This window comes from Tenrec ecaudatus, chromosome 4 (genome assembly GCF_050624435.1).
Source record: "Tenrec ecaudatus isolate mTenEca1 chromosome 4, mTenEca1.hap1, whole genome shotgun sequence".
NCBI classification, from domain to species: Eukaryota; Metazoa; Chordata; class Mammalia; order Afrosoricida; family Tenrecidae; genus Tenrec; species Tenrec ecaudatus.
Window position 1 is genome coordinate 96,417,023 of NC_134533.1, and position 1,153,433 is coordinate 97,570,455.

The following is a 1,153,433-nucleotide window of genomic DNA, read 5'->3' on the forward strand; positions in this document are numbered from 1 at the left end:
ATGGAAGGCTTATTAACAGCCTACAACAGGCAGATGACATAGCTGTGCTTGCTGAAAGTAGAATAAAATTAGTTTGGGATACTCTGGATGTTGTTTGATTTATAAATTTGTGTACATCTTATGACTTCTCCAAATCAAAGTTGCTATCTTATTTATACATTTATAATTTTCAAAACAATGACTTTAGTGGAAAAATTAGCTGTCTTCCAAATGTTGCAAATAAATAAAAAATTATCATAGATTTTACATGCATCACAAATTTTCAGAGTCAATTTTTGAAGCAATAATGCCCTTCTGAAAGGAAGTGCAGCTGTCTACTCAGGTGTGTTCAATCTCTACTTGATAGGAATAATTACCTTCCACCCTCACTAGGTAATTGCCTTTTGATTGAGGTCATCAGAGCAATCAAGTCAATGAGAGGTGCAAATCTCCAGTAGGAAGGAGACAAAGGGAAAAAATCATGCACTCAAATTTGAACAGAGAGTGGGAAGAAGAAAATCAAGGCTTATTTTGGTCTTATATTTTACACTGCCATAATATTTTAAAGTGTCAGTCCTTAAAATCACCTTCATGTGCAACCTAGGTTAAGTAGTTTGATAGCTATTTTATTTTTAAGGTAAAAAGTAAGTAGTTTGAACCGTTTCATAAGAATTAATAACATATTCATAAGAGTGGAAACTTACTATTTAATTTGAACTAAAAATATTCATGGCACTCTTACCAAACAAGACACCTTGTTGAGGCAGTGTCTGATTTCCCAATAAGCCACAGGAGCATGATCTTACTTGTGCTGTCTTGTGAATCTGTAATAAACCATTTCACCATACCAAAGATCCTGCTTCTAGGTGTATTGGTATGGATCTCTGTCCCAATTCCATTGCATTTTCTATAGTACAAATTCTCGTTTGTATTTATAGTCCCTGATAGAGAAGAGGTCTCAGAAAGCAAGGTACGCACAGATTTACTTATGTTTACTTATTACTCTGTAGTGAAATTTTTCACTTGTATTTTATGGTGGAAAATCTTGACATGAAATTGTTTATCAAAGATTACTTAGTAAGCACAAGTAAATTTAAGTTTATCATGCTTATAGGGCAATCTGCCTTTGGTCGTCATCCTTACGGACAGAGAATTAATAAAATCCCTGCCTATAGAATTTACAATCTGGTGATTATAAAACAAACCAGTGGAATTCATAACTTCTACATATCTTAGGTCTGTAAAAGCAGTGAGGATTCGGAGTACGAGTGCTTGTGAGAGAGAACAGTAGTGCATACATTTGAATGCGCATGCGACTTACCAAGAGAAGCCCATGTGTCTAGAGCTGTGTGTGTAATGGGAACTTATGAATGTGTGCCACAATTTTCTAAATTGGGACCTAAAACTTCATCAGTCCTTCTTAACTTACAGTCTACCTAACAGTGACTGGGAATCTATTCAAAATGAGGGCTATGAATTTGTACATCTGGAGGCGACCTAAATGTCTGCATTGAAAACAAACTTAATGGTCATATTACTATTTCTGGCTCCTTGACTGCTCTCTGACTACTTTAGTTAGATAAATAATTTAGATGAGACAGCATAGAAGCAGTGCTCAGGATCATGAGCAGTACTGGCAGTGCCTGGGCAGCCTCGGGTCATGTATACCTTGTAGATGACGTAAAGGGTTTTTGGAGTTCAATGAGAAGAAATTCTAAGTGTATTAAGAAATGACCCAGTGTATATTTTTAAAGGATCATTCTGGCTAAGCATAGTGTGGTAGTTACCTAATCTGGTGGCAATTGTGGGCTTGGCAGGATAAAGAGTGAAGGGGTGAAGTCTAATCTGTCAGTTGCATCATAGCCAATGAGGTCTCTTTGTGTGCATGATCTTCTCCTGAGAACTCTGGGAATTCCGACTTTCCTCAATAGAGATGGGAGACACTCCTTCTCTGTGCTCAGGCCCGGTGAGACATTGTAGCTGTCAAGAAACTCCCTCAGCTCACTCCATGAGACGCTCTACTGACAAGACACATGACTCTACGCTGATAGACCCTGTGCCCTGGGAACTGGAGAAGCCAATGGAGACTCCTGCCTGCACTGAGATGCGTACAGCACCACTGGATCCAGAGACTTTCTACCCACTGGCTTGTGATCTTCCTGCATTTGGCTTCATTGCATGTGTATGTGATCGTCCTGCACTTGGCGTCATTGCATGTGTTTTGTAAGTCTGAAGAGGACTTTATATATATTAATATCAGTCATATGGGCTAATATCTGACTTATGGACTTGATCTGGACTGGGCTGGGATGTTTCTCAATGTTCAATTGCTCTTGTATATAAGCCTCTTTCTTATACACATATGTGTGTATCCATGAATTTGTTCCTCTAGTCCACCCAGACTAACACATGTAGTGTATAATCAGTTGAAATAAGGAAGAAACTGTAGTGGGTGACAGAAATAGCAGGAAGGTGTGTGCTAGGAGACTATTTCTGTCATAAAAGGTAGAAGAGATGATGGCTGTACCAAAATGGGGATAATAAGTCATATGAGTCTGGATATATGAAGTGTGACATTCACTGACATGCTGAAAACATAAGGGCAACAGATTTAAAAGAGAAGATAGATATGTGATAGATAAATAGATTGATTGATGATAGATAGATAGATAGATAGATAGATAGATAGATAGATAGATAGATAGATAGATAGATAGATATGAATGCCTTGTAGACAATAAAATGACTTTGGGTGTTGTGGCTTTATATATATGAGGGGAACCTTCCAGAAATGTAGGAATTGTTTTTTTAAAGCTATATATTTAAATTTTGTTACAAAGCAACCTTATCACCTTCAAGTACTCTCCATTACACTTAATACATTTGTCAAATCTGTAATTCTATCCTTGGAAACATTTCAAGCTAATTTGTTTGGATGGCTGACAGCACCTCCCTCATTTTTAGCTTCACATCTTCTACCTCAGTAAATCGCTGTCCTGTCATGTCCCTCGACATTTATGGGAAGAAAAGGAAATCGCACAGAGTGAGGTCAGGTGAGTGAGGTGTGGGGAGCAAGAGAGGCATGCTGGGGTGATTTTTCCCCAAAAAAAACTGGCACACTGAGATGGCTGCATGAGCAGATGCATTGTCGTGGAGGCAAAAGCAGTCCCCCTTGTGCCACAAATCAGGCCTTTTTTTCTTGAACACAGTTAAACACTCATTTCAGAACCTCTCAATAGAAAGATTAACAGTCTGACCTGGTAGAACAAATTGCAAATGTACTATCCCCGTCACATCCCCAAATAAAATATCATCATCTTGATCTTTTATTTCATTTTACATCTTTTGGGGGGCAAGGTGACAATGGTGTCTTTGACTGACCTGATTGATGTTTGCTTTTGATAAGAACAGTCTGGTGCCTTCTCATCAATAATGACCTAGGAAGAAAACTCTGCTCACTGCACATCTGTTCTTTCAAAGCGCAGCATGTTTCTAGTCGATGCTCTGTTTCCTGGTCAGTCAGAACCTGAGGCACAAATATTACAGCAACCCTTCTCCTTTCTAAATCTTCCTTTCAAATTTGTTGTTCCAATAGTCCAGATAACTTCCCCATCTTAACAATGGTCTGTCGTTGGTCTTCGAGCATATGTGCATGAATATTCTCCCCATTTTCATCATTTTGGGAAGTTGACAGAAGTCCAGAATGAGGTTTGTCAAACATCAACATTTCAATTTTTTAAAACATTTTATTAGGGGCTCATACAACCCTTATCACAATCCATACATATACATACATCAATTGTAAAAAGCACATCTGTACATTCTTTGCCCGAATCATTTTCAAAGCATTTGCTCTCCACTTAAGCCCTTTGCATCAACATTTCACTTTTTAAAAAGAAGTAAACCATGTGAATTTTCCCATAATGTTCTTGTAAGCTGTGTTAAACATCATAACATTTTCTGTGGCATTTTTCCTGAATAGAAGCAAAATTTCACAGCCACATGCTGTTCTATTAAATTGGCCATCACCCCCAAAATAAATAAATAAATAAATAAGGTTTGAGTTAAATTGCTTTTATGAAAGAAAAAAAAAATCACTGTGACCAAAGAGAAACTTTCCAGGTGATACCACTGGGTGAACTAACTCAGACTGATCGAGTTGCTTTATTCTTGCCTAGTGGGAAAAGTGCACACTAGGAAAGTTTCACCCATAGAGCTTTTTTTCATTTTGTTGGGATACTACACACACACACACACACACACACACACATTTGGGAAAATATAGCAGTTATCTACAAATAAATAAATTTAAACTGAAAGAGCTTTAATGAGATTCTGTAAAGTGCAACTACAACATTAAATGAGAAAAGACCCATCATTAAGCCATTGGACACTTCATTAAAAGAGGCAGAAAATGCAAATCATAATGAGTGCGCAAAATATAATATGAAGAAAAGGCTGGAGAGATGAGTAGAAAATAGGAGAGTATCTTTCCCCAAGATTTACTCCAAAAAATGAGAAATTGATTAAAAAAATATTTAACTGACCCCAAATGCTACTGAAGAGATGATTATAATAAGAACCAGTATTTGCCATTGCTCACTGAAGAGATGTGTAATAAAATATTGGTAATGAAAATAGGGAAAACAGAGACAGAGCAAAGAAACCAGAAGACTTTTGAATCAGAGCTGATAAAAATGTATGACCGTATCCCTAAGAGATCGATGGTTGAGATAATGATTTTGTTAAATGTACAGATAATGAAAGGATGTTTCTGTGTCAATGAAAATGACCAAATAGAAGGACAATATCAAGGAGATAGGAAAGAAGGAACAAATGCACCATGAACAGTGTCCTCGAGCAATCAGCCACTGTTAGGCAACTGCGTGGCAAGTTTTATTCACACAAATCGCACAGAAGGCAGAAATAATATATGAACACTAAAGTGGTCTATTTAGTGTTTAACAACTATGTTGTGTACTTATGTAAATATATCAATTCATAAAAATGGAGGTATTGACCTATGTATATACCTATATTTATATGGCAAGATATTAAGGAAGTAGACAGATTTGGGGCCTCTGCTCAAGCCCTCCCTCAATTCAAAAACAATTTTTTCTATTAACCTGGCATTCTGTGATAGTAACCCTCCAACACCATTGCTGAAGATGAAATGGGTACATAAATAAATGTGAAGAAAGCTGATGGTGCCCAGCTATCAAAAGATATACTGTCTGGGGTCTTAGAGGTTTGAAGTTAAACAATTGTCCATCTAGCAGGATCAGGTAACAGGCATCAGAAGACACATAACAAATAATCATACTGTTGAGAATGAGGGAGGTCAGAGTGAAGACCAAGACCAATCTGTACACAATGGGACATCCTCTCACGGAAGGGTCACAAGGAAGGAATGAGTCAGCAAGGGTGTACTATAGCACTGAAAAAACACATAATATTCCTCTGGTTCCTTGAGGCTTCCTCATCCCCAATATCATGACCACAGCTTCACCTTACATATCTGGCTCGACCAGAACATGAACACTGGTACAGAGAATAGCATTTGACACACTGAATCCAGAACAGATAAACCCCTCAGGAACAGAAATGGGAATAGTAATATCAACAGGGTAGAGGGGGATGTGGGGGGAGAACAGGGAGAAAAGGGGAAACTAATCACAATGGTCCACATAAAAACCCCCACCCCCATAAGGGGAAGAACAGCAGAAGCATCAGTGAAGGGAGATAGCAGACAGTAAATAATAGGAAAATAATAATAATTTATCATTTACCAAGGGTTCACAAAGATGGGAGGGTGGAGGAAGGAGGGACAAAAGAAAAGCTAGTAGCAAGGCTCTAACAGAAAGAAAATAGTTTAGAAATTGATGGTGACAATATATGTGCAAATGTGCTTAATACAATTGATATATGAAGTCTTATAAGAGCTGTAAGCACCCCCAATAAAGTGAGTTTGAAATAAATAAATACATTTTACATACAGTGGCCTATCGAATACATGTGCAAGTTCTTTTTCTTATTTCCTGTGGTGTTGTAGATGATATACTGGGCCAGAAGGTCAGCAGTTCACTCACCAGACACTCCTCAGGAAAAAGAAATTTAGTCTCAAAAGCCCAAAGAGAAAGTTGTTATCTGTTCTAAAGGGTTCCTATGGAATGGAATGGATTTAATGGCTGTGGGTTTGGTTGTAGGTTTGGTAAATATGAAATAGACATTTATCATATAGAGGAGCCTACCAGCATGGCGGCATACTGGTATTGTGTTAGGTTGTGATCTAAAAGGTTGGCAGTTTGAAACCACCAGCTCTGGTTGTTCCTTGGGAGAGCGAAGAGGCTTTCTACTTCCATAAAGAGTTACAGTCTCAGAAAGTCACCGGAGATTTACATTGTCCTATGGGGTCACTATGAGTCAGCATTGACTTGATGTCAGTGAATTTGGGAGATAAATTTTCATCAAATTAGAAGGAAGTGGGAGAGACAATTAAAAACCCTTTTAGTAGCAGGGCATAATGGGTAAACCAGAAAATTATTATTTTATTCACTGTTAAAAGTAAAGGCCTACTTGTGGTTAACTCTAATGAATAAGTCAATTTCAAAGACAGCTCGAGAGACCCTTTCAACTGCTCAGGTATAGGAAACAAGAACTAGGTAGACGTTTTATCCACAGTTGCCTCATGGTGAGAGAGAAGAGTAGGGAATGCCTTGATAAGGTATATAAGGAAGTGTTTGTTTACAGAGTCATGCTGCCTACGTGGGGGAGGGGTAAATGGAAATAAAATAAAAGTAAGGGTAAGTAGTAAACTCTTATAATCAATAGATTTGAGGTCTTAAAGGAAATCAGAGTACTAAAAAGAGTGATGCAGGAAAAACAAGTTTACAGCTGGAGAGTAGAATAAACAGAATCCAGTTTTAAGAAAATGTCAGTCAGTGATTACAATAGTGTGATACTGAGTGTGCTTGGGCGAAGTATCATGGGTGCCTAGATTAGTCAAGATAGAATGGAACTGAGAGATAGGAGAACTGGAATTGTCAGCTATCTTAATACAAAAATTAACAAGGATTTTCAGATTCATGTGAGAGGGAAACACAGCATTATTGATGTTAAATATTTGAAGAAAGGATAATGACCCCCAAATATAAATGACAGAAATAATTTAATGAGTGTGGTAATTATATAATTTCATGTCAACTTGAATATATGAAAGTATGGGGGTGGAGTCTAGTCTTTCAGTCAGGTCACAGCCTCATGGTCCCTCCTTGTGGGCTTGACCTCCTCATTAGGAGGGTCCTGGGAACCACCTTCCTATCGGCGAACCAGTCTGAGGCCTGCCAGAACCCTGCAGATGCGTTCACTGCCACTGTATCCGCAAGACTTTGAACCCACCGGCCTCTGACCTTCCTGCATTCTTCATCATTGCATGTGGCTGTGTGAGTCCGAAAAGGGATTTATGAACTAGTATCAGACTTAAGGACTTGAGTTGGACTGGCTGGGATGTTTGATTGATGCTTAAGAACTTTTTGATAGAAATTTATTTTTTATTACTAAAGGATCATTTTATTGGGGGCTCTTACAACTTTATAACAATCCATGCATCAATTATATCAAGCATATTTATACATATGTCGCCATTATTATTTTCTAAACATTTACTTTCTATTTGGGCCCTTGGTATCATCAGCTCCTCTTTTTACCTTCTTTTCCCCTTGCCCCTACCTGTGACCCCTTGAAAAATGATAAATTAATATTATTTTCATCTCTTGCACTGACTGCTGTCTCCCTTCCCCCACAGTTTCTGTTGTTTGTTCCCCATGGAGATGCAGCTGGGGGATGGGTATGTGTTGATCATTTCCATCCACTTCCTGCTTCCTCCTCTGTTCTCCCCACCTTCCCCCTACCTTCCTAGTATCTCTACTCCCATTTCTGTCCCTGGATTCCAGGTGTCCTGAGCCCACCCATACATGAATGTCACTGGATTTATCTAGTTTACCTGGTCTCACATAATGGACAATAGAATCTGATGTAAGATCCCTGGTAGCATAGTGACCAGTCACTCAGGTGCTAACCAGAAGTCAATGATTGGTCCCCACAGGAGAAAGATGAGGCAGTCAGCTTCTGGGAAGATTAGTGTCTTGGAAACATTATTGGGCAGTTTCACTCTGTCTTACAGGGTTTCTGTAAGGCACAGTTGACTTGGTGACAATGGATTTGATTGTTTTAATGTTACAGATTGATTGCCTGACCTTCAAAGCTTTCTAAAAAATATAGCACTAACTATATTAATTATATCTTATAATTTAATATATGAAGATCATCCCATATTTGTTTCTAATCATACCTTATAGCTATGCATTTAAAGTATTGCTGAAGTCATCAACTTTAATTTTTAAGTTATCAATTACTAACCTCAAGGTTGGTAGCTCAAATCCACTAGTCACTCCTTGCAAGAAAGATGAGGCATTTCGGGTACATAAGCAAATGTGTTGAAGAAAGCTGATGGTGCCCGGGTATCAAAAGATATAGCGTCTGGGGTCTTAAAGGCTTGAAGTTAATGTAGTGGCCATCAAGCTGAGAAACAACAAAGCTCACATGGAAGAAACACACCAACCTGTGTGATCACGAGGTGTCGAAGGGATCGGGTATCAGGCATCATCAGAACAAAGATCATATTGAGAATTAAGGGGAGTGCGGAGTGGAGACCCAAAGCATCTATAGGCAACTGGACAACCCCTTACAGAAGCGTTGCGTGGAGGAGACGAGCCAGTCAGGATGCGGTGTAGCAATGATGAAACATACAACTTTCCTCTAGTTCTTAAATTCTTCCCCCAACTATCACAATCCTAATTCTACCTCACGATTCTAATTCTACCTGACAAATCTGGCTAGACCAGAGGATGTACACTGGCACAGATAGTAACTGGAAACACAGGGAATCCCGGACAGATGAACCCCTCCGGGGTGAGAATTGTGATACCGGGAGTGTGGAGGGAAGGTGGGGGAGTAAGAGGGAACAGAATACAAAGAGCTATATATAACCTCCTGCCTGGGGGATGGATGGACAGCGGAGAAGTGAGTGACGGGAGATGACAGACAGTGTAAGACATGACAAAATAATAATTTATAAATTATCAGGGGTTCAGGAGGGAAGGAGGAGTGGGGAGGGAGGGGAAAATTAGGAGGGCATACCAGGGACTCAAGTAGAAAGCAAATATTTTGAGAATGATGAGGGAAATAAATGTACAAATGTGCTTGACACAATGGATATATGTATGGATTGTGATAATAGTACAACCCCCAGTAAAATTATTTAATAATTTTTAAAAGATGAGGCTTTTTGTGCCTAAAAGATTTATAGCTTCAAACAACCTATATAGTGTCCCTATGAGTTGAAATTGACTCAGGGCTTGAGTATCAGTCTCATTAGTAAATAGAATAGGGAAAAACACAGAGAAGAGAACTTGCTAGTGCATAATTCTGACTAATGGAAAACAATGCAAAATTAATTCAATCAGAGTAGAATAATTTATGTATATTAGCAGATGTGATTTCTTGAACAGGTGGTTGCTTAAAGAAAATTTTAAAAGGACGAAATGGAAATTTGAATACTTCTAAACCCATACTTGATGGCACAAGAATATGATGTAGCTAAAGCAGATGGTCCTTTACTGTGCTTTATGGGAATGAAATAAGAAAATGTCCAGTAGTTTCAGAATTCAAGAAAGCATATCAAAAATGACTTATGGAAATTAATATCATCCTTCTTATTGTTTACTTTGTGTTTAGTGAGCTTAATCCTATATCTGTCATTGACACAGTTCTAGACCCAGACAGTTGATGTCAGGTAAGGTGGTTGTGTGACAAAGAATTTGGTTTAGGTTTTATCTCTGGCTTCTGTAAACAACTCAAGAAAGTAAGACACCTGAATTTTCCAAAATAATTTAGTAAGTAGGAGCTACCTAGGCACCCCACTTTGTGAACTAGCTTTAGGTATAGAGATGAGTAAGATGTAGCCATTATTATTCATGGATTCAATCAATTCCAGCCATACCCCAAGACCCCAGTTATTCATATTCATCGAGGTTCTGACGTCTAGATAACCCTGGGCATTAGAGCCAAATCTTTTGGGATGTCCTGCATTCGTGAGAAGGAGCCCAGGGGGTGTTAACCGCAAACTCACCAGTTGCTCAGCAGAAGAAAGATGAGCATGCCTGGTGCTTTAAAGATTTATAATTGCAGAAACTCTCTATAAGTCACTATGAGTTTGAATTAATTGCGTGATCATGGGTTTGGTTAGTTTGGGTTAGTGAATACATCCATGGGGAGAGGGTGGCATTTGTTCCAGGGATAAAAAGGATCGCTTCTAGATTGTGTCTATGTGTGTGTGCCTTCAGTTCTGTCCTTTCTGGTCATAATAGGCGGTCAGCTCTAAGTATAGATACTAGTTTCTCTGAATGCTTGGACCATTTTAGAAAGTTATTGACAAATTATTTAGGGTCAAAAAGACTGACTTAGGGAATTGAGTGCCTTCCTCTATTTCTCTGTTCCTGCATGTTATCAAGCACAGCATCCTTCTACAGACACTGGTATCTCCTGACAACCTGTCAAAAGTATGTAAGACAAAGTCTTGCCATCCTCTCCTCTAAGGAGCATGTCTTCCAAGACATACCAATTTGTGCTTCCAGCAGTCCATGGTGCTTTCAGTATTCTTCTCTGGTCCTGCAATTCAGATCCCACTCTTCTTCTGCCTCCCTTATTCAATATCTGACTTTCACATGCTTATGAGGCAATTGAAAATACCATGGCTGGGCCAGGTGTACCTCACTCATCGAAGTAACACCATTTTCAATAATCTGAAGAGATTTGTGCAGCAGATTTGCATAATGCAACTTCGTTTTTGACCTTGGACTGCTCCTTCCCTGAGCATTGATTGAGGATCAAAGCAAGACAAATTCCTTGACCACTTCAACCTTTACCCCATTCACCATGATGTTACCTGTTGGTCGAGTTGTGAGGTTCTGATCTTCTTTGCATTGAATACTGAATATTGTCATCTTTGCTCTTCATCAGGAGGTGCCTAATAGCCATCCCCAAGCAAGATTGCATCGCATGAATATCTCAGATTGCTCATCATCCTTCTTCCCATCCTGACACTGTGCTCCTCATAATATAATCCAGCTTCTTTATTTGCTAAACATACAGATAATACAGTGGAGAGAATGCAACCTCTCCTAAAAGTAAGCCATGCAGTATGTACTTGTTCTGTTCACACAACTGCCTCGTGATCCAGGTACAGATTCCACATGGACGCGCTTAAGTGACCTGGTATTCCAGTTCTTCTTAGGCTGCCCGTAGTTTGTTGTTAATCACACAGTCAAATGCATTGCCATAGTCAATAAAGCAAAAGTAACCATCTTTCTAGTATTCTCTACTTTGAGCCAAGGTCCATCTGACATCAGCAAAGATATCCCCTGTTCCACTGACCTGGTACTGATCTGAACTTCTGACAACTCCCTGTCAATGTACTGCTGCAACTCTTGGTGCATAATATTCAGCAAGCAACATTTTATGTGCATGTCATGCCAATGATATTGTTCTAACATGTAAATATTCTATTGGGTCGTCTTCTTTTGGAATGGGCACAAATATGGATTTCTTCCAGTCAGTTGTTCAATTTGCTGTTCTAAATGTCTTCGAATAGATGAGTGAGTCCTTGCAGTGCTTCATCAGCTTGTTGAAACATTTTCGTTGGAATTTCATCAATTCCTTGAGCCTGCATTTTGGCTAATGCTTTCAGGGCAGTGTGGACTTCTTTCTTCAGCACCATTGATTCTGGCTAATATGCGAATTCCCCAAATGAGTAGTTCCTTTTTGGTATAGTAACTCTGTGTATTCTTTCCATTTTCCTTAGATGTTTCTTGCATTAACCACAAGCTGACACATCAAATCTTTCAATATTTCAATCTGAGGCTTCACCTCTTTCTTCAGTTCTTTCCTTCAGTTTAAGATATGCGGAGCATGCGCTTACTCTGTTTTTCGCACTCTGTGTCTGTACATTTCATTATGTGGTGCCCAAGTTCCTGGCTCCATTATATCTTGTAATCTGACTTTGGTATCACAGTTCTTAAGCACTTGTCATGTCAATGGTTCAAGCCCAACAGTGTCTCGTTGGAAGTAAAGATCGAGTGATCTGTTCCTATAAAGATAACAGCTGAGGAAATCCTATGAGATTTTTGTATCCTGTCAGATGGGTGCCACTATCAGTTGGAATCAAATTGAATGGCACAAAAGAGCAATGCCTGAGGGGTTAAGAAGAAAGAGGAGGTGCCACAGAAAGGTGGCTGTATATAAGGAAAAGGAATAGGGAAAAAGGGGGGGCGGTCTGGCCCACTTTAGGATGGGGATTAAATTTATGCTGGTCCTGGGTGTGTAAAATGGGGAAACATTGCCCCTGAATAGAGCAGTTAGCTACAGCTTCTCAGTGGTTTTATTTGTTTTATATGTCAATTTTCTCATCAACATTATTAGGGAATGCCGTAGAACTAGCATGATATGGGGCATTGGGTACTTCTTCCTTTTCTGTTCAGTGCTAGGAGAAAATGTGAAAAATATCGTTGATTTAACTTTGGCGTCTTATTTGGCATCCAGCATAATTTTGAAGAATGAGTAGATAGCATTCACTCTTCTGGAAATATTTTGCCATTTCTAAAATGGTGTACAGAATCTGACAATATGCCATATGTAGCTTTACAGCAAATCTACTTTAGTCTAGGGAGTCAAGGTTTGCTGACTTCTTGTTTCATGAAACAATGTGCTGCATTGTATTTTATATTGCAGGTAAAAAAAATCAGTTTAATTGTTTGTTCAATTTCTATGAAAGAGTAAATAAGATGTATAAATTATGATTTGTTTTGCTATTCAAAGAGGTCTTTACTGTAACTCAAGGTTATTTTTCTGACCTATTCTGAAGTGGTGTTAAGAAATGACATAAGGAAAGTTTATTCCAACATATGGCACCATGACTTTAGAAGAATGATTGTAAATGATTCCTTTTCTACCAGGAAAAATTTATAAAATGTACTGGTAATAACTAAAGAGATAAATCAATTTGTCTTTCACAGCTGTGTTTGTTTTTATTATTTGTTGTTCAAAATCCTGCTCCCACATAACAGGTGTCCAAAAACTGCTGTTGAAATAGTGTACATATTTAGAAATCCCTATTTATACTGGGTATGTTGTTTTGACAATATAATAAAAGAATTCATAATTAGAATGAATACCCATACCCTTCACTTTTATTTTAACAGCAAAATCTATAATCAATAGTCTTCAATATATTTTATTTTTATACTTGACATACATGCGTATATATATTCAATAAAAACTTGTCACACGTTATGTCTGCACTACACCTGGTACACTCCTGACAAAACCTAATGTGAGTCATTGAATCGATACACCTGAAAGTGGAGTGACTTAAGTCTTGATCAATTTATTGGTGTAATTTATTCAAGATTATCTTTTAGTATCAATGACAATTTTAAAGTTTGAAAGGGCCTCATAAAATAGAAATTAGCAATGTAATATTGGGAGGAAAAATATATTCTTAGGAAATGATTCCTCTTTTGGCAATTCTCCTATGACATAAATCAAGAAGACATGTAATGATATCACTCATTATTACCAATTTTGAGCACATAGTCATGGTGCTAAACTCTTCCTGTCAGTTGTTTCTTCAAACTATCTTTTTATCTTCCTGGTGATAAGTGCCTTTATCATTATACATGAACAAAACAGAATTAAAACCCCACTGCCGTGGAGGCGATGCTGACTCAGAGGGACCCCGTGTGGGTGTCTGAGACTGTAACTGTTTACTGAAATCGAAAGCCCACTCTTTCTCATGAGGAGCTGCTGGTGGGTCCAACTACTGACCACGAGGATCATGGCATAAGGAGTCACTATTGCACTACCCTAGCAATATCTTGAGGGGCGATACTGGGAGAGTAGAGGGCAAGTGGGTTGGAAAGGGGAACTGATTACAAGGATCTACATGTGACCTCCTCCCTGGGGGACGGACAACAGAAAAGGGGGTGAAGGGAGACGCCGGATAGGGCAAGATATGACAAAATAATAATTTATAAATTATCAAGGGATCATGAGAGAGTGGGGAGCAGGAAGGGAGGGGAAAAAAGAGGACGTGATGCAAAGGGCTTCAGTGGAGAGCAAATACTTCGAAAATGATTTGGGCAGGGAATGTACAGATGTGCTTTATACAATTGATGTATGTATATATATATGGATTGTGATAACAGTTGTATGAGCCCCTAATAAAATGTTAAAAAAAGAAAGGAAAACCAAAAATATTAAAAACTGGAACAAATTTTATGAGTATTAAAAGGGAGATGAAGTGAGAAGATGTTACAGTTTAACCTTACTGCATCTGCCATAATCTGCTTTACAATGCTCTCTGTCTAGTAGCCAGGCTATTTACAACCTTGGACTTATGGTCAGAGGGAATTCACTGAAAGGTAACCCATATGAGGACAATTTGGAGATTCCATTGTCATATCATTCCCTAGACCAGATTTGGATTTAATTATTTGCAATCCTTGGATCACACAGGCTGATGTGCTTCTTCTGTGTGAACTTATCTGATGCCTCACTTAGATGTTTGTTTTAAGACAAGCACCCTCACTTTTTTAAAGGGGGGGTTGCATATGCTTCACATATTATAAAATTTAATTTTTCAAACAGCCAAAAAATAAGAATAATCCCTAAATGTTTGTGACTTAAAAAGAGCTTATTTCTTACCCTTGGAGAGTTCACAAACAAATTGATACTCCTTATGGATCAAGTTAGAAAAGACATGTGTCTCAGGTGACGTCACTCTGCCTGCACTTATTCACATGGGACCGTTTAAAGGCAAATGCGACTGGATGTGTGACAGAAACACAGCATCTTAGGTGAGCATTACTGGCTTTGTCACATGGAGGATGACACTGCCTCAGATAGATCATTAGTACATAACTCATAAAGTGCAGAGTTTAAATGTGAGGATAGGCATTTGCTACCAAACTTATATGATCTCCTATATGATGCACAGCCACCTTCTCTGGGGAAACATAGGCATGAAGAAGATTAGATTAAGCTGTCATTTATTCTTATAAATAATGTGGGAATAGGGCAATGGAGATATAATGTGTAAAGAAGACAGAAATACTCAGAACTACAGTGCAAAATTTTATAAGTAGTAGGAAAAGGTAGAATTTGCCTCTAAAAAGACTTATCAATTCATGAAGTTTTCATAGACATTTAGGAATAGAACATATTCTTAAAGGTCATCTTTCCAGCATCTGCGAAGACTCCTTCTATAAAAATTCTACCACAGATTTTACTGTTCTAAAGGACTAAGCGCCAGCCATTCAGAATCTGAGACACCGTTTGGAGTCTGAATTGTTGACAGCAGTGGCAATGATGTTAGTGACGGCCCAGGAGTGTTTCTGTGCCCGCCATTGAACGGCCCATTTGACAGATACTACTTTAATTATTCCAATAGAGACTCCCGTCTGGGAGCAGTGGTGGCTTGGTGGTAGAATTCTCTCGGTCTATTTGGGCAGACTGAGGAACAATTCCCAGCTAATGCATCCTAAACAGAGTGACCATCGGTCCATTTCTGGAGGCTGGCATTTTGTTATGCTCTTAGATATTGTCCAGAAGAGTTTCCAGACTAAGACCAAAAAGAGCCAATGAAACCCATGGCTAACAGAGTGTGGCCCTGTTTTATATGGGTTACTATGAATCAAGGTAAATTTGTGCTAACCATCAACACGGTGGTCTAATGTGTTATGTCTTGAGCTACCAACTGCAAGGTCAGAAGTTCAAAACCACCAGCAGGAGAAAAATGAGTCCCTGTGACACTCAGTGTGGCTTCCTCTGTTTTCCCTTTGTCGTAAGCTGCCCTACTCTTCGGTCAGCTCTACCTGTGAGAACCTTTCCTTCAAGTCCCTTAGTTGTTTTTAATTATAGACTCTAGGAGTTTTCTTTACTCTATTGTCACAGTTATTTCATCCTGTAAGTATTTACAGTCACCATCTCAGAAACACAGAGGATCAATCTTAACCTCTCCTATAAAATCACTACGAATCAAACTTAAGGATGGCAGTGATTTTTTTTGAGCAATAACAATTTAGGAAACCTTAGGAGATATGTGCTACAATTTCCCTGATTTCATGAAAAATCAATAAAGACCCAGACAGGATTATTAAATATTTGGGAATAGTCCTAAAATAAATAAAGTGTTTCAGCGGTGCTGATTTTTCTGTCCTGAAATCCACAGCGAGATCTATTGAACAACGTGGTCATGGCTCTAGCCTTTCTAGTCCTTACTGCAAATGTCCTTCCTTCCTCAACAACTTCAATTACTTTTCAATCCTAGTCGCCTAACAATATTTTTCCAGGGTGTTCTGCCAAGTTTCAGTTTTGTATATTGTATCTTTTCTTGTATTTGTCATCGATAAATATCATTTTATTAGCTCCAGTGATTCTCGTTATACTGACTGGTCATCCAGTAACTTTATGAGCGTTGTCATAAATTTTGACGTGGATTGAAGATCTCTAGCAGCTCTGTTGGGTAATAGTTGGATTGCTAACTCTAAGACCAACAGTTCAAAGCCATCAACCACTCTGTGGAAGAGGGATGAACCGCAAGTGCTGTGAATCATTACAGGCACGGGACTCCAATACAGGGCCACTAGGAGTCAAGAGTGGATCTTTCTGTTTTTATAGTACAAACTATTCTTGGTGAACTTTATATAAACATCACCTTATTTTTCGACCGGCAATGGGAAGAACCAGAAGGCTTATTTCTCTTATTGAGCAAGAATATCAAGAGAAGACAATAATGAAGCTGAGGAACAGCGCTTTATTGAGGGAACCACACAGGAACCTTGCAAGGGGGGAGCACGCAGGCCCTAAAGCAAGGCGATCGCCTCTCCCTGCGCAGTTTCCTAGGATCACGCTTTTCTATCTTTTCACATAATATTGAATTCCTCTGGGCGATGTTTTCGAGGAATGTAGTTGGGATTTTTTGAAGGGATTGGTTAATTAAGACGAAGTATTCTCATTTTTTTCCCCCAAGATGCAGTCAGTCTTGAAAGCTGCTTGGATGTTGTGCAAGGCTCAGCATAGGATTTCACACTTGGAAAGTGTCCTTTCCCTGGTGGGTACCCTTTATCCGCTCTGACTTTTTGTGGGATGCGGTAGGCTTTTCATGGTCCATGATTGGCACCCGCTTTCCTGAAACACAGCTTTAGGAGAGACTGAGGTAGGGGGATTCGCTAGCTTTAGTTTTTGTTCTAGAATGTGGAAATTTACAGTTCTGCTCTTTTAATTTTTTAAAAATTGTCTATAATTTCCCTTTGAATGCTTTCTAAGTTGATTGAGCCAGGACCTTCTGGGGTTGCCCCTTCTCTCAATTTAACTTACACGAGGATCCATGATATTTACAAAATGCTCTCATGTTAAAAATGATCTCACATAAATTCTCATTAAAATTCCTGTTGTGTTTTTTTTCTGTCCTGCTGCCACATGACTAGCCTCTTTCCTTATCCTTCATAAGCCCTCCTTCACCTGGTCCCACTCGAAATAATTGCAAACCTGAACCTTTCATTCTGCCTTCTTAGTTATTTTCTTTCAAAATCTTCCTAGGAGTTTTTTCTTCACTTCTAGTATGTTAAATCCATTGCTATATTCAGAACTTACAAATAAATCTACATCTTTTGTGCATTCTGGAACTCTGAGCATCAGCTTCTTACTCAACTTCATTACTTTCGTACATACAAGGTATTTCAGATTGAACATCCCAAACCTAACACATCTGCACCCAGCTCACTTCTGACGTGGCTTAGTCACTTCCCAACTCATACTTGTAGGTGCAATCAGTCAGTCTCTAGTCTGGTGACAGAACAAAACAGAACCAGGTCCGGTGCTGTGTCCACAATTGTTGTTAGGTTAGAGTATTGCTTATTATTTTTAATGAAAAAATATGTGATTTAAAAAAACATAATTAGCAATGGTTAGTATTAAACTTATAGTATAAAATGTGTTTGCTTATATCTATTCCTAACACGACTCTTCAGTTATTTAAGCAAGTAAACTAAGATTTTTCAAAATAACATATTTTTAAAACGTGCTTCCTGATAAAGTTGAGTACAAAAATAAATCTAAAGTAGCATAATTAAATTATATGAAATCAATTTAATATCAATAGCTTAAATACATAACACATTATTTTCATTTTTAACCCAAAACTCAAATTCTCTGCCACCAAGTTGATTCTAAGTCATAAAGACCCAATAGGACAGGTTCTATAAGAATAGTTTATTAGGACATAATGTAGAAATCATATAATTCAATCATTCAGCCATATCAAGCAACATTATACAATTGCCACCAAGCATAGAAAGCCTGGATGTCTCTCTTAGAGCAGCGGGTGGTTTCTAACTGCGGACTGTGACGCAGGTAAAGTAGCATTTTAATAATTTAGGTTTATAGACAGTAATGCTTACTTTTCACTTCCTCATAATGAGCCCCTTTACTCAATTGACTTTGACTGTGGCTAGTTCTTTGGCATAATGACGGAGCATTAGCATTGCGCTTGTGGAGACTGTTGAATGGGTATGTTTTGCTGTGAGAATGTATTTTCAAACAATACTGAGAAAGTCAAACCAGCAAACCTTTGGGATACAATCCTGCTCTGTCCTGAGGGGTCTCGACGAGTCAAGATAAACTTGATGGCAAACAACCAAGATCACTAACAATGTTTCTCAGGCTATGTCACATTTGACGCAAAGCTAAGGTGACCAGATTTTAACATTGGTAAAGTGGGACACCAGCGGACACCATTGATAAAACCCAGATCCTGGCGAAATAGCCACAGGGCAGCTGAAAACTGTATACCACAGCTTGTCGTGCATTCTTTCCAAAACTCGGGACTTTTTTAAAACGTCGCGGGATGCGGGAAACATTGTTAAAAATTGGGACTGTCTCGCTGAACGCAGTAAAGCAGGTGTTGTCTTTAAGTGTGAACTGGTTATCTTGATAAAGATGTTTGTTTCACCTAGGTGAGTGTTCAGATTGCTTGAGTATACACAATTTTGGTTATGTTTGATTTCAAGACTTTTTCAAACTATTGTTTCCTTAGACATTGATTTTACTAGGCTTCCTCCAATCCTTTGAAATGGAAATATACAAAAGAACCAACTTAAAAAACAACAGCATTAAAACAGAATGTTAATTATTTAAAAGAGTTTGATAATACATATGAAAGAGATAAATAATATATGAAAAAGCACTTTAACTGTATATATACCTTTTTCATTTTCTGTACTGATAAAGATAATATTAAACAATATTGGTTATGCTATTTTTAAACACCATTTTGATAAGCAGTTCAAGTGAGTGCCTTGTGAATATCCTCTCATTACCATGAAGGTGAAGCATGATCATGAGCAATGCAAGATTCTACGGTGAGATGCAATCTTATGCCACTAACAAAGAAATAAAATTAAGGAGTCTGTTCCCGATTAAATCCACACTCAATTCGTCTATATGCCTCCTAACAAGGATAGGTGAGCCATTGTGAATGGTAGTAGATTTCTATAAAGTTAACCTGGTAGTAGCCCAGTTAGAGTCAAGATATTATCTAACAGATTGGAATAGATCATTAGAATGAATTATTATAATGCCTGTCCTTTGTTTTACAGTAATTCAGCATTATGTTTTCAGAGCTATGTTAACTGTCTTACACAATGCCAAAATATAGTCCACAGGTACTATGATCACTATTGTTTTTGTTAGATGCCATGGAATCTGTTCCTACTGAGTGACCTTATGTCCAGCGGAACAAAACACTGTCCAGTCCACCACCGTCCTTACAGTCGTCATGTGTGAGCCTGGTGCGACCGTCAGTCAGTCTCATGAGGCCTTCTCTTTATGCTGCCACGTCTTTGTCAAACGACTGATAACCGCTTCTCCTCAAAAGAAGTGTCAAAGAAGATAAAAAAAGAAACCAAATGCATAAATATATAACCTGATTATAATTACTACCATGGAAAAATAGAAGCAGAAATGGGACATAAAAGTGAATGTAAAAAATATTTTAAATACAGTGGCCTACGTGGAAAAATAGGTATGTAGAGATTGGCAAAATAAAATCCAAGGGAGAGAAATAGGCATATTAAAATTCTCAGTGCCAAAACAAGTTTGATTTAATCAAAGAATTTAAGAACAGTAAAGCCTCACAAAACATTAAGGGTAGAGAATATACCGGATCAGGTATCAGATGAGAGCTGGTCCTTGTATATGTATTAATTATCACTGTAGTTCTCAGATAGCTTATATTTAAAAACTGAATAGTCAGCTTGGATTAAAAGAAATGTTGTAATTCAAGTCAAGGCCTTTTAACCTTATCTTATTCAAAGGGGTCGAGTAATTTGTACTTGGAGACATTTACATGCATATCTATATATCTATATGTATATCACCTAGATAGATAGATAGATAGATAGATAGATAGATAGATAGATAGATAGATAGATGTAGTCAATGCTCATCAATTAGGATTTTAAATCAATGTATGAGAAAACATACACTAGCATTTGGTGATAGATAATATAATAAATATAAACAAGAACCTAAGGCAATTTAAATATAGGTAAAATGAAAATTGAAATATTTAAAACACTATGCATAAATTTTAAAAAGTAAAAATAAAAATTTTAAATGATTGACTCTAGCAATGAATGTACATGTATTTTAGTGGCTATTCTGGGTATTTAATTGACACTAGTCTGTTTCCTTAAGTTAAAAAAAAACCTGTCTCCTTCATGGTTTTTCCATAACTTTCAATAAATGAAGATAATTACACTTAGAAGTGATTCATCTTGATAATTGCTCTTATAAATTACAGAAGCTCATTTTTAGCAAATTAGGTTTATTGGGATACTGCAGAGTTAAAAGGAGTATGTTTTTATGTAAAATTTCCTTATTAAGTTAATTAGTTTTTATGCAACTAAGATGACAACTGGAATTATCACTAAGATTTTAAATCTCAGTTTTTTAGTTTGAAAATAAATCTCATTTTATTATTTTCCTGGTTTAAACACCTGTCATTGAGAGATTTTCTTATCCCTTCAAAATGCTATTAAGAGGATATTTATATATCGCTAAAACTTACTATATGAATAGGTCATTTATTTACCCAATTAAATAATCCACATTGAGAACTGTGTTTTGAATAGCTGTTTTTATGGATAAATCATTAGCTAAACTGGATTTTTAAAAATTAACCTTACTGCATTTTCAGTGAAAGTGTACACATATTAGATTTTCATTTAACAATTTCTATAAAATTTGTTCAATGACATTGGTTACATATTTTTAATCTAAAGTAGGACCTACTAATTTTAAAACCATAACAAATTAAAAACGGGTTAGAATTGGGGCAGGGTGGTGATGAGAATCATGAAGGGTTATTCCCTGTGGGGTCTCAGCCAAAGAACTTTAGGAATTAATTCTCTGTCATCCATAGCCTTCGACAAAGTGGGCGCTCAGAATTTAAGTTCTAAAATATTTCCCTCTTCTGATCTTGGATTTTGTTATTTGAAATCCTTGGATCATATAGGCTGATGTGTATGATTCTTCTGTGTGAATATAGCTGTCACTGCTTGGATCAGTGGTTCACAACTTTCCTAATGCCTCGACCCTTTACTACAATTCCTCATGTTATGGTGATCCCCACCCCAACCATAAAATTATTTGTGTTGCTACTTCATCACTGTCATTTTCCTACTGTTATGAATCTAAATTAAATATCTGATATGCAAGATGTGTTTTCATTTTTAAAATTGAACATAAGCAAAGCATAGTGATTAATCACAAAAACAATATGTAATTATATATTGTGAAATAGTTATTACTAATTACAAATAAATGAAACTTTGTCTTGAAGCATGGTGTAGCATGGGTACTCTTATGTGGGTGTATCTGCATGTGGGCAGATACACCTGGAGCCAGATAGAGGAGCCATGTCTCGGTTCCTAAGACCAGCAACTCCTGGAGAGAAAGGCAGGGCCTTCCTACTCCCAGAAAGCGTTACAGTCTCAGAAACTCACAGGGGGCAGTTCTACTCTGCCCTATGGAGTTTCTATAACCAAGATCAAGCTCATGGCAGTTTCATTTGGCAGTAGGCTAATAGGTTGCCACAAATCAGGATAAGCAAACAGTAAGGATATAGTCTTTGGTTTCCTCAGCCGGGAGCCAAGTCTCGCTCTAGTTCTTAGTCTCTCAGCAGCTTGCCTTCAGCCTTTGCCTTCATGGATCAGGACCCAGCCCACCTGTGAAGCTGTCTCCCAGTTCCTTAGTCTCTGGCCAGATAAGGAGAGAGTGTGCTGTACTCTCTGTGATGCTCCTCTGAGTGGCTGTGCGGTAGTCTATGATGCATCAGGTCTGGGCTGCCTCTGGCACGTCACACAGAGGTCTTGAACATGCTCTTCCAAGGTGTTCATAGGGCCCACTCTTCATTGCTGCTTGAAAAAAGGGCTCATTCTTATACCTAGGAGGTTGTAATGAAAACTGACAAATCCGCTCTATCAGTTTTACACGTGCCATGTTTGTGACGATCCACCCGATTATTTGGTGGGAATTTCAAAGACTTGGGGAGAGGAACCATATAATGAAATTTCACTCTGTCGTGCTATCTAAAATATGTAAAGTATTAAACTTTACAACACGGACATTGCTATATGGAATCTAACTTTGTCTCTGTCTCCTTGTACTAGACATGTGGATAATGTGGTATTACAACTCATAATCTCTCCAAAGTAAAACTGCTAGAGTGCCAGGTTCTACTGAAGTCTCTAGAAATCAATGAATCCCAAATGAAATACTTCCACAAACAGAGGCATCATGGAATATGCTCACGTGCCTATGGCTAGAAATGTTGAAGGCCTGGCTAACCACCTGGAAGAGATACATATGTGTGCCCAGGTCAAAAGGATGATCAAACAATGTAGAAATTATTGAACAATATAATCAATATCACATGCAAGTAAATATTTGCAAGAGACTAGTTCAAAAATGGTTGACGCCCTACATTAACAGGAAGAGCTATATATTTACATCAGATTCAGAAGAGGCCATGGGGCAAGGAGTATCTTGGCTATTGTCATATGGATAGTAGCAGCTAAAAGCGGGTAATACTACAAATATATCAACTTGTGTCTTATTGACTCTGTGAAAGCATTGAACTCCGTGGGTCATAAAAAATTATGAATCACTTTGCGAAGAAGGAGGATTCCATAACAATTCATTGTGACCGTGAAGAGCTTGTGAGCATGTAGACCAAGAGGCACTTTTCAACCGGACAAGGGAGTAGTCCCTCCTCCTAATTTGTCCGTGGTTTACAGTTATGAAAGTTGCATCTCAGTGTTGCAATATTCCATCATACTTACTCAATCTGTATGCTAAGAAGGTAATTTGAGAAGCTGGACTATCTGAAGCAGAGCGTGACATGGGTAGGGTTGGCGGAATAGTCACTAACAAACGCAATATTCAGGCAACACAAGTTTACTTGCTAAAAGTGAGGAGGACTTGAAGCAAGTTCTGATGATGATCACATTGACCATAGCCTTCATTCTGGAATATAAGTCAGTATGATGAAATAAAAATCTTCACAACTAAATCAATAGACAACATCATGATAAATATTTGTCAGTTTTTCATTTTTCTTGAATCCAAAAGCAACGCTCAGGTAAGCAGCAGTTTCCAATCAAATGATGTATTGCATTGTGAAGCTCTGCTGCCAAAGATTTATTTAAAGCATTCAAAGCTGCCAAAGATTTATTTAAAGCATTCAAAGCCAAATGTATCACTTTGAAAACCAAGGTAGACTATACTCTGGACATATTTTCAAACTTGCATATGCATGTGAAGGCTACACAAGAAATAAGGAAACTAAAGAAGAATTAATTATTTTCAACTATAGCATTGGTAAGGAATAATCAATATATCACGGACCTTCAGAATAACAAATGAGTGCTGGATGAAGTATAGATAGAATGCTCCTTAGATTCAAGAATGGTTAGATCCAAGAATTTGGACATCTTATCAGGAAGGACCAGTCTCTGGAGTACATGATACCTGATAAAGTAATGTTGCTGCATCCCATTGAGCTGCTACTCACTCACAGGGACCCTATAATAACAGAAGAAAACGCTTCCTGTTCTTGCACACCATCCTCACAACAGTCCCCGTGCTAGAGCCCACTGTTGTAGTCGCTGTATCAGTTCATTTCCTTCAGAGCGTTCCTCATGTCTGCTTCTCCTAGTCTTCAGCAAACATGATCTCCTTCCTCAAGGCCTTCTCTTTTCTGACAACATGTAAACTGTAAAGAGCTAAAAAGAGGAATATACTGAATGAAGTGAATTAACATAACTAGGCTAATGCAACAATTGTGAATACAGCACAGGCTGGCTAGAGTTTTCTTCCGTCGAGCACAAGTTCATTATGAGTTAAAAACAGACTGGTGGCACTGGGCATCATTTAAGTGTTAGCTTTATACTGAACAGAAAATTGTATCTTTCCCTAGTGATTGGCGATGGGATTCAAATAAACCAAAAGACTTAGCATAAATTGATACACACAAAAAAATATTGGAGAAATCCTCTGTCTACTCATGAATTAAAATTTTAAAATGTGGAATGAATCAAACACATGGGTATGGGCATAAAAACCCTTGATCACATTACGAAGTCTAAACACACTTTGATAACTTGTATCATTGGTCAGAACTCTTCAATTATATCTTTTGTATCTCTCAGGAAAGAAAAACTAAAATTTTCCACAAACACTTTTATAAAATTTAAGGTCTGATCAGGCATACTTTTCTATCCATGATTAGTCTAATTGAATTATTGGAATTGGGTTTGGGATTGCGAGCCATAACTTTTTATTGTTGGTAGGTGTGGAGTGTTGATTTTATGAAATACTTGACTAACTTGTTCATCAAATCTTGAATCACTGTTACATCCCCAAGAAGGCTCAATACAAAGTCGATTCCACATTTTGAAAGAAAATAAGTTTTCCAATATGTCTTTATATTGTAGTGGTTTCAACATTGTTCTGTGTAAATATAAAATTGACTTAAACTAGCTAGCCAAAGAATCCCTGATAGTGCAGATGATTAAGCATTGGGTTCAAACTCAAAGGTTGGTGGTTTGAACCTACCAGCTGCTCTTCAGGAGAAAGATGGGGCCACAAATGCATCCTTGACAACCCGTGGAGCAATTTATACCATCTAAATTGATTGACTGGCAGTGGTCTCTGGTGAATACCTATAAATATGAAATTATTTGGACTCAGTGGTTAAAATACTCAACTGCTAACCTGCTGTATATACTCGTGTATAAGCTGAGTTTTTCAGAAAAACTAGGGTTCGGCTTATACACGGGTCAGTGGTACCCCAGCGAGGTGTAACATCTCGAGGGTGATTGCAATTCCTCCACTGTTCATTCAAAGCCCTGCTGACACTGCAGGACTTTGAATGTTTGTTTACTCACATCTAACCAATCAGAGCCGTCCTATGACGTGGACAGCTCCAATTCGCAGAAGTACCTGTAATGATTCACTTACACCAGCAGCTGAACTGGTAAGGATGTGTCTGTGGCTGCGCTCCGTCTCTCCCCTCAGGTCTGTGTTATTTCACATCCTGCATTTCCCACCCTAGGCTTATACTCGAGTCAATCAGTTTTTCTGGTTTCCCAGGTAGTAATTCGGTATAGGCTTATACTCAGGTCAGTTTATATTCTAGTATATACGGTATGTCACTCATCCAAATCCACCAGCCCCTCTGTGGGAGAAAGATGTGGCAGTCTGCTTCATCAATATTTATAACTTGGTAAAGTTCCAGAATGCCCTGTAAGGTCATCCAGTGTCAGAATCAACACCCTGGCTGTGCAGTGTGTTGGTCACTATGGTTAAGTATCATTTAAGTATGTTTATTTTGATCAAAGTGATAAAGAAGTTTATAGATATCATGAGACAGATTTCTATGACTCCTTGAGTCAATATGTTTATTTTAATTTTGATTCATAATTATTTGGTGTGAATATATTTTTCTATCTATATTTGTATTCATTTGCATCTATGAAAAGGTATTAAAAGGATACAAGTTAAAAAATACAAAACCAGTGATTGAATGATTAAAATATGCACCTTGATTTTTCCTCCACCCCCATCAATAAAAGGTGTAAAAAGATTCAATGAAAAAATTGAAAGCAGAGTGAAGATAATACATTCAGTAGTGATAAGAAATACCTAGGTTAGGACTAAGTCCATGTTTTCTTCTAAGTTTTATTTTTTGAGGCAGCAGAAACAGTAGCATTTCTAAGAGGGCATTGTCCATATGGATGATAATAGATTCTCTGTCTTACACAACATCTCCAAGTCTACACAAGGCGTTAACTTTTTACAAAATGTTGACCTCTACAGTTGCTAGAACAATTCCCTGAGTATGATAAATGTTTCAGAAAGCATTGTGCTAGTCTGGGTAGACTAGAAAAACAAAATGCATAAACACTCATATTTTATGAGAGTTTTATATAAAGAGTAATTGTATATTAAGCATCCCAACCCAGTCCAGTCCAAGCCTATAAATCCAACACTAGACCATATGCCCAACACCGATCTACAAAGTCTTCCTCGATCTCACAAAACACACACAATAACACCGACTGCAGGAGGAAAGCCCAATCAGTGAGCATGTAAGCATCTCAGTGCTGGCAGGGGTCTCCACACAGGTGCTCCAGTACCCAGGGCTGCATCAGGGTAGGTCCATAAGGCTTCTCCCTGGGGATGTCTCGCAGGAAGTAAGCCTTTTGCCAGTTGGGGCAGAGTACTAGCTAAGGCAGCTGCAACTACTCAGAACATCAGAGAATGAGAGACCAAGGGGAGGCTCGCCGACCCATTTATCCCCATCCTCCCTTCAATTAATCCCACATGTGTTTATCGGCCAGGTTAGCACAAGAAACCTTAACTATCACAAGCATGGATTAAACCAATAGAGAAATTCACAAATTAAGCTCTGTAAAAGCTATTTAAAATTATAAGATAGATATAGGTCAGAGAGGAAAGGGGGAAAACGTCAAGGATGGAAGACCCCAGTGGTTCTCTGGATAACAGAAAGCCATAATCTACTCATCAACCTGCTTAGACAAATGAAAGCATGCAAATATTTCCTTTGATCCTAACATAGGTAAGTGTGAATTACAAGGCATTCAAGAGTAGTTAGCTACTGCCCTTTTTCTTTTTTATCTCCATGTAATTGTATTGAATTATTCAGAAGATCACTGCATAGTCTCAAACAAATTGTTGTTATTGATGCTTTATAATGTAAATATTTGAACATTGATTTTTTTTCCTACTGAGTAGTCTTTACATTTTAATGGCATTTTGACAACAAACTTTGGAATGTGTCAAAAGTCAGTTTCTGCTGACAGTCAAAAGCAAAACTCCCAGGGAAATGCAAATAGATGTCACTTCACATTTGTAAGAGGCTTGAAAATTATGAATCTATAAATATTAAATAGCCATGGGTCAAACGGAAATTTGTTCTACCCATTAGAGTTTATGTCTATTTATGCATGTAATGCATCTAGAGAAGCTTTTTCTGAGACAGTACTACAAGGATTAAAAGATGAGAAACGGGATATTATCAGACGATTTTCTAGGAAGCGGGTCATTGGCTACTGACCTAAATATTGTACTTAGAGTACTTGTTTATGGATCATTAATTCTCTCTCAGTCTGAAACGGATAGGACTGCCAGTGGCATTAAATTTTATCCAATTTGGGACATAATGGAGAATGACTAAAGAGAATCATTTCTATTTAGAGTTTAGGTAACTTCATTGATAATCCTTTGTTTATTCTCTATGGAACATTTCCTAGAAAACCATTAAACCAGATTTTATTTTAGTCAGAAAGTGATTGAAAATGAAGAAAGTACTGAAGAAACAAACTAGGCAGGGTAAGTGATACTGTAATGTTTAATTAACAAGCAATTTTCATAGATTTAATGTATGTTACTTGTAAGAAGATAAAAATCTCTAATCTTACCCTGCTTAAACTTTCTGTACAAGAATTAATTACTGAATTTTATCTATCCCATATTCCTTTTACAAGAACACTCAGAATTTACTATTTATATTTTCTTATTACTTTACGGCGAGAGAAATACCAGTGTACTTTTAAAATGCATAATTTTTACTTTATTCTGATTGAGCAATCAAGCACTTCCAATGGTCAAATGCATATATAGATACACATTTAGGTATAGATTCACTTATATAAGTATATTCATATGTGCATGTATATATACATCTATATTGTTTTGATTTTTAAATTCGTCTATTTAAAAATAAACTTGTTATATTCTTTATGCGTCTCAATTTGTTTTACTGTGTGGCTCACATATTGCTATGAAGCTGGAAACATCATAGCAACATGATGGACAGATTCCAGCTGGCTTCCAGAGGAAGACAGACTAAGAAGGACCTGGCAACCTCTTTCTAAACCATGTGGCCACAGGCACCCTCCTCAGTGTCTGTGAGCTGTTGTCTCTTACAGAACCAAAAGATAAGCCACTCTTATTGAAAGGTATTCAGAACAGAGCTGGGGAATGGTTGTCTGTTCAAAACAGAGTTAATTTTAATATTGTACATGGTGTATAGCTTTGGAACCTCTATTACTGATGTAGCATGACCCTAAATGAGAAGAAACACCAGAAAAAGTTTGTTAATTAGAACCTGAAGTATACAAAATATACATCTAGGGAAATTGGAAGCCATTCACAATTAAATGAAACACACAGTGACCTAGCCTAGATATAGCCTAGGTATAAGTGAAACAGGCCGGTATTTGTCATTTTGAATCAACTTTATTGTCTACTATACAATAGAATATAAAATTGTAAATTAATATATAACACATAGAATTACAAATGGAAGAAGAATGGTTTCACATTCATCGTCAAAAGGAACATTTTAAGATGTACTGTAATAGTACCAGTGATACGATAATACACATACATCTACAAGGAATACTATCTAATATGAACATTTATTCAACTTTAACCACCAACCACTAATACTAAAGGTGAAGACATTAAATATTCTTATCAACTTCTGCAGTCTGTAATTGATCAAGCATGCACTCGACAGATACAAATGATTCTTTATGACTTCATGCAAAAGCTAGACGTGAGTGGTTGAAAATATGATCTTGCTGATAAAAATAGTGGGGATCACATGGTGGAATCTTGCAAGACAAACAGCTTATTGATTGAAAATAAAATTCATTAATATAAATGACTAATATCCATCAGCTTTGCCAAATATACTACAGAGAAATCAAATCAACTACAGCAGTGGAAAGAACTTTGGGTTAGTGCATATCATTCAGAACAAGGCCAGGAGCCAACTTCAGAACAGAAACTAGCTCTTGAAATAAAATGGTGCAAGCAAACTTAAAAAATGATTAAATCAAAAGACATAGCATCTGGGGTCTTAAAAGGCTTTAGGTAAACAAGCAGCCATCTGGCTCAGAAGCAATAAAGCCTGTATGGAAGAAGCACACCAGCCTGTGTGACCAAGAGGTGCTGAAGGGATCAGGAATCAGGCATCAAAGAAGAAAAAAATCATATCATTTTGTGCTCACCTCCCTGATATGATCGCTGAAGACAAATGGGTGCATAAGTAAATGTGGTGAAGAAAGCTGTTGGTGCCAGGCTATCAAAAGATACAACATCTGGGTTCTTAAAGGCTTGAAGGTAAACAAGTAGCCATCTAGCTCAGAAGCAACAAAACCCACATGGAAGAAGCACACCAGCCTGTGCAATCACGAGGTGTCAAGGGATCGGGTATCAGGCATCATCAGAAAAAAAACCTGACCATGGTGAATGAGAGGGGGAGTGTGGAGTGGAGACCCAAAACCCATTTGTAGGCCACTGGACATCCCCTTACAGAGGGTCTTGGGGAGGAGACGAGACAGTCAGGGTGCGACATAGCAACGATCAAAAGTACAACTCTCCTCTAGTTCCTAAATGCTTCCTTCCACCCCACCCCCACCCACACACACACACTGTTATGATCTGAATCCTACCTTGCAAGCCTGACTAGACCAGAGGAGGTACACTGGTACAGATGGTAACTGTAAACACAGGGAAGCCAGGGCGGATGATCCCCTCAGGACCAGTGGTGTGAGTGGCGATACTGGGAAGGCATAAGGAGGGTGGGTTGGAAAGGGGGAACCTATTTCATGGACCTGCATTTGACCTCCTCCCTGGGGGACATACAAGAGAAAAGTGGGGGGAGGGAGACGTGGGACAGAGTAAGATATGACAAAATAATAATTTATAAATTATCAGGGGTTCATGAGGAAGCAGGGAGTGGGGAGGGAGGGGAAAAATGAGGACCTGATGCCAGGGGCTTGGGTGGAGAGCAAATGTTTTGAGAATAATGAGGGCAACAAATGTACAAATGTGCTTTACACAATGGATGTATGTATGGATCAAGATGGGTGATGTATGAGTCCCTAATAAAATGATTTTTTTAAATGATTAAATAAAAGAGCTGAATAGAAGATGCCAAAAGATCACTTGAGAAGACAAAGTAAAATATTACAATGATATGTGCAAAGACCAAACTTAAATAAACTCATATTCACTGTTACAGAATCTATTTTAATGCTTGGAGTAATAAAATAAAGTGGGACAAACATATTCCTCATTTCTCAAGTTGAAAGAATGGAAGAAAAAATTCAAGCCTTGAGTTGTAATATTGAAGCATTCTGCAAGAAATAGTGACTGACAGAAAGTATGAGGGAAAATGGAAGGACTGTACAGAGTAACTGTACCAAAAATAATTATTCATGATTCAGCTGTATGAAGAGGGAGCATGTGATCTATAATGGATGATATTGAAGAAAAAAATTCCCGGATCTGCTAAAGGCATTGGAGAAAACCAAGGTCACAAGGAATTGGCAGAATAGGAAGAGAGAGATTTCCACAAACACATTCAATACTAAAAGAACACATTTTTGTCTATTCCTTCAAAGTCAACCGACCACAGCACTTTAAGCATTCCATGGTTATGTCTATTTCAAATTAAGACTATCCAGCAGAATACAGAAATTATCAAACAATTACATTCATATCAAACACAGGTAAGATAAGTCAAAAGTGGTTCTAGCACTACATTGACAATGAGTTGGTAGAAATTCAAGCCAGATCCAGTAGAGGACATACTATTGCTGATGCTACATGGTTCTTGGCTGAAAGCAGACTATCAGAAAGATGTTTACCTATCTCTTATTGATTGTGCAAAGATATTGGATTTTGTGTTTCATAACAAATTACAGATAGCATTGTAAAGAATAGTAATTCCAAAACACTTCATTGCTGTCATATAGATCCTGTATACAGACCAAATGGCAACAGTTGCAACCGAGCAATAGAATGCTGTTGGTTTCTAATGGGAAAATGTCTGTTATGATAAGAACCTTTTATGTTATTATTAACCCTATTTATTCAGTTGGTATGCTGAGAAAATAGTTTTTAAAATTGGACTGCACGAAGTCAAACTCACATCGTTATTGGAAGCCTCCTCATTGACATCTTGTCATATGCAGATTACATGGCCCAGCTTGCTGAAAGTGAAGAGTACTTAGCGTGCTTATTGAGGACCATCAAAGATTGCAAGCTTCACTCTGGATTAAACCACAACACAAAGAAATTTATAAAATCACATTATAATAAGCAGAATAAAGATTGAAGTTGTCGAGAATTTCATTTTACTTAGAACAACATATCAACATTGTTGGCAACAAAAGTCATGAAATCATGGGATATATTGACTTGTATAAATCTACTGCAAGAGACTTTAAAGTGCTCAAAACCAAAAATGCCCTTTTGAGGTTTAAAGTGCTCTTTGCTCAAGCAATGATATTTTCTTTTAACTCAAGCAATGATATTTTCATTAAAATTAGGAAAAATAACAAAAATTTTACTAACAATGATTTTTGCGAAGTCTCCTCTGTCAGTGTCACTTGAATGGTCCCCACATCTGACATCTTACTAGTGATGTCACACACACACACATGCACGCACACGCGCATGCACACATACACACACGCACATGCACGCACATGCTCACACACACGCGCACACACATGCATGCACATGCTCGCACACACACCACGCACACACACACACACTTAGAGTTTGTCACACATAATGTCATATCACCTGAGATCAAATAACTTTGGAAACCTAATGCAAATTTATTGTTTTACGTTAATTGGTGCATAAGTCTCATTAGAACAAGGACTATGTCTCATGTTCCACACTATCAAAGGTATCTATGGACTTAATCATGGTCACTGACACAGTATATGATCACGCAGTTGCTGAAAACACAAAATTAATCAGTAGAGTATTTTTCTTAAGAGATTTAGTATTTCTAACAGTGTTCCTTGATGATTTACTCTAAAATTTAGAAATACCCGTTTTTAAATAATATATAACTTTGTGTTGGTCTGCTCACCACAAGGACAGCAGTTCAAAACTGCCAGCTACTTTTCTGGAGAGAAGAGACTGTCTACTTCCTTAAAGAATTACAGTCTTGGAGACCCGCAGGGGCAGCCTGGACTATGCTATTGTCTTGCTATCAGTCCGGATGCAGTTAATGAGAGGAAAAGATGCGATACTGCTGTGCATTGATAATTAGGACTCTCTGTTCATTTGTGTAACTCCCTCAGGTAATTTTCACAAAAGAATAAAACACAAAACTTAGACCTTCAATTTCAAAAGAACAATAGTTGCAAAGGCAACATAAGAAAATGAGGTGCTGGAGAAGTCTACAGTTTTTTAGATGAACTCCTTTGTCACAATATTAAATTAAAGTTGTCATTTTAAGTCTCATGAATCCCTTCCTTAGAATCATGACAGAAAAGTTTCAATTTAGTGCTAGAGATTGATGCAGATAGCTTTGTGCATAGGAGAGTAATTTATTATCCTAGTAATTCTCTACAAGGTGTTCTTAATGTTTCATATGTACTTTACTTTTGGATACTTAACATTCACTCAACTCCAGAATGATAGTCAAAGGAGTTAGGTTGGCAATCTATATTCTCCTTCAATTCCTTCCTGTCAAAATGAGCTACATAAAACTCTCTTGTGAGTTCTCTAAGGAACACCAATTCTTTAGGGGACTGGATGAACCTGTAAAGTGCATCCTCAACTGACTTTTTCCCTTTCATATCCATTTTACTTTCGGTTTCAGAAAAGTTTGCATTCAACTTAACACAATAGTTCCTTTTCAAAGGTTTTAAAATAAAGACAAAATTTTCAGAAACTATCTGAAAGAGGTTAAGGGGTGGGGGTGAGGATGTCAGGGAAGCAATCACGTTCCTTGGGAACGTATTCTAAAATTTATAAAGTTCACTGAGAAAGTTCACTGGAAATTGTCTCTGGCAACTGAAGAAACGATTTTCTGCTTTAAACGGACTCTTAAAACAACAGTAACAACAAAGAGTTGATAGAATCCCTGGTTGTCTTGACAACTCTCTTGCTCTGAGAAATGTGTAGAAGCAACATAATCTTGGGGTTGGAGATTTTTAAAAAATGAGACAAACAAATAACAAAACTGATTCTTTAAAAAGATTATAAGAAAATTTGGGGGAAATCATATGATTATAAAGCAAAGTAAAATGTCTAAAATAAATAATATCAATATTTTAATAATGACTTGAACTAATATATTTGACTAGATGGTTTTTGCAATGCTTGGTGTTTTGGGGTGTTTTTTTTGGCTATTGATACATTTTAAGAGGAAAATTCAATGTCAATTTACCCTGTGCTTTTCTTTTATGGGCTGCTTTTGTTGGTAATTAAGGAACCCTGAAAATATCAGGGCGACAGGAGAGAAAGGGTTCAACTGACTTGAGTATTGAATCCATTGCCTTTTCTGTTTTCTTCAGCTCTCATGACAAGATGCTCCGCCATGCTCACCTTAAAGAAATGCGCCCTTACCTTAAAGAAACCATCAACACTTTCTTGATGATGTCCACAGTTCTCCCCCAGTCCTATTCCCACACACACCAGGATGCCCACCTTTTTTTTTTTTCACAAGAGAAAAGATTGTAGTTAGTTCAGGGATCATTTGCTGGCCCTTAGGAGCATTTTCCAGTCCAGTCTGTTGGGGCACCACGCCCTGGCCCCAAAGTCCACATTTCAGCATTCCCTGGGGGCCTTGCCACTCCATTCCCTTGCTGTTCCTCTGCACTCCCCCAGTGCTTTGCCTCGGTGTGGTGGGATCAGGTCAGGTGCAATTCCCACACTGTGTCTCCGGTGCTGTCCCCTGTATCGCCCTTAGTCACTGAGGGGCATCATGTCTCATAGTGGGGTCAGCCATGTTGTTCTCTCTGTGGACTGGCTGCTCTACTCAGGAACATCATCCTCATGGCCTGGTGGGCCAGGCTGTGTTCCACTCTCTCCTCCTGCCCCTTCATCTGCTCCCGTGTGCTCTGATCAGATATGTTCATCTACCAGAGCTGGAGAGTCAATGACGTCCTTTGGAACAAATTCTTTTCGGGGGAGGGGCTGGAATCCACTTAATTTATGGTGCTGGGGCCAGCCTCCCAGACCTCTCCACTGGTTCCCTACTCCATGCCGAGATATTGCATTCACACCTTGCGGCACTGGGTTGAAGTCTGGTCCCACTTTCCCTGTGGAGATATAAACAATACCCTCCCCTTGGGTGGATCAGTGCCCCATGTCCCCACTCCCCTTTTCTTCCTTATATTCATCCTTTTGTTTTCCTGGATGCCCACCTTTTATGGGCTGTTTGTCTCTTAGGCTTTTCTTTAAGTGTCGAACATTTTTTCTTTCCAAAAATACAATTCCTATCAACAGATTATGTCCCTAGCTTAGATTGCTATCTTTTATTTCCAGCTTCCCTAATAATGTGGAAAGATAATACACTTTCTACATATTACAATATCCAAAGGCTTTGAGGATTGAGAGCTAAAACCTTTGAACCTTGGAGGGCCACATGATCTTTGATTTTGAAGCCATATTTGGTTAAACCATTTATGAAAACCATTGGGCCAAATTTAGTCATGATTCTCTAAAGAGGATTGGCATTTACCTCTCCTTGATCCAAAGACCTGTACTTACAGGTCTACTTTAGATCCTATAAATCGCTCAGTTACCATGGCTACGTCACGCATTGAGCAAACATCTACCACTGGCCCAGGTTTAGATTCTATAAACATTGCACTTACCATCAAATCTTAAAGGAACGCACACTTACTTAATTCTTTTTTTTTAGCTGTGATTTCTTTTTTTTAAAACATTTTATTAGGGGCTCATACAACTCTTATCACAATCCATACATATACATACATCAATTGGATAAAGCACATCTGTACATTCTTTACCCTAATCATTTTCAAAGCATTTGCTCTCCACATAAGCCCTATGCATCAAGTCCTCTTTTTTCCCCTCCCCCACCCAGCGCCCCCCTCCCTCTTACTGCTCATGTTGGTCCTATCAACTATGTTTTATTTGGTTGGTTGTTTCGGGGCATGGGGGTGTTACTGGATTTCTTTTCAAGATGCAGATGGACTATGTTTGCTCCAGGTTATTCTTCAAAGTATTTAGAATGTTTCATCAACAAGAGCGCTGCACAGAGAAGTCTGCTATCTCCTAATTTAATGGCTCACATTTAATGAGGTACTTTTATAGGGCGGAAAAACCTGTGATATTTTATCTATCCTCATTTTTATGCTGTTTCATAACATTTATTTTGTACTTCCTTTGCTCTCGCCTTAGTACATTTTGGTGGTTGACATAGGGTGAGGTTTTATCATGCTCAATGGAACACTGTTCAGAGTTTGGACAAGGATGGTGTTGACAATTTCTTTTTTCATTAATCAATCTAAACCTATCTTAGTTTGTTTAGAAATTTATTTATGCTTCCATAGCCTGAGTAAAACTCACATTATTAAATAAATGAAAAAAATATCTCTTAAGAGAATAATTGTGTTTTTTTTCCTACACAGAAGCTATTAATTGTTATAAAGTAGGTGTCACAAAACTGATTTGAGGGTGTTGAAACCTGTGCTGAATTCACTGGGTAACCCTGCAATCTTTACTTATTTCAGACAATCATTCTCCCATTTTTTCTCTATACCAGCACATTATGCCGTTTAGAAAACTAGAAGCTTGGACATAAACCAAATTAACTTCTCTCTAGATTTAAACCAAAATACACTCATCACCATGGAGCTGATTTCAACTCATAATTAACACAGAGGATGAAGTGAACTGCTTTATGGAGTTTCCGGGTCTGTAATCTTTAGGGAAACATCTGCTACGTCTCTGTTCCTGAGAGTGACTGCCAGGCTCAAATCGCTCACCTCACTTTCAGTGGCTGAGCACTTATGTACTTTGCTAGACGATGAACTTTGGTCATCGTTTAAGGTAATAAAATAAATTCCATCAATTTTGTTGCTCTAGAATTTTCTGTTATATTCCCTGCTCACCAGGTTTTATATTTAGAGTATAATTTAGGTTATAATCACCTATATTATAATTAATATAAGTAATTCTAATCAATATAATACATTATATTATATTTAATAATAACTACATTAGAATAATAAATTATAATTCAATTGATGTTATTAGAATGTTTCCTTGATTGTGTTTTATATGTCAGTATTTTGCTTGGTTTTGCTCTCTCTCTCTCTCTCTTTTGAGATTCTGGAAGCAGAACATTTTTAATGAAGATTCACACTTCCATTCCTCAAACAAAATATGCATCTTGTAAATCACCGTCTTTTGATGAAATATTAAAAAATCAAAGAAATTTACTGGTGAATTTCAAGAATTACTTCAAGTATTTCCTCAAGTGGAACAAATTCCGTTGCCAGCTTTCTCCTTCTGAGTTGTTGTTTTTTTTCCCAAGGCTTTTTTCCCTTTTCCTTACTGCCCCTGTGTCTACTTTCATAGACAATGAAGAAGTGTGTGTCTGTGTGCACCCTCATGTGGTCCTCTCCATAGTGGGTAGCGTAGATTGCTGCTTTTTCACTCTTCTTCTGAATTCAATGTAGGGCTTTGAATTGGTTCAGCTAACTCCAGTCAGTGGCTGAGAAGGAGACACAGGAACAGACTCAACATCTTAAAATATAAGTCCAGGGGAACAGTAACCAGAATGTGTACCACATAGCGACCAGGTCCCCTGTCTCCACACTGATTTGAATGTGTGATGCTCATCACGATCTTGCCCGTGGTTCCATGGCATTACATGAAGCCCTGGGGAGCTAACCTGGCCTCTTCCACATTTCTCTTTCAAGCACTTCTAACCATGTATTTCCTATTTTGGGCTAGTTTTCAGATTACCCTCATTTAAAAATCTGAGTCTGTTCCAGTTTGGCTTCCTCAGCCATAACTGAAGTAGTTCAAATTGATACAAAATCCCCACTTCTTATTTTGCAGATACTACTGTCTTAGTTTGGTTCCCCGGGCCTGGAAGATTCTGGTTCTGTCCATCCACGTTTTTGTTGATTTTAAAATGTGTCCGTTTTCTCCGTTTAAAACCCCATTGGCATCCAAAGGAAATCAGACCTGCCCTACACCTCCCTTATTCACAAGAAGACCCTTCATTTCTCACTGGTTTTCAAACAGGCACATGGTCCATGTATCATACAATTCCATCATTCAAGCACATCAAGAAAAGTTGTACAATCATCACCACCATCAACTTTAGATCATTTCTTCTTTTCTTACGATCATTGCTAGTAGCTCTCCATTTCCCCCAACCTCCCTGCCAGACCCCTAGGAAGCCCTTCATCCAGTTACTGTCTCTGTAGATTGACCTATTGGATTTCATAGACAGGAAAACATGCACTCACCTGCAAATAAGCAAAAATGAACAGCAATAACAGAGTAAAGCAGAGGTAAATCTCAATGGAAAGAAAAGTAGAAAATATTGAAGAACTCGAAAAATGTTAAAATATATTAACAGGGAGATCAAATGATAAAGCATTATACTTTGACCTAGCAAATCTGGGCTATGGACTTTACAGTGTTCTCTCTCTGATACAAGGCTGGTCACATCCCTCAACTATGGTCTGAGGGGTTTCATCCCAGACTTAAATCTATGTGTGGACCCTGCAAATGGAAGTGGGGCTTCCACTGTGGACCATGACCTTCTGCAAACCAGGTGTTTACAATTTAAACCCTGAAACTGTTCCCTTCTTTGGATTGTATCCCTCTCAATTGTTACATGAGGACGTTGGGGACGTAGTGTTGGGCTGCTAATTCCAAGGTCAGCAGTTCAAAACCACCAAATGCTCAGTCAGTGGGAGAAAGATGCAGCTTCTACTTCCATACAGAGCTACAGTCTCAGAAACCTACATGAGCTGCTCCCCTCAGTCCCTAACGCTACTCTGAGTTGGAATCAACTGAATGGAAGTGAGTTTTGTTTTAAGTGTTATATGAACTTATTGCCATTTTTATATACTATAAACCAAATAAAACATAAATAAACAAACCAAAGTATTCTGTTTCTGGGAAGTGCTGTGTAAAATGGTCAATAACATAGTGTGCTAGGTTGGCATCTAAGTGCTCCCATATTTCAGCTTTATTGTCGTGGAGGAGTTATATGATGTTTATTATGTTTATTGCTACGCAGGGGAAGTTGCTGTAATGGGGAAATAGTAACTATCAGTCTTATAGCATTGATTCCTGAATGACATACGGAAATGGAGGGCAAATTTCTAGCTACTAGTGCTGGCATAAATTATGTACATGATAAATTAAGATTTCTACCCCCACACTTTTATTTTAATTTTTCATAATTATGATTTTTATCAAACTATTATTATTATACCTCATAACTCATTGTTGTCAATTACTATAACAAATTCTAGATTATTTAATGCAGTTATATATCTAGTAATTATTTTAAAAGTTATGTTTAGATAGGAACATAACCTATTATTTATTTATTCTTTTGAATAAAGATTCAACCTGGATTAAAGCCTAGTACCTACTACTAGATGGGAAATAATTATGTTATTCCTGAGAGCCAATATTTGGGAAAATTAAAAAATAAAAATGATAACATATCAGTTTAATATAGTATTTTAATGTTTACAACATATTTTCTAATATGCTCTATATCAGTCAATTAGATCATCTAGCATATTTGAACGTCAGTGTTATCATTTGAAATTCAAAAGATTTGAATTACAAAATCTCTAAGGTATCCATTGATTCTAATATTCAATTAAAATTGATATCTCACACTACATAACTTCATTAGAAGATTTTAGAGAAGTTTCAACACAGGGCAAATTTTATTTTTGAGCAAATTCTCCAGACACATAAATTTCATATTTAAAAGAAAATGGATTATTTGTCCACTAGGGCACCATTTATTGTGTTACTCATTCAGGGGAAAATGAAATAGTCTAATGACTTAAAAGAGTGATGTGTCATCCAAATCACAAAATCTAACACAAAAATAATTAACACGTAAAGAGACTATGTTTTCAAATTTAGTTCAATTAAAAGAATGACTTATTAAATACAAACAATAGTTTGGGGTTTATATAATTTTAAAAGAGTAAAACCATTTTCATAAATAGCTCATTAAAAAATAGGAGCCTAACTTTGCTTCTCATATCTTATACTGAATCCTCCATATATAATTAGGCAATAACCTATCTTTGTGATGATTCTGAACATATTGAAATAATTTCAAAAATAGGATAAAAAGTCTGCTATACAACACAAAAGTCATTTGCTTTGGCTACATATATTTGGTGTTTAATATAATTTATTGTCAGAATTTTGAGATCTGAGGCTCCACTTAAGAAAAGGTTTTTGTTTTTGTTTTTCAATAAAAGTATCAAGAAGAGTATAGCCAATGGACAGAGTGGACCATATGGCTGATCCCGCTACGAGACACGCCATCCCTTGATGGCTCAGGGCCCTAAGAGGGACAACACTGGCCCAGACAGACCCTGTGACACTGAGGCAAACCACTAAAAGCATGTAGCAGAGCAACCGTGGGAACAGAGCAGGGAGCCTCTGAGGGAGTACAAAGTACAGACTCTGGTTCCAAAGCATGGTGCCCATCAGACCTGACTGAAGGACACACCTAGGGATCAAAAAACAGACCTTGATCTGTTTACAGGTTTTTATTTCTTTTTAATTTTTTTCTTTTAATTAATTTGTTCTTCTATGGGTAATTGGTTTCCTTTTTTGTTGTCATCGCTGTGTCTCATCGCCTATCTTACTATGACTTGATTTGTAGTGCATATTATTATCTCTACAGGTCTATCTAGATAAGATAGACTGGATGAATAGTCTGGAGGAGAAAACAACTGGACCAATGGTTCCAGGGTGACATGGGAGAGGAGGAGGAGGTAAGGAAATGGTGCTGACCAACCCTGAGACAGGGAAGCAATAAGTGATCCAAAATCAGTATCAAGGAGAGTGTGAGAGGTCTGATAGGGATTCAGCAAGGGTAATGTAACCGAGAGAAATTACTGAAACCCAAATGAAGGCTGACCATGATAGTGGGACAAGAGGAAAGTAAAAGGAAATAGAGGAAAGAACTAGGTGACAAATGGTATTTATAGAGGTCTAAAGACTGGAATGTGCATATGTAAATATATTTATATAACAGTATGGGGAAACAAATCTATGTGCATATATTTATAGGTTTAGTATTAAGGCAGCAGATGGACATTGGGCCTCCACTCAAGCACTTACTCAATGCAAAAACTCGTTGTTCTATTAAATTGGCATTCCAAGAGGCACACCTTCCCAACATGATTGCTGAAGATAAAGTTGTGCATATGAGGAACTGTGGTGAAGAACGCTGATGGTGCCCAACTATCAAAAGATATAGTGTCTGTGGTATTAAAGGGTTGAAGATAAACAAGCGGCCATCTAGCTGAGAAGCATCAAAGCCCACAGGAAGAAACACACCAGCCTGTCTGACCATGAGGGGTTGAAGAGACTAGTTATCAGACATCAAAGAACTAAAAATCATATCAGTGTGTGCCCACCTTCCTGATATGATCACTGAAGACAAACCTGTACATAAGCAAATGTGGTGAGGAAAGCTAATGGTTCCCGGCTATGAAAAGATATAGCGTCTGAGGTCTTAAAGGCTTGAAGATAAATGAGCGGCCATCTAGCTGAGAAGCATTAAAGCCCACATGGAAGAAGCACACCAGCCTGTCTGACCACAAGGTGCAGAAGGGACCAGTTATCAAACATCAAGTAACTAAAAATCATATAAATGGGTGCCCACTTTCCTGATACGATCAATGAAGACAAATGTGTGCATAAGCAAATGTGTTGAAGAAAGCTGATGGCATCCAGCTATGAAAAGATATAGCATCTGGGGTCTTAAAGACTCACAGGTAAAACAAGTTGCCATCTATTTCAGAAGCAACAAAGCCCACATGTAAGAAGCACACCAGCCTGTGTGACCATGAGCTGTCGAAGGGATCAGGTATCAAGAATCAAGGAACAAAAAACATATCATTGTAAATGTGGGTGAGTGCAGAGTGGAGACTCAAAGTCCAGTGGAGACCAACCGGACATCCCCTTAATGAAAAGCTGTAGGGAGGAGATGAGCCAGTCAGGGTGCTGGGTAGCAACAATGAAATGTATAGTTTTCCTCCAGTTCTTAAATGTTTCCTCCCCACCACTATCATGATCCCAATTCTACCTTACAGATCTGGCTAGACCAGAGGATGTACATAGATACAGATAGCAACAGGGAACCCAGGACAGATGACTCCTTCAGGACCAGTGGTGAGAGTGGCAATACCCAGAAGGTGGAGAGAATGTGGGGTAGAAAGGGGGAACCAATTACAAGAATCTACGTATCCATCCCTCAGGGATGGACAGCAGAGAAGAAGATGGAGGGGACATTGGACAATGTAACATATGACAAAATAATAATTTATGAATGATGAAGGGTTCATGAGGTAGGGGGGAGTTGGGAGGGAGGGGGAACATGAGCAGCAGATATTAAGGGCTCAAGTAGAAGGCAAATGTTTTGAGAATGATGATGGCAACAATTGTACATATGTTCTTGATACAATGGATGTATGTATGGATTGTGATAAGAATTGTATGAGCCCCCAATAAAATGATTAAAAAAATAAAAACAAAAAAGTATCAAAAGATGTTGACAGAATCCAATGCAGGTTCCAAATAAGAACATTCAGCAAGCTAAGAACAGAACTGAAATTTCTCAATGTGATCATGGACAGCTGACATCATAATCAAGGAAACATAGAACTTTCCCCTTAAGATGAGGAATAAGAAGAAGCTACCCGCTGTCCCCACTAATACTCAAACGTGTTCTGGAACTTCTGGACACAGCTGTTAGGCAGGAACATAAAAAGGTTATCAAAATTTTCAAGGAAGAAGTAAAACTGTTTCTTTTCTTCGATAACAGGATCACATATATAGAAAAACCCAAAGAATCCCTCAGGAACGTGTGTCAGCTAGTCAATGAATTCAGTAAAATGGCAGTATATAGATTAACATCAAAAATTGGTTGTTTAACATTAGCAATGAGTATTTCCATTACAATAAGATGTGCAAATTTAAAATGCCTGTGAATGGATTTAACCAAGCAAGTAAAAGGCATGTGTACTGAAATTATAAATCATTACTGAAAGAAATTTTAAAAGACCAATAAATTCAATCATTTTCCATGTTCATGGGTTGAAAAACTTAATACAGTTTAATTAAAGTTTCTATAAAATTTAGTAATATTTTGACTTCCCTTTTAACATGTTACATAGATAGTAGTACTGTAATTAGGTACTGTCTATATACAAGTATGTTTGTGTTCATGGAAGCGATGTGTACAAAAGCTATATAGAGCATAGATAAACTTCTGTGCAACATATATTGAGTGAATGAATTTTAGTAAATTTCTATCTATCATCTATTATCTATCTATGAAGGGTCTCCTTTCACCAAACTATGTTTTATTCCATTTTAATCCCAGAGCAAGTTGAAAGTATTGCTAAAATTTACAGATTCTTTATTAAATGAGAATGGGAAGTTCTTGTTTCTCGGCATCCTTCCATTTAGTTCTCCTCGTTAAGGTGGTGTTTTCACGAGTCTAACCCTTTCCTGAAGAATCCTACACTCTGATTTACACCACATCAAAATGGCAGTGTAGGCATCCTCTTGGCACTCAAATTGTGTTCCTCTTGGTGCTTTTTCTTTGACTAGGGGGGAATAAAAGTAAATCTGATTGGGGGCATGATGAAGGCTATAGGGTGGCTGAGAAAGAGTGTTCCATGAAATTCCCTTAGAATAGCCCTGACTTCCCTCAAAGGCTGAGCAGGTGCGTTATCATGATGGAAAGAACTGTTTCAAATTCTTGGCATAGTCTCCAATTTTTTTTTTGGTAGGCAATAATTTTTTTTTATTTTAACAATTTATTGGGGCTGATACAATTCTTTTCACAGTTCATACATATACATACATCAATTGTATAAAGCACATCTGTACAGTCTTTGCCCTAATCATTTTTTTCTCTTCTTTTACATTTTATTAGGGACTCAAACAACTCTTACCACAATCCATACATATACATACATCAATTGTATAAAGCACATCCATACATTCCCTGCCCCAATCATTCTCAAGGCATTTGCTCTCCACTTAAGCCCCTCGCATCAGGTCCTCTTTTTTTTTCCCCCTCCCTCCCCATTTCCCCCTCCCTCATATGCCCTTGGTAATTTATACATCGTTATTTTGTCATATCTTGCCCTATCCGGAGTCTCCCTTCCCCCCTTCTCTGCTGTCCCTCTCCCAGGGAAGAGGTCACATGTGGATCCTTGTAATCAGTTCCCCCTTTCCAACCCACTCACCCTCCACTCTCCCAGCATCGTCCCTCACACCCTTGGTCCTGAAGGTATCATTCACCCTGGATTCACTGTACCTCCAACCCTCATATGCACCAGTGTACAGCCTCTGTCCTATCCAGCCCTGCAAGGTAGAATTCGGATCATGGTAGTTGGGGGGAGGAAGCATCCAGGATCTGGGTGAAAGCTGTGTTCTTCATCGATACTACCTCACACCCTAATTAACCCATCTCCTCTCCTAAACCCCTCTATGAGGGGACCTCCATTGGCCGACACTTGGGCCTTGGGTCTCCACTCTGCACTTCCCAGGGACAAGGGAAAAACATGGGACCCCAAATGGTAGAGAAGGGAGAGTGGCAGGCCGGGTGGGAAATGATCAAGGGTAAGGTTGCTTAGAGAAGAGGTATACTCTAGCCCAGGTGGCGATGAAGCATGGTTATAGGACAGGAGGAAGGTCAAGGGAGATGGAGGAAGAGCTAGGAGTCAAAGGGCATTCATGGAGGTCTAGACAAAGACATGTACATGCAAATATATATAGGAGGATGGGGAAATAGATCTATGTGTCTATATTTATAGGTCAAGTATTAAGGTGGCGGAAGGACCTTGGGCCTCTACTCAAACACTCCCTCAATGCATGAATACCTTCTTTTATTAAATTGGAACTCTATGATGCTCACTCTCCCGACACAACGTCTGGAGCAAAAGTGGGTGAACAAGTAAATGTGGTGAAGAAAGCTGATGGTGCCCGGCTATCAAAAGAGATAGTGACTGGGGTCTTAAAGGCTTGAAGATAAACAAGCGGCCATCTAGCTCAGAAGCAACAAAGTCCACATGGAAGAACACACCAGCCTGTGTGATCGAGTGGTCCCAAAGGGATCAGTTACCAGGCTTCAAAGAACAAAAAATCATATCATTGACTGCACACCTCCATGATAGGATCGCTGAAGACAAATGGGTGCATAAGCAAATGTGGTGAAGAAAGCTGATGGTGCCCGGCTATCAAAAGAGATAGTGTCTGGGGTCTTAAAGGCTTGAAGGTGAACAAGCGGCCATCTAGCTCAGAAGCAAATAAGCCCACATGGAAGAAGCACATCGGCCAGCGCGATCACGAGGTGCCCAAGGGACCAGGTATAAGGCATCATGCAAAAAAAAAAGATATAAGTGTGTGTATGTATGTGTATATGTATATATGTATGTGTATATATATATCATAGTCTCCAATTTTAACTGTTACAGTTTCGGATGTGCTGCAACACTTCTTCCTGTGAAGCCCTGGCAGCATAGTGGTTACATATTGGCCTGCTAACTGACAGGTTGGCAGTTTGAAACCACAAGCCATATGGTGTGAGACCTTTCTTTTCCTACAGTCCCAGAAACCCACAGGGCAACTTCTACCCTGTCCTGTAGGGTGGCAATGCTTAGGAACTGACTCAATGGCAGTGAGTTTGTTTTGTCTCTCTGAATGAGAATAATAAAGTGTATGACTGAGAGAACTTGTCTGTGGCCATCCATGATCACAAAAGTATGTCAATGTGCCAAACCCAAGTATGAACTGGGAAACCCAACAAGCAATACATTTTGATTTCCACTCCTTCACTCACTGGTCAGTTTTCAACAGAATATGGTTCTACATACAATATGAACATTGACATTGTACAAAAATGTAGAATGACCATATCAGATAAAGAAAGGGAGGATATTTGCACCATTATGTCACTGCCAAGGTTCATCACCACATAGCTGTAAAACCACTGAGAGCACGGCCAAGCCAAGTTCAAAGGTAGCCACCACCCCTAGAGTAAGCATCACTCTTGTCTAGTATCTTGGCATTTGCTACTTCCGGGAATGTATTGCTAATGAGTAAAATAGTCAGATGGCAGATTTTTTTTGCTATTGTCCTAAATGAGAAATGTCATGTAATAAGACATTTAACAGTTGAAAAGTCGATGAACATTTTAATATCTATTTTCAATTATAATTTTTAAAATATATTTCACTGTCTTAAGAATATAGCTGGGTAAGCACCTGTGTAGTATAACAAAATGGAATTTAAATAATGGATTTGCCCACCCTCACCTTTTACTGCTTATTTATTATTTAATATCATATATACACGATGCATGATACATGCATCATAGGTACTCAAATGTCCACTTACTTATTGGATACAATTAATTTACCAAGTCTAGTTTGTTTTCTCTTTTGAAGATTTTACATGTGGAACAATTATATAATAGATACGAGTTAAATACTTAGTGATATTTGACAGATTTAGAGGTATAGGCTTTTGTAAGGCTTATGCACCCTGCTTGCTAATTTCTACTTGCTAAATAATCCTTATGAAACACCTGACAAAATGATCTTGGTGGTCGTGCATCAAGCCCCCTTTGTTCAACATAGCTTTACAAACCCCTTCTAACACTATGGGGCAGGGAAACTAGAGTCTGCCCTGGGGTTTTCTGCGGCAGTTCCTTGTTTATAAGTCCTTCACAATATTCTATATCACCAGCCTAAACCTGCCAGTCTCATTCTTTGATCCCTCAGCCCTCTCCATCTTTGAAGGCAAATTGAACATGATTGGTCTGTATTCAGACAGTAATGATTGAGCAATCACTAAATAATGATAATGATTCTTGTTGTTATCTCAATATTTGTTAGCAGAAATAGTCATTTCATGATGGCAATTTGATATAGATTTAGAATGAATGCATGACTGCTAAGGATACTACCTTCTAAGGACATTTGAATTATATAAAAATACATGACTTAACTACTAATAATAAATGTTGAACCCATTCTTCATTCAAACTCTGGTTTATTTATTAGATGGCTGCTCTGGTCGTGGCTTTACACTAAGTACTGGAAATAATGGTAAACACTAGAGTCACTGTTCTTAGTTCAGCAATCTTGCTGCCTAATGGGGAATACAGCTATTAAACATGATATCCAATTCAATTTAAAACGGAGTATCTCAGGAACTGTAGAGATACAGGATAAAGAGTAAAAAGTACCAGTGATTGTCTGGAAAGAGTGATTGTCCAAGAAGACAGCAACTGAGGGATATAGTTTTAATCAAAATTTCTCATTTTAATAATCACTCTGTCTGGTGCAAAATGTTGCCCCTTTTAATATTATTAAATTAAATTTTTCATTTTAATATATAATTCCCCTCCTTACTGATATGGGATCTTTTATCACAAAATGACTATTTTGGAGTACATGTATTTTTCTTCATAGTAATATATTTGGTGCATTTTATTTCAAATTATCTCATTCCACAAATATTGCATTTTCATAAATAATTTATCAAAAAATAGACACAATAAATCAACTTATAAAAATAGGAAATCAATATTTTATTAGATAAGCGCATGAAAACATATCACTTCAGATTTGGTCCATTTTTAAGTTATAATGCCATCTTGTTATCTTAAGAAATGTGATTGCCTCTTTAAAATACTATTTATACCTTTCCAGGCATGGAACAATTTTAGAAAGTTCTTGACAGATTGAAAAAAAACACTATGTTTTTTCATGAGTTTGGATTATCATGGATTATCATGAGTTTGTATGTTCAATTGGAATACATTACCAAAATTAGTGCATGACTGCATTCTAACCAAAACTCATGGGTCCCTGGTGGTGAATCAGATTAAGCATTAGGGCAACTAGCTAAAAGGTTTGGAAGTTCAAACCTTGCTATTTCCCATGAAAGAACTATAAGGTTGGCTGCTCCTATGAAGAAAAAACAGAACAAACCTCAAATAAGCCCCATGGAGCAGTTTGACTCCGCCCTAGGCTTGCTATGAATCAGCAGGGACGCTAGGACAGTTTGAGTTGAGCATTCGTTTACTTTGAGACAGAATTGACTCATGGTGGTGAAGTTGGTTGATTTTGGCTGTACCCAACATTTTACATATGATATTATCTGAATTATCAATTTTAAAACATTATTGACCTAATCTTAATTTTTCTGCATATAACTTCACTTCTAACCCTGAATGACAACTCATTTTTGTATCAATATTTTGAACACTGAAACACCAAAGGTGCTGACATTCTATCTAATTTTTTTATTTTATTAAAAGATTTTATTAAAATCTTACAGCTTGGCCAGCCATAGTAGTTGGAAAAATGGATACATCCCACACCTATGTGTACAGACGCTCTCAACACTGAGTAGGACTCTAGTTACACACAGGTATTACTTCATCATAACAAAGTGGACATTTAAAATACTATTATAAAGTTTCAAGCCATGCAAAAATCATAAGATTTGCGGAGGCTGTTAATTTTTTTATCACTCATGCTCTCAAGAGATTGCAAAAGAAGATAAAAAATCCATAATTTCTATTTAGCTGGGGATTTCTACTCAAAATGATATTAAAATAGATGCTCAACATCATTGTTCATGAGTATAAGAAATATTAACCAGACTCACTGCCATTAGGTAAATCTCAACTCATAGCAGCCTTATATTTTTCAGTGCACTTAAATTCACATATAATTTAGAAAATTATGAAAATGTATTTAAAGGTTTATGAAGCAATTGGAAGCTTCTTGACGGGATTTGAGTAAGTTTTGTGCCCACTAGCATGATGGGAGGCTCATGTTGGATTGTTAGGAAGTGTTATATAAAATAAATAGCTCTAATATTTAAACCATGGCATAAATGGATTTTGATTTTCACATCCATGCATGAAGGAAAAACAAGACAAAAACTGAAAAACAACTCTCATAAGGTGATGCCCCATGTAATGCTCCACAGATCAGGGTAGCACCGTCCCTCTGGGTTCCTGGGACTGAAACTCTTCAAGGATTGAAATGCCTCAGTCCTTCTTCTGTGATCAACCGGTGGTTTTCAACAGGTGACCTTCTGTTAGCAAGTCAACAAGTAACTCGTATACTAGCAGGACTCCCTACACATTAGGAGGCTTCCACAGTACACATTGTTGTTGTGAGATCATGAAATTCCGTGTATGAGACGTGCTTATACGTGATAGACACAAAATACTTTACTATATTTGATTTCATATGAATGCTTGTAACTATTCATAATGGAATATTTATAAATATTTCACATCTTTATTTCTTTTACTATGATGCCTCCATAAGTTTCTATTAAACATTGTGATAAATTTTGCATTTGCAAGATGCACTCGTTAGCTATTAGCACTAGAATATATTTACAGTTTTTAGCTCCCAGTGTTTATGTCAACTAATCACGTTGTTCATTAAGGTAATCTATAAAAAATTTTGTTTTTAGAAGGTTTCATACCTAAGAATTGTATCAATATTTCTTGCATCTTCTATAGTAATGCACCATGGGTTTCTGCAGACATTCCCCAGTTACTGCTTTCAGCAAAAATGACTTTTGAAAACCTGCTTATCTTTGCATCTTTATTGCTTACTTAATATAGTTAAGCAAATATTTTAAATATGTCAGACACAACATATAAGATATTTAGCCATTATTATACCTTTATTTGTATAATGAATATTTTAAAAATATTATCAGGTGATTCATTCAAGTAGCCCATGCTAACTTAGTGGTTATGTCTTTAATAATAAGATCAGATGCTTACGCTTCACTTTTTCCAGGACCGGGATTTTATTAGGGCTTTACTCCTATTGATTAATTTAATCAACAAACCTTGAGTTGGGCCATTTATTATTCCTATTGTACAAATAAAAGAAATTGAACCAAAGGGGATTGATGTAGAAGTCTCATGGTTATACAGCTGGCAATTCAGACTAGGACTTCAGCCATTCAACGCGTTTCCATTGTTCCCTTTGGTTTCCACCACTGTGTACAATGCTCAAGATGCGAAGAGATTGGAAAATGCAGTTTTTCATTCAAAGGGTTAAGAAGACAGGCTGGGGAAAATGCTTTCTAAAGAGAACTGGCCCACATGGCAGAAAGCGCTGTACTTAGTGCTGCATGGTGGCTAGTTCCTTCCTATATTGGATCTGTAATTCCTACAACTGGTGTGTGTGTGTGTGTGTGTGTGTGTGTGTGTGTGTGTGTGTGTGTAAAGGTGATATATAAATCACCTTTGTGTAGGCTAATAAAAAAATAAGTTCAGAGTTTAAGTTACCAACATGTAAATAGATAATGAAAGATGAGACTTATGTCTAAGTTTATTTCTATGTGTTCTTTACTCTGTTCAACACACAAAGGATCGCATAAAAATCCCAGAAAAGCCTGGAATTATTTTTAGCCTTAAGATGGGAAGACTGCAGTTGATTCCGAAACAAGTCCAGTATATTCCAGCAAAAAGGGACCAGAGGAACACTCCCTGGATAAAGTGGAATGATAGCCAATTAGAGATAGGTGCTAAACCCTTTTCAAGAGGACTAGAGTAAATCAGACTTAGTTTAGGAATAATCGTTGTTATTGGTAGATGCCACAGGCTCAGGGCCAACTCACACTGACCACATGCACAACAAATCAAAAACTACCCGGTTGTGTGCCATCTTCCCGGTCACTGTGGGGCTGACTGTGTCACCCCATTTCTCTGAGGGCCTTCCACCTTTTAGTGACCTTCTGCTTTATCAAGCTTGGAATCCTCCGTGACTAATGGCAGTTTATATTGACTAGATCAGAGCAGAGAATTCCGTTAGGAGAAAAAAGTCTAGTATGGCACTTTTGGCAGTAGCTTATGTAGCCGCTACTAATTAACGGAGTGGCATTATGCATATTGGACTTGTTTTCTCTTCTCCTGGTAGATCTGGGCAAGAGAAGGTAGGGGAAAGGTGGCGGATGCAGTTATTAAACAGTGAACTCTGATTATAAAAACTTTGAAATCTAAGATTGCTTGCAAACAAGGGTGCCCAGACACTGAGTTTGGGGAACTACAGAGGTAGAACCAATTGCCCTCTTTCCCAGGCTTTTAGCAAAGTGGAGTGCATTTTGGTGCAATCCTCAGCACTACTAAACGAGGTCAATAGCATTGCCGGAACAAGGAAGTGCATCGCTGAGAATAGGCTATCAGGACCAAAGATCTGTATTATGAGTGTTTCTGTTCTTTAATTTCGCTAAAAAGGCCAAACATTTTTAGTGTGGTCACTGCATAGAATTTTCAAAGCCAACTGTGAAGTAGAGAGTGCTCTGGGAGGCTGGTTGGTGTGAGGATGGGTACGGAAGGTTGGAGGGTGCAGGGCTGTCTGACTGCAGCCTCATAGCAACTGTCCTTGGGCGGATATTTGTGGCGATTCTCTCAACTCTTCCCTCGGGAAGAGTGGGAGGCGGGCAGATGCTTTCCTCCACATCATTTCTACACCTGGTCATTTCTCTGAACTATTATTGATGGCCTGATTAACGCAAATTTAAAACATGTTATAGAAAATGTATTGCACGGATTTGTTTCAACCCTGTTGCAGATTTCTATTTTTATAATCTATATATGACATTGATATGTAAGAGGGCTAGAAAACTGTGTGGGAAAATTGCATTCTATTTTAATTCCCTTTTTTCATAATCTTTTTGAAACCTTTTGTAGATGATGTGACATTTTTATATCTATATGTATATAACTACTACAAAGCTACATCATAATTTTGGTTTTAAAAATGGAATTCCATTATGGTTCTCTCTCCTGTCTTCCCCCCCCCCCACCACTGAAATTTCTGTCCCACACTTAGTCATTTAATATCGTTTAGGAACTCTGCATTCCCTGTATCCTATAATACAGTTTAAATCAGAGATACACTTAAAGTTTTCTTTCTATAATCATAAATAAGAGGAGACATTGTTAATTTTTTTATAATTTAAATTACTAGTTCTGGTTTGACTTTGACGTTGATTTAAATATACATTTAATATTTCATGTGGTTTTCCGCCTTAACCTGGTTCTACAACTAAATATGTATGTACTTTTAAATGTATCTCAAAATCCTTGTGAAATTTAAGTTATTTTCTTGAGAAATAATGAGGCTAAATGGCCTAAGCTAACCTGTAACTTTTTCCAAACACCTTATCATTTACTAGTAACAATAGTAGTATTATAATAACTGTAATTTAAGGAACTAAAACAATATAGCAGCCAATAGTATTTAAAACAGACCTATTAATTTGGCAGAGAAGAAAACAGTTCATAAGGTTCAAGTAACTTGTCCAAGATCATTCTGTCATTAGGTTGTGAATCCAGAATCCCAACCCTGCTTGCACCATACGGTAGCTAGTGCACTTTCTACTTATAAATAAGAAACCAGCTATAAGTTCCTTATGGGCTATGAACCGACACACTTCAGATCATTAGTCACACTGTAAATATGACTCACTATTCCTTTTTTTTATCTCTTCTTTGTTTACTTTGTATTCTACACCAAGGCTTCACATCACTCTTTACGGAAGGTCCTAAACATGCCTGCCTACTGCGGGATTACATTCTCAGGAAATTAGGATCATGGAGTTTTGAATTCATAAAATTTAAATATACGTCTGTGTTTTCAAACATATGTAGCTCTTTTTGCTACCTCAGTGGAAATATTTGTTCTCTTCTTTCCAATGTAATCCTTTATATATTGTTTTAAGTCTACCCATCCAAATCCCATTATGCATGATTTTGTAATGAATAGCAAAATGAAAATTAAATAAAGCTTCAATGTATTTCATTTTCTTACTTTTCCTACCTATTTCTTTATTCTCCAAAGAGAAAGTTATAACAGCAACGAAAGACAAACCCTAAATAAATGTTAATAAGTGACTTTGTACTGATATATATTTGACATTTTGTATTTTATCACCTCTACCTCAATTCCCTGCCATAAATTTATTTAAGATTTTGAAAAAGAAATAATTAAGAGACTCAAAAAGTTGCATCTTGAAACATCCTTAAAATTTTAATAAAAGAATAATAATGTGACTTTTTTCTCATTAACATTATATAACAATTAAGTGCATAGTTCAATATTTATAAAATATTTTAAGGGCACAGTTTTATTTGTTTTATAAATCTCCTAACTGCTGTCATTGCATAAAAATGACAATTATTGACACTTTGGTGTCTGGGCTCATGATGGTAGATCCCAGGTGAGGCAGCTTTCTGAAATGAGAGAGAGAGCTCCTAATCCTATTTATAAATCACTCACATATTTTGGTGAAAACAAAAACAAAGTAACTTTATGGTTATTGTAATATTGCAAACAAAAATGAAATAAAAATTGTCATAAGTGCCATCCTACAAACAAAATAATAACTCCAAATGGTCAGCTGTACCTCCTATTTCCATCTTACTCCAATAGAAGATGTCTTTCCAACCCAGTCACTCAATAGAAGCAAGGTGCATAGCCCAAATTTTGAAGCACATATGCACTTTATTATTGCTAAAAATAAAGTCAATATTGTTGAATACATTGTTGACAAAAATAATATATATATATATATTGTTAGAAATAAAGTCAATTTTCACTTTCAGGTAGTTTTTCTGTCTGGATTGCACTCTTACTTCCTTCGATTTTGGTTGACGTCATCCTCTCTGTGCTTCAAGAGTCTCTTCTGCAGGGGAGTTCTTTCCTGGTCTGTGAACCATTTCTGCAACGGAAACATTGACTAGATGAGACATTGAAAGTACAGGCTGGTTTTAGCAACAACACTGCTTGAACTTGAGCAAGCTATTTCACATTTCTGTATACCACTTTCAAATCAATAAGTGGAAATGACTTGTTATTATTATCTACTAAACTATTTAAAGCAACAAAAGCACTCCAAATATTGACTGGCATATGTATACATAATGCATGCTATGTGTTGGTATTCCTTTTTTTAAAAAAAAAACATTTTATTAGGGGCTCGTACAACTCTTATCACAATCCATACATATACATACATCAATTGTATAAAGCACATCTGTACATTCTTTGTCCTAATCATTTTTTTTCTTTTCATTTTTTACATTTTATTAGGGGCTCATGCTTTGAGAGTGATTAGGGCAAAGAATGTACAGATGTGCTTTATACAATTGATGCATGTATATGTGTGGATTGTGATAAGAGTTGTATGAGTGTTGGTATTTCTTATGGTTATATTTTTTCATGGTACCCTCTGCTTCTTCTATCATAACATTATCTACCCTATAATTACTGTTAATTGAATATCTATCTTTCCAGCAAGAATGTAAGATCCATTCAGGCAAAAACTGTGTTTCCGTGATTTGTAATAGTATTATCAATGCCTATCAAAATACCTGGGAGAGAGCCAAGGGAGTTTTGGTGGCACTGTGATTAAGAACTGCTGCTAACTGCAAACTGTAGTTTGAATCCACCGTTTATGCACGTTCGTTTAGTGATCAAATGTTATCTATGTCATAGGCACTGTTTCGATAGCTAGAATATGTTATACATCTTCCTTGCAAAATAACCCAGGAGTGGAATTAGTATTGAATAGTATAAATAATAAAACAGGCTCGTTTACATATTCAGATTAATTGACTTCATATCAGATTTCCCAGTGTAGCAAAGTTTTCTCTGTCAGGTTCTATGCCGATCAGTCAAAGCAGCCAGAAACAATGCAAATGTTACAAGTTAAGTCTGTAACATAAGGCTGTGGATAGCTAAAAGTAAAACGTTTCAACAGGCAGCCTCATCAAGTGCCAGGAATGAAGAAAACGCTGACAATCACTCTTTGATTCTGTCTTAGTACGTGGCTAGTTTATCACAATGTCACCTCCTCGGTTTCTATCTGCACTGTTTTTGTCCCTCACTAGTTATGGTAACTGTGGTGTAGTCTTTTGCACATGTTTGACTTTCTCTCCCCCAGTGCTCCTTGCTTAGTTCATACTTTGGTAATCATGCCTTCCTGTACCCAGTTTTTAGTCATACTTATGCAGAATTTCCTATGAGTTTCTTCTTTACAGTGACAAAGTTTATGTTTATAGTAACAGTCTAGTGACATGCATGTATTGAGAGCATACATTGAAATATAACCTTGCATAATGTAGTTTATAAAACAACTTCCTTAACACCATTGGTTAATAATATAATGCAGATGGAAAGATAGATAGATAAATATATGCACTGTTTAAATTATACATATATACATCTATAATGCAGTATAATTTAAAATATACATCATTTACATGTAATTGGGAATGCTTATAGCATTTTCCTAATATATTAAATAAGTAGATGCATATATATTAAAATACTTTTAAATACCAAAATCTCAAAATAAATTTTTGAGAAAATAGCTTAATAATTGATATGCACGTCTGAGTTGGGTCAGTTTTCACTCTCTTATTCTGTATATTACATCCTTGAATTTCAAAACAATTTTTATTTCGAATTCACAGCCCTTTCCAGTGCCATTCTAACCCATGAACACACAGAAACACAAAGCAAAACCAAAATAAAATCCCAAGCCACTGCTCTTAAATTAAACGATTTGTTTGATGTACTTTAACTTTATCAGTTTCTCTCAATGTGAATTATCAATTAAAATCATACATGAAACTAAAAAATGTCCACTGTAGCCCAAATATAAGTGATTCTGACTCCATTGGTGTCTAATGCAGCTTCTCTGACTATTTTTCACTCTCAGATGATTTTCATATGATGTTAGGGTAGAGAACCCATGTCATCGAGTGATAAATCTCAAGCTGTTTTTGCTAATGAAATTTTATTTTTAATTTTACATCCAGATTTCTGCCATTCTATTAGAAAACCACATCAAGGTATTTCTTAGAGGCTCCAAACTTCATGTCAGAAAATAAATTATTTATTGGATTCTGGTGAAGACAGCTGATTTATATTTCTTATATTGGAGGATATTATTCTTTTTCAACTGTGAGCCTTTTGGAATATCCTTAAAATTTTCATATTTCTTAGTGATTGTACATGCAATAGCACTAGACTCAAGTTTTCATGTTAAACTTTGAACTAAATTTCATTCAGATTTATAATCTTTTTATTTTAGAAAGTTCCAAACTAGTTATGGTATTTACCTTTACTATGTAACTCTGTGTTCCATAATTTTCACTGTGAACCTAAATAGAAATTCTGCACATATTAGTCTATGCTGAGCTGATTCCAAGATCTAAAGATAAAGAGTGTTAAGGCCTTAAATTGTTGAAAACGCCTCCTCACACAACATCTGTGTTCCTCTCAGGCCCATCCTTTGCTGTGGTGGTGGTCGTTAGGTCCCAACAAGCCTGTCCGGACCCATGGTGAACATGTAAACAACAGAACAAAACACTGCATGTTCTTGTACCGTCCTTCCCGTTGTTCCTGCGCCGGAGCCCCTTGCCGCAGCCCCACTGTTGATCCCTCTCATTGAAGGCCTTTCTTTTTTCTTTTCTATTTTTTTTTTGGTATCCCCTCCACATTACCAAGCAGAGTAACTATTTAAAGCAACAAAAACACTCCGATTATTGACTGGCATATATGTACCTGGTGCATGGTATGTACTCTTTATTGATAATTTTTCCAGCAAGAATGTAAGATCCCTTCAGACAAAAGCTGCGTTTCCTTGATGGGTAACAATACTGTCAGTGCCAATCACAATACCTGAGAGCAGGTGACAGGAGCCCTCGTGGCACAGGGCCCTTCCCATGTACTGCTGCAGTGTTCTATGGGCTGCAGCAAAGTTTTACTTGGGTGTATGTGATATCAATGATATTTTTCTATGGTTTCAGCATTCTATTGGGTCATCTTCATTGGAATAAGCAAAGATACGATCTCTGCCAGTCAGGTGTCCAAGCACCTGTCTTCCAAATTGCCTGGAATAGATGAGGGGGTGTTTTTAGTGCCGCATAAGCTTGTTGAAACATTTCAGTTGGTATTACATTCAATTCCTGGAGTCTTGTTTCTGGCTTAATGCCTTCGAAGCAGCTAGACTTTCTTTCTCAGTACCATTGGTTCTTCCCCAGCACTACCTACCGACATGGCACAACACTGACTAGCTCTTTTTGATACAATGGCTCCCTGCTCTTTCCATCTTCTTTTGATACTTCCTGTGCCATTCGATACTTTTCTGATAGAATCTTTCATTATTGAACCTCGAGACATTTTTCTTGAGTGCTTTCAGTTTCAGATAGGCTGAGGGTCTTTTTCCCCTTCGGTTTTCAAACTGTGGGTTATTTCAGTTTTCATTAGAGTATTTGGCTTTGCTTTCTTGAGCTATCCTTTGAAATGTTTTATTCAGCTCTGTAGCTCCATCACTGCTTCCACCTACTGAGATTAACAGCAAGTTTCAGAGGCTCTTTTGACATCCACGTTGATCTTTTCTGTCTTCTCTTTTTCATGGTCTTTTGCTTTCTTCATAAATGATGTTCTTGAATCAGACATTCTATTATTAGTGTTCAGTGCATCAAATCTCTTCTTTAGATTTCTCAAAATTCAGATGGGATACACTCGAGGTTGTGTTTTGGCCCTAGTGGACTTGTTTTAATTTTCTTCCACTTTAACCTGAACTTACTTATGAACCATTGATAGTCTGATCAACAATCAGTCTCTGGTCTGGTTTTAGCTGCTGCTATCGAGCTTCTCTATTGGTTCATTTGTAAAGAAACATTCTAATGCTACTCCCACAAAGAGTTACAATTTCTGAAACCCATATGGACAATTCTAACCTGTCCTCACTCTGCATCATAATTGGCTCAGTGGTACTGAGTTATGTTTGGAGTTGCTATAATTTCTCACAGATGGTTCAGAAGACAGCACTATGATACATGGAGAAAAGATGGAAATTGTCACGAATTTCATCTTGCTTAAATCCACAATCCAAGTGCAATCCAAAAGCAACACATCTGCGCTACAAGACCTCTTTAAAATGTTGAAAAGCAAGGACATTACTTTGTGGACCAAGATGCCCTTGTCCCATGCCACCATGGTAGTTTTAATTGCTTCATATGCATGTGAAAGTTGAGCATTGATTGAGGAACACTGGAGAGTAATTAAGGCTTTTGAATGATAGTGCTGGCAACGAATATGGGAAACGCCATGAACTGGCAAAAGAACAAATTGACCCATTTTGAAAGAAGCGCAGCCATAATCCTTAGAAGCAAAGCTAGTTCATCTCAGGTACCTTGGACATGTTCTCAGGAGAGACCAGTCCCTAGATGAGGACATCATGCTTGCAACCAGCGTGAGAGCACCGAGCAAGTGGGGAGATTGATGTTTTCTTTGTTAGATGTAAGTGATTTGGTTCATTGAAACTCTGTGGACAGCAAACAAAATACTGCCTGGTCCTGCACCAGCCTCACAATTATTCCTGCATTTGAAACCGTCATTGCAGTCACTCTGCCAATCCATCGCCTTTTTCACTGACCTTCCACTGTATCAAGCATGATATCCTTTTCCAGGGACTGTCTCTCCTGATAACAGATCTAAAGTACGTGAGCAGAAATCTCACCATCTTGGCTTCTAAGGAGCATTTTGGCTGCATTACTTAGAAGATTGGTTTGTTCTTCTGAAAACGAATAATGCATTTAGTATTCTTTGGCAACACCATAGTTCAACTGCATCATTTCCCCCTCATCTTCCTCATTCATTGATAAGCTTTCACATGGATATAAGGCGAGTCAAAGTGCCATGGCTTAGATGAGGTGCCATTGGTCCTCTGAGTAACAGCTTTTCTCTGTAGCACTCTTACCTGGTCGTGTGCAACACATTTGAATTCTTGGTTTCTGTGTCCATGAACATTGATGGTGGATCCATGTAAAATGAAATCTTGAATCTTTTGTCCATTTATCGTTCTTTATTGTTTTAGTTGTGAAGATGTTATTGTTGTTGCAGTGTAACAAATACTGATGACCATTGTCTTTGATCTTTATCTTAAAGGTTTCATTGTTCGCATTCTTTTGAGCAAGCAAGGTGGTGTCATGTACATATCACTGGTTATTAATGAGTCTACTTTCAATCTTGATGTTGCGTTTTTTTTTCTTATAGTTCAGCTTCTTGGAATACACACACACACACACACGTAGTATCAATAAAACTGGGACAGAATATCCAGTTGACCTCTTCATGCTCTGTTTTTCCAGAGATCCAAAAGGCATACAAATTTTAATCCATTGCTTTGTATGTTGCATATGCCATTAATACTACTGTTCGTTTTGATGAATGGATCCTATTCTACATTTTGTTGATTTAAACTCATAGCAAACATTTAACTAGCACAGAATTCTTGTATAGCTAGCTAGCTAGTTACTATATTGACAGACAGCTAGACATATAAGGTTGCTGAATGGTTGTTGAAGTACACATGAAAAATACATACAGAGGTATTTAAGTGTTTCAAAAATTAACAGATCTTACTAACTTATATGAAGATAAATTAAAGGAATTGTTAAAAAAGAACTTTTAAAGCATACCTATAGATTACAATTAGACTCTTTAATAGAAATGTTTCTGTTTCACAAAACAACTCAATTAATCCATAAAATATTTTACATCTAAACTGAAACGATTTTGTATTTAATTCTTTTAGATTCTTTTGGTTGGTATTAAATTATGATTGGGATTTCTTTTAGCCCCTGAACACTAAATTGTTTGAATGAATATAGAAAATAGAATAAGACCCATTCATCAAAATGAACACTAATGCTAATGGCATATATTAAAATGCAAATAATTTGATTAAAATTCTTATGGTTTTTCTGGTCTCTGGAGCAAATACAACATGAAGGGATCAACTGGTCATATTCTCCCAGTTTCATTAAGACTTTTTTAAAAGTATTTTTTAAGAATATGTGTGTTAGTCTTCGTAGACTAGAAAAACAAATTCATAGACATTCATATGTGCATAAAAAGAACTTTATATAAAGAGTAATTGTACATTAAGAAAACATACCAGCCCTGTCCAGATAAAATCCACAAGTATGTTAATTAGCCCATATGTCCAGTACCAGTCTGTAAAGTCCTATTTAGACTCATGCAAATACACCTCTTTAGACTCACACATGCAAGGATGCTGAGTAAAGGAAGATCACAGGCCAGTGGGTAGAAAGTCTTGGGGATCCAGTGGCAGTGTAAGCTTCTTAGCGCTGGCATGGGTCTCCACATGGCTCCTCCAGTGCAGGGTTGTGGATGCATCAGTGTAGCTCCATCAAGCTCATTGTCAGTAATGTCTCTCAGGGAGTCAGCCAGTGTCCCGCCTCCAGAGAGTTACTTATCTCCTTCAGATCCTCCAAATGAGGTCATCAAGGTGCAACCTGACTGACAGGCTAGACTCCACTCTTCAGTCTCAAATTGACAACAAATTATGTAACTACCACAGACCACCCCTTGTCACTTTGGCACTTTTACACAACTCTTTATTTACACAACTCATTCATAATTTTTTAATAAAGCAATAATAAAATCATATCTGTACCTTACAGGATAAAACTAAGATGCAATTCAAAAATGTGCCACCCTCATTTAAATTAAACATTCTATCTGTGAACAGACAAAATATTCTATACTTATATGAACACCTAAAACTTAATCCTATAACCTTAGGAATACATATTCCTATACCTAGGAAACTGTGTAAGCAGGCCTCTTCATGCCTTTATCAGCCAATTTTGGGTATCCAACTTTTATACTTCCCACTTACAGCAACCCAGTGCTCTGAGGAGAAAATCATATTCTTTGATATAAAGAATATTCATTCCAGTTGGAACATTTTGAGTCTGCATCCATAAGCAAAGTCAAATCAAGACAGACAATCCATAATGTCAGCAACAATATTAATCAGTTCACAGGCCAAAAATCTCTTCATCTGGTCGGGTTCTGATCAACTCAATTTGGGCTGCCTCACATAGCCTCACCAGGGTGCCCATTGGCTGCCTTGCCTTTAGACCATAGGCCCCATCACAGGTTCTCAAAAACCCTAGCCCCCTTGGGCTAGGTCATGAATTTATGACCAGCCAACCTGCTCTCATCTTCTCCTCTAGTTCCTGTAAACCAGGTCCACAGATGTCAGTGACCAGACCCTTTATTGCTGCATTTCTCCCACTTCCACTCAACAAACGGATCCATGTGGTCACCTAGCAAGCAGTTCAGCCTGCCCGCAGGGTTCCTTTAACATTCAGTCCTAGAGAGGAGTTTTCTGCAGGGTTCCAGATAAAAACCACTAGTTCAAAACTCCAAAGAGTTCCTTTATTTATTTCAATCTGTCAACAGCCCTTTAGGAAAGTCTCTTCGCCTTTGAATGTTCTGAGCAATGAAGACACTTGGTGGGGCTTATCTTGTCAGAGCCTTCTTTGCTTGTGTGGCTTAAACCTATTTAAATATTCATATTTTAATGGTCAAGGAAAGTGTGCTTGCAAGTTCTCCATTTTTCATACATCCCAATTATAATTTCTATCAATCATAATATCAATAATAATCAACAGAACAAATCAGTATAAACAAAGTAGAATCAGATACTAATATTAATTCTTATAACATCCAAGTTCAATCCTTATTTAGTGTATCATACTCCTGATCTAAACTGTTCTATTGAAACAAAATATGAAATTAGGCTTCTGACAGCATCAAGCAAGACCCAGGTGTTCTGTCAGCCATTTTGACCTTCTGACAGCCATTTGCACTAAACAGCCTGGTCTCTGAGAAATTTAAGGGGAGATTTCTATCCCTGAGTTCAAAATATATATTAACTACATTCATTTTTGCCATTTCAAACAGGAATAACCAAATACTACAACCAAACAAAGTAATCAAAACGTTTACTTCCAATATTATTTCCAGAAAATAACCCAGTAAATCACATGGGCATATCTGACCTCCTGCTAGGCAAAGAAGAAACACTACCATGGAGCAGAAGTCAAATAAATATCCACCCTCCATCTTTATGATTTCTTTTTGTAGTATCCCACTCCCAAGGTTCCATAATGTGTTAGTCTAGGTAGACTAGAGAAACAAATTCATAGACACTCATATATGTATAGAAAAGGGCTTTGTAGAAAGAGTAATTGTACATTAAGAAAAGTAAATGAGGTAAAGAAAGCTGATGGTGCTCGGCTATCAAAAGAGATAGTGTCTGGGGTCTTAAAGACTTAAAGATGAACAAGCGGCCATCTAGCTCAGAAGCAACAAAGCTGACATGGAAGAACACACCAGCCTGTGTGATCACGTGGTCCAGAAGGGATCGGTTATCAGGCATCAAAGAACAAAAAAATCATATCATTGGCTGCACACCTCCATGATAGGATCACCGAGGACAAACAGATGCATAAGCAAATGTGGTGAAGAAAGCTGATGGTGCCCGGCTATCAAAAGAGATAGTGTCTGGGGTCTTAAAGGCTTGAAGGTGAGCAAGCGGCCATCTTGCTCAGAAGCAACAAAGCGCACATGGAAGAAGCACACTAGTCTGTGCGATCACGAGGTGTCAAAGGGATCAGGTATAAGGCATCATCATCAGAAAAATAAATCTTACCATAGTGAATGAAGAGGGAAGTGCAGAGTGGATTTCCAAAGCCCATTTGTCGGCCACTGGAGACTCCCTCACAGAGGGGTGTAGGGGAGGAGATGAGTCATTTAGGGTGCGATGTCGTACCGATGAAGAATACAGCTTTCCCCCAGATCCTGGATGCTTCCTCCCCCCCCCCCCCCCCCAACCAACCATGATCCGAATTCTATCTTGAAAGTCTGGATAGAGCAGAGGTTGTACAGTGCTGCATATAGGAGCTGGAGGCACAGGGAATTCAGGGTGGGTGATACCTTCAGAACCAGTTAGTGAGGAGCGATACTGGAAGAGGAGAGGGTGAGTGTTTTGGAAAGGGGGAACTGATTACAAGGATCTACATGTGACCTCCTCCCTGGGGGACAGACAACAGAGAAGGGGGTGAAGGGAGACGCCGGATAGGGCAAGATATGACAAAATAATAATTTATAAATTATCAAGGGCTCATGATGGAGGGGGGAGCGGGGAGAGAGGGCAAGAAAAAAAAGAGAGGAACTGATGCCAAGGACTTAAGTGGAGAGCAAACGCTTTGAAAATGATTAGGGCAAAGAATGTACAGATGTTCTTTATACAATTGATGTATGTATATGTATGGATTGTGATTAGAGTTGTATGAGCCCCTAATAAAATTTTTTTTAAAAAGAAAACATCCCAACCTAGTCCAGATCAAGTGCATAAGTCCGATATTAGCCTATATGTCCAGTACCAGTTTGTAAATTCCTCTTTATACTCATGCAACACATATAATGATGCTCTGTGCAGGAAGATCACAGGTCAGTGAGTGGAAAGTCTTGTGGATCCAGTGGTGGTATAATCATCACAGTGTTGACATGGGTCTCCATGTGGCTCCTCCATCAGGCTCATAGTCAGTAATGTCTCTCAGGGAGTGTGTGTCCCGTGTCCAGCAAGCTATTTGTCTCCTTGGAGCCTCCAAATGAGACCATGAAGCTGTAACTAGAATAGGAGGATAGACTTCACCCCTCCACTCTTCAACCTCAAATTGACAACAGATTATGTAATTATCACAATATGGATATTGGCAAGAATGATATAAAGCATATTTAATCTATGACATTCAGAAAAACATTTGTTTCTTCACTTTGAAAAAGAAATACCGTTTATAATGAAAGATACTTACAAATAGTTTAATTATTTATTATTTCAAAATACTTTTTGTTAATTTATATCTATATCCTCAGTTCTTAAGGGATAGACTAAATGGCTAACATGATAATTTAGAAAGTGCCTTGAACTTGATAAGATATTTTTTGAGAAATGAAGTTTATATTTTCAAAGTTTTATCTTTTAATTCCATTTTTATGCAACCATTTGAAGTCCCCTTGCTTTATATATATATATAATTATGAATGTGTATATAATTATATATAACTATAAATGTATGTATAATTATAAAGGCAATGTGTATTGTAAGTGTTATCTTATATATGTATATATATGCCTTTGGATTTTACATCTACAATTAAATAATTTTACTGAGGCTATTTATAATAATGATACCAAAATATTACTTTCAAAGTGTTTATATCTATATGATTAAAATGTTCATTAACTGAACAACTATAGCTTTAATATTCATAATAATACCCTACCAAATTATATCTACAACTGACATCTTTTTCATTTTGACTTCCAGTATCATATGACTATATTTTTTGATACAGGAAAATATAATACATTAGTTGTTTCTAGAATGCTTTAGTTGACTATCACTTTAAATCTTCCTAGCAGTTGTTTACTTCTGTGTGTGTTCCGTTCAGTTTATCTTACTTATCTGAGCTGCATAAAAACCTATTAGCTTGAGTGTCTTCCCTCCTAGGGGCAAAGCACAAGCAAAGCCATTTATTATATGACACATAACCTTCATTTGACTAAACCCCAATACAGCATAAAGCACAGAATATAGGTAATAGATGGCATTTCAGGTTACTGCTACTCTACCTGGTTTGGGATAAATTTGATCTTGCCTATGGTTGGAGCCTTTTGTGATTTGAATTATTTTGTTTCTTTTTATAAACACACATTAATTATATAGTCTAACATGAACCTGGCGGCGCTGTCTGAAAAACATTGGTGGACTCATGCCAATGTCTCAAAACTCCTACTGCCATTGAGTAGACAGCAACATAAAATGACCTTTTAGGACAGGGTAGAATTAACCCTCATGAGTTCCTGAGATGGTAACTCTTAATGAGAGTAGAAAGTTCTTTCTCTAGGAAAGGCAAATTAGGTGGTTCTAATCCACAAATCGCTCCAGGGTAGAAAGATGAAGCTGTCTACTACTGTAAACATTTAAAGGCTTGAAAATCCTGTCGTTATTGTCATGTGCCTTCCAGTCAATTGGGATCCATAGCAACCCTATGTGGAACAGGGGGACACACTGCCTGGTCCTTTGTCACCCTCTTCATTGTGGTCATGGTGTAGACCTCCATGTCAGCCACGGTGTCCACCATCTTGTCGAGGGTTTTCCTCATTTGCGCTGCTCCTCTACTTTATTAAACATGAGGTACTTTTGCAATAACTGCTCTCTGCTGATAATGTGTTCAAAGTACCTGAGGCAAAATCTTTCCTACCCTGCCTCCAAGGGGGCATTTTAGCTGTATTTCCAAGACAGATTTGCTTGTTCTTTTGATGGCCTCATAATTGTTCGACAGCACCATAATTCATAAATCATCCTCAGTCTTCTTTAAGCGAGGTCCAGTTTTCACAAGAATATTAGGTGATAAAATATGTGATGGCTTGGGTCAGGAGCACCTCTTTCCTCAAAATAACTCCTTGCTTTTGAACATGTTAAAGAGGTCTTAACTCAGTGCAATCCATCATTTGATGTCCTGACTGTTGCATCTGTGAATCTTGATCGCAGATCCAAATAAAATGAAATCATTGACAATTTCACTGTGTTCTACATTTATCATGAGGGTATCTATTGACCCACAAGTGAGGATATTTGTTTTCTTTACATTACTTTGCTGTGATCTAGCTTGATGACTGCAATCCTTGATCTTCATTAGCAAGAGCTTCAAGCCCTCCTCAATGTCAGCCAACAAGGGTGTGTCACCGGATGGGCATTAAATCTTCCTGAACTCCTAATATTTCCTACCGCCCAGCTGCACTGATTCTTTCCCAGGTTGAAGTCGAAGAAACTGAAAACAAACCCCAAATCCTAAATAGGACCTCTGAGTGTCTCCTACCTGAATTTCAAGAACATGGATATGCTGATTAGCATGCAAGAGTTAGAAACAAAGAAGAAGGAAAAATAGTTGGAAAATATGGCCCAGGTGATAAAAATGAGGCTGCATTTTGCATGATAGAATTTTGCAAGATCAATGTCACCTTTGTTCAAAGGTGATCATGCTTGTATTTGAAATACTGGCACTCCAGTATTACACAACAGACGATCACCACAACATGACAAACTGACAGACCAGTGGTGGTGGGCAAATGCTATACAAGGCCTTTCCTAGGTGACAAAGGCTCAAAGGCAGCAGGTTGAGAAGTATGTTTGTTAATATAGAACAATTTCAGCTAAGTTAACATTTTTAAGACTAGATTATTCTCTCATAATTTTTACATGTTTTAAGTAATGGATGACATTTTAAAGTAATGCAATTTTGAAGTAATATGGATTTTGGTACTATTAATGGGACACATCTGTCCCAAGGGGTCTCTAGAGTTTGTGGATAGAGGTCCATTGTTCAGATTCTTGTACTTTTACAGGCCACAAGATGGCAGCACATGCTAAAAGTTCAATAGCAAATTGTCAACAAACCCAAAGATAAAAAATATGGGTGGGCACTAAATGTCCCATGGGTCACTAGAGTTAAAAGCTTGCTCTCATTATTATTATTATCATTTCCCTGCCATTGGTAATGCCATTCCCACTACTTGAAATGAAGAACGCTCTCTTCTATAGGACACTTAATCAATACTGTACAGTTGGTCTGTGAAGAATACAGGCTCCGGACTAAAATAATCTTTTGCTTGATTCACATTTTATCTTTGGCAGAATATTTGACCTCTCACTGCATTAGTTTCGTCATAGGTAAAATGAGAGAATCAAAACTATCAGAGGCTTGGGATAGAGCAAAGCTTGAGTAATGTTCTCTTTGTTTCCTTCGGCCTGCCACAACAAAATAACCAAAACCAGGGCCTTAAAAAAAAAATACAGAACTGTGTTGCCTTTTTGGAGGGTGGAAGTCTAGATTCAGGCATGAACTATGTCAAGTCCTACAGTGGATTCTGAGAGAGGAATTTCCCCCCAACACGTTCTTAGCTTCTCACAGGTAATGCCAATCTTTAGTGTTCCTTCAGTATTTGTTGATGTGACCTCACATGGTCCCTGCCCCTGTGTGACTCTATTTCTGTCTGTTCTTCCCTTTATAAGACATCATTCAGAAGAAATTAGGATTGGGCCCACCTTTTTCTAGTATGACCTCATTAATTTAATTGTTAAAAGAACAACTGTCTCTCCCAAATAGTCACATTCCCCAAAAAAGGGCATATATAAGAAATTCAACAAATCTTTTTGGGGACACATTCAATCTATGATAGACTTAATGTTTGTACACCATGCAGCACATTACCTGACACAATTATAAGCAATGTGTAATTGTGTAATATCTACATTACCGGAGTCTTCATCCTTCCTTATTCTTGATATTCTTGGCATATCTATTGTTGAAACGTGATTAAAAATACATTACCCTAATTTTTAAAAAAATCATTTTATTGGGGGCTCATACAATTCTTATCACAATCCACACAGGCATCCATTGTGTCATGAACATATGTACATTGGTTACCTTCATCATTCTCAAAACATTTGCCTTCTACTTGAGCCCTTAATATCTGCTGCTCATTTTCCCTCTCCCTCCCCACTCCCCCCACCCCATGAACCCTTCATCATTCATATATTATTATTATTTTGTCATATATTACACTGCCTGATGTCTCCCCCTGCCTGTCTCCCCCTGCCGTCTTCTCTGCTGTTCCTCCCCCAGGATAGAAGCTATATGTAGATTCCTGTAATCAGTTCCCACTTTCTACCCCACATTCTCTCCACCCTCCAGGCATCGCCACTCTCATCACTGGTTCTGGAGGAGTCATCTGTCCTGGGTTCCCTGTGTTTCCAGTTTCTATCTGTACCAACGTACATCTTCTACATTACCCTAAAATTTTGAAGATGTCTGATCTCTATTACTAGAAAAATGTGTAATCTACAGATTCTAGTAGGGTCTTTTTGTTTTATTTTCTATCTGTAACTGGTGCCAGTGGCCCTCCCTGCCCAGTGCTGATTCATGATCTGATATGTCACCTAGAGTTAAGTTAGTATTATGGCCTATTTAACTAATGATCACTGTACTAGCTCAAAACGAAGGCTTATTTCACCCCATCTCTGCTCAATAGAGCATTGTTTGATGAATATATACAAGATCCTCAAAATTAAATGCAGGTTTATACCTATCAACTTGATTTTCCATTACAGCTCAGATAACTATATTTTACCTCCATGGTTTTCTGATTACCTTGTTACACGTAAGGCATTTGTCATGAACTGCCATAGTAAATAAATTTTAAATTTTGGTGAAATGATAAACTGGGAACAAAATATTACTGGTTTTCTTATTTAACTGCCTGATGCTCTTTAGGGGTCCCCCTGCAATCGCTCATTAGCTCCCTTCCAACATCTGGCTTAAACATCGCAAAGATTTGCTTACAGCCACGAGGCTGATAGCTAAGTTCATGCAGCAAGTGCTTGAGGCCATGTTTGGGCTACTTTTCGCATCACAGTATGCAAAACGGATACCAGCACATTTCATAGAATTGTAGAAAAATGCCGTCTCCCTATATGCTTTGCCAATGGAAAAAAGATTGGTGAAGATAGTCACGTTACTAAAACTCCATACATTAAGACTGTTGCTAAATGACAGATCTGGGGAGATCGCTTCTCCTGGGAACATCAGTGACATGATAACTGACAAAGGTGTGTGGGACACGGATGAGAAGATACTGAAAATCAAGAGGAAGTGTTATTTTGAAGAGTAAAAGTTTAAAGGAAAATACTTTAGAAGACAAGCAAAAATTGTTAGAATAATATATGTAAGTGTCAAAAGACTGTCACGTGACATAAGTTCTGTCAAACAGGAGAAGAGACCCACACAGAGCCTACTCTATGTCTTGAAACATCGAGAATGATTTTATGTACTTCTTTTTTTCCTTCGGTTCCTCGTTTTGTTTTTTTTTTAATAGTACTCCTGGCTACTTGTATTTTAGCTTGGGTTTCGTCAAATTTAGGTGTGATTCTTTTGGGTACATTTGATGCCAATCAAATAGCTATATATATGTTTTATGTCTGACTTGCTAAGCTACAGGCAGCTAAGCCAAGTAGCACCACAAGTGACATTCAGGTGAGTTTTCATTACTCCAGAGAGTAGTGTAATTGGATGAAAATCAGCCCTCAAAGCAATAAAGCATTATTTATGCTGGTGTGCGAGCATGTAAACATGACAAAGTGAAACTGTTAAAACAATGAAATATTAGCCCTCAAAAGATTTAGAGCACAATTCAATATATTACAGCATCAGGCTTAACCTTAAGAGTATCTGATTTGTCATATACATCTTTTAACTTCTGATTCTCTCTAGTGGTTTCTGAATCTAGGAAACCTCCATGTTGCTTTATTTACTAATGTTGACAACTATGATTAATGAAAGCTTATCATGTAAGGGAAAGCAATTCATTCCCACCAGAATTCCTTTTAAAATTGTAGAGTCCATACACATGTTCTGATCTGTGTTGCTTTAGCAAAAGGAGTCCTGGTGATGTGTTGAACTGTGAACAGCAAGGTTAGCAGTTCAAACTCACTGGGAAAAGATGAGGCTGATCACATAAAGATTTCAAGCCTTGGACCCCAAAGGGGCAGTTAGTTCTACTCTGTTCTATAGTGTGGTTGTGAATCAGCATTTACTAGGTGCCATTGGGTTGAGTTTATTTTAGCACAAAGATCTTACTAAGGCAATGTTCATTTTAATTTTAGAGCAAGATATCTATATGTCCCATGTAGTCTGCCATGATATGATACAATCTGAATATAGAAAGAGGCTTCACGTCTTTCTCAGCAAGCAATTCAATGATTCATAGTATCTCTTTCAAGATTTTAGCATATTTCTACAACTTAAAAATTTTAAATGATCATAGGAACAGTCTAGAGGCTCTGCTGGTAGAGCTACCTCCTGTAGATACTATTATCAGTATATATTGCCTCTTCTCTCACCACCACCAGTCCAGATCTACTCACAGTCAGCCCGTGTTTTGATCAGTCTGTGTGCTTTACTGGGGATGCGATCCTAGACCTTTTGCCTGCGGTATTTATGACTTCAGAAGCACTGCTTTAGTCATATCTGGTTCTTTCAACTCCCACATACTAGTTTGCTTGGTAAAGCAAGACAACGAGAGTTTCTCCAGTGACTCTCTGGATCTTTTCCCTAACCCTGTAGTTCTGCTTTCAATACAGCAATCTCAGTAATGTGATTATTTGTTTACTGTCACAAAGATGACAAAAATGAATTGGTGATATCCACAGATCCATGCTTAGGGAAATGCTTAATATTTTGGGTCACTTTTCTTTGGAATGGGCACAAATATGGATCACTTCCCATCAGTTGACCAAGTAGCTCTCTCCAAAATTTCCAGGCAATTATGAGTGAGAGCTTCTAGGACTTCCGCTTTGTTGAAACTTTTCACCTGGTATTCTATCAACTCCTGGAGCCTTGTTTTTGGCTGATGCTTTCATTGCAGGTTGAACTTCTTCCTTCAGTATCATTGGTTCTTACTCATTTGCTACCTCTTGAAGTGGTTGAATGCTGACCAGTTCTGTTTTGATACATTGTGTATTCTTTCTGTCTTTCCTTGGTTCTTTCTGCATCATTTAATAGTTTTTCCCATAGAACCTTCCAATATTTCCACTTGAGGCTTGAATATTTTCTGGAATTCGTTGAGTTTTCGATGTGCTAAGCATGTTCTTCCTGTTTGGTTCTCTAGCTATTCGTCTTTGCACATTTCTCCATATTACTTTATTTTGTCTCCTCTAGTTTCCCTGCGAAACCCTCTGTTCAGCTCTTTGACTTCAGCATTTCTTTCATGTGCATTAGCTCTACTCTATGATTGAGAGCAAGTTTCAGTGTTTCTTCCGACATCCATTTTCTTTATATCCTTTTAATTACTTTTGCTTTCTTCAGGCATGATGTTCTTAATGTCATCCAACAGCTCCTCCGGTCTCTGAAATCAGTGTTCAATGTGTCTAATCTTCTTGGGATGTTCTCAAAATTCTGATGGGACTCGAGGCTCAAGTTGATGTTGGCTCTTGTGTACTTACTTAAAGTTTCTTCAGCTTTCTTCGGAATATGAGTAATTGGTGGTTTGTTCCACAGTCAGGCCCTGGCCTGGATTTAGCTGCTGATATTGAGCTTCCTACAGTTGTAATCGATTTGATTTTTGTGTATTCCATGTAGAGAAATCCACATGTTATTGTAAAAAGGTATGTGATATAATTAAGTCGTTGGTCTTGCAAAACTATATCTTGCAATCTCAGGTTTCATCTCCATACTAGTCGAGAATGTGCCTTCCTCCTTGTTTCCAAATCTTTGATATCCCAATCCCCAATAATTATAAAAGCATCTTGATTGCATGTTTAATTAATTTCAGACTGAAGACATTGATCAGCTTCCTCAATGTCTTCATCATTAGCTTTTGGGTACGGTGTAAAAATCTGAACAATAGCTGTATTGTTGAAGGTTCTTGGATAAGGATAGCTATGATCGTACGACCGAAGCACTGGCAACATTGTACATCAAGAGAGACCTTGAAATGTCTTTTGTGTAGAGTCTAAGACGGTGGGCTACTCTGAAAGTTATGGTAGCGGGGACTACCAGTACTTGCATATTTTTCCTTGTGCATCAGTATTTTGCTACTCAGAACATTTTTTGAGTCAGCAAGTGAATTTTGTACAGCAGAAAAGCATTTCAGTCCGACTAGAGCCCTGGTGACACAGTAGGCTGCTCTTTGCAACACTTGGAGAGAGATGGGGCTTCCCACACGTGTAGAGAGTGACACTCTCTGAAACCCACAGGAGCAGTTCTCTTCTGTCCTATAGAGGTCGCTGTGAGTCCGCATAGACTCAGTGGGACTGAGTTTGGTTTGGAGTTTGTTTCCTTTGGGATGTTCTTTTAACGGAGACTTTAATAGTATGATTCATTATTCTTCTTCTTATTATTTTAGGATTAATATTCTGGCAAGGAACATATTTATGAGCAGTGTGTTTTACATTCTTGTGCTCATATCAAATCTCCATGGTTTTGAGGGAGCATTGTGTAATATTATATAACAATAGATCACGTGGTTCATGAGGGAACATCAGGTAGGAAGACAGACCCATAGCCTGAAAATATACTGAAACATCATCCAGGGTAGAAGGACCTCTATGTAATCAAATATAGATGCAATCTTTTCAAGGAATTATGTTGTAGTTAGAAGTTGATTTTATCTTCTGTTATTCTGACCTGAAAAAGCATTACCCATTGCCCAAGAATTCAGGTTACTTTCTATTTCATCACTGTGCCTTCCCAACCCCCTTCCTTCTTGTAATGAGAAGTTTCATATATTTATATCTACATAGTAAAACTTTCAGGAAAATATTATCCCTAAAAGAGGTGATTAGTGCTATCAAGTTGTAATTGTCAGAGTCTAGAATCCAAGGCTTGGTGGTTTTGTTTTATTTTGTTATTTATTTGTATATTGATTTTGTTTATGTTTTAGTTTTATAGTAGCTGATACGATTTCAACAAAAATATTTTCAAAAGTTAATTCTATTCATTTTGTAAGACAAAATTGACTAAATACTGTGATAGAGAGCAAGCATGACTTAGTCACTGGTTCAAAAAATTATCATGATAATGAATCTTTGTAAAGTCTATACCACTCTACAAAGTCATTTCCTTTGAGTTACTGGATAGACTCCACGATGATCTCTGTGAGAGGTTCATATTGTCAGTTTTTAGATGAAGTTACTTTCTGTATGCCTACACCTTTTCCCCTCTCTGAATAGCAGCTCAAATCAACCTTAACTCTGAAACATAGAACTCTTGAAAATGGGTTAGCTTGAGTGAGTGCCTTGGTATTCATTGAGAATATTGAGTGCTAGGATATAACAGTGAATTAAAAACATCATGTTCCAGTGAGGACTCAGAATAAACTAAAAATGTATAATATTGGTTAAAACAAATATAAAAAAGAGTAGCAAGGCAGGGGAACAGTGTGAACAATAATAGATGAATAAGATTAAGATTATAGAAAAATCTCCCTGAGAAAATGAAATTCAAATAAATGTATGATCCCTACCTCTAATACATAGGAAGATAGAAAATTTATGTTCTTAAAAGCAATTTTCACTTCTCATTATTGTGATCATAGATTATTATAGAATATCTAAATCTCTACAAGGTTTCAGTAAATTTTACTAAATATGACAAACTTCACAGCAAGTTTTATAGTAATATTAAATTGTATAATAACTCTGCTATTTTGGTTATATATTTTAATACATTTTCATGTGGTCATTTATTATAGGAAATAGTCTTGCATGAAGTTATTATCCAGAGAATTATAATCTATAACTGTACCCCCACACTCATTTAATTTTGATGGACTACCATTCTGGGACATGCCAGCCACTCTGTAGGATTCTATCAAATTCAGACGCACTCAGCTCCACGTGACACACCAAGCACTAAAGGAAATGCTCCTTACCCTTGGGGGGAATGTGTGTGCTCGGTATTTAAGGTTTAACTCCAAAATAATGGAATCGCGGGACCTCCGTGCTTTCCCACCAGGCTATACCACATTAGTGGAGCCTTTAGAGACTCAATCCTAAAATATGCCCACTTAGGCGACATATTTAATGGCAATGTTAAATCCTTTCAACTGTATACCTTTTAGTTTAATTGGAATAAATAATTGCTTCACAATACACTATCATTCTTTTGACCATAAGTTTAAAAGGTGAAGAAAATCTTGTTACTTTCTGGTAATTGGGTCCAAGAAGCTGGTGTGACTTTAAGAGCTTAAAGAAAACATGTTAGGGCTTCCAGGGGCCGTAAGGGTGGGGCAGACATTAGAGACTGCAGATAAAATCAGGTTGGCACAAAGTTTTCCAGTCTGTTTGCTTTAGATCGTCTGTGAATATTAGGTTACCACAGGTGATGATAATGAGGAATTACACACTCCCTTTTGTAGCCCAACTAATGCAGTCTATGAGAGTTCAAGACATATTATTGCCCCCACCCCGGGTAAAATTATTACGTAATTTTTTCTGTATATTACCTTTAAATTCAATACCAGCTTTATGGACAAAGGGATAGTAAATAAAAAGTTATTTTAAAATAGATCAGGAAAAATTTACCTGATCAATTTATTCTTATGTTTTAAAAGAGGCTAGGTTCTTATTTCTATTTTGTTACATTTATATTTTGTTTAATTATTTCTTACATCATTTGTATGAAGGTAAGAATTTTACTTTTTAAAGTCTAAGAATATAATGCAAAAATATTGATCCAATCCTAGATTATTACACATATATAACAGTAATTATAGGATTATGATGAGTCAAAATAAAGTTTGGGCAGTGAGGATTTGAATAAGTAACTCTAATATCACATTTAAAATCATGTTTTCTATATGCTTTTAAGAAAGATGTTATGCTTGAAACTTTCATCTGAGATATAAGATACATGGCCAATTTGCCAGCAAGTAAGAGGAAGCAAAACAGAAAGACCATTGACAATGATGCTATGAAGCTTAGATTTCTAATTTTAATATTTTAAAAATTGCTTTTGCTGACAGCAGTGAAGGAGTTATAGTAATTGAGAGGTAATTTATTAATTCTTCAGGATGATTTGTCAGATAGCAGGATGAAGAATTACTTGAACAAAGGGTAATGTTACAATTCAGGTGCACATTAATAGTATACTTTATGAGACTAAAGAAGAGCTAATGGATATTTAAAGGAAGGCAATACACATTATTAAAAGAGATTTGAGTGCAAGTAGACAAAACTCAGAAAATAGATGAGGTGATTGGAGAAAAGAGCAAGAAGGAGTCAAGTTTCCTGCCTTGGATGGCTTAATGAACTAGGTCACCATTTACTGAGACAGGCAGTACATGAGAGAGAAATATATAATGGTGAAGTTCTCTTTTGGCTGGGTAGCTTGTAGTGTATTTAAGTGTGAATGTTTTATTAGACAATGAATTGACAGAGCACATAGATTTGGAAGTCAATGATTATTTACAAATGCTTATCAAAGTGACATTATAAAAGCTCATGTAGAAAGTTCTGAGACAGAAGCAAAAAGAACTGATGTCAAACTCTAGAGCAGAAGACACACCTATTAAAATGATTTTTAAACAGTGGTTAGAAATATGGGATCACATCTAAGAAATATTGACATCCAGTAAGTCAAAGGAGGAGAGTGTTCATATCATTTTATCCCTAGTGTGTATTAAAATATTTGATAATGAATTAAAATGCTTACATGTATCTTAAAGAAATCTAGCTTCAACTATCTAATCTCACTCCTTGCAAGTTCCTTATTAGGTGCATGGGAATAGGAAATAAGTTGACATTTGTTATGGCATAGAGAGAATGCCACAGATCAGATGACTGACTAATAATATTAAATGTTAGCTTTCAAAATATCCAGCTTCCTTGTATTTGAGAAATGAAAAAAAATCAAATATAATGACTCAATAGATATACGAGGGCTTTAAAATATTCACAGAAAAATTCCATCTTTTTATTCTAATTTTCCATGAACTTGTTGAAACTTTCTTGTATGTTTAGAATGGAAACTTTGCCCAGTGGACTACACATTGGTTTGCAAGCCAGAAGGTCAGTGGCTCAAATCCACCAGTTGTTATCTAAGAGAATGATGTATCTATTTGCTTCTATTAAAAACACACAGTCTGTGTATATGTATATATATGTGTGTGTGTGTATATGTATATATGTGTATATGTGTATATATATACACACACATATATATACCATATTGAATGAAGGGGGAAGTGCAGAGTGGAGACCCAAGGCCCAAGTGTCAGCCAATGGAGATCCCCTCACAGAGGGATTCAGGAGAGGAGATGGGTCAATTAGGGTGCGAGGTAGTACCGATGAAGAACACAGCTTTCTCCCAGATCCTGGATGCTTCCTCCCCCCAACTACCATCATTCGAATTCTACCTTGCAGGGCTGGATAGGGCAGAGGTTGTACACTGGTACATATGAGGGCTGGAGGCAGGGGAATCTAGGGTGGATGATACCTTCAGGACCAAAGGTGTGAGGGGCGATGCTGGGAGAGTGGAGGGCGAGTGGGTTGGAAAGGGGGAACTGATTACAAGGATCCACATGTGACCTCTTCCCTGGGAGAGGGAAGCAGGGAAGGGGGGGGAAGGGAGACTCCGGATAGGGCAAGATATGGCAAAATAACGATGTATAAATTACCAAGGGCACATGAGGGAGGGGGGAGAGGGGAGGAAGGGAAAAAAAAAAAAGAGGACCTGATGCAAAGGGCTTAAGCGGAGAGCAAATGCTTTGAGAATGATTGGGGCAGGGAATGTGCAGATGTGCTTTATACAATTGATGTATGTATATGTATGGATTGTGATAAGAGTTGTATGAGTCCCTAATAAAATGTAAAAAAAGAAAAGAGGAGGAGAAAAAAAAGAAAATGATTAGGACAAAGGATGTACAGATGTGCTTTATACAACTGATGTATGTATATGTATGGATTGCGATAAGAGTTGTATGAGCCCCTAATAAATTGTTTAAAATAATAATAATAATAATAAAATAAAAAATAAATAAAAACACACAGTCTAAGAAAAAATATGAAGCAATTCTGCTTGGTCCTATAGGAAGCGTGTGGTTTTTTCCTAGTCTAAATCGACTCAATGCCAGTGATTATGGTTTGGTAATCTGATATAGACTAAGAATCAATTCATACTCAGGCTCCAACACTTCCTATTTTATTCTAATTATTTTACTCTAGTAATCCTGTATTTACTCATTTGTGACATGCAGATGTTAGTACAAGAGGGCTCCTAAAGGTTTGTGGGATATTTCCATTATGCTTTAATTTTATTTTCACAGACATGTTGAAGTCCTGCCATATTATCTGTATTGCAGTCTTGAGGATCAAAAGAGGGACTCTTTCTCAAAAGCTTACCATGAAGCATGGCACATTTTAGCACTCGAAAAGGCAATAGAAGAGCGAATAAGATACATCTGCAAATACAGACACATTAGAGAATACGACAGTCCCATGAGCACAGGTGATACCTTTAAATTCTCAGCTGCTCACCAAATGGTAGGCTGTTCAAACTCACCAGCTGCTCCACAGCAGAAACATGTGGCTCAGCGCATCAGTAAAGACTAAAGACTTCAAAGTCCTCTGACGCAGTTCTACTCTGTCCAATCGGGTTGTCATGCGTTAGAATTTATTTGGCGCCAATGTTTTTGTGTGTGCTGTTGGGTGGGCAGTGTTATTTTTGTTTGTTAATAAACACCAATTTAAGATTTCACACACACACACACACACACACAGGTTACCACTTAGTTAAACCTATATCTTTCTAATAACAGTAATGAAAAATCACAAAGAAATGAAGATGCTTTTGTAAAAAAGAAAGAAAAAAACCAGCTACAAAATCTGGCTAGATAAACTAAAAAGGCAAGTCAGGAGGCATTTGTTAAAAGATACGAGAGAATGCTTGTGCAAAGAGATGCTGGCTATTCGGTGAAAAAATGGTCCTAGAGCTTATTTCTGGATTACAACAGAATTCTGTTCCAACAACCCCTTATGTGGTAAATCAATTTTGAATACCTTATTTTTTTAATTTTATCTTTTACCATTATTGCCTTTCATTAGCAGTGTCTTTATAAACTTGGTCTTTTTTCTCTGAGGGTTGGTGTGAAAATGAGAACTTTAGACATTGCAAACACTGTATGTATTGCATATTACTAACAATAAATGTAAAAAGATAATTAAATAGACTATAGACTTAAGTGCATTTCTTTGTAACTCCTAAACATGGTAAAATAGGAGCAATCTATAGTGGAAACCAAGGCAAAAGCTGATGAGCCTAAATACAAATTTCCTCTTAAAAAAAACCTATTAACTTAGAAATAGCATAACTCAGAAAGTAAATTTAAACCTAGATTTTAATAATTACGTGTTAGTCTGGATTCTTTAGAGAATCAAAACCAGTAGCACTTATATATCTCTGTATCTATATTTAAAGAAATAAACTGATATAAAGAAAATGGCTCTTGCAATTTTAGAAATGGATAAGTACAATCTGGTTCATTACATGGGTCAGATATTAAACTGCAGGCTTTTCCTGGCTTACATGGCAGCCTGAGCTCATGAAACAGGAAACAAGAAGATGAAGCAAGAAGACCATGGCTGCTAGATTTGGGGGAAGATGAAACTAAGGTCAACAGATTAAATTTAGGCTCAGTTGACTCTCAGGGTTCAAATTGGCTCAAGTCCCAAGACCCAGAAGTAAATGAAACAGACAGAGAGAAGAGACTTATCTTCCTACAGACTCTGCTTAACTAGAAACAGGTCACAACCCTGAATAAACTTCCTTTCAATTGCTTTATGCCCTGACCAGAGTAAGGGGCTACACTGCTCTCTACTCCTCCTACAATTGCTTTACTGCATATGCCAAACCCTGCACTGGGATCACATTGTTAGATCACATCTTGGGAGATTAGTAGACCTCCATTGAAAACCATTGAGAATCCAGGTTGAGTCAAGTTGACACAAACCCCAACTATCACAATGAGTCAGCACAACAACAATAACAAACTAGTTAGCAGAAAGGGAAAGAACAAAGAAGCAAAACAAACATCTAGAGCAGCGGTTCTCAACCTGTGAGTCACTGCCCATTTGGGGGGTGAATGACCCTTTCACAAAGGTCACTTAATATATCCTGCATATAACAGTTACATTACGATACCTAACAGTAGCAAACTTAGAGTTATGAAGTAGCGGTGGAAATAATTTTATGGTTAGGGTCATCACAACATGAAGAACTGTATTAAAAGGTCCCAGAATGAAGAAGGTTGAGACCCACTGCTCTAGAGTATCCTGCAAGAGTTGGAGTGGTATGGAACTAAACCAACCTAATACATCATCACAAAATTATAGGTGTAGATATAAACTCAAATAGTCATTGTTCTAAATATGAGGTTCCTTTCTGTGATCATAAAAATCAGGTATATCAGAAAGATCATTTCTATAGTGAACAAATGAGAAATGCATATTTACTGACTACCTCAGACAGTGTAATATATGACAAAATAATACTAATTTAAGAATGATGAAGGGTTCATGAGGTAGGGGGGAGTGGGGAGGTAGGGGGAAAATGAGCAGCAGATATTAAGGACTCAAGTAGAAAACAAATGTTTTGAGAATGATGATGGCAACAAATGTACATATATGTTCTTGACACAATGGATGTATGTATGGATTGTGATAAGAATTGTATGAGCCACCAATAAAATGATTTTTAAAAGAAATAAAGTGTTTTGATAATGATGATGACAACAAAAACCCCAAAAACAAGGGTATTCAAAATCCTAAAACTGTGGCAGGGAGTATTTCCTTTTAAAAAATGTTTGGATGTTAACGTCAGCAACTTAGTCAAGTCAACTGGAAAATCAAGCAGTGTGACGTAGATCTAGGACCTGTTTTATATTGCCCACTGGTCATCAAACTGTACCCATCTGACATTTTCCTCCTGAATTTGATTTTAACCAGAAATATTGTTGTCTATACTGCTGTGTGTCCAGGCTCCTCATCCTGACCACTTTCCACTTGCTGCTCCTGTAACATCTGTACAGCTCTCAAATGGGTCCCCTAAGAGCCAGAGTGGATTTACAGCTGAGAGATCATAAATCACATTTTCTATCTTTTTATCACTTTTCCTCCTTTTCTCTGGTTCCTCTTAAATTGTGATCTTGAAACAGTATCAATTTTATAATAAGTTATAATGTATAATAATTGTACTATATATTTACTTTATAGCTCTTAAAAGCATTGTTGCAGTTCAGGGTAAAATGAATGTGTCCTTTGTTGTCGTTATAGCTTTATGCCTCCCGCGTCTGTTTTTCTTTTCATTAGCACTGTTAACTTCTGGTCAATGTTTTTATCATCTCAGATCTGTTTTATTATAATTGTTTTCTACTCAACTTTCCTCATTTTCATTCTCCCTACTTGCTAGTATTGTTTTTAACATATTCTAATTCCTCCCCCTTAACTGCACCAGTCACCACTACCCCTCTGTTGACTGTTATCTTTTGGGATCCCACAATATTTATCAGACATGTATGTGATGAACAAGCTTGACTTTTTTTAAAACTCCATGTAGACTCTGATACGCTTATGCTATGAAATTCAGTACATCTCATATGTCTGCTCTCAATGACATACGAACAAATAAATACAAAATACAGGAGAGGACAATGAGAAAGTTTCAGCCATTTGTCAGGACTTCTGTTTCTCTTCAGGAATGCAAAGGAAAGGGGAGTTGGGGAGAGATATTATTTTACTAATTGCAGACAGGATGGTGAAAATGTTCCTGATCTGCAATCATTGTAAATATGTTTTTGTGATCAGCAGAATTAACTTTAGGGGTGGCTGACATAGAAGAGTGGGTTGAGATGAGATTCGGTGTCAAACTAAATTATGAGTGATGTCACCCTTAAAGCAAACCCAACCTCTGGATTTTTCAATAATAACACAAGCCAATAAATTCCCTTTTGGCTTAAAACATTATTGATTTTCTGGCTTCCTCAGAAATCAAAAGTATGTTATCAGTACTTTTGGTCAATAATTTTACATCTAAAATATTCTAACACTGCTTAGACTTCCATTTCCACCAAAATGGTTAACATTCTGATTTCTTAACGTGAACTTAAATTGTTGGTCACGTTGCTTACCATAAAGAGATTTAGACTCTCAGCGACCCTAGGAGACAGAGTAGAACTGCCTGACAAGGTTCACAGCGCTGTCCACACTGGCTTTCCTGACGATAGCCTGAGGAGCAGCAAAATGGCAGGTCTTTCCATCTCGGAGTCACTTGAGGGTTGGAATCACCAGCCCTCTGATTAGCAGTCAATTGAGCCCCCAGGGCGGCTTGAATTTGGACTAGCACCTGATCATGTCATTGTCTTCATTCCGCTCACCTAATTTAGGATCTTTTATGTTATTGCAAATTCCTACCTGAGTCAGTTAACTCTTACAGGGTGACTGTCAGTTGGATCCATCGCAAATGCAAGGAGGTAACAATGTCTAACCGTCACTCAATCCTATTATTTCTTTGACATGTTTATTTTGCTAACAATTCATTTATGGTAATCATTTCTAATCCCTTAATTATGTTGTCAGGTATCTTTTCTGTTATTTTCATGTTCCCCTGTAACATTAATATTAAAAACTAGTTGAAATACATAAGTTGGCCTCAAAAAATACTGGGAAAAAATCCATCATCTTTTAGTTCCATATTTCTGTGAACTCTCTGAAGCCCTCCCCTACCAGGATTTTTTATGATTTGGCTAAAATAAAAATGTAGACTTATCTAATGTTATGGGCTTTGTGAAGACTGTTTGTGATTGTTATTGTTTATTATGTTGTTTTTGTTTTTCCCACTTTTGAATAGGAATGGCAAAACTAGTTAGTGGCAATATTTTACCATGTTGAGTTTCAGATTGTAGCTTTCAAGGAAACAGGAATCTGGGAACTTGCAAAAGGTGAAAATAGATCAGTTATCTACTAAATGCATTGCAAAAGTACTCTCAAATATGGTCTAATTTTCCTGAATAAAATTACATCATATAATCATATGAAATTCTTCCATATACTATTGAGAGTTTCATTTCCAAAGTTAGTAAATAACAGTGCAGGACTCTCAGTTAAATTTAAATTTCGTATAAACAGTAGATATTATAGTGTAAATGAATATAATGCAATACAACTTATTTTGTATTTTATTAGGAAACCCTACTCTATATTTTATTATGCATTCTTATACTGTTTATTTCTACTATTAAGTAAAAATAGCATTGATTCAAAATAGCATTGGTTACTATTCATTTTTTGTCAGGGAAGGAAGACAAGATAGAAATTTATTAAAGGAAATAAAATCTCTGGAATTACCAAGAATATTTGAGCATGTCGAGCCTTCATCATCCAGAGGTGATGGAAGAATGAACAGAGTAGAGCAGACTCACACGGAGTCATCCATTCAAGTAATGAGTTCCTTTCGCCCAAAGAAGAAACAGGAAGAAGAGAAAGAGGAAGAGGAAGAAAGGATCTTTAATATATGCAGTTTCAAATTTATTCAATTTGAATAACATTGAAAGAGCATCTTCATTGTGGCTATCTGAACATCACACCTGTTGTCCTCCTTCAAAGTTTCCGATCTCTCCTAGGTGTTGGTAGCTGCACCAGAATCTACATTTCATATCCTCTCTCTTTTACATCCATATGATTTAACTTCACTTATGGAATGAGTGGGGAGAAATACGTACTCAATTTAGAAACTTAAACTCTTTACAACAACAAAGTTTTATCTCTTTCATTCCCTCTGCCCTCCTCTATGTAAAGAATGCCGATTCTAATGAGTCCTTACGAGGTACTGTGAACATCCTATATTCAGTTAAATGGACCCTTTTCTCAGAAGAAAGTCAGTGGGTGGAACAAACTATTTCTTCATTGCTGCCAAATAAAAGATTGTAGGTTCATACCCAGCCTAATAAGTTGTGGAAGGCCTGGAGATCTATCGATATCACAGTGAGAAAAATCCTACGGAGAAGGTCTTTATGAACGTGGGGCGGCTGTGAATTCCAGGGTAGCTAACACCACTACCAAGAAGGAAGATCATTACGGATCGTCCACATTTAAATATTCAAAGTCTGCTAGAATATGAAAATAATCTGTAGTCTTATAAGGGAACAATAATATTTTATGGAAATATTAATGTAGGAATAATATACGAGCAAATTTTGCTGTAAGCGTAGAAACTAGTGGAAATAGAGTCACCTGTCTTGGAAATTGTTCTCTCTGGAGAAGATGAACATCCACTCAGGATTAGAGGCACTGTGCCCTTTCATCTAGAAGCACTTGTTTCCTTATACGCTAACACAGCAGTAGGGCGAGCCATCAAAGTGTGTCACTCAATTACTAGTGTAGTTCAAGACACCCAAATTAAAAAGATTGATATGACCCCTAAAGATTTTCTAAGAGGCAGACTACTGGTGCGGGAAACTCAAAGGTAGATCAAGAAAAAGCTGACTGGACTTTATGGTCATTTGTTTTTACCCTGTTACAAAAGCTATTACATTAAACCATGAGTTTGTTTGTTTTGTTTTGATCAGAAGGTCAATGAAACGTAAACTAAACTACTATAGGCTATAAAAAAATTGCCCTTTTTGCAACATAAGGTTTTCAGTAAATGGAATAACAATTTATTCAGGGAGTGGAGTGACAGGGTTTATGGAAAAATAGAAAGATATGAAAACTGTTTGCAGCTTGTTTATTAAGTTTATAAGTTCAAAAATATCATGCATAATCAAGTAAGCACTTGTTTGTTCTTATATTAAAATCTAGGGTTCCTGTGTGAATATGCAATGATAACAACTTGGAGAATATAGACATATGTAGTGAATTCCTTTTAAGTCATTGAATTAATATCAATGGTGTCTCTTGAAAAATATGCAATAATAATGTTTATTGTGAAACCAGTTTTATTGTGAAAATTACATGTTCATTGAAATAAAAAATAAACAAGAAACCTAGTGTTTAAATAGGGGGAAAGCATTTACCTTATCTCTTAATGAAACATGACTCCAATTTTTTATTATATTTCTTGAAAATTATAGAAATACAAAAATGTATATATTTTCACTCTTTGCTTGTTCATAGATGTTCTGCATAAAACCTTGCTATTTTTTAACCTAAGAATATACTTGGGATCCATGCATATTATTATTTTTAATGGTTGCATAGTATTTTATATATGTTTATAATATAATTTACTGAAATATCAGGAAAGATGTGTGTCAGGGTTATATAATTTCAGCATGCTGTTTGATTTGTGTGCTGATGAAATAACCTGAGACACTGGAATATATGAAGAAGAACTCAGTATTAAGTTTGGAGGAAAGCTTATTACCACCCTGCAATATGCAAATGCTTGCTCAATATAAGTTGGGAAGGCGGAAGCACTTGGTCATGGAGATCAAAGACTTCAGTACGGATTACAACTTAATGTAAAGAAACAAAACACTTCATAACTAGACCAATAGACAACATCATTATGAATAGAATAAAAGTTGCACTTGTCAAGGATTTTATTGGGCTTGGATCACAGTCACTGTTAATCGAAGCAACAGGTAAGAAAGCAAAGCACGCCTTCATTGGGAAAAGGTATTAAAGAGCAAAACTGGCACCTTGAAGAATAAGGTGTACATCATTAGCCAAAATGTCTAACTTTGACCAAATGGCCGTTCCCTGAATGGGTTTGATGGGAAAGGGAGGGGACATCGCCAAAAAATGATTCCCCTCGGAGTAATTATGAACAGGCTTCCCTGGAGTGGCCTCCTCCATCTGGGTATAAAATGAGCCCTCTGAAAGCAGGAAGAAGGATGTTATTACCATCGACAGCCTGGACTAGAGCCTGTTCTCTGGCCCAAGATTGCTGCGCAGTGAACCTCCCGGACCCCCGATGAGGGCTATCCCATCACAGGGCAGGTACATGACCAGGAGCCAGGGGGTGGAACAGTGATGGACTTCCCAATCCATGGAGCAAGTTGTCGGCTTATGGTAGGAGGCTGGCTTTTAGAGTGGGGAAGTTGGACTTGCTGACCCAGGGAGGTGAGACTGCGTGCCCGTGGCTGAGGTTTACTCCTGTGGATGCCTCTGGGCATTTCATTCAGGAAAGTGGGTTTGTGGACCCACGGAATGTGAGCTGAATGCCTTCTGGTGGAGGCTTACAGCAAAGTGGTAAGCAGTCCTGAAACTTTTTTTGTAGCATGTCCTGATAAACAACCCAGAGCATTTATCACTGCCACCACAGCTGGCTAACATCCTTAAAAAACTCTCTTATCATGAATTTTGTTTGTGAGTCTGTGTAGCCATTACAATGGATGTTAGAACCCAGACAGATCAAGTAGAGAAGTAGAGAATATTATGACCTAGCGGTAAATTAAAGATCATTCATTAACACATTTCAGTGTGACTGACCCAAGACATGGTGTTTTCTTTTTCTTTTTAAAATAATTTTATTTGGGGCTCTTACACCTCTTACTACAATCCATACATATATCCATGAGTCAAGCACATTAGTACATATGTTGCCATTATCATTTTCAAAACATTTTTTTCTACTTGAGCCCTTGGTATAGGCACTTTTTTTCTCCCTCTTTAATGAACCCTTGATAATTAATAAATTATTGTTTGGGATTTTTTGTCTTACATCATCCTGTCTCCCTTCACCCACTTTTATAGTGTCCATCCCCCTGGGAGGGAGTTATATGTCAATCATTGTGATTGGTCCCCCTTTACTCTCCCTCCCCCGTTCCCTTACCCTTCTAGTATCACTACTCTCATTACTGACCATTAGGGGTTTATCTGTCATGGATTCCCTGTGTTGTGAGCTCTTATCTGTAGCAGTGTGCATGTTCTGGTCCAGCTGGATTTGTAAGGTAGAATTGGGGTTGTGATAATTTTGGGGGGAGGGGAGAAAGCATTAAAGAACTATGGGGAAGTTGTGCCTTTCATTGGTGCTGTACTGCACCTTGGCTGGCTCGTCTCTTCCTTGTGACTCTTCTGAATTTTCATTGTCCTCATATGTATTTGAAAATTGGACAATAAATAAGGAAGATGGAAGACTTGATGCTTTTGAATCATGTTGTTGGTGACAAATGCTGCAGGTACCATGTTCTTCCAGAAGAACAAGCAAACTTGTCTTGAAATAAATAGAGAGCACAGTGAGACTTTGTCTCATGTGCTTTGGATATAATGTCATGAGAATCTGGTCATGGAAATGGATATTATGCTCACTGAGGTAGAGGGCAGCAAAAAGATGGACCTTTAAAGAGATGGATTAACACAATGTTTTCAGAAATGGGATCAAATTTAACAATGATTATAATAAAAATAGAACAGGACAGGCAGTGTTTCATTCTATTGTACCTGGGATTGCAAATAGTAGGAACAGATTTGAGGGCACCTAATGAAATGACATGCATATATGCTTGGATATAGATTTGTGTGAGTGTGTGTGTACTGCATTTTCTGCATGAGTATGTAAGAGTGTTTATGTATCTGTGCATGTTTGAGTTATGTTATTGTGCCAGCTACATCATCTCCTGGCAACATGAAAAGGGTGGAGTCTAGCCTGTCAATTAGGTCACAGCTTGATAACCTCATTTGGAGGAGCCATGGAGATAAATAGCTCACTGGAAGCCAGGTACAGACAGACTCTGGCTCGTCTTCCTGCTGACAAGACACATGGAGCTACCCTAGATCCCTGGAGCAGGAAGAGCCATGTGGGGACCCCTGCCAGTGCTGAGATGCTTACAATTCCACTGGATCCACAAGACTTCCCACCCACTGGCCTTTGATCTTTATGAATTCGGTATCATTGCATGTGGTGCATGAGTCTGAATTGGAATTTATTGTTATCAGACATATGGGCTAGTATTGAAGTTATGGACTTGATCTGAACTGGGCTAGGATGTTTTCTCAATATAGGACTGTCCTCTTATATAAACTTTATTCTTATATATATGAGCATGTATGAATTTGTTTCTCTAATCTACCCAGACTAACACACTTATCTTATTCTGGTCATGGAATTTAAGATAAAAGTTCCCTCTTGAACCTATTATTCAGTTGGACTGTAATTGGAACACTCGGTGACAGCCTTCGCAACTGTTTGCTTTTTACAGTAATGATTATTCTCCTGCTGCAGCCTGAGATGAAGGAGGCTCAGGTCAAGTCTATTATGAAGGGGGAGACATTGAAATTAATGCAAATTACCCCAGATGAGTTTAAATAACCCAGAATTTGTTTAATTAGCACTTGTTTAAAGAATGCTTGAAAAGCAACTCCTTCGATGAGGCCTTTTGTAACCACCTAAACCTGAAATGTAGATCAGTCTTCAAGAAACCGCTGACACTGCAGCCTCCCTGGCATCAAGCAAATACTGCAGTTGCAAAATAACTGATCTGCAGCAACAGCAAAGAGGGTTAGCCCTAGATCAAAATGGTCTCGGTTGTATATGCAAGTGTGTTAAGCCAAGTTGACAAGAGAAACAAATACAGTGACACTCATATGTGAAAGAGAGAACTTTCTATCAAGATGTAATTATGCATCAATAAAACATCCCAGCCCAGTCCAACTCCAGTCCATAATTCCAATACTAGTCCATAGTCCCTTTTCAGATTCATACAAAGTCACATGCAATGATGCAGAATAATCTTATGTCACAGGCTGGTGGGTGCAAAATCCCTGTGGATCCAATGGCAGTGGAAGCATCTCCAGGGCTCTGGCAGAAACCAGGTCCACCATGAGGAAGATGAAGGCAGAGAGGGGGGAAGTACCCAGGGCCCCTCCTAATGGGAAGGCCAGGCCCACAAAGAGGCATCATGAGGTTATGACCTGATTGCACAGGCTGAATACCACCCCTCCACTTTTATATATCTTAAAATTGACATGAAATTATGTGAGTACACAGCAAGTAAAAGATGTTTGATTAACAGTGATTCACTCAGTCATTCATTTAGCAAACATGTGTCTTGCCTTATTTCTAAGGTAATTCCATCTTCTTCTCTTGGGCAAAATAAACAGGCACATGTGGATGGTCATTTTGTATGTAGCTTTCTGAATTGGGTATGTCATTCATACTTTTGAGGTAATATTTTTCATCTTTAAAATGGGTACAGATAATGTCTCTTTGAAAGTACTTCTAGTAATAAGAAAGCATAGAGAAGATAGGAAAAGTAGGCATTTCTAAATTATTCTATTCTATTCCTTTACTGCCCTCTATTAGCAAATGATTGTCCTGATACTGTGTTCTCTAGGATGAGCTTAGAAGAAACCAGGACAACGTTAATGGCATTTCTGAAATGGCTCATGCATAGTTTAGTCTGCAGATAGGCACTGCACCTATACTTCCCATCTCCTAACACTACTGCTGCCTACCCCTCAACACTGTCTCTAACTTTCATTGATACGTAATTCTCACTGCCATGAGACAACGTTGTCTCAGTGAGCCCATGTGGATTTCCAGGACAGTAACTGGTTACAGTAGGAGAAAGTTCACTCTTTCTCTTATGGAGCTGCTAGGGTTTGGAACTGCAGACCAGGCTGATCGCAGCTCAATTCATAACCACACCACCAGGGGTACATATAGGTATGCCACAGACAACTCACTTCTATTTTGCCACCCATTGCTAAAAACTAAGGTTGCTGGTTTTCACAAGTAGTATATCTCGTAGAAGAACAAACAAACCCAAACAGTGCATGTTTTATGTAGGGTTCTGAGCGTGCAGTGATCTTACTTTTATCGCATCTTTCTTTACCACAGTGGTTCTCAACTTTCCTGATGCTGCGACCCTTTAATACAGTTCCTCATGTGGTGATGACCCCCAATGACACAATTATTTCCATTGCTACTTCTTAACTGTAATTCTGTTACTGTTATGAATCAGGCAAACCCTGGGAAAAAGTCATTCAACCCCCAAAGGGGTTGCAACCCACAGGTTGAGAACCATTGCTTGGCAACATTGCATTTTCAAAGGCTGCCATTCTTTCTTGCAGCTTTTCTGCCACCTGGGTTTTATCTTCATCATAAACTGAGACCTTCCTAAGGGTCACTTAAAGACCTAGGGCTGCATTTGCACCTGGGTTTGCCAAAGACACACCACAGTTGTTTGTCCATTATTCAGCATGCCACATGCGTCTTCCTGGGGTCGTGTCTTAATACAGGTAGCACACATCCCACTTAAAATCACCATAGCGAACTGCGGCAGCGAGGTTGGAAAACTGAGTTCCTCTTAAGTTCCTTTTCGCTGACTTCATATTGAAAAGTTTACCTAACACTTATCAGTTTCACCTAAGATCCCTTGCTTCTTCGATGATTACCCCATTAGTCACACTTTTATTCGAGTCCTGTGTCATTTTTACCAAGAATATAAGAAACATGGTTCCTACCTAGATTATGATGTACATCTTGACAGTCGGGGGGGGGAGGGGAAGCATTAGGAACTAGAGTAAAGTTGTATTTTTCATCATTGCTACATCACACATGACTGGCTTGTCTCCTCCCTGACACCCTTCTGTAAGGGGATGTCCAGTGGCCTACAAATGGACTTTGGGTCTCCACTCCGCACTCCCCACCTCATTCACTATGGTAGGATTTTTTTGCTCTGATGATGCCTGATATCCAATCTCTTTGACACCTTTTGATCACACACACTGATGTGCTTCTTCCATGTGGGCTTTGTTGCTTCTGAGCTAGATGGCTGCTTGTTTACCTTCAAGCCTTTAAGACCCCAGATGTTGTATCTTTTGATAGCCTGGCACTATCAGCTTTCTTTGCCACATTTGCTTATGCACCCATTTGTCTTCAGCGGTCATATCACGTAGGTGAGCACACAATGATATGATTTTTTTTCTTTGATGCTTGATAACTGATCCCTTCAGCACCTCTTGGTCACACAGGCTGGTGTGCTTCTTCCACGTGGGCTTTATTGCTTCTGAGCCAGATGGCCACATGTTTACCTTCAAGCCTTTTAGATCCCAGACACTATATCTTTTGATAACCAGACACCATCAAGTTTCTTTCACCACCCTTGGTTGTTCAATCACTTTGTCTTCAGTGGTTGTGTCGGGAAGGTGAGCATCATAGAATGCCAATTTAATAGGGGAAAATATTCTTGCATTGAGGGAGTACTTGAGTGGAGGACCAATGTCCTTGTGCTACCTTAATACTAAACCTAAAATATATGCACATAGATCTATTTCCCAAACCTCATGTATAAATATGTTTGCATATATTCATGTCTTTATCTAGACCTCGATAAATGCTCTTTGCCTCCCAGATCTTTCCTTATTTCCTTTGACTTCCCTCCTGTCCCACTATCATGCTCCATCCCCACCAGGGTTTCAGCAATTCCTCTTAGTTACATTACCTTTGATCATGCCCAACCAGGCTTCCCACACCCTTCTCACCACCAATTTGGATCACTTGTTGTTTCTTGTCCCTGGGTTTATTAACACCACTACCTATCCCTCCACATCTCCTTCTCCCATGTCCCCACAGAATTGTCGGTCCCATTGTTTTCTCCTCCAATTATTCATCCAGCCCATCTTATTTGGACAGTCCTGCGGAAATAATAACATACACAAAAACAAGACAGAGCAAGACCAAGCAATAATATACAACAACAAAACAACAACCACAAAAAAAAGTACAACAAGAAAGAAAAGCTTGTAGTTAGTTCAAGGATTTTTTATTGGCCTTTAGGAGTGTTTTCCAGTCCAGTCTTTTGGGGCACCACACCCTGACCCCAAAGTCCACCTTCAGCATTCCCTGAGGATCTCGCTGCTCCATTCCCTTGCTGTTCTGTTACACCCCCTAAATGTTTTGCCTCGGTGTGGCAAGATCCAATTGGGTGAAATTCCCACACTGTGTCTCTGGTGTTGTCCCCTATAGGGCTATGGGTCAGTAAGGGCCATCATGTCCCATAGTGGGTCCATCCATGTGGTCCTCTCTGTGGACTGGCTGCTCTAATTGGTTACATAGTCCTCAAGGCCTGGTGAGCCAGGATGTGCTCCACTCTCTCCTCCTCACCCTTCATCTGCTCCCGTGTGCTCTGATCAGATAGGTTCCTCTCCCAGAGCTGCAGATTCAATGGTTAATAATATATGATTGATCCAAATAGATAGATTCAGGGAAAGCCTTCATTTTGTATATATGTATGAATGAAAGATATATAAATATAATCAAAATAGATGGAAATGCATTTTGCAATTCTTTATATACACACTAATATCAAGGCAGTAACCCAATTCTGACCCGTAGAGAGCCGATATGGGGTTTTATATCGTACATATTTCTGGGAGCAAGTAGCCTCATCTTATTCCCACAGAGGGGTTTGGTTTTTGCCTGTCAAAGAGCTATTCAAACTCTTGATTTTCAATACTGAAGAATTATATACACAAAATATTCAATGAAGTTGATAGAATCAATGGAAGATAGAGACTAGAAGAAGCAAGAGCTCTTTGAGAGGAGAAATTGATAGTGCTAGGTGAACGTTTCACGATAAAGTCAGGAGAAAGGAACTCAAGAGGCCACTCAGTTTTCCAGTCTTGCTGCCAGAGTTCACTATGGTGATTTTAACTGAGATGTGAAATACACAGATTCATTGTACCTGCAATAACGTGTCGACATTTAACTTTTACAAGAGGTAATACATATGATCAGAAATCAATGGTATCAATAGTAGAACTCCAAGATGCACTGAAGGCAGGGGGATAAAACATGACCCTAGGAACAGACAGAATACATTTTCCACAACGTCCTTATGTGTCTTACATTTGAGTCTTATCATTATTTTATTGATTGATTGATTGATTGATTGATTGATTGATTGGCTTACAAGTGTTTGTGTTATTTGTTTTGAGTAACACATCAAGGTTAACGAATTCATCTACCTTGCAAGTCTGGCTAGACCAGAGGAGGTACACTGGTGCAGATAGGAGCTGGACGCACAGGGAATCCAGGGCGGATGATCCCTTCAGGACCAGGGGTGTGCGGGGCAATACTGGGAGGGTAGAAGGAGAGTGGGTTGGAAAGGGGGAACCGATTACAAGGATCTACATGTGACCTCCTCCCTGGGGGACGGACAACAGAAAATTGGGTGAATGGAGACGTAGGACAGTGCAAAATATGACAAAATAATAATGTATAAATTATCAAGGGCCCATGAGGGAGGGGGAACCGGGGAGGGAGGGGAAAAAAGAGAGGACCTGATGCCAAAGACTTAAGTGGAGAGCAAATGCTTTGAAAATGATGAGGGCAATGAATGTACAGATGTGCTTTACACAATTGATGTATGTATGGATTGTGATAAGAGTTGTATGAGCCCCTAATAAAAATGTTTTTAAAAAAGGTTAATGAATTCAGATGATAAACTTGTAATAACTGAGGGTTCCACAATTTTAAGGTAATTTGATTAACAAAGAAAAAAATGTTTGATGGTCATTACCAATCAGTCTTATGAAAATTCTAATATTTGGTCATTTATAAAAGTGCTCTTTGGATAATATGGTCTACAAATTATTTAAATAGAGCTCTAATCATTTGGACTATTAATTCAGAAGCATGCTCGAATATTTATATTTTATTGTTTTGTAGCAGAATATTTGCAACAGAAGTTTTGAATTTTAAGCAGGAATTTTCTGTGAGAGAAATTAAATGGTTAGAAAGATACTCTTCAATGTCCAAGTGCAAGTTCTTCTATGTCCTATACCATCCTTTGCTTCCTACAAAAGTCATCCACTTGCTGATCTGGGTTCTCTCCTGACATTGCTATTGTAGTAAAGTGAGTTGTCTTGATTCTGGTTTCCTTAATACATCCTGATCTTTTTGAATGCAGGAACTGTAGAATTCTACATGAAAAAATGAAGAGGAAAGGAGAAAATAAGGAAGTGGGGGCGGGGGGCAGGAATAAATAATATATTCTCTGAAAACCTGGAACTGCTGAATAATTCCTTGTCTGATTCTAGTTCTACTTTTATTAAAATCCTGAAGACTCCATGCAAATCAGAGTGGAGTCGTAACTGGAATCATTTGTGCTGGGACATATTTTCTCACTTCTCTCCCATTACACCTCCTATTTCTCCCAAGCCAGAACTGGAATTAGCTTTTCAGGAGGGAGTATTTAACTTAACTCATTTAGACTAATCACTGGAGAAATATTCATTTCAATATGGCATTCCGTTAAGTTTTGAGCATTTTAGAAAAGAACATACAAACACAAAGCAATGAATCTCTAAAAGCAAAAATATGTTACATAATTTTGAAAAGAAAAATAATTGAGTATCCGCTTATCTGACAATCCTGTCCTTCTTAATATTGTTTGCAGGAGAAGGAGTAAGGATGCTGGGTAATTTTAGAGGTTATTGCAATATGAAAAGAGTAGAATTTTTAAGAGCTTAAGGATTTTTTTTCAACACAACTTTTGAATAATTCACTTTGGTCACTTAGGCAGAGCGCCAAACCAGTGCTGTTAGGGAGCTGGCAGGGAGTTTGCCATGCAAGATAAATCCAGCCTTTGGGAGATTTTGTGGGTCTTCCTTTCTGCCAACCTGTTTCTTTATGCACACAAGACCAGAAGATAACATAATTATATGCTTCTCTTCTCCTAAGTGACACAGACTTCCTAGTGTAGCACTGGCGGGTGTGTGTATTTAATAATAATATAAAATTTTGCATTTCTCCTTGTCAGAGAGATCACAGACCCTGCTGCAGGGCAGAAGGAACTGCTCCTGACTTAGAATTTGCTAATCCTAATCAGCATTCGCCAGGTTCCTGGTCATTGGACCATAAATGAGCGAGACTCCCCAGGTCAAGAGTTGGCTAATAGTCAAGTGTGAATGCAGTGTGTGTTCACGTGTGTGAGAGCCTTCTTGCTTTTCAAAGTCACAGCGGATCAGGTACAGTGGCTTCTGCTTCCATGTTTGAGATGCTCCACTAAACAGGCGGTAATCCCTCACCTCAGGCTACTGCATAATTCATTCCAGCCGCCTACTCTGAGAATTTTTGACAGCTTTAACATTTGTGACTCCTGGTTGATCTTGGACTTTTTGATCCATGAATTTGAGTGGCATGGCTTGTCCTTATGCTGACAATTTATTGGTCAGCAAAGGCGTTTGGGAGTCTTCTGCAAGAACTATGCTAAAAATGATAGACCCTCCTCCCCACCCTGGCCCAAGCTAAGTATTTCATTGACTCTGAATAACTTTGCATATAAACAGGAAATAATGTGTCCTCTGGCTATAGTGACACAGTGCATTTCGTCTATAATGATGCGTCCATTTTGTCCTCACTTTAAAACATGAGTGCTACACAGATTCTTATATATCAGATCTTTATCTCTATCATATGGTGACAGATCAGGGTTTGTGCCCACCTTCCTGGTACCACTGTCCCCAATTTATGCTTAGTTTTCCCCATTGATGTCACTCAGTTTTAGAGGGACAATTGCAGTTAAAAAACAAACAAACAAAAAACATACTGGAATATGTAAGTAAAGATGACAAATGAACTTCATGATAGTTTATGGCTTATAAAATGAAAGATTGCTTTCTCATAAAGAGTAAATATTTTTTATACTTTACTATCTTCCAACTTCCTTTAAGTTTTCAATAGGATAGGGAATAGCCTTAAAACTAGAAGCATTTTCTTAAACCTGATAAATTCAATGGAAATAAATGTTACATAACTGAATAAGTGAATGAATGTGTATGTGAGTGGGCTTCAAAAGTTTATTAAAAATGGAAGAGAAGTAATGTACTTTTTCCATGAACTTTTAAAATTATCTTTATATATAAAACTTAGGACAAATGTGATTTTATGAACTGAATCTTAGTTTTTAGTCTTCATCCATTCATTATTGTTTCACTAAAAAAGGAGTTAATATATTTGATGTAAATAACATGTTCATATTCAAAACAAACTATTGTTTGAAAGTGTGCTAGGTGATAGACAGAGTTTTATCCTTCGTTGCTAAATAGATACAATACCTTGCTGCTGCCGAAGCAGCACAGGTGTTGGAGCTAAAGCAGGCTCTGGTGTGGGTTCCTATGCTCCCTAAGTGTGGCACTGAAGGCTTGTATGATCTCACTGAGCCTCTGCTTCCTCTCCTCTATAGTAAAATAATATTTGCCTCATAACCTTCTGAAAAAAATGAACTTGTACAAAATATTTAGCTTTAGTGTTTGGCATGTATGTTCATTTCTTCTCATTTATCTCCCTATTTGGACAATTATTTTATTGATATTCTGTTATCCAAATATTTTAAAGTTTTTCATAGCTAAAGAAAACAGTAAACAGTTCATTTAAAAATCTTTTAAAATAATTAAATAGAAGTTGAATGCGGTTCACAACAAAATTTATTTGCGTGCAAGCATCTGCGTTCTTTGTGTAGCAGAATGGTTTTTATTCAGCAATGCACAAAAACAACATTCTAGAGAAATTACTATATACATCAAGATATAAGTGTCTGGAAAAAAAGAAGAAAAAAAGGAAACAAGAAGTAACAAACTGTTAGGAAGTAAATGTATCCAGTTATTTAACATGGAATTAAAGTGCCTTAAAACTGAAAACAATAAATTGAGTGTGAATCAATATACATATTTCCCTCACAAAAAGTGAAAGCCCACATACTCATATACATCAGATTTGGCAGAAAAGAAATAAAAAACTTGCACTCAACCTTTCTCAAATTTCTTTCTTTGGGTCAGAATTGTTTTTGTTGTTTGAGGGCTTATTTTTTCAAAGGTTGTGAAGAACCTGAAACCATTTCACTAGAGTATATACAAGATGTTTATACTAAATTATTTGAATCAAGATTGATGCAGATTTATTTTTCATCAGCATTAATACAGATCATTATATAAATCCAATGGGGTATAGTGAATTGTTTTCCATGTTCACTGAGAGGAAATATAAATATTGGTTAAATAACCAAAACGCTATTTGAATTAGTTGCAAAGCAGAACTTAATTAAACAATTTTATCCACTGATACAAAATAGTTATCCACTGATACAAAATATTTATCCACTGATACAAAATATTTATCCACTGATACAAAATTTTATCCACTGATACAAAGCAGAACTTAATTAAACAATTTTTTCAACTGATACAAAATATTTGATTTTTAAAGATCTTTAAAGCTAGTAAATTAAGATACTATCCCATATGTTTTATTTCATATCTAAATACAACCGCTTTTTGTAAATGACTAACAAAATAAAAGGATTAATAAAAGTAAAATGATATTACCAATCAAAATAGATTATTAATCTCCCTATTTTGTATTACATGCTAGTGACATTAATCAATGTTAATAATAAGTATTTCCAAGAAAATAGGAAGAATTTAAACAGTTTAATCCTGAGAAACAATATTGCCTAAATGTACAATCTGTTAATACTCCATGATTTCCACTATTTGATTTTTTTAAATTTCCTTGTTTAATCTTTTTATTGCCCAGTAGAAAATACAGTAATACCTATTTCTGGTATTATTCTTAAGTTAGTTAATATCTAAAAGCAGTACTTACAACATTAAGTACACAATAAACTTTAGTTATTATCATATGTGCATGTAAAAGTTGGAAAATATTTTATTATTTGTTCATTTCATAATAGTGATTCTAGAAATCTAAATGTCTGTTCTAATAAGTATGCATGCAAAATCAAATAAATGAAACAATAAGACCTTGATATCAGTTAATTATTTACCATGGAGTTTCCAACCATAACCTTGGTTACTCCCAACAATCAGCCACTGTTTCCTGATGGATTATATGATTCAATGTGAGTGATTGTGATCTGGATCAATCATGATTGCCATCCTACTTCATATAAAATCAGGCACCTCACAAACAGGAAGGGGAGGGAATCTCACTACCATCAAAAGAATAGCCAGTAGAGTACATCTATTGAACTCTGGGATTCTGGTACCTGGAACCTCGTGATCCAGGAGACAGCTTTAACACCACAAGATCAGCAGCAGCAGAACCAGGAGCTAGACAGTGGTAATTTTGATACTGTTATGAAATGTCATGGGCATAGCTGAGATGAATAATGTGTTTTCATTGTTACAAATTGAACATAATTAAAGCACAGTGATTCATCACAAAATATATAATTTTAGTGAAATATTTATTTCTAATTACAATAAATGACATTTTGTCTTGAAGCATGGTGTAGCATGGATAACAATCTTAATATAACAGTAAACTCCATTGCTGCATTTTGCAACAGTATGCATAAAACGCCAAAGTCAGTGCCAAGTTTGAGATAGCTCCTTCCTCACCCAAGAAGTCTCAGGGCAGTCTTTACAAGAGCATAATGAAGATCAATTTCCACCAGTCTACTGCATTTAGACTTGATAACCAACAGGCTGGAAAACCCTGTTTCACAAAGAGATGTTGTTGGAAATGGAAGAAGTCACAACAGAGACTCAGAGAGAACAGGATATGACTGCAAACTCTTGGTCCAGGAGTTTGTAACTGGCATTGTAGAGACTTCAGTTCTTGCTGCGTCGCTGTTGGTAAGTTCAGTGAACTCCTCTGGTGCTGTCTCAGAAATATCTTCCACTTTGACTGTGAATGGGCTTCTGTGAATGGGCAGTAGCTGCTTTTAACAGAGTAGCTGCTTGTAGCGCAACAGCTGCTCTCTACACAGCAGTTGCTCTCTACATGTGTGACTGGTTCGCATAAGTACATTATGGCCCCAACCCTGTCACATACACCTGTATTTGTATGGGATGTGTGTGATAGAGTTGGCATGATGATGTCATCACGCAGGGTACTCTTATGTGGGCATATCTGCATGTGGGTGGACCCGCTGGAGATGGATAGAGGAGCAATGTCCCGGTTCCTAAGACCAATGGAAATGTGTTTTCCGATGGTCTCAGGGGACCCCTTTAAAAGGACCATTTGACCCACAAAGGGGTTGCGACCCACAGGTTGAGAACCATTAAGCTAGAGCATGAGCCTGATCAGTGGGCTCCCAGCCCAGAGAACAAATGAAGAGCTTGGCCTGGGACAGGAGCTGGCTTGTGGCTGGGTAATTGAGGATCTGGGTTTACTTCCTCGGGAGGTAGAGCAGAGTGCCTTCAGGTTTAAGCCTATAGAGCAGCGGCACACCTTTGGGGCATTTATAGTTGTCATCAGGTGCCATCAAGCTGTTCTGACCCACAGTGTCCCTTTGCAAAACAGAACAAGCTGCCTGGTCCTGCAACATCCTCCCCACTTGTTCCTACACTCGGGCATTTATTCACAGACCTAAAACTCTTTTGTAACATTGTTTGTGCAGAGCAGAGACCAGGCCAAGTAGCTGAGGGCTATGGAGAAATCTGCCTGTAGGAATGGCCAAAATAGAAGTTGTCCTGACTTAACAACTCTACTCTGACCATGTCTCACGTGAGTTTTAATCGGCCCCCACCCCATCATAAACTCCATAAACGGTGACCATTGTCGGTGAGTTCCCTGTGGCTATAGAAGTATGATACCTAGCATCAATGCAGACAGTGCTATGGGAGGGATCAGTGATATTTGAATAAGGGAAACTGGATGGAGGGTGGAGGCATATCTGAACTCTGTCTTGTGGCAATCGACCTGGGAAGCAAGAGGAGGTCAGATGTGGCCTTTTAAGCCAGTGGTTCTCAATCTGTGGCTTGTGACCCCTTTGGGGGCATCAAACAATCCTTTCTCAGGAGTCACCTGATTTCCTACAGTAGCAAAATTAGAGTTATGAAGTAGCAACAAAAATAATTTTATGGTTGGGGATCACCACAACATGAGGAACTATGTTAAAGGGTCGCGGCATTAGGAAGGTTGAGGACCTCTGTTCTAAGCGGTGTTCACAGAGTCCCTTTTGGCACATCATACTTAATGTTTCTCTTGGTGCAGGTTTAGGGATAAGGAGGTTCATACATTCTTAGTGAGCCAGGTAAATTTGATAAACATTTAGGGTGAAAGAGTAAATTTTGATTAGGACATTCTCAAACTCAAACTGTGCTCATTTGCTGTCCTAAAAATTTTACCTTTGATACCACAAACATTTTAAGAAAATGGCATATTGTTCATTGAAGAATATAATACAAAACGATAGTTACCATATGAATTGTATGTGCCCCAAAATTTATTTATACACTCATATATAAGTTTTCATTGAATTATGTACGCGGTGAAGCAATAGAAGTAAAACCATAAGCTTTAGTTATGGTTCGTTGAAATAAGTCAGAATGTGGAAACTGTGGATGTTTGTGGTATTAGTAAATGAAAACATTAAAATGCATCTCATACTATTTTTATATAAACATATTCATTCTTGTAGTAAAAATGCATCTGTTTGACTATGGATCACTGAAACCATGAACATCAATATTATGAGACAAACTAAGCTGATGAGAAAACGTAGAAGTCACGATGAAGGGGCTGGACCTACAGTAAATGACTGTGGGATAGATGCCCTGTTCCCACTACTAGACAGGTGGGCCTGGTGAGGGGAGGGAAGGAGAATGGCTAGTAAATATCGCAAAGTACTTTCAGTCCCTGCGACCTTTAACCCTTCAGATTAGTAGAGCATCTGTTGAATATTTTGTAAAGGTCCACTATTTTATTTTTGTGGCTAATCTTAAAAAGTATATATCTACATTCCATAATATGAAGTATACACAACAGGAAGAAAATAAGAAAAACAGATAATTTACTCTTATTAAAAAGTTGGTTTTCTAATAATGAGCATAATACAAGTACGAGTAAGTTTTCATACTTAATGGCAATTTAGTTCTAACCTAATGTTTTCTATTTGAGTTGGATTTTCAATGTTTTAATAATTCTTGTCTACTTACCTTTGTGGCTTTATATTAAGGAATCATGCTTATTGAACTATGCAAGGCCTTCCTGAAATACCTCAGAGTTTTTCAAGTAAAGCAAACCTGGATACCAATTATAATTGTCATGATTTGCAGTAGGAAAAAGATATTTATGCATGTTTTTAAGGTATTGTCTGATAGAGATTTGCTTTTATGAAATTTGGTTTACTATTTATTCTATAACCTATTCTATTTTTACTTAAAACCATAAAATATACTAATATAATGATTAAGTTCTTTCTAAGGTTGGATTATTTTATATTGGAGAACATTTTCTTTATAATCATGAGTAATTAAAAATAATAATGGTCCAAATTATCTAGTAAGTGTAATCCAAATCTACATATATCCTAGTGTATAAGCTACATAATATGGTACACAATTTATAGGATTTTTCGCCCTTATTTGAAAAATTGCCTGGGAATCAGAATAAAGAATAAGAATCATCCTTCCCATCCCCCACCCACCCACACACAGTGCTCATTCAACTTGAGACATTAGATCATTAATACCAATGAATCGTGACTGGAATGTCTGAATGCTTTTGTTGATGCTAATGTCATTCATAGAAATACAATTTAAATATTGCTTTTAAACAGAAATATGACAAAAGGCTATTAATTAAATTTTGGATCCTTTAAAAGATTTCTGACAGATTATTTTACTTAATGAAATCCAATCTCATTTGTTAATTTTTTATTATAAAAATGTAAAATCTTACATATTTTTGAAGTGCATATAAAAATGAATTCTGTGCGGTACTTGTGTTAGACAGTATTTTGTAGTCATTTGTTTTAATCCTGACAAGAGAAGTAATTATTTGTTTATGCAATGCAAAATAATTCATGATTAATTCTGATTGACATTAAGAGTAATTCTCTGATTATTTCAGTTATCTACTCAGTAAAATAAAAGGAGCTAAGAAGTAAAAATCTGGTTGAATTTCTCCTGTATGCTTTACGTCTTATACCCAATGCTAGATTCCCATCAAAAGACTATGTCGAGTCCTTTACAAAACTATATAGCCAGGACTGGCCTCCATCGCAATGATAAAGCAATCCGATTCAGGGAGGTTACACGCAAGTCAGAAAATATGAGCGATAGCTTACACTCTTCTCTCTCCAATATAATCAGTGACCAAGCTCTGTGAATATTGCCGTCTTAACATCTCGTATGTGAGATCTCTTTTTCTGTAATCCCGCCTATACTGGCATTGACCGTCACCTCGCGCCTACATCCCTGCAACAGTCTTGGACGCAGCCCTGTAAAATGCAGTGGATCTTCCCTGCTGCCTCTCATCTTCCCAAGTAAAAGTGGGTCATGTGACTCCTTTGCTTAATACCCTTCAGGGTGTCTCCATTTTTGTGGCATGTGTCTGAACCCTGGGCAAGCTCTGTGACCATTTTCATGATCTGCTTCCAGCTCTGAACTCAGGGGCTTTTTCCACACTCCACGCTCTGTTCAATTTCTCCCCCAGACTTCTCAGCCATCCTGAAATAATTGCAGTCCCAAAGCAATTTTCTGCAGCTTTATGTCTATTTTTTTTTCACCTGTCTTCCACTGACTTAAGCTCCTTCCCCCATTCTAGATTTCTACCTAATTGTCTTCTGTAAGCTACTTATAAAGTCACATCTTTCACGAAGCTTGTTCTCGCTTGTTTTCTCTATTCTATGCTCCATTTATCAGCGAATTGACGGTTCTCCCCCCCCCCCGCCCCCCATTGCTACCTTAACTCCGCTAAGTTGTATCTTACATGTTTTTCTGACAGTGAAGCAGCGGTTTCCTTGAAAGAAGGTACAGTGTCATTTTTCTAAGTACATCACCAGAATCTACCACATTTCCTGAGACATAAGAGCTCTGACAGGCCTTATTTTGGTTATAAAATATTTTGTTGGAGGACATGAAAAGTAACACATTCTGACAAGGAAAGAGGTGAGCAGCCACCATTCATCTAGAGGGAAATCAGGGTTTCCCAACAGTTATCAATAATGCACCTAATTTCCATGTTTGTCATTAACATGGCTCAGGACTACCTGATCTCTGATAACCTTTCTCTCCTTACCTGTGCACCGTAGGTGTTTGCATTCAAATTCTCAGTCGATTGAATCTGAATCGCTCAGGTTGAGTCAGTCCGGTACTACTGAAGCAATGGCAATTACTTAAGCTCAGGTGGTTACATGTAGGTACTAAATGCCAAACAAAATAGCATGGTGTGCATGTGTGGTGGGGGTGGGGGTGGAGGAGTGCATACCTGTCCTTCCTTGGCTACATAAAGGAGAATCCAGCCTCCAAACAGACCAAGGTCAGTTGCCACAGGCCAAGGTCATTTGGTCTTCACTTTCCTTCCTTATTCTGATACCAATCTTTTCAATCAGGACACTTCTCTGCCGCATTTGATAGCCCACTGCAGTGGTCACACAAACTCCCAGACAGTACTCATGATTATGGGAGTTATTAGAGAAGCTAACAGGGTCATAAAACATTCACAGGCCAAGCATTGGTGCAGAGCAGCACATCTCCTCAGTCAACACTGCCTCTCGAGCATGTAATCACTCGGCCTCTCCCTCTGTGGGCTAGGAAGCCCACCTGTCGTTCTACCCTGGTGTTTTATGGTCCCTCAGCAGCATGACTCTTTTGCTCAGTTCCAAGATCTCATTGCCACAGACTCTGCTGCCTCCGCCACTTCAGACAGTGTTTTCCCATGGGCTCCAGGCCTCCACGGGTGGCTGTCCTTTCTTGATGGCCCTGGGATTCTCTTTTCTTACATTTGAGATGCCTCATTTTTTATCCACTAATCCCCATTATTAGTGTACCAAATACCTTATTTGGATTCTCCCACCCAATCCTTTGGGGGGAGGTGCAAGGCATGGAGAGCAGAGCCATCTCAAGTAGTTTTACCTTACCAAAGGACCATTTGTGGATTGGGGAAGGGGAGTTATTGAGAGCCAAGCCATTACACTATGTCTACTACAAATATTTAATGCATTTTAGCTAATTAGTAGTTAGTCGAAAAAGAGAGCAGATATTTTTAAAAATTGTTTCTCAATGGAAAACCAGTAAACCCAGAAAAAAAGAAGTCCAAAGCTTCTAAAAGCTCTGAGGGTTTTAGAGCCCAAACAACTGTAGACAAGCAAGGCCATCCAGGACTTTTCTTGTGCCTTAGTCTGAAATCATGCATGTCAGTTTCGTGATTATTCATTGAGACCAATTTTTCCCCTTCAAAATGAAAGTATTATCAATGAGTAACTACACTGGGAGTCCATATAAACTTTTACATTTCTCATTACAAAAGTATTTCAGAATTTTAAATGGACATAAATGGACGTATTCAGTATTGTGTCCAACATACTGTGCCCACTGCTCATTTATCAACCTCATTCGGTTAAAGACCCGGTTTTAAAGGGAAAATCAGCATGAGGGGGAAACGGAGGAGGGCCACATTACCTTACCAAATGGAAGGCCTTGCATCTTTAGCACCTTCCAAAGCACTGGGACTCATTGGCCAACCAAGTTGACATGTAAACAGCCTATTCTTGACTAGCACTTCAGCATCCATTACTACAAGGTATATGTAATACACAAAAAACCAAGTCAGGATTGTTTTTTATTTATACGGTTATTATGAAATATCCAATTTCGTGATCGTTGCTAAGTAAGGAGTAGGTCTAGTGGCTGTGATCATCTTCCATTTGTTTTTTCTTCTTGAAGTGGATAATATCATTTTTCATTTGGGATACAGACTATTTGAAGTCATAGTCAAATATGTCAGAGAGACATATTTCTCACATAATGTCTCTAAATGTTCTGCTCCTCCTATCACCCGACCTCTACCCGCCCATCTTTGTAGTACTCTTATTTCAAATTGCCATTGTCTTTCAACTACATGACTGACACTTCCTCTCTACTAACCAACTGGCCTGTAGGCATCCAGTCTGCCCATTGACAATGCTCCAATTTGTTTCACACATTTCCTCTGCAGGGAACTTTCAACCTTTGTTCGCTCTGACACCTTTCAGTGGCGCCCCATCAATCTTAAATTAAAACAGATAGTGAAACGGAATTCTGTTCCTTCGTTTACCTGTAGCTTTCTGCAACTTCTACTGCACACCTGGCTCTAGCTAATCAAATAGGTGGGTTTCCATTCTTTTTACTTGGCCTTTCCTAATTATTGCTCATGTTGTTCTCTACAACAAAAATTTTATTTTACTTCTTTTCACTTAGTTTATGCTTATTCTACCTTCTCAGCTAAAACTAACTTCCTCAGACAGCTTTCCTGGACCTCCTGTTAGATAAAATGCCTGTATTATTCTCAGGAATGTTATCCTAACACCATGCTGCTCTCCAATCATTTATCAGAGATTCTGTTGTACTTTTAATTGGATGTGATTATGGGGTTTCCTTTCAACCACCCAATGCTTTAAGTTCTGTGTACAGACATGCATATTTCTATTTTTAGATATGGACCACACAGCAAAAAAATTGGACACTCAATTATTATCTATTAAATATATTTGTATATAAAAGAGTGGAACCCTGGTATCATAGTGGTTACACTGGCTACAAACCTCAAGGTCAGTAGTTCCAAACCGCCAGCAGCTCCTCTGAAGAAATAGGGGCTTTCTACTTCCATAGACACACTATTGGAAATGCTCAGGGATCATTCTACCCAGTCCTAGAAGGTCGTTTTGAGTTGGCATAGATTCAATTGTATTGAGTGAGTGAGTGAGTGAGTGAGTGAGTGAGTGAGTATATAAATGAATGACTATTTCACTAAAATCTTATAGGTCCTGGGATAGAATTTCGCTTCTTTTTATGATTTTGTTTTATTTTATTTCATTTGTTTAATAGCTCAATTTTAAGATAACAGATAAAATATTTTAACATGGTGATTTCAATATGTTATTTTCCTTTGCTACAATTATATTCTTATTTTTACTATGCAGTAATATTTTATGGATCATTTCTATTATAAACACTATTGCTTGAGAATACTGTTTTCTGAGTATTTTCTCTGAGAAAATTTTAATGGTTCAACAAGCTAAAATGGCAAACTTTCCATCCTTTTTATTCAACTAGTCTGGGAACATGTTTCTACCTCTAAGTTCACAGGGAAAAAAAGAATAACACTCTGTACTGCCAATTGAATTCATATGCCGTAGTCCTTGTACTAACCCCACTGCAAGTTTCTCTGTCAAGAGTCCATGTATTTAATGTGTTTTTTACTCTGATAGAACCAGGAGGATTCCAGACTCTAAGTAGGTAGTCAATAAATAATTTACTCTATTTTTCTTCCACATTCATGCTCCCATAGCTTCTTTATATTACTTATGTGCCATTTCTACAGCAACCTCTTGTGGCAGTTCACTGAGCCGGAATATTTAAATGGTTCTGTATAGCATTTATTTTATGCTTGCCCTGACTTTCACAGCATATGAGTTAAATACAACCAGAAAAGTGTTTGATTAGTTAACATTAAAGCATGTCTATTAGATTATTTTCTAATTTTTAATCTATAAGAAGATATTAAAATATCATAAAATGAAAATAAAAAGTCTCTACATCTTTAAATAACTTTCAATGCATCAAAAATCAATTAACAGCACCATATATACATGCTCTCCTGTAGATAAGTATTTTTTAATTAAAATCTATACTTTCTAGCCTTCATTTACATCATCTTCTAGCCTTCATTTACATTTGCATCATCTTCTCAGCCCTGTTAATGTTGACTTTATCCACAATCAGCATACTTACACACAAGACGGAGGGAAATCTTTAAGAGAAGTATTATGGAATTAACCGAGATTTATTTAACCTCTGAGTCTCTCCCTAACTGGAGGAATCTGCAAACAGGCATGTCCTCTCCGTTCTCTTTTCTGTCATTTTATTTAGATTTAATTGTGATAGCCTGATTGGAGATGGGGAAAAGATGTGGTTGAGAGTTGATGACTTTATTTCCTCAAGGTCTGCTTTCTGATGTTCCACACTTTGGATTTGTCATGTAACTTGATAAATGTGTATTTCTAACTTTACTGAGATTGATTTTCTACATGTGACAAATGGAGACATTACCACTCATGTATAACTCAAGGGCTTCTTTTTAAATTTGATACAAAATCATTTATGCCAAGTACCCTATAAACTCTCAATGATACATATATCTTCAAGGACTTATTTTATCATTTATTATTTTCAAACAAAATCATGGAATGTTAATCCAGCTCAATGTATAAACATATAGGGTGTGGCTGTAATTGTCTAGTCTTCCCTAATTTATGCAAGAAGGGTTTCAGGGTGAATAATAAGTTTACTGCTTGCATTTTACTTTTCCTTCTTGAAATGTAACTATCATTTTCGGATGAAACTCAGAAGCATTGGCTTAATGCTGGAAAGAATTTTCAACTTACTAAAAATGTGGAAATGTAAGCTGTCTTTTTAAGTTCTCAGAGTATTTTGTGACTTACAGGGATTCGGAGATTGAATAATGACTTCAAGAAGAGGAAGATGAGTAGGAGTAGCAAGCAAGGACTTGAGACAGACTGTCAGCAACAGGGACACCGAAGCCTTGGGTGCATTCAAGGAGCCACAGTTGGGGAAACAGATACACAGCCAAAGGGTGGGTTTTAGGGATATTCTTATTTGTGTTAGAGAGTTCGGACAGAACCACAGAAACAGAAAGGTGTTTGCCTTCTTCAGTGATGAAGTGAAGGGTGTAAGCATGTCCTAGCAGGACTTTGTTGTTGTAAGGTAACCACCAGTCAATAAAGTGAGTCTGCTGTCTTTGATTAGGGTGTTCGATTTAACTTACGTACTTTTCATGAAATTCAAATAAAATGTATTACACCTAATGGGGATTATCTAGATAAAGCCTGTCTATACTCAAATCATCACCAATTTGTCACTTTAATAACAATAATGGAGAATTAGATATTACAACTTTGCTCTCAGATATTCTAAGAGCTCTTCTAAGTATATTCCTGGACAAAAAGTGACTATCCAGGAAGTATTAATACTCATTTATGTAAAATTTAAGTTTTTGAAGATCTAAAAGTTAGTTTTAAAAATAGGAATATTATCTAAAGAAATTTATTGATAAACATCAGGGGGATTATTTGATTCTCAAAAAAATTCTTGAGAAACATCAATATATTTATTTATATTAATATTCGTATTTTTCCCTAAATGAGCTTTCTGCTTATAAGTTAATCAAAATAGTATATCGTCTATGTAACAATGAAAAAATAAATCACACTTCCAAGCTGCTCTTTTTGGGATATACTAATATCTCAGTGGATGCCAGGATCTTTCCTTGATTGAAATTAAAAACAAAAAGAACAAACTTGAATCCTACCTATCCTCCATATACTACAAGAATTGTCCTTCTACACAAATATCAGTAAGTCGTTCCATTCTGCTTCAGGTCAACCAGTGGCCTCCTCTTCTTTGGACCACAAAGTCCAGTAAAGTGCATGATCCGAACATTGGTATTTGACTTTAACAACTACTTCTCTCCATTTCTCATTACATTACTGTCCAACAATATCAAACTAAATCATATTCTTTTATGTTTTATTTTCATTGTGAAAAAGGCACAGTTGGACAATATCTGACCTCCTCTAGCTCCCCCAGTGTCACAAGAGAGAGATCAAGCCTATCTTCACCCTCTCTCCTTCTCTACCTTATCTGACACCAAACTTTCCTTTTATGACCCTCTACATCTCTTCTAGGTTCAATACACACAGATAATATTCACAGTTAAGGGGGGGTTATTAGGGAAGTGAATAGATTTCCACCGTCATGATCACTAAAGAGTAAGAATGCAATCATTGGTTCATAGCAACACTTCTGCCTGTAGCCAAGTCTCTCTTTGGCCCTCTGGCCTTTACCTCCATGGACCAAGAACCCTACACAATGTTCTGCCTTGGTCTTACAGTCTTAGTGCTTCCCCTCTTCTGTTTCATGGTCTTCTTGTCTTGGCCCCTGGTCTCAGCTTGTCACCTTTTCCTTGTCCCAGGATCTCCATGCAGCAGCCTCTTGGTCCCCTGCCACTGCAGACAGCGGTCTTGAAAGTGCTCCACTGGTGGTGCTCCCCTAATCGTCATGGCCTTTTCTCGATGTGACCACGATGGCTCTTATTTCATAGGAGTGATATTAATGGAGGTGTGGTTTTTTCGCTTTCAGCAGAACAGATCCTCAGGGAATCAAAAGGTGGTGACCGAGTCAAAGCTTCTACTAAAAGGGAAACTTAAAATATACCCCACTTTAATCCTGTCCATTAACATAGTGGGGAACTCCCTTCAAGGCGTAATTATAACCACCGGCTAGAATTCATAATACATCAAGTAAGGGAGTATGCCTTGAGGGCTTCTAATAATTGAATACAGCGCGATGCCTAAAAAACATAGCCTCTACCTTCACTATGCAAATTCTCTCAAAACCCACTACATTCAGCCATCGACACTCCTTTCATATGTGTATCCTCTTTTTTATGCTATTAATGAACTATCAAGAACTAGCTGTTCACATTATTGATAAATATCTGTCAAAACTCACAATGGTGAAAGGCACAACATCCCACACAAGGTTGAACTAACCTATGCAGTTGTTCTGTGGAAGAAAAATTTGGCAATTGAGTTCTGTGTAGATTGCCACCTGGAAAAACTAACGTGGGGACACTGTCACTCCACTGCATGGTATCATCCTGAGTCAGAATTGACTTGGACCACCAACCACTAAAGTGTCTAAATTAAGATCCACTTAAACCAAAACTGACATGGCTTCTGTGCCTTTGGTATACACTTAGGAAACATAACTTTGCAAAAATAGACATGAGTTGTAATGACATAAATTCAACAAAATATTTGTGTTGTTTGCTTTTCACCTGAATGCATGATGATAGATTAGTACAAGGGCTAATATCTTTAAAGGATCCACTCCTCTCTCTGGCATGATCCCCTTCCTCCAGAACCTAGTCCCTGATTTTCCAAAGATCAGATGTTTGTTTTGCTAGAAGCAAGAGAGATGGCAATTAATATGGAAAAATAATTATAATTCCTTCTCAATTATTTTAATGTTAAAATATTGAATTAAAATAATTCCTTACGTGCCATAGCTCAAAAACCTCACTGCTGTCAGTCAATTCCGATATGCCATAATAACAGTAAAATTGCCAAGGGAAGCCTGAATCACATTGTGGTCTAAATCACTCCTCACGTGCTTCTACCTGGGGCCATCAGGTGTTTCTTTGGAGGTTTCCTACCTTGCTTCTTAAGCCTTCTGATTATGCAAATTTGTTTACATTTACATAAGACAAACCTTTATAATTAAAGCTATATCTCATTTTCATTCATTATTTTGATTTTATCTTCATATGGATATATTATTTATATTATTTTCCTGTAGCTCATCAAATTAAAGTGAATCACAAAAGATACTGAGTTTTACTTGTGTGTGTGTGTGTGTGTATATATATATTTTTTTAAATGATAGAAACAAACAAAATCCCAGTGATTAGAGAAAGACTAACAAAGCTTTCTCTGGCATTTGTAAAGAACAATGAGGAAACAATTCCTGAATCATTTATAGCTATACGAGTTTCTCATAAAAGACATACTAAACTATAAAAATACCAAAGTATTGCATCTTCCTACCCAATCTTAATAATCAAATCCCTATTTTCAAATGACTTTCAGACCATAAAAATCTGACTTTCTTAAAGCTAATTGAAAGTTTCCAAGGAAGAGGTACTTATTTACATGAAATAAATGAAATAAAAATAAGTGATGTGCTTTAGTCCTATATATTCCTAAATAATTATGTATAATAGAGAATACTGTAACATAATTCGCTATGTTTGATTAGCAAGTTAAAATTCCATTTTGTTGCATTTGAATATCCAACTTATCTTTTAGCCATATATTATAAAAACTAAAGCAAAATGAAAAAAGATGAGAAAACTAATGAGTTGGTGAATCTGGAAACGAAGGCCACTGAATTCTGCGCACAGATCAACTGATGATTCAAGCACACACACAGCTTGCTTAAGGGGACTTCCCAATGCTACTCTGGCTCTAGAAGTTTTGGTTATATTCCAAATACCTGTCACACATCACAAACACAATTTCAATGATATTTGAAAGTCTACATGAAAATATAACTAAATATAAAAGACTGCAATTGATGTGTCAAAACCTCAATGCAGATAAATATAGGAGTTTTGAGAAAACAAAATGCATTTCAATAAGAATATTCTGGAAACACTTGAAGGTTGGATAGATTTTCATGGTAATTAAGGTTAAGGAGAGTATTCTCAATTGGGCAAATGAAGAAATAAGGCAAAAACTACACGAATGAAATGTTGAATGGCCCCCCTCTGCCTACTAGAACTGAGTCGTGGAATCGTCATAAGAGATTAATCTTATGATATGCCAACTCAAATAAAAGCTGAAAGACTCCGGATAGGGCAAGATATGACAAAATAATGAGGTATAAATTACCAAGGGCACATGAGGGAGGGGGGAAAGGAGAGGGAGGGGAAAAAAAGAGGACCTGATGCAAGGGGCTTAAGTGGAGAGCAAATGCCTTGAGAATGATTGGGGCAGGGAATGTATGGATGTGCTTTATACAATTGATGTATGTATATGTATGGATGGTGATAAGAGTTGTATGAGTCCCTAATAAAATGTAAAAAAAGAAAAGAGGAGAAAAAAATGATTAGGGCAAAGACTGTACAGATGTGCTTTATATAATTGATGTATGTATATGTATGAACTGTGATAAGAATTGTATGAGCCCCTAATAAATTGTTAAAATTAATTAAAAAATAAATAAATAAAAATAAAATAAAATGTAAAAAAAAAGCTGAGACACCTACTTTAACCACAAAAATAGCATAATAAATGTGAGGAAAAACTTGGCTTACACATAAGTATTTGCAGTAAATGAAGGATGGGATTTTAACAGACAGGTAAAGAGTAAGCAAAGTCAATGACGACTTCAGCATGAGTTTCTGTTTAAAAAAGACAATAAATAACACAGAGAACTTTATTCGCCTTCTTTCTGGTGGATTTCTTCCCCCTCTGGAACATGCCACCTTCATTAGAATAGAGGATGATTACTAATTCGATTGCCAACCATTATCCACCACCTGCCCCTGTACGCACACGCACACACAGCCACTGGCATAAGGAAAAGTCTGCATTTCATGAATGCAATTAAGTTTTGCTTTACTGTTCACACACCCCCACACACACACAACACATACAGTATTATGTGATGAAGACCTATGAGATGAAGACCTATTCTATTCATTGAATTTGGAAGCAAAACAAAAATACTATCTTGTTCCCTGTAGGCCACGGACTGTAAGGGTACATTCGAGTTTATTTTCCTGGACTGTTAATAGGTAGCATAGTCTTCGGTCCAGCCCATGCAATACTTTAATTGCATAATAAGAAATGGTACATAAAAATGTGGTAAAAGAAGAAAAGAAATAGACTATGTGGTTTCCTTGAAATGCTTCAAAATTGAGCTCTTCCCACTGAGTTACCCATTTGATGGCAGGGACTAAGCCTGTCAGCCACTGGGTGCTCTCTTAGACACTTAGACCTCCTCAAAATACCTCACTCATTTCATTAGATGACTTCATCTCAAAAATGATGCTTTTTACTTGAAATCTGAAAGCAGAAACTTCCGGAACCAACTTTACAAAGAGATGAGATGGTTTATGCAAGAATAGCTTGAAAGGAATTTGGGTGTTTCTAAGTTGCTTGTGGTTTCAGTAACCATGACACATGGGCATGGATAGCTCATGAGTGTAGAACTAATCAACACACGTGGAAGTTCTGCAGACTGTCTGCAGTCATCACTAGTTTATTGAAATATTTGACATTGAGAAATCAATGTCTAATTAGTACCTATTATATAAAAGCCAACGGAACCCTGATTGTCCAGTGGTTAAACTCTACTGCTTAATGAAAGGTGGGCAATTAGAACCCCGTTGTTCTTCAGGACAAAGATCGAGAGATCTGCTCCCATGAAGACGAAGAAACTGTTTAGAGCAGTTCAATTCTGAGTAGGTCTCTCTGAGTAGGAATTGAATCATCAGTTCACAACACAATACATAAAGTCATGGGAAGGCATGCACGTAAGAGTGACTTCATGCTTACTGTCAATTCTCCACGACAAACATCTACATATGCAATAAGACTCCATTAGTTCCCTTTCCAAAATGAACTTGATATTGTATGACCTCTCTGAAATTTAGCCAGCGTACAGAAAAAAGGCACGGCTTCTGTAATTTCAATTTCCCGGATTGCAAATGGCTCTGATGTTTTATTCGCAAACAAAAACCCTTACACTGTTTCCACAATTGGTCTGATTAAACAGACTGTACATTTGTAATTAAGTGTGTTCAGGAAAATCACAATGTGCCCACTTGCCTATGTGCTGCATGTAAGCCTGTTAACATCTCAGATGCCACTTGAGATCCATTGCCCTTTAACTGAAAGGAAAGCTACCTGTCTCCCCTGGGTAGCCTGGTATGTCTGAAAGAACTGATTGTTTGCTTTGAGGCAAAATTCTTTTGCTGATCGCTGGCTTGTCTATTGATTGTGCTTTAGCTTATGACTTTTTTGTTCTGAGATTTCCCCCAAGGATTATAACCTATCCAACATGTACTCAAAAGAATTGGATGCCTCTCACCCTTCAGGTTTTCCTTAAGGCTTTTAACTGATTGACTTTAAGCTTCTTTCAAAATGATATTAAAAGTATTTCTATTTTAAATATCCTTCCAACACTATATGCAAACGTTCACTTAACTGTGATGTCATGCCTTAAAAACCAATTAACATCTCCCCAGACCCAGCCCAAAAGGACAAAACAAAACACAACCCTTGACTCAATTCTGATTCCTACCACCCCATAGACCAGAGTAGGGCATATGAGGCGAATATTTTCAGGGCGCAGACAGCATGGACTTTCTTCCGTGGAGTGGTGAATCGGTTTGAAATGGTGATTTTGTATTAACAAACTGAAGCACCAAGCCTACTTACCTGCAAGCAGTATAAAAATATAAAAGCATGCAAAGTGAATTCCAAGAGTTTCAGTGATACACACACACAGCAGCGAGACATAGCAACTTCCCTCTTCGACGTATCATAAAAAAGTAACCTGGAGAGATGGTAAAACAGATGAGTTTCCAATGAAATCAGGTGTAGATCCGTCGCAGATTGCTCTGTCCGAAGCAGCTGTGACACAGATGCGGTGCAGTGTGCAGCTCAGGAGAAACCTAGCGAGGACAGTGGCAGTGACAGAGCGACTGCATCAGACTCCCAGAGAAAAGCACACCTCATAAAAGCAAAACTCAAACCCCAAATTGGAGTCATTCATCTTCTCAAAGGAGCGCTGTAGGACTTAGTGGAAGCAGGCAGGATGCAGTAGACTACACATCTGACCAAACTCTAGGTAACAACTCTCGAGCACGGAGCAGAGCCCCCTCGTGGTCTGCCATGAGCCCTTCAGGGCAGCACACAGCCTCACCCTTCTTTGCAGCAGCCAGTGAGTTGCAAGTGCTAGGTTTCTCAGGTCGAAAGACCTTGGTCCTTGGCTTTGTGGGACGAAAAAGTCACTCCGAAGCCTCGTTGGTGATCCACGTGAGTTTTTTTCTATAGGATAAAAGAAGTTTCGGGTTTTCTAGAGGCACCTTCAGGGCACTGCTCATTCACACGTGGAAAACTGAGGACCGAGAAAAAACTGCCGCCTGGCCCAGGAGCAGCTGCAAAGGAGGTGGGTGGGCTTCGGATACTGGCTTTTCATGCACCCCCTCCCCCATCATTGGGAGTCCTGGTCAACGGGACTGGTTGACCCCATTGGCTGAATTAAGCTCACCTGGCCCCAGTTTGGGGCCCACCTAGGTGTGCTGTCCCTTCCTGGCTTGGTGCTCGAATTTGGAGCATGCTCAGTAGACAACCTGGTCCCTATTCTGGCTCCCTACCAGAACCACTGACCTTGCAGTTAACAAGTTATCAGCCCACATTGTAGCCCACTACACCAGTTGAGTTCCTTCCCTGAATATACGAAGAAGTGGCAAAAAAAAATAGTAACAACAACACAAACTCAGCTCTTAGAAAAGTCAACAAAACATGCTTAGTGAAAGAATATCCTAAAAATATATGAGCCAGGGAATATCTCATTCCTTAATGAGCCATCTAAAAGCCAAAGAAAAAAATCAATATAAAATACAATGGGAAGTCCTTGCCAGAATAATAATGTAGTTACAATGACAAACACAAATAAATTCTCTACTTCTCCTCTGTTATGTCTATTCGGATACCAGCAGCACATGCCTCACTTCTTCCTCTAACAGTAATTACCTTACCGGGGACCCCATCAGATCTCAAGTTAAAGGGTGCAGTTCTCCAGCCTCTCAAGGGACCTCAAGACCTGAGATGTCAGCTAGGAAATTTCCAAGCCACCCTGACTTCTGAGCTGCTGGCTACAAACTCGGTGTTTTCCCATTACCCCATCACGATACCAGCTGCAAGCTCAGGAGTCCTTAATCCCTTATTGCTGACCTGCTATCTCACTTCTTCCTGGGTTTCAATGATGTATTATAACATCATTGAGAATTTACAGAAAGAGATATACACATAGCTATTGTAAGTCTTGTTCATTACCTGAATATGCCTTGAAAGGAATATGTGCACTTACAATTAGTTTTGATATAAAGGATACAAATAACTCAATCCACTTCTTGCCAAGTTAGCACCCGTACTTAATTCCCTAGTTTAACAATTGCAATTAAGTAACACCTACACCTTAACCCTATAATCCTGTGAATATTTTCCCCCACCTATGAAAGTTTGTAAGCCAACTCTTTCATGCCTTTATCTCCTCCAATTTTGGGTATCCAATTTACTATCTCAGGGTGCAAAACCAAAAACCAAGCTCGCTTTCATCCATTCATTTCCAACTCATAGTGACCCCTAGGGTAAGAGAATAGAACTGCCCCTATAGGTTTATTGGACTAACTCTTCGCCCAGAGTAGAACGCCTTTTCTTTCTGTCAGGAAGGTGCTAGTGGTGTCTGGCTTGTGACTTTGTGATTAGCAGCCTGTCTTGTAATAGCTATGCCTTCCTAAAGAACTTCATAGAAGAGTAGAAAAATCAAATAAATGAAAAGAAATAAAGTAGAATAGCACATTGCCATTGAATTGATAGCAGCCACATAGAACTTCTGCCTAGAATGTCCAAGGTTGTCATTTTTCTGTGAGCATATTGCCACGTCCTTCTTCCACAAAGTGGTGAGGAGATTTATACCTTTCCGTTAGCAGCCAGCTATGCTTGGGTAGAGTGCAACCAGGACCTTTAGGGCTTAAATAACAACATGGAAAACATCGTCATTAGCAGGGACTATAATAAAGCCCGTTCCTTCTTGCTCCTTTCCAAGGGTTGCAGGCTGAGACATTCCCAGGACCCTCAGAGGTCAAACGGCTAGTGTGTACCACTGATAAGTGAAAGTTGGGAAGTTCAAAGTTTTGAGGATTCCCTAAATAATTTTGCTAAAATCTATTCTGCATCCCATTGCTTGAAAAGATCCACTCCAAGAGATTCAGATGTGTTTTTGTTCTGTCTTAAAAAGAAATGCCTTACAATCTCCCCAGGTTATTCTAATGAGCACCCAGGTTAGGAACCACTGATCTCTTGAAAAGGGAGGTGGTCTGGTTCAAATCAGTCAGTTCTGACACTCGGCAATCCTGTGTGCGACAGAGCAAGACAAGGCCGACGGGCGAGGCCGAATTAAGAGGCTGCAATCGAGATGGAAAGAGCAGCAAAGTTAACATATTTTATAGGTATTTGGAAATACTGCTGAATCATTCTCTCTCTCTCTCTCTCCTTTAATTGATAATGAAATTGAATGATTGTATTCAGATATAGGAAACTCAATTGAATCCACTCAGTAGAATGCACTTCTTAGCCTTTCTTAACATTTACTAAAATCTTACATCTTATTTGGTTCTTCCTCTACTTTTCTTTAAAGCTTATGAAAGAGAAAATTATCACTTAATAAGAAAGTGGATTCTGAGTAGTATATTTTAAAATAATGATTAGTTTGTAGTTTGTTGGTCACTAGATTTTTAAAAAAACAGTATCGATCTAAGCCACATTCTAAGCAAAGCTATACATCAATGCAGGCAGCAGGTGTTTGCGTATGTGTGTGTGTGTGTGTGTGTGTGTGTGTGTATGAGAGAGAGAGAGAGAGAAATTATGTAAATGGGTTATCTTATTGGTAAGAATTTAATTGCTTTGATGATCTGTGATATATTTATGCTTCAGATACTAAGTATTTTAATGTAACTTATTTACATAATAATGATCTATGTCAATATATTCTGTGTCTGAATTTCAGGCCCTTATTGAATAAATCCAATTGACAATAATTTTCAATATTAAGAAACATTTTATTATAATTAAAAATAAGTATTGCTACTTTTTTTTCAGAAAACCTTTAGGAATTATAAAATCTGTAGCTATCCTTATAAAACTATTTCCATAAAAGCTGAAAAGTTAGGAATCTGTCCTGGAGATGCTGTGGTACCTAAGTCATGTTCTCTGGCTACTCAGGATTCCTATAAGAAAGACAGATTTATAAACAAATTCAATAAATTTTAATCTTATAGAGATGCAAGAGTCATGCAAAACATAAGAATAACCAGCACATCTTATACTTTTTATTCTAAGAATATATATACACATATCAAGAAATGTAAAAAGCAGAACCTCACCACTCAGGGCACTCACTTCACCATCTTTCCTGCATGATGGAAGCGGTGAACGTATAAAAGGAGTAGTAACCATTACTCTTCTCTTAAGAACCAGATTGATTACTTTTAAAAAACATGGTATCATTACTTCTGATTGCAACCTGATGCAGATGATATTATTATTACCTCTATTTTATCACAAACCACACATTTGCTTACAGAAGTACTGTCTGTGATGGATATGTTAATTGGACCAACTTGGCCAATACAAACTTGTTGGGTTAATAAGGTCCCAGTTTGATTGGGGAGCAAAGAAATAAATGGCTCCGCAAGGCCTACCTACCCTGTCCCTCTTTGCTCTCTGGTGATCGGACCAGCATGTGGCTACTTTAGCTAGTTCTCTTCCTCAATTTGTGAGCTAAACTACCTGTGGGAAAGCCAACCGATGGATCTTGTTGACCTTGAATTTCCTTTGAGACCTGCTTCACCACGCAGCTGGTGGGTGCATCACTTGAACTTGAGGCTGTTGGATCCTGTAGCCTTGTGTTGCTTTATTGATGTACCATCCGGGCCTGCATCCCTAAGCTCCTGAGCTACGACTCTTGGTGACTCATCCTGCTTTTTGCTGTCTGTGGGCACACTGCTGCATTGCCCAAGGGAAGAATCAGTTGCCTCCTTGACCTTGGAGCCAGCAGCTCTGGTGAGTTCAAGGACTTCCAGCTTATTAACTCTTCCTTGGAAGTGAGTTGACCTGAGCCCTCTGTACTGCTGTGTGGACTAAGTAGCTGTTAAATTCCTTCGATAAATCAATCTATCTATCTATCATCTCCCTTCTATCCTCATAAGTGTCCTGGTTTTGTTTCTCTAGAGAATCCTGCCTAACACACTAAGAGCAAGTATGTCACAAAGGCAAGTCACATATGAGTATGTGGTATTCCATGTTCTTCCAGTCACATTTTCATAAATAGGGTAAAAAGAAACAAGTGAAATCAGGTATGCCTACAAGGCATGCTTACAAGACAATATATGAAATCCAAAATATAATCATTTTAACATGTAATGAATGTAAAAACTAGTTTCTTAGATCATTTACATTCCTTTTATCTAGTATTTTATATTTCCATAATATCAATATGGACTAATTAAATTTTAATTGCTCAGTGCCCAGAGGCCCTGATGGCCCAATGAATTACATGTCACACTGCTAACCAGAGGCCAGCAGTTCAATCAGTTACTCTCCAGGGACAAGGGAGGCTTTCTGCTCCCATAAAATCTACAACTTGGGGAACTCACATGGGCACTTCAACTCTGCTTTGTGGGGTAACTGCAGTTCAGAGATGATTCAATGGTCAGGAGCTTGAGCTGAGTGAATAGCCAGAGCTTGACTATAGTCCTGCTCTATCCTGTGTATAATTATGGGTCAAAATAAACCCAATGACAGTGGATTTGGTTTGGGGGGTTTTCGCTCCTGGAAAAGAGTTGATCTAGAATTTGAAACTGGGCATTCTAACCCCAGAACAACAGTTGTTCAATACTATCCTGTACTGTTTAGGAAGGTGTGTTAATAGATTTATAAATGTAACACGGGATGGTGTTGTAGTTACATACTTCAATTTGAGAGATAAGAGTGAAGGGATAGAGACTAGCCTGTCAATCAGGTCATAGCTTGATGACCTCATTTGGAGGCACAAGGAGATAAATAGCTCACTAGAGGTGGTACACATGTTCATTCCCAAAGAGACATTCCTGTTGACAAGCCACATTGAGACAGGCTGATGCCAGTGAGAGCCCAGGGGATGAAGGAACCACGTGGAGACTCCTGCCAGTGCTGAGATGCCTCTACTGCCCCTGGATCCACAAGACTTTGCACCCACCGGCCTGAGATCTTCCTGCATGTGGCATCATTGCATGTGTCATGTAAGTCTGGAGAGGAATTTATAGACTGGTATTTGATATATGGGATAATATCGGACTGATAGACTTGTATGGACTGGACTGGGATGATTTCTTAATGTACAATTGCTCTTGTATATAAAACTGTTTCTTACACACATGAATATGGATTTGTTTCTCTAGTCTGCCCAGACTAGAACAGATAGTCTTATTAATATAAACTTTCAAAAACATGCAAAGCATTGTATCCTCATTTTTCTAAGCAAAGGAAATGTCTTTAAAAGGTTCAGTAAAGTCAAGCATGTAGTAGGTAATATACCAGATGTTGAATTATTTTCCAAAACCATAGTTTCACCAACAGAACCATAAATGACCAGATTGACCGAGGAAGGAATTCAAAGAGAAAAATCAAACTCCAGATGGATATAACAGATATAATTATAAGCAAACAAAGCAAGGTAATCATACAGTCAAGCAACACTCTCATGTTTTTAAAAGTATCTATATATATTTTTATGCTCTCTAAAGACATAGTAATGTCCACTATCATAGCAAAGGTATTCAATTTACAGCTAAAAGCCTGCAGGCTCCATGTCCTCCGTTTATGCTGGCAAACAGATAGAAAGGTGCGCAGCTAAGCATCTAACCAAGAACCTCACCTGGTGTTAAATTCTACTCTTGAATTAGGAATACACCACCCCTTGGGCATAGTGCTGCAGCTGTGACAGCCTTCTGGGCAATACCAAAGGTAGCTTCAGGCATCACGGAAGTGGGAGGCTTCCCTAATGCTTTATCATTAATGGCCTAGACGATTTCACGTTATGGTGTCTTGGGTTTTAAATTAAATGTCAAATACCATTTGCCACTGAAAGTCTGAAGTGTGGAACTGCCCTTAGAGACTCTCATAGCTCCAACCTCTAATTGGTGGCTGCCTAATACTGGATAAAAGTAGTTAGAGATCATTATTTGGTGGATTGTCACACCATTCTGCAGCAGTGTCTGGATTTTTACCTCTTACACTTTGAATAGGTAGTAAAATCTTGACAGTATCTAAAGTGCACAGCACTCAAGTAGCATTAAGCCTAATAGAATGGATATCCTCCTCTTTTACGGGTTACGCCGCTATTTATGTTTTGCTCTCTGACTTTTAGGCCTTGAAACCAGGACATTTGTGAAAGAAACTTCAGCTGGACATATTCCATTTTTTCACATATTCCATTTACAGTGGTTTATTAACTCATCTTGCTTTTCTTTGATTAGTTGTTGGGATTTTTGTCTTTTTCCCTAAAGACAAGGTCTGCTTTAATAATAAGACTAATAATGGAATTTCTAATTCACTTTAATGTGTTAGCATTATATCTTGTGAATTATCTCTATATTAGTGGTAATTATGAGATAGGTTTAAGTCTAAAAATGCGGGCTTAAACGCAAAGCATCATTTTTATTGCTTATTTTAATTAGAAACCTTAAGAACACGTACAATTAAATATGCTCATAAAAATAATAGATACATTCCTATAATGTAAGTCAATTTGTTACACCATTAATATCATTCAGCATGGAAGTTTTAGAAACGTATTGGAGTAATTCAAGAGGAAAATGGCTAAGAACAAAATTAGTAGCATTTAAACCACAATAACTAGAACAGGAAGTGGATGCTCTCAGGAGCTGCACCAGTAAGATGCTCGACACTGCAACCACGTTGTGAAGTTGACGCCGTTGCCTTTTTCATTGTGACCTCCTTTTTTAAGAACAATTAATCTTGCTCTAAAAATAAACAGCAAAGTCTCTCATCATTTCAGAAGAAATGGAATTTAACCTCAATAATTTGTAGCTATAATTTTTTAAGAAAATACTATGCACACATTCCCCTGGTATCAAGAAATGCACGTCTTTTGCCTGTCAGAAATACGTGCTTTGCAAGTATATCGCTTCCGCGGAACCAGTGAACCCAAATGAACTTGCAAACATCCACCTTGTGTCTCTTGTGGGAGCCTCCAGGAGGCCACAAGCTTCCGGGTGTGGGTGTCACGTCACAAACCTTACTAGATGTCAGGATGAGCTTCACAACCCCTCTGCTCTCACTTTTCAATCCCAGCCTTCCTGCTTCAAAGGACCCTCTGCAGAGACTGAATGCAAACTCTCTTATGTATTTTACTTCCATAGCGCCATCATGTGTGTTATTTCAAAGACTCGTCAGAAGCGAGAAAAGGCTTATAAACATGCCAAGAGTAATTGTAGTTTCTCAAAAATGCATTAGACTAGCTTATTCATAGGTAAATTAAACCAAGTCTAAATCATTGTATTCTGGAATGATACATTTGAACTTAAACTTTATCTGCATCTTAAAATTCAATGAAAAATGAGGCATATTGTTAGGTTACTATTAGATGCAACCAGACTGACTAGTTGTTATGCAAGAGAGAGCAGGCTTTCTGTGCCGGTCAACATTGCACTTCCAGTGGTTCTCAGCCTGCCTAGTGCTGCAACCCTCTCTTACACTTCATGTGCTGGTGACCCCTCCAAGGCATGACATTATTCTGTTGCTACTTCATAGCTGTGATTTTGCTACTGTTATGAATTGGGAGACCCCTGTGAAAGGATCGTTTGACGCCCCCAAAGGGGTCGCAACCCACAGGTTGAGAACTGCCGGAATTCTCCATGGATGGTTCTATTCTGTCCTATAGGGGTCCTTACTATGAGTCATAATTGATTCAAAGTCAATTAGTGAATTAAGATGCAAATGATAGGATAAGATATATATATAATGTTATTGTGAAACATCATTTATAATAATAAAATAACCTGTAAATTTAAAAAAATTAGACTAAAGCATTAGATTGCGGGTGGAGGCCAGTTTGCTTGCTTGAGCTCCCTGGTGGCCGAAATTGAAGTTGGATTATATACTTTTTGTTCATAAACTTTTCATTTTTAAAGAAAAAATTAAGCTATTGGCCTATATATTTTATACACATTAATAATTATTCTTATACTTGAACTTTAAGTTGAAAATCAGAAAATGCGATTTGTATCAACAGAAAATTCTGCAAACGCAAGCCCGTGTTCACTGCCAGTATGTTCCTATCCTGTAGGATAGAACGGGCCTGCCCCTTCGGGTTTCTGAGGCTGTCAATCTTGGCAAAGACAAAACATCTTGTCTTTTCCCGGGGAGAAGCTGGGGCCTTTGAACTGCTGGCATTTTGATTAGCTGCCCAATTCATAATCCATTGTGCCACCTGGGCTCCTTAAACATTTAATAGCTGTTTATTTTGTAAAATTATTTTATTTAATTTGCATGTTTAAAATACAACTTTGTGTATATTTTCAGTACTATCTTTGCATATATATTCAATAATTATTATTTGGAGTGATATTATCTTTTCCAAGTGAGAACACAAAGTGTAACAATGGTTGGAAATCTTAAACAATAACACACAAATAATCTCTGTAAAGCTTAGAGTTAACGTTTATGAGCATTTCCCCAAACTTATGTTCTTTTTGTATCACCAGAGCGCCTCTCATACTACAGTCACTGCCTTAGGAGTCCTGCAGGTTCTTATATTTAAAGTAATTAAGTTCAATATAAAATTTTGCATCATGTTCCACTATAATTCTACCCCTCTAATAATTAATTGAGCTTTTAACTTTAGGAATTTCCTCTAATAACATGTTTTTGGTATAGCAGTATTTTAAATCCTAGATGGTATATTACTTTGCCAGAGACTTGGGTAACAAACATATCTATATTCCTATCTATCAATCAGAGATATAGAAATAGAGGCACATATCTATCAGGTGTGTATGGGGCAGGGAGGGGTTCTCAAAATTTATGGATCTACTCCATTACTTCTTAATTCTCCTCTGTTAGGCCGGGTAGACTAGAGAAACAAATCCAGAGACACATATATGTGTAAGGGAGAGCTTTATATCAAAGAGAAATTGTATACTGAGAAAACATCCCAACCCAGTCCAGATCAAGTCCATAAGTCAAATATTAGCCCATATTTATGGTACTAACCTTGTTTACCCCAAAATAAGACAGGATCTTATATTAATTTTTGCTCCCAAAGATGTGCTAGGTCTTATTTTCAGGGGATATCTTATTTTTCCATAAAGAAGAATATGGTACATGTTTATTGTTGAACAAAGAAAAAAGGAAATTTCTTACCTGTATATGGTATGGTAGTAGTGTCATCACAAACCAGTATAACCAGACAAACTGTGAATCCTACATTATCAAGAATTTCTTGTTACTACCATTATTTCCATGTACAACAATCTATGGTACATTTACTCATTTATTCAGTAACAGTCATGTCATCATCTTCTGGAATATCACCATAACAATCCAAACCCTTATTTTCAGGGAGGTCTTATTTTTGGGGGGGTGCCTTATATGTCAGTGAGAGGCAAACTGTAAGTGGGTCTTATTTTCGGGGATGTCTTGCTTTCAGGGTAACAGGGTCGTTTATAAATGCCTTTCAGACTCATGAAGCACATGCAATGATGCCAATTGCAGGAAGATCACAGGCCAGTGTTTGAAAAATCTTGTGAATCCAGTGTTGTGCAAGCATCTCAGCACTGGCATGGGTCTCCATGCTCTCTGAATGTGGCTCCTCAACAGAAAGCTGAAGCAGAGAGACATTGTGTCCCACCTCCAGGGAGAGGGATAGGAAGTTTTGAGGATCCTCGTGAGAAGGCCACTCCCACAAGGAGCATCAGGAAGCTCTACCCTGATTGACAAGCTAGACTCCACCCCTATACTTACTTATCAAGTTGACATGAAATTATGTAACTGCCACTTCCTCTTGTCCACAAACTTTCTGAAATCCTTCCACCCATAGAAGCTGATGCTACAGTTAATAGATATAATTTATTCATTTTTAGGGAAACCACTGCTTTGTTCCTAGGGTCCTTCAATTAGATTGAGGAGGTTTAAGCTTATATTATATTTAGTGATATAATGGTTTAAACAATGGACTTCTAAGAGCAAGAGCTGCGGTTCAAACACACCAGTTCCTCCATGAAAGAAAGATGAAGCTGTCAGCTCCTCTAAAGGTTTAGTCGAAGAAACCCCGTGGACTGGTGTTATTCTGTTGCTTGCCGTATGTGTGTTTGTGTGAAGAACATTATTGAAGATAATCCCCTTTATTTAAAGTCAACTGAATAAAGACATTCACCAAATCTACAAAGTACCTTCAAAATAATACCTATGTTATGTTTGTTTGGAGATGCCAACAAGTTGGGACAGAAAACTAAATCTCATAATTTATCCTTAGTCAACGTTGTAACCGTGCATATATCCTTAAATCATACATAATCTCTAGTAAAGTCAATAGCAAGGTCAGAGCACCTTCTAACATAGCCACTCTGCAGATCAACAAATCCAATTGCCCTTTTCTCAGATGATTATCCAAAGCCTCGGTACTTCATCTTCTTCAATCTGTGTAGCTTAAGCCCTGTGATTTAAAGTGAACTACTTTTAACATGTTATGTTATAAGGATCTAAGGAAAATAAAAATTGTATATTTGCCACATACACATTATTAAGTATATTTTATAATATGCATTATTACATGTATCTAACAAGATAAAGAAAACTTCCCATAATCGTTAAAGCTCACAGCACTCATTCTGCAACTGGATACCTTCTGGTATTTATAACTCTCTTTTCTCAAACTCATATCAAATTCATTGCCATCTAATTGATGCCAATATTTCCTTTGTCTTTTTTTGTTCTGAGCAAGTGCCTCAACTGGCTGTAATTCTTTGGCTGATGGACTGATCCAAACCTGCATTCCTCAGGAGTCTGGACCATCAGTTTTCAAACTTATTTGGTTTACCACTCCATTTTCAGAAACAAACAAATTACTCTGCATTCCCAGGCAATCATTTTATTTTTCACAATGGCCCATAATTTAGGTTAAAGCTATGTATGTGTTTTGCAGGCCCCCACCTTTGCATAGTTCCAGTGCTTCCACCCACCAACGCAGGAGGTGAACATTGTCCACTTTGGAAAACATTAATGTGAACCATTAATATTCCAACCTGAAGTGCACTTTTATGACTTCCATCACAGGCTATGATAGTAATAAAAGACTTCTGAAGGGATTTCCTATATTCTGAATAAAGTCTTCCTTACCAACCTTGCATAGTATCAGCCCAATTTTCTGTTCATAATCGGAATCTACCACATTGGTATGGATAGCAGCTCCCCTTTTTGCTTGTTGATTTAGAATCCTGAGGAGTGCAAATTGGCCAGATGAGATCCTTGACTTCCATTTCAATGGAAGAACCCTTGTGTCTCCTTATGGAAGTATCCTTTAATCTAGAGTTAAGAACTCCCCCCAAATAGAGACTAGCTTATGGAGGAGAGAACACCTATGTTGCTAATGGATCAGCAGGGGTAATCTGCATGGTAACACGCCCATTACTACTTCCTGATCCCATGACTAGTACATCTTGGCTAGGAGAGAAGCAATACAATATACTAGATACTGATATAGAACATAGACATCCCCTCCTCCAGAATTTGCTCTAGCCCTAAAAGCTATTGCTTTAGTTGTTAAAGTAACCAACTTACTGAAAAGCTGTCCCACTATCCCATCAAGATAGCTGTTTGGAGATGATGGTAAATATGGTAAAATACCAGTTGTTGTTTGATTGAATACCTGGTTGTCACAGCATAGCTAAGGTGACACAGAAAATTAACCATCACAGATGGGGAAAATAAACATTTTGTGTATATGAAAATTTTGAAGTAAGTATATACAATGTAATCAGTATGAGATAATTTGCCTTATGCTTTCTTTATGCTTTGAACTCAGGTGGCAATACATGAACAAGTTACGTAAACACTTTCCTCCTCTGAATACTATATCCTGGACTGCTGTGGGCTGCTGTGATGGATATTATGTAAAACAAATTACATGAAAAGAAAAACATTTTAGTGTAATGAATTTCTGTATTGGGTATGTATTAAAAAAATGAAAATAGCAATTAGAAATGCCCAAAGACTAGCGATAATTAGGTATGTATCACATGCATTTTTAACACACACACACACATCATAAAGTTTAATTTGCATTGAGATTTTTGTTGTTTGGTTTGTTTTAAAATAGAGGCTTAAAGAAACCAAACTTGATCATCTACTTTATATCTAGCCTTGCCAGGCCCATACTGGGCAGAAAGGGAAAGCCTTTGCAGCACCACCATGCGCAGATGCTAGATAGTATTCGTCGAAGACCAGCATAGCCTGGCTCGAAAACTGAGGAAGGCCCTGAGGATGCCAATGTGTGCAAGTAGTCAGTTAACGGCTCTTTCCGTAGTTGAACAGAAAATGACAGCGTGAAAGGAACTCAGAGCAGCAGATCTCCCATTCTGCTGTGTAAAGGCTGCACATCAGTGGAGTCTCGGTGGGACAAGTGTGTCCTGCCTTATTTGGTCACCCCATGAGAGCTTTGTAGGACTTCACATCTACCTGGAATTCTTTCTGTCTAAAATTTCCCCCTGCAATTTTAGCTAGTGTCTCCTTTAGAAGATTGTAACCTTAGGGCAACTCTATCCAATCATAGTATCAGCACTGAAAAAGAAGAAATAGATGATTCTTATATTAGGGGAATCAATTATCCCATTCAATAATTAGAAAAAAGAATACCAAAACATAGGCTTCATTAGCTTGAGGCTGCACACCGTCCTCATGGACTTCCCATTTTCATGAAAAGACACCAGAAGCCATGGCAGGTGTATGTCAAGTGAGTTTCTCTAATGGATGATCAGGCTAACCATCATGTGTCTTTGAACTTCTAATATCAATTTCAGCTAAGCTCGATATTCCTGAGATTTACTCCTGGTATGACAGAGACCAGGTATATTTCAAAACATATTTGAGCTAATAGCAAGGGTTTAAAAAATAGTAATGCACAATGAGCCTAACTAAATAGTATACATTACACTAATACAGCTTTACTCTATACAATAAAAAATCAATGGAGTTGATTGCTATCTCATTTAAGTAATTTTCTGTAATGTTGGGGCATAGTCTAATATCAACAGATGCTATTAAAATATATTCATTTAAATGCTTAAGTTATATAATCTCTTTGTGTTGCTGCATATTATCTAGATACTTTCTGAGAATCTAATAATATTTTTATCTTTTTGTTCAGATGAGTTTCAGTTTGAAGAAATGAATGGCTTACTTTATGGAATATCTGAATAAGTATAAAATAAAGAGTAGCACAAATAATGTTTTAATAAACAGTAAATATTTTATCAAATTTCAAAAAATAGTATATTTAAACATTTCTCTTTAAGAGCTGAAATCATATAAGGAGAGTAAATTGATATAAGCACAAATAAGCTCACCACATGACACACATTATCAATTGATGACTAACAAATACATCATACTAGTTATTTTCTGAAAGTGACTTGGCACTCCCCCAAAGAGATCTAGAAGGTGGTAGAATTATTCCTATTTTATAAAAGGCAATTGAGATTTAATGAGATTAAGTACAGTTTCTTGAGTTGTACAGATGACATTTTATAGGATTACAATTAAAATTAATCCAAAATTATAAAATTTTAAGAAAAATCTATTATTTATTATAGAGATCAGATTAGAATTGCTACCACACCCAGAGAAGGCCCAGAGTTTCAAGCCTCTATACCTTTGGTTCTTGCCCCTCTCACAGGAAAGATTTCACACGAGGGACAAAATTCAGACGAGAGTCAAAAAACAAGGTTTGAACAGAAATAGTAAATTATTGAAGGAGGATTCTTTGGGAAAGAAATTCAAAGGGTCCTGAGCTAGTCTAAAAGACTTGACCAAATGTAAAACTGGACTTCATGTTCTACTAATTATGGGCCTCTCTTCATAGGCTGGCTTTCTGGTAGGCCTTCTGCCATTGGTTGGTCCTCTGAAGTGCACCCTCCTCTTTTCAGGTGTATTCATCCTAGAACCCCAGCACACCAGTACCCCAAAGGTCATGCTCCATCCTATCTCAGACCCAAAACACAAACGTCTATTCAGTCACTGTATTCGAACATCTTACCTTTCTTCCTCTTTGCCATTTTATTATCGCTAATATCTCAGTCACTTCCATTGACAAGGAGCTGTTTTATTCTGCCATTCACTTTCCTTTGTGCTGGAGAGCTATGTGCAGAAGGTTGTCTCCTCTGTCTTGTGTTAAGATTCCTGCCAGGTCCTTTCCAGCATCATCTCTTCTCCATTTGTCATCCTCTGACTAGCTAACAGCTAAAAATAAAAACCATTAGACTTCTGCTCTCAGGCAATATGTTATAGACTCGCTTTTCCCTGTCTATCTCACCATCTCTTCTAAAAATATTAAAAAATATATATGGCCATAAAAGTACCGTGAAGCCTAGAAAGTAGAAGATGGACTGACTGAAGACCTCAATACTTGAGAAAAAACAGCGTAGTAGGTTCTCAGGGCTTTCTTTTTGCCCTGTCCATATCTTAGATGAGCCCCAGGATGGTCCACAACACAACACAAGCCTCCACAGCTCCCGATGAGGGGGTGGAGGTGGGGATCGGGGAGGATGAATGCATAAGAGGAAAGGAGAAGGGAAGAAAAGCAAGCTCTGCTCTCTGTGGCCAATCCCAAGGAAGAACTCATAAAGAGTCCCAAAGTTTGCTCAAAACTGTTGACAGCATCAGACAGTGCTTAACGTAGAGGTAGTGTTGGCACACCCACTACACAATGACCTAAGGCCCTCTTCTCACCATTTACTGGCCCCTTACACACCATTAGCAAGTGAACCAGGTTCATGTCTCCTGACCACTCAACTGTCTTACCAGCAGTGACATCAGGCAATTCAAGGAAACATCTCCTTTTGTTCAAGTAAGGTGTTCAGCAGCTGCACAAGAATGAAGATAAACAGGATTAAACAGTAAGGGCTCTGAAAACGAAAATGTCATTAGACCACAAACTAAGTCAGAGCCTGCAAAAGCATCTTAAAACACAACTAAAATAAGAGTAATACAAAACACCTGTATTGTTGTATCAAACGCCCAGGATGCAGTAAAAACTATTGTGGTTTGTAAACAAAGGGAAAGATAGGAATCTGATGTTATCTACGAAGATAGGAATCAGATGTTATAATTTCCCAACAAGGCTTTAAGACAGCTATCATAAACATGCTTCAATCGACTCTGACAAATTTTCCAGAGAAAAATGAAAATTAGAATAACACAGCAAATAAAGAGTTCTAAAACTAACCTAATGAAAATTATAAAATGAAAGTGAAATTAAAATCTTCCCAGATTGGTTCAATATTATCGCAGCAATAAAGGATAAATTATTATGCTTGAGCAAAAACCAAAAGGATATATCTAACCTAAGCAGCAGGGAAAAAATCAGATGAAGATAATCTAAGATTTGCATTATCAGGTTGCCTGAAGGACAATAGAAAAAGGAGAATAGAAAAAAACTATTAAAGAAATAATGTTTGAAATTTTCCTAATTTGTTAAATAATACAAACCTACAGATTTCAGAAACTGAATTATTCTCCAAAGAGGTTAAGAGCAAAAACCCACTTCTGATAATGAAAGCTAAAATCAAGCAGAGACAACAACGCGTTCATTGCCTGTAGAGGAACACACGTTTGAACTTCTGGCTTTTTCATCAGAAGCCATGAAGCCAGAAGTGGACCGACATTTTTTAAATGCTGAAGAAAATGAAAAGATTCATTAACTGTACATTCTATATCCAGCAAAGCTATCCATCAAGAATGAAATGAAAGTGAAGACATTATCAGATGAAGTAATAATAAGAAAATCTGTCACCAGCTGTCCTGCTGGTAAAAAATGTAATAAGTAAGCTCTCCAAATAAAATGAAAATAAAAACAGAAAAGAACTTGGATCTTGCCAAAGAAATGAAGAATGAATTAAAATAAAAAGAGATAAACAAAATAAATTACTTTCCCATAAGTTTCTTAAACTATACATTATGTAAATAGAAATTGTGAAATCATCTATTGTTAAATATTTGCAGAGAAAATACTTAAGTCAATCCTGTATAAAAGGTGGGAAGTTAAAGAGATGTAAAGAAGCTTTGAACAAAGCACTTAAAGATGTCAAATATTGATGCAGTGGCAAATTACATAAGCATATTGTACATCTACAGCAATTATAAATCAATTATGCCAGAAATATATTCCAGACAACTCTAAGGATATATGGGGATTCTAAATGTTCTAGTAAGCCATAGAAAGTTAAGGGAAGTCATGGAATACAAAACAGATGGAACAAATGAAGGGGTAGGTTTTCAAGAATGTCATGATTTTTTAATCTAAGTGGTTTCAATTTGCAAGTTAAAGAAGTTCAAAAGTAGATCCCAAAATTCCACAAGAAATAATTATAACCTCCCTACATGACATGTACTCCTCTGCCACTCTTGAGAAAAAGTAACAGCAAACAGATGAGCTATGACCGGATTTAGCGTGCATGAGAGGGACGAGGGAAGTGGGGTTGCGATGGTCACCATGAGTAGAATTGTGGTGAGGAGCCGGGGCTGCATCTTTTCTGTGATGCGAGATACATGAAATGGAATAATCTGCTTTAATCTCTCATTCCAAATTTCCTGATTTAATTGTTGTTTTTACCCGCAGTCAAGAAATCCCTGATGCACAGTGACATACTCAACTGAGGGAAAGTCTCCGCAGTCCTGTGGACATTCCCATGATAGACTGAGAGTCCTACTCTTGTTATCTGTAGAGTTATCATTGGCTGGTTCCTAGAAGCAGAGCGGCGTGTCTTTATTCCTAGTGAGTCATTGTCTGCTGATCGCTTGTCTCCTGATCTGTGGAAGAATAAACTCCGTTTGCTGATGACATCTACTTCTGCCATTTTGTCACAGCTACACGAGATAGCTAAGACAAGCAGCATGCGGTTGCCTAGTCAAAATGTGAAAAAACAAACAAACAAAAACCCACGACAATTTAATTAACTTTTAAAATGAATAACACCTGACTTAATATGTTTTAAAGATTTTGAATAACCATTTGGAGCTCTAAATTTTTAACAAAGCCTAGGAAGACCATATAGCTGGTATGGTAGCATGACTTGATTTTACACTCTCCAATTCTCTCCCTTGGCAAACCAGGATGGTCCATTGTCACTAGTTGGAGGAAATTAAAATGGAAACTCCTGGGACCCCAGTCAGAGCAAGAATGCTGTGTTGATGAGATGGGCATCTCCTAGTCAAGGCAGGTTCTAGGAATAAGTTTTTATCTGAATTATTTGGTGAATGAAGGTCAGAATTAATCAAAGTGCATCTTGACTTTCATAACTTGTTTCTGCAGCTCTTTGAAATGCTTTGACTGTTTGCTGCTGAAGCAACAAAGTAATAATTAAAGATTTTCAAAGTCCTTTGCTGAGTTATACTGTTACTATTATAAGGGAACTAAGGTGGAGAAATCATAGTGACCATTTCATTTCTCATGTTTTTATTTATGTTGTAATCACTGAGAATAAATACAGCAACACACACATGAACTCAACATTTTCTGCATGCACAACTCAATCACATTAATTAAAGTATTCAAATTGGGCAACCATGCTCACCCTCCTGTTCTACTTTTTTTTGGGCTCACATTAGCAGAAGCCTTCCACTCCTTAAAAATTTCAAGCTGATTTTACTAGTGGCTTGTATCAATTTGATCCCACACGGAAGGAAATAATAAAACAAGCAAGATGGCTCTGAGAGTGTGGAAAGGCGTGTGCCACCGTGCCGAAACCTGAAGGCGCTGAGGCAGACAGGCAGTGTATCGGGGATTTGACTTTGCCCAGAATTCAGCTTTCTTCATTTTCCTTCCTAGTCCCTATCGACCTGATCACATTGCTTCTCAGTACTTGCTGTGTGGGGAAGAAAGGGGAAAAAAATCAATAGTAGTCATTTGGATTAAAGTTTGAGGTATAACAACATCCACTGCACATCCCTGTGGTCTCTCTTTTCATTCATTGAGATTCTTTATATCCCCTTTGTCAACAACATAGAAGACCACACGCTTACAGAGTCTAGCCATATTTCAAGTAAAATTCCACCAGGGTAGCTGCCTAGTATTTTATTACAATGATATATGGAGCATACTCCTAAGATTTTTGTTTGTCCCCCTCCTTTTTTATTTATCAGTCTATTTTCCTCATCTTTAGAGAATATGAATATTTCAGACAAAAAGGTTTAATATGGAAATGGAGAACAAAGACAACTGTGATTCCTCAGGGCATTGCTATTAGCTAACTCAAACATTACCTGCGAGTTCTTTACAATTCCCAGTTTAACCATGAGCCTGTAACAAGACATTGTTTAAATGCAATTTAGTCCTCTGGTATCAACTGCCAGATGAAGATTATGATTCAAATTGCCACTGTTTCTGAGGAGAGGTAGGTTAAAATTTAAGTAAATTATTTTGAAAAACAATTTTACGAAGACTGAGCTCAATTACCCTTATTTTTCACTGCCTTCAAAATATCCTGGTTACCCATAATTAAATCAATTTTAAAAGAATTTAAATACCTGAATGAATAATAAATTCCACCTCTCTTCCTCAGGATTATGACCCTAAATCTTTGTTCACATAATGCTGATTCCCAAAGGAAACCCTTCAACTCAACAACTCAGCTTACTTCCATCTGCTCAGTCTGACTCATTGTGACCAATCGGACAAGGAAGAATGGCTACCATGGAATGTGGGGACTGTCACTCTCTACCGGAGTAGAAAAACTCACTTTCTCTTCTCAGTGCTGCTAGTCCCAAACCGTTAACCTTGCACTTAGCAGCCCAACATACGTGAACAGCCCATTCAGTGTTTTCTTGTATTTTTTTTATAAACCAATACAGACATTGTCATCTCCTTCTCAGAAGTCAACTTCAATTTGTTAGAAAACAACTTTACATTCACTTAAACTATTTACTGTCTTTAATTGGCATGTAGTGACAAGATCATGCTCACAAATTTTCATATTTCAACATAGTTTGCAAAAAATGTAGCTTTCTTATCTGGTTTTGGAGAAAGAAGCCGGCGCACATGTTCTCACGGGACTGTTTTCCAGACTGCAATCGCTCAAGTCTCCGTTTGTCTGATCTCCTGTAGTTTGACCTTCTCATGTAAAATAGCCAGTCGGAAGTCACATCATTCACTTTCAGAAAAGCTGTCTCTACAGTGTATACAGATGTACAGTGTATACAGATGTATGCATTTATATTTCCCAGCAGCTCTAAATTTAGAATGAACTTTCTCATTGGTGGAAAATGAAAAGGGCAACCTTCATAGGTTATTCAGAGACCTAGATTAGGAATCAGAGATGGGAGAGCTAATATTGATGCCGGCACTGAATTATATATGGGACACTAGCCAAATCCCAATTTTTATTTATTGTTCACATCAAATTGTCCAACTTTCTCTCTTTATAAATTTACTTGTTCTTTTAAATTGTCCACTAAATCATCACTTCCTCTTGCAATTAGTCTCTATTTCACCACATTGGAATTTAAATTGCTCCTTTCTTTATACTCTCAAGATCTTGGTTCCTGATCATACTTGTTACAATTTGTATTATATAATGTTGCATAGACATAATTTATCTACCCCTCTGGATTACCATCTATTGAATAGAAACTATATTGTACTAGAGCTTTTATTACTAGTATATCTACTAGCGACCATTGCTATCAAGTCAGTTTCAACCTATGGTCACTCATTGTGTGTGTCATAGGAAACTTCCTCTCCACAGAGATCCAAATGGTTTATTTTTTCAGAAGTCGATGGCTAGGCCTTTCTTCCAAAAATTCCTGTTAGTCTCAAACTCCAGGTAGCGGTCTAGCCCACTGGTCCTCTTTAGCATCCAGGAACTGACATGCCAGATAATTGAATATAAGTAAACTATTTATTAGGTAAATAATTTGGGGAGGAATCTTCTAAAAATCTTAACGTTTTCATTGGTGAATAAGGAATATTTATAATGTTGAGTTCAAGGAATTGAATAATTTAGGCGAAAGTACTTTATTCGTATTAGATCATAAGGATAATTACAATACCAGTAAGCTAAAGCAGAACCAGTAGTGGTAGTTTAAAATGTATTATCTTGTTAATGAAGCGCAAATGATTGGAAAGAGAGGGAAAATGAAGGGAGACAGAGAATCCAACTAGAGGCCGAGAGAGGGCTGTTACCTTGACGGCACTATAATTAATGTTAGGGAACAAAATGTGCATAGATCATTGAATGTAAAATGCACTTGCTCTGTAACTTTCACCTAACCTAAAACAAACCTTGCTGCCTTGAGTTGATTCTGATTCATATCAAACCCATAAGACGTAGTAAAACTCCGATTCAGGGGCTAGGAAGCAGTCAATCTTTCGAGCAACTTGTGGGTCGCAACCGCCAACATTTTGGTTAACAACCTCAAGTTTAATCTATTCTATGACCAGAGCTGTTAGCTACCAAAGCCATAAACAAATGTTTAAAACTCACTTTTCAAACAGGATCCCAATCTCTACTTTGGAAGCCAACCTTTCTTTTATGTATTCCAAATATTCGTTGGCCCATTGCTATTATTTATTGAGCCTTTAGGTGACAGATAGATAGATATAGAGATGTACATCTAGATCTAGATAAATAATATGTGTTATATGCAGTTTGCTTATTTAATCTTCGTAACTCTTAAATACAGAGATGCTTCTAAACCTCATTTGAATGTGGGCAAAGTTAAGTGTTCAAAAGAAGTATTGCATTTCGTAAATCTGCTGCACAGACTTCGTTAGAGTATTGAAGAGCAAGGATGTTTCTTTGAGGACTCGGGTGCACCTGACCCAAGCCATGGTTTTTCATCGCATCACATGCATGTGAAAGTTGGACACTGAATAAGGAAGACCCTAGAAGAGCAAATGCAATTGAATTGCAGTGCTGAACGAGAATACTGAAATACCATGGACTGGTCAAAGGACAACTAGATCTTTATGGAAAGAAGCAAGGCCAGCGTGCTTCTTAGAGGCAAGGACGATGAGACTTCATCTTGCATACTTTGGACATCCCGTCAGGAGAGACCAGGCCCTGGAGAAGGACACTGTGCTTGTTAAAGTGTAGGGATGGGGTGGGGAGGGAAAGCCCTCAATGAGATGGATGGACATGGTGGCGACATCAATGGGCTCAGGCTTAGGAATAATTTTCAGGACAGCACAGGACCAGGCAGTGCTTCATTCTGCAGTACATATGGCATTTACTGTGGGTGGAAGCCAACCTGATGGCACCTAAAAGCAACAACAAAATATTAAGTAATTTACTTGCATAATCAGTAAGAGGTTCAACGAAATTTTCCTCTTATCTTTCTCTCCTAATCGTTGATTTATAGTTACCTTAAACCATACTTGGCAATTTTAGTCAGGTTTGGCCATTGTTTTATGTAAATCATTCTGACCTTGCTAGAAATTTTGGTGGCAATAGTAGGTTAGTATTAAACTGCTAACCACAAGGTCTGTGGTTCAAATTCATCAGTCATTCTTAAGAAGAAAGAGGAGGTCCGTCGGTCGGGCCGGCGGCGGTGGCGACGGCGGACGGGTGGAGTGCCACGCCGGGCAGGCGGGAGGTGACCGAGCAGGGCGACCCGCGGCGGCTGGGGCTACTGACGGCGCACCGGATTCGGAGCGCGCTGCGCAGGGCACCGGGCAGGAAGAAAATAAGTTCAATAACAGGAATCAATGCTGTTTTTATAAAAGGTCAGAGAATTATTGCCTGATGGCTGCAAGACCTCTGGAGATGTGCACACAGCCATCAGATCCACAAGACTTTGCACCCACCAACCTGCGACATTCCTGCATTCAGCAACAGTGCATGTGGCTTCATGAGTCTGGAGAAGAACTTATGGACTAGTATTAGACTTAGGGGCTTCAGTTGGACTGGGTTGGGATGGTTTCCTGATTCACAATTCCTTCTTGATATAAAGCTTTTTCTTACACATATATGAATGTCACTGGATTTATTTCTCTAGTCAACCTGGCCTTACACAATATGGTACCTAGGGAGTGGAATACTAGAGAAACAAATCATGAAGGCGGAGAGAGGATGCTTGCCTGACCTCTGCTTTCTGATAGTCTTTTCTCTTTGACTAGTTGCAGGTCACAGATGTAAATTTTGAGTTCAGGGGGCAAAAATACCCTTCGAATTTCTCTGAGGCCATGCTGGTTAGTCAAACTGAGTGACCAAAGGCCTGGTCCTAGCTTGGTGCCACCAGAGGCCTAAGACCATAATGCATGTGAATGGGATAGTTTAGATCAGAAAGGATTAAATTTGAATGTTTTAAGAATGTGTTTAGTATCTGACTGTATTAGGATTACATCGATCTTTTCTATTTTTATTGCTATAATGCATAATAGAAATGATTCGTGGGAAATATGAATAGAGCATCTGGCCACTGACACCTGTGGACCTAGTTCACAGGGACTAGAGTTGCAAACAAGAGCAGATTGCCTGGTCTGAAGTTTAAAGAGCTGTGGGAACCTGAGCCTATGACATGACTTAGCACAAGGGGGCTAAGGTTGGTGAGTATTTGTGACAGGGACTCTTGGTCAAAAGTCAAGACAGCCCATGGGCACCTGAGTGAGGCCAAGTGAGTTGGCCCACAGTGAGTTGACCAAATGAAGAAAAGATTTTTGAGCTTGTGAATTGGTGCATATTCCTACTGACTTTATGGATGGCCTGTCCTGGTTTGACTTTAACGATGGATGCAGACACGCAGGTGCCAACTAGAATGAGATTCTTCACATCAATGAAAATGCTTGTATCCTCAGAGTACTGGGTTGATAGAAGGGGCAGTAGAGACATTGGACACCCGGAATGTGGAAGATAAAGGCATGAAGAAGGTGGCTTACCAACATGGATGGGTGGGGGAAATGTTGATAGGATTATAGAATTATGATGTAGGTGTTCACATAATTGCAATGTTAGGCATAGAATATTTTTGTTTTGTTTACTTATAGAATTTAAATTGTCTACTTATAGTATTTAAATTGTTTTGTTTACTTATAGTATTTAAATGAGGCTGGCACATTTTGAGTAGTATGCATTTTAGTTTGATACTGTTAGATACAACTATGATTTTATTATTCTTTTGTTTTAAAATTATATATGGTTAAAGAAAAAAAAAGAAGAAAGAGGAGACAAGCTATTCCTGAATTTGAGAATTTGCATATCTGCATGTCATACTTGTGCAGGGGCCATGCCAGTCTTCTCTGGAGGGTTTCAGTTTTAGTATATGTGCTGCCAAAGCAAGAAGGAGACGGTCGATTCCTGTAAAGATGTAAGGTCTCCCAAACCAAAAGGACCGGTCCGTTCTGCCCCATAGGGTAAGAATGAACTTCATGGCACTGAGTTTGGTTGATTTTTATGGTTTTGTGAGCCATTCGGGTCTCTGTTGCAACTATTATGCAAAGGAACTATAGAATATACATGGATAAATGAATGTGGGTGTGTTTAAATAAAATTGATTCATAAAAGGAGTGGCCTAATCTACTAAATCCACATTTAGACGGTCTATTAAATTTGTATATGTACTAGCATTTCCAACAAACAAAAAGAAAATAAGTGTATTCTTTAGAAGTTCTGTGAACTTCTACATCTCCATTATTTTTCAGTTATAAGTTCAAGGTGATAGGTTCATAAATCCAATGTCTGGTTGTCTACTTATATCTTCCAGCAGTTAACATAAAATCTGTCCAACATATTTTATAATAATTTCTACTTAGCATCTTTGTGTTTGTTCTTTATAATGTATTCATTACTGAACTATTCCACTTAAGTCACTTTGCTCTTGATTTACACCATGCTACTCTCAAGTACAGAGTCACAGGGCCACAGCAGTTTAGCCTTTCCTTTGCTGAAGCAAGATCAGCAGCTCAAACCCACTAGCCACTCCACATGTGAAGAGTCTGTCTGCTCCGGTCATACTGACATCTCAGAAACGTTAGGGATTCTTTCTCCTCTGTCTTATGAATCAGGATCTACTTTGTTATGAGTCAGAATCAACTCACTGACATTGGGTGTAGGATTTTGATTCTATTGTCAAATACACAAATTGAAATGTTTCTGAAAAACTGATTCAATATTGAACGCGCTCACTGGTCTATGCCAAGAAATTTGGAAGGCTGGAAGAGAATGCTATTCATGTTTATTCAAAAGAAAGATCGAATCAGTATATGGAAGTTCTTGAACAATATCATTAATATCAAGTTATGATTGGATTTTACTGCACATAATTTTAGATGTATGCAGTAGTACATTGGCAAGGACCTGCTAGAAATTCCAGAGGGATTCAAAAGAGAACAGGGAACAAAGGATATCATTGCTGATGGCAGGTGGACCTTGAATGAAAGCAAAGCATACCAGAAAGCTGCTTCTTATGCTGTCTTCACTATGCAAAGAAATTCCAGTGGTGCATGCATATCATTAAAACAAACAGACACATAAGTGAAATTATGAATAACATAAAGTGAGATTCCCAGACATTTAATTGTGCCCATGACAAACCAGTGCATAGACAAAGACATTCCAGTATTACAAGGGGATATTTCATGGTTTAAAATTTCCAAAGTATGTTTCAGGATTCTTTCCTTTAATCATAATTTATTCAATCTGCTTGTTGGGCAAATAATCTGAGGCTCAACTATATAAAAGAGAATTCATAAAGATTAGAGGAAGCATAATTAGCACTCTCTCACATACAGATGATGAAACCATATTTGCTGAAAACCAAGAGGGCTTGAGTCACTGATAAATCTCAGACTACAGCTTTCAATATGAATTACAGCAAAATATAATGAAAACAAAAATCCGTATAAGTGGACCAATATCATGATAAACAGAGGACAGATTGATCTTGTCAAGGATTTAATTTTATTTGGTCCCACAGTCAGCTCATGGAAGCAGCAGCCCAAACATGACTTACTGCTTTAGGAAATTTCGCTATAAAAGATGTATTTAAAGCATCAAAAACAAAGATGTCCCTCTGAGGATGGAGGTCACCTGACCCAAGCCAGGGTAACTTACTTCAATGGCCTCCTATGCCTCTGAAAGCTGGACAATGAAGAAAGAAAGTTGGAGATGAATTTACACATATCATTTAAGCTATTGGTGGTACAAGCACTTTGGGCTGGCAGAAGAATAAACAAATCTGTCTGGGAGAACATACAGTCAGAATGCTTCTTAGAAGGGAGGGTGATGAAATCTCTGTATTGAACATCTTACCAAGAAGGATCATCCTCTGGAAAAAATCATCATATTTGGTAGAATGTCAGCAAAATGAAGGAGGACCCTCAACCAAGTGGATTAACACAATGATTGCCACCATGAACCCAAGCAAGTAAAGACTGAAGGCATTATAGGATTGAGTATCACTTTGCATAGGGTTGATATGAGTCACGGTCAACTTGGGAGCATCTAAGATCAATAAAATCAATTGTCAAGTACTACTGAGGATGACCATCAAGAAGATGAATTGACTTCAGTGACTACATCAACCAGGAGTTCAAACACTGGATGATTGTGGGTAGTGTCTCTGAGCACTGTTCCATTCTGTTGTATATTGAACAATGGAGACAACTAATTTAGCAATATCAATAATTGCCATATCTCTTAATGCTTTATTTTTCTCTTCTTAATCAAAAAACTCAATCTCTATGGCTTTAAACAGACAATATTTTCTGAGATATGCCCACACATAATTCATATTTTTTGCTCATTTCACTTTCAGGCAGTATAGTTTATAGGTGAGACTCAATTCTGGTTGCAGACTCTTGAGTAAATTCTAATTTTACTCGAGAATTGTGTGACAGTAAGTTGTATATGATACTCATTCTTTCCTTCTCCTGTACTCTACACCGGCTTCTATAATTTATTGAAATAGCTACATTGAACTCATAGGTAATGTTCACATTTATAGAGCTTATTAAGGACTGTCAGGGGAAGCCAGCCCCTGACACATCATTATGGGTTTGGTAGGATAAGTAAAGATCATAGTAAAGTTATTGAGAGTATGAGAGATAGAAGTATTGAAATAAATGGAGTCAAACACGTTTCATGGTAGCATGCTCACCTCTGCCCCGCATGATGGTACACGTGGAGGGACAGCAAGAGAAATTTAATGCTAACACAGGCCTTTTATATTCTCTGGGATGTGCAAGCCCCCTAATTACAGGTGAGGACATAAGTCACTGGAAGGGGCTGTCCTATAGGTAATACAGTAATGAGAGGGGGGTGGTCTAGGAACATACACGCAATAGGAAGGGGAGGGATTGGGGTCATACATGTGACAAGATGGGCAGATCCTAGTCAAGGGGATGGTAACTTAACTTTGACCTATTCCCTAGAACTGCATAGGAACCATTATCAGTAGGGTGTAACCCCACCTACTGGAACCAAATAGATGTCTGCAGGCGTCCATTGTCTTTAACAGCAGGGAGTGGGGTCCACTGCAGTCTGGCAACTCACAGGCCCTCAGGGAGGATGCCTGTGAGTGTCTGTCCTCCCCCCACAAGTCCCCCTTTTACTTTACATATAAAATTCAAAAGCCACATGGGCGACATGGTTATTTTCTCTACATTAAAAGCTGACAAGGCAAAACTTCATGATCTAATTAATAGAGCCAAAAATTCAGGCTTAATGGAAACATTTTGAATCCAGGCACTGGGGATAAAGACCCCTTATGCCCAACTGCTATTGGAGGAAGGTATGAGAGGGGCTGGATGCCACGGCGGGAAGAGAATAGAGCCAAATAAGAATGTCTGCTTCTATAGTCCAAGCTGCCGGCCACACAGCAACCAGCTATCTGCTTGTAAGAGACAACCTCAGATCAGCACCATATAGGAGGGTAAATTGAGGAACAATGTCATGAGAATGTGATTAGGACTTACCTACAACTCACAAGAATGGAGGTCCCCCTCTACCACTAGAAACCTAGCCTCCCAGGCTCCTTTGCGAGACAATGAAGGATTCATCCTTAAACATTCTCTTCCCATTCTCTGCTCCTCATGCTTTTTGCCTTTGCTCGAACTTCAGTAGTGCCATAGAGGCCGCATGATTCTCCTTCACATGCCTTGGCTTTCTATAGAAGCAACACGTGATAATAGCCAGGATGAAAATTGTGATTATGAGCAGCACTGTTAGGCTGGAACGCAGGCTATGAGAAATACTTTGAACCCAAGCACGAGGGACCAATCCTTCCATGCCCTTCACCAATTGCTTAATTATATCAGATCCGGGAGATGCCTCAAGCCTGTCTTTGAATGTATAGTAAATATCCTTTTTAAGCTAATCAACATCTAATGAAATGCTTCCCTTAAACTCTTGCAAATGTTTCCTAATCAAATCCCAATCATGCAATGTCACATTATATAGGTAAGGAGTTACACAGAAATCAGTTACATTCCAATCACATTATAACATTGACAAGTCCAAAATCTTGATCTTTCAGCAAAAGTCTGCAGTAATAGTCCAGTTACTATTGTATGAAATGTTTAGTTATGATAGAGTCTCAAAGTTTCTCTGAAACAGCGTCAGCAATAGAAGAAATATCTCAGCAGTCAGCAATCGCCATTCTCAGGAACTTGCCAGGTCCCCTTGACATTTTGAATAAGTTCAGTAACAGGACAGGGTCTGGTCACACATCAGCGTCCCTGCTTTCTTCTGGGCCTTGCTGGCTGAAGAGAAATCCACCTATCTCCTTTGCCTGTGAAAATATAAACAAATAGCCCCTCTCTTTGGGTGTAATTAACCTGAAAAAGGAATTATGATTAATATCGGGTGGCTTCTCCATCTCTTCCTTGTTCATCTTTCTCCAAACGTGGTTGCGTCCTTCTAAGAAGAGTCCATCAGCTTTATTCTGCAAAAATATAAATGCACAGCCCTTTCTCCAGGTAAATAAACCAGGATCCCAAACACAGTTTCCATCATCTTGGGACTTCTTAGGATCAATTTTCTCTGTAGAATTGAAAGCGTGTTTATCTGCCCTAATTTTGTTACACACTTTTAGTAAGGAGAAAAATTTTTTGGTTAAAATCATTAAATGAAATTTGTCACACATAAGATTCCTCTTCTCTCCCTTCTGTTTTAACAATTCAGATTTCAAAGCACTGCTATCAGTCTCAGTTAACCTGCTAGCCTTTGACTCAGTATAAAGGCTAGTTAGATAGCCTTCATTGTTAGGTAAATTTTGGCTTCCAACTCTCAGGGAATCTGGAGAGCTAAAATGCAAATTTCGGCTCCCAGCTCTCAGAGTATTAAGAGAGCTAAATTGTGAGAACTTCTTGCCATACTTTGAAAGGCTGAAAAAATTCTTAATAAATTTGTTCATCTGTTCTTTAAGTAATTTACCAAACAGACTTTTTCCCCCAAGCTTACCAATAAGGTTACAGGCTCAATTAAGCCGCTCTGCCCTTCAGGCTTCTTACACTGGATGATTTTACAATCTTGCAATCTTCTCTCTTGGTTAACTTCACTCATTCCTACCAAGCTGGATTTAGGGGACGTTAATGGGAGGGTTTTAGGCCCCCTGAATGCCCTAAAGCAATGACCCTACATGCAGAGTTTAAAACCTTTTTCCTTCAATTTCTAATTTCCTGTGGGGGCGCTGTTGTTTCTACACAACAGCATTCCAAAAGACCCCTTCATTTAAAGGGTTGTCAAACTTCTCGATTATTCTTTCCTGATAGACATACATTTTTACTCTAGGAATGCAAGGAAGCAAAAATTGGCTTAAGCGATCTTCTTTTATAAACTATGATATATCAGAATTCATCACTGCCTTAACTTTTTCATAATCTTGTTCAAGAATAATTCCAGCAACAATGAGAATTTACATTAGACTTTCCTAATAAACATCCTATAATTCTTTTAGGTAGCGAACCCCAATTACTGCTCTCAATAATTTCTGATTCAATTACAGCTTTTGGCTTTACTTCACATCTCTGATCAACTCCAGTATCAATTTCAATTTCTTGAGTACTTAGGTTAAAATTTCCTGATAAAAACTGTATTACTCTTTCAATAAGAGACTCCTGTTGTTTAGAATCAGCAAACTGCTGTGAGGGCTTCTGAGCCTTCTCTTGGTTAATCAAGGTTATAGCAGCCAGAACAGGGGCGGGCCTTTTGTCTGTTTGACTAGGTTTGGTCTCCTGCTGTGAGATTGGGGGATGCCTGCAGTTTCTCTTTAAGATCTTTACAGGCAACCACCTTGCCTCCCAAGTTCTGCTGGGTGGGGTCTGTATCAAGCTCCTTCCTCTATTACCCCGCAGGGAAGCCTTTGCTAATGGCAACCCTTCACAGTTGAATTTTGAATGAAATTGGCTCGCCCAAAGAGTTCCCTTCCTACGGCGGGGGGGAGAGTTCAGGTTGGTTTAAACTGGAATTAGGTGGCCCTGGCCTATGCTCTGGCGCCGGCCGCAGTTTGCTTTTCACGGCCAGGCTGATCGGCCTGTGCTGTCTGTACTCTCTTTGGAGATGACCTGCCTTTCCGCAACTAAAGTACTCTCTTCTAGGTCTAATATAATTTGCCAAGGCCGATGCCATGAGGTCGGCCTTGTGTTCCTCTGCCCCTACACTCCTGCATATCCTAAGATAATCTAGCAATGTGCCCTGTTCCCTGTAGGGACGCAAGGCATTTTTACAGCGATTATTAGAGAAATCATAAGATAGCTTATGCACTAGGTCTCTTACTGCCTGGACATTCTTCACACCTTTGGAAATAGCATCTTCCAATCAGGACACAAAGTCAGCATAAGGCTCATTATTCTGTTGTCTTATAGCCATGTAACTCGGCTTTCTCTCTTCTGATGGAATTATCTTTTCCCAGGCACTTAAGCAAACTTCACGTATCTGTCCTATTGTCTGTTCAGTAAACTGTAGTTGAGACTCAACTGTGATATAATTCTCATCTCCTAGCAATTGATGCATTCCTCTATCTATCCCATCCTCAGCATTCTTCCGAGCTCCTGCAAGGGCTGCTTCCTTCCACAGCATTTGATATTGCAAGGGTTCTGAAGAGGAAAGGCAAGTTTTCACTACAACTCTCCAGTCTGTAGGCATCCAGCTCTCAGACTCTGCTAAAGCCCTTACCATGCTGATTACAAAATGTGGGTCTGAGCCACAATCATTGACTGCTTGCTTAAGATCTTTTAGCAACTGAAAGGGAAAGGCACTGTGAATTCCTTGTGGGTGTTTCCCATAAACCTGTTTGCTAACAATGCTAACAGGCTAAGACATTCTGGACTCTAACTCTCCTTCTGCAATTCCTCTTTCTACTCTTGAAAGTAAGGGTGATTTCCTATACTCTGACTCTTTGCCTCTCACTTTCCAAGGTTCACTTTCAAGGTTATATCTCTCTATTTGCATTTCTTTGGATCTAATATCTTCTCCAGCACTGGCTTGCTTGATAGTATTGTGATTCCTGGCACTATACTCTGGTGGGACAGATGCTTCTACTCTGTAATCTGCTGATTTGAACTTCGTTTTCCTAATTACACCTAAATATTTCTCATCTGCCTGAAACTCATTATGTCTGCTTCTCACCTGATTTAAATCTGCGTGGTTTAGAGGTTTCTGACTACTCTGCTGGTCTTCATCTTTTGCTCTCTCACCTTGCAGAGGCTCCAACACTGCTTTAATCTGCACCCACAGATCCCAGGTCTCCATGGGTATGCTCTGTCCTTCCCTGTGAGCTTTTCTTAAGTTAATGGCTTACCTTTTCCCAGATCTGCATATCAAAGGTTCCTGACTCCGGAAAAGGATTAAATTTCTTTACCAATTGAAGAAACTCTTTCATTTTCTTATTCTTTACTACTACATTTTGTTTCTTCAAGAGGTGGCAAAGAGTGATACCATACTCTGTATCCTTGCTCTTTGTCTGACCCATATCTCACTCAGACTAAAACACACTTAAAAAATAAACTCAAGTGGAGAGCAAATGCTTTGAGAATGATTGGGGCAGGGAATGTTCAGATGTGCTTTATACAATTGATGTATGTATATGTATGGATTGTGATAAGAGTTGTATGAGCCCCTAATAAAATGTAAAAAAAGAAAAGAGGAGAATAAAAAAGAAAATGATTAGGGCAAAGAATGTACAGATGTGCTTTATACAATTGATGTACGTATATGTATGGATTGTGATAAGAGTTGTATGAGCCCCTAATAAAATGTAAAAAAAGAAAAGAGGAGAATAAAAAAGAAAATGATTAGGGCAAAGAATGTACAGATGTGCTTTATACAATTGATGTATGTATATGTATGGACTGTGATAAGAGTTGTATGAGCCCCTAATAAAATGTTAAAAAAAAAAGAATAATAAAAAATAAACTCAAAAAAATGCCCCGATTCACCCTCACTGTCCGATGAGGCCATACAATTGTTACACGGGATATAACTCAAAAGAGTTCTTTTCCTACAAAGCCCCACATAATGGGCGCCATATGTCAGGGGAAGCCAGCCCCTAACACATCATTACTTGTCCGGTAGGCACAATTGTACAGTGATAATAAGTAAAGAGCATAGTAAAGTTATTGAGAGCATGAGAGATAGAATAGAAGTATTGAAATATATGGAGTCAGACACATTTCATGGTAGCATGCTCACCTCTGCCCCACATGATGGTCCATGTGGAGGGAGAGGGAGAGAGATTTAATGCTAGCCCAGGCCTTTTATATTATCTGGGAACATGCAAGCCCCCTAATTGCAAGTGTTACTGGAAGGGCTGTCCTATAGGTAATACAGTAATGAGAGGGGGGTGGTCTAGGGACATACATGCGATAGGAAGGGGAGGGTTTGGGGTTTTACATGTGACAAGATGGGCAGATCCTAGTCAAGGGGGTGGCAGCTTAACTTTGACCTATTCCCTAGAACTCCATAGGAACCACTATCAGTAGGGTGTAAACCCCACCTACTGGAACCAAATAGATGACTGCAGGCGTCCACTGTCTTTAACAGCAGGGAGTGGGGCCCACTGCAGTCTGGCAACTCACAGGCCCTCTGGGAGGATGCCTGTGAGCATCTGACCTCCCCCACAAAGAACACTAACAGGTGGCAGTGTAGGTACAGAAGATGTCTCAGGATATAGAAGTTTAGTCAGGACATGTTACAAAATTATTTCAGAGCTGCTAATAAATTCCCAAAGGACATACTATTTCTCTGTAAACCTCAACCCAAAGATATTCAGCTCAAACCCCAGGGGCTGGTGAACCTCCATGAATCCAATGCTCAGAGACACCCCTCTCCAGTAAGCCTCAACCTGAAGGCATTGAGCTCCACCTTCATAGGTAGGCAAGCCAGTCTGTGGCTCTGCCTCACAGTCTCAAAGCTTAGGGCCTCTCTTATGTTCTCTTTCATGATGTCCTGACCAGAACCTCTGGTCCCCTGGATGGCTTGAGATGGCTCTGAAACACAGAGCAATGGCTTTGATGGAGGTGTGGTTTCTTGTCTTCCAGCAGACCACATGCCAAGGAAACAAAGTGTGTGACTTGGTTCACACCCTCTACTAGAATCAAGACTTACTGCTGCCTTAATCCTGTCCAGTAGCATAGCAGGGACCTGTCTCACAAATGGGATTGTAGCATAAGCGCCGAAGAATCCAGAATTAGAATACATCACATAAGGGAAAGGGTCATATAATTTGACATCTCATTTTGGATAATATACTTTGTCTACTTGAGAATAAGAAAAGCATCTTATTGGGGTTTCCTGAAGCTTAAATGAATCCATCCCCTAGATATGTATAATAGTCCTGGCATACAGTAAATACTGCATATGCTCGTTATTGTTGTTTTCTCCAAATGCATCACAAAATTTACTTCTGTGAAGTTCAGTTACAGGACTGCGGTACCTAGGGCTAGAGTATGGTAGACTACCCTTTCTGGTAAGGTGGACATTAGACAAAATTATTAAACTTCCATTTTAAAATAATGCAAAAATATGATTTTGTTCAAAAAGGCTCACTTAACTAGTTAGGAAATAAAAACTTCATAGAGATCAAAACCTGATAAAAGTGACAAGGTAAGAGCAGACACAAATTTCGTGTGAAGGTTATTAATCAAATCTTGATGAACATGGTTGGATAGTGTTCAGAGTTTTCTGATAATTGGTCACCAAAACAAATTTAGAGCTCACTCAAATGAGGAATCAATGAGGAGACTCCTTAGAATAGACTTAATTATGGCCATCAGGATTAGGATTAACTAGAAAGACCTGTTAGTAAAGACATTCCGCTCAGAAATAAATGAAACCAGATTGCAAGCCCCACAATGTGGTACCCTATGAGAAGAAAAAGAAAATGTCACAGAAAAAAAAATCAAACCCAGAGTACTTACAAAAAACACAGGAGAACAAATTCAAGTTAAGTGAGAGTCAACAAAAATAATAGATGTTAGCATCAATCTGGCAAGGACTAAATAATTGAATTTCCATACACAGGTTATAAATGAACATATTTTATCTATTAAACTAAATGAATTAGTACCAATGCAAGAAGAAATAGGGGTAAAGTTATAATCTAGAATGCAGCCCAGAAACACTGGGCAGCATTCTAGAAAATATGAAAGAACATTTAATCAGAATATAAAATATAGTGAAAATACTGAAATCTTTGTAAACAAATTTAAGAAAGGAGATGTGAATGTGTCTTATGCAATTTGTGAAGAGAGAGAGAGAGAATTTCAAACCTTTTTCAGATTAGAATTAGCAATTTTAATGTTTAGGAATTTCAGAAGATCCCTTGAACACACATTATAGTAAAAATAAAAAACACAAAAGACAAAAAAAGTAATCAGAGATAAAATATAAATTATGGTAGGTTTGGGATATATATCTCTGTACTATCTTCGGATTTAAATAAATTATAAATGTTAAAAATTGAAATATATTTAAAAAGTAGAAACTCCAATTCTCTATAAATATTTCCCTTAAAACAAAAACCAACATTTGTGTCTGTGTGTGTTAATTGATGTTTACAGAACAGACCAGTTTTCCATTTAGCAATTCATATATATTTTGTTTGATCTCATTTATTGTAATCCCCATAATGTAACACCTCTAATCCCACTCTTTCAATGTGTTCCCTTTTTGCATTCCTCTTTCTTTTCTGGCCATTCTGAACTTTGTCCTTGGATAAATACTGCCCCTTGATCTTAAGCTGTTGATTATTCTAAGGTGTGCACATCTTCCTTCTGTTGTAGTTCTCCTTATACTCTTGTCAGCTGTTTGGCTGAGTTGGGTCAAAGGAGTGAGCTGTTTCTGAGATCTCAAAGGCGACTAAGGGCCGCAGTCTCAGGAATACTACACAAAGGACTTATCTCCCGACAAAACCAAACTCCCTGCTATGGAGTCAATTCCAACTCATGGTGACCCTAGAGCACAGGGCAAGGCTGCCCTTGTGGGTTTCTGAAATGAACTTCTCATGGGAGTAGAAAGCCTACAAAAAGAATAAAATAATGCGATAGGGAGAAAGAAATCTCAATCTACCAATCTGTCTCCAGTAAAAAGAATATATATTAAAAAACAAAAGTGAAATGACATATTAATAAATACTCATACAAAATCAGCGAGAGCGAGAGCGAGAGCGAGAGCGAGAGCGAGAGCGAGAGCGAGAGCGAGAGCGAGAGCGAGAGCGAGAGCGAGAGCGAGAGCGAGAGCGAGAGCGAGAGCGAGAGCGAGAGCGAGAGCGAGAGCGAGAGCGAGAGCGAGAGCGAGAGCGAGAGCGAGAGCGAGAGCGAGAGCGAGAGCGAGAGCGAGAGCGAGAGCGAGAGCGAGAGCGAGAGCGAGAGCGAGAGCGAGAGCGAGAGCGAGAGCGAGAGCGAGAGCGAGAGCGAGAGCGAGAGCGAGAGCGAGAGCGAGAGCGAGAGCGAGAGCGAGAGCGAGAGCGAGAGCGAGAGCGAGAGCGAGAGCGAGAGCGAGAGCGAGAGCGAGAGCGAGAGCGAGAGCGAGAGCGAGAGCGAGAGCGAGAGCGAGAGCGAGAGCGAGAGCGAGAGCGAGAGCGAGAGCGAGAGCGAGAGCGAGAGCGAGAGCGAGAGCGAGAGCGAGAGCGAGAGCGAGAGCGAGAGCGAGAGCGAGAGCGAGAGCGAGAGCGAGAGCGAGAGCGAGAGCGAGAGCGAGAGCGAGAGCGAGAGCGAGAGCGAGAGCGAGAGCGAGAGCGAGAGCGAGAGCGAGAGCGAGAGCGAGAGCGAGAGCGAGAGCGAGAGCGAGAGCGAGAGCGAGAGCGAGAGCGAGAGCGAGAGCGAGAGCGAGAGCGAGAGCGAGAGCGAGAGCGAGAGCGAGAGCGAGAGCGAGAGCGAGAGCGAGAGCGAGAGCGAGAGCGAGAGCGAGAGCGAGAGCGAGAGCGAGAGCGAGAGCGAGAGCGAGAGCGAGAGCGAGAGCGAGAGCGAGAGCGAGAGCGAGAGCGAGAGCGAGAGCGAGAGCGAGAGCGAGAGCGAGAGCGAGAGCGAGAGCGAGAGCGAGAGCGAGAGCGAGAGCGAGAGCGAGAGCGAGAGCGAGAGCGAGAGCGAGAGCGAGAGCGAGAGCGAGAGCGAGAGCGAGAGCGAGAGCGAGAGCGAGAGCGAGAGCGAGAGCGAGAGCGAGAGCGAGAGCGAGAGCGAGAGCGAGAGCGAGAGCGAGAGCGAGAGCGAGAGCGAGAGCGAGAGCGAGAGCGAGAGCGAGAGCGAGAGCGAGAGCGAGAGCGAGAGCGAGAGCGAGAGCGAGAGCGAGAGCGAGAGCGAGAGCGAGAGCGAGAGCGAGAGCGAGAGCGAGAGCGAGAGCGAGAGCGAGAGCGAGAGCGAGAGCGAGAGCGAGAGCGAGAGCGAGAGCGAGAGCGAGAGCGAGAGCGAGAGCGAGAGCGAGAGCGAGAGCGAGAGCGAGAGCGAGAGCGAGAGCGAGAGCGAGAGCGAGAGCGAGAGCGAGAGCGAGAGCGAGAGCGAGAGCGAGAGCGAGAGCGAGAGCGAGAGCGAGAGCGAGAGCGAGAGCGAGAGCGAGAGCGAGAGCGAGAGCGAGAGCGAGAGCGAGAGCGAGAGCGAGAGCGAGAGCGAGAGCGAGAGCGAGAGCGAGAGCGAGAGCGAGAGCGAGAGCGAGAGCGAGAGCGAGAGCGAGAGCGAGAGCGAGAGCGAGAGCGAGAGCGAGAGCGAGAGCGAGAGCGAGAGCGAGAGCGAGAGCGAGAGCGAGAGCGAGAGCGAGAGCGAGAGCGAGAGCGAGAGCGAGAGCGAGAGCGAGAGCGAGAGCGAGAGCGAGAGCGAGAGCGAGAGCGAGAGCGAGAGCGAGAGCGAGAGCGAGAGCGAGAGCGAGAGCGAGAGCGAGAGCGAGAGCGAGAGCGAGAGCGAGAGCGAGAGCGAGAGCGAGAGCGAGAGCGAGAGCGAGAGCGAGAGCGAGAGCGAGAGCGAGAGCGAGAGCGAGAGCGAGAGCGAGAGCGAGAGCGAGAGCGAGAGCGAGAGCGAGAGCGAGAGCGAGAGCGAGAGCGAGAGCGAGAGCGAGAGCGAGAGCGAGAGCGAGAGCGAGAGCGAGAGCGAGAGCGAGAGCGAGAGCGAGAGCGAGAGCGAGAGCGAGAGCGAGAGCGAGAGCGAGAGCGAGAGCGAGAGCGAGAGCGAGAGCGAGAGCGAGAGCGAGAGCGAGAGCGAGAGCGAGAGCGAGAGCGAGAGCGAGAGCGAGAGCGAGAGCGAGAGCGAGAGCGAGAGCGAGAGCGAGAGCGAGAGCGAGAGCGAGAGCGAGAGCGAGAGCGAGAGCGAGAGCGAGAGCGAGAGCGAGAGCGAGAGCGAGAGCGAGAGCGAGAGCGAGAGCGAGAGCGAGAGCGAGAGCGAGAGCGAGAGCGAGAGCGAGAGCGAGAGCGAGAGCGAGAGCGAGAGCGAGAGCGAGAGCGAGAGCGAGAGCGAGAGCGAGAGCGAGAGCGAGAGCGAGAGCGAGAGCGAGAGCGAGAGCGAGAGCGAGAGCGAGAGCGAGAGCGAGAGCGAGAGCGAGAGCGAGAGCGAGAGCGAGAGCGAGAGCGAGAGCGAGAGCGAGAGCGAGAGCGAGAGCGAGAGCGAGAGCGAGAGCGAGAGCGAGAGCGAGAGCGAGAGCGAGAGCGAGAGCGAGAGCGAGAGCGAGAGCGAGAGCGAGAGCGAGAGCGAGAGCGAGAGCGAGAGCGAGAGCGAGAGCGAGAGCGAGAGCGAGAGCGAGAGCGAGAGCGAGAGCGAGAGCGAGAGCGAGAGCGAGAGCGAGAGCGAGAGCGAGAGCGAGAGCGAGAGCGAGAGCGAGAGCGAGAGCGAGAGCGAGAGCGAGAGCGAGAGCGAGAGCGAGAGCGAGAGCGAGAGCGAGAGCGAGAGCGAGAGCGAGAGCGAGAGCGAGAGCGAGAGCGAGAGCGAGAGCGAGAGCGAGAGCGAGAGCGAGAGCGAGAGCGAGAGCGAGAGCGAGAGCGAGAGCGAGAGCGAGAGCGAGAGCGAGAGCGAGAGCGAGAGCGAGAGCGAGAGCGAGAGCGAGAGCGAGAGCGAGAGCGAGAGCGAGAGCGAGAGCGAGAGCGAGAGCGAGAGCGAGAGCGAGAGCGAGAGCGAGAGCGAGAGCGAGAGCGAGAGCGAGAGCGAGAGCGAGAGCGAGAGCGAGAGCGAGAGCGAGAGCGAGAGCGAGAGCGAGAGCGAGAGCGAGAGCGAGAGCGAGAGCGAGAGCGAGAGCGAGAGCGAGAGCGAGAGCGAGAGCGAGAGCGAGAGCGAGAGCGAGAGCGAGAGCGAGAGCGAGAGCGAGAGCGAGAGCGAGAGCGAGAGCGAGAGCGAGAGCGAGAGCGAGAGCGAGAGCGAGAGCGAGAGCGAGAGCGAGAGCGAGAGCGAGAGCGAGAGCGAGAGCGAGAGCGAGAGCGAGAGCGAGAGCGAGAGCGAGAGCGAGAGCGAGAGCGAGAGCGAGAGCGAGAGCGAGAGCGAGAGCGAGAGCGAGAGCGAGAGCGAGAGCGAGAGCGAGAGCGAGAGCGAGAGCGAGAGCGAGAGCGAGAGCGAGAGCGAGAGCGAGAGCGAGAGCGAGAGCGAGAGCGAGAGCGAGAGCGAGAGCGAGAGCGAGAGCGAGAGCGAGAGCGAGAGCGAGAGCGAGAGCGAGAGCGAGAGCGAGAGCGAGAGCGAGAGCGAGAGCGAGAGCGAGAGCGAGAGCGAGAGCGAGAGCGAGAGCGAGAGCGAGAGCGAGAGCGAGAGCGAGAGCGAGAGCGAGAGCGAGAGCGAGAGCGAGAGCGAGAGCGAGAGCGAGAGCGAGAGCGAGAGCGAGAGCGAGAGCGAGAGCGAGAGCGAGAGCGAGAGCGAGAGCGAGAGCGAGAGCGAGAGCGAGAGCGAGAGCGAGAGCGAGAGCGAGAGCGAGAGCGAGAGCGAGAGCGAGAGCGAGAGCGAGAGCGAGAGCGAGAGCGAGAGCGAGAGCGAGAGCGAGAGCGAGAGCGAGAGCGAGAGCGAGAGCGAGAGCGAGAGCGAGAGCGAGAGCGAGAGCGAGAGCGAGAGCGAGAGCGAGAGCGAGAGCGAGAGCGAGAGCGAGAGCGAGAGCGAGAGCGAGAGCGAGAGCGAGAGCGAGAGCGAGAGCGAGAGCGAGAGCGAGAGCGAGAGCGAGAGCGAGAGCGAGAGCGAGAGCGAGAGCGAGAGCGAGAGCGAGAGCGAGAGCGAGAGCGAGAGCGAGAGCGAGAGCGAGAGCGAGAGCGAGAGCGAGAGCGAGAGCGAGAGCGAGAGCGAGAGCGAGAGCGAGAGCGAGAGCGAGAGCGAGAGCGAGAGCGAGAGCGAGAGCGAGAGCGAGAGCGAGAGCGAGAGCGAGAGCGAGAGCGAGAGCGAGAGCGAGAGCGAGAGCGAGAGCGAGAGCGAGAGCGAGAGCGAGAGCGAGAGCGAGAGCGAGAGCGAGAGCGAGAGCGAGAGCGAGAGCGAGAGCGAGAGCGAGAGCGAGAGCGAGAGCGAGAGCGAGAGCGAGAGCGAGAGCGAGAGCGAGAGCGAGAGCGAGAGCGAGAGCGAGAGCGAGAGCGAGAGCGAGAGCGAGAGCGAGAGCGAGAGCGAGAGCGAGAGCGAGAGCGAGAGCGAGAGCGAGAGCGAGAGCGAGAGCGAGAGCGAGAGCGAGAGCGAGAGCGAGAGCGAGAGCGAGAGCGAGAGCGAGAGCGAGAGCGAGAGCGAGAGCGAGAGCGAGAGCGAGAGCGAGAGCGAGAGCGAGAGCGAGAGCGAGAGCGAGAGCGAGAGCGAGAGCGAGAGCGAGAGCGAGAGCGAGAGCGAGAGCGAGAGCGAGAGCGAGAGCGAGAGCGAGAGCGAGAGCGAGAGCGAGAGCGAGAGCGAGAGCGAGAGCGAGAGCGAGAGCGAGAGCGAGAGCGAGAGCGAGAGCGAGAGCGAGAGCGAGAGCGAGAGCGAGAGCGAGAGCGAGAGCGAGAGCGAGAGCGAGAGCGAGAGCGAGAGCGAGAGCGAGAGCGAGAGCGAGAGCGAGAGCGAGAGCGAGAGCGAGAGCGAGAGCGAGAGCGAGAGCGAGAGCGAGAGCGAGAGCGAGAGCGAGAGCGAGAGCGAGAGCGAGAGCGAGAGCGAGAGCGAGAGCGAGAGCGAGAGCGAGAGCGAGAGCGAGAGCGAGAGCGAGAGCGAGAGCGAGAGCGAGAGCGAGAGCGAGAGCGAGAGCGAGAGCGAGAGCGAGAGCGAGAGCGAGAGCGAGAGCGAGAGCGAGAGCGAGAGCGAGAGCGAGAGCGAGAGCGAGAGCGAGAGCGAGAGCGAGAGCGAGAGCGAGAGCGAGAGCGAGAGCGAGAGCGAGAGCGAGAGCGAGAGCGAGAGCGAGAGCGAGAGCGAGAGCGAGAGCGAGAGCGAGAGCGAGAGCGAGAGCGAGAGCGAGAGCGAGAGCGAGAGCGAGAGCGAGAGCGAGAGCGAGAGCGAGAGCGAGAGCGAGAGCGAGAGCGAGAGCGAGAGCGAGAGCGAGAGCGAGAGCGAGAGCGAGAGCGAGAGCGAGAGCGAGAGCGAGAGCGAGAGCGAGAGCGAGAGCGAGAGCGAGAGCGAGAGCGAGAGCGAGAGCGAGAGCGAGAGCGAGAGCGAGAGCGAGAGCGAGAGCGAGAGCGAGAGCGAGAGCGAGAGCGAGAGCGAGAGCGAGAGCGAGAGCGAGAGCGAGAGCGAGAGCGAGAGCGAGAGCGAGAGCGAGAGCGAGAGCGAGAGCGAGAGCGAGAGCGAGAGCGAGAGCGAGAGCGAGAGCGAGAGCGAGAGCGAGAGCGAGAGCGAGAGCGAGAGCGAGAGCGAGAGCGAGAGCGAGAGCGAGAGCGAGAGCGAGAGCGAGAGCGAGAGCGAGAGCGAGAGCGAGAGCGAGAGCGAGAGCGAGAGCGAGAGCGAGAGCGAGAGCGAGAGCGAGAGCGAGAGCGAGAGCGAGAGCGAGAGCGAGAGCGAGAGCGAGAGCGAGAGCGAGAGCGAGAGCGAGAGCGAGAGCGAGAGCGAGAGCGAGAGCGAGAGCGAGAGCGAGAGCGAGAGCGAGAGCGAGAGCGAGAGCGAGAGCGAGAGCGAGAGCGAGAGCGAGAGCGAGAGCGAGAGCGAGAGCGAGAGCGAGAGCGAGAGCGAGAGCGAGAGCGAGAGCGAGAGCGAGAGCGAGAGCGAGAGCGAGAGCGAGAGCGAGAGCGAGAGCGAGAGCGAGAGCGAGAGCGAGAGCGAGAGCGAGAGCGAGAGCGAGAGCGAGAGCGAGAGCGAGAGCGAGAGCGAGAGCGAGAGCGAGAGCGAGAGCGAGAGCGAGAGCGAGAGCGAGAGCGAGAGCGAGAGCGAGAGCGAGAGCGAGAGCGAGAGCGAGAGCGAGAGCGAGAGCGAGAGCGAGAGCGAGAGCGAGAGCGAGAGCGAGAGCGAGAGCGAGAGCGAGAGCGAGAGCGAGAGCGAGAGCGAGAGCGAGAGCGAGAGCGAGAGCGAGAGCGAGAGCGAGAGCGAGAGCGAGAGCGAGAGCGAGAGCGAGAGCGAGAGCGAGAGCGAGAGCGAGAGCGAGAGCGAGAGCGAGAGCGAGAGCGAGAGCGAGAGCGAGAGCGAGAGCGAGAGCGAGAGCGAGAGCGAGAGCGAGAGCGAGAGCGAGAGCGAGAGCGAGAGCGAGAGCGAGAGCGAGAGCGAGAGCTTTTTTTGAGTTTTCCATCGCCCATGATGGAATGTAAAATTAATCGGTTTTTTACTGGAGAGAGATTTAATGCTAGCCCTGGCCTTTTATATTATCTGGGAACATGCAAGCCCCCTAATTACAAATGAGGACATATGTTATTGGAAGCGCTGTATTACCTATAGGTAATACAGTAATGAGAGGCGGGTGGTCTAGGGACATACACGCGATATAGAAAGGGTAGTCTACCAGACTGTAGCCAGAGAAGGGTACTAAGGATGCCAATGCAAGCAGTCACAGAAGTTACATGAAGGCCGGTGATAGGTGCAATGAATTACAGTTTGCATTCACACTGAACTGCTATTAACCATCAGTTTGGATAGCTTAAGAATATTTCTAATATCAGAATCCTATCGTAGCTGTCTTCTTCTAGGTCCCACTCAACTCACTGTCACCGTCAATTCCAACTCACATTGGCCCTGTGGATTTATGAGACTAATTGTTGACAGGGTAGAGAAGCTGATGGCTTAAACCTGTGTGGTCAGCAGCCCAACCGTTAACTCACTGCCACCAGAATCTTTCTATGTGCCGGTCTCCTATAAACACAGTCTTTAGCGTCTAAAAATAATCTTGACCCATATATTTCTTTACGTATATTTTAAATAAAATTTAAAAGTCGCCCTGACAGCTCAGGATTAGTACTAGCACCAGTTCTCTTTAAATACTTGTTGGAATCTCTTCCCCAGGAGAAGGAAGGTAGAGCCTTGCTGTGGTAACAACATACTGTAGAAAACTGATGTCAAAGACTGTTCCCAAAGCCCCCCACTGTGAGCTCCTTCTTTCATCTACAGTTCAGCCTTTGTCCAGGACACAAAGCTGTAACTTATTTTCCTGTGATTCACAGTGTTATGACTTCACTCTGTCCATCACCTGAATGTACTACTTGGTCCCCAAAAGATAGATGATAGCAAACATAACAACAAGAAAATATATATTTTTAAAAATATTCTGCTGCATTTTATTGTCTGTTGTTTCTGCCTGGTATGAAAGCTAGAAAACTTCTGGGACATCTGGATCACACTGCTCTTAGAAAGTTTATTTTTCCCATGAGTCCTACTCTGATACTTCCCAGTCCAGAAAGGGTATCTTCCAAGCTAAGTGTACTCGTTGGTTTCAGTCATAGCAAAGAGATACATGATTAAGTCTGAGGCATAATTAAGCATGATTAAGGTAATACATTGCTTTACTCCCTCTGTAAAAATGCTATCTAAGTTGTTCACTGTAACGTACAAGCACTGTTACCTACGCTTCATGTTTTGAACTTGGCAGAGTAATTGGAGTCTTGGTCACCATCGTCAGTGAAGTATCTCACATGTTAGATATTTAAATAGTGGGTCTTTAGCTTGTCCACTATTCCCTCTGTAAGTCGCATTCCATTCTGCTTTTCACCGGTCTGTTCATGAAAGTTGTACATGTTATCAGAGTTATGATATACCAATGGCATGTAAATGTGTAAAGAGTACATTTGGCATTATGAAAAGAAACAGCATGACTTAAAAATTTTATGAAATTAGTTGTGCTAAGGAAAATGTATAAAAATAATAAAACCCTCAAGAATGCTGCCATCGGATCATTCCAAAATATCTAAACTACTTTAAGGAGAATAAAAGTCACAACTTACATAGTACAGGCAGGTTTATTTAGTAAAGACTTATAAGATGCTGAGCTAAAATAAAAGATCTTCTGATTAGTATATTCACTGTCAGAAAATGTTCTCATATATACATAATAAGATTGACCAAAGACTTTAAAGTTAAATGTATCAGTTGAAGATAACATTTAAAGTGTGTGGGTATGTATCATTTTAATGTTATGTTTTTTTAATTAGTTAACAACAATTGCAATTGTATCATCTCAGAGGGCTTTTACAGACACTATAGAGTTCTACAAGAGATGAGTCAATTTAGGAAGTGAGGACATTATTCCATCAGTTCTGTTTTTATTAGCTATGTGACCCTGCAGAGATACTTAGGTTTTCTGGTCCTACTTATTTTCTTTACAGAATTGCCGAGTTATGTCACAGAGGTTATGGATGTAAAAAAAAAACATGTTTCCCAAAATCACTGTCTGTGAGTTGATTCCGACTCCTAGTAACACTTTGGGAGAGGGGTTGAACTCTTCACGGGAGTAGAAAGCTTTCTATTTCTCCAGCAGAGCGGCTGGTGGCTCCCAGCTGCTGATGGGGCGCTGAGCATCCCAGTGCCTAATCAGTGTACTGTTAGGGTTCTTTAACCCTCTGCCTGACAATTAGTGTTTTATACATGGTAACTGCGAGAGTGTCACCACAAGTCAATAATGACTCCTTGGTGGTGAGGTTGGCAGTTTTATCATTATTAATTTTACCACCTGTCTGTCATTTTGTATTGTGGTGAGTTGTGTATTACTGTGATGCTGGAAGCTAGGCCATTAGTATTTCAAGTACCTGAAGGGCCTGCCGTTGTGCACAGGTGTTAGTGGAGATGTCACACTAAGACAAATTAAGAAGAAAAACCTGGCCTATTTCTGATAATTAGTCAGTGGAAACTCTGTGCATCACTATGGAAATGCTAGAAAATGAACCCGGAAAGTTGAAATGCATTCAAATTACCCCGTGGGTGTAACCGTGAACTTAATGCAAGCGGCTTCAGTGGAGAGCAAATGCTTTGAAAATGATTAGGGCAAAGAATGTACAGATGTGCTTTATACAATTGATGTATGTATATGTATGGATTGTGATAAGCGTTGTATGAGTCCCTAATAAAATGTTTTTTAAAAAAGCACACCAACCAACACTAATGAATAATTTGCAGATGGCAATGGTTTGTTCTGCTGGCACTCACTTAACAGCAGCTAACAACAGAAACATAATGATTATTATGTAAATCTAAGAGGTAATGATTTTGGATTATTGTTCCTATATAATTAGTGCCAGATAATCGACTTACCACAGGCTCCAAGTTTTAAAATAATTATTATTCCAAAAGTATTCATTGAACACTGATTAACTTTCTAGCATTACTGTTGTTGGGTTACTTTGATGCTGGATAAAACAAAAAGGTTGGCTTTCCTGGATTCTCCCTTCTGGGTGGAGAACACTGAGAAGTAAATGGATACAGAGTAGAATCTGAGAGAAAGATAATTACTAGGGAAAAAATAAGACAGAGAAAAGGTGGACACTGGAAAGAAGGAGGACGCATGGCCAGAAGAGGCCAATTTTCAGAGCAAATAATGAAAAATTTTAAAGGCATGGCATCTGAAAACAATTTCTGATGGAGCATTCCGGACAGAAAACAGTAAAAGCTTGCCTTATCGGGGGTGCAAGGAAGTAAGAAAGGGGGCAATGCTAGGAGATGAAATCAGAAAATGATGCAAAAACCAGGTAATTTAAGGTCTGGTAGACTATATAAAAAATTCTAATTTTAATTTTAAAGGGAATATGGAAAAGGCAATGTGTTCAATTTGTGTTTTTAAAATATAATGTTACTGCTGCATAAAGAATAGGGAAATATATATATATATATTTCCCTATTCTTTATATTATATTTATATATATTTATATTTACCTATTCTAGTATATTTATATTTCCCTATATATATACTAGAATAGGAAAATATATATATATATTAGACCATGGAGAAACCGGAAGAGAGGAAATAAGTAACATAGAACTGGAGAGAGGTCAAGGTAGGGGTAACAATGAATCTCTGCCTGTCTGGGGACATACACACATACCATTAACATTGACAGGATAATTTTCAATGTACAGCCTCAAGAACAAGTTAATTTATAATCAGGCGACAGTATACTATCACTTGATTTATTTTATACAGCCTGCAACTTGTTCTGGGTGCTGTCACATCACTTTCCACACACGGCTTCCTTGAACACTGAGTCTAACTGGACGTGACACTGCTGGTTCTGTGCCATCTTCACAATGCTTCCGACGTTTGAGTTAGCGTGGCATCCACTGTCAAGCTATCTGAACTATATTGTTAAGGACTTTTCTATACAGTCAGACCCACAGTTTATTTATCCTTCATTAGTGATGCCGTAAGTCATACATTCATCCAAACACAATCATCTATTTTGCAGTATATATATATATACACACACATATATATATTTAAATTGCAAAGTAGATTGATGACATCTGATTTGGTATTGTTTGAATAACAAAGGTAGTGATAGGTATATATTATGAGCTATGATATAATTTATTTTAAAAGCATGAGTTTCTGTTTGTACAGCTCTGAGTGGTAGCTTACTAATTCATACGGATGGATTTTCAGTGCCTCTGTGCACAACAAATTGAAGTACCATAAGCCATTTATGGATATATTTCTCCTGTTTTACTTTAGTAACATTTCATAACTAATTATAATTTTATCTGGTATCATTCGGGAAATCAAACAACGTATTGCACTGGACAAATCTGCTGCAGACGACCCCATTTGAAATGCTAGAAAGCAATGAAACCCTCCTGACTAAAGTCCACCGCTATGGTATTTTTCAGTTGCCTCATGCAGGCAAAAGCTGGACAGCGAATTAAAAAATCCAGAGAAGAATCTGTGCCTTTGGATTATAATGTTGGTGAAGAGTATGGAATGTGTCTTGAACTGCCAGAGAGTAGAAAAATCAGCTTTGGAGAAAGCACATTCAGAATGCTGCTTAGAAGCAAGGATAGCAAGGTTTAACTTACTCTGGACATGTGGCCCGAGGACCAGTCCCCAGGGAAAGGCCTCCTGCTTGACCCTCTCGGGTAGAGTAGAACTATGGGGTTTCTGATATTATAAATCCTCAAGGAAGCAGAAAACCTCATTTTTCTACTGTGGAGGGATTGGTGGCCGTGAAGTGCCAACCTTGTGATTTTCAGCCTACCTCGAAATCCAGTAGGCCAGTGGGGCCCCTCACTAAAGCACAGTTTCAGCAAGTGCAGAAGGCTCTCAGGGAGATAAAGTGGTAATCACTGCAGCAAGCCCAGCAACCATTGTGAAGGTGGCTCAGAACTGGGCAGCCTGTTTTCCTCCCGTGCACAAGGTTGCTATGAATCCCAGTGGACTCAATGACACTCAGCTGCAAAATGTACTGTGGGCTTCAAGTATGTGTGGTTAATTCACTCCATGTAGTACTTTGATACAAAGAGGCTACCAAAGTCATGGAATAATTATGTTTTCTTGTGTGTGTGTGTGTGTGTGTGTTATTATTTGAAGTGAACTTGTTTGTCCCAAGACTCCAAGGCCACTTCAGTTTCACTTTCCTCCTTTTTTCTTTAAGCCACTCAGACCACTGAGCAATTTGGAGGGATAAAGAGTCTGGAGGGAATTATGTTTTCAGAAGGAGAAATTTTAAAAAGATTATTTCATTTACATTTATCTTCCTGAAAAAGAGAGAAGAAAGGATAAAAGGAAGGGAAGAAAGCTCATGATTTAGATTTCTTAAAATGATAACATTTTATGAACAAAGAGTTTTGTCTTGAGGCCCCATGTCATACAGGCCTTCCATGAATCTGTTCTAAAATGATCCTCTATCTTCTGGTCACCAATATTCATGTTCTTTTATGTTAATTTTTTCAAAATGTATACAACTCTGGCATTGACTTTCTTAATCTGTTTGCCCTTTTGTCAATCTTGCTGTACCATACTCAAATATCAATTGCTTATAATACTTATTCAAGCTTTGCTGAAACTCCTCTGCTTATCCCAACTCATGTTATCATTAGGAATCCATTCCTTTTAGGACAGTGTTTCAGTTATAGTATCTTGTTTTTTTGTTTGACTCGTGACCAGTCATTGACTTTGTGTGTATGTGTGTGCCTGTGTGTTTTCCCTTGTGATCACTAGCTTCTGCATTTGTTGATGCATAATTTTTAAGAAAACAGACAAAGATATTGTGATAGACAGGGGAGTATTTGTTTGGAGCTCATGGCCCTGAGCAGAACATAATGAAAACAAGTTAAATGCAAACTATACTAAGTTTTCAGAGAGCTCAACACACACACACACACACACACACACACACACAAATCAATTTAATTAAATTCACAAATTCAACTAGGCAGGTTGTGTTAGAGAAACAAATTCATAGACACTCATATGTGTATAAGAAAGAGGTTTATATATAAGAACAAATGAATATTAAGAAACTATCTCAATCCAGATCAAATCCATAAGTCCGATATTAGCCCATATGTCCAATACCAATCAATACGCTCCTCTTCAGACTCACGCAACACATGCGATGATGCCAAATGCAGGAAGATCACAGGTCAGTGGCTGAAAAGTCTTGTGGATCTAGTGGTGATATAAGAAACTCAGCTCTGGCAGGGGTCTCCATGTGGTTCCTTGGGTTCCAGTGCTCTGACTGCTATCAGCGTAGCTCCATCAGACTCTTAGTCAGTAATGTCTTGCAGGGAGTGAGCGTGTAGTCTGCCTCCAATGAGCTATTTATCACCTTAGTGCCTCCTAATGAGGTCATCAAGCTCTGACCTGATTGACAGGCTAAACTCCACCCAAGTCTCAAATTGACAACAGATTATGTAACTACCTCACAGGTCTCATACTTCATAATTGTAGTTCTAGGAAATTTAAGTCTAATTGCTATGTTGGATGGGCTGATTTTCTCCTTTTTCTTTGTGGTAAAATGTAGTGTATAAGTAATGCTTTTAAACTAAAATGTTATCATTGATCAATGTTCTTTTTGCTTCATATGATAGTTATTTCTAAAATTTACCCAGGAGAAAAATATCTTTTTTTTTTGTGGGGATTAGTGCTTAAAAATCAATGACCCTTACCTCTCACACCCATTACACAATTCCCAAACATTCAATTAAGATAATTTATCATAGCTTTCATTTAAAATTAAATAAAATAGAACTAACATAATCCAAGTAGAAAATCTTTAATAAGAGATATCCCTCCAATGGTGTGACTATATTAAATTATGCTCCAACTTGAGAGGAAAATGCTTGCTTACAGAGTATTTATATATTTAATATTTTAATGTTAATTGAGTGAAGGTTGATAGAGCAGATCAGTATTCCATTCAACAATTCATGCACATGAGTTTCCTCCCATTGATTGGAATCTGGCAGTATAACATCACTTATCCCACTTCCTCTCTGTGGTTCCTCCCTCCTCCTTCCTAACCCTCCTGAACAGTGTCCTTGAGGAAGTGCTGCCCTTTCATTTGAATTGGTGGGTTGTTCTCAGGACTGCATGCTTCTCTCTGGTTCCTGCTCCTCTTACGGAGCTGCCTCTGTTTCCCCGAAAAATACAGCTATGGGAATAAACTCAGCCTCCATCATATTTTTAAGATGTTTTCTAAAATACAGTGGTGACCTTTGTCTTCAAGTGCACAGGGAGAAGCAAATAAACAGGAAGTTATTATTATTTTCAAATAATTTACACAGTGTACAAATATAACCATTTTAGCCAAGAAACACCTAGCTAAATGACATCTTGAAACTTGGAAGCTGCTTTATTTCAAGTCTTTTCAAAGCACATATTTCAAGTTCTTGAGTGGAGCTAAGGTTATATATAATTTTACTTTTCAGAGAAAAAAGAATCAAAAGAGATTAATTTTCTACTCTAGTTATTGTTATAAAAATGGCTTAAGACAAAAATATTTAATATTCATGAAAATCTTTATTTCCCCCAGGTTCCAGCTAAGCGAATGATCCTGAGAGAGATAACTCACCAAAGAAGGAAACTGTAACACAGTACATATAATCACAGGAGTTAAAAACAAAGGCAGTTGGCATTAATAATTAAATGAGAAAATTCCCTGTGGAGGTTTAGATGAGCTACAGGCACAATGTGTAAAATCACTTGGCTAACTGATCATTAGTTATGTTCTAGACCAGAGGAGTATATATTAATGTAACTGATTCCCCTACCATATTTTCTAGTCCAATAACTTGTCTAGTATAATAAATATAGCTATTATACATTTCCTGTGAGAAAAAAATTATCCCCATTAGCACTTGATGTTTTTACTATGTGTTTATGTTTAAGGGAGTATTCAACATAAATAAATGTAATAGAGAAATTTATCTCTTCTTTGAAGTATTAGTGCTGAGTATTAAATAGATTCTAAAAAAATAATGCTATTATTGTAGGTACTCAAGTCTATTTAAATCTGTCCTTACACTAAAAGTATATGCGTGTGTGTATGTGTATATACACATATTGTGTTACTAGATTTTAAAATTGATTTGTTGGAAATTTCTGTTATTTGTTTGTTAAAGTTCTTTTTTTAAATCTGTCATCTTAAACTGCTAAAGCCGTGTCAGTTGATCCCTACTCTGGTGCACCCTGAATGTGATCTTGAAATGGTTGTCAACATTTTCTGGTTTTTTGTTTGTTTAGGTTAGGGTTTATCTCAGATATGTTTAGGCATTAGGGGCCACACTCTTTAAGTTGTGTTGTATATCTCTCTCTGGGCTTTGGTATATGAAACCCAGGATTGTTGAACCTATAGGAACAGCAAGTAGAATAAGTCTTTCGGTGAGGAGGGAGAAGGGGAGTACAATGGTGGGGTGGGGGTGGGGGTGAAGGGGAGCTGGTGTCAAGGAATCCAGGATGGAAAAGAATGTTTGAAAACGGATTATGGTAGCGATACAATACTGCTTGATGTGATGGAACCATGGAATGGTATGATACATGTACTAACTCTCAATTTAAAATAAAAATTTAATAAGAATAATAAAATACCATCTGCCATCTATCTCCACAGGGTTTTGTTTAATGAAGAGACATCAGAGGTGCTAAACCTCTGGGACCTTCAAGTTGTAGTGACAAACAATGGCTTCCACATGGAAATTGATTCTACTATTGTCATTTGCGGGGTGTTTTACAGGTAAGTTTTGCCTTATTCTTTGATTTTCTAAATATCTTTTTACCAAAGTATCCTCAGACTTTTATTTCAACATGAACCATTATCCATACGATTGAATCAAAGTAAATATAAACATCCCATAAGTCTGTTAGACTGCAAAATGTCATAAGCGATTCACTTTAACAAAGCACTTGAAAAAACAGAGGAGACATTTGTAAAATACATAGTTATCTAAAAAACTTTCATTCATAATCTAAAAAACTATTAGTCTTCATAAAACCTGATCATGATGATGATGCAGGTGCATATGTGTATTTAATATGTGTACATATATGCACGCCCATATATATATAATGCATAGCTGGTAGTTATAAAATTTTCTTCATAATTGTTCTATATTTTACTTTAAATGCAATCATACTAGCTTTATTTAGATATATCTAAATATTTATTTATGCACATGATATATGTACATATATGATATATCTAAATAATCACATCACTAAAAATGATCTCATTTCACATAAAATGCCTGTTTGATAGCTGCGTCAGCTTTTCTGGCTTAGTGTTGATATATGTCTTGGTTCAAAAGGACATCATTTGTTCTATGAAACACATTTATATACTTTGGTATTCCTATGATAATGGTCTAAGTGATTGTTAGAAACTTTATGGTTTAATTTAATAGATCCTAGAGATTAAATTGAAATGATTATTTAAATGTATAATAGTATGTGTATTAAAAATAAGATAAACATGTACATTAGATACATGTGACACAATAGCCTTAGTCTTGTGTCAATCTATATGAATATACAACAAACACTTGAAATTGACTGTGCTGTTTCCATAAATAAATAAAAACAGTCCTCTTAACTACTCAACGTTTCCTATATCTGTATCGGATATTATGAAGAACATGAATGGTTAGCTTATAAAAGTACAAAAATGGGAACAAATCCAAGTGGAAGTAAAATAATTGAAATCCTATCAAGAAATATTGGATCTTCTATGTTTATTTTTCTTTTTGTTATTCTTTGACCTTTATAGATATTTCACTATCTACATAGTATCATAAGTATAACTTTCAATGTTTGTGACAGATTAATGTTTTCAACAAAAAGGTAATTAGCTTACAACTAAATTGTTTTTCAAAATGTTTGAAATTCAAATAAATATCTTTCTATGCTTATAAAATGAAAATCTTATATGGTCATGTGACTATGTTATCATCTTAAATGTAATATTTATAATGTATTTTACACAGATAAATAATCTTAAAGCAGATATTGAAAAGTTTCTTCCTTTATGCATTTTAATAAGCCAAACCCTCTGCCTCCTGGATTCTAATTCATAGAAGCCAATAGGACATAGAACTGCTCCATAGGGGTTCCAGACTGTAAATCTTAAATGAAGTAGTCTTGCCTCATATTTCTCCTTCAAAGTGGCTGGTGGATTTGCACGATTGACCTCATGGTTGACAATCCAATGCTCACTCCCTGTACCACCAGGTTTACCTTCTTAATGTTAGTAGAAGTTACCAAATAAGTTGTTTTTAAAGCACGTTTTTGGATTTTGCTTTCTTATCATACATGGAGCGCCACTGCATTCAGGAAAAGACACAAATGGAACTCGGGATGAGACCACTGCAAAATCTTGCCAGCAATATTTAAGTAAATGTTAAAGGTAACTTTGGATGGGTACTTTCAGAGACACTAAAAGCTAAATGAAAACAAATTAATTGATCTATGACTCCTTATAAAAAAATTAAAATATCAAAGATTTTTTCCATTTTAGAGTCTTCCTTCTGTACTATATTATCTTCTCTACTGCCTTCAGTATTTATTTTTTATTTCCTCTAGCTCAGTGGTTCTCAACCGTCCTAATGCCGCGACCCTTTCACATAGCTAGTTCCTCATGTGTTGGTTATCCTGTATGTGGGTGTAGCTGCATGTGGACGGACCTGCCTGGAGATGGATAGAGGAGTGGTGTCTTGGTTCCTAAGACCATCGGAAATATGGCCTTAGGTGACCCCCAAAGTGGTCTCAACCCACAAGTTGAGAACCACTGCTTTAGCTTATTCTTTTGAACTCATAAATTAGTTTATGGGAGTGAACATAGGGCTGTCCAAAGAAATAAATAAAGTGCAATTAAATGCATAAGAAAACAAACAATTTATTTTAGCTTATTTCTCGTGCAATAATACATTTTATTCTAACACTTTAAATTAAATTGGTTTTATAGGTTTTTATTTATTAATTTGGCAAAGTTAGATGAAAGGAAGTTGGTCATTTGTAGTAGCACCTCAAATTTTATTCTTTAGTGTGAGCTCAGCATTCTTCTCCTAAATGCACTTCCAGTGTAGATGCTTTTTCATGTTTATGGGAAGATCGAAGGAATTCTAGTGGCACCATTATTAAGCAGTCACTGGGAACATAAAGGTCAGTGGTTTGAACCACCAGCTGCTCGGCAGGAGGAAGTTGGGTCGGGCTGCTTCCATAAGACACTGCTGGTAGCCCTCTGCATAGCTCTCCCCTGCCCTATGGAACCCTAGCAACGCACTACAGGCAATGGGCTTGCAGGGTTTTGTCATTGTATGGTGGAAGGATGAAAATACTCAGCCTGAGTGAAATCCATGATTATTAAATTCTCAGTTCTCATGGGAATCCAGATATTTCTCATTTGGTGAAATGAAATAAACCATGGGAAGCTAGGGATGATGAGACTACGTTTGTAGCGGAGGTGCAGTTCGATCATTGTAGGTGAAGCACAATGCAATTTTGAAAACAAAGAGCATTCCCTATTGTCACACGAGTTCTGGTTTTAATCAGCATCCCTTGGATTGAATATGAAGCAAGTCTACTCCTTCTTTTTAAAGAACAAATCAATGCCTTTTCTATGATAGTAACAACCTGAAATAAAATTATGAGACATTTAAAATGATCACATACCAAGTATTACTGTGTTAAAAACTTCTACTTTCCTTCTCTTATTTTATAAAATTATTCTGCAGGCACAATCACTATTCTGTTCTTGGTTGATAACTGGATGTTACTCTTCTGTGTTAATATTTGATATTTTATGCTTCATTTTAATAGGGTATTATGTTGACTTTTCTATAGTATGATGCTTTAGACCTTAGTTGACATTGCATTGTGATTATTGTTACATGTTCTCCCCCACCCCACACGGTGAGATTAAGCTATAAATGGCCAAGTGCACATTTAATCAGCTAAGTGAATTAAAGAAGAAGACCTAGGCATTATTCAATGTTGGTTTCCCTTATTTATTTTTCAATGCATTCGATTCTCCTGAGGGAAATATAAAGTAACTCTTATACAGCCCTGTATTTAAAACTGCTTGTTGAGAGCAGTGCAGGTTTAACAACTTTCACAGTAGTTCCCAGAGCAAGAAAGAATTATTGATGCTGCAACTTCATTCATAAGTGCACAAGTTGTTCCAAAGATAGGAAACCCTTTAAATACCTTTATAGTATAGCTACTAGACATTGCTATGGGAAAAGACCAGAGAACTGGGTTTATATCCTAACAATTTACCCGGAAACACAACTTCCCATCCTACCCTAAGGTTACTGTTTTTTGAAAATCTCTACACATAAATAATTCTTCAAAATTTCCTACTTCTAAGGCAAAATGGTCTTCACTAAATTGGCATCATGGCGATATTAGGGAACTAAGTTCCTTACAGCTCAAAAGAAGATCTAAAGCATGGACTGGATGAATGACCTCAACATCATGGATCCCAATAATTTCAATTCCTTAAAATTGATCTAAAATGATTAAAACCTAACCTAAGCAAAATCAATGAGTAGCAAAAACTAATAGCTGATTCAAAATGTGTTTTAATAATAAAATATAGATGACTTAGTACATTATATACACGTTTAATGTAGAGGTGTTAACATTTTTCTTTTACTTATAAGGCATAGGCACCATGACCCTTTGCTTAGATAATTAATGAATTCGAAAGTACAAATATCAATAGGGAAATGCTAAGCTCGATAGGCTACAAGTATCTGTAACATAATCAGTGAAAATGCAAGAAGTTTTGAATAGATAATACACCAAACTTAGATTGTGATTTATTGTTGCAAGGCTGATACTTTAAGTTATATTAGGAATATAATCATCCAAGAGAATGTATATAATAAGAGTCTAATGTCAAAGTAGAAAATCTGATCACCTTGTTTTCTTAGGAGACAGAGAAGAGACACAGGCCGAATGAATGGAAGGCAAATTGTGATGCTGGGGAAAATCAGGAAACAGTGATAAATACGAAATGTCCAGAAGGGAGTGGCCAGCCGCACTCATGCCGTAGGAAGGTGGCTGCATACTAAATGCTCTTCTTTCGATAATATTAATAGTTGCCTTGATTTATGAAACAGCTGGTATAGCAATCCTATAACAGTAAATTGTCCAGTGGTGGGTAGAAGAGGAATATGAGACAACTATTGTAAAAAATTTTTTTCTGACAAATTTGAGATGTCAAGGGAAAGGGAAAATAAATGCTAGTAGCTTAGAAAAGGAGAAGTTTCGTAATGAGCATGTGCTTATTCATAGGTAGATTTTACAGCTGGAAAACCTACTGTAGAGAAATTCTATCCACATTGTCCACAATACACATGAAGATTGCATATTGCATTAGATAGCGTTTGCTGCATAATAAAGCACCCTGAAATGAATTAGCTTAAAAGAGTAGGTGAAGGTCAGCTCGATGGCCGTGCTGCTGCCTGCAGGGTGAGTTGATCTCTACGGTCACCACACGGTTTAACAGGGCAGGGCTGGTTGGTCTGGTCACCCTCACTCTCATGTCTGGAGTTGACCCACACTGGCAAAGTCAATGAGGACAAATCGGTCTCGTGAAACAGTAATGATTGTAAACCTCCCAGAAGGAGTAGGAAAAAGAGTCAAACCTTCATTTGCAAGACTTTTGAAAACTTTGCCTGTGTAGTGTTTGCTAATGTCTCATTAGTCAAAGCCAATCACGTGGCCAAGGGCAGATGTAAGAAGTGGAGCAATGGATTCTGCCTCTTGAAAAAATAACTGCAAAAATGCATCGCGCATGGTGTGTATCTTTGTAATTAGCTGATTTTTATAAAGAGAACTATAAAAGGATTAAGTGTATTTTAATCCATAGGAAGGGAATACACGTCTATAAACTTTCAAACTGTAAGATTTATGATAGAATGTGCAGAATTTGGAGGAGAAAGTAGTCTTACTAGAGGCCATTTCTAAATATATGGATATGGCTTCAGCCATACACTCAGGGGACTATCAAAGATCCAAGCCAGATATGGAAGAGGGCATAGAAGGGCTGATACCATTGCTGATGTCAGATGCATCTTGACTGAAAGCAGAAAACAAAAAAAAAATCTTTATCTGTGCTTTACAGACTATACAAAAGCATTTGACTCTATCGATCATATCAAAATTACTGCCAAATTGCAAATGATGACGATTCTAAAATACTTAATTGTTCGCCAGTTGAACCCGTAAGCTGACCAAAAGACAGCTATTCTAACAAACCACGGAAAACCTGCATAATTAAAATGAAGAAAGACGTGTATAGGAGTCCTCTTATTTCATCATAATTATTCAGTCTGTGTGCTAAGCAATTAATTCCAGAAGCTGGACTGTATGAAGAAGAATGTGATACGAGAATTGGAGAAAGACTTATCAACGGCCTTTGAGATGCATTTGACACAACCTTGCTTCCTGAAAGTGAAGAGGCCTGAAGCACGTACCGATGAAGATAAAAACAATTTTTTTTTTAAACTGCAGCCTTCAGTGTGGATTGCAACTCAATATGAAGAATACTGGGCCAGTAATCACAATCATAGCAGAGCAAATATTGAAGTCAGCAGCTCCATTTTACTTGGATTCACAACGAACAGTTGTTGAAACAGGTGAAGCAATCAGATGGCCTATTGCATTGCTCAAACCTACTCCTTGAACAATGTACAAAAAGAAACAACCAAAATATGCCTGGACCAAGTCATTCTTTTCAGTCAACTCATGAATCCAATTGAAAGCTTGACAGTAAACAAGGAGGGGTGGCTTTATTCATGCTTTGAAATAATAAACAACTTTATAGGGTTTTTTCTTCAATTGTCATAGATTTTTGTGCATTTAAATCTCATATTTAAACAATGTTCAAATAAACAAAAACATTTAAATGGATTAAGTTAATCTCTACTTAATCAATTTAAATGGATTAAGTTATTTGTGGAATATCTCATCTGATGTTGACTAATCATACCACTTTTGAAAGGTGGTCATCTCTTCTCATATCATGTTTCATGTCCCTGTAGATTGTGCTTAAAGTCATACTTTTTAAATCATCTTTCCTGTTATTTTGTGCATATTAATTAATGTAGTAGGTGTAGATTAGAAATTAAATGGAGGAACAGAAAGTCATAGTAGCTAGAACATTACAATGGCTATCCAAGAAAGGATTATTTAAATTATGAAGTCATCAAATTGACTCACCTTGTTTCCTGACAGATGTGAATAAAAGTTGAAATAAAGCCATATACAAATATTACTAACATTTATTATTAAAGAAAGAAAAAAATTATCTTATTAGACTCATTGGTAAATAATTATTTGGGTGAAGACTATTTAAAGAACATTCCTTTTAGACTTCTTAATTACAGAATATTGAACAGTTATTTATGAAACAGCAGATAAAATTTTGCTGAAGATTGTTCCAAAATCAAACCAACACAATGACACTGAAAACTGAGAATCCTAGAATATATATCCTTAAGATCCTAAAACAATTTATGTATTTCTATCAAAATTTCATATTTTAAAATGTATAATTCAATAACACCAATAAAATATTATTGTATATATTATATATAATGTGTATATTAAATCCAATAATATTTTGTTGGAGTTATTAACCTAGGATATTTACATTTCTTATAACTGAACATAAAATATTTTCTGTGACTGAATAAGACTTCAAAATAGCCATAATTTAGAAATTGTTCTAATTCTTTATCTTGGAGAAAGTAAAATAGTGTTTGTTTGTTTATTGGTTTCACAAATGAAATATGGCCAGGGAAGTTCTCTAGCATGCCCAATGTCACATACTTGGTAACTAGTGAAAAAATGATGAGGAAAACCCCCTACAGCAAATCTCTTTTGATATACAAAACCAATGGAAGGTGATTAAGAGAGAAAAATCGAATTCCTTGGCCTACCTCAACTTTTTCCCTAGAAATATTAAAGAATATCTAGAATACTTTCAGATGAGACATAAGCTGCGTTTTTTGATAACATCAAGAAAACAGGTTGTTTTTTTTTCTTCCTTTTTTGACCTTATTTTCCTCCACTGGTGAAATACATTTTGTTAGAAAGGTGACTTTTTGTTCCTCCTGCCAAGAGGACGATATGTTCTGGAACCGAGAGTGTCTGCCATTGATAAGCGTATACAAATGTTCTCCTTCTTGGTGGCGGCATCATGGTAAATAGCACAGGACTTTGTCACCGCTGCTATAGTTGCCTGGGACCTTGCAGAGGAAAATGAGAACAGATGCATTACAGAAAGCTGGTGTCTGATAGTGTGAAGGCTGACTAACCTTCTAGTGTTGAGATAAATAAATGGATTAAGGCTCCTTCACGGTGGTTTCCAAATTGAGCATTTGCACACAGCGTTGATTCCCCAGGAAGATGTGAAGATAATGGAGCCAGCCTCAGTCTGAGGACCAGGTGGACTCGCCCCAGCTGTGCACTGGTGGTATTAGGTGTGTAATTAATCAGTAGACAATTTAAATTCCCTTGTCAGCAGGGGGTTCACCTGGATTTAGTGAGTTCTACATATTGCTTTGTCTTAAAGGCAAAGAAGATGCTTAAAATATCTATAAGTATCAGCAGTTCCTGCTGTGATATAACATGAAACCATCCACTAGAAAAAGCTGGGTCTAGCCCCCTAGAGAAATGAAAGTAAATGTTCTTGGTGCTTTGAGGGATTAAGCAGAGAATTCTCCACAAGAACTAATTTATGAGTGCAGGTAATTGCTATTCTTTTTACCTAACAAAAATATTGAAGTAAATTGTTTTATGTAGACATTTGTTAATGAATAAACTACGTATATTTGTTTTATGATCTAGAAAATGCTGCCCATTCTTCTTATGTTCGCCTCACAAATACTGGCATCACTCTTCTCAACAATACATATTTGGTGATAAAAATTAATCATTTAAATGAGCTAGCTATATTACAGTAAAATCATGCTAGAGAATTCATATTTTGTCAAGTGCCTATGAGAACTGGTGAGCACTCATCATTGCTTCAGCAAAGATAAATTTCTGCCTCAGTAAGACGGTAAAACGTGTCTCCTTATGGTGAAAGCTGTCTTATTTCCTAGATCGAGCTTCTGGGGAACTGTCCCTATGTAGCTTGGGTTTTGAATAATTTGACAGTAAGCAGACAGCATCTTTTCGATATCTCAGTGGCTTAAATGCCGATTTATTCTGCACATCCCGGGGAAGGACAGGCGCTTGCATTCAGTTTAGCATGCAAACAAGCAGAGCCCACTGAGGTAAGAAGCAACATGGAGAACGATTCCTTTTCTCCCTGACTTTACAAAGATATTACAGGTTTAACAAGACCCAAATATGTGTAAAATAAATCATATGAAACTAGTTGTGAAAATAAGATAGGTGCTAAGCATGATGTTTCATGATGTCTTCAGTGTATTTAAGTATATAAGAAAATCTTACTTTGCAGTCCGTCATGCCCACCACAGATTCCTTGCGATGCTCAGTTTATTTCACTGATGATGCTTATTTGACCTAGAAGTCAACAACTATATTTTTCTTGCTAGCATTTATAAAGAATGCTTCCCATTCCAATCTCATTATAGTTTTGGCCCTGAAATGTGTCAGGTCATTGAGTTATTCTAAATGTTCAAGTTCGAGGCTCTGCTGTTAGAATGGTTCCATCAGGGTAGGGAGAACCATCCAAATGATTCATCAAAGGCACTTCCCTTTTCAGTACTTGCACATTTTGAAAACATCATTTTGATCTATTTATACTAAGAGTACAGGGCTCCCTTCCCTATGAGGACAGAAATCACTCACTGCCATGCAGTCAGTTACAACTCATAGTGACTTGATAGGACAGAGTGGATCTGCCTGTGTGGGTTTCAGAGATAAACTCTTTACCGGAGCAGAAAATATCACCCAGTTCCCACAGAGTGACTGTTGGTTTCAAACTACTGACTTTGCGGTTATCCACCCAGCACCCAGTGGGTAGCTCACTCTGTCACCAGGGACCCTACACCAACAGTTAATGCCAGATTGATGAGATGCTTTGATTCACTTCTCCAATACCAAACCCATTACAATCAAGTTGATTTAGACTCATCTCAAAAACTCACTGAGTTGATATCTACTCATAGTGACTCTATATAAGGCTTCCAACTTTGTGAATCTTCAGAGGAGCAGATAGCCTTGTCTTTCACGCTCATCTCTTTCCCTTGGAGCAGCTGGTGGTCTCGAACTGCAGGCCTTTGGGTTAGCAGTCCAGTGCATACCAGAAAGCATCACCGGGGGCCCTTAACTACTCTAGCTAGTGCTCCTGAGACTGTAAATCTGCAATGAAGCAGACAACCTCATTTTCCCACTGTTTGTTTCACAGTGCTGATGCTTACCAGAAAGCACTGGGTATCTATTTGATAATTAATGGAATGAAAGAATTGATTCTTTGTCTATGATAGGAGAGGCAAAAATGGTGTTTCTAGTTTTAACAGCTTATTTTCAGAGAACATCCACATAGGATGAATATGTTCTAATTCTCCAACCTCATCATATTGATTCTTTTTAATTCCAAGAACTAAACTGAAAGTCCATTGCACAACATAAAGCCCTGTGCTTCAAACAATAGCCGTTATTTCAGATGAGTCATGGGAAAGAAGCAAACACACAAAGCAAACAAAGAGTTAAAAAATGAAGTGGAGGCAGGAAACGTTTTAAATAACCAGAGCTTTGTATTAGGTTGCTCAAGTCGCAAGTCACCCATTTGCACTCAGCGCACAGGTCTGATGGATTTTGCTTCAAGAGGATCTAAAGGTCTGTCAGAGGACACCTGGTTTATATCCCGCTCTGTTCGCCCCTTCGTGGTAATTTAGAGATATGCACTTGCTAGCAATTCCTTTTCTGGCCTAGAGCTATGTTCTCTTTTAAGCCCAAATTCAGAAAGAGCTATTTTCACCTGGCTCCCTGATCCTTATTTGTTCCAGCACAATCTGATAGAATTGCCTACATTTTTTTAAAATGGGATTCTGTACAATTCAAAATGTTGTATCTACTTATTGTATCAATCAATCTTGTTTCTAAAATGTATCGTATGACTATTGACAAAAAGTTTTATTTAGGCCTAACCTTTATAAGCATCCATGATATTGAGAATCGTGGCTGGAGATTACAGTTGTGGTGACATTTTTTTAAAAAAAGATTCTGACTCTCTGTCCAAATGGAATAATAAATTCCAAGAATATGTTATAATAATAATGTAAGAATAATAAATTCCAAGAATATGTCTAACCCAGTTGTTCTATTTCTTAAGCACTTACAAGATCTATTTGTAAACACTAAGAACAGGGCGGGAAGCATGAACAGAAAAAAAATAACAAAATAAACATCAGTCTGACCTCCTGAGATGCACATTTGATTAAAGACGTTAAACAGATTAATAAGAAAAATTACCACAGACCTGATAGGAATAACAAAATCCTCCATAAAGCAATTAAGTCAGAAAAGGAAATTAATTGCATGTTAATTTGGATGGTACTGGGGTTTGTTTTTGGTAACTGCTGTCCATTCAACTCCAACTCCTGAAGACTTTACGTACAAGAAAAGCACAGGTTGCTGGACCTTCTTCCTGTTCACTGGTCCATTGAGGCTAGGTATAATGTTAGATGGATGAAGAACTATGCAACGGCTTCTAACATTTATACCAGTTGGGTGATTTTATATTTAGTGGATAAGCCAAGTGTCAAGTGGGTTCCAATTTATGGATCATTAAAGCCTTATAGAGCAGTGCTATTCTGTCCGACAGAGAAGTGATGGTCCAGAATAAACTTGGTGGCGGTGAGACATGATCACTATTTAGAGATAATGTTAGCATCACCCTTCATTGGTTTTTCCTTCTAATTCTTACATCTATGATTCTATAAATTTTGACTTTCAGGAATATTTGTGAAATTTATTATTATTTAATGACATAGAATACTCCTGAATACAAAATAAGAAAATGGTACAGAATTAAGTAAAGGAGCTGAGAATTTTTTCACATGATTTGGAGATTATCAATAATACATTGGCAAATTCAGGGGACATATAAGTATGGGTTATGAAAATTCAGATAGAGAATAAAAATGTTTCTGATGCTTTGAGTTAGCATGTGGTAAACTAGTGAAACCAGCAGTATAAAAAATCAGGAACAAAATTATCTTGAAAGTATAAATAATGAAATATAATAAGATACTGATTTCAAAAGCAGTTGTAATTGCGAAATGAAATGCAAGTCAGTGGGGAGAAAATATTTTTTATTTGAATCTACTTTTCTATCTCATAACGGCATAAATTAATCTGTTCTGGATTCTGTACAAAGAGATGTGTTGTTTTTGTTTGTTTGTTTTTGTCTTTTTTCCATTTTTAATAATTAAATAAGTCAATTATCAAATAGTTTCTTCATAAGTCACTTATTCCATTTAGGGAGACTGTTCTTCATGATCCTCATCTTTCTTTAAATATTGTTTCTCTAATAAGCTCCAACATATTATCTGTTTTGGAATGCAACATAGCACATTTGAAGAAACACTTAGTTTGCAATTAGGTGGACTGTTACTACTTTAAGTTTTGCCACCAATTGTATGACTTTGGGAAAGGCTTTGTTCTCTCCTCTGTAACACAATGGTCTGAGCTACATTATCTTAACTTATCTTCCACATTCTAATATAACTTTCCTAATAGAAGTATAGTTGTCACGCATGGGGCTGAGATTCTCAAGGTCAGCAGTTCAAAACCACTAGCAACTCCTCGGGAGAAAGACTGGGCTTCCTACTCCCTTGAACAGTTACAGTTTCAGAAATCCACAGGGTCTCTGTGAATAGGCATTGACTCAATGATAATGAGTTTGTTTGACTTTTTTTTCTTCTATCATCTCAGAAGTTACACTTCAAATTTATAACAATGGACATTCAGTTTTTCAATATATGACAAAATAGTGCTAGACACATGCATCGAAGACTCACTTCATTCAAATGCATATGATCCAACATAATTAGAGTACAAGAAACTTTTAAAGTTTTTTTAAGTCACAAAACTATATAAAGTTGATACCAATGATGATTTGATAGCACCAAACATAACGCTCTCTTTCTGTCACCAAGAGGAACGTGCAGGGGTGTGCCTCTCTAACGCCAGAAGAGGCAGCTCGATAGCACTGCTCACGCTGTGCGATGTGTCCACAGGAAGAAGAAATATGTCTCAGTTACTCTCAAAATGCTTGCTTTGTGGCAGAAACTCGGAATTCCATTATGAAAAGAACACTGAGAAAATATAAGGTAGAACAATCATGAGAGTGACATGTTTCGGTGGCTTTGGGGAGTGGGTGAAATGATGGCATAGAAAATTGTTCTTGCTTCCTGAAGCCATAATGTTGGTAAGTGATACCCTTAATAGCAGATATGGCAAAAATGTTTCAGGGCATAAAGTAACTCCCAGTGTTTATAATGACAAAAATTTAGAAACTGTCTGTGGGACAAGGTAATGTGACCATTTTGATGAATCCTAGTCAATGCCATCTGATAGGATATGGTGACCTCAGAAACAAAGAGGTGAGTCTAAGCTATGAAGGACTAGAAAAGGTGGAGGGAGTGATGAGCACAAGAGGACAGAGTGGAGATTGCCCCTTCAGGGAACTGGGCGCCCTGGTGGATCAGCAGGGGCCTCTAAAGCCCTCACATACATCCCCCAGTAGAATCAGCATTTAGGCAACTGCCTGGCATACGTGGTTATATCACAGAGTGATAGTCAACTAAAGGTTTGGTTCTGAACAGTTTAATTCCCTTTTGGCAGCACCAGAAAGATTCACCAGCTCAATAAAGTGATTGTAAAGAAAATTAAAAAATAACTCAATCCTTATATGCTACCCTTATGTCAACTTGGGGTGTGGGTGGAGAGGTATATTCACTGCCACCTGCCTTCTAGGGAAGCGCAGAACCGTTTCTGTGCTTTCAAAGACTAAGACTTTAAAGGAGTAGGAACCGCACCTTTCCCGTGTACTGACTGGTGGTTTTGAACTGGTGAACTTGCCATTAGCAACTCATTGCATCACATACTACACTGCTCCCTACATGATCGGATCCTGCTTCTGACTTCCAGGGGAGCAACCCAGTGGTGGCATTCAGCTGGTTTCACTGATTTGGTTAAACCGGTACCTAGTTTTTTGTTGATTTTGGCAAACAAGTTGTTTAAATGGCACTTGTAATTAGGGTTCTCTGTAAAGTGTCCAATGTGGAAATCAAAGCTTCACATTCCTTACTCTTGTTTAACATTCATCGTGCATATTCTAAGTACCTGTAGTGTAATTCATTCTGCCCATGGGTATAAAACAAAACAAAAAAGCTCAGACATAGCTATTCTTGTAATATTTATTTATTCATTATATTTTCAATGAAATACTGCATTTTTATTCCCTTGCATTTGGTACCACAGTAAGCAAACATATGATATAAAAAATGCGGAACACCCAGGGGATGACAGGTTGTCATTTGTTTCCACTTTGTTTTATGCTGGCAAGTTCCCACGAGATAGTATGAGCGAGTTCTGTAACTCCTGACGATGTTCAAAGAGCTAAAAAAGACTGTCAGTTGAGCAGAAGCAGAAAGGGGGTTTCAAAGATGAACATAATATGTTCTTAGAGGAGAAGCTACCTGCTGGTTTCATATAAATCAAACACATTGACGGCTGTCTCATTGGCCTACCTCTAAAGAAGCAGGATCCTTCACCACAGTAAAAAAATGCTTAAGGATAAATCAAACAGTCAGCGGTGTTCGGATAAAAGCAAAGAATATTGCAACTGAAGATGCCAATCAAGAAGCAATATAGAAAAACCTTAAATAACAGACGTATTGGTTTTTGTCAGGTATTATTTAATATATTTTCATTAATATTTTACAACTCTTGTAGCATAATCTATTTGTATGTACCTCTTTTATTGTTCTTATTTAAGTATTAACTGGATGAAATAATAAACTACTTTTTGGTGTTTTTTTATACTTCAAATGGCCATGAGGACCGTGAACCAGTTATAAAGTTATTTGAATCCAACCACTGCAGCAGCTCAAGTGGCCTGCTGACTCTGGGAGCTATTGGTACCTGGCCATGTCCCCACAGACTGGATTCTGCACCCACAGCCTTTGATCTCCCCGCTTTGTAATCACTTGCCTGCTTCAAGGCTGGCAGCTATGGGCAACTATGGGGGCCTTCAGCTAGCCTCTGACCCCTTGACTTGAGTTGGACTGAACTGGGCTGTTTCCCTGATACAAATTTCTTTCTGCATATGAAGTTCTTGCTTATGCCTACATCCATGAGTAGAAAACCAGGCCCAATACACCTACCAAAGTCCTCTCTGGACAAAGAGATACCTGTGCGGAGGGAAAGGGAGGACTGAAATGGAATGAGAGATTATTTATCTAGGTAGACTTAAAAAAAAGTGTATTGCTATTGACTCCATACCAGCTCACGTGACCCATTTTTCTATAATTCATTTTATTGGAGGCTCTTACAGCTCTTAGAACTACCCATACATCAGTTGTATCAAGCATATTTGTACACATGTTGCCATCATCATTTTCTAAACATTTACTTTCTATTTGAGCCCATGATATTAGTTCCTCCTTTTTCTCCCCACCCCTTCCCACCCTCGTAACCCCTTGACAAATTATTACTGTTTTCATACCCTACATTGACCACTGTCTCCCTTCATCCACGTTTCTATTGATCATCCTCCTGGGTGGGGGTGGGGGAGTTACACATCGATCATTTCGATCAGCTTCCCCTTTCTTCACACCCCCCCCCCACTTTCTCCCTAATCTACTGGTATTGTTACTCCCATTTCTGTTCCTGAGGAGTTTATCTGACCTGGATTCTGTGCATCATGAGCTCTTATCTGTACCTGTGTACATGCTCCAGTCTACCAAGAACTGGAGACATGATAGTGGGGTGTGAGGAAGCCTGGAAAAACCAGATGAATATAGTGTGTTTTATCAGTGCTATACTGTACCCTAGTTGACTCATCCTTCCTTGTGACCCTTCTGTGAGGGGATATCAAATTAGTGACTCATTATCTCATTACCTACACTGGCCATTGTGGATCTAGGGAGAGGGGGAAAGGGGACGGCCAATCTAATCACTCATGACTGGGGAGGAAGGATGCAACACCTGAGAAGGCAGGATCATGGAGGCCAGCAGAGAGGGGAACTTCTATGTGAGGTCTTCTGGCTCGTTCTCAGAGGCTCTCTGAGTGCCTGTGCTTATAACTGCCTTCAGACAACAGCCTGGAGAAATTACTGCATGTTGTCAGTCTTGTCTTGACTCTTGGCCATAGAAGGGATGGTGGCTACTGTCCCAACAGATCTTGTGAGGGATTAGCAGAGTCCTCAGGCAGATGCCATGAACTTAGAACATTTCAACAAATTCTCTTATCGCTCCGTGTGCGAAAATTGCAGGGGGAGGTCTGAACCATACCCTAGCATACTGTATTTATTTTTAGCACCCCACCTCCTAACATTGGCCTCTTACCTCTTAATTTTCTGATCTAACAAGAGAGACACTGGACAGATGATTTTACCTGGACGGCAACTTACTCAAGTTTTATAGAGAAGAACTACTCTCTAGAGTTGCCTTGGCTGCAATCTTTACAGAAGCAAATCTATAGGCATTTCTTCCATGGCATAAATAGGTGGGTTATAACAACCAAACCTCAGATTAATATTTTAGCCTAGACCATGTGTATCAAAGATAGGGCTCAGTATTTTAATATTCTAAGTCAATTGCCAAAATATGCCATGCCTTAAGTCTATGGAAAACTAGTGGGCTATTGAGAATGCTACCTTGTGAAGGGAAAAATGAGATGTACCAGGAACAGTTTGAAGGCATAATAGGAGGAAAATTAAACTGCATATTCATCACTTATTGTTGGACATACCTTCATGACATATAAAGCTATCAATATGTGTGATTGATATTATTAATTCAATAAAAATGTATTGAATGCTACATTGAACTGGTCAGTGTTCTGAACACTGAGGATAAAACAGAGGAAAAGACCATACCTTTTCACAGTCCTGGACTCATAGAGGTTATAGACCTTTGGACTTATAAAGTCTTGAGAGGCAAAGGAATCTATGTGGTACAGAATATAACCTACATTCCTCATAGTTCTATGTGAGGCCTTTCTTGAACCATATGCTTAAAAGAGTATTAAATGATTGAGACCATAGACTTCGGAGGAAGACAATGTTTAATAGGACAGTGAGGTATTGAATTTATATGAATAGGTGGTAAAAAAGGAGAAGTACATTATTAAAGCAGAGGAAAAGCGCACTAACATTTTTCACAGAGAACTCTAGCTCTGTCTGTCCGTTTGCCTTATTCCAAATAAAAATTGTTGCCCAATTTTCCTGTTTTTCCTCACCCAGACCCTCATATGCTACAAGTATATGCTCTAAATGCACTCCTCTTTTTCAGTAATAAATTGAGAGCATAAATGAGTTGTAGATATCTAAGTGATTAATTTTAATTTTGAAAAAAACAAACAGAATGCAGAACCATTAGATGTTTTCACTAGATTAATGTGCACAAGTTATGACATTTATGTTTCTTCCAGACATTTTGCTGTAACTTATGTCAATACAGTAGTTTGTTATATAATGTTATGATTTTCATTTAATTAAAAAACACGAGTGCCAGATGATACTTTTTCCCTCTTCTCAGAGAGAATGGAGAAAAATATCTTTTCTGAAAGTGATAAATGAATTAGTGCAGAATATAATGTTTAACTAAACTTATGAGAGTATCATGTGATAATTACCTTAGACATACATTCTGTATTCAAAAACAGATTTGGACAACCTTCAATTTTTGTCATAGAATATTTAAAAGGAATTTTGCATCCCAAAAGCCCTTTATAGTTTTAAACTAATTATCAAAGCTTTCCACTACATATATTACTTATTGGATATGAATAATACCCATAATCATTACATTAAACTCATGAAATAGATCACAGGGTTGTTTGTAATATCAAAGGCACTGATAAGAGAATCATGCTTTCCACAATGTGTTCTCTGCTAAAATTTCTGCTTAAAATTACTTTTTTATCTTTATAGTTGCCTTTGAATAGGCCACTCACTTTAAAATTAAATATTTAAATTACTTCTCCCAGTCTTTCTTGGATGGCAAGGATATTGTATGCCATTGGGTCATGGTTTACACTCCAGAAAATGTGTCTGCATCCCCTGCTTAAAAGAAACAAATGTGCTGCTTTTCTCCTAGCTCACCAGGCCTCAGTCACATTGGTTTTGATTGCCATTATATACTTAATATAGGCCTTCTTATAATATGAGTTGCAATTACACAAGCCTTATAGTCCAGTAGTACATCAGTGCGTCTATGGTGTCAAAACTATTTTCATAGTAACAAAAAAGATGTCATTAGCTATTTCCAATTTTCTTGATTTTTTTTTTTAATGGAGCAGGAAGAAAATGGTGAGAAACTTGCTTATTTTACAGGGAATCATCTGAGGCCTTAAACAACATGAAAAACAACAGTAATAATAAATAAAACATACTATCCATCAATAGAGTGCTTGATAAAACTTCAAAACATTTAATTTATTTAATATCTACTCATAAATACCTATCTATAATATGTGACAAAAACAAAACATATTAATACACACCTTTAATAATCTGGATGTTAATATAAGTATGCACAAAATAGTTCTGCTGCATACAGAGTACAATGGTCATCTTGGGAAAAATTACTGTGCTTTTGTTAAGCATGGTATAGTTATTTAAATTGTAGGATAAACTAGCTATGTTTTTAATGTCACTCCACTTTTCCTGAAAGAAAGACTGACAGATCAACTGCTATTCAGATTTGAATATGTGACAGATGGGGTTTGTGTCTCACACACACACACACACACACACACACACACAGTTAGCCTAACATGTCAAAGAAAACAGTATTTGATGCCAATGATGTATTTTTGATGTCAAGTAAAACTCAAATTTTAGTAAACTTACATTCACCCTTTCATCTGTGAATTTGATAGCCAATTACTCTTAGTTCTTAAAGACTTTCATAATGATAGGATGGTGTGTATTAGCCAATAGGGTATGTGTGATATATTGTTCAAATTATATCACTCTTTAAATATCCATACAGTTCCATAAACAAATGGGTTTCAAATAGCCAATGAGGAATATTACAAATTACAAATGGATCGAAAGTCTGTTTAAAATGCAAGGCCGAACAACTAGTTTCAATTTAACAGCATATGAATAGTCCACTGAAATGAGTTTAAGTTCCATATGACAATTGGCAACAGTATAAGAAATGATCACGTGTTGGGTTTTGATGCAGTGTCAAAGATGAATATGCACAATTATCTCAAATGCGTAATAAATACTCTACTTCAGAAAATCAACATGTAGTTGATGTAATGTCGAAGAGGTAGTTGAAGACACCTATCTTCTGTTTGATTTTATGAAACGTTTCTTTTTATTCAAAGCTGTCATTTAAATTAAGAGATAATGAATGGGTTTATGATCTTTGCTTTAAGATGAGTTATTTATTATTAATTAATTTTTTCTATTTTTATGTTGATATGTGACACCCCACAAAAATGTTTTTGTGAACTTCAGTAAATTAAAGTCATACATGGTTTTATGCTAAAAGCTGGAGAACAAATTACTCCAGGGCAAAGGCAGATTTTATTGTCATTTTCAGTGTGAAAGGAATAGAGACTGCAGACGGAAACATGTACAAAACTACAAAGATCATACCCAAAGAGTTTGGAAATCCATAATTTAGAAACTTGAATTTATCCTCAATGAATCATTGATATGTTAAACGTGTTCAATGACGATGGCAAAGACAAGCTGTGATCATAAGGGAAATATTTTTTCTTCCTTTCTTTCTTATTTCCTCTGAAGTTCATTATACTTTTCAATTAAGAGATGTAACTCCATTAGGACCCTCCCTTTTCTTTCCACTTGCTTAGAATGAATATTAATGTCTAATTTCTAATTATTTTATGTCTAATCTGCTATATTCAAATTTTGTATGTACTTGATAGAAATTATATATAATGAACAAATGATATTTATGATTACACACAGTGACTGATATTCTTTTAAGTTTAGAAAATAGTCATCCATCATAAACATGTTGTGCTCACTAAGGTCATAGTATTTTAAAAATATCAAAATGCTATATAAGACCCAAGCTCAGGGCACTATAAATTGCTAGACATATATCCATGTCTAGGAATATCATACAGCTCCATTTCTTAGGCAGGAACTGATCAACAATTTGAATGCAACTATAATCATCATTTGCAAAAGTCTCCTGCCTAAAACTTTTCTAGGTGTGGGAGGAAAATGTGGCGTTCTTCTCTCATTAACAATTGTAGTCTGGTAACTCACAGGAGGCAAGTCTATCCTGTTCTGTAGGGTCACTATGAGTCAGAATCACCTTGAGAGCAGTAGTGTGGTTTTGAGTTAGGTAAGTATAGATAAATCCAAATATTTTGATTTCTGAGGTTCAGAACATATATTCTTATTGTTGCTGTCAGGTGCCCTTGAGTCAGTTTTGTCTTAGTGACCTATGGACCACAGTTCTAAGCCATTCTAAGGTTTGTCTTTGAATTCATTGCTGCAGCCACTGTGTCAGTCCATCTTGTTGAAGATCTTCCTCTTGTTCAATATGCCTCTACTTTACCAAACATGACAACATGTCCAAATTACATGAGATGAAATCTCACCATCCTGACCTCTAAGGAGCATTCTGGCAGTATTTCTTCCAAGATAGATTTATTTGTCATTTTGGTAGTCCATGGTAATTATAACATCCTTTGCCAGTTCCACAATCCAAATGCATTGAATATTCCTTGGTTTACCTTATTCAATATCCAAATTTCACATACATATGGGTCAGGTGCACCTTAGTCCTAAAAGCAACATCCTTGTTCTTTAAGACTTTAAAGAGGACTTCTACAGCAGATTACCCAATGCAATGCATAATTTAATTTCTCCCTTGTTTCTTCTAAGGGCACTGCTTGTGTATTGGCCCAATTGTGCAGGTAATATTTTATTTACATTAAGTTCCAATCCTTACTGAAGTGTGCAGTTCTTGGTTTTCATATGCATGTTCTTCAAGTCTTCCTCACTTTCAGTAAACAACTCTGTGTCATCTGCATATTACTGATTGTTTAATAAGCCTTCCTTCAATCTTCCCATTCCTCAAATAATCCATTTTCTCAGATTAATGCCTGCAGTATAGATTACAACTCAATGGAAGGAAAACCAAAACCTTTAGCCACGATACCAGAAGGTAACACAATGATAAATGGAGTAAAGGTTGAAATTGCCAGTGATTTTGCCTTGCTTGGATCCAGTCAATAATCATGGAGGCCGCAGTGAAGAGATCAAAAATGGACTTCCATTACGTAAATCTGCTGCACAAGACCTCTTTAAAGTGCTGAAAAGCAACGATGTTACTTTGAGGGCTAAGGTGTACCTGAGCCAAGCTATGGTACTTTTAATTGATTCATATGCGTGTGAAACTTGGACATTGAATAAGGAACTCCAAAGAACTGACGTCTTTAAATTGTGGGGCTGATGAAGAATATTCAAAGTGCCATCGACTGCCAAAAAGAACAAACAAGTCTGTCTTGGAAGAAGTACAGCCAGAGTTCTCCCTCGAGGCAAGGATGATGAAATGTCCGTACTGTGGACCCGTTATTATGCGAGACCAATCCTGGAGGAGTACATGATGCTTGTAAAGCAGAGGCACAGTGAGACAAAAGATGGTCCTTCACAAGATGGATTGCTACTGTGGCTGCAACAATGAACTGCAATATAAGGACCATTTTGACAATGGTGCAGGAAGGGCACTGTGTCCTGCCATTGAACACAGGGTTTCTGAGAGTCAGAATTGGCTCCCTAGCCGCTAACAAAGATGATCACCCCCTTAAGGAATCAAGGTTGGTGCAGCTTGCTTTGTCCTCGTGAACTTTTCTGGGTGCCTCTTTAATGAAAAGGGAGGCACTAAGATCTCATAGCCACAAATTATAACCTTACTTCCATTGTCAGAGGGACCCTAACTAATCCTACAAAATTGTCCAGGCAACAACAGTGTGTATATGCTTTTTGTAAACCTTTCCATGATTCTGTAGCACCACCTACAACTGTGAACTGCTTTGTGAAAATATCCTTTGTTCTCAATATCCGGTTTAACTGACTGGATCACTGAGTATCCATTGTGTCCATTGTGTCCTCATCCTTTATCTGGATGATTTGTCTGTGTTTGCCTCTCTTTTGTTGTATTAGAGCTTAAATTCGGAGCAGCAAGTATGTGGAAAGCACTAAATCCCTTTTGAGTCTCCACCTAGATTTGGTCTCCATTGAACTGTATTTGTCCACTAATCAGCAATGTGGATCTACTTGTCCTAAGGCACAGTGTGTTAGAAATTACTTTCCCTCCCCTAGCCGGCCAATGGAGGAATAGCCTGTAACTTAGGGATTAGCATGAATGTTCCCTGAATGGCAATTGAGGTACGAGGTTCTGGGTCATATACTCCTAAGATGTATCCTGACTGGCTTGATGAAAGGGCCCTGAAGCAGCCTTTCAGCCTTATCTATTTAGCATAACTCATGTGTCCCATTCATGGATCCACTCCCTCATCTGTGGGCCCACCTGCAACTGAGATGCCTTGTTTTTATGACAAATTTCCCCGTTCTCCCATGTCCCATCTAAGTAGGCACCTCTCTCTGAATCACTGGATACCAGAATGTTGAAATTCGAACAGTCTCCCACATTCAGATACATTGTCTTTGATTAAAAAAAATCACGACTAGAAACCTTATCAACATTGTTATTAAGCATGTTTTGCATATTCTTGTTGCTATTTGTCATTAGGTGTCACTGAGTCACTTCTGCGTCACAGCCACCTTCTGCACAACGGAAGGACACGCTGCAGTCCGTGCCGTTATCACCGTTGTTCCTATGCCAGAGCTCACTGTGGCAGCCACCGTGTCCGACAGTCTCACATGGGGCCTTCCTCTTTTTGAACACTCACTTGACAAGCATGATGTCCTTCTGCAGGCACTGACCGCACCTGACCACATGTCCACAGTTTGTAAAGCACATCTTGCTGTTCCTGTCTCTAAAGAGCGCTCTGGCAACACTCGTTCCACGACAGATTGGTTTGTCCTTTTAGCAATCATGGGACATTCAATAGTCTACCCGAGCACCACAATTCAAATTGCACCAATTCTTCATCAGTCTTCCTTATTTAAGGTCCAACTTAGTGCCATAGACCAGTCTATATGACATCAGCACATATCTTTCACGCATCCTCTGCTTGGAGCCAAGTTCCACCGAACTCCAGCAAAGATATCCTTTGTACCATGTTCTCTTCTGAATCTGGGCTGAAACTCAGGTAGTTCCTTGTCAATGAACTGCTGCAGTCATTATTGAATGGTCTCCAGTAAAATTTTACTTGCATTTGATTTCAATTATATTGTCCTAGAGTTTGAGCGTTCTGTTTGGTAACCTTTCTTTGAGACGCGTTCAGAGATGGATCTTTTCCAGGCAGTTGACCAAGGGGCTGTCTTGCAAAGTTCCAGGCGCAGATGAGTGTGCTTCCAGGGCTTCATCAGCTTGTTGAAACCATTCCGTTGCTGTGCTGGCAATTTCTGGAGCCTTGTTTTTGGCTAATGTATTTAGTGTAACTAAATTAATTATTTTTATTATGTCATAAATATAAAGTACACCCACATAAAAGCCACATTTTCAATATGAGATCAAAAGCTTTTTTTCATAAAAGGTGCAAGGTTTGTGTGCCTCCTGGCACATCTACACCAATGGTAGTTCACATATTTCGTATATGTGAATTATATATATATATATATATAGATATATATTCCTTTGATTAGATCAATTTCTTTTGAAGTGGCAGAAGACAACGCTGCAGACTTCAATCTATGGAATACCTGAGGAAATTCTGCTTTTTGCTTGCAGTGCGGTGTCTTTGCTTCTTGGGAGCATTTTCAGCATCACTAGTAGCACTTCTCCAGGGTCCTGAGTCTCATCATGTTATCCAAGGTTTATAGAATTGCACGTATGCCATTGAAAATATGTGAGAACCAGGCAATACAAGTGTTCACTGATACAGTGTTTTGGAAAGAAAACCTGTTCACACAAAGATGATTAGGGCCACACAGCATTAAAAACAATAAAAAAAAAGTTAGTAAATAATTAGTCCACACAATTCATGCCTCTGTTGTTCAGGTGTCAACTATAATTTTAGATTGCCATGCCATATACTATCCCTTTATTTTGGGAAAGGCAAGGCAAAAATGTTGTCTTTCACAGTTGTTTCATTTTCAGATAAAGAAAATGATTTTTAAAATTCAGTTCAAAATGAAGAGCTAGAACATTAAGGCAAAGTTTAATACCAAGACATATACAACACCCTCAGTCCCCCTCCAAACACTGCCCGTCTGCCCACCCCACCCCAACTTAACTCTCATACACATGGTAAAGAGCAAGTGGTTGAGTTATTTAGCATATTCAGGAGAAAGAAAATTTCTAAAGTTGGAGGACTTGCAGACACAAAGTAATTGACATCTGGGATAAAAACTGACTTCTGGTTAGCTTCAGAAATTAGATAAATCCAGGGTGGTAAAAACCACATAGAAGACAAAAAAATGGCCATCTAGCTGGGAAGCAACAAAGTCCACATGGAAGAAACACACCAGTCTGTGTGATCATGCAGTGTTGATGGGATCAGGTATCAGGCATCAAAGACAAAGACAAATGAACAAAAAAAATCAAAGTAATGGGAATGACGGGGAGGGCAGAGTGGAGACCAAAAGCCCATCAGTAGTCAATTAGACACCCCCTTTCAGAATGGTCACAAGGAAGAGATGAGCCAGTCAGGGTGTAGTCTAGCACCGATGAAAGATACAACCTTCCTCTAGTTCTTGAATGTTTCCTCCCCCCAAACTCTCATGACCCTGAGTCTATCTTACAAATCTGGCTAGACCAGAACGTGCACACTGGTATAGATAAGAGCTTGCAACACAGGAAATCTGGGACAAATAAACCCCTCAGGACCTATAAGAGGAGAGCAATACTAGGAGGGTAAGGGAATGGGGGTTGGGTAAGGGTTAACTGATCACAATAATTGATGTATGCCCTCCATCGTAGGGGAACAGACAGCAGAAAAGTGGGTGAAAGGAGATAGCAGTCAGTGTAAGACAAGAAAAAAACCCTGAATAATTTATAAATTATCAAGGGGACATGGGGGAGGGAGGGGGACAATGAGGAGCTGATATCAAGGGCTCAAGTAGAAAGATGTTTTGAGAATGATGATGACAACCTTTGCGCAGCTGTGTGTGACACAATGGATATATGTGTGGCTTGTGGTGAGAGGTGTAAGAGCCCCCAATAACATGGAAACTGAAAAAAGACTAACAAAAACCCACATAAACAAGACACAGATCAACAGTTCTCAATGCAGACCAACACAGTAGCAATATCCCTGGCTGTGTCAGAAGTCAAGTAACTGGAACAACTTTCTGTAATGTGATTAGAGTTTCTTAGAATGAGTAATTTTCACAGTTGTTGTGGTGGAAAAGTAATTAATTACATGAAGTAATTATAGTTTTCCCTCAAGTATACTTAGGTTGGATTTCTTCTTTTTCCCCAGGAATAAAAATAGCAAAAGCAATATTGTTTGCATTTTGATAGGTTCTGTGCTGTCAGAGTCTGGATCACAGGACAGAAAGAGGCATCGACAGAATGTGGAAAACGTTTGAGAAAGTGAAGCAAAATGTTAGCATAAATAGAATCCTAACCCAACTGCATGATTTTGAAGAGGCACCTTTGACGTGAATATTTTTCTGGTAAAGGGAAATACTTTATAAAAATCATCTTCCTGAGAACAAGACATCAACAAGAATAAGCATAATGGTAACTAACACCTGGGATTTTACAATTTCAGGGGAAATCACCATCAAAAGAATCAGAAGTGCAATAATTTAGAAATATATTATACTTGCATATTTAATTTGTTAAATTAATTTTTACGTAGAATTCAATAACTTCTACAGCATTCATTCAGTATTCACATGTTCAAAATTTTAAACTACCAAAATGAGAGGGGGAAATATGTGCTTTGAAAGACATGTGTAACAGGGAATCCTGGACAGATAGACGCCGCAAGACCAATAATGACAGTAGTAATACCAGAAGGGGAAGAGGAAGGTGGGAAAGAAAAGAGGAACTGATCACAATTATCTACATATAATCCCCTCCCTCCCAGGGGGATGAACAACAGAAAAGTGGGTGAAGGGAGAGATGGGTCAGTGTAAGACATGAACAATTAATAACAATTTATAAATTATCAGGAGTTCATGAGGGAGTGAAAGATGGGGGAGGGAGGGGAAAAAGAGGAGCTGATATCAAGGGCTCAAGTAGAAAGCAAATGTTTAGAGAATGAGGATGGCAACGGATGTACAAATGTGCTTGACACAGTGGATAGATGTATGGATTATGATAGGAGCCGTATGAGCCTCCAATAAAATGATATTTTAGAAAAAGAAAGATATGTGGTAAGTAAATCATATGCATATTTAGAATATGAAAACAGTCCTTTTGCCTAGAAGAAATGTAACTGAAGAGGAATCAGAGGTGGTCTTGGGACTATCCCATCTATCGCAAATCCCTCTATCTTAGAGTCATACATTATTTTTCACACATATTTAGAAAGCAAATTATAGCATAAGTTGCCACCAAGTCAATTCCAACTCAGGACAAACCCCCTTATGTGTGGAATGGGATAGCTCATTCCACAGGGTTTTTGAGGTTGTGGTCTTGTTGGTCTTTCTTCCGGGGTACTTCTGGTGGATTTCTGTTTTTAACCAACATTTCACTGTGTGTATCACCTGGGACTCCTGTAGTTTGTGTTGATAAAGAATTAAAATTGTAAATTCATTGAAGCAAAAGTATTTGAAAGAAATGCTTCCACTATGCACAACTTAAAGGTTGTTATTGTTTACTAGTCAAACACTTGTGAGACAAATACTATGGTTCTGGCATTATGATAAGACAGAGAAATATGTTTATGGAAATGTAAAACAAGTTTACTATCATTGTAATACTCTGATCTTATTCTTAGGGTGTGAAATGAAAGTAGATAATAAACCATGAGTCACAGGATCGTGGAAGGGTGTTTGATGAAACATATGGAATAGGGTGCTTCACTCAGGTAGTGGATTTATAGGCAGTTCTTTATTTTATCATTTTATTGGGGCTCTTACATCTCTTATAGCAACCTCTTCATCGATTATATCAATCACTTATGTGCAATCACATATGTTGCCATCTTCATTTTCAGAGCATTTTCTTTCTACTTGAGCCCTTGGGATAAGCTCCTATTTTTTCCCTCCCTCCCCCACTCTTCCACCCTCATGAACCCTTGATAAATTACAAACTATTGTTATTTTCATATATTTCACATATTACATAGTCTGCTGTCTCCCTTCACCCCTGTGTCCGTTGGTGGGGAGTGTTATATGTTGATCATTGTAATCTGTTCCCCCTTCCCCCCTCTTCTCTGCCTCCTACCCTCATGTTATCACTGCTCACATAATTGTTCCTGAGGGGTTCCTCTGCCCTGGAGTCCATGTGTCGGGAGCTCTTATCTGTACTAGTGTACATGCTCCGGTCTGGCCGCATTTGTAAAGTAGAACTAGGGTCATGATAGTGGGGGGTAGGAAACAATTAAAAATTGGAGAAATGTGTGTTTTGCAGTGCTACAGTACATCCTGGCTGACTCATTCCTTCCTTGTGACCCTTCTGTGATGAGGTGTCCAATTGTCTACAGATGGACTTTGGGTGTCCATTCCTCATTCGTTGATATGATTGTTTATTTTGACTCTTCTGAGATATAAGCAGTTCTTAAAAGATGGGCATAAGGTATTGGGGAAGATAAAACTGTCCTAGTAAAGCAAAACATCATATGCAGAGACATAGAGGTTCATATTGAAGTGGAAGGAAATTAAATTAGTAAAATGATAGTTTAAAACAGGACAATTTATCAGCCATCAGAGGCAGGTGGTTGACAGGACTTTGAAACCACGGCAAATACACACCTACTTTATAGGACTAAATGTTAATTAGATTTGGAACTGTTATCTCATTTGAGAGTCTTCCCTGAACACTCTTCATAAAATAGCACCCACTTCCTCAACTCTTCCACTTGCTGATCAATTGGCTTCAGAGAATTTATCTTGACTTGATATATTCATTTAAAAGAAGGGGGGAAAGATAGGTGGAAGGTGGAGGTCTACCTATTGGTCAGATATTCATCTACCACAACATTTTTAAAAATCAGAATGTATGTATTAAAACTGCCATGTGCTGTATCATAGGCTTTCCCATGAGTACTAGCGTTTGTCCAGAGTAGAATAGAACTGCCGCCTAGGGTGTCCTAGACTGTCATTCTATGGGAGCACACGGGCCCAGTGGAGAGGCTGTCCTATCTGTTCACAGCCAAGTGATTTACCCTCGCCACACCAGGGCCCCTTGCTGATTGTATATCACCGAAAAAGTACTCAAAAGTCATGGTGGGAAAAACAAAAACCCTTGGCTCTAAATTTTGTATGTTAAAGTAGGGAGAACATCCCCTTTCATCACAACCTGGAAACCCAAATGCATATTTAACATGTTTATGGGTTAAGAACATAAAAGATTGCTGATCTCCCCTTGTAATACTCTCTTGATTGCCAGAATTCCCAAAGGATACATAATCACTAACAGTTCTCTATTAAAGACCAACAAGGGACATAAAACATAAAAATTGAATGTAAACTCTTGTCCCCGGTATGAAAGGGCCTGTCAGTTGTTTACTACTTCTTTAAGTGATTTTGCCACACACTAGGGATCCCTATCAGTGCAGCTTCAGCCACAACTGCCTTTATTAAAAGTGCTTAACATCATGTGGCCACAGAAGCACAGCTCACGGAGTACTATTTCCTCCTCTCCCACTGTCTTCATCATAGAAAACAGTTGCGTTTCTTTGATTGCAGGAGCTCATTAATTCCGGATCCAGTAGATTTAATAACAGAGACGACTTTGGGGGCATTGACAAGACAAAGCGAATGTTTCAGCATTTCTGAAAGGGTTCTGCGTTGCTCCTATTAACAAAATCTCACCATCTGAAAGAAGTTCCTATATTATTATTGTTTTCAGGCCTTTCCCTCCCTCTCTATGTTTACGCAGGATCTGGATCAGATCATTTAGTGTCTGTCAAACGGCCCTGGTTTGGATCATGTCCTTCACCACCTTTGAGAGTTGCACAGATTCTCTGTCTTATTCCTAGACTAACGCCTGTTACTTTCCAGGTAACCCGTGGAATATCCCAGCTAATGCATTTTAATGTATGCCTTCCCCAAGAGAATATACGGTGAAATAGTGTGCCTTTGGCACGCAAAATTTGTAAAAAGATTAGAAATGTTTCTCTCTAAAGAGTCAGTGCACTTTAATCCAGATTTCATATAGAAAACTCTAATGCGTGCAGTAGTTACACAAGCTTGCTGCTTGGTTTAGTTAGTGTAGTCCGTGTTTTGCATGGATAATCTAGCATTGTAGCATACCTCTCATTGAATTCAGCAGACGACTTTGCTTATTGTGAAGAAGGATTTTAATTTGAAACATACACGACCTAGCCTTGTCCACTTTTCTAGCGCAGAAGGTAGTGTTTATTTTCTTTGCTACAAGCCTTTGACTGGAAACAGCTTTGCTGAGCGGAGTGCTTTGGTTGGTAGCTTTTTCATTAAGTGCGGTAAGTGTGAAAAGTCCCAGCTCATGCAGACAAGTGAGACTTTTACATCCTGCCTATCTGGGGGATGTTGCTGATGTCTGGACAAAGCTTGTACTCAGAAAGTAGCCTGAGTTTGTTTCTTTGTGTACCGATTCTTACTTCGGCTCAATTCATAGCATGCACAATTCATAGGCCGCCATTGTTCTTCACCTGTAGGCTGTCAAGATGGGTTCTGCACTATAGGAGCACATAAAGGTTAACTATTACAATCCACCCACCATATAATGGGATATCGTGTGGTATTCAGTTTGCTTTGTCCTGTTCTATCAATATGAGGTCTTAACTTGAAACACAACTGTGAAAAGAAGTGCTTTAGTAATAACACAGTAGGTAGCATCAGTTTTGCCCAGCACAAAGCTGTGGGTGGTTAACGATGGCTTGCCACACTGCTGTTAATGGTGGCACTTTAGATCAGTCCAGCCTGTAAGGGGTAGCACTTCATCTCAGCACAACAATGTCCAAGGTGCTGCTTTACTCTCATTTCAAAAAGACTGGCACGGTTATCCTCACTTTCCATTCAACTTTTAATACAACGTAAAAGATGGGCATGTAGACTATTCCCATCGCCATCCTCATCAAATCACATGTCATAAAATAATATTAAATATAAATAGTTACAGGCGTTCTGTTAGCACCATCGATACTCCTTCATATAGCTACCATTCTGTTTGAAGATAAGTGGATTCAATCAGAAAGCATCCTATTGTCACATCATGCCTCTTAAACAAGTATGAATTTGCAGCATTAGAGAAACTAGGTGGAATACTATAGTTAAACGCACGCACACAGAGGCTAGAGAAAAGCAAAATTAAAGAGATAACACCAATCACCAACATGTTTTTTAAAAACATTTTCTTAAATAGAGAATAACTGAAAATGTAGAGACTGCACTTACGATGCTATGACACAATTTCTGTCATGACGAGACTCCATTTCATTCTCCCTTTTGTTCTGCATGTTGGATACTCTAAATGTTGCTACGTACAAGAGGCATGGGATTTTGTGTGTAAGATTCATAAATGCCACAGCACATGCTACACCTGAAGGCAATCTTTGGCTCCTGAAGCGCTTGCTGTGAGCAGTGTGGGCCCGGGTCAAGAGGAGCGGCATCACTTGTCAGCTGGTCAGAAAGACAAGATCGGGCCTTGCTCCGCCCCACAAACATGGCCAGTCGGTTCAGAATCTTCATTGTAGCAATGGTCTCCTGATTGAATGCACTTTACATTACAATTAGTGCTGGTTTAAAAATATGAGCAATTTTTAGGGCCTTCCCATCGTGAGGATTTTGTCCAGGACCCAAGCATTGCATCAAATCAAATTAATATTTTTGGTTAGGGTTTGGGTTTACAGTAACTAAAAAAAGAAATCCTCATGGGGAGGAGAGGAGTCAGTCAAGGTCCGATGTAGCAACGATGAAACACACAACTTTCCTCTAGTTCCTAAATGCTTCCTCCCCACCCCACCCCCACTATCATGATCCCAATTCTACCTTACAAATCTGACTAGACCAGAGGATGTACACTGGTACAGGTAGGAACTGGAAACACAGGGAATCTAGGGCAGATGATCCCTTCAGGACAAGTGGTGAGAGTGGTGATACTGGCAGGGTAGAGCGAGGGTGGGGTGGAAAGGGGGAACCGATTACAAGGATCTACATATAACCTCCTCCCTGGGGGACGGACAACAGAAAAGTGGGTGAAGTGTAAGATATGAGAAAATAAAAATTTATAAATTATCAAGGGTTCAAGAGGGAGGGGGAGCGGGAAGGGAGGGGAAAATTGAGGAGCTGATGCCAGGGGCTTAAGTGGAGAGCAAATGTTTTGAGAATCATGAGGGCAATGAATGTACAAATGTGTTTCACACAATTGATTTATGTATGGATTGTGTTAAGACTTGGATGAGCCCCTAATAAAAATGATTTAAAAACAAACAAACAAAAAAGAATTCCTGATGATTGAGGGTAAAACAAATGATTAATGTAGTTACAGTCAACTTGAAACCTGTCAAGAGTTGAACCGTCAACCATGCTGGATCAGAAGCCATTTTTTAATCTGAAAAACATCATGACATTGAAGTTTGAAAGAGAACACTTTGTATCTTCACTCAAAATTAAAATGTACCAAGAAAATTTATCTTGGGAACTTAGTATATTTATTATTTTTGCTAATTATTAAAAAAACACCCACTGTGAGATAGGATCAATAATGGACCAGAATCTACAATATGTTTTTAAACTGTACAAATTGTATGAACATGACTGTAATTGAAACCACTACACCAATACGGCTTTTATGACTGTATTAGACCAAAGTATTAATTGTGATGATTATGATTTATATAATTATGGGAATTTCAATCTTTTGGCCACTGGACACCTTTAGTTCAATAGTCCTTTCCATTGAGATAGAGTGCTTCCCCAACACACAGCAAAATAATTTTTGTTTTGTAAATATGTGAAAAGAAGGTAAAGTTGAGGATTAGAGTATGGAAATACTGCATAGGGAATTGGCTATCCAGGAACATTACCAAAAGTTAAACAGAAAAGATGCCTTTTTTCTCCTTAAAATTACATAAGGGCTACCTTTAGCATAAGGAGTTCTAGTGGTGCCGTGGCTCTGAGTTGGGCGGTTTGGGGTTATCAAGAAGACAATTAAGAATTGATCCTACATTATGGATTTCAGTTGCTTATCACCAAAATTCATTTTGAAATGTTTTATATTATAAGCTACAGATAGGACTCATTGTAACTTTTGAATTAAAAAAAGACATTTTATATTAACTCAATTAATACTTAGAAATGAATAGATGATAATAATTGATGTATTTTACATAAACGCTATAAAAATATTAGAGAGGAAATTGAGTGTTATACCATTTTAAAACTAGGAAGTGAAATCCAAAGGGAGCCAAACTTGTGGTTGGCTTTTAGGAACTGAAATTTGAAGAGTATGAGAAAATGAGCAGTTATTGAACAAGAGTTCCCTCCTGAGATATACTTTTGTGAGTTAATACCATTTAAAATGAAATTATTTTGACATATTTAATGAAGTAAATCACCATTAATCTATTTCATGTTGTTGCGAAGTGAAATTTCCTAATAATTCTTCCATCCGTTTCTCTATAAACCAAACCAAGCTCACTGCCATTGAATCACTGCTGACTCATAGAAACCCTACAGGACAGGGTAGAACTGCCCCTGTGAATTTCTAGACGGCTTCTGTTAAGGGAGTCGACAGACCCATCTTTCTCCCTTGGAGTGGCTAGTGGTTTTGTATTACTGATCCTGCCAATCAAAGACCAACTCATAACCACTATGCCACCAGGACTTCCCATTTTTCTATAGCTCCCACGAAAAGATTGGCTGGAACTACAAAAATAGAATATGTGAAACACTAAGGAGGATATTGGTCAATTATGGATGTCCTTCTTCTGTGTGTAAGACAGCCATTTCATAAGCAGGAACCAAGAGAATTCTCAGGACCATCAAAAAAGAGCCACCAAAGGACAACGTTTGAAACCCTTGCCAGAAGTGCCAGTGGCCACCCTATGTCAAGACCGATGTGGAGGCAACCACGCACACACACACACACACACACACACACACACACACACACACACACACACACACACACCGCCCAGGAGATAGAACAGAGGAACAGTGCTGAAAATATGAGACTGATCCAGTCCAACAGGTGGGCTTCTTGGTCGAGAGGCTGAGGACCAGAGAGAGAGACTTTGAGGTTGGATAGGAGAGTTGTTGCTGGCATCAGTGCTGGCATCAGTGTTTTCTGTTGGCTTGTGATGACTTGTTAATGTCCAAATAAACCCCCACAATAGTGAGTATTGTCTGTGAGTTCTGTGTGGCCCCTGCAATGGAGCATGAAACAACAGAAAAAGTAGACTGCCAGGGGAGGAATGGCTGGTGTCAGAATCGGGTAAAGAAAAGTGCGGAGTTGGGGTATGGTTTGTGACGATGGGCTGGTGTGGAGATGGATTCTCCTTCACCCTTATGTACTCAGATGGAGGCATATATATCACCCATTTCCAGGAAAAAATTTCTCTCCTGACAATTCGGTATACATAATGATGTATAATAGAAAAAAAAAGACTAATTTTTCTCACTTTAAAAATGACCTAAGAATTTAGACGAAGAATCCAGTCACCCTAAGTGTGACACAGCTTCTCCAGGAAAATGCCCCTTCCCACAGAGTGAAGCGTAGGCTAAGGAGGATGAAATCCCGCACTTTAATGGAATTACAACTAGTCTACTGCAACAAACAAGGCTAGTCCGAGAGGTTATGCAAGCCAAATCGTGACAGTACTTCAACACCGAATTCATTTAAGTGAGGCTCTCTAATCTGAATCAGAGAGAGAAAAATAGTACATTTGCTAATGTTCAACAAAAATTGAGTAGGGTTTTGTGGCCTATCCAATTTGTTCTGCCTGATGAAATGTGGGACAGGAGATAAATCATCAAGATGAGTTGAACGTGAAAGTCTTCCTTGCATTTGAGAATACAAATTATGTTCTCCAATCCTTCTTCCCACAAGTCTATATCTTTCTATTTTTAGCATAGAAATTAAGAATTATGATGACATGTTTGCAAAGAGCAAAAAAAATGTTATTTTGATCTCGTTTGTGGTGGAGTGAACTATCTTACTATGGCTCTTCTACCCAGGTATCTGTAACTGACCCAACGAGTTGGGTGAGGCTATGCAAATAGGGCTTTTACCACACTAAGAGAGGAGACTTACCTTACCTTACCTTACCTTACCTTACCACTTCCCTGACATTAAGGATGAGCCTTTTTTTTGAAGCAGCAGCAGAGAGATAAACCCCAAGGACCTTGGCAAAGTGCATCTAAAATCTCTGTCTAAAGTCGCAGAAGAAAAAGAATAATTTCCACTGAGTTGATTTTGACGCATAGCAACACTTGAGTAGACACGTCCATTAAGGATTCCAAGATTTTATATCTCTGCAGGATCACACAGCCTATTAATTCTTATCCCAGGGAATTACAGCTGGACTTGAACCTCAGATCTTGTGATTAGCCGCTCCATGCACAGCCCACTACACCATCTGAGGCCCTAAAATCCTGCCAAAGCTTTCCCAAATGTGTTACACATGAACTCTCTTCCAAATCAAGTCCTAAACAGACAATCCACATTTCTTTTATTTATTTATTGACAATGCACCCAGAATTATCTTTCCTGAAGTTTTACCCTAGCTCAAGACTTTAATCAGTGTCCCTCCTTTCAGGGCTCATTTTGATATCTTTAATACAGTCTCACTTCCTTTCTGAATGACTGGAATCTTTGACAGACCTTTGGCAATTACGTATGTGACACTACATGTGTTATTTGCATGCTTATTTAAATAGCATATTTCCACAATTGGAGTTAATTTGTTCCATGGTAGAGAGCATGTAGTATACCAATCTAATCATATTACTTTATACCTACAAAATAAATAGCTACTTAGCCTATATAATAATGCATGTTTTGAATTTAATATATGTAAGGACATATACAATAATTATATTTTGGATAGTCTGCACTTATCTGATGAAGTATAGGTTATTTTTTAATTAGTGTTTCAGTGTCATTTTGATTTGTTTTTCCCTGAAAAGTTTTTGAATATCTTTTATTGTGGTTAGAACTTCTCTTGAAAAGGGGTTTATATATTTAGCTTCCACAAATAATAGATATTATTATATTTTATGAAAGAAGACAATTATTTCTTTCAGTAGATATCAGAGAACTACAAAACATTGATCAGGTGAAAAATGGAATTGAAAGGTAATGAGATATCCATGAATTTTTTGAAGCTCTTGATACGGATTTTTTTTTAACTTAAGGAAGTCAGAAAATGTATTTAGGGAGAAGAAACAGTATTTACATTCTTAGACCTCCGTTAGAGTGACAACAAAGCAAACAGAAGACTCCAAGATTATACTGAGTGGGCCTCCAGTTGTGAGCCTTCTCCAGATGTTCATGGTATCATCCTGATGAAATGCCAAAGACTGTAGCAAAAGGAGGGAGAACAACGCACAACCTAGCTACCACCGCACTGCTGGAAGGTTTGGAGATGTATTTATTTATGCAATGCTAAAAAACCTGCACAGTATTTGTGAGCTCAAAACTACCTGAATATTATAAATCCATTGAATTATCTGCTGAAGTGGCCATAACTTAAATAAACTGTTTGATGAACTCACATTGCTAACCATCAGAAGGAAATGGGAGTGTGGAGAAGCTCACTCCCCACTTTAGCAGCTTTCAGGTTACTGGCAATTAGAGCAGCCTCCTGTAAATCACTGTTAGCAAGGAGCATCAGACTTACACAAAGTAACAGGGCTATGACAGAGAGTAAGGGCAGAAGACTTACTCATCTAAAGATTTCATTGTTATAAATATGTAAGCATGTGAGGCTCCCCAGGGGCATCGTGGGTTATGGTTTGCTCTCTCCCAGCTGCTCTGAGGAAGAAAGAAGAGGCTTTCTACTCCCAGAAACAGCTCTCATCTCGGCAATGCACAGGTGCAGCTCTAGTCTGTGAGTCAGCATGGACACCAGGGCAGTGAGTTTATGTAGAGATATAAATATAATGAGTTAACTCATATACATGACTTATTATGACAAAGAGCGTGGATTTCTACATGAGTTAGTATTCATCGTGCGGAAATAATAGAACTAGGGGAGTATTATAGTCTTGCAATGGGAGTAAAATTGCAACCTGGCCTGTTGTAATTACTTTCTATGCTATTCTCCTTGGTAATGAATAAGTAGGCATCTCCTTTTCTTAAGTTTGTCCTTCACCTTTCTGTGCTAGTTTCACATAACTGTCCTCAAAGGTCTGCCTTCCTTTCTTAAGTGTGCATTGGTATGACAGATCATGCAAATAAATTAGAATGGATTTTTGGGATCAGTGTATTAAAATCCAGGTAGAAATCAAAATTTACCTATTGTCCTTTGTTCATTCATACTTATGGTGTCTTACCTGGCTTTATGTTACAATACTAATATATACCTCTCAAGAATCTATTATTTGTAACTTAGAAGTCTTGCATTTCATGCCCATAAGTATTCAGCTGCCTATAAGGAAAGAAAATAACGAAATAAAAATTTGTAGAAAAGTGGGTCACATTGAAATAAACCACACCTTTAAGAAGATTATGTAACAATTGTTTTTGTTCCCGTAGAGACATTATTCTTTAAATGGTAAGTCAAAAGTGAAAATAAATATCCACTTAGAAACGCTAGGAATAAAACTGCTACATAAAATTTTGAGCAGAAACTTTAGTTGATGCAGTTTACGGCATTTTCATAAGACTTTAGGGATACTTTGGTGAAGGGAACTTGGATACACAACTCTGAATAGAAATGAGTATTAAATTACATTATATATTCCATAAATTCTATCCTCCACCCCTTGGGAATGATCGGTCTGTGTGTCAATAATGACTCTATACTTCCAAAATTCTTTATATTTACTTATTAAGTGTTATGTGTACGGCTGTGGGATTTTACCCAATGAGTACTGATGATATTTTGCTGTGAATTTTGTTAGAGAGTATTTCATTCAGAATTTGAGGTAAAATAATTAACATTTTCTCAGAAAAATGCCAGGAAAAGGAGAAATCCACCAACGGACAATTTAATCATCATACAAGGTTCTAAAACCTTACATTTAGGTTAGGACAAACTAACGTGTGACTATCATTATTGAGAGATCCAAACCAAGTAGGCCAATCACCCAGAAAATGAGATTATGTCAAGAAAAACAATTATGCATTGTACATCTTCAATAATGTCTAAATCCAAGAGAAACCAGATCAATTCCAACTCCTGTGGGTTTCTGTAAACTCTGGGGTTTCTGTCAGTATTTGCAGGGACAGACCGACTTATCTTCATCCATGGAGTAGCTGGTTGGTTTGAACCACAGATCTTGTGACTAGCAGTTCAGTGCTTATCCCAAAGCCCCACCTTACTTAACTATAATAGGTATCATTAGCAACGAGCTACTTGCTAAGCACTCTATTAAATATTATGTCATGTAGTTCTCTTCATCTTATTGCAGGGTAGCGGCTTATTTAATGTGGCTCATCTACCCAAAATCTCCCTCCCAGCAAATGATCTTTTCCTGCATGGGTCTGGTAAGATCATGGAGGAAGGTATTGATAAAATTCACCAATGAGTAATTGTGAACAGGATTCCCTGGAATGATATCCTGGTGTGTACAAAACAAGCCCGGTGAGAAGCAGCAGGAGGTATCTCATTACACGCAAGAGCCAAGAGTGGAGCATGTCCTCTGGACCCCAGATTCCTGTGCAGTGAAACTCCTGGATCCAGAAGGCAGCTGCAGTAGAACCAGCCACTTGAACAAAGAAGACAGTGTTGGGCTTCCCAACCCACAGAGCAAGTAAAACCAGTGCTTTCTCACAGGAAGCTGGCTTGTGATGTGGGATGCCTCTGGGCACTTAATTGGGGAAGCTGGCCTTGCGGACTCACTAAGCTGGAGCTGAGTGCCTTTAGTCTGCGGCCTATTAAAGCAAAGTGCCGTAAGGTTGAGGCGTATGGTGGAGTGGTATGCGACTTTGGGCATTTCTTTGCAGAATCAGAGAACTTTGTAATATGTCCTCATGAATATCTATATCCGGAATATTCCTCACTTGCTTTACAAACGGGCAACTTCTTTAATAAATTAATCATGAATATTGTCTGTGCGGAATTCCGTTGTGAACTTCCTGGTTTTTATTGGCTAGTTTCTGAAAGTAGATCACAGTACCATTGTTCCTGCTCCTATATAATCAATGAAGGTCAGTATGTAATTTACTCATATTCAAACATTATAGATGGAAAAAACCGTAACCCAAATTAATTATCTGCAAAGTTGATGCTTTTCTTGTATCAAGAAGCAGATTTGTTCCACTAGCAGAATACAGGAGCAGGACTCTAGTAATAAAACGGAAACAGAGGAGCTAGCCATTGACCGTGGGATCAGAGATGACCCGCTGGACATTCCAATAGACAATTCTGTCACTTAAAATGGAATCTCTTTGTATTTAAGAAAATACCACCAACATAGTGTAAATGAAAAGGGACACATAAATGCACCTGGATAAACCATGAGCATTTGATTGAGTCCTTGAATAAGGGGGCCTCATACCACGAATGACATAATATCTGCAAATGTAAGAAAGATTACATCCATATGAGGCAGTTCTATATTGTCAGATGGGACCACTGTGCATATAAAATTTTCCTTTCATAAGTCACTGCTGATGCTTAATATAATTGTTATTGTGTTTAGGTACTGAGACATACATTTAGGAAAACCAAGTAGAAAATTAATCATTGGTTTTTGAGGAAAAGGGATACAGCAATTGATTCTTGGTTGCTACATCTATTTATCTAGGAAAGGTCTTGTTAGGTTGAAAGTAAGGACAAATTTTTAATAAAAAACACATATGAAAATTGAGTTATTCTGATAAGATGTGTATTTTAGGGATATTGTAGAATTATTATCTACATTGGACAGAAAATTGACTTTGAAAATGAAATATATATATTTCCTAGTTTTTTTATTATCCTAGTTTTACCATTTACTAATTGTAATTTTTTAATGCAAAGACTCAAATTTTACTTAATACAGTTTTTCTATTCTTAAAGTTATTGGAAAGAATAAATTGAATAATAAACAAAAACTCGCTTCCATTGAGTCAATGCTGACTCCTAGCGATCCCCAGTGGGTAGCCGAAAGTCTGTTACCCTGAGTAGAATAGAAAGATTGCAGGTTTGAGTTCACCCAGATGTGTCTAGGTAGAAAGGCCTGGCAATCTATTTCTGACTAATGAGTTTTTGAAAATTACATGGAGCACAACTCTCTGACTCACATTGGGATCACTATAGGTTCAGAACGACAGATGATGGTGAATTTGGGTTTTTGACTTGGGGACTTTTATAAGAAAAGATTGCCAGGTTTGGACCCCAAAGAGACCAGTTGGGGGCAAATGTTTCTAGTCAATAGATGAGTGTTTAGCATTGCATCAGCAGGGAATAGGATGAATTATACTGTTGCAGTATTACTACCAAGGAAGAATTCTAGGTTTGCTGACTTGTTCTGGGCTACCAGACTATTAAGTGGTAGGATTTAAACAGTCTGATTCTAAAATCTAAGCACTTGACTGTACTTTGTAATGAGTGGAAAGTACTCAGCACAACACCAGACATGCAGAAGCATTAGACAAATAGTAAGTGCCTCTTTGGTTCCGCCGAATTCTAACATATTTTACTGTAGCATTCTTGGTAATTACTTTTTCTAATCTGTGAATGTGAAATTTTCACTGATGTAATTGTCTAATTCTGATGTGTGCTATTCTTTGTAGTTGGTATGACTTCTCAGCCTCATGTTATAATTTAGGACCGTTGCTGGTTATAGATAGTATGATGACGAATAGTGAGATCCTGAAATAGTCAATTCATGGAGGAACGTAGGACTAGTCCTAGAGTATATTTCATTTTCTCAGAAATCTCTACAACTTAATTCAAGGGCTGAGGAGAAATATGAACTAAGAGTTTTTCTTTGAAATAAAATTTGTATACATAAGGTGAGTCTATTACTTTGAGATGCGGGTCTCTGAAAGAGATCAGTGACCTCGCATGGTGAAAGTAGTTCAATTCCAGTGAGGAGGACACAAGAGGTTCAAGGGTTCATGTGCGAGTATCTGGTATTAAAGCAGAAATTCTAGTTGCTGAATGTTAGAGAATGATGGAAAGCAGATGAGGTCTGCAGGTTGGTGGCCTTTGTAAGATGGCTTGCATTAAATGTTACAGATAATGGTTGTAGGTGTGAGGGTTTTCCCCAAGGTAAGTGGATAGCAGGGCTAAAGGCAGCAGTGGACTGGAAAACAAAGCAGAAATACTTATGAAAGCAATCAATAAAAATCAAAGAGCGATTACACAATTTCAAGCGTACAAGTGTTCATACTCTGATAAAAAAGGTATGATTGAAATGGTTTATTATTATAGTTGAGGTGCTGTGCCTCTTTACACCCTAAGACCTGGTGAATGACTAAAACATAAATCTCTTCAGTGTTCAACAACAAAGAAAAAGCATGAATTGCTTCTTCTTTGAAGATTTTTCTTTGAAGATGATGTAAATTGTTTCATATCTTTATTTTCAAGACCATTGAAAAGACATTGTGGATTGTCATTTCCCCATAAACACTGCTATATTTTTAAGGATGTAGAAAGTTTATTCAGGTGCTTACCTGTCTTCAGCACAGTGAAGCAAAACCCTATCTTCTTAATATACACAGTATTTCTTATTATGGGATTTTGTTAACCCATAAGAATTACATCATACAAATGCCAAGTGATGGCATATTGCATTTCAATAGAGTAGTCAGAAAGGAATACATTCCAAAAGCTGTTCAAATCCACCAATATTTATAGTTCTTAAATAGAGATATTATTCATCTGAGTATAATATACATAGCTATAATTTATCAGGTTGACTCAAGGGAGATAAATCTTACTAAAGACATAGAATTAATCATAATGTTTCTTATACTAATCTGGCAGTTCAGAAAAGTTGAATGTAAAGTAAAAGTTGGTTCAGATTCTCCAAGGATGCAATTAATAGAGTTTGTGGTTGGGAATAAATATAAGGGAGAAAATGGGTTTGTGCTAAGTTTCTCTTCAAGTTAAACTATATTTAAATCACGAGTGCTATTCAGTAGGTATGAATCTACTAATCTCAACTGGTTCATGATTCACTTAAGTATAATCAAGCAGTCAGAGGGGAAAAGGGAAGGAGGTATGTAGACTCTTTCTACGGAGAGAGAACTTTCTTTTAATTTTTTCCCCCTCGACTTGGTTTTTATTTATTTATATTTAAATCATTTTATTAGGGGCTCATACAACTCTTTTTACAATCCGTACATACAGCATTTGTGTCCAGCACATTCGTATATATGTTACCATCATCATATTCAAAACACCCACTCTCCACCAGAGGTCCTGGCATCAGCTCCTCATTTTCTCCTCCCTCTCTGCCCCCCATCCCATTCCCCCCAAACCCTTGATCATTTATAAATAATAATTATTTTATCGTATCTTACCCTTTCTTATTCCTCCATACTTTTTCTAATAGGTACATTTCACCAGAGCAAAGTGCTCATGAGAAAGTTGCCTCTGTAGTCAATTATCCGTAATGTACAGTTGCACAGGATGATGTTGTAACTGTAAGCCACCTCTGAGAAGACATCAAAACCTTTACAAACACTCAATGCCATCAAGTGCGTACTCACGTATAGCTACCCCGTGTGCTTCCAAGACCATAGCTGTTTACAGGAGTAGGGGGCTCCGTCTGTCTCCCTCGGAACTGCTAGTGGTTTCGAACTGCGGATCATGCAGCTCACAGGCCAACGTGTGACAAAACACTCGTGACAGAAATGTGTAAGAGGCACTGTGTGGGATTTATTCCATATGAGGGAGTAAAAGGCGGGGTAAACAGGGCTTGTCACCGATTCTAACTATTGAAGTTTGCAGTTTCACGAACCACCAGAACCGCAGCCTTCAAAGATGAAAATGTTCAATGCAATTCATATACAACCGTCGCCTTTTCTCATTTTCGCTCTGTCCTTCCAGCAGCACTGTGAGGCAAGACATATTGCTTAGACCCGTATGTGAGAAAAGGAAGTTTCACAACGATCACATCGAATGTTAACATGCAGAAAATCGCAGCATTTGCACACTGCGCTCAAAGCCAGCTCTACTGCTCTCAGGACCACTGACCTTTCTACTCAGAGCGAGGCGTGACAGACAGGGCACGGTCTGTGTTATTTACACATTGTTTGCTCTTTATATAGTGTTTTATTAGTTATAGAGCAGCAGGCTCCATGTAAGTTGCCAACATTTTCCAAAATGTCCCGAGAACAGCAAAAGAATGTTACTTGAATTGTGACATTATTTTAACTAGAGAATAATGGAAAAATCTAGGATCGTTCCTTAGCTTGTGGATCGTATTTTCAAGGACAAAATGATAAAGTTTCAAGTGAGTTTAAAACTTCTTGTAAATTCAAAGACTTAAGTGAAGTAGTTTTCCTACAATGCCTTTTATATATTATTCCATGTTTGATATGGACAGTAGTTTCCTAATGTGCTCAGATTAATTTCAAATTTCTGTAACATAGTTAACTCATTGAAGAAATCATTTAGCCCATTTGAACACAATAAATTCTCACTGTTGGGAAGAGGAACAAGAATACAGATGGAAGGTTATTATAAACTTAATTATGCCTTCGTCAAGCTCAAGTACTCTTGGCTGAATTTTCCCTTTTCCCTTCTTTCTATTTGTGGTCGTGAGATAGGCTGGTGGGGCAGCACAGAGCAGACTTGAGTGTTGTGAGCATGAAGGAGGGCGATCTCAGTGACTTGTGGCGGATCATTTAAATTAAAGATACTTACTGGGGGTGTGCATGTTAGCCTTCACAGGATGGGAAGGATTTGGGCTGGAGTGATGGACAGTCTTCTGTTCACTGTGCATCCATCTCCAGATGCCGTGTTTTCTACCTGATGTTTCCATAGTGGCAAACACAGCTTTCTGTTTTTGAATCTGGAATTGAGAGCCTCATTTTAAAATAGCTGTATTGGGAGAATGATATGATGAATTTATGGAAAATTGTCCTACTGTCCCCATTCAGCTACCTTACTCTCCACCCTTTATCCTTTTCTTTATATTAGTAATAACATAACAGCCAGTATTGGCACAAAACATCGCCTACTACAGATGGCTCATTGTATCTCTCACTCTGCAGACCTTAGATGAACACTCCCCCCGCATGCATAGCAGTTTAAGTATTTACCAGATTAATTTTCTGTGAAGAACTGTTAGCACTTTGGGACAGAAAAATTACATTAGTAAACTGCTATGTAGGAATAATAAGGGAAATAAAGCTGAACAAGAATGATTATGAGAAATTCAAAATGTCATAAATATAGGAAACTGCCATTTGTAAATTTTTAATGATGGAAATTGTCCTTTTCTGCTCATTGTGCTTTGACTGTTTTGACTTCTCTAAACTTAATGACTAATTTTGGAGCTTAAACTACATTGTTAAGTTGTATTAAAGTTTTCTTGTAAAGTCACAAGATTAGAATTTCACTGTCATATCTGTTAACATAGTCCCTTCGGTAAACATCTATTATCTAACTAATCCATACTCATGGATATGTAAAATGCTATAAAAGATAAATCTTCTACCTTTTCTTAGAATGAATTATGATATTGCTTCTGAATAATAAAGGCCAACAATGTAAATTGACATTTTTCATTAAATTCATTTATTTTATGACTTTCTTGTAATTAATTTTAGATTCACAAGAAGTTACAAAAAGAAAAACAAAAAATAAGATAATACAGAGATGTCCCATGTAGTTATCTCATTCAGTTTTCTCTAGTGGTAAAACCTTGTGTCGCTATAGTACAGCCATTGGGTAATATTACAACTAGAAAACTGTCCTTGCTATTTTAAATTCCATTGCATGTGTATAAAAGGCCTTGTATTTAAGAGTCGGACTCTGGCCCATAGACCTATCAAGTCCTTTCTCCTTAGACAGCTTTATGTGAGTTGAAACGTCCAGTTTTTCCATTCGTGTCCAGTGCTTGGCTGTTCACACTGCCCGAGACTCTAACCAAGCTATAATCCACCAACGTTATTCAGATTTCATCTCTTTTATGTCCACTCATTGTTGGGGTGTGTTACATTTATTGAGCTGAATATAGTGGTATGGCATCATAGACTCTTGTACCCACACCAATTCAGAAAAAAAGCACTATTTTATCCCCTCAAGAATTGTTCTTGCTCTTTTTTGATAGTCACACCGCTTTCCCTCTACTATCTGCTGCTGTTGTGACCATTCCAACCTATCATCATCCCACAGGATACAGAAGGATTGCCACACAGAGTTTCCAAGGAAGGAGGCCTGGAGGCATCGTGGATGCTCACTGGGCTGCTGACCGCAAGATGAGCAGTTCTACTCCTGTACAGAGGGACCGTCTCGGAAACCCACAGGGGCGGTTCCACTCACTCTTATAGGCCAGGAGTTTAATTCATTTGATTGGAGGGAGTTTGGTGTTTTGCAGGAACACGGTAAAGTGTTCCAACATTCTCATTCTTCTCCGTATTGCCCATAATTTGTTATGATCCACACAGTTGAATTTCTTTGCATAGTCAATAAACCACAGGTAAACATCTCTGGTATCATGTGCTTCCAGCCAAGTTCTAGCTGAAATCATCAATGGCATCTTTTATTCCACACTCTCCTCTGAATCCTGCTTGAGTGCTTGGCAGTCCCCTGTCCATCTGCTGCTGCAATTGTTTTTCAAATTATCTTCAGGAAAACTTGACCGATATGGGATATTAATCATAACGCTCACTGGTTGTCAAATTCTGTTGAATCATTTTTACTTGGAATGGGACAAATGGGCATAGCTCCTAGTCCTTTAGTCTCTAGCTCCCACATTTCTTGGCATAGATCATTGAGGAGTGTAGGGTTTTATCTGTTTGTTGAACTTTCTCAACTGCTGTTCTCTCAGTTCCTGGAGCTTTGTTTTACACCAAGACCTGTAATGTAGCTTTGGTATGTTTTCATTTCATACCTTCCATTCTTGATCATATGCTACCTACTGAAATGGTTGAATGTTGAACACCGGTGCAGTGATTTTGTATTTATATCATGTCTGGATCATTCAGTATTTTCCCTGTAGTATCAATATTGCAACTTAAAGCTCTGAGTTTTTCTAAAGTTATTTCAACTTGGGAAATGGCTGGCCATGTCCTTCCTTTTTGAGTTTTCTAACCCCCAAATCCTTCACATTTCATTAAACTGCACTTTGTCTTCTTGAGTTGCCCTTGAAATTTCCTGTTTAGCTCTTTTACATCCTTGCTTCTTTCACTTACTCTATGTACTCTTCTGTCATCCACTTTGGTATATATTCATTCCTTTCTATCTTTTTAATGACCTTTTGTTTTCTTCTTGCTTGATGTTCTGGATTTCACTGCAGAGCCTCAGGTCTTCAATGATCAGGGTTCAATGCATCAAATGCTTTCTGGAGGGATGTCTAAATTGAAGTGGAATAGACTCAAGGAGGTACTTTGGTGTTGCTGGATTCGTTTTAATCTTTTTTTTCCAACTTAAACTTGAACTTCTGTATCTGTGATGTATGGTATTCTCCATGAGAAGACCCCAGCCTTGTTTGACGGATGATGAGGAGTTTCTCCTTTTCTGTTTCCACAGATGTAACTGATGTGATTCCTGTTTGTTTGGTTTCATTTCTTTGCACTTCGGAGCAATCATTTCATGTGCCAAACATTTCAAAGGTGCATCGGCCACCTTGACTCATAACTCACTCTTCCACGTTCTCATCTTCACCTGCTCTGCAATTTCCATGAACGAAGATGCTGTATATCACAGTGTGCTGGCATCTGTCAAAACAGGAAATGAGTTCTCACAAGGGGCATGAAAAATTTCACGGGAAAATTCCATTTCATTTTTATTTTCCTGGAGCTTTTTGAAGTATCTTTATTTTCGTCGAGTAGTTCTACATAATATATGAGGCTGTAAATGTTTTTTAATTGTGATTTGCTGGGGGAAATTAAAGTGATTGAGCCATACGTTTTTAACAATACCACCCGTAGCTAATATTTGTGCTTATTACACTAGGGTAAGAAATAGTACCTCTGACTTAGACGTTCAAATTATTCTGCATCAGAAGATAAATATTTTGTTCAACTGACTCATGGTGTTAGAAGATTGATGTAACCAAGGAGACTGACCAACCATACATTCCAGAAAGCATATAGAATACTTAGATCACTGATTTTTTTAATCAAAATATATGTCAAGGAAAGTTTCTAAAATAATTTAACGGAACCTAATAATATCACTTGAAGATCCTTGGTGGTGTGGTGGTTACACTTTGGGCTGCTAACTGAAAGGTCAGCAGTTTAAAACCACCAGCTGCTCCTTGTGAGAAAGACAAGTCTTTCTCTTCCTCTATAGAGTAGCAGTCTGGGAAACCCATAGGGCAGTCTCCCCTTGCTACAGGGCTGCTGGGTGTTAGAATTGACTTTATGGTAATGAATTAGACTTTTCTTGGTTTGGAATAATATCATCAATCAGAAGAGGGTAAAGCTGTTTGCTCTTATAAAGATTTACCATTACAGAAACATTATAAGAGTTACAATGAGTCAGAGTTGACTTGATAGCAGTAAATTGTTATTAATATCATCAAAAGAAACCATGTGAAATTAATGAAAGGATACTTGTAGTAATATGCCATTTGTCCAGCTTAATATCATCAAGCGAGACGTCATCAAAATTATTAAAATCAGTATAGTTTGCTTGCTCAAAGAAGATATCACAAAATTATTTTAGGTTTTAAAAATGTTTTTGTAGTACTAAAGTATTCCCACTGTGAGATCAGAATACTCTACAATAAAAATTTAATTTACCATTAAAATATTCAGATCTAATTTTGATTGTATGAAAAACACTGTAGTATGTGAATAGAAGACAAATTGAACAGCAAAAATAATGTACATTTATTTAAATGTTTCTAGACAATTAAAGAACAACTTTATTTTTTATATTTCCTTGTGCCAAAGGAAATGTAAATACATTGCAAATATATTTCCATTTCTGAACTCTGAGATATTGGTGCTAAATACTCCAAAATAATTAGGTTCTTTATTAAAAGAAACTTTACAAAAAAAAGAAACTTTACAGATGATAAAAAAATTTCTTCAGCTTTGAAAGTACTGTAGCAATGAAAATACTAAGAAATATAGCTTAATTAAATCAGGTTTGGGACCTGATTAATTTTCAACTACAATTTTTTATTTAAAAATTACATATATATTCATTTATAAATAACATGCATGTGTATTATGCATACACTTGTACACATAGTATACATATATGGATATACATACACATGTGTGTGTGCATGTATACACCAAGCAAAATCAAAACAAAAACTCACTGGCATTGAATTGATTCTGAATCATAGCCACCTTATGAGATAGGATAGAATGCCCCTGTGGGCTTCCCAGGATATAACTCTTTACTGGAGTACAGAGTGGCTGGTGGTTTCAAACTGCTGACCTTGTGGTTAGCCATCAAATTATAACCACTTCTCCACCAGGGCTCCTTGTATGCATGCACGCACACACACACACACACACACATTAATATACTTATTTATACCCAAGGGACCTTAAAAAGCTTGTGAAAAATTCTATAATATTTTAGTTGCATTTGCCACAAACTTTGAGAAGTCCCCTTAATCATATTTGCAAACACATAAAATGAACCTGCTGGGTACCTACTAATTAACAGATGATAAAAAATATTTTAAACATCAATTCTGTTCTAGAGACTAAATATGCTCATGTGCATTCCTTATTCTCATTATTTATTTTATCCATATAGGTCTCTCAAATATTTTATAGTACTCTTTAACCTTCCTTGATGAAAATGAGCATTTTAAAATGAGCAAAATGCACATTTTAAAATATCTGATAGCCCCGAAGGAAGCACCATCAGAAACTCCATAACACAAAGGAGGAGAACAAATGGTAAGGTATTAAACTTGAACCTAACTCTATCTGTATTAATTCACTTTCTGATGTGCTCTTCTGCAAATAAGGATAGTCACATTCCCTAGCCAATTGTGCAAGAGAATTCAGTGGAGACTTAGCAAATGGGCTTTGGGCTTTCTCAGTCTTCTTAGACCTTCTGAAAGCTGGGTGCTGAGAATGTATGCTTTAATACAACATCCTTTCTGATCTTGAATTGTATTATTTCCAGTTCCTGGATTGCACGGGCAGGTGTGCTTTTGTGTGGGCTTGGCTGACACCTTGCTTAAATGGCAGCTTGTTTTAAGAACACCTTTCCAGACCCCAGAGTCTATTCTTTTTGATACTGGGCATGGTACTTGGCTGTAGCACCCATAGCTTCAGTGATCCCCATAAGATGCGGGTGAGTATCAAGCAGGACTGCATAATAAAAGCTGATTGTTTGCAGTTTAGAGTTTACGGTTAAGTGCAAGCTGAAAATCCACTCGTGTGTCTTGACAAGTGGAGAAATTTTACCAAAAACAATTTTGCATTGAGTGGAAGTACACTATATAATAAGCAGCACGCAATCAAGGATGACTTAAATATTAGAAACAAATAAGTAAACCAGTGTACTTGATTAATTAGAAGAAACATATAGTAATATAAGCTATCTTGAATTCTGAAATAAAAATAGTGCTTAAAGTTGTCACTATGTACATGTATTAACTTTTCGAACTGACTTAATGAAAAAGCAATGAGAACAAAATGTGTCTCTACCAGAGCTAAAAATGTTGACTTTTTCTTTCACGGCCATGAGACAATTATTAGATCACCACATACCTAAGATATTATTGTGTTCAGGAAAGCTATCTGTGTAGTCTTATGCAGTATGATGAGGTGGCATCCCCCAAAACCTTTTTTTAACTAAGCTCTGTATTTATTTTATTTTTTAATGATTCACTGTGATGAGGGAGAATATCCCCAGGTGATGCCACTTGGTGAACTAACTCAGAGTGAGTCACTGGATACTCATTAGTGATAATAGTGCATACTATGAAAGCTCTGCCCAGTGAAGCTTCTTTTTAAATTGTTGTTGTTGGGTTTTTTTTGAGGGGGGGGCGATAACCCCTTACATGTTGATATGCTATCACTTAAGGACAATAAACTATTTAAATATTTACTAAATCAAAGAAATGAATACTTATAGGCAATACAGATACAATTGGTTCAATGAGTGCTTTAGTCAGGGGAAAATGTAACAAAGCTCATTAAAATATTCTTTGTGCAAATGTCTTCTCTGGATTAACTGTAAGAAACACAGTGTTTTAAATTCTGCAATGTTCTAGATTAAATTAGGTTTTTTTGTAAATATCATATTGAAGACATTTAAAAGATACCCCCTGACCACTGCTAAGTAGTTGACTGTGATTCATAATGACCATATAAAGAATTAAAAAGGCCTTAAGTGTTTTGAAGGTGTTAAATGTTTATAGAAACACATTAGGGAACCCCTTATCTTCAGAAAAGCTGGTGGGCTTGAACTATGGATCTTTGGACAACCCCAGCGTTCCTTAGAAGACAGAAGAAGTTGAAGGTATCTAAATACTGAGTAGATAACGTGTCAAGAAAGGTATGTAATCAAAATATCCAGTTTCTCAAAGAAGGACATGCTGTAGACCCATGCCGTGCAATTTTATATTCACTGGCAAATGTTCTCTAATATTAAAAACTTAATCTATGAGGGAAGTAATAAGCTTATTGAGGAGAAGGCAGTTCCGCTGAGTCAGGGGGTGGGAGGATGCGTTGCGCATGCGCACAACTGCCCACACGCGGAGGAAGCAGCACGTGGGACCGGAAGTTGAGGCGTCCGCTGCGTTTAGTGAGGTGAGGGGCTTGGGGCTGCCTGCGTCAGACCGGTTACCTGTCCCAGGTTAGCTTGGGTCGAGGTGAGGGGTGGAGGGAAATCGGGAGCCCAGGTAATGTGGGAGGTGGAGGGCCCGGAAGTGGCAGGTGCGAGGGAGCTCGAGTGTACCTGGCAGAGCCTGGCACTCAGAGGCCTGGAGGTCCTGAGAGAAGCACCGAGACGCCAGGGGAGGTTGAGGGAGTCAGGAAGCCGAACCCTGAACCGGCGGAGAGCAAGGTGCTGCGAGTTTACCTCGAGACGAGGTTTACAGAGACGGGGGCGGGCGGGCGGGGCGGCGGAGAGAAATGGGGTCGCACCGTGAATTTGGGAGATGGAAGCAAAAACGGGTAAAAGGATAACTTACTGTTGTCATGCTGGGCTTTTTGACTCACAGGGATCCCTCGGAGATATCGTGGATTCGGTTTCGGACCACCGAAATAATAATACTCGCAATAACGTGAGTAACCGTGACCTTTTGGCTCCCAGGTGCATCTAGAAGTTGTGTGAGGTTAACTATAAGTCAAGCGACTCAATGGCAGTGACTGGCGGTTTTTTTTTTTTTGGGGGGGGCTAGTCTACTAAGTATGAGATTGCATTATGAACTATGTTTGATATAGTATTAGAACTAGAGTTACCAAACAGACCCAACGTGAGCACATGCTATGGGGAAAATGGTGCCTGTAGATTTGTTCAAGGCCATGAACCTTCCAGTTAAAGTTTGGTTGTTGTTTTTTTTTTAAGTACTACCTGAAAAGCTCAATAAAACAAGGGATGCCTGCGTTAGTTAGACATTTCAACAAGAAGAAAAGGGATATGTGGAACGTGATTAGACAGGGTTATTTGCTTTCTAAGGAACCCTGAGGTGCCCGGGAGCTTAAGGTTGTTCTTAGTTGCCATTAAGTCGGTTTCAACAACCCTGCACACAAAATAAAACACCTCGGTTTGTGCCTCCCTCAAAAAAAAAAAATCAGCTTATTGAGGTGACGATGGTAGGCTTGACAAATCAACTGGTTTTTGTCTTTATTTTGGAGGATAACTTGTCTATTGAAATAATGAATAACTAACACAGGGATAATATATTTTCAATCCCACAAATATGACCTTTCATGCACCCAAATATAATAATTAAGAAAAAATTAGTGTCTACTTGGTTAAATCAAGCCCTCTAAATAGAATATACAGTAATATAGGAAACATGCCCCAAATATTATATCTTCATGAATACATATTTATTGTCCATAGACCTTCTATTTGCTTTTATGAAAGTAAAATATAAATTGTTCTTTAAATGCAAAAGAAGTAACCTTATTAATTATACTCCTAATTTATTCTGACTTTGTATCTTGTACTTATATGAGGAGATGCCCCCCAAAACTGGAAAAGAGCTCTGCTGGGCAGGGCTTTCTTAGAATGCATTTTTTCTGCTAAGCGAGCATCCAGCAACTCTTTCTGAGCTAGTACACCCAGTGGTATCATCTGGTACAGTTCTCTCTGATCAATCTGAATTTTTTTGTAAAAGCAGTTTTGCTCAAACCTTTTTGTGATGGTCAATTAAGAGAACACCATGTGGCTATGAAATTTTGTGTTCTGCTTGGGGAAAAATGTTGCAGAAACCGTTGTGATGTTGAACACAGTTTACAAGGGCAGTGTTTGGGAAACACTCAAGTGTACAAGTAGTTTTCTTGTTTCAAAAAAGATGAAATGTTGATTGATGACAAGCTGCATTCTGGATGTCTGTCAATTTACCAAACAATGAAAATGTTGACTCATAGTGCATTTGGAGTTCGTTCTACCATGTCAGACTGTTTTGAAAAGTTCTGAAAAGATTGCTAACCAATGTGTGATAAAAAAAAAAGGCCTGATTTGTGGCAGAAGGGGAACCGGTTTTGCCACCACAACAATGTACCTGCTCACGCGGCCATCTCAGTGCACCAATTTTGGGCAAAAAACAGCATGCTTCTCTTGCCCCCCACCCAACCCCACCCCACCCCATCCCGACTGTACTCACCTGGTCTCACTCCCTGCGACTTCTTTTGTTTCTGTGAATGAAGAAGGACATTAAAGGACAGCAATTTGACAGCATAGATGATGTGAAGAAAAATGAGGGAAGTACGGTCAGCTATCCAAATAGATGAGTTTGAAAACTGTTTCCAAGAATGGAAAAACAGATATGACAAATGCAGTAAGTGTAATGGAGAGCACTTTGAAGGCGATTAAGTTGTTTTATAAAATACTTTAAATATGATGAGCCAGTCAGGATGCAGTATAGCACCGATGAAACATACAACTTTCCTCTAGTTCTTTAATACTTCCTCCTCCACTATCATGACCTCAATTCTACCTTACAAATTCGGCTAGACCAGAGGATGTGCACTGGTACAGATAGGAACTGTAAAGACAGCGAATCCAGGACAGATTAACCCCTCAAGACCAATATGAGAGTAGTGATACCAGGAGGTAAAGGGAAGATGGGAGGAGGGGAAAAGGGGAACCGATCACAGTGATCTACATAAACCACTTCCAGGGGTATGGACAACAGAAAAATGGGTGAAGGGCGACAGCAGTTGGTGTGAGACATGAAAAAAAAAATTCTAAATCATCATGAGTTCATGAGGGAGGGAGGTTGGGCAAGGTTGGGGTGGGGAATGAACTGATACAAGTGCTCAGGTAGAAAGAAAATGTTTTGAAACCGATAATGGTAACATGTACAAATGTGCCTGATACAATGGACATATGTATGGATTATGATAACAGCTGTAAAAGCCCCAGTAAAATGATTTTTAAAAATTTAAATACAGAGCTTTGAAAAAGAAGTCCATTTGGTGGTGGGAGTACCCCTTGTATATACATAAGTCTGTGCAGCAACCAAAATTATTGTTGTTTTTGTTAAGTCCCATCGAGATTGCAATTCATAACAACTCTGTGTACAACTGAAGCAAACAATGTCCAGTCCCATGCCATACTCACAGTTATTGCCCCGTTTGAGCCCATCACTGAAGCCACTGTGTTACTCCATCTTGTGAAGGGCTCTCCACTCTTTCCCTGCCCCTCCTCTGTACCAAGCATGATATCCTTTTCCAGGGACAGATTATTCCTGATAACAAATCCAAAGTACCTGAGACAAAATTTTGCCATCCTTGCTTCCTGCTCTACTTCCTCCCATGACAGATCTGTTTGTGCTTTGGGCGGTTTACTGTACTATCAGTATTCTTTGCCAGCACCATGATTCTTCTTAGGGCTCTCTTAGTCAATGTCCAGCTTTCCCATACATATGAGGTGATTAAAAATGCCATGTCGTGGATCAAGCCCACCTTCATCCTTGCTTTTCAGCACCTTAAAGCGTCTTTTGCAGCAAACAAATTTACCCAATGCAATGCATCCTTTGATCCCTTGACTACTGCTCCCATGGGCATTGATTGTGGATGTAAGGAAGATGAAATCCTTGACAACTTTCATCTGTTTTCCACTGACGATATTACCTGTTACAGTCATGAGAATTTTGTGGGGAATTTGTTTTCTTTACATTTTCTTAAATCCATATTGAAGGCTACAATCCTTGATCTTCATCAGCAAGTGCTCCTCACCCTAATAGCAAGGCCTCCTCTCTTTCACGTGTCTTCTGTGTAGCATGCTGTTGATAAGCCTTCCTCCAGCCTGATGGCCCCAGTCTTCTTCAGACAGGCCATAATCTCTCTTCATTGGCTCTACATGCAAATAGAATAAGTCCGGTGAGAGGCTGCAGCTCTGACACACTCATTCCTTGGTTTTAAATCATGAAGCATTCCCTTGTTCTGTTCACACAACTGCTTCTTGATCCAGGTACATGTTCTGCAGGAGTCCAATGAAATGGTCTGGAATTCCTGTTCTCACAACTATCTGTAGTTTGTTATAATACACACAAGTTAAACATCTTTGTAGCGTCAATAAGACACAAGTCAACATCTTTCTGGTCTTCTCTGCTTTCAGCCAGGATCCATCTGTTGTGAGCAATGGTCTCCTTAGTCCCAGGACCTCTTCTGTAAATGACCTAAACTTCTGGTAGCAATGCACTGCTATAACCACTGTTAAAGGATCTTCAGCATTAAAAAAATCACTTGCATGTTACATCATAAAAAAATCACTTGCATGTTACATCATTGACGTTCTATAATTTGCACATTCTGTTGGGTCACCATTACTTGAACTGGGTATAAATATGGAACTCTTTCAGTCAGCCATCCAAGTGTGTTCTCATTTTGGGTTTCCAAATCTAGGTCCTTACATATTGCATTAAAATAATTAGTCTTCACAAACTTTCCTTTGAAATTTTCTTTTCAACTCTTTTACTTCATTTCTTTCATTTACTTAGATACTCTATGATTAAGTCTCTTCTGACATTCACTTTGATTTCTTTCTTTCCTGTCCTTTTAATGACTTTTTCACTTTCTTCATGTATGATGTTCTTGATGTGTTCCCACAGTTCAGGACATCTTTTGTCACACGTGTTCAATGCATCAAATCTGTTTTTGAGGTTTTTCAAAATTCAGGTGGGATAGATACAAGGTTATAATTTGTATGTCATGGATGTGTTGTTTTTTTTCAAATTTTCAACATCAACTTGAACTTTTATATGTGCAATTGATGATTTGTTGCAGCATTGCCTCCTGTCCTCGTTTTACCTGTAAAATTGAACTTCACCCTTTCTTCTTCCAACAGATGCAGTCAATTTGATTTCTATGTATCTGATATGGTGACAGCCCATGTGCATAATTACCTTGTATGTTATTGAAAAAATGTACTTGTGATGAAGTTGTTGGTCTTATAAAATGTTAGCATGTGATCTCCAGATTTATTTCTCTTATTCAGGCCATAGTTTTCAATTACTGTTCCTGTCTCTATGTTCCCAATTTTTGATTTTGAATTGTGAATAATTATCAGTGCATGTTGATTGCATGTTTGATCAATTTTGGAATGAATATGTTGGTAGAATTCTTCGATTTCTTCATCACAAGTTGGTAGAATTCTTCCATTTCTTCATCATGAGTGCATACATTTTAATATCAATTATCTTGCCTAGATTTCCTTGTATGCAGATACTTATTATCCTATCACAGACAGCATTGTACTTCAAGATTGATATTGAATTGCTCTTAAAGTTGACATTCCTGGCATAGGAAACCATATGATTTTGTGATTTTAAAATGGCCAATACCAATCCATTTCAGCTCACTAATGCTGAGGATCTCGATCTTTATGTGGCCCGTTTTGTTTTTTACTATGTCCGATGAGCCTAGATTCATGTTCCTAGATTCACACTGTGCTTTCCAAGTTCCAATTGTTGACTGAGGTTTACAGTTGGTTCTTTTCATTTTCAATTGTGCCCCATTAGCTAATGAAGACCTCAAAGTTTTTTCCCTGAGGATTTTACTCCATCAAATCATTACGGTCAATCTGACTTTGAGAAGGCAGCTCTTCCTCAATCATATGTTGAGTGCCTACTGACCTGAAGGGCCCATTCTGGAATTATATCTGACAATATTCTACTACTATTTGTACTTTCAGGAATGGTGACAATGATTTCCCTCCAAAGAGCAGGTCCCCAACTCTATATGGGGAGATATTTTTTGCTTATCTTGTGTTTGATGAGCTAACTTCCCTGGATGAAATCAAGCAGCTAGTTGGTTGGGTGGCACACACAAAAATATATTGTTTCTTTTACATAAATTTCATATTCATAATAAGGTTAATCCGTGTATATTTGAAAGAGTGGAGACCCTTTCCCCTGCCCCTAATTTTGTTTTTTCTTATATCCTAACAGTTAAAATAAAATTTATAACACCCTAATGGAAATAAGTTTGCAACCAATTTGGTTTCATAAAATTAAAGCCATGCCGACAAATGGGCTTTGGGTCTCCACCCTGCACTTCCCCCTTCATTCACTATGGTAAGATTTTTTTTTCTGATGATGCCTTATACCTGATCCCTTCAACACCTCATGATCACACAGACCGGTGTGCTTCTTCCATGTGGGCTTTGTTGCTTCTGAGCTAGATGGCCGCTTGATTACCTTCAAGCCTTTAAGAGCCCTTTTGATAGCCTGGCACTATCAGCTTCCTTTGTCACATTTGCTTATGCACCCATTTGTCCTCAGAGGTTGTATCATGGAGGTGTGCACCCAATGATATGATTTTTTGTTCTTTGGTGCCTGATAACTGATCCCTTCGGGACCACGTGATCACATAGGCTGGTGTGTTCTTCCATGTAGGCTTTGTTGCTTCTGAGCTAGATGGCCACTTGTTTATCTTCAAGCCTTTAAGACACCAGACACTATATCTTTTGATACCCGGGCACCATCAGCTGTCTTCACCACATTTGCTTATTCACCCGCTTTGTCTTCAGCGGTTGTGTTGGGAGAGTGAACATCATAAAATGCCAATTTAAAAGAAGAAAGTATTATTACATTGAGGGAGTACTTGAGTGGAGGCCCAATGTCCTTCAGTCACCTTAATACTAAACCTATAAATATAGGCACATAGATCTGTTTCCCCATCTTCATATATATATATATATATATATATATATATATATATATATATATATATATATATATATATATATATATATATTTGCATATGTACATGTCTTTGTCTAGACAAAGTCCCCCTGGAACTATCAGTCCCATTGTTTTTCCTCCAGGTTGTTCATCCAGCCTATCTTATTTAGACCTGCGGAGATAATACCATGCATACTGGAGATCCCCTTGCAGTGGGCTCTAGGGCAGACGAGTCAGTCAGGGTGCAATGTAAGACTGATGAAGAATATAGATTTCCTCTAGTTCCTAAATGCTTTCTCCCCCCACCCCCGCAATATCATTATCTGAATTCTACCGTGCAAGTCTGGATAGACCAGAGGATGTACACTGGTGCAGATGGGAGCTGGAGGCACAGGGAATCCAGGGAAGATGATACCTTCAGGACCAGGGGTATGAGTGGTGATACTGGGAGGGTAGAGGGAGAGTGGGTTGGAAAGAGGGAAACAATTACAGGGATCTGCATGTGACCTCCTCCCTGGGGGACAGACAACAGAAAAGGGGGTGAAGGGAGATGTCGGACAGGGCAGGGTGTGACAAAATAATAATTTATAAATTATCAAGGGCTCATGAGGGAGAGGGAGGGAGAGGGAAGGGGGATAAAAGAGGACCTGATGCCAAGGGTTTAAGTGGAGAGCAAATGCTATGAAAATGATGAGGGCAATGAATGTGCAAGGGTGCTTTACACAATTGATGTATGTATGGATTGTGATAAAAGTTTTATGAGCCCCTAGTAAAGCATTTTTAAAAAAATTAAAGCCATGCAATATGATTGGAGACATGCTGTTCTTTGGTTCTTCACTGGATTCATCATTTTAAAACGCTGTTCTGTACTAAATAGATCATGAGTAAAATGATTACTTCACAACACTTTTAAAAATTGTTTATTCTGTATTAATTAGTAAGTAGAAAATAATTGTAATTTATATCTAGAGAAGATTTAGATATTGTATTTTCAATGAATGTGTCTATTTTCTTCCTTATTTTCAATTTTAGGTACTTATAAATGCTTCCTATACATTTAATTGAATTGTTGAATATCAATCATTCTTCCTAAGAAAGGATGATTCAAGAATAGATGCTGGCCCAACCTCTGGAAACTTTATTCTTGGTAGAATGCTAATTAGTAGAGAGATAGTAATCTAAATTTCATTGTGTTCTTAGATTTGGGAACAGGTCTTCATTGATTAGTCAATCAAAAGGCCAGGTCACTGGAGAGGTTATATACATGACTATGCTCACTTGTTAATTTATTTTTTTCCCTCATGATTTGTGTTGCACTTTTTAATTGAAAAACAGATAAACCCAAATGCCAAATTAACCTATATGTATAAAACTTTATTCTCTTTTCAAACTTTAAATATCTCTGCAAATATAAACCTCTCCTTGTTTGGAATCCAACCCAGTCTTCTGGCTTTAATCCTTATTACCCTTTAAAAAATTACCTCTGTCTCAACCAAGTGAAACATTTATACTGAAATTTTCATTCTTCCTTGACTATCTTCCTTCAGTAAGAAATTACCTCTTTTCATATAAATAGCGATGAGCCCTGTTCATTTTTTAATGAACCAGGTCAAATGTTACCTCCTACTTTTTAAGACTTGCCTGATAATAGCCCCTTGCTCCAGAGATTAATCATAACCTCTTCTGAGTGATGTGTTCTTGGTACCCATTTTTCCCCTTAAAATTATATTAGGCAGCGTTCGTTTCAGCTGAAAGCGACAAATCCCTCAGAATAATTTATTTAACATAGGACAGAAGAATTTATTGCACAAAACCACTTATTGGTATTGACTTAAAACAATGGAATTTGAGGCCTTACATTACATATAAGCAGTTCCCAGGTATAAGCATCAGACAGATACAACCTATAGTTGGGAACCAACTTTATAAATCTTATCATTTTAAAAATTCTAGATATAACAAACAGATGCTACTTGGTGCTGTGCATCAAAGCGTTGTTCTTTATATAAATACATTTTAAAACTTTGACTGTAACTTAGGTGGGCTTTTATGTTGTAGCTCACCGTTTTTGTATCAAACCATTTAAATGGCTTATTAAACCCCCAATAGCTTGCCTGACCCAGCCCTGCCTTGTCCCTTCTCACTCTTCTGTAGCACACAGAATCTTGTCTTTCCGGGCACCCCAGTTAACCTCTGTTCACCCTCCTATTGCTTCCCCTTGCCTGCCTTTCCTTCCACTGAGATAACAATCAAAATCTGTTTCTTTCAGGTATGCAACCCTTTTGTCTTGACATTTTCTTTATAATAATGAAATTATACAATATTGTCCTTTTGTAAGTGAGTATTGTATTATCAAGACATTTTAATGTATATGAAAGTGTTTCTTTACTGTTTTATGCCTAGAGACTAACTCTATATACTGTACACATAGCTATCTGACACTTTTTGTTGACATGTACAAATTAGACTCAATAACAGACATGTTGTTGCTGTTAAATGCCATCAGGTATGTTCTGACCCCATAGTGACCTTATGCACAACAGAGCAAAACACTGCCCATCCCTGTTCCATCCTCATAATTGTTCCTGTGCTGAGCCAGTTGTTAAAATATGATCTCAAAACATATCTTTGATGGCCTTCAAATTTTTCACTGCCCCTCTACTTTACCAAGCATGATGTCCTCCTCTGGCGACTGGTCTCTCCTGACAGCATGTCCAAAGAATGTAGACAAAGCCTTGCCCTCCACCCTTACCTCTGTGGAGCACTGGAGCCATCCTTCTTCCAAGAGATGTTGGTTTGTTCCTCCATGGTGCTTTCAGTATTCTTCTCCAGCCCCGAAATCCAAATTCTTCTGTGGTCTTCTTTATTCAATAGCAGAAAGATGTTTATTTGTGTTGTATTGAATGTGCCAGGGCATTCAAATGTGTGGGTGAATCATAACAAACTATGGATAACCTTGATAAGAATTAAATCCCAGAACATTTCATTGTTGTACATGGATCAAGAGGCAGTTGTGTGAATGGATAAGGGAATACCACACGGTTTAAAAGCAGATATAGGAATGGATTACCATTATTTGTAATACATTGACTACTTGAGATCAAGACACTGTATATTTGACACTGTTTTTTGCTTTTTTTGTTTTTTTTACTTAACTAGTCCTCATTGAGATGCCATTGATGCCCACCACCAGCCTCTCCAGATTTAGATGTTTAGAAGGCAGCATCATTTTTTCTGAATATTTCAATAATGTTCTGAACAAAATTTCAGATTGCATTGGCCTGTATTGAGTCATATATGTCTTCTCAGATTGTGCTCTATGATTAAAAGACTGGAGAACTTGTCCATAATCCAGGGGTGAGCTCAACTGCAAGAACATTATTGACTGAGAAAAAGATATGTATGAAATTATGGCTACTTTTGCCAAAGTGACTAGTGGAGAAAAAGATGTTCAGCTGAGAAGGAAAAAAAGATAAAATTCAGCTCAATACAAAATCTATATTTAGAGTCAGTTTCACATATAGTTACTACATTATAGGCTAAGCTTGGAATAAATAAGCTGTAGGCCAGACCTTGGGCTGCTAACGGCAAGACGAGCCGTTGAATCACCTGCAGCTCCATGGGAGAAATAGTGGGCCATCTGCCTCTGTGAAGGGTCCCAGCGTCAGAAACCCCGCATTGAGTCACTGTGCATCAGAACCCATTGATAGCGGTGGACTTAGGTAGTCACCGTATTTCTTATAAATTTTCTATTACATATCTGGAATTGCATTTCATAAATATGACTAAAAATTATTGAAACAAAAAAATGTGTGACACAGTGTTACTGAAACATAAGTTAAGGGTGAGAGGTTGATGTTCTGCCTTCATTAGTTAAATAAAGATGTATATCCACATATCGAATTAAAACCTAAAATCCAAGGGGAAATGCTTATGGTTCTCTCAGGTAAGTATTTTACTTATTAACCAGTTTCAACCAGTCTACTCCAAAACCAAACCTAGTGCTATCAAAGGAATTCCAACGCGTAGTGACCCTGTATGGAATCTCTGAGCACATAGCCCCAACTTTCTCCTATGGAATAACTAATGAACTCGAACCGCTCATCCTGTGGTTTGCAGTCCAACACCTCACCCCCAGCATCACAGTGTCTTCTTTTACACTAATTACACTGTTATAATTAGTGCTCTTGCGCCCTAAATGCTTGCTAACAGTGGGAGTGTATTGAATACATTTGGTCCTCTCTTTCTATGCCCTTGGATGCATTTATTGTCTAATCTAGTATCCTCCATGTAGGAATTGCTTTAGTATTATGCAACTATGCTAAGGTAAGTTAAAAAAATAATAATACTTACATTTACTAAGACACTTTCTATTTATTTCTTCCTTAAATAATCTCACTACAAAAATTTGAATAATCTTTTTTTTCTACAATATTATCTCCTGACTGACTAGCTATTTTATGCTCACTTACTAATTATTTACAAATTATATTTACTGCTTGATCTCAATTTAAGTAGTCAATATCACTTTTAAGATGACGATTGATTCTCATCAAAAAGTTATTATGTTTTTATTTAAAAATATCTAATACAATTGAAATTTCACATATATTGTCCTTTTACAAATGTTTTTTAAAATGGTGTAAAATTCTCTCAAGTGAAGTTGATATATAAGTAGTAAGTTGTAAAGAAGGAAACATGAAGATTTTAGGAGAAAATCAAATAGCCTTTGACCTTTTGGTGCCAGGTATGTCTCTTAATTTAGTCAATGCACACTAAAACATATTAACTCACATATAGGTTCATATAGCAAAAACTATTAGCTATATATATTGTTTTTTATTTCCAATAAGTTTCACTAACATTTTTTCTATAGGAGAAGAAAGCATGGTATGGTAAAATTCCATTGACATGCATCTTAGGGCCACAGAATGATTGAGTTTTGGCCTAATATAGTTGATACATGCCTGATAGTGACTCTTTGTTCTGTGCAATCATACTGATGCAAACAAGTAGCGTCAGAGAAACACACATTCTTCTAGTGCTTTAATGCTCTCCATCCCCACTATCATGAACCCAGTTCCACTTTACAAACCCAGTTAGACCAGAGTATGTACACTGGTACAGATAAGAGCTCCCTACACTGTAATCCATAATAGATAAACACCCCCCCAGTAACAGTAATGGGAGTAGCGATTCTGCCATGAGAGGAAGAAGGTGGGGGGAAAAGGGGGAAAAAGTGGGAACCAGTCACAAGGATTGACATATAACTACCTGCCTCCCTCCAGGGGGACGGACAATAGAAACGTAGGTGAAGGGAGATTGCAGACATGTTACATATGAAAACAATAATAACATAATTTATCAAGGGTTCATGAGGTGGGAGGGGGAGGGAAAAAAGAGGATCTGATACCAAGGGCTCAAGTGGAAAGAAAATGTTTTGAAAATGATGGTGGCAACATATGTACAAATGTGCTTGAAAAAAATTGATGTGTGGGTTATTATAAGAGCTGTCAGAGCCTCCAATAAAATGATTTATTTTTAAAAAGCCCAACAAAAATTAAAAAAAAGGAAAAGTGAAGATTCCTGGGGAGTAAGTAGGGTTTGGGAGGGAGGATAAAGGGGAGCTGATATCCAGGAGTTCAAGAAGAAAGAATATGTTTTGAAATGGATTGTAGTAGCAATTGTACAATACTGCTTGAAGTGATTGTATTATGGAGTGTTATAATATCCATAAGAGCTCCCAATGAAATAATAAATAAAATAAGATAAAATATAAAATAACCACTAAAAAAAACCCCCCAGAAACCTGATGGAGCACAGTTCAACAGATGGTTGGGGTGGGAGTGGGTGGGGTCCCCGTGAGTCAGAATCAGAATCAATTTGATGGCACCTAATACTGGTTCCTAGTACCAATATCTGTTTTTAAATATCACTGTCAGGAAAAGGGACACGGACCCCTTCTGTAAATAGGGCTCCTATGAATTGAAACGGACTCAGTAGCACTTATCCAGCACAAGTTAAATGTTAATTAGCAAGTAAGCAAGTAGAATGCAGCTAGGGTGATCCCGCACTTGATTAAGATAAACTTCTCAAACAAACCCATTGCCAGTCGAGTGGCTTATGACTCAGAGGAATCCCACGCAAAGACCAGACCTAGTCTGTGAGTTACTAGGCTACAAGTCTGTATGGGAGCAGAGCAGCTCAACCCTTAACCTAATGTGCCACTGGGGTTCCTTCTGATTGAGACAATCAACAATATTTCTTTAAGGTGAAAAATATATTTGGAAAATATAGGCAGTTTATGCTTTGATAAAGATGGTATTAAAAAAGAGTGCCACAGCATTTTCAAACAATGATGGGATTATTTGAAATTGACTATTAGGAAAAAATTGTGTTAAATTAGAAAAAGAGTTCAGAGCAGCAGGGATTTTTGCACTGGGGACCCGAGGATGGCATCACTTATTTTTTGAAAGTGCAATTGTCTTATTTTTTAGAAAATATTTCTATGTAATTTTTAATTGTAATAATAAAATTTTAATTTAATATTTTAGTGTTTTAAAAATAATTCTTTATTAAACTTCCCTAACAAGTTAGATAATAATAGATATTTTACATTTATTTTTTCATAAATGCATGGTTTTCTTGGCACTTGGCAATGGATTTATAGATTTTATATTTAATTGAATTAAGCATCTGGTTCATTGAATGGAGTAGTTACACATCAAGTCCTGTATGGCATTGAAGTCAGCTCTGTTGATATTAATGAAGTGTCAAGCATTTCCTTGTGTGTGTCTAGTTATGTATGTATATAAACCAGTGAGTGTTCTCATAAACTTAATAGTCTTCATTAATCCAGGTCAGCCAGGCATTGAAATGGTGAGGTTGATGAGGATATAGTATAAACAAGGTACTGACAAATCTGGTAGAAACCAGTTGATTGTTCTATTTTTTTCCCCATTGTACTCCATAAACCCCCTAGACAATTCCCCTGGTCTCGGGTTTGGTCATCATTTCACAAAAGACAATTCCATATCAGATTGGTCTCCTTCGACACCAAACTAGGGAAAGACATTTAGTTAGAAATTATAGACATATTATTCTGACATATATTGCAATAACTTGAATCAACCTGAACTTTGTTGGTAGAGCAAAAACCCTAGAATTGATCAGAAAAAATAGTATCATTTAATTAATTACACTCTCTGGTAGCCTTAAATGTAGCAATCAAGAGAATTCCTTTCAGTTGGTTCAAATTGCAGACATATTTACAGTGGCTTTATTTTCTATCATGTATTAATATCATTATTAGTCATATTGTAACAGGAAACAGTGTTTTAGGGTAAATGTTTAATCCTGTTAGACATCTCATTATCTCTACATTAAGTTATGTTTCTAAAATATATTAATAAGCAATCATTACCTGAAATAAAAAGCAACTCTAGAGTCATACACTAAAATTTTAACAACAGAATAACCTCAGTTCAGATACTTGGGAAAATGTGCAACTCTTTTAAAGCAAAGTACCTGTATTATTTATATAATTGTATATGACTTAAATAGCATTACAATTTTGTAATAGATGAAACTGATTTCCAGTTTGGGCACAATAAACTGTGTACCTAGTATAAATACTGTTAACTTAATAAAAATAAAAAACAGACCTTCAGAAAATATCAACTATATCTACATTTCCAAGGGTCAAGAAGTAGATTTTTTTTAAATCAAGAAAAATTAAAAATCTAGGTAGATTAGGGAAACAAATGTTGATATGTATGTGCATATGTGTGGCTTCAAAAAGTTCATGGAAATTGAATTAATGGGTAATGGGATTTTCCACAAGCGTTTGGAAGTTCCTCCTGCAGATGCATATATGCATAAAGCATTTATAAGTAGATTTATATCTAACTATTCATTAATAAAGCTTATAAGTAGGAAAGTATTTCAAGCGGAAAGAGTAACATAGAAAACTGTTAAGATGTGGTAGAAATAATTACTTTTGTTTCATTTCCCCCCCTGCTTTTTCAATGAATTGGGCTGGCATTTGAATACTGGCCTCTGCTTCTGCTTTTGAAGCTGAGCTGTTTACAAAAGCTCAAGTAAGTAGAAGTTGTGACCAGTTAATTTGTAGACGATTTACTGTTAAGATAATTGAGCTGGTGGCATTTGCTCGTGATAGCATTATTGGAAAAATTCCTGTGGACTCAGCACGTATGCACAAGCACGACTTGAATGCTCAAACAAACAGAAGTCAACTTCTCTTAACTATGAACTGTTGTTGAAATTTGCCTTACTAAATACACACAGATTGAATAATGAACATGTTAGGATTTTGCCAGGAAAGTACAAACCTAGTAATGAAAAGAACACAAAATCTATTACTGTGATGAGTGTAAGTGGCAGAACTAGGTGTTATCTTTTTATTTGTAAAAAATAGCAGTTAAGGTTCATGGCTCAAGAGATTGAATTTATTTAAGGCATTTGCATTGTTGCTTTGCTAAGGAAATTTATGACAAGGAATAAATAATGTTAAATAGTGCCTTTTTCATAGGATGTTGAATGATATTTTTCTTCTTGTCTCCACTGTGTCTAGAGTTCCAAAATTGAAAGAGATTACCTACTAAGCTTCTCTCTGTTCTAAAGAGCATTCATTGCACAAGGAATTTACTCTTCAAACAGATATTTCCTAAGAATCTGTTAAGAGGGTACTTGATGGATTTGCTACCCTGCAATCATAATAGTGTCCATCTCCCGAGGCCACACAGTAAAATATTAGCATAAAATTGGATTGTATAGAAAGAAGACTCATCTGGTATCCAAAATGGAGGGTAAACGTGTATTTAAACTAGGTTAAGTGTATCTCACTAAAATAACCGTTCTGAATCAGTGGTCAGGCCTATAGGTGGCAAGACTAGGATGTGACTCCTTGTTACTGTGATACTGCTTATCCTCTCTATAAATCTACTTAAGGAGGGTGTACAGGGAATTTGAAAAAAAAACACTTAGAGGAAAGATGAGTGTGTACTGAGGCAGCCTATGTTATTCCCCTATGATTTGAGGCAGATGAATGTTCAGAGAGAAGTCATGGTTGAGCTACGGTGCAGGTTACTGTCCAGTAAGACTGTACCTGCTCAGATGACCCAGTGGCAAAAGGCTGTGCATACTTAAACCTCCAGGGCTGGGCAAGAAGCGAAATGAACCAGAGTTCCCATGTCAGAGCACCAGTCATTGAAGTAGCTTCTTCCCGTAAGCCTCTCTGAAAAAGTCTTACGTGTCTGCTTCTTAAAGGAGAGCAACAACGAAAAGATAGATATATTAGTACCCAGTTGGCACAGAGACAGTTTTCTTTTGCTTCCTCCCTTTCTCTGCATCCACCCCGAAGAACCTGTCCCTCTGAAAAGCTGAGGAAGGAAGAATAAGAGAAGAGACCTTTCTGCTTTAAGAACCTCATGTGAAGTTTCAGCTCTTGTCAATTAGACAATGATTATTATATTATGCATAACCTTGAAGTTTACAACTGGAACACATTTTATACATTAAAATGCCCATAAATTTTGAGAGATTCAAGTATATTTAAGAAAAATGAAGTAGCTTACTTTTAGGTAGTAATTAGAATGAATGAGTAAATTATAAAAGTTTGTAGCTCAATAAATTCAGAACAGCCAATAACTGTTTAAAATCAATCAAATTTAAATACATTAGACTTATAAAATTAATTTTGAGTTGAATACAGTTATTGGCACAAGAAAATAAAAGTAGCAAACATAATTGAAGTTTTTAAAGATCTCATTTGATTGGATCCACAATCAATGTCCCTGGAAACAGAAGGCAAGAAACCAAACAACAAAATTCTTGAGAAATTCTGTTGCAAAATGCTTCTGTTAAAAATTATTAAAGAAAAAAATTATGAGGAGTGAAATCTATCTGACCATAGCCAAGACATATCTAATCTCATGTATGTGAAAGCTGAACAATGAACAGAATGAATGAATAAAAATTGCTGCACATGAATTGTGCTGTTGATGAAGAATTTTAATATGCTATGGGCTTCCAGAAGAACAAACTTTTTATTTTTTCTTCTTGCAAATACTTCCAGTTGCTCCACAGACTCAAGGGTGGTGAGAATTCATTTCATATATTTGGACATGTTAACAGGAGCCATTTGTTCTAAGAGAAGGACATCCTGCTTGCTAAGTAGAGGACAGCAAAATAGTAGATGTGGTAGTTATAAGATTTCATGTCAACTTGATGAAAGAATGAAGAGGTGGAGTCTAGCCTGCCATCAGGTCATAACCTGATGATCCCTTCTTGTGGGTGTGGCCTTGTGAGGATTCTGGGAGTTCTCTCTGTTTCACATTCCTGTTTACAAGCCACATGAGCCACGCTGATGACAGCCAGATCCGTGGAATTACACTCCCTACCATGGGATCCACAGGACTTTCCACCCACCGTGCCTGTGTTCTTCCTGCATTTGGCATCATTGCATGTGCTGTGTGAGTCTAAAGAGGAATTCATGGGCTAATAGTGGACTTATGGGTGAATAACAAACTTACGGCCTTCATCTGGACTGGACTGGGAAGTTGTAGTGATGCATAATGACATCTTGATATAAAGTTCTCCCTGACACATATGAGTGTCAATGGATCTGTTACTCTAGGCAGCCCGGTTTAACACAGTAGACCACCCATAGGATGTACTGATGCAAAGACTGCAACAATGAGCTCAAACGAACATTTGTGAGGGTGGCACGATCCCAGGTGGAGTTTTGTGTTATTGTACCCAGATTCTCTACGAGTCCATACTACCACATAGCTAACAAACAGCAGCAGCAAGTGTCATATATACTCGAGGATAAGCTAACCCGAATATCACCTGAGGCACCTACTTTGACCACAAAACTGCATTAAAAATGTGCAGAAAAACTCGGCTTATACACAAGTATATATGGTATTACATCCCTGATTCAAAACAACCTATTTATCCCCAGATCTCCAGAAGGGCCCACTTTCTTTTCATCCAATACAACCACAAGCTTTATGAAGTCTCCTCATTTAACTTTCTTTTATCACCAACTACCATTTTCTACCAAACTGTGTTGAGTGTCTTCTGTACTTACCTTGACTATTGCCGTTGTCTTTGGGCATCTGCAATAATGCCTTTTATCTATCACTGTCCTGGAAGCAGAGGCTCAGAGATCGAACAATGCATCACAGTGAGTAAAACTGCCACACGAGCATGCTTTAGCTTTTTTTCAAAGCAGGGAGGTTACTTTGAGGACAAAGGTGAGCCTGGCCCAGACCATCGTACTTTTATCGCCTCATATGTCTGTGAACGTTGGACATTACATCATGAAGACAGAAAAAGAATAGATCCATTTGAATTGTGGTGAAATTTCCATGTTACTGAAAACTGAGAATAGGCAAATGTGGTGAAGAAAGCTGATGGTGCTCAGCTATCAAAAGATGTTGTGTCTGGAGTCTTAAAGGCAAATAAGCGGCCATCGAGCTCAGAAGCAACAAAGCCCACATGGAAGAAGCACACCAGCCTGTGTGACCACGAGGTGTCAAAAGGATCAGGTATCAGCCATCATCAGAACAAAAAATCATATCATTGTGAATAAGGGGGGAAGTGCAGAGTGGAGACCCAAAACCCATTTTTAGGCCACTGGACATCCCCTTACAGAAGGGTCTCGGAGGAGAAGAACCAGTCATGGTGCGATGTATCAATACGATGAAACATACAACTTTACTTTAGTTGCTAAATGCTTCCTCCCCTGCCCCCACTGTCATGATCCCAATTCTACCTTATAAATCTGGCTAGACCAGAGGATGTACATTGGTACACATAGGAACTGGAAACACAGGGAATCCAGGGCAGATGATCCTTTCAGGACCAGTGGTGAGAGTGGTGATACTGGAAGGGTGAAGGGATGGAGGGGTGGAAAGGAGGAACCGATTACAAGGATCACAAATAACCTCCTCCCTGGGTGATGGACAACAGAAAAATGGGTGAAGGGAGACGTCCGACAGTGCAAGATATGATAATTTATAAATTATCAAGGGTTCATGAGGAACTGGGGAGCAGGGACGGAGGGGAAAAATGAGCTGATGCCAGGGGCTTAAGTGGAGAGAAAATGTTTTGAGAATGATGAGGGCAATGAATGTACAGATGTGCTTTACACAATTGGTGTATGTATGGATTGTGATAAGAGTTCTAGTAGCCCCTAATAAAATTATTTTAAAAAGTAAACTGAAGTTAATTATTAAATTGCTATTTCAAATTTCAAAAAACTCAATTTTATTTATCTTCGTATTTTAAGAATCAGAGAGATTATAACAGCATGATTTATATGAAAGTACTTTTGAGGCAATTATTCTGGGTCATTGCTAAATGTGGAAAAAATATAAAGTGAGCTTGGCTAATCCATTTCTTTGCATTTTAGAAATAGCTTAAATAAATACAAAAGATGTGACTTCTTTAGAGTTAATTTAAATGGAGTAATATTTGACATAAAATTGGTAATGCTTATGCTTCATTCTTTTTATTATATAAAAATTTATTATAGAAATTTTAAAGTGAGGTTTTATGAATTTGGAATGAATTGAAATATTTACATACTTATCCTTTGGTAGTTTATGAGGGCATGATTATAACTCATATGTTAGATTAAAAACATACAATCAGTTTAAATGCTTATCAGTAGGGGATTATTAAATATAATCTATTACATAGATATACTTCAGTGAAACTCAAGAAAATACTTATTTTCTGATTAAAGCAATAATCACTGAAAATATTTGGTTTTGTTAAAGAAAGACAAGTTTTAAAACATCAAGTTTCTCTTTTTGGATGTTTACATATACACTTAGACTATTATTGAGATGAATTCTGAAAAAAAAGAATAAAGAAGCAGCAAATCAATAACAAAATAGTAGACTGCTAGCAGTGATTACATCTAGTGAAGAAATAATTTCACATCAGTGTTTCAGAGGCATCAGGAATGTTCTGTCTGTCCTCTAGTTTTCTATTATTTTACTTACAGTATATACTCTTTGGCTTATACATGGGTCAGTGGTACCCCAGCGAGGTGTAACATCTCGTGGGTGATTGCCATCCCTCCGCTGTTCATTCAAAGCCCTGCTGACACTGCAGGGCTTTGAATGTTTGTTTACTCACATATAACCAATCAGAGCCGTCCTATGACGTGGATGGCTCCAATTCACAGAAGCTCCCGTAGTGATTCACTTATGCCGGCAGCTGAACTGGTAAGGATGTGTCTGTGGCTGTGCTCCGTCTCTCCCCTCTGGTCTCTGTGTTAATTCACATCCTGCATTTCCCACCCTAGGCTTATACTCGAGTCAATCAATTTTTCTGGTTTCCCAGGCAATAATTTGGTACCTCAGCTTATACTTGGGTTGGCTTATATTTGAGTATATACGGTATATTAGCCCTGTAACATAGTTTGCATTAATTTTAAGGGCTATGGTTAGTATCAGTGACTGAATTAAGTATATTAGCATGCTTGCCCCAGCACCTCACATCACCAGGGCTATCTATGCCTCACTCCCTGTTCCACACAATTAAGGCTCATGGTCATGGGCAATAGAAGACATGAATTTTCCAGAGCTAAAATATTCCTACTCTTTAGTCACAAATCAGATCTGCTGTTAATACTTAACTGTTAATCCTATGTATTGTTGTTTGAACTTTATTTCAGTCACATAATATAGAGTAGCACATTCTCATTTCCAGAGTTATACTCCTGGGTTTTAATAATGGGTAAATTAGACAGTAGAAACTTTATTTCAAGTCCTTGACCAATCTCTTAATTATTTACCATGTCAAAGATTCCTTAATGTTGTTGTTTTATTGTACGCTTGCGGACCATTTGCTAAAAAGCAATGCGCTATTCTGAAGATAAATTAGCTTTATTACTTCCTACTCATGTACATTGACAATAACTGTGAACTGTTTTTCTCCTTACACTAATCCCCCACCCTCCACAGCACAGCACCTATGAAATCTAAAGGTCTTTATGTTTCACATCTTCAAAAGTTAGGTTATTTCTCCTGATTAGAAACACAGAATACTGTCACTAATTTGTCCTGAACAATAGCTGATTTTCTCCATACAATTAATCATAGGAAAGCAGCAGGGAGGAAGCATGCTGCGTGCTTTTCAGAATACTCAACTAACTTTATGATCATTATTGTAAGTATAAGAAGCCCTAGTGCCATAGTGATGACCCGTTGGGCTGCTAACTCAAAGATCACCAGTTTGAAACCACCAGCCCCTCTGCAGGAGGAAGATGGATCTTTCTGCTCTCATGGAGAGTTCAATCTTGGAACCCCACAAGAGCAATCCTGCCCTGTCTATAGGGTGGCTGAGTGCGAATCAAGTCACTGACAGTGAATTTGGTTTGGGGTTTATATGGTAGATAAGTGAGAGATTTCACAGCATACTACATCTTCAGAGGGAGTAATACATGGACTTATTCAAGCACTCAACCTACAACAAAGGAAAACAAAAATATACCTCATTTTCTTACCTTAAATTACTTTTATAGGTTTTAGTGCCATATACATGACCCACTTTCTTAGGGGTAGTCTCATATCAACATATATCATTTTAACATTAACATAGTAGGGAATGGAGTTTGAACAGGTTTTCAGGAAACTTCATGAACATTCAGCTAGTACAGAAACATGCGCTTCAGCTCCAACTCACTGCCATCAAGCAGATCTCAAGTCATGGCGCCCTTATAGGACAGAGTAGAAAGTGCCTCTGTGAGTTTCCCAGGCTGCGGATCTTTAGGGAAAAGGAAGACCACTTCATCTTCCTCCTGAAGAGCAGCTGGGTTGGCGCATTTGCCCACAACCTTTTGGTAAGTAGTGTAATATGTAATACACTATACCATCAGTGGTCCTAGAAGTGTTAAGTTAATATTATTTAAGAAAATTATATAATTATACCTTTGAAGCAGGACTTAAAAGTCATGTGTTTTCTACATTTATCACAAGTCAAGATTTGTATTACCTTCTGTCTATATGCCTTTCTTTTTAATTAAATTATATTTACATTTTATAATTAGTAACGGAGCATTAGTAGGCAGTATTAATCTTCAAATGATACTGTCAATTTTTGTTTGCCTACCAAGCTCCACCATGTCAAATATATTCTTATTTTTACAATGATATGTATCCTTTTTCTCTCAGGCTCAAAGAAATTAAGTAACTTGTACAAGATTTATTGGATTGCATCAACCATATTTTGATGATTTCCATACAAGTGACTAACTTTATAATTTAGCAGTTAATGTAATGGCACATAAAAATATAAATATATATAGTCTTATTAGATTGATGTATAGTGTCATTAAATCATTAGGATGCAGTTATCGATGGTAGATTCATTAATGAGGGTCCTGGGACCCTAGTGGTTCTGCATTGGGCTGCTAACTACAAGCTCGGCAGTTGAAACCCCCAGTTGCTCCACAGGAGAAAGATGAAGCTTTCTACTCTTGTCAAGATTTACAGTCTCAGAAATCCACAGGGACAGTTCTACCCTGGCCTATAGGCACTATATGAGTCGGAATTTTCCCAACGGTGGTGAAATTGTTTTGCTTGTTTGCTTTTAAATTCATTCAGTTACAGGAATCTCCAAATGTGTAGATATGCGAGTAACGTTGTAGCTACATCGTTCGCCTCGATAACTCAGAGTCAAATATGCCATCTTTCTCAGGTCACAGCTAAGGTGTAAGAGTTGGATGCTCCGCGAAGGTGCATGGATGACTGAGAATGATTACTCACTGCCACTGCTAATGAGTCAGTACTGATTCAGAGGGACACCCCTTGGGTTTCCTAGACTGTAGCTGTTTGCAGTGGTAGAAAGCCCAGGCTTTCTTCTGTGCAGTTGTTGGTGGTTTTAAACTGCAGATCACGAGGATTAAAGCCCAATACATAACCACTAAGCTACCATGGCTCCTTGAGAATGACTACAGGGAATCAAAATCAGCAGCTGTGGGCTGAGCTGCAGTAGGGCTCTTCTGTTAAATACCTGGTTACCTGCTTATGCCAAGATTGGATTCCCATCTCAGTGCCCCAGGCGTCAAGAGGTGTCACTTTCTCCTTCAGAATATTGAGAGTAGAGAGCATATTTAAATCAGTGTGTACAGTTCTTTAACAATATTCTTAATGGCTAAATATTGAAGCTCTGGGTTTAAAGAGCTTACATGTCAATGATTAATGTTTCCATAAAATGAAAGGAAAATACTTGTGTCCTTTGAACTGCTGACCTTGTATTTAACCACTCAATAAGTTTCCCACAACATTAGCAGAGCTCTTTCCAAAAACCAAACTCTATTCTAGAAAGTCAATTCTGATTCATAGCAACCCAATAGGATAGGTGAACTTCCAAGACAACAGTTTCATGGGAATAGAAAACCTCACATAAAAAGTATATGTCAAATCTTGACCCCAGAAAAACAAATACAGTTACAACTTTACAGATTGTTATTCCCATGTAAATAGATACTGAATTCTTAAAAAGGAAAAATGGCAGTGTAAGTGTCTGGGTTAAAAGAGGAAAGTTCAGTTTTTCAGTGACAATTTTTACCATATAATGAATCTGAGAAAATACAACTATTTCTACAATCCTTAACTTGGCAAGTATTCTATTTAAAAATGACTCATGTAAACCTGCTTATTTGTGCATTCTACAGTAGGAACATACTAAGAAAATGTTCATTAGAAATATTTGTACTACTTTCCAGATCAAAATTTAAAGCATTTCTGGCTAACAAATATTGTTCATGAGTAGAACTATTGTGATCAACAGATCTTGTTTCTGTTGAGTGCTATTAGTTAATACTGACTCCTAACAGCCCCGTGTATGCACAGTGTAACTACTTCATTGAGTTTCAAGGCACTAACCCTTTGGTAACAAATCAGTAAGTCTGTCTTCTGACTGGGTGGGTTTAAATCATAATCTCAACAAGTAGTAGAACACTTGATCATTCGCATCACGTAGGGACGATAAATACATAGATAGATAGATAGATAGATAGATAGATAGATAGATAGATAGATAGTGTTGTTTGTTGTGTTGGCTGCCATGGAGTTACTTTTGTAGTATGCTACTACAATTGTACTATATATGCACACACACAGCTCACTGCCACTTGCAGGGTATTCTGCAATATATTCTGACTCATAGTGACCCCGTAGAACAAAGTAGAACTGCCTCTGTGTTTCTGAGACTAAATCTTCACAGATTGAAAGCCTCATCTTTCTCCCATGTGTACAAAAAGAGGTCTTCTGAAAAGTTTATGAAAATGCATAGTATGAATAACTCCATACAGTTATTCCAACATAATTTTGCACCAACATAAACTCATATTCACTTTTATATCTGAACAAGGTCTATATTTTAGGCACTAAGAAGGATAAGACATCAGTTTGAACAAAGCCGGATCAAAGCAACATTATTTCTGCTAAAGCTGAAGCAACAACAAATATCAAGTTGATATTAAAGCTTGTGTGGGAGAGGAGCCCTCTTGTAAGTGTGGGCTAAACATTGTGTTGATAAACACAAGATTCGCAGTTCCAAACCGCCAGCACCTCAGTGGGAAAAAGGTGAGGCTTTGTAGTCTCATAAAGATTTACAATCTCAGAAACCCACAGGCAGTGGCAGTCCAATAGGTTCACTACGAGTCAGAATACAGTGGGAGGCGGTAAGTTTGGTTTGGTTGTGTGCAAAGAAAGATAAAGATATTGTTGATTTATGAAATGTTTGGCGATCAAGGCCCCAGAGATACCAACAGTTGCTAATAGCTAGCTTGTTTAAAGCAATGTTGAAGATGCAGTTAGCAGCAGTTCGCATTAATTTTTGAGAAAATAATATTGTTCCTTCTTTAATTGATGAGTACCTATGATAGCCAGCAGAAAGAATAAACAACAACATAAACATGTAATTTGGTTCAGCTCACATAATACTGTCTAAAAAATTCATTTTGAGTAAACTTTCTACTCAACGGGTTCCAAAATTGTTCTGCCCAGGTTAGCTGTAGGGAAGAGTAAAGCTTTCCATGAACATTTGAAACAAATGGGATCCTAATCCTGAGTGTTTGTTCAAGAACGGTAATAAAAGGTGACACATTGCTTCCCAAAGTGATCCTGATGACAAAGTACAACCCAAACAATGACTGCCAACAGGTGGAAGTAGTCCAGTCAAGTCGAAAGTGGATGGGCCGAGAGCAAAGTTCACGGAATAGATTTTTGGGTTTCTTGAAGCATTTTGCTTATTGAATTTTGGAGGGCCCAAAGAATAAAGCAGCTGCTTCTTGTGGAAGTGTTTTGAGAAAGCAAGAACTGCAGCCGAAAAACACCCTGAAAATTTCTCCACCCTAACAATGCTCCTGCTCATTCCTCTCATCGAACATAGACAATTTTGTAAGGGTTTTGTTGAAAAGGCAACAGGTATCTATCTTACAATTTGGCTCATGTTAGCTTCTGTGGTTTCCTCATCTTAAAAGAATTTTGAATGAATCTTATTTTTCTTCAGCTAATATTGTATAAAGGCTGCATGACATACACACTTTCCCACACCAATACATTTTTAGGGATAAACGAAAAGTTTCGTGACCTTGAAATGTATGCTGAGAAATAAAGTTAATATTTAAATTCTTTATCTCTTAATTCAATTTTCTATGAAATTTTTGAAATCTATTTATATATAATATGAGAATATATCCAGTAGTTAAGTTATTGACTAAGTTGAAAATATCCTAAAGAAATCAAATTAGATAAAATTGAGAGGGTGTCACTGTCTTGAAAATTATGAGCACATTTGATTGTTGTTAGGATGCCATTGGAAATGTGAAGAAGAAAGTGAGTGTGTCGTACACCCTGTTTTATAAATGTAATGATGTAGCACAGATGAAGAAGCACTAACATACTTAACTTGATATCTAATCTTATTTTTAGTATTTAGCATTTAATTTAACTTATCTAAATAAGTTAGACATGGGCTGCTAACTGTAAGGTCAGTGCTTCAAACTTACCAGATACTTGCTAGGAGAAATATAAGACTCTGCTTTGATAAAGATTTAATTTTAGTAATCTTTAACAGGATCGCTATGGGTCATTGTTGACTTGATTGCATTGGCTTTGATTTGGGGACTTTATTTAAAATGTTGTTACATTAGAATATCTTGACCATCTCACTAGGAAGAAAGAAGTGTTACTAATATTTGATATTTTGATAACTGGAGAATCCATTGACAAAACATGCAAATACTTTTAAAGTGCATACAAACTGACAGAATAGTCTAAAATGATCATGTTGCTTCAGGGTGAGACTGCTTAGATTTCACCAGGTCTGACTTTCCTCTGTGATGCTGCATCGCACGGATGAGAATGATAACCTCTCAGTTTCTCCTGTCCTAGAAGTGATAAAAATGCAAAGATTGGTGTTATGTTGATGATATAATAGGTAATAGTAGTTATAAGATCACTGAGTCACAAGAGAATTGAGAGTAGTGAGTATGAGTTATAGTTGGAATGTCACTTTTATCCCTTACTTAAAAAAATATTGGATTACCATGTTACCATATTTCCACTGGGGAGTTCTTGCTTCAGTTGTCATTAACATTCATATAATTCCCAGATTAAGCCGGTTCTTAAACAGGTGGCTTGAAACATTTGAAACACTAATCAAAATCTCTAATTCTTAACTGCCTTTTGAACAGTTTAAACTAGATAGCCATCCAGTAAAGCAAATTTAATAAACCTCACATACCTCCTTCCCTGACAGCTACATCCATCATTGTCTATTTGCAAGATTTTGAAATCTGTTTGATGATAATGTTTCATGGCTTTTACATGTGCACCCCTACATCTAATAAATTATAATATCTTCTTGATTCAATCACCATGAATTTCTCATTGCTTTCCCTTTATCTTCCTAGTCATTTTCAGTCAACTCACAAATTCTTAAGATTTCTGACCTGGATTACTGCAGGCTTCATCTGTCTCGTTTTTCTTTTTCTGTTCTCTATTCAATGCACTCTTTTTCAGATAAGCATACCAAAGCACCAAACCTCTAACAAATCCTTATAGAGATTCAGATATCAGAACATGTTTGTTGAAATACTAAATCCAACTATTTTATCCTATGCTTGTCATTTAAACTTTTGAAAATGAGAACATTACACCAAGATTTCAGAATGCTTTTAATATGAGAGAGGATATATTTTTAACAACCTGGAATTGCATGGAATAGGAACTCAGTAAAGGGTAGATTTTGAAACTCAAAAACTAATAGATATATTTTAAATATTTAGCCTTTTGACTAATCTTACTGTTCCCCTACCTATCCCCTGCCTCCTTTATTGCTGTCTTTCCTCTTCTGAACTTATGAGCCTAGACAGGTGCCACTCTTCTCACTGGTAACCTCTGCAGAATGTCTGAATCCCAGTAACGTCCCTGCACCTTTCTGTTTTCATGAGCGCCTTCATAAGCTGCGTGTATAGCTGTGGAGACAAAGTAGAGTATAGGGAGGACGTCCTTTAAATGACAGCCTCCCTAGGGGGAACCACATGCCTAGCAAATAAATTATGTTTATATCTTTGTATGTGCATGTCAGGTTTGTTGTTGTTTTCAAGCTGGCACTTGGGGGTTCACAGATTTCATTTATTTATTACAGCCACTTAATATATAAAAGTATAAAACCCAGTAAAAAATAATGTCCAAAATGGTGTGCTAAGCCAGTAGTTCCAAAGAAGGAAAATCTTTTTTTTTGTCTGCTGCTTTTTATTGTTCTTGAATGGAAAATCAACCACACATACACACACGGCACTTTAAAGTGGATAAAATTAATTTATATTTACACTCGCATGTGGCTCATTCTAAGAAATTAACTAAACTAGAATTCTAAACAAAATAAAAGCATTATTTATGTTATGTAAATTCCTCAGCTAGGGAGATAGGCACATACACACATACACATATAAGAACACCAAGAAAACGAGTTCTATTTTAAGACTTACTGCTTTTCCATAGGCGAGATTGTTGTTATTTGTGGATTCAAGTAGCCTAACGAAATAAAAACTATCTACTACGTTTGAAAATGTTGAGTATAAAATATGTAATGAGTATGAAAGAGTACTTTCCCTGCCAAATATTAGGAGACTTAGAACTTTTGGACACAAGCATACATGATTGATGTATGACAACTCCAGGTGTGTAGATTTGGTCTCATTTTCTGATTTAATTGCCCGTCCTATAACTTTCTCTCATCACACTAGGTTCATGTTGATTCTCAAATGATGACTGTGAGAAGTCATCACATATTTCTTAAATATTTGACTGGCTTGTGCCTTGTGACCTTCTCTGTCTACAGCTCCCTTCGTGTGAAATCTGTCAGAAACTAAATACACAGTGTCTTCATATTGAAGAGGCATATGACGAGTCACATTTATCTGACAATTTCTCCTGACTGTAGTGTGATACTCAGTATGACTGTTTTCAAAACAAGAGGGACACGTCGTTTCCCAAAGACCAAATATTGGGACTCATATGGTATAAGGACTAAATAAATTTTGGCAAATTAATGTTTTAATCTATGATTGAAACATTCAGTGAGTTCTACTAGGCTCATAGTTAGGGGCCCTTGTTGCATAGTGAGCTATGTGTTGCTGCTAACCATCAGGTCAGCAGTTCAAAACCAAAAGCCACTCCTCAGAGGAAAGATGAGACTTTCTACTCCCTAAAGAAGCCCACGAGGGCAGTTCTACCCTGTCTCCCAGGAGACTGTGAGTCAAAACGACTTGATGGTAGTGAGAATGAGAAAATACATCCAAATTAAAATATTCGTGTATAGACATGCTATTTTAGAGCATACTGACAGAGGCTAAATAAAATGTAAAATTTCAAGCTGGCATTTCATTGGTAAATGCGCTATTGAACAATCCCTATAAGAGGTGAGAAGACAAGGTGAAAATCTCTTAACGACTTCACCAGAAACCTAGCTGTGTCACAGAGAGCTCTTACACTGGTATAAACAGAAATTGAGTCCAGGAGCTACAGCTTTGAGCTCCTAAATTGTACAGTTACTGAATGTAACCCCGGAGCCCTAATGCTTAGTGGTTATGTTGAGCTGTGATCCCATTCCACTGGAGGAAGAATGGGCTTTCTACTCCTGTAAAGAATTCCCAGAGAGAGTGGAGAGTGGGGTGTTAAAAAAATGGGTGTGGTACTGATTGAATAACTCTTCTGAATGTGATTGAACTATTGAATTGTGTGATATGTGGATTAAGTGCTAATAAAATTATTTTTAAAAGAATTACAGTCTCAGAAACTCACAGGCATCTAGGACAGGGTCACTATGAGTCAGCATAGATTGGTATGCCAATGACTTTGGCATGTCTTTTGGACATGTAACTCAGAGAAGTACATGGACAAACAGACTGGAAAGTCAAAGTTGCCTTAAAGCATTATTAAAGCATGAAGACCAGCAGCTCAGACCATCAGCGAAGATGCCACAAGAGAGCTGAGTGTCTTCAATCTCACCAAGCAAGTTATTTTAAATATGAATTGGTATGTGTTTCTTTGGGCAAGGTTTCTGATTTAGGCAGCTTGTGCAATTTTTAGTAACTCTTTCCTGGGCAGCTTTTTCAGTGGGTGCATGTGCTACATTGGGCCAGGAGTCCTAAAATTCAAAACAGTGTGTAATAAAGGTGTATGTGATACTTAGCCAATTAGTGGGACCTGCACACAACTCCTTTATTCTTTGTAGGAATCCCAGGGTAGTACCAGAATTGCTATTTTAGGTCAACGAGTGTCACAAGTGTGCTTGCTGTGCATGCCTCTTGTGTTAGGTTGGGTCCTCTAGAGAACCAACACCAGTGACCCTTGTATGCATTGAAATAGAACGAGGTTTATATCAAGTTATGGTTTATATCATTGTTGGCATAGGTAACTCTAGCCCGATTCAAGTCAGTGTCTCCTAGCAGGGGACCTGATGAACAGGAAGCAACAGGAGATTGAGGATCCAGACCAGGATGCGAAAGCAGAGGCAGCAGGGTGTACAAGCTAGTGATGGAGAGCTCCACGTCGGCTAAATACCACCACCACCACCACCACCAGTGACTGACAAATAGGAAGAAGTGACAGTCAAAGAGGAGAGATTCACGTGAGAACATTCTGAGGAAGTAACCCTCATTCCACACTCGGAAATGACCCACAGAGAGGAGAAGTATGAGCTACTCGAGTGCGGAGCAGCAAGTGCTGGCTTCACGTTAGGAGAACAAACACTGGTCCACGAGGTTTGCGTGCTTCACAATGAAGTATTTAGGGAGATGACAGGTCTCAAGTTGGTTATGTGTCAAATGTTTCCTCTGAGTTTTTCTACCACCCTACTAAGTGTAGCATCAAAAATAGGGCTTTTGGAAGAATTTATCTGCTTACAACTGAAATCAAGTACATATCAATAACCTCTGGATAGAAAGCTGAGATGCCCGTGACATGTTTCCCAAAGTGGTAGTCATCTGACAGCTGGCATCAAAGGTGATTCTCCCAACAGTTTAACGAATGAACCAGGGCCGGGAACAGGCAGCACAGGAGAAGCAGACGTTGCTCTTCCGGCATGGCCACGAGCAGTGTGACTGGTGCCACTTCCTCGTTCAGCCAATGGGGTATCGCTTCTGTGAGAGAAGAAAGTGGGCTTTCCCACCTGTGATCCAGGGCAGCTTAGAGTCTGACAGGATGGCTGCTTGGCACTGATGACTTGGTTGGATTTATGGTACGAATCTAAGAAACCAGCAAGTCTTCAGAACAGTAATCGTTTGTTTTCCTGTACAGTGACACTCATGAAAGGCGGAAAACCACAAGGCTGCCTTGTTTTCCCGGGTCTTGCCAGTTTTCTGCCTTACATGAAACCTGGTTTTTGCAGTTTTTATGGAATTTATATTGAAGATGATGATGATGAAGTGACTCTGTTTTTAACATCATGGACTCAATATGAATAAACTTTTTATGGGGAAAAAATACCTAGAGTATTCTGTGATGGCTTCTAGATTGGCAGGTGAAAGAACAGATCGATGAAGCAGACCCAAGATGGAGCTCCAGCAGAAGGCAAAGGGCCAAAGAGAGTTTCCCTCTCCATGGTCTCTGCGTCATCTACAAAAGGTTTATGGCTTCAATGAGGTGTCTTGAGGTTGTGACTTGATTGACAGTTTTGACTCCACTGCTGGCCAGGAGAGTCTAGTTGACATAATCCGTAACCATCACACTTCTTACTAGTGGCAACCAGTCCTGTAGGAGGAGGAGATTGATGATCAGGGAGACAACTGGAATGTGGATGTTATTAGTTGCTTTAGTTATTTTATAATGTCATATTGTCTGTCCTCCTGTGAGTCTCTCCGATGCTCTGACATTAAAGAACTGCTTCTGTAACCTATGGTTTCTTCCTATCCTGCTGGCTCCCTGGATTGATTTAATTGTACAGGTATTATTTCCTCGGTATACTTAGTATGCTAACTCCCACAGAATCAATTCCGAATTCTGTGACCCCAGCGGTTTACAAACTAGGCTAGCAGTTCAAAAACATCAACTCCTTCTCATGAGAAAACTTAGTCTAAATCTTTGAAATTTCCCTGGTGATTGACATGTCTGATGAGGCCTTCAAGCCAATATTAGGGTGAATGGTAATGAGGTTACTCAGATTGGGGCTTGCCAAATCTCAGGTTGGTATTTCTCTTGCTAGTCAATTCCTAATCCTCGAGCCCCTATGTATAACAAAGCAAAGCACTGCCTGGTCCTGAACCATCCTGAAAAACTCCGCTGTGCTAGAGCCCAAAGGCCATCTTGACTATGAGAGGATCTAGTAAAGATTCAAGACATGGAAGAGTCATTAGTTTCCTGCCTGATGAAAGAGATATATATCATGTACCTTTGGAATATTCTCAGGCTTTGCCCTATACATCTCTTTATTTGTGTCTTTTTTGTTGTAAAAATGTTTTGATTGTATTGTATTGAGCTCTCTAGGGAAATAGCCTGTGATAAGTATCTAAAGGCATCAAAGGGCATTGACTGCACCTTGAACAGAAGGACAAGCTCCTTGAGTGGGAAAGACAAAAATATTTAGATTGCTTTGAAAGATAGTATTCTCCAGCTGCATAGTGAGCAGCAAGCAGGTGCTTGTAGGAGACATCTTTATAGTAACCTTTATAAGGAGGGCTATTGTGGGGACATCTTTCCATCTGGAGATTTAATATTACCTTTATCTCAGAACTGTGGAGATATTTCTCTAACACCAGGACCAGACTTTCAAGCCTGGTGGTTTTGATAATTAGGATTAGACCACATACACTCCCGTCCAGGTCTTCAGTTTTCCAGACCAGGGGAACAATTTACTTTTGGTATCTTGAGGAAATGGAGGTAATCCCTGAGTTTGTAGTCAGCCAATCAGATTAAGGATATCATTTGTACTCCCAAACTTGTGGTGGGCCTCTGAGGTCCACAGAAGACTTGATAGTCTGGAGAGCGTTTTCCTCAAACTCGGAAGGTCTAATCTAATCCCACCTGGCTTTGGTGAGAGGTAGAAGTGCAATTGGTACCCTCAATGTGCTGGAATTGAGAGACAATTAATAAATTGCTTTGTATCAATCTACATACTTTGTATGAGGCAACTAGGATCAATGTGATTTTCTATAGTTGTGTTTTGTAATTGTTTAAATTATAATCTATGTGTATTTTTTTCTTTTGCTAAAGGTCTGTAGTTTGGGTGGGTGTGATTGCACCAAACAATATACATATTAAAGTCTCTACACACAAACTGCCTAAGTCATTAATGATTCAGTTTATCTTTAGGCCAGGTAAAATACTTAAGATATTTAAAATAGTTTTATTGGCATATCAGTCACATGTCATGCAATTGAATAGTTCAATCATATTAAGAAGAGTTTTGCAGTCATCACCACAATCAATTTTAGAACATTTTCTTTCATCTTTTACTCAATGTTTTCAACTCCCCCCCCCCCCAAACCCGCCCTGCCAACCCCCTAGGTAATTATTAATTTAATTACTGTCTTTATAGATTTATTTACCCTGGAGTTAATATACAGAAAATCAAAAGTAAACAAAGCAACAATGATGACAAAGCAGAAATGTTTTCATTGAAAAGAATGCAGAAAATATTAATAATTAAAACAACTTTAAAATGGGCCAATGGAGAACAGATGATAAGGTGTAAACATTTTAACATGACCACATCATTATGCTGTTATTTGAACAGAATTTTAAAACATGTTTATTAGAGAAAACCTGAAGTTGAATGAGATAGAAACTGAAGTGTGTGAATTGATCTCTATAAGCTTAAAAACTGGGAATGGTAAAGAAGAGGAGAAAAGTAAGCATGAATTTCAAAGCTTGAAATCTTGAACCAGTAAAAAGAATGTGTAAACTCTCAGGATGTTGTGATTAGATTTTCAATGATCCAGCTATTTTTTTAAGAGCGATAGAACTGAAAGGCTTTTCTGAGTGACCGAACCAAAGTAAGAACCTCCCATTTATATATAGACCAATCCTTTGGCTCTGACCCTTGAAAAAAGTTTTTGCCAGTAAGGACCTATCTTGGAGTTGTTGCTATCACTGTGTTTGATAAGGTCATGGGAAATGAGGAAGGTCTTCAATAAGATGGGTTGACCCAGCTGCTGCACCAGTGAAACAATTGGGAGGATAGAGGTATAGCAGTTTGTTCTGCCATAGTTAGAGTCGCTGTGTGAGGTGACACTGTGTGACAGCACTTAACCACACGATCTTTGAAGTCTCTGCAAGTCACCAAGCCTCCGCTAAACTGTCTAGTTAAGTGGCTTCTCTCACCACACCACTTGACCTCAAGCTATTCATTATCATCATAGTAAATGTTCTAGTGGTTATCACCAGTCAGCTCTTCAACTCTGCCTCATAGTGACCCTGAAGGACAGAATAGAACTGCCTCATAGGATTCTCAGGAGCCCTGGTGGCATAATAGTTACATACACATGAGGCTTCTAACTGCAAGCGCAGCACTTCAAAACCACCAGCCACTCCATATGAAAAACATGAGGCTTTCTACTCCCTTACAGAATTCTAGTCTCTGAAACTCACAGAGGCAGTTCTGCCCCGCCCTTACTCTTGCTGTGAGTTGGAATTGACTCGAATGCAGTGAGTTTGAGTTTTTATATGATTCTTAAGGATGTAAATCTTTCCAGAAGTAGATCGCTACATCTTTCTTCTGTGCAGTAGTTGGGAGTTTTCAACCACTGACTCTTCCATTGGGAGCTAAGCCCTTAACTGCTGCATCGCCAGGTACTTGGGTAGACCGCTGCAAAACTGAAGGACTTGGGGTTCTATTCTGTCCAACAGTGTTTCTAGGAGTTGAAACTAACTTGTTGGCAATGGAATGGAATTAATCTTTAGGGAAGTTGACTCCCAACCACATCTTTCTTCCATAATAGGTCTTCCTTCCAAACTTGTGGTTCAGCTTTCTGAGTTGACAGCTATGTGCTTAACCACAGCGCTGACACCTGGGGTCCTTATAAAAACAATAATTAACATTTTTTTCTTTACATGCAAAGTACTGCTTTTAGGATTTTCTCCTCCATCATCTCAACTTTGTTCCATTTAGAGATTCTGATTCTAATTCCAGGCCTCCCTCATCACACATATAGCTGGTGCCCTTATTTCTTTGGAAGTGATAATTGAATCAATGGTGGATATAAGACCTAAGTCAGAACATTGAGAGTTGTACTTTGGGGTTTTGTTAAGGGAAGCTGATGTGGAAGATTACATTCTATTCAAATGAATGGAAGAGTGGCAGTCTTGTGTCGCCTCTGGTTGTGTTCTCTCATGTGTTCTGTAATAGTAAAAGAGGAAACTACTGCAAAGAGAGGGAGTCCTGAAAACACCTAAGAACCTTTTATCTCTTGTCCCAAAGTGACTGATTCTATATTGGTACTCTGCGGTTTGATTACATAAGGTTTTAAAAATCCCCTTATTATTATTTTTGATTTATAAGAAGGTCTTAGTTGGATTTCTAGTCACAATAGAAAATGTCTTTATTGAACTACTTCCTACGTGCCAAGTACTAGATTAAGCTTTTTGCACTGTAGCTCATTTAAACTCAAAATCCCACAGGAGCCGACAGTAATTTATTATGATTCCCCCAAAAAGCATTTTAAGAAACTTAATCAAGAATGTGAGAAATAATAATAAGATTAAGGTGCAAAAAGGCATAAATATGTGCATGTGTGTATCTATATATGTGTATGTGTACAAATGTATATGCTTACAGATTCCTCACAAGAGATAAACGGATAAATATAAATATGAATATAAATGTGTAAGGAAACAGAACTTTATAAAGATTAAGAGCATGGGTCTGTAGGTGTATTATCTCGAATAGAATCCTACTTTTAGCACTTACTAGCAATATAATCTCCCAGGAGTTCTGAGATGATGCTACTTCAGTTTTGTTATTCACAAATAAACTGTAGTTGCTTATATATTTGTTGTGTGTAATAAAAATTACTGTGAATTAATCTATTAGAACAATAATTGGCACATATAAATAGCCAATGAAAGTGCCATTTTCTGTATTAATTTAAAAAAGCATTACATATTATTGAACATCTTGTGACATGGAAAACACAAATAATAGCTATATATTACCCATAAATGTTAATAATTATGGCAGTAGTAATAATATTGCTACTACTGACTGAATTCTTACTCTGTGCCAGGTGTTATATAAGCACAAGTGCTATAATCTGTGACTGTAATCCTCACAAACACTACAAATAGATGTGCCTCTAATTTTATTATTTTGAAATTAAATTTTATAAATCTTTCAGAAGTTTGTAGTACATGGAAAGCCCATATCTTTTGAGTATACAATTTTTCTCTAAAGAATGTTTCTGACATTAATGTATGAACATTTCTATATTTAAAAACATATATGAAGCTATACATAAATCCATGTCCACCTTCAAATGTGTACCATACCCACTACATCTATGAACACCATTTCTTAAAAAGACTTCCTTTAACATATGACATGTAAATGTTTGGCTGTATGTCTTCAGTAACTACCCCTCATTGTGGAAGATTATTCTTCCCATCATTCATGAGTCTTCTTGAGCCATGATTCATTCTGTCAAGAGATCCAGTTCAGAACTCTGCGCATATTTGAAAGGAGGAAACAATTGGTTTGTTTTTCATTTTGCCTCTATTGCTTTTAGACAATACGGTCCTTGACCCAAGGATCCCTGGTGCCAGAGTGGTCAGTCATTGGGTTGTAATAGCACGGTCAGCAGTTTGAAACCCCTGAGTGCTCCAAAGGAGCCAAAAAGAGGCTTTCTACTCCTGCAGAAGTTACAGTGTCAGAATCCCACAAGGAAGTTCTACCTTGTTCTATACCGATGCTATCCGTCAGACTCAACTGAAGGAGTGAGTTTTCTGAAGGAACCCTTGACCTGAGAAGAGTTGAAAGGGTTACTAATAGGCGAGATGGAGTCAGATCATCCATACATCATTCTATAACACGCAGTTTAAGAAAAAAAAATTAAGCCTGCTAATTTATGTACAAATAAGTTTCATACTGTCTTTCAACTGTATTGTGTATGGATAGAAACTAACATTCTCATGATGATCTGATGTTTCCTATAATCACAGATTCTCACCATTATGTTAAATTTTCAAAAATATCTTATAGTAAATAAGACACATTAACAACCAGACTTTTTTCATTTAAAGTATATTGTTAATCAGTTTACTTAAATTTATTCTACCATGTCTTTCATGCAATGCATAAAGCCATTGAGGAAAGCACTGTAGGCTGTTGGGTCATCTTCCTGTTTCTGTGGGGTCATTGCTCTATGTCTGTATTTTAGTTACCCAGTGCTGCTATAACGAAGATATAAACAATGGTGGCTTTGAAGAACATAAATTTATATTCTTATAGTTTAGGAGCCTAGGAGTCCCTGTACAAGTAACTGACTATGGAGTATGACAGCAAAGTGGATTAATAACTTACTTTCTCTCTGTGCCAGCTCTGGGCTTTACGTTTGGCTGCCCTAAAGCAGACTTATGGTAGAGTGTGGTGCTGAGGCACTTATCAGCAGAGCTAAAAGAGCTCTGTAACACTTGCCGCTGTAGAGCAGCGGCCAGCTCAAAGGTCGAGGACCAGAGAGCAGTTTGTTGCCGGCTGGCATGGTTGGAAGAAGCTGTTCTGCTTGAAGAACTTTATCTTGAGTCATTTTTAAATAATCTTGACCATTGTCTGTGAGTTCTGGGTGGCCATTGCAAGGAATTGTTTAACTCAGCAGAGTAGAGCGTACTATGGGAGCAAGCATTGGTATCAGATTTGGTAAGAAGTTTGGAGGGTAGAGGCATGTCTGGCTCTCTTCACATCGGAATCAGCGCTGTGCTGTTGCTTTTGATTCTCTTTCCCTCTTGTGAAGTTAGAGGAGGTCAGAAGTCACCTGTACTATGCCATTTTCAATACCCAGTGGATAAAGACAAAGAAACCACCCATCAACCTGGATGGTGTAGTGAGTGAAGAGGTAGGCTGCTAACCACAAGGTTTGTGGTTTGAACCCACTAACTGCAAGCGAAAGGTGAGGTGTTCTGTTCTGGTAGAGACTTATAGCTCTGGAAAGCCAAGGGGACAGACCGTTCTAGCGTGTCCTACAGACTTAGGAAGAGTCAAAATTGACTACATAGAAGTGACTTTGATTTGTTTAAAAATAAATGATCAGCATGAATCTTCGAGTGTCAAATTCAAAATTTAAGGTGAACTGCAAGGCAAAAAAAAGATTTTGTCAGAAAAGCATATACACTGCTGGGATACATGCATACTATTGCTTTTGCGTGCTATAGAGTTTGCTGATGGAAGTTGTGGTTAAATGCATAATCTTCTCCTTAACTGGATTGCCACCCCTAGAAGGGTTAAGCAACAGCTGAACAAAAGTTTGCAGAACAAGTTCAAGTCACTAGTGCAGTTAATTTGTTTTTGTGGAGTCCATTTCTCAGTATTGATTTCTGATCTGGGCAATACTTTGCCAGGAGCTAGAGTTATTTGCAGTTGAAGGCATTTGCTCTGTTTTGTGTATTTCATTGGGCAGCTCATGTCTGTATTCAATCCTTGCTTGAAAGAAAAACTGAGAAAACATGCCAAAACTAAGAAACTTGATGGTAAAGTGGACTAAATCCTATTTTCTATCTTCAGAGATTACAATGACCTTAGTATGCATATACCATTAATTTAGTATTGAATTTTTACTATTTTAATAGGATGTGAGAATTTCTATCTACCATGTGTCTTTCCATGTGTCTGCAAGTATAGAGAGAAATATGTTGATGGTAATTATCTTGCTATATGCCATCAATAAGTAAGTAGCATTTTAAAAATGTAACTCCCCAAAGCTATGTTAGAATGTAAAATGGGTATGCTCCCAAATATTTAGTTGACTCTTCAGTATAATTGCTATTTGGAATGTGAAATTGATATCCAACTCTTTGACATTATATGTGTGTCTTTCTCCCTATACTGAGTGATCTTTGAGGAAAATCACTGTGTATTATTGAATTGTCCATCAGGTATAACTCCCATCACATAAGAAACCAGTAACTGGTTGCCTTTGACTTGATTCTATTCCTATTTAATGTTGACGCCATGTATTACAGAGTAGAACTGGACTTCAAAGGATTTTGATAGCTGTGACATTTCTATCACCACATCCTTTCCTGTGAAGCACCTTGGAGCAGGTTCAAGTCACTAACTTCCTGGCTAGTAGTTGGGAGCTTAGCCATTTGTGCCACCCACTCAAGGGTTCCATGAAATGAAATGACACTGTTGGTGACCTCAAAGAGGTTCTGACTCACAGCAACCATCAACCATACGTACAAGAGAGCAACACACTGTCGTGAACCATCCTCACCACTTAGTATGTTTGAACCCATTGTTGTAGCCAGTATATCCATCCACCTTGATGAAAGTCTTGCTCTTTTTCCCTTGCCCCCTACTCAATCAACCATGATGTGCTTTTTCAATACATACTGAAAAAATAAAAAAAATGTTGAATGAATGAAAATTATTGGTATGTTTTATTGTATTCATAAAGAATAAAGAAACTGATAGGGAGTTGTGGTAAAGCACTTTACTGCTAACCAAAAAATTAGTGGCTCAAGGCCACTGGTTGCTCTGCAGAAAACAATCTGCTAGTCTACATCGGTAAATATTTATGACCTTAGAACTCTACGGTGAAATTCTATTCTCTTCTATAGAGTCCGAATCAACTAGACTGTCATGGATTTGGTTATAAATAGGAATTGGCATATCTAGAAAGGGTGAAGAAAAGAATATATAAATAATACTTTAAGACTTCATCAAGACCAATTATCTTATCCAAAAGACTTTCTAGTTAAAGTAATTCATATTATTTTTAGAAAGTATTTTCTGCATTATTTTTACTGATCTAAGCTTATTGAAATATTCAGTATTTGTCTATTCAATAATTAGTTTGCTTCTGGTCTAAATTAGTGAACATCTTCCTGAAAATCCTAAATTATAATAACATGAGGAAAGTTGATTTTATTGCAATAAAATTCAGAATATATTAAGATGGAAACCATTACAAATATAAAAATATCAGTGTGACTGCTTTATTCATCTGAAAGTAACCTGACTGTGTTCACACACAGAGTTTACGCACACGTATATGAATAATGAACAGGTACTGAAAGAAATAATCTTCCTTTTTGACCTACAGAACTACAAGACTAACCTATATTTTGTAAACTTACTTTGAGATTTAAATTAATAACGCTATATTATAAAATATTTAGTACTTAAGAAAAGAAAAAAAAACCTGAAAGCAAAAATGTCATGTCAGGGTTCTGACGTTTCATTTCACCAGGAAAACAATTTAGTGTCTTTAAGAAAGTTTCTTATTCAAGAAGGCAATTTTTATTGAAAAATTAAGGTATTTTTCTGAAGGGAGAATAAAGAGACTGTGGAAAACAGTCGGTAGACTTGATTCATTTGGCTCTGCTAGCTCAAAATTATATGAGCTATTGCTTGCACTTTATGTTGTTTTTCACTACTTGATTACAAGATTGCTTGTATGTTCATCCATTTCGCAAATTGGTATTCCGTAGAGCAAATCCTCTTATTCCCATAGGAGTGCTTTCTAGAATATGGATGTGTATATCAAGATTCTCTTATATATCAGGAGTTGTAATCTACCTAAAGTGCATTTTTCTTGGATATGCACATGGCAAGACTATGAAAAGAGTACTTTTATAATCTCAGACGTGAAAGTAATCCCGGGCTCAAAGCTTTTGGTCTGGAGTATGGTTGCTCAGTATTAACTTAGCATTATGGGTGAGCAAAGAATGATGTGTGGAAACGGTTAGACCCAGGAGTGAATTTGTTTTTGGAGTTGTGTTGCCTGTCGTTTTCTGCAAGTCTAATGGAAAGTCAAATAAGATCCTGTAAGTTATATGAATATGAACTCTGAGCAAGTAGAGCTAGTTCATTCACCTGCAGGACGGACAACATGAAGATGTATTACCACCATTCATCAGTCTCTAATACACTAAGACATATGCTGCATAAATAATGCTCTTATCATACTGGGTCAGGGTAAGCTCCAGAAGTGTGCACTGTGAAAGCAATGTCGACGTTGCTGTCTTCATTGTAGACGGATATAGACTCGTCCTTTTCATGGTGCTCACTTTTCCTTTTGAAGAAAGCTCGATTTGTGGGGGGAAATAAACAGTTGCTTTTTTGAAACATTTTATTAAGAGCTCATACAACTCTTATCAAAATCCGTACATACATCAATTATGTAAAGCACATTTGTACATTCATTACCTTCATCATTCTCAAAACATTTGCTCTCCACTTAAGCCCCTGGCATCCCGTCCTCATTTTTCTCCTCCCTCCCCATGCCACTCTCCCTCATGAATCTTTGATAATTCATAAATTATTATTTTGTCATATCTTGCACTGTCCAAGTCCCTTTTCATCCATTTTTTTGTTGTCTGTCCCCCAGGGAGGATGTTATATGTAGATCCTTGTAATTGGTTCCCCCTTTCCAATCCACCCTCCCAGTATCGCCACTCACACCCCTCGTCCTGAAGAGATCATCCCCCCTGGATTCCCTGTGTTTCCAATTTCTATCTGTACCAGTGTACATCCCCTGGTCTAGCCAGATTTGTAAGGTAGAATTGGATCATGATAGTATGGGGAGAGGAAACATCTAAGAACTAGAGGAAAATTGTATGTTTCATCGTTCTTACACTGCACCCTGACTGATTTGTCTCCTCCTTGCGACCCTTCCGTAAGTGGATGTCCAGTTGCATACAAATGGGCTTTTGGTCTCCACTTCAAACTTCCCCTCATTAACAATGATATAATAAATTCTTTTGATGATGCCTGATACCTCATTCCTTCAACACCTCGTGATCACAGAGGCTGGTGTGCTTCTTCCATGTGGGCTTTGTTGTTTCTCAGCTAGATGGCCGCCAGTTCATCTTCAATCCCTGATACTATATCTTTCGATAGCCGGGCACCATCAGCTTTCTTCACCACATTTGCTTACGCACCCACTTTGTCTTTAGTGATTGTTGTCAGGAAGGTGAGCATCATGGAATGCTAGTTTAATAGAACAAAGTGTTCTTGCATTAAGGGAGTACTTGATTGGAGACCCAGTGTCCATCTGCTACCTTAGTACTAAATCTATACATGTATGCATATAGATCTATTTCCACATCCTCTTATAAATAAATGTACATGCCTGTATTTAGACCTCTATAAATGTCCTTTACCTTCTAGCTATTTCCTCTATTTCCTTTTACTTTTCCCAAAGGGGATTTTTAATGATAAAAATAGTAATTATCTTACATAGAGTTTATATCATTTCCCTGTTTCTGAATTTTGGATGTTCTTAGGGGATTGCTTACACTATAAAAGAAGCTACCTGGAAGAGATTAAAAGTCTGGTTTGGAAATTATCTAGTTTTAAAGCTGTGAGACCTGGGAAATTGTTCTTAAATTTTCTGTGAAGAATAGGGATAACATTAAAATCATTTTAAGGGCACCATATCTAGTTTCTAGACTAAAATTGTCATATTTAAACTAAATGTTAAGCCTACAGGCAATAAATCCCAAGTTGTATCATCATTTTTCACCCACATGTGTGAATATAGAGGTATGATTTTTTTTATTCATAGAGACTTTTCATTTATTTCTCAAATATTTATTTGAGGACTTCCCATGTGCTATCTGAGAATATGATGATGAGTAAAGCAATATATTGCTATAGCTTTTCGGTGCATGGACCCTGTTTTTGCTGTTAGGTGCCATCTAACCAGCCCTGACCCATAGCAACCCTACACACAACAGAAATAAATGCTGCATGGTCCTGTGCCATCACCACAATTGTCCCTATGCCTGAGATAACTGATGTGGCCACTGTGCCAATCCATTTTATTGAGGGCCTTCCTCTTTTTTTGGCTCCCCTCCACTTTACCAAACATGTTTTCCTCTAGGGACTGGTTTGTCCTACCAGTGTGTCCAAAGTATGCAAGATGAAGTCTTGCCATCCTTGCCTTTAAGGAGCACTCTGTCCTTACTATAGCTACACAGATCTGTTTGTCCTTTTAGCAGTCCATGGCACTCTCAAAATTGTTCCCCAACACCACAATTCAAATGCATCAATTCTTCTATGGTCTTCCTTATTCAATGTCAAACATTCTAGTGCATATGACGCAATGGAGAATACCATGGTTTGGGTCAGGCATACCTTAGTCCTCAAAATAACACCCTTGCCTTTCAATACACTAAAGAGGTCTTGTGCAGCGGATTTACCTAATTCAAGATGTCTTTTGATCTTTTGACTGCTGTTTTTTGAGCATTAATTGTGGATCCAAGTACAACAAATTCCTTGACAACCTCAACATTTTCTCCATTTATCATGATGCTGCGTATTGGTATAGTTGTTGGGATTTTGATCTTCCTTACATTGAATTGTAATCTGTACTGAATGCTATAATCTTTACCTTCATCAGGAAGTGCTTCATTCAATTCCTTTTCACTTTCAGTAAACAGGTTGTGCCATCTCCACATCCCAGGTCTTCTCCATAGACTGCAGTTTCTCTGATAATTTGTTCAGCATACACATTGAACAAGTATGGTGAGAGGGTGCAACCCTGCCACAGACCTTTCTTGATGTTAAACTATGCGGTATCACCTTGTTCTGTTTGCACAACTGCTTCTTGATCCATGTACAAATTCTGAATGAGCACAGTGACTTGTTCTGAAATTCCCATTCTTCTCAACTTTATCCACAGTTTATTATGGTCCCACAGTCTAATGCCTTTGCCTAGTCAGTGACACACAAGTAAACATCTTTCTGGTATTTCTTGCTTTTCGTCAAAACCATGACATAACAATTCGATCCCTAGTTCCACGTCCTCTTCTGAATCTGGCCTGACCATCTAGCAGTTAGTTCTCTGTCAGTGTGCTACTGCAAGCATTGCTGATGACCTTAAATGGTCCTTAAATTCCCTCACTGGCAGATAATTTATTTGAAGGGTACAAACAGAGAGAAACAACAGGTGTATTTTATCTTCTCTCCTATCTTTGCAAATCAGAGTAGAGAAAATGAGAAGGTAACAAGCAAGCAGGTCTACGTAGACCTATAGTCTTTGACTGATATGTTAGAGGGGGGGAGTGTTTATACTCTGAAAACCTACTAGGATAATCATATATGAAGCAGTTCAGCTATGCAAAGACTTACTTAAAATATCTACCCTGTATGTGCTCATCACCTGGGAAACTGACAACCATTCGTTGCTGATGGTGGACTTTCCAGAAAGACTGTTCAGTCCTTCTACTTCAAATTCTCTGGAAATACTCAAAATTCTCTTGAAATTTCTACCTCCACACTTTCAGTCAATTCAACTCTGGCTTTCTTCAATGTTTAGAGAACAGATATGGCAATCCATCTTCATACATGATATTTTCACATTATTATTACTACGTAAATTATTTCTTTTAAATGCTAATAAATAGTAAGAATGAGTAGTTCCCTTAATATTTATCACTACTACAAAAACACTAATTTGGGAGAAGAAACTTAATGATTACCCAAAAGCACCTGAGTATCGGTTCATCTTTCCCATGTTTTGTTACTCTTCTGAGAAATATTATCATAGGTTGTTTAGAGGTTTGGGTTTGGCTTTGCCTCCATAGAAATTATGTGTCACATGGGGACTTCCTATGAACCTTCAAAGAAAACCAGAGAGATACGATACAATGTATCTGAGATGCTTTTCACTTATCTTCTAGGATACAAAGAAGGCCCTTGTCTATAAGAGTTGAAAACCAAAGCGCACATAATATTCTTGTTTAGACTTTATTACCTAAGGCTTGAGGGAACCACATTTCTGCCTTTAGAAAAGAAACTAAAAAAGGGAAAATAAGGGGAACCTTCTAATTTTCCTTGGATCGATACTCAATATAGGCTTCAATGTTAAGAAAAGCATAACTTTAGGTTAACTATTCATTATTTAATATGCTAATCAACATGGACTTCTTATATTCCTTGGTCATAAAAAGTTACTTAAAATATTGCCCTGAGATTATACAAGTGAAAAACTGAGGATATATATCTCAGATGATGAAGTCTGAAATTTAAAGAAGAAAAACAGAGCTATCAAATACAACTGTCACAAAGTCAGTCATTTTCACAAGATTTATTTTAGATCATCTTATTAACTTTTGATTGCTTTTAGTAATTGCATAGTTCTGGAAGAGAAAAGAAGATAAGCTAAAATATGGAAACAATGAAAAGGTGAAGTGATTTTAAAAAGAACAATATCTCCTATAAAACCAGTTCACCTTGGAAATTCTAATAAAAATTCTAAGGTGCAGGTAGGCAATTCGATCCAAAGCACATTTAAATTTAATATCGTAGAACAAGCTCTTTCATGCCCCTTGTAAGAATTGAAGTGACAGGTATAAAGTATTTTGTCTATTATACTTTCATGAATACTATTTCAAACAGTAAAATAGTGTATGTTTTATTTTGATCATATTTTTTCTTTCATCTTTGAGAGCAGACTTTTGTTCCAAAATGACTTTGACTTAAAATAAAATGAAGTGGTTTATAAATTGAAATTGAAAAATTTCCCTACCAAACTTTTACTTCTAGTTCCACAGACTTCTCCCTCTATCATGTGTAAACATTCCTTAATATGAAAATCAATTACAAAATTAACTTTGAAGTTATACCTAAATATATATTTTCTCCATTGTTTTTCATAAGACTGAAACAATTAAGAAGAGTGAAAATGTTCTTTGTGCTGCACACCTCCATGATATGATTGCCGAGGACAAACGGGTACATAAACAAATGTGGCGAAGAAAGCTGATGGTGCCCAGCTATCAAAAGAGATAGTGTCTGGGGTCTTAAAGGCTTAAAGGTGAACAAGCAGCCATCTAGCTCAGAAGCAACAAAGCCCACATGGAAGAAGCACACCAGCCTGTGCGATCACGAGGTGTCAAAGGGATCAGGTATAAGGCATCATCAGAACAAAAAAAAAAATCTTACCATAGTGAATGAAGGGGGAAGTACAGAGTGGAGACCCAAATCCCATTTGTCGGCCACTGGAGATCCCTTCACAGAGGGGTCTACGGGAGGAGATGAGTCAGTCAGGGTGCGACGTAGCACCCATGAAGAATACAGCTTTCCTCCAGTTCCTAAATGCTCCTCCCCCCACACTACCATGATCCGAATTCTACCTTGCAGGGCTGGATAGGGCAGAGGTTGTACACTGGTGCATATAGAAACTGGAGGCACAGGGAATCTAGGGTGGATGATACCTTCAGGACCAGGGGTGTGAGGGGCGATACTAGGAGGGTAGAGGTGAGTGGGTTGGAAAGGGGAAACCGATGACAAGGATCTACATGTGACCTCCTCCCTGGCGGACGGACAACAGAAAAGGGGGTGAAGGGAGATGCCGGATAGGGCACGATATGACAAAATAATAATTTATAAATTATCAAGGCCTCATGAGGGAGCGAGGAACGGGAAGGGAGATTGAGGACCTGATGCAAAGGGCTTAAGTGGAGAGCAAATGCTTCGAAAATGATTAGGGGAAAGAATGTACAGATATGCTTTATAAATTGATTTATGTATATGTATGGATTGTGATAAGAGGTGTATGAGCCCCTAATGTTAAAAAAAAAGAAGAGTGAAAATGGATTACATTCTGGATAATGAGCTGAGAAGAGTTGTGGATGTAGCAATAAACTCACAGTGATAGTTTCCTATTGCTTCATAACAAGTTACCACAAATATTGCAGCTTAAAACAATTCAAATGAACTATTTCTCTATTTACCTTCTATTTATCGAAAATCTGAACACGAACTCTGAGTATTCTGCTAATAAAAGGGAGATCCAGTTGTTGGCTAAGGCTGCAATTTCACTTGAATGTCCTTAGGCTGTGGGAAAAATTCAGTTCCCGTTGGCTCTACAGCTGAGATCTCTGTTTTCTTGATGGCTTCCAGGAAAGGTTATGCTTAGCTCCTAGAGATTCTCATAGGGTCTTCTCACAGGTTGATAACTTATTTCTTCCAAACAGGAGATGAATCTCTCTTTAGTCTTCTCTGATAGGGTCTCATATCATGTAGTCATTTAGTGACTCCCCAACACTTTTGTCATATATTAGCTATCTCATTATATACAGAGATCTTGCCCACATTCAAAGGTTTGACATGATGCAGTATGTGGATTCTTGATTGCACAGACAATTCTATGTAGAATAATGAGTCACTCATATATTATGAGTTGGTCACTTATTCTCTATTATGAAATTTGAAAACACAAACCATGCATAACTTCCTTAGTGACTACCTGAGTTGCACTGATAATACAGAACCAAACTAATTGCCATCGAGTCAGTGCTGACTCATGGCAACCTCCTTTGGGTTTCCTAGACTGTAACTATGTAAGGAGTCGAAAGCCCAGTCTTTTTCATGTGGAGCTGCTGGTGGTTTCAAACTGCTGACCCTGCGGATTGCAGCTGAACTCTTAACCACCTCACCACCGAGGCTCCTAGAAATGCTAATAATAAGTTATGCATGAATATAAGGCATTTAATATAAAGAGTAATGCTATTAACATTTTAATATGTGTAGGTATAATAAGTATTTGACAGGTACTATTAGATAAATTAAGAACGCTGGTGTTGTAGTGGCTTAAGATTTGGGCTGCTAACTGAAAGTTTAGCATTTGAAATCCACCGGTCTTTCCATGGGAGAAAGATGAGGCAACAATTTACCACCTGGGAAACCAGGTGTCTTACCAGTGTCAACTTGATGATAGTAGGTGTATTTCATAAACATGTTAAGTGTATTATGGTACTCAGTATTGAGGATATCCATTGACATGTTGAATATGGAGAGTTATACCTTCTAAAACCTCCAGCTCTTCTGTTAGCGATAAGCATTTTCCATGTAAGGATGGTACATTTATATAAGAGAGAATAGATCGATCATTTCAAAATGCACACCCTATTGTAAGTTGCACGTCTGCTGGCTTCATGAACGTAAACAGGAAAAGGATGGGAAGCCCAAAGAGGAAGCCAGTGTTGTTTTTGTACTTCAACTCTGAAGCCCCTGGCTCTGTTTTCACTGATGACACCTTGAAAAATGGGGCAATATCAGGAACAGGGACAAGGGAAGGCAAAAGACTTATTTCATTAATTTGTTCAACTTATTCAGTGAGTGACCGCGTGAAAGATTGAATTTGTTCTACAACACTGTAGAACAAAGGAGCATTGTCTGTCCTATATTCTCAAAAACCTTAGTATGTTAAGAACAAGACCTTTTTTTTTTTATAACCTTGCTTACCTCATTTGTCCCCTTCAGGCAAAATACCGAAGAGGCCATTTCATCCATTTATTTTCAGTCAACTAATAAGAATAATATCTGGCTATCGCGATTGTCACCTAGACCTCAGTGTTAAACAGTAAGCACTTATACTTACTAGAGCAGTGGGCACATTTTAGAGCAGTCAGTATAGTGGGGGGCTTCAAAAACTTGTGGGCAAATGGAATTGAAAGCTAATGGCATTTTTCCATGAACTTTTTGAAGTCCTGTATTATAGCTTGGTGACAATAGCTAAGAAAACAAAAACCACAATCTGCATCTATTAATGCACAATGAAAAATGTGAGAAGGGGGAAATGTTCATAGCCAGAGAGCAAATGTAAATTGGACTGTCACCAAGTCCCTCTCCTATGAAAGCGTCTTATAATTTACATGCAATATATGTGAATTTACAAGCGGTATTATAACAAGTCTTTGAAAGTGATGCTTCAGTTAATTAACTAAGCTCCTCGGAGAGCACAGATTTCTCATTAGGTCTTCGTTGTAAGTCAGGTTGGACTTTGAGAATTTAATTCAGGATATTCCGTTTCTTGTAATGAGCCTAGTGATCTTACAGTTGTTTTGTTTAAATGCCATTTTCATCACAGATGGTTATGCAGATTCTAAACTACTTTTTAAAACAATATACCCTTCTTTGTCTAAATAGTGCCAAATCAGTCAGTCGATCAAGTCCATTAAATCAAACTACAATTCTTTCCACTAAAAAATAAATCCATCAAGTTGCTTAAGGACAAAACAAAAAAGAAAGGAAAAGCTGATTGAGGACTGTTTTACTATCAGTAGCTAAATGCAAGTATGTATCTCGTCATGGGAGCAAGTCAGGTGAAACATCAGAAGGAAAGCTATCATATCTGGGCCTCTGCCTTTTTGAACACCATCCTACTTCATCTCAAGGATTAACTGTGAGGCCGTCTCACTAAGGGAGGAGTGCAGGTGGTACAGCAGCTTTACGCTGGACTGCTCATCACAGGACCCGCAGGTCAAAGTCACCAGGTGAACCTCAGGAGGCTTGTTTTTCGTAAAGAATTATAGTCTCACAGACCCACCAGCACAGTTCTACTCTGTATAATAGGGCCGCCATGAGTCCGAATTGACTCAATGGAAATGAGTTTGGAAGATCACTAAGCATGTTCCGTAGTCTGATGGAAAATATAATTTTTATGTAAATTAAAATACTGTGTGTTAATTGATTGCCTAAATGGCATGAACTCTATTCGAAATGACAGCAATTCAGGCTCACCTAGTGAGTGACACCATGGAAGCAAGGCCTGGTAACCTGTTCCTGTAAAGATCCCAACCTTGAAAAGTTGATGTGCTCCACAGACAGGCATATGGTGGGAATCAATGCCAAAGTAACTCTTTTTTTTAAGGGTGGTGTTCCTGATAATTAATGTATTACCGTTGCTTGTTAGCATAGGAGAGATACAATCTTAATTATGGCATAATTTAAAAAGCAAAGAAATTACTATTATGCCTAAACTGCCTCTGACCCAAGTCGTGGTATTCACAATGGTCTCATAAGCATGGGAATGCTGGATAATGAGAATCGATGTGTTCAAGGTGTCATATAGGTGAAGAATATTGAATATACTGCAGTCTGCCAATACAGCAAGCAAATCAATCTCAGCTCAGAAGAAATACCACCAGGCTTTTAGAAACGGAGATTGTTTGATAAGGTGGAGGGTGAGATCAGCTAGGGAAACCCTGAAAAAAGGAGATTTACTTTAAGAACCATGACAATGGATTTGAATACACAATGATAATAAGGTTGACATAGGTCTGGGCAACAATTTCTACTGTTATACATTAGACTCCCATGAGCCATAGTCAATATGATGGCAACTAATAACAAGGTCATAGAAAGGGCCTTGTCTAAGGCCATAGACCATTGGTGAACTACAGCAAACAGCATGAGGGTTGTCAGCTATAGAATGGAGTCCACTTGAGGCATTTTATAATGTAGCTCAGCTGGAGGTGGAGCTGCGGGCACCAGGAACTCTGGTTGCTGATTAATTATGCTTTGGAGTGCTCACTGTAAGACCATTCAAAATCACCAGCCGCTTTGCAGGAAAAAGTCAGGACTTTCCACACAGTAAGCAATTCATCTCAGAAGCTCACACAGGTAGTTCAACCTTGTCCAGTAGGGTTGCTATGAGCCGGCATCGACTGAGTGCAGGGAGTTTGTTTTGTACTTCAGTAAAGAGTTACACCCTTGGAAACACACAGGAGTAGTTGGCTCTGCCCTATAGGGTCGTTCTGAGTCAAAATGGACCCAATGGCAGTGTTGTTATTTGGAGTAAGATGCAGTGTTGCTAAAGAAGCAATGTTAAAATGCTATGTAATAAACGACATCAGTGTATCTGTTTGGATTTACTGGTAAAGTTATTGGGTGCAATGAGCAAAAATTAAGACCTGAGTTTTTACAAAGAACTGGTTGTTCTGTAACAAAATGTCCTGCCTAAAAGGATTCCCTTTAAGAACTAGAAAGACCTGAATATTAACATTTTCCATAATGATTGTTCTAGAAAGAAATTAATTTTACTCCAAAAGTCTTAGAAACTGGATTACTGGTTTTAATTATCTCTTTATAGGCCTTAGAATAGGTAATATAATTTCTATCATGAAAAAGTAGATATGTAGATACTTTGGAGATGGGAAAGTCTCTGGTCTTCTTATTTGCAGGATAATTGTTTGTACACACCCCCAAGGCCCAAGCATGCAGGCACAGTCTTCTCATCGAAGTCGGGAATTCCTTGGAAGCCCTCCATCAGAATGGTCTCACTTACTGATCCCATGATTCATGGGAATAACTTAACCTAGGAGTCTACTGAAAGCCTACAATGGTGAACTGGAAGATTACTCTTGTTCACCTATTAATTAAAAAACAAAAACAACAATAGCTTAGTTTTACTCTGGGGTTTCTGCATAGTCAAATAGAGAAAACAAACACACCAACAATAGTACTAACTTATTTAGTGTCACGAATAAATGCATGCTGTTTTTTTATTCCCTACTTCTTTATGCTCTTCTTTGTCATTTAAAGTGAAATATAAGGAAAGAAAAAACAAAGAGAGAGAGAAATAAGCATGTCTGTTTGGAGAAGTGTCTCGGGTGAGTTAATTTACATGGTTGCTGGCATTCCCATCTCCCAATTCCAAGCAGAGAGCTAGATATTTCGTATTCCTTTCCCTTGGAAAATTAATGGAAAATAACTTGGGAACTGGTGGAAGGCAAAATGGTATTACTTAAAAAATAGTAAGCTCATGGGAACAGTGCTGTAAAATGTCAAGGACAGGAGAGAAACTGGAAGACTGCTTTGAGGCGACATGTAACCAAGAGATGTCTCTTAGGTTTGAACAAAGGCAAAGGCCAAGAGACTGGTGTATTGAGTGGAACCCTCTGTGATCTTCAGGAGGGAGCTGGTAGCATCTTAGAGGGAGCATCATATGCAGTTCCCACAGAGTCTAGACCCCATACCCTGGGATTCTGAGCTAACTGACAAAGCCTACACTCCAAAAGGCATGTCGTTCTAGAAACATAGAGAAACTCACTTCAGGAGGTCTTGAAAAGAGAACATCAGTAATGGCCATAAGAAGCCAGAGAACAAAGATGCTTCCTCAATGTCAGATTCCCTGAAAGCATCCCCCCTCTCACAGTCATTGTAAATTAAAAAAGGAAAACAAACCAAAAAACCGCTTATGCCATCAAGTGGATTCCAACTCACAGTGACCAGATAACAAAGGGAGACCTGCACCTGCGGATTTCTGAGAGTTTAACTGCTTCTGCGAGGGTATGCCTCCTCTCTCCAGCACAGCTGCTGCTGAGTCCATTTGGTACCCAATACTTGTCTACCATTTCAGAAGGATGGGGGTTCAGTCTTACTTAATGTGAATTTTTAAATGTATATCTTAATTAAGTTTGTGAAAAATGTAATCTATAAAAAGTTAAGAAAACCCTCTAAAGAGATGAAAAAGAAAGCCCACAGACTTACAAGGAAGGTGGCCACATAACAAGCGCGGGAAGATCCCAGCAACTCCACAAGATGCTCTTCTATGACGGACAGCCCAGACTCCCTAGAAGTGAGGGAAACAACTTAAAAGCTACATATACCAAAGTTTCTTAAAGTAGAGCTCAACAGAGCCTGCTGACAGCCTCCCCTTTATGATTGACAGCAGCACTAGGTGCTTCTGTGTGTCCATAAACCATCTTCCTTGGCCCTTCAATAAACCAAGCCAGCCAAAGCACTTCCCTGCCTGGCCTCTGAGGGCCCTGCATGAATAGCAGAGATAAAAGAATTTTTTAAAGCTTGCTGTGGAAGCTAGAGACCACTAAAGAGACGTGTCTGACAACATGACTGAGAAGAGGTGCTGCAGAGTAGAAAAAAACAACCAACTCCACTCTCAACAGTGTATAATCTGTTTACTTTCCTGGTAAGCCTCATAAGCATGAGCACTGTCTGAGAGTTCTGTGTGGTTATTGCAATAAAAGGTCAAACTGAGCAGAGAAGTAGAGACCCGTGGGAGAAACCAATCATGTCAGAATAAGGTAAAGGAAGTTGCGGGGTGGAGGCACGTCTGATCTCTGCTTCATAAGAGTTATCATTGGAGGGGGTGGATTTTAATTTGGGCTCACCTTCCATATCCTTAGCACATGATAAACAACCTTGTATACCTGTATAAAATATGCTGTCATCTATTTGAGGGGTTATAGGTCTTCCACATCCAGTTTTTGTATGGCCTTAGGACTACATATACATGCTGGGTAGGAGTTGCATTAGGTCAGTCTGCTGCACAAAACCTTTAATGTATTTTAAAAGGTGCGTCTGACCTAAGCCATGATATTTTCCATTGCCTCACATGCATATGAAAATTGGGCATGAATAAGGAAAATCAAAGAAGAACTGGCGCATTTGAATTGTGGTGCTGGAGAAGAATATTGAGAGGTACTGCGGACTGACTAAAGAACAAACAAATCTGTCTTGGAAGAAGTACAGTCAGAGTGCTTGTTAGATACAAGCTTGGAGAGACTTCGTCTTACATACTTTGGACATGTTGTCAGGAGAGACCAGTCCCTGGAGAAGGACATCATGCTAGGTAAAGTAGGGGGACAATGAAAGAGAGAAAAATCCCCAAGGAGATGGACTGACACAGCGGCTGCAATGCTGAGCTCAAGCATAGGGAACACTGTGAGGATGGTGCAGGACCTGGTAGTGTTTCGTTTGGTTGTGTATAACGTTTCTATGGTCAGAACGGACTTACTGGCACCTAACACACATGGGCTGCATAATCATTACATGAGCTAGTCTTCATGATGTCGATGATCACCCTACAGAGAATATCAGAAATTCTTTCTATATCAGAGTGAATGAAAAAGAAACTCCAACTGCCTACTAACGCCTTGCCCTGGAGCTGATTCTAACTGATGATGAACCCATGGATGTCAGAGTACAACAGGGTTACTAGGGCTTCCAGTGGTGGCATTCTCAGAAGCGTCCTGCTAGTTCTTTCTTCTGATGTGTCTCTGGATGGACTCAGATCTTCACATTCAGTTTAGCAGCCAACGTGTCAGCCATTGGCACCATTCAGTAACGGTAGTTTCTTTACTGAAAGAATATAATTTTCTCATTTGTTGCACATGACTTTTAAAAAAAATTAACAATGAGTTTCTAAAAAGATTTCTAGGTAGTTGATAAGTTGCATGGTTTTGGTGTCAATGATGACATTATAATGAATGGTAATACAAATGAAACATCTGTTTGATCACTCGCTGACTACATCTGTTCTGTCACACTTGACACACTGAACAGGAGTACATGAAAAATTCAAGGCAAATTTGGAAACGTGAGTGCTAGATCACTGATTTTGAAAGATGAGTTGAGTTAAGATGCCTAGACCTTCTCAGAATGTATTATAAAAGTGTCAGCCCTTCAATTTGGCCTTGTTTCATCACCCAAACCCTTTGAATAACATACTCTTTAGGCAAATACATTTGTAAATATTTAAACAGTGCCTACATGTAAATTATTTGATAATTTTTTCAATATTACAAATGGGATTGTATTCTTACTTGTACCTATTTCTCATGGGGTTTCATTTTAGTGTAAGTGTGTGCAAACATAAAACAAAAGCCAGAACAGACACATTTTCTACATGTTGACAAATAGTCTGAAGAAAAACCTGTCTCAGAGGTTCAGGAGGGAGAGCACCAATTTTTTCAGAATGAGCAGAGAAATTAAGTTCTGCAAAACTGTTATAGAAAACCTTTAATTTCATATGGCAATAGAAACTGAAATCAAGTCCTCTCTTCTACTGAACAACTGAACGGTGTCAGACAAAATGTTGATTTGAATGCAGAATGAATTGAGGATTGAATTAAACTGAGATTTTTATATTCTGATTTGTCTTAAGGTCACAGGTAGACAGTCTTGCATTTGGTAGCTGTAGAAACTAGGGAATATATATGATATTATTTACTCTTACTTCACTTTGCTATTTTTACTCATACTGTAAATATTACCTATGACATATACATGAGTTCATTTCAAACGAAGTGTATTCCACAAAGGCTCTGCCATCAGTAGATTGCTGCAGATAACTTTTCTCAGTAACACTCTTGTCTTTGTCTTAGAAAAACCTCATTGCCACCATCAATTCCACTCAGAATGACCCTATAGGGCAAGATATAACTGCCCCTATGGGTTCAGAGACTTTAATACCTCTTTTATGGGAGCGACTAGTGATTTCAAATAGCTGATTTTGCAGTTAGCTGCCCAGTGCGTAACCACTGCACTACCAGAGTTCCCGGTGGCCTAGCCTTCATAGCGTCTCCTTAGGGTGCCTTCAAATAGCTTTATTAAAGCTGTGAGTCCCAGAGGGATCCCCTGAGCTAGTTAAGTTCAAGACAGAAAGGTCAGCTCAAGAGGTTATGTCATTTTTTTTAATTCCAAAGAGGTTATAGTGATTTATTTTCTTGAGGAACAAAGAAAGATGATAAACTTTCAGAAAAGTAAAACCTGTACCAGTAAGGAAAAGGCTGGGGCATTGGGCCAATGAGTCTGTTTCCATCACAACAGCACACAGCAATGCTTATTCTGGTAACAAGGGTGGTCCTCAGAAAGTTTCATTGAAAATCAATGCTCTCTCAGCCTTCCAGCCTCAGTCTTGTCACTTTCACCCTCAAAACATCTACTATGTTTGAGACCATTGTTGGGCCAATCCATTCTTTGGAGGCGCTTCCTCCTTTTGCCAACCTTCTACTTCCCCAGCATGATGTAATTCCTTAGGTACAGTTTTCTCATGAGAACATGTCCAAAGTATGTGACGCAAAGTCTTGCCATCCTGTCCTCTATGGAGCATTCAAGTGGTGCTTCTGGCAGTCTAGGATACTTTGAATATTCTTTGCTAACATGTTATTTCAAATGCATCCGTTTGCTTTAGTCCTCCTTATTCACATGCATATGAGGCTACCAAAAATACCCTAGCTTGGGCCAGGTGCGCTTTCACCCACAAAGTTACATCCTTGCATTTCCTAGACAACACGCAGGAATGATTGCAAAGAACTGACGTCTTTGCGCTGTGACGTGGGTGATGAGCACTGCACACGATGGGCTGTCAAAAGAGCAAATCTGCCCTGGAGGAAGTGCAGCCCACACTCTCCTTAGAAGCTGGATGGCAAAACTGTCTCTCCTATTCGGTGGACGTGTTATCAGGAGGGACCAGTTTCTGGAGAAGGGCATTATGCTTGGTAACATAAGGTCATCAAAAGAGGAGGGTTCTCGAAGAAATGAGCAGGCATTGTTCCTTCAACAAAGACCCAAGCATAGGAAAGATTGTAAGAATAGTATAGGACTAGGATGTGTTTTGCACGGCTTCACATAAGGTCAGTATGAATAACAACTGTTCTTGTTATGGAATAATGCTTGTAATATATATATTAATTACTATGTATTAACCAAATGACACTTGTAATACATATATTAATTATTCTTCCTATTTAATACTGTTTCTTGGGAAAAGTGTGAATAACACTATAAGGTATTGATGTAATCTTTTAATAAGGTCAGATGGATGTCTATTTTTTTCAGGCTGTATTCGAAACTATTTCGATGCACTACATGTCACTATCATAACCTTGTCATATGAGTAGAAACCTGGAAATAGAATAAGGAATTCCAAAGAATCGGTATCCTTGAATTGTGGTATTGGTAAAGGATATAAATATACTCTGACTAGCTGAAGAATGAGAGAAAAAAGATCTGTCTTGAAAGATTAGAGCCAGAATGTTCCCAAAATGAGCCTAGTCTCGCACAATTTGGGTATGTTATTAGGAGGGACACGTTTTCCGAGTAGGACAAAATGCTTGGTAAAAGAGAGTGTCAGTGAAATAGAAGAAAACACTCAATGCAATTTATCTCCACAGTGGTTTCAACGATGGACTCAAACATAGGAATTGTGAGACTGGTAATGAGTTGTTTCATTGCAAATTGGATCACTTTGAATCAGAGCCAATTTGATCATACATAATGACAGCATAGATAAAGGAAGAGGATCAGCTATATTAATACAATTTGCCAAACATCCAAAGCACACAAAGAATTAGGATGTTATTTAAACTAGTCTGCCAAAAAAAGTTTATTTCTCCAATAGCACACACAATCCCCCAAACTGAGTCATATTTTAAAAAAACATAAAACTATAGCCTTTATGCAAAACCATATAATGAAATTAAAACAAACAGACTAGCAAAGAATATTGAAGTATCTTAAAGAGGAAAAATGTTCAAGCTTCCCTGATAATAAAAATAATTAGTAGTTGTGCAATTCACAAGTAAATTCTTCTCAGGAATAAATAATTATTTATTAACTAAATTTAGTTTTAAAATTCCATATTACCTTTCTTATGGATTAGAGTTACAATGTGTTGCTTTAAATAAATTTATTAGATGTGTATATGACATGTGATTTTCTTGTAATCAATGCAAATAGGTTTCATAGCTGCTTACACATTTTCTGAAAATTGGTGTCTTCAGAATGTAGCATTTTAAATGTGACTTTCTAGTATGATAACATGCATCCTGTGAATTTTAAAAAGAAGTGATGTGTGTATTACATCCAAATTAATAATACATTTTTAAAATAAAAAGAAAAATCAGTAATGTAGTTTCACAGCTTGACATATGGTAACATTTAAATAATACTGCCAATGGACATCTTGTTCATGGATAATTTTTCCTATATTCAAAACAGTTAATATCTACTAATATATAGTCATTATCAAAATAATTAAAAATTAGTGAAGGCTATCCCTGAGTGGCACAAATAATTAAATGCTCAACTGCTAGCTAAAATATCAGTTGTTTGAACCCATCCAGAGTTCCTCTGACGTGGTTATTTTTAGGTGCCACTAATTCAGTTCCAATGTGTAGGAACCCTGCACTACAGAACAGCACTCCCCAATCCTGTGCCATTCTCAGTTATTCCTGTGCTGTGTTCATCATGGCACTCCCACTATCAATCAATTTCCTGGAGGGCGTGCCTCTTGTTTGCTGCCCCTCTACCTTCCCAGGCATGGTGTCCTTCTCCAGGGACTGGTTTCCACTAACATGTCCAAAGTATGTGAGACAATGTCTTGCCATACTTGCCCCTAGGGAGTGCTCTGGCCATAGTTCTTCCAAGGCAGATCTGCATGTCCTTTAAGTAGTTCACTGTACTTTCACATTCTTCCCCAGCACCATGATCCAAATGCATTGACCCTTATTTGGTTTTCTTTATTCAATGTCCAAATTTCATATGCATCTGAGGCAATGGAAGATACCATGGCTTGGGTCAGGCGCCCCTTAGTCCTCAAGTAACATCCAGGCTTTACAACACTCTAAAGAGGCCTGGCACAGCAGATTCACCTAATGCAACTTTTCTTTGGGTTTCCTGACTGCTGCTTACATACGCATTGACTGTGAGTACAAGCCAACCAAAGTCCTCGACAACTTCAAACTCGTCTCCGTTCATCACAATGTTACCTACTGCTCCACTTGTAACGATTTTAGTCTTCTTTACATTGAGTTGTAATCCATACTGAAGACTGCAATTCTTGATCTTCATCCACAAGCTTTCAAAGTCCTCCTCCCTTTCAGCAAACAGGTTGTGTTGTCTGCATATCAGAGGTTATTAATAATCTGTCTTCTCAATATACAGATAAAATGAGTCGGTGAGAGGATATAATCCTGAGGCACGTCTTTCCTGTTTTTAAACCAGGCAATATTCCCTAGTTCTGGTTGCACAACTGCCTTTTTGTACATGTACAACTTCCACATGAGCGTAATGAAGTGTTCCAGAATTCCCATTCTTCTCAAGATGTAGTCAGGCTGACTTCTGTGCGTTCCTTTTGGATCATTGCATCATTGCCTTTTGTGTTGTTGAAAAAACATATTTACTGTGACCAAGTTGTTGGTTTGGGAGTATTCTATCATGCAATGTACAGTTTCATTTCTATCACCAAGTTCAAATTTTCCAGTTAATGCCCCTTCTTTGTTTCCAACCTTTGCATTCCAGTAGCCAATAATGATAAATGCATTTTCATTGCACATTTGATCATTTTTTAGACTGAAGTCATTGGTAGAATTCTTCAATTTATTACATCACAAGAGTTTAGTATTCGTCTATCAATTTAAATTATAGTTATATAGCTTGAATTTCTTTGAAGGTGGAGAGTTGTAACTCTGTCACAGACAGCATTATACTTCATTATTGAGTTTGTAATATACTTTTTGACCGTGACTGCTACACCATGGCTCCTGATTGTGCTATTCCCAGCATAGTAAATCATGCTACGTGTCTGGTTCAAAATGGTTTATACTAGTCCATTTCTGCTCATTAATGCCTAGGATGTCGAATTGTGGGTTCCGTTTCATTTTTGATCATTTCTAATTTTCTTAGATTTATACTTTGCACATTCCAAGAGCAGATCATTATCAGATTTTGGGGGCAGCTGTTCTCGTTACCTTGAGTCTCGCTTCAATGTGCTCCATTAGCAGAGGAAATTGGGAAGGCTCCCCTGAAGATACGGTGGGTGATCTACTACTGAACAGCCTACTGAGCAGTCCTTCTCTGCACACATGGTTTCCATGACTAAGAATCAACTCAAAGGCAACACAGCATTGAATTAATAGAACTAATTTTACTCACAAATATCTAAATATTAGGGACACCATATACTGAGAATATTTCAAAAAAATAGTAAACCAAATCGATAGTGTTGAAAGATATTAGCCAACTCAACCGTGTCCACCTGTGCTCAGCCTCGTGACAACATCAGCTCCAGGTATGGAGTCGGAAGAAACTGAGTAACATAATATCAAATCTATTGTGATGTTATAGACAGGAGATTGATTATTTCTATTTAGTTATTTTTTCCACTGAAATTATTTTTTTAATTTGAATTTTGTATATTTCTTTGAGTTAGTGTCTACTACATACTCTCTAAAGATCGATAGAGTTTTCATTGGCTAAGTTTTAGAAGTAGATCACAAGACCTTTCTTCTTCGTTTGCCTTACTCAGGAAGTTTTTTTGTGAAACCTGCCCACCATTGCCAAGTTGGCATAAAAACTGTCATGCTGACCCTGCTGCTATTTGAAATACCAGTGGTTTAGCATAATCATAGCAACATGCAAGCCATCAGAATATGATAAACTGATAAATTATTACTGCTGCTTTATAATAAAATAATATTTATATATTTAATAATGATTTTTCTAATAATTTAATTTTTGATACTACTGAGATTCCAAACCTTAGAGAAAAAGGAGGGAATAGCTTGAAGGTAAACAAGTGGCCATCTAGCTCAGAAGCAACAAAGCCCACATGGAAGAAGCACACAAGCCTGTGTGACCATGAGGTGTTGAAGGGATGAGGTTCATTCCTCGGATGTGCAGCAGTGCCCTCGGAAATGGAAGGAACACCATCCTCATAGCTCACCTACTCATCAGGGGTCAAAGGGATTCATCTCTTCGGAACACATGCTAAGGAAATGTTCCTGACCCCTCGCAAAGTGACACCCTTGGTCGTTCTCCTCCCTCCCTATTTCTCTTACCTTTCCCAGGTGTATAACAGGGAAGAGTTTAATTAACCCCCTTCATTAAGGAAACCTTCATTAGAAGAATGAACTTGTAACTGCTTCTCGTTGACCTGGCTAATCTTTTAGTTTGGGGAGCCTATCCTTTGACGAAAATTCATATGTTATGTACCCCACAAACTTGAGTTTCCCCTCTAGTCTTTTATATTGACGAATGATTGATGGTCGGATTGGGCTTAGTGGTTAGTGGTGGGTGCCCTCATTGAGGTGATTCCACACAGGAAGCCTCACGAGTGGTGATTGATCCATGCTAGTGGAGGCTCCTGGAACAAAGAATGTGAACTCCTCAGGGCCCTGTATCCTAAAGTCTGAACTCTTAGCTACAATTCTAGAATAACAGAAAGGCTTCCACTAAAGAGCTGGCTATGTTTCTAGACATATCACTTCAGCTGTCTATCTCACAGAGATGATGGGTGTTGGCAGAACTTCTAGGAGTTGCTCAGTAAAAATGAAAGCATGTGAAAGTTTCATTTCATGGGCAGCATGGCAGGCTGATTGGATGCACAGATGTCACCAGGGTGAGCGGCCAATTCTCCTGTGTACACCGAGGATAATAGTATTGACTGTGTAGCAGGGGTTCTCAGACTTTTAAAGCAGGGGGCTAGTTCACTGTCCCTCAGACTGTTGGAGGGCCAGATGATAGTTAAAAAAAAACAACTATGAACAAATTCCTGTGCACACTGCACATATCTTATTTTGAAGTAAAAATGGGGCAGAAACACCAGGCGGGCCGGATAAATGTCCTTGGCAGGCCACATGTGGCCTGCGGGCCATAATTTGAGGACCCCTGGTATAGCATATAGAAGGTTTGAAGACATGCAGAGCATTAAAAGCAGTGTGACTATATATCTGTCCTGTTTGATATTAGTTTTCTATGTTTGGGTGTTTTAAATTAGCTCTATCATGGTAGGCAGTGTTCCCAAGATACACAGCTCTTGGGAAGAAGATTGTTTACTGTGTGAGCCTCTGATTGGGGGACATTCATAAAGTCAGCTCATAGACCGTGAACTATATATAGGCTACCCCCCTTCCCACTTTTCTTTTTAATATATGTCTATCAATATAAGATAGGCAGGATAAACAATCCCAATTCTGAGGAGAAACCAATGGGCCTAATGGTTCCCAGGGGTCATTTGAGCTGAGGAGTGTGTGTGTGTGGAGGGGGGGGGGGGCAGGGATCCAACAAACTCAGGGACAGGGTAAGAATAAGAGATCTAAAATCCACAGGGTGTAGACTGCCAGGTGGTGTTGAATAAACTGTGATGTAACTAGCGTGTCTGCTTCCCAGTGGATTGCTGCACCACCTGCGGAGCTTTCCGCCCCGTCCACCCGCTGGGGCGCGAGGTCGTCTACTGTGCAGGCGCTCGCATTCCCGGAGGGTTCACTGGCTAGTTAGTGCAACGGGCGCCATCTCATAGGATCCTCATTGTAGTCTGGAGCCAGCCTATAACTCCAAGTTGAAATTTTAGCCCAGCCCCGAGTTAGATGGTATCATTTTTGTTTCTTTAAAGATTTCCAAGGAGTTTTAAATTCCAGCCCCAGAAAGGCATTCTTTGTATGTGGACTAAAGAGGAAGGAATAATATTAACTCCTTGTTAACCTAAGATTATAAATACATTTTGGTAGAATCATTTTTTTAAGTCACTAAAAATCAAAACAGAAGCAGTTCATTCAAATGGAAATTTCCCTGAAAATGCAGTTTGATAAACCAGTGAAGACAGCACTGAGTAAGCTACGGGTTTCTTGGTTACTACAGTCAGGCTCTGCAAACGACTACTTCTGTACCTCCAGCCCGTCATCTTCTCACAAAATGGAAACAATTATACTTGACTTCGTACTGTATAACTACGTATCAATTTTAGATAATCCAAAATGTGAGAAAATACTCTGAAAAGTGACACCTTCCTGGAGAGCTGTTGTTTAATGATAGCTTTGATTCCGTCGTTCTCACAGCCTGTGCCATCTTCTCAATCCTGGTTCTCTGGATTTCATGATGCCTTCAAAGCAACAGCGGATAGACAGAACCTGGATAAATTGCCAAGGGCATGTAAATTACTTTTTCATTATTGACTTCCTAGTCCAGGACATGAGTCCTTATATAACAGATGGTCTGTATTGGCAACTTTGTATCACGACTGCGCACACTACAGTGAAAGTTTAAGAGATGGTGTTGGCAGAATGATCAAAGTAATTATTATTAATGATTATATGAACATAACAAACCGAAACAGAACAAAAACCTCAAGTATAACAGAGGAGTAGTAGAAAGGTAAAAGTTCCTGATGCTGAAAAGCCAAAAGCAAATGTAGATATAAATATATATCTTTCATTTAGTTATGAGATGTTTCCAGAAAGATAACATTTCTTTCTTATAGGCCTTTTGCCAGGCCTCTGCAGTTGATGCATGCTGCACTGACACGTGTGAAGCGCTGGCTGTAATAAAATTACAAGAGCTTCTGCCTATAAAATTTTATATACTGCAGACTTAGAATATGCATTACTTTGCAGAGGCAATGGATTTTTTTTTCATAACTTGGTTCATGTTAGGGAAAAGGAACGTAAAAAAAAATAAGTTCTTGAACTTGCCACTGTGAAAAATGAATCTATAGACCAAAGTCTTAAACACAAATCATTACAATGGAAACATTTATTACTTAAATACAAGTGCTGTAAATTAAGAAATTCCGCAGTATATAAAATCTTATGGCCCTGGGATCTTATTGTATGCTAATCACAGTGCTTAAAGCTCTTCACTAGTATACACAAATAATGCTAAATTATATATATATATATATATATATATATACACACACACACACATATATATGAATGACAGGGAGAGCGAGTGTGTGTATGCCATCATGCCATCTTTGGTTATACTTTTAGAAACTCAAGAAGCTCATTAACAGACAAAAAATAATTTATTCATGTTTTTATCATCTATTCAATGTTTTTCATTAAACTAAAATCTGAAAGATACCAGTAGAATAAGCCTTTGTGAAATAAAAATATGTAGTATAATGTAACACCACAACAAATGGGTACTATGTCATCTCAAATATTCAACAAAGATGTGCTTATTGGGTTCTACAATCATTTGTATTTTTTTTAACAATTTATTGGGGCTCATACAATTCTTTTCACAGTTCATACATATACATACATCAATTGTATAAAGCACATCTGTACAGTCTTTGCCCTAATCATTTTTTTCTCTTTTCTTCTTTTACATTTTATTAGGGACTCATACAACTCTTACCACAATCCATACATATACATACATCAATTGTATAAAGCACATCCATACATTCCCTGCCCCAATCATTCTCAAGGCATTTGCTCTCCACTTAAGCCCCTTGCATCAGGTCCTCTTTTTTTTTTCCCCCTCCTTCCCCCTTCCCCCCTCCCTCATATGCCCTTGGTAATTTATACATCATTATTTTGTCATATCTTGCCCTATCCGGAGTCTCCCTTCCCCCCTTTTCTGCTGTCCCTCTCCCAGGGAAGAGGTCACATGTGGATCCTTGTAATCAGTTCCCCCTTTCCAACCCACTCACCCTCCACTCTCCCAGCATTGTCCCTCACACCCTTGGTCCTGAAGGTATCATCCACCCTGGATTCCCAGTACCTCCAACCCTCATATGCACCAGTGTACAGCCTCTGTCCTATCCAGCCCTGCAAGGTAGAATTCGGATCATGGTAGTTGGGGGGAGGAAGCATCCAGGATCTGGGGGAAAGCTGTGTTCTTCATCGATACTACCTCACACCCTAATTAACCCATCTCCTCTCCTAAACCCCTCTATGAGGGGATCTCCATTGGTCGACACTTGGGCCTTGGGTCTCCACTCTGCACTTCGCCCTTCATTTAATATGATATATATATATACATATATACACATACATATATACATATACACATATATACACATACATACACACACTAATATCTTTTTTTTTTTTGCATGATGCCTTATACCTGGTCCCTTGGGCAACTCGTGATCGCACTGGCCAGTGTGCTTCTTCCATGTGGGCTTATTTGCTTCTGAGCTAGATGGCCGCTTGTTCACCTTCAAGCCTTTAAGACCCCAGACACTATCTCTTTTAATAGCCGGGCACCATCAGCTTTCTTCACCACATTTGCTTATGCACCCACTTGTCTTCAGCGATCCTATCATGGAGGTGTGCAGTCAATGATATGATTTTTTGTTCTTTGATGCCTGGTAACTGATCCCTTTGGGACCACTCGATCACACAGGCTGGTGTGTTCTTCCATGTGGACTTTGTTGCTTCTGAGCTAGATGGCCGCTTGTTTATCTTCAAGCCTTTAAGACCCCAGTCACTATCTCTTTTGATAGCCGGGCACCATCAGCTTTCTTCACCACATTTACTTGTTCACCCACTTTGGCTCCAGCCGTTGTGTCGGGAGAGTGAGCATCATGGAGTTCCAATTTAATAAAAGAAGGTATTCATGCATTGAGGGAGTGTTTGAGTAGAGGCCCAAGGTCCTTCCGCCACCTTAATACTTGACCTATAAATATAGACACATAGATCTATTTCTCCATTCTCCTATATATATTTGCATGTACATGTCTTTGTCTAGACCTCCATGAATGCCCTTTGACTCCTAGCTCTTTCCTCCATCTCCCTTGACTTTCCTCCTGCCCTACTACCATGCTTCATCGCCACCTGGGCTAGAGTATACCTCTTCTCTAAGCAACCTTACCCTTGATCATTTCCCACCAGGCCTGTCACTCCCCCTTCTCTACCATTTGGGGTCCCATGTTTTTCCCTTGTCCCTGGGTTTGTTAACACCACTTCCTTACCCCCCCTACCCCCCCACCCCAAGTCCCCCCTGAACTGTCGGTCCCGTTGTTTTTCCTCCAGATAGTTCATCCAGCCTGTCCTATTCAGACAGACCTGTGAAGTCACTAACATGCACGAAAACTAGACAGAGGAAAACAAAGCAACAATATACAACCAGACAACAAAACAACAAAAACAAACCACTGACAAAGAACAGAACAAAACAGTTCACAAGAGAAAAGCTTGTAGTTAGTTCAGGGATCGTTTGCTGGCCCTTAGGAGCGATTTTCAGTCCAGTCTGTTGGGGCACCACGCCCTGGCCCCAAAGTCCACTTTCAGCATTCCCTGGGGACCTTGCCACTCCATTCCCTTGCTGTTCCGCTGCACTCCCCCAGTGATTTGCCTCGGTGTGGTGGGATCAGGTCAGGTGCAATTCCCACACTGTGTCTCCGGTGCTGTCCCCTGTATCGCCCTTAGTCACTGAGGGGCATCATGTCTCATAGTGGGGCCAGCCATGTTGTTCTCTCTGTGGACTGGCTGCTCTACTCAGGAACATCATCATCATGGCCTGGTGGGCCATGCTGTGCTCCACTCTCTCCTCCTGCCCTTTCATCTGCTCCCGTGTGCTCTGATCAAATATGTCCATCTCCCAGAGCTGCAGAGTCAATGTCGTCCTTTGGAACAAATTCTTTTCGGGGGAGGGGCAGGAATCCACTTAATTTATGGTGCTGGGGCCAGCCTCCCAGACCTCTCCACCGGTTCCCTCCTCCATGCCGGGATATTGCATTCACACCTTGCGACACTGGGTTGGAGTCTGGTCCCACTTTCCCTGTGGAGATATAAACAATACCCTCCCCTTGGGTGGATTAATGCCCCATGACCCCACTACCCTTTTTTTCCTTGTATCATTTGTATTTTATTGACCATTGCTTAGCGATTGGGGAGGTAATATCTCCATTTCTGTAATTATCTCCTGTGCTCATGCTTATCACAGACAGACCTAATAGCTTCCACCTGTAAATAGAGTGAAGTGAATGTCCTTCTATGTTTTTGGGGGCCACTTCTAAAATAGTCTCTGAAATTATATTTGCTACTGCTAGCATCAATAAAATGAATGTCCTTCTCTTACGAAGGGTAAAAACATAGCTAAAAGATCAGCACCCTTCACTCCTTGAGTAGTTTTAAAGACATAGACTTCTGAAACAATTAGTCCAGTTTATAGCATTTAATTTTATTTGATATATAACTGTGATCTTTATGGGATAACTTAGCTACTTTTATAATAGAAATATCCTAATTGTATGTTTTCTCGGTATGAATATATTATTCAAAAATTTGCCCAAAAAAGAGACTTTAAAATCATAAAAAGATTTTAAAATCTAGACTGTTCTTTAATGTTTATTTACTTACTAAACGGTCTTTCTTTTATTAGACAGCAATATGTTTTGAAAATTGTATAAATTGGTGATTTAAATATGAAATCTATTCCAAGCCACTAGCTCTAATTCGTGGGGTTGCTCTGGGCTCAAGAAGACCTCATGTTGTATAAAGTAGACCTGAGCGTCCTTACAGTTTCTTGGCCATGATGAAGCAGATTGCCAGGCCTGTTTTCTATGGCCCCACTGAGTGGGCCAAACGGCCAACAGTTTTGTTCGTAGTGTAATGGGTGCAACCTATTTTTAAACCCTAGCCGATATGTGTATATTTACAGGCATGAGCACGCACACACACACACACACACACACACACACACACACGCTTGCAAACATTGTGATTTTTATTTGTTTGGGCTTTTTTTGAAAAGACATTTATCATCAACCTCCTGCTGAAATTGCTCTTAACCCATCATTCACACTTAGACGATAGTATTTCCCAGGTATACCAAAAATATACTCACTTATACCCTTATTGCTGAAACAAGGAGTTTCTCCACCATTCTCTCATACATATTTTCAGCTATCGTATTTCTGTTTTATTAGTTTCTTTCTCTATATTTTCAAAGGCCTTCGTCATTATGTGCTTTTGAATACTTATATGCTTTTTAATACATTATATGCCTTTTAATAATTTTCCATTATTATTTGAATACACTTGCCTACCTTGCAAAGAGAAAGTGCAGAGTAGATATATATAATTGTTGTATTAATTATATCTGAGGAAATATGTTATAAGAAGTTATTCAAGACTGGTTTATTTTCTCTTACTCAATTTTTTTTCCTGATTTCTTTCCTACAAAATAACTTAGCTACCTGATTGTCAAGGAGATGAACTTTTCATCAATCCAACCCCATTGCCATCATGCTGATGCTGACTCACAGGCCGGATTAGAACTGCTCCCCCGTAGAGTAGTCGAGTTTGTAATCTTTACAAAGAGAGACTGCCACAGCGTTTTCCTGTGGAGGGTGTGGTGTGTTTGATAGCATGCAATGGAGAGATACTTAAACTATGAAAGAAAAGGAGAAAGAGATAAATGTAAAAATTACATGAGATAATAAAATATTGTATATGTAATATTTAATACCCCATGGCCTGCTGGAAAAGGACCACGTTTGTTACAGAGGAAGCATTCCCTTTGTGATGAGGATGGTGAGACTTGATCAGCCGTACTTTGGATATGTTACCGTGAGAAAGCAGTGCCGGGAGATTATTATCAAGATTGGTTAAATAGAGGGTCAAGGAAAAAGCAAAAGTTCCTCAATGGGATGATTGGACTCCGTGGCTGACATATAGGCCAGAGTAGCACACTCAAGTGAAGGCTATGTTGCCTCCAGAATCCAAAGAAGCCCACTGGTCATTGTGCCTCCTCTTAGTTCTGGAGGGGCCCAATGCAATTGCCCCCCACCCCTGGAAGCTGCCTACATGTTGGTTAGGTTAATTCCCACCCTTCAGGACGCAGATGCGAGGGCCGCTGGTGGCAAGTGGTTATGCCTTGGGTGTTCTCTGCTCGGACAGCAGTTACTTCCCTAAGAGACAAAGTTGGAGCTGTCTACTCCCTTAGAAAGCTGCATGGTCTACCCTGCTCCATGGGCTCACTGTCGCTCAGCACTCACTCAGTGCCGGTGGGTATGGATTTTGCTTTAGAGCACACAGATGTTTTACCATGAAGTCTAAGTCATTGAAACTTCTTACTAGGTCCAATCAGCATAATGTCATCCATGTCATTGCCCGGTGTGACATTTTATGGCCGGGACATTTTTGTGTTTGTAAGTCTATGAATCCATATCCTGATGAAGCCATTCTAACAAGCAAATTTCCCCAAGCCTTTGAGTGCCTTCTTCTGTAGTATACCAAGATAGGCCTGTTACTTCACCTTGACTTAGTGCCGGCCATCCCACAACCCATGGTTCAAGAAACCAACCAAATAAACTAGGAGAACCTCTCTTTGTGGGCCCATATTGATGAGCTCAGATTAATCAAAGTTTATGCTCCTTATCTCAGACCCTTCATAACCATTCCCTAAATAAATAAATAAATAACAATTCCTAGAGATATTCTTCAGATTTCTGCCAATTCCTTAGGAGTATAGTACACTTCTTAGTGGGTCAACATCTGGACTTATAGATCTAGAGGCAAATGTTGAGGTTATTGTTGGTAGGTACTATTCAGTGGTTTCCAACACATGCAACCCAATGCACAACAGAAGAAAACACTGCACGGTCCTGCATCATCCCTATAAATGTTCTTGATCCTTCCCCATTCTTAAAATTGTTCCTACGCCTGAGCCCATTGTTGCTGTCACAGTATCAATCCATCTCCTTGAGGGCCTTACCCCAAGAACTATTCAACTCACACAGATAGTGTTACTTTAGCCAGGCTAATATGATAATATTCAGTGTATTTGAAGACCTTAAGACAAGAGTGCATCTTAAAGTCAAGGATGACAAGGCATCGTCTGACATACTTTGGACATGTTATCAGGAGAGACCCGTCCCTGGAGAAGGACACCATATTAGGTGAAGCAGAGGGTCAGAGAAAAAGAGGCAGAGCTTTTAGGAGATGGATTTCCATACTGGCTGCATGGATGGGCTCGGCCTCAGGAAAGATTGAGAGGTGGGTGCAGGATAGTTCAGTGTTTTACTTTTTCAACAATAGACTCATTTTTGCAAACCTGAAGTAATTTGATAACCCATAGTACTTGCCACACACTGTATAAAATTATCATAAAAAGAAGAAAAACCATTTTAAAGTACTTTCTAGATAATTAAGTTGCTACTTGCTTAACTTCAAGCCTAGTAGTTCTCCTCACATAGTGCATCTCAAAGGTCAAGAACAGAAGGAACACATTGAATTTTCAAAATGTTCACTTAGCCATACTTTATGGGCTATAGCTCATCTTAATTGCTCAAGTTACATTATACTTACTTTATAATACTCTTCATAGGGTTTTATGAAAATGAATACTACATTTAGGTAGGTAAGTGATCATTGATACTGCCAAAGACAGAAGGAACATACAATTCTGATGCCTTTATAAATATGTGCATTTCTCAGAAAACATATTTAATTACTTGCAAGAATCAATATGTATTCATGTGGGATATTTTATATCAAAAAGATAAAAACAGAATTAGGTTATGGTTCTGTCCTATGAGTCTGATTTGTATTCTTAGTCTTCATTTACATCAATCCTGCATTTGATATTCGAAAGCTTACACTGGGTTAACACCATTCTGGAAATATAGTTTGATTAATATGCTGGCTACGTGGATATTTTTTGATTTTCTAGGAACTAAACGTTGTATTAAAGTAATTTATTCTGATTGGTTATTAAATGACTTATTTAATAAATCAACAATGTACTAGGGTTGTAAAATATCCACTACTGTCTTTACTTGAGGAATCCACAAATCATAAAGATATATAAAACGAAACAGAGAAGTTTTAATATGTAGTAAATCCATTTAACAGAAAAATCTAATAGAAATTTATTTGTAAATATTTCTCAAACCATTTTAGTTCAACTACAGAATATAAAACTTATTTGCACATAAATTATTTAAAACATTCTCTAATAGATGAGTAGAGATAAATAACTATGGGTGTAATTCTAATTCATGCAGCCTAAAGCCAAATAAGGAGTGCATTATGTAAGTTATACATAAAATATAAAGATAAAAGTCTAATACAGATATGTGATCAGTGAAATGGTTTCTCAGTCAGATAAATTTGGGGAAATGTGATTTTTTCCCCCTTCGATCAAGTTCCCTTATGAGTCAGATCCAACTTAATGGCAGTGGGCTTGTTTTATTATTATTATTTAATATTGCTATTCATTTTAGTAAAGACTCACACTGAATAAAAATCTCCAACCTCATTTGATACCAATCTATGTTGAGTGAAGAACATTATTTTCTCCTGCATTTTATTCCAAACTATCTATTATCATCCCATGGATGATAGATAGACTTTGAATGCATACTTGTGTAAAAATTATATGTGGAAATAATTAAAGCTAACGAACCATGCCAATGGGGATGCAGACAACATGACAGAGTCAGAGTCTTTGAACATGGGGAAAAATGACATTTCAATAGAAGAATACATGATGCAAAGAAAACATAAAATTATTATTCTAAGCTTTAAAAAACCACATAGCCAAGCCATTGATGATACATTCATACTATAAATAATTACTACTAGTAAGTAACATATATTGATATATAGATATCCACTCCTTGTTTATGGACATTGTTAGATTGCAAAGATCAAGTGAAAATTAGCATTATTAAAAAAAGTGGAAGCTGACCATATCATATCACAAAATGGAGACCAAATTATATCTGTGAAAAACTGCGAAGCGTTTAGATGCTTAGCTCAACCACGCTGCTGTAACTCGCTGCCTGTCTCAGCCAGCACTGCTCTTCCCCATCACCAGATTTATTACTGCCAGACATACTGTCTTCTTGAGAAAATAGCTTAATAGTAGGTGTTTCAGTGTTTTCATAAATGTGAAATATTGAATGAGACAGATGTTAAGTGAGGCGTAGGTATATATATCTATTCGAGTATTTGAAAAAATTGAGGTAGAATTCTATCATTCCATTTTTCCATGAACGTTTGAAGCCCCTGTGGGTTGTGGGTGTGTGCATACAGGGATACATGTATCATTCAGATGTGGTGCAAAGGAGAAAGAGAGAGAGCTGTTTGTGTGAGCGTGTAACAACCTGAGGGAAAACCTAACATGTGTAAGATTTTCATATTTTGTTTTGCTTTTTTACCTCAAAAAAGGAAGTAATAACCTGACAATACTACTTAGGAAAAATAACTGTATATTGTAATCTTTTAAAAGTCATAAAAATATTATAAACCTAAATTGAATCATTTGTCTATTTATTTATGTAACCTCCATGCCAAAATCTGTGAGGTGCTAGAGAGATTTGAGCAATTAAAAACCAAACCTTCACGGAGCTGGGAGTTAAGTGATGATGATCTACTTTAACTAAATCATAAGAATGAATGTAAAAGGCAGTACATGGTGCAAAGGTGCAGCCTATGATGCTACGTTGTCAGCTGCTGTGCATAAGGTCCCAAGCTTCTGGTGACCACATACACAGTGAAACAAAACGCCTCTGGATGCTGAACCAACGTCATGATCAGTCGAGGATCAGACCTGTGTGATCCATAGTGATTTCGTTTACTAATCTTCAAAAATAGATCTCCAGACCTTCCTCATTCATCTTAGTTTGGAAATTTTACTGGCATCTGTTCAGCATCATCACAACACAAAACCCATCACTGATGGTGCATGGTCATGAGGGCCATTAGCTGGCGATCACATTTGGCTCTCCCACCTCTGCTTTAGATTAGTGGAAAGTATACAGCTTTCAAGCAAGACAGTGGCACTTTGAGAATTGTTGTACAACTAAAATATAAACGCACATTTTGAGGCTTTAATGTGTATTAAGTACATGGTTAAATTATTTACGTGTATTATAAATTTATCCCAAACCACCATTCAAGGTAGATATTAAAATCTGTTTGAAGAGGTGAATATTTAAATTTAGGAAGGTTGCATAACTTACTAAACACCCATGATTTTGACATTTTAAAATCATTTTCAAGTTTAGTACAATTTGATATAAAAACCTGTCTTTATCTAAAATCTGTCAGAAGATTGGAAAAATGAACACTAGGATTAAGTGAAGTCCAGTTATGAGGAATATGTCATAGGAGAGCCAGTAAGTTATGATGTGGATCTAAATTAAGTCCAATGATGCTAGAGGTATATTTAAAAATTGGAAAACCAGCAGAACTTCTAGATGGGAATTTTGATAGATGAGAGGAAATGGGTGAAGCAAAGCAAAAGTTGGGAATAATTTCATCTTTTCTGGTCCAAGTGTTGAGAAGGCTGATATACGGGATCTATTTGTAGATACAGGGAATTGAGGACAGCATCTCCCAGGTGGGGTGGGATTGACATTTTGTACATTGGGTTAGTTTTCATGTACCTGAAATAGATCTAACTAAAGATGGACACTCAGCTATTCACTAGAACAGACTGAAACTCTGGAAGATGCAAGACATATCCTAGAGACTAATTCATTTAATATAAAAGGGATAAGTAGCAGAAGTCTCCGTTCTGAAAATTTTCTTAACTATTATGATGTACTTACTCTAGAATCCCATTCAGTTTATAAAGGACCACTGTATTATAGAGATTCAGAATATTATGAAATCATATTGACTGAGTTTAAATGTTATCTCCACCACTTTTCTATAAATTAGGCAATTTATTCATTGCCCAAACTTTGGGGATGGCCATTAACGGTCACTTATCTCATAAGGTTATTTTGAGGATTAAATGAGTTAATAAGTATGACAATTATCGGAACATCAATTATATTCAAAGAGAATTTATATAATTTTCACCCTACTTCATACACTGATATTCCTTTCTCAAAGGGGAAATATATATTTAGGGGTCTAGAAAGAGGGCCTAGACAGAATCCATCATTGTCTAGCTACCTGTATATTTCATTTATTTTCATCCCAACCCTTTATTATAGTTATCATTGCCTTGCTGTACTGTTGGCTCTGACTCATGACAATCCAATGAATAATAAAATAAGATATTGTCAAGTCCTGCATCATTGTCATGATTTTTTGATGTGTTAGAGTTGATTGGTGCAGCTATCTTATTGATGGATTTCCCCCTTTTCAGTGCCTGTAAATGTTACCAAATGCAATGTCCTGTCTAAAAAATGGCCTTTTGTCATGACATGTCCAGCATAAGTGAATGAACTCTTGCTATGTTTATTTCTTAGGTATATGTTGGTTGAATTTCTTCTAGAAATGGATTTGTGTACTGATTTGGTGGGACACAGTACATATCATATATATTTCTCACCAGCACTATAATTCAAATTCATAAATTCTTAATCTGCCTTCCTTTTTCAATATCAAATTTTTACATGCACATGAGGTGATTGAAAAAGACCAGGGCTTAGCTAAGGTGCCTTTAATCCTAAAAGTGATGTCTTAGCTTTTTAAAATGTTATCAAGATACTTTGCAGCAGATTTTCTCAATGGAACACAGTATTTGGTGTTTTAACTGCTTCATCCACAGCCATTAATTGTCAATCGGAGTAGAAGGAAATCATTGGCATTTTTATCCCCATTAATTACGATTTTGTTTACCAGCCCAGTGTTTAGTGTTGTTCTTTCTTCTCATTTCTATATAATCCATATAGACGAGTGTATGGAGTCTTTGACCTTCATCACTAAGTGTTCAAAGTTTTCTGAAAGTCAAATTGTGCCATCTTCATTCTTCTAAGAATGAACCCAGAGGATGCTATCAAGATAGAAAGTAAAAAATTCATCTAATATTGCCCCACCCACCCACCCCCACAAACAGATACACACGCCGGGGGATATGAAAGGGAATGTAGGAGTCAGTGAAAAGAACTCGCAATGACCAAAGCTGAAATCATTTGAACAATGACATTTTATTAAATCATAACTCAAGGGGAAGGGGGATGAACAATATAAATGTAGGTGAAGGAAGACAGTAGTCAGTGTATTGGACAGGCTTCTCTAGAGAGACAAACCAAATTGCTAGTAATTATATATAAATATATTTATAAAGATAGATATATAATTCAAGAAATAAACCGTTAAATAATATACAGAAAGACAATACAAGAAATTAACAGTTAAATTATAAAGCAGTGAGACACTAGCGGTCCTTCAAGTTTTTGAGAGCTTCCAGTTACTAGTCCCTTTCTGTAGAGAGAGCTGGGCTATATATACCCAGGCAGCAAACTCCAAGGCAGGTCCCCAACTGTCATCAACTGTCAGTCCCCAGCTCCAGAGATGAACATTCCAATTGTGTGGACTTAAAGGGACCTCAACTTACAGTGACACAGTCCACAGGCTAGGCATCCCACAGGTAGTGTACCCCTTTAAACTGAGGCACAGAACACGCAAGCCATTTATCCCTCTGCCCTTCAGTTAATCCTACTTGTGTTTATCGGCCAGGCTGGCACAATAAACTATAGCAATCAGTACAAGATATGAAAACAGTAATCATTTAAAATTTATCATGAGGTGTGGGACAACAGCAGAGAGGGAAGAAAGAGCAGCTGATACCAAGGGCTCAACTAGAAAATAAATGTTTAGAAAATGATGATGGCAACATATGTAAAAATATGCTTAATACAATTAATGTTTGGAATGTTATAAAAGCTGTAAAAGCACCCAATAAAATGATTTAAAGAAAATAAATAAATTATACCCAAATATAATAAATATCCTTGAATCCATAGTGAGTTACATAAATGACCAAATAAATAAACAAGAAGAGACTAATATAGATTGCAGAAGAATTCCAAAGTGTATACAATGGAAGTTCTGAGGCAGGCAGTGTGGTAGTGGGGGCCGTAACTTTACCATGGTGACATTGACCCTTCAGCCAGATGATTAGTGTCATCACCAGCAGTGAGTAGCTATGTCAATAGCAGACACTGTTGAACGCCATGATGGGATTGGTACTTCACCCCTGCGGTCTTTCTCCTTACAACCAACACAAAGCAGACAAATCCTTTGTGGGACATCTGATAAAAGCAAATGCTGAATGAATAAATAGTATTTTACAAGCATATATCCATTATTTCTGAAAATAGTGAAGGTCATCAAAAGCAAGGAAAGCTTGAGAAATTGTCGTAACCAAAAGGAATGAAATGATTTTATATTATGCAATGTAATATTTGGAAATGTAACTATTTTATGTTAGAAAATATAATTATTTTATGTTATGTGACATCCTGGATGGATCCTCCATCAGAAAAAGAATTCTATGAAAGTTAAGGAGATGTAAATAAAGTGTGAATGTTAAATATAATATATCAATATTTATTCAGCAAGGATGGCAAAGTATCATATTAATATAATATGTAAAGACTAGGAGATAATTGAATTATGGATTGTTGTAATATCTGTACAAGCTCCCAATAAAATGGTTTTTAAAAGAAAAAGCCCAAGTATATGTGCTTACACTTATATAGACATTTATTAACCTTATTTAAAAAAAACCTTTTGAAATATATTTCAAGTATATATATACAAATATATACTTTTAGACTCTGGAAAACTTGGTATGGGGTACATGAGAACTCTGAGCTATCTTGAAAATTTATCTGAAAATGTAAAGTATCCTAAAAAATTAAGCTTATAAAATAAGATATTCACATTGTATGGCAATCGTTATAATCTTATATGTGGGCTCTTCTTTCATACTGACCAAGAACAGTTCTGATGTTAGTTGTGCAACTGATTAGCTTTTCCTAAAATATGAAAATGACAATTCAACATTCCCATAATCTTCATTGTCTCACGAAATATTTGCTTGTCTAGATGAAGTAGAGGTAGTCTATGTTATATTATTGCCTTTTAACTAATATGATGCAATTACTGTGATTTGACTGTATCATCCCATTACTTTTATGCCACTATTAGAGGAACCACTGCAATCTAGGGACTTTGTAAATTATGCAGCATAGGTGTTAGAAAGGTTCTCTAGAGAAACAAAACCAGGAAACTTATGGTTTTATATATATCTATATCTATCTATATATACATATATATAGAGAGAGATTATATAGATGATAGAGATAGATCTAGATATATGGAGCTCGAAGGAATATAACAGCTAATTAGTCCACATAGCAGTACAGAGGGCTCAGTTCAATTCACTTCTGAGGAACAGTTACTATACCGGAAGTCCTTCAACTCACCAGAGTTGCTGGGTCCAAGGTCAAAGGAGCAGACACCTGAGTCTTCTGTAGAGCAATGCTGGCAGTCTGGCCACAGGCAGCAATAGTCATCCAGATGACAGGATCCAATAGTCCCAAGCTCAATTCGTGTATATACTAGCAGCGTAGTGAAGCAGGTCTTGAAGAAACCTCAAGCTCTAGCAGCACGGTCCATGAGTTGGGTGTCCAATGGGTACTGTAGCTTGCAATTTAAGGCAGAGAACTTGCTAAGGCAGTGGTTCTCAACCTGTGGATCATGACCCCTTTGGGGAGCGAATGACTCTTTCACAGGGGTGTCCTAAGACTATTGGAAAACACATATTTCCAATGGTCTTAGGAAATGAGACACCACTCCTCTATCCATCTCCAGGTGGGTCCGCCCACATGCATATACGCCCACATATAAGTAACTGTTGTGATGAAATCATCACACCAGCACCATTACATACACTCTGTCAAATACAAGTATATGTGACAGGGTTGGCGCCATAATGTACTTCTGCGAACCAGTCACATGTGTAGAGAGAAGTTACTGTGTAGAAAGCAGCTACGGTACTAAAAGCAGCTCCTGGGTTGAAAGCAGCAGTATTAAAGGTAAAACGACACTTCATGAATTATAATTACTGGGTAAATGTAAAATCATGTACTGTAAATCATCATATAATAGGAAACTTTAATGAACTGTGTTGACTGAACTGTGCCATGTATCATCTTTTATATTATTAAAGGTATTGTTATATATTATTTTCATTAGCAACCCATCCCATGAATGAATTGTATAGAGAAGAATGTTAAGAAAATATAGTGAGTATTTTTACAGTATTGTTTTACCTCAATAATTACAACAGGAATTGAGAAACTTCAATGTGTTATTTGTTGTGAAGCTCTATCATCCAAATCTATGAAGCTGAACAAACTAAAACACCATTTTGATAGCAAGCATCCAAGCTTTGCCGGCAAGGATACCAACTACTTTAGAAGCAAAGCTGATGGACTCAAGAAAGCCAGACTTGACACTGATGGCAAGTACCACAAACAAAACATAGCAGCCATTTAAGCTTCATATTTAGTTGCCAGAGCTATGAAACCTCACACCGTTGCTGAGGATTTACTGTTGCCAGCAGCCAAAGACATTGTTGGAGTTATGCTCAGAGATGAATTTGGTACAAAATTGAGGGCAATTTCCATATCTAATGACACTGTCCACAGAAGAATAGATGGCATGTCTGCTGATATTCTATATCAGGTAATCAAGGAAATTAAATCTGCTCCACTTCCTTCCAATATTTAGCATCCAGCTTAATAAATCTACAGACGTTGCAAACTGTTGACAGTTACTGGTTTACGTGAGGTATATTAATGATGGCAGATTTAAAGATGAGTTTCTTTTCTGCAAACCTCTTGAAACGACAACTTCTGCACATGATGGATTTGACACAGTTGGTTCATTTCTGAAAGAGCATAAGATCTCTTGGGAAAAGGTTTCTGGTGTTTGCAGAGATGTTGCTCCAGCTATGCTAGGATGTCGATCTGGATTTCAACGTTTGGTACTGAATGTGTCACCAAAAGTCATCGGAACTCTCTGTATGATTCATTGGCAAATATTAGCAATCTTCATTGCTAATATTTTCTTCATGTACAAAAGTTACAAGAAGTAATGAAAAGTCTCAGAAGTTCTGTCAATTTTGTGAAGAACACTTTAAACAGTCGAGTGTGTTCGCCACTGTGCAACAAGTTGGATGCACCGAATAATGCTCTATTTCACACTGAAGTGAGATGGTTGTCAAGAGGAAACATTTTAAAATGTGTTTTTGAGCTTCGTGAAGAACTCAAAACGGTTTTTAATTAGAGAGCAAGACCACTGTTCGAAGAACTTCTCAGCGATAAAATTGAACTGCATTGGTTGACATCATTGCCATCTTGAATGCATTAAATTTATCACTGCAAGGACCAAATTCACATGCCTCGATTTGTCTGAAAAGACCTGATCATTCCAAATGAAACTTCAGCTTTGGGAAAAAAATTAGATGAAAATAAAATTTACCTGCTGCCTGTCTAATCTGCTTTCTTTGAGGAACATGACATTGAACCAGACAAAAGTATTATGATGATAATTTCTGTGAAAGAACACTTGCACATGCTTGCAGACGAAATTTCAGTGCACTTTCCAAATCTACCTGACACCCCATATGCACTTGCCAGAAGCCCATTCACCGTCAAAGTTGAAGATGTTCCTGAGGCAGCACAAGGGAAGTTCATTGAACTTACTAACAGTGATACAGTGAGAACGGATTTCTCTACAATTCCAGTTACAAAATTCGGGATCAAGTGTTTGCAGTCATGTCTTGTTCTGTCTGAGACTGTGTTCTACCTTCTTCTTCCATTTCCAACCACATACCTTTGTGAAACGGGTTTCCAGCTTGTTGGTTATCAAGTCTAAATGCAGAAGTAGACTTGTGGTAGATGATCTTTGTGCTCTTGCAAAGACTTCCCTGAGAAATTCTGATCTGGTGAGAAAGAAGCTATCTCAACTGTCGCACTGACTTGGATTTATATGCAAAATGTGGCGATGTAGTTTACTGTTGTTATATTAAAACTGTTACCCATGCTACACAATGCTTCAAGATAAAGCTTCATTTATTTGTAATTAGAAACAAATATTTCACAATATATAATTACATATTTTTGGTGATTAATCGCTACGCATTATGTTCAATTTGTAAGGAAGAAAATACATTTTGCATATCAGATATTTACATTTTGATTCATAACAGTAGCAAAATTGGAGTTATGAAGTGGCAATGAAAATAATATTATGATTGGGGGTCACCAAAACATGAGGAACTGTGTTAAAGGTTCACGGCCTTAAGAAGGTTGAGAACCAGTCAGCTAAGGCAATGGTAGGCAGGTCTGAACACCAGCAAGAGAGAGACATTGAACACCAGGGAGCAAGAGAGATAATGGCTCTCAGAGCCATTTATCTCTTTGCCCTCCAATCAAACTGTGACCTAATTAACCCACATGTTCCTATTGGCCAGGTTGGCACAATAAACCTACCTATCACAGCATATTTGAGAAGGTTAGAATTTTTTTTTTTAAAAAGATTGCTGAAGAGTAACTAATGCATTAAAGAATCAATGTGTTTGAATTATAGTATTGACAAAGACTTAAATAGACCACGGGCTTCCAGAAACAGGATCACATCTGTCTTGGAGGAAGCGATGGTGAGATTTCTGTTCATATACTTTGGATATGCTATCAATGGGGAGGACATCAAGCTCTGTAAAGTAGAGGCAACCATGAGTAAAATGATCAGTGAGATGGCCTGAGGCAATGAATGCGAGCACGGGTCAAGCATAGCAATGACAGTGAGGACAGGGCAGGATTCTGTTTTGCTTTATATACAGTAGTTTTGAGTTAGAAGCAACTTGACAACACATAATAAAAATTCTTTAAGATGAACAGGGAATAAAAGGTTTGAAATGGCAAAAACTTGTATAAATCTCATCTAAATGCAGTATTCTAAAACTATTTGCAGAGATTCAACTCTCCAAAATAACTTTGAAATAAATTGTATTTGGGTGCATAAGTCATTATAATGAATATTCATGATGCCACCCCTCACATTCATCTTTCTCTCTTGGGTGAAATGCCTGTGGTTTCTCACACATGTGTGACAGAGGCAATTCTCAACTTTCACACTACTTGCACATTGACACATCATGTGCTAACACCTCCAGAATGCCCTTCTTATATCAGCTCTTACCGTCTAAACACATTTTTAATAATTGCATCATAATGGTACCTGATAAACCAGCAGTTCCATTTAAACATATATATATATATAAGTATCTGTATGAAAGTGAATATTTTATTCCATTTCCCCATGTCATAAATTAACAAAAAAAATTTCTGATAAAAAAATGATGATATTTTTGTGTATGACAGCACCCTGAATCTTTCAGCCTTGGTTGGATGTTCATTCTACTTAAACTGTATAATGTGTATTTGAATGAGGGATATGAACATGTAGCATAAACACAGTGCCTATAATTGTGGTACAGAATATTTGTGTCTGATAAGCTACCATTATGAGAGAAATAATAGAATTAAACTAAATTTTTTCCTAATCAAATTAAAATAAAAGTTTATAGATCCATAGAACTATCAAGAATGGTAGAGCTAGTACCACTCTTTCGTCCAGATAAGAAAATCCCCTGCCATGGAGTAGACGCTGACTCGTAGGCACTAGGACTGCCAAGGGGGCAATATTTTTCCCCCCAACCCAGTCCAGATGAACCTCTCCATAAATCCCTCTTCAGACTCATGCAGCCACATGCCATGATGCAGAATGCAGGAAGATCACAGGCCGGAGGATGCAAAGTGGTGTGGAATCACTTATATCACAGGGCTCCCACAGGGCTCAGTGTGACTCTTCAATAGGAAACTGAAGGCAGAGGGAGGCCAAGGATGAATCTGAAAGGAAAAAGCCTACCCTGTTGTTCACCCATGGGGCTGCTAGAGGGTTCGAACCACCAAATACTTTTAGTTCGCCAGGCGCGTTAGCTATGAGCCGCCAGGGCTTCTTTGCTCCTCACCACATTTCGAAAATATGTATTAAAGCATTTTGTTCAGTTCTTAATGATTGCCTCTGTTATATTCCTTATAAAATCACTTAATTTCAGTATATACTGAAATTCATAAATTCAGTCCTTGCTAAGCAATTCATTGAAAAACAGCTAAATTCGAAGTAAAATATATTATAGAGTAGTACCATTCAGTGCTTTTACTTACTGTTTGAACATGCTTCTACTACTAGAGGGTGATCGGATAGGTCAGGGATAGCACTCTAATGTCCACGTGGGGAAGCCATGCGAGTCTGCGTCCCGTCAATGCACATCATCCACAGAAACCACCGTCCTGTCTGTTGATGGGGGCTGGACCAGTATGACAAAAGGTCTGCTGAAGTCCTTCCAGAGAAACTAGCCCTTGAAGACTTCATGGAGCATAGATCTACACTTACACACTTTGTATCACCATGGGCTGGTATTGACACGATGGTAACTTTTAAAATAAAGAATTAGCATTCTAAATTTTAAGTTGGATAATAAAATACATAATGTAATCACCTACTTTTTTCTTTCAAAGGAACAGATATATCCTGAAAGTCTATGACATATACTATGATTACTTCCAATAGAAAGAAATAGGAAACGTTTGATTTTCATTTTTGTCTTTATCTTTCCTTTCCCTGCTATAGTGTGTATCACTTTGAAACAAAATATCATTAAAAATCCAATTTATAGTTTAGAACTCTGATCTGAATATTGTAAACAGAGTCTACTACACATAGAGTGACTATAACGGTGATTAATAGGTTCTCTTGCCTTTGGCTTTTTTCTTTGACTTGGTTTTTGAAATTGCTTTCTTCACACTGAGTTATTTACATCTTATTTCTTCATGCAGTTCCTATGTTTGATTCTATTGTAAAAAAAATATTCCAGAATTGCTTGTTACCAATTAATTTATGACATTTCCAGAGAACTAGAGAAACATGTCAGTTTCACTATGTATTTAATGTTTTTATTATGAATGTTGATTAATAAGTTAGCATTTTCAGTAAAATAGGCATAATTATTAACAACAAACAGTAACAAGCTCCAATTAACTCTTTATTTTGTGAAAGTTTACAAAATTTTCTTATTTTCAAGGACGAGGGTTATTCAAATATAGGTGACCTATTTTTATCCTGTGAAAGTTATTTGCAGCCCCAGTTTCTGGTATACCCTGCCACAGCCACTGGCCCATGTCTTAAGGTTCACATTGTAGGTGGGCAGCAAATACTAAAGAGAAAGCAAAATTTCTCAACAGGAACTCTCACCACCCATTACTGGCCTGGTCACCAACAAACCATGATGTTTATCATGTTAATTTATATCAGATAAAGAATCTGGTTCAATATACATAACTTTAAATAAATAGCTTTAAAATCACAACTCTTTAAAATGGCTTGATTGCTTAGTATTTTATAGGATTGTAGATTTAGAATTTACTTATAATTATGTGTATTTTGATATTTATATTATTCCTTTCTCACGTAAAACTAGGGAATAGACTGATCATTTTCCTAATAATTCCTGTATTTAACAATCCATATTTAAACATTATTTGGATTATATTCAAACTAGTACTTAAACAATATTTTCAGAAAGCTGAAATATATAAAATTCATCCTATGCCTTATATCCAAACTGTTTGATATGTTAACATTCAGAGGAATTCATGAATTCTCCAACAGATCCCACTGTTTCCTTTTCAAATCTTGAAACACTGACTTGAAAAGCTGTTTTTTTTTTTAAGAATAAAAGTAGGCATCATTTGTATTGAAAGAAGAAATATTTCTCTATGTTCATTTGTGTGAAAAACTTTAGGAGTATGACTTACATATCAATAAAGAATATAAGTAAGACAGTATAATGAGATTTTCTTTCCCTTTTAAAATGAAGAATATCAATACACTGACACTAAATATGAATATCTCATAACATGGTAGCAAATGCTTTAAAAATGCACCCCAACATGCTTTCTCTAAAACTTAAAATCAAACCACCATCAAATGGATTCTAACTCACAATCAACTTTGGACAGAATAGAATGCCCAGTTGTGGTAATTACATAATCTGTCGTCAATTTGAGACTTAAGAGTGAAGGGGTGGAGTGTAGTCTGTCAAACAGGTTGTTGCTTGATGACCTCATTTGGAGGCACTAAGGAGATAAGTAGCTTGCTGCAGGCAGGACATGCACTTACTCCCTGTGAGGTATTCCTGTCGGTAAGACACACGTAGCAACACTAGAGCCCTGGAGCTGAAGGAGCCATGTGGAGACCCCTGCCACCGCTGAGATACTTACAAGACTTCCCACCCACTAGCTTGTGATCTTCCTATATTCGGCATCATTGCATGCGTTGTGTGAATCTGGGAGGAATTTATAGATTGGTATTGGGTGTATGGGCTAATGTCAGACTTATGGACTTGATTTGGACTGGGCTGGGATGTTTTCTCAATATTTAATTGCTCTAGTACATAAAGCTTTTTCTTACACACATATGAGTGTCACTGGGTTTGTTTCTCTAGTCAACCCAGACTAACACGCCAGTAGATTATCCAAAACTGTAAACAGCCCTGTTGGGCTAGTGTTTATACGTTGGGCTACTAACCACACCCTCAGACTTTGGAAACAACCAGCGGCTTTACAGGACCAAGATGAGGCTTTCTACTCTCTTAAGGAGTTACAATCTCAGAAGGTCACAGGACTGGTTCTACTCTGTCCTCCAGGACTACTGATGGCACTGAAGTGTAATGTTGGTTCAAAGTCATAGGACCAGGCTCCCTCCTATTTCTCCTGCAGAGTGGCGGATGGCCTCTGCCCTCCGACTTTTGGGTTAGCCTTAACATCTTTGCCACCACCAGCCACTTTCCCTCTACGTCCCCAGTCAAAGCGTCAACTGTAAGCTGCAGCCTGAGAATTCTTAGCTTTATATCTGGTGAAAATAAAAACTCACCACTTTTGAGGCGATGCGGATGCAACGTGACCCTATAGGACATGCTAGAACTGCCCCAACCAGTTCCAAGACTAACTGTTTATGGTAACACAAAGCCACACCTTTCTCCTCTGGGCAACCGGTGGTTTCGAACTGCTTACCTGGAGAATTACAGTCAGACGTATAACCACTACTCTCCCAGTACTCCACCAGGGCTCCTCTGTTAAAATTAGTGATTGTATTTATGTGCTTGGCTGATAACCAAAATGCCAGAGTTCTGAGAAACAAACCCATCAGCCACTCCATGGGAGAAAACACCTGGAAATCTGCTCTCTAAAGATTGCCGCGCTCGCCAGCCTCTGGGGGAGATCTTCGTCATATACCGTGGCTGTTCACCAAATGGCACACAATTACACTAATCTTCAATTTTTATATTTCAGTTCACTGAATGATTTCATTTAAAACTGAATGCACATCAAAGGGAAAAGTTTCCTTGTGTTTGCTGATGAAGTTTCTAGCAAATAACTCAACATGGTGCGAGTAATCTTTATCTAGATACATTATTTTTATTGCAAACCTTTCAGTACTTATAAGAACGTGAATTAGATGCATCTGACTCTCGGGTGATCTGTTTTTCTCTGGTGGAGTAGTGATTGCTCCTTGGGCTGCTAACTGAAGGATCAGGTGCCCAGTTCAAAACCACTAGCAACTCTGTGGGAGAAAGACCGGGCTTTCTAATCCCATAAAGAGTTAGTCTCAGAAATGCATAGGGCCAGTTCTACCCTGCCCTATAGGGTCACTAAGAGTCAACGTCCGCTGAGGGCAGTGAGACTAGAATTTATTTGTGATCAATTGAGTGATCAGATTATACTTAGCAATGAGCTAAATTTTTTATATCTCACAATGATTTAATGAAATGGGCATTACTATTTCATAGATGAGGAAATGTAAGTGCAGAATTAAAAAAACATACATACCTAGATTGACACAGTCACTGACTTTGTTTGCTAGTGCTGCTTAAACACTGTAGCAGGAAACTGCCAGTGTGGCTGTCAGGAAGGGGCGTTTATTTCCCACAGTTGATGCTGCTAGAAGGTTACCCGCTCTAGGGTAAGGCTCTCTCTCACTGTCTGTCTAGAGGATGCTCCTTGTTTTGTTTCAGCTTTACTTTCTGGATTCCTTGGTGATCAACTTGAGGTGTGTAATCTACCTTCCCCCATACATGTTTGCTTTTGTGCCTAATCTGCACTTCTCCCTTCAAAAGTAATTGGGTTAGAACACATCCTACACTGATGTGACCTCAGTCCTATAACAACAAAGAAATCCTATTTCCAAAGGGGATTACAACCATGGTTATAAACATTAGGATTTACAACATATATTTTCAGGGAACACATTTTCATTTGTACTTGCTACCATGTGTTCAAGTCTTAGTTAAGGCTTAAATTTATTTGATTCCAAAGCCACATCTACAGTTAATCACCTATCAAATCTGTTTGATATCCTTCGTTGATAGGACTTCAGTGAATAGCTATCTTAATAATTAATATATTTATCCATTTAACACAACTCTAAGGTGTTTGAGAAATTCTACTTGGATTCTGATTTCACTGTCATTTGATCCAGAAACCTTGAGATTTGATTGCCAGAAGCAAACATGAAGCCCATGTTTTAGATTATGAACAGAGGAAGAGCAGTTCTAAACAAATTATGATGCACCGATGGGGACTATAAGGTCCTCTGGTGGCTTCACTGAGTAAACATCAGACTGCTAACTACCAGCTGCTCCTTGGGAGAAAGATGAGCCTATATGTTCCTTAAATATCCATAGCCTCAAAAATACTATAAAGGACTGCTATGAGTTGGAATCAACTTGATGGCAATGGATTTCGGGGATTTTTGTTTTGTTTTATGAGTATTACAGTCAGGAGTCTTGATGGCATAATGGCTACTTCTCTGGCTACTAACCAAAAGGTCAGCAGTTCAAAACTCCCAGTGGCTTCATGAGAGAAAGACAGGGATTTCTACTCCTTATAGGTTACAGGCTTGGAAACCCACAGAACCAGTTATGTCCTTTCTATAGAGTTGTTATGAGTAGGTATCAGTTAATGGTAGTGAGGTTTTGCATAATGAGTTTCTGATGCACAATTCTCACATATACACATATTTCTAATTCCCAGTGACTAACACTGTTCTTACCTCCGTGTTCTGCCTTCATTTGTCTCAATTATTTTCTTAAGACTACTGTACTGTTCCAGAGAATATAATTGGTATCCACATAGAATCTATGAAAGGTGTTTAAGGTGCAAAAGAGAATATGAACTCAAATATAATTTATGGAGAATATTTATTGCGTCTTAAAAAGGACAAAGCAACATAAAGACCAAGACACATCACCAGATGAGGGATGCCATCAACATGAGTTCATAATGTTGTCCAAGGATTCAAATCAGGATGCTAGTTAAATAAGGCATGGGACAAAAGACACTGGCACATTCATGACTGGCAGTAGATTAATATATCACAGTTACCTGTGAGACTACAGGTGTTGGAACAAGGCCATGATTTGGACACATAACTATTTTAGATAGAAGCTTACAAAATTGGTTCAGTTTTCCACAAAGGCAATCAGGGTAAGACTGTTAGGGAATGACTCAGGACTGTGGAATGCATCCCCCTACCTCCCCCATCCCCTCCCACCCGCCACTATTCTCCATGAAGACATACCCAGGCACATCTCTAAAAGACTGCCCTGCCATAGACCACCTGGAGAGGAGTGGAGGTAATCCATTCTCCAATCTACTCTCCTCCCCAAGGTCAAGATTATCTAGATCTTTGAGTTAAGGTTCAGAAGTAATTCAATGGAGACTTAAATCTACATGTAGACGTTGCAAATGTATTTTAGGGTTTTACTGTCATCCATAGTCTCATGTAAATAGGGTGCTTAGAATTTCTGGGCTAATACAAATGTCATAGAAACTTAGTTAATTAAGGAGTTGATGTGTGTGTTACAAAATCTCTTGTTAACTTGAGATTTAAGAGTGAAGGGGTGGAGGTTAGCCTGTTAATCAGGTCACAGCTTGATGGCCTCATTTGGAGGCACTAAGGAGATAAATAACTTACTGAATGTGGGACACACATTCACTCCCTGCAAGACATGCTTGCTGATAAGGCATAGAGATACCCTGGAGCCTAGGAGCAGAAGGAACCCCATGGAAACCCTTGCTGGTGCTTAGATGCTTATACCGCTACTGGATCTACAAGACTTTCCACCCACTGGCCTGTGATCTTCCTCCATTCAGCATCATTGCATGTGTTTCTGGAGACTAAAGAAGAATTTATAGATTGGTATTGGATTTAGGGGCTAATAGCAGACCTATAGACTTGATCTGGAATGGACTTGGATATTTTCTCAATATTCAATTGCTCTTGTATATAAAGCTCTTTCTCATACACATATGAGTGTCTATGAATTTTCTTCTATAGTCAACCCAGAAACACAATGAGAACAAAGATAATTCATTACAGGAAAAGTCCAAAGTCTAAACTTCAGTCATGTTGTTTTCGATCAAGTTCATAATATAAGCTAAGAATTAAAAATGTTTTATCCTTATTTTTAATTAGCTAATACTGAAAATAAGTATAAGTATGGTTATAATATGCAAAAAGCCGAAGTATTAATATCACAGTTCTTGTAAAACATACCTTAGTTAAGTGGATGGCGACAGACACATTCTCTGTGAAATGCTCATCTTACTATTGTTAATCAAAATCAAACGCACTGTCATCGAGTCAATTATGATGCACAATGATCCTATGGGACAGAGTAGAACTGCCTCTGTGTGTTTCTGAGGCTATACATCTTTCTAGTAGCAGAAAGCTTCATCTTTCTCTCACACAGAGACTTGTTATTTCTAACCTCTTCAACTTGTGGTTTTCAGCCCAATGTGTAATCCATTATGGTACCAGAGCTCCTTTAATTCTTTTTGGAAAAATTCACTGCTATTGAGTAAACCCCTACACATAGTGTCCTAAGAAGCCCTGGCTGTATAGTAAGCTAGTTCTTAGGCTACTAAACACCAGGTCAGTGGTTCAAATCCACAAGCTGCTCCAAGAAAGAAAACTAAAGCTGTGTACTCCAATAAAGATTAAACGTCTCAGAAACCCACAGGGACAGTTCTCTTCTGTCCTGGGAGTTGTGTATTACTCTTTCTAGGGTGCCTGAAATAAAAAGAATATTTTTATTCAATGGAACAATACAATTTGAAATGAGAACAAATATCAAATTTTTAACAAAACTCAGGTGGAAATCTTTGCAGATCTCCGAAGTGTTGGCCTAGGATAATGTGAATGTTTTCCCACATAAAACTATAGCATTAGAAGGACCAAGTGTTTTCAGGAAGGTTAGGAAGCCTTCTAAATAAGCCCAGAGGAAAGACAACTAATCATGATGAATGAAAAGTAGAAACAAGACTGGGATGGTATTACTGGTCTACTAGCACTGCCATTGTTTAAAAGAGGGGATAAAGATGACTCTGGAAAGTATCAATACCTCACATCCTTAAATCAAGCTTAATTTAATGGAGGGAAAAAAGTTGAAAGGGCTAAAGACAATAGCAATGTTTAAGAAGTAAATGAAATAATAAATTCATATTAAAATATTTACAATGACAATTTGTACTTGCGTACATAATGTAGAAGTTTATGGACAACAAGTTGTTGGAAATGGGTCTCATCTATACAATTTGTGTAGAGAGAGATTTATATAAAGAGTAATTGTACATTAAAAAAGCATCCCAACCCAGTCAAATCCAAGGCCTTAAGTCCTATATTAGCCCATATGTCCAATACCCATATATAAAGCCCTCTTCAGACTCATGAAACATATGCAATGACAGGAAGATCACAGGTCAGCTGGTGGGACGTCTTGTGAATCCAGTGGCAGTGTAAGTATCTCAGTGGTAGTCGGGCTCTCCAGGTGGCTTCTCCAGCGCCCAGGGCTGCATCGAGGAGGTCCATGTGGCTCTCCAGCTCCCAGGGCATGGAGTCTATCAGCGTAGTGTCATGTGTCTTGTCAGTAGAGTCTCTCCACAAGAGTGACTAGAGTGAGAAGTGTCTCCTGCCTCCAAGGAGAAAAATAGGAGTTCCCACGGTTGTCAGGAGAAGGCCATGCCCATATAGAGAACCCATTGGTTATATCTTGATTGACAGGCCAGACTCCATCCCTTCATTCATAATCCTCTCAATCTGATACCAGATTATATAACTACCACATAATTTTTATTAAAATATTTCTTATTGTATTACAAATATGAAATCACTTTATTTTAATTCAGTCAAAATGATTATTTGATTAATATTCATTTGATAGATATATTATTAGTGTTTAGAAATACCATGGAAAACTGTGTATAAAATAAAAGGAACAAATGACTAAAATTCAGCCATGTCCTTTCCATGACTTTTGCAAAATATACCTCTCATCATTTATTGAAGCTTAGTTTAAATTTATCATTTTCTAAATTCTGATATGTTGATGTCAAGACTTTTTTTTAAATTTTGAGTGATTTAAAAAATAAAGATTGAGTGAATTTCAAAGTCCCTCTAAATGTGATCTATTGTTGTCTATCCATCTTCTCTTTCCTTCCATTTTGAAATTTTCCCTGCCTCGGGAGGACCTATGCTCTCCATTTAAGTGATGTGGTTAATGGCCTAAGGGAAAAATGGTTATTCTTCTTGTCATAATAGAATACTGATTTATTTGTCTGATAGGTTCTTTTTAACTATCAAGACACATTAGCTATGCGAACTCCAGCATAATCAGAGCAGCTAGCTTGGTGTTCACTAGATGCAGTTGTGTGCTATATATCTCAATTAATCCTGCAGGCGGTGGCTAATCACATTCCCACCAGGCAGGATCACACAACTCACCGAGGCAGGATTATTAAAATCCATATTTCATGTTAACAGCCATGTGGGTAAGATTAGTTCCTCAGTAGTAATGCACCTGCCATAAATTCTTCTTCTCTGTTATCTTCTGAAATACTGTCCTGTCAGAAGATGAAACTGCTTGATGTGCATTCAGAACTAGTGCACAGTCTTTTTTCCCTCTTACCGGTCAAGTGAAATGTATCTCTATCCCCCATTGATTTTAAATGCACAAAAGAACACGAATGGCATGTAAGCCTCCTAGGTGAAGTGTGGTAAAACCTAAAGTGATCAAGTTACCTTGATTGCATAATTATTTTCTTTTTAGCTTATTGCCATAAACATAGACAATAATTAAGATAGCACCTTCAAGCAAGCATTGTCCATATTAACATCTAAATTTATTTTTCAAGATGGTCAAGAATAAAATAATCCTAACTAACATATATTTTCATGTGCATTCCCAATTAGCATAACAGTAGTCTGAAAATCAAAATGGCCAGGTCTTAGACATCAGTGTCTGAAGTGAATAATTTTGAGTTAAACACAGAGTATCTTTGTTTCTCATGGGACTAGAATTGAATTTATATTTGACTTTGTTTTTCTTCAATCTGAAAGGTATTCACTATTCCTTATTAAACAGTGCAAAAGATGATTAAGTAAATAAGAGATGCCGACAAACTTCATCTTCCTTGTTTGAATTTATAGCATCTCTTTTTATTCTCTGATCAATATTATCTAAAGTGTCCTATATTTTGTTATAGATAGGGATTATAAAGATGATATTAAATAAAAATTTGGAAACGACCTTATTTCAGCCAAATAAATGGAATTCACTATTTCTTCCAAACTCTTAATAAAATAATGACCTATAGAAGTAGTTTAATAGGTTTAAAGCATTTCCCATGAGCCCTTTTTAACAAAATCCTCAAAATGCGTGCCCTATGTAGGTCAAGAATTATTATTAATATCTTGGTCAGCCACCAAATCCATCTTTACTTTTTTAAAGGAACTTTAAATATGGACATGTGCAACCTTTGGAGGGCAAATTTTAAAAGTGAGAGAACAAATTATGACTTAGACCATGGTTCCTGATGCATGAGTATAGAATTATATTCCCTTGTTTGGTATTAAATTCACATTTTTTCCCACCATGTGAAATGCAGGGAAATACAAAATAGTACAGATATGAAAAATGAATACTGCTACAGAACGAATGTTCAGACCTTTTTAGAAGATAGATATTAGTCCTTGCTCTTAAGTACCTGTGATTTTCACATACACATGTACGAGACACGGTCAATGATTTTACCTGCCTAGTAATGTAATTGCTTTTAAACACATGCATGGGCATTTGCCTGACACATGCAAACACAGTCATATCCATTAGTAATGTGACATTTAAACAGCACACTACTGGAAGAGACCATATCGTATGAAAATATGTAAGTTGGTGGATGCTGTAACTCTCCCTTATGTACATATCATTTCCAGTAAATGATTTCAGAATTCTTATTAGAGAGCAGAAAAAGCAAGTCTCCGATTTACTACAGACTGAGTATTACCAAAGGAGCCTGGTGGGGCAACTCCTTCAATTTCCCAGCAGCTTTGCGTGAGAATGCCATGGTAGTCGGCTTCTGTAAGGCTTACAGTCTGGGCGACCCTATGTGGCCCTGCTACTCTGTCCTTCCTCTTAGATTACTGCGAGTTGGAATTCATTGGACAGTACTTTTTTTTGTAAACATTGCCAAGCCTACAAACACAAGTAAACATGACATCATCCTTCTTCCTTTGTCTTCGAAGCGTGCTTGTCCGCCTCATCATTGGGTAGATGCATCTTAGTACTACAGGCTGAAGGAGGGAGGCTCACAGCCTCCCTTCTCCCAAGGTCACCACGATTCTCTGCCATCAAAGGAGATGAAAAACCCTAGAACCATTTTTTTACTCGTTCTTTTCATTTCTATTCTTAATCACAAATTCTGTCGAATCTGACTTGTTTATTAAATTTGCCAGTTCTTCTCCTTTGCACGATCCCTTTCATTCCACACAGTTAGAATGATCTCTCACATGTTTCTCTTGACTTCATTCTCTTCCCAGTGAAACTCGCCTTACGCACACCTCCCTTAGTCATGTTTTACAAACACTCCTTGGGGAAAACCTGTCAATGGTTGCTAAAGTTTCCCAAATTGCATGCAAATTAGCATTATACTCTTCCTTCTGATTTATGTTTGGAATTCGAACCACATTATCTTTAAGAAGCATTCTTTTATATATTTACACTCATTATTCTTTCTGTTTGGGACTCTGGTTTTTTTTTTTTTACTTGGGCTCTATAAATTAGAATTCCTTAAGAGACCTGAATTCTGACCCCTTCCCAAACTACGAAAATAAAAATGCCAGGATGCTGTCTGTGAGTGGGATTTTAACAGGCATCAGAAGCAATGCTCAGGCATCCCAGGTAATTCTAGATAAGTTTTTACCTTATTAAAATCCATACTTATACTTCCAAATAGAACTGAAGTGTTTTTCTCCAGGAAGCCTTCTGAGCTAATTGAGGTCCAGGGCGGGTAGAAACATTGATCACATTACTAAGAAACAGATCTAAAATTTGGAACCTTTTATGATTTTTTATAACTATCCTTCCATGCCCAGAATTATGTTTCAACTCAGAATTAGTGTGTAAAACGAGTAGCAAAAACATTAAGACAGCAACTTAGATGTTCTGAAACTTCGTTTTCTTGCTTGCTCAAATTTTGGTAAAACCAAAACCAAACTCACTAATATTGATTCGATGCCGACTCAGCAATTCTTCATGACTGGGTAGAACTACCCCTGCAGGATTCTGGGACTGTAACTTAAAAAAAAAATCAATTTATTAGGGGCTCATACAGCACTTATCACAATGCATCCATGCATCCATTGAGTTCAGCACACTTGTACATATGTTGCCATCATCATTTTCCAAACACGTTCCTTCTACTTGCGCCCTTGGTATCAGCTCCTCATTTTTCTCACTCTCCTTTTCCCTCCCTCATGAACCCTTGATTTTTCTCACTCTCCCTTCCCCTCCCTCATGAACCCAAGTTTATCAATTATTATTATTCATGTCATACTGTCCAATGTGTCCCTTCACTCACTTTTCTTTTTTTGCTTAAAAAAATCATTGTATTGGGGGCTCTAACACCACTTATCACAATCCATACGTATATGCATTGTGTCAAGCACATCTGTACATATGTTGCCATCTTCTTTTACAAAACATTTTCTTTCTACTTCAGCCCTTAGTATCCCTCCATAACCCCCAGGGAGGGAGTTATATGTAGACCATTGTGATGGATTGGTTCCCCATTTCTCTCCCCTCTGTCCCCTTCCCTTTCCCCTCCTGGTATGGCTGCTCACATTATTGGTCCTGAAGGGTTGATCTGTCCTGGATTCCTGTTTCCAGCTCTGCTCTGTACCCGTGTGCGGGCACTGGTCTAGCCGGATCTGTAAGGGACTGCCACTCTTTAGGGGAGTCGAAAGCCGCATCCTTCTCCGGAGGAACAGCTGGTGGTTTCTTTCAAATTGCTGACCTTGAAGTTAGCAGCCAAATGGGTAACCGTGATGCCATCGTGGGCTTATTTTTAAAAGATTGTAAGGATCGCATTTCTCTTCATTATTTCTGATTTGTGATTTTATTCTATTTACCTTTTTCTATACCCTGTTTTCAAAATCAAATTTATGTAAAAGAGGAGTTGGAAGTTTATAAAATAGCTCTACAAATGGTTTTCCCTTAATCCCAAATATCTGAATTTGGGAGAAAATTGCAAAATTTCAACAATAGTGTGGATGTTCTTCAAGGGTTTATGCAAGAGGGGAAAATGGGAAACTTCTCTGTAACACACAGGGAAGAGGCCCACTGAGCTCCTTTATGAACACCTACAAGCTGACTTACTTAGCTGTATTTCAATCAAGGTGTTAAAGGAATTCAGGCTCTTGTCTTACCAAAAGTAAGATTTGCTTTTGGAAGCCATAGGATATTGCAAGAGGATTTTACTTAGAGACTTCTAGGAGCAAGAAGACCTTACCAGGCAGCAAAGATGGCTTTGGTATATGTTCCCTCCCACATATAGACCCAGCCCTTTTCAGTGTTCCCTCACGCCTACATGAGGTTCTCATAACTTTCACGGGATGGTGAGGGCTTCTATAAAATGTAGTCCCAGAAAGTTGTCACGGCCTCTGTACAGCTCTGTCGAATCTCCACCTTCACTCCTTGATCCAGTCGCAAAAGGTAATCTAGGGTGATTATGCGTTGGAATCGAGTAGAAGTCAGTGAATTTTGCTTTTTGAATATGATTTAGTAGAATGAACGCAATGTATCAAGATTCGATTAACATTTAGTGAGAGAAGTTACTATGAGAATATATTTTTATAAATGCCCCTCAACCTAATATTTTCACCTCCATATTACTCCTGTAGGATACCCACGTTGAGTAGTGGAGTCACGGTCTGTGGAAAGAGCTTTGTAGGAGGGTAAACCAAACTCACTGCCATCACGTCAGCACAGTCACATGGACTCACTAGGACAGGATCTAAGGGCCCCTGTGACTGTCTACAACTGTTCATGGAAGTCGAAAGCCCTGTCTCTCTCCCTGCATGATAATAGATTCTCTAAAATGACAGCTATTGCTACTTAGGTAGAAGAAGAAATAAAAACCAAGTTTTCCTTTATGTAATTGCAGTGATTGAAATGTTATACATCTCATGAGTCTCTGACATAGTAAGTCTAAATTCTTCCCACATTTCCAAAGAACTTCTTACACATCACGGAAAGAATACTACGAATTAAAATCAGAACTAGGTTGGAATTCACGTCTGACATCCCTTACCTGTTACTATTTGAAACAATTCCTTTTATCTAAGCCCTGGATATTTTTTTTTCTCAGTACTTATTAATATATTTTTCACAGAGTTGTTGGAAGGGTTAAATTTGATATCAAATAGTTTATCAGACTTGGTCCTACTATAACATAACTCTACGAGCATATGAATATGAATGCATAGTTCATGCACATTGAAATAATAACTAATTTCGTTTTGGTGGTCTGACTTTATTGCAGTTGGTATCTTATGTGTTCTCAATAAGCCATGAATTGTGTGTGTGTCTCTCTCCCTTTTTACAGAACACTAGTTTACAAATATGTGTACATTACTCGCCTTGTATCCGGTACTGCTTAATATTTTACACATAAAATGTATTTAACTATTCGAAACAACTCTAAGAGAACAAGTAAAATATTTTAACACTATTTCATTGATCAGAATAGTGAGGCGAAGAGAGGTGATGAAACTTGTCCATGATCAATCAGCTATAAAGGGCATGGCTGGACTAAAACTCATGAGCTATGGTTCCAGTTAGCTTGCCTGCCTCTCCACAATAAGTGGCTCTTACCTTGCTAGATGGTAGCAATCTTCCAGCCTGGGGCTGCAATGATTCAGTGTTCCCATGTGTTACATGTTTCAAATGTGTCTTCTTCCAGAAAAGCATTTTTTCCTGCTTTGATGATTCAAAGGAGCAATAGTGTTTGAATGTTAGACTTTCTGATCTACGAATTTTAAAAGGGTCTTCTTTGGGGACAAGAGTCCCTGTGTCACATTCTGCAATTAGGGCTGTGGGCCATTTTTTTTCATACCAGTGTCTGTCTTTGAATGAACAGATGACGCATACTATTTTCACAGACTCATTCAACATCAATAGCATGATTACCAGTTAAAAAGGATCAATGTTTTATTGTAAAATTGACTTTTGCAAATTGTTCAGTAGATTTTTATGGTAGAAAATTTTGTTGTTTGTGGTTTCCTGCTGTTTATTTCACGTGTCCAAACTCTAGGTATCTTAAACAAAACAACTGCATTTATATTGTTCAAGAATTTTATAAGCATGTCACAGGCAAACATGCATAAAAAGAAAGTAAAAATAAAAATTATACAAGGGACCTTCAAAAAGTTTGTGAAAAATTTCATTATCTTTACTTACCTTTTAATGGACTTTTCCCCAGGGCTTTTAAAAACCTCCTTGGATATTGATGTACATAATTGAACATATAAACATCACTTTTAATTAGATATGCTTCTGGATAGTAAGTTTTAAACCAAAAATTTATAATTGGACATTATTTCCATTAAGGTAGGACAATTGCAAAAAAACATGTTTTTAATAAGCAAATCATGTCTCTGGTTTAAATTTCAGGTAAATCTTAGTAGAGGTTTTGGAAGGACGTATTTAGGTGCAAAGTATGTCATTGAATTGACATTAGTTGGAGTTTTATTAAGCAGAGATGTTTAAGAAATCCATGCCTTAAAGGGTTTTGCTCAGGAAAGGAATGAGAGTAGAGCTCTGGCTGAAATTAGATATGAGGAAGAACTCCTAAGAAGTTTGATTGCTGAAATGTTGATTCCTTGATGTGTGTTTCATCAGTGACAAAAGCACAATGGGGTTTCTGCTTTTCTGCCCCTCTTCTGATTTCCTCCAGAAACATCTCCTCCCAGGTTCTGCATGCATTGTCTTCATGCTGGCACTGTGGAGTAGGAATTGGGATGTAAGAGAACAACAAGGCTTGCAGTTCAAATCCGTCTGTCCCTCCAAGGACAAATATGAGGCCATCAGTCCCTGTGACCCCATCTTAGTGGCCCTTGTTGTGGATGTCAGTGTATGGAAGGGATGAGGATTGGGTATTAATGGGATACTATATTCTAGGTAGGATACATTTTTCTAAAACCGTCATCTTGAACTCTAGGGATAACTACCCGACCACATACAAACAAACAATCAAAAACGCCACCATCGATGACTAAAAACTACCTCCCTGCCATTGACTTCTGACTCATCTTCATCCCATGGAGAGTATCCCAGGCTGCTCATCTACAAGAACAAATGCCACAGTTCCCCCGGCAACAGAGTGCTGAGGAAATCAAGCTCACTCTTCAAGGACTAAACACCTACCCCTAATTTGACAAGGTATTCTGCTTGGTTGGAACAGGAATGGGTATAATCAGCCAAGGATCTAAAGGGGAAAACACAACAACAAAAAACAAGTCCATTGCCACTGAGTCAGTTCTAACTCATCTCACTCAGAAATCTTACTGCCCTTGAGTCCACTCAGCTCTAGTGGTCCTGCCTTGACCTGCTAACCTCAGGTCTACAATTTGAAACCACTAGCTACTTCTCTGGAGAAAGATGGTGCTTTCTACTCCTGGACTTTCTACTCCTGGACTCAGTGATAGTCTTGGAAACCCACAAAGCCAGTTCTAGTCTGGCCTCAAAGAGTCTACATGAGTTCCATTATATAGCCCCCCTATATAAATCTTTCAAAACCTTGACTCTTATGAGAGCAGGAAATCTCATCTTTCTCTGAGGAATAACTGGTGGGTCTGAGCCACTGACCTTGTGGTTAGTGCCACTAGGGCTCCCTATAAGGAGGGAAAGGCAGATAATAGCAATAATTTTAGAAAATTAAAAATACGAAAAATTGGAGATGCATGTAGCATTCCCACTAAATGATTAAGCTATTTGGAGCATAACTAAAGATACATTGTAATTAACAGCTGTCATATTAATTTATAAGAAGACTTAATAAATTAAAATAAACCTAAATGCATCTGTGGCATTTGAATTTTATGTGAACTTGAGATAGGGCCAGGGCCAACTTGATGAATTTTATGTGAACTTGAGCTAGGGCCAGGGCCAACTTGTCAGTCACATGGTAGCCTGCTAGCTTGGGGGTGTGGTCTTTTCAAATAAGATTGAGGGACATTGAGAACTGCTTCTCTCTTTGCACCTTTGCCTTCCTGCTTGTGCCTGCTTCCAAGGTGGTCCCATGTGGGCAACCAACCCTGAAAGCCGTCGGTGCCCTGCCATGCTTCCACTGACAGGGTATTCACACCACTCTGCGCCCACCAGCCTGTGATTGTTCTGCTTCTCACTTCACCTGTTGGCATTATCTACTGGCGTCTGAAGAGAGTCTTGGCTAGCATGGGACCTATGAGCTTGAGTTCGATTGTGCTAGGTCATTTTCGTGATGTGAAGTTGCTCCTTGATAAAAAAACAAAACAAAACAAAAAAGCTCTTTCTTATACATAATTGACAGTTACCGGAGTGTTTCTCTGGACAACCCAGCCTAACACAGCACCTGCCTATTTTCACAAAAAGGAGTGAAAGTCACTGTCAGCATCAGACCAAGGGCAGAGATCAGATATGCTTCCACCCTTCAACTTTCTTACCAGTTGGGACACTAACCATCCCTTTCACTGCACTGCCAGCTTTTCTGGTGGGTTCCTCATTCACTGTGATGGCCTTGCAAAACTTACAGGCAATTATCACCATTATGACGTTTACTCAGGAAGATAATAGGTTACAAGTGCTCAGCATGCTATTATTTAGACAGAATAGCTTCTTCTCAGCTGGCCTAAAGGCAGGTCCCTTTCTGGTCTTTAGTTGCTCAATCACATGGCCCTTGGCCTCTTGGACAATGTTATAGTATTTGCTTATTTATTTTTGCACGCACATGCCTAAAGGCCTAAAGGGCAGGGCACCCGCCCTCAGCTCAAGGGCACTCAGCTCTAGCTCTGTGGGTCAACAAACTAGTTCCTCCAACTAAAGGCAGACACTGAACTCTCCAAGCCTGCCTCTTTCCTCCGGCACTCAGCTTCATGTGTTCCCTAGATTGGGACGCCCACAGCTTTGTCCTACACTCTGGCCCTTGATTCTGCGGCTGCTGCTCCTTTGCCTCCTCTCTGATGTAGCTCTCCTGGAATCATGGCTGTCAACCGGATGAAAGAGGTTCAAGGTGAAGCTATCTCACGGTCCAACGCCTGTACAGCGATACCTCAGTTGTCAAACAGCTGCTACCTTTTCCACTTTCTACAACATAATCAGCAAAGTTCTGAAAATAAAAATCAGTTCAGGGTTCATAGCTTTGTTTGATAGTCAAACTGAAAGTCTGACTTGAAAAAACTAGCCCAGGCCCAGCGTGAGTCACAAGTGGGGTCTCACTGCAGACATGAAGGGGTGATGCTTCAGTCTCAGTGCCAGTCTCGCCCAGACAACCCTTAGGACTTGTGTTAGTGAGTTAACAACACCTTCATCAGTGTGGTTTGGTTTGGATTGCACTTCATTCGGTTAAAATATCATACTCATGGCTCCCAAGAAAGTTAGTGATACCAGCAGTTAAGCTAAGGGAAAAAACAGCTGTGAGAATCCCAATAGAGTGAAATAAATAACTCATTGAACAATTTAATTCAGCTCTCCACTTGGCTCATTTCATGGCTGAATACATCATGACTAAATTGACATGAATAACATTTTTAAAAACTGTGACTGAAGCAGACAATATAGCAAGAGGTGTGAAATTCTTCCAGACCATCCCAGAGGAAAAAAAGTCACCATCAAATTAACCATAACTTTTCAACCTCTGCGATGCTCTGGGTTGTTCCAGTCAGATAAATCAGAAAAACCTCAGTGATGATAGTGTAATTAAAAGCCTCTATAATGATTTAAATCTCAGAAAAATGAATTTATCAATTTATTTTGGGGCCTCAGAACCAATTATTTAGTTTTCTATTACTTCTGATGGGAAAATATGTTCAGTTATTCAACTTCTCGGTGTTGAAGCAAGAATTTTGGATGAATTGAGTGTGATAACTGAGGTATAAAGGGGTAGCCCATAAAAACTGGATGTGATGTAAGAGGGATAGTGCATTTGGAGTTCATTTCACCAGGTCCGACTGTTAATCAAGCATTCTATTGAGAGGTTCTGAAAAGATTGTGTAACAAAAAAAAGCCTGATCTGTGGCAGACAGGTTTTGCCACAAAGACAATGCACCTGCTCATGCACCATCCCAGTGTGCCCATTTTTTGGCAAAAAGCACCTTTCCTCTCTTTCCCCACACACCTTACTCACCTGACCTCACTCCTTGTGACTTATTTTTGTTTCTGTAAATAAAGAGGGACATGAAAGGACAGCGATTTGAAGACATTGAAGAGGTGAAAATAAAGGAGGAATGTGCTGTCAACCATCCAAACAGATGAGTTTGAAAAATGTTTCCAAGCATGGAATTGCAGATTTGACAAATGTATTGAGTGTAATGGAGAGTAGTTTGAAGGTGATGTAGTTGTTTTGTTAAAAAAATTAAATACATAGATTTTGGGGGGGGGGGTACCTCTCCTGTTATACTTCTGGCTCCTCTATTTTGCTGATAATGAGATCAGATCCACCCCCTACTATTCTGAAATGGTTCCTTTACAACCCAATAGTCTCTCAGCCCAAACAACCTCCTTGGAGTTCCAAGTTTTTACAATGACAATTAACACCACGAAATCACTGACAACTGAACCCTCTCCCTATCTTTCCTCACTTCCTATTACTCAGACCCATCTGGAATAAGTCATTTTGTGGGATTGACAAAGACTATGGCAAGAAGAGCCATATTAAGTAAGTTACTGCCCTGTAAACCCTGACGGGGCCATGGGTCAGATTTGGATAGCTAATCAAAGGGTCAGTGGTTCACACCAGTGGCTCTGTGAGGTAGCCCTCGTTTGTAAATATTTGTTTTCTGAAGCACTGTGGAGTTGCCCTATAACTATCTTACAGTTATTCTACATCTCTGTCCTATTAGATAACTATGGTTTGGAATTTACTTGAGGGTTGGGGGTCTGATTTTTACTTTTGTACAAAATAAAAAATACATAGGTAAAATTTGGATAACACTGAATTAATTAACACACACACATACACACATAGATATTGCATATAATATTATACCAAGGGACTCTTAGGAACGCTACCTTCTTGAATATATTCTAAAGAATGAATTCTAAATTCTCCAGTGAGGTCTTAGAAGAAATCCTCATCTGAAAACTCTTCCATCTTATTACTGAACTTTTCAATAAATGTTGGCCAAAGTAATTCTACAAAGCTTGATTCTATACAGATTGATATCAATCAGTTTCATGGTTGCCATTGCATAATTCCCATAGTATGTATCTTTTTCTACAAAGGAATAATATATCCACCATGAAATAATTTTTGTTTTCTTTACATTAAGTTGTAATCTGTATTGAAGGCTGCCATCCTTAATCTTCATCAGCTGGTGCTTCAGGTCCTCCTCACTTTCAGCCAGCAAGGCTGTAGCATCTGTATACTGCAGGTTGTCAGTAAGGCATCTGGTATTTTCTGATTTCAGACAAGATCCACCTGACATCAGTAATGATATCCTTTGTTCCATGCCCTTTTCTGAATGAGACCTGAATTTCCGGCAGCTCCCTTTGAATGTACCAGTGCAAATATTGTTGAATGATCTTCAGCAAAATTTTACTTACATGTAATACCAATGATAAGGTTAGAAAATCTGCACATTCTGTGTGGTCACCTTTCTTTGACATCACTCTGATCTTTCTTTCCCCTGTCCTTTTAATGACCGTTTGCCTTTATGAATAATATTCTTAGTGATATTTGAAATACCAGTGAAATAGTTTTCAGCCTCAGCAACACACTAGGCACCTCCGTACGACTAACTGACAGACAAGTGGTGATGATATACCTTGTCTTATTTAAGTCAAAATGTTCTTGTTATCACTGGGTGGCACTGATTCAATTCCAACTAGTAGCAACTCTCTATGACAGCGTGGAACTGTACTATAGAATTTCATAAGCTGTAATATTTGTGAGCAGGTGGGTCAGAAGGTAAGTATTGGGCTGCTAACCAGAAGAATGGTTCTAACTCCCTAGACTCTCCAGGAGAGAGAGATGAGATGGTCTGATTCAATACAAACAATTGCAACCTTGGGAACCCTATACAAATGAAGTACTCTGTTCTTGCATGTCACTATGAGCCAGAATTGACTTGATGTAACACCATAATAATCCTCAGGAGATAAGATCAAAAGTATTTTCCCCTCAGCTCAGCTAGTGTCTTTGAACCTACCTTTTTGAGTTATTGTGTAACTTTTGCACCATCAGGACTCCTTGAAGGCATAGTTCTCCCTTTTTAAAGGCAGAGAAATCCAAGAAGAAGGAGTCATAATCAAGTGCCCAAAGTCACAACAAAGTAAAAGCAAGTTTCAAACGAAGAACCAAATTCCATGAATTCTCAAACTTCATATTTTTTACTCTCTTCTGCTTAATCAGAAGGGATTGAAATGTGTGTGATGTTATGATGAGTACAGCTACTAATACACGAATCCGTTTAGCCGTGTTGTGCTAAAACTCACGTAAAGAGACCTCTTTTAGCTTCTAAATAAACCAGGGTTTTCTCAGTAAAGGGGCTATGAGAAGATTTGTTGACATTGATACTCCACATTTTCTACTTTAAAATTGTATTGAAACCACTATAATTCCTCATGTTGTTTTTGGTTTTGTTTTGTTTCCAAATGGTAATTATCGTGGGTCAGCAGACACACCATGGATCCTTTCTGAACCACTAACAATCCTTATTGGAGTAACGTGCCCAAGACAATGTCTCCAAATCATTGCTGATCACCCTGCCCAATTTTCTGTCCTCTCTTTGTTGTCATTGTTGTTGTTATTGGTAGTGGTGGTGGTGGTGGTGGTGGTGGTGGTGGTGGTGGTGTGTGTGTATAACTGTGTGTACCTTAATTTTTTAGCGGTGCTATGATAGAAATACCACAGATGAGTGATTTTCACCAGCCACAGTTTATTTTCTCATATATAGGGAGCTAGACGTTCAAGTTCAAGGTACTGGCTAGAGGCGAAGACGTTGTCAGTTATAGATGAAATTGTTTTATTTCTTCATAGCTTCTGTTCCTTGGTTCTTTGGTTAGAAATAATTGGTTTACGATACAAACTACATGCATAACAACTCATTAATGTAAAAGCCAACCTTGTTCCTAGCTAGGATTACATCCGCATATATAACCCCACTGCTACTGAGTGCATGCAGAGCCATCATGATTCTATAATGTCCAAGATTGTAACTCTTTAGGGGATCATTGACCTCCAGCTTTTTCATGGTGAATGTCTGGTAGGTTGAATTATCCATCTTGCAGTTAGCAATTTAATGCTTATTTCCTCCAGAGCTCCTTATCCATATAAACAAATTTCAAAACCACACTCACTGTCATTGAGTCAATTCTGACTCCTATAAGTCATTTGTAAGTATAGGAATTAGAATTTACAATATATATATTTTGGGGGAGCACAATTCAATCTAAAATATTGACTTTTTCTTTCTGAAAGTTACCTTGTTCCTGGAAGCCTCCACGAGTTCAATGATCTGGCTTCACTCTATTTCCATTTTACTTCTTAACCTTTGGATATTCCTCTCCATGGTTTAAAATGAATTCATTTTCCTCCATCCCCAGTCAGTCACTTGTCTGGCTGCTGGACATGTATTATTCACTTGCCAAATTATTCCCATGAATGTCCCAGAGGCTAATTAACCTCAACACGTCTAACCTAGTTCCATCAACTTCATTCCCTTCCCTGTGCATCCTCATACATTCTCTTATATCCCACCACACACATCATCTACAGATTGTGATAAGCCTCCCATCTTCAATGTTCACAAAAGAAACATTGAAATGAACTCTTTTATAGAGATAGAGTAAAACGCTCAATATTTTTAAGTACTTTGTTTTACTTAGTGTGTGGGGGAAAAAAATAAAAAGAACATCTTTAAGGTGCAGCTATATATAGAGTGATGGACGCCACCAGAGAGCACTGTAATGAATCCACGATCATTGTCTTTACTCTTTCCTTTCTGAACATTGGTAACATTATAATTGAGCAGTTGCTGTTCCATCTGGTTTCCCCTTTGCTTATTACCTTGTGGAACTGCCGCCTACAAATGGGCCATTTTTTGTTTTTTTTGCTGTTTTGAGCTGGTTTAGCTTTTCCCCCTATTCTTTTGTAATGCTACTTGCAGACTTCTGGTATACCATTTATAGTTTTAGGGGTATTTTTTGCTAGTTTTAGTTTTTAATCTTTAAACTTTCTAGAATAAGAAAATCTAAGGTAGCCACAATTCTGTTAAGAATCAGAAGTTGTTTTAGCTTTTTTTTAAGAATGGCATACAGTATAAATTAATAATAATTATGCAAATGTATTGTTTGTTTCTAAATACATAAAATTTCATAGTACATTTGAAAGGGGACTTTTTTGTTTATAACAAAGACGTAGGGAATTTATCACTAGGAATTATGGGCACGCAGTACCAATGCAACCAGGAGTAGGAAATCTCCATTGTCTCCTGGCTAAAGATGAGAGGTGGAGGCTTTTCTTTTAATTAAACAGGTGGTCTGAACCAAACTTTTTTTAATTAACATTTTTAAGCAACATTTGTCCAATTTAATGCATATAAATCCAGAGGCACCATATGGATATTTCCACAATATAGTTCCAAAAATGAATGGAAGCAAATGATAGAAAAACAAAATACCAAAATCCAGGTGTTCTTCAAATGCATGTGCAAGGGAGGAAGTGTGAAACGCTTCAAACCCTTCCATTTCTGGAACTCAAGGTCAGGGAGCAGCACAGGTCCTCAATTTCTTCTCTGAATCGATCAGGAAGCTTCTTTTCTTAACTGACGCCCGTCCCCTCTCTGAGAATATATTTCCCTCCTGTGGTCCTCTCTCTTTTAGCTTTATTATCGTCATCATGATCATAACTATTAAATATTCTTATGTACTCTCTGTAGGAGACAGGACCCAGAGGTGGGAGGAGTGTCGTCCTCCTCACATCTCCTTCTGCTTTCCGGTCATCCCCTCTCTGCTTTAGGAGAACCACGGGCTCTGAATACTTTCACATCAGAGGACACACCCATTGCTCGCAGTTTCAATCAACTCCCAAGTGATTCCCCAAGCATCCTTTAAACTTTAAAGGATGTTTTCAGCACCTGACACACTGTCATTCTCCCCAACACTAGTCTTGTCATAATTATTAGTGATTTCAACGCCCCAGTTGACCTACTCAATATCGTCTTTCTACGTTTCTTTATTTCTTCTCTTCTAGTCTCTGTTTTCAAACTTCTTTAGCCCCTTGCTCCCATTAGCATATTCTAGACCTCGTCATTACCAATAACCGTAACTGCCTTCCAATCACACTCTCCTAGTTTTTTCGAGTACATACAACAATAGCATTTCAATTCCAACGATGCTTTGATTCCTTCAGGATCCACAGTCTATAGTTCCTACTATCCTGTCTGTTTTCTATGTAATTTTATGCTGCATAATACAATCAGTCTCTTACATAGAGCTCAGATTCCTTTCACTTGGATGCCTTTTGCATATTCCAGGGTGGAGGGGAGGACCACACTGGCTGAAACTTCCCCTCTAGCTCATGCTTTTGTCCAGACAGATGAACACGATTGGAGAATAAAAATTAGATCGAGTGATCTGCTTTCACTTTAGAAAACTGTAAGACTCCAGCCTCAAAGAGCCCATTAATACTTCCAGACATAGACACTATTGAATCCTCACAATCCTGTGAGCACAGGTACTATTATTATCCCCAATTGCCAAATGAGAAAGTGAGACAAAAAGGACTTTTCAAAGTCTCCCCACTAGCGATTGTTTGCCCTGGGATTTGAACACAAGCCTCTGGCTCTGCAGGATCACACTCCGTGCATCCAACAATAAGGCCTCTCATCTACTGATGGGTGAATGTCCTGTAAATGTTCATTGAATCCCATAGGGCAAATCATAGCATTTTAGAACTTTGTGAAAACCCAAGTGGGAAAAGCACAGAGAGGATGTCAGCCTAGTCTATCTTATCTGTTTATTTGATGCCAAGAGGAGGCCAGGCTGATTATCTGCGTTACAGATGGCTCCTCTTAGGAGAGAGCTTAAAGGGCTCACTAAGGACAACAGTACGAAATTAAGATAGGGCTCGCAGTGTGTGGTAAGAGAAAAGATGGCTTACACGGAACACTGCTGGAGACTTGGAGAGTTTTGGTTTGGGGTCTTAAGTATGAGTCCAAGATCAAATAGAGGATTTGATCATGTCAAAATAAACTGAGACTATTGTGGAGTGTCAGTAAAGAAAAAAAATCCCCAAAACCCAAAACTTCAGCACTAAGTGTTCTGGCTGCATAATTGCCTGTGTATATGGATGGAAATGGGCCTTTCACAGTCTCTCCTCAGCCTCTGGCTGGCCTCGGCCACAGTTGCTCCCCTCCCTGAGGCCTCTGGGATGGAAGCACGGAGACAGAGGTCTATGCATGTAGCGATTGGAACTGCAAAGAAAGAAAATTTCCCAAAAAGGTAGATGAAGTAAGGTGATGTGTAGTCACTGCATATTTATAAAACAGTAAATGTTATTTTAAAACTGCCAGAGTTATTTTAAAGTATTCATATGAAATGATATTTTTAAGATGGCACTGCAAAAATGGCATGGTGGCAGTGTCTGGCCGCCCCTATCTTCACGAGGGAAAGAGACTCACCATCACCACCAGCCCTCTAAAATAGAGCCCTATGAAGTCAAGTTCAGACATGCCTTGCCTCCTTCCTAACAAAGACTCTTACTCATTCTGAGGACAAGCACCTTTTATGGAACTTTGCACTTCTCTGTTAAATTTGATAATTCATTACAATGGCCATGCAGGACTCACCAACTACTCCAATGAGCAAAAGGCCTATTAGAAAGTTCTCAGGTTACAAATCAGGTTCAGACCAGCTCAAGGCACTGTTTTTTTCCATCAGGGCAGCTTCTTCCTAGCTGGATCCAGAGACATGCCGTTTTCGGCCCTACAGCCTCATGACCTTGTGGACCGACAAGCATAAACAACACTTTCAGTTTTGATGATCAAATGCCCAGAGGTCCACCATTCAGCCAGCAAGCTTCCTACTAAAATACACTCAATTTTCTTACTTCATGGGCCAGCTGCCCAGCGCTCTGGCTAGCCCATTCTCCTAGCTTTACCATCTCTGCTCTCTCTGTTGCTACCATTTCTCAGCCGGTGCTTCTTGCGAACTTTCGCCACCTCTGATGTCACAAATGAGTCTCTTGGATCAAGGAAGTTTAATGTAAAGGCTCAGGTTCAAAGGACACATTCCCTTCTGGTTCTTTTTCTTTTGTGTTTGGTTTTTCATGGTGGGAATTACAAAGACTGCAGCTGCTGTTTCTATGTTGCTGTTTGTCATTGGGTGCCCTGGAATTTGCTCTGACTCATTCCACTTTATGTATGAGGGAGTACCCTCCAAACACCCTGAATAGCACTGGGCAGAGTGGAATCTTTGTAGTATGCATTTTTCCCACTAGGCGCGTATCAGGCAACCCACACTGAGTTAGTGCACCCAGTGGCGTCCGCACCTGGGAAGGTTCTCTCTGGTCACAGTGAATTTTTTCATAGAAGCAGTTTTACGTAAGCCTCGTTTTTTGGGCATGGCCGATTTCAGAGAACAGCATGCTTGTGGATGTGAAATTGTGTTTCCTGCTCAGAAAAAAAGCGCTGCACAAACTGTTGTGATGTGGAACACAGCTTACAGGGATGGCACTGTGGGAAAAGGTCAAGTGTGTGAGTGGTTTTCTTCTTTCAAAATAAGGTGAAATGGTGATTGATGACATGTAAACCTCATTCTGGATGTCCGTCCACTTCCCCGAACAGACGATGTCAACACAGTTTGAGTACTTGTGCTCCAAGACCGGTCAGGGACCATTGCAGCGATGCGGAAGTAGTCTGGACTGTGTTGGAACTCAGTTCAGTGAATTTGAACAGACGTTTAGGGATAGAGAAGGGTTGCTTGGCATTTGTCTCAGGTTCTGACTGATCAGGAAAAAGAGCATCAAGTGGAAACATGCCTTGCTTTGAAAGAACAGCTCTGAAGTGACCCAGGTTGCTCCCCTCACAAAGATAATTACTGGTGATGACAAATGGTGCTATTCTTATGACCCCAAAAGCAAACTTCAGCCAAGCCAGTAGGAGATGCCATCATCACCTCATCCGAAAAGAAACCTAACAAGTGAAATCAAAGATCAAGACAATGTTCATTGCTCATTTGTTTTTCTGATGTGAGGGGATAGCGCATTTGGAGCTTGGTTTACCGGGTCAAACAGTTAATCAAGCTTTCTATTTAGGTGTTCTGAAAAGATTACCAGTTTGTGGAAAAAAAAAAAAGATCTCATTGTGGCAGGTGGGGCACTGGTTTTGCCACCATGACAGTGCACCTACTCTGTGCCAGTTTTTGGAAGAAAAAAAAACACAACAAAAAAAATACCCAGCTTGGCTCTCTTTCCTCCCACATCTTACTCACCTGACCTAAATCCGTGCAACTTCTCTTTGTTTCTGCAAATGAAGAGGAATAGGAAAGGACAGCAATTTGAAGATATAGAATCGCTGAAGGAAAAAACAAACAACGAGGGAGGTATTGTAAACTATCTGATCAGATGAGTTTGAAAAATGTTTCCGAGAATGGAATCACAGATTTGACGAATGTATTAAGTGTAATGGAGAGTACTTTGAAGGTGATGAGGTTGTTCTGTAAGAAAAGTGAAGTACATTGCTTTGAGGGGAAAAATCCCTTTTGTGGAGGGGGGGTGTGGTGCGCACCCCTCATATAACAGAATGAAGCACTGGCCATTCCTGCACCAGCCTCAGCATGGTTCTTACCTTTGAGGTCAGTGTTGCAGTCACTGGGTCACTCTGGCTTGTGGAGGGATTGTCTGTTTTGCTGCCCTCTGTTTACCAAGCATGATGTCCTTCTCCAGGAACTCGTCTCTCCTGACGCCATGTCAAAAGTACCTAAGACTCATCTCAACATCCTTGTTTCTAAGGAGCGTTCTGGCTGTACTTCTCTCAAGACAGATTTGCTGATTCTCCTGGAAGTCTATGGGACCTCCAAAATTTTTCTCCCGTGCCACAATTCAAAAGCATTGATTATTATTTGGTATTCCTTATTTAATGTTCAACTTTCACATGCATATGAAGCAGTGAAGCATACTTTGGCTTGGTTCATGCACACCATGGTCCTCAAAGTAAATATCCCTGCTTTCCAAAGAAAATTTTTTGGCGGGGAATTGGGTTTGATAGTCTCATCCCACTCCTTTTTGTCTTTTAAAAATTAATTATTAATTGGGAATTAATACATGTATCATATTCAAAAATTCAATCACATCAAGCAATATTGTACAATTACTACCACAGTTTCCAAATATTATTTTTCTTTCTGGACTTTTTGACATTATCTCCATTTTACCTACCCCTCCAAATTTCCCTGTCCCCCCTGCCCCCAAATCCCTTATTCTACTCGCTGTCCCTATGGGTTCAACAATCCTGAGTTTCATATACCCCCAAACAGAACAACATATTCCGCAACTTCGAAGAGTGGGACCTCCAATCGCACAGCACCTCTGAGATAATCCCTACTATGAGCAAACAAAACGTAACAAAAGTGCAGAAAATGTTGAAAAACCAGATCAGGACCAGCATGCATCAGAGTGAGAACCCACTGTCAAAGCTTTAACTGTTCAAGTCAGATTGATGTCTCTGATCTTCTCCACTCCTCTCTTAATACACTCTGTTTAGTCGCCCCTGCCCCCATCCCTCAGTTGTGAATTGAGGGAGTTCGCCAGAAGAGGGCTTGTGAAGCAGATTTACCCAGTGTAATGTGTTATTTTTGACTGCTGCCTCCATGAACACTGATTGAAGAGCCAAGCAAGGCTAGCAAGACAAGAAATCTCTGACAACTGTAATCTTCTCTCTCAAGGCCTTAGTGTTGAGCGTTTCGGTTTTCTTCACGTTGACCCTCCACACCGGAGGCTGCAATCCTTGATCTTCCTCAGCAGTGTTCGCGTCCTCACTCTCAGCATCAAGGTTGTGTCATCTTCATCTATCAGGTTGTTAATAAGCTTTCTGCCAATCCTGATACCTCATTCTTTTTCATATAGATCAGCTTTTATGATGGTTTGCTCAGCATACACATTGAATAACTATAGTGAGAGAATGTAACCCTGACACACACCTCCTGATTTTCAACCAGGCAGTATTTTCTTGTTCTATTCCCGCAACTGCTTCTTGATGCATGTACAAGTTCCACATGGGCACAATGAAGTGTTCTAGCATTCCCATTCTTCTCCAGGCTTATCCATAGTTTGTCATGATTCACATAGGCAATAAAACAAGGTAATTATCTTTCTAGTATTCTCTGCTTTCAGCCAAAATCTATCTTGACATCAGCAATGACATCTCTTGTTCCATGTCCTCTTCTGAATACAGCTTGAACTTCAGACAGCTTCATCTCAATGCAGTGCTGCAATCATTGTTGGATAGTCTTTAGCACAATTTAACTTGTATGTGATAACAATGATGTTGTTCTATAATGTGTGCTTGTGTTGGGTTACTTTTCTTTAGAATGGCATAAATATGCATCTCGTCCTGTCAGTTGGCCAAATAAATATCTTCCAAATATCCTGGCATAGATAGGTTGGTGCTTCTTGTGCTTCATTATCTTTTAAACATTTCAATTGTTATTCTATAAATTCCTGGAGCCTTGTTTCTGGCTTATGATTTCAGTGCAGTGTGGACTTCTTCCTTCAGTACCATTGGATCTTTCTGAAATGGGTGGGATGTCGAGTAGTTCTTTGGGAGGCGGTCACTCTATATATTCTTTTTCTTTTAATTCTTTGCTTACAGCCAAGATCCACTTGACATTAGCAAGTATGTCAGGTTGTTTTAGTTTTGTTTCCTTTTAAACATTTTATTAGGGGCTCATACAACTCTTATCACAATCCATACATACATCAATTGGGTAAAGCACATCTGTATATTCTTTGCCCTAATGATAATAATATTTATCTTGTTGCCTGTCCCCCAGGGAAGAGGTCACATGTAGATCCTTGTAATCGGTTCCCTCTTTCCAACCCACTCTCCCTCTACCCTCCCAGTATTGCCACTCATACCCTTGGTCCTGAAGGGATCATCTGCCCTGGATTCCCTGTGCTTCCAGCTCATATCTGCACCAGTGTACATCCTCTGCTCTATCCAGACTTGCAAGGTAGAATTTGGATCATGATAGTGGACAGGGAGAGAGGAAGCATTTAGGAACTAGAGGAAAGTTGTATTCTTCATCAGTGCCACATCTTCATAATCACACAGGCTAGTGTGCTTCTTCTGTGTGAGCTTTATTGCTTCTGAACTCGATGGTCGCTTGTTCACCTTCCCTTCAAGCCTTTAAGACGCCATATGTTATCTCTTTTGATAGCCGGGCACCATCAGCTTTCTTCACCACATTTGCATATGCACCTGTTTGTCCTCACCGATTGTATCATGGAGGTGTGCAGCCAATGATATGATTTTTTTTTCTTTGATGCCTAATAACTGATCCCTTTGGAACCTCATGATCACACAGGCTGGTGTGTTCTTCCATGTGGGCTTTGTTGCTTCTAAGCTAGATGGCCGCTTGTTTATGTTCAAACCTTTGAGACCCCAGATGCTATGTCTTTTGATAGCCGAGCACCATCAGCTATCTTCACCACATTTGCTTTTTCACCCGCTTTGTATTCAGCATTTGTGTCAACAGGGTGAGCATCATAAAATCCCAATTTAATAGAAGAAAGTATTCTTGTATTGAGGGAGTACTTGAGTAGAAGCCCAATGTCCTGAGATGTCGGGCAGGGCAAAATATGACAAAATAATAATTTATAAATTATCAAGAGCTCATGAGAGAGCGGGGAGTGGGGACAGAGGGGAAAAAAGATGACCTGACACAAAGGGCTTAAGTGGAGAGCAAATGCTTTGAAAATGATGAGGGCAATGAATGTGCAGATGTGCTTTATATAATTGATGTGTGTATGTATTATGATAAGAGTTGCATGAGCCCCTAATAAAACATTTAAAATATATTTCTGTTATTAAACTTATATTCTAGATAAAATCCAGGTTTTACACAGAAGAAATGCAATTGCGAAAGTGGGAGGAGTAATATTAAATCTCACTTCTAAAGATATTGTAATTTTTGTAACCATTTTCCCTTTGGATTTGTTTGTATACCATCATAAACAAAATCAGGCAAATAATAAAAGTTCAGAAAACATCAATATCAGAATCTTCATTCACACTGAATGAATGGATGAATATATAAAGCACATCACTTGTTCAAAACTCTTGAGGAAGGATCTTACTGGAGCAGATCGAGGGCTCCATGACTCTGTCTTCCTACTGTTTCCCTTCGGAGAGATATTTGTAGGGCTGAGTCTGTGTTACTCTAAAGTCTGGGGTACAGGAATCACACAAAATGTATTAGTACACTGAGTTGAAGCATTAAGGCAAGACCAGGAGCTTTAAAAACTTTAGCTGGCATAAGAAACCCGGTCTCTTAAATGCAACCATAACCTTTGAATTGTAGGTTAAAATATATTGATCACTATATTTTAGTCATTTGGCAAACACTATTTCCCCTTGCTAATTTACCCACACATATACCCTCAGTACTCACCAATTATGAAATACTATTTGTTGAAAAGTATAAAGGTAATATAAGTTGGTCTTGTGAAATTGACCCTGAGAATTAATTTCAATCAGAAAGTACACATGTCTGCCAAAGTACAAGAAGGGAATATATATATATGTATTTTCATTGTTTCTCAACAAGGAAGCTAATTAGGCTTACAACTATGAAACAGAAGATATATCTACTAAAAGATTTTAGGAAAAGGCTACGTACAAGATAAGAAACGTTAATAATAGTCTAAAACTCACAATAGCTCCATGAAAAGCAGTTACCTATTTTACTCATTGCCACTCACTCGGAGGGTCTAGGAAGCCTGGGGGAACAGTGCGTCATGTGTTGGGCTGCTGCAGGCAGAGCCCCATTTGCTCGGCAGGAGGAAGTTGAGCTGCCTGCTGCCGCTGCCAAGATTTAGTTTCAGAAACACTAGGGAGCAGTTCTCCTCCCTGTACTCCTGTAGGGTTGCTATGAGTTAGACTCAAGTAGATGGCAGTGGGTGGCGGGGTGAATGTTTATGAAAAGAATATGTTTCTATTTGCAGCCCAGATGTTCTCATGATATTGTAACGTATCACCTTATTAAAATATAGATAGAATATAAATAAAATTCATTTTATTAAAAAAAATCAAATTGATTCAATAGGAATGGAGTAAACCATGTGTGAACTAGAAAGAGAAGAAAGGAGAGGTGATTTGTGCTACCCAGCCCACATGGAGTTCACTGTAGACAGGAAGAAGGGTCCCTTCTCCCGTGGTGCTCAGTCTCACCTTGGTGACAACCTGCTGGCTGTAGTTCATGCTTGGCCTCACCTTCCGGACCTCCTGCTTGAAATGCAGACACCGCCTGCATCATCAGACGTGCAGTAGCTACTTATTCAATAGGAAATGGTACCCCCTCAGGTACCAAACACCGAAGTGAATTTGTTTTTGTTTTTCACAACAAAAGCAACATGAATGTCTAGCACGCCGTGATGTGGAAGTGACTGTAAGACAGCTGAAAGCAAGTAGCAACAATATTGAAAATCACCAGTGTGCCTCCATTAGAGCCACAGACTCTGGTGAAGCGACTTGCTGCGGTCGTGCTGAGCGGGCTGTCAGAACCCATGATGTGCTTATGTCTGTCTGCGCATCCGTAAAACCTTTGCTTTCCTATGACTTCATTTTTGTCTATTCAACCATGCCTGTTCTACAGTCTGCAGCTTGAATTCCACCTTGCTTAAGAGTATTTTAACACAGGATAATTGTCTTTGTCAATATAATTCTGATAGTGTATTATTATTATCTGGAACATTTATGTATGCTAGGTTACTGCTTTTTTTCTTTTCATAAAAAATGTTTCATTAGCATCCAATTCACATATCATGCAGTGTAATCATTCTATCGTATTAGGAAGCTTTGTACAGTCATCACCTTGATTTTCAGAGCATTTCCTTCTAGTACTCATTGTTACTAACTCCTCATTGATCTGCCATGCCCCCAGACAATTATCGAACCAGTGCCTGTCTCTAGAGGTCCACCTGTCCTGGACTTCTAGCCTGAGGAGCGGGCGACTTCTTCTATGCTGGGAGCTGGCACTGAGAAGTTACCTTTAACAAATTCACCTTACATGAGAAAACCGTATTAGAAGTGTAATGGATGGTCCTAAAATATTTTACTCTGTAAGCATTCATTACTTATATTCATCATTCACATGTGCATAAACTATATGAATAATTATACATAATAATCACTAAAAATTGATCAATTATAATTATATAATGCTCCCCAATAAAAATAAAAAATTTTAAACCCTGAATAGGATTAAAAATGTGGTATGTTTATTTAATTTATATATGTAATTATGAATCAATTAAATATAACCTTAAATTGATGCGATGGGCCAAAGAAATATTTTATTGTAAGGCAGTCACTAGACTATATGCATTTTAAAATAACATTGTATATGCACATATCTTGATAGTTATTTACTTGTATGTGAGTATTACATACAGTAATTAATGTACACTTAAAACTGGATTATATTTGTACGGATCGCACAGTGGGTGATAAAAATGCCATGGGCATGTGTGGAATAAAGCTAGTTAAAAGTAGAAATGATAGACAGTGTTGGTTAAACCTGCTTCCATGGCGCTGATCCTGTCTCAGAGCGAATCTACAGGACAGAATAAACTACCTGCAAGGATTTCTAAGGCCATGAATCTTTATGGAAGCTGAGTACAACATTGTTCTAACTGCTAACCTATTCATATTTTACTTTCAAGTACTTGAATTCTATTTTTTGAAATGATTGTTTGATACTCTCAAAATGGACCTGGGAAGCACAGTTGTAAAGCATTGTTCACATAGTCAACATACATATGGAATAACTGCTCTGTGGCAGTGTTTACACCATATTTTGAAATGGTGATATGTGTTCTCAAGAAATTTACAATTTAAAAAAAGTCAGCAATCTATTATTGTTGTGTTAGGTACCATTGAGTCAGAAATTAATGCCTGTTCCGAGTTGTACTGAATCCATGTGCAGCAAAATAACATGCCCCTGGTCCTGTGACAGCGCAATCATTGCTATGTGTAACCCTGTGGCGGTCACAGTGGAAATACCTGTCATTTGGAAGCTTTCCTTTTTTTCATAGAGTTTCTGCTTTCACACGGATGATGTCCTCCAGGTCCTTATGGAGGACATGTCCAAAGACCTGTAGGTAAAGCCATGCCACCATGGCTGTTATGTGGCAGTCAGTCTTTGCTCCTTACCAGCAGATGGGCTCCGACTTCTGGGAGAAGTCATGGCCTCTTCGGTCATCTTTGCCATTGCCGTCGCTCAAAGACATCAGTCATGTTTTCTTCCTTATGAATAGTCCAGCTTTTGAATGTATATAAGGCAGTCGAAAAGACCAGGATTAGGGCAGTCTCACCTTTGGCCTCAGGGAACATCTTTCCATATTATTATTATTCTCCAACTCTCTACATTAGCCCCCCAAAGCTTTCTACATCTTGTCTTACTCAATTTAGAGAATTTTATTAAATGAGAATTCTACAAGTTTTATCTAACTAAAGACAGGTTAAGTGTTTTCTTTCAATTATACTTATATATCGTGCCCTGCTGTTGTTACTCTCTGTATTAGAAACGATTATATATGCCTTTAAATGAATTTTTCAAAAGCCTGCCCAGTTAAGCTGAGCTATTTCATCTGTTTATGAGTCCCCTGTGGACTTTACCCCTAAGTTTGAATCATTTTACTCACTAGGAGAAAACTAGTTTAATTTCATGATTTATACATTAGCAAAAGAACATTTGAAATAGTAAAAATTAGGACTTTATCAAAGAATAAATGGGGAATATAACCACTGAGTATCATGGGAAATAATATAAAGATTAGTCCATTTAATTAGAACATAATATACATAATTGCCCGTGTGTTTTTACTCTCCCAAGTAGAAGTAAGAAGCACAGGAAAAGGAGTAGAAGTTCGAGACCTGGCCTTGTGGATTTCTAGTACTTTGGTTCTCTAGTCACCAGGTTTACTTTTTTCCTATAAAATGTCAGAAAGATAATTCTTATAATGTAGGATTATTAAAAAAACAAAAAAACCAATGTGGGATTATTAATACTTCTTTGTTTTTAAAATATGTGATCTATCTTACTGTATGGACAGGACTTTTTTTTACTGAGTGTGGTGCTCAAGTAAATGTAGGACTAGGAAGGGAAGCAGTGAACACTTATTCAGTAATTAATAATTTGCTGTAATTTGTAACAGCAGTTAATATTTTCATAAAATAGATCTAAATCTTTAAGTCTAGCTTATTTATTCTATTAATGGCTTATTAGCTATCAGATTAATAAAGGTTATAAACGTGAGAAAACGAACACATTAGTATCAGGCAAAGAGCATTGTAAAATTGATTATGGAAGACATAGGTCAACATGTAATATCTTATCATTTGATCTCCCTTTAGACCCATTTTAAAATTGTTTCAGTGAAGCTAAAATACATGTGAATTAAGATCCTGGGTAAATCCCTTCTGATCATGGACCAGAAGTGTGAATAGCCTGCGAACGTGAAGAACACATTGGAAAGTGGGTGGTTCAAGATTCCGTTAGGTTAAAATTAGCACCCTATCAGGACATCTCCCTTATGATCCATTCAAATTGTTGTAGTTTTAATATGTCTACTTCCTTTTTGACTGAGCTCCATATCTGTTTTACTTTGTTATTCTGGTTAGTTTTGTTGTTGTAGTTTGTTTTTAATGTGTTTCTGTATATGAAGTTCAGGGCAGGTAAATCCACAGAGACAGTAGCTGGAATAATGGTTATTTGGGGGATGCCAGGGGAGGTTTCAGGGAAATGGGGAGCTAAAAGCAATGAGGACAAGACTGAAAAAAAATATTCTAAAACTGATTGTGGTGATGATTGTACAGTTCTTCTTGAAATTTAGACCAGTGGCAAGAATCTGTCTCTTGTAGCTAGTGCTTTTTCTACTGAAACTTTCTGTCTCTATAATAAAAAAAAAGTTTCAGTTACTATGATTTATTTAAATCTGTTTCTTGAAAATATATGTCAGACACGATTTTAGTTAATATTGTAGTCCCTCTTGTAATGGCTCAGAATGACCAGAAGCCTAAGTCAAACCTTCTGCTTTGAGGTTGTTCTGAAAAAATAAACCTCACGGGCTCAAGTCGATTCAACCATAGGAAAAGGTGGGACATACCCTGTGGGTCTCCTAGGCTGTCGTCACTCTGTGGAAGTACACGCCTGTCTTTCATCCTCAGAGTGGCTCAAGAGTTTGAACTGCTGACCTGGCAGGTCACAGCCCACCACTCCACCACCACACCACCAGGCCTCTCAAAGGACTGTCAGTGCTGAGAATTTTGTCCTGAGTTGTGTGAATGTGAATTCTGAATTGTAATTGTAATTACAACATAATTTGAACAATTAGAATTAGAGAACTCCCTTCATGATTACTCAAGAGATACTGTGAATAACAACAAAGGAGGGGGAGAAAAGCTTGCTTCCTTATTAATAATATGGTGGAGATAGATACATCATTTTGAAAGAGCAATGAAGAATTTCAATTATATTAGGAATTTGTATATTAGATGTGACATTTTAAAGTCCTCTGCCTTATTATTTATACACACACATGCAATGCAAATCATCTTCTTCATACTCATTTTTATTTAATCTCCATGACAAACCTGTGGGGTAGATTTATTCCAGTAATACAAATGCTGAATCCAATGTTCACATATGAAAAAGTATAATTTTGCTATTTGCCTCCTTGATTGAATTGTAAGCTTCTGGGAGGGAGTATGTAATAGCAAAAACAACATGTTTGTCTTGTATTCTCGGTCCAGTAAAAGCTGGGTGGACCTGGGCAAGTTCCTCCCCAAACGCACTGCCATGGAGTCGGTCCCAACTCACAGCCCCGTAGCACGGGGGAGAACTGCTCGAGAGGGTTTCTGAAACTGTAACTCTTTACAGGACTAGAGAGCCTCATCGTTCCAATGTGGAGTAGCTGCTGGCTTCAAACTCGTGCTTGGTAGCCCGACAGGTAAACCCACTATGCCACCAGGACCCCTGGGCATGTTATTTAGCCACTCTACGTCGTTCCTTACTTACAAAGCAGAGCTGTGTGAAGAGCCTTTGTAAAGACTTGGTCTGGCCAGGTAGGCAGCAGGTGTTTCCTAGTAGGAGTTGCCATTGAGTGGATTGCAATCATGACGAGTACAACCTGTCAGGGTAAAATTATGTTCCATGGTGCTTTCTAAGGGTTGATTTGGGGGAGCAGACTGACAGATCTTTCTTCTGAGGTGCCTCTAGGTCAGTGGTGGATTCAAATAATTTAACAACTGGTCCGCTGCCTTAATGACTATTTAAGTACATTTAATCCATAGTGTCTCTCTCTCTCTCTCTCTCTCTCTCTCTCTCTCTCTCTCTCTCTCTCTCTATATATATATATATATATATATATATATATATATATATATATATATATTTAAATATATGTTTATACTTTCACTCTTACATACTTATAGAAATGTATATTTAAACAGTCATTAGGACAGCGAACCAGTTGTTAAATTATTTGAATATATATCTATATTATCTCTCTATGTTATATAGAGAGATAGATATCTGTATAGACAGATAGATATAAAGATGTGGTTTGTTATTTCATACAGTTAATACGTAAATAAGAACAATAAAAGAGGTACACATTGGAAAAGAGTAAAGCACGTAAATGTGATTTCTGTGAAGACTGGTGCCCAGGCTGGCTGTCACCCCCAGGGTAACTAGCAAACTCCAAACCCACATGGTTTGTAAGGGTCCAGAGATAAGTCAAGCTCACACACCATCATCACCACCACCACCATCACCAACAAAGACTTAAGGCCCAGTTTTTTTAAAGCAGAGAGTCGCTTCAAAGAAATTGAACAGATTACGCTCATGAGTTGAGAAGGACCGCTAGCAAGCACGATGCATCTAGTTTTTACATGGATCTTTCGAAGGGGAGAAAGTAGCCACTCTTCAGTAGGTCAATCAGTTGTTCCATCCATCCTTAGACCTTATACATCATTTCTTTTAGTTTTATCTGGGTTTCTGCTCTGGGCCAGTAATTCTAGCTTTAAGGTTAAGGTGTTTGCCAAGTCAGTTCTCAGAGGTTTATCTTATGATTTGTTTCACAGATCTTGTGTTCTTTCCTTTAGCAGGAAGGGCAGAAACCCAGTTCTGTCCCTGTCAGATTTCACACTGGGTGGCTGCCCAGTCCTCCCTGACTACAAGTGCCATTTTAACAACTGATTCGCTGAACTCAACCAAAAATAAAATAGGTGTTCTTCGGAACTGGTGCAACCTGGTTGAATCCTACGGCTGCTCTTGGTGAATGCAAATCATTGGTCTTTCAGTTAGCAACTCAGCTCTTTGGGTTTTGCACCAACCACCCACGGACTCCCCTTTCGACTAAGTTCTTTGAAGATGTTCCCAATTTAGTTGATATGCCTTCATCTTGGAGTAGAGTGCATCTTAATCCAGTCTGCGTTATGTTGTAATAAAAGAGGAGAACATGAATGATCATGTAGTGGGGACGTTACACTACAGCTACAAGTCAAGGAATGTCTGTGGATACCAGAAACTGAACGAGACAAAAATAAATAAAATTGTCACCTAGGTTCTCTGGAAGGATAAAACTGTCCTAAAAACACGTTGAATTACAACTACTACCATCGAACTGTGAGAAAATATGTTTCTGTGCTTTGAAGTCATTCACTTAGTGTTTCTTTGTTGTAGTTACACTTGATAGACACTCAGCCATCATTGGGCAGGGATGACCTCTGTTAATCTTGTACATCAAATTTCTGATATTATTGGCTACTTTAATAGTTCTAAAAAGTTTCCAGTTATTTGTAAACTGATAAATGTATACACAAGATAAAAATTAGGGGCAAGTCCTTTGAATTATTCAATGAAAGCTTAAAAGGTGCTTGCTTAAATCTTCCATGTCAATGAATTTCTTTCATAGTAAGTATATTTCCATTCTCAAACACACTTAATCTTATGATGTAGGAATGGTGATTGTTAAATAGAACACATATACACACAAATGAAACACACATTCACATAAATAAAACCAAACCAAGAACTATTTTTATCCTGACTTTTGTACTTGGACAAACAGCATGTATTATGAATATGTTTAATTTTAAAAGAGACAATCTACATGTTCACATATTGGAGGCAAGCATCAACACAATTCCAGAAGCTTCTGAATGAATACAATCAAGATCTGACTTAACTGAGGAATATCGTCAGACTAGTGGCTGCAGTTAGTACAGAGGGGCTTATTTCACCTCTCTTTGGAACCAAAGTAGCGTGCTGTTCTCTAACGGGTTCCTTTGTCACAGAGAGGAGATAAGCTTGCACATGCTTCTGAACAGTGCTGTAACAATAACGGCTTAAGAGATCAACACATCTCTTCCAGCATCAGGACACATACTAGATAAAGTTTTCATTAAACAATCCTAGAGATACGCATACGAGCTATTTTTTGTTGACATGAAAGAAACCCAATCAAGTTGCTTTCAATCCTCGTGTGACTCTCAGTGTGTCCGTGTGTGTATCAATGTAGAACTGTGCTCCGTAGGTTTCCAGTGGCTGTGACCTTTCAGGAGTAGATCTCTAGGGTTTCTTAAGAGGCACATCTGAGTGGATTCGAGCAGTCAATATTTCCAGTTAATAGCTGGGGTATTAGCAGCTTGGTCCACTCAGGGACTCCATTAACTTGTAGTAGAGAGCTGACAACCCTGTACTCAGAATAACCCAGCCTGCAGAGCAAAGACTTAGTGAGGAAAATACTATTCTTCTGTGTTAGCTAAATGAGGAGGAGTTGATAGGTCTCCAATGTCGAAGTTGTGTCTTAACTCCTAAATTCCAAAGCATCGGGAGAGGACTTATTTTCAGAACTCATTGTTGGTTTTCCCTGACTACTCAATCCCACAGTTACACAGAACCATCCTTCACATAGTTGATGGATTGTCATCATTGATCCGATATCCAGGCACTTGGATAGAATGCAATGTAAGTCCTGCTTGGCATGTCAGCACCTTGCCTTCATCAAGTGTTTATATCGGCAGGGCTGAGATAGATGTTCTTGTTCAGGAAATGGTTCCCTGATGAACAGGGGTTGCAGTTCATACACTTCTCCATGTTTACCCATTTCTAAAATAAAACGGAGGTGAAACAGAATTGGATAAAAGAAGGCACACCTTTCCAAATGCCTGTGAAATAAACAGAAACAAAGCCTCACCAGGGTGATGTTTTCCTGGTTTTAGGTGTTTGGTTAGTCTTCCCCTATGCCAAATTCTATCTGGCTTTCTATAGATCATCTGACAGGATGCATGGTATAATTAACTCGCCCCGAATCCTTCGGCTTAGCATGGAAAATCACAGCACTGGCATCAGTTAAGCAGTTTGTGAATTTAAGAACTGAGATTTGCTTGACTGTAACCATGGTATTTCTAGTATCCCAATATGCACATGAAAACTGGATAATAAATAAAAGTCATTCAGAGGGGAATTGATACATTTGAATTCTTATGTTGATGAAGAATGTTGAAAGTACCATCAATTGTCAGAAGAACAAATACATCTCTGTTGGAAGTAGTACGGTCAGAAAGCTCCTTCAAAGTGACGATGGCAAGGATTAATCTCACCTATATGTGGACACGTGAACTGGAGAGATAAGTCCCTGGCAAAGGACATGGCGCTTGGTCAAGTTAGTGAAAGGGAAGAAAGAGGGGCCGATCCAGTGGGTGTAACTGTGAGCCCAGGCAGAACAACCGTTCTGTGTGACAAGCCGAGCACAGGACTGCAAAGTGGTTCACTCTTTGGCCTGAGGATTGCTGTGTGTTGTAGCTGACACAGCGGCACCGACCACCCTCACAACCACGAGCGACACAACTGCTTTGTGAGCTGTCATTGACGTTGTCTCAGCCTCTATCACACCTTTCTTTGATGGAATGGATTTTGTAGGCTTAACTAGGAAACAGAAACAAAAATGATTGATTTATGTATTTCTATTACCAAATGGGGAACAATGCCATGCATTTCAAATATTTGCTGTCCTTATTTATTCCAACCTCAGCCAACCTTCCTACATGCCCTGAACGGATGTGATTCAATTTAATAAGCAGTTACTGAAAATGTTTAAAACTATGTTAGGCAGTAAGGACACACAAAATTAAAAAGACACATATACTATCTAAGAACTCATAAACTATAAAGAAAGCATCAACAAATATAACCAAATTTGATAAGAACAACAATAGGACTCTTTTCAATGATGGCATAGAAGCAGCACTGAAATATTCCACTGGTCAAGGTGAGAAAGATGGTTAAGGAGGGAAAGCCAAAGGGTGACACAGACAAATTTTGAAAGGTTATTGGCTCAACAAAGTAAATGATCGTGAGGTTGTGGTTTTGGTCTACGTCCATAGGGTTACCATGGAAGAGAACTAATTCGGGGATCTCTAACAACCATGGTAAACAAAGAGGTCTTGGCTATTTTATGGTCAAAAGTGATCTGAGTGGTGGTTGCCTGGGAATCTTCACACATCAATTTAAGTGTGGCCTTTCCTCATTTGAAAAACAACTTTGATCCGAACCTGCTTCTTGTCTTGGTACTTTTTTGTGTGGCTTATGACTCACAGACTCTGTTAGTTTGGCCAGGTGTCCCTACTGACTACTACATGCTGGGCGAGGCTTTGCTCAAGGCTTCTAGCAGGACAGCAGACTATTTTATCTTATCTCCCTATTCTCACTCTTTCATATCCCTTCCTGCCGCCACCATGTTAAACTACACCATTCTATTGTTCTTGGATTCCTTATCAGCTTGGTGTTTTATAAAATATTTTACATAAACACATTTCACCCTGTGTCTCAGTTTTCTCTTCCTTAATAGTATAGAAATGATACCTACCTGAAAGTATCTCTGGAACAATTCATTTAGTTGCTATTCAGAGATTGTTTAAAAAGTGCCTACCATATTGTGGATTCTCAATATGTAAAATTGTTAGTTAGTGGTAATTTCCATAGTGTCCATCAGACTCATTGGGACCTTATATATAGCAGGCGAACATGGTGCCCAGTCCTCTCCCATGCACAGGACTGTTTGGGCTATTATATCAATCCATCTCATTCATTATTAACCCCATCTGTGCCACCCTCTACTTTATAAACCACGACATCCTTTCTAACAATTATAAAGAAAAGTTTGGTGATCTAGTTCCAAAAATTAGGCGATGAAAACAAATAAGTAGTTCAAGAACAGCTTGAGATTAGTTCTTTCAAAGGTTAATAAAACATCTTTAAAGATGTGTAAGTTTTCTTGGACCAAATGGGAAGGTAGCAAACCCTACAGATTTTCTCTAGTTACAGGTAGAGGAAAATCATCTTGTCTTGAACCTGTTTTCTTTAACATGTAGCTCTTCTTACCTAAGCATGTGTATTTTATTCACATATTTTATAGTGAAAATAAAGAGCAAATATATATGTTTATCACCAATTATAGTCTTACTTCTCACTATTGTTTCCTCGTGGCAGTCTGCTGATTATTTACCAATATCTATTACCTTTTTGTCTGCAGTAACAGTTTATTACTGAAGACTACATTACTAATAACAACATTTCCCCACATATTAGCGATTGCTATCTAACAAATTATCCTGGATATTAGCTTCTGGAAACAACAGGCATTTACTATCCCATAGTTTTCAAAGTCAAGAATCGGATAACAGTTTTACTGGATAACTGTTTTAAAATTTTCTCATTTGGTTAAAATCCACTTGTTGGCTTCAGTCATTCCAAGGATTAACTGGGAGTATTGACTTTCAAGCTCATCCACACAGTGGATGGCAGACCTCAGAAATGTGCTTCCAACATCACTCCTGAGAGACTATCCACAGGATTGCATCATGAATAGAAGGTGCCTTGCTCCAGAGCAAATGGTCTAAAAAGGCCAGTGTGTCCTCAGGATAAAGCTGCAGTCTTTTTATAACGTTGCTTTGTAAGTGACATCCTATCAATTTTCGCATATGCTGTTCATTATAAATCAAGCCATGTGTCTGTAAGGCTTTGGGGCCACAGTAGAGGTTTCCAATTGCACCCAGAGGGCAACTGCATCTGTGTGGAAATTAGTAAGCAGAGATTCAGACTGAGTTATCAATTTGGAGTTAGCTATATTGCTTGACTATAAGCCAAATGTTTGTTATTTACATTTACCCAGAGGCATCTTAGAAGACAGGTCTGATATTCTGCTTCTGAAGGCCTCAACCTTGAATAGTCCATGGAGTAATTCTATTCTGAATACACAGGATTTCCCTAAATCCTCATAGACTCAGTATCATCTAACACTAACAACTATAGGGAGTTCGACCTTTATCACTTCTTTTCCATGAAATCATGCTCCCCTCTTACTTCCTGTTGAATTGAATTACATTGTTTCCATGGATGCAAAGTAAGTTCTTGAAGGTCATACTACTACTTCACAGCCTGAAAAAGTCTACTTATCTATAGATACCTTTATGAAAATATGCACACACTTATATAATGTGTAAATTTACATTGAATTGAATATTCACTTTGAGGTATTTTCTCCTCTCTTTGAATATTCCAGTGAGCCCTGGTGGTACAGAGGGTTACCCATTTGAGTTCTAACCACAAGGCCAGCATTTCAAATCAACAACCTATAGGACAAATATGAGGCTATCTGCTCCCATACAGATGTATTGTCTCAGAAACCATATAAGGGGTCACTATGAGTCATAATTGACTTGATGGCAATGGGTTTAGCTTTGAGATTTTAGTGCAAGGAAAAGCTCAAAGCTTGCACATCAGGCCTCTACTCAAGTATTCCCTCAATGCATGAACACTTTGTTCAATTAAACTGGCATTCCATGATGCTCACCTTATCGACATGATCACGAAAGATAAAGCAGGTGCATAAGCAAAGGTGGTGAAGAAAGCTGATGGTGCCTGGCTATCAAAGATACAGGGCCTGGGGTCTTAAAGAATTGAGGATAAACAAGCGATCATCTAGAAGAGAATCAACAAAGCCCACATGGAAGATGAACACCAGCTTGTGTGATCATGAGGTGTCGAAGGGATCAGGTATCCGGCATCAGAGACCCAGAGCAAAAAAAATCATAATGTGAATGAGAAGGGGGGAGTGTGGAATGGATACCCAAAGCCTATCTTTAAGCAACTGGACATTCCTTTACAGAATGGTCGTGGAAAGGAAATGAGCCAGTCAGGGTGCAGTATAGCACCTGTGGAACATATAATTTTCCTCTAGTTCTTTAGTGCTTCCCCCCACTCTCATGAGTCCCCACTATCATGATCCCAATTCTACCTTATAAATCTGGATAGACCAGAGGATGTACACTGGCACAGATAAGAGCTGGAAACCAGGGAATCCAGGACAGATAAATCCATTAGGACCAATAATGAGAGTAGCGATACCAGAGGATAAGGGGAAGGTGGGGGGACAAAGGGTGAGTCAATCATGATAATCTACATATAAACCCCTCCCTGGGGGACGTACAACAGAAAAGAGGGTGAAGAGAGACATCAGACAGTGTAAGACATGACAAAATAATAATTTATAAATTATCAAGGGTTCATGAGGGAAGGAGGGTGGGTAAAAAATGAGAAACTGATACAAAGGGTTCAAGTAGAAAAAAATGTTTTGAGAATGAAGATGGTAACAAATGTACAAATGTGCTTGACACAATGGATGGATGGATGGATTGTGATAAGAGTTGTATGAGCCCCCAATAATATGATTTAAAAATAAGTTCAAAGCTTTTCAATAATTTAAAATTTGCACGTGTCATAAGTGAAAGGAATTATGATTAAGTAGTCTGTTGTGAGTAGTGTTTGGTTTGATTGTTTCAAAGTGAGAGCAAATGTACAAAACACTAGAGGGAAAATGTGAGTTATCCACAACTCAGGACTTTGTAAACCAAGGATTTACAATTTAGTATATGTTAAATCATGTTTCCGAAAAAGCCCTTACTGGCCAAACCTAACTAAATATACTGAATAAGTCTATAAAGTAAGAGGAAAACGGAAATACCCTTTGCAATAAGTGAAATTAAGTGTGTGAATTTATGCTCTTCATAGGAACAATATCTTCCTAAATATAATCTCGGAGAAAATTCCCTCTTAAATCATCAGAGATAAGGTGCAATCTATATTCATACTTTTTCATCTCATTAGGATCTTTTGTGAGCAATCTTTAGCCTGGAGCATCTGTTTCTGCCTCTGGAAATACAGTTAGAAAGCAAAATTAATCTATTTGGGCTATACAAGTTTGCACCACACCGATCCAGACAGAGATCACTATGGTCTTTCAATCAATTAATTTAACCATTAATCTCATACATTAGTGTTTAGCAAGTGCAATGTTTATCTCTCATCATTGCCTTTCTCACATGGAACAAGATTGCAGTCTCCTTATAAAGTTATTGTCCTGCCCTCAAAGCAGAAAATGTACTTAAATGAAAATATGGGATATCTCAAATTTAATATAGTAACTTCTCTGAGACTATTCAATGATTTCTACATCCACCAAATGTGGATCTCGGCTTTGGTAAATTGAGTGATAAACCATTTCTTGTATAACATCATTTAAAATCTCTGCACCCCACACTCTTACCAGACTAAAACAAGTTATTACCATCTATATACTTTATTCCATATATAAAAATGTAACCTACATGTCTAATGCTGGCATAAAGTTTTAACAATGTTTCCATTATCAAAGTGCACTGCAGTTACAAGTAGTTCCCAGGTCACAAATGTCCAAGTTACAAAATTTCTGAGTTATAAAGTTTTTATCTTCATGGAGGTTGACTCATTACTGTGGGTTCATATGTGGGTTCGTAGTAATGAGCCAACTCCCATGAAGATTAAAATTTTGAGTCATATACAGTGGTTTGCCATAACTACCATGTCTACTTTGTGACATGCTATAGAATATTATTATTATCATTATTGCATTATTATGTTAAAGATATTTTAGTGTATCTGGAAGTTTTTCTTTAATTGTTTTATGCTTAGAAAAGTCCACTAAATACAAAGACAATATTTGATTATGTTTAGATCCAAACCATACCTACTAGTTCCCATTTACATACAAATAAAACTCACAGTCAGACTTAAGAATGGAATTTATGCATAATTTGGTATTGCATATATAATATAAATATACTTAATCCATGCCTTTTTGCCTCTAATAATACACGAATATCTCATTTTGTCTTCAAAAGGTTTATTTATTTTTATTGTTTTTTCAGTGACAGTTTTTGGAGTAAATTGTTTTTCATTCAACAATTTATACATATATTGCTGGATGGCATTAATTATTAGATCTTCAATGTAATAACATTGTTCCCCTTCCAGTCCCTGTTTCCATTCGTCCTTCTTCCCTGCCCCTTCCTTCCTTTTGTGTTTTGTTTTGGGGGAAAATCTGAACTTTTGGTCTCTTGTACAAATCATTTTTCTGAGAAATATGTTCATTATCGTTGACCTCATTAAGGGTAAGTACATTCAATCATTCCCCCCATATAGAGATGTGTAGGGCTAATTTTTAAAAGATACATTAAACATCCTTCTATGTATCTACTTAGTTCCCAACAAGGGTGCTGTGTTAGTCCAGGTAGACTAGGGAAACAAACCCAGAGACACTCATATATGTGTAAGAAAGAGATTTATATAAAAGAGTAATTGAATATTAGGAAAATATCCTATCCCAGAACAGATCAAGTCTATAAGTCCTAAATTAGCTCATGTATCCAATACCAGTCTATAAGTTCCTCTTCAGACTCACACAACACATGCAAGGGCTCCAAATGCAGGAAGATCACAGGCCAGTGGGTGGAAAGTCTTGTGGGTCCAGTGGCGGTGGATGCATCTCAGCACTGGTGTGGGTCTCCACATGTCTCCTCCAGCTCCAGGGCTCTGGCTCAATCACTGTAGCTCCATGTGGCTTGTCAGCAGGAAGACGAAGCAGTTAGTGTCTGTGTGTCCCTCTTCCAATGAGCTATAGCACCTCCAGATGAGGTCATCAGCTGTGACCTGACTTACAGGCTAAACTCTATCCCTTCACAAGGTGACAGATGATTTAATAACTGCCACAGGCACTCAATTGATTTTAATTTTTCTTTGTCTTTTGCTATCAAAGGTTCCATTCTAACTCATAAGGATCAATAAGGCAGAGTAGAATTGCTCCCTGGGATTTCTGGGGGTGTAAATATTTACAGAAAGAAGCAGATAGCCTCATCTTCCTCTCAGAGAGTGGCTGGTGGATTGGAACCACTCACCTTGCAATTCGTAGCCCAATGCATAACTGTCTCAGGTAACCTCTGGACTACTAATGACAACTTTGACTATTTAAACCCACCAGCCTCTTTTCAGGACAAGATGTGGTCACATGCTCCCATGAAGATTCACAAAGCCTCAGAAATCCTGTTTATGGTCGCTGTGAGTCAGAATAGATTCAATGGCAGTGGACTGTCATCCACTGTAGTCATCAGGTGCCTTTGAAGAGGCCTGGAACTCAAAGCTCTCCTTTGCACAAGAGAACAAAGCATTGCCCCATCCAGAGACAATCTCCAGTGGTTGTGGTATTCTAGGCCATTATTGCAACCTCTGTGTCAATCCATCATGTTGAGGGCCTTCCTCTTTTTCAATAGCCCCCACCTTCACCAAGCTGATGCCCTAATCCAGGGACTAGTTTCTCCTGAAAACAGGTCCAAAGTATGTGAGATGAAGAGTCGCCAACCTTGCTTCTAAGGAGCACTCTGGCTGTATTTCTTCCCAGACACGTTTGCTTGTTCTCTTAGCAGTCTACAGTACTTTCAGTGTTCTTCGCAGCAGCATGATTCAGATGCACTGATTCTTCTTCACTCCTTCTGACTTTCACATGTGTGTGAGGTGATTGAAAATGCAATGATTAGGGCAGGCACGCCTTGGTCCTCAAAGTAGCTGCTTTTCAGCACTTTAAAGAGGTCCTTATGCTGCAGAGCTACCCAAGCAGTGTCTCCTTTAATCTCTTCATTACTGTTTCCATGAGCACTGATTGTGGATCCAACTAAGATGAAATGCTCAATTTCAATCTTTTCTCTGTTCTATATGATGTTGTCTCTTGGTCCAGTTGTGAAGATTTGTGCTTTCTGTGCACTGAGTTGTAATCCTTGCTGAAGGCTGCAATTTTTGACCTTCAGCAAGTGCTGAAGTGAAGTCCTCCTCACTTTCAGCCAGAAAAGTTGGGCCATCCACATATTGTAGGTGGTTCATAAGCCTTCCTTGAATCCCATGGCGCTTGTTCATCTAGTCCAGTTTCTCTTATTATTTGCTCAGCACACAGATTGAATAAGTAGGGTGGTGAGAGGATACAACCTTAACACATACTGGTCTTCACTTTAAACTACATCTTTTTCCACATGGTCTCTTGATTCAAGTATGATTTCTGCATGAACACAAGGAAGTGTGCTGGAATTCAAATTCTTCTCAAGACCATTCATAGCTTATTATGATCTAAATAGTCGAAAATCTTTACGTACTCAATAAACCACAAGGAATGCCTTTATAGTGTTCTCTGCTTCCAGCCAATGATATCTTTCTCCCTTTTTAAATCATTTTATTGGGTGCTCGTACATCACAATCCATATATACATCTATTGTGTCAAGTACATTTGTACATTTGTTGTCATCGTCATTTTGAAAACATTTTCTTTCTACTTGAGCCTTGGAATCAGCTTCTCTTTTCCCCCCTCCCTCTCCCACCTTCCCTCCATCCCTCATTAACCTTGATAATTTATAAACTATTATTACTTTTTCATGCCTTACACTGTCTGATGTTTCACTTCACCCACTTTTCTGTTGTCCATCCCCCTGGGAGGAGATTATAGATAGATCATTGTGATCGGTTCCCTCTTTCTCCCCACACCTTTTCCTTACCCTCCTGGTATGACTACTGTCAATATTGGTCCTGAGGGGTTTATCTGTCGTGGATTCCCAATGATATCTCTTGTTCCATGTCCTCTTCTCAATCTGGTCTGAATATCTGACTGCTCCTGGTTAAAATGCTGCTGCATTCATTATTGCATGATCTTCATAAAAATTTTACGTGCATGTGATACCAATGATATTGTTCTATAACGTTTACATTTTGTTGGGTCACTTTTCTTTGGAAGGGGTATGAATATTGATCACTTTCAGTCATTGGACAGGTAACGTTGTTCCAAATTTCTTGGACTAGATTTGAGTTCTTCCAGTGCCTCATAAGCTTGTAGAGACATATCAATTGCTATTCCATCAATTCTTGGAACCTTGTTTTCAACCACGCCTTCAGTGCAGCTTGGACATTTTCCTTCAGGATGTTGCTTCCTGCTCATGTTTCCTGTTGAAAGCGTTGGGTCTGCACTCATTCCCGTCGGTACAGTGACTGCATTTTTGCCATCTTATTTTGATGCTTCTTGCATGTTTCACCATTTTGCACTTAGAATCGTTCATTAATGCATCTTGAGGTTTTAGTTTTTCCTGAGTTCTTTCAGTTTAGATATGCTGAGTATGTTCTTGCTTTTTTGGTTTCAAACTCTGTCTTTGCATATTTCCATGAAATACTTTGTCTTCTCAAACTCCCCTTTCAAATATCATGTTCATCTCTTTTCATCATTTCTTCCACTTGTCGTAGTTGTTCTATAGTTAAGAGCAGGTTTCAGAGTCTCTTCAGACGTCAACTTCTTTTTACATGACTTTCTAATGACCCTTTTCTCTCTTCATGTAGAATGCTCTTGATTGCGCCCACAACTCATTAGGGCAGATGAGTGTTGTCATTGGTGTTCAGTGTGTCACACATGTTCTTGAGATGTTCTCAAAATTCAGGTAGGATATAGTCAATGTCGTATTTTGAAAATTCTATACTTTGCCTGGTTTCTGGGTGATATGTCTTAATCTCGGGTTATTGTCCAATGTTGGCCATCCATTCACAGACATTCTTTTCATATTTCTTGTAAACTTAATCAGCTTTGTCCTAAATTTCCTTATTTTCTTATATGGAAATGTTCAAATATCACAATCTTATTTGAGTGAGTTGTTGCTGGCTACGTAACTCTCGATTTGCATTTTTTTCCTTTTAGAATTTTGTGTATGTCATCCGATTGCCTTCTTCTTTGCACTATTTCTGGTGAGAGGTGAGAGCTTAGTCTTATGGGTTCTCCATTTTCCACAACATTTCATTTTTCCTGAGCTGCTATCGAGATTTTGGTTTTGGGTTTTGGGAAGTTTGTTAGGCTATATCAAACACACATAACATACATGTTTATTTCTCTTTGTGGATGTGCTACTTGATACGCAGTGAGCTGCTGGCATAGAGATTTCCTGTCCTTCGTGATATTCGGGAACTTTTCTGCCAACAAGTCTTTGGCAATTTTCTCTCTGCTTCTCTTTCCTGTTTCTTATTTGTTGCTTCCTTTGCTGGAATTCCAATCGCCTGTAAGTTATTCATTCCTCTTAATGAAGTCCTGCAAAATTATTAGACTTTCTTCACTGTCTTCACAATTATAGCTCTTCTTACAGATTGTTTTCAGAGGATTTATTGCCTTTTATTGCTTTTGTCATTTATGATTCCATTACATTGTATTTCCATTGTATCACATTTGGAATCTTAGTGGTAATCTTCTAGATTTCTAGTTTCTGTTTCTCTACTTTCTAATTTTAGTTTTATTTGGTCAAATTATTCTTTTAGTCTTGAAATCTTAGTTAGATTTACTTATCTATTTGAAGGCATTGCATGCATCAAAAACTTCATGAACATGTTCTGTTATCTTATTATTTGATTCTTCTTTTTGAAACCTCTTTGTGTAAATGTTTCCAATTCTTTATTAGAGACTTCTATTTCCATTTCTTCTTCAGAAGGATTTCCCTTTTTTAGGTGTTGAGGAAGGGTCACCTGTTAAGCCATTTTATCTTCTTGATCTGATTTGTAGGTGTCAGGTGTCTGGTTTCACTGAGATCGTGTGGTGTTCTCTTAGAATCTATGTGTTCATTGTATCTCTTTTAAGCCTGAAATTATGTTTTGTTTTTATATATCAAGGTGGGTGGAATGACTATACTAGTTTGACAGCATAAGACATCTCTGTCTCCTGGTGGGTGGAATCTCTGGTAGAAGTGGTTGTGCTGGTCTCTGTTGGTCATATAGTGTAGAGGAGTGAAGAACAAGTTGGTGGGTTTTGACTAAGTGCAGAAATAGGTAGTGATGCTTGGTTCAGTTGCTATGGCCTCATTTGGCAGATGTGGTGCTTGAAGCTGGCTAGTGGAGAGGGAATTGCCACTACCTGACATATTGAGAAAGAACGAAAAAAGAAGGGAGAAAGTAAAATTTTAAAATATACAGGTAGAAAAAATTTTTTAAAAAATAAACAGCATAGCATCCACCTTTCCATTGTGAAAGCAGTATGCACGCTGGAGGACAAGGATTCAGGAGAGCCTGGGCTACCAGCTAAAGGTAAGCTGGTGGTCTAGGTAAGCAGCCGGCAGCTAGCTAGGAAGAAGCAACACCAGGAGGGGGGGAGGAAGGAAATTCAGGGCAATTCTCTAAACACCAATAGCTAACATCCTTGCTGTCCACTCCTTGGCAAGTACAGTCGATTATCTGAAGCCTTCACCAACTCAACATAATTAAGGTTCGCCCATCATTCACCATCTCCAGAAGCCACTTCAGAGGCTTTCCCTTCTGTGCAAATCCCCAACACAAATGACCAAAGACCACTACGACCCCCAATTACTGGCTGTTTCCTACTCCATGGCCCCTAATTCTTTGGAGTTCTCTACTACTTCCTTCCATGTAGCTTCCATATATGTAGCTCATGTCCACTCACCTTACTTCACTACGGCCTTGTCTACACCATGTCCCTGTCTTATTAGGTATTCTTTGAAGGCCCTCTTTCAAGAATGCTGACTTCAATTAGCTAAAAGGGTCATCCTGTGTTTGATCGGCTGCCTGTGCATCTCCCTTCACTTCTTCCATATGGTTTACTCTTCCAGTCAGTGTTTGGTCAGGTGATGCTCAGGTTTCAGGATTATCACTTTTTTTTTCCCGTTTTACTTGATTTCATGAGTATTCGCTTTTGAGAAACTGGATGGCATGTGTGACCATGCACTCTCTGGCTGTTTAATATATCAACTGTTTCTTCTCAGTGAACAAGTAATAGATGCAGGATGGGGCTGATTTGAATGGTAACCTTGTAAGATACAGGTTAGTAGAATTATTCTTGAATTGTTTTTGTTATTTTTATTCTAAGTAAGAATTATATGTCCACTTTTTCATAAATTTCTACTACGCATAGGATTGAAGACCGTCCGCATTGTAATCCATCTAGTCATCTATTCTGTACTATTTGCTTACATTAGCACAGCCTGATCACAGGCGATTTTCTATTATTTTCCCTGCCAATATAACTATCAAAGACTATTAAAGAAAAGCGAGGCTTATGGAAAGGTAGATTACATCTTGTCACAAATCAAAGCACAATGAGTGATTGGAAGATATTTTTCCATCTACTAAGATCACCATAAATCAGAAGTGTTCCTTTAAATAAATACACAAAGAATGGTCTGATTGCCAGACTTGCTGTGGCAAGACCTCTGAACATTTGCACAACAGCTTAGGTAAATGTCAGCTTCACAGTGTGGATTTAATGGAAGTACTGTCATTAACTCCTTCCTTCACAGCCTTTTACAGGAAACAAAAATGGTGCTCAGAAAAACATATGAGCCATTTTCTAACTGAAAGAGAGCTTTAGAATATTTTATTTTATATTTTAATTTCAAACAAAGAAAAAATAAGTCATGCTTTAAATATTTAATATTGCCAAAAGAGTTTTCTACAGATGTATATGATTAAAATAATATTGATGAATTTTGATTAAATAAGATAAATTTTTTAAACTGGTAGATAATTCTGTGATCTTAGGCAGAACTTCTTATGATCATTCTCTGGGAAATCATAGGTTTTGCTCCTAATACTTTCCATCAATTAGATTAGCCCACAGTATTAAAATAGTCTCCTTTTCCTAGATCACCTGATTGCACATAATAAACTCATCTGTAAAATATCTTCCCAGAAACATCTCACTTAATATTCAATAAAGCAACTTGCTGCTAGTTAAATTTGCACAATAATTAACCACTCTGGGCATTTGCTTATGTGTGTGTGTGTGTGCGTGAGTACCTCAAAATTATTTAAAGTTCAGTTTAATGGATTTAAAAGTTACCTTTCAAAGTTGTTCAAACTCACCATCTGCTTTGTGGGACAGAGATGAGGCAATCTGCCCTTAGAAAGTTAAGACCTCAAAAATCCTATCTAGGTTCTGTGAGCTGGCATTGACTCAATGCCTGTCAATCGGTTTGTTGTTGATAAAGTGTGCGTCCTAAGTCTAAGATCAAAAGGAGGAACCCTATCTTGTGGTTTCAATACCTTAGGGTGTTGTTTCCATATCATTTGTGTGGGCTGACAGAATTGTAATTGCGTTCCAAGGGAATTTGGGAAAGGCCAGAGAACTAAGAAAGCCCACACGAATGGTTTCCTACTTTTATGCAGTTATAAGGTGCTTTGACATACACTATATTAAGAAACCCACATAACAGATTTGTGAGTTAGGTATGCACCCCTCGCTGGAGAGGAGAAACCTGTGTCAGTGATGTGAAGACCTTTGTCCAAGATAAGCCCCTAAATAAATGACCAAATATGACTCTGTTCAAATGAAGATGACGTACATGGGTGTGCCACTCTCATGAACGGTAGCTGTGTATTTGGGGCACAAACATTAGTCCTGTGACTGAAACTGAAGAAGAAATTAACTTGAAATGCATTTAATAAATAACTGAAAAAATCTGGCTGTATAAAATGTATCCTATATAACTGAAATCCAGAATTTTATTTGAAGAGAGTTAAAACTGAAAATGCTGGAGATTTTTAAGATGGTCAGTGGTATTAATAAAATAACCTTTAGATGTTTGTTTTTAATTGAGGTCTGTAAACACAAAAACTTAGTGAGGACATTTTTTTTAGGAGAAAGTGATGATGTCAAAGCCAGGATTCAACTAGCAGTAGTATAAGTGACAGGATTTTGACAGTGAAACTAAAAATATAGGATTCAAACAAAACAAAAAGAGGAAAAATGCATAGAAAAAGATCTTAAAAAGCAAAAACACTTAATTTTAAAATGGATTACTGGGGAATGAAAGAAAAAAAATACTTCAAGCTATGCGGTCATGAATTAGGAGCCCTGGTGGCATAGTGGTTGCACATTGGGCTGTATCTGCAAGGCCAGCGGTTTCAAACCACCAGCCACTCCGAAGGAGAAAGACGAGGCTTTCTATGTGTGTGAAGAGTTACAGTATCGAAACCTCAAAGGTTGAGTTCTATCCTGGCCTTAGGGTCATTATGCGGTGTCCTCAAGTAGCAGTTGGGAAAAGTTAGCCTTGTCTGAAAAGAGGTGTAGTCTTCTGGTTTAGGGAGAATTGACTCTTAGTGAGAGTTGCCTTTGGGGGAGGTGGGGTCTTCCCTCAGACTCCTCAGTGTGCTCCATGGCACAGCAAGTGTTGTGTGCGTTAACTGAAACAACGGGGACACTCACATGGTAGGGATGTGGGGAAATAAGTTGGGGACACACACATGATAAGGATGTGGGGAAATAAGTTGGTTTACTGAAGCAGCAAGGATGGGATACGACTATAGCCATCTCATTAGGTGAGACACACTGAGATTGAGATAACAATGAAGTAACCAGACAACGGTCTCTCCAGTCGTCTTCGGTATAGCTCAGGAGCCAGTGTATATTGTGAAAGTGAACATGCAGTAGGGAGAGAAAAAAAAAAAGAACTTCACTTTACCCAGAGTTGAAAAGCTAATATGTAAGACCAGTGCTAAATAAAGGGTGCTGTGAAGTGTAAAAAAGAATGTGATTTATTTTTCTTAAGAATTGGTTAAAAGAAAATTTGTATTGGAAATACAAAACGTTCTCTTCCTGTTTCCTAAGTTACAGGCCTATCAATAAACACATATTGACGTAATTTTGCAGGCCCTTATGGGTATATGGAAGTCATTGATAGTACAGCAGATGAACCTACCTAGTTAGTGGTTTTAGAGAATGATTTCAAAGTACTATCACTGTACAAATGAGTTCTGATGTGCTTAAAGTAACACAACAGCAGCCTGCTGACATTATATTCTGTTTTCATTATATCCAAGATTATATCTAATATGGTATTGATAACTTATTACATCAGATCAGATCCATAATTTGTAATTGTTTATGTCAAATGTAGACTAACATGGAAGAGTGAAAAAAATATTTTTTCTTATGACATGCTGGCCACAACTCGACAACAGGCATCTAGAAAATCATACTACGTGTGATCCCTAGTCCATTTCAAAATAAATGAATATATCTGAATTATGTTATTTGGGGTTATTTTTGTTAATCATTTAATTGTTTACTCAATTAATTTATGATTTCACAAATAAGACACTGACATATTAATACAGTAAAAAGAATGATGAGTTGAATGTAAAAAGTGTAGGAAAGTTTTTGTACGTAAGAGTTTAAGAGTTTCAGTTCAGAGAGATGTTTCAATACAGAGATTAAGTAAAGTTTATGGTAAAGCTTTAATATAATTCCTTTATAAACTCTATGAAAAAAAATAATTGAAAGACCACTGTTCTAGAATAAAGACCTATGTATTCAAAATGTTTCTAGTAGTTTAACTTGTCTGATGTATAGAATAAGACTAATAAAAGTTATGGAGTTTCTGGAACATTAAAAAACCCAAGACAGAGTAGGACTGCTGCTTTGGGTTTCAGAGATGGTAACTCTGGATGGGAGTGAAAAGACTCATCTTTCTCCCTCAGCGCTGCTGGCAATTTTGAATTGTTGACTTTGTGGCTAGCAGCCCCACACATCAGCATGACACCACCAGGCTCAGAGATTCCTTGTCCCACCTAGTCCTATCCAAAAGACATACAATATTAACAACATATGTCATCTGAGATTTCTTGTAATCATCTACATAGAAGCATAAATAAGAAACTGCAGAATTAAGTTTTTATTTTTTTAATCATTTTATTGGGATCTCTGACAGATATAAAAACAAATCCAATTCAATCTAATTCAATTAGTTCAAGCATAATTGTACAATTGCTGGGACTGTCAGTTTCAATACATTGTCTTTGTTCCTGAACTCTTTGATTTCAGCTCCCCTTTCCCCCTCCCTCTCCCACCCTTACTATTACATTATATATTGTTATTATTATTATTACCATATATATACTGCACCACCCAATGTATCCATTCACCTACAATTCGTTTCCCTCCAGTTGGGTTATACAGTGATCATCGCTATCAGTGCCCCTCCCCCACTCTCTTCCATACCCTCAGGGAATATTAAAGAACTAGAGGGTCAGTACATGTTTCTTCAGTGCTATACTGCACCCTGGGTATAGCATCCCTTCTGAGGGGGACTGTTCAATTGTCTTGCAGGTGGATTATGGGTCTCCTCTTTGTCTATGCTCCTTTATGTCAATTTGATTGCTAGTGTTTGAACTTCTGATACCCACTCCTCTCTACACCTCATGATCACACATGTATATGTATGAATGATACATATGTGTATATATATATACACACACAAATCCACCTATCTTTCTATATTTACATATATGCATAATTTTTACTTTCTTGTTTTTTCCTCTTCATTTTTTTCCTCCTGCCCCACTCTCATGTTTACCCGTCGTTCACTTCTCAATAATTCCTCTGTCATACATTTCAATCAATCAAACATGATCAGGAACACTATGCCCTTTTCACAGTCCATTTTAGATCCCTTGCCATCTCCACATGGCTGCTCCAGCACCCAGGGCTGCATCGGGGTAGGTCCATGTGGCTTCTCCTCAGGGATATCTTGCAGGATGTGAGCCTTGCAAGCTGAAGCAGGGAACTGGCTAAGGCAGCTGCACCCTGGTCTGACCATCACAAAGCAAGAGACCCGAAAACTAGAAAGATGAGACTCACCGAGCCGTTTATCTCCCCACCCTTCAGTTAACCCCACATGTGTTTATCGGCCAGGTTGACACAATAAACTTAACTCACATTGTTATAATCCATCCATCAATCCCTTTTCTTTCACGGTTCCATATACCAGAGACTGCTTACTTACTTAACAGCACCTCTACCGTTTAGCCCTCAGCAGTCCAGACGAGGAGTGTGCCTTCTACAAGACCCCATGGGTCTTCCTACAGTCAGGGACGGAACGGTCTAATGCCCCCTACCCCTCCACTGTTACACCTTTAGACTTCCAGTGTGACCCCCTTATGAATACTCCCAACAAGTTCAGATGCGGTGCCAAGTGCTGCCCCCTGAGTCGAAGTCCACAATCAAGATTCCTCAGGGAGTTCCTGGTTTTGCTCCCATTGCTGGTCTGTTCCACTCCCCACTTGGTGTGCCCCCATGTGGGCAGGTCAGACTTGCCATACTCCCTGAACTGTATCTTCAGTGCTGTCCTCTGTAGCGCTGTTGTTTAAGGAGGGGTGTCATGTCTCCAGCTGAGGCCTGCCAGACAGTCCTCTCTGGGAATGAGCTGCTCTGAACAGGATTATCACCATCAAGGCTAGGTGCACCAGAATGAGATCTAGTCTCTCTCTCCCTTTCCTGTGGAGACATAAACAATAGCCTCCCTGGGGTGGATTAGTGCCCTGCTCCTCCATTGCCAATGTATTTTCCCCCCACCCTTCTGTGGGCCATAAAGGCATATGGGGGGAGGGGACATGTCTGTCAGCATCTTTTAAGTTTTTAAATTGTATTTGTTTGATGATGTATGCATCATTGGCCTTGATCTGGCTCTGGCCATAGGTATTGGTCCTCAGCCAGGGAATTGTATGATGAGAATATTTTCCCTGATGCCGGTCCTATGTTTGAACTTGACTCAGTGGATTCATATTGTACTTGTCCTTTTGTGCTTGACTAACTTCACTCAATGTAATATCCTCCAACACTTTCATGAGACAAGCTGTTTCATCCTTTCATCCCTGTTTTTTGGTGATGTGTAACACTCCATTGCATGTATATACCAGGGTTGTTTAATTCATTCATCTATTGATGGAAGTTTAGGCTGTTTCTGATTCTCTGCAATTGTGAACAGGGCAGCGATGAACATTGGAGTTCAGATGTCTGTACAGGGCCTGTTTCTTATTTTTTTCCCCATATATATGCCCAATAGTGCCATTGCTGATCATGAGGTAACACTATTTCCATCTGTTTTAGGTATTCCCAAATTGCTTTCCACAGTGGCTATTAGTATGCACAAGAACACCAGCAGTGAATGAAAGTACCTGTCGCACCACACCCCCTTCTACATTTGTTGTTTTCTGTTTGTTGAATCTTATAGTTGTTTTGATTTGCATTTCCCAAATGGCTAATGATAGGGAACCTTTTCTCAAATGTTTATTAGCCATTTGCATGTCTTCATTTATGAGTCTTCTGTTCAAATCTCTTGTCCACCTTCTAATTAGGCTATTTGTTTTTTTTCTTGTAGGGTTGCTGGGTTCTGTAGATTTTAGTAATTTTAGTAATAAGACCTTTGTCTGATATATTTTCCTAGTCTGTGGGCTCTCCCTGTGCTAAGGTTCTTAGCTTTTCCCCAAGTTTTTCATAGATGATCCTGATAATTTGGGTTTTACTTCAATGTCTGTGATCCACCTTGAATTTTTCCTATTGTATGAGGTGAGGTTAGGGTCTTGCTTCATTTTTCTGCAGGTTGATATCCAATTTTTCCAGTACCATTTTTTAAAAAGAGCATCTTCTTTCCGTTTTACATTTTTTGGGCCCTTTTCGAAAACCTGTTGTCTATATTTAGCTGTTTTTATTTCTGGATTTTCTGTTTTTGTCAATTGACTGGGAATCTATCATTGTACTAGCACCATGATGTTTGGATATATGTGGTTATATAATAAGTTTTTTTAAAATCATTTTAATGGGGTCTTGTACAAATCTTATCACAATTCATACATCCATCCATTGTGTCAAGCACATTTGTACATTTGTTGCTATCATTAGTCTCAAAACATTTGCTTTTTACTTAAGCCCTTGGTTATCAGCTCATTTTTCCCTTCCTTCCCAACCCTCCTTCCTATGAACTCTTCATAATTTATAAATTATTATTATTCTGTCATGTCTTACACTGTCCGACATCTCCCTTACCCACTTTTCTGTTGTCTGTCCCCAGGGAAGAGGTCAAATGTAGATCCTTGTAATCAGTTCCCCCTGTTTACTCCACCTTTCCTTCACCTTCCCAGTATTGCCACTCTCATCACTGGTCCTGAAGGGTTCATCTATCTGGGATTCCCTATGTTTCCACTTCCTAACTGTACCAGTGTACATCCTGTGGTCTAGCCAGATTTGTAGGTAGAATTGGGCTCTTGATAGTGGAGGGGAACAAGCATTTAAGAAGTAGAGGAAAATTGTATGTTTCATTGTTGCTACACTGCACCCTGACTGGCTCGTCTCCTCCCTACGACCCTTCTGTAAGTGAATGTACAGTTGCCTACAGATGGGCTTTGGGTCCCCACTCTGCACTCCCCCTCATTCACAATGACATGATTTTTTGTTCTATGATACCTGATACCTGATCCCATCAACACCCCATGCTCACATAGGCTGGTGTGCTTCTTCCATGTAGGCTTTGTTACTTCTCAGCTAGATGGCCACTTGTTTATCTTCAAGCCTTTCAGACCCCAGATGCTATATCTTTTGATAGCTGGGCTCCATCAGCTTTCTTCACCACATTTGCTTATGTACCTGCTTTGGTTTAACTAGCATGTTGGGAACGTGAGCATCAAGGAATGTCATTTACTGGAACAAGGTGTTCTTGCATTGAAGGAGGACTTGAGTGGAGGCCCAATGTCCATCTGCTTCCTTAATACTAAACCTATAAATATATGCAAATATATCTATTTCCCCATCATTATATATAAATATATTTATATATGTGCATACCTGTATTTAGATAGCTATAAATTCCCTTTGACTCTTAGTTCTTTCCTCTATTTCCGTTTACTTTCCTCTTGTCCCACTATCATGCTTAGTCTTCATTTGGGTTTCAGTAGTTCCTCTCAGTTACATTGCCCTTGATCAAGCCCTAGCAGACTTCTTACACCCTCCTCATGATGGATTTGGATCACTTGTTGTTCTTTTGTCTCTGGGGTTGTTAACACCACCACCTTCCCCTCCCCCATCTGCCCCTGGAACCCTTGATCCCATTGTTTTCTCCTCCTGATTGTTTATCCAGCTTATCTTATCTAGATAGACCTGCAGAGATAATAAGATGCACAAAAACATGACAGAGCAAAACAAAGCAGTAAAAGAAAAACAACAACAGAAAACCAATGGGGGAGAAAAAATAAAAGAAAATCCTGTAAATAGTTCAAGGTCGGTTTGTAGACTTTTAGGTGTGTTTTCTGGTCGAGTCTGATAGGGTGCCATGCTCTGGCTCCAAAATCTATTTTTGGTTTTCCCTCAGGACTTCCTTGCTCTGCTCCCCTTCCAGTTCTGTTGCACAACCTTAGTATTTTGCCTCGGTGTGGTGGGTTCAACTAGGGTATAATTCCCACCTTGTAACTCCAGTGTTGTCCCCAGTAGGCCTATGGGTTAGTGAGGGATATTTTGTCTCATAGTGGAGCCAGCCATATGGTCCTCTCTGTGTATTGTCTGCTCTGAGCAGGGATATTGACCTCAAGGCTTAGTGGGCCAGGGTGTGCTCTACTCTCGTTTCAGGGAAAGAGGGACCGGACTTCAGCCTGGTGCTCCATGATGTGAATGCAACATACTGGCACGAAGCAGAGAACCAGTAGAGAGGTCTGAGGGGCTAGCTCCAATCCCAACTATGTGGATAGCGGCTTTTCCTCCCAGAAGAATATGAATCAGAGGAGAGCACTAAAGCTATAGCTCAGGGAGAGAGACATGTCTGATCAGAGCACACAGAAGCAAATGAAGTGGGAGGGGGAGAGAGAGAGTGGAGCACAACCTGACCCACCAGGCCTTGAGAACGATACAAGTTTTAAAGTCAGGTAATACATTTCCTCTGACTTTATTCTGCTTCTTGAGGAGTACTTTGCCAATTCTGGGCTTCTTTAATTTCCATATGAAGTTGGTAGTCAGTATTTCTATTTCATTGAAAATGATGCTGGCATCTGTATTCGGATTGCATTGAACCATATTGTGCCTTAGGAAGGATTGTTATCTTCACAACATAGTCTGCCAATTCAGGAATATGGGATATTTTCCCATTTGTGATGGTCCCATTTGTTTTCATGTAATAATGTTTTGTAGTTTTCCTCATTCAGATCTTTTTTTTTTGGGGGGGTTAGGTGTATCCCTAGATATTTCTTTTTATGTTTGGCTATTGTGAAGGGTACTGCCTTCTTGATCTTAATCTCATTAGTTCCATATAGCAATTCAATTGAGTTCTGCTTGTTGATATTGTATCCTGCCTGTCTACCATATCCCTCTATTGTTTCTAAAACTCCTATTGTGGAGACTTTGGGGGTTCTAAATATGTAGAAGCATATCATCTGAAAATAATGATAATTTCACTTCTTTCCCCAGATGTATAACTTTTATATCCTGCTGCGTGTGTTATTAGCAAGGACCTCCAGGAGGATGTGGACTAAAAGCAGAGATAAGGGGCATCCTTCTCTGGCTCCCTTAGTCAGTGGAAACGTTTCAGTGTTTTCTCCATTGATTGTAACTCTGGCTGTTGGATTGTCATATAGCGCTTTAATTATATTGAGGCCATTTCCGTCAGTCCTGCCTTCTAGAATGTCTTAATTTGGAATGGGTGTTGCATCTTGCCAAATGCTTTTTCTGCATCTGTTGATATTACCATGTGGTTCTTGTCCATTTTCTTCTCCATGTGGTAGACACTCTTGGTAGATTTTTGAATGTTGAACCACCTCTGTATCCCTGTTATGAATTCCACTTGGTCATGATGAATTATTCTTTTTATATACCTTTGTAATCTATTGGCCAAGATTTTGTTAAGGCTTTTTGCATCGGCGTTTTAGAGATATTGGCCTGTAGTTCTCTGTTCTTGTCAAATCCTGGCCCGTTTTTTGGCATCAGTGTTAAACTCGTATTACAGAATGTGTGTGGGAATTTGCTGTCCTTTTTGATGTTATGCAAGAGCTGTGTGGAGTTAGTGTCAACTCTGTCCCGATTGCTTTGTAGAATTCTCTTGTGAAGCCATCTGGTCAGGGTGTTATTAAGTTGGTAGTTCCTTGATAACCTTTTCCCTTCTTTTGCTATGGGTCAGTTCAAGTTCTTAGAGACTATATGAGATAATCTGGGGAGTTTCTTTTTCAAGGTCTTTGTCCACCCCTTCTAAGTTTTTGTATTCCTTGGTAGTACTGTGTAATTAGTCTTTAAATTTCTTTAGTGTCCATTGTAATATCCCCTGTTTCATCCCTCAACCTAGATATTGATGTTTCCTAGGTTTGCCAAAAGTTTGTGGAACTGACATTAAGTTTGAATGATCAATTTTAAATGAAATATATAAGGATTTTTTTTTCATTTTAATTTGCCATCAATATTTTTAATTCCATCTTTTTATTTGAAATATGTTAGGCAGTTTACATTTAATGACTCTCAAATGAGCTGCCTTAGTGGACAGTTCAGGTTTAGGAGAATGTGTCTTAAGTATATCAATTCTTATGCTACTATTATAATCTTACCCACTATTGACCACACATCAAAATGATCTGATTTTTGTCATTTCCACATATCATGCAAACTATACTGACTCAAGAGGACCTGAGGCATAGCAGTTAATTGTAGGGCTGCTAGGCACAAGGTCAGCAGTTTGAAACCAGTAGCACTTTTCAGGAAAAAGATGAGGCAATCTTCTTCCATAAAGAGTTACAACCTCAGACCAGAACTGACTTGATGGCAGTGAGTTGAGATATTGATTTCAGAAGACACTCATGGTGCAATGGTTAAAAGCTTCTTTGCTAACCAAGATGTCATGGGTTTCAATCCACCCAGTGGCTCTGTTGAAGAGAGACTGAATAATCTTCCACATGAGGCTCATCACTATAAGATGAAGAGGATTCAACAGCACGTAGTTACAAAAAATACCCACTTGTATACAAAAATGCTGACTAGTATACTGACTAGTATACTAGTCATTTTAACTTTATTTATTCCCAATAATTTTTATAAAGTTTAAAAATTTTATGTAAAAAATTTAAATATAAATTTACACTTGTTATATATAGATGATAACCATAACACATTAAAAAATTAAACTTACTACAGTTGAGATACATGTTTGCCTAACAAAGCTCTGAGCTGGAGATCAGCTTTTTTATTAGGAAAAACGGATTAATTACTAACAGTATAAAACCAAACCAAACAACCAAACTCGCTGCCATTGAGTTGATGCTGACACATAGCAACCATGTAGGGTCGGGCAGAACTTCCCATGAGTTTCTGAGAGCGGAACTCTTCGGGAGGGCAAAGCTCAGTGTTTCTCTGGTGGTTTTAAACTATGAACCTTTCTGATGGCAGCCCAAGGGCAACCACTATACCACCAGGATCCTTAAAAGGATGGAGAGGAATGAAAACGAATGCCTTTAAAAAACCAGGTTTACCGAGGAAAACAGAACCAAGTTCTCATTGCTTATTGTTCCAAAGGCCTGTCGCTCTTCAAATCATCTTGATGCCATCAACAGCATATGTTCTACATTGAGATTTAAGCCTTTGTAAGTTCTTTATACGTTAGAACAATATTTTATAACTAATGTGTGTCAGTCTGTACTTTAAATCCTAGAATTTGATTCAATATTAAGGAATGGAAAACTCAAGGATATTATGATAATTTCTGAGAGATTTATATGCTCTCTATATTTTTCAAAAGTTAATGAACTCTATCATGTTTAATTGAAGAAATCTGGGCTTGTCTAACTAATCAGCCTCTCAGATCTTCTGAGTCATTGATAACGAAAAAGAAACCAAGGTGTTCTGGAAATGCTTAGAGTCATGGTATCTATAGGAAAGAATGCAGCTTTCCTTTTTGTTTGAGGCACCATGTGAGGCATAGAGCTGGCTCCAGAACAGTGGTTCTCACCCTTGGGTCGCCACCCCTTCGGGGTCCGAATGACCATTTTACAGGGGTCACCTGATTCATAGCAGTAGCAAAATGACTGTGATGAAGTAGCAACAAAAATAATTTTGTGGTGGTGGGGGGGGGGTCACCGCCACATGAGGAACTGTATGAAAGGGTCACAACTTGAGGAAGGTTAGGAACCACTGTGAAGGACAAGGGAAACAGAGTTATGAAAATGACTGACTGACACCCTTCTACAGGCAATTAGATATCAAGGATGTGGATTTGGGAATTTTCCGGAGATATGAAGTGTCACAGTAGCACAGGGTCAACTATCATGTAATAATACAATGAAATAGGTAAAGCATATTTATATCCATCGCAAAACAACCTCTAGGCACCTAGTTTTTATTACACTGAGTAATTTTTACTAACATCTTAAATATTCTGTTTTTAGAGAGCAGAGATAATTCCTATGGTAATAAAATGCTCTCCCAAATAATTTAGTACTAATAGAAATATATTAATCTTTTATAATTCACCTAGTTTAATAATATGGGCAGAAATGTCCATCTTTTTGCTTTATGCAAATGCTAAATCATTATTTTATTAAAAATGGACATATGTTCGGGGAAAAAATATTTCAGAAAGTTGCCTTAAAACAAAACAAAACAACCACAACAAGAAAATACCCACAGTCTGGGAATTGATTCTGACTCACAGTAACCCTAAATTATATTTCTCAAACTACAAATTTGTAGGAACAGACAGCCACTTTGTTTTCTCAAACAGATGCTGGTGAACTTGATCTGTTGGTCTCGCGTTAGCAGCTCAGCACTTCGCACATCTCATCATCCAGGACCCTGGATGATTTACACAGATACAAAAATACGTATCTCCAGAATGTAAGGGGCTGCCAGTGCCTCCAGGAGAGAACTGAAAGTTCACCACCATCCAGTCAAGGGTGACTCAGAGGCTTCCCCTGGGGTTTCTGAGACTGCAATTGTTTAATGAAGGGAACATAGTCTTTCTCCCTCAGAGAGGTTTTGAACTGCCAACTGTTCAGAGCACAGCCCAACATGAACTACACCACCAAGGCGCGCGCGCGCGCACACACACACACACACACTCACATCATTCATGAATGACAAAGAACATTCTCATTAGTAGGTCTTTCAAACAAAATGCCAACAATGTAATTTAAAAAAACCCAGAAATTGTATATGCTGTATGACAGGGATAGATTCTATTGGATTATAACCATGGAGACAGGCTAATGAAAGAATATGGATACCTATATTTTGTGTTCCTGTGAATGCCTCATTGATTTAAACGTATTGCTCATTCACTCAACTCACTAATGCACTTATGTTACAGAACAGAGTCAAACTACCCTGTGGGTTTCCCAGACTACAGATATTGACCAGAGCCCCAAACTGCCCCTTTCTCTTTTCACTGCAGATCTTGTGGTTTCGCAGCCCACTACATAACCCACTGTCACCGGAGCTCCGCATACACAATTGGGAAAGACCAGTGATTTACATACTTCAAGGCTAAACTGCTGGTCATCATAACCTCATATTCTCTTCACTCTTTTGTCCATAGTATGTTATTTAAGTTTTTCTCTACTATATATTTCCCTGTCAGATTTAGCTCCTGAATTGAGTTCAATATGCTTTAAAGCAGATTTTCTTCCTAGCCAAATTAAATCTGATTGCAACTAAAGTGTCTTTAAATGTCCATGAAATAATTGGTTTCTCTATATAAAAGGTAATTCCAGTAAACTCAATAATTTTTAATTGCCTGATTAAATACTACTTTGAATTCTTCTGGCTAGGTGTTGGTTTTTTTAGAACACTTTCTTTATTTTTGTTTTTTAAACATTTTATTAGGGGCTCATACAATTCATCACAATCCATACATATACATACATCAATTGTATAAAGCACATCTGCACATTCCCTGCCCTAATCATTCTCAAAGCATTTGCTCTCCACTTAAGCCCTCTGCATCAGGTCTTCTTTTTTTTCCCCTCCCTCCCCGCTCCCCCTTCCCTCATGAGCCCTTGATAATTTATAGATTATTATTTTGTCATTTCTTGCCCTATCTGGCATCTCCCTTCCCACCCTTCTCTGTTGTCCGTCCCCCAGGGAGGAGATCATACGTAGATCCTTGTAATCTGTTCCCTGGGTGTTGGTTTTTAACAAACACTTTATGTTTGGGGCATCCTTCTTATTCTTTGCGTCCTTGATGATTATCCTTGTGGCCTTTGCATCCTTGATGATTATCCTTGTGGCCTTTGCGTCCTTGATGATTATCCTTGTGGCCTTTGCGTCCTTGATGATTCGCTGCATGCGGCCTCATGTGGCCATGGCTCCCTTCTCTGGTTTGCTTCTGAATCTTCCCTTGCCTTCTTCTACTATTCACTCTGAAATTGTAGCTGTTCTCTAGGTATTTTTATCATCGGTTTTGTTTTGTTTGTTTCTCCTTGGGACAGATAAAAAAACTTATCTTTAGGCCAATACATTCTATGCTGACCTATTTCACAAGTTTGTTGTGGATAGCATGTGTATACATTGTGTAAATTACTTAAATACCTAATGGGAAGGGAATACAATCATCTATAAAATGGAAGCACATTGATAATCCTGTAACATCGAGGATGAGGGAGACAGAGGGTGAGAAAAATCATGCAGAACTTTCAGAGGTCTGTATTTACTTTGGATTTGAATCACATCTGTAGGGCAACTTAATGTGAAGCACCTTTTCAAGGAGATAGTTAAACCCATAGAGCATGTATGCTGCATGTTGAGTGTCATAAGGTAAGTTCATGCATTGCTCAAGAAGTAAAAATTTAATTTCCTGTAGTTTGCATATTTTACAGCATTCAGTGGTTAAAGCATTATGGGTTAAATTTTATATTCAAATAATATTTCTCTGGAAAGATCAATTTTATTGCTGTTCAGTTTGCTAACAAAATACCCAAGATTAGGGGATGTGCAGTTTACTATTTAGAAACTAGTTCTCCTTTGAAAAGGGTGTATTTTGCTTGCTTCTACCTTCTTTTTTTGTCTTACAGAGAAGGAAAATGATATCATAGTAATTAAAATCCACGACTTCTTCTTTAGTACTGTTATCACCTCAACCTTTACAATAAATATTTTCAGAAAAGTACTTGTTTTCGGTGTTGGGGCATTGTGCTGGCTCTGACTCATGGTGATCTTGTGTCTGCGGCACATCAGTGGGAGGGTGTAACTGTGAGCAGGAAGGTTTTCAAAGGCTGATTGTTTTCAAAAGATCACCAGGCCTTTCTTTCAATCTACTTCTGGATGAACTGAAATCGCCGGCCTTTTGCTTAGCGGTTGACTATGTAGTGCGCTTCAAAATCTAAGGTTATTTAAAATGTTTCCATTCTCTGTTTCTTTGTCCAAATTTCAAATACCCAGGGTGAAAAAGTACAATTTGGTCCAACTTTGTATATGTGATATTTTAAGCTTACTTGGCAGTGAAATCAGGGACATTGAATAGCCACTGGGAAACATAAACTTTGAATCTCACGGAGATTTAAAACAATATGGTTCTGGAATTGGACTGGCACTTATTACATCCCCAACTTGATACATTTGCATGGTACCCGGGGTGTTTGGGGAAAAAATACCCTACAGAAACTCCCATAAGAATTGTAGATGCCCATTTAGATTATTAGTACAAGAATAGTGGTTTAGTGTTAATTATTCTTTTGAAAATTTTCTAAGACCTGATTTTATAATCCAGATGACTGCTTCTTTTGAATTACCCTAGCTATTTTAAGATTTTTTCTTATATAATTAATCACATTATTTATTGTTTTATCATCATCTAAGATAATGTTTTAGTGATTGGAGATAGATATATGGGTGGATGTGGTCTATTAACTTGAATCAGCTCAAAGTTAAAGTTTAATGAACCCCTCTAATAAACTATTGCAATGTATTGTGATACAGGTCAACCAAGATGCAAGGAAGTGTGTGTGTGTGTGTGTGTGTGTTTTAATTTTCCAGAAGAAATTATACTTAGCTGTCACCATCACTTCTCTAAATATTTGTAACTCCTGATAAAACAAGTTCGATTGGGTTTATTTTTAATGTATTCTTCTAAGAGTCCCCATTGATTTCCAGGGTTGATTCAGTTGATCTGCCTGATATGCGATGTGTACCCTTCCCATTGACTGATCCCAAAGCTACAAAACAGCCTCACCTCATCAAGGACAACTCTCCCTCACGTTAGTCCCAAGATAATTTTGAAGGTGAACTTGTTTTTCTAAAGAAATTGATTTGTATTTCTACAGAAATAATACATTTTGAATAACAGATCACCACTGCAGGTGAACAGGGAGTTGTACTCCCTTATCTCCAAGCCTGTGAAAGTTTAAACCATTTGTAAGAGGAAATGGGGAGTAAAAGGGATATTCTTTATTTCTAAAGAATTATCAAGTAAAGGTAACAAACTGGATTTGAGTCCTGAGTATATGCTATGAATATAATTTCACTGATTTGTCCTAGTGCTCTGATTTGTATTGCTAAAGATTCTAAAAATTGTTTTACATGTACATAATATATTAAAATTATATAGTTAATTGTTATATATAACATTCAAATTTAAAAATTGTTATATATTTACCTATGTAGAGGTATAGCATGCATATAAAAAATAAATACATCATTTTGTACAGCTTGGTGAATTGTTTAAAGTAAATGTAGCTGTCTAAACTACCAGCCACATTAGGAAGCAGAACATTATCAGCCTCCAGGAAGATTCACTTTGTGCCTTCCTACCACCCACTGGCCCCTCTCACTAAGGGAAATCCCTAACATCAGTCAACAAGAATTTCACTTAGGAGGGCGTGGTGGAATAGTTATCAACAATGACATGGATGTTTGAAAGTTGGAAGACTGAAAAGGAAGATTCTGAGCATCTCTGCTAGAACGCCTATTCAAGTTCCCGAAGGAACTCTTTGTTTCATAGGTGCTGTACAGTCATTTCTGACCTGACAACTCCAGAAACCAAACTCTTTTCCAATTGCTGGCAATCCTACAGGACAGGGTAGAACTGCCCCTCTGGGTTCTGAGGCTGTACATTTTTATGGGAACAGAAAGCCTCTTCTTTTCCTTTTGGAGTAGCTGGTGGTCTCCAACTACTGACCTTGAGGTTAGGAGCCCAACATGTAATGGACTGTGCCACCAGGACTCTTAGTTACTCTCTAAGTAACAGAACAAATGCTCATCAGTCCTGCCTAATCCTCACACTATGCTTGAGCCCATTTTTGTTACTCCTGTGTCACTCCATCTTACTGAAGGTCTTCCTCTTTCTTTTGGCTGGACCTCTGCTCTACTAAGCATTAAGTCCTTCTCCAGGGTCTAGTCACTCCTGAAGACCCGCCCACGTCTTACCATCTACCCCCCTAAGGAATCTTCTGTATATCCAATACATACATGTTCCTATTTTAGAAGTCCATAGGATCTTCAATATTCTTCATCATCATTTCTTTTATTGAGGTCTTAAAATTATTGATGATAAGCATACTAATTAGAATATAATTTCATCACTGGAATTTGTGAACCTAAATATGTTAGTCTGGATACTTTAGAGAAACAAATCTACAGAAACTCATGTATAAGAGAGAGTTTTAGATAAAGGTTAAGTGCACATCAAGAAAAGATCCCAACCCAGTGCTGCCCAAGTCCACAAGTCCAACATTAACCCATATGTCCAATACCAATCCACAAAGTCCTCCTCCATCTCACAAAACAGACACAATGATGCTGACTGCAGGAGGAAAGCCGAGTCAGTGAATGTGTAAGCATCTCAGCGCTGGCAGGGGTCTCCACATGGGTGCTCCAGCATCCAGGGCTGTATCAGGGTATGTCCAAGTGGCTTCTCCTCAGGGATGTCTTGCAGGAAGTGAGCTTTGCCAGCTGAAGCAGGGAACTGGCTAAGGCAGTTGCACCCTGGTCTGACCATCAGAAAGCAAGAGACCAAAGAACTAGAAAGGCCAGGCTCACGGAGCCATTTATCTCTCCACCCATCAATTAATCCCTATGTGTTTATCGGGCAGGTTGGTACAATAAACTAACTACCTCACTAAAGGTTTGGAAAACCAAGTATTTTTGTTTTATGGAGCACATAGAATCCAGGATGGTTGATTCCTTCAGAACCAGTGGTGAGAGTGGTGATATTAGGAAGGTGGAGTGAAAAGGAAGAACTGATTACAAGGATCTACATATAACCTCCTCTCTGGGTGACAGACAACAGAAAAGTTGTTGAAGGGAGACATCAGATAGTGTAAGACATGACAAAATAATAATAATTTACAAATTATTAAGGGTTCATGAGGGAAGGGGGAGTAGGGAGAGAGGGGAAAATGAGGAGCTGATACTAAGGGCTCAAGTAGAAAGCAAATGTTTTGAGAATGATGATGGCAACAAATGTACAAATGTGCTTGACACAATGGATGGATTGTGGTAAGAGTTTTATGAGCCCCCAAGAAAATGATTAAAAAATAATTAAAGTTATTATAATGCTTTCCTGCACACCATTAAAGCCTTTGCCTTTTCAAAGGTCATTTGGATGGTATTCCTGCATATATTTTAATCCTACCCAAGGGTATTTTTAATAGAAATTTATTTTAAAGGAATATTATTGAAATAATCTTCAAATATTTATCATTTGTCATAGAAGAATAAATAGCTGAGTATTAACAACTGACCATGATGTCCCCTAAGACTATGGTCCTGAGCCCCCAGACTCAGTGGCATATTCCCTCAAGGTGTGTGGTTGTGGCAAGAACTTTTCATAAATGTGCTCCCTGTTTGTTTTATGAATGACAGACATATATATACAGTATATGTAGAAACATCCCCCATCGAGTCTTTATGTAGAAAAGCATAGTTCCATTTCTCCCACACCTGTTTATTCTTCATGTTGTGTCCCTACTCCTAGATTATTGTCACCGCTGCTATTGCACTTGTGTGTTCTAGGCCAGGGAAATGAATGAAGATAGAAACGTGTGGCCCCCGGGTACGTGCTGTGGAGTCTTCACTGGCTCCACAGCGGCCTCAGAAGGAGATTAGGGTGGTTACATGCTGGTGACCCTCTTTCCTATCGTCTTGTATCCTAAAGTTCTTAGCTGTTTCACTCTTTCATATGTTTCCGATGTTCTCAAACGGCAACCCTCTCAGATTCTCTAAATGAGTCCAAATACATCTCTTTTATGAACCTGGGTGCTCAGGTCACATGTAATAATTATGCCTTCTACATGTATGTCCCTGTATTACAATGAGACTTGCAAATAAAATATAATATAAAGAAAAAATTAAAAATAACAACAACCTAAGTACCCCCTTCTTGGTGACCCAACTGTATTTTAAAGAAATTTTATCTGGGGATATAGTTTCAGACTCACATAAAGGCATCGCTTTATCCGGGATCATGTCTATAGACCTAAAATAAATTGCCCATGCTGTGGCAAAACCATCAGAGGGGAATTGTGATCAGTCCCTTTGAACGCTCCAGATGCTCTGTAGTTAAGTCAATCCAAACTGATCGTTACTGTGGCCGCACCGAGTGGTTGTGCCGCCCCACCAGCTTGATGATGGACCATAAAAAAACACTTGCCCTTGAGCGATAACACTCTTTGGTATTTTCCTGCTGGCCATCTCCCATTGTCAATGCCACGAGGAAGTAACACATCCTGGTTTTTAAAATATGGTCATTTTCATTTATGATTTTTTTATTGTCCTTTAACAATGGAATACCATGCAGAATGACATAAAGCCTCTCAGACACAGTTTTACTGAGAATAACTGATTGGGTTGATTAAATGTCTGTTTACCAGACTATTCAGAATGATTCTTTGTGTCATTTTGGAAATGAAGGTCAGTCTCTAATTTAGCTAAAAGAACATGAAATATATTATGATTAATGTTTCATCCCTTCAGTGATTTTTATCAACTATATATGTTTATATGTAACTTTAACTTAATGTGTGAATCTTATGAGAGAAATATAACAATTTCAAATTCTTTTAAAAATTATAATACTTGATGTACTCTTAAAACTATAAGACTTTAAGAGTGGCATATTAGTGATTATGATCTATAATTAGTGCTTTATATGTAGTATCCTATATTGTTCCATTACTTTATGAAAATTAATAATGCTAAGTATTATTCCATTCTAAGACAAAGATTTTCATTGAGGGATGTCTTTGAGCGATTATGATTTATTCTTCCTTTTTGGAATACATATTTTTTTAAATATCACTAAAGAGGGAAAAGAAAATCTCAGATTTTTTAAACATGATACAAAGGTATTAGAATATATTTACTCCCTGGATGCTTAAGATGAAGGAGCTGTGCTGACTCAGTGATTAAGTGTTGGACTACTAACAAAAGGACCGAAGTTCGATCCACCATGTGCCCTACTGGAACATGTGAGAGCGTGCTCACATAAACCCTACAGCCTTAGAACAACACGGCTGAGGGAGCTCATCCATCTAGGGTCCGGTGAGTCGCAATCGACAAACCAACAATAGGTGTGGTTAATGTGAATTGGAAATGCCTCCAGGGTAATAGGAATGGATTTGGTTTTGATGCGTAAGATAATATGGAGACAATTAGAGACTTTTTTCATAAGATGTGTTATTTCATTGTCCATTTTGTGTTCTTGGTGAAATAGATCTCTGCTCTGAAAAAATTAACTGTGTTGTTCATAGTTAGCCATTTTTATCATGATTCAAAACATATTTACTGAGCAAGCGTTCTGTGCCAGAAATTGGCATGGCGATAAGGGATTACTCGGTGAATAAAGGCCATGTTTCAGTCAAGTTCCTGGGCATGAGTCTTTCTTTATGAGTTACACACATTCCCTGGGAACACAGAATCCGTGGTGGTAACGGAAGGGCTCGTCATTTCAGTCCACGTCAAGGCGCATCACAAGAAAGACCAAGAGATTTCTTTCTGACCGCCATCCATGGAGCACCCCGGGGAGCACATTTCTACTCTGACACACGGGAGGGCAAGTGGCTCGCTGGCAACTGAAGTTATGACGACACAGAAAGAGGGACTGCCCTTTGGAACGTTGTTGGGGAAAGCTTCTCAAAAATTCAGACTCAAGATAAATGTCCAGTTTTTACAACCAATTTATACTAGAGTTGCCTCTGAAAGCTTTTCCTTCCTTCCTTCCTTCCTTCCTTCCTTCCTTCCTTCCTTCCTTCCTTCCTTCCTTCCTTCCTTCCCTCCTTCCTTCCTGTCTGTCTCTCTGCCTTTCCACTTGTCTAAGACCAGTTTAGGGGTCTTTGGAGGCCAATAGTGATTTTTATACAACTCCTGCTTAAATAAGGAATCAAGGTAAACATATTTAAACTGAGAATGCTATCTCAGTGTTCAAACTCTTCCACTTGTTGACTGTCTTCTATGATCCTCCTCTCCGCCTTTCTGGTCACGCAAAAAAAAAAAAAAAAAAGCAAAAGCTGTCTATAGGTTTTCATGTTTTAATCCCCAAATGAGGCTTTCCTAAGTAAGCATAAGCACCCTCTACTGGTCTGAAACCCATTCATTCCTGAAAATAATGCTTTTATTTATTTATTTATTTATTTTTGGGTGATGGTGTTGGGGGGGTGGGGGGGCATTCCAAAACTTTAAACAAACAAATAACAACAACAAAAAACCTTAAAATACCTTATACAAACCATTTTATTATTTTAACTTGAAATAGTTCCAGTAAGACTGGATTAGTGACTTATTCTAGTGACTCCTAAAGCTCAGGAACTAGCCACAGGTTGACTTGCTGGCTGAACATCGAGGTGTAATAAACTCCCTGTGTTCCGGGTAATGGTGTGCTTCAGAAGTGTGTTCCCTTTCAGTCTGTAACCCGAACGCTGTGGAGAGAGCTTCCACTTGATATGCTTCGGACAGCCCTCCTGCAGTGGGGGGGCTCCCACTTCACAGCGCACACAGCCACATCTTGATGGCTGTGATTTTAACTAGCGTGATGAAATGGAACAGCTTTTCATTACACTGCATATTGCATCCACAGAAATATTTATAATTGTAGACACTTCATATTCAAAAGGGTAAAGTTTACAGTAAGGCAAAAATATATTTAGAAGTTAATTGTGTCTTTTAAATAGCACATTTACATACTGCCAGTGGGCATTTAAGTTTTTGTACATAGTTAGAAACACTCTACATATTCCTTTCCCAGAAAGAATGCCCCTACTCTCTTGTTCAGGCTTTCCCATTGTTGTCATTGTTTCTATCATTAGCTTGAAAGTTAATACAAGTGAGTTTTATTCAACAAAATTAATTATTCACATATAAAGGCCATATTAAGAAAGTATGTGGTGCCACTTCAAGTTTTCAATTTCAAAAGTGACATATTTGAGTTCATGGTGGGCCACTGAACTTTTCTACTACTGGAAGCTCTTAAAATTGTATGGCTTCTTTTTTTTTTTTTTTGGAAGCTCAATCATAAAATGTTAATTCTCAAAGGAAAATACCAAAAAAAATCTTGACAATTTTGTTCCATTAGAGTAGATAATGTGTGGTTGCCTGGGGTAAGTTTCTAAATTGAGAACTTCAAAAGCTTCTTTGAGTGTGAAGGAAATCTCAGGTGTAGCAGAGTTGATTTCTACTGCCAAAACATTTCAAATGGAGTAACAAAAATAGTGCTAATTATATCGCTTCACATTTATCTGACGTGTGATAATTCACAGATTGCTTTTATACACAAATATATATGCACAATCACCTATCTACTCATACACTTGTTACAAAGATTTTATTTAATATTGCATATGAAACAAATGTACCAACTGCTATTCCTATCAAACACAGAAAGAAATAGCAACTGACATTTTTGGAAAGCCCTAGAAGCTTACCCTGAGATCTTCCATATGCCTGGACCTTTGAACTTATGTAATTGCTTATAGTTTTAATATTTAATGCAGCTTAGGAGTGTTGTTTTCCTTGCAGCTCAAAGCATCTTAACACATGCAGCAATCAAATGCTGAGGCATGTTGCAATCAGTGAGACACTGTGAAAATGGCCTGCTTCTCGCAACCACTAGCACAAAGCTGAGGCTATATGCGATGTGTTCCCAAGAAGAATCTTCAAATAATTTGGATAAACTAATCGGTTTTCAGATTGGTTTAATTAAATCTATTAAATTCTGAGGATAATATATTACCGGTCAGAATTGAATAACCTTAGCGATAGGTCTACGACTGATTTTCTCTAAAAACACAGTTGTTTAAACTATGGTTAACAATAGGTTTAAACAATACATATAATGTATGTACACACACATATCCCAAGATTTCCTTAACCATTGTGTTCTTAAAATACATTGACAACAAACCGTAGCATACTTTGCATAAATGTATGCTTCGGTTCTGTGTCTATCTTGATCTTATTACCCCTATTAAATTTTGTAAACAAGTAACTGTTGTGGTGAATGTTAAATATTTTTTTAAATGCTGTCTTCTTTATAACCATAGATGCTGTTATTATTCTGTATCAGAAAGAGGCTGCTAAACTAAAGTTTGAAATAGATTAATGGCCAATTGACAATGCAACCTGTTGCTTTGTCATGCATTCTGAGAACTTCTACAAGGTCAACTAATAAATGGAAACCTATTCAGTCCATTGTTATCAGTATTATTGTGATTTCAGAGTTTAAGAACATTAAATGCAAGAGCAACTACATTTTAGAAAGTTGAATTCTTTTGAATTTCATTTAAAATTAAAATATATATTTGTTAAACTCCATTTTAAAAATAAATTAATTTTATTACCATTTTGGCTCAGTCTTAAATCATTCTGAATTGGTAGATAGGTCTTTCTCTCACAATTCTGATGAACTGCTGGAGAGAATACAAATGTAGTATAAAAAAAAGTACCATGTATGCCTTCTGAGGGAATAAAAAGAAAAGACCCTGAATCTTCTAATCACTTATTCCAATTAATAAGAACATCTCATTAATCTACAGTAATTTGAATATATTATGAATTAATTCTATTAAAAACATATACACCTTTAGGAGGGGAAAAAGGGTTGTTTTTGTAAATCTTTTTGTGTGCTTAATTCTGTTACAAGTCAGTAGGAGAAGAAAATAACTGAATGCATTACCCTGAGGAAGATATTTGCTAATTTTTCTTTCTCTTTCTTTTTTTTCTAAACCAGTCATCCTCTAAAATTCTAGGGCCTTAATTCTCTCCCTTTTTGATTGGACTAAATAAAATAGCTATTATTCTTTGGTAACACTTATCCCAATTTTTGAAATTAAAAATCAATGCCTTTTGAGTCAACTTCCAAGAGTATTGGTAAATTTCTAGCCTGCTTTAAAATAATAATTATATTACAGTAGAAATGTATGACTTTCTCTGGGTGTCAAGTACTATTCTTGATTCAAACCCATGTGTTATACATGTATTTTTTAATGTTCAGAGCAAACTTCTGCGGAATAAGGTTATAATTCCTAAAGTACAAATCTATAATCTGAAAAGACTAAGTTATTCATTAAAAATCATATTGTAAATTAACTCGGCATGAGAGTTTACAGTAAGCCACCTGATTTTAGTGTCTAAGATTTTCCTCAAAAAAAAAAAAATGGCTGCAACAGGTATTGTTAAAGTGTTAAAGAACAAAAATGTCTCTTTGAGGGCTCAGTGTGCCTGATCCTGCCAATGATATTTTCAATTGCCAAACATACTTGTGAAATATGGACAATAAATAAAGAAGACAAAAGAATCAATGCATTTGAATTATGGTGTTGGCTAAGAATGTTCGAAGTACCCTGATTGTCAGATGAAATGCAAATCTGTTTTTGAAGAACTACAGAAAGAAGACTCCTTAGAAGTGCAGATGATGAGATGGCGTCTCCTGTCCTTCGGCCATGCTACCAGGATGAAGCGGATCCTACACCATGATCTTAGGCTTATTAAAGTTAAGGGGCGGAACAAGAGAAGAGGACCTTCGGCAAGATGGACCAACTCTGTGGCTACAAGAATTGACTCAAACAGAAGAACAATTTTGCAGATGGCACAGGAGCAGGCAGGCAGGCGGGCTGTCCTTTCATTGTGCACACAGGTGGCTAGGATTCACACTGACTGGACAGCACACCCCTAACAACCAAAGTACATTAGCCTTATTCATTACACTCAAAGCAAACCAAACTCATTGCCACCAAGGAGATTGTGACTCACAGTGACCTTACAGGCCAGAGTAGAACTACCCCTGTGGGTCTCTGAGACTACATTTTTACGGTAGTAGAAAGCCTCATCTTTCTCCCTCAGCACAGCTGGTGGTTTTGAACTGCCGACCTTATGGTTAGCAGCCCACTGTGTAGTTCATCACACTAGAAGTGGAAATAAGAAATTAAAAAAAATAAATGTGCTATTTTCCCACTTGTCTCTATATTGCTTATTAAGAGATTTTATAAATACCATTTAAAATTTTATACATATTGAAATTTTGAATACTGAACTTGTTCAAAGCAAGTTCTTATTATATTACTATATGACCACCAACTAAGTCCCTGCATAGGGAAGAGAGAGCAGCCTGTAAAGAATTGTGACCTCTCAAAGGTCCCTGTTATCTCTCCCCTGATTGAGGACCCCCAGGAAGTTCAGATGCTACCCTTCCCATCAGGACCCCCAAACCAAAACCAATCCCACTAATATCCAGTTCATTCCAATTCACAGTGACAAAATAGGACAGAGTAGAACTACTCCATAGTATTTCTCTGAGACTTTAAATCTTTATTGGAGCAGATAGGCTTGTCTTTCTCCCCTGGAGCAGCTGGTGGATTTAAACTTGATTTTGTGGTTAGCTACCCAATGCTTGTGAGGGCCCACACTGCAACCCAAAGCGTATATGAGATAGTTTCATTGTGCCAACCCGGCCAATTAAGGTTTATTGTTCCAACCTGGCCAATAAACACATGTGAGGTTAATTGAAAGCCAGAACAATAAATGATTTGGTGAGCTTCGCCTTTCTAGTTCTTTAGTCTCTTGCTTTCTGATGGTCGGACCAGGGTGCAGCTGCCTTATCCAGTTCCCTGCTTCAGCTGGCAAGGCTCACTTCCTGCAAGAAATCCCTGAGGAGAAGCCACATGGACCTTCCCCGATGCAGCACTGGGTACTGGAGCACCCGTGTAGAGACCCCTGCCAGTGCTGAGATGCTTACACATTCACTGATTCGGCTTTCCTCCTGCAGTTGGCATCATAGTGTGTGTTTTGTGAGATGGAGGAGGACTTTGTAGATCATTGTCAGACATATGGTCTAATGTTGGATTTATGGGCTTGGGCAGCACTGGGTTGGGATGCTTTCTTATTGTACACTTACTCTTTATATAAAACTCTCATATATATATATGAGTTTCTGTGGATTTGTTCCCTAGTCTACCCAGACTAATACAGTTTAAGTTTTCAGAGGGTGCTGATCCATTTGATGCTCTGATTGCTCAGTTTCTTCAAGTATATATTTAGAGAGGAAGTATTTATGATGTTAAGGCTAAAACATAAAAGAATATACCATTTAGTCCTAGCAGCACTAGTTACACTCAACCAGTTTCTCTTAAGTCAAAAGCTACGGCAGCGACTTCTGTAAAAGTGTACAGACGTGGAAACCCGAGGGTAGCTCGACTCTTTTCTAAAGAATCACTATATATTGAAATCAACTCAATGGCAATTTTTTCTATACTTCCTATAAATATATTTTTCTAGGTGTCAAAATACATATTTAAAATACTGTGTTTTTGCTTACCTTGCAGATAAAGTATTAGTGGTTTCTGTTACCAGTCCTGTAGTCCTCATTTGTCTCGTTAGTTCTTTATTTGGAGAATAATTATACTTTATTTATAGTCCCCTTTTCTCATAAGAATACACAGTATTAGCTCTTTGCAGATAAACAAGAAGACATCTATTATAAAATAGTTTATATTATTTATCAATGCTAAATATCAAAGTAAGAGAATATAGTTATTAATAGAATATTTTATCAAGGTTGAGAGTTTAATATTGGGCTTAGTTGAATATAGTTTGGTGGGAAGGAAAGACATAAATACTTACAATGAGAAACATGAATAAAAGCTGGAATAAGAATAAGTGGGTGAAGGAGGTCTTAAGATTGAGACATTCATTTAGCAAAATACTAAAAAGAACCGGTAAAACTGGACCCACGCCTATGTGTAGTCCACAGGAGCTTAACTTAATAAGTGGCTCCGAAAGCTAATGGATTACTTAGTGGTTCAAGAAAAGTTTGTCAGTCCATTCATAGTGAATTAGTTGTCATTATAATATAAAGAAAATACTTAAATTAATTGATACTCCCTAACTGTCTTTTTTTGTGATACAGTAGAAAACAGTGTCGGTAACCAATGAAATGCAGCTTCAAGAAAGATGATTTAAGTCATGGTTGGGAGAAATGGAAGTCTTTAGTGACTATGGGGTTTAATTTACAGCTCCACCACCAGCCTGTCAGTTTCATACTGCGGTAGCTTACGTGTTGCTATTCTTCTGGAAGCTATGCCAACATTGTTTCAGGTACTGGCAAGGTCAACTTGATGGATATGTTTCAGTGGAGTTTCCAAACTAAAACAGACCAGGAGAAAGGCCGAGTGACAGATTTGGATAAGTAGTAGTGAGAACCGGTGGTCACACCAGAAAAGTGCCCAGATGGCCCTGGGAGAGGAGGCCTCTCATCAGAAGGTGACAGCAGCTCAGCACGCTGCAGATCACAAGGAGGATCAGGGATAGGCAGTATTGCAGTGTGTTGTGCAGGGAGTGGCCATGAGTTGGCTCGTCTATTCCACATCAACTAGCAACACCAAATTTATAGATGATCTTAAAATGTCAGATTTAGGAAGACAAGAAATTGGAAATACAAATAGCAGTTTAGGAAACTTTGAAACAAAGTATTTTGAAAGTCTATCAATGACAAAAGTAATAGATGCTAACCGCCCAGATTAAGTGTTTTTGTGTTCACTCTACCTCTACAAAGTCTAGAACTTGCCTCCTCACTGCCATGAAGCTAGAGTAGAAGTGTGTCTGTTGAAAGGATATCTTCATTTAGGCACTATTGTTAACTATCAGCTAGTATTTGGAATTAGAATTAAAATAGATTATGAGCTATGTAAGGGTACAGATCATGTCTTTTCTCTCTCACAGCCTCCCACACAAAGGATACTGTGTTACAGCTGTTAATGGGGCAGCTACTGTTGTAATTAGCTGCTATAGCAGAAATAGCACAATAGGGGAGCTTTGATGAAAATGTGTTTCTCACAGTCTAGGAGGTTAGAAGTCTAAATATAGGACGTCCTAATCGGGTGAAGGCCGTGTTGACCATGGAGGAGGTCCTTGCCTCTTCAAGCTCCTGCTCCTGAGTGATTTTCATGTGGCATGGCCTGTCTCTTCCTTCATAATTATTTGCTAGCTTACCTGTAATCTCTTTTATATCTCCAAATAGATTGAGCTAAGATATACACTGCACTATTCCCGCCTCATTAATACAAAGAACAAAGGAGATATGTTCTCAAGTTTTATTATCACCATAAGCATAGAGGTTATGATTTACAACACCTTTTTACAGGACAAAATTCAGCCCATAACATTCCACTCATGGAGACTCCTAAATTAAAAAATTTGCTATATGCAAAACAGAGTCACCGCATCATACCATTCTAAAATCCTGAAACTAACTCTTAGCCTAAATATCATCTTCTGAATCATCTAGATCAAATATGCATGAGTTTTAAACCCATAACACAATAGGGCAAAATTTCCCTTTGTGAGCCTGTGCAATTAGAATAGTACTTTACTCCTTTCAAACTGCAATGGTGGAAAAAGCACAAGATGGGCATTTTCATTACAAACGGGCGACACTGGAAGGACAGAAGAGATAATAGGCACCATGCCAGTCTAAAACACAGCAGTGTTTTTCAGGACTGGCAAAGGATCCTCTCTTTCCTGAGACCATTTGGGCAATGATCCTGCCGTCCAAGCTCCTCGACTCTGGCCTTCAGCTCTTTGGGAAAGCAGTGCTGCTTCCTTGGCTCTGGGTGGTCCCCATCTATCTTAGTGCAAACCCCAATCACCCAACCCCAGCAGGCCTTGTTCTCTGTCCCTGTACAGAGCAGTCAACCCATGCACAGGTCTGATTCCAGTTATGACTGCCTACTACCAATTGCCATCAGTTTTATTCTACGGACAACCCCCTGTGTGTCCGGGTAGAACGCCACTCCCTAAAGGTGTCAACCACTGGTTTGTCAAAAGTAGATCACTGGACATTTCTCTAGCTTCTCTGAGTGGACTCAATGACTAATGTGGTTGTTAGCATCTCCAGCCTTTTTGTTAGCAGTCAAGTGCATTAACCATTTGAACCACCTTTGGGATATCATTGGCAATTGCTATTTGATCTCATCTTAACATGGTTCATTCATGAAAATCCCATTACAATACCAATGCAGCCAGTTGAATTATACAGCTTTTACTGGCAAGTGAACTTGGTTGAACTCATTTTGTGTTTTTGGTCTAACTCAAACATTCAGCAGCAACAGAATGGGGAAACTTCCATGCCTTTACTTGCTTTTTTTGTTGCTCTTTTCTCTGATCACTCTTTCTCTAGTTCTTATCTTCATTTCTCTTTATACTGTCTGGTACAGAACATTTTCAATTTCCCCTAGTGTAACTTCATTTTTGTTCCCTTCTGCTTGATGTGTTTCTTTCTGGGTTACTCTTTTAATGAAAACTGTCCACTCATCAAGTTTTATTGCTTTTTATTATTGTAAATAAGGCTGTTTTTAATGTCCTCCCATAAAGTCATAAGTCTGTGGAGGACATTTCCCAGTAGCACTATAAATACTTTTGGGGGCAGTAAAAGCCAGAAACCCTGATAAAAGTGAATGTTTTAAAAGCAGGAATTATTTGGCTATAGGAATATTACTTTTATTCATTGTTTTAATTCCTAAGCAAAAATATTTTATTCTCCTTCATTAGGGGACATTAAGGAAAATCAATCATTCCTTCAGTTTATAAGTTTCAATCCTAATCACGAATATTTATTCAGTACTGACCACATGCAAGGCACCGTGGTACACCCTATGGGGGGTTAATTCAACATTTTACATGATTGTGCTGGAGTGAATTTACTATTTATGCAGATCCTGCTAAGAGGGCCTGTGAGGAAACACATTCAAAACTACCACTGAGAAATTTTATTATTAAGATTTTCCTTCAAGTACTTCTTGGCTAGATTATGCTTTTCCCAAATATAGACATAAGGGGAAATATATATCCATCTCTTTGCTCTGGGGAAAATCTATTCCTTTAGATGTAGGGAACCCTTTTATTAAAGAAACTTAATTTTAGATTCCATGAACAAAGATATTTGAATAGTATGTATTAGATCACTTTTTATCTAAATATTTCCATTAAAAGTCCTCCAAATAGCTACTAGTTTGACATTTTCTTTTCAGACTTTTTCTATCATCATGATGTAAAATATGACATTTCTAAAGCCCCCCTTTCCAAAAACTATTTAACTTGGTAATCTCTACAAATAATTCATAGAAATAGTTCCATTTTAAGTTAAAGACTAATACATCCATATCACACTAATTCTAATGTCAAACTATTGTAGTAGCATTAGAATCACTACTAATAAAATAAGTATTATGAAACAATTCATAGCTGTGTAAAGTGAAATTCTTTTCTACTCATAAATCTTTATAAGTCCCACCACATGATTGGGAGAGACCAAATAAATAAGGTGTAGAGAATTCTAAATCAGACCATCCTTATGAACATAAGACAGCTATCATAGAAGTAGAGAGAGAATCTCAGAAACATCAAGGAACAAGACACCCCCACCACCACCACCACCCAGGAGTGCCTGCAAGATCCCTTCCTGAAGTGTGGAAAACAGCAGAGGCCAAGACACCTAGATCATGCGACACAGCCCGGGAGCAGGACCGAGACAGACATGGTAGCAGGAAGTCGTCTTGGCCCATGGCAGAAGAGGGCAGAGACTGTTAGGGAGAGGCTGAAGATCAGAGAGACTTCTCTGCTGCCCAGCAGTAGCCAGTTCTGCAGAGCAAAGGCAATCTCCTCAATGTTTTCTGAACCCAATTTAAGAAAATCTATTAACTTTCCTTGTAAACCCCATGGTCGTGAGTAATGCCCATTGGTTCTAAGGCTGCTGCCGGGGATTGTTGGACACAGCAGAAGAGGAGAAGGTGACAGGAGGGGCGGTGCGTGTCTGCCTTGGTGGTAAAGAAGGTGGAAGCCTGAGAGCTAGAATACAACCTCTGCCTGTGTCAATCAACCTTGGAGTAAGACAGAGTTGGATTCGCTTTCTCCTTTGTGGAACCACAGAAGATCCCAGGTGTCCACAGCGTCGTCGTTGTTGGGTGGCATCCAGACGGCTCCTGCTCACAGTGATAACTTAAGTGTCCTGTAGAAGAGAACACCGCCCGGCCTTGTGCCCTCCGCACGATTGTTCCCTCTGAGCCCATTTTTGCAGCCACCATGTCAATCGATCTTGTTGCGGGGTTTCCTTTTGTTAATTAAAAAATTTTTTTTACTGTCCCTGTACTTTATCATGCATGATATCCTTTTCCAGGGACTGGTTCCTTCTGAAAACATGTCTAACGTATGTGAGATGAAGTCTCCCCATCCCTGCCTCTAAGGGCCACTCTGGCTCTACCTGTTCTGAGACAGATCTGTTTGTTCTTCTGTCAGTCCGTGCTACTTCCAGCACTTTCTCCAGCACCACAGTGAAAATGTTTCAATACTCTTCCTAATTTGGACCGGATAATATTATGGACAGTTGACTTCCATTAGTCTTCAGGGTAACCATTATAAAGTGATTATCATCCTCTGTTTTACAGAGAATCAGGGAGATCTGTAATTTATGTATTTTATTAACAAACTAGTGAGTTGAAATTTGAATTCAAGAAAAATAGGTATGACCAGTGAGAAATGACATCTTTAGAAATATAGTTTACATGCAATCAAATGAACTATGAAATACTATAGTGACCTGTGTTAGTAAACTGTAAAGGAACTGCCAATATAAGAATGCACACAGTGATTTTTACAAAATGGTCAGATCATTATTAAACACCATCATTTGCTTCTATGAACTACCTAGGCTTCCTCCCAGATTTGATGAAATTATGATTTTGCTTCATGTTGCTGTGAAAAACATGTACTGAAAGTTATATTTTGAAGTAATAATTACTTTTCTGATTTTATATCTTAAATCTATTGTCTTCCACCCAAAAGGTTCTGCCATGGCGGTTCCTCAACCACAGTACAGTGTGTGTGCGTGCTGGAGATAAGATACTCTCAGCAAACTTAATTGATAGGGTTGAGACTTTCCCCTTCATCCATAAAAATTTAATAGCACCACAAATCAGAAATCATTGAAATAAAAAAAGAATTCCTAAACTTCTACTCCTATGTTATCACCAACGAGCGGGGAGCTGCTATTCTATATTACATTTCATTGGATCAGAAGAGAAAGGTTAGCATAATTAAATACACTAAGATCTTAGTTTTGGATGATACTTTAAAATACAGTAGATATATACTTAGAAAAGTCTACTTCATAAAAATGGCAAAAGGATAGGATCAAATGGCTTAATCAAATAATGCACTTAGTTGTGAAATATCATAACTTCTCTATGAAATTATTAAACCTGGCTCTGCTGTTTTGCTAAGGAATAACACGACTTGCCTTAAAAAGTTAAATTACTAACTCATTTCAGTGCTTTCTAACATTGCTGTGTAAACTTTAAAATGATTCCTAATACATAATTTCTCCCATGTACAAATTTATCCAAGCACTGAAATTAAATTAAGACATTCATGATTTGCATTAAAGGAACAAAAAACTTAGTTAAATATACATTTCTATTAAGTATAATGAATTTCATTTATAAACATTATTCAAAGATTTCTTTAACAAAGCAAAAAATATTTAAACCATTTCTGTTCAGTTAATATAATTAATCATTTAATATGAAAGAAATGAAATATTTTTTTAAAATCATAATAAAATATGCTAAGGGTATTTTTATTTTATGATTTCTTAATTTTCAATTGACTTACAATCATATTTTATAGGCTGAAATAAAATTATTCACAAATCCTTTAGTAACGAAAAGTGATTTTCTGTGTATTATATACCAGGTGTCATGGTCCCCAATAAATCATTATTTACAGATTGACGATGGATAATGTTTACCGGCAGGGGAGAGAAGCAGAGTAAAGTCATCTTTAAGAGTGGGCACAGTCTTCCTATACAACCAGTCTCTCACTATAGCTTACACTGGGCTGCACATTCCCTAGTAACACTGTCGATAAAGGATAATTAAGCAGAACAAAGAGGTATTTATCAGGTCTATAATAGTGAGAGATCATCAAAGAAGGCAGAGACTGCAACACAGATTTTATTACCTTCCTTTCAGGGTATGTTTCAGGCCTGTTCTGGCCGATGGCCTGGTATGAGGGAGCGATGATAGGTTTTGTGCCAATGCGGTGATGTCCTCCTGTTTTATCCTCCCTCCTCCTAGTGGGCTTCTTGCTTCCAGGTTCCTTAGCCCTGGCACCTGCAAAAGCCAGGAAAAGTCTTTGGCTTAACATCTATTACACAGAATTGAAACCATTAAGTCCAGTCCAATTGAATTCTTGAATAAAGTCAGCTTACTGACAACCTCTTAACAATTATATATCTCTATTTATAACAGTATTTATTCACCACTGACTTTGTATCTCTAGAAAACCCAGGCTAACGTAAGGAGGGAGAGGAGTATGAGAGGACGGACTACTCATTCCACAGTTTTACGTGGAACTTCCACAAAGTCATGTATTTTGTTTAAAAATGTCTCTCCTTTTCTATTTTATTTTCCTTTTGGTGAACATTCACACAGCTGATTAGGTGATAGTAAATAATGTACCTAAGTATTGTATGGTAAGAATTAATTGCATTTTTCACTTTTTATCACTATTCTCATTATTTCCATTCTGGTTGGTCTGTTTCCATGAACTTTCTGCCCCTCCCGTACTCTCTCATCTTTTCTTTAGGGTAAATAGCAACTGTCTAGTCTCATATCAATAATTACTTAATGATGCGTCATTCTCCCATGTGATATTGTTAATTTTATGAACCAATCTATTATTTGACTGGAAAGGTAGCCACCTGGAGTGGCTGGAGTTTGCAATTTAAAAGACATTTCAGGGCCAAGTTGGAAGTGATTCTCAAGGCTTTTCTGGTCCAGTAAGTCTCGCTCCAAAAGTTATATTTTTTATGAAAATCCACTCCTTCATAATTAGCACAGAACTATAGAAATTGCATGCACAAATATGGAAAGAAAGCATAGCCTGATTCTTTTGACAAGCCACCAGTAACTCTTTACTGATAAAATAAAATATAGTTTATTATTACACAATAAAATTTGAAAGAAGAATGGGGGTAGAAGATACAACTTTGAACAAATATGGTTTGGTCTTTTATTCTTGATTTGATTTAAATATTTGAAAGAAAGGCAGAACTATTTTAGGCAGCCATGAATCACGATCTCATTTCCATGTCAGAAATTACATTTTAATGGAAATGTTGAACAAGGATTGAAAGGCTTTGGGGATATTTTAGGAAAAGAGAGAGTTAACTAAAACAGTGCCTATAGTTGTGCAGATCTTGGAAGTACGGGGGCTAGGGTCAAGTTTCATATACCCATGAGACACCCAATTGAACATATAAGGCTGACGGTGAGAATAGAGACCTGGGTTATTTTTGCTGGAGGCCAAAATGATCCAAGCTGGGTTTACACATCCGTAAACTGTTAAGGGAAAAGAAACATTCAGAGTTGTATTTGGCATCATGAAGACAAACCAACTTGTTAATTGAACGGATTTTCACTTTTCAGCAAGTTGTTTGGGCAGCTTGTAGACACAGCCTTGCAATCAGTGCTCATTAGAGTATTGGAACTATACTTCCCCACTCTCCAGGGACACAGGGTGCTTTTATAAACCATGGTCACCAAAGAATGAACACTTTCAATATGATATAATTAAACATTATGGGAAAGAATGGATTAGGGTTCTTTTTGACATTTGGCTAAACATGCTAGCTAGCAAAAATACACAAATGAAGGTCACATTTGCAATTCTTATGAAAGTGTCTACATTTTAATTAGGTATCTGATAAATGTCATTGAGCCTTAGCCACTGACCAACTGTCATTTATTTAAAAAAAATAGGAAGAAAAATGTCACCCCAAAAGTCAGATTTTTTGCACTGTCATTAATTTAGAAGTTGCAGCCACTATAAAGTGTGCTCAGTATAAGCTACTAAGTTAGCTTTATGACAATCTCAAACAAAAATCTAAAAAAGAAATATTATGACAGCCTCTGAGATGCTGCCCGTAATACACATTTTCTAGCCTATTTTGTAAAACAGGCTGAATTTACTCTAAAATCACCCAGAGTAGTACCAGTCTTGAGAGACTTTTCTTAGTGAATGCAATTTTATATAGTAATTGTTGGTCTGTGGCTTTCGACTAAATTCACCATTTATCAATTTGGATTGTAAATTTCCTGATTTTTTTCTCACTTCCAAGGTAAATGAATTGTTGTAGCTTCAGACTATTGTGTTTCTCACATAAACTTCCCGTAAAATGGGTTTTAAAAAAGGAATAAAAGAAATTTATATTATTTGTTACATAGTCTAGATATTTTTGAACTTCATAATATTTGCTTAAAATATCTTTGCCTCCTCCTGAAAATACACAAATAATAAATGAAAAGTATATCACCTTGTTAATTTCCATCTAAATTAGGATTTTAAAATAACACAGGCGAAAAGTACATAAGTGCATATTGTGTTTAGGGGGTCAATCTAACTAGCTTGTCTCACTAAATATAAATTCTTATATTGGTCCAAGGAAATATAAAGTGAAAATAGAAAATGAAAAACAAGATAATTACCAAGGAAACGAGCGATTCATTGTACTGTATTTGAATTGTAAATCGTTCTATAGAACATTTTCAAATCAAAAGTCAAATGTTTTTATTAACAAAATATCTCATGACTTTAGTAACTAAAAAGAGCTTTCCTTAACAATGAAATTAAGATGGAAAAAATGGAACACTATATGAATGTATAATTCAGCAGGGAAATTTAGTACTTGACTAATAATCAAAATATAAAACCCCACGCCTTCTAGTCAATTCCAACTCAGAGCCCCTTGATAGAAGGTTTCTGTTGCTCAAAACCTTTAAAAAGGCAGATAATCTCTATTTTCTCCTGAGGAACCAGTTGTGAGTTTGAACCACTGGCCTTGCTATTTACAATTCAATGCTTGGCCAATGGTGCCATTAAGACTCCAAAATATAAATCTGACAAGTTGCCACCATTTGTCTGTCAGTTTGTCTTACTGTGGTAACTTGTGTGTTACTCTGATGCTGGAAGCTCTGTTAGTAGTATTTCAGATACTGACAGAGTCACCCACTAACAAGGTGAACAGGTCGTAGTAGAGCTTGCAGAATAAGGACAGACTACGAAGAAAGAATAGATTGTCTACTTCTGAGGAATTCACTACCCAAAACCTTATGGATAGCCTCTAAACATTGCCGGATATTGAAAACCTCATGAATCGAAGTAGAACATTTCCAAAGACAGTGCAAATGATGAGCCTTTCGGGTCTAAGGCATTCAAAATGTGACTGAGGAAGAGTTGACTTCTCGAATTGGAGGCAACCATAATGACAAGGATGAAGTAAGACTTCTGATGGGAAACCTTTCAGAACCTTCATGTGCTGATGGAGCATGACTCGAAATGAAATGAAATGGCTGTCCACGGCAGTTAGTAATTGAGACTTTGAATGTACAAAATATGAATCCTGGTCATTGGAAGCTCTAAAAAATAAAAGAGTACATAAAGATCGACATTTTAGGCAAAGCCAGCTGAAATGGACTTCTATCCATTTCTCTGGTAAAAGAGTCATGCTTACCAAATAAGTCCACCAGAGCACTTTATCATCAATGGTAAAGTGTAACTCCTACCAAATGATGGAGTGAGACTTTGTACAGAGGATGGGTGAAACACTGATAGAGGGAATTGACCAGGGCAGGTGGCATTCCCCTGATTGTAAGGGTGCTATCTCAGGAGCAGGAATAGAGAGAATTCTCAGAACCATAAGGAAGAAGAGCTACCAACAGAGCTTTGGAGAAAAGCTGGCCTGAGGTGGTAAAGGCAGCAGATACCATGGCGTGCTGAGACCAGACTCCAGGGTGTGGAGGCCATGGGAGAGATCAGAGGGCATTGCTGACTATGAAACTGTGAGGCAAGGCAGTGGGCCGGCTTCTGGCCCATGCAGACCAGAAGCCAAGGACCATGCGGCCAAGGAGTTGAGGAATAGTGAGCATATTGGCTGCCAGTTGAGGGATGGTGGGTGTTGTCCTGGGTCATTGACTGTATACTTAATTGTTTCTGATGTTGGCTTGTGCTAAGTAATCTGTTAACTTCTCTAATAAACCCCTTTAATTGTCAGTATTATCTGCAATGCCCATGTGGCCATCGCAGTGGATTATGTAATACCACAGGAAAGGAGAGAGTCATGGGGGAACGGAGAGGTACCAGAATATGGTAAAGAAGGAGGGAGGGTAGAAGCTTCCCTGTTCACTGGCTTGTGGAAATAAGCCTTGGGCTGGTGAACAGTTGGATTTTTGTTCCCCTTTGTGTAGCCAAGGGAGGTCAGATGTGGCCTCTATGACATTTTCAGATGTGGCCTCTATGACATAGTATATGAAATGCTGTGGTGAACTATCCTCCAGACATTAAATGGACATTTATAGTCCTGTGGAATAGTTCTAACCACTCTCTGTGGAGTTGCCATTTGACAAACTAAATGACAACGAGCTTGGCTTTTGGAGTTTAATAGTGTTAGCAGAAGTATAAATAAATAAAAATTCTTATCAAGAGCTATTTCATCTTCTGAAATTTCACTTCTGTGATGTGTCTCTGAGTAAATCACTAGTCAATCAGGTGAAGATGTATTTACAAGAGTATTTCTGCAAATTGTATATGACAGAACATCCATGAAATCATGGAACTCGGTTAAACAAATAATAACAGAGCACACAGGTAAGATATCCGTGTAGACAATAAAATGCAGTCAACACCACTTGTAATAGGAATACTAAACCATGCAATATTGAGGAAAGTTATAAAATTACATGTAACACTGATCCCAGGTTAGACTAAAACACCGTAACCACTAAAACACCACCACAGAGGACTGCTCTTAATGGATTTGAAGATATTCCATCTATTAAGGAGGAGCTCATTAACTTAACTAAAATAACATTGATTTTTTTTCTTTTGAAATACTTTCTTTGAAGAAATGGTGGTTAGTCCCAGCCTCTGATGAACTCTAATTGATACCTCACTACTCACCATCTTCCTATGATCAAAGTTGTTGGGAAACCTTTTATTATATTTTAAAATGGTGCCATATAGGGACTTCAAAAATAATGAACTCTTCTTGAATGGGTGTCCAAGGAAACTTTATTTTTTAAGCAACAAATCATCTAATATGCGTGTGAAAGCAGGGCAGTGAGGAAGGAAGACCAGAGAATACTTGATACATTTATATTTAAATTCTGTGGCTGGCAAAGAATATTGAATGGACCATGGCTTACCAGAAGAACGAACTAATCTGTCTTGGAAGAAGTACAAGCAGAAGACTGCTTAGAGGTGAGTATGGGTAGGCTTCCTCCCTTGTACGTGGGCAAGTTATCAGGAGAGGGAGTCCCTGTGTTCCACGTAAACGGGATTGAACAGTACTTCTAGTACTCACCAATTTCACTCTCTAGCTTAATTATGTGGGGATTCTTGTTTTGTTTTGCATTAGAATAAGATGATGGTTATGATCATGGGAACTAAAATATGAACAGTCAACTGAAGATTATGATTATTAGATTTTTATTAATGAAGAATCACTGCTATTGAGTTGATTCCAACTTCTAGCTACCTTTTAAAATATTTCTGAGGCTTTAAATTTTTAAGCCACAGAACGACTGGGTTTGAACCTCTGACATTTCAGATTAGCAGACCAATGTTTACCAGAGAACTCCACCAGAGCTCCTTTATCATCAATGGTAAATTGTAAAGAAATGCTTTTGTCCAGAGCAGCTACAAAAAACTACAATGTACCTTCTTCCTACCCATATAAGAAGGCAAATTGCTTTGATCCTCAGCAACTTCTTGCTACATAATATCAAGTTTATTGATCATCAAATACAACCTGATCTATCTTAAGGATACAGAATATAGAAAAGTAAAAAGCTAATATAATCATTATACAACTAAAACTTCACCAACTTTTAATCAACAAAAACTAGAGGGAATTCTTTAAGCTCTAAATTAATTTGGTAATCCTTCAAAACTAACTCCTGCATTTATTAATTTCCTTAGTGATTAGGAAACAATATTCATGTTTTTCAGGATTCCTTAATTTAATGCAAAAATATTTTGCATTGGTCATTTCTATAATTATTATCTACATGCTATGGATTAAAAAAACTTTGACAGTGAAAAATTATACAAAACAGAAAACCATATGAAACGTTTTCAACAAAAAACTGATAGTACCCAGGTTTATGTTTAATAACCCGCATGCGCTGTGCACACACTAAGAATTTATTATTTAGAAAGGGGCATAAGATTATCCAGTGCTTAAATCTTAATTATCACAAATAGAAGCAGTGTACACAAAAGGGAGTAGTAGTACTGATTTAGAATAATGTCGCTTTTATCCTGGAAGTGTGCATAATTTTAAATCTAATGAAAAACAAAACAGTAGATGTGTAATGTTTAGGATTTTTTTCTTTCTTTCTTCTTCTTATGTGTAGGAAGCATTACAGTTTTGAGATCTGACTGTTGGTGCTTTAAAAATGGTTAATATCGTCCATTGAAAATCTCCCCCCCCCTTTCCCCCCAGTAGCTGAAATACTGTAAAGTTTACACATAATGCATTTTTTAACAAAAGTGCTGAGTTGAGGTATAGAGAACACATATCTGACTTGAGCTGTTTAAAACTCTCCTTTACCATAAATGCAGACAGCCAAATTGAAATGATGCACATTATTTATAAATTATTAACCATTCCTAAAGATGCTTCATATGCTGGCTTCGCTGAGGTGTTACATCTATCCTTGCAAGCTTCATAGAACAGTAGCAGCTAAAGTTGCACAGTTAACATTAATTCTCATCAGAGAGAGGACATCCTTGGCAATTACCCTGCAAAAGGTCAGATATCAAATTTCTTTATGCTGACTTTGATGCCAAATTGAGTCACACTGCAGGCTTGGATACTGCGTGACTCTTGCTCTGTCTGCATTGTAGCATCAGTGTATGGTGCCACTTTTTGCTCTCTTGACTTGTGAGTCAGTGATTAAGCATTAATATTAGAGTACCACATTTAATCTGGTGCTATATTTTTATATTTATTTATACATAAGATATTAAATAAATACTTCACATCAAGCTATGTGGATATGGAATAAATGATTTCATACAAAAGCCTAGCATGTCATGATTGTTTACTATTGTTTGCCTTCCTATAGCTATAAAAATTAACAGTATTCTGTGATGAGATATCAACAGATTCAAATACAAAATCTAAGTGATGTCTTAATCTTATTATTAGAAGAGCTGTGACGTTCCTCATAACATTTTTTTCACACTTAAAAACAGAATTCTGAAGTTTTATTCTCATAAATATTCCAAATATACTATGGATTAAATAGTTTGAAATATATCTTTCATCATATCAAAATATTGACATTTTATTTTGATAATTGTTCAAATATATTGCTACAGAGTATTTAAGTTATTACCTACTCTAAAACATGAGTTAATTAATATTATTTATTTTTCTTACTATACACCGTAGTGTGGATTCTTACTCAATAGCCCTATGTACAGCAGAACAAATCACTACTCTAGACCCTCCTCATAATTGTGTCCAGGCTTGAAAACACTGTTGCAGCCACTGTGTCCACACGTCTGGATAAGAGTCTTTGTCTCTTTTGCTAGCCCTCTACCATACCCAGAGTAATGCCTTCATGCAGGAGCTGGTTCCTCTTGACACCACACTCAAAGTATGCGAGATGAAGCACACCTTCTTCATTTCCAGGCAACATTTCTGATTATCTTTCTTCTAAGACAGAGATGATCATCCTTCTGTTACACCACAATGCCTTCAGTATTCTTTGTAAACACCATAGTTCAAATGCAACACATCTTCTTATGTCTTCCTTACTCACTGTCCAACTTTCCCTTAATGTGAGACGATTGGATGTGCCATGGCTGGAGTCCAGCATACTTTAGTCCTTCACGTGACATCTTTGCTTTGATAACACCACAAAGTGGGTTTTTTTTTTGCAACAAATTTACCCAATGCAATACTTCATTTGATTTCAAGACTGTTGCTTCAAAAGGTTTTGATTTTGGATCTAAGTAATATGAAATCCCAGAAGAATCCTTTCTCTCATTTTCTCTTGAGGCTGTTTCTTGTCCAGTTGGGGGGAACTTTTGTTCAAATTATGTTACTGAATACGTAATCTCTGTTATTTTATCAGTAAGTGTTTCAATTCCTCTTCGCTTTCTTTGTTCATGATTATGGCATTTAGTAGGTCTGTTAGGCCGTGTTGACTAGAAAACAAAGCCTGTAGCACTCCTATATGTGTATGAAAGAGCTTTATATCGAGACGCTTTATGTATCAGGAAAACACCCATAAATCCAATACTAGTCCATAAGTCCCTCTGCAGATTGACACAGTCACAAGCACTGATGCAGAATGCAAGAATCTAACATGCCGGAGGATGCAAAGTCTTGTGGCTCCAATGGCGATGTACACATCTCCAGGCCTCTGACCACCCTCAGGAAGGCAAAGGCAGTGAGAGAGAGGGGAGGTTCCCAGGACCCCCTGTAGGAGAAGGCCACCCCCACAAGGAGGCCCTATCAGGCTGTGACTTGATCGACAGTTTATACTCCACCCCTACACTCTTCTTTATCAAGCTGGTATGAAGTTATGTAACTCCCATCTTAGGGAAGCGAACAGGTCACAAACTGTTAAGGATAGCTTCTTTTCCCTTTTCAACAAACGCATTTGAAGCATCTGGGTATCACAAGTTGTTACTGAGACTTCCTCCGATTCTGATTCTGAGTTCTCCATATTTCTCAGCTTCTCTGATGACTTGGTCAGCACACCAACTGAATAATATTGTGCAAGGATACAACCGTGACTCACACATTTCCTGGGTTAAAAGTATGCAGTGTCCCCTTCCTGCCTTGTTCTGTTCAAGTGACTCTTTCCTGATCTCTGTATAAGTTCCACAAAATCATAAATGTTCCTGAATTCCTATTATTACAAACGTATCCTCCATGTGTTGTGATAAACACAGTCCAATGCCTTTGAATAGTCAATAAAACACAGGTAATGGTCATTTTGGCATTCTCTGCTTCCAGCCCAAATCCTTGGGAGCGTAGTTAATATCCTTCATTCCAATAGCTCTTCTGAGCCCAGGTTGAGTTTCTGGAAGTTCCCTATTTGTATATTCCTCAATGGTTTTTATATTAATTTCAGCAAAACTTTACTTGCAGGTTATATTAATGATATTTTTGGAAATAGCTACATTTCCTTCATCATCTCTTATCAAAAGGGCAAAGAAAGGAACCTCGCCTCCTCAGTCAGTCAGCTGGGTAGCGGTCCAGCCATCTTGGAGAAAATGTCTGAGCACTTCCGGCATTATATCCATCCCCTCTGACCATTGTCCAAAGGCGCGCGACTAGCCTGGCGATCAGAGAGAGCACATTGTAAAGTCAATGGCAGCAGATGTGGTGGGATTAAAATGTAGCACGTCATCATTTCATCTCCCTTTGGATCCATTTGAAAGTTGTTTCAGTTTTTAATATTTTCTGCTCTCTTTTAGCTTGAGATTTTTCTGTTTTGTTTTGTCACGGTCTTTATTTCTTTGTTTCCTGATGATGCTTTGCATGATTTCCATATAGGAAATCCAAGATAGGTGAATCTAGAGACAGTACCTGGATTAATAATTGCCTAGGGCCACGGCCGGGGAGGGTGGGGTAATGGGGAGCTAACAACACTGAGCACAAGAAGACAATGCTCTGAAAGGGCTTGCAGTGATGATGGCACAACTGTCTTTAATATTATTGAACTAAGTTGTATGATACATGAATGTATGCCAATGCAACTACTTCAGACAGAAGAAGAAAGTGAAAAACAACTCTTGTTTGGTATCCCATCAACTACCAGTCTTGTTTTGAGCTAATGCCTTCCGGGCCAATTGGATGCCTTTCTTCAATACCATCAGTTCTTTATCAAATGCTAATTCTTGATATGGCTGAACCTCGACCAATTCTTTGTAGTATAATCATTCTGTATATTCCTCACATCTTCTTTCCGTGTTTCCTGGATCTTTCAGTATCTTGCCTCTAGAAGCCTTCTACGTTGCTGCACGAGGCTTGAATATTTTCTTCAGTTCGTTCACCATAAGAAATGCCCACTATGCTTTGTTTCTTTTGGTTTTCTAATTCCTGGTCTTTGTACGTTTCACTGTCATGTTTTATTTTAAGTTCTCAAGCTGCTGTTTGAAATTTTCTCTTCAAATATTTTCCTCTTTCCTTCCTTCCAGTACATGTAGCTATTCTACATTCAAGATAAAGTTTCAGAGTCTCTTCAGCCTCCCATTTTGAGCTATTCTTTCTTGTCCTTTCAATAGCCCCTTTCCTTCTTCATATATGATGCCATCCTGGAACTCATCTGGTCGTTAGTCACTGGTGGTCGATGCATCAAATGAATTCTTGAGATGGTGTCTAAACCCAGGTGGGCTATACTCAGATGGAATATTGCATTTTTCTATAAAATTCACATTCGATGAAAACGCTGTTACCTATAAAACTACCTCTAAATTCATATAGAAGCAGTGTTATTAATTCCAAGAATGAAAATGGCAGCAATGTCATTCTGACTTTGTATTCTATAATTTTATCAAATAAGTTCAGTCATACCAGGGTTATTAGATTAGAAAATATTTAATGAAGGCATTAATATTTACTCCTATCCAACCTCCAGCTGGATTTTCATATTGTGAGAGCATTAGGTTAATTGAGTTTTATCACAAAATCTCTGGGCTACTTTAGAAATAACTGTAATATTTATTCCCTATGGTGTAATCTATATAATGTTAGAAAATAGAAGAACAAATGATTAATGTAATGCTGGACTTGGCTGACATCTTCAGAATAGATATTCATTTAATGGCTATCCAACGATTTTTTTAATGAAAAATATTAGGAACACCCTTTTTTCCCAAATACTGTACAGAAAGATGGGGATTTATGGCTGAGTCATTTTTACCAGTGGAATCACAAGAACATGTACACACTGGGGTTTCTTGCAGTCTCTCTGTGCTCCAAGGTTGACAATCGGAGCTCTCTCAGAGTTGCCTGGGAAAACAGGCCGGGCAATATGCTGCTTAGGGCCACAACCTTGAAAATCCTGCACCTGTGAACTCACCAGGAATTTGAATCTGCAGAAAGCAGCTAAGAAAAACCATTACCGATTTCATACGTGGTCCCATTTTTATTTTTTAAGTTTCTTCTTGGAAATGTGCCTGCAAGTGTGTGGGGAGGAGGTAACTATTCCCTTTTCATTTTCCCATCTTTTAGTTCCTTGGGCTAAGAGGATTATTAAATTTTGGTTTTAATACTATCTATCCTTCTGTATCATTCCAATCAAAGGATGAAGACCAATATTCAATCGTGTCCACTAGAGTGGTAGGAATAATAACTAAGCAGCAGGTAATACTAAATTAAATATAGGTGGCACGTATTGAGTTCTTAACATGCTTCAAGCATAGGATTAAGTGCTTTACCAATCTGAGTATGTTTGACATGTACAACAATCCTGTGAGGTGCAAGCGTAGCATGATTGTGAAGATGGCGCCACTAGACAGTGTTTTGTTATCCAGTGTCCTGTGGTACACGATGCCACAATGCACAGAACACAGCGTGAAGGTGTCTAACGACCACAAGGATACAGCACAGGAACTATTGCTGTCTGCCTGCAAAGACCAAGGAGCTGAGGCACAGCAGCACTCAGACTTTCTCCAGGGTCTCGCAACTATTCTGCAAGAGCGTGCTGACTTTAATCCAGATCACTCCACTCTAGAGCTGATGGCGCACACACGGCCGCTCTCCGCAGAGCAAACAAGCAAACAATGCATGCACTTGATACCCTGAGCGGTTAGGTAGAAAAGGAATGTATATGAAGCAGAGCACAATGGCACCATAAAGAGACATGGCCCCGGCACCTGTCTGTTTGTCCTCAGCTTTTTCTTTCTCATATCTCATCATAGTTTTTGCTTTTTCACTTTTTGTTTAGGGTAAGTTCATTCTGAATGTTTCTCTACTCACATTCTGCAGAGTAGCAATCCTCCACCACTGCTGTCACACCGCGCCTTGCAGGAAGGCAGCAGCCACGTGTGTGTCCTTCAGAGCTCTGCCATGCCAGTCTGCACCCAGTTGGGACTCGGTCTATGCTCGCTGGAAACAGTGAGTGCACGTTGCACGAGGAAGGAGGGCTTTGAGGGAAATGGGATTTGGAGGTTGATGAAAGGAAGCAAAGAGTGAGATGCAGGAGGGATTTCGTCACAAAATGCACGTCGTCAGAGCCTGACTCAGCAGTTCTCTTTCACTGACCTTCTTTGAGGAGTTCTGTGCCCAGGATTTTGGATCAACTACACTTAAGTATTTTCAAAAGGGACATATTTGAAGTGATGACTGAAAAGAGTTTGAAATTCTAAACAGAATTCACCAAATAATTTATCCCAGAAAATGCCCTTCAGCAGCTGTTTTAGGAGATGAGGGGCATAACCTGGAAGGGAGATTGAATAAAGAACTGTGTGCTGGAATGAGCAGTTAAACAAAGAAAACAGGAAAATACTGAAATCCAGAGTTAGCACCAAGTTCAAGAAACAGAGTGGAGTGTGGGAACAGAGGCCTTGGGAAGAGTTGTGGCTCATTGTGTCTGGAACAAACTGCACAGGGACATCTTTCCTGCCTCCAGACTCCATGCCACCTCCCACTGCCTTGTCTGTGGATTTCACCTGCCTGGTGTTTAGCAGGCGAACACCTCCCTACACCAGGGCTCCTTCTGAAACCTCTGGGCAGTTCTTCTTTGTCCTATCCGGTCACGACGAGTCAGCGCCCAACACCAAATTCTCAATACACACTTGCTGAATAAATGGATCACCAGATTTCTAGTAATAGCTTTTGGTTTGCTTTAATTGAGGGGAAGGGAATTTCCACAACAACAGATGCAACTGATTACAAAACAAATGTAGCCCTGGTGTGGAGCTCACAGCCAAATTAGCATTTGGCTGATCTCTCTTTACATGGAGTGGTTTGAGCCAAGTTGCCATTTGGGTAACATGTACACATTTTGAGAAAAAAAAAATTAGATTTGTGACCACGATGATAAATCTTATGTTCAAAACCTCATTATGACCCTTCTAGTTTTCCATTAGTTATCCTTATCTGGCTTTGAGAACTATAAACCAAATTCACATCCTTCATTTTGATATTGAACATGAGTATGGGTTAGTTTTGTTTCATTTTGTTTTTATGAGCAAGGCAGGCAGTTAAAGAACAAAGCAACAGACTGCATGGAGAAATGAATAGGTTCAGAGACTGAAAACCTATCAATGACCTTAAGGGAAAATTCATTTTCTTTTTATTACCTTGCATCTCTGGGTGTCAAAATTCACACACACACACACACACACACACACACACAATGTCAACACTTTGAAAGGAGATTTTATGTCTACTCATAATCTGTGCTCATACCCAGTGGAGGTTAGCTGTTCTCAGTTAAAATGAATCTCCTTTTACCAGACGTTGTGCAGCAAAGATGAAAGGACATCAATCTCTTAACAACTCCTGTTGTGCGGGGCTGACACACATCACAGTCATTGAAACAACAGAAAACATTGAAAAAAAACTTGTATTTGAGTTGTAGAGAACTCACAATTTCTCTTTCACAGAACAGAAAATATGAATCCTGATTTGACGCAATGCTAAAAGCACTTTATATTACCAAAAACAACAGATAATTTGATGTTAGAGGAAAACAGCCAAATTCTTTTTTGTTTTGTTATTTAACTTAAAAAAAAAAGATTTTATTGGGGGCTCTTACAACTCTTGTTACAATCTATGCATCAATTATATTTGACATATTTGTACATATATTGCCATTGTTCTTTTCTAGACATTGACTCTCCACAGAGCCCTTGGGACCAGTTCCTCTTTTTATTTTATTTACATACCAAATTAATTATCTTCTTCTGTTCTACTACTGGGAGGAAACTCAAGATTTTGAGCCTCTCTTCCCTCAGTTCTTGTCTCCTTTGAAAGCAAACCTGCAGAGAAGGGAAGCACCCCTCATGCGAGGGAACAAGGTCTAGCAGAAGGAGTGAGCATGGGGCACCCAAGGGCCCCCAGCTAATCTGAGGGCCCCCTGGAATGAAGCCTTGGCCTTTGTGAATAGTCCATCTTCCACTACTGGCTGGCACTCCAGTGGGTCTTCTGCTCCTGACTTTCAATAAGCCTGACTTCATTGTTCCAAGTACATGGACTTCTGGGTCCCAGAGTCTATGCTGTGTCCTTGGTGCCAGAAACCAAGGGCCAATTCAGCCACTGTGAGGCTAGAATGAGGAGCCTGTCATTTCCTGCACACATCCTTTCCCTGTCTCTGCTTTTTCCAAGCATCATAGGAGGAAAAAGAAGCTCTCAGTGGACAGTACCTCAAATGGGTTTCTTTTTTCTTCTACAGAACATTCTGAAGCTCTTCCTGGTCTTCCTACTTCATATGCTGCTTTGCTAAGAATTAAGAAAAGTTCAGCTTCATCCCTCTTTGGTTCAAAGACAAGACCGCGATACAATAGCCCTTCCTTAGGAACACTGAGTGTTTCTCCACCCAGCTGGCGAGGAACAGCTCAACATCATTATTCCCCTGTTAATCTCTACCACTCCTCGGATGCCTTCAAACAAGACGGTGAGTCTATCTTCTTATTACTACACAGAGCAGGGGGCTCGCTATGTTTAAATGAATTTTATAGCATTCCTGATTTGAAATTAAATAAACTCACCTATGTTGAGGGGAATGTAAAGTGTTCCGAAGAACAATTTATATGAAGACCTTGAAAATACTCATGTCTTTCAATCCAATGGTTTTCTTGCTATAAAATGCATACATAAGGAAATAATAAGGAAAACATGCAAAAATATAAGGCTAGAGTGAGCATTATTTTATAAGACGGGAAGATCACAATTGACCTACGTGCTGCTCATAGCTAAGAAATTCATTAAATTAAGTGTTCGGTGGAGTAATGGGTCGAGGACGGGCTGCTAGCCACCAGGTCAGAGATTCAAGCTCACCATCTTTTCAGCGGCAGAAAGTTGATGCTGTCTGCTCCCTTAAAGAGTTACACTCACAGGGAAACACTTGTGAAGGACAACAAATAGACCCTGAACTATTTATAGGGATTGTTGTTGTTGTAGCTACTGTTTTATTTTCTGTTGTTGTTTCCTTGTACTTGGTCTTGGGATGGTGCATATTGTTGTCACTGCATGTCTACCTGGAAGGGATAAGCGAGATAAACAAGCTAGAAGAGAGAACAAGATGACAGTTCTGGGGGGACATGGGAGAGAGGAAAGTGGGGAAAAGGAAGTGGGTGTTAACAAACCCAGAGACAAAAGAACGAGAAGTGATCCAAAATCAGTGGCAAGGAGGGTTTAGGAGGTCTGGCAGGGCTGTATCAAGGACAATGTAACCGAGAGGAATTCCTGAAACCCAAATAAAGGCTGAACATGATAGTGGGACAAGCAGAAAGTACAAAGAAATAGAGGAAAGAACTAGGAGGCAAAGGGCAGTTATAGAGTTCTTAATACAGGCAAATACAGATGTAAATATATTTATATACAATGAGGGTGAAATAGATCTATGTATATATATTTATAGGTTTAGCATTAAGGAAACAGATGGACAGTGGGCTCCTACTCAAGTACTCCCTCAACACAAGAACACTTTGTTCTAACAATTCGGCACTCTGAGATGCTCACCTTCCTGGCACAATCGCTGAAGACAATGGGTGCACAAGCAAATGTGGTGAAGAAAGCTGATGGTGCCTGGATGCCAAAAGATATGGCATCTGAAGTCTTAAAGGCCTGAAGATAAACAAGTGGTCATCTAGCTGAGAAGCAACAAAACCCACATAGAAACACACCAGCCTGTCCTAACTCGATAGCTGAGGACAGAGCGGGTGCATAAGCAAATATGAAGAAAGCTGATAGTGCCCGGCTATCAAATGATATAGAATCTGGGGTCCTATAGGCTGGAAGATTAAAAAGTGTCTATCTAACTGAGAAACAACAAATCCCACATGGAAGAAGCACACCTTCCTGTGAGATCACAAGGCATTGAAGGGATCAGGGACCAGGCATCAAAGACGAAAAAAAAAAATCATTGTGAATGAAGGGGAATGCGGAGTGGGAACCCAGAGCCCATCTGTGGGAAATTGGACATCCCCTAGCAGAAGTAATGAGGGGAGGAGACAAGCCAATCAGGTGCAGTGTAGAAATAATGAAACATATAATTTTCCTCTAGTTCTTGAATGCTTCCTCCCCTACCACTATAACGATCCCAATTCTACCTTACAAATCTGGCTGGACCAGAGGATGTACACTGGTACAAATAGGAGCTGGGAACATAGGGAATCCAGGACAGATGAACCTCTCAGGACCAGTGGTCAGAGTGGCAATACTAGGAGGGTGGAGGGCAGGTGGGGTAGAAAGGAGGAACCCATTACAAGGATTTACATATAACCTCCCGGGGGGATGGATAGCATAAAAATGGGTGAAGGGAGATATCAGATGGTGTAAGATATGACAAAATAGTGATAATTTATAAATTATCAAAGGTTCATGGGGGAGGGGAAGCAGGGAGGGAGGCGAAAAATAAGGAGCTGATACCTAAGGGCTCAAAGAAAATGCAAATGTTTTGAGAATGATGAGGGAAACCAATGTACAAGTGTGCTTGACACAATGGATGGATGTATGGATTGTGTTGAGTTGTATGAGCCCCCCATAAAATGATTAAAAAAAAGAGTTCCAGTCTCAGAAACCCAAAGGAATCATCCTTCTTTGTCCTACAAGTGAGTTATGTGAGTTAGAATGAATGAATAATGCCTGTGGACTAGTCTGAAAGTATTAAAATTATGATTCAATGGGGAATATTTTCTAGACATTCTCTAACTCTGTTATTTTTAGATACTTCAATAAAATAATAGCAAAATTTTAACAGTCACTGAGAATTACTGGTGCTTATTAGCAGCCCCTGTGACACTATGCCTCTCAAAATAGCTTACCTCCTTCAAATATCTCAGAAAATATGAAGTCAATATTATGTCTGTCTTGCATAGAAATGGAAAGCTAGGGGCAAATAAGTACCTCAATCAAGGTCAGATTGAAAACAAGTTAAAAAACAAACGAACTAAAACCAGTTTTAGTTCATATTATCTACTGATTTGAAGCCCAGTAATGTCTGGGCTACAGGATTTCAGGGTGATTCAAATAGTAAAATATTCAACCACTAACTGAAAGATTGGCAGCTTGAGCAGACTCTGAAGTACCTTCAAAGACAAGTGTGGCAATATACTGTTGAAAGGTTACAGCCTTTAAGCCCCTATAGAGCAGTTCAATTCTATACACATGGGCTTGCCGTGAGTTAGAATAAACAACAACTAACCAGAACAACTCTCTTTAGGCTACATTTCAATCATGGCTGATGAGGGAGTGAATATGCAAAATTACATTCTCTGAGAACTAAACAACTTGGAGGAATTTTAGAAATGTTGGGTTAATCTGTAATGCAAAGCACAAGGAAGCATATTCCTCATGAGTCTGACAATCACTGCCATGTGGATCAGCGTCACACAATAATGACACTGACATTTTATGTGCGCATAGTGTTAGCATTCTGTAAATGTGCTATGGATTTTCAAAATATTTATACATAGCATAAGATAACTTTCTAACTTCCTATCATATTAACCTGAGTGTCAGACTCCATCAGAAAGAGATGTTTCGGGGATTTGTTCATTGACTATCAGTATTTTATGGGATGAAAACAACGTAGACTGGATTGTACAATCAAAACAATGATCTACAATGTTTGGCGTAATTTTATGGCAGTTATTATTCTATGCATTGCATTTGAATTGTGGTGTTGGTGACGCATATTGGAAGTACTATGGACTGCCAAAGGAACAAACAAATCTGTCCTGGAAAAGTATAGTCAGAGCTCCTTAGAGGAGAGGATGGCAGGCCTCTATCTCCAGTCCCTGGAGAATGACTTCGTGTTGGGTGGAGTCGAGAGGCCATGAAAAAGAAGAAGGCCCTTGACAAGATGGTTTGACACAGAGTCTGCTACAAAGGGGCTCAAGCATGAGATCGATTGTGAGGATGGTGCGGGACTGGCAGGCAGGGTTTTGTTCTGGCACGCATAGATTTTGCTGTAATTCAGAACCAATGCAAAGGCACCTAAGAACAACAGCCCAATTTTTCTGTTCCTTAGTTCTCTTGTTTCAAACACAAGTGATAAGAACACATGATGATATATCTATGATGTAATTTAAAAATATGAATTAAATGTGAAAATGTTGAAAACAATAAATACTGAGACATAAAAAAGGGCCAGCGATTCAATGGCTACTGTAAAATCTTATATATTTCCTAAAATCTGGTCCCATTCTGGGTTGTAGGCAGGTAAAGGAAAGGAGATGTGTCAAATGATATATTTTCCAGTGTTTCACATACTAAAATTAAATTATTATTATTCAGTAGAAGTAAATTTATTTTGAACATGAAGATCAGATACATCTTTTGTTGCTGTTGTTTTCTTGGAAGGTCCTCATTAACAATGTACTTTTGATATAATGGCTATTAACACAAACATTACTTTTATTGTATACATGAAAATAAAAGCAGATGAAACCTAAACATCAGAAACAAAATAAAGCATTATTTTGGCATTCTTAATACATCTGAATCACCTGAGACTTTTGTTAAAATATACATCTCTTTCCAATATATTTTGATAATAGTCTACATTTATAACAAGCTCTCAGGTTATGCCAACATTGCCAGTCCAAGGACCATACTGGAGTTGTAAGGGTCAAGGCTAGCAGGCTAACTTCATGTCTTTTGTTTATCTAATTTAATACAGAGTAAAGTATCAGGGATAAAGAATACGCTATTGTTTTCCAAGTGATCGTCCCTAACTATTGCTTTTTCTTCTAAGCATTTGATAGATTTTGGCTGGATATGACTTTGAGTTTCTTCTGTCAGGAGCCTGACATATGGCTTTTGTCAGGTAATTCCCCATGGCTTTAATAGAGAGTAAAACTGGGTTGACATGTGAAAAATGAGAAAATTAACAGAGCCTGAATAGAAATTCATCCCACTTCTGTTCAGAATGAGGCCAAGGAGTACTCCACGATAGAGATGAGGTTTTCTGAGAAATATGAAATCTCAGTTTGCAGAACAACTTGGGAAAGCAATTCCACATTTGTCTATACAACCTAGAGAAAAAAAACAAAACAAAACATCTTACCTGCTTTCAGGGGAACTGTGTGTTCACTGTAATATATTATCGATAGCAAAAAGTTTTAAACACATGTTAATCACAAAGATAATGAATAAATTGAAGTTTTTCAATCATTGGCGATTAATATAAAAGTAAATAGACTGTCTTTATGAAACAAGATTAGATTTCAAAATATATTGTGAGTCAAGTAAGTAAATATTACATATAATATCATTTTATTATGCTAATACAACATATATAAAGTATAAGTAACCCGCAGTACAATGGTTATGCGAAAGGTTTGTAATTCAATACCAGCTGCATTATGTGAGAAATATGTATCAGGCTACTTCTAAATCCTATTGGGTCACTATGAATCAGAATTGACTTGATGACAATGGATTTTTGTGAGGATAGAGAGATGATAGATAGGTAGATAGATAGATAATATAGATATATGGTATAATTTTTGAAACATGAACTAGAGTCAGAAAGCTGACATTAGCATTTTCCTCTGCAGACAAAGCAAGGAGAGAAGGGAATTTTCCCAGGATAGGGAGGACGAATAGTGACTCTTGAGTCAACTCTAACTCATGCCGACACTGTGGGTTTTACTCTCCGTGAAGAACCACAATGCCAAAGGAAGCCCTTAAGCTCACTAACCATTTTCACCACTCACTGATGTCGTAGGTGTAGTGTAGGTACTAAGATTTCACATATGTAAAGTCATTTAGTTTATTGAAAGGGAGTCATGGAAAGGCAAACAACTTAAGGCCAAGCAATGTTCATTTAGAACCAGAGAATAAGAATGAAAAGTTACAATGTTGGTTAGAGTTCAAATCTTTAGATTTCATGCACTTGCCATTAATGAGTACCCTCAGGAAGAAGGTGTAACCTCCCACAAGTGCATCTTGGGTGAAGGTTCCTAGTAGATAGAATCCAAGGTCATTGGCATCAAACAGATTTTCAGTTCATCTCTATCTTCTTTAGTAGTTGAGCAGAAAGTTAAGACTTATGTGTGAATTTGTCTCTGACAGTCAGCACATCACCTAGTAGAAGTATTAAGTATGCCTTTTCTCCAGGCTTAGAGAGTAGCCAAATAATGCATTTTTTCTTCAAGATTAGAAATTAGGGAGGTTGTCTAGATGTATCTTTCAATGTTAGTTTACAGAGATGAACTGTTCTATGTCATTTTTCTCACCGTTAATTCAAGGTGAACTTGAAGATTATGTTCTTTATGTACTTCACATACTTCTATGTTTAGAAAATGTTCTAAATTACTTTAAGACCCAACCAACTGCCATTGAGTCATATATGACTCTTAGGGACCCTAAAAGACTGAGTAAAACTGTTTCCTTGGGCTTGCAAGACTGCAATCTTTACCGGAGAGAGCCCGCCTTTCTTCTGAGGACATGCTGGGGCCTTCAAACCGCCCACCTTGCACATCGCAGCCCAATGTGTGCCCAGTGATGGTGTGTTTCCAATGTATTGTACTTCACTTGGAGTCTCTTTGTAGTTCCAAGGGTTCGTTGCTGAACTACTAACCAGCATGCTTTCAGTTCAAATCTATCCAGGTCCCGTGACTCATTTCCGACCATAGCCTGACAACCATGCAGCGCACAGTTCTACTCTGACACACACGGGAGCACCATGACTCAGATTCTACTCAGTGGCAACTGGTTATACTTCATTTACTCATTCATTAAATTGGGAAGTATTTCAAACATAACAAAATAATGGAAAAGGATCTTCTTGCCTTTATACTGATTTATTACATTTTAGCACGGTATCCACATTGCTTCCTTTTTAAAAAACAAACGGCACGTAAAGAGTTGTACATTTACACGTAATCTTCTCATACTCGTTCTTTTCTCTCTGATTTATTTTAAAAGAACCATCATGCTGCATTTTGTTGTTAACATGCATAGAATACTATTGCATTTATATTTCTAAACTCCCCAAACTGAAGTTGTCACCAATTTCCTTTGGCATGGATATGCAACCCATGCTCATTGGAAGCAGTCATCAAAACATCAGACTGTGTATTGCGTTGGCTTAAGTCTGCGGCACAAGCTCACCTTCAGTTGTTGAAGCTCTACGGCATCACTCTGTGGACTAAGAGGCGCTGATGCGAGCCATGGTATTTTCGGCCACGTCACAGACTTGTGATAGCTGGATAATGAATAAAGAAGACTTATGAATATGAATGGGGACCTTTGCCTTATGTTTGTGGCCATGAATGTTGAAAGTACCAGGGATTTACAGAAAAGTTCACAGATTTATCTTTGAGAAAGTGCATCTATCAAGCTTCTTAGAGGCAAGATGGTGAGATTTTGTCTCAAGTAGCCTTGGGAATGTTACCAAGGGCAACTACTCCCCATAAAGTGACATCATGCTTCACAGAGAGTCATTGAAAGGGAGGGACAAGGAAGACCCTCAAGGCAATGGATTGACCCGTGGCTGCAGCAGTGGGCTCAGCCATATCAAGAAGTGTGGGACTGAGGCAGAAGCAGGCATGGTTTTGTTCTATCATGAGTCAGCGCTGATTTGAGGGCACGGACCAACAAGTATACAAAATATAAGCATCAATAATTTTAAATTTTATATAAATAATATTGATTTAAGAATCCATTTTCTTAATGTCATATCCCGGAGAATTAGCCACATACATGTCTGCAATGTAGCCAATTGAATTCATTTCCTGTGAAGCAGCAGTTGTTGGATGTATCCAATTCACTCCAGGGACACTTTAGCTGCCTTAAATGTTCTGCTTTTACTGGTCCTATAAAACCAGTGCTCTTTTTCATGGCTCTGACAAGTGTGCTGTTCTTAAGGAGTATGTTTGTGTTACGGAATGTGTGCCACCCTGACTGCTGTCAGGGAGTGCTGCTCTTTCCCAGGTCCTCAGCGCACACAAACACCTCTGCCAATGCGTGTGTTCTTTCTCGCTGCGCCCCCGCTGACTTTGAGTCACAATGGTGAAGGAAAGAATTGTTAAGTGTCTGGAGAAAAGCAGGCAGTTGGATTGAAAAGGAGGCCATTGCCGTTCAGATTTGGAAGTGAGAATGGCAGGCCCTAGAGTCACTTTTCAATTTCTGACTTAGGCAAACATAAAATTTTATATCACTTGGGAAACAGGAAATATGTGAAAGATTCAGACTAGATTGCTAAAGTAAGGCTTGGGGGTCAACAGTCAGCTTTAATGATCTAATTTCTATCTATTTTTTCCCTACATTACTGGAGTCTCTCCATTTAGGCTTAATTGGCCAATGTAGAAAGTGTCTGTTAGTTCGCTCTAAATTTTATTACATTTAATTAATTTCTATCATCTCACAGCTGTTTTTTCCAACATTGTTTCTGCAGTAGTCTGATCCTTCTAAGGAATTCTAACCATTTTATGCTAATTTAAATTTTTAAAAGAATTTTTTTAACAAAATGAGAAACATGAACAGTGTATATTTTTGTTATATCTAGTTCAAAGTAGACATGCACTCTATTGGAATATAATGTACTCTGTTGCCTATGATAACATATACAGCTTTATTTTCGACTTCTATAATTATTTCTATAGTCATGTAACAAAATGGGCTCTAAATCACAGCATGAACCGCCCTTTTATACCATTTAACATAGCTAGCTAGGTTATACTGATAACCATGACTGAGATGCTTTCTGGGTATTTCTGACCCAAATTTCTACTTAATTATCTTCCTTGTTTTTCTTAGAAGAGGCTTCTTATGTGACCAAGGAGCCCCAAGTTTTATGTTGACTTGAAAGTTCAGCAACTCAAAACCACCACTTTATTCTCCAGAGAAAAATGAAGATTTCTACTCTCTCAAAAATTAGCTTCAGAAAACCCCCAGGGAAGTTCTATCCTGTTTTTATGAGTCAGAATCAACTTGATGAACATGAGCTTTACAGCTTAGTCCATAAATTAGAATTGTAGTTGTGCTAACTCGCTTCCTTGTGGACATAGAGGTCTAAAAGGGCAGGTGCTTCTTGTTTCCTTCATAAAAGATATGGCAACTGACACACTGCACTAGCTACACATTCATTGATCCCAAATCAAAACTATTGATTACTGTATTTTAGCTGCATTTTAGTTAATCCCAATCACAACTATTTTTGCTGTAATCTGTAAAACATGACTATATTTAAAACTCTTTGAATAAATGTCATTTTGATGATAAAATTCCATTCATATTTTTGTTGTTTTCTGGTTGAAATAGACTAATATTTGATGAATGTTTACACAAGCCTAAAGAGACAGCTACAAAGATCTGAGTCTAATATTAAACCAGTCACATTACTGAATATAATGATTCATGGAAATAAAAACATTTTAGTGAATTCTTATATAATGGTCTACATAATGACCTCTTATTCCTTGTGACCCATTACCCAATTTCAAATAAGATAAGGAAAATTAAAAGAGAAGAATTTTGTGTATATTATATTTTTATGAATAAAATTTAGTGTGATTTAAAATAATGTCTCATTTTTCTGTAGACATCTTTGTATAATTAGTGTATATATATATATATATATATATATATATATATATATATATATGAACATCCCCCCAAAATGGATAAAATTTTTCCAAAGCTAAGTAGTTAAATTATTTTTACAGAACAACCATATCACCTTCAAAGCACTCTCCTTTGCACTCCCTACATTTGTCAAATCTGCGATTCCATTCTTGGAGACATTTTTCTAACTCATCTGTTTGGATGGCTGACAGCACTTCCCTCATTTTTTTTTTTCCTTCACCTCTTCTGAGTCATCACATCACTGTCATTTTATGTCCCTCTTCATTTGTGGAAATAATAAGAAGTCACACAGAGCTAGTTGAGTAAGGTGCATTGGAAAGAGTGGCATGCTGGTTTTCGCCCAATCTGGCACACTGAGATGCCTGATTGAGCAGGTGCATTGTTGTGGTGGCAAAACCAGTCTCCTATCTTCCACAAATCAGGCCTTTTTGTCACACACTGTTAAGCAATCTTTTCAGAATCCCTAAATGGAAAGCTTGATTAACAGTTTGACCTGGTAGATTGAACTCCAAATGCACTGTGCCCCTTACATTACATCGGTTTTATTTGAGTACCCTCTTGTAGATTATACATATATATATATATTAAATATGCATACATATTTTCTCCAGAGTTTAAATCCAGAGTTTAATCCAGCAAGAGTTTAAAATTTTCCTTGGGGTGTTTTATTAATTCCTGGATCCTTGAGGAGTCCTGGTGGTGTGGTGGTTACATGTTGGGCTACAATCCTTGTGGTTGTCAGTTCAAAACCAACAGCAGCTCCACCAGAAAAAGACTGGACTTTCTACTCCTATAAGCAGTTAGGTCTCAGAAACCCACAGGGGGTCAAGATGAGTCAGCATTGACTCAATGGCAGTGAGTTTTAGTTTGGTTTTTGCTTTTCACAAACGCCTTCAGTGTAGCTTCAGGTTTTTTTTTTCTCTCTGATCCCATTGATTCATAATCCTATGCTATCTCCTGACATGGTTGAACGTCAAACAATAGTTTTTGGTCAATATCTTTTCTGTGTAGAATCATTTTCTTGAAATTGCTTAAAATTGATTCAAATTGTAAATATTGAATCTAAAGTAAAATTTCATCTAAGAAAAAATCAGTACTAAGATGAGAAGTAGTCCTCAATATTTATACTACATTTTATTGTCATAATCATGGAAATGGGAGCTAGGACTGTTTCTCTAACCACAATGTTCCCCAAACCACAGATTCCAGTCAGATTCCATTGATGGTGTTCTGGCAACTGACAAAATTATTTTAAAAGGCCTGAGGCAAAGTGATCTTACCAAGCAACAAAACTATTGTTTGACTTCAAAGTGATTGAGATGCCTAATTATTATTATTTAAGGTGAACAGTTCAAAAGACAAGCGTCTGGTGGGAATCGCAAAGATGAGTTAACCCAATCTCCCCAAAGCCTCAACGCTGAATCCCAGGAGAATTAAAACCGTCTCTCAGTCACTTAAATGTGCAATTTGATTTCCGCAATCCACTGGGTAAATGTCAGATCTAAAAGTGAGTTATTATAAATAAATTGTCCCAATTCCAGGAACATATCTGTACTTTCCATATTTTAGCTCCATTTAAAATTACCTAACCTGAGAATGCCTGATTCCACTCACACCGTTACCATAGCAGCTACGTCACTTTAGCTTCAAAAGCTATTTCCATGTAGACACGTTAAGTGATAATAGTGCTGCGATATTTAATAATTCTAATTTGTCGGGAATCAGAGAAGATTTTGATTTTCATCTACTCATACTGTTTTGCAGGCATGCTTAGGTGATAAGATTAAGCAAACTAATTTTTTGTGATCTGAGGCAGTGTAATGTGCTATTCTAATGTATTTCCTTTTTGAATATTTGGCAATAGTTAGAGCTGATAATCTACTGAAGACATGACCCCTTTCCGGAATACAGCTACGGGCAGCATGCAGAATTACTGCTTTGTGCGATAATAAAACTTTGTATTTGCTTCCAACAGGTTCGTATTAGGCAAGTAGAATTAAAACACCACACCTTGATCTTCTCCAGGGTCAGACTATACTGGATGATTAAAAATAGTCAAGGAAGAAACAACATGTAGTCATTGACACCTGGTTGAATCAGGGAGTGAAGAGTGTGAATAAAGAAAACTCTTTGACCAGAATCACAAAACTGAGGAAGCTAAATGGGGCAGTAAGGAGGGAAGGGATGCTGCTCTAAATTCCAGTACACTATTTCGGAGTCAGTAATTTTGGAGTCAGACAATTCTACATAAACTATTATGCTTTCACCTGATTTTATCATTTTGAAGTCTGACTCTTAGCACTTCAAACGGTATCAGTGTATATGTACCATAGATGATGAGAAATTTACTTTTTAAAACTCATTTGTTAAAAAAACTCATTTGTTAGTAATTCATGTAGTTGTTTGAATACAAAGAATAGCTCTTAACTTATCAGATAAAGGATTAAACTCTCTGAAATCTACAAAACACTAGCAAAAATCCAACAAAACCATAACACAACACAGGCAAAAGACAGCAACCGAAAACATATGGCAAGTTGTTCAAGATCATTGGAAATTAGAGATACAATGAAATTGGACCTTATCCTAATTAAAATGGAACTAACCAAAAAAAAAAAAAAGTGTTGGCAAGGAGGTGGACTGATTAGAGCCTTTATCCACTCCTGGTGGGGCCGTAAAACGCTACGACCACCATAATAAATGGCAGGGCATTTTCACATAAAAGTAAAACAAAAACTAGAATGAGAACAACACTACGATCTAGCAATCCCCCTTCGCAGGACACATCGTTGCCCAAGCACACACCAGTTCGACCCAATCCCGGGTACCAGTGCTCTTTTTGACTTTGTGCTTTACATAATGTATTTGCATCTGGTGCCACCTGTCCATCGCCAAAAGGCTTAAAGTCGCGAGGCAAATTGAATCAGTAAACGTCCCATGACGTAGTCACACTTCTGTTCATGGCTGCTGTGTTCACACATACATGTAAGCTTGATTTACAAATAAATGTAAACAGAGGAGGGAAGGGGAAGAAATGGGGAGCAGATATCAGGAGCTCAAGGGGGAAGAGAATGCTTTGAAAATGATGATGGTGGCATATGTGCAAATGTGCTTGACACACTGGAGGAATGTGTGGATTGTGATAAGAGATGTAAGAGCCCCCAATAAAAGTACTTAAAACAAAAACAACCAAGTGTTCATCAATGCCTGAACGCAGAAGCAAAGTGAGGTACACATATGTCACGGCATGCGATGCAGCAACAAAAACACGGAGAAGTCCTGCACCTTATTTTAATCTGGATGGATACGGAGGGTCTAATGCTAAGGGAGATTAGGCAAGCCTGCAAGGGGGCTTCTAAAAGTTATGGAAAAATGAAACTGATAGATGTTGTTTATTATCTCGATGAATTTTTAAAGCCCCTTTGAATACGGATAAATATTGAATGGCCTCTCTCTCAAAACACAAGGTCACATAAATAAAGCCAATTCTCAGTAAGGCTGCAGGAGAGAAGGAGGTGAGAAAGAACACTTTAGATCGTAGAAATGTGCTCTTTTGGCTCTTGGGAAATACGGCACCAGAGAGGAATATAATAAATAAAGCAGAATCAAAGAAAAAGGCATTTGAGTGTACATGATTGGATATAGCAAACTGGTATATGAGTCGGTACAAATATGTACACAGGGAAAACCAGAAGTATTGATACAATCTACTGCTGTTGAGTCAATGCTGACTTACAAAAACACGATTGGACAAAGAAGAGCTGCCCCCTCAGATTTCTATGGCTCTCAATCTTTCAGAGATCTTTTTCTTTGGAGAAACTGGTGGGTTTGAACTGCTAACCTTGTGTGTAGCAGTTCATTGTGTAGCCTGCAAACAGGAACCTCTAGGGCTCAGAGAAGTACATGTAAAATCGCATGGGTTACCTCCGTCACATATTTTCATTACCGATACTGATAGGTCTACTCCGTAGAGACAAACAAACACCACAGAAGACTGAAGGCTTAGGACCCTAATCATATGGGCCAACTCAGGTATAAGACATTATAGAGTCCACTAAACCTGTGCTCTGTGCGTAATGCAGTGAGATCCATGATGGGTCTTAAAAACCTTTGAAGCAGCCATCTGAGACAACGGCAGATGTCTACACACCAGTGCAAAAGTTGAAAGATGGTAACCAAAAGGGCAGAGAGGGAAAAAAAAAGTATCCTGTACCCTGAGAGCCCTCCACTGGTCTGTCAGTTTGGCATAATGTGGTGACTTGTCTATTCCTTTGATGCGGAAAGCTATGCCACTGGTATTTCAAATACCCGCAAGGTCACCCAACGTGCACAGGTTTCCGCAGAGTCTGCAGACTACAAAGTAGGAATAGGTCAAAGATAATTCTCAATCATGCAAAAGGTGAACTTCTCCAGATGGAAAATAAAGAAATACAATTGACCCTATCTTTGGAAGGAGATGGTGGAGAAGCTCAACATCAGCATTAAAAAAAAAAAGGCCAACTATAGACCATGAATTGCTCATATGTTAGTTCAAATTGAAACTAAGAGAAACTAAAACTAAGTCCATGAGAGTATAGCCCACCTAATTTTCTAAAACCTCTTAAGAACACATGTCACGAATTGACCATTAATGGCAGAAGGTCTGATGAGCTGTGGAAAGAAGCAAATTGAACGAAAGCTGACTGTTGACACATCTTAAAACACACAACTCATGTCACCCAACAATTTGTGTGGATATTATCAAATGGGAACCTAACTTGCTACATACGCTTTGATGGAAACGCATTTTGAAAACGCCAGACTGGGTGGGGGAAAGATGTGCAGTCAGCTCCAGTAAAGATAGCTCCCTTAGAAATTCTCTGAAATATTTCAAGCATGTCCTGGTCATTTGCCTTGAGGTGGAAATGGCTGGAGGGCAATGGACTTCCGAGCAGTGCAGACAGCCCAGCTGTGATTCGACAAAGCTAGATTTCTGTGAGGGAAGCCTTTGCTTGTGGCTCAGATACCACACAGATTCCCTCATGTGCAAGAAGATCATTCAAATCTCTTGAAGGACATTATTTCCTACGATGGTTGCGCATATACATAGGGATCTCTTTCATTCCCCCAAAGTAAACACAATATGCAATTTGCTTAACCTTTTAAGACTTTCTAGACTTTTAGAGATTTTTACCTTGGCCTCTGACACTGAGAAAATGCCTACACTGCCAAATGTGTTTCCTATAATCTGCAAGATCATTGCTTATATTCATGATTGACATGGTTTGGTTACAGATCTTACTGGATATTATGGATTAAAGTCCCCCCGCCCAATCAAAACAAAACTAATAATAAATGTTGTAAATCCTAAACCCTATACTTACAGTTATAATCCCAGTTGAGCTTGAGTTTTCTATGTTATGCTATACTTACTAACGATATACTCACTGCCATTAAGTCCATTCTGACACATAGCAACCCTGGAGGACAGAGTAGAACTGTCCCTGTGGGTTACGAAGACTAACAATTTGAGTTGAAAGCCTCATCTTTCTCCCAAGAAGCAACTGGTGGTTTTGAACTGCTCACCTCGCTATTGGCAGCTCAACAATAACCACCTTGCCACTAGGGCAGGATAGGGTGTGTTTAAGTCAATCTCTTTTCACATGTAAAAAGATCAGAGTGAACAAATAACCAAACATAGCAATCAGAGACCAGGGATGATACATACCATACCTCAGGAGACCACCAAAGGACCCCAAAGGTGAAGCTGAAATAGACAAGAACTTTCCTCAACAGTCAACAGAGAGACCCTTTCTCTGTAGCCAGGGTCCTGAATTCAAACTTCTCACCCAGTAAACAGTGAGAAAATAAATGTGCTTATGAAACCCACCAAGTCACAGTAGTTATGTCACAGAAGCACTAGATAATTAAGACATTGGGCAATTAGGTAATTACAGATAGAAAATGAATAATGTTGCTCTGACTCAGAGCAACCTCTATGTTGCGTAATTTTTGTTGTTTCTTCAAAATATGCTTGTCTAATAAATTGTTTTGGGGAGACCAAAACATATAAGTAAATGATTTTATGGAAATAATGTTTCTTTATGGATGGGAGAAGAAAACACTTTCTGATTTGGATAATACACATATATATAAATCCAATAACTCTATTTTCTATCAATTTAAAAATACAGACTGTATTCTACTAAGAACTTTATAATTTAGTGACCTCATTGAAACTTTATTGCTTTACTCTTTAAATTATTCATTTTTCTTGTCCTTGTTTTTTGTTTTAGTGCTATTGTTTATGCTTCTCCTTTCAATTTAACTATAGATTATTTTATCAAAGATCTACTCACATTACTATTTTATTCTTGTTCAGCACTCAGAACAATGCAATTCTTAATAAAAGCTTAACAAATACTGCTTAATAAGGAGTATCTATTTAGAAGGCTATTTCTTGGTTTTTGAAGCCCACTTCTAAGAAAAATTTGGGCAAAAATGATAAAATATATGCCCATTATATTTTAACTGAGTCTTATGGAAAATGAGTGGAAATGAGGAAGAAGCCATGTTCTTCTGCTGACAAAGTTGTCTAAAATCCTGACACCTTATGTATATGGAAGTGTGTGGATTGGTATAGGTTCAACCACTTCAGGAAGCAGTATATGACCAAGGTTCAGGACAAAAACACACTATCAACTAAGTTCCAGGTTCTCTGAGGGCACTGTAAAAAAACAAAGTCTACAGGAATTAATGGAAAACAAATTAATAAACTTCAACAGATGGATGCAACTTTGGGAGTATTTATTCGTCTTTGAGAAGAAATTTGGAAAAGAGTTAAATGGCCAATTGATTGGAAGATATTTGTTCCAATTCTAATAAAAGATATTATAACAAAATGTAGGAATTATGAAATAATTTCATTAGTATCACATGCTCACAAATTGCTGAAGATAATAAATGTAAAGATGAAACTGAGGAACAGGGAGGAAGATGGACAGGACAGGACAAGGGAGAGCAGAAACAGAAACAGCTTTATTAGGGGGAGCTCTTGGACGAGGTTCCTTGACCTAGGCCAACAGGTCAGGGAAGTCATGCTCAGCAGCTGGGGGCGAGGGCTGTTTAAAGGAGTGAGGAATATAGCGTGATTAGCATATGGGGTGTGGAAACCAGGAGAATTGCTTGTCAACTCCTTGCTGCTTTCTTTGAGCCAGTAACATCTGGTTTCACTGGTTATCTTATCTGGCGCCAGCTGCTGCTGACCTTTGCGATGTGCAGGGAAGCTCATGCTGGGACCGACCCTGCTTCAGTTTAGTCCAAACGGAGTCTGCCTAGTTCAGACCTGACCCAAACAATAAAAAAAAAAATGACTGTAGCCATACATAAGTTGGAAACTACCAGAAGTCAAGGCAGAATTAAGTGAAGATGTGGATTGAGGGATATCATTGTTGATGTTAAATAGGTCTTCACTGACATCAGAGAATACAGGAATGTATTTACCAGTGCTTTAACTAATATATGAAGGCACTGAACTATGTGGATTATTATAGATCATGGGTAACATAATGAACAATTGGAATTCAGAATATTTCACTGTGTTTTGGAAGGATCTGTTCATGGCAGGTGTTCAAACACAACTAGAGGGTAATGTTTGGACAATTTGGAAAAGGCATGTGACAGGGTTATACCCTCTTAACATATTTAATTATTCTATATTCTGAACAAATAATCTGAGACCATAAGTGGTTAAGTGAAATTTCTTCATACGGCTCTTCCATCCATAATACCCCCCAAAGGGGTCACGACCCATAGGTTGAGAACCGCTGTTCTAAGGAGCACTCTGTCCATACTTCTTCCCAGACCAATTGGGTTGTGTTTTTAACTGTCCTTGTTATTTTCAATATTCTTCACCAGCAGCACAATGTGGTATCAGAATCAGATATGTGGTATCAGAGTCAGCATGAAAGATGGAAGATGGAGTTAGGTTTGACCTCTGCCTTCTGCCAAACAACCTTAGGCTGAGGTGGATATGTGTTCTCCTGTTCCCATGTGAAGCCAAAGGTCAGATGTGCCCCCATCCACCCACATGCCAAATTTTGCACTGTTTATTAAGAAAAGGCTTTCTTATCTCATGAAGAGTTACAGCCTTTGAAACTCACAGGGGGGCAGTTCTACCCTGTCCTATATGAGTCAGCAAGGATGTGAAGGCCCTGAGTTAGTTTGTTCTAGAAGATGTGGCATCGGAATTGGAAGGATCCTAACTTACTAGGATATGCAGATGACATACATGTTCCCTAAAGTTAAGAGGACTTGAAGCACTCACCCATGAGGGTCAAAGATCAGCCTTTATAAATATCTTTAAGAGTAGACCAATGAGTAACCTCACAGTTACAAAGAGAAGTTGTTAAGGATTCATTCCATTGGAATCAGCAATCAATGGCCTTGGAAACAGTAGTCAAAATCAGCTGCCAAAGACCTTCTAAGGATTTGAGAAAAGAAAGGTATTATTTTAATTATTAAGGTGTACCTGGCTTTAAGCTATGGTCTTTTCAGTCATCCAGTGTCATACAATATAAAACAGAAGGAGGTGTCACCAAGTCGTGACCTCATTACTAGGTTGGAATCTGTCCCCGCCCTTACCCAGGAGTGTCAGGTTGACATACTCCCTTGCCATCACACTTCCTTTGAACCCATCATTAGGAAAAACTAATTTATAGAAGACTTCTTTTGTTAATGAATAGGGTCAAAGGGTATGAAAGAAACCGATAATAAGATGGAAATGGTGCATACTGGTACCATTTCTGTTGTTCAAAAAGTCACCATCCGACGAATCCCACTAAAGAGAAAATAACAGCAAAATGTGCTGGTAACATGCTATGGCCACTATATTAAGACATAGCATTTCTGAATCATCTGACTTCCCTATTACAGTCACCAAAAATTATTTTTTTTAAATCTATCAGTTTCTCATTTCATTTATATTGTTTGTATGCCATTAATGCCACTACTCATGAAACATTCATCACATTGCTTATTAATAAAAAATGCTCTTCAATTTTTAAGAACCCCTGAAATTTTTATAATGACACTTTACACTTTAACTTTTACTAGGAAATTTAATTTCAGTCTCCATAGGTAACCTATAATTAAAGAAAGGTTTACAGATTTTCACTAGGAATTAGTCTTAGAAGCTCACCTGCTGTGAAAAGTTTTTGCACATTGTACCTGTGAAAGTCATCATAAAATTCAATTTCTAATTAAGCAGTTCAGTCTCTGGAAATTATCACATAAAACATATTAATTATCATTTAAAGGGCATATCTTATAATTGGATTAGACAGGAAAGGTTTGTATTTTCTCCATATTATATTGCTGATATGCTTAGGTCACTTCTATGAATAAGCAAGCCTGGGCCATCATTTAGAACTAAGCAGTAATGGAGGGATGGGAATCTGACGGAAGAAAGGAATGACCCTTCCAGCAGTGTGAACATAATAGAACTTAGGAAAATATAGCTAAGTCCCAGGTTAAGAACATCTAATTTACTGACAATTTACATTTAAAGGGAACCTTGTGGGCTACATGTTGGGCTGCTAACCACAAGGTCGAGGTTCAATTCTAGCAGTCACTCTATAGGAGAAAAATGAGGTTTCTTCTCCCATAAAGATTTACAGCTTTGGAAACCCATAGAAGCATTTCTACTCTGTCCTATAGGGTCTCTATGAAACTTCTTGTCTCAATGGTAATGCGTTAGATTTTTCAGTGTTTGGTGGACTGTTGGGTAAACATTGGAATGCTAACCACAGGCCAACAATTCAAACCCACCAAAAGCTCTGTGGAATAATGTCAAGGTAATCCCTTCTCAAAAAGATCCATAGCCTTAGACCGCCTATATTAGATCACAATGAGCCTGAATCCACTTGATGTCTGTGAGTTGCATTCAACTGTGCAAATCGTAACAATTACAGGAGAACAGGATGGAGAATGAGAATTCCAGAACACTTAATGATGCTGGTACGGGGCCTATACGTAGACAAATGGAAGTGTGATTTAAAAGTGGATATATTTTAAAAAAAAGTGGATATATTTTTGTCAGGGCTGAATGTTATCATCATTCTTATTCAAATTGTATACTGGTCAACTAGTACTAGACACTCGACTAAATGGAGTAGAACCTGACTCCGGGAAGGGGAACTCATGAACTCCCTGCAATAAACGGATGGAACAACCCTTCCTTGCTGAATGTTTGGTATTTGACCACTTATTGGTGCAAGTCCGGCTATAACCTTTGTAAGGATTATACCTCCACATAAAGAAAACAAATGCTAACAACTAAACCAATAAGGAACATCTTGATAAAGAAAGAAAACATTCTAAATTTCAAGCATTAAAATTACTTGAATCAACCAACACTCATGCAAGTAGTTTTTTCTGGAGAGTATGGTAGGTGGCATGGGGGGGGGGGTGGTGAGGAGCTAATAACAATGAGTACAAGAAAGAAGAAAATGTTTTAACATTAAATGTGGTGATCATTGTATACCACTTCTTAATATGATTGAACTATTGAATCGCATGATGTATGAATTATAGACCAATTGAAACTGTCAGGAAAAGGAAGAAATCAATATATTGCATAGGACATGTCTGCTACAAAAGACACCTTTTAAAATGTTAAAAAGCAAAGATGTCATTTTGGAGACGAAGCTGTGTCTGAAAAATCCTTAGTACATTGAATCAACTCATATGCATTTGAAAGTTGAATAATGAGTTTAGAAAAATCAAGAAGAATTGATGCATGCTTTTGGTGAAGAATATTTAATACACCATGTCCTGCAACATGGAGGAACAAATAGACCTTGGAAGAAGTAAAGCAGCATCATCCTTAGAAGAGGGCATGATAAGAGTTTGTCTCATGCACTTGACATGCAACCCGGAGGCACCAGCCCCTGGAGAAGGACCGTGAACAGCTGAGGGACTGGAGGAGAGTAAGCGCCCACACTCCCGATGTTCACCATCCTGGAGACTGCAAGGCCAGCTCTAGTGGGGAAGGCTCTCATGGTTCTGAGATACAAATGACCTTTAATGGACATTTTCGTGATGGAAAATAGTCCCTACTGAAGCCCTCGTTAAAGGAGCTGTCATGAAAGATACACTTGGTTGCTCCCTGTGTGCCTGCAGGTTATCTGTAGTTAAAAGCAATCAAATTTTTTAGCCAGTCCCACCCGAAATAATAGCTCACTCCCTTCTGACATCTCCCTGTGATATTGATCATAGATTGTTCCTCTGTGGAAAGCTTAAGGACATACAACGTTAGGTCATTGACTCATTCCATTACCCATATATTCCATTACCCATCCACGCTATTATATGTTCACCCTGCCATGTGTATGCCTGTTGAAAGATTTGTGAGTCCCATGATTATACATACCCATTGAAAAATATATTCGTTCTCTTGACCCAACATTGGAATGGGGAACCCAGGTGCCTTGCTGTTCGGTATATCTTATTTTCTGTAATCACAAAGCTGATCCTATGGACCCATTTGGTTTGTGGTGCTGGATCCCACAGAGGATGTCATACTTGGTAAATATAAAGCCAGTGAAAAGAACAAGCAAACAAGAGATCATCTATGCGATGGCAGCAATGATGAGCTCAACTCTAGTACCACTTGTGAGGGGGGAGCAGCACCGGCGCATTGTTTTGTGTTTTGCCGGGTCATTATGAGTCTGAGCCAACTCAATAACATCTACGTATTACAACAGCAACCATTCAGTGGCTTAATATTTGATGTAGAAAGTCTATAGAAAATTTTATTAGACAATCAAAATCAGCATAATGTCTATTCGCCTTTAGTGCAAGAAAAGACTAAAAACTTTTGTAATCTTCAAAACCTGCATGAACAAGTGAAGCTGGTTGTGATGAGAATGTGTTGCAAATAATGTTTGTGTCATTCAATTTAAAGTGAAGCAAAATTTAGATAATAATGAAGTTTAAAGTTACACAGTGAGAGCAAGTCTTTTGTAGATATATTGAAAAAAATTGAGATGGAAAATTCTTTCCTAGGCCAAATATTTACTGTAAAAAAGGTGGTCTTGTTTTAGAGGAAAATTCCCGAAAAGACTAACATTTCAAAAGAGGAAACAAATGCACCTAGACAAAAGTCATGGACGTTATGCTAACACTCTTGCTTTGGGGTAGCACATCAGGGGGTTCAATTCTCAGCCTTTGTTTGAATAGAATTGTACAGGCTTAAAAGCACTTCCTCTATCACGAAGGCATGCCTTCCATTGTTTTGAAGGCAATGCAAAGGCTTAGACTAGAATCTATATCTTTGAAGATTGGGTTTTAAACTATTCTCTTTCTGCTTTTGAACTTTATTACTTGACTAAGAACATTCCTTGTCCTTGTGTTTTCCAATGCAACCAGCCAACAAAGCACTTTAGATGACCATCACATCATTGTCAAGGTCATATTCCTCCTCACAGATACCACATTGCTACTTCAGCGAGTGGATCAATGAGTCAGTCATAAGCTTGTCTAGACCAGCTCCTAAGCAGTCAGGGCTATCCAGGACCATGTGATGAGTTTAGTGAAGTGCTGGAGGAATTATCATATGTATAATGCCATCAAAAATAGTTCTGATTCTAGAAGTGAAATGAAGTAATCAAATATGAAACGCATTTGGAACACATTATGCACCCAATTTACGCACGTTTCTTTAGATATTTACAGTTGACAGCATTATAAGAACAGGACAGATGCGGTTACTATTGCTAATCCACTGCATTTCGACGTCAGTCAACATGACAGAGTGACTGGCCGCCCATGTTGAAGAACTAACCGGTGAAGACCAAGGGCAGTCTGGGGCAGCGTTTCAAGCAGACTGGAACATGCAACCTCCAGAATGGAAAGAGTTTTTGACTAAAGAGTTAGTTTTAGCTCTTGGTCTCATGGAAGCAGGGAGGGCACATTTAGAGGAATGTGAGCCGGATACAGAGAGGTTCTCCAAAGTTCACCGTACAGTTCCTGAGAGCTTGGCTGCCCGCGGCCATGTATAGGAGGCCAAGGTCATGTATGATGAGGCAAAGCCTCCCCTGGATGCCGATTCAAGGTGACGCCAGTAGTAAAGCCCCTCAACCCCTCCAGCCGCACCATGAATCTCACTCTTCAGCACCAGATCCATCTTGATCAACACCCGGTGTGTTGTTTTCAACAATATTCATCGCCATTCTGTCATTATCTTCTGCATCACCCAGTTATTAATGCTGTCAGGTTACCTCCTGAATGGACCTGTCAGGATGCAAAGCATTGATTCAACAAGAGTGGTAACCTTTCATAATATATATTTTTCTTTCTAAACTGTTTTTAAAAATTATTCCTTTAATGTTGCTGTTGTCTTCTTAGTGACATAATGGGCTGCTAACCACAAGGTCAGCAGTTAAAAACCGTGAGTCCCTTCTCAGAAGAAAGATAGACTTTCTGCTCCCTTAAGTATTTACAGACTCGGAAATCCAGAGGCAGTTCTCTGTCATATCAGATTACTGTGATTCAGAACTGACTCGATGGCAGTGAGTTTGGCTTGGTTTGAGGGTTTACCTAAATATTTAGACACACATAGAAGTTTGTTCTCTCCAATGCATAATATACGCAGTTATGAAATTTCATTAATACTATATTTTATTATGTTTAACATGTTTGTTTTAGTGTATTTGAAAGTATTTCTTAAGTGTTTGAAATGCATAGAATTTAAAGTAAATACTATACTGAGGCTTCAAAAAGTTTGTGAACAATAGAATTAAAAGAAAATGGAATTTTCTTTCACAAAGTTTTGGAACCGCCTTTGTATACTAAGACAAACATTTGTTTAACTGGAACTGAATTAAAATGGTCTGTCCCTGTTTTGAACCACCTGTCAATTTGAGCTAGCATAAGACAGAGGTTAAAAACACGTTCCTAATCCAGGGTCTGACTGTATGTTGTCTCATTTTCAGTACGTTGGCATGTAGAAAGGAATTAGAGCTCAAGAATGTAGTGGGGAAAATCAGATATAAACACTAGACAACTAAAACTGGCTATGCCTGATGTATAGTTAAGTGGTTGAATACCTTTTGTCATCATCTCTAGGCCTTGATATGCAATTCAGTTATGTATTTATCACGAGGGCTGCCTGGTAAGGAAGAATAAAGAATTCTAGTCAAAATCTAATTATGAAACGATCATCAGTGAGAATTGCGTCCCAGTGAAACTATAACTTCTTATGTTTCAAAATGACTTTACTTTTGAATGTAACATTAGTATAAGAAATTCTGGATGCTGTAACCAATTCCTTTAGTAGAGTTCACATTTATTTCTCACGCATGGCACTTTCCCATTGGTTGTTAAATGAATGGCCTCTTGTGTAGAGTGCTATTTTTTGAAATATAATTAAAGTATGCAAAACAAAAAGAAGAATGAAGAGCATACATAAAATTTTCCCTTTATTAATAGAAAAAAACTCTTTTATACATGACCAGAATGAGAGGAGAGCTATCCAACAAATGACTGTTACCAGCCTTCAGACTAGGGATCAATATCCTTACAAGTAGCTATTTCAGCCTGAGAAGAAACACTTATCCAATTATTTGTTGACAAGTGAAAAACAACAACAACCTGATATTGGTAGTAATCCAAGAACAATTAGAAAGTGACTCCAAAGAGATTTCAGAGTATTTAAAAGAAGCACTGAAATCTATTTATTCTGTTTACAAGCCAAACATTTGATTGAGGGGAAATGAGAGATTGTGTGAAAAACCAAAAATCCAAATCCATCGAGTCAATTCTAACGCAGATCAGATGCATATAGAGTATCTGAGACCATTCATCTTTACTAGAGCAGAAAGCCTCTTCTTTCTCCCATAGAACAGCTGTTGGGTTTGAACTGCCAACCTTTTGGTTAGCAGTCTAATGTATAAACCTCTGCACCTTCAGGAAGCCTTTGAATAGTAAAACAACCTGAACTTAAGAAAATTCCCTGTAAACCACAAAAAGCTCCTTAATAGAAATAATGTAGGAAAATGTGGTTTCTTTTTCATCTCAGGCAATAAACTATAAAATTGCTCTGAATAGCTTAACAGAAACAATTTGTGAAATTAAGTTGTGTAAAAAGACAAGAAGCAATACATAACATCAAGTTGTACAAAATATCATAGAAAATGAAGTGTTACAGCTTAAATAAGAAATAACATGAGAAGAAAAAGATTAGAAGTTGAAGCCTTCATTACTAGTTTCACTTCACTTGGAAAGACAGGACTGTACGGATTAGACTTTAAGAGCACAGACAGACAGGAAGCAGATATAAAAGTGGCTACAGGGATGATGGTAGGAGCGCTGCCCGCCCCGGAAGGCCAGCAGCAGTGCAAATCCGCCAGTGGCCCCGTGATGGACGTCGACGTCTGTAAAGGCGAAACTGCCTTGGCTGCAAATCTTCCAGAAAGCAGAGGAATCTCTGACCTTTGGAGTCATCGGTGAGCACCTAATGAATACTCCACCAGGATTACAAACTTATAAACCCTGTAGTGAAGGTCTACTCTGCCCTATGAAGTCACTATTAATTGGAATTAGCTGAATGGCATGCAACAGTAACAGAAATGACTGAGGAGACATTAAAATTAAGGCGGTATCAGCCTACATGTATTAAGAGGACAAATGAAGGTGAAACCTACGTGAAAAAAAGCAAGTCTTGAACAAGAAAATTAAAACGGCATTCTAATCCCAGAAAAATTTTTATAGTTTAAATCACACCAAGACAACACACCCAATGATAAAATTGAGATTCAAATGGAAGAAACTGCCTTTTGGGCATTCACACAGAAAATGTAATTGCTTAAAAGTGAATTAAGTAGGACAGGGTGTGAATTTCATCACATTATATTTCATTATGATTGGGGAGTAGAAGAATGTCTACAGTTATTAGTGGAATAACAGGGTACCCGATGTTTAATGCCCAGCTAAGTTATTTTTCACTTAAAAAACCCATATATGACAAGAGACATAGAACATGCATGAGTTCTTCATTTAAATATGTGAGTGTTTGTACATATTGCACATATAAGCACATATTATATATATACATATTTTGCACAACTATTCTATATGGTATGTATTGTACATATAAACTCACTGCCATTGAGTCTGTGTGGACTCAAAGTGACTCTGCACAGGGATCCTGTGAATGTCAATCTGTACAGAAGCAGATGCTCCGCTCTTCTCTGACAGAACCCGAGGGGGGGGCGGTTGAACCACCAACCTTGTAGCTAGCAGCCCAGCACTGATCTGACAGTGCCACTGGGAACCTATGTACATGTATGTGTGTATGTGTATGTATGTATATCCATACATACCCACTTTCTAGGTCAACCAAAAAAGTAAGAAAAAAATTCCATCTTTTTTGTAATTTCAAATTTCCTTTATCAAAGGAGCCTTAAGTAATTAAATTAGATTAAATCTGTGATCAAGAATATCACAAGCATGCAATAAGTTTAGGTGCTCCATCTATTTAAGCCTTTCTATGTGATCTATATTTACTTACTGATGAGCACTTAAGCTTTCATTTTATGACACTTTAAGACCATACTTTCTCTCTTGTGGAGAATTACAGGCATGTGATAGAAATGGTTTCTTACACGAGAGGAAGGGAAAAAGGTGTTGCAACTTGGGTTTCAGTTCATGCGTGCAAGGGTTTATTCCAAACAAAGTATGTCTGAATAGGCTGCGGTTGCATGGCTGTAGACTAGTTCTCGGTAATCTACGTGTCCTAATCTCATTAGGTGCTTTAGCAAAAGATGATTTCATTAAAGCATCTTCATAGCCAGTTAAGTGCAAGGCAGATAGTTCATCTCAGGAGGTATTTGGGGATCTCAAAAATATAGTCTTGATGTATTTTCTCCTAGGACTGTCATGGTAAGAATTTCAACACTCTGAAACAACATCATTGAGAATACGGACTGGAAAGTCAAGTTTTTTTGGTTGTCGTTTTTTTCCCACATTGTGACAATGGACATACTCCTTCAACAAGATAGCAATGATTATCCTAGGATAATTGTTAGAAAATCGTACCCAATTCACCATACAGTGCTGGTCTTGCCCCCTTGAAATCCTTTATGTACCCCATACTAAAGGACTTTTTTGTATTATTTTTTAAAATCATTGTATTGGGGGCTCGTGCAACTCTTATCACAACCCACACGTCCATCCGTGTGTCAAGCACATTTGTACATTTGTTGCCCTCGTCATTCTCAAAACATTTGCTTTCTACTTGAGCCCTTGGTGTCAGCTCCTCATTTTTTCCACTCTCCCACCCCATAAACCCATGATGATTTATAAATTATTATTATTTTGTCATGTCTTACATTGTCCATTGTCTCCCCTCACACACTTTTCTGTTGACTAAAGGACTCTTAAAAGGAATACAGTTTGAATCACTCAAGGATAACACAACAGCCATTTTGTCATGGTATAAATGTAAGTGCAAAGAATTATTTTGCTTTCTATTCTGAAAAGAGTTTAACCCTGCCCTGTATGGTTGCTACGTTGGAGTCAACTTGTTAGAAGTGAGTTTAGTTTTTGGCTAGAAGCATGAACACACCCCTTTCAGAAGTGTTAAAAAACAATAGCTGTCCATTTGATATACATATATATTTAAATAAAGCTTTCTATGATTTTTATCAATACTTTATGACTTACTCTGATATTTATTAGCATTGTCTTATTTTTTCCTTATGCATCAACTAATTAGTATCAAGTAAACAGTGCTTGATTGAATGAGTGAAGAAAGGAAAATATGAAGAAATAAATAAATACCAATATTTTAATATCTGTTGTTCCCAAGTAGTTATATTATTAATTTATAACTTTTAGTTGTGCATTTTTAATATTCTAAGAGGTTTAAATACTTTGAAGTTCTTAAAATATATTTGTGTTTATTATAAGTCCCTCTAGATTTATTTTAGAGAATAAAACAAATATATATATATATATATATATATATATATATATATATATATATATATATATATATATATATATAGAGAGAGAGAGAGAGAGAGAGAGAGAGAGAGAGAGACAGAGACAGAGACAGAGACAGAGAGAAAAAGAGTTGTTCTTAAAAAAAAATTAGGTCTGTACAATTTACCAAAGAAACACAATTTATTAGCTATAGTTTCTTTTATTAATTACAAGGACAGAACTATAATTTTGAATATAGTGGAAACATGTCTTAGTAGTCTGAGGAATTTCAATATGTGTGCTTTTCGTCCTTGCAGAAAGTGTGGACTACGGGCCAGTGTTTGTACAAGAACCAGATGATATCATTTTCCCAACCGATTCTGATGAAAAGAAAGTCGCGCTTAACTGTGAAGTTCGTAGCAATCCAGCTCCCAATTACAGGTAGAAATTCATTATTAATCATTGTTTTTACTCCTTTAAAACAACCCTAGGATAGATCCTGATGCACTCAGGGAGTATTATAACGCCTCAGTAATTTTTACATATTTGCCTTCTGATTTTTCCGAAGATGGCTTCGAAATGGAACAGAAGTCGACTTAGAAAGTGATTACCGCTACAGTTTGATAGACGGCACCTTCATTATCAGCGATCCACATGAAGCCAAGGATTCTGGTCATTACCAGTGTTTAGCAGCCAACACTTTCGGAAGTATTCTGAGTAGGGACGCCATCCTTCAGTTCGCCTGTGAGTAAAGCACATGCCTTTTCCGTATATACAAAATGTTATATATATATGTGCATATATCGTATACATAATTTCAAACTTTAGTTAAGCCAAAATGTAAGGCCTTAATTTTAAAATAGTGGTGAAATTTTGGTAAGGATTATGAAGATGCAAACAATCACCGTCCTCCTGGGATATTTGGGAATTCCTTGAATCGTCTGCTGTCTTCTCAATACACTAACAAACTAGATTGGGAAGTTAAAATTATATTCATGAAAGCAGATTCCGTGTTAAGATATTAAATATTTCTAGAAATATGGTCAAAGGAGAGAGCTTTGTGTTTCTCCCTGTCTGCTTTTAAAAAAATGTCTGCTTCCATTCTCCAGCTGTTTACTATCGTCATTATTTTCTATCAAATCCTCAGGACATAAGATACCATATTATTAAAATTTTGCCATTAGTCTTGTAACCAAAGGAAAATAAAACCTGAAATTATCTCCTGATGAGGCTAACACCAAATGTAGGGTAGGTTACTATGTGAAGTAGGAAAAAAGTCTATAGCATTATATCTACATATTTTTAGATAAATTTAAATTCTTGAGGGTTGTAATCTCTAAAACATGAATAAGAAGTCCAGAAATCTTTGTGTTAATAGTGCATATAGAACTATATTTAATACATTATTTATCATACAGGGTTTTTATGTTAAAACTATACCCTGAATAATATAATAATTGATTTTTCTCTGTATAATCTTCCTCACATATCCATTCTATTTAACTCAGAATTCAGACATTCTATTAAAGAAGAACAAAGGAAAGATTAAAATATCTATAATGGATACAATCTGGAGAACACTGAGCTAGTACCTTGTAGTATATAAATATAGATTTTTAAGTAGATTTTGTTAAGAAAATCATAAGTGAACATTTACATACCTCAGGTAAGCCATGAAAGAAGCTAAGTAAACTCCTTTTACTTTAGAAAATATAATATAACAAAAAATCTAATAAATACATTTTGGTATGCACATTAACAAATGCACTGATATAACAAAGTTAGCAAATCTCCTAAACAATTCTGTTTTATATTAGTAGTATTTTTTGATCAATACAGGAAATCAAGACTTTTTGATAAAGACACCATTGTGATAGACTTTACACTTTATATTATCTGACTCAAGTCCACCAATTTGCGATCAATTTCACCCCAAGTAAAAGTGACTGAAAATTAAACTAAGGTTTGTTTTTTTTCTTGTATCAGGTTAGAATTCTTTAGAAGATCCTAGGTATCTATGAATCTGTACCTGCAGCAAAATTCCTGAAAGGCTAAGTCATACTCATTAAATCATAGCTCCCACAGAGACTAAGCAACGTGGAACCAGCATGCACAGTTCAATGACATGACCCTGTGCTATGGACAGAGTAGAACTGCCCCCGTGGACTCACCAGGCTGTTAAGCTTTATCGGAACAGAAAACCCCTTCTTTCTCCCCGGGACTCACGTGTGACCTTGTAGTTAGCAGTCCAGTGTGGAGCCCAGTGCACCATATGGTTTGTTTTCTTTTAGGCTTATATTATTTGGGATAAACCTATATGTAAATTCATTGCCAATATCTTATTACTTTGCCTCATTTCATGTGCAATACTATATTCTGGAAGCCATGATTCATACGTGCACAACATCCTATGTGCTACATGATTGAAACAGAAGGTCAGTGACTTACAGACAGAAGGCCTCTTATGTTCCAAAATGACACTTGTAGCTTACATGTCAGACTGCTAGTTTGAAGGTCAGCAGTTTGAACCCACAAATCTATCTGCAGAAGAAAGATAGAGGTGTTCTTCTCCCATAACAATATACAGCTTCAGAAACCCAGAGTCAGTGCTACGCTGCCCTGTAGGGTCACTGTGAGTTAGAATTGACTCAGTGACAGTGAGTTTTTGGTTTTTAAATGCCACGAGCAGGTGTCCCAGGGGTACTGTCCAATTAGCATTGGACGGCTCACTGCAAGGAAGGAGGTCCAAAACCGACAGTCGCTTCCAGGGACAGAGCTGCAGCTAACTGCACCTGCGAAATTCCACAAACTTAGAAATACTACACCAGTCCCTCTGAGTCAGGATCAACTGAATGGAAGCGAGTTTGTTTCGGGTTTAGACGCTGCTAGGAAGCAATGGTCTGTCAGTTACTAACTGGAGGTCACAGGTTTTAATCCACCAGCCACTTCCTGGGAGAACAGATTTGATCTGCTCTCTTAAAGATTAAAACCGATCACAGGATCTACATATAAGCCCCTCCCTGGGGGTTGGACAACAGAAAACTGGGTGAAGGGAGACATCGGACAGGGTAAACCATGACAAAAGCATAATAATTTATAAATTATCAAGGGTTCATGAGGGAGGGGGAAAATGAGGAGTTGATACCAAGGGCTCAAGTAGAAAGGAAATGTTTTGTGAATGATGATGGCAACAAATGTACAAATGTGCGTGATACAAGGGATGGATGGAAGGATGGATGGAAGGATGGATGGATGGATGGATGGATGGTGATGAGTTGTAGGAGCCCCCAATAAAATGATTTAAAAAAAGATTAAAACCAAACCTATTGTGGCTGAGTTCATTGCTACTCTAAAGGTAGTGTCAAACTGCCCCCAGGTTTCCCTACACTATGATCTTCACAGAAGCAGACAGCCACCATCTTTTTCCCACAAGTGGCTATTAGGTGCCCATCTCTGACCTGTCAGTGGCCGTTGAGCCCTTAACTTTTGTGGCACCAAATGTCCTTTCCTTAAAAAGTGCAGCCTACTGAATCCTAGCGGCCAGTTCTACTGTGTTTCATGAGGTCACTATGAAGGGGGGTAAACTCCACGTACAGCATCCCACAGCAGATATTATTGTGTCTACATTTGTAGGATAAGAACTTAAATATTTAAGGTTTAGCGTTGTTGGTTTTCTTTTTTCCCAACTGATATTTTGGACAGAATACAAATATGGATGGTAGGGAGAAAGGATGTGTTATGTCTTTCACAGTGCTAAATATCAGTAGTTCTCAACCTTCCTATTACCACAACCCTTTAATACAGTTCCTCATGTTGTCGTGACCTCCCCAACCATAAAATTATTTTCATTGCTACTTAACTATAATTTTGCTACTGTTATGAATCGGGCGCCCCCTGTGTTTCTAGCTACTGAGTTCAATAATCCATCGTGGTGGGCACACAGAACTCACAGATACAGCCGTGATGAAAAGGTTCCTTACAGACGTTAACAGGTTGTAAATGCAGGTGAAAAATGCTCAGGGTACAGTGTTTCAATCAGTACAGCTCATAAATGCCCAAAGAACGTGCCACTTTGCTGAAGCCTCAGCCCAAAGGCTTTTAGCTCTAGCTCTGTGGGTCAGCGAACCCAGCTCCCCGAATTACGTGCCCAGAGAAGCTCCAGTCCACACGCCAGCCTCCTACATTAAGCACTTAGCTTTGCTTGTTTTGTGGCCTGAGCAGTCTGTGACTGACTCTTCAACTGACTCCAGGTTCTGCTGCTGCTCCTCTGATACCACAACTGACTTATCGGTCCAGGAGGCTTACCGCACAGAAACCTGGGGCTCAGAGAATGCACTCCACTCTTGGCTTTGGCTAGTCGTGAGCTCTCCTCTCCTGCTTCTCAGAGAGCTCGGTTTACAGCCAGCAGGATGGCAGTCACTCCATACCTGTCACTCTCTTATCCAGAGCCATGCTTGGAAACATCATTTGGTGGCAGTTACAGAGACTTTGACCAGAAGAGCTACCTTCAATAAGTCACTCTCCCTGCAGGATAACCATTTGATAAGTTGCCTTATGTGAGTGACAGCTTGATTGCTAATAGAGCCAAGGATTAGAGAAAGGAAATAATACAGCCAGTGGGAGGAAGGAGCCAAAAACTAAGTGTTGAAAAAATACACAGGTACTTTGAGATTAGAAAATTGATGGCAATCTTTCAGTTACATCAAGACTTGCTTATTGTCAGTTTCACAGGTCGATGTAAAATGAACACAACATAAATTGTAGATGGAATGCTTGCTGTTTGGCTTTCTGTGAGTATTGAGGATCTCTAGCTGCACTTCCTATATTTTAATCCTGAAATAATCGTTCAACCTAGTATCATCTACTATTTATCTATATGTTTACATAATCCAAGTGTCCCAATATTTTAAAACAGATGTAGTCAGTAGATTTTAATAATGACTGTGCATGTTGTTATTAATTTCTAGCTGCCACCCAGTTGAGTCCTGCTCGCGGAGAGCCTGCAATGCAGCACAGACCTGCTCTCTGGGGTTTCGAGCGTGTGCCCTTCCCACCGCAGGGCACCGGGTCTGTCTTTGAAGGTCCCTCTAGTGGGTTCTCCAACCATCCACCTTGTGGCCAATACTCAGCTGCTTACCTATTTGAATTTTATAAGAATGATTAAAACATTTGACCCAACATTTCTAAACATTTCCTAAACATCCAACTCTAATGCACATGTCTTAAATGACTTTAAGTTACCAGGTTTCAGTCATTTAAATGATCAAAATGATCATAAAACCCTTTTTCTTTTTTTAAAATAACTTCTCACACTTTACCTAAATTTCTTAATACAAATATATATTTTGAAGGAAAAAACAATATACAGAGTGTATAAAACATATATTTTCCAAATTTCATTCTCTAAAAATAATATTAGAAAACAGGTCTATTCTTCCAGACTTTCTTGGTCCTCTCCACATAGATATTCCACCTTAATTTCATCAAGAATAATTTTATCAGATACTTTTTTGTATACCTTGCTAGTACAATCTTCATCTAAAATCAAAATATGAAGGTACATACTAACCAAGCCAAAGTCAGTTGCAGAATTATCAAGCAACAACAATGTGGTCGCTCTCTGTTTAGCGTGCATATTTAAGAGACAACCCCACACTCTGCTACCAGCCCACAGATGATAACTGACAATAATGTGACCGGCAGACTAGAACTGCCCCACAGGTTTGCTAAAGCTCTGATCTGTGAGGCTCTGAGCTGCCTACCACATCTTTCTCCACAAAGCAGCTGGCAGGGTCAAAGTGCCCACCTTTCCGTTGCTTGCTGAGTGCTTAACCACAGTTCCATCAGGGCTCCTGGTTTAATAAACTAGGCCTCTTATATGAAGACCCCCCAAAAATTAAAGCCCCAGCAATGAGGGATTGCTATTGTTATTCCAACTCATGATGACTGCAGGAGCGTCAGCGTCGACCTGTGCTCCATTCCGTTTGCAATAGTTGGGTTCATGGCAGTAGATACCAGGCTCTTCTAAGTGCCTTTTCCAGCCTTAACTGCAGAGCCTCTTAACCAGTTTACCACTCCTGGCCTCTGGTCTCTTTTGTACTTGAACTTTATTTGTACTAGATCATTAAGACTTTTAAAATCTATTTCTTTTATACAGGCTTTTATTCTTTAGACTATGATATCTTTGTTTGAAATGATGTAACTATAAGAGTCTTTGGACATTGTTAAATAGCCATCAGAAAGGTATTTAGATTCATAGGAAATTATTAATACATTATTTTATGAGTAGGTACATATCTGAATGGAAAACAAAGTTATATATATTAAAATACCATTTATTGTATTTGGTAACATTTAAACATATCTTATTCATCTTTCTTTTATATGACAATCACATGCACAAGCATACAATATTAAGCTTTATGAGTTGAGTTATCCCCAAAGTCTCATGAAAATTTTCATATATACATATAATGGTCTTCAGAACGTTTATGGCAAATGATAGTAAAAGACAATGGGATTTTTCCAAGAATATTTTGAAGCCTCCTTATATATCAATTGTCATAATTTTGCTATTAGGAGTTCCTTAATACCACATTCCTTACTTTCTTCCTATTAAACAGGAGCATTCAAAAATATTCTAGATATGTACTAACAACATCTTGAGCCACTCTCCCTTAGTCCACATCTAGAATATTCTCATTCCCTACGTTGCATTGCCCATCTCAGTCTAAAGCCTAAGATCTAGGTGCTAGAGGTACATGTCAGTATATACCAAATAGGTTTTAATTCGGGTAGTATCACATTACTGCTAGACCAGTTTAGGAACAGAAAGGAAAGCAGAGCTAATTAAAAAATAACCAACAATTTATAATGCCTAAGTCCATATGAATAAATTATGTTTGCTAAGTGCTTACTGCATGCCAGGCAGTGGTCTAAGTGCTTCAGCTGCATTGACGAATCCCATCCTCATAGCCAGTGCATGCACTGTTATATCATGGAATGTAATCCATTTTACAGACGATGCCTCTATTGAACTCTAATAGGACTCAAGCTTTCCTTATTCGAATGTATAAATATACTCCATTTGTGACAGTCAATGTAGTTTTACCTTTTCTCCCCAATGCTTGCTGCATTGTAAACATTCCTATGCTTCATCAACCACCCTTCAGGAATTTACAAATGTCAATGACATGTTCAAAAAATTACTAAAAGAGTAATCAGTATTTAATCCCAGTTATCTACCTTTCATCCAACTCAGATTAGTGATTATTAATTTAGCTAATGCTTCTTACTAAAGTTTGAGTTAAAAAGATATTGGGTCTTTTTCTAGACCTGGAACTTAGTAGTTTCCAGTAATTTTAGTATGTAATGATCTTTTTACTATATTTTCTCCTTTAATACCATATAGTTTAACACAAATAACCCATTCTGCGTTTTTGCCAACACCCTCTTCTCCACTGCCAAATATTGTATAAAAATATTATTCTAATTTTCTTAACAGCAACATGTAAATAATTATCATAAGATACTTATGAAAATACCTAGGGAGGGGGGACATGATTAACAAAAATGTAGAATTTGCACTTTATTTGAGTGAAAATACAGTGAGGTTTTTTTTCATCATTTTATCTGTGTTTATTAGTTTGGGTCTACAGCTAATTTTTTGAATGAGATTGTAACTGCCTACGGGGTTAGAAAGCCCAGGTTTTCTTCCACGGGGCAGCTGGTGGTTTCAAACTACCAACTATAAAGATATAATAATAATAATAAATAAAGCAGTGAAGCAATGTTTATGAACAGATTTTAATATTTAAAAATATATTAACAAAGACTTCTGTGTCATTACCAATAATAACTGCTCCTGCTTCTCAATAAAATTATTTTGTATAAAGTTCCTTTAGAACCTGGATCCCTGTTGGTGCAGTGTATTAAGCATGGCGCTAATAGTCACAAGGCAAGTGGATCAAACCCCCCACCAGCAACTTCTTGGGAGATAGAGGAGGCAATCTACCCCTTTAAAGAACTACAGTCCTCAGAAACCCTATGAAGCAGTGTTACTCTGCCCTATAGAGTCACTAAGAGTCAGGATCAACTCAACACAGTGTCTTTTTTTTGGTGGTGGTGGTGGTGGTGAGGGTGTATGAGGGGTGCCCAAATTAAAATGTATTTTTCTCAAAGCTATGTAATTATTTTTTTTCAAAACAACCTATCACCTTCAAAGAACGTTCCATCACTGTGTTCGTTACACAATCTCATGTCAACTTGACAAAAGGATGAAGAGGTGGATTCTAGGCTGTCAATCAGGTACAGACTGATGAGCCCTTCTTGTGGGTGTGGCCTTCTCATGAGGACTCAGAACTTCCTGTCTTCCTTCTTGGAGGCAGGCAGCTCTGTCTCTCTCTCTCTCTCTCTCTCTCTCTCTCTCTCTCTCTCTCTCTCTCTCTCTCTCTCTCTCTCTCTCTCTCTCTCTCTGACATGCATTCCTATTGACAGGCCACAGGGAGCCATGCTGATAGCAGCCAGAGCCCTGGGTTGCTTCCACTGCCATTGAATCCACAGGATTTAACACTACCTTCCTGCATTTGGCATCCCTGCATATGCTGAGTGTGTCTCAAGAGGAATGCATGGCTAATATAAAACTCTGGACTTGATTGGGACTGGCCTGGAATGCTTATTGATACATAATTACTTCTTGCTGTAAAGCTCTCTCATACACCCATATGAGTGTCTATGGATTAGTTTCTCTAGTCAACCTGGACTAACACAATTGCACTTAATACATTTGTCAAATCTGCGATTCCAATCTTAGAAACGTTTTTCACACTCATTTGTTTGATTGGCTGACAACAGCCTTTTTATCTTCACCTCTTCAATGTCTGTCAAACCACTGTCCTTTCGTGTCCTCTTCATTCATGGAAACAAAAAGAAGTCCCACGGATCGAGGTCAGGAGAGTTAGGTGCGGGGCAAGAGAGGCATGCTGCTTGTTACCAAAAACTGGTGCACTGAGATGGCTGCATGAACAGGTGCAGTGTCGTGGTGGCAAAACCTGTCCCTCGTCTGCCACCAATCAGGCCTCTGTTTTATTGCACGCTGGTGCACAATTTTTCAGAACCTATAAATAAAAAGTGGGACTAACATCTTAATCTGGTGGAGTGAATTCCAAAAGCACTATCTCCCTCACATCAAAAACACAAATGAGCACGGTCTTGATCTTTGATTTCCTTTGATGAGCTTTGGTGGGGCCAGGTGATGATGGCACCTTCCACTGGCTCAGTTGATGCTTGCTTCTGGGTCTTAAGAATAGCTCCACGTCTTGTCACCAGTAATGACCTTGGGAAAAAAGTCTGGGTCGCTTCAGAGCTGTTCTTTCAAAACACTGCATGTTTCCACTCAGACTCTTTTTTCCTGGTCAGTCAGAACCCAAGGCACACATTTTGCAGCAACCCATAATCTTTCTGAATCTTCCATTAAAATGTGTTTAACTGAGCCCCAGGATGGTCCAGATTACGTCCCCACGTCTTCCATGGTCTGTTGTCAGTCTTTGAGCCCAGTGCACAAACTTTGTCGACCTTACAGTGCATTTGGGAAGTTGACAGATGTCCAGAATGAGGTTTGTCATCAATCAACATTTCACCTGTTTTGAAACGAGAAAACCATGTGTACACGTGGGTTTTTCCCATGGTGCGGCCCTTGTGAGCTGCATTCAATATCAACAGTTTCGGCAGCACTTTTTCTGAACAGGAAAGAACATTTCAGAGTCACACAATGTTCTCTTAAATCGGCCATTGCAAAAACACAAGTTCGAGTGAAATTGCTTTTATAAAACATTCACTGTGACTAGAGAGAACTTTCTCAGGCAATACCACTGGGTGCACTAACTCAGAGCGAGCTGCTAGATGCTCACCTTGCGGGATATATGCATACTATTTTCCCAGTTTTGGGGGGAGGTACCCCCTCCTATGTGACTCTTGGAACTTGTGTTCATCGTGAGGACAATATTCTCAACCAGTTATAGTGATCACTCCGCAGGGACACCAATGAATACATCATGCACATCTTAGTCACTCTACTTGCTGTTGACAATTGAGGATTGATAGTGTGATATGGAATATTTCTTAGAAATTCTTCACAATTCAAAAGCTTAATACAATCTCTCCAAAGTTTGGATTTCTAGAAATAATTCATACCAGCAAGTCAAACATAAATGAATCAAGAATAAAATCTTCTCGTGCTGTCTCTTGTTTCAAAAATATCTTTCTTTATATGCCAATCCTGGTAAATTGATAGTTCATATCTAAATTTGAACGTGCAGCTTCTTGGGGCATTTTGATGATTTAGATCCAGAATATTCCATTAGTTTTCCTTGAAGAAGTTGATTAAAATAACCTCCTTAACTCTTTGCGAGGTTATATGATTTTTGCAGACTTTGCATTTAAGTCCTTTAATTTAACCTTTCATTTACATATAGAACTCAGAAAAATTACTTTACTGTTTTTTCATAACTTTTCCATATAAAGTAAAATTGACCTAAGACTTTAAAACTACACAGTAGTAGCATTTAAAGTCTCATGAAATTATTTCAATAATGGCTCTGCTAACTCCACAATATACCCAATGTTTTATTTCACCCATCTATGAGATTTTTTTCATGATGACTTTATTAAATCATGTGAATGTTAATCTGAATGAAATAGTCACACTAGCATAGATGCAATTAGTAGTAATATTACTAGTTGTAATATTATGAGATTTTATTATAAAACAAATTAGTTCTTATTTGTAACTTTTCTTCTCTACACTTTTCTTCTTATATAAAACCACTACAGAAAAATGTGGGACTTCCTGCAAATGTATCATTAGTCTGATCATAACACACTAGATAGCTATGTATGTCTGGCCCACTGGTCAACTTCAATATAGATGATTAGATTTAGATCATTGGAGATATCAAAAGATAGAGTGCATAATTAAATGCATAAAGGAGATGCAATTAAAAGTGATACGAGATTAAATCTGTTATTTGATTGTCATCAAATCTTTAATTCTATAACATAAATTATAATGTGCATATGTTATTTTTATCAAAGTTCAGCCAAGCATATATTTTCCTTAATTATGGAAATCATGAATTATTCTGTCTGTAACAAATGACCCTCACCAAAATAGCTGCATTTTCCTGGGTTATCACAGGATACCTTTGATTTGTTTCTGTTTTTATTATAATACACATGCAACGGTTCATGCACTTCATCAGTTTCTACATGTACACCTCAGTGGCTTTGTCTAAATTCTTCAAATAGTACACCACTCATTCTCACTGAGTTTTTCCTATGTTTCCACCACCATTGGCATACCAACCAGCACTCCCAGCAAAGAGTCCCTTTTCTCCCTCCTTATAGCTCTGGTAATTATGAATTGCTTTAGATTGTGTGTCTTGGCACTAGGTCCTCTGGTTTTTAAATGAAGAACATTAGTCCTTTGTTCAAGTTGTATGAAACAATGGAAAATGGCCAAGATGCGGGAGTCTATAAATCCTATGACCTTACTGCTGAAGCACATTTATCTAATCCATTGCCCTTTAATCCTCAACAACATCCTTGGAGACCTTTCCTTGGCACAAGAAATGTCTAGGTGCAGATGTACAGTAGTTGCTTTTTTTCCCTTCCTTTTTTTAAATTAAATAATTTAATTGGGGGCTCATACAACTCTTATCACAATCCACACGTACATCCATGGTGTCAATCACATTTGTACATTTGTTTCCCTCATTATTCTCAAAACATTTGCTTTCTACTTGAGCCCCTGGTATCTGCTCCTCATTTTCCCCTCCCTTTCTGCCACCTCTCCCCCATGAACACTCGATAATTTATAGATTATTATCATTTTGTCATATCTTACACTGTCTGATGTCTCCCCTCACCCACTTCTCTGTCATCCATCCCCCAGGGAGCAGACCATATGTAGATCCTTGTAATCTGTTCCCCCTTTCTCCCCTACCTTCCCTCCACCCTCTCAGCATCGCATTTTCACCACTGGTCCTGAGGGTTCATCTGTCCTGGATTCCCTGTGTTTCCATTTATTATCTGTACCAGTGTATATCGTCTGGTCTAGCCAGATTTGTAAGGTAAAATTGGGCTCAGGGTAGTCAGGGAGGTGGTGGTGGTGGGGGAAGCATTTAAAAACTAGGGGGAAGCTGTATGTTTCATCATTGCTACACTGTAACCTGATTGGCCCATCCTACCCCGTGATCCCTCTGTAAGGGGATATCCAGTTGCCCACAGATGGGCTGTGGGTCCCCACTCTGTACTCCTCCTCATGCACAATGATAGGATATTTTTGTTCTTTTGATGCCTGATACCTAATACCATTGGCACCTCATGATCACACAGGCTGGTTTGTTTCTTCCATGTGGGCTTTGTTGTTTCTCAGCTAGATCTTCATTTGTTCATCTTAAAGCCTTCAAGCCCAGATGCTATATCTTTTAATAGCCGGGCACCATCAGCTCTCTTCACCACATTTGTTTATGCACCTGATTTGTCTTCAGCGATTGTGTTGGGAAGGTGAGCATTTCAGAGTGCCGGATTATGAGAACAAAGTGTTCTTGCGTTGAGGCAGTACTTGACTAGGGGCCTAATGTCCATCCGTTTCCTTAATACTAAACCTATGAATATATGTAAATTGATCTATTTCCCCCTTGTCATATATAAATACATTTACATTTGTATATGCCTGTATTTAGACCTCTATAAATGCCCTTTGCCTCCCAGTTCTTTCCTCTAATTCTTTTTACCTTCCTCCTGTTCCACCATCCTGTTCAACCTTCATTTGGGTTTCAGGACTTCCTCTTGGATCCAGTGTCCTTGATCCAGCCCTGCCAGCCCTCCTACACCTTCCTAGCCATCGATTTCTGATCTCTTGTTGTTGCCTTGTCCCTGGGTTTGTTAACACCCACTTCCTTTACCATGCTTTATGTATCTCTACCACTGCCCAAACCAAATGATAAAGGAGAAGTTCCAACTCATATCCATTTCAATCCTTGAATATAAGGGTAGCAATATAATAAAGAGAGTAAAATATAATAAGCCATAAGGTCATTTATGGCATGTGTATAAGATCATTTTGCCCTGTGAAAACCCTTTCTTTGAGGGAAAAGTCCCAGCAGACTTGGTATTACTCACTTAGGGTTTCTCATAGGAGCCTTGTTGGCATAGTGAGTTAACACATTGGGCTGCTAACTGCAATGTCATCAATTCAAAACCACCAGCTGCTTCACAGAAGGAAGATGAGACTTTCTGATTCCTTAAAGATTTATAGTCTTCCAAACAACAACAAAAACATATTGTTGAGTGAGGGAGGCCAGAACAGAGACCCAAAACCCATGTGTATACAATTGGACAGTGTACATGCTCTGGTCTAGCCGGAAACTGGTACACAAGCAAATGTGGTAAACAAAGCTGGTGGTGCCCAGCTATCAGAATAGATAGCGTTTGGGGTCTTCAAAGCTTGAAGTTAAGCATGCGACCCTCTAGCAGAGAAGCAACAAGCCTACATTGAAGAAGCACACCAGCCTGTGTGATCATGAGGTGTTGGCAGGTTCAGGTAACAGGAATCAGAGTACCCAAAACAAACAAACAAACAAACACACACATGTTGCTGAGAAGGAGGGGGTTGGAACAGAGACCCAAAACCCATATGTAGACAGTGGTATATCCCCTCACAGAAGGGTAACAGGAAGGGATGAGTCAATCAGGGTGCAGTATAGCACCAATGAAACACACACTATTCCTCTGGTTCTTTGAGGCTTCCTCACCCCCCACTATCATGACCCAAGTCCTGCCTTTCAGTTCTGACTAGACCAGAGCATGGACACTGGTACAGATAAGGAGTCATATGACACACAGAATCCAGGTCAGGAACAAAAATTGGAGTAGCAATATCAGGAAGGTAGGGGGCATGGTGTGGCAAGGAGGAAGAAGGTGGAGAAGGGGGAACTGATCACGCATAACCACCACCTCCCTGAGGGGGAACAAACAAGAGAAATGTGGGTGAAGGGAGACAGTGGTCAGTGTAAGATATGAAAATAATAATAATTTATAATATATTAAGGGATCATGAGGGTGGGAGGACAGAGAAAAGAGAGAAGCTGACACCAAGGCCTCGAATAGAAAGTGAATTTTTAGAAAATGATGATGGCAACATATGTATAAATATGCTCGATACAATTGATGTGTGGATTGTTTCAAGAGCTGTAGGAGCCCCCAATAAAATGATCTTAAAAAATTTTTTTTAAAGAGAGATTTATAGCCTTAGGAAAGATGGATAGTTCTAGTTCTCCCTGCTTTACAGAGTCAAAGTGAGTCATGATCTACTCCATGGCAAAGCCTTTTGTTTTTAATGCTTCAGAAACATCTTTCTTTATGTTTTTAAGCAAAAGGTAAGAAATTTATTGGAGCCCATATGGGAAAACCTAGCGGGGCCCAGCATACCCTACTGTGTAGGCATGCCCAGCAAAGGGTCACACCATTCACTGTACCCCCATGTTCCAGAGGGACTCCCCTTTAGCCAAGCCCCAAAATCCCAGGACTGGCTGGGGGTGGGGATGGGGTTCTTTCTTGTAGATACTAAGACATAGGTGATCTATCTGGGTGGGTAAAGGAGCTCTGTATAAAGGTTTCCCGTATCTGAGTGGGCATCGAATCGATGGCAGTGAGTTTAATGTCTTGTTGTTTTCATTTTATTATAATTCACAGCTTTGAAGACAATAACCTGATATTTTGGAAAGAACTCCTTGTCTAAGAAGTTAGATACAATTGTATCTCTCTGTATTTTTCAAGTCCTGTCCATCCCCCACATATATGTGTGTGTGTGTGTGTCTATCCCTAACATATATATAGCTTATATATATGTACATATATAATTTATTTTAGCATAGTATCTGTGTTTCATGGACTATACAAAGTATTTGATGCTGTGGACCATAGACAATTATAGATAACATTGTAAAGAATGAAACATTGCAAGCAATTAATTATGCTCACGAGAGACCAGTGTGCAGACCACGAGAGAATCTTTCAAACAGAACAAGGAGATACTCATGGTTTAAACCCAAGAACCGCATGCATTGGGGTTGTATTCTTCCATACACTTTTCCAATCTGTATGCTGAGCAAGTAATCTTAGAACCTGTCCTACACGAGGAAGACTACGGCAGCAGGGCGGGAGGAAGGCTTACTAGCCACGTGAAACCTCAAGATGACACAACCTTGCTTGCTGAAAGCCAAGCAGAATTGAAACACTTACTAAGGAAGACCGAAGACTGTATTTGTTACTATGGATTACAAAGCAATGCAGAGAAAACAACTATCCCCACACCAGAACCAAAAGGGAGCATCATGGTAGAGCGAGCAAATGCGGAGGGTTTCATCTCACTGTACACCCATGGCAGCAGCAGTGAAGAAAGCAACACCAGTAGCAGGATCAGTCAAGACATCAAATGACATACTTCATTGGACAAATCTGGGCGAAAGACTGCTCGAAAGTGTTGAACAGAAAAGATGTCACCTCGAGCCCTGAAGTGTGTGAACGAAGCCACAGTGCTTTCAATCACCTGCTCTTATAGCTGGACAATGAATAAGGAAGACCAAAGCATTCCCGTGTTTGTGTGATAGTGTTGGGGAAGGCCATTGAATCTACCATGGACTGACAGGAGACTCTATCTTGGAAGAAATACAGTCAGGATGCTCCCTAGAAGCAATGATACTGAGACTTTATTTCATGCGTTTTGAATCTATTTTCAGGAGAGACTGATTTCTGTAGAAGTGCATCGTGCTTGGTCAAGTAGAGAGGCAGTGATAAACAGAAGGTCCCTCAAGTTGGGTTAAAATACTGGCCGCTACATGAGCTAAAGCCCAACAATCGTGAGAGAGGCACAGGACCTGGACGTGTGGCCTTGCCTTGGACTTGTGACCATTTTGAACTGGAATGGAAAGAGCCCCGTTGGCACCCTTTGGCAAGCTGAGAACTACTAATGGCAAGGTCAGAGGTTCAATCCCACCTGCACCTGCTTCCCTAAGAGATTTGCAGCCTGGGAAACACTTGAGTCAGAACTGATTCAATGGCAGTGGGTTCGGTTTTGATTTTTACCACCAACCGCATCAATATCTTAAATGATACAGCAATAGCACATAGAGGGTCAGTGTGCGCTCACCTACGCCAGGATAACTTCTCTGTAGCAAGGTTGGTGCACTTCATTCTGTGACTCTTTGGAGGCAATGAGGGAGTTTACTGGGACACGGGAAATACTAAGGCGTCATAGTAGTTCATGTATGGCACAAAACTTTCCATTTTTAACTACTAGCTGAGAAGTTAGTGGTCTCAGTCCACTTGGAGGTGCTTGGGAAGAGAGGCCTGGCCATCAGCTTCCAAAATGTGTAGGTTCCAAAATCAAGTTGACAGAGGGAGAGTTGCCCTGACTCAGTCAAGCTGACATCCAAGGAGAACAGAGTTGTTTCAGTGCTCGTCCCTGTAGATGAGGTGGGTTTAGTAGGAACTGACTCTCTGCACCTCGTTGGTTTTTCTTTTCCTCAAGGAATCTGAAGGGCATGCTTGCCGTGACACATTTAAAATCGGCACCGTTCGTGAAAGAACAGAGTATCCTGCCCCTCTCTATCTAGACCAAGCTTTAGCACCCCGCTTTCCTCGCTTTCACACACACATATTTTCTCTCCTCGCCCCACCCTCCCTTATTCTCATTCTGGATTCGATGCCCAACACGGTCCCTAGAGGCCTTCAACCCCTCCAAGACCCGATGAGCATCTCATTCATTTATGTCATTTTTACACTTTACGGTGCTGACTCACAGGTCCAGAACAAGGGAATCAATGAAATACTCTCCGTCACCACCGTGGCCACGATTCTCTCAAAGACTCTGCTGCTGAGATCTATAAATAGAAATATTCCTGACAAGCTATGCACAGAGCCTAGCTAACGTTTCCAAAAGGGATCCAAATAAATAAGATGAGTGATGGAAAGGCACGATATAAAGATCCACATAGTTACTAAGATTATTACTGAAGTGAAAGTAGATTACACTTTTCATGATATTAGTGAGTATAATTAATATCAGTATATGCATTGTTAGACATTTCTATTTTTCATGAATGCCTTCTCACATCATCATATGTATTATTAATAGTATTTTACACCCTATCATATATAGCCGAGGCAAGCTCAGCTAGCTGAGAAAAAGTTGTAAATAAAGTCTTCTCTTAAAATGGTTTTATATGTATCTCTGATTGCAAGCTGAAGGATTTTCTCTGGCTTTCCCCTGGAAGCATTATAGTGTTTAGCCTGACAGCCTTGATCCGGGGGCAGAGCAGTGGGAGTGTCCACTCCATGTCACAGTCTGGGCTTGCATGCTCAGAGAAGGGCACAGTGACAGGATTTGTCCAACAAAGCAACAAATGTTGCTCTTAAGCTCTTTTGGAAGGTATGTGTAAATGTTATTCTACTTCAGTTGTCAGCACGGAAGGTGTTTACGCAGTACCATGGCCGTAGCTCATGTCAAACGTACAGAAACAATGGTTTACTTTTCTTTCACCTGTTCCAAAAATTTGTGTTTGGGGACATTCTAAGAGAGGCAAGGTATTACTCCCCAACTCTTAATAAGTAGATGATTTTAAGAATTGTCTTTCCCTCATAAATTACAAGAAAATTAGGAGTACTTTAGAAAGATAGCATCTGTCACGTGAGAAACATTTCTAAAATTGTCAGTAAAGGACATCAAAAAAGTCCATTAATATCAATTCTGTATTCATCAACTTTGAAAATCATCCATCTAAAAAATCGCATTGATAACAGACTTATTTTAATTGGAATCATGGCATTTCATAACAGACATTAAATTTGTGAAATAACAAAGAGTATAATTACTGGGATGGAACTAGCATGTTTATTAAATAAAATTTCTGGTATACTTTGGGCCAGTACTTAAGCAGATCTAGAAAGCTTTAAAGCTTGACATCAATTATTGTTACCTTAAATCCCATTATATACCTTTGAGAACTGGAAAAACTGTCTACCCTTTATTAGCCTTATTTTTTTAATATTATTGGAAAAAAGATTTCTTAACCTTAAGAGAACCTTCCCTAGTCACTTTCCATATATAATTTAGAGGTTTTGCATTGTAGAGATGTTTCTAGAAGTTGTTCCTTGATATAGTAGGTTGAGGCACACCCATATAGAAATGAGGAAAACTAAGCTACCTGTGCTCATTGGAGAAATACTATATTGAAAATAGTATTCAAATGTTACATAGGAAGTCTAGTGTGTGTAACTGTTTACATAAAATTTATATATCTAGTATTCGTATTTAGTCATTCATGTACTGAACTATTGATCATCATTAATAATATGATAACAATAATTACTATTCAAGCGATATAAATTTGTTGGTAAGCTTTTTGCATACATGATTATGTTTCATTGTAAACTAAATATGTACACTAGTTATCCCTGATTAATGGCATTTGGAAATTGAGAAATTGTTTCTGAGAAAGGTAATTGCTTGCCCAAGTAAAACATGCAATAGGAGATCAAACTGAAGTGGAAGTCTTGCTATACCTGACTCTAGACTGATCTCTTAATAATAAAGATGATTTCTTTGATGATTACAGAATTTTTGCATGGAACTCTTATTAAGTCGTTTGACTAACCCTGAAGTTATACTGAGTTGTTACATAATATTTTTAATAACAGAAAATTGAATATGATAAACTTCATCTATTCTATCTAAAATCATACAGCTCAGCTTAAAGCATTTGAACTCAATTTATGTAGGACATATTATTTTGTTTATTAAAATCACCATGGCTTTAAATATAAAATTCATTGTACTCACAGATGACTGTCCCTGCCTTTCCATTACTCTTAATACTTTCCTATTCACGTTGAGTATGCCAATAAAGTGCTATGCATAGAACATGTGTGCCAACTGCTTTAGTTCTAATGTTTTGGGGTTTTGTCCTAATAAATATAGCCGTGCATAATTATAGATATCTATATATGCTTTTATTATTTTTGGATGAAACCAGAAATACACTTAAGCTTAAGGGAGGTCAAATAAATGCAACGAATACAATTCAACTGCACATTAGGCTACGCATGATTCAGAGAAATCACACAGACAATCTCAGTGATATACAATAATTGAACTGGGTTTCTTTTCCTACATATGCAAAATTTACACTATTGCAATGATACACAAATTGAAGACAGCCATAGAAATTAGGCTATCCACACACTGTACTTTTTCTTTTAAATTATCTTCAAGTACCTTGTGCTAAAAGTGTGTGGTTACTGTTTTGAGCATAATCTGAAAAAGTTAAACAGCTAGAACTATTAAAAAGTATTGCTGTAATTTCTAAATTAATGTTTAGTAAATAAATTTTAATTGCATCTCAAATTTTATGATTTGAGCTTTGATATTTTGTGGGTATCAATATATTTAAAATTTGTATTGCTAATCTTATTACATGTAGTGTACTCTTTACAACATAAAGTAGATGCCACTTAAAATGGATAAAAAATGTGTAATTAAATATAAATCATAAAAATTAACTGGCAACATGATCCTGTTTATTTTCCCACCCTAATATCTCTGCATCATTTTGGATATTAAGGATTTTTTTGATGTAATCAAACACATTTCACCACAACATCTTAGAGCAAATAAAATATTTTGTACATAAACTTTAATATTCTTTTTTTAAATTAAAAATCTGTGTGCTTGCCAAGATTCTGCTGAAACTCTCCTGCCATAAATGATATCCTTCATCGTCGCTTATAGCAGATGTTAATTTGTTTCCCCCTGGCCTCTGCCATATAGACAAATTATCGTCTCCCTGGAAAACTATAAAGCTGAATTGCTTTTCTTCATTCATAGATTATACAGAGTTCTTAGACTTCTCTCATTTTCCAAATTTACAACCTTGCATGGAGGAGAATGCCTTTTTCAGTAATGCAGTAGCTGCACATGTGAGCTGCATCCACTGAAAGCACTGGAATCTGATTGACTGCATCTGTGGGAATCTCAGTGTTATTCATCAGAACCAAGCCAGGGCGGGTTATGGAACAGACCGTCAATAGCTCAGGTGCAAGTAAAAATTCAAGGTGGGAAAAATTAAAATAAATTCAATAGAGCCAAAATACGAACTTGCGTATACCCCACCTAAATTTACCAACCATCTCAAAAATACTTTTAATGCATTTACAGTAGTAATTAAAGATCAGAGGATTTATGGGTGACACCAATGGCATCATATTAGGTGGTATCCCCCCAAAAAACACCCCAGGAAATGTGCTCGGCGGAGCAGAGCTTTCATAGTACACATTTTTCCAGCTAGGAGAGCATCTAGCAACTCATTCTGAGCTGGTGTGCCCAGTGGCATCACCTGACAAGGTTTTCTGAGTTCACAGTGATTTTTTTCATAAAAGCAGTTTTGCTCTATTTTATTTTTTGTGATGACCAATTGATTTTTTTCTTTTTAAATCAATTTATTGGGAGCTCATACAATTCTTATCATAATCCATACATATATCCATTGTGTCAAGCACATTTGTACATTTGTTGCCATCATCATTCTCAAAACATTTGCTTTCTATCTGAGTCCTTAATATCAGCTCTTCATTTTCCCCTCCCTACATGCTCCTCCCTTCCTCATGAACCCTTAATAATTTATAAATTATTATTATTTTTTCATATCTTACACTGTCCTACATCTCCCTTCACCCATTTTTCTGTTGTCCATCCCCCAGGGAGGAAGTTATATATAGATCCCTGTAATCCATTCCCCCTATCTACCCCACCTTCCCTCCACCCTCCAGGTATCACCACTCTTAGCACTGGTCCTGAAGGGGTCATCTGTCCTAGATTCTCTGTATTTCCAGCTGCTATCGGTACCAATGTACATCCTCTGGTCTAGTCAGATTTTTAAGGTAGAATTGGGATCATAATAGTGGGGGAGGAAGCATTTAAGAACTAGAGGAAAGTTGTATGTTTCATTGTTGCTACCCTGCCCTATGACTGGCTCATCTCCTCCCCGCAAACCTTCAGTAAGGGGGTGTACAGTTGCCTAGAATTTGGCTTTGGGTCTCCACGCTGCACACACCCTCATTTACAATGATATGATTTTTTGTTCTTTGATGCCTGATATCTGATCCCTTCGACACCTCTTGGTCATGCAGGCTGGTGTGCTTCTTCCATGTGGGCTTTGTTGCTTCTAAGCTAGATGGCTGCTTGTTTATCCTCAAGCCTTTAAGACCCCAGACACTATCTCTTTTGATAACAAGGCACCATCAGCTTTCTTCACTACATTTTCTTATGCACACATTTGTCTTCAGCGATCATGTCGGGAAGGTGAGCATCATGGAATGCCAATTTAATAGAACAAAGTGTTCTTGCATTGAGTAAATACTTAAGTGGAGGTCCAAAGTCATGATGGCGAATTTAAGAGAACATCATGCAACTATGAAATTTTGTTTCTTGCTCCAGAAATTGCCACAGAACTGTTGTGATGATGAATTCAACTTACAAAGACAGGGCTATGGGAAAAACTCAAGTGTACAAGTGGTTTTCTCATTTCAAAAAAAGTGAAATGTCAGTTGATGAAAAAACTCATTCTGTAAGTCTGTCAACTTCCCAAACTGCCAACAATGATGCCATAGTACATTTGGAGTTTGTTCCTCCAGGTTAGATTGTTAATCAAGCTTTCTATTTAGAGGTTCTGAAACTGCTGTGTAACAGTGTGTGAAAGAATAAAGACTTCAAAATTCCAAAGGGAAGAACACACACTTCATGTCTCAAGCTGAAACAACCAAAGAAAAATCTCAAACCTCTAGTTCCAATATTGAAGGGTTTTATGGGCAAAAATATAAACAAACAAAATCTGAGCAATACAGGAAACATTAAAAGAAAGTCGACAGTCTGTATGAAAAAGAATTAACTGGATGTGTATGTAATCCAGGGCCCATGCATGAGCATACACTATGAATGCCAGACCTTCAAGCTGTACAGAAAGCCTAGGTGATAGACAGGCTCCAGGATAATGGAATACAATTGAGATGTTTCAACCAACACTGAAGCTCTGGAAGTGTTCATATGCCAGTTGCTCTAGAAGTGGTTCATTGTTCACCTCCTAAAAATTAGCTTCATCACTGTGTAGGTTTTATTCACAGGCACAATAAAGGCATGTAAGCGAATGATGCAATTAGTCTTGAGACTGATGCATTTCAAGGGTCTGTTGTTTAAAGGCGTGCATGTGAGTGTGTGTGTTTAAAACGAACTTGCCAATTGACAGGACAATGTCCAAAATGATGCCTATGATAAACAAAAGAGACCCAAAAGAATGCGTAAGACAAAGAACCTTATCTTTCATAGCACACACAAGTCATATTATGTTGAAGATAATTCAAAAAGTCACCGTAGTACGTTAAAAAAGAATGACCAGAAATGCAAGCTGGTTTCAGAAGAGGATATAGAATGAGGGATAGCATTGCTGGTAACAGATGGATCGTAGCTGAATGTAGAGAAAGAACCTCAGAAAAACGTTTGCCTTTTGAATCTTAATGTATGGAAAACATTGCAAATAATGGACTCCTAGAACACTGATGTATGCTCGGGCTGAGCAAAGACCAAAGACCAAGGGGCGCTTGCTCAAAGAGAAAAAGGAGTGCTGGTTTAAAGTGTGGCTCGGAGTCATATCTTCACCTTACTATGGCAATGTGTAAGCCAGGCAATATTCTGTAAAGCAGCCCTTTACCTAGACGATCGTGGAATCAGGACTTGGGAGTCTCCTTAGACATGCCATGCAGCTGACACCTCCTTTCTCCCTGTCAGTGAAGAGGCGCTGAGGCACTCACAGAGGAAGATGCAACTGCAGATGTCAATTTAGAATAATCACTTGTACAACTCAACCTTTATTGATGTGATACTTTCATCACCTCAATACCCCCCTTTGCTCCTTATTCCTGATCCATGTAATCAAGCACCAATAAACTTGATTCTGTATATATTTGCCTTTGTATTTTATATAAATGTGGTTGTACATTGTCATTTTGTAATTGGGATTTCACTGTAGTATAATATCATCCAGCTCCATCCCTCTTGCAGAATGTTCCAAACTTCATTTATCTTACTAACTAATATTCCTTTGCATATGTGCACCACATTCATTTATCTGTGAATGAGCATTTAGATTGTTTATAACTTTTGGCTATTGTCAGTAGTGTGACCACGAATGTCAGTGTACAAGTCTCTGTTTGATTATCTGTGTTTTCTGTATGGACCTAAGAGTCTAGTGGTTACATGTTGGACTGGCAGTTTGAAACCACCAGCCACCCTCCAGAAGAGAGAAAAAGCTCTATACATCTGTGAAGAGTTCACATGTACTCTCGGAAACCCACTTGGACAGGTCTAGCCTGCCCTGTAGGATGTCTATGAATAAGAGTCATCTCAATGGCAGTAAGTGAAGAGTCTAGTTATTGGTCATATGACAGTTCTAATTTTACATTTTGGAGGAATCATTGCACAGTTTGCATGATAATCATTTTGCATTACGATCAGCAATAGATAAGGGCACAGTTTTTCCAACGTGCTCACCAATATGTGTTATTTTCAGGTATTGATTGGTTTATAATCTTAGCCATCCTAGTGGGAGACAAATGTTATCTCAATATGGCTTACATCTGCATATTTCTGAGGCTAATAACACTGGGCATGTTTTGATGTGTTCAGTGGAAATTTGAATGTTCTCTTTGGTGAAATATTTGTTAGTTCAAGGCCCTGTCCATTTTATTGTACTATTGTTGATCCTTTTGTTGTGAAGTTGCTGAAGTTGTACAACTTATATGTTGGTTATTAGGTTGTTGTTGGATATATGGATCTACAGCTGGTAGCTTATGCTTTCTTCTTTCTGATAAAGTTTCCTGATGAACAAAAGTGTTTAGTTTTTGTTTGTTGTCTTTTTATATTAGTGCTTTTTTACTGTATTAGATAAACCTTTGTTAAAGGTTAGGCCTGATAGCATTCTCCCTACATTTTCTTCTCAGAATTTTATGATTTTGGTTTCAGAATTAGAGACTTAATTCACTTTTAATTTGGTTTTACGTATAGAATGAGGCATGGGTCCAGTTCACTTTTCTGCATGCAGTAATCCACTGTTAGGGGTCATACCAGAATTGAGTTATCTGTAGATTGCCATTTAATTTAATTACCATGCATTACTAAGAGATATACTAAGGACTCGCCTCAATTATGTTCTGTAATTTTATTATGCAATTTCAATTTCCTCTTGGTGATCCCGATCAATCATCATCCAATCCAGTAGCTACCTTTTTTGCTGGTTGCCACAGATGCAGAGTGGGAGTGGAAATCATGGGCAATTGGGCCACTTCTTTAGACAACTTATTTGTGCTTTCGGGTCTGGTCGCAAATGTGCCACTTCCATCTAAGGAGGGAATGCGGCAGCACGCCTCCTACTTCATGACTCTGGAGGTCAGACAGCACCCAGGTCAGGATGGGCAGCTCTGGTTACCTGGCAAGCTGTTGGCCCACGATGAGGCATTAAGCTTCTGCCAGCCCAAAGCTGCTTCTCAAAAGGAGAGGTGTTATCTGTGGAGGATGGAAGAACTTTATTGAAACATTTTGAAGGTCTAATCTCTGACTCACCAAAAAAGATAATACCTGTGGTGGTATTTACATAATTCCATGACAAGTTGATAAATAAAGGGGAGGGGTAGAGTTTAGCCTCTCAATCAGGTTACAGCCTGATGATGCTTCCTGGTGGGCATGCCCTTTTCATAAGGATTCTGGGAACGTCCTCTCTTTCTCCTTGGAGGTAGGCCACACACTCTCTCTCTGTTTCACCTTCCCGAGCCACACTTAGAGAGCTGGAGGAGACCGGCACCTGTGCTGAGATGCTTCCACTGGCATTGGATCCACCAGAGTTTTCACCAACCGGCCTGTGATCTTCTTCCATGTGGCATGTTCTGTGTGAGTCTGAAGAGGAATTTATGGATTAGCATCAGACATATGGGTTAATATTGGACTTAAGGACTTGATCCAGCCTGGGCTGGGATGTTTTCTCGATACGCAATTGATCTTTGATATAAAGCTCTCTCTTACACACATATGAGTGTCTCTGGATTTGTTTCTCTAGTCACCCCAGCCTAGCACACCTGTCAGTGACAATAAATGTCATCTCTGTCTGCTGCAGACTCTTCAAGCACCCTTGGATTGACGGGGTCCTATGGCCTAAGTGGCAGAGTGGTCCCACAGCAGCCTGAATCTGTTGCAGAGTCTTCTATTGTTCTGTCCCCACTAAAACTAGCAGCTTTTTGATTCCTTCCATAAATAATCCAGGTTAGCACAATCAAATGATAAATATGCTGCTTCCAACATTTTAAGAGACCCACCAAGCATGGTGCCTCTTTTGAACTTGTGGGATTGTCCAGCTGACAAGAGTTATTATTCACTTTAGTGAGAATATCTGACCATGTCCCACACCACTGGCTCCTTGAACATTTCACCGAGGTGAAACAGTCCTGAGTTTTTGTTGAGCTAATTTCCCACCCTCTAGCACATAATTGAGGGCTTTCTACTCCTTTGAATAGTTGCAAACTCACACAGAACCAGTTCTTTCCTGTCCTATAGTGTCACTATGAGTGGACATCAATTTGATGGCACTGTTTGTTTGTTGAGTGTTTGTGTTTGATGTGCAGATGTTTCCAAATAAGACAGGAGTCATTGGTTCCTCTTCCTTACTAAGCACAGTCACCATAATATCATCAATATTATGAATCAATGTGATATCTTGGGGGAGAGAAAGGCAATCAATTTTCCTAATTTATGACATAGCATTGGCTAGTCAATATATGTCTTAGGTAGTACAAAAGAGGACTATTGATGGTCTTGTCATCTGAAGACTAACTATTTCTGGTGATATTCTAAAATGGAAATTGAAAAAAAAGACATGGCTCAGATCAATAACTGCTGCCTGATACCAAGAGATGTATTAATTACCTCAAGCAATGAAACCACATCTGTAACAGCACTTGTAATTAGAGCCACAACCTGGTTAAGTCAGAAATAATCTTCTGTCCTTCAAGCTCAGTCTGATTTTGCACAGGCCAAATAATGTGAGTTAAACGAGGGATGTGGTGGAAATCACCGATCTGTATCCTCACATGTTGATGGTGTTGTTCATTGCTGCATCCGTCTAGCAATTGGTATTTGTTTGCTGTGTACTATTTTATAACAGCTTCGTTATTTCTCTGTACCATGTGGACCTTATTCCACCCGTCAGTTATCCAATATACATGTTCTGCCAACTTTTTGAGTGTATTTATTCCAATTATGCATTCTGAAACTAAAGAAATTACAACATAGTGGGGAGTGGATTCAGGGAACTGTTTCAGGGACCCAGTGAGCCCCTTGTGAGATGGACTTGAGCTAATACTCCATCAGTAACTTGACCCCTCTACCCTTCTGATGCCAACTGTGGGGGCCGTGATGATGGCTTACTTTTTCTGGGATTAAATGTCAACTCAGAACCACTTTCCAATAATCCCTGAAATCTGACCATTTCCTTTTCCCCAGTTACTCTTGTAAAAGGCTATAGATTCCTTTGGGGGATAATGGAAGAAAGACCAGCACCATTGATTTTTTTCCATGACATAGTGGGCCACTCCTCAAGAGGCTGTAAAGAGTTACAGTATGGGGAAGGAGGGGAGGAAATGAGGAACTGATATTAAGGGCTCTAGTAGAAAGCAAATGTTTTGAGAATGATGATGACAACAGCTGATGTACAAATGTGCTTAATACAATAGATGTATGTATGGATTGTGATAAGAATTGTATGAGCACCCAATAAAAGGATTTTAAAAATATATTGAAAAAAATGTTACAGTAATGAAAACACAAAAGGACAGATCTACAGGTAAGCAAGCAACACGGCAAGCCTTTGGTGGGAGTCCAAAGGCTGGGGGTGGGGGGTGCGGGGCATAGAAGACCAGTTGCAGGATATGGAACCAGCAAAAAACAAGCAAGCCTATCCTCCTTGCCTAATTGTATTATGAGCAGGTTATAGCCTCCAAGAGATCTCATCATGGGGAATACTAGGTCTTCATTGCTAAACCTGGTCCAACCATGTGGACACAAAATCGTACCCATCACAGTCCACTTCCCCCCAGTTGTCAAGTGTGTGTTGCCATATAGTTCATAAGGATCTGTAGTGTTTCTCTTTACTTCTATTGGGTTCATTGTAATTTCTCCTCTTTTCATTTCTTATTCTGGTTATTTCCATCTTTGCTCTTTTTTTTTCTTCTTCATCAATTTATTGCAAGGGTTGAAGAATTTATTGTTCTTCTCAGAGATCCAACTTATGGCTTCACTGATTCTAGGATTTTTGTTTGTGGTTTTGCTCTGCTCTTTGCTATGTCTTCTTTGCTGGTTTAAGCTTAGTTGGCTCTCCTCATTCTAGTTGCTGGTCTTGGCAAGTTTGGCTGTTCGTATGAGGTCTACTTTTTTCATACAGATGTGTGTCTTCACAACGTTTTCTCATAGATGAAGCCTTTGCTTCATCTCTTAGGTTTGATATGTTATCCTTTCATTTTCAATTAACTCTAGGCATTTTGTAATTTCTTACTTGTCCAATTGGTAATTAATAGTATGTTATTTAATTTCCATATATTTATGGATTTTTCCCAGTACTGATTTCTAGCTACATTGTGTTGTGGTCAGAAAAAATAATTGATATTATTTCAGTTGTTTTAACTGTATCAAGGGTTACTTTATGTGGACACTTCTGGAAAAATATTTATGTGCACTGGAGTAGAATGTGTGTGGTCCTGTGTCGTACAACAAGGGCATGGGGCAGCTCTGACTTCTGGCTTCACAACTCTGAAGGAGACTAACAATCCACAAGGGGTGAGATATGTGTCTCTCACCTTCTCTCACCAATTCTAGCATAGCTTGTTCCTCCCACAGCATTCTCTAGTTGTCTGCTGAGCCCAATAGTTCATTGCAGTTGCCACAGAGGATGCTTTGTTAGCTATATTAACATGCTATACTTCAGGATCAGTAATGTTCAGGACACAGTTCAAGAAAGGATGGTCTCTTCTAGGGTTCCCTCATCCATGCCTCTCTTATGGCCTTGTCCATTAATCACAGAGTCCCTGGGTCATTGCTCTGTTACAGAGCTCTCTTAGTACTGCCAACAGATATCCAAATAGCATGCCACTGCACCCATAGGTGCTTTGTTCTAACTCTAAGGGTCTACAAACCTAGTTCCCCAATTATGCGCCTCAAGGCACCGTACTATGTAAGTTTGCCTCTTGCCCTAATATTCTCAGATTTACTCCCTGGAAGGGTCAGGAGGCTATCACACTTATAGGTTGGTTTTAGTTTCTGTTGCAGCTGCTTCTCTGCCATTCTGCTGTCACCTTTCTGCTGGTCCATATTTCTTTTCTTCTTTTGAAAAAGATCTCTTACCTGGGGACTCTTGCAGCTCTTATAATGATCCATACCTCAGTTGCCAAGAACATTTGTACATATGTTGCCATCATCATTTTCAAAATATTTTCTTTCTACTTGAGCCCTTGATATCCACTCCTCTTCTTTCCCCTCCCTCCCGCACATTCCCACACTTGTGATCCCTTGATAAATGATAAACTACTAATATTTTCATAGTTTACACCATCTGCTGCTCCCTTCAACCAAATTTCTGTTGTTCATTCCCCTGGGTGGGGTTGGAGTGGAGGGTTTGTTATATGTGGATCACTGTGGTTGGTTCCCCCATTCTCTCTATTCCCCCCACCACCTTCCTTTAACTTCCTGGTATTGCTCCTCCCATTATTGTTCCTGAGGGGTTTATCTGTCCTGAATTCCACGTGTTTAGAGCTCTTATCTGTACCAGTGTACATGCTCTGGTACAGCATTTGTAAGGTAGAACTGGGGTCATGATAATGGCCGGGGATGGGGTGGGCAGGAATGTTGTGTGTTTCCTCGGGTCCTCTATGGCACCCTGGCTGGCTCATGCCTTCCTTGTGTTCCTCCTGTGAGGGAATGTTCACATGTCTACAGATGGGCTTTGGTTCTCCATTCTGGACCCCCTCACTTGCAACGATATGATTATTTGTTTTGGGTCTTCTGATGCCTGATACCTAATCCTGTCAACACCTCATTATCACACAGGCTGGTATGCTACTTCCATGTGGATTTTGTTGCTTCCCTGATAGATAGCCACTTGTTTAATTTCAAGCATTTAAGACCCCAAATAATATATCTTCAAATAGCCAGGCACCATCAGCTTTCTTCACCACATTTGCTTATGCATTCATTTTGACTTCAGCAATCATGTTGGGAAGCTGAGCATCACAGAATGCCAGCTTAGTAGAATAAAGTGTTCATACATTGAAAAAAGGACTTGAGTAGAGGTCCAATGTCTATCTACTACCTTGATATTTAAGATATAAATACATGTACATAGACCTAACCCCTATTTTTATATAGTAATATATTTACATATGTAGATGCCTATATTTATACCTCTATAAATATCTTTTACCGGTTAGTTCCTTTCTCTATTTACTTTTACTTTCCTCTGATCCTACTATCATGCTCAACCTTCATTCAGCTCTCAGTAATTTCTCTCAGCTACATTGCACTTGATCAACCCCCACTAGGCATCCTACACCCTCCTTGCCATTGATATTAGACCTCTTTTTCTCTCGTCCCTGTGTTTGTTGGCTTCCCCCTCCCTTTCCCTGACCTCTCCCCTGTTCTACTGGAGCCATTGGGCCTGTGGTGCTCTCCCTCAGGGTTGTTTATTTTGCCTATCTTACAAAGATAGACATGAAAAGAAGAAGAAGGAGGAGGAGGAGGAGGAGGAGGAGGAGGAGGGTATAAATAGTTCCAGATCTGTCTGTTGAGCCTTATGTATGTTTTCTTCTTGAGTCTGATAAGATGCCAAGTCCTGTCCTCTGACTCTGAAGTCTATTTACAGGATTTCTTGGGGACTTTATTGCTTTGCATGCTTTGCTGCTCTGTTGCGCTCCTTTCATGTTTTGCCTGGTGTGAGGGGTTAGACCAGGCACAATTCCCACACCGTGTCCCCACTATTGTCTCCTGCAGTGCTGTGGGTCAGTGAGGGGATGTATGGCATTGTGGTGGAGACAGCCCTATGGTCCTCCCTACGCCTTGGCTGCTCTGAATATAAGTCTTGTTCTTGGGGACTGATGGGCCAGGATGCAGTCAACTCTCTCTCTCCCTCTTAGCTTGCTCCCCTGTGGTCTGGACAGAGTGGCCACTCTCCCAGAGCGGTATCTGCAGTGCTGTCCTCTGTAGTGCAATCCTCTGGGGGTGGAAGTCTAAGTAGCTGGGATTAGGGCTGGCCCCCAGGTCTCTCTGTCAGTTCACGGCAGGTATGTTGCCCTCAAAACATAGTGTACCTGGTTGAGGTCTAGTCTCCTTTCTTCCATGGAGATGGCTCATTTTATTCCCAGCAGGATGACAAACTTGAAGAAATCCCATGGGAGAGTTCAAGTTTTCCCAGTCACAATTAATTGTATTATCTCTCACTCACAACTGCATTCATAATCTGCCAGCACTTTCGCCACCTTCACTTACCATGAGTCCTTAGGGAAATGTTTGATGGAAGTTGCGATGGTTATTCCTAGACTAGCCATATCACACCATACGCCGAAGCACACTTGTTAACTTTCTTTCTATGGTCTATCATGTTGTGGTGTATGCCATCTAGTCAGTTCCAACTCATAAATTATTGAGTCTATCAAGAGTAAATCTGACATGATAAGTATGGTAAGCTGCAATCTTTATAGGCTTTGATTGTCACATCTTTCTCCCATAGTGTTGATCATGTGCTTTGTCAGCCTTCAGTTCAGCAGCCAGTACTTAACCATTGTGCCACCAGGCTCCTTATATCACATCATACTGCTATCTGGCAGCAATTTTATCTATGAACGATTACATATGTGCTCTATGTTAATATAAATACCTCAAAGATTGGGCCAAAATCTATCAATTCTGAAGAATGAAGAAGAGTCATTGAATAAAATAAATAAATATGCATTGGTTTAACAAAAGAACGACTGACACAGGAACCCCAAACCAAACCAAACTGACTGCCACTAAATTGGTTTCAACTCATAGCATCCCTTTGGGATCGAGCACAGCTGCTCCTTCGGATTCTTGACACCACTGCACATTTTTATGAAATCAATCAGATAGTCTTATATCTCTCCAACAGCATGGCTGGTAGGCTTGAACCACCAACTTTGAGATTAGCATGGCAATACTTACTCATGCCTCTAGGGCTTTAGGGCTTCTAACAAGGAATTTAAGTAAACTTCATATATATATATATATATATATATATATATAGTTTAAAATCTGTAATAATTAACTCTTAATTTCAGGAGAAAATCATTTTCTTGTAATTTTTATCTGAAAAAATGCAATTTGAAAAAGCTACAAAGAAGGAATATCTGATTATGATTTGATATAAATAACTGAGAAAATACATGTTTTAAGTAGTAATTTACAATGAGGCAGAAACTTCAGAATGTTTACGTAAATGAAGCAAAGATAGTTTATATTTATCTCATAATTACAAAAAATCTTTATTTGTTCTAAAAAATAAAATAAAAACTCTTACTTGCTAAGCCACCTGGAATTTTTTAAAGCCCATTAATTAATAGAAATATGTAATTTGTTTAGTTTATTACATTTTCCACAACTCATTAAAGCTGAGTGTATATGTAGTTCTAGTCTGCTTTGGTTTCACTTGTTTTAATTATTTTTTGATGATTTAAGACACTAGGCATATGGTCTAACATATTTTAACTGTAGTGCACTATAATAAAAGTACACTACTCTTATTGTTTTTAAAAAGAGATGTAATAGTTTTTCTTCCTCATTTCATTTTTTATTTTATTAAAAAATTTTTCAATCAATTTATTGGAGGCGTGTACAACTCTTATCACAATCTATATATATACATCCGTGTATCAAACACATTTGTACATTTGTTGCCATCATCGTTCTCAAAACATTTGCTTTCTACTTGAGCCCTTGGTATCAGCTAGTTTTATTGAAATTTTGCTATCCATTTTTATCTTGTAGTAGAATTGTTCAATAATTCCACATATTTCCATTATCTGGCCTGGATGAAGATGAATATTGTAAGTTCTAGAACATTCTGATGAGATAATCTGTCACAAAAAGTAGTGTGGGCTTGCAGATGATTTTCAGGATTCCAAGTGGCATGTCTGGAGTAGCGTTTTAAGGTGCACTTCTGAGAATATAAAACCAACAAACTCTCCTCCTTTTCAGGTATTCAAAGAATGTGGGCAGTGATTCAGTTCAACAATTCCCATTGAACATTTTGTAAGGGTACAGGAGTACTGGTTTCTCTCTGGAGTGACCAGTATTTTACTATTTAAAATCAACATTTCTTAAGCACGTTGTGCTTAAGAACTTTTGGTGACCCATTGAGTTAAGTAATGGTTTGTGACTCCCAAGTTCCTTGGTTCAAAATCACCAGTCACGTCACAGGAGAACAAGGAAACTTCAGCTCACCTAACATTTATATGATATTTTATTTTCACCTATTAGTAAAATCCTCCAGGAACTATTTGTATAATAATATGCTGCTAAGAAAACTGAGTCTCAGAAAGGACTACATTCAATTCCTTGGTCTGTTTCAGATCTTCCCTAGCTCAGAGTATCTATCATTCCCGGAGAGATAGACTCCTTCGATGCTTGTTGCTGACACATGCATCGTTTCGGTACCCGCCATTTGTCGTCACTTCAGAGTTAGTCCAAGAACTAGTGATAACCTGAGTCAAAAAATATTATATGAACCAGATTCAAGAGTAATAAACTGCTGCAATAACCATTTGTGGAGGAAGTCTCACAAGATAGTGGGATCCACTGGTCTTAATCTGTAAATTCAAAAGCTAATTATTATTCATTTGTTCAGGTCTCCCTAACCTGTAACATGTCTCTTCCCCGAGAAGCATATGATGATTTAATATTCATCAACCCATATCACCACTTCCTATATCATCTCTAATAGAATAGGGTTGCTTTTGCTTACAAAAAAAACAGAAATGCATAGGTCACTTGGAATTGAACAGATAGAGTTTGAACAATTCTAGGTAGGTGGGTACCCTCAAGGAAGACTCCAATCTTACAAGACCAGAAAAGTATTTAGAAGGAAACCTAGTGTCCTCAGCCTAATTTCCATGACTTCAAAACTTGTGTCCTAGTCACTGAATAGCAATAAATGTACTACATCCTTCAGTTGGGATCACTGTTTTCTAGACTCATCTTTTAAGAAAGATATATTTTGGACTTCTCATGTTTTCTCCTCTTTAATTTAGTGTGACAAGGAAACAACGTAAGGGTGGGCTTGAATTGTGTTATGAGATACCATCAAGTCCATTCGGACGCACAGCAGCCCTCTGAAAAAGAGAAAGAAACAATGCCCAGTCCTTCTCACAATTGTTTTTATGCCTGAGTTCACTGTCGCAGCCAGTGTCAATCTATCTTCTTGAAGGACGACCTCCTTTTGGCTGCCCCTCTGCTTTACCAAGCATGATGTCCTTCTCCAGGGACTTGTCTCTCCTGACACCAAACCCAAAGTACTTGGTGCAAAATCTCCCCATCCTTGCCTTTAAAGAGCATTCTGGCTGCACTTCTTCTAAGACAGATTTGTTTGTTCTTTTGGCATTCCATGATAGTTTCAATATTCTTCCCCAGAACCACAATTCAAATGCATTGATTCTTCTCCAGTCATCCTTATTCAATCTTCAAATTGTATATGCATATGAGGTAATTAACAATATCATGGCTTGTGTCAGGCACACCTTAATCCTCAAATTAACCTCCATGCATTTAAAAACTCTAAAGAAATCTTGTGCAGATTTACCTAAAGCATTGCCTCCTTTCATCTCATGACTGCTACTTCCATCAGCATTGCTTGTGAATCCAAGCAAGACAAAATACTTAACAACTTTTCCAGAACTTTTCTCCATTTATCCTGAGTTCATCTATTGTTCTAGTTGTAAGAGTTTTTGTTGTTGTTACGTTGTTGTTTTACATTGAGTCATAAACCATATTGAAGGCTTCAATCCTTATCTTCATCAAGTGCTTCAAGTTCTCCTCCCTTTCAGCAAGCAAGGTTGTATCATCTGCATATCAAAGGTTGCTAGTAAACCTTCTTCCAATCTAGATGCCATGATCCTCTTCAGATAAACCAGCTTCTCTGATGACTTGCTCAGCATAAGGGTTGAATAAATAGGGTGAGAGGGTACAACTGTGACACACCCTTTTCTGATTTCAAACCACGCAGCATTCTCTTGTTCTGCTCCCACAAATGACTCAAGATTGATGCACAAGTTCCACGTGAGCAGAGTGTAATATTCTCAAATTCCCATTCTCCTCAAGGCTGCTGATAAGTAAAATGCCTTGGCATAGTCAATGAATCACAAGTGGACACCTTCCTGGTGGTTCTCAGTTTATAGCCATGACTCAGTTGATGCCACTTTGATAACGCTGGTTCCATGTAGTCTTCTAAATCTGGTATGAACCTCTGACAGCTCCCTATTAATGTCCCGATATAATCATTATTGAGTGATGCTCAGAAAACATTTTCTTCCATGTGATATCAATGATATTGTTGTATAATTTAAGCGTTCTGTGGGGTCACCTTTCTTTGGAATGGGTACAAATAGGGATTTCTTCCAGTCAGTTGACCAAGTAGCTGTCTTCCGAGTGTCTAGGCAGAGATGAGTAAGTGCTGTGAGCGCTTCCTCAGCTTGTGGAAACATTTCAGTTGGTGTGCCGTCAATTTCCAGAGCCTTGATTTTGGTTAATGCTTCTATATCTGCCTTCGGCACAATCGATTCTTGCACATATGCTACCTCCTGAACTGGTGTAGCCATGACTAGTTCTCATTATACAGTGGGTCTGTGTATTCTTTCCATCTCCTTTTGATGGAAAAGATAAGAAAGTAATAAAGCATCAAAGTGGATGTTGGAATAGAGTCTAAAATGTTTTCTTAATCATAGAGTAACAATGACACATGGAAGAAATGATGAAAAGAGCTTAAAAACCTTAAGGAGGAAGCTCAAGAAAATAAAGTAAAATATTATGATAAATGGTCACAGCTCTCGAACTAGAAAAGTAAAAAGGAAAGCATATCCTAAACTTAAAAAAGTACACAAGAAAAATTCAAGTCACAAATTGCTCTATTGAAAGATTCGATAGACAAAATATTAAATGATGCAGAAAGCATCACAAGAAGCTGGATTGGATACGCAGTCGCTGTACCAGAATGACGGGCCCGGTGGTGAGTAAGTGCTTATTGATTGCTGACACGTGCCAGAGCCGCAGAAGCTGTCTTTGTAGACGCTTGCACTGTCGTCATTTCCTTTTGTTATCTTAACAAGGTTCCACAAGCTCAGTGGTTTGCACAACCCAAGCTTATTTTATTTCCGTTGTATTACAGTGAAGTCGCTACAAACAAGGTTTTGTCACGGTGCATCATTTTGGGGGAGAATGGATCTTTTTCCAGACCTTTAGAGCTCACTTACACCTTCAGGTTCTTAGGGCAAATCAGTAATACAACATCTGTCTGATTCCACTTCCGTCATCACATCTCTTTAGAAAACTTTCTTCTTCTGCTTCTCTCTTACACTTTTGAAGATCCTTGTGATTGCACAAGAATCACGAACAAGACTCCAGAACAATAGCCCTATTTTAGGTTAGATGACTAGCAACTCTAATTTTATCTGCAAGTTTAATTCCCCTTTGCCAGTTGCCCTAACATATTCAGAGTGCCCAGGGGCTAGGAAAGGATATTAAACATATTTGGAGGATTGTTATTCTTTCTTCCTCAAGGAAGAAAAGGGAATCATTCAAAAGGGACAAAGCATAAATCGCAGTATCTTATAAATGTGGTACATAAAATGATAAAGAATCATATATAAGCATATACATATATGCTTATGATCATAATCACAGCTAACTCAAACTCTGTTGAAAATGTGCCAGTCACCAGCATGAAACAGTGAACTAACAGAAGGGCTGTGGGCCAGCCTCAGTCCCACCTAGCTGACCCCATCCCAGAAGAATGCACTCAGAGGACCACTGAAGAAACCGCCTGGGGAGAGTGCCTAGGCCACACAAGCAAACTAAGAGGGAGAGGGAGAGGGAGAGGGAGAGAGAGAACCACAACCAGCCCCACCATGCCTCCAGGACAACATTCTTGCTCAGAGCAGCCAATGCAGAGAGAACTGCAGGACTGGCCCCACCAAGAGACACGAGGCTCCCTCACTGACCCACAGAGCTACAGGGGACAGCACTGAAGACACAGAGTGGGAACTGTGCCTGGTCTTACCCCCCACCCCAGACACACACACACACACACACACACACACACACACACACACACAGCAGAGTAAACACAAAGGAAGCAAGGGGAGAAAACCAATGAAGTACCCCAGGAATACTGAAAACAGACCTTGGAATTTGTGGGCAGGGCATGAAAGTTCACCAGACAAGATTGGAAAACATTCAAAAGGGTCAGCAGACAGACTTGGAACTATTTATAGTGTTTGGTTGTTTTGTGTGTGTTTCCTTTCTCTTTATTTTCTCCTTTTTCCTTTTCATCCCCTTTCTCATGTCTGTCCATATGGGATAGGTAGAATAATTGAGCTTAAGGAGAAAATAATGAGGCCACTAGCTCTGGAGGGATGTGGGAGAACATGAGGTGGGATAAAGGGAAGAGGGAGTCAACTAACCCAGGGACAAGGGAACAACAAGAGATCTAAAATTGCTGGTGAGGAGGGTGTAGAGAGCCTGCTGGGGTTGGATCAAGTGCAATATAGCTGAAAGTACTGAGAGTCAAATGAGAGTTGCACATGATAGTGGGACAGGAGGAAAGATAAAAGAACATAAATGATAGGGATTTAGGTCTATGTACATATATTTGAATGTTAAGCAGTAACGTAGCAGATGGATATTGGGTCCTTACTAAAGTACTATCTCAGTGCAAGAACACTTTGTTCTAATAAATTGTCATTCTGTGATGCTCACCTTCCCAACATGATTGCTGAAGACAAAATGGGTGCATAAGCAAGTGTGGTGAGAAAACCTGATGGCGCCAAGCTATTAAAAGATAGTGTGGGGTCTTAAAGGATTGAGGCTAAACAAACAGCCATCTATCAGGGAAGCAACAAAGCACACATGCAAGAAGCACACCAGCCTGTATGATCACGAGGTGTCAGCGGGATAAGGTATCAGTCATAAGAAGACCCAAAACAAACAAATATATCAATACAAAGGATGGGGGTAGGGGTGGAGACCCAAAGCCCATCTGTAGATAATTGGACATTCCCTCACAGAAGAGTCACAAGGAAAGAGTGAGACAGCCAGGGTGCAGCTCAGCACTGAGAGAACACAGAACATTCCTCTAGTTTTTAAATGCTTCCTCCCTCACACTATCATGACCCCAATTTGACCTTACAAATCCAGCTAGACTGAAGCTAGTGCACTGGTACAGATATGAGCTCTCAACGCATGGAATCCAGGTCAGATAAACCCCTCAGGAACAGCAGTGGGAGTAGCAATATCATGAAAGTAGGGGAAAGGGGTGGAGGGAGAGAAGGGAGAGAAATTTGGGAACCAACTACATTGATGTATAACTCCCTCCACACACACCCAGGGGGATGAGCAACAGTAACACGCATGAAAGGATATAGCGGGTGGTGTAAGATATGAAAATAATAATAATTTATAATTTATCGGTGTCCTTGAGGGTGGGAGGGTGGAAAGGGAGGGAAAAAAAGAGGAACTAACACCAAGGCTTAAACATAAAGAAAATATTTGGAAATTGATGATGGCAACATAGGTATAAAGGTGCTTGATATAATTGATGTATGGATTGTTGTAAGAGCTGTTAAGAGCTCCAAATAAAATGATTTATAAACTTAAAAGAAAGAAAGTGTGCCAGTCACTGTGTTCTTTTTAGAAAATGGTTGTTTATATTTTCAAAACAACTTGTAAATATAAAATTATTGACCCCATTTTGATAAATTAAGACAAGCAGGCTTTGGTTTCCTCTCCCGGCTCATAAATATAGAAATGGAATTTCAAGTTGGGCCTCAGATTTCAAAGTGGCTCCTCCATTCTGTAGGGCTAAGAAGCCAAATTTAGAGGAACGGTGATTCTGAATCAGTGCACATCCTTGAAACATGCAGTGAGAATGCAGTCTTCAGAAGCGCCCTCGAAGAGAGGCTAAGGGAACGAGCAGAGTAAGGAATGCTGAGAAACAGAGTGTGTCGTGGAGAAGAAGGAGGCCGATGTACTGGAGCATGAAGATTTACGAAAGGGAATCAGAGAGATAAAGACTGATGGAAAACAGGAGGGAGTGGGGTGTTGGCGGTTCTATAATCTTTAAGTCTTCTCTGAACAGACAAACAAGAGGGAACACTTGTGAACTTTTAAATGAATGAGAAACACGAAAGACATGTCTTCAAGGGGTAATAGTCTGACAGTAATATGAAGAATTACTGGGAGAGGAGTGACGTCAAAACAGAAAAACTGTGGATCAGAAATTGCAGGTTCCAACACGAGGTCTCTCCTATGATAGTGATCCACACAATGGCAGACGTTTTATGTATCCACACAATGGCAGACGTAGTTACTCTGAAGATAGAGCCCAGTTGGGCTACACCCTCCATTTCATCATTGCTCTCAGACACGCATTGAAGCTCTGTGGTCAGGGAGGCGCAAGGTAAAGGGGCGCAGTGATGAGCAAACCCACTGTCATACAGTTGGAAGCCCTGCGGGTTTCTGAGACTGTGAGCTATTTGCAGGACACGAGAGCCTCACCTTTCTCCGGTAGAGCATCTGGTGATTTCGAACTGCTGACCAGTCCAACTTGAAACCAGTAAACCACCAAGGCTGACAGTTGTTTGAAAACATATTTTTAATGATTTTTTTCCTTTTAACTGTGGTAAATATGAAACAAAAATATTTTCCATTTTCATGTCAACTTCTGAGGACTCTTCAGAGGTTACTTGTTCCACATTTGTTGTTAGCTGAAGACCTTTATATGTTTTTGAAGTGTATCAAAAGAAATTCTTTTATTTGAGCATCTGAATTCAGTGAGGCACATCATTTCATACCCACTGCTTAGAGGAATGCTCCTTAGAAGCAAAGATGGTGAGACTTTGGTTCATGTACTTTGGACATATTGTCAGGAGAGATCAGTCCCTGGAGAAAGACATCAGTGTTTCTGCTTTCCTATTTTATTATTAATTTTAAATGCTTTTTCTTAAAATCATTTTATTGGGGGCTCCTACAATTCTTATCACAATCCATACGTACATCCATTGTGTCAAGCATATATGTACATTTGTTGCCACCATCTTTCTGAAAACATTTGCCTTCTACTTGAGCTCTTAATATCAGCTCCTCACTTTCCCATCCCTCCCCTCTCATCTTTCCCTCATGAATCCTTCATAATTCATATATTATTATTTTGTCATATGTTGCACTGTCCAACGTCTCCCCCTGCCTTCTTCTCTGCTGTCCATTTTCCAGGGAGGAGGCTATACGTAGAGTCTTGTCATTGGTTCCCCCTTTCTACCCCACATTTCCTCCACCCTTCAGGGATCACCACTCTCACCACTAGTCCTGAAGGACTCATCATATTTTTAAATACTTTTATTGGGGGCTCTTACATCTGTGATCACAATCCGTATGTGACATCATCCTTGTTAAAGGAGAGAGACAGCATAAGGCAGAAGATCCTGGACACAATGGACTGGCACCGTGGCTGCAACAACGGGCTCACACATAAATAACAACAACGGTTGAGGATGGTGCCGGGCTGGGCAGTGTTTATTCTGCTGTACACAGGTCACTCTGAATCAGGGCCAACTCAATGGCACAAAACAACAAGACTGAAAGGAAAAGGAGACTTTGTTGTATTATGGGCTAAGCATTAAATTACTCACTTCAAGGTCAGTCATTCAAACCAAGCAGCTCCTTTGCAGTAGAAAAATAAGACTGTTGGTTGCTCCTTACAATTACTTTATCTTTTTACTCTTAACGTTGAGTCTTTGTTTCGGGGATCATCGCGTCCAGTTTGACGTGCAGTAATCTTATAAGATAGAGTAGAATTACCTCATAGGATTTCCTGGACTACAATATTTTGGGGAACAGAAGGGCAAATATTTCTCCTACAGAACGCCTGGGCAAATTCCAACTGCAAATCTTCTCCTTGGCAGTCAGAGTCGTACCCATTGTTTCACAAGTCTGCTCAGGCGTTGATTTGTCAAGTGACGAAGAATCGAAACATGTCTTACATGGAAAAGATTCTATTTTGTCCCCATTTCTCATAAAGCTAGTGTAATCGTAAGAGTATAGAAAGGACCTCTTCAACAATCCACTCCTAAATCTCCTCCCCATCCGCCAAAAGGGCAACTTCAGTCTCATTTCCTCCGAATAACCACATTCAATAAGAGTTACACAGCTGAACCCTACTCATTTCTTCAAACTACACAGCCGAAAAACTACACACCAGATGCAATTTCCTGAAAGTACAAAAGGCAATAAATTGACAATAAACAATCAATTGACCTGGAGGCAAGGAGAGTGCAGTTCTATGACCGTTGTTTGCATAAACTTTCTATCGTGACTTGCTTTTGCACTTAAGGTATTAGAGTTGGTTCTGTGTGGCAAAGAAGATTAGAAACGAGAGGCTCCTCCCTCAGGGATCTATTTAAAAATGTCACAATTCAAATCTTCCAGGAAGTTTCAAGCAATTTTAACCTCCTGGCGGATGCAATATATTGAATAGCACTGTTATCTGGAAATGGGAATCCTGATTTACCCTTGCCCCCTGCCATGCCACCTAATTGGAAGGCAGCGCGCTCAGTGGTAGACTCGCTAATATGTGATTTTGCCATTGGAACAGGGAATAGCATGGATAAATGACGTTGTGATCAGGGATGTAGCCTGTGCCTATATTTAGAAGAAGGAAATGTTTAATTGCGTTCTAAATAAATTCGCTTGTACAAATGGAGCAGGAAATAGGGAGGTGGCAATTTCTTCCACAAAAGTGTACTCACATCACCTCCATGTGCATAATTCAACTATCAAAGATGGTCTTTTCCGGGGAAAAACACTGTAATTTCCCAGCAATCACGTTCATGTCAGCCCATCATTGCTTGCCCTTCTCGGCAGAGATCTTTAATACGGTTTCACAGTAATGATGCAATCTGAAGAGCAAAGAGGACGTTCTTCTCTTGGAGGAGGTACTGGTTATTGATGCAGTTTGTATGTGGTAAGCCTTCACAAAGCACATGGAATTGTGCTAAACTGATCAAAAGAATCTTGTGTATATATATATATATACATCGTGGCAAGATCAAAAGCACCTCTAAGATGTCACAATTTAATAAAAATAATGTGTATTATGAACGTTAACTAAACCTAAAATCAAACAACCACTGCCATTGAGTTGATGCCAACTCACAGCAACCCTATAGAACAGCATAGAAATGCCTTGTGAGTTTCCTCAGAAATCGGAATTGTTATTTCTTTTACCCACCATTCCTTTCTCCTGCCTCCCCATCTCCTATATCCTCCCCAGAACCATCGGTTCCATTGTTTTCTCCTCCAGATTTTTTATCCTGCCTATCTTATCTAGATAGACATGCAGTTATAATAATATACACAAAAACAAGACAAATGAAAACAACAACAACAAAAAACAATGACACACAAGAAAGAAAAGCCTATAAATAGTTCAAGGGCTGTTTGTTTACCTTAGGAGTGTTTTCCAGTTGAGTGTGATGGGGTGCACGCCCTGGCCCCAAAGTCAATTTTTGGTATTCCCTGGGGACTTCATTGCTCTGTTCCCCTTTCTGTTCTGTTGCACGCCCTTAGTGTTTCACCTCAGTGTGGTGGGGTCAGATCAGGCACAATTCCCACACTGTGTCTCCACGGTTGTCTCCTGTAGCACTGTGGGTCAGTGAGGGACATCTCATCATGGGGCCAGGCCAATGATCCTCTCTGTGCATTGACTGCTCTGAGGAGGAATGTCGACTTCAGGGTTTGGTGGGCCAAGTTGTGCTCCACTCTCTCTCTCCCCCTCCCACTTCATTTGCTCCTGTGTGCTCTGACCAGACATGCCCCTCTCCCAGAGCTGTAGCTTCAGTGCTGTCCTCTGAAGTGAATTCTTCTGGGGAGGGGGCCTGTCCATGTAGTTGGGATTGGGGTAGGTCCCTCAGACCTCTGCATTGGTTCCCTGCTTCATGCCTATCTGTTGCATTCATGTCTTGGGGCACCAGATTGAAGTCCCTCTTTCCCTGTGGAGAGATATAAACTACACCCTCCCCTTGGGTGGGTTAGTTTCCTGTTCTCCCGCTACCCATGTATTTTTTTTTGGTTCCCCTCCTTTTTAGTTGGCTACATTTGTATCCCTGGATTTGGTCCGGCCCCTGCCATACCACCTGGGAACAAGGGAACAACAAATGATCTAAAGTTGATGGCGAGGAGGGTGTAGGAGGCCTGGTTAGGATTGATCAAGGACAAAACTAGGAGGAATTACTGAAACCCAAATGAGGGCTGAGCATGATAGTGGGACAAGAGGGAAGTAAAAGAAAATAGAGGAAAGAACTAGGAGGCAAAGGGCACTTATAGAGGTCTAAATGCAGGGCATGTACATATGTAAATATATATATGACAATGGGGAAATAGATCTATGTACATATATTTATAGGTTTAGTATTAAGGTAGCAGATGGACATTGGGCTTCTACTCAAGTACTCCCTCAACACAAGAACACTATTTCTATTAACCTGGCATTCCATGATGCCCACCTTCCCGACACGATTGCTGCAGACAGAGCAGGTACATAAGCAGATGGGGTAAAGAAAGATGATGGTCCCCAGATATCAATAGATATAGGGTCTGGGGTCTTAAATACTTGAAAGTAAACAAGGGCCATCTAGCTGAGAATCAACAATGCCCACATGGAAGAAGCCCAACAGTCTGGGTGATCATGAGGTGTTGAAGGGATCAGGTATTGGGCCTTAAAGACCCAGAACAAAAGAACATATCATTGTGAATGAGGGGAAGTGCAGAGTGGAGACCCCAAACCCATCTGTAGATAACTGGATATCCTCTTACAGAAGGGTCATGGGGAGGAGAAGAGCTAGTCAGGGAGCAGTATAGCACTGATGAAACACACAACTTTCCCCTAGTTCTTTAATGCTTCCTCCCCAACCTCCCCCACTATCATGACCTCAAATCTACCTCACAAATCTGACTAGACCAGAGCATGTACATGGGTACAGATAAGAGTTGGAAACACAGGCAATCCAGGACAGATAAACCCCTCAGGACTAATATTGAGAGTAGCCAGACCAGGAGGGGAAAGGGAATGTAGGGGGAGAAAGGGGAACCGATCACAATGATCTACCTATAACCTCCTCCCAGGGAGATGGACAACAGAAAAGTGGGTGAAGGGAGACCTCGGTCAGTGTCTGACATGAAAAAAAATTGATAAATTATCAAGTGTTCATGAGGGAGGGAGGATGGGAGAGGGAGGGAACAATGAGAAGCTGATACCAAGGGCTCAAGTAGAAAGAAAATGTTTTGAAAATGATGATGGCAAAAAATGTACAAATGTGCTTGACACAATGGGTGTATGTATGGATTGTGACAAGAGTTGTAGGAGCCCCAATAAAATGATTTTAAAAAGAAAAGATATAGGAATTGTTAAAAGAAGCAGAAAGCCACATTTCTCCTGTGAAACTGTTGGTGGTTTCAAACTGCTGACCTTTGGGATCACAGCCCGACTTATAACCACTCCCAAGAGAGTCTCCAGGGCTCCAACAACAGTAACATGGAGTTCATAAATGGCTGTCTTTAAGCATTTAGGAATATGCTACTGAGCCAACTAAAATAAAATTCATTTTTTGTTAATCATTTTATTGGGGGCTCTTATAGATCTTATAACAATCCATGCATCATTTGTATCAAGCACACTTGTACATATGTTGCCATCATCATTTTCAAAACATTTTCTTTCTACTTGAGCCCTTGGTACCAACGCCTCATTTTTCCTTTCCTCCCCGACCCTCATCAACCCTTGATAAATTATGTTTTTTGCTATTATTTTAATATCTTACACCACTCACTGTACCCACATTTCTGTTATTCACCCACCTCAGGAGGAGTGGGTGTTAAATGTCAATCATTGCCATCAGTTCCCCTCTTTGTTCCCTTCTCCCCCAACTTCCCTCTACCCTCATGTTATCGCCTGCTCCTTTTACTGTTCGTTAGGGGGTTATCTGTCCTGGATTGCATGTGTGGAGAATTCTTTAGTGTGTTAGTCTGGGTTGTCTAGAGAAAGAAATCCAGAGATACTCATATGTGAGTAAAAGAGAGTTTTATATCAAAGAGTAATTGTCTATTAAGAAAACATTCCGGCCCAGTACAGAGTAAGTCTTATATTAGATCATATGTCTGATACCAGTCTATAAACTCCTCTTCAGACTCCTGCAGCACATGCAATGATGCCAAATGAAGGGGAATCACAGGCCAGTGGGTAGAAGGTCTTCGGGATCCAGTGGCAGTGGAAGTATCTCAATGCTGGCCTCTGCCAGCTCTCTGAGTATCTCAACAGCAGGAAAGGGAAGGCAGAGAGAGAGGATCTATCCTCCAGTGAGGTATTTAGCTCTGTCACTTCCAAAGGAGGTCCTCGAGCTGTGACCTGATTAGCAGTCTACATGCCACCCCTTCCCTTCGCTCAAGTTGACAGGAGATTATCTAACTGCCACAGGTATCAATGTACATACTCTGGACTACCGGAGGTTACATATATTCATGCCTATATTTATGCATCGATAAATGTTTTTTGCCTCCTAGGTCTTTCTTCTATTTCCTTTTACTTTCTTCCTGTCACACTATCAAATTCAACCTTGATTTAGCTCTCAATATTTACTCCACATATAACATTCCTCCCCATATTTTAGTGATATACAAATGGAAAACTATTCTAGAAAAAATAGAAATTAATCCACCAAGATTTCATTGTATTTCCTTTCCTTGAAAGTACAGAAACAGGAATAATTAGCAGGCTAATGAGCTTTTATCTGGCATCTTGAAATACCTGGGTGGAACAAGCTGCTCTCAACTCCTATCCTAAAAGCTGGCAGTTCAAACTCACCTAGTGGCAGGGGAGAAGGAAGGCTTTGTGATTGGCTTTTGTAAAGATTCCCAACCCAAATTCACTGCTCTCGAGTCAGTGCCAACTTGTAGCAACCCCTTGGCCTTTCTGAGACTGAAACTGTTTCGGCGAGTAGAAAGCCCAGTCTTTCTCCTGCAGAGCTGCTGATGGTTTTGAACTGCCAAACTTGAGGACTGCTGCCCAAAGCAAGCATTTCTACTCTGCATTACAAGGAGTCTCCATGAGACTGATTTAATTTTCGTAGATTGCCTAAATACCTGGGACTTCAAGGTGTAATGGCAAATTTCCTTTTGAACAGAATCTTGCTAGTAACAGGATCAAAGCAATGTCAAAAATTATAGTGAGTTTAAGAAACTGCCTTGCAATTTAACAATTATATGCCACTACTGTTATTGACTCCTTGGGATCAGGACTAAGGGAGTTTAATCTCTAAGTCCTAAATAACAGTATCAGGTTCCTGAAGAAAATATAAATACAAAGGAGAATAATTTTCAGTTTACAGTGTTAAAACTGACTAAATTTTTAGTTAGTTAGAGGTTTTAAACACCAGCTCTCTTCAATCCCTTAATAAGCAATTCAGCATGATTAAAATACAGATTCTGTTTAAAATAATCATTATTCAGATAATCTTAACATTATCCAGTCTGGGTTGCTGAAATTGCAAGTAATTGCTTGTCATAATTGCTATGAACTTAGAAAAAATTATTCTCTTATTTCAAAATTGATCATTAGACTAGTGTTAAAAGCTTAAATATGGATATTGCTAAGAAATACAGAGACAATTCTCTTATAAGTACAAATATCAAGCTTGTGCTTAATTCGACCCTGCAAATCATGTTGTACGTGCATTAATGGCCCAGCTATCAACAAGAGAGCACAAATAGTACTTTAAAAGTTTGAGGAAAGAGAAATATAAGTGTATGACAAAATCTCTGCCTTTTCCTCCCCAAGAAGGTTTTACAATATGTCCTTTAGATGTCAATTGTATTTTCTGACGTGGAGGTCCATGTCCCAATGTCTCAGAACATTAGATTCACTTCAAGCTAAACCCTGCCACTTACTGGCATCAAGTTGACCCTACAGGACAGAGTAGAACTGCCTTTGTGGGTTTCCATGACTGTAAATCTTTGCAGGAACAGAAAACCCACTTCGTCCACCTGCCCCCAACCCCCACCCCCGCCAAGGTGTAGCTTGAAGAATTGGCTGGTGGTTTAGAACTGCTGAGCTTGTAGTTCTCGGCCCAACACATAACCCATCACACTACACTTACTCCTAGATTGAACCTAATGATCAAGTCTACTAATTTGTTTGGCTTATACAGAAAAAAATCTGATCTTGCTTTGATGTATAAATACTATTATTTACGTACCATCATGAAGTCTTTGTGAATTTACAAACACATGTTTGTGTGAGTGTGTACACAGATAAACATGCTGTTATCACAGATACTGCATGCCAATCAATTCTGCTCATGGCAGCCCTATACAATAGAGTAGAATAGTCCCATAGGATTTCCATGGCTGTAAATATGTATGAAAGCAGACTGTCACTCTTTCTCCCACATAGTGGCTAATGAGATCTTTATCTCGCCAACCTTTTCATTAGCAACTGAGCTTATTGTCTTCTACTAGGGTTCCTCTGTCACCAGAGTTGTCATATTGATACTATTAATCAAATAACATAATCAAATTAACTAACCTGACATATAAAATTTATAGAAATATAAAAGTAAGCAACAGTTAAATGTAGATAGATAAAAGTATATTTTACTTAGCAACTGGCGTATACTATCTAATTTTATTTTCCATTAATCTGGCATTTGGACATCATTCTACCATATAGATTCTACACTCATTTTTAGAGCAAGTGATTCTAAGAGACACTGATATATGAGCTACTGAAACATGAATATTATGCGGTAGAAGAAAATCCTGAGCTTTTTTGTTTTGTGCTTTAATATAAATATGTGTAAGGACTGAGTTCATCCACTTGAGAAATTTTATTTCTAATGATATGATTTGTATTGATGATGTATGTATTGATTTATTCATTTCCATTCTGATTTCAAGGAAACAACATTTCATGGAATTGTATAACACAAACAGAGCATGGCCTGTGATGGTAAATTATTAAACACATATCTGAAAGGAAATTTCTTGTATCATACCCTAAGGATAGTATAGTTTGTTAAATAAGAATACACAAACTATATTACACGTGCATATTCCTTACAAATAAAACAAATAGAAAGAAAAAAGTCCTCTCCTAGTTTCCTGAAGATGGAATCTGTAACTAAGAACAGAAAACATCCGCTTCTACCAGAGTAGTGGAGACTTATAAAGCTTTAATTATAGGCAAGATTTATAGACAAAATAGTAGCATGTTTTGAAAAAGGTTTTGTTTGACTCCATCAATTCAGTTCTAACTCATAGTGAGCGATGAACAATAGAATGAAACATTGTCCAGTCCTGTGTCGATCTACCTTATTGAGGATTTTCTGTGTTTTCACGGAGTTTTTGCTTCAATCAGTGTGATGGTAGTCTTCTGAAAGGACTGCTCCCTTCTGACATAGGTCCAGCGTCCATGAGATGAAAGCTTGCATCCCTCTTCCAAGGATCATTCCAAGAAATTTTGTCCATTGCTCTGGCAGGCACAATACGTTCAATACTGTTCACCAGCACCACGACTCAGAGGGATCGGTTATCCTTAAATCTTTATTTGTCGTCTAGATTCTATATACATGTGAGATGAAAGAAAATACCAGGGCTTGGGCCGGGCACACCAGAGTCCTCCAAGTACCAGCTTTGCTCTTTAACACTTCAAAGACGGTTGTGTTTGATTTTGTTCTGCTTTGTGATTGGCCTCAGTGTTGCGTAATGTCGTATATCATCTGAGTTCTTGAGTGCTCCTTCTCTGGGTATTGTCGGGTGATCCAAACACAAGGAAATATCGTAACTTTAATCGTCTCAGTCTATTATGAAGTCATTGACTGGTCCAGTTTTGAAGGCTTTTTTGTAATGTTGAAATAGAATACAGAAAACTATACGGTCTTTGATCTTCATCAGCCAGTGCTTCAAATCCTCCACGTTCGCAACAAACAAGATTGTGTCATCTGCATATCAAAAGTTGATCTTCCAAATGGAGACCACATTTATCTTCCTAGAACGCAACTTTTCCGATTACTTACTCATTGAATGGCATTGTGCAAAGCACGGCTTAGACATACACTTTCCTTGATTGTATTTGATCATCTTAATTTTGGTAGTAGATCAAACAAAACCCATCCTATTGAGTCCTTCCTGATTTATAGTGGCCCTGTAGAGTTTCTGGGGCTGTCAGTCTTGATCGGCAGCTGGTTTCATCGTTCTCCCGTGGCTAAACCAATCGTCTTCAGTTTAGCAGGCCAACACTACCCAACAGCCCCACAAGGGCTCTGCAGATCGGCCATAGGCTAATGTAATTTGATACCATATTTTATTTCATTCTTCCTATTTTGTTTTCATCTTATAGCATAGAATGAAATAGAGACCCGAGAGCCAACCATACTTTATAGCTCAATACATTACAAAATGAATATACCACACACATACCCGGTATGAAAACTACAACTTTGCTCATATTCCTAGAAGCTCCTTCTATGACCCTCATTCCCATCTAAAACCTTACATAAACATTCCCCCCCCAAAAAATTTATCTTACTTGTGTCCTTGGGTGAATTTGGTTTTATTATCATTGGGTACACTTCTACACTTGGTTTGGTCGATTTTCTAAGCGCCTGTGACGTCTTTAAATTCCCATTAATGAATTACAATGCCCTATGCATCTCTTCCATTCCCTTGTAACTCATCTATTTAAAATTCCAAGGTAGTTTGATGTGTAGCACTTCCCACTCATGGTACAGATGAATATGATGCTTCATCTTTATTTCTCAGGAATTATAGCTGGATCCAGAGACCTGACCTAAAAAGACTGATCTCTGTGGTGGTAGTTCATTCTTTTTTTTACCTAGGGAAAATGTCGGTTTGTGTTTTGTTTGTGTTTCTTCTTTGGAATGGTTTTACTAGCTACCGCTGGTCAATGCCTGCAACCAGTATTACAGTAGAATAGCAAAATGTTAGTTCTTTAATTCTATCAATTATTTTTAATTTACAGTGGAAATGCTTTAATAAATATATGATTCCTTTTTATCTATTATTAGTTTGTGCTAGTCTTCATACAGAAAAAATAAAATAAATGTTTGATCACTTCCCTTTATTCATCAGTTTGAAAGATATCAATTGAAACCTTTTATTCTTTGAAGATGATCAATCTATTTGCTAACAAAGCAAGTCATGTACTGAAACATACGATGGAGTTAAATCAATTGGAATTGTTATTTTTGAAGTTCTAGCTTTCCTATTTGGCCAGTGGAAGTCTCTTCAAATTGGCTCCTGATTTTCTGAATATGACTTGAGGAGTCTGCTAGCTTCCTCAGTCTCTTTTACAGCAAGTAAACAATCAAGCAAGCAAAAAAGAAAGAAATCCAGACTTTGAATTAGTTATTTTTCCAAAAACACAGATTTATTTCACTGGAAATTGATATTCATGATAACAATCAGGCTAAGAGAGGCACTCATAGCTACAAGTTTACAGAGAATAAAGTATCTCAAGAGTAAATCATACCATTACTTAAGATGCAAATGCAGGCCTACGGTGCTTGTTGCTAAACATCGGGAATATTGGTTTCAACAGTGAATAGGGATGCTTGGAATTAGAATATTTACTAATTGTTCATTTACTTTATTTTACATTATGCACTTGAGACTCAGAATAACCATCCAATTAACATTCTAGCATGAATGTCTCTTTTTTCCATATTGGTTTCATTTTTATGTATTTCATAGATGTATATTTGTATAGAGGTTTATTATAAAATTCAATATTCATAATTAGGAGATTTTCTGCACTTGTAATACAGCGAAGTATCAACCCTGGATTCAGTTTGCTTCTATTTTGTTATTTCTATAGACTTTTTGGAAGTGCCACTGATAAATATAATTTTTTCCATTGCACTAATGGATTGAAAACTGTAGAAAGTGGCAATGGGACTATTTCTAGCGCTGACTACATGATATTACTGTAATGGAATCTTGCCTGCCCCAAGCTTCAACTTCTCCAGAGGCACAGCTCTGCTCTCTCCTGTTACTGCCTACCTCTAGTCTAGAACCACGATGCTCAGTAGTACCTGCAGCACTTGTAATCAGTCGTTCCAGGTGCTTTCTCTAGAAGCCTGTAAACTCAGGTCTACCCATCTGAATAAGCACTGGCCTGGCCTAGTAGTTGCTCAGTATGTGTTACTTGAATCCATGACTGAATGACTTAAGAAGTCTCCTTAGAGCTCAAGCAAACATTACAAAATTGGCTTAGTTCTGCATTGGCAAGTACTCCCCTGGAAGTCAACAAGTAGAAGACACTCTATATTTATCAGAAGATTTTCACCACAGGAACACATTTGCAAAAGTTCACAATATTTTATCATTTCAATTAACACTGCTCCTCTTCCAGTCTCAAAAAGCTATGAAAAGTGAGAAACTCAATATCATTCTTCATAGAGAAGAAGCTGGAGGTGTTTGCATCTTTTACTGGGTTTATTATTTATAGTTGCTATTATCTGATCTATCCTCTACTTTAAAAAAATCATGTTATTGGGGGCCTCGTGCAACTCTTGTCACAATCCATCCATACATCCATTGTGTCGAGCACATTTGTACATTTGTTGCCCTTCATCATTCTCAAAACATTTGCTTTCTACTTGAGCCTTTGGTATCAGCTCCTCATTTTCCCCCTCCCTCCCCACTTTCCCTCCATCATGAACCCTTGATAATTTATAAATTATTCTTTTATTATATCTTACACTGTGTGATGTCTCCCTTCACCCACTTTTCTGTTGTCCATCCCCCAGGAAGGAGGTTATATATAGATCCTTGTGATCGGTTCCCCTACTCTACCCCCCACCTTCCCTCCAACCTGCTGTCCTCTACCTGTAACTGAGCTGAGTGATTCCTGTGCCATTCATGCGATCTCCTTAAATAAATTTCAAAATTTGCTGCCCTTTAAGATCGGAATCAAGCTCCATAATTTCAGCAGGCTTTGCACCACTTCCTAGTCAGCTATCAGAACCCTTACTACTTGACTGCTTGCTCTGCCCATAATTTATACCCTTGGAAAGATTCCTGATAGCTGGTGGTTGATATTGGTCTGCTGTTGACCTTTGGTCCATCTCAGTGGTTGTGCTCAGTTCCCAGACTGTTTTCTCTCCCTTTGTGCTAGGCAGCACATGATCCCTATTATGCTCTATCTGCAAGTACCACGCGATCCCTAAAGCTGGAGTCTTACTTAATAGAGAAGTGAAATAGGGAAATAAATGGTAGCTGCCTTCTTGTGCATTTAAATTAGAGTATACAGTGAAATAATTTGTACAAGGTAGTCAAGATTTTGGTGTCACACGAACATGATGGGTACTTGATCTTCCTGGAGCTTTTGCAGTAGAATTAATAACGCCATCTTTTATAAATACAGAGAATTATAGGTGAGCAGACATTAAAACATGTTTAATTGTCGTGCTCCTGAGCACTGTAGGAAGGTGGGAAGGGTATGCTCTTCAGGTTTACATAGGAAGAATGAGGTCCAGAAATAGAAAATCATATTCCCAAACTCCAAAAAACTTTAGTGCAAGAATAAGATGGACCAATCTTGGTTTTCTGGCTCCAAATGTTGGATTTCAGTGCCTCATTGCCAATTGTGTGACAGTGACCTTATTCCATAACTTTTATGTGCCTCAGTTTCTTTTATCCTGTTAAGTGGTTTTGTCTGTCAAGCTGAGTTAAATATGTAAATTGTTTTGAACTCCTAGGGAAAAAGAGCTGTAGGAGTGATAATTATATGCCATGGTATTCTAAATGTTTTTAATGGAGTTTAAAGGTTCATGGAATAAAAATTCTTCCTTATTTTCATTAATATGGATTTTTAATACCCTTTGGAAGTTAACTTGAAAAGTGCTTTCTTCTTTATAATACTAAAACGGAACTTTATTCTCATTGATTCGGAAATACTTTATAACAGAAAATGCTCAAGTTTCATGACACCCAAAAGGAAAGCAAATGTGAAAATATACTAAATTTCCAGTGGATAGAGCAGGGTCTAATTGAATAGTCAGCCAGACCCTCTGGGGATAAAACTGTAGTCTTTCAAAATGATTGGGCAAAAAATGTTTAATTCAGATCCACTGTATCAACAGTTATGTGTCCAAGGAGGAACAAGTTCCATGCATTTGGTTTCTGACTTTTGAACTTCTCAAAACCAAGTTCCTGGTTTCTAAATGATGGACAGCTCCTATCTGTAAATTCCAAGGCACTTTTAAAACTCTAAATATCAGTTGGTTTTACATTTGCATTTATAATCACCTATGTGAGTTGATTTTTATGTTGATATTTCAATAACCAGTAATGATCATTTGAAAAATGAGAGCGATGTTTAACAAATCAGTGTCTCTATGTTCATTACAGATTTTCAACCCACCCATTTATTTAACTCATCTAGGTTTCTAAATTACATTGTCTGTGGACTTTATAAATAATTTGTACCTTTTCCATGTCAGTAAAATATGGATTTATTTGACCATTTGCCATCAGAGATTTCTAGAACACTCAAAAAAATTCTCAATTTCTCTTTGATGACTTTGAATGGTAGCATTCTGTGGCACTGCGTGGTAATGAACTTCATATTGAGCAGTCGACTCCACTTATAAAGGAGTTTCGTGAGTTCCACACCAGTTATGTTCTTTTAAATATGTCGCTTCCATTGTAAACTATACGAAAACATGACATTTTGAATCTTGAAACAAAAAGGAACTTTTGGGTTATTTTCCTTCAATCTCCTTATTTTAGATTCTTAATATTCTAAGAAATTAAGTCTTTCTACAATTGACAGAGCTGACTGGCCAGAACCCTGAGAGATTGGAGCTAAAGGACCTTTTCGTCTTCTCTCTGTCATTTCTCTCTCTCTCTCTCTTTTTTTTTTTGGGCTTGTCAACAGGAATGTGAAGCAGAGAGAGAGAGAGAGAGAGCGCTCTGTCATTTCTCTTATGCTGCTTCACCTACGTGTTTCCTTCCATAAGAAAGGGGATCTGGTTTTGCCTTACTTTATGGAAACATATTAATGACATGGGGGCGAAGGACTAAAGTCTGGGATGGATTATTATTACACAGCTTACAATAGTTCCTATTGCCAACGACATTGCAAGCTAATTATTTTCTTGCACTAGGTGTCAGGGAGCATTGTGAGAACAAAGGAGTGAGTCGTGAAACCCCTCAATGTACTTTAAGAAGCAAACCTTTCTGCAGAAATCACGCGTTTTGCGGGTTGTTATTTGAGTTGATACTTCCAAACATGCCTCCTTTATGATAAGGCAAAGGGGAAAATCTAACGTCTAACTAAATAAAAGCATAAGGAAGTTGTCAGATACAAAAGAAATAACAAATGTGGGAAAGCTCTCCTCAGATGTCCATACACAGTCTTAAGTTCCCACGATGCCCGGAGAATGTCACCAAGCCAAGTTGTCTAAATGGTACATGACGATGACTTTTAGGAGATCTTAGGAATTTTAGGATTCCCACTAGAACAGAGAGACCAATTAGACCTCATACCTAGTCTACCTCCGGAAAGGTAGAGGTATAAGGAACAACCATCACTGTTTGTGACACGCACAGACCTCATGGCAACTCTTTAAAAAATAATCTGTAGTTCTGCTTGAAATGATAAAATTGCACAAGCATATATTAAGTGTATTTATGTGCCTGTCCTCTGTTAAACACTGTAAGTACATTGTTGCACACAATGCTCAGAGAACAGCTTTATAGGCACTGATAACAGGTGTAGTGGAACCAAACTCACTGGTTAGAGTAGAGGAACCAGTCCAGAGACACGCATACATGTGTAAGAAAGAACATTATATGAAAGAGCAATTTACGTTAAGAAAACAGTCCAGATCAAGTCTCTAAGTCCAATATTACCCATATGTTGACTCTAGTCCATAAATTCCTCTTTAGACTCATGCAGCCAAGCACTGATGCTGAGTGGGGGAAGATCACAGGTGAGTGGGTGGAAAGTCTTGTGGATCGAAAGCATCTCAGTGCAAGCATGTGTCTCCATGTGGCTCCTCCAGCTCCAGAGCTCTGATTGCAATCAACATAGCTCCATGTGGCTTGTCAGCAGGAAGACAAAGCGGAGAGAGAGTGTGTGACCTCCAGAGAGCTATTTTTCTCCATCGCACCTCCAAATGATGTCATCAAACTATGACCTGATTCACAGGCTAGATTCCACCTCTTCAAAAGTTGACAGGATATTATGTAACTGCCACAGCAACATTGGGTCAAGTCTGATTCACAGTGACCCTATAAGCTGGAGTAAAACTACCCCTTTGGCCTTCTGAGGCTGTGGGTCTTTATGGGAGTAGAAAACCTATTCTGTCTCCTTCTGAAGTGCTGGGGGTTTCAACTGCTAACCTAGACTCTGAGAAAGTGGTTGGGATCTAGTAACACAACTGGACTTTGACTTACATCCCCTCGCAGGGAGCTTTGCTGAGTAACTACGTGTAATCGTTGGTACCAGCACACACAATTTCAGGAGCAGCCTTATTCTTTCAACAAGCTGCCCTCCTTTAAAGTAAACACAAGCAGGAACCCAATGTCAACATATGAGAATCCTCTCCAGGTGGTGTGCAATTCCATGTTGACCATCCGCATTTTCCTGTCCTCCTTCCACTGCATTTTTACTTGTTTCTCACTATCTTATATATAATCCATGAAATATTTTAAAGCCTGAAAATTTAATCACTTACATTATAAATAGTTAAAAAGGGACAGTGGTATCGCCCTTACTCTACTTCCCTTCTTTTCCTCTCACAATGTGGCTAATGGTTGTCAAAATGGGGTTCCTCGTGGCTATAGAATAGGAATTTTAAGTACTAACCAATATCACCCACTGTCTTTTAGTCGATTGTATGCTTTTATTCACAGTCAACAATTCAGAAAAAAAAAATCAGGACCGACTTCACAAGCAACCCCAGTCAACGAGAATACGGTTCTAAAGTGTTTCCGACTCTGTGAAATCCTTATTTCATGCCAGAAGCTTATCTGACAAGTACTCTATCTGTGTGGTTATCTCCATCTTACAAAAATGTTTCAATTTGAGGGATTGTAAACCAAAAATAAACCAAATTGTCTCCAAGTTCTTCCATCATCTTGTCAATTTCTTTTGATCTTTGCAAAATGTTATTCTGTAGAGCTGAAAAAAAATCATTTAAACCACTTTCTTTGTTGATAATCCACAGATGCCATAACACAATATTAGTTATAATGGAATTGTCATCTTTGGGTATGGAAAATATTATTTTAGAGGAAGAAAAATATATGTGTATATCCTCTGTGAGATATAGCATGGGAAACTTATTTTTTATATTAAAAGGGAATGAGTGATCACTCTTTGAAATAACACTTCTAAAGTACACCTAGAAATTGTCAAGCTTCATTAGAAGCTATTCAGTGAGAAAATTAAGGCCAACTATGAAGCTATTAATTGACTTTAAGAGTTGCAAGCTAATTTTAATTAAAACTGGCAGTAATTATTTAGCTCACACCTGTGATCTATCTAAAATTCCGGCAGATTATGCAGCAGCATGAACATAGCTAGGCTTCTTGGAATTGTTGTAGGGATGATTAGTGAGATGTCCTTTGTGCTGAATCTGGAGGCAGCAGCAATTGGAAGACACATATTAGATTTACACACCACAGGCTTTGTAAAATAGGAGCCATACTATGTAAAACCGTTTCTAAGTTCCAACAGCTGAATGCTAACACAAAACAAAATTCCTACTTCAAACTTTTAAAAAGTGTAGCTAGAATGGAGAATGCTTTTCGGTCCTTAAGAAGCGATTTATGTAAGTATTGTTCATGACTTTTACGTGGGGCAGTGCCTAGTACATTTCCTGGGGAAAGACACTTTGAGTCTATATTAGATACACTTTCAAAAAAATTCATTGAGATCCACTGTTATAAATTAAAGCATTATCATTTAATACGGATAGTATACGTTACGACAAAGGGGATGTTAGTGCTGATTTTAAAATAAGAGAAAGGAAGAGCTTGACTTCTCAGGTGGTGCATACTAATTACAATGCCATCAATGCTAAAATGAAATAAAAGCATAGAGCCTTTTTTGGTAAGTGGTTTGTATAACCTAAATCTGCCAGAAGCAGTGATTTTTAATTTTTATTTTTTGCTGGTACAGAAGCTGCTGGTGCTGGGATGTTGGTCATTACTTTGATTTGCAGCAAAAGCAGCTCCCCCTCTAGCCATGTATTTCAAAGGGTGCAGTTTATTCCGCTGACTGCTGTCTGAGAGATACACAGCTTCGTCTGGTAGTGCTCCATAGCTTCAAAGTAAGTTACTCCTATCTAATCTAGTTCATCGCTGTGGACCACTGTTCCGTCTATTACTGGTCATCCAACAAAGCACTGAGTTTATCACTACTCTGCTGAGCCTGGAGGAGGTCAACAGAACCCTGAATTACCAGCTCCCATAGTAGTGAGTAGCACTCTGGGCTGGAAATTTCTGCATGGCGATGTAAAACCATCCGGAATAAGTCAGCTTGTTTATCAGAGATGACTGAGAGTCCAGGGCCCCAAAAGGAAAAAGATCTAATAATGTCCAAATGGAACCCTGTCATAAATCATAGATTACCTATATAACCAGTATCCTTTGATAAGTAAGCATTTTGCAAATACATTTTCAAGCAAGGTTTGTGAAAGGGAGGCAAACATCAGGTATGTTGTAAACCCAGGGGCCTCAACAAGGGGTTTGAACATAGGAATGACGGTGAGGCTGGCGCAGGGCCTCGGGCAGCGTTTTGTTCTATTGTGTCAGAATCGACTTGATGGGACCTACCAGTAGCACATATTGCACTTCATTTCTTTTTTCATATGGAATGCCTGGAGAAAATGATTGATCTAGACCTTAGTTTCCCAAACTTATTTGACCTACCACCTCTTTTTCATACTAATAATAATTTTAAAAATTACTCCGGACCTCCCTGGCAAGTAAGACTTTCAGTGCTGTAGTCTATAATCCAGGATAAAGTGGAGAGATACATACCCATTAGAATGTTCCAGAGAACCCCACCACTCCCTCCCCAGTTCAGGGAAACACTGACTTAGACCTTTTTATATAAAAAATATTCATAGTATTTACTAGCAAAAAGATGATGAAGACCATTTTTCTAAATAAATAACAACAATAAAACAAAATCCCTTAGCAATCATGATATACCTGGTTTATCTAGTGTACTTTTTTATAAACAAACGTGGACTTTATGGAAGCATGTTGGCTGAAGAATGAGCGACATCAGTATTGTCTGTCTCTGTAATTGGCTGTAAAGCTGGCAGGCCCTCAAAGGAAACAACTCCCTCCGAGAACAATGTTTCCAATGAATTTTTTTTAGATTCAATGTCCATTAATCAGAAAAAAAAACCACATTCTATTGTAGAAAAGAAGATAGTATTGAAAGCTCGTGACTGATGCATTTCAGCTTCTCTACCACAGAAATGCTAATTCACTGCAGGTTATTGCTTATCACTTAAATCACTGGTAAAGGTTCGTATTGGAAAAGATCTACAAGAATGATTTTGCGTTGATCAACTTGCAAGGAAGGAAATGTGACTACAAAGATCCACCTTCCTGGTTCCTGGAAGACGCAAATAGAAACTCCTCCTGGAGGAAATCATCCTGAATTTTGAGCCAAGATTCCCCAGAGTTCATATGAAATATATAGGAATCAGACTCAAACATTACTAATCATATAAGATACTCATTAACAGTAGCCCAAAGTCAGTTGGAAAAATATTAAATTTAGGCCTTTAAACTTTTATAACTAAAGGAACAGAGTATAGAGTACCCATGTAGGAAATATATAAAGAAAAATGTTTAGATAACCAAACATCTGTATGGTCCTCCCTGTACCTTCGAGCTGGGCTATCGTCCTGTGGGCTTGGTGGGCCCAGGTGTACTCCACTACGTCCTTTCTCCTTCCTTTGTTTCAGCTTCCTTCTGGATGTGGTGTGGTGGGTCAGTTCCTTTCTCACACCAGACGATCTATTTTTGTTTTCTGTGGTATTCCCTTCGAGTGTGGGGGTCGGCCTAATTCTGGTTTGGGCCGGCTTGTCGTCCAGCCTCTTTGTGTAGTCCTCTGTACTTTGCATTGCCCTCCTTGTTTGGTGTGTCGTGGTGGGGTCTGTATGCATGTTCCAGTTCTGTGGGGACACAACCAATACTCTCCCCCGGGTGGGTTAGTACCCTGCCCCTCCCCCCCATACCATCCACTCGGATTCTCCCCCTCCTGGTTCTCCCTATCCCTGCCCCACTTCTCCTTCTTTATGCTGGGCTCTCATGTACCTCCCTAAGTGTGGCCTGACCTCCCTCCAACTATCTATGCTTCCCCCTGTTTATTGTGAGATGGATGTTTATTCTTCTATTTATCTCATGCTGATTGTACTTACCTCAGGGGACTCATGTTGTACCTGTCCCTTTGGGTCTGGCTTACCTCGCTTAACATAATTCCTTCCAGCTCTTCCCATGAAATAACGTGTTTCATGTGCTCATCGGTGCTTTTCAGTGCTGCATAGTACTCCATTGTGTCTATGTGCCAAAGTTTACTAATCCACTCGTCTATCAATGGAAACTTAGGCTGTTTCCAAGTCTTTGCTATTGTGAATTGTGCTGCAATAAACATTGGAGCGCATATGACTGGTCGTGTTTTATTTGCTGCTTTCACCGTGTATATGCCCGGTAGAGGGATGGCTGGGTCATAAGGTAGATCAATTTCCATTTTCTTTAAGTATCGCCAGATTGCTTTCCACAGTGGCTGTACAAATCTGCACGACCACCAGCAGTGGAGGAGGGTTCCTAATTCACCACAGTCCCTCCAACACTTGTTACTCTCTGATTTACTGATCTGGGCTAGCCTCAGGGGTGTTAGGTGGTATCTCATGGCTGTTTTGATTTGCATTTTTCTTATGGCTAGGAACTTTGAGCACTTTCTCATATGCTTCCAGAAGGGTAGTGGGGAGGAGATGAGTCACTCAGGGTTCAGTGTAGCAACAATGAAACTCAGAACCTTCCTCTACTTCCTGAACACCTCCTCCCACCCAATTATCATGACCCCAATTCTACCTTGCCGACCTTGTGAGACCAGAGGATGTACAGCGGTGCAGTAGGGATCTGGAGACACAGGGAATCTAGGGCAGATGAACCCCTCAACACCAGCGGTAGGAGTGGTGACACTGGGAGGGAAGGGGGTGTAGAAAGGGAGAACCGATCTTGGAGATGTATGTGTGACCTCCTCTCTGGGAGATGGGCAATGGGAGGGTGGGTGAGGGGAGACGCCGGGCAGTGTAAGATAAGATAAAATAATTATTTAAAAACTATTAAGGGCTCAGGGGGAAGTGGGGAGTGGGGAGGGAGGGGGAGGAGGAAAAAAGGGGAAACTGAGCTGATTCCAAGAACCCAAGTGGAAGGTGAATTTTGAGAATGACGAGTGCAACGAATGTATAAGGGTGCTTTGCTCAATTGATGTATGTATGGATTGTGATACGAGTTGTATGAGCCCTAATAAAAAGATTTATTAATTAAAAAAAAGATAACCAAACATAAAACACTATCCAAGTGGACTATAATGACTTGAAAAAGATCCCAGTGTAACTTTAAATATCAAACTTTATTATTGAAAATCAGAAGTGTTCAAAGTAAGATAGCTGAAAAAGAATACTAGATGCAATGGCTGAGAATTTTCCAAAACAAATGAGATGCTTTTCTTCTTTTGACTGTCACATAGATCGGACATACATTTCTGCATCTCTTGCTCTGCTCCACCAGAGAAGTCGGTAGTATGCCCACAGGGCTCACACCACGGTTTGAACGGATACGTGATCTTTGCTAATGGGAGCGAGAGAGAACCTTCGATTATGATTGGCAGAGATGCAAGTTTTCAAAGTGTGGACTAAGATTGATCAATCCTTTGAAACGGTTATTCCAATTTGGAAGAAATGTAACATAATGATCAATACCATGGATAAGAACCACATAGATTGTATCATAATCCTAGCTTTGTTCCTTAGTAGCTGTGTGTCTTAGGAGAATGTGTTTATTTTCCTGAGACTCAGCTGGTCTGATTTGAAAGTTTACTTCTAATAGTCCCTACTTCATAGAGCTGTGCTTAGACGAACAAAGGCAGTGTATATAATAGGGCAAGCACAGAACTAATGGTCAGTAGATGCTAGGTATCGTTATCTTCATGCGCCACATGTGTCTGTCACACACAAAAAGATAGATGTTGGCTATTCAATATTCCTGGATTGCCAAAAATGCACAATTTCCATTTTCCTTTTCAGTTTAACAGAGCTTGGTAAGTTGAACATTTTGCATAATCTAACAATATGTTCGATGTCTCACAATGTACAGAGACTTTGCTGTTTCAAAAGCCAGCAGTCGTCTCACAGAAGCAAACGATGCAATCTGCCTGTGGCATTAGTGACAACATGGCAACTGCCAGCGAGGAAACACGCGGGGTTTCATGAATGAGGCCTGAGATAGGCTTATCTTGATTTTTAAGATCAGAGGCCCCGACGCAGGATCACATGTGTTAGGCTTTGATTCACTCCTGGTTATGAGCTGTCAGCAACAGACAACATCTCAGGAAAGAAAATCTGTGAGGGGAACAGAGATAAAGGCAGAAAAAGACATATTTCTAGTACTCGCAAATACCCAAATGCTCAAAGTGAGAAATGATGGTGTATGTGAGCATGCGGGCTCTGGACCCACATGGAGTCAAGTAGATTTAAATCTTGCTTCTGTCATTCTTTTGTTGTGTGATACTGTAAACAAATATTTAACTTCCCTAAGTTTCCCTTCTTCCATTTGTAACTGGGGGGAGAGAAGAGGGCACTTAGATCATTTTTGAACTATGGATATTATAATTATGTAAAATGCTATACAGTGTCTTTGGCAAATTCAAAATTCGTGATATATGACTCATTTTTCAGCATCCTTATTAGTATCATCATAAGCATGATTATTAATTGGTGTATGTAGAATTCTATAAGAATAGAAAAAATAAATGGAAAGTATTTGTATAACAAAAGATACCTTTTATCTAACAACCTTAGAGACTAGTGACTATTGTAATAAATAACATATGAACAAATACATATATGAATGGAATATATTATATTCATTGTGTGTCATGGAAGAAAAAAGTCCAGTGACATTTTTATGGTTCGCTATAATGTGCTAGTTGCTTTTACAAAAATATGCACATATATGAGCTGGTATTAATTATGACAAAGTAAATAAGTAAGCAATAAAATGCTATTATATAAAATTGAAATCTTTGGATTAGAAAAATATTTTACTTTCTTTGGCCATTAAATAAATTCATAGAGCAGATATTCACTAGATATTCGTATTCATTGAACATGATATCAATATTAATATATTAGGACATTAAATAACACTTCATTTTATAACTAACTCTTCTGGCCATCTTTTATATACCACTTTATTTGGTAGTCACCTCTATGAACATTTTCTGAGCTAAGTACGGGCCATAATTAATAACCACAATTAATAATCACATTTTATCATATTCCTAACTACTCATTTACTTAAGGTTTACAGGTTTTATTGTCATAACACATAAAAACAATAAAAATAAGGAAGAATTAATTCATTTGAATTAAAATGTTGCTGAACAATATTAAACTTACAATGGACTGCCAGAATAACCAACAAATCTTTCTTGGGAATAGTGCAAACAGAAGCTTTGAAAAAGGTGAGGTGGGAAAAAAAACACCGTGGTCACCAATATTTTGACCATGTCATCAGGAGGAACTAATCTTTGGAGAAGGGCATCATGCTGAGTAAAGAAGAGGGTCAGACAAACAGAGGAAGTCCCTCAGCAGGATGGATGCAGTCACACATAACCATTGTGTGGATGACGCATGCCGGGCCGTGCAGCTGAACATCAAAACTGACTGGATGTCCTGTAGCAAACCAGCAACTTATCTATGTGAGGTCCTCAAAAAGTTCATATTATATTATAACTGTGCATTGATTTTTAATCATTTTGGATCCAGAAATAGTCACAACATTGTTTATATCATGTCTAAGCAGGACCTAGTTTCAGAGAAGTATGGATTCTGCTAAAATGGAAACAAGAACAAATATCCGATTGATGGCAAAGATTGGATGGAAGTATGGTGGAATCCTGATTTTCAAAAATTGTATGGGCATCACATACCAATCAGTCATTTACACACAAATAACACATTTTCAGAAGGAAGGAGGTGATGCTGAATATGCAGCTGCAGCAGCAGCAGCAGGTCATCCATATCAAGTTTCAAGGCGACAATCTTGTTCATGCCCGAATCCAAAAGCAGTGAGGATTAACAGAATAAACAATAGCAAGCACCATCTCAATTGCGTCGGCTTACACAGTTTGACTGGAAAATGAAAGTTGAGTAGCCTTTCTGCTTCATTGGTGCTAAACCTGTTGCTTCCACTTCAGCTTCAAACAAAAGCAAAGCTTGGTAAAGAAATTTTAAATAAATGGGATCAAGGTCCTGAAGCATTTCTCAGAATACCAGTATCGAGAGGGAATCCCTTCAGCAAGATGATCCCTTCAGGACCAGAGGTGAGAGTGGAGAAACCGGGAGGGTGGAGGAAAGGTAGAGTAGAAAGGGGAACTGATTACAAGGATCTACATATAGCCTCCTCCCTGGGGGGTGGACAACAGAAAAGTAGGTGAAGGGAGATGTGTAAGACATGAAAAAATAATAATAATTTATAAATTATTAAGGGTTCATGAGGGAGGGGGAGAAGGGAGGGAGGGGAAAAGTGAGGAGTCGATACCAAGGGCTCAAGTAGATAGCAGATGTTTTGAGAATGATAATGGCAACAAATGTACAAATGTGCTTGACACAATGGATGGATGGATTGTGATAAGACTTGTCTGAGCCCCCAATAAAATAATTTATTAAAAAGTAAATAAAAACTCATCAATGAATATAGATTATATGAAAATAAAATTACTTGATTCTCTCAAAATGTTTGGGGAAGGGGAAAAATATGCCTCAAAAGCATTAAGAACATGAGTGGTTTTTCCACTTATTCCATTTTGATATATTGATGCATTCCTTTTTAATTGTTTCCTAAAGCATCAAATGAAGAATAATAAATAAACCTACACTCTTGAAAAAAAATATGCCTTTATCAACACAATCCTGAAGATCAAGTTCCACCAAATGAATGGGTGACATGAGATGAAAATAGTCGATTCTGGTCAAGGGCAAATGTCATAGCAGCAGTTTTTGAATTATACTGTTGGTGAAGAATGTTGGAAAAACCGCGGGCTTCTAGCAGGATGCATAAATCTGTCTTGGAAGAAATACATCCAGACGCATCTTAGACCGAGAGGAAGAGCGTCAACAAGAGGGATTGACACCGTGGCTGCATCAATGGACTCCCACCCTGCAGCAAGGGTGCCATGGTTTTGTGCATAGAGTTATTTACATTTGCAACCAACTGGCTGGCACCTAGCAACAGTAGCAATGTATTTTGCTTGTTGACTTCTGGAAGGCCAAAGAACAATCACATCTGCCAATTATGGGGATGTTTAATGAAATTTAGTCCAGGCTTTAGCAGATAAATGTCTCAGAGGGCTTCAACGGTCATCCTCCCTTATGGCAATGCTCCTGCTCAGTCCTCTGCTCACATAAGTGAAACTTGGTGAGGATTTTGAAAGGAAATTATTAGAGATCCACCTTATGATCTTGATTTGGATCCTTCCGACTTATTTTTATTTTCCAACTCCCCCAAATATTTAAGTAATAAACAATGGCACAGACAGTGGTGAATGTCTCAGGAAACTCAATTCTTTGCGGATAGACCCAATGGCTGGCATCATCACTTAAAACAGTGTCTTGAACTTGACGGAGCTTGAGAAGGATTTCAATTTTTATGTCTTTTCATTCTACTTTCCACAACATTTTTTGAAGTCCCTTTGTGTATGTTTATATATATTTATATAACGGGAATGCCACAAATATGTGAAAATTCCATTATACTTCACATGAACTTTTTAATGGCCCTGAGTACTTGTGTTTATGTGTATAAATATTTGTCCTTACATCAGTTTATGACATGCTATTATCAGGCACTTTCAAGTTAGTTCAGACTCATAACAACCCTATACACAACTTACTGAAGCATTGTCCAGCCTTGTGTCCTCCTCACAATTGCAATGTAAGTCCATTGTTGCAGCCACGAATATAGTTTTCAAAATATAGTTTATAAGAAAATATTTTATTGCTTCATGGCCTTTTGGCTAAGATCAAGTGAAGAAACCATTTTAAAAATAACAACAACAGCAACAAAGCAATATATGAGCCAGAAATTAAGAGAGTGTTGAATAAAATAAAATTAAAAAGTGGTGTTTTGTAAGGAGGAAGGACAAAAAGAAGCATCACAATGGGAAAGGCATATCTGAGGGACACAGCAGCAGTTAAAAGAGCTCCCAATAGCAAAAGCCTAAACCCTGGAGCCGCAAAATAAATAAAACAGTAATGGCCAATAGCCAAAAGTATAAACTCATCACCTGTGAGGCCACACCAAAATAAATTTAAAAATATATAGCTAGAAGTGGGAGAATTCACAAAATTTCTAGGCAGAAGAATTCGAAGTAAATCATGTTGACACACTACTTTCGGTGAAATCGGTAACAAGTACCTCTTACAGGTGGGTAGTACACAGTGCCTTTCTCCCAAAGTGTAAAATGTAGAAAGGGGAACAAAGGTTAATCTCTAGTGAAGAAACTTAGTAAACATTGAACAACGCATGCAGGCCATCAAGGTCAACACCGACATTGAAAAGTCAAGGTGATAACCTGTACCCTTGGTAGAATGTTTGAGAATGGCATGTCCTCTCTGCGGTTGTCCTCCCCAGAATCCACAGATAGACAGAGAACTACTCTGGGGTTGACGAAGACCAGCAGCGGTCTTACACTTCTACAACAGAAGGAAATATTGCCCTGTCCTGTGCATTCTCACAGTCGCTGGCAGAAAATTTTCTCTCTCGCAGAAAATCTTCCTTGTTCTTCATGGCCTACTACTTCCTGTTCAAAGCAAGTGGTTGTTACATTGTTCTGTGATCCATGAGGTTTTGACTGGCTATCTTTTGGAAGTAGTTCATCAATAGTCTTTTCCTAGACTCTCTTACTACAGAGTGAAGTAAGCTACTACTTAGCTGAAACTTGTCCATGATTCACCAGTGGTCTAATTTGCAACATAAACAACACACAAGTCATCACAGTATGAAAAACTGTTAGGTTGTAGCCAAATCCTTAACCCCTGTCGAGCATTGTATAAACACCAAACAAATACCACCTACGAGGCATTCTACAAAATTCCACCAGCACGCGTCCAAGCTGTTAGGGCAAGAAGAGCCTCATGAGATATGACAATTAAAGGCAGTGTGGTGCCTTGAACTGATCTTGGAACAAAAAAGGAATACTAACTTAAAGCTAAGACTATCTACATAAACTCTAGACTTTAATTAACAGCATTATATAAAATGTACTTCATTAACTGTGACAAATATACATGTGATACCTACAGTGTTAGATTGGGTTGACTAGAGAAACAAATCTAGGGGCCCTCAAACATGTGTAAGAGAGGGATTTATATCAAAGAGCAATTGTATATTGAGAAAACATCCCAGTCGAGTTCAGATCAAGTCCATACATCCGATATGAATCGATATGTCTGATACTGGTCCACAAACTCCTCTTTAGACTCAGGAAACACATGCAATGATGCTGAATGCCGGAAGAATGCAAGCCAGTGGGTGGACAGTCTTGTGGATACACTGGCTCTGGTCTCCATGTGGCTCCTCCAACTATCAGAGTGTCGGAACTGCAGGAAAGTGACACAGAAAGAGAGGGTGACCAACCTCTAGGAAGAAAGAGTGAGAGAGTGGCCCAACTCCAGGCAGAAAGAGTGGAAGTTCCCAGAACCTCATGAGAAGGCCATGCCAACCAGGAGGAATCATCAGGCTGTGACCTGATTGATAGACCAGACCCCACCCCTACGTATATTTATCAAGTTGACATGAAATTATGTACCTGCCACCCCTAGCTAAGATGCTAATAATAGAGGAAGCATACTTAGGAATGTTCTATACTATATTATACACATTTTGTAACCTAAAACTATTAGGAAATGACATATTATTTTTAAAAATAGATGTAAGAGAGGACTATATGGTATGGTCACAGTGCTATAATTAGTAGAAAAACAGTGTATTCTCACTGCAGTGTTGGCACGGGCACTTGGCTATAGTAAGGAAGGAGCGCAGCAGTAAAAACAAAAGTCAGACTCTCCAAAAATTTGCATTTTATAATAAAAGTGGTGTAATTCTCTTCACCTTTTAGTATTGAATAATGCAATCTGGCATTGCCTTTCCATCTCGATATCTATGTCTATATGTGTGTACATCTACATATCCATCTACATATATACATTTGTAATCTATTTGACTTGAACAGATACTGTGTTGTTTGTTGTTGGGTGCTTTTTTAAATCACACCTGGCTTTTCATAATTTACACATGAGAGTAGGGAGACCAAGAGAAGCGTTTCTTTGTGCTTTGTTTTATTTATTTATTTTGGTGCTGGAGCAGCTGTTGCCATTGCCTTGCCAAAGTCTTTTCCAGGAGGCACGGCTTGGCTCCCAATGCTAGCCAGTGGCATTCAACTATGAAGTGTGAGGAAAACACAATCACTTCTTCCTGCTCTTGTTGCTATAGTAACTGTTGTATCTACCATTTCAGCCTACCTCCTAGTACATGGTATTTCATTTTCCTGGCATCCAAATGTAGTCTTGTTGGTGGTATACTTTACATTCCAAGCAGATGTTCCACCCTCGGTATTTCAGTGTTTACAAGGCAGCTGGTCTTTCTTACCTTCACTTGCTCAAAACAGGGTTTTGTATTCACCAACACCCATCATCACATTATCAGTGTTTAATTTCAAGACTGTTAAACACCATTCGGTGTAGAGACCTGGAAAGGTAATGGAGACATAGATATGATATGAATAGAATTGGTTAGCCAAAAGCATAAATAAATCCCTGGAGAGTTTCATATTTTATAAACCTATCTTCACATGTATGTGTCTTTGTGTTTGCCACCTGCAAAAATGTAAGCAAAACTGAGAAAATGAATTCCCAGAATTAGGAGTGGTACTGGCAGTAAGAGAAAGCATGAATTCACAGCAGTTGAATCAATAACTCTTTCCCCCCAAAATGAGCATATATAAATTCCCAGATGTTTAAAATGAGTTTTTGACTAGCTGTCCTGTGAAAAGTCTTTTCCGCCTCATTACCAATGATTACATAAGAGAAACAAATATGCTAGCTATAACTCTACCATCATGATAATATGAAAACCTAGTGCCAAAATGGGGATAAATTTATATGAAATATATATTAAGTGCTGGCTTTAAAAATACCTTCATTTTAGCTCATAAGACAGAGTGGCCTTACTTACTGAAAGAAGACAGAAACATGATTGTTTGGCAGCTGCCATCCAAGTCACCATGGTGTTTTTTTTTTTATGTATCCCAGTAGTTATAATAGTAAACAACATCTCTCGCTTATGTATAGGGTAGAATAGAGAAGTCATTCAAGAGAATACATGTCGTATCTTCAATGCGTGTAATTGGTAAAGTTCTGCATCTTAAAGCAGAGCTATACGAAGAAACCTGGTAACACTGGCTGTTATTACTGTCTTACATTAATGTGGAATATTTGCTATTTTGAAAGACAGGTCTTTTTGCTGCATATCACATCAGCAGTGGGTGTTGCCAGTGTTTGGCCTTTCTTACTGCCATCAGTTAGATGTGGACTCATAGTCACCATATCAGACAGGTTAGAACTGCCCCTGTGAGGTCCCGAGATGAATCCTTTGGGGAATAGAAAACCCTGTCTTTCTCCCCTTGTGCAGCCAGTGGTTTCAAACCACTCACTTGTCGTTTGCACCCCAACCCATAACTGTTGCGGCACCAAGGTTCCCCAGCCACTCGAAAGGGCACGTACCGGGATTTTCATAGGTATCATAATGTGCTATCTTAATGGCTGTGGCGGGAACCATTTTTTCATGTGCTTACTTGCCATCTGGATAGTTTTTTGGCTCTAATGTCTGTTTACACACTTTGTACTTGGGCTGTCTGTTTTCTTAGTGTTGAATTTAAGAAACCTTTGAGAATTTTGGACACCAATCCTTTATAAATATGTGTTTGCACATATCTTCTCCCAGTTGAGGCATATTTTTCATTCTCTTAACATGGGGTTTTGTTGTTGTTTTCCCAACACGGTGTTGTTATTTTTTTGTTTTTATAACAGCGCTAAACAACTTCATGTGCTTCCGATAATTTACCTTTGTTCACAACACGACATTAGCCTTATCCATGCAGTCCCGCCGGCAGGTGAGGGTGTTTCTCTTCAGAACCGTAGACTTTGACATCAGGGGAAAAGGCAAAAAGGAAAGATTTAATTCCTGCTCCAAGTTACATAACTCTTGGGGTCAGAATTTATCTCATGATCCGTGTTCCTTAGAACATTGATACTGATGAGGGTGATGACCACTCGCCTTTGCGATGTACCTGTTCACATCCATCCGTTCATCATGATATTTAAATCACAACCGCCTTATGTTATCTGTTATCTTGATATTTTCAGATTAGAAGATGAGATGGGAGGGGTGAAGTGACTTGACAAATTGCCTTCCTGAAAGCTGTCCCTTCTAGCTACACTAGTTGCCTCCACTATTAACTCAGTGTTATGTTTTCTATTAACTTGTATAACTTGGTAGCTAGTGCCAAGATATTGCACTTGGAGAATATTTCATTACACATACTTATGTATTTTTTTGAAAAAATACTTAGGCTGACAATTAGAAGAAATTGCAATACATATTTCTGAACGTTTTAGAAGAAGAAAATTTCTTTTATCAAGTCTTTACTATGAGTCAGGTATGTAGCTAGGTTATTTTCATATGTCAAGTATTTTTATAGTAATCTGTAACATGTTTAATTACTTCATCTTCATTAGAAAGTAAATTAAAATGATGTAAAATTATTTTCCCAAGATAGCCCACCTAATAAATAGTAATACAGCTACTCCTCACTTATTGACGGTATTATTATTTAGAGTTCACATTTATGATAATAATAAAATTTCTCCTGACCATTTATTTTGCACATTAATGATATATGTCTGCAGATGTTGAGGCAACAGTCATGCTGACAGTGATGGGAAAGGTTGTCATTTAACTTAGCCAGACCATGATTCTCAGGGGTGTCGTAGTCATGTGTGCATGAAGTTTGGTAGTCATGTAACTATATAATAATCTACCACTTAGTGGTCCAATGTATGCACTCTAAATTTTCATGATTCTAATTTTCACCTAATGGTCTGGTCTTAGTAGTATATACATGAGAAATAAGTGCATATGAATTTGGACACAGACTTTTGTATTCAAAATATTTATTGTTCATGGAAATATTTTAAATATAAATTTGAGACTTTTTACATACTTAGATAATACTAAAATATAACATATAAGTACAGTATTTTCATTAAAAGACTTTTATACAAACTAATAGAACATATTTCTGTGCTTCAGAACATTTTTTATAATTTCAAAAAATTATCATGACCTGTAATGAAAACAGTGTCCAGCAGTTAGTTCTTTGATCTCATATATTTAAGATGTACTATTGTACTGTGTTCGTGTATCACACAAATATTCCAACTACTTACATCTAGAGGTTTTACTGCCTGAAGTCATAATACCACCAACAAAAATAAATTCATATTTAAACAATCTTGCCTATAGTTTACATCACAAATTTGTTATTAATTTAATCTTCAGGAAATTCTGCTCTGGAATAGCATTACTATACATCTATTTTTTATAGTTATCTATCCTTTCAGTATTTGGATCTCATAATATTATAATAATGAAAAATATGTCACAATATTTGAAAAACAACTAGAGATTTAGAAACTGACATGCCAGAATTGCTTAAGCATAAATAAAATCTTGAGATAAATGTGAAATGGTTTTATTGGTTCATTTATTTATTTTGTGTTTATTTATTATCTGCTGCCTACTGCACTATATATTATTTCAAGGAATGACAAAACAAAGTACCTATTTCCAAGATTACATTCTAATGAGTTGGGAGAGGAGAGTGTAAATTTTGAAACTCATTATTTTATAATATGTCCAGTGGTAATAAATGCTATAAGTGACAAGGAATTGGGATAAGAACAGAAATTGGGAGGAGGAAAGGAAGAATCCAGTGACTAAGGAAGCTCTCTCTGGCAAGGTGACATTCTAGCATGCACTTGCACAATGTTAGAGAGATTCATCAAAATATTTAGAAAAAGCCTATTCTTGCTAAAGAGAACAGCTACGGCAAGGATCTGGTGTTACAATGCACCAAGCAAACAGAGATCTCTGTTATCATATAACTTCCGTTCTATTGGAGGGCAAAGCAATAGATGAGACAAGGAAAGCATTCCTACTTTGCTGGAAGGCAAGCGCCAAGGAGGAAAATGAATCGGAGAGGGAAATAGGACTGCAGGGATGGTCTCGAGGGTCCACTTTTATGTAAGGTGTCTCAGGAAGAGCGCACCCGGAAAAGACATGTAGATACAGACCTGATGGAAGCAAAGACAAGCATCAGTTTGTAGCTAGAGCGAGACTGTTGGACTTGGAAGCAGCAATAAGAACAAGGGGCCTAAAGCAGTAGAGCATATCATACATTCAATTAAAATCAGGAAGATTCGCTATTGTGATGGAATGAGGTAGCAAAAGAGGTGCATAGGAGAAGACGATATCAAAAAGGTACCACAAGTTAGAGAGTCTGTTACCTGTATGCCACTGTAAGTGGTTGAGCGTTTCGGGTTGGAAGTCATTTCGGGTTACATAATGTAACTTCCTTGAAAGTATCACTCTGGCTGTTCTTCTAATAATAGGCTGCAGTAGGCAAAGGGAAAACAGTGGAGTGACTGTCACGGCATTCTAGTTAAGAAATGAGCCAATAAGTCTGTAAATCTGGTTCGAATTATAGTATTCTAGATACCTTATGAAAAATAATTCTTCAGATTTGCTCATGGATTTTAGATAAGGTATGAAAGTAATGCAAGGGCAACAGCACTTTGAAATTTTGGCCTTAAAACGTAGATTATGGAATTATTATTTATTCTGATTGGGAAGTGTTATCTGAAGGGCAGGTTCTGGAGTAGAAACTGGAAACTCCATGAGGAAATGTTAAATTTTTTATCTGTTTGGGTGCTCAAATGGAAATGTCAGCAAATTGCAGATTACATGAATGAGGCAAGGGATGCCTCAGGAACATATAAATTGAGAATTCTCAAAATATGTGAATTTTCTAATAACAGGGCTAGATCAAATAACTTCAGTCATGAGTGTAGACTCAAAGATAAGAGATCCAAGGACTAAGCTGTTGTCTTAAATGTTTAACTAGGAGATGAAGCGTCACATACAACACAACGCGATGACGTCAATGAAGTAGGAGGAATTCCAATGAGCTGTTTTCAGGATAAAGAACCAGTAAACTGTCAAAGATCGTGTATAGGTGAAGGCTTTGAGATCTAAGGCATAAATCCTTCCACAACAGGCTGGTGGAAAGGTAGGGAGTCAGCCTGCTTTAAGAATCTTCAGAGAAAATGGGAGCTCTTTTGAAGATGAAGAGAATAAAAATATGGGAATAGGTGATTAACACCAACAACAAAATGTTTCTTCTTTCTGTACACGCTTCCTAAAATACAGTGCACATGACAGTATGTTTGTTTGTTATTTATGTTGCAGCAAAGGGAAGTGGTGGGCCTTTGAAGTACATAGTTCCTTCATAATAAAAATAATTTCTTCACCCTACTTTTCTGTAGCACCTATATCTTCAGTGATCTCTGCAGGAGGGCGAGCATCAAGCAGAGCCATGTCATAAGAACTAATTGTTCTACTGGGGCTAGAATTAAGTGCAAGCAACAGATCTATTCATGGGTCCATGGTCTATTATATATAGGGCTTACCTTAGCGATGTTGTAATTTTATGTTAGAGAACATTATCAGTCATCCCACTGTGGCATCACTCTCTGCCACCCAGTCAATGCCGACTCGTAGTAAGCAACACAATAGGGAAGGATAGAATCCCCCCCCCCCCCCCCGCGAGTCTCCGAGTTTGCAAATCTTCACTAGAGCAGAGAGCCTTCTTCTTCCCCTGAGGAGTAGGCTGGTGGATTTGAACTGCTGACTTCTTAGTTACAAATTGCCTTCCTAAAAGCTGTGCCTTCTAGCTACACTTAGTTGTCTCCCCTATTTACTCAGTGTTATACTTTCTATTAACTTGTATAACTTTGTACAGATATTGCAACTGGAGAATATTTCATTCCATGTGCTTATGCCCCCACGTCCCCTGCCCAATGCCTAACCGTTGCACATTGATACTGTCATAGGTTTAGTCAGTGGTATGGAATTTAAAACACTGCTGAGATAAGGAAATTATATATGTATAGGCCAACTATGAACCACAATGCATGAATTGTTAACTTGTACAGAATAAACTTTTAATTACTATTTACGAGAGTAATATATATAGATATATATTTATATAAAAATATACTATTTACAAAAGCAATAGCAGTAGTGATAGGGCAAATCTTCCAATAATATACATTCACAATAGCAGAACCATGCCTACCAGATAAGTAAGTACATGTCATAATAAAGCAAAGAGGGCATTAAAATAGTAAGTGTGCAGTCGTTCTGGGCCACCCATCTCTGAGTGCCCTCAAGGCAAGAGATTTGAAGTGAAGTCCAGCTGTCACCAGTTCTATGCCTTTGGATTCGCAGTGTCTGCCTCTTCTCGCCCTAGGGAATTTCAGCTTTCCATCCAGTGGCGACTGGGGAGTTTGAGGTAAAGTCACTTCACTCGGGGTTTCCACCCGAATTCTTCTGGGCTGGCCTATGAAAGATGTCATTTAAGCACTCCCTCTATTTCTTAATTGTTCTTATCAAGTACAATTTCTGATTTTTGAAAAACAAATAAAAGATGTTTCTGGAAATTTGGAACTGAGTCAAACCGAGAACCTGTGCCAGTGTCGATGGACCATTTTCACGTCCGTGACATACCTTTACACGCAATGTGCGCAGCTGAGATGGCTTACTGGTATAGGACTGGCTTTTGGAGAACTTTTAGTAACACATATCAAAATACCAAAGGGAATCCACAGAGAAAACCCAAAATATTTTTATCACACACTGTGATTAATCTGTCTTTTAACAGCAGTTATAACTTATTTATCTTATTTATTTATTTATCGTGTAGTTAAAATGTTCTCTTTCAAGGTAAGCATGGGCTGGGTTGATTTGGTTTCTCCTTTATCATTTAGTGCAATCTTGTACTGGATGATTCATTTCTGATAATATGTAAAGTGAAAATGTCAAGCCAAAGCCAGGGATTTTTCCCCCCTTACCTGTGTGATATAACTGGAGGGAAAAAACAATGGTGCTGTAGAAAGTTCCATTATCACATGTCTTTATATCTTGTAGATTTAACTCAACACATCTCCAGTTGTATCTTAATTCAATTCTTATCTTCCTGTAGTAGATGGGAGTGTCCTTTTGAGATAGCTGTAATTAGGTATCAATTGATATTCTCTGGAGGCCACCTTTAAAAAATAATTAACACTTTTACAAGGTGATATGATAACCCATTCACAGATAAGTTAGCCTAAATATTTAAGAGAATTGTAGTCATGCCTCCTGCTGTGTGATAAAAAAGTGTTTCTGAGAAGTAATTATATTGATTGAAAACATTGTAAACTAAGAGCATCAAAATAATTCTAGATTAAAAACCTATTAGTTCCATAACTGACAGTTATCTAAGAGGACCAAATCTTTACAGACTGGATTTTTATTTTCATTATTTAACCTTACTAAATGGAATGTCCTCATCAATGAACAGGAATAATAAGACCATCCCTATCTGCTTATCAATTGATTACTAGCTTACACATTCACACTGACTTGTTTCATTAAACACCACAAATTCTCATGTTTCCAGGACTTCGAATCAAGGTACAAATCAAAAGACAAATTTTTATTTTAATAAATATTAACAACCCTGTTTGTGGGGATCTGGGAGCAGACTATACTTCCAGACAAATGACTATGGATAGCAAAATGCCAGGTTAGTTTATTTTCCTATTAATGTGAGAGTGTGTTCCTATTTAGCATCCATATCTGTTTTTATGCTAAATATGACTATTTTTAAGATGAGATACTTATGAATATTATTTCTAAATTATTTTTTAAAATTCGGTTTAATCTCCAAGTATTGATTTACTTTATCCTAATAGAAAGCAAATGTTTGGAGAATGATGATGGCAACAAATGTACATATGTTCTTGACACAATAAGAATTGTACGAGCCCCCAATAAAATGATTAAAAAATAGAATCAAAGATTCAGAGTTTGATGTTCTAACTCACTACTTAGTGTGTGACAGAGGCAAAGCTATCCATTTGCTTTTCATTTAAGTTTAGTAATTATTGAAACTGAAAAATACAAATACAGTTGTATTTGAACATGTTAATGTCTATAGATTACACTTCAAAATACTCAGCAAAGAATTTCAGGTTAGTAGCTAGTGCAAATAGAACTTATAAATTTCCTCTATGTCCCCTTTACTCTTGTACATGCTGAAGGAGGTCCAACCAATTTGTGGTCCGTGGAATTTACCTGACACAAAATAACGTAGGAAGAGTTTCTGTACAACTCTGATGAAGAACAACAACGACTAGAAATGCCGAAATGCTTGAGTGTGCTACACTTTGCGATAAAGATGAGTGGCAAGTCAGTATGAGAAAACACGTCAGCTTTATGATAATCCTAGAATTAAGAACGGTAAGGCTGTCAGAAATAGCGTCACCACAGCTCCTTAACTTTACATGTAAAGAATCTAATATGTGATAATACCCAAATATCAAGATGCATTTCATGTAAAATAATTCTCCTTTTTAGGAGATACGTTGGAGTTTCTTGTTATTTTTAAACACTTTTCAGGTGTGCATGCATTTGTGTATGTGTCTGGGTGAGTGGGAGTGGTGGATGCATGTAGAACTCACACTGCATCCTTTTGAAGGTGCCTTCACGTATTATAAACCTTTCCAATTTGTAAGCAAAACCCTTCAACCCCTTGTATACTATGCAGAGGTTTCTTTATGAAACTTCCCTGAAGAAATTCATCTGAGATATGATTCTCAAGTAAAGCCTAGCTTCTCCTAAGCGTCTGGATATTTTTTTCTTAGTCATCATTAAGCCTTTTCAAAATGACCAAGAGAGTACAATGCTCTACTCAGTCCATTGATAACACGCTTACATCCCATGACTAGGGTTCGCCTCATGTTTATTTTGCCCCGAGTTGAGCTCAGAGATGAATTTGTCACAAAGTTTTCATACTTTTAAAAGTATATGGCATATACGTGCAGAACGTTTAACTTACCCAGTGAGACTTTTAATCTGTATAGAAGGCATTGAATAAATATTTCATAAATGAATGAATGAAGTTATGCATTTTATTTCTGGTCAATATGTCTCTGATGTCACTTACAGAACTCACAGCCTATGTCCTCTTCATAACAAAGTTATCAGTCACTTCATTTATTGCCTATTGGTTCACTATGTGACCGTAGGGTGAAAATGTGCAATAATCCTGTAAGATGTCTTTCTAATTGAAGCTACACTTGGTAAACTTTGTGTGAGTTCCGAATTCAGAAGGAAAAAAAAGTCTCTGTAACAACAAAGCCTGGCGTCAAAAAGTTTTTCCTCCAGCTACCAACCTCTGTGTCCACGGGAGGCATAGCGTAGCGTAGCATGCCGTGAAAGACAATTTCAACTCTCAGTAATTCTGTCGAGCACAGTAGAACTGCCCCATGGCTTTCCAAGGCTGCAAATAATTTTCAAAGCCGACAGCCAGTGGCAGAGTTGTGGTTCTCTCACTGCCCATCTAGTCGATGCTGGCTTACCGTGACCCCCCTGTAGGTTTCGGAAACTGTCTACAGGGGTAGAAAGTCCAGTCTTTCTCCCAAGGAGCTGTTCATAACTTCCCGCCCAAAGTGCAAACGCTGCACTCCCAGCGCTCCTGCCCTCCTGGTTAGCTGTTCTGTAACTGCTCACACGTGTGGGAACAGAGCTCCTTCCGTAGCATAGTATGATAAATCAGAAAAGTTTTGCTTCAGCTTATGAGCTGAACCTAAACTTTGAATCATTTCATGAAGACGCTGCTTTATTCTCATTGGGGGCCTTGTTGGGTAAGCTGGAATGCTAACTACAAAGTGGGCAGTTCAAATTCACCAGCCAGTCCACAGAAGAAAAAAGAGGCGGCTCTGCTATAAGAAAGATTTGCAGTCTTGGAACCAACATAGAGGGTACTTATGAGTCAGAATCAACTGATACTGATAGGTTTATTAGACATAAATGTGTATATTTATTATCCTTATGCAAACTGCCATAATATAAATCACAGCTCTCATCCAGAAATGTTTTTGCTCTATGAAAATTGTCTCTACTTAATAGATGGAACTAATAGTTTATTAAAATAATTTGATAAGCACTCAAACGCCATATATGTCAACTGAGTGATTTCTCAGTTCCTTCACAATTCCTTCGAAGAAGCTACTTTCTGCTCACAGCAAGAAGTAAGCAAGTGAATTTGTACTAAGATTATTCACTCTTAGCACCACTGATAATTTTTTCCACATAAATCATTCTACCTGAGATTAGCCTGACTCTTTCCTAGCACTTAGAGTACACATAATCATATTGTGCTTTTAATTTTTCCCCTAGGAAGAAGGAGGAAAGTACATTTTCCATAAAAATGAAGTCTTGTCTTTAGCATTCATCTGTGTGTTTTTACGAGAAGGGTAAAAAAAGAGACTATTCAAAATTGAAAATGTCCATTTATCTTTCTGCTACTGGTGCTGCAGTTCTGTAGAAAATAATGACAAAGAGACAATTCCATGAGGGAATATTGAATTGCACTTATGTTAATGGTTGATACAAAATAAAGCAATTACAGCTAAGTGTTATCTTTTGGGTCATTGTGATCTCAAAAGACAATTCAAATCATAAATATTCTGCATTTTTTATTTCTTTATGTTTCTTATTTCCAGGTCATGTTTTTCTTTCAATTTTTCAAAAACAGGCATTAATGTGGGACTATGTTCTATCAAGATATTCTTAATAATAAATTGATTGAAATGTCATACTATAAATGCATAAAGTATTGGAGGCTTTTAAAGAATGTACTTTTAAAAAATTCAAGAAATTGAGTTAAAATGAATTGCTCCCAATTATCCTCTCAGAATTTATAAATCCGATGATGATGAAGGAAAGTTTAAATAGCAAAATGTGCACAGATATCCCAACTTTACCAGGAACCAGTTGCACTGTGTGATTCCTGCGTGTTTCTCAGAGCAGAGTCAAAGGGAGTCAAGCGAGAACACTTCCCTGTTTTGTTTCCATACTGAAATCATTTATTGAAAAAAAGACAGTCTCTATCCCTAAGGATCAATGTTTCTGAACTTAAAATCATAAGTCACAAAGTGAATATGATCACATTTTATTTTACTGTGGATATATGTGAATATGTTTCCTTTAAAATCAAACTGAGTTGAACGAAACTCATCCTTTCCTTACCAAATCCAATGTTTATGTGGCACCTATGTAATTATCTCGCTACTTAGGAGAAGCCTAAGCCATTTACAGTGAACGATAGAATTGTGCAGAAGATCCCAAATATTTTCCTAAACAACAAATACCTCTCTGACTACTTATTCACATCATAACATCAGTGCTTATTAGTCCTTCGTAATTTTGGATATATTTAATATAATATTGTTAGTTCATCAGATAAGCAAATTGTTGTTCAACTAAAAAAAAGTAAGGCATGGAAAGAAGTTTAGTTTATATATTGCTTTCCTTCATATGCATTCATTGCCTTCCCTTGGAAGTTTATTTTCATAATATTAGATTAATATGCATACATTAATTTTGAGTTCACCTTGGATCCAAATAAACTATGTATACTATATTTTCTTGAAATAGTCTTTTAGAAAATTCTGATTTAAAAGCATAACTCCCTATCAAAGCATGATAATAGATTCAGAGTTATGAGACAATGATAAATTTTAAAAATATTAAGCTCCTACCATCCTTACAAAAGTATTACTAAAATTGCATCATTTGTCAGTTCACCAAAAGCAGGAGCAAAGAACCATTGTATTATGATATGAAGAGATTAATAGCAATATAAAATACAAATAAAATTTTCCATCGTTAATTTTATACCTCTTTCTTTTTAGGAGAATCTTTTCTGAAACATGGATTAGCATTAGCAACATACTTTAAGGAATAGCAAATGAATCTTTATGTGGTAATGCCTCATACAAATAAGTGAGTGTTTTGATAGCTATAATGCTGCTGAGTAATCAAAATGGATGAGCATAATTAATTTGTGCAGTCCAGTCTCGGCTTCCACAAAATGATAGTAAACATGACTGTGTCACTCACATTTGTGGAAAAATAGTACTTTATATCCTCATTATGTTTTGTTAGTGCACATAAGCCTCTCTAATTTTGCAAATTGATACACAATTTTCATGTTATTTGTATAATGAGGCAGCAGGCTAGAGACCAGACACTCCTAACCAACTCCATTTCTTTTCTCAATATGCATAAATGTGCATTATCAGTTAGAGAAAAGTCAGTATGTAGAAAGTATTATAAATAAGTAAATAAATAAATGTAATATCTTGTAAATACTGTGTTTTCTTTCTTCCTATACTTCCCATTTATAGGCAGTGTGAAGTAGAAAAAGAATGTCTATAAATCTATAAGTCGTGACATTTAAAATTGTATAAATTTGTGTGTAGGGCCCTCCTATCGCTGCTTCATAAGCAAATATAAAGCTCATCTGGGTAATACGTGCAAAGTAAGTATGTGACAATAGTAGTAATTCTGTCAACTCATTTTTGCCTTTCATCTTAATACTGTGTTATGTTGACAGATCTGGGAAATTTTAGTGGCCGGACAAGAAGTGCCGTCTCTGTGAGGGAAGGCCAGGGAGTTGTGCTGATGTGTTCTCCTCCGCCTCATTCACCAGGTACAGTAGGATCCCACGTTCTCTATTGCTGCTGCTCTCTCTGACTGGGTGCTCATGCTTTTAGACCGTATCGACTAGACAGCAGGCCAGGTGAAATGTGCATGGTTTTCTTGACATGTATCAGAGTACCAGATGTGTAATTAAGCATTTTGTACTCTGAATGCCATTGGACAGACAGGAGACTGAGCTCCACTGATAACATTGTTTTATTGCCATTCTTACTGTTTACTTGTCATGGTTAGGTCTCTGCCTGCCACTGTCAAGGACTATATTGCCTGCAGTACAAGGCACGTGATCAATTGAGAGAGGAGAAACTTTTCAAACTTGTTTGGAGTGTCAAAGTGGAGTTAATGGAATACCAATGTGTGTCTTGCTTCTGATGATAAGCTGGAAACTTGATTGTTTATGGTGTTGTTTGTCACACTGAAACAAAAAAAATTACTTAAGAAACAGTGTATCTTATTGTTATTTAATTTTTAGTTTCAAATATATATATAATTCTGGTCACTGGGGCTGTTGCTCAGAAAAATCCGGACAAGGGATAACTAACTCATGGGATTTGGTAACAGAGTAGTAAATTTTGCTCTGAATTAGGAAAAAAAGGTAACCTTTTGTCACTTTCCAAACTCACAGATAGTGTCTTTTAATTTGATGTGAGCCTCAGTATGCAAATCAGCCTGGTTTTTCCTAAAATACCATTTCTAATTTATTGTGACCAGCACCAATTGAAGTGAGAGAGCTAAGAAAGGTAAGTAGAGGTAGTGGATATGGAGATAGGGAGTGAAAGAGGGAGAAGAGAAGAAATCACGCTGAAGGTGGGCTTAGCCTATCTAAAAAATTATGAAATCCTTAGACATTACAACTGAAAGTGAACTCAGGGTCCTGGTTTTTTAGTCATTTTTGTTGTAATTAGGATGATTTAGTTATATTTATTTTAAGAGTATGTTATCAATGTAGTTACTAATTCTGTATTGCCATGAATAGTTTACATCACAAATAAAAGATTCTAACCAAATTTACTCAAAATTGCTCGCCTTGTATATGACTCTCCTCCCAATTTTTATTTCAATTGAAGAACAGTAGACTGCGTTTCAACAGGAAAATATTCTGGGGAAACACAGGGCTTTTAAACTCAGAAAAGAATCACTGTTAGTAAATGTCTCCGGTTGTGGCCATTCTTTGCTGCATGTCATGCCAGCCACCGGTCTTTCTCTGGGCAGTTTGGAAAATTTACAATGAGCATGTTGAAACTTGCTTGTATTTAATTCCAATTTAAATTCTTCTAAGAAAACTGTTTTACTTTTAAAGATGTGAAAGATATGTGATATTTATAAAGGTCATATCTAAGGTTGGGTATGTATGGTTTGAAAGCAGTAATAGATAAATAGTTGTTAGAGAAGCAGAAGGTGAAGGTGGAGGATGAGGACGAGGCTGAGAAAGGCAATGGCAGCTTTGAGAGGATACAACTGACAAACATCAGCTCGACAAGAGTTAATGACATGATACCTGTAAGAAAAGCAAAATTGTCTGGGATATAATCCATATTGCAAAGCTATTGGAACATGTACAAATTAATGCGTCATTAAAATGGAATAAGATAATAGAAAGGAAACCTTTAGAATAACAAACAGATACATTAACCAATGGGCAGCAGAAGTACTAATAATTTCAAATGAAAAAAATAGTATAATGATTTGCATTTGGGGTAAAATAACCAGAACATATGAACATATATCAATAATTTATCAAATAATTATTTATTTTGACTAAGATAAGTTAAGTAAAGCACACATTCATATATATGCCATATGAAATAATAGGCTGGTTATACAATCTAAGGTCAAGGAGCAATTGTAAAGTACTAGTCATTAGGTTTATAGTCTATATTGATGATCCATTCAAATGTCAATGTTAGCACCCCAAGGTTTTCAGGGAACTCTGGCATGCTCCAAAGTAATAGGAGTAACTCAGCATCCAAGTTAGGGCCAATGACTTACCAGATAGTCAGCGGTTCCCCAGATAGCCATCAGTTACATATCTTTAACTTCTCAGTTGAACACACTAAACTGCAGTTTGTCTATCCCTAGACGTGGCTCCTCCTGCAGCCATCTTATGTTTAACTGTCTCTTCTACCGAGTCTCATTTGCCACTGACTGAGACTAGATCTTCTTCCTTCACATTTCCCATGCTGGTGTCTTTCGTTATAAAAACCCTGCGTTGAAACACAAGTCATCAGATTTACCATTTTTTGCCCCTCCTTGTTTCAGTCATTAAGACGATGTAAATTCAGGTCTCAAAGATTTTAACATTGTAAGCCATTGTCAATGTTTTGATAGTATGCTAGCTTTAATATTTGATTATTTCAAAGGCACGTGGATATCTTTTCAACACTATCCTCCCTCTTCCTTTCATTTATTCTTTACAACAAACCACCTTCACCACTCGATCTGCCACTTTAACAGCTGCAACGTAACACTTGTCATACGGAGAAGCATCTTGCAGGATGACCAGCAGCCTCGTCTTGGCTTACCTTTCTAGTGTCCTGGTTCGAGCAGCCCTTTAGGCTCACTGACGTCATTACTCCTACCCAACCTTCAATCTACTTCCCCTTGATTTTCTCCTTAAGCATAGTCATTTTCCTGAGAACATCCTCAGTTTACTTATCCCACTTAGCTTTGTCACAGTGTCTGGGCAACGTCTGTAAAATTCCAGTGCTGGTTAAGCCCGACTTTCAGCTTACTCCATACCTGACATTTTCCAGCTTCATCTGGTAGTCAAAAGCAAGCAAACATACCAAAAACCTCACTAACATTGAGTTGGTTCTGACTCATAGTGTCCCTTTAGGACAGGGTACCCTGCCTCTGGGTTTCAGAGACTGTAACTCTTCACGGGAGTAAAAAGCCTCAGATCTCTCCCATGAGCTGCTGATGGTTTCCAACTGCTGACTTAGAGGTTTGCAGCCCAACACACTCACTATGCCACCAGGTTTCCTAGTAAAACAAAATAACACACACAAAGATAACCAGCTATGCAAATGAATTTCATTTTGAAATTCAAACTATGAATTTCAAATGGACTTTATAGTTGACCAGAAATTTAAAATTAAAAACAAAAACTTAGGCCTTTTGTACTATGTTTTTGTTAGGTACCGTTGAATCAGTTCCAACTCATAGTGACTCTACGTTCAACAGAACACTTCTCAGCCCTGCGTCATCCGCATCATTGCTCTAAAGCATGAGCCCGTCATTGCAGCCATTGTGTCGATCCAGCTCATCAAAGGTCTTCTCCAGAGATCGGTCTCTCCTGAAACCTGTCCACAGGATATGAGACAAAGTTTCTGGGTCTTTGCCTCTAAGGAGTATTCTGGTTGTACTTCTTCCAAGACAGATTTGTTTGTTCTTTTGCTAGACCAGGTTGACCAGAGTAACAAGTCCAGCAGACCCACTAGGTAGACTTTGAACTATTAACGTTTCATTTAGCAACCAAGTACTTAATTTTTGTGCCATAAAGATTACTTATACCACATACTACTGACAAATCTTTAATGTATCCTGCCCCAAACTCACTCTGTATAAATTACCTTGCCTCTGATTCTACTGTGAAAAGAAAAACAATCCTAATAAAATCTGATTTTTATCTTGCCACTTATTTTATCTAGACCAGTCATTCAGCTGGTGCACTCTGATGCATCCATTTTTGCCCGCTTGAAGGAAATGCTTCTGTTTCAGCAATTCTCTCTTCACCTCTAACCAGAGATCATTCCCTGTTTTCTAGATCACTCATCAGCATTAAGTTTTTCTGTTATTTACTCTTAACATTTAAAAATGAAAAGAAAAAAACCTCAACCCAACTCCTCTTTCATCTACTGCCACATTTTCTGCTTCCCTCTGAAGCAATAATCTTAGAATGCTTAGTCTGTACTTACAAAAGCCAATCTTACTCTTTCCATTTTGACCCCATTCTTTCTATCAGCAGCTTCATTGAAATATTATAAATGTGCCACTGAATGAGTTTAAATAACTCATTAGGTGTGGAAATATTGTTAGGGTTCTGGAGTGGATAATACCTCGGTTCTTCGTTGTGCATGCTGAAAGATTTCACGCCGAAGCACGTTTTGTAATCCAAGTTGAGTCTTTATGGAAGGCAGGAAAGTTCCAGGTCTTACAGTATCAAAAGGGTACACACTAGCTCTGGAAAGCATGCCAGGCCATGTGGAAGTGGCGCTGGGGTTCCCAGCTGGGCACGAACAACCACATGGAAAGGCCCATCCACACATAAGGAACTAGGGAATCCCCAGAGACCAAGTGGCCGAGAAGTCAAGGACTTGTGGGCCACAAATAAGCCCTAACAGAGCTCTTTACAGCATGCTCAAGTAAGGGCAGAGAAAAAGAGACTGGCGGCAGGCCAAGAGTTGTTGCCAAGAAAGCAAGGGGACAAGAGGGCAAGGGGGCATGCCAGAGTGTGCTCCCTGCCTTTATTCTATCCTGCCCGCTGACTTGGGAAGGTGTGGTTGAAGGTATTGGTTGGCACCATTGGCTGAGTTAGGGCCACCTGGGTGATGTCATGAGCCCAGCCTAGTTTGGGCACCCAGGTGCACCTCCCACCTGGCTCAAGGGCATGCTCAGTTCTGGATTTCCCTTATTGATATCTAATAGTTGCCTGATTTCTTTCCAATCTCCTCTGTGGGGGCCCTAAATCCAGCTACCTAACACTATTCCCCCCAATCCAAATGTGGAATACTTCCATTATTCTTAAAACTCAATGTATAGAACTATTGTCATCCAATCCCATTCATTCTCAGGCAATTAAGGATTAAGAAATTGCTTTTTGTCTTTTCTGGCATTTTATTTGAATGGAATCATTTAATGTGCTGTTTTTGTGTAACTTTTTTCCTGAGCGTAATGTTTCTGAGAGTCAGTCATATTTTTGTGTGCTGGTAACTGTTCCTTATGTTGTTGACGTGGATTCTGTTGAATTAATATATCATAGTCTGTTTATGTATTCCTCTATTTGTGTACATACTATTTATTTCATTAATTTTGGGGTCTTAGGAACAGTGCTGCTGTACACATTGGTGCAGACATGTTTAAATCTCTGCAAATAAATACTTAGGAGAATCAAATCTCTTTTTTAGCTGTTCGAATCAAACTTTTTCCCCACGCCCACCCCACGCTATATCAAGTTCAAAAAATTACTTTGATTTTACTTAATCTGGTGAGCAGTCCTTATTCTTTGTGGTGACATTTCTTTCTCTATAAAGAGAAACTTGGGTGTACAGTGGGGAAAGAGCTTGGCTGCCAATAGCCGTCTCCTTCTGCCAAGATGTGCTCTCCTGGAAGCTCCGTGGGCATTTCTGCTCTCTTCTGTGGGACTTCCATGAGCCGGGATGGACTCAGGAGCAACCAACAGCTTGGTTTGGGTCCTTTCTTCACTTCATTTACAGGATTCAGCACTTACTTGATTTTCCTTCTATTTCACTTCATAATCTGTTCTACCGTTTGCCTCAATTCTCTGCTTCAGTGGTTGAATTTATCATTATAATATATCATCACTCCCTTTTAGTTTTCCTGAGAGGAAGACTTTAAATACTGACATCTCACCAATCTATGTCTCCAACTATGACTCTAACTTGTCTGTTCCGTTGCCAAGTTAACATTGCTATTCAGATGACTAATTGGTACCTCCAGCATGACCTTCTCTCCCACTAAACTGCTTATGTCTTTCTAAACCCCTTCTTCTGCAATCGTTTACAACTCAATTGATGGCAACCCTGCCCACTATAGAATCTGGCTACTTCCTACTCTCTTAAATGCCAATATCTTATACCCAGGTTATTGCAGCAATTTCTTAATTGTTCTCTATCATTCTGGTTGTATTCTTTCTCAGACTATACTCCATTCAGTAGCCAGAGAAATTCTTTAAAAATCTCAAATTGAATCGTTACTTCTGTACTCAGAACTCTCTAAGAACTGATCTTATTTAGATTCAAAGCCGAAGTTCTACAAATAGCATGGAGAGCTCTCTTCATTTGGTCCCACGTGATTTCCCTGACCACCTCTGGTGCCTTCCTTGTTTGCAGTCACACAGATCTTGATATACCTCCAGAGAACATGCATGGCCCTGCCTTCCATCCTTTGCAATGACTTTTCACTGGAAATCACTTGGCCCAGATAGATGAATGGCTCACTCACACCTCCCCCTTCTAATCTCACCATTTCCTGTAACCTTTCCTAACCTTCCTCATGTCATTTGCACCATGCAATCCTTTTTGGCTTTATTATTCTTCAACTTCTCATTTCCTGTAGACTGTGTCTATTTACTTACAAAAGGCTTCAATGAGTTCATGAAAAATTCCATGACCTCTTACTTCTGGTTTTCTGTGAACTTTTTAAACTCCCTTGGCTATATTGTGTCCATTATAGTTCGATTCGATTAAGCTATGTTTCACAAAGATGGAAGTCTATAGGTTTTAGTCATTATTGTAGCTCAGTCTCTACCAGCGGGGCAAGAGAGTAAGAGATAAACAAATATTTGTTGAATGAATATATGCATTGTTATCAGAAATAAAATTAATGTAAACCCTTAGCCAATAATGAACTATGAGACCATTTGCTAGAGATTTCAAACACTAGAGGAGGGAAAAATAGATCAGCTATGTGGTAGGAAAATATTTTTTCTGTAATTTTTTTTCATGATGATGTTTCAAATGAACTTAATTGTGGAATAGGGAAGAGGAATGTATTGCACCCATCAATATGGAAGAATACAATGCAACAATTTATGATGAGCACAAGGGCTAACTGAAACCTAAAAGTTTGGAATTTTGGAATTAATTTCATAATCATTCAGAATAGATGATTTCACTGTAGAGCTTTAAATATTTAATTAAAAAAGAACCTTGGGAATAAAGTTTAGCATTAAATTATGGCTGATAACATGGAAGAATCTGTCTAAGAAGAATAAACCAGGGTTTGGGAGTGAATAAACAATAATCTTGGGTAGTACTAAAGGTTAGTGCAACTAACTTAAGGTTCGTTTGTTTGTTTTTCTTTTTCACTCACAAAACTAACTTAGAAGTTAGTGGTTGGAATCTACTCAGAGATAGGTGAAAAGAACGATGTGATGATCTGCTTCTAAAACGCAGGGATTGAAACCACTATGACTCACAGTTCTGCACTGACAACGGGGTACTGTGACTCAGACTTGGTGCGATGATGACAATTGGTAGTGTTGATGGTGGTGATGTGAATGAGTTCCCGAAAGTCCTTCATTTTAAGTACTAGCTCTGACACCTATGTATTAGCTATAGCTCCAACAGCTGTTTTTCTTTTGGTAAGGTATAACTATATTTGAATCAATAAATCATCTGGTAAATCTAGAAATATCACACCCAAATTTCTGGCTCATCTGAAGAATCATGTAGATCATCATAGCAAATGTGTTTAAATGACACTTGATTCCATTCCCACCCTTGTTTTACTTCCTTCTTTCAAACCATAATTAATTAATTTTCTTATAAATTGATTTTATACAGATTAAATGCCACCAAAGTTGTCATCAAGTTTTCTGATGCATGGCAACCCCACATGTGTGTCAAAGTGGACGGTGCCCAAGAGTTTTCAATAACTAGAAAATAGATTGTGAAGCCTTCCTTCCTATTTGGTCTAATTAGTAAGAATGTGTCTGTGAACAGATTAGTCACAGCTGCTTTCACCACACAAAACTCGGGGTAGCAAAAGTCCACCAAAATAATGAAGTTTACTAATATTTTAGCTCCCCGAGTAGATTATAGCCTGGAGCCCTGGTGACATGGTGGGTTGCACATTGAGCTACTAACCAGAAGGGCAACGGTTTGAAAGCACCAGCCTCTGCAGAGAAAGAGGAGGCTGTCTACTCCAGTACCCGCTTGCAGGATTAGACACCGACTGGAGCAGCAGTTCTTCTCTGTCCTATGGAATCTCTATGGGCAGGAATAGACTCAATGGCACTGAGTTTGGCCTTTTAAAGTAGAGTATTGATTAAAAGAAGAACGAAACAGCTTGACATATTTCTATTTATATTCCTGATGCTTAGCCCAGTTCATGACATTTACTAAGTACTCATTAAATGCATGTAAAGTGATGGAAAGAATGACTGATTCGAATAGTTGACGTTTACAAGGCTTTACATAGTCCTTGGCACCTTCTTGGCACTACTTGATTGTGACCCATTTCATGACATGTATTTACGTCACTGACTATCACATTCATAGTTTACTGTTTCAAAATAAAGCAGCTACAATGATTAAATGGTATCTGTATGAAATGATGAACTAGTGAAAAATAATTTAAAATAATCAAATTATTAATTTTCTTATTACTTCACATGGATATCCAGTGCATATTTTTTCTGTGAAAAAGCAAAGTCTAGGATTGACTTATTTGCCAAATTCTCATGGTGCTTTCTAAGACACTGATATTAATCTCTGTCAGTAACATATGAATGAAAACAACTGTATTGGACACTAAGGTGGTTAGTCATCTACTATGAAATATATATATTTTTCTAGACAGTTAAGTTCATCTTCCCAACATTATTTTGGCTGCCAATGAATACTTCTGTCACTTTAATATTACCAAAATAGCTCTATAAAATGTGAAATAGACCTATTAAAACTTATGACCAATGGTGGTGGACATCTCTCCAGGGCTCTGGCTGCCATCAGCGTGGCTCAAATGACTCATCAACAGGAAGGTGAAGCAGAAAGAGAAAGGTGAGGTTTCCAGGCCCATCCTTATGAGAAGGCCACGCCCACAAAGAGGTACCTTCAGACTGTGAACCTATGGACAGGCTAGGCTCCACCCCTTCCCTCTATGAAGTTGACATGGGATTATGTTATAAAACATTATTATATAAAGATCATAATTTTACATATTATATGTAATCTAATCCTTCTTAACTATCTGAGTTAGTAAATACTGCCATACTTATTGCATTGGTGATAATGTATTGATGATATATTAAACTTTAGGAAGGATAACTAGGACATTTATGTTCTCCCAAGATTTCAATCGCTGATAGATTTTATACCAAATCATGGGAATTTGGGTGGTTATTTGTTGTTAGGTGTCTTTGAGTCGATCTGAACTCATAGTGACACCAATTACAGCAGAATGAAATACTACTACCCAGCCTGTGCCAGCCTTACAATTGTCGTGTTTGAGTCAGTTGTTCTGTCGATCTCTCTTTCAGTGTCCTGTTTTGGATGAAATTTTCTTTTATCAAGTATGATGTCCTTTGTCCAAGGCTGATTTTTAAATGATCAATTTCACTTGTTATTTTACAAGGCATGTAGAAGATCTTTATATGTAGATTTTTCAATTTGAACACTTAAATACTCTGATTTGGTTATGAATTGATTCATGAATTAAACTAAATATTCGATGACAGAGAACTCAGGTTTGTTCCTCTGTGATTGTTTCATTAACTAAGATAGAAAGTTTGGTTGAGGACCAGAAAAGATAAGTCGCACAGTGATTTTTTCAGATCCTAGGTACCCCTGTTGTTATTGTTAGATTCCGTCAGCTCACTTCCAACATTCAGAGAGCTGATCACAGCGGAAGAGAAAACTGCAGTTCCTCCGTCATGCTCACAATAGTTCTTCTGCTTGAGCCCCTTGTTGGTGGCCACGGGGTCCGTCCTTCTTGTTGAATACCTTTCTCTTTTTCACTGCACTTCTACCAAGCATGGTGTCCTTCTCCAGGAGCCGGTCTCTCCCAACAGCCTGTGCAAAGTATGCAAGACCCATCTCTCAGTCCTTGCCTCTAAGCAGCACTCTGGCCATCCTTCTCCCAAGACAGGTGCAGTTGTCCTTTAGCAGTCCACGGTACTTTCAGTATGCTTTGCCAGCACCGCAATGCAAGTGAATTGATTCTTCATCCATCTGCTTGATTTAATGGCCAACTTTCACTTGCATATGAGGCAATGAAAGACACCATGGCTTGGTTCCAGTGCACTTTATGCTCAAAGTAACACACTTGCTTTGTGTGTGTGTATATATAATATATAAATAATAAATTTTAATATATATATATAGATATAGTTAGACTCTAAAGAGGCTTTGTGCAGCACACTTACCTATTGCAACAAATCGTTGGATCTCTTGACTGCTTTTTGCATGAGCAGTGATTGTGAATCCAAACAAAACAAAATATTTGACAACTTCAATCTTGTTTCCATTTATTATGGTGTTACTTATTGGTCCTGTTGGAAGATTGTCGTCCTCTTTACGTTGAGTCTAATCCATTCTGAGGGCTGCAATCCTTGTTCTCATGAGCAAATGATTGACGGTTCTCTTTACTTTCAGCAAGCAACATTGTATCATTCGTATATTTTAAATTGCTGGTAAGCCTTCCTCCAATTCTGATGCAGCATGCTTCTTTACATAAGCCAGTTCTCTGATAATTTGCTCAGCATACAAATTGAATAAGTATGGTGAGAGGATGTAACCCTGACACATACCTTTCTTGATTTTAAAAGATGCAGTGTTCCTTGTTCTGTTAGCACAGTTGCCTCGTCATCTCTGTGCCAGTTCCTCATGAACTCAACGGCGTGTTCCCGTTATTCTCAAGGTTATCCATAGTGTGTTAGGATCACAGTCGGAGAAGTTGGCACAGGCAATAGAACACAGCAAACATCTTTCTGGTATCCTTTGCTTTGAGCCAAGAGCCATCTGACACCAACAACAATATCCCTTGTTCCAAGTTCTCCTCTAAATCTGTCCTGAACCTCTTATAGCTCTCTGTCAATGATTTTTGGATGCTTTTCAATAACATTTTACATTGTGTATATATGGGAGCCTGTATGTACACAGAACACTGGGTGTATGTGTCTGAAGCATAGGAAGTCTTTGCCATCACAGATGACAGGTGGAATTATATAATTGGATGGTCTCTTTCAGGGAGCATGTTTACCTCACATGTAAAGGACACAATTGTATTTCTCTTTTCATCACAAGAAAAATAAGTTGTGGGGTAAAAAATGACAAAACTAGTTTGCTTTGTTTCTAATGACATGATATGCCACTTAAATGGCTGACAATGCCACTAAATGGCCCACTAAACACTGACATGAAGAGATCATTGGAAATTTGGGCTTCCAAATACATATATCATACTAATATTATAATACTATACTTTCTTTTTAACAGCTTATATATTTACATGTATATGGAATAGTTGTAATGCAGCACTGGAAGCCTAGTTGGTTACATGTTGAAATCAACTCGTTTGTAATGAGTCTGAGTATTTAGTTTTGTATAATTTTAACATGTCTTATATATATGGTGTATATCTAGAGCTTAAAGTTTATCTTCTATATGGTTGTTAGGATAAAGTTACCTGCTTAGATGTAAAACAGATACATCATTCCTTTAAGGACTAAATTATTAGATTTCAGTCAAAGATTATGAAGCCTCAAATGGTTCTAGCTCCTTTTTATTGCCCGTAAGCACCAGGATCTCCGTGTTTCTGCTAAGAGAAGAGTCCGCGTCCTCAAGAAATGATCGTCAGATCATTATTTGACTGTTCCCTTTTTTTCAAGAATTCTACTAAGACCTGAGGTGTGGTATAAAATGAACATATAAGTATGAACACTGTCCCAAGTAATTTAACATTCAGTAGGATAAGCAATAGCAGAATGTATAAAGCCATTGGTAGCAAGTGGAGAAAAGAATAAGAAGAAAATAAAAACAAATAAAATGTCTTTTTCAAAATATTAGTTTTCTCTTTCTACTGCCTCACTTAATTTTTGTTCTACAAAAAGTATTTTGTCTTGCTGATTGGGTAAAATCATCAAAAATTGAATCGCAGACAGCATAAACCCTTAATCCTTGATTTACTTTATAGTCTATGAATTAAAAACTATAGGCACAGACTCAATGTCCTCAATCATGCTCTCCAGAGCAACTAGTCCCTCTGGCACCCCTCCATTAGGCACAAGTAGATTCATGGTGTCAGCCATGCCACTCACGGTAAATGACAATCTAGTTGCTGTTAAACTGATTTCAACTCATGGCAGCTCCATGTATGACAGGACAGAACTATGCTCCACGGGCGTGTCAATGGCTGCCCTGGGGGGAGTAAATAATTAGGCATTAGTGGGAGCACTTCGAATATGAACCTTTTGGTTAGTAGCAAAGGGCAATTTGCATCACCGAAGGAAAGCTAATACTGGATCTTGTACAGCATGTCGGAGTGAGGATCATTAAGAAACAATGACTGACTACAGAGTCAGTACTAGGAAAGCTGAACTGAGGGCATTATGTGAGACTTTTCAATCTTCATTTGTTTTGCACGATTATCGAATATAGCTGATTTTATGAAGTCATAAGTTATGGTAAAGCTTATGTTTGAGCACACAGAAAATACAGATGCATTATGCATTTGGTGTTTCTACACTTTCTAATTTTAAACTAATGTCAGGTCTATTCAAGTCTGACAAACTTGCATTGCAAACAACTGATGTCCCCGGTCCTGCCCCAAATGTTAATTTTCAGTGATCTCGCATTCCTCTGGCTCTTAGACTCCTGTTCCTTAAACCTCGAAGGCACTCAGGAGGGCTCCAGTCCTCATATTCCGAGCTATGCCATTTAAACTGGAGCATTTCTCTGTAAAGAAGGGCAATAAAGGGGGAAGCAGAAATGGAGAAATAATTATTTTTTATTCAAAATCTTTTTATCTCAAATTAAAGACAATTAGCTGACTCACTAGTCTCAAGCCATTTTGTAACAAAATTGTGTATAAATTACGCCCATAGAATATCAGTACAAGTAGGTGGCCCACTAAACACTGACATGAAGAGATCATTGGAAATTTGGGCTTACAAATACATATATCATACTAATATTATAATACTATAGATCATAATAATTTTACCTGTGTTATGGACTCAGACAACCACTGATAAGCTCTTTTTGAAAACACTAAAACTTAACTCACCTGTAAAATGGGAATATGAAAGCTACTTCTCAAGGTCAAAGTGAAAATTAAGAGAAAGTTCATGTAAAGCAATAGTAAGCAATAAATTCAAATTTTTCTAGAAGATGTCTTTAAGAATCTTCTTTAAAATGCAAATTCCTTTGAGAGAAGTGACAACTTAAATCATTGTCTGCTAACACTAATTGCCAGTTGACTGAGATTAGTTGACATCAAGCTGACTCTAAGGCAATTGTATGATGAGTATTACTTCAAAATGCACATCTACCGGTTTGCGGGTAGGAATGGAGCCAAGAAGGAAAAAAGGGACCCTGAGAGTGAAGTGAAAGAGCATTAAGCATCATTTTATTTTCATGGGACCTCTTTATCTTAGGATAATTGGCACCACAAATTGTTCCCTTAAAGCATATCTACATAAGACGGAAATCAAAATTACCTAAAAGTAAAAATAAAATATTTTAATTAATGTTAACTTAATAAAATAAAAATTTATATTTGAAACTTTATAATCATATAGAGTATATACATAAAAACTATAAAATCAATTATTTAAAACATTTGTTGGCAATATTTTTAGCATAGGACAGTGAAATAGCCTGACACGCCAAACTTTAAATTTACATTCTCTGTAAAAATCATTGTGTTAATCTGGGTAGATTAGAGAAACAAGTCCATAGGCTCTCATATGTGTATAAGAAAGAGGTTTATATATGAGCAGTTTAATATTGAGAAAATATCCCAGTCCAGTCCAGATGCAGTCCATAGTCTGATATTAGCCCATATGTCCTATACCAGTCTATAAAGTCCTCTTCAGACTCACAAAACACATGCAATGTCACCAAATGCAGGAAGAACATAGGCTAGTGGGTTCAATGACTTGTGGATCCAGTGGCAGTAGAAGTATCTCAGTGCAGTCAGGGGTCTCCACTTGGCTCCTCCAGTTCCCAGGGCACGGGGTCCATCAGCATAGTGCCATGTGTCTTGTCAGTAGAGCATCGCTCTAGGAGTGAGTGGAGAGAGAGAGAGAGAGAGAGAGAGAGAGAGAGAGAGAGAGAGAGAGAATGTCGCCCGCCTCCAAGGAGAAAATGCAGGAGTTCCTGGAATCCTCAGGAGAAGGCCATGACCATACAAAGACCTCATTGACTGTGATCTAATTGACAGGCTAGACTCCACCCCTACACTCTTAATCCTTAAATTGACAAATGATTATATAACGACCACAATCAGAAATAATGGTTCTTCAAAAAAATAATTAAGGAGGTCAAAATTTTTTCAATAGCTTCTCCTAATTATTTTCAAATTATTATATGTCACATCATGGAAAGTCATTATTCTTTTAGTCTCTTATAACTCAATCAGAACTTCATTTTAAAAATAACTTTTCGCTAGGTTATTGAAAGAATACTCCAAATTTGCCTTATTAACTTAATAAAATCCAACTTTTGCAGTTTTTCTTCATAATATATTAGCATTGTACTACCATATGTTGTAAATAGCTGACAATGAAAGATGATGGCAAAGTGGACCAGAAGAAATTCTAATTCTATCTAACAAAAGACATTTGTTTGCACTTGGACAAGCTTTGAAGATAATTAATTATTGCTATTGTCTAAAAATCCCGTAATCAAGGGGTCTTGGAAAGTACATATTTAGGCAAAGAGGACTATTAAATAATGAATTTGGTAAGCCATCTCAGCAGGTGTCTTGGATGGGAGCAAAACCAATGAAGCACATATATGATTATCTAACTGTGGAGACAGTGATTTAATTCAAGGACGGATTCTTGACAAGTTCCAAGTGGGGGGCTTCTTCTGACTCACATGGTTTTCAAAACCAGAAAACTCAAAATCAGCAGTCAGACAACAGGCTGCTGGGGCATAGGGCTAGTCAGTCTCAAAATAAATCTGCTGGTCAGATGACAGGCTGCTGGCTCATGTCCAAGAAATGGAAGTCAGAGGAATATAGTGGAGAGAGGGGAGGCTTCCTCAGAATTTTCATATATGAGGAGAAAAGTTCATGAACATTTTCTGCTATCTTTGAACTGAATTTTCTACAGACATTTTGTAGTCCCCACCCACCCCCAAATAAGTTGATTGCATTCTGTTAACATGGGCCTATTGCCAACACTTCTAATTTGGTATTAAGTTAGTTCCTGAACCTGAAGCAATCCTGTCTGACATTCTATGATGGTTGACAAGGAATTCTGTGAGTATATGGAAGGTCCCATATATACTAGAATATAAGCCGACACAAATATCCACCGAGACACCCAATTTTGCCACAAAAACAGCATTTGAAAATGTACTGGAAAATCTGTCTTATACTAGAGTATATTAGGTAGTTTGGGCAGGAGAATAATATATAGGGAATGGAAATCCTTATCCTGATTTAAATGTTAATCCCAGAAAAATCATCCTTCCTTTCCCATGATTGGAATACTCGACTGAAATCAAACTGTTGATAGAAATGGTGACAGATTGGGGACTCCGTGTTCTCTCGATGGTTTGGTTGCTCGGCAGTGTTTGAGTAAATATTGGGGGGTGGAAATCCTTGTTACGGAGCCCACATATAATCAGCATCCCAAGCACCGTTGCTGCTTTGTTCATGAACTGAATAGCAAATAACTGGAGTGGCGAGGGAAAGTCCAAAGAACACCTCGTCTTGTTCAGTTGGTTGTTAAAATACTCCCATGTCAGGGTGAATCTTTGATGAGAATCCACAAATATCTTCACTTATTTGACCCAGAGAGATTTATCTGCATGCTATGTCTATACTGTATATCTATACTTCTTTGTCATTAATTTTCAGCCATGCATGGTGAAAGTCCTTAATCATTCAATAAAACTATTGTCCATAGCCCATTAATCAGTATACAATGTGGCTATTTCCTACCAAGCAACACAACTAGCTGCATTGCTCAAAATTCTGCCTATTGAGCAGAGTTCCTTACACAGCTGCCTGTTATGGAAGTTCCAGAAAGGAACTGAAATGTTACCACTGTCCATCTTGATGTAAAAATGCTTGTAAATCAGGCATGAAGTTTTTCTTTCTTTGTCAATTGATCATAAAGAACTGCCACGAAGCCATAGGTGCAGAATGAGAAAAGGAAGTCACTATGAATGGAGAACAAAGGCATTTGAGTGTGCTATTTTGCACATCTCACTTTATAACTCTATGTATCAGACGATACCCATTTAATGATGGACAGCTCAAGCCGCATATAACTTGGCGGCCTATGGTTAAACATGCAATATCTACGAAGTTCCAACAATAAACCAAAACCCATTTCTCAAAAGGGGAGCAGTTATGTGCCCAAGGTGGCGGAGCTGATTTACAAATGCCTACGGTTGCATGTATGCTGTGGTCCGTGAATAGAAGTCTCCCAAGGCTCCCGAAAGCCTCTCTCTATGCCACTGACCCTTTCACCGCCATTGGAGCACTTGACCCTAGTGGTATGGTGGTTTCCCTGCAGTCTGCACGTATTGCAGAGTATTCTTGCTGTGAGCCCCACACAACACGATCAGCTTTTGAGTCATTTGATAAATAAGCTTCAGTTGTTGTTGTTGTTGTTCATAGGCGCCATCAAGTCGGTTCTGACCAATAGCTACTTTATATACAACATAATGAAACACTGTCTACCCTGCTCCATCCTCAAACCCGTTCCTATATTTGAGCCCATTTTGCAACCGCTGTGTCAGTCCATTTCCTTGAAGGGCTTCTGCTTTGTTCCTGCCCTTTTACTTTACGTAGCATGATGTCTTTCTTCAAGGACTGGTCTCCGCTGACAACAGGTCCAAAGTACATAAGACAAAGGCTTACCGCTTTGCCTCTAAGGAGCATAGTGGTTATAGTCCTCCCAAGAGGGATTTGTTTGTCTTTTTAGTAGTTCATTGTACTGTAAGTATTCTCTGCTAGCGTCATAGTTCAAGCATATTGATTTTTCCTTGGTTTTATTTATTGTCCAGCTTTCACATGCATATGAAGCAATTGAAAACACTATGGCTTGGGTCAGGCATACCTTAGTACCCAAAGTAATATTTTGGGTTTTTTTCCCCTCAAAATTCTTAGAGGTTTGGTATAGCAAATTTACCCCCTGCAACATGTCAGTTGACCTGCTGCCTGCTGCTTCCGTGAGCACTCATCGGGGCCCGAAGCAAGACAAAGTCATCTGGCTTCTTGACATTGCTCATTGTGACGAGATTGTGGAAAGGCATTAAGTAGGCAATCACTGAGACTCTTGCCTCACTCATTTAATTCATGAGTGGAAATATTTTGTATGTTTCTATTGCTACCTGTTGTCATAAATGAACAGTTTCACCTGCAGGCAGAATCAGCAGCACCTCTGAGACTAGCCAGACTTGGAACCAATTCAGAAATTCAGTCTTTTAATTGAATTTTTCTTGAATCCATTCTTAGTACCAAATGGCTTGGACAGGCTTCTGTAAGGGGGTTAAACAAGTGTATGTATATAAATAAATAATCTATTGTTGTTTTTAGGTGCATGAAATTTATCAAACTCATAGTAACTTTGTATATAATAAAAGGCAACACTGATCCTTCCTCAAAATTGCTGGTATGTTGGAGCCCTTTGTGGCAAGTACTGTGTCAATCCATCTTACTGAGTGTCTATCTCTTTTTCTCTCGCTGACATGGCATCAGTGTTGACTCATAGAAACCCCCATGAGTTCCTGAGACTAAAACTGTTAAGGTATTAGAAATTCTCGTCTTCCTCTTTTCAGCTCCCCTAAACAATACCAAGCTCGATCCCTTTTCTAGGCAGTATTTCATTCTCACAGCATGCCCGAAGTACATAAAAGGAATTCTTACCACCTTTTCTTCTAAGTGTTCTGACTGATTTCTCCAAGATTTATTTTTCTTCATCAACACCATAATCCCAACTCATCAACTCTTCTATGATCTTCCTTATTCATTGTCCCCTTTCCACATACACATGAGGCAATTGGAAATATCCTGGGTTGGGTCAAATACATTTTAGTCCTTAACGTGACAGCTTTTCTCTTGAACACTTGAGGTTTTTTTTCCTTTGAGCCAAGGATTTGAACAATGAAATACTTCATATGATTTCATGACTGCTGTTTCCATGAACTTTGATTATAGATCCAAGCAAAATGAAATACTGAAAAATTTCAATCTTTTCTGCATGCCATCTATTGGTCCAGGTGTGAGAATCTTGGTTTTCTTTACATGGTGTTGTAATCTGAATTAAAGCCTGCCGCCCTTAATCTTCATCAGTAAATGCTTCCAGCTCTCCTCAACGTCAGTAAACAAGGATGAGTCATATACAAAGTGCAAATTCTTAAAGAGCCTTCCTTCACTGGAAGTACTACATTCTTCTTCATATCATCCAGTTTCTGGCAGTATTTGCTCTGCACACAGATTGAAGAAACATGATGAAAGGGGAAAACTACCTGACAAACACCTTTGTTCATTGTGAACCATGAGAATGCATTTGTTCTGTTTGACCAAATGCCTCTTATTCTATGTACAGGTTCTACATGAGTGAGCAGAATTAAGTTCAGTGGAATTCCTGTTTCTTGAAATATTATCCATAATTTGTTACGATCCACACAGCCAAATGACTTTTCATGGTCAATGAAACACAAATAAACAGCTTTCTGATCTTCTCTGCTTTCCTCCAAGATCCACTGATAGGAGTAAAAATATCCCTTGTTCCATGTCCTCTTCTGAATTCAGCTTGAATTTCGGGAACCTTGTAATTGATCTACTGCAACTGTTCTTTGTTTTAATTATCTGCAGCAAAACTTCACTTACAGGTGACTTAATGATAATGTTTGATTATGTCTGTCTTCTGCTGGGTCACCTTTCTTTTGAATAAGTATAACTCTGTATCTCTTCCTGCCAGTTGGTCAGTTGCTGTCTTTCAAATTTCTCAGCATAGACTAATGACTGCTTCCTGGATTTCATCAGTTTGTGGAAACATTTCAGTTGGCTTCCTGTGATACCGAGAGCCTTATTTTTTCACTAATCCCTTCAGTGAAGCTTGGATTTCTTCCTTCACTATCTTTGTTATTGATCATATGTTCTTGAGAGGGTTGAGTATCAGCCAATTCTTTTGCTATAGTTGCTCTGTATATTTCTTCCTATATCACATTTTGCCCATAAAAAAATAAAACAAAACTCTCTGCTGTAGAGTTGATTTTGACTCACAGTAACCCCTGTAGGTCAAGGTAGAACTGCCCATGTAGGTTCCTGAGGCTATAACTTCTTATGAATGTAGACAGCCTCATCTTTCTCCTGTGAAGTAGCTGATGGTTTCAAACTACTGACCTTGTGGTAACAGCCCAACATGTAACCATTAAACCACCAGGGCTCCCCATTTTCTCCCAAAAAATCCTTCAATATTGTAATGTAAGGCTTGAATTCTTCTTCACTTCTTTCTGCTTTCTGACTCCATATTTTCTAATTCCTTATCCCTTTGTACCCAACTTTCCCATTCCAATCACCAGAAATGATCAATTCATATTCTTTTTATATTTGATCAATTTCAAAGCGGAGAAGTTGGTAGAATCTTCGATTCCTTCATCGCTGCCTAGTGACTGGTGCATCCATTGGAAGAATAATTGTATTACCTGGGTTTCCTTGTAGGCCTGTAGATGTATGCTATCATAGTCAGTATTGTACTTTTGATTATAAATGGATGCCATTTAAAAAAGTTCATGATATATAGCATAATTATCCATATGATTACCCAAATCAAAATGGCCTAAACAATCCATTTCAGGTCCCTTAAGCTTAGGATATCAAGCTTTATGAGTTGCATTTAATTTTTGATGACAAAAATTTCCTAGCTTGATTCTTTGTACTTTCTGCGTTCTCATTTTGAGTGTTCCTCATCAGTAAACGAAGGTCTCGGAAACTCTAGCCATGTCATTAACAATACTTTGAGAAGGCAAGGCTCCCATAGTCCTTCTTTCTAGTGCTTTCCAAATTTAAGTGGCTTGGCTTCTGGCATTCTATCAGAAAATATTCCTCCCCTACTCATATTTATCTTAGTTACCTACTCATTATATTTATCTCACTTAATCCCTCAGAAGTACACCACCTATTATTCCTTCATAATCGATACAATCTGAAGGCTCTGTCCACTGTGGCTGAACCTGCTGGTACTTGAAACAACAGTGATACAGATTCCAGTATCACCACAACTAAGGCACCAAAGTAGGACAAACTGATAGACAAGTGTGGACAAACATCTACAGAATGATTTATTTCAAGGAGATTATTCATTTAATTGCAGAGACTGGCAAGCCCCAAATTTGTGAGACTTCTCCTTATGTAGTTTCAAGGACTGCAAAATGAAAAATCAGCAGGTCAGACAACAGGCTGCTGGATTCGTGGACTGTAAAAGCAGGTGTATCCCAAAAATTTTAGGACTGATGGTAAGCTGCTGGCTTACACCCATTGAAGCAGATGTCAGAAGATCCCCAAGTCAGACAAAACATTTAGAGGGAGTGAACTTTGCCACAACTTCTGGGTAAATTGAATTCAGTGCACACCCCCAAGGAGATGCTCCCTTCAACTGATCATTTCTTCACATAACATCACAAGAATCAAGGACAATTAATGATATTCTCGAAGTCAATGGTAATCATAGCTTACACGTGGACAACTAAAAAGTATAAAGAGAGAGTGGAAATGAATATTTTTATTTTTTATACTTTATCTTATTCCTATATCCTATGGTAAATTTATCTCTATGGTAAGTGCATTATTATAATACATCAAAGGATTGAAGTTCAGAGTGCAACTTGCCTGAATTGAAAAGGAAATATATATATGTCAGCTGATTCAAACCTGTGTTATTTCAAGGCCAGTATCCTTTTGACTCTATCATACAGAGTTTTCATATCATTATAAAAATTCATTGAAAATTTCTCCTGTGTCTACATGGACTGCTGGTCAACTTGGGTGTTTTACACCAATTCAAATGAACAAGTAGTTTCACCAATTAATTTGAAGGGCTTGACCAAATATTTGACTGAATGGAGCACTGTTCATTTGAAATATACAAATATATATGAATAGAATGCAATGTTCAGTTATCTATCAGAAATTATTTACAGCCAGCTGATTCAGTGAAAATACAGTCTTTTGAATAAATGATGAAGGAATTTATGTTTCACTGCCCATCATTTCCCTGTAACTAAAAAAAAATCCAAAATTAGTGTACCAATTTGTACCAGAAAAACTGCTTCAATTCAAACTGTGCCTCCTTTTGAAATATTCAATACAATCGCTTTCAGTGGTTCTTTGATAGTTTCTGAACTTAGTACTTACCAACAGATACATTCTGACACCCTTTTAAAATCTTCACAAATTGGATTTTAAATTCATGTCTTTGTTCTCTACTTGCTAGGACTTGTTTTCTTATATTGTCTAGATGTCATAGGAAAGAAAAAATAATGTGTTTTGGAGTCTTTGTTATTTTAACTGTATCCGACAAAATTTGTACACAGAAAGCTAAATTTCACAAGGCAAACAGTTCAACCTGAAAATGTTTTTGAATAGGTAGTTCCAGCAGCAGAGGAAAGATGTAGAACATCTCTTTCTCTTGTTTCCTCACTTCTTATCTTGATGTAGGATTTCTACATAAAACATTTGACTAATTTATTTCGTCTCTTTAATTGCATTTAACCCTTTATTTTCACTTCCTTTAAATAAGCTATCTTTTCCTCTTGATAAAATAACCCACAGAAAATAGAGCAATAATGGGCCAAGAAATTAAGCTGTTTGCTATTTTGATTATTGGCTCACATCATCTGATCCAATAGACAATGTTTTCATGTTATGTTGACATAAATCCCTGCTTTCATTTGATGTGGTGAAGGTAAACAATTAGTAAAATTAGTGTGGTAAACTACAGCCAAAGTATATTTAATTGATCAGTTACAAATTGAAAGACTTCATTTTCTGGAAAATGTAATACTTCTCTCTTCTCTGATGTGCCAATGAAGTAATAGTTACTCCTTGATTATTACCTAATAAGGGAAAATGGTAAAAAGAAACACACACAGCTGAGTCGGAGAGTTGAAGGTAAAAGTTGACCATACCATTTTCTAAAATGTTGGTTTTGAGGATTAGCAATAGAGCATTCCAGCCTCTTTTTCAACATTGCAAACATCAGAATGAGAACCTTGAGCTTATATGGAAAATTTAACTTATGTTGTTATCTTTTGCCTCAAATTTCTCAGGTAATTAAACAGTACCCTAGATTTTGAAATAAGCATACAGAAATCAGATTGATTAAAGAAGAACCAGTGACTGTCGAGTGTAGGTCCTGGTTTGAATGGAGGTCTCTGGGTAGTGCAATAGTTCATGGTCTTGGTTGTTAATCAGAAGGCTGGAGGTTGGAATCCTGCTACATGTCCCAACATCAAAGAACTAAAAATTTACTTATAAAAAAACCAGTCATTGAAAACACAGTGGAGCACGTGCTATTGTGAATGGTGCTGCAGTGAAAATGGGTTTGCATATATCTGTTTGTGCTTGGCTCTTCCTTCCTTAGGCTCCACACCAATGAAAGAACTCACTGGTATTTCTATTGCTAGATGTTTGACAATGAGCCAGGCTGCTTTTTACAGTGGTTGTACAGTTGATAGTACCACCAACAGTGCACGAGGGTTCCTGTCTCTACATCTGCTTCAGCATTTGCCATTTACCTTTTCTTTTTGTTTTTTTACTTTGCTATCAATGCTGGTGTGAGGTGGTAGGTCATGGGGTTTGGATTTGCATCTCTCAAATGCCAAGCGGTCATGAGCGTTTCTTCATATATTTGTTGGCTGCTTGGATGTCTCCTTTGGGGTCTGTTCATTCCCTCTATTTTTTAAATGAATTATCCATCTTTTTTCTTATTTAGTTGTTACAATTTTCTATCAGTTTTAGAGATCTGTCCTTTATCCAACATATTATTGAAAAAAATTGCGGCATCTATGGATTATCCTTTTACTATTTTGAATAAACCTTTGGATCACATAAGCATCTTATGTTTGGGAGTTTCTAGTACTCCCAGAAGGAGCTACAGTTACGGACACTCACTAGGATAGTTCAACTCTGCCTGTATGGTCACTGTAAGTGTTAATTGACTGGACATCAATGAGGAAAAGCCATCTTTTGTTTTGTGTTTCCTTAATTTTCTTGATACTTTTCCAAATAAGCCCCTATTATGATCACATGTTCGTCAAGAAATGTAAGAAGATTCTCCCTTTGGGATTCCCCAAATCAGTTCTGAGCTGGCCTCTCTGTTATGAATCAAACTGGCCCATTGAAGATTTGGCTCTTTATTTGCAGGCACCCAAATGAGACTAAATGGAGACTGCCTCCTGTCTGTCCGTTTGTCGTGCTGTGGTGGCTTGTGTGTTGCTGTGATGTTGGAAGCTGTGTCATTGGCATTTCAAATGCCACAGGGTCACGCAGAGTGGACAGGTTTTCTCGGAGCTTCTAGCCTCAGAACAGACAGCGAAGGAGGACTCGGTGCCCACGTTGGAGGAAGAAGCCACTGAGAACCACAGACAAATCGCTGCATGGACGAAGCTCCTAGCAGCAATGACTTTTTCACTTATCTTTGTAGCTACTCAATGACACAATATAAAATGTTACTAGATGAAAATAGAAATAAACAGGAAATTCTGTCTTCCTGGTTGTTGTTGTTAGGTGCCATTGAGTCAGCTCCGAGGCATAGCAACTGTGTTCACAGCAAAACGAAACACTGCACAGTCCTAGGCCATCCTTACAATTATTCTGATGCCCAAGCCCATGGATGCTGCCACTGAGGCCATGCATCCTCTTGAGGACTTTCCTCTGTTTTTAAAAATCATTTTATTGGGGGCTCATGCAATTCTTATCACAATCCAAACATACATCCATTGTGTCAAGCACATGTGGAGATTTGTTCCCATCATCATTCTGAAAACATTTGCCTTCTACTTGAACCCTTAATATTGGCTCCTCGTTTTTCCCCCTCTCTCCCCACTACCCCCTCCCTTATGAACCCTTCATAATTCATAAATTATTATTATTTTGTCATATGTTACACTGTCCAATCTCTGCCCCCACCCTTGGGAGAGGCCATATATAGATTCTTGTAATTGGTCCCCCCTTTCTACCCCACATTTCCTCCACCCTCCAGGCATTGCCACTCCCACCACTGGTACTGAAGGGGTCATATGACCTGGTTCCCTGTGTTTCCAGTTGCTATCTGTACCAATGTGCATCCTCTGGTCTAGTCAGATTTGTAAGGTAGAATTAGGATCATGTTAGTGGAGGTTGGGGGAGAGGAAGCATTTAAGAACAAGAGGAAAGTTGTACGTTTTATCGTTGCTACCATGCACCCTGACTGGCTCATCTCCCCACAACCCTTCAGTAAGGGGGTGGAGGACCTTCCTCTTTTACATAGCCCTTCCACTTTATCGAACATGATGTATTCTCTAGGGACTGATCTCTCCTTATAATACGTTCAAAATTGTCACTCACTGTCCCATAGCCCTATAGGGGACAACACCGGAGACACATGTGGGAATTGCACCCGATTTGATTCTGCCACACTGAGACAAAACATTAAGGGGGTGGAACAGAACAGCAAGGGAACGGAGCAGTGAGGTCCCCAGGGAATTCCAAAGGTGGAATTTGGGGCCAGGGCTTGGTGCTCCAAAAGACTGGACAGGAAAACACTCCTAAAGGCCAGCAAACAATCCTCAAACTACCTACAAGCTTTTCATTCTTGTGTTTTTTTTTTTTGTCATTGGTTTGTTGTTGTTTTTTTTGTATATTGTTGCTTGGTTTTGCTCTGTCTTGTTTTTGTGCATGTTACTATCTCCGCAGGTCTGTCCAAATAAGATAGGCTGGATGAACAATCTAGAGGAGAAAACAACAGGACCGACAGTTCCGGAGGGGACATGGGGGGAGGAGGATGTGGGGGGAAAGGTAGTGGTGTTAACAAACCCAGGGACAAAGGAATAACAAGTGATCCAAATCGGTAGTTAGGAGGGTGTAGGAGACCTGGTAGGGCGAGATCAAAAGTAATGTAACCAAGAGGAATTACTGAAACTCAAATGAAGACTGAGCATAGTAGTGAGACAAGAGGAAAGTCAAAGGAAATAGAGGAAAGAGCAAGGAGGCAAGGGCATTTATAGAGGTCTAAATAAAGGCATGTTCGTATGTAAATATATTTATATATGAAGATGGGGAAATAGATCTATGCATAAATTGATAGGTTAAGTATTAAGGTAGCACAGGAGTACACTGGGCCCCCACCCAAGTACTCCCTCAATTCAGGAATACTTTCTTCTATTAAATTGGCATTCTATGATGCTCACCTTCCTGACAAAATCACTGAAGATAAAGTGGGTGAATAAGCTAATGCGGTGAAGAAAGCTGATGGTGCCTGGCTATCAAGAGACATAGCATCTAGGTAGGGTCAAAGTCTTGAAGGTAAACAAGCAGCCATCTAGCTCAGAAACAACAAAGCCCATATGGAAGAAGCACAGCAGCCTGTGTGATCATGAGGTGCTGAAGGGATTCGTATCAGGCATCAAAGAACAAAAAAATCATATCATTGTGGCTCACCTCCCTGATAGGATCGCTGTAGGCAAATGGGTGAATAAGCAAATGTGGCGAAGAAAGCTGATGGTGCCCAGCTATCAAAAGATAAAGTGTCTGGGGTCTTAAAGGCTTGAAGGTAAATAAGTGGCCATCTGGCTCAGAAGCAACAAAGCCCACATGGAAGAAGCACCAAAGCCTGTGCGATCACAAGGTGTCAAAGGGATCAGGTATGAGGCATCATCAGAACAAAAAATCATATTATTGTGAATGAAGGGGGGAGTACAGAATGGAGAACCAAAACCCATTTGTAGGCCACTGGAAATCCCCTTACAGAAGGGTGTCGGGGAGGAGACGAGCCAGTCAGGGTGAAATTTAGCAACGATGAAAAATACAACTTTCCTCTAGTTCCTACATGCTCCCCACCACCCCACTATCATGATCCCAATTCTGGCTAGACCAGAGGGTGGACACTGGTACAGATAGGAACTGGAAACACAGGGAATCCAGGGCCGATGATCCCTTCAGAATGAGTGGTGTGAGTGGCGATACTGGGAGAGTGAAGGAAGGGTGGGTTGGAAAGGGGGAACTGATTACAAGGATCTACATATAACCTCCTCCCTGGGAGACGGACAACAGAAAAGTGGGTGAAGGGAGACAGGGCAAGATATGACAAAATAATAATTTATAAATTATCAAGGGTTCATGAGGGAGGGAATGGGAAGGGAGGGGAAAAATAAGGAGCTGACGCCAGGGCCTTAGCTGGAGAACAAATATTCTGAGAATGATGAGGGCATTCATATGTACAAATGTGCTTTACACAATTGATATATGTATGGATTGTTATAAGAGTTGTATGAGCTCCTAATAAAACAATACAATGATAAAAAATATATCCAAGATACATAAGACCAAGTCTTGTCGTATTTGCTGCTAAGGATACTCTGGCCCTACTTCTTCCAAGACAAATCCATTTTTCCTCTTAGTAGTCCTTGGTACTTTTGATATTCTTCTCCAGTGACACAATTCAAATGCATTGATTCTTTTTCAGTCTTTTTTATTCAATGCCCAACTTTCACATGCATATAAGACAATGGAGCATACAATTGCTTGGACTAGGTGTATCTCAATTATACTCAGTGAAACACAAGCGAACATCTTTCTGGTATTCTCTGCTTTGAGCCAAGATACATCTGACATCAGAAATATATCCCTTTTCCCATGTCCTCTGAATCTGGCGTGAACTTCTAGAAGTTCCCTGCCAATGTGCTCCTACAACCATTGTTGAATGATCTTAAGCATCTTAAGTTACCTTCATTAGGTACTCATAACTGAATAATAATTAGTTCAGTTATAATTTCTTTTTAACATTTTATTTTGAATCATTTATTAAATATGATTTGTTTTAATGTAGTCTTACTTGATATAATTAACATAGGAACACTAGCAATATTATGTATACAGTTAAATGAGTTTTGAAAATAAACTAAAAAAATAAAAAGAAAATAAACTAAATACAGTGTTGTGTAACCACCACCATAATCATGAAAGATTTCCATAACTACATGCTTTCTATTCCCTCTCTTCAATGCATTACCTCCTCCAACTCAGTCCTGCTACCTACTGTTCTACTTTCTGTTCTCAAATTCTGCCTTCTTAAGAAACAATTTCAAAGGAAATCATACAGTATGTTGTCTTCTGAATGTGCTTTCAGTTAGCATAATGTTTTCAAGACTCATCATGTTAATGAGTCAGTAGTTTATTTTTAATCTTGAATTATATTTACTGTCTGAATACATTGGTAAGTGTATCCCATCATTACTTGATAGACTGGTAAGTTGTTTCCAATTTTAGACTATTATGAGTAAAGCTTCTATGAGCATTTGAATATTAATCTTAGAGTGAAAATATATATCTTTGTATTATTACAATTTATATTACACAAATGTATAAAACCCACCATTTTTCTATGTTTGTTACTTGCTTCCTACTTTGGCATCTGTGGAGGCATATAACAATCTATCCACCTCCCATTCATCTATGGTCACATTTAAATGGTTAAGGATTTATGTATACATACATATACAGATAGGTGCATATCTATTTAATGCCAGTATCTATTGTTTATTTCTTTTTAATTCAAATATATATGTTAAATTTTGTGAATATAGGATCTCAGTAACACACATAGTACCTTTCCTACCATATTTTAGAGAACAAAGATAAGATTGCTATTTCTGGTACCATTAAAATGATTATGCAAATATATAACCACAGTGGTTCTTATTCTTACTTTTATTTGAAGCAACTTTTTACTCTTCACTCAGAAATTACCAGTTTGACTATTCATGTGTAGTCTCAGGACAAAATTATTTGAAATTGTAACGAGCTTAATGAATATCTTTGAGTTCAAATTCTGTTGACAATTGGCAAAAATTCCAACTTATATTAGAGAATCATATACTCAGTAAGGATGTAATTATTATATTTTCTCCATGTAAGCATTTTAGATTAAAAAAAATCTAAATTCCAACAACCACTTTACCTCCTACTTCCAATCTTACAAAAAAGGAAGATATAATTATTATCTATACAATAATTTAAAAAGACTCATCAGTAATACATTATGAAATTGAAAAATAAATGAATATAATGGGTACTTTGAAAACCTGTAGAAAAACTTGCATAGGCATTTATAATGGAAAAGCTTCAATATCAAGGAAAGGAGGAATACATCTGCAGGCCATGTGAAGCTCTACAGTGAGGTATCTCTCAGGAATCCTGGTGGTACAATGGTGACGCACTCAGTGACATCACTGTTGACAGTTCAGTGGTGCGCTGCTGCTTCCTGCGGGTGGAAGACCTTGGGGTTTGCTCCAGTGAGGTCTGTTGTTGTTAAGGGCCATCAAATAGATTCCCATACATGATGGCCTCATGTCACTATAAAATGAACCATTGCCTGGTCCTGATCCACTCTCACAATTATTTCTATGTTTGTGCCTATTGTTTCAGCTAGAAAACCCAATGAGGTAGCTGATAACACCAAACAGCAAAGGGTTTATTTATGTGAATATTTAATGGGGCTCCAAAAATGCATGCATTTTTTCATTTTCTTTAATTTCAAATTTTCTGTGAGCTTTAACCTACCACCTGCACCCTGTGCCAGTCAGTTGCTAGTGATCGCAATCCCCTAGGACAGAGTAAAGCTGCCCAATGGGACTTCCCAGGCTATCTGTCCTGGGAGCAGAGAAAGCTATGTCTCCTCTGGCAGAGTGGCTGGTAGACTTGAACTGCCAATAGTGTGGTTAGAAGCCCAATGCTTGATGCAGTAAACTGCCAAGACACCTTCGTTATAAAATATAAAGAAGCAAATAGGAAATAGCAGTCTGATTTTGTCCAGTTTAAAAAATATGATCCAGATGTAATAAGTAGTAGCTGACCTTTCTTAACTAGAGTTTCATGAGAGAAAATGACAAGAGTGGCTCTTCTCTCCATTTTTCCTGGTTGCTATATAGCCAGCGCCATTCCAAGGGCAGAAAGAATTTAATTCAGCACATGCCATGCACTCTTAGGACATTGGGAGTTAGATTTATACTAGTTGGTAATATATTTAAAATGTCTTTCCAAGCCCAAGTGATTAATCTTCACTTGTACTTTAATGGCTGCGGTGTGTCCCAGCAAAACAATGTAATTTATGTTCATTTGACCCTAATGTTAAATATTTAACTTATATTAAAATATTTATTGTTATTATAAATAGCTTTTTAATGAACACTATTCTATCTAGATAGCCATGTGGGGGTCTTAGCTGAGCTTTGCGTACCATTCTTCAGAATAGACATTTTATTGAACCAATCTACTCACTATTTAGTGTATTTAGACTAAGCCCTATCTTCTACAACTATGCAAAATCACAGGCTCTGATAAGTCATAGTTGTTGGACGAATTACCTGTAGGTGGATCTTCATATCAAAGCAATCCATTTTAAGATGATTGAAAAGTGTTGGCAAAATATCCTAAAAAAATACAGCAATATGTCAGCTGGACAACAGTTGTGACGTCCATTAATTCTTCTTAGACCACTTGTTCTCTATTTAGTCTTACCTTTTGAAAAACCTCTGTAACTTGAAACTGATGGGCTTCAAAGTTAGTGCATTGTAAAGGGGAGTATGAGGGGGTATATTCCCCTGGCCTCTCTCATTCTGCCTCCCTGGAATCCTTGTAGATTTGTAAAGGGCCTTCATTGCTTTCTGCTCAAAAGTGTCCTGCCTATTTTCCCTGGTTTCATTTAAACTCCCAGATTCCCTATTCCTTTCATACAACCTAATTCAAGAAAGGTGCTTTGCAGAAGAGCGGGCCTCCGACTTCCGAGCTCCAGTCTCTCTTCCATGTTCAGAAGCACGGCCATTATTTTGACCTCCTGTTGAGGGTGTTTTCAGAGGGGCGCCAAAAATCTTTACCAAAGGAGGATAAATAGCGGGAGGCGCAGACTGAAACATCTGCCTGCCCACTGGCTGATACACTTAAAATACAATTAGAACGCTGCCTTAGCGAGCACCCAGGTCGTTTTCTTTCAGGTGTTTCAGTCGGAAAAGTTCTAAGACGATAGTGTTTTCTTCCTTTCTGTTTTATTCTCAGAGCGTCATAGAAAGTAGGCAGTCACTATCCAATTAATCCTCCAAAGCCCCCACCTTTTTCCTTTTCCTTTCTTCAAAAGGTGCTGCGTGCTGTTGAGCGCCTAGCTGGTAGTATCATCTTTGGACTAGATAAGAAGGCCTCCGAATGAGGAAAGGGTGATATGTGAACCTTATTAAAAAGTCCCAACAGTATAAAATACTGTAGCCTTCTCTCCCTCTAGTTCACTGGTCGGTGGGCATCCCAGCGAGTGTCCAGATATATGAAGGATAATAATCCTTGAGACTCAAGCAGCCAGTTGTGATTAAGAATAGGAAGAATATAAACTCTCCAGCACCACAGCCATAGTGGTCTCCCCGTATAAGAAGCAGCACAGCCTCTAGCGCATGGGAGTCCATTACCTTAAGTTCTTATAAATAGTAAGCACAGACAAGACATGAATATATGCTAGAAACTCAGATTTTCATAATCCAGCCATTCAACAAACAAATAAAATCAAATATTATCCTGAAAATTCGTACTGAGTGAGAAGCACTGAGACAAGCTAAGCTCAAACATAGATTAATCAGGAAAATAGTCACCATGAGGCAAATTGCTATCCTTCTCTTACTTTGTAGCGGAGATTACTGAGAGGGATGGGGTGGGGGTGGAGGAAGTATTTTTTCACTAACAACAGCCTTTCAAAATTTTCAATTTATTTGCACCAAATGCAAAGCTTAAGAAAATCGTGTATCTTGCTAAGCAGAATTCCTTTAGACCTATATAAAATAAAATAAACACGGAGACTCCAATTAGAATTTTTCTATGCATGATGGCAAGGTGACAAGTAAGCTACTAAGAGGCACAAAATCCCAAGATCACCCTGCAAAGCTGGTCTGGAGGTTAGAGATATAAACGCTTTCTCTGATGCCGATTTTATATATTGCTAAGAGGCATTAAGCTAACAAGCATCCAAACGAGTGCCCTTAGACGCGGCGGATCATTCATTGGAACTGTTCTTTCCCTCCGGGAGAATGAATGTCTGGAGAGAGGAAACTGGCTGACCTCGCCCAATTAGCATGGCACCCGATGCAAGCTGAGCAGCCGCAGTGACACGGCTGTGCTTCAGGGTTGTGTGCTCCTGGGCTCAGGTCCAGGTTATGCCAACAAGGATCACTCTGAGTGCCGTTTCAGTAGCTCCATATTGGTCATAAGAAAATGACAGAAGGGGAAAGGACAAGGGAAAACTGTGGGCTTTATTTTTTTAAGCTACCTGAGAACTTTCCCTTTTTGTTTAGGAAGTGACACTCTCGGAGTCTGTGCACAACTGTAGCCTGAAGCGTGACAAAGGTCAGGATGAGGGGAGAGCCCTGTAAGAGCCGCTCTGCCTCTCCTACAGCAAACGGATGCTCCAAAATAGCCAACACTCCTGTCCGAAGTTCAGCTAATAGAATGTCCTTAATTAAGAAACTGAACTAGGCAGAAACTCTGCTCTACGCGGACATTGCATACCATTGTATATCTTTTCTTACAGGGAATAAAAGAAATGAAAATTTACAAACCTCTATTGCAGACAGAACTTCCTGCTTTCTATTTTGGGGAAGTGTCAGCTGAGCTTTGAACTCTTTAAAGTTCCAAAAATATAAGTGTGTGTTTTACCAAAATTGAATCTAGTAAATAAAACAACACAACAACAATAATGTTCTGTTTGGCAGTGATCCCATGGAGAGAGGAATTCATTGGTGCTATAAGGAGTTTGGGTTTGGCACTAGGCTCCGTGATAGCCACAAGAGCAGTAGTTCAAATGCACCAGTGGATCCATGGGACGAACATCAAGCTGTGTGTTCTCGTACACAGTTAGAATCTTGGAGACTCTGTTTATAGTGCTGCCATGCATCTGATTCATCTCAATAACAGTGGGTCAAGAGGTTCTCTGGGTCAAGGAAGTCTTCCATATTTCGGTTATGTCTAGATTATCATTGCAAATCTGTCATGACACTTCTCTGTTTTGTCTAAGTGAAAACTCTTATGCTTTTTCTCATTAGCTTCTATTGGATGATGTCATTTTCATGACATTATAAATAATGGAGAACTCCCAGCAAAATTTCCTGCCACATTGTAAGTGCTCACTTGCTGCCAGCATTAGGAAAATTAGTATGTGACGTGTAGGAGCAGACTTTATTTTTTGAAGCTATGGGCTCTGGAATTTTTCTCAGGGAATGAAGAGATAGGATGTGAAGTGATGGACAGAAATTATTTGCAGCCAAATCACATGAGAAAAATTGATTACTCATTCATTCACTGACAATTAATTTAGAAACACTTGGCTTTTTTTAGTCCACATATATTGATTACGTCTTTCTCAAAAATCACCTTTACCTGAAAAATTCAATGACAGAGTTCCACTCTGGGCATGCTCACTAGGCACTGGGCATCCAACTGTGCACTATATTGTGTCACCTCTGGAGCCCTGGCGGGGCCCCTGGTTAAATGTCCGGTAGCTTGAATGCACCAGCTGCTCTGTGGAGACAGGTGCAGCGATCAGCTTCTGTAAGAGTTACTGCCTTGGAAGCCAAAGGGGTCGACTATTTTCTGCCCTGCAGGGTTGCTGTGAGTCGGAATCAATTCCACAAGTGTATCTAATCTTAATAAAATAATATCCTTATTTCCAAAACAATATGACAAAAGGCTTAACTTCATTCAATAATTTGCCCAAAATTGCATAGAGAGAAGTAGTGATGGCAGAGTTTGAAAAACTGCAGACTAGAAGACTAACTAAAAGAATTTGTCTAGTGACACAGTTAAGTAAGTGTGGACTCATAAAGGCGAGGTTGGCAGTTCAAACCCAAAACTCACTGTAAACCTTACAAAGGGTAACTGTGAGTCGGAACCAACTTGATGGCAGTGGGTTTGGTTACCAACAGGGTGTAATTTCAAGTGCTTAGAGAGTATTACTCTGGACACTGAAAAGTAGATTATATTTTAATAGATTGATCTGTGCACCAACCAGCATTTTTAAAGTCGTGTGTTCTAAAAGTATGAAAAATATTTGGATGCTTTGAAGTTAAAGCAGTAAAATATTTAAAATAGTGATTGACTTCATGGTCTAACAACATAAGCAATCAATTTCTCTCTTTCTATTTGATTCAGGCAGAAAGCACCAGGTACATTGTTTTTTACCTCCCATTATCTTGCATTGACTTACATTGGCATCATTTTTATACAACCTTGACTGCCCCAAAATTGCTGAAATTACAGTATATAAAAATAGGAAGCAAATAAGTAAAATAAAATGGCCATTTGACTGTGTTCATAAGTTCCATTGTGTCAGTATATGTTCCATCCAATATTACATATTTTTCAAATATTTTTATAATAAATAAGAATCTGGACTCAGATATGTTACAAATGGAAGATGTCTTTTGATTCATTAAACAGGTCCAAATGATGTTCTTTATAGATTTGTAGTTTGAATAGAATTATTTCTAAATCCTAATCCAATTCAATTCAGGACAGTATGTTGAATGTCTATATATATATTGGGACTAAAAGCATGTAGATGATACAGTACACTGCCCTTATAGATATGAACACTGACATTAAAGAACCTCATTTTCTTCATTCTATCAATTAATCTATCAATCTACCCAATTATTTATAAAACAAAATATGAAAACTATAATATAAAAGAACTCAAAAGAGTTTATTAACTAAAATGCATAATCTAAACTGAATTAGTGGTTTTCAACAAGGATGATTTTGGGTCCCCTAGGACATGGACAATTTTAGGTTGCCCTCAGTGAGGAGGGAGATGCTACTGGCACTTAACATGTAGAGAAGAGAAATGCTCATACACATCCTACAATGCACAGGTTACCCTCCCACAATAAAGAATTTACTCACCCAAACAGTCAATATTCTTCAGTGAGAACCTTTGTCCTAGATAATGGAAGTATATTGTATTGAAACGATATTTTATGTTTTGAATAGTTCTAAAAAGTATACTATTTTATTTTGGGGGTCCTTTAAATATTAGTGTTACTAAAGTGTAATTCTACTTAGAAATAAAGACACTATGTAAAACAATGGACCACTACTGCCAAAAGCAAAATTGGAAAAGGGAGGCATAAGGGATGAGCAAGGAGGAGTGTGGATTATTTCAAAGTTATTATTAAAGCTCGAATGGCCCCAGATAGGCCAGCCCCCTAGTGTTCTCATAAAGATGCCAGTGCACCCTCTAATCCTAAAGTATTCATTCAGGCCAGCGCCGGGATGCTGTCAGCAGTATCAGCATCTCCTGGTCTCCTTCCACATATGTATTTCCAAGTTTCCCCTGATACAACCATTGGTCAAGTATCGGTGCAGGGGAGAGTGCTTGTGCACTTGTAAAGTTCAGCTTGCATGCTGGGTTTTAAAATTGTGGCAATCCTATCTGACTTCATTAGCGTTAATAAACCAGTGTTGTGTTGTTGCCAGTCTATAGCCTTGCCCCCAGATAGATTAAAGCATCTATTTTTTATGTCTTTTTTTGTAATTAAAGGGAAAGCTCAGGCTGAATTAAAAATAATAGTGTGAAAACTGTGTGAGGTGGCAAAGCTCTGCCATGGTAGCCTGATACCAAAGTACTGCTATGTCAGAAACAAGGCTGACAAGGTTTTTATTAAAAACCACACACCAGAAACTTTGAATTTACGGTCTAAAATACATAAGACATGCTAAATAGCTGTGTTTATAGATTCTTCTAATTGATACTTTGTAAATCTTAGATTTCATTATTTTTCTCTTTTACTGCAAGCAGTATTTGTGAAAATAATGAATAGTTATATTGTTTTTTTCCTTAAATTCTATTACCTTTATACCAACCTATCCAGTGTCAAGCCTTATAAAATGATAAAATCCAGTTGATCAACTAGTACACAGATGTCTATGTCTGTATCATAACATATTGACACATATCACATCAAATAAGACAGACATTCCCAAAAATTCTGGAAACACATCTTCCAGATGTAGAACTGTAAGCATTTCATTCACTGCTTTACTAAGAGGAAACATTTCACTCCATCACTCAATTTCCATTCATGTTGTGCTTAGGTCTTTGTCATGGCGCATGTTGCTGCTGTGAGGTGCCGTGGGGAGACCCATGGGACCCTGTGCACAACCGAGCAGACCACTGCACGGTCCTGCCCCGTGCTTGGCAATTGTTCCTATGCGCGAGCCCATTGTTGCATCGACTGTGTTGACCCATCTCCTTGAGGATCCTCCTCTTTTTCATCCCTCCTCCACTTTACCAAGCATAGCATCCTTCTCCAGGGACTCATCTCTCCTGAGAGTATGTCCAAAGGATATAAGAGAAACTCTTGCCATCTTTGACTACGGAGCCCTCTAGATGTACTTATGCTAAGCCAGAACAGTTTGTCCTTTCAATAGTCCATGGTACTTTCAAAATTCTTCTCCAGCACCGCAATTCAAATGCATTGGTTCTTCTTCAGTCTTCTTTATTCAATGCCCAACTTTCCCAGGCATCTGAGGCAAATGAAAACACCATGGCTTGGGTCAGGTGTACCTTGTCCTCTGAGTAACATCCTGCTTTTCAACAGTCTACAAAGATCTTGTGCAGCAGATTGACCTAATGCAGCATGTCTTTTGATCCCTGTCTGAGGCTTTTATGAACATAGATTATGGATCCAAACAAGACAAAGTCCTTGAAAATTCAACCTTTTCGCTACTTACCATGCCGTTACTTTTGGTCCAGTTGTGAAGATTTGGGTCTTCTTTCCACTGAGTTGTAATCCCTGCTGAATGCTGTACTCCCTGCTCTTCACCACTTGCAGTAAGCAAGGTCCGTCAGGTCCTCCTCACTTTGAGCAAGCAAGGTGATGGCATCTGCATATCACAAGTGGTTAATAAGCTTTCCTTCAATCCTGATGACATGTTTTTCTTCATATAGTAGTAACTATGTTCTCTTTCTATATTAATGTTCTTATTTTGAAAAATTATTTATTCTGTGCCAGTCACTTTACATGATAACTGAAAGCTAAGGGGGTGGACAAAATAAAACTCGTTTTCTGAACAAAATAAAACTAATTTCCTAAATAATCTCACATTTTATTGCATAAGACACTCAATAGAGTTAATATATATTGAGAAGATACCTTAAAAATGAAGTAGTAAGTCATGAAAGTATCTTAGGGAGTAAGGAATGCTGATGGTCCCAGGGAGAATGAATGCATTTGGTCCAAGTTGAGAACTCAACACTAACAGCAGGAAAGTCAGTGTGGTGAGTGTATTGGAGAAAGAAAATATAGTAGTTGAAATGGAAGAGAGATACTCAAAGGCACATTTGATACGTGACATAAGGACTTCAGCATATCTTTTCTCAAGGTCATAAGTAAATCCATAAGTTGTGTGTGTGTGTCTATCATCTATCTATCTATCTATCTATCTATCTATCTATCTATCTATCTATCTATCTATCTACTTATCTATCATCTAGCTATCTTCTATGTTTGTGTCAGCATCACAATTCTTTTTAAAAAATTTTTAAATTTTTCATCACAATTCTTATATTCAAATTCATCAATCTTCCTTCAGTCATCTATATTCAATGTCCAACTTATATGTGCCTGTTTGATATCCAACATTTATGCACCTATCACTAGGAAAACTGGAATCAAAAGAAGGTTAATATTTAATTAAATATCTCGATTTATTCCAGGACATAGTCCCTGTTATATGCTCTCTTTAATCACTCAAAACACCTTGTTGCTTAATACCCACTCCAGCAGCCCTGGTGGCGCAGTGAGTTCAGCACTGACTACCAAGATGGCATTTCTTCTCTCAAGATTTTTAGGCATCTAAACATTCACAATCTCCAAAATTCAATGGAACAGTTCGACTTTGTCCTGTAGAGTTGCTATGACTCAACGGAAATGTATTTTAGTTTTCAGTTTTTTATTTTATCTTGATGTCTTATTCATATATTTGGATGATCATTGACAATTAAGTCAAACCTGGAGATTACTGTAAACATAACTGTAAAAATTAAAATCAATCTTTTTTTATACAAGAAAACCTTTTGTGGGATTAGACAGAAAATGAATTCTAAATAGTTTCCATATCATTTATATTACTAGTATAATTCATGCCAACTTTTCTGTTTTTTTCCACATAATTCAAGTTAAAAAATATATAGTCAAATCCTTCAGACTGTGTGGATTCATATGAATAGGAATATCAAGATTCATTACAGTGATTACATATCAACAGAGATAATTATATGTTTTATGATTTGCTTAATTTTTTTCTAAAGTCAGTGAGCCATAGGGACAAACCCCCAGATCAGAAAATAAACCATTTCAGTGCCTCTTGATAAAGAGACAATATCCACTATTTCTATGTGGTGCATGCAATGTGACAAATAAATTACCTTCAGTAAAGATCTGCATGAAGAATTAATGAACATTAGTTAAGCTGTAAAATCACAAAGAATATCTATGAAAAATTACATGGAGTGTATGAAGAAATTGAGGGACAGGAAATCTTGTTATAACAATTTATCTTACCTGAAGAGTCTCAGCTGCATCTATATGATAAATGTGAGCCACAGACAAACGAAGATCCAAATTTCACATGCGACATTTAGGCAAATCACAACTGTGGAGGGTTTTGTCCTTTGTGACTCTTCTCCCTAGGAGGCAGATCATTTATAAAACTTCTGTTTGTTTCCTTTTAACTTTTCTTGCAACAAGTCCTCAGTTTTACATCATTCAATTTTCACAGCATAAAGGATTTTAAAATCATGCACTTTGTCCATCAAAAATATTTACTGTATTGACTACTTACCTTAATGTTATTATGGCTTTATATCACTGATAAATCATATTTTAACCATTTTAGATATATATATAAATGATAAATATTCATTGGGTAAAAAGCAACCTTGTATTAAAGAAAACACAAGAAAATGTGCAAAACCTTATATTGCTAACCAAGTTTTACATTTAACTCCTTTTGAGATATTATCTAGGATTAATCATTTTTATTCATCAAGCACTGCCATCTTGTGGACTTATGATAATGCTGGTTAATTTAAAATCATTATCTACAAGGATTTTCATGTTTAATTATTTTTGGAACTCTGTGTATAATCACATAAGAGGCAATAAAGAATAAATATCTGGGTTGAAATTTTTTTTAATTATGCAACACTCTCATTTTTACCTCAGGGAACATTCCAGATACCCCGTGCATTACGGATGCATTAGGCCAGGTTGACAAGAGAAACAAATCTAGTGACATTCATATATGTGTAAGAAGTAAGCATGTTTCAAGAAACTATCTCAGCCCAGTCCAACTCAAGTCCATAAATCCAATCCTAGCCCATACGTCCTTCTTCAGACTCATAGCTACATGCAGTGATGCAGAATGCAGGAAGATCACAGGCTGGGTGGGTACAAAGTCATGTGGATTCAATGGTGGTGGTTCTGGGAGCCATCAAGGTCAGCCAGCAGGAAGGTGAAAGCAGAGAGGGGAGTAGGGGTTCCCAGAGCCCTCCTTATGAGAAGGCCACACCCACAAGAAGTCACCATCAGACTGTGGCTTGATCGACAGGCTACACTACACCCCCTACACCTTATATATCCTCAGGTTGACCCGCAATTATGTAACTACCACACAGGACACCTTCATATCAGTTTACTGAGTTAAGTGACTTTGTGATGAAGATTTGCCTAGAGTATTATTTGAAATAACCAACAACTGGATTCTGTTCTGGGATTAGAATTCAGAGGCCTCCCTGAATAGTTACTATTTTAAACATCAACATTTTAATTGGGAAAAAATTGACCTCATAACAGGTATTACTCAATGCTATAAATGCCTGAAGCAACTATGCAACTATGACAAATTGCCCCTTCTCCAGAATATTTCTGTTGGCCCAGACAATCACTTCACCGGGGAAATCATGCTGCCCTCTCACTTCACCTGAGCTCCACCAGCCACCAGCCAACACACACTGGGCAAAGGGAAGGGTTACCCAAGGGGTAGATGCCTTTTGTGTCATGATGGGCCAGACTTTGCTATGCATGTGTGGCACAGTGTCCACAGTAAGAGCAGTTTGGGGCTGCAATCTGCTGGACACCTTGCTGATCATTTATTGCTCCTTACCTTTTCCTTCTTCCCTTACACTCCAGTGCTCGGGAGATTTCATGAAAAAATCATTTTCAAATTAATGCCCTTTTCAGACAGCTTGTAGGAACCTGACTTAGACATGAAATGTCCACTGTTATTATGTCTATGATTACCCTATTTTAATATTATTTGCTATGCTAATAGTTTGGCTTACCCTAAGAATGAGTTGTTAAATTATCTTGTTTGTGGACAATAGGTGGGCTACACCATCTTTTAATAATTCGCCAGGTACATCGTTCCTGAAGTGAAGCTCTTCGTCTCAGTGTTAATAAGCACATGCAGGTCAGCATCTCTGGCAGGATTCTAGACACAGTTACTCTATAGTTGATGAAGGCTGGTATCTCTAGGCTTTAGCAATAAATTGTGAAACCAAAATTAGATGCTTTTTCATGTAAAATTTGGAGCCTAAATTGAACCTGTTCTCTTCCCTATTGCCCACAGTTGGGCAAGTACTGGTCCCTCACTTGATGGAGTTTCTAATTCAATAAAAAATAATTTTAAAAACCCTTAGCAAAGCAAAAAAATTAGGTTACATTTTTTAAAAAGCTAGCAATGACCTTTATATCTAGATATAGCCTCCCGGGATTAAAAAGTGTTCTGTAATGAGAAAATAAAATAAAAATAGCTATTGTCACCAGCTGGTGTAATCACTTGAACTTCAGAACTTGGAGTTTACTAGCTAGGAACTGTTTGAGTTGTGGATCTTGAGAGAATTCCAGTTCACTGCTGTTTCAGTTAAAAGTAATCTTTTCTTTATCTTCTGTTTTGTTAAAGGTGTTTTGAATATAAGAACATAACATTTTATTTTGTCTTCATGACATATTATAATTTTGAAGCATAGCTCCGCTCCTTCAGACATCAGGTAGCATCCGTGCCACAAACACTAAAATAAAATTTTAAATGAGAGGGAAAATATTCTCACTTTTTTTAGTTCAGCAAGGAAAATGAAACTCAATGTAATAATATAGCCCGTCTGTGTATTAAGCTGTTTAATGTTTAAGCATCTGAGAAGTGCTCTTTCCTGTCCTCTTCACAGCATCTTGAAAAAGATCTTGATTCTTTCAACACTGTCAGCCAGAGAGCTTCATTCTATTGTCACTTGTCTGTGGCTGCATTTTAGGGATGAATTTTCTGACATTTATAGAAATTAAATCCAGTATTACAAGGTACAAGGTGAATCTTCATTGTATAAAATCATGAACTATGTTACCATAAATATTCGAATATAAGCTGGGGTACCTAATTATTACCTGGAAAACCAGAAAAACTGATTGACTCGAGTATAAGCCTAGCGTGGGAAATGCAGGATGTGAATTAACACAGAGACCAGAGGGGAGAGACGGAGCGCAGCCACAGACACATCCTTACCAGTTCAGCTGCCGGCATAAGTGAATCAGTACGGGTGCTTCTGTAAATTGGAGCTGTCCGCATCATAGGATGGCTCTTATTGGTTAGATGTGAGTAAACAAACATTCAAAGCCCTGCAGTGTCTGCGGGGCTTTGAATGAACAGTGGAGGAACGGCAATCACCCATGACATGTTACATCTCGCTGGGGTACCACTGACCCATGTATAAGCTGAACCCCAGTTTTTCAGCACATTTTTGTGCTGAAAATCTTGACTTATGCATGAGTATATATGGTAGGTCACTTATCCTGAGTCACTATTTCCTGTTATTGGGCATTTGCTGCATGTTGGTTCCCTAGGCTTTCTACTCTGGTAACGATTTGCCGTCTCAGAAACCCGCAGATTCAGTTCTACTCTGCCCTATAGGGTCACTATGAGTCGGAATCACCTTGATGGCAGTTTCTATTGCACTACCTATTCGAGATTCAGGCTGTGGACATTGAGCAAGACGGTAATAACTAACTATCCTTAGCTCCTTTAATACTAGCTTCAGGTGTAGTATGTCATCTAACCTTCCCTCCCCACCCCCCATTAACCCTACTTTATAGACGAGAAGGCAAAGACTTTGTTGTTAGGTGCCTTGGAATTGGCTCTGACTCAGTAACTCAAAGCACAACAAGGAAATGCTTCCCAGTGTGGCACCAGCTTCACAGTCATTGTAAAGTTTGAGGCCATTACTGCAGCTCGTTATCGTGTCGATTCATCGCCTTGGCAGTCTTCCTCTTTTCCAAAAACCTCCCCCAAGCATGATGGCCTTTTCCGTGCCCTGGTCTCTTCTGATAACCTCCAAAGCAGGGGAGACAAAGTGGTGCTTCTTCCAATTTGGGAGAAGTTAGTTTGCTCCCAAATCACACAGTTGGGAAGCCATGATGCGATCGCTGAAATACCCTTTTGTGTGTGTGATTTCAATATCCTGGATTATTTTATCTGACAATTGTGATTTCTAATATGGTTGCATGTGCATTGGATGTTCCCTGGGTGACTGTGGTATGTATGTGTTATATATGATCCCAAGTCATGATCCTCAACAAAGTGCCGATGAAAATGTTCAGGCAAAGGTCTGAAACAAAACCAGGATAACTGACAGAATATAAATTTTAATATTAACTTCAGCACCTAAGATTCCTTCCAACTTACCTTATGAGTGATATCCTGAAAATATTTCATATTATCTTTTTAAAAACCATCCCCTCACTTCAGTTTCCAGTGAGAGTATGTTCCAATTTTTAAAAATTGCTAAATGTATTTAATCTGACTACAAATGTTACATTTGATTTATATTTTTTTCACAGTGTTGTTGTTAGGGAGCTTTGACCCACAGAGGCCCTATGCACAACAGAATGAAACACTTCATGGTCCTGGGCCAGCTTCACAATTATTTCTAGGTCTAAGCCAATGATGCAGTCAATGTGCTGATCCATCCCATTGGGGTCTTCCTCTTTTTACTGCCCTACAAACACAACGTCCTTCTCCAGGGGCTGGGCTCTCCTGACATGTACAAAGTATGTGAGACAAACTCTTGCCATCCTTATTTCTTACAAGACAGATCACTTTGTCCTTTTAGCAGCCCATGGTACTTTCAGTATTCTCCAGCACCACGATTCAAATGCATCCATTCTTCTTCTATCTTCCTTATTCACATGCATCTTCCAACTACTTTCCAACTTTCATATACTTCTGAGGCCACAGAGAATACCATGGCTTGGGTCAGGCACACCTCAGCCCCCAACGTAGCCTCCTTGCTCTTCAGTACTCTAGAGCTCTTGTGCATCAGATATACCTAATGCAAGGTGTCCTTTGATCTCTTGACTGCTTTTTCCAGGAGGATTGATTGGGGTTCCAAGTTAAAACAAAATCCTTGACAACCTTAATATTTTCTTCAATGATCATGATGGTCACCTATTGATTCAGTTGTGAGGATTTTGTTCTTCCTTACATTGAATTGTTATCCTTACTCAAGGCTACAATCCTTGATCGTCAGCAGCAAATGCTTCAGTTCCTCCTTACATTCATTAAGCAACACTGGGCCATCTGCATACCACAGGTTGTTGATAAACCTTCCTCCAATCCTTATGGTGCACTCGTCATATAATCCAGGTACTCTGATATTGACATTTAACCCACACATTATACATTTCCATAGTTTAGAATATTGAAAAGAGCTGTGCGATCGTCACCATGAAATTTTAGAACATTTTCTTCATTCTTGTACTCATAATTATTAGATCTCCATTTCCCCCCAAACTACATGACATAACCATTGTGATAGGTAGGTTTATTGTGCTAACCTAGCCAATAGGAACATGTGGGATTAATCAGTCCACAGTCTGATTGGAGGGGAAAGAGATATATGGTTCTCTGGTTATTGGAGTATGCTGGAGCATTTGTGTTGCTACTATAGCTAGTTCTTTACCTCCACCTGTGAGCTACACTACCTGAGGGCCAGGCCAGTCGATGGACCATGTGGCTAGAGCTTGAGGCTCCTTTGAGATCTGCTTCAACATGCGGCTGATACATATATGGCTTGAGCTTGAGCCTGGTGGGTTCTTGCATTGCTTGCATTTGATATCCCATCCATCCGGGCCTGTTTCACTAAGCTCCCAAGCTACTGACTGTTGCTGCCCCCGACTGCTGCTTGTTGCCTGTGGGCAGACTTGTTGTCTGCTTCCTTGACCTTGGACCTGGCATCCCATGTGAGCTGAAGAACTTCCAATATATCCACTGTTCCACAGAAGTGAGTTGAACTGAGCTCTCTGTACTGCTGTGTGGGCTAATTAGCTGTATAAACCTAATCTCTTATAAATATAAGAGGATAGGTTAATACAGGAGAAGGAATATAATAGCTAATTAGTGCGCACAGTAGTACAGAGAGCTCAGTTCAACTCAGTAGTAAAGAGGAACAGTTAATATACTGGAAGTCCTTGAATTCACATGGACTGCCTTGCTCAAGGTTCAGGAAGCAGATAGAGGAGTCTGCCCTCAGGCAGGGCAGGCAACACACAGCAAGGTGGGTCAACAACAGTCAGTGGCTCTGGCCCTAATGAGATCTTGAACTAAAGCACAGTGACCATATTTACCAGCATCAAGTTCAAGCAATATACACACAGCAGCATGGTGAAGCAGGCTGCAAAGGAGTCTCAAGCTCTAGTGACAGGATCCATTGGATGGGTTGGCCCCACAGGTAGTGTAGCACGCTGGTTGAGGCAGAGAACTAGCCAAAATAGTATCATGCGAGCCCGATCACCAGGAAGCAAGAAGGAGATGAGATGCTGGCTGTCTTTATATATTTTGGTTGTCCTCCAATCAAGCTGTGACCTGATTAAACTCTGCCCACATGTTCCTCTTGGCCTAGTTGACACAATAAGCCTCACTGTCACAAGCATCATTCTTGGAAAAGTGGAGGGGAATGAACAAGGGAGGACCCTTGACAAGATGGATTGACACAGTGGCTGCAACTTTCCCTTTGACAAGTTCCACACAAATTGACTAACAACATTAGTTGCATTTTTTCACACTGCGCCAACATTCTCATTAAATCTCTTCTGGTTGTTTCATTTCCGGTACTCTAGTTTCCCTGCACACCCAACTTCTCATCTTTGTTTTCAATTAAATGTTGACATTTTGGATTCATAAAATGGAGTTTTCTAGTTGATATTCTAGTTTGTTGTTCGTAGATATTACTTTTGTTACCCAGGAATATATTGTGTGTATCACTTTGCTTTTCTGTTAAAAGTTGGTGTCAGGATATAATTTAGGTTCAAATTTTTAATAACATTTTAAGGTGATATTCTGAAAGAGTTTGCTGGCCTCAGTGGTTCAAGGATCATGACAATTTTTTTAAGGCATTGATTTTTGTTCTACCTTTTTCTTCCATTTTAACCAGGACTCGCTATGTGTCCCTGGTCAGATCAATCAGTGGTGGTGTCAGAACACATTCAATAATTCTCTTCCAGGCTATTTGAGATTGTAATTCATTTAGGATGTCAGTATACAACATATGATTTGAAAGAATAATTTATAATTATGGTCACTCAACAAGTATTATGTTAAAACCCATATTGCAAAAATTATCAGAGAAGGATGAGACTGGAACTTGGGTCATTAGAGCCCTTCAGTTGCCTAGGAAAATGTTTACCATAAAGCACAACATGGAGCATGTCATAAAAAAGACATGCTTCTGATTTCCAGCTCTCCCCCTTAATAATTGCATGGAGTAAGAATACGTGCTCCCTGGGAGTGCTACATTGTTAATTGGGTCAGGAAATGAGTCCAATGCTATATCCATTGTTTTCTTTTGAAATCCTTTGAGATGTTACAATATTATTAGGAAGAAGGTGATTTCTTCCTAACTTGTATTTTTTTAAAATGTTAAAGTGATTTGTATATGATTCTTCATTTAAAATGTTTCCAAAGATTTCAGAAAGCCCAGGAAACAGCTTCATTCCCCTTCCTTATACTGTTCTTTTTTTCTTTTTAAGCCAAAGGCCCTGCAGTTGTGAATCATTGCCCATATAAGTACTCCTGTTTTCATACCCTGTAGATGTGGAAGATATAATTTAGGTAATCATCTTATGTATCAGAGTAGTACGAGAAAATAGTCTGTTTTGTGACACTGAATCAATTGCAGCAATTGTGATCAAAGTCCTCAATGTGTGACACCATAAATAAACAATGTGGGAAATAGGCCTGGAACATTTCCCACTGCCACAATTCAGAAATTAAGAATAAAATAAAGAAGATTTAAACATGCAGATGACCTCATAAGTAGTAATAGCTAGCACTCCCCCAACCCCCAGTGTCAAAAATAAATAGGAACTAAAACCCAAGGCATAATTCCTTCTGCCAATTCTGGATACTTTCAGCAAGGTGGATTGGTTATATCACGCAAATAGGCCATAACATCTCGGAACGTGACTTGCTGGGACAAAGGATGGACTTTGGGGCCCATGTGAGAAGGACAGTTGGAACAGCAATGTCTTAATCAGTCCAGGCAGCTAAGGTGATGAATGGTCATTGAAATAGCATGATCCTAACTATCTCTGAAGGTAAGACAGATCCTCTCCATGAGAAACACACACCTCAAGCCCAGACAGCACATGGGCTTGTAGGGAAAATATCTATTACCACATAATTTTTTTGAAAATATGTTAGTGGAATTTAAAATAAAAATTTACCTCAAGTGGGGCTTTTGATAGAAGGAAATGAAGGAGCCTTCTCCAGGGAGACTTTCACCACCTAAAATGTACAGGATTATCTCAGAAAACTGTCACTGGATGTCAACACTGGAGCACTCTCTGTAGAATCACGCCAAGGACTTCTGAAGCCCTTTGATGGTCTTTACTAACCACATTATTAAAAGTGAACCTAAGCAAGTAGAAAAATCAGAATTCCCCACTAATCTTTCATTCTACTTTTAAAATCAGTATGCATAACAATACTAATATACTAAGTTAATATTTAATATGCTAGCATTATTATATTATTTCTGTGGATCAGAATGTTATTTAAACACAATGGCTATGATGCCGAAACCACTTATGTACTATTTTGAATTTTTGTATGATCCTCAGCTTATCATATTATTTGTGTAGGTGTATTATGGGTTTCTGTGATAATAAAGACTGGAAAAATATAATAAATGCCAAAAAAAGAGCTGAAAAGCTTCATAGGAAAAAATAAACAAGGATCTGAAAATAACAGCTATTTCATTTACTTCAGTAGTTTCATTTTTGGCACTGATGGAAAATCCAATCCAAATTCAGGTTGTCAGCTTTTCTATTGTTTTACCATTTCCGCTTTCTATCCCTCTTGGAGCACTGAAATGCTTTGGTATGTGAAACTGAAAACTTACTTAAAGTCTTAAATAAGCATCTTTGAACCTCCAAATACTCATTTATCTGTAAAAGTTGACAAAAGGCAAATTTTGTTTAATAATTACTTCCTATTTATAGTGTGTAAGGCATTAATTCAATAAATATTACTATTGTAACTGAAATCAGAATAAGGTGTTACAATAATTAATTATTTAAAAAGAAAGGAAAAGATGAAACAGCTGCTACAAGAGATTAACTGAACCCTACTGGAAATTCAAGTCAGGAGAGTGGAGGAGACATGTATGTCTAAGAGAAGTCTACTACATCTTTGGTGGTAGGTAAACTGGATGGAGCAACCTCCTAAAGGATAAAACGTTTCATAATATTTATGTAGAATCCAAAGAGAAAATATACTCAGTACTACTGTGTTCGTCTGGGTGGACTAGAGAAACGAATCCATAAACATTCGTATGTGTATACAAAAGAGCTGTACATATAAGAACAGTTAAATATTAAAGAAAACGTCACAGGCCAGTCCAGATCAAGTCCATAAATTTGATATTAGCCCATATGTCTGATACCAATCTATAGAGTCCTCTTCAGACTCAGGAAACATACAATGACGCTGAATGCAGGAAGATCACAGACCAGTGGGTGGGAAGTCTTGTGGATCCGGTGACATTGTAAGCTTCTCAGCGCCGGCAGGATTGTCCACATGGCTTCTCCAGCTCCAGAGATATGGCTCCATCAGCCTCTCTCCAGGTGTCTTCTTCACAGGGATGTCTCGCAGGGAGTGAGCCAATAGAGATAGAGTGTGTCTCCTGCCTCCAGGGAAGAATAACGGAGTTCCCAGAATCCTCAGGATAAGGCCAGGCACACAGAGGCCTCATTGGCTATCCCCTGATTGACAGGTTAGACTCCCCCTTCACAAATCCTCTCACACTGACTACCACAGCTATCTTCTTAATTGGACACTTTTGACCCAGTTTCTGTCTAGCTCTTGTTGACCCGTGCCATGGGCGAAGATTACTGGGATCTTAAATTGTGTCCTTTCAAAACGTGCCACATCCTTCATAGGCCACACCAGAAAGATTCGATGTGGAAACCCTACTAAGCAAACCCACCAGGTATAGATTTAAGAAGCTGGCATACTCCCTTGGACATATAGCTGAAATTCCTTAGTGTGAGAATAAGCACATGACTGCTATCCCAACGTTATGGAGTTGAAAGTCATTGGAGTTAAGTTTTGATCTCTTGCTTTGCGGGTGCCTAATGAATGGTGGGCAGGGACTACCATATATTACTATGTTAATGCTCTCTTTGATTTATTATGACATGTATTAATCTGGTATACATGGCTCTTAAGTATTATTGAAGTTTTGCCCTATCACCAACCCCATTGTTTGTGTAAATAGTGTCCCATCATATATGAGCTTAGTCTATACAACTCAACAATTTATGTATTGCAGCCTATACTTGTATAATTTTCTTTTCTTAACAATGTTTTAAATTCTACAACACTGGCTAAATTAATTTCTCTATCAAAATTACTTATATCCCAGGGGAATGATTCTTAATGTTGTCTGTCATAAAATGGAATATATATATATATATATCATAGATTTGTCAATGGATTGGAGCTCACACTTACTTCTAGGTCCAATCTAAGAACAATTTGTTCTTATGATATGGGCCTACTCTAGTCTCACCCTCATGAGGAGATCACTGAAGACATGGTGTCCTATCAAAGTGTGGTGAAGAAACCAGATAGTGTCCAGCATCAGAAAGAATAGCATCTGTGGTCTTAAATCCTGGTCTTAAAGCCAGCAGCCATCTAAGTGAGGCGTCAACTGGGAAAAATAAACCAGACTCTGTCATTCAAGGAGTGTAAACAATAAAATCCAAATCTGAAGGTGGGAATGGCATCAGAGCTTAAATTGTGAACATCTGGCATGCAGAAACCATGTTAGATTTTATTTATACATGGAGGTTTCAATTTTTTTCATGTAAAATTCCATTATTTTCAAATTCTCTCTTTCTATGAATTCTTGGGAGCCTCCTCATATGAGCTCATCTGAAGTCATCTAAAGTAGTTTTAATGATAATCTCATTTTACAAACAAGAAACCTGAATATCAAGGAAGTTAAACATTCAATTTCAACTATCTCTAAGTGACTGAGTCTGTTGGTCCTAAAGTAGATAAATCTAAGTGGAAGTAAACCTGTTGAAGAAAAATGGTTGCAGAGTCACTGTGGCAGTTAAATCATCTCCTGTCAACTTGCGAAGTGGTGGAGTCTAGCCTATCAATCAGGTCATAGCCAATGAGGTCTCCGTGGGCATAGCCTTCTCCAAGGATTCTGGGAACTCATATCTTCCTTCCTGGAGGTGGGAGACACTCTTTCTCTGTGGAACTATGTTGATGGCAGCCAGAGACCTGGAGTTGGAGGAGCCTTGTGGAGACCCCTGCCAGTGCTGAGATGCTTCCATCACCACTGAATCCATAAGACTTTCCACCCACTGGTCTATGATCTTCCTGCATTCAGCAACATTTCATGACTGTGTGAGTCTACAGAGGAATTTATAGACATAGGGAGTAATATCGGACTTATGGACTTGATCTGGACTAGGCTGATATGTTTTCTTAATGTCCAATTACTCTTTTATATAAAACTTTCTTGTACATATAAGTGCCTCTAGATTTGCCTCTCTAGTCAACACAGACTAACACAGTAGTTGAGTGGTAGAGTTTGGATTAAAGATATAGAAATTGGAATACTCATCACTTGATTTCATTGGATATGTCTTCCCAAGCTGATATCTATGATAATGTTTCTGAGGCTGTGATTTGATTTCTCAAACAAATTGATGAAAATTAATGAATTTTCATTACTGGGTATATTAAGTTAGGTAAAATTTCAATTTAGTTGAAACAATAAATAATACAAAGAGGTTTGTGGTACTCTAGTGAATGTTTATTAATCCATATGTAAAGCTTTGAAATGAGTTGTACTGATTATCCATATGGGGTAGTCACCCTCAAGTTTCTACTTTGAGAGAGGAAATCATTTTTAACAACCTATGACTGTAATAAATAGAATATTTTTCAAAAGTGTACAACTACTTCCCAAGTTTTTTTAACCTAAAAACTCAATTATTCCTAGGACATCAATACTCTGAGGAGGTACAGTGTACAATCTGTATTTTCAGCCAAAGCACAACATAGGTAATTCTGATACCTGGCAATATTTTAGTATCATTTATCTACCATTTTTCCCCGCTACCTGTGGGGATCCCTGGGTAGTATTAACAAAAACAAGCCAGCCTATTAACTGGAAGGTTTGGAATTTCAAATCTAGCCAAAGGAATCTCAGAAAGTCAGGTGACCTACTTGCAAAATAGAGTCATTGAAAACTGTAGAGAATGTTGGCACCATGTGAAAAACGAAACCAATGTCATTGCTTATTAATGCCAAGAACTGTTTGAATGGGAGCATTTTTGCTGTATATATTGACCAACAATAAAAATAGAAAGAAAGAAAACCCAATTTAGAGCAGCTACTCTGAAAATAGTAGTTTCCATAAATCAGACTCTAACCCACAGCAGTTGGCTTTTTTCTATTTTTGTTTTCTTTTAGTTTTTAACTCTTTGTTCATCTTTCATGATTCTAATTAAAATTCTGGTTTGCTTCCTAGCCACCTATTGAAGTTGACATCTCTTGATTTTCTAACTGCCAAACCTAAGCAACATTTTTCTTCATTTTTATTGGACCTTCTGCTTTATTTCACATTATTTTATTTTCTTGAAGTGAAGACACTGGGTTTCTGTGGCACTATATTTTTGTTAAATTTCCATCAAACCTCTTCAAGTTCACTTATCCCTCATCTATTGGAACTGTTCTCTACTGTGGTAGTTGTATAATCTGTTGTCAATTTTAGGATTAAGAGTGAATGGGGTGTCAATCAGGTCAATAACCAATGAGGTCTCTTGTGGGCATGGCTTTCTCCTGATGATTCTGGGAACTCCAGTATTCCTCCTTGGAGGTGGGAGACACTCTCTCTGCTCACTCCCTGTAAGACATCCCTGTGGAGAAGACACATGGAGAGAGACACTGGTGGAGCCAGACCTCTGGAGCCAGGGAAATCACGTGGAGACCCTTGCCAGCACTGAGATTCGTACAATACCACTGGATCCACAAGACTTACCACCCACTGGCCTATTATCTTCCTATATTTGGCTTCATTGCTTGTGTTTTATAAGTTACAGAGGACTTTATAGATTGGTATCAGACATATGGGCTAATATGAGACTCTCAACTTGATCTGGACTAGGCTAGGATGTTTTTCTCAATATTCAATTGTTCTTGTATATATAAACCACTTTCTTATACACATATTAGTTTCTATGGATTTGTTTCTCTAGTTAACCCTGCCTAACACATGTACTTATTTAGATATTTGTGTTGTCTGAAGAACTATTTTCCATTGTGTCTACTCTTCCTGGTGAATCTCATCTATTTACATAGATTCAATAGTAACAGCATAATGACAATTCCTGAATTTTAGCTTTATTGCTGATCTTTTTTCCTGGTTTTCAGACATGTATTCTACCACCTCCTAAGACTCTTTACCTAGATCTACATCACACACCCCAAATATAAAGCATGGTGAAAGGGAATCGATTACTTTCCGCTCAAATTAACTCTACTTCATATCTTTCTTATCTGATCCACTTGTGCTACCCTCTTCCCATTTAAGGGACATGCAATGGTATTAGATTTTATTTATCTCTGCCTTTATGTTACTTTCAAGGTATCCTTTAGTCTAATAGTCTTCTTCTCATCGTTGTCATACTGGTTTTTATTCTTCTTTACCATGGTTTACACAATTGCTACAATAGCCTACAGATCTGACATATCAAGCCCTTGTTGGAACACGTGTAATGGTGCCACACCACAAACTCCGTAACAAAGCATAAACACCTTTTTCACCTGACTTTGAAATTTGGATTCATTTATTTTTTTAAAATCCTTTTATTGGAGGCTCTTCCAGATATTATAACAATCCATAAATTAACTATATAAAGCAAACTTGTACATACATTGCCATCATCGTTTCTGAACATTGTCTTTCTACTTAAAGCCCTTTGATATCGGCTACTCTTTCTTCCCTCCCTCCCCCATCCCCCTGCCCTTGTGAACCCTTAATAAATGATGTAATTTTATTTTTAATTTCTAACTCCATCCACCGTAGCCCTTCACCCACATTTCTGTTATTCATCCCTCTGGTGTGGGGAGGGGTTATACATCCATCATTACTTTCAGTTACCCGTTTCTCCCCACTCACTCCCCCTAATTCTTCTGTACCCTCATGGTAATGCTACCCCGTTACTGTTTCTAAAGGGTTTATCAGTCCTGGATTCCATGTGTTGAAAGCAGTTATCTGTACCAATGTACACATTCTGGTCTAGCAGGATTTGTGATGTAAAACTGGGCTCATGGTAGTGTGTGGAGGAAGCATTAAAGAAATGGAGAAATGCTGTGTGTTTTATTGGTGCTACAATGCACACTGGATGAATTTTCCCTTCCCTGTGAACCTTCTTTGAGGGAATGTCCAATTGTCTACAGAGAGGCTCTGGGTCTCCACTCTGACCCCTTTCCTTCATGTCAATATAATTGTTTATTTTTTATTTTCTGATACCTGATCCTGTTGTCACCTTGTGATCACACAGGCTGGTGTGCTTCTTCCATGTGGTGAGCTTATTGCTTCCCTGTTAGATGCTGCTTGTTTAACTTCAAGCCTTTATGACCCCAGACACTATATCGTTTAATATCTGGGCACCATTAACTTTCTTCACCACAATTGCTTATGCATCCATTTCATCCTCAGTGATCATGTCAGGAAGTTGAGTATCCCACAGTGTCAGGTTATTAGAACAAAGTTTTCTTGTGTTGAGGAAAGACAAGTAGAAGCCCAGAGTAGCCTGCTACCTTAATACTTTTAACATATAAATTTGTGTGTATAGACCAATGGGGGAAGGGAGCAGGGAGTCAATAAGCTCAGGGACAGGGGAACAACAAAGGATCCAAAATCGATGACAAGGAGGGTGTAGAATGCCTGTTGGTGTTTGATCAACTATAATGTAGCTGAAAGGCAATACTGAGGGCTGAATGACGGGTGAGCATGATAGTGGGGCAGTAGGAATGTAAAAGGAAATAGAGGAAAGGACTAGGAGGTAAACGCTAAATAGAGAAGTATAATTATAGACATGTATGTATGTAAATATATTAATACATGAAACTAAGGGTATTGGATTCATTTCTAACCTACTTTATCCAACCTCTTCTCTTACAGTCTTCCCCCACCCCCACTTTTTTCACTCTAATATTATAACTTACGTTTGCTGCTCCATTCATATCATAACATTTGCATCAATGTTTTTCTTTATATATCTTCAATTTCTCACCAATTACACTTTCCACTTGGCTAATAACAGCTAATCTGTAAATACTCCCACATCTAAACACTAACACAGATTTCTCCCCTATCCTCTGTCTACAGAATTTAAGTGTACCACTAACTTCATAAGTTCTCCAATTTCTAAAATTCAACCTCTAATGAACCCACTTGTTCAACGACTCCTTTTTAATGCTATGTTCCCAATATGTTAAAGTTGTACATTTACAAGAGACCAAAATCCTTAACCCCTCTATTTTTCTAATATTTCACAATCTATCAGTATTTCCTCAACTGTACTTACCTCATTTTTTCCTGCACCAATACCTAATCTCTGCTCTAACTACCACCGTATCCCACTATAACACCAGTCCTGTCTCCCACGCTATTCTGAAAGTACCTTTCTAGGCTAGTCGACATTATTCATAGAGCACTCACTTTTACCCCTTCTACCTCGCATGCTCTCTTCCACACCCAAAGCCATTCAAACCTTTATAACAAAAACCCACATGTTCTTCACAATGCTGTCATTTCCTAATCCTCTTGCCACGCTTGACTTCTCTTCCTGGCACTGATCACCCCATGGCATGCACATAGTGGTTGGTGTGTTCTCTGTGTCTTTCCTCTACAGAGAGACAGTGCCTGCTCTGCAGGTTGTCAGGTGCTGAGGCGATGGCTCTGCCCACAGTGCCATGACCTGAGTCCTCCTCACAGTTGTTTCTACATTTGGGCCCATTGATGCAGCCCCTGTGTCTCTCCGTACTGCATTATACAACTTTGAGAATAAGAAACTGTTTGCCTCATCTTTTCATTTGTGATCTGATCATATTATAGAAATGAATGCATGGTAACAAAGAAATCCTAAGAAGTCCTTTCCAGATGCCTGTAATTGCCCTGACTGGCAATCAAAGTCACAGCAGGACTGGTCATGCTATTTTTCAATATGAAATATTGTAAAGATATCTAGATAAAATCTCTATGGATTTGTAATATTTACACTTCGTAAAAGGTTCTTGTTTGTTAATGAAATAAGCTGTGTCTTTCAACAAGTGAATCTGTGTGTTTTCAGAGATCATCTACAGCTGGGTATTTAATGAATTCCCTTCCTTTGTGGCGGAAGACAGCCGGCGCTTCATTTCCCAGGAGACAGGCAACCTCTACATTTCTAAAGTGCAAACATCGGATGTTGGCAGCTACATATGCTTGGTGAAAAACGCAGTGACGAATGAACGCGTACTTAGTCCTCCAACTCCACTCACACTGCGTAATGATGGTAAGTCCACTGACCGGGTTAAAGTGGTTAACCACGGCAAGATAGAAACTCTAAACAGAGATCTGTGTTTTACTAAGCAATCTATGCTTTTAAAAAATCAAGAGGAATTTACCAGTTGGAATCATGAAATTTTTAGATTGAGATTATGCATACCTTACAAAAAACCTGTGAAATAGGAAAGTGATGATCCATGGATGAGAAATAACCCCCATAATGCTCCTCTGGGGCCCCAAATGGAGAGAGTTTCTGAGAAGAAGAACTGTAATAAAGAGTCCACAGTTCTTCCCTTTGCTCTTTAGTGCCTCCATATAGCATATGTGTATGAATTGCAAGCATTTTATGGGTTCACTTTTCATTACGTTTTTATTTTAGCTGCTTTCAAATGGAATGTTCAGCTTTTAATACTTCATGGTATAGTTATAATTGTTGTTATTGCTTTTCCAATAATAGGAGCCGTTGGAACTTTAACTTTTAAGTGCAATTCAGGCAGAAATGATGATTCTATAATTATAGATATTGCCATCTATCTAAAGAATCTTCAAGTTTAAACACCTCATTTGTAGTTACAGACATTTACAGTTAAGCATTGAAGTAAAGAAGTCAAGCGCTATGTTACAGTTGATATATGATACGTGGATTGCTTTGTCATGCAATAAAAAATATCTATGGAGGCAATATTAAGAAGTGAGCTTGTAAATTCTGATTGATTATATAGTTTAAAAATTCTATATCAATTCTACCTTTCTTATGCTTGTTATTAGAAATATATATTGACAATGTATGGTCAGAAACCATACTACATAGATATTTGTTTACCATTTGCTTTTTTATTTTATGTATTAAAAGTCCATGGTTTATATATTTTATAATAATGAACCTATGGGGTAAAGACTGCAAATGACATGTCTATTTTAAAGATGAGGAAAGCGTTATTAGGGAAATTAAGGGACTGACAAAGGCAACATAGCTAGGTGAAGAGATGGAAGAATTAGGAGAGAAACAGGCGTGGAAATGGGGGAACCAATGGAGCAATTGCTATAATTAACCAGCAAAAATATAATGAGGGACTGAACAAGAAAAATGGCAATAGTATTGGAAATCAGGGGACAGAGCTGAGATAGGATGTAGAATTACCAAGATTTGATGATTTATTAAGTATGGGGCTTTGGAGTAGGAAGAAGCTAGTATTTAAAATTGTTTTGGGCAATTATTGGTCTAATGTTTGTGTGAGTAATAATTCTCTTCCTAGAATGCATAATAAAAGAGGAAGATTAGATTGAGAGTGGATGTCAATGAACTCATTTCTATCGAGTCCATTCTGACTCACAGCAACACTGTAGGGCAGGGTACAACTGCCCCTGTGGGCTTCCAAGCCTAACTCTTGTCAGGAGTTGAACGCCTCATCTTTCTCCAGGGGAGCAGCTGGTGGTTTCAAACTGCAGACCTTGCAGTGGGCAGCCCAAGACATTTTTCTTCTCATCGTAGACAGGTCTTAGATAATCTTGATCATCTAATCAATAGTGATAGAATTGAAAATGATGACTCTTAAATCTCTTTCTCTAATCCAGCCCTTACTTATGAGTATTAGGTATTAATTTCTAAATGTCTCTACATTTTTCTACATATCCTTGAGAGGGAGAAGTGCAAGCAGGCATGGTAAACTCTATTTGAATTGCTTTTAGTAATTAAAAATTGTTTTAAAAACAATGGAGATTTAGGTACAATGTGTAAATTGAAAGGTAACATCAGAAAAAATATAGATATAAACTCAAGGCAGATAGGATAGAAATATATATATATATATATATATATATATATATATATATATATATATACACTTCTTATATTAGGCAATCAACAGTTTTTATGAAAACCCGATTAATGAAGAAGCATATAAACATATGTGTGTACATATACATGTGTGTATAACCAAAAATATTTTTTAAAAAAACAAACACACTGCTGTCAAGTAGGACAGAATAGAAAATCCCCGCTGAGTTTCTGAGACGGGGACTCTTTGCAGCATTAGAAAGCCCCGTCTTTCCCCTGAGTTGTCCTCAGTGACTTTGACCTGCTGACCTTGCAGATCACAGCCAACTCAAAACCACTATACCACCAGGTCATATCCCTATATACTCATGTATTAACCAAATTTTTCAGCACATTTTTAATGCAGTTCTGTGGTAAATTTAGGTGCCTTGGCTACAACTTGAGTATATGGCATAAATGTATACATATATACTAATTCATGAACTATATATACATATGCATGCATATACAGGAGGGGCTACCAAAAGAAACACGGAATTTTTTCAAAGCTATATATTTAACTTTTTTTTTTTTTTACAAAACAAACTTATCACCTTGAATGTACCTTCCATTACACATAATACGTTGGTCAAATCTGTGATTCTGTTCTTGGAAACATTTTTCAAACTCATCTGTTTGGTTGGCTGACAGCACCTCCCTCATTGTTTTATTCGCTTCTTCTACATCTTCATATTGCTGTCCTTCATGTTCCTCTGCATTTGCAGAAGTCACATGGAGTGAAGTCAGGTGAGTGAGGTGTGTGGGGGCAAGAGAGGCATGCTGGTTTTTTGGCCCAAAACTGGTGCACAGAGATGACTGTGTGAGCAGTTGCACTGTGGTGGTGGCAAAACCAATACCCCCTCTGCCATGTTTGCCACAAATCAGCCCTTTTATGCAACCTTTCAGAACCTCCGTTATACAATCTTTAGAGAACCTATAAATAGATAGCTTGATTAACAGTTTTACCAGCTGGAACAAACTCCAAATGCATTCACATAAAAAAACAAAAACAAATGACCATTGTCTTGATCTGTGACTTCATTTTCTGAGCTTTTGGGGAAGGTGAAAATGGCATCTTCTACTGACTTGATTGATGTTTACTTTTGGGGTCATAGAAGTAACACCATGTCTTGTCACCAGTAATGACCTTGGGAAAAAATTTAGGTCACTTTGGAACTGTTCTTTCAAAGCATGACATGTTTATATTCAAGCTCTTTTTCCTGGCCAACCACAACCCGAGGCATAAATTTTGTAGTGACCTTTCTCTTCCACAAATCTTCCCTTAAAATTAACTGAACCAAGCTCCAAGATAATCCAGATAACATCCCTGACTCTTCAGTTGTCCACCTTCGTATTCTGAGTACAAGTTGCATGAGGTTTGTCATATTCGACTTTCACACCTTTTTTGAAACAAGGAAATTACACATACACTTGAGTTTCTACCATAACACTGTCCTTGTAAGCTGTGTTCAATATATAACACAGTTTCTGTTGTGTTCAACATCGCAGCAGTTTCTGCAGCACTTTTCCTGAGCAGGAAGCAAAATGTCACAGCCGCACACTGTTCTCTTAAACTGACCATCACAAAAAATGAGCTTCAAGTGAAAATGCTTTTACGAAAAAATTCACTGTGACCAAAGAGAACCTCCCCAGGCGATGCCACTGGGTGCACTAACTCAGAGCGAGTTGCTTGATGCTCACCTAGTGGAGAAAATGCACACTAAGAAAGCTCTGCCCAGCTGAGCTTTGTTCCTTTTTCTTTTTTTATTTTGGGGGGGGGGAGGGTGGTAGTGTTACTCCCTTGTATATTCTTCTGCCAGGTCCCTGGGAATGTGCTTACTGTATCATTTTAAACCGATTTCCATGCCTGTGTTACACTGGATGTGTTTTTCATCACGCATGAAACTTGAATTACAAATAACATATAGAAAAATAAGACTAATAACTCTGATTATAACTTTGGAAGTAGTTATTCTTTAATTAAATAACAATGTTGCAGACAAGTGAGCTTTATACAAGCCTTCAGTAATCCACATTTTATTGGGAAAATAAGACAAATCTTACAAAAGATGACTCAAGAGGTGCCCAAGAGTTACATACAGCAAATATAAATACTATTAGGTAGATAATAATGAAACAGCAGTAACAATGAAAAATAATCCACATGATTAAATTTGGACGATGAACCACTGGGTGGGTCACCAGGACTATGCCACTGCTGTATATAGGTTTAGCAGCGGGCATTTCTATACATGCATATGTGTGTGCTGTAAGTTTAGTCACATATATATAACAGAGTAAGTAGGGGATAAAATTATGGAAACTACTTTGTCATAACTAAATCCCTTGAGAGAATGCGTTACTGAACTTGGAGGAGTAGGATCACTAGCTTTAGAGGAAATTCAGACAATTGGCATAGCTTCCACATCCTACTGTAGAGAGTGATAACTCTGGAATTAAACTCTAGTCAGCAGTGTCTATCCGGAGGAAGGAAATGGTGCAGAAAAACAGACTCAAGGAAAAAACGTCTTAATGAACCATACAAACCATAGTCAGCGCTTCCCTGAGACTGGAACTAGATATTATTCAGCTACCACTCCTGGTCACATTGACTGGGACCATATAAGGTCCTCAATAAAACAGAAGAAAGATGTAGAATAAAATTTAAATTCATTCAAAAACCAAACTTGGCCTGTTAGAGACTGATGGAACCTCTCAGACTGTGACTTTAGATACACTTCATACCTGGTACTGCACCCACCTCCAGGATGACCTTGAAGCAAACAATAAGCAGGCCTATAAAGTAAACAGTGGCACTCATATGGATCATAGCCCTTCAAATAATGAACCCCCAGACAAAGCCCAGGATGCAGGAAGAGACAGGGAACTAGAATAAATGGGAAAGGGAATCTTGGAAGGAATGAGGGATGGAATCAATAACTTTACAAAACAAAGTGTGTAGTAATTGTTTAACAGAAACTAATTTATCAGTAAGGCTTTGCCTAAAGCCACAATAAACAGGTTTAAATATAATGAGAAATATATATGCCAAGGTCAGGTTGTTTTTGTTAGGGGCTGTTGGGTTGGTTCTGATTCAAAGTGACCTTATGTACAATGAAATGAAACACCACCTTGTCCTGAGCCAACTCACAATTGCTATGTTCTGTTGCTATTCATAAGGTTTTCAGTGGCTAAGTTCTCTTCCTTCTTCAGACACTGGAATCTGGAAGTTCTGGTGAAACCTGTTCACCTAGCTTCCAGTATCCCAGCAATACACAAGTCACCACAGTCAGAAAAGCTGACAGACAAGTGAGAGTTAATAGGAAAACAGTATGGTCTCTGGTAGACTAGTCTAGTAAACTAATAAATACTAGTAGCTACTAGTCTAATAGAATAACACATATAACATTTTTGATCACCGATGGAAGAATAAGCATGTATGTGGGTTAAATGGCTAAACAGAGAAAATTAAAATTTGAAATAGAGTTTAAGGGATCTGAAGAAGCAACTGAAGACCAAGGGACCTATGGGAGTTTAAACAAGCTCTGAGGGAATTACATAGGAAACACGTCTCCGATGAAATCCCTTTATCCACATTTGAGGGATGGTAGGAAAGGGGTTACTAAACAGAACTCATTGGAGCAATGTGTATCAAATCTGATTTGAGAAGTCAAAACTTTATCAGTGTATCCCCCCTCTGATGCATACCGGGCCTGATCTGATTTTAAACATTTATGTGTGTTGTTTGTTCGTTCATATTAGGGTATGTCTCAGAAGTGTGCTGTCATTGGAGGTTACCTTGTTGAAGCTGTGTTCTGTGTTTTCCTATATGTGAAACTCATGACTGATGGACCGATAGGGACAGCAAGTAGAATAAGAGTTTTAGGGACCAGGAGGTAAGTGGTGGGGTGGAGGTGGGAAGACCATGTCAGGGAGTTCAGACAGAAAAATAATGTTTGGAAACTGATTGTGGTAGCAAGTGTATACAATTCTGCTTGACATGATTGAACTATGGAATGATATGGTATGATGTATTAACTCCCAATTAATAATACATAATAATAATAAATAAATATAGAAGCTCTGAAATCACTTAGTAAATAGGCCATAAGAAATGGGACCACGTGCTCGCTTCGGCGGCACATATACTAAAATTGGAATGATACAGAGAAGATTTTCATGGCCCCTGCGCAAGGATGACATGCAAATTCGTGAAGCGTTCCATATTTTTTATATTACTATATCAGCAGGTCCACCTAGACAAGATAGGCTGGACAAACAATGAGAGAAAAAAATAACAGGACCAACAGTCCTGGAGGGACATGAGAGCATGGGAGGTAGGGAGGGGGTGTCGGCCAACACAGGGACAAGGGAACAGCTAGTGGTTTAAAAGCAGAGGAGGGAGGGATGGGAGGACTGGTAGGAAGTGACCAAGAGCAAGGTAACTGAGAGGAATTATTGAAACCAGAATGAAAGCTGAACATGGTAATGGGACGGGAGGAAAGCGAAAGGAAATAGAGGAAAGGAGTAGGAGGCAAAGTGCATACAGAGGCCTAAATACAGACATGTACATATATTTTTGATTATGGGGGCAATAGACTTATGTGCATATATTTATAGGTTCAGTAGTAGGGTAGCAGATGGACATTGGGCCTCCTCACACATACTCCCCCAATACAATAGCACCTCGCCCTGCAAAACGGTCAATGCATGATACTCACCTTCCCGACACGATCACTGAAGACAGACGTGTGTAAGCAAACATGGTGAAGAAAGCTGATGGTGCCCAGCTATCAAAAAGATATAGCGTCTGGGGTCTTAAAGGCTTGAAGGCAAACAAGCAGCCATCTAGCTCAGAAGCAACAAAGCCCACAGAGAAGAAGCACATGGCCTCAGCAAATACAAGGTGTTGAATGGACCATGTAGCAGACACCAAGGAACAAAAACAATCATTGTGTGATCACCTTCCTAACATAAACGCTAAAGACAAAGGTGTGCATAAGCAAGTGTGGTGAAGAAGGCTGATGGTGCCCGGCTACTGAGAGATATAGCATCAGGGGACATAAAGGCTTGAAAGCAAACAAGCGGCCATCTAGCCCAGAAGCAACAAAGCCCACACGGAAGCAGCACACCAACATGGGTGATCGTGAAAGGCAGAGGAGACCAGGTCTCAAACAACAAAGGCGGGGTGGTGGTGGGAATCACATCACCGTGAAAGAGGGGGAGTGCGTGATTGGGACCCAATGCCCATCTGTAGACTGCTGGACATCCCTTCCAGAGGGGTGGTGAGGAGGTGATGGGTCACTCAGGGTTCAGTGTACCAACAATGAAACTCAAAACCTTCCTCTAGTTCCTGAACGCTTCCTCCCCTCCCAATTATCATGACCCCAATTCTACCTTACGGACCCGGTTATACCAGAGGATGTACAGCGGTGCAGTAGGGATCTGGAAACACAGGTAATCTAGGACAGACGAATCCCTCAATACCCGCGGTAGGAGTGGCGACACCAGGAGGGAAGGGGGTGTAGAAAGGGAGAACCGATCTTGGAGAGCTATGTGTAACCTCATCTCTGGAAGATGGGCAATGGGAAGGTGGTTGAGATGAGATGCCGGGCAGTGTAAGATAAGATAAAATAATTATTTATAAACTATTAAGGGACCAGGGGGATGATGGGGAGTGGGTAGGGAGGAGAGGGGAAAAAAGGGAAACCGAGCTGATTCCAGGAACCCAAGTGGAAGGTGAATTTTGGGATTGACGAGTGCAACGAATGTATAAGGGTGCTTTGCTCAATTGATGTATGTATGGATTGTGATAAGAGTTGTATGAGCCCCAATACAAAGATTTATTAATTAAAAAAAGAAATCCGACCACACAAAGGAGGATGGAAATCAATACATATTCCTGAAATCAATAATCAATAAATATTCCTGAATCAATAAATATTCCAGTGCCACTCTATGGGCACAGTTGGTTAGACACTGGGCTGCTTACTTTAAGGTCAGCCCTTTGAACCCACCAGCCACTCGCAAAAGTCTTTCCTAAAAAGAGTTAAAGCCTTCTAGAACAGTTCTACTGTGATGCTTAGAATCAACTCAATGGCACTGGGCTCTTTTTATTGTTGTTATTTATCAATTAATTAATTTATTTATTATCTTCCTAGAGAAATCACATCATGTTATCAAAAATGTCCTTAAATTTAAAAAAGACTACATTCTACTCAATGCTATCTTTTGAATATTTTTTGTTTTTAGTCCCTGCCTGCCCAAACCCCACCACCACCTCTTTTTCCTTTTTTCCTGGATGTAAACAAGACCAAAGAGTTATTTATCTTTTACTAAAATGAATTTCTCATAGAAACCCAATTTTTTTAAGGTAATTGGTGGCATCATAAAGCAAAAACGTTCTGATTCTAGCATTTGGCACACATAGACTGCCAATCAGCATCATTCCTTCATATCTGATTCTGCTAGCCATCACACTCGATCCAGTTATCCCCCTCATTAGAGGGGGATTGATTCTACGATGTACCATCAAAGGAAACTCACATTAATTTTCTAGTTTCACATATTTAATATTTATCATCGTGTGATTGAAAAATCCATACTTAAAATTATGTGAAAGAAACAAAGGTAGGGAGGTGAGGCAGGCAGGGCCTGGAAAAAAACACTCAAAAGATAGCATTTAGTAGAATGTTGTCCTTTTTTTTTTTTACTTAAAGAAAGTTTATATAACATTAAGTAATTTCTCTTCAGGAAACATAATTGAAATGTGTGTTCTTGAGAAACATGTTTCTAACTGGTGTTAGAGTCAATAACAAGGAGGAGATAGGGATCCTTGACGGGGGAGGAGGTGGTGTCAGAGCAACAGCATCCTAGCTAAGGGGAGGTACCAAGAGGCAGAAACAAGGGGGAAATGGCAGTGGGGCAGGAGGAAGGTAAAAGGAAACAGAGGAAGGACCAAGGAAGCAAAGCAATGGATAGAGGTATAAACATGGTGGTGTACATATGTAAATACACTAATCCACAGAAATAGCAGTATTGGCCCATGTACATATATTTATAAAGCAATACACTGAGGTGGGGACTTTGGGTCTCTGCTCATACCCTCCCTCCATACAAGAACAGTGTTCTAACCAATCGGCAGTATGAGATGTTCACCCTGCCGACACAATCACTGAAGACAAAACAGGTGCATAAGCAAATGTGGTGAAGAGGATGGATGGTGCCCAGCTATTAAAAGATATAGCATCTAGAGTCCTAAAGGCTTGAAGTTACACAAGTCTCCATTCAGTAATGAGGCAACAAGTCCACATGGAAGAAGCACACTGTCGGTGCAATCATGAGGAGTTGGAGGGACCAGGTAATAGGCATCAGCAGACATATAACAAACAAAATCTATTGTTGAGAATGAGGGAAGCTAAAGCAGAGATCAAAGCCCATCTGCAGACAGTGGAACAATCTCCCCACCGAGGGCCCACAGGGAGGGCATGAGTCACCAGGGTGCAGTAAAGCATCAATGAAACACACAATGTTCCTCTGGTTCCTTGAGGCTTCCTCACCCCCCCCCCCACTGCCATGACCCCAGTGTTGCTTCCCAGTTCAGACTAGACTGGAACATGTACACAGGTAGAGAAAGGGATGGGAGCTCACCACACACAGAATCGAGTAACAGGAGTGGGAATGGTGATGCCGGAAGGGTAGGGGAAAGAGTGGGAGAAGAAGGGAGAAAGGGGAACCGATTGCAGTGATCGACACATAGCCATATACACCCCTCTATGGGGGATGAACAACAGAAAACATGGGGGAAGGGAGACAGCAGTTGGCATGAAAGATGAAAATGATAAAAATGTACATTCTATTGGGGGGCTATGAGGGTTGGGGGAAGGGGAGAGGAAAAAGAAGAGCTGGCACCGAGGGCTCAGTTGAAAGTAAGTGTCTAAAAGAGAATGAGGGCAGCATATGCACAAACATGCCTGATTTCAGTTGATGTGTGGATTGTGATAAGAGTTGTACGAGTCCCCAATAAAATGATACTGTTAGATGTCCTTAAGGTGGTTCCAGCTCCTAGGGACCCTGTGTGCAGCAGAACAAAACTATGCCGAGTCCTGAGTCAAACGCACAGTTGTTCCTATGGTTGAGCCCCTGTGGCAGTCATGATGTCAACCTAGCGTATAGAGGGCCTTCCTCTTTTTCGCTGCCCTTCTACTTTAGCCAGGGAGATGTCCTTCTCCAAGGACTGGTCTCTCCTGACCACATGTCCAGAGTATGTGAAATAAAGTTTCACCTTAATAAACACTTCTTCTGAAAACAAAACATCAAATATGATTGGAGATGAACCTATCATGATTTGGTCAACTGAAACTCTTACTGGAGTAAACACTTTCACAGCAGAGTCAGCCGTTACCACAGCTGTTGGTGCAGACTTTGAAAAGACCCCCGCAGTGTCTTGAATATAAAAATCAGATTTAACAGTTGTGACCATAGAGTTAGCTACAGAAATCATCCCAAGAATATTGTGTTTCTACCCTTCTCTTTAAAAAGGCATTTAGTTCTAACAATCATAAATTATATATCCATAGGAAAGTTTTTCTTTTCCCTTGAGCATAAGTAAAATGTTACTTGTTAAACAGTCTGTTATTGAGTATATTGTCTGAACCAAATATCTATAGGTAACTGGGGGCATGGAGCAATGAAAAGGGGTTACATTTGGGAGATGACCTCTTCTGTAGATGGTTGAAGAATGGTCACAAAGGATCAGAGTCTTGCAAAATGCACTTTGGACCCTCTCCTTGGAAGCTGGGTACATTGACTTTCTCTTTCCATCCCTGAGAAGTCACTGGATATTTGATAGTAAACATTCTGATGGGATAAAAAATGTTTATCCCGTTTGTGTAGTTTATTTCACTGAGAAAAACATTTTCATGATTTATCCATCTAGTCGCATATAACAGAGCTTTACTTATGTTTATGGCAGAAGCGTTCCCTTGTTGGGCTTATCCATTTACCTGTTGATCATTTGGAATATTTTTATCTTTTGACCACTGAATGATCCTTCAGTGAACACTGGTGTAGATGTAGCTCTCTTTCAGTGCCTGCTTTCAAGTCTTGGAAGCATATAATTTCAAGTAAATTTTCTGAGTCATATGATAACTTTATAATTAGCTTTTTAGGAACCACTAATTGTTTTTCCAACAGCGACTGCACCATTTGATACTTCCATCAGTAGTGAATGAGCATTCCACTGTTTCTACTGGATAAACAAAACTTTTAAATATACCTTTAATAAACCAAAAAGTCTATTCTAATAGGCATGAAGTGTTGTCTCATTGAGGTTTCGATTTGTATGTTCTTCAGAATGTTTATCAAAAAGTTACATGATCTTTTTGTTCCATTGTTCAACCAGCTTTTTGAAGCGTCCTTGACAAGATGGTTTGATACAGTGGGTACAACATCGACCTCAGATACAATAACAATTGTGAGGAATGCACAGGACTAGACAGTGCTTCATTCTGTTAACCATGGTGCCACTGAGACCCAGTGTGGACTCACTGGTCCCTAACAGCAACAGCAAACCTGTGACTTCTGCGGTAGGCTGAATAATGCCATTGCCCACGATGTCCACACTCTAGTCCTTGATTTTTTTATATTTCCACAACCAATGAATGAATAAGTATTTTCATTTCTCTACTAGCTAACCAAAACTTGTTATTCACCTTTAAAAAAACACTTTGAGATATTAAGTAAAGGATCTTGCGATATAAATATTTTCCTGGATAATCCAGGTTGGCCGTATATGGCATGCGTAAGATGAGGATGGGGCAATGTAACTGCAGAAGAGAATGTGGTACAAAGAAAGAGATTGGAGTGATGTGTTTTGAAGATGGGGGAAAGAATCATGAGCCATGGAATGCAAAGAAAGCAAAACTATTCTCTCCTCAAGCCCCAGAGGGACGGTAACTCTGCTGACACCTTGATGTCAACGCAATGAAATTTATTTTAGATGCCTGCCTTCAAAAATATGAGAATATGCGTGCAGTTTTAAATCAATAGCTTTGGCAATTTATTATAAGAACTGAAATGCTGGCAGTGGTTCAAATTCAACAACGAGACAAAGACATGGCAATTTGCTTCTGGAAGAGTTTTACTAGAATTCACATGCATTCTCTTTGAGATATAATTGACACAATGGTAACAGAGTCCAGGCAAAAATATCCTGGCGTTTCTTGTACAATAGTCACAGTATTCCACACAGTTTGTTCCCATTTAATCGATAACTTGAAAAGAATCATGGATGGCAATAGGCAATAAATATGTGAAAAATCTACATTTCAAAACTGTGCCTCAATCCAGTAACTATTGAATAGTCTCCTTTGTGATTAAGCACATAAAATTGGAATAACTATTAAATAAAGAAACGATAGAATAAATGGCCCTGTTAAATGCATCCTCGTTCCATGCATATCTCTGCCCGCTTTGTCCCAAGTAAAACACAGAGACGATGGGTCCTCCGATGGGTTGGACCCTCAACAATGCCATGTAGCAACGTCAGTCTTCATTTCCTCAACAGTCTAGTCATCACAAGGATTATCCTCATTGGAAAGGCTTTGTATATTCTTAGCTATTTTCACAATCTCCTCTCAGTTCTTCTCCTTGGGGATTAATGCCTTACACTAAATCCAGGAAGTTTTCTTCTCATCATTGTTCAGAATTTTCAATGACTACATAGCTTGTGACAAGAACACTCCAATCAGAACATCCTACTATATTCATCTGTACTTAAAAAAAAGCTACATAGTGTTTAGGCTTGATATGATATCAAACTCTGCTGAAATATAGAAATGTATTTGGCTTTTATTAGTCTTTTATTTATTTTACTATGTGTCTCAATGGAAAGTTTATCTTCTTGATAGGAAATAAATTAAATAAAAGCATCAAGAAATCAGTGAATGGTTTCTAAGTAAAATGAATGTTTCATTTTCTCAGATGTCCTTGAAAATCAGTCATTCTGTACAACTCCATTTGTCCTCAAGCAGATTTATAAAGGCAACTTGAAATTCTATTTATTGAGATAAGAAATACGATAAAGAAAAACAATGCGCATCATTTCATTAGCTCTCAATATGTCTTAGAAACTTTGAAGAATGATTTAATAAGAGTTTTCAAATAATAAGCTAAATGTATTAAGTATATATCTAACTTAAGCTTTTTCCTGGTTTCCGACCTGAAAACCTGTCATTTGTAATTCAGGAACTCAAATCTCAAAGGATTTAAACTTTTGATAACTGGTCTAGTAACAGTGAATGCATCGTTTTTAATATAAGAAAGTAATGTGAGCACTCTGGTGTTTTGTGCATCAGTGAGAAATGCGTTTTCAGTCATGTTAATCTGACATTCTTCACTATTCCAGACTTCTCAAGAGAACACGCTCACTCTTCTCCACGCGGACACTTCCTTTCATCACCGTCTTCGTGGTTCTGAGCCTCACTACCCACCCAAGGAGTTTTAGCACAATTAGTCAAGTGTCCGGGAATTAACTGCATGGGCTCTTTCTGGGCACCCACCTCTCTTGGGCTCTTTGTAGGCCATGATTAAACCTGAAATTCTTTGCTTCTGCTCTTCATCCTCTCTTGTCTGCAACTCTGTCCTCTGTCAGTCCCTTTTTGATGATCTAGCCCCTAAATCAGCCAATCCGTTTCTCTACCTGTGTATCCAACTACCCATTAATCTCATTTGTTCACACTTAGATATGCTCCAAAAGACTTTAAGGAAATATTTACTCTTAAATGGAGCCCTGTAGCACAGTGAGTGACAGCAAGCGCACTGGTTCAAAGCCAGCACCCACTGGCAGGGAGAAAGATAGGGAGTTCTACTTTTTTTTTTTTTGTGGTAGACCATTTTTTTTTAAACATTTTATTAGGGGCTCATACAACTGTTATCACAATCCATACATATAAACACATCAATTGTATAAGGCATTTCTGTACATTCTCTTCCCTAATCATTTTCTTTTTTTCTTTGCGTTCTACTTTTGTTTTGATCTCAGAAATGCGCCATGGCAGTTCTCCCCTTTTCCATGGTGTCACTATGCAACAGTTCAACTCTACAGCAGTGCCTTTTTGCTTTTGTTTTGGATCCTCCTACATACAGTCGGGGCACAGAGTGGAGACCTAAAGCCCATCTGTAGACAATTGAGCATCTCCTTACAGAAGGGTCACAAGGAAGAGATGAGCCAGTCAGGGTGCAGTGTAGCACTGAGGAAACATACAACTCTTCTCACAGTGGTTCTCAACCTTCCTAATGTCGCGACCCTTTAATACTCATGTCGTAGTGACCCCCCAACAATAAAATGATTTTTGTTGCCACTTCTTAACTGTAATTTTGCTACTGCTATGAATCAGGCAACCCCCGTGAAAGGGTCTTTCGACCCCCAAAGGGGTGAAGAACCACAGGTTGAGAACTGCTGCTTCTAGTTCTTTAATGCTTCCCCCCTCCCCACTATCATGAACCCTATTTTATTTTACAAATCTGGCTAGACCAGAGCACGTACAATGTAAAGATAAGAGCCTGAAATCCAAAGAATACAGGACAGATAAACCCCTCAGGACCAAAAATGAGAGTTGTAATAGAAGGAGGGGAAGGGGAAGGGGAAGGTGGGGGAAGAAAGGGGGAACCTATCACAATGATCTATATATAACCCCTTCTAAGGGGAACAGACAACAGAAAAATGGGTAAAGGAGACAGTGGTTGGTATAATACACGGGAAAAAAAAGATAAAATTTCAAGGGTTCATGAGGGAGGGAGGGTAGGAGAGGGGGAAATGGGCTGATACCAAGGGCTCAAGTAGAAGGAAAACTGTTTTGAAAATGATGGATGGCAACAAATGTATAAATGTGCTTGACACAATGGATGGATGGATGGACAGTGAAAAGAGCTGCATGAGCCCCCAATAAAAGGATTTAAAATGTGTATATATATACATATATTTTTTCCAAACTAAAATATATATACAGTTGTTTCTCCAGGATTCTATTTGTAACTCACATCTACATTTCTGTGTGTTTTTCTTTTGGGTGGCTATGAGTTAGAACTGAATGAATCCCATACTATAAAAGCAAGGTTTCCCTGTGTCCAATTTAGAATCTTTCCACAGAATGGTTCAGCCAATAACTTTATTTTTCACTACATCACTCTCCTCCTCGTCATCAGTAAAAACTATATATCTGGGTCATCTGAAATCCTCCTAATCTCATGTTCACATATTCACTAGATTCTTCAAGGCCTCTGGATTCCACTAATCCACAATGTCGTGCCCATGCATGCCCTCTTTCCATTCCTAATTATAACACCCATTTACCTCTTGACTCACATCAGTGCTTTTGAATTGATTTTTCAACATTGGCAAAAACAGTGAATAATATTTATAGCGCACACTCTCTGCCCAAATCTCTACCACATTCGAGTCCGTAGCAAAGGCAGAGGCTGCAGATGCAGTTCCCGGAAACAAGCTGTGCCACGCAGGTCGCCTCCAATCAGAGGAGCTTATGGAAGAGGTGGCTAAGGCCTGTGGCAGTGTAACTGAGGTTTCCTCGGGCATCTCTTTGACTCCTGTTCCCTGTGCCTTCCCGTCAATTCCAACTCACAGCGACCCAGCGGATCAGAATGGAACTGCGCCACAGGGTTTCCTGAGTTTGATCTTTTCAGGAGCTAATGCTCAGGGTTGTATTCTCCCACGGGACTGGTGAGTTCCAGTTGCCAACCTTTCTGTAAGAAGCTGGGGGCTTTATCATTGTGTCGCCACCACCACCACCAACACAAGCCAGCCTCCTCCAGTCCCTTTGACTCAGTGACTACACAGGACAGAGTAAGACTGAGTCTCCGTGCGAGCAAACAGCCCTCCTTACTCCTGCGAACAGCTGGTAGGTTGGACGCTCTTACCAGTCAGTTAGCCACTCATCAGAGCACCTTGTATTCTGATTAGTTTAAATTGAATTGGCAACAAGTTTAGATGTGATTATAGACACCTACTTCACCCTCGATGCCTCAGTTTACTCATCTGAAGCAAGATTAACATGGGACTTGTCTCTAAAGGTTTGTATGGTGATGAACTACATAAGAATTGGCAAGAACTTTGAAGAGTGCCTGCTGCCTACGAGTGTAGGGATGGTTGGTAATGAACACAGTACTTCCGGCACTCCCCTCCTCCCCTCCTCCCCTCCTCCCCTCCTCCCCTCCTCCCCTCCTCCCCTCCTCCCCTCCTCCCCTCCTCCCCTCCTCCCCTCCTCCCCTCCTCCCCTCCTCCCCTCCTCCCCTCCTCCCCTCCTCCCCTCCTCCCCTCCTCCCCTCCTCCCCTCCTCCCCTCCTCCCCTCACACATCCTACTTGTGTATAAATCAAAGTACTGAGAAACTACCGTTGACCATCCTTAATGGGATTAGGTGCGATGTAAACTACAGTTTGGTGATCTAGTGTTGAGGATGTAATAGACATAAAAGAGTGCAGCAGTTTCTAGCACTGAGAGGAACTGATATTTCACCACTTGTCTTCGCTCATTCACCATTCCAAATCTGCTGTACAATTCTTGTTTCTGTTCTTCATAAAATGCCTCTTTCTTAAGTTTTTGAGTGACATGCCTAAGATCATACAGGTCCCTAGGTATACTAAATGTGAATAATACCTGCCATATAATAAGAAACGTGTCTATTTTATTCTAAAGCATGTTTTTCTATCTGTCCATATTGAAATTCACCTGCCATTTTCTTTACAGTCACCTACACAGTATTAAGATGTCTTCTTGCAAACTATATTTACTACCTTGACATTTCACGATTCAGCAGAGTTTAATATCACCTGAAAATTTGTAAATCATATTAAGCCTTTCCATGTTAACATACCTTACAATATAACCAGACACTAACTCCCAACCTAGTCCCTAGGGCCTCTTTCCTTCGCCTACATGTTGTCTTCTACATTTCAGATATTCCACTAGACATGACATACATTCCACTTCCATCTTATATCAATTCGGTGTTTGCTTGACTTAAAAAAATCACACTTTATTAGAAATTTCCTCCAAAGCTTTTGCAAGTCTGCATAAGTTACATCTCATAGGTCACCATTTAATGGTATGATCTCCATGTACTTGTATTTAAAATAATCTAGGAGGCTTGGTGGTGCACTGATTGAGCAATAGGCTGCTAACCCAAAGGCTGGTTGTTTGAACGCACCGGAAATTCTACAAGAGAAAGGATCTGAGTGTCTGTTCCCATGAAGATTACAGCACAGGCAACACTGCAGAGTAGTGTACTCTAACCTACTGAGTCACTACCAGTCCGAATTACCTCAAGAGCACCTGATAATAGGAATTTAAAGAAGCAGAAGCAGAAGGAGGAGGGAGAGGAGATGACATTGTGCCACAGCCAAGTCTGCCAAATTTTAACTTGTGGCAGATGGACTCAGAAATCAGCCATTTTAACTTTAGACAAGTTTTGAAGTAACAATAAATAAAAGGATAGGTAAACAGGTCTTGTGATCTTAAACATGTTAAGTATAATCTACTTTAAGAAATCCAAACCAAACCTACTGCCATGGTATCTATTTCTACTCATAGAGATCTGTGGGACCACTCGAAGCTACTTCTTAGGGTCCTGACTGAATCTTTGTGGGAGCAAACAGCTTTGTCTTTCTTCTGAGGAGTGGCTGGGGGCGGGGGGTGTTGCTACATCAACCTTATAGGTATCAGGGCAACATAAGTCACAGTGCCACCGGGACAGGATGCTTTAAATAAGGACTCCTCTGGTTAACAAAATCATTCATTGATTGACCACGACATCTGGAAAAAGCATGTTTGCAATGGGGCCTTTGCTTTCCCTGATGGTCCTTCCAGGAAGAGGGAGGAACTAAATGAAGGCCTACTACTAAATGTTTCCTTTCCAAGATGCTACCATTAATTAAAAATTATTCATATAAATTAATAAAAATAATAGGCACCAAAATAAATAAATACCTCATTGTATTCTCATTCTGCTCGCTCCCCTAGGGGAGCATCAATCATCGCTCCACTCTAAGTACTAAAACGAATTTAACTCAAATCTCCTCCCTTCCAAAGGAACAAAAGAACTTCTCTTCTTAAGCCTTCCCAGAACCACACTCAGTTAAATGATGCAGACCCGCGAAGACTGTTAACGTGTCTCTGTAGGCTGGGATTTTGGTTTTGATTTTTTTTCAAAAAAAAATATAAAGAGCTACCGCTTTCCTTGTGACATCTAGAAGAACCTAAGTCTTCAAATGCATCCCAGAGACTCCAGGGCATGCTGTCCGATGCTGGTATTCCTTGGAGAAAATTGAGGAAAAGAAGAAACTGAAGAACTATACTCAGGTTGTCCATACCCTTTAAAATCCAAGACTCTGCATTGACATTTCACAAGCATTCCTGAGATATTTCATATATTCAGTAGTATTTAAGCACACCTGCACTTCAAATCCCTTGCCATTATTTTCTTGGGTTCTTTTATTTGTTCTTTGTGTATTTAATATTGAAAATCATCTCTAGAAGCAACTTTGCTAATGCAACCATTTTCAGGTGAATCATTTAATGACGTCAATTAGCCATATGGGGCAACCGTGACTCATAATTGTTGCTGAATGTTGGAGACGATGTGCAGTAATTGGAACCTGAATTCATTTCAGGGGGAAACACAAACTGGTACAGCTGGTGTGGGAAACACTTTAGAAATTTCTCAAAACATCAAATATAGAATATTTGCATGACCCAGACACTCCACTCCTAGCTCTATGTACCAGGGGATTTGGAAGCAGTGTGCAAACAGAGAAGCAAACATCCATGCTTGCTTGTAACACAGCTCACCATAGCAGGAAGCTGGAAAAAAGGAAATAATTAGCTTTCATTTTAATATCACATGCCTCACCTTATTTACAGAGCTATTCCTCAAACACAACAAAATTTTAAAATAAAGTATGGGGGAAAGGCTATAATGTAATCTTATTGGACAGAATCATAATTCTCACATTTTGTCTCCATTAATTTGTCTAAAGTTTAGTAAATCTTTGGTAGATATTCTAAGCCTTTTCTTATCCTGAAAGGATATTGAATATATTATCTTCTGATTACTTTTATTATTCAGTCCTAAGAATACATCATCCAGAATATTGACATTTCTAAAAACCCCTTGCTACAGAAACTAATTGTAATACAAGTATGTGTCATTTACTGACTGCATATATATATATCTATAGCTGTATGTTTTGCTTGTTGTTGGTTTTCACCAGGGGAAGTAGCTTTCCTTTGGGTTATTAATCCCCTGTGCTGGCGCCAAGTCTTATGAGTGAATGTGTTTGAGCACATCCCAAATGCCTCAAAGCCTTCGCCTTCCCTTGCTTCTGGTTTCTCTCACCTCTCCCACTCCCTCTCAACTTTCTCTTCCTGTGCAGGGCAGGGTCTACCCGAGCTCTGCGACTCCTGTCACAGGTGCAAGTGGGAGCAGCGCAGCCCAGGGAGCTGTCAGGCTGCAGGCTCTGGTCAATGGCCCATGATTAGAGAGCCGCAAGACCAATGGAGTGGCAATAGTCAAGACCACCAGTATGCTCTGGAGCCTGCACAGTTGTTTCGGGCAGCCACCTTCCCTCTTTGCACTCCACACCGCCCCTTTCCCTAGCCTAGATCTTTACAAGGTTCATACCTAGCCAAGACGCTGCCATTGCCTACCGAGCTGTAACCTAGCAAGCCCACCTCCCGAATACAGTGTGCAGCACTTAAGGTTTCAAACCGTGTACAAGGATTGCCTATATGAAGTATGGTACTCACACAGCTTCTAAATCGCCTAATTCCTATTTCAGAGTGTCTGCTGGGCATTAGGTGACACACACCTGCACTTGGGTCTATTTCCTTCAGAGTTGACCACAGGAGCTGTTCTGCTCATTTGATAGAGGGAAAAAAGCACGACAAGATTGATGATTTTTAACAAGTGTATTGAGACTCACCTACAAGTATTTCTGTGAGTGTTGTTTTCATAAAAGTTGTCAAGGTGGGGAGTGATTTGCTTATACAAATACAATCTTGCCACTATTCAAACTATTTTAAATCTCACCGATTCTTCCTCACTCTTTTACATTTCCCATCCTCCACGATGTGGAGTCAAGAGATCAGCAGAATAGTGAATTCTTGATCATGCAAAAAACTTTTCATGCCTTTTAAAAATTTACTCTTCAACAAACAAACAAATAAACAACCCCCCCCAAAGAAATCCACCACCATTTCAGTGTTTCCTTCATTTATATAAAAATCTCAGACTTAGATAAGTTAACTACTTGTCTAAAGTTACATAGCTGAAACCAGATAAACGGATTCTCTTATAAATGATTGACCCAAAAGTTGAGCTGCAAAAAACGCTGCTTTATTGTTATTACAGCTGGTGAAGAGACTCACTGAAGGTCACAGCGGTAGGAGCTATAGGACCAGAATCTGGACTTGCAGATGATTGCTATTTCCATTTAGGTGGCTATAGTTAGTTGCCACCAAGTCAGTTCCAAGTCATAGCAAGTAGCCTTGTACCGTCCTCACAAATGTGGTTATGTTTGATCCAATTGTTGCAGTGACTGTATCAATCCATCTTCAATGGGTCTTCCTCTTTTTCGGTGCCTTTTCTACTTTACCAAGCATGATGTTCTTTTCTGGGGGCTGTTCACTTCCGATAGCATGCCAAAGTACACCAGGCTAAATCTCACTATCCTTGCTTCTAAGCAGCATTATGGTTGTACTTTTTCTCAGACAGATTTGTCTATTCTTAGGCAGTCCATGGTATTATCAGTATTTTTACCAGTATCATAATTCAAATGTTCTGAATCTTCTTCAGTCTTCCTTATTAAATGTCTTATTTTCACACGCATATGAGGCTATTCAGAAAAACATTGCTTGGGTCAGACTCATTTAATCCTTGTGTTCGGTCAGGTTGACTAGAGAAACAAACCCAAGGACACTCATATGTGAATAAACAAGAGCTTTATGACACAACCGCTAAAGACAAAGTGGGTGCATAAGCAAATGTGGTGAAGAAAGCTGATGGTGCCCGGCTATCAAAGATATAGCATCTGGGGTCTTAAAAGCTTGAGGGTAAGCAAGTGACCATCTAGCTCAGAAGCAACAAAGCCCACATGGAAGAACACACCCGCCTGTGTGATCACAAGGTGCTGAAGGGATCAGTTATCAGGCATCAAAGAACAAAAAATATCATTAGGTGCACACCTCCATCATACGATCGCTGAAGACAAATGGATGCATAAGCAAATGTAGCGAAGAAAGCTGATGATGTCCGGCTATCAAAAGGTATAGCATCAGGCGTCTTAAAGGTTTGAAGGTAAACAAGCGGCCATCTGGCTCAGAAGCAACAAAGCCAACAATGAAGAAGCACACCAGTCTCTGCAATCACAAGGTGTCAAAGGTATCAGGTATCAGGCATCATCAGAACAAAAAAATCGTACCATAGTGAATGAGGGGGTAGTTCAGAGTGGAGACGCAAAGCCCATTTGTCAGCCCCAGGAGATCACCTTGCAGAGAGGTCTAGGGGAGGAGATGAGCTAGTCAAGCAACGATGAAAAATACAACTTCCCTCTAGTTACTAAATGCTCCCCCACCTCCACCCAACTATCGGGATCCAAATTCTACCTTGCAAGTCTGGCTAGACCAGAAGATGCACACTCATACAGATCGGAACTAGAAACACAGGGAATCCAGGGCGGATGATCCCTTCAGGACCAGTGGTGTGAGTGGTGATACTGGAAGGGTAGAGGGAGAGTGGGTTGGAAAGAGGAAACTGATTACAAGGATCTACATGTGACCTTCTCCCTGGAGATGGACAATAGAAAAGTGGGTCAAGGGAGACGTTGGACAGGGCAAGATATGACAGAATAATAATTTATAAATTATCAAGGGTTCATGAGGGAGGGGAAAGCGGGGAGGGGAAAAAATTAGGACCTGATGCCAGGGGCTTAAGTGGAGAGCAAATGTTTTGAGAATGATGAGGGCAACGAATGTACAGATGTGCTTTACACAATTGATGTATGTGTGGATTGTTATAAGAGTTGTATGAGCCCCTAATAAAATGATTAAAATATATATAAAGCGCTTTATATCAAAGAATATTTGTATATGAAGAAAATATCTCAGCCCAATCCAGATCAAGTCCATATTAACCCATACGTCAATTCTAGTCCATAAACTCCTCTTTAGACTCATGCAGCACATGCAATGATGCTGAATGGAGTAAAATTGCAGGCTGGTGGATGAAAAGCCTTGTGGATCTAGTGGTGGTAGAAACATCTCAGCACTGGGGAGGGTCTCTACATGGCTCCTCAACCAAAAGGTGAGGCGGAGTGTGAGTGTGGCCCACTTCTTCTGATGAAAGAATCAGGAGAGGAAGTTCCCAGAATCCTCATGAAAAGCCCACTCCCACAGGGAGGCATCATCAGACTATGACCTTATTGATAAGCTAGACTCCACCCCTATACTTACTTGTCAGGTTCTCATAAAATTATGTAACCACTACAGACCCCCTTTTGTCAACTTGACACCTGTACACAACTCTTTAGCCTTACCTAATTTTTTTAAAATAAAACAACAATTATATCGTACCGGTGCCTAACAGGATAAAACTAAAATGTGTACAACTCAAAATGTGCCAGCCTCACTTAAACATTGTATTCCAAAAGCAAATAAAAATATTATATACTAACAATTATGGTTATGTGAATACCTACACTAAAATCCTATAAATCTATAAACATATCTCTCCACTTATGAAAATGTGTAAGCCAGCTACTTCATGCCTTTATCCCCCCCAATCATGGGTAACAATTTTCTATACTGGCCACTTAAATCAACCCAGTGCTCTGAGAAGACAAGCATATTCTTTGATGTGAAGAACCTTCATTCCAGTTGGAACCTTGAGACTCTGCATCCAAATCAGAACAGGCCATCCATGAAGTAAGCAGCAGTATGCACCAATTCACAAGATCAAAAATCTCATCTTGTGCCGATCAGGTTCTAGTCACCTCAATGTGGGCCACGTGCCTTAGCCTCACCATGGTACTCATTGGTTACCTTGCCTTTCGACCATGGGCCCCATCATAAATTCTCAACACCCTTAACCCCCTTGGGCCAGGTCATGAACTTCAGACCAGCTAACTCTCTCTCGTCTTCTGCTCTAGTTCCTGTGAACCAATTCCATGGGTGTCAGTGGCCAGACTCAACCATCTCTCTGTTGCTGCACTTCTCCCACTTCCACTCTACAAATGGATCCGGGGGGTCACCTAGCAAGCACTTCAGGCTGCCCATGGCTCCTTTCAATGTTCAGTCCTAGAGAGCAGAGTTTCTCCATGACTCCCAATTTTACAGTTTCAAGCACAAACCACTACCTCAAAACCCCAAAAAGCAAAAGGTTCATCTTTCCTTCTTCAGTCTGTCAAGAACTCCCTAGACAAGTATCCTCTTTGAACGCAACCATGCTGAGCACGGAAACCCTGGGTTTGGCTTATCTTTTCCGATATATCTGACCAGGTTCTGCTGCTTTCGTACGGCTTTTGATTGCTAGTTCCCCAGAATCATATAGTTCATTCCTTCTTGATATGTGTTGTCTGCTCTTACTGTGGAAGTTCCAGTCTGGAACCTACTCTTAGTATGAATTTTTTCACTCGGGGTGGCCCTGCTGGCATCTGAAATACCAATGACATAGCTTCCAGCGTCACAGCAACACACAAGCCACCATCATCAGACTAATTGGCAGATAGATCATAGTTTCCATTTATACTAATCTATTATGATACAAATGCACATTTGAGATTAACTTCATCAACAGTATGCTCACCAGTCGCTGTGGAGTTGATTACACCTAATTGTAACCTTATATGTGTCAGAGCAGAACTAAGCTCTGTAGGGTTTTCAGTGACGAACTTTACACAAGTGTATTTCGAATTCTTTCTTCCAAGGACCTTCTAGGTGTGGACGTGAACCTCCAACCTTGCAGTTAGCAATTGTGGCAGTTATGTAAGTCAGCTTGCACTCGTGTAGGGGTGGAGTCTAACCTGTCAATGAGGTCACTGCCTGATGCAGCCTCTGGGACACCATGGCTTTTTTTCTAAAAGAGACTCTGAGGAGCCCTCCTCTCTGTCTCTTCCCCATTGAATTCCTGCTTGCTAAACTGTGTGCTTGCCTCCAGGGGCATCACTGTATGAGCTACCCAACCCTAAGAGCTGTTGGCCCTCTGTCTTGTTTCTCCCTCCTTGGGATCCACTGAACTCTGCGTCGGCCAGCCTGTGATCTTCCTGTGTTCCACTTTACCTTTTGTGCCATTAGCCTGCAGCCGTGTGAGTCTGAAGAGGACTTAAGCCAATACTGAACCCCTGGACATAAGTTGGACCGTGATAGGATGTCTTCTTGATATATTAGATTAATTCATAATATAAAGCTCTTTCTTATCCATATATGAATGTCACTGGTTTTGTTTTTCTAGACAACCCAGCCTAACACAGCCAAGTGTGTGTTAATCACTCACACCCACCCACCCTGGGACTTCTCATCAATATTATGTAGAATCAAATTTATAGAATGTGGACAGAGATGACCTTCAATATGAATATGCTGACTTTCAGAGAAGTCATATTTTTCTTCATTTACTTAAGCAGATTTGTGAAGAATGCATTTTCACTCACTAAGTAAGAGGGAATCCATCAGATTTATGAAACTAAAGAGAATGTAAGGAATAACCCATATATGTAAAATTGGGGTTATGCTGTCTTTGGAAATGACATAATTCATCCACACAGAGTGTGACATTATCTGCTACAAGGTGTTAATTATCTGCCAAAACAACTATCAAGGGAATACATAGCCTAATTTTCTTAATAATTAGGAGGACCTACCTAATATTACAATGGGCTCTTTTTTGTTCTTTAAAATGTAGGTTTGCTTTTTAAATGTTACAGTCTTAAATTCTATTTTGATCATAACAGTAAAAAGCAATAGAGGCTGGATCAAATCCAGAAACTTAACATATATTGTCGTTTACTCACTGGTTTTAAAAAAGTAAACAAAAGCCCACATGAAGAAATAGTCTGCTGTCATTTGCCCCTCAGGATGATCAAATACACGGAGTACAGCTCTTACAGACGGCTGGCTGGCAAATGACTCAGATCTACGAAGAGCTGCCGAGGCCCAAGCCCCCTGCTGTCACAGGCTCTTCTGCTTTTGCCTTTATTTAAACAAAAAATACATCCTCGAGGAGTGTTTGGAGAATGTGAAATGTAGAACTTCAGGAAGAAAATAAGTGAAAACAGCGAGGTCAACTCAGAGGCTTTAACTTGAGAAATGGACTCTCTGGACGATCAGGCAAAGGAGGCAATCACAGCATCTCAAAACTCACCCTCCTTCATAGAGGACAGGCTAACATTCCACCAATCAAATACTAATTTGGGTGAACAAACCCTATATTTTGTATATATATATATATATATATATATATATACCACCTAGAGAATTAAAGCTCAGTCATTTTCATTATAGTGCAAATCCATTGAATTATATCATAATTCATAATATCTTACTTAAAAAGCTGCCTAGTATTTACATCATAGAGGAGGAGAGGTAGAATAAAGTTATTAAGGCTGATAAAATGAGGGAAATGAACATCACTAAAATCTTATGTGTTGCACATGTCAGGTCAGCAGGAGGTTAGGGTAAGAGATTTTGTGGGATGCTTGGTTATGTTGTAATTCCAGCGCTGCCTCTTTTTAACCCTCTAATTCACCCTCTCAACGTTGGTTTCTTTGTTCAGATAACAATGATAGTAAAATGAACCTCTGGGGTTGTGGTGAAAATTAAGGCATGTAAAGAAACTGACCATTGACTTGGTGCAGAGAATTCAAAAGGTCACAGTCTTGTAGCGAAGATGACTAAAGTGATGGACCTGCAGCAAGAAGTCATGGCGCTATATGTGAAGGGTGAAATAAGAATGGCTCATAGTGAGAGGACGGAGAAGAAGGAGGCCTAACTCTGGAGAGGCATCAGGACCATCTGTACCATTTGAGTGAAGTTGAAGTAAACAAACGGAGTTGTCATTTGCCTGCTTTCTGTGTTTACATTCCACGTGGTCGGTCTGCCTCTAAGAAGAAAAAATAGGTAAAGGGAGGAAAGGCAAGTATTTTCTCTCTTCTCTTCCCCATCATGCGAATCCTTTCCCTTCCATCTCAGAACCCAGAATAACTGTGTCAGAACCAAAGAGCCCTTGGTATAAACCAGGAAATAGTATAGGGGGTAAAGAGCAGCAAAATCGGTACTTACCTTTTCCAGTGGGAAAAATGCCTTTGGCTCTAAAACATTGATTCACTTCAGAATGCATCAACTATAATTCATTTCTCATGTAACATTATGGTAGAAAGCATGAACTTGAGCCAAATGTCTTGCATTCAAATCCTGACCCTAGCAAGACCACATTATGACCTTGAATGACTGTGTTAGTTTGATTTAACTTTCTTTGACACAGAGCTAAAATGGATATAACAATAAGGTCCAATTCAAAGAGGAGGCACGCTAATGGCACGGTGAGTTACGCAATGGGCTACTAACCACAAGGTCAACAGTTTAAAACCACCAGCCACTTGGTGAGAAAACAATGAAGCTTTCTATTCCTCTAAGCAAATTTTTGCTCTGTCCTCTAGGGTCACTATGGCTTGGAATTTACTCAGAGGCAGAGAGAGAAAGGGGGACTGACAGAATTCAGGGCATTGTAAGGATGAGAGGGTTTGGATGTTTTGGACAGTATATGGATCATAAAAAACACTATATGAAGATTGAGTATCATTTTCATGATTATATTATCATCATATATGCAACACTGATCATGTATGACCTGAGATTTCATGCTGGAATTCTAGTTGCCGTTTTAGGTACTAATTTATTTTTGTAACTTTAAACACCTTTTCAGAATATGTAAAAATAAGGGAAAGGGGTTTTAATTTACAGTAAATTTTCACAAAGCCAATTACCTACACTATAAAAGATTGCATTGAAACTTGAAATGAGACATGACTTTATAAATCAAATTTGTATCTACCATTAAATTGCTTACTCCATCTAACCTTAATTTCACTACATCTCCTTCAATCCACAGAATCAGCAGATTTTAAAAAATGGAATAGAGTGTTGTGTAACAGTGATTTTTTTTTAAACAAATTCCCGAAGTCTTCTTAGGGAAAGCCATTCCATGCTGTGGTTAACCATGCATTTGCAGTAAATGCCCTAGCGATAGCCAGATTACAGGTCTATTTAAAAATCCCAACTCACACCCAAACAATTAGGAAAATTTGGGAAGGAGGCTCCTCTTTTCATCAAGAATCCTCTGCTGAGTTCTGTTTATTTTTCAAATGAAGATATGAATTTTTATAGTCTATTAAATGCCAGCACCTACTTGCTGTTGCTTTTTAATGTGAACAATTACATAGTGGTCAAATTATTTCTACTTTTTTAATTTAATCTTAATGTTGTATAATATATTCATTTAAGAATAAAATGAAGAAACTGACTATTGTATTCTTTTATTTGATCTTTCCAAGATAAATGGATTCTTTTGTAAGAGACTGATTAAAATGCAGGTATATTTTGATTTACTTCATTAATAGGATTAAGATAGAATCTCCATTTCATCAATATTAAATATCTTATGTAAATATTCTTAATGTTGAAGCATAAACAGAACTATAATTTATTAATGGGTTAATCCATTTTAAAGGTTATTTTTTTCTCAAATATATGTATACACCTAAGAAGCATCTTAGCCTGATAAATTCTGATTTTATTCACAAACTATATTGAAATCTGAATGCCCATATGAGAATTTTCAGAAAATATTAGAAGCTTTGTAGTTTGTGCCTAGTTCTGAATAATAATAAATCCTTGAATATGTTTTGGGATTAGCCATCATTATATGTTATGTATAACCAGTATTAAGTACTAGCCTTTGTCACACTGTTTGTAGCAAACTTGGACTATATATTTGCACAGCATTGACTACTATCAGGACATTTATGAATCATAAATGAATGTACAATATTATTTTGACCATTAATAGGCTAGCTATCTCATGAGAGAAACAAGATATACAAATACAAATGCTAAGCAAAACACAACTCACCAAGATAAAAACTGTAAATAGTAAATTCCATGGAGTCCTTGAACAGTGCAAAGCGTTGACACTGCTATCTCTAAGGTTGGAAGTTCAAGTCTGTGCAGCAGAGATAGCTCTGTAGAAAGATCCTGTGATCTACTTTAGGAAACTTAGCCAGTGAAAACCCTTGAGCCCAGCTCTACTCTGGCACACAGGAAGACACGAGTCAGAATTCACTGGAAGGCCAAACATTGAGTAGGATGAGTACATCACCACCAGCTACTGCAAAGATAACTTATTCTTAGGGGAAAGGAACTACAGAATGCTTCAGTGGATGCATGTGCTGACAATTCCAGTATTCACAATAAATGGACAAGTGCCGCTTTGAAGACAGACTGACACGGGCGGTAGGACAAGGTTGGCAAAGGAGAAACTAAACATGCATGGAAACGAAACTAAAAATTCGCGTTGAAGCAGATTTTTACAGACATATAGCAAAATGACGAGGTTAAACCTAATCAAGAAGGTAGTGAAAAATACTATCTTTTAAAATGAATGATGAAAATGATTCTCAAGGAAAACTAATCTGGAGTGATACAGAATGAATTAAATAAAAGATAAAAGAGTCAAAGGCCCAAGGACATCAGTGATCATGAAATTAGTATAGAATTATGTGTGTGGAAGGAAGGAATCAAAGTCGCAGGAGGGAGGGTGCACTAGAATTGATTGGCGATTTAACCATGAGGGTGGGGAATACTCTAAGATTGATATGGTGGTGACTGTACAATCCTCCTTGATATGATTGAAAATGATTGCACTACTGAATTGTACGATATGTAAATGATGTGCCAATAAAACTGTTGGGCATAAAAGTCACATGAAAGAAATACTATAATTTATTTTATTAAATTGTTTTATTTCTTCTGGAAACATGCTCAAACTTCAAACTGCTAAACAAAGAAATTTTTGTCAGAAGCAATCCAAGGTAAAAGATCAAAACTTCACTAGGACACTAATACCCAATGCTGGAAGTTTTCAATGAGAGCAACCAATGGATCATGGAGACCAGAATGTGGAGTTGAAAGGTTGAAACAGCCTGATAAAAGTTAATATAAATATGAGGATATCAAAACACACACAAAAGACAAGAATTCAAAGATAATGGACATTTTCCATGAATTCCTGAAGCTCCTTATATATTGAGGCACTGTAAGGGTAAATGAACAACACTTTATTGCGAGAAACCATCAGGTGCCCCTGATATACACCATGCCATTCCAATCGCCTCATGTGCAAGCAACAGCTGGCTCTTAAATGAATAGAACTGGAAAAGAATTGATGCATTTACATGGTGAGATGTATGAAGAATATTGATAGCATGATGGACTGCCAACAAATATGTGCTGGAGGAAGTAGAGTCAGCATGTTCCTTAAAAGCTAGGATGGAAACTTCATGTAAGAGATCTGTTGCCTGACGCCCTGAGGGGCCAGCCCCTGGAGGCAGGTACATGCTTGGGAAGGTAGATAGAGTTCAGGGGAAAGAGCCCGGCCCTGAAACAGAGAGTTGACACAGTGACTGCAAGCATGGCACCGAGAAAAAACAGTAATTTTGCGGATGCTGGGAGACCAGACCACACTTCCTTCCATTGTCTTCGGGGCTATTTGTCAGCTTCAACTGTGTTACAACCCCTCAAAGCAACTGCCCTCTGAATTTAGCCGTTGTTCCGCTCAAAGGACTCGGGTTTAGTACTTCCCACTCGCGTAATTTTATAACCACTCGTGTCTTTGCACCCCAGTGTTTGTTCTTTCTACTTTAGATTGTGTGGCCACTCATTATAAACATGTTCTCTGTATAATCTCAGCTCCTTAAACTCTCATCTTCTCTGCCGTATTTATATTTGCCTCATATTCTCCAAACCTAGCTGCAGCTCTGGTAACATAAACTTCATGACTGGATCTAATTATCTGAACACAGATGGGGAAAATTATAATAGTATTGAGTATAGATTTAAATTGATTATCTTACTTATTTTACAGTAAAAATGACAGCTGACCTGTATTTATATTCGTATATACCACCTTATCTCTTTTTAGTTCTCACAAAGTGTTATTGGGAAACCTGTGCACTAAATACCGTCCCCTCTACTAACTCAAGGGATTTGCCTCTGCAATTATCTTCTCCCTTTCTTGTAAAATAATTGTTTCCTTTCTTACTGGATCATTCTTTTTCTGAGTTTTGTTTTTTATCATTTTATTAGGGGCTCATACAACTCTTATCACAATCCATACATACATCAATTGTGTCAAGCACATTTGCACATTCATTATTCTCAAAATCTTTGCTCTCCACTTAAGGCCCTGGCATCAACTCCTCATTTTTCCCTCCTCCCTCCTTGCTCCCGCCTCCTTCATGAACCCTTTATAAATTAATATTTTGTCATATCTTACACTGTCCAACACCTCCCTACACCTACTTTTCTGTTGTCTGTCCCCCAGGGAGGAGGTTATATGTAAATCCTTGTAATCAGTACCCCCTTTCCAACCCACTCTCCCTTCACCCTCCCGGCATTACCACTCTCACCACTGGTCCTGAAGGGATCATCTGTCCTGGATTCCCTGTGTTTCCAGTTCCTATCTTTACCTGTGTACATCCTCTGGTCTAGCCAGATTTATAAGGTAGAAGTGGGATCATGAGAGTGGGGGTAGGGGGGAGGAAGCATTTTCGAACTAGAGGAAAGTTGCATGTTTCATCGTTGCTACACTGCACCCTGACTGACTGTCTCCTCCCCCGACTGTTTCCTAAGGGGATGTCCAATTGCCTACAGATGAGCTTTGGGTTTCTACTCCACACTCCCCCCTCATTCACAATGATATGATTTTGTGTTCTGATGATGTCTGATACCTGATCCCTTCGACACCTCATGATCACACAGGCTGATGTACTTCTTCCGTGTGGGCTTTGTTGCTTCTGCTCTAGATGGCCGTTGTTTACCTTCAATCCTTTCAGACCCCAGACACTATATCTTTTGATAGCCAGGCACCATCAACTTTCTTCACCACATTTACTTATGCACCTATTTGCTTTCAGCGACCATGTCTGGAAGGTGAGCATCAGGAAATGCCAGTTTAATAGAACAAAGTGTTCTTGCATTGAGGGAGTACTTGAGTGGAGGCCCCATGTCCATCTGCTACCTTAATGCTAAACCTATACATATATGCACATAGATCTATTTCCCCATCCTCATATATAAATATATTTACATATGTACATACCTGTATTTAGACCTCTATAAATGCCCTTTGCCTCCTAGCTCTCTCCTCTATTTCCTTTGACTTTCCTCTTGTCCCACTATCATACTCAGCCTTCATTTGGGTTTCAGTAATTCCTCTCCTTTACATCACCCTTGATCACACCCTACCAGGCCTCCTACACCCTCTTCACCACCAATTTGAATCACTTGTTGTTCCCTTGTCCCTGGATTTGTTAACACCACTTCCTTTCCCAGTCCTTCGACAAACAGTCCAACAAACAGTCCTTGAACTAACTACAAGCTTTTCTTTCTTGTTGTTGTTTTTTTTTTGTTTTCTGTCATTGGCTTGTGGTTGTTTTGTTTTGTTATGTTGCTTGGTTATGCTCTGTCTTGTTTCTGTGCATGTTATTATCTCCGCAGGTCTGTCTAACTAAGATAGGCTGGATGAACAATCTGGAGGAAAAAACCACAGGGCCATCAGTTCCAGGAGGAAATGGGAGAGGGGGAGGGGGAGAAGGAACTGAATCATTCTTATCAGTAAAGTTAACTCTGTCTTGTGTCCACACCTTCCCTAGAACTCTTCTGACTTTTTCTGCTCATTTGTATAATACTCCTTAAAACCGCTTTCTAATCTCTATCCAGTTTCTATTCCGTTTTCTCTCATAGACAAATTCTCAGGGACTTCCATAAATACTTTGTGTTACAAAAGTCATGAAAGGACTTCCTACGGGCAAATATAATGTTCTGAATGAAAGAGAATGTAAAGTAATGCCCTGGCAATCAGAATGGCAGAAAGGAGTGGATGGGAAAGGTGTCTTAAAGACCAAACTGACAGCACTTGGTTATTAATTGTTATGGAGCATGGAAAGACCTGACAGGAAACTCGTTCACAAAAACGCTTTTTAAAAAATACCGTGTCCTCAGCTTTCCCCCAGATCCTGGATGCTTCCTCCCCCCAACTACCATGATCCGAATTCTACCTTGCAGGGCTGGATAGGACAGAGGCTGTACACTGGTACATATGAGGGCTGGAGGCACAGGGAATCCAGGGTGGATGATACCTTCAGGACCAAGGGTGTGAGGGGCGATGCTGCGAGAGTGTAGGGTGAGTGGGTTGGAAAGGGGGAACTGATTACAGGGATCCACATGTGACCTCCTCCCTGGGAGAGGGACGGCAGAGAAGGGGGGGAAGGGAGACTCCGGATAGAGCAAGATATGACAAAATAACGATATATAAATTACAAAGGGCACATGAGGGAGGGGGGAGCGGGGAGGGAGGGGGAAAAAAGAGGACCTGATGCAAAGGGCTTAAGTGGAGAGCAAATGCTTTGAGAATGATTGGGGCGGGGAATGTATGGATGTGCTTTATACAATTGATGTATGTATATGTATGGATTGTGATAAGAGTTGTATGAGTCCCTAATAAAATGTTAAAAAAAGAAAAAAATACCATGTCCTTTGGTCAATCTTTTTTTAGAAAATCCACATATTGACAAATATATATTAGAAAGTTACTTTAGACTTTACTCAAGACAAATGAAATGTGAAACACTTAAACATTACTATCAGATTCCACATCACGAATCATACCTCTTCTACATAGTTGATGTCGAATAACAAATACTAACCCACTGTCATCTAGTTGGTTCCAGTGGAGCTGTCCTATGGGATTTCCAGAAGCAGACTGCCACATGTTGCCACATTTTTCTCTCACAGAGCAGCTAGTAGATTCGAACTGCCAACCTTCCAGTTAGTAGACAAGCATTTTAATCACAGCACCACCAGGGTTCCATGTGGTATCAAATACATTCACTAAATCAGCCATCAATTATTCTAGAACATTGCCTTTGAATCAGATAGTCTTTACGGCTACAGTTAACAAAACAATGACCTTCTTGTACTTCCTGAGTTTGTGTGTGTGTGTGTATATATATATATATATATGTTAGGAAAGCACATATTAAATAATAGAGTACAAATGTGTGAATTTGAATATAATTGTGATTAAATACATTATTGTCATTGAGTCAATTCTAGGTTAACTCTGAGTCAAATCTCCCATCATGTTCTTAACGCTGTTATCTTACAGAAGCCACCTGGCCACATCTTTCTCGCATAGAGCAACTGAAGAGGTTAGATCACTGGCATTTTGGATAGCAACTGAGCTCTTTTCCACTCTATGACCAGGGTTTGTATGCCTGTGCTTAGCTTTATAAAAGAGAGAAACAAATATAGTCTCTGAAAAAAATACAAACACACGCAGAAAAATAGATGTTTGATAGGAAAAGGGGAGCGGGAGAGAGAATAAGACTCTGCCGAGAAAATGACCTTTGATGTAGAACTTAATTTTCTATAAACTCTGAAATGAACACATGAATTATACTTTGCAAATAACATGAATGTTTGCTTATGCGGAGCTACATAGAATAATGAATGGACTGGAGCATTTATACAGCCTCAGGTTTGAACTCTTTAGCTGTCATTTAGCAACTTGGTTAAATTTTCAAATCCACAGTACTCTCCTTTTAAAAATAGGGATAGCCAGATCATCCTTACTGTGTTTGTTGGATTTAAATAACACTTTTCGCATGCACTTAGCACAATGGCAGGCAGACAGCAGGTGTTCAGTCAAGGTTTATTCCCTCTCCTTACATGTAGGATCTTTTATGCACATAAAGCTCGGAAATGGGGCCATGATAATCGGCACTTTCCCTCTGGAAAATGTATCTTTTGAACTAGATCATACCTAAAGCCTTTGAAATGAGAGTTTATAAAACAGAACATGTGGTGAATTGTTTACAGAGCAAATCAGTGGCTGGTGTGTTTAGTATCTCGAATGTAGTGCTAACAGCAGGACGGCTGGCATTCTGAATAACAAGACTGCAGTGAGAAAACAATTTGTACAGATTAAAGTATAAAAATAAATTTTAACAATATTTAAAAGCAACTCATTTGTCATGTTTTCTCCCAGAGTTATGCAACCAAGCAGCTGATTAACTTAGCTGGCAGAATTAATTCCTCTAGGATAGGCTAAGTCCCATTTTCTTCTTTGTGATTGTGTATGGATTGGTAGAAAGCTATAGGTGAGAAACTTTTCTGGAGGGAAAAAAACCACTCAGGAGGATGTTAAAATGTACGAAATAACAGGCAATGTGAAAGAATGTTCCAGATAGCTGTGAAGCACTGACATTCACTCACGTGACTCCAAATCAAGAGCTCACTGTGAATTACATTGTGACCCCCAAATGATATACTGAAAACCTAATCTCAGGTAGCCAGGGAGTGTGACCTTGCTTGGAAATTGGATCTACTGACGCAAATTCTAATCCAGTCTGAATGGAAGGAAAATACATAGAGAAATTTAAAAAAGAGCCTTGTGATGCTGAATATTGAAGGCAATGAAACTTCTGGGGCAACAGAAGCTTGAAGAGGTGAGAAAAAAATCTAGAATTTTCTGATCCTAAATCCAGGTCTCTAACTCCTAGAATGCCCATCAATTTCTGTCCTTTCCTACACATCCATTTCATGGTAGCTTATTACAGCACTCCTAAAAAAAATGCAAGGTCTTTGTTTTCAGGAAGCATATGATTCATAATGAGAATAAGGGGAGATTAGAGCAAACAAAAATAGGGCTCATCACAGGAAGCCTAAGCCCGGGAGCTGCTGCGTCTGAACATGTTAGGAACTCAACTACAGGAGGCCAGGGCTGTTCCTGTTATTGTTCCCTTATAATGTAACCTGGTTATAAAGCAGTATTGCTTTTTTTCTAATTTACTGAATTTCCCCTCCCTTCAATTGTGGATGTGTGTGTGGAAACTACTTCCTTATAATTTAGGTTGCTCTGTCTCATCTTTTTCTCAATTTACCTTGTGATAGGCTTTTAATTTCTTGCAGAAAGTATTATGTGCATAAAATTAATGACTAATGTGTCTAATACAGTGAGTTCAATCCAATAAGCATTTTATTTTTTCCTTTTATTACTGGAAAAAAATTCTCATAGATATAAATATTTGAATGGGTTGCATAGAAATTATACATTCTGGTTAAATCACAACTGAAATGAGCTTTTATTATTTAGAAATCTTCAAAATGTCCCTTTATTGAATTTATCATGATGTCATTTTGAATTATGGTATTTTAAATTTTTATATAATTTGAACTCACTCTAGACATCCCTTGATAATTACTAGACTATGTCATACTAACATTCAAATAATGGTCTACCTATGGCAAAATGAAGTCCTTAGTTCATTTGATACCTGTCATGTTTCTGTTAAACATATTCATATAGGTTCATAGTGGTATCTTACAAAAGCTAAATTTATGCCACTAACAAAATTTAGGAAAGGTTTACACAAAAAGGAGGAGTAGCGAAGAGTGTCCTATTTTTATACCAGCAGAAAAACATCTAATGAGAAAGGAATTTAAATGCATTTTTATTATGTAGATATATGTAAAGAGTTTCTACAATGATTATTTGTTTATAAGAAAAATATTAAAATAACCACAAAACCTGCTTTTCTCAAACCAAACAAAACAAAAGGCCTCACTTTCAACATACATCTCATTCAAAATAAAATTCTACTTTTTGTTATCAATTTTTCAGTTTGCTGTCTTTAATGCTTTAATACTTCAGAGCGCTTATATGTTTTCTTGGAAAGAAATCTGGATGCTTTCTTTACCTCTGATTGTACAAGATCATTTTCTAAGTTATTGATACCTATGGAATAAGCTTTCAGACGAGGATACAGAGACATGTGTATTTCCCTAAATCATAGTAGCAAGATAATAAGCCTTGAAGTTCAGTAATAAGGCAAAAGAATTACAACATGAAACAACCCCTGATCAATTGATTCTTGATGTTTAAGGAGGAGGAAAAATCTATTGGCATTTCCGATTCCAGAATATATCATATATAATAGCAATGAAAAACATTTTCTCATAATAATAAATCTCTCTAGTTATTTTCCCCAAATTCTCCACATATAAATGATAATCATAAAGATATAGTTATTTGAAGATAACATAAGTAATTTAGTCTTTCAGGAGCCTTCAAGCCTTTCTTTTTTTTTACATAGCAATAACTTGCCTCAATAAAACCATGAATCAGGGTATATGTGTTTGTTGAGGTAAGAAAATAATATGTTGTTTTTCTATCTGACTTATAAAATAATTGCTTATATATGAAGCCATCAAAATGCTTTAATAAATGAGGAATATATTCAAAATTATAAATATTTTATGTATTTTAGTGCAGTAAAAATGAGGAATATATTGATATGAAATTTATTTTTTTAATGCTACTATATTTCCAAACTCAAAAGAACATTAGCCATTTTATATACACATGCCATAACTAAAATCCAGAAAGATTCTCCTACTGACTCAATATTTCAATACAGACAAGGTTGAAGTTAGAATTCACTATCATTTATCAAAGAATCATCTACCAGTAGCTACTAAGGTATGGTATCTGTTATGGATAGAATTTGTATTTCCCAACATCATGTGTCAAGTTAGTCCATGAATCTCAGTGTTACATATTTATCCTCCAGTTGCGTTCTACTGTAATTATCTTTTGGGCTTTATATCCTAACTTTTATGATGTTACTGAGGCGGGATTGTTGTTGCTGTTAGGTGCTACCAAATCCATTCTGACCAATAGTGACCCAAAACACAACCAAAGAAAATAATGACTCATCCTGCACGAGCCTCACAATTGTTACTCCGCTTGAGCCCCTGACTGCAGCCACTGTGTCAGTCCATCTTGTTGAGGGCCTTCCTCTTTGTCCCTGTCCCTCTACTTTACCATGCATGATGGCCTTTCCGGGCACTGGTTTCTCCTGACGACATTCATAAACAAAGTCTCCCTATCCTTGCCTCAGAAGAAGATTTGGGGCATATTTCTTTCAAGACAGATTTGTTTGTTATTTTGGCAGTCCACAGAACTTTCAAAATCCTTCCCTAACACCAAAATTCAAATACATCAATTCTTCTGATCTTACTCAATGTCCAACTTTTAAATGCATATGAGGTGAAACTCCATGCTTTGGATCAGCAATACCTTAGTCCTCAAAGTAATCACCCTGCTTTTCAACAGTCTAAAGAGGTCTCTAAAGAGGAGAGATTTGCCCAATGCAGCCTGTCTTTTGATATATTGACTGCACTTTCAGGAGCATTGATTGTGGAGCCAAGCATGATGAAACTCTTATCATGATGTTACCTAGTGGACCAGTTGTGAGGATTTTGTTGTTTTACATTGAGTTTTAATCCATAATGAAGGCTGCAATCCTTGATCTTCTTCAGCAAATGTTTCAAGATCTCTTGACTTGCAGCAAGGTTTTGTCATCTGCACATTGCAAGTTGTTAGGAACCCTTCCCTAATTTTTATGCTGTATGTTTTTCTTCGTATATTTCAGTTTTCTGATGATTTGCTTAGAATACTGATTGAAATAAGTACGGTGAGAGAAGGCTTGCCTAACACACACCTTCCCTGATTTTCAGTGATGAAGTATTCCATTGTTCTGTTTGTACAAATTCCCTTTGATCCACGTTCAAGTTCCACATGAGCACAATCAGTGTTCTGGAATTCCCAGTCTTCTCAAGGATCTCTGTAGTTTGTTATGAGCCTAGGAAATCAACATCTTTCTGGCTTCTCTGCTTTCAGCCAAGATCCATCTGACAACAGCAGTGACATCCGGTGTTGCACATCCTCTTCTGAATCGAGCCTGACCTCTGTCCGTGTGCTGCTGAAACTATTGTTGGATGGTCTTCAGCAGAAGCTTATTGGCATGTGATATCAATGGTCATGGTCTATAATTTGAACATTCTGCTGGGTCAGCTTTCTTTGGAACGGGCACAAATACGGATCTCTTCTGCCTCCAGTGCTTCATGAACCTGTTCAAATATTTCAATTGGTATTCTGTCCATTCGTGGAGCCTGGTTTTTAGCTAATGCTTACAGTGTCATTGGATCTTGTTCATAGGCTGCCTCCCAAATTGGTGGAATGCCAACTAGGTTCTTGGGGTTTTTTTTGAGGGGGGTGTGAAATGATGTTGTGAATTCTTTCCAGTTTCTCTTGATGTTCCCTCCATCACTGAATATTTTGTCCTGAAATTTTTCTTGAGTTCTTTCATTTTAAAACATCCTGAGCATGTTCTTTTCTTCCTTTTGGGTTTTCTAATCTAGGTCCGTGCACAGTTTGTTATAGTAACATACTTTGTCTTTTCCATCTGCCCTTTGAATTTTTTATTCAGCTTTCTTACTTCATCCTCTCTCCCATTTGCTTTAACTGCATTTAAGAGCAATGTCAGAGTCTCTTCTGACATCTACCTTGAGCCTCTGTCTTTCCTGTGTTCCGAATCACCCTTTGCCTTCTTCCTCAATGATGGTCTTAAGGTCCAACCTCAGCTCAGCAGCTCTCTGTCATCAGTGCTCAGGGTGCCAAACTGTTCTTGAAATTCAGGTGGAGAGGTTCAAGGTTGTATTTTGGCCCTCGTGGACTTGTTTAAATTTTCTCCAGCTTGATCCTGAACTGGCGTATGAGCCACCGATGATCTGCTCCACAGTCAGCCCTGGGCCTGGTTTTAACTGCTGATGTCGACCTTCTCCATTGCTTCATTCCACAGATGTAGTCAGCTTGGTTTCTGTATAATCCACATGTATAGTCACAGATTATGTTGTTGAAAAGAGGTATTGCTATGAACAAGTCATTTGTCTTGCAAATTTTATCTTGTAATCTCCAGTGTTAGAGCAGTTACTGAGGCTGGCTACCCGCTAGACGATTAGGTAGTATCTTGAGTCCATCTCTGTTGAGATGGGGAAGATTAGACAAGGGAACAGAGATCAGAGAGACTAGACTTCCTTTCAATCCATAAAGGAGATCCAGGAACAGATTATCTCCTTTGTACCTGGGGTCCCTGATCTGAGAATTTCCTAAACCCAGGCACTAGTAAACACTCTCCTAGGAGTGCTAGGCCCACACATTTGACAGGAAGCAAGGTTCTTCTTCCGGATTCCTCAGAGCTGAGAGAGATAGGAAGCCTATCCTTTCAACCCACTCTCTGAAATTGAACGTCTAGATTCTGAAACTGTGATAGAATAAATTTCAGTTCATTGAAACCACTCACTTATAGGATCTCTGTTATAGCACCACTATATGATATTTAAAATAGTCTGAATGAATAAGGACATTGACATGGCTCAGCCATATTATGCCTGTAGGTATATTTTCAGCCATTTTCTTTCTTCCCTATTATCATTTTTATTATTATTGTTACTTGTAAAATTTTATAGGTTCTTCACTTGCTTTGCCAAGAATCTTATAGCGCTTAGTGACTATATGTATATATTCACATTCTAAAGCACTATAAGAAAAGTAATTACAAAAGAAACACCTATGGAAATTCATTTACAGAAAAGTGAAAATATAAGAAACTCTGATATTACATATATTTTCTAGTGAATTAAAAGAAATTCCAAACCGTTTTATTAGGTGATTTCCATGTATTTGAATGTGTAAAAAATATAAACATCAAATAACGCCTTAGTTCATAGGACCTTTATTTGTATACTTACTCTGGGTACATTGTCATTATACTCCTTGTTTACTAAATTAACTAATACGGTATCACTGATAGCAATGTGCATGCATAATATTAACTTCAAGTCCTATCTCTAACAAAGATGACCATTGATGAAATTATTTTTCCAAAGTAGCACTTATACAAATGTATCAAGCCTTTGCTGAAGCATCCTAATAGAAAAAGAAAAAATATGACATCATCCTATAGTATTCATCCTGTGGCTGGGCGACACAGTGGTTAGGGTACTGCTAACCAAACGGATGGAAACTGGGGCCACCCATAGGCTCCTGAAAAGACAGGCTAAGTGATATGCTTTTGAGAAGTCAGCCACTGTGCACAATTCTGCACTGACACACAGGTTATGAACAATGAGCTAATAACTGTGTCATGGGAGGCTGCACCTCAAAGAATTGTAGAAAGTCCCATTCAACTCTCCTGGCTATAAAATGCCTTTTCCCAGTCCCCACAGGGTGTGAAGAAGATGGCTGCAGCTCAGGGAAGATAAGCAACAGTTATGGAAAACAGTTGATACGGATACTGATGATAAAATATCAGTACGTATTATATAGAAATTTTTTAAAATTACTCCCTCAAAAAGCTAAATATGCTGTAACATCCAGCAATCTCACTCCCAGGTATTTATTCTCAAGAAATAGGGGTCATTTCAAGAATAGATTTATGCACACCCATGTACATTGCCACACTATTCACACAATAACAGAAAGATCAAACAACTTTAATGCCCAACACAAGATGAACGGATAAGCAAACTATGGAATGGACACCCAATGGATTAGGATGCAACACGATTCTGGTCACTCGGTGACATCCAAGGTGGCTCTGAGTGACTCACAGTAACCTTGAATGAACCAGAAGGAAATGGCCGAAGTCCATCCTCACCCTTCTTGTGATGTTTGAACCCACTGTTGCGTCCTCTGTGTCAACCGGTCGTGTTGCAGGTCTTCTTTCCCACTTAGAATCTACGCCACGAAGCTGGATGTCCTTGCTAGCACATGTCTTTCACAAGGAATGACCAAAGTACATGAGAAAAAGTCTTGCCATCCATCCTCACTTCTAAAGAACCTTCTGGCTGCCCTCCTTCTAAAGACAGATTTGTTTTTTCTCACCCTAGAGAAGCCAACACAATTTAGGAATTCCAAATTAGAGGAAAAAAGTGAAGTTTACTTTAAGATTCCAGCAGGGTGAAGATAAATGGGTGCATAAGCAAATGTGGTGAAGAAAGCTGATGGTGCCTGGCTATCAAAAGAGATAGTGTCTGGGGTCTTAAAGGCTTGAAGATAAACAAGCGGCCATCTAGCTCAGAAGCAAAAAAGCCCACATGGAAGAAGCACACCAGCCAGTGCGATCACGAGGTGCCAAAGGGACCAGGTATAAGGCATCATGCAAAAAAAAAAAAAGAATATGTGTGTGTGTGTGTGTACATGTATATGTATATGTATGTGTGTGTGTGTGTGTGTATATATATATATATATACCACATTGAATGAAGGGGGAAGTGCAGAGTGGAGACCCAAGGCTCAAGTGTCAGCCACTGGAGATCCCCTCATAGAGGGGTTTAGGAGAGGAGATGGGTCAGTCAGGGTGAAAGGTAGTACCGACGAAGAGCACATCTTTCCCCCAGATCCTGGATGATTCCTCCCCCCAACTACCATGATCTGAATTCTACCTTGCAGGGCTGGATAGGACAGAGGCTGTACACTGGTACATATGAGGGCTGGAGGCACAGGGAATCCAGGGTGGATGATACCTTCAGGACCAAGGGTGTGAGGGGCGATGCTGGGAGAGAGGAGGGTGAGTGGGTTGGAAAGGGGGAACTGATTACAGGGATCCACATGTGACCTCCTCCCTGGGAGAGGGACGGCAGAGAAGGGGGGGAAGGGAGACTCCGGATAGAGCAAGATATGACAAAATAACGATGTATAAATTACAAAGGGCACATGAGGGAGGGGGGAGTGGGGAGGGAGGGAAAAATAAAAGAGGACCTGATGCAAAGGGCTTAAGTGGAGAGCAAATGCTTTGAGAATGATTGGGGCGGGGAATATATGGATGTGCTTTATACAATTGATGTATGTATATGTATGGATTGTGATAAGAGTTGTATGAGCCCCTAATAAAATGTAAAAAAAGAAAAGGGAAAAAAAAAGAAAGAAAGAAAAGAAAATGATTAGGGCAAAGAATGTACAGATGTGCTTTATACAATTGATGTATGTATATGTATGGACTGTGATAAGAGTTGTATGAGCCCCTAATAAAACGTTTTATAAAAAAGAGATTCCAGCAGGGAGACCCATAGCAATGCAGGCTATGTTTTGGGGTCCTGTTTGATGTCAGAATACATGGATAATGTATACTTTTTACTTTGGAATTTACACTTTGGTGAATCAAGTATAGATGTTTTACATTAACTTAGGATTTAGGGTAACAACTTTTGGCCATGAGAAAGCAAACAGAACAATAAAGTTCTTTAAGTCTCAGCCCGGTTTCAGGTGCTTGCTGACGAACTACATTACGTTTAAGTAAATAATTTGGGTTACATTCTAGCAGTTCATGGTACTTTTGATACCCTTTGCCAACATCATAATGTAAATGACTAATTCTGTTCACTTCCTGATTCATTGCCCAACTTTGAGATTATTTAAAATGCCAAAGTTGGATGAGTTGCTTCTAAGGCTTTAATGTGACACCTCTGCTCTCTAACACTTTTATACAGCAGATTTGCTTAATTTAATATGTCATTTTATTTATTGACTCCTACTTCCATGAGTGTTGATTGCAGATCCAAATAAAATGAAATCCTTGACATCTTCAACTTTTTCTTGTTTATCATGACTTTTTTTTTCAGAAGATAAAGGTATCTTTATTATATTTCCTTGACTGAAACGCTGCCCTGTCTTCTTTAAGAACGCACCCAAGCATTTCCAGGGAAGCATTTGTAAAGAGCCTGAATTCTCAAAACTCAATAAGAAAGACTAGAAGCAACCAAACATCCGTATTTACACTGCCCTGCATGACGGCCGCCTCCCCATGTAACTTCCAGGGGCAGGAAAACAAAAGCACCTCGTGGAAAGATTGCGTTATATTTGCATAGAGATTAGCCAAACACCTTGTCACCAAAACGTACAGGAAGAACACGTTTTCAAAAGTACAAAAATGTCTTGAAATACATATGGACTACACTATCATAGTGGTCAATAGTAAAGATTAAGCTAGTAGAATAATACATGGCATCTACTAAAGTGATGTGTTACAATCTTATGACTTGTATTTTCTATTTAAAAAGCCATTTCCCCTATCTTATCCCTTACACTCCACCTTCAAAAAAATATCTAAATACATTACAAACATGGGGCCTTCTGCTTTCACCTCAGGAGAGATTTAAATTGAGCAACTGGGAAATTTTCAGTGGTGTCTTAGGAAGGAATGGAGTTTGGAAAAATAACCAGCCACGTGTCTCATTCTCCCTCCAGAGATTCCTCGGAGGACCCCTGGTGTCTCGGAGTGAGGCATGGTAACTCTCCAGGCCTGGGGAAAGAGCTTGGGTTGTCCTGGGTTATTTGTATAAGAGATTCCGCTCCTCCTTCCTTGGTCTCATCCATCAGGGTAGAGTTCCTGCTGAAAATCCGTGACTCCTGAGAGGCCAGCCATCGCTCCTCGGCCGATGTTCTCAAGCCCCTGGGTGCAAAGGGATAAGGGTGCGGTCTCGGCCCCACACCCAGTGCTCTGGCTCATAGGCTTGGATCTCTTCACACTCTTCCCGGGAGACTCTGGTCTTCCAGCGCATGGATCTGATGAATTGAAATCTTAGCTTGTGGAACACTGGGCGCTGGGAGCGATTGTTTCCATAGAGGAATGAAAAGATGTCTCGCTTCAAAGTCTGGTTGTCCTCTTCCATGTCATTGGCCAGGTAGAGTGCTATAAAGAAATGGATCCGCTGGTACTGCCAGGAGAAGAGGCCAGCCCGGCTAAAGTAAGCAATGACCATGCTCAGGAGATACTTGTCAGAGACTCTCAGGGTTTTGTCCCAGGCCAGGAATCTTTTGATGACAGGATCCTCAAGGAGTCTGTTAAAGACATCATGGTGTTCAGGCAGCACCGTGGACACTCGCTGTCTCTTCAGCTTCATCTTGAGTCCACACAGAGTCTCCACAATCCCGATCTCCTCAACATCCCGGGTTGTTTTCTCCTTGGATACTGCTGTCCAGTTTCTCTTCTGGCCGGTGCTCAGACACTACCCAGCAAGCTGACGAGGACGTGGCTGCTAGCTGGAGACCCAGAGCTGGCTGGTGACTTCGGACTATCATGACTTTTTTCTGTTGTTCCAGTTATAATTTTTTTATTTCTTTACAATGAGTTGTAATTCATAATGAAGACTGTAATCTTTGATGTTCATCTACAAATGCCTCAAGTCCTCCTTGCCTTCAGAAGACAGGCATGTGTCACTTAAGTACCACAGGTTTTTAATGAGGCTTCCTCCAAACCTCCTGTGGAATTCTTCTTCACATAGCCCATCTTCTCAAATTACTTTGCTCAGCATACAGACTGGAAGAGTATGGTCAAAAATGCAACTCGGATACGGAGAGACCTTTCCAGACTGGCCCTTGAGTCTGCATGAGTGCAATGAAGGTTTCTGGAATCCCCAGTCTCCACAATGCTTCGATTCACAGGACCAAATGTTTTTGAACACTCAATGAACACAAGTAAACATATTTGTTACTCTGCTTTCAGTCAAGAGCCATCTGACATCAGTAGCAATAGCCCTTGTCCCATGTCCCCTTCAGAATACCATTTGAATTTCTAACAGCTCCCTGCTGTTATACTGCTACAATCTATTTTAGAAGTCTCCAGTAAAATTGTACTTGCACATGAAACAAATGATATTTTTGAGCAATGCATGCAGGCTTTTGGGTCAACTTTGTCTATTACTCAGTAAAAAAGTCTGGGGTTAATGAGAGTAAACCAAAATTGCATTGCATTTGCAAAATTGCATTGCCCATTGCTGTTGAGTTGCCTCTGACTCATGTTGTTGTAATCCTGGGAGACAGAGTAGAACTTCCTCTATAAGGTTTCCTAAGCTATAAATCTTTCAGAAGTGGATGGCCACATCGATCTTTCATGAATTGGCCAGTGGGTTTGAACCACTCACTTTTGGCTTAGCAACTGAATGCTTAACCACTGTGTAACTAGGGATCCTACCCAGGAATGCAGATTAATTCCAAATTGTTTTACTATTAGGGAGCCCTAGTGGTGATGTCAGGTAAGGGATAGATCCTGGTTCAAATTCACCAGCTGCTCCATGGGAGAAAGATGAGGCTGTCTCCCCCCATAAAGATAGACACCTTTGGAAATTCGATGTAGATTTTGTATGTGTGAGACCTGACTTAATGGCAGTCAGTTTGGTAAAGTACGTCTGGTGGCAGAGGGGTTAAGCATTTGGGATCACAATGTAAAGGTCAGAGGTTTAAATCTAGCAGTTGCTTCACTGGAGGATATTAAGGCAATGTTCTTCCATAAAGAGTTTACAGCTTTTGTAAAGCTATTGGACAATTTTATTTGATCCTATGAGGTCACTAGGACTGCAGTCAACTTGATGGTAGTGCATCTGCTAGGGCAAGTAATCAAGAAGGCAATACATTTATAGACCTTCCTTAGGTAAGTTCCCTTCCCCCACCCCCACAGGCATGTTAAGACACTATATTGTACTTCTAGACAGGTAAAGTAGCATAATAAAATATAAAAATCAAAGGAAGTTCAACTTTGAATCTCATTCAAATAAAGAGTGTGTCCACCTATAAAGATTTTACATCACCGCACTTGGAACATTGTTTTGTAACTTGAAATTTTGGTAACATTTTTTTCTGATGTCAATGCCTCTCTGCTCTGCAACACACTTGGAGACATGCTCTTCTACAATGCATTTCACTAAGGGTAGAACACCCTCGTTATTCTAAGTCATTTACATAAATAAGAAAATTGTCGGTCATGAGGACATTGCAAAAGTCTAATGTGCTCTTGGTGGAAGACTTCCTTTAGTGGGAGTTTGGGGAATTTGAGGTCATCTTCTAGTCGTATGTAAGTAATTCCAAACTAGGGCTGCTAAGTAAATCAGGAGGTGCGGGTATGACAAAAAGAGATGAAGATACATTGAAATGTTGCCTGAGTGATATTCAGCTCAGTTCTAGGGGTAGTTGAAGGAACAAAGACCTACCCTGGAAAGAGGAAAAGCCAATTATTTTGAATTTCAACTTTAACTTTGTGTGTATTCAATCATATCTCCATTTTTTTCAGCAGGCATCCCAGTCCAACAAAAACATTTACACGCCAAACTACATTTGACTTGAGATATTTAAAATTGTAGCTGAAGAAAGCCAGAAAGTCATGGCAAACTCTAGATGATTGATGTGGCATATATGATACGGATGGACTATTACTCTATGTGATTGAAACAAAGCAAAACAAAACAAAGCAAAGGTCTAGATTTGAGGCCAGAAAATCCTACATTTGCCCTAGGTCTGTCAAAAAACTTTCTATAGAATGTTAGGAAATTGCTTAACCCCTTAAAGTTATTTAAAACCATTATTTATTTTTTAAAAACAATCTAATGAGCTTCCCCACTTGTTCTTAGTAATCACTGTTAAAGTAAAAATTATATATACATCTGCATGCATATGTCTATATTTATGTATTTGTACATATACACATATGTATATATTAATGTGTATGAATGTGTGTTTGTATTAGCCTCTAGAGAGGCAAAAGTAGTGATACATATATGTATAAGAAAGACGTATATCTCAAGAGAGAGCAGCGCATACAGTCATAAAAGAGGGCAAGCCTAGTCTGGCTCAAGTCCATGAGTCAAATGCTAAACTGAAAGTCCTTCCTAACTCATACCGTGGCTATTTAACAAGGAAATAGAAAGTTGTACCAGAAAGTAGCCTGAGGAGACCAACCGCAGTGGCAGGCCACAGAGCCGATGCAGACAGCTTTCAGGGTCTACAGGCAACATGAGGGTCACCAGTCTAAGTCTCATAAAGTGAGATATAGGATCCAGGCCTGCAGAAAGAAGGGGATGAAGTTATGCACAGTCTCTATGATGTATGTGAAATAGGGCACACTCCCAGGAGACATCATCAGACTGACTTAATTAAGGGATTATACTCCATTTTAATTTTCTAACAACTTCGCGAATGCTCACAGAAATCCCATCATATAGTTGTTTACCTTATATTAGATCACATCATTGGGTGGCTTCAAATGACAAACTACTGAGAATCCTAACTCAGTCAACTTGACCCCAAACCTAACTATCGCTACATATGTGTTGCCTTTTATCAGAACCTCTGTGAACAGATAAGAGATTAAGAAACAACGGAGGGATTAGACTGTTAAAGTAGGTATTACACTAATGGTAATTCCTTTTAATCCTCTCAGTTGACTGATTAGAAAAATAAAATCACATTGGTCTCTTACCTGTCAAAGATCGGAATATTGATTCATTAATAAAACCCCTCTGTTAATTAGGGTAGACTAGAGAAATCCATAGAAACTCCTATGTGTATAAAGAGAGTTTTATATAAAGGGGAATTGTATTTTAAGAAAGCAGCCCAACCCAGTCCAGGCCAAGCCCATAAGCCCGATATTAGCCCATATGTCTGATACCAATCTATAAAGTCCTCTTCAGACTCATGAAACATGCAATGACGCTGAATGCAGGATGATCACAGGCCAGTGGGTAGAAAGTCTTTGGATACAGTGGTGTTGTAAGCATTTCAGCGCAGACAGGAGTCTCTACATGGCTTGCCCAGGTCCATGGTTCTAGCTGCATTAGGGTAGGTCCATGTGGCTTCACCTCAGGGATGTCTCACAGGGAGTCAGTCAGCCTTGCATCTTGTGAGTAGAGCGTCTCCAAGGGAGGAACTACCAGAGTTTTCCCAGAATCCTGAGGGGAAGGCCAGGCCCACAGAGGCCTCATTGGCTATTCCATGATTGACAGGTTAGACTCCACCCCTTCACTCCAATGCTCAAATTGACTCCTGATTATGTAACTGCCTCACCCTCCTAAAAGCCTAATCTCTTTGATGAAATTCTGAGTGATAATTTCTCAAAATGATTGCTTAGGAAAGAATGGCATAAAAAGAAAGACACGTGCTAGTGCTGCCTCTGGTAGGTCCCCCTGTTTTGTCTTTGTGCCTTCAATTCTCTGCTTCTTCACCGCTCTTTTTAGACCTTCCAGATTTCTAACTTTATCACAATCCAAAAAAACCTGTCTCCTTATTTCCAATCACAGTCGTGATTATTCCTTCTCTTCAAGTGCACATGTTGTAGAGCTCTATCATGCATGGGGTTCATTTCCCACTTTGCTTGCTTGGTCATTCGCCATGCTTGTAATTATGCCGTTTGCTTCTTTAAGAGTGTTGCATTTCCGTGTATGCAGCACTCTGAGAGCAAAATACATGACTGCTTCATGTTTGTAACTCCTACAGTGCCCACCATGATGTATTGCATATTATAAACAAACCAGCAAAAAATCTCACTACCATCAGGGAATGCCAACTCATAGTGACCCTACAGGACAAGGTAGAACTGCCTCCGTAGGTTTCTGAGACTGGAATTCTTTATGGAGTTAGAAAGCCTCATTTTTTCCCTTGGAGCATCTGGTGGTTTTGAGCTTCTGACCTAGCAGTTAGCAGCCCAAAGAGTACCAATTATTCCACCAGGGTTCCTTTGCATACTATAATCATTCAATAAATGTATACTCACTTTATAAATGGATATTCATTTATCTGGCAATGATTATGAAAATTCTGATGTTTCTTGTTTTTAAAGTACCAATAAAATGTGTTACCATAGGAAATAGTCTCAGTTTAGCTCAACTAACAATGTTGATGAACACTTTCAAGAGTTATTACCTTAAAAATCATATTGATCCGACTTGTAATTCAACCTGTAGGGGAATCATAATAATGATTGAATTTAAGTGTATTTATTTCAATGCATTAAAAATATTCACAATCATCAGACATTAAACACTCAAACCACAGTGATTTTCAATGTAACATCTCCATGACTTAAAATATATTGTGGCATTCATTTTATGTTTAAAGACTTTTTTTTTCATTTCCCAGGTGTGATGGGAGAATATGAGCCGAAAATTGAGGTCCATTTTCCTTTGACAGTTACAGCTGCTAGGGGAACCACTGTCAAGATGGAGTGCTTTGCACTTGGCAAGTAAGTACACATTTTTCCATAATTAGCACATTGCTTATTAAAATCTGACCTATCTTATTTTTGGATGACTTACTTTGCTACCTTTCAGATTTTCTGAATTTTCTTGGTGGGTATTAATTTTTTTAATGAGAATGGAGTATTGAAATTATGACTAGTTCCAAGCACTTTCCATGGACAATAATGTATATAATTTTGCTACTTTAATATAAAGGAAATGTCTCACTAGTCTTAAAACTTGCCACATCCCCAAACGTTTTTCTGCAATGATTTAAATGAGGGTAGGATAGAAAGATATGCTAAGATTGTTCTTCATTGATAGGATATAGATTTTGATAAGGCATAAGACGATATACTAGAATCACAAGAATAATGTTATAGTGAACCAGTTTTTTACTTCAGTATTTTCTGTAAAAATTAAAACTTAAAAGCACCAGCTATCAGTATGTACACCAAATAATCATTCTTCAAATCATAAAGATGATTTATGTCACATCATAATGCCTGTAATCCTTAATTACTCTACTTCTGATCAGTTAAACCACTGTTTTGTAGTCACTTTCCAATATTGGTTGCAATATGGATATCGGGAGTAGGAAGGATGAGTGTGGAATTTTGACTCTGTGTGGTCAGAATATTATGATGTATTTAAGCAGAGCCTTGTTGTTGCTTTTAGCATACGACCTCAGGCTCCTTTCTACACTCTGCAGTTCAAATTTGCATAAATATATCTCTATCAGAGTTCCAAACATACATAGTCAGTTTTGAGATAATCTCTATGACATAGTCATAAGTTCCTTGGAGATAAAATGCTTGCTACATAAATGTGCTTATTAAAGTAGGCTTAGCTTATGGGTGAGGAGAAAGTTAGTAAATGTGAGAAACTCAACTAGAAAATGGAGTTTAAGAAATTAATCAAGGGAATATGATGTTTTCTCATTTCAAAACTGATTAAAATAACATCTGTGTGCAATGTTACTCAAATATAAATAGAAGCATATCATCCATATCATCTTAGACTAAAACCACAATAAATTGTGTAGTCCTTCTGTTAAGCACAAGAGAGCCTATGTAGAAATATATTTCAAGAACTTAATATTCATCTAGCAGATATTGGAACAAAAATAGTCAAGGAAGCTTTCCCAAACCAATGATGAATGAGAACTAACCCTGTTGCTATAGAGTCCACTCAAACTCACAGTGACCCTGTTGGTCAATATGCAGCAGCCTCATAGGATTGACTAAGTTGTGATCTTTGTTGAAGCAGACTGCCACATCTTTCTCCCACAAAGTGGATGATGGATTGAAAATGCCCAATTTTGCCTATCCCCTCAGAACTTAACAGGGTCTATAATAGTTAAATGCATGAAATTGAATAGTACCTTAAAAGTCTTATTTCATGACATGTTAAGGTGCCACATATATCTAAAAACATGTCTCAAATAAGAAGCTCAATTTTGACAGAAGCAGAAGCAATGCATCTTGGCTTTGTGCCCAGCATGCTAGTATATCCTGTAGTTAAATAATTCCTAAATGCCAGAATTTGTTTTAAAGTCACAAACAAATGAAGGTCATATTGTAAAACAAATTTGAGAACTAGATTTATACAGAAAAAATAATATAGAATATTTCCCCAGGCAGGTTTATTTAATAAGTCAGTTGTGTTTGCTGTTGAAAGCTTTGAAATATGATTAGTAAATTAATCCTTATAGCTCCTTTGATTCTAGATAGGATCGAATAGTCAAATCATTTATCTTCTTTTATTAATATTTTATTGTGATTCAACTTCTCTGCCTTCCTTGGCTCTCCCACCTATTTTTTTTTTTTAATGATCTAGGGGAGGGTAAGGAAAAACAACAACTTCAACCCAGCTGGTCTATGTCATTCATCGAATGTCTTTTCAATACATGTCACAATTATGAGGCTGGTGAAGAAAGTGACTTGTCATCATAGTTAAAGCAACAAAAATACAAATAAATAACATCTTTAAAGGCATTCACTCCTTTGCAGCATTTTATCACGTGAAGTCCATCATTATCACTTGCTAACACAGGCACAGCAATTTCAAATTAATACAAATGAATACAGCTGCTTAGTCCCTACAGCTCACCTGAGCTGCTCTTCATTTCAAAGACTACATGGAACTCTGATGAGCATCTGTCTGTTCTGAGAACTTCCGGTATCTCAGCCAGACTTCAGCCAAGATTGTGCTACCCAGGCTGGTACTCCTCCACCCAGTCATTTCTCACAGGAAGTTTTAACCAAAATTTACTCTTGGAGCATGATGACCAAATTCCGGTATGGAACAAGTGAGTGCCCAGCACAGAGTCGGCATTCAAGACTAGGTTTGAATGAGAGAAAAAATTCAGAAATGCTGTGACCATCTATTCCAATCAACCAATTATTTATTATAAATGAAGATAAGTAATAACTTGTTAGTCCCAATGCCTTTGACTGATTTCTATCCTCTCTCAGAGTCATCAATATGTACTTGATACCTCGCCTCATCTCCTAAGTTAGCTCTAATTTATCCTTGCACTCATGACTCCACCTGGTCCCGCCTCTTCTCACCTCGCTTTATCATGTGTCTCCTTCTTTGAGGCCCACATTTTAATCCTAGCTTTTAATTTTACTCTGAAAACTAATCCTATGCCCAAATCACTCATTACTTCATGGAGCAAACCAATAAGCCCACTTGCTCTATTACCCACCAGGAACAAGTTTTATTTTTATTATTTTTTAAGTTTAGGATAAGGATAAGAAAGAGAATAATGTATCATATTTAAGAGTAGCATGAATGACAATGAAAAAATACATATCATAGAGACTGATATTTGATATAAGAATGGTTTTACCACACGGGCTGGTGTGCTTCTTCCATGTGGGCTTTGTTGGTTCTGAGCTAGATGGCCACTTGTTCATCTTCAAGCCTTTAAGACCCCAGATGCTATAACTTTTGACAGCCGGACACTGTCAGCTTTCGTCATCACATTTGCTTATGTACCTATTTTGTCTACAGTGATCATGAGGGTCGATGGGATCAGGTATCAGGCATCTAAAACCCAGAACAAAATCATACCAATGTGAATGGGGGGTGGATGAAAGAGCATGGAGTGGAGACCCAAAGCCCATCTGTAGACAATTGGACATCCCCTCACAGAAGGGTCACACGGAAGTGATGAGCCAGTCAGGGTGCAGTAGAGCACCGATGAAACATACAACTTTCCTCTCGTTCTTTAATGCTTCTTCCCTGCCCTCCCCACTATCATAACCTCAATTCCACCTTAAAAATCAGATTAGACGAGAACATGCACACTGCTACAGATAAGAGCCCCCAACACAGGGAATCCAGGTTAGATAAACCCTTCAGGGCCAACAATGAGAATAGAGATACCAGGAGGATAAGGGAAAGGTAGGGGGAGGAAGGGAGAATTGATCACAAGGATCAATATATAACCCCCTCCCAGGGGAATGAACAACAGAAAAGTGGGTGAAGGGTGACGGATGATAATGTAAGATATAAAAATAAAAATCTATAACTTATAAAGGGTTCATGAGGGAGGGAAGGAGAGTTGGGGAGGTAGACAAAAAATGAGGAAGTCAAGTAAAAAGAAAATACTTTGAAAATGATGGCTGCATATGTACAGATGTGCTTGACACAAGGGATGAATGCATGGATTATGATAGGAGATGTAAAAGCCCCCAATAAAAGTATTTAATAAAAAATGATAACAAAAAAAATAATTGCAAAAAATGTAATGAGCCTTGAAAATATAGGCAAATAAACCAGATTATGCCTTTAAAAAAAGGAATGGTTTGAATGACACAGAAGTAGATGAATATTAGCACAAGTTTTTATTGTTTCGATCTCACGTCCTCTAATCTGTATTGAAAGAATTTAATATCCTATCTATCAAAAATCATCAATATTAACATACTAATTATAGAATCACGCAATATCCTCATTGAATAGAAAATGTTCATTCATTAATTTAGAGTTACCCCGAATAATGTAGTGGGTTCTGCATAACCCATATCTTCACTTCAAATGGACTAAAAGGCTTTGAGGGAAAAGAAAAGAGTCCCAATACCTTAGTACCAGTTGTAAAGTATGAAAGCCAACTTTGTGCCAGACATTACAATGCCAAGGATCCAGTGATAAAATGGAATGCCCTCTCTTTTCAAAAAGTTTCCGTTCTTTTTTTTTCTTAATCATTTTATTGGGGGCTCATACAACACTTATCACAATCCATACATATATCCATTTTGTTGAGCACATTTGTACATTTGTTGCCATCATCTTTTCAAAGCATTTTCTTTCTACTGAGCCCTTGGTATCAGCTTCTCATTTCCCCCCCTCCTTCCCCACCCCCTCTCTCTCATGAACCCTTGATAATTTATAAATTATTATTATTTTTTCATTTCTTACACTGACTTATGTCTTCTTTCACCCACTTTTCAGTTGTCCATTCCCTTTGGAAGGGGTTATATGTAGATTATTTTGATAGGTTCTCCCTCTTTCCCCCTACCTTTCCCTTATCCTCCTCAAATGGCTACTCTAAATATGGTCCTGAGGGGTTTATCTGTCCTGGATTTCCTGTGTTTTGATCTCTTATCTGTACCCATGTACATGTCTGGTCTAGCCAGATTTGTAAGGTAGAATTGGCGTCGTGATAGAATTGGGGAGGAAGCATTAAAGACCTAGAAGAAAGTTTTATGTCTCATCAGTGCTATACTGCACATTGACTGACTCCTCATCTCCCCATAACCCTTCTGTCAAGGGATGTCCAGTTGCCTACAGATGGACGTTGGGTCTCCACTCCACACTCCCCCTCATTCAAAATAATATAATTTTTTTTCTGGGTCTTTGATGGCTAATAGTTAATCCTATCAACTCCTCATGATCACATGGGCTCATGTGCTTCTCCCATGTGGACTTTGTTGCTTTTGAGCTAGATGAATGCTTGTTCATCTTCAAGCCTTTAATCTCCCTGATGCTGCATCTTTTAATAGCTGGGCACCATCATCTTTCTTCACTACATTTGCTTATGCACCTGCTTTGTCTTCAGCGATCATGTCCGGAAGGAGAGCATCATGGAAATGACAGATTAATAGAACAAAGTGTTCTTGTGTTGAGGGAGATAGAATAGATCCCCAATGTCTATCTGATACCTTAATACTAAGCCTATAAAATGTGTACATAGATCTATTTCCCCATAGTCATATATAAATATATTTACATGTCTACATGCCTGTATTTAGAACTCTAAAAATCCCTCTCGGTTACATTGTCCTTAATCAAGACCTATCAGTCCTCCTGCACCCTTCTTGTCATCAATTTTAGATCACTTGTTGTTCCCTTGTCTCTGGGTTTGTTAACACTCACTTTCTTTTCCCTTTCTGTTCTGTTGCATGTCCTTAGTGTTTCACCCCGGTATGATCAGGCACAATTCCTGCACTGTGTCTCCAGTGTTGCCCCCCAGTGTAGTATGGTGAAACCAAACTACAAAATGACAAATGTTCCACCACTTGTACTTTCTCTAACCCATAGCACAATCCTTGAACTTTTGACAGGTCAAAGTAGAAACTGTCTTTGAGGGTTAAAAGATGCCCTCCAAACAGTTCAAGATGTTGTCCCATTGCTCATAAACGGTTTTCTCCTCCTGTTTAAAAATGACCTCTATCTATTTAATTATTTCCCAAGAAGTGCTCAGTTTTACAACTGAGAGGATGCAATTTATTCTTCCCTAGTCACACAAATAACTATAAAGCATAATAGTGTATATTTATCCTGTATTCAAAAATGAAAGTAGCAGAAGATAAAATATACTGTCTTTTAATATTTTACTTAAGTTCACCAACTTGTATGTTTTAAAGTTAAGTTAAAAATCCATAGGAAATTTATAAGCTGCAAGATTTCTTCAAAGAAACTCCTACTTGAATCTTAATTTAATAAAAATCAAATGGCTTCTCAAAATGGCTTCACACTAAGAGTACACTACTTAGACTCCTAGAAATCTTTAAAATCGACTCATCCAATCCTAAGTATAGAACTTTTATAAAGGAATTGTGATATGCTATATTTGTAATGATTAGCTCTACAAATGTATTCTTTATTCTACAAAAAGGGAAATGCTTAAGAAGAATCCATAGGAAAATCGAGGTGTATAAAAGTTTAAGAAATATTCCCACAGCCAGTGAGCTGATTCTGATCCACTGTAGGACAGTGGGGCACAGCCCCCACTGGTTCTGCGACTGTCAGTCTTTGTAGGAGTAGTGTGTTCATCTTTCTCCTGTGGAGCAGCTGAACATTCAATTCCAATGTGTTGGCCTTAAGTTAGTGGCCTAATGTGTCACGCACAGCAACATATAAAAAAAAGTTTGGGGAAATCGATTACTTTGCAAATAAATGACCCTTGAAAACATGTGGAGGATTATTATCAAGTGATGATTTACAACTCCATGGAGTTTCAGTTTCCATACAGAGTGTGGGAAGAGGCCTGGCAGAATTTCACCATTGTGAAATTATACTAGCAGAGTTAGATCAGATATAATATAGAAGTTCTTGAAAGGAAGAGTCCTTACAGGGAGAATGGGTTATCCGGAGAAACAGAAGAAGCTTGCTTTCTCTCTGCACTGCTAAGACTAATACTCCCCATTCGTCTTCTATTAATTTAGATCCAATGTTCCCTGAAAGGAGAGAAATAGTGTAGGTCAAGGTTGGAAATGAAATTTTTAAGCATTCCCTTTTGCTGGCCACTCATCCACCCACACTCAGCCTGAATATTAAGAGCAGATAGATAGTGCCTGGCAGACTTAATTAGCTGTCTCTTGGCAACTGTATTATTACATACCATCTTCACGTGGTCGATGGCAGATGCAGGAGGCAGAAATCAAAACTGTTGCCTTTCCTTACTTGGCATGAACCCAGAGGCCTTAGCTGGGGAAGACAGAGTGTCTGGGATAGTTCCCAGGTCTGCTTTTAAACAGTAGACACAACACTCTAGAGAAGAAACGGAGAGAGGAAGTTGCAGGGCAGCGCAAATAAGGAATCTCTTGGGGCAGTGGTTCTCAGCCTTCCTCATGCCGCAGGCCTTTAATGCAGGTCCTCACGTTGTGGTGACCCCCCAACCATAAAATAATTTTCCTTGCTAATTCATAACTGTAATTTTGTTACTGTTATGAAACATAATGTAAATGTCTGAAATGCAGGATGTACTTTCATTATTACAAATTGAACGTAATTAAAGCATAGTGATTAATCACAAAACTATGTAATTATATATGGTGAACTATTTATTTCTATTTATTTATTTATTTATAATTACAAATAAATGAAATTTTGTCTTGAAACATGGTGCAGCATGGGTAACAGTCTTAATAAAATATGTGTTAATATGTGTTTTTCAGTGGTCTTAGGTGATCCTTGTGAAAGGGTTGTTCGACCCCCAAAGGGGTCGCGACCCACAGGTTGAGACACTCTTTGGGCCTGCCATAAGTATTTTGACTCTATTTTTCTTTATAAGTGTGGTAGATAATGGAAAACTGGTGATATTAAGGAACTCCAATAGTTTGTGGGGCAACCCCACTGTAATTTGATTCCGTGTTCTCACTAACTTGTAGACATCCCCTATTATTTTCAAAGGACGTCGCACCATGTTTAGTCTAGCCTGTATGAAGAAATTCTGTTCTAACTTCAGCCCCGCAGCTCTCCATCTCTGACCAACACTCCTCATCCTTCACGTGCTCTGGATCTGACATGTCCTGAGTGAAACAGTGGTCATAGGCAACCCCCCGTCCCACTGTCCCTCCAGCCCAAGTTTCTTCTTAGATTGGAGGCCTAACGACTAATCTAGAGCCTTGTGGTGCTGCTTCAATTAGAATACCACAAATTATCCATATTTTGCCCCATCTTTGAATCTTTCTTTACCTTACTATTTCCCAGCTCAGTTGAACTATCTGATTTCTTAGATTCTGAGGTACAAAGTCAAACATCTCTCTTCTATTCTCTTTGTTCATCTCCTGGTTTCTGCCTTGGCTATTCCCTGTGATGATGTTCAACTAACATTCGTTATGCACTTACATGTGCTCGTCCTTATTCTGGGGACTTCAGCAACACAAAGGAGCTTTCTCCACTTTGGGTTACCATGACAACAAGTACGCTTTGCCCTCCTCCTAGTTCTTTGGCCTTGGCTTCTCATTTTCTGACCATGCCTCCTTTTTCCTGTGTCTTTTCTCTTGCATGTGCAACTCACTACTTGACTCTAGCAAAAATAATTTGCCTAGGAATGTTTCTCAGCTCATTTTTGTCCAAGTTTTTAATTCCTAATGATGATTATACTAAAATCTAAATGACTTAGAATAACACACAAACTAAAGAAATATAATATAGTGATTCAAGTAAAATCTCTGGCGCTAAACTACCTGGATTTAAACCTCTGCTTAAACCCTTAATCTCTGAGTCTCTGCCCCTCAAGCTATGGTCATAATTTAGTTAGCCCGTGTCTCTCAATGAGGATCCTTGTGAGGAAACTTGATAGCACCGTGGTGAAGTTCTCAGCTGCTAAGCAAAAGGTTGGCAGTTCGAACCTGTCAGGCGCTCCAAGGGAGAATGATGACAGCCGGCTTCGGGAAAGAGCTACAGCCTTGCAAACAGTCTAAGGTAGCAGCCCCTCCTCTGCAGGATGCCCTTGAGTTGAAATCAACTCTATTGCAATGTGCTTAAGATAGCGGCTGGCAGATAGGTAGCTAATTTCATTAGTAAGGGAGCCGTCATGGTGTAGTGGCTACACATTGGCCTGCAATCCTCCTGGCCCACGTTCCAAAGCGCCAGCATCTCTGCAGGAGGAGAAACTGGGCTTTCCACTCCCGTCAACAGGGACAGTCTTGGAAACCCACAGAGTCAGCATGGACTCAAGGGCAGTTAGCTTGGTTTTTGAGTTTTCATTATCATTAGCAGTCATTAAAGACTTATTAATTAGTTATAAGCTTAATAACCAAGTAGCAAAAAGGTAAAATGGAAAATTTAATGCATATAGAACTATCAACTACAGGAAGCAGATCCCATCCCTAGAGGAAAGAGAATGACTAACAATTAACTTCTGAGAGGGACCTGGGCCCCAGATCTTGAAGCAGGAGGCTTTTAGCAGCTTGAAGAATAATACAATGAAACTGATGCTGGATGTGGACAAAGTGCAAAGTGGATCCCACCCCTGCTGTAGAAAAGAGACATTACTGAGCTGCCACTCAGCGGACTCCAAAGTGGTCAAGATGTCCACACAAAACACACATTTACACAGCAAACAAGTCATGTGTGCCTTCTTTCTCATCCAGTCCTGAAGGCTCCTTCCGTGTTCCCTATTGTCGTGCTTAATAGGAAGCCAAGCAAAAGTGTGGGTTTGAGAGTCTCAGGCATGTAGACTGACTGTGTAAACTCGGCTTCACATTTTCAACCGTATCTGATAATCAACCCCCGCTTGCTCTAACTCAGACACCCATGCTATCTCCCAACCCTGCCTCGGAAGCTCTTTTGCCTCAGCCCACAATATTCAGGCTCATCGTGCCGCTCAGGATTCACAGAACTCACAAAATGCTACTTTCCAGTCACATCATCCCTGCTTTTGTTGAGAACACGGCCACCTACATTTCACTATTTAGCCTGCCCCAGTGGGCCAGGAGGTTCAAATGCCTGAATCCTTAGATAGTCCTTGTATGTAGTAGATGCTGAAGATGTTTACTGTGTTGCATGCAGTTATGAGCAACATCACCAATCTTTTGTAGCAGGAGAGATACGTTATTTTGATCATTTTATTGGGGGCTCGTACAACTCTTATCACAATCCATCCATCCATCCATGTGTCAATCAATTTGTACATTTGTTGTCGTCATCATTCTCAAAACATTTGCTTTCTACTTGAACCCTTGGTATCAGCTCCTCCCCTCCCAACCCCCTCTCCTTCCCTCACCCTTGATAATTTATAAATTATTATTATTTTGTCATGTCTTACCCTGTCTGATGTCTCCCTTCACCCACTTTTCTGTTCTCCATCTCCCAGGGAGGGAGTTCTATGGAGAGCCTTGTGATCGGTTCTCTCTTTGCACCCCACTTTCCCTCCACCTAAAGATACCTCCAGACAACCTTTCCCATGTCTTGGCCCTGAAAGTTCTGACCACATTACATTAGCTGTAGTTTCCTGGCAGTTTTCATTTCACCGTGTGACCTTTCGCAGATCCCAGAAAGATCACTAGATATGTCATATAGCTACCATGACAAAGAAGTAAAATTTGGTCACTGATGCTTCACTGACCCAATTCACAAGGGCAAATTTGGGGTTATTCTGTAATCAAAACAGCCCTGTGCTATAAACCAGCATCGGTTTATCTACCATGACAATCCTGCCTGCTAATAACGTTAGCGTTACATTTTTTTTAGCTTTCCATGTTCCTTATCTTGCTTTTGCAGCCATTAACACACAATCAGATCAACTGTGCTTAAAGGCCTTGAACCAGTTACTGTAATAATTATGTGAATGACCTTTCTAAACGCACCCGAAACCTGCTGGTAGAGGTGGGAGAGAACAGCACATTCAGTTTCCTGCTCTTTTGAGTTCCTGCTTATCTCTCTTTCAAATAGTATTTACACATCATCTTTTGTTACACTCTATCAAATGCCCATTACGGAACCAGGATATTAGTGTGTTTTTTTAATGTTTATTGCAAATTATAAAGACTAGTTGTCACTTCATGAAGTCATTTTTATAGTGTATCCGTTTGCTTCCTCTGTCCACAGCTGAGCGGTCTCAAAGGGCTGCTCTTTCTAACTGTGTGGATGACAAATCCTCCTCCGAGACCTCCCACAGCTGCAACTGGCAAACGTTTCTGAAAGAGCCTGCTCTTTAGTTACAGATTGATGATTTATTAATACTGTTTATTTGGAACTGCCAGTCACTCAGGACCGTAAGGATTAAAAATAAATTGGAATCTGGTGGTATTTGTCTCTAAAACTAAAATCAAATTACTTAACCATTAGATGACAGAAGATCAGGGGATAGGCAGGGGATAGGAGTCTGTCACTGGGCCCAGAAATCAATAAATGCTTAGATCTCAAATGAAAGTGGTACATAAAGAGTCAAAACGTACTGTGTGAACTATTGCTTGTTTTCGTCTCATTGAAACAAGGAGCACATCCTCATGGCAGGTGGTTTCCAAAGGATGTGGATGCTAAAAGAACTCCAGATCATCACGTGCTCCTGCTGCTAGGGCCCATGGAGTCAGCGTGGACCCCGAGCCACTCCACGCTCCACAGAAGGAAATACTGCTGGCTCCTGCATATCCTCATACTTTTCCTATTGGAAGAGCCACGGTGGCAGTCCTGTTTGTCGAGGGCATTCCTCGTTTTGGATGCCCCTCTATTTTACCAACTACAGTTCCCTCTCTAGGGACAGGTCTCTCCTGATGACACACGTCCAATGAGTGGAAGGCAATAGTCACAGGGGCGAGCATCAATTCCTCAATGGGAAGCACAGACTACCAGGACGCATTGGACACAGACATATGGCCGGGCTGCTTAGACTAATGGTTTGCTGGTGCTTCCTTACGTGCTCTTTAGATTTCCAATTCGCTGCTAGTATCAGCATAAAGTTTAGGTATATTTACGTTTGCCGCCACTCACTGCCACGGAGTTGATTCTAAGTGACCCTATCGGGTGGTGTAGAACTGACCCTCTTGAGTGCTCAAGACTACATATCCTCATGGAAGTCTCATCTTTCTCCCACTTTTGCTCTAAGAGACATTCTCTATTTCTAGGAAATAAGCAATTGATTATTATTCATATTTGGAGTCACAATTAACTACAATCTGATCTTGAACTTTTCCAAGTTCGGCTTATCCTACCCTCCAAAAACAAACAAGCGAACAAAAAAACACAGAAAAACAACCACACCAAAAACAAGCCCAGTGTCATCAAAGCTATTCCACCTGACAGTGGCCCCTCTGTAGACTATCCCACACTGTAATCTTTATGGTTCCGACAGCTACCTCCATTTCCCCCAGCAGAGCAGCTGGGAGTGTGCATAGCTTCTCTTCTGGTAGTAGGTAGCAGCGTGACACCTGACCCACAGTGCCGCTAGGGTTTTTCATGTGTTTTACCTGCCTCAGTAGAACCTGCCCATATGCACCATGTTCCACAGGTGGAAAGTTATAAAAGTATTAGGGTGCATTTCAAAACACCAACGGAATAAACATGAGATAATCCAAAATCAGCAAGAACATTACTGGATCAGTTATGACTGAGCCAACAGACTTGTTATCAGTGAACATCTTGAGGTTTTCACAGTTTTACTTACCGTTTGCATTGGATAGTGATTGTGATATCCAAATCTGAGTTACTGCTAAGATTCATGGAAAGAACAGAAAGAATCAACATACAAACCACGAATTTCTACCTTCATCTAATTTACCTCTGCCCTGAGGAATATGACCAGATAAATAATCTTGACATCTAAATAAGCAGTTAATAGAAAAATAATTCAATAATTTTAACCCAATCAGTATATTTAAGGCTGAATTTTCACTTTTGGGTTCACATAGCATCTCTTATCCTCCATAGATTAAAAACAAGAATGGGTTTCTTTTATTCTCTCTGGTCTTATGGTCTTACTTTTTCATTTAGAACTCATTCTAAGGTTTCTATAAGCTTTATATAATGAATACTCATCAATTCCCATTCATTGTTACATCAGAAATGGAAAACGTATCTCTTCTAAAGGTGATGTAATAGTTCTGTATGAGAGAGCTTCAAAAAGTTTGTGGAAAATTTCACTATCTTTTAATTCTATTTTTTGAATTCCTCTTGTACTGTTAATATTCATTTATCTAACAACAAACTGGCTAGAATTGAATTCTGGTTTTATTCTGATTGATGACAACATTTAAATATTGTCTTTTATAGTACACATACTCTGAAACAATATGTATCATATTAACTCATTGTATTATGAATTATATGTCCTCACCATTTGTTCCTTAGTGACATATTGGTATTGATTGAACAAGGGTAGCAAAACAACCTTGTCCATTAGAGATATATGAATGTAGAATGTTAAAATGCTCCCACCCAATTCTTTAATCTAATTTGAAAGGTTAATTACCAAGCCTTGGTAATATGCATGCCATTATTATTTAATTAAAAAAATTTTAAACTTATTATTTTGCTCTCAACTTTTTAGTGTCCTCGATCAAGAATAAACAAACAAAATTTGTATCAATTTTTGAAAGCTTTTGTTCTATGAAAACTAATAACTATATAAATGTTTCTAAAAGCAATTTTTCTTTTACCAATTACATAGTTAACTTGATGGCTTTCTTTGAAATATAAGTTTTTGTTATATATTCATAACTCAGTGACATATTTATAAATCATATTATAGGATCTTCTATGTGAACTATTTCTATAAATACCTAACACCACAAATTCTAATGTGAACTTTTGTTGTTCTCAATCCTGAATTTATCTTGAAATTCATAGGTTGTATCATATCTATATGACTATAGTCTTTCTTGCCAGATAATCGACATAGAGGGGAAACTTTCCCTTATATTTCTGATTTCTAAGATCACTGATAATCAGAAGACTATATATAACATTTATTTGTTCATGCTCTGTTCTTATCAAATGAGTAAACATAGACTTAAAGTTCCATCTTTGTCTGTAGAGCATCTCTCTCAGGACATCACACAACTTAGAAACAGCATAGGGGCTAAAATGACTGGGAAGAAAACAACTAACTGAATTACAGTTTTCAAAACCATCCTCTAAGCCTGCATCTTCAAAAGAAACATTAGCCAATCCTAATTTCTTCTTTCAAAATACTTAATTTTAACAAAATTTTGTCATAAATTTAAAATGTTGTCACTTCATCTATTCATATCCATGTTGCAAATATAGGAACCCTGATGGCATAGTTGTTCTGAATGGGGCTGCTAACCCAGAGTCAGTGGTTTGAAACCACGAACTGCTCCATGTGAGAGCAAAGAGACTTGCTACTCTCTGGAGGACAGAGATACAGTCTCAGCAGCCCACAGGGGCAGTTCTGCCCTGTCCTATTGGGTTGCTATGAGTCAAAATTGACTCAATAGCAGTGACATTGTTTTTCATGTTGTAAATATAATGATATATTTTAAATGTACAATTAAATAAAATACAGCATTATCCATAATGAACAATGTAGTTTTGTACTGTCTGATTTCTTATGTTTTGTAACGGCAATTTGTTTTATGATCCTTCACATTCTATATCTTCATTTTTTATGACAGTGAAGTTGAGGTTTTAGGTTTTTTATTTTATCTGGTAACTTGGCATTCATTTTCCCTAGCTCTATGTTTACTTTTTTGATAGTAGAGTAATATGTCCATGATGAAACATGGTATGATAACATTAACTGTATTACTTATACAAAGGAAACATGTAAATGTGTTGTGTGCACATGTATGTATGTGTACTTGAAAAAATGGCTAAATCTACATCACAAAAGATCTCATGACACAAAATGTTAGGGCATAAACTTAGCATCTTTCATCTTGTTGTTTCTTTCTTTCAATGCATTTTGGCAGTATTTACCTTCTGCTGTCCTGTGTTTGTTAGTAGCTACACGGTACAGACATGTTTTCATATTGTCTTTATAATAGTATTTTTAACTTGAAAATCGTTTTATCTAATATTCTAAAGATGCAAAAATGTATTCAATAGGAACATATATCAAATACTATTTTATAGGCAGCTGTCTTAAAGGCAAGTACATTTGATCATTTCAACTCTGTACAATTCTTTGGGGAATTGAATCATGTTGCAACTTTTAGAATATCTTATTTATAGCCACTTTTTCAAAGGATGGCCATTATAAAATCAGGTCACTTGTTTTATGTGTCCCTCTAGAGAACCTCAGCCTTCTCACTTCTTCCAACAAAGGAGAACACATCGCTGTTCCCTATGTAACCAGAAAAGGGAAGAGAACCACCATGCGCCCCCTCCCTGTCACTGCCTTGTACTTCACCCCAGTCCATGGACAAAAGGCAAGAGATTGGAAAGTAATAAACCAAAATGAAAAAAAAAAATGTTCTTCCCCTTTTAACACCATGGAAGTCCCGATGTAGTCTACAGCGTATAGTGTATCACAGCTTTTGTAGTTTAAAATTGGCAGCATTTTCTTCCATAGTGATTCACAAGATAAAATAGTGTGTCCATCAAAATAGTCTTGGAAATGATGAATTTGAGTAATTAAGCCAGAGAGGCAAATGCTAAAGCAAACCTAGAGAATCAAGTTAAACTGCGGTACTCAAGCTGAGCAATGCCATATTTAGGTGGACCTCCATTTAGATGCACTCTAATTTGAATATCCTATTTAATAAAACCTCTTTGTTCAGGAATCATTTTATCTACCATTAATACAGCCATTCCAATTTTTATCTAATATTAATACAGTTACTCAAACTCTTTAAATCCTTGTACTTTAAAACTGCTTTCAAATTTAAAATGGATTTTTGTAGAAGAGGTTTTTTTTTAATCTTTTTTTGTGGGCTCATACAACTCTTATCACAATCCATACAATATATCAAGTGTATAAAGCACACTTGTCCATTCATTACTCTCAAAATTCTCAAAACATTTGCTCTACACTTAAGCCCCTGGCATCAGCTCCTCATTTTCCCCCTCCCTTCCCGCTCCCCTCTCCCTCATGAACCCTTGATAATTTATAAATTATTATTTTGTCATATCTTTCCTTGTCCGATGTCTCCCTTCACCCACTTTTCTGTTGTTCATCCCCCAGGGAGGAGGTCACATTTAGATCCTTGTAATCGGTACCCTCTTTCCAACACAGCCTCCTTTCACCCTCCCAGTATCACCACTCATACCACTGGTTCTGAAGGGATCATCGGCCCTGGATTCCCTGTGTTTCCAGTTCCTATCTGTATCAGTGTACATCCTCTGGTCTAGCCAGATTTGTGAGGTACAATTTGGATCATGATGGGGGGTGGGGTGGAAGCATTTAGGAACTAGAGTAAATTTGTAAGTTTCATTGTTGCTACATTGCATCCTGACTAGCTCCCAGAGACCCTTCTGTAAGGGGATGTCTAGTGGCCTACAAATGGGCTTTGGGTCTCTACTCCTCACTCCCCGCCTCATTCACAATGATATAATTCTTTGTTGTTCTGCTGATACCTGCTACCTGATCCTTTCAACACCTCATGATCATACAGGCCGGTGTGCTTCTTCCATGTGGGCTTTCTTGCTTCTGAGCTAGATGGCTGCTTGTTTATCTTCAAGCCTTTAAGACCCCAGATGCTATATCTTTTGATAGCCAGGCACCATCAGCTTTCTTCACCACATTTGCTTATGCAGATCTGTCTAAATACGATATGCTTGATGAACAATCTGGAGGAGAAAACAACGGGACCAACAGTTCCGGGGGGACATGGGAGAAGGGGAGGTGGGGGGAAAGTAAGTGGTGTTAAAAATCCCAGGGACAAGGGAACAAGTGATCTAAATCGGTAGTGAGGAGAGTGTAGGAGGTCTGGTAAGATGTGATCAAGGGTAATGTAACCAAGAGGAATTACTGAAACCCAAATGAAGACTGAACATGATAGTGGGATAAGAGGAAAGTCAAAGGAAATAGAGGAAAGAGCTAGGAGACAAAGGGAATGTATAGAAGTCTAAATAAAGGCATGTACATATGTAAATATATTTATATATGAGGATGGGGAAATAGATCTATGTGCATAAAATTATCGAATACTTTGTTCTATTAAGCTGGCATTCAATGATGCTTCCCTTCCCGACACAATTGATGAAGGCAAAGTGGGTGAATAAGCAAATGTGCTCAAGAAAGCTGATGGTGCCCGGTTACCAAAATATCTAGCAAATGGGGTCTTAATGGCTTGAAGGTAAACAAGCGGCCATCTAGCTCAAGCACAACAAATCCCACATGGAAGAAGCACACCAGCCTGCATGATCACGAGGTGCCGAATAAATCAGTTTTAAGGCATCAAAGAACAAAAAATCTTATCATTGTGTGCTCGCCTCCCTGATACGATCACTGTAGGAGAGTTTTTAACTTGGATTTCCTCTGTGACTGTATGATGATCTACTTTACTGAACTGGCTGTTCTGGAATCTACCGTCCTACTATTTATTTTCTATGTTCTACTCTTTGTTCTCTACACCCTGTTTTCTTTCTCTTTTTTCCTTTGTGTTGTATTTATTATTATTATATTTTATTTCTGGTGTTAATTTATTAAGTAGAACTGGTTCTGATATTAGCCCAGTTGTTACCATATAACCAACATATATTCACTGTGATAAACATGATTCTATGAGTATTGACTTATCAGTCTATTTTCTGGTAATGTAGAATTTCACATTTAATATAGGACCTTATAAGAATGTATATGTATGACTATGCTCCCACCCTTTATTATTATCCTTTTAATTTATTTATGTCTATATTATAAACTTCATGATATACTTTTTTACTTTCAACAGTTGATTACTTTTCAAAAAGATGTACAAATAATAAGAAATATTATTTATTATTTATATCTATCCAGTAATTAACATTTTTAGTGCAATTCAGTCTTTGTTTCAGTTTGTGTTTCTATTGACTAGTGTTTTCCTTCTGTCTGAGATAAATTTTTAAACATCCTTTTAGTACAGAACCAAAAGTAATAATGGGTTTTGATATGTTGAACATTTTACCTACCTTTCAATATTTTACTTGATATTACACATTGAATTTTACCTTCTCAGGTGTGTGTAATTTTGATCTATGTTTTGAGATCAGTGTAAGTTACGTGGAAAAACAGTTTTATCTTTCTGGATCTTGTTTTTATGCTTTATCAGACAGGAGCTGAGCAACATTTAGCTCTGAGTTACTGTTTTCCCTTAGCTGGGGTTAGATGTTTCTTAGTACGCAAACTAGTGTCTTCTGGATTGTGAGATTCTTTCGATCCAGCCCTTGGGGCAGGGACTAATCTTGGCCTGGTGATTTCTATTAACAGTTTCCTCTAGTACTTTCAGACTCTCCTTTCCCATCCTCAGACAGTTTTCCCACATGCACAGGCTGATCGGTACTCAGCTGAATACTCAAAGCGGACCCTACACACTTCTCTATTGCTCTTGCTCTGTGCTGCTGCTGTCCTCTCTCTGAGATAGCACAGTAAGAGCTCTTAGCAGACTTCATTTGCGCAGATTCCTAATTCACTCTCCCTAGTCAAGAAGACAATCTGGCTTTTCATGGGACGCTCTTTCTTATACTTCAACTTGGAAACCTTGCCCAGGAAACAGGCTAAAGGTGCAATATGGCTCAACATTTTCCCCCTATGATTTTAGAGGAAATTTGTTATTTACTATATGATAGACAATATTTTTAGATTTATATTTTTCATGTAATTTATCTAATTTTAGTCAGTTTCTTCTTACTCTCTATTACTTAGTTAAAAAACAACAACAAAGAAATGGTAAACATATAAGATTGACCAAAATTAACCTAAACTTTTTACTGTATCATGATAGTGGGATATTAGCCATTTCCACATAGAATACAATATATTTTACTTGTCCCTAGTACTAGCAAGGTAATAGATGGTCTTTGAACTTGTCTTTCCTCAGTCAAAGAAGAATAAAACACACAGAATTAATTCTCTAATTTTAGTTTCCACTTCACAAAAGGGTGATTTTTTTCCTAATATATTAAATTAATAGAATCTGTAACACTTCTATTCTTCTTTCATTGAGTAAGCAGTGTGCATTTACAGTATCAAGAGGAAGGACAAGAATAATAGCTTCGGAATTATTGTTCTTGTTGTTGTTTTGTGTTGTCAAGTCAATTCTGACACCTGCCAGCATTTCTGACCTAGCAGAATTGCCCTAAAGAGGGCTCCAAAGTGATGACCTTTAAAGGAGCAGATCACCCAGTTCTGTCTCTCACAGAGCATATGGTGGGTTTGAACTTCCCACCTTTCTGATAGCAGCTCAGAGCATTAGCTTAACTGTTCTCTACCAGAGCTTCCTGGCTGACAAGTTAGAGGTATCTAATATCAAATATCAGCTCAACAATTTTTGAGCTGCAAAATTTCAAATATGCTACCATCTTTGAGTTTCATTTTCCTAATCTGTTAAATAGAAATACCTCTGTGTACCTCATAGAACTGATCAGAGATTTCACTCAGACATTCAATGTGCACAGGCCTGTCCTTTAAATGTTTTCCCTTATCTCAACCTTGTTTTATGCAATATTTGTAGAGCATTGTTTAGTTTATAAAACTTTAAACTATGCCCTAATGTTCTTATTTCTGAAATACCCTCCAAGATAGATGTCCTTCCTCTCACTTGTCTTCAGATTTTAAACCAAGAATCTGTGTGTTCTATAAACTGGACTCCATCTGCTACAATTCAGCTTTTTGTGTTTAACTGAAAATAGATTGTGGAAAATTCACTGTCTGAGTTCTTCCTTATTTTATAAATGGCCATGTGCCCTGCTAGTCCAATGAAACCCTGATTCTACAAAGATATTTCTATAGATATGAAATCTCAGCAATTTTTTTCAGCCTTTTCTTTCCAGTCCCAAGGCTTCGCCTCTTCTCCTCGGAATTTAAAGACGGACTTGACCTAGTGAGTCAAGGGTGGCATTTTCACCCTGTGTTACATTGATCCTTAAAATAGTTTATATTTTATATGAAAAGGAAGTTTCGTGGTAGAGTGGGGTATGTGCTCATCTGCTGTTCAAAAGGGCAGCAGTTTAAACCCATCAGCCACCCATTGAGAAGGAGATGAGTCTTCTCCCATAAAGAGTTATAGTCTCGCGACCTGTGGACGTGGTCCCGCCCTTGCTATAGGACCACGAGTAGTCAGACCTAAAAGAGAGCAGTGTGATATTGCATATAATATTTTTAGCATCAAATGTGACATGCAACACTTAGCAAATACAAGAGGCACACAATTTGCAAAAGCTGAGAGAAACGATCAAGTATTTATGAAACTACCTATATTTAGATGAAATACATCAAAACTGTTGCATCAATGTATTTTCCACTTTGATAACTGGGTTGTGAGATCCATGTGACTTGGAGGTAAGAAAGAAAAACTCCTTCTCTGTCCCCACAAATAGCTTGAACTAATGTCTAAGAAATATTCTAGATGTGATTGCAATATGGGCTAAATAATTTTTCCTTAAAAAAAACCTTTAGTGAACTTGTAATCCCTGAATAATACAAGTACAACAAAATTCAAACGGGACACAGATATCAATCAGTAGAAGTCAAGATAAATTGCACTGAAAGGAAAGTTGAAACTATGTTCATCTATAACTGAGATGACTAATTGCCTATTTGTGGCCCATGACTTTTGTGGGTTTTTTTTCCTCAAATATTTTCATAAATAATGTTAATTTTAAAAATATAAAGCCTGAAAATAAATCTTTACCATCATTCCACTCTATATTTATACAAATATGATGATTGGTATTCTATTAATAAATTTTGCCCTATTTGATTTTGTTTACTAGTTATAAAAACAAAGCCATAAATTGAAGTATAGAGGCTAGCTCTGTACTTTAATAGAATAGAAACTTATCCAAAACATTATTTTCCATAAGGACATGCTATATAATGTAACCCTTTACCAGTTGTTTTGGCCTGAAGTTTGGCCAGTAGTGCCGTGATCTACTGTATGTTGTACTTACAAATGTAGAGAGACAAAGATTGAATGGATTTGTACCAAGATAACTCCATTGTCACGCTCGGTACACTTTTGAACTTAATGATAAATCCACTGATGGTAAAGAAGATGCCTACTGAGCAATTCAGTCTGCTAAAATTGAGTGAAACCCCCAATCTTCTCATTATCTTGGTGCGCTATCAACCTGATAGAATGGCAGTGATCAATTCACAAATTCTACAACGAGAGCCTATATTCCGTAGGCTTTCTTGACTGTCCGCTTATCCCCATCTGCACGCGCAGCATCCAAGGAGATAACGTTACGGGAGAGGATAAACATGTCTTGGAACCTGCCTTTGGAGTCATGTCTTTACTCCTGGTTAGATGAGTCACTCTCTCTCAGTTTACTTACCTGTAAAACAGGTCAAATAAAATGATAAATAATTCACCAAACAAATATTATGGACAAAATAAAAGACTAATAAATCACCGAAATGACAATTTATATAGACTTTAAAATACTACCTTTTAATACGCTAAGTAATAATATAGGGGTTATAATTGTAACTCAAACTCATTGCTCTCAAGTTGATTCCGACTAATGGCGACTGTCTAGGACAGGGTAGAACTACCTCTGTGCACTGCCGAGCGGGTAACTCATTTCAGGAGGTAGAAAGCCTCATCCTGCTCTTGTGAAATGCCGAGTGAGTCTGAGTTATAGTGTAATAATAACAACTGTTTTATTATATAGTCCTATATTCAAAAGTTACCATATTCAACTTTATATAAAACTTTATATCTGATGAGTTTGGCTTTTATTTGGTTCATGATTTATATTTGGTGAATTATTTATTATAAGTACCTTTATTAAAATGAAAGAGCTCCAGTGCTCAGGTGATACTGTAGGGTAAATGTTGGACTACAAGGTCAGAGGTTAAATGCACTGTGACAGTTACATAATCTGTCAATTTGAGCAAAGAGGTGGAGTCTAGTCTGTCCATTAGGTCATAGCCACTGATGGCTCTGTGTGGCATGACTTTCTCTTGAGGATTCTGGGAAATCCTGGCTTCCTCCTGGATGGCAGGCAATGCTCTCCCTCTGAGCTTCACCTTCCTGTTGACAAGCCACATGGAGCTATGCTGATGGCAGTCAGAACCTTGGAGGTGCTTTCATTACCACTGGATCCACAAGACTTCATCCACATACCTGTGATCTTCCTGCAGAGCTTTATCTATAAGAGCTATTGGATATTGAGAAAACATCCCAGTCCAATCCAGATTAAGTCCATAGATCCGATATTCACCCATATGTCTGATACCAATCTATAAAGTCCTCTGAAGACTCACAAAACACATGCAATGATGCCGAATGCAGGAAGATCACAGGCCAGCAAGTAAAAAGTTTTGTGTATCCAGTGGCAGTGTAAGCATCTCAGTGCTGGAAGGGGTCTCCATGTGGCTCCTTCAACTCCAGGGCTCTAGCATAACTCCATGTGTCTTCTCAACAAGAATGTTTCACAATGAGTGCCTTAGTGTTCCGCTTCCAGCAAGCTATTTACTTCCTTAGCACCTCCAAATGAGGTCATCAAGCTGCGACCTGATTGACAGGCTAACCTCCACCCCTGCACTCTTAAGTCTCAATTTGGCACCAGATTATGTAACCATAACTATGAGGGTCTCTGGAGTTGTTTCTCTAGTCAACCCAGAGAACATGTAAACCAGCCACTCCATGGCGGAAAGATGACCCAGCCTTAGAAACCCTGCTGTTGAGTACCTATGAGCTACAATTGGCTTGCTGACAGTGGGATTTGATTTTGGTTTACTAAATTAATGAATCGTGGATTATTTGATTGTAAGCTATTTAAATATTTTTACCAACTCAATGTTTTCCCTTGTCTCTGATCTGAAAAGGAAGTGACTATATCAACTTGATCATAAATAAATATTTTTTGAAATTTTCTCAAGAGAAAAAGCATCGCTTTTATTCTATCATTGTAAATTAGCAAAGAAAATGTATTACGGTAAATGCTTTATGTTTCCTCTGGATAAGAAATGTAATATTTTAACAAACTAATACTAGAAATCTTATCACAGAGATAAATCTAATCCTAGGATCCATCATACTTGTATATGCATGAAAAATGAAAATTCAAAGAGTATTAAGGAAGGACAGTTTACCGGTGTTTGTCATATCAGCATTACTGAGACAAAAAATTTCTTCTTGAATTTGTCATTCAAATCATAATAATTATTTATCTAAACACATTGCTTTTACATTCTGAATATGTTTGTTTTACTTGACTTCATTTAGTAGTTTTACTGAGAATGATTTTATGTGGTTCTAACATAAGTATGATAAGCATAAACGTTATGAAAGTATGTCATTTAGTTCTCTCTTAAGTCTAAAAGTAAAAATAATCATGAATGAATATTAGTGATTTTCTAACAAGTTTAATTATTTTGAAAGCAAAATATAATTCTTTTAAAAAGCTCTAACCTTTTGTTTTAATAAAAATCTATTGATTGAAATATTTTAAAAGGCTAGACTTTTAATAAATTTGGGGGGCCAATGAAACAGGTTAATAATTAAAGAGGGATTTTAGATGAACAATAGGTGATCACAATATCTTTGAAGAATTTTCTATTTATCTTCCTCAAGAATTTTAATCCAACTTCTCCACTTTCTTCAAAGTATGTACAAAGTCTTTTTAGTAATATATTGTAATGTACTACACAAGCAGATTTCACCAGCATCAAATTAGGGAGGGGTGCTGCAGAAGACGTCTGTGTTTTGGGTGGGCTTCTAGAAACTTAGTCTAGAAGGTAGAAAAGATATAAAGAATAACTTTTAAAAACAGTTTATTTTTCAGAGAATCACCCACATGTGAAGTTGCTCTGCCTCTGAAACTAAATCTATTTTCACATTATCTGACTCTGAATTTAAATATTAACAAGTCTCTCACTACCCTCTCTTTACTACAATTTTGGTTGTTACTTGAAGCTATCCAGGCGTTTTGGTTCATACTAACACTTCACCATTCTCACAATTGTTAATGTGCTTGATCCCATGTTGTAGCTGCTGTGTCTATGAGTCTTATGGAGTGCCCTCCCAGGTGCCATTCGCCCTGTAATTGACCAGGCCTGATACCCTTCTTCAGGGAATGGTCCCTCCTGCTAGCATGGCCACACTCATGGCCATCAAACTGATTCCTATGCATAATGACAGTGAGAACAAAGTAGAACTTCCCCTTCAGATTTTCAAGTCTGTAAAATTGTATGGGAGCAGGAAGTCCCACGTTTCCCCTGAGCAGAAGGCAGTTTGAACTACTGACCTGGTAGGTAGCAGCCCAATGCATGAGCCACTGCGCCATGGGGGGTCCTTCAGATTTCTTGAACAGAAGGTAAAAATCCATCCCTTTAAGATGCCATTTTCATCTACTCTAACTGGGTTGCCCAAATCTTCAAACAGCTGAGCTGCTGGGTTGCAGCCAGCACTTTAGCTGCGGCACCACCAGTGTGCTTCCTGCTGCCCTCTTCTAAACCTGGGCTGGTTGGATGAAAGTGCTTCACTTGTCCTGCTCCCCTGTCATCCTGGGGGCTTCTGCACGCGAGCACACAGACGATGCATTGTGTATAATTATTTAAGGCTTGACAGTTCTTATTCCAGCAAGTCCCTTCATCTATCCGAAAATTAGTCTTGTTCTTATTTGGCAAGGGTGGCTTGACTTCCAAGTCTCCTAATCCTCCCCATTTCGTTCTAGTTGAGAGTTTTCTCTAGTTTAGGAGGAAAAAGGACCCAGGGCAGAATTAGAGGAACATACAAGGCATCTAGCCACCTAGATTTGGGATACAGACCTGACTACTTCTACTTCTACTTCTACTTCTACTTCTACTTCTACTTCTACTTCTACTTCTTCTTCTTCTTCTTCTTCTTCTTCTTCTTCTTCTTCTTCTTCTTCTTCTTCTTCTTCTTCTTCTTCTTCTTCTAAATCATTTTATTGTAGGATATAGCTCTTATCAGAATCCATACATACATCCATTATGTCAAACACATTCGACATACGTTGCCATCATCATTTTCATTCTTTCATTTTAAAATTATTTTATTGGGGGCTCGTACCGCTCTTATCACACTCCATACATACACCCATTGTGTCAAACACATTTGTACATTTGTTGCCATTGTCATTCTCAAAATATTTGCTTTCTACTGAGCCCATGGCATTGGCTCCTCATTTTTTGCCTCCCTCTCTCACCCTCTGGCCCTCCTGAACCCATAATAATGTATAAATTATTTTTTTCATGTCTTATAAGACTTATGCAGATAACCCTTCAGGACCAATAATGGGAGTAGTGATACCAGGAGGGGGAGGTGGGAAGAGAAAGGGGAAACTGATCACAATGATCTACATATAAGCCCCTCCTAGAGGGACCAACAACAGTAAAGTGGGTGAAGAGACCTGACTGCTTTCAATGACATATTACTTTTTTTAAAATGGGAAGAAAATTAATAAGTTCTGAACAGCAATTATAAAAAATAAAGATCATTGTGAAACAGATTATAATCCCTTAAAGAGCCTACCAAAATTCTTAATGTAAACTAGTCTGTGTCAAACAATTAAAAGTAACAAAACATTTTGAGCTATATCTTTTATTTCCTAGATAAAAATAATGCCTTGAGAAGACAACGAGTTAATATTTAACTTAGAGAATTAGAAATCAGAACGCTACAGTCAAACAACAGCAAGAACAAAACAACTAGCCCCCCTTGCACCAAGTACATTTTGACTCACAGTGGCCTGACGGCTCTAGTTAAAGTACGGGATGTTCATCCAAAGGTCATTGTTTCAATCCCACCAGCCAATCAAGAAGAGAATGATATGGAAATGGGCTTCCATAAAGACAAAAAGCTACAGAAGCCTTATGGGTCAATCCTACTCTGTTCTACATGAATATACTCAGGTTAAATAGTTAATTCCCCATTAAGGGCCAATTAGTACCATTATGGTAGGTTTTTGAAGTGGTCCCTTGTCTTACGGGTGGATTCTAATATCATTTCCTCTCAAGAAGGACCTTGACATCACCCTCTTGAATCATTCCAGATTTCTAAATAGGAAATGTTTACCTTAGAAAACTTTGCTTATTTTGTAAATAGTCCCAATCACACACATTAGCTGTTTAGCTTTGTTTTTTGGTTGTTTCTTTTTGTTTTTGAAATGCAGGCTTATAAATGAAATAAAAATCTTTGGCTCAATAACTTTTTTTAATGTTGTCTTTTTTATGTGCTATCTTAGAGAAAAGTTATAAAACTTATTTCTTCCCATTCCTATCAAAGATGTACAATGTACCCCCTTTTTTGTACAAATCACAAAGGAGCCATAACTGAATATATTTTCACATCAGATGTAAAATTCATATCTCACTTGTGACTTATGCAATGAAAATAGGAAGCTCCATTAGACAGACCGGCAATTTGTCTGTGAATAGTGATTTGCAGTGGGGAGTGCTTTCCTTTGAAATCATTAAATCTTTACAACTAAGGATTCCTTCTTCCTTGACAGATTCCACACATTACCTTATAATATAGATAAAAATGATCTTTAAAAAATGTCTTCAATGACTTCAACAATGGCCAAAGCTCATTCAATACTTTGCTAACTTTCCAGAGCAATATTCAGAGGCACTTTTTATCCTGTCACATTGACAGCACGTAACAAAAAGCTCATGTCAGAATTTCAATGTGCCTTTATATCATCTTCTGAGGTGATTAACAGCGATATTTTTGAGACAAATGAATAGTACAAACCTCAGTATACCGGTACAAGTAGAAAAAAGAGAAGAGAAAAGAAAAACACTTTTATCTTCTTTAAGTTGCCCTGCTTATTATACTGGAAAAATCAAATATTCAGTTGAGAAGATATTATTTCAATAAGACTGAAACAGGGAAAGATTTAACTGTGCTCTGCCTTACCATCAAAGCTGACATCTCCACTTATTCTTCAAGTGTAACTAAAATCACTCCTCTTTCTGAAAAGTAACCTCAATTGCATGTTATTATTATGAGGAAATAGGCTTTTGAATAATATGGAGAAGACTTTAATCGTACTGTGCTCTTAGATTTTTTTTTTAATCCCAAGTGGATGCATTAGTGCTGGCTCATAATAGGTACTCAAAGACGGCTTATTGGATAAGGACGTAATCCTTGATGTCAAGTCATTTGAAAAGAGCACAAACTCCTTTGATTGCGTTATGTTATAATGAGCAGTGTAAATGGACGCGAGAGATTCAAAATGTCTGCAAGTAGGTACCTCCAGCAGACGATGGGTCCCCATTTTGTTTACGAGGTTGTTATCATCAGTTCCTTTTTAATCAGTTTTAACTCCTGGCATTTTCCTGGGTGCTCTAGAGTGTGACCCCTACCATTTCCAGGCTGTGAGCTTTGGGAAGCAGATTTCTGAGTCTGTCTTGTGAAGTCTCTGGATGACCTTGATCCACCAGTAGTTTAGTGGTTGAATACTTACCCACTTGTACTACCAAAGTACTCTGATTTTTATCATTGCTTGTTCAGATCATTGAAGAAAGTCTTCCAAATAAGAATTCAGCCACTACATGAGTGTGTTTTTAAAAACATTTTCACATTTCAAAATCTCTAATAACTCGGAACCGCCAGGTTTAGAATTCATCTGCCGAGTCCCTAGCAGCCCGCTGCTGACTGCAAGGTCAACAGTTTGAAAACAGCAGCTGCTCCCTGGCAGAGAGATGAGGCTTTCTGCTCCTCTTCAGTTACAGCCTCACAGACCAATGAGGGTAGATCTAGGCTGTCACGTAGCATCATGTTGATCTCTGTGAGTCAGAACTGATTCAATGGACGTAAGACAAATACTTCAAACCACTGGGTCTGTCAGCTTGATGAACCACAGACATAGCATTATTTCTCTTTTAAAATCTTTGCCTCTAGTTTCTACATAGAGTAAACTTAAAGGCTCATTGAAGGGGCTAGTGAACGTATACAATCTACATAATGAATCTTTCTATAAAATTTTTTGGTTTGTTCTTATTACCTTTTTAGATTGCCTTTCTTCCCATCACATCAAAATATATTTTTGTCTTCTCACTACTATGTTTCCCTACAAACTGCTATCTTCGAATAAAGCCATCCTCTTTTCTCTTGACTTAGGTTCCTTGTCATTTTGCTCCCTAGTCAACTGAATATCTGTTCTTGAGAAGGTGACTGAGAGGACGCAAAGGGATTGAACTCTTATGACAGTTCATACAGAAGTCAAGTAGTCCATTAATATTCCTCTACATGTTCTTATAAATATGATTTATGAAAGAGGACAAAAGCATTTTAACTTTAGGCATTCATATTTAAAGAGTGTGTATTCTTGGCAGCGAGTGGTGGTGAAGAAACGGATGGCATGTGTGGTACTTACACAATCTCATGTCAATTTGAGACAAGAGCGAAGGGGTAGATCAGGTCGCAGCCTGAAGCCTCCTTATGGGCATAACCTTCTCACGGGCATGGCCTTATCATAAGGATTCTGAGAACTTCATTTTTTCCTCCCTGGAGGCGGGACGCACTCTCTGCTACACATTCCAGTTGACACGCCACATGGAGCAATGCTGATGGCAGCCAGAACCCAGGAGATGCTTCCACCACCTTTGAATCCATGACATTACACGCACAGGCCTGTGATCTTCCTGCAAATGGCATCATTGCCTGTGCTGCATGAGTCTGAATGGCATTTTGGACTGATATTAGAACTATGGGCTAATATTGGACTTATGGACTTGATCTGGACTGGGCTGGGATATTTTCTCAATATACAATTGCTCTATGATATAAAGCTTTTTCCTGTGCATATATGAGTATCTCTGGATTTGTTTCTCTAGTCAACCCACGCTAACACTGCAAAAAGGGTAAGTGGTGCATGGTTAACCAAAAAGTTAGTGGTTTAAACCCACCAGCTGCATCACGGAAGAAAGGTGTGGTATTCGGCTTCTGCAAATGTACCGCCTCAGAAACCTTATGAGGCAGGCTTGTGGGAGGTGACTATTAGTCAGAATGGACTTAAGGGCACTTCCTTTGTTTTGATGTATGGTTTTATTTAGGCTCTCTATCATAAACAAATGAAAAAATGGTCTAAAAAGAAGAATCAAGCAAATGAGAGTATACAAAAACTTGTTTATTGTTTTACTTTTATATAGAAATCTGGATTTTTAAAGGCCATTATTACCCTCATGTCTCATGGCCATCGAGTCAGTATTAACACGTAGGGCAGGGAAGAACTGACCCTGAGAGGTTCTAAGACTGTAGCTCTTTACAGAAGTCGACAACCTCAACTCTCTCCTCAGAGCAGCTGTTGGTTTCAAACTGCTAACCTAACAGCTAGCAGCCCAATGCCTAACAAATATCATATCTCATAGGAAATATTAACATTTTCTTTTACTAGGATTTTCCATGCAGTTAAGCTCTTTGTGTCCAAAGTATTTAATACACAGAAAATACAGAATTAAGAAACAAGGTAAAGTGTGAGAAGGCATTTCTATCCTATGTTGAAATGAAAACCCTTACATTATTACAGGGCAGGGGAAAATTATGAATGATTTTATATCTGGAGTTTTGAAGAAAAGCACCACCTAGAAATGTCATCACATATATAGTTGTTATAAAACCTGATGATACAGTGGACATAACAATAAGCTATACCTTTTGCAAAACAGATTTACTTACCCATCAAAATTTATATTTGGAAAAGGATAACAACCGTCACTCACAAAATATCAATGAGAAATGAAAATAGTGCATTATGTCTCTGAAACTATTAACATAGTATTTTACTTAAAGCAAAAGAAAAATGTGAACCAAGCACCTAAATTTAGAACCAAAATAATAATGATAGTAGCAATAATTTTGCTACTGTGCTGCATTGTTGACCATGTGTCACCTTTCAATCATCTTTTCTTATCTTCACCTGAGAGGGAATCATCAGCCTGAAATTTGTGCTGATCATTTTCTTGTGATCTTTTTCACAAAATTTTATCATATATGAAAAATTTTGCAAAAAATTTACTCCTGTATTTTGCCATTTGTAAACATTACTACAATGGTATTATGCCAAATATAGTCCTTTAATACTTATTTTTGTTTTTCAATCTTTATATATAATAATTCCCAATGATCTTGAAAGTAGCAAGCGGTTCAAAAGTATAGAAGAGAAGAAATCAATGGATCAGAAATCAGTGGAACTAAATATGAAAAGATATCAGAGATCAGAACAAAGACACTCAAATCCATTTTTAGAACAGATAAAAAAATTGATAAACCCACAAAAGAGATCAAATTCAAATTACCCATATCATGTACAAAAGAGGATATCTTACTACATTTCTGTTTTAAAACTATTAAACATTCAGGAATAGAATTATAAAAATAACATTAGCAACACACTTTGCAACTAGATAATAAGCAAATTCCTTGAAAGTTTCCATAATTGGCATCAAAATATAAAAATCAGTTGCCCAAATGTCTATGATTGAGAATGAATTTGCAATTAACAACCTTCCCACTGCATAAATTTTAGTCACAGATATCTTTACTTAATAATTCTATCAAATATCTAAGGCAGAAATAACATATCTTGACCAAGTTAGGTATATTTCAGGAATACAAAGCTTAACTTTAAAACTTTAATTAATGTACTAATCACATAAATAAAATAAAGTTGAAAATTTCATGTTCATTTTATTATGTGTGGGGACATCATTTGACCGATTTCAACATGCATAATGAAAGCATGAGGAATGTAGGATTAGAGAGAAACCTTCTCAACATGAAAAAAATGCGTCTGTGAAGATCAGCGTTCATCTAACTTATGTGATAGAATACTGAACTGAGTTGCCCCTCTTTCCTTTTTGCTTCTCAAGACTTCTAGTCAGCATTTAATATGGGTCCTAGCAATTAAAATAAACAACGGCCAAAAATAACATGTGGTGTAGGGAAGGAATGTAGAATTAAAGTAATCTTAATTTTTAATCTTAATTTTTATGTCCATGTATGTCCTCTTTGCACAGGACATAAATGTAAACATGGTTATAATTTGCCATCAAGTTGGTTCCTACTCATACTGACCCTACATAACCAGAAGAAAACACTTCCAGTTCTCATCTGTACCTGTAATTATTTTGTTTGGGAAGATCGTTTCAGCCATTGTGTCAATCTCTCTTGTGCAGAGTCTCCCTCTTTGTTTCCATCTGTCATATACCAGTCACCAATATTTATGAATGCATCTTGATTGAATATTTGATCGATTTCAGGTTGAAGAAGTTGGTGGGAATTCTTTTTTTATCACTAGCTTTATTGCTTAGTGCATACATTTGGATAATAGTTGTATCAACTGAGAAGTCCTGGTGGCATAGTGGGTTACAGATTGGGTTGCTAACCATAAACTCAGCTCCATGGTAGAAGGCAAGTCTTCCATCCCAGTAAAGATTTACAAGGGCTCTTCTAATCTGTCCTATAACTTTGCTATGAATCAGAATTGACTTGATGGCAGTGACTTAACTGGACATCCTTGTAGGCTTATAGATATTAATCAATGTCAGTCTGTATTGTACTTCAAGAGAGATCTTAAAATGCCTTTTTGGAGAATAAATGGAATGCCATTCCTTTTGCATTTGTCATTCCTGTCGTAGTAAACCATGATTGTCAGATTCAAAATGACCGAGGCAAGTGCATTTTCAGCTCACTAATGCCTAAGATAGTGATCTTTATGCATTCCACTTCATTTTTGACAACTTCCAATTTTCATAGCTTCATTCTTTGTACTTTCCATGTTCAAATTATTAGTGGATATTTACAGCTGTTTCTTATCATCTTGATTCATGCCCATTCAGTAAATGGAGGCCCCGAAGCTTTATTCGACCCCATCATTATGTCTGATTCTGCTTTGAGCACGAAAATCTCCCCCAGCCTTCCCACCACAGGGACTCATCTGCATGCACTGGATCTGTCGGTGTTTCATTACTATTTGTGGTAATAATTTCTTTTAAAGGAATTAGTACCAGGATAATTCCCAGGGAGTTGGAGATTAAAGAGTCTCCTACTGTGTAGTTCTTCCACAACCCTATCATTCTCTTCCCCCACCCCCATTCCTCCCTTGTGTGTATTCTCACACATGCCTGGGCTTGTCCATTTGCCACAGTGTGCTACAGAATTTCATGAAACTATAAGGAAATGACTCTTGGGGTTGTAGTTTTCAGTCCCGAATCTGAAGGTCAGACAGAGGTGAGCCAAATATAGGGTGACGAGCCAGGAGCCAAAATGTTCAAAAGTAACAGCAGATCTTGTTTCTATCAAAGTTCTGTCAAGAAATAGAGGTATAGCTTTCCAGATGATGTGTGCAAGAACTGTACATTGGTAACAGCCTTTATACCCCATTCAAAGAAAACCAGAGACGGTGTCTTAAATCCCATATTCTAGGAACGGAATCTCAAAGATGCCACTAAGGGAAACAAAGGGTGTAACATGGTTCACACCTGCTACTCAGGTAGAATCCAAAGATGCCCCCAAAGAAAGTGTATGACTTAGGTCACACCACCATTGAAGCCGAGCCCAAGCTATGGTATTTTTAATTGCCTCATATGCATGTAAATATTGGACATCAAATAAAGAAGACTGTAGAAAATCAATGTATCTGAATTGTGGTGCTTGTGAGGAATATTCCAAGTACTACAGATTGTTGAAGGACAAACACATTTGTCTTGACAGAAATCAGGCCAGAGTACTCTTTATATGCAAGGATGGCAAGACTTCATCTTACACGCTCTGCACATATTGTCAAGAGATGCCAGTCCCTGGAGAAGGACAACATGCCTGGTTAAAGTAGAGGGGCAGCAAAGAGAGGAAGGCCCTCACTGGGATAGATTGACACAGTGGCTGCAACAATAGTCTCAAGCTTAGGAACAATTGTGAAGGTGGCTTAGGATGGGGCAATGTATCATTCTGTTGTGCATAGGGTAGCTGTGTATCAGAACCAAGTCAAAGACACCTAACAATAACAATCCTCAAAATGATACATATTCCATGAAGATACGTTTTGTGATATTTATGTGCATACTGTGAGCATATTCTAAATAAGAGAAATGAAGCAATTTCCTTGAATATATTTGATTCATAAAAGAATAAATAAGTATCCCAATTTTATTTATGAAGAAATCAAAACTCAGATCACATATAATTTTTGTATTCAATTTGTTTGTGTATCTAAGATTCCCTGACCTCACATGATAAACAACACAATTGAGAAAATAATCAAGAAAGCAGGCCATTAAAAATATAAAGAAGAGATGACCATTAATATTTTTAAAATCATTTTATTAGGGACTCATACACCACCCATCTCGATCCATACATACATCAATTGTGTAAAGCACATTTGTACTTTCGTTGTCCTTATCATTCTCAAAACATTTGCTCTCCACCCAAGCCCCTGGCATCAGGTCCTCATTTTTCCCCTCCCTCTCCACTCCCCCCTCCTTCATGAACCCCTGATAATTTATAAATTATTATCTTGTCATATCTTGCTCTGTCCCACGTCTCCCTTCCCTCACTTTTATGTTGTATGTCCCCTAGGGAGAAGGTCATATGCAGATCCTTGAAATAGGTTCCCCCTTTCCAACCCAGCCTCCCTATGCACTCCCAGTGTCGCCACTCACACCACTGGTCCTGAGGGGATCATCCGCCCTGACTTCCCTGTGTTTCCAGTTCCCATCTGTACCAGTGTACCTCCTCTGGTCTAGTCAGGCTTGCAATGTAGGATTCAGATCATGACAGTCGGGGGCGGGGGAAGGAAGCATTTAGGAACTAGAGGAAAGTTGTATTTTTCATCATTTCTTTGTCGCACCCTGACTGTCTCATCTCGTCCCCAAGACCCTTCTGTAAGGGTATGTCCAGTGACCTACAAATATGTTTTGGGTCTCCACTCCACCCTCCCCCGCTCATTCACTATGGTAAAGATTTTTTATTCTGATTATGCCTGATACCTTGACACCTTGTGATCACACAGGCTGGTGGGCTTCTTCCATGTGGGCTTTGTTGCTTCTGAGCTAGATGGCTGCTTGTTTACCTTCAAGCCTTTAAGACCCCAGATGCTATATCTTTTGATAGCTGGGCACCATAAGCTTTCTTTGCCACATTTTCTTATGCACCCATTTGTCTTCAGCGATCATATCAGGGAGGTGAGCACAAAATGATACGATTTTTTTGTTCTTTGATGTCTGATAACTGATACCTTCAGCACATCTTGGTCACACAGGCTGATGTGCTTCTTCCATGTGGGCTTTGTTGCTTTTGAGCCAGATGGCCGCTTGTTTACCTTCAAGTCTTTAAGACCCCAGACACTATCTCTTTTGATAGCGGGACACCATCAGCTTTCTTCACCACATTTAGTTGTTCACCCACTTTGTCTTCAGCAGTTGTGTCAGGAAGGTGAGCGTCATGGAATGCCAATTTAATAGAAGAAAGTATTTTGCATTGAGGGAGTACTTGAGTGGAGGCCCAATGTCCCTCTGCTGCCTTAATACTAACATCAATATATGCATATAGATCTATTTCCCCATCCTCATGTATAAATATATTTGCATATGTACATGTCTTTATCTAGACCTCTATAAATGCCCTCTACCATTAATGTTATCATTGCCTACTTTGTACTTTGTTAGATTATATTGCCTGCTTACTCTGTGTCAGGGACTTGAAATGATTTAAACTTGGCAATGTACCTCTGAGATACACTGTCACAGCCCATCATATTTGACACTGATGTACCTGAGAGAATAAGATGTTACATAACTAACAGTGGAAGTGCCCTCATTTATAACCAGATTATTTGGCTGAGGAACTCACACTTAAGTATCACGACATGTGACTATTTTATGATTGAGTGATTTGATTCATTGTAAACAATCTAAACACTGAAGTTATCGATAAAAATAGTTGATTTTTCTATGACAAAATGGATGAACAAAATTGATATAAACAAACATTTAAATATCAAATAATTAAAGTAAACATAGAATAAGTTGAGACAACTCAAACTTGTGGATGATGTCAAACTCAGATAATTTTTACAGAGCACCCTATCAGCATTCCAAGAAATGCACCCATTCTGCGCCATTAAACTAATGCGTTATGGAAAGCTAGTTCATCGTAAGGATGCTAAACCTATCAAAGGTCAAATAAGCCAACCAATTTACTAATAAATAAATACGCAGAGTAGGAAGCTACAGACACTCTCACTTTGAACATGTGAACTTAAATAAGAAGGATTTCTACCGTGCTTCCCGTTCATACGTCCCCGAGTTTATCTTAAACCAAATGTGTTCCAACACGTCTCTGCGATCAGTGGTAGCGTCAGAGGCGTTCTGTCAATAGCATGTGTCTTAGTCTTACTAGGATTCCTTAGAAACGATTCAATGCAAACCATGGCTTTTCAGCGCATCTGCTGGCTCCATAGCCTTCAAGGCATGGGGTCAGCTACAAAGGTCATGGTGACTCTTTTTCTTGATTCAAAAGAGATAAGCTTGGTCATTTCTTCTCAATGGACACAAAATGGTCAAGGGATTTATTATGAGGAAGTTAATATAGAAAACTGCATTGGTGATAAAAAGGCCAGGAAATTCAGGTCAAGGAGTTTTTTTTTGTTTGTTTTTAGTTCCCATTGTGACAATGCGTAGTCCTGTGAATCCTTCTGGGCTCACAAGGGCTATTTTATGGATATTTTATTGGAAACATGCGCATTTACCCTAGAACCTGGATCTTGCACCTTCAGACTTCTTTATGCTCTACAAGTTCAAAGAACACTTACAGAAACACGTCTTGGATCCCTGAGTGATACTCAAGCTGCTCTTTTGACAAGGTGTCAATCTAAGAGGATACACATTTTCAAGGAAGGACTAGAAAGATTGGGCTATTGCCTTCACTTTTTGATGTTTTTGTTTAATAGAGGTTTTTAGGATTTTTCATCAATAAAATTTACTTATCTTCATAGATGCAAATATTCCAAAATTTTAAAAACCACAAATCATTTTTAATATTTGCTTATGAGCAATATGCCATGCCGGCAAAAGGGTTATCCTAGATTTTAGCACAACATAGCTCAACAAACAAACAAAATCACCAAATCTTTAATCCAGCTCTTGTTTTTCTTTCTTATATTCTTAAGGAACAAGTCAGGAGGTATTAAAAGATACATGAGGTGTTTAAAAGTAGTATATATTTATAGAAATTATTATGAAAATATTAATGGGAACATACTTTACACTTGATAATTATAATCCATGGTAATATGTTCTAAAATGTTGGTAGAACTTTTTATTTAAAAGAAAAAATATCATAGCTGTCTATACAAATAAGTGAAGACTTTTCTGAAGAAGTGGCATTTCGGATGAGTCTCAAAGGTTTAGTAAGGTTTTAACAGATATGATTGGAAACACGTGTGTTTCTGGGTCAGAAGCTACAGCAGGAAGCAGTGAGCAATCTCACTGAAAAAGCAGGCTTTGTCCAGAGCACAGAGTGCATTAAAAATGCATAGTAATAAATAAATCAGTGAAACAGAACTGAGAGCTGGAAACAGACTCAAATTCATGGAACCAATTATATGACAAAAGTGACATTTTACATATTATGGGGAATGGGTTTTATTTACTTAATAATGCTGACACAATTCATTAGATTCCTTACTTTGCATTAAAACATGAAATAGTCCACATAGATTAATGATTCAAGCACTTTAAGCTTGTTTTTTAATAATATAAGGATCACTACAGAAATGATTGCCATGTTCATTGGCATGTTAACATTTACAGTTATTTTGAAGGGGAAACACAAAGTATCCTGCAGAAGTATCATAGCTGTGTTTGATTCTCAAAAATAGTACATAAATTATGTCAAGGTGCCATCCTAAAAAACAACAATACACTGGAGAAAAATATTTCTGAGAAACAAAGTTAGATTGGCTTTAATATACTAAAAAAAATTAGAAAATAAAAATTTAAAGCAAATAACCCAAAAGAAAACTTAAAAGAATGGCACACACAGACATTCCCCAGAGAACAGATGCATATGTCCATTAGGAGCTTGAAAAGATATTCAACCTTCTTAGAGTTGAGAGGAAGATTAATTAGAATAGCAAGAAAATACTGTTTAATATCAGTATTAAACAGATTGATCATATACAGTGCTGACAAGGATATGGGAAAACAGTCTCATACATTACTGATAGGTGTGAGAACTGCTACTATATTATTGAAAAACAATCTGGCAGTACTTATTAAAATGAAAAATCGGCATGCCCTTTGATCCATCAATCCCACTTTTGTGAGTCTGCTGAAAAAAATAAAAGCAATAGTATGTGATATATGTGCAGGGTTGTTTATAGAAACTTTTTTTAAGTATCAGGAGAAAGGAAAGGAAAAAAACTGGGGATACTTTGAATGAACAAAGATGGAGTTAGTCAATTAAGTTCTGATATATCCATAGTCACCCAATAGAATAATATACAACTATTATCCAGGATAAATCAGGCTAACATTTAATGACTTTACTCTTTTTAGCAATAAAATAATAAGGACATTATGTATTTCTTTAAAGTAATTCATTGGGTGTATGTGTATGCATATCTCACAGAGATAATTTAGAAGATTACATATAAACTTGCTTTGTTGCAAAAAAATGAGATTTGAAGTGGTAGAGGCATAAAGATGTTTTAATTTATTTAAATCATCACCCTCATTTGACTCGTGGTAAGAAGCGTGTATCCTTTTTGTAATTTCCAAATAACTTTGGGGCTTTAAAATTCTATCCCAAGGTTTTAAAGAAAACTCGACTGTATTAGAATGTACAAAGTATCGTATCTGAATTGCTTTCACGGGATATGAAAGGAAACTATCCCCTTATGATCTACCTACTTAACCAGACAACTCTTATGGAAACTGAAGTATATCAAGCAGCGCACGGTCCTTAATTGTAATTCAGTTTTATCTCACTCAGCCTATTAAGTGCTTACATTGCCAGATACCAGAATCTCCGTTCCTAATAGAGGGAAACGTAGTAACAGTAGTGTTGCTCCTTGTTGCAGCCCGGTTCCAACCATCACGTGGATGAAGGTTAGCGGTTACATTCCTAGCAAGTCCCGTCTGCGGAAATCCCAAGCGGTGCTGGAAATACCGAACGTGCAGTTGGACGATGGCGGCATCTATGAGTGCCGAGCTGAAAACTCCCGCGGAAAAAATTCCTTTCGAGGGCAATTACAAGTATACAGTAAGTGTGCTCAGCAGAGCGTGAGGCCGTGCCCAAGAGCGTCAAAATTGAAAATGCACCTTAATTCCAACTAAATATTGTTTTGGGGATACATAAAAGTCAAGTCATAATTACAGTGTTTTTTTTAAAATTAAAGCATGATGTAAAATTATATTACATAGCAATGACTTATTTCAATGAAAAATGAATGAGTGGAACCAGTCCTTCAACTGACTGGCATGTTTATTATTCCTAACACTGGTGTCAAATGAATCCTCTGACATTTTTCCGACTTATTCAAGTCCTTGGCCTAGGTCGGGGTTATACTGTTAGCATGAGATGGAATCCTGCTCACCTGGCCATTTCAGTAAGTGTGGTGATTGGGAAACAGCCCCAGCTGGTCATCTATCCCTTGTCCATTTTGGATTTTGACCTGCAAAGGCAGAATTGGGTAGTTGAGAAAGACACTAGCTGGCTCACAATCCTCAATTATTTACTCTTTGGCCTTTTACAGAATATTTTTTTTCTGATCCACAGCCTAAACTAATATGTCTGTAGTCTATATGACAAATATCCTGTTTGGCTTGCAAGCATTTACACTGTCTGCAATATGCCAAAGAACCAACTAAGTTCTAGTTAAGAAAATGGGGACAGCTTATGCAACAACAACAACAAAAATCAATCTCATCGTTACTAATTATTGCAAATCGTATCTACTGTTCCTACTTGTTTTATAAGAGTCTTTATTCATAATGGTGGGTAAGAGTATTCTAATTTCTCAGATGAAGACACTCCAGTGAGAGAAATATGAAAAGTCAAAACACCTATATAAGGAGCGACAGATGCTGATCCCATCAAGTGAAAATAACCCTCACTGTATCTCCCGATCAGTTCTCCTCAAGTAGTAGAATGCCCTTTACAGGGACTCTTTAGAAGAATTTTGAAATGTTAATATCTGAAATCAATCTTCATAATTTCTAATACCTCCTTTATGAACCAACCCTCCAAATCAAATTTGCCACACTATACACATTTTATTATTCATTTAATATTTAATAAGTGTCTATTACTGGTTCTATAAGGTAGCGCTAGACCTTTGGAGAAACTCATATTCCATTGGATTATGTAAAAAACAAATCTCACATTTTAGCTGAAAATTCTATATTCTGTGATAAATTAGTATGCAAAATAACACAAAATGAACTGCATTCGTTAATTTTTTTATTAATGTATAGATCATGTCATCCCACAGAATGGGATGATATGTCAATCATGTCAAGCAGAGTTGTGCAATTGCTACCACAATGCATTTCCAAGCAGTCTTTTTGTAGGTGGACTCCTTGACGTCCTCAAGTCCCCAAGATGATGGCAAGGAGTCCATGGATTCGTCCTGTGAGCCAAGGGAGCTTTCAGAGAGCACACTTACCTGAAGGTGTAATGAAGGGAAAGAAAGGGGCAGAGAGAAATTTAATTCTTTTTAATGATTAGAGTGCTAGCACATATGGGTTAATTTTATGCCACTGATACTACATTAGGTGAAATCTATTTAACAAACTGTTCAAAATTTCTAAAATAAATAATTAGGCAGAGTTTCTAACCATAAACAGACTAACAATCAAACAAAATTGTTGCCATCGAGTCGATTCTGACCCCTACAGACAGTCTAGGGCAGAGGAGAACGTCTCCATAGGGCTCCCCAGGGTGGCGTCTCGACAGAAGTAGACTACCACAACTCTCTCCCGCGGAGCAGCTGGTGGCTAGACCACCAAACTTTTAGTTATCAGCCAAGTGCTTAAGCACTGCACCACCAGTGTTCCTTGTTCAAACCATCAAGGTTATAAATGATGCCTCTGTTGCCTAGTAAAAAAATAATTACCATTAAAAAACTTTATGTCACTGTATCCAATCACAGGATGAAGATTAAAATTTATCATGAAGAGCAAGGTTCAACTAGAACAGTGGTTCTCAACCTTCCATAACATTATTTTCATTCATAACTGTAATTTTGCTACTTTTATGAATCAGGCGACTGCTGTGAAAGGGTCCTTTGACCCCTCCAAAGGGGTCGCGACACACAGGTGAGAACCGCTGAATTAAAACATTGCTACACACACACACACACACACACACACACACACACACCATACAAATATAAGAAGAGCCTGGTATTTTAAAGTCATGAAAGCAAGCTCTAAATCCTTCTCTAAGCTAAAGAAAGGGCCACATCGAAATAGGAATGAGACTGTACGGTCCAGGGTCAGAAGCTCTTGTAAGGCTTCCAACCCTTCTAGCTTTCATAGGTAGGAAGGGCTATTGCAAGGGAAGAGGCTTTTTAAGAAGGAGGACAAGAGGTTTGATTTTCAAGTGTGGGTGTCCTCTCTGGTTTAGGAGGTGGCAGAGGCAAGGCAGTGTCAGCGAGGAGCAGCCAGTGCGTCCTCTTTGTCATCAGCTTGTAGACGCGCATTCTGCATTAGGGAGAGAAAAGCCAACCTGCCCATCATTTTCCATTTTGAAAGTCATCCAAAGAAGAAATGGCATCTGTGGGTTTCTTGGCGTACATTTCTGCCTATTTAGAGAAGGTACCATAGAAGAAGGTGACTTCTCAGTGTAGCAGTCTCAGGTGCCATCCATCCTGATTTGCTCCAAATATTCATTTATGTCAACTGCCCCAAAAGACATTTTGAAGAGTGTCCTTTTTTTCTCTTACAGAAGTGCTTTGGTTATTATGTGTTCACCCTTCACGTATACTCTGGAAAATGCTCATGTTTGATTCAAGAGCACTTTCCTTCTCAAACTTTTTTAGAACATAGAAACTTGGACCCCATTTCAAGATGACCAGCAGTAGTTATGGAATTACCGATATATGATTATTTGACTGCTGTCATGGTCCATATTTAGAACTATTTCTCTGAGAATTAGTTCTCCTAAAAGCAGGTCTCCTTTTGGAAGAAATAGAGGCCAACCTTTAGAAACACCTATACTTTAAAGTAATATGCATAGCCGTTGTATTGAGCTTATCTTTGGGTTACATATCAAATATCTTTGGGGTGAAATAATTACTCTGACTATTTCTGCACCTTTTGGTTTCTGATGCTGGATCCAAAAGAACTAGTTTTAACTTCTTAGAATTTAAGACCTTATATTTTCCACATCAGTTAACTATTGCTTTTTAAGTGTTAAAATGTTGAAGATAACAGAGAACAAAAGGAAGAGAAAGGAAGAGAAGAAACAGGTGAAATGTCCATCAGTTTCCTATTACCAGGAGCTCCCACAATAGAAGAGATTCTGTGCACATATTTACATATGTGTAATCTACAATATTTAGCTGTATAAGATATGATCCACCAACTAGATTGCTGTCACACAAGCATGGAGTATGGTCCTTGTAGATATGATCTCTGAATAGTTCGGGATTTTCTATTGAGTTTAGGTATGTCAGTGTTGAAACATACCTCTAACCAAAGTTTTTAAGAAGAAAATCAGTCTATATATTTCAAAAGTGTAGTTTGATTTTCAGTGTAGTATAGTATTATAGATTTTATTTTTTATACTTCTTGACCTCATCTTGAGAAAGATGAATAACTTCTTATATATTTATCCCAATTTATGCTTCTTCTAGTAGAATCCTAGGTTTAGGTTGTTATTTTCTTCGCATATTTCTTCTAGCACCAAGTATGTTCAGTACACAGTAGGTATTTTTATTAACACTCTACTGCTGTTATAAATATTAATGGCTTATAAATGCACATAATTAAATGTACATTAAAGAGAATGGATGAATGTCAGGAAGAAATTAAAGAACTAATGAAGGAAACTAATAATTGAGAAGAGCTAATGTTCTAGACACAACTTGACTAATAGATTTTTTGCATATATTAACTCATGGTAACCTTAAGTTTGGAATTTTCACTTGACATGAGAAAAGTAAAGTCTAGAAGAATTGAGAAGCTTATTACAGAAGGTCCTGTTATAATAAACCATCGATCTCTAATTCAACTTAGAGCTGGGGTTGAGGTCACACAGTGCACCCTTCCTCTACTTTATCTTTCACCCTGTCCATTCATGGCCTGGGAGCTCTCCATGATGGAGGGAGGATTTTCGCAAAGGCTCAGCAAAAAGCACAGATAATAGTCATTTCCTATCGACCATGCTTGTTATGGTGCTAGACAAAACTGTGACCTCTAGGAAAATTCTCCTCATTAGTTCTCATTCTCCTTTCTTTTTTTTCTTATGCCACTTTGTTTAGCTAAGTTTAGCATGATTTGGAGAGAGCTTTTGCTTATTAAAATATATTAAAGATTTATTGTAAAAAATTATATTAAATCTAGACTCTGATGAAAGATTTTCTAAATGATGAAAATTTCTCAATCATTCTTTGGAATAACTTTCTCTCCTTGAATTATACTCTTGTTATGAAAGTTGTATATATGTCTATATGTGTGCGTGCTCATGTGTACACATGAGACTTTAAATATTCATGGAAAAAATTGGAACTGTAAGATAATATAATTTTTCCATTACCTATAGTTATAAATGTTCAAAGTGATAAAAATTAATGGTCAAGTTCATGTATGAGCAATGAGTTGTAAGCAATATTTATTATATACACTCATCATAGTAGCTTATTAAAATAAGAATTTCTATCAACTTAAAAATGAGCTCCATTAATATTAAAGAATGCATTCCATGAAGACCTCCATGTTTATCTTTGGATTACCTGAGGAAGAGTGCAGCATCAGGACCAGAAGAAGGCTGATTAACATCCTGTAATAAGCAGAGAACACAGCCCTGCTTGTTGAAAGCATAGGGGTTTGAGGTATTTGCATATGAAGAGCAGGGATTGTACCTTTCAGTGGGGATGGCAATTGAATGTAAAGACAACCAAAATCCTCCTAACTGGACCCATAGATCACATCATGAAAAAAGGAGAAACTAACTGAAATTGGCAAGGATTGTTCTTTTGCTTGGAATCACAATCAGTGCTCCTGGAATCAGAAGTCAAGAGATCAAACAACGCTTTGCCACAGGCGAGTCTGCTGCACAAGACCTCTTTAGAGTACTGACAAACAAGGATGTGCCTTTGAGGACTAAGGGGCATCTGACCCAACCCATTGTATTTTCGATCAATTCATACCTGTAAACCTTGGACATTAGCTAAGGAAGACTGGAGAGGAATAGATGCATTTGAATTGTGATGTTGAAAAAGAATGTTTGAAGTACCATAGTCTGCTCAAAAGACAAGCCCATCTGTTTGGGAAGAAGGTCAGAGTGCCGCAGAGCATTTACATGTTTGGATGTGTTGTCAAGAAAGACTTGATCATGGATTAGGAGGTAAAGTGGAGGCGCAACAAAAAGAATTGACACAGTGGCTGCGCCGATGGGTTCCAGAAGAGAAGCAATTGTGAGGATGGGGCGGGACCGTGCAGTGTTTGCCTCTGTTTGCACAGAGTCACCATGAGTCAAACCGACTCCATGACACCACACAACAACACAGTTCTTTCTACGGATGAGAGTGATGGCACTGAAAGTGGTCTGGGTAGGTAGGATATGTGGATTCCTTAATACTTAAGAGTACATGAGCAGAAAATGAAGCAAATAATACTTAGCATTTATCAGTAGGGATCTACAGAATATACATAATAAGCAAACATTTTCTTCACATCTGTTCAGAGTTTTGAAAATGTTACCTAGAGACTGAACTGAAACTCAGATGCATTGCACAAGTAGTTGCATCTGGTGAAATTTTCAACAGCTTCTGCATTGAAAATGCCATCTGTAATCTGTATTCTCAGCTTTCCACACCCTAAAATAAGTCACCTACCAAACGCTAGCTAGATGAAGTGACTCCGTTTGCTTTATATCTGGCCCACCGTGGTTTTCCTCTCTCTGATGGATCATTGTTTCCTTGCCATCCAGACTTCGTGGATTTGTATATTAACTCCACTTGATTATTATTTAGAATCCAAAGTCATTTCCATTTTACTCACTGAAAGCTTCTGCCAAAGGAAACTTGTATATGCAACATTGTGGTGCTTATTTACACAGGCTAGTGTGTTGTTGTTCTAAGCAATTTATGTGTAATATAGAAGCCCTGGTGGTGGAGTGGTTACTCTGGAACTATGATCCACATGGTCGGCGGTTTGAAACCACCAGCAGCTCTGTGGGAGAAAGTCTGGGCTTTTTACTGCATACACAGTTGCAGTCTCAGAAACCCAAAGGGGTCACTATGAGTTAATATTGACCAGAAGGCAGGGAGTTTGGTTTGGTTTGGTTTGGTAGGTAAAGTGAAGGAACCCTGACAGAGTAGGCTGCTAACTGCAAGGTCAGCAGTTTGAAACCACCAGCCAGCGCCACAGGAAAAAAAATGGAGTGATCTACCCCTGCAAAGAGTTACAGACTGAGAAACTCACAGGGCAGTTCGACGCTGCCCTGTGGGATCGCTGAGTTAGCATAAACTCAATGGCGATGAGTTTGGTTTTGACTTGGTAGGGTTACTGTTAAGTTGTTGTGTTAACTAGCAGGTGGGCAATTAAAACTCGCCAGCTACTCCTCAGAAGGAAGATAAGGCTGTCTATTTCCATAAATATTTAGTCTTCGCAGTCTCAGAAACCCGTATAAGATTTGCTGACTCAGAGTCATCTATATGTTAATGGCTTTAGTTTGGGTTGGTTTATTTTCTTTTATGTATCATGACATGAAACAAAATTTTCAGCCATAATTCAGTTTTCTAATGTATAAATTTGGTTAAAAATTTTAAAACTTTTTAAAATTTATAATTCTATCATTTTCTTTTGCACTCTTTTTAATTTACCTAGTAGAAACTTAGTGGTTTATAAGATATCTTCCAATGACAAAATCTAAGTGGAAATGAGACTTTTCTTGTATTGAACGTAACTTTCTTCAATTAAGAGGACCCCTGGTGGGATCGTGGTTACGTGTTGGCCTGTGAGCCACACGTTCAGCAAGTTGAAACCACCAGCCCCTCAACGGGAGAATATAAATGGACTTTTAATCCCATAAACAATTGCAGCCTCAGAAACTTAAAGAAGGTCGCTATGATTCAGCAATGACTTGATGGTACTGAGTGAGTTCTTCAGTTATATCTGAAGGGAGACAATTCAAAATCCAAATAGCTTCAATGCCTATTGAATTAAATTATTAACATTTATATCTGTTATATGAGCTTAACTCCATTATAATGCATAGAATGTGTACATTCTACTTATGATGGTGTGTGTATTTTTGTGTTTGAATGCATGTGTGTATTTGTGATATCCTGGATTTGCTTCAAAATTTTTATTAAATAAAATAATAAGCAGTTTGTATATACTAATTACATATGACATCCAGAGAAACAGCAAAATTTTCTCATTTATACTGTGATTAAAATTTTTAAATTATAGATCATATATATACATATATGTAAATATATATTTGATATAGGCAGAATAACTATGGCACAAATATTCATAAACTAGAGAGAGTTGTTTATGAACAAGATATGAGATGATTGTTACTTGGAGTGGGGTTTAGTATATTTTCCCTAAATTAGGCTAAATCTTGAATTATGATAGAAACTAACGGGATAGAGAAGAGAGGTTTATAATTCCTTGATGACGTGAATACCTTGAACAAAATGCAAGGTGTATGTGGGAGACAACAAGCTCATCTACTTGAAGTACTGGGACCATGTACATCATATAAAATAATCCAGGAGTGTAGGATGTAAACATATATACAAATGCAAAATGTTGAAATAATATTTAATACTCTTTCTGTGTCTTACAACTCCTATCAGTATTTGTAGCACATAAGACATGCAACTACAAGGAAACATATTTTTCAAAAACCAGGCGCAGGAGTTCAGGTGAATAAACCAATTGCTGCCAGGGCTTTGGTTCTGCCAGGATGGATGAAAGCAATGCAGGTGTTCTGGAATCAGAAATACCTGAATCTCAACGTGACTTATATCCCTTAGTTAACTACATGCACATGGGAAACTTTACTTAACCTCTTGAGGCACCTTTTTACTTAATTATTCATAAACCGCAATGTTTGTTTTCAGGATTAATGTTATGCAACTTGAAACTTGGAACTGTGTCTAGGACATAAGCTCCCTAAACCCATTGCCACTGAGCTACTTCCAGCTCATGGCCACCCTGTAGGAGATGAGAACGGCTCCCTGGAGTGTCTGAGGCGGTAATGTTCACCGAGGAGACAGGCTCCGGCGGGTGCAAACAGAAGGAGCTGGAGTGCTGAATAGCCCACTGTCTGTTAGGACCCCGCAGATGGGGACACGCTGCCACCAGGCCTCCCATGTAGGGCAGAGCAGACACTTTAAGAGAGAGGGAGAGAGAGAGAGAGAGAGAGAGAGAGAGAGAGAGAGAGAGAGAGAGAGAGAGAGAGAGAGAGAGAGAGAGAGAACTCTTTTTCTTTTACGTGTTCTCCTTTCTAACTATTTTTGGGTTTATACACCAACTGTGTCTTTGGACCCATTACTTTGATATTCAAATGCACTTCCCTTTCAGCACATCGTACTTCCTGCTGCACTTGTCCTTGATGTTGCCATTTGACCTACCTCAGTACACACTCCTTAAACATGGACTAACGAGCTTGCTCTCCCAAAAACCCATAGGAGTTCGTGAAGGCAACGCAGTATGAGTGGAATGGACATATGAATGACTGAATGCTTCAAGTTCAAACTACCACAGATTAAATAAAATATTCTATATTCTTATACCCCAAAAAATTGCTAGAGAAGACAACTTAGTTCAATATTTTTTGCATATTTCTCAGTTTTTCTCTTTTGCACAAAACACTTGTAGACAAATACTTGTAGGCACTATTTTTATTTTAAACACCAGTCACTAAAGGAAAGACTTTAACTTGTATATTATAGATTTCATAAATTTAGTTATTATTTCTATTTTAACATTGGAACTTTCATTTAACTCATAATCTTGAAATGTATTGAAAATGTTTTGTTATTAAGCTATATTAATAAACTATATTTATACATACATATTTTTGGACAGAGGATATGTATACATGGTATTTACCTTTGCTTATACCATATCCAGGCATGTGTTGGATTTTGGAATTTTTATGTTAGCATTTACAAATTTCTTTCCTTTTTTTAAATAAATCTATAGGTTTTTTTAAGACAAAAACTGACAGAGTGGTATGAAGTTTTATTTACACAAAGTTTTCCCAGATACCTAGCGCATGCCAAAGTGTAGCACACAGCATTAAATGCTACTTAGATGTCAACAATTGATGATTATCATGCTTGAAGACAAAGCATTTTGGGTATCAGTTAATTCTTAAGATTAAAAAAAAAACTTTTTTTTCTTTTTAAATTTAAAGTGAACCACTGCCCCGGTTTGAAAAACATACCCTGAGACCAGGGCGTTTTAAAATCTTTCCACCGTTGAATTAACTCCGTGAAATTTCTGCATGACTGATGGAACGCTCATGCCAATGGTTTCCAAGTTCAACATTCAAGAGCAGAGCGGCTCCCTTCCGAGCAGGCAGGTGTCTCCTGGACCACCGCCTCCTCTGCCGCCCCAACCAGCCAGAAGCGTGGAGGGAACAGTTCTTCACGGCTTATTGCAACAGAAAGCATCTTCGTGTCCGTTTTCAGAATGAGCATCTCAGAGGCAGAACAGTCTGCTTGTGCAGACTTTCCAACAACAAATGCCCCTCCTCAGTCAGTTTCCAGTCCGAAAGCGTGGCTTTGGTTACAGATTAATCAAGTCCTTGTAGGAGGCGGCATGAAGCTCAGGCAGGAAACACCTTGGTCTCTAGGTTCCAGCTCTTTCCACAAGTTTCGAGCCTCAAAAGAGGCAGAAGTTACTCAGTAAACAGGACTGCCTTATTACTTCAACTTGTGCTTTCAGCACCAACTTTGAAAGACTAATATCTCTTCCTAGGTACCTGACTTCCACTAAAGGAGTTCTTTTGCTTCAGGGAGAATAAAACCACTTACTGTAAAGTGGGTAAATAAAACAACAACATGTATTTTCCTTACAAAACCACATTAAATTCTCAAACTATTTCACTGCTATATTTTAACACAGTACAATTCTATATTTCTCACAAGCACCTATGATCAACGCATTACTGAAAAGTTCCATTGAGCATTTCCATGTGAAATTTGAACTGGTGAAGTCGTGCTGGCCAGATGAAGTCACCTTTCTCTAATGCTTAAATACTTGCAGCCTTCCCACATTGGATAGAAAAACTGAACGACACGCATTTAGACAGCGGGAGCCCTCTGCGGTGGGAGTGTAAAGCCACTGGGAAACCCAGGCCGACCTACCGCTGGCTGAAGAATGGAGTCCCGCTCCTGCCTCAGGTACTGTGGTTCACTACTACCTCCTCCCAGGACAATTTCTGGAAGCATTTCACACAAGAAACACTAGCCTATCTTTCTTTTAGGTTTCATGAAAACCATTTTCTACTTTGGCCTTATACGTAGCTTGAGAATTATTGATTCATATATAAACCAAAACGTATCTTGATTTAGGGGTCTTGTTACCTTTGGGGAAAACCATTTCTCAATGGTTTTCAATCCTCTAAATTCATAGGGAGGTATCATTGACGACCAGAGGAGTCTTGCCATCGGAAGCTGCCTTTGGTTCTCGTCCAGTTAATTGCTGCCGTTCTACACGGCGGTGTCCCTCCCAGAGGCAGCGTGTCCTGTTCAGGAGCACACATCCACAGTGAGATTGAGAGTGGAGCAGAATCCTTGTTTCCTGGGCTTCTTTAGACCGCATCCTATTGTCATATACTTATTTATTATTACATCATGAAAATATTCCGTTTCCTGTAAATCCGCTGCATAATTTTAAAGCAACTTAATAGATATTAGATTTAATTGAAATAAATCATTTCAGCATCAAAATGATGATCATAATTGAATTTTTAGTTGTTGCTGTGGCCTTTGGGGGTGAATGGGGTGGATAAGTAGTTCATTTCTGTGGACAATCATGAAAGAGAAAGTGTGTACACTGGAGACAGAGAGCCAGTTCTGTATGGGCTCTGTCACAACTAATGGAAGGACTTCCCTGGTGTTTACCTCTTTGGGCCTTAATCTCCTCCTTAGTGAAATGAAGATAAGATGACCCAATAAAGCCTATACTTCCATTCAGCTCCAACATTCTCTTATTTTAAAATTATTTAGGCCCAAACAAATGATGACTACACAAAAGGACACAAATTACAAGGATGGCAGAAATGTTAAAGAGAACTGGCTGGAAAATTCTGGGCCACCGAGGTCCTTCCCCTGTGCTCGTCCTGGATTGCCTGATAAGCCTTAAAAATGGGCCATGCTACTCACATTACATAGCCCCCGGCCCGAGTAAAAATGTAAAACTACTTTAATGTGGTATTTTGAACATTCTACTAAGTGTAGAACTACTTAGTTATCTCTAGATAATCAAAGCGCTACCCACTAATTTTTTAATTACTTGATTGATACTATGTAGACAAAACACAATGTAGTGTTTAACATACTTCAATTTGTCTTAGAAATGTGCTAATGATTTATCTTTACCTCAGTTTTTCCCTGATTAATTTTCTGTCTTCTATATGAAATTTATTCTATTAAAGGAATTTTGAGCTTTAGACAAATCATTGTATGTACAATCCATTTGCATGACAGGTTTATACTTTTATTTATTTGTTGTGTCTATGTGTGGGTTAGTTTCTTATAAATGGAGAGAAAAAAAACACATTTAATTGGATCAACACACTAAGGGGAGACTTGTCATGATCTTCATTGCTTTTTAGCACTGGTTGTATGGATCTACAGCTTCAATTCTTTTTTTCCAAGTGGACCCCAACTCCTCATTTGTAAAATAGAGCTATATACTGCTTTATCTTCTAATTGTATATCACAAACTGAATTAGTGTGCCAACAGGACAGCTTGATTTAAAAACAAAACTGAAACTTAGATGAACAACTCCAGGCAAATATCAGTATTACCTATTTTCCAATAAGAGGCACACCTAGTTTATATGATACATGATATAATGAAGATTAACTGTTGGTAACTTGCCAAATAATGTTTAAATTCATTCATATAAGGGTTTTTTTTTTCTCTTGGCCAAGGGGAGAGAACCCTTAATACCCGTATCATTCGGTTATTTTCTGGTCCTGATTTGTTTTCTATTCCATTACAGAGTAGGGTTGAGATGGTTAATGGAGTATTGATGATCCACAGTGTGAATCAATCAGACGCTGGGATGTATCAGTGTTTGGCTGAAAATAAGTATGGAGTCATTTACGCCAGTGCTGAGCTGAAGATTCTAGGTATGGAACTAATAAGTAAATAAGCAAGGGAGGAGGGGACCTCTTTCCATGTTCTAATGCTAACTATACTGACGTTTTATGATGTGATTCCAAATGACCGTATTATGGCTTGATACGAAATGTTATATCTTGCTGATTCTTTTTTTTTTTAAGCTAGAGGAGCCAGGTTTACTTTGTGCATAGTTGTTTCATAACTTCTTTTCTTTTATAAGGTTGTCCTATGTTGGCTTTTAATTTCCAACGTTTGCATAATTTCTTTCCTATAGGATTAATCAAAATCACGTAAAGAAATCAATGTTATCTCTCAGGGAGCAACGCGCTGAGTTTAGGGGACCAGATGCAGATAGTCTCTGAACCCTCCCGTACTCTCCAATCTGCCCTCAAATCACTTCCAAGTCATGGTGACCCTGGAGGACCGAGTGGAACTGTCCCTTTGGGGTTTTCCAAAACTGTATTACCATCACTGAAAGACTCCTCTTTCTCCCCAGGAGCAGTTGGTGGTTTTGAAATGATGACCTTTTGGGTTAGCAGCAGGTTGAAAATGCACCATCAGAGCTCCTGTGGGTCCTCTACTAGCAATGAGTAATATGACCAAGCAACGCCTTCTACTCATTAGGCCCATGCTTCTTGCAAGGCAGGACTCCCAAGAAATTCACCCTCTCGCCATGGGGCCCTATCATCCCTAAGAGGGAAAGTCTTTCTGAAGCCAAGGCCACCGGTTTTCTAGGGTCGCAGCTTGTGTTGGGATGTCATCTGGCATGATCATTCCCTCACTAACCTTTAGACACTGAGGGACAGACTCAGCTCACGGCAATAGACTTCTTGGATTGAAACGGTTTGGGCCAGTCGAGTACATTTTACTTTATGCCCTTTGAGGGGTTCCTTACCTTTTGTTCAGTGACATATGCAGTACATACCAAGAGTAATGCCTCGAGGACACCAGCTCATGTGACTGTAGGTTCTCCCCAAAGCAGACACTAGGCCAAGGATGTGTTGCACTTCTCACTTAAACTCGCACGTCCCAGCATTAACAGCAATCTCGGGAACCTGGAAATCTACTATTTTACATCAGCTAAATAGGGCATAGATCTATTACTGAATTATGAATGTTTGTACTAGAATTTTCTCTAAAGTACAACATGCTCATCAAAAACAAATATAAAAATATGCTTCTAACACCCTACCCAATCAATATTAATGTACTTTCTTGTCAAATTATGTGCTGATACTTGTTCCATAAAGAGTGGATTCAGCTCCAGCCCTCTCCTAGTTGGTAACTTACCCAGACAGTCTCGCACGTATGCTCCATTTTATTCAGTGCATCTGTTCTCAAAAAGTACCTGTTGGAAGTCCTATTCCCAGTGAGCAAACACAATGCTATTGCTTTCCACCCCACTCATTTCTTTATTTTCTTCCAGTCTACTGCACATCACTGTGCACGTATGTATTTATTTTTCTGGCACAGGGCCATGTGCTGTATTGTTACAGAATAGACAGAAAATACATAGGAAGCAACCTGGAAATTATCATTAAGAATGCTACCAGGGAAGCACATATGGTTAGCTTTCTTTTAGATTAAAATGTGCCATGATGAAAGGTCAGTTAAAATAATGTTCATATTAATGAATGACCAAATCTATACAAATAATTACCACTACAAAGATAGATTTGTTTTTAAAAGGTAAATATTTCATTAAAAATTTTTTATACTATTTTTAATTTTATATTATATTAAAATAAAATGTCTATGAAATGAAGACACAGAACTGCCTTTACCACACATAACCATCCTTTCTCCTAAGAGAGTCCAAGTAGCATTCCTTGATGGCCAAGCTGCTCACGAGTCTTTCACCATGAAAGTTGATAATCATGAAATAAAACATGTCGGATTCAAAACAGACTTTGCAAACTCACATCGTATGAAATCATTACCTGTTGGTGAAAAGCGCAGCCAGTAAAACACCGATCCATGAATAAATAAATTAATTAATGAGCATGTGTAGATATCATATGACTACTAAAAGTTGCAAAATCTTGTTGAAAAACTGGCATTGCATTTGGTACAACTAGCATTTTCTTTTCAATAGCTTCAGCTCCCGCTTTTGCACTGAATCAGTTGAAGAAAACAATCATTGTTACCAAAGGCCAAGAAGTCACCATGGAGTGCAAACCCCAAGGCTCTCCAAAACCAACCATCTCTTGGAAGAAGGGAGACAAAGCAGTAAGAGCGAACAAAAGGTTAGAAGTTGATTCTGTAATTTAAATTCGTGGCATCAGACTTGTTCAATTTGTCAATGGTATTAAATGTACAAGAACATCTTGCAGTCTAAAAAAATAACCCAAAGTTCCGCATCAGTATGATCAAACTTCTTTGTTTAATAATGTTTCTGTGCAAACTGGGGATTTCACCAAGTTATGAAGAAAGCAAAACCTTACATTAAGCTTCTTGAGATTTAGTTTCTCATTTTGATTTGCAGATCCATGAACAATCCATTAACCTGTAACAATTTTAAGTAATGTCTGTTCAGTACAATGTGAATATAATAATAATACAAACATAAACTGGACTAGCTTTCTGCTCATTGTATGATATAGTGTTCTCAAGTTATATTCAGAGTAATGCTTATGTTTTCTTTTCCAATCATGTTGATACAAAATAGTGCAGTATTGTTTTGCTTGACACAAGCAAAAGAGAAATGTGCAGGGATATTTGTGTACAGGTGTACTTGGAAAGTAAAGTCTAGAGAGCCTCGTGAGAGCATCAACAGAGAAAATGATGGCCGGTGTTGGCTGATTGTGTCAAATTTGAGAGCCCCATGATGTACCAAGCATTTCCACACATTCTACATCGTGTTAAAATAATATTGCTTGTTTTAGTTTCACTCTCAGTTTGTTTTTATTTGACCTATAAAAATGAGAAGCTTTTGTTCTGTTTTACTTTGCCTATAAGTAGGAATTGACTTGACAGCAGTGGCTTAAGTAATAATATAGTAAGTATAATTTAAGTCAGTTTTAGGGGCTATTTAAATAATATTCCCTTAAAATATATTTGAACTATTTTTAAAGTGATTTACATTGCCGATATCAGGGAATATAATTTGTGGAATTAATGGGATTTGTTCAGGTCCGAGGACGGATATTGCCTGGGAAGAATGATCATTCGGGATAGGCATGAGGCAAATTGTTCATCTGGTTTTGAGAAAGAATGTATTTCTTTTAGTGGGGGAGCTAAAGCACAGCAGCAAGACGCTTGTTCCAGGTGGCTGCGCTAATCAAATGCTGGTTGACTGTTTTGGAAGCTGTTCATTCAAATCTAGGGTGGGAGTAGGGGGTGGAGGAAAGAAAACCAAAATGTAACTCAAACTTATAGAGACCTCCGAAAAGTGTTTTCCTTGTTTAACAAGAGCAAGTACTCGGTTTACAATGCTCGGTTATCTGTGTTCCTCGAATGCACTTTTGAAATCAGTATGATCAGAATAGACACACGCAGCAGTACAAGCCATTCCATTTGAAGAGCATTGCTCGGCCTGATGTTTCTGTGTGCCCTGTGAGCCTGTCCCGTTTCCTTCACTCCCCTAAGAGTGCTCTCCATCAACTCTTCACGGACCTCACACTGGGAGTTTACAGTATCAAGCAACATTGCTTTGTCAAAAGAAAACTAGTGAGAAGGATAATGTGATCGTGAGTTTTCTATCATAGCATATAAGCTTTTCATTTTCCAGGAGCTGAAAAGTACTGCTTTTCTTTCTTTAATTTTTCTTCTTTCTCTTCACCGATAACTTCCAGCTGAGTGAGAAAACAATACTGATTTCAAACTCAGACGACTCAGCTCTTCCACATGTCAATACTCTGGGTCGAAGTGTTGTTTAGGAAAGAGGGGGAAATGTGAAATTGTTTGAGTTTATATTTATTAAAGTAAATGACCTTACTACATTTGCTTAGTTCTCTTCCTGTACTGGTTAATGCTTCTGTCTGTAAACTATCTGGGGACCCCTGATAGTATAGTGGTTATGTTTGAGGATGCTAACCACAAGGTCAGTAGTTAAAAACTACTAACCACTTTATAGTAGAAAGATGGGATGTTCTACTCCTGTAATAAGTTACAAACTCTGAAACCCACGGAAGTTCTGCCCTGTCCTATAGGGCCACCATTAGTTGTCATCAACTCAATGGCAGAATATATATATTTGCTTGTAATCGATGAATAACATATATAGGAACTCCTTTATCAACTCAATCTCAGCATATCCTGAAACAGTAACTGAATCTGTGATTTACCTATGATTTTCCATAATATTCACAAGAGAGCATCATGTCATATTTGTCACTGTTCTTAGTCACCATCCAGGCTTTTTCAGCTCTACCCCAGTTTCAGAAACCAATTCTTCCTGTTGTCACAGCGCTGTGATCTGGGTAGGGACTTGCATTCCATCTAAGTCTTATCCCAATATTTAGAAGTAGAACTCATATACTTTGACTAAATTGTTGTCAGCCATGGGAGAATACTGAGTGTTAATTGGCAAATCACTGATATTCCTGGCCAATACAAGAGCCATAAACTTGTCACAACTACCTTCCAAAAAGGTTGAAGACTAACCGAACAAAAATACATTAATATAACTTCTCTGGATTTTTCCTCATGATTATAGTTTTCAAGTGTCTTAAAATTTATTTATTAAATGCCCCTGTAATCATCTGTAGGGAAAATCTATCAAGATTATTCTTTTGGAATCCTTAAAAACAGTTTCCGAAAGTTATGACTGACTTCTCTGCCTTGCATGTAACTGAGCCAGCAAACCACTGGGAGCTACTCTTATTTTGCTAAAAAATTTTTTAATTAAAAATTATTTAAAGCAAAAAGAAAGAAATCCAAATGTTAAATGCTTGGCACCAAGTCTGAACTATACCGCATACTTCATAAGCATTGGCCACCAATACATGAAGCTCGCACAACATTGCCCACCGTATGCCAAAAACTAGAAACTCACCATGACTTGGCTCAGGTTCAAGTCCATTAAAATAAGACGGGAAGAGACTGATTTCCAGGTATAAAAATTGTTTCAAGAAAAGAGCTATTCACTTCTGAGGTGAAAAATAGATGCCACAAAATGTGTTTTTTAAGGGACTCTAACAAGACTCTGATGAGTGTATTACTGAATAAACCCAGCCAAAAGGATTCGCTGATCACCAAGCATGTTTAAGCATACTTTCTTTGTAATAAACTCATGAATGTATAAATTGGAACTCCGGTAGCAATACATGTTAACTTAACTCATATCTAGTGGAAGTAAAATTCATTTATTTGTTTGAAAGTACATTGAAATACTTAGTGAATGAATATTTATTGCTGTCAAGATTACTTTATCTTTCATACTGGACAATCCCAGGTTTCATAAATTATATATATAATAATTTCAACCTTTGAATCTTTGAAAATTTCAGATGTCAATATTTCTGGAAAAAAGTTACTACTCCCCCGTTCTTTCTTTAGTAATTTGGAGAAAAGATACTGGATTTTGACTAGCATCCAGAACCAAAAAGAAAAAAAGTTTTCAGGTTCTCTAGATTAGCATGGTAGCCCCAGGGTTGGACACTGAAACCTACCAGCCATTCCACATGAGAAAGATAAAGCTGTGTGGTCAAGTGACATTTTACCCTCTCAGAATCCGTAAGGAGTAATTCTACTGCCCTATACAGCCCTGTATGTAGGACCCAACTCAGTGGATCATATGATAAATATGTCTGTTTGTTTGGTTTATTTTAATAATTTTACTGACATATTCACTTACCATACAACTAAATGGCTTTATCATAAAATGCGTTCCTTATTCATCTAAGTTATTTTATTTATTAGTGCTGGAAACCTCAAAGTACCAGTATTCTTTACTCTTACGCTCTTTTGCCAACTCCCAGTTCAATGCCTTTTGTAGAGGTTACTCGACTGGTAGGTTGAATATTTACTTACTCCATGGTTCTTTCAGTGACCGTCTGTGCATAAGTCAGTGGTTGATGGAGAGTTAATGAAAATAGAGAAGGTTCTATAGGTTTCATTGTTTTTACTTGGCTTTTTAAATTGCTGCTTTTCTCATTTACTTCCTTTTTTTAGGAAGTCTGTTTTATCTCATAGCTTTTGAAGATCACCACCACACATTCATTTAGGTTTCTTTAGCAAACATGCCCGCGTTTCCTACAAAACAAATACGCTCTAGGAGTTCTAGGAAATCAATGTTCCACGGGGTTTTCTCCTTGGGCATATTTCCATTCAAATGTTCTCTCATCAAACTCATATTGGCTTTCACTTCAGCTCATTATTTCCATTACTTGGCCATTAACTTTTGTTAAAACACAGTCATGCAGAAGCACTCCCGCTGTGCACCCATATTAAACCTCCATTATTACATGTTTAATTTCCTAGACTTTTTGTGGACAAAGATAATCTTGACTAATGAATATGAGAACACATAGTTCTGATGAACAGCATATTTTCTTTTCTTTCTGTCTGTGCATAAATAAATACACCATAGGTCATTGAGCCCCATATATTTAGGAGTTATTCAAAGAAATAGAAATGTCAAAGTAGTTTAGGCATCAGTTTTTATTTCGGGTCAAAAGGCAGGGTACCAGTTACACAGATAATAGACTGTAAGTCAAGTGTGTGCTTAAAAAATCCTGAATGCAAATACATCAGGCTAGGGGGTCATGATATAAGCTTTGTTTTTAAAAAGGAACACTTTGGGCAAGGTATATAAAGCTGAAATGTATACTGCCACCTAGTTCACAATGAAAAGTTTAAAAAGAACAAACCCTTGCAGCCCAGGGGCGAGACAGGTCATCTGAACCCGCCACTGCTCCCTGGGAAAAGATGAAACAGTCTCCTTCCACCGAGATTTATAACTCGGAAACCCGAGGGAGCAGTTCTGTACTGCCCTTACAGGGTTGCTATGAGTCAGAATCAGCATGAAACAGTGGGTTTTATTTTGTTTTTCTTTTAAATGACTGTAATCGAAGCAAAGAACCACACAAAATCCCATGCAATATTCCCCTGCTCACCAAAGGAGCCTTCGCTAAAGTAAAGTTTTCAACTTATTCATTTAACACACACAGAAAATTGCACTTGAAGCACCCATTAGTTGATTTCTGGTGGGAATTCATGTTGTGTTTTCCAGGCAACAATGATCAAGCTCGCACACTGACTCGTAGACACACAGAAAAATATATTCTTAGTACAAGCCCTAGAGGACACTTCTACTGAGGGGCAGGGGGCTTCTTTCTTTTTCTAAAGAAGAAGAGGAATTCATGGGTATAATTATGGTCTTGTTTCTGCCCCTTTTTTCCACTCCATGCTGGGCTAGCTAACGAGCAAGCTGTTTTGTTGTTTCCTCTGCGACACTGCCTTTAACATATTAAGAACATAAAACAATGTAGACCCTAGGTATCTTGGTTCTCTTCATTGTCTAATAAATTGTATAATGAGGGAAAGCAAGCATTCACATATCAATAATACTTCCTTTGTAAATTAGAGCTTATTCAATGACAGGAAGCATAATGATGAAGATTATATTATTATCTCAAGGAAAGGAGATTGATAGTTGACTTCCTAAGACATAAGGCACAATGTACAATATATTGTGACTTGCTGTTCTATAGGTCCTCTGAGCTTAAGGTGGTATGGTTAAGATCCTGACCTACTGGTTTTGACCCAAGGAAGAAATCCAACTGCATGAACATCTGCCTAAATTAACTTATCTATTTTTCCCCTAAATTGCCAGTAACAACACAAAAGGAAAAGAGAATTCATCGTTATTACAATAGCCTAGAGATTACGAATATAGGTAACAATTTTCATCCTCTGGGAGAAATCACTTCTTTGAGTAGAAATGAGCTATATTAGGATGACTGATGGTCCATTGAAATGCCCGCACAGTCAGGGGACGAAGCCAGAAGGAAGGCTATTTCAGAGCTATCTTCTTTGTGCTCATTGCTCTTCTATTGAGAAATTGACCCTCGCTACAAAGGTTCACAAGAATTCCCACCACTCTGATGAGAGCTACTTCAGCAGCAGTAATCGATTTAAAACCATTTGGAAAATTATAAACACAGCGATAATGATGGCCAGTTGTGATTGAGTATATATTTTAGGGCTTGCGGTCACTCGTAATATTGATGCAGATGAAGAGCACTGAAACTCATCTCTGAAATTATCATTCCATGTTAGAAAATTTATTATAGATTGTGTCAAATTTTCACGAGTAAATTTATATCTACAAAATTCAAGGGTGAATATGAGAACAGGCAGGCATCTTGTCCCATTCTAACTGCGCTGCACTAGAACTGTGTGAAGCTCTGAAAAGTCCCCTAGAGATTGTGCATGCAGGTGGCTTTCAGATTACTATTTCAGAAAGGGATTCTGGGACAGTAAAAGGAGCAGTAAAGGGAGACAAGGGACATTTTGAAGATTACCAATTGGCCGACACCAGCACGAAGAACACTAGAGGACTAGAAAACGCACACAGCAAATAATCGGAAAGGCTAAATAACAGTCATAAATAGCACAGCACGATGTCACACAAACACGAAAGCCAGGCTATGGATGACAGGGGGAATCCCAAATCCAAGTTCAGCGTCCGCTCATGCCTTAAGCCTCTGGGGCGTCCCCTCTGACTGTAGTCCAGGGTGTGCCTAGCCTTGCTATCATGCGTAATGAATTGGTTTTTCATTTTGTTTTTTGCTGTGTTTGGTTTTCTGTCTGTTTTCGGTAGCTGAAATCCAGGATGGGGAAAGCTACAGAGGCAATGGCTGCATGCATGGGTTCTTTGAATTCTGGCAGGGAGGTTTGGGAAGAGGGGAGCTGGCAACAGTGAGGACAAGAAATAAGTAAATGCTCTAAAATTGGCCATAGAGGTGACTGTAAGCTGTTGGATTGTATGGTGTGTGAACTATATGCCCATACAACTCAAAATGAGAATCACCAAGCATAACCGCAACATAACATAGACTATGTATACATAATAGTTTTTATATCTTGTGGAGCACCAAAGTCAGATTGTCCTGGCCAATATCTGAAAGAGTTTCGGTAGTAGGTAGCACAAGTAAAAGAGTACAAAACTCCAGTCTCGCTAAAGGGAAAATTTTAAAGTTATGAAATTTTTTAAATTAATAGAATAAATTGAGACATTTACTTCTAGAACATACCTACCCAGAGGTACCCTAGAAGGAAGAATGCTTGGAGATCTGCTCCCAAAGGTTCATAAACCTCAACCTCCCCTGGTGCCGTGAGGACAACACATATCATGAGAGTCATGTAAGCTACTTGACAGCAACAGTTATGCACACACACACACACACACACACACACACACACGCACTACTTACACAAAATGAGAGGCAGCTGAAACATACTGCTACATATCATAGAACCTTCTTTAAACAAAATATCTTGTTTCTCAATCCCCATCAGGAAGCGCTTCAATTCTGTGACAAAATGGCAGTTTGGGCATCCTCAGGGGACTCTGATCATGTTCCTTTGAAGTGTTCTCAAGGCTTGGGAACAAAATGAAGTCTCCATGGGCCGGCCCAGGGCTGCGGTTTAGATGAAGCAAGGCTTCCCACTGAAAACCTTGTGAGACAGCCTTCGCTGCCCTCAAAGAATGAGCAATGACCAGATTCCGTTGGGAAACTGCTTTGACTGGACCTCCTCTCTGAAATAAACCCATAAATCTAAGGCTTGTCCATCTATAATGTGTTCCATAAAACTGTTGTCTTCGTTGGCCTCAGTTTTGCTTAAAAGATTGATGAAAAGCCTGGTTCTCTGGGCTAGCTAAGACTTTGTGCAGTATTTTTGGCATCTATGGAACTAACATTTCACCTAAAATGTAAAATGCTAAACTAAATAAAATTTTATAATCCTGCTCTTCCATATTTGTTTCGCTTATGCCATGATTTATTTAACAAATATTAACTTAAAAGAATGGCTTGAGGTTAATGTTTGTTAAATGAATTAACATCATGAGAACCCCATTTTGTCTGTCAAAACGGATGAGTAGCAGATATCACAGATGATTCTGTTTGATAATCTGAGCGACTATGAGCTGTGTGTTAGATGTCATTGCAACATGGAGTTCATAGTCTAGCTCTGCCTTATTAACTATCCAAGTTTCATTCTCTCAATGTACTTATCTTTCCTCATTTCTGCGTTTCTCCCTCACCAAGAAATAAAGCAAAATACACTCTCCAGTCTTTTCTATCGTTTAACTACTCTGCATAATCGCATCGCAATTTCCCAAGACATGCCCTGCATTTTCTCACCATTTAGCTGTTGCTCACACGTTTTCCTCACTCGCCTTCCTTCCTAGACCACCTTGTCTGTTGAAGTCTTAGTCAAAGAACAGAGCTTTCATCCTTTGGTTTCTTACCACTGATACAACGATTCAGAACCTCTGGATTGTGGGAAGCCAGAATAATTACTTCAAGACACTTTATAACTTTTCATTTACTTCCAAGTATGTGCCATTGTACAACTCTCTACTGTAGCTGTTGGCATCTCAGAGCCTCAGATAGAGACATCAGACTACGGGGATGGGACTTCTTTAGTCTTGATGATATCTCTGGTAGAAATTTGGTTTTCGAGCCAATATTCACAAACTACCTCTCTGTTTCTCTCTCTCTCTGTCTCTCTCTCTCTCTCTCTCTCTCTCTCTCACACACACACACACACACACACACACACACTTCTCGCGAATATTCAGAATATTATCCACGCAAGAAAACATCACTTCAAACTTCCCCATAGAGAGACTCATGGAGCCAATCTGAAAACTAAGAGCCATGCTGGTCAAAAGTTGATCTTGCTTTTATTTTTAACAGTTTATGGTAGGCCAAAAATAAAAGAGAGGATAAATTGTTGCTACAATTATAAGAAATGCTTATTTCTCTTTCTTCTCCATAATACATTCATAGGTGATCAAATGTTATAGACAAAAGAGTTTCCAAAATGGGGTTACCATGGTGATTCTGGGCTGTGCTTTAATGCTTTTTCTTTCACAGGTATAGAAGACTTAGAAAGGTAATCAATGTTTCTACGTATACTCTCAAAATGAAGTAATCAGAAATAATCCAAATTTTATTGAATAGCAATATGCTCAATAACTAAATGAAAATAGAGGAAATTCACAATTTCCAAATAATTATGTTTTCAACGTTATTGTTAAATGGTATAACAATGAGCACAAAATTATAAACTAATGGCATCCATTTAGACACAGAAGACCCACCTCTAAGGAAGTCCCACCCCTTTGCTTTTATGACTTGTCAAGTGTAAGGTCACAGCAGATCTATGATCTCCTCTTCAAAGACCTTCAACTGCCCCTCTTTCAACCCCCTCCCAATTTTTTGCTGCCCCCTCCACCCTTCTCTCTCTCTCTCTCTCTCTCTTTGAGTTGCTAAATATAACAAAACAGGCCTCCTTCTCAGAGGGAAATAACATTGAGAAACTCGATTAATTTAAGCTGTAAATGACAACAAAATAATCCTGGCTCCGTTGTGCTATGAGCACCTCCAGTCTGTGGCTTTGCATCTCTGGCTAATTACCAGTTTAGCGAACAGTTCGTAAATCCGACTTCTAACTATGGTCCATTTACCCCAGCTCCTATAAATTGCTGTGCAAGTTGCCTGTTATGCTTCCCACATAGGCCAAACCGGAACAAGCCATTAGGCGCCTAAAGGCTTTTCTTTTCCAAAAGCCCCCCAGACTACAACTTTCAGCTTAATTTGTCCTTAATACAAACAACATCTGAAATACTTGGGAATTCAAGCATCTAAGTGCGTGCTACTGACTGATCCTACTACCTCCCCAAGTGACTTATAAGTGAATATAAAATAGTGAAGAGAAAAGATTCTGAAAATGTTGGGGATGGGGTGGGGGAGGAGTGCTTTACAACAGAGATTTTTAAGTTTCTCTGGGAGTGGCATCGTCACTCATTTCAGTGTTTACATACAACAAACATTAATTTAACTGTTGATGTAGATTGAGAATCGTTGCGCTAGTAAGAGTTTAGACAGAAGAGTCACTTTGGTTACAATGAAAGACACCCGGCAGGATCCTGTGCATAAAATATAAGCAGAAGAATTTTCATCTTAATTACTTCTCCTCATTCTAATGACAGAGCCATTTATGAGAAGGTATGAATTCAGGAAGGTATGTATTCATGTAGTGGTTTGTAATAGTATCTGGAGGTCTTGAAATACCAATTTATTTTTGTTTTTAATCTCTCTCCCCGTGAAAATGGCCAGTTTTCCATTCCTCAAGGCTTCGTCATCTAGACAGAGTTCAATTCAGTTTAACTAACTGAAAATAAAATGCTATTCAAAATATACTGGGTGTGAAACACTGGGTGAGTGCATACAAAGACAAGCAGGAGAGAATGTCTTTCCCATAGGAGACTCTTTAGTGAGTGAGACAGAGGCGCTAATCCATAGACAACCAGAGCAGAGGATCCAATCACTGCCACTGTAGAAACAAAATCGACCGCACTGCCATAGGATTGCTATTGACGCACGGCGACCCTGTAGGACAGGGTAGAACTGCCCTGTGGGTCTCCGATTGTACTCATCACAGAAGTGGGAAGCCCCATTTTTCTCCTTCGAGGTCGTAGTAACTATAACTACCACCATAGTTGAACACCAAACATTTTTTTTAACTTGTTTAACACTAGCCATGTGCTTGCTATGAAAGCATTGAAGTCAGTCCCTAAATTCCTTTTCTTCCTGTATCCCCTGTATCAGAGCAGTGTTTAAATAGGATGGGAAGAGAAACTGGAAGGTTTCATGGGGTTTTGAAAATTGTGACCCTTCTTTTTTCTATTTTATCTCCTTTTATTTGAGGAGTGTAACACACCCAGGGAAAACACAGAATGCGGCTGCCAGGTTCCGTCTTTAGTACAGTGACAGTGTGCAAGTGAGCCCATGTAGGTGGATCTGTCTTTGTGTTTCCTTTGCCCTCCTTCCTCTTGCCCCATCTGCTCTTCTCCCCTTGCTCCCCGCACCCTCCATCTTTCCAATCTTGCTTCTGCTGGTCACAAATTTTCTTAGTTTTCCTTACAGATTGTATACATTTTCTTAGTTTGTGAGTGCTGCTGTAACATAAATATTACAAAAGGGCAACTTGAATATAGAAAAATTTAATTTTCCCAGTTTAGGAGGTTGAAAGTTCTGGGAAGGCTTTTATCCACTATGTGGAAAAGCCTTTGCCTTTGTGAATATTCTTTTTGATGTTCCTTAGAGATTTACACATGTATCCTCTCATTCTTGAGCACTTGTTTCTTCTCTTCATCTCATCTTTTATGTCTCAAAAGTGATTGTCTTAAGCCAATACACTGACATGGCCCCATTAACATAGCAAAACTCTATCCCCAAATGGAATTATATCCCTAAGTATAGGGGTTAGGATTTATCATCCATCTTGTGAGGGGACACATTCCAACACATACAGTTATGTATTACTTTATTTGCATCTTCAAATAAAATAATATTATAAGGAAAATATAAATAATATAAGTGAGTCATTTGTAGATTGTTCCTGGTTATGTATTTATCAACTATTAGAGCCAGAAAGAAAGACTAGTTATCAAAGAGCAAATTTTGTTCTATGAGATTAAACAAATATCTTGTAGAGTTTAGAAGAGGAGAAAAAGAAAATAGGAAGGTAAGGTTGGGAAAGGTTATTGGATTCATTTATTTTGACACATAGAAATAGGAAGATAAAAACTTAGGAAAGGGGAAAATGGCAAAAAAAAACGTAATAAGAGACTATGTGGTGAAGATTATATGGCAAAAAATTACTACTAAGGAAAAAATTAATAGCCAGGTAAATAAAAATATAATTACTCAAACCTACTCAAGAAGATATGGAAAGTCCAAATATCTTACTAAGCCAAAAAGCTTTTGCTGGGACATTCTACCAATCAATCAATTCTAACCAATAATTCAGACTGCTCTAATTTGGTAGAAAAGATCGTCTTAATAAATAAATGTGAGATGAGAGTATGAGAAAATAAATTTAAGCCATTTACTTCCCTAAACATAGAATGAATTCTAAGCAAAATTAGAAATCAACTAATATATTTTTCTGCATGAGAATATTAAATGAGAAGAATGTAGTCACCTCAATTGTGCAGAAAGGATATGAGATAAAATAGAATATTTGCTTGTGAGTGTTTTAGAAACCTCAGCAAAAGAAGAAGGAGCCTAGAGACACTGGGATGAATGAATACATTTCCAGTTGAGAAACACGAAGAGCATTCCCTTCGAGACAGTCCCCTGGGTCATTCTCAACCCTAGTTTCCTAGAGGCCCTTATCAGGGGATGAAGAAAGGAACAATAAATTCAAACATTTATAATATCTAACCAGGATGAAATTTTAATTATCAGTAAAAATATGATTGCATATATAGGAAAATAAAGCACAAAATAGTATTTGAATTATATGGAGCACAATTATACTTCTAAATACACAACAAAGTCCATAAAAGGAATATATGTCTGTGCCCTAAGAACTAGAGTGAGAAACTTCTTTTCAGTGACATGAAAATGGTTACTTCTGAGCAGGAGAGTGTGGAAGAGTTCAGATATTAGATAAATAGACAGATAGAGAGATGGAGAGATAAGAGATAGCACACAGTTGTGATATAATAAAACCTTAAAGAATATACTTGTTAGCATGTATAGTAAAATCTTTCCATGCACAGTAATTCTTCTAAATTTTACTGTCCCAAAGGTCCTATATGTTCTATAAACTGTGTACTTGGTCCCTTTCTTGAATCCAGAAGAGTATGTTATGCCATGTTTCCAGAACCTTTTTCAAAGAAGCGTCTTCACTAGGCACCATACTGGGCAAATAGGCTCACAAACAGCAGGGGGCTTGGCTTAAAAGTTCTCCCATGGCCACTGAGAGGCTGCTGTACTCTCTGCTGCATCCACAGCTTGTCCCTGTGACCTTAGGTTGATATTAAGTAATAGTAGTGATGCTTACAAACCAAAATCACTGCCGTCAAGCAGATTCAGGTTCATGATCATCCTATAAGACAGAGAAGAATTGCTAGAGAATTTCCAGTGTTTGAACTGTACAGAAGCAGAGGGGCCACATCTTTTTCCCATGATTGTCTAGTAGATTGGAATAGCCCATTATTTGGTTAATAGCCCAAGCAACTAACCTCTATAACACCAAAGCTCCTTAATAAATACCTGCTATGGACCAAAATGTGTTACTGAGTATTTGATAGAAGTCTGCTTCCTTTTTAGAATGTAGTTCCTTTGAGCTGTTATATGTGTGGGTGGGTTTGGGGAGAAGTGCGAGCCAGAGCACAAGGGAGTAGAAACAGTTACAGGCAAACACTGTGAAAGTGAGCATATATATGTGATTGTGGTATTGTATATGTTTTTATAAAATATGTTGAAATTATGTGAATTGCATATTGTTTCTGTACTACTGTTTGCTCTGTTGAAATGGATTATTTTCTTTCTGTACATTTTGAAGCTTTTCTTGTAACATATTTTTTTTTACATTTTATTAGGGGCTCATACAACTCTTATCACCATCCATACATATACATACATCAATTGTATTAAGCACATCCGCACATTCCCTGCCCCAATCATTTACAAAGCATTTGCTCTCCACTTAAGCCCTTTGCATCAGGTCCTCTTTTTAAAAAATTTTTCCCCTCCCTCCCTTCCCTTGTAACATATCTTATATATGAAATGCTCACCATGGACATGATTTGTACACTCTAAAGCATGAAGTAGAAACTAAGGGAGCATTGAATTACTACGACAGGGGAAATGTTTCACCTCTAGTCTCATGATAGTTATGGGCAAGTAAGAAAACTCACCGAGCCATTTATCCCTCTGCCCTTCAGTTAATCCTACTTGTGTTTATCGGCCAGGCTGGCACAATAAACTGTCGCACCCTTCATCCTAATTTTGCATACAAAGAAAATGGGCTCTTGAAATGTGAACTAATTTGACTGGAGTCATTCAGTTATTAAGTGTGATGTCCGAGCACGGGTGCCACAGGAGTTACACAAACCTCAGGTCAGCAGTTTGAAACCATCAGCCACTGCACTGGGGAATAGTGAGGCTTTGTACTCCTATAAAGATTTGCAGTCTCAGAAACCCAAAGGGGCAGTCCTACCCTGTCCTATAGGGTCACCATCGGCCAGAACAAACTAGTTTGTTGTGATTTTATGGTGATCATATATCTATACACTGGACTTCTAACTGCAAGGTCAGCAGTTTGAAACCACCAGACAGTTCTGAGAAAGACAGGGTTTTCTACTCGCATAAAGGATTATATTCTGGGAAGAACAGACGGACAGTTCCACCCTGTTGTTCAGATTGCTCTGAGTCGATGGCAGGGAATTGGTTTGTTTGGGGTATTTTTTTATTTGGTTGTACATTTTATGAAGTTGCCTTCCTTGCTAAACTTCAGCTTTCTCATTTGTGAGGTTGTTGTCCATTGTCATCATTTCAATTTGTAAGGTAAGCAATAATAACTATTTCAGCATTTTTCTGTGATTCTCAGGTTTTACATGTTGTCTTAAGCAGTATCTGCTTTCTGGAAGGTGCTTGGCCAGACAGCAATTACCCTGGTTACCAGCAATGTTATTGAAGTGCGGTGGGTGGGGATCAGGTCTGCCTGTGTTTATTCTTCCCTGCTCAGAGGGGTGTTCTCTTTAGAGATTATCTTTCAAAACAGAATAAAACGGACTCATTTCTTTTAACTCAAGCTCATCATCTGTATATTATCTGTTTGGTAAATAGCCAAATCATTTTACCCTGAAGAAACAATATCTTTTAAAATTTGCTCAGTTTATTTATTTATTTTATTTCTCTAGAACCCTTCTGATCCACACCACATCGTGTCTAGCCTGACTTTTCAAGTGTCTGCTTACGGGCCTCTTTCTGTCCGATCTTACTTCTATCCAGCATGCTTCATCCAACAGCAGAATTTTCTTTGTAAACATGACTTGATTCATGTTGGTTTGCTTTTAGAAACTTTCTAAATGGTTTCTCTGTTATTTGCAATAAGAGCAAAGCTCTGCAGGGTCCCTGAATTCTCCGATGTGTCTCGGGGAAGCCAAGTCTAACTGTCATCAAAGGATCTTTCCCTGCATGGGTCTGAGTAGGTGAGAGGAGATATGGATAGACTTCACCCAGGAGTAATTGTGAATGGGATTCCCTGCAGTTCCATCCTGCTGTGTATCAAATGAGCCCTCTGAGACTTAGGGAAAGGGATGGCATTACCAGCAAGAGGCAGGAGTGGAGTGTTTTCTCTGGACCCAAGATCCCTGCACAGTGAACCTCCAGGATGCAGAAGAAAGCTACAACGATCAGAGGAGTAGCAACAGAACCAGAAGCCAGAGCACAGAACAGAGCAATAAACTTTCCCAACCCATTGAGCAAGTGAAGCTGTGTGCTTCTGTGCAAGAGCTTGCTTCGGAATGGGATGCTCGGGCACTTAGCTGGGAAAGTTGGACGCGCTGACCCATGCAAGTGGGGCACGGGGCTTCAGGCTGAAACTTATTGGAGTGGGGGGGCCTCTGGGCACCTGATTCAGTTGGTTGGCTTTGTGATCCGTGGAGCTTAAGCTAAATGCCTGTGGGTTGAGCCTTGTAGGAAAGTGATATGCTCCTTGGTCATTTATTAGCGAACTTGACAGAATTCTGCAACATGCCCTGATAAACAACCCTTAGCATTTCTCACTGGCATTACAATGTGTTCATTTCCTTAATAAACCCTCTAAGGATGAAATTTCCCTCTAAGTTCTGCAGTGTCATGGCAGTGGATATTAGCAACTAGAGCGATAAATCACAGAGCATTTAGTCAGCACGCACCCCACGCCATGACATGTGATATCTTACACAAGGTGATTGCTCCATGCATCTTTCTCCTTGTCTCTCTACCCGTTCCCCTTGTTCCCCACCGCCCTTCTCCCTGCATATCAGAAGAGAAGCCCAAAAGAATTGTTGCTGCAGTTTCAGTTCATACAGTCATGAGTTTATTTCTAAATAAAATGTATGGACAATGTATGCGCAACCGGAGAATGGCAATAGATACACTCTCTCAGTAGTCCACCTGTCTTTGCCTCAACAGGGTAGCTCCAGAAAAGTCCGACCCAAACAATGGCCTCTCGGGGCACTTGCTGGGTCAGAGCATCAAGGCAAAGCTGCCAGCCAAGAAGGCTATGAAAACTGTTTTCGGGGATTCCAGAGGGGTGATTTTGACTGATTTCATTCTGGAAATTGGGTGAAGACACTTTGCTTTCTTCTATTCACATCTATTCACCTGTTAACCCTTTGAAAATAGTAAGAGGCTGGGTCCTACAAAACCTTTACTGGGGAACCACCCCACCACCCTCTAGCCCTGATCTTGTTACTTTAGATTTCTTTAAACTTTTTTAAATGAAGTATCGCTAAAATATCATGCAATTAAATATTTCAGTCCTATCAAAAGGACTATGCGATCATTGGCACAATCAACTCAGGAATCTCCTCCACCTTTTTTAACACTCTGATGTTGACGCCCCATTCTCCCTTTCCATGTCCCCAGGTAACCATCACTTCTATCCTCACCTTCAACGTTCCACCCATTTCAGTTTCCCCGTGACCTGTTTTGTTCCCCAACGCAAAGAATACTTAAAAGGAACAGAATTTTAGTGTAGTGAGGAAACCAAAAGCTGCTGCATTCACCTGGTGGGATTCTTGAGACAGGGCAGTATTCTTCCAAGACTATGAATGAAGGCCCTGACTTTCACGTGCGTCGACCCCTGATGGGGGTTGCGGAGAGGAACGGCACCTTCACCTCTTGATATTTTTGTTCAATCAAGGTTTCTATTAATTTGTAGAACTACTTTATGACTTACCTTAGCACTAGATTTGTAGCCTTGGTGGTTATGCATTGAGATGGGATCCACATGGTCGTCAGTTCGAAACCACCAGCGACTCTGCAGGAGCAAGACTGAGCTTTCTAGTTTCATAAACAGTCACTGTCTCAGACACGCACAGGGTGGTGTCCGTGAGTCAGCCTTGACCAGATTGCAGCAAAAGTACAAGATGTGTTCCTGCTCAGGGAAAGGCAAGCCACCCTGGTGTCACCGTGGTTGATTACAGAGTCTGGTTCCTCAACTGAAGGTTCACTGGTGTGTTAGAACCTTCCAGAGCCTTCTCAGGAAAAAGATGTGGCAGTCCGCTGCCTTCAAGATCTCACCCTGCTCTGTCCTGCAGTGTGGCTATCATTCAGAATGCAGTTGAAAGCGCTGAGTTTTGTATTTTCCGTTTCAGAGCAAGGACTTTCTTGCTTTTTCATCCTGAAACCCGCTTTCTGCAGAGATTCACACGACTTTTTCCTCCTGGCTATCCAGGTCATTTTCCCCAACAGGGGATATTTGGAGTGGTGCCTCCAGTTAGTCATATTCGGAGTAGCGCCTCCACCTCAGTAGCCCTTTTCAAATCACCCCACCCTGTGTCTTTTCTGTCACTTATTATGCTCTGAAATATTTTTTGCTTTTATTTACTTTCTTCATGCTCCATCTCTCTTTATGAATAAGAATCTTCTAGGAGGCAGGGCCTTATTCATTTGGGGGTTTGTAAGTAAGCCCAGACTCTAGAATTGGTTCTTTGCCTGTTGTTGACGCTCACAAAATTTTTTTCAAGGAATTTGTTTTTACAGTAGCTGTGTCCAAATACTCTGCCATTCTTATTTGTTAAATCTTGTTTCAGCCTCCCCAAAATGCTGCGTAGATAGTATGGTTCACACGACATTATTAAGGGTCTTAAGAGGATGGAGGACAGTATCATGGCCCACTTGGAATTATTTTGAAAAAAAGTGCCACACGAAAGGGACATCTTTGTGACTGTCCTCATATCGTCCCCAGAAAGATCTGAGCTGCCTCCCTTGCATGTTTTAATTAAAATAGAATGGATATGGGGAAAAGAGCGTCGCGTCCTTCCCCCTTTGTTTACTTCATTTCAGAGGATGAAGTACAAAGAGCTGAACTTCTCAAGGTAGCTTCCTCCAGGTGCATGTAACATGTGATTCTCTGGTCAACCCAGTTTTTGAGAACCATCCCTAAATTAAAAAAAAAAAAAAAAGTCTTACTGCAGCGAGGTGTGAGCTTTCACATCTCTTCTTCATTTACCTGGCGAAGCATCCGCAAAGCCTCTGTGGGTGGTTTAAATGCTAATATTCAGAAAGGCAGTCTTGGAAGCAAACACCCAGCTGTATTTAAGGCCTGTATTTTCCTGGTGGATGCGTCTCCAGGGGTGCACCTTTCCAGTGCCCAGACTTTTAAACACCATCCATATTAAGCACAAATCAGACCACTTTTCACAAACCACTTAATGCTGTTTAAAACCCACAAGTAAATCACTTTAACTAAACCCTTTGATATCACATTGCTCTCCAAACTGTCCTCAGCTGGTTTTAAACTCGATTATGAAAAGGTTTTAAAAATTTAGAGGGTGGCATACCACATTAGAGCTGTGATGTCGGCATGAATCATGTGTGTGCAGCAGGACTGTGTTCTTCCCACCCACTGGGATCCCAGTTAAACTTGTATGTGATGGTCCCCCCTGTGTGCATGGGCCTGTGGAGGGAGGAGGGAGTGGTTTGTAGGCATGCACCTGTGAACCTGACTTAAAGCCCGGGAGGGCCCATCAAAAGCTGGTTAGCAGCTCTGATGCTTAGAATGAAACTGTAATAAGCGATGTTTTTAACACATGGACTAGAAATGGGTTTATTGCGGGCTTTCTCACACTGGCTCCATTCGCCGATGCAGAGTTCTTGGAGTATAGAGGGACAGGTGAAATTTCAAACTCTTGGCTCCTTTTGAATGCATCAGTCTTTATTTCGATGTGCCTCTTTAGTCTCCATAGCCATTACCTGCCTCCCTCTCCTAGTTGGCCGTTTCTGAGTCCCTGATCAGACAGCTATGCTTTGCAGCAGCGATGGCACAGCAATGGAGAGCTCGGCTGCTAGCCGAAAGGTGAAGATTAGAAACCGCCCAAGAGCCTCACATCCATGTGAATGTTGGACCCTGAGTAGGTAAAACTAAAGAGAAGCCGATGCATTTGAAGAGCATGGAAAGGAATATGGACTGTCAAAAGAACAAATAAATCTATCATGGAAGAAGTACAGTCAGCATGGTCTTGAGAGGCTTGATGCCAGACTTGGTCTCACGTGCTTTGGACAGGTTGTCAGGAGAGACCACTCCCTGGAGAGGGACCTCATGCTTGGTAAAGCAGAGGGAGAATGCAAACGAGCCAGACCCTCAAGGAGATGCATTGTTGCAATGGCTGCAATGATGGGATCAGGCCTAGAAGCAATCGTGAGGATGCTGCAGGACAAGGCGGTGGTTGGTTCTGTCGCCCATAGGTTCCAGTGAGTTGGAACGGACTTTCGAAGGTACCTCAAAACAACCACGACAGGAGGCAAATGGGAGCAAGACCCGCTAATCTGCTTCCAATTAAGAGCACAGTCAAGAAAACCCTACGACTCAGTCCTACTCGGTCAGAGGGGGTTGCTCTGGGTGTTCTGTAGCTCACTGCCAGCAAGTCAAGGTGGACTCACAGTGATTCCTGGTGGGTTTCTGAAACACTGTTTACAGTTGTAGAAAGCCCAGTCTTTCTCTGGCGGAGCTGCTGCTGGCTCTGAACTGCCAACCGTGTGGATGGTAGCCCAACGCGTAACCACTACAAGACTAGGTCTGCTTGGAGCATTCTGTAGCGCCCAACAAGAACCCTGTGTACCAGGAGCTATGCAATTTATAAAAGAAAAAAAGGAGGCTTTCCTCGTCACGTTCACCTCCAGCCCCGTGACCTAGCCAACAGCATCCCTGGCTTCCTTCTGGTGCTTTCCAGACCTGGGTTGCGAGTTTGCTAACTGCTCCTGAAAAGCCCAGACTTTCAAGCACAGTATTCTCTTTAGTTGCTATATTTGATGAAAATGGAGATAATAAAGCAATTCTATGTTTTCTCATCTTTTTTTCCAATTTATACCGAATACAGAGCAAAGTCATGATCATTCTCGATGAGCCTCCAATATAAAGATTGTACTTGGATATTATTTAGGAATACAGAAACCCGGCTCCAACCCTTGGCCATTCCAACGCAGCGGGCCTTGAGATCTGGAGTTTCATGAGCGCACAGGGAACTCAAGAGCAGGCAGCTTTGACCCCACAGCTGCTCAGGGTCACCATTTCCCCTCAAACAAGTGGACTGAACCACAGTTCACCCTCCCGATTTGTATTTATTAGCTCTAATTATGCAGTCTGTTCGGATCCTGTGTCAGGTGCTTTGTTTACATGAAACTAAGGGCTGCTTAAACTTCCTCCAATAATGGGAGTTAATGCACAGCTGGAGCTGACAGTGAGACAGGCAGGGCTGTCTCAGGGCAAACAAAGCAAAGAGAGGGCGGAGGAGCCGTTCTTCAGGAAGGCAGTGACCTGGCGTCAACAATCTAAAGATTCTATCAGTGATCCTTCATGGCTGGAGCTCTAGCCCCCTCCTGCCTTGAAGCCAACGTGGCTCCTTTATCTCCGTGTTTCCCTCCTTGTCCCGCCTCCCACAGCTACCCCTCCCACTGTCTCACAGCATTCTAAAGTTACACTGAAGACAGGATGTTAATGCAAACTATCTGCCCGTCCTACGTCTGCTGCATCAATGTTCATTTAACTTAGGTGGCATTTTCAGGTCTCGCAGTTTGCTCACTACTCCTAATTTTCAAAGATTCCAAATATGTGTAGGCCCTTTAAAAATTTTAGGCGTACTGTAATCATAAACTGGCTCTTCTCTCTAAAGTTACAACCTAGTGGTGTGTTTAGGAGGGGAAGGAGGTGAGGAGGTGTTCTGGTTTTTGATGGAAGCCTTTGTGTTTTAAATTACTGGGTCACCCCTATCCACCCAGGGCCTCACAAACTGTGTGGGGGTGGGGTGAACCTGTTCATTCCAGACAATACTTAGTTAACCCAGTCTGATTTTATCTACATTTATGCCCTCAATGATTTATTTCAACATTTCATGGCATAATATAGCTCCATTATCCTTACTGCCAGTCCTGTTTCAAACTTCTATAAAAATTCTCGTGTTTCTCATTTGACAGAAAAAGAACCAGACTATCTGGTGGCAATGAAGTATACTAGCTATGGAGTAGACGGGATGGGGAAAACTATTGGTTAGCTAGGTCTGGCTGCCTGAGTATGTGATCCGTGTAGGTCCATAAAATCCCACGCTTGGGTAGGTTACATGCTGGCTTGAGTACCTTGCTATCAGCACTTTAAATTTTGTAATCATTGAATAATAGGCCTTGTTCCACAATTTTTATGTTTTGTGTTTCTCTTCGATCGTTCCTGTCACTTAAGATCTGGGTAGTTCAAGCCAAGTTATTTAATCATTCTAAACTTTAATTTATACATTCATCAGACAAGGATGGTAACAGTCTCCACATCATAGGGTGGTTGTTGTTGTTTATTTTAGCAAAACACGGCATTGCTTCCAATCTGTGAATGCAGCTAAGTTCCATTTTCTTGGCGTGGATGATTTTTACCTCCATTCTGGAATGATCCTTCCTCTTGGAGCCCTTGCAGTGAGCATCATGTACAAATCTCTCTCACATCATCCATCTCCTGAAACCTCATCCACCCCAATCTGGGAACTCTGTCACTCTTGCCCTCCCTGGGTGACTGCATTATTGGTTACCAATATCTCTACATTGTGGCTGCCATTCAGCTTACTGACCGGTACTTGATGGTGACTCAGACAGTCTCAGCCTCTGACTTAGATCCAGCTTACAAACTCACCTGTCCTAGAAACTAGGCTACATATCTCACCAGGTAAGAGAAACCTAACCAGTGGTCTTCATTCTTTCTCCCAGAATATGAAGGTACCTCAAAAAGCTCATGGAACATTTCCATTAGCTTTTCATTCCATTCCCCCAAAACTTCTTGAACTGCCCTCTTGATTTGTCTGCTTCACGGATTTCCCAAATCAATAACTTCCCATTATTTACCATGGAGCTCTTTACCAACCACCTGGAGAAAGAGCAAAAAAGTAAAGGTAAACCTCATGCTTATGTTAAGGCAAATCAGAGTAGTGTTGTTGGTGGGAATGTTTTCTTTAAGCTGTCGCAGTAACACAGAGGCCAGCGAAGAAGAGAATGCTCAAGTGGCTTCCCTGGCAGAAAGACGAGGCTGCCCCTAATGCTTTGCCTGTCGCTTCATCGATTTCTCAACATGCTGCATTCTTTAAGGAAACGTGAGTCACAAAATTTTAGCTGAAAAGAAAATTAGTGCCTTATTTCCCATTACCACTGAAATATTATAGAAATTCACTTTTTCCTCAGCCATTCCAGGGAAGCAAATACCCTTATAAGCTTTATTACCTTACATCATAACCTCCTCAGTGCCTTTCATAATACCAAAAGAGCAGAGGTGTTTTAAAATGGACAAAAAACCTTTGATACCATTCAGTTCAACTTCCTCATTTTACAGAAAACTAACCTGAGTCTAAGAATGTTAAATTTATTTGCCTAAATTCAGGAACCCGCCTCTCCTAATTTTCTGCCAAGTGTTTTTCCCAGAATATATCATTTTGCTATCCATAATGACAAACGGGTCCACTTTCCATGAGAATAAGAGAGACTTGTGCTAAAAAGAAGAGGACTTTGTTTTTTGCTTTCTTTGGGTGCATAACAGTCTTTGCACAGAAATATTAGGGAAAATGGAAAACAATAGCATCAGCCAAACACACAGAGGATGAAGTAAGTTATTCTTGGCAATTGATTACCAAATCATTAAAAGCTTCAATGACAGGCAAAGGAATAATGAATACTGTGACGAGATAAATCAAATTTTGGTACTGCAAGGATCAAAAAGACGAGTAGACTATAGAGAATGAAAGATGATGTCTGGATTTAACATTCATTTGCGACTCACTTAGGAATTTTGAGATAAAATGTTCTCTGAAATAGTAAATGTCTGTTTATTAAAATTTTAGGGACAGAGAGATCGTTGGATTGTCACAGAATGTTATTGAAAACAGACATTTACATCTCAGGTAATACAACAGTACACATGTTCTATATTGAAGACCAAATTACACCCTCATTCTCATGCATTATCTTTAATACCAGGTCAACTGACTTTGTGAGAAAAAAATAGACAAAGGAGGGAGTTGACTGAGAACTGTAAAATAAATCAATTAGATAATTTATTTTAATTCCCATTTGTCTCATTGTCAGAATAGCCAAGATTCTGTAAGAAGATAAACTCACGGATACGTAAGCACTATGAGCTAATAATCTTCTTTTATAAACGGATTACGCATCCTCTTTTTATTCCATTAATGTTTATTTTAGCATAGAATGACTACTACAAGATTTTAAAGTTTTATCCAATTACCTAAGGATATCTTGGCATAAAATATAGGAAAGTATAAACAAAGAAGCATTTTCTTGATGGTTTAAAAGGTTAAGTGATGGACTAACTAAAAATTTTGGAGTTGAACGCTCCCCTAAGCCTACAGTACCTTGGAAACAAGCCTACTAATCTGCTTAAAAATATATCAGTTTTGTAAGTCTTGGCAGCAATTCTACTCTGCACACATGTGGTCACCCTGAGCTGAAATCTACTTGATAACAACTAAAAACATAAACAAAGAAATTATATGTCATAGACTATGTGTCATTTCAATCATTTTTATCCACAGTGACATTAGGAGTAATAATGACATAGATTGGTATAAACATCTACTATTACCACTGACTTGCAACATGCTTACAAAATGAGATTAATGTTCGGATCCCAAGGGCATGATTTTTTTTAAGAATAAACTTCTTCTAAGATTCTCATATTTCAAGACAAGTGTGTTTTGCTTATTTGTTTGTTTGGCTGTGTTTTAGATTGACTCTATCAATGAGAAACATTAGCCAGAGCCTTATCTCTACAAGTCTCTTGGCTAGAATCTTCATTACACACCAGAGGAGTTTACCTTTACACCCTCTCTACCTTGAATCTAGGGATTCTCTTTCTACATATCTATATAACACATCATCCATGAATTCACTTATTTATTGGTCCCAAGTCTAATATCAGCAGGGTGATCATTCTGCTGGGTTCTCTCATCTTTCTGTGGTTCACTCTAAGTTGGGTCACTAGTTTTGCTGATCTTGGCCGGACTCTTCCACACCTCTCAGTCCATTGGTAACATCTGTCCGATGCCATTGGTTTGAATCAGCTCTGATCCCCACAATCCAGCACTCTCCAGCAGATTACACATGCTCGATCACCCGGCAGCAGGCAGGGCTCCAAAAGAATGAGGCGAACTCTTATGCAGCCTTTTGAAATCTAGGCTCAGAGCTGGCTCAGCACCAGCTGTTTCTATTGGCCACAGCAACCCAGGAAGGCAGTCGAGATCAAAGAGCGAGGAAACACGTGACACCTCTAAGGAGGAGCTACGAGGTCACATTGTAAAAGGCAGGGGAATATTTGTTTTCCAGACTTTTTTTTAATTGCATATAGATATATACATATATTTGCAACCGAGAGTTGAAGTTACTGGCTCAAGATAGCACAGAATATTAATGGCAGAATCACTGTGATTTACCACACCAGTTTTCGTATTCAAATTTTACATCTTCCCAGACAACCAGGGATAGATAGTCACTTCACACCGAGATTCATGATACCTGGCACATAATCCATTAACTTTTCACGATAATACAACTGACTTTGTTCCACGGTATATGCCACTAGATGATTACGAGCCTGTGGTCAGGCTCCCCACGCATCTCCACAGCCATACTTGTTTCCATGTAGTGGAAGGAATTTAAGGAAGGTTGATAATGCAACTACACAAGGTCACATCGCCATTTCTGCAGTCTTCCAGGTAGTTTAACGTCTCTAGATGTGCATTCTTTTTATCCGTCTCCTATCCTTCTCCCTCTTCCTCTCCTGTGGTCCTGAAATACTCACTCACTCACTCACTCACTCACCCACTCCTTTTTTCTTCTAAAACACTTCTATGCCATCCTCAATTGCCTTCTCTTTGGCTTTGGAGAGCGTTCCTGCCTGCTCACTCCTCTTCCGCACCTGAAGAAATAAACTCTAAGTTTTGACTAAGTTATATTCTGGGCTGCTACTAACTTAGCCATATTTCTATCAGAGTATTTATTACATTGATTCTATTAAGGTAGCTCACTACCTCACTATACATTTTTTTTTTCATCTTGGCTCTTTATTTAACGTAATCCCCTACATCCAATAGATAAAACATATTTTCATTGTTGTTTTTCTTGAATAAATTCCTGAACAAATTTCATTTCTTTGGTATCTTACTGCAACATGGGAATTTTAAAATTAATAAGTAAAGAGTAGCTGGCATGGCGGCAGTCACATTGGTCTTCCGACTTTGCTTAAGTTTAAGAGAAAATTCCATTTTAAAATGTTAATAATTTTATTGACACTTCAGTAGTTGCAAATGAGTCTCCCCTGGCTTTCCTCCTGATTCTAGCATTTTGCCTAATTCTGATTTCATGCATCGCTAAGTTCTGAACAATCCGCGTCCGTGAGCGCATCGTGTACTAATTTTGCTCTGACAACCTTGTAATGGGAATTTGAACACTTATTACATTTTCCTTGTTAAAACCAGGGGCGGGAAGGCAGTCCGTGTGTTTACAGCTCGCTAACCTTGCCTCGGTGAGGTGAAGTTTGATGTAGCTATTTCCTTTTACTTTGAAATCTCATTTGTAAGACACCATTCCACACGTGGTGCTGCATGAGTCCGTGGTGAACTCACTCACCTGGCGAAGGAGTAGTCATACTCCTGTAAATCCAGCTTTGCTCCCATCAGTGGTGGGGGTTAAAGAGTGACGTCTATTTCATTGCTGAAATTCTACACAGCAGTGCTTGGGAGATACCACAAGCAAGCTGACAAATATGATTACATGTCAAGGGATCCAGAAGCATCCTTTAGGGAAAGCATCTCCTGGAAAGGCTTCTTTTGGTCACAAATAACCCTTTGTTTGCTAGTTTTGTAGGTGAATAATTACTTTTTACAACATGCCCACAACAAGTTAAATACTTCAGTGTCAGACTGAACATGAAGATGAAGATTGAAATTATCCAGGGAACTGAACTTGAGAAATCCTTTACAAAGTCACAGCATTTATTTTGTATTTTGTGCTTTGTCCAAATAGAAGAGAAAATCATTCAATTGTCTGCTTCTCATATGTTACTATAAAAACAAATGGAAAACTCTGAGAAATAAGATGAAAAATGTAATTGTCAGCAAAAGCATAGTTTTATTAGGTATCACAAAATAAGCTAAGTATCAGAATATAAAGTTCCAGAACAAATTATTATTATCATTGGTAGTCATATATAGTAAGAGTTAAATTGAGTACCTACTAGGTATCAAGCTTTGAATCAGACACTTTAGCATCAGATTTAATGCTGTACCCCATTGGTATAAAGCAGTAATGATTATACCCATTTTATAGATACTAAAATTGCTGATGAAACTGTATAACTGGAACTACACAGTCATACTAGTTAGTGACAAACTGAAATTCAATTCCAGATTGTCAAAAGAAAATGTCACTTTAAAAAATCATTTTATTGTGGGCTCATACAACTCCTATTACAATCCATACATACATCCATTGGGTCAAGTACATATATACATTTGTTGCCATCATCATCCTCAAAGCAACCTCTTTACTTTTAAGAATAGCATATTACCTGTTTGGGTAAGAATTAACCAAGAATTAACTATCATACTACCTGTTTAAGTAAGGGCAAGAGTGTACCTTACACAGACACTGAAACACAAGTTGCCAGGGCATGGAAACTTGAGAAAGCCCAAGAACAGGATGTGATGATGGTACATGTTTAGGGACATGAGAGCAGAGGACTGAGATATGAGCAGGAACCTGATTTGAGGGCACTGAAAAGCCATAATGACAGCAAAAGAGACATACCAGAAAATATTTAGCCTAAATTTCTAAAAATAGCCAGAAAAAAATTGAAAAGAAGATTGGAAGAAAAAAATAAGTACATGAATAAGCAATTCACTAAAAGAAGAAATAAAATAATTTAATACATGGTAAAAAAAAGTTTCCTAACCTAGCTAGCATATATCATCTATCTGGGTATTCTAGAATAAAAGGAATGTTAAGTAAATAATTAGACCAAACAAAACTTTTTTCTTATTGTTTTAAATCCTTCACAAAGACTTCTTTCCTTAAGTTTGGAACAAAATGGTGGGAAGACGAGTTGGGAGAAAAATGAGGAAGATAGTAAAATCATGAGATCAGAGGAAACCTAAGAAATTATAAGAAATAAGGCAATAAAAATTGGAACCCCTTTGAAAAGTGTACGTGCAATTTAAATTGCACCCTTTCCAGGTAAAACCATCATATTGTCTTTTTGCACGTAGCATAAAGGACTCATCACTGTCTTGGAAACATTCGAATAAAACTCATTTGCTTGAAAGATAATAAGTGTATCCAGATTTTTGCGATACAGATTTATACATTTGCCTAAGAATTAATCATGAATTATCTATTTCTGAGGAGTGGGAATGGAGTAAGAATTCCTACATCTAACTATTAAAGAAGCATAAGATGACAGTATTTATATTAACTGGTATTTACAATGAAATAAAGTGAAACCAAATCGTGTACTGTTATCGGAAGAGCTGTGGAATATCCGACGTTTACAAAATCTTACTTTCAAGGGAGTTCGTCAACCAGCTATGAAGAACACTCAAGTCAAAAAGCAGTTAACTTAAATTCAGCTGAAGGACACGCCCACCACTATGCCAAATTCTGAACAGCTCGAAAATACATAAAGAAGTTGGCCCACATTTCGTAGACTTGAAAACTAAATTTAATGGGTGTGGATTTACTATTTTCTGAACGCAGCTTAGACATTAATATAGTAGACTAATAAACGTATCCCCAAGACCACTTCTCCCCTACTCCTGCCCTGCTTACAAACTTGTCAATAAATTAGTTTTATTTTCTTCATGCCAGGTTTCCTGCAGATTTTGAGGAAAATAAAGCCCCCTAGTGTAAAATATAGGAGTTTCTGACAACTGGTAGATAAATTCTTATTTATTAAAAATAATTTCTTTCATAGCATGAGGTCAATAGACTTAATGAAGAAAATTTCATGGTAAGAACAATATTACAATATACTAATTATGACAATTCCAGCAAATCCCAGAGTACACTGGATTATGGAATGCAAAGGCTTATTTCCAGATGCTCCTGCTAGATACCTCGATTGTTTGCTTGGTTTTGCCTTCACATTAGCGTGGTGGTTAAGATTCAGCCAGTGTAGGACAGAATCGTAGAAAACTTCGGGAACCATATTGCCAACCATATGTGAGAATTGACTTATGGGCTAAAACAGAAAAAGGGAAAAACACTTTTAGAAAGACCTCTGAAGGATGTCACTACTGTTGTATACTTTATAATGGCACCGACTTTCCTTTCTATTACCATCGACTCAGTCAACATATTATAAATCTGATGTGGAAAAGTCAGAGGTGATGAAAATAAAAGAAACAGTTTTTATTTCTCCAAGACATGATAATCTAGTGATTATCCGCATCCGCATCTCTGTACAGATATATTTTTAAGATATTGGCAAACACACGCATACACATAGGAGACTTCAAAAAGTTCATGGAAATGCAATTAAAAGATAACTGGATTTGTCCACCGAGTTTTTGACATCACTTGTGTATTTATGCATATACTTTCTAAATATCAAGCTACTAAAAAAGAAAAAAAACATTATTACACTTACAACAAGCAAAGTTCTTTGAGGGTGAGCCTGGAAGTTTGAATTGGATTTCCCTAACCAGAGAATATTGTGGAGGCCTGTTCATGTATAGAAAGACTGTGTTCATGTATAGAAAGACTGTGTTAGACACTCATATGTGTATAAGAAAAGGCTTTATATACAATAGCAGTTGAATATTGAGAAAATACCCCAGTCTAGTCCAGATCGAGTTCATAAGTCCAATATCAGCTCATGTGTCCGATACCATTTTATAAACTCTTCAGACTCACGAAGCACATGCAATGACACTGAGTACAGGGATGTGTGGGAAGTCTTGTGGATCCAGTGGTGTTGTAAGCATCTCAGCGCTGGCAGGGGTCTCCACGTGGCTTCTCCAGCTCCCAGGACTCTGGCTTCATCAGGGTAGCTTCATGTGACTTCTTGTCAGAAGTGTCTCGCAGGGACTGAGTAGAATACCCTCCTCCAGAGAGCTATTTATCTCTTTATTGACTCCAAATGAGGTCATCAAGCTACTCCCTGATTGACAGCTAGATTCCAACCCTTCACTCTGAATCCTCAAACTGACACCAAATAATGTAACTACAACAAAGACCTAAATAAAGTTAGTAAAGTGAATAGATTTAATGAACAAATGTGAATTTTTGTTAAAAAAAAAGGGGGGGTTGTTAAGTGACATTTGGGAACCTTTGAAGGCCAGGTTAAATAATATATTTGAGTTTACAGAGAAATTTCACTCTCACTGCTGTTGAGGACATCCAAACCATAGCAGCCCTTTAGGACAGAGTAGAATTGCTCCGTAGGGTTTCTAAGCTATGCATTCTTAACAAAAACAAACCAGCTTATCTTGCTTCTTCAGAGTGCTAGTGGGCTCCTTCCTCAGACCTTCATCTTTTCCATTAGCAGCCCTGAGCTTAACCCAGTGGCCCACTGGAATACAATCCCATGAGGCTAGTACTGCATAGCAAAGAGGACATAACATGCAATATGCAAATTATTTATACAAAGAGGTCACTGTACCGAATGTGTGGATTGAAAGGACATGGGAAGAGGCTTGATTTAGGAGACTGGAGCAATCATTCAGCTGTGTGGTAGAAAAAAGTATGGCAAGGAAAAAAAATAAAAGGGTGAATAACTTCTAACACAGTTTGAAGAAATACCATCTAAGTGAACTAGTCCATCCATACACAGTTCCCACGCTTTGAAAATGCCATATTTCTCTTCATTTCATCAGGGTTCTGTGAGGGGGAAAAAAAGTACTGATAAAGGAGTTAAACTTTCAGGCAGTATGCTGTCCTGAACTCCACTTTTATACCTTCCTAAAATGCCTTACAGGGAGTCTTGATGGTGCAATGGATAAGGGCTCACTGCTAACTCAAAGGTTCAAATCCACCAGCTGCTCCAATGAAGGAAAGTCCTGGCCATAGGAGGATGATAGCCAAGGAGTTTGACTCTGTCACACAGGGACTTTATGAGTCAAATCTACTCAAATGCCAACAACAACAACAACAACAACAACACAGACACCTTGTAGCAATCCTTTATATCATTTAGTGTAATTTTGATTCATTAATGTTATGGTACAATATATGTAAAGTACCTGACCTCAAAACTTGTCCATAAAATTTCCCAAAAGTCAAACAATATATTTTCTTCAAAATTGCCTCCAGCACATAATACATTTCCTTGAACATGTGGAAGTTCAATAATTTTTAAAACAACATTCCTTAGCAAGGTGGAGGATCAGAGGAAGTTGACAACATATCGGTTCTAGTTGTTTGGGTTATTTTTTGTTTTTGCACAAAGTATCATAAATTGAGCTGGCACTATCAAAATATGCAGGATATTTATAGAGAAAGACTTCCTCTTTTGAAATATTATTCTAAACCTTTTAACCAAATTATCGTCCTCACCATATGGTTCCATCATGTTTCATGGTCTCTTTTTGTCACTAAAGAAGAGAAACCTATAACAATTATCTGTACTGTTAAACCTATTTGACTTTTAAAGATACCTAAATAAAGGAAATAAAATTTATTAGATTCAGTCTATGAGTTTGACTTAGTCCAGAGGCATCCCAGAAGGAAGGTCTAGCTCTCTGCTTCTGAAAACTTAGCTCCCAAAAGCCCTGGAGTGGAGTTCCACTCCGACACAGCCAGAGTCCTCTGATTTGAAGATACTCAATGGCCACTGGTTGGGTATCCCTGATGGTGCCCATGGTCAGCAGCTTGCACGCAGCTGCTAACTGAAAGGTTTCAGGTTCAGGACCACTTTGTAGTGGCCCAGAAGACAATCTTTGTGACCTACTTCCAAAAATTCAGCCCCCGAAGAACCCTATAGAGCACATTTCAATCCTGACTCACTTAGCATCCCCGCAATGACAGCTACTTTGGATCTTCTCAATGCAATTGTTGGCTTCTCAGTTTACAAAGAACATTTGTTGATCGTGTCTACTTTTTAAAAGATCCTTTCTAAGTGCATGCATAGATGTTCTATCTAAACCGCTATTTTCAATAACACTGAATTGCTATTTTCTTAATACATGCTTAAACTATTTTCTGAAAGCAAAATGTATTGCAGTTCAAAATGAGAATGTAAGCTCACATCTGAATTTCCTCACTTAATATTGTGAAATGAATTAGAGAAGGAAGAACACAGAACAATCTATTTATAAACCATATAATGTACAACAAAGTATTCTCAATCTCATGTTCCATTCATAACAGAGTTGGTGATTTTCTACAGTACAGAAAAATGACTTACATTTGTTTATAAATAGTTCCTTGAAGGACTCTGTATTTAATTAAATGTCCAATGATGAATTTGATTGTCCTGATTGCACCTTAAGAATCTGAGATTGATAGAAGCCACAGGGTCAGGGGAGCAATTTACCAAGGCAGCAGTGAAATGTGGAATTGATGTCACCTCAATCTGAGATATTTTATTTGAAAATACTTGGCCTCTGGTATCATCAATGATGCCATTTTGTATTTCTCAGCACTTTGTGCATATGCTCCTGAAAGTGTAGCAGCCTACTGAGAATTGAATTAAAGAGGGGATTTGCAGCAACATCCTCCAGTAGAATTTAGCAGTTTCCAAGTGTCTATGAGAAAGATGGAAAACCAGAGTAAACTTGTAACCCCAAATGACTATATAACAGAACATGGTTATATAGGAGCAGCCAGGAAGAGAGAAGGAAATGCATTAGATCTGAATGTGAGGTCTGTCAACAGCAAGACTGTTTATAAATGATCTACAGGATTAGGGAGAGGAGAAGACCAAACGACTCTTTCTCGTGTAACTGGCTTTTGTAGAACCATGGACGTACAGTTTGAAAAGAAGTGCCCTTTCCAGCCTCAGTTATGTGTTCCACTTAGCACTTCACTTCAGTGAGTGACAAAATGGCAAGAATAGAGCAAGAGACTCAAACCGAGTGATGAGGCAACATTGCAAAAGAACAGGGGTGTAAGGATGAAAGGCATCCATCAGCCAACCGCGTTATCTCTGTGCTGCAGGGGCACCGTTATGTCTGCATCGGCCCCTGAAGCAGCCCTCAGAATGAAAAAGGTTCCTAAGGAGAGCTTGACATTTCCAACCTCCTTCTATTATTCATTATCGAACGAGAGATCATGCAATTTCAGTTTACCTGGAATCATGCGATGTTATTCCACTTTTAGCTTGTTGGAGTCTTTGGTTTATCAATTAAGCCATTTGTTAACATCTCTGTCACTTTTTACTACAAAGTTGTACAGAAGTGCGTTTCCTGCAACCGTGCACTCCCCGTACACTCGCCATGATATATTATCACAAGGCTTCCTCTGTCCTCACTGTAAATAGGACTCTGCCTCCCTGTCAACTTGAAATTTGGTAACTCGTGCACTTTGCTTTAATGTATAAAACAAATAAAGAGTACGTTTGCGCCACTTCTAGGGAGATTCTTTCACAAGAAAACATTGCTTTTACCCTCTTCTCTGCTACATCAATACAGAGCCATTCCAACTGCCTTGTTGTGAGATGAGACCATGAAGGACAGACAGAGTTCCTGGGTCACCTTGAATAAAGATGTTTCTGAGTTGGGGTGGAGTGGAGGAATGCCTCTTTCTTGTTACACTGAGGTTTAGGGTTTGTTTAATGCTGAAGCTTGGTGTCTGTTGCTGAGGATATGTTGTTTTCAGATGCCATTGAATTTGTTTTTCCCATTGTAACTCAGGGTCCAACAGATTACAACCCTCCCTGACTCTGCTCCGAGCTCACAACCATTGCTATGTGTGAACCCATTGTTGGGATCATGGTGCCAAACCATCTCAGTGAGGGTCTCCTCTGCTCCGCATGAGGCACTCCTCCCGGGAGTCCTGGGGGCATCGTAGTTAAGAGCTCCGCAGCAAACGGAAAGGTTGGCAGTTCGCACCCACTGGTCACTCTGCGGAAGAAAGATGTGACAGTCTGCTCCGCATTTATTACAGTCACGGAAACCTGATGGAGACATGCTACTCCTCACTGTAGGGTTGCTATGATGTCATTTTTTTCTTTCTCTGCTGCCATACTGTCATTTTGTGCCCATACTGGATTTCCAAGACTGTCAGTCATCATGAGGGCAGACGTGCTCATCTTTCTCTTCTGGGTTGGTTAGTAGGTTAGCAGCCCCACACCTAACCGCCAGCAGTGTCATCATACATATTTTTTAAAGATTGTGGTAAAAAGGAAATTTTCCAGTACTTTTCATTCAAGTTATTCAAGAAGTTCTTGAAGCCTTCTTATGTATATGTGTACACGCAGAGTGACACGCAGACACACCCATTTGTACGCATACAGCCACACACAGATAGATAGGTAAGTAGATACACACGCAGTATGTGTCACTTAACCTTCGCGATACGTTCTGTGACATAGGAAGAAAGGTGTTGTATGATTTGGAGGTTGTGTAACCACCACATTAAAACTTTATGGGAGGCCATTTCCAACGGTCCCCATTGCCACTGGTGACAAAGGCCAATCGAATGGGGGCCAGCAGCAGTGGCCACTAAGGTGGAAGGGGCAGTGACATAGTGACAGCAAGTCAAGAGAGGGGGTTGAGGGCACAAAGCCCAGCCCCCTGTTCTGCCCACTCGAGCATTCCAGGCTCAGCAACCCCTTATCGCTGCCGCCACCACCACTACCACCTGCCCACTGACAAATCTTAAGAATCCTGTCCATTCCCTCACCTGCTGATATCCTACCTGTAGTCAATGCTGAGGTCTAGGTTTTAAATTTGTAAAAATATTAGGGGAAAATAATAAACTGAAGGATTTCTTTCCCTTTAAAAATTAAAAACAAAAAGCTTACAGTATGTGAAAAAAATCCTGGTAGCACAGTGGTTAAGCACACAACTTCTAGCCTAAGGCATGTTAGGTGGAACCAACCCACCCACAACTCCACGAGTGAAGAGACCTGGGTGTCTAAGCTCCTAACTTGGATAGCCTGGGAAAGCCGACAAAGCCATCTGCTCTGTCTTCCAGAGTCACCCAAAGCAGCTACAATATTAGAGAAATTCTGTTTAGGTATAAGAAATGATAATATGTGTCACTGGATACCACAGATATACTAAATACCCCTGTCTTGTTTTTAATTCAAATGGGAAAAAATTCTTCCCTAATTTCCTTATAAATTACTCTGGTACTGAAATTAGAATGTCTCTACATCTGGTTAGAGATGGGTTAAAACACTTGACACTATTAACTTCTATGTGAGCATTGTGAAACTTTGGTAGTCACATTTTCCTTCTTGATAACGTAATAAGAGTATGATAGGATGGAGAACAGGAAGACAAGACATATCTTCCTTTATTTGAAACAATTCATCTCATTATGAGATTCGTCCAATGGCATAATTATTCTAAAGATAAGGAAGAAGTGAATATAATAAGTGGTATAATTTTTAATTGAGTGCAATATGATTGAGGGGTCAAAAGAATGCCCTTACTAAACATGTAATTTTCTAACAGCTTCTCTTAATGATATTCTGACTGAAGAATTAAGACCACAGCTACATTTAGGTTGATCTCAGAAACAGAACAAAATAAAGCCATGTTATCTGTTTAGGCATTCTACTTATGAAACATCTTTCTTGACATCACTTTTGATTAATTCTATGGATATCATTAGTGGAGTAAAAATAGAGAAATGATATTCCTTATTTAATCTAGGTAAATATTTTTATCACTGAACTCAAATCTTATCTTCAATCTTGTCCAATAGGACTTTTTTAAAATTAAAAATAAGCTCTATATCTGTTCTGGTCAATAGAGTAGCCATAATTAAAGACTTGGAATGCGGCTAATGCTACCAAGAACGAATTACTTTTATTAAATTTGATTTAATTTCAGCTCAAATCACCACCTGTATCTATGATCTGCAAAGACCCTGAGACTAGAGTGAGTCTTCAAAGTCAGAAAAGAAGTATTGAGATACCACCATCAAAAAATCAGTGTTCATTCAGAATTGTGACATGGCCACATAGTTTAGACACGTTAACAGGAGCGATCAACCCCTAGAAAAGGACATGTGCTAAGCATGCACAGGGACAGCACCAAAGAGGAAGATTCAGACAAGATGGATTGACACAGAGGCGGCAGCAATGGACTAAAACCTAACTAGCAAAACTTGTGAGGACGGTGCCAGACTGGGAGGTGTTTCATTGTGTTGTACACAGGGTCACCTAGCAACAAAAGCCACAGATGTTACTAAGAGGGCTGAGGAGATACATAGAAGGAGGTTTTGGCCTTTAAAGAAGTATGTATATCAAATAGCAACGTTGACATTTACTTGGGACCCCAAGTATAAATTGTGTGCACTGTTTTCCTAACCTCTTTCTACCCTGTATACTTGTCAGGAAATAGAGCTTACAGTTCTAATAAAAATTTTCTGTACAACATTAATATAGAGGCAGTTTGTACCTTACTAACAAGATCTGTTCTGGTCTGTGTCTTTAGGTATTTGTCAGGGCTTGTGACTGATAACGGCTGTGTGACAGAGGAGAGTGGTCCCTCTGAAGCACTAACTCTTTACGGGAGCAGAAAGCTTCGTGTCTCTTCCATGGAGGGGCTGCTCAGTTCAAACTGGTGACTTTGCTGCTCGCGTCCCACAGCGTGAACCACTGAGCTACCCAAGGTTCTTGTTCTCTCACGTGCCTGCCTGGAATCCATTCCCACCCTCAGACCCCTGAAAGGACTCTACTCTTTTTCCAAGTCGCCCATTTCAGGTCTTGTTATCATTCCCATTCAGGGTACTGCACCACATCTGGCAAATTTTAAAACTTCAGTCTATTCCTATGCACTTCGTCATTCCTGCCAGTGCCAGTTTAAAGGGCAAAGGAGTTATCTGTAGGTCAGGTGTTTTGTAACCTGGGAATTTTATGTAAGGGCTTTGAGTTGTCTTTTCTTCTCTGGAAATATATATGTGCACACATATTTTGAATTTTTGACGTATGCTAAGTATTGTGTCATTACCAAGTGAGTGTGATTTAGTGTATTTCTGGTTCTTAGTAATTTTATACCTTCCAAATTTGCAAAAGGACTAATAGAGGCCAACATCATCTACCACTCAGTCGCTCTTGGACTTATTTTTCCTGGATCTGCTTAGAACTTCCATCTTTGTGGCCACCCGCCCAGTTCTTCTATTAAAAGGCTGAAACAATCTAGAGTGTCTGATGTCGCACAAACACACACACACACACATATATATACATATATGCATATCTATATAGCTTGAAAAAACTAATATGTAGGGTCCCATTGTATCATATCAAAAAAGACATGATATTTTGAGATCACATCAACATTTGAAACCATAATATCCAGGTCAGACTCCCTTTGATTGGGATTAATTTGTGTGTAAACTTGAGGAAAGATTCTCTTGGCTCTTCTGCTCAGATTTTACTTGTCTGTCTGAAACATATGCTCTGCTCCAATTACTTAGAGAAATACCTTTGCCCCCTTAGAATAAAACCTCTTCAAGTCACTTGCTAGCCATTCAGCATCTCCGTTCATTTGCTTATACGTCAAATATGTGCTAAGCAGCTGTTGCACACCAGAAACTGTGCTTGCTTTACAACTTAAGTCATGAATCCTCACAACTAGTCTACGAAGTACATATTAGTATTTCTGAGTCTTCCCATCAAAGATAGATGAGAACTTCCTACCTTCCTATTCTGTGTTCAAAGGGACACTCAATTCCCATCCAAAATTCTGACTGATTGTGGAAGCCTCTGGGATGTGGTGTGTCCTTAACTATACAGCTCTTACATGAAGAATCTTCTTTAACCAGTCAGTTTTTCAAGGACCACCTCAAAATATGAGTAGGGCAACAAGAACATTACATAGACTATTGTAGGTTTAGACCAAGAATAACTTGATTTAATATTGAATGGACCTGAGTTGCCCACTCAGGCTCCTGTTCTAGAAAGTCAGATCAGTTTAATATCAAAATGGCTTCTGAGTGTACGTGATAAGCTGTCTGTGTATAAAGTCAACCTTAAGAATAACTATGGAGCAAGAGCTTTATAAGACGCTCCCATCCCAGTCAGAGGCAGAAAACACCGATGATAACCATTATAGACAGAGATAGCTACAATGAGCTTGCATAAATAAATAGACAGATCACTAGGGTAGAAAATGAAAACAGAAGTTTTCAGGAGAAACAGAATTTTTTGTGGGGTACAAGGCAACAAGATGAAGAGTTTGTTTGGGGGTTTTGCTCCTGGACTGGTAGGAAAGGACTGGAAAAATTGTGTACCCCAGTTGATATAAATGTCTGAGAGAGGTGGGAGAGATAAAAATCATGCTTCCACCTTGATCCTTTTCTGGAAATGCAATGATCCGAAACTGTTGTCTCAGTTACGACCATATAATGAATTCAGTAAAAGACCAATCTTTAAAAATTATTAGCTTTATGTCATATACTGTTAGAGGAATTTAAGAAATTGTTCTATCTATGCTCACAATGACTTCATACCATTTGCCTGGAAAACTGAATATTGTCTTAAAATAATACTATAAACTATTTTTTAATTCAAAGTCCAAAAAATAAGAATTCTATTCACATGTGGTCAATGAGATGTGCAAGGGGAAAAACTCGATTCAACCACTTGACTCAAGACATTCTTAGGAAGAAAGGCCAATAGTAAGAAGAAGAATAAAGAGAATGTGCTGGCCAGGTCTGCATAGAGATAGCCCCCTCCTGAAAGGAAGCATCTTCTTTCTGATCTTTTATTCTTCTCATACCCTAAGATAGTCCCTCAGGCACTATATTAATAAAGCTTCCTGGAGTCTAGACCAACCTGGGGCACCAGGCATGTGTTGTTCTTATATAAGAAAGTCACTTTTGACTTCACCAGCAAACAGAACGAATGATGTAAGAGCAGTGGTCCTTCTGATTGCAGGATCATCAGAATTCATCCATAATTCATTGAAGGAGCAGCTGCTTTATATAAAGGAAAAATTCATTCTATGTTTTACCTTACTAAGTACAAAACTAAAGCCATCACTGAACAAATTAAGCAAAACAAAGCCACTACTATTTCTGTTATATACAATGGTAATCTGAAAAACTCCTTCTAAAACATAGGATAATTCATATCTAATAAAAATGGATGTGATGGGTATAAATTAAATTTGGAGGGGCAGAAACATAAAACTAGTATGTTTAAGTACCACTGGCTGTTTAATTATGTACCAGAAGAAATCAAAATTAATCATGTGTTATAAATAATTTTTAGGAATGTGTTTATCAAGAAAATTATTCACCTTGTTGTTGTTTATTTCCTTGGTGTGAACAAAAATAACTTATAGGTGTCAAGTAGAAGGAAGTATAATTGTGTATTACAATTTTACTTTTCATTATAAAATAACATAGTAGTGTTTCTTGTAAATATGTAACTATATATTTATTTTCTAGATATATAGAGGTTTTTATTTTTTAATTGTTTTATTAGCGGCTCATACAACTCTTATCACAATCCATACATACATCAATTGTGTAAAGCACATTTGTACATTCATTGCCCTCATCATTCTCAAAACATTTGGTCTCCACTTAAGCCCCTGGCTTCAGATCCTCATTTTTCCCTCTCCCTCCTCACTCCCCCCTCCCTCATGAACCCTTGAAAATTTATAAATTATTATTTGTCATATCTTTCCCTGTCCAATGCCTCCCTTCACCCACTTTTCTGTTGTCCATCCCCCAGGGAGGAGGTCACATGTAGATCCTTGTACTGGGTTCCCCCTTTCCAACCCACTCTCCCTCTACCCTCCCAGTATCGCCACTCACACCACAGGTCCTGAAGGGATCATCCGTCCTGGATTCCCTGTGTTTCCGGTTCCTATCTGTACTAGTATACCATCCCTTGGTCTAGCGAGATTTGTAAGGTAGAATTGGGATCATGATAGTGGGGGCGGGGGAGGAAGCATTTAGGAAACAGAGGAAAGTTGTATTTTTCATCGTTGCTACATCGCACCCTGACTGACTTGTCTCTTCCTGAAACCCTTCTCTAAGGGTATGTCCAGTGGCCTACAAATGGACTTTGGGTCTCCCCCTCATTCACTATGGTAAGATTTTTTGTTATGGTTATTCCTGATACCTGATCCCTTATACACCTCGTGATCACACAGGCTGGTGTAATCCTTCCATGTGGGCTTTGTTGCTTCTGAGCTAGATGGTCGCTTGTTTACCTTCAAGCCTTTAAGACCCCAAATGCTATATCTTTTGATAGCCGGGAACCATCAGTTTTCTTCGTCACATTTGCTTATGCACCCTTTTGTCTTCAGCGATCGTATCATGGAGGCGAGCACACAATGATATAATTTTTTGTTCTTTGACGCCTGATAACTGATCCCTTCAGCACCTTGTGGTTACACAGGCTGGTGTACTTCTTCCATGTGGGTTTTATTGCTTCTGAGCTAGATAGCCACTTATTTACCTACGAGCCTTTAAGACCCCAGATGCTATATCTTTTGCTAGCCGGGCACCATCAGCTTTCTTCACCACATTTGCTTATTCACCCACTTTGTCTTCAGTGGTTGTGTTGGGAAGGTGAGCATCATAGAATGCCAATTTAAAAGAAGAAAGTATTCTTGCATTGAGGGAGCACTTGAGTGGAGGGCCAATACCCATCTGCTACCTTAATACTAAACCTATAAATATATGCACATAGATCTATTTCCCCATCCTCATATATAAATATATTTGCATATGTACATGTCTTTATTTAGACCGCTATAAATACCCTTTGCCTCCTAGCTCTTTCCTCTATTTCCTTTGACTTTCCTCTTGCCCTACCATCATGGTCAGTTTTCATTTGGGTTTCAGTAATTCCTCTAGATTACATTATCCTTGATCACGCCCTACCAGGCCTCCTACAGCCTCCTTGCCACCAATTTGGATCACTTGTTGTTCCCTTCTCCCTAGGTTTGTTAACACCACTACCTTTCCCCCCCACCTCCCCCTCTCCCATGTCTGTTGGAACTGTTGGTCCCATTGTTTTCTCCTCCAGATTGTTCATCCAGCCTATCTTATTTAGACAGACCTGTGTAGATAATAACATCCACAACAACAAGACAGAGCAAAACCAAGCAACAGTATACAACAAACCAATAACAAAACACAACAAGAAAGAAAAACTTGTAGCTCATTCAAGGGATGCTTGTTGGCCTTTGGGAGTGTTTTCCAGTCCAATCTGTTGGGGTACCATGCCCTGGCCCCAATGTCTACCTTCAGCATTCCCTGGGGACCTCACTGTTCCATTCCCTTGCTGTTCTGTTGCATCCTCTTAGTGTTTTGCCTTGGTGTGGCGGGATCAGATCGGGTGCAATTCCCACATTGTGTCTCTGGTGTTGTCTCCTGTAGGGCTATGGGTCAGTGAGGGGCGTCATGTCTCATAGTAAGGCTGGCCATGTAGTCCTCTCTGTGGACTGGCTGCTCTAAATGGGAACATCATCCTCACAGCCTGGTGAGCCAGGATGTGCTCCACTCTCTCCTCCTTCCCCTCATCTGTTCCCATTTGCTCCAATCAGATATGTCCCTATCCCAGAGCAGCAGATTCAATGCTGTCCTTTGAAATAAATACTTCTGGGGGGAAGGGCAGGTGTCCACATAGTAGTTGGGATTGGGGCCAGCCCCTCAGACCTCTCCACTAGTTCCCTACTCCATGCCAGCATGTTGCATTCACATCTTGGAGCACTGGGTTGAAGTCTGGTCCCTCTTTCCCTGTGGAAATGTAAACAATACCCTCCCAGGTTTTTAATAGAAGATCAAGAGGTAGATTATCACAGTGGCTTCAACAACAACTCACACATAGGAATAATCATGAGGATGGCACAGGCCCTGGCAGTGTTTTGTTCTATTGCTAAAAAAAGGATCATTATGGGCCAGAACTGACTGGTTGGCGTCAGACAAAAACATTGTATTCTTCTTAATTAATCTCATTCTTAGAAGGAAAATCCTACTTTAAGTTGTACAAGTTCTTCTTTATAAAATGAATTTTTGATAGAAAGTGAAGTATAGCGTTTACTAGAACTTTAAAGAGAAAGCAGACCATACAGCAAAGTGAATGAAATATCGCGTAATAGCTTCCAAAAAGCTCTTTTGGAATAATTGTGCACATTGAATTACCTGCCTCCAAAGCACATCACAGGTGGCAGGTGAGGACATTTTCAGCTTCGCTGACATCTTCGCAGGCAGCAAATGTGTCCATCCAAGTCACATGGCCAGCAATCCTTGCTTGGCTGAGTTTGTGTTCAGGAAAGGGAAAATAAGAGGATCCTGAGATTAGCAAATGCTCGCTTTCCCCTGACAGAAGAAAACAGAAACTACTGCTTCTGAGAAAAAAGATGTAGTCATGTGTGTCTAATAGAATTACTGTGCATCGTCACGCACAAGCCTTTGACGGATGAGGATCCAGGACCTGGGTTCTAGGACGCTGTGATCCTTCTTTGGCTCTGCTTTACTTTGTGACCTTGAACAAGTCTCTTGTTTCAACTTCCATCTCCAATCTCCATCTCCAAAACAGAGGCAATCAACAAGGATCTTCTCAACTGCCACTGCTTGTGGTTTACTTATTTATGCCATAAAGCTCTGCTGGGAGAAAAAACATCAAAGCACAAACTCCCAAACTGTCTTCCTGAGAGGCTTGCTGGAAACGGTAATGCCGGGCACATAGCATGTGCACAACTGATGCTAATCCCCTTGCCCCGGAGTCACTTCAAGTATCTCATTTTAGTCAAAATCTCTATGCACGAAAATCTCTTGTGCCTGGCATAGTAGCAAGCACTGTGATTACATGGGTTGAGAGCATTGGTTTAAAGAATTCCTGGTCTAAATTTTTGAAAAATTGGGTGACTAGCTTTTGTAGGGTGTTCTCATTTAGAATGGCATTCTATGTTACAGGTAGTAACTATATTGCATTTCACATGATATCTATTAGCTAGTTGCTACGTTCATCTTTTTGACGTGTGTGATGGAATGGATTAGTTGATTGAGTGGATTGCCTCTCCCACTCAAGCAGAAGTGTATATCATAGACTGTAAGGGGACCAGCGTCGCTGTGTGGTGTTGATTTGTGCTGGGCGGTGGAATCACAGTGCGGGTTTCATATCGTCTGGGAAACTTTATCTAGCTTTTTGAACCTTGGGCAGTGTTTCTCATCCATGCAAAGCTCAGGACATTATTGCTGTGAGCTGCTATCAGTTGGCCCCTGATTCACGCTGATGCTTTGCACAGTAGAACACAATGCTTCTTGGTCCTGCACCATGCTTATTCTGAGGAGTAGATGGGACCATAATGGCCACATCAATGATTTATGTGCAGAAATTTGTCAAAATTCAAGACAATGCTTCACATATGGCAACAATTGTAGAAAAATTAATAATTGTGAGATAAAAAGTAGCCACTCTCAAAATGTGTTATTCATTAGCACTGATAAATATAATAAGCACTTCTCAAAATAACTACATTCACATAATTATGTATTAATATTTATGAACAAAGGGCTATGGATTATATTAGACAATTCCCTCATTACCATTGTCTAGACTGCTACTCACTAGCTAAATGTAATCTGCTGCTTTCCACTATGATTCTGTACTTCTGATAAATATAAAAGGATGACATGAGAGTCTATAAAATTTCATCGTATAATATGTTTATCATATGCAATAAAAAGACAGTAATGAAAGGGATGTTCATTAGACTATGGGATTGTTACACCTCTTGTGTTATTATTAGCCACAGAAATAAGAAAAATGCCATTGATATAAACCACAAATGATACTTCAAGTAGGTAAAAAATAAATAGAAAGAATCCTGGATGCAAAATATTCAGTAGCAAGGACTTGATTTGAAATTAGAAAGCATTTAGACTTATCTATTGTCTTCAGCTGTGCTGAGTTAATGACAAGTTATAATTACTTTGGATTTAAACGAATACATTATTTTTTCATTTTGGAAACTGATTTTATAAAGCACCATAGTCTATGGTTTCGAAAATTGCCTGGCCATACAAGGATTGAATGAATTGACCATAATCAAAGGCTTTGAAATACAATATACTACATTAATGAGTAGAATATGTTTGCTCTCTTCAAGACTATCTATCTTGTTTTGATATATTTTTTTTACATTTTATTAGGGGCGCATACAATTCGTATCACAATCCATACATATACATACATCAATTGTATAAAGCACATCCGTACATTCTTTGCCCTAATCATTTTCAAAGCATTTGCTCTCCACTTAAGCCCTTTGCATCAGGTCCACTTTTTTCCCTTCCCTCCCTGCTCCCCCTCCCGTGTGACCCCTTGATAATTTATAGATTGTTATTTTGTCATATCTTGCCCTATCCAGAGTCTCCCTTCCCCACCTTCTCTGCCGTCCTTCTCTCAGGGAGGAGGTCACATGTGGATCCTTGTAATCAGTTCCCCCTTTTCAACCCACTCACCCTCCACTCTCCCAGCATCGCCCCTCACACCCCTGGTCCTGAAGGTATCATCCACCCTGGATTCCCTGTGCCTCCAGCTCCCATATGCACCAGTGTGAAATTTTTCTTAGCTGTAACTACTAAGAATTTACATTTTAAATTTGTGAATTTGACATGGAAATAGCTTTTTGTAACTAAAAAGCATTTTTCACACAACACTATTTATATTTTCCAAATTACATTGTTTACCTAGGAAAGTGCTTAAAACCTGTGGCTGACATTTTATTCTTCTCTTTTATAGTCTGCAGGCATTTTCTACATTAAGTGTATGAGATGTAAGTCTTCTTTTTAAAAAGGTAGCTCAAAAATAGTGATTTCAGATACTTTCTGCATTTTGCTCACAAATGCCCACGGAGTAACCGCTTGTGAAAAATAAAGAGACTGAAATAACACTGTGTGACATTATTCTAAAGTCTTATTTGGGTAGTTTGAAGCTGTCCATTAACATAAATACAGTAGTTCTCTCTTCTCAGCTGGAATAGGGTTAGCTGAGAAATACATATCATAACAGTGAACAAAAATATTGATTTGTCCATGGTCATTCATTTATGATTCTCCTTTGGGGTCTTTAAGAAGCAAATGATATGCAAACAGCTGCAAGATTACAGTCTGCTCTTGTTGCTATTTGGTGATTGCTGTTTACATGTAAATTACTACTTGGAAAAGCATAACTCCTTTTCTTTACCAGTAACCAGACAACAAAACAGTTTGTACTGAACTGTCCAATACGATTAGTTCAAAATATCTCCTAAAGGAATCTTCTTCAGAGTAGTTTGCACTCCTGTGTTTCCTTTAAAAAGTCATTTGGGGATGAATAAAATATAGCATAACATCACTCAAGTTGATTTTGAGATTCTATCTTTATAAGAAGCCCTTTCAAAAGAACGTACGGAAGACTATGTAACAGCAGATTCCTTGATGCGAGATCTAAATCTATAGGACTGAAGACAAAGCATAAACATTAAACTCGAAGAAGACATTTCAATATAGATGAGAAAAGATCAGTGGTAAAGTTGACTTCTTTCCAAATTTTCACTTGGGTCAGGCTGCAAAAAACTATGCCACACTCTTAGTTTGCTTGTGCTTGAAGATTATTGTAAGAATAGCCATCATTAGCATCTGAATTAAGCAAAATTACATAAATAAATAGTTATGCACATTACTGTCCATCAGTAGTGTGCCAGTTTTTCCAAAATATTTTAATTTTTCTCTGATTATAAAAAATAATCATGGAAATTACATTTACAATAGGATTGTTCGCTATATCGAATTGTATATGTTTTTAAAAGCATGCTATACTCATATGACTTTCTATAGTTTGAAATAGCAAATAACTCATTATGTCTCCCTTAAACCTTTAGAAATCCTGGTGGCACCATGGGTTCTAGGTTGGGTTACTAACCGCAAGGTCAGCAGTTCAAAACCACCAGCCATTCCACAGGAGAAAGATGAGGCTCTCTACTCCAGGGAAGAGTTACAGTTTCAGAAACAGACTGTCCCAGAAGGTTGCTATTAGTCAGGTGGACTCAATGCCAGTGAGTTTGATTTTAGTCTATGCTTATGCCTTTTTTATTTAATCCGTCTGCTAGTCCACTTTGTGTATAATTTGGATAATTTTTCACTCTTATAAACAAACTAAGGTGCGGACACTTAAACCTCCATCCTGGCCTTATTTGTCCAAATTCTGACTTTTAACTTTAACTTCTGTTTGAACAAGATGCGTGTTAGGAAGGGATTTTCTGTGAACAGTTAGTAGCAGTTTGCTCTCCAGGGAAGTTGGTCCAATGCAAGCCCTCACTGTAAGTGGAGGAGAAGGTCAGTTCCCCATTTGATTTCATTTCCACTGGTCAGAGTGTCAATCATCTACTCGACAACTGACTCCGATTCCATGTTAGGCGGGGTTTTGAGCAAACTAGAGGAGTCCAGTTCGGATTCACACTACGCAGGAAAGAGGCGGAAATGGGAAGACGATGAATCACCAGAAGCATCATAACCATTTCCTTTAGGGGTCAGTCTGGCTTTTCCTCGAGAATATCTGTGACTGTGAGTCATAGATTTGGAGGGGAGAGAAACTCGGAATATAAGAACCCTTACAGAGGACAAACAGAAAGTTTATTTTCAAATATGCTGTGTAAAGTTGGTGGAAGTTATTAACGTGGGTTAATCGACTTTAAAACGACAGTGTAAATATATGTTTGCTTCATTTTTGTTCAGTATACCTACTCTATATTCACCAAGATATTGATAGGAAAAGAAGGGTGAAGATAGCCCCAAATGACTATTTTAAAATAAAATAGTTACAATTCAGAATAGCACTGTGGCTTCCACGGTACCATTGGATATTTAAAAATTCACCTGCCACTGCGTCGGCTCCTACTCCTGGCCCTCTGTGTGTCAGAGTACAGCTGGGGTCCACGGGGCTTCCACAGAAGCTAGATTTAGCTATTAGCACCTATGTAATTTGATAAACATTTGTTTGGTGGATTTTTTTAACATAAAATCTTGGAGTACCGAATATGGCAAACACTGCTTTTTTGTTTGTTTGTTTTCGTTTGTTTGTTTTTAAGTGTGGGGACATAATAAGGCAGACTAGTGAACAGCATGGATAATTTTCTATTGTCATTTACTATTCTGGTGGATAGATGCAGGCAGTCAACAAATGGATCATGTACATCAAGCAGGAAGGAAGGATGACGAAGCACAGCACAGCCGGCTAAAGGATGGGCCGTGAGGGAAGAGTGCTCCAGTGGAGAAGAGTAGGGAAAGGCAACCCGAGAGGAGACAGTTGAGCACAGGTCTGAGTCCATGTAGGGCAGCCATCTCAGGCAGGGAGAGGAGAGTGCACAGCCCTGGGGCTGGAGCATATTGAGGTGTGTTTGAAGACCAGCAGGGAAGCCATTGTGGCTGTGTTCAGTAATGGAGAGAAGCAAGGCAGGTGGGGGGAGAGGGGGGGGAGGGCTCAGAGCGATGCAAGGAATCGACCAACAGGAAGGGCCTAGTCATTTGTCTTTGTTGTACTGAAGATTTTACTGATGACTTCTAGAGCAGTTCGATTAAATCACCCTGCTTGGTGAAGAGGGGGTTCTATGAAGCAACCTTTAAAGCAGGCAATCAACTCAGAGACTTTTAAAGTATGTGGGTATGAAAGATGGGGCCTTTTACTCCCGTAAAGAGTCTTGGAAATCCAAAGGAGTAATTCTGCCCTGTTGTATTGGGTCACCATCAGTAAGGATAAACTCAGCGGTAGTGAAAATGTAGTCATTAAAATGCTGATGGACCGATTGAGTGGAGGGTGGAAGAGAGACAAAGTAAATTATTCAGAAATCCAAACAGTCTTCCAAAGTAACCATGTAAGACCCCTAACCTCACATAAAGAGTTTACTGAAAGTATTCCTATATATATTACTGTATTGCTTTGACCCAAACATATTTTTCATAGTTTCGTATTCCTGAAATGGAATCTTTCTACCCACTTAACCTACCTACTTCCTGCATACCCTAAAAAAATGTGGCATGTGTTGAACACATGCTACTGGTGTTTATATAAGCTCTCTCAACTACCAGCTGCAACGTTAGACAAGGGAGGAATGAAACACAAGTATAGTTGCAGCGAATGTGCCCGCGTGGTGCAGTATGGTAAGCATTGGACTGCTCCGCACAAGGTCAGCATTCAAACTTACGAGCTACTTCACAGGAGAAAGACGAAGCTCTCTGACCTCTGTAAACAATTACAGCCTGGACATTTTGGATGGGCCGCTATGAGTCTTTGCTCTCCTTTCTTCACACTTTGTGGTACATGGTGTGGCTGGCCTGCCTACCTATAGACAGGGAGCTGCCAGGGATAAACACATGATCGTCAAAAGAAGACAAAGAGCCCATGGGGTCAGTGTAGCATTTGAGAATAACTTGTATAGACACATAGCTTAATTTAACTTCTAGCGTCTTTGAAGACTAAAAGTAGAATTTCCAACTGTTGCCCTAGGTTGTTTTTCTCCCAAGAATGTTCTCATCTTTATCTGATATTTCAGGAGTCTGACAGAACTAACTAGCCAGCTTTAAAGTTTGTGAAATAGTGCAAATAAATCAGTCCATCACATTTTCTACCCTTTAAACATGAAATGTTTTTGCCACCAGGTTTTTCTATTACTGTTAAATGAAAATCAGTGCTTCCTTTTACAGGTGTGTATATATATATACACACACACAATATTTCATGCAGATAGAGGAATAAAATTCATAAATAATACACCTTAACCTTTAAGGTGGAATTAATATGGATGTAGTGAGTTTTTATGCAAATCACAATGTAATGTAATATAAAGCATTTTAGTGACAAATAAGTCTTTGAGTCATTTAACTTATCAAAATTCCAATTGATTATTTAAATATTAAAATTAATTACCATGGCTAATTTAAAAGTTTTCAACATATGTAAATATGACAACATATGTACAGATGTGTTTGACAAAATGGATATATGTATGGGTTGTGTTAAAAGCTGCAAGAGTCCTGTGTTAGTCTGGGTACTTTAGAGAAATAAATCCACAGAAACTCATGTATAAGAGAGAGTTTTATATAAAGGTTAAGTGCACATCAAAAAAAAAAAAATCCCAATCCAGTGCTGCCCAAGCCCACAAGTCCAACATTAACCCATTAACCCATATGTCCAACACCAATCCACAAAATCCTCCTTCATCTCACAAAACAGATGCAATGATACCGACTGCAGGAGGAAAACCAAGTCAGTGAACATGTAAGCATCTCAGCTCTGGCAGGGGTCTCCACACGGGTGCACCAGCACCCAGGGCTGCATTGGTGTGGGTTCAATGTGGCTTCTCCTCAGGGATGTCTTGAAGGAAGTAAGCCTTGCCAGCTAAAGCAGGCTAAGGCAGCTTCAGCCTTGCCCAACCAGTACAAAGCAAGAGACCCGAGAACTCGAAAGACGAGGCTTACAGAACCATTTATCTCTCCGCCCATCAATTAATCCCACATGTGTTTATTGGCCAGGTTGGCACAATAAACTAACTCAAGCCCCCCAAAATAAAATATTTTAAGACTGTTTTGAAGTTGGTTTCTACCATATATATATATATATATATATATATATATATTTGTGTGTGTTTTCTACATACACATATTTGCATTAAAATTTTTCCCTATAAAAAATTTAACCATTTAATCCACCAAATTCTTAAGGTAAATAAACATAGTTTTTGAACTATCTTGAAATATCAAAATGCTTTCTGGGACAGAAAACATTATCAAAGAGAGAGAGGTGCTTAGTTTAAGAACATTAATAGTCAGCGTTACTTACAATAAATTATTGGAATGCAATTAAAACAATTCAGTGTCAATAAAGATTATTAAAGGAGTCTAAATAAAATATAATCAATCAATATGTAGTGAGCATCTACTAGGGTTAAGGTCCTTTTTAAGTGAATAACAATGATATCATGCAGCAGTAAAAGATCATTTGACAATTACTATGCCATCACTGATTGAATTTAAATCTTCTGTGGTAAGCTGATGGTAATAAAGAAGAATGTCTTTTGGACAAACCAAAACCGAAATCTACCGCCATGAAACTGATTCTGACTCATAGGTATCCCTTAGCCTGGGTTTCAGAGGCTACAGCTCATTATGGGAGCACTTGGCCTTATCTTTCATAGAGACCGTGGTGGGGTTGAACCACCAATCTTGAGATAAGCCGTCCAAGTGGCATCACCAAGGGTCCTTTCAAAGAGACTTACAAAACAAAAATCCATTCCCTTTTTAAAAATAATGACCAATAACAATATTTATGGCACATATATTCTGAGCTAAGTATTTTATGTGCAATATTTTAATATTTATAGGAACACTCTGAGACCAGTCCTATTAGTGTTTCCAGATTAAGAATATGGAGAGTGAGGTTGAGAATAGTTCTAACAGCTGGCATAGGATCACATTTAAATCAAATAAAAAATTTGAACCCAAACATTATAACTGTAGAACCCAAAACACTGAAATATTAGACATAAAAACTTTGGTAAAACAAGATCTCCCTAACTCATAATCTATTCAACATTCTCCTTTTTCCCTAGAAATAAGTAGTCTTACATAAGCTAAATACAGGACAATTGCTTGTAAGTATATGTCAAGAAAATTATTATCGAACCTGGCAGAGAAGTCGGAGAACAGAGAAATGTAAACCGGATAAAATGAAAAGATATAAAAGAAATAAAGACGAGAGGCAAGGGCAGGTCACCAGGGAAATTTTCAGAAAAGATACCTGACAAGGACCAATTCTGAGCCTTGGAACAAGATAATGTCGAAGCATCTGAGCAGTGCATGACCCAGTGGTGCCGTCTGCCCACAACGGTGTGTGGAATACTAGGCAAAAGGGGGACTGCAACCCTCCTTTCTGAAGAATCCTAAGAAAAATAGTTTAAAAGTTTGGAATGCGACAGAAACGAGGTAGAATTCTGTGAAGAAACCCTTCAGAGCTGGCACGAGAAGGTCAGCGTTAGGGCAGGGCGCTGTGCCCGGTGGTGTGTCTGTGAGCCACGAGGGGTGCAGACTGCACCAGATGACACTGCCAGAGGGAGGCCCCAAAACGACTGTCGATGAAATAGTGTTTTTTCAGAAACATATTGGTTTTTTTTCTTACAAATGTACCTCCAGATCAGTGAGTGGTTCTCAACCTTCCTAAGGCTGTGATCCTTTCACACAGTTCCTCATGTTGTAGTGACCCCCCCAACTATACAATTATTTTGTTGCTACTTCATAACTGTCATATTGCTACTGTTATGAATCAGGTGACCCCCGTGAAAGGGTCGTTCCACCCCCCCAAAGGAGTCGCGACCCACAGTCTGAAACTGCTGCTCTAGATAGTTACAACAACGATATCTACAGGGCTTAAAACTCTGTGTTGTTATTCTCTTTTGAACCCCTTTAATGGATTCGGGTTGCTAATCATGACATCAAGCCGCCAGCCGCTCCCAGGGAGGAAACTACAGCTTTCTATCCCAGAAGGTGTTCCCGTGGCAGAAACCCACCGAGCCAGGTCTCCCCTGTGCTGGAGGGTCTGTGTGTGAGTTGCAATGGACTTGGGAGTGAGACGGGGCAGGGGGACGTGGGGGGGGGGGGGGACGGGTAACTGTGAGGACGGCACACAGGCCCCAGTGGTGCTTCAGGAAGGGGTGGAACATAAGGCAGAGCCCACTGGACCAGCCTGACAATCACAACAGGGCGCAATGACACTGCAGAGCACTTGGTTTTGTCAGCAGGAGCACTACAAACGCACTTACAAGCTCCAGCTAAAAGCACACCCGCACTGTTTCCATCGCTGCATTATATTGTCACCGCTTTTGTCAAATTTCCTGGTGTTGTAGCAGCAATAGTGGGGTGATTACTACTTGTGAGCATACATCAATATCTTTTTTTAAAGGAAGTAGTAATTAAAGGAAAAGCAGGGGGAAATATCCACAAAGGCTTCCTCTCCGTTATAATAATGTAATTAATGATGCTGTAGAATGATGTTATGAGACAATGTTGTTGTTGGCATTCACAAAGTCTAAGAAATGTTCCATGCAGATAATCTGCAACTCTGTGTCACATCGTATGCTATGGTTAAAATTGGTACGAAGCATTAGCTCGGACCCTGTGTGGTCTTAAAGGATGATGTGCTGGGTGAGACACCACACTGGGTGACACACCATCGTAGCGACACCACTGACTAGGCACCATTGGGTTTTGTTCATCACAGGAGCTTCTTCTACTGCTGACTAAGTGGCAGTACACCGCCAATCTCACCCTTTCATGTGCATAAAATCACGTTCACATGGAGGGCTGGTTAAAACAGATCTCTGGGCCCGATCTCCAGACTTTCTGATTCAGTAGTTTTCCACAGGACCTCAAAATGTCTTTTCTGGCAAATTTTCCAAATGATTGAAAATGATACCAGTTGGGAAATGATGCTCCAATGGCTAGTTCAGGGTGTGGTTACAGGAAATGGAAGAGAAGATATACTGGAACACAGGGGGACAGGTACTCTCCTCGGGGCAGCCATTCCTTCTGAATTCTTTAACTGGGGATAATGGAGAGATGATCGTCTTTTGATGTAACCATAGCTCCCTGATTGGTAACCCTTTGATTTCATCATAATCTGCTGTGCCATTTTGGGGGGAAGATAAATTTTCTCTCTTCATAAGAAAAGCTAGTCATATCATAGTACAGTAGAGGTGTTTTTGTTAGCTGTGGCAATGGGTTCACATATAGATGTAAAGATCAAGTATGGATAATTTCTTTTAATTGTTACGTGAAATCCTCCCTGGAATCAACAAAGGCTTGCCGGATGAATCCTAGTAGGCTTCCTTAGGGCACGCATACTCCAGGCCTAGGCACATATCTGTCTCTCAGCAGAGGGTTCCTCTGGCTCCACTTATGATCTACCGTCCAGCTCTTGGACCCTGAGTGAAACGTCTGCTCTGAGCCCCTGGGAGCTTAAAAAGTTTATGGAAAAGTGGAATTCAAAGATAATGGAATATTTCTTAGGGGCCTCGTGAGGCCATCTCCTGTATATCCAATTGCCTTCTCAATACCTCTGCTTAGTCAGCTGCCTCCCAGCAACCTCAGCTTTTATAGCCCAGAACTGAACCCATAACATTCATTGTATTTCTTAGCCCAGTCATTTCCCATTCTCCCTAACTCAATGAAGAGATGTCTACAAGGTTAGCATCCTAAGAGTCATCATTGAGACTTTCCTCTTTATCTTTTATGGGTGGTGGGATAAAAATGTGTGTAAAAAAGTAGAATTAAAAGATAATAATTTTCCCCCCCAAAAAATGTATGAAACCCCCTTATGTTACATGCATAAATGTAGTAGGTTCTCTCACCTGTACATCTTTCAGGTTTGTGGAAGACAGGGAAAAAAATATCTCCCAAGGATGACCCTGTCCTAAGTCTTGAAATGAAGGAGTAAGATACCTGATTTGGTAAAGGTTTCGGATGGAATTAAGATGCTCATTAGGTTACCTTAAATTAGGAACCATTAGCCTGGATTATCTGGGCAGTGAAATTACAGGGATCCATAAAAGCAAAAGAGGAAAAATAGTAGTGGTAAAGGATGAGCAGGTAATAGAAGAAAGGTACCGAAAGATGTGGACTTTGAAGATGCAAATAGGAGCCAGAAGCCCAGGAATGTGAGCAGCCTTTGCTAGCTGGAAATAGCTCTTCCCTCGAGAATACACTCCCTCCCCACTCCTACTCTAAGCTCAAGGGTTTAGCTGCCTATATTCTGCCACCTCCTCTGGCGTAAAACCATAACTTAACAGAGAAAGGGTGACTAAACCTGCATAAATCTAGGCAGCCTGTAACGTCCCATCATACATGATCATCAGGGGCTGTAATTATCCATTACATTATTTATTGAAATTTCAGTGAATTATTATTGGTGGAACAGTTTGTTTGGAGTCCCTGGATGGGGTGGGTGGGGGGCACAGATGGTTAAATGCTTGCCTACTAACTGAAAGGCGGGTGGGTGGAATCCACGCAGATGTGCTTCGGAAGAAAGATCTGACAACCTACATCTGAAAGACCACAGCCTTGAAAATCCATGGAGCGCAATTCCCTGACGCGCAGTGATCAGCCTGGAGTCAGAAGTAACTTAATGGCAACTAAATTGTTATTTTTTTAAAGTAATTAATTTAAAGCCATGTTTCCCATTAGGCTGTAAGCACCATGTGGCCAGGAAATATTGCCTTGTTTGTCATATCTTCGTAACTTACACAGAGGCTCCTCCCACCCCTCACATCCCCCACCCCCCAAAAAACAAAAAACATCGAAGTAGAGTCCTGGCTGACTCATAGTGACTCAAGAGGACAAGGTAGAACTTCCCTTGTGGGTTTCAAAGACTAATTCTTTTCTTTGTCTAAATTATTTTATTGGGGCTTGTACAGATCTTATCTCAAGCCATACATCCATCCATTATGCCAAACGCGTTTGTTGCCATCATCATTTTTGAAACATTTTCTTTCTACCTGAGCCCTTGGTATTAGCTCGTTTTCCCCATCCCTCCCCTACCTTCCTCCCTCACGAACCCTTGATAATTTATCAATTATTATTATTATTTCATGTCTTACACTGACCGATGCAAAGACTAATTCTTAGAGGGTGGAAAGCATCTTCTTCCTCCAATGGAGCAGCTGGCGGCTTCCACTGCTGACCACCTGGCTAGCAGCACAATCCACAGTCTGCTACTCCACCAGGGCTCCCCGCTGAGCGCCTGTAGTAAAATAATTCCACAGGAAATGTCTGCTGGATTATGTCTATATGTACTTATGAATGGACTAATGGATCCATGGACCTGAGGTGAATGGAATCACACGGTCTACTGATGAATGTATGTGCCAGCAGAGGGCACGGCGTTAGGTGGCTGTGGCGCTGATGGTGCAGTGGTTGAAGCAATCAGCTACTAACAAGAATATTGGTGGGTAAAACCTATCGTCAGCTGTTCCATAGGAGAAAGATGTAGCAGTCTGGTTCTGTAAAGATTTATATTCTTAGAAACTCTATAGTAACCCTTAAGAATGCATAGGAACCCTCTTTTCTAGAGGGTTACATTTCCTAGACACATTCTTTTTAGGGGCCTTCTCTTTCAGTCAAAACTGTGAATATTAATAGATATTTACAAGGAGGACTTTAAAGATAGATTTTATTTTCTCCTACCCATGAACGGGCACAAGTCTCAATCCATGAGAGTCATTTTATAGGCATCCATAAGCATGTCTCTCTGCTTCCACTTTTTCCACCTATACACTGGCATTCATCCATTCAAAATTCCTTTAAGATGAAGAAAAGAGATTACAATCACAGATAAAACTACAGTCGCTTGGAAGTGTGACTAGCACCCATTTTCATCAGGCCGTCCAAAAAATGGCAGATGGCTCTCTGGGCATGATTTTTTAAAAAATTTTAAAGTGAGGTTGTTGATTTTGCTTTTCCATTTTTATTTTTTTGCGTGCCCTCATGCATTCACGTAGTTCCATGGGAAAAAAATAGTTCTCCAAATAATAAACAATTTAAAAACCTGGAAGTATCTACAACAGAAGATTATCATATATACCATAATGCAGATTGACGTTCCTTTTTTCATAAAGACACTTGCTACCTACAGTCAAAATACAACACAGAGATAATCCTGTATGCCAACTAAATATAAGCAGTAAGAATTCATCATTCATCTGATTAGCATAAATTTCCTAAATTTAAGATATAAAATGAAAAGCTTAAATTGAAAATATTCTAATTTTCAGAGGTAGTGTGTTCCATTGTATTATATAAGTCAGGGACCTTGTGGTGTTGTGGCTTATGCAATGAACTGCACACCGAAAGCCAACAGTTCAAACCCACCTGCCATTCCATGGGAGAAAAATGAGGTTTCTGCTCCCATAAAGATTTAAAGACTTGGAAACTCACAGGGGCAATTCTCCTCTGTCCGTGTGTCTCTGCGAGTTGGAATTGATTGGATGGCAGTGAGAAAGGTGTCCATAAGTAGACACCAGACATTTGCGCTGGTGACACTGTTGAATAAGCATTGTACTATTAATTGAAAGATTGAAAGTTCAAGTCCACCAACTCTTGCTTGGGAAAAAATGAGACCATCTCCTTAGCGCATCAGAAACACTACACAGCAAACCCAAAGGACGGGTGGGTGGATTTTGACTCAGGTTCGGGGTTTGCATGTCCCATTATGTGAGATAAGGTATTTAAATTCAAACACCTCCTAGACAAAGTAATCCAATACCCTGCATTGCATAATCAATTCAATTCATTCCCTTATTTGTTGTTTTACTTTGTCCTGTAAGAATGCAGTGTCTGTGGCGGAGTCTGCAGGGGGACTATTAAGGACAGGCCACTGGTGTGAACCCTCTGGTCCGCCAAGGCAGAGAGATGAAGGAGGATTGGTGCTTGGGACCCCCTGTGGATCGGGTCTTCTTTTCCTACAGGGGGTCTTGGGTTGCTGTGGATTTGAAGTCAACTAAACTGCTGTGGATTCGTTTATTCACCTATTTATTCAGTAAATTCTTGTAAGGCCAATTCATGGAGGAGACTCAATGCCAGGGACTGGAGATGTAGCAGCAAATACAATAGAGTGCTCCTACTCTCAGGGACATTTTCATAACGAACTCCAGGACACTTCATTGGGTTCCTTCCTGTGACATCTGTACCCAGGCCGAGGCTTAGTTGCTTGAACAGCACAGGGGAATGGTTTAAAATCAGGAAAGGTGTGCTTCGAGGTCGCCTGCTTTCACCATACTCATTTAATCTGCATGCTAAGCAAATCACCCCACTGGACTACATGAAGAAAAACTCATTCACACATGTGATACACAGGAAGCCTCATTAACATGTGGTACACAGACAACACAACCTATCTTGCTGAAAGTGAGGACTTGGACTTGAAGCTTTTGCTGATGCAAATGAAAGACTACTGCCTTCAGTGTGGATTACAACTAGCTATAAAGGGGGATCCTCACAACAGAACAAATAGATAACATTATGATAAAAAGAGAAAAGATCAATATCGCCGAGGATTTCATTTCACTTGAATCCATAACCCAAGCTCCTGGAAGCAGCAGTCCGGAAATGGAGCAAGTCGCCCTGGACAATTCTGCCACCCAAGATCTCTTCCAAGAGTTAGATAGCAAAGATACGGCTTTGAGGACTAAAGTGCTTCTGATTCAAAGCATGATCTTTACAGAACAGGCAGTGTTTTGTTCTGTTTGACAAGAACAACATGAAAAAGTTATAACATAACAAATATAAATTAAATTTCGTGATGCTGAAGGGAAAGAACATTCTGAGCAAAAGTGCTGACAAATACCGAGGTCCAAGAATCCTGCCTGGCTGAACTCGGGTAAAACGTCTAGCAGCAAAAGATGAGACAGCTACAGTCTCATTAAATACCTCCACGCACAAGCTGTGTGTCAGGGTGAGCTACTCTATTTTTCAGACACACCAGCGGATTCATAGTAATCCAGTGGCTTGGGTTGACTTTATGTTAGCTTCTGTCTTGCTAAGCAGGTAAAATAGTAGGGAATATTTTAAAGAGGAAGGACAAGGGGGAGAACAGGATAGATAGCTAAGAGATGCTGAAAGAAAGACTCTTCTCTTTTACATTTTGAGAGGTAAAGACAAAGGGGGATTTAAGTAGACTATAATGGGATATATTTTACTGTTAACTGATTTATACTATCTCTCATAAAAATACCCCCCCCCCTGAAAAAAACTACAGCTTTGGAGTTAGAGTTGTATGCTGTTATTGATGTTTTTCTGTGATCCTGGTACCACGATGGAAGCTGAAAGAGGTGCTATCTGAGGTATTATGCACAAGTTCAAATGTAAAATGTTAATTGACCTTGTTTTATCTTATGAGCAACGATAAGGAAATTAAGAATGGTGCAAGTAAACACAACCAGAGACTGATACTCATAGGACATGAAACATGAATGCAATAGGTGGAAGGCAGTGTACTTTGTTGAGATGAAGATACAGTAGGAAGAATGACTTTAGAGTGGATCGAGGAGGAATATCCGAAGTTTGGGATATATTAAGGAATCCTGATGACATAGGGGTTACACATTAAGCTGCTAACATAAAGGTTGGCGGTTCAGAACTACCAGACGCTCTATGGGAGAAAGACATGGCTTTTCACCCCCATAAAGAGTTAGTCCCAGAAACCTACAGGGGATGCTCTACTCGGTCCTAGAGGGCTAGGAGATTTACTCTTAGAGAAGACCTTGATATAAAACACTAATGTTTTTGAATATATTAGAGAAAATAAAAGTCAAATCATACCAAGTAAAGTTGGCCCCATAAACTTCTCAACTTAGCTCTAGTTGACATCCCTGTACATCTCTTGAAAAGCCAATTTAATACTTAGTCACCTTTCCAAAACACCTGTCAGCATGAGTTATTGACTTTCCCCTTGAACCTATTTCCTTGCCTTAAAAAAATAACATGCATGAACAGATTTATTGAAAATCTTGAATAAGGAATTACAGTGTATATAATGAATTTTATTAAGTGCCCTTATGCTACATACAATAGCTGGTTGGTGCTTATAATTGTGGGGGAGGTGTTAGTAGTGAGGATACTTGTAATAGTAATCATGCTCATAGTTACGGAAGTAGAATCATTTGCTTTTGCCTACTTGAATACTTTTTACTCTGAAATTTTAGTTTTAAAATATAGTTTTGATATTTTTAGTTTATTTTTACACGGAGATTTCTTAGATTGGTGCATTAAGCACTTTCTGAAAATAAAATTGCTAGGAAAGACATTTTGAGAATTTGGATCAACCATATTTAGCTTTTGAGAATCTATGTAACATGGTACTTAAATTTTGAGTAACTAAGCAATAAAATCAGCAAACATTTCACATGTTCTTTTTTAAACAAAAACAAAAAATTTCACTAATTTATCAAAGGTTCTACTGTTGAAGGAAAGAGAATATTTGCTTTGAGTGCAACCTACCTGCAGCCTTCATACACCTTAACTATTATAATCACCCCAGTCTACTTTCAACATGGAAAAACAAAGGGTTTTTTATTATATTTTACAAATGAAGAGGCCACTCACATATGTTTTATTCTTCTTTCCTCAGAAAAGTTATTATAGAGTTCCATTATGAGCTATAAAATATGTTTCAGTCTTTGTAAACTATAAGCTAGCATAGTTTATTGTTAATTTCAATTATGTTAAAAAACGGACAGGTGAAATGAAAGGCATTTGGGAATGTGTCAGTAAGCCTCTCAAAGATGGCCACATGCATTCAAAGGAATTATGTGCACTGAGGTTAGTGTGCAGTCATTGGAAATGACCCTAATGAAGAATAGCAACGTACATGTGCAGCTAATGGCGAGTCCAACCCCTGTCACCCCTTCCCACAGGCTGTCTGCTTTCAGATATTCCTGCACCAAATGTACTGTCACCTACAGATACAGAAAACATTGCCAGAATGAGAGGATTAACTGTTCCGTTTAGGGGGTCCAGCTGTCTAATGGCATTCATTTGGGTTTGTTGTCAGAATCAGTCTAGCATATTTAACTTTTCCCCCTTGAAAGCACAGCTTGTCGTCAGGATTCTGCTCACATCATGCCAGTGAAAATGGTAAGACAAAGGCTGAAAATTTTACAGTCCCTGTTTCTCTCTCGCAACTCAGACAATGACAAAGAAAATATATGCATATGTTTGCATTGGAAATGTATCGATAAAGGCTTAATAGACCTGGGAGGCTTAATTTGACGAGATGCATGTTAAGTTATAAATCTGGGCCCCAAACTTCTCCTTCACTCATTTCCTCAGCACCGATGTCTTACGCTGCTCTTTCTGTTCAGCAATGAGCTTGATGGTTGGACCCTTTCCCGTGTCGTCAGGGAGCAGATAGGGGATTAGGTCCTTGTTTGCTGATGTCACTTCCACACCAAGGTTACCAAGTGCGGGTCATCAGCTGTTTGTTGGTAAATAGAGCTAAAAATTTAACTATACCATTTTTTATGTGATTTCAAAGGCGCTTCTCCTTCAAATTCAATTTATATGTCTTTCATTTCAATTTTTTTGTATGATACCAACTATGGATTCATAGATGGAAGTATCAGCAAAACCAACTTTGTGCAGTGGGTGAAATGTCAGAAAACTGCTAGGATGGAAGTCAGAAGAGATAAATAGAAAAATGAGATGAAAGCACCCAAAGATACAAATAAAAGATATTTTTAGACTTCTTAAGTATATCAAGAAAAACGGATGTAGGAGATGTGCCTCTGAGAGTAGATATAGAAGAAGGGCTTCCAGCGGCTTCCAACAATTCAATTACATTCAAAACTAAATGTACTGAGCATGGCCTTTTCCCTTTACACTCAATTTTTACCAAAATAAATGCAATGTGAATTTGGAAGGGTAGTCACAAATAATGCAAAAATCTTCCTTAGAGAAACTTTTTTTTCTGTGTGTTTCCTTAAAGTGGTACTTCTAATAAAATAAAGCCTCCACATCTTATCTTGCTATTTGTTCTTGTGCAAATGAACTTTTCTAACCTCCAGTTTCATAAAGTATGAGGTGGGTGGTAAGGATATATGTGAGATAATAAAGGTAAAGTGCTTACACCACTGCATAGTATATGATTAATGCTCAATAAAAGATAAATTGTAGTGTCAATATTCTATTAGAATGATCTATCAATCAGTTGACATCACTAACTAGAAATTCCTATAAGTCTTGGACCATGCATAACTTTATGTCCTTAATATGTAACCATATCGTAGTTGCGCAGAAAATATTAGTGTAACAAACTGTACATTCTGACCGTGGATCAACCTAAAATGCCCTCACCAACCCCTACTGATCTGAATAGCTTTAAATTAACTTTCAAAATTCCATTCAAATCGTCATTTCCTAGAGAAGTTCTCTCCTGACCTCCAATCTCCTCACCCAACAAAAGCAAAGAAAGTTGCTCCTTCTGCTTTCTTTCAGCAATAGGTCCTATCTTATCCATTATTCCAAATATGAGGACATCTCCATTGTTTGCTCATATGTCTCCTCCAACTTGTTCACAGTGAGTGCTTACGTAATGCCCAGAAATCCCTGGTGCCACCATGAATTAAGCCTGGAGCTAACCCCAAAGATTGGTAATTTGAACCCACGAACCACCTGCAGTCAACTTCATAAAGATGTATAGTTCTTCTATGTAGTGTAGGGTCCCTATGGATAGAAACTGACTCGATGGCAGTGGAATGAAGTGTCTAGAACACAGAGAAATCTCAGTACATGTTGGTTTAATTAAATCATTAATTGATTCATTTTTGACATTTATTGTAAAAATTAATTATTCTATTTTCTCTAAGCATACTAAAGACATAATGAGACAATATAGTGGGGTTGTAACTGGAATATTTATGTTCTCATATTGGATATGTGTTCTCAAGCTAGATATAGGTTATAAAAGATAATTATATTTAAATCTCCCAAGTAAAGGAAATACTGCCATTTACAATAAAGTTGTAAGGCGTAAGCTGGTTCCTTTAGATAGCTACTCTTCTTTATTACATAAATAGCATATTTATTAAGCAGTTACTACGGTCTAAAAGTGGTTTATTATTTTTATAGAAAAAGTGAAACTGCCCATAAATATCACCCTTTTTCCTGTCTTCTAACTTCGGCTTACAATTCCATTGTATTCCTCGCTGACAAATAAGTATGTCACACTTGCAGTTGTTGATATCATTTCGTAATTTTTCACCTTTCATTTTGGTTTATGATTTCTTATATTCATTTGATTTCAATAACTTCCAGGCTGTTGGTAAATACTGGTCTGCCATCATTTTGTCAGATCTATCTCTACTGTCCTCTCATTTAACTCCTGGCTTCATCTCTCCAGGTGTAATTTATTGAACAAGGCTATGTGACATTATTTGTCACCAAGTCTGGTATCTCAATGCTAAACTCAGAGAAAATATAAATAAAACTCTTTGTCCATAGATCTTTCAGTACTGTCTTAACTTTAGAAGTGTTTTGTTGAATTAGGAAAACAGACATAGCCAAATCATCCTTAGTTAAAAATATATCAGATTAAACACAGGTTTGACAAACTAAAGGAACAAAATGACAGTTCTCATGATAGCACTAGGATTGGGAATTGGAGATACTTCACCTTTGAATATTGTATTCAAGACATGCCATGTCATGTCAATTCTTCTGTTCACTATAAATGGAGATAAAAGTCTCTTCGTACATCACTCCATATGAGTGTCATTTTCTGCACTTTTCTAAGGATCACGTATTCATCTGCCTGGGACATGAAGGCGGGCAACAAACTCTCATTTATTCCAGGTCCTTTGCTTTTCTCCTAATTCGCCCTAAAGAAATACAATGAACTTTACTTCCATCAAGTTTTAGATTTTCAATTCTGAAAGGAAAGTAATTATTTAAATGCCTGCATTACCCTTTCATGTTTTTCTCAGTTACTTTTTTGTAATTATCATCAGTCAATCTGGTGATAAGTGAAATCATATAAAAATTAAAACAAATAAATTAATCTTTATTTAACTACATGATTAGTCACAGGTATATTCTCATATCTCTCAAAGCTCCTACAGAAAGATAAGAAAAATGATCACTTGTTTCATCAAATAAATAAAATAGGAGTTAAATCAAAAGAGATTTGTGGCAAGGTATTTCAATTGTAAGGGGTATGAGAATAAACAATTGCCTAGTTTCATAAAATTCAAAATAAATAAATTCAAAAGAAAAGAAACCAAACACTTGGCGATAAGACTGGAAAAGAAAAGGTTGGTCTTTATCTGGATTGCATGCTAAAAGCTACCATAACAAAACACATTCAGCTGGTGGCTGTACAACAACACACCTTTATTGCTGCCGAGTTTCAGAGTTGGATATCGAACATCAAAGTGTCCCAAGGCTCTCGCAGAGACCTGTTCCGTGGTTTTCTCCTGGGTTGTGGTCACTCCAGCATCCTTCTCATTCTTGGCTTCTGTCTACATCACTTTCTTTCTGCCTCCAATGTCTGTACCTGTTCTCTTTCAGAAGGAGACAACTCACATTGGATTAAAACCACTGCAATTGAGTCCGTTCCAAATTCCAGGGACCTTATGGAGGATTTCTGTGACAGTGCATCTTTACAGAGTCAGACAGCCTTGTGTCTCTGGCCAAATGGTGGTGGATTTGAATGCCAACCCTTTCTTTAGCAGCCAACGCCTAACCCACAGCATCACAAAGGTTCCCATTAAGTATCAATATAACCTATGTTAACTGATCATCTCTTCAGACACTATTATTATCTATGAAGAACACATTCTGCTCTTTCAGGTAGATAGTAAGCCGGGTTACCAGCTTGTCCGAGGTTGTTTTAGCAAAGAGAAGTTGGCATGAAACAAATACTAGCAATACCAGAGAATAGATGGGTCAATGATTTCAAGACCCTGTTTGAGCTCCCTTGAGTTAGTACTCAGTTAATTAAAAGAGAAATACAGAAAGAAGCCCCTCCCCCCCATCCCTTTCTTTTCTCCCGCTGACTTTAGTTGCATAGATAAAGGCAGAGAGTAGGTAGAGCATTGATTTAGTCAAGGTTTAGATTTAGGCAACTATGTTGAATCTGGAGAGGAGAGAGAGGATGGTATTTGGGAAAAAAATGAAGTGAGTACACCAACTGACCATGAAGTGTCAGCCAAGTACAGCGTGGGTTCGGATGTGGGCGGTGCGGCAGTGGGGACTCTTGGACTGCTCGCTGACAGCCGGGTTGAAGGCTGCCGCTCCCAGGGGAGGTAGTCAGCTTCGGAAAAGTTGACACTCTCAGGAGCATGATGGAGCAGTTCTACCCTTCCTTGTAGAGTCGCTGGGAGGCAGAATCAACTCCATGACAGGATCTTGTTTGAAGGGGGCGATGGAAGAGCAGGCAAAGAACCTTGATGAGATGCAAACCTTGTTGGACTCAGATTACAGAAGAAGAGCTGAGTTAAGTTTCAAAAGCAGACGGTGACCGTGTTAGAAGTAGTTGGTTGTCACTCTTCTTTGGTGTCTCAAAGTGATCGCATACAACAGACACACTACCTGGCTCTGCACCATCTTCACAAATGTTCTTACATTTAATTCCTTTTACTGTAGCCAGGGTCTCACTGCATTTGATGGAGGGTCTCCTCCCTTTTACTACTCCTCTCCTTTACTAATCTTCGTGTGCTTCTTCAGAAACTGCTCTCTCCTGATAATATGTCCAAAATACATGGGACAAAGTCTCCCCATTCTGCTTCTAAGGAGTAGTCTGGCTGTACTTATTCTAAGACAAAAGTATTTGATCTTTGGTAGTCCAAAGTGCTGTCAATATTCTGCACAAGCCTCGTCCTTCAAACACATCAATTCCTTATTCAACGTCCAACTTTCACACACGTAGGAGATGATTAAGCATACCAGGGCTTGGATCAGGCACACCTTTGTCCTCAAAGTAACATCCTTGCTGTTCAACACTTTAAAGATGTCTCCTGTAGCAAGTTTTCCAAATGTAATGTGTCATTTGACCTCTTGACTGCTGAGCATTGATTGTGGTTCCAAGAAAGATGAAATCCTTGGTAATTTCAATCTTTTATCTGTTTATCGTGGTGTCCGCTAATCCATGGTGAAGGCTGCAACCCTTCAGCTTCATCATCATTTTCAGCAAACAAGGTTGTGTCATCTGCCTATCACAGGTTGTTAATATGCCTTCCTCCAATCCCGATGCCGCTTTTTCACATAAAGTAGCTTCTCTGATGCTTTGCTCAGCATATAGTTGGAATATGTCTGGTGAGAGGATACAACCATGCAGAACAACTTTCCTGCCTTTAAACCTTGCAGTTTTCCCTTGTTCTATGCCCATAGCTGCCCTTTGATCTAAATACAAGTTACACAAGAGCACAATTACTAAGAGTTCTGGGGTCCCCACTCTTCACAAGGGCATCTATAGGTTGTTTTTGTTTTGCTTTGTTTTGTTTTGGTAAACAAGTGACAATTCATAGACTGGTAACAGCCAAGGTGCGCCAATAGCAGTGAGGGTCTAGGACACATTAGAAGACAAGATCATTACAGTAACAGAGGATAAGAAAATAAGAGGTCCAAGAAGTAGAATTATAATTCAAATGTATTAAAATCACCAAGAATTAAAACAAAAGTAATGTTGTACAGAGTCAAGAGCTAAGATATTCCAGGGATGAAGATGATTAAGCAGAAGATTGCTATATAACTTCAAAAAAAGAGGTAACAGAGATAGGCTCTGTTGAATCAAAGGTAAACATTTTTAGTGAGCACACGTGACATGTCCTGGAAGGAGCAATGATAAGCAAAGAATACCCTGTCTCACTGCCATTGTCCCCATAAGATGGGTGATTGTGGAAGAAAGAGCCACCATGTCAGAGGGAGATAAGGAAAGCGGTTTCTGAAGGGCAGAGCCTGGTGAAGAAAAGATTGAGACACGATTTAAGATATGGAGTAGTCTCATGAAAGAGGTATTAATTCCATAGAACACAAGCATTTGGGAAGTGAGCAGAATGGGTTTGCGGAGCAGTAAAGGCAATGTAGAGATCCACATGGGTTTCCTTTTGGCCACTGTTAAGCCATCGATTTGCTGATGCAGCAAGATCCCAGAAGATTGCATAAATATTTTCCCTGATGATGCAATGGCTAAGAACTGGGCTGCTAACCAGAAGATTGGCAGGCCAAATCTACTTAGAGACTTCAAAGGAGGAAGAACTGTCAGTTTGCTTTCATTTAAGTTACAAACAAGAAACCCCTCTGGGGCAGTTCTGTTTTGTCACATGCTGTCACCATGGGTCAGAACAACTCTGCAGCATGTAAGAGCAGAACTTTAAAATATTTGTTAGGTTCTGACAAATCATCTCCAAATCACAGTGACCCCAAGTGCAAAAGAGCAAAAACACTTCCCAGTCCAGCACCATTCTCAGAATTGTATGCTTTAGCCCATCGTTGCAACCACTGTGTCAATGCATCTTTTAGATCTTCAGCATCCCGACTCACTTTTACTTTCCCAAGCATATTGTCCTTTTTCATGACTGGTCTCTCCTGATAAGGTGTCCACCATACAGAAGGTGCAGTCCTACCATCTTCACTTCTATGGTGCATTCTTGCTGCACTTCCTTTAAGACAGGTTTGTTTTATGGTTATCCTTCCAGAAAACTGTAATGCTTCCAAAATTCATTGCCAACACAATCATTTCAGTACATAGATTCTTCTTTGGCCTTCTTTATTCATTATCCAACTTTCACATGCATCAGAGGTGGCTGAAAATGCCATCGCTGGGGTCAGGCATACCTTCATCCTTTTCTCTCTCATACATGCAACTTTCTATAGGTAAGGCACTTGATCATAATGTGCACCTGACTTTTCAGTAAAAGTGGAAACACGCGGAAGGCAAAAACGATGGTGCTGATTTTGTATCTCCAGTGACTGACAGAGAATCCTCTCAATGATTGTATTAATTATATAAAGGAATAAAATATGAGGGGTCACCCCTCACCCACCCCCCCAAGAAAAAAACAGTAAACAGCTCCACTAAATGGAGCTTTCCTAGTAGACATTTGCCCCTGCTGCATGAGTATCAAGCCACTCGCTCTGAGTCAGCGCACCTACTGGCGTGGTCTGGGAAGGTTCTCTTAAGTCACAGTGAATTTCTTCCATAAAAGCAGTTTCACTCGAACCACTTGAACCTTGTATCTTGTGATGGCCAGTTGAACAGAACAACATGCAGCTGCGAAATGTTGCTTCCTACTCAGGAAAAATGCCACAAAAGCTGCTGTGACGTTGAACGCAAGTTAGAAGGACAGCGTTATGGGAAAAACTCAAGTGTACGGCATGTTTTTTTTGTTTAAAAAAAGGTGAAATGCCGATTGATGACAAACCTTGTGCTAGACATCCATCAAATTCCTGAACGGACAAAAACGTTCACTCATAGTGCATGTGGAGTTCATTCACCAGGTCAGACTGTTAATCAAGCTTTCTCGTTAGAGGTTCTGAAATGATAGCATACCAGTGTGCAACCAAACAGTCCTGATAGGGGACTAGTTTAAACACCATGACAACACACCTGCTCACACAGCCCAATGCACCATATTTGGGGGCAAAAAAAACCCAACACACTTCTCTTGCCCCATATATCTTACTCATCTGACTTCACTCCATGCGACTACTTTTAGTTTCCATGAATGCAGAGGGACATGAAAGGATAGTGTGAGGTGATGATGAAGAGGTGAAAGAAAAAGGGGGGGTGTGCTGTGCTGTCAGTCATCCAAACAGATGAGTTTGAAAAATGTTTCCAAGAATGGAATCACAGATTTGACAAATGTATTAAGTGTAATGGAGAGTACTTTGAAGGTGATTAGGTTGTTTTGTAAAAAAATTTTTTTTTAATTAAAGCAACAGATATACAAATGTGCTTCACAAAAGGGATGGATATATGGATTATGATTGTGATAAGAGTTGTATGAGACCCCATTAAAATGATTTATTTAAAATAACTAGATACATACCTTTGGGGAAAATTCATTTTTTTGTCTTGCTTTTTTTTTTGGTGGTACTCCTTCATATTACTAGAAATACCTATGTGACAGGACTATTTAAAAGATTAAATAGTACATCTATAATGTATGGTAAACTAAAAATTGGCTTACATATACCTTGTAGTATTATGTGTAAGTAATCTCATCCCAGTTTTGTCTTGCCTGCTGTGTTTGAAAATGTGACTATGACACTAAAACTCGTTACCCGGGCAACATTTCCAAGGAAACATCACCCTACTCTCCTTTACTAGAGGAGTATTTCACACATTTGAGGAATATTCTGTTTATCGAAGCCAATGGAAGCCTGCAAACTCTAAACACCAGTCCTGAATCAGAGGCAGGTTCTTCTTCCAGTCAATTCAGCTTGTTCTGAGCTAAAAACAGAAGAATGGAATTCATAGGACAAAGCCCACCTTGCAAGAGAAGGGAACGGGCCTCTCTCTTTTCTGGACTCAGACTCCAGAGACACCAAACATGCAGTTCTGCAGTCATTTTTGCATAGAACCGCAGTTCAAAGCTGGCCTCATTTCTGGAGTGAGAGTTGTCTGATTCTGAAGCAGTGGAAAGGAGGCTGTGTCCATGAACCCAAGCGATAATCCGATACCACCTTAGCTGGATTTGGCTCCCACTACTTTCCTTTCTCTCTCTCTCTCTTTCTTTTTTAACAATTCACCCCTTTTCTACTGTGGCTGCATGAGTCTGAGGAAAAGGACCAAATAAGGCCAGGTTATATGCTAGCCAGGTAAAATTGCCAATACCCTAACTGCCACCACCAGGAGGGAGGAATTGAGGATGTGATTCTAGTGTTGGTTTGTTGTACTTTTTTCCTTTATCCAATTACGATCCGAACTTGCTGAAAACCCAAAGGCTTTTACTTTCGAGTTGATTCTCATTTTAGTGGTCACATTCTATATATCGGGTTGTATTTTCCTAAGCAGTGGGGCATTTCTTTAGAGGTTTTCAAGTGATTCTCTGTAAACAGTTTCCAGTCAAATTTGAAGTAGCACATTCCTATGGGGTAAAGTAGGCTTAACCATACATGAATACCAAGTTTGATGAAATAGCTTTTCTGCATCTGTCTAGATCAGTGTTTCATAAACACATTTCTCAAAGTATGGATACTTGTTCTGATGGGTAGAAATGGATTTTGGGGGTTAAAATATGTTAAACACACTGGGTTCAATAGTTAACAGACTCGTATAGCAGATCATTTGGCAACTTATGATGCATGCATTTATGCCATGACCCTCAAAAGAAAGACACAGCGTTGACTCTGGGTATTCAAATTTAAAAAAAAACACTCCTTTCTTATACTGCTTAATAGTCTCTGTCGGATTCACAAAAGAGTAGGAAAATGCTAAACAGTCTTGTAAGAAATACAAGTGAAATAGACTGAGAAGGAACTCTGGGCACATCATCAGCAATAGCTATTCACTCGAAAGAGACCCGGCATCATGTTTCGTGGAGCAGCCGATCAGAGGAGATGCGGGAAAGAATGCCTTAATGAGATGAATCAACACAAAACCCCAACAATGGACCCACACTGCCACCAATCGAGAAGGTGACACAGGGCCTGGTGAGGCTGAGTTCTATTAAACATACAATTGAAGGGAGCCATGAGTTGAAGCCAACTGGAAGGCAAATAACAATCATCTTGGTGGTTACAGGACTGCCCCCTAACTGCCACCACTTTAGCTTATTGAAATAAGCAGAGGTAAAGGCAGCTTATTCTTGTATTTCACAGTCAAATTCTCCACTTGGTCATGATGTTAAAAAATTGTATTATCATGCAGAATGCAGTTTGTTATCTACCCAAGCAAGCTCGCTAGTTTGTCTCTACTGTCAGAAAGTTCGCCACGTGAGATGGTTCTGTAGCTTTCATTCACAGATGTGCTTGTTAAATTCAGGTTATCTTGTCAGCTTCACATAGTGGAGGTGGAATCGCCATGTATAATCTCAACAGTCTTTTGCCCTAAGATGGGTGTGCTATCTTGTCCAATAAATTACCTCCAGGTGTCTTGTGTTTCTATATATGTAGTAAAAGGAGAGAAGGGTACTGCATAAGAATTTGTGTTAAAGTACTTTTCAAATGATTTGACACCAAGCACAATTACATATTCATATTCAGAAGGGCTATGCTCTGTGCACTGAAATGAATGTCCATATCTTTGGCCCATGCATTCAGGGATCACTCATTTATCTCAGTGAATGTTGGTGGGTTTAAGCCTCTAAGGTAGGGGTCCTCAAACTACGGCCCGCGGGCCACATGCGGCCCGCCGAGGACATTTATCCGGCCCGCGGGTGTTTTTGCCCCATTTGGTTATTTTTTACTTTAAAATAAGATATGTGCGATGCGCATAGGAATTTGTTCATAGTTTTTTTTTAAACTATAGTCTGGCCCTCCAATGGATCAGAGGGACAGTGAACTGGCCCCCTGTTTAAAAAGTCTGAGGACTCCTGCTAGAGTGACTTATCTAGGTGTTTATGTGGACTTCTGCAGCCCCACAGCATGTGTGAAAACTCCGGTTTGTATTTAGACAGTAAGCATGACTTGACAGGCACCCCGAGGGAGTCATCACTGTCTAATAGGTTTCCTTAATAACCAGTCAATTAAGAACTTGTATTTGCAAAGTGCTTTGCCATCATTGTTTTTCTTTTAATGCCCTGAGCCATTACTATCATTTTACTGATGAAACTAAGACACAGGAAGGCATATTGACTTGCTTTGGGCCAGTAGCTTGAAATTCTAGGCACTCTTGGGATTTAGGCATCAAGCATCCTGTAAGCAAACAAGGTTACTCTCTTTCAATAGATACCCTCAAGTCACACATGCCTGATTTAGCCTGACTGCAAACTTTGAGTGACCTGCAGGGCTTCGGAGCTGGAACAAGCATCTGTGATTGACCTCAAATAGATCCATTAATAGCCATTCTCTATCGGTCTTCATCCTCTTGTTAAATTGTTGGCCAAGCTCACAATCAGCACATAAGATAGACCTTTTCTTCTTAATACAGAGAGCCATCTGTATCTGGGGGATCCACGTCTGCAGATTCAACCAGCTTCAAATGGAAAACATGTGTTGTTGTTGTTGTAGTTAGGTGCTGTCGAGTTACTCCTGATCCATGTGTTCTAAGAACAAAGCACTGCCCAGTCATGTGCCTTCTTCACAACTGTTATGTGTGAGCCCATCGTTGCAGCCACTGTGTCAACCCATCTTGTCAAGGGCCTTCCTCTTTTCCTGCCCCTCTGTTTACCAAGCATGATATCCTTCCCAGGAATTGGTTTCACCTGATAACATGTCCAAATGCGAAATATTAGAAGGAAAAAAAATAAAGTGGTCAAGGCAATTCTTTCAAGCTATTACATAAGTAAGATAAAGATTACTTAAATAATTTCCAAATTATTAGATGTGATAAATTATATGTAAATGTTATGCTTACTTAAGGAGACTTGGGCATCTGTGGAATTTGTTGCTGGGGAATGGGTTTCCTGGAATTAATTCCCCACAGATACCGCGAAATAACTCTATAGAGATATTTCAGCACATGCATGAAAAAACCTCTCTTTTTTTGCATTGAATAATTTTCATTAAATATTGGAAGAGAATATGCTAAAATTTAGACATCTGATTTTCTATAGAGGGTGAAATTATATGAGATCTTTGTTTTCTTCTTTGTACCTGTTTACATTTTCCATGTATGTTAGAATGAACATGCATTACTTTCATATTTTATAATCAATAATACACACATGAATAATATTTAAATGCCCTTTGTGCCTTTATATTATTATTTCTATTCTTAATATAAGGAATGCAAAGACTACAATTATATTCACAATCTTCTGACTTCTGTATAAAATATGCTATAATTATTTGAAGATTCCTTCTTAACTCTTGGATCTCAGTTCTGTTAGTGGCAAAATGAAATAAGGTAAGTTTGTAACAAACTTTGCAGCTAAAAGAAGAATTGCACAGAGTGTGTATCTATTGTCTTAGTAGGTTATATTCAATAGTGAAAGGATTGTGAGATAATAAAAAAAATCTTCTGTATGCTCATTTTATATGCATAAAAGTTATATTTTCCTAATACTTTTTCTAACCTTTAGGCTAGTGGAAAGGGATGTAGAAGATTAGGCTAGTTAAGTATTCAAAGCTGGAGGCAATACATTTTTTAAAAATTAAGTAAGTTATTTACCTGGAGGAGGCTCGGAGTTTTCAGACTCTACATACCTCATTTCTTGTCCTGCTCTTAAGATTTCAGGTGAGGGATAAAATGCAGACAAGGGTCCGAGCAGAAAGAGTGTGTTTATCGAAGGCGAGCTACTTTGGAAAAGAAGTCAAAGAGCCCTTAGCTAGTCTCAAAGGCATAATACCTTTCCGGATCTTATATGTGGCTAACAGTGCACTTCCCACCAAAGGCCAGATTTCTGAAGGGTCTTCTGCTGTTGGCTGATTCTCTGTAGTGTCCCGCCTCCTTTCAAGTTTGTAGATTCTGGCACCCTATCACTCAGTTCGCCCACCCCCGACTTCGTGCTGTGCAGACCCCAATCTCAAAATAGTCTAGGCAGTCATTGTGTGACTTTTGTCAACATCCTTGCCTTCTTTCCTGGGTCATTTCATTATCTCCAATATCTCTGGCCTCTTCCACGGATAAGGAAATGTATTATATTCTGCCCTTCAGCTTCCTTTGTGCTGGAGAGCTGTGTGTTGTCTCCAGCTCTTTTGTGTTTAAGCTTCTTGACAGTTTTCTTCCACTTACCGCCTTGTCTCCCCTTGCCAATTTCTGACTAGCTCACAAAGTCATATTAATAGAAATGTAGCAAATACAGCTCTGCACCAGATACTGCATTAAAAAGTGCACACAGTAAGAATCAGATACAATCTCCATCCTCATCATTTTCCCCAATCGAGAGCTTTGTCTTTCTCTGCCCAGGCTATTGCAGGAATCCACTCAGTGACTTCTCTGCTAGCTTGTAGACATGATCACATCTAAAATACAGATAGGAGCACCTCCATAAAAAATAATCTCATCTCTCCTTATGAGATAAAGTCCAAACGCCTTAACATGGCAAACAAGATTCTTCATGACTTAGTCCTGTCCATTCATCTTCATCTTTGGTCAGCTCACCACAAAATTAACGCTGAAGTAAAACAAAGCAGGACTTCCAGGGCTCCCTCCCCCTAGAGACAGTTTTCATCTGTGTGCTTCTGACGTGCTCTCTGAAGTAAATGCCACCGCCCACTCATGAAAGATCGCAATGAGTTCTGCTGGTCATATGCCCTCTTTAGCGGATAAGATTGACAGATCTGCTGAAACTGATTAAAACCAAACAAACTGGTTAAAGCTAAAATAAACCCAGAATTGTGCTGGGTGGAGCAGAGCTGTCACTGTACTCATTTCCCCCTGCTGGGCGAGCATCACCTGAGAAGGTTCTCTCTGGTCTCAGTGAATTTTATCATAAAAGTAGTTTCCCTTGAACCTCATCTTTTGTGATGGCCGATTTAACAGAACAGGGTGCAGCTGTGAAATTTAGTTTCCTGCTGGGGAAAAGTGCCACAGAAACTGTTGCGATGTTGAACACAGCTTACAAGGACAGCCATATTGACAAACTCAAGCGTACGAGTGGTTTTCTTGTTTCAAAAAAGGTGAAATGTCAATTGATGACAAACCTTATTCTGAACGTCCATAAATTTCCTAAGCAGAATGAAAATGTCGACTCATAGTATATTTGGGGTTTGTTTCACTAGATCAGACCGTTAATGAAGCTTTCTGTTTTGAAAAGATAGCATCACAGTGTGCGAGAAATAAAGGCCTTATTTGTGGCAATGGGGGACTGGTTTTGCCACCACGACAATGCTCCTGCTCGTGCAGCCTCTCACTGCACCAGTTTGGGGAAAAAACCAGTATGCTTCTCTGGCCCCACACATCTTGCTCACCTGACCTCACACGTGTGATTTCTTTTTGTTTCTTCAAATGCAGAGGGTCAGGAAAGGACAGCGATTTGGAGACATAGAAGAGGTGAAGAAAAAAATGAGGGAGGTGCTGTAAGCCATCCAAAGAGATGTGTTTGAAAAAATGTTTCCAAGAAAGAAATTGCAGATTTGACAAATGTGTTAAATGTAATGGAGAGTACTTTGAAGGTGATTAGGCTGTTTTATTAAAAAATTAAATATTTAGCTTCAGAGGAATAAAATTGGTTTGGTATTTTTTGGCAGACGGGTGTTTTACCCCCTCATACTTTCACATTTTGGCACTGTTAATGTGTTCAAGATTGTTGCTCATATATGACTTTTTATATGTCAAGATAACTTGGTCCGTTCTGAACCTTCAGCTAGTGTGAGACTAAGGTCCATTTTCTCCACCTATTGGTTAAACCTGCATCAATCAGCTGGAGGTGTAGCAGCTCAGGCTGCGATTGTGTTAGTTCTCACCAACAGAATCTACAATCCAACTCTATGGCAACTTGCAGTATTGGTAAAATAAGTGTGTTGGTCCAGGTCGACTAGAGAAACGAACCAGAGACACTCATATGTATATAAGGAAGAGCTTATATAGAGTACCATAATTGTACATTAAGAAAACAGCCCAGTCCAGATCAAGTACATAAGTCTGATATTAACACATATGTCCAATAGCAGTCTATAAATTCTTCTTCAGACTCACACACCCATGAAATAATGCCAAATGCAGGGAGATCACAGGCCACGTGGTGGAAGGTCTTGTGGATGCAGTGGCAGTGGAAGCTTCTCAAGCTGGCAGGGATCTCCACGTGGCTCCTCCAGTTTGAAGGCACTGGTTCCATCAGCACATAGCTCCAGGTGTCTTGTCAGCAGGAAGAGGAACCAGAGTGGGTCTGGCCTCCAGTGAACAATTTATCTCCATAGCACCTTCAAATGACGTCATCAAGCTGTGGCCTGGTTGACAGGTTAAACTCCACCTCATAGTCTCCAGATGACATCAGATTATGTGACTACTACAAATAGGGAATTTTGCCGTATCCCTTGCCTTCATATCCTTCACAATGAGGAAACTGCATGAGTCATAGAAGTTGCATACCAAGCAACACTCTAAACTTTTAGTAAAGGGGTAGGGAGGACAAGTTAACACTCTAAAAAATGACCATTTTGGCTGAGCCCTGACTCCTGTGTCCTTGGACCCACCTGGATAATTATCCTTTGCCCCACAGATGGCTGGAGCTCCACAGCACAGCAACAGGTTTGTAATTACTTGCAGTTTAGCATGGATTCGCCAGGAGTTTTCGGCATCTTAGCATCTTTTGGTAGCCCACCATTCAAATTCTAAAAGGGTGCCCAAAATGGATTCCTTCAATAAAAACTTTCCAGCCAGCCACCACTGGACGTAGTTGTGCAGCATCCTGTCCCTAAGCCCTACGATGAAAATAAAACAAGTTCTTTCATTTTGTTTCTTGGTGAGTTCTTCAGTACCCAAGCACCACACAGAGAGTCTCTCCTCCTCTTGGAGTTGAGCCCATACAGAAGGGCTGTCATTCTTCAGATTCTTGATGATTGTGCTTGAAAGTTGAAGCTCTGTCACAATTACAAGACTTTTGAAAAATAAAGCTGATTGCCGACTTAGATTCTCACTAGACTTCTAGTGCATATTTCTTAAATATTAAAGGCCTAGAGCAGCGGTTCTCAACCTGTGGGTCACGACCTTTGGGGGTCAAACAACCCTTTCACAGGGGTCACCCAATTCATAACAGTAGAAATTTGTTATGAAGTAGCAAGGAAAATAATGTTATGGTTGGGGGTCACCAAAACTTGAGGAACTGTATTAAAGGGTTGTAGCATTAGGAAGGTTGAGAGCCGCTAGCCTAGAGGGTAAGAGGTGTACATTTTGCACGTTCGTATTTTCAATAGCATTGTACATTAATTTCTTCCAAATAAAATAATTATATGTATATATGGAATTATATATGGTATTAAATATATATGTTAGGTTTTTCGATTGGGTTACCTCAGCTCTTTGCTTCACAGTGCTGAAAGAATTCATGCAGCAGAAGCACTTCTGTAATGCAAGTGAGTTTTTATGAAGGAGCAGGAAGTTTCAAATTTGGTCTCAAAAAGGTACACGCTATTTCTGGAAAGCCTGCCAGCCCATGTGGTAGCCACCCTGGGGTTTGCACCATGGCCCAAAAAAAAAACCCCACAAAAAAACAAAATTTGTGGAAAGAATACAGGGACAGGGAGGGTGGATCCCAGAACTGCAGAACTGAATACCGCAAGACAGAAAGGGGATGCGCCCCCTCATGTGGGAGCAACGCCACCCTCTGCTTACAGCGGTCACCTGAGCAAGAGCAGAGTCAAAGAGCGCAGGAGGCCTGCAGCCTGTGTCTTTAACCCATTGCGATGGGAAGGCGTGGTTGAAGGTATTGGCTGATCTGACTGGTGAGTTTAGGCTCATCTGGGTGATGTCATTTGGCTGGGCCTAGTCTGTGCACCTAGGTGGACCTCTTCCCTGGGCCTATGGGGTTTGTGTCTGAGTATGGTCAGTTTGGTTGTTTCCCACTGGTGTCTATTAGTGTGTCTGATTTCTTTCCCATATCTGTATTGTGTTATGGACAGCTAATTTGCATTTAGCACAGGCAATAGGGAAGACAACCCCCTTTATCCCTAATTTTACTAGCATGTATATATACATATAATATCTCTATTGCTATATATTTAAATATAGCACCTTCATCCCACTGAGAGCGTTTGTGTTTTTAGCAGTACTTTTTTTACACACTTGTGAATTTCGGGTATCGTTTGCATATTTTTCTTTATACCAAAACTCTGCACTCTTTCCTTGTAGATTTCAGGGACTGCTTGGGTTCTAATCCAAGTATTGCCACTTAGCTGATTTGTCCGATACGTCATTTAAGCTCTCTGAGTTCTAAACTCATCATCTGAAAGGGAGAATAACACAAATTCTCAGTAGTTTCTCTGTGGGGTAAATGTCGTGGTCTCATTTAGTGAAAATTAAGTGCCATGAACATAGTTTAAACTTTAATTCATTTTCAAACCTGAAAGATGACTCACAATATCTCCTTTTCCTTTTGCCAGCCTCCCAGACCCTAATTTATGTTGCGTGTGTGTTTTTTTAAAGGATAGTAAGCAGGTCATTCGCGATAAAGGCAGTTCGCAGCCCCGAAAGTGAAGGGCCAGGAGCAGCTGGCTCTCTCTGCTCTCTGGTGGTTGTGAGAGATGAGTTGACACTGCTGCCCCTCCTGACCTGCTGTACCTTCCGTGACCTGCATAATGCCCGGGCGAGCAAAGAGCAGGGACTGTGGGACACGTGGAAAGCTAGGCTCAGATGTAGCTGATAAATGTGTGGGAAACAGATCGTGAGTTCCTTTGGCATAGACAAGAGGGAATGCTCTTTCTGCCACTTAAGAGTCGTTTGTCAGTTATTTTTCACATCTTTATTTCAGAAGTAAAGGAAAATAAAACCCAAAGCCACTGTTTGGTCTGGAGAGTGGGGGTCAGTGGAGGAAAGGCAGACTGTATCGAGATGAATTATGGAATGATTTATGTATTAACTCCCAATTTTTAAAAAAATGTATTTTTTTATCTCAGAATTGAATTTCTGATTCTGAAAAATCCCTGATAAACATACCAAACTTCCAGAAACCAGAAATCTGCTGATAAACTTCAGAATGACTTGAAACCCTAACAGATTTTAGGAAATCTGTACCCAGTTTAATATTTCAAGTTGTTGATCCTGTATTATCATATTCCTCTGTGAAGAATCACATTTATTTAGATAAGTTTCTAGTCTTCTACATGAATCTTACTCATTTTATTCCAAATTTTCTTCTGCAAGTACAAAGAGTTAAGTGACAGTTGTGAACATGTTGTCTTCAAAAGTAGTGACAGAACCGTGCAAATAGTTAAGATGATGCCAGTTGTGTAACAGTGTGATAAAAATTCCACACTAATTAAGTTAATTTCCACAGTAATTCTGTTTTCTTTGTCCAAGTCAAGGAAACAAACTGTAGCTCTTTAAGATTCATTCTGTTAAGGAAGAAACACCAGAAACATTATGGATATTTCTGTAAATTAAATTTAAAAGTTCAACATCAAAGGTATTTCCATTTGAAATGATAATAAACTTTTAAAAATTGATGATGAAAAATGTCATGGTACAAGAAAAAAATCCTAATTAAGTATTACAACCATGCAACAGAAACCAATTCAGAATGTGTGTAACACACATAAAGGTAGAAGTGAGTCTAAAGAGACTGTGATAATCCAATGCAAACAGAAGACAGGTAGTCAGAATGGAGGGTGGGGGTCGGGTGGTGGGAGGATTACAAGGGAAATATTTAGTCTGAAATGTTTATGTGTTTTAAACCTGCTCTCCCAAATAGAATTGATCATCTCTTCGAGTTGGCAGCATGTATGTAGTTTATCATATACCTTAGCAACTATAGTAAATATTTTCAATTAAATATTTCACGATCTAGACATAAAAGTAATTTAAGATGCCAGCAATTTAAAAAACTCTTCAGAAAACTGTATGACACATGTAGACTAAAAACAGAGTAAAATATATGAATGTATATTCAGAATTATCGTTGTGCTTATGTCATTACTAAATTCCCAGAAAATCTATATTAAGATCACTTAAACTTTGCTTTACTATAAATGACTAAATATAGTGTAAAAAATTCTTCCAAGATGGCTTTTATATAGAACTAATTTATGAATCCATAATATAATCAAATCTGTTTATCAATCCATAAATATTTCAAAATTTTTATACTTTATATTTTGAATAACTTTTATCTGTCTCAGAACTCAATATGAATGGTAAAAGATCATTTTCCATATATAAGACATAGTCAGAAATTCAGCTGAAGGAGGTCAATACAATTAGAATATCAACAAAACCATACCTTCAATCCCTGGCTTTACTTCGTTAAGTACTTTCGCTAGTGTGGAAAAGGAGTTTTCCTGGTGGTGCTGTGGAGTAAATATTGTGTTGCTTATGGCCATCCAGTCAATGCTGGCTCATAGCAAAGCCCTGTTGGTTTCAGAGACTACCACTACTTACAGGAGTAGACAGCCCAGTCTTTCTCCTGCAGAGCTGCTGGTGGTTTCGAACTGCCAACCATGTGGATTGCAGCCCAACGAGTAAAAATTACAATATCAATTCCTGGAGCCTTGTTTTTGGTTAATGCATTCAGTGCCACATGAGTGTCTCCCTTCAGCACCATCGGATCTTGCTCAGATGCCACCTCCTGACGCGGTGGATTGTCGACTCATTCTTCTTGGTACAGTGACTTTATTCTTTCCATCTTCTTTTGATGCTAGAGATTGTTTCAGTATTATCACTTGGAGCTTGAACGTTTTCTCTGTTTCTTTCCGCTTAAGATCTGCTCTTCCTTTTGGTTTTCTAGCTCTCGGTCTTTGCGCACATCATTACATATTTGACTTCGTCTCCTCAAGCTACCTTTCGAAACTTTCCGTTCATCTCTTTTACTTCATCATAGCTACTCTATGATTAAGAGCCAGTTTCAGGGTCTCTTCTGACATCCTTTTTCATAGTTTCCTTCCTTTTTTTTGCATTTTTTAAGATCATTGTCTTTGGGGCTCATACAACTCATCACAATCCATCCATACATCCATCGTGTCAAGCACATTTGTACATTTGTTACCATCATCATTCTCAAATCATTTTCTTTCTGCTTGAGCCCTTGGTATCAGTTCATTTTCCCCTCCCTCATGAACCCTTGATAATTTATAAATTATTAATATTTTGTCATGTCTTACACTGTCCAACATCTCCCTTCACCCACTTTTCTGTTGCCCATCCCCCAGGGAAGAGGTCATATTTAGATCCTTTTGCTTTCTTCATGAATGATGGTCTTGTTGTCCTCTCACAACTCATCAGGTCTTCTGTCATTCGTCAAATTTGTGCTTGAGATTTCTCAAAATGCAGGTGGAATAGCCCCAAGGTCACACTTTGGTGCCTGTGGCTTATTTTAATTTTCTTTGGCTTTATCCTTACATATGAGCACTCGATGGTCTGTTCCACAGTGAGCTCCTGGCCTGGGTTCAGGTATTGATCTTGAGCTTCTCCATCTTGTCTTGCCATAGATTTATTCAATACGATTTCTGTGTATGCTACCTGTCCCATGTGTATAGTTATCTTTTGTGTTTTTTTTCTTTTTTATTTTTTTTATGCACCCATTTGTCTTCAGCGATCCTGTCATGGAGGTATGCAGCCAATGATATGATATTTTATTAGGGGCTCATACAACTCTTTTCACAATCCATACATACACATACATCAATTGTATAAAGCACATCCACACATTCCCTGCCCCAAACATTCTCAAAGCATTTGCTCTCCACTTAAGCCCCTTGCATCAGATCCTCTTTTTTCCCCTCCCTCCCTGCTCCCCGCTCCCTCATGTACCCTTGGTAATTTATACACTGTTATTTTGTCATATCTTGCCCTATCCGGAGTCTCCCTTCCCCCCCTTCTCTGCCGTCCATCTCTCAGGGAGGAGGTCACATGTGGATCCCTGTAATCAGTTCCCCATTTCCAACCCACTCACCCTCCACTCTCCCAGCATCGCCCCTCACACCCTTGGTCTTGAAGGTATCATCCACCCTGGATTCCCTGTGCCTCCAGCCCCCATATGCACCAGTGTACAACCTCTGCCCTATCCAGTCCTGCAAGGTAAAATTTGGATCATGGTAGTTGGGGGGAGGAAGCATCCAGGATCTGGGGGAAAGCTGTGTTCTTAATCAGAACTACCTCGCACCCTGACTTACCTATCTCCTCTCCTAAACCCCTGTATGAGGGGATCTCCATTGGTCGACACTTGAGCCTTGGGTCTCCACTCTGCTCTTCCCCCTTCATTCAATATGGTATGTATGTATGTATGTATGTATGTATGTATATATATACATACACATATACATATACACACACATATATACATATATATATCCTTTTTTTTTGCATGATGCCTTCTACCTGGTCCCTTTGGCACCTCGTGATCGCACTGGCTGGTGTGCTTCTTCCATGTGGGCTTTTTTGCTTCTGAGCTAGATGGCTGCTTGTTCACCTTCAAGCCTTTAAGACCCCAGACACTATCTCTTTTGATAGCTGGACACCATCAGCTTTCTTCACCACATTTGCTTATGTACCCGTTTGTCTTCAGCGATCCTGTCATGGAGGTGTACAGCCAATGATATGATTTTTTGTTCTTTGATGCCTGGTAACGGATCCCTTCGGGACCACTCGATCACACAGGCTGGTGTGTTCTTCCATGTGGGCTTTGTTGCTTCTGAGCTAGATGGCCGCTTGTTTATCTTCAAGCCTTTAAGACCCCAGTCGCTATCCCTTTTGATAGCCGGGCACCATCAGCTTTCTTCACCACATTTACTTGTTCACCCACTTTGGCTTCAGAAGTTGTGTCAGGAGAGTGAGCATCATAGAGTGCCAATTTAATAAAAGAAAGTATTGATGCATTGAGGGAGTGCTTGAGTAGAGGCCCAAGGTCCTTCCACCACCTTAATACTAAACCTGTAAATGTAGGCACATAGATTTATTTCCCCATCCTCATATATATGTTTGCATGTACATGTCTTTGTCTAGACCTCCATAAATGCCCCTGGACTCCCAGCTCCTTCCTCCATCTCCCTTGACTTTCCTCCTGCCCCACTACCATGAAAGATGTTTTCTGTGGAATTTTGAGGAGAGGCATTTTATTGTAAACATCCACACAATCAGAAAAGTGGAGGAATGTTTCAGAAGGTTAGTTGAAAACATAAAAAGTGGTCATTAGTAGAACGTGCTTGCAAGTGAGCTTATGGTTGCACACTGGTCATAACAGCCATCTGTTAACTCGAAGTTCAGCGGTTTGAACTCATCAGAGATTCCATCAGAGAGAGATGTGGTCGTCCGCTGCTTCCATGTAATCCTTATAAAGACCAAATCCTTGTGCCCACTATAGGGAAGCTCTATTCTGTTGTGTAGGGTCTATCTGAATCAAAATCAATGCAGTGGCAACAAGTTTGGTTTGGTGTTTAGAATGCCCCCAAGTCGATTGTTGCCATAAAGATTGCTGAGCCCAAGTGGCCAAACCAGTTATTATGTACCCATTTTAGAATGTTGCTTGTAGAGAGTTTAACCCCTGGCTGCATAAGATGTATAGGACAAATGAAAATTTCTTCACATGTTTTCTGATACTTGGTCCTTAAATCTGTTCCAGCTATGCTTTTTGTCCAGATTTTATTGCGTGATCTTGGGCATTTAAATTTGCTATTCTCCAACTCAACACTACATGTGATTTTTATTTTTCTAAAACCCACAGAAAAGATGGTTTTATATATTTTTGATATATGTTATTTTGAAATATCTTCAGCTGCTGTATAATAGGTTTGGGCATCTCTTAGCTCCGTGCACATAATATATCTTTATTTCTATATGAAAAGCTTTGGACAGGTGGTTAAGCCAGTCCTCTAGCCTCAGCAGCTCAATAATATCTTTCAGTCAAAATTCCAACCTGGTCCAATCCACTAGCTTTTTCTGATACCCTTAACCTTTCACTGTATCACTTGAACCAAATCTCTTTTCGTCTGTTTTATTCCTGGAATAAATGAACAATCTTTAGCCATGACCTTCTAAGTGAAACCATAATCAGAACTTCGCTACTCTGTCCTGATTGTGATTTGGCAGACCTCCGCGAATGGTTGTGACCTCTCCTTGTCTCCCTTAACCTCACAGCCTTTTTTTTTTCCCCTTTCCACTTTCAAGTGCCTTTAACATGAAGCCTCTCCAACCAAGTTCATTCAGTTCTGTGACGTTAATAAGATAACATTGTTGGAAGTAAAGATAAAGATGCCTTGGAATGGTCTTCTTGAAGCCTAGATGCTTAGAGGCTTATAAGCAATAGACTAACTCTGGAATTTAGGTCTCTTGTTTTCTTGTTCCCAACATTTTTCAACTCATCTCCTGTTTTACATTTGCAATATCAAGTATAACATATGCACACCACTAATTTTTTAAATGTATGTGAAAATAGTAGAAAGGAACTTAAGTCAATATTCTTCTGGAGAGAAGGGTAGTTCAACTGAGACCAATGGAACACAAACACAGATGCTACATAGTGATGGTTTGTGTGTACTTGATGGAACATAATGGACCCAGAATTTATTATGATGCTCCCAAATCAAGCAGACATTTGTAGTTCTATTTAAATACATCAGCATACCTTCAAAATGTAAAAGTAGCCTTCAAACGCAATATCATACCTTGACACTATTATTAACATTCGCCTATCATTTGACCTGTGACAAGATGCTTTGTCTGACGCAGTGGCAGCTTTGATGGGATCAAACTTAAGAACAATGGTGAGGATGGTAGGAGAGTGGACAATAGTTCATTCTGTTGTACGTAGGGCCACTGTGAGTCATAACCGATTCAGCGGTAACTAACAATAGCAATAACATCATTAGTATTAATATTATCTCTGTCGTTATTAGTTAATAGCTAGTTAGGAGATTCCAACTCCAATGCATGCAGAGTAAAGCTTACTCTGTAGAGTTCTTAGGTCTGTGGCATTTCAGACACAGGATGCCAGGCCTACCTTTCTAAACATCTTTGAATGGGTTCCAACAGCCAACCTTTAGGCTAGTAGACCCGCGTCTAACCATTTGAGCCACTCCAATTAAACTCACTGCCATGGAATCGATGCTGACTCAGAGTGACTGGATAGAAAGGACAGGGTAGAGCTGTTCCTGTGTGCTGACAAGACTAAAACCCTTTAAGAGAGTAGAAAGCCCTTTCTTCCCGGTGACAACCAGTGGTGCCAGGGACCCCTAATATTCTCATGAATATGGTAAGCAGTCACAGTTCCTGAATGTCTTTAAGAATGGGTCAGAGATCAAACCAGTTTTATCTGGTTCAGTGATGGTCAAGGAGGCATCACCAGAAGAAACATGACATTTTAAAGTCACTGTAAACAAGAAAGATACTAGGAACTGAAAAAACAGTACCAAAATATTGGAAGAAGCATAACTACCTTCTTAGAGAAGATGGCGATCGTGCATGATGAAAAGCAAACAGCTCTTTCGCCTTTACGTTTTCAGCTCGTTGGAGGCAGTCCTGCTTCCCTCGAAACTGGTGTGTCCTTGCTCAAATATTTATCACGTATGATAAATGATAAATCACATTTTAATTACTCTGATTCATCTTATATTTATTATCTAAAAGAAATTAAAACTCTGAGTTTTAGTAGGCTGGACAGGTTCACTATTAATCAGAATCAGCTTGAAGGCAGTTTGGTTTGATTTAATTTTTATGGAAGCAAATTGTAGATTTGAAGTTAGCAATTGACTACTTAAATACTTGTATTCCAGAGTTTCTTATAGATTAGAGAGATTATATATAAAATCAAAGTATTTTATTTATTGCCAGTTAAATAGTGTAAACACTAGCCTTAATTTTCCACCTGAAAGAGGGTCTCAAATTTTGGTGAGTATAAGAAGTCTTTGCTAAGGAAAAACTGTGTCAACTTTTTTTCTGGTATCAATAATCACAGAATTTTCTAGAATAAAAATATATAATAAGTTAGAGGGAGATGAATAATTTGGTAATGACACTAATCATTATTTACTATATCATATTATATAATATCATTATACTAACTTTTGGCAAATCAGTATGAAAGTAGTAAGCAATTAAAGTATTACTTCTGATTTACATAGGTGTCAAATGTAGCAGGTGCATGTCTATTTAAATTGAAATTTTTATCTGACACTGAACTAAACTCTACCTTCTAATTTAATATTTTAAATATAGAAATTTTCTTTATTTGTTAAATAAATGTTATCACATGTTCCTTAATGTGCATATAGTTTAAATATTCATTGGTATGCATATATGTTTGTTTTAATGAAGTCATAGTAAGGGTATATAGCTAGTGTAAATTTAATTTTCTTATTTTAAGTTTCAAGAATAGTTCATCTAGAGGAGGAAAATAAGAAAAATCGTGACTAAAATTAAAAAGCCAATGACTGACATTGAGTCAGTTGTGACTCGTAGCAACTCTGTCTAGGTTTCTGAGGCTCTCCCTCTTCATGGGAACAGAGAGCTCTATCTTTCTCCCTTAGAGCAGCTGATGGACTTGAACCTTTGAACTTGGGGCTAGCAGTCTAGAGCTTACCCAATAGTTCCACCAGGGCTCCTTACTACTTTTATCAAAAAAAATTGCAAGCAATTCATCTTTTCAAGTAAACTAAATAGATTTAGGTCTTTATTCCAATATTATGACATACTACTTTGTTCAACCAACATTGCATTAAAATCTCCTAAAATTCTAAAATGTAAAGAATATTTTCTTAAAGGAACACAAATTCAATATATAGACACTCATATTCAAGAAGGTTCTCGTGAAGACCTATACTCCCAGAGAGAAGATGAAACAGAGATGAATTTGAATCCGTTTCCCCATCTGTTGGTTCAGGAGATGTCCAGAAAAATTATGTTGCTGCTGGGAAGAGTAGTCATTCCTAAGATCATTTACCCTCAGACAGATTTTGCATATATTTTTAGCCCCAAACCTTATCAAGTTAAATTTGAATAATAAACCTTAAAGGCTTGAATTTATTATGCATTAATTATTCCCCAGGACTAAGCAAATGTGAATAAATTCTGAAGAAATGTTGCTTCATCCTTATGAATAATAACAATGCTTCAAATAATAATGCCAATGTATTTTCTGAGAAAATTCAAATGCTAAAACACAAGATTTGCAAAAGCAGAATCCAAAAGTTTTAGGATATTAAAACTATCAGAATGTTCTTTAAATCTGACTTGACTCTGTTTGAAGTTTTTTTAAAGGAAAATATCAATAGAGTGAGGAAATGTACAAAAATGACATAAATGAAATCAACATACATTTTAAAATTTAAATTTAATTGGCTCACCTAATAGCCATATGAAAGATATAAAATTAGTAAATTGGTAGATAAAAAGCATTGACAATACAAGTCAAACAAAGAGAGGGGGACTATGAAAGGCCTAACTGACACAGCAAGTAGAGGAAGAAATCCAAAGGATGCAGAAGAAAATAAAGCAAAAATGCAAATAACCAAAATTGAGAATGAAAAAAGGTATGTCAGGTATACATTTGAGATACTGAAATAATAACGAGGATATTGGAAAACAAAAAGGTTATATCAAATATTTTTAAGTATAGGCAAAGCAGACAAAATCTGATACAACCAGAATCTACTCAAAATAACCCCCAACAAGAGAGATGACATTAGTAATCGTAAAACCATTAAAGAGATTTACTCCTTGTAAACAAAGTAATAACAGTACCAGGAAGCTTCAAAATGTTCATGGGAAAAAATGGAATTAACAAATGATAAAATTCTGTCACAAAAAATGTAAAGCCCATCAAAATATCCCAAAGATATCTAAACCGGGATGAATGCACTGATGCATTCAACTAACTATTCCAAACTGAAAATAATTCTAATTTAAGTAAACTCTTCTAAATAACAGAATTATTTTTCTCTCTAAACTCATGTGTCTGGCAAAAGATTTTAATGAAGATCTCAAAAAAAGGACAACAGAAGAAAATATAATAATAGGTTACACTTTCTTCACAGTATAAATGCATTCATTTAAGCAAAATATTAGCAAACAAAATCTATCAATATTTAAAGAGAATAAAATTGCTAAATTGGGTTTATCTCAATAATCATGTTTCTTTTAACATTAGAATGTTCATTTCTATAAACTACTATACTTCAATGTACTCGTGTAACATGTACCTGTACATGCACCAAGAGACAGCCATTCAAACAGAATTAACCCCCAAAAAGGTATAACTGTGTGGTTTAAGATCAGTAAAGCTGTGCTTCAGCATATCCTTTTCCCATTGTGTTAGTCTGGGGAGACTAAAGAAGCAAATCCACAGAAACTTATATGTGTATAGGAAAGACGTTTATATATAAGAGCAATTGAATAGTGACAAAGCATCCCATCCCAGTCCAGATCAAGTCCATAAATCCAATATTAGCCCATATGACTGATACCAATCTATGAAGTCCTCTTCAGATTCAGGAAACACCTGCAATGATGCCGAATGCAGGACAATCACAGATGACTGGGTTGGAAGTCTTGTGGATCCCGTGGTGTTGTAAACATCTCAGTGCTGGCAGGAGTCTCGACTTGGCTTCTCCGGCTCCAGAAGTTGGGTTGCATCAGGGTAGTTCGATGTGGCTTCTCCAGCTCCCAGAGCATAGCACAATGTTTCTTGCCAGTAGAGCATCTCTCAGTAAGTGAGTAGCGAGAGAGTGTCTCCTGCCTCCAAGGAGGAAATGCTGGTGTTCCCAGAATTCTGAGGGGAAGGCCATGCCCTCACAGAGACCTCATTGGTTATATCTTGATTGACAGGGCAGACTCCACCCCTTCATAATCTTCTCAAACTGACACCAGATTATGTAACTACCTCACCTATGCTATTCAATCTGTATACAGAGCAAATAATCTAAATAATTTATATAGAGACGCTATATTAAATTATGCAAATTTTAAATTTCTAATACCAATATTATTCATATTAAAATACATCTTGAAGACAGTTTCAAAGCAAGTTACAGAGGAGGACAAAACTTTTATATTACTAAAGACCTAGCCCAGATCTGTGAGCAAGCAAATCCAAATCACAACAAAAGCATAACAGAGTAGAAAACCCGAAAACGTTCTGAACAGGTCTTTCAAAATAAAAGGAAATGTAATGTGGGAAATTACTCAGTTTCCATTGTATCATGAAAATACAAGTTAAAAAGAAAAGGAACAAGAAAAAGTATGATATCCTAACACATGACAGTACCAATTTATGGTGAGAATCGGAGAAAAGAGGACTCTACTTGCTGGAGGGTTCATATGTGAGCCCTCGTATTTGCATAACCATTCAGGAAACAGGTTGGCATTGTGTCGTAATTTTAAAGAGGTACTTCTACATAAATTCCTAATCTCTTGCACATGTTCATCAGGAGTTACATATAACAATGTTCCTAACATCACTACTTGTAATTGCAGAAAACTGAAAACAATATAAATGTTCATCAACAAAAAAGGAAAATACAGTGTGCTCAGACAATGCAATGCTGCTCAACCATGCGAATGAATGAACTTCTGCTACATGCACCCATGGCGATGAACCACACAAGCACAATGTTGAACGACAGCAAGATAGCAAAGGGTTTCTACACAATAGGAATCTTCTTATATGAAGTTCAAAAATGGACAAAAATAAGCAATATTTTTAAAAAGCTTATGACAAAGTTGAAATTAAAAGAAAGGGAAGGCTCACCACAGTAGAGTGGAGCTTATTCTCTAGGAGGTGGGAAGGATTGTGATCATGGTGGGGTGGAGAGGCAGCACTGTTACTGCCCTAGTCTCTGACCCGTATCAGGATTACTTAGGTGTCCACAGTTTTTCTCCAACCTGTATTCATATGATGTATGCACCAGTCTCTTTGACATAATGTGCTAGGCTGGGCTCCATAGAGAACCAAAAACCCGAAAGCCTGTATTGTGTACGTGTATGGAAAGAGATGGAAATGAAGAGATGGCTCATACAATTGTAGAGGTGGGTAAGTTAGCCTGGGTCAATAACATGGGTCTGTTGTAAGCCAAAGTTTGCTGGGTAAGTTAGCTTGGTGGAAGAACATGGGTCAGTGGTAAACCAAAGGTAGCTGCAGGGGCTGAGGAGCAAAAGGAGAGGAAGCAGGAAGAGCACAGGCTGGTGGATGCCCAGCTGAATGGATCTGAAGTCAGATATATGCTGATGACTCCTAGGGTCAACAGGCAGCAAGAGGTTGATGAGCTAAGATGCAGAATCCAGATCCAGCAGAAGTGAGCTAGCTTTGCCACCGACTTAGTAGACCATACCTTGAATGAAACCTTCTACAATTGAATTAAAGCTATGAAAAATTAAAGAGGTAATACTGAAAAAGCAAACAACCCAAGCTTACTGTCCTAAAGGCAATTCTGACTCATACTGATCCTAGGGAACAGGCTAGACCTCTCTCCCTGTGGGTTTCTGAGATTATAACCCTTGATGGGATTAAAGAGCCTCCTCTTTTTCCATAGGAGCAGTTGGTGGTTTCAAATTGCTGACCTTACTATTAACAGCCCAATGTCTAAACCACTATGTTACCAGGACCTACCTCTTCTTTAAGGAGAGAGTCTTCTATCCTTTTCTTCTGACACCTGCTTGGCTGCTTCATCGACAATCCCTCGTGTTGTTGATTGCACTATGTGAGATCATATCAGGAGAATCCTGGCCCACCCAAATTGACAGGAAACCTATCACACGTAATGTAATCAATTCTACTTACTATGTAAAATGAGAAATACTTAGGAGGAAAGTAGTTAAGGGATTGACTGATAACAGAAAGATTTGTCCATTGAAACCCACCCAGCCGCTCCGTGAGAAAAAGACTTGGACATGTATTTTCATAAAGATTGCACCCTAGAATCCTCGATGGTGAAGTTCTGTTTTGTCACAAGGGGTTGTGATAAATCAAAAAAGACTTGACAGCATACAGCAAAAACAACATGAAAAAGGTGTTTCGTCAGAAACACTCTGCTCTGGCTAGATTGCCTGGGTTGTATGTAGACTTCTTATGATGAAGACACCTTTCTACACTTTTGTTGCCTGCTGTTTAGCTTCTCTAAATGAAAATAATAAAAATAAATCATTGCAGAAGAAACTTGTGTGACAGAAGTCATTAGGCTTTCTACAGCTGATGAGTTGACAGTGTCGGGCTTAGAGTATTTGGAGTGTTTCCTGGGCTGTAAAGACCTTTTTAATAGACACAATCTAAAGTGATCTTTTGTAGCATGGGGCACTTGTACTGGAGGCAATGAGGTTTCAGTACTCTGAAACCCACCCACGCAACCCAGCATGCATGTGACTCGCAGACACAGCATGACGACCGTTGAAGAGCTCCGGTACAAATGTACGTAGTGGTTTGAGATGAAATAGAGAGAAAAGTAGGTATTAAATTTAACAGCTCCGTTAAACACACATTCTTTGGAGTAAAAATGTGCTTTCTGCAAAATTAGCATGGAGAAGAGTTGCTTCTTGCATGCTTCAATTCCCTGAAATAGAAATGTTTCCACAATTTCTCCCGTTCTATCTTCCTATTCTCCCACAATTAGCCCTCTTAATGGGACCCCTTTCAGAGTGTTCGGCACTGGTAGCTGGACACTATCTCATTCTTCTGGCCCTCAGGGTCAGAGAACCTGAGGTTGGAGTGATCCGTTATAATCTATAATTCATTCCTTTTCTTCAATCATCTTTCTCCATATGGGCATAGCGCATTTGATGCATCTTAGGGGGTTGCTTCCAACCTTTCAAGACCCCAGTGGCTCCTCTCCAAAGTAAGATGTCAAACATTGTCTTCAGGAGCAACATTATGCAAATTGACCTGATGCACCCCAAGACTGTGATCCTGAGCCTCTAGATTAGCGGTTCTCAACCTTCCTCATGCTGCGATGCTTTATTACAGTTCCTCATGTGATGGTGATCCCCCAACCATAAAGTTATTTTCATTGCTATTTCATGACTGTAATTTTACTACTGTTGTGAATCAGGCGACCCCTGTGAGAGTCGTTCAACCCCCAAAGGGGTCGCGACCCACAGATTGAGAACCGCTGCTCTAGAGGTAGTACTTAGTCCTTAAAGGTGTTTACTTATGCCTAAAATTTTCATAACGTTGCTCCCTATAAGTCTCATTATATTCATAGATGTATTTTTGCCACTTATAAATACATATGTACAAATATCTTCTGTCAAACATCATAATTGTAAGGTAGATTTGGCGACTGAAAGAAAGAAGGCAAAGGCAGAAAGTAGCTTTAAAGGTTTATTTCAGCGTTCCCCGGCAAGATTCTCAGGTCCCTGATTGAGGCCAGAGAAGGTGCGCCACCTGGGAGGGAGGGGAGTACAGAGCAAGGGATGGAGTATCCTGAGCTCCTGGGCAAGATTCACAGGTCCCCAGCTGGGGGCTCACAAAGGTGCTCTTTTCAGGTGAAAGATGAAGAGTTTTATAGCCTGGGTCTGGGGGTGGGAGTAGCTGGGGAATTTTCCATTGCAGCTTGGCTGTCTGCAAGGCTGGGATGAAGGTACAATGTTATCTGCAATGGTCAGCCTCCTGCATCTGGGATGGAAGGCCACCGAAGGGCAGGGGGAGGCCTGGCCTCTCACAATGTCCTTGAAGTGTTTTCACCACATGGCCGCCCTGCCCACTCCTACTTCTGCCCAACAATAGTGGATGTGGTTCTTGTAGTTTTCTCATAACTGATCAGCTTGGGTCTCTATGTATATACTCACGTGATGATGATGAGTACTACTACAGGCCTCGTTGTGTCATATTTACTTTTATTGCTTTTAACTGGTGCTCCTCCCAAGGTTTCCCTTGCCTTAATCATTTTGTTCTAAATGCCCACTAATGAATATTGCTTTCCCTTCTCCAACATTAGTATATATCGGCATTCTATTTATTTCAGTTTTATATTTTCAATTTATTTTTTCAACAGTTTTATTTTGAAGCAATTGACATATTGTATAAGTCAGTAGTTCATTAATTCAGTCACATCAAGGAGAATTGTATAATAATCCTCACATCACTTTTTCTAGAATATTCCCCTCCCATGGTTAAATCTCCTCTAAGGTAAGTTATGTGATCACAATTAGTGTAGTTCTCCCTCCCCACACCCATGTTCACCATCTACCCCCGAGGCCCCTTACCCTCCCCATCATCCACCTCACCCTTGGATTCCCCTATCATGTCTGCACGTTGGTTAGCGATTGGCTTTTCCTTCCCCTTCCACTCCTCATATGGTTTAAAAAGATTTCTCTTTGTGTGTCTACATGTTTTCTGACTCGTATGGAATTTGTCCTCTGTGATTGATTGATTTCATGCAGCATGGTATCCTCCAGGTTCGTCCATGTCATGAGGTCTAGCCCAGATCTACTGTTATTCCTTGGGGTTGCAACCATGCTCTTTCAGTGCTGGAGGATCGTTGTTGTCAGGGGCCGTGAGTTGACTCAAAGGCATACTGACACTGTGTACAACAGGATGAAGCTCTGCCCGGCCCTGTGCTTGAAATGCTCCCCAGCCCGAGCTATCCTCATAGTGGCCATTCTTTTGGACCCCATTATTGCAGCCACTGTGGCAACCATGGCTTGATGATTTTCCTCTTTTTCACGGATCTGTTTTAGCATGCATGACCTTCTCCATGGGCTACCCATTCTGATAACATGTCTAACGTCCACGAGAAAAATTTCATTTCTTTCTTTCCTTCAGCAACATTCTGGCTGTTAATTCTTCCAAGATAGGTTTGTTCATCCTCTGGAAGCTCATAGTACTTTAAATATTCTTCTCCAACAGCAAAATTCAAAGACATCGATTCACTTGTGGGCTTTCTAGTTCACTGTCCAAATTTCACACACATTTGAAACGTGGAAACTATGGAGGCTTAGGTCACGCACACACTATACTTCATTATTCCCGCTCACGTTTGCCTTCAACGTCGTAAACGGGTCTTTGTAGCGGGCTTGCCCGAGGCAGGGCATCATTTGCTATTTTGATTGCTGCTTCCTGAGGTTCTTTTCTTAACATATAAAGTTGATCGTTATTTTTCCATCTCCAATAGTGATAATGGGATGAAGATTGGGACTGCAATATATCTGTAGATTTTTGGGGGGGTATATTGACATTTTCAGAATGTTAAGTCATCTTATCCATAAGCAAGGTTTATATTTCCATTTCTGTAGATCTCTTTAGGTTTCTTATATAACCTTTGTGGTTTTCATTTAATAGATCTTTTGCTTCTTTGGTTAGACTTATACCTAAGTATAAATCTTTTAGGTGACGATTATAAATGGGATGGTTTTCCTGATTTCATTTTCAAAGTACTTTTGTTAGTATAAGCACTTGCCTACTTTTTGTACATTGACCTTGTACCTTCTCCTTACTTCTAACAGTTTTCTTGTTGAGTCTCTGAGATGTTCTATCTATATAATGATATCATCTGAAAAATGAAGATAATTTTACTCCTTCTTATTTCCCATTTATGCATTTTTTCTCTGCCTAGGATTTCCAATATATTTAACTGCAGTAGTGATACAAAATACCTTTTTCTAGTGTATATGTCCTTTGCTATGCTGAGGAATTTCACTTCATTCTCATTTTGCTAAATCTTTTCATTAAGAATTTGTTTGCAATTTTTTCAAGTACCTTTTATGCATTGATTGTGATGGTCATGTAGTTCGTTTGCTTGGCTTATGAGATTAGTATGTTGACAGACTAATAGCCCCAGAGATTTTCACAAAGAACTATCTAAGCATTGCTTTTACATGAAACTACTAAAATCCTCATGACCTCCTTCAATCAAAAAAAGGAGATATTCTCTGATGAAACTCAAAAATTGTGAGTGATGTGTACATAGGATTGATGCTGACAGGAGATAACTATGTAGCCATCAAGATGGCTTGTGGATAGTGCAGGGAAGAGTCTGGTTTTAACCCTGGCTACCACATATGCTGTGTGATCTTTCTGTTCCTCAGTTTCTCACCTACAATATCCAGTGGAGGAAAGTGCCTTCCTTATAGGGTCTTTCTATAAATAATTTAGCAACTAGAGTTAAAAGTGTAGAGCAGTGTCTGATGTATTAAATTTGTAGTAATTGTTAGAAGTTATTTTATTGGCTCAGTCAATGGTCATGAAGTCACACACATTTTTCTTTAATTATTATTTATTCCTAGCTGTCTATAACAAAGCTACTAACTAATACCACTAGTTAGCCAAATATTAGTCATTGAATTCAATATTAATAAGTTATTATTTCACTTTCCTCATTTTAAATATTCAAGGACGTAGAAGTTTATTTTCATGTATGAAAATTAATGGATCTAAATAAATTTATTTGTTTAAAATGTATTGGTTTTGATGCATGTCCTCATTTCTAAAACACAGTCTAGCATTTCACACCCACTTAAGTTACTGCTTCTTTCACCTTGTTAGTTTCGTCTTCTCATATAGTCAGTAAAACCCTTTGAGAAAGAACTTCACAACCCGTAACACCAAAATTGTGGCAGAAACAAATTAGAGAACTGAAGGGTTCAAGCAGGCTATTTCACTTTCTGTTTGCTAGCTGAACAAATGCAGTTGAACCCTTAATAATAAAAATAATAGGGACTTTGAGTACATTACATGTTTCTTAGTAACTGCCTTTTTCTCCCCAGTTGCTAAGTTATGTGTCACCTTTCTTCAGAAGAGGAAAATAGATGATACTTAACCTGCTTTGCAAATCAGAGTACCAGATACCTCAATTCCCTTCGAGAATACTAAATAAGGTTTTATTCGTATTAAAAGTAGTCAAAGGAGCAGAAATAAGACACTACTCATGATTGCCTTTATGCATTCTACAATCTTATAAACATCCTAGAGTATATTAAGTTTAAAAGCAACATTATTTGAAGGGCATTTGATTTAAAACATCCTTAGACTATATTAAATTTTGTTATTTTGGCAAGTCAGAAAAGATTTCCAGCTTATAATTTAATGGTGTACATATTTTGGTTAAGCAAAAAGAATCTTAAAATTAAGATATAACAATTATATTTCAGATCTAAATAACAATTAGACATTACAATGGAATGAGATGTAATCCAGGCTTTGCTATAGAGATTATATATTTTATTTCATTCATAATTATTTATATATTTTAAAGTATCTATAGTTTTATGCTCTTTCACATTGTGCTGCTAAGACACAACACTCTTATTGTAATATGGTTTCAATGCTTTTTATACCAAGTTATTTTATATATGATGTGCATCTATAGAGATATAGTAAACAGATATGAAGATATTTCTTGGAGAAAGATGTCTTATTGCTAATATTTATCAGATACATATTCCTTTAGAGTCAATATTGCAAGTACAGTGTACAATTCACAAAATTATTGGTGTGGAATTTAAATATAAGAAGTTCTGAGATCAATCTTTTGCCTACTCTCTACTCCTCACTTCTTATTTCACTTTATTTTGTTTCTTTATCAAAATTTATTTGGTCACCCTCTAGTCAAAGAATCTCCTCTCCAGGTCACTGATTTCACTTTCTTTAATTTAGTCTACTATGCTTATTATAGTTTGTCTCGTTGATATATTCCAATTTCCCTAAAGACTATTCCATATAAAAGCAGTTATGCTGTGTCCCAAAGGTTTTGGTATGTCGTATTTTCTTTCTCATTGGTGTCTAGAAACTTCCTGATTTCATCTCTGATCTAGGCCAATACTCACTCCTTTTTCTTTCTTTCTTTTTTTTAAAATTTTTTTTTCTCCTTTTTCAACAGACTTATTCATCCTCCAATAGTTTGCCCTTTTTTCATCGTCCTTTTGTTGATTTCCAGCTTTATGGCACAGTTGTCGGAGGGAGAAGTAGTATAATTTCTATGTGCTTGAATTTACTGAAGTTTGACTTGTGTCCCAGCATGTGGTCTATCTTCGAGTATATGCCATGTGGGCCTGAAAAGAATTTGAATTATTTTGTATTTGGGTGGAAATCTCTGAAAATATCTATCAGGTCACGTCATGCAATTGTGCTGTTTAGATCTGTAGCCCCTTGTTAAGTTTCTTTCCCTGTGGTATGTCATTTTCAGAGAGTGGTATATTAAATGAATTTACTGTAATTGTTGAGACGGTGGTTTCTTTTTCCATCTTTTGAAGCATATGATTTATGAATCCGTTGGGCATGTATATATTTATTATGCTCACTGGTTCTTGGTCTACTGTTCCCTTGAGTATTACATAGTTCCTCTCCTTGTCTGTTGTTATGGCTTCTACCTTGAGATCAATTTTGACAGAGATTAAGATTGCTACCCCTGCTGGTTTTGCAATGCCATTTGCTGGGTATATTTGTCTCAAGCCTGTAATTCTCAACTTTTTTTTCCTGCAAGCTTGAGATGTGTCTCCTGTAGGCAGCAAATTGATGGGTTATGTTATCTGAGCCAGTCTGCTAGCTTCTGCCTTTTTTTCCCTGTGTTTTTTTTAACATTTTATTAGGGACCCATACAACTCTTTTCACAATCCATACATATATCAGTTGTGTAAAGCACATCTATACATTCTTTGCCCTAATTAATTTCAAAGCATTTGCTCTCCATGTAAGCCCTTTGCATCAGGTCCTCTTTTTTCCCCTCCTTCCCCGCTCCTCCCTCCCTCATGAGCCCTTGATAATTTATAAATTATTATTTTGTCATATCTTGCTCTGTCCCACTTCTGCCTTCACCCCCTTTTCTGTTTTCCGTCCCCCAGGGAGGAGGTCATGTAGATCCTTGTAAATGGTTCCCTCTTTCCAACCCCCTCTCCCTCTACCCTCCCAGTATCGCCACTCATACCCCTGGTCCTGGAGGTATCATCCGCCCTGGATTCCCTGTGTCTCTAGCTTCTATCTGCACCAGTGTACATCCTCTGCTTTATCCAGACTTGCAAGGTAGAATTCGGATCATGATAGTTGGTGGGGGTGGGGGGGTGGGAGTGGAAGTATTTAGGAACTGGAAGAAAGCTGTCTTCTTCATCTGTGCTACATGACACCCTGACGGACTCATCTCCTCCCCTAGACCCCTCTGCAAGGGGTATCTCCAGTGGCCGACTATGGGCTTTGGGTCTCCACTCTGCACATCCCCCTTCATTCACTAAGATTTTTTTTCTGATGATGCCTTATACCTGATCCCTTCTGCACCTCGTGATCGCTCAGGCTGGTGGTGTTTCCCTCTGAAACTGGAGTGCCGTGGAGGGTCAGCGGCATAGAGCACCACGGACAATAGGCAGGAGTTCCCCTAGTCACTGGTAGGGTGTTGGGGTATAGGTAGGAGTTCACACAGCCATTTGAAAGGGAGATTCCCCCAGCTGCTAGGGGTATGGTGGAGGACAGACATGATTTCCCCAGCTGCATGTAAGCCAACACGTGTAGGCAGGAGCTCCCCCAATTGGACTGTTAGAGTTGCTCCAGGCATAGGGGTGTGGCCTGGAGGCTGGTAGTGGGTTGTTAAAGGAAAGAGAGGGAGAAGGTAAGAAAAAGAGAGAAAGGATAAAACAAACACAAGAGCAAAAATAAAAAACTAACACACAAAAATGCAAAGACAAAATGAAAATAAAAGCAAATAGTCAAAGAAAACAACAAAAAGAACAACTGAATCTGCTGAGACTGTGGCAGGAAAAAAAAGAAGAGGTAGAAGAAGGGGAGAAAAGAAGAAAAGCACAGGGGGAATAAAAGAAAGAAAAAAAGAGAAAATAAATAGAGAATGAGTTAGCCGAGCCCTGTGCTGTGCCCTGTGTAGCACTACCTCATGATGTCTGCAGCTGCCACGGGAATCAGTCTGGTGCTCATCCACTGGGTGGGTGGAGTTGCCCTAGGCAGAGGGTAGGGAACTGGAAACCAGCAGTGGGCATGAGGAAGAGAAGAGAGGGAGAGGACAGAAACAGAAAAGAAGAAAACACAGAAGCGAAATGAGAGAGAGAAGAAAGAAAGAAAAAGAAAAGAAAGAGGAAAACACAACTAACTGTGCCTGCTAAGATTGACTGTGGTAGGAAAAGAAGAAAAAAATAAAGAATGAAGAGATAGCTGATCTCTGATCACCTGAACCTGGGCCTAGAGGGGTTGAAACTCTGCCCCAAGGTGACAGGTTGTTGTGCCCTTTTAGTGCTGGGTCCCACTGGTGCTGGGCGGAATTGCTCTAGTTGGCAAGATCAACATAGAGGCCAGACTGAGGATTCCTCACAGCATGGAGCACTGTAGAGGGCTGTCACGGATGCCTTGTGTGGTGTGCAGTGCTCCCACAGAGGGCAGGCTTGAATTCCCCTTGCTGTTTTTGTGGGTTGCCCTGGGCAGAGGGTAGTGTTCTGGAAGCCAGCAGTGGTGTATGAAGAAAGCGAAGCAGAGAAGAGGAAAACGGAAAAGTGGGCCCATTAAGCCTGACTGTGGTGGGAAAGATGGAAGGGAGAGAGAACAGAGAGAGAGAAGAAAAAGAGAAGTAAGCAAGGAGATAACTGAGGCTTGATCCCCTGACCATGGGGTTGAAGAAGTTCCAACCCTGCCTCAAGGTAGTGGGGTGGCGTGCCTGGTTGGTGTAGGGTCCCACAGATCCTGGGCGGAATTACCCTCGAAGGCAAGACCACAGTGGAGGCCAGGCATGGTTCCCACAGCGGTATTGGACAGTGACTTTCACTGGTGTAGCTGCCTTGTGCTGTATGCTGTACTGCAGAAGGGTGTGGGGGGATTTCTGCCACATTTAGGGCCCCAGGACAAGGAGGGGATCCCCTAGTCACACAAGGTCAGGCAGGACCTCCCCAGCTGGGGTAGGATCACTGAGGGCCCACAGTAGCTGGGCTTGCAGGTTTGCCCTTCTGGAATTGAATTAAGTTATTCTGAAACTGAGGCTTGTTCCAGGGGATCTTAGTTATGTTGAAAGCCTCTGGGCTCTGCCGCCAGCTTCTTGCATTCCTTAGCATGGGCTCTCTTATTGTGCTAATGTATGTTCAAGGGCTCATTCTACCAGTTGTCTTGGAGTAAAACAAGGAGCTTGGGATTTGCAGTTTTTACCAAGAAAATATTTTTTCTCTTTTTTATATTGGGCTTATGGGGTTCCCTGATTTCGAGGGAGGAGGAGGAGATCTAGCTTATCAGAGAGGTTGCTTTCCTCTCAGCCAACTGGAACTGAATTCGTCCCATGGACTATGGCTACCCACTTATTTTCTGCCATATCTAGATCTCACTCAGGTAAATTTCCTAGCGTCTTTCAGTTGCTCCAAATCTGTGACTACCTGATGACCACGACCGCTAGGCTATGAGCTCAAGGTAGTTAACAGCATGGGAGCTCTGGTGTGGGGTCCTGTGATTAGCTTTCAGAGATTTTCCTTGGGCCTGGGATTATGTCCCCTTTTGGGTGTCAGCCTAGGGAAATCACTACTCGCTGCCAAACTACGGGGCTGGTAACTGCTTGGCCAGAGCCCATGAGCCCAGCACACAGAACCTAGAATGATTCAGTACATTCTTGGTTTGCTTTGTGAATGAAAAATTTTTATTCAGGACCAACCCTAGTACTTTGATTCTAATTTTAGGACTCTGCCCCCCTGTCTCCTTCACCTTACCTCCCAATTTCTGGTCTGGCAGCAGGAGCTCTGGATGAGTAAATCTAACTGGACACCATCTTCTTCCATCTCTGGACTTCTTGGCATAAAATTAAAGACATCCATTTTATTCATTCTTGTACGCATCATTATTAATTATACATTTCCCCCAACCTTCCTGCCATACCCCCATTATTAATTTACATTTTAGTTTCATTGTTTAGAAAAATTTAACAAGGCTCATCAATAAAATTGTCAGAAAATAGTGACTCTCCTCTTTGAAAGTGTTCAAGCACACACTGAGTTATTGTCTCTCTCAGATAAACCAGGTGCAAGGAGCTCTGGCAGTGAGTGGGAAGTTGAACAGAGGTACTATGCAATTTATGATTCAATAATTCCATTATGCAGTCAGCATTTATTTATTGAATGTTTGAGGAGTGTTAAACACAATTTAAGCAATTTACATTTCCTTTCTTAATACTTAAAGCAACTCTTTGAGGTAGACAATACCATTAAATTAACTAAACAATCTTTTTCCAAATTATATGCTAGGAAATAAACAAGTAACCATCTGGCCCTAGATTTATCTAACCCCCGAATCTTCACTGAGGTCTAAATCATTACATTCTACTGTATTGTAAAAGGAATTCTGGTGGCACAGTCAAGTCAGCTTTGGGCTGCTAAGCTAAGGTGACCAGATGTACCGCTTTTGGTGGACAGTACTGATTTTTAACAATTTGTCCCACATCCCGCGGCGTTTTTAAAAAGTCCTGATTTTTGGACAGAATGCATGACAAGCTAGGGAACGGCGGGAGAATGGGAAGGGAATATATGTAATACATAACACCATTCAAACAGCTGCTGATTTGTTGCCCGTAGATGTGGAAAATATTGTTATTAAAATATATTCTTAGTTCCATATATACACTGTGTGCGTTGAAATGCTTAAAGAATTTTGTGAAACTGTGGAAGTTGAATATCAGAAAATACTTGGGTACAGTAAAATGCGCTGGTTAGCTCTTTTGCCAGCTGTCGAAAGAATTTTGAAGATATATGATCCTTTGAAATCCTACTTTCTATCACAGGATAAATGTCCTAGAATTTTAAAAGAGTTTTTTAGAAAAGAATATTCAAAAATTTGGCTAGGGTTTGTACACAATCAAGCAGCTCTTTTTCAAAATGCTATAAAACTTATTGAAGGTAACAAAATTTCAGTAATCAAAGTAGCAAATGAAGTTAATAATTTAAAATTTCAGTGTCAAGAGTGGTTAGAAAATAATTTTCTTCCATTAACTATATGTAATAGTATAAACCAGCTTGAAGAACAAGGTTCAATAAATCATGCAGATATCATGAATCACGTTAAAAAGTTCTATAGTAACTGCATAGATTATTTAGAAGAGTGGACGGTAGATTACAATGATATTGAACATTTTCATTGGGTTACATTAAAACAAGAACTTAATTGGACTGATGTGCAAAAATCATTTGATCATATTACTCAAAAATGTCCCATATAGTAATATTTCCAAAAATGATCATTTTAATGAGGTATCATTATTAAAAACATGATAAGGAAAAGGTTAAATGTTGGGCATCAGCAAATATCATAATAGATAACAAATGGTTAGAAATATTACATCATTTTGAGACAAACCATGTTCCATACAATAATGTACTGAAAATGGTGGAATACATGCTGTCCTTACCAGGAACTAATGCTGCGACTAAATGTGTTTTATCTATGGTAAATAAAGTACGGACATCAGAAAAATCACAATTCACTGTTGAGACTTTGAAAGCCATTTTATGTGTGAAATATAATTTAACAAATTCTTCTGAAAAATTTTGTTACCTTTTAAACAATGACAGCAATCTACTAAAAAAAATTTCACTCAAATGAGAAATATGCCAAAGAATAATGTAATACTATACATAATTTTAATGTATTACATTTGTAAATTATACTTATATTGAAATTTTAAAAACTATTACAATACTATTTTTGTGTTCTATGAAAATTTTTGTTGCTCCATATAGACCAAATTTTTAATCAAGAACCACCACCCCCTCTCCCACCATCAATGGTGTCCCGCTTTACCAATGTTAAAATCTGGTCACCTTATGCTAAGCATAAGATCAGCAGATCAAGCCCACAAGCCACTGAGAGAGGAAGAGGAGGCTCTCTCCTCCCATAAAGACTTGTAGACTTAGAATCCCTATATAGCTGTGGTTCTCAACCTTCCTAATGTCGCCACCCTTTAATACAGTTCCTCATGTTGTGGTGACCCCCAAACCACAACATCATTGTCTTTGCTACTTCAATACTGTACTTCTGCTGCTGTTATGAACTGGATGGCCCCTGTGAAAGGGATGCTGGAGCACCAAAGGGGCTGCAGCGCACAGGTTGAGAATCATTACTATGTGGAGTCAATATGAGTTGAAATCAACTTGATGTCAGTGGACAGTAGTAGCAGTAATCTCATAAGAGGGTTTCAGTCTGCTGGATGAGCTACTGTGACAATTACTAGCCCCTCTTTTACCTGATAAACACTAAATGAATCCTAGCTGTTGCTTAATGACTCAAGCTATTTCATCATTTCCACAAAGTCAAAAGTAGCATTCCTGATTTCACTTATCCTTTCAACTATAAAATGGTATATTATGCATCAAAAGAAGCAAGAATATGGTTTGTTGAAGTGGAAGCGAATAACCTTTTTATCACACATTACCCAAACTTAATATTTCAATAGCTCTAGAGATTTGGGATTTATATGACCAGACCTCATTATGAACCTAATAATAAAAATAATAATATTTTAAGAGTGTATTGTTGCCCAGACATATGAAAATGCCCCATGAAAACAACTAATTATTAATCTTATATTTTAAAGCTTCTTGTTCCACTAAAAGACATCCTGTACCTCAGGGCAATATGGAAATAATTCTTGTGCTCATATCCTATTGGCCAAGGTAAAGGTTGCTCATCCAAACTGTTTTTTGCCTCCAAAGATGAAACTCATTTATACATATGCTATTACTCTTGACCCTGGGTAATTATACAAAAATATTTTTTAATCAACCCAGGCCCTCCAAAGGGCTCATTTATGCAGAAAAAGCACAAGAACATTTCAGAATTAATGAAAAGCAATTTTACCCTCCCACAATTGAAGGAAGCCAGAATCTAACCCAGAATAGGCTCCAAAAAGAATAAGTTACTAATTTTGTGTCAATAACCTCAATTTGTATAAATGAACCTCGTGGGATCTTGCAAAGACTAACCTCATACATTTTTTGTTTGGGTATATATCGTTAAAAAAAAGCACAAAAACACCCCCCAAGTCTTTCTCTTTGGGTTTGGTTAGGTATTATTAGTTGTAGAATCATTTGTTAAGGACCTAAGATAGAAACAGTTAGACTAAGACGGTTCATTTATAGAGGAAATCAATTGCCTTGAAGAGAAATGACTTGCTTAATGGCACACAGCTAACGGAGCAGAAAAAGCCCCAGATCTCAAGCATGTTAATGCCTAGGTTTCCTCTGAGTACTGTGTTTCACGGGGGACTCGGTAATCGTTCTGACTCGTATATTCAGGTCATTTTCAATCCACTTGATGTCCCAATCTGAAACCTTTGCTTCCAAATCCCAATGAAAAGAGTACATTCAAGTGGTATTCTTCAAAGGTGAAGCAAGAGAATATATTAAATATACCTAATATTTTACTATGTTTATTTTGTTTTCTGAAAGTGGTTAAGACACACTATATTCACCTACTATAACAATTTTTGTTTAGAAAGAAGCTTTTACATTTTCAGTACTGCTTGTTTCATTTTTATAGCAGCATAAAAATGGAAATGATGAATATGTTACATGTGAAGCAAGATAAACTAGGAGGTGTTTTCCTAAGAAAATCCATTCCTGTATATATTCATTTATACACCTAGCAAATACTGTATTAACACATAGCCTGCACCAAGCCTTATGGGAGCCAAAAGAATTGCAAAGGTGAGTGCAAACAATGCATTGGTCCTTATGAAGTTTATTTTGTAATGAGGAAGAAAATTCATATAAACACCACATGAATTAATCACAATAACTGGGTTAAGGAAGGACGGCTCCCTTATTCATATGCATGAGAAAAGAAACTGTCCTAGGCAGGGCCCCAGAGTGGTCAAGCAGCACTTCTTCCAACCTTAATGAAATAATGCTTAAATCGAGATCTAAAAAATAGTAATCCAATGACTTGTCAAAATGACCAAAAACCTGGTGTCTGGAATAGTTGCAATGCTGTGGTATATGCAAGCACCCAAAAGATCTTAGAGAAATTTATTATCTGAAATCAGTTAGTTTACTTCCATGGCAATGACAATAAAACCAAGATATAAGTAAGTGGAACCTAATCAATTCTCAAAAAACAATACTTAAGTAAGTGAGAGAATGAAAGCATTTTTTATATATGACAAATGAAATTCAACGGCAGGTTGAGCTTTCCCCACGTCCAAAGATGATAACATTGCTCTAACACTAGCAAGGAAAATGAGCTAGATTGTTTTAAAAGTGCTAACATCAATCTGATTTTGAATAGTATTTTTACCTAAAAATATGAACTATGAAATTTAAAATATCACTAGAGTTACTTTAATAAATTTTAATACTCTTTAAACATTACTCACAAATATATGAAAGAACCTCACATCTGTCCCAGTACTAAAACAACATACCATATACACTCGAGTATAAGCCAACCCAAATATCAGCTGAGGTACCTAATTTTACCACAAAAACTGCATTAAAAATATGCTGGAAAAACTCAGTTTATATATATATATATATATATATATATAAAGTAATTTAACATGTATTGTCACCAAAATACGTAAATTTGAACTTTTCTCCTATAGTAGGTTAGTTTTAAATCAACACAAATACCTTCCTTAAATCCACACTCACATCTTAGTCCAGTGTGATTCATTCACACTGGCTTTACCTCTGTCCTGAGGACCGAATTCACTCCAGCCTTTAGCCTGTCATTCCTGAAAATAAAATTCTCCCAGTTTTGAATGGCTCTTCGTTTCATCTGTCTTCCTTCATTTCCATCTTAGCCTAATGTTACATCAAAAAATCTCCTTCGACCTACCTAGTTCGGGATGCACTTGGCACAATGACTTGCCCATACATAGCACACCCACCTGAAACCCTGGTCGAGTAGTACTTAGGAGTTGGGCCGTTATCTACAAGGTCAACTGTGGGAGAAAGACTGGGCTTTTTACTCCCATAGAGATGCAGTCTTAGAAACCCACAGGGGCAGTTCTACCCTGTTCTACAAGGTCTCTGAGTTGTAATCAGCCTGATGGCAGTGAGTAATGAGTAAAAATAGACCTTCCACACATAGAAGCTGTTGTTGTTTTCAATATGAAATATCAAACCCCAAATGAAAGCCATATTTTAGTTCCAGAACAGTGACAACCGCACGATAGAAGTCCAATGCTCATTGTTATATTGTTAGGTGTCATTGAGTGGGTTCCAGCTCATAGCGACCCCAAGCACAACAGACACAACACTGCCTGGTCCCGCATCAGCCTCACAATCCTTCTTCTGAGCTAGCCTGCTGGTGCAGCCACAGTGTCCGCCCATCTTGTCAAGGGTCTCCCTCTTTTGTGTTATGGGTGTACCAACCCTGGTATTTTTCTCCGGGACTAGGTCCCCTCATTATCACTCTGTATTTTATAAATTACTTACCCAGGAATATGAAGTTACTCGTTACGATATGAAGTTACTTGCCCAAAGTGCCTGAGTCCACAAGTCAAAGAGTCTGGTTTTGTTTTTTGTTTTTTTCTAAATCAGTTTGTGTGTAATTTTTTTACTACAGTAGACAGGTCATTTTTAAATTACTAGCAATTAATTGATGCTTGAACTGATCTAACAAAGCTTAACAGTCTGATTTGTTAGATCAGGTTAAGCATCATATATATATACATATATATGCACATATTTGTCAATTACACTAGAAAGAAACCAGATATATAAAAGATACAATAAAATTAGGCTTATACCCTGCAGATTCATATAATTAGAATAATATTGGTCTTGGTGAGATTTCTCCAGAGAATACCTTCATATTTATTTTAACGTTTCACCATTTAAGTTCTAAGCTCAAATGAAACTTAAATCTTAATAGATTTCTTAGTATTTGCTTACAAATACTGATTTAAAATTGTTTCACTATTTTTAGATATTTTTCACTATCCAAATTTTCATTTGAGTCTTGTTCATAGCTAGCTTGTTTTACATAAGTACAAAATGAAATGAGGGGATTTTTGTGGGTACTTGGAAGGGTTTCATGTTCTTGGACAACATCCAAAGAGGAGAGTTCACGTGTGTCTATGGTTCGGTGCAGACTGAAACTTGGAGAGGACGTGCCAGTCCGTTTCCCAGCCTGTTATTAGTGAGAGAGACACTGAAAGCAGCTTCAAGTCAAATAAATGAATCTGACTCTGAGGCCCGAGCCAGAGGGAAAGGACGCCATGGAGGATGATAGCCCACGGCTGACAAGAGACTTTGAAGCTTGAAGTAACTAGATGAAAAAAAAAATGCCTTAGAAACCTAGCTCATACACCTCATTTTCTAGACAAGAGAAACCAGGCATAGAAATTAATGTGCTCATCAATTCACGAGTAACATTAAACCTGAAGTTTAGCTCTGACTGCCCAGTGTACCACATATTATTTTATGCTGCGAGTTGGAATCCACTTCATGAAGTGGGATTGGGGTTTATACTCTGCACAGCAAATTCAGGTGACTGAAGTTGATTTGACTCCATTCAAAAAAAATTGCTTGAGATGAAGGGTGAAATGGTTTTTCTCCAACATCAAGTTAATCTTTAAAAAAAAAAGAGTACTGTTTTAATATTAAAGAGCTTGGCTATGGTTACTCTTTCTAATTAATGCAGCAAAATTTAAAATGAACTGAAAATCATGCCATATGGGCATATTTTAAAAAATCAGTCACTTTGCCCTAGGTGCTCTCTGTGGCCTACAAACTTTTAGAGTCGCAATAATTGACTCTCAGTCCTCCAAGACTTAGATGTTGATACATGCAGCAGACTGAGAAGAACACAGAGAAGTAGACAAATCTAAAGAGTAATAAAGGTTTAAACTCTTTAGGGCCAGTACTTTTTAGGATTGAGAAATTAAGTATTTAGAAATTTAGGATTAAAAATTGGCATTAAGAAATAGTTTTCCCGACAGTTTTATTGACACACATTTTACATATCCTGCAATTGAATAGTTCAGCGGTTCAATCCCATCAAGGAGAATTGTACAGTTAGCACCGCATGGATCTTAGAGCTCCCCCCACCCGACCTGCCCAGCCCACGGTTAAGTCACCTTTAAAATGAGCTGTGCAAGCATTCTTAGTTGCAGTGCTTCCTTCCACTGCCCACCTTTATTATTTACTTCAGAATTCCCTTTCCCCCCCATCGCCAATGCCTCACCCCTGCATGCTCTCTAACCTCTGGTATCTATTATTCTCATTATCCACTCCTCCTGTGCTTCTCAGCTAGGCAAACCCACAGAAAACCATGAAAAACCAATTGCACGAAGGTGGTGAGGAGAGGATTATGTTAGTATTAAAACCAAAAAGACAAATAATGCATGAGAAAGTGAAGGCCCTCAACAACATTCAAGAAACCATGGAGGAAATTTCTGTCATGAAACATCTTAGAGATACTTGCCCCCAGAGCAAATTCAGGTCTTGTCTATAGGGAGATCAGCTGACCAAATATTGAGTTTCATCCAGCACCAGCAAGATTGCAATGATCGTTTGGATAGTAAGGCTGTTCAGGACTCTTGTCTCTGCCAGCAGCTCGGTCTGACGGGAGACTCTGCAGATGGGTTTGGGGGCTCCCGCTGTCCTCCACAGCCTTAGACAAATCGTGTTTTCATAATTGTAGTTCTGGTACTTTTCTAATCACTATATTTGATTTTTGCAATTGTCATCTTTGGATCACACAACCTGGTGTGCTTCTTGTGTTTGGACTTGGTTGTCTCCTCACTTAGATGACTACTTACTTGAATACAAGCCTTTCGGACCGCAGACGCTATTCCAGTGAATGGCTGGGTACCATCTGCCCACTTGCTGTAGCACCCTTTTCCTCAGTGATCCTTTCATGAAAGTGACTTATGGAGCAGGGCCATGATGTAAGAATTAATTAATCTTTAGTTGGAGCTAGGATTCAATGCAAGCCCAGAACTCATTACAGGATCTTTTTTTAATTTTAATTTTCTGGAATTTGGGAATTCATGCATATGTCATATCATTCCATAGTTCAATCATGTCAAACATAATTGTACAGTTGCTTCCGTAGTCAGTCTCCAAACATACTTTTCCTTCTCGGGCTCCTTGACATCACCACCTTCTTATCTCCACCACCCGTCTATCACGTCCCTCCCTCCAAGCCCTTATTATGTTTCCTTTCCCTACAGGCTCAACATCCCTGGGTTTCATTTACCCCAAAACAAAGAAAGAAAGAACACAATTTCAAAAAGATAACACCAATGGCAGCGCATCTGTGAGCTATACCCTAATACACACAGCATGAGCCAAACATCACAGAATGGCCATCACAGGATTGCTGGGATCATACATCTCTTAATATAGCATACATGGATGTAGCAAATCCTTGTTTGTCTGGCAACCAAACAGTACACTGCTCTTCGTACCGCTGTCTCCTGTTTCTTCTGACACCATGTGTTTCCCAGCTGAAGTCCCCAGGTTACAAGTGTGCCTGAGGTAGCGTTCAGTTCACCCAGTGGGGTACCTGTATGTGGGTCTCACTGATGCAGCTTCTGGAGCGTGCTATGCGCCCCAAAGGTACAGAATTCATTGTACCGCTGATCTACGGCACACCAACATTAAGAAATATTGACAGGTTTAAGATCTTAGTTAATTTAAAATGGCAGATGATACAGATCAGAATACTGTGGAAAGATAAAAGGGAAATGTTAAATGCAATCTCTACTATGTTATACACACACACACGCGTGCGCACACAGACAGGTTCTCTTTGGAGCTATATTTAATTCCACAGCATGTTTCAGTTCTAGAAGCAGCTCTGTGGAAAAGTTTAGAGTCCATTGTACAGTCTCTCTGAAAGCATTTACCTAGTTTTATTGTGTTTGGTTTTAATTTCTCTCTCTTTTGGAGATCAATTACTCATTACTGCAGAGCCAAAGGCTTCCACCGGAAAATGAAGAAATACGTTTAGCTGAGACAGGTTTTTACCAAACTAGCCAAGGGTTTAGAAGGAAGAAATAACTTTTATAGAAAATAGAGGAAGAAGAACCATGCTATAAATAAACAGGTTTGTATCTACTTAATAAACTGTTTTTTCAATTATGAATCAAAGGAGGAATATCCATTATGGTTTAGGTAGGTATTTAGGGCTGGCTTGTCTAGAGAAACAAAGCCAGTGACACTCAGCTATGCTTGAGAAAGAGCTTTATATCAAGAAGCGATTATATATCAAGAAGTCTTCCCATCTATGTCCAACTGAAGTCCTTAAGTCCAATGCTAGTCTGTAAGTCCCTCTTCAGATTCATGTGGCCCCATGTCAGTGGCTCAAAATGGTGAACTGGGAAGCGGGAAGATCACAGGCCTGTGGGTGAGGGTGCAGAGATGCATGGATTCATGTTGGTAGAAACATGACCAACTCTAGCAGCTCTCAGGGTCAGGCAGCCTACATGAGGCCACCCTTTGAGCCAGGTGGAGTTCCAGCAGACAGCAAAGTGGAGGAGCAGAGAGGGGGGAAGTTCCCAGAATCTCTCATGAGCCAGGTGGAGTTCCAGCAGACAGCAAAGTGGAGGAGCAGAGAGGGGGGAAGTTCCCAGAATCTCTCACTCTCATACAAAAGGGCACAGCCCCAAGGAGATAGCATTAAGCTACCACTTCATTGATGCAGATTTGATGACTTCATCCCTACCAGGAATATCTATCTAGTTGACTAAAATCTTCCAACTACCATGGTAGGTTTATAATTTCAATAAGAAAACATTGACAACTCATGCTTCCAGATATATCCAAACCCAAACAATCACCAACATTGAGGCAATTGCAATTCATTGAGAATCTGCATGACAGAGCAGAAGTGCTCTGTCCAAGGCTGTAAATCTGTATTGTGGCAAACTGCCACATCTGTCTCCCACAGAGTGGCTGAGGGGTACAAACTGCCAACTTGTGAGTTACCACTGAAGTGTTTCTACCATTGTGCCACATCATAGCACAACAAAATACTCCCAAGCCACTGAAAAGAATAAAAACACACTTTGTTATTGTTATTATTAGGCACAAGAGGGTCAGTTCCACCCCATATCAACTCTCCTGACAACATAGCCAAACACTGCCCCGACATGACCATATGCATGTTGGTATTGCATTTACCCCATTGTTACAGCCACCAAATCAATCCATCTTACTGGAGGGCTTCCTCTATTTTCTTGTCCCTCTTCTTTACCAAGAATGATGTCCTTCTCCAAGAACCAGTCCTTTGAGATAGCATATGTAGAGTACGTGAGACAAAATCTTGCCATCCTCAATTCTCAAGTCCATTCTGACTGTACTTCTTCACAAACACACTTTTTAATTTTTCTGGTTGTCATTAGTATACCCAATATTCTTCATAAACACCATAATTCAGAGTCATCAATTCCTTCTCATTGTTTCTTATTGGTTTTCTAACATTTACATGAATATGAAGCAATAGAAAATATCCTGACGTGTATGAAGCACAAGAAGTGTCTGTAGTGATTAGCATGTTCAAGAGGTATTTTGCAGCAGATTTACTCAGTGCAATGCAATATTTGATTTCTTAATTGCTACTCGGAAGAGCACTGATTGTGGATTCAAGTCAAGGCAATCTGTGGTAAATTCAATGTTTCCTTTGTTACCGATTCAGCTGTGTAAGGATCGTTTTTGTTTGTTTGTTTGTTATGTTGAGATATAATCCATCCCGAAGGCTACACTGTTTGATCTCCATCGGTGATTGCTTGATGCCTTCTTTTATTTCAGCAAGAAAGGTTATATATCTGCATATTACAATTACCCATCTTTCAAACCTGATGTTCATATAGCCCAGCTTTCTGGATTGTTTTGGGTATACATATGGTGACAGGAGAGAACCATGACACACATCTTGACTAATTTAAGTCACTCAGTAGTCTCTGTGTCTGTTAGAATGGTTGCCTCCTGGTATACGTAGATGTTCCCCATGAGCAAGTTTACATGTTTTGAAATTCACACACTTCAAATTATTATCCATAATTTGTTATCATACACAAAATAAAATGCATTTTCATACTCAGTTAAACATTTCTGGTATTTTCTGCTTTCAGTCAAGATTTATCTGACCACGATGGTGTCCCTTCTTCCACATATTCGTCTGAATTTAGCTTGAATTTTTGACTATTTTTATGTTCTCCTGAAACAGTTTTTGAATTATCTTCAGCAAAACACTACTTGCATATGATATTGATGATGTTGTTCAACAAGTTCTGTATTCTATTTGAACACCTTTATTTGCAATGGACATAAATATAAATCTTCCAATCAGTTGGCCAGGGAGGTGTCCTCCAGCACTGCATCCATTTGTGGAGCCATGAACCACACACGTATTGTCTGTGATATTCCATAAACTCATATTGTAACATACTCCATACCCTCCTGCTCCCTTAATTCACCAGTGTCTTCAGTGCATCTGGATAGTCTGTTTGGTCAATGTCAGACTTCAGGGATGGATGAAGCCCTCAATTCCTTTGCCTTTAGCATTAGTGGCTGGAGCCTAAATATGAATAATGGTCATAGGAGCGAATGGGCCTAAATATGAATGACGGTCAGATGAGCTAATCTCCTTGTAGGTGTATGGATATGAGCCTATCACTGACAGCACTGACTTCAGAATATTCTTCTCGATGATGAATATGACATTCAACTTGTCATCTCCAGCTTATTAGACCATATGACTGTCCTATACAAAATGACCAATACAGTTCATTTCTGTTCTATTATTTATGCATTACATTTTAATTTTGACAAATCCAATTTTCCTACAGTCATGCCTCATGTTCCAATTACTAATTGATTTTTATACCTGTTTCTTTTCATTTTGAGTCAGGCAGTATTAGGAAATGAAAATTCCATATGATTTACTCTATTTATGTCATTAAAGTGAACTCTACTTTGAAGAGGTAGCTCTTCCTTGTCATATTTTGAGGGTCTTCTAACACTATCAAACAATATTTCACTGCTATTCATAATATTTAATGGTAAAATTTTATAAGTAGGCTGCCAGAGCCTTCATCTGGCCTGTGTTAAACTGGAAACATGGCTGAAACAATCCCAATGAGTCACTCACCTGGTTGAAATCCCAGCGCCATAGCTTTCAGCATGCTAGAAACACACGAGTCACCACGATGCAATAACCTGGCACTTCAGTGGTGGGGACAATATTGGGAAAAAGAAATTACAACTGTACAAAATGAAAAAAAATCACTGTCATAGTTTATTCTGACTCATGCTAACCCTAAAGCATGGCCGAAATGGTCAGTCTTTACAGGAAGGAACAGTCGTTGGAAAATATGGTCTTGATCATAGAAACAGAGCTGGAGATCATGATCAGGTTTTAAAGACGAACGACTTGTTCATAGAAAATACCTATTTTTCAACAATGCAAACAGGAACTATACACCCAGACTTCCCCCAAAGGAATACACCGAAACAAAATTGATAGACATCTATGGGAAAAGATTATGAAAAAACTCATATCAACAGCTTGCATCAATGGCTTACATGTAAACTCAGACTAAAAGTGAAGAAAATTAAAACATGTCCACAAGAGTCCAAGTACAACTTTGCGGATGCCCACGCAAACTGTGAAGACAGCTGAACAACAGATTCGATGCATGAAGAACTCACCACAGAAGACCTGCTGAGCAATGCACTAGCATCCCAAACATCATCAGTGAAGAAAACAGAAGTTCCTTTAAAAAGACAGGAAAGAAAGAAAAGGATCAGCATGGATGTCAGAAGAGATTCTGAAACTTGCACTTGATCATAGAGTAGCTAAGACAATTGTAAGAAAAGATGAAGTCAAGGAACTGAAAAGATCATTTCAAAGGGCAGCTCAAGAAGACAAGTGTGTTCTGGAAGAAGTATAGCCATAAGGCTCCCTAGGAAAAGGATGGCAAGACTTGCCTCCAATCCTTTGGAGATGTCAGGAAACACCAGACCCTGAAGAACGTCGTCATAAAGTAAAGGGGAAGCAAACACGATGAAGACCCTCAGAGATGGATTGAGCCACCGTGAACCCAATGCAGAGTCAAGTGGTGTTCCATTTGAAAAGACTGAATGGCACCTAACAACAACAATAACAATATCAGATATGAAAACAGTAAGTACTCTTACAGATAGATAGAGCATAGAGAACCAGAAAAATTCCTACTTTGAAAGAAAATAATTAGGAAACCAATCAAGATAATAAGAAAAAAAAGACTCCATCCTTCATTATGAATGACAAGTAGGAAGAACAAAGATGTGTGAAAACAGGTGGGAATTTGAGATGAGATAAAAAGGAAAGAGAGATTAAGATTATAAAGGGATAAACATTAAATTAAGTAGTACCGTCAACATATTTGGCCACATTGTAGAGGCAGTGGGGACAATATTTTGGTGTGGGGCCTGTCCTGATACAGCAGAATTGGCAGGATTGCACCCTTGTATCTGAGTTGTGATGAGTACGAGGGTGGCTACGATGGTCGGAGAACACGGCCATTAGACGTGATCTGAGATTCACACTGGAGAACAAAGCTACGTCCTGACTTCACTACCTTCAAGTCCATTCCAACCCATGATGACCCTACATCACAGAGCACAATCCACCCCATAGTGTTCCCAATGCTGTAGACGGCCACATCCTTCCTGTGGAGTGGCTATAGGTTTTGAACCACTGACTTTTAGTCAGCAGGGGAGCATTTTAACCACTGCACCATCAGAACATCTTAAAGATACATCAGATATTGGATATTCTGACCCCCTTTATACTCTCCCACCCCTACCCCTAGCCCCCCCCCCCACCCCTGCCACACAAAATCAAATTCCTTTCCATGGGGTCAAGGCTGACTCAGTGGCCTTATAGGGCAGGGTAGCACTGCCCCTGTGGGTTTCCAAGACCAGCCCTTAATAGAAGTAGAAAGCCTCATCTTTCTCAGATATTCTGAGTTATTCCTATTCCTCATTTTTTAGTCGCCAGAGGTTTCCTCTGGAGCCTAGATGGCTGAACGAGTTCTGCTTGTCCACTGGTGTCACTCTACGTACCCACCGCCCTCCTTTTCTTATCCCTTTATTAGAGAACATTAGGGGGTGGACAAGAAACAACCTTTGAAGAGGAATGCACATCAGGGAAGTCAGCAGAAATGAGACCTTGAGGATTTGGCCTACTGCCTCCTTTTCAGGAAAAAAAAATTACTTAGCCACTTTTTGGCAATTAAAAACTTACACATTATCCCGTACTCCAGGATAAAGTGTAGATATGTGATCTTACAGCCCCTCTGGATCATTCCAGCACACCCAGGGGGCAGTATCATCTGCTTTGAGAAACACTGTCATAGATGCCAACACTAACGTTTGACTCAAAGGTGAGTCCAGGAAGGCCAGTTTCTTGCAGCTGCTGCCCTGAGTTGATTCTGATTGATTGCAACCCTGTATAGGGCTCCTCCAGCTGTAAGTATGTGCAGGAGCAGAGAGCCTCGCCGCTCTCCCTCGGAGTGACTCATAGGTTTGAACTGCAGACTCTGCGATTAGCAGTCCAGTGCTTACCTGCCAATGGTGACCATGTCCCAGGAAGAAGAGCAACTGAAGCTGGATGAATTAAATATGCTGGTCCATTGCTAGTACACAGACACACACGCACATTCACTCACTCACTCACTCACTCACACACTCACTCACTCACTCACTCACACTCACACTCGTCAAAGGAAAAAAAGGAAAGGAAGTTTGAATATCCTTGAAACTTAACTAGTACTGAGCTAAGAGAAAGTGGCAAAAAATAAATAAATGAAAATGAATTTACATGTGTAACTACAGACACTTACCTAAAAACTACAGCATCTTTCTGAGATTCCCTTATGGTCTAGAAAAATGGATTAGAAAGAACATGGTTAAAGGAAAAACAAAAACAACACAATTATGTGTCATTGAGTCGATTCTAACTCATAGGGACCCTATCGGACAGAGCAGAACTGTCCCTTTGGGTTTACAGGGACTGTATCTCTAAGGAAGTAGAATGCCTCATCTTTTTTTTCCCACTGAGTGGCTGGTGGTTTGGAACTGTCGACCTTTTAGTTAGCAGACCAAAGTGCAACCCACTTAAGCTTCCAGGGCTCCTTAGTTAAAAGCAGTAATTGGAAAATGAGAAACTATTTAATGTGAGTGTATAAACTCTCCATCTCCAGTAAGCCAGTGACAAGAATATGGATTTAAGAAGATATTTAAAATGCCACACAGCCCACTTGGTGACTACTTTGTTATAAGAAGCAGGATAAAAAAAGAGAGAAAAGTAAATAATGACTCTCAGGTTAATAGTCTGTATTATGCCTGTGCTTTAAAAAAGAAAGATCCTGAGCTTTCCTTCTCTGGACACAGTTATCTCATCTATAAAATAACAGTTTATATAGTGGTTCTGGCCCTACTTTTTCATCAATGACTCCCTTGAGAAACTGAGGAAGCCTGCAGACTATCTCCACATAAACACATTCAGAATTTTCCATATAAATTCATGCAGAATAGGAAACTTTGAGGTGAGAAGGTAATTTCAGGAAAGGAGTATGAATATTGGCTTCTCTGTGTAAAGTTTAAAGTGCCTGCAACCAAATCTTGTAGAGAGAGATCTCCTTCAGACGGAAAACGCGTTTGTGGGGTTTTAATTTGTTTAATTACAAATACCTTCTGATCTCTAGCTCGGACAGAGGCACCTTCTACTCCCCCTTTTCTTTGAGCCTGGAGGCTCTGGGCTGGTTCCCCACCTCAGCACCAAACCAAAGGTCCCTCTGCTTCTCGTCCTCTGACTTATGCTCAGAGCCAGGGGCCAGGGCCCCTAATTTAAAAAACTTCTGCATTTAAACCATCTCTCTTGCTTTCTAAAGGCTGTTATACAAGTCTTTTTGGGTCACCTCATTTCTTCCTTTCAGCTAAACGCTTTCTAAAAGGAAGAACATGGCAATAGCATGTTCTCCTTAAGAGTGGATCTTAGCTCTTTACAAATCTGACTGAACAAGCTCAGGAGTATGAGCTTCTCTCATTCCATCGTCCATAGAAAACATGTGTCTTCATGAATTACTATTGCACTTTTAATTCTGTCACTTTCCATTGTCGGTTGCCATCAAATGTGTAATCTTATGCAAAGACTTTTCTCCTTTAGGTCAAGGCATGGTGGCTGGAAGTGTAGTGTATTTTTTGAAATTCAATAGAGCTAGTTTAAAATTCGGGCTAGTTAGTTCACCCTCTGTGCCTATTTTTCTTCTTCCCTTCTTATCCTGGGGTCTTTCTAAGAAGTCAAATAAAATAATATGCAAGATATGCTTGGTCCAGAGCCTGTCAAAGAGTAAAAACAAATGTTATGAAAGCCAACTACCTAAATATCATTTCATTATTTTAAGTGGATTTGAAATCCTCTGGACATTAGTATCTTCATCTTAAAAAAAAAAGGAGTTAAAGCATATTCTCTTTTTTAGCCCCCATCCATTGAATGCTCAATATTTGAAAGACACTAACATTGATAGATATAGTAAGTGAAAGAGGTTGCCAATTAATTAGGAAGACACAGAAACACAGACAAATAATAAATCAACAAGCCTATTTGAAAAGAGGGCTTTCCTACTTGCTGCATAACCTTTAAGAAGGGTTCAGTAAATGGCAGTAATAAGACTGTTACATAGTAGTGAGAATCCCCACACTAAATAAATGTGAAAGAACATTAGTTAGATTCCTGACATAATAATTGACCACTAAAGGTTTATCTTCAGCAGAGCCATTTTTAAAGACATTAATAGGTCTGATGGTTTCTTATTTTTAAAGATTCTACCCCAGTTTGCATTAAAAGTAAAATATACTAACATCCCATATAATATAAATATTGTTCTGTGATATATTTTGAATGGAATTCATAACTTGGTAATTGAAAGTATTAAAAGTATGTGTTATATTCTTATGTGGATAACATTTTTATATAGTGAAAGAAATCAGTTGATATTAATGGATTGTTAAACATTTACATAGCCTTTTAAATAAAACTATAGGTAATTTTTCATTTTTGAAGCCATTAAATTATCTTCAGATTTCAGATATTAATGGAACTACATCCAAAATCAAACCAACTGACATTTTGTTGATATTGATTCATAGGTTTTTAAGGTTTCCACCTCTAGAAGGTTTTCAAGATTGGAAATCTTTACAAGAACAGGCAGCCTCCTGTGTTTTACCCTAGAACTGCTGAGGGGTTTGAACCTCTTACCTTGAGGCTAGCAGCCAACATTTACCTAACAGGGCAACCAGAGAAACTTAATAAAATCCTCTCACTGCTGTCTATTAAGAAAAAAGGCAACAAATGCTGTGGGAAAGGTTCTAAAGAAGCAAACATGAGAGATGAAACCATTCCAAACAGAGAGGCTGAGGATGAGTTTGGGTAGCTTTCTGATAAGTAACAGGTTGAAATCTGACCATTGAGTTACATGCTCATATCTAAAGTACCAAAACCAGAACTAGTTGCTGTAGAGTTGAGTCTAAAACATGTAACTCAATGAGTGTTCGAATAAAGCTTAGCTCCTTAGGACTGCCAGTTTTTGATTGGCTCTGACCTTTCAGAAAAGTAGAGCACCAGGCCTTTCTACTGAGATGTGTCCAGTGGAGTCAAATCTATGACTGGTCTGAAAGAAATAGGCATGTTAATAGTTTGTATCACCCATAAACTCGATGACTAGAATAAACAAACAAAAAACCCAAACCCACTGCTCTCTAGTCAGTTCTGACTCCTTGCAACCCAGTGGCACTCAAGGGTTAGGAGTTGGGCAGAGAACCCTAAGGATTGCAGTTGGAACCCAGCAGGCCCTGGGGGTTTTCTCCTTCGGCAAAGACCACAGCCTCAGGAGCACATAGGAGCCCTTCTACACTGTCCGGTCGCTCTGAGCCAGAATTTGCTAGTTGGTAGTCAGTGAGAGAGAGAGAGAGAGAGAGAGAGAGAGCGTGAGTGAGTGAGTAAATGAGTGAGTGAGAGAGAGCGAGTGAGTGAGTGAGAGTGGTTGAGTGAGTGAGTGAGAGAGTGAGTGAGTGAGAGAGTGAATGAGTGAGTGAGTGAATGAGTGAGTGAGGGAGGAAGCAAGTGATTGAGTGAGTGAGTGAGAAAGGGAGGGTGAGTGAGTGAGTGAGAGACTGAGAGAGTGAGTAAGTGAGTGAGTGAGTGAGTGAACGGGAGAGTGAGTGAATGAGTGCGTGAGTGAGTGATGAGAGACTGAGTGAGAGACAGTGAGTGAATGAGAGAGAAAGTGAGAGAGTGAGTGAGTAAGTGAGTGAGTGAGTGAGTGAACGGGAGAGTGAGTGAATGAGTGCGTGAGTGAGTGATGAGAGACTGAGTGAGAGACAGTGAGTGAATGAGAGAGAAAGTGAGAGAGTGAGTGAGTGAATGAGAGAGAGTGAGTGAGAGAGTGAATGAGAGAGAGTGAGTGAGAGAGTGAGTGAATGAGATAGTGAGTGAGAGAGTGAGTGAGTGAATGAGAGAGTGAGTGAGTGAGAGAGTGAGTCATTGAGTCAGTGAGTGAGAGAGGGAGAGGGAGTGAATGAGTGAGTGAGTGATTGAGAGAGGGGGAGTGAGTAAGTGAGTGAATGAGTGAGTGAGGGAGTCAGTGAATGAGAGAGTGAGTGAATGAGTCAGTGAGTGACCCTACAGGGTTTTCAAGACTGTAAATCCGTATCAGAGCGGTTAACTTAATTTTTCTCATCATCAGTTTCCAAATTTATATATGAACAATTAGAGAGTGTGGGTGAGATCCATGAGACGAGTGGGAGATAATAAAAAAATGTGGCATAATGTATTTACTTTTCTTCATGACTCTAATTTATAGTTATTATTCTCTTTTAAAATATACCTGCTATTACTATGATATTACAAGCGTGTGTATTATATATGCATAGTAAATAAAAATGCGTGTGTAATATATAAACTGGATGTTGGCATTGGTGTTAGAAGCCACTGACTGATTCTGACTCATCCTAACCCTGTGCACAACAGAATCACACTGGCTGGTCCTACATCAGTCTCACCGTCCATGTTATGTTTGCGCCCATAATTGCAGCCTCGGTGTCAATCCATCTCATTAAGGATTGATTTTTTCCATTCATTCACTATTAAATCTGCTGCCTTTCTCCAGAAACGCGACCCTCCTGATGGCATGTCCCAAGTAAGCAGGACTAAGCGCCTACAGCTCGCTCTGAACGCACAACTTTCTTCTGTCCTTCTTGCAAAGCACGTTTGCTGCTTCTTTCAGTACACTTGATACTCTTCTTCAACACCATATCCAAATGTGCCCATTCTTCTTCAGCCTTTCTTACTCATTGTGCAGAGTTCCATGTCTATGAGGCTATAGGCAACATCGTCACGTGGGTGATGCACACCCTGAAGAACAACAGAAAACATGGGGGAAGGGAGACAGTGGTCGGCGTGAGATACGAAAAGAATAATAATTTATAATATATCAAAGGGCTATGAGGGTGGGGGAGGGAGGCAAAAAAGAGAATAGTTTATAATTTATCAAGGGTTCGTGAGGGAGGCAGGGTGGGGGAGGGAGGGGAAAAATGAGGAGCTGATGCCAAGGGCTCAAGTAAAAAAAAGTACCATATATACTTATGCTGAAAAACTGGGGTTTGGCTTATACATGGGTTATTGGTACCCCAGTGAGGACAGCGTCCGTGATGACCTCACACCAGCTGCAGCTCTGCATTGGGATACGGATGATGATGAGGAATCCAGTTTTGAAGGATTTTAACTCTTTACATTTTAGCTTGGTTGCTGATTGAGCTCAGGGAATAGTACTCTTAAGGTATCATTGTTGAATCCTTATTGTTTTTATTGAAACTATTTTCCACTTACTGTGCTGGCTTACTAATGTTAAATGACTTGTCCTTTTATTTTTGTTTTTTTATTTAAAGTAAATATTTAAATACATTACCCCACTGCTGTCTCAATTTTTAGTAATTTTATTTTCATTCATTTTGATTATTGAAACTCACCAATAGTTTCTGCATTTTCCACCCTGGGCTTATACTCTAGTCAATCAGTTTTTCTGGTTTCCCAGGTAATAATTAGGTACCTCAGCTTATACTCAGGTCGGCTTATATTTGAGCATATATGGTACTTTGAAAATGATGATGGCAACATATGCACAAGTGTGCTTTACAAAATGGGTAAATGCATGGATTGTGGTGAGAACTGGAAGAGCCCCTAATAAAAGGATTTAATTTTAAAAATCACATCTTTGCTTTTTTCACACTTTAAACAGGCCATTTACTGCAGATTTGCCCAAGTAATACATTGTTTTGTCTCTTAAAGGCTGCTTTCCTGTGTGTTGGTTGTAGATTTTTTAAAATGGAATAAATTTAATCTTTTCTCTATCATGATTTCAGTTATCAATTTTTCATTTTATTTCTGCTGATGTGTTATCCGTACTAAAAGCTGTAGCCCTGGATCTTCTTTAGTAAATGCTTCAAGTCCTCTTGGCTTTGTCCCAGCAAGGTTGTTTCATGTGCGATTCACAAGTTGCTGAAGAATCGTCATCTGTTTTTGATGATGTAATTTTATAGAGTTCAGGTTCTTGAATTCTTTATTCGGCATAAAGATTAAATAAGGATGGTGAAATTATGCCGCCTCAATGCACACCTTTCTCTGGTTTAAAACCATATTCCTTCACCCTCTTTGAAATACTCTCTTATCTACATACAGTTTCCCCAAGAGTACAATTAGGTGTTCTGGAATTCCCATTCTTTGAAATGTTACCCATACTTTTGTAGAATTCACACAGTTGAATTATTTTACATAGTCAATAAAACACAGGGACTATTTTTCTTGTAGTCTCTACGTGTAGTCGAGACTTACCTGATATTAAGTAATGGCATTCTTCCTTCCACCTCCTCTGACTATGGCTTGAATTTCTGGTCGTTCTTTATCAATATACTGCTGCAATGTTTTTCCTCGTACTTGAAATACCAATGGCATATATTTAAACATCACAGCAACACCCAAGCTACCACAGTACAACAAATTGAGTGATGAGTGGTTATGAATTAGGTAAAATACATGGTTCAAGGGATATTACACTAGTAAGGGAAATGCAGTCTTGATACATATTGTAGCATGCAGATGAAACTTGAAGGAATCACGCTTGAATGAAGTAAGCCAATCACAGAAGGACAGGTACTATATAACCTCACTTATATAAAATTCAATAGGGAAAAGTACAGAAACCTTTTTTTAATGAGAGATAAACCTGGGGAGTGGGGGATTCTTATTTGAGGAGTAGTGAGTTTTGAATTTGAGTGATCAAAAATTGCATTTATTAAAGGTAGATTTGTACAGTGAACTAATGTAATTGCTGTCAATAAGTTGTATACCTGTAAAATATTGAATTGGCAATAAGTAGTGTGATTGACATATTTCTAACAGCAACAAAAGAAAAGGAAAAAAAGAAGAAAAAGAAAGCTGCTGCTGCTGATTGATTATGTACCACCAGCCAGCTCACGGGATTTGGTTCCTTGATTTGCACGATCATTGTTTCTTGGGATATTCAAGTTTAGTGACCTAATGACATGTTTCTGTTCTCCATTCTAGTTAAGTACATAGTACCCACTGTCTGAAAGGTATGCAAACTGCCATCCAAGATATGGTCTATATTCACCTAGATAAGCAGAGGAAGAAAGGGAGCCAAAAATAGAAAGAGGAAATGGAAGGTGTGGCTAATTGTCTCCATGAACAAAGCCCTTCTCTGCATTGAAACCAGAATTGGTTGGTGCCTACCAACCATTACTGAACATTCTGTTCAAAGATTCTATGGGAGAATCCCGATCATAGGATGAAATCTGAAAAAAGGGAAATGAAGATTCTTAAGAGAGCTAGACTTTCTGTAACCATGAGGTCTTCGTAAACCTCTGAAACTATTGTCATGAAAGACTTTTAAACAAAAATAGCACTCCTACCCCCAATTTTTGTTGCTGTTACGTGCCATCAAGTTGGTTCCAAATTACAGTGACCTTCTGCACAACCGAATGAAGCTCTGCCTGCTCCTGGACCATCCTGACAATTCTCCCAGGCTCGAGCCCATCTCCTTGAGGGTGTTTTTCTTTTCCAGTGCCTTTCCACTTCACCAAAGAAGATGTCCATCTCAAGAGCCTGGGATCTCCGGACAACATGTCCAACGGTATAAGATGAAGTCTCCCTATCTTTTCCTGTAAGAAGCATTCTGGCTATATTTCTCCCAAAACAAATTGATTTGTCCTATAAGAAGTCCATGGTGCTTTAAATATTTTTCTGCAGCCCTTCCTAAAATCTATCAAAGCAAAAAAAGATTAGTTTAACTACTGAAAAATGTGTTCTATTGTATTAACAACAATAAACTAATTATATATAAGGTTAAATAAAAACATGTTCAAATACATTTTTAAAGGATGTGAAATTTAGACCATTCGGAAATTTGCATAAAGCAGAGTTGGAGATAAGGGAAACATAGAAGTTATGACCGTTTAGTAATGATTGCTATTCTAAGGAATAAATATGTCTATTTGTAGGTCATGGAAGTCATGAACATCTTGGCAAACAGTGATCAGATTCATGATTCAGTAAGTTACATCTAGAGAAAATATTCAAGTTGAATTAAAGTAACAACAGTTTAGAGTCCATAAAACTAGGTAGCAAGTAGCTTAAATCAGCTAATCAACGATCACTTTACACATCTTCTCTCCCAAACCTGATTGACAGTGAATTTTCTTGCTGTCCAATCAATTCAAATCCATAGCAACCCTCTAGAACCCTCTAGAGCAGAATCACCTCATTAGGTTCCCAACCTGTAGTCTTTTTTAAATCTTTTATCCATAACCTTTATGGATACAGATTGCCACATCTTTCTTCACCAAGAGGTTGGTCGTTTCAAACCCTCTCTTACTACCTCAGTGAGACAAGTCTCTACAAAGTCACTCTTGCTGGCCTGAATTCTGTCTTCATCCACACCACATAAAAACACACACTGTCGTCAGGGCAACTCTAACTCATAGTGTTGTTATCAGCTATCAACTCACTGCCAGGGAGTCAATTATGCCTCATAGTGACCCTATTGGACAGAGAAGAACTTTGCCTATGGGCTTCTGAGATTCTGACTCTTTACAGGACTACAGAGCCTCGTCTTTCTCCCTTAGAGTGGCTAGTGATTTCAAACTACTTACTGCAGTCAGTATGTAACCAGTATGGCAGCCCAGTGTGTAACCACTCCACCAAGACGGTTGCCCATAGTAACCCTATAAATCAGAGTAAAACTCCCCTTTGGCTTTTGACAACTACAAAATTATATTTATGTGAGCAGATAACCTCATCTTTAGGCTGAGGAGCCGCTGATGGGTTTGAACTATTGACTTTGAACACTATATCACCAGGGCTCTTTCCCCACAGCTAAGAGGGGAAAAATGTCTATAAAAGGAGAGGGCATACTAAGAAAAATAAGTAATATCAGAATCAAAGGTACTGATATATTTTTCAATTTCCTGTTCTCTAGATCCTACCTAGTCTCTAGATTACGAAGCCCCTGTCAATATGCTGCATCAAGGTTCGTGGGCCCACTTTCTCTTTAACCGTGAGCAGAATGGCCCCTTCTTGACTCTATTGATTCATGGCTACACACAGAGATAATACCATTCATGGACATGATTATCAGCTATTTCTAAAGAGCAAAACCATTCCAATAATGTTTCTTCATCTCATTATCTTAACCCTTAGATCCTTCATAGAAAAGCCTTGTTAGCACACCGAGTTCATATTTTTCTCCTCCATAACCATGGGATGATAAATTTCATTTGATTGAAGTTGCCCATGTTCTGATATTATGTTAGGCAGTCCTCAGAAAACGACATCACGCCCAGAGGACAAATAGGGATGTCGGTGCTGAGAAAGCCCACAGCAAGCACATGGCACGTGGGTCACGCACATCATGTATTGGGCCCATTAAGGACCGAAGCACCAGAGTCATCGGGTAAGGCTCATATGGGAAAGATCAGAAAATTAACCAATTTTGATAAAAGCAGGGTTTTTTTTAACTCCTTAGCACCATCACAATATGGGGCACAAAACATTTGTAAAGTGGTTGAAGCCTGTGAAATTGACATTCTACTAATATTAAAGTAGAATTTTGTAGGGCAAAAATATTGACCATGTTTTATAGTTCAACTAAACAGACATAACTGACAGACCCTCAGATGATGCAACCTTGTTCGCTGAAAGGGAGATGGCCTTAAGCACTGAAAGGTCAAGGGTCTCAGCCACAGTATGGATCACAACTCAGTGTGAAGAAAACCAACATTTTCATAACTGAGCCAGAAGGTAACATCTTGGCAAATGGAGAAAAGATAGAAATTGTCAAGGATTTCTTCTTGCTCGGATCCACAATCAATGCTCATGGAAACAGCAGTCAAGAGATCAAAGGACAGATGGCATTGGGTAAATCTTCTGCAAAAAGCCTCTTGGAAGTGTAGAAAGAAAAGGATGTTACTTTGAGGACTAAAGTGCTCCTGACACAGCCATGATATTTTAAATTGCTTCCTATGCAGCTGAAAGTTGGACATTGAATAATGTGGACTGAAAAAAGAATTGATGCATTGGAATTATGGTGCTGTAAAGAATACTGAAAGTATCATGTGCTGCTAAAAGGCAAACATATCTGTCTTGGAGGAAGTACAGCTCCTTAGAGGCAAGGCTGGCAAGACAGTCTTACGTACTTTGCACGTGTTATGAGGAGACCAGTTCCTGGAGAAGGATATTATGTTTGGTAAAGTACCAGAAAGGAGCAAGACCTTTGACAAGATGATTGACACAGGGCCTGCACGGATGGCTGAAGCATGAGAACAATGGGGAGGATGGCACAGGACTGGGCAGTTGTACATCGGGTTGTACATCAGGTTGCTGTGAGTCAACCGACTCAGAGGCACCTAACAAGACACAGAACTAGAACCAGGAAGGGAAGATGAGAACATCTTGTCAGAAGAGATGTGATATTTTCGGGTGAAATAATGAGTTGTATAATATCTAATATTGTTAAAACCTAAATTTGCTTGAGCAGCCTGCACAAATTCTGGGAACTTAGCAAAATTTCAATAAAGTTTGTAGTTCTCAAAAGATAATGCCTATAGGTTTACAAAGTGTGTAAAGTGAGCTTTCAAATGGAATAAACACATTTTTTTATCAAACTTGAACATTAATGAGCAAGCGTTTTCATTGGCTTTCTTCAATCAATTATATGTAACTTTGTGCATGCTGTATTTTGCAAATATCTCATGTTGCCAGCTCCCCTAGACATATTTTAAAATCCTCATTTTTATTAGTCCCAGATTTAATTTCATAATCTGACCAGTTTATAAATGTGCCTTTCTCCTTACATATTGTAAGTCAAGTTCAGTCCCTAATAAAATAGCTATATATAAATTTGCCTTCCTTACATGCGTCAAGTCCCGCCCCTAATGAATATATGTATATATGCACATATATATGTTTAGGATTGATATCTTTATTGATGACAATATTTAAGCACAAATATATAAACAGTATTTCAGGTGCCTGTAATCTAATATAAATGCTCTAATGTTCAGTTCTGGGTGGTTGATAAAACTGAATACTAATTTTAAAATAACAAATGATCTTGGCCAAATTAGGTATTATAATGTGCCATCATTATGCAGTACACTACTCTCCTAGGGACTAGGAGGATTGACCTTTAGGATTTTCCCTTCAGTCGGGTTTTGATCCCTAAGTAGCGCAGCCTGTTGTCAACAGCCTCTTTCCTAAAAGACATCAAACAGTTGTAACCTATCAAATAAAACAACTACTGCTTTCCCTGTACTTCAGGTTACCTGAGTATATTGACCTATGAGTGAAATATTAGATTGTTTTTCAAGAGCATAGAAGGGAGTAAAGGACAAAAGTACTGTTAAATTTGAAAAATTGTATATTACTGGAATGATGAATATACCAGAAAATACGGTAATGCCAAATGCCAACCTCATTTTCACTGAACTTCTAAATATTTTAAGAATGCTCTAATTTTTCACCTTCATATGAGTCTCAGGGTTCACTTTTAACAAAGGTCATGAGAGAGCCCACATGCAAACTCAGATATCACGTTCTTGTTGAAAAATGTGTTGCGGAAGCAACCCGGGAATCGGCTCTCATTTCCATAGCCGGGCTGCACAGTTGGCACTGCGGGAAAACCCCATAAATCATCTCGAGCCTGTATACAATTAATTTTATGTTCTGCACTTGTCCTCCTTTGTGTTTTTATGCTGTTTCTTTTTATATTTCAGTTTCGAGGTCACTTCTGGTTTGAGGTGAAATACCCAAGCTTGATATTAAAATATCACTGGGTTATGTTCTAGTAAAAAATTTTAATAACCAAGTCCAGGGTCACCTTTCCCCACAAATTTTAAAGTTAGCTGTCACAAGTTCAAAAGAAAAGTAACCTGTAAATTCATAACCATTTTGAATATATAATTTGAATACATAATTTCTTTGAAAGGTAAAAACATTTCTACTACCTCTGCATATCTTATCTTCTTTAGCCTTACCTTGGAAGGGGTTTCAGACTTCATTACTGTTTCTTAACACTTAGTTGTATATTTTTTGGTAAAACAAAAAAATACCATTTTTTAATAATTTTCAGAATAGCTATTCTTCCAGACGGGAGTCTACGAATCCTAAATGCGTCTAAATCAGATGAGGGAAAGTACGCTTGCCAAGGGGAAAATGTCTTTGGTTCTGCTGAAATTATAGCTTCCGTATCTGTAAAAGGTAAGAAAACACAGTGATTTTTTTTCTAAACCTAGTGTCATCTTGGTTTGATTAGAACAAGAATAAACATAACCTGAGTGCATATGTGTTCCCTTTGGTGTGTGAGTGCATGTTCCTGTTTCTAAAATATGTCGCAAAGATAGAATGACACAGTCACGTTGTTATTTTCCATTCTTTGGTTGACCACAGAAGAGAGAACACAGTTTGCAGAAAGTTAGATATTTTTTCTTTTAACAAAATATGTGAAATGGTAAATACACTTTTCTGATGCTTTGGTCAATTTCTTGAAATTTAAGAGTATGCCAACAACATCAACGACATTATTTCTCCTCTACCAAAATCAATGTTAGCACCAAAGAGTCATTTTCTTTTCTTACTGCTTCAACTTTAGATTTGTTTTTTGGCAAAAGGTGAGAGGGTGTATAGGAGGAATAATAATAATATACATGTAGGTTGAAATCCGATACCAGATGTGGCCATTGATGATTGCACCAATAGACTTGTTTACATATCTTTCATTTTTAGTATAATAAATATTGCTGTTTACATATCTCTCTTAGTTTTCTCATTCTAAAGGGAACTGGATTTTAAGTGTAGAACATTTTTTAAAATATATGTCGTAGTTTAGTAGCAACAAAATCTTATATCTTAGAAAACAGTCCTTTTAGTTGGCAAGGAAATGTTTTAATAGCCTAACTCTATCTTAATTTTTGCTAGTGCATATGCAATATAGCAAATAATTCTTTGCCATTAAAATGTAGAAATGCTTGTTTTTGTCTCTCCTTTAACTAAAAATGTAATTGATGTAGCCTGGCATTTTATATAATCTATTTTTATATAATACAATAAAAATGCACTCTGTTGCTTAATATAATCTGCTTCTATGTGGAAGAGGTAAGCATTAAGGAACACAATTTAAAAGTTGTTTTAATTTATATGGAGAATGCTACTCAACCTTCTATTTCTTCTATTCTTTCTATGTGATAATCAACCTTTTCCAAAGTAAGGCAATTGTGGCTGGTTCTACAAACCTTTGTGTGTTTGTTTGACAATAACACATATTTTCTCTTAATCAGATGGTAAATTGAATATTTAGTTACCCCAAACAATCAAGATTCCACAAAATTCAAACTAGAGTATATTATGGTTTTCTGTCTTCTCTGATGAAGTGAGAATTTAAATGCTGCATGGAATATTCTCTGGTTTCTAGAAAGTTAACCTTGTCCTTGTGGCATTCCTCTCGTGTGGGTGCACTTTGCTGTCAGAGACGAGTTAGAAGAACATTGTTGTTAAAGAATATGAACAGTTGTCAGGAGAAGAAGCTTCATCAAACTCTTACAAACACTGGAGACAGAATACACCTGTGCAGCTCAATATTAGCAATTTCTGTTCATCTTCTTGAGATATTTGTAAATAGGAACATCTCTAGACAAAAAGGAGAAAACCCAAATCCTCTTAAAAACGGTAGTCATTTGATCACTAGCTTGAGTAGTCCTATAGTCTGTATTCACCTTTATTGATTCAAAGTTGTTCTAAACCCAAACCCCCACCAAAGAGAGAGAGAGAGAAATGTTTTAAAAATAAAATGCAATGATTAAAATAAACATTTTTCTCAAAAAAATAGTTTCAATTGAAAACATCTTTTAGTATCTAAATCCTAAGACTTCAAAAGCCCTAACTCACTGCCTCCATCGTTTCTGACTCATAACCCAGGAGGACAGAGTGGAACGCCCCGTGGCTTTCTGCGACTGCCGGCCTGTGTGAGAGTATAGCGCTTCCTCATGCGTCCCCAGAGTGGGTGAGGGCTGCTAACTGCCGACCTTACAGTTAGCAGCCCAGTGCATAACCCACGACGCAACCAGGACTCCTTCCCCAACACTCAGACTCCACACTAAACTGGAAAATGCCACTCCTACCTCAAAATGATGGTGATATCATAAGACTTTTGTATAAAAACTCATCACCTTCGAGTCAATGACTCCTGATATAGCACAATGTAAATACTCAACTGCCATCGAGTCAGGCTAACTTGCTTAGTAATATTGATCTGCGACTCCAAAGGGTCAGCAATTAGAAACGACCAACTGCTCTGCGGGAGCAAGACAGGCTTTCTACTCCATTGAAGAGTTACGGTCTTAGAAACCCACAGGGGCAGTTCTGTGCTCTCCTGCAGTGTCTCAGTGACTTGGCACCAACCAGATAGCAATGAGTTTGGTTTTGGTTTTTATATGACAATTTAGAACTGTCGCTGTTGAGTTTCGGACACTGTTGCTCCTTACAGAGTAGAAATGCCCATGTTTCTCCCATGGAGTAGCTGAATGGCTTTGAACTGCTAACCTTGCTGTTAACAGCCCAATGAATAGCTTCTAAGCCACGAGGGCTCTCAAGGTAATCTATAGTTGTAATGGAATGTTCTTTTCAATTCTTAGGCTTGTAGTTTGTGTGGAGGTGCTTTCTGTATGTAGCCTTGTAGCCGTATGACTATACTCTTTAAGGGCGTGGGCTTCTGGTTTCTTTTTACCAAAAGATGAAGCGGTTATAATAGTAAAATCTCTTATATGTGAGCATACTTGAAAGTGGCTAGGGATATTATCACATCTTTCATTTATTTATTTTATTTCACAAAGCCAAATATTGCTTCTAGTTCTCTTTCTCTCTCTCTCTCTCTCTCTCTCTCTCTCTCTCTCTCTCTCTCTCTCTCTCTCTCTCTCTCTCAGTTAACCTCTTAATTGCTACAGAGACTTTTCGATCATTATATTAATAACCCATCCAGAGGGAGCAAAATAAAATACACTGACATTCAAGAAAAGCATAATGAACTCAGTAAAATATGAACAACTAACTGTCTTGTTTAGGCTTTTTTGTGTTTTCCTTTATTACGTAAATTTATGTAGACTGCAGGGACTGACTGCATGTCGATTATATTAACTACCGCGTTTTCACTTGTGTAGAACCCACACGGATAGAACTTACTCCCCAGAGAACGGAGTTGACAGTGGGAGAGAGCATTGTTCTTAACTGCAAAGCGATCCACGATGCTAGCCTGGACGTCACCTTCTCCTGGACACTCAAAGGACAGCCTATCGAGTTCGAGAAAGAAGGCGGACACTTCGAAAGCATCAGGGTCGTAAGTGAATACACTTTTACTTTCTGCGTTCTAAATAAGTTCAACCTTTTTAATTGAAATGTAAAAAATGTACTCATCTTCATAAAATGCTAAGGGAGAACAGGAAAAATCATTTTGATTTTAAAAAGATTATCTTCTCATACGTTATGCTATAGCAAACAGTAACTATTCATATTAAAACTCCCAGAAAAACCTAGGAATAGTTTATTATGTAAACCCAATATATTTCCCACTTCCATTTACTTTATTAATATGGTCAATTTTTACACACCCACAACTTCTCAGAAGATGTGTTGCTACAGAAGTGGCAACTATATATTTTTGGCATGTTCTTAAAAGTCATTACTGTAAAATAAATGAATTATAATAAGCCTCTATCAATATTCCTCAAGATATAGCAATTGGTTAAAAATGCCTAATTTCTAACAAACTATAGTGCTAAAACATGAAATCAATAGTCATAAGTGCATAGTAGCCTTAGGTAAGCATTCACAGACACATTCATTTCTTAACCTTTAAATCTCTGTCTTTCATCACATCTAATTTTATCATGTTATCTCAAAGGAGTGGAAAATAGTTTGAACCTAATTCTACAGACCCATCACATAGCTACCCACTGTGCTAAACCTACAGAGAGTGAAAAGTGAAACTCCTCTCAAATGGCTTGCTTAGAAAACTACAGGCATAAGCAACATGAAGACAAAGGAAGAAAAAGACAGGCAGAACTAGAAAGGTAGAGAGAGATTTCAAACGAAGCTTCCCTGTTATGTGGCTAATAGGATAGAATCAAGTAACATTACTGACAGATCTAGTTTGAAATGTTGCCATATAGACTGATTCATTTCAATTTAGTTCTTCAGAACTTTGCAAAAGCACTGGAAAGTCACACCTGTGGTGAGCCCAGACATACAAAACTCATTTGAGCATGCATTTCATTTTTAAAGTAATGTGATACAGTGAAAAAAAGTCCTGGGCCCAAAGTCAGAAATTCTCCCAATCAGATTCCAGCCCACAGCCCATTCATCTATGTAACATAGAGTCCGTCTCATGGAGAAGTGGTGATAGGGCAGGTCAAGAAGAATGTCGAAGGGCTTCTTCTAGCGTGATGATCTGTCAAATTTACATCTGTCTGTGGCATTTGCCAATCTCGCCAAAATTAAACACGGCCTTCCAAAGTAGTCCTCTCCTTCAGGTTTCCTTTGTAATGTGTTAGAAAGATTATGTAAACAAATAACTGAAACACCAATTACATCGCTCATCATCTCATTCAAGTTTAGACCTTGTTTAATTATCAATGGTCACTTTACAGCAGAACATTTAGATCACGTTAAATAAGACATTGTCCTCTACTTCGTAGTTTCCCTCCTCTCTTACCTTAGGTGGCTGATTACCTCAGGACCAAGAAATACAGCAACTTCTAATCCTTCCAAATTATTACCTCTTTTTTGGATGATCTGGTCAATGAACACCAAATTTTGAATGAACAGTCGTATAAAAATAAATGAGTCTAAAATGAATAATGGCCTTTCCTCTTAAGCAGAACCTTCTTTGTCTCAGTTGGAGGAAACAGTGCAGTGGCCATATCCAACCTCCCCTGGCTTCCCTAATGCCACAGGACAGAGGTCAGACGTGCCTCCCTGCTCTGTCTGCCTTGACCAATCTTGACACCTCTAGGTTCTTCCATGGCATTCTGCTTCTATGCTGGGTCCAATCACCAATGGCAATGGCCACACATATTGCATAGAAATGCTCCTAATTATGGGAGATGATTAGGTCAATTAATAGATTACCCAAAGTCAGGATTGGTAAACAGTCAGGATGCAGCCATGGGACCACAGCAACACCGCTCCTCAGTGAAAGGCTAAGACTCTCTTTGGTCCTCTGCCTCTCAGCCAGTGGTCTCCTGGATCCTATACCTGTGGGCCAAGAAGCCAATGAACCTGTCATTCTGTTTCACACTCCCCCAGTCCTGGGCCAGATAAGAAAGAGGGAACCACAGTCTGGGCTGTTTGGGAGTACGAGAGTCAAGTGTGAATGATCGTAAGACTTGTTTTGTTTCAGAGCACGTTTAGACACCAGCATAGGAGTCTATTTGAGGCCAGCATAGACAAAGTCAAATGGATTCAGGATCTGAGGTAGAACACATGCCTTTGATCGGCATTAACTCTCTAGATTAACTGCCCTGGGATCTAAGCTTGCCAGTGGTGATGAAAGGGGGCAGATACTAAAAGACAAAGAGGCTGCTTTGACACGACCAAAACCAAACTCGCTGCTATAAAGTCAGTTCTGCCTCGTGGAGACTTTATAGGGCAGAGTAGAACTGCCCTTAAGGGTTTCTAAGATGACTTATTTATGGGAATAGAAAGCCTTCTATTTCTCCCTCAGAGCACCTGGTAGTTTTGAACTGATGACCGCGAGGTTAGCCGCCCCAAAAGTAACCTTTGTACCACCAGAGCTCCTACATAGGATTAAATCAGTCAATTAATTATCTGGGAAGAAAATATACCACTAATACTGAGAGTGAGCATCTGGTGAGATGCCCACGTGAGACTTAATGAAGTTCTTTCCTTCTGCACTAGTTGCACTGACGACCTCTATGTGCAACCATTGGTTGGTCAAGCTCTCCACTAAATCTTATATGTAGGCTTTGTAACATCTCTACATAATGGGTTTTATTATGCTTTAACTAAACTATTGCCTGGGGCAACACTCAGAGAATAAATAATTTCATCACATATATTTTTAAAAGTTATTGCTATTGAATTTAAATTACAGCATATGTAATGAGAAAAAGCTTCTGTTTTTTCTGTTATTTTCAATAGTCCTGTTTTATAAAACCCAACAATGGATTTAGAATGAATCCATTCTTGAAGCCAGCAGTGGAAGGAGCCCACTTGGTCCCATTCAGTCACATCACTCTTTGTGGCAAATGACACGAATTAACCCAAAGTAACCAATTAGCAAGGCTCATCTTGAGATTTTAATTTATAAGCTCAGTGCTGTGAGGGATTCAAAGTAAAATAGATGGCCTTACCCTCTCAACCAGCACCATGTAAGGGGAGAACAGGATGGTTTATATAACAGAGCCATCTCTGGAGGGCTGTGTGCACGCGACTGGAGAAATTAGTTGGTATGTGAAACTTCTTGTGACTGTTAGATTTTGTCCAGAAAATCAAGTAAAGACAGAAAAGCCGAAGAGCTTCATTTGAGGACCACTGTGTAATCTGAACCTAGGTAGCACAGGGAGGGTAGACACTAGAAAACAAGTCCATATTTGATGACTACATTTAATGAAAACCACACAGGTCTCGTTGTAAAAAGGCCCTGATGTCCATGCTGTGAAAATTGGCACGTGAGATACTTTTAACAACTGCACAGAAAAGAAATTGAACAGCTTACAGGCCTGGCTTTCTCCCAGATTGATTTATCTGAGGTTATAATGAGAAGGTGTGAGAGGTTATCAATAAACCCATTTGCAATTGTGTTTTTTGACGCTGTTCTCTGTGTTAGCCAGGGAGCCCATTAGTCACAGAAAGTTTGAACAGCACGTGAGCATTGCCAGGTAGCCCCCACTGCGTCTTTATGGAAAAATTTGGTGGTCAACTGTTCTCCAAGGACTTGAAATTCTGACGTATTCATTTGTGATATAAGCAAGTTTTAATCCTTAGGATGCACAAAGAGTAGTTACTGAATGTTACTCATGACTGTCCATAATTTGCACAATATTTTGGCAGAGAAATTAACTCAAATGTTTGTCTTCAGTATAGTCTGCTAAAGAATTGGCTTTTCCTTTGTAAAGTCTCGAAACTTGCAAATTTTCTAAAAGTTGGGAACCAAACCAAAGAGAGAGATTTAAAAAAAGAAAAAAAAAAACTTACTGTCAAGTTGATTCTGGCCCAGAGCGATCCTATCAGGCAAGGAAGAATTGTCCTTGTGAGTTTCCAAGATTATAATTCTTAATTGGAGCAGAGAGCCCCATCTTTCTCCCACCGAGTGGCTGGAGGTTTTGAGCCACTGACCTCGATGTTAGCAGCTGAAGGTACACCCCATTATGCCACTAGGCGTCCCTAAATGTGGTATAGCTGCACTGTTTACTCGGTCAGTTACCCAGTCCTCTGCTACCACAGTATACTCAGGAAGGCAGAGTGGGGGATATTGGACCCCATTCTTTGCTGAGGAAACTGCAGAATAAGACTTTCCAAGAAGTAAACTAGGGAAACAGGATTAGATACAGAGTAATTTTTTAAAACTATATTATGCTAATTATCCGTTCAGAGTACTTACTCTCTGCATGTTACTAAGCACCTATTTCATGCCTGACTCTTCTCTATGAGCTGTGGGCAACAAAAAGACGGTTTAATTTTTCCTTCAGTAAGCATAAAGATGGCACAGGGCATTAGTAAATCAGAGAGAGAAAATAAAAATTATTTTAAAATTATTAATGTTTTTCATTGCTGTCAAGAAGTATTAGAGTACAGATAGAAGGAAGATAGCTTGACCTTTTGTCCCTGGGGAGAAAAGCAAGAGAAGTAATTGATCCAGGTTGAAACTGAGCACCAGCTGTATGTCAAGCCAGCAAAAACTACATACAAACTTCATCCAGTATCTTCAAATTCTCATGAAATCATATGTTTAAAAAACCCACTGCCCTTGAGTCGATTCTGACTCATAGCAAGTCTATGTAGAATTTTGGAGGCTATAAATCTTTACTGGAATTGATAGCTTCAACAGAAGCTCCTACAGAACAGCTGGTAACCATATCGGTTTGCAGTCCAATGCTTACCCAACAAGGCTAACAGAGTTCTTCATTGTATAAGCCAATACGGGGCCCAGGTCTCAAAAGCTGGGTACAATTAGGATAGGCAAAGTAGAAAGGAAAGGGCAATCACAGGAGAATAGACTATTGTATCTCAGAATTAGGGAGGATCTTGGAGATTACTGAGTTTGTCTTAGACTGATTCCAGGACTTGCTGATAGTATTCTTAGTGTCTGTTGTAGCCTTTTGAGTAATGAGGAGCTCACTCATCTGAGGCAGTTCATTCTATTGACAGTGGAATATAAATGTTAGAAAGTTAAAAATAGGAATATTTATTATAACCCGTGTTCAATCATGAAATTTATAAAGAAACATATCTTACTCATACTTGTGGTTTGTAGTTCCAATTAGGGTAAGTAGATTTAAAAGGGTTGCTTGAGGAGAGGAGCCAGTGAGGGAGCAGGATAGCACTGATGAAACAAACGTGCAACATCCTCTAGCTCTTGAATGCTTCCTCCCCACCCCCACCCACTATCATGACCCCAGTGCTACGTTACAAATCTGAATAGACCAGAGCATGTGCATGGCTACAGATAAGACCTGGAAACACAGGGAATATAGGACAGATGACCCCTCAGGACCAATAACGAGAGTAGCCATCCAGGAGGGGAAGAGGAAGGTAGTGGGTGAAAGGGGGAACCAATCACAATGATCTACCTATAATCCTCCCAGAGAGATGGAAAACAGAAAAGTGGGTGAAGGGAGACATCAGTCAGTGTAAGACAAGAAAAAGTAATAATAATTTATGAATTATCCAGATTCATGAGGGAGGGGGGGAGAGGGGAAAAATAAGATGCTGATAGCAATGACTCAAGTAGAAAGAAAATGTTTCCAAAATGATGATGGCAACAAATGTATAAATGTGCCTGACACAATGGATGGATTGTGATGAGTTGTACGAGCCTCCCATAAAATGATTTTTAAAAAGGTGTGTGAAAGTGCTCCCTCAATGCAAGAATATTTTCTTCTATTGAATTGGCATGCCATGATGCTCACCTTCCCAACACAACCTCTGACGACAAAGTGGGTGACTTAGCAAATGTGGTGAAGAGAGCTGATGGTGCCTGGCTAACAAAAGATATAGTGTCTGGGGTCTTAAAAGCTTGAAGGTAAACAAGTGGCCATCTAGTTCAGAAGCAACAAAGCCCACATGGAAGAAGCACACCAGCCTGTGTGATCACAGGATGCCAAAGGGATCAGTTATCAGGCATCAAAAAAAGAAAAATCATATCATTGTGTGCTCACCTCCATGATACTATCACTGAAGACAAATACATAAGCAAATGCAGTGCAGAAAGCGGATGGTGCCCAGCTATCAAAAGATAGAGCATCTGGGGTCTTAAAATCTTGAAGGTAAACAAGCGGCCATCTAGCTCAGAAGCAATAGAGCCCACATGGAAGAAGCACACCAGCCTGTGTGATCATGAGGTGTCAAAGGGATCAGGTATCAGGCATCATCAAAACAAACAATTTTACCATAGTGAATGAGGGCAGGGGGAGTGCATAGTAGAGACCCAAAACCCATTTGTAGGCCACTGGAGATCCCCTGGCAGAGGGGTGTCAGGGGGAGATGAGCCAGTCAGGGTGCGATGTAGCAACGATGAAAAATACAACTTTCCTTTAGTTCCTGAATGCCTCCTACCCGCGCCCCGCCCCCATCATGATCTGATTCTCCCTTTCAAGTCTGGCTAAACCAGAGGATGTACACTGGTACAGATAAGAACTAGAAACACAGGGAATCCAGGGTGAATGATCCCTTCAGGACCAGTGGTGTGAGTGGCGATACTGGGAGGGTACAGGGAGAACGGGTTGGAAAGGGGAAACCGATTACAAGGATCTACATGGGACCTCCTCCCTGGGGGTTGGACAACAGAAAAGTGGGTGAAGGGAGATGTCGGACAGGGCAAGATATGACAAAAATAATAATTTATAAATTATCAAGGGCTCATGAGGGAGGGGCATTGGGGTGGGATGGGGAAAAATGAGAATCTGATGCCAGGGGCATAAGTGGAGAGCAGATATTTTGAGAATGATGAGGGCAATAAATGTAAAAATGGGCTTTACACAATTGATCTTTGTATAGCTTGTCATAAGAGTTGTACGAGCCTCTAATAAAATGATTAAAAATAAAAAAGAATCTGAAAAGAGGAGTGTGAGAAGGTTATGAATTTTATATTAGCTATCAAGCTCTAGGCTGAAACAATATTACTATTACAATTATTGTTGTTCCTTGTTTACCCTCTCCTTAGAATTTAAGTTAATGAGCAGATAGATACCAACTTTCCAAGTAGAAAGAAAAGATTTTGAAAATGATACTGGCAACATATATACAAATTTGCTTGACACAATGGATGCATGTATAGATTGTGATAAGAGCTGTAGGAGCCCCCAGTAAAATGAGTTTGTAATAGAATTGAAGTTACTTCTTGCTACTTAATAAGTAGGAGCCCAGTGTAGGATCGGCATGGTGCTATTGACCACAATGTTGGAGGTTCAAACCTACTAGCTTAGCTACTCAGCAAGAGAAAGCTGAGATTGATCCTATAAGAAACCATAAGAAGCAATTCTGTTTTCTATAGAAACCATAAGAAGCAATTCTGTTTTCTATAGAGCTACTGTGAATAAGAATCAATACAATGACCGCGAGTGTAAGTTTTGTTTGTTTGTGTGTGTGTGTGTGTGTGTGTTTGTATTTATTACATAATAGAAATCTCAGTATGGATGGCAGTAAATTCTCAAGTGACAGCGTTCTCTTTATTGGTGACTACATACTAATAGTGTAAAACCAATGAAATCATCAAACTATTAGGATGTATTAAGGATCAAAGTAAGCTGTGAATAAGGTCCTCACCAGGATCTGCTGCACTATCTCCTTCAAAAACACTAGCAAGCAAGTCTTGGCACCACCTCCCAACTAATCAGAAACTACTCAAAGGGGCAAAGGATTCAGGAGCTCTATCACCGGCGTGCATGCTCTGGGGATTCTTCTATTCGCTGGTAATATCCATGCTCTTACAGAGAATGTCCTGTGGGACTCCAGGGCTGAGCCTCTTCCTACCCGGCAAAAATTCAGTCGTTTATCTCCAGGCTCTTTGTTCTGCATCCTGGAAACCTGATGATTCACCAACCTGTTAGAATAGTCCCTGGACTCGGCTATACGTGCTTTACTAGGACATCACAGACAGTCTGCCACTGGGGTCCACTTTCCTAATGCTGTCTTTGTACTCTGGAAACAGCAGTAATTGTCGTCACAGCAGGGTAGTACTAACACTTTGATTGGGCACCGCTAAACTCTCCTTTGGCAAATTGAACCCCAGACCAGTCTTTGAAGGGTGCCTTTCCACTTGTATAGTTTTCCAAATTTAGGAAAGTCAGACAATTCCTCCAAAATAATCATCTATACAATGAAATACACAGCCATCCAAATCAAAGACCTCACTTTGTTTCTTGAAATATAGTCCACGAAACTGACCATCTGAATACAGGGTTACAGTATCCTTATACTGAATTTTTGTTAATTTAAGGTCTCCATTTTTGACAAATGTTTTAGCTTCATGATGCGTTATGTGCAGGCATACCTTCGTGATACATTATGGGTTTGTTTTCAGACCACTACAGTAAAGCAAATATTAAGAGAGCCATATTTTCAAAATTTTCCTAGTGCGTGTAGAAGTAGTATTTACACTCTACTATAGTCTCGTATATGTACAGTAGCATTATGAAAAGTACGAAATATCGTGAGTTACCAAAGTGTGAAACAGAGACAGGAATGAGCTTATGATGTTGGAAAATGATACCTACCAACTTGTGCCATGCAAGGCTGCTTCAGAGAGTGTAACGCTCTTAGGTATCCAAATGCAGTATCCATGAAGCACAATAAAGCAAAGCTTGATGGGGCACTGCATGCCCATACACTTAGGCGTAGTATGAAAAGTCAGTCTCCTTGCAATGCTTCTGACCTGTAGAGTTTCATTTCTTTAATTTATCCCCAATTCCCCAGCTCACACCCCAGTAAGAGAGAAAGAGGAAATAACACTTCTTGATAACAAAATCCATATCCATGACCACAAAGTCATTCCACTTCATAGAGCCCGATGGGTAGAGCTGTCCCCAAAGGATTCCCAAGGCTGTCCGTCGTTATGGAAACAGAATGCCATATATTTCTCCCGCAGCACTACTGACGGGCGAACCATGGACACTAGTCCACTGGTGTGAACCTTGATCATGGTGCCATCGGTGCTCTAAGCTTCTTGAGAAGTAAAAAATCTTATTTGTGGGCTGTTCTGGGAAAATCAGATCAATATTCTGTGATCTGAGAAGCGTAAAAGCAGTACCATGCTTCCCTCTGCCCGGAGATTCTCATCAGAGCCAGATGGGATGGGCTGGTTCATGGCGGAGTGGGGAAGGGAGAACCAGAAAAGAGAGCAACAGAGTTTGCCGTTTGAGATCATAGACTACAGAAATGACACCCGCATTTAGCTTGCTAACCCCAAGAATTAGGACTTCAGTTTTTCCTTATTTATTTGCAAGTTTTATTTCTTTTTCTTCCAAGACATTTTTTTTCATTTCATGCATTTAGGAAATCAGGATAAATTATGCTAATACTTATTATTTCCTTGTGTTGTTTTTTTCCTTAGTTTTTTTAATAAATCACTTTATTGGGAGCTTTTACAGCTAACACTGTATCATTGTTAACTTTGACCATGAGCTTATCTGATTTAATCCCATGATGATAATTTAATCCCAAATTTCACCTAAATATTAGCTATTTTGAGAAGTAATTATTTTTTAACTTAGAGATCTCAGTCTTTCAGCCTACCAAAGGATAAATAATATGTTTAACAAAATTTTATACATATTTCCATGCAAAGTAAATCTAACTCTCTTCGGTGTCAATTCAGTCTCACTACTATATTTATATATACTTATTCATTATTTGAGTGCAGTCAATGAATTTTGATTCTTCGAGCTATTTACCTTTCCCAGTATGAGAAAGACTTATTTATAAAAGGCAGCAAGAATCTTTATAAACTTTATGTGAGAAACAATTTAGAATGAATGGATGAATGAATGAACAAATAAATGGGTAAGATAAAGATGCACTCTTTCAATGATAAAATAATTGTTTTCTGTTTGTGTTAAATGATCAGGTGAAATTATTAAAATTTATTACTTAATTATCTTTTGAGGAAAAAATATAAGTAGTAATAACCAAATAATAATCACTGTCATCTGCTAACCGAATAGATGCTAGGGACTTACTATAGATTTTAAATGTTATTGTATTTATCACACAACTATCCTGTGGTATAAGGATGATTCTTTTTGACAGAAGAAGAAAAAGAAAATCAGAACGCTAAACAAAATCTCTCAATTAACACACTAGTTAGGTAGAAGTGTAAGTGTAATTATTCAAACTCAGGTCTGAACCCCAGTACAGCACTGTTTCCCAATATATTTTATTAAACTTAGGTGGAGTATATTTAGAACAACTTAGACGGGAAACATTTAACATGCTTCAATGTCTCAACAAGTTTAAACTTGGGTTATATCATCTGTGAGTAGTATGAAATAATCTCTTTAATCCATTTTAGAATTTAGGAGCCAATTATTTGCATTGCTGGTAAAATACCCATATATTCATCTAAAGTAACTCATTCTTCAAAATTCTGTGCTTTGAATAAATGGTTACATTACCAGTATACAATTTCCTTTCCTAATGTTTTTAAAACTTTAGTATTATGAATAAATCCTCCCTTCTGCTAAAATTGTTTCTGATATATAGAAAGAGATATCTATCTATCTTTCTATACATTTTTAAAGGTAGTCCTTCAATTGAGTCGTAGAAATGGTATTTACTGGTTTAGGGTAACTTTCAAACTGTTTCATTATCTGGTTAAAATCCAGGTTTAAATATATTAACAGAATTTTACATCTTGAAGAGAGATTGTAACTCTCTTCATCCTCTCACATATATTCATTTCATTGGATTCGCACAAAATTTTGAGTCGGGCAAGTCATATGTAGCTAGAGAAACGGATACTCCGAAGGGTCTCACTAGCAAACGTTCGAACAACACTGGCCTCTTACAACTTAGGCTTTATTGAGCTCAAATCTTTATTGCCATGAATAATATTGCAAATCTCGGTTGGCATAATTAAAACACAAATTAACACCCGTGTTAATCTGTTAGAACTAAAATTAGCTGTAATTCATCGCTATGACTTTTAGTGGTTCCTTTGAATACAGACAAAGATTTGTATGTATTTCTCCATGATTTCTCCCTCTTTAGCTGGACAAATAAAGCTTATTTTTACCTTAGTTACTCACTTTCCTGACCACTAGTAAAACATCAAAACATATTTTTTTGAATGAACATTTTATTGGGGGGGGGGCTCTTACAGCTTTTATAACAAATCGATACATTAAAAAAAAAGCCCCAAACCAGCAATCCACACCCATCCACCGTGTCAAGCATACTTGCGCATGTTGCCACCACTATGCTGTAAACATGCACTTTCTACTTGAGGTCTTGATAGGAGCTCCTCTCCCCACCCCCATGACCTTGAGAGACCAACTATTACTTTCTTCACTTCTTCACACTGGCCACTGTCTGCCTCTGGCGGCGCCGGTTTCTCTGTGGCTGCCCGCGCCCTCAAACATGGGGCACCCTTGTAGTTCTGCTCCTCTGGGCAGCCAACCCAGCTCCCAAGGCAGGAGACGATTGTATCAATTGGGAGAATGCGGACTTGGATTCCTGTTTCGCCCCATGCAGCAGGGGAAATGCTCTCTGGCCAGACTGAGGGGGAGGCTGGTGGCACTGTGGTGGGGTGTGGCAGTGCCTGTGGGCGGGGTCAGCTTCCAGAAACAGTGCCAGTGGCTCCAGGGGAGACAGGTGTGTAAACATGCATCAGGGATGAAGGTTAGGTGGCCAGAGGATTATGGATCAGAGGCTCAGGGGGCCTTTCACCTGGTGGGAGAGGGGGTTCCTGCCTTGGTCTGAGTTGAGGACACAGGACCCCAGCCCCTTGTTGCAGTGTCGGGGAAAGCCTAGTGGTCCTGGACTGTCCTTCACTCTGCTCCCAGTGACTCGGGGACCTGAGGCTCACGCTGGGCAGGTCTCAGTTTACTGATCTATGTTCTTTGTCTGGGATGTAGGTCAACGAGTACATCGATGCCCGGGACACCAACATGGGGGCATGGTTTGAGGCGCAGGTGGTCCGTGTGACCAGGAAGGGACCTTCCCGGGAGGAGCCCGGAAGTTCTGCTTCCAGCTCCACCCCAAGCCCGGCCCTGCTTCCGCCCATGCCCGAGGCCTGCTCCAGGGCCCGTACATTTTAACATCAGCTCCATAGTGGGTGCTGCTAAGTAAGGTTGCTCCTCCTAGCAGCGTTGGGAGCAGGCAGTGGGTGTGGGACCTGCAGACCACAGGGGGGTTGCATGGGTTTGGATTTGTGGCAGGTCCGTTCCCATGGGCCTCTGTCAGTGTCCCATGCGAAAGCAAACTGTCACCCAGAACCATTGCCTGGCTTTACTCCCGTGGGCGTCAGGCACTGAGGCGGGTTGCACAGTCTGTCTTGCAGCAGAGCTGTGTTCCTGAGTATTTTCAGTGGGTTCTCGGCAGGAAATAGCAGGCTTTTGTTCCATGCTGCTGCTCAGTAGGTGCCAAGCTACCACTTGACGGTCAGAGGAATGTCTTTGCTTTTTTCACACACTATATAAATATGTCCACCTCTAGGCCAGCTTTCCGGGGCATTGGACTGCTCCAGCTCTGGGTAACATTTCTCCCAGCACGCTCATAAGCAGCAGCAACCACTGTTCTTTGGCCTGACAGGCCCCAAGGGCCTGGGGGCACGCACCTGGCGCCCCGCGTGCCCAGGGCTCCGTGCACCCGTGACTCCCGCGCGGTTTCAGGTATTGCCCGGAGTGTCGGGTTGACACAAGCGAGGTAGTGTCGGCCAGAGACTCCCCATGCTTCCTCCCGCAGGTCAGCGAGGACTGCGTCCACCGGCCCCATGTGGCCGGCATACACGGCCGGAGCAACGACCAAAACATATTTTTATAAGATAAATGCCATCACATTGCTAAAATCCCTCCAATAAATGTTACTGAGAATGAGTTGGCAAGCATCATATACTACCCCACGACACTTACCTCTGCTTAGGTTCTATTACTGAGCTTTCCCATGAATTCACGCTCATTGCTCTGTCAGATGTAATTGTTTTATTGCTTAGTACCTGAATCTGTCCTTATCATCTCTTTTAAGTCATGTGAAGGTTCTCTCAAAATGACTAGTACATACAATATGCCCCATAAGTTTTTACAGAACAAGATGAGACAAAGTATGTAAAACACAAGCCCATAATCATTCTGGAAAAATATTTTTCCACATTTGAGACATTAAATATAATTTTTCCCACTAAGTATCCTATAGCATTGTTGAATTCACATATTTGGCCCCAATATTCTGTTTTCATGTCCAATATAAGAAAGTGTCCTCCTCACACATATCCAAATCTGTCCATTCTATTTGCATCTACTGATGCCTCCCTTCATTTATGTAGTCAGTCTTATGCTCAGCCCTGGCTTGCCGTATTGTCCTTTCATGACCTTTTTTTTTTTTTTTAAACATTTTATTAGGGCCTCGTACAACTCTTACCACAATCCATACAAATACATACATCAATTGTATAAAGCACATCTGTACATTCTTTGCCCTAATCATTTTCTTTTTTTCCCCTTTTCTTTTTTTAAATTTTAATAGGGGCTCGTACAACTCTTATCACAATCCATACATATACATACATCAGTTGTATAAAGCACATCTGCACATTCCCTGCCCCAATCATTCTCAAAGCATTTGCTCTCCACTTAAGCCCTCTGCATCAGGTCCCCCCTTTTTCTCCCCTCCCTCCCTGCTCCCCCCTCCCTCATGAGCCCTTGATAATCCACAGATTGTTATTTTGTCATATCTTGCCCTATTCGGAGTCTCCCTTCCCCCCCTTCTCTGCCGTCCATCTCCCAGGGAGGACTTTCATGACCTTTTATGTTGTGATTAAAATCTAATGATTCTTTCTCTCCCTACTTTTTATGTTGTGATTAAAATCTAATGGCTACTAACAAGCCATTGTTCTATCATGTTATATCTCCTCGTTTCAAATAAATACCTAAAGGGTATCTCAGACACACACATTCACACACACACACACACACACAGCCCATCCTTAATCTGACTGCATCCTGTGTACAAAATACCATCTCTCACCATTTTTATTTACATTTTGTTTTACAGAAAATGGTTTAGTTTTCTACAAAGAATGTGTTGTCACTTGCTAATACTGATTTTTGGGGGAATTCTTCCCTAATTTTCCTTTGCCAGTTGGGCACACTCCTGAAGTTCTCTCAAGACTTAGTTTTCCTTTCTCTCTGAGTGTCATCTTACACAGGGCCCCCGGCGAGCAAACATCAGACTACAGCTGAAGTGTGGGCTGGGTGGTTTCCTCCTCATGGTTATGTTTCTGGAAATTAAGGCAGAGTGAGTATTTTCTAAACTTCACACAGTTAACGGTGCCCATAGCAGACTAAATAGATGTAGGAATACTAAAGTAAAAAAGGTAGCCAATTAGACCACAGAGAGACAGTGTTAAGCATACTATCTAAATAGATCTTTATTATTTTCTGAAAGAGGCAAGTTTCTTACCTCTATTACTATTTCAGAGACTATCAATAATTCATCATTTTACTCATTTGTTTCACAGAAAAATAAAATTTTACTGTAGTGCTAAAAGGAATTGTTTGCACTGAGAATATTACAGAAGTTCTTAAAGCGAAAAGTTTAATGCATTCTAGTAATCATGTTGCAGTAATACTGGTATCCTTTCATTGAAAAACAATACATACATCGATGTATTCAGGGGGTTATGATTTAACTTGCAGAATGATTGAATGCATGGTTAAATAAGAGTCTTAGTAGAACTTTTACCTTGTAAGGATAACATATAGGAGTGTTTGTTGTTCTCTTTTAGTTATTGAAAGCCTTAGTGTCATTATTATTTCTCACCACATAGGGTTTAGGGTTTCTGTGAGCAAACGTGATTCTACTTTACATTTTGAAATATGATTGATATGTACCTATTGTGTTTTAGACTGACTTCTATATATTTCTCAAAGTGATTTCACAGAGTTCAGTGTTTGAAAAACTATTCTTTCCAAGACACCTTTGAAATTCTACCTTTATTTCACAATTTCGCTCTCTGCATCTGTTTTGTATTCAATTCTTTAGCATGCCTGAATGTATGATCTATTTATCTTTTCAAAATCCTCCAGTTTCTTTCATAGGTTATTTTTATCGTATTACAATATAACTGTGAACTTTAAGAGTTTAGAATTCATAACTCAATAGGTGGTCTCAAAGGAGGAGGAAGAAGAAATTTTAATAATAAATATTGGACTATGCACTTCTCTTCACCAACGAATGCCCCTTACATAAGATAAATGGAAAGGTCAGCTTAGAGAATTTGAAATGCGCTCAATAGTATTTTTAATGGATAGCTCATCTCTCTATAGTATTTGTCAGTGTACAGTACATGAATTCTGAATTATCTTAATTCTGCAAAGATATATGGGGGACCTGTATGTTAGGCAAGAATCTCCAATGATATAATGGATTACATATCAGACTGCTAACCACAACGTAGGCAATTCAAACCAACCAGTTTTTGTTCCTTAGGAGAACGTTGACTTTCGGTAAAGATTTACAGGCTCAGAATCTCACAGGGGCAGTTCTCCCCTGCCCCACAGGGTCACTGTAAGTCATAAGTGAGGCAATGGCAGTGGGCTTGGGGTTTGGGTTATATGATAGCGATCTAACAGCAACAGTATCTCTTAAGCATGTATCTAAGAACTGAGGATAGAGTAATAATCAATAGACAAATTTCTGAAATCATAACCTCAATCCCCTAATGGATATGAAGAACATGTTGGTATGATTAAGTAATGAATATAGTTATAAACGTGACTAAGATAGAGACCAATTTTGAGTAACTCGGTGTTACAAAAGGACAGACGTGTGTGTGTGTGTGTGTGTGTGTGTGTGTCAAGGAACATAGAAGAAATATATTCAGGTAATGCAAAGTTACACATCATGTTGTCAGGAGAAAGAGAAACTGTGTACTCTGCATGAATGAAGCTTGGGGTGGGATGGGGTCAGGAAAGTAATGGTTCTGTGGGCAAATTCTCTCCTTCCCCACAGGAGATGGAAGTTCGATTACTGTCTACTGTACCTCCAGGCAGTTCCTACTCACCTATTAGTGAGCTGAGCATTCGTTAGTGGAGTTCACAGACTGAGTTAGACTAAGAAAGTCCGGGAAATGTAAAACACAGGCAAGCCATGGGGGTCACAATAGTCCGCGTGGGTTCTGCATTACGCTGATAGCCGCATGGTTGGCATTTGGCAACTACCATCCACTGCTCAGGAGAAAGATGAGTCTTTCTTCTTGATGGGAGTACCTGTAAAGATTTAGTCTCTTAACCCCACAGGGGCAGTTCTGCTCTGTTCTATAGGGTCACCATGTGTTTGAATGGGTTTGACGGCAGGGAGGTTATTGTACATGGGGTACTATAAGTCAGAGACCATTAACTGATCCTTAACAAGAAGAATAAAATCTCGCTCCACTCCACTTTTAATTGTGAATTAGGTAGGGATTTATATGAGGGGGTACCCCCCCCAACTGAATTGTAGTATGCATTTTTCCTGCTAGGCAAGCATCAAGCAACTCTCTGAGTTAGTGCACCCAGTGGCATCCCTTGGGAAGGTTCTTTCTGGTCACAGTGAAATTTTTTTCGTAAAAGCAGCTTTACTCGAAGGTCATTTTTGTTAAGACTGATTTAAGAGAACAGTGTGCAGTTGTGAAATTTTGTTTCCTGTTTGGGGAACATACCACAGAAGCTGTTGTGATGTTGAACACATCTGACAAGGACAGTGCTATAGGAAAACTCTAGTGTAAGAGTGTTTTTCTCATTTCTAAAAGGTGAAATGTCAACTGATGACAAAACTCATTCTTGACGTCCATCAGCTTCCCCAATGGCTGAAAATGTCGACTCGTAGTGCATTTGGAATTTTTTCCACCAGGTCAGACTGTTAACCAAGCTTTCTTTTGAGACGTTCTGAAAAGATAGCATAACAGTTTGTGACCCCAAAAAAGTCCTGTTTTGTGGCAAATGGGGGACCGGTTTGGCCAACATGGCAATGCACCTGTTTCCATAGCCATCTCAGTGCACTAGTTTTTGGCAAAAAAAAACAACAATGTGCTCTCTTGCCCCACCCTCCAGCCTCACTTCTTTTTGTTCGCTCAACTACAGAGGGACTGGAAAGGACAGCAATTTGATGATGTAGAAGAGTAGGGACCTGAAAGGACAGTTGATGATGTAGAAGAGGTGAAGAAAAAAACAAGGGAGGTCTGCCAGCCATGCCAACAGATCATCTGGAAAACGTTTCCAAGAATGGAATCGCAGATTTGACACGTGTAATAAATGTAATGGAAAGTACTTTGAAGGTGAAAAGATTGTTGGTTTTTAAAAATTTAAATGACTTTGAAAAATAATTTCATTTGGGGGGGTACCACCCTCATTGATCGGAACATCCTTTTTGCATTCAACAACCAACAGCTTATCAAACCTCCCAATGACTTGCCCCGCTTCCTGGCCCCCCTTTCTCCATCTCCTTCTTGAAGTGTGCTGTCTTCCCCTTCACCCACATTAATGCCTGTCTCCCTTCAACTGTTGCTTCCCTTCCTTCTGAGTGTCCCTCCACTTCTGGTAACCATTCTTGATATTAAAAGTTTATTGATTTTTTTAATAACAGTGGTCTTATGCAATATTTGTTCTTTTGCATTTGACTGAATTCACTTAGCGTAATGTTCCTTAAATCCATCCATTCCATGAGGTGTTTCTCAGTATTGTGTAAAATTCCATTTTGTGTGTGTACCAAAGTTTATTTATCCATTGTTCCACTGATGAAGCAACAATCCTAAAGGATCTCTGTGTAGGCCAGGCAAGAAGAGGAAACAGAAGGATCAGAGACATTCCAGGTGGAAGCTGAGCATGAGGAAAATATCAAAGATATGGAGATCTCATCCCCAGAATCCTAAGCATTTGGTGGTATAGTTAAACTAAGCCTCACTTAATAAACCAAGAAAATTGGTTTTAAAGAAATATTTTGATCTTGCCTATGAGAGTTTCAATTACAAGTTATATATTTCTAGCAAAAGTAAAGCTGCCAGATTTTTTCAAATTCTATCCAGGGATAAATTAGCATAAATGTACATGTTTTACATAAATATACATGTTGCTTCCAGCTTTCTGTAGGGTGTATAAAGCAGGAATTAACCAGTGCAGTGTTCAGACTCAACACTCAGGGTCATTGAGATAATTCCTTGTGACCTTGGGGAGGCTGTTGGCTGTTCCAGAGCCCATTCTGAGGATATGGTATAGTTACAGAAAAAACAGGAATTTCTGTTTCCTTACACACTTATCCATGATTAAACCATAAATTCCTTAAGGACGGGATCATATCGATATTGATCACCGTTACTAGTACCTGGCTTTATGCCTGGAAAAGATTTTTGTTAAATAAAGAATGTGTCAGTATTTATTAAGTATGGTATATATCAAAGTAATCAATATACAAATGAATTGAATTTAGCGTTTATGTGTAGTCACCACCCATTTCCTTGCTTATCTACTGACCTATATGAGAGAGAGAGAGATTAAAATCCTTTATGGATATCAGAATAATTTAACACCTTTGTTCACTTTACTAAGCACTGAATGATCACCTATAACTTGTGTGGCGCTCTGGCAGGTCGGGATATATGACTGCATAAGATGGGGCTTAACCTTTGGCTTATATAACACGATACATTGTAAAGTTTTGTTTGTTTTATTTTAATGAATCATTTTATTGGGGGCTTTTACAGCTCTTATAACAATCCATATATCAATTGTATGGAGCACATTTGTACATATGTTGCCATCATCATTTTCAAAATATTTTCTTTCTGTTTCAATCCTTGGTATCATTTCCTCTTTTTCTTCCCCCCCCCCACCCTCCTGGATTTCTGATAAATTATAAATTATTATTATTTTCATATCCTACACTGCCCGCTGTCTCCCCTCGTCCACATTACTGTTTGTCCCTCTTGGTGGGTGGGTGGAATTATCTGTTGGCCATTTTAGTCAGTTCCTCATTTCTTCCCTTTCTCCTCCCACCTTCCCCCAACCCGTATGGTATCACTACTCTCATTACTGTCCCTGAGGGGTTTATCTGTCTCTGGATTCTGTGTCCTGCGAGCCCTTCTCTGTACCAGTGTACATGCTCTAATCTAGCCAGATTTGTAAGGTAGAACTGGGGTCATGATAGTACAGGGGGGAGGAGGAAGCTTAAAGATATATGGTATAGCTTTGAGGCACTATGCAGTTAAAATAAATCAATTCTGTACAAGAAATTTGAATTATTAAACATGTATATATCATTTGCAAAAATGTGTTCTTAGAATTAATATGGTTTACTTATCAACTATTTTCATTTATCCACTAAGTTTACTACTCAAAATTAATAAATCAACAGACATATGACAGGGAATATTCAGACTGATCATTTATTTTCAAATTATCTTAAAATCAACCTTTTTTCTTATTATACACCTTATATTATTATAAAAACCAAAAGAATGAGCTATTTTATTTAATTTTTTTAAATTGTCGATGAGTCTATTGCAATCCATAGAAATGCAATAGGACAGAGTAGAACTAGTCCACAGGGTTTCCAAGGCTTTCATTCTTTATGCAAGCAGACTGTCACCTCTTTCTACACAGGGCAGCTAGTGGATTTGAACCCTTGACCTTTAGCTTAGCAGCCAAGTGCTCCTTTTATTAAAACAAAGTTAGCCAAAATAGACATTAAACTAAAATAGACATGAAACTATAGCATTATAGATTTAGCTTAAGGATTACATACAAAGAATCTTAATGAAGTACAAAATACTTTGTTTTCATTTTATTAATTGTAGATTGGCACATAAACAGATGTAGCATATTAACAAGATTTGTTTTACTTATTAAAGAGAGCAATAGTATTTCCTAAAATAATTTTTGAGGCTTGCCGTGGAATTGCATTATTTCCCATCTAAGTAGGAAGGGACACTGGAGAATTGTTGGCTTCCCCGAAGGGAGAGACTCTGGCCGTCCTTTGCTTCCTCTGCTCATCATGTCACTCATCATGCTCAACCAGCCGGTACAGCGTCCCTGGTGTGTGAAACAACCTTAGCTAGGGTTAGCAGTTCAAGTGTTTCAATAATCATGTTCCCACTAACTTTTAAGAATAATCAGACAGCAGAAATGAAGGGTTATTTTTCTTAGCTAGCTTATTGTGTGTATGTTTTGCTCACATTGCCGTTTCCAACCACATTTACTCTCACACTATAATTCTGGTTGGAATAATCCATCGGTCTGTTTCAACTTTACATTTTAGAGGTTGAGACTTAAATATTTTCAGAAAGGAGAACATTTTTCAGTTTAAACATCACTGAATATATTTTACACCGCTGAATACGTTTTATACCTCTTGTGTGCCTACAGGGAAGAGACTGAGAAGTAGTTATACCAAACTGTCAAGGTGAGAGTTGAATGGAACCCATCTTGGTTTTAAGGCACCCAGGTGGGGCAGTGTGCTAAATTACGGGCTGCTGACCAAAAGATCAGGGGTGGTAACCCAGATTTGCCTCACTGGAGAAAATGAGGCAGTCTGCTTCAGTGAAGATGGCCACCCTCGAAATCCAAAGGAGGGGTTCTTCTCTTTCCTATGAAGCTCACAGTGCCAACAGTGGGTTTGGTTATTAGGTTTGGTGTCTGTGTTTGTTGCAAAACAACCCGTTCCCCAATGGTTGTTAGTTCCTAGAAACCACTATTTTTAGCTCGTGATTCTTCCATTTAGAATGACTTTGGCTGCGATCAGCTGGATTTGTTCATTAACAGTTCATCTGGTACCTTTATGGACTCATGTGTGCATCTGCAGTAGTAACTGCTAGTCAGCTAGGAAGCTCTGGTTATGAGGATCAGTTGGGTACCGACCAGAGGAAAATTTGCCATATGTTTCTCATTATCCCCAGGCTCCCTCAAACTCACTACCATTGAGTCAATGCTGACACATAGGGACCCTATAGGACAGGGTAGAACTGCCCCTGGGGGGTTCTGAGACTGTCACTCTTGGAGGGAGCAGAAAGCCTCATCTTTCTCCCGAGGAGTGACTTGTGGCTTCAAACTGCTGACCTTGATCTTCACAGCACACCTCATAACCACTACACCACTGGGGCTCCCTTCTCCAGGCTAGTCCTGGGTTATTCACATGGAGCAATAACGGCAGCTTCTTCCAAAATGATGCTTAAGCACATAATTCACAAAATGTCATTTCTGTTGCTATATCAGATCTAGAGGTAGGGTAACTGACTCTCCCACCTGGCAGGACAATATGCCACTAAAGTTCATAACGAATGCACCTACACAGACACATGTTGCTTTAGGCACCACTGAGTCTGTTCCAAACAGTAGCTATGCTGTGCATGACAGAAGGAAGCATTGTCGGGTCCTGCACTATCTTCACAACTTTCCCTAGTATTACCTGAATCCATTGTTGCAGCTACGGTGTCAATCATTTTCCTCTTTTTCACAACCCCTTCTAACTTACCAAGCACAATGTCCTTCTCCAGGGACTAGTCTCTCATGACATGTCCAAATTTTTCAAGACTAGATCTAGCCATACTCTCCCCTAAGGAGCGCTCTTGCCATACTTCCAAGACAGATTGGTTTGTCCTTTCAGCAGTCCTTGGTACTTTCAACACTCTTCGCCAGCACAGATCAAATGGATCATTTCTTTTTCAGTCTTCCGTATTCAATGATCAAGTTTCACATGCATATGAGGCAATGAAAACATCACGGCTTGGGTCAGGTGCACGTTATCCCTCAAAGGAGCATCCTTCCTTATCCATATTCTCAGAGGCCGTGTGCAGCTGATCTACTTGATACGACATACCTTTTGAACTCATTAATGCTGCTTCCTTGAACATTGAATCCAATAAGACAAAACTCTTGACAACTTCAATCTTCTCTCCATGTGTGTCACCTATTGTCCACTTGTGATGATTTTGGTCTCTTTACATTGAGCTGTAATCCCTACTGATGGCTGCTGTCCTTGACCTTCATCTGCAAGCGCGCCACTTCTTCCTCACTCACAGCAAGCAAGGTTCTGTCATCTGCCTTTCATGAGTGGTTAATAAGGCTTCCTCTGATTCTGATGCCACATTCTTCTTCATGGAACCCAGTTTCTCTGACTATTTTCTAAGTATACAAATTAAGTGTGATGAGACAATACAGCCCTGTCACACAACTTTCTTGATTATAGACCACTCAGCGAACCCCTGTTTTGTGCACATAACTGCCTATTGATCCACAGTAGGTATGCCTGATCACAATGAAATGTTCCGGGCTTCCCATTCTTCTCAAGGCTGTCCATAGTTTGTTAGCATTCACACAGTCAAATATCTTGGAATAGTCAACAAAACACCGGTAAAATTCATCTGATCCATCTGACATCAGCAATGATAACCATGATTCTTTTCATCCTGTTCAGAATCCAGCCTGAATCTATGGAAGTTCCCGGTCAATGCACTGCTACAAACATTGTTGAATGATCCTCAGCCAAATTTTACTTGCATGAGGTATCAGTGATATTAGTCCATAGTTTGGATATTCTGTTGTCACCTTTCTTTGGGATGGGTACAAATATGGATCACTTCCAGTCCATCAGGCAACTCGCTACCTTTCAAATTTCCTTGCAAAGGCCTGTGAGTGTTTCCAGTGCATCATCAGTTTATGGAAACATTGCAATTGGCGTCCCATCAATTCCTGGAACTTGTATTTGGCCAATGTTTTCAGGGAAGCTTGAACTTCTTCCTTCAGCACCACTGGTTCTTGCTCATTTGCTACCTCCCGAAGTGATGCAAGGTCAACGAGTTCTTTTTGGACAGGGACCCTGTGTATTCGTTCCATCTTCTTTTGACCCTTCCTACATCATTCAATATTTTACTCAGAAAATATTTCAAGATTACAACTCAAGGCTTGATTTTTTTCCCCTTAGTTCTTTGAGTTTCAAATAAACTGAACATGTTCTTCCTTTTTGCTTTCTAACTCATTATGATATTATGTTGTATCTTCTCTATCTACCCTTTGACATTTTCGGTTCAGCTCTTTGACTTCATTATTTCTTCCATTTTCTTTAGCTGCTCTAAGATTAAAAGGAAAGTTCAGAATCTCTTCTGACATTGATTTTGATCTTTTCTTTCTTTCTTGTTTTTGGAGGACCTTTTGCATTCTTCGTGAATGATGTCCTTGATGACTTCCCACAGCTCATCAGGTCTTCTCTCCTTAATGTTCAAATCTGTTCTTGAGATGTTCTCAATATTCAGGAGAGATAGACTCAAGGTGGTGTTTGGGTTCTAGTGGACTTGTCTTAATTTTCTTCTGCTTTAATCTAAACCCATGGGCAATTGATGGTCTGTTCCACAGTCACATACACATACAAATGCACGTAAACAAAATGTGACACAGAGACAAAAAGTGTGCAGAGGCTGTTGGAAAAATGGTACTGATTCACTTGTTCAATGCAAGGTTATCACAAACTTTCCATTTGTAAAAATCATAGTCTTTTAAAACCCTAATTACTATAAAAATAGACACCTGTGCCTCTTAAGGCAGAGAGGAAAGATTCATTGGTCCAAGCCCAGCTGTGTGCAGAGTTAGCTAAATTACCTTGGATTAGTCTTGCTCTCTCTTCGTGTTCTCATTTTCAACATGAAAATTTCAGCGTCCATGACTCCCGATGTTCCTGTCTCCTTCTAAAATCATATGCTTTTTTAAAGGGTTATATTCAAAAGCAAATATATAACCAACCCTCTAGATATAAGATTTAAAAGAAAAACAAAAGCAAAGCACCCACTACAGTAGAGTCAATTCCAATTTATAGCAACACTAGAGTATAAAATGTTAAACTGTAAATTTTACCATAAGCAGATCGATATACCATTCTTCTGTAAAGCAGTTGATGGCTTCAAACAACAACTATGTGGCTAGCCGCTGAGCATGTTGGCCACTGCACTGCCATAAGGTCTCATTTTGGGTTCTCTTGTTGTGCCAGATGGGACCAATTAGCCCACAAACTACTTTGATCAAAGCTAGTAAGCCTTTATTAGCTGGTGGTTTTCGTGTAGCTAGACCCTAATTCTCTAGATTCAGAATGCTTAAAATGGGAGTTTTTGATATCAGGGAGAAAGCAAGATTTAGGGGACAAGGTGGTGTTACTTTGTATGGGGAAAAGAGAAACTTGGATACAAAAGCACAGGGGGCAGGTGGTGACTTAATGTAGAGGAAAAAGGGGAACTTGGATCAGAGGCTTAGACACTTATCAGCAATACAAAAATACCTGACACAGTTCATCAGTTACAGATTTTAAAATTGGCCATCTTTGTGCAAGTACAAATGGCTATTCTCAGGCCAATTAACACGAGATGGTTATAGAGTTAAAATGGCTACATCTAAATTGACTACTACATCATGGCTGCATTGGGGTTAATTATGCTGAGTTACTACATTATTAACAGTAAAACCATTTAAAAGCATTTTTTTAAATTAAACATGTTGACCAGGGAAGAAACCTGATAGCTACAAAATAACCTTTTTGGTCTTAAATGCTGCATGCTTGTGGGACTAAAGCACAATGTTTCAATCTCATGATACCTTAGCATAGCCTTTAATAATCCAGGGGTCAGTTATACCTCACAAATCTGGCTAGACCAGAGAATGTACACTGGTACAGAGATGAACTGGAAACATAAGGAATCCAGGGCGGATGATCCCCTCAGGACCAGTGGTGAGAGTGGCGATACTGGAAGGGTAGAGGGAGGGTGAGTTGGAAAGAGGGAACCAATTACAAGGATCTACATGTGACCCCCTCCCTGGGGCACGGACAACAGAAAAGTGGGTGAAGGGAGATGTCGGACAGGGCAAGATATGACAAAATAATAATTTATAAATTATCAAGGGTTCATGAGGGAGGGGAGTATAGAGAGGGAGGGGAAATGGGGAACTGATGCCAGGGGCTTAGGGGGAGAGCAAATATTTTGAGAATGATGAGGGCAATGAATGTACAAATGTGCTTTACACAATTGATGTATGTATGGATTGTGATAAGAGCTGTATGAACCCCTAATAAAATGATTTAATAAAAATAATCCAGGGGTCAAATTTCGGGTTTTTAGTACAGAGTGCTCCCTCTAGCTAGTACTATGTTTGTGTGTGTGTGTGTGTGTGTGTATATATATATATATATATGGTCTCCATTAACGATAAAATGCATCCCTGTAGTTAGTCTTCCTCACAACAGCAGCAATGAACTGTCCTCTGAGTGACAGGTGAGAATTTTTAAATTTTAAATAACCATCTCACCTTCCAAAGAGTTAACATCTAAGGAACATTCAAGCCCATATATGTGAAATTTGAACAGCATATGATCATTGGTGTCACTGTAAATTCAACAACATGCAATTGTTTAAAAAGCCTCACAGGGAATCCCTGGGAGAACACTCATTAAGCGCTTGTCCACTAACTGAAAGGTTGGCACGTTCAAACTTATGCAGAGGCACTTCAGAAGACAAGCTTCTTAACCTGCTTCTGAAAGGGTTTCGTCTTGACAGCCCTAATGAAGGTGGAAATGGGTCTCCATAGGTCGGAATCTACTTGATGGTAACTCACAGTTATATCAGCATCAAAACTCACATTGCTCAGTATATTTTTTAAATCAAAAAAGCCCTTCTAAAGATACTTATAAATATATTATTTAATAACCAGAGTTCCGCCCAATTTTCATGATTCATTATAATAATATAATTTTGTAGTTACTGGACAATGGGCAGACAATCATACAAGATGGCCTCAGGGAGGACTTTGAGAGCTCCATGAGTTAAATCATCATGGGATTCCATTTCATAAAATTACAAATCCTAAATAAGACTTGTTACTAAATATTTGGTCCCCAAGGCAAAGGATTTCGGTCACTCTCAAAAATGTCAGTTGAATCTGAGGGTGTTTGAGCTTGAACTTTCCTTAGTTGGCTTTTGATCAACATATTCATCCGTCTGACCTTTTTATTTTTTTCCTAGTTTTAGTAGCCTATAATCCACATATCATACAATTCAGTCGTTCAATCATCTCAAGAAGAATCATATGATCATTACCACAATCAATTTCAGAACATTTTCTCCCCCTCCAGTAAATAGCCTTTAAAAGGTCTTGCATAATCATGTTGCGTTTTAGTTCTTCCTCCCCTTCCCACCTTCATTGTTTACTCCCAAAGTCCCCTGAACCCCTATGTCCCCTACAAAGCCTTGCATCAGTTATTATCTTTATGCATCCACTCCTGTGTTTCACTACCACTAAACCCAACATAAACAATAAAGAACAAAAATGAAATTAAGTGGTAAGGATACAACAATAGTAATATAAAAATAAAAATACCAACAATAATCAAGACAGAAAAGGCTTCTATCAATATTTTAAAAGCCAGGGAAGGAATTTTTGACATAGAGCAAGCACGAGATTTTTGCACTTAGAATTAATTCAGATTGGGTCTAGAGAGGAGCGACAACTGACCCGGTATCAAGTTTAATCCAGTGTAATCAGGGTTACAATGATCTGTGTTTGAGAGTAAGAGGTTTCAGCCCTTTGCCTGTGGTTAGAGGGGATCTGTCAGCAGCTCAGTCTGACGAGGTACTCTGCAGATGGGTATTGACATCCCACTGTCCTCCACGGTCTTCCACAAATTGGGTGTTCACAATTTTACCTTTAATACATTTTCCCTCATCATATTTGAATTTTGCTATTGTCATCTTTGGATCACACAAACAATATGGAGATACTTAAAGCAACTGGAAATTGAAATCCCATATGATCCATCTGACTTTACCTTCTCACTGAATTGTTTTTCCTCTGAATCTTCATTGGGAGATACTATTGTAGTCTACATCTTAATCGGTAGTTTGCATGCAATTTTTGGTCTTTTTGGCCAATTGAGATGGCTAAATTTGAAGTAATAGTGATGGTGTTAAACATCTCCCTAAAAGTGAAAGACAGTATCATCTTGATGCTGTTGCCCAAAAGAGGTGCTTTTTACACAGGGACCTCTTCTTAAGCATCGGTAGCTGTCAAGGTAGGCTGAGTGAGCGAGTACTCAGTGTTTGGGTAAAAACACTTGCAATGACACAGGCGCTTGCTGAAGATAACGCCTGTTAAACTGCAAATAAAACGATTGCTTCATAAACGTGACTATTAAGGGGAAAAATCAAGCCAGCCAGATCTTCATTATTATTGACAAATATATTGTATAACTACTAGTAAAAATTAAATACTCCATTGGGAATATTATGTTTGGGCAAAAAGATTGGATTATAAAAGTTTCTCTACCATATTAGTTTATGTTCTCTCTTTTAAACTGTCTACAAGCTTAATAATTTTTTAAAATCTCTCTTATATATGAAGATGTTTCCATATTCCAGATATCACATTAGGAACTGAGTATAGCAATGAACCTAATATCATCTTCATTTACAAGAATAACATGTAAGCATGGTTGATACAAGATTTTTTAAATGTTGGTAAAAATATCTTTAGTCATATTTACCCAATAGTTACTAATGTCATTACTTTCTTTCAAAAATGAAAAATTAAAAAGAAATTTATTTTTCAATTATTCAAGTAGTCTCTTAAAAATTGATTTCCAACAAATGATTCTTTAAAAGAACAGATTCCTTTTTATCTTCCATTTATTCCACAATATTTTATCACACAATTAGAGAAGCTGGTCTTCAACCCTTCCAGCTGTCCCCTCACAGACTTCTTGTCAGATCCTTACACTCATTATCTTCTTATCATTCACATTGCCAGGCAGCACTTTTGCTGGTTTTTTCCCTAACAAAGCAGAACTCAGGTGTCCTGTTTTCCCCCCATTCCAATCACAGTCTCCTGTTTTCCCAGCCTCTACGAAGAGTTGAGTTGCTGTTTGAAACCAGCAGTGGCCCCTCTGAGAAAGGTTTATAGCCCTGGAAACCACAGAGGCAGGTCTCCAGTCACACAGAGTCCCCGGGGCTCAGGACTGACAAGATGGCAGTAAAGGTTTTCTTTTGCTTTACAACCGTTTCCGAGGGTCCTTCCCTACCTTGGACTGAGGCTCAGAATTAGGAATGATCATCAGATTCTGCCGTGTAAACGGGAACCTACAGCTACTGACTCGTCATCTTAAGGACATCCTTTATTTGGCACAGTAGATTTGATATGTTCTGAAACTATTGCTTATATCGCTAGTTCAAATCCAGCAGCTATTCCACGGGAGAAAAGTGGGGCTGTCTGCTCTAGTAACCCCCAAGGAGCACTTAGTTTGGGGGTCCTACAGGGTGATGATAAGTCCGAAGTAATTCAATGACGGTGGGTTTGGTTTTTGGTGGATGGGGCCACTTCTGAACCATTGATGGTGCAGCGGTTAAGAACTCGGGTGATAACTGAAAGGTCAGCGCTGTGATGCCCCAGACTCTCCAGGACAGAAAGATCGTGGCCCTCTGTGTCTGTAAGAATTGCAGCGTTGGAAATACCGGGCAAGCTCTGCTCTGCCACAAATGGTCACTGTGAGTTGAAGCTACTCAGCAGCAATGCGTTCAGTTCAGTTTTGTGGGCGGTCTTTTCTTACTCTTAGAGTTCTTTGCCATTTGGAGAAAATAAAGATGAGAAGCAGATCTGTGTTTAAATCTAATGCTGTTTTACGTTTCTCCCATGTCCTGTGGAGAAATGCACAGCCTCTCTTTTTATATAATTTTCCTCAATCCATAATTTATTATACCCAGCCAGTAAAAACCAGTAAGCACTTTCAACCTTTTCCCAGGAAATCCCCTAGTCAAAAATTCAATTTGTTCTCTGTGGATACGTGCCGTCCACAGTAGCTCTATGGCCTTATTTCCTGACACTACATGCGGGAGCATTTTCCCCTCTCGTTTCCAGTAATAATTTTTCAGTGCCCTTCAAACCCTATCAGCTGCATCCTAAATCCCTATCAGGCTGCGTCCATAGCCTGGTCCCATTGCCCTGTCAGCTTCTGACCATCTAATCCCAAAGCCGATGATACGATGATACATATATGGCCTTTAGCTATGGTAGTGGCCCACTTTGGCAACAAATTGTTTTATAGTTATTTACTGCTCTATATCAAGCCACCTCAAAACTTAATAATGTAAAACACCATCCATTTTATTCTGCTTAACATTTTGTAACACAGTAAATTAAGTAAGTCATAGAGATGCAGTTTAAACAATCAAGGACAACCTGAATCTGGTTCACAGGAATAAGGCCTTACATGAAGGGGTGCAACAATAGCTGGAATGGCTATACATCGCTGGAATGTACAAAATCCTTCAAGCTTCAGTCTGGAATTCAGATGGATCTCCCGTTTCTACTCTGTTGCTGGAATTCCCTAGGTGGCCCCTGTACTCCGATGTCTGGGATCTGGGTTTTTTTGTTGCTGTTGTTGCTGTTGGATATAACAAACTCGGTTCCAACTCACAAGGTCTCAAAGTCACCCTAGAACAGACACATCCGTGCTGGGCTCTGCACATCCTCACAGCCATTTTTGCTATGTCGAAGACCATTATTTTAGACACCTGTGCCAATCCATCTTGGGAAGGTCTTCCTTTTTTTTCATTGGCTGTGCCAAGCACGATCAATTCTTCTCCAGGGGCTGTCCCTGCAATAAAATGCCCAAAGTACACGAAGCGAAGTCTCACTATCCTCACGCTGTCCTCCCAGCAAAGATATGTTAAGTATTCTGGCATTTCAGGGTAGAGTCAATATTTTTCACAGCACCATAATTCAAAGAAACCAATTCTTCAGTCTTCTTTGTCCATCGCCCAGCTTTCACATGTAATTCAAAATGTCACAGCTGGGGTCAGCTGCACGTCCATCCTCAAAGTGGCACCTTGAACCTGAGCTCCAGTGGTCAAAGTAACTGGAGACGGCAGACCTTTCAGCTTGCATGGCATTTTTCAAAACGTGGCAGCATCACGTTCGTCCAACTTTTCACAGGCCTGACGACTTTTTCCAGAACAAACTCTCCAAGGGGTCAAAGGAGAGACTGCAAGTCTTCTTTTGACCTCACCACAGAATCTTCATGACATCTCTTCTGCGATTTTCTATCAGCCACAAAAGCCATCAAGTCACTTCAGATTCCCGGGGCAGAAAAGTTAAACTCTGCTTCTCAACCAAAGAGCTAACAAAATGTGTGCGAACACCTTTGATCTGCTACAGCAGACAAAGAGCCCCATCCTAGGCTTCATATGCATTTGGCTGCTCACTGCAGACTCAGCAGCAGTTTGCACCAGCAGGGTCAATAGCAGGTCGAAAGCACTCAGTTTTCAGGAGGAAGATGCAAAGAGTTGCTGTCTCAGAAACCCACAAGGGTAGTTCTACCCTGCTCTCTAAACACTGTGAGTTGGAAGTGAGTTGAGAGCAGGGGGGGGGGAGAATAGATCCTGTGAGCAGTGTTACATACAGGCAGTATCATCCTAAGCATAGCAACCAATGTAGTGCAAAGCACAGTGAGAGGACTGTGCTACAATAGTCTCATTTTAGCCCTGTTAAAATAAAGTTTAGCTCACTGTTGCCTCTTGGGATAAAATTTTAACCCCTCATAATGCAATGGTTAACCACCTTGCTAGAAGGGGGAGATAATAACTAACAATCACCAACAGGACAGAAATTAAACGTCACTGAAGATATTAAATTGAATTCATATGAAGGATTGAAGATTAATTTCAATTGCTGGTAGGAAGTGTTCTCTAGAGAATGACTGGAGATCATGAGTCAAGGTGATAATCAATTGCCAGGAAGGAATAATAGGGAAGAACGGATGCAAATGGGTCCCTAATGAGTGAGAGGGGAAGGAAGAAAGGGAAGCAGATCAGTGTAAGAAAGTCTCTGTAGTTCTCTGGGCCTCAGCACTAGCCTTCTTGTTCCGTGGGTCTACAAACTCCGTGTGATAGAGAAGTTGCTTGAATCCATAAGCCATAGAAACAAGGAGGCCAGAGACAAACTACTCATTCCAGATTTATCCTTTTAGAGTTTTGTGGAGAAAATAAAAATCAATGAAAAAGAGTGGCCTGCTCTATTCCCCGTTTTTTGGATTTATAACAATATCAGTCCAATACTGGTTCTAACTGATGAATCAGATGAGAGTTGCTATAGTCTGCCTGTGTGAACTGCACTAATTTCAGTAAAAAGGTTTAGAAATCTTACAGGCAGTTGACCACGAACTCTTCCACACAGCTAAGATGGAGGTAGATTTGGGCATAATTGCTCACTATTCTGCATTGGTAATATAGTGGCATGAGAAAACTCAATTTACTCTTAAAGCCTAGATATGATGTCAAAACAAAGTCATGTTAACTTTAAAGCATTAAATGAAAACAGAGAAGCAACAGGGACATTGATATATCAGTAAAATATTAGTCTAGCTGAATTATACACCCAGGTAAAGAAGGTAAATTTGGGCCACTTCCCATTCAAAAGAAAATGTGTGAGTAAAATCTGTTACCTGAGGGCAGGATCTTATGTGTTTCGTAGGGTGGAAAACAAAATGAAGATTTTCCAAAATCAGGACAATCATCAAATTAAAAGTAACTGACAGAATAGGCAAATGCAGTTAATCGCCATGTTTCAGTACAAGGGTTATTCTGTCATCTCAAAGAAATATGCAGCTCTTCATGTCTAGATGTGTTCTGATGATGAACAGTCTAATGTGTTAGGTTGGGTTGTCTGGAGGGAGCAAATCGGTATCACTCATTTGTATACAAGAAAGAACAATATCAAGAATGATATCAAGAAATAACTCCACATCCAGAAGGCAACCCATCCCAAATCAAGTCAAGTTCATAATCCCAATGCTAGCCTGGGCCCTCTTCAAACGCAGAGTTGCAGGCCAAGAGTGCAGAAAGGAGGCTACAGGAAGATCACAGCCTGGCGGTGCAGAGATGTGTGGATCCAAGACCAGTGACAATGTGGTGGACACATCAGCTCTCAGAATTGGGTGGTCCACATGGGGATGCCCCTGAAGGTAGATACAGAGTCCCAGAAAGCAAGAAGATGGAGACAGAGGTGGGATGGGGAGGGTGCCGGTTTGTTCGTCATGAAAAGGCCACCTCCCCACCCCCCACCAGACAGGCATCTCCAGACTATGACCTGACCAACAGGCCAGATTTCACCCCTACATGTTTCCAAAGGGTCAAGCTGACATAAAATCTATCATACAGCCATTAAAAATGTCCTCCAAACAATATGAAAGCTTTTTTAGAGAACTAATTACTAATAAACATTTTATTGCCATTAGCAAATCACTTACTATTTTCTTGTAATATATGTGGGGAAACTTGCCGTGGTAGGTATGTGTGAATCAAGCCACACACGTTTTGAGGCAGAACAAAGAGTGCGTCCATAGCCTGTGCAGCAGACTGGGAAGAGCATTTGACCAAGACCTGGGTGTCTAAAATTCTGCTCTTGCGTCCACACTTAATTATCCACTGGGCACGTCACTCGACTTTTAAACCATCACTCTTCTCAGCTGCTGTAGGAATATGGTAGGCTAGATGATTTGTTCTCTTTTCGCACTAAAATTCATGATTTAAAAAATCATTTTATTGGGGGCTCATACAGCTCTTATGACAATCTATATATATATATATACAAGTGTACATATGTTGCCATCATTATTTTCAAAACATTTTCTTTCTACTGGAGCCCTTGGTATCTGTTCACTTTATTCCCCCCCACCATCTCTCATGAGTCCTTGATAATGTATAAATTATTATAATTTTTTCGTATCTTACACCAACCACTCTCTCCTTTCACCAACTTTTCTGTTGTCCGTCCCCCTGGGAGAGGGTTATTTGTAGATCATTGTGATCAGTTGTCCCTCTCTCCTCCAACCTTCCCCTTCCCCTCCTGGTAATGATATTCTCATTATTGGTCCTGAGGGTTTTATCTGTCCTGAATTCCCTGTGTTCCCATGATCTTGTGTGTGTGTGTGTGTGTGTGTGTGTGTGTGTGTGTGTGCTCTTCTCTGTTATGGCACTCATTACACTGTATGATAGAAAGTTGTCTACTTTCATATAGCCTTGTGAGTTTTTCAAAGGCATCAATTATATTTCCTTTCTCTAGTAGCATGTGTAGGCTGAGTAAGACAAAGGCATTTTGTCTATTGTACAAAATCCAGTCAATTAAACCTGAAAGTTGTGGAAGCACCCATACATTGGTCATGGATCAGCCAGGCTTATTTGGAATAAAAGAGGGTAGCTTCAAGGTTACTAATATTTGCTATTTCATAATTACACAATTATAAAATATAATGAATATTAGGTTAAGGAGCGAGTAAACAATTCCACAGCTGTTTGTCCATGTGATCAGGACTCTGCTAAGAGCAAGTGCGCATACACTGTCAGACGTAATTACAGCGCTTTCGGGGTAGTATCGTTACTATAGTTCTTTATGAAGCACAAACTCACGCATGAAGGAACAGATTTTTGTGACTAGTTCTATCATCTTTATGTATCTTCAGTGAAAGTTAATTGGAGAATCACAGGCGTATGTGACAAATAGTCAGGCTGTTCCATGATCAGACATCATTACTCTGAAGAAAAATGCTCATTGCCTGTCACCGTTGTTAATATCTTCTTACCTGTCAGTGCTGCCTCATTGAGCCAAGCTATGGACCAGGTATTATTCAGATTATAAAATATTATTACTGAAATAATTCCATGTGAAAATTGATCTAGCATACAAACACTGAAGATGATATTCTCATACTATTCGAGATGTGATTTCAAATGCCTTTTTATCTTTAATTCCCTTAACAAGTCCTGGTCTGTCTCTGCACTTACAAAAACGCCAACATTCACAGGAGCGGAGGCTCCTCTGTGGCTTCTTTCAGCCCCATGACACCGTAACATTGAGAGGAAGTCCCCAACTCCTTTTTTCAAAATGTAAGAAGTTGTCCCCCTTCGTTTGTATCAACAAAGTAAGAATAAAATGCGTTGGGTTTAGCTGACAAAAGTAATTTAGTGAGCTTTGTATTTGTTCTAGATTCATGAATAAAGCAAAAAGGAGATCTGGGGACAACCGCACATAAATGTGCTGTCTGTAGACCTATGCCAAGCAGTGGATATGAAACATGAAATGCATTACTGTGCATCTTTAGAAAACTTTTCTATTTCTATTTGTCATGCCAACATGCATCGATTATATATATTCACAAAAGAGACGATGCAGATGTAGGGGAAGGATAGGTATTTTACAATTTACAGAGACGGACATGTAAAAACCTCATGGTTTATGTCAGAGGACACCATAAGTGGGTACGGACAGTTCGTGTTTAGAAGCCCAAATCCCTTTGAACAGCAGTGGTCAGCGGAACGGCCTCCAAGATCGCGCAAGCTGTGCGATGGAAATGATCCAGCATAGAAAAGAGCTTCCTTCTCGGGAGAACACGCTACCACTGTGTTAAAATTCCTCATACTTTTATAACAAAGAGCTGTGCATTTTATTGTTGCGACTTAGCTTGAGAATTAGGGAACCTATCCTGGGCCACAATGAAGACTTTCTGAAATGTATGAAGCCTGCACCAGGTTTGAACAGGCAAGGTAGGATCCGGACACCCAGACAGATCATTCTAAACTGGAATGGATTTATAAGTGGTGGTGTTCGTGTCACAGAGTCAATTCTGATTTAGCATTTTATATGACAATAGAACAGTGTCATAGGGGTTCCTAGACGGCAGTTTTCATGGGAGCAAAAAGCCTGGTCTTTTCTCCTCCTTAGCAGCCAGTGGGTGGTTCAAAATACTGATGCTTTGATTAGTAGCTAAAGGCCCAACCATTGCACCAAGGCTCATAGAAAATTCATTTCCGCCATAGTCAGATTCAAGTTAGGTTGATTTCATCCTTGCATGCAAGATTAAGAAGTTGGCCGAGCCGGTAAGCAGTGTGGATCGGGGAAGATGTTTGAATTGGTAAATAGAGTCCTTGTTAAAATGGACTCACCTTGCAGTGGCAGGTCATATATGTTCGGGTTAGAAAAAGGGGATGACAGAGAGGTTATAAAAAGCTGACTGGAAAGACATATTAAAGATATAAATTAAGGAACCATGCTCCTGATATGGTTGCTAAAGTTATATGCAACCCAGAAGTAGAAGGGGGAAACAAAATCTTACTCTGGCCCCAGTCTACATATGTTGCTATCAGCCAACGCGCTCCTGTCTGTGCTCCGCCTTTGATCAAACATACCCAGATGCGGGCATGAAGACAGCCGCACTACACTTCCACCCCATAGTCTTTCCATTCAAATTGCATTAGACTCGACACTCCTCACGTGTTGGGTTTGTATCTGTAGATCTAAGCTTAGCTTAGCTGGGAAGATACATTTCTTCAAATATTCACATTTTTCTGATACCCACTAAGAAAAAACCTGCAAATCACCATGAATTAAAACCATTATTTTTCCATTTTTATGTTGAGTTCTGAAGCCTTGGTGGAGTAGTTGGTTACACAGTGAGCTGCAAACTGCCAGGTTAGCGGTTTGAAAACATCAGCCACACCATGGGAGAAAGATGAGGCTTTCTATGCCTGTAACCAATTACAGACTCAGAAACTCACAGGGCAGTTCCACCCTGCCCGCTAGGGTTCCTATGGGGCAGACTCAACTTGATGGAGAAGAGTTTGAGTTTATGTTCAGTTCTGATACCAGTTTCCCATGCGAACAAGACAGCAGTTAGCTTAGAAATCCTTGGGGTTCCCCATGCTTCTGATTTGCTGCTTTTTACATTACCCCTTGAGAAGGTCATTTGGTAACTCAGAGGTTCCCAACCACACTCGCTTGTGCAGGGTTGGGGCCTGATAATTTGCTAGAACGACACAGACTTCACAGAAGGTGCTGTACTTAAAATTATGTACAAGCTTTATTATACCAAAATGGATTCAAACTAAGCAGTGTGGGAGAGTTCACAGCATGAAGCTTCCATGTCTCCCCTTGTGTGCTGTCCCTCCCCTGAGGATCAATGTTGTTTGTTTGTTTGACAACCAAGATATCCAGGAAGCTCCTGCATCTATAGCGCCTTTGTTGAAGGCCTTTGGGGAGTAAATGGTAACTCCTCCTCCCTATTCCTTCCTCCCACCCAGTCGATATCAGGTAGTTTTAGCAAAAACCCTAGTATGACCTGGAGGTCTGAGATAACAAAGGCTCCTTGGTTACTCAGGGAATTCCAAGAGTTTAGCGTTGTCTCTCAGTAAATAGGAGAAAGACCCAATTGCATTACTTCAGATAAAATTATCTACCCAATAAAATCCCACAGAAATAAGTATTTATTGAACTAATCATAATAAAGATGAGTCAAATATTCTCAATAGCATATAAAATAAGGTTTACCAAGTTAAGTCCAATAGAGCATGAACTTACATAATGATTGACTTTAGGTATTTTAAGGTGACCCTGGTGGTATTGGGCTGCTAACCTCAAGGTCAGCTATTCAAAACCACCAGCCACTCTTTGGGAGAAAGACAAACTTTCTACTCCCAGAAAGATTTACAGTCTCAGCCCATCCTATAGGTTCACTATGAGTTGGTGGCAATGATTTGCGTTTGTGTGTGTTTGTGTTCTTTGTTTAGATATTTTAGGCCTCTTTAGTTTTTCAACAAAGGAACATCTGATTAATATGGAAATGATGGTGTCTGCACTTAGACTCTCTTTGCCTTGGCCACTTACATTAAATTTAGGAAAAGAGAATTCCTTTTCCCCGAGGGAAAAGAAATTCAATAGCCATAAGATCAGAAGAAAGATATTTGACAAGAATCAGGACACTAAAATAGTCCTTAAGTCTCGCGTGTTAAAAAACACCTTCCCTAGTGCTTGCTGTATGTCTAGCTGGAAAAGGGCACTAATGTGACATAGATGGCAGTTGCTCATGAATTAAATGTTCCTCATATATTCTATATTGTGATCTAGGACATACATGATGTAAGATTTTAAGTTTTTAAGTTCATTATACTAAAACTTAATTGTAGTTGACTCTGTTTTTGCTTTGAACTGATATATAAATCTTAATCTTTATGTTTACCAAACTAGTGGTTTAGAACCAAATATTGCACGTTAGTTATTCTGAGTTCATCAATGAATCCAGTTTTTACTTTATAAACTGTGTCACCAAATAAAATGTTTCCTGCATTTCTCTAAGACCTTAAAGTCATATTACTGGAATGTAAGTTAAAAATTAAATGCCACGATTTCATTAATGAGATGTTAGAGGCATTTTGACCCATTCTGTGTCCCCTATGTATTGATGAATGCATTTAATACTTCACAACAATAGACGTGAGTTTTCAAACATTTTCTTCACTAGTAACAATTATCACTATTTCTGAAAATATGTCAATTATTTATATGTGAAAATTAGGTATCCCTAATTTCTTTAAAGCAATATTCAAATTTCTTTCATCTTCAGTCTAAATCTAAATGTATGCAGATTAAGCAAAAATAGCTTTAAAGTGAATATATATATATATGTTGTAAAGGGAATGCATTCTTATTCCCTTTACAACTATTATATATATATACATATATATTTGCTCATGTACATTAAGCAACATATCCTCTGAGGTAAAAAAAATGGCTACCAAGAAATCCTTTAAACTAAGAAATACCTTTATGTCCCATGGTTTTATGTCCATGACAGTAACCATACCCAACAATCCATGGCTCATAGCTGGTACCCAGTTTTATGTTAAGTAGGATTTTTAAGGAATTTATGTAACAGAAACTATATGCCAAATTGCTTGGGTTCATATGTATGTTTGCCAGGGGTTAGGGATGCTGGATTTGTCCTATGTGAGCGCCTTAAGAAGGCTAAAGGCACATTCATTCAGCATGAGTCCACAGATGACAAGAACACCCAACTGTAGGCATCATATTTTTAAATAATAAATTTCCAATATGTTCTCAGAATGCTAGTAAATCGGACTATAAAATGCTTTAAGAGTCCTTTACATCTTTGGAGCACATCCTAAAATGTCATGGATGTGTCATGTCTTCACTTGCTTCTGTGCTGTGCTTCAGGAGAAAGAGTACAGATGATACCAGCCCAATAAAGTGATTTTCCCAAAGTTCTGAGGCTAAAAAGGTGTGTGGAACAAAGGCTAAAATTCTAGGGTTTTTTAATTGCTAGTTTAATAGTTTTCTACTAAACTATAATGCTTTAAGAAGGGGTGGGTGAGAAAAAGAGACATATTTTAAATTAAAAGAAAAAAATCCTAAGTGTTTAGTCTCAAAACAAACAAACAAACCACTGCCATCAAGTCAATGCCAACTATGGAAAACTATGATATCCAGTTTTTTGAGGGAAAGAATACCAATTAAAGAAATGTTCCTCTTGGCTAAGAGGGAAATTCCATACCCTCCAACAGATAATGTTTATCAAACACTTAGTGTGTGCCAGACACATTGCTGTGGGCTTTACTTACATCATCACACTGACGCTCTGAAGAGAGACTGAGAGATTGATGGATTTCCCTTAGTTCCAGATCTATTAAGTGGGAGAGCAGTCGTTCACGAAACTCTGCATCATTCCAAAGCCCCTATAACCTCTTAAAGTGCTCTTTTCCATTATCTTCCCCTGTAGCGTTTTCCCATGTCCCTCCCGACCTTTGAGAGAATAACAAAGGTTGAGGGTATTATTAGCCATTAAAAGGCATTTCTTTTGTTAAGGGTCAACCCAATGACAAATCACCATGCCAGTGAACAGTTTGACCCTGGAAAGACCAAAGGGATCTAAGGGCAGACTTCCAACAAGGAAAAAGGCGAAGAGAGCAAACCATCTGGGAGCAGGGATAGAGGAGCTTACAGCGAACCCTGGAAGCCTTTACCAAGGCAAGGGCATTTGAACTGTGTCTAAGGGCAGTTTCTCGGGAAAAGAGAAGAAAACACTCATGCACAATAGGAAGACAAAAAGCCAAGTTCTAGACAGTTCTAAGTGGGAAGGAGAATTCAGTGCTGTAGAAACAGAATTCCCCCTCTGTGGTAGAACCATACTCTAAAAGGCCTTCTCTGCTAAAATAAGGACATTAAACTTGATTCTAAACGTGCTAAGGGGAGAGCAGCAGAGTTAAACCAGTTCTTTTTCGGAAGACACCAGGCAGCCTTGTGAGCCAAGCCTTTCATCTTTCACTTAGTGTAGGGAAAGCTAGTAGCGGACCGGAGCTCGGTGGGCAGATAACATTTTCCTGCTGAACTCCAAAGTCATTCTGACGTAGCAACTGTCTAACGCGACTGTCTGACCGAGAACTAGAAGTGACATGGCCGTACTGCTGCTCCACCACAGGGTCAACACACAGCCTCCTTCATAAGACCCTTGATTTCTTCATTTATTCAACAGACACGCAGCATGTAATACTCATGCTCTGGGTAGTAGTACTTTCAGGGATGCGTCAACGGAGGGGGAAGATTGTTTGAAGCAACAAGTAACATCATCTGCTCATAGAGCCCAAGAAAGCAGCAAAGAACAGGCAGGAAATAAAGAAAGTGTCAAAGAAAACAGGAAAGGAGCGAGTAATTCCAGAGAGAGAAAAAGCGAAAATGAGGTTTAAACTTAAGAAAGCAAGCATCTGCTGTAAGTAACCATTTCATTAAAAGTGCACTAAATTGTGGCGTTTCTCTCTCAGGAACGGCGTACTGTGAGCCGAGATTAAGTATAATGGGCTCCCACAAGAATTCTTCTCATTACTTCTCTTGAAAGATCAGTAAATCTACTGAAAGGGTAATTTAGGTTTAGTGTTCACGATCCAATCATTTTACTTTGAATCTTTCCTGTTTAGAATTTTTAAAATATGATGCAGATACAATCCAAAAAAGAAGAGATAGGCTCAAAAAGAGATGATTTCATGTTTTGGGATATTCTTGGTACCCATAAGTGTACAGTAAATGGTAGCGGTAGTTCCCCTCCCCTCCCCTGTCTTGATGGATGGTAGGAGAGCGTTGGCCAGCTTCTAGGGCAATGCACACTATTAATTGCAGGAACCAAGTAAAGACAGCAGAAGAAAGATCATCTATATTTCACTCTCCTGAATTCCTTGGACCTTTATGTGACTTTAATGAAGTCACTTCTTCATCCTATTAAGCTTTTCTTTTGCTGTAGCTCCACAGAAAGACAAAGGTTCGGGAACTCTTGTTAAAGGATAGATAGATAGATAGATAGATAGATAGATAGATAGATAGATAGATAGATAGATAGATAGATAGATTTCGAGGAAAAACCTAAAAAAATATGAATGACAGCCCCCAAAAAGACTTAAAACCTTTTTTTTTCTGTTCTTAAGTTGCCATAAATTTGGTTTGTATTTTTTTAAGGCTCACGAGTGCTTTAAAATACAAAAGCAGCCCCAAAGATAATTGAAGAAGAACATTTATTAAATCTTAAGCAGGAGACAACAAGGCAAGGACACAGACACAGTCTCTGGAGAGGGAGATGATTAGCTGGACGTTGTAAAAGCTCCTAAGGGTTTGCAGAGATTCAGAGGACACGGAGGACAAAAGAAACTGCCATAAAAGCATGAGTGGAAGCAGCTCAGTACATCACAGTCACTGGGGGAACCACAGAAGCTGGGAAAGACAATGGTTGGGGAATATATATTATGTTAGAAGAATTTGTAAGATTGGTTTCAGGGCTGGCCAACCAAAGCAGTCAGGATGCCACTGATGAGGAAGAGACTATGACACCCCAATTTCCTTTAAGGATACACCCAGGCAAATCCCCAAGGGCAATGCCGGCTGCTGCCTCTCAGAACAAGCTAAGGGAAAGACAATCACTCACTCTCTAAGGCACTCTGCCTGAGGCCCTAGCTGCTCACACTGTCCATTCATGGTCAGAAGGAATGCAATGGAGGCTGAATTGTTGTGGAGACTCAAAAATGTTTGAGGGCTTCCAATGTAAACCCAAGCCTTTTGTAAACTTGGTGTTCAGAAATTTAAGCTCTAATACAAGAGTCAATAAAAAGCATGACAAAAACATCACAGTCCTTCAGACAATGTTGTTTCTAGAAATCCTCTCTGGGCTTCTCCTTGACTTTTCTGCTGGGCACATGAGTTCTGAGAGATTCTTGATTAACTTACTGTGTACCCCCCATGAATAGAGCTTCTAAGAAAGCCATCAAGGAAAGAGGGATTTTAAACCTAAGGTGGACCCACGGTAAATAAACTGACCAAATCTTAAAATTCATTTTTACATTAAATATGTGGATTTGCTACTGAATTGTGTCTGATATTTATAGCAGATTTTATCTCCCATCAATATTATTTAAGGCTTATAAATTTCTTTTTCTGGTTTGAGAAGGTGTGAGCACGGAAACAGTCTCGTGACAATATTGAATTTTATTAGAATTTTAAAATGACAACTTATTCTCAGGAAATTAGTAGTGCAGGACATTCACTGGACAAAAATCACATTCCTTGAAATAATTGTTGTGACATTTTAATGCATCCTCAAGATGAAGAAGTTCCCTGCAAATGGCTAAACCAGACCATGTCTTGATTATTTCATGAAAGAAAACGTCACCACCCTTGGAAGTTGCTATCATAAAACTAATAGGAAGGAAAGGAAACAGAAATGAAATAGCAGAAAGAAATGGTCTAAAATAGAAATATATGTTTAAGAAATGAATTAAAGGTACACACATCATTGGAGAGGTAAAGAGCTCACCATGAACTTCCTCACGCGTGCATTACAAAAGGGGAGGAAATGCATTTGAAGGGCTTCTCTAAATCATTTCTGCTTTCACGATTTTCATGCAATCCACTGGATCACCTTAAAGATAAAGGCAAGCAAAGCAACTAAACTCTTTAAATAGCCATTAAAACATTGCCCTCTCAGAATCAGTACCCTACTCCTTTGGAAAAAAAAGTAACTCAAGTTCATCTCATCAAAAACTGAAAGCTCTCTAATCAGAGAAACTTCTCTATGACTTGCATTAGACCTTCTTTTATGTGCTCAATTATTGTTGGCGAATTTTGAGTTCTTGAATCTGTCATTTTGAGCTGCCTGCATCTGCTCTCATTCCAGTCAGTTCTTTGATTTCAAGAAACTGGAGGGAGTATTGGAGTTATGCTATGTCATCACACTCACACTCACACACACGTCTACATATACTGGTCTACATATACTGAATTGTAAACCCAGAATACATTCACATAACAAAGGAAGTCTGTCTTTCCTGATAAGCGTAAGTGAAAGACAAGATGAACTAATGAACGGCTTGTTCCCTCATTCTATAGTGTAGGATCGTCACTGATCCCATGAATGATGACTCTAAGAGAGCTTCCTGGTACTTATTGATCTCCTTAACTGCAGTTATTCTTCAACTATGTTCTATCCATCCTGCTCCCGACAAGAGCTAACATTTTGAGTCTCCTTTGTGTTTTGTAGCTGCAGTGATTAACAAAGATTCAGACGGCCCCTGGTCCCGAATGGTGGTGGTTATAGGAGGAATTAATCTTTGTTCAGTAAAGACATATGGCTTTGGGACCAGCAGTCTTTCACCTAAGCACTGTCTCGTTCTGTTGCCCACAGTGCATTTACAAAGGAATGATTCAGAAAAGCCACAAGAGATAATGTTTTGATTGCTATCCGCTCACATAATTAATCCCCCACAAGGTTGCAGTTCCTGTCAATACTATTCTCTTGCCACAAAAATAGGCTTGTCTGTGAATTGAAAAGCGATAATGTTTTGCTCACTGAGTAATTTTTCTATATTTCTGAAGATATGATTTTGTATGTGCATATTTAAATCTTTCTTAAATATTTTAGTTGATAAATGATTGTATGCAGTATTAAATGATCAAACCCTGTAATAGCCATTGTTGAAAAACATAACTTCCATGTGTTCCTTAAATTAGGGCATGTTTGATTTCTGATTTGTTGTCATATAAATTGTAAGGCCCAAATAGAGCCTTTTAACTAAATATGCAAAGTTCCCCCCCCCCTTAAACCACCTTGAACTAGGCAGATTTGCAACATTTTAAACTGCCACTTCATCCCTCTTTCAGCAAGCATCCTCTGCAGATTTAATGATCAGGAACATCCTTCTGATGCATGCTGGGAGATATGGCTGCAGGGTACAGACCACAGCAGACAGTGTGTCAGATGAGGCAGAACTTCTTGTTAGGGGTGAGTATGCTAATAGTGCAGTCTGAAAACATGATCACCATAAATTATCATACAAAGGAATTTAAATGCATGGACGTTGAGCATAGCAGTACTGTGCATTTTACTTTCGACTTTACAATATATGTCATTTTTGCTTAACCTTTTGCCTTTGAAAAGATTACATGGAAAGCTGCTCCTTAGGAACAGACCAAACCTACAGATGCAACTTCAGGGTCCAAGAGAACTTTAGTAATAAGTGGCCATTATCGTTGAACCAACAGAATGCCAAGTGAACACTGTCAACAGTGGAACCACTAAGACACTTGGACTGCAGATGCAGCCATCCATTTGTATGTGTTTCTGTGTTTTTCCGATGCAAATTGAGTGGAATCCCCAGGCTCTTTTCCTCCCCCACTAACTTCTAAATTCTGCTTCCCAAACAGGACAATCGCATGCCTAAAATGATGAGATTTGTAACTGTTAAGTGACAGGGATGTGGAAATGTCAACACATCCTCCCTGTGCAGAAATCACAGTTAAGTGGTTTCCCACGATGAGTAGCACCACCTACGCCTGTGACCCTGTGGAGAAGCCACAACTTCCGTGAATTAACCAAACAACTAGTACACGCTTTTCTTTTAGCACAATATTACCCCTTCTGGTTACTCAGATTCTAGCCTTCATTTTTGTTCTTCTTTTGATCTATGGATTTAAGTATAATGTACATACAGAGCAGTTCACATAGTGTAAGCATGCAAATGTACCTCTCAGTGATAATCACAAGGCAAACACACCATGAACTACCATCATAGGCAAGACACTGCCTAGCGTTGATCCTGACGCCTAGCAACCGAGGTAGGAATGGCGCGGCTGTCAGTCTTTAAGGGAACAGATTACTCATTGGTCTCAGGTTGGCGGCCAGCCAGGGCGGGGGAGGGCTGCTGGGTGTGAGCCGCTGAGTTTGAAGTGCTTAGCCGGTCTGGTCCAGTGCTGAGCCCACAGCTCCAGCAGAAGCAACAACTAGAATCTTATTAGGATCCTACCTAGAATCCTCTCCGATTTTGATCAGAGGTAATACATTTTGAGCAGAGCGAGTATTGCATGAATGAAGTCTCTGCAAATAAAATCTCACCGCTCGCCCCAAGACCTTGCATTTTTAATTAACTAGTGTTTTATCCACACGGGTATTCTATTTTTTGAGAATTCATCAATGTTATTTTAAAAATTCCAAGCAGGACATGCACCATACGGAGTTTCATCCCCTCATTGTTCAGTTGTGCAAATCACCAAAGGCTTATTGATTTCTGCCAGCTCATCGTCCACTACTGGCCCCAGCAAAACTCTGTTTTTAAAAGATGGGTTAGAGCTGGACTGAGTGGCAGCTTGTTCATAGTCTGTGTGTTTGTTTCTGTTCAGAAGGCTTATTGAACGTTTCTCCAAATTGATATCAAGAATGTGAATCTCTATTTCCATTTTATAAAATGTCAACTTTTAAAAGTACACTTTCTCTCATCATAATTCTATTTGGCTAGGAAAAGAAAATTCCTTTGCACCTCCTGATGTGACAAGGCTCATAGAACTGCAAATCCCATACTGCCTCCAAATTTACAGAAAATTGCTTTCTTCGCTTGCTGTGGCCTGTTTTAGATTATGTGTATTTATTGTGTAGCACTTGCCTAGTAATTTAGAAGGATGCTCCTAAAATTGGAGCTTTCCAAATGAATAACACAATTTAGCAGCTGATAACAAGAAGCCAGGTAGTTTTACAGGGCTGTAAGGGGCAAATTTAAGTGACAAACTAACATTCTGCTTTGTAAGTAAAATTAAACTCAACAGGGTTTAAAACATAATTCAGGTTCAGCTTTTTCATGTCCTGCTCTTTCGCCTTTGGCTTTATGCCTAGGATATGATAGAATGAATACATTTAGGGAATATATTCCACAGCAATTCCAAACAGGTTGCTATTGTCTGAATATTCATGTAACATTCAGTCCCAGTTTTTGCTTGAAGGAAGTTTGATCAAATTGCCAAATTTCCATTATATATGTGCATTGCTTTTCTACAATTAGCAAAGATAGCGTGCCTCTTCTGCCTGGTTGGTCTTCGACTGATTTAAAAACTGAACAAAGGATTCTACTTCTTCCTCCTTCTTATGTTTTTATTTTTATGTAGTTGAAGAAACTTGAATTCTAGAAGATTCACATTCTTAATGTTGACTCTCAAAATGATATTCAAGAACGTTGCCCTCTGCTAGCCTCCTCTCTCCCACTCCTCCACTTTGCGAGTTTGTCAACTCAGGACATTTTAGGATAGCGCAAGCCGCAGGACTCCATCCAGGTATTCTAGACCACATTTTTCTCACGAAGGCCACAATTCTAGTAGTGGAATCTGTAAAGCAACATCCAAATTCATGATTTGGATAGCAAGGATGGTGTCACCAGGCATCTTCTTCTAGTATACCATCATTTGATTGAGCAATTCACTTTGCTCAGAGGTGCACACGAGGATGGACATGCTCTATGTCTTCTTATGTGATTTCAGTGGAAAATCTATTTTCTCCTACATAAAGAGAAGCTACATTTTAATTGTCTGCTTTCCCATTTAACAAGAGTCTTTGTGGCATAATGGTTACATGTCAGACTGCTAACCACAAAGTCAAACCCACCAACTGCTTCTCAAGAGAAAGAGTAGACCCTCTACTCCCATAACTATTTATAGTCTTGGAAACCCATAGGCTTGCGATGAGTCAGAATTGATTCCGTGGCAATGATTGGTTGGTTGGTTGGTTGGCTGGTTGGTTACTGGTTGGTGGGTTTCCTATTAATAGCAGCCTCTAAGGTTACTCTGTGCATCTCACCAGATCCTCCAGCTCATCCTCCAGCCTCATAAGCACATTAAACAGAAGCTCAAGCTTGGGCCCCATCACTTCACTCTTGCAGGTTTAGAATCTGACAGTGTTCCTGACTGCAGATGCTGCCTAGCTCTGTACCCATTCATGATTTTAAGGACTATTAGCCTTCACCTAAATGCTTATTTCCACTGCAACTTTATTTTGCCTGTGAATGCCGGTGCTGTTACTCACTTCTCTGCCACCATTATCATCCTCCTCCAAAAACTGAGTTTTTCCATAATCACCTGAAGCATAAAAACCGCTTGCTCTCACATATTTAATATGCAGTGAACCAGCATTGTAATAGCACCATGCATAATTTGGAGAACTACAATAGAAGTCATGAATATGTTAGAAGGAATTATTTTGCTCGGAATATAAAAGAAATTTAAAGCCACACCTGAACAGCTGTGCAAAATGTTAGTCAGTTATTCAAGGTGACATCACAACCAAACGGAAACTTAGGTTAGACAGTGCTGTACAAAAAAGCCTCTCTAAAGACAGGAGACAAAATCATGCTATGCTAGAAAAGAGAGCCATCGTTAGGAGGTACCCTCGCTGTTTTTGAAGTCCTGATGCTACCAGGAAAAATGAGAAGTGATCACATACATTATAAAAAAAAATCAAGAAAGACATTTTTATTGTAGTGTATAATAATTAATGTCAGTAATATATTTCTCATAGCAAATCTCTGGATTGAAAACTGTTAAGATGTTAAAAAGAAAATGTGCTCAGCTAAAAGGAGACTGACGAGGGGCCAAAGCAAGAGATCCATCTATTCCATCCAGATGCAGAAGGAACAATGGAAAATTCACCTTTGCATACAACTTCTTTACTCTGACTGCTCTGCTTCTTAATGTTAGGTCAGGAAACTCTTGGATACTCCTAAAAGAATCAGTTACTTCTTGGTTCCTCTAAACTTCACAGTCTAGCTGCTAAGCCCTACTTTCCCTAAACTTGAAAATCATTTTTATGTTCTGAGTTACCACTTGATGACTAATCTAATGTGTATGAAATTGAATTTGAGAAGAATGAACTCACTGCAGGATGTAACTCATAAAAAGACATCTAACTCCTTTTAACTATTTACCCCAAGCTCCCACCCTTCTGTTGTATTTCTAGCATGAAGGTCAACGTATCTTTCAATCTTACTTGCCTTAACCTTTCCAACTAATTCAGTTCATTTGTACGTTCTAAGAACTATTCCTTCTATTATTCCTATATTTGGACTTTTGGTCTCGCCTAACCCACTTTGACTGGTGACTCGTGGTTACGTATTGGGCTGCTAGCCACAAGGTCGGCGTTTGACATCGCCAGCACTTCCAAGGGAGAAATATGACTTTTCACTCCTGCAAACAGTTACAGTCTCTGAAATCACCAGGGACAGTTCTGTCCTGTCTTATAGAGTCACCAGGAGTCATAAATTACTCTATGACTGTAAGTTTGTATCTTTGTTTAACCCACTTTGACACATTTCCTGGCAAAACTAAAAATGGTTAAAAGCTTGCTTTATCAATGAAATAAATCAGTAAGAATTTGGTGATCCATTCATTCAGCACTTTGCTCAGCACTTAGAACAGAAAGATGAAGAAGCTAAAGTCTGAGCCCTCTTGGGGTCCTACGGGCTCTAGTGTGAGAATTGGAGACATACTGAACCAGAAAGTTCCCCTGAGAAACTTTCACTCTTGTCGGGGAGATGGGGAAAGGCTAGCAGGAAGCACATACATACAGCCACAGCTCTGGCTGCCTGTTCAAACTTGTTAAAAATGTCCACTCTGACAATTAACAAAACCATGTTTTGCATTTTCTGCGGCACATGAAGTGTTAGCTTACCAAAATGGTCTGACTGATAAAAACGATAAAAGCATTCTGCATGCATGCACACAGCTGCTAATAAAACATAAAATACAAGTAAACAGTTCAATTGTAATTGCATCTTGATAACCGATTGATGGAAAGCTAATTTCCCGTAATTCATCTATTTAAGAACTATTCAGTACCTTCTAGAAGCCAACTTCTTTTCTAGGCATTAAGATCAGTCAGCTGACTTAGAATTTCCCTAGTTTCCTGATTGCTGCATTTTCCTCATTTAAACAAGTACTCTCACTTTGCACTTCTGTTTTGAGAAAAATTGTAATCAACTGGGTTTTATCACTTACAGATTTTTGAGTCATAAAGTGTAAGGTAATCCCAATTCACTCTGTATTTTATCCCTTTTTCTTTATGTACTCAACCTAATATAAAAAATTACACTATCATTTCATATTTGTGTGAATTTGTTGAGATAAGGTTATAGTTTGTAATGTTTATGTTTTAACATCGATTTCATTAATGATTCAGTTAGCACCTACTACATATTTGGACAATATTAGAATATGAGGCAAGATTGTGAGAGATGAGATAAAGGGTAAATGCTTTTGAAAGCCATGAGGAGTTTGATTTTTATCTGGAAGGTTATGGAGATCCATCAGAGGATGAGAACAGTAAAGGGATATGATCAAATAAGCACTGTGATAGTCTGGGTACCTTAGAGAAACAAACCTACAGCAACTCATATGTATAACAGGGAGTTTTATATAAAGGGGTAAGTGCACATCAAGAAAACATCCCAAACCAGTGAAGCCCAAGCCCACAAGTCCAACATTAACTCATAAGCCCATATGTCCAACACCAATCCACAAAGTCCTCCTCCATCTCACAAAACAGATGCAATGATGCTGACTGCAGGAGGAAAGCCAAGTCAGTGAATGTGTAACAACTCAGCACTAGCAGGGGTCTCCACATGGCTGCGCCAGCACCCGGGGTTGTATTGGAGTAGGTTCATGTGGCTTCTCCTTGGGGACGTCTTGCAGGAAGTGAGCCTTGACAACTAAAGCAGGGAACTTGCTAAGCCAGCTGCACCCTGGTCCAACCATAGAAAGCAAGAGACCTAAGAACTAGAAAGGCAAGGCTCACCGAGCCATTTATCCCTCTGCCTTTCAATTAACCCCACATGAATTTCAGTACTAATGCTGGATTAAAAAGTTAATAGAGGGAGAACAAAAATTCTGGCAAAACCAATAGGGTTTCCAGTTATTTTTGGTGTGCCAGAATATTATTAGTGAAGTCTTTCATTCTCAAAATTGCTCTGGTTTAGATAGCACATTATCTGATCACCTTAGAAATAAATAATCATGTGTTTTATGTGCAGTTTATCCCTGAGTTAAAAACAATTCTTAAATTGAATTTATAGGTAAGTCAGAGCAGCTTGCCTATGATTCTCTTTTAGTTTGACTCGAGTCTCGAACAAAAAAGGCTCTTAGCCTTTTTCATGATTTGGGTGTAACAAGTGTAGGTGATTTTGATGAAGAATTTGTTGTGGGTCATAACTTGGTTCAACGATTTCAAAGAGATGGAAATTTTTATATAATATTAATGAGCAAATATACGTTGTCCATAAACTGGATGCCCATACCCTAGTTTTTCACTGTAATCAGAATTTAAGAAGAGTACTTGATGGGAACTTTACCTTTAAAGTAAGGGAAATAAAAACCAAGTAAGCAAATAGATGTGGCTCCTGATTCAGGAGATAAATATTGGTATTGATAAGTAGAGTTGAGCACCATCAGCATCCTAACTTTAGGTGGAAATGAGATCACAGAGATAGTATTTAAATAGTAAAGGTCTCCGGTAAAGCAGTGGTTAAATACTCGGCTGCTAACCAAGAAGACAGTGGTCTGACCAAATCCACCAGCGATCAGTGGTGGAAAGATGTGGCTGTCTGCTTCCATACAGGTGACAGCTCCGTGGACCATATGATGTAGCTCTGCTCCATCCTATAGCGTTCTAGGAGTCACAATGCACTCAATGGCAAGGCGTTTCCTTTGGGAAGCGTAAGTGAAGGCTGAAAAAAGAAGGCTCAAAGTGGAACTTTGGGAAATGCTAATGTTGAAGACAAAGAGGACTCTGCAAAGGAGACTAGGAAGTCCCTGCTAGAGAGATTGTTACCAGGAAGAAACAAGCTTTTCAAGAAGGAAAAGGGAACAAAGGCAAATGCAGGTAAAATAAGAACCAATTTATACCAGAGGAGCAAGCAACTTGGAAGTAAATGATGACTTTGGAAAGGACAGGTTCAGTGGAGTAACGGACATAATGAACAGACGTGCACAAAAGTTGTGCAAAAGCAAACATTTGAAAGACAATATTGTACGTAAGTATATGTACCCTCTCCAGTCAGACACCTGTATTCACAGGTGCATAAGTTCTTAGTGATTCTTTGACTTGAGGCAGATGGCTTTGTGTTAACTGCTCTCCCCCGTCGTTCATGAATTTCAGAGTTTATCGTGAGACCTACAAGAAGCACAACATATATGGTTGCCATTGCACTGAGGCCACATTACCTGTTATGGACCTTTATCCTCAACAGGAAGGACTATTTCTTTTTACAATATAGGGCAAGGAATGATGTTATGTATAGATGAATGAATGCCACATTTATTTTCCTAATTTATTTTCCTAACCAACCACAAGCTTCTTTAAGAATAATAAAAACAGCTGACATCTATTAAGCACTCTTGGTTACCAAAATATTATACAAAGGCTCCACACTTAATTTTATCTATCTGGCAGATCATATATCAGTCATAGAGGAAAGATCCTATTTTAAATTAGAATTTGAAGCCAAGGAAACTAAAGTTCACAAGGTTTAAGAACTTCCAGAATGTCATGCTACTAAGTGAAAGAATGTGGGAGCATTGACTGACTGGCTTCAAAGTCAGCCTTTTTAAGTGCTTTACAGTCATCGATGACAATTACAAGATATTTCGCAATGCTTTTCATCATTGCACCCCTAAGCCAGCTTGGTTCCTGAAACATAAGCCCTAATAAATATTAATGCATATTTTGGAAAGAAGAAATAAAGGAGGGAATGGACTGGGTTATAAGAAGCCAGCGTGTGGGATGACAAGCTTTGCCTGAGAGAAGATCATTTTTTTCAAGAGATGATACATGGTTGACACCATAAGAGAAGCAGTCATTTGTGAAGTTGAGAAGAGAAAGAAAAGAAACTCTACATCAGCTTCCAAAGACAGCACGTTTGTGACTTGCATCTACCTCTCTGAGTTGGTTTCACATTCTCTAATGTTCAAAGTACCCCATCTTCAACCACAACACTAAGAAACTCATAATGTTACTTATTGATCATACACCTTTTTCTCTTATTACCTTGGCCTAAATGGCTATTGGCATTAATAACAAGCCAGAACTCCTTCTGACCTTCATGTTTCTCGAACCATATGAAACACAAACTTCTCATTACTATTTTCTCACATTTTGTGGGGACTTTTATATCCAGAGAGGTTGGATTTCAGAAGGGAATCATTGAGAGGGAAAATGCCACGAGGGATATTAAGCACTGATAACCAATAGACCGCATTCTGCATGCTCTCTTGTTTTCCTCTCATTTCAAATTTCTTCTCATCACCCTAATTATTCAACAAGGTCAAGAGTTCCAATTGGTTTGAAAGTGTCTAATCTTCAGTCCAATTTGCTGTTACTGGTCTTTGTTTGAAATATATTTGTTCCTGGTAACTATGATCAAATTAGCCACCCAAACCAAGCCCATTGCCATAGAGTCAACAATGAGCTAGACCATAACTGCCCCCTGTAGGGGGCCGAGGCTTGAGCCTTCCCACAGACTGTCAGCTCTGTCTCCCCTGGAGTAACTGGTGCGTTTGAGCTACCAACCTTGTCCTCAGAAGCTGATTACATTCCCATTGTGGTACTCGAGCTCCTGAAATTCTACCAAGGGACACACACACAAAAAAAAAGGAAAGGAAAAGAAATCAAACTGTCTTTATGTTTAATGTTAGGAAGTGTATTTCTAAACTCACTAATAGTGCTTAGGGAAAACATTGGAAGCTGGTTTTATCTGTTCGTTCGTGTGTTTGAGCTGGTTGGCAAAATCAGCCTACTTGCTCATTTTTCATCTATGTTTGATAAACACAGCCCAAGCCAACCGCCAGTGTCGTAGAAAACCTGGTGCTTTGGTTTTCTTGAGTGTATTCTGTTTCCTGTGACTGTCACCTAGATTGTACGAGTAGTCACATGTTTGTATGAGAAAAGCACAGTCTTATGGGCATGTCCACTGCACAGCCCTTTTGTGATGATGCACGTGTGGTCTTCACGGACCCCGCACCAAGGAGAAGCTCCGCCGAAGTTCATCCACTGGCATGCTGCAACTCCAAGACCACATACAGTAGGTACGTTCATTTCAATCTTCGTTCTAAAGTCTTGTTTTATTTCAATCTATCTTTCAAAGTACTCAACACTTAATATCTTCTGATTTGGGAGACTACCATGCATAATGTAGTCCAGACTATGAATGATTCTTCACCGAACAACACAAAACCCATGGAGACCGAACACAAGAAAGGCTCAAAATGCTTGAAAGAAAGAAACTTGTGCAACATCTTACTGCAGGTCGGATTTTGTCCTCCCAGTAACACCTGGCAAAGGTAATGTCTCTGTTTCACTAAGAACTCCTTAATTTGGAATTACAGAGACAATTAACCATCTAATGAGTTAGAGCAACGGAGGTGAACGTGTAAGGAAAAAAACTGCACACCAGATGATGTCTATTACTGTCCTCAAAGTAGAATAACTGATATGCTTTGGGGGAAAAACTTTCTAATATAAATCTTCTTTTATCATGTTTTAAAACTAAAATTTACAAACATCGTCGCTTAGTATGTATGGAAAAATCTAATTTGATACTTACATACAAAAATGGAAAGGTGATTCGCCCCCTGACCCTATATAATGGAAAGAGTATGTCAGTGCTTTTACATTGGAAAATTAGAACCTCACACCAGTTAGATTTGATCTAATCTCCTGCTGAGAATTATGGTTTATACCCCAGATATGCTGAATCAGATTCTACATTTTAACAAGATTCCTACAGCTATAGGAATCACCTGGGAATCTTGTTAAAATGGAGACTCTGCTTCAGTACATCTGGGGTAGAAATACAAAAATTCATCACTGGTCAGACTGGTTTGAATTTATCTGAAATCCTGAAGAAATTATTTGAAACATTGTTAAGGTGCCTAAAATATGAGCTAATGGGAAAATAGTTTCTCGTTTAGAAACACAGTTAAAATGAGATAGAAAATGACCTCTATAAGACTCAAGCAGAGCAGACATTGACAAGATGAAATATAAAAGGGACAAATATCAAGTTATATATTGGAATGAGATATTACAAGTGCATAATGTGAAGGTGTAAGAAAACCTAGTGGAGAAAAGTTCTCTATTAGGGCTGTGTTTAAAATTAATCATCAAATAATAAAAACTCTCAGTATTGGACCTACTTCATAGCCGGTGTTCAGTGAATATTAGTTGAATCTTCAAAGTCTAATTTTATTAGACTTAAAAGTCTAATTAAAAAAAACATTTTTTTTAAATTCCTGTTATAGGAATTTATTTACTCAACAAAACAAGGAAAGCATTATAAAAATAGTGTATTCTGGGATTTGATCAAACATTGGCACTAGCTGAATAGCCACGGGCAAATCAATTTGCCTCCTTTGACCTTGGTCTCCTTGTAAGTAAAATGGGAGTAATAATATTAATTTCCCAGGAATAAGGGGATTTAAAAGTATTTCAATTGAAATAATAATTTACAAGTTAACATCAAAGACAGTTGATAAACCTTCCATTCCAAAAGTGAAAAGAGGACAATCATAAAAATTTTGTAAACACTAAACAACAACAATGAAGGAAATGAAAATAACATAAAATGAAATGAACCCAAAGAGAAAATGACATGGACCAAAGAAATCATCAAAGCCATAAAAGTACACAGAAAAACAACTGAAATATATGCATACCTGTCAATATTTGCACAGACTGTAAATTGATCAGATGTACCAGTCAAGAAGAAGAGAGTAGCAGAATGGACAAGAAAATAGAGCTCATCAATATGATGTCTGCAATAGACACACTTTAGACACAAAGACAAAAAATAAACCAAAACTCAAGGAACAATATGGTGCTTTCTTTAAAAATTACAAAGAGGTCTAAATACCATATGATCTAGCGATCTCACTAAAAATACCTCCTAGAGAATAGGAGTGGAACAAACAGATAGACATAGTCCTGTGGTCACCGCAGCACTGCGCACACTAGCAGTAAGGTGGACTTTAAATAGCCATTCAGGGCTGAATGGATATGGAGACTGTGGAACATACCTACAAGAGAGTACTGTACTGTGTCAAAGAACAATGATGACTATGTGGCACACCTTATAACATGGGTGATCCCAGAGGACAGAATGCTGAATGAAGTTAGTCAGTCATTGAAGGCCAACGATGATGCGAAAAGACTTATTATAAGTCAAGGAAATGTTTTCATGTAAAATTATGAAGAGTAAAAAGAGGTAAGTCATTATCTAGAAAGTATTCACATGCCAACTTTGATAAGAGGGGAAATCAGTATACAGCAAAAGGGAGGTTGGCAAAATGACCAAGACAAAGACAGATACTGGGCGGAGCATGGCAGTTGAAAATAGCACAGGTACATCTTGAATCTTGCCTTTGAGAGTCCTGCACTATACACATTGTCGTAACCGTAGAATGATAACCTACTAGAGGATGCGTAGACACACATGCAGAACAAAGGGGGGGCAAAGAATGGAACTGCATCTGGGAATATGTGTTGGACTGAGAAGCTATTTCTACATAAATATTTCCATGTGCTGCAAATATATTCTTGAGTCTAGTAAAGCACATGAATGGGGAGACAAAATTATGAACATTTCTTAGCCATAATCAAATGACTTGAGAGAATGAATCACTGGACCGAGGAGCTCAGGACCACAGGCGTGGGGGACATCAAAGTTAATTGGTGAAACACCGTTGACAAAGACAATGTTCTGCACCCTCCTTTGGTGGATAAGTGCAGCTGCTTGTTTCTCACCTGCTACACAAAGGAGATAGAAGGAAACCCGAGAAATATGGAAACAATCAGTCAAACGACTAACGAATTACCTGAGCCTTAAACTCCATGATGGAGACCAGAAGAACCAAATGGTGCCCTATCCATGACTCGGAGAAGGAAAACTTTCGGTGTAGGAGAAAAATGTGGAACAAAACTCAAAATAATGAAAAGACCAGGCTTTCTGGCCTGACCGACTGATTGAAACCCTGAGATTATTCACTCTTTGGGCCTACAACTGAATTTACCCCCTTGGTTCAATTTTCCAACCAAAGAATAGGCGGGTCTATGAAATGAATGAAAACACTATGGAGGTACACACCCTTCAGAGCAACAAACCATTCACTTGGCCATTTGCAGCCCAATGCCTAGGTCAGAGCACCACTAGCACTCCTGCGCGTCATGAATCAGTCATTCACAATTGAAAGGGAACTATTTCTCCAAGCACAGCATTCAGAAGACAGGTCGAGTTAGGGGGGAAGAAGGAACAAAAGAGTTAAACATGAAGGAATTTGGATAAGCGGTGTTACATTGTGGGCATTGCAATCAATGTTGCAAAGCAAAATGTGCATGAGTTGTGGTATGAATATGAATTGCTCTGTAAGCTTCCACTCAATTCACAATACAATTTGATGGTACACTTTTAAAGTTATTAAGAGCATTTATTCCACCTCTTCTTCCTTACAGTCAACTATATGTTGATTGGCTTGGCATTACTGTGCTCTCTGTTAATATGCTGTCATTATGATAAATTGTGAAATATCATCAGGTGCTTCTCACTATCTTCAATTGTCTGAGCCAATGGAATCTGGAATCAATTTCCTGAAGTAGGTAACTTAGAGTAGCATGTATTTTATATACAGATGTAATGAGATAATGGTTCATATCTTAATACTGTATATAACAGATACCAAATATATATTCTAAAACCGAGCCAAATCATAATATTCAGAATTTTTATAACATAAATAATGACTTAATAAACGTTTGGATAAGATTAACCAAAGCTGTAGCTTCATTTGCTATTAAGCAATGTAAAAATTAAAAATAGAGTGCAAATATTCGTTCTAAACATCCCCAAGGGCACAGATGGACTTGAAAGTAATTGTGAAAGAGATTAGACACATAAAATATTTAGATTTTAAAAACTGAAACCAAATAGTATGAGTAATTCTTCAAGTTCTTCTGAAATGTGTATTAGAATTTACACTATTCTAGGTCAAAAGTATAAAATCTCAAGCAAAATAATTTTTCCCCAACAATGTAAATGAATCAACTAGGCCAAAGTATCAACATTTCTAATTTGTCAGCATTCTGATTTAGTTAATTTAGATATTCATTAATCACAGAAAGCTATGGTCTAAAGCAATCCTCTGTGAATTACATGTTTTGTTCTGGAGGTTATTGGTTCACATAATTCTTTCTTTCATACCAACTCAAAAAATATTAGTAAACTTCATTTGAAATACCTAGTCATGGTAGCAAAGACATTTTATTACCTGATCTGTATCAGTAAATCAAAGCTCACATATTTTCTTCACAGCCTCAGCTCATAGAATGTTAAATCAGGCTAATAAGCAGCATCGATCATATCACACTGAACAAGGTAGTCTGTATTTCAGACATTCTCCCTGTAATGCATCTATCATATAGAATATATGTTACAAATTAGCCAGCCTCCTGCACGGCTCTATCTAAATACTTTTGTAAGAGCCCACTGCCTCCATTTCTCCAAATGACTTAGATGGTGGCCTTGGCTTTGTACCAGATGCACTGTCGTCTTGTGACAGCACCTCTGTTAGTCTGGGTAGACTTGAGATACAAATTCATAGACACTCATTTGTGTATAAGAAAGAGCTTTATATACAAGAGCAATTGAATATTGGGAAAACATCCCAGTCCAGTCCTTATCAAGTTCATAAAATTAGCCCCTATTAGCCCATATGCCCAATACCAATCTGTAAATTCCTCTTGAGGCTCACAAAACACATGCAACGAGGCTAAATGCATGAAGATCACAGGTCAGTGGGTGGAAAGTCTTGTGAATCCAATGGCAATGGAAGCATCTCAGTGCTGGCAGGAGTCTCCATGTGGCTCCTTCAGCTCCAGGCTTCTAGGGTAGCTCCATGTGTCTTCTCCACAGGAATGTCTTTCAGGGAGGAAGCATGTGTCCCACCTCCAGTGAGCTGTTTATCTCCTTAGCAGCTCCAAATGAGGCCATCAAGCTGCAACCTGATTGACAGGCTAAGCTCCACCCCTTCATACTTAATACTCTCAAATTGGCAACAGATTATATAACTATCACAGCACCCATCTTTCAATCTGTACTGAACTTTAGTGGAACATCCCATAATGGCAAATGTCTCCCTATAGTGGTGTGTGTGTGTGTGTGTGTTTCTTTACTGTGTCATTAGAAGTAATACTTGCAATTGCAAATTCAGTTAATGGTATTATTGTGATAATGGGATATCTATAAATGATTCCTAAATGAACAGTGAAATTGGACAAGTTTAAAAGTCCATACAGCCATCCATTATTTCTTTTAGAATTTGCATTTTTGAATTATAATGAGTCATGTGCAAGAGATTCAATATTGGATTTATAGAAAGCTTTTCAGAAACATGGTGCCTTGCACATTTTAGCACCCCATATGGTATTCTCGTACAGAATTTCTTTAACTCGTCTGTTCTTAGAATGTGTGTAATACTAGCTTAATAAATTAATTTTAGGTTAGCATCTGAGCTGCTGAGGTTTAAAGACAATTTGAATTTGTAAAATTGTCATACTGAGTTGTGCATTAGAGCCTCAAATATCTATTTACCATTTCAATAAGATCTCCTTCGATGGATGGACAATATTACTTTTATATTAGAATGTATAAAGTGTATACAACTTCAACTCATGTAAAGCTATATTAAATATTTGTACCTCCTCACCTCCTGGAATTCTTGGTTAATCTATCCTTCATTTGAAGTGTATGATAATTGACAGGAAAGTGTTTGTATGTTTTCTTTAAAAGAAAAGAAACAATTGAAGTCTCTCTATAGTGTACAACTGTAACAGATATACATACAAATAAATGGAACGTGACTTCCCACCTTAGTTGTATGTTTTGGGTAAAAGGCGTTTTTAGACATAATGAGAGGGGCAATTAAAGGCTTCATTTAAAAAGGACAGAAGTCATTTTAGTTCACAACTCAGAAGCCAATCGCATGGCCATATCCTACCCGAAGACCGAGTGCAATATGCTAATGGAACCAAATGCTCACAAATTATACTTATCAGGACAAATATTGCTAAATTCCAATTCTATGAGCCTGTCATGAGAACGAGGTGATTATATTTTTTTAGTGCACACTGCAAGTGGATATATCATCAGACCATAAATAAGACTGCAAGAAACCACAAAGAATCCCCGAGACTCCCTCTGTCCTGAAAAGCACACCATTATGGGTTAAGTATCAGTGCTACAACAACAAAAATATTGGAAAAGTGATTGACTGAATCATCACAATCTGCCTTCTCTAACAAAACCTTTTGCCAAGAAAAAGATGCATATTTTTATAAGGATTTAAAGAGGATTTTCCCACAACTTTTCTATAGACTCTGCGGACTGCCCTCATGCTTTTTCTCTGTGGTTTTCTTTTTTTTTTTTTCACCTTTTTTTTCCTCTGTGGTTTTCAATGGCTTCTTTCTTCCAATTTTTCTTATATGTTGTACAGTGATTCCCAGCATACTTAGAATAAAACCCAAACCTCTTACCATGGGTAGGAGGGTAACTAATTAACAGCACTTAGCAAAGATGGAAAAGCAACTTAATTCAGAAAGTTGTTACATTTAGTGTTTATGCCTTCTTTCAGAATAATAGTACTGCTTCATAAACCAGTATCACTTTATCACACATTCAACCACCATTCTTTTTTTTTTAAACATTTTATTAGGGGCTCATACAACTCTTATCACAATCCCTACATATACATACATCAATTGTATAAAGCACATCTGTACATTCTTTGCCCTAATCATTTTCTTTTTTTTCTCCTCTTTTCTTTTTTTTATATTTTATTAGGGGCTCATACAACTCTTATCACAATCCCTACATATACATACATCAATTGTATAAAGCACATCTGCACATTCCCTGCCCCAATCATTCTCAAAGCATTTGCTCTGGTCCTCTTTTTTTTTTTTTTCCCTCCCTCCCCGCTCCCCCCTCCCTCTTCAACCACCATTCTTAATCACTGTTTGTGACTCTGGCTGTCAAGCGATCTAGTTGTTTCGCGATTTGCAGGCAACCCTTGTTCTCTAGGCTGAAAAGTATGTATGTAGCAGGGCATCAACCCCTCACCTTTTCCCATTCCAGTTGTACTTCTAGAACACCCACGTTTCACAAACGCCACTCTCTGACCTTTGCTCTGTTGCCTATAACTGAAGTGGGAAGAATTCATTTGCAGCCTTGAATAACACACTGCGGACCAAGCACTTTGTGAGCATTAGGGACATAATCATAATAAAATGATGAGCACGATTTCAACACTCTTGTACATAAAAATTAAAAGTGATTTCAGCTGTCAAAGTGTATGGTAATAGGAACACATAGTAAATAGAGTTATTTAGCTAGTGAAGGCAGTCAAATGAATTTCCTCCAAGGAAGTGTGCTTACGGAGATTCAGATTTGAAGCCAGAATAGGAGTTGAAACAACAGAGAGGAGGACCAGGTTTTATAGATGATAGATAAATATAAATAAAGAATGATAAGAAGAAATAACTAAATGTTGAGCTCCACTAATTTAATTTTAAAACTTGATAGCTTAAAACAAAAACGTATTAGAGCTTTTAATTTCTCATCATCGATCTTCACTGCAAAGGGTTGGTGATTTTCATGGAATTGAAAACAGAAGGAAAAGATCAATTCAGTTAAGTTGGCAAACAGTAAACAGATATAAAGCCTCTAGAGTCACGAGGAGGGTAATAATGATATGAGGTATTTGAAGATAAGATGAAGAAGGCACGGTGACATGCTATAAAATTGAAAAGAAAAGGGATTATTTGAAGTTTGACATATCTTTCCCATATGTCAAGAGAATGTCAAAAGACATTGTATTGTATAACATGGAATATACAATCAGTAAGGTCTTCCCTCCTAAACCAAGGTTTACCACAATTCTCCATAGTTCTATTGTCGGGTGAAAATCTCAGCAGCTAGTTATGAATATGCATATATAATATATGTGTAAAATACACAGAAAATCTAGTCACATGAGTTAACGATGGTCTTTTCTATTGGATCTACCCAAAGTCTCGTGTGCTTGATCAATTTATAAAATTAAACTCTATGAATAAAATGTTAATGTTCGTGGGGCCTGGGGCCTGTATTACTGGGTTTATTTGTCTGCATGAGCACCATCTAGCGGACAGTAGCGATAGCTCCCCTTTGCGTAGGAGACCACAGTTAGGGGTTTCTCCCATGATTGACTGTCACACCTGCTTTCCTTTCACTGCACGGCAACCCTCCGTGGTTTTGAAACAGGTCTCTACTCCCAAGCACTATCTACAGACTGCAAAGGACACTAATGTAGGGTACCTCGACACATTTCAATTCAAGGACTTTTTACTCTGTGTGGATTTAAAGGAACGACCTATTTAGTGAGTTGAATCCAATGAGTTTAATAGTCCACTTAAAATACCTATGTGAGAAAAATAGAAGGGAGAACCCTCAAACAAATTTTTAAAAAGTAAACTGAGTAGATTTATAACATAAAAAATGATGATAGGTATATTTCTTGACTCGATTGGTCTCAGCATTGGCCAGGCAGCATGGCCTTCTCTAGGGGATGGAAAGGCAGGAATAGTGCTCAGCAGTGTGAGCCCAGGTGTTGCTAAAAAAGGTCCCTAAGGATTATTCTCCAGGAGGGTTGGGCAATAAAGTGACCAGGACGCTCTAGGCTGTCACTTCCAGTGCTGGTCAGCAAGGAGAACAGGCAACACTCTTACAAGGGATCAGTGCACTTGTTTGTTGAGACTTCCTGTGAACCGGAAACGTCTTTCAAGTAGATGTCCAGATTAAAGCCGACTGGTTTCCGTTCTTATTATGTCCAGAGCAGGAAAATCATTTGGGCGCTCTCTCTTTTTGTTCCGCCAGGAGAGGGAATTTTCCTGTGTCAAGAGCTGCTTCTGCATCGGAAAATATGATCATGCTGAAATAGATGACCCCAATTAACTCAAAAATTTCAAGACTTGGCGCAATCTTGCTTTATATCTCCAGCATCACAGGAGCAGCTTTAGATAAGACAAAGCAATATACATATATTTTTATTCCCTTTTTCAGTTTTGAAAGTGAATGGCTTCTCAAGAGAAGCAAACTTGAACATGAGCTCAGAGTCATGTGTAGGGCTGAAGCCCCAAGTTAAGGGGCCCGTAACTTGGCATGGATTAAATCCATGAGAACTTGCTTTCAGCTCAGGGTCATTGGTGTTTGTCTTTTATTCGTCAGTCCTAGCTATCAAGAAATAAACAGAATATGTCTCATTTTATAAATCAGCAATTTTTAAATGAAATATTTAATGTAGTCATCTTACAAAATAGCAACGTCCCTGAGGAAGTGTGTGGTGTTGCCAGTGGAGGCTGGTAGGGAAGTGTCACTTCCCATCTGATAGTGAGTCATTCCACCTAAGTACACAATTTCATGAGTGGCATCTGTATCAGATTCAGACTCTAGCCCCTGTCACACATTTGTCATCATCAAGACATTGACTCTTATGAATCTGTTTTCAAACAGGCTGGTGAGAATTAACTTTAAAGCCTTTTAGGAGAACTGTTAATGCTTGATATATATATATATAATATTTATACATATATTTTATATATATCAAAAGATGTTAAGAATAGGATCATTATTAACAGGACTTTTAAAAGATTAATTGTTTTATTATAATATTCATGGAATTTAATCCTGATTTTACACAGAAAGCTCACTGAAGCCAGAATTCAGAAAGGAATGCTTAGAAAGAATTGCTTTCTCTGGAAATATATTAAATATACATTCTATTTTTATTTTTATTGCAGTTAAAAAGTGTTTTTTGATGTATTGAAGGCAAATCACACTGATTATTCAGAATATCTCTACAATAATCATAAGAATTTTTATGAGGATTATAAGATTTTTGTAAAATTTATAAGGATTTAGAATAATTATCTCTCCAAAAGCTTTAATATTCTGATTCTATGATAATTATGAACCTTATTATCATATCAGAGAAAAGATTTATTTTCTTAATTCATGGAGTGAGGCTGTCATTTTTATTGGTCTTCCCTTTAAACTTTCCAAAAAAAACCTATGAACTAAAATGTGTAGCACATATTTATGTTAAATGAAAATGATGTGTTTTAAAACTATTTTTGAATGTTATTTAATATTATAAACTCAAAACATAACTCTTTATGTCCCTCTTTCTTCCCTTCCTCCATTCTTTCTATTCTGTCTTCTTCCTTTATCTCTTTGCAACAAATACTCATTGAGGCCCTGACAGCTGCCAGGAGTCTTGAGTGAGAGAAAAGCCTGGCATTCTGCTTCTGAAAACCAGCCATTGACCGCCCTCTGGAGCACACAGTTGTATTCTGACACACCAGGGGTCGCCATGAGTTGAAATCTACTTAACAGTATCTAATGTAATAGATGCCAAATACCATAGATGGTCCTTTGACAGTTGGAAATAACAGAAAAACAATAATAGGCAAAGTACCAAATGTTTGATAAAGTATAAAACATACTCAGAAAGCATTTGAACGTATTAGTATTATTTCACGGCATTTGTGTTTTATGAAGCGTATCTAGGATTGCACTGATGTCTTGCCTTTCTTGAAGGACTTTTCCTGCCAACCACCTCCAGCACAGACATCAGTGCCTTACAACTACTAGCAACTCAGTAACTGACTAGCTAAGTAGGCTATACTAGACTAGCAAATATAAGTCAATTTATAAAACCTCACCTTAAAATTATAGCTTAAAAGTAATGAGGGGATACAATCAGAATTAGAAAATCAGACATAAAAATATTTTTTAAAAGAATAAACTTTAAAATACCTGTATCCTCATTTCCAATCAATAACCACCATGTGCATTTTATTTCATTTCTTTCCTGTCTCTATCTTTAAATATTTGAAAAATTACTATTTATATAACTATATTTACATATACTTCTGCATTCTATTTTCCCACTTATATTGCACACATATGCCATGTCATTAAATAACCATGATTAATAAACAGTTTAATGCCAGCTAAAATTCAATCATAATAATTTTTAATTTAAATATTATACCATTATAAGATAATCAATTGATTACAATGTTTTTTATTATAAATAATTGCACATCCACATTAAATCTCTGTCACTGTCACTAATTATTACAAAGAACCATAGATGGGCAAATAATACGTATCAAGAAAAGTAATTGGAGATTTATTAATTAAATTACAGATTCCATTTATGCTCCAGCTAATTTCAAAAAACTAAGTCATTATTTTCCACTCCTAAAAGACATATTCCTTTCTTCTAAAGGGCAAATATAGCCATTTTTACTGAACATTAACACTCGAAAGACAAATTATTTCATTGAAGTTAAATCATTATTTTCCACAATGTCTCCCATAGGACCATATGCACAGGCATTAGATAATTACTCATTACAATAAATACTTTTATTATAATGAATGCTTTTTGAAAAGTGAATAATTAGAGTGGATGAAATGGAACTGAATAAGTAGAATATAGAAAATCCTAATCAATTTGTTGGCAGTCGTACCTGTTTAGAACCATTAGCTGTACTTGAAGTATTTTTCACAGCATCTCTCGAATCCTTCTTACAAATCCCTGTGGGATTTCTTATCTTCGAAAAAACTGAAACCATTTTGAAGTTTGTTCCAGTTAGCTATTGTTCCCCTCCACACTCAGTAGCTTAAATCATAAGCGTACTTGATCTTCTGGTTGGGTGTTTTACTGACATAGTTGGGCGATTCCGGTTTAGGATTTCCCACACAGAGACAGTCAGTTGGTGGCTGAAGCAAGGGTTATCCAATGGCGTCTTCATTTGCATGCCTGGTGCCTGGACTGGAGAGGTTGAACTAGATAAGGACCACTTGTCTCTCTCTCCAGGGCCTCCCCAAGCGGTTAGCCTGGGCTTCCTCATAGTGTCGTGACTTTAGAGTAATTCAGCTTCTACGTGGGCAACTTTTTCTATGTCGAGCATCCAGGGGAACTGTATGTGACACAAAAGTAAATAAACAAGTTAATGTTTATTATCATGTCTTAATACAGGATAGTATAATCAACATATGATAACTGACAGTACTAGTATACTATTATTATAGAAGCCATTCCATATATCTGTCCTCACAGTCTTATTAGACATTTTTTCAAACCTATTATCTTGGAAGAAAGATAAGGCCTTATACTCCCATAAAGATTTATCGTCTCAGAAACCCCAGGGGCAGTGCTACCACGTCCCGTAGGCTTGTTCTGAATTGTAATGACTCAATGGCCGAGAATTGTAGCATCTTAGTACATGTGCTGCTGAAGCGAGTACAGAATTGTAGCATCTTATAATGCACATATTATCAGTCCACTATAATTACTCTATTATTATACAATTAGTATATTCTGAAAGAGACTCCTCTACATTTCTATCCTCACAGGCTCAGTAGACATCTTCTTCAGCACCTGGATCTCATTTCTCATCCTCATTTCATCCTTGTTGCGTGACATCAAATCAGTTCCACTCAGCTACCCATTTAGGGGAGGGTAGACTTGCCCCATGGGGTTTCCAAAACTTAGCAGAAAAAAAATGGCTGCATACTTCTACCATGCAGCAGCTGGTATGTTTGAACCATGTTGGAACCCCCAAAATTGTTGTTAGCAGCTGAGCATGAAGCCCCTGGGCTTCCAGGTTTTCTCTACCTCACATTTTGCTACTTACTTTAATAGCTTGAGCATTTATATTGGTATCCCATCAAACATAATATTTAATAATAATCCTAGGCCTTAAATAATCTTCACTCCAGATACACAAGCAAAGGATCACACTGAGCTACTTCAGAATCAGACAATTTGCAAAATTTCCCTCACTGCAGTACACCCTCTGTCTTAAGCTGCTCATGGGTCCACCTTGATTCTATGGTCATTCATCATGTTGGCATCTTTGGTAATAGACAATAACAAATTTACAAATTCTGTTGGCTGTGATTCTCGTGGTTAGCAGTTCAAAACCACTAGCAGCTCCTCAGGAGAAAGACTGGGCTTTCTACTCCTGTGAACAAAAATGAAACAGCCTTGCGATGTGAAAGAATGGAAGCTCAATAAGAAAACTTGTAAGCAACGGTGCATCTATTTTAAATGTCATCGCAAAGGTCTATTTTACGGATCCGACAGCACAGATTTGCTTCTCCTCAGATCAGATTCTGACGTGTTTGAGGTTGATAGCCCACTTGTACCAAAGTTTGAGCATGATTATTCTATACAATCCTTTCGTGATTAAAAGGGAGATAATTTCCCAGAGCCAGCACCCTCCCACCCCTACCACAATTAAATTACTAAAAATAAATGAATTATACTCTTTGAGGAGCCCTGGTGGCTAAGTGGTTACAGATTGGGCTGTGATCCCCAAGTTCAGTAGTTCAAAACCACCAGTGACTCTGCTGAAGAAAGACGAGACTTTCTATTCCTGCAAACAGTTACAGCCTTGGGAATCACAAGGGGCGTTCTCCCCTCTCCTGGAGGGTTGCTGTGAGTGAGTACGGACGCGATGGCAGTGAGTTTGGGGTTTGGGGTTGTGTTGAACTCCCTACAGAACTTCACCCAGGATTCACTGCTGCGACATTCCCGTCCTGCTCTGCATCATTGTTCTTTCAGGGACTTTCCTATCATCCCTGTTAGAATCTGTGCTATGTCATGGGCTATATCACAGTGTTTGTATATTGTAAGTACTCTGAACATGAAATAGAGCCCCGTACACCTATGGCTTTGTAGCAAGGATGCGATTTTGTTGTTCTTATTCCTAATAGTTGTATCAAACATCTGGTGCTGCCTCTGTACACTTCAATTGATTTAACAGCTATAGTTGATATTGATATTCATATCCTTTGTCTTCTAATTATTTTTCTCTTCCTAGAAAATATGATACTAATTGGTAGTTAGCTCCAAGCACAAGTTGTTAGTGGGTAAATCAAATCTATAATTAATTTATTCCCAGAAATCATGGAGACCAACTTGCATCACAAGACTTTTGGCTGTCAATTTTAATCACTAAATATGTATTTCATTAGAATTACACAGTTTAATTGAATCCTTATTGGAAATCCTTATTGGAAACTTCTCATGGCTTGTCATAATGGTTTTTACATAACTGTATCCATTGACTTTTGCCTATAGGTCCCCCAGGCCCTCCCGGAATAGTGATTGTGGAGGAAATCACGGAAAGCACCGCCACGCTGTCCTGGAGTCCAGCTGCCGACAACCATAGCCCGGTGTCCTCCTACAACCTGCAGGCTCGCAGCCCCTTCTCCCTGGGCTGGCAAACAGTCAAAACAGGTGAGAGGCTCTAAAACAACCTCAAAAACACCCCGGGATGCTTCCTAAATCATGAGCTATTTTCGCGGATGATCACAAAAGAATCTTTGGTAATTTTTCTAAACCAAAAATAGTGTCTAAAACCATAAGGCACTGTCCGTTTGTTTGAAATAACTTTAGGCTCTTATCCAGCGCACTAACGAGATACTGTGCAGTCAAGTCCAACTGTCTCGGAGTACAAGTGTAGCCCAAACAGTCTTCAACAGTGATTTTCTCAGAAGGAGACTGCCAGACTTTTCTGTCAAGGCATTGGTGACTGAGCTTGTATTACCATCGCTGAGTCCCCACCTGAGCCGAGCATGCTAACCATTTGTATCCCTGCCCAAGGGACTCATCGATAGGGCAACGATAGTGCATGCTGTTCCAGTGGACCTACCCCATTTCTCTAAATAACAACATCATTCACAAGCACAGTACACATTTCAATCCAAGATAATAACAGTGGCCTAATCTTATTAAATAAACCAGACACTTTACTTGGATGTCACTATCTTTTATACACAATGTTGTGGTTTGGTTTTAGTGTACAATGCTTTGACTATCTATCTCGTAGTTTCAAGTAATCAGGAATAGAAACAATTCCATCAGCTCAGAAAGAATGACTTATAAAAACCACGGTTTCATAACCACATAACACTTTTATATTGAAAAAAGAATCTAGCATGAAGTTGTGTTATTTAAAAGAACGCTGTATTTTAATGTCAGTGTCTGTGAGTTTTGCATTTTGCTGCATTACTTTAAGCATGATCTTCTTTCCCAGTGTTTTTATTCCTTTTTTCTTTTTATTTTCAATGTTCTAACTGAAAGTCACCATCTTTCCAAACGGAACTGTCCTGCAGGAACTGGGAAAATTCTGGTCACTTGATAGTTGTTAAATGCTAATTTAACATATTGGAATCCAAATTGTGTATAAGAAGTTTATAGCATGTAATCCTCAGAAGCAATTGTCTGTACTGAGAGAGATTTTTACTTTGGTTTCTTCCCCATCTCAAATTGTAATTGACTTATCTGCTTGAAAATGAAATATGTTCATAATATATGTAAGTGAAGTAACCAGAAAACTCAATTAATAAGAATGTGTGGAAGTGGAGTGGTCCTTTGAGTAAAAGAACAGAACTCTATTTTCTATGGAATAGTTTAAAATTTGAGAGGAAGGAAATGCATTCATCTATATGTAAAATATAAGTGGATTTTTCTCAAATATTTAACTTAGCTACACTGACTTACAGAGCTCAGTTTAATGATAAATATAGTGTGCTATATATTTGTACATATTTATTTTATTATATATATATATATATATAATTGTCAGTGCTGGTTCAATTATTGTTCTGTGATACATCTATTTGTCCCAGAAAATGGGGGCAGTGGGACCCCTGGATTCAGTAGAAAATTCAGGAAAGGATTCAGATGTAACATAAATGAGTAGATTTATTAAAGATTTATTAACTTCCACCTAGTACACCATCTTATTCCACATGTGAAAGCCCAGACATTTTTCTCAACAGCTAAGAAATGGAATTGCCTTCAGATTTGGCTTATAGACTCATAAAACCAAATGTCCTGGTTCCTGACAAGCATTCTGCCTGCCCTTGCCACATAACCCTACACTGCACTACATGTGCAACTTTACTTGTGGACATACTGCAACATGTGAAGCGACTTCAAAGAGTTCATGAATGAAATGATAAAAGCCATCATTTTACATGAACTTTCAAAATCTCATACATATGATTCTTTATTCATTCCATGTCCACAATCTGGTTCTTAAAATATAATATGATGGTCAAGCACACTTACAATTTCCTAGTTAGACATATATACTCATTCCTCATCTGCTTTCACTTTTTAGGATTCATTTGTTGTTCTTTGTGTGTGTGTGTGTGTGTGTGTGTGTGTGTGTGTGTGTGTAAGGAAGCTTCAAAAGTTCATGGACTCGGAATTAAAAGATAATAGCGTTTTTATTATCATTTAGTTCCATTTATCCATACCCCTTCTGTGTATGTATGTGCATATGTGTACGTATGTGTGTGTGGTTGCTATTGTGATGTCCTATTGGGTCAGCTCCAACTCATGGAAACCCTGTGTACAATAAAACAGAACACTACCTGATCCTTGCCGTCCTCACAAGCATTACTCCACTTGAGCCCCTTGTCATAGCCTCTGTGTCAGTCCATCCGATTGACAGTTTCTTGCTTTTCATTGATTCTCCACTTCACCAAGAATGATGTCACTCTCAGAGACCGATCCGTCCTGATAACAGGTCCAGAGACTAAGTGCAGACTTCAAAGGAGCATTCTGGCTGCACTCCTTCCAAAACAGATTTATTCATTCTTCCTGTACTCCATGGCCTACTCACCACCATAATTCAAAAACATCAGTTCTTCTGAAGTCTTCCAAATTCATTGCCCAGATTTTGAATTCATTATTAGTCAAGCAATTGAAAATACCACGGTATTGTCACGAGGATGTTGGGCACACACCTTCCACCTTGTGGCAGTTAGATTGTATGTCAAGTTCAATAAGAAAGTGTAGGGATAGCATCCAACATGGCGATCAGGTCATGATCTGAAGGTGCCTCATTGGACATGTTGCCTTCTTATAATGAAGAAAATGGGAATTTCCCGCCCTCTCTCTGTTCTTCACCTCCCTACTTGCGCACAGTTTGCCTACCTTTAGGGGAAGTCTCGATTGGGCTGCCCAATCCTGAGAATTGTCTGTACTCTACCATATTTCTATCGATTTTGGATCCAGGGCTCTCTGCATCTACCAGCCTGTGATCTCTCTGCTTCCCACTTCAACTGTCAGCATTGTTGCTCTGCAGTTACAGGAGTCTGAAGAGGGTCCTAGCTTGCATTGGACTTAAGCATTTAGGTTGGGCGGCGGAGCCATCTAGCTCTAAGATCATTGCTCGATATAAAGCTCTTTCTTACAGATGTCATTGGTTGTGTTTCCCCGCACAACACCCAGCCTTACATGGACCTTGAACTAGCATATTTGCTTGATATCACTTTAAAGAGTTCTTTTGCAGAAGATTTGCGCTATGCTGAACATCATTTGATTTAGTTAGTGTTGCTTCCATGGGTGTTAGTTGTGGCTTCAAATAAAGTGAAACCCTCGTCAACTTCAATCTTGTCTCCATTTATCCTGATGGTGTCCTTTGGTCCAGTTAGGAGGAATTTTATTTTCCTTATGTTGAGGTAGAATGCGTACTGAACACTGTAGTCTTTGACCTGCTTCAGTGCGTGAAGTCCTATGCCTTTTAGAATCAACGTTATGTCATGTGCATATGGGAGGTTGCTAATGAGTCTTTCTCCGGTTCTGATGCTTCCTTCTTCATCTAATTTTCCGTCTTGGATTATTAGCTCAGCATATAAATTGAATAAATATGGTAGAAGGATACAATGCTGACACACACCTTTCCTAATTTTAAGCCATAAAATACTCATGTATTCTATTCAAGTAACTGCCTCTTGTCTATGTACAGATTCCACATGAATGCAAGTAAATGTTCTGAATTCCCATTCTTTGTAATGGTATCCATAATTAAAGATGATCCACACTGTTGAACATGTTTGCATAGTCAATAAAATATAGGTAAACATCTTTCTGGTATTCTCGGCTTTTAGTTTATAGGCCTCTGTAAGGCACCATTTACCCTTTTAAGCAGTTTTTGGCACAAGCCAAAGAAAAAATATGAAAGAGATATTGTCTATGTGGGTTGAACTAAATGTGTATGTGTGTGTTTTAGAAATCCTTACTACAGAGGCACATTCTTGTCCTTCCAGCATAAGAGGAATGATGGGTGCATCACTGTGAGTCCTTTCTGGATTCAATAAAGCAAGTATTTATAAAATATCCATTCTATTTTGATTTGGGTTCTGTTTAACTGAGCCTGCACTCAATTTGGAAGAAAAAAATTGTTTGTTTGTTTGTTTGTTTGTTTGTTTGTTTGTTTTCAGAAATAGATTTCCACAAATGCTTGGCTTTTGCCATCCTGCATAACAAGCGATCTCTCTTGATGGAAATGGCAGTGATTCTAGCAAAGCGGCCGCCCCATGGGAGAAAGGTGGGGCAGGCTGCTGCCAGCAAGATGTGGAGCCATGGCAACCTTAGGGAGCAGTTTGACTCCTTCTTGAGGGATCACTAGCAATTAGTTTACCATTAGTTTGCCTTTTCTTTGTTTTAGGACAGTGTCTTCTCACCCAAAGAGGCCACCCTGGCTCCCATTGCTTCTCGGTAGCCCCGCAACTAGCAGCTAGGCAAAGACTGCCGTTGGCAGGGCACGCTACCAAGGTCCAATCTTCACTTTTGTGTACTGTAAAATAGCTAGATTTCAGCTCCTAGACCAACCCTGCTACAATGTTCATGCTTACGAAGAAGCAAGACATGTTTCTGTAGCCATTAGTGTGCCTTCATTGTTGTGGGTCTTTTCAATGCAGCGCTCTTATTTAAGCCAAATTTACCTAAAAGTGAGTTTTAATCCAGGAAAAAGGTGGGTCTAGAGTTTAAACTATATGATAAATTTAATGTAATTTATGAACGAGTACATGAAAAAAACACATAAAATTCCTTTAGAAATCAACATGAATATAATGCACACAATAGTAAATTCCTTATTTGTAGCATTGGAAGTAGTGAATTGTTCATGGAGCTTCCAGCTGATCTTACATTGGAATTAATTTACAATTACTCCTACCTGTAAAATCAGACTCAAATCAGCTGACTGTGAATAGAAATATTTTATTTACATTTTGAATCAAATATGGCAACCATAGCAGTAGATATTTTCCCTTTGAGATCCCTGTTCTGATCAAATAAATTGCTACTTATTGGTTGTAAAACTGACTGTCTTCTATATGTTACTAAGCAGTATTAGCTGACCTCTCAGTTTTTACTGTGACTACTCAGTGACATCAAATCACCTATAATTGCAGAATTGACCAGTCATGCTTAAATAATTTATGTTTCTTAAATACAGTTTTATCAGTGGATATTTCCATTGCTTGGTTGGTTGATTGTATCTGTTGTTTAGGCAGATTTACTTAGGATATTATTGATGAAATTCTTGTATGTCTCTCTTTCACAAGGATATGCACTGCAGTGAAAATCTCTCTGAATCAGGAATCAATATTGACTCACAGTTATCAAAAGAATAACTTTATAGAAGATAAAACTTAAATCATACCTATAAGACTTGTAAAAAGACTTTGGTATAAATTCTACATTATCTTTATATCAATAATATCCCATTTCAAATCACAGTTATAATTTATAGAATGTATTTATACCCTATTTATTTCATATTACGTGATAAAGTATCCGGGATTGCTTGAGATGACTGACCTACCTTCAACTCAGTTTTCCAATTACTCAATAACCTTTGTAAGTAATATAAACCATTAAAAGTAATGACGAATTTTGAATTTCAAAATCTTCACTGTTTTCCTTTTAAAAGATAGGCTATGATTAGGAATTGTAGCATGAATATAGCAAATAAAGTACTTTGTGTTGTATATTTATTTTCTTTTTGACATAAAACATGAAATAATTACATCAAAATTCGAACATAAATTGATTTTGTCAATGTTGGACAAACCTTGACATTTGAAATTCCTTTCACTCATTCAACAAACATCTTCCTGTTAATGTTGTGGGCACTTGAGATCTGTCAGTGAGCAAGAAAAAACACAATAACAAACTTCCCTTCTGAAGACTATATCCTTAGGAAAACAATCAACAGAGAAAATAATAATGAGTGAATTATATAATGATTTAGAAGTTAATGAATGTTACATAGAAAGAAAGATAATAGCAGAGTAAGGACTAGTAAGGGAAAGGGGAGATCCTATAAAATAAAATAATAAAGTACATGAAAGAAGAAAAGGTAAATACATACAGACTTCTTGTCTGCCAATAGCAAGATATCCTTATTGTGCTGTTTGGGTAAAATATATTGGAGCTACTTTGTAATCATTTTTTTCCTCTTAAAATCTTCACATTCAATCTGTCCATTATTCCTGTGGACCCTACTTTGTAAATATTTTCAAATTTTGATTTTTCATCCACTTCAGTTTCTTCCCTCTGAGGTACTATTATCTCTCTTAACTGAAATAGCTTCTTAACTCGTTTATGAGACACTCAACTTGCCCCACCCACACTCTATTTTCAGGAGAGCTTAGATGATTATATTGTCACATAAAATAGAGATTAAGTATTGGGTTTAAAACAAGAGGTCATCAGTGCCATGGGAAAAATTATGGTTGTAAAATAATGAAAATCAAAGCCTTGTAAGATTGGGTTCAGGAGAAAATTGGGAGAAATGTAAGATAGACTGTATATCAAGGAGTTTTGCTGCAAAACTGTGCCGAACACTCAACATCTCTTGGTGTCTGTAATGCTGTAATTTGCTTATGAATGGTAATGGCCTGGGAAACAAAGAAAGATGACCCAGAATTTGGGGCCACAACTCTTGGTAGATTGGAATTGTCACTCGCTAAAGGTAATATATTTTAGGAGAAGTTGGAAAATTAAACATCAAGAGCTTTATCCACATAAAAATGTTTAACAGCCCATTTACAAAAAATATAGACATGACCGGTCTATAGAGAGTTTTTCAATCCATAACACTGGATAATGCCATCATATAAGAAAATGGGAAAGACTTGGTTGAATTGGGAAATAAAAATGCAACCAGCAAAGGAGACAAATTAAGCAAAGTCAGGCATCAGGGATCCAGAGAGAAAGAAGGAGGGAAATCATTGATGACAGCAAGTCATTGCTCAAACAACTTCTTTTTTGCGTTAAAAGTTTGGCTATAAAGGACAACAGAGAAACCAGATGAAGCCTAAAAGGAGTAACAAGGTTAAAAGAGTTTCATTTTGTCTTAATGTGGGAAAGAAGCTTCTGTGTGTACATTCACAGGAAATGCCCACTAGAGAGATTTTGTGGGAAACCCGTTACAGTTTGAAAAGGAATCAAAAAGGGGTGTTCGGGCTTCTACTAGAACGCAAATGTGTAAGAACGAACGGTCAGCGAGGAGATTGCTCATACAGAAACTTTTGCTAACGATAAGGCCTGCATCCTAAAGATCAAACCAGAAGGATTTCATGAATCCAAGAAGATAAGATCTGGGACAGAAAAGTGAATGTGCAGTGTTCTTGAGATTCGAATGAAGAGACTGAAAGCATATCAGGTATCTGAGATTGCTTGTGATGACTGACCTACAGAAATTAGCGAAACTGAAATCACTCTGTAGATGCACTGCAAGTTTGGGTGATGCGGTCTGTACATTGGGAGGGAGGGAGAGGTTAGTGGTACTGTCTCGTGGCCCCTCCTCCCATCTTTCTGCTGGACACAGCATAGCTCAATGTTTCACAGTCTGTGGGCTGAATAGTCGCATTTTCCTCCATCTTTGAAAATCAGGGAGTTCTTGCTCCGTGTTTAATGTAGCAAGAAAGGACCAATTTCTTTCTAAGGCTTCATTTACTTCTTAAGAAAATCAACGGTGCAGTGTTGTGGAATCTTCCAGGAAGCCCACCCTGACTAGTCCCTCATCATTTGCCCCTCACAAAACTAAGATTTTGGTTCCATTCTCTTAATGTATTTCAGGAGAGATGTTCATTGGAAATCTTGGGCCTGTTTAACTTTCCCTCACAATAGAAAAACGTCACTGCCCATGGCTGTGGAGGAGACTCTGACTCACGTTGAGAGGTTGAATTTACAGAAGTAGACTGTCAAGCATCAATTTTGCGGCATCTCTGGATAGACTTATTAAGCTTCTAAACTTTTGGTCAGCCGCCTTGTGTGGGACTATTTGCCCCACTCAGGGACTTTCAAAACGCAACAATTGTATATCGTCTCATTGAGTCCTACCCATGGCAATCCTGTACCACGGAGCGGAACTGCCCTCAGTAGTTTGAGTGGCTGTCCTCTGTATAGGTCACCACTTGTCTGTCCTTTTATTTCAATCGGAATGCAGCCAGATTGTGCCTTAGCCGTAAGAATCACAAGACTTAGTCTCAGAGTTTTCTTTTTGACTTGTCATCAGAAAAGACTAGTCCCTTGAAAAGGACTTTGTGCTTAACAAAGTACAGGGTCATCAAAAGAGAGGAGATGGATGGACGTTGTGGCTGTAACCGTGGCTTAAATGTAGCGATGGCCGTGAGGATGGTGCAGCCCCTCCCCGTGTTTCATTCTGCTGTGTGCAGGGCCGGTCAGACTTGGAACTGACTTAGAAGACCTAAGGACAACGTGGGGGAGTGATGCCCAAGTCCTTTCTCTGGAAGAAAAAGAATATGAACAAACAATCCAGGACTCCTTAAAACTGTGCTGAATGATGACGTCAAGAACTTACCTCCTTACATGGTTAAACAGAAATCTAGGACTAATATAAATCCAGAGGTTCTTGGCATATGAAGACAGAGGCTAATTTCTCTCATTTTCTTCCTGTGATATTCTGTTGTAGAAGTATTTCCTAGACAACAGATATATGAGAATATGAAAAGTAATCCTAAACAGAGCATATATACCATGTAACATATGTATACACATATACACATACAAACATGTATGTATATACATAAGGTTGCTAAGAGTTGGAACTGACTTATTGGATCTACCAACAATTTTGGGAGGGGAGTGCCAATTACCAAGTTTTTTTCTCTTGCACAAAGAGAATTTGAACAAGCATCATATATAGATAGATATAGATATAGATGATTTTACAAACATTTGATGTTTTACTAAAATCGAATTATTTTTCAAAAATCACTCCAGAGAGAATTCAGAACGTCCACTTGAATTCCACAGATAGTAGTTTTTAGTTTAAATAGGAGCATTCTTAATCTACTTTTTGGAAGTCTCAAGTGTCTAAGCATGTTTTCAAGAACATACAGGAAAAAATGCTCAAGAAACTGAAGGAAATTGTAGCACGACTTGCCCACTTTTCTGAGGCTCAGATTTTGAAGAATGTTTCTAGTGTAGACAAGAGCTAGATGTGTAACAGCCTAAGATGGGTGAATTCTAATTCTAACTCACACAAATACTTTTTCCTAATATGACTAAGGAGACCATAGGTGATATAAATTATTACAAAGCTTAACAGCTAAGGTCAAGTTTCACATTCACCCTGAGGTGACTCAGAAGAAAACTTGGTAGACCTCAGTTCTATGCTGACGTGGTGTCACCACGAGTCACACTCAATGGCAACACGTTTTAATGAAACTGAAGGTGATGTCATGTATACTACATGTATGCTACATGTATGCTACATGTTCTGAGGAATTGCGTGGACGTGTGTTGACTCTGTCAGTAGTTGTGATGTCCTTAATTGTCATTCACAGCAGTCCTTCAGCCTTCTCAGTAAACTAAAATCTCCTTCTTCCTATAGTCCCAGAAATCATAACAGGGGACCTGGAATCAGCAATGGCCGTGGAACTGAATCCTTGGGTAGAATACGAATTTAGAGTGGTGGCCACAAATCCAATTGGGACTGGAGATCCAAGCACCCCATCTCGACTGATCCGTACAAATGAAGCAGGTAGGAGTCGGTAGTGTCATTATTCCGAATTTAATATGTCTCTGATCTCTTTAAAAGCAACCTGAATTAATTATTATTGTTTCCCTTTGATATAATGTCCTGGTTAATTTACTTTCATATCATAAAATCAGTTCCCATAACAAAATTATTTTTATTTTATCCCTGTTCATTACTTTTGTTTCCCTGAGCTTCTAAAAAGTTTAGTTTCCTTACAACCCTTGCATCCATTTTCAATCCATCCTGTAAATGAAGCAGCTAATATCTACTTCTAATTATATACTCATTCAATAAGGCATTTCCATCAATTTCAGTATAGGTTACTGAGCTTCTTTTTCAATCTTGTGATAAAACTTACCTTTAATTACAATGTGCTTCTTTAAAACTCTTTTGTGTAGCTTTTCACCAGTAACCTAATACATTTTGAAAAGATTGACAGACCTTTCTTGGCCTACTTCTTTCTTTAAGTCTCTGTATTAAGTTAATACTCATCTGCTTCCTGACATAGAAAACCTAGCATCCTTCCAGTATTTTATTATGAAGTACCTTTGATAAAATGTTTTCAGTGACACATAAAGGGAATTTTTAAAGCTCTTTTTAAAGAATTTTAAGAATTTTAAAAAGGATTTCTAAGAACTAAATCTTAAAATGTCTTGTCTGAAATACGAAAGATGCAGAAGAATATGGAATATTTTGGAGAAGTTCTTTGAATATTTGGACAAACTCTTATTGAGCTATATTTTTTGCTTAATTCCCTGTAAAACGTATCACTAATAAATATGATATTAAGAATCTATCTAGTAAAGCATCTACTGAGAAGATAGCAAACATCAATGTTGGTAATAACAATCTGAAAACAACCAATAAATGAAGGATGGATAGATATCATCTATAAAAAACAAAACTTACTGACATCAAGTCCATGCCAACTCAGAGCGTGACCATGTAGGACAGAGTAGAACTGCCCCTGTGGGTTTCCAAGATGGTAGCTCTTGACGGGAGTAGAAAGTCTCACCCTTCTCCCCAATTACATCTGCAGGGAGGAAAAACATTTAGTAGCCTTATGATCAATGATAACATGAATGTCAGTAATTTTTTAAATATAAATACGTTGAAAATGAGGGGTTTGTTTTATGGTTGTTTTTTTGTTTTATATTTCATCACTTTGTCTTCAGAACCTAGATCAGTATCTGGAAATTTGGTTCCGTATACCTGTATGGGAAGAGTAAAGGGAATATCCGTTTTAGCACCCCTAAGTCAGATATGCATGGACTGGAACACTAAGAATTAAGTATTTTAGAATTGTTTTTTTCACTTCCAACATAGTTTATTGTAATTTATATGATCTGCTCCAAGAATTTCTTTAGCTTTTCTTAAAAGCACACTACAACTGGTCTTTAAAAATGAAATCAAAAATATATCTCAAATGGTCATGTTAGTGCATTGAGTATAAATAACCATGCAAAAGATGTTCTAAGAACAATTAAGCAACCAAGAAAATAAAAGGTAAAATAACCGAAATATGTTGGAAAAATTCATCCACAGAAAACTAAACTTTTCTGCCATTGCTATTGGCCTTTTGCAAATTGTTTTTGCTACTTCTTTTTTCAATTGTGTGGATTTTAAATTGAGCATTAATTGCCTGGCTGGATCTTCACGCACCCATAAAATCAGCCATCCTTTCACTGTGTACAGGTGTTCATTAATTAAGAGTATAGCAGGTTAGTTGTTCCCCCAGTTTATGTACTCACTGCACTACATTGAAATGAATGCCAATAGGAGTGCTTATGTTCACATATTGTCTGGAAAGCATTACCTTACTTTGCATATTGTTAATTGTGTTTAAACAATGGCAAAGATTACTGCCTAATTCAAAGGCGCCCTATAAATATTCATTTCCAAGATAAATAATCCATTTGGAATGAATAATCATTTTCAACTTTTTGTAGCAGAAATCTTCTCCTGCTATTTAAAGCATTTTAGCAGCAACACTTGTTTTCTACCTAAATTGTATTCATTCAGATGATACATTTAAAAGACTTTCCCCTTTTCTACTTCTGCGGCTACCTCAATCATATCATGCACATCTCTCACCGTTTTTATCTGACTTCTATATGCGTGGCATACTTTAGCCCATTAAAATCTTATGGAAAAGAAATAGCATGAAACATTCATCAAGCACTCTCCATTGAAAGCGAGTTGAGGTAGGCTTGTCCCATCTATTTAGTGCTTCTTGGGCTGTGGTACTACATAGCTGGAGCCACCAGTGGTGCTGAACCAAGTGTTGAGTGTTGTGCCTGTTTTGTCAGGCAGCACAGACTAAAAAGGACACCAGTGTCCGGAGATGTCCTCTCAAGTGATGCACTGCACTTCTCTGAAGTCCATGTCCCGCACTAATGGACCGTCTCAACTTCAATAATTTGTCCCAGCTGCCTGAGAAAGGAAAGGTCTCACACTAGATATTGACTTGAAAACGCCCTGCCCCTTTAAAATTCTCTTACTGACTATACTACTCTGAATTCCAAAGCAAGTTAGCGAAACGTTTCGAATACTAAAATGTTCTTTTCTTCCCTCCAAATTCCTTAGCCCTCAAACCTAAACAGTGGTCTGAGGGGCTTAAAGAAAAAAGGAGGAAAGTGAAACTGAAGTGGACTTGGAGTCTTGTGACAAACAAGTTCACTTCAAACAATAACACAAAACAAAAAAAAAATAAAATGTTCTTTTCCACACACACACAACGCTAACTTTTGTTAGTATTGCAGACTTCTTGTAGGGTGTATTTTGAATTTTCCAGTTATTGAAACACTCTTGGTGGTCATTCAAAATATGATAAATACATTGATCTGATTTCTTATTATTTGGATGTCAGAGTAGTTGTAGTTAGATGACAGATTGGTAGAAAGATAGATAATGCTGTGTTTAATCTTGCAACATGTTACTATTATTAAACTGGTATATAAATTTATGATGGGAATAATGTAAATGCTTTAACTCAAAAGAGAAAATCACATTTTAGAAAATGAATTTCAAAATTACTGTATGGTAGAAGCAGAATATATATAAACCACACATGGGAGCATCAATTATCATTAATAATTGAACTTTAAAATTGTCAAGGCTAATATATATATGTATATAATTGACTGGTTAAAAAAATAACATTTTAAAAATATTTTTATTGGGGGCTCATACAACACTATCACAATCCATACATCCATCCACTGTATCAAGCACACTTGCCCATTTGTTGCCATCATCATTCTCAAAACATCTGCTTTCCACTTGCGCCACTGGAATAAGATAACATTTCACAATACAATTAGTCATTTTTAAAAATTGAGCTTCTCTGTAGAATAAACTTCAATTTATTATCAAAGTACTTAGTATAATAGGGGAATGAAGAAAGTGCAAATGTTGAGACTTATACCAAGCACTTTGGTAATAATAGGAAATTAATACAAAATATGTGAATATATGTACATATCTGACCTGGAATGCTCAGAGAAGCAGACTGCCCCATCCCATCGGTCTCCAGCATAGAAGCTGCTGGCCTTACAGCTCTGACGGTGCAGCCAACAATCTAGTTCATGGCAGCAGGGAGAAGATATAAGTGTCTATATATACATATATGCTTATATATAAGAATATATATATTTAAGGGAAAAAATTCTACCTGTAATTAAATATCAATTTTAGGGTTAGATAGATTGAGATTAGTGCTCTCCCCTGGCAGTGTGAACATAGATATAAGTTTAAGGTTCATGTTTTTTTTTCATTTATGAAATGGAGATAATATTATAAAACAGCCCTCGGAATTGCATTAAAATAACCCATGTAAAAAGCTTAGCTTAATGCCTGGTGCATGATGGGTAGAGGGTATGCTTGCTATCAGCAGCTTTTACTATTATTCTTGATTTTTTTGGATAATTTACTCCTCCACTGAATGGACATGTAAACTATCGTAAGACTGGCTCTTTAAATAGGAAGGAAACATTTCAGGTTAAATGAGATTGTTGAGCTAGTAACCGCCGAGCAGTCATTTTGCTTACAGCTCTTCAGCTAGTTCCTTCGACTTCCCCTCAAGAGAGCAGTCTCAGGTGCTGGCTACACTCACCCACCTGAAATGACTTGGGAGTCAAAGAACCCTTTCAGAGCGGAGGGCACGGTGATGTGCATTTATCTCCTCCAAACCTATCCCTACACTACCCTCCTCCGTGTCTAGCCTTCCTGCCAGATCGGATCTGTAAGTAGATTGGAATAGCGACCCAACATGTGCATATTCTTTCTAGTACTTGTAATGGAAAGTCCTGCTGGTGTGGTGGGCTCTGCCCTGAGCATTCACCACCAGGTCCAAGGCTTGAACAATAGAACGATGATGTCCCAGAATAGACTGGATGAAAGTGAGTTTGGTTTTTGAGTTTGAACATAGGCAAGGCAAACAGAATATATATATATATATATATATATATATATATATATATATATATATATATATATATATATATAGACTATATTTGAAAATATATTTTTTAACATTCAAATGTCTTTGCATTTGCTTTACCTTGTTTTCTGTCCCATCATTCTCTTTTGACACGGGAGTGGGATAACATCAAGTACATATTTCTGGCACACAAAGAAAACTATGCTTCTGTATTTGAGAGATCCATGATCAACCAACAGATAGACACAGAGAAAAAACATTGATAATCACATAAATAACCTGATAAAGATATTTCCCAGGCCATTCTTAAAGGCTTCCATAAAATAGCATTTACCCACATCCATATTTTTCTTGTGGACTCTGTACGTTCTTTGGAAAACCTTCAGCTCTGGGGGACAGATTCCCAATAAGTCTGTTGCAGCCTACTTGCCACAGTGTCCTCTAGGACTACAGGGATTTGTCATACTTCCTTAACATGAAAACTCGAGAGACACAGAAGCCTCTCAAGAATAAGTCAAGCCTCTGTTCTAGTCATACAGTGTGAGGTTGAGGCATCCTATAACTTTCTGCAGGCCAGCAAACATCCAGCGGGGGCTGAGTCTGGGATCCCACAGCTGGTAGGCCTCTGCACCTTCTGCAACTGTGAGGATGTCATGGAAGCCACGTCTGGCCTCCTCAGACTTCAAAACATAGAAGGAGAATTGAACTCAACATTCGCCCAAGGCCAGTTCCTATTGGGCGAATGTCAGACATGTCTCCCATCCCCCACTGTGGTCATAATTTATTTTAGAAGAATTAATGCCAGGCTAGTCTCTGTGAGTTGGTTATTAAAGAAGTCCCAGATGTCCAACTCTTCCAAGATGCTATTTTGCTCCACCACAACCCCTTTGCCCCCATGACTTCTTAGAGTATATTACCTCAGACCTGGGTTTTGCAATCCACTGCAGTGTCTGCAGAAAATCCCTAAACATTGAGAAATTGTTTCAAGTGGGGGTGGGTGTTGTTCAGTTCCAGACCCCAAAGCCAGGCAGAGGTGAGCCAAATGCAGTGTCCAGAGCCATAAGTCAAACACGTCCGGAAGTCAAAACAACGCGTTTTGCTCCTCCCAAAGCTCCCTCGGGAAAAGAGTATAGCTTTCCAGGTGAGCCAGTGTGTGGAAGCACCGTACTTACACCCTTCAGTGAAGGGGATCTTCAGTCACACAATCAAAGTCAAAAAGCCCTCCAAGGAAACAAAGGTGTGGCTTCGTTTATATCCTCCCTCAAAGGCAGGCCTTCATTGACCCTATTCCTGTCCATTATGAGTGAAGTAGAGAACTCTCTCCCAAACAGGACTATAGTCACACGCATGGAAGGTCCAGAAATTTAATAGATGCCCTATATGATGCCTTATAAGATATGTCTTACAGGCATTGTGGCTTGTTGTTAGGTACCATCGAATCAGTTTCCGCTCAAATGACCTAGCGAACAACAGAGCAAAGCACTGCCTAGACACGCATCATTGACACAATTGGTCTTATATTTGAGCCCATGGTTGCAGTCACTATGTCAAACCTTAATGTCAAGGACCTTCCTCTTTTTCACTGCCCCTCTGCTTTCCCAAGCTTGATGTCCTTCTCCAGGGACTGGTCGCTCTTGACAATGTGTCCAAAGTACCATAAGACTAAGTCTTGCTATCCTTGCCACTAAGGAGCATTCTGGCTGTACTTTCTGCAAGCCAGATTGGATTGTCCTTTTGGCAGTCCACCTGAGGAGCCCTGGTGGTGTATTGGTCACATATTGGGCTGCTAACCATAAAGTCACCAGTTCGATACCACCAAGTGCTCAGCAGGAGAAAGGCAGGCTTTGTACTCTACTTAAGAGTTAACAGCTCAGAAACTCACAGGGGGCAATTCTACCCTCCCCTGCAGGGATGAGTCATCATCACCTCAATGGCAAAGTGTGTTTTTTGTTTTTGTTTTGGTTGACCACTCATGGTACTTCCAATATTTTTCACCAGAACCATAATTCAAATGCATTTTTGAAATCCTCTTTAGTCTTCCTTATTCAATGTCCAAATTTCATATGGAAATGAGGCCACCTAAAATACTACACCTTGGATCAGGCGCACCGTAGTCCTCAAAGTAACCTGCTTGCTTTTCAGCACCTTGGAGAGGTTTCATGCAGGCCATGCACTCAGTGCAATGAGTCATTTGATCTGCTACTTCCACGAGCACTGATTATGTAGCCATACAACAAAAAAATCTCTCAATTTGCCATCATGTTACCTGTCAGTCAAGGTGTGAGAATTCTGGTCTTAACCCTTCATCTTCATCAGCAAGTACTTAAATCCTTCTCACTGTCAGCAAGCAAGGCTGTGTCATCAGCATGTCTCAGGTTGTTAATATGCCTTCCTCAAGTCCTGATGCTACATTCTTCTTCATATAATCCAGCTTCTCTGATTATTTGTTCCCAAAATATACCCAACCAAACTGCCATTGATTGCCTCCACCCCAAAGCAGCCTTATGGTGCGGAGTACAACTGCCCCTGTGACTTTCTGAGACGGCAGCTCCTTCTGGGATGCAGAAAGCTGCACCTTTCTCACAATTATGTGTTCGGCCTGCACATGAAGTAAGTCTTAAGTAAGTAAGATGATACAAACTTGATGCACACCTCTCCCGATTTTAAACCGTGAAATATTCCCTTGTTGTGTTTGCACAACTGCCTCATGATCCATATATTGATAGTTAACAAAACAAAGCAAAACTCAATTCCATCAAGTCAATTCTGACTCATAGCAACTCTATAATAATCGTGAACACAATTTATTAACTCTAGGCCAGGTTTTGTGATTAATCGTTTTTAAATAAACATAAAATACAAGTACAATGGGGTACCCAAAACAACAGGGTTTTTTCCCCCAAAGCTATGTATTTAGGGGGTTTTTTACAAAACAAATTTATGACCTTCAAGTCCTCTCCAATACACTTCAGACATTTGTCAAATCTGTGATTCCATTGTTGGCATTCCATTGTTGGAAACATTTTTCAAACTCATCTATTTGGATGGCTGACAGCACCTCCCTCGTTTTTTCTTCTTCACCTCTTCGAGGTCGCCAAATCACTGTCTTTTCATGTCCCTCATCATTTAAGGAAACAGAAGTCGCACAGAGCAAGGTCAGGTGAGTCAGGTGCATGGGGCAAGAGAGACATGTTGATTTTTTGCCAAAATCTGGCACTGATATGGGTGAACAGGTGCATTGTTTTGGTGGCAAAACCAGTCCCCATCTGCCTCAAATCAGTCCTTTTTTGCTGCACAGTTACCTATTCTTCCCAGAACTTCCAAATAGAAAGCTTGATTAACAGTCTGAGCTGGTGGAAAGAACTCCAAATGCACTATCTCCCTCACATCGCCTCTGTTTTGGGGGGGGGGCTACCACCTCATATCATTATTATTATCTTGTTAAGATATCAGAAGGGCTCACCACTGCCATCGAGTCAAGGCTGACTTATAGGGACCCTACAGGACAGGGTAGAACTGTCCCTGTGGGTTGTGAGAGTGTAACTATACACGGGAGTACAAAGCCCCATGTTTTTCCTGAAACTGTAAACGAGAGAGGCTAAAAAGTATTCTTAGTCAACTAGTTAATTGTCAAGCTGGGACTTAAGCTGAGATCTTTCTCATTCCAACAGTACTTTTAATATCTGTGCATACAACTGTATTCTGATGACTAGAATAAAGATGCTATTTGAACTCCTTAGGAAACATCTATCTATCTATCTATCTATCTATCTATCTATATATATATATATATATATTTTATTTTAGAAACTTTTAGACATAACTCTTTAGATAAACTGAGCCTAAACAATGGTCAGAGTCCCTGTGTGGTACAAACACGTAGAATGCCCAACTGCTAATGGAAAAGTGGGAGTTTTCAGTCTGCCCTCAGATACCTTGAAAGAATGACCTGCTAGTCTACTTGGGGAAAGCAAGGGAGCAGAGCAAATTCAGTGGTCGCTGACATAAATGATGGTCATTCACTGTCAGTGCCATTGAGTCTACGCTGCCTCAGGGACCCTGGGTTTCCGAGACTAACTGGTAAAGGAGTAGAAAGCCCACTCTTTCACCTGTGGAGCTGCTGGTGGTTTCCAACGACTGCTAATCGCAGAACAACTCATAACCACTACACCACCAGGGTTTCAGCAGGTGGTCAGGTAGCTGAAATAGTCTTGTGCTACTCACTCCAATCCTGGTAGAATTTTGTTTTGCTTTGTTTTCATTTTCATCTCAACTCTCCCTTTTACTTTATTAACACATCCCTGCCCCTTTTCTCAGGAGTCCTTATGATGCAGTGGATCGCATGGTGGGCTACTAAGCACCAAGTCAGCAGTTGGAAGCCATGAATCGCTCTGTGGGAGAAAGTGGAATCTCCCCTCCCTAAAGAGTTACAGTCTCAGAAGCTCAAGGGCAGTTTGACTCTGCCCTACACGGTCCTTTGAATCTGAATGGACTCAGTGGTAGGGACTGAGAACCCTTTTCCATTCATCTGCAGCTTTTTCCCAATTTGGTCACTAGATTAGTATGAAGCACCTAAATTACTTCATCTCTTATTGATATCCGATAAAACTGTATTATTTAATGAGCCATGGAAATACCTACTATAATGGAAATTGGAATTTTAGGCCAAAAGGGAGCTTTATAAATTACTTCATCGTGTTTTCTTTTGTTTAATGGAATGCTAATATAATCATGCTGGTACTATGGTTTTGCTCAGTCTCCTAGAGTTCTTAAATACTCAAGCTTTCTTAACTAAGGTGAAGCACTATATTTAACCTACTTTATATTTTTATATCAGTGTATCAAATGCATATGTTTGAATGAGTATGCCATATTCCAACATGCTAGATAAAGCACTTTAGCAGTTTTAACAGCTCAATACCTAGAACTTGTGAGTATTATCTAGCAATGGCGGAGCTTTGCTTAGAAAGAAATTCAGATGAATCAGAGTTTAGCCTGCTAAGTGTACTTGATTATCTAAGCTAATTAACTTAGGATATCTATCAGCAGCAAATAGAGGTAGATAAAGGGTCTAGTTACTTAAATCTAAATTGGGTTTTTCATTAATTATACTAATAATATATTTGATTTTTAAGTAAATATGTGTTTCTCTGAACTCTATGGAAATATCCAGTTGGTGCCTAATAATATTAATTTTATGTTTCTAATAAGAACTTTAGAACTTTGTATACCATAAGATCTGAAATATTAAGTCAAATCCCTTCATATGAAGAATATATTGTTTAATAACTTGTAAGGGGCATGATTAAAATCAGTGAGTTCCAAAACACTGAATGCTGAAAACATCATTGTGCATTACCAATTTGAAAAGAAAATGGATGGGAATGTGTGGTAGTTACATAATCTGGTGTCAACTTGTGGAGGGATGAAGGCTAGCCTGTCAATCAGGACCCAGTGTGATGACTTCATTTGGAGGCACTATGGAGATAAATAGCTCACTGGAGGTGGGACTCAGAAACACTCCCTCGAAGACATTCCTGTTGACAAGACACATGGAACTACACTAGAGCCCTGGAGCTGGAGGAGCGACGTGAAGACTCCTGCCAGTGCTGAGATGCTTCTACTGCCATTGGATCCACAAGACTTTCCACTCACTGGCCTATGATCTTCCCGCATTTGGTGTCATTGCATGTGTTGCATGAATCTGAAGAGGAATTTATAGATAAAAAACAGACATATATATGGGCTAGTATCAGACTTATGGACTTGATCTGTACTGGGCTGTGGTGTTTTCTCAATATTTGATTGCTCTTGCATACAAAGCTCTTTCTTATACACATGTGGGTGTCTATGAATTTGTTTCTTTAGTCTAAGCAGGCTAACACAGCATGAGCACCACTGATCAGATGCATGTAATTAGGAACTGTAAGGCAATTAGAATTATTGGAGTACTGAGTGCAAACGTTGTGATCCTGACAATAAAACACGATGCCCAAGTTGCAGCTATTTGAGCCTTAAACTTTCTCTTAGCATTTCCTATCAAACCTAGTGGTTTTGTTTCAGTAGTTATATTACACCTAGTAAGTGTTTGTGTTTAAGAGTTGTTAGTGCTTATACACAAACACTATTAAAACACAATGAACCACGATGCCTTTTGTCTCATTTATACTGCATTAAGATTGAAAGTAGGGTGAGGAAAAGATGACCTTGTTTCTTTCCATTAGGTTGAATATGAACTCTCTTCTTTTACAAAGAAGTTAGCAACAGTAAGAAAGCAACATGCACTGATTTCAAATAATAAAAGAAAATTTACAGAATGTGGGCCATTTATGGATAATTTTCTGTGGTTAAGCATGGAGTTTCCATGAGTCAGAATTTACTTGATGACAATAGGTTTGGTTTTCTGCTTATTTTGTATTGTTTATAGCCCACATAAAAATGAATCATAACACAAAAATCCTTACTTTGTTTTTTTATTCTTCCAAGTGACAATTTTCACTACATTTTTACTAGCTTTTGTGAAATTTGGGTTTTCTCAAAAAATAAAAGTCGTGAAAAATCTAAAAAATTTTTCTGAAAAAATAAAAGTACTGATAGCCTGTGGAACAAACACTTCTGTTTCAACTGTACTTTCATAAATAATGTTTGACTTCAAATAATTACAAATAAATTCTTACGGTCCTTTCCCATTTTAACGGGGTTTACAAAATTCCCATATAGTAGTCCTAACATCTACGATAAACTCTAAGCCTAAATATAGTGAGAATTCTTTTATTAGATGATGTTTGAAAATAAGCTAAAATAGCAAAGGATCATTAGCATTTTGAATTTTCTCAAAAAACTATCATCTTATAGATATCATCTTCAAAGAGAATGATTTTAAAACCTAAATATAGGCTATGAACTTAGCTATCCCAATGTAATAGATGCATTATTTGCTTGTGGTGGCTATTGACTTTCATGTTATTTATATGTTATTTGTGAAGGATAGTGGGTGGGGGTAAGCTATGTGTATAACATTACTGATTCCGAGGCAGCATTCTCATCTTCCATTTGGGAAACCTAGCTTCAATTTCTGCCCAATGTACCTCAAGTGCAGGGAACCCGGGTGGCATAGGAGTTATGAGTGGGGCTGCTAACCACAAGGTCAATAGTTGAAACCACCAGCTATTCTGCAGGAGGAAAATTGGGCTCTTTCGTCCCAGAAGAACTTACGGTCCAGTAAACTCACAAGGGGAAGTTCTACTCTGCTGTATAGGGTCACTATGAGTCAGTGTTTCAGTCCAGGTAGACTAGAGAAACAAATTCATAGATATTCATATGTGTATAACAAAGAGTTTTATATAAAGAGTAATTGTACATTAAGAAAACATCCCAGACCAGTTCAGATCAAGTTAATAAGTTCAATATTAGCCTACATGCCCATTATCAATGTTTAAATTCCTCTTAAGAATCAACTCAAAACATGCAATGATGCTGAGTGCAGGATGATAACAGGCCAGTGGGTGGAAAGTCTAGTAGATCCAGTGGCTGTGGAAACATCTGAGCTCTGGTGTAGGTCTCTATGTGACTCCTCCAGTTCCAGGACTCTGGCTACATCAGTGTAGCTCCATGTGGCTTGTCACCAAGAAGACAAGCAGAGAGGGTCTCCTACCTCCTAGGAGGCACCGAGAAGTTCTCAGAAACCTCAGGAGAAGGCCAGGCCCACACAGAAGCCTCATTGGCTATGGCCTGATTGACAGGCTAAACTCCACCCCTTTGCAAGTTGATAGGAGATTATGTAACTACCACGTCAGAATTGACTCTGTGGCAGTAGGTTTGTTTTTTAGTTTGCTTAGGTACCTCAAGCTCAGATAACACCTGTCTGTGAAGGCTTGCATATTGCTATCCTACTGAATAGATTTCAGCAGAGCTTCAAGAGTAAAATGAACTTGGAGGAAAGACCTAGGAATCTACTTCCAAACTAATCAGCGAATGAGAACCCTTGGATCACAATAGTTCAATCTACAACCATTCATGGGAATATCATAGAACAGGGCAATGTGTTGGGGTTTAGTTTGGGTTTGTTTGCTTGTTTGTTTTCATTTGCCTGGAGTTTCCATAGCAGTATTGATGCACTTGGATTACTGGGACAAATATTGAAAGTATCTTTGTGGACTGCTAAAAGAACAAACAGATCCTTACTGGAAGAAATACAACCAGAAAGCCCTTAGGAACAAGCAAATGAGACTCCATCTCACATACTTTGAACATGTTGTCAGAAGAGACTAATCCCTCAGAAAGGTCATAATGCTTGGTGAAGTAGCAGGGCAGGAGGAGACAGAAAAAAGAAGAAACCTCTGATAAGATGTATTAACACAACAAGAGTGAGCTCCAACCGAATAATGGTGAGCATGGCACAAGACCAGGCAGTCCGTGTTCTGTTCCACACAGGCTCACTAGGAGTAGGAAACAGCTCAACAGCGCCCGATAATAACAGCAACGTGGGAAAAACACGGCAAGTCGCAAAAAGCATCCAAGGAAGAGGTAAGGAATGTAAACGTACAGTCACTGTACCAAGAAATTGTTCAATTTCCAATCCGATTAAAAACAGTTGATCAAGAACCAATGATACTAAAGAAAGGAACACGAGGCTTGAAAGAAAACAAGGGACCATCTAGCTCAGAAGCAACAAAGCCCACACGGAAGCAGCACACCAACATGGGTGATCGTGAAGGGCAGAGGAGACCAGGTCTCCAACAACAAAGGTGGGTGGGTGGGGGAGGGTGGTGGGAATCACATCACTGTGAATGAGGGGAGTGCGTGATCGGGACCCAATGTCCATCTGTAGACAGCTGGACATCCCTTGCAGAGGGGTAGTGGGGAGGAGATGAGTCACTCAGGGTTCAGTGTAGCAACAATGAAACTCAAAACCTTCCTGTAGTTCCTGAAAGCTTCCTTCCCTCCCATTTATCATGACCCCAATTCTACCTAGCGGACCTGGTTATACCAGAGGATGCACAGCGGTGCAGTAGGGATCTGGAAACACAGTGAATCTAGGACGGACGAACCCCTCAACACCAGTGGTGGGAGTGGCGACACCAGGAGGGAAGGGGCTGTAGAAAGGGAGAACCTATCTTGGAGATCTATGGTAAACTCCTCTCTGGGAGATGGGCAATGGGGAGGTGGGTGAGGGGAGACGCCGGGCAGTGTAAGATAAGATAAAATAATTATTTATAAACTATTAAGGGACCAGGGGGAAGGGGGGAGTGGGAGGGAGGGGGAGGGTTAAAAAAAGGAAACCGAGCTGATTCCAGGAACCCAAGTAGAAGGCGAATTTTGAGAATGACGAGTGCAACGAATATATAAGGGTTCTTTGCTCAACTGATGCATGTATGGATTGTGATAAGAGTTGTATGAGCCCCAATAAAAAGATTTATTCATTAAAAATAAATAAATATATATATAAGGTGCCCTGGTTCTAAGCCATGGTTTTTACAATCACTTCATATTCATGCAAATGCTGGAAAATGAAGAAGGTATACTGTAGAAGAACTGATGCCTTTGAGCGATGATGTTGGTGAATCTTGTCAGTACCATAGATTGCATACGAATGATCAGTTCTGGAAGATGGATAGCCAGAATGCTCCTTAGAAGTGAGGATCCAGAGACTTTGTCTCAGGTCTTTGGACATGTTATTAGGAGAGATCATCCCTGGGAAAGGACATTATGGTGGATGAAGGACAGTTTCGGTGAAGGAGGGAACACCCTTCAGGATCTGGGTTTGTTTGGTGGATGCAACAATGGGCTCAAGCATAACAATTGTCAGGCGGGTGCCCATGGGCAATGGCTTGTACATAGGGTCACTGTGCATCAGAACCGACTCAGTGCCACCCAGCAACAAGCACTGACAGTGTACAGTGGTAATCAGACACGTTAGCAAAGCACCCCGTCTGCCACATGTTGTTATAAGTTAAGTGGCAATAAGCAAGACACTAATAAAAATAACTCAGTAAACGACCACCATTTTCCCACAGGTAAATTCTGTACCTTTTTGATTGAGGAAAGAAATATAGATAGATAGATAGATAGATAGATAGATAGATAGATAGATAGATAGATAGATAGATAGATAGAAATTGAGTAGATTCTGACTCAGGATGACTTATGCGTAAGACTGTAATTGGGAGACAGGTAGCCATCCCTGTGTTAATTCTTCTACACATGCGTGAGCAAGGAAAGAACTCATATTGACGTGGAAAGTGACCAAGGACACTGACCGTTGGACGCTGGTGAGTCAGAATCAGTCTAATGGAAGTGAGGCTTTCTGGATTGCGATAGAGCCAATAGAAGTTTCGTTTTCTTTCTCTCCCAAGTGGATGCTTTTCTCTCTCTTTTGTGACAATACTTAAATCAGTTTTTCTGGTATCTGAAATGCTCGGTGAATACCAACCAGTAATTAATAACTTTTCATCCAAGTAGGTAATATATCAGAGTGAATGTGTTGTTTATGAGTATATCAATATCGTTTAAAAACTATATGCTGGGGTATAAAAGCAACGTTGAAGTGTTAGATTGCTAATGCAGGCTCATAGCCTGGAAAGTGATTTCTTTTAATAGTTTTCTTCATTTAAAAATGTTCCCTTTCAACTGCAGATTCTGCGGTTGGATGCAATGAAGGGGAAATTTATTCCTTTGACACATTTATTCTTTTAATAGTTATTCATTTGAAAAAAATTCACCGGGTGCATATATATTTTGAAGTCTGTAGAGAGATTCATTTTTGACACTTTTTTGGGGGGGCGAATTTTTTCATTTAAGTAGGCTTTCACTGCATGGAACTATTGGGAAGATTTCTGCAAACTTGAGCAATCTGCAAATTCGGGTGCAGCAGAAATGTGAGCAGCACCCTGTGAACTTGTCTGGGGCCCCACAAGCCTGGGATCCATCAAATGCTCAAATACTTATGAAGCAATTTGAAGGATAAAATTTCGCCGACCAGTACTAAATGTCCATAAGTATAGCACTTCTTATAACATAGAAATTGCTACCGTAGAGCATTTACAACAGACCGCATCTCGGGGTGTGTGCAGGGCCATGAAAGGAACATGGTCACATGGCCCACACAGAGAGCAAGGGCTCTCTTACAACAATAAGTCTCTTTGTTTACACAGTTAATGCAATGACTCTAATTGCAAACGAACTTTTGATTGGGTTTTACCCAAGCCGAGCAGGGTCATGATATGTTCTTATTGTATGGGCAATCAAACAACGTATGGATGCATCCTCCTTATTTCTGACTGATTTCTGTCCCCAGTTCCAAAGACAGCACCCACCAATGTAAGCGGAAGAAGTGGAAGAAGGCACGAGTTAGTCATTGCCTGGGAGGTAAGAAAGCCTATATTGGACATCAAATATTGTTGAACTCTGAGAGCGTGGGCTACACATAGACCCTCTGTACCTGCGACAGAGTGGCCAGATCATTTCTGTCTCAATGAGGTTCCGAAACACTCTGAGCAGACTGCCCTGAGATGAGTATTATCAAATCAGCCTTTTCCATTTCCATCGTAGTCCCAGTAGACTTTTCTTTAAGTCTAACATTTGCTGCCTGGTCAGAATTAACTTTCAATAATTAAAACATGTCCTCTCACAGACTACCTCATGTGTTTGTTTGTCTTAATTTGCGATTTGAATGTTTCCTGATTAAATAACATTCTTGACTTATTTGTAGACTAAGAATTAGCCACCTCTGAAAGGGAGAGGACCCTGGGTAGCTCCAACAGTTTGCACTTAACCTAGCGAGGAGCCCTGGTAGCATGGTGGTTGTATATTGGGCTGTAAACCACAGGTTAGCAGTTTGAAGCCACCAGCTACTCCTCGGGAGAAAGAAGAGGCTTTCTACTCCTGTGAGGAGTTACAGTCTCAGAAACCCTCAGGGGCAGTTTTCCTATCCTAGAGGGTCACTATGTGTCGGCATCAACTCGTTGGTATTGAGTTACTAACCTAGAGGTTGGACAGTTGAATCACCCACTGGAGATCTGCTTCCATAAAGATTCCAGCAAGAAACCCCTGTAGAGAAGTTTGGATTTTGCATGGCAGGTAAAATCCTGGACAATCTCAAAGAAAGGTGACTCATTTTAAAAACTGCAGAACTTCGGCCAGTTTAAGTCCCTTGCCTAATAAGCAGTCGAATTGAGACTGTGCATACAAAAGTTGCAAACTTTCAGTCATTTCACCCTTTGGTCTCTGGCATTTCTTCTGTCAAGGGAAAAGAGCGTGGAAGAGGAGTACGAGGCATACAGGCATTTGCCGTAAAGAGACCTTTGTGTTTAAATAACGGAACTTTCAGCTACAACACGCATGGAGCTCACAGAAGTCCCTGGTTGTGCAAGTGTTGAACTGCTAACTGAAAGGTCTACTCTAAATGTTCCAGCCCACCCCCCCCCAGACACCTCCGAAGACAAACTTGCCAATCTAGCTCCCAAATCACCCCGTGAATACACTGCAGACCAGAGTTTTACTCTGACCTTTCCGGGGTCAGCAAGAATCAGCCCAATGCAGCTGATTTGCTTTGTTATGTGCTTGCTGTGTTGTTTGAATGTCACTCACAGGGAAAAAAAAGAACTTTGAGAAAAATGAAAATATCCCTGACCATCTCCAAGCAAAGTGATCAAATATTTAGGGGGGGGGAATGTTTCCCAGTAAGAAATCTTCCGTCATCACATCCTCTGCCTGGTTCTTCTGCCACCCACCTACCTTCTTCTTCAGTAAAACTTCATGCCTTAGTTTTATTGTTATTTTTCATATCTGTAAAAATATTAACTTAATAATAATGCCCGAGCTTCACTGAGATCAGTTCTTATCAAATATAATTGCCCTTCTCTATAACCTTTGATAAGGAGTCCTGATGGTATAGTGGCTTATGCCCTGGACTACTAAACTCAAAGTCAGTAGTGCAAACCCAGCAGCCACAGAGTGGGAGAAAAATGAGGTTGTCTGCTCAAGAAAGATTTACAGTCTCACAAATGCCAGGGAGAAATTCTGTTCTGCCCTATAGGCTCACGATGAGTCAGAATCAACGCAATGGCAGTAGGCTGGAGGTTGGGGCGTGGGGTGTCTTTCTTTGGCTTTGATGTAAGCGTTGATATAATGATCTTTGTCTACCTGCCTCCACACAGTGCACACTTCTTCCTCAAATAATTGCTTAGTAAGAGAAGTTAAGGGCTGTGCTAGGTAGGCACTCATCTTTGTGAATTCCTGACTAACTGTTCAGTCGCAGTCCCTTCTTTCTGGGATAAGATCTGATTTCTCCTCTCTTAGGTGCCCTCAGTATTTAATCCACATATTTACGCTCAGTGGTGCTGTTGCTATTTTTCTAGTCATTTTCAATCTCAGATCAAAATCTTAGCAATTTCCATGTAAACCCACCCTGGGTTGGCACTGAATTTTAAACATACAAAATATATAATGCAAAGATTTCTAGAGCAAATACCACAGCCAATTTGTGTTCCTTCTCTTAGGAAAGCACAAAACGATGTTAAAATTTCTAAGGTAAGAAGCAAGGAGAAATGGCCCCCTCTTAGCAGCTCATGTTTGCTGTGCAAAGCACTCGTCAGAGTGCTCGCGGTGACAAGATTTCTCTCCACCACCGGACCATGTGACAGTTTGCTCACTGCGGGAGAGTCTAGTGTGGGGTCCCACGGCCTTCATTTCACATACATGACTAATTGGAGCAAAATGGTTTCACTTCAAGAGTTTCAGAACTCTTGATAACCCTCTTAAATGCCAACGGATCTTATGGAATATTTCATCTTGTACCTTCAAAGCTTTTAGGCTCCCGAAGACTGCCAACGTGAGTTGCTTGTTGATTTCCAAAATAGTACCAATGTAGGAAAGTCTGTTTTCTGGTTTTATAAGAAAAAAAAGTTTAAGAATTTGAAGTTATTGGGTTTTGGGTTTCGTTTTGTTTTTCCCTGAATGCCATTGTGTTGATAACAAATTGCTTTTCTTCTCCAGCCAGTATCTGAGGAGTTTCAGAATGGGGAAGGCTTTGGCTATATCGTGGCTTTCAGACCCAATGGGACACGGGGCTGGAAGGAAAAAATGGTGACCTCTTCGGAAGCATCCAAGTTCATTTATCGAGATGAAAGCGTTCCTCCCCTGACCCCCTTTGAAGTGAAGGTTGGCGTCTATAACAACAAAGGGGACGGTCCTTTTAGTCAAATTGTGGTCATCTGCTCAGCTGAAGGAGGTCAGTTTCTATACCCCTCTTGTATCTATTCGATGTTTTCATATTTTATTTGTTATATGAGTGTTGACAGATTATTGTACATAACTTGAGAAACCAAGATAGGCCCCAATAGAAGATAAAATTCACTACTTTAATTTGAATATGTTTTCCAAGATTTTGGTCTTATTAAAAAGAAGCAAAACATTGATATATGTTGATTTATGTTCTCCACTCCCTGACCGTCTGTGATTAACATCTTTCCATGATGTTGACCCTATTAGAAATGCTTGCGGTTCACGCTGTTCTCCAGGCAGGCATTGATCAAAACCTCTTTGATTTGAAATTTAGGTAATTTTATATCAACCCAATACATTTAAATACTATGTGAACTAAATTTAAAGATTATAATGATGGAACCAACAAATATTATTTCTTACCCCGTGCACAAAGCATCGAGATGCTTATAAAAAGTATCAGATAGGGCTTTCTTTTGGAAGCTTGTCATACATATCATTAAATCCTCATTCTCTTTTGTCAACTCGGCATTACTATTATTTTAATGTGCAGCGGGAGAGATTGAGGTACAGAAAATTTATGGAACTTGCTCAAGTGATGCAGCTTATAGTTAACCATCAAACCCAGGTCGGTCTAACCATTACGTCCCTGATTTTCCTATAGAATTCTACCTTTAAAAACATTATGTCATTTCATCCTCAAGCTAAAACAATTAGGTAGTCGGCACTGACTAGGCTCTGTGTGTGTGTGTGTGTGTGTGTGTGTATATCAGAGTAGTAAAGAACTTAAGTTGCCACTATGGGTTAAGTGTTCAGCCCCCACCCCCTCACCTACTTCTCTGCAGGAGAATGATGTGGTATTTTCCTCCCGTAAAGATCCAGCCTTAAAAACTACACGACACTTATTCTGTCCCACGGTATCCATATGGGTAGAAATTGGCTTAACAGCACCCGTCAACAACAGATTGATAAGGTTGAAATCTGTAATTTGCTCTTGATTATGGTCAATAAACCCACTGCTATCAAGTTGACCCTAATTCTTCCTGGGCCTATCACAAAGAGCAAAACGGATCCAGATGGCTGCCAAGACTGTACATATTTTTCTATTTATTTTAGCAGTTTTATTGACATATAATTCACATATCAGACAATTTGTGACTTAACCATAATAAAAAGAGTTTTGCAATCATTATCACAATCAATTTCAGAACTTTTTGTTTCACTTTTGTACTCATTATTATTAGTTCTTCATTTCCCCCCAATTCTGCTGCCATGACCCTAAGAAACTATTAATCTTCCAGTTGCTGTCTCTATAGATTTACCTATCCTGCATTTCACACAAAGAAAAACCTGTTAAAGCCCTAACAGCAATTAAAAAATAAAACTGAGGAAAAAAACCTCAATTCAAAAGAAAGCAGAAAAAATAAAACTGGCACAAATTTAAAATGAATCAAAAGAGAAGACTAACAAAGTGTTTAATTTTATCCTAACTATATCTGCATTAATCCATCTTCCAGTGCGTGCTATCTGCTAGCAAACCTATTCACATCCGTGCTCTCTGGTCAGAGGGAAGTCCGTATAGGGATCTTATAAGTCAGCTGTTCTCAACCTGTGGGTCGTGACCCCTTTGGGGGTTCAAACGACCCTTTCACAGGGTTCGCCTGATTGATAACAGTAGCAAAATGACAGTCATGAAGTAGCAATGAAAATGATTTTGTGGTTGGGCATCACCACCACATGAGGAACTGTGTTACAGGGTCACGTCATTAGGAAGGTTGAGAACCGCTGCGTGGACTTGGGGCTTTCACTGTCATCCATTGCCTTCTTCAACCTGGGTGCTCAGAATTTAAGTTCCAATACTCCTCCCTGTCCCTGTATTGCATTGTATTCATTGCAGTCTTTGGGGCACCCTGGTTAAGTTCATGTGGACTTAACTGACCCCTCGCTTAGTTGGCTACTTGTTTTAAGACAGGCTTTTTGGGCCCTAGACACAATGCTTTCTGATAGCCAGCTGACTTCTTATCCACACTTTGCTATAGCACCTGTATCTTCAATGGCATAGTGCATTAAGAGTTGGGCTAGTAATTGCTAGACTATATGGGGCAGAATGCTATCTCATTCCCTCGTAGAGACACTGGTGGCCCCACCTTGCAGCTAGGAGGCCAATGCTTAACCCACCGAACCACTAGGGATACTTATTGCGGTCAATAAGGGAATACAAACCCAGCATCCTACCTCAAAACACTAGGCTCTTTTAAGTTCTAATACAAAAGTTCAGTTTCCCAAGTGAGAAGAAACGTGACGGAACTGCTCCTTTAAAGTTAGTTTTCCCACTGTGGTTTCTCCTATTCAGAGTAGGATTTCAGTCACCCCTGCAAGCAACATAAATACTTCACTTTCCCCAAATATTTCACCAAGTCAGTACTTGTTTCGGCTTCTGATAACCATTGTTATTTAAACTAACCCTTATGCTTCCTTACTGCCTATAGATGAGAATTGATAAGCTCAAGATAAGTATTAATCTCTTTGCTACTGTGAACTGATTCATGGGGGAAAAAACAAGGTCATTTGGGTATTCAAAAAACACCCCCGTACTTCATTTCAGTACAGAGCGGTTTTTGAACCATCGTGTTTTTTTGTAAAGTCCATTGTACAAAATAAAGGCAGCAATGTGGAAAACAACGAGTGAATAGGAGTTGTAAGCATTTCACTTAAACACCGCAAGCTTAGCACCTCAAGTTTATGAGATGTTCTCAAGCCACTAAGCCATGCTACTTACAGTATTAAATTTAATTCTCATCATCAACGATGATATAGGAATCTCAAGCCTCATTCTACCCTAAAGGAAACTGAAGCTCAGAGAGATTAAATTGCATACTCAGTACACACTCCTAATTAATATAGCAGTTTTGAGTCCAAGATTGGATGACTCCAAAGAAGAAAACGCATGCCAGTCCAACCTCATATGTGTCTGCAGACGCATAATAAAGTCCAGAAATCCTAGTTGGAGAATAGAACGCAACAGGAGTAACAGGACATAGAGAATGCAACAGCTTCCCACAAACACATGTATGTTACACCTTTTTGTACAGATCAGTTCCGCTGGGAAGCATACAATGGTACAGTCTGTATGTAATACCCTATTAAATGCCTGTGCCACTAGTTCATGAGTATACTGTACTGAGTTTTCTTTTATAATTTTAATGTGAACAAAACAGTGCATGCTTCCACCTGTAGTCAGCAGCACCCAATCTCTTGTATATCATGTATCTTTGGAGTGTTGTATTATTGTCTCTCTATTTAATTTTCATCCAAAAATAATACTGTTAAGTGCATCACGGCTCCCAAACACAGCCAGACCAGTGCTAATGATAACAGCAGCCAGAGACTACGGAGAAGCATCAATCTGGAAATGAAACAAAACAGGTGGAACAACACAGAGGTAGAAAATTAGTGAATGTTCTTGCTCATGATTTAGGCATGTTTGCACAGCTACCGAATCACACAATGTCCTATTTCGAAGAACAGGCTGCGGATTTTAAGTGATGTATGATTACACTGCCTTGCTAGGATGGTGTATACTAATATTTTGTATTATTTATTACTTTAAAAGTTTAAAGTACATGTTTTATTCAGGAAGTGCCTATTTTTGTTGCTTTAAAATTGCTTCAAACTAATTCTCAAGTACATCACCCCAAAGGTCATATCAGATGAATTGTGGAAGCTTGTGAGCATGCTTTGTATGGTAGCACCAACACTGCCTTTAAGAAATTCAGCTTTGTGATTTCTTATTACCCCTTGCTTTCCAAGTAAATATAGCAGCCATTGTGGCTTTTTACACTGTGCTTCCTTCAACTTGAAACAGCTTGCCTTTGGAGATTTAGCTTGCAAGCTAGATCAGAAACATGCATATTCTCTTTCAAAGACACATAGGTTGTTGTGATTCCATATCTGATAGCAGTCCTTCATTTATCTCAGTAGACTTACGCATGAGAGAAACCTTGCAGAAGTTTACTATATTGGAACTTTCTGGATAAATCTGACAAAAGCCCCAGAATTGTTCAATTGTGTCAAACAAGAAAAGCAGCACAACGGAAAAGCAGAATCTTTTCCTGGAGGCAACAGAAGTGGGGTTCCCATGCCGATGGTTTGTTCCGTGGTCAGCCTTGCCTTCCAACACGGGGGAAACGCAGAAATGCAGATCTAGAAGGAAGATATCGGATGATCTGATATGTCTACAACGAAGTACTTTTAATTCATTCGACTCTTGCAGGGAGGTGTCATCAAGATGATTTCAGACTCAGTAAGCCAGCGAGTCAGAGGAGACCTGACCCGTAGGATTCTCCAGGCTTTAAAGTTTGTGAGCACACCGCCAGGTCTACCGCCAGGTCTTTCTCCTGTGGTACAGCATGTGAATTCAACCACCAGGCTTTCCGTTAACATTTGAGTGCTTCACTACCGTGCCAGCCGAGACTCGAGTTATTCTACGGGTTAAAATATATTTTTGAACAAGTCTTTTAGAAGAGTGAGGAATAATGGATCAGTTCTCTTTTTAGTTTCTTAGCGAATCCCTTGACCTGGACAGGAGCGGCAATTTCACAAATTGAGCCATTTTTTAAAGCGTCAAAGGCTGTAGCAAACATAAAATTGTACTCACCCTGGTGTAGATGCCTTTCCTCTCTCTTGGTGACTGTTCAAATAGATTCACAGACTACCTTTTATCATAATACAAGGATGTACTCCTCCATTAGAAAAGTTTGCGCTCTGTGTTTTTCCCTTAAACTATCTACCTATTTATCATTTCAAAAGTTCTCCATGTTCTAAGCTACATTAAAGAACACGAGAAAAGAGACTGCTCTTCATTGCATGCTGATGGCAGAGTTCTTCCTTCTCGGAGCAGAACGGTAGGAGCATGCCCAGGCCACTGTGGAAGAGAGACCGCCCTCCCGCAGCTCACCCCACATCAAGAAGGACATGTGCTAGAGCGCATCAGACGCAGCCACAGAATTCCTGTCCTCCACCTACTTTCCAGTGGGACATCTATGATGGTTGGTGGTCACAGCCACAGCATGTTCCCATAAAAGTTGATGAGTAGGCCCCAGAAACCGCCCCCTTTGTTTTCCTTCCAAAGAAAACATATTGACATGTGATCCAAATTTATGGTCCAAGAAACTTTGAATGCATCCTAAATTATTCATTATACACATGGATGTTTGGTGTTGCAAGAGCACGGGACAGCATGTGAGTTTGTGAGTTCACAAACTTAACATCAGCACAAGGTCGATTCCTGTGAGACAGATGTCAGATATGTCTCGAGCCCTACAACCTTCTCTATCAAATCTTACACTTACCGTGTCTCCCACGGCACTCTAATTTCCTGTTGATATGTTGGTCCACTATCATCACCCTATGTTCTATGCAGACAATACTCATAATAGTGGAGTTTGTTAGGGGAGTTAGCATGTTACACTTCCGGATGAGAAATGCTCAAAATACCATTATTTTGGTGCAGCATGCCTTATCCCAAGAGCCCCTCAGCTCGTCACCTCTGTCCTGCTGAAGCAAATGTTTCAATGGCCTTTTTGTACTGTCAACAAATGCCCAAGGGCACACCACTCTTCTACAAGGCTCAGCTCAAAAGTTCCCTTCTGTAGCTTCCTGAGTCAGCAAAGCTTGCTCCCACCATTAAGTATCTGGAGGCATTCCACAACAAACCCTCCGCCCAAAGGCACTGAGCTTGAGTTGTACCATGGGCGGGAAGCCTACTCCTCGGCTTCATGCTCTCGCTCTGGGTCCTGCTGCTGTCATTCCTTGGTTGCTTCTCTGGTGTCACAGCGTTCTGTCTCAGTATCTAGGAGGTTCAATATGCCAGGATCTTAGGACCCAAAGACACATTGCACTCTTGTCTCTTCTTTCTTGATGGTCATGAAATTCCACACCATGTTTTTGAGATGGTTCATCATTTTATACCCCACATGAAGGCAACATTGGCCAATCTCAACTTTACAGTCACACATATTTATCATCACAATTAATCTTGTTTAAAAAAAATCACTCATAACTGAATATATAACCATATCATCATCTTCCCCAACTTTTTTTTTAACAGATCCACCAGATCAGGAAAAGAGGAAATATCCCCAACCTACATGGCTCCACCAAGTTCTTTGGCAGGAGTTGCAAAGACTATTGCTAGGAGAGACATATTGAATAATTCACTGCATTGCACTTGATCTTGCAGTTAAATCGCATGATTTAGACTTTGGCCCTCTCAGCTGGACTGCTGTCCCGCAGTACTAGAGAAAGTGCTCCAAGTGGTTCTTCTGCTCACAGTTTTGAGCAAATGTTTCCACAACAGAAATAGCTGTGAATTTCTTTGTCAATGGCAAGCAGCCTCTGATATAAACCTGGAAGGAGAGAGAGTTGCCTGCCAGGATTTCCATGTTCCTCGCACTTACATTGAATATCTATACCCTTTAAACCAAAGAAGAACTGCAGGCATTTGAATCCTGATTTAACTGCAGACCTCTTAAATATGGCATAACCCTGTACCATATGATCAACTTAGGAACAGTTCTATTATTTTGAAAGAACAAGAAAGCCCAATATAAGTGATATTAGAATAGGTCAGAATAAACAGTGCTTTTTTTTTCAAGATAAAAATTCAAATCAACTTTAACGTTCATACTCTGATAATTACCTAATAGTCAGTCTTATATCAGTTTTCCATCCATTTTTTCGTTGCTATGCCTTTGTAAAGGGAAAGAACTTGGGTATCTAAATGCCCCTTAAAGGAAAAAAATTAAATATAGATCAATAATAGGTTGAATGCTTTATTTGTCACACACTTCAACCTTCCTGATTATAATTTTTTAACATTTTGCTTTGAATGTCAAAAGTGTGCTGATTTTATTGTTATTAATAAACAAAGCCTATCCTCATTTTCAGAAAGCGGTATGCAATTATCCCTCTGAAAATGGAAGCAAGACAGTTCAAATTAAAATACAACATTCATGAGGTGTCATTCTCCAAATCAGTTCTTCATTGAAGCTGAGCTTACTGGGATTTATGTGGACTTGAAGATTAATAAATTGGCATATTAGTTGTAAAATACAAGGAATAATTTCCTGTCTTTGCCAGATGATCCATTTGGATTAGTGCCTGTAAAAGTCAGCTACAGCTGTCTTTGCTGAATTTTTAAATAATGAAAACATAACCCTTCTCCCAATGAGTTTATTAAACTCTACATTGATTAATGCCATTTCCCACCGCTCCTGGGAAATCAGATGTATAATCAATATTATAAGCACATACCCCTAGATTATTTGGAGAACACCAGCTGTTAGGTCACTTAATACAAATGTATCATCTAAATTCATGAACTTGGCAATGTTATCCAAAATCTTTAATCTAGCAGAAGCTGAAATCTATCTATCAATCAGCCTGTCCACTTTATATGGAATTAAGACATTATCCGTGGTCTAATTAATATCATGATAAGTTAAAGGAAAAAGAAAGATCCTTTTAAGCCATTAAGTCCATTAGGGCTATGCCTGTACAAGCTCATAAATAAGTCCCTTAACTTTCATCAACTGGCGTAGCTGTCAGGGGCAAGTAAGAGTGGCAGGAACGTCTTGTGAATCAAGAAAGTGATAGAGAGGCCTGATTGTGAAAGGATCTTTGCGGAGCAGGGCAGCCATCGTTCAGTATTATTATTTTTAAACCCATGAAATGGGAATAATGGGGGGAAAGAGTAAGCCTGCACTGGGGGTAAACGGGTGATGATGGCCACTGCATGGTATCTAGCAAGATGTAAGTAGTGAGAACCCAAGTGGAAAATTCACATCGATATTCTTGACAATAGTTAAGTGCGAAGGGAAAGGCAAAAGAAATAGCAATGGCACAGAACAAAAGCAGTGTGTGTGTGTGTGTGTGTGTGTGTGTGTGTGTGTGTGTGTGTGTGTCTGTGTGACAGAATCCTCTCTCCACCATTAAGTAACTGTGTGACCATAGGCGAGATGCTTAATCTCTTTGTCCCTCAATTTCTTCATCTGAAAAGTAGTCATTTTATAATAAGGTGGCTAGGAAGAATAAAAACTTTTTTTGATTTTAAAAAAAAATAAATATGTATAAAGAATTAAAAACTGGGTATGGCACATAACAATTCGAAACAACTATTATTTTTAATTTTGGTTTTCCCCTCACCCCTGTTGTATATTCCCCATTGTTTTTAATCTTATTCCAGTCCTTCCTCTGCTAGCTATTGGGTTGCAATGAGGAAACAAGAGAATGAATTCCTCAAAGGACCTTCAAAGGGTTTGGGAAAGCATCTGCTCTCCACTTGATGAGGGCGGTGAATGTACAGATGTGCCTTACACAACTGATGGATGTATGGATTATGATAAGAGTTGTATGAGCCCCTAACAAAACATTTAAAACAAAGTGTGAAAAATGGAATTATGAGGTAATGGAAATTTCCGATGAACTTTATGATACTCTCTAGTAAATATTCCCTGTAAAATATCTAGTGTACTTCAAAGGGAGCTTGATCCAGTTGCCTCTTTTGTACAAACTTAAACACAGAAGAGGGACGAGTAGTTGAGAGCTGTATTCTAATAGGGGCTCTGCCAGAAGCCAAAGGGAGAATTGGAGTAAACCAACTTTTATACATGTCAGAATTGAGGCATCCAGTTAAAACACAGTTCCATAAGTCAAAAGCTTATGGGATCCAGGGAAGAAGCATGGGTAAGTGAATTAAGCCCAGCATGAAATCGAGAGTAGGTAGTGGTAGGGACTATGGCAGAGTGAAAGCACATTGTCTGACTTACAGAACCAACTGCTATTTATCATCTGCCAATTTAATGCCAATGATTGAGGTTTGGCATTTTCACAAAAAGCCAAATTTTTCTATATTTATGTGACTTATTAGAATTAAAAGGTTGACCTAAGTTGCTTTAGCACATCATTTAGGAAAAAAAAACATGACTTAAATGTATACATGACCTGTTCCTTTGTGACCCTTGATCCAAATAACTTAAAACTTACTTTAGTCGTGACCTTTGCATTGGACAGTTACAATGGGATGCCAAGACAGAAGAGCTAATTCCAATACAAAGCAGACATTATGTGTCTAGTAAGTTTTCTTTGCCTGAGGATTAATTTTTTTGAGCCACATGAACATTTTCCACTGTACATAAACAGTCCCTACGTAAATTGTCTGAGGTGATCTTTTCTTTTCTTTCTTACTTTTTTTTAACATGCTAACATTTCTAATTCAAGTCGACATGGGTCTAGTCTATTCCTGTTTCTATTTACATCTAAAGGTAAAATAAATTAAAAATAGCTCTCCATTTCTTGTTTGATTTACTCTCGCCATTCAAAGAGGAAAAATGGCTCAGCAATGTGAAACTTAAAGATCTCAAGAAAAAAATTCAAGCCTCAAGTTGCAATATTGAAGCATTCTGTAGGCAAAATATTGAGTGATGGGGGAAGCATCAAGAGGCTATGGAAAGGATGCACAGTCACTGCACCAAGATGAATCTGACAACATTCCATCATTTCGGGAGGTAGAGTATGAGCAAAACCCAATGGTCCTGAAGGAAGAAGTTCAAACCTCACTAAAGGCATTAACAAAAACCAAGAGTCCAAGAATTGATGGAATACCCCTTGAAATGTTTCAACAAGCTGAAGAAGCACTGGAATCATTCACTCTATTATGCCAAGAATATGAAAGGCAGCCGCTTGGCCAACTGACTGCAATAGATCCATATTTATGCCCATTCCAAAGAAAGGTGACCCAACAGAATGATGTCTTTGACAGCACACAGACAATAGAATGACATCATTGGCAGTGTACACTAGTACACTCTTACTTACAATCAATCATCCAACCATGATTACAGTAGTGCATGGACAGGGAACTGGCAAGAAGTTCAGGTCAGATGCAGAAAAGTACGTCGAACAAGGAATATCATTGCTGGTTTCAAAGCAGAGAATAACAGAAAGGTATTGTGAAAGTCTGGGTTGACTAGAGAAACAAATTCATAGACACTGATGTTTATAAGAAAGAGCTTCATATAAAAGAGCAATTGTATATTAAGAAAACATCCCAGCCCAGTCTAGGTCAAGACCATAAATCCAATATTAGCCCATATGTCCAATACCAGTCTATAAATTCCTCTTCAGGCTCACGCAACACATGTAATGATGCTGAATGCAGGAAGATCGTGGACCACTGGGTGTAAAGTCTTGTGGATCCAGTGGCAGTGGAGCATCTCAGTGCTGGGTGGGTGTCCACATGGCTCTTCCAGCTCCAGGGTTCTGACTCATCAGCGTAGCCCCATGTGACTTGTCAACAGGATTATCTTGAAGGGAGACAAAGCAGATAGTATGTGCCTAGCCTCAGTGAGTCATTTATCTCTGTAGCATCTCCAAATGAGGTCATCAAGCTGTGACCTGGGAGACAACAACTCCACTCCTTCACTCTTAAGAGTTTCAAGTTGACACCAGATTATATAACTACCACAGATGTTTACAAGTATTTTAGTGACTATGCCATGGTTTGAACCATGATAAACTGTGGATAACTTTGAGAAAAATGGTAATTGTACATGGATTAAGGGACAGTTTTATGAACAGAACAAGAGAGTCTTGCATGGTTTAAAATCAGGAAAGATGTGTGACAAGGTTGTACCCTCTCAGCATACTTGTTCAATCTGGATGCTGAGCAAAACATCAAAACAGCTGGATTATATGAAGAAGAATGAGGCATCAGTATTAGAGGAAGGCTTATTAATAACCTGTGATATGTAGACGACACCCCTTGTTCGCTGACAGTGAGAAGGACTTGAAGCACTTGCTGACGAAGGCCAAGGCTGGTAGCCCTTGGTGTGAATTATGACTCAATGTGAACAAAACCAACACCCTCACAAATGGACCAATAGGTAACTTCATGATAAATAGAGAAAAGCTTAAAGTTGTCAAGGATTTTATCTTGCTTGGATCCACAATCAATGATCATGGAAGCTGTGGTCAAGAGATCAAAAGTTGTATTTCATTGGGTAATCTGCGGCACAAGACCTTTTTAAAGTATTGAAGAGCAAGGATGTTACTTTGAGGACTAAGGTGGGCCTCACCCAAACTATGCTATTCTCTATTGCATCATTTGCATGTGAAACTTGGACATTGACCATGGACGACCTTAGAAACAAAGATGCATTTGCATTGTGGTGCTGGGGAAGAATATTGATAGTCCCATGACTGCTAAAAAGAGACTGAGCTCTTGATCCGCCAACAACATTCAACAAGCCGCACCCATATTCCTCAACCCCTGAGAATGCCACTGTGAAATGCCAGCGTGGGTCTGACCCTGATGAGAAATCCTCAGAACTTTTGAACAGCCGTTAGAAGGTGTTTGGGGGCAGTAAGATTCAAAAATGTTTCTGTTGACTTCTTTTATAACTTTCTATTTCTAGTTGAGAATACTTAAACTGGTGTTGTGCCAGTAAAGCTGATAGAAAAAAAAAATGATTCTTGTCTCCAGAGATAAAGATCTAAAGGCTGCCACCCAACCACATATTTTGTGCTTGAGAAATTATTTATCCCCCTGCAATCTTCTTTGACAAAGATGTAATTGCTTCAGTAATATGAAAGCTGAAAGAAGGGATTTGGCACACACATCTCTGCAATGCATTCATTTGAAAGAGAAGCAAGACTGCTGCTGAAGAGGAAATGATATCCAAAATGTGGTTTACTTTGAAATCATATGCTCAGTCCTGGAGATCAGGTGGTGCAGGACTTAGAACATCTGCATTTCCTATTGTTTACTGCAAAACCAAGACTTTCAACGCTCACTAAAGAACAATGGGAAAAAATAATGATTTTGAAAGTCTCTACACAGGATTGTAGGATGAAATAGAAACTTTCCCCAAGGGGTATCTTTTGAAATTGGATAAATATACAATAGGAACTGGAACATAGGCTAGGAGAAGCCACTGAGCAAAGTAATAAAAGATATTCAGATGTGGCAGGATGGGCCCTTACAACGTATAGCATGACCAGAAGGTGTGTCAGCGTCTGTATGAAGATTCAAGCACTTTGGGTTAGCGCAACAGAACAGGATGCAATTGTAAGGAAGACTGCATCCCAAGGAGACCACTGCGCAATGAAAACATGCACGCTTGGAGCCTTCTTTATGGTAGCAGGGACATAAGTGTCTGACAGATATTTCTCTATTATTCTATATTTCTCTATTAATGATCAAATAGAATTCTCAGATATATGACCCTTTCCATTAGAAAAAGAATAATCTCGGAAAGTAGTTATAAGACCACCCCCCGCCCCCCAATGACTACAGCCAAGCCTTTGAGAGGACAGGGGAAATTTTACTTAGAGCGCTGTCACCACAGTATTGTTGTCTCGTATTTTCAAAAGCAGGCTAGACTCAATTCTTACTGGTGGCAAAGGCTTTATTTCAAAGTCTCTATATTTTTATAGTTGGTTGTTTTTGTTTTTTCCTAATTCAGCACAAAAGTGTTTGAACTAGTGTGTGGCTTTCACTCTGCCATTTCATTTTTTGTGTGTTTGTGTTCCCTTGTTCATGAGTTAGCAGTGTCAGAGCTAGGCGTCTTTTGTTCCTCTTATGGAATCGAGTCTAAAATAAACTGCACCTCCTGATGTATGCCAGTCAAATATTGCGTACATCTTTGAAAAAATAGTAAGAAATGTCACTGAACGGAAAAACAGATGGAAAAGTAGTTTTAAGCAGCAGTACCAAGACCTTCAAGAACTTTCCTTTCGACCTGTACATATCTTAAAAGTCAGAGCGTGCTTTTCAAATATCATGTTTCCTAACATATTTCTTATGTAATCAGTGAAATAAAGTTTGGCACTTGGAACAAAAGGAAAATATAATAAAGTGTGAGCTCTATTGTATTTGTGATTTCATGAGGGAGAAAAATAAAACCCAAATAACAACAATAAGTGACATTTGGTGAATTTGCGTGCCACACACAGTGCTAAACGTTTACTATGCAATATTCCACTAAAACTAACAGAAAAATCTACGCAGTATGGATTCTGGCAGATGTAGTTAGGTGGAAACATCACACCTTAAATTTGAGCTCCCATTTGACTCATTTTAAATTTGTTCCAGTTTTGACGCTTTTCTGGTTTTCGATTGAGGTTTTTCTCTGAGTTGTTTTGTCACTGTTGGGCTTTATTGCTTTGAGTCTTTCTTGTGTGCGTCTTTATTTCCTGCATGTTTTCCTGTGTATGAAATCCCGGATAAGTAAGTCTACCGAGAGAGTAACCGGATCAGGCATTTCCTCCGGGCTCGCCACGGGAAGTTGGTGGGAAATGGGGAGCTAACCAGGAGGGCAGAAAAAAGAAAATGTTCTAAAGTTGATTGTGGTGGTGACCACAACTCTTCTTCATATGATTAAACGATTGAATTGTATGATGTGTGAATCTTATGCCAATAAAACCATTTTTTTAAAAACCTATGCAGTAAATACACTTATCTGATATTACAGATGAGGGGACTGGGGGCTACAAAAAGGTAAAGCAACTTGCCCAAGTATAAATAGACAAATATATCAATTTTAAATGCACACACGCAAAAGATTGACTTAGACATTCTTTTTATCACTGTCAAAAGATTGACCAATCTTTGTACTCATTATGCTAGACGGACAGAAGCAGCAGACAATTCAAATCCCCAGAAATGGCCTAGCTCATCTGAGAATAAAGACCTTCACTGTGTGTCTGAACAGACTTGCCTGTGTGATGGGCAAAGTATGGATGCTATTTGATCCAAGTAGAGAAATCCAAAAATGTCTTTGTTTGTCTTCGCTGCCGGAGCATTTCATTTAAAAAATAAGGTGGAAGGAAGTTAGCACCTGACAGATGCCGTTGCGATGCTTTGCACGGCGGAACTTGCACCACTGAAGGTTTACGATCCCGTTTGTCTTCCCACAGAACCCAGCACTGCTCCCACTGATGTCAAGGCTACGAGTCTGTCCGTGTCAGAGATTCTTGTTGCCTGGAAACATATGAAAGAGAGTTTGGGAAGACCACAGGGATTCGAGGTATGAGTAGAATTCTTGGAAATAAGCCGTGTGATCTCGGCGGGCACTGCATCATCTTCCAAGAGAGTTTGGTGACACTTCAACCGAATCGTGTTTCTTTGGGAAAATGCTCTATATTAAAGAAAACATGAAATGGAAGTTGTCTACTGCTAAGTATTATATAGCTCGTTATCTGGCTTATTTGTCAGGTAGCAGTTGCTATGATACCATTCAAATATATACAAGAAATGAAAAATAGACAATTAAAGTCAGGAGTCGCAGATGTATGGTTTCTGGTGTTCAGTTGCTTAGGGCTAAAATAATGCTTTTGTCTCTTTGTTTTCGATGAGTTGGTGCATAAGTCTAAATTTCCTTTCATTGTATAACAGGATTTCCTCATGACTGAATTTCAAATATGTTCAAGACGTGATCAGTCTCCATTTTGTAGAACTAAAATGACTTATTTGTACCTTATTTTTAACATGATCATGCCATCCTTATAAGTGTGAGAACTTTATATCAAGTCAATGATTTCAATGAGATTTTATGCTACGTATGCACTAGAGGATTTGGGGTGCTCTTTGTGACATGTGGACTAGAGGATTTGGGGTGCTCTTTGTGACATGTGGACTAGAGGATTTGGGGTGCTCTTTGAGCTTGCATCTTCCATGTCAGCAAGAGCCCGGCTTCTATACAGCTTTTGTTTTTGTCTTGATTAGACAGTCTGGAAGCCAACAAAGCCATCTATGTCTAATTATATTCAACAAGGGTGCCAAGATCGTGTAATGAAGAAACAATAGGCTCAAGATCACTGGAAACCCAAATTAAAAAGAATATTTCTAAATACCTATATTACATTATGAATGAAAATTAACCCACAATGAACTAGTCCTACAGATAACTGCTATAAAAACTATAAAAACCTGAGGAAGCCACATTGGTATAGATCTGTACAACCTTGAATAAGACAATGCATGATATCTAATTTGATCTCATCAAAAATAAACCTTTCATGTATCAAGAGACATTGCCATTGAAAGCAACAATACAAATAGATGCTTGCACACCATTGTTCATTGCAACGCTACGAAAGATGAAAGCAACACAGAAGCCCATCCGCACGGGAATGGATGGACACCAGGAGGCTGTTGCTTCTGTTGGTTGCCATCAAGCCAGCTGCAAGTCACTTTGGCCTTACATACACTAGAATGCTAGTGTGCCATCCTCTGCACACCTGGCACATTTGAGTCTCCTGTGACTTTTCTCTCAATATATGTCATTGGTTGCTTTCCTTGTTCTCACTCACCCTTTACCAAATATCACATCCTTTCTAGAAATTGGTTTTTCCTGTTGATATATCTAAGTAAGCCAACATGTCATCATCCTGGCTTCTAAGACCTACTCAGTGGGCATCATCTGAGATTGAATATTTTGCCCTTCTAGAAGTCCAGAGTACATTTTGTAGCCTTTGCCAACATCTCAGCTTGAGCATATTGATGCTCCAATCTTCATTGTCCAGATGCCACATGCACAGGAGGAGACTGAAAAAGCCATACATTGGGTCAGGCATATATCAGTACTCAGTGACATCTTTACTTTTTAAGTTTTAAAATAGATTCTATTTCTTGAAGTTGCTTTCATAGATGTTGACTGTTGATCCAAATAGGATGAAATTGTTGACAACTTATATTGTCTTCATTTATCACAATATTAGTTATCAGTCCAGTTGTGAACACTTTTGTTTTCTTCCTGTTCAGTTGCAATGCATTGTAAAAGCTATCGTCTTTAATTTGCAAAGTGCACTACCTCTAAATTGGGCACACTCTGGTTTCGGCGGCGCTGGAAGTTATATAGCACTGGTACTTGAAGGACCAGCTGAGTAAACCATGGCAGACACATTTCTTTCGAGCTGCCCGGAGAGGATAGACTTGGGAAGAAGGAGCTGGTGATCTTCTCTCAAAAGCAACCCATGAAAACTATGGGCTGCTGATTGCTCTGTCATAAAGAGAAAGGAAATTCTGGTTCAACATGCAAATGCTTGAGAACATTGTCCTGAATGAGATGTCAATCATAAAAGAACAACGATGGTATTTTATGATCCCACTTATATGAAAATGTCTAGTATAGATAAGTGCATAGGGGTAAAGGTTATAAGGGGTGAGATAGAGAGAAAAACGAATGGATTGCATAGGATACACTGTCGGTTAAAAGTGATGGGGAAAAATAGAAATGGGCAACAGTGATAGTTATACACCATGAAAGATATAACTAAGGTCATTGAAATATGCATTTCAAAATGGTAAATGTTTCATTATGTATATATTTGATTGTTGTTATTGGGTGCCTTTGAGTTGATCTGAGTTCATAGCAACCCCATGTGACAGAGTGAAGCTGCCACAGAGGATTTTCTGAGCAGTCATCTTTACAGAAAAACACAGATCTTTCTCCCATGGAATCATTGAGTGAGTTCAAACCTCCAACTGTTTGATTATCAGCTGAGTGCTTAACCATTTGTGCCACCAAACACTCTAACACACACACACACACACACAAAACAATAGCACATTTTAAAAACAAACCATCAAGAGAGTGAAAATATAACCCATAGAATAGGGGGAAACCTTTCCAATCCACCTATCCAATAAGAGGCTAATATCTAGAATGTGGAAAAAACTCTTACATGCCAACGTTCAAAAGGCAAACAACCAAACTGAAAACATGACAAGGGATTTAAATGGAGATTTTTTTCTAAAGTCGACGTGCAAATGGCCAGTGAGCACATGGAAAGATGATCAACGGCATCAGTCCTAGGCGAACTCAAAGAGAATCCAGCAAGAATGCTCACGCCTCACCCATAGTAGGATGGCTATCCTGAAGAACACCCCGGCGAGAGAAAGAGGGAGTGCTGCAGAATACGGGGAGAAATAGACGCCATCAGACGTTCCTGGTATAGAGAGAAGCTGGTACAGTGTTCAGTCACCAAAAAAGTCAAGCAAGGATTTCTATCGGAACCAATAATGCCACAACTACAGTAGATATTTGTATAAAAACTGGTGCAGACATGATAATACCATGATTATTCATCATAAACACAAATTAGAGACAGCCCCAATAGTCATGAAATGATGTGCGATAACACAAAATGTGGGATCAGCAAAGGTTAAAAGTCAGACTCGACATTGAGTATGTTTTCTCCCTGTTAAGGGTGATAATAGGTAAGGCCTAATTAAGCACTGCAGACAAATATTTTAATCTCATACAAAAGACATTGAAAAAGTCGAATTGAAATTGCATATGAGAAATCCTGATCCATGGTAGGAATAACTAAGCATAAACAATAGGGTCAGCGTGATCATAGGCCCTAGCTCAGCAGAGCGTAACAATGGTAAGACGCAAGAGAACGTTTGAATACCATCCTTTTAAACTTCTAAATGGATCCACTCATGCATGTTTCTAAATGTGACCATTGAGCTCCATGAGCTCAACCTGATAAAGGGAAAAGTGGTGTGTCCTTCATGATACAGTTCGACAAACTGTAGGTGTAGGACATCTGACAAAAACTGGCCACCTGAAGAATCAACAATAAAATCTGGTATGTAGACCTCAGTCTGACTAATTTCACTTGACTCATGTTTGCCCAGTTTTGCTGACATTCTCTGAGAGATACTCTCTTTGAGAATTGTGGTTACTTACAAGGAGTTTGCTTAAAATGGCATGGCTGTGGAGACCGAGTGAAGAAAGCAGTGCCATTGAGATATGTGGGCTCTCCAGCTGATGATATGCAGCATGATGGAAAATTGAAACCGGGAGATATTTATTGCATGACTTCGGTTCATGAATAACCATGACTGTTCCATCTGGCCTGCCATCCCTGTCCTGGGCCCATGCAAGTAAGTTCTGTTTTGAATTTATGAGCCTGCCAGAATTAAGTGTCCTGTGAATGGTAATGTCTGTACCCTAAAGCAGAGCTCCTCAGACTTCTCAGGGCTTACTAGGCTATTTATGTTCATCGAAAATCAGAGCAGACACCACTCTGCTAAGAAGGGTGAAGAAAGAGGGGCAATGAAAGATTCCATACTTACCTGATTTTTCCACCTAAGAAGAACAACGGAGGAAACGGCATGATAAGGAAATCTTGGATGATTCGTTTATTCACTCACTCATCAAAAATTTGTTAAGGAGCAGGCACAGTACTAGACTCTGGAAATATAGAAATGAAGGAAGATGACCTAGTTTCTGCCCTTTAAAAGCTCACAAACTAGTGTGGGAAGAGGTTTGTGAGAAATTTCACTAAACAAAAGAGAAAGAAAGACATTGGAAAAATTCTTCTGATGACTGGGAATTAATACATGCTAGTGTCTTTTTTTTAATGTAACTTTCTGTTTGGAGGGCTTTGTCTTTTTTCCTGTTCCTAAAATGACCTAAATTTTCCTAAATAAAATAATAAAGAATGGAAATAGTCATTTAGTTCAGAAAAGAAAAGAAAAATGTTTCACAAGGCCTAACTTTTTTGCAAAACATTTTGTTATATATTCATTCTTAGAGGAAGCAAAGCTCAAAGGCCAAGTCCACGATCCTCCAATCTGACTCAGGGCAATCCTGTAGGGCAGAGTCCAACTGCCCCTTGGGGCTTCTGAGGCTGGAAACAGCCCTTCACAGCTTTCTCTCTGGACCCTTTCCATCAGCGGTAGCACACGTTAACTCCTGCACTCCCAAGCCCTTCTGTAGAACACAGTGCCCTATCAGTGTCAAGTTGGTGGTGCTGAAAATTATTCTGGCTGGTATGCCAGGGTATTATTAATTGTATTTCCATCTGTTTAATGGCTGGAGTCTTTTCAATAGTTAGAAACAGTGCATCTGTATAGCCTGTTGGCAAGTACACAGTGCCCTAGTTCTAAATCTGAACTTTTTGTGTGCTTACTACTAAGAGGGAATGAAAGTCAAAAGAACTTGTCCCACTTTACATTTCTCACTAAAAATTTCCCTTCGCTAACTCTTTTTCTTGGGCAAGACTTGGACATGTTCATATTAGAACTTTCAGAGCATATATAACTCAATTCATTTTAGACATGCTGTCAAAGTCATTTCCATTTATTGGCTTCATAAATAAAGCAACAATTGTGATTGGTTCTATTAAATTTGTTGCGCTGGGTACTTCTTTTAATTAAAATCTTTATTTATTTATTTAAAACTGAAGGAGTTTTTCAAGGTCAAATAAGCTGTCCTCTGCCTGAAGCTTTGGTATTTGTACAGAGCTAGCATAGAAAACAATATTAAACAGTTTTCACAATTAGATGATGTTTTGCTACATCTCTTTTCACCCCAAGTAATTCGTAAGATTACAAGGGTAGGTCACAAAGTATTGCTACTAGGGTTCCAGTTTATCCATCTACAAAATGTGTTTAAATCTGTCTCTGCAGTACATGAATGGCAGCAAATAAGGTTGGTAATATGTCCTTAAGTCTTCTGATTAGGATTCATTCCAAAAAAAAACAAGAAGAATATGCTTTGTGCTATGAGAGAAAAACTATTTTGAGGTCAGAACTAAAATGTCAAAATTTTAACAACACTCAAGTAGACATCTTCCCAAATCTTGTAACTTTGCAACAAGTTTAAAGGAACTCTACCCTCCCACAAACAGTTCTTGGAAATGAATTTAAAGCAGAGAGATCCAAGCTCAGAATGTTATAACAATAATTTTGAGGACTCAAAAGGTGTAATTTTGATAGATTTTCTCAGAGGACATAGGACAATCACAAGGGCCTATAAAGAAGAAGTGCTAAGAAAACGGAACACTACCTTGGTGAGGATAAGGCCAGGAAAGTTGTCCAGAGAAAATTTTTATTTTCCCATCACAACCATGCACCTGCGCATTATTGGAGACTAACAAGAACTGTCCAGCATAATTGCATTGGGAAACCTTAAACTATCCACCCTGCAGCTCTGATCCTGCCCCTCCAGACTTCTTTGTGTTCCCCAAACTCAAAAAGGAACGTGATTTCAGTCCCTTGGAAATGTCAAAAATACATTTTGATGTGGTATAAATTGAAGCATGACGAATTCGTCAGGGCAGAGCTCGAGAGATGGAAGCATCACCTATAGATAGTATATGTAGACCTAGATGGAGGCTATGTGGAGAACCCATAGCTTCACATTTTTATATTTTTGTTTCGCAAAGAGTTCTTTGATTTTGTAGCAATACTTTTGGACTGATTCCTGTATTTATGTCAACAGAAAGCTGACATTAATCAATTCAAAGGTAGCAAGTGAAAAGTGGGGTTTTCCCGACTCACAGAGCATGTCTTGTCTAGGCTTTTACTGACTTCAGACTAGTTTTAAAGTAGTATGAAAATTGTGTAGATTGGTAAGTGTGTACCAATTATGTTTGATGGAGCTCTTAATAATTTCCTTTAGGTAAGCACTCCACAACTAGTTGTTCTTTATTAATTCTTGCACAAATCACATTCTGGATCCAGATAGAAACAATGGAGTCGAGGGGATCCTGCATTAATTATCACACAAAAAAAAGAATTTGGGGAGAACCATAGTGTAGCCTTCCTTTCGTTTCTCTCGGTGAGTTCACCATGTTCTCAAAGACGGTCCTGGAAGACCTAGGGGTGCCAAGCCCCAACTTCTTCTGCCAGCCCCTCCCACCACCCCTTGAAGATCCTCGCTTTGATGGCCAAGACTTCACGCTATACCCTCTCCCCCATTATTGCCACTCCTGCCCACTCTAGATGGGGTACTGTAGCTGCTATTTCTTAAGGTGGTGAAGGAATTAGAATATGGTTCTATACTATTAGATGCAAATGACCAGAGCAGGAGACAAAAAGCAACACTGATGTCTGACAATAACTCATGACAGGTAGACTGCATTTAACTGGTGGATTTCATATGTGTGCGAAAACAACAACAAAGATCTTTTAGACACAAATTAAAAAAGAAAAGAAAGTTGAAATGAAGCCTGACCCACCAAAAAGCTAAAACAAAGAATATCTCATTTCCTTATGGCGTGTGGATAACAGCTGTTTTAATTATTCTCTTTGGCTTTTTGTTATTGCAATATAAATTAAGAATATCAATAATTAAACTGTAAGAAGAAAATAAAATGCCAGTGCCACCCTTTGCTTCCTGGAAGTCTGTCAACTTTGATTAAGGCAAACAGCCCTCAGGTCCCTATCATTAGGTTGCATTCCTAGCTTGTTCCCATAGGGTCTCAGGTGAACGAGAACTCTTTTTCAAAAGTCGGCAAATCAAAAGGAAGTTGAAGTACCATTTCAGTTGCTTAAGTCGCTCCTTCCCTTATTCTGTGGAAAGGCAGCTAAATTTGGGGGGATGCAGTCACTCGGCTGAATAGTTTTCTGTTTGCTTCTTCTCATGGCTTTGTAAAACAGTAGGTTTCATGCAGAAAATACTCCCCCCCAAGCCACTTTTAAATATACTCTTAAAAGGTTTATGTAACTGATCTTGTTTTCAATTGATACTAAAACATCTGCCTGGATGTATTTCTTTATCCATAAAAATGACCCCCAAAATATTTATAATACATTTTATCATATTCAGAAATATAGCCTATCTCTTAATAGAAATGTGAACTTACCACAACACTTCTAAAATGGGGTTTCTCATTCCCTTTTTTTCTCAAATAATAGTTTAGAAAATTATCAAATTGCATCAAAAACCTTATCCTGTTGAGATTTGCAACTTTCCTCCAAGCTTTTCCCAATGTGTTTATGGATTAGAGGTACTCCGATAATGGAAAATGGAAAAATTTTGTAAAGCACTTGAACACAAAATAAAAATGAAGGTCAACAAAAGGCATAATTAACATTCTAGGAATTCAAAATACTATTTATATAACTATTAAATGGCTGAAACTTCATTTTCAAAGGGCATTTTAAAAAATAAGTAAATTGCTAAAGAGCCGTGTGAATGTTGAAAAATGCAAAAAATATCAATTAATTGCCACAACCTAGCACACATCTGTAACCATATTCAGGTTCTCAAATATAACATTACTAAAACCCACAGATGAATCTCATCTCTAATAGCATCTTGTGTCTAATAGCAACTATTCCAAATCTCACCACCACTCTCACTACCCAACAATTATGACAATGATGTCTGATAGCAATGATTGGTTTTGCCATATTTAAAAATTACATTGTATATAAAGATAAGTAAAAAGTCTTACTATAACAGAGCCCTTTATTAAATGAGCTTATCAAAATGTGAAGCTATTGAGTCTTCACATAGACTTCATCTAAGTTTATACAGTTCTGAAGACAAAGTTTCTATCTCTCTAACTTTCCCTCCAAGTATTCCACACTTAAAAACATCCATGTGGGCATCCTTGAGGGGTTCAGATCATGTTCCGCTTAAATGTTGAGTTTTGATGCATCAGAATCAACTTTATGGCAGTGAGCTTGTTTGTGCTTTCAGTTTTAAGAATATCAAAACGTGTGGAGAGGCAACATCAGGCTGTAAGCATTCCCAGTGAAATTCCCACTGGACAGCTCTTAGTAGTCTAAGAACCAAGCTGGTACTTTGATGTGACTAAAGCAAAATCCTTCATATAACGCCCCTGGCCTTTTTCTCTAGAGTGCAGCTTTCTCTTTTTGTAAACCTATTTCCTAATAAGCCATTATATCCAGATTACCTTTTGGAATCCCCCAAAATAGTTATCATAACCCTTTAATCTCATCTGTCCATCTTGAATTATACTAGCCAGCCGATCCACTCAGAAACCACTATTTTGAATGGACCTTTTTTTTTGAACCTGTAGTATTGAGTCAAAACCATGTTCATAAAAACTTAAAAGATGTTAAAAAAAACACTTAACGAAAAAAAAAAACACTTAACGGTGTTAAAAGCTAAAGCCCACACACTTAAAAGTAAAATGTAAAAGAGAGAATTAAAGATTTAAAATACAGATTAGGATGAAAATAATAAGAAATCTGTAAGAATAAGGAAGATTTGTGGAAGTTTTGAAGTAAAATAAAATATTTAAGTGATCAAGACATCAAGAATTAGACAATGAGAAAACAACATGAAGGGGACAGTGGGGGGGGGGCAGAGAACAACAACAAAGTAACAAGCATTCCTGGAACCAGAGAACCTGGGTCCATCCATTGTGCTGCACAGATCTCTGCTTTGATGTTAGAGCCACAAGAAATAGCTATATCCCCTCCATAACTGAAGGAGTCCTAGAAATGCTGTTCAGGAAGCAGCAACATCCTTCTCCAAAGGAGAGGGATGGGTAGTCTGCTCCCAACATGATTTACAGCCTCTGAAAGCCTTTACAGGAGGTGATGATCATCCAGAATCTACCGAAGGGCAGTGGGTTTGGTTTGGTTTTGAAGGAGAATAAGAGAGCTTGTCCGCACGCTACACTGGTGATCGAGATGCGTTGCTTGGCATAACCCTGCGTTTGTCCAACTCTGGTAGCCATACTTTCTTACTTCCATGAAGTTTATATACAGGTATGTATATGTGTCTCTATGCATATATATATATTATTCAACATAACACTAATAAGATTATTTCATATTGTTGCATGGCTGCAGTTCACGCTTTTTCTTAAACTGCTTTGTAGAAGTCACTCACACACAGTTTAGGCTTCCACCAATGGGCACGAGGGTTGTTTCTAGTTTGGGTCTGTTATTAATAGAAATATTTTGAACAATCATTTACATGTTCTATGTGCTTATGATTGCATTTGGGAGATAGGTATATATCTAAGAGTGAAATTTCTACTTCACTGGCTATTCATGAACACTACAGTTACCAACAAGTTGCTCAAGTTATCTTACCAAAGCTAGATTTGATTTCCAATTGATCCTCATTAAAACTTGTTTATGTCTTTCTTATTTTAGCCACTCGAGTGGGTATATAATGCTATCACAGTATAATTTTAATTTCCTTGATGATCTATGAATTTTTGAATATATTATTTCTTGCTTGTTTCATATCTTCAGTAAAATATTCAACATTGAGTGAAATATTTTTGAGTGAATGAAATATCAACAAATCTTTGACCCATTTTTAAAAATCATTTTATTGGGGGCTCTTACAGATAGTTTAACAATCCATAATTCAGTTAGATCAAGCATAATTGTACAGTTACTGCCACTATCAGTTACAAAACATTCCTTTCTTCTTGAACTCTCTGATATCAGCTCCCCTTTATCCCCTCCTTCTCTCCCCGCCCCTCCCGGAACCATTGCTCTTATATTATAGTTATTCTTTTTTGCCATATCGTACACTGTCCACTGTATCCATCCCCTTACAGTTCTGTTACCCGTTCCCTTCAAGTGGGGTTATACAGTCATCTTTGCTGTCAGTTCCCTCTTTTCTGCCTTCCCATACCCAAAGGGAATCATTGCTCCCATCACTCTGATGGGTTTATCTATCTTGGATTTTTTGCATCTAACAATCTTCATTATGCAAATGAATATTCACAGGTCTAACAAGCTTAATGAGCTAAAATTGTGACCATAATAGTAAGGGGAGGAAACAGTAAAGAACTAGAGGATAATTATGTATTTCATCAGTGCTATGCTGCACCCTGGATATACCTTCCCTCCCTATGGCCATTCTGTAAAGGACTGTCCAATTATCTTGCAGGTGGATTTGGGGTCTCCACTTTGTCTACGCTCCTTCACGTCAGTTTGATTGCATGCTTTTGAACTTCTGATACATATTTCCGTCAACTCCTCATGATCACTCAGACTGGTGTGCTTCTTCTATGTGGGCTTTATTGCTTTCCTGCTAGAAGGCTCCTTGTTTAACTACAAGTCTTTAAGACCCAGACACTCTATCTTTCGATAGCAGGGCACCATCATCTTTCTTCACCACATTTGCTTATTTGCCAATTTGTCTTCAGTAATTGTGTCAGGAAAGTATCAGGCATTCCAACATTATTAAAACAAACCGTTCTTGTCCTGAAGTAAAATTAGAGGCCCGAAGCTCGTCTATGTACACTAATATACCTATCTCTATACATGTATATATTTTCATACATACATATCTATATTCATACCTTTATATATATGATTACTTTCTAGTTCTTTTTTCTCTCCTCTTTCCCCACCATTACGTTTGCTTATCAGTTATTTACCTCTCAGTTACTCCTCTCAGATGCATTTCAGTTGATCAAACATGATTCGAATGCAGCACCCTTCTCCCCGCTGATTTTATATCCCTTGCTGTTCCCCTGCCCCCATTGTTATTGGCTCCTCACTCCCCTCCCCACACCTCTGCTTCTCCCATGTACCCCCTTGGAACCTTCATTCCTGTTGCTGTCTCCTTGGGTTTGATTATCCTGCCTATTGTATGTAGATAGAGACCCAAAGAGAAAAATTTTAAAAGGGTGTGAGAGAGAGAGATCATATAGGTAGTTTCAAGTCTAACTGTGTTCTGCCCCAGAGTTGAGTTGATGAGTGTCACTCTATCAAATAGTGAGCAGAGTTCATTGTAATCCTTCGGTCCAATCCCCTTTCCTTTCAGGGATCCCTCTCCCCAAACCTGCTTACCTAACACCACTTACACCCTTGTCCTCCTCAGCATTCACGTCCAAGGGGCATCCCTTCTACAAGACCCCATTTGTCTTCTTAATGGAATGGTCTAGTGTCATTACATCTTCAGACTTACCGTGTGGGTCCCCTGTGAGTCTCCTCCAACCAGTTTGGATGAGGTGCCAACCGCTACCCCCCAGTCTGAAGTCTACAATTGAGTTTCCTTGGGGGCTTGTGGTTTGCTCCCTTGGCTGGTCTGCTGCACTCCCCTCTTGGTTTGTCAGCATGTGGGCGGGTCAGGCCATCCTCACTCCTGAACTGTATCTTCAGTGTTGTCTTGTGTAGCTCTGTCTTCTAGGGAGGGGTGTCAAGTCTCCAGCTGAGGCCTCCCCTGCAGTCCTCTCTGTGATCCAGCTACTCCGAGCAGAAATGTCACCTCAAGGCATGGTGCCCTGGCATGAACTCTATGCTCTCGCTCCCTTTTCTGTAGAGACATAAACCGTACCCTCCCCTGGGGTAGATTAGTGCCCTGCACCCCCGTTGCCACCCTTTTTCTTTCCTCACCCTTCTGTGGGCCTTAAAGACATATGCGGGGAGGATGCTCCCCATAGGGTGCTCCCACACAGGTGCTCTCTGCATATTTTTTTGTTTGTTTGTTTTTCATTTATTTGAGGTCATATGCATATCATTGAGTCTGGTCTGGCTCTTGTCAGAGTATCTGGTCCTCAGTCTAGCAACTGTGCAGTATGTACATTTTCCCTTGGACCCGATCTCTTGTTTGAATGTAGTCTTTCTTTTCCTCATTAATAGAAATTCTTTATAAAGAATGGTTACAAGTGTTTTGTCAATAAAATATAGCAATGTATTGATAATCCCATGAATGTTGCTTTTATGAGTATTGGTGGTGGGCCCAAGCAAAAGAAAATCTTTGACAACTTCAAACTTTTCTCCATTTATCATGTCACCTGTTGGTCTAGTGAGGAATTTGCTCTTCCTCACATTGAGTCTTAATCCATACTGAAAGCTACCATCCTTGATTTCATCAGCAAGTGCTTCAAGTCCTCCTCACATTCATCAAACAAGATTAGGATATTTGCCTATCCTAGGTTTTTAATAAGCCTTCTCCAATCTTGATGCCACATTCTCTTTTATATAAGCCAACTTCTCTGATGATTTGCTCAGGATCCAGATTGAGCAAGTATGGTGAAAGGATACAGTTTTGATGCACACCTTTCATAATATTAAACTATGCAGTATTCCCTTGTTCTGATCACACAACTGCCTCTTGATCCATGTACAAGTTCCAAATGAGCACAATGAAGTGTCCTGGAATTCCCAGTCTTCTCAATGTTCTCCATAGTTTATTATGGGCCACACCCTCTAACACCTTTGCACAGTCAATAAAACAGAAAAAAAACATCTTTCTGGTATTATCTGCTTTGATCCAAGATCCATGTGATAGCAGCAATGTTATCCCTTATTCCAGCCTATTCAAAATCTGGCCTGAACTTCTGGACATTCCTTGTCAATGTACTGCTGCAGCCATATTGATTTTAACCAAGATTTCACTTGTATGGATATCAATATCATTCCATAGTCTGAATATTCTATTGGGTCACCTTTCTTTGAAATGGGCACAGATGTAGATCTCTTCCACTCAGTAAGCCAAGTAGCTGTCTTCCAAATTTCTTGGCATAAATGAATGAGTGCTTCCATTGCTTCATTGGCTTGCTGAAATATTTCAATTGATATTCTATCTATTCCTAGAGCCTTGTTTGTGGCTAATACATTCAATGCAACTTGAACTTCTTACTTCAGCACCACTGGTTCTTGATCATATGCTACCCCCAGAAATGGTGGAATGTGGACTAATTCTTTTGGGTACAGTGATTCTGTATTCTTTCCATCTTCTCTGGATGTTTCCTGCATCGTTCAATATTTTACCCATAAAATCTTTCAAAATTGGCACTCAAGGCTTGAATTTTTTTTCTTGAATTCTTTCCATTTCAGATATGCTGAAGAAGTTTTCATTTGAGTTTTCTAATTTTAGGTCTTTGCAAATTTCATTATAATATTTCCCTGTGTCTTCTTCAGCTGCCTTTGAAATTTTCTATTCAGCTATTTTTTTCCATTTACTTTAACCACGATTATGGACAAGTTTCAGAGTCTCCTCTGACATCCACTTTGATCGTTTCTTTCTTGCCTGTCTTTTTATTGACCTTCTACTTTCTTCATGAATAATGGTCTTGACCCCCTCCCGCAGCTCATCAGACCTTCTCTCGTTAGTGTTCAATGTGTCAAATCTGTTCTGGAGATGTTCTCAAAATTCAGGTGGGATAGACTGAAGACCAGGTTTTGGTGCTTGTTATTTGTTTAAATTTTCTTCAGCTTTATCCTGCACTTACATATGATCACTTGTTTTTTTCCATGGGCAGCCCCTTGTTGGGTTTTAGATGTTGATATTGACCTTCTCCATGGTGTCTTCCAAAGATGTAGTCAATTTCATTTCTGTGTATTCCATCTGTAGAAGTCCATGTGTATGGTATTATCTATGAACAACTCATTGGTTTTACAAAATTCTATCATGTAGAATCCAACTTCATTTCTACCACCAAGACCATATTTTCCAACTATGTTTCCTTTCTCTGTTTCCAAATTGTGTATTCTAATCACCAATAATTACCAGTACATCTTGATTGGGCATGCTTGATTCACTTCTGACTGAAGTCGCGGGTAGAATTCTTCAATTTCTTCCTTTCTAGCTTTTATGGCCCGGGCATCAACCTGAACAACAGATATATCAACTGGATTCCCGTGAAGGCAGGTAGATTGAATCCTCTCAGGGACAGGTTTGTACTTCATGATGGAGTCTGCAATGTCCTTTGATAATGACTGCCAAGCCATTCCCCTTGATGATGTAATTCCTGGCAGAGTAAACCTTGTGATTTTCTGATTCAAAGTACCCAATGCCAGTCCACAGTTCAGTTCACTAGCCCAGGATACTGAAATAGATGCATTCTGTGTTGTTTCTGACGATCTCTGATTTTCCGAGAATCATATTTTGCACATGCAAGGTGTGACCTTTAATGGACTTTTGAAGTTGTTTCTCTCTAACTTGAGTCATGCCACATCAACAAATGAAGGTCCTAGAGGCTCCACTTGCACGGGCTGTCTCCGACTCCACTTTGAGAAACCAGCTGCAGCATGACATCCTGCTTCAGTATGTGACAGGGTGTCACAGCTGTGCGTTATGCCTAAGGTTGCTTGCTGCTCCCTCCTATCAAGTGAGGAGTTGAGTCTTTCTTTGTTGTCTGTTCTTCGTCTGGAAGCTCTGCTGAAGCCTGTTCACGTTGGGTGGCCCTGCTGGCACTTGAAATTTCAGTGGCATATCTTCCACTTTCAGAGCAACACACAAGCCATCACAGTATGACAAACTGACAGACAAGTTTGATGCAAAAGGATAGGATTCACTATATGCAAAAAAGTATTATTTAAGATCAAAACACTCATTCTTTCATTCAATTAGTATAATTAATAGCCTACTTATTACATGTGAAATTCTTCTCATATATTCAAGTACATTTGTCATCATAAAATTCTCTTAGAATTGTGTCTTTTCAAGATGAGCTTTTAGAACGTTTAAGAAAAGTAGGATAGGGAGCTAACTTTGTAAAAAATTGATGCTAAAATACAAAAACTAATAAGTTCAATTATATGTATAGCCAGTTTTCTTTAGTTTATTATTATTATTATTAATCCTTTTATTAGGGGCTCATACAACTCTTATCACAATCCATTCATACATCAATTGTGTAAAGCACATTTGTACATTCATTACCCTCACCATTCTCAAAACATTTGCTCTCCACCTAAGCCCCTGGCATCGGCTCCTCATTTTTGCCCTCCCTCCCTTCTTCCCCCTCCCTCATGAACCCTTGATAATTTAAAATTATCATTTTGTCATATCTTGCACTGTCTGATGTCTCCCTTCACCCATTTTTCTGTTGTCCATCCCCCAGGGAGGAGGTTATATGTAGATCCTTGTAATCGGTTCACCCTTTCCAACCCACCATCCCTCCACCCTGCCAGTATCACCACTCACACCACTAGTCCTGAAGGGATCATCTGTCCTGGATTCCCTGTGTTCCCAGTTCCTATCTATACCAATGTACATCCTATATCCTCTGGTCTAGCCAGATTTGTAAGGTAGAACTTGGATCATGATAGTGGGGGGGGGGGGGGTGAGGAAGCATTTAGGAACTAGAGGAAAGTTGTTGTTTCATCATTGCTACATTGCACCCTGACTGGCTCATCTCCTCCCCGATACCCCTTGGCAAGGGGATCTCCAGTAGACTACAAATGGGCTTTGGGTCTCCCCTCTGCACCCCCCCACCCCCTCATTCACTATGGTAAGAGTTTTTGTTCTACTGATGCCTGATACCTGATCCCTTTGATACCTTGTGTTCGCACAGGACAGTGTGTTTCTTCCATGTAGACTTTGTTGTTTCTGAGCTAGATGGCCGCTTGTTCACCTTTAAGCCTTTAAGACTCCAGACGCTATATCTTTTGATAGCTGGGCACAACTCCTAGGAAAAATAAATACAAATTTATTCACTATATTATCTCTTTTATTATGTCCCTGCTGCATTTTATACTTCCACACTTCATATCTTCTAATCACTGTTGAACTGGCTCATAAATATTCAAAAGTTTAAGCTTTATTTATTTATCTTATTGACTCATTAACTTGCATCCTTTATAGTAAAGTCATCTCTGAGCACAAAGCAATTATTTTGCATGCAATCTGATAATGCTTGCTGACAGCATATCTAAGAATCCTGATCATGAATAGTCGGTTTAATACCTATTTAATAGCCTACTTAATTTAATATTGAGTATCAGTTTAAAACTATAGCTTGAGTACTAAACTCAGGAGGTTAACAATGTGAAAATTGAGGCAGGCAAGGGTTTTATTATTGGCTAAATTCATTTTCCATGGAAAATATCTTTGCCAGGTATAGAATTTTTAAACATTTAGTAGAGGTATGTGGCCAGTTGCAGGTGTTTATTTTAAAAGAGGAAAGTAAAAGACAAGTTAGATATCACTGAGGTGGGTGGGGTGGTGGAAAGGTATAGTAAGTGATCCAAAATTTACTGGGGAAAAAATAGAAGTTATTACAGAACATAGACAAATATTGTAATGCCTGATTTTGAACATGCCAACAAAAAGTTACAACTTTTTAATTGAGGAAAAGTAATGAATAAAAATTATAAATCTAGCTTTTCTCAATTCTCCTTATAATAGCCATCAAACAATTTTATATAAAAAATCATTTCATTACAATTATATTGAGTAATGTGAAACAAAATTACTGATGCTATTTCTAGGTTTTCTTTCCTTTCATCTTTCTAAAATGCCCCATCCCACCCCCCAAAAAATCCCCCTTTTCTAGATTCTTGCAAGCAATGACATGTCTTCTGGACTTCTTTATATTTTTCTCTTTTTTCAGTGAAAAACATTATATTGATACTCATGATGCTTTGCCTTTTAGCCTAGGCCTAGGTGGATATCTTCATGATTTCTGGAAAATATAAATGAGAATTTATGCTTCGAATCACCAATTTGCCATCTAGCTGCACAGCATAGGCTACTGTATTGTGAGATACAGTGCACAGCAGAATTTCTCCCTATTCAAATGAGAGCTCAAATCCTTTGAAAACACCACTAGAGACCTCTCATCCAAGCCAGTAGAATAAATAAAAAAATCTTCACCACAAAAAAAGAAGTAAGCAAATGATTACATTCAAAGGGGACTCCTTTTCCAATAAGAGATTCTCTTAATGACTCAAAAGAAAAATTGAAGCCATTTTATTCTAAAATTCAATGAGATCAATAATATGTATTTTGCTATCTTTAAAAGTATCCAGGGATATAGAGAGAATGAAATAAAACCAAAGCAATAAATAGATAAATAAAATATTTATTGGGCACAATCAGATGCAAGCTTGCAACTGCCAAATAATTAAGGACGTGTTTCAAGTACAAACTTCAGAAATAGTCCAAGAATCCATATTAAGTGAATAAGAAACATTTGTTTTAAGATAAAAAATAAACTGGCAGGTACAAAGGACAGAAGGGATTTGGTTCATAAACAAATCACCTGTCAAAGAAAGAATAGTTGAAACAAAAGCAAAATAACAAAAATATCCCCCCAAAATTATCCAAAAAATCTAAAACACAACAATCCAAAAGGTCCTAAATTTCAAGTGGAAACCTCCCTCAGTATCTCAGAAAATATTTATAGCATTATTCTCAACAACTCTGTTCCTCCCATCCCTAATCCATCACCAAAGTGTTCATTTTATTTTCTGAGGATCTCTTGCCACGACTTGTCTGTCAGTTTGTTATATTGTGGAGGCTTGGATACTGTGATGATTCTAGAAGCTATGCCAGAGGAATTTCAAATACCAGCAGTTTTCCATAGTGAAAAGGTTTCAGTGGAGTTTCTGGAAGAAGAACAGATGGGAAAGAAGGAGTGCACTGTCCATGTCTGAGAAATTCCCTACTTATAGATGGTAGCAAAATGGTGTCAGCGAGAGTGCCAGATTATGAGCCCTTCAAGTTGTAAGACATTGAAAGAGGACTGGGGGAGAGCTGCCTTCTCGAAGTAGAGCCAGCTTTCATGACAAGCATGGAGGAAACGTTTCTATGCTTTAGTTTGCTAGTAGGGAATGGCTCACAATGAGAAGAAACAGCTGCAAACATCCACTAATATGTGGAAGATGGAATGTAAATGGTATGAATCTAGGAAAATTGAAAGTTGTGAGAGATAAAATAGAATACATAGAGTTCAATATTGTAGGCATCAGGGAGCTTAAATGGATTAATATTGGTCATTTTGAGCCAACTTGTATGGGCTAGGCAGGGTGGTTTAGAAAGATAAAATCAGTAACATACGAATAAAATAGAGAACTTTATCAGAAGATAAAGTCAGAAGAAAGTGGTGCACACAGTTGCAGAAGTAGTTAACTCAAAACAGTAGGGAAGAAAAACAATGCCGACAGGTTGGTAGATATACAGCTGAATTAATCCAAGGTTAGCAGGCCACTAATATTGCCTCCCAAGATGGGCAGGCAATATGGCAGACTTTATTGCCTGCGTCAGAAGTAGATAGATACACCAAATAAAGGATCCAGACCCAGAAAAGGTATGCTAGCTTCCCACACTGTCCATTTATGTAGGAGTGGTCCACAAACCTGATGAAACTTCCTTCCAATTGTATTGGGCTGTGATGTGTTTAAGAGGGTGACACTCCACCCAAATCTTTCTATAATAGCATGACTACTAAGAATTCTGGCTCAGTCAAGTTGGCACAAAACCTATCACACTCTGATATGATTTACTATGCTAGGAATGACAAATCCAATAGGTATGGTGCCTCATTCATCACCAAAAAAGAACATTTCAAGATCTATTATGAATTACAAGGCTGCCTGCAGTTTGCCTATAAGGAAGGAAATTCAGTTAATATAACTTTTATTTAAATGTATGCATCCACCAGACAGAATACCCAGGCATCAAATTGAGTACATCTGTGGGAAAAGACTATGGAAAAGCTAACCACAAGCTCAGTAGTTCAAATCTACCAGCTGCTCCACAGGAGAAAGATGAGGCTTTCAGCTTACCAGGGGTCAACTCTGGGACAGACTCTCAGTTGCTCACAGGTTAACATAAGAAAATGAAAACAAGTCCATGGGATCCAAAATATGACTTGTAGTATATCACACCTGAATTTAGAGAATATCACAAGAACACATGTGATGCATTAAATTCTAAAGACAGAAGATGTGGGATGATATCAAGAGCATCATACACGAAGAAAGCAAAGAGTCGTTAAAAAGACAAGAAAGAAGACATCAAAGTGCCTGACAGAAGAGACTCTCAAAACTGCTCTTGAATACAGAGTGATCGGAAAAATAATGAAGTCAAATAATTGAATAGAAAATTTCACAGGTAGCTAAAAAAGAAAAAGTAAAGTATTATAATGAAATGTGAAAAACCTGGAGAAGCCAAAAAAGAAAGAGCATGCTCCACACATCTCAGGCTGAAGAACTGAAGAAAAATCTTGAAGGATTCAATGTACAAAATACTAAATGATGCAGGAAACATCAAGAGAAGATAAAATAAATACACTGTCACTGATATATGTACAAAATAAATACACTGCCACTGATATATGTACATATCTATTCTACCTTCAGCCATTTCAAGAGATCGCATGGGATCAAGAGCTGATGGTGTTGAAGAAAGCGGTCAGGCGCTAGTGAGGCCCCAGGAATTGATGGAACCATGGAAATGTTTCAACAAGCTGGTGAAGCAACTGGTCATGATATTTGGATGAGAGCTAAAAGGCCAATTGACCAGAAGAGATCCATATTTGTGGTCATTCCAAAGAAAAACGATCCAACAGAATACAGAAATTATTGAAAAATATCACTCACATCACATGCTAGGAAAATTTTGATGAAGATCACTTCAAAATGGCTCCAATAGGAAACTGCCAGGATTTCCAGTCAAATTCAGAAGAGGACATGGAGCAAGGGACATCAATGATGCCATCAACTGAATTTAGCAGTCTGAGCTGTTTTCTGTAATCTTGACCAGCACCATAATTCAAATGCATCAGTTCTTAGTCAATGTTCAACTTTCACATAAATATGAGGCGATGGAAAATACCATGGCTTACACCAGGTGCAACCTAGTTCTCAAGGTAACATCCTGCATTCTCAATTCTCTAAAGATTTTATTTACCTGTGCAAGAAGACTTTTAATCTCCTCACTTCTGCTTCTATGCGCCTTGACTGTAGCGCCACGTAAGACGAAATCCTTGACAACTTCACATTTCCTCCATTTACCTAGTGGTCCAGTTGTGAGGATTTAGTCTTCTTTACAGTGAATTGTGATCCATGTGAAGGGTGTGATCCTTGCTCTTTATCAGCAAGAGCTTCATCAGCAAGTTCTCTTCGCTTCCAGCCAACAAGGTCGTATCATCTGCATATCTCATTACAGGTCATCAATAAGCTATCCTCCCATCCTAATGCCACATTTTTCATTGATTAACTTCTCTGTTGATTTGCTCAGCATACAGTTTGAATATGTATGAGTAAGGAATGTAAATTTGTGATTTATACATTGGGCAGATGTCCAGCCACCACCATAGAGCGAACACTTACTAGAACTGCCATTTTAATGAGTTCGCCAAACTCAACAAAAAATTAGCTATCAGTTCTGCTGAATCAGTGAAAACCTGCTGAATTGCACCACTCCATATATATGGAGAGACAGAGATAAATAAATTCAGTTGAAGATTATGTAATCATATGGAAATGACTGATGCAATTGGAGGGATAGACAATTTCCAAATGTGTGGGTCAGGCAGCAGGCTGAAGGCCTCTGACAGGCTGTAGGCTTCTATGGCTCACATGGTTTCAGGGAAAGACAATAAAAATCTGCAAGCAAGGCAGTAGGCTTGAAGCCTTCTTGCATCTCTGAGGATCACACAAAGTGAAAATTTGCAGGAATGAAAGAGGGCATTTTGCCAGAACATTTATATGATAGATACAGGCAACACCCAAAAAACTTCCCTTCCATCTAATGGACTGCTCACAAATGATCACAATATGGGAGGAAATGATATGCTGTTGTTTTCCGCCAGCCAGTTGGTTCTGACTCACAGTGACCTGGTGTACAGCAGAGCACTGCCTGGTCCTGTGCCAACCGCACACTTGTTGTATGTGAGCACCTTGTGGCGGCCACTGTGTCAATCCATCTGGTCAAAAGTCTTCTGCATTTTCTTTCTCCTTCCACTTCACCCAGCATACTGTCCTTTTCCAGAAACTGATCTCTTTGGATAGCATGTCCAGAGTATGTCTGAGGCATCTTGCCAGCTTTGCCTTCAAAGAGCCATTCTGATGGCTCAAGACAGAAACACTAGTTTTTGGCAGTCCATGGTACTTTCAATATGATTCGCCAACTCCATGGTTCATATGCATCAATTCCTATTCTGTCTTCCTTATTCGGTGTCCAACTTTCACATATATATGGAAGTTGTCGTTTAAAATCACATGTCTTGGGTCAGGCTCACCTTAGTCATCAAAGTAACAGCCTTGTTCTTCAACAGTTTAGAGAGATCTTGTGCAGCAGATTTGGCAAATGAAATGTGTCGTTTGACTTTTTGACTGCTGCTTCTACAAGCACTCTATATGGATCCAAGGAAGACAAAATATTTGGCAATTTCAAGTATTTTTCTGATTATCATTGATGTGACCTATTGGTCCAGTTGTGAGGGTGAAGGTTGCAGTTCTTGATCTCAGCTAGCAAGTGCTTCAAATCCACTTCACTTACAGCAAGCAAGATCTGTCATCTGCATTTAGAAGGCTGTTAATGAGCCCTCTTCCAGGATTCCTTTAAGTCAGGGAGAATCATAGCCGAACCAAGTTGAGATATAACTTGGATCATCATACTCACAATCAGCTATTTACCCAAAAAGCACTGTCATTGTGTCAATTTTTACTCATAGCAACCCTTTAACACAGAGTAAAGCTTTCCACGGCAATAATCTTTACACCTGACTGCTACACTTTCTCCCAGTGATCGATAGGTGGATGTGAACTACCGACCTTTCAGTTAGCAGCAAAATACTTAACCACTGCACCACCAGTTTTTTTGATCAATTATTAAAAATCAAAGCAAAACTTACTGCCATGAAACTATTTCCAACTCATAGTCTCCCTATAGGACAGAATAGAATGGTCTTGTGAGTTTCCAAGGTTGGACATCTCTACAGGAGCAGGAAGCTTCGTCTTCCTTTCCAGGAACAGGTGGTGAGTCTGAACTGCTGTCCCTGCCATTCACAGCCCAGTGGAGACCCCACTATGCCATCCAGTCTCCTTGATCAATTACTTCTGATGATTCCTTTTGTGTTAATGAATCAGAACATAACACACTCCCCTTTCTAAATCCAGAATTATATCAAAATCACTATTTGTATTCAAATCTGGAATATGTTCAATTTAATCACACTCAAGAGTCTCAAATTATATATTTAATTATATTTAGCAAAGTCTAATCAACTAAATAAGGAGCTCTGGTGGTGCTGGCAGGTAAATGTTGAGTTCCTAACTACTATGTCAGTAGATCAAAGCCACCTGTGGCTCCAGGGAAGAAAATTGAGGCTGTCTACTCCCATATTGACAGGCCAGAAACCCTGTAAAACGTCACTATCAGTTAGAATTGACCCTTGAGCAATGGGGTTGGTTTTTGGTTTGAGAAAAAATTTAACAGCATAGAAACAGAGAGTTAGAAATTAAAAATATAACTGAATTATCAGCTAATTTTGTAACTTGATAATAACAGTTTTCAGTTAAATATATTCTCAGATGATGATAAATGTTAAGAATTGATAAGGATGATGGTTATACAATATGATAAAAATAATTAATATCCCTGCACTCTACATACAAAGATTGTTAAAATGACAAATATATATATTTTAATATAAATATATTATATGTAAATATATATATATATCTTCACAGAACAAGTGATTTTTCATCACTTCTCAGAACCAGGCATAACAGAACCAGCATCATATGAGAGAGTTGTTAGGAGCAGTCGAGCCTAGTCCAACTGATAGCACAGTAGAAGGAAACACTCCCTGACCCTACGTCTTCACAGTAGCCCTGCTAGGTCCATTGATGAAGCCAGTGTGGATCCATCTTGTTGAGACTCTTCCTCTTCTTTGCTGACCAACTACTTTACCAAGCTTGGTGTCTTTCTCTTGGTACTGGTCCCTGTGATAATATGTGGAAACATGAGACAAAGTCTTTACTCCCTGCTTCTATAGAGCAGATTTCTTCTTCCAAGAAAGATTTGTTCATCTTTCTGAAAGCCCATGGTATGTCCAATATTCTTCTTTAGTTCCATAATTCATATAGATCAGTTCTTCTTTCATCTTTCTTAGCCTAGCTATCACTTGCACATGATCTGAATTGTAAATACCCTGGTTTGAGTTACCATACCTTAGTCTTTAAAGTGACATCTATGCTTTATAATATTTAAAGGAGACCTTTTGAAGCAGACTTGCCCAGTGGAATATGTAAGGTGATTTCTTGCTTGCTGCTTCCAAGGTCAATGACTAGGATCGAAGTAAAATGAAATCCTTGACAATTTCAATATTTTTTCTGTTAATCATTGTTGATATTGGTTAAGTTTGAGGATTTTTCTTTTTGTATGTTGAGGTGCAATCCATAAGAAATTCCAAGGTAATCGAATAGATTTCTGAAATCCATTCACTCATTTATATGGCAAGCTAATTTAATGAAGAGAGAACTGATAAATAGTAATCTGATATATATATGTATATGTATATATGTATATATGTATATATATATATAAATTAAGTATCTTGGTGTATCTAGTATAGTTTAGTTACAAAGAACTGAATTTATTTAATTTCAGCAAGAAGGGTTTCATTTATTTTTTATCATTTTATTAGGAGTTCATACAACTCATCACAATCCATGCATACATCAATTGTGTCAAGCACACCTGTACACATGTTGCCATCATCATTCTTAAAGCCCCTGCTTTCTACTGAGCCCTTGGTATCAGCTCCTCATTTTTCCCCTCCTTCCCCACTTCTCCCTCCCCTTTGAACCCTTGATAATTTATAAATTATTATCATTTTGTCATATCTTATATCAACCAACATCTCCCCTCACCCACTTCTCCGCTGTCTATCCCCCAGGGAGGAAGTTATATGTAGACCTTGTAATCTTTTCCCCCTTTCTCCCTAACCTTCCCTCCACCATCCTGATATCAACACTCTCACCATAGTCCTGAGGGGGTTCATCAGTCCTGGATTCTTTGTACTTCCAGTTCTTATCTGTGCCAGTGTACATCATCCGGTCCTGCCAAATTTATAAGGTAGAATTGGGATCATGATAGTGGGAGTGAGGGGGAGCATTCAAGAGCTAGAGAAAAATTATATATTTCATTGTTGCTACACTGCACTCTGACTGGCTTGTCTCTTCCCCACAGCCCTTCAATAGGGGGATGTCCAATTTCCCACAGATGAGCGCTAGGTCCGCACTCTGCACACCCACTCATTCACAATGTTATGTTTTTTTAATTTTTTGGTCTTTGATGCCTGATACCTGATCTCTTTGATGCCTTGTGATCTCACAGACTGGTGTGCTTCTTCCATGTGGGCTTTGTTCTTTCTCAGTTAGATGGCCCCTTGTTTATCTTCCAGCCTATAGGATGGCAAGGAAGGTTTTATTGCAGGTGTTAACTTGTTGATAAGACAATTGAGAGAATTAACAGATTCCTGGTGATCATGTTAGATGAAACCTATTAAAGGCTGTACTCCAGAACCAAGCTACAAAAGGAGAGAGTGGAGTCTTATAAGAGCAGGGTACTGTCAGCTTCAGAAGCACACTCTGCTGCCACAGGGCGGAATCCAGCAGGATCAGGGAGCCACCACCTTAAAGAAGTCTCCGTGACTTGGAGACCTCTGCTATTATTGTTCTACTTCCAGAATCCTGCCATTATTGCTATGATTTGCATCAGTAAAATGAATGCCCTATGCCCTGCTTTTAAGGTACCATAAATCTAGTAGCTAGACAATGAGACATTTATTAATGTTGGAAGTAGTGACGAATCCAGTAATATGCTGGCTAGATATAAAACAGATGACAAAATCCAACCTCCAACTCACTTACTTTCAAATATTATGTGCTTGCATCTGATTGGCTAAGCCTAAAACAGACCCAGAAACTTAACTTCAAGAGGTTCTTTAAATATGATTTTTAGCTTCCCATCCTTGTCAGTGTAGGAATACACACCAGGTTTAGAGTAATATGGACATTGAACACTAAAATTCCATAGCCTATTGGGTATTCAACATCCATACACACCTTTCCCACAATTCCTCCAAATCAACAATGAATAACCACACTGCTCAGACTGACATAATATAGATATCCCTTTTGCAAATGGAGATGTCCTCACTCTCTCCCCAAAAGAGACACATCGAAAGTCTCCTAGTCAGCCAGCTGATCTTAGAGTGAAAAGCTATTCCTTACCTCCGGAACTGAATTAGAAAGCTAATTATCAACAACAAAATCTATATACAAAAGAAAGAAAGTGTTCTACATAATATAATATGCATAAAGACTCCTTAGAAGCAAAGTATAGTACTTTGAAATGTCATCAAGAAATACCAATCTTGGGGGTCTTCTCGGGGTGGGGTGGGGGGGTGCAAAAAGTAAATAAAAAATAAAAGAAATACCAATCAATAGAAAAGGATAGCATGTTTGATAGTGAGTCAACAAATATTAGGGAAACCCTCATGAAAGAGATGGATGCAATAAATCGTTGCAAAAATGCATTCAAATATAGCAATGACAAAGAGATGAGCCCAGGATTGAGCAATATTGTACATAAATTTGCTATGAGTCACACCTAACTAGCTGGCAACTAAAAAAAGGTCCAATATGTAAAGTAGCAGAAGGATGAAATATGGCTAACTGGAAGAGATCTGATTTGTGCCCACTCCGAAGAAATGTGTCACAACAAAATGCAGACATTACAGAACAATATTATTAAATTATGCTGAAAATAATTAAAAATTAGTTGTGGAACTACATCAGCAGGAGTCTGTCAAAAATGCCAGCCAATTTCAGAAGAAGGTATCAGTGCTAATGCCAATTGAATCTTGGCTGGAAGTAGAGAATACTAGAAAGATTTTGTTTGTGTTTTGTTGACTATGTAAAGGCATTCAACTGTGTGAATCATTAAAAAATGACAATATTGTAAAGAGTTGGAATTACAGAATATTAATTGTGCTCATAAAGAAACTATACAGAGACCAAAAAGTATTTGTTTGAATAGAACAAGGGAATACTACTTGGTTTAAAATCATAAAAGGTGCATGTCAGGGCTGTGCCCTTTTACCATGTTCATTCAATCTATATGCTGAGCTAATAATCTGAGAAATTGGACAAAAGAAGAACTCAGCATCACGATGGAAGAAAGCTCATTAACAACCTACAATATTGCAGAAGTCATAGCTTTACTTGCTGAAAGTGTAGAGGAGTTGACACACTTTTTAATGGAAATCAAAATCCATACTCCAGCCTTCAGTACGGACGACAACATAAGGAAAACCAAGCTCTTCACAGCTGGATCAATAGACAACATCATGAAAAATTTATATATATATTATATATATATAAGTTTTTAAAGGTTTTGTTTAACTTGGATTTACAATCGGCACTTTTGAAAGCAGTGGTCAAGAAATCTAGCATCATCAACAACCAAATACACCTGCAGTCACCAGAAGAAAATAAATCATAAAGTCTAGAGCAGAATTAAATGAATTAGAAAACAAAAAGTAATAGAAAAACATCAACATGACAAGAAGTTGGTTATTTGAAAGGAATAACAAAATTGAAAAACCACTCAAAACTTAACAAAGAGGAAAAACAGATAAGTAAATATCAATAATATATATATTTTAAAACCAGTAACACATTATTACAAAAGACTATGCCAGCAAACTTAAAAGCCTAGATGAAACGGACAAATATTTTAAAGCACACTATCTACCCTATAAGCCAGATCTGAATCAATGGCAGTGAGAAATAGAAAATCTCTGTAAGCCTGTAACTAAATAAGGTTTACATTCAGTCACTAAAAAACTTCCAACAACAAAATTCCAAGTCTACTTGTCTTCACAGGAGAATTCTACCAAATATTTAGAGCAGAATTGACATCAATTCTGCACAAACTATTACAGAATGTAGACAAGAACAGCACCCCTGAAACTCATTGTATGAAGAGAAAACCAGGCAGAGACACCACAAAGAAAAAGCAGATTAATATCTCCCATGAACATAGATGCCAAAATTATCCATGAACTACTGGTCAATACAGCCCAACAATATACGAAAACATAATAATACACCATAATGAAGTGGGATTCATACCATGCACACAAGGATGGTTCAGCAGTAGGGGGGGAATAATGTAATTTATCACTTAAACAAAACAAGGAGACGTGTATGATCCTATCAATAGAGCCAGACAAGGCATTTGACAACAGCCTGTGCTCTTTCCTGATTCAAAAACCAACAACCAAACTGTCAGAAAAATAGGAATAGCAGGGATATTTCTCAACAGAATAATGGCCCATTCACTCAAAACCAAAAGACAACATTTCAATCAACAGAGAGTTATGGAACATATCCCACTGACAAATGGAAACCAGACAAGTATGCCCCTTATCATCACCCTTACTCAACATTTGACACTGGACGTCATAGCCAGAACTATTAGCGAACAAAAACAAATAAAAGGAATTCAGTTTGGCAAAGAAGTGAAATGCTCACAATTTTCAGATAAAAAGATTGTATGCATAGAACATCCCAAAGACTCAACCAAACAATTGGAAAGAATTGGGAGATTTGGCAGTGTAGCAGGATACAAGATTAATATACAGCAATCAATTGAATATTAATGAAGAGAACTCTGAAAAAATCAATCAAGAAGAGACTATCATTTATAATAACCTCACAAAAATGGAATACTTAGGAATAAACCTAATTGAAGATTTGCAAAGATGTAGGCAAAGAAGAGTACTACTAGAAACCAAGAGAGACCTATACTATTGGAATAATGTTCCATATTCATGGAGAGGAATGCTCAAAGTTGTGAAGAGGTCAATACTTCCCAAAGCAATCTATAAGAACGATGCACATCTGATCCAGAATCCAACGTTGTCCTTTTTAAAAAATGGAAAAACAAATTACTAGCCTCATATGGGGAGGGAAAAGACCTAGGAGAAACAGGAACTTAAGAAGACAGTTAAAATAGGCTGTACTGGTACAACGATAGGTAGATAGAAAACCAGAATAGAGAAGCCAGAAATCAGTTTAAAACCCTGTAAAACACAAAGCTTTGACCAAAGGCAAACAAAAAACATGAGATATACATAGTCTGTTCCACAAATGGTGCTGGCATAATTGGATTTCCATCTGCAGAAGAATAAAGCAAATTCCATACCTCACCCTATATGCAAAAAAATGAACTTATGAGGGATCAGAACACCTAAATATAGATCCCAGAACTATAAAGACCCTCAGTGAGAAAATAGGGACAAACTTAAGGACCATATTCTAAGGCATAGACATGCTATCAAATACAACAAAGGAAACATACGCAGTAGAAAACAAAATAGATGACTGGGACTTACTAAAAAAAGACACTTATGTTTATTAAAATGTTTCATTTAAAAAGTCAAGAAAGAACCCTTGGAATGGGGGAAAATAATTGGCAATAACAAAACAGACAAGCGACTTATCTCTAAAATATACAGAAAATACAAAACCTCAATTAGAAAATGATTAATAACTCCATTAAAAGGTGGGCAAAGCAGTGCTCCAAGATGTGCATGCAACATACCAGCATGAAGCAGGGAATCACAGAGAGGTCTCCGGGGCTGGCCCTAATCCCAACTATGTGGACAGCCACCCCTCCCACCAGAAGAATTCACTTCAGAGGACAGCACTGAAGCTACAGCTCAGCGAGAGGGACATATCTGACCAGAGCACATGGGAGAAAATAAAGGGGAGGAAGAGAGAGTGGAGCACACCCTGGCCCAACAAGTCCTGAGCACAATATCCCTGCTCAGAGCAGCGAATACACAGAGAAGACCATATGGCCAGCCCTACTATGAGACAGGACATCCCTCATTGACCCATAGCCCTTGGGGGATAACACTGGAGACAAGTATGGGAATTGCACCCAATCTGACCCCACCACATCTAGGCAAAACACTAGGGGCATGCAACACAACATCAAGGGGAGCAGAGCAAGGAAGTCCAAGGGAATACCAAGAGTAGACTTTGGGTCAGGGCAAGCCACTCCATCACACTCAACCAGACAACACTCCCAAAGGTCAACAAACAAAACTTGAACTAGTTACAGGCTTTTTTTTTTAATGTCATTGGTTTTCTGATGTTGTTTTGTTTTCTTTTGTTGCTTTGTTTTTCTGCATATTATCTCTGCAGATCTATCTAGATAAGATAAGTGGGATAAACTATCTGGAGGAGAGAACAATGGGACTGATGGTTCCAGGGAGACATGGGAGAGGGGAAGGTGGGGGAAGGGAAGTGTGTGTTAACAAACCCAGGGATAAGGGAATAATAAGTGAAACCCAAATGAAGACTGAGCATGATAGTGGGACAAGAGGAGAGTAAACAGAACTAGAGGAAAGAACTAGGAGGCAAAGGGCATTTATAGAGATCTAAATACAGGCATGTACATATGTAAATTTTATATATATATATATGGATGGGGAAATAGATCTATGTGCATATATTTATAGGTTTGTAGTAAGGTAGCAGATAGAATTTGGGCCTCTACTCAAGTACTCCCTCAATGCAAAAACACTTCATTTATTAAACTGGCATTCCATGATGCTCACCTTCCCAACACATTGCTGATGACAAAGCAGATGCATAAGCTGATGACAAAACAGATGGTGAAGAAAGCTAATGGTTCCTGGTTATCAAAAGATACAGCATCTGGGTTCTTAAAGGCTTGAAGATAAACAAGCGGCCATCCAGTTGAGATGCAGCAAAGCCCACATGGAAGAAGCACACCAGCCTGTGTGATCATGAGGTTTCGATGGAATCACATATCAGGCATCAAAGAACAAAAATCCTATCATTGTGAATGAGGGGGAGTGTAGAGTGGGGACCCAAAGTCCATCTGTAGGCAACTGGACAGCCCCTTACAGAAGGGCCGCGGGGAGGAGAAATGCCCATCAGGGTGCACTATAACATACAACTTTCCTCTAGTTCTTTAATGCTTCCTTCCCCCCTACCCCCCGACTATCATGATCCAAATTCTACCTTACAAATCGGCTAGACCAGAGGATGTACAAGGGTACAGATAGGAAATGGAAAAAGGGAATCCAGAACGGATGAACCCCTCAGGGTCAGTGGCGACACCGGGAGGGTGGAGGGAAGGTGGGGTAGAAAAGGGGAACTGAATACAAGGATTGATGTATAACACCCTCCCTGGGGGACAGACAACAGAAAAATGGGTGAAGGGAAACATTGGACAGTGAAAGATAGGACAAAATAATAATAATTTAGAAATTATTAAGGGTTCATGAGGAAGGGAAGCAGGGAGGGAGGGGGGGAAATGAGGAGCTGATACTAAGGGCTCAAGTCGAAAACAAGTGTTTTGAGAATGATGATGGCAATAAATGTACAAATTTGCTTGACACAGTGGATGATTGTATGGATTGTGATGATTTACATGAGCCCCCAATAAACTTATATTTTTTAGTTTATTTTTTTTTAATTAATAAATCTCTTTATTGGGGCTCATACAACTCTTATCACAATCCATATATACATCCATTGAGCAAAGCACCCTTATACATTCGTTGCACTCGTCATTCTCAAAATTCACCTTCCACTTGGGTTCCTGGAATCAGCTCGGTTTCCCTTTTTTCCCCCCATCCCCCTCCCTCCCCGCTTCCCCTTCCCCCTGGTCCCTTGATAGTTTATAAATAATTATGATATCTTATCTTACACTCCCCAGCGTCTCCCCTCACCCGCCTCCCCATTGCCATCCCCCAGAGAGGAGGTAAACTTATTTTTTTAAGTGGGCAAAGGACGTCAATACTGCAAACAATCCAGCAATTCTGCCACTGGTGATGTATCCTAAAGAATTAAGAGCCATAACACAAACAGATATGTGCATGTCTATATTCATTGCAGCCTTTTCATAATAGCAAGAAGGTGGAAACAACTTAAATTCCCAACAATAGGAGAATAGATAAGGCATGGATAAATGGTACATATGTACCATTAAATTCTATATATCAGTGAAAAACAATAAAGAAAACATGAAACACCCTATGGCCTGGATGAACCTGGAGAAAATTACATGGAGTACAATTAGCCAATCACAAAAGAACGAGTGTTATATCTATGACGCCACTGATATCAAAAAGGAAGGAAAGAAGGAAGGAAGGAAGGAAAGAAAAAGAAAGAGAAAGACCTATACCAAAGGGAACAGCCTCTGCAGTTTGTCAAGGAGACGGGGGTGCAATGGAGGAAACATTAAGCATGGGTTAGATTGTTGATGGGTGTCAAGTGTGGATGAAATGGAAGATGGTAATCCACAGAAGGGGGAAGAGAAATCAAGGATTGAATGATGGGTCAACTATTTGGGGGTAGGGGTGGCGTGGGTGGACAATGATTAGTAGTTTAAACTGTTGAATCCAAAGTTGGTTAATCTAAAATGTAACCCCCCACCTAAATAACAATTTTTTAATGTTAAAGAAAAGGACTCAATTATAAGTTCAAAGTGTTATTCGACACTTTTAACAACTCTTTTAAGAATACCAGGTATAAATAAATATATAAAATCTCCACCCCAAAAAAGAGAAAGAAAATCAAATGGCATGTTGCACTGGACAAACCTGTGGCACACGATCTACTTAAAACATGAAAGATCAAATAGATCACTTGAAAACTAAGGAGTGCCTGACCCAATCTATAGTAGTTCAGTCGTCTCATCTGCCTGTGAAAGCTCGACGGTGAACAAGAAAGACCACCGGAAAATTGATGCATTGAAATCCTGTTCCTGTCAAAGAATCATGGAAGTGCCACGGAGCTTACGAAGAACACATCAATCTGTCTTGGAGGGAGTACAGCGGGAACGCCACCCCCTAGAAGAAAGGACGGCGAGACTGTACGTGTTCTCAGGAAGGCTGAATCCCTAGAGAGGGACGTCATGTTTGGTAGAGTAGCTGGTCAGGGAAAACAAGACCCTCAACAAAATAGTCACTCTGGCTGTAACAGTGGGCGCAACCTAACAAGAGTTGTGAGGATGGAGCTGGGCTGTGATGTCTCGTTGTGCTGTTCCTTGCATCATTTGGAGTCACAGGCAGCTCAACGGGGCCCAGCAGCAACACTATCACTTTCATTTCACAAAATTGCAGTTATAATTTATTGCTTTCTTCTACCTCCTCCTATTTTCCTTCAGCCATCACTTAGGCTGGTTGATGTCCTTAAGGTGGGTTGCCGACTCACATGTTCATTCCCGGGAGAAACCTGCAATGATTTCCTAGGGCTGAAAATAGTCTGTGATATGCTCCACAATATTTCCACGTTTAAAACTGATTCTTTGCAGCCCATATTGTGTTGCAGAAAAGAAATCCTAGAAAATGAGGTAGCAGGCTTTCAACCTGTACAGGTGGCAAAGCATGTGAAGGAGAATTAAATAAATAGTACTGCATCCCAGTACAAACATCACAGCAAGAAAATAGAAATTTGGGTTCCATCTTAAATTCAAGCAACAATGGATGAAAACATCCTGGAGTTATGGATGGAAGCTGGAACAAGGAGAAGAAAGGCAATTACTAGCCAATGCCTTCCCTCAAAGGCTAAGGTTGTGTTGCTAGGTGCCATTAAGTCAGTAGCAATTCATGTCTAACAGAGTGAATCACTGCCCGGCCTGTGCGGTCCTCACAATTGTTACGTTTGAGCCCATTGTTCAGCCACTGTGTCACTTCCTCGCATCGGGGGTCTTTCTTTTTCAATGCCCTTCACTTTTGCAAGTATGGTGTCCTTCTCCAGGGACTGGCCTCGCCTGATAGCATGTCCAAAGTAAGTGAGACAAAATCTCCCCACCCTTGATGCCCAGGAGCGTTCCGGCTGTCGTTATTCCACAAATGTGTTTGTTGTCTGGCAATCCACGGTATTTTCAGAGGCTACGAAGGAGCACAGAATGTTTATATTGCATAAGTAATGTAGAGGTGATTTGTGTTTGGAGGATAATAGGCTTTGATGCTATACAAATATTATTCCACGTTCTATAAAGAGCTTGAGCCTCTGTATGTTGGTATAGGCAGGGAGTCCTGAAACCATTCCCCATGGAATCCGCAACAACTGTGTTACAGATAATTAACTTTCAGTGTCTGAATCAGGTTAAACCTTAGCTAACACAAAGACAGTTGCTGAGTCTAATCAAGAGACCAGCCACTCTGAGCTTATAACTGGGTTTCTTCTTGATACCCAACGGTGCCTTAACAGAAAGCTGTTACAGGCTGCCTTTCCCCCAGAATCTAGCAATGCTAATTATGCAAAACACTCCCAGGTCCCATGAGTGTCTGGTACCTTTTCTTTCTAACACGTCTGTGAACCTCGGAACATGGTCACCCATCAACATTTCAAGTCCCTCGGTTCCTTGAGAAGCTGCTATCCACCTGCAGTAAATGTCTGCCGTCTGGCAAGGACTTGTATAGCCACATGCATGAATCTGAAGACATGGGCCTCACCCCAGCAATCCGCCTACCAGAGTCCACTCTTCCCACATCACTGTGTCAAAACCCATATACCTCCATTTTTTCCTTGTCCAGTATGCCCCCCAGTTACTGAAAACGCATTCTATGAACAACAATGAGAACAAATAACAACAGAAAAACGATTACGTCATGGAAGAGTGGAAGTGGCACTGGTTGGGTGCTTTACCTTGGTGTGGCGCCAGGAGGAAATACTGCTCTTGCCTCTGTCTCAGATAATTCAGTCCAGCTGCGTGACTCTGACGGGTAACTGGTTCTGGTGACCTATGAAAGAAGAGCAATTTTTCCGCTTCCTTGAAATGGGTCTTCCTTAATGTCAGGGAGCACTTTGAGGTCTTTCCATGCATTTCACATTGCAGCCTCGGAGGGGGCACCTTTCTTTGCTGTGCTCTAGTGCTAGGGTCAAAGCCAGTCACAAGGCTGTGACTTTGGACTTTTTAGTACAGTCTGTCAGTGGAAGCCATGGTGGTGTGTTAGTCTGGGTACTTTAGTGAAACAAATCCACAGAAGCTCACCTATAAGAGAGAGTTTTATATAAAGGGTAAGTGCACATCAAGAAAAGATCCCAACCCACTGTTGCCAAAGCCCACAAGTCCAACATTAACCCATTAACCCCTATGTCCAACACCAATCCACAAAGTCCTCCTCCATCTCACAAAACACACGCAATGATGCCAACAGCAGGAGCAATGCTGAGTCAGTGGAAGTGTAAGCATCATAGAGCTGGCAGCTCCAGCACCCAGGGCTGCATCGAGGTAGGTCCATGTGGCTTCTGCTCGGGGATGTCTTTCAGGAAGTCAGCCTTGCAACTGTAGCAGGGAACTGCTAAGGCAGCTGCACCCTGATCTGACCATCACCAAGCAAGAGACACGAGAACTAGAAAGGCGAGGCTCACTGAGCCATTTATCCCTCCACCCTTCAATTAACCCCACATGTGTTTATCAGTCAGGCTGGCACAATAAACTAACTACCTCAGTGGTGACATAGATAAGGTCTCCGCTGCCAACTAGAAGGTAGGGAGGCTAGCTATTTCACAGAGGGAAAGACGTTGTAGTAGTGATAGATTACCCAGTAACCAGAGTAAGCATCGACTTACTTGTGCTTGCTTACTACCTGATAGGGAACAACTTCACCTGAGTGTTCCTGGTTGTTCATTACCAATCGGAAGTCAGCTCATAAGTAAACCCATGCTGACCTTGCTCCCTGGGTGCTCTACCCCTGTCAGGGACTGTACCTTTGAAAAGAGGCTGTAATTCTACAGGAATATCTATGGGGTTGAGCGAGAGACTGATGCCATCCATGCATAGAAGTACAGTCCTTCCCCTGTAAGTTTCCAAGACTGCAACTCTCTAGGGGGCTAGAAAACCCTCTCTTTCTCTCAAGGAAGGCAGGCCCAGCATGGAACCACCAAGCCACCAGGTTGCTACAAATTGGAATCAATTCCAGGGTGATCAGTTTTGGTAGCGAGCTCTGCTAGGAAACCTGGAGGTACAATAGTTAAAATGTTTAAGCGTCAGATGCTAACCCCAAGGAGAGCGGTTGCAATCCACCAGCTGGGTAAAAGCTCTGACAATCGGCTTCCATAAAGATTCCAACTTTGATCCACTGAGACAACTGGAAGCCTTGTAGCTGAAAACATGCCTTCTTTATGTGTGAGCTGTTCAAGGGTGAATTTATTAGAAAGGCCTTGTTCCTACTACTCACATGAAAAAATAAGGAGTTAGCACTGCTCACCTTTAAAAAAAAAGTTGTATGAGCCCATAATGAAATGATTTTTTAAAAACTAACAACAAATAAACAAAGAAGAATATGTTCTACAATTCAATATGGTGGCAATCGGACAACTCTTCTTGATATGATTGAATGATTGAATTGTATGACATGTGGATGAAATGCTAATAAAACTTTAAAAAAAGATTACAACTTTGGAGGGGCCATTCCTGCGGGAATGCAGTGAGTGGATAAGGATTATCTCAGCCCCAAGCCACAGGAACTGTGAATTTTTCCACCCAAATTCCCACTGGGTTTACCCACAAGTATGTAGGAGACAAAGTGTTTGTGTTCTGTGTGGTGTTAGCAAGGGACTGTTAAGAAGAATTGTCAACTCACCGTTCCCCCTTTCTCGACCACGGTCCCGAGAGCAAAGGGGAAGGGCACCTCCCTCCCTCCCCTCCCCAGTGTACTGCCTGGCCACACAGAATCTGCGGCTTCTTGGAGAGTTCATTTTGTCAATTTCTCCCTCTGAGATGCCAAGATAGAATTAGCAGAAGCTTCTCCTCAGGGAAGGTCCAGAACTCAAAGTTCCTTGGCAGAGACTTTCAAAGTGGCTCTGTCCCCATGGCCATATTGGATGTCTCTGAAAGATGACAACGTTTACAACCCTGAGGGGCAGTTCTCCTCTGATCGATGGGGTTACTATGAGTAGGAACCGACTGGGACAACAATAGGTTGTAGGCTCCACGAATTGAGTACCATAGGAATTATATTCTAGAATATCTATGTGTATCTATATTTATATCTATATCGATATCATCTACATCTATCTATCTATCTATCTATCTATCTATCTATCTATCTATCTATCTATCTATCTATCTATCTATCTATCTATCTATCTATGGCTTGGTGTTCAATACACACCACCCTTCACTTCCACCCACCCGCAAGGAAAAAAAGTTCAAGTTAAGCACAGGGGAACCTTTACAATTAATCTGTCATGTGATAATTTGTTGACAGGTCAGTTATTGGAAAGACATGGAAGCAGAAGAAGCAGCAGCAGAAACAGTCAAAACCAGGGGGAATGAGTCATCCATCACCCTGACAGGATTAGAAGGCAATACGTTATATCACTTCACAGTGAGGGCTTATAATGGAGCTGGATATGGGCCACCTAGCAGGGAAGTGCGTGCAACCACCAAGAAATCTCGTAAGTGACCCGGGTTCTTGTTTGTTTCAAGTGAAAGGGAAACATCTTTGAACATTTCTGAACGCCACAAGAGACACATAATAAGCAGAGTTGAAGGGGTGTTTTGATTCATAGTCCTGCCTCAATGCTCAGATCTGAATTCCAAAACTAGCGCTGAACATTTTGCATTCACAGTAGATAAAGGTTATCTTCCTGTGAAACAAGGCTAAGTGGGTTTGACACGGAAGGAAGATAAAAGGATTCGGGTTGAAAGGCTCCGTGGAGTAGCGATTAAAATGACACTCCCGGAGCAAAACCCGCCTTATCTGAGTCCAGCTGGAAGGGAGCCTGTGGTACCAGCCAACTGCTGAACACAGGAGGGGGGAAAGCCCTGAAATACTATCAAGGATTAAAATGAAGCAATGGATTTCAAAATCGTTGACAGCCTATTTTCCTTCTTATGTTGCAGCACCTAGTCAAGCACCGAGCAACCTCAGGTGGGAGCAACAAGGCTCTCAAGTTTCTCTGGGTTGGGAACCTGTCAGACCATTAGCCAACGAATCCGAAGTCATGGGTTACAAGGTCAGTGTGGCTCCCCTGTCTTGCACAGACACACATCAAGAAGATGGTTACTGGGAGGATGTATAATTAATAAGGCATACGAAGATCCATGAACAGATGTGCTTTCCATTTTATTTGCTTTGCAATTTTGTTTTGTTCTGGTTTTTCTCAATCATTTTCCATCTGTCGCTCCTACGGAAAGACTTTCTATAGGTGGGAAAGTCAAAAGAGTCAAAATTCGTTTCAACCACACAAAGTGTAGAAAATTGTCCAGAAAAGCCATGTCTAGTCTGATGTTGATTCCATCGTGCCTGGTGACAGGACCAGCAGATCAAGGTTGTTGGCAGATGGCAAAGAATGAACAACACAGTTTAAGTACAATGACTCTTATTAACAAAATCGCTGAAGGGGGGTGGGTGAAGTCCAGCATTATCAACGGAACAGAAAATGAAAACTTTAAAGTTTCTGTTGAGCACATGCCCACTCGTGTCAAGCCCCCATATTTCAGAACAGAACTGCGCCCCACGGGGTGTTCAAGGGCTCGGATCTTTCTTTTCTTTGGAAGCATCTCTAATTGGATTCTAGCCATCAACTTTCCAGTGAGTAGCCAAGTGCAGGACCCACACAAAAGGCAGTAAAAAATCCACAGGGGGAGAGAACAAGCTACAAACATAAACCCAACATCTGAGATACTGAGAGATCTGAGAATATATTGTACAGTTTTTTTTTAACATCCTCTTCTCTGACTTTCAAGTATACATAGTCTTTGTATGGAATTGGCTGAGTTTCAAATTCCTGTTCTGTGGGCTGGCCTAAACTCCCCACATGCATTATTGGTTGAAAATATTTATAATAGAATTGTGAAGGACCACAATATTTCAACTAAGAATCATCATGATTTTTAACTCTCAGAGAAAGTCAAACAATACTATCTGTGTTGTATCTCAGTACTAAAATTCTGACAGTAAATTCTAAAAAAATTATGAATGGAATATATATTTCAGATGATTCCTAGTAGAAGTATTTTAAGACACCAACGGCAGCATTCCTTTTATCCTAAAGTAAGTTTGGACCGCAGGCAACCCCACATCACACAACCCTTCCTACTGAGGTAAGAGTGACTAGAAGGGTCATCTCAGTTCTATACATTTATGACGAGTAGGCATCCATACATTACCAGAGCATTGTTTTTCCTTTCATCAACTTGAAATTGCTGCATTGCCTATGTCTACTAGAAGAAAAGAATCACTATTAACAAAGTTGAGAGACCACAAAGCCTTCTCTCTTGCAATCAAACTTCATTAGACCCTTTGACAGATGGAATGTCTCCCAGTAGGAAACCTGGCAAAAATAGGCACTCAGGACCCCCTAACGGAAAGAAAACCATAGACTAATGACTTGGACTTAACACAGGTCTTAACACATTGTCCTGGAAGGGCCGGTTTTCAGAGGGCAGGAATCTAAAATGAAAGCTATGCCTTAAACATGTACAATGGGACAAGAATGTGATTGGAAACAATGGGTGGGAGTCTGAAAATAAACCAAAGTAATTGTACAAATAGGAGGATGGGACCCCTTTATGAATGTGATATAACATTGTGAAGAACTAGTGCAGCTTTGGCAAGGATCTGCATTGGTGCCAGTTAAAGAGCTATAACTTCTAATGGGAAATTTACACAAGCACAGAATTCCCAGATCTAGCCAACTGGCCTCTAACCACTCAGGCCATTTGAATCTCCCACTTGTGGGCAAAAAGCAGGGCCATAGGCACTAGTGGTATCATGCCTCTTGCTTGGATGAGATGGCCCAACTAGTCATAGAGGGGCCCCCAGGACTATAGTGTACACACACACACACACACACACACGCACATACTTATGCAAGCTGAATTCATGCAGGACCACCCTGGAACCCTTGCTTGTGCTGTAGCAACCCACGGGCAGCTCTAAGCCCAACCCCCAGCTGTCTCCAGCACAACTGCACTAGATCTAGGCAGGATGCGGGGAGGAAGAAAACCTCTTCTTTGATTTCTGGGACATCCCAAGAAACTACTACCAGGCCAGAGGTGGCACCAGTGTAATAGTGAGCCGCCTTTTGTGATGCTTCAAAACCCTGTTTGGCAGTTCCAAAAGCATAGCCAAAGAGTAGCATGTCCGCATCTGATCGTTCTCTGTCTGTGCGGGAGCTTGAGGCAGGCTGATCTGTTGAAAAGAAGTTAGCACCCAGGCTTCTTGGAAATTTAAATCATTAATAAATATTTTCAGCTGAACTTTCCTCATTTGGGGGGCAAAGCCCATCAGTAACTAAAGTCCTGAGGGCTTTCCTCTAGCTCTGTCATTATGGCTGGCTCCACTTTAAGAAGGCAGCTCTTCTCAGTAATGTTCTGTGTGCGTCCCGAGCCGTGGGTCTCATTGGCTGGCACTCGATCTTACAGGGTTCTGTTGGTCCGCATGTGGTTTTCAGTATCTGATCAGGTTCCACGACTATTCATAAGGTCTTTGATGGCTGGTTCCTAGAAGTGGACAGCCTAGTCCTTCTTTGTACTCTATTCTTTGTCCAGACGGTCTGCAGAAACCACTTCACTTGGGTAGCCCTGCTAGTATTGGAAATATCAGTGGCATAGCCTCCATGACAGCAACACACCCACCACTACCGTGTAACAAACTGACTGAGAAGTGGTGGAGATCTCTCTATCTCTATATCCACCCACTCCCCATCCAAAAATGGAACAAGCAGCACTCCAGGGCGAGAGATTCGGGCGACAGTGTCCTTTCTTCTCCATCTGGGCTATATCCTTTCCTAGATTAAGTCAAGGATCCAGAGCTTTGCTACTAGCTTCAAGTTCGTGATTGAAACCCACCCAGCGACTCCACAGCAAATAAAAACTGTTCTCATAAAGATGAACACCAAATATATAAACTCACTGCCATCAAGTCAAGTCTAAGACCAAGTAGAACTGCCACTGTGCATTTCTGAGGCTGAAAATCTTTCAGAGAAAAAAGAGTCTCCTCTTTCTTCTGTGAATCAATTGGTAGGTTCACGTTGCTAACCTTGCACACCCACGATACCATAGAGGCCCCTACGAGGCCGTTCTACAAAGTCACATTGGGCCACTGTGAGTCAGCATCAACTCAGCAACACCTAAAACTAACAGACCCATGAGCCCCTTCACAGTGCCGCTCCCCTGCCCCCAGGGCCGGGTTACCCAACAAAGAAAGTGAGCATGGACTTACGTATGATCACTTCCTAATCTGTAGTAAAATGTTCCACATTCTGCTGACACATTCAAAGACACACTTGCATGTAGGGGAGCCATCGTTCTCTCTCCCACCACATAGCATCTTCAAAGAAGATTGGAAGCATCTTTTCAAATTTACCATCCTTGGCAGAGAAAGTCCAGTAAGCAAGTTATACGGGGGCTTATGTGTGTTAACTTATGACTCTGTAGAGTGAACAACTTCACATGACCAAAGCACCTGTGAAATAGTTCACTACAGCTTTGTGAGCAAGTAAAAGTTACCCTACAGTTGCTCTCCATTCACTTCTACTTTCCAAAGTTTACAGAGTTAGGGAAAGGAAGTGAACTCAGAATCAAGGTTTGCTAGTTATTTTAGGATCCGTCAATATGGACAAAGTATTGTGCTTCTGTACGTCACTTAGACATCCGACAAAGCCTTCTAAACTCTTCAGCTTTGTATGCATTGGCCTTTTTTACTGAATTCCATACCCCGGGCCCTGTATTTCTCCAGCTTCCCCGGAAGCTTATATTCTAGGGCTCTTCTGCTTTCTTAGAATTTGATAACGGTTCTTTCATCTTATAGTTACTCCACATATTAGAATTGTCTTCTTCTCTATGAGTCCCACAAATTCAAAGGACTACTATATAATGGATTAAACTGGTGATTGTGTTTTCGTTAGCTGTCATCACATTAGGCCCTAAACACATGGCAACTCTATGCACAACAGAGCACAAGGCAAAGCTTATCCACCTGTGGAGTTTTGAGTACATGAGATTTAATTTACTATCTTTTTCACATCTGATTATATTTGTTAAGTTTTTGTTAATATATATTTTTTTAAAAAACTAAAACAGAAGTGGCCCAAACATATTGAGTATATACATGGAGCAGACTTTTTAGAAATCTTCAGTGGTCGTGACACATCTTTTCAGAGAATATTTTGAATAGGACATCACACCTGCAACTATCTTACAATAGTCTATCAGGCATTCCTGTTCTGAAAAGTTGTCCAGTCCACACAACTACCACTGGATTCTCATTGCTCAGGAACCCCATGTGCTTCCTAACATTGGCTCATTCCATTGACTCCTCTCGCAACCCAGTACAATTAGGGCTTCAGATTTCTCATCATTTTTCAATTGTTCCCGTGTGTTATTTCCAACATACACAGAGAATGAAAAAATAATCTTTCTCAGGAATATTTATGAGCATAAAAACAAGCAAATAAAAACACTCACTGCAATAGAGTCAAAGACATCTCATAGCAATCGGATATGACAGGGTAGAACTTCTCCTGTTTGGTTTCCAAGACAGTAGCTCTTTTGGGGAGTAGAAAGCCCCATTTTACTCCCATGGAGTAACTGGTGGTTTGGAACTGCTAGTATTATAGTTAGCAACCCAACTCATAACCATTACACCCCCAGGGCTCCTCTGCTTGTGAGCATAACTACTGAAAAATTATTTTGTTACATTTTAAGCACCACATGGTTCCACAAACACGTACATGATATGAGCTTTTTCCATGCATTTTTTTATAAGCATGCATTCTGACTCACTAGCAACTGGCCTCTAACCACTCAGGCCATTTGAATCTCCCCTTGTGGGCAAACAGCAGGGCCATAGGCACAAGAGGTATCATGCCTCTTGCTTGGATGAGATAGCCCAACTAGTCATAGAGGGGCCCCCAGGACTATAGTGTATATACACGTGCACACACACACAGTTATGCAAGCTGAATTCATGCAGGACCACCCTGGAACCCTTGCTTATGCTGTAGCAACCCACGGGCAGCTCTAAGCCCAACCCCCAGCTGTCTCCATCACAACTGCACTACTACTTTCTGACATGGGCAGGAGCAGGCCCAGAGAACAATGAATTTCTTCTGACTCCCAAGGGACTACTAAACTTAATCCATGACTTCTTGATCATGGCTTATATCTTTATTATACAAAATGAAAAGTACCATTTTCAGATTATCGGATAAGGGTGAAGGAGGCATCGATGACAGCATTGGCATGCTGTACCAAACATTTCACATAGTGTATCATTGCTACCATCACATGTGGGTGCATTAGTTAAGTGGATGTGCCAGCTGTGAAAAAGTACAGTCCACTCATCTCATTTTGTGTTACTCTCACACATATTAATTAGTTGCTTCAAGATCACATCTTTCATGATAGCATCATCACATATACTTTGTTTGTTTAGGATCATCTCTTTGGATGACCTGTTGTTCTCAGTTTATTTAAATAGTATTTTAGAAGAGCTTTGACAATGCATTAGACAAATTCTTTAATACCTGAAGACAGCTGTCATTGCAACTGTCAATCTATAAATGTCTAAATTCTGAAAGAATTCCCTGACCTCCTTACTGTCAGTAACTATTTTGGACATGTCTCACTAACACCTTAACCTTCTCACATTTCACATTCTTGCCCATATTTTTAAGTCAAATTTTTAAAAAATGAGCCACAATTCTCTGAAACGCCTAAGACTACTCATTAATTTAATGTGTCTTTTAATTTATTAGAGTACCTTCTTTCCAGTCATAGAATTATATTTCTTTGGATATATTGGGCAAAGCTAGATTTAATTTCAAACCCTTTTTGCTACCATCAGCTGACCTTTTTCCTACCTTTATCTTTTGTTCCTAAATTTCAACTGACCCACAAAATTTCCTTCCACTTTGGTTTTTACACCAACATTAGATCTGCATTGCTGGTTGCAGTTTTCTTTGACATAAGAAATTATAATTTATTAAACCATAATAACAGTGTCCTCTGACATAGTCACTCCCCTGCCAATCCTCGCCAATTTATCTCCTTCTTCATTCCCATAAATTTGCTTTCTAATTACCTCATGTGGATAATCAGAATTCTAATTCACCCTACTGCCACAATCAAAACCCAAAGCATAAATTCTGGAGGGGAAAATGTAGATTTTTAAACCAAAATCTGCTATAAATTCTTCAAAATCTGCTATAGATTCTTCAGATCTTGGCAAGGCCCTGTCCTCTGTTGTCATAGCACCAGTTATGTAGTCCAATGCACACATATCACACTCCATTGTATTGCCTATGAGTTTCCTCTATTGAACTGTAAGTGCCATGAGGACAAGAACCAGCCTTGCTCTCTGATGAGGCTGTGGTATAAAGCACTAAGCCTGACCCAGCAGTGGTGCCAAATAACTATTTAGAATTCTCTTACCACACTGAGTTATCTTAGAGCTATGGACTGCTTTCTAATACTGTGCATGTAATAGTTTCATACAGGTATTACTCCCCACTGAAGACCGTCAAATAAATTTAAATCCGTGAAAGATAGACAAAGTGAAATAGAGGATACCAACACATTACCAGAATGCAAAGGAGAGGATAAATTCCAAGCAGAAGTCAATATATGAATAGACTGCTTTCTTGAAGTTTTTACCTTTGTCTTTTTTAATCTAGAAATTGAAGTTAGCTCAACCTCAAAATATATTTTCCATAATCAACGCTTACTTGACAGAACCACCACCAGGCTCAAAGCAACCCTATTAGGCAGAGTAGTCGAGTTTTCAAGGCTGTAAATCTTTATGGCAGTAGAAAGCCTCATCTGTGTCCCATGGAGTGGCATGTGGGTTGGAGCTGCTGAGCTTGTGGCTAGCAGCCTGATTAGTAATCCACTGTGCCACCAGGCCTCTGTGCAATGCCATCAGCACACTGTGTGTGTGTGTGTGTGTGTGTGTGTACACACACATATATGTATGTGTATATATATGCCAACTTTGTCCATCTTTTATGATGCAACTGAAATAAAATGTTTACAACAAATCAGTAGCTTACTCTTCTTACATTTACCATTGTACAAAGCCCTGTGTTAAGCATATTTCATACATTCTATAATTTCATTTTCTAAACAAAAGCACAGGGTCGATATTATCTTCATTGTACAAAAGAGAGGCTTGAGACTTAAGGAGATGAATAACTTCCCCAAGTATGCCCTACCGGAGCATCCTATAAATATGTTTCTGTTGTGTGTACTATATATATTTATTTGCTTACATCTCCCTCTTGGCTTTCAGCTCCATTTTCTGAGCACAGACTTTGACACATAGTGGATAGTCAATAAGCATTTGTAATCCTTAATTAGTTGTCAAATTTTGAATACCTCTGTTATTGCTTATAGGTTTTTTATAGGCAAGAAGGTCACAGTAACAGTGAGATCATTGAAACACAAAAACCTCAAGCAGTAGTACCACTCCCTGATGCAGGAGTCTACATTATTGAAGTCCGGGCCTACAGTGAAGGAGGAGATGGAACGGCTAGTTCCCAAATCAGGGTACCATCATATTCAGGTAAGTTGCGGCTAGTAAGCTCAACTTGATGACTACCAAAAGTTCTATGTTTGTGTGGACTTCATCAAAATTGAGAAGATGGACTGCATAGTTGAGAAATGTTTAAAGAAGCCTCTTCACACTCTGATCTCCATATCATCTTTTGGTTTATATGAAAATATGGGCTGTCCACAATTGTTACATCCCTACAAATCTATAATGGGCTGTCCACAATTGCTACATTCCTACAAATCTATAAAGGAGGTGATATTTCATTAAAACAGCCTTATTCGTGGAATTTCCTTACCCATCCTGGCTTCAAAGAGTACTATTTTGCTAACCATGTGGTTTTCATTATTGCTTTTAAACTACTTTGCACAAGTTTAACATACATATTTCTCTACTATTTTTGTTACATAATGGGGTTTATAAGAACGTTGGAAGAAAATGCTTTTAAAACAAAAATGGTTATTTTATTGATTTCAAAATATGTTTTCAATGTGTTAAACATCATTGTTGCTTTTATGAGCAAAATTAATGATTACTTACTGTTACTGAGCCCTTTCTAAGTATCAGGCACAACAAAAAGTGCTTTACATACATTATCTTATTTAATATTATATAAGAAATAAGTTAAGTCTGGGGTGTAATTTCTGTTTTCCAGAGAAAATTTAAATAACTAAAAGTCATACTCTTACTACATGATAAAACTAAGAATTCAAACCCAGGTGCGCTGTGGGTCAAATGCACGTGGGAGTAAAATACCTGCTAATATTCCCTACTAAAGGGTTCCACCTCGGCAATCCAGTGAGACAGTCCCACTCTGGGGCGTGCATGTGAAATGAGATTAATGGCATACAGTAACATGCTTGTTGTCGCCAAGGGGGCATATTTTCACCACTACTATCATTATTCATTCACAAACGTTCATACACACACACACTCACTGACGAAAAGGCGTTTTAGAAAAGTGGGAGTCACCATTTCATAAAAGTAAGAGTTGTATGAGCCCCTAATAAAACGTTTTCAAAAAAAGTAAAATGGAAAATGTGTAATTCCATACACAAATCTAAGAAAGTAGAGTTCAAATGACTTTATTTTTTAATTTATTAATGGCCATATCTCCAATAGAAAGAAGAAGAAGAAAATATTAAGAGAAATGGAAAAGCCTGAAAGGTAACTAGAACAGAAATTAAATCAAAATTACTATTGAACCCAAAGAGAAGACAAAATAGGAAAGCCTGGAGAAAAATGTGTCAGAGGAGCTGTTTTATTAAATATAAGAGAAAACTATGAATGCAAGAGCAATGAACCAAAGACGGAGATCAGATTGTGGAGGCAGACGTCTAGCAGTAGATTTCCACTGCCATGGAGTCTATTCTGACTTCCGGTTCCGGGGGCTGTAACCTTTGTGCGAACAGAGAGCCTCACCTTTCTCCAAAGGAGCTGCTGGTATGTTTCAAGAGTTGGGAAAGAAAAAGTTCAGAAGGAGCCATAACTAGATATTTTTTTCAGGAAAAAAATTAACTGTATTTCCTTAACCATGGCCACAACACGTAGAAAAAGAAGAAAAGCTCACTATGAAGACAAGACATCGTTCTTAGGTGCTGTGCAGTCAGCTCTGACTTGCAGTGATTCATACGGACAACAGAACAAGACACCACAAAGGTCCTGCCCACTTTTCCCACTTGTTCTTAATTCATAGTAAGAAAGAATCCAACCCTTGGTTTTGCTCATCTCCATAAAGAAAAGTGGCAGTCAAATTGGAAAGGATCAATACCGCAAATCTTATGTAATAAAGAATTGAAGTGTACTATAAATTATTGGAATTCAAAATAAATGAATTAAAAAAACCACCTGGTGATTTCACTGTGTAGACTCCAGGTCTCAATTACATTACAAAGGAGAGAAAAACTTTTTTGGATAAAACTATAGAATCACTCTTCTGAATCTGAGCAATAATTAATAATGTCTTCCTAATTGGTTCGGAGACAGTCATCAGAAGAAGACCCTCAATGAGATGAATTGACACAGTATCTGCAGAACAGGCTCAAACACAGCAGTAGCTGTGCCATCGTCCAAGATCAGGCTGTGTTTTCTTCTGTTGCCCACGGGGTCACTGAGTGAGAATCCACTCAAGGACCCATAACCTCAACGAAAACCACACTCAGGAATGTTTATTTATAACACGCTATGTTGCATAACAGTTTACAAAGGTTTTCATAAAAATCATCTCATTTGATATTAATTGTGAACAAATCAGGAAAACTATAATCATCCCAACTTCTTGATGGAGAAAATGAAGCTAAAATAATTTATTAAAATAACTACTGACCATTTACCTGGGAGGACTTGAACTCAAACTCTTCTTCACAACCTCTGTCCACTCTCTTTAGACCACTGCCTTGCTGAAGACAATACCACTGCCAAGACCACTGCCTTCCTGAAGCCAGACAATAAATAGCATTTGGGTTTTGTTTTCTAGTGGTCAGAAGGATAAAATAGTGGAAACAGCATACTAGTGAACTCGATATTTTTCTCTGATTTTATGTATGTGTGTATGTACTTTGGGGGTTCAAAAATTCCATTACCATCTGGTTCCATTTTAATTGACCTTTTGAAATCCCTCATGAATAAACAAGTGGTTGTGAAAGACTCACAAGTCCATAATCAAGAAACACTGCAATCATCGGGCAAGTTCGCTCCTCTATCATTGCTAGTTACTAGACTGGTAACTATCATTGCCTCATCAGCTGACATGTTATGGATATATATACAGTTCATAAAGGTAAATTTTCCTTAAATACCTTTTAATATGAATTTAGTCAGGGGCATTTGTGAGCATTAATTATATGCTAAGTAATCATTCTCAAGTAGAATTGTCAACTTAATGAAAAATCACCAATTGTATCCTTTAGGCCCTAAACGTTAGGGTTTTATAAACAGTCTGTTCATATTCAAAATATTTATCAATTTGGATTAGACCCAGAAGAATTATTTATTAATATTTTGATGGAATGGAAAATAAATATACTGAATAATAAAACAGACTTGAATTCTGAGGAAAAACTATTACCAAAATAATTTAAATGTTTTTAATTCTTAAATAAAAACACAAGTGAGATAAAATATATTATTGAAATCATTAGTGAAATTACAATAATGTCTGTAAATTAGATCATTTACATAATTTTAAAAATCATTTTATTGGAGGCTCCTACAATTCTTATCGCAATCCATACATACATCCATTGTGTCAAGAACATATGGACATTTGTTGCCATCATCATTCCCAAAAAATTTGCCTTCTACTTGAGCCCTTAATATCTGCTGCTCATTTTCCCCATCCCTCCCCACTCCCCCCTACCTCATGACCCTTCATCATTCATAAATTATTATTATTTTGTCATATTCTGATGTCTTCCCACCCTCCCTGCCTTCTTCTCTACTGTCCCTCCCCCAGGGAAGAGGCTCTTCTTGTAATCAGTTCCCACTTTCTATCCCACATTCTCTCCACCCTCCAGGCATCACCACTCTCACCACTGGTCCTGAAGGAGTCATCTGTCCTGGATTCCCTGTGTTTCCAGTTGCTATCTGTACCTATGTACATCTTCTGGTCTAGCCAGATTTGTAAGGTAGAATTGGGATCATGATAGTGGGGGGGGCAAGCATTAAAGAACTAGAGGAAAGTTATATGTTTCATCGTTGCTACCCTGCACCCTGACTGGTTCACCTCCTCCCCACAACCCTTCAGTAAGGGGTGTCTGGTTGGCTACCAATGGGCTTTGAGTCTCCACTCTGCACTCACCCACATTTTCAATGATATGTTTTTTTGCTCCTTGATACTTGATACCTAATCTCTTCGACAGCTCGTGGTCACACAGACTGGTGTGTTTCTTCCATGTGGCTTTGTGGCTTCTGAGCTAGATGGCCACTTGTTTATCTTCAAGTCTTTAAGACCCCAGATGCTGTATCTTTTGATAGCCGGGCACCATTTGCTCTTTTCACCACATTTGCTTATGCACACGTTTGTCTTCGGTGATCGTATCAGGAAGATGGGCACCCACTGATATGATTTTTAGTTCTTTGATGTCTAATTACTGGTCCCTTCTACATCTTGTGGTCAGCCAAGCTGGTGTGCATCTTCCATGTGGACTTTGATGCTTCTGAGCTAGATGGCCGCTTGTTTATCTTCAAGCCTTTAATACCCCAAACGGGATATCTTTTGATAGCCGGGCAGCATCAGCTTTCTTCAACACATTTGCTTATGCACACATTTTTCGTCAGCAATCTTGTCGGGAAGGTGTGCATCTTGGAAAGCCAATTTGATAGAGCAAAGTGTTCTTGCATTGAGTAAGTGCTTGAGTGGAGGCCCAAGGTCCATCTGCTGCCGTATTACTAAACCTATAAATATATGCACATAGATCTGTTTCCCTATACTCATATAAATATATTATTAACATATGTACATTCCAGTCTTTGGACTTCTATAGATCGCCTTTGTTGCCTAGTTCTTTCCTCTATTTCCTTTTACTTACCTCTTGTCCCACTATCATGCTCAGTCTTCATTTGGGTTTCAGTAATTTCTCTAGGTCACCTTGCCCTTGCTGAATCCCTACCAGGCCACTCACATCCTCCTTGCTACTGATTTTGGATCACTTATTGCTCCCCTGTCCCTGGGTTGGTCAGCACCACCTCCTGGCCCCCTCCTCCCCCTCTCCCGTTTCCCCCAGGAACCATTGGTCCCGTTGTTTTCTCCTCCAGACTATTCATCAAGCTTATCTAATCTAGATAGATCTGTAGAGATAATAATATGCACCAAAAATCAAGTAATACCAAGATAGGTGATGAATGAGAACACAGCGATGACAACAAAAAAGGTAACCAATTACCCATAGAAGAATAAATTAAGTAAAAGAAAAAAATTTTTAAAGAAAGTAAAACCTGTAAATAGCTCAAGGTCTTATTTTTGATCTCTAGGTGTGTCCTTCAGTCAGATCCAATGGGGTACCATGCTTTGGCCCAGAGTCTGTCCGTTGTACTTCCTTGGGGGCTCCTTGCTCTGCTCCCACAGTTGTTCTGCTGCATACTTTTAGGGGTTTGCCTCAGTGTCACAGGGTCAGTTTGGGCCAGTCCCAGCCCTGATCCTCCAGTGTTGTCCCCCTTAGGGCCCTGGGCCATCAAGGGACGGCGTGTCTCCTAGTGGAATCAGCCACATTGTCCACTCTGTCCATTGGCTGTTCTGTACATTAGATCATTTACATAATTACATAATTTAACAAAATTTTTTAAAGTCTAAAAATTCAATGACTTTCTTTAAGTGAAAAATAACATTAGTTATACAGCTTACCTGTTTGTTTATTTATATTTTACTATACCAAACTAATATTTTAAGAATATTAATTTCCTGATTGAAATTTTTGCTGGGTTATAGGAAGTGTTCTTAGCTTAGGGAAACACATTGAAGTATTTGGGGATAAATTGGCATGAAAAATTCAACTTACTTTCCCAGAATTATTTCAAAGACTAATAACCTAAGTGATAAAATGTTAACATTTGGATGTTCTGAGTGAATCGCTTACAACTTTCTTGTATATCTAAAAGTCATTCTAAATGAAGAGCTAAGAACAAAACGTAAGATAGGAGAATTCTGACATATTTCAACAATTCAGGTAAAAAGAACTAAAGGGTTAAACATGTGGCTGCCCAAAAGATTGATGCATATTGTGATTCATTTGTAAAGAAATGAGAGATTATGATGTCATCATTGCAGTTGTTAGCATGCAATTGAACTAAGTGATTGTTAAATGTTCAAGAGCATATTAAAAGACTAAAGATTATTTGTGAAAAGTGAACCACATGGTGGCTCTCCCCTTTGCTTTCCATAGGACTCAAGCTTCTAATAAGAACAATAATATAGGCAGCATTGCGTAAGCACTGACCAGGTGCCTGGCACTGCCCTGGAGGCTCTACGTAGATGATCACATTGTGTGCTTCCAGCAGCCCTGGGAGTCAGATACTTCATTCTCCTCAGACCCTTTGGGGTTCCTTCCACACAGTTTCTAAAGTAGCATCTGAATAACGTCAGCCTCAAGTTTGTAAGCACTTAAAAATAGTTTGATTCTCCCATTTATATTTTAATTAGCTTGTAAATTCCAGTCCATGAAAAAAGAAAAAGGACACTTTTTATGTTACAGTTAACATTTAGGCCATCACAGCCCATTTCCTGTGCTTCAATAAACCAGAATTCCATATTATATACCTTAAACCCCTAAAATCTAAGCAATCATTCATTTTATTTCCATAATTTAAAAAAATATGACAGCAAAAGTCTAAAAATTAAATGACTTTCTTTAACTGAAAAATAATGTTAGTTATACGGCTTGAACAAGGACTTGGTTCACTGGCTTGCTTGTTTGTTTATTCATATTTTGCTATACCAAACTAATATAATTTTGCTTTGTGGGTTTTATGTGAGATTGGAGATCTAGACACTACTCAGCATTCTGAAAATGAGATGTTTTTGTACAAGTGTCATGTAGGTTGATTTAACAAGGGCCCAACTGCTCTCAATACACAGGAAGGATGCTTTCAGAGTTTTATTTATGAAGCATGTTCACAGCACTCCAGCGAGCCTTTGTCACCTTGCCTTTCTCATAGCTCACATGTGGCCGCGCACTTTGAAATAGCCCTACTTTTGTGAAAGTGGAAATAAATTTAACATTCTCCACTATGTTGATAAATAGGTTTTATTAGTGCATTAGCTATAAATATTTTCAAAGAAAAGAAGATTTGCTGCCTTTTTTTCCTTCAGATTTCCAAAACAAATGATGCTTCAGCTCTAAAGTAGCCATCTGGAAAATAAATTCAGACTCTATGTCTGTAATGAAAAGTCACACACACACACACACACACACACACACACACAAATCTCCTTAAACTCAATCTGGCCAGAGAATATAACTTCATTGCAGAATAAGTCCAAAACCTGGATGTTATTATAGTACTGGTAATAGTAGTAGTAGTAGTGTTGTACCAAGGCCAATCACTGTTCTAAGAGAGATTAGGTTCTACCAGTTCTTAAGTCAATTACTTTCCAAGCCAAAGGTGCTGTCATAGAGTGGATTCCATTTCATAACAACCCTAAAGGACCAGGTAGATCCACCCCTGTGGGTTTCGGAGACTGCAACTGTTTATGGGAGTAGAAAGCCTTGTCTTTCTGCTGTTGAATGGTTGGTGGTTTCAAACTGCTGACCTTGCAGTGGGCAGCCAACACATAACCCACTACACCACAATCTAAGCCCCGGTTCCAGCATTGGCACAAAGAAGATAAATTACAAAAATTTGTGCATGGGAGTGTTATAAGGATCAGATAAGAAAATGTTTGATAAAGAGCTTATTACAGTGCATGGCACATAATAAGCACTCATTAAATATCATTCATGATGGTGAAGCTCCAGAAGAATTCTGCTGTCATTTAAAGTACTATTTCATGGCTTTGTGAAAGTATCAAAATTACTTCTGAGTAATCACTTCAGAACAGTGATTGTTAACAAATGACTTAATTCAATACGTTAATATTAACCAAGCATTGTTTGGGTCTCCAAAAGATCTCCTCCTGGGTATAAATAAGAGGCATCTCCCTTTTGCCAAGTTTGGCTGTGAAAATATAGTTTAAATCTATTCAACTGACACAGTCAAGCCAAACAAGGAACCAGTTTACATTTAATTATTAAAGCAAACAGTTACCATAAGCACCTACGTTAGGAATGCATGTTACCTCATTCTTGCTAATTATTTTTATTTCATTTCCTGAACTATAAATGATAGGAAATGTTTTCTTTTTCATACTTGGAAAATCAGTATTTTATTAGTATATTATTGCTGAAAATTACACTAAATCTCTAGATTAGATGTGTTTGTTACATATGACATAGCCCAATGGTCTTCAGACTCAGTACCCCAGATATGTGTGCCTTTTATACAATATTTCTGAATGCTGACTCCCAGCCATCAAGCTGATTCCACCCCATAGCAACTTGATAGGGCAGAGTAGAACTGGCCCCTTTGAGGTTTTAAGAATGTAAATCTTTATGCAACAAATTTCATCTATTTTGCTGAGAGGAGCTAGTGGGATTGAACAACTGACATTGTGGTTAGCCCAGCACCTAACCCACTATTCCACCACCACGTCTTTTTTTAAAAAAACATTTTATTAGGGGCTCATACAACTCTTATCACAATCCACACATACATCAATTGTATAAAGCACATCTATACATTCATTTCCCTCATCATTTTCAAAGCATTTGCTCTGCACTTAAGCCTTTAGCATCAAGTCCTCTTTTTTCCCCCTCCCTCCCGCTCCCCCTTCCTTCATGAGCCCTTGATAATTTATAGATTATTATTTGGCATATCTTGCCATATCCGGTGTCTCCCTTCACCCCTTTTCTGTTGTCCGTCTCCCAGGGAGGAGGTCACATGTAGATCCTTGTAATCAGTTTCCCCTTTCCAACCCACTCACCCTCTACTCTCCTAGTATTGTCCCTCACACCCCTGGTCCTGAAGGTATCATCCGCACTGGATTCCCTGTGCCTCCAGCTCCCATCTGCACCAGTGTACATCCTCTGCTCTATCCAGGCTTGCAAGATAGAATTCGGATCATGGTAGTGGGGGGTCCACCACCACTTCTTTTACAACTTTAGAAACTCCGAATAATGTCTCGTTTTTAAGTATGAGCAGCACTCATACTGGATGAATGTGCTCATTGGTCTTAAAAATCTAAAAACTACATTTTCCCAGCCCAAGTCAGAATCAAAATAATTTGCTTCTCTTTTGCATTGTTTACAGGTGGAAAAATCACAAGTGCCCAGTCGACCCTCCACACTCTATCTACATCCTCATCGTCAGTCACTTTGCTCTTGGCACTGATGATCCCTTCAACCTCTTGGTGAAAACTGCAGACTTGACAGATACAATTTTCCATGCGCTGGATAACAGCAGGAGTAAGGAGACCGTCAGGAGAGAGACCAGTACCCTCAAACGAGCTTGAAAAACTTGGAACTACACGGGGTGCACTTGCAGGAGTTTGGGGGGGAATGTTTCTTATCCATCAGGTTTCTCTCTGGTTTTTGTAAATGAGGAGGACTGTTCTTGGTCCGATAAAAATATGCAGATTGTATGTAATGAATTTTTGTAAGCAAAGGTAATTTCTGTCAAATGTATTCTTTACTTTTTTAATATGTTGGAATTTGGTTTTATATCTGATGACCCTGTGTGTGTGCCATCCATTTGCTAAGGAAGCGATCTCTAACAGATTTGTTTCAAACACAAACACAACACTAAGAATGAAAAGCTTGCTTTAAGACTCTGAGTCTAGCCCTGTCCCCTGTCCTTCAGCTGACTCTTCCAATGTGACAACCAGCAAGAGAGGTGGAAAATGCTCCAGGTCTGGGGTCTATTATAGGATAAGTACATAAAATGTTTTCTGGAAAAAGACTGTCTGATTGCACAGTGAAATAGCAAGAGATGTTATTCTATATGCATACCTGGAGCAAAGTATTAGGGTAGGGAATAAGCCATTTACATTAGTGCAAGGGAAACAGAAAGTGAGTCCAAATGAAATTTAAGTGCTATTGTGTTTCATCAAGTACTATGTTATTTAGCTGCAAATATAGTAAATGTTTATTTTTAATAACAAAAAGATAGTTTAAAGCCACAAAAAAAGAAGATAGGATCACTAAAAACTATCAACACTGACATGCTCCCACGGGTGCTAATTTGAATATGGGATGAATCACGGACAGGACACGTTTTCAACTTGTCCCGCTACCCCCGAGACAGAGGCCGAAATAGGTGCAAGGTGTTCTTCTAGTTGCAACTAATTTGAAGGACAGCTAAATTTTTTTGTGCAGATAAGTACATACACATAGAGTCTGTGGATTAAAATGGTTCAATCATAACAAAATTTTAGTTGCTCTTTTTTTTTTAAGTAAACTGTGGAGAGACGGCCACAGCACCAGCCGTGCATGACATGATTGCCTGACTCTAGAGGTGATCCCCATTTGCTATTTGGGGAGTCAACTTGACTCTACGAGATCCTAAATAGTTGCTGGGAAATTTCTACGAGGTCTAGAAAAAGATAGTGGAAGTGTCAGAGTCGGCTCCACGCCTATGAAGTTGGCAGAAAGGGATGGTTATTGCAAGAAAACAAGGAGTTCGCCTCCTGCCCACCTCCTCGCAAAGCCCTGAGCTTTCCAATGAATGCTCATATGAGAACAGGGTTGTTGCCTTTGTTTTCTTTCTTTTGTATAATCTAAGCTAGTTCATTCGACTTAGGTCTTTAACAATGTGGAAAATAAAATGAAACCAAGGTCACCCTGTTGACTCTAAAGGTAGAGGAATCTGAGACATGACTGAAGCTTCTGTTTTTCACCACCAAAATGATGGCTTCAGAAGTATTACATAAGTATTATGTTCGTTGCCAGTTCCCTTGGGAGATAGTAGGTCAGGACAGCTCTCAAGAAGGAAAAAAAAAATCATTAAATTATTTCGGTTGCCAGGTTGTTAGAGGGAGGTATTATTCTGGTGAATATTTCAGCCTTAAGTTATACTAGCCAATAGGAATTCCTTGACCACCCGTGGAGGGGCAGAGGTTGTGCTTTGTAGATGAAAGGACATAAGGGCTGCCCCAAATGGGGTGTGGTTTGCAGGAGCATATTGTGCATCTGAAGAAAGCAATGCAGCAAGAATATAAGCAAACGGGCAATAATCCTTATTCACATTTGATGAATCAAACTATTTTATTTCCATAATGATCTACACAGACTTGGGGAAAGACTTTGAAAATCAATATAATCAATATAATCCTATAAAGCACAGCCCGGGAAAATAGAATGGCAACATGTGGCAAATTCAAATTAACAGATGTTTCCAGCTAGTTGATGGATGGTACTTATCTGGCAGAATGTGTACAAATACAATGTCTGATGTATTCTAACACGAATCAGAGACCTAAAGTGTTTTATCCAACTTGCACAGAACATGTAGCTTGCATCTTAAACCTATTTTAAAAGCAGGCATTCCATGTGTATGTACTTATGTATTGCATATCTGTTACTTCGTTGAGAAAAGAACAACATTCCCTGTAAGGTGCATTATTTTTCAGCGGCAGTACTGGCTGAGATTTTCCTGGATGCGTTAGTAAAACCACACAGTCTTAAGTCACAAAAGAGACTGTATTTTTGTATGATGCTCATTAAACGACTTAAAAATATATTCCTCATAATTAGATGTTTCATGAACAACTGTTTTTCATACCAAAATGAAGGTACTGTGGGCCCATGTCAACGTGTTAAATATATTGTATACAATCTGTATATATGCTATATAGGATGGTATATACCATGTGGAAGGCACAGTCAGATAATGGTTCTGTGTACTGTTCTTGTAACATTAGATCTTTTTAATAAATAATTCTCTTTTTATTGACTTTTATCTTCTCTCCTGTCAACTACATGCATTGAATTATTTATCTAATGCAGACCACAGCATGCTCATGGTTACTTTAGGGTTTCCATGCTGAAAACATCATTATGTTCATATTCAGTATGTTGTTACATTAGGCTCAAAAATCCTCATAATTCCCATAGTAGTTCTTGCAAACTGGGGGCTGTGTTAGAGAAGAAAAGGGAAAACAAGTAAAGAAGTAAGTGCACATGGGACACATCCAAGGTCAGCCTCACCGTTCATTTCTTCTTAAGAAAGAAGACCTCATTAAACAAGTTTTGTGAAGAATTTGTTTAGTGCATATTTCTGCTTTAAAAAAAAATATCCATTCCAATCTAGTCCTGGGATGAATCTCATAGGCAGAGTCACTAACTCGCGAGAAATGGAATGGCATGCACACCTGGCCTCCTTTGTTTCACAAAGGAAAAGGAGAATCCAATGCCACATAAACCCAAGGCCAATTGCCACCAGGCAGAGATCAGACTTGCCTCTTCCGCCCTCCATTCTTCTTCTATAATATTCTACCATCAACTGTTCCTCCCACAACACTCTGTACTCTTCTGCTGGGTCAGAGCATCCATTGCAATGGTCACTCAGGACTCACAGACGACACTCAGGCTTAAGGGAGTTTTTTAGGATAGATGAGTTATAATCCGCACTTATGGTTCCAATCCTTGTAAGGAAGCCACAATCATCACAATTGGATCCATAGGTGACATCCTGGTAAATGGAGAAAAGATGGATATTGTCAAAGAGTGTTGCCTTGGTTGAATCCACCATCAATGCTCATGAAAGGAGCAGTTGCAAGATCAAAGGACCCATCACCTTGGGTAAATCTGCAGGAGACCTATTTAAAGTGTTGAAATGCAAGGATGCCAGTATGAGGATGAAGCTATACCTGACTCCACCTATAATATTTTCTTTTTAAAATAATTTTATTAGGGGCTCATACAACTCTTACCACAATCCATACATACACCAATTGTGTAAAGCACATTTGTACATTCATTGCCCTCATCATTCTCAAACCATTTGCTCTCCACTTAAGCCCCTGGCATCAGCTCCTCCTTTTTTCCCTTCCCTCACCACTCCCCCCTCCCTCATGAACTCTTGATAATTTACAAATTATTTTATCATATCTTGCCCTGTCCGATATCTCCCTTAACCCACTTTTCTGTTGTCCATCCCCCAGGGCGGAGGACACATGTAGATCCTTGTAATCGGTTCCCCCTTTCTAACCCACCCTCACTCCACCCTCCCAGTATCGGCACTCACACCACTGGTCCTGAAGGGATCATCCGCCCTGGATTCCCTGTGTTTCCAGTTCATGTCTGTACCAGTGTACATCCTCTGATCTAGCCAGACTTGCAAGGTAGAATTGGGATCATGATAGTGGGGGTGGAGGAAGCATTTAGGAACTAGAGGAAAGTTGTATTTTTCATCGTTGCTACATTGCACCCTGACTAGCTCATCTCCTCCCCAAGACCGTTCTGTACATGGATGTCCAATGGCCTACAAATGGGCTTTGGGTCTCCACACCACACTTCCCCCGTCATTCACTAAGGTAAGATTTTTGTTTTGATGATGCCTGATACCTGATCCCGTCAACACTTCGTGATCACACAGGCTGGTGTGATCCTTCCATGTGGGCTTTGCTTGCTTCTGAGCTAGATGGCCGCTTGTTTGCCTTCAAGCCTTTAAGAACCCAGATGCTATATCTTTTCATAGCCGGGCACCATCCGCTTTCTTTACCACATTTGCTTATTTACCTGCTTTGTCTTCAGTGGTTGTGTTGGGAAGGTGAGCATCATAGAATGCCAATTTAAAAGAAGAAAGTATTCTTGCATTGAGGGAGCACTTGAGTGGAGGCCCAATAACCTTCTACTACCTTAATACTAAACCTATAAATATATGCACATAGATCTATTTCCCTATCCTCATATATAAGCATATTTGCATATGTACATGTCTTTACCTAGACCTCTATAAATGCCCTTTGCCTCCCAGCTCTGTCCTCTATTTCCTTTGACTCTCCTTCTGTCTCACTATCATGCTCAATCCCCACAGGGTTTCAGCAATTCCTCTTGGTTACATTACCCGTGATCATGCCCTACCAGGCCTTCCATACCCTCCTCACCACCAATTTGGATCACTTGTTGTTCCCTTGTCCCTGGGTTTGTTAATACCTCTACATCCCCCCCACCTCCCCCTCTCCCATGTCCCCCGGAACTGTAGGTCCCGTTGTTTTTTCCTCCAGATTATTCATCCAGCCTATCTACACCTATGATATTTCCAATTACTTTGTACACATGTGAAAGTTGGACATTGATTAAGGAAAACTAAAAAGAATCAAAGCTACTTCAGAACAATCAGAACTGAAGAAGAATGAGTTATGATGCTAGCAAAGAGTATTGAAAGTACCAAAAGGACAAACAAGTCTGTCTTGGAATAAGTACTTCCAAAATGGTCCTTAGAGTCATGGATGGTGAGACTTCATCTCACATTCTTTGGATAAGTTGTAGGAGGGACTCGTCTATGAAAAAGAACATCATGCTTTGTAAAGGAGAAAAAGGCGAAGTGAAATAGAGGAAAGGCCTCGGCCAGATAGATTGGCACTGTGGCTACAACATAAGAACAACTGTGAAGATGGCTCAGGACTGGGCAGTGTTTCCTTCTGCAATACACAGGGCCATTATGAGTCAGAACTGACTCGAAGACACACTAGAGGAACTTTGAGTAAACCACACATCAAGGTAAGACAACATTTACTATACAGTCATTAGTCCAAGCTGCACCTCAGCAGCCATATCTCTCTCTGGACCTCAGCCTCATAGCCATGAAGTGTCTTGGCTCGGGAAGCCCACCGGCTGCCCTGCTGCACAGTCTCATGGTCTCCACACTGCTCCCATACCCTGCCTTATGCTTTCTTCTTCTTGACGTCTGGTCTTGGCCGGGTTCCTTTGCTATGTCTCATGGTCTATGTGCCACAGCATCTGCCACCTCCTCTGGTCCTGCTGCCAGCACGTCAGACCGAACTTGAATGTGATTCACTGGTGCCTCTCCTTCCTTGAAGGTCCTGGAACTGCTCTCTGTTCCTGCTTCTGAAATTGCTCATCCTTACAATTAGGAGAGTGGCAAGTAAAACTGACCAATGCCCTCTATTGGTGTTACACATGACCTATTTGCATCCTCCCCCTGCCCCAGTCTTTGGTGGGAGTTTCAGAGGCATGGACAGAAGAGCTATATTAAGAAATGTCATGTCCCCATATCACTCTTAGCACATCTGCCCCATGGATACATCTCTAAAATAACCACAATAATATTCTTTTCAATTATTTGTTATAAATGTTTCCCTTGTGCTACATGTTTTAAGATCCTCCAAGAAGACTGTATTAGATTCATCTAGTGATTTCTTTCAGCTCCAGGACAATTGGCAATAAATTGGAACTAATTTAATGTTGGCTCTAAAATTTCTGTACTCATTTCCCAGACTTGACAATCATCTAAATCACTTGGAAATTTAAGCTTTTGGATTCTGGTTCAGTAGATCTGAGACTAAAGCGCTTTTATTTTCTATATATCTACATTTGGCAATATCTAGGTACAAACCCTGGTAGCCCAGTGGAGTATGGCTGTCAGGTGTCCCTTCTCTTGCCTTCAATTAAAAGCTCCCATTTTTTCAGCCACTATTAACAGTTAGACTGCTAACTGCAGAGTCAGCCGTTCAAAATCATCAGTCACTCTGCAGACTTGCTGCTCCCAGGAAGATTTACAGCCCTGGAAACCCAAAGAAAAGCATTTATATTTCCTCCATAGGATCACTCTGGGTCTGAATTGACTCAGTGACAATGAGATCAGTTTTTTGGAGCCAAATTATATACTTTTTCTTTACATTTGCAATCTTGCTTCTAGGAAGTTATTCCTAAAATAGGTAAGCAAAATATGTTAATGTTACAGAAGTAGATCAAGGTGCAGAACAGGTAATATACTATGCTCTGTTCTGTGTAAAAAGTAGGAAAATATGAATTCTTGCTAACATTATATGTATATGAATAATTGAACTAAAGACTCCTTAAAACAGTCAACCCTTGATGAGTAAGGAATGAAAGCAAGTCTTCCTGAATGTATTTTATTTCATGGCTCTTACTTTCGAAGTATTACAATGTTTCATGTTATATTTTTTGTTTATTTAACTATTAAAAAAACTAAGCAAGAACAACTGCCCCTCCCCTCACACACACACACAAATTGATACAAATGGACCTAACTATATATCAATCAGTTAACTAACAGGTAAAGTTTTTATAGTTTTTCTTTATAGAAGACTGATAACAAATAAGTATTGAGATTCAGTATTTTGACAGTGTATGCCTAGTGGGTGAAATATTCAAAGAAGAAAAAAGTTGTATTATATTCATTTATTCTGTTAGTCATATAACTTGTTTGGTTATTCTTTAGTTATACAAGTATATAAATGCACATAAAAATTGTAAGAGAGAAAAATAAATTTTCAAAAAGTGATAAAAAATTAAATAAAATTTATCATATTTCATTTGATTTAGAAATATCAGTATAAGTTCATCATTTATTTAAAGAACAATAGCAACATATTAATAATTGTGGAAAAGGAGTGAATAATTGTAAATGAGCATCTATTGTAATGTTCTTTACTTTTGTGACTGTTTAACATTTTCCATAAGACCAAACCACAAAAAAACCTCAGCTTTGGAGTCCTTGTCAGGAAGAGCCACCTTTGAAATATCACTAAAACATTCTCACAAAGAGCCCACGTATATCTCTACATCTTGATCTTGTAATGAAACATTAAATCACTTTTTCTTAAGTTAACTTTTATGAAAAACAAAACACCAAATATAACCTATTTTAATATTCTATGTTTTTAATAAAAGAAACCTTTTATTATGCCTTAACATGTCAGAGAATATTATGATGAGTCACATTGGTATGTTCTATTTTGTTTTTATGTGGCGTGATAAGACTGAGTTTCATCTTTATGGAATACATATTATTAATGATTAGTAAATATGCAAGGATACAGTTTTACATTGCACTATATTAAGTGAATAAAAATAAACTCCACTAAATATTTTGTTACTCCTCACATAACCTGAATTGAAGGCTTAGTAGGCAAAGTGGTCATTGCCGACGTTTTATATTTTATCTCTGCTCTCACATTTGCCACATTGCAGAACAGCAGCAGTGCTTTCTGACCGAATGTCAGGGGACCGAGCAAGAACTTAGCACCCCGTGTTTACCACCCTTCCTCTCAGCTCTGACATGCAAGACACGATATGCAGAGGGTCTTTTCCTAATTTGTTGCTTCGTCTATTTTTAAATTTTGAATTAAAATAATATTTGTTATTAGAAAATCCTACATCTTGCCAAGCATCTGTATCTCTGCATCTCTGACCTCTGGAGCATATTACATATTAACTTATGACAGAAACTAATGACTATTTAAAACAGCCTCATAAAAATAATTTATAATATACCAATGCTAAAAATTCCCTATGTTGCAGAAACAAACTCAACAAGCTTAGTTCCTCTTCTCCCAGAGCTGTAACTAAACTGAAGCCCTTGTCCAAGCTGCTCTTGCAGTTCGGTGTGGATAGACGACTGCCCGTGATGGGAATGGTGTGTGCTTGTTAACAGTATTTGAGTACAGGCTATATATTATTTTCCAAAGTAAATCTTTTTGCTTTCAAACTAGTCTAAAATCAAAAGAAAAAAAATGTTTCAATCATTCTAAATGCTTACAAATCTGTTTCAAAAGGAGCACGAGTTTCTGACCAAAGACATCTGCAGCCCTTCAAGCAGACACTTTTTGCCCCACCTGCCTATCAGACCCTTAACACTTAATCCACCTCCGCTGCCACCAACCTGGCCAACTCCCTTAAAATTACTGCATTTCGATGCCTGGGACCAACCATTTCTTGTCCTGGTGTCGTGCTCAAAGCCCGCCCAATCAGGCTGACCAATAGTATTCCAGCTCATTTTGCAATTTTCCGAACTCAGATTAAATAACTCCGTGGAAGGAACAAATTCTGGCTGATCAACTAGCTCTAAAAATGTTAGATGATTCAGAAGTCTACAGTGCTCATTTCTTTTTTTAATCATTTTATTATAATCACAATTCATAATGCTAATTTCTTGATAAGTGAACTTTAGCCAGTGAGAAGTGAAAGACAGGATGAACTATTTCTCCTGTCCCAAAGTATGATTTCTCCATTTGCTTTAGCTGGAGAAGTCCCCACGTGGCCAAGCGGCGTGTCTGGTAAGTATAGGACTCCGCCAAATGTTAGCCAAACGGCAAAGCACAGTGGGTGTGCATGTCTGACTGTGCCTCTTGTTCTCTCCTGCCTCGCTTCATCTGTCCCTTCATCCTGTTGCCTTAATATTGCAACACACTCTGTCTTCTAGAAAACTTAGGTGGAGATAATCCCTACACATATTAGCTACTAACAAGAACTAGGGATCCTGAGGAAAAGCACTGCCTTATGGTCTGGGAGAGATGATACCTACAATTAGACAGCATCCTCCAAAAGTACCAGAAGTCAAGGAAGTTGTAAGGAACCATGGGGTCATGGTAAATGAGCAAAAGATTCAGCTTAAAGGTCTTCTTTTCTTACCCCAAATGGGACAGTGAAAGCCTCGTAAAGAATGATTACTTCAATGGGTTAAAGCACATTGCCTGCAAGCCCATAATTCTATCCTCCAAAAGAAGAGAAAGAAAAAGCAAATAAAATAGCTCATTATTCTCATTGTATATAACCAGGTCACAACTCCCTAGTCTAAAAACTGGCAATTAAAATGAAAGAAGTGAATATTTATTATAGAAACCTGTTCTGAGAGAACTATTTGCAGAACAAGTCAATAGTTTTATTTGATAAGGGAAAGTTCTTTACAGAAATGTTTAGTTAATAAATGGGAGATTAAGGAGATTTGGCAAACCGCCATTGTGCAACTCCAAATGAAATATGGATTCAGGAAACACATATTGCTAGATACCAAAACTATTGAAAGAATGGTTGATGAGTAATTTGACATTGGTTTGGATTTTGATACCTGAATCAACCGACTAGTGTTAGCTTCACTAAAGGCGGGTTAATCATAAATTGTGGATAACTGGATATGATGCAACATGAAGTATATTATACCACTCTAAGGTGTTCTTTATTCAAATACTTTAATTTAATTAATTCCTATACCAAATAAGTCACAGAGAAACCAGAAGACAGAAAAAAAAGAAGAAATTACTTGTAAGACCGTGAAGAAGCAATTAGCCAAATCTAGAATTTAGTCTTAGAATATAAATCAGAACAATGATCCAATTTATTACATAAGTCAATGAAGTGGTGGGGAGGGACAAGGAACAGATGAGTGGGCAAGTGAAGTGTAGGGTTCTTGATTAAATAAAATTTGATATACATAGTAAAATATAAGGATGTGTCTAGATCCCGATCCAGATAAAGCACTCATAATAGAAGATATATTTTATAACAGAAAAAAATTAACATGGATTATAGGGAAGGGATGAGTCACCAGGGTGCAATAAAGCATTAATGAAACACAGTATATTCCTCTGGTTCCTTGAGGCTTCCTCACCCTCCACTACCATGACCCCAGTTCTGCTTCTCAATTCAGACTAGACTGGAACATGTCCACAGGTATAAATAAGAGATGGGAGCTCACGACACACAGAATCCAGGAACAGGAGTGGGAATAGTGACACCAGAAGGGTAGGCGGAAGGGGGAAGAGGAAGGGAAAAGGGGAGCTGATTGCAATGATCAGCGCATAATCATACTCCTCTCTACAGGCAAGAAGAACAACAGAAAACATGGAGCAAGGGAGACAGCGGTCAGTGTGAGAGATGAAAATAACAATGTGCAACCTACCAAGGGCCTATGAGGGTGGGGGGACGGGGGGGAAAGAGGAGCTGATACCAAGGACTCAATAGAAAGTAAATGTTTCTACAAAAGAATGAAGACAACATATGTACAAACATGCCTGATTCCATCGATGTATGGATTGTGATGAGTTGTACTAGCCCACAATAAAATGATTTAAAAGTAAATAAATACTTATGCAAATTTTACCAAAAAGACTGTATTAAGGATTATTCATTTTGTCATTAGTAAAATAGAAGGTTAACAAAAAAGAGGGAAGGTCAATATATGGATTGCATAAAAGCCATGAAGAATCATGAAGATGGTACAGAAGGGAGCAACATTTTGTCCTGTTCTGCATAAGGCTTGATAAACCAGAGCTAGCTCAACAGCACCTAACAACAACAATTGTGCTAAATATAATAATAGTGTTGTGGCCATTTTAGGTAATTATTTTAAGTATATATGAAATAAAATAAGATAAAGATTCATTTTAAATCATTGCAAAAATAATGAAGAAGAGAAAGAAGAAAAAATTTAAGAAAAATATCAAGTAAGTATGACAAAATGTTACTAACCATTGAATCTGGGCAATAGGTATATATTGTATAACTAACCATCCGTTGTGCTGGTCTCTCTGCTTTATTTGTTTGAGAGCTTTCAAAAGAAACCATTTAACATAATTACCATGATGAGGAAATGGAAGAAAATGGATCTTTGCATGCACGCTTTTGAAAAAGTCAATGCTGCTTTAGACAATTTTTTGAATTTAAATAAAAGTTCCATATATAACAGAATTTCTACTGATTTTCATGTGCTGATGGTGTATAATGTATTATGAGAAAAAGCAGTCTATAATTTGGGGGATTTAAAAATAGGAAATTTGTATGGATAGGATTTTGCTAACTCTCATTATGTGACGTTCTAAAATAAAAATTCTAATTCAAGTAAAATTTTAAACATTGATATGTATAATTAAATGTGATTATTTCCTCAATAGTGGTCAATGCTTTGTCATTGCAAATCACCTTTCTCAATGTCTACCACTCAAATTTTGTTTTTCTCTTATACTTCTATATTCTTCTCAAGCATATCTCTGGGCTCAACTTTCTGTGACCCTGAAAGCTGATGCTCCCAAGAGTTTCATCTTATTCCCTCTGTCTTATCACTTAACCCTTTCCCCAGGGGATCTCACTCGGCTACAGGGCTTCAACCACTGTTAGATGATATGGAATCCCACATCCATTTCTTCAACCCGCATCTTTATATTTGAGCTCTGGAGCAGTATTTCTAATGACCCTAACTAACTACTTGGTTATTTCAATTGCCCACCAGGTTACCCAATGCCGTCAAGTGGAGTCCATCTCCCAGTGGCCCTAGTGGACAGAGTCGAACTGCCCGTTGTTCTCCCTCTGAGCAGGCTGCACCAGCCGGGATCCTCTTCCCATCGGGCTGAAAATGGGGAAAAGCAGAATTCCTCACTTTCTCCAATCATATTGGACTTTTTTGGGCTCTCTCATTTGGATTGTTTTTGTGATCTAAGAGCTTTCATGCAGCAGCTGTCAGATGGATACTGCACTGCTGACTGCAGAGGCAACGGTTCAAACCCACTAACCTACTCCCTCTGCTCCTTGGGAGAAGGATGAGGCTGCCGGTCCCCGTGCAGATTGATCAGCTCTGCTAGCGACTTACAAGCTCAGAAGCCCTAGATCAGGCTCACTCTGCGGCAGAACTGATTTGAGGGCAGTGGGGAAAAGCCATTTTGACTCCTCCCTTGCCCAGCCCACTCTCTGCCTTCAATGTCATTGGCATCCTCAGAAATGAGATTCCAATATGTCATCTGCCTAATAGAAGCTCTTGTCATTCTCTACCTACCTCATAAGTTCCCAATGGATTTCACCTATCAGCACCTGTGCAGAAAAAAATTACTCAATCACCCCCTGGAAATTAAAAATGTTTGCACGATAATCGATAATCCAGGAAAAAGGATGTTTTTGCAGCCACCCTGGATACCAGCCCCCCCATTGGGAAACTGGTCTACATCATGGCAATTACCCCTTAAGTAATATTTTCTCCACTTTTAAATTCCTTTGATTCCATATTGGAAACTGCCACCAAAGACAAACCCAGTCATGTCATTTATTTGGCTGAAATTACATGAAAATCCCTCCAAGCCTTTAGAATACGTTCCAAACCCAAGTCCGTGAACTTGCCCTTCAGAACGTGATGCTGTAACTTTCAGCCACGCTGTTGTGCATTTCAACCATCCTGAACACCCGGCTCTTTCTGCTGCTTTCCCCTTTGATAGAGCTGGCTAGCATTAACACTCAATTCTTTAACGTATTTGAGGGTTCATTCCATATTCTTTCATTTATCCCTACCTCTAAACAGAGGTGAAACTTCTCTGTGCTCTTTGTAACATAACACATTATCACTTTATTGGATTTTACCAAAATTGTTTATAAGCAACTGGTCATTCGAGTTGAACTGTTGGAGGCTGGGATCCATATTTCTATACCCTAGAAACTTCCATGCACATGGCAAGGCCTATTTATTTAATGAAATGTTTATTGAACAAATGGATATGTGTGCCATACACATTTGTATCTGTTTCCCAAATCTGGTCTAACTCTCCTCATTGTTATTGGCAAAATTCCTTCAAAGGCCATGTTTTTTCTATTTATGTTATCTATTTCTAAAACCTATAGGTAGTTCAGAAAAGAAAGGGAGAACATATGCAGACACATTGTCCTTTGCTTGCTGAATTATAAAATGTAGCATTGTCATAGGTTACAGGAAGGACAAGTAATAAAAGCCACACAAACAAATTACTTGTTGAAAACAGAAGGTAGGCAATTATGTTAAGTCGACTCAAATTGTAATTTTGTACACGTTTTCTTCAATCAAGAAGAGAATGACTCTTACTTGAACTGATTTGGGGATTAAAAAATGGTAGTGTTTGGGCATAAAAAATGCCTAGAAGAAAGAGAATGGAATCATAAAGCAAAAAGCAGATGGAGTGTAAAAAGAAATCAAGATCTTTTGATTTCTACATAAAGATACTGTTGAAAAAGCCCTAGATGTAAATAACCTTAATTCTATTTTTTTTGTCCTGCACTATCTGGACCCTGCAGCAGCAAAAAGGAATGAGATTGACAAGGTCCCTACATTCGGGAGATTATCCAGTGAGGGAAAGCAAGACAATAACCAGAATTAATAAGCTGACTTCAAATGGTGATAAAGTCTACAAAGACAAATAAGCAGTAATGTGAAAGAGCATGATGTGAAGAAGAGATTACATAAAAGTGAGTGTAAAGAGAGAGTCTCCAAGAAGACTGGAATGATGTCGAGTCATTCAACGATTGCAAGGGCAAACTTTCTTTTTTTCATATATCATTTTATAGGGGGCTCATACAACTCTTATCACAATCCAGACATACATCAATTGTATAAAGCATATCTGTACATTCGTTACCCTCATTATTCTTAAAACATTTGCTCTCCACTTAAGCCCCTGGCATCAGCTCCTCACTTTCCCCTCCCTCCCACGCTCCCCTCCCTCATGAACCCTTGATAATTTACAAATTATTATTTTGTCATATCTTGCCCCGTCTGAAGTCTCCCTCCACCCACTTTTCTGTTGTCCATCCCCCAGGGAGGAGGACACATGTAGATCCTTGCAATCGGTTCCCTCTTTCCAACCCACACTCCCTCCACTCTCCCAGTATTGCCACTCACACCACTTGTCCTGAAGGGATCATCCACCCTGGATTCCCTGTGTTTCCCATTCCTATCTGTACCAGGGTACATCCTCAGGTCTAGCCAGATTTGTAAGGTAGAATTAGGATCATGATAGTGGGGGAGGAGGGAGCATTTAGGAACTAGAGGAACGTTGTATTTTTCATCGTTACTACATCGCACCCTGACTGGCTCATCTCCTCCCCAAGACCCTTCTGTACATGGATTTCCAGTGGCCTACAAATGGGCTTTGGGTCTCTACTCTGCACTCCCCCACCTCATTCACAAAAATATGATTTTTTGTTCTGATGATGCCTGATACCTGATTCCTTCAACATCTCTTGATAGCACAGGCTGGTGTGCTTCTTCCATGTGGGCTATGTTGCTTCTGAGATAGATGGCTGCTTGTTTACCTTCAAGTCTTTAAAACCCCACATAGTATAGCTTTTGATAGCCGGGCACCATCTGCTTTCTTCGCCACATTTGCTTATTCACCCTTTTTGTCTTCAGCAATTGTATCAGGGAGGTGAGCATCATAGAATGCCAATTTAATAGAACAAAGTATTCTTGCATTGAGGGAGTACTTGAATGGAGGCCCGATGTCCATCTGCTACCTTAATACTAAACCTACAAATATATGCACATAGATCTATTTCCCCAGCCTCATATATAAATATATTTACATACGTACATGCCTTTATTCCGACCTCCTAGCTCTTTCCTCCATTTCTCAAGGACATGCTTTCTAAGCAGAGAAAGCTACTATTGTAAAGTCTTGGTGGTGTAGTGATTATGCGTTGGGCTGCTAATTAAAACCACCAACTAGAAAGAAGAGGCTTTCTGTTCTGGTAAAGAGTTTCCGTTTGGAAACTCACAGAGAAAGTTCTCTCCTTATCAGCTAGGGTTCCTATGCGTCAGGATCAGCTCAAAGATAGGGAGTGAGTCTAGTGGGTTTCAAGTTGGGCTGCTAAGCACAGGTCAGCAGCTAGAAACCAACATCCCCTCCTTGGAAGAAAGAGGAGGCTTTTGGCTCCCACAAAGTGTTCAAGTGTCCGAAACTCAAGGAGCAAGTCTGCCCCGTTTTTATTGAGTCATTGTGAGTCAGAATTGAGTTGATGGCAGTGAGTTTGGGTTTTGTTTGCACCTCTCCTGATACCATGTCCAAAATACATGAGACAACATACATGTGACCAGGTTTTGCCATCTTCACTTCTAAGGAGCATTCTGGTTGTACTTCATCCAAAACAGATTTATTTTCCCTTCTGTCAGAGTCCAAGGTACTTTCAATATTCCCCACCCCTACCCCATAATTCAAACACATAAATTCCTCTGTGGTCTCCCTTATTCATTGTCCAATTTTCACATGCATATGAGGTGATTGAAAATATAAGGGCTTGGGTCAGTTGAACCCTAGTCTTTAATATGACATCCTTGTTCTTCAGCACTTCAAAGAGGTCTTGTGTAGCAGATTTGCTCAATGCAACAGCATTCGATTTGTTGACTGCTGTCTCCATGAGTACTGACTGTGGATCCAAGCAAATTGAAATCCTTGCTGCAGTAGTTAGATGATTTTATGTCACCTGGACACTCCTGGTTAGGGGTGGAGTCAGATCTGTTCATCGGGTCACAGCCTGATGCTATCTCCTTGGAGTGTGGCCTTCTCATAAGGAGGATCTTTTCACAGCCTGATGCTATCTCCTTGGAGTGTGGCCTTCTCATAAGGAGGATCTTAGGACCCTTCCCCTTTCTCTCTGCCACTGACCCTGTGAGCAGCAAGAGCCCCACCAGGTTTCCAGAGACCTTGGATCCGCTCAACTCTGTAGCCACCGATCTGTGATCTCCCTGCATTCTGCATCATTGCATGTGACTGCATACTTATGGACTAATATTACACATAGGGACTTGAATTGGACTGGGCTGAGATGCTGTCCTGATATATATTTACTTCCTGATATAAATCTCTTTCTTACACATGAGTGTCACTGGATTTGTTTCTCCAGTCTACCCAGTCTAACACATTTGCCAACTTCAACCTTTTTCTATTCATCATGATGTCTCTTGGCCTATTGTTATGTAGAGTTTGATTTTCTTTCTTTTTTATTTTAATCATTTTATTGGGGGTAAAATCCATACATGCAACCCTTGTGTCAAGCACATTTGTACATCTGTTGCCATCGTCATTCTCAGAACATTTGCTTTCTGCTTGAGCCCTTGGTATCAGCTCCTCATTTTCCCCCTCCCTCCCCATTCCCTCTCCCTCATGAATCCTTGATAATTTATAAATTATTATTTTTTGTTATATCTTACAATGTCCTATGTGTCCCTCCACCCACTTTTCTGTTGTCCATCGCCCATGGAGGAGGTTATATGTGGATCCTTATAATCAGTTTCCCCTATCCACCCCACCCTCCCTCCACCCTCCCAATATCGCCACTCTCACCACTGGCCCTGAAGGGATCATCTGTCCTGGATTTCCTGTGTTTCCAGTTCCTATCTGTACCAGTGTACATCCTCTGGTCTAGCCAGATTGTGGAGTTTGATTTTCTTTCCATTGAATTTCAATCCATACTGGAGGCTGGTTGGTGTCCTGGCTTTTCATCAATAAGTGCTTTGACTCCTTGATTTCAGCAAGCAAGGCTGCATCATCTGTGTATTACAGGTTGTTAATAGTAAGCCTTCCTCCAATCCTGATGCCAGGTTATTCACATAGTCCACCTCTTGGTTTACTTGTTCAGCATACAAATTGAATAAGTATGGTGAAAAGATACAATTCTGATGAACACCTTCCTGAGTTTAAACAACGTCATATTCCTTTGTTCTTTTTTATATTTTAAGAACTTAAACTTCTCAACCTTCAAAGGTCAAAAGGTAAGATCAAGTAAGAAATTAGAAGAACAGAAAACCTCTCTTAATTAACACTAATATAAGATGACTTCATGTTCACTGTGACTAGTGGGAGTTCAAAGCTAATCCTTTATCTCCTGTCTTTTCATGGATTCTTTCATCTTTTTTCAATGGTCTATAGCTTGTCCATATAAAACACAAACAAATCCTTTGGCTTGCTAAACTCAGCATTGTTAGCCCGAGGCAATGTACCTACTTCACAGATTTCCAGTGGATGCTGAATGGATTGGGACTTGGTGACCCTAGAGGACAGAGTAGATAGGATTCCCTAGGAAAAAATGTTTAAGGAAGCATTCTGCACATATTACTATATCTGTAAGTCCACCTAGATAAGATCGGCTGGACGAACAATGGGAGAAGAAAATAACGGGACCAACAGTCCCGGAGGGACATGAGAGCGTGGGAGGTAGGGGAAGGGAGGAGGTGTTGGCCAAGCCATGGACAAGGGAACAACGAGTGGTTCAAAACCAGTGGAGGGAGGAGATGGGAGGATGGGTATGGAGTGACCAAGGGCAAGGTAACTGAGAGGAATTACTGAAACCAGAATGAAGGCTGAACATGGTAATGGGACAGGAGGAAAGTATAAGGAAATAGAGGAAAGGAGTAGGAGGCAAACAGCATACATAGAAGCCTAAATACAGTCATGTACATATGTAAATATATTTATGATTATGGGGAAATGGACCTATATGCATATATTTATAGGTTCAGTAGTAGGGTAGCAGGTGGACATTGGACCTCCTCACGCACACTCCCTCAATACAATAGCACCTTGCTCAGCTAAATGGTCATTCCATGATACCCACCTTCCTGACATGATCGCTGAAGACAGACATGTGCATAAGCAAACGTGGTGAAGAAAGTTGATGGTGCCCAGCTATTCAAAAAGATATAGCATCTGGAGTCTTAAAGGCTTGAAGGCAAACAAGTGGCCATCTAGCTCAGAAGCAACAAAGCCCATAGAGAAGAAGCATACAAGCCTAAGTGAACACGGGGTGTTGAAGGGATCAGGTAGCAGTCACCAAAGAACAAAAACCATCTTTGTGTGATCACCTTCCCCACATAAATACTGAAGACGAATGTGTGCATAAGTAAGTGTGGTGAAGAAGGCTGATGGTGCCTGGCTATTGGTGCCCAGCTATTGAGAGATATATCATCTGGGGACTTAAAGGCTTGAAAGTAAACAAGTGGCCATCTATACCAGAAGCAACAAAGCCCTCATTGAAGCAGCACACCAACATGTTTGATCATGAAGGGCTTAGGGGACCAGGTTTTAAGCAACAAAGGCGGCGGGGGGTGGGGGAGATCATATCATTGTGAATGAGGGGAGTGCATGATGGGGACCCAATACCCATCTGTAAACAACTGGACATCCCTTGCAGAGGACTAGTAGGGAGGAGATGAGTCACTCAGGGCTCAGTGTAGCAACAATGAAAGTCATAACCTTCCTCTAGTTCTTAAACGCTTCCTCCCCTCAAACTATCATGATCCCAATTCTACCTTGCAAACCTGATTAGAGGATGCACAGCGGTACAGTTGGGATCTGGCAACACAGGAAATCTAGGACAGATGAACCCCTCAGGACCAACAGTGAGAGTGGCGATACCGGGAGGGAAGGGGCTGTAGAAAGGGTGGACCGATCTCGAGGGTCTACATATAACCTCCTCTCTGGGGGATGGGCAACAGGAAAGTGGGTGAAGGGAGACACCGGGCAGTGTAAGATAAGATAAAATAATAATTTATAAATTATTAAGAGTTAATGAGGGAGGAGGGAATGGGGAGAGAGGGGGAGGGAAAAAGGAAAATTAGCTGATTCCAGGAACCCAAGTGGAAGGTGAATTTTGAGAATGATGAGGGCAATGAATGTATAAGGGTGCTTTACTCAATTGATGTATGTATGGATTGTCATAAGAGTTGTATAAACCCCAATAAAATGATTTATAAAAATAAATTTTAAAAAGGGAGCATTCTGACACATCTTTCTGTCTTTGAGCAGCTAGCTACCTGACTTTTCAGTTAGCAGCCCAATGCTTAGGTCACTGTGCAAGCGGGGTCTTAGACTCAAAGTTCTGACTTAAATTCAGCATCAATTGCTGAGTTTCCCAACTTCAGCCATTTAAAATTTTTAGGTGAACAATAACAAAAAATCTACTATGTTACCTTTTTTCTAAGCATCACATATTAAGATCTCCGAATTAGTCATTTCACTAAAGTATCCTTAATAGATAGGATGTGCTGAGGGCCTTCAGTGCCTAGTCGTCTCCAAAGAGTATCCCATCAACATCTTCTTTATAAATCCTTCTTTGCCTCAATCAACTTTTTACACTCTTGATGTGGGTAAAGTATTTCATAATCATAAAATTATTTTAAATTATCTTCTATTTCCCTTTGCCACCTGATGTTACAGTCTTAAAATCTTAAACAACCATATTCTTTTAAAACTGTTATTCTGGTAAAGATATTTGTAGCAAAATATCTACCATCTTGACATTTTTCAGACCTTCACTTCAGTGACATTAGCCATGTTCCTTCAGTTGTACAACCATCAGCACTATCCATTACCGCCTTGTTTTTTAACCTCCCTCAGAAGAAACTCAGTACCCCCTAGGCAATGGCTCAAAGCCATTCTTTTAAACTTGCTGTTAAATTATTGAAAAAGGGAGTGAAATGATCAGAATTAGGCTTTCAAGGAATTACTCTGATCACTGTATAAAGAACACAATGTAGGGGGTGGTGTCAGTGTTGGGTGAATGAAAAAGTCTTTTGCAGTAGTCTGGGTGAGAAATAATAGAAAAAATAGTGAAATAATCATTCCTTAGTTGAAACTGTGAATGTCCAATCTTGTACTCAATAAGCCTAGCATAAACTCTTTCAAGTTGGCACATATGAATGCCATAGCATTTGTTGAATGGAGCCCTGGTGGCAGCATGGGTCAGCGTTCAGCTGCTAACCAATATGTTGGTGATTTGATTCCAAAAACTTCTTTCGCCACCAGAGAAAAAATGTGGTAGCCAGTTTTTGTAATGACTGCAGGTGTCAAAGGGTAAATTGGAGATTCTGTTAAAATGAAATAATTTATTGAAGAAGCAAAATGACCCAGAATCAGGGCATATTTCATGAGAATTCATCAATCTAATCCCAGAAAAATGAATTTTTTCACAGTGCAAATGTTGTACATGATCCGGGAAAAAACAACTCAGTCTCTGGTCAGAAGCAAAACAGTGTGTTAAAGGGTGACAGGCATCATGGGCATGCACACCTAAAGAGGGACGAGAGCGGATGCATTGTGAGCCGCAATGTCGCAAAGGTGCCTGTGTGTGTAATGTCAAGGTATTAAGTTGAAAACTACTTTTAAAAATGTTGATAATATATAACAATTAAAACAATGCTTGATACAGAAAAAACAAAAAGGAGTGGGGACAGAAAGGAGAAAAAAGAACCTGCGCAGGGACCAGCCCTAGGAGGAGAGGGAGAGTGACTGGCCCCAGGCGCTTCCAGACTTGGGTTTTTATAGAGTGGGGTAAACAACTGTGCAAGCAAGCAAGCAGGAAGAGAAGCAGTTAGCCTTGACATTTTAAAACTTTTTTTCCCTTCAAGGATAGTTCTGGCAAATGTTTGCGTAACCTTAACCTCAAGGGAATTTCCATAGCTTGATATAAACTGGAGACTGCTACAAGATGGCTCCACTCAGGCTAACTATCACACTCAAAATACATCAATACCAGGAACTTAGGAGAAAGTAATTCTGATTGGGTGATATTCACAAAACCGTGCTTTTAAAAAACCCAAGACAATGTGAAGATCCCTAACACTTGTTTTACTAATTGTAAAGTTTGGGTCATTGAACAACTTAGTCTACAGATATTTAGATGCCCAGCCTTACTGACCATTCTTCCTGAAAGCACACTGTGAGGGGAAGTGGGGGGGGGGGTACCTCCAGCATTCTCGAATGGACTCTGGGGGATCGGCTCAGAACACACAATTACCAGAAAGAAATAGATGCATAAGGGAATCCAGCTTACATCTTGACAGAAGCCTCTCTCTGTACTAAGCATCAAGTTATTTTGAGCATGTCACAAATTCTTGTAAACACTATGGGCTATGTATTCATAATAGACTCAATTGCAATAGGTATTTAATTCAACAACTAGTATTATAACCACACCAGTGCATGAAATGCCTGTATATGTCAGTGGAGACAAAATTGTATTTGGGATTCCAGAGCATGTGGGACAGAGGAGGGACGGGGGACATTGTTGTTTACGGAACATTGAGCTTCTGTTAGGAGCGATGAAAAATTTTGGAAATAGATAATTATGATGACTGATTTACATGATAAACAATATTAATGTCGACCAAGTGTACATGAGAAGTATGCTGAATTGCCAAATATACAGCCACAACTGAAATGTTAAATAAAAACGAGTTTAATGTTTCAATCATTAAGGCAAAGGAAGAAGAAAATGATCATTTAGTGTTGCCCATGTGCATTCATATGCTTGCTCCACAGACAACATCGGCTGGAAAAAGTTCACTTTCAAAGTTGAGTTACTAGATTCCAGGCTTGATGTACACCCTAATTAACTATAGAAGTGCTTTCAAAAGACGCACTTTGGCTTTGACTTTCCCACTGAATGATCAGACCCAATCAGCCACTCCGCTCGTGGAAATGGAGAGTGCTTGCTGTCAGAATGGTAAACAGCTGATTACAGAGGGACCGTGTAGCAGTCCACTGTAGAAACTATTTTATATTTGACCTCACAACTAGATAATTTTGATGAATCGATAATGGATTTTCTTTGTCCTTCCAGCTCAAACTTCCCAGGAGAACATCAATCACCCTGGAATCTTGTTACCTCTCAGCTAAGCCCATGGAATCAGGTTCACGAGAAAATAACTGTTTATTGTTCCAATCAAGTCCATTTGGTGAAGCTGGAGGATCGCCCACCTGTGTGAATTACAAGCATGAATGCTTTCTGTTACATGGATTTTGGTTTCTTTGAAGTGTCTCCTGAATATTAATGCTGGGAGAATAAAAGTCAAATGATCTTTACTATGTTTAAGTCCAAAGTCTGCATGTCAGAGGATCAAATACAGATCATTGATTGGAGTGGGCTTTGGAATTGTTAGGTAGACTGATCCAGGGCAAGGAGGAAAGAGAAACAATGGAAGTATTCCCATCACAGTGGAAGGTGCAGGGCAGAAAAGGCTCATTTCCTCTAACAATAGCTTTCAAAGAGGAAAGGGATTTCTAAACCAGGAAGAGAAGGCAGTAAAGTACAAGGACTGCATTTGTACACATCACCTAGAGATAACTGGATTGACTCGGGGTTCTGGCTAGATGGCCAGGGCACAGCATTACCTTTGAGTGCACCACAACATTTATAAAAAGGACGTTCAGTGCAAAGAACCACCCAAAATACAATTTCATTCTGAAAGGTAGCAAGATAGGAACAAAGGGGAGTTGTCTCCCCTGAATGCCTGTGCTAATGAAAATTAGCTGTCCATACCACAGTAAAGGGGTTGAAAAGAAATCAGGCACACTAATTAGACAGACACCTATGGGACAATCCAGAACTAGTATGCTCAGACTTAAGTGACGTAGGCCCCAGGTGGGCACACAGACTAAGCACCAGCGATATGACATTACACCGGTGCACTTAATCTCAGTCATCTAAGCCTTGCCTCCCAGCCAGTGGTGATAGGAGTGGATAAAAGCAGGCCACGGGCAAGCTCTGCTCGCTCTTGTTAGGGGTGGGCATGTGCACTGCGCATGTACGCGCCAGCAAGCCCTCTCGGGCCCACATTATCTCGGCTCTCTTGGAATTCCCTGCTCTTGCTTCTTGCTCTTGGTTCTGCACTCTAGTTCCACACTCCTGTTCCGGTCTTCCTTCCACATGGTTTCCCATGTTCCCCTGAAATGGCCATTTGTGGGAAACAGAAAGATTTCTCCCAAGTTGTCTCCCCCAAATAAATGCCAAACCTAGCTGCTTGCTACACATCATAAATGGCTGTACACTTGGAGATCAACGGAAGTAGGTCAGGGGCTATTCTCCCTAAGGGTTATCAGCCATCTAGAGCAATCAGACTGTCTAGTCTATCCTGCCCTAAGTAGGGCCCACTCCCTTCTGATAAGGATAGACTTAAATTGTTTCCCTAAAGGAGAGTCCAGGGAGGTCAAGCCCACTCAAGGGTGACCAAGGTTAGGCCGCCATCATGAATCTACGGCCTGCCCATCTTGTCACATGTATACCCCTAGTCCCTCCCCTTCCTATCATGTGTACACCCTTAGCTCATGCCCTTCCTGTTACCCTTATGCCCATTGTATACCCCCCTCCTATTGCTCGTATTGCCTACTGTACAACCCCTTCCTGTGATGTATGTCTTTACCTGTAATTAGGAGGCATGCACACACCCAAAGATATATAAGCCTTGTTAGCATTAAATCGCTCACTCGCTCTCTCCTGCCCTCTCTGCCCGCTCTGTGCATGCACCTGGCTGTTGAGAACATAGCCATCCAGGAGGTGAGATTGCTACTATGAAATGTGTCTGACTTCTTTATTTTCCTCTCTCTTATTATTCTCTATGACTTTATTATAATATTTATATACCTCAAACATACAATTGTGCTTACTGAACCCATGATTGGTTGTGAGGGCCTGGCTACCCACACAGCCATTTTCAGTCATAAATTTTTCCATGGCCCCCACCATGCGGCCTTGCCCACTCTCCAGGAGCAGTGTGTACTTTCTGAGTCTAATATCTGAAAGTTCTCCCATAAAAGTTGCTTGGAGTCACAAAAGTGCTACTGCCACATGAATTATTTCAGCGTTAAGAAGCAAGAACCAAGGTAAACTACCCCAGAAACCTAACCATACCAACAGCAGTATAAAACAACAACAACAACGTGTATTTACATCCCTCAGACTAGCTAAGTTTCCCTAAATGATCTGTGCTGGATGTAACTTTTTTTAATTAATAAATCTTTTCATTGGGGCTCATACAACTCTTATCACAATCCATACATACATCAATTGAGCAAAGCATCCTTATACATTCGTTGCACTCGTCATTCTCGAAATTCACCTTCCACTTGGGTTCCTGGAATCAGCTCGGTTTCTCTTTTTTCCCCCTTCCCCCTCCCTCCTCGCTCCCCCCTTCCCCCTGGTCCCTTAATAGTTTATAAATAATTATTATATATTATCTTACACTGCCCGGCATCTCCCCTCACCCACCTTCCCATTACCCATCTCCCAGAGAGGAGGTTACACATAGATCTCCAAGATAGGTTCTCCCTTTCTACACCCCCTTCCCTCCTGGTGTCGCCACTCCTACCGCTGGTGTTGAGGGGTTCATCCGTCCTAGATTCCCTGTGTTTCCAGATCCCCACTGTACCGCTGTACAGCGGGATGTAACTTTTAAATAAACTGTCTCTCATCTGAATTCTTCCTTACAAGCATGATAAGAACCAAAAGAGGAGCTTGAAGCTTCCAGTCTCTCCCGTAACAAGTCATATCCTACACTTTTGTAGAACTTCACCCCAGCCTTTTCTACATCCTCTTGGAATCCAAAACCTACTGTCTATCAGTACTAAAGAATTAAATTGCTATGTAACTAGGGAAGCTTAATTAATAAACTCATTGTAGTTATGTCTCAGTCCACAGTTCTTTCAGCATTGGAAAGCAACGCTTCTGTGAATTTTTCTTTAGAATTTCTGTCTACTGGTCTCTTCCTATTATGTTTGCAAAGACTCATCTCTTTCATGTCACCTGTTTACATTTTCCTGTAATCCCCACTTACAGGTGCTTTCCCCACGATTCTGCAAACTTAATTGCTGTCCTATTCTCAGAATATGGTCAATTCTACAACACAATGCGCCTCTGTAACGGTCTCAGAATGAATGACTGAATGAACAGGAGCACGTGAAGACGTGAAAAGGACTTCCCATGTAGGCAGAATTTTAGTTTCAGTCCTTGGTTCAAACTGCAGCGTATTTTATAGACGATCCAACCAATCAGAAAGGATACTTTTCAAACTTACTACAGTAGATAGTGTTGGTTTTCCTTAAAGAATTTTTTCCTATATGGTCTGCACACATGCACACACACAAACACACACCTCTGTTGCTGTTACTGTTGGCTCAGAACAGCTAAGAGTTGTCACCTTATTTAGGGAAGTAACATCTGCCCACGTTGTGGACCAGACTTATTGCCAGGAGCAAGGGTGAGGAACCAAGAGATACATAAGCTCATCCTTGTCCTCCACAGGAGAGACTAGCTGGGGAGCTCTTTCAGTAGTGAAGCTTTCCTGCAGAATCAGGCTGAAGATCATTTCCCATGAAGACTGACTTTTCACTTAGAGTTTCTTCTGCTAAAATCTGTTTCGCTCCCTTCCCTCTGCTCCCAGTGAGTGTCTTGGACAGTTCCCGTGAACTCATGCTGCCACTCTTTCCACATCTGATCCAAAGAACATGATCCAAAGTCGCCCTAAGAAGGAGATTCTATGACTGACATTCTGAAGCAGCTCATTCACAAGCTGAATGGTATGATAAAGCTTACATTTTAAATGCTAGGTTTGCTGAAGACTATGGTTATGTAAGGTCTCTCTCTCCGGCCTAAATTTCAGCCTCGGTCCTTGGCTCCACGTGAGAAAGATTTTACGCCGAAGCCGGGCTCGTGATCCAAGTGAATTTAATGAAAGTTCAAAGAAGCATCAGGTTTTACGCGGCACCCATAGGATTCCTTTGACCATGCGGCCTGGCAGAGACTGCTGCAGGTCACGCAAGGATCTCTCTCATTCCACGAAGACAACCAGACCACCCAAGCAAGATAAGACAAGACCCTCTCCCTCTCGGTTCCTGCCTTCTCAAGGGTTCCGGGGGAGGCGTGGTGAATGACCCCAGGTTGCTCCCATTGGCTGAATTGCAGTCACCTGGCCCAAGTTGGCTGCTCCAGGTGTAACACCCATCTCCACCCACCGGCGGGAAAATCCAGCTTTGTCCTTTGCTGGCTCTCCTGGGCATGCGTAAATGGACTTCCCAATTACCTAGGCTAAGCTACCTAACATTCCCCCCTGAAGAGATATGGACCCAAATCTTTGGGGTACTGGACGACGACATCTCTAGCTGCTTCCTGCTGACAAGGGGGTGCAGTGGGGTTTTGGGTCCATATCCTTCCTACTCTGTTAGAAGGGGTTGTCCATTAAGAGCCCAGGATAGATAAATAAGGTCGAGGTGGGTTTAGGAGGCGGTGGTCCTGCAGCTGGCACACTTGGTTTATAGGCCTTTGTAACCTGAGAACTAGAAAACAAACAAACAACAGGTGAACAGTTTAAGTGAGACATGGGTAAGATTGTAAGGTGGCAGTGCACTTGAAGTTAGGTTAGTGTCACAGACTTTGGTCATTGTAAACACAGGAACGGAGGAAAGGTATTCACTGGCCTAAAGACTGTGGGGGGTTTGAGGTAGACTTATCTGTCCTGGGGTGGCAATGAAATATCATCCTCAGACTGTCCAGTGGCTCACAGGAGTATTCGTCTGCTCCCACGGTTCCTGTGGGGGAATCTGAGGCTCCTCCACTGTGAGGAACAACTGGAAGCTGTAGAGGGACCTGGATGAGGCCCGATGACTGCAGGTGTGCAGTTTCGACAGCAGGTCTCAGCCTATGAGAGGAGCTGCACATTCAGGTATCACTAGGAAGCTCTTGCTGCTGGGCCATCCGGACCAGGTGCCTTCAATCATCCTCCTCCATTGTTAGGTGCCAACTGGCCTGTGGGTGCCTCCCCTCCAGGTTTTGGGCCTTAGGACAGAGGCCAGCCCAGTGGCCAGTCTGCTCGCAATGGACGCATGGCGTCTGAGGAGGCTCATTCCGGTCAGGGCAGTTCCTAGCCCAATGACCCGATCGCCGGCAAATGTAGCACTTGGTACCTGGTTTAAAAGTCTGGGTAACCTGGGAGGCATTCGACGGGTGTCTGCTATTGAGTGCAGCTAATATCTGGGCATGCCTAATGGCCTTTCTTTTCTCCTTCTTCTGGGCTCGAGCCTGGCTCTCCTGCTCCCTATTGTAAAAAGCCATGTTGGCACAAGCAATCATCTCCTCCAGGTTAGCTCCTTCAGGCCGTTGCACTAGTTTTTGTACTTTCTTGGCAATGTCCTGTGCAGCCTGTGTGAGGAATTTGTCCTTTAGCAAGACTTGCCCCTCATAGGAATCAATATCTACAGCAGTATGATTCTTTAGGGCTTCCTTTAGCCTAAGAAGCTTACAGGAGACTCAGTAGGTCCCTGGTGAATCACCTTGGCATAATTAATGGCCTTTTGCCTGCCTCACTTTAGTCCACCCGTGATGCACATCAGGAAATGTTCCCGTGCCCACTTGTGCTGAGGCTCACTGTAACTCCACGCAGGGTCTGTGAAGGGTACAGCAGTTCCCCCTACAGGGTATTTTTCATTCATCACATGTAACTCCTCTGCAAACTTTCTAGCACCTTTGAGCACACGATCTTTCTCAAAATCCATCATGGTCTGTCCTAGTATGATCATGACATCTTTCCAGTTTAAGTCATAGGCTAGGGTGAGGAGCTGGAAGTTTTCTATGTACTGTTCAAGTTTGTTAGAGTAACTGCCCAAGTCACTTTTAATTTGCTTGAGTTCAATTAGGGTGAAAGGCTTGTAAACTGCTTGGGAACCGTGTTCCCCGCTGCCTCTACTACAGGTAGAACACTCTGGGCTGCTTCAGGGTTGAAGCAACAGTTTCCCTCTGGTCCAGGGTCCCTCAGGGAGTCCTGGGTGCACTGGGCACAGAGATCCCTATTTCTCCTTAAAAGGAAGAACAGTTACAGTTACAATCTTCCAATATTGAAAGCTTCTCTGGGAAAATATTGAATAATTCCAGAATCATCTAAGGCAGTTGGAAAAAATACAGAGAAGCACGGTACCAAAAAGAACTAGTTAATCTTCCGCCATTTTAGGAGGTAGCGTATGAACAAGAACCAGTGGTGCTGAAGGAAGAAGCTCAAGCTGCACTGAAAGCATCAGCCAAAAACAAGCCTTTAGGAATTGGTGGAATATGAATTGAAATGTCCCTGCAAGTTGAAGATGCCCTTGGGTGCACTAATTTGTTTATGCCAAAAACCCTGCTTGCTGAAAGTGAGGAATCAACAGATCTGTCTTGCAAGAAGTATGGCCAGGCACACCAACCTGCCTGTGCAATCACGAGGTGTCAAAGGCATCAGGTATCAGGCATCATCAGAGCAAAACATCTTATCATAGTGAACGAGGGGGGGAGGGGGGAGTGGAGACCCAAAGCCCATTTGTAAGCCACTGGACATCCACGTACAGAAGGGTATCAGGGAGGAGAAGAGCCAGTCAGGGTGCAATGTAGCAACGATGAAAAATACAACTTTCCTCTAGTTCCTAAATGCTTCCTCCCCCACCCCCACTATCATGATCCGAATTCTCCCTTGCAAGTCTGACTAGACCACAGGATGTACACTGATACAGATAGGAACTGGAAACACAGGGACTCCAGGGAGGGTGATCCCATAAGGACCAGTGGTGAGAGTGGTGATACTGGAAGGGTAGAGGGAGGGTGGGTTAGAAAGGGGGAACCGATTACAAGGATCTACATGCGACCTCCTCCCTGGGGGATGGACAGCAGAAGAGTGGGTAAAGGGAGATGTCGGACAGGGCAAGATATGACAAAATAATAATTCATAAATTATCAAGGGTTCATGAGGGAAGGGGCAGTGGGGAGGGAGAGGAAAAAATGAGGAGCTGATGCCAGGGGCTTAAGTGGAGAGCAAATGTTTTTAGAATGATGAGGACAATGAATGTGCAAATGTGCTTTACAAAATTGATGTATGCATGGACTGTGATAAGAGTTGTATGAGCCCCTAATAAAATGACTAGATAAAAAAGAAGTATGGCCAGAGGGATCCCTAGAGGCACTGATGCCATGACTTAACCTCATGTTCATTGGACAGGTTGTCAGGAGAAACTAGGCCCTGGGGAATGACATGATGCTTGGTAAAGTTGGGGGAGTGGCAAAATAGGACCATCATCAAGGAGCCGGATTGACACAGTGGCTGCAACTATGGGCTCAACCACAGAGACAATCGTGGGGATGATGCAAGGCCAGGCAGTGTTTCATTCTGTTGTGCATCGGTTTGCTCTGGGTCAGAACGGACACCAACAACATGACTACCGTGACAGCCCAAAATCTCTTTAGAGTCTCCAATTGGATCAAGCCTCCAGTGACTTCAGTGACCCGAATAGCTTTGTCCCCAGGCTGAATATTTTAGGAAGTGGATTATTGCCACTCCCCTACCCATCCCAGGAAGGCGCGACCTCATCCTCCCAGATTAGCCTGCGCGCATCTTTGATGGAACTGAGGGCTGGGGTAACATGAGTCACACCATGACTGCCTTGTCTGAGGACCCTGAACCCAATCTTGTAAGCTCTCCTGTCTAGCAGAATGTGCATGTCCCGATCATGGTCCCATGCCCTCTTCTCTAGTTCCATCTGTAACTTGATGCATATTGATCTGCTGCCAATGATGCTGTGTGTGTGTGTGTGTGTGTGTCTGACAGTTTCCTTTGTATTCCCATGTCCCATTTAAGCTGTCAGTCCTCTGTATATTCTCAGACACCATTATGACCACATGCTGATGGTCTCTCTCATCTGGATGAATTGTCCTTGTTTTTCTCTTGTCTGTTTAAAACTTAATAAATGTTCTTGTCCATGTGTTGTATTTGAGATTTAGGGTTTCTCTTGGCCCTACAACAATGTCAGAGAGTGGTTGTCGTTGTGTTCCCAGGCCGTGGCTTCCAGCAAAGAGGCAACCTTCTAGGAAGTGTGATGGCATAGAGACGGAAGGAAAACCCTCGTCGACATTACACTTCAGCTAGAAATCACGTCCCTAGTTGCTATAAAATTTTATGGCTATTCCTAAGTGTCACTGACACACTGAGGACAAGCAAGAGAGGCTCAGATCTATTAATCAACCATGGAAAGCAAAGAATGATTTAAACCTTGAACCCAAAACCACACACCACGGTGGAGTTGATTCTGATTCATCTCGACTATGGGCCGGGGTAGAACTGCCCCGTGGGTTTCTGAGGCTGTTTGACTCTGGGAATAGAAAGCGCAGTCTTTCCCCTGAGAAGCAGCTGGGCGATTCGATTCCCACTGCGGCCCTTGGCGTTAACCGCCCAACATGCAGCCACTTACCTGGTTTTATCTACATAGTGCATTGGCTCACAAAGAACATGACCCACAAAATAAACAAACACAGCAAAGCCTGAGAGTCAGAGGGCTGCCTTAGAAGCATTTTAAAAGACCTTCAATGATCCCTGCAGTGAGTGGCAGACTTAGGAAGTTGTTCTTGTTATTCAGTGCAGTCGAGTCCATTTCAACTCATCTGGACTCCATACAATGGAAAGAAACGCTTCCTGCTCTTACTATGTTCACCGTCATTGCTAATGAGCCCTTATTCAAACATAGTCTTGTGGTGGCCAGGTACCTGTCTTCCCAGTTTATTGGCATAGGCCAAGGAACAGTCCCACCCCTCAACCCATACATTAACATACCACAATTGACCTTCTGTCAATCCCTGGAATCTAGTTTCTCACTGATGCCAACAGTGCACCTTGAACCTCTTTCTTCAATATAATTGTTTTTGAATCCTATGCTATCTCATGAAATAGCTACCCGTGGAAAAAACAACGGGACCAATGGTTCTGGCGGGCCATGGAAGGGGTGGGGGTGGGGGAAAGAAACTAGTATTAACCAACCCAGGGACAAGGGAACAACAAGTGACCCAAAATTAGTGGTGAGGAGGGTGAAAGAGGTCTGGTAGGGCGTGATCAAGGGCGATGTAACCGAGAGGAATTACTGAAACCCAAATGAAGGCTGAGCATGCTAGTGGGACAAGAGGAAAGTAAGAGGAAATAGAAGGAAAGAGAGGAAAGAACTAGGAGGAAAAGGGTATTTATAGAGGTCTAACTACAGGCATGAACATGTGTAAATATATTTATATATGATGATGTGGGGAAATAGATCTATGGACATATATTTATAGGTTTAGTATGAAGGTCGCAGATGGACATTGGGCCTCCATGTAAGTTCTCCCTAAATGCAAGAACATTTTGTTCGATAAAACTTGCTTTCCATGATGCTCACCTCCCCGACATGATTGCTGATGACAAAGCAGGTGTATAATGTGGTGATAAAAGCTGATGGTGCCAGCTATCAAAAGATATAGCATCTAGGGTCTTAAAGACTTGAAGATAAATAAGCGGCCATCTAGCTCAGAAGCAACAGAGCCCACATGGAAGACGCACTCCAGCCTGTGTGATCACAAGGTGTCGAAGGGAGCAGGTATCAGGCATCAAAGAACAAAAAAAATAATATCATTGTGAATGAGGGGGAGTGCAGATTGGGGACCCAAAGCCCATCTGAAGGGTTGTGGGGAGGAGATGAGCCAGTTAAAGGTGCAGGGTAGCAACGATGAAATATACAACTTTCCTCTACTTCGTAAATACTTCCTCCCCCCGCCACCCCCATTATCATGATCCCAATTCTACTTTACAAATCTGGCTAGACCAGAGGATGTACACTGGTACAGATGGGAACTGGAAACAGGGAATCCAGGGATCCCTTCAGGACCAGTGTTGAGAGCGGCGATACTAGGAGAGTGAAAGGAAATTGGGGTAGAAAAGGGTGGAAGGAAGGTGGAGTAGAAAGGGGGAAGAAGTGATTACAAGGATTTCCATATAACCTCCTCCCTTGGGGATTGACAACATAAAAATGGGTGATGGGAGACATCAGACAGTGTAAGATATGACAAAATAATACTAATTTATAAATTATCAAGGGTTCATGAGGGAGTGGGGAGCAGGGAGCAAGGAGGAAAAATGAGGAGCTGATACCAAGGACTCAAGCAGAAAGCAAATGCTTTGAGAATGATGGGGGCAACAAATGTACAAATGTGCTTGATGCACAATAGATGGATGTATGGACTGTGATAAGAGTTGTATGAGCCCCAATAAAATGATTTTTAATTGCATTTTTTAAAAGGCTCAAATGCATGTGGTTATTTGAAATTAAATTTAGCTTGAAGGTGAACAAGCAGCCATCTAGCTCAGAAGCAACAAAGCCCACATGGAAGAAGCACACAGCCTGTGCGATCACGAGATGCCAAAGGGACCAGGTATCATGCAATATATCTATCTATCTATCTATCTATCTATCTATCTATCTATATATATATATATATATATATATATATATATATATATATACCATAGTGAATTAAGGGGGAAGTGCAGAGTGGAGACCCAAAGCCCATTTGTCGGCCACTGGAGATCCCCTCACAGAGGGGTTTAGGAGAGGAGATGGGTCAATCAGTGTGCGAGGTAGTACCGATGAAGAACATAGCTTTCTCCCAGATCCTGGATGCTTCCTCCCCCCAACTACCACGATCCGAATTCTACTTTGCAGGACTGGATAGGGCAGAAGTTGTACACTGGTGCATATGGGAGCTGGAGGCACATGGAATCCAGGGTGGATGATACCTTCAGGACCAAGGGTGTGAGGGGCGATACTGGGAGAGTAGAGGGTGAGTGGGTTGGAAAGGGGGAACCGATTACAAGTATCCACATGTGACCCCTTCCTGGGAGATGGACAGCAGAGAAGGGGGGGAGGGAGACACCGGATAGGGCAAGATATGACAAAATAATAATCTATAAATTATCAAGGACTCATGAGGGAGGGGGGAGCGGGGAGGGAGAGGAAAAAAAGAGGACCTGATGCAAAGGGCTTAAGTGGAGAGCAAATGCTTTGAAAATGATTAAGGCAAAGAATGTGTGGATGTGCTTTATACAATTGATGGATATATATGTATGGATTGTGATAAGAGTTGTATGAGCCCCTAATAAAATGAAAAAAAATTTTTAATTCAGTTTCTCATATATGTGACGATGTAATACATATGACTATGTAATATCTGTATGACTATATATGCATGTATAGAATGACTATACAATGTGTATATATATAGATATGTATCCTATATACATATATGTATCCTCAATTGCTCAGTGGCCAAATGGGGCTAGTGACTACCATGATGCACAGCGTAGCTAGAAGGCATCATGCAAGATCCCATCAGACAGCACCGATCTAAATAATTCAAACTTGGCAAAGTAGACAAATGTTGTTCTTCCAGAGTGATTTATCACTATCATAGCTAAAGACACTTCTGCCTACATCAGGGTGTGTGGTCCTTAACTGTATTGCCTTCTTACTCCTCACAGGCTGAAATTTAAATGAGACATTCCTTGTAGAACTTTGATCTTGTTGAATGTGACAAGAAGTGTTAGTCTGCACAGTTAGCATCACTAATGAGAATGTCACTTACAAAATCTCTGTAGTCATTAAAAAACATTTACATTAAATGAGTCTACTAATTTCCATTGGGATTCTTCCTAATTATAGTAATACAGTATTTCAGCTACAATTTGAATATGGTGACAATGCAGAGGCCAGTTGAGATATTTTCCCATTTATTTTTTAATATCATATTAATTCTTTTCCCAGTTAATACTTCCTGACATTAATTCTAAATCCCGCCAGCAATTTCCTATCTATAGGAATACTTACACCAACTTTGCATATGGTCATACTCCTTGCTTGTGAGTGATCTTATCTCAGATTTAAGTTTCATCTAGAAAAATCTAATTTTTCTTTTCCCTTTGTATTTAGTCACAGGATCTTGAGTTGTTGATGCACTATGGACTCCTTTAACAACAGGCAGCCTTTGTGGTTGGCAATACTATAAACTACAAAAGTGATACAGTTATTTGCTTCTTTTTTTCAAAATGTTTTATTGTGATTAGGTCAAGGTTTACAAAGCATAACATCAGTTTGACATCCCACGATTCATACATTTTGTCTCATCTACTCCATTGAAATCCCCATCCCTCATCCTGCTTCTTCCCTGGGCTTCCTGTTTCCATCTTCCTTTTTCCCTAACCCTCTGAACTTTATCCTAGGATAAATGTTGACCTTTGATCTTAAATGTTTGATTATTCTAACAGAAGGTTTGTTCAATTTCAGGTCCCAAGGGTGACTAAGGACTACAGACTTGGGAATCCTACCAGTCATTATCTGACCAGTAAGCCTGGTCTCTTTTATGATTTTGAATTCAGTCCCCATTTTTTCCTACTCTATCCAAGAACAATTCGGCTTCTTTAATGTTTGAAGATGATAGTCATCTTGGCAGTTTATTTTTGTTTCCGATCCAAATTGGCTGTAAGACCTGTCGTGAACCATTACGATTTACTCATTGCACACATTTAAATTAAATCATTATACTTTGCTATTGCTAAGGCAGTTAGATGCTAACGTCTAGCCTCAGAATAGTTAAGCATCAGAAACCTTTTCCTAAAAAGCACTGTGGAATACGATGCAATCAATTGACAAGTTTTCATTTCTAAGCAGCAATTTATTGTAACACAGCACAGAGCAAGTATGAGCTTTGAGAGGTCACAAGCAAAGATGAATAACGTAAGCATAATGAATATATATATATGCTTATGGAGAAAACTCAAGTACAGAAAAGTATGGTGGCCTAAGTTACTTTTCTTAATATAGTTAGCCTAAGTAACTTAATGCCGTCTCTGTGGAATTTCTGTAACTTGATACACTGCTCAGAGGCACAGGTTGGATGTGAGTGTTACCTGCAAAGGCCAGCTAACTTGGAGCGTTTTCTCTTGCTTGACTGTTACCTGGCTAGTCAACAGAGACATTCTGAAACTGGCTTGACTGTTACCTGGCTAGTCAACAGAGACATCCTGAAACTGGCCTAAGACTTAAAGGACACTTTTGTTCTATTCACTAGCTCGCGGTCAACATTTCCCCCGTGGTTATCCTGAAACCTGAATGAACGTAAAACTCCCGTGCATGATTCTCTAAGGGTATTATCCACCGACTCTGATTTCAAGCAGGACACCATCCAGATCACCTTTGTTGTCTGAGTCCGCGCCGGCATCACCCTGTATTGACTTCTTTTTCTCTTTAACTTGGAGCAAGCGACTTGATTCTGCTGCTCCAGGACATGAACCCACAGTAGCAGTAAGAGTATGAAAAGGATATAGGAAAAAACACAGATGAAATAGAAGCCCTGCTCATTCACACCAGAGCTTGCTGTTGCACGGAATGAGAGTAACCATACACAATCCCGATATTTGTAGAGTCTATAAAGGAGATCAAGAAGGAATTGAGCAAGTTCGCATGAGACACGCCGCCAAACCACACAGACTTAGCAGAGAGACAGGACCGGTGGGGATCTAAAACAAGTGCTTGTGTAGTATGTTTTAACTACTACTGATAACTCAAGCCAGAGTAAGGTTCGCAACAAACGGCAGCAAATGACGAAGTAAAGTGAGAGGGTTGTCACATGCCGTTTGTCTCCGGTCGGGGTGACCATCTATCGCGGAGCAGTCGTTTCTCTGGTTCACTTCATCTTCACTCTGGGACCCAATCTATCACCCTGAAAGACTGCTTGGCATGACAACAGAAGTAAGAGACACATGACAAACTAGAAAACCAGACTGTGAAAGCTACTCCTTGCAAGTCACACATGCCACTCCACTGCCATTGCCCACCACAAGCCATGGGCTCACTCCTGAGCTCAGGAGGGCCGATATGTGGGAAAGTCTCTCAGGCAGGGGCAAGGCCCAGAGAAGCAGTGAAGGATTTGGCTTACAATCCTGCACGACAGCAGCTGCCAAATGGCTAGTTCTCTTAACAATAGATTTATATTATACATGGATTGCTGCCCAGCCTCATTGTTGATATTTTAAGATATCGATCCTATCTGATTGTCACTGAAATTTATATATGCCAGCTTTCAGACTCTGCGCTTTGGAGAGAATAGAGCTTTTCTCAGCTGCTCCATGACAGAGCTTCCCAGACTAGCAATAGCAGTAGTAAAACTGGCATTGGAGCCGATCTTCAGCTGCCAGGTCTACTTCCTGTCCTCGTAGGGAAGAGAGCAGCTGGCCAAGGAGCAGTCTCAGCTTCAGTCCTCACCTCACAATTTCACCCATAGTTGCCCCTAATGGCGAGAGAGAGAAAAAACCAAAAAACCTTTCTATGGAAAGGAAAAACATCTCTAGAAAGAGGATTTGACATTTTTTATCCCATTTAATCCGTTTAAGAACCCTGTCCAGCAAGTATTATTGTTGTCATTTAACAGGTAATGAAACTGAGACTCAGATAACCTAATCCAAGTGCTCGGAGCAGGGATTTAAACCCATCCCCTGTCAGCTACTGGCATTGCCTTGCACTTGCCCTTCACTCGGGTCAATATAAGACTTGGCCATGTGCTGTGGATTTAATTAGTCCCCACCTGACCTCAAAAGATGAGGGAGTTTCACAAAGCCTACGGGAAAATGCCATTATTATCTTTCAAATCCATTATTTTCTTTGCAATAAAAGCCCTCTGATATGTGTTGGAATCCTAAATCTTATAGCCAGGATGTAATCTTGTTTTGAAATAAATGTTCTTGGTGATATTAATTGGCATATCTGCAAGCAGGGTGGACTATACATCGCTTCATTGTTTGTGCTTTCATTGAGGTGACGCATCGTGACCCTCTCCACAACAGAATGGAACACTTAGCTCTTCTTCATCATCCTCACAATCATTCCTATATTTGATAACGGAGTCCAGCTAAATTGAGAGCTCAAAAATATTACTGAGAACCTAATAGGAATGTAGGTGCCACACAGAAAGCAGATGGAGCCAGGAGAAGAATGCAATTTAAGAAGGATATGCCAGTCTGGGACAGGGAAAGTAAAAATTGATGCAAGACCCATATGCAGAAAATATCAATTAGACCTGCTATGGGATAAGACAATAGTAAGTCTACTGAATTAACCCAACAAAGCAAGTATTATGGAATACTTACTTCATGTCAGAGACTCTGCTACATACAGAGTAGTCAAGATGGCAAAAAAAATGAGGGGAGGAGGGCAAACCAATAATTAAAATACATTTATCATGGTGACTGGTGATTTTGAACAGCCAACCTTTCAGTTAGTAGTCCAACACTAAATCATTGTTGATATCCAGGGACTCCAATACATGTGCTTTAAGAAAGATATAAGCAAAGGATTGTGGTACCCAAAGGAGGATATAATGAACTCCCCAGGAAAGCAGAAAAGCTTTCATGGACTTTGTAACATAGGATCTGAATTTACAGATGTGTTTTCAGGCATGAAAGTGTTTTCTCAGAGAGGGGACTGAGTTAGCTTATTGTGCCTAAACCCACATGAGGCTGATAAACACATGTGAGGTTAATTGAAGGGCAGAGGGATAAATGGCTCAGTAAGCCTTACCTTTCTATTTCTCAGGTCTCTTCCTTTGTGATGGTCGGACCAGGGTACAGCTGCCTTAGCCAGTTCCCTGCTTCAGCTGGCAAGACTCACTTCCTGCAAGACGTCCCTGAGGAGAAGCCACATGAACCTCCCCGATGCACAGTATGGTACCTTGGAAGTGGGGTATTGGAGAAACAGTAAGATGGACAGTAGATGTTTCTTTGACATCTCCCCCGTGGAGATTTTTCTTTGTCTAGCCTAGGGTCAGATAAAGCCACACTATGTACTCTGTGTTTTTTTCTGGGGGAAATATGAGAAGTAGGAAAATAGAAAGTTTGTAAGCCCATTTTCTTTCAGCCATTAAAATTTGATCTTTAGATGGGTTTAGGCCACGTCTGCAAAGAAATATGCCCCACCCAGTGCTTTGGAGTACTCAGGAACCAGTGATCTTTGGGAAAAGCTGGGGGGGGGGGGAATCTGTAACCATGAAAAACATTCCCCTCTGGGACTGAATGTTAAAGGGAGCCTGAGAGCAGGCTGAAATGCTTGCTAGGTGACCACCTGGATCTACTTGTTGAGTGGAAGTGGGAGAAATGCAGCAATAAAGAGACAGATTGAGTTTGGTCAGTAACACCTGCGGACTTGGTTTACAGGAAAAAAACGAGAAGATGAGAGCGGGTTAACTGGTCTAAAGTGCATGACCTAGCATGAGGGTTCTCGGTTTGTTGAGTATTTGTGAGAGCCCGTGGTCTGAAGTCAAGATGACCAATAGGCACCCTGTGAAGGTTGAGTAAGGCAGCCCACATTGAGTTGACCAGAATCCTACCAGATGGAGATTTTTGAGCCTGTGAACTGGTGTGTATTGTTGCTGACTTTATGGATGGCCTGTCCGGATTTGACTTTGCCTATAAATGTAGACTTTACAAGGTTCCACTAGAAGACTCTTCATGTCGAAAAAGATGATTGTCTTTTCAGAGAACTGGGTTGATGTAAGTGGGCAGTTTATAAATTGGATCCTCAAAATTGGGGGATTAAAGGCATGAATTGGTTGGCTTACAAACTTTCATAGGTGGGGGGAAATTCACAGGATTATAGAGTTAAGGTGTAGGTGCTACTTAATTGTAATTTTGAGGTTAAAGAATGATGTACAGGTGCCAAGTTGGCAAGGGGTAGATTGAGTTAGTTTATTGTGCCAACCTGGCTGATAAACAGATGTGGGGTTAACTGAAGGGTGGAGGGATAAATGGCTCGGTGAGCCTCGCCTTTCTAGTTCTCGGGTCTCTTCCTTTCTAATGGTCGGACCAGGGTGCAGCTGCCTTAGCCAGTTCCTGTTTTTTTCAAGGCTCATTTTCTGCAAGACATCCCTGCAGAGAAACCACATGTACCTACCCCGATGCAGCACTGGGGGGACCCCTGCCAGCGCTGAAATGCTTACACATTCACTGACTCGGCTTTCCTCCTGCAGTCGGCATCATTGCGTCTGTTTTGTGAGATGGAGGAGGACTTTGTGGATTGGTGCTGGACATATGGGTTAATGGGTTAATGTTGGACTTATAGGCTTGGGCAGCAATGGGTTGGGATGTTTTCTTGATGCACACGTATCCTTTATATAAAACTCTCTTATGCATGAGTTTCTGTGGATTTGTTTCTCTAAAGTACCCAAACTAACACAGGGACAGTGCAGAAAATTACCTAAAGAATCATAGGTGGTAATGTTTGTGTGAAATGGAAGAAAAATTGGCCATCATTTGCGGTGGAGCTGAAAGGGACATTGGGAAGACAACACGAGAAAGAGGTCAAAGAGTGAACGATTTCCTTTGCTAAGTTATCTGCTGACTGGGGGAAATTAAGAAGGTGATAGTACCTACCTCCCTGGTCATATTTTTATAGGAGAAGATTACCAAGTCTTTCTCCTGTGGAGCGTGAATTTGAACTGATGACCTTCCGGTTAGTGTCAGTTAATCATTGTGCACTTGGGTTCCTTTCTACCACCCTGAAACCCAGGCAAATGCATTCCCTGCCACAGACCACCAGCTCTAGAAAATCTCCCTCTGGTCCTTAACCAGCTTTCTCTTCCCTATAATATAACATGTTTATGGGGCCAAGTGAAATGCACACCAGAAACACATCCCTCTGTGTTACCACACCACCATTCCGAACTATATTCCAGACCCCTCTCCCCAGCACGACGGGCTCAAATGCCCTCAAATCTACTTCCAGCACCTAAGTCCTTTCTTCCCCAGCACTGCTCTCCTTGGTCCTGACCAAGCTGTTGGTGGGTGCACCTGTAGGCAGAGGGTAGGCTGTGGGCAGAATTTGAATATCCAAGTGGGGAGCAGAGTTGGGGTAGGAAGAGAAGTAGAAAGAGACTGTGGACCAAAGGTAGCCACTTCCATTTATACCTGTCCCATGCAATTATTAAAGGGGGCTTGTATAGAAGCCTCAAATTGCAATCATTTCACATAACATTCTTACGTGTAAGGACTCCTTTGCCCTTAAATTGAAATGATCAGAGGCATTTGCACTTAAATGAAAGCTGTGTTGTTTTTCTTAATTCCCAGGATGAATTAGATTAATTTGCGCCTCCTATGCTTTTGAGAAAGTGGTTCTTCAGTTTTTCAAAATTATTTGGGAACCTCAGACAGGAAATCCACTCACCTTGCAAAGTCAGAGTCTTCAAGTGACGTTTCATGATCACGGTGCAAAAGGGAGTTAGTTGTCTTGAGTGAGGGTCTCCCTGGATTTGTGTCTTGTTCCCCTGATCGCTTTTAGTCTCAGTCATGCAACAGTGGGAATCCTTGCCAGTGCGTGAATCCTTGGCCATTCCTGCAGCTGCCTTCACAATCTGCCTGCCTTTGGGATATTTGTCTTTAGGGCCCTGTCAAAGCATGTGCTCATTCCTTCTCCTTCCACCCCTAAAATAAGAGCCATCCTTTTTCATGTCTATTATTTCTCTATCACTACTTGGGGGCTGCTGGTACCTCACCTTACAAAGTTCACTGACATAGAACACATGAACCAACATAGCACATAACAACCACCCAAACATAGGAGAAGCAGAGCTCTGAAAAGTGTATACTTTTCAGTAACTTCTTCATGATGAACTATACTCCCCTTGCCCAGTACCTAAAGAGTGAAGAAGGGTCTCAATGTTCTCCTTAATTATTAGAGTATGAAACAACACATTTGGAACAAGAGTGTAGGCTGCCCCGGAACGAGGCAGGAGCAGCGAGGCAGGAGCAGCGTGGCTGGTGTTGAGGTTGGAGGGAGGAAGTAGCTGGAGACTCACCGGGAAGACACAGGTGGACTCGGAGAGAGTTTGGTTGGCTGTCACATCCAGGTGGACTCGGAGAGAGTTTGGTTGGCTGTCACATCCTCCTGTGTAGTTGACTCTTCTGGCGTCAGAGACAGTTGCTAGAATGTAGATTATGATTCAACTAAAAGTATTCACTGAAGCATATGCTTCTTGGCTGTTAATAGTTATTTCAAAAGGGAAAAAGGTGTGTGTATTCATTCTTAAAATGCTTTACGTTCAATTGTGGCTGTAATTTTTGACTGCACAATCCGTTTGATGGAAAAACAAGACAGATAGCAAAGATGTCTGTGAATTTTATGGCTTCCTGTTTATTCACTGGATTCTTAATTTCTTTTCGCCTACACGGTTGCTGAGGGAATTAAGGCTCTGCTCAATCTGGCGTGCAGGAAGAACTTCTTCAAATAGGTTTTGCTTTGTGATACTGAAAATGCATCGTTGGTGTAACTTTTTAATCAAAACTTATTTCCAAAGTCATTTTCAGACACAAATTAAACCAGTCTAGATAATGGGCCAATTTTAACATTAGATTGTCTTTCAGGGACCCAGTGAAATGAAATGGAAGGATGAATCTCAGCCCTTAAAACATCATTGGTTAAATGAAGCAGGATTAGACAATGGGGAGGCAAGCATGGGATTTCACAGCAGGGTGAGTCAGGGAATTCTGTCCTTAGAGCTTCCAATCCAATTTTTAAAAATCAATTTGCTAGTAAACTCCATGTCAGAGACTTGAGAAACCTACTGATATTCATTAAAGCTACTTTCTATGGAGGAGAGGATGCAGGTTTGGTTTAGTTCTTTAAATAAAGAACACGACCCTTTCAGAGGAAAGCAAAGATTGATTTTTAGGCTTCTAAACCTGCTTCATTGATACCTGCTGAGTTGATTTTTACTTGCTGATGAGGTGTCAGGCTTTAAAAGCTCCTAAGTGGCCAAGGTGGATGCCTACGTCTATCACTATTCAAGGCACACGCCCTCACTTCCCAGGCTCTGTATTAAAGAGGAAATGTCTCCCTAAGCTTAAAGCCAACTGTGACAACCGCTTCAGCTTTGCCACACAAGCTGAGCGGCTGACCAGAATATTAATGAGGAAAGGCTAAAGCTACCCCAAGGTGATGACTCTTAGTTCATATTAAATTCAATTAGACCTGCTTCGTTTTTATCATTAAATTATTTTGATAGGAGTTCTATTGCCATGAAAAGAAACAACCTTTGGTGTAATTCACAAAGGGAAATGTCCTTGTTTAGTAAGTCAAGGAGTGCGTGGCTTTCAAAGAAACCTCTAGAGTAACACTTCATCTGTTGCTTGCAATCCCCACCACCACGTTTTGTACAAATAGATTTCGTTATTCCTAAATCATGCTTGGCAAACGATATCAAATATCTCTGAGGCAATGTCACGTGCTAGTTTGCCATTGCAAAGGCATGAAGTGAGCGTCCATATACCAGAGAAAGAATAGCCATCCCACAGCCATTGTCATAATACATGTCTGACCTCCAAGAAGTGGAAGTATATTAATATCTAGACCAGGTGAGTTATTTAGAAATCATTGGAATTTTCCAAAACCGGTGTACTCAGGAATTCAGACCCTTCATGAATTTATTGTGTATATTCTGAATGTCAACCATGATTTTTTCTATAACTAAGGACAAAATAGGTGTAAGCCCCTTTTGGCAGCCCTCATCAAGAAAAATCATGTTTTAAAACTTATAACACTTCAAAGGTAAGAGTACTCCAAATTCTTTGAAAGCAAGTGACATATGTGAAGTACATGAATAAATAAAGGTGACATATTCATATATACACATCATTGCACATATACAGTCAATGCCCACAGAAAACATTCCCAGCCTTTACCGTGTCTCAAACTTTTAGCAAGAATTATTGAATATGATATCTCTCATGATCTTCTCTGCACCCTGTGAGGGAAACCTTATAAAGTAATTCGTGTTACTTTGCAAATGAAGAGGTTAAATACTTTTTTCAAAGTCACCTAGCTGGGAGGCGATAAAACCAGGATCAACCCTTCATCTTCCACCTTCAGATCTAATGCTCTTTCCCGATATCTTATGCATTAAGTTAGGATAGTCTACTTAATTAAAATTAGCCATTTATAGGCCAGCAATTTCCCCAGGATTTAGAAAAATATACTTAATAAAAAAAGCCTGTGGTAATTGAAAATCCATCCACCCTGATGCCCTGGCCCTGGCTGAGCTTGATGAAATATTTGGAACAAGACTTGCCCTGCGGTAGTCCTGTTGATGGTGACAATGCAGAATACTTACTGTGGGCCCAGGACGTTGCCTACTAACTTGATGACGTTTTTCTTCATTTTGAACAAAATCTAATAGGCCCACATTTATTTATCAGTGGCAGCAAAACGCAGAGAGTGTAAGGAGTTCGGTTGTGAGAATGTTTCCATTATTCAAATGATGGACAAATACGAATGAGCATACTTTGCAGCTTAGACTTATGTTTTATTGTTCTTGTTTCCCTTGCGCTCAGCATAATGCTTAACACAGGAAAGGGACTAAATAGTACTTGGTGAATAAATAAACAAACAATTGGAATCTGTGGCATAATATCCTAGTTAGAATCTAATGAGAATCCACAAATAGACAAGTATTGATATGTGAAGAAAATGCCATAGCCCCTTAGCACTTGACCATAATTAAAGCCTGTTATAAAAATATTAGCAAGCTTTTGTATAATATGTCTGTTTTCCAGGCACTATCTTAAGTTCCTTAAATGTTTTTATCCATTTATTCTTTAGAACAATCTCATGAAGCACAGTTTAGTCATTTTTACCATATCTCCGCCCACTTCTCCTAGACATTAGGATGCTTAGGAAAACCTTATTCATTTTGGAAAGCCAGCCCCCACTACAGTACTCAGCACTGATCGTACATAATCAGTCAGTAAATGAACTCATGATCAAATGCTTTTTCTCTGTGGGATAAGCATAGTGTATAAAATATACCACAGCCACTGGCACCTCCTCCATGATTCCCAGAATAAGGCTTTTCTCCTTGAATTGTAGCTACCCTACAGCAGCTCTACTTAGATAGACACCACTGTAATGCATTCACAGACACGGACACTCAGAAGTATTCTCCAATCGATGATGATGCTCAGCCCTTCCAATGTGCACTCTGTTCTAGAATCTAGAGCATCAATGCACAGCAATCTACAACGGATGCAGCTTTTACTGTCATAGGATAAAACTAGGGTTAACGGTAAATGTTAAGCCAAGAAAGCAGGAATCATGCTGAAAACTGTTGACATATTTAGAAAACTGAGAGCTGTAGACAGATCGCGGGCAAGGAGCCAGAGCTTGATTATTGGGAAGGCCATATGCCAGTGTTGAATTGACAAATACTGAGAGACAAGATCTCTGGAAATGTTTGACATCAACACTGAATGAAAGAATACAACACAGTAGTGGTGTCATGAGATTAACCGTGAGTACACTTGGATAATGTCCTCAGGCACGAGGATATGTGCCAGATTTTATGGTAGAAAGAGGCCAAGTTAATACAGAAACATATCGAGTAAAATGATTCCATGGTGATAGTAAGGAGTCCTGCTGATGGAGTGGCTATGTATTGGACTGCTAACTGCAAGTTCGGTAGTTTGAAACCACCAGCAGCCCCTCAGCAGAAAGCGGTTTTCTAATCCTGTAAAGAATTACACTCTCTGGTATAGAACTGGTAGGCTTGGGCTTTGTTTGGCTTGGATTTCTTGCCTTGACAGCTTCCTTCCTTTATTATGACTTGTATAAATCTGATAAGCATTGTTCTGCCATTATGAATGAATAATATTGAAACATTTGCCCTATCATAAACCCCCACTGTTTGTGTAAATAGTGTTCAGTTTCTTAAGAGTTTCATTTGTACAAGTCAACAACTCATGTATTGTGGTTTGTAGCTGGTCTATACATATAATTTCCTCTTCTCAAAAGTGTTTTCAATTCTGTACCATTGGCTAAATGGTATCAATTACCTTAAATGATAATGATGTCCTTAAACTTAACCAGAGACATATATCAACCATAGATATATGAATATATTTTTGACTCTCACTTAATTCTAGCCCTAATCTAAGAACCAGATATATGGTTTTTGACTCCCACTTAATTCTAGACCTAATCTAAGAACCAGATATATGATTTTTTACTCTCATTTAATTCTATCCCTAATATAAGAACACTTAGTTCTTATGACATGATCCTACTGAATGCTCATTCCAATGAAACGATCTCTGAAGATACACTTGCTACAGCAGAGGGTGGTGAGGAAACTGTGTGGTAGTTGGCTATGAGAAAGAATAGCATTTGGGGTCTTGAAGGCTTACTTTCAAATAAGCAGCCATTTAAGTGAATCTTCAACAAATTCCACACAGAAGAGCACACCAGCCTATGTGATTCAAGGGTTGAAAAGAATAAAATCCGAATCACAAGGAGGGAATTGCATAAAATCTTAAATTGTGAACACCCAGTTTGCAGAATGGATGGCAGTAGTAGCCCAAAATCCATTTGTAAGCTCCCTACAGGGGCTAATCCTCTGGTGAATTCTCTGACCACAGTTAGGAAGCATGAATAGTCTGTTGTAAGATGAGCTCCCTGTAAAGCTGGCTATGGCAGATTTAGCTAGGTTAAAATGTGATATCTTATCATTTGATGTCCCTTTTGACCTATTTTAAATATGTTCAGTTTAAAAAGACAAGGGAAAGTTACATAGATTAAACCTCTAAAAAATTCCCTCTGACTAGTGACCAGGGATAGAGTGCATTGGAAAAGGGATTATTGGAGATGCTGTTGGCTTAAAATCTAACACCTTATCATTTGCCCTCCCTTTTGACCCGTTTTAAATTTTGTCTAGTTTTTAATATTTTCTGCTTTCTTTTCAATTGAGGTTTTTTCCCTTTGTTTTATCTTGTTGTTTTTAGTTTTATTGTTGGTTTTTGTTGGGAACTTTTTTGAGTATGTTTTTATGTACTTGAAATCTAGGATAGGTAAATTTATTGAGACAGCAACTAGTTTAATGATTTTTGGGGAGTATTGCAGGGGAAGTTGTGGGGGGAGGGGGTGGGATAGTGAGCTAATAAAAATGAGTACAAGAAAGAAGCAGATGACTGTGGTGATGATTATAGAGTTCAATGGCAGCGAGCAGCTCCCCAAGAGACAGACAGCCCAGCAACCCCAATGGGGCAGTTCTACTCTGTCACATTGAAGTCAACTCAAAAGCACCTAACCACACCTAACCACAACATGGTTATTCCACCATGCCATTCCATGGTGTCTTGTGTGCTGTTATGATGCTGGGGGCTATGTCTATTCCTAGCTGTGCCCAGCTTCTAGAACGTGAGACTAGGAAGAACGTTCAGTCAATACACTTTCCAAATGTGCTAATGAGAACTTATGAATCACAACAAATTACTGTATGTTAAAAGATGGGCCCTCTAGGTTAAAAAGCATTCTCCGTAAGCCAAACCAAGTGACTCCAACATATTACTCCTCACTGAAAATGACTCCGGACAAGACAATGTTTGTTCTCTTATACAAAGGACATTATGAGTTTGAGCTGACTCAAGGGCAACCAACAACAGCGAAAGTGGAGACACTGTGCAAGTGACATGAGAAGGAACAGACAAAGGAGGAACAGGCAGAATTTTATGAATGAATATGGAGAGTGAAAGGAAACTTAATAATCAAGGATAATTCTAATAAAACTACCACGTATTTCAAACTTTCACAATGGAGAAACTTGGCAAAAAATGGAGAATTCTGGAAGCATACGGGACAAAATAACAAATAATTACATAATTATGTTAAATATGAGAGGATCCATTCAAAGTCAAAGAGAAACGAGATCAGATTATCCAACAATAGCTCTGAGTCAAATAATGATTTGGGATATTCTATTTAATCTAAATCAGGGAATTTATCAAAGAATTTATCAGTGAATCCTTTAGACAAATAAAATTTTCATATTTCTAGATGAAGGTCATTAATTACTATTTTTTTAATTGTTAGATTCCTGTCAATTGTGAAAGCACTAAGCTATCTTGCTTCTAGTTGGAAACAATCATCCTGGAGGTAATGATTTGGTATTACTTTCTGATATATCCTTCTATAGTAATTTTTAAAGTTTTGCTGTTAGGCCTCCAATCCAAACGTGCCCACTGCCATAGATTAGATTCTCACTCCTAGAGGACAGAATAGAATTCGGACGCTGTAGACATAATAGAACTGCTCCATAGAGGGTTAGAGATTGTAGATCTTTATAGGAACAGACAGCTTCATCTTGATCCAGAAGAGGATCTGATTAAGTTTGAGCCCCAGACTTTGCAGTTAGCTTTCCAGCGCTTAACCCCTGCTGTCCCAGAACTCTTAATGCATAATGCACAGTTTTATCCCAAACAAAATATGTTTAAAGGTGTCTCTGCAACCAGGGGATGGCTGTAGTCAAGCTTTCTCGGGGAATTGACTTGTCTTAGTCTCATTAAAGTGCCTCTGAAGCAAAGACTGGTGCCCCAAAGATAAGGAACAAGAACAATTTTGAGGTCAGGCCTAATATAAAATTTTCAACAAAACTCAAGTGGCCATCATCCTAAATCACGTAAGCTTTGCAAGAAGATTACAAGAATGGTGCCCCACAAAAAATAACTGTTTTTAAATGTGTGGAGTCTTTGAGGGAAGGTCAGGAAGACCTCAAATAGGAGCCAAGAGAGGGAAGCCCATCCAGCTCCAGGAGTGAAGGAAGTAGCTGGCGTCTAGAAATCGGTGGAAGAAAGGCACTGGTGCAGTAGTTACAGCAGTTGGGATTGCACATGGTTATACAGCGGCTATTTTAAGTGAACATTCCAAGTGGCTCCAGTGATCGTTGATCTGATGGATACCCTGAGTTTCGGGAAGATCAACTAACTTAAGGAGCTGATCTTTCCATTAGTCATTTAAGCGATATCGAATCTCATGAAGATAATTTTATGAAATCAGTCATAACTGGGAACGAATCTGGAATTTGCTAATAGAATCCAGAGAGTCAAGCATTCAGCTAAGCAGTGGCTTCCCAGGGGAACTGCTGACCAGTTAAATTCTAGACCCAGAGGTCAGTTCAGAAACTGTGTCATCTGTTTGGGGGAGATTCTGAAGAGATAAATGTGACAGATTTTGTCATAGGACATAGGATGATCATCTCATTAGGGCTTAATAAAGAAGAAAACTGAAAACTGCTGTGGTGGAGAAAAGGGCAGGTAAGTTGTGTCAAGAAATGTCTTTCTATCATGACAATGCACCTACTCATTCTTTAAGGGTAGCAAGGACTCTCCGACAAGAATTTTCTGGGGAAACTTTACTCTGTCCACCCTACAGTGCCCATCTTGACCCTCTGATTTCTTTTGTTCCCCAAACTCCAAGATTATTTAATAAGGACATGTAAGACTTGGCAAAATAATCATAACATTAAGGGTTCCTGGGAGGTAGGATGGGAGAGGGAAGGGATAAATGGGAACTGACATCAAGGAGTTTAAGAAGAAAGAAAATGCTTTAAAACTGATCACGATAAAATTGTACAAAACTGCTTGATGTGATTGGACTTTGGAATGTTAACTGTAAGAGCTCCCAATAAAAGTATTTTTTAATAATTTAATAAAGAATTAGGGAAGAAACAGGGGAAGTCGTAATTGTCCCTAGTAAAATAAACAGGTTTATAACATAGTAACTAACTAAATAAATAAAAGGGTCATGCTTTGAATCCCTCAAGGATGCCAAAGATGCCCTTTGGTGTGTACAAATTAAAGAGAGCAGAATTCTTTGGGTGAGGGTTCAAGAGATGCAAATGCTAAATTTGGAAATTTCTAGGCCTGGATGAATAGTATGTCAGGAAACAATCGCTTCATGTGATCATACTTTATTTAAGAAGGTGTCCATGATTTTGTAGCTATCCTTGGTGACTTACCTTTGTGCAGAGGATCATCAGGCACATACCCAACCCTCAATTCCATGTTTAGACCAAGATGGAAGGAGAGACAGAGGTGCTAAGTATCAAAGGAGTTCAGAGTGCTACTGGTTTGCTGCAGACTCTGACATAGAAAAATATTAATTACTTCTTCAAAGTTTTTCTTTAAATATGTCTTGACAGGCTCATAGTTTCTTTGGAAACATCACACAAAAGATAAAACGACACTGGTTGGATTCACAAGCACAAATTCATTTGTTTTACAGAAAATTTTGCCCCCAGATCCATATCACTTTTCTCTGTCTGCTGTTGAAATCTGAAGAAAGGCAAGACATAACAGACAGACACTGAAGCCATTTAGAAGCACCTCACTTCCCTTCCCCGTGATACTTAAAAGCACAAATACAAATTCTGGACACATTTTAACCATCAACTATTTCATCGTACAATGGGGACAACTTGGGGGATTTAAAGGTGAAAAATGAATTTTATACTATCATAAAAGTATAAAGTCAGCCCATCCATTGCTAAGGTGATACAGTTGCACGTAGTAAATATTCTTTTTATTAATCTGCATAAATGAACTGGAGAGGAAATTGTCCCACAGTAATCTTCCCGTTGTTCATTGGATTTTATGATTGCTTCTTTTAGACACTAGCCATTAAAGTAAATACCGGATCCAGCTTCCTTTGTATCGTGAAGAAAGTTCAGTAGTATGAGGACAAAGGGTTGTGGAAAATACAAGTTGCCCCTTTCATCTGAAACCTGTAAAGAGTTACAGACTCCAAATTCCTTATTTTAATGACCTGTTTCAAAGTATCAGCAAATGAAAAAATAAAAAGTATTATGTCAAGAAAATTGGCAAGAACTCTTATTTTCAAATGACATAACCAAATTGTGCAAATGATTCAGGATCTCAGTTGCTAACCAAAAGGTTGGAGGTTCAAGTCCATCCAGAGCACCTCCGAAGAAACACCTGATAATCTGCCTCCAGAAAAGTCGGTCTTTGAATCCCTGTGGAAGTCGGTGCCACTCTGACCCACACGAGGTCTCCAGCACTCCGAATGGACTCAGTCGTCACTTTGATTGGTACTACTACAGAAAGGCTTATTTTCACACATTCTTAAGCAGTCACAGACTCACGCTCATGCAGCATTCATCTCTAAAACCTTTATTGTAATGGAAACATTTTCTATTTGAAATTCATTTAGAGATGAGCAGAGGACAGGGACGCCTGATGCAGTGATAGCCCCACAGGGATCACATACCTGCTTTCTGCTGGAGGGAGACCAGGCTAATTTCCATAGCAACTGCCATCAATTTAAGGGAAGGCTTTTCTCATCGCAGTTGTACTTAAGCTTCTTCTTAGAATTTTGACTGTTCACTATCACTAAATTTCCATGGTCCATAGTATTTGAGGCTTGGAGTGTTTTTTATCTCTTTCAGACACATTTTGACCTCCACATCATCAATTTCATATGGTTTATTCTAATATAAATTAGAATAGCGAATTGACTGCTTTAACAGAAAGCAAAGTACCAGTGATTTAAATAAGAGAAAAAGTATATTTTTCTCTCACACACAGAAAAAAACCCCTAAGCTGGTATTCAGTCAGGAGATAGAGAGGTCTTGCTCCGTGAGGTCCTCCAATTCCCAGATTCCTTCTATTTAGTTTCTCTGCTATTCGTGCACACTAACAGTTAAAGCTGGCTCTGGCCTCTGGGAAAAGTAACAAGTGAGTTGAGTGTAGCATCTTTCTACTGAGGACATGGTGAAAATTCCTCACATCTGTTCCACCCAAATACCACTGGCCCAGAATGCAGTCACATGTACCAGTAATAAGAGAATCTGGAAAATACAAGTTCTATTTCCCAAGAAAAAGCTCAGGCATAAAAGGGAAGAGATAGATATGGATATTATAGGATAACCAATAGTTTTATCATAACGCTGTACAGATAAAACATTGGAGATATTATAGGTTCAATTCCAGAGCACCACACACAAGTTAATCGGGTATTTTTTTGGTTGTGCATTACATCTAAAACTTAGAATTACTGTCATTCACTATGAAATAGCATGATGAATACATTTGAGCTACTATGAAAATTACTAAAATCTGACACACTCTTTAAGGGAGAATACACTGTTGAAAAGAGTCACAATAGACTTGCCTGATGCAAACTTGTTACCACAAACCTCCAATTTATAAAAAGAACAAAAACAAAGTACAATTAAGGAAAGCATGCCTGTACTAACTAAAGAAAAATTTGAGAGGAAAAGTCACTTTGAGGAATTTGAAGGCAATAAGTCAATTTCGATTGCAGGAGAGGGGAAGAAAATGAAAATAAAGTACCTGATGAAGTGACTCTAATATGCGCTATATGCTTTATATGCATAATATTCACACAAAATACTACTCAGCTCAGTTTCTAGTTAAGGAAACTAATAGGCAAAGATGATAATTATTTTGGCCAAAATATAAAGTCATAGATAGTAAAGCCTACCTTCAAACCCGAGCTTCAACTGATGCTTCTCATTAATCCGCTAGAGGAGTGGCAGGCTGTCCACATTGCACATGTTGGCCACGAGTACACAAGCCAAATAGAAAATAGGGGGATTGGACAGCAACGCTGAAAATGAAAAAAGTTTACCTCCCACACTTTTACAAACCCATAATTTCCTACCTAACAGAATGAGATTAAAATGTATCTTAAACTTGTAAGACTGTGTTTTATATAAAGGTCCAATCTAACCTACTTTCATAGGTGAGAAAATCTTGGTTGCTGATGGTGGCAGTTGAATAATCTGGTGTCAACTTCAGATGATTAAAAGTGAAGGGATGAAGTCTAGCCTGCCAATCAGGTCACAACTTGACCTCATTTGGAGGCACAAAGGGATAAATAGCTCACTAGAGGCCAGACACTCTCTCTCTCTCTCTGCTTCCTCTCCCTATGAGATAAGTCACATGGAGCTACACTGATGGAGTCAGAGCCCTGGAACTGGAGGAGCCACATGGAGACCCACACCAATGCTGAGGTGCTTCCACTGCCACTGGTTCCACAAGTTCCACCCACTGCCCTGTGATTTCCCTGCATTCAGTGTCATTGCATGGGTTTCGTGAGTCTGAAGAGGAATTTATTGACTGGTATTGGACATATGGGCTAATATCAGACATATGAGCTGGATCTGAACTGGGCTGGAATATTCTCTTAATATACATTTACTCTTTGATATAAAGCTCTTTCTGGTACACATATAAGTTTCCCTGGATTTGCTTCTCTAGTCTACCCGGAATAACACACCTATCATAATTAAAAGCCTGTGTGTTTATCATCTTTTGTGGTGATTTCTACATCTTAAGTTTCAGAAATCCAGGATTTCCTGCTCCAATGGCGCTCATAGTTTTTTGGGGAAAGACAACTGTAAATACTCAACATAATACCAGTTGAAGAGTCCCTGCACTCGTGAGTGCCTGGGTGATGCAGATGGTTAGTATCCTCAATTGCCAACCAAATGGTCAAAGGTTGGAATCTACCTAGAGGTGCCTATGAAGGAAGACCTGACAGTCTGCTTCTGAAAAATCAGCCACCTCTTCTCTGACACACATGGGTGCACTGAAAGTGGAAGCAGCTGGTACGCAAACCAAGCCTAGTGCAAGGAGCCAGTTAGACTCAGTGCTCAGATGCCAGCGGCTGAGAACAGAATGGACCCCAGATCTCCTCCACCACCAGACCTAAAGCCTGGTTTGTAGTGATATTTAGAAGAAGTTGAAGCAGGATAGTTTTCTGGTGCCATAATTTTTAAATGCATAAAATTTTAACCTGCCAATTATCTGAAAAGCAGTTTATCACACTTCAGAAAAACCATTTTCCTTTCCATAGCTCAGCAGCCAAAGACTCAAGTAAAGAACTGATGCTAAATGGTTCTCTTAAAAGGTGGGATTAGGAGCATTTCATTCTATACCCAACAGTAAAATGTGTATTTTATAGTTTCCCCATAACTTTAATGCAGAATACTCTGAGGTTGTGATTTGAAGCTCAGGAGCCTAGAATTCCAAACTTGCCTGATCACTGGATTTGTTGAAACTAAAGATCTCTAGGCTACATTTGCATCCAAGAATCGGCCAATTTGGAAACCTAGCCTCCGGAGTAAAATCAAGCTAAGTAGAATTGCAATACTGCACTAGTTAGAAGTGAGAAGCATCAGCAAATTTCTTCATTCCTTAAATTTGTTTTTTTCAGAAGTAAAATGGGGCTAATACCCCTATCTCACAGAGTAGTGTGAGAGTAAAGTAAAATGATGTATGTGAATGAGTAAGAAAGATGTGCGTCAAAGTCGCAGCTTCTCATCATACTTGTTCAATCTGTATACTGAGCAAATAATCAGAGAAACTGGATTATATGAAGAATAATTCAGCATCTGGATTACAGGAAGGCTTATTCTGTGCAAATGACACAACCTTGATTGCTGGAAATGAGAAGGAATCGAAGCACTTTCTGATTAAGACCAAGGATCTTTAGGATGAATTACAAGTCAATTAAAAGACCAAAATCCTCTCATAAATGAAGAAAAGATTGAAGTTGTCAAGGATTTTGTCGAGCTTGGATCCACCATCACTGCTCATGGAAGCAGCTGTCAAGAGATCAAAGATGCATTGCATTGGGTAAATCTGCTACATAAGTCCTCTTTAGAGTATTGACAAGGAAGGACATAACTTTGGGGATTAAAGGGTGCCTGACCCAAACCATGATATTTTCTATCACCTCACAGACACGTGAAAGGTGGACATTGAATAAGGAAGACCAAAGAAAAACGGATGCATTTGATTCATGGTGCTAGAGAGAATATTGAAACTATCATAGGTGGCCAAAATGGACAAACAAATCCATCATGGAAGTAGTATGGCCAAAGTGCTCCCTAGAGGCAAGCATGGCAAGACTTAGTCTCACATGCTTTGGACATATTGTCAGTCTTTGGAGAAGGACGTGATGCTTGATAAAGTAATGGGGCATCAAAAAAGAGGAATGCCTTAGAATGACGATGGCAACAAATGTACAAATGTGCTTGACACCATGGATGGATATATGCATTGTGATGAGTTGTACGAACCCCCAATAAAGTGATTTTTTTAAAAAAGAGGAATGCCTTCAAGGAGATGGGGTGACACAGTTGCTGTAACAGTGGACTCAAGCATAAGAACAATTGTGGAGATGGCATTTCATGCTGTCATGCATAGGGTTTCTATGGGTCACAACAGACTCAAGGTCACCTGGCAACAACATGAGCCCTCCGTGCAGAGCCTGGTATATGGTGTACATGATTCAGGATCACCTTTTATTTTCTGAAACAAACGTGTTGACTATTTTTTTATGATTTCTAATGGAGACTTTCTGGAAATATCATGGAAGTATATGTGACCTCCTCTGGCTTCCCTACTGCCTGCCACAAGGCAGATGTCAGATATGCCTCAACGCTCCATTTCTCTTTACCTATTCTGACACCAATTGTTCCTCTCATGGCATTCAACATCTGTGCTGGAGGCAATAATTACATTGCAATGGCCACAAAGAACTCACAGTTATGAGGGTTTTTTGGTGGATTTTATGTTACACAAGCCAGGTTGAGGAAACAGTAAGGATCGAGTCATTGGTACATAGCAACGCTTCTCCCCAGCCAGTAGCCAAGGCTCTTTCCAGTCTTCAGCCTCTCAGTCACGTGGTCCCTTGGTCCCTGCTTCTACAAACCAGGAAGCCAGCCTACGCCGCTCCCTCACAGTCTCTTAGCTCTGTGCTGCTCCTCCATCCAGTCCCATGGTTCCCTTTCCTTGCCCGCTGGTCTCAGCCTGGCTTCTTTGTTCTAACCCCTAGTCCACAGCCTTTGGTGACTCTAGTTTCAAACTCCACCACTGCAGACTGAGATCTCAAACGTTTTCTTTTTCCAATGGTCCTGGGTCTTTTCTCTGGTTTCTGAGATGGCTCTTATACACAGAGGAATGACCTGATGGGAATGTGGATTTTGTCTTTCACCAGACCATACCTGCAAGGAAACAGAGGGTGTGGCTTAGTTCGCGCCCTCTATGGAAACAAAATTGAACAGCAGAAAACACAAAGATTCACGGCCATCAAGAGGATTCCAAGTCATGGCAACCCTATAGGAGAGAGTAAAACTGCCTTTCTCCCAAGGAGCAGCCCATGGTTTCAAACTGCTGACGTTGTTGCTGGGCGCGGACCAATGCATTGCCAGGACCCCTACCGTCTACTAACGTCAAGATTTCATCCCTACTTAACCTTGTTCTTTGGCCTAGCAGAGAACTCTCTCTAAATCAGGATTACAGCCACGAGCACAAAGTCTAGACAATACAACACAGAAGTTGTGGCAAGAAGGTCTGTTATTAATTGCGGCAACTAAAATTTAGTCTTTTTAGAAGAATATTCACATGGAAAAGATAGCTTCAGACAGATGCCCAAAAATGAGAACACAGAGATGTGCAGCAACAAAAGGTGTTTTGCATCATCAACAATAGTTTGGGGGTTAGTTTAAAAAGCCCTTGGAAGGCTTAATTTAGGAGAGTGACAAGATCTGATTTACATTCGAAAAGGAGCAGTCAGCCTGCTATACAGAAAGTAGATTTTTAAAAACCTCTACCAGTTAGAAGGCTATTATAGTAATTCAAGCAATAACTGATAGTGGTAGCAGGGAAAACTGAGGGATATGGATAAGACGGTGTATATTTTGGTATTGATGCTGATAGAATATTTTGTATAATAGACATTTGGTTTAGGAAAATGCAGACATCAAAGATAACTACTAGGTTTTGTCTTAATCAACCAAGAGGAAAATAACACCCTTCATTGGAGAAAGAGACAGAGTGAGCAACAGTTTCAGAATAAAATCGAGATCTGCCTTTAGACATGTTAAGTTGAAAATGCCTGGTATAAATCTGGTATGCCAATATGTCAAGCCTAGAACTTGGGAGTGAAAAGGACCAAGACTAAAGAAAGGCATGTGAGATTCATTAGCATTTGAACAGGATTAAATCCATAACACTGTACAAGATTGCCTAGGGAGGAAATGCAGGTGGAAAGAAGAATGGATGGGAGACTCGAATAAGCCTGAAAGTTGTCAAACTTTTAGATGTATAATGAAAACGGAGTGGTCAAAAAAACAACAAAAAACTAAGAGGAGAGCGGGAGGAAGGGGGGAAATGAGGAGCTGATGCCAGGGGCGTAAGTGGAGAGCAAATGTTTTGAGAATGATGAGGGTACCGAATGTACAAATGTGCTTTACACAATTGATGTATGTATGGATTGTGATAAGAGTTGTATGAGCCCCTAATAAAATGATTTTTTAATAATTAAAAAGAACTAAAAAGAAGGTATAGTGAAAGAGCAGGACGTCAAGAGAAAGCAGTGTAGCCATAACATTGCTTGCCTATAAAGTGAGAAACTTTTACACGGTCGTAACGGAGCCTTGGTGACTTAATGGTTGAGTATTAGATTTTGATCTACATGGTTGGCGGTTCGAAATGACCAACAACTGGGTTTTCTACTCCCGTAAACAGTGACAGTGTCAGAAACACACAAGGGGGCACTATGAGTCACGGTTGACTTGATGGCAGCGAGTATTGGTTTTGAGTTAGCCATATGAATGCAGCAGGACATTGACAGGAACTGGCAGACGTTACTATGGCGTCGCCCATAATAAACCGTGGACAACCTTGAGAAGGGTTGAAATTCCAGAGCTCTTCGTTATGCTCATTAGGAACACACACAGGGATCAGGAGGCATGTGTGCAAACAAAACAAGGAACACTGCGTGGTTTAAGATCAGGAAGGAGTGTGCAAGGTTTGTATCCCATCACCATCCTTGCTCAATCTATAAACTGAGTAAATAGTCAGAGAAGCTGGATTATATGAAGAAGGAGGTCATCAGGGTTGGAGGAAGGTTTAGTCACGGCATTCGGTATACAGATGACACAACCTTGCTTGCTGAATGTGAAGAGGAATCGAAGTGCTTGCTGATAAAACTCGCGGATTGCAGCCTCTAGTGTGGATTAGAACTCAATTAAGGAAGATCAAAGTCCTGACAAGTGGACCCAGAGGTGACATCGTGATCAGTGGAGATACCTTTGAGCTTCTCAAGGAGTTTGCCTCACTTGGATGTACAATCAGTGCTCATGGAAGCAGCAGTCAAAAGATCAAAAACGTATCGCATGAGGTAAATCTGCTGCACAAGACCTCTTTAGAGCACTGAAGAGCAAGGATGCTACTTTGGGGACTAAGGTGGGGCTGACCCAAGCCATTTAATTCATCATATACCTGTGAAAATTGGACATCGAATAAGGGAACCATTCGAAGAACAGATGCATTTGAATTGTGGTAGGTGGTAGTTCCATAATCTCACGTCAACTTGATAAATAGAATGTAGGGGTGGAGTCTGGCTTGTCAGTCAGGTCACAGCTGGAAGATGTCTCCTTGTGGGTATGCCCTAATCATGAGGATTCTGAGAACTTCCTCTCTTCCCCCATGGAGGAGGGGCACACACTCTCTCTGCTTGATCTTCCTATTGAAGAGGCACAGGAAGCCACGCTGATGGCAGCAGGAGCCCTGGAGATGAATCCACCACCATCAGATCTTTGGGCCTGTGATCTTCTTGCATTCAGCAACATTGTATGTGCTGCGTAAGTCAAAGAGGAATTTATAGGCTGCTATTGGATATGTGGGATATTATTGGACTTATTATGGACTTGATCTGGACTGGGCTGCGATATTTTCTTAATGTACAAGTACTCTTTGATATCAAGTTTTCCCTTTACACAGAGCGTCCCTGGATTTGTTTCCCTAGTCCGCCGAGACTAACACATGGTGCTAGAAAAGAATATCGACAGTACCATGGACCGCGAAAAGGACAAGGCTATCTGTCCTGGAAGGAAAAAGGCCAGAGTGCTACTTTGAGAATGGGGTGGTGAGACTTTGTCTTACATACTTTGGACACGTTGCCGGGAGAGACCAGTTCCTGGAAAACGACATCATGTGGGGTAAAGTGGGGCCGGTGAGAAAGAGAAAAGCCCTTGACAAGGTGCAACTGGCCCAGGGGCTTCATCAATGGGGTCAGGCATAAGAACACGTGTGAGGATAATGCAGGACCATGTAGTGCTTCCTTCTGTTGTACACAGAGTCCCTAGGGGTCAGAGCCACCTCAGTGGCCCCCAACAACAGCAGCCAGGCAAAGTTTCCTGCTTCTAACATGTAAATGTCTAACTAGGGTTATAGAACAGAATTCATAGCTTATTAGTCTTGGAAGTAAGAAAGTGATTTAAGAAATTGTCAATGGACTAAATGGTTCATTGAAAGATTAAAAAATCAGGCTGGATATGTGTACAATCTACCTGAGGCCTACTAATGTGGAACAAAAATTGTTGCCCCTACTCTATAGAATACCATGAAAATGACTTGCATCCTTAGTATCAACAACTCTCAAAAGCAGTTCTTTACCCCTTTGGACCAATAAAGAGAATAGCGATACCAGGAGGTAAGGGAAAGATGAGGGGGAAAAGGGGGAACCGATCACAATGATCTACATATAACCCCCTACCTGGGGGATGGACAACAGGAAAGTGGGTAAAGGGAGACATCAGACAGTGTAAGACATGAACAAATAATAATTTATAAATTATTAAGGGATTGTAAGGGAGGGAGGGAGGGAGGGAGGGAGGGAGGGAGAGGGGGAAATGAGGAGCTGATACCAAGGGCTCAAGTAGAAAAAAAATGTTTTGAGAATGATGAGGGCAATAAAAATACAAATGTGCTTGACACAATAAATGGATGGATGTATTGTGATGAGTTTTATGAGCCCCCAATAAAATGATTTTTTTAAAGTCACTACAATTTAAAAAAAATAGTTTTTTTTCCCTTGAATAGACATCCCTTTGGGAAATACCAGAGGTTTTGCTTTCCAAGAAACATCAGGTTGAAGTCCCAAACTCACTGCTATTTATTCACTGATTGCTTCACATAAAGTGATAGAAAACATTTGTGGACACAGTTTAGTTTAACATCTCTTAAGTGCAAAATTCTCTTCTGTCCTATCCCCAATAAAACTTTTATTTATTTTGAGCTGCTGTCCCATCCTCAGGTCCTGAAAGTATTAAAATATAAAACTAGATTCACCAGAGGGAATCCCTGAGCAGCACGAATGGGGAAGCACTGGATAGGAGCTGAAAGTTAGGGGTTTTAAACTCACTCTGAGTTACCTCGGAAGAAAGGCCTGGTGACCTGCTTCTGCCTTGAAAACTCTAAGGAGCTCCTCTATTCTGCCCACAAGGTTGCAGTGGGTCAAAATGGATGTGGTGGCGATTACAGGACTTTAAGAATTCTAGAATGGATGCTTCCTACTCCATTGCATATGTGCAATAAATTCGCTTACTCTCTCTGTGTGTGAGCTGACTTTACAAGCCCTGGAGAGTAAGCAACTGTGGGAATTTTTTCCCTCTAGTAGTGACTACATGATCATGGGTGTGCTGCTTCAATCTGGTTTTCTCTATGGGGCAATTGCATTCTCATCTCTGGTTAGCTGTTTTGGCTTACTTACAATCTGTAGCCCCATAACTTCTTGCACTTGGCTTGACCTTTCTTACTCTTTTCTGCTTCTAGCTCTTCTTACTTCCATTAGTCCCCACCATGTCTTCTGTGTCTCTGAATGTCTGGAGAGAGAGAAATAGAATTGCCCTTGCTCATTCTGCAAAACGGTGTAGACTAAAGATCTTTCCTATCTCCTTGATGAGTCCCTTCAGTTAAGATGTCCAGTCATGGTGCAGTCAACAATGGCTAGGGAAATACAGCAACTAGGGCCTGTGGTTAGAAGGACACTCAGTAATGAAGCAACCTTTGGTTAGTTTCTCTGAGAAGGTGATCAAGGAGAAAATGTGTAGTATGTTTATTTTGTAGCTTCAAAACAAGACCAATTTCTGATAGAAAATAAAAACAAGTACAAAGAAGAGATTAAAAATCACTCATGGTTTCACTTTCTTAAGGTAGCTACTACTAATGTTTCAGCATGTACTTTCTGGGGTGTGTGTGTGTGTGTGTGTGTGTGTGTGTGTGTGTGTGTGTGTGTTTCCTCTATTGTGATGAAATGAAATATCTTAGTATGGCTCTTTTATTAATGTCTTTGTAACTTCTACCCAGTGACTGTACAAATAGGGTGTATGAAACACTCATTGGAGGAATAGGTAGGTTTGGGTTGCCAAACCTCTGTGTATAGAAGTAGGAAGAGGTAATTCCTGGGACCATCATGAAACAAGAACCATGGAGAGATCACATTCAAAATCTAAGTGAATGACACTTAGGGGCCCTGAGTATGAAATACATGGAAGTGCCTTATGGAACAAGATTTTATTAGAGGCAAAATAGGCAGATAACAAGAGCACTGCTAATATATACAATAAATCATGCAAAGATTAGAACTTGTGTAACGTGGAAACCTGCCAGAGAAAAAAAAAATGAGAAGACTGGTGGGAAATTTGTGAGACCCGGGAAAATCAAGAAATCCCATAGCGTTCCAGCCCCCACATGGTGCAGTGGTTCTGCTGTGATTCTTACGGTTGGCAGCTTGAAACCACCAGCAGCTCCTATAAACAGTTATGGGCAACTCACGGGGAGAGTTTTACCCTGTCCTGTAGGGCCACTATGAATCACTGTGATTTGATTCGGTCTTCTGGAAGACTCAGCGTCCCCCAACAAGAACAAGATGCAGGAGGGGTAGGCATGGGGCTCTTCCAGCTGGAGACAAAGCTCCCGTCTGTACAGTAAATGAATCTGTCTTTATGTTAAGCCTGGTGGCCATGCTTTCCGCTCCCATTATGGAAGCAAACAAAACCAAAGGAGAATGATAAGATATAAGGAGAAATAATATTTTAAAATAAATAAAGAGCAGATTAAAAATGGGGAAAGATTCAAAAATGATAAAACTGAAAATGGGATCACAGAAATACAGTGTAGAAATCAAGTGTGAGCACACAAATGCAAATACAAATATAAGATAAAGTGTTCCTTATTTAAATAATAATATGGCAGTGGTGAGATTAAAGATAAAGGTCAAGAAGTCTCAGACTTAGTAGGTCTAAACAATAAAGGAGTATTTAGGAGAGGATTAGTGTGAAAAGCTAAAGTTCATAGAATTGAAAATAAAATGTAAAAGAGGGAAAATGGAAATATGGGTTATGATCAAAATAGTAAGAAAGGTTGGAGGAGTGTTCGAAATAAATACAAAATACTTGAATATTCAATGATGAGAAAATAACAGAGGGCTGGGAGAAGAAGAAGAAGAAGGCCACAAGTATTTCTGGAGAGAACTGCGTTTTCCTACATTGTGCTGCCTCTCTGCTTTTGTTGTTCAGACCATAAGAAACTCCTCTCTCCCTCCTATTCCTGACTAATTCTTCTATACCCCTTAACACATATCTTACATATAATAGCCTTCAGAAACAACAACACACATACCTTTCTACCAAACCTGGGTGAACTATTTCTCTATGACCCAGCCAACCCCTGTGTGTACCTCTGATTAATATTTGTTTCCATTCTTGCCTTCTTCATAGCCTCACTTCCATTATTTACTAAGAAATTATGTTATACTGACTTTTTCCTGATATAAATTATGGTAAAATAAAAACCAAAAAGCTTTATCAAATATTGGTTGTTGTTTGTTTTTTTTTTAAAACTAACTCCATTCAATTAATCCAGCTATTCACTCTGTGCCAGATTCTGGGCTGGGAAGTTTGAACATAGAGATCAGTAAGACCCAAGACTTGCCCTCAAAGATCCAGCAATCAAGTTGGGAGATAGCTCAGTAAGCAAGAATGACAGCAGAGTGACCTCAGGTAACTTCTTTGAGATCGACACATTGTAATGAGCTTGTTGGAGTGTCACATGCATAGTGTCAAGTCTCTTTAGATTAGTGGAACCTTCGTTGGCTGTTTCCAAGGTTTCATACCTGAATGGAAATTGAATGTCTTTCTATAAAGATTTTAGAACAAAGTCGCAGGGAAAACTGGCTATTTGAGCTAGGTAGATATGAAGTGAATGCTCCGCCAGCCAGCCACCTTATTTCACCAGCAATGCTCTGTTGGGTTGCACTTATTTGTGCTGTGGTTGCTCAGGGAAGGCAGTTTGTAAATGCTTGTTAACAATTTTAAGATACCTTTGCCTTTGAGCATAGCTGTAGAAGGCATATCTACATACATAATTCTATTTTATGAGATATGTCTCAGACTCGTTTTCTGACTAGAAGAAAACTCAATAATATAAAACCCATAAATGACTCTTCAAAAATAATAATAAACCCCTCTTCCTGTAATGTGGGGAAAAGCTTTCCCAAAAGACTGAGATTGATGGCTCAAAGCTATCAGACCAGTGTTTTACTGGTTTGCTGTGTGTTGGATCCAAGAATTCCTATTTTCATAACAGAGAGAACTGCCCACTCCCATGGAGACTTTAATTACATGGGGATTACTGTGACTTTCTAATGAAGGAATCCACATAAAATGATTATTGAGATGTTACTTGGGACTTTATTTCAGGCTCACTATTATATCACAACCTCTTTGTTTCAGTAATTGCTACTTGTCTGGATTCATTCTTTTTGAATAGAGAGAACTGAGAAAGAGTGAATGGTATAGGAACTGATGTCAGAAAGCTTGTGGGCTCACAACTACAAGGGCTGTAAATCATTCGAGACAGCCAAGTGAGAGTAGGATATTCATCTTAGAGAGAATCTCGCACCTGTGTCTCTTGATCCAAACATGCAGCGGTAGCTAGCATTCTGCTAGCACCATCCTGATTGCCCTCAACACACAAGAGTTCCCACTTTGACTTTTTGGAGACCACTTAGTTGTACTCTTATCTTTCCTATAAGTAGCCCAAGAATGAAAAGGTTACTAGATATTTGGGTATTCAAGGGCATTTCAAGAAGGTCATAGGAAAAAGAAAGTAAATGTGAATGAGAATTGTTTTCTAATTTTTTGAGCCCCCTTTGTACACATATCCCAAACAAAGATGCACATCTTGGCCTGGTGAATACATAAGCAAAACTCACCAAGTTCACTGCCTTCGAGTCGATTCTGACTAATGGGGCCTTAGGATTTAAACTGAGCGAGAGAAGAAATCACTGTCACTATTGTGGGTCACAGAAACAAACGTGGATTATTGACTACAGCGAATTGTCCTCTGTCACAGTTGTATTGGGTTCTTTAAGAATATATCACTATATATATTTCAAAATGTTCCTGGAAAAATATTTTCATTCCATTTCTCCACGAACTACTAAAACCCCATTTTATAACAAAAATTTTTTATTATTATTTTTATTATTTCAATATTTTTACATGGACAATTGAGTAATATTAATTCTGGTCATCAACTCATTTCAAATTTTTTCCAATTATACTTTAACAGGGATTGTATTCAGTGCCTCTTAGCAACGCTCGACTCTCCCTCCCTTTCATCACTGGTCACTACTAATACACTTTATTGTCTACACATTGGCCTCTTCCTGCAGAAACTTGCATACTAATGTTCTTTGCAGCATGATGTTGCAAGATGTAAACAACTTAAATGTTCACCAACAGGCAAAAAGATAAACAATGTGTATACATGTACAATAGAAAATTATCTGCCATAAAGATAAGCAAATTCCTTATAATTGCCCCAAGATGATTAAACTGAAAGCAGTTTGAGGAATGAAATAAGCCACAATGTACAAATATTACATAATCCCACCTACATTAAATTTCTTTTTTTCCCATACATTAAATTTCTGCTACATTTTGACTACATTATGAAAAGCCACGTTACTAAGCAGATCTGTGAAGAAGCAGCTCTCATAAGTCTAATCAGAACATTCTTGATCAAATAATCTAAAAATTATAACACATAAAGAAGCAAAAGCCAACTTGTTGTAGTTCAGTCCATGCTGACTGTCCGATCCTATGAGAATTATCCCATAGAATCTCGACTGTAATCTTTCCATAAGCAGAGTGGCTCATTTCTCCCCAGGAGAGTAGGTGGTGGCTTCGACCACCAGTTTTTCGGTTAGCGGCTGAGCACTCAAGCATTGCACCAGCAGCACGTGGGACTTGCCCAATATTGGATGAGAAATTCAGAATAAACAATGAAGAAGACAATTTCCCCATTCTCTTACCAATGTATAAGATGGAAAAGTATATTTAAAATACTGTGCTTTGCTAATAACATCGTGCTTTGAATGGCCAAAACACAAAGATATTGATCTTTCATTTATTACCGATGGGAATCTAAATTAATTGAGAGAAAACTTTCTGGAGTATGTTTTTGATGACACTTATAAAAAGCCTTCAGGACATGCTTACTCCAGCAATCCTGGTTCTGGGAAATCATCCTAAAGAAATCATCCCAAATTTGCCCAAAGATTTATCTAAATGAAATTTCATTATACACAAATTTTATCATATTAGAAAATTGGCCAACAATGCAGAATTGGTCAAATTTTTCTGCAACTTTGGAATGAAATACTGCATCACTTTTTAAAATACAGTGATATTATCGAGAATGGGAGAAAATGTTAGCTATATTATAAGTGCTTTAAAAAGAAACGGACTATAAAGCCACATGTGCACAATACTATTTTTGTTTTAAAAAAATTTGTTATCTATGTGACTGGATGAATTGGCAAGCACCCCCTTCATTGTTCCCATCAGCAGGAGGGCAGAAATCAAAAGAATTTGACCACAGTTGGCGCCATTCCTCCTGGCACCAAAGAGCACACCCATCGACAGCCACGGTCGTTCATGTGCGTCGTCAGCCAAGGTTGTGCTCTGCCAAGGAAGAGCCAAGTGCTTCTGAGCATAATCATGGGGTGGACTGTTCTCAACGAACAAAACCTGTCTCTGCCTCAAAGGACCAGCCCAGGTCTTCTCAGGAAAAAATGAATGCTTGTCTTTTGGAAGATGTATTACTTTACAGGTGATGTAGTCCGGGAAACTAACTCCCAACAATAAATCGTCTGCTATTGAAAGGCGTGCACTTGTTGTTTCCCAGGAACAGGAGTTTAGCATTTTCTATCGGCTGCTGCTTTCGAAAGCAGTGGTCAGCCAACTGCAGGCCATGGCCAAATTCTGCCACCCGACTTTTCATGGCCAAAAACAAAGGTAAGAATGCTTTTTACATTTTTAAATGCTTGAGAATATTATAAGAACTATAATGTTACGTGACATGGAAATAGCATGAAATTCAAACTTATGCCTGTAAATGATGTTTTAGTGGGACATAGTAACACTCATTTGTTTATGATGATCTATGGCTGTTTTCTTTTTTTTTAACAATTTATTAGGGGCTCATACAACTCTTATCACAGTCCATACATATACATACATCAATTGTATAAAGCACATCTGTACATTCTTTGCCCTAATCATTTTCTTTTTTTTCTCCTCTTTTCTTTTTTTACATTTTATTAGGGACTCATACAACTCTTATCACAATCCATACATATACATACATCAATTGTATAAAGCACATCCATACATTCCCTGCCCCAATCATTCTCAAAGCATTTGCTCTCCACTTAAGCCCTTTGCATCAGGTCCTCTTTTTTTTCCCCTCCCTCCCCGCTCCCCACTCCCTCATGTGCCCTTGGTAATTTATACATACTTATTTTGTCATATCTTGCCCTATCTGGAGTCTCCCTTCCCCCCCTTCTCTGCCGTCCCTTCCCCAGGGAGGAGGTCACATGTGGTTCCTTGTAATCAGTTCCCCCTTTCCAACCTATGGCTGCTTTCTATGGCCATGGCAGATTTGAGTTTTGTGACAGCGACCAGATGACTCTGCTGTGGGTGGAATTTTATCCCTACCCACCCCACCCCACCACCTCAAAGAAAGAATTATATTGAAAACCTAACTCCTATCTTGCTAGACAATGGGGTTTTGAAGATGTTAGCCGTTAATGTGAAGTCATACTGAAGCATGGTGGGCCCTAAGCTAAACTGAATGACATCCTATAAAAGACAAGAAGGAAAACATGTTTGCTGTAGAGTCCATTCAGAATCACAGTGGTCCTGTAGGACAGCGGAGAGGTGCACCATCGGGATTTGAAGGTTGGAAATCTTCATCGCTGCAGACTGGCCGCATCTATCTTGAGCCTGGTAGCTTGTGAACACAAACCATTGACCTTTCCGTTAGTAGCTGGATACTTAACACTGTGCTACCAGAGTTCCTTCTTAAAGAGACAAGACTCATAAAGACACAGGGGGAAGGGAGCCACATAGAGATGCAGCTACAAGCCGAAGAACACCATGAAATCATGGACTGCCCAGAAGTTTGGAAAGGAAGGTTCTTCCTTTGAGACTTTGGAGAGAACGTGTCGTGCCAACAACCTGAGTTCAAACAGACTGCCAGTTTCCAGCCTACTACTTGCAGGCTAATAGCTTCCATACTAGGAGCCATGGCAGCGTCCTGGATTATACCTTTAGGCTGCTAACCATGAGGTTAGCAGTTCAAAACCACCAGCCACGCATCAGGTGAGGGTTTAGGCTTTTTCCCTCATAAAGAGTTACAGTCTCAGAAACTCACAGGGGCCAGTTCTGCCCTATACTATTGGTCACTATGAGTCAGACGATGAAATGACAGGGAGTATTAGGAAACTCTGTCCTGTAAGATAGTGATTTTCTTTCTCTCATAACCCATCAGATGTGTGGTCCTGCAGCAGCCCTCTCTCACTGCCATAAAGTCAATTTGACTCACGGAGACCCTACAGGACAGAGGAGACCTGCCCCTGTGGTTTCTGCGACTGGAACACTTTATAGGAGTAGAAATTCACATCCTTCCCCTATGAAGAGGCTCATGGTTTCAAACAGCTCCCCTAACAGTTACAGCCCGACATGTAACCATTCTGCCAAGGACCCCTACAGCCATCCTAGGAAATGAATGTAGGCCCACACACCCTGAACTACCTCCTCTGTCAGCCTCTCACAATCAGTCTGTTGATCTCTAATCTAGTGGAGAAACTCTGAATGTACTTCTCAGCAAAACTCAGGGGACATTCAAGTTAGCAAGTCCACCTCTCAGGAATTACTTTTCTCAGGACAAAGATTTGCTGTACAGCTTAAAGTGACTTGCAGTACCACCCACCAGAAAAGAGACCTTGAGTGCTGGTCACAGTCAGAACTGCCCCATGTAGGTAAGCAAAGAGGCCTCTTTCCCTAATGGAAACAGAAGGGAGCTCAGACACCTCCCGGTTATATAAAAGGGTAAGTAAAAATATTGCTATAAAATCATAGAAATAGTTATTTAAAATATCAAAATGTGAAGCTCTTCTTGCTAGGCATATCCCCCATCTAAGTCTAGACACTTCTGAGCAAGGTGTTTCTATCCCTCTAACACTTACCCCCAAATTGTGGACTCTTCAAATCACATCATGTAAAAAAAAAAAAAGGCAGTGTTGGCATCCTCAAGGGATTGAAATCATATTACTTTGAAACGTGCTTTCTTTCGGGGAACAAAAAGCAGTCTGAAGGCACAACATTAGCGCTGTGGAGTATCTGGAGCAATGTTTCCCCCAAAGAAAAATCCTTGCTGCCCTCGAAGACAAGTGAACATGCACGCTGGTGTGATGTGAAGAAGACTCGTCAGCACAGCGGGCCTGGTCCTTCTCCCAGCATTGCGACTTCGGTTTTCTAAAACTCCTTCAAAAGTAGAAGCTCCCGTGATTGCACTGGGTCCTTGGAGGAAATCTATCAACTTACGCCTTTGGAACTAAGACAGCACAAGTAGTCACTGTAACTGTCGGAGCGGAATTCTCTACCCTTCACTGAATTGGCGGAGTAGACCCTGTCAGCTATCAATTCTGATTGTTCCTTTTTTTACAGTTGTATTGACATATAATGCACATATCGTACAATTCAATAGTTCAGTTATATTGAAAAGTTATATCATCATCACCCAATCAATTTTAAAACCGCTTCTTCTTTCTTCCACTCATGGGTATTTTTTCCCCACTTCCCCTAACCTTGCTGGCCATACCCTCACAGGAACCATTTATCCTGGTATGGTCTCTATAGCTGTATCTATCTTGGATTTCATATAAAAAGGCCAACAGTAATATCAAAATAAAATAGAAAATTTCAATTAAAAAAATCACAAAATATTAAAAAGTTGAACAAATTTAAAATGGGTCCAAAAGGAGCTCAAATAACGATCAAATGTTAAATTTTAACCTAACCGCATCTGCAATGATCCACTTTCCAATGCACTCAGCATGATAGCAAGGCTGTCCACATCCTCGGTCTATGGTCAGAAGGGAAGCGCTGAAGGTTTAGCCCATGTGTGGGCCCTCAAAATTGATTGTGGGCTTCCACTCATCCATAGCCTTCTGCAAACCAGGTGTGCATGATTTAAACTCTGATACCATTCCCTCCTTTGGATTTGGATTTGATTATCGGTATGCTTGGTATTCTTCTTCCATGTTGACTTAATTGACCCCTCACTTAGATGGCTGCTTGTTTTAAGAGAAGCCTTTAAGACCTCAGACACTATTCTTTCTGACATCCAAGCTGCAAGCACCAACTGGTTTCTTCACCACACTTTGCTATAGCATGCAAACTTCAGGGATCTCTTCATGAAGGTGAGCATCAAGCAGGTTTGTGTCATAAGAAATAATTGTTGTTAGATTGGGGCTTTATTAAGTGGAAGTCCAAAATCTACTATACCTGATTTATATATATCCCTGTTTCACTTTAAAGACATCATTATCATTTTTATGATAGAGAACATTATCAATCATCGCTCTGCAGAGTAAGATAATTCTATTGATCATTTCATTAATTTTCCCAATTGTGTAGAATTTAAGACACTGTTAAGAAAAGAACATTATGTGAATGTAGGCCACCTATTCATGAATTGTTGATTTGTACTGATTGTGGTCTTAAGTAACTGACATTGTTTACATGAACAATGAAGGTTGGTGATAGGACGTTCATTCACAAATGGAGACCATGGCTGCCAGATTAACGCATGTCATGATGAACCAAGGACGGCCTTAAAAGTAGTAAATAAAGGTTTATCTTGGGCCACCATTCAATGGGCACCCTCAAGGCAAGAGGACTGGAATTTTTTTGAGGGAACCCTAACAAAATTAAGTCTAATATACCACCGAGAGAGCTTGTAGGCAATTTTAAACATATTTAGACATTATTTTCTTTGGAATAAACCTGCACCTGTATGGGCTGGAACCCTAGAAGCAATGGTTTGTGTCTTCTTATTGATAAGCATTGAATGCATCGTATTCCCACCACCAATTTCTTTTTTTTAATGTTATATTAGGGGCTCATACAACTCTTATCACAATCTATACATACATCAATTGTGTAAAGCACATCTATACATTCATTGCCCTCATCATTTTCTTTTTTTTTTTTTAAAGATTTTATTAGGGGCTTATACAACTCTTATCACAATCCATACATATACATACATCAATTGTATAAAGCATCTCTGTACATTCTTTGCCCCAATCATTTTCAAAGCATTTGCTCTCCACTTAGGTACTCTTTTTCCCCCTCCCTCAAGAGCCCTTGATAATTTATAGATTATTATTTTCTCATATCTTGCCCTATCCGGCATCTCCCTTCACCCCCTTTTCTGTTGTCCGTCCCCCAGGGAGGAGGTCACATGTAGATCCTTGTAAATGGTTCCCTCTTTCCAATCCACTCTCCCTCTACCCTCCCAGTATCACCCCTCACACCCCTGGTCCTGAAGGTATCATCCACCCTGGATTTCCTGTGCCTCCAGCTCCTATCTGTACCAGTGTACATCCTCTGCTCTACCCAGACTTGCAAGGTAGAATTTGGATCATGATAGTTAGGGGGAGCGGAGCGGCGGAAGCATTTAGGAACTAGAGAAAAACTGTATTCTTCATCGGTGCTATATCACACCCTGACTGACTCATCTCCTCCCCTAGACCCCTCTGCAAAGGGATCTCAAATGGGCCTTGGGTCTCCACTCTGCACTTCCCCCTTCATTCACTATGGTAAGATATTTTTGTTCTGATGATGCCTTATACCTGATCCATTTGACACCTTGTGATTGCACAGGTTGGTGTGCTCTTCCATGTAGGCTTTGTTGCTTCTAAGCTAAATGGCTGCTTGTTGAACTTCAAGCCTTTAAGACCCCAGACGCTATATCTTTTGATAGCCGCGCACCATCAGCTTTCTTCACCACATTTGCTTATTCACCTGCATTGACTTCAGCAGTTATGTCGGGAAGGTGAGCATCATAGAATACCAATTTAATAGAACAAAGAATTCTTGCATTGAGGGAGTATTTGAATTGAGGCCCAATGTCCATCTGCTACCGTAATACTAAACCTATAAATATAGGAACATAGATCTATTTCCCCATCATATATATATATATATTTGCATATGTACATGTCTTTGTATAGAACTCTATAAATGCCCTTTGCCTCCCAGTTCTTTCCTCTGTTTCCCTTGTTTTCCCTTCTATCCCACTATCATGCTCTGTCCCCACCTGGGGTTCAGCAATATCTCTTTGTTACATTACCCTTGATAATGCCCTACCAGGCCTGCCACACCCAACTCACCACCAATTTGGATCACTTGTTGTTCCCTTGTCCCTGAGTTTGTTAACACCACTTCCTTACCCCCCACATCCCCAGATCCCATTTCCCCCTGGAACTGTCGGTCCTGTTGTTTTTCCTCCAGCTTGTTTATCCAGCCTATCTTATTTAGCAGACCTGCAGAGATAATAACATGCACAAAAACAAGACAGAGCAAAACCAAGCAACAATATACAACAAAACAGCAACAACAAACCACTGACAAAAACAAAACACAACAAGAAAGAAAAGCTTGTAGTTAGTTCAAGAATCATTTGTTGGCCTTTAGGAGTGTTTTCCAGTCCAGTCTGTTGGGGCACCACACCCTGGCCCCAAAGTCCACCTTCAGCATTCCCTGGGGACCTTGCCGCTCAATTCCCTTGCTGTTCCACTGAACTCCCCCAGTGCTTTGCCTGGGTGTGGTGGGATCAGGTCGGGCGCAATTCCCACACTGTGTCTCCAGTGCTGTCCCCCACAGGGCCATGAGTCAGGGAGGAATGTCATGCCTCAAGTGGGGTTGGCCATGTGGTCCTCTCTGTGGACTAGCTGCTCTAATTGGGGTCATCGTCCTCAAGGCCTGGTGGGCCAGGATGTGCTCTGCTCTCTCCTCCTCCCCTTTCATCTGCTCCTCGTGTGCTCTAATCAGATGCACCCCTCTCGCGGAGCTGCAGAATCAGTGTTGTCCTTTGAAATAAATTCTTCTGCTGGGAGGAGCAGGCATCCACTTAGTATTTGGTTCTGGAGCCAGCCCCCCAGACCTCTCCACTGATTCTCTACTCAATGCCTGAATGGGTTGAAGTCTGGTCCCTTTTTCCCTGTGGAGTATAAACAATACCCTCCCCTTAGGTGGGTTAGCGCCCCATGCCCCTCTACCCATTTCTTCCTTATTTTCATCCTTTATTTTTTCCTTTCCCCACCTCCTCCCCAGTTGCCTACCATGTGCATCCCTGGATTTGATCTGGTCCCTGCCATACTACACGGTCCTCACCCCAAGAATGTAAGTATAGAGTAGCTTTTGCCCTATGCCCCTTTTGCATTTTTTTTAATGCTTACCTCAGCGAGCTCATGTTGTACTTGTCCTTTTGTGCCTGATGTACTTCGCTTAGCATGATTTCCTCCAGTTCTTCCCATGCCGCTATGTGCCTCATACGTTCATCACTGCTTTTTAGCGATGCATAGTACTCCGTTGTATGTATATGCCACAGTTTTTTAATCCAATCATCAGTTGATGGAAATTTGGGTTGCTTCCAATTCCTAGCAATTGTGAACTGTGCCGCAATGAACATTGGAGCACAGCTGTCTGGCCTTGGTTTGTTTCTTGCCTCTTCTGGGTATATGCCCAGTAGGGGGATTGCTGGGTCGTATGGTAACTCAATTTCCATCTGTTTTAGGTATCGCCAGATCGATTTCCATAGTGGCTATACATACTTTCAGGTCCACCAGCAGTGGATGAGAGTGAGTTCCTGTCTCCCCACAGCCCCTTCAACACTTGTTGCTTTCTGATTTTTTGAATTGGGCTACTTTTGAGGGTGTTAGGTGGTACCTCATTGTTGTTTTAATTTGCATTTCTCTTATGGCTAAAGATCATGAACATTTTCTCATGTTTGTTGGCCATTCGGATTTCTGCCCCTGTGAAACGTCTGTTCAAGTCCTTTGCCCACCTCTCAAGTGGGCAATTAGGTTTTTTTTTTTTCTTTTTGGAAGCTAGCAGAGTATTGTGGATTTTAGTAATAAGACCTTTGTCTGATGTGTCATTGCTAAAGATGTTTTCCCAGTCCGTGGACTCTCTTCTTACTCTCTTGGTGAATTCTTTTGATGTACACAGGTGTTTTATCTTCATTATATCCCATTTGTCAATTTGTGCCTCCTCTGTGTTTGTGTCCTTCCCTATTTCTGATAGCCTATGTATTCCCTGTGCCAAAGTTCTCAAGTGGTCCCAATTCCCTCATTGATGGCCCTAATAGTTTGGGGTTTAACTTCAAGGTCTGTGATCTACCTTGAGTTTATTCTTGTACATGGAGTGAGATAAGGGTCTTGCTTCATTTTTCTGCAGGTAAATATCCATTTTTCCAGCACCACTTGCTAAAGAGAGCATCTGATTCTTATTGGATATTGTTGGGGCCCTTATCAAAGATCAGTTGTCTGTATGATGATGATTTTATTTCTGAGTTTTCAGTTCTTTTCCATTGGTCTGAGTATCTGTCATTGTACCAATGCCATGCAGTTTTGACAACTGTGATTGTATAGTATATGCCAAAGTCAGGTAAAGCAAGCTCTCCCATTGTGTCCTTCTTGAGGAGTTCTCTGCTAATTCTGGGCTTCTTCCCTCTCCATATGAAGTTGGTAATCAGTTTTTCCATTTCTTTGAAGAAATATGAGGGTAATTGTATTGAGATTACATTAAACTTATATAGTACCTTCGGCAGAATTGACATCTTGACTATATTGAGTCTTCCAATCCACAAGCATGGGATATTCTTCCATTTGTTGAGGTCACTTTTGGTTTCTTGTAATAGTGTTCTATAGCTTTCCCTATATAAATCTTTAGTTTTTTTAGTCAGGTATATCCCTAGATATTTCAATTTGTATTTGGCCATTGTGAAGGGTACCACCTTTTTGATCTCTTCTTCTTTGGTCTTATCTGATGTGTATAACAGTCTGATGGACCTCTGTTGATCTTGTATCCTACCACTCTGCCAAACTCCTCTATTGTTTCCCATACTCCCCTTGTGGAACTTTTGGGATTTTCCATATATAAAATCATATCATCTGCAAATAATGATAGTTTCACCTTGTCCTTCCCCAGGTGAATACCTTTGATGTCTCTTCTTTGCCTTATGCTGTTAGCTAAAACCTCCAGCATGATATTACATAAGAGTGGGAACAAATGACATCCTTGTCTGGTTCCCTTTTTAGTGGGATTGTGTTAGTCTTTTCTCCATTGACTACCACGTTCCCACCACCAATTTCAATGACCAATGTCCTGTAACACAATTTTGTAAATTGACATTGTCCTTATATCTATCATGAGTTGCTTGCTCAGAAGCTGTCCTTGGCTGTAAACCCTTCCCCCTCCTCCCCCCGACTCATCTGCTGCTGTTCTTGATCTGGAAATCTCGAGCCTTGGCCCCTATTTAGAGATCACTCCTCCAGAAGTGACGGCAGAGAAGTCACAGTGCTATGTCGGTCTTTGTTTTTATTCCACAATAACACTCTGCAAACTTATAGAATATAAATGATATTCTCCTTCCACTTTTAGCCTCTCTCCCAAGTGTTTCCATCCTCTTCCCAGACCCTTGCAGTCTTCCCTTTACCTCTCCCAAGCCTCCAGTCTTGGCATGATGGTTAATCTTGTCCTGAGATGCATTCACTCTCCACTTTCCCACTCCAAGAAGTGGGAAAGGGAAACTTCCATCCAATAGTCTGATCAAATGAGAGCTCTGAGATCTCAGATCACACAGATAGTGTTGTGAAAATGTCACACAAGTGGCATCTGAACTTTTCTAACTTTATGAGACAGAGTCAACATCAATAACGCAAAGCAGATTCTTCTGAAAAAGTCAGATCTTCCTCATTTTCCCAAACTTTTTCCAATTCTGATATCAACCACACAAAACTCTCAGCCCATATGAAAGTCATAGCATTAATCTAGAAAGTAATAGGTTACGATTCAGGTTCAGAATTACTCGGGATACAGTCATTCAATCAGGAGAGTCTCTTCGCAACCATGTTTCAGGCAGGCTGCTTGCCGTCCCTAGGCCAGTGGGACCCTTGTGTCTCTTGGTCTAGCCCAGCCTCTCCCTTGTGCAGGCAATTACAAAGCTCTTTGAGCTCTACTAATAAATACCCAAGGGCAACCCACTCCACAGCAAGCCTGAGCCCAAAGGTTCCCTGTTCTTTAGCTCTGTGAGCTGACAAAGCCACCACACATCTTCTGTTAGTCTCTTGGTTCTGCTGCCTCTGCTGCCACCATTTCTTTGCACTGCTTCTCTCTGTCTCTTGCCATCTCTGATCTTACAGTTCTCTCTTCCTGTCTTTTAAGTTGAGTAGCTTTTCAAAACATTGATCCCAGGCCTACATGCTGCTTTTATCTTTCCTTCTTGCTGGTAATGATCTCTACTTTCTGCCTGTTTAGTGATTTACTTTAAATCAAGTGGTATGGCAAAAGCAACCAATCCTCTTATTAAGATACCACACTCAAATGGATGTCATGCACCTATTCACATTTTTAAATATCTAATCCCTTTGATGAATGATAACCATCTCATTTGCATAGTCTTACCTGCTCATATGATAGGAATTGCAGACTATGGGTATAAGGATAATGTTAAGTAATTTACTACACAACAGTGGCGTTGATACTGCAAGTCAAAAATCATTTACAATGCCCTTCAGAACAAATAACATTCTCAAGCTCTATTAGAAAACTATCTAAACCTGTTTATTTTCCTTAATTCTTTTCTAATGGGCAAATATTGGACAAAGCACTTCCTTTTTTATATATGCTCATATACACATGAACCAACACACACAATTACATACATTCAAACCATATTCCTGCATACATTCACCATATATCTTCCAAAAAGAAATGCTGATTGTCAGACACTGTAAAATATCAATCCAAACATTGAAGCAAAACGCTCCATATCTGTCTCATTATTTTCCTAGGGTCTCACTCCTCCTCAGCACCAGAGTGTCATATTATTATGCACATGGAGTTTTGTGTTCACATACTTCTGTTTTCCCCGCCTTCCTAACAGTGACCACTGAAATATGTCAAGAATACAAGTGAACTCATTTATGGACCACACACTTCTTAATAACTGTCCTCTTTTTGCATATAGATGGATTTTTAGATTATCTTTCTGATCATTTATTTTATTTAAATTCTTACCTCAAAGCTGCTCCTGGAGCCCGCGGTGGTACTCTGGTTCTCCGACTTCAGTCTAAGGAAACTGGGGCATCAAGCATGCAGGAGAGAAGAAGGTAAGAGCAGAGAGCAGAAAACGAATGGAGGGAAAAGACTAAGGAGATACTAAGATGGAGAAACTGGAGTAAGTTATAGGACTTGCTGACTAATAGCATAGTCAGTGGCTCTTTTGAAAATAATTTTGTGAAGGTGGGTTGCATTGTTCCAATATAACGAAGGCACTCCTGTGAAAGTTCCTTTAAATCTACATTGCTCACGAACACTTGAGATGGTTTATTTGGGGGCAAGTCCAAAGAGGTAGGATATTTCATATATGTATCAATGTGGTATGCTAAACATGATGCCTTTGACTAGCTCGAAGATTGGTAGCAGAAAATTAAGCAATATTCGGCTTCTAGAGACTTGTAGAAATCCAGAGGGATTTCTACTTCAGACTACCATTAAAGGCAGAATAAAAATCCTGAACAACTATAAATAGATTTCTGTTGTTAATGGGGTCCTACAATTCTTTTTAATTTTTCATATGCACTAGTTATGGTTTTTTTAGCTGAAACTATAGCAAGAAGTATAACAAAAAACTGATGGAAATAATCAGCCTATGAATTATCTGCTATTACTGGAAGCCAAGAAGTATGGGTGCGTCTTGGGTTTCTTAATTAAAAAATCAGACAACCCCAGTGTAAGGAATGTTTTTTTTTAAGTATCCCTTTTCTTAAATACCATCCATGTCAACTTCATCCTCAAATAAATCTTCCATGATTTTGAATCGACTATCTTGGGGCATTAGAACTTTCATACTTTTTTGTTCATGTCTAACAGGAATGGAAAAGAAAGGCTTCTTCTTCAATCATAGAATATGCATCTTTCCTACAATCAGATTGGTCGAAATAAGTTATGTGTCATCTGTTAATCCAACTGTGATCATTAAAGGAAGTCAACATGTGAAGAAATTTATACTCCTCAGGGGTCACCTCCCATAGAATTGGGTCAGTTCTCTGTGAGTTAGAAGCCCCTGGTGAACACCTGAATAAGAAGACAAAGGGGAGAATATATATGTTACATACTGCATCATAGTATATATAACTCTTATTTAGGGGAGAATATATATGTTACATACTGCATCATAGTATATATAACTCTTATTTAGGGGAGAATATATATGTTACATACTGCATCATAGTATATATAACTCTTATTTAGGGGAGAATATATATGTTACATACTGCATCATAGTATATATAACTCTTATTTAGGGGAGAATATATATGTTACACACTGCATCATAGTATATATAACTCTTATTTAGGGGAGAATATATATGTTACATACTGCATCATAGTATATATAACTCTTATTTAGGTACACTTTTATCCATTAAGTTATGTTCTGGGGGTCACTCAGATCCTTATCTTGCAGAAAACACTGTTATTGACAAAAGAAGATAAAATATGTATATTTTAAACTAGTAATACACAAATAAAAAGAGCCATCAAGCTTTATCTAACTTAGATTATAATTATATACTCACAAAAATGATTTTCAAGCTCCAAAATTTGTAAACCTCAAAATGTTCCCTTGGATGTTTCAACTCAAAACTGGATATCTATCTTTTTATAGCAAATTATTTACTCTTTTCATCACTTTAATCACAGTTTTTCAGTTAACTTTCTCCAGGTTATCAGAAAGGCAGTGAATAATTTCCCCCCATTTTCCAATAGCACATTCTAACCTTGCTTCTATTCAACTACAGAGAATAGTAAAGAATAACCTTTATTAATGGGCTCTCTAAATCCCAATTTCAGCCCAGAATATGGGGAACGTTATTTATGAGTCCTCTCGTAATCACTGATGACCTCAATCAGAATTGGAACTCAATAAATGATTTGATCTCAACTGGATAACGCACCTCCACGATAAAAGTCAAACGATTAAGAATAACCCAAGCAAACTGGGTGACAATGTAATGGCAGTCATTTTGCGCGGACCCTTTAGATTGAGCTCTTGAGGCTTCTGCTCATAGAAATTCTAAGTACTTTTGATAATCTTCATGTTTTTTTCTCACCTTTGTGTTTATACAAGTGCCTCTAATTATGAGCTGGTGCACCTTTCTCTTCATTCATGATCATATTTAAATTTAATTGAAAAAGTAATATCCACACAATTTATAAATGGTCTTTTGACAGTACTTCACTACTGTAGAGCAATTTCCTAGCTTTATTAATGACCAGACTGATAGCTTTTTAAAACTGAACAATGAATCTATTAAAATTATTATCCACCAGCTGGGTCTCCTTGAGAGCTTGTTTGAGGCCAAGCTGTTATTTCTAAAACAGAAATGAAAACGGACCAAGTTGTAAGCTCCCAACAGGCCTATAATATATACTTATAAAAATTTTCCTCAGATAGGGCATGAACTTGATTAGCCATTAGCAGTCAAAGGCATAAGAAATAGAGATAAATACTTGGCCATTTAAGAGCTGAACTATATAACTAGAGCTAAGAGGGGGGTGGTGAAGACTATCCAAAGACTGAATCAAGGCCAACCACATAAACACACATCTCTCTGAAAGTTTTTCTTCGTATTTTGAACAGCAACTAGTCACTGAATAATTGTGTAATTTCAAGTGATTAGTTACCCAGCACAATGGAAAAGCAGAACTGGGAAGCAGTGAACCCCAACACTGAAGCTCAATAACTGTGTAACCAGGTGCTCTCTAGCCATCTCCTTCTTCAAAATTAGAATAATAATATAGTAATAATACTACCTTCTCTGGGGGGTATTTATAAGGATTAGGCAAGATAATAAACACAAAGCAATAGAACGTTTAGCATGCTATAAACAATTTTTACATGCAGCCTATGATGATCAATTTAAAGGAAGTGGTCTATTGCCAACAATTCAAATTATTTCAAGCTGTTTTTATCTTGCAATGACTATCTCAATATATTAATGGTTTCAATTAATCAAATTCAAAGGTGTTCATTTATTACTTTATTCAGCAAACATTTATTGAGCACTTTACCCTATGTCAGGTAATCTTTTTAGGAACTGGAGATAAAGCACTGTAGAAAAAAAGAAAATAAATCCTTGTCAAATAGACCTTACAACCAACAGACAATGTAAATAATAAGTAAATATATAATATAAGACAGTGTTTCTCAACCTTCCTAATGCTGCGACCCTTAAATACAGTTCCTTGTGTTGTGGTGGCCCCCAACCATAAATTTATTTTCATTGCTACTTCATAACTGTAATTTTGCTACTGTTATGAATCATCATGTAAATATCTGATATTCAGGATATATTTTCATTGTTATGAATTGAACATAATTAAAGCATAGTGATTAATCACAAAACCAATATGTAGTTATATATTGTGAAATATTTATTTCTAATGAAAAATAAATGAAATTTTGTCTTGAAGCATGGTGTAGCATGGGTAACAGTTTTCACACTGGGTCCTCGTATGTGGGCATATCTCCATGTGGGCAGACCTGCCTGGAGATGGATAGAGGAGTGGAGTCTTGGTTCCTGTGTTTTCCAATGGTCTTAGGAGACCCCTGTGAAAGGATCATTTGACACCCCCCCCAAAGGGGTCACGACCCACAGCTTGAGAACTGCTGGTCTAAGAGGTGGTATATTCTATGTTTAAAACCAAAAAACTTGCCGAGGGAAATAGAGTCAGGGAGAGACTAGAGGTTACAAATTTAAGTTGTGTAGTCAGAAGAGAGCTCATTTAAAAAGATGTCTTTTGAGCAACAATTTAAGAAAGCACCAGAATACGTAGGAGACAAATAAACTAGGTAGTCAAAACAGCCAGTGCAGTCATACTAGGTGCTGAAATCTCAAGAGGCCCCTTTGGGTGACAGCTGTGGTGATGAAGAGATAAGGTCACAGCAACCGTGGGGACCAGATCATACAGCTTGTTAGAGCACAAGCAGAACTGGGCATTCTCTGGGACTGAGATGGTAAGCCACTGAATGGTTTTGAAGAAAGAAGTAACATGATGTGACTTACAATTTAAAAGCATTGTTCTTGTTGCTTTGTAAAACGTGGGCTGTTGTGTGGCCACGCTGGGAGCGGGAAAATACAGGGGGAATTACAGGCAAATGACTGGTGCTTCACACCCGCTTGAGAGGAATGAAGGTCATGAGAAACACAGGGGCTGTGAGAATTTTGTGAAGGATTGCCTTTGGCATATGAGATAAAGAGTGACATCAAGCTTAACTCCAAGAACTGTTATGCTTATAACTCAAGACCTTCTCCATTCAGATGCATGTGCTCAATTGAGATGCAGAAGGCCAGAGGTAGAAGAGGGCTAGGAGGGTGGTAGGGAAAATCAGCTATTCCATTTGGGTCATGCTAAATTTAAAAGGTCTATCTATCACTGGCTCAATAGTAGTGAGTGACTGTGTATGTAATTCAGTGTCCAGGTGATGTCAAGTAGACAGTTTGTTATGTGAGTCTAGTGTGGTTCGGAGAAAACCCTAGACTAGAGATAAAATTCCGTTTGGGGGTTGTATTTAAAGCCCAGAGAGTCCATGTAAGAGGTCCAAGGACTGAGTCCTGGAGCAATGCAGTGCCTCAAAGTCAGTGAGGTGAAGAGGAACCAACAAGAGACGGAGAAGCAGCACACGGAAAAGTGAACGGAAAACCTTGAAAATGTGGTTCTCAGAAAGTGTGAAAAAAAATTATCTAAAAATAAGTCACGAAGAATTGTATACAATTCTGCTTCTGAGTCAAGAGAAATGAAGACTGATCGTTGACCGTGGATAAGTAGTGTGGAGGTCCTGTGTGACCGCCGCAGGAGCAGTTTTGATGGCAGCGTGAGGCAAGGGGTGGGGGTGACGGGAGCAGAAATCTGATCAGATTGCGTTTAAGAGAAATTGAAGGAAAGCAATTAAAGGCATCGATCTTTCCCGCAGTTTACGCATTAATCCCAACTCCCCAAAATAACCCTACGAGGTCGGTATATGTGTATTCATTTTGCAGGTGAAGAAATGATGACTTGGAGAGAATAAACAATCAGCATTTCAAAATGTAAAAGCAAGCAAAAGAAATAAATGGGATCCAAACATGGATGTCTAACTTCAAGATTTGAGTTCATAATTGTCTTCCTCATGATCCAGCCAAACATGTGCCTCTTATGTCGGTATGAGTCATACTTGATTTGACTGCACATAACATCAATGTACGTATACTACATGATACAGAGTGCCAATAAAAGTTTATCTGGTCCGAAGCACACATAAGTCCTCTAGTTCTTTAATGCTTCCTCTCCCCTCCTCCACTACCATAACCCCAGTTCTACGTTACAACTCCAGCTAGACCAGAGCATGTACACTGAACAGGTAAGAGCTCTAGACACACAGAATCCAGAACAGATAAACCCCTCAGGAATAGTAATGGGAGTAGTGATACCATGAGGGTAGGGGGAAAGTGGAGGGAGAAAGGGAGAACTGATCACAATGATCGACATATAACCACCCTGCGCCGGAAGGAGACAAACAACAGAAACCTGGGTAAAGGGAGACAGCGGATGGTGTAAGATATGAAAATAATAACAATTTATAATTTATCAAGGCGTCATGTAGGTGGAAGAGCGGGGGAATTAAGGGGGCAAAAAGAGCGGGGCAGTTAAGGGGGGAGTTAAGGGGGCCAAGGGCTCAAGTAGAAAGAAAATGATGATGGTGACATATGTACAAATGTGCCTGATACAATTATGTATAGATTGTTGTAAGAGCTGTAAGAGACCCCTATAAAATGATTTGGTTTTTTAGATTTTTTAAAAGGTTATCTGATCTATTATCTGTACAGGATTTCTCAGAATTGAACCAGAGGACTTCAAAACGTTCATAGCAAAATAGCGTAAAAAGATGATGGGATTTTCCATTAATTTTATGAAGTCTCTTCATATAAGGATGCCTTACTTCAGATTTGACCCACTGGTTCCTTAAAAATTCAGATTCTTGGACTTCGTCAGAGGCCCACTGAATCCAAATTTTTAGCATGATTCCGATATAAAATTCTTATGCATACTAAAATGTAAGAGTAATTCATAGAGTAAAACGTGAGTTTTCCTCTTAAAACACACGGAAAGATTTTGTGTGTCTGTACTCATTTCTGGATTTTCTTTCTTTTGGTTATCTGCATCCATGTAAATCCACTTGATAACTCATCCCAGCAAATGTGCAGTGTTCTCCTTCACAGTAGCCTTTGGAAACCAACTAACTTGAACCAGAATAATAAACCTACTTTTTTCCTTTCATAATTCCTCAGCATATATTTCCAGAACTTTGAAGTTTCTCCCTTGTTCTATTTTTCCCTTAAGGTGATGTTTTATTTTATGACAAGTCAATTACAGAAGAAATCGCTTTTTTGAAACACATTGCTGTGTTCAACCAAAGATATGAACTTATTTGTGTGTGTGTGTTTGGGTTTGGTGTTTTTGGGGGGGTTTTTTGGGGGGGAGGTTGCAGTTCAGAAGGAGCGGATTTCATTCCAAAGTCTTTTTATGAAGAGAAAATGTCTTGGGATTTTGTTTCAGGTCATTCTCCACTGTTGCTATTGATTGAGTTAGCAGTTTCTCTGGAGTGTCTAAAACACCCTATTACCCACACTTACACTCTCTTTCCTAATAATTCAGGAGCAATGGTTTGCCGTACCTACTCAGAGAATACTTTATTTTGTACCAGTTCTTTGCTTTCGATCCAGAAGCAGCTGCTCCATCTCCTGTGACACAGGATGTAATAAAACGGAGTAAATGGAGTAGGCTGTTTTGATAGATGAATCACTGCGGGGTGTGCAGTGTTCACAGCACGCGCAGTGCAAGTGAAGAGATTATACCGGAATGACATCTGTTTTCTTCCATGTAAATTGCTAGACTTTGATTCTGCTGTTATTTAGCAGATGTGTAGATTTAATTATTAGGATTGCATAACCACTGGGGAAAGCACGCGCTTTTATTGATAGCTTTCCACCTACGGTAATTGCAGGATAAGTAAACTGCCTTTGTCTCCTTTGTGGAGATAAAACTAAAGAAGTTCAACCCATAGGGGATGCGTTACTTTCTGATTGCTAAGATGCATAGGAGCTGATCGGGATGAAACTTACGTATTAATAAAATTCCAACCACTGTGTGTAACAGTGTGACAATTATTTTTCTCACAGGCTGCAACTAACGACCCATTATTTGGAAAATACTTCAGAGAAGTGTTCCGAGATGGTCCTGTTTCAACAAAATTGAAGAGCTTTTCTGGATTCCTAAGGTTTTCATGGAGTTATGGAGGGTTTGGGGTAAAGAAAGCCTGGAGGGCGATCTGCTTCTAGTTACTCATTTCACACTTGAGGAAACGAAAAAGCAAGAAATATAATATCTGCGAAGCAAGTGCCGACTTATGCCTAAGCTTTATGACTGTCCTTCCAGTACCCTGGACAGAGTTTGCTTGTAGGAAAGGGACACAAATCTGCTGACAGAGGGTCCTGAGGCTTGGCGGAGTTGCCCATGGGGTAACAGAGGTAGCTTGGGGTTCCCAGGGGTTCTTTGACAACGCTTCAAAGAGATTGTTGCTCATGATGTTAAAGGAACATACGATTCAAAAATTTGGGGTTTGGGGATCTGGTCCCATAAGTGCCACTAACATGATTCGTAGACTTGGATCCATTTGTTTCCTCATCTGTGCTGAGTGATGAATCTGAAAATACACTGTTCTTCAGAACTGAAATAAAAACCCACTCCAATGACTTTTCTTCTTTTTTTTCTCTTCATATAAAATAATTTATTTTGCTTTTCTTGTTATTGAGAATATCCACAGCAAATGTGCATCAACCCAGGTGTCAGTGTGTGCAATTCAGTGGCATTCGATACATTTTTGGCACCGGGCAACTGTCCTCAGCCTCTTTTTTGGAGTTGTTCGCCCATTAACAAAAACTTACTTCCCACTAAGTTTCCTAATTAATCTTGAAAGTTACTATTGTCAGTTTGATCCACCACTGATAGATTTTTTAAAATCATATCATTGAGGACACTTACAGCTCTTCTCACAATCCACACATCCATCCATTGTGTCAAGCACATTTGTACATATGTTATTTTCAAAATATTTTCTTTCTACTTGAGCCCTTGGTATCAACTCATTTCACCCTCTTCTCTAGCCTCCCTCCCTCATGAATCCTTGATGATTTACAAATTATTCTCTTTTTTCCATGCCTTACACTCACCACTCACTCCCTTCACCCACTCTTCTGTTGTCCATCTCCCTGGAAGGGGGTTATATGTAGATAGACCTCCCCTTTCTCCCCCACCTTCCCTCTCCCCTCCTAGAATTGCTACTCTCATTATTGGTCCTGAGGGATTTATCTGTCCTGGATTCCCTGTGTTTCTGTCTTTTAACTGTGGCAGTGTATACACTTTGGTCTAGAGAGATTTTTAGGGTAGAATTGGGGTCATGGTAGTGGCGGGAAGGAAGCACTAAAGATCTAGAGGAAAGTTGTATGCTTTCCTCGATGCTGTTCAGTTTTTATACTGCACCCTGACTGGCTCATCTCTTCCTTGTGACCCTTCTGTAAGCGGATGACCAAGTGTCTACAGAAGGGCTTTGGGTCTCCACTCTGCACTCCCCGTCATTCACATAGATATGATTTCCTGTCCTGGGTCTTTGATGTCTGATACCTGATCCCATCGACACCTCATGATCACACAGACTGGTGTGCTTCTTCCATGTGATCTTTGTTGCTTCTCAGCTAGGTGGCCTCCTATTTCACTTCAAGCCGTTAAGACCCCGGATGCTATATCTTTTGATAGCTGAGCACAATCAGCTTTCTTCGTCACAATTGCTTATACACCCATTTTGTCTCCAGAGATCATGTTGGGAAAGTGAGCATCACGGAATGCCAGGTTATTAGAAAAAAAGTGTTCTCTCATTGAGGGAGTGCTTAACTAGAGGACGAATGTCCATTTGCTACCTTAATCCCTAACATATCAATATATGTACATAGGTCTATTTCCCTGTCATTATATACAAATATATTTACATGTATACATGCCTGTATTTAGACCTCTATAAATGTCATGGGTATCAGGGGAACAGAGCACAAACCCACCTAAGGGGAAGGTACTGTTTGTAGCTCCACAGGAGAGGGAGAGAGGGACCAGACTTCAACCTGGTGCACCTAGACATAAATGCAACACATCAACGCTTCTTCTTTCTAAAGTGCTTTCTTCTGTCCTCAAATGCTCTTGAAATGATATATAAAGCAAAGGTTCTAACTGCAGAACTTCACTTGTTCAGAAAAGTTAGTTCTGGATGATGCTTTTTCAGAATTTCTGTATTGCTCCAATTGAAAGAACCTATATACACTTAAGAGCTTTCATCCTACCCAGGGGTCAATCCACATGAACTCCGCCGCCTACGCATTATAAAACAGAGACCTCACATCACCAGAATATGAGGCATATGCACTTTTAGCTAAAGGAGGCAAGGCATATAAATATATAAATATAAAATAAGTCTGACCAAAATTAAATTTCCTGATAGTCGTACAAATGATGATCTTTATTGCTTGCATTCAACATTTCCAAGTAAGGAAAGGAAAATATTCCCATGAAACAGACTAAGATGACATAAGGCAAAGAAGCCATCACCATTCATTTAAGATTTTCTCCACCATAATACAAACCACCTGAATTATTCAAAACTGTGTGGGAATTAGCTGAACTTCCCCATATTTTATTCAGAGGTGCTGATATTTTTGTATAATTGAATCATAGATATGGCGATTATCTAATTAATTGAGTATGATTTGTCCAACATCTAGCAATATACGCAAGTCACAGAGAATGTCCAAAGTCCTGCATGCTACATATCATTATACGCAAGTCACAAAGAATGTCCACAGAGTCCTGCGTGCTACATATCATTATACGGAAGTCACAGAGAATGTCCACAGTGTCCTGTTTTTCATCACTGCCAGGGACCGATGGACCAGGAATAGAGTCTGTTGCAGTTAATGTTATGTGTCAGCTTGGACAGGCTTTGATCTACAGTATTATGTAAGCATCCTCCCCTTTGTGATATTCTATAACTAACCCCAGTGTGTGTGTGTGTGTGTGTGTGTGTGTGTGTGTGTGTTGTGAATCTTAACATCTGTATGTTCCCAAAGGAACCTTGGTGATAGAGTGGATAAAGCACTGGACAGCATTCCAAGTCCAGTAGTGGCACCTCAGGAGAAAGATGACGCTTTCTGCTCCAGTAAGTATTTATATCCTTGGAACCCCAGCCAGGGCAGTTCTACACTTTCCTGGGTTTGCTGTCAGTCAGCATCCACTGACTGAGAGTGAGGTTTGTTTGGTGTATGCTGGTGAGGCAGGGTTAGGGTGGAGTGTGTCTTGAGTCACACCTTCACAAGAGCCCCACCATTTCTCAAGTCACACCTTCACTCAAGTGTCTGATCGAAGAAAAGTTTCCTAGAAGTTATAACCTGTACCTAATATGGATTGAATATTATATACTTTTCCCATACCCCTTGTATGTGAGTCCCATTGGACAGAAGGAATCACCCTAATGGAATTAAGACATCTAATCACAATAAGATTGATTGGACTTCATCATGGCAGAGGCCAAGTATCAGCACTTAATAGACAAAGATAAGGTGGGGGTGGTTGCACAAATAGATAGTCAAAAGAGTAACCAAAATGTCCTGACTCATACAGAGTTATGTCCTTGACTACTTAGGCATGGCGCCCCTAGGAGTGAGATAGATGGGAAATCCTCTAAGCTTGTATGGGGTTCTTACAAGCAGAAACATTTCAGATCAAGTGAACAGCAGCCTAACTGGAATCCTGAACAGAGAGCCCGTGACCCCCCATCAACTCCCAGACTTAAGGCAATTTACAGACTCGCGACTCTGAATGAAAGTCCCCAGTGCACTGATAACAATGTGTACTGTTAATCTTTCTACCAGTCTTCCCCCACCCCCAAATCTATGGTCTTTAACAAGAATGACTGTTTATTGAGAAAAGGGAAATAATGAGACTGTGAGGGGATAGATAAAAACTGGCCTCTGATCTGGTACTAATTCCAGGAAATTCAAAATGTCATTGCTGCCAACCCCACCCCCACCCCAGTCAGACTGGAGCCACAAAGAGGTTAAGTAATAAATGGAGTCTTATCTCAGGTTGGCTCACATTGGGGCCAGTGGGGCCCCGGGCGGATCCTGTGGTTATTTACCAGTTCGGGAAGTATCAATGGAATAAACATACTCAGCACCTGGCAGAACCTCATCTTATATCCCTGGGATGTGAAATAAAGGTCATTATGCTGGAGAACACCACATGAAAGCCATTAGAACTGCTTGTACTCAGGATAATAGTAAGCTAAAAGCAGTACAGAATTCCTGGAAGGATTGCAGAAATTAGTGCGAACAAGAACTCAAAAGGTGCGGCGGTGGTGATTCCTGTCCCATCCCTATGTGCCTCATCTATTTGGTTGCACTTTACACAGTGGTTACACTTTGGAAGGCAATCCACAAGGTTAGCGGTTTGAAACATGCCAGCTGTTCTGAGAGAGAAAGACAGGAGGGACTTTCTACTCCCCTTAATCATTTAACTCCCAAGGGCAGTTCTCTCCTGTAGGGTTCCTCTGAATCGGCATTGACTAGATGGCAGCAAGTATTTGGTCTATACAAAAACAGTCAACTCATATGGCCAGCCCCACTAAAAGATAAGACATCCCTCACTGACCCATAGTCCTACAGGGGACAACACTGGAAACACAGTGTGGGAATTGTGACCAATTTGATCCCACTACACTGAGGCAAAACACTAACAGCAAGGGGAACAGAGCAATGAAGTCCCCAGGGAATACTAAAAATAGACTTTAGGGCCAGGGATTGGCACGCCATCAGACTCAACTGGAAAACACTCCTAGAGGCCAACAAACAGTCCTTGAACTAACTACAAGCTTTTCTTTCTTGTTTTGTGTTTTGTTGTCATTGACTTGCTGGTGTTGGTGTTGTTGTTTTGTTTTCTTTTGTTGCTTGGTTTTGCTCTGTCTTGTTTTTGTGCATGTTATTATCTCCGCAAGTCTGTCTAAACAAAATAGGCTGGATGAACAATCTGTAGGAGAAAACAATGGGACCGACAGTTCCAAAGGGACATGGGACAGGGTGAGGTGGGGGAAAGGAAGTGGTGTTAACAAACCCAGGGACAAGGGAATAACAAGTGATACAAATTGGTGGTGAGGAGGGTGTAAGAGGCCTGGTGGGACTTGATTAGGGTAATGTAACCAAGAGAAGTTACTGAAACCCAAATGAAGGCTGAACATGATAGTGGACAAGAGGAAAGTCAAAGGAAATAGAGGAAAGACATAGGAGGCAAAGGGCATTTATAGAGGTCTAAATAAAGGTGAGTACATATGCAAATATATTTATATATGAAGATGTGGAAATAGATTTATGTGCATACATTTATAGGTTTAGTATTAAGGTATCAGATGGACATTGGGCCTCCACTCAAGTACTCCCTCAATGCAAGAATACTTTGTTCTATTAAACTGACATTTCATGATGCTCATCTTCCTGATACAATCGCTGAAGACAAAGCGGGTACATAAGCAAATGTGGTGAAGAAAGCTGATGGTGCCTGGCTATCAAAAGATATAGTGTCTGGGGTCTTAAAGACTTGAAGGTAAACAAATGGCCATCTAGCTCAGAAGCAACAAAGTCCACATGGAAGAAGCACACCAGTCTGTGTGATCATGGGGTGTCAAAAGGATCAGGTATCAGACATCATCAGAACAAAAAATCATATAATTGTGAATGAGAGGGAGTGCAGAGTGGAGACCCAAAGCCTGTCCGTAGGCAATTGGACATCCCTTTATGGAAGAGTTGCAGGGAGGAGACAAGCCAGTCAGGGTGCAGTTTAGCAATGATCAAACATACAACTTTCCTCTCGTTCCTAAATGCTTCCTTCCCCCATTGTCATGATCCCAATTCTACCTTACAAATCTAGCTAGACCAGAGGATGTACACTGGTACAGATAAGAACTGGAAACACAGGGAATCCAGGACCGATGATCCCTTCAGGACCAGTGGTGAGAGTGGCGATACTGAGAGAGTCAAGGGAGGATGGAGTAGAAAGAGAGAATCAATTACAAGAATATACATATAACTGCCTCCCTGGGAGAAGGACAACAGAAAAGTGGGAGAAGGGAGACGTCAGACAGTGTAAGATATGACAAAATAATAATTTATAAATTAACAAGGGTTCATGAGGGAGGGGGACTTTGGGAGGTAGGGGAGAAAATGAAGAGCTGAGGCCAGGGGCTTAAGTGGAGAGCAAATAAATGTTTTGAAAATGATGAGGACAATGAATGTACAATGATGTATGTATGTATTTTGTGTATATACAGCTGATGTATGTATGGATTGTGATAAGAGTTGCATGAACCCTAATAAAATGATTAAAACAAAACAAAAAACCCAGCTAACTCTAAAACCAAACTCACTGCCATCAAGTCAATATAGACTCACAGCAACCCTAGACGACAGCATAGGGCTGCCCTCTAAGGGTTTCTGAGATCATTTATGAGAATAGTCTTTGTCCAGCAGAGCTGCTGCCGACCTGAAGGGTCGCAGGCCAAAGATAACGACTATGCCACCAGAGTCCTCGCAAAAAAATCTCCTGAGAACCAGGGCCTAATAAAGTTGACATAAAAACTAACAACCACAACAGTTGAAGAAGAAACTTCTAAATACCATTCATGACCAAGTCCATGACCACTTGCAGGAAGAAGACTGTAAGTGCCAGAGTGTTTCTTCCTTGTTTTACCGTATGTGCATAGGAGCACTGGTGGCATAATGGATACATGTTGGGTTAATAACCATGGGTCAGCAGTTCGAAACCCCCAACCACTCTGCAGGAGATTGTAATGCTTTCTCCTCCCTTAGTCTCAGGAACCCACAAGGGCAGTTCAACCTTGTCTTACAGGGCTGCTATGAGTCAGGATCAACTTGAAGCAGTGAGTGGGAGTGTGTGTGTGTGTGTGTGTGTGTGTATTTTATATGGAAATTTACATACTCATATACATAAAGTGGCCTTCAAATAGCTATTGGAGTATTTTGTGAAGAGATGAACGCTGAGCAGTTGAGGTCAAGTTGCTTCCCTCAAGCAGCTATCGGCTTCTTCACATAGAACCTAGAAACTGGAGATTCACAGTCAGCTCACTTCTCCCTTCCCCTTCCTGGTTATAGCGTATTTGAAATACATACTAGTGAAACTTTGCTTGAGGGCAGTTACATAATCTGTTGTCAACCTGAGACTATTAAGAGTGAAGGGGTGGAGTTTAGCCTGTCAATCAGGTCATTGCTTAATGACCTCGTTTGGGGGTGCTAAGGAGATAAATAGCTCACTGGAGGCAGGACAGACTCTCTCTGCTTTGGATTCCTGATGACAAGACACCTGAACTTATGCTAGAGCCTTGGAGTTGGAGGAGCAACAAGGAGACCCCTGCCAGCGCTAAGATGCTTCCACTTCCACTGGACCCACAAGACTTTCCACCCACTGGCCTGTGATCTTCCTGCAATTGGCATCATTGCATGTGGTTCATGAGTCTGACGTGGAAATTTTAAACTGGTATTGGACCTATGGGCTAATATTGGACTTATGGACTTAATCTGGACTGGGCTGGAATGTTTTATCAATATTCAATTGCTCTTGTATATAAAGCTCTTTCTTATACACTTATGAGTGTCTATGAATTTGTTTCTCTAGTCAACCCAAACTAAAACAAAACACCATCCCACTCACTGGAGGTTAGCTCAGCTTTGGTTTTCAAATTCCTTTCCCCACTCTTCCAGACACACACATTCTCATTCTAAAAGAGAAGTCCCAAAGATCACATTAGGGATGAATTAATTAAAGGTTTGATCACTATGGCCTATAATTGGTCATAAAAATCCGAATGTCCCTTGAGAGAAAAACAGACCACCCTAGGCCTCAATACATATTAGAGCAATGCTCTGCCTTGTTCTGGATTTTGCATCTGGTTCACCACCATGTGACCTCTGATTTCGGGCATTTGAGCTACACGCCTATTGTCTGGCCTGCCAGTTCTAGTATGCATCAACTTCTGCTGTCTGGGCACTTTTAAAGTGGACTGCTTCTTCAGTGCTGTGATCCAACAACTTGTTTTCTGACCTGCCAATTGTGGATTCATAAGCCCTTGCATCTGTCTGAGTAATTTGAGGTCACCAGGTTGACACTTGATTCATGAATTTGGTACCTGCAAGCCTCTGCAATCCTATGAGCCATTTCCTTGAGATAATTCTCTTGTTCTCTCTCTCTCTCTCTCTCTCTCTCTCTCTCTATATATATATATATATATATATATAAAAGCTTCAAAAAGATCATGGGAAAATTCCATTTTCTTTTGATTCCATTTTTTCACAATTTTTTCTTATGAATGTTGTATTTTTTCTCTGTTTTAAATAATTGGGATTAATGCATATATCAAATCATTCCAAAATTCAATCACACCAGAATTGTACAGTTGCTACCACAATCAGTTTATAGAAATTATTTTTCTATATGAATTCCTTGATGTCATCACCCCTTCACCCTGACACCAACTGTTGAGCTGTTTTTTTTAATCATCTTTGTATCTACATGTGTGGATACATATGTGTGTCCTTCTCTAGAGAACCCAGACTAAGAAATACCTACCCCATAGAGACCTACACAATCCTCTCTCGACCCATTATGATAAACTGTGAAGAACCATCACACCCTGCCTTACTTCACTCTTTGCTGATCCTTCATCACCTGAGCCCTTCTCCCCAGGTAGAAGTAGAAGGTTGTGATTGAGAAGAGTTCAGTTCATAACAGCATTCTGTGTAGCAGAGTAGATCTGTGTTCTGTGGGGCTGCAAGGGCTGATTCTTCTAAAGTAGATTGCCAGGCCTTTATCCCAATACGTCTCTGGGTGAATATAATTTCTATACTTTTTTTCAATTATCAATCAGTACACCAGCACTCAAGAACTCCATTGTAGGTCTCTGGTGTCATTAGCTGCTGTGGACCTGACCCCTGATTCATGAAGATGTCACGCATAACAGCATCAGACCATTTGTGACCCACAGGTTTTTGTTAGCTGATCCTCTTTTTCAAAGAAGATCACCAAATCTTTTTTCCAGATAGTTCTGTCTGTCCCCATAATCTTTATCAAGATTGCATTCCTCACTGACCTCTGTGACCTTCCACTGTATCCTCTGACATCCGCTGCTTGTCATTGACAAAGCATCCTTTTTCCTTAACTTTCTATGGGGACGTGTGCATTCCAGTCAGATCACCCTCCTGAAATCCAGCAGCTTTTCTTAGTCAACCCTCATGGAGCTCTTTTCATCCCATGCCACCTATTTCACTGGGTCTGGAGGTGGTGAGCTACTCTCCTTTTCACCATTGTCACTTACAACTCAAAAAACTCACTGCAAGCCAGGCATTTCTGAATCATGTTGACCCTGTAGGACAGGGTAGACGAGCTTATCTTTCTCCCTCAGAGTAACTGGTGATTCTGAGCTGCTGACATCACAGCTACCAGCCTGATGCTTAGTCATGGTGCCATCAAGGCTCCTAGACCATTCTTTCTGCATCTTTCCTAAAGCACTTGACTTCTGTTGGCGTTCCAATCAGTGTGGTACACACTCCTTACCCGTCCTTGTAGTAGTCCTGCCCACAGATCCAGGGCTGTCCCTTTTGTTCTTTGAGGAATTTAGCACCTGTCTTACTATGTCCTCCCTCAGAAATAATCTTTTGAATAGTATTGCTGTCTTTAAAATATATGTCATTGTATACAAGGAATCTTTTGAAAATAGTTAGCAGCCAGTATGGATCAGGAACAAATCAGACGCAGGCCAGTCATAAATGGCTGGTACGAATGCACTTGTGAGCACCAGCTATCCGTTCTTCATGTTGAAGGTGTTATTGCCAGTCACTGAATCTCTCCATGGCCAGACGTGCTTCTCATTCATCACCTTACACATGACCCTCTCATCAAGGAGGCCTTCTCTGGGCAAAGCATCTGAATTATCAGCCACCCAGGCAAGTAATTGTCACTGTAATTCTTAATCCTCTTCAAAGGACACATGATACACATAACAGATTTACGAGTTTTACGATGTATTGTTTCCTTTTGTCAACTCCAATCAATGCTAGATGAGAACATAGGCCTTGTTCTTTCTATGTCTTTGTCTCGGTGCCAGGATGAGTGCCTGACAGATAGTTGGTGGGGAGAAAGTACTTGTTTGAAAAAAATAATTTTGGACCAAAAGTAATATAGTATGAAATTCATAAGATTCCCACATTTTACTATTTATCTTTTGAATACTAGATTGTCCTTTTGGACTTGAAATAATTTAAAACTAATTAGAGAACAGCCTAATTTCATTCACTTTGGAGAAAGAGCAAATTTAATACAGGTACCCTAGTCTGCACAGAGGCTATCCAGCTCCGGATTCTCAGCATCAACTGATATCCGTGTCTGTCTGTATTTGTTAAAAATACAGACACTTTCAATCTCATGGAATGAAGTGGATCGTGAAGCATCAGAGGTGATATTCTGGGTCACCATATAGGCAAATTTGTAGAAATAACATCCTTTCAACCGAGGATTTTAAGAATATATAAATGGGAAATATGATTCAGTCAGAAGAAGCAACACTAAATTTCTGCCTCAGCTATGCATAAGCTTCCTGTCTTCTGTAAAAAAGCATTAGGAGAAGCACAATTCATTTATTCATTTGGGGATTTGCCATATAAAAAAGGATCTATGGCATGAATTGCAGTAAGGGGGCACATTATTCTAAAAATTTCTAACAAGCAAGCCAAGTTTTCCAGGCTCCAAATTAGCATTTAGTCATTTGTCCTATGAGGAAAATGTAAAATTATTTATTTATACCTCTTACAACTTTGCTTGGTTAGAGTTGTATCTGCATAATAGGCAGTGCGCTGGAAGAGGAAGGAAATATGCTCAAGGCATCTGCCATAAAAAGAAGCCATTAAAGTGACAGTGTTACGGATTTCTTGAATGCTGAGAATAAGTACACTATGAAAAAAATTGTTCAGCAATAACAGGCTAACCCAGAGACTTTTATTACATAGACTTCACAGTTATTTTGCCCTGGACCAAAGGCAGTTTACAACAGACAAAAGGGTAGCCATATCTTACTCTAAGTTCAAGCAATGAGCACGCTTGGCTTAAACACTGAGAATACAGTTCAGACTAGATGAGGGAACAAAGACTTATCAAAAGTTGTAACATTTTGACAAATTCTTATTGAAGAAAGGAAGGAAATTGAAAAGAAATTCCAAGGTGATGAAAGTTTGGAATTATTTTTTCAGATAAAATTATACTATATATATCAACTGCCTTTTAATTTGCAATGATACCAGTGGTTTATTTGACTGAGAGAGACTTGGTTAAAAAAAGTAATAGTAACTTTTAAAAATTACTCTTAAAACTTATACAATGTGTTGTACATTACCATCTGGAATTTTCACTAAGTTTTGCTCTAGATCCGATTTATTTTATTTGGTATTAATTTTGTACTGCCTCTTGGGTTTTAGAGAACCAAATAGCCTAATGGTAGTGGTTCACCAGCAGCTGTTCCAAGGGAGAAAGATCGGGCTTTCTACTCCTGTAAACAGTGACAGTCTCTGAAAGCCACAGGGGGTCGCTGTGAGTCAGCACTGACTAGCGAGTTTGCCTTAAATATTTACTCCCCTTCACTACGCTGATGTGTAGAGAATTGTTTCCATTTCAAAGCCTTGACCTTTTCAGAGGCAGATCTCCTGGCTTTTTCTGAAGCACCTGCTTGTGGTGGGTTCAAACTGTCAACCTTTGGGTTAGTCATCAAATGCTTAACCACGTGTTTCACTGGGATCTCCAGAAATAGTCAAGGGAATTTAAATTAGACACTGGGTCAGTACAATTAAGGATCCCTGGTGACGTCGTGGGCTACGCACTGACCGGACTAACCACAAGGTTGGCGATTCAAACACGCTGGCTGCACCACAGGCTGCACCACAAGAGATCGGTGAGGCTGTCTGCTCCTGTAACGGATTTCGATCCCAGAAACCTGAAGGAACATGTCTACACTGTCATATGGGAGCGATGAGGCACAAGTGAGCCAACAGGAGTGGGCTTTAGTATCAGCTTGCGTCATTTAACATCATTCCTCCTACAACTTTTCTTTGAGGGCAGAAAGGATTTGTGTCGGGGCGACAATTCGTGGTGTCACTTCTCCTCCCTCGTGGGTCTCCTGTCATATCAGACCCTGCAGAATCTTTAATAACAGCTATGATCAACTTAAATGGTAGAGTTATAGGTGATAAATGTACTTGTAGATTGCTTACAGACATATTTCTTAGATTGTATGGACAATCGGACCAAAATGGTTTTCTGACATCGTTCTACCTTTTCTTCTTCTTTCCCTTTAATTGCTACCTTATTTTCAAGGAAGTATTGATAAAGGTTCACAAATACTACCACAATACCAGAAAATTTGACAAAATCAGAGACTACGAAAAAAAACAGCAGCAACAATAATAGCTCGTAGTTGTAGTGAGTGCGAAACACCACGTGCCTTGAAGCATTATTGTAATTAGGTCATGGCCATTATGACCATAGAGGACTTAAAGGTCGCTGCTGTTGTCTTAGGTGCCCTTGAGTCTGTTGGGCTCATGGTGGCCTTATGCGCAAGACCCCCGCACCCTGCTCAGTCTGCGCCGGCCTCACAATTGTTCCCGTGCTTGAGCCAGCTGTAGCACTGTGTCAACCCATCTTGTTGAGGACCTTGCTCCGTCTTGCTGCCCCTCTACTTTACCAAGCATGATGTCCTCCTGGTCTCTCCTGACAACATGTCCGAAGTATGTAAGACAAAATCTTACCATCCTTGCCTTGAAGGAGCACTCCAGCAGGACTTCTCCCAAGACAGATCTGTTTGTCCTTTCGGCAGTCCACGGTACTTTCTTCTTTGCCAGCACCACAATTCAAACGCATTGCATTACTTTTTGAAGCCCTTTGCATCGTGGCAATATGTTAGCCTCAATAACATTTCTGTGCAAAAACGTTAAACTCCTCCCTCTATCTGATTAGACTGTAGTTTCATTTCATGGTGCAAGGCTTGATGAAGCTTGTGCTAGTGGAATTCCGTGGCCTCTTGCAGCTCCCGCCCCTACACTCCAGGCTTTGTAGAAGGCACAGCCGGAAGGATCTCTTGTGATGACCCCGTGTCTCCATCCACTTTCTCAGAATGCGTTTCTGAAACTTGCCACTGTTTTCCCTCTGTATTTTCACACATACTCGCCTTTTTGTGTTTCCCCTCACTTCTTTTTTTTTCCTCCCTTCCCCCCTTCTCTGCTGTCCCTCTCCCAGGGAAGAGGTCACATGTGGATCCTTGTAATCAGTTCCCCCTTTCCAACCCACTCATCCTCCACTCTCCCAGCATCGTCCCTCACACCCTTGGTCCTGAAGGTATCATCCACCCTGGATTCCCTGTACCTCCAGCCCTCATATGTACCAGTGTACAGCCTCTGTCCTATCCAGCCCTGCAAGCTAGAATTCGGATCATGGTAGTTGGTGGGAGGAAGCATCCAGGATCTGGGGGAAAGCTGTGTTCTTCATCGATACTACCTCACACCCTAATTAACCCATCTCCTCTCCTAAACCCCTCTATGAGGGGATCTCCATTGGCCGACACTTGGGCCTTGGGTCTCCACTCTGCACTTCCCCCTTCATTTAATATGATATATATATACATATATACATATACACATATATACACATACATACACACACTTATATCTTTTTTTTTTTGCATGATGCCTTATACCTGGTCCCTTGGGCACCTCGTGATCGCACTGGCCGGTGTGCTTCTTCCATGTGGGCTTATTTGCCCCTCACTTCTAACTTTCCTCCTCCAACCAATTATTTTACATTTCAATTTATAAATCACCTTCTCTAGGCAATGTGTTCTCACAGACGCTATATTTTTATTATCACGGAAGATATCACAATACACACCTGTGCATTTGTGTTTCATATTGTTACCTCCAACACAGATGCCGGCCCTGGAGGAGAAGAGCCAATTCACTAACTCCAAGTTAGCAGGGAAAAGAGAAGTTTATTAGGAGGTGACATCATGGGGGAGACACACAGCACCACACGATAGCTGATGGAGTCCCCCTTGTGCTCTTAATATAGCAGGATTATATATATTTTTTCTTTGAAATTCACATGCTGGGAAAGTCACATACAGACATCTTAGATGAACTTAGTTTTCAGGATTCTCACAGAATTTAATTATTGATCATCAGTAAGAAGACAGCAGTTTCAGGAAGACATTGTTAATTAACCAGATAGCGGGAATTAGCTTTTTGAAATGATTCTGAGAGTTATATGGAGGCTTATTCAAGAAACACCATGTTTACCTCTGGTAAATGCAGAAATTTATAAACACTCCAAAAAGACACTGGGGGAGGTCATGGCTTAAATTAGGCCAGCTACAGTAAGTAAGTAGTAAACTAGCTTACAGGATTCTTCTGCATTGATTATTCTGGGAAGGCAAGTACCATATCTGTTTTTTACATTCACAGTCCTACGCTGATGCCTGGTAGTACTCAACAAATATTAGATGGTGCTAAGTCTAATATTAGGAAATTGGTCCAAAAATTAATTCCAAATTTAAATCAATTCACTCTAAAAGTTAACTGTAGGCCAGAAAGACTTTAAGTTGAGACTGTGGCCAAATCAGAAGCTCAATGATGGAGAATCACTGACACCATCATCAAAACAGAGGCATTTCTTAGGGGACTAAAGTTGACTCGAATATATACTGTTTCTTAGATACACCACGCTTTGATTGCCAAGACCCACATCTCCACCTTTTTACTCAAAAGCTAACATTTATTTTCTATTTAATGTTTTATCTTGGAATCAAATGTTTACTTTCTATCTAAGTTTAACTGTGATTATTGATCTGATCTAACTAGGCTATAGTCTGGCCTCTCTAAGGTAATGAAAAAAAGGGGGGGGGACGTTTCAATGTCTGTAATTCTTGTCTGCTTAGAAGACAGACATGACAGCTAAACTTTTTTTAAATCCCTATAGTGTCCTCTTGGGCTTCACTGGCCCCTGTAGCCAGACCCATTTTATTTGTAATGGAGATTTTTGCATAGCTTGTGCAAGCTTTGCTAATCCTTCTGTAAGAAAGATAGCCTTGGGGCACTCAGGTTAACATGCAGAGTTTCTACACATTTTGCCAGTGTCTCTTACTATTTGTTTAAGAACTCATGACATATAACAGTGAACACTAAAGCATTTGAATTTTCTAGGAAATCTCATTGTAGAGGAAGAACATCCAGCTATCTTGAAGATATGGTTGCTGTAAATAAAATACAAGAACACGCAAAAGGCAGCTGGACAATCTGCAAAGAGAGGAATGATCTATACGTTTGTGAACTCAAAAGTTTTTTATTGTCAGCTATCTATGAGTTGTAATATTGAAATATGTTATAGACAAAATATTGAACTATGTAAGAAGCACCGAAAGGAGATTGAAAGAGTACAGAGTCGCTGAACAAAAATAATTGGTTGCGTTCAATCATTTCAGGAGGCAGAATCTGATCAAAACCAATCGTATTGAGAGGAGACGTCTAATCTGCACTGAGGCACTGGCCAAAAAGACAAGGTTCCAGGAATTGACCTAATATGAACTGAGATATTTCAACAGACTGATGCAAAGCTAGAAGTGGTCACTTGTCTATGCTGAGAACCTTGGACAACAGCTACCTAGCCAAATGTCTGAAAGAGATCCATGTTGGTCCCCTTCCTAAGAAAGTGAATCCAGTGGAATGCAGAAGTTATCAAACAATATTAATATCACATGCAACTGTACTGAAGATCATTCAACAAGAGTATGCCAGATTCAAAGGAGGTCATGGAACAAGAAATATCATTACCGATGTCAGATAGATCTTGGCTGAAAACAGGGACGATCAGAAATACATTTTATCTGTGCTTTACTAAGCAAAGAGCGCCCCATGGCGTAGTGGATTATGTGTTAGACTAATCAAGGTCAGCAGTTCTAAATGTTGTAAGCAGGTCATGGAATAAACAATGAGCGGGGACCTGTTAGGGAGCTAGAGGCAGAAACCAGGAGTTGTCCCTTTACATGGCAAAGCCTCCCTCCCCCCTTTAGAGGAAGTTGGAAACCAATAAAGGCTAGAGGGTATGCACGAATTCAGGCCTTTGTGAGAGGAAGCCAATACACCTGGTTGGGACCCAATCAAGACCAGGTGGGCTTTGTTTAGCCAATGAGGTCAAACAGTACCCTCAACCATGCCTCCCAAAGGAGGGCCCTGAAGACCCAGAGTCTGAAGCCCACCTGCCTCCTTTTCCAGCTGCTTCTCCCATGCTGTGGTTTCTCCTGCCTCAAGTCTCCACCTGAGGGTGTGAAGTGCCCTGTGGGTACCTGTGTACAACCTGAAACTACATCTATCCTTTATAAAAACCCACTTAGATCACAAACCAGACTTCAGTGTGAATTCTTTCTCATGCAAAGCCACCGTCAGAGGCATTTCTCACTCAGGAAATCTAAGAGACCAAGGATAGTCTAAGAGGTTTATTGGGTCCAAACCCAGACTCAGCGCTGAGGGACCACACCAGACTCGGTTGAGTACTGGTTGTGGACCCTGAGCTTCTACCAGGGACAAGCTTTTATAGGAATACAGTGTGCTGGGTGACACAGAAACAATGTGACATTTTGCATTATCTTTTAGCTTGTACCAGCGTGTGGTTTTGCTAAGAAACTGCAGGGGACAGAAGCAGAGCATTTGGCAGTTAAGCTGCCCTTTACACAAGCTTGGGGTCATCCTGGTTTCTTCTGCTTTATTGCAAACCTACAACAACTGCAACTTCTTTATCAGTGGTTCTCAACCTTCCTAATGCCATGCCCCTTCAATGCAGTTCCTCATGTTGTGATGACCACCCCCCCCACCATAAAATCATTTTCCTTGCTACTTCATCACTGTAATTTTGTGAATGTTATGAATCGGGCGACCCTGTGAAAGGGTTGTTCAACCCCTAAAGGGGTCACGGCCAACAGGTTGAGACCACTGACCTAGAACAATTTCAACTTCCTTATTACCTAGAACAATTTCAACTTCCTCCTCACGTTCCTCGTCACACTAACCCTCTGGAGGAAGAGGAGTTGAGCTCGCACAAAGAGCTACAGTCTTAGAAACCCACAGGGGCAGTTCTCGTCTCTCCTGTAGGATCACAGTGAGTGGGAATCAACTTAATGGCAGTGAATTTGTTTTGTTTTCACATTTATGATGCAAAATCATTAGACTGTGCAAATAACAACAAATTATGAATACAATGAAAAGAATGGGAGTTTTAGAACAGTTAATTGTGCTCTTGTGCAACCTGTCCATAGAACAGAGAAAGGGGACGATGTCAGGTTTATTTTAGAGTACAAAGGAGACCTCTGATCTCAAATATAAAAACACTTATTAAGTATTAAATGGTGGGGGGTGGGGCAGGATAACCCATCATTTGGATGAGAGAGACTTTGGGCACCAGATCATAATGGTATCTAAGGGCCAGAGGGCAAAGATATTCATACAAAAGCATGATAAGCTGCAGATCCAGACATCCCAGTTACAGGTGGGACTACGGAAGCATAAAAGGAACTATGATTGGGACATGTACATTATGTTAGGAGAGTTTCTTAGATAGGTCCAGAGCCTCTGACCAAGCCATGACTTTGCAGTCCTAGTATGGCATCTCCATCAAAGACATACCCGAACAAGCTGCTAAAGGAGGGCTGTTTATGGGAATTGAGATAATCCACTTTCTAATGAGTTTACCTGCTGACAAACTATTCATAGTCCTGGTATATGGTCCAAAGGAATTCGGTGGAAGCTTAATCCATATGGGGACTCTGCAAATAGATTTTGTGCTTTCCCTGATTTCTGAAAACTTAGGCTTCTATACAGGCCTAAAATCAGGAAAGGTGTGGGTCAGGTTTGGATTCTCTCACCATAACGTCTCAATTTGTAAATTAAGAAAGTAACTTTCGAAGCTGTGCAATCAGTATGAAGATGAACTCTGAATCAGGACTGGAGGAAGACTCATGAACAACTTTTGATATGCAGAAGACACCTTGTGATATGCAGATATACTCTTACTGAAGGAAAGTGTTATGTAGAGGACTTGAAGCACCTACTGATGAAATCCAAGAGCACACCTTGGATTATATCTCAACATAAAGCAAATAAAACTTCTCATAACTGGACAAATAAGACTTGTCATAATAGATTGAGGAAAATATTGACGTTATCAAGGATTTCAGCTGTTGATTTGGATCAACAACTCCTATGCAAGCAACAGTCAAATAATCAAAACATATTGCATTGGGAAGATCTGTTACACAAGACCTCTTTCACCTCTTTAAAGTGTCAAAAAGCAGAGACATCACTTTGAGGACTGTGGGTCTCACCCAACCCTTGCATTCTATATATTTTTTTTTTCTTATACATATGAAAACTTAATAATGAATAAAGAAAACCAAAGTAGAATTGATATATTTGAATGATGATGTTTCCATGAACACATTTTTCCTAAAAGCACAACCAGAATACTCCTTGGAAGCAAGGATGGCAAGGAATGCACTTTGAACATGTTGTCAAGAGGAGCCAGTCTCTGGAAAGGACATCAAATCTGGAAAAGTAGCGAGTCAGCCAAAAAAGAGGAAGCCACTCAACGGGATGGATGGATCAGATTGAGTAGACGTGGAAACAGTGCTAGAAGCTAGCTCCTCTGAACTCCTTACTCTTCATTCAATTTGTCCTCTAATAGACTAATTTCATAGGCTTATATTATGATTGCTTTCTCTGCATCTACCGTCTATGTTTCCTGAAACATCTCACTTGGGAGCGCTCTTTTCTAAAATTATTAAGGCTCAAGTTTGATAATGGAATCTCATGGACGGGCAGACCACAGGCTGTGACTGGCTAATGTTGGGGGACAAAACCTAGCTCCTTGTTTTGGGCACAGACAACTTTTTGGTGAACTCTGTAGAGTAGAAACTCTGGAGTTCTTTTGACAAAAGAAAGTAGCTGAACTAGTCCAAACTGCTGCTGGGTTCAGCAAAATCAAATAAAGACTTTTAACAATGTGTATCTTTGAGTCTTTAAAGACTCAACGTGATTAGGGAGATGTTTTCTCTGAGATCAAGCTGGAAGAATGTAGATAAACTATATCTCAAGGTCCCCCAATACGTTTTATACCAGATAACCTCAAGAAATCTTTCTTCCACGGTCAAGATACAGAAACAATGTCTGATGAAAAAGACCTTGGCCCTAATCTTATCTCAGTTTCTCTGACAAGGAAAGGCTTCACTGAAGGAGTGATTTTAAAGAAACAGCCTGGAGCCAATTCCTTCAGTCCTATCCTATTTTTATCTATGTTTGTAGTCCCCACCAAATGAAGTAACTTGGGTTCTTTCTTTTAACTCCTTAAATATGTGTCCACTAGTCATCTGTTTGGGATTTACCTGTTTTACTTCAGCAGACTCAATTTTCCCCCATTCAAATGATTCCTATATTTCCAATTATTTTACTGTAAACAAACTTGGAGGTTTTCCTCTGTGACATTGCATATGTCACAACCTGCATTCCCAAACCTTGGTGCAAACTAATACTAGACTTCACCGAGCACTGCATCCTTTCTCAAAAGTTGCCTCCTTGCCACTTCTGCTTTGCACCTTCCCTCCCAGGATCTTCCGTAAGGGTGCTCTCACAGTAAATCCCATAGAGGAATTACTTTGGCTCTAGGGTATTCCATGCAAAACAGCCCCTGACAAATGATCTCTTCCCCTGTTTCCACAACTTCCCCAGCATCCCTGGTGAGCTTGTTCCTCACCCTGCATAGACTCTCTGGCAGTTCTACCAAAACAGATAGGCCTAACACTGAAGTTCAAACATACAGATCCCACCAAGTAGGTTCTCTTGGCAAGGTGCAGAGGGCAGGGGTGTCTTTGTGAAAATGCCTCATGATTCTTGCCCCCAGATGTCAGAACTATTAATTACAGACATATCTCTGAATGCCTGGAGATATTTGCTCTATCTCTGTCACCGTTTTTCATTTTAAATCACTTAGCACTTTGTATTTGATCTTGATAACTTTCAACTCCTAAGAAAGATCTTCTCAAGTTCCAAGACCAGTCTTACTCCTAACTGTATCCCTGACATTTACAAAGAAGGTTTATCACCATCTAGACCCCATCCTTCCCAGCAATGCCTCACTGGTCTACATTGTTGCCCAATCAGTTTTGACTACTAAAAAAAATAAACCCTCAAAACTCATCTCCATTGAGTAGACTCCCAGTGACCCTACAGGACAGGGTAGAATGCCTCATCTTTCCCCCATGGAGCAGCTGGTGGTTTTAAACATCAGAACTTGAAGTTAGCAGCCCAACTTGTAACCCACTATGCAACCAGCACTCCTCTTGTTTGTTTGTTTGTTTATTAAATGTTTTATTAGGGGCTCATACAACTCTTATCACAATCCATACATACATCAATTGTGTAAAGCACATCTGTACATTCATTTCCCTCATAATTTTCAAATCATTTGCTCTCTACTTAAGACCTTGGCATCAAGTCCTCTTTTGTTTCCCCTCACTCCCTGCTTCCCCCTCTCTCATGAGCCCTCGATAATTTTTTTCTCCCCCCTCCTGCCTCTCGAGCCCTTGATAATTTATAAATTATTATTTTGTCATATCTTTCCCTGTCTGACATCTCCCTTCACCCCCTTTTCTGTTGTCCATCCCCCAGGGAGGAGGTCACATATAGATCCTTGGAATCGTTCCCTCTTTCCAACCCACTCTTCCTCTACCCGGCCAGTATCGCCACTCACACACCTGGTCCTGAAGGTATCATCCGCCCTGGATTCCCTGTGCCTCCAGCTCCTATCTGCACCAGTGTACATCCTCTGCTCTATCCAGACTTGCAAGGTAGAATTCAGATCATGATAGTCGGGGGGCAGGGGTGGGGTGGACGAGGAAGCATTTAGGAACTGGAGGAAAGCTGTATTCTTCACCGGCACTACATCGTACCCTGACTGACTCATCTCCTCCCCTAGACCTCTCTGCAAAGGGATCTCCAATGGCCGACAAATGGGCTTTGGGTCTCCACTCTGCACTTCCCCCTTCATTCACTATGGTAAGATTTTTTTGTTCTGATGATGACTTATACCTGATCCCTTCGCCACCTCGTGATCAACCAGGCTGGTGTGCTTCTTACATGTGGGCTTTTTTACTTCTTAGCTAGATGGCCACATGTTTACCTTCAAGCCTTTAAGACCTCAGAAGCTATACCTTTTGATAGCTGGGCACCACCAGCTTCCTTCGCCACATTTGCTTATGCACCCGTTTGTCCTCAGCAAACGTATCATGGAGTTGTGCACCCAATATGATTTTTTTGTTTTTGATGCCTGATAACGGATTCCTTTGGAACCTCGTGATCACACAGGCTGGTGTATGCTTCCATGTGAGCTTTGTTGCTTCTGAGCTAGATGGCCGCTTGTTTATCTTCAAGCCTTTAAGACCCCAGAAGCTATAACTTTTGATAGCCGGGCACCATCAGCTTTCTTCACCACATTTGCTTATTCACCTGCGTTTTCTTCAGTGGTTGTGTCGGGAGGGAGAGCATCATAGAATGCCAATTTAATAGAAGGAAGTATTCTTGCATTGAGGGAGTACTTGAGTGGAGGTCCAATGTCCTTCCACCACCTTAATACTAAACCTATAAATATAGGCACATAGATCTATTTCCCCATAGATATATTTATATATGTGTACATGTCTTCATCTAGAACTCTATAAATACCATTTGCCTCCCAGCTCTTTCCTCCATTTCCCTTGACTTTCCTCCTGTCCCACTATCACGCTCCGTCCCCACCTGGGTTTCAGCAATACCTCTTCATTGTATTACCCTTGCTCATGCCCTACCAGGCCTCCCACACCCTCCTCACCACCAATTTGGATCACTTGTTGTTCCCTTATCCCTCGGTTTGTTATCACCACTCCCTTACCCTCCGCCTCCCCCTATCGCACCCCTCACCCCCACCCCATCCGGAACTGTGGGTCCTGTTGTTTTTCTTCCAGATTGTTCATCCAGCCTATCTTATTTGGCAGACCTGCAGAGATAATAACATGCACAAAAACAAGACAGAGAAAAACCAAGCAACAATAAACAACAAAACAACAACACACCACTGACAAAGAACAAAACAAAACACAACAAGAAAGAAAAGCTTGTATTTAGTTCAAGGACTATTTGTTGGCCTTTAGGAGTGTTTTCCAGTCCAGTCTGTTGGGGCACCACGCCCTGGACCCAAAGTCCACTTTCAGCATTCCCTGGGGACCTCGCCGCTCCATTCCCTTGCTGTTCCACTGCACTCCCCCAGTGCTTTGCCTCGGTGTGGTGGGATCAGGTCAGGCGCAGTTCCCACACTGTGTCTCCAGTGCTGTCCCATGCAGGACCATGAGTCAGTGCGGGACGTCATGTCTCATAGTGGGGCTGGCCATGTGGTCCTCTCTGTGGACTGGCTGCTCTAATTGGGGTCATCGTCCTCAGGGCCTGGTGGGCCAAGATGTGCTCCGCTCTCTCCTCTTCTCCTTTCATCTGCTCACGTGTGCTCCGATCAGATATGTCCCTCTCCCTGAGCTGCAGATTCAATGCCGTCCTTTGAAATAAATTCTGGGAGGAGGGGCAGGCATCCACTTAGTATTTGGTACTGGGGCCAGCCCCCCAGTTCTCTCCACTGGTTCCCTGCTCCACGCCGGAATGTTGCATTCACACCTTGGGGCACTGGGTTGAAGTCTGGCAGTCCTCTTGACTAGTAAATACTCACTGCCATCAAGTCGATTCCAAGTCATAATGACCCAATGGGACCGCGTATAACTGTCCTTATGGGTTTCCTAGACTGCCGCTCTCTATGGGAGTAGAAAGTCTGGTCTTTCTCCCAGGAGCAGACAGCCAATGCTTTCTCCTATGGAAAGCTGGTGGGTTAGAACCACTGACTTTATGGTTAGTGACTCAGCACTTAACCCCTGACCTTTCCGATGAAAACCTCTTGTATTCATTCGAATTCTGGCCCAAAGGAGAGTAGAGGACTGACCTATGGGTTTCCAAGGCTGTAAGTACCTTACAAATGATTGCCTTATCTTTCCCTGCTGGATTCAAACGGCTGACTCCTCAGCTAGCGGTCAAACGTAACCACTGCCCGGCCAAGCCCTTGAATTCAGGCCAGAATATCGGCTTCAGAAGTCAACCGTGAGTTTTGCACTGGGATCGAATAAGAGTTTGTGTTTTCCTGTTAATCATACCTGCGAGGTAATTGAGGTATTTATTAGTGTTGTCAGTTTCCATTCCGTGGTCTGTCAACTCCTAAACGGTGAAGTGAACTCTCCTCGGTGCTTTGGCACCATGGTGAGTTGCAGATTGAGCTATTATGATTCATAAAGTTTTCATTGGTTGCTATTTTAGAAGCAGACCACCAGACCTGTCTTCCAAGTTCATTGTAATCTGGGGGCTCCTCTAAAACAGCACTGACAGGGGGACGGTGGCTGCACATGAAGTGCCCTCGCTAGCAATCTAAGTAATTCCTCTGAGTAAATCCAAGTGACAGCAACCCTACTGGACAGGAAGGAGCCCTGGGCGGAGGTGGCTTGGTGTTGGGCCGCTAGTCTGAAAGGTGAGCATTTGAAACCTACCAGGTGCCTCTGAGAGAACAATAAGGCTTGCTTTCCACTTCTGTGAAGATTTGTCGTCTCAGAAACCATAATATGGTGGCTATGAGTGCACTGAACTAGATGGTGGGTTTGGGTTTTGTTTTTATTGTTGTTGTTTGGTATAAGAGAGAGGTATTTCTGATGACAAAATGGTGAAGTGATCCGAAGCTATCCCACTACCTGCTCCACAGAAAAAGGTTGTGGCCGTCTGCTCCCATAACGATTTACAGCCGTGGACGCCCTATGAGGCAGTTCTACTCTGTTCTATTGGGTTACTAAGACCCAATAGGGGTTTGTTTCTGGGGTTTGTGGTTTGTTTGTTGTGGGTTATGCAATAGAGGCGGGCTGCCAGAGGGCGTCCTAGCTATGGGATCATCTTGTTTGAAACAATTCCCCAGGGCTTTTCTGCCCCAGCACAGCTTGGTGAGTTCAAACCCCACTTTTGATTAGGAGCAAGCATTTTGACGCGGGTGCCAGCAGAGCAAGGGAAGTTAAGAGGACAGAGAAATTAGTGATGACTAATGACATGAAGGAAACAATGAAAAAAGAGCTCTTTCATTCCACTGATATCTCAACATCCCAGGATGCTGAAGGGCTCCCCATATGTATCAGGTTTTCAGTTCTTAGTTTTCAAACGTGTAATTTATACAGCTGCAAAAGAAAAAAATGCACCGCATGAATATTCATGTGTGTATTTCTGTGATATTGCATCCATCAGCACAATATTACCTTTCCTCCTGGATTTAAAATGTACACCATTGCACCTCAGAATAATGAATCGAAATGAATTGGTGTCAGATAAATGGCTCTTTTATTCTTTATTAGTTTTCCTTTTGTGGTCTTATACACAGGGACACAAAGAAGTACTGCAGGTGGGGGCAGTGGTGAAGGGGTTAGCTGTTAACTGAAAGATTGGCAGCTCACACCCTCCAGCCTTCACTGGGAAAACCTGTGGTAGTCTACTTTTGCCATGTTTTTGCAGCTTTGAAAACTCTATGGGGCAGATCGACTCTTGCCTATTGATTCACTGATTATAGAATCAATGTTAGTAGTGGGTTTTGTTTGATGCTAAGAGCAGAGTTCACGGAGTTGTTTTAAAAATAGTTGTATTTTTTTAATAGAATACTTTTTCAGGTGTTATTTAAAATTTTTTTTAAAGAATCAGGTTAAATCTTCTAAGGCATTGCTGTTATCCATAAGCTACCTTTAATGTGTTCCATTCAAGTCCTCAATTCTGTGAATTATTCAGAATGACCTATTAACCACTCTCAAACTTTTGACCCAGTAAAATTCAAAATATAGATGAAAGTTTGACCTCTTTTATCAACATGTCAAAATCTCTGGGCCTCTCACCATAAATTCATTTGCTAATGCTTTTCTGTTTGCTTCTACCTAGCCTCCAATTCTCGTAGGACTCTATCCTTCACATCCTCGGTATACTATGTGTTTTGGGCTGAATTCTCTAAAGAATAAAAGCAGCGAAGCTCATAAATGTATCTTTTAAGATATTCATCTCAAAGGGCTCATATGTTTGTAGAAGTTGGAAAATTCCAAGTGCGTGGGAGAGATGTTAGGCTGGAGACTTCTCCTGACTCACATTTCATCAGAGGGTGACCAACACAAAATTGGCAGGCTATCCAGCAAGTTGGTGGCTGCAGGGATGAATGAATGCAAGGTTGGAAGATAGGATACTAGCTGCTGTCTCACAGGCTGCAGAAATTAAGGAATCCCAGGATCATTAGATAATAATATGGCAGGCTGCTGGCTCAAGTCCAAATACCCGGAGTGCCGATGAAGATGGGCCATATATGAGATCGAGTGAAAAGCAAGAGAGTTTTGCCAGAATGTCCATATTTGTACTAGAATAAGGATAAACCCAAGGAAACTTCCTTTCAATTGCCTGGCTGCTGACAGATCTCCTCAGGGGGATGAAGAAATGGCATGGGGGCCAGGTCCGTTCTCCTCCATCTCCACAAGGGGAAAGGAGACTGCAACTCTACGTCTGCCCAGGAATCGTGCCTATGAAGCAGAGGTCAGACTTGCCACCACTCCCCATCCTTCTTTATCCTATTCTGGCCCCAACTATCCCTCCATGGCAATCTACTTCTTCTCTACTAGCTTTACACGCTATGTGGCAATGGCCACACAGAACTCACAGACAATAGCCACAATGCCAGAGTTTAATAGGTCAAGCTGGGAACGTGTTCTCAGGCATGGTAACTGATCAGGATCAGAGAGCATTATAAAGATACAGGCCTCTTATCCGCAGCAGCTCCTCTTCTACGATGGGCTGTCAGGCACCTCTCTGACGCCTCTCGACCTCTGTTTGCCTCATGCAAGTGTTACAAAACTGCTTTTGTGCTGAGCAAAATGCCCCAAGGACTCCCCACTATGCAGCAAGCCTCCTCCCTGAAGGCATTCAGCCTTACTCATGCCAGGGCCTGGGAAGCCAACTGTTCTGTCTCCTGCTCTTAGCTGTAACACCTCTGCCTCATCTCATTGTCTCGCTGTGGCTCCATGCTGTGACCTCTGGTGCCTCTGGGGCTTAGATCACTTCAGGTAGTGATTTTGCACACACTACTGGTGGTTCTTTTTTCTTGGTGGCCACAGGATTCCCTTTGCTCCTGCTTCTGATGTGACTCACCCAAATGTTGTAATTCCCACCACATGACTGGTTGGGAACCTGCAAAGATGGTCACGCTAACTCAGAGATTGGTCAACACTGGTCAGTTGGTCAGTTAGCATCTTCTGCCCCCAGTTCACCTGTTCTGTCTCCCACAGCACTTGTTACTGTGGGGTACCAGCACCCCAAATCAAACAGGTCCAAGGGGCTATTGTGTATTTGATGGGTAAAATTAAAGAGGCATCAGACAAGATATGGCATGCAATTGCTCACCTCATGAACGGTCATGATCTCGGCAGCCAGATCCTCACACACACAGAGAATATATTTCCAATTACAGCTTATATACATTTGGGGGGATGTATAAGCCTCCTAATTACATCATAGCAGGAAGGGCTTGTACCATAGGCATACATGCAATAGAAGGGGGAGCTGCTAGGGGTACAAAAGTGACAAGATGGGCAGACCCTAGATTCAAGATGGCAGCCTAACGCTGCTCTTCCTTGAGTTGGCTTGACCCTGTCGTTGGGCTCTCCATCAGGGGACTAACCCACTATTTTTATCAGAAGGGAGTGGGCCCTACTTATGGTGGGACAGAAGATAGAGTCTGATTGCTCTAGATAGCTGATAACCTCAGAGAAATAACCTTTAAGCAGCTGGCCTCTAAGCGTACAGACTTTGACCATGTGTTAGCAAGCAGCGTCTTAGGCTTGGCAATATAATGTGAGGAGCAAGCTGGGGAAAACCCTTCTGTGTTCCACAGTAATCTTTTAGCCAGCTTCCATAATTCATTGCGACGGCACACATGAATATGCAGAGGAGGACTGTACTACACACAGTTTTACAGGCTGTGATCCAGGGGCCCTCAAACTTTTTAAACAGGGGGCCAGTTCACTGTCCCTTGGACCGTTGAAGGGCCGGACTATAGTTAAAAAAAAAAAACTCTGAACAAATTCCTGTGCACACTGCACATATCTGATTTTGAAGTAAAAAACAAAACGGGCAAAAACATCCAGCGGGTCAGATAAATGTCTTCGGCGGGCCACCCGCATAGTTTGGGGACCCCTGCAGAGTGTGATCTTTCAGGAGACATCTCTGGGTGGCTTTGAAACATCAACCTTCCAGGTAGTAGTCCAGCACTCAACTCTGTTTCTTTGTGCCACTCAGAGACTTCTTTGGGAGCAACAGCTACCAAAAGGAGAAATCTGAATGTATGAATATATAATGTGTGCTTAGAATAGTAATTAGCAACATAGAATGAGCTTAGAATGCTTAGGATAGTACTTAGGAACACAGTACTTAGCAATATGTGGAGCAGCAATTCCGAGGTGCTCTGGCCATATGTTATCTATAACTTCTGATTCTTAACTCTCTGGAGATAGCTGCTACCCATTTCTGAGTTTCATTTTCAACACTTTTCTACCCTTTTCTACTCATTCTGGACACTCTAATAACCTTAAAGCACATTGCCTTTACTTAATTAGGCCAGCGTTGAGTACGCTTGCTTGCACACCTGATAACTCTGAAACAGTACATGGAGCTGTTGTCAGAATGAAATGAGACCATTCACAGTAAGCAAACAATGCTAAATCAATATTAATTATCTCTCCTCCTGTGGAGGGGTGATGAAGGGCAGTGAATTATTTAAAGTGACTCTTCTATCCATAGTCTTTGTAACTCCCTCAAAATGTTATGTCCTGCTAGGTCTGGATAAGAGAAGGTGTGACTTCTTGTTAGCAGGACTTACTGTGATTGTCATCCTGCTGGGTATAAATTGGTAAAACGAAGCATTTCAGAAGCCAGAGTGCAGAGATTTCACCTCCAGCAAGAGTCAGGATTATAGCACGACTTCCAGAACACAAGATCCTTCACAGTGAGCATCTTTGCTCCAGGAAGACAACTTTGACACCAGAGAGGTGGCAGAGGGGCAGGAGCACCAGAACCAGGAGCAGAAACATGGAGCAGAGTGGTAGACACGCCACAGCTCCTGAGTAAATCGCGCCGAGTGCTCTTGGGGTTTCCAGGAGACAGCATCAATGCACTGGCAACTCATAGCAACAACCGCTCCCAGTGGTCGAAAGCTTCACATGGGCAGAAACCATGTGTTTTGTTCACTAATGTATACCTCGTTCCAAGAACAGTGGTTAACACAGAAGATGAGATAGATAGTATGATCCCCATTTTTCACATTAAAAAATTGAGGCAGGAGATTTTTTCAGCTGAGGTTGGTAAATAGTAGAGTTAGGATTCAAACATACATGTTGTGTCTGGAATCTGTGCCTTGAACCATCATCAGTTTGTCTTTCTTGAAATATATATCTCCCATTTGTTAAAAAAATAAAAAAGATTGGGTTTATGATCACCAGGTCACTGAATTTATTCCATTGAGAAAGTAATAATTCCTCCAAAGGAAACCAGGCTATTTCAAATACCCCAAACTGGGAAGCTAAATGTGTTAGTCCTGGTAGACTAGAGAAGTGATTCTCAGACTTCCTAATGCCCCAACCCTTTAATAAGCAGATCTTTATGTTGTGGTGACCCCCCAACCATAACATTATTTTTGTTGCTACTTCGTAACTGTAATTTTGCTGGTGTTATGAATCAGGCGACCCCTGTGAAAGGGACATTGGTCCCTCAAAGGGGTCATGACCTGCAGACTGAGAACCACTGGACTAGAGAAATAAATTCATGGTCATTCGTATGTATATAAGAAAGAGGTTTATAAAAGAAAAGGGAAAAAAAAGAAAGAAAAGGATTATGGCAAAGAATGTACAGATGTGCTTTATACAATTGATGTATGTATATGTATGGACTGTGATAAGAGTTGTATGAGCTCCTAATAAAACGTTTAAAAAAAAAAAAGAAAACCAGACACCTCGAAATTGGACCAATAGGTAACATCATGATAAACAGAGAAAAGGTTGAAGTTGTCACATAATTTTTATCTTGCTTGGATCCACAATCAATGCTCATGGTAGCAGCAGTCAAGAGATCAAAAGGCGAGGTGCATTAGGTAAATCGGCTGCTCAAGACCTTCTTTAAAATATTGAAGAGCAAAAAAAAACAAACAAAAAAAAATATTAAAGAGCAAGGTGGTTACTTTGAGGTCTGGGTGTGCTCAACCAAAGCTATGGTATTTTAAATTGCCTGGCATGCATACAAAGTTAGACAATGAAGGAGGAAGGTCAAAGAAGAATCAATGCCTTTGAATTTGGGTGCTGGAGAAGAATATTGAAAGTACCATGACCTGATGCCAGGGGTTTAGGTGGAGAGCAAATGTCTTGAGAAGGATGAGGGCAATGAATGTACAGATGTGCTTTACACATTTGATGTATGTATGGATTGTGATAAGAGTTGTATGAGCCCCTAATAAAATGATGAAAACAAACAAACAAAATAAAAAGAAAGAGGTTTATATACAAGAGTAATTTAATATTGAGAAAACATCCCAGTCTAGTCCAACTCAAGCCCATAAGTCTGATAGGAGTCCATTAAATCCCTCTTCTGATTGTTGCAGCCACATGCAATGATGTAGAATGCAGGGAGATCACAAGCCAGTGGATAGAAAGTCTTTGGATCCAGTGGCATTGTAAGCATCTCAGCACTGGCAGGGATCTCTACAAGCTCCAGATTCAGAGGTCTGGTTGCAGGTAGATCCATGTGGCTTCTCCAGCTCAGGGCACTAGGTACTTCCATATGTCTTGTCAGCTGCAATGTCTTCCAGGGAGTGGATAGAGAGTGTCTGTCTCCTGCCTCCAAGAAGGGATACAAGATTTCCCAGAATTCTCAGGAGAAGACCATACCCACAAAGAGGCCTCATTAGCTGTGATCCGATTGACAGACTAGACTCGACCCTTCACCTTTAATCCTCTCAAATCCCCAATTGATATCAGATTATGTAACTACCACACTAAAGAGCAACAAGTATCTTCTTAAAATAGCCTCCATGGTGGAAAAGATTATCATCTCCATTTTTCAAATAAAGAAAACTGAGGAACCAGAAGTTTATTATAATTTTTGTTTTTATAATAAAAAATAAGGTTTCAAGAAATTAATTAGTGAAACAGAGCAGCAAGGGGAGCAAAGCAATGAAGTCCCTGAGGAATTCTGAAAATAGGAATTGGGCAAGGGATGGGGGTGAGGGTGGGCAGGGCTTGGCACTGCATCAGACCTGATCAGCAAACATTCATAAGGGTCAGCAGACAGACCTGGAACTATTCATAGGCTATTTTTTGTTTTGTTTTGTGTTTCTTTTTTTCCCCTGTGTATCTTTATAAAATAGGCAGGATAAACAATCCTGAGGAGAAAAAAATGGAACAGTTCAGGGGGACAGGGAAGAGGAGGAAATGGGGAAAAAGGAGGGAGGAGCCAACAAACCCAGGGACACTGGAACAACAAGAGATCTAAAGTCGATGGCAAGGAGGGGCATAGAATGCCTGGTGGGGTTTCATCAAGTGCAATGTAGCAACAGGAAGTACAGAGAGCTCAATGCAGGTCAAACATGGTAGTGGGACAGGAGAAAAGTAAAAAAGGAAAGTAAAATAGAGGAAAGCACTAGGAGGCAAAGGACTTTTATAAAGGTATAAATACAGGCATGTACACATATTTATATATAATGATAGGGATGTAGGTCTAAGTACATATATTTATAGGTTAAGTATTAAAGGTAGCAGATAAACATTGAGCCTCTACTCAGGTATCACTCATTGCAAGAACACTTTGTTCTAATCACCATGCAATCTGGGAGGCTCACCTTCCCTGACATGATCACTGAAGTCAAAATGGGTGCATAAGCAAAGGTGGTGGAGAAAGCAGATGGTGCCTGGCTATTACAAGATAGCATGTGGGACCTTAAAGGCTTGAAGATAAACAAATGGCCATCTAGCAGGGAAACAACAGAGCCCACATGGAAGCACACCAACCCATGTGATCATGAGGTGTCAAAAGGATCAGGTATCAGAATACCCAAAACAAACAACAATTTCAATGCAAATAAGAGGGTTCAGAATGGAGACCCACAGCCCATCTATAGACAATTGGACATCCCCTCACAGGAGAGTGTGTTAGTCTGGGTAGACTAGAGAAACAAATTCATAGACACTCGTATGTATAAGAACGAGCTTTATATACAAGAGCAGTTGAATATAGAGAAAACATCCCAGCTCAGTCCAGATCAAGTCTATAAGTCTGATATTAGCCCATATGTCTGATACCAATCTATAAAGTCCTCTTCAGACTCACAAAACACATGCAATGATGCCAAATGCAGGACGATCACAGGCCAATGGGTTGGAAGTCTTCTGGACCCAGTGGCATTGTAAGCATCTCAGTGCTGACAGGGTTTTCTACGTGGCTTCTCCGGCTCCAGAGGTCTGGTTGCATCAGCATAGGTTCATGTGGCTTCTCCAGCTCCCAGGGAATAGCGCCACGTGTCTTGTCAGTAGAGAGTTGTCTCGGAGTGAGCTGAGAGGGAGAGAGCGAGGCTGCCTGCCACCTCCAAGGAGGAAATCCAGGAATTCCCAGAATTCTCCAGTGAAGGCCATGCCCACACAGGTACCTTATTGGCTATGATCTGATTGACAGAGTAGACTCCACCCCTTCACTCTTAATCCCATCAAATCCCAAATTGGCACCAGATTATGTAACTACTACAAAGAGTCACAAGGAAGGGACAAGCCAACCAGGGTGCAGTATAGCACCGACAAAACACACAACGTTCCTCTCATTCTTTAATGTTTCCTCCCCCCACCCACTATCATGACCACAGTTTCACCTTACAAATCCAGCTACACTAAAGCATGTACACTGGTGCAGATAAGAGCTCGTAATAACACAGGGAATCCAGGACAGATAAACCTCTCAGGACCAATAATGAGAGCAGGGCTACCATGAGGGTAGGAGGAAAGTTCTGGGAGAAGAGGGAGACAAAGGGAAGCAATTGCAATGATCTATCTATAACCATCCCCACTACCACCCAGAGGGACGAACACCAGAAACATGGGTGAAGGGAGAGCACAGATCATGTAAAATTTGAAAATAAAAATAATTTATAAATTATAGGGGGTTTATATGAATGGAAGGGTTGGAGAGGGAGGGAAAAAAAGAGGAGCTGATACCAAGAGCTCAAGTTCAAAGACAATGTTTTCATATGTACATATGAAACAACATATGTACAAATGTTCTTGATACAATTGATGTATGGATTGTTAAAGAGCTTTAAGGACCCCCCAGTAAAATGATTTATTAAAAAAAGAAACTAATCAGCTAGATTAAGATAACAGATTTTGTAAAAGTGATACAATGTATTATAAATTCCTTTCTCTTTTCCTATTTCTCCAATTCTCTACAGCTGATCTAGCTTCCAACTGTAAATTATTTATTTTACCTCCAGATTTTTCCATCTTTACTTCACTTCTACTAACTGTAGCATTATTTGGCGATCTGTTCTCCCCCTAATCTTGGCCACTAACTTCCCTCTAGTGAGCCCTTGTAATGCAGTGGTAATGTGTTGGGCTGCGGCCTTCACCTTCACGACTGGCAGTTTGAAATTAACAGGTAGTCTTGAAACACAGAGGGGGATCACTGAAAGTCAGCATTGATTCAAGAGCAGTGAGTTTTGCTTTGTTTTTTAACCTCCTTCTAGTCAAAACAAACCTACGTAGAATCTCTTGCCCAAAGACCTGCTCAACTTTCAATTGAAAAAAATTAATTGGTGTGCTAATTCAAGAATAGTTCATTACCCATATATCATATTTCCTATATAACATTTTCATTTTAAAACAGCTTTATGGAGACCAACTTCTTGATCCAAAAGCACTTTGATAATAGGAGATGAGAGATGAGGTACTAAAACTGATCTCTTCAAAAATATTGACTTTGGTCTTTTAGACCCTTTGAATTATTATTCTTTCTTTTAAAACACTAACTTGCCTATTAGAAATGGCCACTTCGATTGGCTCTATCTTCCTTCTTATAAACTGTGATGGGAAGCCAAATCTATTTTATGATCTCTTGTGTCAGTGAGGGAGTATTGATCTTCCAGTCAGCAGAAAAACCAACTTACAACCAGCATGCTACTTAATACTTAGAAAGGGAAACAGTGTTGGGAAGGACCGCTGAGTGAACCAACTAGCAATGCATGCCTTTTATCTCCACAGGCCAGGCATAATTCTAAGTGGTTGGTGGTTAGCCAGAATGCCCCTTAGAAGTGAGGATGGCGAGATTTCATCTCGTGTACTTTGGAACTCTCAGGAAGACTGGCCTCTGGAAAAGAACACCACGCTTGGTAGAGGGTCAGTAGGAAACAGGAAGATGCTTAAAGAGCTGGGTTGATGGAAGAGCCGCATCACACTGCATGTCTGGGCTCGAATATCACAATTGCGAGAATGGTGCCGACCCAGGCAGCGTTTGTTCTGTTTTGCATAAGGCCCCTATTCGTTGGCACTGGAGGGCACCTAGCAACGACAACAACAGTATCTATTAGCCTTCACAAAGAAGTAGAATATGCATACTGTCACTTTCACGCTACTATAAGGAAACAGAATAAATTGCTTCAGTAGGTGAGGCAATCAGAAATTGGTGTCCAGGCAACCTGTGTTCAGATCCTGTGCATCTTGGCAACCATGGCATCCTTTCCCTCCATTTAAAAAAATACCCTAACCATCATCTCCCATGACAACCACATGTGTTACACAGTATAACTGCTCCATAGGGTTTTCTTGGCTATAATCAAGACAAATCAATTGCCAGGCCTTTTCTACCATGGTACTACTGTGTGGGTTTGAACCACCAGCTTTTGGTTATCAGTTAAATACTGCTGGAATTGATTCAATGTCAACTAACAGTGGCAAATGTTATCTAGTTCTCACTCCTTCCCACCAGCATGATCCATTCCCTTATTACTGAGCATATTCATAACTACAAATCCACTGCTTTCTAATATCCTCTCTCAAGATAAGGGCTTGTTAGGAAATGGTCATTCTATAACATGCAGGCTGAGCTCTGTGTTACAAAGGAGGAGTGTTGCCTCCTGAAGGAACCCAAGGAATGTGCCTGGGTTTAGTTTTCCCTACAGCACACCTAACCTTTGAGGAAAAAAAGGAAACCACTATTATTTGTCTGGCAAAATACAGTGTCCACTCACTGCATTGGATAGGAAAAAGTCCCTACTGTACTTCCAGACAGATATGGTTTGGGCTTCGTGCTGGTGGTGATGGTGGTGGAGGTGGCTCAGAAAAGCTGGCTGTTACCGTGGCAGGAGCTGCAGAGCGATGAGCTTTTGAACATGGTAACAAGACAGTTCAAAGTTTTGAGTAAGAAAAAACTGTAGTTACAATAAATAGCAACGAAGGGCCATTTAACCTACTTTGGTTTCCCTATTGCATGAGGCCTAGTCAAACACCCCTTGCCACTCCATTCCTCTTTACCTCCTCGGACACCAGCCATTCCTCCCACACCATTCGACGTCTAGGCTGGGTTCCATTATTTCCCTCGAGGGCCAAACAGAGCGCTCAGACAATACGCCCATAGGCTACCACAAGTCGGGATCATCAAACCCTAATGATACAGACATCCGTCTTCTCAGTCAGCAGCCAAGTCTCTCTCTGCTTCTCAGCCTTCCAGTCACATGGCAGCCAAATCTCTACTCCTTAGTCTGTCAGCCCCTTGGCCTTCGCCCCCGTGCTCTGTCCCACAGTTCCCTAGTCTCAGGGCAGCTGAAGAGAAGGTGCCCCACAGCCTCGGCCCTGCTCCTCCTAATCTCCATGCCACAGTCCCCGAGGCAGCCAGTCTTGGTGGCCTCGACCACTTCTAACAGAGATGTTGAAAGGCTCTTTCAAAGGCCCAGAGGTTTCTCTCTCCGATGCTGCTTCACAGCTGGCTCATCCTTACACCTGGGGGACTGGCAATGAAAACTGACCGATCCCCTCTCTTAGTGCTACGCATGCCCTGCCTGCAAAGGCCCCATCATTTGGTGGGAGTTATGGTGGCTCAGGCTGCTGCTGGTGTTAGGTGCCATCAAGTGGGTCTGGACTCACAGCAACCCTACGTGCAACAGACCCGACCCTGCCTGCTCCTGGGCCGTCCTCCCGGCTGTTCTCCTGTGGGAGCTCCTCGGTGGAGTCCCTGTGTCGATCCATCTTCTTGAGGGCCCTCCTCGTTCCACTGCCGGCTGCTTTCCCCAGCACGATCTCCTTCTCCAGGAGGACTGTTCTCTCTGGACAATATGCCCAAATGTGAAGTGAAGTCTCACCATCCTTGCCTCTAAGGAGCATTCTGGTTTTACTTCCTCCAAGACAGGCTGCTTTGTTCTTTTGGCAGTCCATGGTGCTTTCAATGTTCTTCACCAGCACCAGACTTGGGGAGAAGAGCCATATTAGGAAAGTTCACTCCAACATAATAGCCACTTAGTTACTGGATGTCTGATTCTGCTTTGCCTACCTATAAAGCATGCCAGATGTACCAGAGGATTAATGTCCTTAGGCAGAACCTTTCATATATAAGTGACATGAGATGAGCTACATGTCGCCCAACTGTGGGATCACGGAGATGCATTTCTACACAGGCTCCAGAGAGTTTCCCAGCAAGTTCAAATGCTAACTGCCTACAAAGCAACAGACTGGATAATGGTGCCTTCCCTTCGTTGCCTCACTTCCACACCAGTAGAGTTCAAGTATCTTCTTCATCTCCCATTAAATTACTCACACTTGAAGCCTGTACTCAGGATCTTCTACTGATGAAAACTTTCTGTCCACTGTGTAAACTAGAGTTACTGAAATTTTCTATACTTCAGTTTCCACAGCCTCAAGGTGAAATTTCTACTGAATAAATAAATAAGAAGAATGAAAAAAAAAACAGCCTGAAGGTGTGCTCACTTGCTAAATTTGGGACAACTTTATCACCAAATAAATGATGACAGAAACAGATATGGCCTATTGAATAAGATAGACATCTGTGAACCCACAGTAATATTAATTAACCAACTAATTCAGTTATGAGGAGGAATAAAAAAGTACCTTACTAGCAAATGTGGAAGGAACAATGGAATTGAGGAATCACCATTCAACATCATAGTAATGAACATAAAGACCCAACACTAGGATGTATCAAAACCGAAGTGACCTGAACGCTGAAGACAAAATGGGTGCATAAGAAAATGTGGTGAAGAAAGCTGATGGTGCCCGGCTATCAAAAGATACAGCATCTGGGGTTTTAAAGGCTTGAAGATAAACAAGTGGCCATCTAACTCAGAAGCCGCAAAGCCCACATGGAAGAAGCACACCACCCTGTGTGATCAAGAGCTGTCAATGGGATCAGGTATCAGGCATCTAAGACCAAGAACACGATCATACCCAATGTGAATTGAGGGGAGGGGCATGGAGTGCAGACTCAATGCCCATCTGTAAACAATTGGACATTCCCTTACAGAGGGGTCACAGGGAAGAGAGGAGCCAGTCAGGGTGCAAGATAGCACTGATAAAACACACAACTTTCCTCTAGTTCTTTGGTGCTTCCTTCCCCCCACTATCATGACCTCAATTCTACCTTACAAATCGGAATAGACCAGAGCATGCACACTGCTACAGATAAGAGCCCTCAACACAGGGAATCCAGGATAGATAAGCCCCTCTGGGCCAACAATGAGAGTAGATACCAGGAGGTTTAGGGGAGAGTGAGGGAGAAAGGGGGAACTGAACACAAATATCGATCTATAACCCCCCACCAGGGGAACTAATAATGGAAAAGTGGGTGAAGGGCAATGGAGGACAATGTAAAATATGAAAATAATAGTCTATAACTTATCAAGGGTTTGTGAGTGAGGGCAGGCAGGGGAACAAATGGGGAGCAGATATCAGGGGCTCAAGAAGGAAGAGAATGCTTTGAAAATGATGATGGCAGTATATGTGCAAATGTGCTTGACACACTGGATGAACATATGGATTGTGATAAGAGATGTAAGAGCTCCCGATAACAGTATTAAAAAAAACTGAAGTGACCAGTGGTACACCATTAACTGGTGTAAGATACATTCATTAGGAGTCCCTTTATGGTACAAACAGGAGCCAATGTGGTTACACATTGTTCAAAACCGTCACCTACTTCTCAGGGGAAAGATGAAGCTTTCTATTCCCACAAACATTGACTGTGTTGGCAAGCCACAGGGGCAGTTCTCCCCTGTCCTCCAGGGTCGCTGAGAGTCAGCATCAATTCCATGGCAGTGAGTTTGGCTTGTATTCAAAGAGCAAGTGACCCTGATGGCGTGTGACTAAGCACTGGGGTACTGATCAAGAGGCACCTGGTTCTAACTCTGCCTCCATTACATTCACTTGCTCACTCCCTGCCAGTGAGCTGATTCTGACCCAAAGGGACCCTATAAGGCAGAGTGAAACTGCCCCTGTAGGTTCCCAAGACTGTGAATCTTTTTTTGTGTGTGTGTGTGGCATCTATTTTTATTTTTATTAGAAAACTCCATTTGGTAGTTGCTTCCTAGCCCAGTTCCGTAGCTTTCATTTCATTCACCCCCCCTCTGAGAGGGGGTGAAGGGGGGAGGGTCGGCGAGGGGGGCGGGGGTGTCAGGCAGTTTCTGAAGGGCTCCCTCCTGGGCCCCTAAGAGTTCACCTTGCCAACAGTCCCTCTCACAGCCCCTCCCTGGGGCCCCGAAGGCCCTCTGGGGTCAAGGGTGTTGCCAATGGCATTCCTGTTGTTTGGCTTCAGGATGGAACCAGTGGCACTCAGCCCCCAGCCTGCTCCTTCACTCTGGCTGAGAGCCAGCTGACCGGAGCCAGGAGGAGAGATTGCGTCTGGAGTCTGGAAAGCACCTGGATTTCTTGGGACGAGAGGGGTGTGGAAGCCTCTCAGTTCTTCTTGGTCTTGGGGGTGTCGTATTTCCTCTTGCTGGAGTACCACAGCAGCAGGGGGATGCTGATGGAGGGAAGGGTCATGACCCCGAAGGCTGCCCAGTCCAGAAAGTGGGGTGAGAATCTCCGGTCAAACTCTCGCTGGGCCAGGATGCCTCCCTGCCCAGGAGCACTGGTAAAGCCAATCACAACAGGTCCTTCCTCCTGGGCAAGGTACTTGATGGTTGCTGAGGTGAAACTGAAGTAGCCAGACTTCAGAGGGCGCAGGACCACGGTGTGGGAGACGTTGCTAGCAGGGGCAATCCGGTCCCACTTGACACTCAGCATTCCAGAGACAATGCCAAAGTCTTCTGGGGGGAAGGAATCATCCGATAATTCCACGTCCAACGCAGCACTTGAGCCGACATTATAGATGTTGTACTGCAGCGTCAGGTCTCGGCCCTCCACAGCGTATCTGTTCAACAGCGACTTGGAGGCCAAGAGCCTGGCCCCCTCTTCCGCTGCAGTGACAACCAATAGAGCCAGCGCCACAAAGGCCAGCGACTTCATCCCGAAAACCTTGCAGCAGCCACCAAGACCGGAAAGGAAGACTGTGAATCTTGATGGAAGTAGAAGGCCTCAACTTTCTTCAGTGTCGTGGCAGATGGTTTCAAACTGCTGAACGTATGATTGGCAGCCCAACACATAGAACAGCTTTACTCTGCCCTGTAGGGTCACTATGAGGTAGTACCAAGTCCACAATAAATAGTTGTGTTATCCAAAAGAAACAATTTGTGACCTGCTCTTGCTTAACTTATTCTCCATCCAATGATTCATGTGGATCTATAGGGTGTAAGGCTTTCAGTAATGGTTTCTCACCTGTAAGTAGAATACATTTCTTGGTCTGAAGTATGAATGTCGATGGTAGACTCAGAAATATTCTATGAATAATGGGAAAATGACACACAGATATAATAAACCTGTACGGAAAGTAGAAAGAGAATTTAAAAAAGAAAAGTAGGCTATAAATTGTGTGGGCTCTATCCCTTAGAATGCTTTGAATGTAGATAGAAGAATATTTCAAATAATATTTTCAATCCCTCTTTGAAAACACACAATTAAATATATGAGTCATGTTCACTGCTTCATGGTTCAATTATGCTCGCAGAATAAGAAAAGGCTCGTGTCCTGTTGAACCATAGCATTGCCTCTGCCTTTTCTCAAAATATATTTTCCATAGACCACATCTTTCACTCTCTAAAAATATTTTTTTAAAAAGGATAGACAGAACTCTGTTAAGAAAAAAATTAATGTGGTGACCATTTGGTAAAAATACCAACATGAAAATAATAGGCTTCCATTTCAGATATAATAAAATCAATTTTCTTAGACTAGCCATTTGTCCATTATAAAGGTTAGCAATAATAATAGGTTGTCAGTCCGTAGAAATAAGAAGTGATCATTCCCTTTTAACAAGTAGGCTTAGCCATACTTTCTTTCCATTGTCTCGCAGTCCCAACTACATCAAGGATCTCTCAAGTTAATAGGTTAAGTAAATTCCTGACTTAGCTTGAACAATCGAAGAATATGCAGAATAAAGTCAACTCTCAAGCTGTTCTCCAATATCATTACATTGACTGGCTGACTAACTTCACTTTGCCAGCCACTAAGACTAGAACTCACCTGGAAACCTAACTTAAGAGACATAAGGCAAAGACCATTATATTATTTTTTAATTCTTTCTTGTGACATGTGCTCAGGAAATAACTTTTAGAATTGCATAGCACATGGGTAGGAGTAAGGGGGAGGGACAGGCCGAGTTGGATGAAAAGTAGGGTGTTTACATTTTTATGGTTGAATCCCCGACACTATTGCCCTGAGATATGCTCAGTATCTTGAACTGAAATTACCGACTGAAGTCACCTTTATACGGAATAACCTATTGGCTCTTAAATAAAGACTATCGTCCATGAACACTGAGCTTCCTTTTAGGAAGCATCTTTATGAGACTGAATGGTCAACAATTACTACAAACGAAGCTGAGAAAGAAAGCAGGGAACAAGGAGACTATGCTCCTGGAAATGGAGCACGTAAGCAGAAACAGTAAAAACCTGGTCACCAGATGAAAAATATAATCAGTGTTATTGAGACATTTGTGTAAACATGGTTCAATTTTTAAAAATATTTTGTTATTTGAACTTCCACCCCATGTTCAAGAAAATGGTAACTTTTAAAAAGAAAGTGAAACAACTGTGTAGTTGAATATTCCTTTTTTGCTATACAAATAATTAAGACAATCCAGTCTTAAATGGATGCACAGAGACATTTTAGAAGAAGACAAGTGTGAGAAGCTGGCATTGTGAATTACAAGCCAGAATTTTTACTTTTTTAGGATGAGTGCTCACTTCTTGCCAGAGATGTCTGGCAGGCTTACTGTTTCCCAATGGAAAACATACTTAGATTCCATGTGCATCCCACAGCGCCTATTTCAATACTAGCTTCAAATAGAAAACACACACTGAGATTCAAAGAGACAAACTTTGCATACTATAAAGCAATTCTGGGAGAATTTAGCTCTCAATCATGACAGTATGTGATGATATGATCCCAGAAAAACAACAACAAAAATATTTTGACAGATAACCTTCAGTCAAATCTGCACAGAAAGAGGAGTCCCTAGGGGTTAGCAACAGGTGAAGTGCTAGGCTGCTAAATGGAAGACTGGAGGGTCAAGTCCATACAGAGACATCTCAGAAAGGTTTGCTGGCTATCCACCTCCTAAGAGACCGCCATCGTAAAGCCTGTGGAGCAAAGTTCTATGCTGACATTCCTGGAGTGAGAATTGACTCGGTGTTTTCTGTTTTGAAAGAAAGAAAATAGAGAACTTGAAGCACTTGCTGATGAAGATCAAGGATTGCAGTCTTCAGTGTGGATTACAACTCAATGCAAGGAAGACCCAAATCCTCACAAAGGCACCAAAGGGTAACATCACGCTAAATGGAGAAACGATTGACGTTGTCACGGATTTTACCTCGCTGCGATACGCAATCAATGCTCACGGAAGTAGCAATCAACGGAGAAAAAGACGTGTTGTATTGGGTAAATCTGCTGCACAAGACCTCCTTCGAGTGTCGGAAAACAAGGATGTTGTTTTGAAGATTAAGGTGCACTGACCCAAGCCTTGTTATTTTCAATCACAAATTATGGACATGAAGTTGGACATCGAATAAGGGAGACCGAGGAAGAATCCATGTGTTTGAATTATGGTGCTGGAGGAGAATATTGGAAGTACCAGGCACTGCCAAAAGGACAAGCAAGTCTATCTAGGAAGAAGTGTGACCAGACTGCTCCTTAGAAGAAAGGATGGCAAGACTTCACCTTACTTACCTTGGCATGTTATCAGGAGAGACCAGTCCCTGGTGAAGAACATCATGCCTGGTAAAGTCGAGTCAGTGGAAAAGAGGAAGCTCACTGTGCCAAGAAGGACTGACACAGTGGCTGCAGCAATGAGTGGCCCCAACCATAAGAACAACTGTGAGGACGCTGCAGAACCAGGGAGCGTTTCATTCCGTTGTGCACAGTGTCGCTATGCGTTGGCCCTGACTCAATAGCACCAAACAATAACAAAGACTAGGAGGTGGGGAAGGCACAAAGGATCTTAGTAAAGTGATGAGAAATATTGTAAACCAAGGTTATGACGATGGTTTCACAACTCAGAAAACTTAGTAAGCATCATTTATTTAATTGTACACTTACAATGATAGATGTTTATGACATGCAAATCACACTCACTAAAGTTGCTAAGAAACAGGAACAGGAAGCTTAAGATTAAGTCATGATAGTTCTGTGTCTGCATCGCAGGCCTGCAGAATTGTGGCTCCAGGAGGCTTCTAGGGCCGATTCTTCAAGGCAATGCTGAAAGTGTTCTTCTCTCTTTGGTACTCAGGAAACAAGCAGGAGAATTATTACTATCATAACGCAGTACTGAAATCGCATATATTTTGGATCCTTGAAAAAGCTTTGCTTATATTGAGTGTTGGGGAGTTTGGATGAGTATAACAAATCAAGAAGTAAGAAAATAGTATAATTTTGTCGAGGCAGTGTTCTTCATAGTGTTCTGTTATGCTTTTCATTCGAATAGGCTGTGTTGTGGCATTGCTGATTTCATGTCTTATTTGTTCATCTTGTTTTGCATTTTCTCTTTATTTTTCTGTATTAAAATTGCCAGTGACTTGTCGATATAATTACTACTTAAAAAGAACCAATTTATAGTCTTCGTAATTCATCCTATTTTTTTTCTGTTTCTTTTATTTCTGCTTGAGTATCATTTCTTTTCTTCTGGCAATTGTAGGCTTATTTGGCTGCTTTTTCCAATTGTTGGACATGTGGAGTTAATGCAAAAGTAGGGTAGGGCGGCATCTGCCTCTCTACAAAGTAGAAAGAGAACCAAACTCATTATCAATGCCAATTCTAATGAGCTGAAAGTCAGAATATGCCTCCACCATCCACCCTAATCTACACCCACTGCACTGGGGTTGCTTCTGACACATAGAAACGCTATATATTATTTCTGAGGCTATAAATCTTTATGAGAGCAGAAAGCTTCTTAGTTCTCCCAAGGAGTGGTTGCTGGATTTGGAGTGGTCGCTGGGCTTGAACCACTGAATTTGTGGATCCCAGTCCAGCATTCCTGGACAGCACCACCAGAGCGTCTTCAAAATAATGGCATGCACATATGCACACTTATGCTCATTGCTGATTTATTGCAATAGCAAGTAAATGGGAACAACCAAAGTATTCAACAGATAAAGGTATAACTACATTGTGGCAAATACATACAATGGGATACTACACAACCATGAAAAACAGTGATGGATCCGTGAAGCATAGAATAACATTAATGGACCCAGAAAACATAATACTAAGTGAAATAAGCCAAGCATGTGTGGACACATACTCTATGATCCTTCTTTTATCAAAATAGAAGAAACGGAGAGGAGGAAGTATATATTATAGAAGTTCGGTGTTTGGGTGATGAGAAAAGTGGCTTCGAACAGGGACGTAGTGAGCACAAGTCAAAGGAAAATGAGCACTGTACAGGTGTGTGCACAGGTGAGAAGAGATAGAACTATACCGAACCAGTGCCATAAAGTCAATTCCAACTCATAGCAGCCTTGCATAGAGTTTGTGGAATTATAACTCTTTATGGGAGCAGATAACGTCGTCTTTCCCCAGCAGAGTGGCTGGTGGATTTGAGCTGCCCACCTTTCAGTTAGCAGCTCAATGTGTACTGCACTATGCCACCAGGGCTCCTTGACCACACCACAGTTACATGTACATACAAATGTGGAGGGCAAGCACATAATTGAAGACACAAATATGGACACTATACAGACATAACCAACTATTTTCCAGGATTGGTTTCCTGGATTTGAAAGCTTTGAACTATAGTCTTATGAGAAAATTCAGTCAATTGACATAGCATAGTTCACAAAAACAATGACCTAAGTCATAGTGAAATAGATTCCACTGTCTGAGGTCTTAAAAGATTGGGACTAGACATGTTCACACACACACACACACACAAATGGGTCTCTACTCATCAAGAGCAAAACACTAACTGAAAGCTCAGAGTAGACATAAGTCTATATGAACCATACTTTCATCTACCCTGAGATCATAACTAGATGGTGCGGGCTTCCAAGCGAAGGCTGACACATTGTGATAAATGTATCTATCGTCATTGGACAATTTGTTCTGAAATTAAATGGAAACAATTTGCTGTGAAAACCTCTACCAAATAATCAATAAAATTAAATAACAAGAAAGATTCCTAGGCCAGAATCAGATTTCTTGAAAAAAGCTAGCTATAGGTGGAGCCCTGGAACTTGTGTTTTTAACATATTTCTCAGGTGACTCTGATATGGACCATGATTTAGGAACGATTAGCAGAGAGAGTTGTCCACCCAAAATTACACTAATGTTTATCCCCATTCCCTGGCTTTCAAGCATCACTAAGGAACAATACCACATGGGTTGGGCCCTAATTACACCAAACTAATATTATTCAGACCCCCTGGAATCCTCAAAGTATTTTGAGCAGAGTTTATGGACTTCCAATTGAGTTTTGCCAGTGACTTCAGCTAAACCTGTTCTCAACTTTGTCTTCCTCTCACACTACTTCCTTTGCGCACAGCAGGAAATATTGCTGCCATGTTTCTAAGAAGATATAGGCCAGTGGATTTCAACTGTGACTGCTCATTAAGCTCACCTTGGGAGGTTTTAAAAAATACTGAGGACTCAGCTCCACCCATCAAGACTCTGATTTAATTGGCATGACATGGAATCTACATATCAGTATTTTTTTAAAACCTCCCCAAGTGATTCTAATGTGCAGCCAGTGGTAAGAATCACAGATCTAGGCCAATTGACACTAATTATCTCAACTTGCAACCTACTCCTCTAAGACACACTTACACACCAACTGCCCTCACACATCCTCTTCCTACTGAAAGCAGCATGTGCCTACTCAAGTCTGAGATTATCTTCACTACCTGTGCCATGCCCTTGACTCCACTCTAAGCTATGTCTTTTAACTATGATTGATGCTTTTTCCCTACTCTCTTTTCCATCTTCATAATTACTCTTATGTTTCTTTAAGCAATTTACCCACTTGGTTCAGATATGCATATGTTTCATCTATTTGATAGAAGTCCTACTACCAACAACAATAAACAGTGTACACTAAGCTAATAAGGAGCATGTAATAAGAATCCCTTGGGGGAAAAATTAATAAATCTAGAATAAAGCAAGCAGTCACCCAGTTACAAACAAGGCCCATCCTAGGTGTGTCCTTAAGGTGAATTTTGAGGTATGTCAGAAAAGGAGCTATAATTCTAAGTTAACCTTACACTAGTGCAGGAATGGGACACTGATGATACAGCAGCTTAAGCACGGGGTTGCTAACTGAAAGGTTGGCAGTTCAAACCCACCAGCTACTCACAGGGGAAAGGTGAGGTAGTCTGCTTCCATAAGATTTACTGCCTTGTAGAGCACCGATGAAACTTACAACTTCCTTCTAGTTCTTTGATGCTTCCTCACTCCCCCACTCCCACTATCATGTCCCCAATTCAACCTTATAAATGCGGCTAGACCAGAGCTTGTACACTGGTACAGATAAGAGCTAAAAACACAGGGAATCCAGGACAGATAAACCCCTTGGGACCAATAATGAGAGTAGTGGTACCAGGAGGGGAAGGGGAAGGTACCAAGTGGGGACAAAGGGGGAACCAATCACAATGATTGACCTATAACCCCCTCCCAGGAGGATGGACAACAGAAAAGTGGGTGAAAGGAGACAGCGGTCAGTGTAAGACCTGAGGGAAAAAAAGTATAAATTATCAAGGGCTCATGAGGGAGGAGGTGATACCAAGGGCTCAAGTAGAAAGAAAATATTTTGAAAATGATGATGGCAACATATATACAAATGTGCTCGACACAATGGATGGATGGATGGATGGATGGATGGAAATAAGAGCTATAAGAACCCAAATAAAATGATTTTTTTTTACATCTACTGCCTCCTAAACCGTCTAGAGCAGCTGCGCTCTGTCCTGCAGACGCACTCCGAGGGCTAATCAGCGCCATGCAGTGGCTTTGGGTCCTTTTAGTGCAAGAAAGGGTTCCCTGTGTTCTTGATGATCTCTGTACATGCAGCAAGTGACGGTGATTGCGATGGAGAATGTGCTGTAACTGGGGTTGGTTCCGCATAAGGGCAGTCACCGGAACTTCGTGTCCTTAGAAGGTGAGAGTAAAAAGTTGAAAAACACTCCCTCCAGGAAGTGGATTGACGCGGCGACTCTGACTGTGTGCTCGGCTCTCGCATCAGCTGCGAGGGTGGCACAGGACCAGGCGGCGTGTGTCTGTTGCTCATAAGGTTGGCTACAAATCGGACTCAACGCAACCACACGCAACAGCAACAAAGGTAAGTACGAGTTGTACATAAATCAGGTATTCATGTCCCGGGGTGCTGCCTGTAGGTGGCTTCTACCAACTCAGGTGTTAGATCCCAAAAACATTTTCACTGCCCAGCCTATCTTCAAGTAAAAGGTAACACAAAATCAAGGCAGCTTTGTGAAGAAGGAATCACAGACCCGGCCCCTAGTGCATTCGGGAAGGAAGGAATGAACCAAGAGTCTGACAGAAATGGACGCACCCAGGGGTGAGGGCAGCGGCAGGCCTAGGTATAAATCCTTTGGAGTGAAAGGGGATATTTGTGCAGCAGAATGTTTCTCGTCCTTAGAAGCAGGCAATGTGGTTCCCTGCCTGGTGTTAAACAGCTGAAGCTTGATGGGGACTTTCATTCCAGTTTTGTTTTCTGTCCGTGTGCGTGCATATTGCATGGAACTGGAGGTAATACATCTAAAATCCTTCTCCTCATTATTTACATTTTCGGAGAAAAAGCTCATATGGTGCAAGGATCATGAAACAAAGGAGAAAAAAACCACCTTCACAGACCAGAAGTTACTTCCAACACCATCTTTAATGGGTCTATATTTCAATTTTGCTCTATCTTCTCAAATACGTTTTATGGGGCTGTGCTATTATGTGTGAACGGTGCTATATAACTTCAGACACGGAAATACATATCTTACTATGTTTTATTTTACATAATTGAACCATCTACAAAAGCATTGTTTCAGAAATAAAGACAAATGATTTAACTTTTTAATTAAGCTTTAAAGCCCCTAATTAAATGCCTAAATTGCAAAGAACCATTTCCGTCTAAATTGTCTTTAGATTGCTGTGTGTGGATTTTCCTATTGCCTGGTGACAGCCAGAGAAAGTAACAAAGAGCTATAAATCAAATTCACACTTTGTAATTGGTACCATTAATGCGTCTTTGATTATCCAGCAAGATAAGAACCGAGAACATATAACACTCCAGGTAAAGCATGAACTCACTCATGTTGGCTGCTAATACATTCTCTCCTGCTCGAAGGTTTGGGAGACTAGTGAGCAACGTGGACCTTTATAACTAGTGGTCTGGAAAACCAATCAAGACATGACCAAATGTCTGAATAGGTCTATCTGAGCCCAGGGATGTTGTATCATGTCTGAACATGGTTTATTTTGTTTTATAATGCAAAAACTTGTAAACAATAAATAACTATCTAAAACACCTTTCTATATCTAATCTCACACTGAATAGCAATTATTTCCACTTACCTCTCCTATGATTACAACCAAGATGTGAAAGTATCAGAATCTACTTACCATAATTTACCGCTTACTACCAAGTTCATTCGAATGCACAGTGGCCCATCCTGTCCAAACAGAACTGCATTCCATAGGGTTTTCAATGACTTTGACTTGTCTGGACCAGATTGCCAAGCCTTTCTTCCACGTTGCCTTCAGGTGGATTTATCCAACAAACATTCCGTTAGTAGTCAAGCACTTGCACTACCCACCAACCTATTAAAATTGCTGTCTGTTCTTATGACTTACTCTCAGAATCTCTATTCCTTCCATTCCTCCTTCCTAGTGCCTTGCTGCTATATCATTCATGAACATTTAAAGGAGCTCAAGTTTTTCATACATTTTTGAGGAAATGGATGGGGAAACATTTCTTTCTGAATCTAACCCTCCTGTAGCACCATATCTTCTTTTGTAACAGATTCTTCTTAAACAGCAAATGAGTAACCATGGGTGCTGCATTAGTGATTCCTTAAGTATCCTTTCCAACCCAAGATGATTGAGATGAAGCAACAGAGAGATGCTATCCAGACCGCAGATATTAAACCAGGTCATCTTTCAAAAACAGAGTCCCCTACAATTGTCAACTTCTATATCTTATCATTTTACTTATTGTTAACAGTTCCAAACTCTTGCTCAGGTTAGGCAATAAAGGGGGTGATGTATCTCTTGTTGAGCTACCTACTCTTGCTTTTCTCCAATGTTTGCAGAAATAGCCTAGTAATTAAAAGTGCAGGCAGTTTTTACAGACAAACAAGCCAAGATTCAGATCCAATTTTGCCCCCTTACACGAGTTAATTAGCTTTATTTTTAACATTTGCAGAACATAAATATTAATATTCACTTTGTGAAGTTGTGACGAGAACTAAATAAAATAATATATGCAGTGTGTATAGTATGTTTCCTAGCATATGGGTATGGTGGTGCTTGGCTGCTAACCAAAAAGCTGGGAGTTAAAATTCATCCAGGGGCTCTGTGAGAGAGGTTTTATGTCAACTTGGCTGGGCCAAGATTCTCAGTAATTTGGCAGTTGAGACCTCCTCCATGATGTGGTGTAACTTAATGCAAATCGGTCCATGATGTAATCTGCTGTGAGCAGCAAAACGGTTGTAAGAGGATCCGGGCGGAATGAAAGCTCTTACTTAGATCTCAGCCCCGCTGCAACTGCCTGTTTCCTCCGGGTGTGGCCTCCTGATGATGAGCTGGGCCCATGGTCAGCAGTTGAAAATCACCAGGCGGCTCTGCAAGAGAAACACTTGGCTTACTACTCCCACACACAGTCACGGCCTCTGAAACTCAAAGGGGCTGTGCTACCCTCTCTCAGAGGGTCACTATGAGTGGGCGTCAACTGGATGGCAGTGAGTGAGTATGGGAAGACTTGCCCATCCGTTGCTGGTCCAGATGCTGCATCTGTCTTATCAACCTCCAGTACTATGGAGTTGAGCCAGCAGCACACAATCTTCTCTACAGACCATGAGCTCTATCAGCAGCCTGCCATATTGCCTGACCACCTTAGATTCATTTGCCTCTGCCTCCATCAGCCGGCGGTCCTTCTGTTGCCTAGTCCACCAGCCCCAGCGGCTACGGGAGTCGGGAGAATGCCAGGTTTGCCATCTAGCCCATAGACCAGAACCACAATGAACTTAGCTGTTTCTATACCTGTGTGAGCCACTTCCTTGAGATAAATTTACGTCTTTCTATAGACATAAGGACCACTGGTCTTGCTTCTCCGGAAACCCTGCCTAACAAAGGCTCTAAGGAAACAAACCTTGGCAGATCGTCTCCTCCTTTCAAGTTAATAATTTGGAAAAGCCTCTGGAGAAGTTGGGCTCTGTCGCATGGGATTCCCGTGTGTCAAAAATTGACTCGACTGCATTTAACAACACCACTCTATTGTTCCCCTTACAGTGTCCGTCAAACCCTCATTGAGGAATAAATGATAAACACTTATAGAGAAATTAGAGAAAGAAGTCTAACATCATCATTTTTCAATGATATCAAAGAAATACTGGCTACCATCTTCTACATGTTGTGGTTCCAATCGCTAGTATCGAGTCCATGTCCACTCATAGCGATGCTATAAAACAGGGTAGAACTGCCTCTATGGGTTCCCCAGAGGAGAAAGGCTACAATATCTCCTGAGGAGCAGCTGGTGGTTTTGAACTGCTGACCTAACAGTTAGCAGCTCAGGGCATCACCACTAGCTACTGTGAAGTCAGCACCCAGCTCATGGTGACCCACTGCATGGCATGATTACACTGCTGTGATCCATAGAGGTCTTCCTGAGCTGCTCAACAGGCTTTTCCTGTGGAGACCTGATTGACACCACAGCCGCACACAGCCCTCTACTGACAGATGGCTGATGCTTGCACTTGAGGCGCCCCGACGAGGAATAGAATCCAGTTCTACAACCTGGAAGACAAGAGTTCTACCACTGGCCCACCACTGCCCCCTATTCTTCTATGTAAGCCATTGCCATCAAGGTCATGCTGACCCGTGGTGACCTCCTGTGGGTTTCCGAAGCTGCAACTGTTTACAGGAGTAGAAAGTCCACTCTTCCTCCTGAGGAGCTGCTGCTGGTTTTGAACTACCTACCATGCAGGCCACAGCTCGATGTGTTACCACTACACCAGCAGGGCTCCATATTCTTCTATATAGTCTTTCATAATTGTCAGAGACAATTACCATGAGGTGTGGAACTGCTTGGCAAAAAGTCCCCCTACAATTTCCTATTGATTTGTAATAGCTCCGCATAGGTAGCCCTATTCTGTATTCATTTTACTTACTTGTAATGGGTATTAAAAATGCCATCATCAAAGATAAAGCCTCATCTGTTTATATACTCGCATGTTGGTTGATTTCTAGTTTTGTTTTGAATAAGAGTGTTTGAATACTCATTTAGTGTGTATATATTAAGTAAGTTCTATTTAAGAAGAAATCATCTGAATTAGAGTGACTGCATTAGCTGCTTCGTTGGGAAGTTTTTTAATTCTTTTTACTAGTTGGTTTCAGAAACTAACACAAATTCTACCAAAAGAAGCTAAGCCATGATTTATCTGGATATCAAGAACACATTTGATTCAGTACCACCCCAAACCAAATCTGCAAGGCCAGCAAATCTATTTGACTGTAAAGCACGCCAGTGACTCACACAGTCCAATGAAGGATGAAGACGGATCGTCCAGGTTTGTAGTAATGCTTCAGAAAGGAAGGAGGGAATAAGTACCGCTACAAATGACTATCAGCTTTACTTTTCCCCCCACTCTAAGCGATTCAAGAAAATAAATATTTAATGAAGAAAAAAAATGTGCACGATAAAAACCAAACTAGGAAGCTAGCAGAATTTTATTGTTAAAAAGTATAGGGTTCTAAAATCAAACCTAAAGTCAAAGCAATCAGCCCACCAGAGAATAGGGATCCCGGGTTTTCAAGCCTTTGTATCTCTTATCACTGAGACAAAATGTGCAGGTAGTCATTGCATCCTGGAAAATGGCCTTGAAAGAATCATCCGTAATCATTAGACGCAATATTTTCCATATCAGTATTCAATCTGTACTCTGATTCACCTAATATTTTCCTTTAAATAAACACAATTTTAAGATAAATTTGTTTAAAAGGAAATCGTATATTATTGTTGTAAATATAGAACACTGTCATATTAAATTACCAGCTATTTTATTCTGATCTTCATAATAGCAGACAGCTTACATTGAAAAGTTCCTTTCACAGTTGACCTAATGTTAGCTTATGTATCACAAATGTACTTGTAACAAACATGGAAAACCATAGCTATAATGCAACTCTATATATGAATCCCACACTCCGTTTTCCTCAGGACCACCTGTCCCCAGACCCACAAATCTTGTCTATCCCAGCCGTCCTGGTTAAGTACCCACAGAATTCGTCAACTTGGACCAACGAGCCACGTATCTTGGAAACCCTAGCTCCGTTCCACCCTTGGCCTCCTCAGAGCAACCTGGTGAACCAGTCCGCTCATGGAAATTCTGGATTTTCCCGCCACTTTCACACTTAGATTAAACGCACACATGGGCATACTGTTTGTGATATTTGGATTTTCCATCAATTTAGCTGTGGTAGTTATATCATCTGGTGTCAATTTGAGGGGATTATGAGTGAAGGGGTGGAATCTTGGCCTGTCAATCAAGATATAACAAATGAGGCCTCTGTGTAGGCATGACCTTCTTCTGAGAATTTTGGGAACTCCTGGATTTCCTCCTTGGAGGCTGGAGACACTTCTCTCTCCCTGCTCACTTCCTGAGATGATGTTCTACTGGAAAGACACATGGCACTACACCCTGGGTGCTGGAGAAGCCACATGGAGCTACCCTGATGCAACCAGACCTCTGAAGCTAGAGAAGCCACGTAGAGACACCCACCAGTGCTGAAAGGCTTACACTGTCACTGGATCCATAAGACTTCTAACCCACTGGCCTGTGATCCTCCTGCATTAAGCATCATTGCATGTGTTATAGATTGGTATCAGACATATGGGCTAATATCAGATTTCTGGACTGGGCTCAGATGTTTTCCCAATATTCAATTGCTCTTCTATATCAACCTCTTTCTTATTCACATATGAGTCTCTATGAATTTGTTTCTCTAGTCTACCCGGATCTAACACATTAGCACACCCAGGATTCTTAGTTTGGAAATTAGGACCTGGTAGTCATCCCTGATGTAACCTATCAAGGTTATCAACTCCATAATTGGATCTGCTATAAGTCAACAACAACAAAAACACAAAAACACACAGTTGTAAAAAGATTAGGGAGGAGTCTAACCTCTTTACTCAGGTTACAGACCTGCTGTGATTGAAAGGAAGTTACCTTGGAGATGTAGTCTACTTCTGTTTGAGCAGACTCCATGCCACCTTCTTGCTGGTCTGGATGCTGCATCTGTCTCATCACCTCCGGTTCTTTGGATTGAATAATGGCGCATCAGATTGCCTGCTAACCCTGAGAGCTGGCCATAGCCTGCTGGTCTTGGATTCATTCGACTCTACAGTCACAAACCTGCTCTGCTGACCTCTGATTCATCCACCATTGTCTCCACCAGTCTGTGGTCTTTCTGCTTCCTTGTTCCTCTTTCTGCTTCCTGGCTCACTAGTTTTGCTTCTCCAGAAAATCTAGCCTAAGGCAGCACCTGACACAGACTCGTTTTTTAAAGGTGCTAACGATAGAAGTGTAAGGAATTAGCATCCCACAGAGCAAATTTTGGCATATGGGAAGAAAAAGATGTGAGAGGAGCAAATGAATAAATTCCCTTGTTTCTACGAACAAATACAAACATCATTTTTCCTGGCAGTCATCCAGGAAAGTCACTCATGCAACCACAGAGCTGACCAGCCGAGCTTTCTGTTGGGTGGTGAAGAACGCCATGGCTGTGTACAGACGTCCTCATATTCTCTGTCCTAGGTTTGGCATCTTAAAATAATAATAAATAAAGCCTTTAACTCTTAGTTTAGTATATGCCTTCCAGAAAATTCCAATTAAGGCAAATACATTTTATACCCATACTTGAAGAAACAGGGCATTATTGTGGACACTGCATTTACTTTTGATGACTTCTAATGAGATTCAACTTATTGACCCACAAATAATTATTTCCAATTTTCATGACGCTCTCATGATTGGTATATTCTTATAATAAATTGTAGTCTGCTATAACTTAGTTGAAGAAATGGTGACTGACCCTTGACTCTGAGGTCCAGGTAGGTCTCGGAAGGGAAGTTGATGAGAGGGAGTGGTATGCTATTAACATCCACAACCTTGCTAGGGAAGCAAGATATGAAATCACTAAAGCATGATGCTAAACTGGTACCCATCTGTGTCACCTGTGTCACTGGTTGTCTGGAAAAAGATGTATGTTGAGAGGATATGTAGAGCTATGGCGATATGTAGGCAATGTACAGAGATTCTCAATAAAGTTAATTTTATCAATTGGTGAGTTTTTAATAAAATTAATTTTATTCTTGAATTCTGATATTATTCACTTCCTAATTTCTTGCTATTTGAAATGTCCTTTTACTAATTAAATAGTAAAAGTAATTAAAGAAATGAAATATTCTTTTTGACTAGATTAAAGTTCCAACTGCATGATGTTACCCCAAATGATTTTGTTTCAATTTGCAAGTTTGTGAAAGCTAAACTCTAAGAACCCTTAGGATGTAGCATAATAAAGTACATAAATGCATCTTATTTGTTGAACAAACAAATAAAATTATTAAATATAAAGTGAAAGCTGAGATGTAAATTGAGCAGCCACTCTATGGAGTCTTTTGTCCTCAATATTAATATCCCTGGCTAAGAAATTAGACTACAGGTCCTAGTCTGTGTCTTTAAAAATCTTAAGTTATTTCCCCACCTAGCTTCGCAGGCACTTATCAGTGGGAGAAGCACTGGATCAGAAGTTTCAGATTTCTGAGCAAATTCTAGCTCTGCATTGCTGCCTGTGCTGGCATCTGAGGTTTCTTTGCAAGTGCATTTAACACTTGCTAGAGTGTGAGACAACTGTCAGAGCGTGACGGTAAACTCAGTATCATACCAGTAATCATTCCATTACCACCAACCCTGCTTTCAGTCCCTCCTAGAAATGACTGAGCTGCTGCACTTCATTCTGACATATCACACTAATGGTAGAAGGAAAGAGTGCCGAGAAACGTTTTAATGATGTATTCTGTACAGTGGCACCATAGCTGCAGGGCAGTAGGAAATGATTATGGGCAACACATGAGCAAGCCAGAACTTTCTCCAAAATGAGTTACCTTGAAATCAGACGCAAAGACAGTTTCTAGAATTGATGAACATTGTGACCATCTCTAAAATCTCAACACAGTGGAAACCTGACCTCCAAGGGGGAATGCCAAGTGCTTGATTGTCCAAAATAATTGTTGGATTTCACTGTTACATATATATAACTGCAATACTTGTTGAGCAGTGGTTTTGTGTTAGATACTATTAGATACTGTTTAAGGGCTTTTCATGCATACTGTCATTTTATCTAATTGCTTATTGCCTGTCTCCCTTGCTACAATGTAACTTCCAAGGAGAAAAAGATCTAGACTGTCTTGTTCTCAACACTGAATTTTAGCTGCCTACACCAGCACCTGGCACACAAGAAGTGTGCCATCTTATTAATTAATTAATAATTAATATTAATTCAATGAAATAATGGCCCCTTTTCCTTTCTTAAATATTTCTCACTTGTGAAATGTTTCTTATATTATCCTTATTCTTAATATTCTTATTTCCTTCTCAATTTTCTTTTTTTCTATCTAATTTTGCCTTTAGCTTTTATTTTCTCCCTTTAACGATGTACTTTCTACAACTCTCTTCTCCAGAGAAGTCTTTTTCAATAAAAAAGGAATATAGTTTTTTTTAATGTGTAGCAAAAATAAAGCCTAAGATGCTAACTGTGCTAGTCTGGGTTGACTAGAGAAACAAATCCAGAGACGATCATATATCTGTAAGAAAGAACTTTATATCTAAAAGCAATTGTACATTAAGAAAACATCCCAGCCCAGTCCAGATCAAGTCCATAAATCCAGTATTATTCCATAAGTCAGTACTAGTCCATAAATTCCTCTTTAGACTCATGCAGCCATGCAATGATGCTGAATGTATCACAGGCAAGTAGGTAGAAAGTCTTGTGGCTCCAGTGGTGATGGAAGCATCTCAGTGCTGGCATGGGTCTCCATGTGTCTCCTCTACCTTCAGTGTAGCTCCATGTGGCTTGTCAACAAGAATGTCTCATGGGGAATAAGCAGAGTTTGTGCATATCTGGCCTTCGGTGAGCTATTGATCTCCTAGGAGCCTCTAAATGAGACCATCAAGCTGCGACCTGATTGACAGGCTAGACTCCACCCCTTTGCAAATTGACACCAGATTATGTAACTACCACGCCCACTCAAGTCTCACTGCCATCAAGTCAATGTTGACTCATAGTGAGATCCTATGAGCTTCTGAGACTGTTTATGGGAGTAGAAAATCCAGTCTTTCTCCCATAGACCTGCTGTTGGTTTTGAACTGCTGACCATGGCGATGGCAGCCCAACGTGTAACCATGACCCCACCAGGGCAGCTAGTAGGAAAGAAGATGTTGGGAGCCATCTCAGCCTTGCTGTCTAGCAAAGCTACAGCCTGGTGGACGAAGCTTCTGCAGAGCAGAACTTCCCAGGGAGGGTCTCCAACATCCCTCAAATATTTACTCTTGTCTAATCCATTCTTGAGAATTTTGTGTATTGTCATGTTTACTGCACCTGGAGTGGATGCGAGGGCAGTCTTGAGAAGTAACTGAGGCATTGGAGAGGCTTAGTCAGCGAGACATCTTTGGGAATTCTGAGGACGATATGTGGGAATTGAGCGAGGGAGAAACCCCAAAGTTGAGGTCAGAGGAGAAAATGTTACCCACCAAAACACCCTGGATTCCATTCAGATTAGGTAGTGGGAGCGTCTTCTTGGCTTCTCCGATATTGAGGACCTTATAGACTGCTTCCCTCAACTGACACCCCTTTACCTTGGCCAGGGGCTTACATAGGAGAGAGGATGGCTAACATTAATAGAAAACATGTCAAAGGGGAAACATTAAGTCTTTGGCAAAGAATCAGATGGTTTGGCTCCCCATGGTGCCTCAGGAGTATAAAAAATAAAAGAGACATAGGTAGACAATGGAACAGTTACCATGGGAAAGCTTGTAAAGGAAAATATTTAATTCTGAGAAGCATTTAACTCTGCTTGTAGATTAGGCTTCGAAGTAGCACATGAGGTAGTTTCATTATGTTAAATTAGTCAATCAGGAAAGAAACATTGTGAGCAAAAAAATAGGGCAGTGAGTAGGATATGAGTCTAACAAAATTTTCTGAACACCTCAATCAAGAATAGTATGTGACGTATAAGACAAACAGTACAGGGGGAAAGAACCAGGAAGAGGATAGAAAGTGATAGAAAAATGTACAAACCTTATAATGGTCTTTATCAGGTTTTAGTGGAAACAATAAGGGTGATTTTGGAGTTAATCATAAAGCATTGTTTTTATGTAGTTGTCTGCAAAACTTTATGGTATAAATAAAGCTGTTTGGAAGAACTCAGCAGAGATTGCTTCCACCAGAACATCTCTCGTGTCTATCTCATCTGTGTTCGCCGACTCTACACCTCCTCAGGTAGCCAGTTCAACCCTCCCTCCCGGAGCTGGACTCCATCAAGAACTTTTTTTTTTCTTTTCTACAAATTGATGGAAGTTGTCTCTTGAGTTCTGTTTAACTTTATCGTGTGTAATTTTCTACACTTGATCTTAAGCCACAAGGCCAAGAAATGATATTATGTGTAATTTTCTAAAGACATGTGATATTGAGCATTTTATAAGTGTATTTGCCATCTGTTTATCTACTTTGAGAAGGAATCTGCTCAGAATTTTTGCTCATCTTTTGGCTGCATTGTTTGTCTTGCTATTGTTAAATTTAAAGAGCTCTCTGTATATTTTAGACAGAGTTCTCCATCAGCCGGTGTTTTATAAATGTTTCCTCCCAATGTGTAGCTAGTCTTTTTATTCTTTCAATAGTACAGTGGTTTGTGCTTGGGATATTATAGCTAAACAATCCTTTAGAAGCCCAAGGTCAGGGAGACTTTCTCCTATGCTGCCCTCTATGAGTTCTATCATTTTGTACCTTACTTTTAGGTCTATGATCAAATTTTTAGCAGATTTTTTGAAAGCTATGATGGCTGGGTCTATATTCGCATGCTTACCTGTGAATGCCTGGAAGTTCCAGTCCTATTTACTGCAGAAAAAAAGAAAAATTGTCCTTTCTCCACCAACAACATTGTCAACAAAGTATGTTGATTAGTCCTTCTTGCTCTTTGTTCTACAGTCGTCATCCCCACCAACACAAGCACACACAAGGAATGTAGGACACAAAAGTCTCTGCTTGAATAAAAATAAGAGGAAAGGAGGTAAACCCAGGATGAAACGTGCTCTAAATTGGCCTCACCACAAATGCTCATTCTAACTGCTCAAATTGTCTGTTACTATGGGTACAAGGAACCAATGTCTTATATCAGACATCCGTGCCTGTGCAAGACTCAACTAATGATCATTACATAAACCCTTTCAAGCTGCCATTATGGGCTGCCCACTTTGTTAGATGCATCACTATTTTGTTTATAGAATTATAGAATTGCCACTATTTGGGTTTGTATTGCAGGTGTCAGATTATGTTAGGGAAGCTAAACAAATTTATAAGAAGATGCTAAAATACTCTCTAAATGAATATTTAATGTTTAAAAATTAATTTGACCTATTTTATACTTCTTTATCTTTTTATTTATTTAAACCCTTAAATTCATTATCATTAGATGAGCTGTCAGATAGTCCTAATTAAAGTTTTCTCTAACTACAGTGCAGGTAAAAATCCTTGGACTTATGTGTATCATGAAAAGAATATGGTTTACATTATAAATCTGTTCCCATTTAAGTGTACACAGCAAATATTCAGCATGATATTGAGGGTCAGGGAAGCATCTGCCATTAGACCAAGTCTGACACCTGCGTATAATTAGCTAGTGTGATTAATGAAGAAAGAGATCAAATTTCATGCAATTTTAATTTTATGCTCTGGGCTTGATGTGCAAAGGATTTGTACTGGGTAATAAAAGGATATAGACTCATTCTAAAAAAGCATGACAAATGAATTTTTTTAATGAGTTTGACTCATTAGCTAGGCGTGCATAAACCTATGTGACCTAGAGTTTTCTGGAAGAATTTGGGGATAATCTTAATGCCTAATTACTAGTTGTGTTAAGATACTTTAACAAATTAGTTCCTTTATAAAAGGCAAACACACATAGAAATATTCATGCTGAGGTATGAGGGAAAAAGCAGCTTGGCTTCAAAAGCTAACTAATATTAACAGCAATTTTCCAGAAGGCTACACTTTTTACGTCCACAATGGACCTTTGTCGACACTCTGACAAGAATGACATGTTGGCTGAATTAACAAACCTGGGGAAGAGCGTGTGCTCCGACTCTGACATGAGTGCTATTGCAATGAAAACACGTGCAACATCGGATGCTATGTTCCACTACAACTTGCATTTCCGACGAGATGTTGCTGCTTCAACTTGATCTCAAGGCCCAATTATAACGAGCTGGCCTGACACCTCCTAGGAATAGCATGAAAGATCCGTAGCTTAAATTAAGAAGAAGGACTTGTTCCCTTTTCAATAAGATCCCAAACAGAACCCAGAATAATGGTGGAGGATGGGGAGAGATTCTGACCTGGAGTGCTGAATAATAGACCGCAGAGCATATGAGGGAGCCTGGACTCAGTAGTCATGATTCTCGGCGTGTCCCAGATCACCGTGCCTCCACATCATGGTTGTTTAGCTTCATTATTAACAAACATGCACTAAGCATCTACACTGCACCAGGTGATGAAGGAATACAGTAGGATAATTGTTGCTCATCTTCCAGGATGCCAGGAGTTGGGCCACAAAATCGAAGTGCAAACATGGACACGAACGGCCATGCGTAAGTGCTGCAGGGAAGGAACCCACTAGAGACTGCGAGAACCCAGGAGCACAAACAGAGCGATCAGCAATTAATTCCCAGACTTGGCAGAGAGAAGGTGCTGGGACAGCTTTAGGAAGAGCAGAACTTCATCGAGCCCCAATAAAGAGTTAGTCCTGCAAAATGTGCTAACTCGAGTCTGTCTAATGAAATATAGTTCCCAACTTGTGAGATCTCACGTTCTATACCTCCATTCATCCAAGGAGCAGGTTAATTGGCTTTGAGACTGTAATGGTGAGACAATCTAGAGTTTATTCTTCTTGGATACACTGCAAGGCCACTCTGACAAATTATGATACCCTGAGGTAATAATAATAGCTAACTGGCATTATTTATGTGCTTAATTAAATTCACCCACTTCATCCTCATTAGGACCTCAAATATAGAAACTATTTAAAGTTCTGTTCTAGAAGGGAGGAAATCAAGGTACTGAAAAGGTGTGTAACCTATCCAAAGTGAAATATCCACGAAAGAGCAGAGCCAGAGTTCAAACCAGGCCATATGGCACTGGGGTCCGTGTTCCAGTATGATGTCACACTACAGCCCTAGATTCTGTTGTAGTCAAAGTAGAGGGAGCTTTGGCCCAGAGATGGAATCTGTTCCTGAAGTGGGAGGGAAGCCAAAGACTACCTAGAAGCAGCAGCCACGCTAAGACCTGCTCGTAGGAAACTCTACCGGCGTCTTGAGGGGCCAGGACATGACACGGTGCTTGTGCAGTCTCCACTGCTTCAACCGAGACTTAGGAAAGGAGGATTTTGTGCTGGAAGATAAGGCCCTGAGGATGGAAGACCACAACAGTGAGCCCAAAGATACCAATAGCCATAGAGATGGTGTCGGACACACAGATGTTTCATTTTATGAGCAACAAAAGCCAACTCCATGGTACCAACAACAATACAAGTGGGGAGGCAGGAAAGAGCCTGGCCTTCCACGCTGAGAGCACCCTGAACAAAGGCAGACGAGCCGGACTGACTTTTCTCTCCTTTGGTAAAACTCTTACATTGTTCTCCAATTGGAATAACAGACATTGGTGTAAAAAATCCTGTGTGGATAACTCTTTCTTTCTTTCTTTTAAAATTATTTTATTAGGGGTTCATACAACTCTTATCATAATCCATATATACATCAATTATGTAAAGCACATTTGTACATTCATTGCCCTCATCATTCTCAAAATATTTGCTCTCCACTTAAGCCCCTGGCATCAGCTCCTCATTTTCCCCCTCCCACTCCCCTCTCCATCATGAACCCTTGATAATTTATAAATTATTATTTTGGCATATCTTGCCCTGTCAGACGTCTCCATTCACCCACTTTTCTGTTGTCCATCCCCCAGGGAGGAAGTCACATGTAGATCCTTGTAATCGGTCCCCCCCTTTCCAACCCACCCTCCCAGTACCCTCCCATTATCACGCACACCACTGGTCCTGAAGGGATCATCCATCCTGGATTCACTGTACAGTTCCTATCTGTACCAGTGTACATCCTCTGGTCTAGTCAGATTTGTAAGGTAGAATTGGAATCATGATAGTGGGGAAGGAGGAAGCATTTAGGAACTAGACTAAAGTTGTATTTTTCATCGTTGCTACATTGCACCCTGACTTGCTTGTCTCTTCCCTGATACCCTTCTGTAAGGGAATGTCCAGTGGCCTACAAATGGGCTTTGGGTCTCCACTCCGCACTCCCCAACCTCATTCACTATGATATGATTTTTTGTTCTGTTGATTCCTGATACCTAATTCCTTCGACACCTATTGATCACACAAGCTGGTGTGCTTCTTCCATGTGGGCTTTGTTGCTTCTGAGCTACATGGCCACTTGTTTACCTTCAAGCCTTTAAGACCCCAGACAGTGTTTCTTTTGATAACTGGGCACCATCAGCTTTCTTCGCCACATTTGCTTATGCACCCATTTGTCTTCAGCGATCATATCAGGGAGGTGAACACACAATGATATGAGATATTGCTCTTTGATGCCTCATAACTGATCCCTTCAGCACCTCGTGATCACGCAGATGGCTGCTTGTTTACCTTCAAGCCTTTAAGATCCCAGATGCTATATCTTTTGATAACCGGGCACCATCATCTTTCTTCACCACATTTGCTTATTCACCCACTTTGTCTTCAGTGGTTATGTAGGGAAGGTGAACATGATAGAATGCCAATTTAATAGAAGAAAGTATTCTTGCATTGAGGGAGTACTTGAGTGGAGGCCCAATGTCCTTCTGCTACTGCTACCTTAATACTAAACCTATAAATATATGCACATAGATCTATTCCCCCATCCTCATATATAAATATATTTACATATGTACATTCCTTTATTTAGACCTCTATAAATGCCCTTTGCCTCCTAGCTCTTTCCTCTATTTCCTTTGACTTTCCTCTTGCCCCACTATCATGTTCAGTGTTCATTTGGGTTTCAGTAATTCCTCTAGATTATATTACCTGTGATCATGCCTACCAGGCCTCCTACAGCCTCCTCACCACCAATTTGGATCACTTGTTGTTCCCTTGTCCCTGGGTTTGTTAACACCACTTCCTTTCCCCCCACCTTTCCCTCTCCCATGTCCCCCTGAAATTGTCAGTCCTGTTGTTTTCTCCTCCAGATTGTTCATCCAGCCTATTTTATGTAGACAGACTTGCAGATATAAAAACATGCGAAAACAAGACAGAGCAAAACCAGCAACAATGTACTACAAAACAACAACAAACCAATGACCAAAAAAACCAAAACACATCAAGAAAGAAAAGCTTGTAGTTAATTCAAGGACTGTTTAATGGCACTTAGGAGTGTTTTCCAGTCCAGTCTGTTGAAGCTCCATGCCCTAGCCCCAAATTCCACCTTCAGCATTCCCTAGGGACTTACTGCTCCTTCCCTTGCTGTTCTGTTTTGCCCCCTTAGTGCTTTGCCTCAGTGTGGCGGGATCAGATCGGACGTAATTCCCACACTATGTCTCCGTTGTTGTCCCCTGTAGGGCTATGGGTCAGTGAGAGACATCAAGTCTCATAGTGGGGCCGGCCATGTGGTCCTCTCTGTGGACTGGCTGCTCTAATCGGGAACATTGTCATCAAGGCCTGGTGGGCCAGGATGTGCTCCACTCTATCCTCCCCCTTCATCTGCTCCCAATGGCTCTGATCAGATATCGTGGACCACTCTTTCTAATGGAAATTGAAAGCTCTGATTTTTTCTTAGCACTTCAATTTGTTCAAATTCCAAAATTACTTGGAGTCCAAAGACAATGGATTATAGCAGTCATCACTAGAGAAAGGTCTGAGCATAAAAAGTATTCTAGAAAATTTCTGTTCTTCAGATGCAGACGGAAAACTAGTAACTCATTGCTATAGAGTCAATTCCAACTCGTGGCAACCACGCGTGTTTCAGGGTGGTTGCTCCACGGGGTTGTGTAGCTGGGCTGGGTCTACAGCAGATCACCAAGCACTTCTTCCGTGGTGCTTCTGGGTTGGTTCAAACCGCCATCTCTCCTAGACCAGCGCTTAAGTGCAGCCCTAGAGATTCTATAGAAATAGCAACTATCTTCTATTAGGCATTCAGTATATTTCTGACTTAGTGCTAGACACATTATGTGAATGTGCATATAGGATTCTTGTGTGGGTTATGAGAGATAGGTTCTGTCATTTTTCTACATTTTATTAAAGAAATTGTGTTCAATGTCACAGAGATGAAAGACTTGTGAGACACGATTGGGTCTATGAAAAATAGGTTGAATGGATCAAGCCCATGATCTTAACCATTACCCTATATGCAGCCACGGCCTACAAAGAGGTTCTCACCCACCTTTAAGTAGAAACTTATCAGTAGAAACCAACTTATTTATACTTCCTTTGAAAATCATATAGGGTAGAGAAAAGAACTATAGGAGCGGACTTCAAAATTATGTAGAAAAATTAATTAAAAGATAATGGACTTTTCCACCATCTATGATGCCCTTCATACACAGAAGGCGGTGACCTTAGTTGGAGACTCAGTTCTACCACTTCCTTCTTTGTGCCTCTGAGCAAACAGATCACTCCTATGAGCTCTCCCTAAAGTGGAAGGATTTGACTACGTGGTCTCTAAAGTCCCTTCTGGCTATTCAAAAACAAAACCCAACACACCCTCCTTGCCATCAAGGAGATTCTGCCTCCCAGTGACTCCAGTAGACCGGCGGGGTGGGGTGGGGAGGGATGCTATGCTTGTGGGAGCCGAGGTTGTACTTCTTTCCAAGAGTAGAAAGTGCTGTCTTTCTGTGCTGGAGCAGCTGGTGGGTTCAAACTGCTGACCTTGTGGTCAGCAGCGCAATGCGTGTGAAACACAAAGAGAGAGAAAGAGAAAAGAAATAGCTACCTATCACTGTCCCACCGTTTAAAAGCGAAAATACAAAGATCCAGGCAGGATCATTTGAAAACTTATCTCAAATAGAGTAAGATTTTTTGGTAAATATATGCAAAAATCATCTGAGGGTCAACATGACATTTTCGATATGCAGAATTATTTGCTGTGCCTTTGTGAGACTGAACATCCACCATATATTTTGCTCATAACTCCGAGGGCTAGTGACACAGTTCATTTCCTCATTTCAGAGAGATTGATTTCCTCCCTGAGAAAAGGTGCACAGGAGCTGGGGAAATGAATGTTGATGGGATCCAGAAGCATCCGTCCTCATTCTATTAAAGCATCAGCTTATGTTCCACTTAGGTCTTGCTTAGTAAATTCAGGGCTGCTGGGTCTGTAGTCTGTGACACCATGTGTGTGTGAAAAGGGGCAAGCTGTCTTTTCGTCATCCGAGAGCCAAATGCTAAGATTTCTCAAGTATCGGTTTGGATTTTACTGTGCATGATCTTAAATCTCAGGATGTGTCTCCTAGGAGCCATGCCTCCAAAAGCTCCCTGCACACCTGTGCCACCTGTCAGAGGTGTGGACAGTTAGCCAGAAGAGCAGACCCCCCAGGGTGACTCTGAGATCACGCGTGGGCTCCCTTGCCACTGGTCTCTTCAGACCTGTTTTAGGTCAGGCCTCTTTGTTTCATTTATTCGAACTCTTCGTCTGTCCAAAGCCACATTTGGATGGGGTCCCATGGAATTAAGATCTAATCAATTATTTTCCTGAGATGCACCTTAAATCTACAAGTGCTTTGTTTCTGTGCATTGCAACGTACACATGGGGATCATGCAGGCCTTTGAAATGGAGGGGACATGCAAATGAGATTATAGCAAAAAAGTTTAGGAAATTTGTATGAAGATGTATGGAACAAAACACAATAGTTATTTTAGGCTTAGAAAGCATTTTCCTATACATGTTACTATTTTTATTTTCAGGATAATTTGACAGCTAAGACAATTTGGTTCAATGTTAGGATGAGAAAACTGATACTCAAAAAAGGGGTCAAAATTCAACTTATTGTCATTGAATCAATTCTGTCTCCTAGTAACCCTGTAGGCCAGAGCAGAACTGTCCCTGTGGATTTCTGTGGCTGAAACTCTTTACAGAAGTTAAAAGCCTTGTCTTGCTCCTCTAGGCAACTGCTAATTTCTACCTGCTGACCGTGTAGTCAGCAGTCTAACTCACTATGGCTCCTGGACTCTCATAAGGCCTTCTTGCTGTGTGCAGGCCATTTGGTTCTTGTGGTTGCAGACCAAGGTATCAGGGACAGCCTTGAATAATCATAATGTATGAACTTTGCTTATGTTCAGATTCAAGATCTTCTACCCTCAAATTCTTAAGGCCCCTACTGCTGTGACTACTGCCTCTCTTACTGCCATCCAGGACAGGACAGAACTGTTCCTTTGAGTTTTGAAGACGGCCTCTGGACAGAAGTAGAAAGTCCCGTCTTTCTCCCGAGGAGCGACTGGTGGTTTAGAACTACTGATGTTGTAGTTAGTGGCCCAACGTATAACTACTACGTTACCAGGGCTTGTATAGGAACCCTGGATAGTAAAAGTGGCTTGTGTTCAACTACTGACCTAGTGGTTGGCATCTCTGATGCAAGAGCCAACCTCAAATGGAGGATACCTTTTGCACAGACAGAAAGAGGGACTTGAGGCTTTAAGTTCTTGATTGAACACATCGGAGTGGTTTTTGGTTTTTCAAGCTTAACCAAAGGCAGTTTACAAAGGCCTCACAGAGGCAGCCGCCCTCTCTCAACCAGCCCATGTTGAAGGGAATAGCTCCATCTCTAGCCCAGGTGCTTCCAAATCTTCCTCGGGCAGCTCAGGCAAAATCTCCTTACCAGGAAGCAAAACAAACTGGAAGACACTTCCCCCCACAATTTCAGAATACTCAGCAATTTTCCTCTCACCCCAGTGTCCACCCAGATCTCCCCACAACTGTAGGATCTCTGTGCTCGAGGCTCTCCGAGCAGTGATGGTCCCCGCTCAGTACAGATCCATCTGACTCTCACCCAAGTTCCGTTCCTAGGAAGCTGACACACTTTCTCCAACTACCTCTTACTTATATCCTGGCAGTAGCTTTTATGGAAACAGAGTATATTTTTGTATATTTTGGCCCCTTAACTGCTTTGATATTTAACAGGTCAGCTCAGCTGTCTGACAGGAAAAATTGGAGAGCTGGATACCGCCTAGGTTTGGTCAGGACAATGCATAAGTGGACCCAGGAGTACTTTTCAAAACCTCACTGCCATCGATGTCAACGCATAGAGCCCTAGCAAGAGAGGGTAGAACTGTCCCTGTTAGTTTCCGGGACTGTCAGCTGCTCCATGGGAGGAAGATGAGTCTGTCTGTTCAGTGAAGATGGAGGGCCCTGCCATAGGCGATGCTACGGGTCAGGATCAACTGCTAGACTTAGGCGTGAGGTTTGTCTGCTTGAGTTTTGTTGTTGTTGTTAATAGAGTTACCTATGTTGTAAATCTTTTAAAAAAATCATTTTACTAATAAAATGTAAAAAAAGAAAATGATTAGGGCAAAGAATATACAGATGTGCTTTATACAGTTGATGTATGTATATGTATGGATTGTGATAAGAGTTGTATGAGCCCCTAATAAAATGTTTTTAAAAAAATCATTTTATTGGGGGCTCATACAATTCTTATCTCAATCCATACATCCATCCATTGTGTCAAGAACATGTGTACATTTGTTGCCATCATCATTCTCAAAACATTTGCCTTCTACTTGAGCCCTTAATACTGCTGCTCATTTTCCCCTCCTGCCCCACTGCCCTCTACCTCATGAACCCTTCATCATTTATAAATTATTATTATTTTGTCATATATTAAACTGTTGGATGTCTCCCCCCACTGCCTTCTTCTCTGCTGTCCCTCCCCCAGGGAGGAGGCTATACATAGATTCTTGTAAATCAGTTCCCCCTTTCTACCCCACATTCTCTTCACCCTCCAGGCATGGCCACTCTCACCACTGGTCCTGAAGGAGTCATCTGTCCTGGATTCCCTGTGTTTCCAGTTGCTATCTGTACCTATGTACATCCTCTGGTCTAGCCAGATTTGTAAGGTAGAATTGGGATCATGATAGTGGCGGGGGCGGGAGCTTTTAAGAACTAGAGGAAAGTTATATGTTTCATTGTTGCTACCCTGCACCCTGACTGGTTCATCTGCTCCCCACAACCCTTCAGTAAGGGGTGTCCAGGTTGGCTACCAATGGGCTTTGAGTCTCTACTCTGCACTCACCCACATTTTCAATGATATGATTTTTTGTTCCTTGATGCTTGATACCTGGTCACACAGGCTGGTGTGTTTCTTCCATATAGGCTTTGTTGCTTCTGAGCTAGATGGTCACTTGTTTATCTTCCAGCCTTTAAGACCCAGATGCTGTATCTTTTGATAGCTAGACACTATCAGCTTTCTTCACCACATTTGCTTATGCAGACGTTTCTCTTCATTGATCGTATCAGGGAGGTGGGCACCCATTGATATAATCTTTAGTTCTTTGATGTCTGATGACTGGTCCCTTCTGCACCTGTGGTCAGACAGACTGGTGTGCTACATCTTTATGGAAGTAGACTGCTACATCTTACATCGGTGGAGCAGTTAGTGGATTGGAAAGGTTAACTCATTCGCAGCCTGGTGCTTACCCACTGTACTGCTGCCTTTCGTCCTCCAAGCAGCCCAATGAGAGTGCACCGGCTAGTACTCTTCATTTATGATAAGGAACTAAGGCCACACAAGTTTAAATAGTTGGTATGACATGGAAGGTATCATTGATATCAATTGCTTTGTAATATTAGTGCCCAATTATTAGTAAAGAAAGAATGACTTAGCTAAGTCTGTTCAGTGCCTTTGTAGGAAATAGGTAACGGATATAGCACAATTCATTTATAATTTTAATGTTACATTTTTATCAACATCCATCACCTTGGGAAATTATCTGAGCTGAAATGATCTATTTCAGCAAGCTAATCTGAGGAGACTGGTGATTGATTTCCTTTAAAGGTAATTTTAGGTGGCACATTGCAAAACAATCCATTTTAACCAAAAATTATTTCCCTGATATATTATGCGCATTCATCCAAAACTTGTGCAAGAGGAAGTGTTATCAGAAATCTCAAGCTTGAGTGTTGTAAGTCACAGAGGACAATTCCATTAACAGAGAGTACTCAATACAAAGAATTGTTTTGGTCTCATATTGTTTGATGGACTAAGAAAGACTGATAAATTTAAACTGGAAAGAAATTAATTTAGAAGACAAGGCAACACTACTTTCAAAGTATTTCTGCACTCAGCAGAGTACTAATATTATCATATCACTACTAGTTATTTTATAAAAGCATGATGCTGATTTTACAGAATTCCCCAAACCCTTTCCTATAAGTCTGTTTACTAGGAAATTTTGTTTTCTCTCTCCCAAAACCCAACTTCAGAGAATGCATACCTGTAACTAATAATTGAGCTGAAGTTAAGGAGCAGTATAGTATATTATTAGTTCCAAAACAGTCTGACAGGTTAGAAGAATTTATTGTCTATATTTATGTTAAACTATACATACACTCTTATCCTTAGATGAATGATGATTATATTGTAATGTTCATTTAAGGATCAAATAGTCAGAAATTGTACACTTGGAATGTAACATCTGATATAATTTTTTCCAAAATACCTTCATATTTCATGAAAACAGAGGTTTCAATACACTTTAAAATGGAATCAGTTGACTATCTGGACATCTAATAGCCATTACAAACCAATGTTTTAATTATTTAAGGGTAAATTAGTTTAACTTATATTGATTTCATTGCTTTCTTAAGACAAATAAAGTTTAAATTTAAGATAAAATATTTTCTGTGATTTATGAATCCACAAAAGCTACTGGACAGGTATAGGTTCACTTATTACCTGGAATTGCATGATGTCCTATGGTTAAAGCCTCAATGACAAGTATTTATGCTTCAAATTTCATATGCCCCTTTGGGAGTTCCCAGGTCCAGACAAATTATTGAGCTTAGAGATAGTATTCCTTGTCAGGTTTGTACTGTCCAGAAGAACTCCCATAACCTTCTAACACAGAAGAAGGTCAGCTTCTCTATCCGCAAGCTTGTTCTCTTCTGTAGATACATACACTGCATACTCGGGCATCAACCATTGCCCTAAACTGAGATGGAAGCAACCAAATGTTTCTGCTATAAGTCAACTTTCCTGCCCCATCTAGTCTCTGGCTTCCTGAATCCCTGGACAACACTCCTGTGATCTGACCCCTAGTTTTCTGGAATTGTTAAAGGATCTTCTCTGGGCTGATTGCTTCTCAGATGGGCCCTAGCCTGGGACCCTTTTGTGAGCAAACTAAAGTGGCAGCCCACATGTGGCCTTTGCTTCATCCTCGGAGCAAGTTGATGTAATCCCTCCTGTGTCTCTCCTCCTGGGAGCAGATCTGTGTCTCACACTGGCACTCCAGGGTCAAAACCCTAGACAAGTATTTTTACAGGTGATCTTTGACCAAGCTACTGTGTTTACACTCCTGATGCCTGAATGCTTGGCACTGGTTTTCCAGATCTAGCAGTCTCAGGTCTTAGTTGTTATGACCTTAGGGAAAGCGATGGTCTTGTCTAGGTTCCATTTGAGCATATACAATTTCCAGAGAGTAGTAAGAAGTCGATTGAGTGGAGTCCTTCGACCTCTAGTATGACCAAAGAACATACTAGAACAAAGGGCAGACTGATTTCCAGCTGAGAAGAAAGGGAGAGAGACCTCTAGCGGTCAAGGAGCTAACTCCTTGGAATTCCTCTTATAATCAAAGGATATCTTCCAGTTAAAAGTATTAATAGAAATGCAATGAATATTCTTTCAATGAAATGCTGATATTGCATGGTCTAGAAAACCCCTTAAGCTTGCTGAGGCTGCCACTTAGGTTCTGAATGCCATCTCAGAACCAGAACCTGTCATACCCCCTTGTCTCACCATTGCTATCAATAAAGACTTCGAGCCACCAAAAAAAGAAAACCCCTTAGATGTGTCCAAAGATTGCTGGAAATCTTCAGTGTTTTACTCCAGATCTTTGACTAAGAAACTTTACAGTTCTACAGGTTGCAGAAATTGAGTAATACAATTGGCTATTGTCCAAGGACTTTTTCTGATACAGGTAGAATTTATTTTCTCCCATAGAAAAGATGGTTTCAAACATTAAGCTTGAGTACTCACAGTATGTTGCGTTTTGTTATCTGTATTAGTGTGGTGTGTTAGGGTTGACTAGAGAAACAAATCCAGGGAGACACTCAAATGTGTTTAAGAGGGAATTTTTTTTGTGGAATTGTATATCAAAGAGCAATTGTACGTTAAGAAAATATCCCAGCCCAGTCCAGATCAAGTTCTTAAGTCCATATGGCCAATATCATATGTTCAAGCCCTTAAGTCCATATGCCCAATGGGCATGCTACTCCAAATGTCCAATGCCAGCATCTAAATCCCTCTTTAGACTCACGCAACACATGCGATGACACCCGGTACAGGAAGACCACAGGCCAGTGGGTGGAAAGTCTTGTGGATCCAATGGCAGTGGAAGCATCTCAGCACTGGCCTGGGTCTCCTCCAGCTCAAGGCTCTGGCTGCCATCACCATAGCTCCATGTGTCTTGTCAAAAGGAATGTCTCACAGGGAAGGAAGGAAAGCAGGGATAGTGTGTGTCCTACCTCCAGGGAGAAAGATAGGAGTTCCCAGAATCCTCAGGAGAAGACCATGCCCACACAGAGGCCTCATTGGCTATAACCTGATTGACAGGCTAGACTTCACTCCTTCCCAGGTTGACAGGAGATTATGTAACTACCATAGTACCTATTAGCAAATTCATTTCAGCATTCTTGATTACTTACAGAGGCCTGTCCTTCAGATTTGCTCTGAGTGAATTGGAACATCTTAATGGCTCCTTCATTAAGCAGTAAATTAAATAAAATTTCAGCATGTGTTCTTTTGTACTTGTACGAATGCACGTATTTTATTTTTTGAAGGTTGCGCTGACATAAAAGTATGATTAGAAAAATCACAGTACTATGTGGAGGAAGATAATGTCATTAAAATGGAACTGTGAATTTTATTGGATTTTTGTTATATTAAGAGATTTGTTTGGAATTGGAGCACCTATCATATAAGGGATATAGGCAGGATTCTAGTCTATTCTACTAGTTCTCTGTTACCTCCCTAATCATCTCCTACCAGTTTCATTTTTTTTTAACACTTTGAGAAACTGTAATCCAAGCAAATGTGGGAAGAGAAGGCCAGTAGTTTTTCCCACTAAACTTTATTAATATGGCCAATTTGTTTGGGTTTGGTTTTTTCACCAGCTGATTCCTAAACAAAACAAACTTGATATAAACTAGATTCGTGTTGAAATAATAATTTGGAAACAGTTAGCCAGAAAAGATGAAAATCAGTAGAGGAAAGCTGAGTAGACACGTGCGTTACAGTCCATAGAATGGCACTGGTCAGTGCACAGGGAAAGCAGGTACACAATGTCACCTTGCTACGTAAAAGAAGGCACTGCTTAGGGCCGCATGTGGGTGTAGTTAAGTATCATGTCTCCTGGCTTACTCTTAATGGAAATAGCTTCCCTTTACCAAGTCAGCCATCAGGCGGAATCATAGACAATGTAGAAATATATTCCACATTAATGATTAAGAAAACTACAGTCAGCCATATTATTCATTATTTTATTTAATACTGCACACAAGATAATTAGAGGAGCAAACAGCGAAAGGATTAAAGTGGTAAACAACTTAAGTCAACATAATGCCTAAAATACATGCTCTATCAATCCACTGCATCTGTAGTAGGCAGGCTACTCTGCACTTCATTTAATTGAATCAGCAGAGACACAAGGACCACAAATGATTATAACCCATCTTATTGCTTGCTTCAAACTTTTCAGTGGAAAACAATTCATTATTGAAAAGTGAGCACTTTTTTCCCCCTTAACTCCCATTTCAATGCAAGGCATGAACTTAATTTGTTCCGAGTTATATTTCTCTAGACTTAAACAGCATAAATCATATTTCTATATTCTGCAACCAGTCTGCCAAGTGCATCCGACTGGGAAAGACTGCAGGGGTGATGGCATGTTTCACAATGACTACAATCAACAGAAATCTGTTTTTTAAAAAGTCTTATCATGAAATAAATAAAACTCTCAAATTAGCTGGCTGCTCTTGATGATCGTACCTATTTTAAGTGTTTTTCAAGTGTTCTCCTATTGATTTATATTTCACCAAGAACTGGCTAATAAAACTACAAGACCAGTCTGAACATTTTAGCACCAAGAAATACAAACCTATGTATCTCATAAGGTGTGAGCTTTTACAAGGTTGACACTTTTATTCCCCCTGCTCTGACGTTGTCTGATCAGAACAAGGAAAGGGGAGAGAAAAGAAAAAGTAGAGTGCGGACCGCCAGTGGCAGGCACACACGGTGCCTTTGAAAAGAATTATGCTATTAGTTGGTAGTGCATAATTTACATAGTAACGTTTGAGACCAAACTGTGCTTTCACTTTCATCATCCTGTTGTGCGCCTCCCGAATAAATAAGACAGGCATATTATTCTTCCCATGATAGAGATAAAGGAACCGATTTGGGGAGAGGCCATGATATTTACTGCTAGTGAAGAAACCCGAACTTGGACTGCAGTCCTCTGCCTGCAGTATCATTTCCACTGCACCCTGCTGCGCTGGCCATCTCCCATGCCCCCTGTAGAACAGCTTTCCATTTGGGTAAATGGGAGAAACTGGGTAGCAGGTTGAACTGCACTTGGCGTTCTGATAAACGGCCTGGGCACTTAATTGGGATGTGTGCCAAGGAACAGAGTTAGTGCAGTGCATTTCCAATGGCTCTAAACAGCAGATGAATTGCACATCAATTTATTTAAATAGCAAGACTGCGAGACTATTCATGGCCATTACCAGGTGCGGATTGATGCCTGCTAGCATGGATTTCCAACTGTGAAGCCCTTTAGTCACTCCATGTGGCTTCCCCACTCCATTATGCCCGTTAAATGAATCAATCTTACCTTAATATCATTCTTAAATATTTAATGCCAGGCTACAATGCTGCCTTTTAAAATCAGTTGGTAAAATAAAAGCAAAAATTGTTCAGCAGGTTGTACCCCACCTCAGCAGCCTCCACTCTTCCCCATGATTACTCACTGGGGTGGGCTGTTTGCCCCAGGGGTGGGCCAATTAAAAGGATTTATTTGCTTGTGTAACAATCTAGGCAGAAGCAAGAGGAACAGCGGTTACAAAAGAGAGTAAGCAATTTAAGGTTTACTTTTCAGCTTGAATCTATGTTGTAATGCAGAGATTGACCCAGAAAATCGCTTCCAACACTTTATCAATGCGTGCTCCTTTATAGGCAGCGCACTGGGTGCTCGGTGGGAGAAAGTGGGATGGCCCCTTCTGCAAATGATTTTTCATCTTGTTTTCAGGAGCTGCTCTCTGTGCAAATAGTTCTATAGCTGGACTTTTAGAAAGTCAATACACTGAAGCCAAGTAATGCAAATTGCCCCCACTCTTTCTAAGAGTCAATATATGATCCCACCCCAAGATAAGGCGCTCTGTGCTAGACTTCTCCTTCCGCTAACGATCTGTCATTTGAGCACATGGTTTTCACAGCCTTTACCTCTGTATTCCAAATTACCCCAAAACAATCCCTTGAGGTGACCAGAGCATGGCCTTGGCTATCCCTTCCCTATCTTCTCTTCCTGAGTGTTCTCGTTTTACTCTTCCATCTTTTGCTTGTGTATTAATGTCAGGACAGAAAAGGGAAACCTAAATGTACAATCTGACAAAGGCCCACTTCTGTTCATAGGAGAATGTGGGAGAACATAGGAGAACGCCTCATTGTGCGCGTGCGGAACATACACATGGATCCAGAGACAGCTGGGCAAACAGATCAATGAAATAGTGCGTGCTTTAACGTCAGGAAACGAGTGCATTAGGGTTGTAGCCTCTCACCAGATGCAATCTGAGATCTGGGATTTATGATGAAGAACAAGGCATCAGAACTGGACGAAGTCTTACTGGAAGAGAAGGGGACTTGAAGCCCTTGCTGATAACGAGGAAGAATTATATACAGCTGTTACGATTCTTCGGGTGAGTAATACCTCGGTCCTCGACTGCACATGAGAAAGAATTCACGCCGAAGCCTAATTTGTGATCCAAATGGTTTTTTATAAAGGATAGAAGCGGTTTCAGGTGTTACAGTAAACAGTACACAGGCCAGAGAGAGAGAGACAGAAAGACTGAGGCCCGGCCACGTGCTGAGCTGCTGGACCTAACGGGACAGTTGGGAAAAGAAGGGGTGGTCTCTGGGTTCCAGCATTTGTAAGGCCTTCAGCTGGGAGGTATGGTCGATGGTTCTGGTTGACCCCATTGGCTGAATTAAGCCCCACCTGGCCTGGATTGGGGCCCACCCGGGTGTACTGGCTTCCTGGCTCCAGGGCCTGAATTTGCACACACCCTTTAGCCTTTGTGGCTGGCTGTGCCCACCTGATTCTCTGCAGCAACCTCCTGTAAGGGGCGCCTTGGCATGCAGAAGAACAACCCCCTATCCGGCTACCTAACAAAGCCTTCAGTGTGGTTTGTAACTCAATGCAAAGAAAACCAGAAGCCTCAGAGCAGGACCAATAAGTAACATCATGATAAATGGAGAATCATTTTAGGGATTTCATCGTGCTTGGATCCACAATCAGTGCTCATGGAACAGCTATCAAGAGATCAAAAGATGAAGTGCGTTTGGTGAATCTGACTCATAGACCTCCTTAAAATGTTGAAAAGCAAAGACGTGACTCTGAGGACTTAGGTATGGGTTTTTCTATGGCATTTTCAATCACCACTTATGCAAGTGAAAGTTGAACATTGAAGAAGGCAGACTGAAAAAGCATCAATGCATGGGAATTATGGTGCTGGCAGGGAATATTGACAGTATTACTGACTGTTAGAAAACACATCTATCTTGGAAGAAATACAGCCAGAATGCTCCTTAGAAGCAAGGATGGTGAGAATTCACCCACCTACTTTGAATATGTTCTCAAGAGAGGCCAGTCCCTGGAAAAGGCCATCATATTTGTCAGAGTAGAAGGTGAGTGAAAAAGAGGAAGCCCCTTGCTGAGGTGGGTTGACTCAGTGGCTAGAACAACGGACTCAAACATAACACTAATTGTGAGGATGGGGTGGGGCCCTACAGTTACGTTGTGCATAGGTTTCTGTGCCAGGGATGACTGATTGGCATCTACCAACAACAGATGTAAAATACTGATTCCCTGTCCTCTCCCCGCCCCGCACCCCTGCCTGCCTACTCTTGTGGAAGATGTAGCAAGGTCAGGGATTCCTGGTGGTGCAGTGTGTCAAGTGTTGGGATGCTACTGAAATGTCAGCAAACGAATCACCCAGCTGCTGGGTGGGCTGGCGGGGATGGAGAACAGAGGCAGTAATGGAGAAGGTGACACAGTTTGCTGCCATAAAGAGTCATGCATGTTAACAAGATCACAATTAAAGCTGATGCATGAAAACATGTGGGGAGCATTGATCTCCAAAGTTCTGTTTAATATCTAAGCCCCTAGGCTTTTTGTGTATTTTTTCGCATTTTAAACCGGGACTGTAAGCATTGTTGTTGGTTCTTCCAAAACCAATTGTGTCTTTAGGAGAATGCCAATGAAATGACCAGGTCTTACTCTAGGGAACTTGTGTGTACCTAGAGTCAGTGAGAGGTATTTTCTGTGGGAGAAGAGTTTGTCTGGTGTGGGAAACTGAGAATTGGGAAGAGAGTGTATGTGGACAAATTTTCTCTTTTTTTTATACTTTGGCAATAATTCCTTTAATGTCCATTTGATATTCACATTTCCATTGTTTTATTGTTTGTTTTTTTAATCATTTTGCAGGGGGCTCATACAACTCTTATCACAATCCATCCATACATCAATTGTGTAAAGCACATTTGTACATTGATTGCCCTCATCATTCTCAAAACATTTGCTCTCCATGTAAGCATCAGCTCCTCATTTTCTCCCCCTCCCTCCACTCCCCCCTCCCTCATGAACCCTCGATAATTTATAAATTATTATTTTGTCATATCTTACACTGTCAGACATCTCCCTTCGCCCACTTTTCTGTTGTGGACAAATTTTCTATGCTCATAATTAAGTCGGGGAGGTAGACTCTGGTGGAGGAAGGCCTTCACGCTCATGAGTTGGAGATGAATCCCAGTCACACTCTGCTGACTAAAAGTTGTTCCCCTCAATGTCCCTTCATAATAAGGCCAATTTAACAGTGTGGTCTAGTACACCCAGAGGCAGTCTTTAAGAGTGATCAAGGCCTATTGTCTGCCCCACCCTAAGTAAGGTCCACTCCCTTCTGATAATGATCTTAAATCGTTCTGCTGGAGAACAGCTCAGGATCACCTAAAGTCAAGCCAGCTCAGGGGTGACCAAGGTTAAGATGATATCTTAAATCTGGGGCCTGCCCATCCCATTCTATATGTGCCTTCCTGTCATGTGTGTGCCTCTAGTACCTCCCCTTCCAATTGCAGGCATGCTTCCCCTAGATGCCCTTCCGGTTACATATGTGTATGGCATGGCTTACATGCCCCGAGGTTATCTAAGCGTGTTGGAGAACATGTGCACTCTCTCTTGTTCCTGTCTTCAGAAAGGAGTGAGCACTTCAATGTGTTGTCTCTCATCCTTAAATTTTCTCTTTCAATTACACAGCCACTCCTTGGGATCCTCCATTATGGGACTTCATCCCCCACAGTCTGGAATTCTCCAGATTTAAAAAATTTCTCCTGGGAATACCATGTCTTACTAGTTTCCCAACCCACAGAGCTGTTTGGTTTTGTGTCTCCTCTTGGAGACCTAGAAGATGATATCAGAGTCACTGTCAACTACACTTGCACTGACTGCCCCCAGAACTACAGTAAAAGCAGGCCTCTGGGGACCAATTCTGATTATTCCATCCCACAGGGATCTAATAGCCAGGGAAGACTCAAATAGAATCATTCTTAAATATAAAAAAAAAATCAAGATGTCATTTCAAACAACTTCAATAAATCAAGCTGCGTGAACACAAGGGAAAGCTGACAAATGAAGTTCAAAAACTCACCGACAGGAAGAGATTGCAGATTTATTATCCAGAGGTTTGAATAAAGAAACATAACAGGGAAAATGCAATCAAACCTTCCAAATCAGGATAAAATTACTTGGATTGGCATGACAGAAAGGTCAGCATGACTTTCCAGAAAATGACATGCAGGAAAAGCAGGTAATTTGCAAAAGAATGATGATTTGATAGTGGAATTTGTTCCTTAGAAATCGTGGTTTTGCCTACTTTCCCACCAGCTCCAAGTTTAAGAATTCACCCCAAAAGAACGTGTGAGAATATCCCAGTAGGATGATTTCAATTTGTTGATTTGGCTCCCTTTTTTAGGCAGACTTTGTTCCATTTACCTACTCAGACACTGTGTGTGCCGTTCCTTTGGCCGTCTTGGTCCCCCATGGTCCCCACTCTTGAGGGCAGGCCATGCAAAATGCGCTGTTTGTTTCTGCCGACTTTCTAATTCAAAGGCCTTGCCTTTCTACCAGTTTCTAATGACCCCCTGATTATGATTCTGCCTGTGTGATGCCCCTTACATTTCCTTGTGACCCATTGTCTGCGGCCTGAGTTTGGAAATAGCTGGGTATCTAGACCCAGAGAGTGATTCTTTTTTCTGAGTGAGAAAGAAAGAAAAGAATTCAAAGCTTCTTTCCCCCTCTTCCATAATCATCAAGGTTCTGTGTTCTGGCATAGAACTCTAAGACAGCATTCATAAATGCGATCCGCAGCCTACACTGAAGTGACTTCCACGTTGCCTGGAGAGCTCTGTTTGTGTTTTACAAAAAGTGATAGGCACTTTCTGAAACAAAGGGCGAAGCCAGTATCCTGATGTCACAAATGAAATGATAACAATTTGTTGATCACATTGTGAATATGTTTAATGCCTTTCGGGAAGGAAATTACCTCAAAGTTGATGAGTTCTATTTGTAGACTCTCTTGACTTTGAACTTACCTTAAGGGGTAATACTAATAAATACAATTTTGTAGGTCTGACAACTGAGGCTCCTGGTTAAGCAATTGGTCATCAAAGAGGTTTGGGGCCTCTAGTGTCCTCAAGGCCTATTATCTTCTCTGACAGACCCAGACACAAGTCCAACAAGGAAAAACAATTTGGGCTAAAACACGTAGAGAGCATTTTGTTTGTGTCAGTACTGTGCTGTCAGTGGCTTCTGAACATCTACTGTGCATGTTAGCTAAACCTCTGGAAATTAATCATAGGTAAAGCTTGATCACTTTGGGGGTTCATTTGTGAATTGTGGTTAACAGACTCTGAAATGGAACCCAATAATCCCTGCCACCTGGTATTCATAGCCCTGTGCCATTCTCTCCCCTGAAGTGGGACTGGGGCCCATGACATTCTTTTAACCAATAGAATTCAACAGAGACAGTGGAACAAACTTGCATGATCTTGCTACAAAAGATTCTAACTTTTATCTTGCTAACAGATTCTGTTTATTGACCTTCTTCCTTGCTGGCTTTGATAAAATAAGCCACCATATGAAGAGGCTCACATGGCACAGAACTAAGGGCAGCTTCCAACCAACAGCCAGCAATTTGCAAAATGGAATCTTGCCAACAAACATGTTCTCCATTCAAGACTCAAATGAGCCTCCTGGTTGAAATTTTAACTACAAACTTGTGAGAAACCCTGAAGTAGAGACCTCTGCTAAACTATGTGTAGACTTGGCACGCAGGAAATGTGAATAATAAATGTATATTGTTTTAAGCAGCTAACTTTGTGGTAATTTGTTGGGCAAAACAATGAAGTTTTTTTATCTACTTTGTGATTTGTTCTGGAATCAGTTGTGTATCAATTAAAGCTGAAAGCATGAGATTAAAATAGTTAGGTTCAAGACCTTGAACACATCACTTTCTAAAGCACTTTACTGCATTATAAGCTCCTTAGAAGTAAAGCCTTTAATATTATACTTCGTTAATCCTCAAGTGCTTAGCAATGTGCTTTCTCATCACATGGCAGTTGCTTGATAAATATTTTAAAAATTAATTTTCTTTTTAACTAGACTAAAATGAATTACCAATTGAACACTCTTGGGTTGCTTTTTGTAAGATTACATTAAATACAGACACTCACATAAATTAAGAGTACAAAACTAGAGAGATTTGTCCATCAATCAAAAAGAAATTGGATCATGGTACACGACTCACATCGCAGATTATAATGCCATCATTTCAGAGACTGAGTGAACAAACGTTAGGTAGCCGGATAGGGGGCTGTTCCTCTCCTGCGTAGGGGCCTCCTACACGAAGTTGGAACCCAATAATGGCTAAAGGGCATGTGCCAATTCAGGCCCTTGAGCCAGGTGGGCGGTACATGTAGGTGGGCGGTTCACCTGGGTCGGCTCAAACTAGGCCAGGTGGGCTTAATCCAGCCAGTAGGATAAGCCAGTCCACGTCTCCCAGCCACGGGCCCCAAAGGGCTGGAACCTGGAGACCACCTCCCTCGTTTCCAGCTGTTCTTGCGAGGTTTCGCTGGACTGGGCCTCAGGTCACCACATGTGGGGGGTGTAGTCGTGTATTTAGTTCACTATAAGACCTGGAACTTCTTCTCTGCTTTACAAAAACCCACGTGGATCACAAACCAGGCTTTGGCGTGAATTCTTTCTCCTGTGAAGCCAAGGACCGAGGCATTTCCCACCTGAGAAACCTAACACCTGAGAAACTAACCAATAGGGTGTATCACTGATTTGGGGAGAAAGAGGCGAAATGTTCCATACAAAAGATTTAGTAGGTTCTTTTTACAGACTCATTTGACATATTTGTGTGTCACGGACAAGGACTGATAAGATACACAGGAAACTGCTGACACGTGTTAATAGGGGTGGAGACAAGTTGAGGAAGGAGAGAGGTTTTAGCTTTCAGCTGTACCAAATTAAAAATACTCATTCATTTAATGCTCCTATATTATCATGAAGCAGCCATGATGGTGCTGTGGGTTGCATGTTGAACTGCTAACCACGAAGTTGGTGGTTCAAAGCTACCTGTTAGTCCTGGGGAGAAAGAAGAGATTGACAGCCTTGGAAACCCTAAGGAACAGCTCTATTCTGTCCTATAAGGTCACTATGAGTCAGAGTTGGATCAATCAAAGTGGGTTTGATTTTATATTCTCCTTGTAATTTTTGAAACATAGTAAACACTACATTTTAAAACCCAAAGCTTGGTTCTTCCCTTCTTTTAAGTCCCTTCCAATGGTCCATTCCCTCTTAGCTTGGATGGAATTCTTAGAAAGAAATGAGGAGGAATTTCATATTGTAAGATATGATATATAAACTTGGAATATGTTAGACCTCAGTTATGTACAAAGTTTTTTAAGAATATTTTTGGAAATTGAAAAATGGGCATATAATTGTCATAAATGTTTTATAATGGCTATTTTAAAATAAACTATATGCATTCTTGTTTTAAATAACCTTTGTTAAAGGTTAAGTGCAGTAGACTTGACGCAGTGGAAACCTCCTAGCAACCAAATAAGAACTGATTGCAATGAGTGGGAACTTACCATTCTCTGGGAAAACAAAAAGGTGTTTCTCTTTAGACATGCACATTACATGCAGTGCATTTTGATGCACTGTCAGTCACGTCAAGACATAAAATTGTTCACAGAAAAGTTTTAATAAAAAGACAGGGGTTTGAGCATATGACCCAGGTGTTTCCAGTTTCAATTCTATGCTCCCTCAATCCTACAATTCCTTTGGCACCGTGCTATGTTTAAAATGTAGACCACGACTCCCTGGAGAGATGCCTGTGCTTTGGGCACGGAGAAGCTGTCTCCCCAGCTTTCAGTGGCTCCTAGTTCTCAGTCTGCAGTGCTCCCTACTGATACTCCGAAGCTTTCAGATTTTTAATATAATTAAATAGAGGGATAAAATGTGAAGATTTTCCAGTTATATAAAAAATTTAGTCTTTTCTCCGTGGAAATAATTATCTTCATGACAGTAGCATAAAGCAACATCTTTTATGCAACAGTTAAATCAAATATCTATTGCAAATCATCTGACTTACCCATATGCATGAACTTCATGAAATGTAAACTACCCAAGACAGTTTTTCAAAGTAAAAACTGTAAAAGAGATTTTTCACTTGTCTTTGAAAATGGAGAAATGATGGCAGAATAAATCTGAGAGTAGCCTCTTCACTGGCACAAATATGGTACATATGATTTGGTCCTAAAAAGTAAGAGTTAATATAACTCTTTAAAACTATTGCCACTAAAATGAAGGGGGGCTGTAATGAAAACCTTTCTGCTAGTAGATTTGAAATAAATACATATATTATTACCCATGTTATTTGCAGCTAAAGAAATAATTAAGATCTGGGAAAGAGAATAAAATCTAAGTTAATACGATTGCTATGTTATATTTTCAACTAGATAGGAATGCCCAAGAAAGTACACCTAAATTTAGACATAGAAAGCTTTCATTGAAAAATATTACGTCGATGGGATATAGACTATCTAAGCATTCCTGGAGAAACTGAACTAGAGTGATATATGTATATATACACATGTGTACACAGATGTACACAAATCTGATTCAGTATAGATACTCTTTTTTAAGAGAGAGAGAGCTTTATTTCCAGGAATTGACTCCCATGACTGTGGGGGCTGATACAACCAAAATCCATAGGTTAGATAGCAGGCTAAAGAATCTTGGAAGCTTTATCTCAAGATCCACCGGGCGAGACAACAGAAAGAACGAAGAGTGAAGACCCAAAGTTGTGCCGAAATACATGTTTAAGGTATTGAAGTAAAACCACCATATGGTAACCTCCTTTTTGACTGAGTGATTGATTATAATGTATTAGATGGCATTATGGAATATGGTTACATTACATTACAGAGGAACAATAAGAGTAGTATTTGGGCAAACCAAGAAGATGGTCAAAGTCAGAGGGCTTTCTTTACCGGACTTTGACACCTATTATACAACTATAGTGGTCAAAACAGCACGGTAGCGGTATAATGACAGTTATTTGAACCAATGGTAAAGAACGGAAAACTCTGAAATAAAATCATCAGCATACAAACAACTGATCTTTGATAAGGGCCCAAAAATATTAAGTGGGAAGTGGATGCCTTCTTCAACAAGTGTTGCTGGGGGGGGGAAATGGATATCTACCTGCAGAAGAATTAAGCAAGACCCTTACCTTACTCTATGCACAAGAATAAACTCAAGGTGGATCAGAGACCTCGAGATAAAACCCTAAACTGTTAGGGCCATCATTGAGGGAATTGGGACAAACTTGAGAACTTTGGTGCAGGGAATACATAGACTATCAGAAATAGGGAAGGACACACACACACAGAGGAGGCACAAATTGGCAAGTGGGATATACTGAAGATAAAACACCTGTGTACATTGAAATAATTCACTAAGAGAGTAATATGAGAGTCCACTGACTGGGAAAACATCTTTAGCAATGACACATCAGACAGAGGCCTTATTACTAAAATCTACAATACTCTGCTAGCTTCCAAAAAGAAAAAAACTAATAGCCCATTGAGGAGGTGGGCAAAGGACCTGAACAGAAGTTTCACAAGGGCAGAAATCTGAATGACCAATCAACATATGAGAAAATGTTCCCTATCATTAGCCATAAGGGAAATGCAAATTAAAACAACTATGAGATACCACCTAACACCCTCTAAGATAGCCCAATCCAAAAAGTCAGAAAGCAACAAGTGTTGGAGGGCCCGTGGGGAGACAGGACCTGTAGATATGTGCAGCCACTATGGAAATTAATTTGGTGATACCTAAGACAAATGGGAATCAAGCTACAATATACACAGCAGTCCCCCTACTGGGCACATACCAAGAAGAGGTAAGAAACAGACCACAGGCAGACAACGGCACTCCAATGTTCATTGCAGTGTAGTTCACAATAGCAAAGATTTGGAAACAACTTAAATTTCCAACAACAGACGAATGGATTAAAAAACTTTGATGGATACAGTGGAGTACTATGCATCCCTTAAACACATGAAGCACATTGTCCCATTGGAATAGTTGGAGAAAATTATGTGAAGCAAAGTAAGCCAAGCACCAAAGGACAAGTGCAACATGCGTCCACTGGGGTAAGCTTAAAAAGTACAATTGGCACAGGGGAAAAGCTACTAAATGTATAAATTCCCAGGACAAGGTCCAGGCACTCTGGCAGGGGTCAGACCCAACCCAAGGATACATACAGAAGTCAACTAAAAAGGAGGGGAGAGAGAGAGAGAGAGAGAGAAGAGAAGAGAAGAGAAGAGAAGAGAAGAGAAGAGAAGAGAAGAGAAGAGAAGAGGAGAGGACATGGGTATTGGGGATACGGGCTAACCCACCCCAGGAAAGGGAGAGAGGGACCAGACCTCCACCTGGCACCAAGCGTTGAAGGCATCATACCAACATGAAGCAGGGAGTTCTGTGGGGCCGGCCAAATCCCAGCTATGAGGATCTCCTCCCTAGAAGAATGCACTACAGAAGACAGCACTGAAGATGCAGCCCGGGGAGAGGGCAATTCTGCTCAGAGCAAAGGGGAGCAAAATAAGAGAAAAGGAGAGAGAGAGAGAGAGAACCACACCCTGGCCCACCAAGCCCCAAGGATGACATTCCTGCTCGGAGCAGTCAATGCACAGAGATGACTGTAGGGCCAGCCCCACCATGAGACATGGCATCCCCTCTGTGAACCGGAGCACTACAGGGGACAGTACTGAAGACACAGGGCTGGAATCATGCCTGGTTTAACACAAACCAGGAGTGCAACAGAGCAGCAAGGAGAGCAAGTAATGAATACCCGAAGGTATCCCAAAAATAGACTTTGAGGGCAGGGCTTGGCATATCATCAGACTAGATCGGAAAACATTCATAAGGGCCAACAGACAGAACTGGAACTATTTATATGCTTTTCTTTTTCTTTCTCATGTCTATCTAAATAAGATAGGCAGGATAAGCAATCCTGAGGCACAAACAACAGACTGATGGTTCCTGAGCATGGGTGTGTGTGGAGTGGGGGGAGGGGAGGACAGGAGAGAGGTAGAAAAGGAGGAAAGGAAAGGGGCAGCAAACAAACCCAGGAACAAGGGAACAACAGTGACCTAAAATCGATGGCATGGGAGGCATAGAATGCCTGGTGGAGTTTGATCAAGTGCAATGTAGCCAAGAGGAATTACTGAGAGCTGAATGGTTGAACATGATAGTGGGACAGAGGAAAGTAAAAGAACTTGGAGGCAAAAGACATTTATAGAGGTATAAATACAGGCATGTACATATGTAAATAAATTTGTATATAACGATAGGGATATAGGTCTATGTGCATATATTTATATGTTAAGCATTAAGTATACCAGACAGACATTGGGCCTCTACTCAAGTCCTCCCTCAATGCAAGAACACTTAGTTCTAATAACATGGCATTCTGTGATGCTTACTTCCGAACACGATTGTTGAAAAAAATCACTGAAGACAAAATGGGTGCATAAGCAAATGTATGAAGAAAGCTGATGGTGCCCGCCTATTAAGAGATACAGCATCTGGAGTCTTAAAGGTTTAAAGATAAGCAAGCAGTCATCTAGCTGGGAACACTCACGTTGAAGAAGTACATCAGTCTGTGTGATCATGATCAGGTGTCATGTATCAGGCATTGGAAGACATCAAATGGATGCAACCGAGGGGGGCTGGATTGGAGACTCAAAGCCCATCTGTAGACAATTGGACATCCCCTCACAGAGGGTCACAAGGAAGGAATGAGCCAGCCAGGGTGCAGTATAGCACCAAAATAACACACAACATTCCTTTAGTTCTTTAATGCTTCCCTCCTCTCCCCATTATCATGACTCCAGTTCTACCTTACAAATCCAGCCAGACCTGGCATGTACACTGGTTCAGATAAGAGCTCTCAACACACAGAACCCAGGACAGATAAGCCCCTCTGGAACAGTAATGGGGGTATTGATACCATGAAGGTAAAAGAGGGAGAAAAGGGGAACCGAACACAATGATGAATAACATCACACACACACACACCTAGGATAAGGAATAACAGAAATGTGGGTGAAGGGAGGCAGTGGATGGTATAAGATACGAAAATAATACCAGCTCGTGGATCATCAGTGGCCCAGCTCAGCCCATGCAGCAAGCAGAACAGTGGAGAACACATTCCTGGTCCAGAAGGTTTCCTTCCTCATATCTAGCCTAGCTCCCGAACCCAGTGGATCAGCGACCCAGTTCTGGGAGCTCCCCAGCTCATGTGAACCACACCACATTGACCCCAATGGGGCCACCACCCGCCCATCGGCCCCCCCTACAGCCCTATCACTGCACCAGGAGCTATCCACCAGTCAAACTGAGCTCCCCGCCGAGGGGTCATGAGGGTGGGAAGGTTGGGAAGGAAGGGAAAAAAGGAGGAGTTGCTGCCAAGGGCTCAAGTAGAAAGAAAATGTTTTTGAAAGGATGATTACACATATGTACAAATGTGCTTGATCCAATGGATGTGTGGGTTGCTATAAGAGCTGTAACATTGAGAATGATGATGGCAACAAATGTACAAATGTGCTTGACACAATGGATGAATGTATGGAGTGTGATAAGAGTTGTATAAGCCCCCAATAAAATGAGTTTAAGAAAAAGAGCTGTAACAGCTCCCAATAAAATGATTTATTAAATTTTTTTAAAAAGATACCTTTCAGAGTTCATGTAGAAAAATATTATGTGGACACTGATTGTGGTAGCAATTGTCAAGTCTATTTGACGTGATTGAAATATGAAATGATGTGGTATGAGATCTGTATGGAATTAAACATAGTGTCATTCTCCAGGGATTGGTCTTTCCTGACAATATAGCCAAAGCTTATCAGATGAAGTCACACCATCCTTGCATCTAAGAAGCATTCTGGCTATACTTCCAAAACAGATTGGTTTGTCCTTTTAGCCACCCATCGTCCTTTCAATCTTCTTCTCCATCACCACAATTCAAATGCATCAATTCTTCTGCTCTCCTGGATTCCGTGTCTGACTTTCACACGGTGATTCAAAAGACCATTGCTTGGATTAGGTGCACCCTGGGCCTCAAAGTAGCATCCTTGCTTTTCAGTAGTCTAAAGAGGTCTTGGACAGCAGATGGAACCAGTGCAATGAGTCCTTTGCTCTCTTGACTGCTGCTTCCATGAGCACTGATTGTGGATCCAAGCAAGACAAAATCCTTGACACCGCCAGCCTTGTCTCCGTTGATCATGATGTTATCTATTGGTTCCGTTGTGAGGATGTTGATCTTCTTCACACTGAGCTGTAATACATACTGAAGGCAGCAATCCTTGATCTTCATCAGCAAGTACTTCAAGTCCTCCCATTTTCAGCCAGCAAGGTTGTGTTATCTGCGTATTTCAGGTTGCTAACGCTCCTTCCTCCAGTCCTGATGCTACATTCCTCTTCATCTAAGCCAATCTCTGCTGATTGACTCAGCATACAGATTGAACAAGTACACACCTTTCCTGACGTCAAACCATGCACTATTCCCTTACTCCGTTTCCATAACTGCCTCTTGCTCCATGTGCAAGTTCCGCATGAGTGCAATGAGAAGGCCTCAGCCTCTGGGGAACAGGAGCCAGGCTGTCACTCTGCGTCACCATTCTATAGTCCCGGAACTGCCCCTTGGTTCTGTCTCATGGATTCCTTGCCAGAACCTCTGATCTCAGCCCGTCTCCTGTCACATAGTCTGTGTGCCGCCATCTCTGGTATCGCTTGTCTCAGTCTCAGCCTCTGCCACTTCAGACGTAGAGTTCGGACATGCTGTTCTTCCGACGGTCCCGCGATTTCAGTCAGTGTCCAAGATGGTGCTCATCTGCAGAGAAACAGCTTTGATGGAAAATAAAAACAGCTTTGATGGTTAATTAAAGTCAGGAATATAATATCAAGTTAGAATAATACCATGCCAGTATCTACAAAGATATTATTTTAAAATATTTTGATCATGATATAAAAAATATAGACTTTAAGCTCACAGAAATAATTAAATGCCCTTTGTTTTTAGAATCGTGTACAAAAAGTCTTTATGTTGTTTTTGTGCATTGAAAGAAAAAGGAAAAATATTTATTATCAACGAGTCTCATTTTGGCATAATCCCTGAAACATCACTTGACAAGATCTGTTTAGAAGATGATATCTAACCCCAGGAATAAAATAACCTCATCTGGTATTTTTTTCAGTTGACTTTGGTTCATATTGCAATAATTTGTTCACATATAAGTCATCTTTATTTTAAAGTTAGGTGAAAGAGCCTGAATTGTTAAACACTTAGATTTAAATTATAATGCAGTGATGGATGCTCTTATGAATAAAATTGTAAATGTCCTGGGAAATGTTCCTGGCCTGGAATCCTGAAATGTAAGAGCCTAATTGTAATAGGTTTTGAATTTCCCCGCCCTACCAACCGCTACTATTGCTTGAACCAAGTATTAAACTCTACTCATGCAAACTTCTGTCTCTCAAAGGTTGATGGAAATAGGAAGATTTACATGTTGACATCAGAGCATTTTTAAACAATAAGAAGACCTTAGAGACTAATTGATTTAACTTCCTCTCTTTACAAATGGGTAAACTGAGAAATTCATCTGACAACAGATGTGACATATTCTAGCTTGGAGATAAATGTGACCAGAACAGTCAGATGAGCTGTACAAGGCTGCAAGGCTATTATGTCAGGAGTCTATGATTCCAGTTAATATATAATCCTAAAACAAATTCTCAAGCATGATACCACATTCTGCATTTCATAAAAGTCCTCAGAAGCAAATATATATCTTAACATGCAATTCTGATGCAAGAATAGAAAATCTGCAGAAAGAAAAAAAAATGAAATGTCTTTAGAGAGTTGTCTTCAGAAGGCACTATTTATGATAGCCGGAAGATGAAAATAATCAGCTCTAAAATAACATGGCCATCGAGTCAATTCCAACTCTTAGCAAACCTACCGGACAGGGTTGAACTGCCCTTGTGGGTTCTGAGCCTAAGTCTTTGCGGAGCAGAAAGTCTCATCTTTCTCCATCAGAGGGTGTTGTTTTGAACCACTGATCTTGCAGTTAACAGCCCAACTGAGGAACTCACAATTTCACCAGGACTCGAAGTACTTATCATTGAACGAATTAATAAGTGAAATGAATAAGTGATACAGACAATATAATACTATTCGGCATTAAAGAAAAGTGAGCTCCAGAAACTTTGGAGGGCTTTCCGTGAAGCAAAATAAGTCACACACACTTTCACACAAATATTAGACGTACTTACTTTTCTGAAATAACATGAATAGGTAAATATATGGAAATTAGTGTTCATGAGTGGATAATAGGGGTGGAGGGAGAAGGGAAGAAAGGGAGAAGCGTTCCTTAGTTAGCAGTCACTTTTCGCTTATAGAAATAGGAACAACGGCAACAGATAGGAGTAAAGTGTACACAACATGACTGACATAATTGCTGTGTGTAGGGAAAAGGGCAAATGCTAAGTTTCAACAATAATAACAAATGGGGTGGTACAAACTGATGTTCTCACTCATTTTCCATTTTGTTTGATTTAATTCAAAATGTGTTCCTTCATTTAACTGTCTCTTGGGATTTGGGCTTAACCTCTGCATCCTAAATGATTCTCTTGGATCTACTGCAAGTTTGACTAGCACCATTTAAAATCATGAACCCTAACGGGATGAAAAATCATCTGTCCCCTTTACTCCCACGGTGACTAGGCTGGAACTGCTCAAGTGGAGCACTATGCTACACAAGTGAAATCCCCAAAGCCATTCTGTAACTTGTGGACATAGCATATTCGATTTCTGACATGTCATTGATTACCATAAGCCACAGATAATATGAACAGACATTACTCATTTCTTTGTACTCATTTTTGTCAAGGAAATGCTGCTTGAAAAAAATAAAACAAAATGCTTTTCCCATTCTTACACCGCTCCCTTCCTCATTCCCTTTTTGACCCCTGCATGGTATTCAGAAGTCCTGGTAGCATGGTGGTTTACTCAGTGGGCAGCCACCTGCAAAGTCAGCCATTGAAGCCTGTCAACTGCAAGTTAGGACTCTCAGTCCTATAAAGACTCACCGTTTCAGAAAGTCAAAGAGCAGTTCTGCTCTGTTCTACAAAGTCCCTGTGAGTCAGAATTGACTCAGTAGCAGTGGATTTGGTTTGGGTTACAGCAGGGTTTACAGCTAGTCACGAAGTGATAGGTGTTGCTCATTCAGAGACGTCTTGGATGACTTGGTACTTTACTTCTAGACAATCGGTCTGTGGAAACCCCGTGGAGACACAGCTCTGGCATGCGAGTGTGTGGGTCACCAAGAGTCATGGATGACATCACAGCCCCCCTGGATTTTGTTTGTTTCTCCTGCATTTGCTTAAAGTAACGCTGCCCCCGCGAAGATGCTCCAGTGACCATTCACTTGCGCTGCACTTCATTTCAGGTTAATAGGCTCAGAAGAGGTCACGAGATTCATTATTCTTGCTATTATCTGCGTGGGTCTGAGAGGAAAAGCAGAAATAGATACGAACTCTAGAGACCGAAATATCTTTCACATTGTTAACTCTCTGTAGTAGCTATGAAATTGAGCACGATCATAGCAAATTCTTTTGAAAAATAGGTGGTAGTCAGAAGTGTATTTTAGCTTCTTGTTAATTCTTTACTACCTATTTATGTGTTCTCCCTAATGTAATTAGGAAAAGAGACTATCTGTTTCTAAAAGTTTACAATATAATGGTTGAAGAATGACAGGAATTGAGATCACTGATCAAAAACCATTAGCACCTAAGTAAGCACTGAACATTGATTGGCAGTAAGTACAGTGACAGGCTTGAAACTTGATAGAACAAGGCACAGACTAACCACAGGCAGTCATGCAAGGCTTGATTTTGAGGAAAGTGTAATTAAAAATTTAGCTTACCAGCCTAGCATTCGTAATGTCAAAGAGTCAAAATGTCATCTTTTCCTGCTAGAATTTCTTTTCGTATGGGAGATGGACATACACTAGCAACTTACTGCAGCCTATTGTATTTGCATGTAAATATTAGCTTAATTCGAAGTAGTCTCCCTTTTTTAGCAAATTTAAGTGAGAAATGAGACCAGCCCTTTAAGAACACATATGTTTGTGAGATCTTCTGAGTGGCAGCTGTAAATAAACTAATTTTATTTTTAGTAAGCTTATATATATACATTTTAAAAGTATACTGCACAGTAAAGGAAACAAAACATCCTGTCTCATTTATGCTGAAATTAGAAAATTGAAAAATACAGCAAGGTATATGTGTGTATATATGCATATATATACATATGTATATACATGTGTATAAATGCATATATGTGTGTGTGTATATATATTAGAAAACATATCCTTTCCAATTTATTTTTGTTTTTCTTACTCTTGGGGACTTGACTTTGTAACTTCAAGCCAGAGCTCCTTCTTAGCACCTATCGCCGAAACCGTCTGCAATGCAGTGGGCGTAGTGCGTGTGCCCGTGTGCGCATGAATCAAGTGCTCTTCCCTCAGATCATCCACCATGTGATCACCTCAGCCACAGCACGCTCCAAGAGACTCACTTGTTGTTGTGATTCTTGTTTGTTCATGGAAGATGTTTGAGAGAAAAAAAGAGAAAGGCTTCATGACATAAATAATCCAGAATTTTAGGATTGAGATGGGAGAGGTCACCCAACATAGCAATAATTTACACCCTTTGTTTTTCCCACTATTAAAGGGAGGAAAAGGTGATGCACGTCTATAAACTTTTGAAGCTCTTACTTTTAGAGACATTTGCGATGCATTCTTTGCCCACACTTTTCCAAAGGCCCTTCTCCTTTACTGTCTACTTACATATTTATAGCTGTTCATGTCTGTTTTCATTTCCTCTTTAGTCAGGCAGCCCTGATCTACTACTACTGAACTTGCCCCTGGCTTTGCCAAGAACATGCCCATATGGTCTTAAAGAGGGATTCAGCTGCCTAGTTTTATTGTCTCGCTCTCCACTCTTCTTCCAACTCTGACATGTCTTCCAGATCCTGCTCCGATCCTGTTTCACTACATTGTTCAGGACCCTGCTTCTTCCTCTTGCATTTTGCCCAAAAAAGCGTCTCTCTTCCTGGACTTGCTTACTACTGAAAACTCCTCAAAAGGTTTCTGATCTTGGGTTATTGCTGTCTGGTGCCTCCCACACCAACATCCTTAATGCGTACTAGACTATGTACAGTGAGCACGGAACTGACTCTGACTCACGTGTGTCAGAGTGGAGTGATGCGCCACAGGGTGGTCAGTGACTGCTTTCTCGGAAGTAGACCAGGAGAACTTTCTTCTAAGGCACTTCTGGGTGGCCTCAAACCTCCGGCCTTTTGGTTAGCAGCTGAGTTTTCAACATCGAGGGAAACCATAGATTTTAGATTCCTTGCATTTCTTCAAATTCTTGCTTCACTACCCCCACCCCTTTGTCTTTGAGAAATGCAAGTTCTGGATAACATTTACTAAATGAATGAAATAACAGGCTTCTCATTTTTAATTAATTAATTTTTTTGCTACATCAAGACTTTTTTGAACTGATACTTCATTTTTAATGTTTTTCCATGCTGTTTTATGTGTTTTTGCTAATGTGTATGTGTTCGTAACCTCATCCTGACTCTCAGTTTAACAGGATGGTCCCCATTTTAAAAACCAAAGGAAGTATAGTGTTGTACTCCCGTGAACAGTTACAGGCTGGGAAAGCCAGGGGGTCATTCTGAGTCAGCAATGACTGAATAGCACTCAGTGTATGCATATTGTTTAAGAGGTAGTTGTTGTTGTTTAAATAATAAGCACCAAAGGTGACTCTCTGGCTTACATGGAAGACACAGTTGATTGAAATGATTCTGCAGTATCTCATAGTGTAAAGGGAGAGCTGAGCAATCGAGACTCAATAAATGAAGAAACCAAGGTGGCTGAAAGAATTGCAGAGTCTATGAGCGTTCCTTCAATCATCGTGTTTCGGGACACAGAGAATAATGATTCATTCAACAACTAGAGTTTCTGCGGTCCGAATGGCTGAGCACTGACTACTAGTCAACCAGAGGCTTCTAGGAAGACAAGACTGGACATCTACCTCCCAAATGACAGCTTTGGAAACCCTATGGGGTAGCTCTACTACAAGCACATGGATCAACTTGAGTCAGAATTGACAGGATGGCAACTAGCAATGAGAGCATCATTCATTGATGGGAAAAAATTACATATCTATAAAATGGTTAGGAGAAAAACTGAAAATAAAAATATACACTATGATCTCAATCTTCACAAAGAAATAAGGCATAGTGCTATCATAGTGTGTGTCCTTGAAAACAATGAGGCCCTTCGTTATATTTGTTTCTCTATGTTTTCTCAAATGAGTAGGTATTACTTATGAAACTTTGGAAGTATGACATATTTTAATCTGTTGCAGAATTGAGATTATGCTTTGGACTGCTAACTACAAGGTCAGCTGTTCGAAACCACCAGCCCACTCTGCAGGAGGCAGATGAGGCTTTCTATTCCATAAAAAGTTACAGTCTTGGAAATTCACAGGGCAGTTCTACCCTGTAGAGCAGGTGGCCCATGGGCCACATGTGGCCTGCCAAGGACGTTGATGTGGCCTGCTGGGTGCTTTTGCCCCATTTTGTTGTTTTACTTCAAAATAAGATATGTGCAGCGTGCATAGGAATTTGTTCATACTTTTGTTTTTAAACTATAGTCCGGCCCTCCAACAGGCCTGAGGGATGGCGAACGAGTCCCTGTTTAACAAGGTTGCGGACGCCTGCTCTAGAGGGTCACTGAGTCACAGTCAATTCCATGACAGTGTGTTTGGTGTTTTGGGTTTGACCTTTTTGAGCACATTATTCATCATAACCAGCCCTAGATTTGAATTGCTTTATGACTAGTGGTCTAATAGTCTCTTAGAAAGGAAAACGTCTTATGCTCCTCTGAAAGATTTCATGTCTTCCCAGCTTTTGCATTATCTGGGATTTGATGAAGCTTCACGACTCCGAGGAAGGAGTCCTTGGGTGATGCAAATGGAGTTCAAGTACTCAGTCACGATCAGCGCAGTTCAAGTCCATCCAGACACACCTCAGAACCTAAATCTGAACAATCAACCATTGAAAACCCCGTACAATGCAGTATTGCTCTGACACACACGAGTGGCCGTGGTTCCCTCAGCCTCCATGGCAACTGGATTTTGGTATTATTCTTGTCTGACCCCCAGGGAAAGACTAGTATCATTTCTCTGCTGCCCTTTCCCGCTGCAGAAAGAACCGTCTCCCTCGGAATTCTATTTTCCTCTGCTTCGCTATTATTTCTCTGCTTGTCCTGCTGGAAATTGGTTCTAGAGAACTCCATCCTGTCTCAAACATGCTTCAGCTGGATCTTGAGGATGGTGGGTAATATGGCCTTTCATGGGACAGAAAGGGAATTATGACTGCTTCCGTGGGGAAATAAAATTTTACAGTGAGTAATATTTGTTTTAGAAGAGAATAAAGAAGATACAGCACCACGAGTTGTCTGTAACTCAAACAGGATGCCTGAAGGAAGGTCGTCTTAATCCTTACTAAGAGAAAAGAGCGACATGCCAATGGTGTGTGCACCATGGGGTCATTGGTTAAAAAGATACCTATTTATATTGCTTTCTCTAATTTGGGCAATCATAAATAATTTTTGATATTTTGCTGAGCCGGATTTCCTGTTATTTTTTTTCTCAAGTGAACCTGGGCTACGACTGCAATTTTAGCACTGAAAAGTCTGATCCCTGCAGGTGGCTGCCATATTGGCAGGAAGAGAGTGCATACACACGGACACCCTGCTGTATTTCTCCAATTAACCCGCCAAGATGTCCGTGTGGGAGCAGTCGCCACATAGAACAAGAGCAGGTGCAGCCTACCTTGGCCTGGCTCTGCTCTCAGCCCTTGGTTCCCTACAGGGCACGCAGCTGCCTGCCACTCACTGGCCAGGTAGAATCCCGACAAAGTTGGGAGGAAAAACCCCAAGAAGGCCTACCCTCTTACTGTGCCATGGCCACAGTTGGGGGGGTGGTTTGGGATATGGTTCATAAACTCCTTTCCCCATACTAGACCCACGTCTGATCGCTCACTGAAGTTCATTGTGAGCACTTAAACACACACACACACACACACACACACACACACACACACACACACACATACTCACATATACGAGCTTCAAAACGTTCTTGGAAAAGATCCATTATCTTTTGATTCCATTTTACACAAACTCTTTGAAGCCCCTTTGCTGGTATGTGTGTATCTTTTAATTTATTCTCATCCGGGTCGTGCTTAGTGTTCATGAACTTTAGAGTGTGTTCTCACTCCTATGCGAGAGACGACCATGAGAACCAATGGCTAAAGACATAAAACCCTCTCTTCCCTCCAGTTGAGGAGGTAAGAAGTAGCGTGCTCTTCTGATGACCAGAATGTTCGAGGTGCAAATACACCCAGCATTGTCTTAGAAGAAAAGCCTGCTGATCTACTTCCCCCAAAATCAGCCATTGGACACCTGTGAAGCACAGTTCTACTCGGCCACACCGCAGGACTGTGCTCTGCTTTCCCCTAAGGGTAAATGGAATGGTAGTGGCTGGGGACAAGAAAGGACAATGTGGCTGCCTGTCCAATTCTTTACATACGTCTTTAGCTATGCCATTAATATTGATTTTTTAAGACACTGCCCCAGCAATGGTGCGCCTCAGAAGCGATGCCCCTAGAAGTGTGATTACAGTCTCTCATTTTGGGAAAAAATCTGGAAGTGAGCAGTAAGATCCCACTTAGGTAACAAGGCGGACTTGGCATGGCATAAAGATTGCGCCACCACTCACCGAAAGGTTGACGCTGAAATCCACCCACAGGGGCCTCCGAGGACCAGCCTGCTGCTCTGCTTGCAGACAGTCCCAGAGCCTTGGCCACCCTCGGGAGCAGATCTGCTTGACACACGGATTTGTCCTGAGTCCAACCCACTGCACAGCCATCAACAACAACATACAAAGAAACACTGATACCTTTATCTCGATGAACTAAAATATTGAATAATGACTGCCTTTTGGTTTATGTTGTTTTGTTCTTAAATGTACCCACATTTCCCCAGGCATTTTAAGCATTAAAAAATCAAACCAAATCTCTGAAAATGAAATGAATACCAAGCATGTTTACAACAGTCCACAGATACAATGCTTTGGTCAGTAGAGACTGGGGACTTCAGCGCTCACGCGGGACATCTACTATGTATCTGTTGATCTCTCTTTGTCCATAAGATGGAAGCATGACCAAAATTGAAGACTCACGGTAACAAGCCAATGGAGTAGTGGACACACAACCCCAGTCTCCAAAATTGGAGACAAGTAGAGCTCGTTGGTGCCCAGGTACCGCTGTCAATGCTCTGGAAGGGATCACTTTAGAAGGTGCTGGATAGAATGGAAGAAAAAATGGGAACTCAAAATCATTAAAACAAATATTTTTAATTTTTGAAATACAAGGTTTCCTTGCTAAATCAGGACTTATGAGAACCCTTGAAGCTATGGCCCTTGGATACCTTTCAGGTCTGGAACTGAATTCGTCCCCTTGGTTCAGTGTTCAGCCAAACAGCAGACAGTTCTGTGAGTGGACAATAACACCAGTGAAGTGCACACACCCAGAAGAATCAACCGCCTGAGAACCAAAGGACAGCATCTAACCAAGCACAAAATCCCAGTGGTTTAGGCATGGAAACAGGAAGCACAGAGGGGAAGTGGGATCCGTGATTTCACATTCTATAAGGGTATCATTGAGATGAAACACAATATATATGAATTGTTGAATGGAAAAGTGATCTTCTCTGTAAAATTTTGCCTAATTAACAATAAGGAGTTTATTAAAAAATCACTTGGGGATCTCTAAGAATCACTTGAGGGTCTTGTTAAAATGTAAATTTTGATTCAGTATCTCTGGAGCAGAATTGCAAATTCACAGGAGGGAGATGAACTGCTTCAAAGGCCTGGTAGAAATTGCTAAATTGGGGTGTGTTTTGTTGTGTATTTTATTAACAACAAAAGAAAAAGAAATAAGAAAAGAGTGGAGTGGGGAATAAGCCTGCTATTAATTAAACACTAATTATTAATAATCAACCATATTGAATATAGCTCGGTCTTCATGTTCCTTAGCAAGCAGCCCTTATCTCGGGTAGTATCTGTACGAAGGCCTGTGGGGGTAGGGAGAAGGACAGACAGAATGACCCTTTGCCATGCTCTCATGTAATCATTTTGCTTTACTTCATTTTTTTCTTTATTTTTCCTCCCAACAGTTTGATTGGTGAGTAACTTCCTTATCATATTATTCAATAGCTCAATCATGCAGGCATGTCTAATAGAATTGTACAATAAGCTCCACATCAATTTTAGAGCATCCCTTTCCCCACAGTTAAATCACCTATAAGATGATTTATGCAATCATAATCCATTACACTGCTCACTCCACCCTCCCATCTTCATTAATTACTCCCCAAACCCTCTTTCCCTCCCTATCTCCCTCCCCCTCTCCCGTGTTCCCTCTGTCCCCTTGTATCCATTATTAACATTATGCATCCACTCCTCCTGTGCTTCAGAGTGGGGAGACCCAACAGAAAACAAAAACAAAACTGTACTAAGGTAGTAAGGGTAAAAACATAATGGTATACAGTCAAAAATCCTAATAATGCATAAGAATGAAAAGACCACCACAAGAATAAAAAAGCCAGGGAAGAAATTTCTGTCATGGAACCAGTAAGAAATACTTGCACCCCAAACAAATTCAAGTCGTGCCTATAGGGTAGTCAACTGGCCAAGTGTCCAGTTGGATCAAGCATAATCAGCATTACAACGGTCTCTGCCTGAGAGTAAGGCTGATTGATAGAGACTCTTGCCTGTGGCTAGAGTGGATCTACCAGTGGCTCAGTGTGTCCAGATGCTCTGCAGATGAGTCTGGGCCTCCTCCCATTCTCCATAGCCCTCCACAGCTGGGGTTCATAATTTTTGCTCTGATGCTTTTCTTCTCACTGTACTTGAGTTTTGTAATTGTCCTCTTTGGATAACACAAGCTGGTGTGCTTCTTCCATGGGGACTTAATTGGCTTCTCATTTAGATGGCTGCTTGTTGAATACAAGCCTTTAAGACCCGAGTCACTATTCCAGTTGATAGCCAGGCACCATTTGCTTGATTCACCACACTTTGCTGTAGCGCCCTTATCTTCAGTGATCTCTTCATGGAGTGAGTGTAGAGCAGGGCCATGACGAAAGAACTGGTTGTGCTTAAATAGGAGCTAGGATTTAGTGTGAGCCCCAAACCCATTCCTGGATCTATGCATTTATTTATATTTTGCTTAACTACTTTGCTATAATTTGAGAATCAATTCATGTGTCATACCATTATTCAATCATGTCAAACCTAATGGTACAATTTCTTGCCTACTCATATGTTTTCCAAAACATCCTTTTCCTTCCTGAACGTCTTGACACCATCTCCCTCTTGTCTCTCCCGCCCCTTAATAGCTCCCTTCCCCCAAACCCTTGTTACATTTTCTTTCCCTGTAGGCTCAACATCCCTGGGTTTTACTTTCTGAAAAAATAATAAAACAACACAGCTTCGAGAGGGTGAGCCCCAGTGGTGACACCTCTGAGATACACTCTAATGTAAATGAGCATAAGCAGGATAGAAGAGAGTGGTATCACAGGGTTGCCGGGATAATACGTGTCTTAATACGGGACACCAGGCACAGATGTACCAAGACCTGGTTTCATTTTGCCATTTCCCTGGGATTCCATAGGGAGAAAGATGAGGTTCCCTCCTTCCCTAAAATTACAGTCTCACTTTGGGGCCAGGGCGTGGTGCCCCAACAGACTGGACTGGAAAACACTTCTAAAGGCCAACAAACAATCCTTGAACTAACTACAAGCTTTTCTTTCTTGTTGTGTTTGTTTTGTTTTTTGTCATTGGTTTGTTGTTGTTTTGTTGTATATTGATGCTTGGTTTTGCACTGTCTTGTTTTTGTGCATTTTATTATCTCTGCAGGTCTATATAAATAAGATAGGCTGGATAAACAATCTAGAGGAGAAAACAATGGGACCAACAGTTCTGGGGGACATGGGAGAGGGGGATGTGGGGGTTAAGGAAGTGGTGTTAACAAACCCAGGGACAAGGGAACAACAAGTGATCCAAATTGGTGGTGAGGAGGGTGTAGAAGGCCTGGTAGGTTGTGATCAAGGGTAATGTAACAAAGAGGAATTGCTGAAACCCTGGTGGGGACTGAGCATGATAGTGGGACAGGAGGAAAGTCAAGGGAAATAGAGGAAAGAGCTGGGAGGCAAAGGGCATTTATAGAGGTGTAGATAAAGATATGTACATATGCAAATTTATTTATATGTGAGGATGGGAAAATAGATCTCTGTGAATATATTTATAGGTTTAGCATTAAGGTAGCAGAAGGACACTGGGCCTCCACTCATGTATTCCGACATTCTATGATGCTCACCTTCTTGACTCAGCCGCTGAAGACAAAGCGGGTGAATAAGCAAATGTGGTAAAGAAAGCTGATGGTGCCTGGCTATCAAAAGATATAGCATCTGGGGTCTTAAAGGCTTGAAGGTAAACAAGCGGTCACCTAGCTCAGAAGCAACAAAGCCCACATGGAAGAAGCACACCAGCCTGTGCGATCACGAGGTGTCGAAGGGATCAGGTATCAGGCATCATCAGAACAAAACAATCTTACCATAGTGAATGGGGGCGGGGGGGGGGAGTGTGGAATGGAGACCCAAAACCCATTTGTAGGCTACTGGACATCCCCGTACAGAAGGGTCTCAGGGAGGAGACAAGCCAGTCAGCGTGTGATATAGCAACGATGAAAAATACAACTTTCCTCTAGTTCTTTAATGCTTCCTCAGCCCCCACCTCACTATCATGATCCCAATTCTACAATGCAAGTCTGGCTAGACCAGAGGATGTACACTTGTACAGATTGGAACTGTAATACAGGGAATCCAGGGTGGATGATCCCTTCAGGACCAGTGGTGTGAGTGATACTGGGAGGGTAGAGGGAGAGTGGGTTGGAAAGAGGGAACCAATTACAAGGATCTACATGTGACCTCCTCCCTGGGGGGGGCAACGGAAAAGTGGGTGAAGGGAAACGTCGGACAGGACAAAATATGATAAAATAATAATTTATAAATTACCAAGATTCATGTAGGAGGGGGAGCAGGGAGGGAGGGGGAAAATGAGGAGCTAATGCCAGGGGCTTAAGTGGAGAGCAAATGTTTTGAGAATGATGAGGTAATGAATGTGCAAATGTGCTTTACACAATTGATGTATGTGTGGATTATGATAAGAGTTGTATAAGCCCCTAATAAAAAAAATTTTTTTAATGTAGTCTCAGAAACCCGCATGGGGTAGTTCTACCCTGTGCTATCTGGTGGCTAAGTGTTGGCATCGACTTGAAGGCAGTGAGCTTGGTCTGGTTTGGTTTGGGGGCTTCAGTAGCCTTTGCTACTAAAAGCAAAGCCCCTGTTTCTTTTCATTTCTCTCTTCTAAAGCGGCCACTTCTAATCACCAACCCCCTTTGCTAAGTACTCATTACCTTCGGATGTTTTCCCACAGTTCCATGCCGCTAAAATGTGATGCTTGGGCCTGTTTGGGTTTTTACCTCTCCATATCCCTGTAGGGGGCACCATCCTTCCCTAACCGTGCAGAACCCCTGCTCTGTGCTGGCGCCGAGGGTGTGTTGCCTGGCAGCGAGCGGCCAGCGAAATGAAGGGGAAATATGCTTTCCTGCTGGATCGAGAAATTTGATTGTCAGTACTAGAGTGGAAGGTGAAGAACGACACCACCAATGGAGCCTGCACTTCCTGAAACTCCCGCTTGAGACCACATACCATAGACAACTCACCTGGAAAAAGCTAAACCCGAAAGGTCTCCATCCTCTTTGTATAAAAGATGTCTTTTCACACTTTTCAGGGTAGAGAAACCATGACTGGCATTGACGACCATTTGGTCTTCTAATTTCTCTTGAGTGGAATAAGGCGTTTTAGATTTCTACTGATACGCCCTCCCCTCTGAAGCACAGCAGGTTGTATCTGGCTAAGCGTGGTGGTCGGACAGACGACCGTCCACCCAGAGTCCGCTAACGGAGGCTGGCCTGCACAGGTGTGCCCTCGGGCTGGGGGATTTCCCCCCACTTGTGTCATCTCTGCACTGCCCTAGTCTCTCTCCGCTTCCAACATTCCCAGGCTCTGGGTCACTTCGGCCACCGCCGTGTGACCTCAGACGCCCATTTTCTAGCTCTCCTCACTCTCTCCCTCTTCTTTCCCATGTCCCCGGGCATTCTGTGTACGTAAGTCAGCTGCTGCCCCTTATGCCCCTTGAGGTCCTCGCCGCACGCCCTCTGCCTCCTTCCTGTCCAGCTAGTTCTGCTTGAGTCCAGGAGCAAACAAACGTTCGTGCTTGCTTGGAGCCTAACTTTGTGATTGAGACCTTCCCCCCCCCCCCCCAGAGAAACAAATAAACAAAAGTTTTAACGTAATCAACTTTTCTTAGAGCAGAACACACAGAAGAAATAGTAGCTCTGGTTCCTTCCAAATAGTGCCTCTGAAAGGCATCCAACGTTCATGTATTGGACAAAAGAAGTAGGACACAAACTAACCTATGGTCATCCAGGTTGCCAGGTGAGGAGGCCTACAAGCACTCTCCTACGCTTCCTGCATATTCAGTTTTATTTAACCCAGGATAAGATTTTAATAGAATCCAGGAGGCCACAGGAGCAGAGGCAAATATTCCTGGCTTGTTTGCTTCTCATGGCTGACTTTGCCATGAGGCTGCCGGTCAATCTGATCAGCAAAAGGAATACAGCCTCTACCTTTTCACACTAAAAAAATGCACCGCGTGCATTTTCGTTTAAGAAATAATCAGAAACCAAAGATTCCGTCAGAGAACTGGAAAGGCACATTCACACAAAAGCACATATGTGCCCATTAGCATTATTCATCATGGGTGAACAGTGGAAACAGCCCAAAGGCCATCAACTAATGAGTGGATAAGTAAACTGATGAATAAGTTTAACCTGATAATGGCATATTGCTGGGGAATAAAAAGGAAGGAAGTACTGAAACCTGCTACAATGTGGAAGGCTTTTGAAAGCATTATGCTAAGAGTAAGAAATCACTCACAAAAGGCTAAAGGTTGTATGATTTCATTTATGTAGCACGTCTACAACAGGCAAACCCATAGAGACAAAATGTAGATGAATGGCTGCCAGGGGCTGGCAAGGAAGGAACTGGGAGTGACTTTTTCTAGTGAGTTTGAATGAGGCTTCTTTGTGAAGTGATGAACGATCTGAAATTAGATCATGATGGTGGCTATACAATCTATAGATAAACTAGAAAACCCTGAAAGATATGTGTTTTAAAACAACAGATTCTCTGTTTACTGAGCCAAAGTTCAGTCCACACTTTACTGGAATTAGAGAGAGAATGCAAAGTTGAAGCTTGCGTGTCCCTGGAGAACATCTCCATGCCAGTAGCCTACAGCTCTGCTGGGCACGCCTGTCTCCGAGTGAATAAACTTATACCAGAGGGGCTTTGAGTTTGAACTGGTTCTCATGTCAGATCACAAATGTAGTGAAACCCAACTGTACTCTTCAGGCTTCATCTCTCGTAGGAAAGGCTACCTCTTCAGGATTCAGTTTTTTCTCTTCTCACCAAAAGAGCACCGAACCTGGCCTCTCTCTGCATCTTTCCGAGGTACTTGAGGGAAGCGAAGGAGGAAGGCTGTCCTGGAGGTATAATAAATGGTAGTGATTCATTAAGGGCAAGAAGGGAACTGTGATTAATGAAGGATCGATTAGCACACAAGAGAATGACATTACATTAATAGAGCACCTCTAAAGTCACACCACTAAATATAGATATCCATAGTTTGTCACAAAGAACAAGTGCAGGACACAACAGTAGGTACAGTGTGATCTCATGTTTGGAGAGAGAGAGACCTATCTTGCTAACCCTAAGTAGTGCCATGGTGAATTAATTTCCTCTTTTCCACTTACCTGTGTTCAACTTTTTTTTTTCTGAATTGGGCATCCACTTCTTATGTAATTTTTAAGAATTCAACCATTAAAATGGTACCACTAATCCAACACTTCTCCAGCATTTGTAATGGTTGCAAATAAAATAATCTGATCATTAGAGAATAATCTAAGACATTGTCGACCTCAGACGTGGGCCACAAACTTCCCTAGACACTTAAAGAAATGAGAGGAACCAGAGCTGGGAGGGGAGGGATAGACTGGAAAGTAACCAGGGCGTGTGTCCTTCCAGAGATGGAATTCCTCTGAGAAGTCGGTGCTCTACATCAGACGTGGTGCCTGACTCCTGACGAGATTGTCTGCTAGAAGCTCTTTGATTCATTCATTTCTTTAGTTATACAATCTATTTTCTTAACTTTTCACTGTGTATGGAGTGAAGATTTCCAGAGAAGATCAGTTTTTTATTCAACAATTTGTACACATTTTGTTTCATCTCATGGATTACAACCCCCACAACATAGTAAGACCCCTCCCATGTCCTCCCATTCCCCCTCCTTCCTAGCCTTATTGCAGTCTGTCCTTGGATTGATGCTGCCCTTTTCATGGGAAATGGTTGGTGATTCTAAGGAGTGTGACCCTCCCAGTGGTGTCTGCTGGAAATTGACCCACAGGGACATGTTCTGTTTCAGACCTGAAGGCTCACTAAGAAGCATCTCATCTCCAGAGTTCTGTCGATTATGCAACCAGTAAGCATGGTTGGTTTTAAGATTTTTAATTGATTCCATGTTTTCCTCTCACGACATTCGACCCAGGACTTTCTGTTGTATCACCTTTCAGAGCAGTGAGTAGGCATAGCCAGGCACCATCTAGTTCTTCTGGTCTCAGGGTCTTGACCATTTACAAGGACAAAAGTGCCATATCAGACCTTGCCCTGCCTTTAAAAAGCCCCAAGCAGAATTTGCTCACATTTCCTGTTACAGCAAAACATAACTGTTCTGATGCTCCATGGGCCGATCTCGTCTTGCTAATTTATTTAAGGGTGCCATTCCTTCACCACAACTTTCTTCTATAAGGCGAGATCAAGATAGGCTATTACAAATAAGTGAACCAGGTGTAGACACAGGGCATGAAGTAAAAGAAAATCCTTCATCATGTCCTAGGCATCCCCAGTTCCTCAGCCACACTTTGCTTTCTCTAAGTAGAGAAACAAATATTCACATTAATAAGCAAAAAAGGGGGGAGGGGACCTTTGAATGATAGTATTTACCTGCTTGCGTGAGACCACAATTCCCCCTAATAACTTCTTCAAAGATAGGGCTAATCTTGTATTTACAAAGGATCACATCTCTTTATGTTCTTCCTTTCTCTTGCTCCACAGCCATCGACCCTTGGGCACCTCCGTATGGGGTCTCTCACCACACCATCACTGCAACTATCACTGGCGTCTTCAGAGCTAACTCTAGGTCATTGGAGATGTGTGTTTGGACCAAGTTTGTATACATTTGATTTTTAAAGCTATTCTGAGGGAGATTTGATGTTAGAGGGATTGCATAGTTAGTCTACTTGTAAACTGAAGAGTTATTTCTTGTAAGGCAAAAATACTCCAACCCCATCCCCAATTGGTAAATTTACTCCCATTGAAATGTATAGGGAGTCTGCTGAAAGGGAGGTTCACCCAGGGCTGAAACAGCAAAAGAGCAATTACAGGGAGCTCTGTAAACTTGCGCATGCATTAGGACATGCTGAGGGGATGGAGAATTGAAATGAGCGATTTGGGTGATGCTATTCAAATGTGTCCCTTCAGAACATTATCCACATCTGCCAAGGAATCGCTTTAGTGCCTGGGTTTAGTATTTATGCTCTTTATCGGCCTGCAGGAGAAACCGGTGAAAACTAAAAATGGGAAGGGTCAATTATTCATCTCTCTCCCTCCCACTCCTTTATATAACACTAAAATATATAACCCCCAAATGACATTTCCCCACATAGGCTTATCTCGTAGACGTCCAGCAACTTATACCAACTTGTTTCGGCATTCAGGGCATTCCTCTCTCCTTATTCCTCTGGAAAATAATGTAGATGCTAAAAAGGAGGTGTGAACAGCATGTCTGCCCTGCTCTGGCTTCACACAAGCAGGAGCAGAATCAAACTCAGTATCGGCTGCAGGCCAGTCCCTATGGAGCATGGCCAGACACACCTCCACTCTTCAATGGTTGCCAATTCTGACACCTGTTGTCCCTCCCATGGCACTCTCTACATCATTGCAATGGCTGTACAGAGCTTACTGACAATACTCTCCCTTATAAGGTTTATTCAGGAAGTAAGCAGGGTACAATTCAGGAATATAAATCCTCAGGATACAGTTCTTCTCATCAGGAACACCTCACTGTTCTTGGCCTCTCAGCCATGAGGTTCTTAACCCCTGCTTTCCTTAGACAAGTGTTTCAATACTTCTTTAGGGCTTCTGGTAAATGTTCAAAGGGTACCCCATTACACAAATAGCCTCAGATCACAGGTATTTAGCTCTGGCTCTGTGAGTCGGCAAAGCTAGTCCCCCAAAGTACATGCTTGGATGCTCCCCACACTGCAAGCAATCCTCCACTGTATGCAATCTGTGAGCCAGGCATCCCACTGCAGTGTTTCCTGTTCTAACAGTTGACTCTGCTGCTGCTGCTCCTCTGCCAGTTCTCTGCCACTGCAACTCTGATTCCCCAATCAAGGCGTTTCGGTGGGCTGGCATCTCAGGACACAAAGGCTGCACTTTATTCGTGGCTATTCTGTTTAGAAGGTAGGGAGATCGCCTCTGTGCTCCTGAGGTGGCTCATTTTATATCCTGCAGAATGGCAAACATGACCAATCCTCAAATTGGGATCCCAGATGGTTATCATCACAAGCATCCCTGCTAACAATAACTTTGAAGGGAATCATATACTCCTATCACCATCTTCCCCCACCTTCTCTTATATAGACCCATCAGGGTCAGAGGAAATGCACCCAATGTGCATTCTCCCACCCAGCCTTGAGGTGTCAGTTATGAAGACTACATCTGGAAGAGCCACAGATCCCTTTCTCTGAAAAATAATAAAAATACACTTCTAGGCTAAAAGCTTAAATCTTCTAGAACATGGGGATGCTTTGACATAATAATGACATTCAAGGTCCCCCTCAGAACTCCCCACCATGGAGTCAATGCTGCCTCATTGCAGCCCCCTTTGGGTTCCCAACATGGTAACTGTTTACAGAGGTGAAAGTCCAGTCTTTCTCCCAAGGAACTGCTGGTGGTTTTGAACTGCTGGCCATGTGCATCAAAGCCCACTACAAAACTACTACATCGCCAGGGCCCCTAAGATACTATTATCCATAGAAGAACGTATCCCATTAACTTCTTAGTGTGTTAGACAACCCTATGAAGACTGATATGAATTTAAATGTGAATTAATTACATATACATGTGCCTATCAATTATTAAAAATGACTAAAAACTAACAACATTTTAAAATGAATAGCATGGGATCCATGTCTAACCTCCTCTGAGGGAAGGAGACTATAACCACATCATCCCAAGACCGATTGCCCCAAGGCAAAGGTCAAGCATGCCTCCAAGCTCCAATATTCTTTACCCTAGTCTGACATAATTGTCCCTTGCATTGAGTTCTATTTCCTTACTGAATCCTGTGATCTGTTGAAACAGCCACACAGAACTCAGACAATACCATGATTATGGGAGTTTATTTGGGAAGTAAACAGGTTAGCTAGTCAAGATCAGAAAACATAAAGGATACATTTCTGTTGTTCACAGCAGAGCCTCTTCTCTGACATGCCCCTCTCTAATCCTCAGCCTCTCGGGCATGCAGCTCCTTGACTTCTACTCTGTTAGTGAGATCCTGCTCTTTCTGTACTGAGAAATGCTTAAAGGGCACCCCAATCTGCAAACCAGCTTCCTGGGCACGGAAGCTTTACTCCTTCCATGGGATAGGAAGCTCCCCACTCTGTCTCATGGTCTCAGCACAGCTCATCTGTTCTCTCACATGATCTCAGTGCTGCAGCCTCTGCTGCATCTGCTGCTGCCACCACTGCACGTGGGGATCTCACACGAGCTACACTGGGGGCTCTTCTTTCTTGGTGGCCCTGGGGTTCTTTCTTCCTGCTTCTCATTTTGTACCCAGTTGAATGGCAACACTAACAAATATATGAGTTACATTCTTCTACACTTGCATCCTCCCTCCCAGTCACTTCATGGGAGTTACAAAAAATGATGAAAATATTAGCCAAAAAACATGGCTCCAGGACTGATGGAATACCAACGAAATGTTTCAGCAAGCTGATGAAGCACTCCCTTGTCTATGCCAGGAAATGTGGAAGAAAGCCTCCTAGCCAGCTAACTGGAAGAGATCCACATTTATGCTCATTCCACAGAAACGTGACCCAACAGAATGCTCAACATATATAGAACAATATAATTGATATTGCACATAAGTAAAATTTGCTGATGATGATCCAACAATGGTTGCAGCAGTACATTGACAGGGACCTGCCAGAAGTTCGGGCTGGATTCAGAAGACGACGTGCAACAAGGGATATCACTGCTGATGTCACATGGATCTTGGCTCAAAGCAAAACACCAGAAAGATGTTTACTTGTGTTTTATTGAGTGTGCAAAGGCATTCGACTGTGTGGATCCTAACAATCTCTGGATAATCTGGACAAGAGTGGTAATTCCAGAACACTTGATTATGCTCATGTGTTACCTGTGCATGACTCAAGAGGCAACTGTCCAAAAAGAATAAGGGACTGCTACATGGTTTAACATCAGGAAAGGTGTGTGTCAGAGTCACATGCTCTCTGCATCCTTGTTCTGTATGCTGAGCACCATCAGTGAACCTGGCTTATATGAAGAAGAATGTGGCATCCAGAGAGCTTATTAACGACCTGCAATATGCAGATGACACAATCTTTCTTGCTGAAAGTGAGGAGGAATTACAGTGTTTGCTGATGAAGATCAAGGACTGCAGCCTTCAGTATGGATTACAACTCAAGGTCAAAGAGACCAAATCACAACTGGACCAAAGGTAACGTGATTATAAATGGAGAAGAGCTTGGAGTTTTCAAGGTTTTTTATCTTACTTGGATCCCCAATAATGTTCATGGAAGCAGCTGTCACAAAGAGATCAAAAGACGTGTTGCATGGGCTAAATCTGCCGCACAGACCTTGTCCGAGAATTGAAAAGCAAGGATGCTACTGTGAGGACTAAGAGGAGCCCGACTCAAGCCACCGTATTCCCCATGGCCTCATATGCGCGTGAAAGTGGCACATTGGGAATAGAAGACCAAAGAAGAATCGATGCTTCTGGATTGTGGTGCTGGAGAATATTGAAAGTGCAGTGGACTGCTCAAAAAACAAGCCCATCTGTCTTGGAGGAAGTATGACCGGAGTGCTCCTTAGAGGCAAAGATGGCAAGACTTCGTCTCAGGACTTTGGACATAGTGTCAGGAGAGACCAGTCCCTGGAGAAGGACATCATTCCTGATAATGTGGAGGGGCGATGAAAAGAGCAAGGCCCTCACGAGATGGCTTGATACTGTGGCTGCCACAGTGGTTTCAGGCACAGGGACACTGGTAAGGACGGCATAGAACCTCACAGTGTCTGCTTCTGCTGTACATAGGATCACTAGGGTGGGAACCGACTCAATGACACCTAGCAACAACTATAGCCCGAAGTGCCACACCAGGCAATCGCACTACAACTTTCATCACACCCACCGTTCTTTCTTGGGTGTCATGGCATTCTTCCTGATTGCTTCCGAGATGTCATACTTTATACCCGGGAGAACAGCAAACCCAGCCATTCCTCTCATATTACAGCCCTCTACGGTCTATCTTCACACTCCTACCCAGTTATTTGGTGGACTTCACAAGTGCTAGGGGTAGACAAGTTATGACAACTAATTCCACATCACTGCAAGAGGATTTCAAAAATTCACAAAATCAGGAGGATTTTTTAAATCCATTGAAAAATAATGACATTTTCTCACCAACTTCTGGAAATCCCCTCGTAAGTTTTATCAACATTGCAGATTTGCTATGGATCATGTAAAAGACTTAACACAATTATAGATCTAAAGTTATCCAGAGCCAACTAGAAGGGTGGTCAAATCCCAGCAGGTGATGCTAGCTGCTTCAGAAGTGACTCCTGATCCTGACAACTAAGTATAAAAATGTAGCTGTCTCTCAGTCCTGGTCACACACCATGGCCAGTGTGTTGGATTCTGTGGTTGTAGCTGTCATGCCAAACCACCACACTGAGGGTCTCATCTCCTTTAGGGTTCTCTACTTTACCACGCATTTACCTGCACTAGAGTTTGATCTCTCCTGATATTTTTCTCTCGACGATACAAAAATGCTCTGTTTTGAGCTATAGATTTTAATTGGTAATGTAAATATGTAAAAAAATAAGTGAAAGGTTTTCATTGGTTAATTTTCAGAAGTTAATTTGAATACTGTGTATTCCATCTGATCAGGTCCACGTGCATTCTCACTGTTTATGTTGTTTTAAAAAATGTATTTCCAATCACTAGCTTATTGCTCTTGCAAAATTACATCATGCAATCTCAAGCATCATTTCATCACCAAAGCCATATTTTCCTATTTTCCCTTCTTCCTTGCTTCCAATATTCCCATTCTAATTACCACTAACTATCAAGGTACCATGATTTTAAGTTTCATCCATTTCAGTCTGAAGAGGATGGTTAAAATCTCTCATTTCTTCATCTTTGGCATTCATAGTTGAGGTGTGTAAATTTGAGTGATAGTCATATTAACTGGTCTTCCTTGTAGGTATATGGATACCATCCTAACACTGACAGTATTCCACTTCAGGATGGATCACGGGATGTCCTTTTTTACAATGAAGGGGATGTCATTTCTCTTCAACTTATTATTGTCAGCATAGAAAGCCATATCATTGTCTGATTCAAAATGCCCAATACAAGTTCATTTTAGCTCATTAATGCCTTGGAGATATATATATATATATATCTTAAAGTTTTCTGTTTTGTTTTGAACTTCCAATTTTCCTACATTTCTATCTCATTCAATAAAGAAACTTGTGTTTTCATTGTGCCTATGAAAGTTCAAGTTGAACTAGAATAAAGGTTGTGGGGAGAGGGGAGTATAGTGGTCATGGTGGGGCATAAAAGGGAGATGATGTCAGAGTCCATGTAGAAAAAGAGCTTTTGGAAACTGACTGTGGTTGTGATCATACATTCTGCTTCATGTGATTGAAATTTGGAATGATATGATATATTTTACATCCCAACTAATAATAATAATAAAGAAAAACATGAAGTTGTTCCTGGGCGAAATTCCAAGTTCATGTCATCTGCACTGTTCAAATATATCTTTGGGTCAAAGGACACCATGTGAAGTACAACTTGACCTAAATATTTGTTACAACACAAACTACTTTAAATAAAGCCAATATGCACATCCTGTCTCAGGCTAGCTAGCACAACATGAAAATATCCTGATTTGGGGGCGACAGGCAGAGTGAAGAGTGGCATATGGTGTAGGTTCTGTATCTCAAAAACTAGAGTTGATAGGGCAAAACTGGTGCCGTTTTTGGCATCAACAGAACAAGGCTGATATATGAGGTGCCCAAATGTGTGTTGGCCAGTATCATACTCCAACAAGGAAAATAGTTTTAATGTGATTTGATTTTGTTTATGCCAAGCATTAAAGAAACAAATAAAGCAACAAGGAAAGAAAATTCAAGTTGAAGCTGAAGAAAATTAAAGACAGTCCATGAGAACCAAAGCACAACCTTAAGTGTATCCCATCTGAATGTGGACACCATTTCAAGAATAGATTTCTCTCAGTGAACAGTAATGATCCAAGATCAGCGCCTTTGGGGAGGATCCATGACACATGGAGAAAGCTAGGAAAAGAAGAAATTTTTTTTAAAGACCAGAATGGATGTCAGGTGAGACTTTGGAATTTGATCCTTGGCACAGAGTAGCTAAAGCAAATGGAAGATGTAATAAAACAAAAGAGCAGAACAGAAATTTCCAAAGAGCAGCACAAGAAGACAAAGTATTGGAATGGATTGTACAACGATCCGGAGTTAAGGACCTCAAAGGGAAAAAATATGATTGACATTTCTCAAGTTGAAAACACTGAAGACAAAATCTGAGGCTTGAGTTGTAACGTTGAAGGATTCTATGGGTAAAACAAAGGTCCTAGTAACACTGTGGGTTGACAATGGGCTGCTAACTATAAGGTCAGGAGTTCAAGCACGCCAGTTGTCCCAAGAAAGACAAATGAGACTGTCTGTTTCCATTAATAATTACAGACTTAAAAATAATAATAAATTTTTTTTTTAAGATTTACAGATTTGAAAATCCTAAGGAGCAGTTCTACTCTGTACTGCTAAGAGTCAGAATCAACTTTCTGACAATGGATTTAGATTTGGTTTTAGGGTAAAATTAACAACACAGAAGGCATCCAATTGAAAGAATACAGAAAGTCACTGTACCAAAAAGAAATGTAAGCAATATGATCACATATGTATTTGAAGGAAAAAGTCCAAACTGCACCGAAAGCATTGACAAAAAACAAGGCTTCCAAAGCTGGGGCTATACCAATTAGGATATTTCAACAGACGCAATGCTGAACAAATTCACTCATGTGTCAGAAGAGATTTTCAAAATATCTATGTGGCTAATGGACTAGAAGCTATCCATATCTGTGCCATTTCCAAAAGAGGAGTATCCAAAAAGAATATGTAAATTATTGAACAATTAATATCAAACACAAGTAAAATTTTGCACAAGATCACTGAAAAACACTTGCAGCACTACAGTGGCAAGAAAATACAAGCAATTCAAATCAGATTCAGAAGAGGCCGTGGAACAAGGGAGTCACTACTGGTGTCAGGTGGATGCCAGAGTGTGGACCATGAGGAACTATGGAGACCCTGGAAAAGAACGGGGATTACCGACACTTGACTGCGCTCCTGAGGAGCCCGTGCAATGACTAAGAGGTAGGCTTTCGTACAGAACAAGAGGATGCTACCTGGCTTAAGATCTAGGCTGTACTCTTTCATCATATTTATCCAATCTGTACGCTAAGAAACAATCAAGCAAATTGGACTATAGACTCATAGACTGAGAGAAGCTTGGCTCATGATGGAATGAGGACTCATTCACCACTCATTAACAATATATGCAAATGATGGAACTTTAATTTTTGAAAGTGAAAGCCACTTGAAGCACTTAATGATGAGTGAAGATTGAAGATGGTAGCCTTCGATGTGGATTTCACCTCGACAGGAAGAAAAGTCCTCACAACTGGCCTAACAAGCAGCACTGTGAGAAACAGAGAAGGTTCGTGATTGTCAAGGATCTTATTTTCCTCGGATCTACAGCCAATTCCTTGGAAGCAGCAGCCAAGGAATCAAATGATGCTTCCGATTGGACGTACCTGCTACACACGAGCTCTTCAAAGTGTTCAAGAGAAAAAGTGTCCATCTGAGAACTAAGCTTTGCCTGATCCAAGTCATATTTGCCATCATCTCATATGCATGGGAGAGCTGGACACAAAAACCAAAGAAGACTTCAGAAGAATTGATGCACTTGACTTACGGTCCTGAAGAATACTGAGCATGTGTGGACTGCCAGAAGACAAACAAATGTGTCTTGGAAGGACAGGCAATGTTCCTCCGAAGAAGGATGGTAAGGCTTGTCTCGGGTACTTCAGACATGTTGCCAAGAAGAAGAGCTGGTTGCTAGAGAAGGACAGCAGGCTAGACAAGGTGAAGGCCAGTGGATATGAGCAAGACCACCAGTGAGATGGACTGAAGCAGTGGCTGCAACCGCGGGCTCAAACATGACGCCAGGGAGACTGGTTCAGGACTGGGCTGTTTTGTTCTGTTGTCAGTATGAGTTGAAACCAATTCTGTGGCTCCTAATGACAACAATATTGTTGTACTGTAAAGGAGGTTTGTGGTTTTGATTGTTGTATGAAAGTGTATATGATACTGACAAACTGACGCTGCTTGGGAATAAAGATATTATACGGGCAAGATGAGAAACTAAGCTAAAAGTCATTCCTAAGCTCTTCAAGACCAGTGGACTAATTTCCAATTAGACCCTGTATTTGAATGACTACTAAACCCAACCCAACCAATCCCCTTGCTGCTGGGTCTATGCTAAGCCATAGTGACCCTATAGGACAAGTACATTTGCTCGTCTTGTTTCCAAGGTTGTATTTCATTCCAAAAATGACCTGCCACCTCTTTCTTCCATGGAATGGCTGGTGGGTTCAAAGCTCTTAGCTTAACCATGTGCCACGAGGGCTTGTCACACAAACGCTCTAAAAACCTAACTCACCTCGGTTGTGTCGATTCCGACTCATGGTGCCTTGATCCGACAGGGTAGAAGTGCTCCTGTGGCGTTTAGAGACTGGCCCTCTACAGGAGTGGCACGGCTCGTCTTTCCCCTTCGCAGTGGGTGGTGGTTCCGAACTACTGACCTTTGGGTTAGCAACACACTCTATAACCACTCTGCTCTCAAGGATCCTATATGAAGGCAACAGGAGGGAAATATGTTTCTTATAAGCGTGTAACTGACAAGTTCTGCTACCAAGATGCTAGTTAGCATACATATCCTACCAGTCCACAAGTCTTTTCTGAGGCCCCTTTCCACTAGGAATCCAGTCAAAAAAGAAGTAAAGTTTCAATTTTCCTCTACATCCTGGGATACTGAATTTTCAAGGCTGATTTTGATTTTGGCTTTGAGTGGATGACAGCCTCCACGTCTCCTTAGAAAAGGATTCATGTCTCCCACTCTTTCCACTCAGCCACACACCTGCGTGCTCCCCGCGGGATGTATTTCCGCTACCCTCACAGAGCACAAGTCTGCCTCACTTTCAGTCAGTACACTGGCCAGTCTGCCTTCTGGTCTAGAATCTGCCTGGAGAAAATCTATGGGACTATGAGTTTGCTCTGGTTGGTTAATTTGTCTCCACAAGTTTCTGATTGAGCACTGGTTTTGTCCAGTTCTTTCCAAGTCTATTAAAGATAGAAGGTAAACTGTGTGCTTTCCCCTGAAGCCTGTGCTTTCTGAGCGGTTGGCTTTTCCTCCCAGGTTTAGAGGAGACTCTGATTGGTGCCATCTCCTCATGTAGTCAGCAGCTAACCCTGCCATGGCATCTGAGAAGAAAATCCTACAGAGCAACTTCCCAGAAAGCAGCCACTGAAAATGAGCGCGGTGCTATTCTGACCCACGTGGGCCCATGCTGCGTTGGAATCAAGTCAAAGGCAACGGATTACTGATTCACCTCTGAAACCCTGACAACTGTTCTCCTCTCAGTCGTGATGCCGGGCCCTCTCTGATGCTCTTCGTACAGATGTTCTGTTGGCTTTGTGCAGGTGTTGCGGATGACCTGTGACGGTTACACCAATTCTTATATCAGGGGCAAAGAGAGACCAAGATCATGTAGGAAGGAGGCCGGGTGCTGGTGGGGGGTGGGGGGCTGTGAGTAGTGGATGACATTCTGGCTACCAGAGGTAAGGCTAATAGTTTAAACCCACCAGCTTTCTGGAGCAGCCCCACTGGGCCCCAGGATCACTACGAGTCAGCATGTACTTGAGAGTGGTGTTTCGTTTAGTTTGGATTACCCAAGGGAGCAGAGTGCAAGTTGACCCACAAAATCTGCTTCCCTGAGCAACAGGTCAAAGGGTGTTTTGTTGACAAGGTTTGGGAAGTGGATCTTCTGGAGAAATCCAGTTTGAGCTAGGCCTTGGTTGTCAGATGGGAGGTGTGTTCACATGCTACTGCAGGTAATTTGAGCAAGTTCTGTCCCTCCAATGGATGTGGGTTGAGTTCTCACATCCAAAGGAGCGGGGCTGGTGTCCGACCAGGCAGCTTGCCATGAACTTGTACCTAGACTCACTTTGAGTAGGAACCACCACGGTCGCCCCTAACCCCAAAGGCTCCCAGTCGAGGTTTGTGGATTTGTCTGTTTATCCAGAATTGTAACTGCACTGCAAGGCTGAAACAAAGGAGGGCAACGTGCACGAAGTCCGAGCATCTCACAACATCGGTTCCCGCGACGTCTTCTCACTCTTAGGCGGTTTGTTTGTTCTCCCCCCTCCGTTCTTCTGTTTGGTGATCCCGCTTGATTCCTATGATGTATGGACTCAGCACTTCCTCAGCTGGAAGGATGATCCTTTTCGCTCTTCCCGATTATTCGACATATTGGGTGTAACTTTGGGGGGGGGGTGCAAGCAATAAATGGTTCTTTCTAGTGTACGAAAAAAAGGAGATTATTTTAGTAGGTTACAAGGTACTCCTCAGAAATAGAAAAAGTGTTCAACAACTCATGCAGGTAAAGAACACGGGCTGCTCGGGGATTCTGACAGCAAGGTGTCGATGTGTCTATTCAATCTCTACCCCGTGAGCACTGAGTGGCAGTAAAGACTTCTCCATAATGGTCTCTGTTAAGGCGAAAAAAATCCAAAATGTGCTGCAGGAACCCCTGCAAGTTAAACAAGTTATTGTAAATACCTACAATGAAATACAGTGTGACCATTTCAAATGACATTTATGAAAACAGTAAAAACATGGTAAAATACGGAGTGAAAACACAATTTACCGAATGCATTGCAATTGTGGACCATTTAATAGCTGTGAACGCATATGCACGAGGTGCAAAACTGTGTAGAATAAGCTATCGTCTGTGCTAAAAGTGGAGAAAGAATACATATTTCTATTTGCTTGGTTATACATAAAAATATCTCTGGAAGGGTACATAAAAATTAATAGAAGTAGTCATCTGTTGGGGATGGGATGAACCTGGAGAGATGAGATTCAGAGATGGACAAGAGAATTCCATAAAATGCTTTTGAGATGTATATGTTATGCCATGTGAATGTGTTGCTTTTTCAAAATATTAAATACTCATATGTGTGGTATGTGTAGTGTGTGTGCTGGCACAGTGGGGCTTCAAACAGACTGTGGGAAAATTCCATTTAGCTCTTAATTCAATTGTTCCACAAACTTTTTGAAGCCACCCATCTATGGGAACCTGGCAAACACCATACCAAGATGATAGAGGAGTTGTCCTGGTGCATTCACAAATGTGTATTTTCTTCTTTCTATAGTTGTCATCCAAATTTTCTCTTATGAATACATGTTCCTCTTGAACATTAAAAAAAATGCAGTCAAGCATTTCTGTCCAGTTGTTTCTTTCTAAACTAATTCCTTGCCACACAAGCGAGAGTCCATAAAAATCTAAGAAAGGAGAAGAAAGCGATCACTTCTGACGTTCCAGATAAATTGTCGACAGCTGTGCCAAGGCTTTTTGCTGTTTTCCCCTTGGGAGAACCAAAGCAGAGCATGAGGAAGGAATCCAAGCAGAGTATGAATGCTTCAAGAAGGCTCTTTCATGCGGAGCTTAACACGCTGTCTCTCAAACTTCAGTCTGTGGGGTAGTCATCTGGGAGCCTCGTTAAGATGCAGACGTCGGTTCACAAAGGGATCCCACATTTCAGACAAGTTCCTGGGCGCTGCTGCTCCCCAAACCGCAGTCTTGAGAAGCGAGAGAGTAAAGCCGCGTGTCGTTGAAACGTCCTAGTCCCCATCAGCATGAGAGTGGCCCAAAGGCCTGTCCATCCTACAGAAATGGGTGGCAATGTTGTTGTTGTTGTTTGGTACTTAGTCACCCACAAATAAAAATTGAGATACATCCAACAACAGCAAAAATATTGTTTTGTTTGTTTGTTTGGGGGTGGGGTTGGTGCTTGAAAACTCCCCCTAGCCCTTGGGAAAACCTGACTAATTTGGATAAGCAGTTCAGGTGTTCCGCGGTTCACCTCTCCACCAACCCCACTGGGCCTTTGAAGTAGCTGGGCTGAGGAAGGTAAGCCTGGTTCTGAGGGCGCTGGGGAGTCCTGCTCTTCCATGGTACCTGCCCGTGAATGAGGCCCCTTGACTCCTCCCCCAGCACCATCACATAGCAGCTGCATGACTTAGGTCAGGTCATTCAACATCCTAGTGCTCTGGTTCCTCCCTTGTAAAGTGTGGCTGATGAGCTAGCCATGAGAAGATCCTGGTTCTGACATCTGGGACTGATTCCAGCCTGATCTAGCAAGCTGCAGATGTCTTCCATGGGAAGCTATTGAAAGCATTAAAAAAGAGAGATTAATATATAGCAGAAGTAACGGAAGGGGATAAGAAATCCCACAGTTTGCCTAACAATAGGCCAAATGATGTTTAACTATGTACAGCTGCCATACTTCAGGCAAACTTCAGTTACTGTCACCAGAAGAGAGTCGGTCTAGGAAACAGGGCCAGGCCTCTGTTTACTCTTCAGAGACTTGAGTTTAGCAAACACAACTTTAATTAGAGGCCATATGGAGTATCAGTTATCGCAACTGTTTAAATTTGTGCACATATGCTTAAATTTTATTATTTGAGAATTCTATCTCTGGGAACCAAACTCAGGTCTTTCATACGTGAAGGGCCGTGACCAAAGAGTAACATGTGATTCTAATCAGAATTTCCCTCTCGGGCGAAAATAGTAATTACTGGGAGGATCTCTTCTGTTTCAAGTGCTTTACATTCATTGTCCCACTTTACCCTCCCAAGAACCCCAATGAGATAGAGATTTCTATCCCCATTTTATAGAGAATGGAGCAGGATCGGTGAGGTTAATTAACTTGGCAGAGGTTATCCAGGTGGCTCAGCTGGCTTTTGACCTCTGTAGGACTTCGTGGTTCTTAACCTCAGACTTACTTAAAGCAGAAATAAAGAACAGGCATGAGCACTCCGGTGGTGGTTCGGCACTAAGAGATCACTCATTCCACACGCTTCCTTTAACCAACACTCACACAGGGAAGTGGGTAAATTCAATCAGGGACCACCCACAAATGTAGCACCTACTAAGGGAGTGGCCTACCATACACTTTTAGGATAGTTTTCTAGGAGGGAATTAATTCAACTACTACCCTTCCATGGATTTTTACGTCATCAGCTTTATACCTTCCTTTGGATGTATGTAATTAAGATGTCAATGTATATCTAAATAATCCTATAGTTGCTGTACATCTAGATACATCTAAATATCAAATATTGGATATCTATGAATTTATGTGTTTTACATGTGCACGTAAGTTCATAAATAGGTGCTTTCATGTGGGCCTTTAAATTTTTTTAAATTTTTAATAAGGTCACAGAGAGGTGCATCTGTAACAATGTTTCATCAGTATCATAGTGACATCTTGTGGGGAAAGTATTTTTGAGTTTTGCATTTGTTTATTTTTATGTGTTTCAATTGATTTTTTTTTCTATTCACAACATAAAAACTATCATCAGAACCTGAATTATCCCGGTATCAGTGTGTGTGTGTGTGTGTGTGTGTGTGTGTGTGTGTGTGTGTGTGTGTGTTCTTTTATATATATAGTTTAATACTATGGGGTATTTTTTAAAGGATGCCACATTAACTTTGACAGACTCAAACAAAGTTGGTTTTGTCCTGTCTGACAAGCTAGAACTGCACCAGAAGTGTTGGCTACAGGAATATAGTTTAGTTCCATACAAATCTGAATAACAGTTTCATATCAATTTCTTATGAAATGTTGGAAAAAGAATAACAATTCTGAATCACAAATATGCTATGTTTGATAGGGCAATGAAGAAGTTATCTTGATAGCAAGACTACAGAAGGTTTAAACGAGCATTTTTTAAAATCATTTTATTGGGGGCTCTTACAACTCATCACAATCTGTACAGACATCCATTGTGTCAAGCCCATTTGTACATTTGTTGCCCTCATCATTCTCAAAAGCATTTCTTGCTACTTGAGCCCTTGGTATCAGCTCCTTATTTTCCCCTCTCCCTCCGCTTCCCACCCATCCTCCCTCACGAACCCTTGATACTTTAAAAAATTGTCATTATTTTGTCATGTCTTACGCTGTCTGATGCCTCCCTTCACCCACTTTCTGTTGTCCATCCCCCAGGGGGGGGTTATATGTAGATCCTTGTGACAGGTTCCCCCTTTCTCCCCCACCTTCCCTCCACTGTCCTAGTATCACTACTTTCACCACTGGTCCTGAAGGGATCATCCTCCCTAGATTCCCTGTGTTTGCAGTTCCTATCTGTGCCAGTGTACTTCCTCTGGTCTAGCCAGACTTGTAAGGTAGAATTGGGATCATGACAGTGGGGTGGGAGGTGGGAAGCATTAAAGAACTAGAGGAAAGTTGTATATATGTGTCATCTGCGCTATACTGCACCCTGACTGGCTCGTCTCCTCCCCGCAGCCCTTCTGTAAGTGGATGTCCAGTTGCCTACAGATGGGCTTTGGGTCCCCACTCCACACTCCCCCTCATTCACTATGATATGATTTTTTATTCTTTGATGCCTGATACCTAATCCTAAAGACACCTCATGATCACACAGACTGGTGTGCTTCTTCCATTTGGGCTTTGTTGCTTCTCAGCTAGATGGCTGCTTGTTTATCTTCAAGCTTTTAAGACCCCAGATCCTATATCTTTTGATAGCCGGGCACCATAGCTTTCTTCACCACATTTGCTTATGCATCCGCTTTGTCTTCAGTGATCGGGTCGGGAAGGTGAGCATCACGGAAGAGCATATTTCTTAAAAAACAATCATCACTGCTTTGATTTTATAATTTTAATGAAGCATGTTCTCTGGCAATGAGTTTTATGTATTTTAATTTGAAAATACATGTGTACTCGTCACTTGGGGGCCTGTTAAAAACTCATATTCCCCCAGGATAGTTTTAACAGAACTCAAAATTAAGACTTATTAGTAGGAGTCGATTTATTGAATATAAAGTAAGTAAAAAATTGAGGGATTTTCCCCTTTGTCCCTAGGGGCCAGGGGGTGGGGTGGGTGGCCAGTCAGCTTGATCAATTGGCTTGAGCATGTTGGTTAGTGCCTTTGAGGGTTGACCTTATTCACACAAGAATCGGTTTACTTCTCAGGAAATAGCATGACATCATGGGAGAACAACTCCCAGTGAAATGAAGCAAAAACCTGAATCTGAAATTCATTTTTCTTTTCTATTTCTGTTTCCTTATCTAGTCTTTAGGCTGAGGCCACAGATAGTTGCGTGTTTGTGTTGTGATGTTGGTGTGGCCTCTTCTAATCATTTTATCATGAGACATTTTCAAAGGATGTTACATTAACTTAAGAAGAACCAAGCAAATATGCCATCACCATTTCCCCATTGCATTTATTCTGATGAGAAGGTGAAAACAGACGTGGTTACTGATAGAGATGAAGGCGTTTTATTTTCTCTTCTGAATCGTCACCACTCGACTGCAGGGAGTATCGTTTACTTAGGAGACCTGGTTGCTATAATCGGGGACCGCTAACTCCGAGGTCATCGGTTCGACACCACCAACAGCTCCTCAGGAGGAAGCTGTTTTCCAAAAGACTTCCCTCCGGTGTCCTAGGTTTGCTTTATGGAGCGCTGGTTGTGTAGTAGTTACACTTTGGGCTGCGATCCTCACAGTCGGCAGTTCAAGACCAGCAGCAGCTCCGGGGGAGAAAGACCAGGTGTTGTGCAGTTACAGTCAGTCTCAGAAACCCACGGGGGTCACTACGTGTCTGTCAGCAGTGTCACAGGGAGTGATGTTTGCTTCCGGTTTTATTATTTACCTTCGGTTTACTACCACTAGAGGGCATCCGAGGACTGAGCTAAGTACAATGGGACAGTGTAAAATAGGTTTCTAGTAAAATAGCACTAACGCAGCTTCCATCAAAATGCTAATTATATTTTGTGGCATAGATATTAAAAAACAATTGATGATAGTTTTATAATGAAGTTAGTAAGTATGCATACCCTTCCTACCGAAATGTTAAATTAAAACGCTTCCTTTTCTTTTCAATACAATGCAACAGCTAATTCTGTAATTAGAGTTAAATTTGCAAATGCCAAGAATAATAATGGCAATTATGCATCAAATTGCATTTGCAACTGTACCTGCCTACATTTTAAAGGTTGGTATGCAATTACAAACAAATTGTTAAGTATCTGAAAGAGAAGGCAAAATTAACCAAGCAAAACCATAGTCCTAGTTATTATCCAGCCTGAGCGTGTAATAATTTTGAGCACATGCCAATAAGCATGTAGGAAACACCTACGGTATGTCAAACAAGACCGCTAGTGGTGTGGTGGGTTATGCGTTGGACTGCTATAACCACAAAATCAGCAGTTCGAAACCACCTGCCACTCCACTAGAGAAAAGTTGAGGCCTTCTATACCTAGAAACAGTTAGTGTCGGAAAGCCAAAGGGGAAGCTCTTCCCTGTCCTATAGGGTCACTATGAGTCGGAATCCACTCGATGGCAGTAGGTTTCTTTTGTAGGATATCAAACACTACTGGTGCTATGAATTCACTGTGTAGTTCCAGTTGACTAAGGGAGATGGACAACTAGACACACAGACAAAGAAAGAGATGCATCCTCAGTGCTCTGAAGGGATTTGTCCAAGTCTGCAGAACAAGAGGTGGGCATCGGTCTATGAAAGGCACGGCCCGCTCTCCAGTGGGTGTTGCTCTCTGGTGGTTGCCTGACCGGGGCTGTGCAAACTGAAGGGGAAGTGCTGACACAAACGGGCTTTCAATTCCTGCTCCACCCTCTTACTAACTCTCTGACTTAGGGCAAGTCATTCACTTCTGTGAGCTTTGATTTCTTCTCGATAAAGCAGTATCAGTAATATAGCCTACCATATCTGGTTGCTATAAGAGAAGATGCCCCTAATGCCTTCCATGGCATCACTGACACATAGCATGTTCTAGCTGTCATTATTGCCATTGTTGTACTTTTACAGCTGAGCAAAGAAACCTAGAACAGATGCCATTGGCCCAGGTTGGAGGTAACAAAATAGCACAGGCGGATTTTGTTTGGTGTTTTCATCTAACTATTTATTTATGTATTAACAGTTTTATTGACACACTATTCATGTACCATACACCTCAATGGCTAAAATACATTTTAAAGATTTGTGTAATTACAAGCACAATCAGATTTAGAGGATGCTCTTCATGTTTGTACCCGTTAGAATTAGCTCCTCATTGCCCACCAACCATCCCTGCCAGAACCTTAAGGGACTATTAACCTATTTACTGTCTCTAAAGCTTCACCTATCCTGGATTTCATATAAAAAAATCATTTTTAAAAGCCTCACCACCAACAAAATAAAACAGAAAAACTTTAATCCAAGAGAAAACAGAAGGTAGTAGAAACTAGAACAAATTGAAACTGGATCAAAAGGGAAACAAATGACGATATGTTACATTTTAACCTAACTGGATCAGCAGTCATATATTTGCCAAGGCATTCTGCCCAGTAGTCTGAGGGAATTCAATGGAGCCACGGTCCTTGTCGAGACTGTGCAAAGGGAGTTGGGGCTGTCCCTGTCACTCGTGGCCTTCTGCAAGCCGGACAGAGGCACTTACTGCAATGGGAGAATGGAAGATAAGATCTGGCAGAGGAAAAGATGCCGATGCCGGTCGCCTTGCAAAAGAGAAGGAGAGGTGATTGCCCCACATGTTGTCACCCATTTCCTAGTCCCTCTTCGGGCTTTCCTTTTGTCCTTCCTTGCTCTCTGTTTATTTATTGTCGATGCTGTTACAGAGTCCTAGGATGGGGTGGAATAATACTTTTCCTCTTTTGAACATGGCATTAACATTAATATGTGTTCATTCTTGGATGAGTAATGCATGAATTTTTAGCATATCAGACCTCAGTCTTTATTTCCCCTAAGAGTGCATTTATTTAGATGGCTGTGCTGGATCCGATTCACAAATCACATTGTGGTTTTTCTTAATCTCCTTTCTCATTAAATTTGCTCAGAGCTGGAAAGGCAACTGCGAAACCAAAACCAGATGAGGATAACGAAACCCTAATCACTAACAATCATTTAGATCACATTGTATCAGCGTTCCAACCATGACGAACACATACTTTGATAGAAGACTCATCGATCAGGCGAGTCTACACTCTCTAGCACCGTGGATGCTTGTGTCCTGACAAACAATGAAATAATCCAGCAAATTGAGGTGGGAAGCTTTCACCTCTTTTCTTCCAAGTTTGAAAATGTTCTAATTCAGTCTTATGTGTCCCCTGCCTATACAAACCAAAGGAGGTTTTTCTAGAATGTTCCTGGGGTAAAATAACCTACTGGGAAATGTGACCCTCTTTTGAACCCAGCTGACATAACTGAGCTATTTGAAGGCAGCTGCAAGGAATGCTGGCTTCCTGTGCTTCCGCCTGCATGAGGGTAGGTACAGACCATCTTTGAAGTGGAAACCAATGAAGACATCAAATGATCAAATTGAAGACACCAAATGAAGACATCTTCCCTAACTCCACAGTGACTCGGTCCCCTCCCTTTGTTTCAGATTAGAGACACAGCTTCCTGTCACTCGTTATCAAATACAGCTAGCTGATCAGCTGATCCGTTTTCAGCGGATCTATGCGCCTAACTGCTGTAACGGCTTCTTTGGTGAAATACACTCAGAAAGAGATCGGGCAGGGGCGGTGGGGTGGTAAGAAAGAAGAGAGTGTTGTTTGATGATTTATTCTGTTGTTTATTTTCCCCTGTAAATACAAATGCAGTTCAGACAACGTCTCTCTCATTGTCTAAGCTAGCTGTCCACAGGCAGCCTTACTTTAGTAGTGACGTCGGGGATTTGGTTTGGGCAGGAGTTGGGCACAGCCGCTCCGGCTGAGATGGGCTGCAGAGCCAGCCAAGGCTCTGACCCTGACCTTCACTGAGCTGAGCGACTGCATGGCAACGCCACCCCGACCCAGCAGGCTTTCTGCGCCTTCCCAGGAGGGTGGGAGGTGCACAGGATGAGTGGCTTTGTGCCATCTTCCTCCAAAAACCAAATCTAAAAGCTGCCAGCACGTTGACTCCGAATCTCTTACAACCTCGAGGGGCTGAAACAGACTCCAGGGCGATGGGTTTGTTTGAGCAGAGTCTGGCCCTGACCAAAGCACGGGAAGCAGGCGCTATGACCTCCAGGCTTTTCATTGGCTGGTTTCCGTTAAGAACTTGTCAGACTGGTTACTGACGGTATCTGATTGTCAGTGTTCCTTTGGTTACTGACAGTATCTGATCGTTTCCCTGTGATCAGCAGTGTCCAGCTTCAGACACGTGGGACTGAGTGCTTTACAATTGTAACTGAAGAAAAGCTTCTTTCTAAGCCTTTCTAGTTGGCTGGGATCTAAGAGTAAATAGCGTTTAATTTTCTGTGTATAATGATCCTACTTTTACTCTGACAGCCACTTCTTTTACTCTTCACCCACTACTCATTGGTCCACCCCACGCTCAAATTCTGGCCTTGTTCCCTAATTCATTAACATGACATGTCTTTCTGGAAGTGTTGGCCGTCACGCATGACTGAATGCCTTCTCTGCCTGTGCCAAGCAAGACCTTCAGCATGGCACGGAGGCAGAGATTGTGCAGGTCCTAGCACTGATTGACATTCTAGACTGAATGCCTGTTTTGTATTACTGCTAGGGACGTAATTTGAGAGCCCCAAATTGGCAATTATTAGGAGCCATGGTACTGTAGTGGTTACACATTGGGCTGCTAAGCACAAGGTCAGCAGTTCGAAACCATCATCCATTCCACAGGACACAGATGGGGCTTTTCCCTCCCCTAATGAGTTACAGTCTCAGAAACCGACAGAGGCAGTCCTTGACTCTAATGGCAGTGAGTTTGGCGTTCGTAGAAGGTGAGATATGTTGGAGGGAGAGGGAAATTATGCGCACACACGTTTGTGCCTGTAGACATTTTTCTAGGGCAAGGGCCCGTTATTGGTGTGTGCTGTGAAGTCAGTTCCGGCTCTTGGAGAAATGCCTCATGAACTTTGCCAGGCTGTAACTTTTTGTAAAATCATTTTATTAGGGACTCTTAGAGCTCTTATAACAATCCATGCATCCATTGTGTCAAGCATATTTGTTCATACGTTGCCATCATCCTTTTCAAAACATTTTCTTTCTACTTGAGCCCTTTGTATCAGCTCGTCATTTTCCCCTCCCTCTCCCACCCGCTCTTCATGAACCCTTGATAAATGATGAATCGTTGTTATTTTCATGTCCTAGGCTGTGGTTGCTGAGAGTAGACAGCCAGGTCTTTTCTTCCTTCGAGCCACTGGTGGGCTCTAACTGCGGGCATTTGGCTAGCAGCTGAGCATTTAGCCCTTGCCCCAACCAGGGCGCCTATTCTTTCCGCAGCATGTGGGGGAAGGATACCGCAAAGCGCAGGATGCATGCCCTGCGGTGGAGAGTGCACGGCAGAGACCAGGGTAACAAAGAGCAAGGGACGGGGCAGAGTCCACGAGGAGATGGAATGGAGTGCCCTGATGTTATTATTTAGTAAAGCTACTATTTCGGCACTGAGTATCAGAACGAATACGAAGCCTACTTCTTTCCCTGTATTTTCTTCCATCACTGTTTGCAGGACACACTATTTATAAATAAAA

The 1,153,433-nt window shown here is 39.3% G+C and overlaps 2 protein-coding genes, 2 non-coding genes and 2 pseudogenes across 4 annotated transcripts; 3 read left to right on the forward strand and 3 right to left on the reverse strand.

Moving 5' to 3' along the window:
* Window positions 1-136,080: 136,080 nt before the first annotated feature.
* Window positions 136,081-136,181, reverse strand: LOC142447527 (U6 spliceosomal RNA; annotated as a pseudogene).
* Window positions 136,182-389,926: 253,745 nt separating this feature from the next.
* Window positions 389,927-946,994, forward strand: CNTN5 (contactin 5). Its single transcript, XM_075547810.1, has 24 exons — window positions 389,927-390,200; window positions 391,704-391,751; window positions 392,826-393,044; window positions 420,469-420,592; window positions 420,720-420,895; window positions 499,804-499,899; window positions 553,997-554,200; window positions 603,159-603,261; window positions 641,102-641,283; window positions 651,483-651,619; window positions 653,449-653,578; window positions 655,666-655,816; window positions 780,722-780,849; window positions 783,801-783,976; window positions 827,064-827,184; window positions 850,452-850,610; window positions 860,041-860,190; window positions 875,925-875,995; window positions 878,624-878,858; window positions 892,829-892,938; window positions 929,621-929,810; window positions 930,259-930,371; window positions 937,756-937,924; window positions 946,754-946,994. The coding sequence occupies exons 1-24, from the start codon at window positions 389,927-389,929 to the stop codon at window positions 946,855-946,857; spliced, it is 3,570 nt and encodes a 1,189-aa protein (XP_075403925.1). The 3' UTR covers window positions 946,858-946,994.
* On the forward strand, window positions 560,134-560,240 carry LOC142447472 (U6 spliceosomal RNA). Its single transcript, XR_012784171.1, has one exon. It is a non-coding gene; the product is annotated as a U6 spliceosomal RNA (small nuclear RNA).
* Window positions 597,698-602,413, reverse strand: LOC142444299 (speedy protein E4-like). Its single transcript, XM_075545104.1, has 2 exons — window positions 602,390-602,413; window positions 597,698-598,261 (listed from the first exon to the last, which is right to left on the reverse strand). Exons 1-2 carry the CDS (start codon window positions 602,411-602,413, stop codon window positions 597,698-597,700), a joined length of 588 nt encoding a protein of 195 aa, XP_075401219.1.
* On the forward strand, window positions 796,231-796,365 carry LOC142447665 (small nucleolar RNA SNORA42/SNORA80 family). The gene has a single exon (XR_012784329.1). It is a non-coding gene; the product is annotated as a small nucleolar RNA SNORA42/SNORA80 family (small nucleolar RNA).
* Window positions 946,995-1,067,346: 120,352 nt separating the features above from the next.
* Window positions 1,067,347-1,068,104, reverse strand: LOC142447003 (translocon-associated protein subunit beta pseudogene; annotated as a pseudogene).
* Window positions 1,068,105-1,153,433: the final 85,329 nt, after the last annotated feature.

Excerpts from the sequence above, each read along its gene's own strand:
- LOC142444299 (XM_075545104.1), bottom strand. The coding sequence starts at position 602,413 with ATGGCGAATGACCAAGCAAGCAAA. Across the intron at positions 598,262-602,389 it reads CGAATGACCAAGCAAGCAAA|TGTCTGAGCACCGGCCAGAA; the intron begins GTGGGAAATGAA and ends CTTGCTGGGTAG.
- CNTN5 (XM_075547810.1), top strand. The coding sequence starts at position 389,927 with ATGGCGCCACTAGACAGTGTTTTGTTATCCAGTGTCCTGTGGTACACG. Across the intron at positions 651,620-653,448 it reads GAGTCCCGCTCCTGCCTCAG|AGTAGGGTTGAGATGGTTAA; the intron begins GTACTGTGGTTC and ends ATTCCATTACAG. Across the intron at positions 930,372-937,755 it reads CCGAAGTCATGGGTTACAAG|GTTTTTTATAGGCAAGAAGG; the intron begins GTCAGTGTGGCT and ends TATTGCTTATAG.